Below are 1,146,145 nucleotides of genomic sequence, written 5' to 3'. Positions count from 1 at the left end.
ATTCTGGCTTGAATAAGAGTTTCTACAATGGAAAATTGGACAAGAATTTCAACATGTAAGGATTGCCTCCACCTGAAGATGCACTTGGTTCTGGAACAGTATCGTCCTTTTACTTGAGGAGATGTTGTAACAGTGGTAAAGTGCAGCAGGACCAATGGCCAAGGTTCCCACTCAGTTATTGCATGTGTGGCCATCACGTGTGGATAGGATTGGGCCTCAGCTGTGGTTGTTAATCACAGCTCAAGCCATGATATCATTATGGGGCAAAGCAAGGAGGCAGGCCCCAAGAACTACCTCAACCAGTACAGAGCTTGAATCCAATGTGTTGGTGTTATTCTATACCTTATACCAGCCATCTAGCCAATTGAGCTAACTGACACTCCTATAGAACCATACCTCATCAAAATTCAATGCATTGAAACGAGGGTGGTGGGGGAGGGGGGGAGGGGGGGATTGTGTGGGGGGTGTGGAGGGGACGCAGTAAGAACATTGGCAAAATGAAGCTTGAAGGAAAATTTTTAAAGATTTATAATTAATCATTTCAAAGCGTAAAAATGAAAATTGATGCTGTGAATTTGTATTTACATCTGGCACATCTCTCATGTATGCACACAGTATATTGCACAAACCTGATTGGCTAAAATGTTCTTCACAAAAACAAATTACAACCAAACAGTGGGGTTCCCACCAATGAGTGAATAACTCATCCAATGTGTTGTGTGGCACTACCACCCTGCTAAATGGGATGGATTTTGAACAGATCTAGCAGCTCAACACTGGGCAACCATGAGGTGCTGTGGGCCATCAGCAGCAGCAGAATTGTACTCAACCACAATCTGTAACCTCAAGGCCCGGCATATCCCCCACTCTACCATTACCATTGAGCCAGATGATCAACCCTGGTTCAATGAAGAGTGCAGGAGGACATGCCAGGAGCAGCACCAGCCATATCTAAAAATGAAGTGTCAACCTGGTGAAGATACAACACAGGACTACTTGCGTGCCAAACAGCATAAGCAGCAAGTGACAGGCAGAGCCAAACGATTCCACAACCAACAGATCAGATCTAAGCTCTGCTGTCCTGCCATATCCAGCAGTGAATGGTGGTGGACAGTTAAACAACTCACTGGAGGAGGAGGCTCCACAAATATCCCCATCCTCAATGTTGGAGGAGCCCAGCACATCAGTGCAAAAGATAAGGCTGAAGCATTTGCAACAATCTTCAGCCAGAAGTGCCTAATGGATGATCCATCTCGGCCTCCTCCGGAGGTCCCCAGCGTCACAGATGCCAGTCTTCAGCTAATTTGATTCACTCCACATGATATCAAGAAACGGCTGAAAGCACTGGATACTGCAAAGGCTATGGGCCTTGACAATATTCCGGCAATAGTACTGCAGGCTTGTGCTCCGGAACTTGCCGCACCCCTAGCCAAGCTGTTCCAGTTACAGCTACAGCACTGACATCTACACGGCAATATGGAAGATTGCCCAGGTATGTCCTGTCCACAAAAAGCAGGCCAAATCCATCCCAGCCAATTAGCGCCCCATCAGTCTACTCTCGATCATCAGTAAAGTAATGGAAGGGGTCATCAACAGTGCTATCAAGCAGCACTTGCTTAGCAATAACCTGTTCACTGACACCCAGTTTAGGTTCCGCGAGGGTTACTCAGCTCCTGACTTCATTACAGCCTTGGACAAAAGAGCTGAACTCCCGAGGTGAGGTGAGAGTGATTGTCCTTGACATCAAGGCCCCATTTGACTGAGTGTGGCATCAAGGAGCCCTAGCAAAACTGGAATCAATGGGAATCAGGGGGAAAACTCTCCGCTGGTTTGAGTCATACCTAACACAAAGAAAGATGGTTCTGGTTGCTGGAGATCATTCATCTCAGCTCCAGGACATCACTGCAGGAGTTCCTCAGGGTAGTGTCCTAGGCCCAACCATCTTCAGCTGCATCATCAATGATCTTCCTTCCATCATAAGGTCAAAAGTGGGGATGTTCGCTGATGATTGCACAATGTTCAGCACCATTCATGATGCCTCAAATGCTGAAGCAGTCCATGTCCACATGTAGCAAGACCTGGACAATATCTAGGCTTGGGCTGACAAGTGGCAAGAAACATTCGCGCCACACAAGTGACAGACAATGAACATCTCCAATAATAAAGAATCTAACCATTGCCCCTTGACCTGCAATGGTATTACCATCACTGAATTCCCCACTATCAACATCCCGGGATTACCATTGGCATGAAACTGAAATGGACCAGCAAAATAAATACTGTGGCTATAAGAACAGGTAAGAGCCTGGGAATTCTGAGGCAAGTGGCTCACCTCCTGACTCCTCAAAGCCTGTCCGCCATCTACAAGGCCCAAGTCCACTTTTGATAAGGTCCCTCATGGCAGACTGGTTAAGAAAGTAAGAGCCCATGGGATCCATGGGAAAGTGGCACTTTGGATCCAAAATTGGCTGAGAGGCAGGAAGCAGAGGGTGATGGTAGAGAGATGTTTATGTGACTGGAAATCTGTTTCCAGTGGGGTTCTGCAGGGCTCGGAGCTGGGGCCCTTGCTGTTTGTGGTGTATATAAATGGTTTGGACTTAAAAGTAAGGGGTGTGATCAAGAAGTTCACAGATGACAAGAAAATTGGTAGGTCGGTAAATAGTGAGGAGAATAGCTGCAAACTGCAGGAGGATAGCAATGGACTTGTCAGGTGGGCAGAGCAGTGGCAAATGGAATTCAACCTGGAAAAGTGTGAGGTAATGCACTTGAGGAGGGCTAACAAGGCAAGGGATTACACTATGTATGGTAGGATCCTGGAAAGTACTGAAGTACTGCTTGGTGTGCATATCCACTGATCCCTGAAGGCAGAAGGGCACGTAAATAAAGTGGTTAAGAAGGCATATGGGATACTTGTCTTTATTAGCCAAGGCACAGCCGAGCAGGGAGGTTATGCTGGAACTGTACAAAATGCTGGTTAGGCCACAACTGGAGTACTGTGTGCATTTCTGGTCACATTATAGGAAAGATGTGGTTGCACGCGAGAGGATGCAGAGGAGATTCACCAGGGTGCTGCCTAGACTGGAGAGTCTGAGCTATGAGGAAAGATTGGATAGGCTGGGATTGTTTTCCTTGGAACAGTGAATGTTGAGAGGGGACCTGATAGAGGTGTATAAGATTATGAGGGGAATAGATAGAGTGGACAAGAAGGCACTTTTTCCATTAGTAGAGGGGTCAATAATCAGGGGGCATAGATTTAAGGTAAGAGGTAAAATGCTAAAAGGGGAGTTGAGGAGAAATGTTCCCACCCAGAGGGTGGTGGCAGTCTGGAACTCACTGCCTGAAAGGGTGGTTGAGTCAGAAACTCTCGAATCATTTAAGAAGTATTTACATATTCACTTGCATTGCCATAGCCTCCAGGGCTATGGGCCAAGCACTGGGAAATGGGATTAGTGTAGTCAGATGTTTGTTGACCAGCATGCACGCGATGGGCTGAATGGCCTCCTTTTGCGCTTTAAACATCTATGAGTCTATAAGTCAGGAGTGTGATGGAATACTTTCCACTTGCCTGGATGAGTGCAGCTCCAACGACACTCAATAAGCTTGATACAATCCAGGGCAAAGCAGCCCACTTGATTGGCACCACTTCCATAAACATCCATTCCCTCCACAGTAGCAGCTGTCTGTACCATCTACAAGCTGCACTGCAGAAACTCACCAAGCCTCCTTAGACAGCACCTTCCAAATCCGTTACCATCTAGAAGGACAAGGGCAGCAGACACATGGCAATATCACCACCTGGAAGTTCCCCTCCAAGGCACTCACCATCCTGACTTGGAAATGTATTGCCGTTCCTTCACTGTCACTGGATCAAAATCCTGGAATACCCTCCCTAACAGCACTGTGGGTGTGCCTACAGCACATGGACTGCAGAGGTTCAGGAAGGCAGCTCACCACCACCTTCTCAAGGGCAATTAGGGATGGGCAATGCCCTAGCCAGTGACACCCACATCCTATGAATGAATTATTTTTTTTTAAGTTGTTGGAGTTGACTTAAAGGTCAATGTCGTCATGATTTAAAATTATATTTCAGTATTTCCAAGTTATTTGAAAACAAATCTGGAGAACTTATTTTTCAGATAAAATTTCATATATTTACCCAGTGTTCGATTTTTATCTGAAAGACAGCCTGAATCAGATATTGATGATATTGATATTCAAGCTTTATTTTGCCAATTTTCCTACTGCACCCCCCGTCCTCCTGATTTCAATGCACTGACCTTTGAGGTAGGGTCCGACAGGAGAGTCAGTTAGCTCAATTGACTAGATGGCTACATGCCATCCTGGGTTCACATCTGTGGCTGCAGAAACTCCTGTCTGTTCCACTATTGAATCTCCTACCACTATTGCTCTTCCAGTCTTCTTTGTGCCCCCATGAATTGCTGAGCAAACTGGTGCTATGTAACTGGCTGTGACTGGACGCCAGATGAACCATGACTTTCATCGGTATTCACTGGTTAGAGAGTGGTATGCACTCAAAGGACTCCTGCACTACCTGCCTGTTCCTTCTTGACTGCCTGGTGGTCAACCATTCCCTCTCTCCTTGCATACTCTTTATTTGAGAGGTGACCACATCTATAAATGTGCTATCCATGAAGTTCTCAACTTCATGAATGAGGCCAGTTCTGAAACCCGGACTCAAGCTGCTGCAACTGATGACACTTTCTGCACATATGGTTATCCAGGACAGGGGAAGCGTCCTGGAGTTTCCACATAGCACAGGATGTGCACTGAAGTGGTCAGGGATACCTGCCATTCCTCTATCTGTTAGATAATAAGTCTTGGTACTACTATTAAGTGTTGCTTCCACTAATAAACCTTACTACATAAAAAATGAAAAAGACTCACTAGCTACTCACTTCCCTTCTGTAGGCATCACTTAACTTAAAACAGAATGCTTTATTTAACTCACCTTTTTAAAATAAAAATCAAAACTTTTTAATTTCCCAGCTAACATCCGGCCTTTGAACAAAAGGAAAAACAGCAGCAATACACATTAGCCAATCAACTCGCAGCCTTCCTGTGGTATCAGAGTTTGATTTTCTTTTCACTTTTATAAATACCAACATGCCGATGGTTCACTCCGGCTCCTGACTCTCGCCTCAGGTAAATGATAGATCCGAGCATGGGCCTCAATTTACATTCTCCCTGGTGCTCCCAAATTCTCCATTATAGCTCCCAACCTTCCCCTCAGGGAATAAATGATTGACTCAAACGTGGGCCTCAATTTATCCTCTCCCTTGAGCTCCTGATTTCTTCCAGTTCCATGCCAGCTCCCAATTTAAATTCCTCAGGTAAGTGATAGGCCCCAAGCCTGGGCCTCAATTTATTTTCTTGCCAGTGTTCATGATTCAAGTCTGCTGCAGCTCCCTACTTTCTCCTTGGGTAAGCCCACTCCCAAACCCCGTGCTTAAAACCCAGCCAAAGAGCTGAATTTAGTCAATGCAGCAGAGGGCCCGACGACAGCCTAGAATGCCAGAGGCAAGCCAATTTTAGGGCCATCATGCAGAGATGAGCCGAGCCTCTAAATACTGCTGGCCAACCAGATGTCCAGCAGCTCTTCAGTCCCAACAGTGTCACTGGAAGCAATAACCGCTGCTGGGGTTGCACCTAACTGAGAGATGGAGTGATGGACACCACCCTCGAAAAGAGATGAGTGAAGTTGGAGGGTTGCCAGGGCCAGTCAGGCACCCCCAGTGAGGGGTTGGAGTGGTGATGTGGTTGTGGAGGACATGGGGTGGAGTTGCCATGGGAGTGGCTGTTGTCACTGTGCTCCATGGGCCACAGTGTGTCAGATTAGGAAGGTAACCCCACCCAGAGACCGCATGAGGGTGCCAGAGTTTACCAGGTTGTCTCCCCATGCAACAGAGGGCCCACCAGCAGTGGCAGGAAGATGCCTTTAATTAGCCACTTAAGTGACACATTTGGCCTTTTCTTTCATTCATGGGATGTGGGTGTCACTGGCTGGGCAAGCATCTATTGCCCATTCTTAATTGCTCTTGAGAAGATGGTGCTGTGCTGCCTTCTTGAACTACTGCAGTCTGTGTGCTGTAGGTAAACGCACAGTGCTGTTAGGGAGGGAGTTCCAGGATTTTGACCCAGCGACAGTGAAGGAACAGCGATATATTTCCAATTCAGGATGGTGAGTGGCTTGGAGGGGAACCTCCAGCTGGTGGTGTTCCTATGTGCCTGCTGCCCTTGTCCTTCTAGGTGGTAGTGGTCATGGGTTTGGAAGGTGCTGTCTAAAGAGCCTTGATGAGTTCCTACAGTGCATCTTTTTGATGGCACACATTGCGTCCGTGAGGATGACCATGTCAGGCTGTTGCTTGATTAGTCTGTGAGACAGCTCTCCCAATTTCGGCACTAGCCCCAGATGTTAGTAATGAGGACTTTGCAGCGTTGACAGGGCTGAGACTGCCGTTGTTGTTTCCGGTTCCTAGGTGGATGCTGGGAGGCCCGTCTAGTTTCATTCTTAGTAGTTTTTTTTATCGCATTGATGCAACCGAATGGCTTGCTAGGCCATTTCAAAGGACAATTAAGAGTCAACCACATTGCTGTCGGCCTGGAGTCACGTGTAGGCCAGGCCAGGTAAGGACGGCAGATTTCCTTCCCCGAAGGACATCAGTGAACCAGATGGGTTTTTACGACAATCGACAATGGTTTCATGGTCATCATTAGACTTTTAATTCCAGATTTTTATTGAATTCAAGTTTCACCATCTGCTGTGATGGGATTCAAACCCGGGTCCACAGAGCATTACCCTGGGTCTCTGGGTTACTAGTGAAGCGACAATACTACTGCAGCACTGCCTCTTGGAGGGAAGTGCCAGTTTCCCCCTTCACTGCTGCTGCCAGAAATGCTATGACAGTGGCAAAGCAATGGGCACTCCACCACCTCCTTCCCTCTCCCTTTTATGGCTCCCCTCCTAGCCCATTCCTTGAGGGCTGGTAAAATCTAGCCCAAAGTGTCAGAGATGACTACATTCTAGCTGCTGAATCAGAAGGGTGTGTGTGGGTTCAAGTCCCACTCCAAAGGCTAGAGGATAAAATCCATGCTGACACTCTCAGTGTAGTTCTGAGGGAGGTGTTGCTCATTCAGATGTGGCATTGAATATATGGTATATAGACCATTTGGTCCAAGCAATCCATGCTGGTGTTTATGCTCCACTAGAGCCTCATCCCATTCTTCCTCATTTAACTCCACCAGCATAACCCTCTATCCCCTTTCTTTCTCCCTCACACGCTTAACTTTATCTATACTATTCACCAAGAGGCGTTAAAACCAAAACCTTCTTTACTCTCTCAAATGATCATAAAAGATCCCATGGCACTCTTTCAAAGAGTAGGCAACTTCTTCCCGATGTCCTGGCCAACATTTATCCATCAACCAACTAAAAATATATTGTCTAGTCATTATCATGTTGCTGTTTGTGAGACCTTGCTATATAAATGCAAGTCTTTCCCAAACACACATATACTATTATAGGGCCATTAACAGAATAGCCTAGATTAACCTGCCTTTGCTGTTTCTGTACTATTCTCTGTGGGTTGTATTATTATAATTGAATATAAAGTACCCTGAGACCTGGGCGGTTGAGTATGCCACCCAGTATGCTACTGAGCCACACACCAAGATGGTTTCATTCCTCATCAGAGCTCATTTCAAGTCTCATCCATATTAGTCACGTGGATGCCACAATCAAACCCAGTGCCCCAAGCTTGACAGGAAAAACTTCAGTTGGTATAACCATTCCTGACATCTACCCAGTGAATCCTGCTGGAAATTTTTGTGTCCAAGATCGCATTTGGTGCCAATGCCATAGAACGGCAAGGCATCACCAACATCACAGGGGTCAGACAAAAGAATGAGCCTAGATTTGTCCAACAATGTAAATCTTAAAGCTTGGTTTAATTGTAGTGTAAAAGTTAATGAATGCACATCAGAACAGTTAAAATATTATCAATGACATCAGCATGTGGACATTTTCCAATTTAAATGAAAATGAATGATGAAGTTAGTCTGCATTGATTACACTTTTTGTCTGATGAAATTTCTTCTCTTCAAATGTACAATTTTATTTCAAAATCATTAATCATTGGAAAGGGAGCTCAAATTAATCAGATTATGAATATTTTAAAGACTTAGTTCAAATCAGTTTTAAGGGAAGCATAAAAATACTTACTCGCCTGAATCATTCGAGGTGACCACTTTGATGAATCGTGCTGACTCAGGCAATTGTCCAAACCTGCAGCAACTGCTGGTAACCTTTTGTTAAGTGCTGAAACCGAGTCTTCCCCCCACTCCAGGAGCCTTCAGCTGCACACCCACGAGAACTGCTTGATAACAAACTGTTTCACCTGTGGCTCAGTGATAGCATCTGAGTCACGAAGTTCTGAGTGGGTTCAAGTCCCACTCCAGTGACTTAAGCACATAATCTAAGCTGACATTCAAGTCCATTGAGGCAGATGTGCAGTCTTTCACGTGGGATGTTCAATCAAGGCCCAACTTGCCCCCTCAGGTCGTCTGGACATTAAAGATCCCATGGGCACTATTTCAAACATGAACTTGGGGTTCTCTAATGTTCTGGCCAACATTTACCCCACAATCAACATTGCTAAAATGGAGTATCTGGTCATTATCATATTTCTGTATGTAGATCATTGCTGTGTGCAAATTGTCTGCCACATTTCCTATATTATAACAAGGTGTACACATCAAAAGTACTTTGTCAACTGTAAACCACTTTGAGAATCCTGAGATCATGAAAGGTACTGTATAAATGAAAGTCTTTCTTTTATCTCACAAATCCCAAATGGAAAGCTAAAGAACAATTCCCTCCGAGTTTCTTTCCTGGTTTTTTGTGCAATTTCATGGGTAGAATCCATCTTCCAGTATTTCACTCAAGTGACTATTCTTCATGTGACCCCAGTCAGATAGAATGCACCACCCAGAGTTCTTTAACAGTTTCCATTTCCATGGTGCTAACTGTCTCCTCTTCACCATGAACATTCAATCCCTCTCACTTCCATCCCCCACCAGGACAATCTGAGGGTTCTCCACTTCTTCCTTGAATGGAGGTCCAACCAGTCTCCATCCACTACCACCCTCCTTTGAACATGTTCACATATTGAACAATTTCTCCTTTAACTCCATTCACTTACTCCAAATAAAAGATGTTGCTATGGGTACCTGCACATGACCTAACTATGCCAGTAATTTTGTGGGCTAGGTGGAACAGTCTTTGTCCCAGTCCAACTGAAACCCACTCGTTCACTTCTTTTTCTGGTACACTGATGACCGTATCAGTGCCGCTTACTAATCTCGTACTGAATTGAAAAGTGATATCAACTTTTCTCCCAATTTCCACCCTTCTCTCACCTTCATGTGGCTCATCTCTAACTTTTCCCTTTCCTTCCCAGACTTCTGTCTCCATTTCTGAGGATAGGCCATCGACCAATATTTACTATAAGCCCGCTGATAGCTACCTCGAATACACTTCCTCATACCCTGTTTGCTGTAAGGACTCCCTTCTGTGTCTGTTCCATTTCCCACACTTCTGCTTCTACCCCATCCCCTCCCTCCTAGAATGACAATAGGATTCCCCTGGTCCTCACCTTTCACCAAAACAGCCTCCATGTTCAATGGATCATCCTCTGCCATTTCCATCACCTCCAAGTGATGCCATCACCAAACACATCTTCCCTTGCTCTTTCAGCATTCCAAAGAGACCATGCCCTCCATGACAACCTGGTCCACTCCTCAATCAGCCCCAACATCACTATGGCATTTTTCCATGCAAGCACATGAGAGCAACATCTGCCCTTTCACCTCCTGTCTCCTCACCGTCCAAGGCTCCAAACACTCCTTCAAGGAGAAACAATGATTTACATGAACTCTTTCAATCTATTATACCATGCTGCTCACAATGCAGCCTGCTCTCCATGAGGGAAACCAAATGCAGATTGGGTGACCATTTTGTAGAATAACTCCATTAAGTCTGCAAGTGTGACCGAGCTTCTGGTCGCCTGCCATTTTAATTCTTCACCTTACTCTCACGCTGACCTCTGTGTCCTCAGCCTCTTGCAGTGTTCCAATGAAACTCAATGCGAACTTGAGAAACAGCGCCTCATCTTATGATTAGGAACTCTACAACCTTCTGGGTTTCAACATTGGATTCAAGAATTCCAAATCGTACCCCCTGCCCCATTTTGTTTCCTATTTCTTGGCTGGTTTTGGTTTTGCTCGCGTTTCCTTTTTGTTTTTTGATGGCAGCTGTTCATCACTCTACCACTCACATCTCCTCCAGAACCATCTCTACTGTCCCATTATCCCTCCCTTTGGCTTTGCAGCATGAACCCTTTTATCACATAATGTCTCCTGTCTACCCCCCCCACCCCGCCCCCCCCCCCCCCCCCAACTATCTCAGATTTTCCCTTTTAATCTTTTCCAACCCTTCCCCCTTTCCCTTGCTTAAAACCTATTAGATTTCTAACTTCTCTTAGTTCTGATGGAAAGTCATTGACCTGAAACATTAACTCTGTTTCTCTCTCCACAGATGCTGCCTGACCTGCTGAGTATTGCCAGCATTTTCTGCTCATACGTAGATGATGTACTGTGTAGAGACAAATGATTCATCAGGGAACTTTTATGAGATTTCCAGGAGCTAAGGATAAAGACTTGGAGAGGAAGTCAATCATCTTCATGAAGGGGTTTGCAAAAAGACTGTAATGGCTATACATGTAAGTACAAAAGATTTTTGGGATAGTCAATTCTCAAAGATTTACCACAAAATGAACAGTGATTTTAAGGATAATGGAACCGGGATTGTGATTGAAGAACTTGCTTTGTTGTCAATGATTAGGAGAAAGCAGCAGCATCGGTGGCTTCACTGACTGATTGGAGGCTTTGAGTTAGAAGAAAAAACTTCTGTCTGTGGCCAACCAGAGGATGTGTCCTGAAGAATACGACCTATTCCAGATGGGTAGCTTTCATTTAAAGAGATTGAGAGCCAAAAGGTTAACCTTGAATGGTGAAAATATAACTGGGGTATTAAACTAGTAGGAACTAGATCAAGTTGATCTAATTCCATGCAAACCTTCTTTTAGAGTGGGAAGTAGGATACAGTTGCTGGCTACACTCAAGTCTTACTTGGGCACACAGGAACAGAGATGGGCCGCTTAGTCCTCCAAGCCTGTTCAGCCATTTGATGAAATCATGGCTGATCTGTGACCGGACTTTATTTACCTGCCTTTTCCCCATATTCTTTGATACCTTTGGTTAACAAAATCTATTATTAGATTTAAGATTAACAGCTAACCGAGCATCTATCGCCATTTGCAGAAGAAAGTTCCAAACTTCTCCCACCCTTTGAGTGTAGAAATGTTCCTTAACTGCATCCCTGAAAGGTCTGGCTCTAATTTTTAGACCATGCCCTCTAGTTTTAGATTCCCCAACTAGCAAAAATAGTTCCTCTCCATCTACCCTATCAGTTCCACTTAATATCTTGAAAACTTTGATCAAATCCCCCCTTGGCTTTCTAAATTCCAGGGAACACAATCAATTTTGTGTAATTGTTAATCACTCCTTGTAATTTAATCCTTGGAGTCCAGGTATCATTCTGAGAAATATGCTGCACTCCCTCCAAGGCTGACATATCCTTCCTAATGTGTGATGCCCTGAAATGAACACAGTACTCCAGATATGGCCTAACCAGGGCTTCGTATAGCCGTAGGACAACTTCTGCCCACTTGTGTTCTAGCCCTCTATATATATTAGCCTTTTTGATTATTTTCTGTACCAGTTCATGAATCTTTAATAATTTGCGTACATGGGCCCACCAAGTCTCTTTGGAACATCACTGTTTCAGGATTTTCACCATTTAGAAAATTCTCTGATTTATCTTTTTTAGATCCATTTGCCTATATTGAAATCCATTTGCCACAGTTTTGACCATTTACTTAATTTAGGACTATCTGTGATTTTATGCTTCAATCAACATTGTTTATAATGCCGCCTAAACTTTGTGTCATCGGTAAACTTGGGTGTGTAGCTTTCTATCGCATCATCTAGAGTTAACCATTAATGAATACTGTAAATAGTTGAAGGCCCAACACAGATCCTTGCGGGACACAACTAGTCTTTACAAATCCATGCTGGTTCTCTCTGATCAACTGAAAACTATTTAAAGTGTTCAGCCACTTTATCCTAATTATAGTTCCTAATAATTTCTCAATAGCAGATGTTAGACTCTATGTGCTGAAGTTTTAGGACCCTCCTCCCCCAACAAAATGGGGCCTTGAAAATACCAGTGCCAGGCGTTGTGCCAATTTTAAGGCATTATCCTGGCACCTGCAATAACCACTAGGGCAGGCTTGATGGCAGGAGAGGAATCCAAATCTTCTCCTCAAAGACACCAATTAAACTTGTTAAACATTTCTTTAGGGATTGTTGGAATATTGAAAGGGCCGCACGAGTTTCAGATCAAGGGAGGCAGGTACACAGTCATGGCTGCCCAAAGGCACCATCCTGACCCTATAAAAGGGTCAGTGAGGCAAAGGGGACTGAGCATTTCATAAGAGGGTGCCCTGAGTGCTGCACAGGTGACAGGGAGAATGGGCACTCAGGCTTTGAATGGGGTTGGTATTGCCCCGGCATCGCAGGGCCAAGGCTGTCAAGGACAATTGGGCAGCCATTGGCTCAGAAGGAAAGCTCCAGCCGGCAATGTGGCTGTCATATTTTGGGCCCAGTGGCATTTAGGGGCATCACCCATTGCAGGAAGGGCAGAGCCATGAGTATCAGGGGGGCAAGGGAGTGAAAAGAGAGGCCAAACCCTCAACCGTCAAAGTTGACCAAGAACCAGTGCCACACGAGACTCTGACTGTCCAAGCAGATAGATGGTCACAGACATCTATGCCATTGACTCTGAAGACCTCGTAGCTCGAGCACTGCTCACTGTGTCCTGCCAGTAGCCAGTAGTCACTGTGGTCTTGAACTTCTTCACTTTTGAGTCCTTCCAAGGATTAGCTGCAAACCTCACAAACAGCTGCACACCACTGCAACTCACAGGTCACTGATGCACTCTTTGACAGACCTAGACAGCACATTCATTTCACGACTGACATAGCCGTGTCAGGGGGCACTGGGTTTTGCCTCTATCGCTGGATTTCTCCAGGTGCAGGGCCCAGGCCATGTGGCCATCAAGAGCTTCTTCAATGTGTCTGCTCACTTTTCAAGCAGCGGCTATGACTCCTTCGTCCTCCGTCCGTTCAGGCTGCCTCAGATCTTCACCAGAACCCTCAAAGTGTCTGGATGGATTCTAAGAGACAAAAAGAGATGGTTACTGACCCCTGTATGGGAGAGCCAGACAGAGGCACTGAAGCAATACAGCCAATTCCATCTGCTCAGGAGGACAACCAATGAGAAGGCCGTTGGGCTTCTCAAGATGTGATTCCGGTGCCTGGACCGGTTAGATTGTGCACTCCAATAGCCTCCTGCAAGGACATGTCATTGTGGTGATTTGCCCTCTTCGTAATATGGCCCTCCAGGCCTTGAGGATGGTGAGGCCCTGGAAGGAGACAGCTCCTCCGGAACGGTGCAGGAGCAAGAGGTAAGAGTGGAAGAGTAAGAGGAGGCAGAGGAAGATAACGCTGAATAGAGAGATGCCTCTGCTGCATGACAAGGTGACCTCCTCCTGCCACCCTCTGGGAAGAGGACCTCCCTCCTCTCCCTCATGACCTCCAGCATTATATCTAGCTTGGCACCAATGAAGTGTTAGGCATCCTGTGACATCTCTCTTCCATCTGGTGAGGTGGAAGGCTTTGGCACAAACTGCAGATCTCTCCCTCAGGACAACCAGCAGCCTCAGTGATGGCTGCTGTGAGGTGTCTAAATGAGTCCCTTCCATTATCCAACACACCTCCATTCCTGGCCCCACTGGCTCTGATTGGACAGGAAACCCATTCCCATATCAATTATAGGGGTCATCCACCTGAAAAACTGTTTCCCACCAGGTTTCTGGCCCCAAACAGACCTGGCTCCTGTCGCCTCCATGGTGAAAGATCAGGCCTATATGTTAAGTACATATTTCCAAGGTCTCCCTCTCTCTCCTTTCTTAAATAGCAGAGCAGCATGCACAATTTTGCAATCTAAGGAAACAGTTCCCAAACCGAGAAAACTTTGGAAGGTTATAGTTCCTACATCTGCAATGTTCTCACCTACTTCTAGAACCTGGTGTGAGTCAATATTCTCTTCTCTGAGGGCCTTAGGTCAGCTTCTCCATCTAAGTGAGTCTTTATTCAAAATGACTTGGGCCATTTCTCATAACTCTAGGGAACATGCAGCTAGGAGAACCTGCTTAAGGTCATTTTTCTCTAACTTGGGGTGAGATTTTATGAATAATTTCCATTTTGGCATGAGAGGGTCACTGTTCATATGCGCTATTACCCCCAAGTCTTTTTCAGTATCGTAATCTCGCCGGGAAAAAGGGGCCTGTGCATGGTGGTGACGACCCCACTGGATGAAGATGGTTTTTCACCATTCTCCCCTGCTCCCCCGCTACAGGAAATCTTGGCTCTAGCCTGTTCTGTGGCCCTAACTCAGATAACCACATACACTGGCATTTCCTTATTGTATGGGAGAGGTGGTGGGGGAGCAGGGAGCATTCTTAACTATATTGTCACAGCAAGGCCCAGGATTACCTGCTATGGTTTTGGAGACAGCAGCCACAGCTGCCCACTGCTGGCAGATTTGTGCCTGAAGCTGTTGAACTTTAGCTAAATACAAGGCATGGTCTTTAGGAGAGGGAGAGCTCTGCCTTAAGTCTAGTTCCTTGAAGTCCCTCTTGCTTCCTCTAACTTCTCACGCTTGACATTTTTGGTTTGCAATTCAATGTTTTGTTTCAGTATTTGCTCTATTTCCTTTTTTGTATAATGTGCTTCATCACGCGTTCCCTTTTCCTGGCGTAACTGATTGTGTAGGATAGAAATGCTCTTGCCAACCATCACTTTCCTTTTGTGACTCATTTACCCATTCCCTTAACTTCTTGTACTTTTTATTTAGCTATAAGACACACATACCTGTAGGCCAAACTTAATGAAAGCCTTCTTCAACTTAATTTTGCTTTTCTGAACCTCTTTAGAAAGCTTATTGAGGATGCCTCATAATCCCCGGTTGCACACTTCGACAATTCTCAGGATCTCTCTCACCCCAGGCATGCCTGTTATCTTTACCAGACTATCAGCCATTCCCTGATGTGCCAATGCCATTTTACAGTCCTGGATTTGTTAAAGAACTTCTATACAGGTGTTTAACTAAAACTGTTGCTTCTTGAGCTTAAGATCTCATCCATTATGAACCCCACTTCTGACACCACTCAGATTTGGTCCAGGAGTCTCAGATTAACCTTTAAAATCACTATGAGCTCAATCACCTTTTTAAGGAGTTTATGGAGAAGCAACAGTTTAAATATGATGCATAAGATAAACAGGCAGGGAAAAAACACATGACCCGTGACAGGTGAGAAACTGGTCCCAGAGAACAAACGGATGGATGGTGCAGTGGGTGCTGATCTCTAGCTGGTGGTGGCAGTTACTTCTGCTCTTGGCCTTCTTAAGCTACTCAAAATGTCAGGTAGCCCTCCTCTGTTCTTTGTCTGAAAAGTGATCACTTCCCTCCCGATTGCCTGTTTATATACCTTATTTCTAGAGGCTGGTGGGTGACCTAGGTCAATCAGTATTATCCAGTCACTGAGGGACAGATACCAAGGTAAGACACTCCCTTACTCATCATTCTGCCCCCGAGATTATCTTGTGCTTGCTACCATTTGTTAACTTCTGCCAGACACATGTCTAGATCAGAGAGCCTGAGGCTCCATCTTATCAAATCAGGAATGGTGACGTGGAGATCATGTGACTTTGATCTGACCCTTTGGAAAGCATCATTCTCCTTCGTTGTTGTCTCTGTCTCTGGCTGTTAAGAAATTGTTTTTAAAGACAGAAAGGAACAAAAACCTTCTGGTAGAAGGAATGTGGGAACTGTTGTCTCCTCTGACTGCTAATTCTAAAAGATTCTCAAAACTACCATTTCTTATACTGTGCTCAATGTGAGGAGACATGTACCCTAGTACAAGCAAGAGAGAAGATATGGCAAGCAGTGTGTATGGGATTGCTCAAATCAGAGAACAGGGAGGCTTGCTGGCTACTGTCCCTCAGGGGAGCGGCACAAAGCACAATTTGCAAGCAGTTAACTAGAAAGATGCATGGTGAGCTGAGACTGTGCATCACAGAATGAAAGTAGATTGTGTAGGAGGACAATGCGTTAAATCATCAGAGTCAAGATCAGGCCTTACGCAGCATACAAATGTTATTCTAAAATAAGTTCCAAAAAAACCCTGGGGTTAGATACTTGAGGTCTGACAACAGGCTTAGGAGAAAGCAAAAGAAATTAAACTTAAATTTGCTGTGAGAAAGAAATAGATTAAGTGTTTTCAGTATGTTCTGTTTTTAATGCTAAAAAGGCAAAAGTTTCTGAGCATTTGTTAAAATGTGAAAGATTCCTGACTATCTTAAAAGAAAGTGTCTGTGTTGCATTTGTTTTCGGTGTCAGCAGCACCCATTGTTGCATTCACAGGGCTAAAAGCCATTCTTGTCATCTTGTCTTTGATATTGGAAGTATTAATCATTTTTAATTAGTCTTTCCTACAGTTGTGCGCCGATTTAAGTTTGTTATCTGTTTATGTATGTATGCACATTTTTTTTTGAGATATCTGAATCATGCTTTTGGTTTTTCAACTGATTTAATCTGTATGATTATTCCTTGTGCTCACAACTGGGAATATCACAACATTTGGTACAAGAATTAATAATCTATGACAGGGATGAATGTTTCATGAGAGTATGAATATAGTTGATTATGTTCATCTCAATTTAAAATTGTGCCCCCAGAATTGAGGTGGTGGGGGCGGGGGGACATCGAATGACATATTTAGATTAAAGACATTGGTGTGGATTCACTTTCACTAAACTTTACTTGTAGAACTGTGAAATGCAGTTTTCTAGGTCAATTCTGGAATTTTCAAAGCACTTTGGTTTATTTGGACTACAGGTAAAAATTGCTATTTCTTTATACAGCTTAAATTAAAAATGTGAGATCTCATTTTAAATCAATTTGAAAATTTACAAAGCATTGCAGGTCTGATACCTGGCATTGTGATTGGCTCTTCCCCATTGTCTAAGGTATCGACAAGAAAGAAATAATCGGAAATTGGATTGAGAGAAAAAGCACCAAATCATTTATTATGGAATGAAAGAGGAGGAAAAGGAAAGATTCAGTTCCTTTTCTACAGCTACAAGTTGGAGAAGTTCTTTTGTGTTCAACCTGTTTCTTTAAAAAGCCAGTGTGAATATTTCAGAGCCCAAAAGCTGTGGGAAGGTGAGTCATCTTCTTTCTTTTGTGAGAGAATTTGTTGCACAGAAAAAGAAACTATATTTTTCTTCAGTCATGGTCAGTATCTTAGTCATTTAGTAAACTATCTGAACAAAAGGAAAGGTTAAATAACTTTGTTTTTGTTTTATAAGCATGTGCTTATAAATTATTATTTGTTATTATATTGGTATTCTTGCAAAGTACCCTGATGAGTGCAAGACAAAAAACTTTGGTGTCTCTTTTTTCAGCAATATTTTTTGTGTACTGTGTTTCGTTAAATTGTAGCCACTGAGATTAACATGCTATTAACTTGGAAAAACCCATCTTTCATTGTGACCAGAGTGAAACTCTGGCTGTTGTAAATTGAGAGAAAGTTTTTTGTTCCAGACATGAGACCATCACATAAATTAATGCCATTTTTGAATTTGTAACCAATGCCAAGTACTCAATGATCTAACGTGCTTCTGCTTGTTTAATCATTTTGGAAATAATGGAGCCTGTGACCACAGAATAAAGGTGGGGGGTGCAACTGCCATCAAGTACTAATGATAACAACCTGAAGGTATCTTGTACTTGTATTATCCTACAGAATTGTTTCACAGAATGTCTAAATAAAAGTGTTGCTAACAAATTCCGTTTAAAAGCTGACTTTTAATTCCGGAGGGTGGATTAACCATTTTTGTGACTTTATGGCTTACGTTTTGAAAAATTGGAAGTACAAGAGCATCTGAAATTTATTTCTGAATTTACTTGCATCAGAAAATGTTGTGCAAGTTTTCCAAGGTACAAAGGCTTGGTTAAAATAAAGTATAAATGACCTTTGATTCTTTTTTGATTGTGAAAGTTTTTCTTTAAATTTATGTGAAGTAACGCAGTGGTGCCTCACTATGTTTTGCCTGGCCTTCTTGTAAACCTAAAAAAATTAACCTGTTCAATTGACAGTTTTTATACATTTAATTCATCAAGCAACTACTTTTGTATTGTTGAGTGTAAATTTATATATTGGGCATTAAGTGTCAGAAGGAAAGTTATGAATTGACAAATTAACCCCTCTTTCAAGCAGAGCCACAGTGGATTTTCTGTTCATCTTTGCGGACATGGTTTTCTGGACTACATGATACTGATGGCAGAGTAAGAGATCCAGCAGTTTTAAAAATTTACCTGCAGACATCGAATGTCATAGTAAAGTGATAATTTGGACTTAAATTTTTGTCTTTCAAAGGTTAGGACCTAACCCATTTAAGGTTATTTGTTGCCTTCTAAGGCAGAGTGCTCAAGAGTGGTAAGATATGAAAGGTACCTCCAAAATAATTGCAAGCACTTGTCTCTAATATAAAACTAGCAAGCCTGGGCAAACTTTGTTTCTGAAATTGGAATTAATAAGATGGATTTGAACACCACCATCTGTAAGTTCCCCTCCAAGCCACTCACCACCCTGGCTTGGAATTATATCATTGTTCCTTCACTGTCGCTGGGTCAAAATCCCGGAACTCTCTCCCTAACAGCACTGTGCATGCACCTATACTACATGGAATGCAGCGGTTAAAGAAGGCAGCTCACCACCACCTTCTCAAGGGCAACTAGGGATGGGCAATAAATGCTGGCTCAACCAGCGAAACCCACATCCCGTGAATGGGGTCTGATGTGGAAGTCAAATTTTCATTAAAAGAGGAATATAGTCTAGGTGATTACAGTGTATCAAGGAAAAAAATTTGTTTTGGAGGAAGCAAAATTTACACATAGACAAGACCTGTCAGTCCAACAGTACTGTTCTATGGATTTGGAATCATTTTGAAAAAACAGACTCAGGCAGAATATAGGTCATTTTTGGGAAACAAAAGGTCTTCTAAAGTAAAAATACTGAACAATAAGGAAACCACATATGGGAGCCTGGGCACTACCCGAGACATGCGGACTATGCAGAGAGAGGGGAGCAAAAATCCTCAGACACCCACTGATCTTTTGATAATATCACTTGAAAGACAAGAATGGCTTGTATCGGATGTCATGTATGGCATGATATCACAACACCAGTGGAAATATAGTTATCAACTACAGCACAACATGAAACGGTTAACAAGACTCAGGACAGTGAGAGAACTTTTCAGCTCAAGGTACTGACACATACTCCAAAGAGAAATTAACTTTGAAACAATGAGTATAGAGTTAAACACAATAGTATTTTTTGTGTGCTACAAATCTGATTAGCTAATGAATTAATTTAAATTATTAATGGGAGTAGACCTGCATGGAGCCAAGTCATCCACTGAGTGATGAAAGGGGTCACTGACAATGTTATCAAACAGCACACATTCAACAGAAAAGCGTAAGATGTGCTAGATATTCAAACCTCTTTTAGGCTTCAAACATGATACAATAAATATTTAACTAGAAGAGCTAGCACCATCAGTGAAGAGATGAAAGCATAAAGATGCCCCAAGACATTAGATAAGGAATGTGTTTATTTTCTGCATCTCACCAGTTGAAAACAGATAATTCAAAATCAAATGGTAAAACTGTAAATCTTAAGAGACTTGGTCCAAGTGATTCAGTAAGTATCATGAAAACATCAACTGTTTCCAGGCAGGACTTGCAGATCAGTTTTAGAGAATCACTTGCACATTTGAAATCATAAATAAATAACCAGTCTACTTACAGCAACTTCCACACCACAGTCAGTTATTGAGTTAGACTTTGTCAAACATAGGCTGGGATAATACAGTCCCACAAAAACTACAACTGCCATGCAGTGCAGGGTTACTCTGGCCAGCTTTCTGGGGCTGACCCTTTTTTCACTCCCCTGTTCTAGCCCACTTGACATAAATCCCATCTGCACAGATTCTGTGTTTTCTTTTAAATTCAGCAGCTATGAAAGGATAAACATTGTACACAAGGAGCCAACAGGCTCTATCTTTCAGACCTGGAAGTTGGTTTTACTTAATCCCCTTAAAAAAAAGCCAACTTGTCACCATTAACCTCATCCGGAAGGAATTTCTATGTACGGCTTTAAATAAGCCAGGATGATCGGGGGGAGGTGGGGGGCGGTAGTGAGATCAGTATGTACTGGCAGATATTCAGAAAAAGTTGTGCCACTGCTCAATCCTCAAGGACTATGCTTCCTTCACGAGAAGCTGAAGAAGATACACCCCAACATGTTAAATAACCAATGTTAAGACATCATTTCACTGCAAAAACAGTGTTTATAGATGGTCCGAGTATTCAGTTATCAGAGTGCACAAAAAAAAGACTTCACCACACAAAAGTAACAGCACAAAAGTTAGAAATTAACAAAACAAAGCTCTACAATTAACAAAATCCATTCATGTCAAATAGGTACAACAAGATTATGTTTATTTGAAACTGCAGGGCTTGAAATAATTTCCTGCAAGAACCCAATATCGGGACCCACTAGAGTTAAAGAATCTATAAAAGGTCGCAGGTTATTTAATAGTTCCTGAAAGCTGCAACCTTCAAGTAACTTTATAATCCAGCTGTGAAATGCTATATCAGTATTTAACTTACTGATCTGGGGTTTATAAAATGTTGGTTATGGGGAATAGTAACTGTTCACATTAAGGTCTCTCACCAAGCAATAATTAAATAATATCCCACTATTCAATCAAAATTGCAGATTTTTAAACTACTTCAGGATGATATCATAATGGTTCCCAACAGATATTATTTTGAAAGAACTAACATCATACAAATCAGCCACCTTCATTCTTTGCTTAGTCTTGTAAATATCACCGAGGAACCTTTGACTAAACTATGATTCACTTTAGATATCTTTCAGTTTTGATTGCTAACCACACAATTTTAAGGAAATAGGGATACTGTCACTAAATATTATTCCTAATTTTACTTGATTGGTTTTAGTCATTTCCGTTGCATAGCATAGTGCTTATGAGTTCTGGAAGTTAAAAAAACATTTATTTCAAGCTCTGAGATTTATATTCGCCAAGGAGAAGCATTCTTTCCTTCGATCCATTCACAAGTCTTTTTTTCTACACAGCTCTCTCTAATAAGGACAGAAACTGTTACACATTCTAATGCAAAAGGTTCTGCAGCATTGCTGTGGCATAGGTGGGCCTGGCTTGCTTGCTCTCGATTGCATTACGCAGATATGTGACTCCACCACAGCGCTCCCACACCTCTTCAAATTGCCGTGGTAGGATCTCAGCTCCACGCTTCCGAGTGAGCCCCGTTTCATCCAGGCTCAGCTCACACATCTCCATGTCATCCTTACCTAAAACATAAATCGCGAGAAGTCAAGGAAATCAGCAGGAAGGGGAGAAAGCCTTTCCCTTTACTACAGGAATGCCAGATGCAGGAAATTTTAGGAGCAGTAACACAAGGCTCTCAAGGCCTTGAACATACTTTCATATGACAATAAATCACATGCAAAAGCATCTCTTACAGTGAGTAACCAGGGATAATCATCTTACATCTAATGTTTAGCAGTGAACCTGACCTTGCATCGAGCCTCCATGTGAGAGAAAATCTGGGCAACAGTGATCATAACATTAAATTGGTTGGGAGAACTGAAGGTATTGAAAACAATGGATTAATTGGCTAACCTGACTGGATGATGATGGCACCGATGTAGAATGCAACTGGAAAGCTTTTAAGAATGAGATTTTTAAAATACGGAAAATAAACATGCACCGAAAGTCAAAAGAAGGTACAGTAAGTTTGTTTTAAGTTGCTCCATTTTAAGTCATTCCCCTTAACATCAGTCAGAAAATGAGCCTCATATTCACATTTAGCATTGCAAGTTTCGTTTAAAGTAATTTCAAGCCTGGTCTGACATTAGGCCCCATGATCCAACTGGTACCATTTTTGGAGTGGTCTCTGCCACTCCACGACCCTCCCGCTCACCACCAACCCTCCAGTTTGCGGCCTCTGCCGCTCCCTGGCCCACCCTATTGCCTCCTCTCCAGTTTGCAGCTTACTTCCAGCAAGTTGAAGCTGCTCTTCCAACCTCTTGCCACTCATCTCCAGGGCTCTCACCCACAGTAATGGTTCAGGTGAGGGAAGTGGTGAGCAAGAGAGGTGGGGAGCAGGAGGTTCGGCAAGGAGAGTCCACAACAACCTAACCACAGCTTTTACATTGGTTTAAATGAGAAAATCTGATCCACTTAAAGTTGTTTCACTTTAAGTCACACTTTTCAGGAAACAATTACTACTTTGAACGAGGACTCACCGTAGTGTTGTGTGAAAGACAATATGGTGGCTGACTGGCTGTGTATAAAGACAAATAAGATGCAAACAAATGTTTCTACAAATTAAAGACATTTAATGCTCAACCAAGTAGAGTTAAGTATCAGGAACAACTTAAAAAAATGAAGGCTGTTATTAGATCAGCTAAAATAAGAATGGAAACAAGGATCATCGGCAATTGTGGGGGTAATGGGAAAAGCTTCCTCAGTTATGTGAACAGTGGGTAGTCAAAGGCTGTTTTGGGCTATTGAAGGATGTTCAAGGGCAGTTGTGAAAGACTCACTGGATATGGCAGATTAAATGAATACTTGGCATCAGTCTTACTGTTGAAGACTATGCTTGAATGTTAGCATTTAATAATAACGGTAATAATTAAAACTAATACTGACAGATTTGAACATATTGTTTAAAATAAAATTAGGAACCTGAAAATAGAGCAGCAAGGCTGGAAAATATCTACAAGAGTGCTCAGATGGGACATGTGCTGTGTCTCTCCCATAATTTTTAGCAGCTCATTACACTCTGGGACTGTTCCCATAGTTCCCTCATCTTTAAAACAGATGACGAGATGGAACTGGGTAACTATGGGCCTATTAGATTGACATCAGTAATTGGAAAGATAATTGAGGGAATCATCAAGAGGTAAACATTAGGGTCGAATATTCATGTGATGAGAGAGTTGCTGGCAGGGCCAGCATTATTGCCCATCCCTAACTGCCCTTGTGAGGTGGTGGTGAGCCGCCTTCTTGATCTGAAGTCCATGTGGTGTACACCCAAAGTGCTGTTAGGGCTGGAGTTCCAGGGTTTTGACCCAGTGACAGTAAAGGAACGGTGATATATTTCCAAGTCAGAACAGTGTACGACTTGGAGAGAAATCTGCAGGTGGTGGTGTTCCCATGCCATCTGCTGCCCTTGTCCTTCTAGGTGGTAGAGATCATTGGTTTGGAAGGTACCATTGAAGAAGCCTTGGTGAGTTGCTACAATGTATCTTGTAGATGGTACATACTTCCACCACTGGATGCTGGTGGTCAATGGGCGCCGATCAAGTCAACCTTCTTGAGTGTTGTTGGACCTGCAATCATCCAGGTAAGTGGAGAGGATTTCATCACAGGCTTTGGGTGTCAGGAGGTGAGTTACTCACATCGGAATTCCCAGCCTCTAAACATAGTATGAGCGGCTGGTCCAGTTTAGTTTCTGGTCAATGGTAATGCCAAGGATGTTGATACTGGGGGACTCAGCGATAGTAATGCCACTGGATGTCAAGAAGAGATTAGTTACAATTCCCTCTTTTTGGAGATGGTTATTGCCTGGCACTTGAGTGGCACGAAAGTTACTTGCCATTTATCAGCCCAAGCCTCAATGCTGTCCAGGTCTTGCTGCCTGGGGTCATGGACTGCTTAAGTATCTGAAGAGTTTCAACCTTTATCAAACATTGCGCAATCATCAGCAAACATCCTTCCAACATAAGATCAGAAACGGGGAAGGTCATCGATGAAGCAGCTGAAGATGGTCGGGGCTAGCACACTGCCCTGAGGGACCCTTGCATCTATGTCCTGGGGCTGAGGCAGTTGCCCTCAACAACCACAAACATCCTCCTTTGTGCTAGGCATGAATCCAACCAATGGAGAGTTTTCTCCTTTATTTGCATTGATTTCGACTTTGCAAGGGGTCCTTGATGCCATACACTGTCAAATGCTGCCTTGATGTCAAGAGCAGTCACTCTCACCTCACCTCTGAAATTCAGCTTTAGCTGTAATGAGGAATGGAGCTGAGAGGCTCTGATAAAACACAAACTGAGTGTCGGTGAGCAGGTTATTATGGAGTAATATTGATAGCATTGTTGATGACATCTTACATCATTTTGCTGACGATTGAGATAGGCTGATGGGCAAAAATGGATGGGTTGGATTTGCCCTCTTTTTGTGGACAGGACATACCATACCAAGGCAATTTTTTTTTTTGTTTTGTTTTTTTGTTTTTTTTTACACATTGTTAGGTAGATGTGTAACTATACTGGAACAGCTTGGCTTAGAGTATGGCTAGTTTCTGGAGCACAAGTTTTCAGTACATCCGGGATATTGTCAGGGCCCAGAGACTATGTGGTATCCAGTGCCTTCAGCTGTTTCCTGACATCGCGTGGAGTGAATCGAATTGGCTGAACATTGGCATCTGTAAAGTTAGAATCTTCAGGAGGAGGTCAAAAATGTCATGTTTCACAGGTGAATAAATTTTTGAACACGTCACTAAGATTATGGACAAAGGAAGTCCAGTCTATATAAACTTCCAAAAAGTGCTTTGACAAGGTACCACATGAGGATCCTCTACAAGATTGAAGCCCCAGGTATTTGTGGTGATATATTGAACTGGATTAAGGACTCACCAGAAGGACATAGGCACAAAGCAGTTATAGGTGGATGTTGATCTGTTTGGAGACTGGTGACAGCAAGTACTGGTCTTGGGACCTTTGCTCTTTACCATTTTTATTAATGATCTAGATATTGGCAGTGCTTGCACAATCTGAACACTTATAGATGATATGAAGAGTGTTAGGACTGTGGACAATACTCTACAACTTCAAGTGGGTATTTACATGTTGGGAGGTTGGGCTCTTGGCTGAAAAATTGTGTTTATTTTGGAAGAGTGCAGTGTTATATATGAGAACAGAGTGAATAACACATATCTACCCTTCAGGAAAAAGCATTAAAGGTGGACAAAGAAAGTGTTCTTTGCATTTTAATGCAAAGGTCTCTAAGCATTGATGTTAAGTGATAGATAGCTAGAGCACAGAGAGTGATGCCAATAAAAAGAAAACTTTCATCCTCATTTTTTGAATTAATATTTTTATTTATGCTAAACATGTTACAGTGCACTTGTTCTTTGATTGGCACTGAAAAGGCTCTCCCATGTTAAATTTCAAGGATACAAGTAGCTTGTCATATCAAATCCAAGCTTCATCAAAAATGAGAACATAAGTATGAGCTGAGAGAGAGGTGCATTTATAGGACAATTGACCATAAGACAAACATACTATTATGTCGTTAACTCTGCTTCTCTCCACAGATGCTGCCATAAACTGCTGAGTAATTGAAGCAATTTCTGTTTCTGTCTTTTTTTTCAGATTTCCAACATTTGCTTTTTGAATAGTATTTTGTCCTTGGACAAGACTGTGGTCAGGCCTCAGTGCGAATACTGTGCCCAGTTTTAGTCTCCTTATATAGTGGGTGACATTGAGGTTTTAGAAAGGGAAAAGAGTAAGTAACTGGACTAGTTTAAACCATCTTAGTTATCAAGATAGACTTAAAGAGTTGGGGTATTACAGCTTAGGGAAGCATAGACTTAGTGGTGATCTGATCATGATTTAGATAATGACAAAGGGCACAGATTGTGTCCGAGTTGACAGTTTATGTAGGCTGGTGGCCACAGAGGTATGTCCCAGATTTCCCCTGCCACCCCCAAAGTTGATATAGGTGTTAAAATCAAGTCTTTTGCCCTTCCCAAAAGATTAAATGGTTTTTGGGTGGAGTGAGGAATGTATATATTGAGATACACAAAGGTATCACTATTGTATGGGACGTTCTGGATGGATCAGGGGGTCTTTCCTGTCCAGCATTGTTTGAATGTTTGAATGCACAGAACCACCTTCTGTGGCACTAGACATAAGATTCAGGAACCTCTCCGCTTTGACCCCTGGTTAGCTGTTCTCAGGTAGTGGGGTGAGGGATGGTGTCGGGTAGATGGAGAGGTATTTCAACTGCCCTCACTGTTCCTCAGCTAGAAGGTGGAAGTTTTAAAATTCCCATTTCTGACAACTTTCCTATTCGGCAAGTTAAACACACATCAAATTGTGGATGGGGAGATCAAGTCAGGGTTATGCTTGGTCATGATTTCCCAATGAAGTCAAGTAGCTCAATGCTCCCTCCTTCCCAGGCTCACACGTACAGAATCCCCTTATTTTGATACCAAAAAGCTTACCACTGCAAGTGGAACTGTATCTCAACATAAGCCAGTAGCTTCAACAAGAACTTACATTTACATGGCATCTTTAATGTTGTAAAACATCCCAAGGTGCTTTACAGAAGCATAATCTAATAAAATTTGACACTGAGTCATGTAAGGAACTATCAGGACATGTGGCTAAAAGCTTGTACAGAGATAGGTTTTGAAGAACATTTTAAGAGGAAGCAAGGTATAAGGGAGATGGGGAGGGGGAGGGGAAAAATCTACTACTGAGGGAGGAAAGAAACAGCCTGCCATTAGGCTGTTAGATAACATCTGGTCTTATTTTAACATTTTCTTTATAAGTCAAATGGATTAGTGATGAGCTTTTGCTATAAAAAGGTCAACGGCAAAAGCTAGGAATACACAACGTTCACGCATACAGTTCATAGAAAGACATGTCAGAAAGTATTACAGGAGGTGCACTTACCAGCTACCAGTAGTATGGGTGCTTTGTCTGGGTGTAGTTCCATTTGACGTGCAATCCACGGTCCATCAAAATGGGCATACCACCAGCCTTTTTTCTTGTTCTGGGGCTCCTTGTACTGGTCAGCCGGGCGGATGAATGGGATGCGGAAATAGCGCTGCGTCCGATTCTGAGCAATCTCCTGCTGCCTGGCTTGCAGTTGTGGGGGATTCTGCTGAGCTGTTGCAAATCAAAAAAAAAAATCCATGAGAATATGGATCAGGCATAGACTTCAGAATTAAACTGGCAGCTATAGCTAAGTGTCCAAAATCTTCAATAATGTAGAGTCTTCAGACTTCCCAGCTTGCTCAATCCCACAATACCAATTGCATGTTTTTCAAAGCTATTTTTTTAAAACATTTTTTTAAAAATAGTGTTAGCATAGGAAAACTGTCCCAAGCTGCTTTACAAAGGTATAGTCCGAAAAGAGTGGACCAAAAACTGGTATGAAAACCATTCATTTTCTATAAGAAAAGTTAACACAAGAAAGAAAAAAATGCATTTACATAGCACTTTTCATGATCTCAGGATGTTCCAAAGTCAAAGCTTTCCAGTCGATTAAGTTCTTTCAAAGTGTAGTCACTACTGTAGTGTAAGAAAGGCTAAGTGCCATTTTTTTCACCTGATAAACACCAATGTGATAAGGAGCAGATTTTTTTTCTTTTTTAAAGTGTTATTTATTGAGAGATAAATGTTGGCCAGGACATTGGGGAAAACTTCCCTGATACAGATCCAAAGTAGGAACACTGAGGGCACATGGGTAAGCAAGCAGAGCAGGAAGTCCAAAAACAGGGAGAGGAGCAGGTCCAGAAGATATATAAACCAGTGATCAAAAAGCCACACGTGTAAATGTAACCTACGCACTGATGCATTCAGATCTCTCACCATTATCATTTTTTGTTCTGTTACTCTTGTCCTTACCATAATCAGTGATTGATTTTGGAGCACGTTGTTCTGCTTCAGCGTTGCGCTTTTTGTTCCTGGACTTCCAGGCATGGTAAACCTTCAGTCGCCGATGGAACTCCTCCCTGCAGGCTGCCAACAGTTCAATATCTGCAGTAACATAACATGATTGAGTATAATCAGATTCTTCAAGGAAGGACTCGGGACATATGTCTTGAATGATTCTCACATTCTTCATTGAAATCACATGAGGGAGATTTTTCTTGTTGATCATTACCAGAAACAGCAATAATTAAAGAAGAATTTTCCCAAAGCCAGGAGACTCATAGTTCTCACCTAGCCTAATTACATAGTAACATTAACAAAATGTCAGATTACTGCTTATCCTCTAAGCCAGCCACTTTGTGGCTGTGATGTAGGAGGAAAAATATACAGAAAGTAGATTAAATAAGCAACAGCTAAGACACTGCCATCATTAGTAAAGTCAGTAAATTCAGAAGAGAGAAAGCAAAAAGAACAGAGATGAAAATTGAAGTTACTGAGGGTTACTGCCCAACCTTACGAACTGCTGTATTTTACTTGTGAATCTGTGAGCATTCCTTTGTGGTAATGAAATCTGGAGTTCTCAGCAGGATCATTCTGTCCAGAGCTAGAGAGAGATCCTCCACACTGTGTTTACCTCGTCTTTATATAAACTCTCCCTCTTTAAGACCATATCTCCTTTGGAAGTGAGTGGCCAGTGCAAACCATATTTTCTGGCTTCTGCACATGATCATTGCATCAGCCCATTTCATCACATCATTCAGCCATACTCTTCTTTGTCTAACTTTTGATCTATGATCATCAATGGTTTCAGACTGAAACAACATGAACTATGTCTCCTGAAGAATGTGCCCACATTCTACAACCTAGATGACTGAACCACCCTAAGCTCAAGCCATGGTCCAGTTACTATCTAATACTGACTAAATGACAATCCATATCAATATTAAATAAATAGAAAGACCTAATTCTATCTCTAGGTGGATGCCAATGTCCCAAATTAAAAGGCTTGAACAGGCTTTGAATAGACTTGTGCCATGAATTGAAGCCAGTGGGACAAATTTGCCAGGCTGAGTGCTTCTTACCACAGGAGGTGTTGATGACATCTCGCAGTTCAGCATATTTCCATTTGCCGAGATCATATTTCTTTGTGCCAGCAGCCGCCTTGGTAGCCTGGACTTCAGGACTTCTGTTGGAAAGAGGAAGGGCAGTGAGACAACTTGGAAGGGGAGCCAACCTAGCATATAATCCACAGACAATGGGGGAAGAGCTGACTATTAAGGTAGACATTAAAAATTAATTTCAAAGGGAGTGGAGTGTTTATTTGTTCATTTGTTCATGTGGCATGTCATCACAGGGTGAGAATGCCTTGCAATCACACCTCCAGAAATGTCTCCAACCAGAGGTGACAGGCCTACTCTCTATACCTGTGTGTTAATGATTTATTAAACACATGAAATAAAGAGAATCTATAACAAATTTTGTTCATGATGTAAAATGTAATAATATAGATTTCCATCATCCACAACTCTCAATATATACTGAAGTTGGTCTAACCAATGAGGGAGACCAATGTCTTGTGCAAAACAGCATTTGATAGATTTGAAGTTCAAGTTTGAAAGTCCAAAAACTCAATTTTGTGTATTTGGATATAGATATGTCCATTGATCTGGTTGTTCTCTCTGCCAGATATTAGAGAAATTCTGCCTCCCCCAACAAACCACCATGTGGTCCTTCTCAGTGAATCCACCACAAGCCAGACATAATCTCGCCCTTTTAGTTCCCTACCTACCTCTAGAACATCTTCAATTGGGTACCAAAGTCTCCACATTTGACTGCCAGAGATTTGATATTGCATTAAAATGTAAACCATGAAATCACCTTAAAGGAATGAATACAAAATGAAAGAGACCAAAAATAATCCAAAGCCATAGAAAAGAAAGGATGTTAAAAAATGAATCTTGGCTACATAGTCTCATATACATGAAGAAGGTAAACTTTGGTCTCTTCATTAAAGAGAAAGGTCTGCATTAATATACTTCTCATATTTCAGAACTATCTCAAAAGTGGTTCTAAAAACACTAGGTTACTATGAAGTGCTGAGTTGGCCTACACAACAAGATTTTATGAATGCCCATGAGATGAATAGTCAGTTATTCTTCTTTGGTGGTGCTGTTTAAGAGATGAGTACTGGTGAGAACAATTCCCCCTCCCTCTCCACAGCCTGCTCTTCAAATACACAGTAGGATTCATAACAGCCACCTGAATTGGCGGTGGGGTGGGGTGGACAGGCTCTAGTTCAATGTCATATCCATTCAACAGCAGTAATACTTCCAGTAAACAGAATTTCTCCATTTAGTGCGAAGCTGTGCTCTGCTTTTCAGGACACTAAACACATATAAATAGCAACTAGAGAGGCTGAAGCTTTATCATATGGCAAAATGAGTTTAACCAGGAGCACTGACAATAAAGAGATTTGTTGCAACGAAGATTATCCCATTCTAACCTTATTTTGTTTAAATCCTATGGATTTACTCAAATTAGCTCTTCTGTTCTCAGCTTTTGGAGTTTGGCTCAGACCGTGTGAACAATCTGTAGCAATTAAGTCTCTTTCCCGTACCATGTCAACAGCACTGTAGTAATCTACTTGACAGATTTACGTGATCCACTGCATTGCTTCTGTGTTGCTCATTTCACAACAATGAGGCAGCTGATGCACTTTTACACATTTCTAAAAGCACCAAGCCTGGTTCCCATTGAACAAAATTTGCTCAGGCTACAATGTGAGCAGATTTGGCAACAGCGGAATACCTGCACATGTGCAAGGTTTTCCCTGTCTTATTATGGAACTTAGATTTCAGGAGAACTTTGAAAGCTGCACTGCCTTTCCTTGATCTATCCTTGAAGCAACAGACAGAAGGCAAACTTATATTTCCCACAGATGACCTATGCTCTGTATACCCAGGGAAAATGGAAAGAGAAAAGCATTGCCACTATTAAGTTAAATGAGGGAAGAGTCAATCCAATACCCATTAAACCCAGACCTATATATAAACCTTTATCCAAATACACTTCCTAGTAGTTGAACTTCTAAACCCAATAAACACAAAAAGAGCAAAGTTCACGAGGTAAAAACAAAAAACTGCGGATGCTGGAAATCCTAAACAAAAACAGAAACAGAAATACCTGGAAAAACGCCTGGCAGCATCGGCGGAGAAGAGTACAATTGACGTTTCGAGTCCTCATGACCTTTCAACAGTTCACGAGGTGCCTGATGAGGCAGCTCCTACTTTCACTTTGCCATTAATGGAGCTCTCACGCCTTTAGGAAACTAAATCTTTGATTGAAATTTTCCATTTTAAAAAAACCAAATGCTCTACCTGAAAAGGTGAGTGGAAAGGGTATTGGATATATACTTGAAAATGAAAAATAATTGCTGTGGGAAAAGAGCAGGGGAGTGGGGCTAATTTTGCAGCTCTTTCAAAGAGCCACCATGTGCACAATGGGCATGTACTGTAAGATTCTATGAAATCACTGGGCCAAAAGCAGAGACTCATGACTCATCCTAGTTCAGTACCTTAAGATGTGACAACCCCAAAAGAAGTCAGCAGCTACAATGAGAAAGATCAGATCCAGTAACATTTGTATCCATTACAAAAGTACAAGAGTAGTCGATTGCAGAATTTTAAAATTACACCAAGAACAATAAATTCTTTACTGGGGAAAAACTCAAGTTGTTTGATAACATTTATGTGAATTAATCTTACAAATTCAGATTCTGTTGTCATGAACTACAAACTAATCGTTCTGTCTCTGAGTAAACTAATTATTCAGCTGTCTCTCCATGTGCACACACCAAGCAAGGGTCAGGAGCTCAAGCTCTTCCCCAAGACGTCAATTGTGTTTGTGCACAATATCATAGTAGCTGAAAAATTATTTTTACCATTTTGAAAAAAAAAAATCAGGTGGTTTGCAAAATGTTTTGGGAGCAAAAGAAATCTTTAAAAGTTAGTCTATTATGCCCTTTTAGCCCAACGTTCAAGTGCTCCGGCAGCACATTGCAGTTTCCTTTACAAGTAACAATGGACAACAATGTAAAGCTGTATATCTAATCAGCTGATCAGTAAAGTCACATCTGCACTTTCCAAAAAGCCACAGCCCAAAAATAGGTCAACCCCAATTATACACCAAGATAAAAGTAAAATACTCCGGATGCTGGAAATCTGAAACAAAAACAAAAATAGCTGGAAAAACTCAGCAGGTCTGACAGCATCTGCGGAGAGGAACACAGTTGACGTTTCGAGTCCATATGACTCTTCATCAGAACTAAGGAAATAGAGAAATGAGGTGAAATATAAGCTGGTAGAGGGGGGTGGGACAGGTAGAGCTGGATAGAGGGTCAGTGATAGGTGGAGGCAAAGAAGAGATTGCCAAAGATGTCATAGACAAAAGGACAAAGGGGTGTTGACGGTGGTGATATTATGTAAGAAATGTGCTAATGGGGACATTAAGGGTAGCAAGCAGGACAAGCAAGTGGCAGTTGGCCTGAGTGGAGGTGGGGTGGGGGGAAGGGATCGAAATGGGCTAAAAGTTGGAGATAAAACAATAGATTGAAATAAATTTAAAAATAGGTGGGAAAAGAAAAATATATATTTTTTTAATTATAAATTATTGGAGAAAGGGGGATCAGAAAGGGGGTGGGGATGGAAGAAAGAGTTCATGATCTGAAGTTGTTGAACTCAATGTTAAGTCCGGAAGGCTGTAAAGTGCCTAGTTGGAAGATGAAGTGCTGTTACTCCAGTTTGCATTGAGTTTCACTGGAACATTACAGCGGGCCAAGGACGGACATGTGGGCCGCAAGCATGACCCAGACCTCCATGTTGTTTGCCATTTCAACACACCACCCTGCTCTCATGCCTACATGTCCGTCCTTGGCCTGCTGCATTGTTCCAGTGAAGCTCAACGCAAACTGGAGGAACAGCACCTCATCTTCCGACTAGGCACTTTACAGCCTTCCGGACTTAATATTGAGTTCAACAACTTTAGATCATGAACTCTTTCCTCCATCCCCACCCCCTTTTCCGATCCCCCTTTTTCCAATAATTTATAATTTAAAAAAAATATATTTTTCTTTTCCCACCTATTTTTAAATTTATTTCAATCTATTGTTTTATCTCCACCTTTTAGCCAATTTCAATTCCTTCCCCCCACCCCACCCCCACTAGGGCCAACTGTCATTTGCTTGTCCTGCTTGCTACCCTTAATGTCCCCATTAGCACATTCCTTACAGAATATCACCACCGTCAACACCCCTTTGTCCTTTTGTCTATGACATCTTTGGCAATCTCTTCTTTGCCTCCACCTATCACTGGCCCTCTATCCAGCTCTACCTGTCCCACCCCCCTCTACCAGCTTATATTTCACCTCATTTCTCTATTTCCTTAGTTCTGATGAAGAGTCATACGGACTCGAAACGTTAACTGTGTTCCTCTCCGCAGATGCTGTCAGACCTGCTGAGTTTTTCCAGCTATTTTTGTTTTTGTGTATCCCAATTATAGTTGGATAATTAAAATTTAGCATGTAATAATTCACATAGAAACATAAACATAGAAAATTGGAGGAGTAGGCCATTCGGCTCTTCGAGCCTGCTCCACCATTATGATGATCATGGCCAATCATCCAACTCAATAGCATGCTCCCGCTTTCTCCCCATATCGTTTGTATCTTTTCAAGGTGGAATTAGATGCAGCTCTTTGGACGAAAGGGATCAATGTTTTGGTCTCAACTGCTTTCTGTGGTAGCGAATTCCACAGGCTCACCACTCTCTGGGTGAAGAAATTTCTTCTCATATTTCCTGTGAACATACCAACATATGGACCTAAATGGTCTACCCCATATCCTCAGACTATGACCCCTGGTTCTGGACTTCCCCACCATCGGGAACATCTACCCTGTCTAGTCCTGTTAGAATTTTACAGGTTTCTATGAGATCCCCCTTCATTCTTCTGAACTCCGGCAAATATAATCCTAACCGACTTAATCTCTCCTCGTACGTCAGTCCCACCATCCCAGGAAACCGTCTGGTAAACCTTCGCTGCACTCCCTCTATAGCAAGAACATCTTTCCTCAGATAAGGAGACCAAAACTGCATACAATATTCCAGGCGTGGTCTCACCAAGGCCATGTATAATTGTAGCAAGGAATCCCTGCTCCTGTACTCGAATCCTTTCGCATTAAAGGCCAACATACCATTTGCCTTCTTTACCGCCTGCTGCACCTACATGCTTATCTTCAGCGACTGGTGTACGAGGACACCCAGATCTCGTTGCACATTCCCCGCTCTCAATTTATAGCCATTCAGATAATAATCTGCCTTCCAGTTTTTGCTACCAAAGTGGATAACCTCACATTTATCCACATTATACTACATCTGTCATGCATTTGCCCACTCAATCAGCTTGTCCAAATCACACTGAAGCATCTCTGCATCCTCCTCACAGCTCACCCTCCCACCCAGCTTTGTGTCATCTGCAAATTTGGAGATATTACATTTAGTTCCCTCATCTAAATCATTAATATATATTGTGAATAGCTGGGGACCCAGCACTGATCTCTGCGGTACCCCACTAGTCGCTGCCTGCCATTCGGAAAAAGACCCGTTTATTCCTACTCTGTTTCCTGTCTGCCAACCAGTTTTCTATCCATCTCAATACACTACCCCCAATCCCATGCGCTTTAATTTTACACGCTAATCTCTTATGTGGGATTTTGTCGAAAGCCTTCTGAATGTCCAAATAAACCACATCCACTGGCTCCCCCTCATCAACTCTACTAGTTACATCCTCAAAAAATTCCAGTAGATTTGTCAAGCATGATTTCCCTTTCATAAATCCATGCTGCACAAACCTGTAGGAAGTGGTTCTTCAATGAGCTGTTGATATTTCAATACATACTTAGGTGAGCTAATGATATTTCAATGCACATTTTAAGCAGTAATGTGTTACCTACCTAGCCAGATAATCTGACATTTCCTTGGCCATTTCTTCCCTGTAACATAACAAGTGTGCGCATAAGTAATCGGTATATGATTATTGTGTATCAGAACATTTCTGGCAAGTATTCAAGGTTTGACATTAATAGTAGGCAGGAAGTGAAAAATGCATTTAGTTCAATAACATTTAGTTATAACACAAAAGCAAAAAGCAATAATTCACTCAAAGATGGCTCAAAGAAGTACTATACACATGCTATGAATCAAGAAAATGGGAAGCCCAATATGTTTGGAGAAACAATGATGTTTGAAAACAGCAGGAAAACTGGCAGCAGAGTTCTCAGTATTTTTGCAGCATTTTAACAAGGTGTAGCAGTGGTATAACAAAAGACATATGCCTTCTGCAGAGCAACTGTTTCCTGTACAACTCTTCGATGCTCAGACCATTGTCAGCTTTTACATCTTGAGGACTTTCCTTGAATTCTAAAGCCTAGCTATAAATCTGGAATCTGGAAGGAATGGAAGAAGATAATGTATCATGGGGAACAAAGGTTAATCTGAACAAGAACGCAAATTTTTTTTTCAAAACATGTTTCAATTAATCAAATCAGAGCCATTCTCTCTGCCACCATAACAGCCCATTATACAAAGGGGTATGTTGAATCTAAAGGAAAGTTGAAAAATCTTTTAAAGAGGCTAAATTTCTTTAGAGCTGTATTTTTATAATGAATGCTGATAATTTGAAACTCCATTGATTTCCATACCCTTGGAGCTGTACACTAAGTATACGAATTAGCAGCAACCTTTCTAGATTCAGATGTGTGTGAATACGTTTTGGATGCAAACAATGCAGCATTTACAATCTGGATTCCAATTGGTTGGAAAGCATCCTTTAAAGTAAATTATCAGCTAACGAAAAACCTCAAAAAAAACCCCTCCAAAAATGGAAGTCTTAAGACAGAGGAATAAAGGACATTTATGTTCGAGAATTAAGTTTAGTTAATATGGAGTAAATTAACTAGAAAGAAAAAAAATTCAAGATTAATATAAAAACACAAAGTGAGGTGAAAGGTTTAGCTGATTTCATTTTTAGTCTTTATTTTGCAATTTTACAAATAGCATTAGAGTTATAAAGACACTCTCATCATGTGGGAAGTTATATAATTGTAACATTGTTACAAATATGAGGTTTTATAAGATTGTTAGTTTTTGGAACTGTGTCTTAAGTTAGGGTAAAATGAAGAAGGTCATGTGACCTGTGCTGAAGTCTGCCTGACAAAGCGGCCCAGTTTGTTTTGCTGGGTACGTGGTGAAAGGTGTTCACACTTGGAGAAGTGGCAGTAGCATTTGTGTTTATAGTGGTTAGATGGCTAATCTCTGAAGTCCCAGGAAGATGTTGAATTGTAACCTGTTATGCTTTAACATGTCCATTTGCTTCCAAGATAGAGGTGAGTTGGCGGTGTCTCAAGAATATCTAATCAGCATTTCCACCTGGATATAAGACCCATATAATTCACACGGTCATAGAGATGGGCTTTGAGCACGGGAAGAATCCTTAGGAAACCACTGAGATCAGATTACAGGCTTTCCAAAGATATTTCTGAAACTCTCAGACAAGTTAGTCTGTCAGGATCCGGGAGAGGGGGAGCAGCTAGAGGTCAAACATCTTTATAGCTCATCATGCAGGGATGCAGGTAGGAGCTTGCACTCAGATTGGAAAGAACAAATTTGTGAGGAGTTAAAATGAGGAAGGAAGATTCACCCAGCTTGTGCTAGAGAAAGAATCTCCAGGGGAAGAAACCTCAGTGAAAGACAGTTCTGAGATTAAAAGTTACTAGGCTGAGAAAGGAGAAAAGCAGAAGTAAACTCCCAGGAGCTAAGGGTCACTTTGGACTGGTGCCAGGAGAACGGAATGTCTACTTAAAGGATATTGTAAAGTGTAGCTGTGAAGTGTGGTTTTGGTCATGCTAAAAGTAAAAAGGGGAAAGTTTTGTTCTGTGGTTTAAAGTATAAGTTGCCTAGAAAGATAGTGTTTAGTCAATAGTGCGTTTAGTCTTTTGTTACAGTATGCCTTAAAGTGTGAAATCTCGTCATGTTATCCTTTTAACTGGAAGTTCGAATTTCTTCTTAAAGGCTATTGGCCTCTACAGGGATCATAACAATACTAGCACTTCAGTATTTAGGTGAGTACTTATAGGAACAGTTGCAGGGAGCAGTTAAGAACACAAATGGTATATTGGCCTCCATTGTGAAAGGACTTGAGTACAGAAGCAAGGGTGTCTTACTGCACCTACTACAGGACCTTTGTGAGGCCACACCTGGGGTATTGTGTGCAGTTTCGGTCTCCTTAGGAAAGGATATACTTGCCATAGAGGGAGTGCAGCGCAGGTTCACCAGACTGATTTTTGAGATAGCAGGGTTGTTGTATGAGGAGACATTGGGCCGACTAGGCCTATATTCACTGGAGTTTAGAAGAATGAGAGGAGATCTCATTGAAACATAAAATTCTGACAAGGATGGACAGACTGGATGCAGGGATGATATTTCCTCTGGCTGGGGTGGTCTAGAACAAGGGGTTACAGTCTCAGGATACAAGGCCGGCCATTTAGGACTGAGATGAGAAGAAACTTCTTCACTCAGAGGGTGGTGAACCTATGGAATTCTCTACCACAGAAGGCTGTGGAGGCCAAGTCGCTGAATATATTTAAGAAAGAAATAGATAGATTTCTGAACTCTAAAGGCATCAAGGGGCATGGGGAGCATGCAGCATTGAGATAGGGGATCAGCCATAATCATTATGAATGGCGGAGCAGGCTCGAAGAGCCGAATAACATACTCCTGGCTCCTATTTTGTATGTTTCTATGGCTGAACGAGATAATTATTTCCTGTGAACATACCAACAGTGCATGGATTAATAAAAGAGATTGTGCTTGGAAAAAAACCCATTACGAGGTTTCATAAATTAGCAAAGAAAATGCCATGCAAGTGTCCCTGTGAGTTGAGTAACTGCTACCAAATTATTTTTCCCAGATTGTGTGTTTTATGACCTTTACAGACTACAGGTAACAATATTTAAATGTGGAATGCTCTCCATTAATTTGAAGAGTTGGTCGTTAATGTTACTCATCTCTCTTTTCAGCGGGCTCGGATTGGATTGGCAATTATAAATGTCCTCACTGTTGATCAATGCCATGTATTACAGGTGTTGAGCCCATACTGAATTTAATGAGGAAATGTTTGATGAATGACCCTATGTCCTGAGCTTTTATAATCATGACTGGTTAATCTCCTGTACTGTCGCAAGTGGGAAGTTAAGAACAAGTGTAATCTTCACGTGAAATGTAATAAGCTGACAGACATAAGATTTTTATTATAAGACAAACAACCACTACTCTTTTTTTTAAAGAAAAAGATAGCGGACAATGCAACAGCTTCACACATGGTTTCAAGTTTGGATTTTACTCAATGAAAGATCACAGACCTGAAATGTTAACACTGTTTCTCTCTCCATAGATGCTGCCAGACCCTGCTGAGTATTTCCAGCATTTTCTGTTTATATTTTAGTTTTCCAGCATCTGTAGTATTTTACTTTTGTTTCAGTTTTACTCTGGGCAGGTCAAAGAAGTGCAAATTGGCTCCTTGTCCACAAGGTACTGCAAAGGTTCATCTCAGTGTGAAGGACTGGGGACATCAGTGACAATTCTAGGATTTGGAGCAGGGGAGGGGACATGTAACCCATGACAAAAATATCTGAGGCAACACATTCTCATCCTTCTCCTCACCACCCCCCTCCTATGCAGTACAGCATGAAGATGATAATATCAGGATAGAAATAAACTGTGATCTAAGAAATTGTGATTTAATTTCCAGGTTGGTTGGAGTTAAAATAAGGTTTTTACATTGAGAAGATAATGTGGAATCTGTGGTGTGCAATCCATCAAAACCTACTTCACTTAAACCAAATTAAATTGATGTTAGTTCAGAATACTTTTCTTATTCATGACTTTTTCTATAGTCTTCCTGGACATCAAAGTGAAAGGTATCAGTGTGGGGGAAAAGGAAAACTTTTCATTTCAGATGTTAGAGTCAGCACCAAATATTCCTAATGTTAGCTATAGCAGATTGATGCAAAGTAAACTTTCTTTCATTCAGTCCCAATAATGTACCACAGTCCATCTCTCATTACAGCACCGAGTAGTGCACTGTTGCAATACTTCTCCATTTCTCACACCCGCCATCTTGCATCCTCCCAGCCTCAATTAATTGCCTGTTAGCCCAATATAGATACTTGTTGGCCTCACTCATCAGGAACTGAATTGAAGCCACCTAAACTCTCAGCCAGCAATTAGATAGGTAGGCAGGCAATCCTTCAATCTGGGTTGAAGACTTGATAGTTATAAACCATTGTCATCCCCACTAATACAGCAAGCAAATAGGAACAACTCTCACACACTAGCAACAATCAATGAAAAAGTGTTGAATTGTAATGGTCAGGTTAAGAATAATTAAGTGTAGTTTTAACTTTGTTTTTTTTAAGGCAAAGAGGGAAGACAAATGTATCATCACCATTCTCATAGTCAACAACATCCCCATCACCAATGCCCAATAGTGCAAATAAAATAAATGAAATAACAGAAAACTCATACATTGTCATTTTGGATTCTGGTCCACCAGATCTGGAAATAGAACACACTTTAGTTAGATTCTGCTAGGCACATAGACCTCACATCTTCCCACAAGCAGACAGCTTGGGGTAACTCTGTACATGCATTTTATTGGAGTTCTATTAATTTTATTTTTTTCAGACTAAAATTAATCTCTGAATTCATGCAAAAATGATGATTAGAAAGTCTCAGCATAAAATCATCTTGATTATTAATTTGTGTAATTCTTTGCTTGGGAATCTGTGCAGGAATTCTAGAATTAATATAGTATAATAATATACAGAGGAGTGATTTACTAAATGTGCAAGATAGAAATGCAGGTTACATATCCATACTTAGCAGCAACTGCAACTGGGTGGATGTGTTTAACTTCAACACTGTGGAAGAAAAGACATTTATTATTAAGCTTCCAGCACGAACAACAAGAGGAATTGGGGGACAAAAACAACATAAGGGATTTTAAAACACTTTTAACCCCCTACCTCTTAATTCCTGTGTCCATTGGTGATTCATCATAGATGAGTTCAGATTCACTTCGTGCGATCCTCATGGCAAGCTCCCGGTCACGTCGCTCTTGCTCCAGCAATGCCTGCTTACGAGTTTCCTCCTCACGCTCTAAAGCAAGCTGAGCCTCCATTGCAGCCTGGAAAACACAAAGGTGTTTAAACTGAGGTAACTGCTTGGTTAGCGCTTGCCACTGGTGAAGTTATTCAGTGCCATTACAGACAAGCAAATGACAAAGCACATGGACAATATCCCCTGAACAAGAGTTCATTATTTTGAAGCTTTTATAATTGATTATATCGACAAAGATAGGTTGCCAGATCAGCATCCTTGAATTAAAAAATTTTTTTTTTTTTTTTTTTTACAGAAAGCAAATTCACTGATCTTTAACTGATAATCTATTAACTTCAGATGTCGAGTTGTTCCTACAGTATTAGAACAAAAGGTATAAGAAAGTCGATGGAGGTGTTGAATACCAAGCAAAGATTGGGGCCTTACCAGAGGAAATGACTGAGATGGGAGAGAGCAAAAGATTTACTGGGGATATCACAAAAGTGAACGTGAGAAAGTTGTTGAGCAAATCAACAGCAACATAGGTATTGTGGGAATGGATGGCCAAAGGTTGGGCAGTTGTTAGTTTGGAAAGTGCTGCTGGTAAATGAGTGAAAGATGGCTTTTGTCTTAGTTTATTCAGAATGGGCCACAAAAACAGTTGTTCAGAGGTTCAAACCAAGACTGAAAGGAAAAGAAAGTAAGCTAAAATTCAGGGAATTCCATCGAGTTCAGCAAAAGAGATTTTGCAGTTTTGATTGTTGCTGAATTATCAGACTGCTTATCTGACATCCAGGCTAGACAAGCAGGAATTTCCTCCAATTAAACATTTGGTCAACTGAAGCCATGGTCTTTTGACCCTGCTCCAGACTCTGTTGCCTAGCTATCAATTCCATCCCTCTCCCTGGCAACAGTCTGAGACTGAACCTGACTGTTCACAATCTTGGTATATTTTATCCCAAGATGAGTTTCTAGCCTCATGTCTGTGCAATTACTAAGATAGTCTTTTTCCACCTCGAAACACTGCCTGACTTCATCCCTGCCCTCGCCTGTTGCTGAAACACTCATTCATGATTTGTTACCCCCTAGATTTGACTATTTCAATACCCTCCTGTCTGGCCTCCCACATTCTACCTTCCATAAACTTGAGGTTATCAAAAACCCTGTTGCCCATGTCCTTACTCATACTGAGTCCTGTTCATCCACCACCCCTCTGCTCACTGATCTACTTTGGTTCCTGGTCAAGTATCTCTTCAGTTTTAAAATTCTCATGTTATTTTCAAATCCCTCACCTCTCCTGATCTCTGTAATCTCCTCTAGCCCCACAACCATCTCAGATATCTGTAATTATCTAATTCTGGTCTTTTGAGTATCCCTGCTTTTAATTGTTCCACCATTGTTGACTGTGCCTTTAGCTGCTTAGGCCCTAAGCTCCAGAATTCTCTCTCAGAACCTCTCTGCCTCTCTACCTTTCTTTCTCCTTCTAAGAGCTATCTCTTCGGCCAAGCTTTTGGCCATCTGCCCTAATATCCCCTCAAGTGGCTCAGTATGCAATTTTGCTTCAAAATGCTCCTGTGAAATGTTCTAGGAAGTTTTATTATGCTCCAGGCACTATAGAAATCATTTTTATTGATTGGTTAATTCAGCAATACAAATTCTAAAGCTGTAAAGAATACAATGGAAATGTATGAGCACATGTGAGGGATAAACTAGGAGAGAGGAGACATGCCAGATGTAGCAGAAGGCATTGGCAATTATGCAGGACTTGAGAGGCACACCCTAAATGTTACAGGCAACCCATCCAAGGAGATAAAGCTAGATCAACACAAGTGAGAAATCAGCTTTAGCCCAACTGCAACCACTTCTCCGGGAAAAGAAAGGCACGATTCTTTTCACTAATATCTAACTTCAATACCAAGCATACAATTGCTATCAAGTTAAGATATTAAGTAAAGTATCATCATCAAGATTGTAACTCTGAAACTGAACTACAAGTTATGGTAAATAAAGATGAACCCATCAAAGACTGCAAGTCTGCAGTGCCAATGGAGTTTACGCGAAGTTGAACCAAACTACTGTAATTCTCTTGTTCTTCTGCAGCCAAATTTACTGTTCCAAAAACATGTTCTTTCTATAAATAGGGCTAGGAAGATAATATTGTTGCTATTCATTTCATCATCTCTGGTGAGCCAAGAGTTAAATAGTTTCCAAACTGACATTAATTTTATTTAGATGATCAGCAGAGTATTTTTCTAATCAGAAAAACTGGACAATTGAATCCTATGCAAGTTTAGCACCTTCATAATGTAAAGATTATCCTTCTGCAGTACCCAGATGCATTTCAGTGTCAGTTATTTCACCTATCACTCCCTTTTTAATGTGCGCTTTAACATGCAAAACCTAGACAACTCACATGCAATTTACTAGTATGTTCCATTGGCTCAATCTATACTCGGGCTTTCAGTATCAGCACCTGTCTTATCTATATTCGGACCATAGGAACTACCCTTCAGACAGACCACGCTCTCTAGCAGTCACTGCAAACTGAACTTTCCAAATAGCAAATGATCAGGGATACATAGTCCACTCAGTCCTGCAAAGCTAGCTGAACAAAAAGATTTTCTATTTATTAGAGCTCATGCCTGGAAGCGACAAAACTTTAAAAGAAACACTGTGAAGGAGAGTAATGGGTTTCTGGATGATAAAGATTCTACCCACTTTCTCCAACAGCCTGAAGTAACACTGCTCTAACAATTCAGATCAAAATAGGAACATTAGGAACAAGAAATAGGACATTCAGCACCTCCAGCCTTTTCCACCATGTCATTAGATCGTGAACTCTATTTTTCTGCCCAAGCTACATTTATCTAACAAAAATCTATTGATCTGTTCTAAACCTCTGACTTAGTGCTCCCAGCTGTTTGGGGGGGGGGGGGGGGGGGGGAAGAATTTCAGATTTCTACTACTTTTTGCGTGATTAAATTCTTCTTCATTTCACTCCCAAATGACCTAGCTCTAATTTTAATATCATGATCCCTTTGTGTTATTGATGTTTCCATCAGAGAAAATAGTTTCTCTGTATCTGCCCTACCAAATCCTTTTAACATTTTAAACAGCTTTATCAGATCATTGCTCAAACCTTCTGAACTCAAAATCTATACTCAATAAGTTCTATCCAGTCATGTGCAGCTTGAATATTGCTAACTATTTGACATTGTCTGTGGAGAAATATTAGAACTTGCATCGTTTTTGTTGAATCTCTTGATCAATTCAATAAGATCTTTGATGCCCTGACTGAAATCTGACCAGCACCATTTTTCATATCTTGAAAAATTCAAACCTGCAAACGACGCTTTTCTTCCTCCCCTTTCTTCCTCTCCTCCTCCTCCAGTTTCCTCTTCAACTCCATATCAGCTTTCCTATTAAAAGCAGAAGAGAACGATGATTAAGTCAAAGGTCTCATTCACAGCATGAGGAGCCATTGTGAGATCAACAAGAGTAACATCATAAAAATACATCATGAAATTGTTAGAATTAGTTATTACTGAAGAAATTCCTGCAAGAACTTGCTCTAAGGGCATCACACAACACAACCAGTTGCAAATCTTTTTCTTGTAGATTCATAATTTAAAAGTAATGTGTAGCAAATTCAATAAATGTTAAATACCCAATGAATATATCAGTATTCATATAATCAAGTGGTCACAGACCCTTCTGATGTAATCAAGTCATTTTGGGTTTCTTCAGCCTCATAGGCACAGCAAGATATACCACATAATTATTTATGCATTCAGTGGTAATTCAACATTCTTGAAACGGGTCTCAGGCATCCAGATGAGGGAGCGAGTGGGAGCGTGGGTGAGTGAGAAAGACAACAAAAAAGAGAGAGAATGTGCACCAAATGCCTCACCCTTCTCTAAGTCCCAGATTTTGACAGTGTTCAGGTTACTGATGGGTTAGATCATCATCACTGAATCCCCCACTATCAACATCTTGAGGTTATTAATGACCAGAAACTTTACTGTTCAAGCCATATAAATAATATGTTTACAAAAGGTAGTCATAAGCTGTGAATACTGTGGCGAGTCACTCAACTCCTGACTTTCTAAAGCCTATCTACCATCGACAAGGCACAAATCAGGAGTGTGATGCAATACTCTCCACTTGCTTGGATGAGTGAAGCTCCAACAATGCTCAAGAAGCTAAAAGCAAAATACTGCGGATGCTGGAAATCTGAAACAAGAACAAAAATTGCTGGAAAAGCTCAGCTTGTCTGACAGCATCTGTGGAGTGGAAGACAGAATTAACGTTTCAAATCCGTATGACTCTTCATCAGTTCTGATGATACTCAAGAAGCCTCTGGGTGAAAAAATGTTTCCTCAAATCCCCTCGAAACCTCCTGCCCCATACCTTAAATCGATGCCCCCCCTGGTTATTGACACCTCCACTAAGGAGAAAGGTTTCTTCCTATCTGCGCCCCCCATAATTTTGTATACCTCTATCAGATCCCCCCTCAGTCTTCTCTGCTCTAAGGAAAACAACCCTAGCCTATCCAGTCTCTCTTTATAGTTGAAACGGTCCAGCCCAAGCAACATCCTGGTGAATCTCCCCTGCACCCTCTCCAGTGCAATCACATCCTTCCTATCGTGTGACAATCAGAACTGCACACAATACTCAAGGTGTGGCTTAACTAGCATTTTATACAGCTCCAACATAACCTCCCTGCTCTTCACAGAATCACAGTGCAGAAGATGCCCTTCAGCCCGTCAAGTCTGCACCAACACGTGAGAAACACCTAACCTACTTACCTAATCCCATTTACCAGCGCTTGGCCCATAGCCTTGAATGTTATGATGTGCCAAGTGCTCTTCCAGGTTCTTTTTAAAGGATGTAAGGCAACCCGCCTCCACCACCCTCCCAGGCAGCGCATTCCAGACCACCACCACCCTCTGGGTAAAAATGTTTTTCCTCACATCCCCGCTAAACCTCCTGCCCCTCACCTTGAGCTTGTGACCCCTCGTGACTGACCCTTCAACTAAGGGGAACAGCTGCTTCCTATCCACCCTGTCCATGCCCCTCATAATCTTGTACACCTCCATCAGTTCACCCCTCAGTCTTCTCTGCTCCAATGAAAACAACCCAAGTCTATCCAACCTCTCTTCATAACTTAAATGTTTCATCCCAGGCAACATCCTGGTGAATCTCCTCTGCACCCCCTCCAGTGCAATCACATCCTTCCTATAATGTGGCAACCAGAACTGCACATGGTACTCCAGCTGTGGCCTCACCAAGGTTCTATACAACTCCAGCATGACCTCCCTACTTTTGTAATCTATGCCTCAATTGATAAAGGCAAGTGTCCCATATGCCTTTTTCACCACCCCACTAACATGCCCCTCCGCCTTCAGAGATCTATGGACACACACACCAAGATCCCTTTGTTCCTCAGAACTTCTTAGTGTCCTGCCGTTCATTGAATGCTTCCTTGTCAAATTACTCCTTCCAAAATGTGTATCACCTCACACTTTTCAGGATTAAATTCCATCTGCCACTTATCTGCCCATTTGATCATCTCGTCTATATCTTCCTGTAGCCCAAGACACTCAACCTCACTGCTCTTGTATTCTGTGCCTCGGCTAATAAAAGAAAGTATCCCATATGCCTTTTTAACCACCTTATTTACCTGTGCTGCTGCCTTCAGGGATCTATGGACATGTACACCAAGGTCCCTCTGATCCTCTGTACTTCCTAAGGTCCTACCATTCCTTGTGTGATGGAATACTCCCCACTTGCCCGGATGAGTGCAGCTCTCTCAACACTCAAGAAGCTTGACACCGTCTAGGACAAAGCAGCCCGCTTGATTGGCACCACATCCACAAACATTCACTCCCTCCACCACCGACACACAGTAGCAGCAATGTGTACCATTTACAAGATGCACTGCAGGAATTCACCAAGGCTCATTTGACAGTACCTTCCAAACACACAACCGCTACCATCTAGAAGGACAAGAGCAGATGTATGGGAACTCCTAGAGGAGAGTGCAAGAGGAGGACCTTGGGGCAGGCAGTGAGCAGCAATTAGAGGAGAGTACTAGAGGAAAGTGCAAGAGGAGGAGCTAGCATCCTAGTCTATTCACAAGTAGGGGTAAGGGTAAAATAAAAGCAAGGGTCCATATTCTATTTAGTTAAGCTATGTTTGGGGATCTCAGTCCGTGATTTGCACATCCTGCGCTATGTGGGAAGTCCTCGACACTCCTGGCATTCCGATGACCATGTGTGCAGGAGGTGCCTCCTACTGGAGCAACTCGAGCTCCATGTTTTGGAGCTTGAGCGGCAGCTGGGGGCACTATGGTGCATTCACGAGGTTGAGAGGTTCGTGGATAGCACATTTCAGGACGTGGTCACCCCGCAGCTTAAGGAAGTGCAAGCAGAGAGGGAATGGGTGACCGCCAGACAGAAGAAGAGGACCAGGCAGGTAGTGAGGGAATCCCAAGTGCATCTCGCTCGCAAACTGTTTTTTGGCCTGGGAAAACGGTGGCAGTGACGGTTCCTCTGTGGAGGCCAACCAGAGCCAAGGCCATGGCGCTGTGGGTGGTCCAGCTGCTCAGGGTGGGAGGAAGAAGTGTGGAAGGCCAATAGTGGTAGGGGATTCATTAGTGAGGGGAGTAGACAGGTGCTTCTGCAACCATAGACGTGACTCTAGGATGGTATGTTGCCTCCCAGGTGCCAGGACCAAGGATGATACGGAATGGCTGCAGGACATTCTGAAGGGGGAGGGCGAACAGCCAGAGGTCGTGGTCCGTGTTGGGACCAATGACACAGGAAGAAAGAGAAATGAGGTCCTGCAAGAAGACTTTAGGGAGTTAGGTAGGAAATTGAAAAGCAGGACTTCAAATGTAGTAATCTCCGGATTACTCCCAGTGCCATGCAGTAATGAGTATAGGTACAGGAAGATAGAGTAGATGAATGTGTGGCTGGAGAGTTGGTGCTGGAGGGAGGGCTTTAGATTTCTGGGGCATGTGGGACCGTTTCTGGGGGAGGTGGGACCTGTACAAGTTGGATGGGTTACATCTGAACATGAAAGGGACCGGGACCAACATCCTTGTGGGGAGGTTGGCGAATGCTGTTGGGGTGGATTTAAACTAAACTGGCAGGGGGATGGGATCTTGAAAAGTAGTTCAGAGGGGAGAGAAGCTGAGATGGAATTAGAAGTTAAAACACTAGTGAGTGAGTCTGGAAGGCAAAGGAAACATAGGCTAGATAAGAAAGAAGTGAGTTTAGCCCGGCCAAAAGGAATATATTTTAATGCAAGGAGCCTGAGGAATGAGACAGACGAGTTGAGGGCACAGATAGGCATGTGGGAGTAGGATATCATAGCTATGACACAGCCTTGGCTAAAAAGAGGGCAGGATTAGCAGCTCAACATTCCTGGTTATAGGGTATTCAGACGAGATAGAGAGGGGCATAGAAAAAGGGGGGGGGGTTGCAATATTGATCAAGGAATCAATTATAGCAGTGAGGAGGGATGATATCCTGGAAGGATCATCAAATGAAGCCATATCGGTAAAAGTAAAAAACAAAAAAGGGGAAAACACGCTGTTGGGTGTGTACTGTTGGCCCCCAAACAGTCAGGGAGAGATAGAGGATCAAATATGCAACCAAATTTCAGAGAAGTGTAAGAATAGGGCAGTAATAGTAGGCGATTTTAACCCCAAATATTAATTGAGATAGTTTTAGTGTGCGAGGTAGGGAGGGAGCAAAATTCTTAAGTTGCATCCAGGAGAACTTTTTTAGCCAGTATGCAGAAAGCCCAACAAGGGACGTGGCAGTTCTGGACCTAATATTCGGAAATGAGCCCGGGCAGGTGGAAGGCGTATCTGTAGGGGGGCATTTTGGAGATAGCGACCATAACTCAGTTAGATTTAGGATAGTTATGGAAAAGGATAAGGTTGGGCCGGGAATAAAAGTTCTAAACTGGGGAAAGGCTAATTTTACTAAGGTGAGATGTGATTTGGCCCAAGTGGACTGGGAGCAGCTACTTGCAGATAAAACTATCAGAGCAGTGGGAGGCATTCAAGGAGGAAATAGCAAGAGTACAGGGCAAATACGTTCCCGTAAAGACAAAGTGGAGGTCAAAATCCAGAGAACCCCGGATGTCATGGGACATAAAGGTTAGTATTAAGAAAAAAAGGGGAAGCTTATGGCAGATACCGAGGGCTCAATACGGAAGAGTCCTGAGAGGAGTACAAAAAGTGCAGAGGGGAACGTAAAAAGGAACTTAAGAAAGCTAAGAGAGTGCATGAGAAAGCATTGGTGGGTAGGATAGGGTTTTTTAAATATATAAAGAGCAAGCGAATAACTAGGGAAAGGGTAGGGCCAATTAGGGACCATAGCGGTAATCTGTGTGGGGACCCAGAAGACGTGGGTGCAGTCCTCAATGAATACTTTGTGTCGGTCTTCACAATGGAAAAGGGTGATGCAGATATTGACATCAGGGTGGAGGACTGTGAAATATTAGAGGAAATTAACAGAGAGAGAAGGTACTAGTATGTTTAGTGGCCTTAAAAGTGGGTAAGTCCATAGGCTCAGATGAGATGTATCCCAGGCTGTTGAAGGAGGCAAGGGAAGAGATATCAGGGGCCCTGGCAGTAATTTTCAAATTCTATCTTGACCACAGGTGAGGTGCCAGAGGACTGCTAACATTGTCCCATTATTAAAAAAGGGAGCAAGGGATAGACCAGGAAATTACAGGCCAGCAAGTCTAACCTCAGTGGTAGGGAAGTTACTAGAAAGAATTGTGAGGGATAAAATATATCTGCACTTAGGAGAGACAGGAATTAATAAGGGATAGTCAGCATGGATTTGTTAAGGGAAGGTTGTGTTTGACAAATTTGATCGAATTTTTTGAGGTGGTAACTAGGCTTGTTGATGAGGGTTATGCATTTGTTGTGGTCTACATGGACTTCAGCAAGGCTTTTGATAAGGTCCCTCATGGCAGATTGGTCAAGAAAGTAAGAGCCATGGGATCCAAGGGAAAGTGGCACTTTGGATCCAAAATTGGCTGAGAGACAGGAAGCAGAGGGTGAGGGTAGAGGGATGTTTTTGTGACTGGAAATCTGTTTCCAGTGGGGCTCCCCAGGGCTCGGTGCTGGGGCTCTTGCTGTTTGTGGTATACATAAATGGTTTAGACTTAAATGTAGGGGGTATGATCAAGAAGTTCGCAGATGACACAAAAATTGGTCGGGTGGTAAATAGTGAGGAGGATAGCCGTAAACTGCAGGAGGATATTAATGGACTGATCAGGTGGGCAGAGCAGTGGCAAATGGAATTCAGTCCGTAAAAGTGAGAGGTAATGCACTTGGGGAGGGCTAACAAGGCAAGGGATTACACGATGAATGGTAGGACCCTGGAAAGTACTAAAGATCAGAGGGACCTTGGTGTGCATTATCCATTGATCCCTGAAGGTAGCAGAGCAGGTGGTTTGCAGACAGGAAGCTATTTGGACTCTGGTATTTCTGCACTTTAGAGCATGACCGCAAGCTTCAATGTACAACAGATTTCAGTGTTGCTGAGGTCAACGGGTTGGACACTGTTCTTGTTTTCACAAGATGGTTAAGAAGGCATTTGCGATACTTACCTTTATTAGCCGAGACATAGAATACAAGAGCAGGTAGGAAAGTTGTGATTGCACTGGAGAGGGTGCAGAGGAGATTTACCAGGATGCTGCCTGGGCTGAGGGGCCTGAGCTATGAGGAAAGATTGGATAGGCTGGGGTTGTTTTCCTTGCATCAATGAAGGTTGAGAGGGGACCTGATAGAGGTGTATAAGATTATTAGGGGCATAGATAGGGTGGATAGGAAGGCGTTTTTTCCCTTAGTAGAGGGGTCAATAACCAGGGGTCATAGATTTAAGGTAAAAGGTAGAAGGCTAAGAGGGGGGTTGAGGAGAAATTTTTTCACCCAGAGGGTAGTGGGAGTCTGGAACTCACTGCCTGAAAGGATGGTTGAGTCAGAAACTCTCGTAATATTTAAGAAGTATTTAGATATTCACTTGTGTTGCCATCGCCTCCAAGGCTATGGGCCAAGCGCTGGAAAATGGGATTAGCGTAGTCAGGTCTTTGTTGGCCAGCACAGACACAATGGGCCGAATGGCCTCCTGTGCTGTAGGCGTCTATGAGTCTACCACCACCTGGAAGTTCCCCTCCAAGTCATTCACCATCCTGACTTGGAAATATATCGCTGCTCCTTCATGGTCGCTTGGTCAAAATCCTGGGACTCCCATCCTAACAGCACTGTGGGTGTACCTACACCATATGAACTGCAGCGGTTCAAGAAGGAAGCTCACCACCACCTTCTCAAGGGCAACTAGGGATGGGCAATAAATGCTGGCCCAGCTAGCGAAACCCTCATCCCCTGAAAGAATAAAAAAATGCGTGAGAACACACCACCTGCAAATTCCTTCCAAGTCACACATCACCCCGACTTGGAACTATTCCGCTCTTCCTTCACTGTTGCTGGGTCTAAACCTAGAACCCTCTTTCCTAACAGCAGAGCCAGTGTGCCTACACTACGTGGATTCAGGATGGCAGCTCACCTTCTCAATGTCAATTAGAGATGGACAATAAATGTTGGCCTTCCCAGTAACGCTCACATCAAGAATGTTTATAAAAACATTGAAGTGCTTAGCAGTGTAGCACACTTCTTTTATAGCATCACGACCCAACAGGCTACAAAAGTTCCAAGGTCAGGTTAATTGCAAAACAGAGCTCCCCCAACTCGACCCAAAACAGAAGTTTCACCGCGGCAGACGGTGGAATTTAAATTCAATTAATAAATCTGGAATATAAAGCTAGTTTCAGCAAGGGTCACCATGAAACTATCGAATGTTATAAAACCCTGTCTGGTTCAATAATGTCCTTTATGGAGGGAAATCTGCCATCCTTACCCTGTCTGGCCTACATGAGACTCCAGACCCACAGCAATGTGGTTGACTCTTAACTTCGCTCTGAAAGGACAATTAGGGATGAGCAACAAATACTGGCCTTGTCAGTGGTGCCCACATCCCATGAAAGAATAAAGAAAAGTGGGATGATATTTTTCCATTCCTCAGAAGAACTATTCTTATTGCTCCAGGAAGACTGACAATGTTTTTTTAAAAATCCTCAGTTATAGATTGTTGAGTTAAATCTGTACAGATTCAAATACACATATAATTATATGTGTACTGATACAATACATACACTCTTACACACAGACTTACAGCCGGCGTTCTTCCTCCTCTTGCTTGCGTTTCTGCTCCTCCTCCTCTCGCCGTTTCTGTTCTCGTTCCATTTCCTGTTGGATGACTCGCAGGCGCTCAGCTTCCTCTTCTTCTTGCTTCTTCTTCTGGAGTGTGTTGAGAAGCTGTTCTGATCGTTTCACCAGAGCAACATATTCCTTATCAATCTGACCTCTGGTCATGATTATGTTCTAAGGAAAACAAAGACCAAGGAAAAGACTGTCACAGGTGAGTTACTTTTACTCATATAGTGTTCAGAACAGCTACCCTGGCAGTGCACATTGCTGACTCTGAATTAGGTGGCCACAAGACCAAAATGGCCATCTTCTCATGACCCTGACATCCTTGGCTTGTGTTTTTTTTGCCATTCCCAGGAAAGTGATTTGCTGCAGCTCTATAGATCCAGGAGCATTTCATCCTGGAAGTGGCTGAGAGCAAAAGGAAGCAAAGCAAAACCTGATACTTTCCAGCTGGCCCTACATGAAATACGGTGACAGCCAAATCACAGCAGCTGTCGAGAGGTCTGCAGGTCCATCGATCCACCCTTCTACCTAGAAACTGTTTGTGGCAAGTGACTAGAAAAGAAAATAATGTGAGGATGGAATTTTAATGCACTCCCATTATCCAACAGCCTTCCAGTGGTACTGACCAGGATCACCGATGAAGAACAATCATTTGGGCAAGGTACAGATACGCTAATAGCACCAGAACAGCTGACCTCAGCAAAGACATTTAGAAGTAAGAGAATTACATTTGTCCATGAAGTTTTAACTTTGTAGAATGAGGAACACTATTTTTGTGGTCAACAAACTAACGTGCTCATTGTTGAATTTGTTCCAATTTGATACTTGCAATTTTGTCTCAAATTTCAAAATTTGAAGAAGCTACTCAGGTGAACCATTAAGGATACCTCAAATAAGCCTGTTGCCCCAAGGTTGGGGAACAGAAGGGAGGGGTAGGTGCAGAGAAAATAAGTGACAAAATAACTCAGCAACACTGTTCTTTTGTGGTATTCAACATTACACACATTAATTTTGGTCAGGTGATGCTCCCTCAATTTGTACACAAGAAGCTTCAGTAGGAATACTGTAGTTGCCCCATCCGATGGCCTGTGACAAAAGCAGCAATGTTTTATTTACGAAGAACTGCCATCTACTGGCTTTAGTATAATTATAAGGAAAAATGATCACACTGTCACACATAGAAGTGAGAGCCCCAGAAGAAAATTAGAATTTTTACAAGTTTGATCAAGCCCATTTATTCAAACACTTACCTTAATTTTGGTCACAAGAGTATTAATTGATGAATCCAGATCCTGGACTTGTTTACTCATCTCAGCTTTTCCCTCCCTCAGGGCCTTCACCACCTCAGTCATTCTATTCACTCGCTCCTTGAGTGAGTTCACCTTCACCAGACCGTCAATGCTGTGGGGAGGAAAACTCAATTACAATCAGCAAAAATATTCTCAATTATATGTAAAGGAGCATGTACATGAGCTGGAAAACAGGTGGAATTAGATGAGTAGTTCAGAGTGAACACTAAAACGTAGTGAAACCGAAATCAGCAGCAATAGCAATGTGGCAAGCCATTTAAATGGATAGCTTTGCCTTTGGTGAAAAAATAAATCTTTAGTAAGATATAATGATTATGATTCCAACTGCACCACAATCCAGTCTAAAATAGCAACACACATTGAACATGACCCAACTTCATCCAATTGTCGTGTTGCCAAATGGAAGCCCGGCATACTATTTTACATCTGCTATTTCAAGAAAGCTGTGCTTAACTCAATAGCACACATGCTTCCTTTTCTTTTTGATTCTTTCCATTGGACATTCCACTGAGAAGGATTACTGACAGACTTAGTTACCAGAACAGCATTACAAACAAGCCAGCCCAGCCTGCAACTATCAGGAGACCAGGGCAATTGATCACTGCCATTACCAAAGCTACTTAAAAAGTGACCAACATCTGCACCACTTACCGTGGTTTGTGTTTCTTCTTGCATAACCACATGCGGACAGTCTTCTGCATCTTAATACAAGCAACAGCTCGGTACTTCATCTTGTTCTTCACTGTAGAAATAAGTTATATAAATAGCTGTCAATATATTGTGAATACAATATGCAGGCCCCACCTCTGTCCTTTTACTTACAAGGAAAGAGTACGGAAATCACAAAGGTCAATATATTATAACTTGAACCATGCCCAATTGCAACCAGTTTAAGCATGAACATCAATATTTCTCAAAAAATAATCACACAACAGAGGAATGGGTAATACAGTCAGGTAATCATGATCCTTCTAATGTTTGAATTACAATCCAGAGCAGATTGATGGGTGAAAATGTTCCTTGTTTGCTGATCTCAAATATTCAATGTGAAATGAATCTGGGCAGTTTTAAACTGGTTCCCTAGATCAGAGGTTCTCAAAGTGGGGTAGGTATACCCCTGGGCATATGGCTGATTTTTCAGCATTCCTCTCTCTGTAGTTCAGGGGCTCCCAAATGCAAGCGTTGCTGGTGTTCAGATTGACGCCACTCTCCTTTCACCTGCTCGCTACTCCTCCATTCAGAACTTGCTCTTATCCTGCGCTTGCTGCTAATAGCCTCAGCTGCATCTCACTAGTGTGTCTATTAGCAGCTAGTTCAGGATAGAAACAGCTGGTGATTGGTGGAGCACTGAGCAGCAGGTAGGTCAGCGATGGCAGATGAGCCTGAGCAGCAGAGTGATGGTTTGACCACGTGGGTTGATGAGCATGAGAGAGATTGCGTGGGTCACCAAGAGACAGAGAGGGATTGCGGGGGTCACCAAGAGACAGAGAGGGATTGTGGGGGTCACCAAGAGACAGACAGAGATTGCGGGGGTCACCAAAAGACAGAGAGGGATTGCGGGGGTCACCAAGAGACAGAGAGGGATTGCAGGGGTCACCAAGAAACAGAGAGGGATTGCGGGGGTCACCAAGAGACAGAGAGGGTTTGCGGGGGTCACCAAGAGACAGAGAGGGATTGCGGGGGGTCACCAAGAGACAGAGAGGGATTGCGGGGATCACCAAGAGACAGAGAGGGATTGCAGGGGTCAGCGAAGGAGAGAGGAGGATTGCGGGGTCAGCGAGGGTGAGAAAGAGAGATTGTGGGGAGTCAGTGAGGGTGAGGGGTTGCAGGGGTCAGCAAGGGAAAGCGGGGGATTGCAGGGGTCAGCAAGGGAAAGAGATTGATTGTGGGAGTCAGCAAGGAAGAGAGATTGATTGCAGGATTCAGCAAGAGAGGGATAGCGGGGGTCGCAAGGGAAAGAGAGAGATTGCGGGGGGGTCATCGAGGAAGACAGTGAGAGATTTTGTGGGTCAGAATGGGAGGGAGACTGCAGTGTTGGGAACAAGGGCTGCAAGGGAATGAGTGGGGAGAGGGGGGATTGTAAAGTGGAACTGCAAGGAAGTGAGTGGGTAGGAGGGGCTTGAGAAGTGGGACAACTGTTTGAGTGATTCTCTGCAGGAGGAGAAGGAGTTCATTGATATATTTCTCAACATACAAGTGCTATGCTCCAACAAACAAGCTCATTAATCACATTAATGGTAAACAAAAATATTATAGACATACGTTTATCTGTAAAGGGCAAATATGATGATTAACAAAACATGTAGTCATTAGAGGAGAAGTTAAAAACGAAACTTGAAGGGTATGCAAAAAGTTGGTAAATTTGAGACGGGTACACATCAAAAAAAGTTCGAGAACCACTGTCCTAAATGCTCCAGCACAGAACAACTTCTAGTTGAACACTAAATGGAAGCCTCCCTCAAACAGATCATACAGTGACCAGTATGAGAAATAGAAAATATTCCATTGATGTAACAGGGAAACTGTGTCAGATGAAAAAGGAACTTTACTCAGTACCTAACCAAGGTACTGTGCCCAAGCATGTGCCCAATATGGCGATGTTTCATTACCCAACTCTAATATTCCTCTGTCTCACTGGGAGCTGTAAAAATAGATGACCCGCAATATAATGTTTTGAAGAGGAGAGCGACGTTGCTGCTGAGAAATTAGTAAATCTTTCTCATTCTTACCAACCTGTAGGAATTTATAATGAGGCACAAGTCAGGCGTATAATACGAGTACTTCACTTGCCTGGATGAGTGCAGCTGCAACATCATTCAAGCAGCTCGATACCAAAAAGGACAAAGTAGCCCACTTAATTGGCATCCCAACCATCAGCTTAAATATTCACTCTGCCCACCACTGGCACATTGTGGTTACAGTGGCGAAGGAATGCAGTGCAGCAACGCCCAAACTCATGATCTCCACTACCGAATAGGACAAGGGCAGCAGCATATGGGAACACCATTACCTCCAAGTCATGCCATTGGGACTTGGATGTCGTGTCATTCCTTCATCACTGCTGGGCTAAATTTGTGTAACTCCCTACCTTGCAGCGCTGTGGAGCATCTCCAGCACCCAAGACTACAATGGTTCAAGAAAAAGCCTCATCACTACCCTCTCAAGGACAAATAAGGATGGCAATAAATACCAGTCTTGCTTGCAGTACCCCAGAACAATGTATTCACATAATTCCATGGATTAATGCCCATGACACAGCATATAAATAATCTCATTTTAAAGGTACTGTAAATGTGATGTGGAGAAATATTAATATAAAAATAGATTCCACAAAGAGCATGACCACCACACTTAAACTTACATTTAATGACAGACAGCGCACACCACTGAACCTTCTTCCATCGACTGCAAATGAGCCAGTGATTCACACGTTGCATCAACACCGACAGATGTTCTGGGTCAGATTTCATGATCTGATCAAACTCTGCAAACTGAGCAACAAACACAATTCAGATAAAGTGGTCTCAAAGGCTGCAGGGTAGGACTGGGATTTTGATAAAAGGTCAGACCCACTCCATCAGGCTTTCTTTCTCTTTCAGATTCTGCTTGACCTAGTGTGCAGCTTTTAACCACAGCATCCCATAATATAGATCACAGCAATGCAACGAACTTTTAGGCAAAGCAAAATAAAATCAAACGAAGGTTCAGGGAAAACCTTACAATTGAACCATAGAATTGAAAAACATAGAAAGGTGCCTTTTGACTCATCATGCCAGCACTGGCTCTTTCAAAGAGCTATCCAATTAGACCCACACACCCGATCTGTCCCCTTAGCCCTGTAAACCGTCTTGCCAAGATTTTAGTCAATTCCTTTCTGAAAATTACTTTTGAATTTGCTTTCATAAACCTTCCAGGTCATGTATTCCAGATGATAATAACTTGCTGTGTACTCCTCCTGATCACAACTTTCCTCTTAGTCATAGAAAAAAAGTTCATGCCAAATGGCCTATAACACAGAAGATGAGCATAGTTTGAAACCCTGCTCACAAGTGTGGCCAAGCTAGTGTGGGCCCTGGAGGCTTCAGGGAGCAAAGATTAATGTGCAGGGAAATACTTTATTTTCTTTGTACATGGGATGTGGGCATTGCTAGGAAGGCCTGCATTTACTTCCCATCCCTAATTGCCCATTGGATGGTGGTGGTGGGTTGCTTTCATGAGCCCATGTCGTCCATGTATTGTAGGTGCACCCACTGTGACGTTAGGGAGAAAGTTCCAGACTTTTGAACAGCAACAGTGAAGGAACAGCAATATATTGCCAAGTCAGGATGGTGTATGACTTGGAGGGGGGCTTGCAGGTGGCGGTGTTTCCCTGTATCTGCTTTCCTTGTCCTATGTGGTAAAGGTCATGAGTTTGGAAGATGCTGGTGAAGGAGCCTTGGTGAGTTGCTGCAGTGCATCTTGTATACGGTGTACACTGCTGCCACTGTGCGTTGGTGGTGGAGAGATGGCATGTTTAAGGTGGTGGATGGGGTGCCGAACAAGAGGGCTGCTTTGTCCTGGATGACCATTGAATGTTGTTGGAGCTGTGTCATGAAACTAACATATATTTTTCAGTATATTATTGTGGTTTATTGTAAAATAGGTTTATGGGGGTAAGCATAGTTGGGTCTGTGTGTGTGTGATTTAATTATATTTGGAGTCAAGTAAACTGTAAGTTTGAAATCATCAAAAGAAGCTAGGTGCTTGAAATGCTAATGAGTAAACATGGATGCTGGCTTAGCATGTAAGATGTGAAGGGAATTTGCATTTTTAGATAAGTGAAGAGATTGTTTGAATTTCAAATGGATTTTGGTCTGTTTACAACTAGCCAGATAAGCAAGGCTATTTTTTCCAAAGGTTACTGGCAACATTGGTAACATGGAAGTTTTCATGTTATGAGGAAGACACAGTTTCAAAAGACATATGGCACAATTATAATTTACATATTAGAAAAGAGTGAAACATATATAAAGCAGAATGAAATGCTGTGTGTCAGAAGGCCATGTATGATCTAACAGGAGTGTGCGAAATAGCCTTAATGAAGCCCCCAGCATGTTACATAAGTCTGCTATATAATGAAACTGAAGTTGGGGAAAACCCATTTGGAATTCCACTATTAGGTGGGTATTGTGTTAATTTGCTGGTTCTGTTTTAAATCGAAAATCTATTTTGCACCGTTGCCTTAAAGGGAGTGTAACTGGGGGGGGGGGCTCAAGTTAATTAGGAATTTTAGGAGTTATTATAGTAGTAAGCAATTGTAATCTTATGTATGTGCTTGAAATCTTTTGTTTTGTTGATAAATATTTTAATTTAATTTTTTAAATCTCTAAAGGTCTTGGTGGACTTATTACTTATGAATTCAGTGCATACATCTCGTAATAAATACAAATTTTGTCCGCCTGGCACACATCATCTACCATGTCATAACAAATTGGGGGATCTTTGTGGGGTGTTTGAAATTCCTTGATTGGTTTGGAGTTGGTGAATCTTAAGGCTATGAGGACGAGAAGCATTTTGAATTCAGGAGTTGGTGAGGGATTTTAAGTGGCGAGACTGCAAAAATGGCTGTGTCCACGGGCAAAGCCTTTTTGGGAGTAGAAGATATAACTCTGATTGTGTTACAAAAAGTATCTATGGGTAAGTTAACAGAATTGGTGGATAAGTTGCAGCTGAGGTTACCTGTAGGGGCAAAGAAAGCAGACATAGTTGATGTGATAGCACAGAATTTGAAGTTGGAAATGATACCTGACACCAGTGAGACACAGCTGGAAGTAGTGAGGCTTCAGTTAGAAATGAAGCAGCTTGAATTTCAACAAGCAATGGAAATGAAAAAACTTGAATAGAGGCAACAGAAAAAGAGAAAAAGGGAGGGTATTTCAAAGAGAAATGGAAATGTGAAAACTCAACCTCCAGAGGGAGAAGTTAGCAATGGAGGGGAGAGAGAAGGAAAGAGTAAGAGAATACCGGCATAAAAAGCTGGACTTTAAAAAAGAGACCTCAGGTGCTGAGAAAGGTTCTGATGAAAAATTGTTCAACCTAAAATCCAGTGGGGAGATGTTTAAATTTGTGCAAACTCTTCCGAAGTTTGAAGAAAGGGATGTGGAGGCATTCTTTATTTCATTTGAGAAGATAACTGAACAGATGAAATGGCCACAAGAAAACTGGGCATTGCTTTTACAGTCTGGGTTAGTGGGTAGAGCTCATGAGGTTTATGCTTCACTGTCAGAAGAAGTGTCGGTGGATTATGATGCAGTAAAAAAGGTTATTTTGAGTGCATATGAGTTGGTTCCTGAGGTGGTTCCTGAGGCATACAGGCAGAAATTTAGGAATATAAGGAAGCAGCTTGGGCAAACTTATATTGAGTTTGAGAGAGTAAAACAAAGTAATTTTGACCATTGGATATGGTCATTAAAGGTAGAGACAACTTATGCAGCTCTTAGGGAAGTAATTCTGTTGAAAGAATTTAAAGATTCCATTCCTTTGGTAGTGAAAACTCATATGGGGGAACAGAGGGATAAAACGGTAAGACAAGCAGCAGAGATAGCTGATGATTTTGAGACAGTTCATAGATTTAAACCTTTCTTTCGTCATCCTTTTAAATCAGAGAAGGATAGAAAGTCGGAACGTGGATAGTCAGGGAAGAGGAGTAGTTGGAAATTCCCAGGAAGCTTTTTCTCAGACTAAAAAGGAAGTTGCTGAGGGTAGAAGTGACACTCGAAAACTGAGATGTTTCCATTGTAATAAGGTTGGGCACATGAAGTCAATGTGTTGGAAGTTACAGGGAAAATCTGTTACAATAATTGAAATGCAGAAAGGTTCTGGAAGTAAAAGTACTGAGGGTCCTGAGGTCCAGGCACAGGAAAAACCAGTGGTTTGTGTATAGGTAAAGCAGGAAGAATCAGTGACAGGCAAAGAAGTGGGAATGTGTTCACAATTCACCCAAGGGAGTTCTGAAGAGCATGTTGTAGAAATGTTTAAAGATTTTCTATGTGAAGGGGAAAACTTTCCATGTGTAGAGGGTGGAGCAGGTAAAGATATTAAAATTTTAACAGACACAGGGGCTAGACAATCCTTAATCTTATGGGACAGTGATATTGTATCAGGAGTATTGCAGGGGCAGGTGACAATTAGTGGGGCTCAGGGAGGTGCTAAACTTATTCCAATGTGGAAGGTAAACTTAAAGAGTAAGTGGAAAACAGTTGAGGTGATTGTTGGAGTAGTGGGAAAATTGCCCATTATAGGGGTTCAAGCTATTTTAGGTAACAACATAGCTGGGTTGCAGATGTGGGTGATGCCTACAGTAGTTGAGCAACCTGTAGAGGTGTTTTCAATAGAAGTGTTACAGAAAGAGCATCCTAGATTGTTTCCAGATTGTGTGGTAACAAGGTCACAAGCTCACAGGTTGAAACAGAGGAGGAAGTTAAAAAGCAGGGAAAAGGTGAAGTTCAATTAGCTGATACAATCTTTGATAAGATTGCTCAGGAAGAGAGAATGGAAGAGGATGAAGCTGAAGCGTTTAGCTCAAGGCAGTTGGTAGAGCTACAAAAAAGGATCCATGAATAAAGCAGTTATATCAGACAACTTATTCAGAAACAGAGGCCGAGTTACCTTAAGGGTAATGTGTTAATGAGGAAGTGGCGACCATATCAAGTTTCAGCAAATGAAAAATGGATGGAAGTGCATCAGATTGTTATACTACATGGATATATAAATGAAATACTAAAAGTAGCTCATGAAATTCTAATAGGGGGACATTTAGGAATTAGAAAGACACAAGTGAAAACATTAAAACATTTTCATTGGCCTGGATTTCAGAGATGTAGTCAAATTCTGTAGAACATGTCACACGTCAGGCGATAGGGAAGCCACAAGCAGTGATTAAGCCGACACCTTTAATTCCAATTCAAGCAATTGAGGAATCTTTTACTAGGGTCATGATTGATTGTGTTAGACACCCTCCTAAGACGAAAAGTGGAAATCAGTACTTCCTGACAGTAATGGATGTGTCTACAAGGTTTCCTAAAGCAATACCTTTGAGAAATATTACAGTAAAAAGAATTGTGGAAGAGTTGACTAAATTCTTTTACAAGGTATGGTTTACCAAACGAAATACAGTCAGTTCAGGGTTCAAATTTCATGTCACAGCTGTTAAAGGAAATAATGAATAGTTTGGGGATACAAAAGGTTTAAGTCAACAGCTGACCACCCTGAATCACAAGGGGCTTTGGAAAGATGGCATCAAACTTTAAAAACCATGATGAGGGCTTATAGTCAAGACTGTCCACAGGACTGGGATAGGGGTATTCCGTTCTTGTTATTTACTATTAGGGATGCTCCTAATGCATCGACTGGATTTAGTCCTTTTGAATTAGTGTATGGTCATGAAGTAAGGGGACCACTAAAGTTAATGAGAAATTGATGGGTCAAAATTTGGAAACTACTCTCCTGGATTATGTATCAAACTTCAGAGAAAGATTGAACTGAGTATGAGAGTTAGCTAGGGAACATTATTGTAACAAGTGATGAAAGTGAAGGCAGATAGGAGAGCCACAGCTTTGTTGCTGGGGATGAAGTGTTAGTTTTGTTACCAGTACTGGGTGAATCGCTGAAGGGTTAATGGGCCTTACGGGATTGAAAAGAAACTGAGTGAAATAAATTATTTAATAAATACTCCAGATAAAAAAAAGCAGAGGGTGTATCATGTAAAACCGCTTAAAAAGTACTTTGACAGGGGACAGGGACCAAAATGAGGTATTAGAGGTGGTAGGTAAGGAGAAAGAGGTAGAAATGAAGGGTTCTGAAATTGATTCTCCTCTAATCAAATTGGATAATGAAGGGGTACTTAAAAATTTAAATGTAGTATTGAGTTACCTTCCAGACAAATGCCAAAACGATTTGGAGAAGCTATGCAGTCACACAAAGCTATTTGTGAGAATAAGTTGGGGAGGACAAATTTAGCTACACATGATGTGTGTGTAGGGGATTCATTTTCGATAAGGCAACATCCTTATAGATTAAGTCCAGCAAAGTTATCATAAGTACAGAAAGAAATTGAATTCATGCTTCAAAATGACATAATTGAGTCTAGTTGCAGTAACTGGAGTTCACCTATTCACCTATCGGCCAGTATCGAAACCAGGTGAAACACAAAGACTGGGAGTGGACTATCAAAAGATGAATGCGGTGACAAAAGCTGATTCATATCCTAAACTATGGTTGGAAGATTGTATTGAGAAAGTGGGACAAAGTTTATCACAAAGATTGGCTTGCTGAGAGGTTATTGGCAAGTACCATTATTGGAACAGCAAATGAGATATTGGCTTTTGTGACACCAGATGGACTACATCAGTTTAACATCATGCCATTTGGTATGAAAAATGTATTGGGAACAATTCAAAGACTGACAAAGTAATTGCAGGACTGAGCAATTGTGCAGTTTTTAGTGACGACCTGATAGTTTTCAGTCAAACATGGGAGGAGCATTTACAACATCTGGAAGAATTATTTAATTGACTGCAAGAAGCTAATTTGGTGATGAACTTGGCTAAAAGTGAATTTGCAAAAGCGAAAGTTACATATTTAGGCCATACCATTGGACATGGTAAGGTGGCTCCGAGAGATGTTAAAGTCAAAGCCATTGTGAATTTCCCCGTGTCTGCAATAAAACGAGAAGATTTGAGATTTCTAGGCATGAGTGGGTTTTACCGGAAATTCATACCAAATTTTAGCAGTGTGGTTGCTCCACTGATTGAATTATTTAAAAACAAGAAATTTCAATTGACACAGGAGTGTCAGGAAACATTTGACAGTTTAAAAACTGTATTAACTACACCAGTTTTGGCAATACCTAATTATGCCAAGCAATTTAAGTTGGCCGCTGACGCAAATGATATTGGCATTGGGGTTGTACTGTTGCAAGATGAAGAAACTGGAATTGAGAAACTGATGAGTATTTTTCAAAAAGTTGAATGTACAACAGAGAAAATATTCAATGATAGAAAAGGAGACTCTTGGTCTGGTGTTAGCGTTGCAGAAGTTTGAGATTTATGTTGCAAACAATTCGTTAGAAACAATTGTTTATACAGATCACAAGGTTTTAAAACTTCTGGACAGATTTTGAGATCAAAGTGCAAGGCTGTTCAGCTGGAGTTTATTACTGCAACCATTTAATATACAGATTATACATGTGGCTGGACGGGAAAATCTAATTGCAGGTACATTGTCGAGAGTTTAAAGCTCAAAAGGGAAATTGGGCATTTAAAACCTGGACACGGAACTGAAATGAGCTCAGTTAATACAAAGGATTTGTTTATATATTATGTTAATGCATCTGGTAATATAATAGTTTGGGTATAGAGATAAATATAATAGGTAATGTAAGATGGGTTAAGAAAATGAAGCTGTCTTTTAAAATTATTACAGTTCATTTTGCCATAAGGATAGAGGTGTCATTAAACTAACTTATTTTTCTATTATGTTATTGTGGTTCATTTAATGTAGGTTTATGCGCATAAGTATAGTTGGGTGATTGTTTGAGTTAATTACATTTGAAGTCAAGTAGACTGCAAGTTTGAAATCATCAAAAGAAGCTAGGTGCTTGACATGCTAATGAGTAAACATGGATGCCGGCTAAGCGTGTAAGGCATGAAGGAAATTTGCGTTTTTAGATAAGTGAAGGGATTGTTTGGATTTCAAAGGGATTTTAGTCTGTTTACAACTAGCCAGATAAGCAAGGCTAAGGAATGTGTTTATTTTTCCCTGAAGGTGACTGAAAACATTGGTAACATGGAAGTTTTTATGTTATGAGGAAGATACAGTTTCAAAGACATATGGAATAATAGAATTTACATACTTAAAAAGGGAGAAACATATATAAAGGAGAATGAAATGCTATGTGTCAGAAGGCCATGGAAGATTTAACAGGAGTGTGAGAAATAGCCTTAACAAAGCCCCCAGCATATTACATAAGTCTACTATATAACAAGACTGAAATTGAGGAAAACCCATTTGGAATTCCACTGTTAAGTGGGTATTGTGTTAATTTGCTGGTTCTGTTTTAAATCTAAAATCTTTTTTTGGATTGTTGCCTTAAAGGGTGTGTAACTGGGAGTCAGGTCAATTCAGAATTTTAGGAGTTATTATAGTAGTAAGTAATTGTAGTCTTATGTATGTGCTTGACATCTTTTATTTTGTTAATAAATATTTTAATTTAATTTTTTAAATCTGTAAAGGTCTTGGTAGACTTATTACTTCTGAATTTAGTGCACACGTACTGTAATAAATACAAACTGCAAAACCATTGAGATAGCATGACCAAGTTTCTCTTATGGATTTCGTCCGCCTGGCACACATCATCTGCCACGTCATAACAGCTGCACACACCCAGGCAAATGGAGAATATTCCATCACACTCCTGACTTGTGCCTTGTGGATGGTGAATAGGCTCTGGGGAGTTAGGAGGTGAGTTACTCACCATAGAAATCCCAGCCTCTGACCTGCTCTTGCAGCCACAGTATCTATGTGGCTGGTCCAGTTACATTTCTGGTCAATGGTAACCCCCCAGGATGCTGATGGTGATGAATTAAGTGATGGTGATGCAGCTGAATATGAAAATGAGATGGTTAATTCTATATTTTTGTTGATGGTCATTGCCTGGCACTTGTGTGGCACTAATGTTACTTGTTGATCATCAACCCAAGCTTGAATGTTGTTCAGATTGAAGTGGGATATCAGGACACATCATGGGGTCACCAGGCTTGGGTGAATGCATATGACCTTTTGGCCAGGCCCAGAAACTGATGACTAGTCTATGGGTCAGTCCATGATAAGCTAAGGAATGTGACCTTTGGGTCAGGGTAAAATAGGTTGATGAATGGTCTAGGAGTTATACTGTAATAAACTGATAGCTTGACCTCAGGGTCAAGTTGAGATATGCAGATGACTTGGCACAGCAGCAAAATATCAGGATAAGCTTAAGTTTTGGAATAAACTGTGAACGTCGTTTGTAGTGAAGGTCAGGTCATTCTGAGATTGTTTTACAAATTTTCCATAACTGCGAACATAATGGACAGGTCATTCCGTGTTTATGTTATAAACTCATTTGTAATTAAGGATGTAACAATTAGATGTACAAGATAAGAACATTGTGAGGTAATGAGTTATCCCAAAGATGGTATGTATAACTGACAGAAACTGGATGGTGGACAGGCTTTGGGGAGTCAGGAGGTGAGTTACTCACCACAGAATTCCTGCCCTTTGGCCTGCTCTTGTAGCCACAGTGTTTATAAGGCTGATCCAGTTCAGTTTCTAGTCAATGGTAACCCTCAGGACACTGACAGTGGAGGATTCAGTGATGGTAATGCCATTGGATGTCATGGGGAGATGGTTAGGTTTGCTCTTGTTGGAGGTGGTCATTGCCTGACACTTGTTATTTGCTACTTATCAGCCCAGCCTGAATATTCTCCTGGTCTTTCTGCTTATGGACATGGGCTGCTTTAGTGTCTGAGGCGATGAGAATGGTACTCCAAAGGTTACTATCTATGAGCTCCTAGTTTTTAAACTTTCTCCCTAGTTCCTTAAAATCTGACTGTTGGACCTCAATACCTACCCTCTCTATTGTCGTTGATACCAATGTGTACCACAATTTCTTGCACACTTCCTTCCATCTACAGAATATTCTGCACCCTGTCCATGATGTCCTTTACCCTGGCATTAGGATGCAACACACCATGCGGGACTCATGATGGTTATAAAAATACCTGTCTGGCCCCTAACCATGGAATCTTCTAGATTTCTACTTTGTTGTTCCCTTTTGTTCATTCTTATCCCAACTGGTGCCTTGGACAGCACTGCATTCCTTCAAGGTGCCATCACTCCCAACAGTCTCCAATGCTGAGTATTGGTTTAATAATGGCACACACCCCAAAGATTCCTGTACTTCTACTCTTCAGGATGATCATCCATCCACTATGCTGAATACTGATTGTCTGTGAAATGGCCACCTCCTGGGACATGTGATCCAGGAAACACTGAGCCTCCCTGAAGCTCCAGTGACTCCAGCTGCCCCCAAGCTCAGAAATCCTGACCTTGAGTTCAAACAGCTGGAGACACTTCCTACACATGTGGTCTCCCAAATACATGAAATGTCTTGAAGTTCCCACATGGCACAATACTATCATGGACATCTGCATCTGTGACAGGTAGATTTGTGAGGACAAGGTCAAGTGGATTTTTCCCTCATGTTGATGTTCTCACCACATGTTACAGAACCAGTCCGACAGATATGTCCTTTGGTACTTGACTTTATAAAACCACTTCAAAAGGACACAGATAGGTTGGTGGAATGGATGGACAAATGGCAGGTGAATATTTTTTAATATATTCGTTCATAGGATGTGGGCGCCACTGGTTCGACCAACATTTATTGCCTATCCCTAATTGCCGTTGAGAAAGTGGTGGAAGTTTAACGCTAGGAACAACGGCGAGAAGCAATATAAAATAAAGGGCACAATTCTAAAGGGGGCGCAGGAGCAGAGGGACTTGGGTGCATATCAGGGTGACAACGCCTGGCCAAAAATTTATGGAACACTTTGGCAGTCACCTTTGCCAGAGTTGTTCAAGTCATCGGAGCGGAGATCAAATAGAATAGCACAATGCACATATACATATCGTGCATGCGGAAAACTCACACCTCACAATATGGGACAAACAGTGTCCTGGATGCAGACAGCCTGGGAGACGGGACAACCATATTGAATATGGGACAAACCCAAAAAATCTGGGACAGTTCTTCACTGGTGTATATGTGCAAAGATCAATGAAGGTGGCAGGGCAGGTTGAGAGTGGTTAATAAAGCATATAAGACCTTGAGCCTTATAAATAGGGGCACAGAGTAACAAAGAAAAGAAGTTACAATAAACTTGCATAAAACAAGTTCAGCCAAAACTGGAGCATTCCGTCCAGTTCTGAACATCACTTTACTAAGGGTGTGAAGGCATTAGAGAAGGTGCAGAAAAGATTAAGAATGGGTTCAGGGATATGGAACTTCAGTTATGCGGATAGATTGGAGAAGCAGGCGTTCTCCTTGCAGAAGAGAAAGTTGAGACAAGATTTGATAGAGGTGTTCAAAATCATGAGGTGTTTGGACATGGTAGATAGGGAGAAACTGTCCCAATTGATGGAAGGATGGAGAACTAGAACACACTGGCTTAAGGTGATTGACAAAAGAAGCAGTGAGGACATGAGAAAAACTTGTTTACTCAACGAGTGATTAAGATCTGGAATGCACTGCCTGAGTGTGTGGTGGAGGCAGGTTCAATTGTGGCTTTAAAAGGGAATTGGATCATTATATGAAGAGAAACATTTCTGTGTCATTTATATCCTATGCAAGCACTTAATGCATTCATATGAAATAGGTCCCTGTACTGTACCAATGGGGGCATAAACCCCCAAATAAACAGACAATTTCAAATAGACAGGTTATTGTCTTTGCTTAATTAGCACATGACAGAATTTCAAATACATGCTTGTATTTTGTGGTATAATTGCCTGATGCTTGTCCAAACTCATTAGCCAAATACAAGACTTGCATTTCCCATTTTCCCATAGCAGCTTTGACAATCATAGAAACATATAAATTAGAACTTTTAAAGCAAACATGGCAAGGAGAAAAGAAAGTCACATTCAATCTCAAGGCAACCAGCTCCTCGTTATTTCACACTGATTCTCTCAACTGAAACCAGCTTTCTGATCGTTTCTTGGCTTCAGCTAGAGGAAAGAATAATGGGTCTCTGGATCCCCTATGGCTGTTCTCTACTGTTCTGCAGTTTTGCAAAGAGAGCAGCACTTCCAGGTTTTCAGCTCCACAATCCTGGTCAACTAATCCTGATCCAAGTTAAGTGGTTGGATCAAACATAGAAAAATAATTATACCGTTCAGCCCATTGTATCTGTGCTGGCTGAAATAGCGCTATCTCGCTTATTCCTGCTTTTCAGTTCTTGGCCCATAGCCCTGCAGGTTTTGTACAGGCCAAGTACATATCCAACCACTTTTTAAATGCGATTCTACCAAACAGTGAGCTCCAGAACCCCCGCCACCCTCTGAGTGAAATGAATACTGAATTTTCCTCTAATCCTTCCACCAATTCCTTTAAATCTATGCTGTCTGGTCATTGGCCTCTCTGCTAGCAGAAACAGATCCTCTCGCTCCATTCATTCTAGGCTTCTCAATTTTATATATCTCAATTAAATTTGCTCTTAGCCTCCTCTACTTCAATGAAAACAACTTCAGCTTATCCAATCTTACCTCATATTTAAAATTCTTTATTCCTGGCAACATCCTTGCAAATTTCCTGTTCCCTGTCTAGTGCGATCATATACTTCCTGTAATGCAGTGGCAAGAACTGTATCCATACTCCAGCTGCGACACAACCAGTGTTTTATACAATTCTAATCTAACCTTCCTGTTCTTATATTCTATGCCTTGGCTAATAAAGAAAAGTCCCCCATATGCCTTCTTGAGCACCTTGTTTACCTGTCCTGCTACCTTCAGGGATCTTTGAACATACACTCCAAGCTTCCTCTGTTCCTATACGCTCCTCAGAATCCTACTGTTGTGTATTCCCCTTGCCTTGTTTGTCTTCTCCAAATGCATGACCTCACATTTCTCGACTGAATTTCATTTGCCACTTTCCTATCCACCTAATCAGTCCATTGATATTTTCTTGGGGCTACCGCTTTCTCCCTCACTAGCAAGCACACAGCCAATTTTCATATCATCTGCAAACTTCTGTCATCCCTCCTACATGTAAGTCTAAATCATTGATACACACCATGAACAGCAAGGGACCCTGTACTGTGCCCTGTGGAACCCAATTTGAAACAGCCATCCAGTCACAAAAACACCTGTCGATCATTACCCTTTGGCTCCTGTCACTGAACCAACTTTGGATTCAACTTGCCATTTCTCCTTGGATCTCATGAGCTTTTAATTTTCTGACCAGTCAGTTATGTCTGGACCTTGCGAAAATCCATGAAGCCGACACCAAAAGTGCTACCTTCATCAATCAAGTTAGTCATACACAAACTTCCCACAACAAATCCCTACTTACTATCCTTGATTAATCCATGCCTTTCTAAATGAAAATTTATTCTGTCGCAAACTTTTTTCTAATGATTTGCCCATTACCAAGGTTAGGCTAACTGGCGGTAAATACTCAGGCTATATGCTGCACCCTTTTTAAAAGGTACAGTGTTAACAGTCTTCCAGTCAGCTGGGACTACACCTGTAGCCAGAGAAGATGGAAAATGATGGACAGAGCTTCTGCTAATTTTTCTGGTTTCCCTCAGTGCATTTCATTCATACATTTCATTCAGCCCTAGTTATTTACCCATTTTCGCAGATAGTAAATATCTTAATAATTCCTCCCTCGCTAGTTTATCACATTCAATATTCCACACTCCTCTCCTTTAACTACAATGTCTACATTGTCCCTTTATTATGAACACAGACGCAAAGCATTCATTAGGAACCATGGCCACATCTTGCACTGCCACACACAAGTTACCTTTTTAGTCTCTGATCTTTGGATGAGATCTAAGATCTAACTCTTTCCTTAGTTATCCCCTTGCCCTAAATCTGTTTATAATATGTCTTTGGGTTTTCTTAGGTTTCACTTGCCAATATTTTATCATGTCCTCTCTGCTTTCCTAATTTTCCTTTTAATTTCATCCCTGCACTGTCTATGCTTGTCTTAGCTTTCTGCAGTATTGAGTTTTTGGCATTTGACATGAGCTTTTTTTTTTGCCTTATTCTACTCTTAATGCTCTTTGACATCCAGGGGCTCTCTACTTGTGAATCCCATTGTTTTTTTTGTGAGCATTATTTGGTCTGATTTATCTCCACCTTGAATGTCTCCCACTGCTCCAAAAAACCGATTTGTCTTCAAGTAGCTGTCCTAGTCTATTTTTGCCAGATCGCAGCTTTGTGAAATTGGTCTTTCCCCTGTATAAGTTTTTTTTACTATTGGTCCATCTTTATCCTTTTCCATAACCACTATAAGTCTAACTGAATTATGATCATGACCAAAAGACTTAGTTTCTCTAAAACTAATCCTGAATCGCCCCTTTTCTTGTCTGGCTTGCTATGCACTGGCTAAAAAGTTCTCCAGAATGCAATTTTAAGAATGTTGCACCCTGTATACCTTTTACAATGAACTGATCCCAGGTGATATTAGGGTAGCTGAAATCCCCTATTACTGCCCGAATGTTTCTGTACATCTTGGCAATTTGCTTACATATTGGCTCTTCTATCTCTCTCTAACTGCTCAAGGATCTTTGTTATAATTCCAGCAGTGTGATTGCTCCTTTTTCATTCCTCAGTCCAACTCATACGGTTTCATTTGATGCTCCTTCTTTCATCCCTCCTGATAGCTGTGATTGTTTATTTAACCAATATCATGACAACCGTTCCTTTTTTAATCACCCTCCTTAACCCTTCTGAAAACGCTGTAACCAAGAATGCTAAGCTACCGCTCCTGTTCTTCTTTAATTCACAGTAGTCCTGATGGATTTTTTTTTGTCCCATGGTCTCTAATTATAAAGCAAGCCTTCTAATTCGATGTTTTGAAGCAGAAAATAGATTCCAAAAGTTGAGCATTGAGAATATTTTGGGAAAGAGGGTTTTATTACCTTGCCAGGTCTGAAAAAGACTTTGGTAAGACCAAACTTGTAATCATTCTCATTGAGACCCAAAGCTTTGAACAATGCCTGGAAAGAAATAGGAAGGGAAATAAATTAAAGGGTGTGTAAATTGTTAAACAATGTTTAAGTTACTAAACAACAATTGCTCCTTGATGCCTCCTAATTTTTATTATTTGATTAGTGGCCTCCCCATTTCAGCTTGGCTTTTCAAATAAAAAAAAATAGAATGCTGCTAAATAGAAGTCTAACAGAAAATGCTGGAAAAACTCAGCAGGTCTAACAGCATCTGTGGAGAGAAAATGTCAGAGTTAACGTTTCAAGTCCATATGACTCTTCTTCAAGTCATAGGAACTTGAAATGTTAACACTTTTTTTTCTCTCCACAGATGCTGTTAGACCTGCTGAGTTTTTCCAGCATTTTGTGTTTTGGTTTCAGATTTCCAGCATCCGCAGTATTTTGCTTTTATTTTATTAAATAAAAGTCTAGTCTGTGTGGAATATATTTACATCCATGTTTAATTTAACTATCAATGGATTTTATTTCATGTTCTCAGAAAACTCCAAAGCACTTTCCAGACAACGAATTGCTTTTGGAATATAATCACTTGTGTAGGCAATTGCAGTAGCCAATTTGCACACAAATAATGAGATAAATGACCAATTGGTCTCATTTTATTTTTGTGATGTTGATTGAGGGATAAACGTTGGCTAAAATACGAGGAGAGCTTCTTTGATCTTTGTAAATTGTACCATGGAATCCTTTACATCCTTAAACTGGCAGAGGAAGCCTCAATTTAATGCATCTTCCAAAAGATGGCTCTCACACAATGCTGCATTGAACTGAAGTGTCATGCTAGATTATGTCCCTGGAGAGGGCTCGAAGCCACCAAACTCTATTCCAGTGTCACTTGTTGACATGTAAGCTCCCAGATCTAGAGAATCGGGCTACTTCTATATACACTGGAGAGGCTAGAGGTCATAATAAGTCATATCTCGCCAAAGTATCTCCACTACCATATTGTGGGCCTAGACAAAGATGGTTAAAAGCATGGGAATGGAGTCAAGCCCAATCTTCCCCTGTCAAACGTTCACACAAGCGCATGCTCGAGTAGTAGGGTCAGGATCTCTGGTCGATTTGCTCCTCTACCTCAATTCAGGAAAATTAAGGCCAATTGCTACATCCCCACCACTTGCCCAACTGAGATCGTCGAATTAACGTAGATCAGGGTCAAATTTATGACCTTCCTAATCTGTAAGGCTGCAGTCATGCAATGTGATAGACTGCTGAGTCATTCGGCAGGATATTCCTTCATGAAGCTTATTGAAAGAAATTCAAAGTTTTACTCTAGTAAGTACCTTGCAGAAGAGCCTAGGGTCCAACCTGCAGAGTTTTGGAGGCATGTACTTCTGGTACATGTTGTAAAGTTCATGGAATGGAGCACGTGATGGAAATCCGCCCTGCATGAGGTCTAGCACAGACACCATACCTACACAACAAAGCAACCATTGAAAGCAATGCAGTTCACATGTATAATCTTTCAATCAATATGGGAAAGAACATAAATCCACTTTAGAGCAAGAACTGAACCATGGCTTATTGTATCTTGTAATTTTGAATATTATGAGAGTCAAATCATGGAATGAACCCAACCACCAGAATAAATTCCAGACACTGTTATGAAACAACCATAAAAACACCCAATCATTTAGGATATTTTTGCCTCTTGGAACGGGGAGTGCACGTGTGAATGTAAAATCCAAGGAGGCAGCTATGGTAGGGCTGAATGAGAGCATGAATTTTGGAACCAATGCGCTGGGCAAATTTGAAGCCTGTAGAGGATGGGGTGATGGGAGCAAGGGACGAGGACATGCACTGTGACATTTTGGATGAGCTATGTTTACAGAGAAGACGGTAAGGAGGCCAAAGTATGAGAAAGGTCGAGTCTCAAGGTGATAAAGGAGCGGGCTAGAGTTTTGGTGGTGAAGGCAGGAAATGCCATAGAAGAAACTGGTCTAATTAGTGGAGATGATGTGCAGGGAGGATGCTGAGCACTGGGTCAAGTACAGTGTCAAGGTTCTGCACCTACCAGCTTAGGTGACAGGTGACAAGGGGGGATTTGATAGAGTCAAAGACAGAGGCAAGAAGGTGCCAGCAGGAGTCAAAACAATGGATTCATGATTTGTCAACGTCAATTTGAAGGAAATTTTGGCTCATCGATACCTTAATGTTTGACAAGCATTTGGAGTGGGTAGCTACAGACACTGGGTTGATGGATGAGGCAAAGGGGTAAATTCCGGTATCATTACGATACATCTGTGATGCTCCTGGGTTATGCAGCTGCAAATTATAAAGAGCAGCAGGAAGGATGCAGTATACCAAAGGTAATCATGTGGGCAAAAGAGAGGCCATGGTGATTAGGTGGTGGAATGGGAGCATATGGAAGACTTCCTGGATAAGAGGAACATACCAAGAGCTGAAGAAGAGATGGGGCACGAATGGGAGAGAACATAATGCACATGGGCTTTGTTGGGCAGTGTGCAGGAGGAAGAGCTTAACACTTAATGAAATATATTGATATCATAGAACACAGGCTGAAGACATGGTGAATATACATCAACTGAAAAATAATCTCACCTGAACACTGAAGCTGTGACAAAATTTGTGCCCCTTCAAACTGATGACTTGTCATTTTGAGATTAGGTTTGATACATCGAATAAAGCTGGATCCCTAATGAAAAACAGTGAAATAAAATTAAATGAAATGCAGTGAGTGACACACATCATTTGTGCTAATTTACATCAAGCTTCACTCTAGTGAAAATATTTCTCTCCCAATACTTTATAACTTCTATTACCAGTTTTTGTGATAAACCTACTTTTAATTTGCAACCAGAATTGAATACAGTTCCCATAACAAGCAGCAGCATCACTTTCATTGATACTATAGCATGCTTGTTCATAACACACCATGCCACCAAGTGTTTACTCGGCACACAATAAATTTTTAATCTCAACTGAGCTATGAGCGAGTTGGTAAACCAAAGGATGCATGCTTTCTAACAGGGAGACAGAGAAAAGCAATGCGGGAGTCACCCTGTGCTGCTCCCCTGAACCTTCCCCTGGTCATTTACAGAATAGAAGAGCCTGAGTGGTGGTTATCTGCTCATACTCATGACCCAAGAGGAGTGTGTGGGGCGCCACAGTAAAAAAAAATAAATACAGAGATAAAAGCAAAAAACTGCGGATGCTGGAAATCCAAAACAAAAACAGAAACAGAAATACCTGGAAAAACTCAGCAGGTCTGGCAGCATCGGCGGAGGAGAGTACAGTTGACGTTTCGAGTCCTTGTGACCCTTCAACAGAACTAAGTAAAAGTAGGAAAGGGGTGAAATATAAGCTGGTTACGGGGGGGGGTTGTTGTTGTTGGGACAAGCAGCCAGTAATAGGTGGAGATAACCAAAAGAAGTCACAGACAAAAGGACAAAGAGGTGTTGAAGGTGGAGATAATATCACCACCTCTTTGTCCTTTTGTCTGTGACTTCTTTTGGTTATCTCCACCTATTACTGGCTGCTTGTCCCAACAACAACAACCCCCCAGCCCCCCCCCACCGTAACCAGCTTATATTTCACCCCTTTCCTACTTTTACTTAGCTCTGTTGAAGGATCATGAGGACTCGAAACGTCAACTGTACTCTCCTCCGCCGATGCTGCCAGACCTGCTGAGTTTTTCCAGGTATTTCTGTTTTTGTTTTGAAAAAAATAAATACACTTGCCATATACTTTGTGTGTAGATGACATACTAATTTTCTTTGTCTGGGTGATTTTCCACAGATGTCAGCTGGGGCTCAGTGACAGCGCTCTCAATCTCTGAGTCAGAAAGTTGTGGGTTTATGCGGCATCCAGAGACTAGAACACAATCTAGTGCAGTACTGAGGAAGGGTTGCGCTGCCAAAGATGTTGTCTGCTGGATGAGATGTTGCACTCTCAGGTGAATGCAAAGGATCTCATGGCACCTCTTGAAGAAGAGCAGGGGTGTCCTCCAATATTTAGTGGTTAATCAACACCACTAAATAGATTGCCTGGTGAACTCACTTCAAAAGCACTTCATTAGTTGTGAAGCGCTTTAGGATGTCCTGATGTTATGAAAGGCTATATAAATGCAAGTTAATTTTTTCTTTCATCTCTAGAAATTCACAGCAAAGCACTGCTCTCTCTCTACAATCTGTGGACAAAATGCCCTGTTCACAAATTATGGGATAAAATCTCAATTTTATGTAACAGTCTAATATAGTTATTAGTACTCACTGTGCTGCGTAATTTGTCAAGCAACAGATTCAACTGAGTCTGGGAAGAGAAGAAAGGAAACAAGAAACTTAATGATCTGCATTCTGTGGCTGAACACCTGCAAGTGTAGCAGTAGAATTTTCTGCTTAAATGAGAGATTTTATACTTAACTAAGCTTAGCACTATTTGTAGTGTAAAACAGACTAGCAAAACATTGTATAATGTGAAAACACAATTTATTGCATGCCATTCAATGAGCTGCACATTAGTGAGAAAAACCTAATATCCACATAAATTATAAGCAGCAAAAAAAATATTGCGATGCAATTTTCAAAAAAAAATTGAGATGTGTGTTGACATGTGAAGATAGAAGTGGAGCATGCAGCCAAACATCCTCCGTCTCTTAAAGCAGCACTGATGAATGAAATGATTCCCAACAGAAACCATGCATGGCACGGCCCAATCTTAACTTTAACCCTTTCCACTTCCAGCCCACTTTGTTGGTGTTGACAAGTTGCCCAAAACAATGGCTCTGGATATTTCCCCCACCACCCCCCCAACCCCAGAAAAAAGAACAGAAAATGGCAAGGGCCAAATATAACAAGAGATGGTCCCTCTCGTGGTCCATTGACTAAATACACAGCATTGTACTGTTATGAGCCATGCAGAGCAAGAAGCTCCCACACTCAATCTTATTGTCCATGCTGAGCAATGGGAGCACTGCAATCACCTCAATTTGCCTGGACGTGTGGGGAGAGGTAGAACATCATTTAGGTTTCTCTCCGCTCAGTGGCTCCTGCTGGAAAGGTGCACATGTGGAGAATGAGTGAAGGCAGCATTAGTCTTAGGTATAATGATCCCAACAGCTCACTGAACCATCCAAGATAACACATGAAGAATTTGAGTAACTGCCAGGGCCTGAGGAACCCTCCCCCTATATTAGTCAATGACATGATAGGACGCGGTTAAGGTTGAAAATATAAGCGGAACATTTAAAAGTTTCTGAGATATCTGAACCAGTCTCAATTCAGTATCATTGGTTATTTGATTTCAATACAAGGCTTGTTTGCATTAATGTTCCTTTCCCAGGTAATGGTGCTTCACCCCACTGAACTTAAATGTAACGATACATACATGGAAAAATAAACACTTCAGTCTACATCAGTCTGCAAAGTGTTTGTGATGACTAACAAATCAAATTCATTGCATAGTGTTAATGGTGCATTTTCATTTGTGAGAATGCTTACTCACCCTTCTTCAAGGCAAGCTGAAAGCACCTATTTGGGGCATGACTGGGAGCAAGGTTATGATAATGATATAAAATGGAATTATTTTAAAAATGCCAATTTTTGGAATCCCTGCTGTATCCAACAGGTTAGGTGCACAGATCCAGATTTTCAATCAACTGGAGGGTTCTACTACTGATGTTGCAACAAGCCAGACTGTGATCAGCTGGCAATTTTGCAAACATCAAGGTATTTCAGAAAAGTGTTGCCAGGATTGAATGTATGTAAATTTAATGATTGATGAGTGTGTCATATCAAAATAAGGTATCCAAAAGGGATGCTGGAACTACTCACAATATTACAATGGATATGCAAGGTTTGTAAAGGCTACAGTCAGATGTAGAGTAACTGAAGAACCAGTTGTTATTACAAATAGCTGGCTACCTAGACTGAAGTTTTGTTCCAGGATCAACTTTGTGCAGAAAAGGGTTAGAATGCCATCTTAATCAACCAGCCAATACCAGTGAAGTCAGTGTTCTAAGCAGGTGCATTACTAGTGTTTGGTTGCTTGAGTAAAGATTTACCTGCTGTTGTCTACTTTTCCTTTCCCAACCTCCCTATAGTTTTCTCTACACATCCTGAACTGGAGCCTCTCAGATCAAGTCACTGCCTGAGGAAAAGGTGCAGGAAACAGGTGGAAAAGACAAGGCCTGAAAGTCGGCTTACTATAAGTAGAAGACAGGAAATTAGGAGAATGCATCAGAAATTGTGGCAATGGACAATAGGAAGAACTACGTGAGGATTATAAACGTCATACTTAGAGCTTTTAACATCAATTGATATGTTCTCTTGAACCCGAAATGTTCAAGTTAATCATCCACAAGAATGTAATAAAAAAATGCAGAAAACCATCTTTACATTGAAGTGGTTATTAATTGAAATTTTACTTATTCAAAACACGATCAGTTAAGCTTTTTTCTAATGAAGAGTCATGCGGACTTGAAACATTAACTGTATTCCTCTCCGCAGATGCTGTCAGACCTGCTGAGTTTTTCCAGCTATTTTTATTTTTGTTTAAGCTTTTTTCTGGTTTGACATTTGCTGCTGTTATGTCAGTGATATACATTCCAATGCATAGCTGGGACAGATTTACACACAGTTGGTTTGCAATGACTGAATAAAATCTGCAGCTATCAGCAATGAAAATCACAGTTCTGATGTGTTCAATACTGAAATTCAGATTACTAGAGGACAAAAGTATATTTTTCAAAGACATTTTATAAACCTCAGCTGAAAAGGCAAGGAGAATAGAAATATTGACAAGAAAGCAGTGAAGAGCAGTAAGTTACTTAGGCCTAGAAATATCAGAGATGGATAATACCTGACAAGGCATGATTTAAGGCTCATTGCATGGTTTTGAATGCTAACTATAAGGGGAAAAACTCAACTGACATCATGGCCATGTAAAATGCAGAGTAACTAACCAGAGCTCAAGTAAAAATGTATTTCATATTAGCTAGCATATCACCAGATAGTGCATTTACAACAGGGCTTAAGAGCAGCATGTCATCCTGAGATCTTAAGCAGTAACAGGACATACTCAAGAATGGTTACGGGTCTGCACAATTTAACCGATGCTGAATGAAATACTCTCTGCCAGAAGGGCAGAATTTGCCTTGAACCCTACCAAACACAGTAACTTTCATTAGTCAAATTCCTGAAGACTGTTCTGTGTTAGCCAGCTCCCTGTGTTTACGCTGACTCTTGTCCCTGCAGCCAGTTTCAGTAGAATGAATATCAAGATGAAGGACACTTGGCCCCAATCTAAACTATCACCTATACAAATGGTATACATCAATCATCAAAAATCAGCACATTTTCAGGCTAAACGTTGAATTTTTGCCTAAAGTAGAAAGAGTTGCAATGGGTGATGAGTTCTAACTTTTCACATTTCTTTGTAACAGATGCCAGCTTTGATTCAGTTGGTAGCACTCTCACTTTGAGTTCAAGCCCCACTCCAGGAACTTGAGCACATAATTTAGGTTGGCACTTGAGTGCAGTACTGAGGGAGCTAGAAGTGCTAACTTTCTACTCACTTCCTACTCGCTGCCTTTCCTGCTCGCCTAACCTCTAGCTCGCTCAACCCGCTCCCTGGTCCACAGATCATTGCAGACCTTTCCTCTTGTGACCTTTGGTCTCTGCTAATCCCGGACTCCATCTCCCTCTAAACGTCAACCCTCCAATTCACGGCCTCTGCTGCTCCCTGGCCCTCCCTTACACTGCCGACCCTCGAGTTCACAGCCTCTGCAATTCCAACCCTCCTGGTCACTGGGAACCCTTCCTCCTGCCAAACCTCCCACTCCCTCCTCCCTCTCCTAATCCTCGCTGTGAGAGGGGGCCCTGGAGATGAGTAGCATGAGGCAGGAAAAGCAGGTTCGACTTGCAGAAGATAAGCCTCGAGCTGGAGAGGCGGCAAGATGGTCAAGAGGCAACAGAGGCCACTCCAAAATGCTGGTGATCAGGTCAAACGGATCTACATCAGACCCAATGCAAAACGACTTTAAAATGAAACTCACAATGTTAAAAATGCTAATATGGGCCCCATTAACTGATCGACGTTAAAGTGGAAGGAACAGTGAATTACTGTAACGTTAAGCCTTTCTTTGCACAAAAACCCACTACAAAGCATTATGCAAACACTGTAATAAGTAACTTATTAGCTGCTGAAAAACACTTCATACCAGTGGCACTACACATATTGCAATAGTTGCATGTTAATCTATTGCAAGGACCCCAAGATTCCCAAAGATAAGAATTTAGAACTGTTCTGTTTAAAATGGGACACATTTACAGGCCAAAAGAGATTTAGCATAGTTACAACTTACATCTTTCTCAAGAGGAACTGAATTTAGCCTGATTGAATTTTATTTTAAGGCTTCAATAAAAAGTCTCCAATTGATCCCAAGGACTTTGGCAACAGGCTTCTGTAATCAGCCTCCACAAAGAGCAGAGCAATGGCCCAGCACTGGTCATTCAATATCCCTTCCTGTAGATTAGGGAAGGGGAGCTGGCAATGAAGAAGGAAAGAAGTTCCAAGACTCCATTCTAGGATTACTACTGATGCACAAGATCCATCACTTGGTATTAAAACATAGGTCATGCCCTCTGTGATGATTCTGAACTTGTACGGAATAGCAGCATAGTGATTATGTTTATGGATTAGTAATCTAGTGGCCTGTACTGAGGGTTTAGAGACCTAAATTCAAATCCCTGCACTGCAGCTGGGGAAGTTAAAGTCAGCTAATAAACTGATCAAGAATGAAAAGCTAGTTCAGTAATGGTGACCATGAAACTACTGGATTGTCATAAAGACCCATCTGGTTCATTAATAATCTTCAGGGGAGGAAATTTGCCACCTTGCCTATATGTCACTCCAGATCCACAGCAATGCAGCTGACTGTTATCTGTCCTCTGAAATGGTCTGGCAAGACACTGAGTTAAGGGCTATTAGGAATGGGCAATAACTGTTTGCCAGCTGATGCCCATATCCCATGAATGAAGAAAAATAAGGTTGAAATTTGTTTTTGAAACATTTTGAAACATACATAGGGCACCTGGTTCACTAAACTCTAGCGATGAAGGTGAATAAAAAAGAAACCTATTAGGTACAAATATACATGAAAACGTGACAATTTACTGCAAGAGTGAGGCAGACTAATGTCAAGGGCGAGTTAGGTTGGTTTGAAAACACTTATAAGGGTTATGCTTTGACACATTCTCTTCACAATAAAACATAATAATGTGAAGACTTCACTTTATTAAAGTACACATTACCAGTCCCTTGAGTTATGTGGGGACGCTTTCATTTAGAGAAATTTCAAATGGAGCCAAACAATACTAACATACATACATACGAACATATGAATTAGGAGCAGGAGTCAGCCACTCAGCTCCTTAAACCTGTTCCGTCATTGAAAAAGATCATGGCTGATCTGATTGTAACATCAACTCCACATTCCCATTCCCCACTAGCCTTTCACCACCTTGCTTATCAAAAATCTATCTAGCTCTGCCTTAAAAATATTCAAAGACTCTGCTCCCACTGCCTTTTGAGGAAAAACGTTCCAAAGACTCTCAACCCTCTGGGAGAAAAAAAAATTCTCCTTATCTGTCTTTATTTTTAAATACCGACTCCTAATATGTCACAGCAGTGGTGAAAAATGCTAAAGTAGATCCGTAAAGAGTAAAAATTACTACGAGTTACAGGCTGAACCAGGATAATCACAGTAGTACAATCTTGATGCCAAAATCAGGTTACATTAGAAAAAGCATTTCATTTCCACTCAATAGGCCTTCTTTCAATAAGAAAGAAAAGCTGTTTTAACGTTTCTTAAATGTCATGCGAGAAGATTGCAGATTTCTTATTTACTAATAGAATTATACAATTTTACAACTCAGGAGTTTCCCAAATGCATCTACCTTGAATTTATTCCCAACGCTAATGAAGCTCAGTTTTCCTGCTTTCTGTTTTGTGTCCTTATTGTTGTTGGTTCCTTCAAAGAGTTTCCGGACAAATGGGTCCTTCGATTCTGATACCAGCAATTCCAAGGACATGTGTAAGGCATCATTATTCTTTTCCACAAACTTAGCCTGTCAGGGAGAAAGTCATACTGAGCAGTTCCTAGATGAAGGATGAAACTATTCCAATGACAAGAGCAAATAGGAGAGGTAAGCAAGCAGTGGGGATTTTTATGGGTAGAATTAAAAAATAGAAAAAGATCCAAGACTGTAGTGGGAATTTTGTATAGGCTCCAGGGTAGCAGCTATGATGTGGCAGAATCTAAAAATACAGTACTGTGTTTAGCGAAAAATGTGGTATGGGGGGATTTCAGCTTTCATATAGATTGGGATAAGCAGACTAGCATGACAGAAATGTAGTGAACTTCTTGTGTTGTTCAGCATCGTTTTTTGTAACAATATGTCCCAGAACTAAAAACAGAGCAGACTATATCAAATTTCATGAGTAATGAGCCAGACTTAATTAGCAGCCTAACGGCGTGTGAACAGTTACCTAATGGTGTGTGAATAGTTACATAATGGTGCATGAACAATTACTGAATAGTAACCATAAAATGATTGAGAAAGGGAGAAACATGAAACATTTAATAGTCTAGTTTTAAGTAAATCTGACTTCAATGGAATGAGACAGAGGCTGTCCCCAGTAAATTGGGCAAATCTGTTAATGGGTAAAACAGCAAAGAGGATGAATGGGAATAGAAACAGAAAATGCTGGAAAAACTCAGCAGGTCTGGTAGCATCTGTGGAGAGAGAAACAGAGTTAACATTTCGAGTCTGTATGACTCTTCTTCAGAGAACATTAACTCTGTTTCTCTCTCCACAGGTGCTACCAGGCCTGCTGAGTTTTTCCAGTATTTTCTGTTTCTATTTCAGATTTCCAGCATCCGCAGCATTTTGCTTTTACCTTATGTTCACAAAAAAATTTAAAATGATACAGAACCAGTTTACACCCCTAAGGGCAAGAGCCCTGCATTCCATAAAAAACAACCAAGTGTGGCTGAAAACAGCCGAAAACACATGACTAAATTGGTAAAGGACAGCATAAAACCAAAAGAAAACGCATACATGAATGCAAACAGGCGCAGGTCCCAGTGACGGGGAAAGATACAAAAGACATAAGGTGACTAAACAGGGAGAGCTACAAAGTGTAAAGGAACTGGGAAAGGATATCAAAATCAACACAATTTTTAAAAAATTACGATAGAAAAATGTGATTAGAAACAATGTGGGTCCCTTAAAAATTAATAAGTGACATTTCAAATGAAAATAAAGAAATGGCAGACATGTTAAATAATTACTTTGTGTCAGTATTAACAGGAGAGGAACATCCCAAAGTAGATAATATTGAATCAGCTATGCAGGCACATCAGTATTAACATAAGCAAAACAGTAATGAAGAAAACAATTACATTAAAAAGTGTTCAACCCCCAGAACCAGATGACTCCACCCTACGGTTTAAAAGAAGTAGATAAGATCACTTCAGATGCTAAAACTATAACTTTGCAAAATCCTCCCAATCTAGGAACTGTTCCTTTAGGTTAGAAAACTCAACATTACTCCACTAATTAAGAAATATGAGAAAAGGCAACCGTGGAATTGTAGGCCAGTTAGCCTAACGTCAGCGATCGGAAAATTATTAGAGTATAAAACTAAGGATAGGAACATAGGAGTAAGAGTAGGCCCATTCAACCCGTCGAGCCTGCTCTGCCTTTCAATATGATGATGGCTGATCATCCACTTCAATGCTTTTTTCCCCGCACTATCCCCATATCACTTAATGTTATTGATATTTAGAAATCTGTCAATCTGTGCTTTAAACATACTCAATGACTGAGCTTGCAGAGCCCTCTGGAGTAGAGAATTCCAAAGATTCACAATCCTCCAGCAAAAAAATTCTCCTCATCTCGGTCATAAGTGGCTTCCCCCATATTTTGAAATTGTGTCCCCTGGTTCTAGACTCCCCAACCAGGGGGGAACATCTTACCTGCACCTACCCTGTCTATCCCTTTAAATATTTTGTAGATTTCAATGTGGTCACCCCTCATTCTTCGAAACTTTAGAGAATGCAGGCCCAGTTTCTCCAATCTCTCTTCATTGGGCAGTCCTGCCATCCTGGGAACAAGTGGTAAAGTGACTGAATAGCTTGAAAATTTTCAGCTGATCAGAGGGAGCCAGCATGGATTTGTAAAGGGTAGGTCATGGATGACAAAACGGATCAACTAAAATAATGGACAGGAGAATGTCTATTTAAGCTATTTATATGGACTTCCAAGAGGCATTTGATAAAATCCCTCATAAGAGACTGTTAACTAAAGTTGAAGCTCATGGAATTGAAGGTAAATTATTGACCTGGTTAGGAAACAGGCTGAGTTGCAGGAGATAGAGGGTAAGGATAATAGGCAGATATTGGGTGTGACTAGTGGTGTCCCACAAGGATCTGTGTTGGGATCTCAACCAATCACCGTATTTATTAACAACTTGGATGGGATAGGAAGCCATATATCCAAGTTTACCAATCACAGGGATAAGATGCATTGAAAAGAATGTAGATGGAAGTATCAAATTACACAGATATATTGATAGTTTTCCCAATCCACTTAATCTATGGCAAATGGATTTCAATATATGCTACTGTGAGGATATCACTTTGGACCTAATAGGATAGATCAGAGTACAGTCTAAATGTTGAAAAGTAGAAACAACAGCTGTCCGACTGATGAAAGGTCATCAACCTAAAACATTAAGATAAAAGCAAAATACTGTGGGTGCTGGAAATCTAGAACAAAAACAAAAATACCTGGAAAAACTCAGCAGGTCTGACAGCATCTGCGGAGAGGGATACAGTTGATGTTTCGAGTCCGTTTGAGCCTTCATCAAAACTAAGACATATAGAAATTAGATTAAATATAAGCTGGTAGAAGGGGGTGGGACAGGAGAGCTCGACAGGGGGCCAGTGGTAGGTGGAGGCCAAGAGGAGACATCTTTGGCAGTCTCTTCTTGGCCTCCACCTATTACTGGCCCCCTATCAAGCTCTCCTGTCCTGTTGAAGAGTCATGCGGACTCGAAACGTCAACTGTGCTCCTCTCCACCGATGCTGCCAGACCTGCTGAGTTTTTCCAGGTATTTTTGTTTTTGTTTTGGATTTCCAGCATCCGCAGTTCTTTGCTTTTATCTCCTGTCCCACCCCCTTCTACCAGCTTAGATTTAATCTCATTTCTATATGTCTTAGTTCTGATAAAGGGTCATACGGACTCGAAATGTCAACTGTATCCCTCTCCGCAGATGCTGTCAGACCTGCTGAGTTTTTCCAGGTATTTTTGTTTTTAACCTAAAACGTTAACTCTGTTTCTCTTCACAGGTGCTGCCTGACCTGCTGGATATTTCCAGTATTTTCTATTTTTATTTCAGATTTCTAGCATTTGCAGTACTTTGCCTTGCACACAAGCTAGGGTTGTGTACCCTAGAACTTTGGAAGTTAAGGGGTAACTTGATCGATATCCCCAAGATATTAAGTGAATTTGATAAGGCAGAGAAACTAAAATATTTCTGCTGGTTGGGGAGTCTAGGTATGCAAAGGATGACAGGGGTTTGGTCCTCTCTTCCACAAAGTGCAGTTGAAGACAAATCAATTGTTCATTTTAAATTTGAGGCTGATAGGTTTTTGTTAACCAGAGAAGTATTAAGGAATATGGGACAAAGTTGGGTAAATGGAATTAGTTCACACATGAGCAGTGGTCACACTGAATAGTGGAACTTAGTCGAGAGGTTAAATGGCCTACTCCTGCTATCAAATTGCAAGTCTTAACCAACTGAAGCCACAACAATAAGTAGGGAATTAAATATACAGCCAAATAAACAGGAAAATTTATCATCTTAAACATCTAAAAGATAAATAATACTCTTCACACTTTCAAGTGATTCATGACATTAAAATACCTTTTAATTGAGAAAGAGAGGATTCCACATGGTAAGGAAAACCTGTGGAAATACTGTAGAACAGTAGCCTGCTGAGAACTGAAAGCCCAGGCAGGGTCTTTTGAGAGTATCAGCTTTAGTTCAGTCAGAAAGTTGCAGGTTCAAGCCCCGCTCTAGACAACTGAGTACATAATCTAGACTGACACTTCAGTGCAGTAGTGAATGGCTGCTGCACTGCTGAAGGTGCAATCTTTCAGATGAGATGCTAAGTTCCTCAGAGGGCTGATAAAGATGCAATGACACTATTCTGAAAAAGAATGAGAGTTCTCCTCAGTGTCCCAGCCAATATTTATCCCTAAACAGATATCTAGTCACTATTTTGTTGCTGTTTTTGGGAAAATGCTGAATACAGTGTGATTGCTGAGTTTCCTACGTTACAAGCGGCTGCATTTCAAAAATATTTCATTGACGGCAAACCACTTCTGAAGTTCCTGAGATTGTGAAAAGTACTATATGAATGTTGGCCTTTCTTATATTCTTTTTCTGGTTCAGCTCTTAAGGACAAATGAAATCCTTTAGATGTTAAACTTACTGTTTCATAGCAAACTGCTCCAGCAAAGTGCCTGATGATAAACCCTTCGTCATCACGGACGTTCCTGTGAACCGTCAGCTTGGACTTTCTAGGAATCTAAACAATGAGAAGATGTGCACTCTGGTTTATGGCATCACAACAGCAGTGTTTCAATATTTCCCATTCTTGGGATGGATTTAAATGCCAGGTCTGGCGCCCTTTCAATAACTAATTTTTCACAGGTCTTGTTTTCCATCCTCCTCCTTTCATTGCAAAATACTATGAAACTTCACAGGCCAAGAGATTGCGATAGTAATGATGGTCATTATAACTGTGAAATTGACAACTTCTATGGTCCACCCATGCGCAACTAAATGTAGAAGCCCAGAAGGTACTATCAGTGATTTCATGTTCCACCACAGGGAACACCATTGAACCCACACAGTTGTAAATTTTAAGAAATCTCTTGAATTGATAGGAACTTCAACTTTTTACACTACAAACACCCCCCCGCCCCCCAAACAAAAAGTCACGACTTTTGAATTAGGGTTTTTGGAAAGGTACAAAGTAATAATTGCTAAACAATCTCTCTGGCCCTGAAAAAGTTACTTTATATTTGTGAAATGTCAAATGCTTCCATTATGATAAAAATGTCATAGGCTTTAATGTAACAAAAAACATTTTTTCTTGAAGTTCACGATATTTCAGCTTCTACTTTAATCCTATTTCTTAAGAACATAAGAAACAGGAGGATAAGGTCATGCCAGCCATTGAGCCTGCTCCACCATTCAATATCATGTCTGATCTTCAGTTTCAAGTTCACTTTAATGCCCACTCCCCATATCCCTTGATTCCTTGAGAAATGAAAAATCTGCCTATCTCAGCCTTAAATATATTCAACAATGGAGCATCCACAACCCTCTGGGATGCAGAATTTTAAAAATTCACAACCCTTTGAAGAAATTTTTCATCTCAGCCCTAAATGATCGGTCCCTTATCCTGAGACTTGTGCCTGTGTTATAGGTTCCACAGGAAACAAGCGCTCAGTGTCCACCCTATCAAGCACCTTCAACATCTTCATAGAATCAAAGATTCTGGTTACAGTACAGAGGAGACCATTTGATCCATTAAATCTGTGCTGGCCCTCTGAAGGAGCAATTCACCTAGTTCCACGCCCGTGCCATTTTCCTGTAGCCCTGCAATTTTTTCCTTTTCAATGATGATCCAATTCCCTTCTGAAGGCTTCAACTAATCCTGCCTCCACCACACGCTCAGGCAGTGTATTCCAGGCCTTGCATGTTTCGATTTTCCAAACTCCAGAGAATAAAGGCCCAATTTACTTAGCCTTTCATATAGGCCACCCATTCATCCCAGGGACCAATGTAATGAACCTTCGCTGTACTGCCTCCAATGCAAGTATACCCTTCTTTAAATATGGAAACCAAAACTGCTCACAGGTGTGGTGTCACCAAAGCCATGTACGTTGTAGCAGGACTTCTTTATTCCTGTTGTCCAATCCACTTATAATAAAGGCCAAAATGCCATTTGCCTTCTTAAGTGTTTGCTGCATTTACATGCCAACTTTGTGTTCCTTGTACAAGTACACCCCAGTCCCTTTGAACATCAACATTTACAAGTTTCAAAAAGCTTTAAAAAAAACATTCTGCTTTTCTATTCTTACCACCAAAGTCAATAACCTCACACTTCCCCACATTATACTCCATCTGCCACCTTAAAGCTCATTCACTTAATGTCTATATTTCTTTGCAACTTCTTGGTGTCCTCTTCAGCTTGTATTTGTATCTTGATTCAGCTCTCTATAAAACTACTTTTAAAAATGAAGTTAATTAGTGCATTTTACTTCCTTCACTGGGTGTGAGAATTCTTCAATGTGATTGGCTGCTTATATGTTTAATAACATTACTGTTGCTGGACCCCAGAGGTCCTTTATAGTTGGCATCAGGATGAAATTAACATCTGGAAAGGTGAAAACCACACTGCAAAGATTGTATTCTTCACAGTCTGTGGCAAGTGCTGTCGCTTGCCACTGACCACGATGTTCAGACTGTTACCAACTTATACCAATATAAAAATGGCAAATGATTTCCTTATTTCCAGTGTAAAAATCTGAACTGCAGTTACATCATCTAAAGAACTGATTGTCATTAAAGGCACTTAAGTTCACTGTCACTGAACTTAAGAATGGCTCCTAGCAGCCAGACACTTGGGTGTGATCGTTTCACTCCCACTCTAATAACCTATTGTAGTTTGTAATTTCTGTTATAACGTGTAATAATGATTTGTTGCCGTTTCTGGGTGGTTGAACTGATTGAGGACTTGAGAGCCACAACTATATCTGCATGGAACTCGGCTGACATGTGCACAGGGCACGACCAATACCTGTGTCAAATGCCAACTTAATTTCCTCCTCATTCAGCAAACAACAGAAAGCAAGCTTTAATTCACAGTTTTATACAAGTTCCTATACAGCTAAAACAGTCAGGGTTGATATGCAGTACTTGGATATATTCAAGGAGAATTTGCTTCCCCTAACTAGCTACCTGTAATTATTATCAGATGCAATTTAATCAGCTTTACATTTTTTTTTGCATTTGATTTCCTTCCACTCCTGAATGCCTGGGGATAAGCAACACCCTTACACCATGGCTGAATGGCTAATCTTTTGTATGAGTTGGTACATCAAGGACTACTCACTACTTTGGGGCCACTGTAGCCAAACCCACTCCTGTCCTCGTTCAACATCCACGCATGCTCTTTGAAGCAAAAGTGACTGGGCAGTAATCAGGAGCAGGATTCTGGATGATTTTTCTCTTACATAAATCAGGAACACAGAGACAAACTCTTGCAATCCCAGTTGAGACCAGTTACCTCAGTACAGATCAAGAAACAAATGGGGGAGGCCCTACTTTCTAAATGACTCCAGCCTTACTGCTCAGCAGACAGTAACTCACTGTGAGTCGGAAGTGATCTTTATGCTTCTGGTGTATCACGGCAGTGAAATGTTGGTCGCTGGCTTGAGGCAAACGGTTTTCTTCATCCAGGATATCCAGGATTCCAACCAATTTAGCTTCAATTAAATCTGTTTATGGGCACAATAAAAAAATGCATGCACATTAAACACTAGCATACAGTCATATGCATAGTATTGATAACAATGGTTCCTGGATTTTGCATTTCTAACGTTGTAAGTCCCTTATGTGTTTAACAACAGTTACTTGTGCACGTTAAGATCTTCAGGTTACAAACTCAAATGGTGGAACCAGTAACTTCAGCCCGAACAGTCAAGAATATGACACACTGTAATAGTAATGATATTCTAAGTGCCCTGTTACCTCTTCATAATAATAGATTCCAGCATATCCCAACGATGAATATCAGGCAAACTGGCCTGTAGTTTCCTGTGTTCTCTCTACTTCCTTTCTCGAACAGTGATGCTATATTTGCTACCTTTCAAGCCACTGGAACCATTCCAGAATCTAGGGAATTGTGAAAGATCACAACCATCTATCTCTGCAGCCATCCATTTTAGAACCTGTGGATATTGGTCATCAGGCCCTTACTAGATCTTATTAAAAAATGTCACCATTACATCCAAAATATACATCAGGAAAAACTGAAACAAAATGAGCTTCTTTTTGCTAGTTCCTTTGATACATACCAATGCAGTCTTGATTATCCACATAGTGCACTTCATTCACACCAAGTCCTTCTTTCTGATATAATTCTTGTTCCTAAAGGTGAAGAAGTCAGATCAGTATTATTATATTAACCATTTGAAATTATCATTGTTTGGAGCTTTCAGAACAGGTTTCTGATCAATCTGCATAAATGCTGCTTTTATATTGCCACACTAAGTGTTATTAATAGAAAATACACCATTTTTTGGCAGTATTTGGGTTTCCTAAGTAGCATTATAATTTCACTACTAGCTTTGCTACTATTCAGTAGTGCACTTTTATTTTGTCTTAAGAAAAAATATTTAAAAACTGTTGGAGGGGGGGGGTGCACGAGAGAGAGGATTTTCATGGCTGCAAATGTAGGAGATGGTGTAAGCACGTACACACACATTCCTCTTTCTGCACTTACTGAATTGTTTCCTTAATACACTAAAATAAAAGCAAAATACTGCGAACGCTGGAAATCTGAAATAAAAAGAGAAAATGCTGGTAAAAGTCAACAGGTCTGGCAGCATCTGTGGAGAGACAGAAACAGAATTAACGTCAAGTCCATATGACTCTTCTTCAGAGCCTCTGCGCTTCTTAGCTCTGAAGTCATACAGACTCAAAGCATTAACTCTGTTTCTTTCTCCACAGATGCTGCCAGACCTGCTGAGTTTTACCAGCATTTTCTGTTTTTGTTTCTTTGAAACATTCTGCACCAGGCATCCTCAGCGCCTGAATGAGATTGTTGATTTATACCTCAACAGGTAAGCACTGTGAACTCCATCACTAGTTTGAGACAGGCCTAATACATTTCATGTTGAACCTTGACAACAAAGTTTGCAGCAAGTTTAAAGCCAAAGATGCATCCTCCCTCCATAAGGTTTGATTAATTGCATCAATAAATGTGAATTATCAAAAATAATCTCATTTATTGCCAAAGAGAAATACATATACCTACTTGTATTTCAATTCTTACATTTATCTGCAGTGTTCAGAACCTGTCACATTGTTGTCAAGTTTTTGTATTCTCTTTTTCCATTATTATTAATTCCTATGACCACATTTATAATAGAATTTGCCCATGTAAACTCATCCTGCAACTGTGCAATTTAATTGCTGAGTGCATGAGCTACACAAAATGTTTTCTGATAAATTTTAAGCTACCATTTAACCCTCAGAAATTGAAATTTCTAATGTCCAGAGTAAGAGTTTAAACAAAGTAAATAAAACAGGGGGAAAGAGATGGGAATGAGCCACTGAGAGCTATATTCTCACGAGAGCCCCCATGGTATTAATGTTTATTTTTTCCTGCTGCACCAGGTCATACTACCTAACATTTCTTCTCCCTCTCAGAAGAATAAGAGGCAGAATTGGAAACAGAGGGGTGATGTTTTACAAAAAGATGCAAAAAGAGAAAGAGGAACAGAAGCACAAGGGGAGAGAGGGAAACACATATAACATGGAGGCAGCAGGGACAGCTTATCCATGCTGTCATGGGACATCACCTAGTAAAATACTAAAAGTCCTGCATATGGCACATGCATCCTGTAGCACTTTCCTCATCATACTTAGCTTCTAAAACAGCACACCCCCTCCCCCCTACTCATTGAGAGCAAGGCATAGCGATCCACTATCATCTTTGCCAATAAAAGATTTCAGCAGTAATGCCACAGAGATCTATTCCATAGATGCTGCTCTTCAAGCAATTAGCTAAACTAACATTCCTATACAAATGGATCTGCTTCAGAAATAGCTCCAGAAATAGAGATAATTCTACTGAGATTACACATTATGAAGAGTGTCAAAACATACAGAGCCCCCAAGTTCTAGCAATCCAGCTTGAAGCCCTTACCCTTACATTTTTTTTATTCTTATTATTTCTCGAAATTTTGAGAGCTTGGTGTTGTGGCAAAACGTAGGTTGTCCCTTCAGTGCAGTACTGATGGAGCCAAACAACTTGTTTCATGATGTAATGTCTATCTATCAGATACTTAAAATTAATGGGAATTTGAATTTCAGCTTGAAACTGCAGGGTAAACATCTACATAGCCACATAAAGTGCGGTCTCAGAGATTCTCCCCGTCAGTGGCTTAATGAGTGGCGATGAATAGGGATAGCTACTATTTCCAAAAGGGCAACGGACAGCAATTTTCCAATTTCTATATCTCAAGTAGTGAGGAAATTAAAGCTGCAATATTTTAGGTTCCCTTGTTCTTCCTCAGCCTAACGTTGGTGGTGATATAATTATCATGGACAAAACAAACTTCCATTAGGAAAGCTTGGATTAAATAAGGATAGGCAGTTGGAATTGGGTACAGGGAACAGCGTTACAAAGTCTGCAGGTTATATGAAACCTGGTAAAGTATAAGATCATGAGGGGGATAAATATGGGTTTCAGTGTGGTGAAATGGGCAGAAGCATGAAGAATAGAGTTTAAGATGGAGAAGTGTGAAATGATGGACTTTGGGAGAACTAATTTGGAATGGTTCTATAAATGGATCAATTTTGAGAAGTGAAGATGAGCAGGGTTATCTTGCTGTTCATATACAGAAACCCTTAAAGGTGGTGGGGCAAGTTAATAAGATATACAATCTAGGGCAAAATATACTGAAAGCCAGGATCAAAAAATTAAAAAGGCATGTAGGTTATTTGGGTTTATCAACAGAGGAATAGAATATAAAAGCAAAAAAAAATTATGTTAGAATTTTAGAAATCACTGGTTAGACCTTAACTGAAGTCCTAAAGACAATTCTGGGCTCCACATTTCAGATAAGATATAAAGAAAGAGTGAAGGGGCGGTTTATCAGGACGTTACAAGAACTGCAATACCCTGAAACAGAGCTTCCAGCCAGTGAAATACACTGTTAAAGATAAAAGACCAATCTAATATTGGTCTCCGTGGTAACATACTATTTTCTCTTACATCAGTTTTAATCTAGGTTGACAGAGTCAAGAAATAAGCACATATCTTACCTCTTTCAAGATCCTCTCATTGAAAAATTGTTGAAGCTTCTCATTGCAGTAGTTAATGCAGAATTGTTCAAAGCTATTGTGCTCAAAATATTCTGTGAAATACAAACTGGAAAAGATCAGCAACACAGCACAGCCTCTAGACCCATTTGTAATTGCTAAAGCTTGAGAATTGAGTTAAACTGCAACTTTGTGAACTAATACTGGTGCAAGGTGGTCTCTTGGATTGGAGTCTTGCATCTCATAGCTTTAAAACAGAGGGTTGTTTTTGGAGAGATACTGCCCTTTTCACACAGAAGCTGGCATCAATGTGAATGAATCATCACAAGATAAGCTACTTCAGTTTTATAGGATAAGAGACTTGGCAAACTAAGTAGAAATTCTATTTCAATAGACTACTCAAGGGCAGTAAATCCATCGGTTTCTACCATAAGTGATGGATCTGTCTTTTTTGAGCAAGCTTTCTTGAGTTCAAGTATATTTAGACAAAATGCAAAATAAAGTTGCAAAGCTAACTTTCTGAATTTTGTGAATAGACCCTCTATCTCACTAATGTCTTCCTCCCTGGTTCCCTCAACAAAACTTTCCCTTCCCTTCAACTGCAATTCTCTTTCTCTCTCTCGCTCTAAACATGGTCTCAATTTCTTTACCCTGGCACCCCAACTTAGTGTCTTTGCTCTTCCTCCCCAACATATCATCTAAGCCTTTGTCCAATTGCATTTCTTTCAAACATGAAATCAATCTTTTGTCAACATGATCTCAATGCCTACAGCCCCAAATAGGACGTGTGTCTCTCTCCCGCTATCCTGCCCTCGGCCTTCTATTCTTCTCCCCAAATTCAGGCGCTAATCTGGGAAGGTATTGTGTGAGTTTACTGCAAGGATGTCACAGTAAAATTGTACGTTCACCTATGATTATCATCTTCTATCATTGTGCTTTAATTTATCACCACCACCATTAGGTAATAATCAATCCAATTTTTATAATCTGGTGACCAGCTACCTTCTTTCTATTGCTGAATTTGAGCCTTTCCACAGTGATATTAATCCCAGGAAACAAATAAAAACGCAGAGAGTGGGGAGAGGGCAGGAAAGAGAGAGAGAGAGGCACCAGAGCAGGGGCCGAGGGCGCAGGGGAGGAGAGTGAGAAAATAGGAGAGCAAGAGAGAGAACGGGGAGTGAGAGCAGGGAGGAGACAGGGACAGAGGGATGGGAGGAAAGCAACTGGGAAAAAAAAAATAGCAGATTGCACGCCATCAAATTTACCATATTTCAGTAGAAGTACAGAATAAAAATTAATAAAAATAACAATTTAAATGTTGAAAGATATGAATAAATGGAAACTTACCAAACCCAGCAATGTCCAGAACCCCAATGAAAAAACTGGAACTCTCAAAGGGGAAACATTGATTGACCCGCTTCACAACATGGTCAAATAGGTGGCTATAAACTGCCTTGGCCAAAGCTTCCCGTGCGTTGTTTGCCTGCTCCACCTTTAAGGGTACCCTGAAGAATACCAGCGCAGGTTTTAGTTAGGGCAGCCGATCAGCTTTTATTCAGAAATTAGTCAGTGTATGGTGAAAACTCCATCTTTCTAATGCTTTTGTGCCTGTATAAATGTTGAGTTGCTCATGGTTCTTTTTGATTGGTCCATGATCACCACAAATGCTGTCAAGTGCCTAAGAGACACTGGTTGGATCTTTGAACCACCAAGAAGGAAAGCCGCCATGAATTCTGTTTTTCTCTGGTCAAGTATACTGATGGTAACAATCCAGAGCTTGCAGTTCAATTCTAAAAACCTTTACTTACCCCCCCACCACCAGCCCCCCATAGCTCCAGTCTGAGCCTGTTCTAGTGTCTCAAATCAACAGCATCTTATGCCCCAACACAATTCGAGAACCAAAGTGCAATATCACAGGAGATGGATAATCAGGGAACAAAGAAAATATTTTACACTTATGAACAACTATTCATCAAATCCATAAATTTGTATAAACATTGTACATTCTTTTCCACTTGCGATTAGAACTGTTTGCTTTATAGTAGCATTTTTAACTGGCAACCGAACAAGATATTGAATCACCTCATCAACACACCATTTCAGTTTAACAGATTGTGAGCAATGGCAAGTACTGTCAGTGTCTATGACCAACGAATAAATGGGTCTTCTTTTGACCAGAAGATAAAGGCATTTAAATTGAAAGCACAATTCTCCATTATTTCCAGAGGATCATAACTGACCTTGTGTTTTTCCCTCTTGTTTAACCCTGCAAACATTTTAATAGAACCATAGAACACTACAGCACAGAAAACAGGCCATTCGGCCCTTCTAGTCTAGCCCGCATTTACCACGTCAGATGGTAGCTCGTTCCACACTCTCACCACTCTGAGTGAAGAAGTTCCCCCTAATGTTCCCCCTAAACCTTTCCCCTTTCACCCTAAAGCCATGTCCTCTCGTGTTTATTTCTCCTAATCTAAGTGGAAAGAGCCTACTCGCATTTACTCTGTCTATACCCCTCACAATTTTGTAAACTTCTATCAAATCTCCCCTCATTCTTCTACGCTCCAAGGAATAAAGTCCTAACCTGTTTAATCTTTCCCTGTAACTCAACTCCTTAAGACCCGGCAACATCCTAGTAAATCTTCTCTGCACTCTCTCAATCTTACTGATATCCTTCCTGTAGTTAGGCGACCAGAACTGCACACAATACTCCAAAGTTGGCCTCATCAATGTCTTATACAACCTCACCATAACATCCCAACTCCTATACTCAATACGTTGATTTATGAAGGCCAGTATGCCAAAAGCTTTCTTTACAACATTGTCTACCTGTGACCCCACTTTCAGGGAATTATGTATCTGAACTCCCAGATCCCTTTGTTCCTCCGCACTCTTCAGTGCCCTGCCATTTACTGTGTATGTCCTACCTTGGTTTGACCTTCCAAAATGTAACACCTCACACTTTTCCGCATTAAATTCCATCTGCCATTTTCTGGCCCATTTTTCCAGTTGGTCCAGTTCTCTCTGCAAACTTTGAAAGCCTTCCTCGCTGTCCACAACACCTCCAATCTTAGTGTCATCAGCAAACTTGCTGATCCAATTCACCACATTATCATCCAAATCACTGATATAGACAACAAACAACAATGATCCCTGAGGCACACTACTAGTCACAGACCTCCAGTCTGAGAAGCAATCATCCACTACCACTCTCTGTCTTCTCCCACACAGCCAATTTCGAATCCAGTTTACAACCTCTCCATGGATACCAAGTGTCTGAACCTTCTGCACTAACCTCCCATTTGGGACCTTGTCAAAGGCCTTACTAAAGTCCATGTAGACAACATCCACAGCCTTTCCTTCATCTACTTTCTTGGTAACCTCCTCGAAAAACTCTACAAGGTTCGTTAAACACGACCTACCACGCACAAAGCCATGCTGACTATCCTTAATCAGCCCTTGGCTGTCCAAATAATTATATATCCGATCTCTCAGAACACCTTCCAATAATTTACCTACTACTGACGTCAGGCTCACTGGCCTGTAATTACCTGGTTTACTTTTGGAGCCTTTTTTAAACAACGGAACAACATGAGCTACCCTCCAATCCTCCGGCACCTCACCCGTGGCTAAGGACATTTTAAATATTTCTGCCAGGGCCCCTGCAATTTCTACACTAGTCTCCCTCAAGGTCCGAGGGAATATCATGTCAGGCCCGGGGGATTTATCTACCTTTATTCGCTGTAAGGCAGCAAGCACCTCCTCCTCTTTAATTTCTATACGTTCCATGAAACTACTGCTTGTTTCCCTTCCTTCCTTATACACTATGCCAGTTTCCTGAGTAAACACTGATGCAAAAAAACTGTTTAAGATCTCCCCCATCTCGTGAGGCTCCACACATAGACGACCACTCTGATCTTCAAGGGGACCAATTGTGTCCCTTACTATCCTTTTACTCTGAATATACTTGTAGAAACCCTTTGGGTTTACCTTCACATTATCTGCCAAAGCAACCTCATGTCTTCTTTTTGCCTTCCTGATTTCCTTTTTTAGTATTTTCTTACATTTTCTATACTCTACAAGTACCTCATTTGCTTCTTGTTGCCTACACCTGCTATACACCTCTCTCTTCTTCTTAACCAGATCGCCAATATCCCTTGAAAACCAAGGTTCCCTATGCCTGTTAACTTTGCCTTTAATCCTGACAGGAACATGCAAACTCTGCACTCTCAAAATTTCGCCTTTGAATGCCTTCCACTTACTGAACACATCCTTGCCAGAAAACAACTTATGCCAATCCACTCTTCCTAGATCCTTTCTCATTTCCACAAAATTGGCCTTTCTCCAATTTAGAATCTCAACTCGAGGACCAGACCTATCCTTATCCATAATTAGCTTAAAACTAATGACATTGTGGTCACTGGACCCAAAATGTTCGCCTACACATACTTTTGTCACTTGACCTGTCTGGTTCCCTAATAGAGTATTGCATCCTCTCTCGTTGGTACCTCTATATATTGATTTAGAAACTGTCCTGAACACATTTGACAAACTCCAAGCCATCCAGCCCTTTTACAGTATGGGAGTCCCAGTCAATATGTGGAAAGTTAAAATCTCCTACTATCACAACTTTCTGTTTCTTACATCGGTCTGCTATCTCTCTACAGATTTGCTCCTCCAATACTCTCTGACTATTGGGCGGTCTATAATACAACCCTATTAGTGTGGTCACACCTTTCCCATTCCTCAGCTCCACCCATATGGCCTCTGTAGACGAGCCCTCCGGGCTGTCCTGCTTATGCACAGCTGTGATATTTTCCCTGACTAGTAATGCCACTCCTCCCCCTTTCATCCCTCCCCCTCTATCATGTCTGAAACAACGGAACCCCGGAACATTGAGCTGCCAGTCCTGCCCCACCTGCAACCAAGTCTCACTAATAGCAATAATGTCATAATCCCACATGCCAATCCACACCCTAAACTCATCTGCCTTTCCGACAATACTCCTTGCATTGAAATAGATGCACCTGAGAACATTTCTATCACTTACGGACCCTTGATTTCTGTCTATACATGCATTCCTCGCTTGACCTTTATCCTCCTCCACCTCACTATCTGCTCTAACACTTTGGTTCCCCTCCCCCTGCAAATCTAGTTTAAACGCCCTGGAGCAGCACTAGCAAACCTACCCGCAAGGATGTTAGTCCCCCTCCAGTTCAGGTGCAAACCGTCCCGTCGGAACAGGTCCCACCTTCCCTGGAACAGAGCCCAATTGTCAAGATTTCATTTGAACAATGAGCAGTAATGATTCTGCATAGCTTGAAGCTGTCATGAAACAAATCATCAGAAACAAAAGCCAAGAGTGATTCACCATCAACTGGGTACTTCAACTGAGTCCCTTGTATTCTCAAACTCAGTAACACTTCCAAGCCAGCACACATCATCAGCACTAGCTGATTACAAAACAAGGAGAGGATAAACCACTCATGTTAATTACAACTTTTTTCCAATTGTGATTCTTAAAAAGGGGTGCTTTTAGCACTGATCTGCTATCCTGTATTTAGAGTATTACTTGTTCTTATTGCACAAATTCAACAAAAGGAAAAATATATTGTTCATGACATTGCTGTCATGTATTCTGAACAATTTTACAACTCCCGTGAAGTTACTAGAGTTATCAAACAAAAGAGTATTGTCTGAATAATGTGCGAGCAGCCTTTAGAAACATATCATCACTGATCTAAAATGTTCAAGAATTTTGATTTCTAACTGCTTTGAATTTTGTAAAATCAGTTGCAGTTGATACAAATGGAAGCTGGAAACCAAACAGCATTCCACAGGGATTGTTCCCTCCGGGACACCCTGGTCAACTCCGCCATCACCCCCTACACCTCAACCCCCTCCTACGGCACCTTCCCATGCAACCGCAGAAAGTGCAACACCTACCCCCTTACTTCCCCCCTCCTCACCGTTCAAGGGCCCAAACACTCCTTTCAAGTGAAGCAGTATTTCACTTGCACTTCCCTCAATTTAGTCTACTGCATTCGCTGCCCCCAATGCGGTTTCCTCTACATTGGAGAGACCAAATGCAGACTGAGTGACCGCTTTGCGGAACACCTTTGGTCTGTCCGCAAGCATGACCCAGACCTCCCTGTCGCTTGCCATTTCAACACTCCACCCTGCTCTCATGCCCACATGTCCATCCTTGGCCTGCAATGTTCCAGTGAAGCTCAACGCAAACTGGAGGAACAGCACCTCATCTTCCGACGAGGCACTTTACAGCCTTCCGGACTGAATATTGAGTTCAACAACTTTAGATCATGAGCTCTCTCCTCCATCCCCACCCCCTTTCCGATCCCCCTTTTTTCCAATAATTTATATAGATTTTTCTTTTCCCACCTATTTCCATTATTTTTAAATGTATTTCCATCCATTGTTTTATTTCTACCTTTTAACCTATTTCAATCCCTTCCCCCCACCCCACCCCCACTAGGGCTATCTGTACCTTGCTCGTCCTGCTTTCTACCCTTAATGTCACCTATTAGCACATTTCTTAGCTAATATCACCACCGTCAACACCTCTTTGTCCTTTTGTCTATGACATCTTTTGGCAATCTCCACCTATCACTAGCCCTCTATCCAACTCTACCTGTACCGCCCCCCCACTTAAACCAGCTTATTTTTCACCTCTCTTCTATTTTTCCTTAGTTCTCTTGAAGAGTCATATGGACTCGAAACGTTAACTGTATTCCTCTCCGCAGATGCTGTCAGGCCTGCTGAGTTTTTCCAGATATTTTTATTTTTGTTTCTGTTTTGAGCACAAATAAACATTTCCCAGCTACTGTATAAACTACCAACAACTTGCATTCATAAGTAACTTTACTATAGTAAAACATCCCAAGGCTTTTCATAGGGGTGCAATCAAATGAAAATTTAACAAGCCACATAAAGGGATATCAGGACAGATGACCAAAAAGCTTGGCCAAACAGAAAGACTGTCTTAAAGGAGGAAAGAGAGGTAGAGAAGTGGAGAGGTTTAAAGGAGGACATTTCACAGCTTATGCCTTGGCACCTGAGGCAAGGACACCAATGGTAGAGTGATCAAAATCAGGAATGTGCAAGAGACCAGAATTGGAGGAGCACAGATATCTCAGATGCTGTAGGGCTGCTGAAGGTTATAGTGATAGGGAGGGCTAAGATCACAGAGGAATTTTAAAAGGAAGAGATGTTGAAAGGAAGAGATTTTAAAATCGTAATTAAAGATAAACAAGCATTTCATCCTGATATTTTGAATTGCTTTATCAAAGAAAAGGTTCAGAAATTATTTTACAATCGTAGTGTAGGAGTTACTGGTCATGTAAGCAAGAACTTAAGAACAAGAGACATACACTTCCATTATTCAAGAGACATAGAATATAAAAACAAGGAGCTAATATTTAACTCACACAAGGCCTTAGATAGGCTATGCTTGGAGCATTGTATATAGCTTTGGACGCTCCATTATAGAAACATAAAGAACAATTGAAACATTGCAGCATAGATACAGTGGGTCATTAGCAGGGATGAATATGGGGCAATGAAGAGAATGGTGATGCAGTTGGAGCTCATTTTACTAGAGCTGAGAAGGTTAATAGGTGACCAGATAGAAGTTTTTGAAATTATGAAGGGTTTTGCTAGGATAAGTGGATAGTAACGGCTAGACACAAATTTAGAATAAATCACCAAAGGGATGCAAGGATCCTTTTCTGTTTTTACACAAAGGATGGCTAGAATTTGAAATACATTCTTTCAGAAAATAATTAAATAGCAGTTTGAAAGAGAGGAGTATCAAAGGATTTCAGGAATTGAGGATAGTGGGAGTAAACTGGCTGAGATATTAAAGGGTATGGGCAGTAAGGAGAGTGGGATTAGATTGGCTGAGATATTAAAGGATATAGGGAGTGAGAAGGTGAGTAGGATTAGACTGGCCCAAGCAGGAAAAAATCACTGGGACAGACAGAGGGACAAACTGCTTGTTTTGCGCTGTAATACTATGATTCAATTTTCCGATTTCAGCTTAATAGTATGTATTACAAGTTATTGATTCTACTAAACATCAGACACAGGTGTGAAAGCCATGGGGTGGTTCATTTGTGGGTGGATGACCAGAATGAACAGTCCTCAGTATACTTAATTCCAAGCAACTAGTGGCTACAAACATGCTAAAATATTAGATATTAAGAACACTCACTGCACAAGATGGCAATATGTACTACAGGTATACAATTGTCCAAGAAATGATGATCTGCCTGGCAGACAACCTATTATGAACGCTTTAGGCATCAACCTTGGCTCAACGGTAGCAACTCTTGTCTATGAGTCAGAAGTCAGACAGGCCAAACTCCGTTCTAGAGGCTGAAGTATGAAACGTAGGTTGAGACCTCTGTGCAGTTCTGAATGAGTGCTGTACTCGGACTCAATGCTTGAAGGAGTGGCGGAAGCAGATTCATTAGTAACTTTAAAAAGGAAATTACACGTATACTTGAAAAGTATGTGGGGCTGCAGAGAAAGCATAGACGAGTGGAACTAATTGAATAGCTCGAACTGGGCAGCCATCGCAGGTATCATGGGCTGAATGGCCTCTTGTGTAGTAAGATTCTATGACAGATCTACGGAAAGAAAATCAAGCGGATTGTAGAAAATAGAAGAAAAGCAATGAAACATTAGAGGCGCTAAAAGGGGAATAGAAAAAAATTGCAAAGTAACAAAAGGAAATAACAAAATATCTGGTTAATGTAAAGTAAAAGACCTGATTAAAGATACAACAACTTACATTTATATAGCCCCTTTAACATAATGAAACGTGCCGATGAACTTCACAGGAGCATTACAAAACAAAGTAGGGCAGCAAGTCACATAAGGAGATATATCAGATGGCCAAAAGATTGGTCAAAGGTAGGCTTTAAGGTGTGTCTTAAAGGAGGTAGAGAGGTGGAGAGTTGTAGGGAGAGAATTCCAGAGCTTATGGCCTACCCAGCTAAAGGCACAGCCACCAATAGTGAAATTATAATTTGGAATGCACAAAAGGCCAGAACTAGAGGAGTGGAGATACCTCAGGGGAGGGACAGGTTTGAAGATTACATAGGTCGGATGGCACGAAATTTAATGGAGGGAAAATTAATTGGAGGGATAATAAATGAACACTGGGGCAGAGCCAGGAGGTTAAGAGAGCGCGAGAAGGAGCGACACAGAGCAGAGCTGGGAGGTTAAAAAAACACGAGAGGGGGTGAGACTGAGCGCGGAGCCAGGAGGTTAAAAGAGCGCAAGACCAAAGGCAGAGCGGGGAGGTTAAAAGAGCGTGAGAAGGAGCAAGGCCAAGTGCGGAGCTGGGAAGTTAAAAGAATGTGAGAAGGAGCTAGACCTAGAGCACAGCTGGCAGGTTAAAGGAGCGCAAGAAGGAGCAAGACCAAGCGTGGAGCCGGGAGGTTAAAAGAGCAGGAGAAGGAGCGAGACCGAGCACAGAGACGGGAGTTTAAAAGAGCACGAGAATGAGCGAGACCAAGAGTGGAGCCCAGAGGGCGAGAAGGAGCGAGAGCAGAGCTTGGTAGTTAAAAGAGTTAGCTGGTGTTGGGTCTCAGTCTGTGGACCCACCAGATTTGGAGAAAATCAAGTGTGACATGATAGGGAACTAGACAAGTGATTGGTTGGTGAGTATTTTACTTGTTTTGCTCATTTATCCTTAAAATACTGGTACAATTTATTGGTAACTGTAAGGTTTTCTTCATAATAAGGTTATTGTAATAGTAGTAGAGCATATTGGGGGTCGTAGGGTATATTAATAAAAATAAATGAAAATCAAAAAATAACTAATACTTTGAAAATAGATAAAATAATTTAAATGAATATCTAAAACACATGCGTAATTAAGAAATGCATGGCTTTTCGGTGTCACTGTTACTAGCATTTAAGAAGCACAATAAATTGTCGTATACATTAGAATCATTCTAAGTTATTTAAGAAAGTAATTAAATTAACTAAATAACGTAAGTAACAATGGCAGGACAGGTGTAATGTTGCAGCTGTCGAATGTGAATGTCGAATACCAAGGGATCCAGGGCAAACACATCTGCAGAAAGTGTAAGCAGCTAGAGGAATTCCAGATCAGGATTATTGATCTGAAAGCTGAACCACAGACACTGCGCAACATAAGGAAGTGGGAGAAATACTTGAACGCTTTGTTCCAGAAGACGGTCACACCTCTTAGATTAGGGTCATCTGTTTTGGTCAGCAGTGAGGGATAGCAGGATGTGACCATGAGTGATGCAGGCAAAAGCAGACAAAAAGCAGCAAAAACTGAGCAGACAGTTGTGTAGGAGCCTCAGACTTTGCAATTGTCAAACAGGTACAAGGTACTAGCTACTCGTGTGGACAAAATTGAGGTCTGCAGGCTGGATGAGCAGACTGACCATGGCACCAGAGTATAGGAAGCCATTCAAGGTGGGGGCAGCGGGGGTGCAAAAGGAATGCTGTGGTAGTACAGGACAGTACAGTGAGGGAGGTTGACCCTGTTCTCTGCAGCAAAGATCCAGAATCCAGAAGACTGTGTTGCCAGAGTTTGGGATATCTGCTCAGGGCTGGGGATGGACATACAGTGGGAGGGAGAGAATTCAGTTGTCGTGGTTCATGTAGGTACCAACGACATAGGCAGGACAAGGAAAGAGGTTCTGCATAGTCATTATGATGAACTAGGCACCAAATTAAGAAACAGAACTTCAAAGATAATAATTTCGGATTATTACCTGAGCTGTGTGCAAATTTTACAGGGCAAATAAGATTAGAGAGACGAGTGCGTGGCTCAAAGACTGGTGTGGGAGAAGTGGGTTCCGGTTTGTGGGGCATTGGCACCAGTACTGGTAATTTACAATGACATAGGTTAATTAAAATACATCCAAAGTTTTGGACAAGAATGCTCTCATCTCAAGTTTAGTAGCACTTTGAGGAAATAATGAAATGTATTGATCAAAGAAATGCAGGTGCACGAGTCCAAAAAAAATTGAGAAAATTAATTGTATAAGATTAAAGGGAAAATGACAGCATGGAGAGAAAGTTGGTTAAATATAGGAAACAGTGGTGAGAGGGTGTTTTTTCTTCCCAGACTGGGGCTATAAATTATAGTTCCTCTATTGTTTCACAGCATGTAGGTGTCAGCATTTACCGCCCATCCCTAATTGCCCTTAAGGTGGTGGTGATGAGCCACTTTCTTGAACGCAGCGGTCCATCTGGTGCATATACACCCACAATGCTGTTGAAAAGGGGATTCCAGGATTTTGAACAAGCCATAGTGAAGGAGCGTCGATAGTGTTCCAAGCCAGGAGGGTGTGTGACTTGGAGGGGAACTGGTAGGGGGTCGTGTTCCCATCCATCTGCTGCCCTTGTCCTTCTAGCTGGTAGAGGTTACAGGTTTGGAAGCTGCTGTCAAAGGAGCCTTGATGAGTTCTTGCAGTACATTTTGTATATTGTGCACACTGCTGCCTCTGTGCATTAGCGGTGGAGGAAGTGAATATTTAAGGTGGTGAATTGGGTGCCGATCACGTGGGCTGCTTTGTCCTGTCCTGGATGGTGTCAAGCTTCAAAAGTGTTGCTGGAGCTGCACTCATCCAGGCAAGTGGAGAGTATTCCATCACACTCCTGACTTGTACCTTGTAGATGCTGCACAGGCTTTGGGGAGCCAGAGATGAGTTACTCATCTCAGGATTCCCAGCCTCTGACCTGCTTTTGTAGCCACAATGTTTATATGGCTGGTCCAGTTCAGTTTCTGGTTGATGGTAAACCCCAGGATGTTGATAGTCGGGATTTAGCGATGGTAATGCCATTGGCTATCAAAGGGAGATGGTTAGATTCCCTTTTGTTGGAGATGGTCACTGCCTGGCACTTGTGTAGCACGAATGTTACTTGCCACTTGTCAGGCCAGCCTGAATGATGTCCAGGTTTTGCTGCATTTAGACATCGACTGCTTCAGTATCTGAGACGTGAATGGTGATGAACATTGTGCAATCATCAGCGAATATCCCCACCTGTGACCTTACGATGGAGGGAAGGTCATTGATGAAACAGCTGAAGATGTCTGGGCCTAGGGCACTACCCTGAAAAAGGTCTGCAGCAATGTCCTGGGACTGGGATGATTGAACTCCAACAACCTAAACATCTTCCTTTGTGTTAGGTGTGACTCTAACCAGCAGAGAGTTTTCTCCCAATTCCTATTGACTCCAGTGTTGCTCGGGCTCCTTGATGTCACACTTGAACAAATGCTGCCTTGATGTCAAGGGCAGTCACTCTCACCGAGTTCAGCTCTTATGTTCTTGCTTAGACCAAGGTTGTAATGAGGTCAGGAGCTGATTGGCTCTGCCAGAACGACAATTGAGTGTCAGTGAGCAGGTTATTGCTGAGTAAGTGTCACTCGATACCACTGTCGACAACACCTTCCATCACTTTGTTGATGATTGAGAGTATACTGAGGAGGCAGTAATAGCCAGGGTAGATTTGTCCTACTTCTTGCAAACAGGATATACCTGGGCAATTTTCCACATTGCCAGGTTGATGCCAGTCTAGTAGCTGTACTGGAACAGCTTGGCTTGGGGCTCAGCGAGTTCTGGAGCACAAGTCATCACTACTATTGCTGGAATATTGTCAGGGCCCTTAGCCTTTGCAGTATCCAGTGCCTTCAGCTGTTTCTTATCACATGGAGCGAATCAAGTTATCTGAAGGCTGGCATCTGTAGGCTGGGGATCTCAGGAAGAGACAGAGATTAATCATTCATTTGGCACTTCTGGCTGAAGATGCTTCAACCTTGGCTTTTGCACTGGTGTGCTGGGCTTCTCCATCATTGAGAGTGGGGAAATTTGTGAAGCCTCTTCCTCCCTTTAGCTGTTTAATTGTCCACCACTGTTCAGGACAGAAGAACTTTTATCTGCACTTTTGGTTGTGGGATAGCTTAGCTCTGTCTATAACTTGCTGCTTCTGCTGTTGGGCATGCAAGCCATCCTGTGTTGTAGCCTCACCAGCTCGACAACTCATTCTTAGGTACGCCTTGTGCTGCTCCTGACATGCCCTCCTGCACTCTTCATTAAACCGGGGTTGATCCCCTGGTGATGGTAGAGTGTGGGATATGCCGGGCTATGAGGTTACAGGTTTTGGTCGAATGCAATTCTGATGGCCCATAGTGCCTCATGGATGGCTAGATCTGTTCGAAATCTATCCCATTTAGCACGGTGATAGTGCTGCACACACGATGGAGGAAGACAGGACTTTGACCCCACATGGGCTGTGTGGTGGTCACTCCTACTAATACTGTCATAGACCGATACATCAGCGACAGGTAGATTGGTGGGGATAAGATCAAGGCTTTTCCCTCTTGTTGGTTCCGTCACCACTTGCCGCTGACCCAGTCTAGCAGCTACGTCCTTCAGGACTCAGCCAGATCGATCAGTAGTGGTGCTACTGAGCCACTCTTGGTGATGGACATTGAAGTCCTCAACCCAGAGTGCATTGTATCCTTGCTACCCTCAGTGCTTCTTCTAATTGGTGTTCAACATGGAGCACCACCAATTCATCAGCTGAGGGTGGCAGAGGTGGGGGAAGCAGGCTGCCAGGGGGTAGGATGTGGGGGGAGGGGTTGGTGGGGTGGGGTTGGGGGGGGCCACGCATCAAGAGGTTTATTGTGCACGTACGTAAACATATCAAGTGTGGTAAACAATGTTGATGAGCTGCAAACACTGATAACCACATAGGAATATGGTGAAAATGGAGACCTGGCTCAAAAAGGGTAGGACTGGGGACTAAATATTCCCAGCTACAAACTGTTCCGGAAAGAGAGAGAAGGAAAGAAAGGAGGATTAGTGGCAATACTTGATTTTATAAACTTGTGTCAAATCACCAGAGTTAAAAAGAACCGTGTGGTGAAGACCAAATGAAAACTGGCCCATTGTGGCTATGCCAGCTCTCTGAAACTACTAACCTTATGGTCCCATTTCCCTCCCACTCCCCTGTCCTCAAATCCTTTTAAATGTCTTTTTATTCAATTATTTATCCACATTCAGCTGAAAAGTGCCATGGATTTGGTTTCTCAAAGGGCATTTCATGTCCTAAACTTTCTCTTTTCTCTTTGGTGTTGACCTTAGATTCATGTCCTCTGGTTTCTGACATAACTGACTATGGGAATAATTTTCCCTCATTTACCTTATTAAAACTTCTGATAATTTCAAATACCTTTTAGATCTTCTCGCAACCTCTTATCTGAAGAAAAATGCAAGTCTTTTAAATCCCTCTTCATTATGTCTCTCTCCTACCTATTTCACTGTCTCTAATGAGATCTCACAGAAACTTTCTTCCTCATTCTATCACCAGTAGGTGCAACTTCATATTCATCACCTTCTTGGAGCAGCACACTCTATTCGCTGAGAAACATAAACACGGGCCACCATTGTGTAAATCTACATCAGTTACTTTGCTTAATGAAATTATAAATATTCAAACTAACTTCGAAACTGGTGGGCTCTAATGATTAGGGAAAACATACTATCCTTAAGAAGCCATTTCTAAAGTAAAATCAATAAAACTTTTCATGCCTGGGTTTATGCTACATCATCACCATTGTGAATATATAATCTATATAGCCATTTAAAAACAATCAGGCCAAGAATTTATAGGTTGTGGTGATCAGCTCTTAAGCACAGAGCTGCCAAATCTATTATTTTTTTCATTATATCATGGTGCAGAAACAAATGACAAGTATTCAGTATTTACAAGCAGAATGTTGTTGACAGGCTGCACAACTAAGTACAACAATTTTCAGAACGCATCAGTCATGAGGGATTAGGATGAAGAGGCTATGTATGTTCAATTACACTCAAAAAAATAAGCAAAGCCTACAGGAAGTGTCAAAAGTTACAATATAACTTTGCAGTATCCTCCTACGGCCTCCATTAACACTATAACTTATGTTACAGAAGTATTTCGAAAATCTTATTCTCTCAAATTTGTACATTTTTCTCATACGTACAAATTGCTGAACAAAAAAAGATCAAGGTCCACCTAGCTCAACTTCCACCACCCTGGTAATCTCATAGTATGATAATAGAGTTGTTGACTAATCATATTAACCAATCTTCATCAATTAGTTTACAACAGACCCAGAAATTACACAATGAGAACCCAAGTGATGGTGAGCTTCGGGAACCATTGGCACTACAGTAACCATTTTTCTCCTAAGCATGTTCCAGTTACCATGTCAAGTCTCAAATTACGTGCTTTATTAGAAATTGACTGATGCATTAAATGCACACAATCCAGTTCTGCAAACCAGTGCTAACTGCTAGCAGCTTTTGTGTGGTAAAAAGCTGTTGCATTAAAATTACTATTAAGGTATTGTAATCAGCCAGCGTACCTAGTAACAACAGCAACAAACAATCTCTCCAAATTTCATGCCATATTCAATTGATTGAACTAAATTTTCCAGAAGTTCCATTTAAGAACAATGTGACTTTGTTAATTACCAATACATTTCTAATTACTGTAACGATAATGCAGAGAACATTTTACCTCATTCATATAGGGCTTGATATACTTTGTGTGCAGTGAGAAGTTAGACAATCCATTTCAAAGCTATTTTACTTTGGATTATGACTTATAAGCTTTATGATTTCAGCATGTTGCTGTTTTGTAAACATTTATGAGCAGCACTAATCACAATACAACAAACTAATTCTTTAGAAAGAGATGGACTTGTACCTAGAATTATAAATAGGTCCAGGTATGATTTTAAAAAGTTCAAACATATCAAGAAAATCACTGAGCAAACTTCGGCTTTTTTCAGGTTGCTTTTCTCAACAGTGTTATGCCTTCAAAAAGTGCAACACAGACATCTAGTGGCAGTAAATGAGTACTGCATGACATTTTCTCAAATTGCATTCATGGATTTACAACAGCTCTTTGCCCATCCATTAGAGAGAATATAATTCATCCCTCACAAACATGTTATGTTGTTTTCCTAATTTTTCAATAACTACTCACATTAAAGATCTATAAAAAGTCCATAAAAATAAAAAACTACTGCGGATGCTGGAAATCCAAAACAAAAACAGAATTATCTGGAAAAACTCAGCAGGTCTGGCAGCATCGGCGGAGAAGAAAAGAGTTGACGTTTCGAGTCCTCATGACCCTTCAGCAGAACTGAGTAAAGTTAGGAGAGGGGTGAAATATAAGCTGGTTTAAGGTGGGGGGTGGGGTGGGGGGAGAGAAGTTGCGGGGTGGGGGGTAGTAGGGACAAGCAAACACTGATAGGAGCAGATAATCAAAAGATGTCACAGATAAAGGAACAGACGTGTTAAAGGTGGTGATATTATCTAAGAGAATGTGCTAATTAAGAATGGATGGCAGGACACGCAAGGTACAGCTCTAGTGGGGATGGGGTGGAAAGGCTGACAGGGCATTACAGGTATAGATTTAAAAATAATGGAAATAGGTGGGAAAAGAAAAATCTATATAAATTACTGGAAAAAAAAGGGAGGGGGAAGAAATGGAAAGGGGGTGGGGATGGAGGGGGGAGGGAGTTCAAGATCTAAAGTTGTTGAATTCAATATTCAATCCGGAAGGCTGTAAAGTGCCTAGTCGGAAGATGAGGTGCTGTTCCTCCAGTTTGCGTTGGGCTTCACTGGAACAATGCAGCAAGCCAAGGACAGACATGTGGGCAAGAGAGCAGGGTGGAGTGTTAAAATGGCAAGTGACAGGGAGGTTCCTGCTCTGAGGTAAAATTGTAAACCCACTGAAAACCCACTAGGTACAAGTAAGCACTCCAGTCATTGTTAATGACTTCTGAAAAGTAGTACTAATTCCTTCCCTTATTTTCAATATGCTAAAAAATTTTAAATTCTTAAATTTTAAAAAAGAAATTAGGAAAGTCAACCATAATATAACCAACTGAAATTATTGATAAACAACTTGCAAATCAAACATCAGTGGGTGATTTGTAATACAGTCTGTGGTCTCAAAAAGCAGATGGGACATCTGGTTACTTCAGATGAGAAATCCAAGGTCGCTACCATCGCTATAACAATCCCAGGATATAAATCACACTCTCAAAGTCACCCAGATACCCGATTATTTAGTACAGAGGAGTTTGCTTACTTGATAACTGTGCCTTTGACACCTCCAGCAGTGGTCAGCATTATTCTAGTGGTCAAACTAACACGCAAATCGTCCCCTTCCAGCCCCAGCAGTTCAGCACAGTGGTCCAGTGACTGACTTGATTTATTTTTCAGGACACATCCACCTAACAGTTGATAATATTGATTACTAAGGCTGCTCTGTGACTGAAAAATATAGATACTAACTACACACAAATATAAATCTAATTATCCCTTGATATTAAATGTGATAACTCTTATAACAGATGAAATTATTTAGAAGTTGCAAAAAAATTCTGTACAATGAAAGTTAAGCATTAAAGACCATAATTGAGTTATACATTTGTTAGAAAAAATGAAAAAACATCCAAGAAACATTTCTAGAATGTGCATAATATAGCAAACACACTAAAGCTGTTGTGTGTTGCAGGCTAAAAGTTTAATAAATTATTCATAATAAATTGCTTGAAGAAGGAACGGATTCATATTTATGTAACATCTTTCATGTCCAGAGGACATACTATATCACTTCGCAACCAATCAAGTATCTTTCAAGTGAATGCTTGGTGTGACGTAGCCAAATAATCTGCTTTTCATGCTATTACTTCAGGAACAAAAACTGAATAGACAGAGTTCTCCAGCCTTTCATCGAATAGTGCCGTGGGATCTTTCATGCCTAGCTGAGCAGGTGGATAGATTCACCATTTAATATTCCATCCCAAACTCCCTTAGTGCTGCACTGAATTATTACTGTAGATAATGCACGTTCAAGGCTCTGTTGTGGAGTTGAAACCCACAACCTCCTAACTTAGTGACAGGAGTTCTACCATTGAGTTAAGGCAATAGTCCAAACTATGAAATAAACTGTAAATGAATTACTGTTGTTATAGCTATGCATGGAAAACAGGATACAGGGGAAAAAAAACGTGGTCCATGAGGGACTTTTCAAAGGACTTGTGGCCTCTTAATCCTAATGTGCCACCTGCTCATTCTAAATTCCAATAGATCGGCATTTCAAACAAGAGTTTCTGCCATCAGCACAGAACATCTACCTTTGGATGTCTGATGGCATCTTTTGAAGATTTTAAGATAAAGAACAACGGGTGGAGCATTGACTACATTATCTGAATCAGTTAATTTATTGAAATGTCAGCCCCCATCCACCCCTTTTGATAAAAATTGAGAGATAATAACTTGTATTTTTTGCCTAAGGTGTTAAATTCTGATGCAATTAATGGCAGATGTGGTTTATACAAACTGCCTCTTCAAAGCAGGCTTTGCTGTTGCAAAGTCCTTCATTCCAGTGAATTGTTTTTCAACATACTATTGGACATAGACATGTATCTTCCTCTCTGAATAATTTACTATTCGATTGTGGCAATTTGTAGCCTGCTAAATAACAATACCCAATAGGCTTCAGAGAATTAGATTTGAGAATACTAAGAGCACGCATTGCATCCATACTGTAGAAACAGCCAGTCCTGTACCTGAGGTGCTTCCAGCTTCTTCAAAGTCAACATTTCCAAGGTGTAGAACACCCGCAACTACACGGAACAGATCAAGCTTCTCTGCATCATCCAGCCCTATTTTCTTCATAGCGACACACATACGGTTAAAATCGCCATGGTCATCAAGCAATGGGTCCTTCAGACAGCCTTCTTTAAGGCACTGGAAGGTGACAATGAAAAATATGGGCTAATGTCAAACAGTGTCAAGGTCATGATATGGAAAGGAAACATGCACAATCAGTCCAAAAGGTAGAAGCTAAAATTACAATATGCATGCAAAACTAGCACATCAATTTCTCATGCACACACCATGAATGAAAAAATATATTTGCCCAAATTGAGAGTCTTTAAAAAGCTATATTCACTGATCATCAGGTGTAGTATTCCTCATTCATTATGTTCCACATGTTATGGGCAATTCTACTTTGGACATCTGTTCCTTCAAGTATTATTCCCATGTGCTTCTAATTCCCCTTCCTGAAATTTAGTTTAGGGTACCAGTATAGCCTAGTTTCATATTTTTTGAAAAAAACAGGTTTGATGTACAATTGTATGAGGAAATCCATAACATCAAGTCTACCTTTCCCATTCATCCCATTTCCTTTCTACAAGGCGTTAAAGAACTTGTTACTAAACCACCCTTATCCATCTATCATTGAATCTGTAAGAATACAAGTAGCTTGGACATCAAGGATACAACTGGTTGAAGAGTTCATCTCCATGAGAACAGTGGGAGCAGAAGAGGCTGCTGATCATTGCCACATCTTCAACTGCAACTAGTGTGTGTTCTGAGGTGACCCAAAACTCAAACTCATGACGGATAAATAAAAGCAGAGCAAGATGACATATTAAAGTGGAAGATATCAAAATATGTTTCCTCACAAAAGGGTTCAGCATTGCTCTTCACACTTGAAGATGTTTCATATGCAAAGTCAACAAATGGTCATTTATCTTTCTTGAACACTCTACCTTTAATAATATAGATCATTGCATCTCCTCCCAATGTCTCTGCAGTACTATTCACCTCAATGGAAGTGCTGCCTTTTAATCTGCACCTGCACCAATGATTTCTCCTCCTGTGTTTGCACAGACACCTCCAGAGAATCTAGAGTTCCATTCCCTTCAAAACTTCATAAATGCATGAAATCAGATTTCATGTCGCTCTCTGCCTCTCCTTCCCTCGAGGAGTTGCTACACTGTAAAACTATCAGTCCATCTAGGCTTGGATGTAGCCAATATGAATCTACAGACTTCCTTTTTGAATTCCAATTACAAAAAATATACTACACAATTATGATAATGTGGATTTCAGGACGTATCCCAACAGGAATAAGTCTTTTCATGACTAAAAATGCTCTCTGATCTGTGCAGTTCAAAAAGCAAATAGTGGCACAATACTGTTTACAGTCGCACAAATCACTATCTTGACCGCAATGGAACCACATGCAACTACATAATTAAAATAGAATCTATTACAGCTGACGTTCAGCACACCACAAACAGATTATCTTTCCTGTTTCCATCTCCAACAAAAAAAAATCAAACTCCACCACTAAACAAGGAAATAAAATAAAAAGCACTACAATAAATTTGCACCATTGCAAGTATAGAATTCTACCCCTTGCCTAGTTGGCATAAACCATATACAAAAAAAGCATAACTATTTCAGTGGAAATGCTAATACATGCAACTACAACTACACCACACAAGAGTGATGTAAGCATCTGCAAACATAATTACTGACAGTTACATCATACAAACTTCATATATATGAGAAAAAACATTGATCACCTCTTCCTCCTGATATTAAATAGAAGGGGAAAGAAAACAAGATGATTTTATTTTAGTACCACTCGTCCATTTAAAATTAACTCATGCCATTTGCACATGAATTTACTGTAGTGAGTTATATCACACAGACTGCTATCAACTCCAAGAAACTGTTTATCCTGGGGACATGGCATCAGACCAGACATGAGATGGGAAGCAAAAATAAGGGTGTCAACCAAACCAGTCTACAAATCACATATGGATTCAACTGTCATCAAAAATTAAACCAGCATTCAGCATTTTCGTAAAGTGTAAATAGCATACGTTATGAAGTCACAAGGGTTTGTGATATGGATTGAAAACCAAGCTAAGATTTCAAAATCAATAGCAATTACAAAGAAATACAACCTCCTAAAACTGGTCTCACACCAGGCAAAATTGATACAGGACAATCTGGTAAAGTAATTTACTTGAACTGATGACTAAAGTTATGAACTTAATAGGCAATAAAAATTGCAAAAGGGGTTTTAACATAAAATTGATTGTGTGCAGCTAAAATCAAGCTGGTGGATTAGCAGAATTTTTACACATTGTAATTCATCAAAAGCATTTTACATTTTGATTGTGAGGTGGGGGTATTTAGGTAATGGAGTTACAGAAGCACATTCAACATTAACTGAATAAGATGAGTGATTAATGAGGGGATCCTTAAACCAGCACAAGAAGTGCAAAGACCCAGCATGAGGGGGAAAAAACACCCAGTGAGAAAATTATTTGTGGGTTACAAGGGAAGTTGTTGAGCTAGTTGCAGTCTGTAATAGTTGCAGGTAATAGAACACGAGACAGACATCATGACCCAGCACTATATTCACAGCTACAGTCTTGTGCAATGCGGCATTCATCAAAATGTCAGAAAATGTATCGGGTGTTCCGCGTACCAAATACACAAAAACACAAGACACAACCAACAGTTGCTACGAAAACTGAAGACAAGGATGGTCCTCAAGTTAAATATTGTAGTTGTCATGAAGCTATTAATGTATATATTATTGGAATTTTTTTTTAAATAGAAGGTTAGTCTGTGGGTGTGTCTTAATTGGATTAAAGCCAGCTGGTCTGGGTGCTTTGATGTATAGCAGTTTTGAGATGTAACATAGGTAGAGTGCATTTGCATTTTTGTTGTATGGAGTACTCACGAAGGGGAGTGAAATCTGGCATCTAGCTAGCAGAGACCAAGCAATGTTTATATTACTAACAAAATTGGTACTATGAAAGGGGTTTTATTGTTAGAAGAGGTGGAGTTCAAAGGGTCTGGTAATACAATGAGAATTTACATTCAATGAAATGTGCTGGGTATAACAGATAGCAGTTGTGTGTGCGCAGGGCAGAGGCAATCAATGTAAGGTGAAAGCCTGTAAGCTTACCACTGTGTCTGCAAAGGAACCAAAATGAAAGGAACCTCATTTTGAATTTGTAAGGTGAAAATGCTTCACCTGGTGTCTGCTTAAAGTCTATGGGTTGTTGTTGCCTTAATAGAGGTTAGTTTGGGAATTTATTAAAGTTATGATAGTAGAAATTTGTAGACATGTGTATATATTTAACTTGTGTAAATTAATAAATGTCTCATGTAGTTTGATATAAAACCTCTGGAGATCTGGTGGTCTGATTCCTGAATTTAGAGTTGCATCTCAATCATACCACTTAAAAATAGGGGGAATGGCAGTTGTTTAAAGTTTCCCTCTGGAATTTTTAAATAACTCAGCTTTACCAACTGCTGGATCAGGACAATTGGGGGCTCTAGCGGATCAAAATATTTCTAATTCCATGATTGGCTTGGAATTTGTGAATCTTACGGTAACAAGTACGAGAAGCACTTTGAATTCAGGAGTTGGTGAGGTACTTTAGAACCAGAGAGACTGCGAGATGGCTTTGGCAATTGCTATGACTTGTATGGGAGTAGAAGATATAATTCTGATTGGGTTTAAGAAAATAACCAAAAGTAAATTAACAGAGTTGGCAGATAAGTTAAAATTGGGGTTACCTGAGGGGGTCTAGGAAATCATATATAATTAAAAATATAGCACAGCATCTACAGTTGGGAGTGAAACCTGACACTAGTGAGTCACAAAACAAAAACAGAATTACCTGGAAAAACTCAGCAGGTCTGGCAGCATCGGTGGAGAAGAAAAGAGTCGACGTTTCGGGTCCACATGACCCTTCAACAGAACTGAAGTATAGTTAGGAGAGGGGTGAAATATAAGCTGGTTTAAGGTGGGGGGGCGGGGGGAGAGAAGTTGAGGGTGGGGTGGTTGTAGGGACAAGCAAGCAGTGATAGGAGCAGATAATCAAAAGATGTCACAGACAAAAGGATCAAAGAGGTGTTGAAGGTGGTGATATTATCTAAGAAAAGTGCTAATTAAGAATGGATGGCAGGACACTCAAGGTACAGCTCTAGTGGGAGTGGGGTGGAAAGACTGACAAGGTATTAGTTGTAGATTTAAAAATAATGGAAATAGGTGGGAAAAGAAAAGTCTATATAAATTATTGGAAAAAAAAACAAAAGGGAGGGGGAGGAAACGGGGTGGGGATGGGGGGAGGGGGAGTTTAAGATCTAAAGTTGTTGAATTCAATATTCAGCCCGGAAGGCTGTAAAGTGCCTAGTCGGAAGATGAGGTGCTGTTCCTCCAGTTTGCGTTGGGCTTCACTCCAACAATGCAGCAAGCCAAGGACAGACATGTGGGCAAGAGAGCAGGGTGGAGTGTTAAAATGGCAAGCGACAAAGAGGTTTGGGTTTTTCTTGCGGACAGACTGCAGGTGTTCTGCAAAGCGGTCGCCCAGTTTGCGTTTGGTCTCTCCAATGTAGAGGAGACCGCATTGGGAGCAACGAATGCAGTAGACTAAGTTAGGGGAAATGCAAGTGAAATGCTGCTTCACTTGAAAGGAGTGTTTGGCCCTTGGACGGTGAGGAGAGAGGAAGTGAAGGGGCAGGTGTTGCATCTTCTGCGTGGGCATGGGGAGGTGCCATAGGTGGGGGTTGAGGAGTAGGGGGTGATGGAGGAGTGGACCAGGGTGTCCCGGAGGGAACGATCCCTACGGAATGCCGCCAGGGGGGGTGAAGGGAAGATGTGTTTGGTGGTGGCATCATGCTGGAGTTGGCGGAAATGGCGGAGGATGATCCTTTGATTACAGGGATCTCTTACTAGTGAGTCACAGCTGGAGGTAGTGAGACTTCAGATACAAATGAAGATGCTTGAATCTGAACAAGCAAAGGAACTAAAAAAACTTGAATTAGAAGCAAAAGACAGGCTTTTAAAATGGAATTCGAAATTGTGAAGGTAGAGAAGGAGGAAAGAGAAAAAGAGAGAGAATTCCAACTGAAAACGTTGGCAATTAAAAAAAGAGATGCCAGTAGGTGAGGAAGGACTTATCTCCAGAGTAGAACCCAGTGGGGAGATGTTTAAATTTGTACAAGCTCTTCCAAAGTTTGAGGAAAAAGATATTGAGGCATTATTTAATTCATTTGAGAAGCTAGCTAAACAGATGAAATGGCCACAGGAAAACTGGATGTTATTATTACAGTCTAAGTTAGTTCATAGGACGCATGAGGTATATGCTTCGCTATCACAGCAAATGTCGGGAATTATGATGTGGTGAAAAAGGCTATCTTGAGTGTGTATGAGTTGGTTCCTGAAGCATACAGGCAGAAATTAAAGAATATGAGAAAACGGCCTGGGTAAACTTATATTGAGTTTGAAAGAGTAAAACAAAGTAATTTTGACCGGTTGATATGGGCATTAAAAATAGAAACAACCTATGCAGCTCTTAGGGAAGTAATTTTTTTGGAAGAATTTAAAGATTCAATCCCTTCGCTAGTGAGAACTCCTGTGGAGGAACAGAGGGTTGATTCAGTAAGACAAGCAGCAGAGACAGCTGATAATTATGAGTTAGTTCATAGAGCTAAACATTTTTTGTCACCCTTTCAAATTGAAAAAGGATAAAAAGTGGGAAGGTGAAAGGAAGGTAGGTAGTCAGGGGAGAGAAGGAGTAGCTGGAAGTTCCCAGGAAGTTTTCTCTCAGAATAAAAAGGAAGGCGCTGAAGGTAGAAGTGACTTTCGAAAATTGAAGTGTTTTCATTATAATAAAGTGGGGCACACAAAGTCAGTGTGTTGAAGATTGCAGGAAAAATCTATTGGAACTGTTGGGGTACAGAAAACCTCTGGAAGTTAAAGTACTGTGGGTTCTGAGGTTCAGGCACAGGAGAAACCAATGGTTTGTGTACAGGTGAAACAGTATTATGTTCACAGTTTACTCAAAAGAATTCTGAGGAGCAGGTTGCAGAAATGTTTCAAAACTTTGTATGTGATGGGAAAGTCTTTCCATGTATACAGGGTGGAGTAGGTAAAGATGTTAAAATTTTAAGAGACACAGGGACCAGTCAATTCTTAATGTTGTGGAATAGTGATATTTGTTGTTCAAAGGGAGTATTGCAGGAACAGGTAATATAAGTGGGGTTCATGAAGATGCTAAATCTATTCCGTTATGGAAGGTAAATTTAAAGAGCAAATGGAAGCCAGGTGAAGTTATAGTTGGAGTGGTGGAAAAATCGCCCATTGCAGTGGTTCAATTTATTCTGGATAATGATATAGCTGGATCGCAAATGTGGATGATGCCTATGGTAGTTGAGCAGCCTGTAGACATGTTTTCAACAGAGATGTTACAGAAGAACATCCTGGATTGTTTCCTGATTGTGTTGTAATGAGATCAAAGGCTCATAGGGAAGAACAAGGCAAACGAGGTGACTAGGCAGTTCAAAGGCAAGAGGAAGATGTTGAGATCCAATTAGCTGGCACTGTATTTGATAACATTGTTCAGGAGAAAAAAATACAGGAAAATTCACCTGAAATGTTTAACTCAAAGAAGTTAGTTGAGTTATAGAAAAATGATTTGCAATTAAAGCAGTTGTATCAGAAAGCTTATTCAGAAACAGAAGCAAAATGTATTCCAGTAAATTATCTTCAAGATGTTTTGATGAGAAAGTGGCGGTCGGATCATGTCTCAGCAAATGAAAGCTGGAGGGGGGTGTATCAGATTGTTATCCCATTAAGGTATAGAAATGAGATTCTGGGGATTGCTCATTAAATTCCAATGGGGGTCATTTAGGAATTAGGAAAACACAGGAAAAGATAGAGGTTTTTTTGGGGCCAGGACTGCATAGGAATGTAGTCAAATTCAGTAGAACTTGTTATACAGGTCAAATAACAAGAAAACTACAAGCAGTGATTAAGCCGGCACTTTTAATCCCAATACTAGCATTTGAAAAACCTTTTACCAAGGTCATGATTGATTGTGTAGGACCCTTCCCTAAGACTAAAAGTGGGAGTCAGTATTTACTGACAATAATGGATGTGTCTACTAGGTTTCCTGAAGTGATACCTTTAAGAAATATTACAACTAAGCAGCTTGTGGAGGAGTTAATTGTTTTACAAGATATGGTTTACCTAAAGAAATACAATCAGGTCATGGGTCAAATTCCATATCACAGGTGTTTAAGAAAGTAATCAAGTTTGGGGATAAAACAATTTAAGTTAACAGCTTATCATCTGGAGTCACAAGGAGCTTTGGAAAGATGGCATCAAACTTTAAAAACTATGATGAGAGTGTACGATCAGGATTATCCACAGGATTGGGATACAGGAATTCCATTTTTGTTATTTGTTATAAGAGACATTCCTAATGCATTGACTGGTTTTAGCCCTTTGGAACTAGTTTATGGTCATGAGGTAAGGGGACCACTGAAATTGATTTTTGAGAAATTGGTGGGTCAAAATTCAGAAACTATTCTCCTGGATTACGTATCAAATTTCAGGGAAAGATTGAACAGAGCATGAGAGTTGGCTAGGGAACATTTAAAAATATGACAGCAAATGATGAAAGTGAAAGCAGATAAGAAAGCTAAAACTCGCAGTTTTGTTTCTGGAGAGAAAGTGCTAGTTTTGTTACCAGTACTAGGTGATTCATTAAATGCAAGATTTAGTGGGCCCTACAGGTTTGAAAAAAAATTGAGTGAAGTAAATTATTTAATAAATACTCCAAATAGAAGAAAGAAGCAAAGGATGTGTCATGTAAATATGCTTAAAAAGTACTTTGACAGGGACAAGGAGCAAAAAGAGGTATCGGTGATGGTGAATGCAGGACTCTAAAATTGATTTTCCTCTAATCAAATTGGATAATGAGGGGGCCTTGAAAGTTTTAATGAAATATTGAGTTACCTTCCAAGCAAGTGTCAAAGTGATTTGGAATTTGGAAATCTATTGCAGTCACACAAACCTATTTGTGGAAATAAGCTGGGAAAGACACATTTAGCTTTACGTGGTGTTTCGGTACAAACTTCATTTTCAATAAGGCAACAACCTTATAGGTTAAATTCGGCAAAGTTATCACAAGTACATAAAGAAATTGTTTTCATGCTTCAAAATTATATCATTGAGTCCAGTTGCAATAACTGGAGCTCGCCTATTGTACTGGTGCTGAAACCGGATAGAACACAAACACTATGTGGACTATCGAAAAGTGAATGAGGTGACAAAAGAGGATTCATATCCCATACCATGGTTGGAAGATTGCATTGAGAAAGTGGGACAACCGAAATTTATCACAAAATTAACTTGCTAAAAGGATATTGGCAGGTACCGCTGTCAGAGAGAGCAAAGGAGATATCAGCTTTTGTAACGCCAAGTGGACTATATCAGGTTAAAGTCATGCCATTTGATATGAAGAATGCACCTGTGACATATCAAAGACTGACAAACAAAGTAATTGCAGGTCTAAGCAATTGTGCGGTTTATATTAATGATCTAGTCGTTTTCAGTCAGATGTGGGAGGAGCATTTGGAAGAATTATTTACTCGCCTACAAGAAACTAATTTGGTGATGAACTTGGCTAAAAGTGAATTTGCAAAAGCGTAAGTTACGTATCTAGGCCATACCATTGGGCATGGTAAGTTGGCTCCGAGAGATGCGAAAGTCAAGGCTACCATGGATTTCCCAGTGCCTACAACAAAACGAGAAGTTGAGAGATTTCTGGGCATGATTGGGTTTTACTGGAAATTTGTACCAAATTTTAGCCAAGTGGTTGCTCCACTGACAGAACTATTAAAAAAGAACAAGAAGTTTCAACGGACACTGGAGTGTCAGAAGTCATTCGATAGTTTAAAAACTGTACTAACTATGACACAAATTTCAGCAGCACCCAATTATGCCAAGCAATTCGAGTTGGCCATTGACGCAAGCAATATAAGCGTTAGGGCTGCACTATTATAAGAAGGTGACGCTGGAATTGAAAAGCCGTTAGAGCATTTTTCATGGAAGCTGAATGTACAACAGAGAAGGTATTCAATGATCGAAAAGAGACTTTGAGTTTGGTGTTAGCATCGCAGCATTTTGAAATTTATGTTGCAAAGAATTCATCCAAAACAATTGTTTATACAGACCATAATCCTTTGAAGTTTTTGGACAAATTTCAAGACAAAAGTGTAAGGCTTTTCAGATAGGGACTATTATTACAACCATTTAATCTACAGATTATACATATTGCTGGAAGAGAAAATCTGTTCGCAGATGTGTTATCAAGTGTCTGAAGCTTGGAGGAAATTGGGACATTTTTTAAAAAAAACCTAGACACTGAACTGGAGTGATTTCTGTTGATACCAAGGACTTGTGTGTGTGTGTGTATATATAGTTATATTAATGCATGGATCTGGGAATGCAATAGTGTAATACGTATAGGAGATAGTGAGAGATGGGTTATTAAAATGAATCCGTCTTTTAGAATTATGACGGTTCATTTTTTGATAGGGTAGAGGGTGTCACGAATCTATTAATGTATACAATGTTATTGGATATTATTTTTTTTTAAATAGAGGGTTAGTCCGTGGGTGTGTCTTAATTGGATTAAAGATAGCTAGTCTGGATGCTTTGATGTATAGCAGTTTTGAGATTTAAGAGAGGTAGAGTGCATTTGCATTTTTGTTGAATAGAGCATTCAAGAAGGGGAGTGAAATCTTGCACCTAGCTAGCAGAGGCCAAGCAATGTTTATATTACTAACAAAATTGGTACTATGAAAGGGGTTTTATTGTTAGAAGAGGTAGAGTTCAAAGGGGCTGGTGATAGTTATGATAGTAGTAATTTATAGCCATGTGTATATATTTAACTTGTGTAAATTAATAAATGTCTCATGTAGTTTGATATAAAACCTCTCAAGAACTGGTGGTCTGATTCCTGAATTTAGAGCTGCATCTCAAACATACCACTTAAAAATATAGGTCATGACAGTTGTTTAAAGTTTCCCTAGGGGATTTTTAAATAACTTAGCTTTACCAACTGCTGGGTCATAACATAGTTTTATTTCAATAGAATAGTTTGCAAATTGTGATTCTTGTACTGCAGATTAATAACAAACACAGAGCACTGGGCATAACCTTTCCATATTACTCTCCAGATAAAACCATTTCAATTCATTTTGGAATAAGATATGATAATAAAGAAAAAACTGCTTTTCATTTACCCAAACACTGCTAAGTGCCATGTGGTTGTCAACTGCTCACAAATTCCCACAGCATTCTATTTCCACCAACTGTGTCTTTCTGGTCAAGCAGCTCGGAGACTGCAATCTCTCAGGGACTAACTCATTCAGCGATGTGGGGAGAGAACTTTTTCCCCTCCCTAGGCATTAGATCAAGCCTGATGAAATGTAGCGAGAGGGGAATCTCTTTCCTGAGAATTTCAGTAAAATTGGGAATTGATCTCTGGTCTCCTACTATGAAATCCAACAATCCTTTATCACAGCGACCAACCTCTCCAATGCTAGTTATATCCCTTTTTCAAAGTGAATTATGAACATGGGAACATAAGTCATTCAGCCCCTCAAACCTTTTCCACCATTCAATTAGATCATGGCTGATCTATCTTTCCACTCCATTTACCTACCTGGGTTCCATACTCTCTAACAACTTTACCTCACAAATTTAAAATTTATGGATCAGTTGATCTCGACACTGCATTCTTGTTCCATTTTTGCTCAACTGCATCCCAAAAGAGAGCATCAAGACTTTATCTTTAATTTGGTATCCACATACTTCTCAATAGCTTAATAAATTGTGTGCACTCATTTACTCAAAGGGTTTCAAAGATTAAAACTAAAATATGTGCTGTCTGAAATTTTCATGCTCCTGAACTCTTGAAACTTCTCTGGCAATGAATTGTTTATATTCAAAAATCAAATTAACATGGGAATTTCCCAGCAACCCCCCCCTCCCCCACTTCTCGTTTTGGAAACATTCAACTAATTTAAGCAGTATGCAGTGCATGGAATGGACTGTGGAAGCTCCTGTTGGAGCAGGTGCAGATTCTGCAACATGTTAGCACTTTACCTCTGGGCTCTTGCGATTCTGTAGAATCCGCTTGTCCGATTCCTTGTTAGCAAAGTACCTGGTACATCCTCGGCTCAGATACTACAGTGAAGAGATGAATTTAGCACAAGAGAGAAGTTTTATCACAGTAAGCGAACAGCACAACAAAACACTTTCATCCACTATAATACTTACAAGGAGGAGGGGAGGAAGAGGAAATCCAGTTGATCTGTCCAATCACCATTAGGCTAAGCTTTAATGGTACCATCACATTTTTTTAAAAATCATTTATTCATTAACAAAAGCCTTTGTCATCCTATGTTAACCTCACAGTTTAATTTGTGATCAGTTTAGATTGTGCCACAAAGTTGTCAACATTCCTCCTTTCAGTGCCTGCTGACTCAACAATCCACAGCATCCCTGTTCCAATGAGGCTGAGCAGGTATTCCTGGATTGTAAAATGGTGTATTGCTTACAGAATTATATTCACCACATCAATAGTGGTGAATTCCACATCTGAAAGGGGAGGAAGGGGGAGAGGGGACACAAAAATTTAAGATGACCACAAAAAGAATTAGCGGTTTTAAGAAGTGTTTACCCAGCAGGCAGAATTCTCTGCCACAAACTATTATTGCAGCTGAATCCCTTTAAATAGAAATTAGATGCATGCTTTAGACTGTATATTTGTGAATACAGGTAACAAGGAGAATGGGATTGGACTCCCTAGCATCTTTGAGTTGCCAAATCTCTAGCTGACATTTTTTTCCATTTCAAATTCAGAAACCCTTGAAACTCGAGCCTGCTTTTCCCTACAGCTGCTGCTGCTGATGACAGCAAGAATGCCCCGAGTGGAGAAAATAAAAATCACCTTGCTAGCTAAGGCAGGCGGGGGGATTTGTTAAAAAATAGTTATAAGGATTAATTCTTTCAAATGTTGTTTGTACACTTGAATCACTCCACGAACCCCGGCTGAAAATTTAGGCAGGATTTTGTAGAATCATCAAACATACATAGCAGAGGAACACTGTTCCTTGCTGATGAAATTCATGTCTTGTGTTTCTGTCCAAAGATGAAAGAATCCAATCCCACTCTTCTGTTCACTCCCAATATTCTTTAATATACTTTTTAAAGCATGCATCTAATTCCTTATTTAAAAGAATTCAAATCCAACAGTGGTTTGTGGCAGAGAGCCCTGTCTTCTGTGCAATTTTATTTTTTAATCCTCTAATTATTTTTGTAATCATCTTAAATTTTTGTGCCCCCTTCTTCCCCCCTTTTCAGATGTGAAATTGCCTCAAAGTGGTTCCGGTTGAAAGGCCATCATTAATTACATTGCAACCTCATCAATTCAAGACAATTTTTCAAGTACAGCAGAGTATCCTATAAGTACAATTTCGACAAATGGAGACAACATTTTAACATCTGGAGAACTGCATCAAGAGAACTCTGATCTCTTTAAGAGTTCTTCTTAAACTCGCAATGTGCCAAAAATACCATGAAAAGCCTTTCTTATCCTGACCAAAAAAATTAAACTACAACCAATCCAAAAAGGTTTCTATACTTGCTCTCATCATCTTGGTGTAGGTTGGGCTTTTTAAAATTTGTTCTTATGAAGGATATTGAGAATCTAAATTTGGTCAGGTTCAGTGCAAGCTACACTAAACACTATAAAAATGCTGCTTTCATGAAGTGTGACAATGGACGCTATAATGTACAACAGAATATATACTTGCGAATTTATTTTCTTGAAGCTCCAATAAACTGTTGAAGAAAAATGGGAATAAACTGGTGTCTTCCCCATAAACATCCATGCTAAATCTAAAGAGACATAGTTGCGTACACTTCACACAGGATGATTTATGAATAAAGGACTGTCCATTATATAAGTTAGAGTTTCCCTGCACACTGAAGATTCTCTGTCACTCCTAGCTATCTTCTGACAATATCAGTTTCATCTGCAGGTGAACGAGGGCCAAAATAAGAAACCCAAAGATATGGAAGTCCTTTAACATCAAGAAATACTGCTGAATTGTGCACACAGATAGCACACTTACCCTTTATTGCACAAGATGAACACTTGTAAAATAATTAAGCATCATATCCAATTAAGATTATTCACATGTAAGTCCGTAACCCAATGAATACTGTAAAGGTACATATGCAACAATATAGAAAATGAATACATAATAGAAAATATGGCACTTATGCACAGAAAGTTGCTTTGACACTTTCAGTCTTAGAGGCAGTCTCAAAGTATCATTGGACACTTAGCAATTCATTATCTCTCTGAAATGAGAGAGCACATCCCACTACCGCCCCCTCCCCCACAATCTACCCCAGAACCTGGAGGGAGCACCCTCCCCCCCCAGCTTCCAGGATAGAATGAGGCCCTGCCCACCCAGCCAGTCCCTGGATGGAGTAAGGCCTCACTCCCCTTTCGCCTTATCATGGGGTAGAACATTAATGTAAGTGACACACAATGTGTTTCCAAAGTGACAAATGATTTTCATTATTCAAAGGGTTACAACATTTACTGTATAAACGTTTGTATCTACTGTTACCTGCATTATTCAGCTACAGTTATGAAGAGTACCTACAAAAAGGCCCAGGCCTAACCTGTCTTTGCTGCTTGTCAGTGTTACATCTGCATCAAAACAGGCTAGGCTTTAAGAGACCAAGCTTGTAGCAATACCTACTGCGGGTCCTGTGACGGTAGGTAGAATCTGCAAGAATTAGGCAAATAGAATTCACTTTGATCTCTGTAGTCCACATGGTGAGTGGTTGCCACACTATTCCAAGGAGACATCAATGAAGACAGACAGTAGAAGGTTTGCCGCCAAACACCACTTAAGAGCAAACGAAGTTTGGGTCTTGAGCAAGAAAAGGCAGCACCTTCCATGTTAAAGGAAATCAAACTGGTGATACTCTGAACTGAAGTGTTTACTTGGTGAATGGCTACACTCTTGTGTCTTCTAGAAACAGCTGAGCAGGGGGCTCTGGCCCAATGATCTTTTTGACCTTCACCCTGAACAATTCCACAACATGAAAAGCAGAAAAAAATATCGAAAATCCAAAACCAAAAGAGGAAAATAGCTGGGAATGTACATCAGGATGATTGGCACCTTCAGGAGAAAGTTAACATTTTAGGTGGGACTTTGTATCTCTTCCAGCATTTATTGGCTTTAATTTTACAAGTTCCTTAAAGTTTGGAACATAAATATAGCCAGCTCTTTACCCATTATAACAGTTGTAACTAAGTGAATACAACATGCCAACCTATAATGGGTGGGATTAACAGATTAAGTCAGATTTTTTTAACCTTTAAGAAATAGAGTTAACTCTTCTGAAATAGATCAAGTATCTCCAACAATGTGAAAAACAGGATTGTTTGTTGTATCAATGATTTTTCAAATCAGGGCATCAAACTTAAGATCTTTCCCAATTCTGAGAGTTTGGAACAGCTACAGTATTAACAAAACAGCCAGCATGTGAGAAGCACAAAGAATAAACCATTCCTTCGCTACACTCATGGGGAATTGCTCAGCTTCTGAATCAGTTACAATTAAAACTGCTGCTGCATAAGGGACTCGGTTTTCCTGAACCCATCCCAACATTGCCCTCTAGTGCTAATCTTTCTCGTTACCTTTTTCTTAAGGAAATCACATTTCAGTTCACAGTATCGCAGTTCACCCAGCACCAACACAATGATTCTTTTGGCAGGGGTCGGGGGTGAGGGGAGAGGTGGGGAGAAGGTTGAAGGCAAAAGCTTTATTTTTCTGCTTTTAACTCACAACTTTTAATTGACAATTATAGATCACGTGTAGCGTGTGTAACCCAAACGCCATGCCTTACCCTTACCATAGCAATTCTTAGGGCAATAAAGACATTCATGAAACCTGTACATTTGTTGTTACAATCTACATTATAGAATTGGAACACTTCAAAAGCTGAGATGGCCTCTCCATAAAACATAATTTTGGAGTTAAACAAGAAATTACTGTCAGGATACCTACACAGCAAAATACTGTAATCAAATTTCCAAAATATTTGGTGGTCCTCCAATCACTCTACTTACATAAAGGGACAACATAATTGTAGTGTAAACACTTGCAGTGTAAAATACTTATCCCTGCATGCCTCGATTCTTTAAAAATACCAAGCAAGATATACAGCTCTAAACAACACTCTCCTGAAGCCTACCTTGTGTTGATCACTCATCATGCCCGAGCTTCGGGGAGTTTGTTTTTGGGATAAATGTAATGGTGTTTGATAATATTCCAATGAAGTATTTTGGGACATTGCACTGCTTCAAAAGCACTATATAAATGCAGTTGATGTTAGCTAGCAAACATGCCAATCAATGGCTGGGGAGCAGGAAGGGGGAGGGGGCCGCCTTTTTGCTTTTGTTTTAAGCTTACACCTGTTCAATTTTATGCTAAGAGTAAAGCAGGGACTGAGTTGAATCAATAAATGTCTCCTGGTCAGCACTATGCATTAACCACTTGGCAGCCAGTAGATATTCTCTGCAAGGACTTCCATGAAGTGTTGGTTAGTGTGGGTCAAAGGGACAAGCCTTCAAATGATGATAGATTTGAGCCACCCATCTCTGGTCCCCATTATAATCCAAAGTGACTGGTAAAGCTAAATACGTTACAGTGACAATCTTTCCCCAGTAACATCTTGCCCTGTAAGAGACCTTTAAGATGTCAATCACATTCATGTATAAAACTCTGGATGTTGCTGACATTTAAGGGTACTGATCTGCAGCCTTTTCAGACAAGTGTTCCATGTTCCATAAGTAGCAGTGTAATAATTTAGTTATGTGTCCAGATGGCAACCTTGATCTAGTGGAATTAATTCCTTAAAATAATGTGGTGAAAAATAACATCCCAAACAACATAAAAAACCTACCCTAGACTCAAATTTAAGAAATTCCCCCCTTTTAAATTTTTGCTGTGGTACCATTCTGTTTTGGCAAGGAGTGCACGTTGTACAATAATTAAATTGATCATGAACTGCTCATTTCCCACTTCTGAATCAATCCTACATCTCTCCAACCCACATCCCCCCAAACAGCAAAGAGTCTAAATCAAGTTGCCACCACTCCTTCCTTTCAGCCCCTGGAATCTATATGGAGAGTAGCACCCAATGAATCAAAATAAAGACAGCAGTGAGTACTAAAGATCACATTAGAGAGCTTGTCGTATTTCAGTACCAAGGAGGAGATAAGGGTATAGGTTCGAGCAGTTCTGAACCCAGCATCAATGCCTGAAATTATCAGCCATCCGAAAAGTGAAGGAGCAGACACCCTGCAGGATCCCTCACACATAAATATAGAGAGTGCGAGGGAGGGAGGAGGGCGGGCGGGCTGGCACGAGGGAGGGAGGGGGGTGGGCGGGCGAGAGGGAGGGAAGGGGGCGGGCGCGAGGGAGGGAGGGGGGCGGGTGCGAGGGAGGGAGGGGGGCGGGCGCGAGGGAGGGAGGGGGCGGGCGCGAGGGAGGGAGGGGGCGGGCGCGAGGGAGGGAGGGGGCGGGCGCGAGGGAGGGAGGGGGCGGGCGCGAGGGAGGGAGGGGGCGGGCGCGAGGGAGGGAGGGGGCGGGCGCGAGGGAGGGAGGGGGCGGGCGCGAGGGAGGGAGGGGTGGGCGAGCGCGAGGGAGGGAGGGAGGGGGCGGGCGCGAGGGAGGGAGGGAGGGGGCGGGCGCGAGGGAGGGAGGGAGGGGGCGGGTGCGAGGGAGGGAGGGAGGGGGCGGGCGCGAGGGAGGAGGGAGGGGGCGGGCGCGAGGGAGGGAGGGGTGGGCGCGAGGGAGGGAGGGGGCGGGCGCGAGGGAGGGAGGGGGCGGGCGCGAGGGAGGGAGGGGTGGGCGAGCGCGAGGGAGGGAGGGAGGGGGCGGGCGCGAGGGAGGGAGGGAGGGGGCGGGCGCGAGGGAGGGAGGGAGGGGGCGGGTGCGAGGGAGGGAGGGAGGGGGCGGGCGCGAGGGAGGAGGGAGGGGGCGGGCGCGAGGGAGGGAGGGGTGGGCGCGAGGGAGGGAGGGGGCGGGCGCGAGGGAGGGAGGGGTGGGCGAGCGCGAGGGAGGGAGGGAGGGGGCGGGCGCGAGGGAGGGAGGGAGGGGGCGGGCGCGAGGGAGGGAGGGAGGGGGCGGGTGCGAGGGAGGGAGGGAGGGGGCGGGCGCGAGGGAGGGGGCGGGCGCGAGGGAGGGAGGGAGGGGGCGGGCGCGAGGGAGGGAGGGGGAGGGGGGCAGGCGGGCGTGAGGGAGGGAGGGGGCGGGCGCGAGGGAGGGAGGGAAGGAGCGAGTGGGAGGGAGGGAGGGAGGGGGTGGGCGCGAGGGAGGGAGGGAGGGGGCGGGCGCGAGGGAGGGAGGGAGGGGGCGGGCGCGAGGGAGGGAGGGGTGGGTGGGCGGGCGCGAGAGAGGGAGGGGTGGGCGGGCGCAAGGGAGGGAGGGAAGGGTGGGCGGGCGGGCGTGAGGGAGAGAGGGAGGGGGCGGGCAGGCGCGAGGGAGGGGGCGCGAAAACGAGAGAACCTGCGAGAACGGAAATACAAGAGAGGGGGAGCAAACGAACACGAGAGAGAGAGAACACGAGTGAGAAAGAGAGAGAGAACACGAGTGAGAAAAAAAGAGAGAACATGAGTGAGAAAGAGAGAGAGAGAGAACACGAATGAGAAAGAGAGAGAGAACACGGGTGAGAGAGAGAGAGAGAGAGAACACGAATGAGAAAGAGAGAGAGAACACGAGTGAGAGAGAGAACACGAGTGAGTAAGAGAGAACACGAGTGAGTGAGAGAGAGAACACGATTGAGAAAGAGAGAGAACACGAGTGAGAGAGAGAGAGAGAGAGAGAGAGAGAGAGAGAGAGAGAACACGAATGAGAAAGAGAGAGAGAACACGAGTGAGAGAGAGAACATGAGTGAGTGAGAGAGAACACGAGTGAGAGAGAGAGAGAGAGAGAGAGAGAACACGGGTGAGAGAGAGAGAACACGAATGAGAGAGAGAAAACACGGGTGAGAGAGAGAAAACACGGGTGAGAGAGAGAGAGAGAGAGAGAGAACACGAATGAGAAAGAGAGAGAGAACACGGGTGAGAGAGAGAGAGAGAACACGAATGAGAGAGAGAGAGAGAGAACACGGGTGAGAGAGAGAGAGAGAGAGAGAGAGAGAGAGAGAGAGAGAGAGAGTACACGAATGAGAGAGAGAACACGAATGAGAGAGAGAACACGGGTGAGAGAGAGAGAACACGAGTGAGAGAAAGAACACGAGTGAGTGAGGGAGAACACGAGTGAGAGAGAGAGAACACGAGTGAGAGAGAGAGAACACGAGAGAGAGAGAGAGAGAGAGAGAGAACACGAATGAGAAAGAGAGAGAGAACACGGGTGAGAGAGAGAGAGAGAACATGAATGAGAGAGAAAGAGAGAACACGCGTGAGAGAGAGAAAGAGAGAGAACACGAATGAGAGAGAGAACACGAGTGAGAGAGAGAGAGAGAACACGAGTGAGAGAGAGAGAACACCAATGAGAGAGAGAGAGAGAACACGGGTGAGAGAGAGAGAGAGAGAGAGAGAGAGAACACGAATGAGAGAGAGAACACGAATGAGAGAGAGAACACGAATGAGAGAGAGAACACGGGTGAGAGAGAGAGAACACGGGTGAGAGAGAGAGAACACGGGTGAGAGAGAGAACACGGGTGAGAGAGAGAGAGAGAGAGAACACGAGTGAGAGAGAGAAAGAAAACGAGTGAGTGAGGGAGAACACGAGTGAGAGAGAGAACACGAGTGAGAGAGAGAAAGAACATGAGTGAGTGAGAGAGAGAACACGAGTGAGAGAGAGAGAGAGAGAGAGAACACGGGTGAGAGAGAGAGAGAACACGAGTGAGAGAACACGGGTGAGAGAGAGAGAACACAGGTGAGAGAGAGAACACGAGTGAGAGAGAGAACACGAGTGAGAGAGAGAGAGAACACGGGTGAGAGAGAGAGAACACGAGTGAGAGAGAACACGAGTGAGAGAGAGAAAGAACACGAGAGAGAGAGAACACGAGTGAGAGAGAGAACACGGGTGAGAGAGAGAACACGAGTGAGAGAGAGAGAGAACACGGGTGAGAGAGAGAGAACACGAGTGAGAGAGAGAACACGAGAGAGAGAGAGAACACGAGTGAGAGAGAACACGAGTGAGAGAGAGAGAGAACACGGGTGAGAGAGAGAGAGAACACGAGTGAGAGAGAGAGAGAACACGAGTGAGAGAGAGAGAGAACACGAGTGAGAGAGAGAGAGAACACGAGTGAGAGAGAGAGAGAACACGGGTGAGAGAGAGAGAGAACACGGGTGAGAGAGAGAACACGGGTGAGAGAGAGAACACGAGAGAGAGAGAACACGAGTGAGAGAGAGAACGCGAGTGAGAGAGAGAGAGACAGAGAGAACACGAGTGAGAGAGAGAGAGAGAACACGAGTGAGAGAGAGAGAACACGGGTGAGAGAGAGAGAACACGAGTGAGAGAGAGAACACGAGTGAGAGAGAGAACACGAGTGAGAGAGAGACCACGAGTGAGAGAGAGACAGAGAGAACACGAGTGAGAGAGAGAGAGAGAACACGGGTGAGAGAGAACACGAGTGAGAGAGAGAAAGAACACGAGAGAGAGAGAACACGAGTGAGAGAGAGAGAGAGAACACGAGTGAGAGAACACGAGTGAGAGAGAGAGAGAGAACACGAGTGAGAGAGAGAAAGAACACGAGTGAGAGAGAACACGAGTGAGAGAGAGAAAGAACACGAGAGAGAGAGAGAACATGAGTGAGAGAGAGAACACGGGTGAGAGAGAGAGAACACGAGTGAGAGAGAGAGAACACGAGTGAGAGAGAGAACACGGGTGAGAGAGAGAACATGGGTGAGAGAGAGAGAACATGGGTGAGAGAGAGAGAGAGAACACGAGTGAGAGAGAGAACACGGGTGAGAGAGAGAACATGGGTGAGAGAGAACACGGGTGAGAGAGAAAGAGAGAGAGAACACGAGTGAGAGAGAGAACATGGGTGAGAGAGAACACGAGTGAGAGAGAGAACACGGGTGAGAGAGAGAGAGAACACGGGTGAGAGAGAGAACACGAATGAGAGAGAGAGAGAGCACGGGTGAGAGAGAGAGAGAACACGGGTGAGAGAGAGAGAGAACACGAATGAGAGAGAGAGAGAGAACACGAATGAGAGAGACACGAATGAGAGAGAGAGAGAACACGGGTGAGAGAGAGAGAACACGAGAGAGAACACGAATGAGAGAGAGAGAACACGAATGAGAGAGAGAGAACACGAATGAGAGAGAGAGAGAGAACACGAATGAGAGAGAGAGAGAGAACACGAATGAGAGAGAGAGAACACGAATGAGAGAGAGAGAGAACACGGGTGAGAGAGAGAGAACACGAGAGAGAGAGAGAGAACACACGGGTGAGAGAGAGAGAACACGGGTGAGAGAGAGAGAGAACACGGGTGAGAGAGAGAACATGAGTGAGAGAGAGAACGAGAGGGAGGTTGAGGACGCGAACCAGAGGGAGTGAGTGAATGAGCATGAGAGAGAGAGAGAGAGAGAGAGAGAATGAGAGAAAAAGAAAATGAGAGAGACAGACAGACAGAGAGGAGATAGAGAGAGAGAGAGAGAGGGAGAGGGAGAGGGAGAGAAAGATAATTCCAGAATTTGATTTGAAGTCTTATGGCATAGAACTCACCCGGAAATTATCAGGGGAGGTCAAGTGAAACTTTTGCCTAATCTCTTCAGGAGCACCTGCGCACAGCCTATAAAAGATATGGTAATTTCTTTCTTCTGTGCTCTGTGTACAGATTCGTGACTTTTCCAACAGGTAATGAGATACAAAACCTCCAACGACAGCATTCTGCATGGGGGAAGGAAAAAAAAGAGACATTTTGGGAACTGGAGTGCCATGTCACAACTAGAAACATTTTAAAAAATTCTTTAAGGTACCTTGTCATTGAAATGGATCTCTACAAATTTTCCAAATCGACTACTATTGTTATTTCGTACAGTTTTGGCATTTCCAAAGGCCTCAAGTAAGGGGTTAGCTGTTTTGGAAATAAATGATGAAAATAAATCTTATCCAGTCTGTAGGGTTGAAGTGTGGTGTAGCACAGAAAAGCATTCAGCCCATGCTGATATTATAACATGCGAGATGAATAAAAACAAACCTCTAGACAACATGTTTCATTGTTGTAGAATAATCAGTTTCATAGTAAATTAATTTTTTTAAATATGGAAGATATGCCTAGAATGCCTGTGCGCCTAAGAAAATAATGCAATGAAAAGTCTTCCTGGATGAACACAATTAATCAAGTCTTGCAAATTTTGACCTGGGTGTGACCAGTTTTGTGGGCAGGGCCAGAGTTACACAAATGGAATCTTGGAGCAGCGTAATATATCACAAGTGTTCTTGGGTGTAACTCACTTACATTTAAAATTCCCCAATTTTTTTAATGCTGGGTGAGCCAATTTCGCTCAGAATGCACTGATGTCACTGGCATAAACAAACAGGACAATTTACTCCAAGTATTTGATCTCCAGCCAATCTGACAACCTGCTTTCTCGTTACAAGTATACAGGTCTTTTTTATTTTTCAATAGTGTGTGCGGAAGTTAACATTTCATAGAAATTGTGTACCTTCTACAATCCTTTCATCAATGTCTTGACCGGTTCCATATGATTCGGTTAAGTACCTATAGAATGGAACCAGGAAGAGAGTAAATTTCTGCCTCCCTGTAAAATCTGAAAAAGCGATATATAGAAAAAGAGGCAGGTAGCTCCCGTAAGCATACTGCAAACCCCACATAGTCTGAACACAACAGGCAAGATTCCAAAGAGTTAAAAGGTAATGGGAGGGGCCCAAAGAGGGGTGGGTGGGGTGGGCAGGGGGGGGGAGAAACAGGATCCCTGGGATGGGGGGGCGGGGGTGGGAGGAGAGGAAGAGAGGGGCCCAGAGGGGGGAAAAGGGCCCACAAGCATAGGGGGGGCAATCAGGGGCCTGGGGAGAGGGGAAAAAAAAGAGAGGGAGAGGAGAGGGGAGGGGGTAAGAGGGGGGCCAGAGGCAAGCAGGGAGAAAGGGGATGAGTGAAATCATTCAGTAAAATCTGTTATAAAATTTGTACTTACCGAAGAACAAACTTGGTATTTTCTGTTTTACCAGCACCAGATTCCCCTGATACAATGATGGACTGGCTTAATTTATGCACCTTCATATCACGGTAGGCTTTATCAGCTAAGAGTTGGGGTCAAAGAGGGAGTTAAATACATGTAAAGACAGTATTTAGAGAAATCAGAGACCACTTTCTAAGATATAACTTTTCACCAGTGCAACACCACAATGATAATTCATCACAAAGGATGTTAATTGGCATTGGAATTGCCAAAGTATGCAATTCAATATCAAACTTTGATTAATTACTTTTACTTCTTAACTAACGGAAGTAAGTATTCAGAATTGTGCAAGGTTCATTGGAAGAAAAGTTAGCTCCTTTCAGAATTCTCATTTTAAAGGCTAATTTAAAAACAATCATTTTTTGGCAAAATAGCCATACTGTAATACAACTTGTTCCCTTTTAACTGCAGCAAAGAAGCTCAGTTCTCCAAACCTTCTGATAAGTTGATGCTACCTGCAATAAAATATTGAGAATTATTTTGGTCATGGACTTCATTTGGTGGAATTCCCAAAATTACAACTCAATGGATCTAACTGCACATTCGCCCACCATAATACTGGGATAGGTGCAAAGGCAAAACCACTGTCACCGATGGTGCATTTACAGTACAACTGCAGCAAGTGTTTGACTATCCTTCTAGAGTAAAAGCACTACACTCGAGTTTTTTAAGACTTTGCAAGTTAAGCACTATAGAATTATCCTGGTCAGTTCAACATTCAAGGTAAAAAAAAATGTGATATTGTTAATCATTAATATGAGTGCACTTCCAGTCTCAAAGCAGTATGTGAAATAGCTAGTGTTAATTTAACTGTGTTTGGACAGATAGTGCAGTGATTGACACATTATGTTTCACGGATATTTAAGTAATTATTTTTAAAAGGGTGACATTTATACAACACTGAGGCACCAGCATGCACCCCCCGCCTTCCCCCATCAGATCACCAACTTGTGATTCCTACGGTTTAAGCTCTTGCATCATTAGGGGAGGGACTAAATGGAGAGAAAGGGTTCAACAACATAATTTTCAAAGTGAGAAAAGAAAAACCAGGGGAAAAGTTTTCACATATAACCTTTCAATTGTAAGACATAAGACACTAAGCTGAGGCTTCCTATTCCTTTATCCATACACAGAATTTAGCTTGTGAGGGCTGGAAAGTGTACGAACCATAGAAAAGGTACGGCACAGAAAGAGGCCATTCAGCCCATCATGTCTGCACCAGCTGAAAAAGAAAAATTTTTTAAAAAACTAGCCACCCATTCTATTCCTGCCTTCCAGTATCTGGTCTGTAGCCTTGCAGGTTACAGCACTTCAGGTGCTGATCAAGGCACCTTTTAAAAGAGTTGAGGGTTTCTGCCTCCACCACCAAACCAGGCAGTGAATTCCAGACACTCACCACCCTCTAGATGAAGAAGTTTTTTCTCATGTCCCCTCTAATCCTCCTACCAATCACCTTAAATCTATGGTCCCCGGTAATTGGCCTCTCTGCTAGGGAAAACAGGTCTTTCCTGTCTACCCCATTATCTCGGTCCCTCATAATTTTGTACACCTCAATTAGGTCACCCCTCAGCCTCCTCTGCTCTGAGGAAAACAACCCTAGCCTATCCAATCTTTCCTCATAGCTGCAATTTTCAAGCCCTGGCAAAATTCTTGTAAATCTCCTCTGTACTCTCTCCAGAGCAAAATTCCTGTAATCTGGTGACCAGAACTGTACACAAAATTCCAGCTGTGGCCTAACCAATGTTTTATACAGATCCAGCATTATATCCCTGCATTTGTATTCTGTGCCTCGTCCAATGAAGAAAAGCATTCCATATACTTTCTTTACCACCTTATCCACCTTCAGGGGCCTGTGGACATCCACTCTCACTTCCTCAACCTCTCTCAATATCCACCCATTTATTGAGTACTCCGTAGCTTTGTTTGCCGTCCCCAAATGGATTAACTCTCACTTCTCTGAATTGAATTCCATCTGCCACTTTCCCACCCACTCAACCAAACCACAGATATCATTCTGGAGACAACAGACACCCTCTTCACTATCAACTACACGGCCAATTTTCATGTCATCTGCAAATTTCCCAATCAAGCTTCCCATTTTTAAGCCTAAATCATTAATATATATACAACAAACAGCAAGGGGCCCAACAGTGAGCCCTGTGGAACACCACCGGAAACCGTTTCCATTCACAAAAACCATCCAGCAACCATTACCCTTTGTTTCCTGTCGATGAGCCAATTTTTAATCCAACTTTCCACATTTCCCCTGCATCCCATGGGCTTTTACTTTTCTGACCAGCCTGCAATGTGGGGCCTTGTCAAATACCTTACTACCTTCATCAACCCTCATTACTTCCTCAAAAAATTCAACCTTCCCCTAACAAAACCAAGCTGACTATCCCTAATTAATCCATTCCTTTCTAAGTGACAGTTTATCCTGTGTCTCAGAATTGATTCGAATAATTTGTCCGCCACTGAAGTCAGGCTGACCAGCCTATAATTTTCTGGCCTATCCCTCACACCCTTTTTAAATAATAGCACAACATTCGCAGACCTCCAATCCTCTGGTACCTCACCTATATAAAGTGCGGATTGGAACTTGATCCTCAGAGCTGCCGCTCTTTCCTCCCTGGCATTCTTTAACAACCTGGGATACAATCCAGCCCTGGTGATTTATCCACCTTCAAGGATGCCAGTCCCTCCTGTACTTCCTCTCTCTCATTATGCTTATTGTATCTAATATTTCACAATCCTCCTTTTGAACCAGAGTGTCTACATCATCCCTCTCCTTTGTGAAGACAAAGGCAAAGTACTCATTAAGAACCCTGTCCACATCATCTGCATCCACGCATAAGTTACCTTGTACATGTCCGATTAACCCAACCCCTTCCTTAGTTATCCTCTTGTCTTAGTGTACTGATAAAACATCTTTGGGTTTTCCTTGATTTTACCTGCCAATATTTTTTGCATATCCTCTCTTTGCTTTCCTAATTTCCTTTTTTACTTCACCCCTGTACTTTCTATACTCCTCTAAGCTTTCTACAGTATTAAGATTTTTGCAACTTGTCATAAGCTTTCTTTTTCTGCTTTATCTTAGCCTGCGTGCTTTTGGATAACCAGGGGTCTCTAGATTTGGCAGTGCCACTCTTTTTCTTTCTGGGGACATGTCTACACCGTGCCTGCAGAATCATGCTTTTGAATGCCTTCCGCTGATTTTCCTTAAGTAGCTGTATCCAGTCCACTTTGGCCAAATCACTTCGCAGCTTCGTAAAATTTAGCTTCCCCAAACTTAGAACTTTTACTCCTATTCAAACTTTGTCCCTTTCCATAATGATGCTAAATCTAACCGTACTGTGATCACTATCTCCAAAATGGTTATCCACTGTTACTTCATTCTCTTGCTCTGCTTCATTTCCCTAAGTCTAAATCTAGAATTGCGTTGGGCTCTTGTTGGGCTTGTTACCTACTGGCTAAAAAAGTTTTCTTGAATGCAGTTCAAGAATTTTGTGCCCTCTGTGCCTTGCACACTGTTCGTATCCTAATTGATATTAGGGTAGTTGAAGTCCCGAGCTATTATTGCCCTGTTGTTTTTGCACTCAGAAACTTGCCTACATATTTGCTCTTCTATCTCTCTCTCACTATCTGGGAGTCTATAATACACTCCCAGCAGTGTGCTTGCTGCTTTTTTATTTCTGAGCTCAACCCATGTGGCCTCATTTGATGATTCATTTAGTATATCATCCCTCCTCACAGCTGTAATTGGGTACACCCTCATCTTTTTCAGTCCCCTCTTTATCCTGCCTGAACACCCTATATCCAGGGGTATAGCCCCTCTTTAAGCCAAATTTCCATTGTAGCAATGGTATCATGTTGCCATGTGTCTGTGCCCTCAGCTCATCGGCTTTAATTGCTATACTCTTAGCATTTATATATATATACCTATCATCAAAAATTCACATGCTGTATACTTTTTAACTTTTTGCAACTTTTTATATTATATAATATGCCTTGTTCATCAAAATTCTGACTATGCTGCAGTAAAATTTGAAAAGCAAACTTACCTCAACATATAGCACAAGCTGTGGGTTTAGATATAATGCCAATTTATGATCAGGTGATGCACAAAACTACTCACCAATAGCATAGACATGTGGTGACAGAGTGCCCAAGGACTTCCCTTTGTACTTTTGAATGGACTCTGATGAGTACAATTTAGGTAGGTCGAAGTATGGGTTCACTGCTATAAGGATGTTAGCTACATAAGTCTGCAAGGAAACACAGAACGAGGCATGTGAACTACGTTGAAAATTCACTCAAGCACTGGCTTTCATCTTACAGAACTCAGTAAATCCAGACTGGTCAAGAAGCAAGTTAAAATTCCTACAAGACAGAATGTTGTAACATTTGAAACAGAGGTTCAAAGTTCTAAAAAAAAATCAAAGCCATATTTGAATACTAAAAACTAATTTTTGTTTCCAAAAGGAAAATACCTGCCACTTAGTTGAATCATAATCTCTCAATTATATAACAGGAGATGTCTCCAAGCTTACTGGAATCTTTCAACCCCACAAAACCCGCTGTTTCCCCATCCCCCTTTGTTACTATGTTATACTGCTAATTAAAGATCCCAGGTAGTAGACATTTGTCCAGAGAGATGTTGAAGAGCAATTCTTACACCCAGAGGGTGGTTGGGGTCTGGAACTCTCTGCCTGAGCACATAAAAAAAAAACTAGAATATGCACTTGTAGTGCCATAATCTCCAAGACGACGCACCAAGAGCTGGAAGGTGGGATTAAGCTGGATAGTTCTTTACAGGCAGGCACAGATGCAATGGGCCAAATGGCCTCCTCCCGAGTCACAAATTTTCTCTGCTTCATGCTGTTAACAGTGTGCAAATCAAGCAGCAAGATCAAGGGATGAAAAGATACACCATGTGTTGCAAATCTCCAGAACTTGCTGATCAATTCACAATGCCCCACGGTTTGCTTCACACAAATGTTATCTTTCCCTTAGCCCCTGTTATTCTTAAAAAAAAAATTGTATTTGCACATTATTTGGACATTAAGGTTCATAACAGTGTGATTTGACTCTAATTCAGCTTCCATCTCTGTCGTGCCTGTTGCTTTCTCAATCTTTAAGTCCCACTGGTTAAGGAGACACATTATTGATCCGGTCATTCATTGAGATTCCAATTGACCTGTTGCCCTCATCGCCCATTATCAACTCGCACGTCAAGCAAGATGCAGTGCAAATTAGATTCAAGCTAGAGGGTGCAGGAGAAATCCTGTATGCCCCACCCCACAGCCTAGCAAGATTTGACCTGACCACAAAATTCAATCCACCTGCTGAAAGTGATGACCAAAGATGGCATTAAGTTTAGGGTGGGTCACAAACCAAGGGAGGGAAACAGAAAATTTATGGCACATTGTGCCTGTGCCATTTCTTCAGGCAGCAGGCTGGCTGTGATGGAGTTCAAGAAAGCAATCTTTTACATCCCCACCTTTATCACAAAACTTATATAATCCTCTGTAACCAAAGGCAGTTTTATTCGAATATTTAAGCCAATAATTTTAAGTATCCTTTTCCTCATCCAAATGTTCCAAACTCTCCTTTTCTATCAGTATGTGATGCATTTCTTCATGACTAGGACTCTGGAGGAGTGGGGGTTCAGTCAATCGACCGGTAACTGATGCTTTTAGAGGTGCCAGATGTCAGGAGAATAATGGTGAATGCCACTTACCCACATTAGTGCACTTCAGAGGAGCTTGGCTCCCAAACTGGATACCCGATTGTTCATACAGGTACAGGCAGGTTGCACCCTTTTGACAAATAAGCATCTGTGATGCCCATAATGCCAGACATCTTGAAATGCAACCCGACTTCAACCCATAAAATTTCTCTTCCACCCCTTTTTTTTGTATAGCCATCAGTTAGTCAGGTCATTCATGATTATCAGCAGCACAAAATAAAATTGCTGATTCTGAATATCTCCATCTTTGCATTTAAGCGCCCTTCACTTAAAAATGGAACAAAAAAAAAGTCAACGCTGTCGTTCAGAATTCTGTACGTGCAAAATCTCAACACTGAGACTGGTCACAATTTACAATCAATACTAGGTCAGTGTTCAAGATTAGATTGAATAGGTGGTCGAAGGCAAGCAGAGTAATGAAATACAAGAAACAATGCTGACACATGAGATTCAGACTGTTTCCTGCTTATAACTTCCGTGACAAGTCCAGGATCTTTTAGAAGTAGGACAGCACTGGATAGATGTTAATGCAGACCACTGATGCAGGAAACTTTCTATATATTACAAATATATGGAAGTGTCTCATAATTTTGCATAGTGCTTATAATTGTGTAGAAAGCTAGCATATAAGGTGGCAACCTGTTTCAGCCCACTTTATTCCTGAGGCATCAAGCCAGGTGAAAGAGCTTTTCTTTTCGACATCATAAAGCATTTGATTTAGAATACATATATCGAAAATTTCTTAGAAGCCCAGGCAGAGATGCTCTTTTCCTCATAAGCAGTTCAGGGTTCAGTGAAGGTCTGATATTCTAAGTCACCGGTATTGCTAACACATTTGGAAGATGCACTAAATTCAATGCATCTTCACTGTAACAAGTTTAGGCCCAGCAGCTACTGGTTCTAGTTAAAAGCAAAATGCTGCGGGTGCTGGAAATCTGAAACAAAAACAGAAAATGCTGGAAAGACTCAGCAGGTCTAGCAGCATCTGTGGAGAGAAAAAAAAAGAGTTAACGTTTCGAGTCTTCTTCAGAGCTAAAGAGAAGTAAAATGTGATGAAATTTATGCTGTTTAAGGTGGGGGCGGTGGGGTGGGGGTGGAGCGGATGAAGCTGGATAGAAGGCCAGTGATCGGTGGAGGCAAAGGCTAGATTGCCAGAGATGTCATAAACAAAAGGACAAAGGGGCGTTAATTATATTGGTGCTGGCTAAAGGAGGTGCTGATGGTGGTGTTAAGACTGGTTCTAGTTACTGTCTAAAAATGTAAAAAAAAGTCATATTTCAAGTTATTTTTTCATAACCATGTCAATTTCTGAATGTCATCACGTTTTCAAAGCTACAATTTACAAAGAGCACACTACTTTACAGCTGGCTGCAGAGCAGAGCAATCAGGTCCAAATCTTGCCTACATCAGTCGAGTGCAGGTGAACTAAGCAAAGGGAAAAAGCTGGACAAGAAATTACTTCAGTCCTGTACTGAGGGAGTGATGCACAGTCAGCGGCTATTCTTTAGATGAGGTGAGCTCTCAAGTGGATGTAAAAGATCCTGTTGCACTATTTCAAAGAGGAGCAGGGAATTCTCCACCATGACCTGGCCAATATTTCTCCCTCAACCAAATGACTAAAACTAATCATTTGGTTATTATGCTGATGCTATGTGACTTGCAGTGCACAAATTGGCTGTTGCGTTTCCCATGTTACAACCATAACAGCACTCCAAAGAAAGCTTTTTTGGCTGTAAAGCACTTTGAGATGTTCTAAGTCACGAAAGGTGCAACATAAATGCAAGTATTTCATTTTCATCTATGCTTTTATCTTTTCCAGGTCCTGGACATGCAATGCTATCTTTCGGTTTTAAACAATTTAAATAACCTTAGAATTGCTCTTCCCCTTGGCTGCTGTATGGTCTCACTGTGTATCTGGTGAATAAAACAATTTTCAGACTCCTCCAGCCAGACTCCCAGCTTTCATCCTCTATCCTCCAGCTCATCTAAAACTCTGTTCCCTGGATCCTCTCCTACTCCAGTACCACTCAAGTATTACCACAAATCTAGAAGTCCTCAAATTTAACTTTTTCATCTGTGTGTTTAAATTCCTTCCTGGTCCTGCCACTTGCCATCTGTTACCCCTTCAACCCAACTACACGACCCAAAGTTTCCATGGTTCTAACTCTGACCTTTTGTGCGTAAATTCATCCCTAACCCATCCCAGTTGGCAGTAGTGTGTCAAATTCCCTGTCTAAGCCCCTCTGACTGCCTCTGCTCCTTTAAGACCCTCCTTAAAACCTACTGCTTCAACAAAAGATTTTAGTCACACATCCTAGAATCTCCTGCATTGGCTCAAAGTTCATTTATTTCTGATTACCCTTATTAAATGCCTTAGAATGTCATCCTTCATTCAAGGTGCAGCATGAATGCAATTTGATTTTGTTTCATTGGTCTGTACAGCCAGCTTGAGTGGTTCAGCATGCTGGGAAAGGCCAGAAATATCAGGTGTACAATATTCACCACAGATAACGCAGTAAAAGTTGAACGTCCAAGGACCAGCCTATGAAGCAAAAGGACCTTGTACCTCGTTAAACAAATTTTGGGAGGCTGATGCTAAAATGGCATCTGTGCAAAATTCCAACAATATGTTGTATAGCAGTGCTCTCCCTATACTTCCATTGTAAAACCTAGACCTTCAGTGCATAAGCAGTGCCCCACAGGCATAAACATGTTTGTGAGGTAGTGCAATAATTTCTCCCTATGCCGGCAGCTTACTAGCTGTAGTATGGCACAGGTGCATGGAGCCATGTCAGTATATTTAGAGGACCAGAAAGGAAGCCAGCGTGGCAACATGTGCCATCTTCTCACAGTACACCAAAAGCAGGGTTCAGTGACAAACTATTAGTTACAGCATGAGGAGAATGCACTTATTATTTAGATTTCAGATATGGACTAAAATCTCAGAATAAATCAGGACACTAAGATATCACTCCTAGTAAATTTGCAACACTCATACTAACAGAGATCTACACATCCTGGCTCCAGAACACCAATTATTATTTTAAACAATATACACCACGCCACAAATAGCCACCCCAGCTCTGTAATTCACGACTTGACACCCTTCATGCCAGCAGCTTTAGCTCTGAAGAGCACACAAGAGAAACAAAGATCTTCTCGGGTGAAATGGAGGAGTTAACATAAAGGCCTAGCATTGAACATGCTGACTTCAGAAAATACAGCTTCTCTTCTCCTAGGGTACAATTATAGTTATCTTTTTAAACCAGCACAAAATCGTCTCCAGCAGGCTTTGCACATAAATGAGTGAAATGGGAGATTGACACAGCATTTTGCAGCAACCACAAGTCGGTGCTGCCAACATCACTCCTCCTTTAAATGAAAACTTAGAATCATTTTTAGAAAGTGACATTTAACCTGAAAGTTTACATTAAACATTTAGTGCTGAAACCCTGCCACTACTAATAATTTGAACCACTATTTTAAAACTAGACATGAATGCTAACCATCTGCTAACAATAGAGAAATGCACTCAGCTAAGAATTTAATTTATTAATTATTCATTCACAGTGACCCACCAACTTCCTTAGCTTGTTTCTTAATTTAAAAAAGGACATTTTATCATTCAATAGATTTTCAAAAAGAGATGCTCTCAAATTGTCATGCCCAGTTAAGTGGCCTAGTTTAAGTGCTGCTCAACAACAACTGGCGACTGGTATGGACATTATATGAAAGAGCTGTGTGACTGAATAGAGCCTCAAACGATGGACGACTGAAGAAAAATACATGGAGCCAAACAGTATACAATAAGAAAGTATACTCTGGTTTCTCTTCAGATCGTATAAATCTTTCACCTTTTACCAAAGATTTCCGTGGACAGGAGCACTCAGTTTAAACGGATTTTTTGTGGCCCTGCTCTAGTGGGGCTAAAAAGAAAAGTATAGAAGCTGTAGTGCCTCCAAATCCCATTGGTGGAGGGGTGGGGGCAGGGATAGGGGAGAGGGGGGGAAACAGTATCCATAAAGCTCTTGGATTTCTTCTGCTCTCCAGCTGTCATTTGTTGGTGTAGAATAAGGGACATCCCTGTCAGTTCAAGAGGCCTAATTAAGCACAATTAAGCAACATGATACCAGGACAACAACTTAATGAAGCCCTCTAGAAAAGAGGTTTATTAAAAGAAGCAGCCACTATGTGTGTTTGAAATAACAAATAGATGAATTATAGGGGCAATAGATCTTATAGCAATCTATTAATAATAAAATTGCACCTAGTATTATGCACAAATGCATGCCAGCCATCTGCATTTGATACAAAGCACTCAGCAGCTCTGGAGACCTGGTCTGTGTCAGCATTCGTGGATGAAATTCAGTACAGAAAACAGTGCTTCTAGATCTAGTGTCCAAACTTAGGAAAATTATTAGTGAGAAATAGTACTGGAGAAATTAATAGGACTTAAAGTCAAATCTTCTGGAGCTGATGGCCTGCATCCTAGGGGTTAAAAGAGTTACCCATGGAGGTATTGCATCAGTTTTGATCTCCAGAATTCCCAAGATTTTGCAACAGTCCTCATGGATTTGAAGGTAGCAAATGTAACCTCACTATTCAAGAAAGGAGAGAGCGAGAAAACAAGGAACAATGCACCAGTTAGCCTGACATCAAGTAGCAGAGAAAATATTAGAATTTATTATTAGAGAAATGGTAATGGAGCAAATTGAAAATCTCAAAATGATTCGGCAGAGCCAGCATATATTTATGAAAGGGCAATAATGTTTGACAATTCTGTGAAGAGCTTTTTGAGGATGTATCTAGTAAGATAAGAGGGAACCAGTGGATGTAGTGTATGTTTTCAAAAAAACATTCAATAAGTTGCCACAAAAGGTTACTACACAAAATTAGAGCTCAAAGCATTGGAAGTTTATATATATGAGAATGTATTGAGGATTGGTTAAAGAACAGAAAAGAGAGAAGGCATAAATGGGTCATTTTTGGGTTGGAAGACAGTAGCTACTGGGGTACTGCAGGGATCAGGACTTGGGCCTCAGCTATTTACAATCTATTTCAATGGCTTAGGTGAGGGAACCAAGTGTAATTTATCCCAAGTTCGCTGACTATACAATGTTAGCAAATTGTGGGAAAACGTGACGATATCCCCTTTGGAAGTATGAAAAGAAAAACCAGAATATTTTTAAATGGTGAGAGACTGAGAAATGCAGATATACAGAGTGACGTGGGTGTCCTTGTACTTGAATCACAAAGTTAACATGCAGGTACAGCATGCAATTAGGAAAGCAAATGATAGGCCATAACTTCCAATTAGCATTGCAAGCTGCTGGGCCATAGAAATTAGAAGAAATAAAAGCACACTTACCTGATCTTGAAAATTGTGTTGCCACTTCTGTTCGCCGGAGCGACTTGGGGCCTGCATCGAAAGATTCCTTGCAGGCCCCAGCGAAGCCTAGATCCAGCGTATTCAAGGAGGCCACACCCCCTTTTTTTTACAGCACTTGCTGCTGTAAAGCAGGTAAGTTTAAAGGGCCAGGAAAATTGACAGGCCAGGGGGAAGGTAAGTGTTTTAAGGTAAGTAGATAAGATTTGGGGGGTCCAGGGGTTGGGGGAGGGAGGGGGGGGCTGTCCGGAGGTCACGGGAGGGTATCCAGTGGGATCAGTCTGGGTCTTTACAATAGTTTACCCAGAGGTTAGAAGAGGTTTTAATTCTTCTAACTTTTTCTGGGTAACTATTGGTATAGCCCCGGCAGAACCATCCGAGGTTTGCAATTTAAACCGCATTTTCGGATGGTTCCCAGCGCAGCGCAATTGTCCAGAGGAAGTTAGCACTTCTGGGCAACTGCTGTGCAAACCTTGCCTGGGAACTTCCCAGAGGGATTCCCCAGCATATCTTTGGGGAACCCCCCAAATTCGACACTGGGGAGCGCGGAAGTTAGGGGCCGATGTGTTAACCTTTATTATTAAGGTGATGGAGCATAAAACTGAAGAAACTTCTTCCTGCAATTGTACAAGGCCTTGATGGGATCACACCTGAAGTAGTGTGTAGAGTCCTTGTCACCTTCCCTAAGGAAGGCTATATTAACCATGGAGGGAGTGTAATGCTGCTTCAGCAGGCCAGTTATACGAGTGGATTTTCCTATGAGGAGAGATTGAACAGATCAGGCCTATATTCCCTGGAATTTAGAACAAGAGGCGATCTCATTGAAATATTTAAAATTCTTAAGGGGCTTTACTGAGTACGAGCTGCAAGGGTGTTTCCCATATCTGAGGCATCTAGAACAAGGAATCCCAACCACAGAAAAAGGGGTCGGCCATTTAAGACGGAGATGAGGAGAAATTGCTTGAAATAGTTATGAATCTTTGGAATTCTCTATTCCAAAGGGCTGTGGAGGTTCAGTCTTTGAATATATTCAAGACAGGGATCAATAAATTTTAGGGTAATATGGGAATCATGGGATATAGCAAAAGAACGGGAAGATGGAGTTGAGATAGTAAATTAGCAATAATGGTGGAGCAAGCTCGAAGAACCAAATGGCCTACTCCAACTCCCATTTTATATGTTATTAACTTACAGGGCAGCCCTTGTCCTCTATGTCGGGAAGATTTAGCCAGAGAGCAGAGAAAATGCTAGGGGTTTAAGGGAAAGGCTGTTTATAATGGGGTTTGACAGCCTCTCTCCCCTCCACAACACTCAGTCCTCAGTCCAATTTCTATTTTCCGTAATCCTTCCACTGCATTTGAGTTGCTGCTCCCCTTCCACCCTGCTTCCAGATTGTCCAGGAGTCTCCAAGAATTGACCACCTACCTCCACAGAAAAGCTGGCAACTAAAGGAGTGGTGTATTTTTTATGCACAGCCCCTTCTCCTCCACAGCCCTTAGCCTCTTAATCATTCACCTTATCCATTGCCCCATTATTGGTAGCCGTGTTTTTAGCCACCGAGGTCCTAAGGTTAAAACAGGGGTACAAGGGTGCTATCTGGTACAGGTGTGCAAAGGATGTCAAGTTAAGAAGAGCTCATGGTGTTGGGGTAATATATTAGCATGGACAGAGGATGGGTTATCTAACAGGAAATAGACAGCAAGGATGAATGGGTAATTTTCAAGTTGGAAAACTGTAATTCGTGGAATGCCACAGGGATCTGTGCTGGGGCCTCAACTATTTACAATCTACAATTAATGACTTAAATGAAGGGACCGACTGTACTGTAGCCAAGTTTGCTGATGATACAAAAATAGGGAAGAAAGCAAGTTGTGAAGAGGATACAAAGAATCTGCAAAGGAATATAGATAGGTTAAGTGAGCGATCTAAAATTTGGCAAAATAGATTATGTGAGAAAATGCTAGACTGTCCACTTTGGTAGGGGGAATAGAAAAGCTGAATATTATTTAAATGGAGAGAGAGTGCAGAATACTGCAGTACAGAGAGATCTGAGTGTCCCCCTCAAACATGAATCACAAAAAATTAGCATGCAGGTACAGCAAGTAATTAGAAAGACAAATGTTAGCATTTATTGCAAGAGGAATGGAGTATAAAAGTAGAGATATCCTGCTACAAGTATACAGGGTATTGGTGAGACCACAGCTAGAGAACTGTGTACAGTTTGGTCATCTTATTTAAGGAAGGATATACTTGTATTGGAGGTAGTTCAGAGAGGTTCAAGACGTTGATTCCTGGGATGAGGGGTTTGTCTTATGACCAAAGGTTGGGCCTATCCTCATTGGAGATTAGAAGGTTGAGAAGTGATCCTATTGAAACATATAAAATTCTGAGGGAGTTTAACAGGATAGATGCCAAGAGGGTGTTTCTCCTTATGGGGGAATCTAGAACTAGGGGGCATAGTTTCAAAATAGACATCTTCCATTTAAGGCGGAGATGAGGAGTAATTTCTTCTCTCAGAGGGTTGTTAATCTTTATATATCTCTAATCCAGAGGCTGGGTCATTGACTATATTCAAGGCTGAGTAAGAGATTTTTGAGCTACAAGGGGGTCAACAGTTATGGAGGGCAAGCAGGAGGTAAGTTAAGTTATCAGCCGTGATCTTATTGAAGCAGGAGTAGGTTATTTGGCACCTCTGCAGACTCAAGAGGCCAAATGGTCTATTCCTGGTCCTATTTCTAATCTTCTAAAATTGAGGGACAAGAGGGACAAAAGGTTGGGGGAATGAGTGACCAAGGAAAGGAAGAGAGGGAACATTATTTTATTCATTCTTAACATGTGTTTACCATTGACTTATCCAGAGGTTACTCTCCATCCCGAGTTGCCCTGAGAAGCTGCTGACGGGCCACCTTCTTGAACTGCTGAGTGTACGATGGTTTTAATTTTTTCATATTCATCAGTTGATACAAATGTTTAAAAGCAGACAGCTAGCATGCCCCAATTTCAAAGTAAAAATATCCTACATTTTCCAGGGAAGCCCACCCTAAAAAAGTGTGTGAATAATTGGAGTATTGGGGGTAACAAGTGCCACACATGAATAAGGTATGCATAATTCCAAATTTGCTCTTTATAAGACTGACAGGAATAATTGCGCAGGGTTTAGGATCCTCTATTTGTTATTAGCTCATTTTTATTGTTTTTAAGATTGATCAACAAAAACTCTGTCTCCTGGTCATAGATTTCTTGCAGTTACTAAGAAAAATTTATTCCCAGTGGCAAATAGAGCAAAGTTCAATAAATTTTAGCACAAGTTCCTTTTGAGCTGAAAGAAATGGAAAGCCATCATATAAATTTATACAGTATAAGTAGCAGCATAACTCAAAATTCTCAGGCAGACACCTCCCCCTAGAAAATAGCTTTTCAACATTGGGATTCCCTCTCAGACACACATGTACTAATATTTTGCTTTTTCTCCAATAAAAGTTTGTTTTACCTGCAACTTAAGTTATGATTTCCATATATTGCTCTAAAAAAGATTAAAGAGTTAAATTATGAGGATAGGTTGTTAAATTATGAGGATAGGTTGAAATGACAACTTCTCTTGTGTAGAAGATGAAGATCTAATTGAAGTGTTTATGCTAAAGATACACAGAAATTATTTCCTCTGCTGGGAAGTCCAGAGCAAGGAGCATAAACTTAAAATTAGAGCTAGGTCATTCACTGGTGCTTTCAGGAAGTGTTTCTTCAGCACAATAGGTTGGGGAAATCTGGAACTCTGTCCCAAAAAACGCTGTTGAGGTCAGGTCAATTGAGAACTTCAAAACTGAGATTGTAGATTTTTTTGTTAGGCTATGGAACCAAGGCAGGTAGATGAAGTTATGATGCAGATTGCCCAGTATTTAGTTGAATGGTAGAACAGGCTCGGGGAGATGAATAACCTCTGCCTGTTCTTATTATTCCCACTGTTGTAGGATTCTGGGTCTCTCTCAAACTGGCAGCTTTTGTCCGTTTGACATATTCAAATTCTTTACCCCAGAAAGCAATAGAGACTGGGTCGTTGAATACATTCAAGACTGAGTTAAAGAGATTTTTAATGAACAAGGGAGTCAGGGGTTATGGCAGGCAGGCAGGAAAGTGAAGTTAAGATTACAATCAGATCAGCCATGTTCTTGTTTGAATGGCAGAGCAGGCTCCATGGGCCAAATGGCCTACTCCTGCTGCTATTTATGTTTTTAAAGTTTGCCCTTACATGTACATATGATGCTTTATCCGTTGGTATACAAATAGTCACAGGACAAAAACTCATCAAATCACAATGGGTGGTGAGAAAAGGAACAGAAAGTAGTGCACTTTTGTTGGCCTTTTGCAATCTGTGCAAGCATAAATCTTCTGAGGATGGATATAACATTTTAATACTAGAAGGAGAAGATAATTACAACTTTTCTTTCAACATATTTCAACTATATATACCCAGTGACTCTGCAATTTGGTATGTTGGGATACAAGTATAATGCTGCTATCAAACCACAAAAATGAAACCACATGTCTAAAAAGTCCACACTGCATTCATAAAACGCCCCACCCCCAAGCAAAAACAGAAACAAACATCATACATAGATACTGCCAGGACACACCAGTCCTGGTAACATCCAGAGCAAGTAAGCAGCCATACAAACAGTGACCAGAACAGAATACTGAGAGATACAATGGACTTATAAATGTTGACATTTCCTCAGAAACTGAAAAAAATCCATTTAACAACTTCCAACACCACTCAAAATAGTTTCTCTCTCACTAGGAAAAAGTGTTGATATGAGCTCTGATTATCCAGAATCACATATCTCGATTTCCATTGATTCCAGCACTTCATGGTCAAGTCTATAACTTCTGACACAAAGTCACCTTGGTCTCATCACAGGTCCTAACTGACATTGTACTACATTCATAACACTGCAGAAACAACAAAACTGCTGCCGCCTTTCCCAACCTCAAACCCCCTCAATCCAGCAGAAGCATCATGCGATAGACAGAGCCAAGCAAATCCACAACCAATGGATCAAATCAAAGATCTGCGGTGCTGCCACATATAGTTCCGGAATGGTGGAGATCAATTAAACAACTCACTGGAGGAGGCGGCTCCACAAATAACCCCATCTTCAATGATGGGGGAGCCCAGCACATGTGGGCAAAAGACGAAGCTGAAGCATTTGCAGCCATCTTTAGCCAAAAGTGCCAAGCAGATGATCCATGTTGGCCTCCTCCTCAGGTCAGATGCCAGTCTCCAGCCAATTTGATTCGCTCCATGTGATATCAAGAAACAGCTGAAGGCACTGATTCTGCAAAAGCTATAGGTCCTGACAATATTCCAACAATAGTACTGAAGACTTGTGCTCCAGAACTTGCCACACCCCTGGCCAAGCTGTTCCAGCTACAGCTTGTACAGCTACAACACTGGCATCTACCCGACAATGTGGAAAATTGTCCAGGTATGTCCTGTAAACAAAAAGCAAGGCAAATCCAACCCAGCCAATTGCCGCCCCATCAGTCTACTCTCGATCATCAAAATGATGGAAAGGGTCATCGACAGCGCTATCAAGTGACATTTACTCAGCAATAACCTGTTCACTAACACTCAGTTTGGGTTCCACCAGGGCCACTCAGCTCCTGACCTCAGTACAGCGTCCAAACATGGACAAAAGAGCTGAACTCGTGAGAATGACTGCCCTTGACATCAGGGCAGCATATGACTGAGTGTGGCATCAAGGAGCCCTAGCAAAACTGAAAACAATGGGAATCAGGGAGAAAACTGTCCATTGGTTGGAGTCATGTCTAGTACAAAGGAAAATGGCTGTGGTTGTTGGAGGTCAATCATCTCAGTCCCAGGACATCGTTGCAGGAATTCCTCAGAACAGTGTCTTAGGCCCAGCCATCTTCAGCAGCTTCAATGACCTTCCCTCCATCATAAGGTCAGAAGTGGGGATGTTCACTGATGATTGCACAATGTTCAGCACCATTCACGATTCACAGATAGTGAAGCAGTCCATGTCATATGCAGCAAGAACTGGACAGCATTCAGGCTGGGCTGAGTAACATTCGCACCACACGTGCCAGGCAATGGCCATCTCCAACATCCTTGACATTCAATGGCATTATCATCGCTGAACCTCCCACTAACAGCATCCTGGGGGTTGCCATTGGCCAGAAACTGAACTGGATCAGTAATATAAATGCCGTGGGGCTACTAAAGCAGGCCAGGGATTGGGAATTATGTGGCAAGTAATGCACTTCCTGACTCCCCAAAGCCTGTCTACCATCAACCAGGCACAAGTCAGGAGTGTGATGGAATACTCTCCACTTGCCTGGATGAGTGCAGCTCCCACAACACTCACAAAGGTCAACAAAGAAGCCTGCTTGATTGGAACCCCATCCACCACTATTCATTTCCTCTACCACTGATGCACAGTGGCAGCAGTATGTACCATCTACAAGATGTGCCACAGCAACTCACTAAGGCTCCTTCCACAGCACCTTCCAAACCCATGACCTCTACTATCTAGAAAACCAAAGGCAGCAGATACACGGGAATGCCAGCATCTACAAGTTTTCCTCCAAGCCACACCATCCTGATTCGTAACTATATTGCCGATCCTTCACTGTCAATGGATCAAAATCCTGGAACTCCCTTTCCAACAGCACTATTGGTGTATCTACACCACATGGACTGCAGTGAAGGCTGGCCTAGCCAGCAACAAGCACACCCCATGAACGAATAAACAAAAAACCCATGCACATCCCCATCAATTCTTCTACTAGCTGTAAAGTTTACCTTTAGCAGTAAAGAGGGGAAGAGGCCTAAAGTGGCTAATCATTTACCCTCTTGGGCAAACAGAAAAAGTATGGGCATCTGAACTAAATGGTTGTAGGAACACAAACATTAAATACTGGGCTCTAGAGCAATGGGCTGAATAGTGCTAAAGAATATGGAACAGAAACACAAAATATAATTGAAAATAATTATCCAAATGGGCAACAACCCAAGAGCTCATTGTTAGTTTCCACTAATTATCTTTCCTATGACTTGTTTTTGTGAAGCACCAATAAATAAAAGTCCAATCAAGCATATGAGGCAAAGCTAAAGGAAATAGTTTATACAAATGCACACAAAAGGCAGCAAAAATCTGGAACTCTGTTTCCTCTCCCCAAAGGCTGTGGATGCTCAGATGATGGACTTTCAATATTGAGATGGATAAGATTTTTGTTAGCCAAGAGTATCAAGGGATATGGGAAACAGAGTTGAGGTGCAGATCTGCCATGATCCAATTGAATGGCAGAGCAGGTTTGAAAAACTGAACATCCTATTCCTGCTTCTATGGAAGTGTCTGCAATCAGGTCTCTATGTCATGTTAGGGTGGCATCATGAGATTCTTTTTTTCTTTGTTCATGGGATGTGGGCATCACTGGCTAAGCCAGCATTTACTGTCCATCTCTAAATGCCCTCTAAACAAGGGCAGTTAAGAGTCAGCCACATTGCTGTGGGTCTGAAGTCACACGTAGGCCAGATCAGGTAAGGCAGATTTCCTTCTCTAAAGGACGTTAGTGAACCAGGTGGGTTTTTATGACAATCGGGATCATCAGACTTTAAATTCAAATTTCACCATCTCCTGTGGTGGGATTCAAACCCAGGACCCCAGAGCATTACCCTGGTCCAGTGACACTACCACCATGCCACCGCCTCCCTGTGTGGTACATTTTTGGATACATAACTTTAGGAACTTTTTGGAGTTTGAATAAGCTCACATTACTCACATATATTTTGTCTTTGCTATAGCGAACTCGGATATTGTTCAGGAGAGTAGCTTCATTTAAATACATAAGGCCACCTGGAAGAAAATACGAAAAGAAACTGATGAGTTCAAGCAAAGTAGTGCAATATAACATATGTCAGCTGTGGCTTTTAGTTAATGTATATCAATAACTGGAATTCAATGCTTCAGCAATTGATTCAAAGAATCCAATATCTGCATCACAGGTTCCTGCATGAAAACAAAGAATGTCTTCAACAGACGGCATGGCAACCCAATAAGTTGGATCCTGCTAGGTGTCCTTTCCAAAGGAAATCGACAAAAGCAACTCTACCTAAATTCCATTGGAATATTAATTCTCACCACCTTGATGTGTGCGGCAACACCAGAAATCTGGCTCAAGCTGCCAATTACACATATTGCATTAATAAATCTTTACATTGACTTGAATGTCTCTTTTTAAGTTGTGAAAAATCTCCAAATTCTAGTTTTTTATATTCACAGTTATACAGTGACAAGAAGGTAGGTTTCCATGTGGCTATCAGACATGCTTGTCATTTTGGGGTAACTAAGAGCTATTGAATGATGTTCCTGATTTGGTTTGAGAAAACTCATCCTTAAAATTTATAACCACAAAGGAAGTGGTTCTGACCTCCGCTTCAAAACAAAAATAGATTTTAAAAGGATTTTCTCAGATTAAGTACAGCACAGAAAGAATGGTCAATGGAAATTCATGCATGAAATACAGCAAGCAAAACTTAGAAAATGTCTATCCTGAAGACAAACATAGTGAGACTGTCACCCTAGATGTGTTAGAATATGTTGGCAAATAACAGTGAAAACATCTCAAAATATCTAAACTAATCCCTCAGTGTTTGTTACTTCATGGCCAGCATTTGTCAGCATCCAAGGAGTTTAAAAATCTTGCAAAAATGTAAGTGCAACCACCCAATTTGTACATTTTGCTTAGCTTAATCAACTTGCTTTTGTAAACTGCTTTAACACGAGATTCCGAGCAGACTGTAACTAGGTCAAATGTGACTTGCTGAACTTGTACCATTTGATATCAAGAATCAGCTGAATGCACTAGATAACGCAAAGGCTCTGAACCCTGACAACATCTCGACTTAGTACTGAATATGTGTGCCCCTGGCCAAGCTGTTCCAGTACAGCTACAACACTGACATGTGGAACATTGCCCAGGCACCATAAATCGCAGTGTATAAGTCAACCTTTGAAACCTCAAGAAATCTTTCCAAAAATGGGGTTTGACTTATACGTCGAGTATAAAATGTGAATTGCAAGTGTTGGTGCAGATGGTGACCATTTTAAAATGTGAAAAAAACATAACAGCAATTCAAAATGAAATTAATGTGACATGTTTTATTGAATGATTTAATTCTACAAGATTACCTTTAACCACAATCAAAGTATTTTAAAAACCTTCAAATTCATTGTCTTCAGCATCTGACACAAAAAATTCATCACATTCATTATGAGTCACTTTGGCTAAGGCATCATCGTATGGATCCCACTCTGGATCAAATTTGGCGCAGTTTCAGAATCATCCCTCCACAACAAATTATCTTCCTCTCCATCCATTGAATTAATTGATTGCATTTTCTGAACAATCTGATGACAGTTTGTGTATTAATAGCATCCCATGATTTGATGAAGAAACCAAACAAAACATCATGCGGAGCAGTACGCACATTTTCACTCTTTGAGAAAGCGGTTTCTCTTTCAACCATCCACCTCATTCCATTCAGCGTGAACATATTCCTTGAATGGCTTGTTGAGGCACGCATCAAAAGGTTGAACTATGGACATTGGACCCCTCCCCCCAGGTATAACTGCAATTTGCGTGTTATTTCTTCACAGGTGCCTCTTGATCTCATTGGTTATATGGATCTGAACACTCTAATAAGCTGTGTTCTTTGTATAGGCCACTGGGACACCAATTCCACACATTATTGATCTACATCTTCACTCCATCATTGTTCATCTAACTGTTATCAAGGACATGCACAAAAATTCCAGCAGGGAAGTTGATTTTCAGCATGGTTTTACATTTGAAAATTACCATAGGCTTTAATTTTGTTCCATCGACTATGAAAGCTGGTATCATCGTAAATCATGCCATCTTATATCCTGTGGTTTTCACTAGGAGTGTTTTCAAACCTTTCCACTCTGCAGTTTGGCAGCTGGGCATATCGAAATTCATGGGTGTTTCACTCATGTTACCCATGTGGCATAATGGGCACCTGTGTTTTTGCCATTGTCTGATGTTGAATCACTGGAAACTGGGAATTTTAGCATTGAGGTCTCTTGACAGTCTGAGCAATTTTGGTCCTCTGCCACAATACTAGATATTTTCATTCCATAAAATGGCTATGCCAACTAGCTGCTGCTCCAAAATCTTTGCTGGTCTTGAGGGTTTGATTTGGTCCACTTAAGTGTGTGTATGCACATGGTATTTTTAGTGACGATGTAACCATTCTGACAATTTGAACATCCATTCTGATGCATGCTTGAAGGCCAGGCCAGTGGCTGGTCCCTGTTCTCATGCCACATTTGGTCTTGAGCATTTTCTTCACGGTGGATTCCTCCTTCTTCCATTCGCGCATCAATTTTTCACTAATACCAAATGTCCTTGGTGCAGCACAGTTATCTGACATATTAGCAAAATGTTATGACTGTTAATTTGAAACCAACTTCATACTTCAATCTTTTTGCTGGGGCCCCCATTTCTCTTCGCCATTTGCTATGCGCAATCTGCTCTGTGTGGGTGCGTCTTAAACTCCACCACATCTTAGCAACCATTTCACCTGCTTGATCCCATGCACCGACTTATAAGGTGAGTAAAATATGCATTTCTGAGATGTAAAATTGAGGCCGACTCCTGATACGAGTATACTTCTTAGCAGAAGGGGAGGGTGGGGGGGGGTCAACTTATCTGCTGAGTATACACTCAAAGATGACTTTTGGCACAGAAAAAATAGGATAGTCTTATGTGCCGGGTCTACTGAGAGGCAAAAACAGGTCAAGTCCAATCCAGCCAATGACTGCCCTGTCAGTCTGCTCTCAATCATCAGCAAAGTGATGAATTTGTTGTTGACAATGCTATCAAGTGGCACTTGCTCAGCAACAACCTGCTCACTGGTTGGATCTGCCAGTGCCACTTGGCCTCATTAAAGCCAAACATGGACAAAAGAACAGAACTCAAGGGGAGAGTTGAGTGTGACTGCATGAATGACATCATTTGACGGAGTGTGGTATCAAGCAGACCTGGAAAAATTGACATCAATGGGAATCTGAGGAGAAAACTTTCTACTGGGTGGAGTCATATCTAGCAGAAAGGAAGATGGAATGGTTATTGGAAAACAATCATCTCAACCCCAGGACATTTCTGCAAGAGTTTGTCAGGTTAATATCCTTAGCCCAACCATCTTCAGCTGTTTCATTACTGGTCTTCTCTCCATGATAAGGTCAGAAGTGGGGGATTTTCACTGATGACTGCACAGTGCTCAGTCCCATTTGTGACTCCTCAGATACTGAATCAGTCCATGCCCATCTGCAGCAAGGCCAGGGCAACAATTGGGCTGATAAGTGATAAATAGCACTTGCCCCACAAAAGTGCAAGGTAACAACCATCACAAGCAAGAGAGAGTGTAGCCATCTCCCCTTGATGTTTAATGGCATTACCATCACTGAATCCACCACCAACATCATCTTAGGGCTTTTAGATCAGTAACTTAACTGGATCAGCCATATAAACACCACGCCTTCAAGCACAGCTCAGAGGCTGGGAATTCGGCAGCAAGTAATGCGTCTCCTGACTCCTGAAAGCTTGCCCATCTACAAGGCACAAGTCAGGAGGGTGATGGAATACTCTTTACTTGCCTGGACGAGCATGATTTCAGCAACACTCAAGAAGCTCGACACCATCTAGGACAAAGATTTCTCCTTGAAACACATTTCCACTGACTTACCCAGCAGTGTTCTTTTGAGCTCTCCCTTGGATGCAGAAGTTCAAAGACATTGCTTGCTCAACCTGGGCAATTTGCTGTGGGAAAGACTGGAATTCCATGTTTTGGAGCTCTTCCACCGCCTTAAACATCCACTCTCTCCACCACAGGCTAACACAGGCAGCAGTGTGTCCCATCAAGTTGTACTGGAGCAACCCACTAAGCCTCCTTCAATAGCACCTTCCAAATCCATGACCTCTGCCACTTAGAAAGACATGGGAAGACCACCACCTGGAAGTTCCCCTCCAAGCCAAACACCACCCTGACTTGAAACTATACTGCCATTCCTTCGCTGTCGCTGGGTCAAAAACTTGGAACTCCCTGCCCAACAGCACTGTGGGTTTACCCACACCAGATGGACTTCAGCGGCTCAAGGCTGCAGCTCACCACCACCATCTCCAGGGAAATTAAGGATAAGCAACAAATGCTGGCCTTGCCAGCAATGCTCACCTCACAAGCAGAAATAAAAAAAGAGCTCCAAAACATGGAATTCCAGTCTTTCCCATAGCAAATTGCCCAAATTGAGCAAGCAATTTCTTTGAACTCCTGCATCCAATGGTGAGTTCAAGAGAAGACTGTTGGGGAAGACAGTGGAAATGTGTTTAAAAGGTGCACTGCACTAATCATTTCATGCAAATTTGGATTGATATGGTATGTCATGATGCTGACCCAACAACACTCATCCCTTGCATTATCTTCCTAATGCACCATTAACTCTTGTGATACTGCTCTAATTGTCATCTTATATAGAAAGATACAAAGATTTACCACACAAGAGGTTACCATTTGGCCCATTTTATCTGTGCTGGCTGTAAAAGACCTATCCAGTCCAATCCTACCTGCCAGCTCTTTGGCCCATGGCTCTGTAGGTTAAGGCACCTCAAGTGCATACCCAGGTACTTTCATCCTTTCAGTAGAGTGTTCTAGTCTGCTACCAGCCTCTGAGTAAAAAGATTACTGCTTACCTTCCCTCTAATCCTTCCACCAATTCCTTTTGACATCTCCAAGGGAAATAGGCTCTTCCTATCCACTCTATTTAGGCGCCTCAATGTTATACACCTCAATTAAATTTCCCCCTCAACCTTCTCTATTCAAGTGTAAACAAACCCAGTCTTTCCAATCTTTCCTCATAGCTTAAACTCCTCATTCCTGACAACATCCTCACAAACCTCTTCTGTACCCTCTCCAGTACGATCACATCCTTCCTGTAATACTGTAACCAGAACTGCATGCAGTACCGTAGTTGTAACTAGTGTTTTATACAGCTCTAGCATAATCGCCCTCATCCTTGGTCAATAAAGTATCCCATGTGCCTTCTTGACCACTTTATCTAACCTTCGGGATGTGTAGGCACAGGTTTTTTTTTATTTGCCCTTGTGACCAGCTCAAGGGCAATTAGGAATGGACAATAAATGCTGGCCTTGGCAGTGACACTCTCAAAACAAAACCCAAGGTCCCTCCATACTTCTCAGGAGCCTATCATTTATTGAGAATCCCATTACTTAGTTTGCCCTCCCAAATGCAATACCTCACAATTCTCTGGATTACATTTCATTTGCCACTTTTCTAATGAGACCATTGATACTTTCCTCACTGTCAAATACATGGCCAATTTTTGTATCACATGAAAACTTCTCAATCATGCTTCCTACACTCAAGTCTAAATCACTGATATATACCATGAACAGCAAGGACCAAGTACTGAGCCCTGCTGAACCCCACCAGAAACAGCCTTCCATTCAAAGACATACAAGTCAACCATAACCTTTTGCCTCCTGCCAATGAATCAATTTTGACCCAACTTGCCCCTTGGATCCCACAAGGTTTTTATTTTCTGACCAGCCTGAAAGTGAGACCTTGTCAAAAGCCTTGTTAAAATTCAGACTAGATCAAATATGCTACCCTTATCAACTCATCTTGTTACTTCCTCAAAATTTCAAATCAAGTTAGTCAAACATTACCCTTAACAAATCCATGCTGACCATTCTTTATTAATATGCCGCTCTGAATAACTTTTTATACTGTCTTTCATGAATTTTTCCAACAATTTTCCCACCACTAAGTTTAAGCTGCCTGGCTTTTAGTTACTCAGGTTATAACTTCCTCTCTTTTTAAACAGATAAAATATGAGCTGCTGTCCAGGATAATTCCTGTAGACAGAGGGGATTGGAAAATGATAGTCAGAACCTCGGCTATTTTTTCTCTTGCTTTCCTTGGCAGCCTTCAGACACATTTCTTTCTTGAGGGCTGACAGGACCTTTTAATCTCTCTGATGTTGTGGAGGGTACATTCAACAGCACCTCCCAAACTCATGGCCACCACTACCTACAACAATAAGGGCAGCAGGTGTATGGGGAATTCCATCACCTCTAAGTTCCCCTCCAGTCACATACCAGCCTGACTTGGACAATGACTGTTATTTCATCATTCAAAATCCTGGAACTCCTTACCTGACAGCACTGTCGAAGTACTTCACTGACTGCAAAGGTTCAAAAAGGCAGACCATCACTGACTTTCCAAAGACAATCAGGAATGGGCAAGAAATACTGACCTCGCTAGCCATGCCCATAGCGCAAGAATTAACAAAATTAATAAAAAACGCTACAGAAGATTTAAACTAATCTTGATTAATCTTAAATTTTTTCCAAGGAGGCTTAGCCTTTCACCAGCTTTTTAAGTTATTCTTGAATGTATAGCTACCCAATATTGTAAATAGCTAAAACAAAAACAGAATTACCTGGAAAAACTCAGCAGGTCTGGCAGCATCGGTGGAGAAGAAAAGAGTCGACGTTTCGGGTCCACATGACCCTTCAACAGAACTGAAGTATAGTTAGGAGAGGGGTGAAATATAAGCTGGTTTAAGGTGGGGGGGGCGGGGGGAGAGAAGTTGAGGGTGGGGTGGTTGCAGGGACAAGCAAGCAGTGATAGGAGCAGATAATCAAAAGATGTCACAGACAAAAGGATCAAAGAGGTGTTGAAGGTGGTGATATTATCTAAGAAAAGTGCTAATTAAGAATGGATGGCAGGACACTCAAGGTACAGCTCTAGTGGGGGTGGGGTGGAAAGACTGACAAGGTATTAGTTGTAGATTTAAAAATAATGGAAATAGGTGGGAAAAGAAAAATCTATATAAATTATTGAAAAAAAAAACAAAAGGGAGGGGGAGGAAACAGGGTGGGGATGGGGGGAGGGGGAGTTTAAGATCTAAAGTTGTTGAATTCAATATTCAGCCCAGAAGGCTGTAAAGTGCCTAGTCGGAAGATGAGGTGCTGTTCCTCTAGTTTGCGTTGGGCTTCACTGGAACAGTTTAATTGTAAATAGCTAGCTCATCAAATGCCGACATTTTGAAATTGTAAAAACAACTTGGCAACTTAAGCTATTTACAGCAATTTCCTGATGCACAATAAAACGGCTGAAAATACAATGGTTTAAGCTTTTAATGTACGAAGCAGAAATGCAACATTACAGTTCCCACTTTTAAAGGGCAAGAGTCTCTCTTCCAATCCCATGAAACACCAATTACACTGGAAATCTGCTGCGAGCAGCAAGTACAAATCTGACTGAAATAACTTTAACAATAACTTCATATCAGTATGAATTAAGTCAGGAGAAAGCTGATGCCTGCTAAACCTTGATTAATGGGAATTAGGCTTGCACATCTATGGATTTGATTGTGCAGACACAAGAGGGCGGAAACATCATTCATCTTTCCCAATACCATTACTTCATAAAACTAACAGCACATACCACAAGGCAGTCTGGTATCCATGCTGATTTCTAAACACCTTCACTCTATGATGCACTCTTTTTTTTAAAAAAGTTTAGTGTAAAAGGTTCATAGTGTTTCACGCATTGATGTGTTTAGCAACGAATTCACATGACTAATGGGTTGCATGCATTGTGCCAAATATTAATATGAGGCACCATTCATTACGTTATCTTACTGAGCTAGATGTCTATTGCATTCCTTCATTTCTTTCTCAGAAGTAAAATATCAAGTTAATGAATTTAAACAAACGTAGTCGCCTGTCGAAAACCAGGTCTCAAAATAAAATTGTAGGTGATATGTCTGTGCAGCATAGTTCCTTTATACTGTTGTATAACAGTGACAAGATACAGTTTCACACCTTCTGTTCTCTGTATGAGAAGTCCCTGATCCCAGTCAGTCACTGAAGCACTAACCTCAGTTAAGCATGTTTAGTCAATTTCTGGAGTCGTAGCATGGGAAATAAATTACAATCCCTTGCAATAATAGGGGCCTAATAAGGAGTTGCATTTTCAGGAAAAATTGCCCAAGCTGTAAATTAGATAAATATTAATTTAGAATAAATCTCTATTCATCACGAAGGTGTCTAGCAGTATACTTTAGAAAACCTAAACAAACAGATGGGATTGCTTCCATGCTATGAAAGATGTGAAGGTCATCAAGTGTTGTGTAATTTTAGAATGGTTTACTAAACATTTTACTTTGAGTTAAGAGTTCAAACTGTTCAAAGTCAGCGTGAATACTGCACTCAGAGCTTTGGCAGCACACACCTTCAGGCTGTTAGCAAAGTGCATGTGCTAACCATGTCCTGGAGCACATATGTCCTACTTACAGTTATCTTCTACATCCTTTTTATTATCTTCTTCTGCAGGAAAGACTTGATTGACGGGTGCAAGAAAAGTCTATAAAAAAAAAAATCAGTGTGTTAATGAAATCCTGGGCAGATACGCAAGCAAGATGCACAACAGAACTTGTATTGGCCGTAAACAATATAATGCCAATAATTCCAAAAAGAACAAATGGAAAGGTTATGACTAGTTCCATAGGTATCCCCTCCCTCAAGTACTTGACCCCAACTGGAGGACTGTGTTTAATTCAGGACACCACGCTTTCAGGAGGGTGTGACGGTATTCAAGATGGTGCAGAAAAGATCTATGAGAATGGTTTGAGGAACGAAGGATGATAGTTATATGAATGATTGAAGAAGCTGGGCGCTCCTCTCTTTACAGAAGGAATGGTTAAAAGGATGTTTGATTATGTTACAAATTCATAAGTTCATGATTTATATATTTTAGGAAGATAATTTTTATTTTGAAGGTTGAAATGTTTAAATACAAGTTAAATGAAAACACCCAGTTTGAGAAGCTGGTAAACAGATCTATGGAGATAATTAGTTTAAATCTTTAAGACATCCCAGGTGTGCCATGTTGCCAGAAGGATCAATTGTAGGGGGGTTTCTTTTGGGTTTTACATACATACAAACATATGAACTAGGAGCAGTAGGAGGCAACTTGGCCCTTCGAGTCTGCTCTGGTCATGGCTGGTCTGATTGTAAGTTCCCACCTACCCCTGGTAACCTTTCACCCCGTAGTTTATTAAGAATCTATCTACCTCTGCCTCGAAAACTTTTGAGGAAGAGAATTCCAAAGACTTAGGACTCTCTAGAGAAAATAATTCTCATCTGTGTCTTAAATGAACAACCCCTTATTTTTAAACAGTGACCCCTAGTTCTAGGTTCTCCCATATGAGGAAATATCCTCTCCACATTCACCCTGTCAAGGCCCCTCAGGATCTAATATGCTTCAATCAAGTCAACTTTTACTCTCCTAAACTCCAGCGGATACAAGCCTAGTCTGTCCAATATTTCCTTATACGGCAAACTACCCATTCTTGGTATTGGTTTAGTAAACCTTCTCTGAACTGCTTCCATTGCATTTAGATCCATCTTTAAATAAGGAGACCAATACTGTACATAGTATTCCAAATGTGGTCTCACCAGTGTGCTGTACAGCTGAAGCATAACCTCCCTACTTTTATATTCAATTCCCCTCGCAATAAATGAGAATTAGCTTTCTTAATTACTTGCTGTACCTGCATACTAACCTTTTGTGATTCATGCACTAGATCAATGCCCTCAATTTCAGAGTTCTGCAACTTCTCACCATTTAATTAATATGCTTCTTTTTTATTCTTCCTGCCAAGCTGTGTGATTTCTCTCAGAAACAAGCAGTTGAAGTCAGCCTGGAAGCAGCTGAGAAAAGCAGAGAAAGAACCTGCCAGAGGCTGTAGACCAGTAGCAGAGGGCAATCAGAAACCAAGGGTTTTCTTCTGATTTGGAGTCACTAAGCAAAAAAGCAGTGAAGCCCATGCTTGAGCTGGGGAGTCCACAATCTTGACATGTTGAAAGACTAACAGCAAACAGTCAACAATCGTATAAAGTTTCCTCCAACAACTCACTAGGCTAATTCAATAATAAAACATTAAGTTGTGCAATTACAAAATCAGAAGTCATAATCACAAAAAAAAAGGCACATAAGCAAAGATGAACTGATAGAGAGAGGTCTTTAAGATAATGAAAAAGGTGGATGTTAATAAAGCATCTAGACTTGCAGGCATGGCCAGAACTTGGGACCATAAATACAAGATAGTCATCGATAAATCCAATAGGGAATTCAGGAGAACCGCCTGGGTAGATTGCGGAACTGGCTACCAGAAGTAGTTGAGGCAAATGGCATAGATGTGTTTAAGGTGAAGTCAGTAAAGTATGCCAGCAGAAAGGAATCAAAGGATATGTTGATGCAGTTAGAAGAAGGGTGGGCGCAGACTCAAGTCGAATATAAAACCTGCTGGGCTGAATGGCCTTTTTCTGTAGTATATATTTAGTGTAACTTGATGATGTAGCTTTTAGAGCCACAACATTTTATTTTAAAATTATGAGTCTGAAAAGTAAAAACAAAGAAGAGGGAATCTTTCATGTAGCCCTTCACATGTTGCACACAAATAAAAACAAAAAAATGAATGAAGCTTCTCATCTTGGAGGCAATGCTTAAATCAGATGGTCAAGGCTGGAACTGCATAAATTATGTTTTTTGCTTGTTCAACTGCTGTATCTGGCCAGAGTAATAAATCTTCTAGAAGCTCCATCCCTATGGCTCAGTTTCTAATTGCACAGCGAAGCGTCTAAGTAAGCTATAAAGACCATGGAAATCTCTGTCTTGAGTTAGCTGATTTGTGCCCTTTGAGCCACTATATTTGATATTAATGATGTGGTCCACTGTCAGTAATTCAAGGGGCTCAGCAAAAGAAATTCAATGATAAAATGTGGCATGATGACAACAGCCACATTAGAAAAACATACTCCAGAAAACAGAGTACACACAGAGGTACCAAATACTCTGGCATAGCCACAATGCTAGGGCCTGGAATACCAGCTCAACCACAGTTCTTCACAATTGGGACAACACAATTTACACGATCATTGGGAAGGCCGATAACCCACTGCAGCCAAAAGTACCAATTTGATTTGAATGCTGTCACGACAGGATAATTGCTAGGTTCATTTTGTTCATCCTAGCTCCATAAGTTGACCAGGTGCATCATGTACAGTCAGATAGGCAGTATGGATAATGCCAGGAAAATCTGTTGATGGAAAAACCTGACAAGGTTCAACAGCCATTGTATGAACAGGAGCAATAAGTTGCAAGATCACTGCATGGCTTTCTGTTACTGTTCCTGGATAAACTTGGTTATATGGTGGACAGTCATTTGCAGGCTGTCATGAAGCTATTAATGTATATAACATTTTTGAAAATATTTTTCTTTTAAAATAGAGTTTAGTCTGTGGGTGTGTCTTAATTGGATTAAAGATAGCTAGTCTGGGTGCTTTGCTAGGTACTAGTTTTGATATGTAAGAGAGATAGTGTGCATTTGCATTTTTTGAATAGAGCATTCAAGAAGTGGGGTGAAAACTGACACCTATTTAGCAGATACCAAGCAATATGTTTATATTACTAAAAGTTGGTACTATGAAGGGGTTTTGTTGTTAGAGAGGTTTAGTTCAGAGGTTGAGAATTAACATTCAATGGGAGTGATGGACATAACTTCAGCAGTTTTCAGGTGTGCAGAGCAGAGGCAATGTGAGGTCAAAAGGCAGCTGTAAGCCTCCAACTGTTTCCATAGCAACCAAAGTGAAAAGAACTTCATTTTGAATTTGTACGGTGAAAATGCTTTGCCTGGTGTCTGGTTAAGTCTATGGGTTGCTGTTGCCTTAATGAAGATTAGTTTGGGAACTTGTTAAAAGTTATGATAGCAGTCATTTGTAGCCAAGTATAGTTATATTTTTAACCTATGTAAATTAATAAAATGTTTCCTTTAGTTAATGTAAAACCTCAAGAACTGATGGTCTGATTCCTGAATTTAGAGTTGCATCTCAAACATAGCACTTAAAATTATAGGTTATGACAGTTGTTTAGTTTCCCTCTGGGATTAAATAACTCTACTTTACCAACTGCATCAGTCATAACACAGGCAAAAGGAGAACACTAACTTCAGCACACAAACTGTCATTTCCAGTTATTATAGCATTCTGAGCCAAATGAAATCTGAAAGCAATGTTAGATTTGGGAATCATACATCTTCCTTCAAATGCCCAGAGATGATCTCCAGCAGAGTTTAGTCTTATGAAAGGCAAGGTAACAATGTGTAGACTCAACAACATTAAACATTTGACAGCAGCCACTTACTTGCCAGTTATTCATACCAACAAAAGGTGGGCAGAGTTGTCCCACAAGGACCAGTGCTAGGAACAGTGATCACATGAATGACTTGGGCTCAGGCATTTTTTAAATTCATTCATTGGACGTGACTTTCCACTGACTTCAGGTTTATTCAGGCACCTTGATGTCACACTCCCGTCAAATGCTGCCTGGACATTGAGGACAGTCACTCTCACCTCACCTCTTTTGCCAATATTTGGACCAAGGCTCTAATGAGATCTAGAGCCAAATGGTTCTGGAGGAGCCCAGCTGACCATTGGTGAGCAGGTTTAGTGAGTAAGCATCGCACGATAGCACTATTGATGACACATTTTCATTTTTCTGATAATTGAGTGTAAGTTGATGCGATGGCAATTGATTGGATTGGATTCATCCTGCTTTCTGTGAACACAACATACCAGGCAATTTTCCATTTTACCAGGTAAATGTCAGTATTGCAGCTGTACTGGAACAGCTTAACTAGAGGTGTGGCTAGTCCTGGAAAACATCTTCAGCACTACAGCCAGGATGTTGTCAGGGCCCACAGCCTCTGCTGTAACTAGTGCACTCAGCCATTCCTTGATATCACATGGAGTGAACTGAATTAGTTGAAGACTAGCATCCATGGTGATGGGGACTCAGGAAGAGGCTGAAATGGATCATACACCCAACACTTCTAGCTGAAAATGGCAGTGCAGTGTGCTAGCTGGGGCCTAACCAGTGTTTTGTACAGGTCTAACATAACCTCCCTACTCTTATACTCTAGGCTCAGCTAATGAAAGAAAGTACCCCACATGCCACCTCATCTCTCCTGCTACCTTCAGGAGTCTGTGAACATGTACTCAAAAGTCCCTGTTTCTCCACACTTTTCAGTTTCCCACCATTTAGTATGTTTTTTCTTATCTTGTTTTCCCTCCCAAATGCATTACCTCACACTTCTCCAGATTAAATTCCATTCAGTACTTTTCTGCCCCATTTGATCAGTCCATTGCTATCTTCTTGCAATCTATAGCTATTTTCCCTCACAATGAACCATATGACCAACTTTCCTTTCTACCTAAATTGGAAGTACCATTTCAAGGTTTGCAGATAACACCAAATTTGGGGCATGTGGGGTGGGTGCAATTAATACAGGAGAAAGCTGCACAAAACACAGAAGATATTAATAACCTTGCGGGATCTGGGTACAACTGGCAAATAAACCTCAATACAGATAAATGTAAGATGGTGCAATTAAGCAGGAAGAATGAGGAGGCCACACTTCTTGGAAATATGTCTAAAGTGGAGTAGAGGAGCAGAGTGATCTGGGATGCAGATAAACAAATTACAATGTAGCAGCCCAGGTTATTATTACACCAGAAAAAAGCCAACCAAGTAATGGGGCTCTTTTCTATTGGGATAGAATTGAAAAGCAGAGAAGTTATGTTCAAACTGCATACAACTTAATTAGATCACACTTGGAGTACTGTGTACAATACTGGGGCAGGATTTTACTCTTTGGGTCGGGACTCCAATGCCAGGGTCAAATGGGGGTCCATAGCCTTGCGCTTTGTGGGGAACAGACACCCAATAATGATTTTCCCGAAATTGGCCAATTATAGTGGTCAGAAGTTGGGCTCGCCGTCCAAGTAATGACAGCGGTTGGGCTCTCAAAGTTGGAGGGCCAATGGGAGGCCCTGCAGAACAGAAGGAGCAGCAACTTGCAGTTCAGGTACGAGGCACTCTCTCCAACTTTTTATACTCTTGTATTGAAAAATGCATTCATCAGGCAGGTCACCATTGTGGAGGGGAGTCCCTCCATCACGCAACCTGCAGCCACAGCTGAGGCCACGCAGGTGAGGAGGGCCTTAAAGCATGCCTGGAGATGCCCACACCCCCAACCAAGCCCTGGTCCTCTAGGCAACAGGCCTAATCCCTGACACCTTTCAGGGGGATGTGGGTAGAGGCCAAGGGCTGACTGGAAAATTCCAGTCAGCTTCTGACAATAGTCCTTAATAGGCCTTTGATAAGCTCAATTGGTTCCCCGCGACTTGTGGATGGGTAGCCCTGCTGTTCTCCATTCTCTGGGAAAATGGCCTGGGGGCAGCATAGTGCCAGCAAACAGGCATCTTAGCCAGTAACAGGAATTTTCCACCCACTTGTCTCCACACTCACCACAAAGGGCCTAAAAATCCCACTCCAGCTGCAGTCTAACTAGCGTTTTACTAGTTGTAGCATAAATACCTTGCACTTATGTTCCAGGCCTCAGACTAAAAGGGAAAATATTCCAAATGCCTTCGTGAGCATCTTATCTACCTGGCCTGCTACCTTCAGGGATCTGGAGACATTCACTCCAAGATCCCTTTGTTCCTCCACACCTCTTGGAAACCTACCATTTATTGTGCATCCCCATAATTGTTTTCCCTCCTTAAACACATTTCCTCACACTTCTCTGGATTGTATGCCATTTGCCACTCTTCTGTCCACCCCACCAATCCACTGATATTTTTCTGAAGGCTCCAATTTTCTTCCTATCAACCACAATTTTCAGATCATCTAAAAACTTAATTAAGTGTCCCACATTTAACTCTAAATCATTGATATGTACCACAAACAAGGGAGCCAGTACCAGGCCCTGTGGAACCCTAATGGAAACAGTAGGGACATCCTGAATACATGAAGTGCATTATACAATTTGAAGTTCTTCCTTTATTTATGACTGATAACAAACTTGTTATAAGTGTGGGCTATACCGATACTCCAAGTGTGCATATTCAGTATGAGTTTTACAGACTAGAATCGCAGTGTACGCTCAAATTCAGGTCGCAAAAATGCAAGGTTTCCAATGCTGGAGTGTCACCTTACAGATAGGTAACATCACCACCACTCAACAGAATAGAAGAACCAAATTAAAATGTAAATGGTTTATTATGCAAGATCAGTTTACACAGCTTTGTGATGGACAAAAGCACCTGATGAACTTCCTTGGTCATGGGATGGGAGAAGAAAAAGGATGAGCGTTGTCAGAAAGTTTGAATTGCTCATTTCAAAAAACCATCAAACTGGGAGCTTTATAAAAAAAATCTAATTGTGCCTTTGCCACAAAAGCTATTCCAACTTTCATTTCCTAATTGAGGTATACACTCACAAGGACAATTTGGGATGATGAAACATGTTGAGCCTAAATGCCCCATGAAACTTTTGCTACTATAGACCTTAATTCATTTTTTGCTATCTGTATTACCATTTACAAAGTAGCTTCAGAAACGAAAATGTTGTTTTCAGTTATGCCTCAAACAGTCAACACTTTCCAAGGATGTCCAGAGATAGGAAAAGGTGGACATTATAATATTATAATATCACCACCTTCAACACCTCTTTGTCCTTTTGTCTGTGACATCTTTTGGTTATCTCCACCTATCACTGGCCCTCTATCCAGCTCTCTTTGTCCCAAATCCCGCCCCCCTTAAACCAGCTTATATTTCACTCCTTTTCTATTTTTCCTTAGTTCTGTTGAAGAGTCATGCGGACTCGAAACGTTAACTGTGCTCCCTTCCGCAGATGCTGCCAGACCTGCTGAGTTTTTCCAGGTATTTTAGCTCTTGCTAGTAGTTGTTTCATAGTGTAACATTCTCATATAAGGTGGCAAGTCTAACTGGGGAAATGTGAACACCAAGACAAGACATATTTCATGCCTCATTAGCCCAGTGTTTACAAAGAAAAGCACTTACTCATGGCTTGTTAAGAATAATCTTCAAAAAGAGTGTTTTACATCAAAGGAATATACCCCAGAGACCCTCTCTTCAGTCTTTTATTCAGTTGGTGGAATAATGAGCAATTATCTGATGTAGCCAACCAGGTTGTTACATAGAATATTCTATAAGGAGCTGCAAGCTGATTGAACTCACTCACTATACTACTTTAAACAGTCAAAACAGCGAATATATTCAATAAATTTGGTTATTGTTCTCCTTTGTAGTGTCTTGTGTTTCTATGTTTCAATATTATTGTTAATAGCTATATCTAAATAAAGTGCTTAACCTGTACAGAGGTCTGAGATGATATAGGGCTGTCCAGAGCATACAATGTACCTGCTATTAAGCAATTTAGTGAAACTTTGCATTAATTCTTAATGTCCAGGTTCTGCTAACTGACACCCAGCATGCAGACAAAAGGAAAATATTGCAGATGCTGACCATCTGAAATAAAGAAAGAAAATGCTGAAAACAACCAGTAACAAAAGACAGATTTAAATTGTTAAAGATTCATTTGGTTTATGAAAATAATAGTCCCAATCCTATGAGAAAGATGATGGGGGGTGTGGAGTCTGAACTGTTGTGTCACAGAAACGTACCAAAGGATTTGCTGATAAAATGTAGTGTGTTGTCAACAGTACTAAAAACAACAGTGGGGAGCTTTGTAAAAAGAAAAACAAGTGCTATGTGAGTGTTACACTAAGCGAGATGTACAATCCCCAGAAGGAAGGCAGCTATTTTAATGCAGTGAAGTCATCTGTGAATTATCCTGGTTCTCCTTGGGCAGTAAACAACTTATATTCCATTACATTACCTATTTTTTTATGTAAAATGTCCACATTTAAAATATCTTAATGGTTTTATTTCCTAAACATTTTCCAGCAGATAGCTGAACAAACCTAGCAATTTACAACAATGCACTAAAAACCACAGTTAGAAGCCACCTCAGGCTTTTCATTAAATATTTATAGTGAGGCTTTCTAGAGTTGTCTGTCCCTGCATGAATAATGGACCAATCACACTGTTGCTGCTCCCTTTGGGATCAAAGAAAGCAGTGTGGGTTTGGCCTCACTCCTGAACAAGTTATTTGCAACAGATATAAACCAAGAACCAAGTAAATTTTTTCCTCTCCTAGATCAAGTATACAGAATGCTAGCTTTCACACTATTTGAGATTTTAAGATATATTTGTATTTCATGGAGGTATATTTCAAATAATGAAATACTTTCCTTTGAGGATTAACTTCAATTGGACTTTCAATACATAAACAAACAGTCTTAAACACAATAAGCTAATTTGTACTGGTTGCCTGCACCTGCACTGGAACAAAATCTCAAAGGAATATAATTCATTATTAAAATCGTCTTTTTATATGTCCGTCCAAAGAAATTTACTTAATTCTTTATCTGATTCATTTTAGCACATAGTACAAATGTAATACATTAAGAGGAGCTTTTGTGGCATAACTCAATATAGACTTGACAACCAGGAGCTTCCAGTTATATATTGCCTTTCACATCCACAGGTCATCCCTTGGCTTTTAGCCAAGGAATCACTTTTGTTGTGTAGACAGATGCAGCATCCTCAATTAGCAATGAAATGTATGAATAGGCAATCAGTTTTTGATATTAATTGAAAGATAAATATTAGTTCAACCACTGGGGAAATGGCATCATGGAATCTTAATGCTTATCTGAGAGCATCAGGAATGATTGTATCTCCAACAATGCAGCATTCCCTGATGTCAGTCTGAATCCAGTACTCAAATCCCAGAGTGGAATACGAAACTTTCTGATTCAGGAAAGTAGAGTGCTACCATTGAACTGGCACTTCTATTGTCATCATTCTGGCATAATATACCTTTTTTTTGTAAAACAGAGCTTTGTTTGAAGTCACTCTAGAGTACGTCTGTGGGTGGTTGTGTCATCACTCCTTTTAGTGTGTTTGGAGCTGATGCATGAGAGGCTGTAATGGTGGGCTACACACCCTTTCCTTTCTCTACACTTTCAGGGTTGGACAGGAAAGAAAGTAAGCAGAGGAAACAGTAAGCTGTGGTGGAACTTGTACATTTTGTGCTCAGGGATAGAAAGTGCTAATTTATCTGAGCCTTTTAAATATCACACGTAGAAAACTCCATAGCGGAAGTTATTTGCAACTTGCATATCAATTTATTTCATGGTTACTTTCATAAGCCGGAAAGCAATCAAATTTCTCACATTACATGCTGACAATCTTTGAATGTCACAACTGTCCATCTCAAAAGGTGATAGTGTAAGCACTAAAACAATCGTTACTTTGCCTTGCCGCAAGATGAGTGGCTGAAAAGTTCAATTCTTGAATGACAGACTTCGCCACAGATGAGGTAAGCATATATCCATATCAGATGAAGCAGCCCATGCAATACTGACACATGAAACCTGCTTTGCTTCCTCTTCGATCTCTTCTTTCCTCTCTCTCAACCACCTTTTTTCAGCCTCTTGGGCTGCCTGATGCACCTCATTCCTGAAGGGTTGCCTGTTATTAGCCATACCTTCTTGGGTTGTACTATCGATGCTAAATGTTATCAAACCCTGCTTTCAAATGTCTTCAAAATAACACTCTGGCTGGCCCAATGAAGCATTTGTAAGCTCTTTAAACAAAAGATTCTTTAGGTTATTCCCAAATTTTATCCAACATATGTTACCAGGCAACCAGAGGTGTCTATATTTCAGAAAAGTTATTAGACTTGGTAATATAGCTTACTCAAGTACTTTGATATCATGAACTATTTGGGATAGAATTAGTAGTCACATGAAAAAAATATAGGTTGATGAGGAGCAGCCAGCATGAATTTATAAAGGGGAAATCATACTTAACTAACAGTTTTTTGAAGAGGTAACAGAAAAGGTCAAAGAGGGCAATGGAGTACATGGACTATCGAAAGGCATTTGATACAGTGCCACACAACTGACTTGTGAGAAAAGTTATTGCTCATGGAATAAAAGGGACAGTAGCAACATGAATACAAAAATGGCTGAAAAATAGGAAGCAGAGAGTAATGGTCAATGGATATTTTTCAGGCTGGAGGAAGGTTTGTAGTGGAGTTCCCCAGGGGTCGGTGTTGGGACCCTTGCTTTTCCTGATACATATTAATGACCTAGATCTTGGTGTGCAGGGAACAATTTCAAAGTTTGCAGATGATACAAAGCTTGGGAGTGTTGTGAACTGCGAAGAGGATGATGTAGAGCCTCAAGAGGAGATAGACAAGTTGGCGGAGTGGGCAGATTGGTAGCAGATGAAGTTCAATGCGGAGAAGTGTGAGGTGATGCATTTTGGGAGGAAGAACACGGGCAGACAATTTAAAATGATGGGTGAAATTTTGAAGGGGGTGCAGGATCAGAAAGACCTGAGTGTTTATGTGCACAGTTCATTGAAGGTGGCAGGACAGGTGGAAAGAGCAGTTAATAAAGCATATAATATCCTGGGCTTTATTAACAGCAGCACAGAGTACAAGAGCAGGGAGGTTATGCTGAATTTATATAAGACACTCCCGTTAGACCTCATCTGGAATATTGTGTACAGTTCTGGGCGTCACACTATAGGAAGGATGCGAACACATTGGAGAGAGTGCAGAAAAGGTTTACAAGAATGGTTCCAAGGATGAGAAAGTTCAGCGATGAGGATAGATTGGAGAAGTTGGGACTGTTCTCCTTGGAGAGAAGGCAGCTAAGAGTAGATTTGATAGATGTTCAAAATCATGAGGGGGCTGGACAGAGTAGATAGGGAGAAGCTGTTTCTGCTTGTAAAAGGATCAAGAACAAGGGGGCACAGATTTAAAGTGATTTGCGCAAGCAGCAAATGTGAGATGAGGAAAAACTTTTTCGCATGAGTGGTTCGGATCTGGAATGCGCTGCCTGAAAATGTGGTGGAGGCAGGTTCAATCGAGGCATTCAGGAGGGCATTAGATGATTATTTGAATAGAAACAACGTGCAGCAGGATAAAGGCAAGACAACAGCACTAGGTCATAACGCTCATTTGGAGAGCCGGTACAGACACGATGGGTCGAATGGCCTCCTCTGTGCCGTTAAAATTCTGTGAATTTGTCTTCCACCTGATACCTAGAATATGGCCAAGACTGGAGTTGTGGAAAGAGTTTTCGTGGTCTATGTAGGTACCAATGACATAGGCAGGGCAAGAAAAGAGGTTCTGCATAGTCAGTATGAGGAGCTAGGTACCAAAATAGGAAGAACCTCAAAGGTAATAATCTCTGGATTATAACCTGAGCAACATGCAAATTGGCATAGGGCAAATAAGATTAGAGAGGCGAATGCGTGGCTCAAAGGCTGGTGTGGGAAAATGAATTCCGATTCGATGGGCACTGGCATCGGTACTGGGGAAAGTGGGGCCTGTACCATTGGGGCAATCTACACCTGAACTGTGCTGGGACCAGTGTTCTAGCGAGCCACATAAGTAGGGAAGTGGAGAGGGATTAAAACTAAATAAGGCTGGGGAGGTGAGGGATCAAGCTTGGGTAGACATAACAGATCAAGGGGTAGAGTCAAGGCAGGAGAGCAAAATAGTAATATGAGAAATGAGGGTCAGAGAATGGCAGGAAGGGACGGAAAGAAAAAAACCTAAGAATACACCAACAGACTAGATTGGATGCTACAAAGATAACAAAAAGACAAAACTTTTGTACTCTCTGTATCGGTTATGAATGCTACACACATTCAAAGTAAATGAATTGATAGCGCACATTGAAGTAAATAAATATATGATGGCCATTATGGAGACATGTCTGCAGGATGACAAGGATTGGGTCCTGAATATTGAGGGGTATGTGACATTCAAGAAGAGTAGGAAGCTAGGTAAAGGTGATTGGGTAGCACTGTTAATCAAAGAGGGCATTGTTGCAATAGTTAGAGATGACCTTGGTTTAGGAGATCAAGATGTAGAATTGATTTGGGTAGGGATAGAGAATAGTAGAGGAAAGAAGTCACTAATGGGGGTGGTCTACAGGCCCCCTAACAGTAACCACAATGTAAGACAAAGTATATAAGAAGCAATATTGGGTGCTTGTGATAAAGGGACAGCAATAATCATGGGTGACTTTAAACTACATATAAATTGGAAAAATCAGATTGGCACTTCTTGCTATAGAGGAAGCACAGCTGCATCTGCATCTACCCTGTCTAGTCCTGTTAGAATTTTATAGGTTTCTATGAGATCCCCCCTCATTCTTCTGAACTCCATATAATCCTAATCGACTCTATCTCTCCTCATATGTCAGTCCTGCCATCCCAAGAATCAGTCTGGTAAACCTTCACTGCGCTCCCTCTATAGCAAGAACATTCTTCCTCAGATATGGAGACCAAAACTGAACACAATATTCCAGATGTGGTCTCACCAAGGCCCTGTATAATTGCAGCAAGACATCCCTGATCCTGTACTCAAATCCTCTCGCTATGAAGGCCAACATACCATTTGCCTTCTTTACTGCCTGCTGCACCTGCATGCTTACCTTCAGCGACTGGTGTACGAGGACACCTAGGTCTCATTGCACATTCCCCTCTCTCAAGTTATAGCCATTCAGATCATAATCTGCCTTCTTGTTTTTGCTTACACCTTTAAATTAAATTAAACCTTTTGGAAGACTTAATATCAAATAATATCAATTACTCCAGGGCCCTTCTTCCCTGCTCCGCATTGTTACAGAATATAGCCCTTACAAACGATGAGCCACAAAATAAGACCTTAAAAACCTTATATTACCAATAAAATTGTTACAATGAAAGGGGTTTTATTGTTAGAAGAGGCTGGTGATACAATGAAATCTACATTCAATGAGTGGTGGTAGGTATAACTTCAGCAGTTTTGTGTGTGCAGAGCAGAGGCAATGTGAGATCAAAGCTGGAAGCCTCCAACTGTCTCCACAGGAACCAAAGTGAAAAGAACCTCATTTTGAATACGTAAGGTGAAAATGCTTTGCCTGGTGTCTGGTTAAGTCTATGGGTTGCTGTTGCCTTAATGGGGGCTAGTTTGGGAATTTGTTAAAAGTTATGATAATAGTAATCTGTAGCCATGTGTATATATATTTTAACCTGTGTAAATTAATAAAATGTTTCATTTAGTTTAATGTAAAACCTCAAGAACTGGTGGTCTGATTCCTGAATTTAGAGTCGCATCTCAAACATAACACTTAAAATTATAGGTTATGACAGTTGTTTAAAATTTCCTTCTGGGATTTTTAAATAACTCAGCTTTACCAACTGCATCAGTCATAACAAGGTAGCAGATGCGTTGGTGTTAATTTTCCAAAATTGACTAGATTCTGGAATGGTTCCATCGTCCTGGAAAGTAGCAAACATAACCCCCCTATTTAAGAAGGGACAGAGGCAGAAAACAACAGGCCAGTTAGCTTGACGTCTGTCGTGGGGAACATGCTAGAATCGATCATTAAGAAGGTTATAGCTGGGCACTTAGAAAAACTCAAGGCAATCGGAAAGAGTCAACATGGTTTCGTGAAAGGGAAATCGTGTTTAACCAATTTATTGTAGTTCAAATAGTCATATGGTAGGACAGAACTTGAGTATTGCTGACAAAAGAGAGACCTTTTTTGTCAAAGCTTTTCGTCTTGCACTCATCAGGACAATTCACTAGAAAATACCAATGTCAGGGGAAACATTTATATTGTATGAACAGGGAGTGCGGATTGGATGGCAAGGGAGCTCTGATTGGTAGAGGCATTGCCATGGAGAATGCACCAGTTGATGGTGACAGAGAGTTAAATGCCAAGCATTGTTTGAAATTTAAACCAGGCAGCTTGAATCTGATTGGTCAAGATATTGCCCTGGGGAATGAATCAGCAAATGGCTGTCACTTATTTTGTTTAGGTGAAAAAGGCACAATGTGTGTACATGCTCTGTCTGTCTGTCCTGTGTATGAATATCTTTAGGACCACATCCAAACAGTCCGTGCTTGCAAACCTCAAAACACAGTGTCCAACATTAGATGCGATTCCACGATTGGACAACATTTGCTAAATAATAACAGAATTACCTGGAAAAACTCAGCAAGTCTGGCAGCATCGGCGGAGAAGAAATCAGTTAACGTTTCGAGCCTTCATGGCCCTTCGGCAGAACTGCAGCATAGTTTCAACAAGGGAGAAATATAAATTGGTTTAAGGTGGGTGGGGGGGGGGGTAAGAGACACATTGAGGGTGTGGTGTGAGCAGATAATCAAAAGATGTCACAGACAAAAGGGTCAAAGAGGTGTTGAAGGTGGTGGTCTTTGTCTGAGAAAAGTGCTAATTAAGAATGGAAAACAGGATATTCAAAGTACAGCTCTAGTGGGGGTGGGGTGGAAAGACTAAAGGTTTTAGCTTTAGATTTAAAAATAATGGAAATAGGTGGGGAAAGAAGAATCTATATAAACTATTGAAAAAAAAGCGGGTGGGGGGGGAAAGGAACGGGGTGGGGATGGGGGGAGGGGGAGTTTAAGATCTAAAGTTGTTGAATTCAATATTCAGCCCAGAGGGCTGTAAAGTGCCTAGTCGGAAGATGAGGTGCTGTTCCTCCAGTTTGCGTTGGGCTTCACTGGAACAATGCAGCAAGCCAAGGACAGACATGTTGGCAAGAGAACAGGGTGGAGTGTTAAAATGGCAAGCGACAGGGAGGTTTGGGTCTTTCTTGCGGACAGACCGCAGGTGTTCCGCAAAACGGTCGCCCAGTTTGCGTTTGGTCTCTCCAATGTAGAGGAGACCGCATTGGGAGCAACGAATGCAGTAGACTAAGTTAGGGGAAATGCAAGTGAAATGCTGCTTCACTTGAAAGGAGTGTTTGGGCCCTTGGACGGTGAGGAGAGAGGAAGTGAAGGGGCAGGTGTTGCATCTTCTGCGTGGGCATGGGGAGGTGCCATAAGTGGGGGTTGAGGAGTAGGGGGTGATGGAGGAGTGGACCAGGGTGTCCCGGAGGGAACGATCCCTACGGAATGCCGTCAAGGGGGGTGAAGGGAAGATGTGTTTGGTGGTGGCATCATGCTGGAGTTGGCGGAAATGGCGGAGGATGATCCTTTGAATGCGGAGGCTGGTGGGGTGATAAGTGAGGACAAGGGGGACCCTATCATGTTTCTGGGAAGGAGGAGAAGGCGTGAGGGAGGATGCGCGGGATATGGGCCGGACACGGTTGAGGGCCCTGTCAACGACCGTGGATGGAAAACCTCGGTTAAGGAAGAAGGAGGACATGTCAGAGGAGCTGTTTTTGAAGGTAGCGTCATCAGAACAGATGCGACGGAGGCGAAGGAACTGAGAGAATGGGATGGAGTCTTTACAGGAAGCGGGGTGTGAGGAGCTGTAGTCGAGGTAGCTGTGGGAGTCGGTAGGCTTGTAATGGATATTGGTGGACAGTCTATCATCAGAAATTGAGACAGAGAGGTCAAGGAAGGGAAGAGAAGTGTCAGAGATGGATCATGTGAAGATGATGGAGGGGTGGAGATTGGAAGCAAAATTAATAAATTTTTCCAGGTCCCGACGAGAGCATGAAGCAGCACCGAAGTAATCATCGATGTACCGGAGAAAGAGTTGTGGGAGGGGGCCGGAGTAGGACTGGAACAAGGAATGTTCCACATACCCCATAAAGAGACAGGCATAGCTGGGGCCCATGCGGGTACCCATAGCCACACCTTTTATTTGGAGGAAGTGAGAGGAGTTAAAGGAGAAATTGTTCAGTGTGAGAACAAGTTCAGCCAGACGGAGGAGAGTAGTGGTGGATGGGGATTGTTGGGGCCTCTGTTCAAGGAAGAAGCTAAGGGCCCTCAGACCATCCTGGTGGGGGATGGAGGTGTAGAGGGATTGGACATCCATGGTGAAGAGGAAGCGGTTGGGGCCAGGGAACTGGAAATTGTTGATGTGACGTAAGGTGTCAGAGGAATCACGGATGTAGGTGGGAAGGGACTGGACAAGGGGAGAGAGAAGGGAGTCAAGATAACGAGAAATGAGTTCCGTGGGGCAGGAACAGGCTGACACGATCGGTCTGCCAGGACAGTTCTGTTTGTGGATTTTGGGTAGGAGATAGAAGCGGGCCGTCCGAGGTTGGGCGACTATCAAGTTGGAAGCTGTGGGAGGAAGATCTCCAGAGGAGATGAGGTCAGTGACAGTCCTGGAAACAATGGCTTGATGTTCTGTGGTGGGGTCATGGTCCAGGGAGAGGTAGGAGGAAACGTCTGCGAGTTGACGCTCAGCCTCCGCGAGGTAGAGGTCAATGCGCCAGACAACAACAGTACCACCCTTGTCAGCGGGTTTGATGACAATGTTGGGGTTGGACCTGAGAGAACGGAGTGCAGTGAGTTCAGAGAGAGACAGATTAGAATGGGTGAGAGGAGCAGAGAAATTGAGGCGGCTAATGTCACGCCGACAGTTCTCAATGAAAAGATCAAGAGAAGGTAAGAATCCAGAGGGAGGGGTCCAAGTGGAGGGAGAATATTGGAGGTGGGTAAAAGGATCCGTTGAACGGGGAGAGGACTCCTGCCCAAAGAAGTGAGCACGGAGACGAAGACGGCGGAAGAAGAGTTCAGCATCATGCCGAGCCCGAAATTCATTGAGATGAGGGCGTAAGGGTATGAAACTAAGTCCTTTGCTGAGCACTGAACGTTCAGCATCGGAGAGGGGAAGGTCAGGGGGTATAGTGAATACGCGGCTGGGGCTGGGATTGGAAGATGGGGTGAGGACGGAGGGACAAGCAGGGGTGGAGGGTCCCCGATGGGTGTTGGAGTCGATGAGTTGTTGGAGCTTGCGTTCCTTAGCACTTGAGAGAAAGAGAAAAAGTTTCTTGTTGAGGCGACGGATGAGGCGAAGAATAAAATGAAACTGGGGGCACGCGCAGCTTTGAAAAAGGGTGCGGCGGTGCTGCTGGAGGGAGAAGTCGAGTGTGTTCATATGGCGGCGCATGGCACTGAGTGTGGATCTCAGAATGCGACGGGAACAGCAGTCCGAGAAACGTTTTATGTCCCGGAGATACCTGTAATCCTGGGTGGGTTTGAAACAAGAGGGATGGAATTTCAGTTGAAATCCACGTGGGGTGAGTCGGAGACGGAGACAGTCACTGAGAAAGGAGATATGGCTGTGAAAGCGGGTTTTAGTAAACACCTTGTCAAACACCAGGAGAGAAATGGAAAGCAATGAAGGTGAGCAGGGCAGAAGAGACAGTCGGAAATCCTGTCGGAGGACAGAACCATACTTCTGCGGTCTCCTCTACATTGGAGAGACCAAACGCAAACTGGGCGACCGTTTTGCGGAACACCTGCGGTCTGTCCGCAAGAAAGACCCAAACCTCCCTGTCGCTTGCCATTTTAACACTCCACCCTGTTCTCTTGCCAACATGTCTGTCCTTGGCTTGCTGCATTGTTCCAGTGAAGCCCAACGCAAACTGGAGGAACAGCACCTCATCTTCCGACTAGGCACTTTACAGCCCTCTGGGCTGAATATTGAATTCAACAACTTTAGATCTTAAACTCCCCCTCCCCCCATCCCCACCCCGTTCCTTTCCCCCCCCACCCGCTTTTTTTTCAATAGTTTATATAGATTCTTCTTTCCCCACCTATTTCCATTATTTTTAAATCTAAAGCTAAAACCTTTAGTCTTTCCACCCCACCCCCACTAGAGCTGTACTTTGAATATCCTGTTTTCCATTCTTAATTAGCACTTTTCTCAGACAAAGACCACCACCTTCAACACCTCTTTGACCCTTTTGTCTGTGACATCTTTTGATTATCTGCTCACACCACACCCTCAATGTGTCTCTTACACCCCCCCCCACCCACCTTAAACCAATTTATATTTCTCCCTTGTTGAAACTATGCTGCAGTTCTGCCGAAGGGCCATGAAGGCTCGAAACGTTAACTGATTTCTTCTCCGCCGATGCTGCCAGACTTGCTGAGTTTTTCCAGGTAATTCTGTTTTTGTTTTGGATTTCCAGCATCCGCAGTAGCTTTTAGCTTTTTGTTTTTATATTTGCTAAATAATCCTCAATGTGCTAAGAATTATGCTGATAACCAATTTAAGATCGTTAGTCGGGCTCAGAGTGTGGTGCATGTGTGTGTATTTGAAGCTACATATATTAATACACAAGGCTCTATTCTTTGCAGACAGAAAGAACATGTATTCTTGTCTCTGAATCACAAGGTTCCAGGTTCGAGTTCCACAGGGCTCAAGCACTAAAGTTAAGGCTAACAGTCCAACACAGCACTGAGGGAATGCTGCACTGTCGGAAGTGCCACCTTTCAGGTGAAACATTAAACCAAGGTCCAATCTGCCTGCTTGGGTGGATGCAACAGATACTATAATAATATTGTGAAGAGAAGCCTAGGAGTTATCCCCAGTGTCTTGCCCAATATTTATCCCTTAATCAAAATCACAAAAACAGATTTTCTGTCAACATCACATTGCTGTTTGTGGAAGTTTACTGTGCGCAAATTGGCTACCAGGTTTCCTACATTACAACAGGGACTTCACTTCAAAAGGGATATGTGTGTGTGCGCGCGCCCGTGTGTGTGTGTATATATATATATATATATATACGCACACGCACATGCATGCGTAGGCGAGGGTAAGAGGGGATGATAACAGAGTGTGCATGCAACAAGGGGCAAGGGGTTGAGAGAGGCTTCACAGAGCTTTCTGTCATCAGGAAATATGGAGAGCTTGGCTGAAATATCAGTGACCAGTAACTGTCACACATCATCATGTTCTATGCCTTTTCAGAAACTCTCCACTTTCCCGGAGTTGGGTGTAATGTGGCTCCACATTCAGGTAAGTCACTTATCCTGTGAATTAAATCAATTTATTTTGAAGTTGCAATGGGTATACTAGAGTCCACAGTAAAACTGCTGCCTCTGGGATTATGAATTTCAATGTGTCATTTTAAATCCTCAGTAAAAAATTAATATTTATTTGACTCATCTCACATTAAAATTAATGTCATGTTGGCTTTTAGGGAACCTTGGTGTGATGTTGTTGTAGATCAGGAAAGCTGAATGCAAAAGTGAACATCAGTAGCATCTTTGCTTCCTCACCTGCAATTGCAAATGCTCAGATGAAGTAATGGACTGCTAACTATGTTCCAGATTACAAGATTTGCGGACAGGATAGGAGGGGGTTGGGGGGGAGAATTTTTTAAAAAAAGTTTGCAATATTGGTTGAAGTAAAGAAACAATCATAGCTGTCAAGAGCGATGATAAACATCAAATGAGATTACATAGGTTGAACTGAAGAACAAAAGAGGGGCAATCACACTGTTGAGTGTAAGGGAACTAGAAGAGCAAATGTGTAGGCAAATTGCTGAGAAGTGTAGCAACAATAGGGCAGCAAAAGTGAGAGATTTCAACTATCCTAATTTTAATTATGATGATATCAGTATAAAAGGTATAAAGGGCACAGAATTCGTAAAGTGGTTTCATTAAATTTTTTAGCCAGTACTTAATAAGTCAAGTAAGAAAAGGGGCAGTTCTGGACTTAATTTTAAGGAATGAATCTGGGCAGGTGGAACGGGTGTCAGTGGAAGTGTATTTTAGTGGCAGTGATCGTAATTCAGTTAGGTTTAGTGGAGCTATGGAAAAGGACAAAGATAGACCAGCATTAAGTGTGAAATTCGGGAAAGCCTAATTTTACTAAGCGAGACATAATTTGACAAAAGTAGATAGGAAACAGCTACTTGAAGACAAATCAATATCAGAGCAGTGGGAGGTATTCAAGCAGGATACAGAAGTTGTTTAGAACAAATATACTCCCATAAAGAAAAAAAATCTAGGGTCATCTGGATGCCAAAGAGCATAAAGGATAGGATAAGGCAAAAACAGGGCGCTGATGTCAGATACAGAGTCTAATACTGCGGAAAGCAGAGGAGTAAAAAAAAGTACAGGCATAAAATTAAAAGGAAATTAGAAAATGCAAAAAGAGAGCATGAAAAAATATTGGCAAGGAAAACTCAAAAATGTTTTATAAATACATAATAAGCAAGATGATAACTAAAGAAAGAGTAGGGCCAATCGGAGACCAAAAAGGGAACCAGTGAGAGATTGTGGAAGACGTGGACATAGCTCTTAATGAGTACTTGTTATCTGTCTTTTTAAAAGAAGGGGCAATGCAGATATTGTAATTGAGCAGTGTAATGTATTGGATGGAATAAACGGTGAGAGAGGAGAAACATTAGGTGTTCAACATCTTTGTAAGTAGATGAATCATCAGGTTTAGGTGAAATGCATCCCAGGCTACTAAGAAAAGCAAGGAAGGGAATAGCAGAAGCTCTGACCAAAATTTTTCAATTGCCTCTGGCTACAGGTATGATATGTTTATTTTTTATTCATTTACGGGATGTGCGCTTCGCTGGCTAGGTCAGCATTTATTGCTCATCCCTAACTGCTCTTGAGAAGGTGGTGGTGAGCTGCCGCAGTCCCTGCAGTGTAGGTACACCCACAGTGCTCTTAGGGAGGGAGTTCCAGGATTTTGACCCTGCGACAGTGAAGGAACGGCGATATATTTCCAAGTCAAGATGGTGAGTTACTTGGAGGGAAACTTCCAGGTGGTGGTGTTTCCATGTTTCTGCTGCCCTTGTCCTACTAGATGGTAGCAGTTGTGGATTTGGAAGGTGCTGTCTAAGGAGGCTTGGTGAGTTCCTGCAGTGCATCTTGTAGATGGTACACACTGCTGCCACTGTGCATCGGTGGTGGAGGCAGTGAATGTTTGTGCATAGGGTGCCAATCAAGTGGACTGCTTTGTGCTGGATGGTGTCAAGCTTCTGGAGTGTTATTGGAGCTGCACTCAACCAGGCAAGTGGAGAATATCCCATCACACTCCTGACTTGTGCCTTGTAGTTGGTGAACAGGCTTTGGGGAATCCAGAGGTGAGTTGCTCTGGGGGTGTGCAGTCATCAACAAACATCTCCACTTCTGTCCTTATGATGGAAGGAAGGTCATTTATAAAGCAGCTGAAGATGGTTGAGCCTAGGACACTACCCTGAGGAACTCCTGCAGTGATGCCCTGGAACTGAGATGATTGACCTCCAACAACCACAACCATCTTCGTGCAAGGTATGACTCCAACCAGCAGGGAGTTTTCCCCGATTCCCATTTACTCCAGTTTTGCTAGGGCTCCTTGATGCCACACTCAGTTAAATGCTGCCTTGATGCCAATGGCAGTCACTGTCAAAGGAATAGGCCGAGCAATTACAGCCAGTCAGCCTAACTCTGATTTTGGGCAAATTATTTGAAAATATTCTGAAGAATGGTATAAATTATTTAGAAAGATATGGATTAATAAAGGGGAGCTAGCATGGATTTGCTAAGGAAAGTCATGTCTCATTAACTTGATTGAATTCTTTGAGGTGGTGGAAAGGAGGGCTGATGAGAGCAGCATTTTTGATGTCATCTAGGAGGATTTTAGCAAGGTCAGAAAAGTAGAAGCATATGAGATCTAAGGGAAGTGGCAAGTTGAATTCACAATTGGCTGAGCAGCAGGAAGCAAAGGTCAAAGCATGTTTTTGCGTTTGGAAGGCCATTTCCAGTGGGGTTCCACAGGCTCAGCACTGGGTCCCTTGCTTTTTGTAGTATATATAAATGAGTTAGACTTAATTGTGGACATATGATTAAGCTTATAGATCATTTAAAAATTGGCGATGTATTAACAGTGAGGAGGAACGCTGTAGACTGCAGGAAGACATCAATGGACTGGTCAGGTGGAAAGAAATGTGGCAAATGGAGTTCAATCCAGAGAAGTTTCAGGTAATGCATCAGGTAAAACAAGACAAGGGAATAAAGAGTAAATGGTAGTATACTAAGAAGTGTAGAGGAGCAGAGGAACCTTGAAGCATATATCCACTGATCCCTGAAGGAGGACAGGTATCCACCTGAGGTATCAAAGCAGCATGCAGGATACTTTTATTTAACAGCCAAAACCAGAATAAGAGAGGTTATGCTAGAAGTGTATAAAGCATTAGTTAGGCCACAGCTAGAGTTCTGTGTACAGTTCTGGTCACCACATTAAAGGGAGGATGTGATCACACTAGAGGGTGCAGAGGAAATTTATGAGGATGTTGCCAGGAATGGAGAATTTTAGCTACGCGGAAAGATCGGATAGGCTGGGGTGTTTTCTTTGGAGCGTATGAAGCTGATAGGAGATTTAATTGAGGTGTATAAATTATAAGGGGCCTAGATAGAGTAAATAGGAAGGACTTATTTCCCTCAGCAAATAAGTCAATAACCGGGGGAATAGATTTAAAGTAATTGGCATAAGGATTACACGGGAGTCAAGGAGAATTTTTTTTTCCAGAATATGATCTCTGAAAGGGTGAGAGAAGCAGAAACCCTCATCACATTTAAAAAAAAATACTTGGAGAGGAATCTACAGGCCATGGGCCATGAGCTGGAAAGTGGGATGAGGTTGGATAGATCCTCTTTTGGTTGGCACCAGCCTGTGAGGCCGATTAGCCTCCTCATGTGCCATAAATTGTCCTTTCATTTGTGTTTCTCAATAGTGCCAAGTTGCTGAGGAACATCCTTTTCTATGAAACTTAACTTGGATATGAGTAAAATGTGATTAACATCTTTAAGTTAGTCCCCAAGGGATAATGCTTACAGCTGCTTCCACTGCTTGACAGAAAAATGACACCTCGACTATTTTCCACCTCTGAAAAGATCAGTAACTCAATTGAGTGTGGGTAAAACTTATAACTCACTAGTCTATGTCACTCAATGTGCTGTATACTGCACATGCAATAAAATTGTATTCTATAAGGACCCACAAATGCAAATCAGTATGAACATTATACATTGTCTTTCATATACTCAAGCTATCCTAAAACTCTTCACAGCCAATGAATCACTTTTTTTTTTGAAGTACAGTCAATGTTATGTAGACAATTTACTCAGACCATTTGATTTAAATGCAGGATTGCTTTTTGTTTTAAAAACTCATCATGAACAGTCCAAAGGTAGCCAATGTAAATTTAGTATGATATTTACCTTGTTCTTTTGATTCAAAGGTTCAATTGTTAGTGAATCAACAGCAATATCAATGATGGAACCCAACTGGAACCCATCCAGTGGGTGTGGAGCCCACACAGGTTTTCCGTCCTCCATGGTCGCTTTTCAAAACTAACCGCAATTCCCTAGTTTAAAAAACAAGAGAGAGCAAAACTGAGTTTACACATTTTATAAACACAAGACATACGAACATATGAATTAGGAGCAGGAGTAGGCCACTTGAGCCTGCTCCCCCATTCAATCAGATCACAGCTGATCTGAATGTAACCTCAACCCCACACAACATTCCTGCCTACCCCCTCCGCCCCCCCTGCCCAATCACCTTTCATCCCCTTGTTAATCAAGAATCTATTTAGCTCTGCCTTAAAAATATTCAAAGACTCTGCTACCATTACCTTTTGAGGAAGAGAGTTCCAAAGAATCTCAACCCTCAGAAAAAATTTCTTCTCATCTCTGTCTTAAATGAGCGACTCCTTAATTTTAAAGTGGCCCCTAGTTCTAGATTCTCCCACAAGAAGAAACATCCTCTCCACATCCACCCTGTCAAGACCCCTCAGGATCTTAAAGGTTTTAATTAAGTCACATCTTACTCTTCTAAATACCAGTGGATGCAAGACTAACTTGTCCAGCCTTTCCTCATAAGGTAACCCGTCCATTCCTGGTATTAGTCTCGTAAACCTTCTCTGAACTGCTTCTAATGTAGATACAACTCATGAACGCCACTGTGGCAATTTAAATGGTGTTGATCAAACATATGCCTTGCAATTCTGTAGCACATCTGGTGTGAAGTGGTGCCTCAAAGCTCCTTGCACATGAGCTGGAAGGATAAAAAGAAAAGCGGCACTCAGGGAAGAGGACAAATAAACTGAAGTTTATTAACTAATTCACTATTGTAAGATGGGAAAATGCAACAGGCTTTAAGGGATATGGGGCAAAAGTGGTATGTGGAGTTAGGTCACAGATCAGCCATGATCCCATTGAATGGTAGAACAGGTTCAAGACTGACTTAGCCTCCTCCTGTTCTTATACTCCTAGCCTGTAAATTTAAGGGAATCCTCATAAAATAACTTTTTTTTCTTCAGTTAATAAATTTCTGTGAGGAATGTCCAAATCCATTATCATATGATCTACTTTTAAGTAGTCAATTTTCATTCCATTAGGATAAGTTAATGACTCATATTAGCACAACCTGATATCATAGGACAAGAAAAATCATCTTGATGTCATGCGCTGAGGGCCTGACTGGATAGACTTCCATTGTGTCAGGTACAAGTGATATGCAAGAGGCATCATTTCACAAAAACTGTCTCATCTAGACTTAGTACATGGCTCTTCATACTTCTGCACACAGAATTTAATCCCCTGAGAAATACATTTAACTCAAACATTTTATTACAAATTGTACCCAGACCCTTTCATGGCAAAATAGTCAGAAATCTCTATTTGAGCCAATACATTGTTCAGCAAGGCTTCGCATCTTATTAATAGTATACAATCAACATGAACTTACACTTAAATAGTTCCTATTATTAAAACATCTCTAGGTGCTTCACAGGAGCATTATAAAAGCAAAATATTACACATAAGGAGGTATTAGGTCAGATGACCAAAAGCTTGATCAGAGGTAGGTTTTAAGGAGTTTCTTAAACAAGGAAAGTGAGGTAGAGAAGAGTAGGGACAGAATTTCAGAGCTTAGGGCCTAGGCAACTGAAGGCATGGCCACCAATGGTGAAGTAATGAAAACCAGGGATTGGCAAGAGGCTAGAATTAGGTGACAGATAACTCGGAATGTTGCGAGGCTGGAGGAAAGATCAGAGGCAGGGAGGGGCAAGGCCATGGAGGGATTTGGAACCAAGAATGAGAATTTTTAAAATCAAGATGTTGCTTATCTGGGAGCCAACGTAGGTCAGCGAGCACAGGGGTGATAGGGGAACAGAGTAAGAACATGGGCAGCAGAGTTTAGAATGAACACAAGTTCAATGGGGGTAAAACATGAGATGGCATGAGTGCATTAGAATAGTCAAGTCTCGGAACAACAAAGGCATGAATGAGGGTTTCAGCTCCAGATGACCTGAGACAGGGTGAAGTCAGGCAACATTGTGGAGGTGGAAATAGGCAATCTTAGTGATGGCATGATTGTGTGGTCAGAAGATCATCGTGGGATCAAATGTAACACCAAGGTTGCAAACAAACTGGTTTAATCTCAGACTGTTGCCAGAGAGAGGGATGGGGTCGTTAGCTAGGAGTGGGAACTGAAAACAATGGCTTCAGTCTTCCCTATATTTATTTGGGAGGAAATTTCAGCTCATCAACAGGAGTGGACTGAGAGAGGTGGTGGTGATTTAGAGCTGGCAGTACATGTGAAAGCTAATGCTGCACTTTCAGATGATGTTATCGAGGGCAGCATGTAAATGAGAAATAGGAGGGGGCTCAGGATAGATCTTTGCGGGGGGACACCAGAGGTCACAGTGCAGGAACAGGAGGTGGTGTCATTGCAAGTGGTACTCTGGGTATGATTAAATAGATAAGAATGGAATCAGGTGAGAGCAGTTTCACTCAGCTGAATGACAGTTGAGAGGCTTTGGAGGAGGATGGTGGGGTCAACTGTGTCAAAGTCTGCAGACAGGTCAAGAAGGATGAGGAGGGAAAGTTTCCCTTTGTCACAATCACACCAAAGTCACAAATGACATCCTACAAGTGGTGTTTCAGTGCTGTGGTAGGGGCAGAAACCTGGCTGCAGAGATTCCAACATGGGATTCCTGGAAAGATGGGAATGGATTTGGGAAGCAACATGTTCCAGGGCATTGGAGAGGAAAGGGAGCTTGGATATGGGGTGGGTAATTTGTTGAGATGGGGTGTTGACAGCAGAGACAGAGATATTCTTGTGTTTGTCCTGATGAGTGTAAGGAAAGCTTCTGTAATGTCCTCATTTCAGCAATATAAAGTTCTGCACTACCAAACAACCTTTTCCTATCTATCTTCGTATTGTCAGCAAATTTGGCTACAATACAGTTGGTCCTTTCATTCAAGTCATTGATATAGATCATCAATAATTGAGGCCAGAACACCGATCCCTGCAGCACTCCATTACAGTTTGCCAACCTGAAAAATACCCATTTATACTGACTCTCTGCTTCCTGTTAGTTAGCCAGTCCTCTATCCAAGCTAATATATTACCCCCAACACACATGTTCTTCTCTTGTGTAATAACCTTTTATGTTGCACCTTATCAAATGCCTTTTGGAAATCCAAATACAACATATCTACTAGTTTCCCTCATCCATCCTGCAGGTTACATCCTCAAAGAATGATAATAAATCTGTCAAGCATGGTTTTCCTTTCACAAAATTATGTTGACTCTGCCTGATTTTATGATGATTTTTTAAATGTCCTGCTACTACCTCTAATGGATCATATCATTTTCCCCAATGACAGATATTAAATTAACTGACCTATAGTTTCCTTCTTTCTGTCCCCCTCTTTTCTTGAACAGAGGTGTTACCTTTGTAGTTTTCCAATCCACTGGGATCTTTCCAGAATCTAGGGAATTTTGGAAAATTACAACTAATGTATCTCTGCAGCCATTTCTTTTAAGGCCCTAGGACTCCCTCACTACTGCAATGGAGTTTTTGTGCTCAAGACCTGGAGTGGGTTTTGAACCCAGAATCTTCTGACTCAGAGGCAAGGAAGCAACCAACTGAACAACAACTGAGCTGTGTCACATAGGGAAGAATAGTTTATAAAGCATGATGTTCTAGTGTGGCAATGAGACGATAGTGTTTAAAAAGCACAATATTCTAACAAAGTGATCGGGCAGTCGCACCTATGAAGCAGACAATTCCAGGGTAGCTAAGTTTAAAAAGCAGGCTGCTCCATCACATCAGCTAACATAAATACTTTGCTACTTATGGGACAATATTGCTTCATATGAAAGCACCCATTCCACATGAATTGCCAACAATGACATTTCTCACACTTTCTGTTCTAAACTGGAAAATAGAGAGGAGGCTGAACTAACCAGTTTTATATTCACTGAACTATACAGAAAGTTGATTCTTCATGACAAGGTCTGAATTGTCCTTTTTGTTCTTGGAAATGAAAAAAAAATCACACTGAATTTGAGCTAACATGTTCTTACACAGGGACAAAAATATTTAGTTCTCAAGGAGTGCATACCAGAGAGGACTTCAATGGGGAGCAAGTTACAAGTATCTTCAGATCAATTTAACTTACTCTCTCACACTGAAACAAGAGCACAGTACAAATGAATAACACTTATTAATTTAAAAGTTTATCAAATAACCTAAATCAATTTCAGGTTTTTCTTTTATTCATTCTTAGGATGCATCTGTTACTGGCAAGGCTAGCATTTATTGGCCATCATAATCGCCCTTTGAGCATGTGTGAGCTGCCTACAACTAAGTGGCCATTTTAGAGGATTATTAAGGTCACATTGGAGAGTCTGGAGTCCCATGTAGGCCAGATATGTAGGACATTGGTGAACCAGATGAGTTTTTACAACACTCGGGTAGTTACATCGTTGTTACTGATGAAACTAGAATTTTATTCCAGAGTTATTAATTGAATTTAAATTCCTCCAGCTGCCGTAGTGGGATCTGAACTCCCATCTCTGAGGCATTAGATTCAGCCTTTGGATTATTAGTCCAGTAGCGTTACCATAATGCTACCACGTATGTAATATTGCAGTTGCACCAGCCCAATTCTGTCCTCCAAAAAAGTCATCACATTCCAAACACTTCTTGGGAGTTGAAGTTATAGTTTTCAGCTGAAAGGCTGGAGGACTGCAAAATACCAATACAAAGATAAAATGCTACTACTTTGAGCTTCACTAAAAGACCATGGAAGGCCAGAGAAGTAATAGTGCAAGTGGGGCACAAAGTTGAAATGTTGCATTCATAGAAAGGATGGGGTATTCAATGAAGCAATCTGTGTTTGACCTCCCCAAATGTAGAAGACAGCATGATGAGCAGAAAATACATATACTAGTTTGGAGGATACACTTGCAAATTATTTTCTTCACCCAACAAGTAGTGTTTGGGGCCCTGGATAGTGTTGTGGGAAGTAAATAGGCAACTACCACATGTCCTGTACTTAATTGGGAAGGTGCCAGAAGAGAGCAGGTAGTTGCAATGATCATAGTGAAACAGGGTGTCATAAAGGGAATGATCACTTCAGAAAATTGAGATAGGAGGAAAGGTGTGTTTAGTGGTGGGATCATTCTAGCGGTGTCGAAAATAGCAAATGATCTTTTAAATAAGGTGGCAGGATAAGGAAAATCCAATCTTGGGCCTAGGAAGAGGCGAACTGAAGCACAGGAAATGGGACGGACTCGCTCGAGGGTCTGCCGACCATGGCAGAGAGAATCCTCAGGTGAGGTATAAAAAGAAAGCAACATTTTGGAAACTCTCTCTAATGTGGAAGATGGCATCATCAGAACACTGAGAAACTGGGAAAAGGGAATAGATTCTTTACAGGGAGCAAGGTAGGGAGAACTATAATCTTAGTAGATGTGCGAGTTATTACCCATAAGCAAGAAATTTTATCAGGAGGAAACAAATTGAGTTGAAGGGAAAGTTTTTCAAAGTAAGAACAAGCAGAGGCAAGAGCGGGGTGAAGGTAGGTTGTGTGGGCTGGTCGAGCCACTGTTGAGGAAGAAGCAGAGAGCCTGCAGACCAGCCCAGTCAAGGAGACGATGGCATAGTGGTATTGCCACTGGGCTAGTAATCCAGAGACCCAGGGTAATGCTCTGGGGACCCAGGTTTGAATCCTGCCACAGCAGATGATGGAATTTGAATTCAATAAAAATCTGGAATTAAAAGTCTAATGATGACCATGAAACCATTGTTGATTGTTGTAAAAACCCATCTGGTTCACTAATGTCCTTCGGGGAAGGAAATCTGCTGTCCTTATCTGGTCTGGCCTACATGTGACTCCAGGCTCACAGCAATGTGGTTGACTCTTAAATGCCCTCTGAAATAGCCTAGCAAGCCACTCAGTTCTATCAAACTGCTAAAAAGTCTCAAAAGAGGAATGAAGCTAGACGGACTACTCGGCATCGACCGAGGCGCCAGAAACAACAGCAAACTCAGCCCTGTTGACCCTGCAAAGTCCTCCTTACTAACATCTGGGGGCTAGTGCCAAAATTGGGAGAGCTGTCTCACAGACCAATCAAGCAACAGCCTGACATAGTCATCCTCATGAAATCATATCTTACAGATATTATCCCAGGCACCACCATCACAATCCCTGGGTATGTCCTGTCCCACCGGCAGGAAAGACCCAGAAAGGTAGCAGCACAGTGGTAAGCAATCAGAAGGGAGTTGCCTTAGGAGCCCTCAACGTCGATTCCGGACCCCATGAGGTCTCACAGCATCAAGTCAAACACGGGCAAGGAAACCTCCTGCTGATTACCACATACCGCCCTCCCTCAGCTGATGAATCAGTGCTCCTCCATGTTGAACACCACTTGGAGGAAGCACAGTGGGTAGCAAGGGCACAGAAAGTATACTGGATGGGGGCTTCAATGTCAATCACCAAGAGTGGCTCAGTAGCACCACCACTGACTGAGCTCACTGAGCCCTAAAGGACATAGCTACTAGGTTGGGTCTGCGGCAGGTGGTGAGGGAACTAACGAGGGAAAAACACGCTTGACCTCATCCTTACCAACCTGCCTGCCGCAGACACATCTGTCCATGGCAGTATTGGTAGGAGTGACCACCGCACAATCATTGTAAAGACAAAGTCCCGCCTTCACATTGAGGATACCCTCCATCGTGTTGAGTGGCATTATCACCATGCTAAATGGGATAGATTTCGAACAGATCTAGCAACTCAAGACTGGGCAACCATGAGGTACTGTGGGCCATTAGCAGCAGAATTGTACTCGAGCACAATCTGTAACCTCATGGCCCAGCACATCCCCCACTCTACCATTACCATCAAGCCAAAGGATCAACTCTGGTTCAATGAAGAGCGGTGGAGGGTATGCCAGGAGCAGCATCAGGCATACCTTAAAATGAGATGTCAACCTGGTGAAGCTATAACACGGGACTACTTGCATACCATACAGCGTAAGCAGAAAGTGACAGACAGAACTAAGTGATTCTACAACCAATGGATCAGGTCGAAGCTCTGCAGTCCTGCCACATCCAGTTGTGAATGGTGGTGGACAATTAAACAACTCACTGGAGGAGGCACCTCCACAAATATCCCCATCCTCAATGATGCTGGAGCTCAGCACATCAGTGCAAAAGATAAGGCTGAAGCATTTGCTACAATCTTCAGCCAGAAGTGAGAGGATAATCCATCTTGGCTTCCTCCAGATGTCCCAAGCATCACAGATGCCAATCTTCAGCTAATTCGATTCACTCCACGTGATATCAAGGAACGGCTGAAGGCATTGAACACCGCAAAGGCTGCAGGCCCTGACAATGTTCCGGCAATAGTACTGAAGACTTACGCTCCAGAACTTGCCGCGTCCCTAGCCAAACTGTTCCAGTACAGCTACAACACTGGCACCTACCTGGCTATGTTGAAAATTGCCCAGGTATGTCCTGTACACAAAAAGCAAGACAAATCCAACCCAGCCAATTACCGTCCCATCAGTCTACTCTCCATTATCAGTAATGGAAGGGATCATCAACAGTGCTATCAAGCGCCACTTGCTTAGCAATAACCTGCTCACTGATGCCCAGTTTGGGTTCTGCCAGGGCCACTCAGCTCCTGATCTTAATACAGCCTGGGTTCAAACACGGGCAAAAGAATTGAATTCCCAAGGTGAGGTGAGAGTGACTGCCCTTGATATCAAGGCCACATTTGACCGAGTGTGGCATCAAGGAGCCCAAGCAAAACTGGAGACAATGGGAATCGGGGGAAACTCTCCCCCTGTTGGGGTCATACCTAGCACAAAGGAAGATAGTTTTGGTTGTTGGAGGTCAGTCATCTCAGTTCCAGGACATCACAGCAAGAGTTCCTCAGGGTAATGTCCTAACCCAACCATCTTCAGCTGCTTCATCAATGAACTTCATCACAAGGTCAGAATTTGGGATGTTCGCTGATTGCACAATGTTCAGCACCATTCGTGACTCCTCAGATACTGAAGCAGTCCATGTCCAAATGCAACAAGACCTGGACAATATCCAGGCTTGGGCTGACAAGTGGCAAGTAACATTCAAGCCACACAAATGCCAGGCAATGACCATCTCCAACATGAGAGAATCTAACTGTCGCCCCCTTGATGTTCATTGGCACCTACCATCACTGAATCCCCCACTATCAACTTTCTGGAGGTTACCATTGACCAGAAACTGAACGAGCCATATAAATACTGTGGCTATAAGAGCAGGTCAGAGGCTAGGAATCCTGCAGCAACTAACTCACCTGACTCCCCAAAGCCTGTCCACCATCTACAAGGTATAAGTCAGGAGTGTGATGGAATACTCCCCACTTGCCTGGACGAGTGCAACTCCCACAACACTCGAGAAGCTTAACACTATCCAGGGCAAAGCAGTCCGCTTGATTGGCACCACATCCACAAACATTAGCTCCCTCCATGACCAATGCACGGTAGCAGCAGTGTGTACCATCTACAAGATGCACTGCAGGAACACAGCAAGGCACTTTAGACAGCATCTTCAAAACTCATGACCACTATCATCTAGAAGGACAAGGGCAGCAAATACAAGGGAACACCACCACTTGGAAGCTCCCCTCCAAGTCACTCACCATCTTGACTTGGAAATATATCGCCGTTCCTTCACTGCCGCTGGGTCAAAATCCTGGCACTCCCTTCCTAACAGCACTGTGGGTGTACCTACACCACATGGACTGCAGCAGTTCAAGAAGGCAGCTCATCACCATTTTCTCAAGGACAACGGGGGATGGGCAATAAATGCTGGCCCAGTCAGCGAAGCCCACATCCCGTGAATGAAGAAAAAGAAGATAGGGTTGCAGACGGATGGTACATACAGTATAAAGAGATGACATTTAGGGCCAGAAAACCAGAATCTTAAATTTCAGAGACTGTTGGGAGACTCATGAATGTAGGCGGATAGGGACTGAGCAAATGGGGAAAAATATAAAAAAGAGTTGAGAAAGAGAAAATAAATGGTATAAGAGCAGGCTGAAATTATTCATCTAACAAAACAGTTCAGGTGTCGATCTTGGGGAGGAGGTAGAAGCAGGTTGAGAATGAGGTGCCTGTACATATATGCGCGGGGAGCAGAAGATTATCTCCAGATGTGCTGAGATCTGTAACAAACTGGGAAGCCATGGCTTGTTTTTCAGTAGTGGGGCCATGCTCCAGCAGGAGGCAGGGGTCAACAGAGAGCTTGCATTAAATTTGCCAATGTATAAGTCATGCAACATACAAAAGTGACAGGCAGGAAAAGATGCGCTGGGCCATCAAGTCCCTCACCTGATGATGCTTGGACATCATGACTAGATACTTCCTACCTCCACACTGCAGTCATGTAATCTCCTAGGAGGCAAAAAAAGGGAGAAAAGGTCTTCTGCCAGACAACAACAGTTGCCCACATCTTTTCAGCTGGTTTGATGATACCAGGAATGCATTGAAGAGAATGGGGTTCTGCAAATTCATGGGGAGATAGAACAGACCCTGGGAGGGAATTGAAAAACCTAATACAGTCACCATCTCCACAGTTCTCAATGAAAAGAGCCAGAGTATAGAATGCCAGAGGGAAGGCTCCAGATGGATTGAAGAAACTGAAGACAAGTGGAAGGGTCAGAGAGTTAGAGGTGCTGGGGGTGCACAAGGGAGACTCCTAGCTAAAATGATAGGTTTAAGGACAGGCCTTAAAAATTGTTATATTGTGAAGTGTTCACTTTAGAGCAAAATATCACAAATGGATAAAAGCATTAGCAGTCAACCGCTTTTTAATGAAATATGTAATCATCTTATTAAATATTTACCTATACTTTCAGCCTTCAGTTCTTAATTTGGTATTCAACACTGCATTGGTCTCATCGAAAAAAGTGTGGGCAAGTGAGCCAATTATTCATACCATTCCTTTAAAAATTATTTGAAGTGCCTACCATATTAGATAGGCCCTCACTGAATTTGGCCTTTCCATTGGGAATATTCTACTCATCATGGAGCAGATTCATTGGGATTTTGCCCAATTTTCCACAATAGATTTGGCAGTCTTTCTACTTAAACTATTAGCATATTATTCAGCAGTAACAAGCTCATTAGAATTACATTCATGACATTACTTCATTCTAAGGACTTTGTATAATTGGGATGCAACATGCATGCCAATTGAAAAACAAAGGAAAGAAGCAGCTTGCCTTTATAGAGCACTTTTCATGATCTCAGGAAGTCCTAGAGTGTTGCACAACCAACCAGGTACTTTTGAAGTGTAGCCACATTTATAATCTAAGAATGTGGTAGCCATTTTGTTTACAGCAAGATCCCACAAATGGCAATGTGATAACAACCAGATAATGAAGTATGCAATCATCTTATTAAATGTTTACCTATACTATCTTTCAGTCAGTACTACATATGACATTCAATGATGCACTGGTCTCATGATGTTGATTGAGGGACAGATGTTGGCCAGGGCAAGAACCTCCATGGTCATATTTGATTTGTGTCATGGGGTCTTTTACTTCACCTGGGGGCTCAGTTTAACTTGTTCAAAAGGTGGTGTCTCCAGCAACGCAATGCAGTCTCAGTATTTTAATGAAACATCAACGTGGATACATTTATATATTTTTTTTATCAACATATGTATATTTTTTCATGTGGAATATGCACTGAAGTTTATGGAGTGGGAGTCAAACCCACATCATCTGACAGAAATATAGAGTACTGTCACTGAGCCACGGCTGATACCAGCAAATAAACTCACTCTGCTACAATTGGCTTGCCATTATTAGATGGCATGATACGTATTGATTGCACATCTCAAATTGCAGCAGTTTTTGTAATTTTAGTGCATTTCACTATTTCCTTACCAGAATAGATTACCATTCAGTTCTTGCTCTGAAGTCTGAACAGTTGTAGTTACTAAGGACCAATTTCAGTTTGCACCTTTAAAAGAGCAAGCAACTGAGCCAAAAGAGACTTTTTTAAAAGTTCTGAACAGAGCGAATAAAGGTTTATTTCAATGAACATCAAGTATTGAGATGCTCATAGAAATATTAGTAGTTCTGCTACATATCGTATTGCACACTGTCGAACAAAGCAGGACTCTCTCTACCTGGTTCAAAGACTTAATGCATAAGTTCATTTTTTTATTCTTCATTAATTTTTCTTTAACTGTAAAGCTTATCTTTTACCCATCAAAAATAAAGCCCTAAAAACACAACTGCATTAAACTAGCCAGCTTTGCTTTACTTTATAGTGGCAAAGGAAGAGTTAAATGAGCACATGATTTGCCTCTTCTTTAATACCATAATCTACATGATTGCAATGAAAGGGCAGCGTTAATGTTATTGGCACAAACCGAAGCACACATCCCGTAAACGAATAAAAAAAATGCCTTGCCCTGCCACGACAAACTTGTAGCTAAAAAGAATGGTTGCTGGATGGACCGGCAACAAAGCAAAGTTCCAGAAACCAGCCTCACTGATTTATGGACTTGATACAATTAAGAACAAATTTACAAAAATATTTGTCATTCTTCAAGCTTTGCCTAGTACAATAAATACAGCTTTAATCACAGTGCAAAAATGACCTGCAAACAGCCCAAGAATCAGATGTAGCAAATTTGCATTTTGTTATTAAAATTAACCTGAATTGGACCAGCCCCGTTCAAAAACCCAACAAAAAAATTTGTAATCGCTCAAAAGATTTTGATCGAGTTAGCTTGCCCCTACTAGTAGAACACTTGCTTTCAAGTCAAAAGGCTGCGGAATCAGGTTCCACATCTGCATTTGAGTATATAATCTAAGGGTACAAAAGCATAGTGGTTATCTTACTGGGCAAGTAATCCAGAGGCCAGAACTAATAATTTACACAATATGAGTTCAAATCCCATAATGGCAGCTTGAGAGTTAATTCAGGTTTTTTTTCAAAAAATGCTGGAAATAAAAATCTGCTACCAGTAAAATTGACTGTTAGATAGTCATGAACACCTGACTGGTTCACCAATGTCCCTTAGGAAGAAAAACTGCCAGTCTGGGCATACGTGTGGCTCCAACCCCACACCAACATGTCTGATTCTTCATTGCCCTCTGAAAATGGTTGTATCAACCTAAAAGGGCAAAGCAGCAGGTGCATGGAAACATCATTACTTCCAAGTCATAAATAACCCTGACTTGCAATTATATCACCATTCCTTCATCATCACTGGGTCAAAATCCTGTCACCCCTTAACTGAACAGTACTGTGGCATTACCTTCAGTATGTGGACTGCAGCAGTTCGGGAAGAAGGCTTACCACCGTCTTCTCAAAGGCAACTAGGGATGGGCTATAAATGCTGGCCTTGCTAGTAACGCCCAGATCTCAAGAGCTAATTTAGAAAAGTGGTTCTATTTGGCTTTATGTTGGAGATGCCATGAACTCGTGGCACAGTCTGCCTGTGCAGGCAGCTTAAGTAGATGTAGGGAGCTCTCTTAAAGCCAGTCCTCCTTAAGACAATTAAAAACAAATTAACAAGTCACTGATCTCAACGTTGTTTGTGAGTTCTTGCTATGTGCAAAATGGCTGCCCATATTTATTTGACATAATTTTTTTTTAAATCAGCCAAGTGTTTGAAGTGCAGAAGCATATGGCAACGTTTAAGAGTTTCCAAAAGAAGTAGAGAAATCCGTACAAAGTGATTATTTTTCCCAAAGAGGGAGTGCACACTCTATTATCATGGGCTAAAACTCACTAACCTAAGGGTCAACAACTTCAAATTCAGAAATACTTTTGGAGTTCGACCAGTTAAAACAGTGCCACTTACCAGTGCAGAGCTCTAATACACTTCCTGCTACTACACCAGGCAGGGCCACACTAGGACATCAGCCTGTCAGATTATTTGTTGTCACGTACGAACAATCCCAGCACGCATTGACAGTTCTACCTTTCCACACTCCATTAATGATAGAGTCGTACTGATTGGTCAGCCATCAATGGTGTACAATTGAATCCTAAAGTACCATGGTTCAAGCATTGGGTTACCAAGTCTTCTACAAAGCATGCTTCAAACATGCCTCCATAACAGTCTCCGCTTTTTATTTATTCGTTTACGGCATGAGGGCTTCGCTGGCTAGGCCAGCATTTATTGCCCATCTCTAACTGCCCTTGAGAAAGTGGTGATGAGCTACCTTCTTGAACTGCGGCAGCCCCTGTACTGTAAATACACCCACAGTGCTGTTAAGGAGGGAGTTCCAGGATATTGACCCAGCAACAGTGAAGGAAAGGCGATATATTTTCAAGTCAGGATGGTGAGTGGCTTGGAGGGGAACTTCCAGGTGGTGGTGTGCCCATCAATCCGCTGTCCTTGTCCTTCAGGATGGTAGTGATCGTGGGTTTGGGAGGTACTGCCTAAGGAGCCTTGGTGAGTTTCTGCAGTGCATCCTGCAAGTCATACACACAGTGGCCACTGTTCGTCGATGGTGGAGGGCATAAATGTTTGTGGATGGTAATGCCATTGAATTTCAAGGGGCAAATGGTTAGATTCTCTCTGGTTAGGGATGGTCATTGCCTGGCACTTGTGTGGCGCGAATGTTACTTGTCACTTGTCAGCCCAAACCTGGATATTGTCCAGGTCTTGCTGCATTTGGACCTGGACTGTGTCAATACCTGAGGAGTCACGAATGGTGAACATTGCACAAAGAGATATCAATCGTCCCATGCCTCAGATCTTTCCCCTTTTGTAAGTTACTGAGTCTGCTTCCACCACCCTTTCAGGCTATGCATTTCAGATCACAACACAAAAATCCTCATCTCCCACTGGCTATTTTGTCAATTATTTTAAATCTGTGACCTCTAGTTACTGACCCTTCTGCCAGTAGAAAGTTTCTCCCTATCTCTCCTATCAATACCCTTTGATGTCAAAAATCCCCGATCCCTGTGAAATGTGAGGAGGATAATGATAGACTTATAGGACATAAACAGGCTGGTGGAATGGTCGGACATGTAGCAGATGAAATTTAATGCAGAGAAGTGTGAAGTGACACATTTTGATAGGAAGAATGAGAAGTGATTAAAAACATACAATTTGAAAGCAAGTGCAGGAACAGAGAGACCTGCAGGCATACGGAATCCTGGACTTCATAAATTGAGATATGGAAGTTACGATGAACCTTAATAAAACACAGGCTTGGCCTCAACTGGAGTATTGTGTCCATTTCTGGGCACCACACTTTAGGAAGGATGTGAAGGCATTAGAGAAAATAATTACAAGGACGGGTCCAGGGATGAAGGATTTCAGTTGTGTGTATAAATTGGTTAAATAAACAGTTCTGAGCTCAAAGGCAACAATAATCTGAAATTAGTAACGCAGGAAGCACCAAAACCAAACTGCTTGGAAATAATAAAGTTAGTGCATTAGCATTGAGTACGCAACACTAACAACACAACACAAAGAGAAAGGAATGACTGTTGGATTCCACCCAAGCATTTCACATGGGGATTACGAGGCAGCCTCTCTCCAAAAATGCTCATGCAATCTTTTTCCCATCGCAGCATAAACAGAGAATCATAGAATGTTGACAGCACAGAAGAAATCCATTCAGCCTGCTGTGTCCATGCTGGCCGTCTGAAAAAGCAATTCAAATAGTCCCACTCCCCTGCCTTTATCCAGTAACTCTGCAAATCTTTCCTGTTCAAATAATCATCCAATTCCGTTTTGAAAGCCAAGATTGAAACTGTCTCCACCACATTCTCAGGCAGTACATTCCAGATCCTGATCAGTCTACGTAAAAAAAGTTTTGCTTCATGCCGTCTTTGTTTTTTTTTGCCATTCACCTTATGTTTGTGTCCTCTGGTTCTCAAACCCTCCGCCAATGAGAACGCATTCTCTCCATTGACTCTGCCCAGACCCTTCATGAGTTTAGGATCAAATGTCCTCTTAATCTTCTTTTCTCCAAGAAGAACAGCCTCCACTTCTCCAATTTATACACATAACTGAAATCCTTCATCCCTGGACCCATTCTTGTAATTATTTTCTCTAATGCCTTCACATCCTTCCTAAAGTGTGGTGCCCAGAAATGGACACAATACTCCAGTAGAGGCCAAGCCTGTGTTTTATTAAGGTTCACCGTAACTTCCTTATCTCAATTTATGAAGTCCAGGATTCCATATGCCTGCAGGTCTCTCTGTTCCTGCACTTGGTTCCAAACTGTATGTTTTTAATCACTCCTCATTCTTCCTTCAAAAACGTATCGCTTCACACTTCTCTGCATTAAATTTCATCTGCTACTTGTCCTGCCATTCCACAAGCCTGTCTATGTCCTATAAGTCTATCATTATCCTCACATTTCACAATACTTCCAAGTTTTGTGTCATCTGCAAATTTTGAAATCAAGTCCTGAACACCCAAGTCTAGGTCATTAAAACCGACCTGATGCCAACCCCTCAGGAATATCACCAGATGCCTTTCTCCAGTCTGAAAAACAACCATTCACAACTGCTCTGTTTCCTTTGTCAACTTAGTACCTAAACTGCCATTGTTCCTTTTATTCCATGGGCTTTAATTTTGTTGATGAGCCTGATATGTAGCACTTGAATAAACAACTTTTGGAAGTCCATGCACATCACATTGACGTTACTCTCATCAACCCTCTGTTACCTAGCAAAGAAATTCAATCAAGTTAGGCATGATTTACCTTTAACAAATCCATGCTGGTTTTCTTTAATTAATCCACATTGGTCCAGGTGACTATTAATTTTGTCCTGGATTATTGTTTCTAAAAGTTTACCCACCACCAAGGTTAAATTGACCAGTCTGTAGTTGCTGGCTTATCCTTGCACATGGTTTTTGAAGAAGAATTTTTATATTTGCAATTCTCCAGTCGTCTGGCACCATTCTTGTACCTGAAGGTTATGAAAGATGAAAGATTATGGCCAGCACCTCTGCAGTTTCCACCCTTAATTCCCTCTGTATTTTCAGATGCATCTGATCCAAACCTGGTAGCTTATCAACTTTAAGTACAGCCAACCTTTCTAGTATCTTCTCTTTATCAATTATAGTTCATCCAGTGTTCCTCTTTCACTATGATTTGGGCAACATTACATCCTTGGCAAGCTAGTCATAAAATAAACAAGTGAATCTCTTTCTAAGAATGAGTAATTGTGGACACATGGCAGTACTGAAACACAACAACATTTTGCTCTCCCATCCCTCATGAAAAGACAATGCATCTTTAAAGGTTTCTACATAAACAAAACATAGGGGCATCATCACTGCATGAAAAACAAAAATGGCCAACACCATTAGTACTGAATTCAACAAGCTTTCACAAAACCAAAGAATAAAAATGCCATGCAATTCTTTGGATTTCACTCCCACCTTGCCAACCAAGACAGTGCACCTTCCAATGTTTCAACCACAAACCTTAACATGCCTTTCGCTTTCCAGATTCTGACTGGCTGCCTGTGCAACTCCAATAGTTTATTTTTTTTTTGGAATTTCATCCCTCAGGAGTTTTTGTTGTTGCTCTCTCTCCGTCAGAGTAACTGTTTAGGATTTATTATGCCTCCAAAATCAGATAATGAATGTGAATTGGTGTAGTTTCTTTACAGCTCTATTTGAGTATAGGCTTTAATAATCAAAATTTTTATTTAAAAACTGAGAATTTTTTTGTATACATTAAAATCTTATAGGAGTTGATTTACTATTGAAGAAATGATTAATTATATAATGAGAAAAGGAACACTTGCATTTATATAGCATTTTTCACAACCACTGGACATCTCAAAACATTTTACAGCCAATGAAGTGCTTTTAAAGGGTAGTCACTGCTTTAAATGTAGAAAATGGGCATCCAATATACATACCATCAAAAGCAATGTGATAATGGCCACATAATCTGTTTGCGATATTGATTGAGGGATAACTAGTACCCAGGACATGGGGGATAATTTCCCTACTCTTCTTCAAAATAATGCCATGGGATCCTTTACATCCATCCGAGCAGGCATAAAGGGGCCTCGGTTTAACATCTCACTCAAAAGATGGCACCTCCGACAGTGCAGTACCCCTCTCAGTACTGCATTGGAGTATCAGCCTTGATTTTCATGTTCAAGTCCTGGAGTCGAACTTGAACCTGAAATCTTGTAACTCAAGAGGCGAGAACGTTACCAAATGAGCCTCAGCCGACAAACATTTTAATACAGTTTAGTGTATTATTTAGTCAGTATTACAACCTTTAGCATCAACATGCACCTTAACAACACATTATTGATCTTACAATTTATGATGGATATAAACATTACAATGATGAGACAATCAAACCAGACTGAAACTACAGAGCTCCAAACCTTGAGACCATTATCAGGCACAAACATTCTGACAGTCATCAGTAACCAAGCTCACAGTCAGCACTGTACTAGTTGCTTAACCAAAGCTGTGTGTCCTGTGATGGAAAAATGAATGATTTATAAGAGGATCTCTCTAAAGTTTGTAGTATCCACTGGTAAGAATTGTACTGAGAACACTCCTTTATGTACAGCGCTAGGAATATAACATATTTGCCCAGATTTAAACCTGTTCAAGTGCAAGGTAAAAATCAAAACATTCCCACAATTGAGAGAAGTCAGGGCAAGTAAAGAGAGCATAAGTTAGCTAAAGATATTTGTACAGAGATTACAAAAAACTACATGACACAACGTAAGCTGATTCAAAGTGAGCGTAAGCCACAGCTCACTTCAGGCAATGCCACTCAATTTACAGAAAATGCTCCTTTACCCAAGGTTGATTCAAGTTTCTGTTACAGTACTATCATTTTAATGATAAAGTTACTCCATGACACCACTACATGGTGAAGGGACTCATCAGGACACAATCTAGTGTTGTAATTGTTGCTGGCCCCAAAACTTCCTTGCTCAAAGTGAGCTGGTTGACAGGCTGAAATCAAAAAGCCACCAATTAGGGAAATGGTACGATTAAAAAGAGTAAAAAGTTGGAGAAAAATTAGAAGCTTAAAACAGAATAATGCTGGTTAAAAATACAGACAATAATAAAACAAATCACAAGGGTCTGGGAAAATGACCAGGGAAGATGTCATTTGTTCAATGATACCAGTCTGGCTCAGTTAGCATTAGCTCTTTTCCAACTGAGAAGACATTTTGTTTACGGAAACAGAATTAGATTTAATTACCATGGGGTCAATTTGTTAAAGGAACCAAGCGCATTTTCTTTTGCAAGTGCAAGAAAGCCAAGAAAAGATGCATCTGTTATTGAGACATTAACATGCAATACAAAACTGCAGAACGTTGTCAATCCAGCCCTGCTGCTTCATTTTTAAAACAAACAAGCCCTTCAAAGGATTAAAGAAACAAAAGATAGATTGAGAGTCTCACAGTTTCTTTTATACAGGAGTGGCAGTGATGAAAAGCACAACATCCTTTTTATTCTTTAATGGAATGTGGGTTGTCATGAAGCTATTAATGTATGTATTATTGGAAAACATTTTTCTTTTAAAGTAGAGGTTCAGTCTGTGGGTGTGTCTTAATTGGATTAAAGCCAGCTAGCCTGGGTGCTTTGACGTGTACTACTTTTGATATGTAAGAGAGGTAGCGTGCATCTGCATTTTTTAAATAGAGCATTCAAGAAGTGGGGTGAAAACTACCACCTAGCTAGCAGATACCAAGCAATATCTTTATATTACTAATGGTTTTATTGTAAAAGGTGGAGTTCAAGGAGGCTGGTGATGCAATGAGAATTTACATTCAATGAGCATGCTAGGTATAACTTCAGCAGTTTTGTGTTTGCAGGGCAGGGGCAATGTAAAATCAAATCATGTAAGCCTACCGCTGTGTTTGCAAGGAACCAAAGTGAAAGGAACCTCATTTTGAATTTGTAAGGTGAAAATGCTATGCTTGGTGTCTGGTTAAGTGCTGCCTTAACGGAGATTAGTTTGAGAATTTGTTAGAAGTTATGATAGTAGGAGTTTGTAGCTATGTATGTATGTTTAATGTGTTGTAACTTACTAAAATGTTTCATTTAGTTTCATATAAAACCGCTCAAGAACTGGCGGTCTGATTCCTGAATTTAGAGTTGCATCTCAAACATAGCACTTAAAATTATAGGTTATTACAGTTGTTTAAAGTTTCCCTTTGGGATTTTTAAATAACTCAGCTGTACCGATTACATCGGTCATAACATGGGTACAGCTGGTAAGGTCAGCATTTATTACCCATCCTCAACTGTCCACGAAAGATCTGACATTAAGTCTGTTATGATACATATTTTCCTGTTCGAGCCTACAATGTGTTGTAATAATGTATAATAGAGTATTCTTTAAAAGAGATATCTAATTATTCACACCTACCTGTGCCTTCCACAAAGCCCTTTAAATGTTTCCTTTCAAAAAATATACAGCCAATTCTCTTTTGAAAGTTACTACTGAATCTGCTCCCACCAGCTTTTCAGGCAGACATTCCTGATCATAACTCAATAAGTACAAAAATTTCTCATGTCACCCCCTCCAATTCTTTTGCCAACTAGATTTGGGGTCTCTGGCTACTGACTTCCTGCAAGACAAAACATTTTATCCCTATCTACTGTGTCAAAAACACTTACAATGTTAACCACCTGATATAAAATGAGTTGCTCCTACATGGCTGAATACCAATGGAAATCCATAAACACCCACAATCCTGGACCCTCAAAGTTGAAATCAGTCAATAACTTATTTCTACAATATTAAGCCATTTGTACATATTCAACACCCTTACATCACTTGCAAACCTGAACAAATTAAATCCTTGGCCCTGTACATCATAAAACAAAATCCTTAAACAAAATAATATTTTGGAAACAGGTTATTTGTCCAAAAAAAATTAAGGCTTGCAGTTCAGCTGCAGAACTCAATCAGATAGTGTCACACCCAAAATCTTAACTTTTGCCCTTCAGCTACTGACTGGCCAACTCTCAATTGCTGGCTTTTATCCCAGGTTTCAAGCAGTTACAGCTTTTCTTTGTACTTTTGAGGCCTTGCATTATTATTTTTCTTAAAGTTGAAAAAGGCCATTTATCTAACAATCTGGGTGTAGCCGTGTGTGAGCACATCGTCTGTTCACTCCTGGAATCTGGATTAAAATGCAATGGAGATACAGCATATTTAAGTATTTTCTTCCTCTCTCTCTCTGAAAAGGCTGTAGAATTTCCACATACAGTCAGCCGGCTTCAATCCAGTTCCCAGAGATTGTAAGTTTACCAACCTACTGCTAAACCTGAAGCCATTCAAAAAAGGGAATCGTTCAGGTAGTCAAGAGAACAAACCTCTGCGCAAGTTGTAGTGCTTCCTGGTTATGGGTGGTTATGGGAAAAATGTTCCACACCCTTTGAAAACCACACAGCAATTAGTGACGGCTCAGATTTCAGGCCAGCCATCCCACTACATCACTCAAAGGTCTTCTCTCAGTCTTGCTTTGACAAGTTCACTGTCATACTGAGGATTTTGGCTAACACACTTCACACACTTTTATCAAGTCGCCACTGTGGACACTACAGTGAGAATTGAGAGTGGTTTGAGGACTTAAGAGTTTCCACAATACAAACAGCCATATTAGTAGTTGTAAGGCACAAGAAATTCAGCATCATTTTTAAATCTCACCTACCTGAGATAAGCAATTTGAATAGCAAACAGTTTGTTCAATTGGCTCTAGACTCAACATTGTTAATTACTCAGGGTTTATACCCCTAAGCTTCCAGGAATATTTGCCAAGCGTCTAAAGCTATTAGCTCAAGACAGAAGGACTATTTTAATTTACTTGCACGATTTTAGAAAGTGGGACTCAATTACATTTGCGTACATTTAAAAATGTTGATTTAAATTCAATTTACTACTCTGCTTGTCAACCATAAACTGGTCCAGCTCTTACCCAATCGCTCTACATTACCAAGGTTAGTAAAGAATAAAATAAAGAATAATCAACATAAAAATGATAGATTAATCAGAATTCCAATCTATAAAAAAGTGTAAAACATAGCCATATATCTTACATTGTGCACCATTTGGAGGGCCTAAACAAGTCCATGAGGCGTTTGAACAAGTGTGCATGTGATCATGCAAAAGAGGGGTAAAGTAATGTATCTACCTATGTAGGGAGGAGTTATAAATGTGGATTTTCAATTTGTTTTATTCTTCAATAAACCCCAAGCAGGTGTTAACTTTAGCACAATTTCCCCCAGTATTCCAAGATATTTTGAGTAGCAAGTATTTTTATTCCACTATTTAAATTACATGGCATCATTGGGTGGAGTTTTAGAACTGTACTAAAAAGGTATGCAAAAAATAATGTAGACTTCTTCAGCTAAACAGTATATGTTGTAGGACTGTTAAGGTATGAGTATATACATTTAAAAAAAACCAGCAGCAAACACCTAAGCCTGTTTCAATGACCCATTTTGGTACACTCATCAATCTGTGTGTTTACCGATTCAAAAGGTAACCTCAGGTGAGAAGGGAATCCAGATTTCAATTAAGCCCAAACCAACAGGATCTAAATCATCTCTGTCAACAGAGAGAGTTATTTGTGAAAGGCCTTGGGCAGGCTCAATCTAAATCCCAGTGGGCAAAAGATCGTAGTCAAACATTACTCTCAATTCAACACAAATTGACAGTTTCACTTATTCAGAGTATTAAGAAAAGCTGACGTGGGGCATGGGGGTAAAATTCATGTTTGCAGAGTCTGGCATGCCTTCATTTAAATATTAGAATAAAGAAACATTAATAAAAGAGTTGGATATAATTTACTCTGCATTTGACCAAATGGAACAAAAGGAAGAAAAAACTGTCCAGTCCCTACCACTGATGTCCCTTACCTTAAGCTGCAAAAAAAATTTAAAAGATTCAGTACAAACAGTTATCACATTATAGATGAAAAGAACAGGAAGTTTTAAAATCTTAATTCAATTGTTTTGTCAGACTTGGCTCAGGTGTAGCATTCTTGTCTAAATCAGATCAAGTCACATTCCAGAAACTTAAATATGTAATCTTAGTAGTCACTTCAGTGAAGTACTGAGGGCGTGCTACACAACTGGAAGTGCCAATTTTAATATATAGATAAGAGTTTCAGCAGTTGTTACAAGGGCAGGCAATATTATAGTGGTGGGAGCAGACAGTCTTTGAAATGTATATGGAATTGGGAGCTCAACCAGAGGTCAAACAGGATATTGAGGTTACATATAGACTGGTTGAATCTGAGAGAGGCCAAAATAGTGCTTGAGACAGGGACCAAGGCAATGACTCACTCTTTAAAATGGTTAACTGGGGGAAGTGGCAGCTCATCCAAGATAAGCAGGCTGACTGCACAGAAGCAGTGGAGGGGTTGAGCTGGCAGTCAATGTGAAGCTGACTTCATGGCTGTAGATGATGTAGCCAAGAGACAGAATGTAGCTAAGGAACAGGTGGTGGCCAAGGATAGATCCTTACAAGACTCCAGAGAGAATGGTGCGAGGGCTGGGATGGAAGAGAAACCATTGATGGTGATGATCTGGTAATACTTTGAGTTGATAAGTGGAACTAAACAAGGGCAATCCCATCAAGTTGGACAATGAAGAAGGATGGTGTGTGATTGGCCAAATCAAAGGCTGCAGAAAGGTCAAGATGGAATGAAAACAAAAATGCAAATTATTTGCCAATTTATTTTCTAAAAAGCAACATAAAGGGAACTCAAAAGTACCACAAAAACTTTAGCATGCTGAAACATTTGAAGACCCTGGAAAGGAACACTATAAAGAAAAAATTGATACCAAGCCACAGAAGGCAATATTAGTGCAGACAGCCATAAGCCTGGACAAAATCAGATTTTAAGGAGCTTTTTAAAGTAGAAAAGAGAGGCAGAGCCATCTAGGGAGGGTAGTCCCAGGGTATGGACTTAGGCAGCTAAAGGCATGGCCACCAGCTGTGGAGCAATTAAAATTGGGAACCCTCAAGTAGCAGAATCAGTTGAGTGCAGATATCTCAATGGTTGTGGAGCTGGAGGAGATTAAAGTGCTGGTGAGGGGCGTGCCCATGGAAGAATTCTAAAAATTAGAATTTTAAAATCAAGGCGATGCTTGACCGGGAGCCAACATAGGTCAATGAAACTTGGTCCATGCAAGGACAAGGGTAGCAGAGCTTTGTATGAATGTGGGGGCTGGCCAGGAGTGTGATAGAATAGTCAAGTCTAAAGGTATCAAATGCATGGATGACGATTTCAGAAAATGAGTTGAGGCAATGTAATGGAAGTGGTCTTAGTGATGGCACGTCTATGTGGCCAAATGCTCACCTCAGGGTCAAATATGACATCCAAATTGCGAACACTCTGGTTCAGCCTCCGATATTCAGCAGGGAGAAAAACAGCATCAGTAGCTAGGGAATGGAGTTTGGAGCAGGAACAGAAGGCAATGACTCAAGTCTTCCCAATGTTTAACTGGAGGAAATTTCCGCTCATCCTGTATTGGGTGTCAGATAAGCAGTCTGATAATTTAGCAACAGTAGAGGAGTGAGAGAGGTGGTGCTGAGGTAGAGCTGGGTGTCATCAGTGCACATATGGAAATTAATGCTTTGTTTTCAGATGATATCCCCAAAGAGCAGTGTGTAAATGAGAAATAGAAGGGGGCCAAGAATAGAACCTTTGGGAACAACAGAGGCAACAGTGTATTAGTGGGAAGGGAAGCCACTGCAAGTGATACTTTGGTTATGAAAGTTAAGAATTGAAGCAGGCAAATGGAGTCCAAGCCAGCTGGACAACAGTGGGGGAGGATGGCGTATTCAACTGTGTCAAAGGCTTCTGATTGAGAAAACAAAGGATGGTTTACCTTCACAGAAGTCACAAAGGAACTCATTTATAACTTTAATGAGACTCATTAGTCCTGTGGTGGGGTGGAAACTGGATTGGAGAGATTCAAACAAGAATATATTTTGGTGAGAACTTTGCATTATTTGAACCAGAAAATGAAAAATTCACAGCAAACAAAAGCAAGGCTTGCATCCTTGATCCTGATACACAGGCTGAAACTCTGCCAGACGTCCCCTGAGCAATTAGATACTCTCTGCCACTCCTTCATTACCAGATTCATCAAACACTAATTTTTGAACTCCAACCTTTGAGAATTGACCTTTACCTGCCAAAGCATTCTCTATCTTTATATAGTTACAGAATTACTTTTTATATCCTGTAAAATTAAGCTATTTAAATGGAGGTCACTGTGACTTCATTGTTACTATAATAGCAGTCAAAGTGATATATGGTCAATTCAAAGATGATTCAAGGAGTTTATTTATAATTGAATAAATTGTTTCATTTCAAACTGTAATATACCAGGCATTCTCAGTTTAAAAGTATAGTTATGCACCACTGTGTTTTAGTAAATGTCCAGTGACAGAAATTGGCATTAATCAGCATACAGGTGTAACATCCTGTAGGCAACTTAATACATATTCATTTTTTTAGCAAGGGACATGGGGATAGTGAAAGGGTTGCGCTCATCCAGGTGCAATGCTACTTTGGGAGAAAGAAAAATTTTCCATTTGACACTTCGAATTAAAGCATTAAGTACTCTCAGGGCACCATTAGCGTGCATTTAATCAAGAGTGAAACTCTCTCCCCTCTGCTAATCCTCTTTAAAAGATGGAGGAACTTGTACTTGTATAATATCTTATCAAGTCCTCAAAGAGACCCCAAAGCTCTTTGGGCCTAATAAATTATGTTTGAAGTGCAATCATTGTTGTTATGTTAAGCAAAGACAGCAGCCATTTTGCACACATCAGGGTCACTCCAATGAGGTAAATTACCTGTTTTGGCTATGTTGTTTGAGGGAATGATGTTGGTCAGGACATTGGGAGAATTCCCGGCTCTTCTTCAAATAGTGCCACAGGATATTTTACAGTCAAGCACTACCTCTGTTAAACCTCTAATCTGAAAGATGGAACCTTCAATAACATAACACTCAGTAATGCACTTGAAATAGCAGCTGAGGTTCTGTCTATTGCTGGAAGCAAGTGCATTACCTACTGAGCCAAACTGTCACTTAGACCAAGATCAATCCCAATTGCAACAGTCTGTCTTTTCCATTTCCCATTCTCTCTACGGTATTGTAAATTTGGTGCCAGTTATCTGCAGTTAAAACAAAGATAGAATAAAGAAAGGAGCATGTTTCCTTCACAATTATATTTTAAATGAGTTTAAAGGATAGGTCTGTGCTCCCTCCACTGACCTTATCATTCATTCAATTCAGATAAAGCAAGAGATGCAACAGTGGTACAGTTATGCCTGCCTCAGAGCCACTTACAGTACTTGGAAATAAGCAGGAGGAACATACAACTGCAGCTGTTCACGTTATACAGATCAAAAAGCAAGGAGGCCTTACACCTGACACTGCTGTGTCATGTTTCCAATGTAAACATGACTTAGAATGATTATATGAAAAAAAATAATTTTTTTAAGTTTGCTTTCAAAGTAGCCAGCAACAGAATGACCCTTACCGACAGTCAACAGTGCAATTCCTTGAGACATCTGCAAACTTAGAACCATAGAAAACTTACAGCACAGAAGGAGGCCATTTGGCCCATCTTGTCCATGCCAGCCCAAGGAAACCCAGGTGCCCTTTCTAATCCCACCTTCCTGCACCCGGCCCATAGCCCTGCAGCTTACAGCACTTAAGGTGCAGATCCAGGTACTTTTTAAAAGAGTTTAGAGTTTCTGCCTCTACCACCAACTTGGCAGCGAATTCCAGACACCCACTTCCCTCTGTGTAAAAAAGTTCTTCCTCATGTTCCCCTTACACCTTCTGCCACTTATCTTGAATCTATGTCCCCTGGTTCTAGAATTCTCCACCAAGGGAAACAATTTTATCCTGTCCACTCTATCTATTCCCCTCATAATTTTGTATACCTCAATCAAGTCACCTTTCAGCCTTCTTTGTTCTAAGGAAAATAACCCCAACCTATAAAATCTCTCCTCGTAGCTACACTTTTCTAACCCTGGCAACAGTCTTGTAAACCTCCTGTGCATTCTCTCCAGAGCTATTACGTCCTTCCTGTAATGTGGTGACCAGAACTGCACACAATACACCAGTGTTTTATACAATTCCAACATTATATCCTTACTTTTATATTCTATACCTCTGCCAATGAAGGAGAGCATTCCATATGCCTTCTTTACAACCTTGTCTACTTGAACTGCTGCCTTCAGGGACCTGTGCACTTGTACGCCAAGATCTCTCACTTCATCTACCCCTCTTAGTATATTCCCATTAATTGTGTAATCCCTGTAACTGTTTGACCTCCCTAAGTGTATGACCTCACACTTCTCTATGTTAAAATCCATCTGCCACTTTACCGCCCACTCCGCCAACCCATCTATATCGTTTTGGAGATTATGGCTATCCTCTACACTATCCACTACTCGGCCAATCTTTGTGTCATCTGCAAATTTCCCAATCGTGCCCCCCACGTTCACGTCAAAATCGTTAATATATAACACAAAAAGCAAGGCTCCCAACACCGAGCCCTGTGGAACACCACTTGAGACAACTTTCCATTCGCAAGGGCATCCATCGACCATTACCCTTTGTTTCCTGTTACAAAGCCAACCTTATATCCAGTTTGCCACATTACCCTGAATCCCATGGGCTTTTACTTTCCTGACCAATCTGCCATGTGGGACCTTGTCAAATGCCTTGCTAAAATCCATGTACACAGCATCCACTGCACTACCTTCATCAACCCTTCTTGTCACTTCCTCAAAGAATTCAATCAAATTTGTGAGGCAAGACCTTCCTTTAACAAATCCATGCTGACTATCCCTGACTAGTCCATACCTTTCCACATGACAGTTAATCCTATCTCTCAGGATAGATTCTACTAATTTGCTCACCACCGATGTAAGACTAACTGGCCTATAATTGTTTGGCATTTTCTTTAATCCCTTTTTAAACAATGGAACTACATTTGCATTTCTCCAGTCCTCCGGTACCTCCCCTGTATCTAGTGAAGATTGGAAAATCATCCTCAGAGCATCTGCTATCTCCTCCCTGAATTCCTTCAGCAGCCTCGGAAACAATCCATCTGGCCCTGGTGACTTGTCAACTTTCAAGGATTTCAGCCCTTCGAGCACTTCCTCCCTATTTATGACTATCCCGTCCAATATCTCGCAGTGTTCCTCCTGGACTACTATATCTACATCCTCCCTTTCCTTTGTAAACACGGAGACAAAATATTCATTCAAAACCCTTCCAACAGCCTCCGCACAAAAGTTTCCATCTTCATCTCTGATAGGTCCCACTTTTTCCTTAACTAACCTTATAGCATTAATGTATTGGTGAAACATTAGTATTGTTAGGTAAAGTGGCAGTTGAATTTTAACATAGAGAAGTGTGAGGTCATACATTTAGGGAGGTCAAACAGTTACAGGGATTACACAATAAATGGGAATATACTAAGAGGGGTAGATGAAGTGGGTAGTATTGGTAAAACTTTGGGTTATCTTTAACTTTACTTGCTAAGCTTTTTTCATGCCCTCGCTTTGATTTCCTTATTTCCTTTTTTACTTCGTCCCTGCACTTCCTATATTCGTCTAGGCTATCTGCAGTGCTTAGTTCTTTGTGTCCATCGTACGCTTTCTTTTTCTGTTTGATCTTCCCCTGTATTCCACTGGACAACCAGGGAGGTCTAGATTTGGCAGTACCACTCTTATTTTTGTAGGGGATATGTCTACTTTGTACAATTAGGATCTCGCTTTTTAGTGCTTCCCACTGGTTTTCCACTGTTTTATCCTCCAGCAGTGCTGTCCAGTCCACCTCAGCCAAGTCCTTTCTCATTTCTGCAAAATTTGCCTTCTCCCAGTTCAAGACTTTTACTCCTGCCTTATCTCTGTCCTTTTCCATGGTAATGCTAAATCTAACTGAATTGTGATCACTGTCCCCAATATGGTCGCCAACTGTCACTTCACCCACTTGCCCTTCTCCGTTCCCCAAGACTAGGTCTAGAATTGCATCGCCTCTCGTTGGGTTTGTCACTAATTGGTTGAAAAAATTTTCCTGGACACATTGCATGAATTTTTCTCCCTCAATGCCCCTTATATTGTTTGAATCCCAGTTGATATTAGGATAGTTGAAGTCTCCTACTATTATTGACCTCTTGTTCTTACAAGCAGAAATTTGCCTACATATTTGTTCTTCTATCTCCCTTTCACTATTAGGGGGTCTGTAGTATACTCCCAGTAGTGTGACTGCCCCTTTTTTATTTCTAAGCTCAATCGTTTGTTGACCCATTTAGTATATCATCCCTTCTCACAACTGGAATTGATTCTTTAACAATTAGTGCTACACCCCCTCCTTTTTTATCTCCTACCCTATCGTGTCTGAAGACTCTATAACCAGGGATATTTAGCTGCCAGTTTTGTCCCTCCTTTAGCCAGGTCTCCGTTATAGCAATACCATCCTGCTGCCAGGTGTCTACCTGTGCCCTTAACTCATCTACCTTGTTTGTAATACTCCTTGCATTGAAGTATAAACAGTTTAACCCCGTCAATTTCCCTTGCTGGACACTTCTTAAACGTTGCTTCTCCTGTAACTCCATGTCTATCACAACGTCCATAGCTTATGTTCTACCTCCATTTTTCTGATCTGAATCTGACCTATCTGATCCTACTCCTGGGATCCCATCCCCCCGCCACACTAGTTTAAATATTCCCCAACAGAACTAGCAAAAGCCCCTGCAAGGACACTGGTCCCAGCTCTGCCTGGGTGCAGCCCGTCCGGTTTGTATAGTCCCACCTTCCCCAGAACTGATCCCAGTGCCTCAAGAATCTGAATCCCTCCCGGCTACACCATCTCTCCAGCCACGTGTTCATTTGGTCTATCCTCTTATTCCTGCTCTCGCTAGCACGTGGAACTGGGAGTAATCCTGAGATTACTACATTTGAGGTCCTGCATTTTAGTTTATCTCCTAACTTCCTGTACTGAGCTTGCAGGTCCTCATCCCTTAATTTATATTTCATAGAAATGTTTTGGATTAGAAGTTAACTATACTTGAGGAAGGATGTAGTTGCATTGGAGGCGGTTCAGAGGAGGTTCACTAGATTGATTCCAGAGATGCAGGGCTTGTCTAATGAGGAGACATTGAGCAGTTTAGGCCTATACTCGCTAGAGTTTAGAATGGTGAGAGATCATCTAATTGAGGTATATAAGACGCTAAAGGGGATAGACAAAGTAGACGTGGAGTGGATGTTTCCCCTTGTGGGGCTTTCTAGAACGAGGGGCCATAGTTTTAGGCTAAGGGGTGGTAGCTTTAAATCAGTGCTGAGGAGGAATTACTTTTCTCAAAGGGTCATGAATCTGTGGAATTCACTACCTCAGAGTGCAGTGGATGCCGGGACGCTGAATAAATTTGAGGAGATAGACAGATTTTTAATTAGTAACGGGTTGAAAGGTTATGGGGAGAGAGTAAGAAATTGGAGTTGAGGCCGAAATGAGATCAGCCATGATCGTATTGAATTGGGGGGCAGGCTCGAGGGGCTGAATTGCCTGTTCCTGCTCCGAGTTCTTATGTTCTTATACTTGAGCATTGCATTATTAAAAAGCTCATTTCAGGGTGCATATTGACTACTGAAACTGGAATTCTAAAATTATGTATTAAAATAACAATGATGGAAAAGTTATTAAATCAATGATTTTGATCAATAAATATAAACCACAAGTCTGTCTTTTTACACAAGACTCTTGTATACAGAAGCTATAAAGATGCGGCCAGAAGCAGCTATTTCATTTCTCTATCATTTACTTGGTACAACAGTTAAATACTGATGAAGTATGAGTGAAAAAAAATTCTCCCAGCTCTAGATCAGTTGTTTTCAAACTTTTCCCTTTAGAAATCAACAGGAAATATTAAAACACGCACAGGGATCTGCGCAATTATTGATACAACTCCAGGGATGCTGTGTTTTATCTTCCAAAAGTTACATCAGCTAACTTTATTTGTACTTGTTACAAGGTTCCCAGGGGCAAACCTACATTTTTAATAAATGAAACATTGCTCCCTTTTCCTACTGGTTTATACAGAATATAGTGTGGATTTCCCACTGTAGACTCCTGTTATTGTAACTGGACAGAAAAGTATGCACTGACTGCCTTGGCTACACAATCTATTCAAAGAAATAATTGAACACAGAAGCAAGTTAAGACAGCAGAGTAAATAGTGATTCAATGCTTAACTTTGATTAATTTCCCACATTGCAACAATGACCATATTTCAAAAATGCCTCATTGGCTGTGAAACACTTTGAGACATCTGGTGGCTGTGAAAATTGCTGTAGAAATACAAGTTTTTCTTTCTTTCAATGTATTAAACTGTTTCAAGATAACAAACATTCCCAAGTCTTTTCTTGAGTAGCTTTTGAACAGAACTCCAGATGAAAAGCTTTAGGAAAACTGAATTCTTACAGAACCTGTAAGCCTCCAACCCATATGTACATGTCCACCGGTCCCTTAAGGTAGTGGGACAGGTAGATAAGGTGGTTAAGAAGGCATATGGGATACTTGCCTTTATTAGCCGAGGCATAGAATATAAGAGCAGGGAGGTTATGCTGGAACTGTATAAACCACTGGTTAGGCCACAGCTAGAGTACTGTGTGCAGTTCTGGAATCCCCATTATAGGAAGGATGTGATTGCACTAGAGAGTGTGCAGAGGAGATTTACCAAGATGTTGCCTGAGCTGGAGAGTTTTAGTTATGAGGAGAGATTGGATAGTCTGGGGTTATTTTCCCTGGAGCAGAGGAGATTGAGGGGGGACATAATTAAGGTGCATAAAATTATGAGACACATAGATAGGGTGGACAGGAAGGAACTTTTCCTCTTGGTGGAGGGATCAATAACTGGGGGCATAGATTTAAGATAAGGGGCAGGAGGTTTAGAGGGGATGTGAGGAAGAATTTTTTCACCCAGAAAGTGGTGGGAATTTGGAACTCTCTACCTGAAAGGGTGGTAGAGGCAGAAACCCTCATAACATTTAAGAAGTACTTGGGTGTGCACTTGCGATGCCATAGCATACAAGGCTATGGGCCTAGTGCTGGAAAATGGGATTAGAATAGTTAGGTGCTTGTTTGACTGGCACAGACTTGATAGGCCAAAGGGCATTTTTCTGTGCTGTAGACCTCTATGACTCATATACTTTTTTGTTGCTCATTTACGGGATGTGGGTATCGTTGGCTAGGCCAGCATTTATTGCCCATCCCTAATTGCCCTTGAGTGGTGGTGGTGAGCTGCCTTCTTGAACCACTGCAGTCCATGTGGGGTAGGTACACCTACAGTGCTGTTAGGGAGGGAGTTTCAGGATTTTGACCCAGTGACAGTGAAGGAATTGTGATATATTTCCAAGTTAGGATGGTGGGTGGCTTGGAGGGGAGCTTCCTGGTGGTCGTGTTCCCATGTGTCTGCTGCCCTTGTCCTTCTAGATGGTCGTGGGTTGGTGAGTTGCTGTCTAAGGAGCCTTGATGAGTTTCTGCAGTGCATCTTGTAGATGGTACACACTGCTGCCACTGTGCATCGGCAGTGAAGGGTGTGAAAGTTTGTGGGTGGGGTGCCAATCAAGTTGGCTGTCTTGCCCTGGATGGTGTCAATCTTCTTGAGTGTTGTGGGAGCTGCACTCATCCAGACAAGTGGGGAGTATTCCATCACCCTCCTGACTTGTGCCTTGTAAATGGTGGGCAGGCTTTGAGGAGTCAGGAGGTGAGTTACTCGCAGCACGATTCCTAGCCTCTGACCTGCTCTTATAGCCACTGTATTAAGATGATGAGTCCAGTTGAGCTTTTGGTCAATGGTAACCCCCAGGATGCTGATAGTGGTACAATAAGATAGGAAAACAATTTGGGACACAATCCTGCTCATAGAACTCTTCTTTAATGTTCAAGCTGACAAAATGAGCAGTAAAAATGGACCATTCACAAATAACTGTCCCATTTCAAATGACTTCCTATTGTGGCAGATCAGAGAAAAAAGGATAATTGCAGATGTAAACAACAACTCCAACAAACAAAGCCTGCCAACAAAATTTCACCCATCCCAGTGACTTAGTATTTGTCTTCACTTGCATACTTCTTGAGATAAAAATAAAAAGGAATAAACAGAACATAGCCTACAAATTATTTATTAAACAGAAAAGCATAACGAAGATAAACATATTTGTATCAAGGCCTTACTACTAAATTATACAAAATATACAACATAGGTTAGAACCTGAAACCAGATGGATCTCCTCCTCTGGACTCAACCTGTCTGCAGCCTTTGTCATGGCTGACCATGCCATTCTCCTCCAACACCTTTCCATCATCATCCAGCTGGACGGGATTACACTCACCTGGTTTCATCATCATCTATCCAATCATAGCCAGAGAACCTCTTCCCGGTCTGACACCATCACCACTAGTGTCTCCCAAATATCCACCTTTGGCCCCCTCATTTTTCTCATCTACATGCTGCTCTTCAGCAACATCATCCGAAAGCACATTTCCACAAGCACACAAACAACAACCAACTCTACCTCACCACCACTTCTTGCAGCTCCTCCACTGTCTCTAACTTGTCACGATACTTGTCCAATATCCACTGCTGGATGAGCAGAAATTTCTTCCAACTGTTACAAATGTTGGGCTTTACAAGACAATTAGGTTTTAAAATGTTTCCTTTAATTTAAGATTAAATAGAATGCTCTAAAAAGGGGGATGGTGATCATATTAACTCTGTCCAGAAACAGGCTGGTATGATTTGATTGTCATGTGTGAGGAAAGAAACCCAAACTAAAACCTATCGAAAATCAAGTGACAGTTTTCACACCTTGATACAGTAAAGGGGCAGCTGGTTTATTGGTCACAGAGACAGACACCAAGAGAAAGACACAGGATTTACCTTTGCGTGGGGGAAGTAGCAGAGGCAGCAGCTACTACTGCGAAGACCAGAGTATACTGTTTTTTGCATTAACTAAGCAGAATGCTTGCAAAGAGCGGTTTTCTGTTTGCATGGAAGGGAACAGGACAGACAGGGCTTTGAGATTTAAGGAACAAGGAGTTGCCGAGGTGGGCCTTGCTGGTTGAAGTCTGTTCTGGAATACTCTGAGTGGAATGATTTTCAAACACCAGTTGATTCAACATGGTGTGGCAGGGAGAAGTGAGCCTGATGGAAGCTGAGAGTGCCTTGGGACATAATCTTGCTTTGTTACCCATTTGCCAGAAGCATGGTGTAAAGTACGGCATATTTCGATTACGCTAATTAGTTGATGAGGAAGTGCCTTGATCGTTCAATGTATTAGTTGCCCATTAAGTAATGCTTAGCCTATGTTTATTTTAGTTTGTTGCAGAAAAAGTGAAACCTTGTCCTGCTGTTTTTCACTGGGAAATTCATCCTAGTTTTTTTTAAGTTATCCGTCTGCACAGAGATCCTGATACAAACAAATATTGGGAAGACTGCTGAAATCCTCATCCATTCCTTTGTCACCTCTGGACTTGACTTTCCAATACTATCCTGGCTGGCCTCCCATTTTCTGTAGTCTGTAAACTTGTGGTCATCCAAAACTCTGCTATCCATGTCCTAGCTCACACCAAGTCTCATTCACCCAACAGGCCCATGCTCGCTGACCTATATTGGCTCCCAGTTAAGCAGCACCTCGCTTTTAAGATTCTCATATTTTCAAATCCTTCCACGGCTTTGCCCTATCTCTGTAAAATTTTCCAATCCTATGGCACTCATCTGCAGTTTCCCAATTCTGACCCCTTGAGCATCAGCAATTTTAATCATTCCACCATTGGCAACCACCCCTTCAGCATCTCTACCTATCTTTCCTACTTTAAGACACTCCTTAAAATCTGCCTCCACATTTCCTTATATGGCTTGGTGTCAAATGTTGTTTCATAACACTTACGTGAAGCAGCTTGGAATGTTTTACTTACTATATTAAAGGTGCTCTTTAAATACAAGTTGTGGTCACCATAACATCGCAGAAAGATGGATTCTAGCATATTTCTGCCTTCAGCGCAGATTTTTCAAATTCTCACATCTTTACATTTTGAACTTTCAAAGCAAACAAGCCATCCCAAGACAAAATTAGGATCACAACAAACTGTACTGAGTTCAATAGGCATTTGCAAGCAATCTGGGGGTTTACAGGGGTTAGCTTTTCTTAGGAATGACAAGGCCAGTTCTAAATTTGAGTGAAATTAACGGCCTCATTTAGATCCCATGCACAGATACTTCCAAAATCTGGCTCTGTAAGAGAGAAAGCACAACAGAGCCATAGAGTTATACAGCATAGGAACAGGCCCTTCTGCCCATCATGCCCATGCCGCCAAGTACCTATCTATTCTAATCCCATTTTCCAGCACTTGGCCTGTAGCCCTGTGTGCTATGGCATTTCAAGTGCTCATCTAAATGCTTTTTAAATGTTGTAAGGGTTCCTTCCTCCACCACCCCTTCAGGCAGTGTGTTCCAGATTCTAAAGGAGATGCAGGAACAGACACACCATGGAGTATATGTGCACAAACTGTTGAAGCTGCCAGGGAAGGTTGAGAAAGTGGTTAAAAAAGGATAAGATCCTGGGCTTTCTAAATAGAGGTATAGAGTACAAAAGTAAGGAAGTTATGATGAACCTTCATAAAACACTGGTTAGACCTTAACTGGAGTAGTGTTCCCAATTCTGCCACCACGCTTTAGGGGGATATGAAGGCTTTAGAGAGGGTGCAAAAAGACTTATGACAATGGTTCTAAGAATGAGGGATTTAATCTATGTGGATAGATTGGAGAAACAAGGGTTGTTCGCCTTCAGAGGAGATAAAGTTGAGAGGAGATTTGATAGAGGTGTTCAAGGTCATGAAGGGTTTAGACAGGGTAGAGAGGGAGAAATTAGTTTTTTTTTCAACAGAAATTCAATTGGCAGATCGGTCAGGAAGCAGGGGACATAGATTTAAAGTGAAAGAACCAAAGATGATATGAGGAAAAACTTTTTTCCCTAACCCAAGTGGTTAGAATTTGGACTACAGTGAGGCCATTTACAGCTTTCCGGACTCAACGCTGAGCCGAACAATTCCAGATCATAACTTCTGCTTCCATTTTTTTTCAGACAGCAGCCGTTGGTTAGGATTCTGCTGCCCCTATTTACTACATCTCAACCTATCTTTCGATTCTTTACTTATCTCATTACCATCACCTTTTGCAGTTCACCATCATCCCTTTTGCAATTTAATTATTCCTGCCTTCCACACTATCGCACTTTTGTTCTTTCCCCCCTCCCTCTTTATTTGCTTAAACTTATTATATCTCTAATGCTTTCCAGTTCGGATGAAAGATCATCAATACGAAACATTAACTCTGTTGCCCTTTCCACAGATGCTGCCCGGCCTGATCTGAAGAGTATTTCCAGCATTTTGTGTTTTTATATGTTGTCCAGGTCTTGCTGCATATGGACATGGGCTGTTTCAGTGTCTGAGTTACAAATGGCACTGAACAATGTGTAATCATCAGCAAACATGCCCACTGCTGACCTTATGTTAGAGGTAAAGTCATTGATGAAGCAGCTGAAGATGTTTGTTTGGGCCTAGGACACTACCTTGATGAACTTCTGCGGCGATGCCTGGGACTATAAGCCTCCATCAACCACAACTGCCTTCCTTTTCATTGTGCGATCATCAGCAAGCATCCCCACCTCTGACCTCTGATACCTCAGTCTCAGCCAATAGACCAACAATGCTGCTCAGCCTCACCAATAGACCAACAATGCTGCTCAGCCTCACCAATAGACCAACAATACTGCTCAGTCTCACCAATAGACCAACAATGCTGCTCAGCCTCACCAATAAACCAACAATGCTGCTCAGGCTCACCAATAGACCAACAATGCTGCTCAGCCTCAGCCAATAGACCAACAATGCTGCTCAGCCTCACCAATAGACCAACAATGCTGCTCAGCCTCACCAATAGACCAACAATGCTGCTCAGCCTCACCAATAGACCAACAATGCTGCTCAGCCTCACCAATAGACCAACAATGCTGCTCAGTCTCAGCCAATAGACCAACAATGCTGCTCAGCCTCAGCCAATAGACCAACAATGCTGCTCAGCCTCACCAATAGACCAACAATGCTGCTCAGCCTCACCAATAGACCAACAATGCTGCTCAGCCTCACCAATAGACCAACAATGCTGCTCAGCCTCACCAATAGACCAACAATGCTGCTCAGCCTCACCAATAGTCCAACAATATTGTTCAACCTCACCAATTGACCAACAATGCTGCTCAGCCTCGCCAATAGACCAACAATGCTGCTCAGCCTCACCAATAGTCCAACAATATTGCTCAACCTCACCAATTGACCAACAATGCCACCTAGTCTCAGGTAACAGACCAACATCAGTTTCACCAATATTCCAAGATTATCACTGAGTCATATTGTGATGTACTAAATAGGGGTTGTTTCACTGTCACATACTAACAAGAACACTCAGTCTCGGTCTAATGGTTGAACAATATCAGTCTTACTTGAATGTACTAAATTGGATCTAAAGTTTTACTATAAATACATCTTTGAAACTTCATATAAATAATGGGCCTTCTGACTCACAACATGAACATAAATACACTGCATCACCTTCTAGTTCCAGTCCTTTGTACAGCTGCACATAAAATGACAGGTCACTCATTTCAAATGGAAAGCTTTAGAAAGGACCCTTATTAAAGAAATCAGTCTAAGTAGACTCAAATTTAGGGAATATATCTCAAAGCTAATTTTAAAAAGCAAACGCATAAAATGCAACAGCGCAAAATCTTGCTTGGTTACACAATGAACAGCAGTTAAACTGAGATAAAAACAAAAAGCTAAAAGCTACTGCGGATGCTGGAAATCCAAAACAAAAACAGAATTACCTGGAAAAACTCAGCAGGTCTGGCAGCATCGGTGGAGAAGAAATCAGTTGACGTTTCGAGTCCTCACGACCCTGAAGGGTCGTGAGGACTCGAAACATCAACTGATTTCTTCTCCACCGATGCTGCCAGACCTGCTGAGTTTTTCCAGGTAATTCTGTTTTTGTTGTAGCAGTTAAACTGACATCGTTGCATTGAAACACAATAGTCATAAGATTGGAGACTATTACTGGAAACAAAGGCACATCCAATTGTGTATTTCACAAGACCAGTGAGTGAGGAGTGTATTTTGTTGCATTCACCAAAGAAGCTTTAAACATGCTTCAGCAGTCGCAACTAATTTATTCAATCCACTAATGAAAAGCACAATTCCCTGCTTTCAAATTACTCTCAAAATTATATTGGACAAACTCTCCCATTGGGTATCTGGTTAAGGTTTGACAGACCTATGCTATGAAAATTACATAAGGAGAGATTGGGCCGACTAGGCTTGTATTCATGAGAGTTTAGAAGAATGAGAGGTGATCTGATTGAAATATATAAAATTCTAACAAGGATGGACAGACTGGATTCAGGGATGATACTTCCTCTGGCTGGTAGGTGGGGGGTCTAGAACAAGGGGTCACAGTCTCAGGATATGGGGTAGGCCATTTAGAACTGAGATGAGGAGAAACCTCTTCACTCAGAGGGTGGTGAACCTGTGGAATTCTCTACCACATAAGGCTGTGGAGGCCAAACCACTGAATATATTTGGGGAGGAAATAGATGGATTTCTAGACTCTAAAGACATCAAGGGGTATGGGGAGAGAGCGGGAGCATAGCATTGAGGTAGAGGATCAGCCATGATCATATCGGATAGCAGAGCAGGCTCGAAGGGCCAAATGTCCTACTCCTGCTCCTATTTTCTATGCTTCTAAATGGCAGGTTCAATCTCTAGTTTGGGCCGAGTTAACCAATGTCTCTTGGCACTACAATTGGCAACAATGATCTGTACTTTTGTTAACAGAATCAGCCTCACTAGGGCTCCTTGGTGCTGCACTCAGTCCAATGTTACCTTGATGTACAATAGATAACTCTGAAAATATCCATGTTAATGTACCCGTATTTTAAAGTAAAGACACCTTAGCTATTATGGACTTGATCTTCCAGACAGGTTTCTCAAACAGTGAACTTTATTTACAGGGCTTCAGCAGCAGTTACATGCTTCCATCAAGAACCACAACTAGACACAAACTCCACCCCTAAGGTTCCCCATGCTTTGGGCTGATTCATTCACACTGTCACATGATACTGCACAGAACGATAAGTCTTAAAGCTACATTCCTCCCCCTTTAATTTTTTTTTACAATTTGTATTTACAAGAACAACTACATTCATGACATTACAAATATATACACGGGTTATGAAATTATAAGTTCAGTCTCTCAGGTGGGTGGAACGTCGTAGCTCCATGGCTTTAGAATCTTACTGAATCTTCATTTTTGATAACCGCAGCAACACCAGGTACCTCCTTCGGCACAGGCAGTTCAATGTTATCCACTCCGACAGAGGCATTTGGTATGTCTATCCTTGGTTGATCAATCACAATGGGGGCCACAGATTTTACAATGGTTACAGGTGGAACATTGGTTTGTTGGGGGTATCTCCCTTCTGCACAAATAATTTACATGTTTTTGTGTGATCCGCCCCTCCACTTCTACATGGTATGACAACGGTTCGGTCACAGAAAGTATTACACCAGGTAACCAACTCGATCCACCACCGAAGTTGTGTACAAATACTGTTTCACCAACAGTAAATTCTCCCTCAACTATGCAAATCATGAGTCACTTTTTGATTCCCTTGACTGTTCTCTACCTTCCCCCCCAATTTGGGAAGTACCAGGCTTAATCTCTTACAAAGGCAGCGCTTCGTAAGTAATTCTGAAGATGTTGAACCCGTAGCAGTTTGGTGGGTCATTCCATAGTGAAACAGGGGATACGAAAGTTTAGTCACCAATGAGTCTTCCGATAATTTTTTCATCCCAACTTTAAAAGTTTGTACTTCTCTCTTAGTCAATCCATTACATGACGGATGATACTGTGCTGCCTTTACGTGGTTGATACCATTTAGGCTCATGAATCTTTGAAATTCAGCGTAAGTAAACGCAGTACCATTGTCTGGGACAATGACCTCTGGCAATCCATGTATAGAAAAACTTTGGCGTAACCTTTCTATAGCCATGCCTGACATTGGCTTTGTACGTGTCTAACCATTTGGAATTAACATCAATTATTAGTAGAAACATGATGCCTAGAAATGGACCTACATAATCTATACGCAGTTTCACCCAGGGTCGACCAGGCCATTCCCACGGGTGCAGTGGGGCTGCAACAGGCAACTTCTGTAGTTGCTGGCACTGGAGACAGTGTTGAACCATTTTTTCTATATCACTATTTATACCTGGCCACCAGATATAGCTCCTTGCAAGTAAGCATTTTCACTTTGGAAATTCCAGGATGCACGCTATGCAACTCAGTTAAGAGTGGTTCCCTTCCTTGTGAAGGAACGACAACTCATGCACCCCATATTAAGATACCATCCTAGCTACTCAATTAATTCCTTCGAGTGAAGAATGGCTTCAATTCTTCTGGGCTGGGTCCTGGGACCATCCTTTCAATACTTGCTATCGTACTCCAGACAAGACTGGATCATGGTTCGTCTAGTTTCTTATTTGTCTTGCGCAGACTGGTGAAGAATCCAGGAAATTCATCGCTAATATGATCTCTTGGGAGTTGGAGCATATTCAATGCTCTCCTGCAAAGGAAGGTGACTTAGGGCACCTGCATTGGCTATATGCAACCCTGACCTGTGCATAAAAGTATATTCATATGCTGATATAATCAAGGCCCATCTTTGAATTCTTGCGGAGGCTATGGGAGGGATAGCTTTTTATTCACTAAACAGACCCAAGAGCGGTGTGAGATCAGACATTATTACATACTAATGGATGTTATAACTCCAAAAATAATCGATAATCCTCTTTTGTCGATTTGTGAATAAACATTCTCGGCCATAGAGGGGGTTCTGAATATATAGCCTATTGGCCTTTCTGGGCCATCATCCATCTTGTAAGATAGTACCATTCCCACGCCATAGGGGGAGGCTTCACAAGTTAGCACCAATTCTTTTGCCAGGTTGTAATGTTCTAACAAATTCGAAGAGTGCAAGAGCTGTTTAACCATCGTGTAGGCTTCTTCTTGTGGTGACTCCCAAGATCAACATTGGTTTTTCTTTAATAATGAGTGTAGAGGAGCTAGGACCATTGATAAGTTGCGTAGGAATCAACCATAGTAATTTATCGTACCCAAGAATGAATTGAACTGAGACATTTGTAGGCAAGGGTGCCTCTTTAACAGCTTTGACTTTTTCTTCGACCAGTGTAACCCTTGAGCATCCATCCGGTGACCCAAGTAAATGACTTCACTTGCTTGAAAAGGTACACTTTTTCTTTTTCAAGCGCAGGGTGCGCTTGAAAAAGAAAAAGTGTACCTTTTCAAGCAAGTGAAGTCGTTTACTTGGGCCACCGAATGGATGCTTCCAAGCATCGGTTTAAGGCTTCTTTCAAGTTAGCCAAATGTTCCGCTTCTGTTAACCCATTTATTAGGACATTGTCCAGGTAGATAACAACTTGAGGTAGCCCTTACAGCAAGCTTTCCATTGTCTGCTGGAAAATCTCGCAGGCCGAAAAAAAGGCACATGTATAGATACAACCCTTTGTGTGTCTTAATGGTTACAAATCCTCGAGATGTATCATCCAGTTCCAGCTGCTGATATGCGTGACTCATATCTAATTTAGTATAAGTTCCCCCTCCTGCTAATTCGGTATACAGATCCTCAGTCCTGGGAATAGGGTACTCGTCCAACTTGGCAGCCTTGTTTACTGTTAACGTATAATCCCCACAGATACGAATGGTCTGATCCAGTTTCAAGACAGGGGCTATGGGTGCTGCCCATTTCGAAAATTGAACCAGCTGAATTGTACCCAACTTCTCCAAACAGTTTAATTCGGTGTCAACCTTCTCTCTCAGGGCATAACACACAGGCCTAGCTTTAAAAAAAGAGTTGCTACAGAGTCAACATAGATCTTAGCCCTGAGGCCCTTGATTTTCCCCAGTTCCTCTCAAAAGACCTTGTCATATTTCTTTGGCAGCTCTGGCAGTCCTCCAGCTCTCAGCTGGAAAATTTTAGACAAATTAATTTAATTTCCTTTAACCGATTACAACCTAGAAGGCTTGGTTCTTCATCTTCCCCTACAATCACAAGGAGCTCTGCTGTCTGGTGCTTGTAATAAATAGGTACAGTGGTAATACCTTTCACTTGTATTGTTTCACCAGTATATGTTTTCAATTAGGCTGAAGTCTGCTTCATATTCAATTGTTGAATACCCTTGTTTAAATATTTGAATGTATGCTTTCCCACTACAGTGGTTGATGCACCAGTAGCCACTTCCATAATCAAAGGTTTTCCATTGACCTACAGAGTAACAGTGATGGGCTCTGTCTTCCCTACTTTCACATAAATAGAGAGTGAACATTGGAATTAGTGGTTTCTGGTTTTTCCACATTATGTACTTCGATCGGTTTAGTTTGCTGCCTGGGAGTCTGTCTCAATCTTGCTTTACATTGCTTCAGTACGTGCCCTCTTTTATGGCAATAATGGTGCTCCACCGCTTTAAAACGGCAAGTTTCAGGGGTATGGTTACATCCACATCGGTAACAATTCATTTTCAGATTTGCTGCTGAGCTGTCTGCTGTATATTTTTAACATTTTTGGGGAGCAGGGACTGTCTCCCACTTCATGGCTGACTTCCTGGTTTTCACACCACGCCCGCCAATCTGTTCCTGCCCCAACTGGAAAATGGCGCTATTCTATACACCCTGTAAGGTCGGCAAATCCCGCTCAGCACTTTCCATCGCAGGCACTATTTCCAATTCTCTTTTAAAATGATATTTACTTCAGCTAATAACCATTATTGAATAGCATCATCGTGCACACCGCAGAACAAACGATCCCTTAACATATCATTTAGGGTCTCCCCGAAGTCACAATACTCAGCTGTTTCATCTTCGCTATATATGTTGCTATGGACTCCTCCTGGGCTCTTACTCTCTAACTGAATTTGAACCTCTGCATGATTAAGGAGGGTTTGGGTTGAAAATGGCCCTTTACGAGGTCTACCAGCTCACTGAAGGTCTTCGAATAGGGAGCATTCGGGGCTGTCAAACTATGAATTAAATTATAAGTTTTACTCCCACAGACGCTGAGGGGAATTACTTCCCTTGTTTCTTCCACCATTATTTCATTTGCTTGGAAAAATAAACTGACGTGTTCTATATATTGACTCCAATCCTCTGTGGATGAATCGAAGGGGTTGATCCCACCAAAAAGTGGCATATCTGGTGAGTATATTTTCCCTTTCTTCTGTTTAAAACAAGATACTCACATTCACTGGGTGAGGGACAGCGCTGGAACCAATTTATCCTCGTCGCCAGTTGTTATGGACTTGATTTTCCAGACAGGTTTCTCAAAAGAAACAGCGAACTTTATTTACAGGACTTCAGCAGCAGTTACATGCCTCCATCAAGAACCACAACTAGACTAAACTCCACCTCTAAGATTCCCCGTGCTTCAGGCTGATTCATTCACACTGTCACACGATACTACACAGAACAATAAGTCTTAAAGCTACAGTTACTACATTCCTCACAGCTACAGTTACTACATTAGCCTTAGAGGATGCCTTGGATCATAGACGTGCTGTTCTCTGTATGTCCGTAGCAGTCAAGTATAAATAACCCCAAGCAAATAACAGCAACAATCCACTTCTGTAGCTGTTTTGCTAAGATTGAAAGGTCTGGAAAGGCTTGGGTTCTTCATCCAATACAGTATTCATCTTGCGGTTTTTAAGCTTTGGAAGTATACCATGTCCCGCGCTTAGTCATAAAAATAAAATTACCATTTATTCTATTTCTGCCCAGAAGCACAATAAGGAAAGTGACAAGAGATTTGCAAAGTACAGAAGGGGATCGGTGAGCTAGGTCAGTACCAGTAGATGGGAACCAGGCCAAGATGATGCCCATTTCCAAAAAGAGCATACATTTAAAAAATGGAATTACTAGGAATAAATTATTGAATTATCTGTGTCATAACTGACCAAATCTTGCTGTCAGCAGTGAAAGAATGGCACTCACCTTGCTGACAGCTGCCCACAGACTTTTCATGTACGTGTCAACTGAGATTTCCACCTATCTGGAGTCTGTTCCAGTGCAGCTTCAGGAGATCTTTGAGTAGCGTAAGAAATAGTGAAGCATTTCAACCAGATTGTGGATCCTCACTGAGACACGCTGAGTCCAAACCAGGAAGTTTCACCCTGTCAATTTGCTAGACTAATATTGATAGAAAGACACAATTCCCAACATTAACAAAACACTCTACAGTAATAAGCTCTCAATATACCAAAGTACAGCAGCATCAGATGCTCGCACTATTGTGGGTTTCTACAAGCTAAATTTCAGCATTAAAACTGCTTTTGAGAAGCAGTGCTCTGAACCAGTAGGACTGCACACAGCTTTCAGGCCTTCGATTAAGGGCTGCTGTCCCAGGATACCACTTTACAACCACACTGTGAGCAGCACCTTGGGTGATTGATGAGTATTTATTAAAAACATGTCTTAGGCAGAACAAATCTGCTATAGTCCTCAGCTCTCATTCCAACACCCCAAGGTTTCATCTTTGGATCAATGGTAGTGCTCTTGCCTCTAAGTCAGAAGGCTGTGGTTCCTGTTCTACTCTAGACTCCATAAGACCATAAGACACAGGGGCAGAAATTAGGCCATTCGGCCCTTCAAGTCCACTCCGCCATTCAATCATGGCTGATAAGTTTCTCAACCCCATTCTCCAGCCTTCTCCCCATAACCTTTGATCCCCTTAACAATCAAGAATATCTATCTCGGTCTTAAATACACTCAATGACCTGGCCTCCACAGCCTTCTGTGGCAATGAATTCCATAGATTCACCACTCTCCGGCTAAAGAAGTTTCTCCTCATCTCTGTTCTAAAAGGTCTTCCCTTTACTCTGAGGCTGTGCCCTCGGGTCCTAGTCTCTCCTACTAATGGAAACATCTTCCCCACATCCACTCTATTCAGGCCTTTCAGTATTCCATAAGTTTCAATCAGATCCCCCCTCATCCTTCTAAACTCCATCGAGTATAGACCCAGAGTCCTCAAATGTTCCTCATATATTAAGCCTTTCATTCCTGGGATCGTTCTCGTGAACCTCCTCTGGACCCTCTCCAGGGCCAGCACATCCTTCCTGAGATATGGGGCCCAGACTCGAGTCTGAACACAAAATCTAGACAGATTGTAAGAGGTAAGACATTAAACCGAGGCTCTGGCTGCCCTATCATGTTGGTGCAAAAGACCCCATGACATTATTTTGAATAATGGAGTTCTCCTGGTGCCCTGACCAATATTAATCATTCAAATCAACATCACTTACAACAGATTAACTGGTCATTATCACATTGCTCTTTGTTGGGCATTGCTTTGTGCAAATTGGCAATTCCTACATTACGACATTTCAAAAGTACTTCTTTGGCTGTAATGAGCTTTGGTTGTCCTGAGATCAAGACAGGCACTATGCGGGTGCAAGTCTTTCTTTTACTTAAAAAAACTATCTAACTGCTCATGCAAAATATCATGTGAATATGATGGGGAGACAGCAGTGCTAGCCCAAACTAAGGGAGGTCACAGTGGAGTTTTTCTTTAAAAGCACTTTCATTCTGTACTCTCATTTACATGTGCAATTTGGTTAAATCACAGAAACAGGACATTCAGTCCAAGTCTGCACCTGCAATTTTTGCCTGAAGCCATCTAAACTAATCACACACTTGTTAGCTTTTCTTACTCATATGCATGGTCAAGTAACTAGATCTAATTTCCTCAGAAGAGTTTTGCAACCCTATTTCAAAACCCTTTCTGTGGCAGAGAATTCCACATTCTAACCACCCTCTTCCAATGATGCCCTTTAATTCTTTTTGTAATCATCTTAAATTTGTGTCCTCCTGTTACCAGACTGCCAGTGAAAATGATCACTATTTAGTTTATTGTAAAATTTCATATTCTTGAAGACCTTCATTCAGGTCACTCCTTCATCTTCTCAAGTCTAATGAAAGCATCAACCTCTCACTATGCTCATCATAACTCCAACCCCTTATCTGTAAAACCATCCCAATGAGTCTAAGCTGCATCTTCTCTATTATTCTTATAATCTTCAACAATATCTACATAGTACATTAAAATGTCGTAAAAATGTCCCAAGGTGCTTCAAGGAGTGTCATCTACCAAAAGTTGACGCTGAACCACGAGATATTAGAGGTGAACAAAAACTTGGTCAAAGGTAGGTATTCATGAGTGTAAAGGAGGAAAGAGAGAGGGGAGTGGGAGGTTTAGGGACTGAATTCAAGAGGTGAGGGGCTAGATGGCTGAAAGCCAGCAATGGTACAGTGAAGGAAATCAGGGATACACAAGAAGCCAGAGTGGGAGGAACACAAAGGTTCTCAGAAGGGCTAGAGGAGATTACAGATACACAGATGGGGGAGGCCATGGAGGGATTTGAACACAAGGATGAGAATTTTAAATTTGAGGTATTGCTGAACCAGGAACCAATGTAGTCAATGGACACAGGGACAACTGGAAATAGGAGGCCACCCAGGCTACCATTGGTGCCCAATATTGTGCACATCATATTCCAAGTATGACTTTCAGTCTTGGATAAGCTCAACATTACCACATGATTTTGTATTGATGTTTCTGTTTACAAACCCAAAGATTTGCCTAGTGTTTATGGCTTTACATATTTGAACTGTGGCCTTTAACGACCTGCATACTGGCACACGGAAGTCCCTCTATGTCATTATTCCAATTAAATTGTTGCCTTTTAAGGTAATTCCTCCTATTTTCACTTGCAAAATATATTTCTTCACATTTCTTTCTGAATGCAGCTCCGAAAAGAAATAGGAATGATAATCTTAAATGATACTTGCCAATGGGCATTGAGGTCAACTATAGACCTGGTTAAGACCAATTAACTCAGCACAGACCAGGATTTAAATCTGGGACTTTCCTGGTCTTTAGGACTCATTTATTCTACATTGGGCAGACCTATACTCATTAAGTCACATCACACCACTTTGAATGGCACTATTTTGCTATGATATATTTCTAAAGGTATAATCTTAATTAAAGCCCAACTAAGAATCACCATCAAAATAAGAGGATTATTCTGTATCATTTATATATGTTTGCAGAGATAGTCTTTTCAACCTTCAACTTTAAAACAACTTCTCTGAGCTATTTCCTATGTCCTCAAAAAGCCATTAATTTCACACATAAGCAGATATGTCAGCCATCTCCTCTCAAAGTCAACAGTCAACATGTTCAAATAACACATCAGAAATCACAACTGCAGGTCCAATCAAATAATCCTTGCTGCATCATGTACTGCCTACTTAGAACATGTAAGTGCAACTACAAGTTGCATTTATAGAGTGCCTTTAAGGTAGTAAACATCTCAAGACACTTCATTGGAGAGTTATCCAACAAACTTGATATTAGGGCAGGTGAGGTAGGTTTTAAAAAATATCTTAAGCAAAAAGAGATAAAGAAGTGGAGAAATTCAGGAAGGAATTCCAGAGCTTAAGGCCAACACAGCTGACCATATGCACCATTGGTGAAGTGATTAAATCCAGGGATGCACAAGAGGCCATAATTGGAGGAGTGCAGAGATCTCAGAAAGATGGGGCGGGGGGGGGAATGTATCAGGCATAATGTCATCAGCCATCTTGTCATCAAAGCAGTCTTGATGGGCCAGGTAGATTTTTCCTGCCCATCATCCATGTACGTTCAAATTCAGAGATATCAACAATCGAGAATATTCAATAAATGCTAAAACAGGGAGTTCTTGGTCTCCTGTTTTCCATTAAATAGGTGAGTGTGAGAAGCCATTTCACTCAGTTGCGAGTGGCCTTTCATCATAACAGCTTTGCTGCATTACAGCAGTGACCCATTGTAGTATGTTGCAAGATCTGAGCATTTTGTTATATTACTCTCCCGGCTTCCTTCTCTGTTGGGGAGGTGTAAATAAAGCTAGTTCAATAACAGCTGCCTGCATCCAAGCACATGTCAGCCTTACTCAATGCAATACACAAAAGAAAGATTATGACAAGGCTGGGATGGAATTCTTTTTTACATGACATTTGAGAAATTAAGGACTAAAGAATACTGTCACATTTTTTGGAACTTCTAAAGTTGATTTTGAGGAAATTTGAACAATTTGAAAGATTGCTCTGTGTCCACGTTGTATTCAGGTACACTGAGTCAGTGCAGCATGTAATTGAAAAAGTGGCAATGAAGGCATATTTAGGGAAAATGGGGGAATTCAACCCTAACAAAGAGGACTGGTGTAATTACAATTGAAGGTTACACATTTAACAAAGTGAATAAAATAGAAGATAAAGATAAGGTGCAAGGTTTCCTCACCATAACAGGGCCAGATGCTTTTGACAACAGCGTTGTCTTTGAGACCCCAGTACTATGGACTATTCTGAAATTAATGAGATTCTGGATTCATATTACAGCACAATTGCACTGAAAGTTGCATTCCACGAAAGAAGGCAGTTGCCAAGTGAGTCTGTTACAGATTACATTCTCTAATTAAAGAAACTTTCTCTTCACTGTAGGCATGGCATGAACTTAGAAAGCAACTTTAGAGACACGTTCATAGGAGGCCTAAAGTACAATAAAATCCAGACCAAGCTTTTGAGCAAAGGCAATAAGCTGACATGGAAGGAGGCCTGCAATGAGGCCACAGCCTCAGAAATGGTAGTAAAAGATAGTTACAAATTGCAAGGGAATCCTTTTCCTGAGAGGCAGGGGAGTAATGTCTTCAAAGACAAGAAGCTCTAAGTCACCTTTCCTTATGCAAAGCGGATGTGAAACTGACTAGTCATTCCAATACAGTATTCTAGTGTTAGGTGAAGTCAGTGTTAGAGTGGAATATGATTATGCATTCTATTAATTGCCATTGGTAGTAGTAGAGGGGGACAAAGTCTCTCTGATGGGAAAGAATTGGCTGAAGAAAATACAGTTAAACAGGGCTGAGTTTACAGTAGGGATCAGCAAGCATACATCTGACATTGAGGAAATTCTAAGAGAGCACAACGTGGTCTTTCAGCAAGTAGCACCAAATGATAAAATTAGGCATTACAAGGCTGAAGTCAAGATAAAGGACAATGTACAGCTGACATTTTGCAAGGCTAAGCCAGTGCCTTATGCACAGTTAAAAGAAGCAAAGGGCTGAATAGATTTGAAGGAGCAGGGTCAATAAAGGTGGTGAAGAGCAGTAAATGAGTCACACCCATTGTGGTCATCCAAAAAGCAAATCTGTCCATTCAGATTTGTAGAGATTAGAAAGAAACAGTAAATAAGGTGATCAAGAATAATGCTTATCCACTGCCTACCAGTGAAGATTTATTTTCTAATTTAGCCAATGGAGATGTGTTCGGTAAGATAGAAATGCAAACATTGTATCCAGATTTCCCATGAAGACTGATTCATTTCTAGCCACAGAGTCATTGTGAATTACTTTACATACACAAATGACATGCCAGTGTCTGCCAGAGAAATTAGTGATGAAACTCGAGAGATGTGCTGCTCGGTAAAGTGCTCAATTATGTCATGAGTGGCTGATTTAAAGAGTGCGATATATGAGAAATTGCAGGAGTATTGCACACGTAGAAATGAACTGAGTGTAGGTCAAGGCTGTCTCCCATGGGGTTTAAGAGTCATTATTTCATCAAGGTTTAGAGAGAAATTGTTACAGGAACTTCATCAAGAGCACACAGGGATAGTCCATATGAAAGCAATAGCAAGAAGCTATTTTTCATATTCATTGATGAGATATTGATATTGAAGATATTAAAGAGTTGGTGAAAAGTTGTGAAGGTATGCTGGCAGTAATTATCAGTGGTGCTTACACTTTAACAATCCAGTGAGTGCTTCTTTAAAAGAGACTCTCCTGCCATGTTTGGCCCAAGCGACTTCAACACAGCAATCAATACTAATCCTGTCATATGGCCTCAATCCAGCACATTAGTCTTTTATTAATAAAGTAGCTTTAAATATTAATTACATGCTACATGATATAAACAGTAAGGTATTCCAGCTCTGCAACCATATGCCCTTTCTGGTGATCACGTTACTGACCAGTGGATAAAGTCCGCTCAAAGAATTCTCTTCTTAAAAAAGAGCAAGTTCATCACTTATTTTACTGTGCAAAACAGAACCATCATGAATACAGCTGAAACTTATACAGTTTCTCTGCATACTTATCTCTGCAACTGTTGAAGTAGGACAAAAATACTCATTCCAATTCCTAATAAGTTAGTAACAGTCTGAATTAAGCACAAAAGCTATTTTATTGATGCTACCCATAAAATATTGTTTTGTTTTTGCAAATTATTTCAAATGCTGCATGTATTGTTCACCAAGGTGCAAGGTGTCAGAATCTGATTTTGTACAAAGTATGGGTTAGGAGGTTTGACCTCAGCATCTTTAGGTACTGGAGGCACAATTACTTCAGCACCCTGAGGCCAAGAAGCAACATAACAAACAGGCCCAGTTGTGTTGTTCCTACAGGTCAGGCTGCACCCAGGCTCTCAGATGGCAACCAGCAAGAGAGCTCTCGATATCTATGGAACCAAGAAAATTAGGAACTGGAAGGGTAGGGGTAGATAGAGAAAAGAGAGCGTGTGAGAAATAGAATGAGAACATAAAAAAATAATAAAAGAATGAGAGAGTGAGAGATAAGAAAGTGAGAGAAAGAACATGAAAGAGTAAGAAAAATGAAAGGGTGCAAGAGCGTGAAAGGCACCAAAATATATAACTTCTAGAGTAAACCATATCTGGATTATTGACTCCCACAGGGTCAGATACTGAACACTTACTTGCATGTTGTGGAGGACTGAGGAAATGAGCAGAGCCAGATATTTCACTGATCAGCTTTCTAAACAAGGTTCTTGATGAAGAGTCATACGGACTCGAAACGTTAACTGTATTCCTCTCCGCAGATGCTGTCAGACCTGCTGAGTTTTTCCAGCTATTTTTGTTTTTTTTAAAAACTTAGCACTTTGATTAAATAACACATTAGCATGTGTAAAACTGACATGGAAGTTTCCCAATCCAGGTGTCATTAACATGCAGCAATGTCATATCCTACATGACAGTGATATCCATACTTTAAGCTCGGATGCAGAAATCTATCTGGTAACACAAAACATATATCTCTAATACTCCTGCTAAAGTTAAAACTCTGCTCTGCAACATTAGACATTTGCTCTGAATTTAGTCCAGAGGCAAATTTACCACCTTGTTCATAAGGAATCTCTAATTCAAAAGAAAGACTTGCATTTATATGGCACCATTGCAACCTCAGGATATCCCAAAGCATTTTATAACAACTTGCATGTATACAGCACTTTCAATAAGGCAAAATGTCCCACAGTGCTTCATAAGAGAATCATGAATCAAAATTTGATACCGAGCCACAATAGGATATATCAGCAGAAGTGATCAAAAGCTTGATCAAAGAGGTAGGTTTTAAGGGGCATCTTAAAGAAAGAGAGGTAGTGAGAAAGAGGTTTGGGGAGGGAATTCCAGAGCTTGGAATCTAAGCAGCTTAAGGCACCATCGCAATAGGCCCTGACAACAGCCTAGCTATGGTACTGAAGACCTGTGCTCAACAACCAGCCATGCCTCTAGCCAAGCTGTTCCAGTGCAGCTGCAACACCATCAACCACCTGACATGGAATATCTTGTCCACAATTATCAGGACAACTGCAATCGATCAATTACCGCCCCATCAGTCTATTTTCAATCATCAGCAAAGCGATGAAAGATGTCACTGGCAGTGCCATCAAGCAGCACTTACTCAGCAATAACCTGCTCATCAATGATCAGTTTAGGTCCCACCTCGGCCACTCAGCTCCAGACCTCATTACAGTCTTCTTCAAAACATGGACAAAATAGCTCAATTCCAGATGTGAGAGAAGAGTGACTGCCCTTGAATAGGGCTGCATTTGATTGAGTGTGACAAAAGGAAATCCTAGCAAAACTGAAATCAATGAGAATCAATGGGAAAATTCTCCACTGGTTGGGGATCATACTTAGCAAAAAGGAAGATGGTTGCAGTTTTTGGAGGCCAATCATCTCAGCCCCAGGACATCGCTGCAGGAGTTCCTCAGGGTAATGCCCAAAGCAACATCTTTAGCTGCTTCATCAAAGCCTTTCCTCCAAAATAAGGTCAGAAGTAGGGATGTTCATTGATGGTGAACAATGTTCAGCACCATTTGTAACTCCTCAGATTCTGAAGTAGTCTGTGTCCATATGCAGCAAGAACTGAACAACATTCAGGCTTGAGCTGCTAAGTGGCAACATTTGCATCACACAAGTGCCAGGCAATGGCTATCTCCAACAAGAGAGAATCCAACCATCTCCCCTTGACATTCAATGACATTACCAATGCTGAATCCTCCACCATTAATATCCTGGATGTTACCATTGACCGAAAACTGAATTGATTTGAGCTGAGAAGTGCTGTCTTAGGAGCTGTTGGTGGAGGAAGTGAATGTTGAAGGTGGTGGATGTGGTGCCAGTTAAGCAGGCGCCTGTATTGTGTCAAGCAACCCGAGTGCTGTCGCCATATAAATACTGTAGCTATATTAGCAAGCCAGAGACTGGGAAATCTGCAGAATAACTCGACTCCTGGCTTCCCAAAACCTATCCACCATCTACAAGGTATAAGTCAGGAGTCACTTGCCTGGATGAGAGCAGCTCCAACAACACTCAGGTAGTTCAGGTATATGAGAAAAAGGAGAGGGCAAGGGTAGGTTATTGGAGTCTCCAAACGTAATGATACAAGAGGTAAGAGAAGTGATTTTCTGCTTATGAGTGGATAGATGAGAATGGAAACAGGTGAGGGCAGTCGCAGACAACTGAACGACAGAACAGAGGCGTTGGAAAAAGCTGGTGTAGTCAACTATCTCGAAGGTTGCAGACAGATGGAGAAGAATGAGGAGGGATGGTTTCTCATTGTCACAGTTACACTGGATGTCATTTGTGACTTTGATAAGGGAAGTTTCAGTAATGTGGCGGAGAACGGAAATATGATTCTAGGGAATTAAACATGGAGCTTCGGGAAAGATGTGCATGAGTTTGGGAGGTGACAACATATTCAAGGAATTCTGGAGAGGAAAGGGTGGTTGGAGATGGAGCAGTAAGTCACAGAATCTCAAAATTGTTACCACAGGAGGCCGTCATTCTGCCCATCATGTCTGCGCCAGCTCTCCAAATGAGCAATTCACCTAGTGCTATTCCTCCACCTTCTCCCCATAACCTTACACATTCTTCCTTTTCAGGTAACAGTCTAATTCTGTTTTGAATGCGATTGAATCTGCCCCCACTACACTCATAGGCAGTCAAACCCTAACCACTCGCTGCATGAAAAAGTTTTCCTTGTGTTGCCTTTGCTTCTTTTGCAAATTATTTTAAATCTGTTCTTGTTCTCAATTCTTTCATGAGCGGGAACAACATTTCCTTATCTACTCTGTGTAGAACCCTCATGATCTTAAATACATCTTATTAAATCTCAGCCTTCTCTTCTCCAAGGGAAACAGTCCCAACTTCTCCAATCTATCTTCATAAATGAAGCTCCTCATCCTTGGAATCATTTTTGAGAATCTTAGCTGCACATTCTCCAACGCCTTTACATCTTTCCTAAAGTGCGGCACCCAGATCTGGACACCATACTCCAGCTGAGGCCAAACTAATGTCTTATACAAATTCAACACAACCTCTTTGCTCTTGTACCCTATCAACTATGGATAAAGCCTAGGATACTGTATGCTTTATTAACCGCTCTCTCAACCAGTCCTGCCACCTTCAATGACTTATGTACGTATGCATCCAGTCCTCTCTGCTCCTGCACCCCTTTAGAACTGTACCCTTTATTTTACATTGTCTCTGTCCTTCCTACCAAAATGAATCACTTCACATTTTTCTGCATTGAACTTCATCTGCCACTTGTCCACCAATTCCACCAACTTTGAAGTTCTACACCATCCTCAAAGTTCACAGTACTTCCAAGTTTCGTATCATCTGCAAAGTTTGAGATTGTGCGTTAATTTACGTCCACCTAAGAGAGTGGTCTCATCCAAAACACAGCACATACATCAGTGTAACACTCTCCCTGCATTGGAAAATCAGCCGAGATTGTGTCCTAGTCTCTGAAGTGGGACTTGACCCACAAGTCCCTCTAACCTTACTGTACTTTCTATATTTATGTCCCTCATTCCCAATACATTTTCTTTAATCTTCTTTATGAATCTTTCCTTTTAACTCATTATTCCATTTCTTCAGCTTCAAACACACCATTTCACATCTTCTCAATTAAATATAGACTCAGTAGTCTGGATATGAAATTGGATAAAGCAATAGAGAGGAGGTAGCACCGGTGAATGTTGTTTTTTCAGACAAGAGGGAAGTGATGGTCACCAGTGGTTGGGATGAGGACCACTAATCTTTTTGTTAAATATTAATTGCCTGGACAGCACATCATTTCAAAGTTTACCAATGGCATGAAACTCAGAAATGTAGCAAACAGTGAGGGAATAGCAGAGACTTCAGAAGGGTATACAGAGACTGGTGATCTGGGCAGATGTATGGCAGGTGAAATTTAACACAGAAATGTGAAGTGATATATTTTGGCAGGAAAAAACCTGGGAGTCTATGTACACAAATCTTTGAAGGCAGCTGGGCAAGTTGAGAAGGCTCTTAAAAAGGCTTTATAAAAAGAAACATGGAGTACAAAAGCAAGGAAGTTACACTAAGCTTTTATAAACTACTGGTCCGGCTTCAGCTGCAGTAGTGTGCGCAATTCTTGGCACCATATTTTAGGGAGGATGTTAAGGTCTTGTAGAGAGTGCAGAAGAAACTTACTAGAATAGTACCAGCGATGAGGGACTCCATTACGAGGAGAGACTGGAGAAGTTGGGATTGCTCTCCTAACAGAAGAGAAGGTTAAGAGAAGATTTGATAGGGGTGTTTAAATTTATGGACAGTTTAGGTAGAATAAACAAGTAGAAACAGTTTCAAGTGACAGAAAGGTTGGTAGCCAAGGAACAGGGTTTTAAGATGATTAGCAAAAGAACCAAAAATCCTGAAGAAACTTTTTTTTAAAAAGTGAGTTATGGTGATCTGGAATACATTGCCTGAAAAGATGGTGGAAGCAGAGTCAACACTAACTTTCAAAAGGGAACTGGATAAATATTTCAAGGGAAAGAAATTACAGGATTATGGGAAAAGAGCAAGAGAATGGGATTAATTGAAAAGCTCTATCAAAGTTGTGAGGCAGGACAAATGGCCTCCTTCCATCCATGTTGTTGTTTCTATGAATATAGTGAAGAGAATGGGCTGACCATTTGCTCTTCACTTCATTTGTCGGACTCATTAATACAGTCGTTATGGATCTGGATCGAGAAGGTCACAGATGCTGCAAAAGCAATGGAAGTGTTTAAATGCAATTGAGAAGTGCATTAGTCTTGAATTTTTAAAAATTTATTCATGAGATCTGAGTGTCGCTGACAAGGCCAACATTTATTGCTCATCTCCAATTGCTCAAACAGGCGGTCTTGAATCACTGCAGTCCATGTGGTGTAGGTACACCCACAGTGCTGTTAGGGAGGGACTACCAGCATTGTGACCCAGTGGGCAAAGGTTATAGTTAAGCTCTTGCCAATTTCATTACAAAGCTAGATTTCTGAATTAGTACTTAAGAACATAACAGGAACAGGAGTAGACCATTCGGCCCCTTGAGCCTGCTCCGCCATTCAATAAGGTCATGGCTGATCATCTTGTGTTTTGATTTCCACATTGCCATCTAACCCTGATATCCTTTGATTCCCTTGCCTAACACGAATCTATCTACCTCTACCTTAAAAATATTCAATGACCCTGCCTCCACCACCTTCTGAGGCAGAGAATCCCAAAGTCGCACACCCCTCAGAGAAAAAATTTCTCTGTCCTAAAAGAGCAACCCTTAATTTTAAAATAGTGCCCCCTAGTTCTGGACTCACCCACAAAAGAAAACATCCTTTCCACGTCCACTTTGTCAAGGCCGTTCAGGAACTTGTATACTTCAATCAAATCACTCGTCACTCTTCTCGACTCCAGTGGAAACAAGCCCAGTCTGTCCAACCTTTCCTCATAAGGCAACCTACTCATTCCAGGTATCAATCTAGCAAACCGCCTCCAATGCAGTTATATCCTTCCTTAAATAAGGAGATCAAAACTGCACAAAAAGGAGAACAAAACTGCACAAAATATTCGAGGTGCGGTCTCACCAATGCCCTGTATAACTGAAGTATAACATCGTTACTTTTATGTTCAATCCCTCTCATAATAAAGGATAGCATTCCATTAGCCTTCTTAATGACTTGCTCTACCTGCATACTAACCTTTTGAGACTTGTACTAGAACACCTAGATCCCTCTGCACCTCAGAATTATGCAGCTGTTCTCCAATTAAGTAGTACTCTACTTTTTTGCTCTTCCTGCCAAAGTGAACAACTTCACATTTTCCCACATTAAACTCCATTTGCCAGATCTTTGCCCACTCACTCAACCTATCTACATCCATCTGCAACCTCATGTCCTCTTCACAACATACTTTCCTACTTATCTTTATGTCATCTACAAATTTAACTACCATGTCTTCACTCCCCTCATCTAAGTCATTGATGTAAATTGCAAAAATTTGAGGCCCCAGTACAGACCCCTGTGGGATGCCACTCATCACATCCTGCCAATCAGAAAAAGACCCATTTATGCATACTCTCTGCTTTCTGCCAGCCAATCTTCTATCCATGCTAATAGGTTACCTCCTACGCCATGTGCTTTTATTTTCCATAATAATCTTTGATATGGCGTCTTATCAAATGCCTTTTGGAAATCCAAGTACGGTACGTCTACAGGCTCCACTTTATCTACTGCGCACGTTACTCCTTCAAAGTACTCCAATAAATTGGTTGAAAATGATTTTCCTTTCACAAAACTATGCTGACTCTCCCCAGTTGCCTTGAGCTCTTCTAAGTGCCCAGCTATAACCTCCTTAGTGATCGATTCTAATAACTTCCCCATGACAGACGTCAAGCTAACGGGCCAAAAACTTCCCATTTTCTGCCTCCCTCCCTACTTGAATAGAGGGGTTATATTTGCTACTTTCCAATCTGATGGAACTCTTCCAGAATGTGGCAAATTTCGGAAAATTAATGCCAGCACATCAACTACCTCATTAGCCACCTCTCAAGACCCTAGGATGTAGTCCATCGGACCTGGAGACTTGCCAGCTGCTGCTCCAGCAAGTTGCTCAGTACCGTTTCCCTAGTGATTTCAATTTCACCAAGTTGCTTTCCCCCTTTCATCCTAATTTGCAGCTATTACTGGAATGCTTTTTGTATCCTCTATAGTGAACACAGAAGCAAAATATTTGTTCATTTTTTCCGCCATTTCCTTATTATCTACTATTAACTCCTCACTCTCTAGAGGACCAAAATTCATTTTACCTACATTTTTCCTTTTTAAGTACCTGTAGAAACTCTTGCTATCCGTTTTTACATTTCTAGCTAGCTTCCTCTCGTACTCTAATTTCTTTCTCCTGACTAACCTTATAGCCATTCTCTGCCGTTCTTTATATTCTGACCGATCGTCTGGCCTGCCACTCATCTTTGCAGAGTTATATGCTTTTTCCTTAAGTTTGATGCTTTCCTTAACATCTCTAGTTAACCACAGATGGTGGGTCCTCCCCTTAGAATTTTTCTTTATGGTAGGGATGTACTTATTCTGAATATTCTGAAATATCCCCTTAAATGTCTGCCACTGCTTCTCTATTGATCTATCCTCTAGCCTAGTTTCCCACTTCACTTCAGCTAGCTCAGCTTTCATGCCCACTTCACCAGTTACGCAATTTGTGAGGACCCTCGTCCCAGCAGGGTTTAGGTGTAAAATGTCCCAATGGTACAGCCCCAATTTTCCCCAGCACTGATGCCAATGCCCCACAAACCAGAACCCACTTCTCCCACACCAGTCTTTGAGCCATGCATTTGTCTCTCTAATCTTATTTGTCCTATGCCAATTTGGACATGGCTCAGGTAATAATCCAGAGAGTATTACCTTTGAGGTTCTGCTTCTTAATTTGGTACCTAGCTCCTCATACTGACTTTGCAGAACCACTTTCCTAGTTCTACGTATGTCATTGGTACCTAAATGGACCACGGCAATTGGATCCTCCTCCTCCCACTGCAAGTGCCTCTCCAGCCCTGAGCACATGTCCCGAGCCCTGGCACCGGGCAGGCAACATAGCCGTCCGGACTCTCACTCTTTGCTGCAGAGAACAATGTCAATCCCCCTCACTATACTATCTCCTGCTACCATTACATTCCTTTTTGCTCACCCGCTTGAACTGCTTCCTGTACCACAGTGCCATGGCCAGTCAGCTCACCCACCTTGCAGACTTCGCTTTCAGCCACAGAGATTATAAGCACCTCAAACCAGTTCGACAATTGCAAAGCCTGAGGTTCCCCCCGCCACTGTCTGCTCGGTCCCATTACCTGCCTCACTGACAGTCACATCCTCCTGTCCCTTACTGCCGACCAAAATAGATGACCCTCTTCTAAGGGGTGTGACTGTCTTCTGGAGCAAAGTATCCAGGTATTTGTTGCGCAGTGTCTGCATTTCAGCTTCCAGATCAATAATCCTGATTCGGAATTCTTCAAGCTGCTTACACAAGCAGATGCCAGGAAATGATGAAGCACAGCTAGTTAACTGATGAAGAAAAGCAAAAGCATAAGAGTGTTAAATGATTATAAATCTGGCAATCTTCTGATGCATATGGGCCCAGAATGCAGAAGCAGAAACCAAAACTAAGTGCAATGGCTGCAGTTCAGCAACTGAAATGCTTTATTATACCAGTTTAGAGGGAGTTTGCTGTACATCACAGCATGTTCACACACACTGATTCCATCCCTCCCCCTCAGTCAGGTAGCACAGAAACCCAACCAATAGGCCAGTTACAACATCTCTCAGTGCCTGGCAGACTGTCACTTTGCATCAGTGAGGGGCTGACAAGAAATGGAGAATGTACTACCCTAAAAACAGCATCATGAAAAAATAATTACAATATTCATCACAAATATTGTTTCACAGCTCATTCCACACTTCCCACCCCAGCACAGTACAATTATTCAAATCAATGTGTTGAATAGAGACTTTGCAACATGAAATTGCAATACTTAGAACGAACATGAAGTACATGAGGGCACTTGGAACATGTCAAAACAAATAAGCATAACTTGGTGGCAGATCATGAAATCTCACCACAGAACTGTCCATCACAAAGAAGTCAGGTGCTGTTGGGGGCATGGAACATATTTTAGGATGAAGCTTAGAAGCGGAATAGACTTTTATTATAGCATCAGGAGTGTCAAGTGATAAAAACCATGTACAGAAACCATATATACTTGTGTAAAAGCCGAATTTCTAAGACTAAATTTTCAGCCAAAAAGTAGGGGAGTTGATTGTTACACAAGTAATGATTCTAAGGGGTTGAAATTCATCCTCTCCCATCATCTCACTGTCTCAGAGATAGCAAAGTTGGAGGCTGTTCCCACCAACCCTGCCCCCATAGTGTGAAAGGAGCCAAAAAGTATTTTTATTGAAATTTTATTTATAAATAACAACCTCCATGGAGACAGTTATCATGTACACTAAATTCATCAAAACTTATGAAGTTGATCAAAAAACAAAAGCCACAGATACAAATTTATACAATTTCATTCTGTTTTTTCATGGCCAGTTGTCTTCATTGACATTTTCTCTCCAACTTTGCTTGGCTGAAGTGTCAAAATTCATCCATGTTCCCAATACAGGCCAATTTATATCCCATTCTTTTGTCAATGTTTGAATACAAATCGCTGAAATGCAGTAAGCCCGTCATTGTGTTCTACTGGGAGACATCTTGAAATCTTGGTCTTCTGTCTCAGTACAAAATTATCTCTCTTCATAAACCTGGTACACATGCAGGGCTGGCTTTGAAATCTGCAAAGCCTAATTTTCTTACTTATTGCAGGGTGAAGATTTGGATTGATCCTCAAGAAAGACAGAGTCCTTTCTGGGGATTTTCATTTATGTATTTCAGCTTCGTTTTCCAACTGCAACCACAAACTAGGCTTTCCTCTGTTTGTACATTTACTCTTAGGCATCTGCCGAAGTTGTGTAGAGTTTTCTCCGATCTCTAATGTTCTTCCCTGATATCTTGAATTCTCTAACTGCTGCACAATGATTTGCCTGCTCTGCAGTCTCAAAGTCTAAGTTTAAACTGGGCTGCGTATCTGCTCTTCCTCCTTGATATGTTGCCATATTAGAGGGCAGGATTGACGGGAACATAGCACATGACAGTGAAGTGACCGTCTTGACATCATGTTGACATATGCAGACATGAGAAGCTGAACCATCATTTCAAACAGCACATCCCTTCGGCGGTTCACAACAAAGCACTAGCCATACCCAACCAGCTAGTGCTTGCAAAACTCAAAACATAGTGTCCAACATTAGATTTGACTCCGCTTTGCTAAACAATCCCAATAGTGCTGAGAATTACACTAACAACCAATTTAAGATTATCAGTCAGGTTTGCAGTTTGGCCCTCTTCTGCGTACTAGAAGCTACGTATTCACACTCAGGGCTCTGTGCCTTGCAGACAGGAGGAGCACCTTTTTCAACTAAACAATGGCTTGGGGAAGGAATTCCCTGGTTCATTCCCCAGGGCAATGCCTTGAGCAATCTGAGTTGATCTGCCTGGTTTGAATTTAAACAAATGTTTGGCAGTTAACTGTTCCATAGTGCATTCTCCATGGCAACGCCTCTAACAATCTGAGTCCACTTGCCAACTAACCAGCACTTTCTTCTCATGCAGTATAAATTGTTGCTCTCTTTACAATTGGTATTCCTGCAAATCTGTCCTGAGTGCAAGACGAAAAGCTTCAACAGCATGTCTGTTTTTCAGCAATACCTAAATTCTGTATTACCAAATGACTAATTCCCTTTATCCACCCTACTAGTTACATCCTCAAAGAACTCTAATAAATTTGTCAAACAGAATTTCCTTTTCATTAAATCATGTTGATGTGTTCTAATCATACTATGCTTTTCTACGTGCATTGTTAAGGCTTCCTTAATAATAGATTCCAGCACTTTCCTGATGACTGATGTCAGGTTAACTGGTCTGTAGTTCCCTGATTTCTCTCTCCCTTCCTTCTTTAATAGTGTTACATGTGCTGACCTCCAATCTGCTGGGACCATTCCAGAATCTAGGGAATTTTGGAAAATTATAGCCAGTGCATTCACCATCTCTGCAACTCTCTCTCTTATAACACCAGGAGACAGGCCATCAGGTCTGCGATTTGGCAGATTTTAGTCCCTTGAGTTTCTCCACTACTTTTTCTCTGCTGATATTAATTACCTTAATGTACTCACTCTTATTAGCCCCTAGGTTACCCTCTATTTCTGGTATGGAACTCGAATCTTCTACTGTGAAGACAGACACAAAATATCTGTTCAATGTCTCTGCCACTTCCTCATTCCCCATGATAATTTCTCCTGTCTCAGCTTCTAGGGTCAATGTTTACTTTAGCTATTCTCCTCGTTATATACCTGTAAAGGCTTTTACAATTTTAAAAAATATTCCTGGCTAGTTTACTCTTCTATTTTTTTTTTACTTGATCAACATTTTGATGGTCCTTTGCTCACTTCTAAAACACTGCCAATCCTCAGACTTACTACTGTTCTTTGCAACATTATAAGCATCTCCTTTTAATCTAATAATATCCTTAACGTCCTTATTAAGCCACAGATGGATCTTTCTTGCTAGTTTTTATTCTTCAATGGAATGTACTTCTCATGATTATTTTGAATCGCTTCTTTAAATTTCCCACTGTTTATTTATGGCCATATCTTTTATTCTATTTACCCAATCAACCTTAGCCACCTCTCCCTTCAAACGTTTGATGATCAGGCCTATTGGTCCAGCATGGCTAAGGATTTGGCATTATGCTCAGGGTGCATTCACTTGCTAAGTGGACTACTAACAACAATCACCTATACTTATATAGCATCTTTGACAGATGAAATGTCCCAAGGCGCTTCACAGGACTATTATAAAACAAAGAGATATTAGGTCAGAGGACCAAAAGCTTGGTCAAAGATGTAGGTTTTAAGAAGTGCCTTAAAGGAGGAAAGCAAGGTAGAGAGGCAGGGAGGTATAGGAAGGGAATTCCAGACCTCGGGGCCTAGACAACCAAAGGCACGGCAAACAATAGTGCAGCAATTATAATTGGGCATGCACAAGGTGGCAAAATTAAAGGAACACAGATATCTGAGGGTTGTGGGGTTCAAGGAGATTATAGGGCAAGGCCATCGAAGGATTTGAAAACAAGGATGAGAATTTTAAAATCAAGACTTTGCTCGCCCAGAAGCCAATGTAGGTCAGCGAGCACAGGGGTGATGGGAGATACGATATATGCTGAGAGTCAAGACACAAGTAGCTGAGTTTTGACCTCAAGTTTGCAGAGGATAGAATGAGACACACCAGGCAGGATTGTTCTGGGATAGTCGAGTCTGGAGATAACAAAGGCATGGGTGAGGTCTTCAGCAGCAGATAAGCTGAGATGGGCTGAAGTCAGGAAACGTTATGGAGGTGGAAATAAGCGGTCTTAGTGATGGCACGACTGAGTTCAGAAACTCATCTCTGTCAAATGCATTGCCAATATTACAAACAAGCTGGTTTAATCTCAGACTGTTGCCAGGGAGAAGGATGGAATCAATTGCTAGGGAATGAAGTTTGGGGTGGGGACCGAAAACAATGGCTTCAGTCTTCACAATATTTAACTGGAGGAAATTTCTGCTCATCTAGTACTGGATGTCATATAAGCAGCCTGATAATTTTGCAACAGTGGAGGAGTCAAGAGAGGTGGTGGTGAGATAGAGCTGAGAGTTGTCATAATACATGTGAAAACTAACAATGCTTTTTAATAATTCTTTCATGGGATGTGGGCATCACAGGCTAGGCCAGCATTTATTGCCCATCCCTCTTTGCTCGAGATGATGATGGTGAGCTGCCTTCTTGAACTGCTGAAACCCATTTGGTATAGGTACACCCACAGTGCTGTTAGGGAGGGAGTTCCAGGGTTTTGACCCAGGACAGTAAAGGAATGGCGATATATTTCCAAGTCAGGATGGTGAGTGGCTTGGCGGGCAACATCCAGATGGTGGCGCTCCCAGGTGTCTGCTGCCCTTGTCCTTTTAGATGGTAGCGGTCATGAGTTTGGAAGGTGCTGTCCAAGGAGTCTTGATGAGTTTCCTCGTCTCTGACCTGCTCTTGCAGCCACAGTATTAATATAGCTAGTCCAATTTAGTTTCTGGTCATTGGTAATCCCCAGGATGTTGATAGTGGGGGATTCAGTGATGGTAATGCCATCTTCTCTTGTTGGAGATGGTCATTGCCTGACACTTGTGGGGTGTGAATGTTACTTGCCACTTGTCAGCCCAATCCCAATAATTGCTGCATTTGGACATGGACTGCTTCAGTATCTGAGGAGATGTGAATATTGCTGAACATTGTGCAATCATCAGCAAACATCCCCACTTCTGACCTTATGATGGAAGGAAGGCCACCGATGAAGCAGCTGAAGATGGTTGGGTGAGGATACCACCCTGAGGAACTCCTGCTGTGATGTCCTGGAACTGAAAAGATTGGCGTCCAACAACCACAACCATCTTCCTTTGTGCTAGGTATGACTCCAACCAGTGAAGAGTTTTCCCCTTGATTCCAGTTTTGCTAGGGCTCCTTTATTGGGCCTTGGAAAACAGGCTGTCTGTACAGCCACCTTTACATTAGCCTTAGAGGGCACTTGAGCTGACAGTACATGGAATACAGGTCTCAAGCCACCACTGCTAACTGCAACTGAGCTTTGAAAGGCATAGAAAGAGAGATTTGTAAGTTAGCCTCTGTCTGCAGCTGCTCCATTTTTTCCACACAAACATACACATTTAAAAACAAATGTGGCATCGCTGAGCAACACAAATTAAAATGTGGCAAAATTATATATCTTGATGACTTCTTGAACTATATATGTAGCAGAATTATTAGGATTGCATTCATCCTGCTTCAAAGATCTGTCTAAAGCTCAGATGCCGCAGTAAGTCATTAGCAATGATCAAATGTGGACCTACTGAAGTTGACCACCATAACCAGAATCTGCTGCTTAACCTCAAAAATAACTGTCAATTAACAGGACAGATGAAATCACTGTTAATTGGCTGTCTGTAAAACTAGCCTAAAGCAAGCTATTATGCAAAAAGTACTTAAGAAAAGCCATCTAGTACAAACAATCTGAATGAAGAGCCATTGTATGTTTGAATGTTTTAACTTCATTCTCCTTGCAAGTCTAGAAGGGATATTCCTTCAAACCAGTATATATGGAAAAAGTGCATTCACATATAGAACCACACAGCACAGGAAGCAGCCATTCAGCCCACTGGGACAGTGCTGGCTCTGAGAAAAGAGCCAATCAATTAGTTCCGCTCCCCCACGCTTTTTGACAGTCCTGAAAATCTTTCCTTCTCATCCTTCAAGAGTGGTACTGCCAAATCTAGACCCCCCTGGTTGTCCAGTGGAATACAGGGGAAGATCAAACAGAAAAATAAAGCGTACGATAGACACAAAGAACCAAGCACTGCAGATAGCCTAGACGAATATAGGAAGTGCAGGGACGCAGTAAAAAAGGAAATAAGGAAATCAAAGAGAAGGCATGAAAAAAGATTAGCAAGTAAAGTTAAAGATAATCCAAAGATGTTTTACCAATACATTAATGTTGAAAGGTTAGTTAAAGGAAAAAGTGGGACCTATCAGAGATGAAGATGGAAACTTGTCTGTCGATGCAGAGGCTGTGGGAAGGGTTTTGAATGAATATTTTGTCTCCGTGTTTACAAAGGAAAGGGAGGATGTAGATATAGTAGTCCAGGAGGAACACTGCGAGATATTGGACGGGATAGTCATAAAGAGAGAGGAAGTACTCGAAGGGTTGAAATCATCGAAAGTTGATAAGTCGCCAGGGCCAGATGGATTGTTTCTGAGGCTGCTGAAGGAAGTCAGGGAGGAGATAGCAGATGCTCTGAGGATGATTTTCCAATCTTCACTAGATACAGAGGAGGTACCGGAGGACTGGAGAAATGCAAACGTAGTTCCATTGTTTAAAAAGGGATCAAAGGAAATGCCAAACAATTATAGGCCAGTTAGTCTTACATCGGTGGTGAGCAAATTAGTAGAATCTATCCTGAGAGATAGGATTAACTGTCATGTGGAAAGGCATGGACTAGTCAGGGATAGTCAGCATGGATTTGTTAAAGGAAGGTCTTGCCTCACAAATTTGATTGAATTCTTTGAGGAAGTGACAAGAAGGGTTGATGAAGGTAGTGCAGTGGATGCTGTGTACATGGATTTTAGCAAGGCCTTTGACAAGGTCCCACATGGCAGATTGGTCAGGAAAGTAAAAGCCCATGGGATTCAGGGTAACGTAGCAAACTGGATAAAAGGTTGGCTTTGTAACAGGAAACAAAGGGTAATGGTCGATGGACGCCCTTGCAAATGGAAAGTTGTCTCAAATGGTGCTCCACATGGCTCGGTGTTGGGAGCCTTGCTGTTTGTGTTATATATTAACGATTTGGGCGTGAACGTGGGGGGCACGATTGGGAAATTTACAGATGACACAAAGATTGGCCGAGTAGTGGATAGTGTAGAGGATAGCCATAATCTCCAAAACGATATAGGTGGGTTGGTGGAGTGGGCAGTAAAGTGGCAGATGGATTTTAACATAGAGAAGTGTGTGGAGCAGGGTCGTACATTTAGGGATGTCAAACAGTTGCAGGGATTACACAATAAATGGGAATATACTAAGAGGGGTAGATGAAGTGAGAGATCTTGGCGTACAAGTACACAGGTCCCTGAAGGCAGCAGTTCAAGAAAACAAGGTTGTAAAGAAGGCATATGGAATGCTCTCCTTCACTGGCCGAGATATATAATATAAAAGTAAGGATATAATGTTGGAATTGTATAAAACACTGGTGAGGCCAAAACTGGAGTATTGTGTGCAGTTCTGGTCACCACATTACAGGAAGGACGTAATAGCTCTGGAGAGAATGCACAGGAGGTTTACAAGAATGTTGCCAGGGTTAGAAAAGTGTAGCTACGAGGAGAGATTGGATAGATTGGGGTTATTTTCCTTAGAACAAAGAAGGCTGAGAGGTGACTTGATTGAGGTATACAAAATTATGAGGGGAATAGATAGAGTGGACAGGATAAAATTGTTTCCCTTGGTGGAGAATTCTAGAACCAGGGGACATAGATTCAAGATAAGTGGCAGAAGGTGTAAGGGGGACATGAGGAAGAACTTTTTTACGCAGAGGGTAGTGGGTGTCTGGAATTCGCTGCCAAGTTGGTGGTAGAGGCAGAAACTCTAAACTCTTTTAAAAAGTACCTGGATCTGCACCTTAAGTGCTGTAAGCTGCAGGGCTATGGGCCGGGTGCAGGAAGATGAGATTAACAAGGGCACCTGGGTGTCCTCGGGTTGGCATGGACAAGATGGGCTGAATGGCCTCCTTCTGTGCTGTAACTTTTCTATGGTTTTATGTTCATACAGTATCCAATCTTCTTTCGAAAATTACTAATGAAGCTACTCCCACCACCTTTTTAGCGAGTGTATTCCAGAACATAGCAAACTGCTACATACACTTTTTTCACCTAATCACCCTTCCAGCTCTTTTGCCATTTAAAAATATAGTCTAAGTTGCTTAAACCATTTAGGAAGTGTAAAATTCAATGCATATTAAGCAGCCTCACAGGTTTACAGAAAAACAATTGGCTGATCCCCAAATGGCTCAGCAAATATATTAAAATATATTATGTGAGTGGCAGAGCCACACACCCAAAGATGACAACAGTTCCAAGCTCAGTGTGCCCAGTTGGTTTTACTGGAGCACGAAAGCATTTGGCACCTGTGGGCCGGGGGCTGAAACAGCAATATCATTTAGGGTTCCAACACCACAAAACTATGAAGGGCTCCTCTTGGATGCACACATCCTGCAAGCAGAGACAAAAAAATGATTGTGATGCCCTCCATTGTTCAATAGCCTGTCAATGTTCAGGTTCACAAGTGACTGCTAACAGTTGGGTGAAGTACCAGTGGGAGCTTAGCATCCATGGAACAATCGCCCAGAAAAGAGTCAGCAGTGTAAGACTGGAGAGAACAAAAAAAATGCAGTGTACCACACTAAAGCATGGGTGTAACCCATAGCCCTATAATGGCATAGCCTCTGTGCAACAACTTTTACCTACAGTAACCCACCAAGCTTTTCACCACTGAAGCAGGCTAGTGAATTAATGAAGGATGGAGGCTTCGAACCCCAACCTGAACCCAGTGATGAATCTTACCCCACTACAGCATTCAGCAGCCCTTTCAAATGGAAGGCAGATGATGCAATGTCAGGCGCGTGATTGGATTATCAGACCTGACCTCGGTATCTTTCATACAATGGCTGTGGATGCAGCACGATACCATTTTTCGTAAACAATCCCCACCATTAACTGTCCCACACTATTGTCATTCTCCAGAGTTAAACTTCTAAAAAAAAATGAGCAATAAAATAGCGATCGGTGAAAGGTCTTCTTGCAAATTATCCCATTGAAATTGCAATCCATAAAGTTCAGAGAACAGGTCCTAATGGATAACAGATGGCAGGCAGGAAGTTACAAGGCACTAATTCTAAATTGAGTATGGGTCATAATCCACAACAGCAAGTCTCAATGAAACAGCCTTAAAAGTCTATGCTGAGTTGGCTGATCTCAGTCAGATGACAGGGATGTCTGCAAGAGCTCCCAATCTAAATCTCCAACCAGAACGCTCCTGTTGAAAGAGGACATGCTGGCTTTGGCTGAGGATTGGATCAGGCTCGACAGCTGCCACCATACCCAACTTTCTGAACCTTCCAAAATTCAAACAAGACAAGGTAGCAAATAGACATAAAACCAGAGTTGTCTGTGACTGGGCTTCAGGACAAGACCATCGATTCTGGCTGGACATATTCTTGGATGTCACCACATGATCAGTTGGCCATTGGTCAGTGACCACACCCATACTCATGGCACACTACCTTCCCAGCCAATTGGAAAGCAAACAGGCTTTTCATTACCCAACTGGACTGTTCTTGACTGTCAACTATTTCCATTCTCCCTACCCTCACCCCTGCTATGTCCAATTATTTTCATAACTAGTAAACAGAAATGTTCAATGATGTTTTTTAAAATTATAGGCCCTATGAGTTTCTCGCAGCAGTGTCCTCGAGGTTAGTCTTTAATTCCTGGAGACTGAAAGACAATCCGATGCACAAGCCATAGTTTGAGTGTCCTGATTCAGGCAGAAAGAAACCTAGAACATAAAACACAATGACCTTGCACAAAATTACTCACCAAGCAAAGTCCTAAATAATTTGCATAAAGCTGTGTATTGCAGATTAATGTCATTCTAGAGCTTGGTAGTTGGTACAAGATAAATAAGACTGATTGAAAACAGTTCCTGAACTCTGACAATGGAACGTTTCCTCGAGCAAAGGTTAATATGCCTTGCAAGTGAAGTATGGGGCAGGTTTTACATTAACATTCCTCCCTCTACAATTCATTTGGTTTGTACAAAAGCACTTTCAAGAGTTTACACTAATTACAGGATGTGTTTGCAGTAGTCACAATTGCACTGTTAATTTAGTGAATCCTGTAAAATTAAATCTCATTGGGTGCTATTGTACCAAGAGGTGAATGAATCTTCCTAAAATGAATCACCGGTCTATAACAACAATGTACATTTATTTAGTGCCTTTACATAGAAAAACACTCCAAGGAGTTTCATTGGAGTGTTATCAGTCAACATTTGACACTGAGCTACTTAAGGGGATATTAGGTCAGGTGACCAAAAGCTTCCTGAAAACCTCTTTTTGAAGAATGTCTTAAAGGAGCAGTGAGGAGAGAGGTAGCGAGGTTTATGGATCGAATTCTAGAATTTAGGGCCAAGGCAGCTGAAGGCACAATCAATGGTGTGGCGAAGGAAATAACGAATGCACAACATAAACTTTGTAACTTTAAAATAAAAACCTAGTCTGTCATCATACATTTATTACTCTTTGTGCCCACTTCATTAAAGTCTTGACATTTAAAACCATGCTGTGGGAAACAAGTCCTTATGTGCAGAGTACCAACTGATCACAATCTACCCAACCAAAACTAAAGATTCTCTACTCATTAGATAAAAATACTAAACCCTGAGAAGATTTAAATATTCACAATCTGATAATTGGCAAACTCATCTGTAAGAGAGCTGATAAAAACTGTTCAAGGGCAATTAGGGATGGGCAATAAATGCTGGCTTTGCTCACATCCCAAGAACAAATAAGAACAAGTTAACGAGCACAAAACCAATCAAATTTTTCAAAGATAATTACAGGTTATAATGTCCAATCACAAGCTTCCATGTAGCAAGGTTAAACGTACCAATATCACACTCACGCTAATGGATTGTGCTGAGTTTGCCCAAAGCAATTATTGCTTCACACTGATGCAAGTTGTTGTGCGTTACAGAGGTCAATCTCTACAGCTTTTATAAAATTATGAAGGCAGCAGCAACTTCTGTGAAAAATTATCAAAACATTTCATCAATAGCTAGAAAGGTACCAGCTTCTCTGGTTTACCATCAGTTTCTGTCAATTAATCAGTATCCTGAGTCAATGCATGGAAAGGTTTACGGTCTTGGACTATTCATTCCAGAAGTAACTCCCCGGACTTGACTATATGCTGAGGGAGCATCCCAGCGTAAATTTTGAGGGCAAGGCCACCTCCAACTGGCTGGCTTGCCCTGCTTTACATATTCAGGTGACAACTCTTTAATTAACATGAGGTGGGACTTCTAACCTTCTCCAGGAGGAAGTCCCAACCTTAATGAGCTGCCGGCCAATCGGAGGCCAACAGCTCTGCAGCACACCAGGGTCACTGCCAGTATTGCAGGAAGCCCAGAGGAAGAGGAACCATGGATGCCCCAAAACCCAGGTAAGTCTGGGTTCTCACCGGGTCCGGCTTGGCAGGCTCCGACGAGTGCAGTAATGGGGCATGTTGAACAGGGCATGGGAGGAGGGTGAATGGGGAGAGGCAAAGCTGTGGGGTGGGTCGTGGGGTCTCCGACTGGCCTAGGGGTTCTGAGAAGTAGGCATCCCCTTCACTTGCACCAATCAGCAGCCTGCTGGGTTAAACCTGGAGGGCTACACATTGGGTGCAGGCTTCTCCCACTGTCCATTAAATCAGAGCAATGAGAGAAGGCCCTTAAATTGGGCAGCAATTGCCCACTTAAAAGCCTCAAATAGGCAGGCAGCCCATTTCAGCCATCTCCCCCGCCACCTATAAAATTATGGCAGGGCAGGCAAGCCGGCAGGGGGCACACTGTCAATGGCATGACAACTTAATTTAGGTGTCCACCCGCCCGTTTCCCCAACAGGGGTGGCCATAAGATTCAGCCCCTCATTGCATACAATGGTTGAAGCCAATGGAGTTTATGTATACATTACCATAGTCTTGCTTCAAATTTTATGGGTGATTTTGCTGGCCTGTTTTTCGAATTATTTTGAAGCACGTCTTACTTTTTACATTCAAAAATTAATCTGGGACTCATTCGGCAAGTCTATCCAGTGAGCGTATGAGACACAGAGACCTGGAAGATCCAGATTAATTCCCAAATTATAACAAATTTCACCCAAGGCAATAAGAATGGCACTGCGATTGGCCTCAATGCCCTGGATTATCTTAATTAGTATTAGTAACCAGTACCCCTATTGAAAGTGTGTGCATGTAATTTTGGATCAATCTTAGCCATGATTCAGTTTCTTGCCCTCCCTGTGCCTTAGCCCTGCTTCCCCAGATTGAACAGCTCATCAATACTCCCTTTTGAGGTTCACACATACACCTGTCACTTGTGCATGGTTTCAGAAAAATGACAACTGTCCATGAACCCTACCGCAGTAAGGACTCAAAAGCCCCAGGAGAGGTGGGATGATGCCATGACCAAAAATATTCCAACCGGAAAAGAGGTTGCAGGAGAAAGTAAAGTTACATCTTATTAGGTGAAAATCAGGACATCCCAGAAGTGTAAACAGCAGAACATTTTTTCCTCCCAAACAGAAAGTTGCAGATTGAGTTCCAGGAATGTACATCTTTCTTAAATACCCTCAAGGACATCAATCCATTTTAGCGAGGTCACAAGGTGAAGAAAGAAACTTGAGTGTTTCATCATGTATCAGAACAATCTCCATTCCCAGTGTGGACAGTGGATTGAGGAGTGATGTTTGACACTCTGAAGCTCAAGATATAAGCAATGATGACCAAGGCCTTTAAGTTACAGAACTAACCTCAATTGAGCTTTGTTAACAAAGTTTAAGCTATTTTGATAATTGAGTTCCATAGTCCATAGCTACAATTTACGTTTACATAATATGTACACCATTATGGAAGATCAGTAATTCTAACACTTCCATTACAATTAAGGCTAAAGAACCGTGACTTTAACAACAGATATCTAAATAAAGATTTTAAATGGATTACTGAACGCTTGAATCCCCATTTTTTTTGAACAATTATATATTGAGTTAATCCGTCACACACCGATTTTCTAATCGATGTAAATACTCTGCTTCCAAGCCACTCTCTCATTTCAGGTCACCCTGTTGGTATTGCAAGCTGCTTAGAGCGTAGCAGAAACAAGCAAGCCACTTATTAACTCACTCAAGTTCACTGAATTTAGACTGGTAACACAGGCAGCCTGAGCAACACTATGCAAAGTAAGCATTCATTTCATGATCAGGAAAAGTGGAAGGCCACACACTGAGAAAATACATGAATACTGTACAGGGCTGTGGGGGGAAAAAACAACTTCCTTCTATGAAGACCTCCTGCAGCGAAGGGGGGAGGGGAACACAGCAGAGTCTTCTGAAAATGAAGCATGATATAATTGTTTCAAGGAGCGAGCTTTGTAATGAATTTTCCTTTGTTAAACAGTGCACTAATTGAAATGAAATGAGCAATTGAAAATAGCATCATAGAAACCATTAGGTCTACAACCTGCGCATTAACATTCTTAATATATTTGTCATTCTTAACTCACTGTGCTTGAACAGAAGAGAGAAGATAAATTAAGCAGATTCTCATCTGAAATAAGAAATAAATTAAATAGCACCATTCCTTCAATAATTTACAAGGGAGTAGTCATTTACATCCAACAGCCCAGCTGCTAGAGTTAGTACAAAAGTAAGAAGGTGACACAAACCTGGGATGGATATTGCTATCAGAACCATCATGGGCACTGAAATCCAGCATTCAGAATGCAAAATAACCTGCATTCATGGTTTCTTTCAGGAAAAAGAAAACCTCTTTTCAAACACCATTCGTTGCAGAGCACTGCTTTGACCAAATCAAACTCATGGCTTCATACAGTGCAGCTGTCCCATGTGTACAGATACTGTTTTCTGTTACGCCTCTTAAATATGTAGGATTGTAAATGAACCTTACAGGGACATTAATCATAACTCTCCAGGATTTGAATGCATCAATCCCTTGTAACCAATGCAGCATGATGCATGAATAATGATTCTGTTCTACCCATCTGGTCTTGTATTTGTTTCTAATTGTGTCTTACGCCCTGCACATCAATTGAGGCCAATGTGAGAAAGAGGACTTACATTTATACAGTGCCTTCCCCAGCCTCAGAATGTCCCAAACTGCATTACAACCAATTAAATAGTTTTGAAGTGCAGTCACTCATGTAATATAGGAAACGCAGTAGCTAATTTGGGCACAGCGATGTTCCATAAACAGTGACCGATTTTAATGACGTTGGCTGAGAGATAAGTATCGTCAGGCCACTGGGCGACCTCCTCTGCTCTTTGTCAAAATAGTGCCATGGCATCTTTTATGAACGCCTGACAGGCCAGATAGAATTGATTTAACATCTCATCTCAAAAGACGGCCTCAGCGTTGCACTAAAGTTTCAGCTTAAATCAAATGGTCAGGAGTGGGACTTGGACCAACAACATTTTGAGCCAGAGACAAGAGTGCTACCACTGAGCCAATGCTGAAATCTGAAATAAAAAAAATAGAAAGTGCTATAAATACTCAGCAGGTCAGGCATGAACAAAGTTAATGTTTCAGGACATTTCATCACCGTTCAATGTTATTTTGATTCCCTGGCAACTTAGTAGTCGGTTCGGCTACCCAGGAAGTGTCAGACTTCATGTACATCTAGTTCATGGTGGTTTCAGAGACAAGAAGCTACAAAGTTGGTCAATTCCCTGATGGCAGGATTGAATGTACCAGCAATGATTCTTTCCCTGAAGGCTATTAAGGCTTACTCCCTAGTCCTGGTCTTCAGCATCTGGATTCTGAAATTTGAATTCTAACCTTTTTCCTTAATGTAATCTTTAAAAAGTGAAAGCAGAGACAACACAATAAGAGCCAACTAGAATGGATTATATTGGGAATTATTTTTTGCATGTTGCTCCATGGTTTGCAAAGTAATATTTACTTTCAAGTCTCAAATGAAAATGAAAAAAGCTGAACTGAAGTTATTAGATCAGGAGAGGTACAAAGAGAATATTTCCTGGATAACTTGTGGCACACCCCATTAATCAATCACACTCCGGCTTTATCTGTAAAGACAGCCACAGTGCTAAGAGCCCTTAAATCCTGATTAGGAAACTGTCATTTTATTGTCAATCTCAGGTGATATTTACAACTCTAAAAGTATCAGCAGAAAGTCTGTCCTTGATCTTGTGTACAAGGTCAACTTGCAATTGAGCTGGGCCTGGCTTGGGCAGGATACCTGACAAAAAGACATGCCCAGCAGGTGACTCAAGCAACAGCATCATCATCATACGCAGGGATGTTTAAAAATTTAAATATCCCAACTTCCTATGCAAAGACAACATTTGGAGAAAGTTTAGTTACAAAACATATAAATAGTTAAACTGGGAACCAACTGCAAGGGCGATTGACATTTCACAATTTCTAAAAGGAAGCATTTCCAGTTTTGCCACAGTAAGCAGATGATGTAGTTAATACATTATAATTAGAGGAAATGTCACCATTCAGCCAATGCCCCATCTGCTCAAACAACACACACATCCAAAGTTCTCCATAGCTGACATTTACCTGGTAGCCTTGCATAAAAAGTAACAAAAGTGGCAAAGCTCAAATAGCCCCTGAAATAACAAAAAAGAACAAACTTGTATTACATAGTGTCTTTCACAACCTCAGGACATCCCAAAGCCCTTCTTAGGCAATGAAGTATTTTTTAAGTATAGCCACTGTTTTAATGTAGGAAGCACAACAGCCAATCTGTGCACAGCAAGGTCCCACAAAAAGAGCAAAGTAATCATGACCAGATAATCTATATTTAGTGATGTTGGTTGAGGCATAACTATTGGACAAGAAAGGCAGTTCAACAGCAGTGCCCTCTCCCAAGCCAACATGTCCAAGGTGCAAAACATTCAAAACCCACTCTGCTGGGCAGGACATGTAATTTACATGCCTGACACCAGATTCCCAAAGCAACTGCTCTACTCTGAACTCAGTCCCAGCAGGACAGCAGGAACACGTTAAGGATGTCCTCAAAGCACCCCTAAAGAGATCAAACAACCCTGTTGACTCATAGGAAACCCTGAATTGTGACCGACCAAAATGGAGAAGCAACATTCAGGAAGGCACTGAACACAGAGACTTCGTCGGGAACACACAGAGGCTCCATTCAACTCATCTACCCAACCCTCCAAGCAACACATACCCTGTAATAGCAAAGTCTGCGGATCGCGCATTGGACTTATCAGCCATCACAGAACGCATCAAACCGGAGTGGAAGCAAGTCATCCTTGATCCAGAGACTGCCTCGGGAGAAATATTGTGCATGCCACCGAGGACTCCTCTGATTTTCTGGAAAATGATAACATGGGATCTTCTGTGTCCACGAGAGGGCAAGACAGGGCCTTGGTTTTTAACATCTCATCCAAAGAACAGCACTTCCAACAGTGCAGCATTCCCTCAGTATTGCACTAGAGTGTTAGCCTAGCTTTTGTGCTCAAGTCTCTCAAGTAAGACAGCAGGGGCAAGAGCTTTTTTCATTCATGGGATGTGGGCGTCACTGACTAGGCCAGCATGTATTGCCCTCGTTCAGAGGGCATTTATGAGTCAACCACAGACCATGTAAGGACAGGTTTCCTTCCATTAGTGAACCAGATGGTTATGACAATCGGCAATGGTTTCAAGGTCATCAGACTTTAACTCCAGATTTTTTGCTGAATTCAAATCTCATCTGCCGTGGTGGGATTCAAACCTGGGTCCCCAGAGCATTACCCTGGGTCTCTGGAATACCAATCCTGTGGCAAAAGCACTATGCCACCACTGAGCCATAGCTGACATTGTATCACCACCACCTTCTCAAGGACAGTTAGGGCTGAGCAACAAATGCTGGCCTTGTCAGTGACACTCACATTCTCATGAAATAATTTAAAATGTCCCAAAAAAATTGTCACTTGTGGGAAAGAATTGGAGGGAAAGGAGAGAAAATTGACAAACATTACTAGTATAATAGTAATTGGACACACAGTTCCTATAAATTTGATGCCACTAATGAAATTCACTGCAAATGGCTAAATCTCACTGATTAAACTATGCAACTGTTTCCACTGGTGTGCAATAAAAGACAAGTGAGACCAGAAGTTAATTACTCAATTCGTTCTACAGAAGAACACCCACACCTTCCCTTTGGTGCAAGCACCCTCGCCTTTGAATCAGAGGGTTATGGGTTCATGTCCCACTCCCGGAAACCAAGAACTGTGATTGTACTCGAAAGAGTTACAATCTGTGACTGTTGATAACTCGAAAGAGTTTCCCTTTGGTGCAGACCAGCAAATCAAATCGATACTGTGAATTTCTGCCTAAATTTAAACTTACTCGTGTATGGACCAGACAGATTATTTAAAATTTCCTGGCACACAAAATCAGAAGCAGACCACAGTTCAACTTCAGTGAGAAACTACTTTCAATTCAGTATATCACAACTGAAATCAAATTGTTGTAGGGTGGCCGAGTTGTGCTATTAGTGATAGAGTTGATCTGCAGATACATCTTGAGTAATATTAAGTTGATTTAAAATATACACAGCAGCAACTACACGTGTGGTTTCAACTCCAGCTCTATCGCTACAGTGACTGCTGGGATAGCCCGCGCTACCCTCCTATTGGTCACTATAGGTCATGTCACCTTGCCTAACAAAGTACTATTCTTAAAGGTACATCACACTAAATAAAACCATAATTACTACATCCTTCCCCCTTTAACTCGACTATACATACATTTACAACTATATATTTTTCAAGTCAACATAATATTTACACTGGGTAAGGAATTTACAAGTTCAGTCTTTTGGGTGGTTTCCTATGGAATGTTGCAGCTCCACAACTTCAGATTCTTTGTTGGGAACCTCCGTTTCTGGAGTTGCCTGAACATCAGGTGCTTTCGTGGGCACTTGCAGTTCTGTATCCTCAACTCTTACAGATACACCAGACATGTCAGTCCTGAGCTAAATATCCTCAACAGGAAACGCAGATGTGGTCATTATCACTGGTGGAACCAAACCTTAGTGATTTGTCTCTCTCTTCATTAAGTAGTCCACATGTTTACAGATGATCCAGCCTTCCAGCCTTCCACTTCCACGTGGTAAGTTAGAGGTCCAGTCACTGCACTTATTTCACCCGGTAACCACTTTGGTCCTTTCTCAAAGTTTTTTACATATACCGGCTCTCCCACGGTAAATTTCCTCTCACAACTATGCCAGTCGTGTCTAGTTTTCTGGCTTCCCTGACTCCTTTCCACCTTCCCCTCTATATTCAGCATTATTAAGCTCTATCGTGTCCTGAGACAGCGTTTCAACAATAACTCCGCAGGTGTGAAACCTGTTGTTGTATGAGGGTATAGTCCTGTAATGAAAAAGAAAGTGTGCTAGTTTGATTGCCAATGAATCACCGCTTAGTTTTTTCACGTCTGTCTTGAACGTTTGAACCGCCCTTTCAGCCAGCTCGTTTGAGGAAGGGTGGTATGGTGCAATTTTCACAAGTGATGCCATTGAGACTGATAAACCACAAACTCAGCACTTGTAAATGCCGTGCAGTTATCGGAAACTACCAGTTCTGGCAGTCCATAAATGAAAAAACTCTGACGTAGTTTCTCAATTGTAGTGGCTGACGTTGGTAACTTCACCTCATTTTTGTCCAACCATTTTGAATAGGCATTGACAATGAGAAGAAACATTGTTCCCAGGAAAGGTCCAACATAGTCAATGTGTAACCGCACCCAGGGTCTACCTGGCCACTCCCATGGGTGTAACAGAGCTATCACTGGCAATTTTTGTAGTTGCTGACATTGCCCACAATGCTTTACTATACTCTCTATTTTGCCATCCATCCCAGGCCACCATAGGTAGCTGTGTGTTACGGTCTTCATTTGGGAAATTCCTGGATGGGCATTGTGTAGCTCAACTAAAAGAGGCTCCCTTCCCTTTGGAGGAACTATCACTTGTGCTCTCCACAATAAGATACCATCCTGACTGGTTATTTCATGTCTTCTGTTGAAGTACAGGGTTTTATTTTGTCAGATACGGGCTCCTGTGACCAACCATGTAGCACTTGTTCTCATACCTGAGATAGGACTGGGTCCCAGCTTGTCCAGTCTGATCTGTCGAGCACATACCAGTGAGGCATCTAAGAAATTTAACAGTAAAATAAGTTTCTGTAGAACTGAAACATGATCATCATTTTCTCGTAAAGGCAAACGGTTAAGGGCTTCAGCATATGCAATTTGATTGCCAAGCCTATGTACGAAAGTGTATTCATATGCTACCAGAATTAAAGCTCAGCAGTGTAGACAAATTGGGTAAGAACTGCCCATAATAGTTGATCATTCCTAGTAATGATTTGAGCACTGAGGTGTTCTTTGGCACAGGTGCTTCTCTTATGGCTCTCGCTTTCTCCTCAATTGGGTGGTGGACCTGTGAATCTACCCAATGACCCAAAAAGATTACCTCCCTCACTTGGAACGTGCACTTTGTTTTTTAAACGTATTCCAGCTTGCGAGAAATGTTTTAACACTTCTAAGTTTGCTATTTGCTCTTTTTCAGTGAATCCTGTCATCAATACATCGTCTAAAAAGACTACAACCTGGGGCAGCCCCTGCAATAAACTTTCCATGGTTCTCCGAAAGATGGTACAAGCGGAGGAGACACCAAAAGGCAATCGTGTATATTGGTACAACCCTTTGTGGGTATTAATTGTGACAAATTCCTGGGAGGTATTATCCAACTCTAATTGTTGATAAGCATGACTCATGTCAAGCTGTGTACAAATTGTCCCTCCTGCCAGCTTGGCATACAGGTCTTTGATTTTTGAAATGGGTGCCTGTCTAGCTACTTAATTAACCGTCAGTTTGTAGTTTCTACAAATTCGGACCTTTGGTCGGGTTTAAGGATGGAGGCTATGGGTGCTGCCCATTCTGAGAACTGAACAGGTTGTATAACGCCCAGTTCCTCCAGTCTGTTCAGTTCAATGTTAACTCTTTCTCACAGAGCATATGGTAACGGTCTCATCTTCATGAAGCGAGGGGTTGTTCCAGATCCACATGAATCTTGGCCTACAGGCCCTGGGTTTTCCCCAGTTCATCCTCAAAGACAGTGACGTACTTTCTAAGTAGCTCTGGTAGCCCACTTGCTCTCAACTGGAAAATTTCAGCCCATTCTAATCTCCTTGAACCAATTTTGCCCAAGGGGGCTTGGCCCTTCAACTGCTGCTACCATCAAGGGCAGCTTTGCCGATTGGCTTCCATAATGGACAGTTACTCAGCTTATGCCTTTTACTTGAATGTCTTCACCCGCATTTTTTTTAGCTTGGCGGCTGTGACCTCTAAACTTAATTGATTTTCACCATTATTCAAATATCCGAAGGTATGTTCCCCAATTACTGTAGTGGAAGCTCCCGTGTCCACTTCCATTCGAACAGGTTTGCCATTTACTTTCACTGTGACGAATATTGGTTCTGTCTTTCCAACTTTCAGATTAAACAATGAGTAAATGTCTGAATTTGTTATTTCAGGCTCTTTTACATTGTAGGTTTCATTAGGCTTCTTCTTTTGTTTACAAGCCTGCTTGAATCTTTCCTTCTGCTGCCTCATTATATGTCCATTTCTATGACAATAGTAGCATTTGATTTTTTTTAAACTGCCAATCGCTAAAAGACTGATTGTTTCCACCTCTATCAAAATTATTCCTCGATTTTGCTGCTAAGTTATTTTTCTTTATTCTTCAGCTAGCTGTTTCCCACTTCTCGGCAGAGTCTTGCTTTTTCATGCCTCTTCCGGCTGAGGTTTACCTCCCGATGTGGAGGATGGCGTCATTTTTCACACCCTGTAATGCTTTTGAATCTTTTACTGCGCTTTCCATGGCCAGCCCTATCTCTAGCACCTTCTTGAAATCCAGACTCACTTCAGACAATAATCTTTTTGAGTAGAGTCCTCTTTCACACCACACACTAAATGATCTCTGAGCACGTCGTTCAGAGTTGTACTGAACTCACAATGTTCCGTTAACTGCTTCAAATTTGCCACATAGCATGCAATTGTCGCACCCGGGGCTATATTTCATGAATTAAACCTGAACCTCTGAATATGACTGAGGGCTTGGGTTGAAAGTGACCATTCACGAGGTCCACCAATTCATTGAAATTCTTCGAATCTGGGGCACTGGGTGCCGTCAAACTTCCAATCAGACTGTAGGTTTTGCTCCAATAAGTACTCAAGAGGATTGCTTGCCTCTTCTCATCCCTGCTAATCTAGTTCACTTGAAAAAATACTGGAGGCATTCTATGTATTGAGACAAATCATCTGTGGCAGGTTCATAAAGGTCAATTCTCCCAAATTGTGGCATTTTGAGGGGATAATTTGTTCAATTTTAACAAACCTTGCTACCTACAATCACTGAGCAAGGTACAGTGCCAATTTCTTTCTGACTTGATTTCTTCTGTTCAATCCTATTTTATACTCATCGCCAGTTTGTTGTAGAGTGGCCGAGTTGCACTATCAATGATAGAGTTGATCTGCAGACACTTCTTGGATGGAAACATTAAGTTTATTTACAATATACTCAGCAGCAACTACATGTGTACTTTCAACTCCAACTCTATCTCTGCATTGACTGCTGAGGTTGCCTGTGCTACTCTCTTATTGGTTACTACAGATCATTTGATCTTGCCTAGCAAGTCCTATTCTTAAAGGTACATTAAACACTAAATAAAACCATAATTACTATACAAATGCTCTAATACAGGCTCCAAAATAGAAACAGACATTTGGAACACAGAATTCTAACGCACAAGAATGCTTGCTCAACAACTAGACGGCTTCTCAGAATAAGAGGCAGGTCATTTAAAACTGAGATAAGGAGGAATTCCTTCACTCAAAGGGTGGCAAATCCTTGGAATTCTCTACCTGAGGGGGCTATGGAAACTTAATCGAGCATTTTCAAGTGGATGCTAATGACATCAAGGAATATAGGGATAGTGCAGTAAAGTGGCATTGAGGTAAATGATCAGCCATGATCTGATTCAATGGCGGAGCAGGCTTGATGGGCCAAATGGCCTTCTCCTACTCCTATGTTTTACAGTCACTATATTATACTTTTAGTTTTCCCATAAATGCTCAATTAATTCCTGCAACATTGCGTTTTGTGGGAGGCGATGGCGTAGTGGTATTGTCGCTAGACTAGCAATCCAGGGACCCAGGTTCGAATCCTGCCACAGCAGATGGTGGCATTTGAATTCAATAAGAATTTGGAATTAAAAATCTAATGATGACCATGAAACCATTGTTGATTGTTGTAAAAACCCATCTGGTTCACTAATGTCCTTTAGGGAAGGAAATCTGCTGTCCCTACCTGGTCTGGCCTACATGTGACTCCAGACCCACAGCAATGAGGTTGAATCTTAAATGCCCTTTAAACAAGGGCAATTATGCAGGCCTAGCCAGTGGCACTAGTGAATAAAAAAAAAAATTAAACTTCACTTTTGAGCCAAATGTAATTGCTGTTGGTGCCATTAAATATTGAGTCATGCCCCACCTCTTAGTAACTGGGTAACATTTCCAAGATTAAGTAAATATTTGAGATGCCATGCCCTTCTGTACCTGCAAACTCTACCTTGACTGACCCATTAACTTACTTTTGATAAAGCTGTTGGGAAATTAAAATGCCACACCTTACTGATTTTGCATCTTCCCAATAAACAAAGTTTGAAGTGCTTTCCCATCAGACTTCAAGAAAATCCTATAATACAGCATCTGTGCAGGTACTGCTGTCAATTCTCTCTTACTTAGAACAGACATAATTGAAATTTAAGAAACATATCTTATTAAAACATTCTGATCAAAGAAGCAAACATTTTGCTTGCATGGTCTTCAAAGAGTGAGCAACCTTTGATTCATATTCAGGCACCAATGCAATTATTTGTTTTGAAAAAGCAGAGTCTCCCTTGCTCCAAGGTTGAGAGAGCAGGAATAACACCTGAAAAATCTTCAGAACTGACAACTCCACTCCACCATAAACCAAAAATGAGTTATCACAAGTCGATAATGCTGTATCAGTCTCTCTGCTGTCAACTAGTGCAATCAGAAAGCTAATGAAGAATCACAAATGTGGCATCCCTGGCAACACATGAAGGCTCCTTTTCACCTTCAATCAAAGACTCAGAGTTACCACTAAACTAACCTACAGGTGCCAATTCCCCCTATTTCTATTACCTTCTGGGTCTAGTCTCCTTCTAGGTTGACTCCAAAGTCACACCCTCCCTATTTTATTCAGACAACTTACCACACAGTACATATTCTAGACTTGCCCAGAAATGTAACACTGAACCGTGTGTCAGAGTCTTAACACTACTTTACGTCACAAACACATGGACACATTGAACTAGTACGGTATGTTTAGCAGACTATCAGAAACCTATGCTGCTGAGACAGATTGCAAATTAGTCTCCATTGCCATCCGCTCTATGGAGGTCACATTATTTATTCCTATAAAAGCAAACATTGGTGAGAGAACCACGAGTCTGTAGTTGATGGTACATAAAACAAATGCCTTGAGATGTGAACTGTATACAATGATGGGAGTCAGCATCCTACTATCTACACTTGCATAGTAAAGTTCAAATCAGATATAGCAAGGCATGTACGGTTTACCTTTGTTACACAAAAAGAACATCTGCTAAAATGATAAAATTTTGAAACTGAATTCTGTTCCAAAAATTCATAAATTTACCCTCAAATGGTCAATGTTGATGAGAGCAGATAAGTTTTCAACAACTTTGTTCTTCCCCAAAGTCTGCATATTCCATATGATTCTGGTAACATTTAAGTGACTAGCATTGATACTGGATTATTCACATACCAATGTGTTAAATGAACTAAGGAAATATGATGTTCAATTGCACAACTCCTCTGAAAATTGTTAATCCAATTACACAAATGCAAAATTATTGCATAGATGAAGGAAAACATGCTGTTTAAGTATTTTATCTCTTACTATTCATTGTTGCACCATTCATAAAGTTCAGAGGTTATGGGACACGAGTATACATAAGCGTGCTGCGCAATCACGGTGAAGCAAAGCATAAGGAACACTGAATGACATAGCCAAAATGATGCTTTCAATAGACCATTCCTTGAGTACTGTATCCAGTACATGCAATCTATACAATCACAAGCTTTTAGGAAACCACTGAAGAGTGCATAATGCAACATCTTCAGAATACTTACTGTTGTTAAAACACAGGCTAAAGACACCAGAACGGCCTTTAGATGAGGTGGATAGTTAAAAACCACAAACGCTGAATGTTTGAAAGATAAAATGCAGTACAGGCTGATGGCCAGTACAGCTGTTTCACCTGTGATCCTGCATCATTGTTCAGTGCGTGCTGGCAATTGGGTCACACCAAAAGAAACATTGTGCTCTCACAAATATATTTCCAGGACTTTATTTTTAGAATTGCTTATAAATTTGACAGGCATGTCATTTCTTCTATTCTTTTTATGTTCTCTAACTATAGAGAGGAAAGTATACCTTGACGCAACTTAAACATCGAAACAACAAATTAACTTTTTTTAAAAATCACTTGAAATCACCTGTGGACAAATACGTACCTTCCCAAATTAAAAATAACAATATGCCCAATGAAAAAGTTTTGGTTTAAACAACAACCTGCGTTTATATGACACCCTTAAAATAAAAAAATGCCCCAAAGTGCTTCACAGAGCTATGATCAAAAAACTGAATGTCAAACCAAAGGAGGAAATACGAGCAGGGATGAACAAATGTTTGGTTAAATAAATTGCTTTTAAGGAGGGTGTTGGAGAAGATGTAGAGAAGTTTCAGGATGAAAATGCAATGCGTGGAACCTAGGCAGCTGACAATAGTCATCAATGGTGGAGCAAAGGGTAGGTGGATCCATAAGAGGTCAAAGTCAAAGAAACAGGGTGTTTAGAAGAGGATTGGAGCAGATTACATGGGGCAGGTGAGGCCATGAAGGGATTGATGCACAAGGATAGCAGTTTTATCTTTGAAGCATTGAGCTAGCTGCAGTCCATGAAAGTGAGTGAGGACAGGGATGATAGGTGAGTGGGCTGGCAGAAGAGTTTGCAGGGAGAGAAAAATTTAAGACCTAGCTGGAGAACACGGGAATAGTAGAGTCTGGAGACGACAAAGTCATGGATGAGGGTTTCAGCAACAGACTGACTGAGGTTGGAATGAAGGGGAACAATAGATGGTCTTTGAAGTAGGAATTATATGAAACTGCAAAATTGGCCCAGGATCGAATAGGACGTCAGTTACAAACAGAACAACAGTGGTTCTGGCTGAGCTAGTGGCCAGGGAGGGGTAAGAAATTGGTGCACAGTATGAAGTTTGTGTCGAATGCAAAAGATAATGGCGTCAGTCTTTCCAACATTTCGCTGGAGAAAATTGTGGCACATGCAAGACTGGAATTCAGACAATTTGTCTGATTGTTTAGATGCAACTGAGGGGGTGGCAGAGAGATAGAGCTGGGTATCATGAGTGTACACATGGAGGCTGACCAATGTCTTGAGGATGATGAAGCCTAAGGACAGCACATGCACAAGGAAGAGAGGACAGTGGGAATATTAAGGAGTACTGAAGGGTTGGTCTAGGGGTTTGGGAGGACAGAGTACCCGAGAGGGCAGAAATGAAAGGAGGCATGGTGACAGAAGAAGGGAAAAGTGAAAAATAGAAAAATGTGGAAACAGAAGTTTATAGGCTCCTAGCCTCTGACAAAATTCCTCAGCCTGGCAATTATCTGAAGCTAATCCAGATTGTTTGCAACCTTTATGCGACATTTGATCCCAAGATGAGATTCTAACCAGATATCTGTGACATCATGAGGAATGCCTCTTTCCACCTCCAGAACATTACTTCTTCAGCTCATCGGCTGCTGAAACCCTCATCCGTGGTTTGCTAACTTTGGATATGGCCATTCCAACACATTCCTGGCCCAACTCCCATCTTCGACTCTCCATGCAAAACTCTACTGCCTGTGTGAGGTTTTAAGTGTGAAATCTTAAGTTTTCTTTTTAAAATCTTAACTTTTATTTCTGGTAAATTTAGTTAGTACTTTAATAGATAAAGCATGGCAGGGTACCTCAGTCCTATGAAATGCACATCCTGCTACATGTGGGAATGCCAGGACACTTCTGAGCTGGACAACCGCATGTGCTGTAAATGAAATCAACTGGAGAAGCTCTGGGTTCGGGAGGTGGCCATCCCGCAGCTTAAGGGTGTGCAGGCAGAGACGGAATGGGTAACTGCCAGACAGACAAGCAGTACCAAAGCAAGTCAGTCTCAACCAGCTTATATTTCACCCCTCTCCTAACTTTACTCAGTTCTGCTGAAGGGTCATGAGGACTCGAAACATCAACTCTTTTCTTCTCCGCCGATGCTGGCCAGACCTGCTGAGTTTTTCCAGGTAATTCTGTTTTTGTTTTGGATTTCCAGCATCTGCAGTAGTTTTTTGTTTTTATCTCTGATTATGATTGTATAGATAAGAACAATGCCAGATGAGTGTAGTCTCACCCAGCTAAACATAGTGCAGGAGTCCCAAGAGCATCATGCTCTGCACTTTCTGAATTCTAGAGGGAGTGACGGTTCCTCTGGGGAGTGCAGGCACAGCCAAGTCTATGGCACCATGGACAGGGTGGTAGATGGAACATTGAGAAGGTAACAGTGATAGGAGATAATGTGGTTGGGGGAACAGACAGGGAATGGCCGAGTTACTAAATGAGTACTTTGCATTTGTCTTTTACAAGGAATAGCCTGAAGTCATAGTGAAAGAGGGGCTAGTTGAGCTGCTAGATGGGCTAATAATTGATATTGAGGAGGTATTGGAAATGCTGGCTACACTTAAAAGTTTATAAGGCACCTGGACCAGATGGCATGCATTCAGCAATACTGAGGGAATTAGGGTGAGAATTATGGAGACGCCGACCGTAATCTTCTAATCCTCCTTAGATATAGGGATGGGCCCTGAGGACTGGAGAATAGCAAATGTAAGGATAAACCCATCAACTACAGGTCAGTCATTTTAACCTCGGTAGTGTGGAGACTTTTAGAAAAGATAATCTGAGAAAAGTTAACAGTCACTTGGACAAAAGTGTGGATTAATTAAGGAAAGCCAGCATGGATTTGTTAAGGACAAATAGTGTTTAAGTAACCAGATTGAGTTTTTTAATGAGGTAACAGACAGGGGTGATCATGATAATGTGGCTGATGTGGTGTTCATGAAGTGTCGCATAATAGACCTGCCAGCAGAACTGAAGCTCATGGAACCAAACGTACATGAAGTTGGCTGAGAGGCAGGAAACAGTAGTGGTGAACAATTGTTTTTCAGATTGGAGGTAGGTACACACCGTGGTTCCCCAGAGGCCGGTAACGAGGACCACTGTTTTTATTGATATATCTTAAGGACTTCAGTGTAGACTTGGGTGTAGAAGACACAATTTCAATGTGCAGATGACACAAAACTTGGAATTGTGAACTGTGAGGAGGATGCTGATAGACTTCAAGAGGACATAGGTTGGTGCAATGGGTGCACACATGGCAGATGAAATTTAATGCAGAGAAAGTGAAGTGATACATTTTGAGAGGAAGACTGAAGAGGGGCAATACAAAATAAAGGGTGCAATTCGAAAGGTAGTGCACGAGATACCTGGCTGTGTGTGCACTAATCGTTCAAGGTGGCAGGGTCGGTTGAAAAAGTGATTAATAAGCATACAGGCTTTTTAAGTAGAGGCATAGAATACAAAAATAAAAAAGTTATGATGAACCTTTATCAAACATAGGCTCAACCTCAACCAGAGTATTGTATCCAGTCTGGGCACCGCACCTTAGCAAAGACTGTGAAGGCTTTAGTAGATGCAGAAAAGATTTACCATAACAGTTCTAGGGATGAGAGCCTTCAGGAACATGGATAGTTTGGAAAAGCTGGAGTTGTTCTCCTTAAAGAGAGAAGCTTTAATAGAGGTGTTCAAAATCATGAGAGGTCTAGACAGAGTAGAGAGAGAGGAACTGTTCCCATTGGTAGGAAGGTCAACTGCGATAGAAGTCAACATGCCAAAACTTGCATACTATATAGGTTGATATTTCAGTGCAGTAGAGGGTATGCTGCACTGTCAAAGCCACCATCTTATGGATGTTAAACCATGCCCTCCTATTCATACGGGTATAAAAGACAGCTGTATCTTTTACTGAAGAAATGCAGCAAGCTTTAGTTTCTGGGACAACATTCATCCCTCAGCCACCACCAAAACTGTTTAACTGGTCATTCCATTGTTATTTGTGGGACCACGCCATATGCAAATTGATTAACACATTTATTAACAAAGCAACGGCGCTTACACTTAAGCTATTAAGTTTCCTTCAAGAGCTAAGGTCAAGAAATACACTATACAATTAGAACCATTTTTTAATATAAGAAACTCCTTATTCTCTTCGCCTCCTCCCACAGTCAGGACATGTACTTCTTACAATAGAGAAGACAGTGATGTGGTTTGCTGCCATGACACCATCAGCTTTGGCCACAAGAAAAAATGTCCGCATCACTTTGTGATAGACCAATTGTCCCTGTACCACCTAGGTAACGTCCAGCTTCTGCTTAACACCTACCCCTTTCCCACAGCATGGCTGAGATTAAAAACAGTGGGAGGCTTGAATTTGCCACCCCTGCTTCAACACCATACCATTTCTTTAAAATCCATATTCTAGAATCAGTCAAACAAAATACAATCACGTTAAAGGAAAGAAAGACATGCATTTTTATAGCCGTTTTTATGACTTATGAATGTCTCAAAGCATTTTACAGCAAAGGGGTGCCTTTGAAGTGTAAACACTGTTGTAGTGTAAATGGCAGTCAATTTTCACACAGCAAGATCCTGCAAAGAGTAATGGGACAATGACCAGAAAATCTGGTTTACTGGTGTTGGTCAAGGGATAAATATTGGCCAGGACATCAGATAGAACCTTCTGCTCTTCTTCCTGGTATTTTACGTTCACTCAAGAGGGCAGACTGGGCCTCAGGTTAACATCTCATCTGAAAGATGGCACCCACAGATAGTGCAGCGCTCCCTCAGTGCTGCACTGAAATGTCAGCCTAGACCTGTACCTAATCTCTGGAGTGGGACTTGAAATAACAATCTTCTGCCTTAGGTCGCAAGCATTACTACTGTAATATGACTCACTTATTGTAGCGAATGCCATTTGCAGGCTTCACTGGTTTTCCCTTGCACACATAAAGCCAGCTCATAACCCATTCAATACATCATGCAAACAATTCAGCAGGGGCTACTTGCACAATTCCCACACACTGAGTATTTCAAGCCATTCTAAGTATGGCACTGCTGATAAACTGTACATTCTGTATTTTATGAAAGAAACTACAACATTGCTAGGAAACTCATAAGAAATCTCATTTGTAACAGATCACAACTCCAACAAGCAAATAAAAAGCAGAAATAAAATCAGCATCTGTGGTGAGGGAAACAGAGTTAACATTGAGTCCAATATGAATAACCTTCTTTCCTGTATCTCTCTCCAAAGATGCTGTCAGACCCACTCAGTTTTCCAGCACTTCGTTTTTATTTCTGATCTCCAGAATTCACAATATTTTACTTTTAAATAAAAAGCAGAGACTTGCAAGAAACACTTTTATTTTAAGTCAACGTGAGAATTTTTCCAAACAGTATCTTAGGAGCCAGAATGAGACATGTACACTGTGTGCACACAGGTATTCCAATTATCCGATGACAAGCTACAAGTTTGGTTTGCTGGGGAATGAGAAGAAATATAAGCTGCATAAACATTTCTTGGTGCTTACTTACTTAATTCATAATTTGGGGAGCCAAGTTATACAGGAAATATCCAGAAAGTGATTTTTTAGCACCCTGTTTCCATTGTAGGGGCTTTGTAACATGAAACCATTAACCAGAGTTCAACAGAGGAAGCATTTCTCAAAGTCGTAGGCAGCATGTGTAGGGACTATTATTATGATTAGGACTCCCCATCGTGTACTCTTTGGGGATTGCACAATGTACATTACAATGTGTTGCAGTCAATCCCTCTTTGCTGACCGCCACAATGAAGCGAAATTGATTACCACATTACCAGGTAAGGGATGAGGTTTTGCATTTTACTACATTGCCAAAGACATTTTGTTTCTAAATCCGCCCAAGGTTAAAACAACAGTACACAATAGGAATTAACTGTAAACAAATGCTGGTTTGCTTTTCAAAACAGAGGCACCAGCAAAGCACATTATCAAAGCAACGGGCAGGTGTTTTTAAAAAAAAATTGAAAATTATCAGATTTTTCATTTAATTTTAAATTCTCTCTTCCTGAGGACGTACGTCATCTGTGACAAATCATCCCAGCTGACTTGCACTTTTAGACCAAATCAGTTACAACATTGATGCGTCTGGGGTTAAAGGGCAAATCTCAATCATGATTGGTGTGGGCTTGAAAATGAAGAACAGGTCCCAACAGATGTGATAATGTAGGTACCACAGGAAAAGCAAGAGTGAAAAATCTCCACACACTTACCCATAGGGGATGACAATCTTAAATCTTTATTTTAAAAAGTGTAAATTGTTTGGATTTGAAAGATCTTTCCAAACACACATAATATCCCCTCCTAACTGTTTCCCTCTCCGCAGATGCTGCCAGACCTGCTGAGTTTTTCCAGGTATTTTTGTTTTTGTTTTGAATTTCCAGCATCCGCAGTTTTTTGCTTTTATAATATCCCCTCCTGTAAGTGAATCGTATCAGAGAGGCTATAATTATTTGTGTCAAATAATCTCCAAATATTTCAGTCTGAGCACAAACACAGCATGGCTTGACATGAACACAAACTGCCGCGCACATCTGTTTCAAAACTTAGCTTTGGTTTTTGCAATAAAATTGTCTGCATTTCCACACTCCCTTTAGGTATGAAAGCACAAACAAAGGCAACTGAGGATTGATATTCCTTACTTTCCCTCCTAACAGATTCAAAGTTTCTATTGCATGCTGGGTATTCAACAAATGTTGCACTTCATAGCTTTAACCAACTGCTTCAACACAAATTTTCCATGTGATTGAATTGAATTGAAACATGTATTTTATAGGCCAACACCCACAGGTGCAGCACTGTCCCATGATATATCTACAGATACACAGATAACACTCATCACCCTGAACTGAGGTGCCTCACTATGTTTTAAACAAACAATATAAACAGTACACACTTTTAAACACAGTCATGATTAATACTGCTGCAATCCACAGGTTAGTCAATAGGTTTTATCTGCTCCATGCATAATATCATACTTCAGTCAGGAAAGTCCCTGTGGACCAAAAGCAAAAAAATATTTTGAGTGTAAACAGCAATCTAATTCACTCAGGACACTCTTCAAATTCCTTTATCCTTGATCCCGAGAGAATGTTACATGAACAGAATAAATAACCAACTTAACAGCCTGCATTTATATAGCATACTTAGTGAAAAACTTCCCCATGTATTCAAGGGCATGGGGGTTGGATTAGGGGTATAACTAAATAAAACAGATAAATGAACGTATGCTGAGCCATGGTGGGAGAATTGAACTAGGTGGCTGAAACTTTGGGTAAAAAGATGGATTGCAATAAGGTATTTAAAGCTGTAGAGGCAGCCAGGGTTTATGGAGAGAGATCCAGAGAAGTAGGCCCAAGATGACTCTAATGTCCTGATGTCAATAACACTGCAAATGGAGGGAATGCTGCATAAAAGGACCACAGGGTGCGGGAAGGGAAAAAAGGCTGGAGAAGGTTGTTGAGAGTAGGCAGAATGAAGACCGAGGTCAGCTCTGAAGAGGAGGCGAGGATTTTAAATTAGTTATATTTTCAGTGGAGGGTTATATTTATGATGGAAACATTCATCAATTCAACTAAAATGAACCAAAAATATGGAAAGAAACTTCCAAAGACTGACTTACAGATTATAAATACACCACCTCACAAAATCAGAAATACCTTCTTCCATGGGTTACCAGTCCTTTTTTTACTTCAGTGACCAGTACTCAATACAGTCATTTTATGGAATAAAGTGCACATTACAGAAACTGTGCAAAAAGAATGAATGTAAAGATGTGGCCAGTCAGCCAATCCTAATGCCAGCCAGTACCACCAAGGAAATTGTAAGACGATAATACAAATCACACCCACCAGAACCTACAAGCACACAATGAAACCAAGTCTAACAGAGTTTCACTACAAACCTGTTGGATGGGAAACAATAGGCTATCAGAACCCAGCAGCAATTACACAGAGATAACAACATCTCGTTTGGTTAAGGTCACTTACTTTCCAGTTTTTTTGGTGAATTTTGTACTCGAGCAGCTGGTGGAAGTTTAATGCCAGTTTCCCCATTTTAAATATCTGAATGTCAGTTTCAAGGACTCCCAGCTCAGGTATGTCACATTCCAGAAAGGCAGTTGGTGAAGGATGATACTGGAGCCATTTACATTTATTTAGAGTGAAACTCAACCACACCACAGTTTCAATAAGTGTCTCTGTATATGTGGTCAAGTGGAAACTCTAATTAATGCCCTCCATCTGTCTGTAATTGTATACAATTAATAAGGTACACTACAGGTTAAATGCAATATAAAGCTCCCTAGTATTATTTAACAATAATGTGTCTTAATCCCCTCTCTACGAAGAGCATAACCCAGAGGTTTCTTCACTTCCTAAACCAACCAATTTTGTGGTTTGGTAAAATGATCTATTTAGTGGCATTAGTGTTCTGTATCCACATCCACTGGGAATAGGGTTGAGTGCTAAAACATATCCCACACAGACCTCTTAAGCCAATTCTATATTGCTCTCTAAGTCAGGTTCTGAAAGCCTGCTGTTCCATGGACCAACTTCCACATTTATGCTTTTAAATCTGGTTTCCAGGGGACTAACAAGCCTGCCACCAGTCAACAGAAAGCAGGTTTAACAGCAAAACAACAGGAGATGATTCCCAAATGCTAAGTTCCCACAAAAAGGACATCAAAAACATAAAATATTCTTTACAAAAAGCAGAGAGAACTTCCATCTCGAAATCTGCTTTTGAATCCAGGTCACCCAGGTTAAAGAACACTGTACTAATCCATTGCTGTGCCCTCACCCTGTTCCAGTTTTTAAATTTTACAAAAAAGAGAAAAAGAACAAAGTACAATATTAGTCATGAAGTGGTGCATAGAGCACAAAAGCCTCACCCACTCATCTTAGGCAGAGAGTCTGTCTGGGACTGGGGTGCTTGAAAAAGCTAGTTTTGATTGTCTTTTACATTATCCTTTGATTCTTGAAGTTCATTCTCTTTCCTGAAACAGAATTCAGAGGATGTTCTTCACAGCATGCTCTAACACAGAAAACATCAATGGTGGCAAATTCATTGCAAATGACTGAAAGATAAATAACTTCCATTCTATTTTGTCTATCCATTGACTAGTGCTGGGAGGGGTGGCTATGGCATTTCTACATAGTATATTGATTATAAACCATAACTAGAGTGAAAAATATCATATTTCTACTTCATTGTATTCTTGAATCCACCTAGATATTATAATTTTAATAAAGTTCTGATTGTCTCCAAAGTCTTTATATGCTTAGGGACATGTAAACTTTTTCAAGTTCACATTATAGTCATGGCTACAATATTTAGACTGGTTCGTGAACACAAAATAGCAACGTCAATTCTTTCACTCTGCATATAATTTTGTTTAGAAATGCAACACTTTTGTGGAAATACTATAGCCGCCTCTCGTACTGACAAATAGACAGCACAGGGTGATGTGACTTATCTTTCAATCTGCTCTTTGCGATTAATTTGTCACTAGTTGTTTAATGTTTTCTGTGGCAAAACATAAAATGAAGAGCATCCCCTGAATGATGTTGCTGCGACCACATTTAAATAAAGATAATGGGGAGGATAACTTTAGTGCATTGACACTGCCAATTTAGCATCAACAAAAAGCTGTTTTAGCTATGCAATGCTATACTTGTGGAGTGTAAATCAGGAGTGAAGGTCTGACTGACTCTGAAGCAAAGTGGAGTGAGACCACCACCTTCTTCATTCCTGTATCAGATCAGTGGTTGCGGATTGAGGCTGCACTCACAGTACAATTGCAGGATCAGTGTTAAATATTTGTACCTTTACTCCAGTTATAGTGTGAATAATAGTATGTCAGCCATGGTTCAATTGCCTCTGGGCTAGAAGATTGTTCAATTGCTGGCACCCTTGTCTCTGGGGTTAGAAGATTGTGGATTCAAGTCAACAGAAAACAACTTAAATGCAAAAACTTCAGCACATAGCCCAGGCTGATTGTCCAGTGCAGTAATGAGGGAGTGCTGCAGTATGCAAGAAGAGGCATTAAATCTAGGGCCAGTCTTCCCTTTCAGGTGAACGTATAAGATCCCACAGAATTAATCGAAGTGCAGGAGAGCTCTCCCCAATAACATGATCAGCATTTATCCCTCATTTATTTCAATACTATTTGTGGGGCCTTGCACACAAATTGGCTGTCATGTAACAGTGTTGACTGCACATCAAAGCACTTTGGGATATCCTAGGACTGTGGAAATTACAAGATAAATGCAAACCTTTATTTCTTGAATGTACCATTAGATGGGCAAAGGTGAACTGAAACAATTTATCCAATTAGCTGAGAGCATATTTTTGCACTAAGCTTATTTACTACTTTACTTAGTATGTATGCAGGTTTCGGCAATGTTCCTAGGCTGTGCTACACTCAGTCTACTGCTGACAAAAAGACGTAGAAACCTACATGTAGTATATAGGGTAATAGAGTACGAGTGCAACGTTCTTTGTTCATTATTTCAGATACTCCCATCATGACTATAAGTGCTTTAACCTCATGTTACAAAGTTCACAATACAACTCAAGTTTGAAAGAACAAAATCTATCACCGTTGCCATTGAGTGTTTGTTACAGATCAAGTGAATAAGATGCAAGATTTCACTTATCCCCATTTCCTCTGATTCTAATGACCAATACAACAGGTAATCATGTCTGTACTGTTGTGATTCAAAAGCAACACCGCATACCAATCTTTAAGGGCATCTGTAAAACCTCGCTCCAGGAAATTATTTGAAACTTATTCTAATCACTTAACTTAATGCATTAATCCATCAATATGTTTTATATAGGAAGAGGGGAACCTTTTCTGTATGAACTACAACAAGACATCGGTTTTCCATCTCCACATCAGTGGCAACCATACTGCGACATCTATTATAGCAACATAACACCAGTCCTATTATTTTCAATAAATCCATTAGTGGGTCTTATGTAGGCTGAATATATTTAAAAATGCATCTGTTTTATAGACATAAAAAGCTGAATCTCACTTGTATAGCACCTCCTTATGAATGTTAAACTTCCTAAAGATTTTCTAATCATACACACATTAAATTTGCAGTCATTCCATGATGCTTCTCCTTTCATCTTCTTCCATTATACCATTCAACCTTTCTCAATGTATTAATAAATTATCCATTCTTTTAACGACATCAGTGCATGCCTCAATGGCACTGTTAAAGGCGGCTTGTAAAGAACCATTGTGAGAGTTCTCCAGTTCAAACAAAGTGTGCATAAGTGAACAGCTCCAAAATTATCTTTCAATTTCACACTGATACTTATTTTCAACTGAGAACACTGCACAGCACGTCCTCCTGCAGATTCCACCTGACATCTGAGTGAGTGCAAAGGTGTCCACCTGACATTTTACATCTGGTCAAAGACACCTTCAGTAAATAGAAGCACAATATTGAGGAATTGTAAAGGATCTATCAATTGTGCTTTGTACAGTACACAGTTCACTAGCTTCGGCTCTATTCCATAGTGCCACTGAACTGTCGTCAGCGCATATCCGCCTCACTGAACAAAATGTATCAATACATCATGTCCACATTTGATACAATTTACTCCAATATGAAACACTATTGCCGTAATCATACCAGGTGATGGTGTAAGGTATGTATACACTGAGAAATTAAAGGTGATTTATCATACCTTAAATACCTTATCATACCTCATAACTTAATCTAAATCAAAGTAAAAAGAAATCCACAACTGTTAACAACCAGAAATATGCATGTTGATCAATCATTACCTGAAACAGGTAGAAAGGCTAACATTAATTAAACAAAGATTACACGAAGATCAATATGATTATTTCTGCTTATGGAATATAGAGAAATCCATTCACAGCACTTGCTGCTTCAATTAAAATGTGCTTTCATAAAAACAGAATTGACCACAATTCAGAATTTCCAGAGTCTGAGAAAATGTTAGCTCCACCTCTTCTTGGAATGAGAGCATAAATATCAAAAAAATTACATTCGGCTTCTGGTTTTCATAAACTTTCACTTGTTGAAGGGTAATCCAAAACTAAAACAAGTCAGATACTAAAACCAAATCCCTCACAATGGTAAACTATGAACGGGTAACAATGCCAAAATCAGACTTATGGAAAAATTCCTCAGAGCAAGAATTAAACTAGCACTTCACCAGTGTAAATGTTATTAGAAGTCTTTGCAATGATTAATATTAGAGAACAATAAAATTGACAAATCATGCTAAATTTTAAGAGTAGTTCAATCATGCATTCCCAAACAAAAAACAATTTTACATTAAAAAAATCTGAAGCAGTTTTTGTCACACTTTGGATGCTACAGACTGTCGGTAATTCAGGAAGAACAGCAGTCACACTAGAAATTCAAAAATATTTTGCTTGAAGCTCTGCTTTGGGAAGATGACAGTGTACTTAACATAAAGTGTAGAAAAGCAACCTATTTTCACTTGGTCGATTAATCCACTGTCATTCACTCAATTTATATGCCACCATTCAGAATGCTTTGCAGGGGACTGCCTGAACCAAATGTAGATATAAACAGGGGCAGTTCTTCCAGTAAAAATGAATGAAAAGGAGTCAGTTTAAAGGCAAAACCATTCGACATATCCAAATTATAGTGCCCAGCCAAAATCAACAAGCGAAACATGAACATGCAGAGGAATTGGAGCAGCTGACAGCTTTCAACTGAATGGGTAAGGCACCAATGCTGCAGATCCTCCAACACAGAGCAAATAATCGCACAGGATTCCCACCCTGCCATTTTCTCTTGGAGGGGAGGGGGGAGACTTCACTTTCCTGCTCAAACCAGGATACAATCTGCAAAGGGCTGTGGGAAAGGTCACAAAAAACAGTCAGCCGGACAGCTAGTTCCAGGGAACTGGATGAGCCATAATGCACAGGCAGTTCAATACAGTCACAGGTTCCTCCTTCCCTCATAAACGAGAATCTGCCTGAAGTTACACAGCCTGAAACAGGATGGCCCTGACAGGGCCAGGAATTGACCCTGAGAGCGGGAGCCCACGCCCACCGAGAGAGAGGGCGGGGGGTGGAGGGAGATGGAGAGGGGGGCCGGATGGAGAGGGGGGCCGGAGGGAGAGGGGGGCCGGAGGGAGAGGGGGGCCGGAGGGAGAGGGGGGGCCGGAGGGAGGGGGGGGGGGCCGGAGGGAGGGGGGGGGCCGGAGGGAGGGGGGGGGGGCCGGAGGGAGGGGGTGGGGGGGCCGGAGGGGGGGGGGGGGGGCCGGAGGGAAGGGGGGGGCCCGGAGGGAGGGGGGGGGGGCCGGAGGGGGGGGGGGGGGGGGGGGGGGGGGGGGCCGGAGGGAGGGGGGGGGCCGGAGGGAGGGGGGGGGCCGGAGGGGGGGGGGGGCGGTGGGAGAGGCGGGGCGGAGGGAGAGGGGGCGGTGGGAGAGGGGGGTGGTGGGGAAGAGAGAGAGGGGGGTGGGGGGGAAGAGAGAGAGAGGGAGGGTGGGGGGGAAGAGAGGGGGGGTGGGGGGGAAGAGAGAGAGGGGGGGTGGGGGGTAAGAGAGAGAGGGGGGGTGGGGGGAAGAGAGAGAGGGGGGTGGGGGGGAAGAGAGAGAGGGGGGGTGGGGGGGAAGAGAGAGAGGGAGGGTGGGGGGGGGGAGAGAGTGGGGGGGTGGGGGGAGAGAGAGAGTGGGGGGGTGGGGGGAGAGAGAGAGTGGGGGGGGTGGGGGGAGAGAGAGTGGGGGGGGTGGGGGGAGAGAGAGAGTTGGGGGGGTGGGGGGAGAGAGTTGGGAGGGTGGGGGGAGAGAGAGTTGAGGGGGTGGGGAGAGAGAGAGTTGAGGGGGTGGGGGGAGAGAGAGTTGGGGGGGTGGGGGGAGAGAGTGTTGGGGGGTGGGGGGAGTGAGAGTTGGGGGGGTGGGGGGAGAGAGCGTTGGGGGGGTGGGGGGAGAGAGCGTTGGGGGGGTGGGGGGAGAGAGCGTTGGGGGGGTGGGGGGAGAGAGCGTTGGGGGGGTGGGGGGAGAGAGCGTTGGGGGGGTGGGGGGAGAGAGCGTTGGGGGGGTGGGGGGAGAGAGCGTTGGGGGGGTGGGGGGAGAGAGCGTTGGGGGGGTGGGGGGAGAGAGAGTTGGGGGGGGGGGAGAGAGAGTTGGGGGGGGGAGAGAGAGTTGGGGGGGGGGGAGAGAGAGTTGGGGTGGGGAGAGTGAGTTGGTGGGGGGGGGAGAGTGAGTTGGTGGGGGGGGAGTGTGAGTTGGTGGGGGGGGGAGAGAGTGAGTTGGTGGGGGGGGAGAGTGAGTTGGTGGGGGGGGAGAGTGAGTTGGTGGGGGGGGAGAGTGAGTTGGGGGGGGGGAGAGAGTGAGTTGGGGGGGGCGGAGAGAGTGAGTAGGGGGGGGGAGAGAGTGAGTTGGGGGGGGGGAGTGAGTTGGGGGGGGGGAGTGAGTTGGGGGGGGGGGGGGAGTGAGTTGGGGGGGCGGGGGGGAGTGAGTTTGGTGGGGTGGGGGATGGGGGTGCTACTAGTCAGAGGGCGGACTCCGTCTCCACCCCTCTAACATTGAAGCTGGAATCCCTCCTGAGCTGTGGATCCGGCAGTGCAGTCCAGTCCAGTCTAGTCGCGTCCTTTTCCCAACTCCCTGCCATGGAGACCGGGGCCCCAACACTCTCACTCCTCACTCACTGTCACAGACTGTCCCAGCCGCTTAATGTACCGTCTTACCGTCAACTCCTTACCAGCGCCGCCGTTCCTCGGAGCCGCTCCCGATCCTGCTCCGGGTGCCGGTGTTCCTGCCGCTCCTGCTCCGGGTGCCGGTGCTCCGGCCGCTCCCGGTCCTGCTCCGGGTGTCGGTGTTCCTGCCGCTCCCGGTCCGGGTGCCGGTGCTCCGGCCGCTCCCGGTCCTGCTCCGGGTGTCGGTGTTCCTGCCGCTCCCGGTCCGGGTGCCGGTGTTCCTGCCGCTCCCGGTCCGGGTGCCGGTGTTCCTGCCGCTCCCGGTCCGGGTGCCGGTGTTCCTGCCGCTCCCGGTCCTGCTCCGGGTGCCGGTGTTCCTGCCGCTCCCGGTCCTGCTCCGGGTGCCGGTGTTCCTGCCGCTCCCGGTCCGGGTGTCGGTGTTCCTGCCGCTCCCGGTCCGGGTGTCGGTGTTCCGGCCGCTCCCGGTCCGGGTGCCGGTGTTCCTGCCGCTCCCGGTCCTGCTCCGGGTGCCGGTGTTCCTGCCGCTCCCGGTCCTGCTCCGGGTGCCGGTGCTCCGGCCGCTCGCGATCCGGAGTGTGCGGCCCTGGGACTGCGTGACGTCACGGTGTTGGAGCTGCGGAGGTGGAAAGACCGCCAGGAGCAGCAACACAGAATATCATCAGAGTGGGGCACATTACATTGTGTCATAGAGACACTGAAAGAACAGCACCTTTCACCACATCAGGGCATCCCGAAGCGTTTTACAACCAACGTTTATGGTACAGTCATTGTGATATAGGAAATAAATACTGTGGCTACAAGAGAGAGCAGGTCAGATGCTGTGAATTTTGTGGAGAGTAACTGACCTCCTGACTCTCCAAAGCCTATCCACCATCTACAAAGTGATGGAATACTCTCCACTTGACTGGATGAGTGCAGCTCCAATAACCCTCAAGCAGCCGGATACCATCCAGGACAAAGCTGTCCACTTGATCAGCACCCCATCCATCCAACTCAAACATTCACTCCCTCCATCACCACACACAGTGTACTATATACAAGATGCACTGAAGCAACACACCAAGGCTCCTTTAACAGCATCTTCCAAACCGGCAACATCTAGCTCCTAGAAGGACAAGGGCAGCAGACGCATGGGAACACACCACCTGCAAGTTGCCCTCCAAGCTACACATCCTGACTTGGAACTATATCTCCACTCCTTCACTGTCGTTGGATCAAAATCCTGGAAATCCTTTCCCTTCTTCAAAACATGGACTGCAGCAATTCAAAAAAGCAGCTCACCACCAACTTCTCAAGGACAATTAGTGATGGGCAATAAATGCTTGTCTTGCCAATGACACCCACATCCCATGAAAGAATATAAAAAATGTGGCAGGCAATTTCTGCACAGCAACATTCCTCAAATAGCAATGGAATCATGATCAGATAATGTTTTATTGATGTTGGTTGAGGGATAAATATTTGCCAACCAGCCAAAGCACCTGGAGAACTCCCCTGCTCTTCTTTGAAATAGTGCCATGGAATCTTTTACCTGAGAGGTCAGATGGGACCTCAATGTAACATCTCAGCAGGCAGACTGCACACCCAAAATGCAGCACTCCCTCAGTACAGTAATATCAGCCTGAATTATACACTCAAACCCCCAGAGTAGGACTTGAACACACAATCTTTTGACTCAGAAACAAGGGTGTTACCACTGAGATATAAATTGTAATACTGGGAGTAATGCACTGCATCCTGTAACATTATTCCTGTCACTGGGGATAATGCATTACAAAATGATGCAAAACCTAGACATTGTGGTGATAAGTGCAAGTAACATTTACATCACACTAGTGCCAGGCTCTGGCCAACTCCAACAAGAGAAAATCTAACCATCTCCCCATGACATATCATGCTACTATCAATGTATTACCTCACCATCAACATCCTGTGGTTATCACTGGCCAAAGCTCAGTTGGACCAGCCACATAGATGCTGTGGCTACAAGAACAGCCTAGAAGCTGGGTATTCTGCAGTGAGTGGTTCACCTCCTGACTCTTCAAAACCTTTCCACCATCTGCAAAGAATAAGTCAGGAATGTAACATTTTTCAGGATAGATGAGACTTAACAACATTCAAGAAGTTCGACAACATTTAGGACAAAGCAACTCATTTTGATTGGCAGCACATCCACCACCTTAAACATTCAGTCTTTCCTCCTCTGGGATACCATGCTGCAGTATCATTTACGAGATGCACTGCAGCAACTCACCAAGGCACCTTCCACTGCATCTCCTAAACCCATGAACGCTATAGCCTAGAATGATAAGGACAGCAGGAGCATGAGAACACCACCAACTGCAAGTTTCCCTTCAAGTTGCACACCATCCTGATTTGGAGCCTGTAATACTTGGAGCCATTCCTTCATTATCATTGGGTCAAAATCCTGGAACTACAATTCTACAGCACTGTGGGAGTGCCTTCACCACATGGATTACAATGAGGCAGCTCATCACCACTATCTCAAGAACAATTAGGATTGGGCAACAAATATTGGCCTTGCCCACAATGCCTGCCACATCCAGGAATGTCACTGGGAGTGCTGCAATTCATTCTGAAATATCACTACTTCAAGTTTTATAACATCAGGAATCTGATGAGCCATGTGCTGGGTAAAGCCTGTATTTTCTTTTGTACAATGTCCCTTTAAGGCCGAAGTGGGCTGAGGAGTATTCTGAAAGAAGGTTAATTGGTTTCCCGATTATGACATCATTAGGTTCCAAGAAATGTCCATATGGCCTAAGGATGCATGGGGATGAACAGCTAAGAAGCAAAGGGTAAATAGAAAACTAATTGTAGTGGAGTTGGGTCAACCAGTGTGTTATGTTTGGTAGTTCAAAACACGCTGAAAATTTGTGTAAAGAGGAAACAAGCAAGGTTCTGTCCAAATGGAATAGTTTTTTTGTTTGGCAGTCTTTGAACAGATCCTGATGTTGAAACAGGTCTCTGAGAATAGAGCAGAGACTGTGTAATCCACAGTTGGAAAGAACAGAGAGCTGAAGACAGGAAGGGCAATGGATTGTGGATTGGACAAGATCCATTGCTGCTGTTTCAGTGTTGCCAGAGCCCGCCAGTCTGTTTAAAGGAGTCAGAAAAGGGTGCCTCTGGGGATTCTATGCCATCGGAACTGTCGCATACTGAGTGAGAGTGTTTGTTGACATGTGTCTTGTTAGTGGCAATCGTATCTGGGGACTTCAGATGAAATATGGTGGCTGGTGAATGCTACTCAAGGGCTGAAATGATTGAGTTGGAAGTGAGAGATCCTACATAGCGGAAGCCTTGTTGGAAAGACTGTGATATTGTATGTGGTCCCACATTTGTGTAGGAAGTAATGTACGTTCTTGTAACTAGATGAGGTGTATCTCTGTTGTATCAACTTTTTACCTTTTTTGTGAAATATTCTTCACTTTAATTAATGTCTGAATTATGTCGGTTTTAGGTGGTTTGTTACAGTAAAAAATGTTTAAAGTGAAATTTCGTCCATCAGTTTTCTTTCCATTGGCTTTGTGGTGATTTCTTTCTTTTAAAAGGTTATTGGTCTCTATGGGGATTGTAACAAAGCATGTATTACATGCTGTAACACTACTACCAACAGCAATGCATTAGACTCTGGAACACTGCCACAAGGAATGGTTTAATGTATTTTATAACCTTGTCACAGGGAATAGTGTATTACATTTTGTAACACTTCCAATGGGTGCAGTGCATTTCATTCTATAACACTGTGAGCAATACATTATATGCTGTAATACTATAACTAAGAACAATGTATTTGACTCTGCAAGCGGTAAATCATGTTCCATAATGCTAAGAGCAATGATGTGTTACAGTTTGTAACACTGGAACCAATGCATTGCATTTGTAAACTGTCACTGGGAATAGTAATTAGATTCTGTGACACCATCACTGGGAGCAGTGCACTACATTATGTAAAACTTGGAATATGCACCCAGTAAAATCAGGGGATGTACAGTTCTATCTGTAATGGTGCCACTGGGAGTGATGGATTACAATCTGTAGCACTGCTACTGTTCAGTACAAGGAGTAATGCATTACCTTTGGTAGCACATGGACCGATGCTTTACGTTTTGGAATGGCACATCATATTTTGTAATTTTGCTACTGCGCATCAGTAGTGATGATGTATTACATTTTGTAACACTCCACTACCTCAATAGCCACAAGGATTTACCCTTGGCCCTTCCTCTTCTAAACGCTGCCCCTTGGCAACATCACCTGAAGGAATGGTTCAGCTTTCGCACAAATGATAATGATGCCCAGCTCTATAGCTCTAACACCTCTCACAACTTCCTTGTGATCTCTGTATATCTCAACACCATCCAAGACAAAACAAGCTCACTTGACTGGCACACCATCCTTCACTTTAAACAATCATTCCCTCTAACATCGACGCACAATACCAGCAGCGTGTACCTTATACCAGATGGATTGCAGCAGTTCAAGAAGGTGGCTCACTACTTCCTGTCAGCGGCAATTAGGGATGGGCAACAAATGCTGGCCTTGCCAGAGATACTCACATCCTATGAATTAAAAAAAAATGCCAGTCTTCAGTCAATTCCATTCATGATATCAAGAAAAGACTGAAGGCACTGGATACAGCAAAGGCTGACAACATTCCAGCAGTAGCACTCCAGAACTAGTTGCACCCCTAGCCAAGCTGTTCCAGTACAGCTACAACACTGGCATCTACATGACAATGTGGAAAATTGCACAGCTATGTCCTGTCCACAAAAAACAGAACAAATCCAATCCAGTCAATCACCACCCCATCAGTCTACTTTCGATCACAGCAAGCTGATGGAAGGTGTCTCTGACAGTGTTAACAAGCGGCACTTACACAGAAATAATTTGCTCACCGATGCTCAGTTTGGATTCCGCCAGGACCACTCGACTACAGAATTCATTACAATCTTGGTCCAAACATGGACTAAAGAGATGAGTTCAAGATGTGAGGTGAGAGTGACTGCCCTTGACAGCAAGGCAGCATTTGACCAAGTGTGGTATTGAGGAGCCCTTGCAAAATTGGGAATCAGGGGGGGAAATCTCCAATGGTTTGATTTATACCTAGCACAAAGAAAGATGGTTGTGGTTGTTGGAGGTCAGTCATCTCAGCCCCAGGATATCACTGCAGAAGTTCCTCAGGATATTTCCTAGAGTCGACCAGCTTCAGCTGCTTCAGCAATGACATTCCTATTCATCATAAGGCCAGAAGTGGGAATGTTCACTGATGATTACACAGTGTTCAGTATCATTCATGATGTCTCAGATAGTGAAACACTCTGTGCCCACATAGAGCAATACCTGGACAACTCTCTGGCTTGGGCTGATAAGTAGCAAGTTACAATTGTGCCACACAAATGCCAGGCAATGATCATCTCCAACAAGAAAGAATCTCTTGAAATGCAATGGCATTGCCATTGCTGAATCCCCCACTATCAATGGTTACCAATGGTAAACTTAACTTGACCAGCCATATTAATACTGTGGCTACAAGAGCAGGTAGAACAGTGGGAATTTATTTTTATTCATTCCTGTGATGCGAGTGTTGCTGGCTAGGCCAGCATTTATTGCCCATCCCTAGTTGCCCTTGAGAAGGTGCTGGTGAGCTGCCTTCTTGAACCGCTGCAGTCCATGTGGTGTAGGTACACCCACAGTGCTGTTAGGGAGGGAGTTCCAGGATTTTGACCCAGTGACAGTGAAGGAGTGGCAATAATTTCCAAGTAAGGATGGTTACAGGAGGGGAATTTCCAGGTGGTGGTGTTCCAATGTGTCTGCTGCCTTTGTCCTTCTAGATGGAAGTGGTTGTGGGTTTAGAAGGTGCTGTCTAAGGAGGCTTGGTGAGTTCCTGCAGTGCACCTTGTAGGTGGTACACACTGCTGTCACTTAGGTGGTGGAGGGAGTAAATGTTTGTAGATGGGGTGCCAATCAAGTGGGCTGCCTTGTCCTGGATGGTGTCAAGCTTATTAAGTGTTATTGGAGCTGCACTCATCCAGGCAAATGGAGAGTATTCCATCAAACTCCTGACTTGTGCCTTGCAGATGGCGGACAGGCTATGGGGAGTCAGGAGGTAGGTTACCCACTGCAGGATTCCTAGCCTCTGACCGGCTCTTGTAGCCACAGTATTTATATAGCTAGTCCAGTTTAGTTTCTGGTCAATGGTAACCCCCAGGATGTTGGTAGTGGGAGATTCAGCGATGGTAATGCCATTGAATGTCAAGGGGCAATGGTTTGATTCTCTCTTGTTTAAGATGGTCATCGGCTGGCATTTGTCTGGCGCAAATGTTACTTGTCAGTTGTCAGCCCAAGCCTGGATATTGACAGGTCTTGCTGCATTTGGACATGGACTGCTTCAGTTTCTGAGAGGTCACAAATGGTGCTGAACATTGTGCAATTATCACCGAACATCCCCACTTCTGACCTTATGATGAAAGGAAGGTCATTGATGAAGCAGCTGAAGATGGTTGGGCCTAGGACACTACCCTTAGGAACTCCTGCAGTGATGTCCTGGAACTGAGTTGATTGACCTCCAACAAAACCACAACCGTCTTCCTTTGTGCTAGGTGTGACTCCAACCTGTGGAGAGTTTTCCCCTGATTCCCATTGACTCCAGTTTTGCTAGGGCTCCTTGATGCCACACTCTGTCTAATGTGGCCTTGATGTCAAGAGCAGCCACTCTCACCTCACCTCTCGAGTTCAGCTGTTTTGTTTGAACCAAGGCTGTAATGAGGTCAGGAGCTGAGTGGCCCTGGCAGAACCCAAACTAAGCGTCAGTGAGCAGGTTATTGCTAAGCAAATGCCGCTTGATAGCACTGTCAATTACTCCTCCTGTCTCTTTACTGATGATGGAGAGTAGACTGATGGGACGGTAATTGGCTGGGCTGGATTTGTCCCACTTTTTGTGTACAGAACATACCTGGGCAATTTTCCACATAGCCGAGTAGATGCCAGTGTTGTAGATGAACTGGAACAGTTTGGCCAGGGGCACGGCAAGTTCTGGAGCACAAGTCTTCAGTTAAATTGCCGGAATGTTGTCAGGAGCCATAGCCATTGCAGTATCCAGTGTCTTCAGCCATTTCTTGATATCACGTGGAGTGAATCGAATTGGCTGAAGACTGGCATCTGTGATGCTGGGTACCCCTAGATAAAGTAACTCGCCTCCTGACTCCCCAAAACCTGTTCACCTTCCATAAGGCACAAATCATAAGTATGATGGAATACTCTCCACTTGGCTGGATGGGTGCAGCTCCAAAGGCAGGGAGTCGGAGGTTGTGGGGGACAGGCAGGAGAATGGAATTGGGGCCTCAATCAGATCAGCCATGATCCTATTAAATGGCAGAGTAAACTAAATGGGCTGAATTGCCTACTCCTGCTCCAAGTTCTAATGATCTTATGATGTTAAGAAGAAGCTTAACACTATCCAGGACAAAGCAGCCCACTTGATCAGCATCCCAATGACCACCTCAAATATCCACTCTCTCTATCGTTGGTGCACAGGGCAGCATATGTATCATCTACAAGATGTGCTGTAGGAACTTGCCAAGGCCCTTCAACAGCACCTTCCAAACCCACGACTTCTACCAGGCAGCAGACACATGGAAACACCACCACCTGCACATTCCCCCCAAGCCACACACCATCCTGACATGGAACTATATCAGTGTTCCTTCACAGTCACTGGGTCAAAAACCTGCAAATTCCTTCCTAACAGCAGAGTCAGTGTACCTACACCAGGTGAACTATAGTGATGAAAGAACACAGCTCAGCATCATTTTCTCAGGGGCAATTACGATGAGCAATAAACACTGGCTTTGTCAGTGACGCCCACATCCCATGAAAGAGTAAAAACTTGTCCTGAATGGTCAAGTACAAGTGAAGGCTTTCCAAAGTCAGAATTGGTCAGAACCACACACTGAGTGACTGTGCTCTATATCAGTCCCCACACCACATGCAATAGAGAGGATGAAGGAGAGTCCTTCATAGCTATAAAGTTAGCAGAGGTATTAACATATAATTGCAGTCAATTTGACAACTAGTAAAAGGATGTGGTAATATATATATATTGTCATTACATTTTTAACACTGATATTATGGAAGTTTCTAAAACAAGTAGATTATTTTAGCAAAACTGAAGCCTTTCTTTCATGTTGTTTGCCACTTCGAAGAAAGTTAAGAAGAAGTGTAGTATAAGCTAAACTGCATGAGGTAATAGCAAGCAAGGAGCCAGCAAATGTCCAACTGGGCTCATACATTTTTTAAACCATGCAGTAATCTAAGCCTATTCATAGCAATTATTTTGGTGTTATTCTATCTAGGCTTGTAAAACGATACAGCAATTTTAATTAGTAAGCCATTTGATAGCTTTGTGCTTTGTAGCACAATGCTTTCTAACCAAAAAATATCAGTCTGAAGTCATCTGCCAAGGTGCTGGCTGGGTAGTAAAGCATAAGATAATTATTCACATTTTGAATTTTATTACTTTATAAATAAAATGTAATTAGCCTCCAGCAGCTGCATTTATAACCATGGTTTATTCTCCCCCATCCTCAGCTCTTGGGCACAAAAGCTGACAGTAATAGCGTGGCTGTTATTCCCAGCTCAGATCAGCTTCATTCGGCACAGAACAGGATTTGAGCCTGGGATGATCATATCCATTCTGACCAGCTGCGTAGCAAAGTAAGCAATGGAGTCAATAACCAAAAAGCTGCTGACAAGCATTAAACACAACATACACCAGGCAAAAGATAGTGTGTTAGGTATTGGTATCAAGGGATTTGGAGTTAAGGTGGGTAAATGGAGTTAAGGTACTGATCATCCATGATCCATTGAAAGTAAGGCAGGCTCAAGAGGCTGAATGGCCTATTTCTGCTGCTGTGTTCTTGTGTTCATACGTCTCGGATTATGTGGCTCACACACAGCAATAAAGCTAGACGTTAAATAGGATTAATGGCATCCTCATCGTAACAGGGGAGTTGATATTTGATAGTGGCTTCAGCTATATTGGTAATAAAAGAGATGGTCATTACTTATGTAACATCTGAATAAACAACTAAATAAATGGCATTAGCCACCATTTATAAGGTATAAGTATCAGTTTAACCTTTGCACTGGATACACTATAGAGATAAATTCTTTTGACTTGGTGCTTCCAGAAGGGAGCCTCACCCACTGGCAGCACACTTCATATATTCAGGCAACGCAGCGCACAAATTCAGGCGTGTGCTGCCCATCAGAACCTTCAGTATCTAAAATTCTGTAATAAGTTTCATCATCTGCTTAAGTGGAACCCATAGCAAAGAAAAGAACAGGCTTGAAGCAGGTTTGAAAAGATAAATGTAGTTCCATGGCTTGTGTTCAATAAAAAGTGTTCTCACACTTTTATAAGGTGCTGCACTATATTGTGCTACATTTGCACTGCTCCATAAGTCATATTGTCATTTGCCACTGCACTGTAGCATCAGCCAATCATGTGAAACATATAAATGAGATACATAGCTGGAGAGAATGACGGACAGTAAGCACAGGGCAAACATGGCTTTGACAATGGAGATTGAGTCCTAGAGAGGACTGAGTATTTCATTGTTAAGATAAAAATAATGCTGGAGATTGTAGTATAAGGATGTATGGCATAGCAAGGGTAAATGCGGGACTCAAGAACTGTACTGCCCATAGTGTGATGTAAGTGTCACATGACAAGGGACCTGGGGCACTAAGAGTATGCAGAGACCTGTGTAGAAGTAAGTATGGAGTTAGCTCATAGTCTGGGCTTACCTTGTATATATGTACATAGTTATGCATTACCAATAAACACCTCAACCTTACAAGCCTCTGAAACTCTTTATGAGGCCTACTGAACAACCCCTTACAACAGAGATCTGAAATAAAAGCTGGAAATAATAGCAGGTCTGTTAACTTTAACCAAGTCTGAGGCCATGTCCATTATATATCTCATGGCTGGGGCTCCTGAACACTAACAAACTTGCAGAATGAGCAAATAATTGGCAAATGAAGTTCAACCCAGATAAACGTGACATATTACAATTTGAATAGGGAGGTTGCTTATTACTTGGAAGTTGCAAGTCTAGTTGAGGTAGAGGAATAAAAGGATCTTGGAGTGCAAATACACCAATCATTAAAAGTGGAGCTATAGGTTAGCAAAGCCATAAATTAAGCAAAACAAGCACTAGGCTTTATTTATAGAGGGAAAGAATTGAGAAGTAGAGGAGTTGTACTAAACCTGTATTGAACCTTGGTTAGACTACATTTAGAGTATTGTGTGCAGTTCTGGTTAACATATTATAAAAAAGGATTTGGAGGGACTGGAGCGGGTGCAGAAAAGATTTACAAGCTTGATGCCAGGATAAGGTGAGTATACATATCAAGAAAGAATTGACAAGCTGGATCTCTATTGTCTTGAAAAAAGAAGACTGAGGGGTAACCTAACAGAGGTCTACAAAATTATGAAATGTTTTCATAGAGCAGCTAGAGAAAGAATGTTTCCTCTTGTGGGGAAGAGCATAGAGGTCACCAATATAAAAGTCATTAAGAAATCCAATAGGGATTTCAGAAGAAACTACTTTACCCAAAGAGTGGTGAGAATGTGGAACTCTCCACCACAAGGAATGGTTGAAGTGAATAGTATAGATGTATTTAAAAGGAAGGTTAACAAGCTAATGAGGGAGAAGGGTTACAATGGTAGATTTAGATAAGGAAAGACGGGAGGAGGCTCGAGTGAAGCATAAACACCAGCATGAACTGGTTGGGTTGAATGGACTGTTTCAGTGCCGTATATCCTATGTAATCCTCCACAAACCATGAAACCTAAAGGGTGTGTCTGCTTCCCGGAAGGCATTTTGCAGCAAGGCTGCAGATCCTGACATTGAGACCAAAAGCTGCTATCATTTTCGTTAGGGTGTTTGGCGGCTGGCCACACGCCATCTTACGGCAGCTAACCAATTAATACCGGGGAGGCGTGGGCACCATCCATTCACACAGCAGAGGTGGGAAGTGAGGCAGTGGAGGCTGACACACCATGACAGGTGCTGGCACCATGCTTAAAGGGCTGCCAGCCTTGCATTCACTGCTGCCTGACTTCCAGAAATAACAGCCGGCTTACCAGGTGTTCAGAAAACTGAACAGAAAGGCCTAGCCATAATGGCAGAAGGAAAATCCCAGGTGTTCCCATGGTTCAGCGATGCCTCCCAGCAGGTTCTTGTCCAGGCTGCAAGGGCAATGCAGAAAGTCCTCTTCCCCAGGAAAGTCCTCTTCCCCAACCTGCTTTATCAAGCAAGCCTGGAGGGAGATTCCAGAGAAGGGCAGCAGCCATGGGGTCACTCCCAGAACCTGGATCGTGCTACAAATCTGTCAATTACCTTATTAAGTCCACCAAGATGAGTACTGCATTACCTTTTTTCCAGTGGAGGCTTTGTGGTGAGACAGTGGTGTAGCGATAATGTCATTGGACTAGTAATCTAGAAGCCCAGGCGAATTCTCTGGGGACATGGGTTCAAATCTCACCACAGCCGCTTGTGGAATTTAAATACAATTAAAAAATCTGGAATTGAAAAACCAGTCTCAATAATAGTTCACTAATTTCCTTTAGGGAAGGAAATCAGCTGTGCTTACCTGGTCAGGCCTACATGTGACTCCAGAACCCAGTGATGTGGTTGACACAACTGCCCTCTGGAATGGCTGAGCAAGCCATTCAATTCAAGACCAATTAGGAATGGGCAAAAAATGCTGGCCTTATCAACGATGTCCATATCCCTTGAAAGAATAAAGAAAAAAAATGTGGCTTTGTGTGTTTAGTGGGGAGGGAGTGACCATGCAGTCAGTGGCAATGGGTTCAGGCTGCAGCACATGCTGGCAGTAGTATGGCAGCAACTCAGTGAGAGGTACCCAACTGTGACTGATAACTCCCACAATCTCCCTCAAAAGTGGTCACTTGCAGGTGCATTCATGTGTCTCCATCATGGAATGCTGGCCTACCAGCAGCAAAGGTGTTGTGCTTGTCTCCGTGGGGAAACTAACAGTGTTTGTTTTTGTGCTTGCAAGAGTAGACAGCCCATAACACAAAGGAAAAGGCCAAATACCTGTCCATCCTGACCCCTGTGGAGGAGTGGAGGAGGTGGCCTTGGAACTGGCAGGGCACCAGGGTGGCCACTCTATCACTGATGATGAAGTAGGAATGTCAATGCAAGAGGATGAGTGACCAAATGCAGGGGCACAAGGGTGTATCGGGCACATACAGTAGGCAGACCACTGGACACATGGAGCTCCACAGTAAGGACAGTTGGTATGCAGCATTGGAGGATAGGGGATACTCAGTAGGAGGCATGGGAGTTTCCACTGTCTCACTGACAATTGACTCTAAATCATCTTTGGCACCCTCCACTAATCCCCTGTCCTCCTTTGGTTCATCACCATCAGCAATTGACCTGCCTACCACACAGGGTGCTGTGGGGCAGCTTAGCCACACCAGCCGGCCCTACCTCTGCCACCATCCCACCCCCAGGATCAACCGCGGAGGGATCCTCCCTGGACTCCTCTGAGAGCTCTGGGCTAAAGGGTAGCAGCAGCCAGGGTCCTGCTTTGCCTCAGGCACCGGTTCACACAGCGACCCTGGGAAAAGCCCAATTCCCAATACCAGCACCGAGCATCAGAGACAAAGGGGGCCTGCCCCACCCTGCCACTGTCCAGTGACCCAGTAGGTGGGGCTTTTTAATTGGATTCTCAACCAGACCAAGCAGGTCCCAGTTGGTGTCAGCACATAACTGAGCAAGCTCAGCCTCAATGACCCCAACCACCTCAGCCTCTAGGAGGCCTGACTGCTGATGAGTGACTGGGTCAAACTAGATGGATCCTCCATGTGATCGCCCCAACCGCCCAGGCAGGGGGCTTCTCCTGTCCCCAGGAATTACAATTGGATAAAGGGATCTGTCGCACCCTCCGGAGGAATGGACAACCCCTGCTGACAGCCTGTGGTGGTGGGATGGGATGCAGAGTCTGTAAGAGCACTGAAACCTTTTCCACAGAGGGACAATCTCTTCTTCAGGCCTACCCTTCATTCCAAGGAGTGGGTGATGTCTCCTTCTTTTCTGGCAGAGATGAGGAGGGAGGCTTCCACATTGGGCGAGGCTGCTGGCTCTGTGCCCTCTCTCTCTCTCCCTTGCTCCTGCACCCTGTAATTTGTTGCAGTCCTCCTCAGTATTGACTACCTTCTCCCCCACTCCTCAATTTGGTGACTTCCGCAAATTTAGGAAGTGTGTTTTTGATTCCAAAGTCCAAGTAGTTAATGTAAATTTTGAACAGCAGTGGTCCCAGCAGTGATCCTTGTGGAATGCCACTACACGCCTTCTGCCACTCTGAATAACTATCCTAAACTCCTATTTTCTGCTTTGAAGCCAGCTACAGATCCATTCTGCCACTTGTCCCATGACTGCACATTCTCTGGCCTTATTCAGTCATCTATTGTGGCCACCTTCATGAAGATCTTTTAGAATCCGGATAAATGACACCTTCTGCATGACAATCGTCTGCTCTCTGTTACCTCCACAAAGAATTCAATAAGATTGATCAGGCAACATTTTCCCTTTTCAAATCCGCTGACATGAAGTAGACTGGTCTATAATTCCCTGGACATATTTTGTGCCTGTTCTTAAATATTAGAAATATATTAGCTAGCCACATCGCCTGTATCTAACAAATTATTAAATATAAGTAGTAATGCCTCTGCTATCTCTTTAGATTCTTTCAAAATATGTGAATACAATCCATTCAGACCAGGAGCTTAGAGTTTGTTTAGTTTATTCAAGACATCTCCTTTTTAGTTTAAATATTCATTGTTCATCTCATCATTCAATGTCATGTCTAGCTGTTCTAACTCCCTGGTAAAGACTGAAGTAAAAAAAATCTAACATTTCTGCCATCTCTCCGTTGTTACCTGTGGTATTATCCTGTCTATCCCTTAATCATCCTATTCACATCACAGCTTTCTTTTTTTATTGGTGTGTCTGTTAAGTGTTTTATTATTTTGTTTTAAGTTTCTTGACAATTTAATTTCATAGTTCCGCTTTACCTTCCTGATGTCTCCTAACCTCTTCATATCTTCTCTTGCCATGAACTCTTCTGCTGTCTATGTTTTTAATGTATGGCTCTTTCCAAACTCTCAACTGTTCCCTTATGCCTTTATTCATCCATGGAGTCTCACTAATATTTAGTTTGTTCTAGCCATTCAGCAGAATATATTTTTCCAGCACTCTGTCAAACATAATTTTAAATGTTTCCCATTGTTCTACGTGTTGTTCGCCAATATTGTTGCCCATTTTATTTTCCCAGGTTCTATTCTCAGCCCCTCAAAATCAGCTTTTCTCCAATCTATTAATCTGTTTTTTGTGAGACGTGGTGGGAGTTTCAATGCCCATCACCAAGTATGGCATGGTAGCACCTGCCACTACTGACAGAGCTGGCAGAGTTCTGACGTATGTGGCTCCCAAACTTGGCCCACAACAGATAGTGAGAACATCAATACCAGGGAAAAATCTACTTGGCCTTGTCCTCACCAACCTACCTGTTGCATTAGTATTGGTCGGAGTGACCACCGCACAGTTCTTGTGGAGATTAGGTCACATCTTCATACTGAGAACACAATCCATCTTGTTTTGTAACATTACGTTGTGCTAAATGGGACAGATTCAGAACAAATCTAGCATCTCAAAACTGGGCATCCATGAGGCATTCTGGCCATCAGCACCAGCAGGATTATAATCCACCACAATCTGTAACCTCATGGCCTGGCTTATCTCTTATTCTAACATCAAGCCAGGATACCAACCTTGGTTCAATGAGGAGTGTAGAGGAACATGCCAGGATCAGCAATAGGTGCATAAGGGCTATATTCTGCATCAATAGTCTACTCTCAATCATCAGCAAAGTAATGGAAGACGTCGTTGTCAATGCTATCAAGTGACACTTGTTCACCAGTAACTAATTACCGATGCTCAGTTTGGGTTCTGCCATGATCACTTGGTTCCAGACCTCATTATAGCCTTGCTCCATGCAAGGACCAAAAAGTTGATTCCAGAGGTGAGGTGAGAGTGACTGTCCTTGACATTAGGACATTGTTTGACCAAATGTGGCATCAAGCAACCCTAATAAGACTGATGTCATTGCAACCTCTCTAATGGATGGGGCATGCCATGCACAAAGGATGATGGTTGTGGTTGTTGGAGGCCAATCATCTTAGTCCCAGGACACCAGGATGAGGTATAAATGGGTCCCTATCTTACACAGAGGGGGCACAAGTAGATTCCTGTCACACACAGATGAGGTGCAAGGGGATTCCACTCTCAAATGGTGGTGCTACAATTGGATTCCTATCTCACACAGAGGAGGTGCAATGGATTTCTGTCTCGCACGAATTGCAAGTGGATTCTTGTCACATGGGGGAGGTGCAAGTAGATTCCTGTCTCACATGGAGAAGTTTCAAGTGGACTCCCGCCTCACACAGGGGAGGTGGGAGTGGATTCCTGTGTCACATGGAGGAGGTGCGAATGGATTCCTGTCTCATGCAGAGGAGGTGCAAGTGAGTTCCTCTCTGAGGTCGAGGAGGTACACGTGGATTACCATCCCACACAGAGGGGAAGCAAGTGAATTCCTGTCTCAAGGATCTGGAGCAAGGGGACTCCTGACTCGTATAGAGGAGGAGCAAGTGGATTCGTGCCTCATGGAAAGGGTGCAACAGATTACTGTCAGACACGTGTTAGGCGAAAATGTATTCCTGTCTCACACAGAGGAAGAGCGAGTGGGTTCTTGTCTTACATGGAGGAGTCCAAGTGGATTTCTGTCCCACGGAGGAGGTACAACTGGATTCCTGTTTCACACAGAGGAGGCACACATGCATTACTGTCATGTGCAGAAGTGTAAGTGGATTCCCATTTGATGGAGGAGGTACAAGCGGATTGCAATGCGACAAAGCGGAGATTCAAGTGGATGAGTGTCTCCCACGAAGGATATTCAAGTGGGTTCCGTTCACACAGGGGAGGTGCAAATGGCTAACTGTCTCACACGGAGATGGTGCAAGTGGATCCCTCTCTCAGGGGGAGGTACAATTTAACACAGTGGGTGTGCAAGTGGATTCCTGTCAAACACCGATGAACTGCAAGTAGATTCCAGTCTCACATGGAGGAGCTACAGATGGATTACTATCTCACACTGAGGATGGGGAATGGATTCCTGCCTCATGGTGGATGTGCAAGTGGATTCCTACCTGACACAGAGGAACTGCAAGTGGATTCCTTTTACATGGAGGAGGCGCCAATGGATTCTTGCCTCAAAGAGAGGAGGTCCAAGTCAATTCCTGTCTCGTGGGGGGGGGGGGGTGTGAGTGGACTCCTGTCTCACGCAGAAGGGGTGCAAGTCAATTCATGTCTTATAAAGTGGTGCCACTAGATTCCTGTCTCATACAGAGGAAGTGCCAGTGTATTCCTGCCTCAAACAGAAGAGGTGCACGTGGATTCCTGTCTCACATGGAGGAAGTACAAGTTGATTCCTAGCACACAGAGGAATTGCAAGTCTATTCCTGTCTCTTGCAAGTGGTGCAACTGGATTTCCTGCCTCACATGGAGGGGGTACAGGATAATACCTGTCCCACACAGATGAGGTAGACATTGATTCCTTTCTCAAACAGAGGAGGCACAAGCTAATTCCTATCTCACAGATGAGGTGCAAGTCTATCCTTGTCCCATGAAAGTGGTGCAACTGCATTCCTGTCTCACATGGTGGAGGTGCAAGAGGATTCCTGTCACACACGGATGAAGTAGAAGTTGATTTGTGTCTCAAGGATGATGTGCATGTGGATTTCTGTCAGGTGGAGGATATGCAAGCGGATTCCTATCTCACACAGAGGAGGTGCAATGGATTTCCGTGTCATGGTGGAGGTGCAAGTAGATTCCTATTTCACATGGAGAAGTTTCAAGTGGGCTCCTGCCTCACACAGGGCTGGTGAAAGTGGATTCCTGTCTCATGCAATGGAGGTGCAAGTGAGTTCCTCTCTGAGGTCGAGGAGGTACAAGTGGATTACCATCCCACACAGAAGGGAAGCAAGTGAATTCCTGTCTCAAGGAGCTGGAGCAAGGGGATTCCTGACTCAAATAGAGGAGGAACAAGTGAATTTATGCCTCATGGAAGGGGTGCAACAGATTACTGTCTGACACGTGTTAGGTGAAAATGGATTCCTGTCTCTCACGGAGAGATGCAAGAGGATTCCTGTCACACACTGAGGAGGTGCCAGGGGATTCCTGTCTCTCACTGAGAAGGTGCAAGTAGGTTTTTGTCTCCCACGGTGGTGTCAAAGTGGATTCCTGTCTCATGGAGGAGGTACAACTGGATGCATGTTTCACACGGAGGAGGCACAGATGCATTACTGCGATGTGCAGAAGTGCAAGTGGATTCCTGTTTGATGGAGGGGTATAAGGGGATTGCAATATGACAAAAAGGAGATTCCAGTGGTGAGTGTCTCCAATGGAGGATAGGCAAGTGGATTTCGTTCACATAGAGAAGGTGCAAGTGGCTAAATGTCTCGCACGGAGATGGTGCAAGGGGATCCCTCTCTCAGGATGATGTACAAATTAACACAGAGGGTGTGCAAGTGGATTCCTGTCACACACCGATGAACTGCAAGTGGATTCCAGTCTCACATGGATGAGCTACAAATGGGTTACTATATCACACAAAGGATGGCCAATGGATTTCAGCTTCATGGTGGATGTGCAACTGGATTCCTATCTGAAGCGGAAGAATTGCAAGTGGATTCCTTTTACATGGAGGAGGTGTCAGTGGATTCCTGCCTCAAAGAGAGGAGGTTCAAGTCGATTCCTGCCTTATGAAGAGGGGCCACTGGATTCCTGTCTCACATAGAGGAGGTGCAAGTGTATTCCTGTCTCCAACAGAGGAGGTGCACGTGGATTCCTGTCTCACATGGAGGAAGTACACGTTGATTCCAACACACGGAGAAATTGCAAGTCTATTCTTGTCTCATTAAAGTGGTGCAACTCGATTCCTGCCTCACATGGTGGAGGTGCAAGATAATACCTGTCCCACACAGATGAAGTAGAAGTTGATTCCTGTCTCAAACAGAGGAGGCACAAGTTGATTCCTATCTCACAGACGAGGTGCAAGTTTATCCTTGTCTCATGAAAGTGGTGCAACTGCATTCCTGTCTCACATGGTGGAGGTGCAAGAGGATTCCTGTCGCACACAGATGAAGTAGAAGTTGATTCGTGTCTCATGCAGGATGTGCATGTCGATTCCTGTCTGACACAAACTGCAAGGGATTCCTGTCATGCGGAGGACATGCAAGTAGATTCCTATCTCACACAGAGGAGGTGAAAGTGGATTTCTGTCTCACAAGGAAGAGGTGCGAGCATATTACTGTCTCACATGGGAAAGGTACAAGAAGATTCCTGTCTCAAAAGGAGGAGATGCAACTGGATTCCTCTATCAGACAGAGAAGGTGCAAGTGGATTTCTGTCTCCCACTGAGGTGTGATAGTGGAATCCTGTCTCATAGAGGAGGAACAACTGGATTCCTGTTTCACACAGAGAAGGCACACGTACAAGTGGCTAACTGTCACACGGAGGTGGTGCAAGTGGATCCCTCTCTCAGGGTGAGATACAAATTAACACAGGGGTGTGCAAGTGGGTCCTGTCACACAATAATGATTCCAGTCTCACATTGAGGAACTACAAATGAATTCTGCTCTCACACAGTGGTGAAATGCATTTCTGTCTCATGGTGGATTTGCAAGTGGATTCCTGTCTCACACGAATTGCAAATAGATTCCTGTCATGGAGGCGTTTCAAGTGGGTTCTGCCTCACACGGGGATTACTGTCTCAATGAGTTGTAGCAAGGAGATTCCAGACTCACATGGCAGAGGAACAAGTGGTTTGTGCCTCATTGAAGGGGTGCTATAGATTATTGTCATGCACGTGTTAGGTGCAAATGGATCCCTGTCTCACACAGAAAAGGAGCAAGTGGGTGCTTGTCTCACATGGAGCAGGTGCAAATGGATTACTGACTCACACAGAGGAGGTGCAATGGATTTCTGTCTCATGGTGGATGTGCAAGTGGACTTCTATTTGACATGGACCAATTGCAAATGGATTCCTGTCATGGGGATGAGGTGACCGTGGATTCCAGCCTCACGGAGAGAAGGTTCAAGTCGATTCCTGTCTCATGGGGGAGGTGTGAGTGGATCCCTGCCTCACGTGAAGGAGGTGCAAGTTGATTCATGTCTCATGATGAAGTGAAGCTGGATTCCTGTCTCAAACAGAGGAGGTGCAAGGGGATTCCTGACTCAAACAGAGGAGGTGCAAGCAGAATTTAGCTGCACGCAAAGAAAGATCAAGTGGATTCTTGTCCCACATGGAGGTGGTGCAAATGGATCCAGTCTCATGATTAAGGTGCAAATGGATCCTTTTATTACACAGAGGATGTGTAAGTAGATTCATGTCACACAAAGATGAGATGCAAGTCGATTGCAATCTCACATGGAGGAATTACAAATTGATCCCTATCTCACACAGAGGTGCACACAGAGGATTTCGGTCTCATGGTAGATTTGCAAGTGGATTCCTGTCTCATACAAATTGCAAGTAGATTCCTGTCTCACATAGAGATGTTTTAAGTGGGTTACGCCTCAAACAGGGAGGTGCAAGTGGATTCTTGCCTCACATTGAGGAGCTGAAAGTGGACTTCTCTCTGAGGTGGAGGAGGAACAAGTGGATTCATGCTTCATGGAAGGGGTGCAATAGATTACTGTCACACACAGGTTTGGTGCAAATGGATTCTTGTCTCACACAGAGGAGGAGCGAGTGGGTTCTTGTCTCACATGGAGGAGGTGCAAGTGGATTACAGTCTCAAACGTAGAGATACAAAAGGATTTCTGTCACACACTGAGGAGGTGCAAGGGGATTCCTGTCTCACATGGAGGAGCTACAAATCAATTCCTATCTCACACATAGGAGGTGCAACGGATTTCTATCTCATGGTGGATGTGCAAGTGGATTTCTATTTGACACGGACCAACTGCAAGTGGATTACTGTCTTGGGGAGGAGGTGATAGTTGATTACTGTCTCACAGAGAGAAGGTCCAAATTGATTCCCGTCTCATGGGGGAGGCATGAGTGGACCCCTGCCTCACATGGAGGAGGTGCAAGTCGATTCATGTCTCACGACGAGGTGAAACTGGATTCCTGCCTCACAGAGGAGGTGCAAGTGGATTCCTGTAACGAGCAGAGGGAGTGCAAATGGATTCCTATCTCAAACAGAGGAGGTGCAAGTGTATTCCTGTAACGAGCAGAGGGAGTGCAAATGGATTCCTATCTCAAACAGAGGAGGTGCAAGTGGATTCTAGTCATACACAGAGAAAGAGCAAGTGGATTCTTTTATCACACTGAAATGGTGCAAGTCGTTCTGATCCCACGGTTGAGGTACAAATGGGACCTTTTATTACACAGAGGGTGTGCACTTGGATTCCTGTCACACACAGATGAGATGCAAGTGGATTGCAGTCTCACATGGTGGAACTACAAATGGATTGCCATCTCACAGAGAGGAGGTGCAATGGGTTTCTGTCTCATGGTGGATGTGTAAGTGGATTCCTGTCTCACATGAATTGCAAGTGGATTCCTGACACATGGGGGGAGGTACACGTGGATTCCTGTTTCACATGGAGGAGGTGCAAATGGATTAATGTCTCACGCAGCGGAGTTGCAAGTGGATTCCTGTCTCATGCAGTGAATTTGTGCCTCATGGAAGGGGTGCAACAGATTACTGTCACGCACGGGTTAGGTGCAAATGGATTCCTGTCTCACACAGAGGAGGAGCGAGTGAGCTCTTCTCACATGGAGGAGGTGCGAGTGGATTACTGGTGGAAAGTGGAATCCAAATGCACACCCTCTGTGTAATAAAGGGTTCCATTTGTACCTCAACCATGGGATCGGAACGACTTGCACCATTTCAGTGTGATAAAAGAATCCACTTGCTCTTTCTCTGTGTGTGACTAGAATACACTTGCACCTCCTCTGTTTGAGACAGGAATCCACTTGCACCTCCTCTGTTTGAGACAGGAATCCATTTGCACTCCCTCTGCTCGTTACAGGAATACGCTTGCACCTCCTCTGTGAAGCAGGAATCCAGTTTCACCTCGTCATGAGACATAAATCGACTTGCACCTCCTCGATGTGAGGCAGGGGTCCACTCATGCCTCCCCCATGAGACGGGAATCAATTTGGACCTTCTCTCTGTGAGACAGTAATCAACTATCACCTCCTCCCCATGACAGTAATCCACTTGCAGAGATACAAGAGGATTCCTGTCACACACTGAGGAGTTGCGATTAGATTCCTGTCTCACACGGAGGAGGTCCAAGTTGATTGCTGTCTCATGGAGGAGGTACAACTGGATTCCTGTTTCACATGGGGAGACACGGGTGAATTACTGTCATGTGCAGAAATTCAAGTGGATTACTGTTTGATGGAGGAGGTGCAAGCAGATTGCTATCTGACAAAGAGGAGATTCAAGTGGGTGAGTGTCTCCCACGGAGGATAGGCAAGTGGCGTCCATTTACACAGAGGAGGTGGAAGTGGCTAACTATCTTGCACGGAGATGGTGCAAGTGGATCCCTCTGTCACGGAGAGGTACAAATTAACATATAGGGTGAGCAAGTGGGTTCCTGTCACACACTGATGAACTGCAAGTGGATTCCAGTCTCACACAGAGGATGGATTTCTGCCTCATGGTGGATGTGCAAATGGATTCCTATCTGACGCGGAGGAACGGCAAGTGGATTCCTGTCTCTCACTGAGGAGGTGCAAGTGTATTGCTGTATCACACAGAGAAGGTGCAAGTGGATTTCTGTTTCCCACTGTGGTGTCAAAGTGTTCCTGTCTCATGGAGGAGGTACAACTGGATTCATGTTTCACAAGGGGGAGGCACATGTGCATTACTGCCATGTGCAGAAGTGCAAGTGGGTTCCTGTTTGATGGTGGAGTATAAGCGGATTGCAATATGACACAGAGGAGATTCCAGTGGATGAGTGTCTCCCATGGAGGATAGGCAAGTGGATTCCGTTCACACAGAGGAGGGGCAAGTGGCTAAATGGCTTGAACAGAGATGGAGCAAGTGGATCCCTCTCTCAGGGTGAGGTACAAGTGGATTCCAATCTCAAATAGAGGAGGTGCAAGTGGATCCGTGTCTCACTTTGAGGTGCTTCAAGTAGATTACCACAGAGGTCGTGCAAGTGGCTCCCTGACTCTTGGATAGGGTACAAATGGATCCCTATCTTACACAGAGGATGTGCAAGTGGATTACATTCACACAGAGATGAGATGCAAGTGGATTCCTGTCTCACATGGAGGTCCTACAACTGGATTCCTATCGCACACAGAGGAGGTGCAATGGATTTCTGTCTCATGGAGGATGTATAAGTGGATTTCAATTTGACACAAAGGGACTACAAGTGGATTCCTGTCACGGGGAGGAGGTGACAGTGGATTCCAAACTCACAGAGAGGAGGTTCTAGTCAATTCCTGTCTCATTTAAGAGGCATAAGTGGGTACCTTCCTCACCTGGAGGGGGTGAAAGTGGATTCCTGTCTCAAACAGAGGAGGTGCAAGTGGATTCCTGTCTCATGGATGAGGTAGAAATTATCCATATCTTACACAGAGGGTGTGCAAGTGTATTCCTGTCACACAGATGAGATGCAAGTGGATTCCAGTCTCATCTGGAGGAACTACAAATGGATTCCTATCTCACACAAGTGTGCTATGGATTTCTGACTCATGGTGCATTTGCAAGTGGATTCCTGTCTCAAATTACAAATAGATTCCTGTCTCACATGGTGAGGTTTCAAGTGGGTTATGCCTCACACGGGGAGGTGCAAGTGGATCCCTGTCTCACGCTGAAGAGTTGCAAGTGGATTCCTCTCTGAGGTGGAGGAGGTACAAGTGGATTACCATCTCACACAGAGGGGAAGCAAGTGGATTCCTATCTCAAGAAGTTGTAGCAAGGGGATTCCTGACTCACATGAAGGAGGAACAAGTGGATTCATGCCTCATGGATGGGGTGCAATAGATTACTGTCACACGCGTGCTGGGTGCAAACGGATTCCTGTCTCACACAGAGGAGGAGCGAGTGGGTTCTTGTCTCACATGGAGAGAGGGCAAATGGATTCCTGTCTCACACAGAGGAGGAGCGAGTGGGTTCTTGTCTCATATGGAGAGAGGGCAAATGGATTCCTGTCTCACACAGAGGAGGAGCGAGTGGGTTCTTGTCTCATATGGAGAGAGGGCAAATGGATTCCTGTCTCACACAGAGGAGGAGCGAGTGGGTTCTTGCCTCACTTGGAGGGGGTGCAAGTGGATTACTGTGTCACACATAGGGATACAAGAGGATTCCTGTCAGACATTGAGGAGGTACAAGGGGATTCATGTCACACACTGAAGAGCTGCAAGGGCATTCCTGTCACGCACTATCGAGGTGCGAGTAGATTCCTGTCGCACACGAAGGAGGTGGAAGTAGATTGCTGTCTCACATTGAAAAGCTACAAAAGGATTTCTGTCTTACACTGAGGAGGTGAAAGCAGATCCCTCTATCATGTAGAGGATGTGTAAGTGCATTTCTGTCTCCCACGGAGGTGTCAAAGTGGATTTCTATCTCATGGAGGAGGTACAACTGGATTCCTGTTTCACACCGAGGAGGCACACATGCATTACTGTCATGTGTAGAAGTGCAAACGGATTCTCTTTTGATGGAGGAGATACAAGGAGGTTGCAATGTGACAAAGAGGAGATTCAAGTGGATGAGTATCTCCCACGGAGGTTAGGCAAGTGGGTTCCGTTCACACAGAGGAGGGGCAAGTGGCTAAATGTCTCGCACGGAGATAGTGCAAGTGGATTCCTCTCTCAGGGGGTGTTACAAATTAACACAGAGGGTGTGCAAGTGGATTCCTGTCACACATGGAGGAGCTACAAATGGATTACTATCTCACACAGAGGATGGGCATTGGATTTCTGCCTTGTGGTGGATATACAAGTGGATTCCTATCTGTCACGGATGAACTGCAAGTGAATTCCTTTTACATGGAGGAGGTGCCAGTGGATTCCTGCATCAAAGAGGGGAGGTCCAAGTCGATTCTTGTCTCATGGGTGAGGTCTGAGTGGATCCCTGTCTCACGCTGAGGATGTGCAAGTCGTTTCCTGTCTGATAAAGAGGTGCCACTGGATTCCTTTCTCACACAGAGGAGGTGCAAGTGTATTCATGTCTCACATGGAGGAGGTACAAGTAAATTCTGATCTCTCATGGAGGAGTTGCAAGCGGGTTCTAGTCTCCCATGGAGAAAGTGCAAGTGAATACCTGTCTCACACGGGGGTGGTGCAAGTGGATCCCTGACTCATGGATGGGGTCTAAATGGATCCCTGTCTCACACAGATGGTGTGCAAGTGGATTCCTATTTCACACAGAGGAGGTGCAAGTGGATTTGTGTCTCACATGGAGAACATGCAAATGGATTGTTGCCTCATGGAGGATGTGCAAGTGGATTCCTGTCACGTATAGAGGAGCTTAAAGTAGATTCCCACCTCTCAAGGAGGAGGTACAAATGGATCCCTGTCTCACACGAAGGTGATGCAAGTGGATCCCTGACTTGTGGATGGGGTTCAAATGGATCCTGATCTTACACAGAAGGTATGCAAGTGGATTCCTTTCACACATCGATGAACTGTAAGTGGATTCTTGCCTCACATGGAGGTCCTATAACTGGATTCCTATCCCACACAGAGGAGGTGCAATGGATTTCTGTCTCATGGAGGATGTGCAAGTGGATTCCAATTTGACACGAAGGGACTGCAAGTGGATTCCTGTCACGGGGAGGAGGTAACAGTGGATTCCAGCCTCACAGAGAGGAGGTTCATGTCAATTCCTGCCTCATGGAGGAAGCGTGAGTGGGTACCTTCCTCACCTGGAAGAGGTGTAAGTCGTTTCATGCATCATAAAGAGGTGAAACTGGATTCTTACCTCACACAGAGAAGTGTATTCCTGTCTCAAACATAGGAGGTGCAAGTGGATTCCTGTCTCAAACAGAGGAGGTGCAAGTGGATTCAAGTCGCACACAGAGAAAGAGCAAGTGGATTCTTGTCTCACACGGAGGTGGTGCAAGCGGTTCCAGTCTCATGGATGAGGTACAAATGATCCTTATCTTACACAGAGGGTGTGCAAGTGGATTCCTGTCACACACAGATGAGATGCAAGTGGATTGCAGTCTCATATGGAGGAGCTACAGATGGATTCCTATCTCACACAAGGGTGCTATGGATTTCTGTCTCATGATGGATTTGCAAGTGGATTTTTGTCCCACATGAATTGCAAGTAGATTCCTGTCTCACGCAGAGAGATACAAGAGGATTCCTGTCACACATTGAGGAGGTGCAAGTAGATTTCTGTCTCACATAGAAAAGCTACAAAAGGATTCCTATCTCACACTGAGGAGGTGAAAGTGGATTCCTCTCTCATGTGGAGGAGGTACAAGTGGATTTCTGTCTCAAATGGAAGAGGTGTGAGCAGATTGCTGTCTCACATGGGAAAGGTACAAGAGGATTGCTATCTTACAAGGAGGTGCAAGTGGATTCCTCTATCGCACAGAGAAGGTGCAAGTGGATTTCTGTCTCCCACTGAGGTGTAAAAGTGGATTCTTGTCTCGTGGAGGAACAACAACTGGATTCCTGTTTCACACGGAGAAGGCACATGTGCATTACTGTCCTGTGCAGAAGTGCAATTGGATTCCTGTTTGATGGAGGAAGTGCAAGCGGATTGCAATATAACAAAATGGAAGTTCAAGTGGATGAGTGTCTCCCACAGAAGGTAGGCAAGTGGGTTCCATTAACACAGAGGAGGTGCAAGTGGCTAACTGTCTCGGACAGAGGTAGTGCAAGTGGAGCCGCCTCTCAGGGTGAGGTACAAATTAACACAGAGGGTGTGCAAGTGGATCCCTGTCACACACTAATCAGCTGCAAGCGGATTCCAGTTTCACATGGAGGAACTACAGATGGATTCCTCTCTCACACAATGGTGAAATGCATTTTTGTCCCATGGTTGATTTGCAAGTGGGCTACTGTCTCACATGAATTGCAAGTAGATTCCTGTCTCACATGGAGACGTTTCAAGTGGGTTCTGCCTCACATGGTTAGTTGCAAGTGATTCCTGTCTCACACTGAGGAACTGAAAATGGATTCTTCTCTGAGGTGGAAGAGGTACAAGTGGATTACCATCTCACACAGAGGGGAAGAAAGTGGATTGCTGTCTCAAGGAGTGTAGCAAGGGAATTCTTGTCTCACACAGAGGAGGAGTGAGTGGGTTCTTGTTTCACATGGGGAAGGTGCAAGTGGATTACGGTATCACACAGAGAGATACAAGAGGATTCCTGTCACACACTGAAGAGGTGCAAAGGGATTCCTGTCTCACATGGAGAAGTTACATATGGATTCCAATCTCACACAGAGGAGGGGCAATGGATTTCTGTCTCATGGTGGATGTTCAAGTGGATTTCGTTTTGACACGGACCAAGTGCAAGTGGATTCATCTCACGGGGAGGAGGTGATAGTAGATTCCTGTCTCACAGAGAGGAGGTCCAAGCCAATTCCTGTCTCACGGGGGAGGCGTGAGTGGATTCCTGCCGCACACGGAGGAGGTACAAGTGTATTCCTGCCTCAAACAGAGGAAGTGCAAGTGGATTCTAGTCGCACACAGAGGTGGTGCAAGTGGATCCAGTCTCATGGATTAAGTACAAATAGATCCCCTTATTACACATAGGGTGTGCAAGTGGATTCCTGTTACACATCGGTGTGATGCAAGTGGATTCTACTCTCAAATGGAGGAACTACAAATGGATTCCTGTCACATGGGGGAGTTGCAAGTAGATTCCTGTCTCACACGGAGGAGGTGCAAATGGATTCCTGTCTGACCCGGAGGAGGTGCAAATGGATTCCTGTCTGACCCGGAGGAGGTGCAAATGGATTCCTGTCTGAGGTCGAGGAGGTACAAGTGGATTACCATCTCGCACAGAGGGGAAGCAAGCGAATTCCTGTCTCAAGAAGCTGGAGCAAGGAGATTCCTGACTTACATGGAGCAGGAACAAATGAATTTGTGCCCCACGGAAAAGGTGCAACAGGTTAATGTCATGCGCGGGTTTAGGTGCAAATGGATTCCTGTCTCACACAGAGGAGGAGCGAGTGGGTTCTTGTCTCCCATGGAGGGGTGCAAATGGATTAATATCTCACACGGAGAGATACAAGAGGATTCCTGTCACACATTGAGGAGGTGCAAAAGGATTCATGTCACTCGCTGAAGAGGTGCGAGCGGATTCCTGTCTCACATGGAGGTGGAAGTAGATTTCTGTCTCACGTCGAAAAGCTACAAAAGGATTCCTGTCTCACACTGAAGAGGTGAAAGTGGATTCCTCTCTCACATGGAGGAGGTGCATGTGGATTTCTGTCTCCCACTGAGGTGTCAAAGTGGATTCCTGTCTCATGGAGGAGGTACAACTAGATTCCTGTTTCACACGGAGGAGGCACATGTGCATTACTGCATTGTGCAGAAGCGCAAGTAGATTCCTGTTTGATGGAGGAGGTACAAGTGGATTGCAATATGACAAAAAGGAGATTCAAATGGATGGTGTCTCCCACGAAGATTAGGCAAGTGGGTTCCATTCACACAGAGGAGGGGCAAGTGGCTAACTGTCTCACATGGAGATGGTGCAAGTGGATCCCTCTCTCAGGAGGAGGTACAAATTAACACAGAGGGTGTGAAAGTGGATTCCTGTCACACACCGATTAACTGCAAGTGGATTGCAGTCTCACATGGATGAGCTACTAATGGATTACTATCTCACACAGAGGATGGGCATTGGATTTCTGCCTCGTGGTGGATGTGCAAGTGGATTCCAATCTGACACGGAGGAACTGCAAGTGGATTCTTTTTACATGGAGCAGGTGCCAGTCGATTCCTGTCTCAAAGAGAGGAGGTCCAAGTTGATTTGTCTCGTTGGGGATGTGTGAGTGGATTCATGTCTCATGCAGAGGATCTGCAAGTCGATTCCTGTCTTATAAAGTGGTGCCATTGGATTCCTGTCTCACACAGAGGAGGTGCAAGTGTATTCATGTCTGAAACAGAGGAGGTGCACGTGGATTCCTGCCTCACGTGGAGGGGGTACAGGATAATACCTGTCTCATACAGATGAGGTAGAAGTTGATTCCTGTCTCAAACAAAAGAGGCACAAGTTGATTCCTATCTCACAGACGAGGTGCAAGCCTATTCTTGTCTCATGAAAGTGGTGCAGCTGCATTCCTGTCTCACATGGATGAGGTAGAAGTTGATTCGTGTGTCAAGGAGGATGAGCACGTGGATTCCTATCTCAAACACACAGCAAGTGGATTCCTGTCACGTGGAGCACGTGGAAGTGGATTCCTACCTCACACAGAGGAAGTGCAAGAGGATTTGTGTCTCATATGGAGAAGATGCAAATGGATTGTTGCCTCATGGAGGAGGTGCAAGTGGATTCTAGTCTCACATGGAGACAGTGCAAGTGGATTCCTGTCTCACACGGAGGTGGCACGTGGATCCCTGACTGGTGGGTGGGGTACAAATGGATTCCTATCTTACACAGAGGGTGTGCAAGTGGAATCCTTTCACACACAGATGCGACACAAAGTGGATCCCTGTCTCACGCGGAGGAGCTACAAATGGATTCCAATCTCACACAGAGGGGGTGCAATGGATTTCTGTCTCATGGTGGGTGTGCAAGTGGATTCCTATTTAACATGAAGGGACTGCAAGTAGATTCCAGTCACGGGGAAGAGGTGATGGTGGATTCCTGCCTCACAGAGAGGAGGTTCAAGTTGATTCCTGTCTCATGGGGGAGGCGTGAGTGTGTCCCTTCCTCACGTGGAGGAGGTGGTAGTCATCTCATGCCTCATGAAGAGGTGAAACTGCATTCCTACCCCACACAGAGAAAGTGCAAGTGTATTCCTGTCTCAAACAGAGGAGGCACAAGTGGATTCCTGTCTCACACGGAGGTGGTACAAGTGGATCCAGTCTCGTGGAGGAGGTACAAAGGGATCCCTATCTTACACAGAGGGTGTGCAAGTGGATTCCTGTCACACAAAGTTGAGATGCAAGTGGATTGCAGCCTCATATGGAGGAACTACAATGGATTCCTATCTGACACAGAGGAGATGCAATGGATTTCGGTCACATGTTGGATTTGCAAGTGGATTACTGTCTCACATGAATTGCAAGTAGATTCCTGTCTCAAATGGAGAAGTTGCAAGTGGGTTATGCCTCACGCGGGGAGGTGCAAGTGGATTCCTGTCTCATGCTGAGGAGCTGGAAGTGGATTCCTCTCTCATGTGGAGGAGGTGCAAGTGGATTTCTGTCTCACTTGGAAGAGGTGCGAGCAGATTACTGTCTCACATGGGAAAGGTACAAGAAGATTCCTGTCTCACAAGGAGGAGGTGCAAGTGGATTCCTCTATCACACAGAGAAGGGTGCAAGTGGATTCCTGTCACACACCAATGAACTGCAAGTGGATTCCAATCTCACATGGAGGAGCTATAAATGGATTACTCTCTCACACGGAGGATGGGCAATGCATTTCTGATTCGTGGTGGATGTGCAAGTGGATTCCGATCTGACATGGAGGAACTGCAAGTGGATTCCTTTTATGTGGAGGAGGTGCCAGTGGATTCCTGCTTCAAAGAGAGGAGATCCAGGTCGATTCCTGTCACACACAGAGGAGGTGCAAGTGTATATCTATCTCAAACAGAGGAGGTGCACGTGGATTCCTGTCTCACATAGAGGAAGTACAAGTTGATTCCTATCACACAGAAGAATTGCAAGTCTATTCTTGTGTCATAAAAATGGTGCAAATGGATTTCCTGCCTCACATGGAGGGGGTACAGGATAATACCTGTCTCATACAGATGAGGTAGAAGTTGATTCCTGTCTCAAACAGAGGAGGCACAAGTTGATTCCTATCTTACAGACGAGGTGCAAGTCTATTCTTGTCTCATGAAAGTGGTGCAACTGCATTCCTGTCTCACATGGAGGGGATGCAAGAGGGTTCTTGTCACACACGGATGAGGTAGAAGTTGATTCGTGTCTCATGGAGGATGTGCATGTCGATTCCTGTCTCACACAAACTGAATGTGGATTCCTGTCACGTGGAGGAGGTGCAAATGTATTCCTATCTCACACAGAGGAGGTGCAGGTGGATTCCTGTCACACATAGAGGATCTTCAAGTAGATTCCCAAATCTCATGGAGGAGGTGTAAGTGGATTCTAGTCTCACATGGAGAAAGTGTAAGTGGATTCCTATCTCACGCAGAGGAGGTGCAATGGATTTCAATCTCATGGTGGATGTGCAAGTCGATTCCTATTTGGCACGAAGGGACTGCAAGTGGATTCCTGTCATAGGGAGGAGGTGATAGTGGATTGCTGCCTCATAGTGAGGAGGTTCAAGTAGATTCCTGTCTCATGGAGGAGGCGTGAGTGTGTCCCGACCTCACATGGAGGAGGTGCAAGTCAATTCATGCCTCATGAAGAGGTTAAACTGGATTCCTACCTCACACAGAGAAAGTGCAAGTGTATTCCTGTCTCAAACAGAGGAGGTGCAAGTGGATTCTAGTCGCACACAGAGAAAGTGCATACATAGAAACATACATAGAAAATAGGGGCAGCAAGTGGATTCCTGTCATGCACAGATGAGATGCAAGTGGATTGCAGTCTCACATGGAGGAACTACAAATAGATTCCTATCACACACAGAGGTGCAATGGACTTCTGTCTCATGTTGGATTTGCAAGTAGATTCCTGTCTCACATGGAGAAGTTTCAAGTGGGTTACACCTCACATGGGGAGGTGCAAGTGGATTCCTCAATCACACAGGGAAGCTGCAAGTGGATTTCTGTTTCCCACAAAGGTGTCAAAGTGGATTCCTGTGTCATGGAGGAGGTACAGCTGGATTCCTGTTTCACACGGAGGAAGCACACGTACATTACTGTCATGTGCAGAAGTGTAAGTGGATTCCTGTATGATGGAGGAGGTACAAGCAGATTGCAGTATGACAAAGAGGAGATTCCAGTGGACGAGTATCTCCCACGGAGGATAGGCGAGTGGATTCCATTCACACAGAGGAGGTGCAAGTGGCTCACTGTCTCGTACGGAGATGGTGCAAGTGGATTCCTCTCTCAGGGTGCGGTGCAAATGGATCCCTATTTAACACAGGGTGTGTGCAAGTGGATTCCAGTCTCACGTGGAAGAGCAACAAATGGATTACTATCTCAGAGGATGGGCAATGGATTTCTGTCTCGTGGTGGATGTGCAAGTGGATTCCTTTCACTTGGAGCAAGTGCTGGTGAATTTCTCCCTCAAAGACAGGAGGTCCAAGTCGATTCCTCTCTTGTGGGGGAAGTGTGAGTGGATTCCTGTCTCACACAGAGGGGGTGCAAGTTGATTTCTGTCTTATGAAGAGGTGCCACTAGATTCCTGTCTTATACAGAGGACGTGCAAGTGTATTCTTGGTAGAAGTTGATTTGTGTCTCATGGAGGATGTGCATGTGGATTCCTGTCTCACACAAACTGCAAATGGATTCCTGTCACGTGGAGGACGTGCAAGTTGGTTCCTATCTCACACAGAGGAGGTGCAAGTGGATTTGTATCTCACATGGAGAACGTGAAGATGGATTGTTGCCTCAAGGAGGAGGTGCAACTGGATTCCTGTCACACATAGAGGAGCTTCAAGTAGATTCCCACCTCTCATGGAGGAGATGCATGCGGATTCTAGTCTCACATGGAGAAAGTGAAAGTGGATTCATGTCTCACACTGAGGTGTTGCAAGTGGATCCCTGACTCATGGATGGGGTACAAATGGATCCCTATCTTACACAGAGGGTGTGCAAGTGGATTCTTTTCACACACAGATGAGATGCAAGTGGATTCCTGTCTCCCATGGAGGAGGTGCAAGTGGATAACTGTCTCACACAGAGAGATATAAGAGGATTCCTGTCACACACTGAGGTGCAATATGATTCCTGTCTCAAATGGAGGACCTACAAATGGATTCCTATCTCACACAGAGGAGGTGCAATGGATTTCTGTCTCATGGTGGACATGCAAGTGGCTTCCTATTTGACACAGAGCAACAGAAAGTGGATTCCTTCCACGGGGAGGTGATAGTGGATTCCTGCCTCACAGAGAGGAGGTCCAAGTCAATTCCTGTCTCTTGGAGGAGGTGTGAGTGGATCCCTGCCTCACATGGGGAAGGTGCAAATCAATTCTGCCTCATGGAGAGGTGAAACTGGATTCCTGCCTCACACAGAGAAGGTGCAAGTGTATTCCTGTCTCAAACAGAGGTGGAAGTGGATTCCTGTCTCAAACAGAGGAGGTGCAAGTGGATTCTAGTCACACACGGAGAAAGCGCAAGTGTATTCTTGTCTCACACAGAGGTGGTGCAAGTGGACCCAGTCTCATCGATGAGGTATAAATAGATCCCTATCTTACACAGAGGTTGTGCAAGTGGGTTCCTGTCACACACAGATGAGATGCAAATGGAATCCACTCTCAAATGGAGGAACTACAAATGGATTCCTATCTCACACAAAGGAGATGCAATGAATTTCTGACTCATGGTGGATGTGCAAGTGGATTCCTGTCTCACATGAATTGCAAGTGATAAAAACAAAAAACTGCGGATGCTGGAAATCCAAAACAAAAACAGAAACAGAAATACCTGGAAAAACTCAGCAGGTCTGGCAGCATCGGCGGAGAAGAGTACAGTTGACGTTTCGAGTCCTCATGACCCTTCAACAGAACTAAGTAAAATTAGGAAAGGGGTGAAATATAAGCTGATTTAAGGGGGGGGGGGTGGTGGGGTTCGTTGGGACAAGCAGCCAGTGATAGGAGGAGATAACCAAAAGCTGGCACAGACAAAAGAACAAAGAGATGTTGAAGGTGGTGATATTATCTAAAGGAATGTGCTAATTAAGAGTATAAGACAGGACAGATAAGGTACAGATAGCTCTAGTGAGGGTGGGGGAATACTAAAAGGTAGAAATAAACAATGGTGGAAATACATTTAAAATTAGTGGAAATAGGTGGGAAAAGAAAAAAATCTATATAAATTATTGGAAAAAACAGAAAGGAGGGGGAAGAAATGGGAAGTGGGTGGGGATGGAGGAGCAAGTTCAAGATCTAAAATTGTTGAACTCAATATTCAGTCCGGAAGGCTGTAAAGTGCCTAGTCGGAAGATGAAGTGCTGTTCCTCCAGTTTGCGTTGAGCTTCACTGGAACAATGCAGCAAACCAAGGACAGACATATGGGCAAGAGAGCAGGGTGGAGTGTTGAAATGGCAAGCGACAGGGAGGTCTGGGTCATTCTTGCGGACAGACTGAAGGTGTTCTGCAAAGCAATCACCCAGTCTGCGTTTGGTCTCTCCAATGTAGAGGAAACCGCATTGGGAGCAAAGAATGCAGTAGACTAAGTTGGGGGAAGTGCAAGTGAAATGTTGCTTCACTTGAAAGGAGTGTTTGGGTCCTTGGACGGTGAGGAGAGAGGAAGTGAAGGGGCAGGTTTCTTTTCCCACCTATTTCCACTAATTTTAAATGTATTTCCACCATTGTTTATTTCTACCTTTTAGTATTCCCCCACCCCCACTAGGGCTATCTGTACCTTATCTGCCCTGTCTTATACTCTTAATTAGCACATTTCTTTAGATAATATCACCACCTTCAACACCTCTTTATTCTTTTGTCTGTGCCAGCGTTTGGTTATCTCCTCCTATCACTGGCTGCTTGTCCCAAAAAAACCGCACCCCCCACCCCCTCCTTAAGCCAGCTTATATTTCACCCCTTTCCTAATTTTACTTAGTTCTGTTGAAGGGTCACGAGGACTCGAAACGTCAACTGTACTCTTCTCTGCCGATGCTGCCAGACCTGCTGAGTTTTTCCAGGTATTTCTGTTTCTGTTTTTGTTTTGAATTGCAAGTGGATTCCTGTCACATGGGGGAAGTGCAAGTAGATTCCTGTCTCAAATGGAGAAGTGTCAAGTGGGCTACAGCCTCACATGGGGGAGGTTCAAGTGGATTCCTATCTCACACGGAGGAGGTGCAAATGGATTCCTGTCTCACAGAGAGGAGGAGCGAGTGGGTTCTTGTCTCACATGGAGGAGGTGCAAGTGGATTACTGTCTCTCACAGAGAGATTCAAGTGGATTCCCATCACATACAGAGGAGGCACAAGGGGATTCATGTCACACACTGAGGAGGTGCAAGGGGATTTCTGTCACACACTGAGGAGGTCCAAGTGGATTGCTCTATCACATGGAGGTCCAAATGGATTGCTGTCTTTCACAAGGCAGCAGCAAATGGATTCCTGTCTCACATGTAGGATGTACAAATGGATCCCTGTCTTACATGGAGGAGGTGCAAATAGATTACTGTGTCACATGGAGGAGTTACAAGTGGATCACCACCTCACACATGGGAGGTGCAAGTTGATTCTCGTCTCATACAGAGGAGGTGCAAGTGGATTCCTGTCTCTCATGGAGGTGGTGCAAGTGTATTCCTGTCTCATTGATGAGGTACAAGTGGATTCCTATCTCACACAGAGGAGCTGCAAGTGGATTCCTGTCTCATACAGAGGAGCTGCAAGTGGATTCCTGTCACACACTGTGGAGGTGCTAGTGGATTCCTGACTTTTGGAGGAGGTGAAAGTGGATTCCTGTATCACAAGGGGCGGGGGGTTGTTCAGGTGGATTCCTGTCACACATGGAGGTGGTGTAGGTGGAGTCCTGTCTTTCACAGAGGACTACTAGTTGATTTCTGTCTCACAGAGGCCGTCCAAATGGATTCCTGTCTTATAAATGGGAGGTTGAGGTGGATTTCTATCACACATGCAGATAGTAGAGGTGGATTAAAAACTCACTAGTATTAGTATTGGAAATGGTACAGGCGGGTTATTGTGTTACATGTATAAGGTACAGGTGATTTATGGTCTCACCCGAATAGGGTCAGGTGGATTACACTCTTAACAGAAGTGTGAGTGGATTAAAGTCTCACATGGAAATGGTACAGTCTGATTAGTGAGTTGTCTGCAGCCTTTGACATGGTTGACCACACCATCCTCCTCCAACACCTCTCCAGTGTTCTTCAGTTGGCTGGGACTGCTCTCACCTGCTTCCATTCTTAATAATGGCTTGTATTTCCAATCCCACAACATTACCTCTGTACCAAAGGATCGATCCTTAGCCCCCTTCTTTTTTCATCTGGATGCTGCCCCTCGGCGACATCATCTGAAAGCACAGCATTCGTTTTCACATGTACGTTGATGACACCCAGCTCTACCTCATCACCTCCTATCACGACTCCTCCAATGTTACTACATTATCAGACTGCTTATCTGACATCCAGTATAGACAGCGCAGAAATTTTGTCTAATTAAATATTGGGAATGTTGAAGCCATTGTTTTTGGTCCCTGCTCTAAACCCCAATTGCTAGCTACTCCCTCTTCCTGGCAGCAGTTTGAAATTTAACCAGTCTGTTCACTACTTCTGTGTCATATGTTGACCCTGAGATGAACTTCTGATTGTATATTCGCACCGTCATTAAGACTGCCTATTTCCACCTCTATAACATTATTCTTATTGCCTGATTTTGCCCTTGTCTTAGCTCAAACTTGAGGTCATCCAATACTCTGCTGCCTGTATCTTAATTAGCATCAAGTCCCTTTCCCCATCACCCCTGCATTTGCTGACTTACTTTGGTTCCTGGTCAAGCAACGTCTTAATTTTAAAATTCTCATTCTTCTTTTCTCGTCCCTCCATGGCCTCACCCCTCCCTATCTCTGTAATCTCCTCTAGCCTCACAGCCTTCAAAGATTTTGTGCTGATCTAATTCTGACCTCTTGTCAGCGGCATCCTGCGATCAATATGAGATGAAGGAACTGCGGCGAATCCATTAGCAATAGGGTAGCTTCATAAGGTGCACTTTCACTGACGGCTGAAGAAATCAATCTGTCAGAGGCAAGATCTGCCATATATTAGGTAGCTATCAGGATCAGGTGACATTGTGAGCTGCTTTTTTTGGTGTCAGTACCTGTTGTCAAGCTGTTGTAGTCACTGGTCATCAGGGTGGCATATGCTGACCCATAGGTGATGTCGCCATTTCCCTCTGTTGTTGGCTAGTGTCTCCCAGGTGTGAAAATTGATGTTTAGGGCCTTTATATCAAGTTTTCAAACATCTTTTAAGCAGGACTTTGGGTGTTCTACTGGTCTTCTGGCTCTGGCTACCTCCCAATACAAAATATCTTTGGGAATATGTCTGTCTTTCCTCCTGCAAACATGCCCGAGGCAGCATAGTCACCTCTGGTTGATGGTGCCAACATACTTGGGAGAGGACTGTTGCGTTTGTGATTCTGTCTTTCCATGAGGTGCCAAGAATGAGCACACACATTGACGATGAACATTGTTAAGTCTCCTTTCTTGATAGCTGCAAGTCATCCATGTTTGACAACTGTACAAGACAGACCTCATAAACCAGGGTCAGCTTCTTCTTTCTCCATGCATGTTCTGTGAGCCAGCCAAAGGGTTTCTTTCCCTATACGTGTCGAGTTGTGCATAAGAAGTCAGATTACCTATCGCTGCAGACCCAAGGTGGCATAATTTAGTAACCACTTCCAGCAGAATGTTGTTTAGCATGTCCGAGGGTGGAGATGTGACACCGTCCAATAACCATAGTTTTCTTGATGCTTACAGTCAGGGAGAACAAGTTATAAGAATGGGAGAGACAGTGCATGAGTCATTGTAGCTGAATTTCTGGAAAACTTGCTCAACATCATCAGGTTAGAGGTGTTTTGTAATCAAGGCGTGCTGCACTTTTGTCTTCGCTTTCGATCTGGATAGAATGTGGAGCTTGCCTTCTGACTTAGTATACAGATTAATGTCTTCCACATCTGCAGGGAAGACAAAGGTTAAGAGCATGGAAAAGAAAATAGCAGAGTGGGGGCTAGGACACAGCCCTGTTTCACTCCATTCTTCATTCTGACACTGTCAGATGTGGAGAGGTCTAACTAAACATTGCAGTGCATATTGTCATGAAAGGAATGGATGAGACTGAGGAGTTTGGAGGACAAAAAATTTTCTCCAAAATCTTGTGGAGTTCTGCCTCACTGACAATGTTGAATGCTTCTTTGGGGTGAAAGCAAGTTAGAGATATATCTTGTTCCCTTCACTTCTCTTGCAGCTGGCATGTGGAGAAGATCATGCCCACAATAGATCTACCAGCACAGAAACAGCATTGTGCTTCTAGATATACGTGGTCTGTAAGTTGATGGAGACTTTCAGCATGACCCAGGCAAAGGCTTCCATTTGATGCTGAGGAGTGAGATGCCACTGTAGTTGTTGCAGTTTTCTCTGTTGCTTTGTTTTTGTATAATATGATGATTTTTGTGTCACACAGATTTTTGTGAAACAGATCCTACCCTCCAAGAGAGAAGAAGGGGGTCAAGCAGATGTGGCAATAGATGGGATTTTCCAGGCTTGAGTAGTTCAGCTGGAATTCTATCCTTGACGGCTTCCTTTTTGCTTGTTCAGGAATCAATGGCCATTTCAAGCTCAAGTGATGAGGGTTTGGCTTCTAACTCAATCACAAGAGAAAGCTACTGGAGACTGTCAAGTGCAGACTGGGAGATGTCTATCTCATGGGAATCCAGTCACTGTAGTGTTCAACCCAGTGGGACATCTGTTTACTTCTGTCAGTGAATACTCAACATCTGTCAATTTCAGAGGGGCAATTTTGGTACCTACGAACAAATGAAAATATGAACATACGAATTTGGAGCATGAGTAGGTCATTCGGTCCCTCCATCAACTAAGATCATGGTTGACCTGATTGTGGCCTCTCCTTTCCAGTCTACCCCCTATACCCTTTGACTTCCTTGTTAATCAAAAATCTATGCAACTTAACCTTAGAAATATTCAACAACCCTGTCTCAACTGCTCTCTGGGGGAGAGAATCCCACATACTAACGACCCTCTGAGAGAAAAAAAATCCTTATTTCAGTCTTAAATGAGAGACCCCTTATTTTTAAACTGTGTCCTCTAGTTCTAATCTTTCACACAGAAAGGAACGTTCTCTCGGCATCTACCCTGTCAAGTCCCCTTTCAATAAGATGCTGAACTCCTCTCACTTCCTCCAAATAAAAGGTGTGGATATGGGTACCCGCATGGGCCCCAGATATGCCTGTCTCTTTATGGGGTATGTGGAACATTCCTTGTTCCAGTCCTACTCCGGCCCCCTCCCACAACTCTTTCTCCGGTACATCGATGTTTACTTCGGTGCTGCTTCATGCTCTCGTCTGGACCTGGAAAAATTTATTAATTTTGCTTCCAATCTCCACCCCTCCATCATTTTCACATGGTCCATCTCTGACACTTCCCTTCCCTTCCTTGACCTCTCTGTCTCAATTTCTGGTGATAGACTGTCCACCAATATCCATTACAAGCCTACCGACTCCCACAGCTACCTCGACTACAGCTCCTCACACCCTGCTCCCTGTAAGGACTCCATCCCATTCTCTCAGTTCCTTCGCCTCCGTTGCATCTGTTCTGATGATGCTACCTTCAAAAACAATTCCTCTGACATGTCCTCCTTCTTCCTTAACCGAGGTTTTCCACCCATGGTCGTTGACAGGGCCCTCAACCGTGTCCGGCCCATCTCCCGTGCATCCGCCCTCACGCCTTCTCCTCCCTCCCAGAAATGTGATAGGGTCCCCTTTGTCCTCACTTATCACCCCACCAGCCTCTGCATTCAAAGGATCATCCTCCGCCATTTCCGCCAACTCCAGCATGATGCCACCACCAAACACATCTTCCCTTCACCCCCCCGGCGGTATTCCATAGGGATCGTGCCCTCTGGGACACCCTGGTCCACTCCTCCATCACCCCTTACTCCTCAACCCCCACCTATGGTACCTCCCCATGCCCACGCAGAAGGTGCAACACCTGTCCCTTCACTTCCTCTCTCCTCACCGTCCAAGGGCCCAAACACTCCTTTCAAGTGAAGCAGCATTTCACTTGCATTTCCCCTAACTTAGTCTACTGCATTCGTTGCTCCCAATGCGGTCTCCTCTACATTGGAGAGACCAAACGTAAACTGGGCGACCGCTTTGCAGAACACCTGCAGTCTGTCCGCAAGAAAGACCCAAACCTCCCTGATGCTTGCCATTTTAACACTCCACCCTGCTCCCTTGCCCACATGTCTGTCCTTGGCTTGCTGCATTGTTCCAGTGAAGCTCAACGCAAGCTGGAGGAACAGCACCTCATCTTCTGACTAGGCACTTTACAGCCTTCCGGACTGAATATTGAATTCAACAACTTTAGATCTTGAACTCCCTCCCCCATCCCCACCCCCTTTCCGTTTCTTCCCCCTCCCTTTTGTTTTTTCCAATAATTTATATAGATTTTTCTTTTCCCACCTATTTCCATTATTTTTAAATCTATACCTGTAATGCCCTGTCAGTCTTTCCACCCCACCCCCACTAGAGCTGTCCCTTGAGTGTCCTGCCATCCATTCTTAATTAGCACATTCTCTTAGATAATATCACCACCTTTAACACGTCTTTGTTCCTTTGTCCGTGACATCTTTTGATTATCTGCTCCTATCACTGCTTGCTTGACCCTACTACCACCCGCCACCACCCCCCCAACTTCTCTCCCCCCATCCCCCACCTTAAACCAGCTTATATTTCACCCCTCTCTTAACTTTACTCAGTTCTGCTGAAGGGTCATGAGGACTCGAAACGTCAACTCTTTTCTTCTCTGCTGATGCTGCCAGACCTGCTGAGTTTTTCCAGATAATTCTGTTTTTGTTTTCAATAAGATTACCTGTTATTCTTCAAAACTATAATGGATACAGGCCCAACCTATCCTTATAAGATAACCCTTCATCCCAGGAATCAGTCGAGTAAACCTTCTCTGAACTGCTTCTAATGCAATTATATCCTTTTTAAAGTGGGGAGACAAAACTGTACATGGTAATGGTAGGACCAAATGTCTCTTGATCCTATCATATGCAGTTCATAGATTTCCATTGTCACAGGTAGCTTAGATTTCTTGATATATGCTGATCCAGTGTTTATTTGTGCCGTCTCTCCCTGTCTTTTGCACAACTGCCTTGGTTATTTTCAAGTCATGCTGTTGAGTTTACACATTATACATCAGGTACACTTCGCTTTTTGCCTCAATGACAGATATCATCTCTGCTGAGGAGGTCTCAAACTAGCCTTTGTTGTGGGTTCCACCTTTACCAAATATTACTACTGCTGTGTCACAGATGATTGAACTCAGTGACTTCCAAGCTTTATTAATATCAACATGAGTATTTCCTGGCAGGTAGCAATTGCTTGAGCGCCAATGCCAACTGCTGGTATCTGGCATCATTTGTACAAGGGATGTTGATGCATGGTGGACTGTCATGTTTAGGGCTGTGAAACTTTTGAGGTTGCACCTACACACTGTTGCTGACAAGCGAGTGGTTGGTGTCACAATCTGTGCTGTGGTGGGTATAGAGAACACTGAGCAGATTGCATCCTCTGGTAAAGATCTAGACAATTTGGTGCATATGGCCAGATCTTGGATGATGCTATGATATCTGTGGCAGTGTTTGCCCTGAAAAAATGTACTGGTGATGCAGCGTTGATTCAGAGCACAAAGCCCTAGAAATTATCATCAAATAGTCATTTGGTAGCGCAGAACTCGAGTATTGCTGAAAAAAAAGACATTTTGTCAAAGTTTTTGTCTTGCAGTCATCAGAACAATTCGCAAGAATGTAAGGGAAAACAACAAATTTATCCTGTATGATGAGAGTGCTGATTGGTTGGCAAGTGGATTCATGCTGTTACAATGCAGTAGCAACATGAGTGGTATTCGCCACTAACAGGATGCTGCCGTCAAGCCAAAAATACTTTTAGCCTATTACACAAATGAGTAATGTGGTGAATTTCAGTGCCAGTGTGATGCTAGGTATGTAGGCCGCACGTCCCAAAGGCTGGCAGATTGTATCAAATAGCATGTCCCTTCCATTGTTGACAACAGACAATGTACAGATCAGCCCGTGCTTGCAAAACTCAAAACACAGTGTCTAACATTAGATGTGATTCTGCGATTGGACAACATTTGCTAAATAATGGCAAAACACTACGGATGCTGGAAATCTGAAACAAAAACAAGAAATGCTGGAAAAACTCAGCAAGTCTGACAGCATCTGTGGAGAGAAAGACAGACTTAACGTTTCGAGTCCGTTTGACTTTTCTTCATTGCTAAGTAATTCTCAGTGTGCTAAGTATTACGTTGACAATCAATTTAAGATCGGTGCATTTGCGTATCCTGAAAGCTACATATATTAATACACAGGGCCCTGTTCTTTGCAGGCAAAACAAGCCCACCACCCTTTGAGTGAAAAAGTTTTTCCTCATGTCCCCTCTAATCCATCGACCAATCACCTTAAATCTATGCCCCCTGGTAATTGACCCCTCAGCTAAGGGAAACAAGTCTTTCCTGTCTACCCTATCTAGACCCCTCATAATTTAGTACACCTCAATTAGGTCACCCCATAGCCTTCCCTGTTCTAAGGAAAACAACCCTAACCTATCCAATCTCTCTCATAGCTGCAATTTTTAAGCCCTGGCAACATTCTTGTAAATCTCCTCTGTACACTCTCTTGAGCAATTATGCCCTTCTTATAATCTGATGACTAGAACTGTACACAAAATTCCAGCTGACGCCTAATCAGCGTACTATACAGTTCCATCATTACATCCCTGCTTTTGTATTCTTCGATACCTCGCTCAATAAAGGAAAGCATTCCATATGCTTTCCTGAACATCTTGTCCATCCATCCTGCCACCTTCAAGGACCTGTGGACATGCACTCGAAGATCTCTCACTTCCTCAACCCCTCTCAATAACTTCCTGCTTATTGAGTATTCCCTTGCTTTGTTTGCCCTCCCCAAATGCATTACCTCACACTTTTCCAGATTGAATTCCATTTGCCACTTTTCTGCTCACTCAACCAAACCATTGATATCATTTTGGAGTCGGCAGCTACCCTCTTCACTATCAACTACACGGCCAATTTTTGTGTCATCTGCAAATTTCCCAATCATGCCTCCCACATTTAAGTTTAAATCATTAATATATACAACAAACAGCAAGGGCCCCAACACAGCCCTTTGGAACACCACTGGAAACCGTATGTTATTTATAAAAACATCCATCGGCCATTACCCTTTATTTCCTGTCACTGAGCCAATCTTGGATCCACCTTCCCCTTTATCCCATGAGATCTCACTTTCCTGACCTGTCTGCCATGTGGGACCTTGTCAAATGTCTTACTGAAATTCCACAAAAAATTCTATTGAGTTAGTAAGACATGATCTTCCCCTAACAAAACTATGCTATCCCTGATCAATCTGTACCTAAGTGACAGTTTATCCTGTCTCTCAGAATTGATTCCAATAATTTGCCCACCACCAAAATCAGACTGACCAGCCCATAATTTTCTGGCCTATCCCTTGCACCCTTTTAAATAATGGTGCACATTCACAGACCTCCAGTCTTCTGGGACCTCACCTGTATCTCATGAGGATTGGAAAATGATCCTCAGAGCATCCGCTATTTCCTCCCTGGCTTCCTTCAACAGCCTGGGATACAGTCCATCTGGCCCTGGTATTTTATCCAGCTTCACGAATGCCAGTCCCTCCAGTACTTCTTCTCTCACTATGCTTATTGTATCTAGTATTTCACACTCCTCCTCTTTAACTAGAATGTCTCCATTATCCCTCTCCATAGTGAAGAAAGAGATAAAGAACTCACTGGGAACCCTGCCCACATATTCTGCATCAACCCACAAGTTACTATGTACATTTCTGATAGGCCTACCTTTTCCTTGGTTACTCTCTGCCTCTTAATGTACTGGTAAAACATTTTCTTTGATTTTGCCTGCCAATATTTTTTCCTGTCCTCTCTTTGCTTTCCTAATTTCCATTTCCTGACAGTCATGACCAGGTAGCAATCTGTATTGGCATTTCTGACAAATAAATGTTAAATGTATTGAGTGTGCAGTCAGGACATTTAAATACATTTGGCTTCGGATTTTTTTCAATGGAGGCTGCCCAGGGTGTCCCATGCCATTCTTGACTTGGCTCAATACTGCACTGGATGCAGAAACTGATTTGCAGTGACAGAAGTTACCTGGAATTGCAATCCCATCCATTTTGAGGCAGAGATGATAATAGGGACTCCAATAAAAAATGGAGCCCTAGGTGGCAAAACCCTTATTTGTTTCAGGAAGCAATGCAAAAGCCAACAATAACAATGCTGCTTTAACATTTCAGGTCATGACCTTTTATCAGTTCTGATCAAAGGTCATAACCTGAAACATTAACTGTTTCTCCATAGATGGATACAGTTATTATAGGGGATTCCATACAGTTAGGGGGAGACAGGCATTTCTGTAGCCGTCATTGTGAGTCTTGATGTTGTGTTGCCTCCCTGGTGCAAGGGTGAAGGACATCATAGAGAGGATGCAGAATATTCTGCAGGGGAAGGGGAGTGAGACAGAAGTTGCACAGGTACCAATGGCATAGGCAGAGCAGGTATTGAGGTCCAAAAGGTCAGATTTTCAGGAGCTAGAGAAGAAGTTAAAAAATAGGACCATGAGGGTAATGATCTCTGGGTTACTCCCCAGTGCTATGTGCTAGCCAGAGTATAAATAGGGAGATACAGAGAATCAGTGCATGGTTTGAAGCATGGTACAGGAGGGAGGGCTTCAGATATTTGGAGCATTGGGACCAGTTTTGGGACAGAAGGCACTTATTCAAAAGGAATGGGTTGCACCTCTACAGGACTGGGACCAATGTCCTTACAGGGAGATTCACCGTTGTGGTTGGGGAGGGTTTAAACTATTTAAAATTGTAGGGGGATTGGCACTAGGATATAGAAGTAGAAAAGAAGAATAAGGTGCTTAAAGTGAGAGTGGAGAAGGGAGTAGTTCCATATTAGAAAGGAGCGGACTAAGGCAAAGTAAGGACTACAATATACGTATGTAAACACAGTGTGGTGACTAAGGTTGGTAAGCTACAAGCACAAAAAGCAGTGTGGGAATGTGATGTAGTGGCAATAACAGAAACGTGGCTTAACAATGGTGATGAATAGGCACTTTATATCCTTCAATATTAGGTGTTCAGAAAAGATAGGGAAGGAAAAAAGGAAGATGGGGCTACAGTATTGATTAGGAATGACATTGCAGTGTTGGAAAGAGGGTGTGTCCTTGATGGGACAAGGACAGAATCCATTTGGTTAGAGCTGAGAAGCAATATGGGTATGATCACACTACGTGGGGTATTCTATCGGCCTCCAAATTGTGAAGAGGGTGGAACAAATCTGCAGGGAGAGCATAGAGATGTGTAAGAACTCTTCTAGAGTGGTGTTACTGGGGGACTTTAATTAGCCAATATCAATTAAGATAATGTTGGAGCAAAGGGAAAGAAGGGGGAGTAATTGTGTTCAGGAGAACTTCCTTGGTCAGTATGCTCTCAGCCCAGTGACAGTGGAGCTGAACCCAATGCCAAGGAGGCATTGCAGGATCTGGAAATGAGGTAGAACAGATGGACCGTCTGTCTGTGGGGGAACATTTGGATAAGAGTGATAATATTATAACGTTTAGATTAGTAATGGAGAAGATCAAGGAATAATCTAATACAGAACTTCTAAATTGGAAGAGGGAAAATTTCAGTGATGAGAAGAAATCTAGCCAGGGTAAAACGGAACCAGAGACCGACAGGAAAAACTGTAATGGAACAATGGGTGAGCTTTAAGGAAGAGACGCTTCAAGTACAGGCTAGGTACATTCCAAGAAGGGCAATAGGTAAAGGACCCAAAAACGGGGCTCCTTGGATGACAAGGGAGATAGAGATTCTGATGAAACAAAAAAGAGGGTGCATGATGCATGTCAGGTGAATTCTTTAAGTGAGAACCAAGTCAAATTTAATAGGTTGAGAGAGGAGGTGAAGAAGAAAATAAGACTGGCAAAGAGAAAATATGAAAATGAAACAGCAGTCAATATAAAAGGAAACCCAAAAATATTATACCAGGATATAAATAGTAAAGGGGTAGTAAGAGATGGAGTGCGTCCTATATGCTTAGAGGCAGAGGGCAAGGCTAGAATGAGTTCTTTATATCAGTATTTATGAAGGAAGAGGAATCTGACAAAATATTGGTAACAGGTAAGGTTTGAGTTAATTAAGGAGAGCCAACCCGGGTTTGTAAAAGGCACTTTGTACTTGACTAATCTAATTTAATTTTTTGATGAAGCAACGTAGAAGGTTGATGAAGGGAATGTGGTGGATGTTACCTATGGATTTTAAGGAAGTGTTTGACAAGGTACCACACAAAAGGCTAATTAACAAAATTGAGGCTTATGGAATATAAGGGTCAGTGTCCAATTTGATTATTAAAAATTGGCTTAATTACAGAAGCAGAGAGTTGTGGTAGATGGTTGTTTTTCAGACTGGACAACGGTGTTCCCCAAGGGTCAATGCTGGGACAACAGCTTTTTTTTGCTACCTACAAATGATTTGTATCTTGGAATATGGACTAAAATTCCAAAATTTGCTGATAATACCAAACTTGAAGGAGTGATAAACAGTGAGAGTGATAGTAATCACTGGCATCAATACTAGCAGAAGGCTAGCAGAATGGGCAGAAAAGTGGCAGGTGGAATTTAATACAAAGAAGTGTGAGGTGATGCATTTTGCCAGAAGGAATTGAGAGGCGCAAAATAAAATTAATGGCATAATTCTAAAGTGTGCAGGAACAGAGGGACCTGTGGTTGCATGTGCATCAATCCTTTAAGGTCGCAGGACTTATTTGAGAGAGTGGTTAGCAAAGCATATGGGATCTTGGGCTTCATAAATAGAACTATGACATACAAAAGTAGGGAAGAAATGCTGAACCTTTATAAAGCTCTGGTAAGGCCCCAACTAGAGTATTACATCCAGTTCTAGTCACTACACTTTAGGAAAGATATGAGGGTCCCTGAGAGGGTGCAAAAAAAAAAAAATTACCACAACCATTCCAGGGATGGGGGATTTTAGTTATGTTAGGTTGGAGAATCTCGAGGGAAGGTTTGATAGAGGTGTGCAAAATTATAATAGGCTTAGATAAAGTAGACAAGAAAAATTCTTCCCATTGGCTGATAGTACAACGTCGAAGGGGCACACATTTAACATTCTGGGCAAGAGAAATAGAGAACTGCCGGGGGTGGGGGAGGGGGAATGTGAGGAAGAACTTTTTTACGCAGCAAGTGATAATGACCTGGAACTTGCTGTCCATGAGGGTGGTGGACACGCAAACAATCAGTAATTTCAAAAGTAAATTAGATAGGCATGTGATGGAAATAAACTTGCAGGGCTACAGGGATCAAGCGGGAGGGAGAGAGACTGACTGGATTGATCCGCAGGGGCGGGCCTGGACTCAATGGCCGAAAGGCCTTCTCCTGTGCCATAAATGACTCTGAGGTGCTGCCAGACCTGTCAAGTATTTCCAGCATTTTCTGTTTTTATTTCAGATTTCCAGCACCCACAGTATTTTTTTTTAAAACAATAATGCTCGATTAGGAAACAATATCATTATTAGGCATCAGGCTAAAACTGACACTTGAGCAGTAGTGAGATAGTGTAAACGTAACTTAAATCTTGATTTTTTACATTGCCTTAGAGATAAAGCAATAGAAAATAATTGCAAGAATCCCGTAAGTAAAGCTCCTATAATGCAATGAGTTTGTAAGTAATGTAGTATATGTCTGAATATTCATATTTAGGTGAAACTTATTTGGAATCAGGTAGCTTAAAGCCTTGTATCTCCAGCGAGTCTCAAACAATAATTGGAGACCTAATTCAACCTATATTAAAACTTAAGCAAATTACTGTGAATGCTGGAAATCTGTTACCTCTTTCCACAGATGTTGCCTGATCTACAGAATATTTCTAGCATTTTCTAAGTTCTACATTAAAACCTAGCTGTTTCCAGGTAAGAAAATGTGAACGTTGTACATTTAATAATCTTTCCACTTACTTGGGCAAGCATATTCTCTTTCTTCATCCCCCTTTTAAAACATTCTCTTTCTTCATCCTTTTTTCACTCTTTGTGATGCATCTTCTGAATCGGAGGGATGGGGAGATAGCCTGCTTCCAGGTCACTGCCAGCACCACTTTTGCTACATATCAGGAGGTTCACAAGTGCACTGTGTAATCTACTGGTAACAGCCTGTCTGATTTTTCCTTTGATTGTGGTAGGTAGCTGGAATCTCCTGACAAAGTGCAGGTTCAGGAAGGTACATTTAAGAGGAAGCTAGATAAGTACAAGGGAGAAAGGAATATGTTATAGTGATAGGGTTATATGAATCAGGTTGGAAGGTTGCTCACATGGGTCATAAACACCATCGTAAACCAGTTGGGCTGAGTGGCTTGTTTCTGTGTTGTAAATTTTGTGTAAGATATTTGCACTAAGAATGGTGGACACCCTCACTCACTTAATTTATACTGCAGTATTTATAGTGGTGCAAGACAACTGATGACATTTTATTCTTGTGAATCTGGTATCTTTCAGTAAAGAAACTATGCTCTGTTGAATATATTTAAATAGAGAATGCAAATGAAAGGACTATGGAAATGGTTTGGATAAGTTATTAACCAGAGTTAAAGGAAACAAACATTATAATGGTGAGTGGGTGAATAGGGTTAAATATGAATCACTCAAGTGATTTCTTGAACTAGTTTTGATTGACAAAGGGGGTGCTTCCCCTCCCAAATCTGCCTGAGATTTTATCTGCCTTTTCACTTCTTCCAGGAGATCACATGGTAATTTTCTCCAGGGCTGGTAAAAAATAAGGGAAAGAACATTACGGTGCAAAATTATTTAGAGGACTATGCAGTTGGGTGGCAAGAATTGTGGGATATGGAGAATTCTTTCAGCTGAAGAACAAGGATGAATCCAAGGAAAATAACCTAACTTTCTTCAAACACCTTCCATGTAACACAGGAAACTGACTGAGTTGCAACCAGGAAAAGGTGGCCCTAAAAAGAAATAACAAACATCCAGGGCTGACCTACAAAACGAGAGTATATGTTAGTTGACAAATAATGCTTAATGAAAATTGTTCCAACTAGCACCTTGATAGGCGCTGTCTAGTAACTTTCCTGAGACTAGCTAGATCATGAGTACTTCTACTCGAAGAATCTTCAGCTCTAACTTGGAAAATTTTGCTCCAGCTCAGTGGTGACAATGCAGAATAAATTCAACCAATCATATGACCAGTCTTTTTTCCTTACAAGTCATAGTTGGAACGGGTCAATAACAGCTGACATTGTACAGTCCATATAATCAGTTACAGCCCTTTGAATTCATCTATTCTTTGAAGACCAAAACTGCTTTCGGCAAGCAAAGTTTCAAAGCTACAGTGGGCAAAAAACATTATGGAGAGATGGAGCATTTCTGACACCAAAAGCCATTGTTTGCTGAACTAGGAATAATGAACAATCTACATATTGTTACCCAACTGGAACACACTGTTGATGGCCAACTATTCAGCTGTGTCACCTAAATTGCCCCTGTGGCGCAGAGGTACAGTTCTGTGCTTAAACAAGCCCGTCAACTGGTTCGGAGGGCAACTACTACCAGAGTCAGGGAAAGCCTGTAAGCAAGCTGTAATCCCAAAAGAATATTTGGTCCCACGGTCATAACTTGTGTTCTATTCTTAAAACCTGACATCAGGGAGAATTTCAAAGATGGTCCAGTAATTAAATGTCTGCTGTACTTATGGGATAATTTCCAGTTCTATCCCTGATTTGTGCTGATTTACCCAATCTCATCTACTGGAATGATTGGGGAGCAATCAACTTACATCAGAAAAGGGATGGACACATATGTCTCAAAAATGTGCCATGGAAAAGGAAATTTAGTACCCAGTGCAAAGTCAAAAATATCAAAATCATCGACAGAAATGCTGGCTTACTCTAAGTTATGTCAAAACATTGGAATAAAGAGAAGCCACTCATTGGACCATTAAACATTTTAATACACAATAGGAAAAATATTATTTGCTCCCATGTAGTCGGTTTTCCAATTTTACTGAAGGGAAAGCATGTAAATACTACTGCAGCATGAAGTGACTAATATTGCAGCTTGCCTGAAGTGTCTGATGTACAAGGTGTTGAGTCCTCCAATTTTCTCCCTCCTCTCCCAAAGGTGGGAAATCATGTTACAGTATACGTGCATGGATGGCTCCTTTTAATAGCTGTCTGAAATTATCATTCTTCAAATGCGAGACTGGGTTGTGACTGTCACCAGCCTATTAAACTGAAGGGTAATTTATTGTTTCTTCCTCCCTATAGCCTATGACTGTCAAGGTCTAAAGGTAGCAGACCAACATCGCCCAAGAACAACCACTAATGCCACACACCATGCGTACAGCATTCATTTGATTACTATTTAAATAATTTCTCAATTCCATTCCAAGCTCTTTTTAAAGAGAGGAATCTCGAATCTCAAATGTGAATTCACAAGATTAAAATAAAGGGTAGTTTACATCAAAACATGTGAAGTAGCATCTAACAGAATTGTGTATCACTGTGCAAACAGCTCAATGCTTCAACCTTTCCCTTATCTTAGTACCATTCTTGCAGCTTAAATAATGTGTTTGAGGGGCATCTCTGGTTGTAGCAGCAGAAAAATGAAATATAATTAAAGCATAGGCATGCTACACAAATTAGTATACAGATTACAGTCTAAAACCAGAATTACAGAAAATCAGCACAAACATAAACTTGTTTTTATGATGGCAATTACTAATATACAGATGTGCATAAATATGCTGAGGTATTGTTGCAGAGGAGAAATAAAACCCTCAATATATTCAGTCGAGTTCCAAATATGATTTAGATTAAACAAACCTCTGAATACAGACAGTTGTAATGCAATTAAACAGTAAAAACCGACATCAAGTGGACAGCTTCTACAGAAGGCATCCAGAATTGGTTTCAGTGATAGTTATAATGGATATGGTTTTGGTTAAGATTAATTCCGTGGGGCACTTCAATTCAATCCTTCTTCACCTAACTCTTAATAAGGAAAACACTAAGTACAATTTGATTTAATTGCAAATTGATAACCAACAATTTCTCGGGATGTGTAACTTTACACCAATTACCTAAGAGATTTTTTTCTGAAGGCACTTACTTGCTTTAAAGTGTACCTTCCCCCTCACATACCAATTTTCTCACCTCTCTGGGAAATTGTTGGGGTACAGTGGGTTTCATGTACACAAGAGCTTCAACTCTGACAACTTCTTGGAGGGTACAGTTCAACCATTGGGAGAACACAATGTGCAACCAAAGATGGCTGGTGTTGTACAACAGCTTGAGCTCCCATTTAAAAACTGGCTCAAATATTCATTGTGCTTGCAGTTCAGCAAAGTTTGATGCCCAGTTTTTGAATTAGCTGATCTTAAAACAGGCTACAAACAGGCATTAGCACTCTTGGGTTGAAGAGGAGAAATGAGCTAGGATCCCAGCTACTCAATGACCTCTGTTGGAAGTATGCATGGATGGACATCTTGCTAAGAACAGGATTGGGCACTCCCCTGGAGGGTTAGGCTGCCAACAAGCAATGTCAAGGGCCATTACTAATGGCTAATTTGACAATATGCTGAAGGACACCTTGGAATCAAGCTCGAAGGAAGAGTAAATTCATTCATGCGAAGAGGGGAGGAAAATGTATAGAGAAACTCGGCAAGAAAAATAAAAAAAAAATAAATTTGCCCAGTCCATTTAATACTACAATAACTTTTAATCATACTTGTAAGTAGCTATCCAACTACCTTTAACAAAAATACATACCAAAATGCTTACTAACTCAAACAGTGAAAATTGATCACAAATGCTGCAAAATCTGTTTATGAACATATGTACAGTTTGTTATATTTATAACAGCACAAACATTCACTTGGGCGCCTGTAAATTGAAGACGTGTGCATCAAACAATGTTCTAAAAGATCAAGAGCACACTGGGAATTCATCCTTCTGTGGAAGCCTACACTAGAACAAATCCAAGTCATTTCGGTGTTAGTGCAACAATATCCTGTAACCAAAATGGTATCTTCTGTCAGAGTCTGTCTTGGTCAGGCATTGCTCATGAAGGTGCCTCTGTTGCTCTGTGTTCCTGCCCTTTCTTCCCTTTGCTTTGAGTTTCACACAGTTTGAGAATTACATTGCGTATTTCTTCTCGTTTCTTTTTAACTTGCTGCTGAGGAAACCAGTCTATCAAATTCATGGGCAGCTCAAAATTCGGAATTGGATTCTGTGGATGGCATAGTGCAAATATTAGCTCAACGGTGAAGCACGCAGGAGGGGGAAAACAGACAACATCCTGCTGCAGGTATTTATATCACACAGCACTTTTGTAGCTACTCTCTATCGACTTTGGCTGTGCCTCTCAAAAACAACTCACATAGAGAGGCATTATTAGACAAAATTTAATGGTGAATCACACAATGAAATTTTAGGGCAGATGACCAAAAATTTAGTGAAGAGATAGGTTTTAAAGAGTGTCTTAAAAAAGCAGAGAGAGGTAGAGCAGAAGGAAGGTTTAGGGGGAGAAATTCCACACCTTAGGACCTGGACATCTGAAGGCATGACTGCCAACAGCAGAGCACAGAATATCAAGAATGCAAAAACAACCAAAGTTGGAGAGTGCAGAGATCTCAGAGTTGTATGACTGGGTGAGGATACAGAGCTGGGGAGGAATTTGGAAACAAGGATGAGAATTTGAAAATCATGCCACTACTGGGAGCCAAAGTCACTTGGCAATGATGGGTGAACAGGGCTTGGTGTGAATTTGGATAAGGGATAACAGTGTTTTGGATGAGTTTAAATTTAAGGATGATACACAGAGGCAGACCACTAAGGAAAACATTGGAACACTGAAGTCTAGAGGGAACAGGGGCATAGTAAGGGCTTCAGTAGCAGCAGATAAGGTGATGCAGAAGCAGAGATGGACAATGTTACGGAGGTTGAAAGAGGTGATCTTGGTGATGACGATATGGAGACAGCAGCTCAACTCGGGTTCAAAGGTGTTCGTACTTCACTGAAAGACCTTTTTGAATGTGATCACATAAGTAAGGAGAACTAAAATGGCAATAGTCATGAGGCCCAATCTGTTTATGCTGAGTGCCAAAACCTTTAGAAAATAAACAAAGGGCAGACACTATTTTGAGGATACGAATGCCTCAGCTAAAAAGTAATTTTTAGACCATCAGCCTACAGTATTCCTCATATCCTAAAAGTTTGGTTGAATGTTTCGTTAATGGTTTTGGAGCTTCAGATTCTTACATTTCTTTATTCTTATTGCAATTCTCTGATGGTTAGTTTACATGCAGCAGGAACAAAGCTATTAAGGAGTGAAATCAAAATTGCCAACAGCGCATTAGCTGGGATGCTCTGGTAGGTGGTTGGGGGTTATAAAGCAGTCAAGCCTTACACTGCTAATCATCATCTGGTGGCCCACTGTTGGTTAGTATGCTTACATAGACACGAACAAGATTGGGCCCACTGTTGATTAACCTATCAAAACTTAGTGCCCTGGTTGGTTGCTGGCACCTCATGCATCCCTATCTAAGCAATTCAATACCTCCAGGAGAGGGAGGAAGATTGAAAGCAGAATTGACTGGTCAATTGACTGCACATAAAATCACAACAGGCAGAAGAGGCTCCCACTGTTTTCTAACCCACAATAAAAATTGATACTAACCTCAAAAAAACTTTCTACATACTGTAGGATGTATACACCGCAATCGCTAAAGTTGTCTTGCTGAGGAACACGAGGATTGGAGCCCTTTATCACGTCTTTGGTGAAAGCCCTTTTGCTTGCTTTCCTCATTTCCCACTCTACTTCAAGGTATCTATTCCAAAAATCAACAAAAGGGAGTCAAGTGGGAATATCCGTTAGGATTAAAAAACATGAAGTAGTGATTTGCAGAAGAGCTCTTACTCTCGCAGGATCTTAACCACACTTGTACGGCTTGGTCCACGTAAAGAATCCATGATGAGAATGCATGGCCTGTGAAAAAGAATAGCAATATGAACATGTATGTTATGGTTGCTAAGTGAGTAACGAGAACCTTGAGAGAATTTAATATTCTTTGACGAATATCCTGGAATTTTAAGTATACACCTGTTAAATTCTGTGATGTCTGAAGGTAATGTCATCTCTGCTCCCATTAAGACCAAAGGATGCAAACTTGTAGGGATATGATGGACAACTGATTTAGCCATTCATCACCAGGCCTGGCTCATCCACAAAGCAATATCAGGTCCTGCACTTAACTGCCAAAATTTGTCGTCAGTATTCCAGGATCTTCCTGGAATGCAAAGATAAGCCCTGGTTTCTCTTCTCTCCTGCAATCTGTTTTCTTAAACCCCTCTCCCATCTCCTCCATCCTCACCAACAAATGAGGAGCTCATGGTCTCCTTAGTCACTAAGATGGAGAGGTGGTGGCATAGTGGTATCGTCACTGGACTGGTATTCCACTTTCCAGGGTAATGCTCTTGGGAACCTGGGTTCGAAGATGGTGGAATTTGAATTCAATAAAAATCTGGAATTAAAAGTCTGACGATGACCATGAAACCATTGTCGATTGTTGTAAAAACCTATCTGGTTCATTAATGTCCTTTAGGGAAGGAAATCTGCTGTCCTTACCTGGTTTGGCCTACATGAGACTCCAGACAGACAGCAATGTGGTTGACTCTTAAAATGCCATCTGAACAAGGGCAATTAGGGATGGGCAATAAATGCTGGCCCAGCCAGCGATGCCCACATCCCATGAACAAATAAAAGACTGGTTATACTCCTTGTATCACATCAGATACAATTGTTCATCTTCCACCATCCAAGCTTCCAGCTCCTCTCCCTAGTACAATATTTGGTTCCTTCCATACCTTTGTCCAGGACCCCCAAGTCAGAGACTAGACAGAGATCTGTGGGTACTTTTTCCAACCTAGCATATTGGATTGCTTGCTCAAATGTCTCCTTTATACTGGAGACACCAAACACAACTGGGTGACGACTTTGCTGAACACCTTTATTCTGGCTGCAAGTAAGATCCTCAACTTACTCAGGCCTGTCTACAAACTCCTACACTGGTCACAATCAAGCTCAATGCAAACTGCAGAAACAGTGTCCTTTCTTTCTCCTGAAGTCCCTAAAGCCTTCTGATTGGTTATGGCAATTTTAGATCACAGTAAACTCTCTTTGCAACAGAGTCTGGCATTGGGGACATGACATTTGTTGAAATTGGGAAGGGACAGCCAGCCTTATTATGTGGGGCATTTGGCAGAGCACAGTGCTGGAAGGAGAATGGGATATAATTGGAATGTTCCTGATTTTTTTTTAAAAACTGTGTGTTGGTAACTTGCTTCACATTTATAACATTTTGTTTTCAACTCTAGATTTCCAGCACTCTACTTCATGAGTTATTTCCATACTTTGCTCACATTTGCTCAATCATAGATAAATTTATCTCTGATTGCTTCCTTGCATTGCTCTCCACCCACTCCTTCCCCCTCCCAACCTTGGAAAAAAACTCACTCCCAATTCATTTATAACTTCATTTTCAAAATTCTAATTGTCTAGCATTTGGTCTTCATTTATTTCTGCAGTTACTAATCTGCTTAACCACACTCTCACCTTGGGATGCCCCAGTCTCCATCAAACCATCACTCTCTCATACACTGGCTGTTCCCTGGTACAGTCCTCATCTCCGCTCACATTAAGACTAAAGGATGCAAACTTGTAGCGATACGGTGGACAACAGATTTAGCCATTCATGACCAGATCTGGCTCATCTGCAAAGCAATATCAGGTCATGCACTTAACTGCCAAACTTTCTCAATATTCCAGGATCTTCCTGGAATGCAAAGATAAGCTCTGGTTTCTCTTCTCTCCTGCAATCTGTTTTCTTAACCCCCTCTCCCATCTCCTCCACCCTCACCAACAAGTGAGGAGCTCATGGTAGTCTTAGTCACTAAGATGGAGACTACCTAATTAACTGTCTCTGCCACTTCCCTCCCTTCCTCTAGCCCAAAGATCCAAACTTCATCTAAGGCTCCCTCCTGCGCCATCTCTGATCTCTTTCTTCTTTCTCTAGTTTGCTATCTCCATTCATGTCTGTTCTGAGCTCAACTTGTCCACGAGACCCTATTCCCACTAAACTGCTGACCACCCAACTTCCCTTCCTGGCTCCCAATAGTTAATATTAATGTTCTCCCTCCAGGTCGTATTCGCCCGTCCTCAAAACCTAACCCTGGATCCCTCCCCCTTTGTAAACTACAGGGCCATCTCCAACTTCCCCTTCCTTTCCCAAGTCCTTGAATGTGCTGTTGCCTCCCAAATCTATGCCTATCCTTCCCAGAACTCCATGTTTGATTCCGTCCAATTAGGTTCCCCCATCCCTCAATCGAGCCACACCACTCTCCCCACCTACCCAAACCACCACAAGCTACAGTATCAAAACAGTCCTTACCAATCACAAATGGCATCCTATATGACTGTAATATAGGTAAACTATTTCTCCACCTCCTCCTTCTCAACCTGGCCGCACCTTTGATATGGCAGACCACACGATCCTCTGCCAAAGCCTCTCCACTGCAATTCAGCTACGTGGGGTGGCACTCATCTAGCTCCATTTTTATCTATTCCGCTGTAGCCAGAGATTCATTTGCAATGCTTTCCTTTCCACTCCTGCACTATTACCTCTGATGTCCCCCAAGGATCAATCCTGGGCCTTCCTCCTATTTATCATCTACATGCTGCCTCTCGATGAAATGAGCTGAAAACAAATCCGCAGCTTCTTCATGCACACTGATGACACTCGGCTATACCTCAGCATCGCCTCTCTCTCGAGCCCTCTACCATGTCTAAATTGCCAGATTGCTTATCTGGCATCTAGTACTGGATGAGCAGAAATTTCCTCCAATTAAACATTGGGAAGACCAAAACCATCGTTGTCAGTGTCTGTCACAAGCTCTGTTCCCTAGCCACTAACTCCATGCCTATTTCTGATAAATGCCTGAGGGTGGACTGGACTGTTTGCAGCCTTGGTGTTATATTTGACCCCAAGTTGAATTTATGACCACACATTCATGTCATCACTAAGATCTCCTGTTTCGACTTCCCTAACAAATGTAACATAATACAAAAGGTAGGGATGGTAACATGGATACCCCAAGACGATAGCAATAGTAAGAGGTACAAAAGTTTGCACTATACCACCTTGTTTGGATAGCAGACCCAACTGAATCCATGTGAAGGATAACCAAATGCTGAATACCAAACTAAAAAGACCTAAGTACTGAATTTTCTTGCATCTTATTTCAAAGCTCCAGAACCCAAAGCCAGATGAGCAGAAAAATGATCAATATTAGGGGAAATTTTGCAAGTGTGAAAGGCAAGTTTGCACACAAACTCAGATATAGACCTGCCCTACTTCACAACACTCGTACTCACTGTTTTGAAGGCTGCTGACCCCACGGCACGCTTTCTGAAGAGTTGTCCTCTGCCATGCTCCCAGCTTCATTGCTGTCCTCCTTAACAATAGAAGTTCTACGATCAATATCAAAACAATTGATCCTGACCAGCAGAATGAGTTAAATGTACAACATATGCAAGTTATATTAAGGAGTTCACAAATCATCAATTTCATCCCATGCCCCTTTACTGAAGTACTGACAGCAATTTAAATTTGATATTTTGGATTTCCATTTTTATATCCAACGTAAAAGGGAACCCAAGAGATTTACTGTTTCAGTTCTTATAAAGAAGTGCGGTCAAAGGAAGGGTTGGGCTGATTAGGGACCAAAGATACTTGTGGGGGTAGAGGGCAAAATCAAAACACTAAATTAGTATATTGCACCATAAAGATGAGGGTGCAGCCAAAGTAGCAGAAGAGGAGCAGCGCAGCAATATTGAATAGCTAGGAGATACTTAAATGTTTGGCAGTCTTAAAATATAAAAGTTAACAATCTTCTAATCCTCTCAAGAGGCAATAATTGGGACAAAATTAATTGGCATAAGTGTTTGCGGCTCGGGGAACTTCAGTTCAGTCATTGAGCTGGAGGCCGAGCTGCAGACACTGACACATCAGGGAGTGGGGGAAGTTACCTGGACATTTTGTACCAGGAGATGGTCACGCCCTTTAGAATAGGGTCTTCTGATTTGGTCAGTGGTCAGGGACAGGAGGGCCTGCCTGCAAGTGAGGCAGGTAAGGGGGCCCTGAGGGCAGAAATGCAGAAGCATCAGTCTCTGCAATTGTCTAACAGGTTTCAGGTTCTTTCAACTTGTTTGGATGAGAATGGGCACTGCAGGGTGGATGAACAAACTGACCATGGCACCGTAATACAGGAAGCCATTCAAATGGGGGGAGCAAAATGGAATGACGTGGTAGTACAGGTAGGTTTGGTGAGGGGGATTTACACAGTTCTTTGCAGCCAAGAATGAGAGTCCAGATGGCTGTGTTGCCTGCCCGGTGCCAAGACTTGGGACATCTGCTCAGGACTGGAGGGGAGTTTACAGTGGGACAGGAAGGATACAGTCGTCATGGTCTATGTAGGTACCAATGACATAGGTAGGATGAGGAAGGCGGTTCTGCATAGTCAGTATGAGGAGCTAGGGGCCAAATTAAGAAGCAGAACCTCAAAGGTAATAACTTCAGCTTTATGACCTGAGCCATGTGAAAATTGGCATAGGGCAAATAAGTTTAGAAAAAAGAATGCATGTCTCAAAGGCTGGTGTGGCAGAAGTGGGTTCTGGTTCATGGGGCACTGGGAACCAGTACTGGGGAAAATGGGGGCTGTACCGTTGGGCCAGCCTTCACCTGAACCGTGAAGGGGCTTGTGTTCTAGGGGGCCTCATAACTGGGGAAATTGAAAGATTTTAAAAATAAACAGTGGGGGCAACGGATCAAATTTGGGAAGATGTGGTAGATCTTTACTCAGAGGGTTGTGAAACTTTGGAATTCTCTATCCCAGAGGCAATGGAAGCTCAGTCATTGAGTATGTTTAAGGTAGAGATTGATAGATTGCTGATTAACAATAACGTAAAGGGTTATAGGGATAGTATGGGTAAAAGGCATTGAAGTGTTCGATCAGCTATGATCGTATTGAATAGTGGAACAAGCTTGAATGGGTGAATGGCCTTCTCTTGTTCCTATGTTCATATCAAAGAGCAGAAACAAGGCAAGAGAGAAAGGTACTAATATGGGAAATGATATTTCAGAATACGCAGGAAGTGATAGAGAGTACAAACCTAAGAGTAAATCAGCAACCAAGGCTAGATGTTACAAATATAATAAAAGAACAAACCTAAAGGCTCTGTATCTGAATGCACGCAGCATTCGAAACAAAACAGATGAACTGATAACGCGAATAGAAATAAATAAGTACGGCCTGATAACCATTACAGAGACATGGCTACAGGATGACATAAATTGAGACCTGAATATTGAAGGGTACATGACATTTAGGAAGGACAGGAAGCTAGGAAAAAGTGGAGGGATCGCTCTGTTAATTAGGGTTAGTATTAGCACATTAGAGAAGGGTGACCTAAGTTCAGGAAACCAGGATGTAGAAGCAGTTTGGGTAGAGATGAGAAATGATAAAGGCAAAAAGTCACTTGTGGGAGTGGTGTCCAGGCTGCCTAACAGTAACCACACAGTAGGACAGAACATAAAGGAAGAGAAAATAGGAGCTTGTCAGAAAGGTACGATGTTAATCATGGGGTTTTATAATCTACATATAGACTGGAAAAATCAGATGCGTAATGAGGAGGAGTGAGGAGTTCCTGGAATGTTTTCGGGATAGTTTCTTAGAACACAACATTCTGTTGCCAGAAGGCAAGCAATACTAGATCTGGTATTGCGCAACTAGATAGGATTAATTCATAACCTCAGTGAAGGCACCCTTGGTAGCAGTAATCATAATGAGTGAATTTTTCATTCAGTTTGAGGGAGAGGAGTGGATCCAGGACTAGTATTTTAAACTTAAATAAGGGCAATTATGAAGGCATGAAAATAGAGCTAGCTAAAGTGAACTGGCAAATTAGATTAAGAGATAGGTCAATTAAGATGCAGTGGCAAACATTTAAAGAAGATATTTCAGAATACACAGAATAGATACATTCCAATAAGAAGAAATTCCAAGGGGAGGGCCCACCATCCGTGGTTAACTTAAAAAGTTAGGTAGTATTAAACTTTAAGAAAGCATACAATTGTGCAAAGATTGGTGGCAGGTCAGAAGATTGGACAGAATATAAAAACAACAAAGAATGGCTAATAGACTGATAAGGAGGGAAAAATTGGAGTACGAGAGTAAGCCAGCTAGAAATATAAAGAGTTTCTATAGATATTTCAAAAAGGCGAGTTAACAAGTGGTCCTATAGAAAGTGAGTCTGAGGAACTAATAATGGAAAATAAGGAGATAGCAGATGAATTGAACAAGTATTTTGCATCGGTCTTTACTATGGAGGATACAAGCAACACCCCAGAAGTAGCTGTAAATCAGGAAATGGGAGCGAGGGAGGAGCTCAAGAAAACTACAATCACCGGGAAAGTGGTACTGAGAAAATTGTTGGAGATGCAGACTGACAAGTCCCCAGGTTCTGATGGGGGAGGCAATGGCGTAGTGGTATCGTCACTGGACTAGTAATCCAGTGACCCACGGTAATGCTCCGGGGACCTGGGTTTGAATCCCAACACAGCAGATGGTGGAATTTGAATTAAATAAAAATTTGGAATTAAAAGTCTAATGATGGCCATGAAGCCATTGTCGATTGTTGTAAAAACCCATCTGGTTCACTAATGTCTTTTAGGGAAGGAAATCTGTTGTCCTTGCCTGGTCTGGCCTACATGCGACTCCAGACCCACAGCAATGTGGTTGACTCTGAACAAGGGCAATTAGGGATGGGCAATAAATGCTGGCCTGGCCAGTGGCACCCACATCCCATGAACGAATAAAAAAACCCCATAGGTCTTGAAAGAAGTGGCTAGTGAGATAGCTGCTGCATTGGTTTTAATTTTCCCTCGACTTGGGGAAGGTCCCATTATATTGGAAAATAGCCTTAATTCAAAAAGAGAGGGAGACAAAGCAGGAAACTACAGGCCAACTAGCTTAACATCTATCATAAAGAAAATGTTAGAAGCTATTATTAAAGACGTTATAGCAGGGTACTTAGAAAAATTAAAGGTAATCAGGCAGAGTCAATATGGTTTTGAGTTGGAAATCATGTTTAACCAACTTACTGGAGTCCTTTGAAGAAGTAACATGTGCTGTGGATATAAAGGGTGTACTATAGGTGTGGATGTGCTGTACTTAGATTTCCAGAAAGCAGTTGGTGAGGTGCCACATCAAAGTTATTGCAGAAAATAAAAGCTCATGGTGTAGGGGGTAACATATTGACATGGATAGAAGGTTGGCTAGCTAAAAGGAAACAGAATAGGCATAAATTGGTCATTTTCTGGTTGGCAAGTCGTAACGATTGGTGTGACACAGGGGTCAGTGCTGACTCCTTACAATTTATATAAATTACTTGGATGAAGGGGCTGAAGGCATGGTTGCTAAATATGCAGATGACAAAAACAGGTAAGACGGTAAATTGTGAAGAGGACATAAGGAGGCTACAAATGGATATAGATAGGTTAAGTGAGTAGGCAAAGATCTAACAAATGGAGTATAATGTGGGCAAATGTGAAATTGTCCATTTTGGCAGGAAGAATAAAAAAGAAGCACATTATCTAAATGGTGAGAGATTGCAGAGCGCTGCAATGCAGAGGGACCTGGGTGTCCTAGTGCATGATTTGCAAAAAGTTAGGATTCAGGTACAGCAATAAATTAGGAAAGCAAATAGGATGTAATTGTTTATTGCAAGGGGAATTAAATATAAAAGTATGGAGGTTATGCTTCAGTGAAACAGGGCATTGGTGAGATCACATCTTGAGTACTGTTTACAGTATTGGTCTCCTTATTTAGAGATGGATCTAAATGCAATGGAAGCAGTTCAGAGAAGGTTTACTAGACTAATATATGGAATGGGAGGGTTGTCTTATGAGGAAAGATGGACAAGCTAGGCTTGTATCTGCTGGAGTTTGGAAGAGTGAGGGGTGACTTGACTGAAACCTTTAAGATCTTGAGGGGTCTTGACGGGGTGGAAGTGGAAAATCTAGAACTAGGGGTTACTGTTAAAAATAAAGGGTCACCCATTTAAGACACAGATAAGGAAAAAATTTTCTCCGAGGGCTAAGAGTCTTTGGAACTCTCTTCATCAAAAGCAGTGGAAGTAGAGTCTTTGAATATTTTTAAGATAGATTCTTGATAAGCAAGGGTGTGAAAGGTTATGGGGGTAGTCAGGAATGTGAAGTTGAGGTTACAATCAGATCAGCCATGATCTTATTGAATAGCAGAGCAGGCTCGAGGGGCCGAGTGGTTTACTCCTGCTCCTAATTTGTATGTTTGTATGGTATTTGGAAATGTATGGGCTAATAAATGAAAGTCAGCACAGATTTGATAAAGGCAAAATATGTTTGACTAACTTGGTTGAGTTCTTTGACGAAGTAACAGGAAAGGTTGATGATGTTATGTATATGGGCTTTAAAAAGGCATTTGACAAAGTACCGCATATTAAACTCGTCAGTAAAATTAAAGCTCTGGCATTAAAGTGACAGTTGCAGTCTGGATACAAAATTGGCTGAGGGGACAAAAAAGAACAGAGCAGTGGTGAATGATTGCTTTTCAGGCTTGAGGGAAGTATGCAGTGGTGTTTCCCAGGAGTCAGTATTAGGACAACTGACTGCTCTTTTTGGTATATCTTAATGACCTGGACTTGGAGATACAGCACTTCATTTCAAGGATTGACACAAAACTTGGAAATGTATTAAACAGTGAGGAGGATAGTAACAGACTTCAGAAGGACATACTGGTGAACTGAACAGACATATGGCAGGTCAAATTTAATGTGAAGTGATACGTTTTTGTCAGAAGAATGAGAGGCAATATGCACTTAATGATATAATTTTAAAGAGCTGCAGGTGCAGAGATACTTGGAACAGAAGATAGCAGGACAAGTTGAGTAGGCTGTTAAAAAGGCATATAGGATTCTTGATATTATAAATAGAGGCATAAACATAAAAACAAGGGAGGTTCTCCTCAATGTTTATAAAACACTGAGTAAGCCTCAGCTGGAGTTCCTTGGCACCACACTTTAGGAAGGATGTTATGGCCTTAGAGAGGATGCAGAAGAGATTTACTAGAGTCATACCAGGAATGAGGTACTTCAGTTATGTGGAGAGGTTAGGATTGTTCTCCTTTGAACAGAGGTTACAAGGGAATTTGATAGGCATGTTAAATTTTTGTTTTGATTCTTTCATGGGATGCAGGTGTCACTGGCAAAGCCAGCATTTGTTTCCCATCCTTAAGGGCCCTTGAGAAAGTGGTGGTGAGCCATCTTCTTCACCTGCTGCAGTCCATCTGGTATCTGTAGCAGTTTCATACAACTGACTGACTTGTTTAGACCTCTTCAGAGGACAGTTAAAAGTCAACCACATTGTTGTGGGTCTGGAATCACATCAGGCCAGGCCAGGTAAGGAGGGCAGATTTCCTTCCCTAAAGGACAATCATGAATGGTAAATAAGGAGAAACTGTTTTTAGTAGCAGAAGATCAGTAACTACAGCATACAGATTTTAAAGGTGATTGGTAAAAGAAACAGATGACATGCGGATTTTTTAATATTATGCAGCGAGTTGGTGTCATCTGGGATGCACTGCCTACAAAGTGATGGAAGCAGATTCAATCACAACTTTCAAAAGGGAATTGGGTAAACAATTGAATGAAAAATATTTTCAGGGCTATTGCGGAAAAGCAGGGAGTGGGGTGAATTGGATAGGCTCAAAGGGCTGGCAAGGGCAGGCTGAATTGCCTCCTCCTGTGCTGCATCATTCTATGATTCGAAAAATGTAAGCACAATTCCACTGAACTGTCTTACAGATGGATTTCAAGGCCACATTGATACTGTCCAAGAAGATAACTAAGATTCAGGGGCAAGTTATTAAACTTTTTATAGGACTCAACCTATTAATCACATAACGAAACACCTTCCAAAATAGCAGTTTGCATTTTTATAGCGCTCCTCGCACAGAAGATGATTTCTTAAATTGATTTACTTTGATGCAGCAAAAGTAGTGGATGAAATGAAAAAGGTTAAGATGGCAGGAGTGGGTGATAAATGGTTGAAGAGAATCATTTCAAGCGGCTTTGAAAACTGAGAGGGTAACATAGTTGAAGGGAGCTGGCAGGAAACTAAAGGTGAGAGGAGCACAATGGATGAACAAGCAGTCACCAATGAAGAAGTGGAAGCCAAGGGAGGGGAAAGAAAGCAAAAGGACACTAGTAAGGTAGGTGCAGCAAGACCATTTGAGAAATTTTAAACTAAGAATAATAATTTTGAGGTCATCTTATTGGGGCACCAGGATCCATTGGAAGCTAGAGAAGATGCAGCGATGCGAGTGAGGGAAAGGGCAATGGCAATAACTGCAGCACTTTGAATAAGTTGCCACTTTGTAGAAGGGAGAAGCTGGCAGATTGGCTAGAAGGACATTAGGTCCTTAAGACAATGAAGGCCCAGAGTAGGCCTTTGGTGGTGCAAATGGTTATTCAATGGCTTGATACACAGAATGCCAACGAATGGCCAATGGTAAAGACAAGGAAAGATCAACAGATATTTAAAGACTTGCCTTTTTTCAAACTTTGCTTTCATGACAACGATATTTGTTTTTGTTGTTGTTACATATCAACCTCAGTGCACACAAAGTATCGTGAAATGTTTCTGATGAAAGCACTAAATAAATGCAAGTTTGTTTTTCTTGAGTTGAAAAAGAGACATGTCAAAGCTTTTCATTTTGCATTCATCAGGATACTTCAGGAATACCAATATAAGGGGAAAACAACAATTTACACTGTATGAGAAGAGACTGTCAGTCACCATCAGTGGTGCATTCTCAATGGCAACACCTCTACCAATCAAAGTCAACCAATCAGCACTCTCTTCTCAGTGAATAAATTGTTGTTCTCCCTTTATATTGATAATCTTGTGAAGTGTCCTGATGTGTGCAAGACAAAAAGTTTCAACATGCCTCTTTTTTCCAGCAATGCTCAAGTTCTGTACTACCAATGACTATTTGTCTTTTTTGTTTGAAATCCCAGCAGCATACGCTACAGTTGATTAATACACGTGGATATTTGACATACTGGTGTATAGTCCTATAGTGCAGTTATAGCACTAATTTATAAATTTAGGATCCATAAAGCAGATTATCCTTTTATCCATAAAAATAAAATTATGAGATGGCTGTACAAGTTATAATCTCACCTGGCTATATTCCTGATCTTGCAAAAAATCAAAGGAATCATCGTTATCATCGGCATAACTGACTTGGATTTGCCTTAAAGCATCTGTTTAGAAATTTTAACATTCATCATTAGCAGTTTTAAAATTGAAGTTTCTAAACATCAACAGCTGCATTAAACCTCCAGCTGTGACAATTAAGCAACTGATGTCAAAATAGTTTGGAACATGCTGAAAATCTACATTAAGAGCAGAATGTCCTTAGACCTTAAATTAATTAGTCTTTTTGCTTTTGCCAATTTGCCTTTGTCCTGCAAGTTAACAACTGTAGATTTGTCATTGAACACAGCAACTGTTCATCATAAAGACTTTCAACATAAACCCCCTACAGCAGGCAGAAAGGGGTCGCGAGATTAAAAGGTTAAATCTGGGCAACAGGCAGCGAGGCAGAACAATCAGTAAACATATTTAAATAGGACTTCCAGTGTAATGGGGAGCTGAGTTTAAAATTTACTGTTGCACCCGACAGTGAAAGAGAGGTAGGAACTGCCAGTTTCACAAGGCAGGTGTCTCCTTCAGCACTCCTTGTGGTCCAGGAGGGGCAAGAGGTCTTCCCTTGACCCCTCAAGGAAATCTTCAGCCATCTCCAACCCCAATTGCCAATCCTGACCCAACCTGATCACCAACCACACCCCCGCCCCCAGCCCTTCAGATTGTTGTCCCATCCAACCATCCAATCAAGGACCACTCTGACCATCCCCAAGGATCTTCAAATGCAGCCTCCTGCCGCTGGTGTTTCCTGCCACTGGCTAGTTAGGTTGTCGGCGAAGCCAGGGCTGTTTTTGGTCTCACCCACACCCTCCCTACAAACATCAAGGTCAAACTGTTACCTTATTTACTGGGATCAGATGTTGGAGTTTTAAATAATTATTTGTTCAATGTTCTGAAGCAGGAGTTTTCCACCTAGTTGGCATAAACGTCTTGATTTCTAATGAGTACTCACTGTTTGATAAGCAGGTAACTTAAATGATGGACAAACAGGCTCAGGTTAGTACTGTGGGGCACACATTCTTTTTGGGTCACAGTGACTCTAATTGCATACTCAATGCGATATTTTATAATCTCTTAGAGGCTAAACACCGTATACAAGACTGGTCAATGATAAAGACACCTATGTTTAAACTCTTCAAGTTAGTGGTTGTGGGATAAAACTTAATACTGCTGTGAGTAGGAGCAAAACAAACTGCATGCATTTTTAAAAAAGCATATTTATAAAATCAATATGAGCGCAACTCTGAATCTTATCATCTGAATTTTAATGCTTCAAAATATATAATTTTTGAAACAAAAACAGTATGGAACATTCACTGACACTCAGGGAAGGAAAACAAAGTTAAATTCCTGTCAGGGGCATAAAGCATTCCACAAAAGATGCAGCATTTTCAGCAACAACAGCGTAATTGGAATAGAAGCTGAGAGAAGATAAAGAGGCAAGTCTGGAGATCGTAGAGGACCTGAGTCAGCAAAACTTGTACCGGTTCAGTAAGAAAATTGGTTCTACAATCGGCAGCTTTGAGCAGAACAGCAGTTGGCTGAATAGAAATGCTGAGATCAACAGCTAGTGTTGTGTACACAATGCATGAATTTATTTGCAAAGTTTCCAAGGGTGCTCACATTGAACACGACTATAACCCAGCTAGACTTCACTTTCCTTGGCATTTCTGAACTACATTTCAGGTGAAAAATGCCATAATTTTCATATGATGTCAAGATCATTAAAACGCCTTCACATTTGATAGCAGTTGAGCAATGTTGCCAAAAAGACTTGCAAAGTTCCAATATGGCGGGAAAATGAAAAATCTACAGTGGGGAAATCTTGCACGACTGAGTAGAAAGCACGTTTCTCAATAAATCTTACTTCCACAGGCTTAACTTTCATATTCATTTGGATCCACTATTCTCAATATTTATTTTAAGTTATAATAATCAATGAAAATTATAGATTTCTGTATACAAATGTATGACTGAAAGTAAACTGTAGCAATATCAGAACCATCCAACACTAATTAACATCTGCTGAAGTGGGAAAAGTACTGAGTGTAATGTTCTCATAATTTAATTGTGAAATTAATTTTCAAATAAATTCTGAAATGGCAATTTGGGTATGATTACGCCCTTAAATGGCAGTTTACTTAAATCTTGACCATTTCAGCTTCTTTATGCACAGGATTTTAACAACTTCAAGAAAAAGTTTCCAAATGGCAAGTTGGCTTAGAATTGAAGGGTGGTTCTTATTACCTTAGTTCTGAAATTAACAATAAACAGGTACCTATCTGCTTACCTTCCACAACATTTTCTGCCTTCTGGCTTGAGTTTTGGTCATCATCGAATTCAGTGTCCAGCTGATTAACATTGCTGAGGAATTTATTAGTTGCTAACAGGCATCTTCTTGTGTGGAGTTTATCAAATTCCACACACTCACAGTTACTGCCAACGCTGAGTTCAGACATTTTGTCTATGGTGTCAGGAGCTTTTCTCGGCACATTTACAGGAGTTGAGTTGTCGGCTACACTGTCAGTCTCCTCTTGCAACGGTGGCCAGTTACTGTTGCTTTCCTCTAGTACAGAACTATTGTACTGCATTCCTTCATTTTCCTGTGACTTAAAATTTGGTTCAGTGCAAAGGCCAGGAAAACAAATCACAGCCAAAAACCAATGGGCCCTAAAGCAAAGAGAGTAAAAATTATTTTACATTAAATCTTAGTTTATTACTAAATAATTAAAAAAACCCATAACAAATCACTCCATCCACCATCTTCAACATTCGCTCCCTCCATTACTGATGCACAGTGGCAGCAGTGTATACCAACTACTAGATATACTGCAGCAACTCACCAAGGCTCCTTCAACAGCAATTTCCAAATCCGCGACCTCTACCACCTAGAAGGACAAGGGCAGCTGATACATGGGTACACAACCACCTGCAAGTTCCCCTCCAAGTCACATACTTGACTTGGAACTATATCACCGTTCCTTTACGGTCACTGTCTCCCTCCCTAACAGCACTACGGCTGTACCTACACCACATGGACTGCAACAGTTCAAGGTGGCAGCACACCACTACCTCCCCAAGGGCAATTAGGGATGGGCTTTAATCCTGGCCTAGCCAGCAACACCCATATTCCATGAACGAATAAAAAAAAATACTTTAATCCAGTTTTTTGGGTTAGGTCAGAATAAAAACTCAGTTATATAAGGAATATATTATGAAAATATATGAACTGGCAGGGTTCCAGATGGCTCAGTAAATTTATCAAGTAACTGACCATAAAATCCAGGTACAATTCCAGATTTGTACTAATTTAGTTGATCTAATGGGGTTATAATAGGAGAATTCAATTGGTTTCAACACAAAGATTCAATTGTCCCTGGCCACTCTCTGCCTCAACCATTTCAATCTTCAACAATTCTCTCCTCATTCCCAGCTTTAACCTGATGATGCCTCATCCCTGACTCACCAAACTGTGAACCTCTTTATAATTTAATTCAATCTCTTCAGTGTCTTTCCTGCTCAGGTGGCCATAAGGCTCAGAATCCTCTGTGAATGTCAAGCAACTGGAGAAGAGATTTATTAGAATAGTATCAGGGATGAGGCACTTCAGTTATCTGGAGAGACTAGAAAAGCTGGAATTGTGATCAGTGGGGCAGAAGGGGCTTGGAGAAGATTTGATCGAGGCGTTCAAAATCATGAAGGGTTTTCGTAGAGTAAATCAGGAGAAATTTACTACCATGGTGGGAGGGAGGGGGTTTGGGTGGTGGAGGAGTGGGGCAGTAACTACAGAGCACGGATTTAGGATTGACTGAGAGCAGGATTAGGCTCGGGAATGATGCCTCCAGCACTTGATTCATCAGTCAACGTTAAATTGTTATGCATTAAGCATCAGTAATAGCCATTCCGACATGTACCAGGGGTATCCCAGAGACTGTGCTCCAACAGGAATTATACAAAAGACGCAGAGAAAATTGGCATGGGGAGCAAAAGAAATGTTCTCAAATGAAAGAAAATATATTTGTTGTACAATAAATGAGTCAAATTTAACTAAATCTTTCCTGAGAAATCAGTTTTTTTCCAATTCTGCTTGTTCACATATGTGGAACATAGCCATCTAAGCCCCAAGTTCTGGGATTCCTTTCCTAAACCTCTATCCCCTCCTTTAAGACCCATCTCAAGAACTACTTGAGCAAACCTTGGTCACCTATCCTAATGTCTCCTTCTTTGGACTGGTGCTAATCGGAGTCTGATTAAGCTCCTGTGAAGCAAGATGCTTTACTACATTAAAAGGTGTTACAAATGCAAGTTGCTTTTATTGTTGTAAATAAATTTAGCATGCACATTGCACAGAAGGTGCTAATCTCATTTGGAGATTTCAGGTGACAATTCAAATACTGATTTCTACTTTGCATTATTATTTTGTCCCACAGTTGTTACACCTCCAGCAACACTGATCATCACGGCAATGGTCTGTTTAATCTATGGTCACCATATGAGTTGTGTTTAATGTAAAATTTCCTGGAAACTGGTGAAGCATCGTTGCATATACTTCAAGGAGAGAGAGCATCACACCTCAGGAATTGGGTAATCAAAACCAAAGCTGATGTCTTTATGTAAATAAACACAATTAACAAGTTGCTATAATACTCACGTTTCATTAATAGGAACAAAAACAAAATCCTTTTGAAAGAGGTCCACATGCCTTGTCCATGTTTTCACCCTGGCATGACGTCTTTGTGGTAACCTAAATGGTTGGCATTAGAAGACTTGTTGAGGTTATAAAAATTATGTACACACAGAGAAGCACACAACATAAAAAGGATTCATGTTGTACAGCCTATTTGGGAAATTTATTAATCGGCATGAATGAACATAGCCTTCAATTTTCATTCAAAACCTAATTTTGGGGCAGTGTTAAGTGCTCAAGGACCTTATTTATATTGCATCTTCAGCATACAAAACATCCCAAGGAACTTCCCAGAGAAATAACAAAAGAACCGACAAACAACCACAGGGAAGGGTCTGACGACTTAACTGCATGTTTGGTTGAAAACAAAGGTTTTCAAAAGGTACCCATATGAATAGAGGTGTAGAAGAATGTAAGGTGTTTCAAAGAGTAGGCCCAACAGTAGCTGAAATCTCTGCCATTGATGCAGTGGGAGAAAGATGCAGAGGACTGAAAGACGCTCGAGGGGATTCAAAGCCAGGAGAGTTTGCTAAGTTAAAGAATGAGGAAACAAGGATCTTAAATCAGGCACATTGGGAAATTCAGGGAGCCAGTGTAGATCAGCTTGGAATCCAGAATTCACGTTAAATTAGTATTTAGAAATGTGTGTTAATCATCCAGAACAGTCAGAACAGATTCATTAGAGCCAAGCCATTTCTATAAAATTTAATGAGTTTTATTTTGAAGAGGCTAGCAAAGAAGCAGAGAGGGCAGGGAGGTAAGGTATTAAGAGGCAAGCTGGACATGTTGCAGGACAGGAGGCAGGCAGCTGCATTTCGGATAAGTAAAGCATGTGAAGGTGGACATCGGAAAGGCACAAAGAAGAGCATAGGAGTAAAAGCAAGGGAGCATTTTATGAAAGCAAAAATAGGTAGACAAGAAGCCATCTCCAAGTTTGGTCAAGTAGAACAAAACATTTGAATACATGGACACAGAAATACTTGGGCAATTTCCAGCTCACGTAACATTCTCCTGAATAAGTCGTTATAGCTAGAGAAAAGGATTTACAGAACGCTAGGGGATAGGTTTCTGGGCTCTGTCGACTTGCACTTCAAACTGTTTAGTCAAGTCAGGAGGGTGACAGCAGAGGCTCTGACCATAATATTTCAATCCATCCTAAACAAGTAAATTTTGCCAGGTAACTAAAAAGGTAATCCATGGAATAAATTATCCAAGAATAGAGGGAAGGATGTACCAATTAACTACAGACCAGTTAGTTACAGGCCAGTTGTGAGAAGAATTATGGATTCCATACGTTAAGTTAAATTAGTATTTAGAAATGAGAGTTAATCATAAAGAAAAGTCAGAGCAGATTCAGTAGAGGCAAGCCATGTTTGTAAATTTAAGGAGTTTTAGTTTGATAGATGAAAACAGAATGTGGAGATGTGGTGAAAAGGTGCATCATTGGCGATTTCTTATAGAAGTTCAGACATGTACTGCAAGAAGAAACATAGCTGCATGGATATAAAGCATAGGTTAGTGAAATGAGAAGATAGGTGGACTATATAATCTTATGTGGATAAGTGTGATTCAATAACAGTTTTGAAGAAATCAATGGAAAGACACCAAAGGGTTTGAATTAATAGGCATCCAGGGACTCAAATACATAATACCTTGAAAGTGAGTGTGCAGGTAGATAAAGCTATAAAAAGCCAAACAACATTTTAGGTTTTATAAATAGCAGCATTAACAGTAGTAACAGCATTGGTTAGCCCATTGTAAATTATTAGGTCCTGTTTCAGACAGCCCACTAGAAAAAAAGACATTAAAACCATAGCTAGCATACAGCATAGATTCAGGATGATGCTCGGGATGGAAACTATAGTGATGAAGAGAGGTTCAAGATAATGTGATGATTTCCACTGGAGCAGAGGAGGCCACTCAGAGATATAATACAGATTTTAAAAAATAAGTAAAATTTTCATAAGTAAATAGGCAAAAAATATTTCCTCTGGTTGGCGAGCATGAGTAGGGGTCATCAATTTAAAACTGTCACTCACAGTTGGTAGAAGTTGAAACATAGGTTGGGTTGGGGTGGGAGAGTAGTATTTTAATCCCCAAAAACAGGTGTGAGGTTGAAAAGCTAAACATCTAAAACAGGAACCCAACAAGCCTTGAACCAGCCCACTTCTAGTTTTAAGGAGGTGGAACAGGGGAGCGACTAATCCACTCACTGGATGCAGGTTGGTTGTTTAAATATTTTAATAAGGCTGCCTGCCTTCATTTCAAGTGATTCCATTTTTAATCACATTCAGCCAGGTTTCATTAGCATCAGCAAAGCTGGCAGATGAAAGGAGGTGAGAAGGGCTAACTTCATAAGTGCTTTTACAACACAGCTTGGGACCAGGAGAAGCAGGAGTGTTTCCACCACACCCAGCAAGGAGCCCAACAAAAGTCTTCTTCACTACCCCACAATCAGATCCCATGACCGCCATCAATGGATCCCAAACGATCACACCCTCGACCCCCAATTGCCTTCCCGTTCTCAGTACAGCTCTGCTGTGACCTTGTGCTGTAGGATAACCCGCCTGACAAGTAGCCAGCCTGTTAATCAGGCAGGAAACTTACAGAAAAAAATTAAAGATATCCTGCAGTAAAACCTACAGGACGTTCAGGAAACCTATGCTTTCAAGTTTCCCAACTTTAAAACAGCTGCCAGTGCCCTCACTTTTAAAAAAAAAATTAATTCATGGGATGTGGGCTTCGCTGGCTGGGCCAGCGTTTATTGCATGTTCCGAGTTGCCCTTGAGAAGGTGGTGGTGAGCTGCTTTCTTGAGCTGCTGCAGACCATGTGGTGTAGGTACACCCACAGTGCTGTAAGGAAGGGAGTTCAAGGGTTTTGGCCCAGCAATTTTGATCTCACTGCCACATAGCTGATGTCCAGTCGACAAATTCTTTATCATGACAACTGGTAGAGGGGGAGGCCATTGCATCTTTTCAGGGAAAGTTATACAAATAGAGAAATATTTGGAGTCGAGCAAGATACACAGCTACGAGGAGAGAGAAGTACACTATGATGAGTAATGGATTGCTCAAGCTAAGAGCCAACATAAGCACAATGGACTGACTTCTTCCATTCTGTGCTGTCCATTTCTGTGGTTCTCAAATCTCTTAGCAAATTCATTGAAAATCCAACAAAACATTTAAGCTACTGAGGGGAGGGGTGACTGCTTAAGTTGAGTGTTAAGACACCCATTTTCGTCAACGCTGGGGAAATTATTGAAAAACAAAATCAACTTCCTTCCAAAAAAAAGTTAAGAACTGGGTTTCTGCACACACCAGCATGTCGTTTAACATGAACGGGCAGAAAACTGCAGGCTGCGGAGTGGACGAAGGGGAAACTCCAGCCATTGATCCTTAGAGAAGTAAACAGGGTGCATACAAAGTTATTGTATGCATCTATACTTGAACAGGTTGGTATAATAGGGAGGGGCACTTTTTGAATCTGTCACACACAGGCTAAGAGTGATTCACTATATTTCCATACTGAAGGAGCACATGGTTGATTGCACTTGTTTTTTTCAAATTAAACTCAAATATCCAATGTGGATAGAGGAAAACACAAATTGAGCGGCAAGAATTTTCAAAAGAACATCAGTGACAAGTTAATGTTCCGATATGGATGGCTGGTCCCACAACATTAATCGCTCTTTCTTCCCTGAAGGGGAGGGAAAAAGACATCCTCAAAACTTTGGGGGGAACACTGGGTTTCTTCACAAAAACTTTTCCACACTTTCCACTTCAATGAGGGAAGTTACATAGCTCTTGATTCTCAGTTATGAAAGCTTACGATAGATTGGCAGATTCCGGAATGTTCCGTCGTTCTCGCTGATTCAGGCGTTTGTAAAAAAAGGAGCTGAAAATGTGCACTCTATCTGCGTCCTGCTGTTTGATCTTTTCAAGTACTAAATACCTGCAGATTTACAAAGAAAGGGTCAGGACAAAACCAAAATAAATGTAATCCTCATTGGTCAGAGCAAAGCTCCCTCAAAATACTGCTGTCCTGCCAGATACCTGAATGGTCCAAATAAGTAACTCCAGCCTTGACATATCCTGTGGTAAAAATTTAAACCTCAATATTTCTATAACTTTGACCAATATACAGCTAATTGTACATCGATGGGATAATTTAACAAAAAGCTTCTGAAGACAATCTAGACCATTTCCCCAATTTCAGAAGTCCTCCACATTAATAGTTGGAAATAATTAATTCTACAAATATCTGAAATGAAGATGAATGTTGAAATTTGAGTTTCTATAATTTGTTTTTCCTCCTTGGGGTGGGGGTGGGAGGGAAGGTCACTTGTAGTTGAATCGGAAGCTAATTTATCAAACATTACATCTGCTGAAGGGTATGCAGCATCCAATGGATCTTCCATGGGATCCTTTTGTAGAATTCTTCTCAAATTAAGCATTAGAAGAGATTCATCATTGAAATATGGCAACTGAAATCTGTCACAACCTGAAACCATCTGCACCACTGGCTCCCTCTACTTAAGATTTTAGTTTCCTTCATACTGTTTTCTCTCCTCTTCTTTCAACAACTGACACACTCCACTGAATCAGAAATTTACAACGTTAAGTTCCTCTCCAGCGGCTGAACATATAATCTAAACCAACATTCTAGTATTGCACCGAAAGAGTGACGCATTGCCGGAGGTGGAGCTTTGGGCATGAGATGTCAAACCAATTTATCATCTGCTTTTTGGGTCGCTTAAGTGGATGTTAAAGGTCCCAAGGCAATATTTGAGAAATTTAACTGTTGCCTGTGCTGAAACAAAGGGAATTCCTCCAACACAGCAGCGTTAAATTTAAATTTAACAGGGCACAATTTCAAAACCACTTAAGACCGAGATGAGGAGAAATTTCGTTACTCAGAGGGTTGTGAATCTTTGGAATTCTCTACCCCAGAGGGCTGTGGAAGCTCAGTCATTGAGTATGGTTAAGGTAGAGTTTGATAGATTTCTGATTAACAACAACAACATCATTATGGGGATAATGTGGGTAAAAGGCAGAAGTGTTCGATCAGCCATGATCATACTGAACGGCGGAGCAGGCTTGACAGGCTGAATGGCCCTCTCCTGTTCCTATGTCCTGACCAACTTTGTTCCAATTACCAAAACATACTAGGTCATTAATTTCATTGTTATTTGTGGGATCTGCATGTAAAAAAAAGACCACTTTATTTGCTCATAGGAAGCAATTCATTGTATATAAAGTACCTTGAGATGCTTAAAGACATACTATGTAAAACAGTAACTACACATACAAAAGTGATTCATTAGCGAGAAAGCATTTAAGATACCCCGAGGTGATGAAAGTCTCTTTATAAATGCAAGTTCTTTCTTTTCTTTTTATTAATGCAAAGCTTTCTTTAACCTTTTCTCCAAATTCACCAAAGTAGTCTCCTGGTATTAGTATTATTGCACAATTTCAGTCATTTGCCTGTGCTGAAACGAAAGAGAAATCCTCCAACACTGCAGGGCTTGATGAAGTATAAAACAAATTGCATTAAGAGTTCTCCGATAGTGCCACCCAGTGACAGGAATTATGTATTACTATATATGGGTAAAACATTAAAGTACTGTAGAACAATTGGAGAGGACAACGATCAAACAAGTTTATTTTGAATGTAGATTTGCATGGTTATTGGGAGAAACTTCAATTTGTTGCCACCCTGGGTAGCAAGTGAGAAACTCTAAAGTCTGGTTTTTCCTGCACGCTGTGGAGTTTGAACTGGAGGGTGAAAGAGGGTGGTGATGGGAGCTCAATCCCTGGGGGAGGGCATGAAGCACCCCTGCTCTTCCGGACCACTTTATTTACTCATAGGAAGCAATTCATTGTATATGCTATTTGTGGGATCTGCATTTAAAAAAAAGACCACTTTATTTGCTCATAGGAAGCAATTCAAAAAAAAAGAAAGAACTTGCATTTATAAAGAGATTTTCATCACCTCAGGACATCTTAAATGCTTTCTCGCTAATGAATCACTTTTGTATGTGTAGTTACTGTTTTACATAGTGTGTCTTTAAGTATCTCAAGGTACTTTCCGAATGTTGTGAAGGTACTTTCCTTCTCCCCAAGATGTACCCACCTCCACAGGCCCCAGAAATCCAGCCAGCCATAGTTAAACCTGCAAAGCAAATTAAATCTGAGGTTTCCAACCTCTAACATATTTAAAATGTCACCCTCTTCAGGGAGCAGAATGGTTGTCCACCTTTTGTTCAACCTTAGTAAAACCTGGATGTCAGTGGGTTGGAGTTGGTTTCCAATACATTCAGAACTTTCTCCAATTTAATCCTCCACCTCGCCCCATATACAATCCCATCTGCTCACCCATGATAAAATACCCATCACACAACCTTGTTTCCACAAAGCTGAGTCAATATTTCATTTATCTGGTGTTCAGTCTGGCTGCTTGCATTTCAGTGATGTGAACCATCTTCTGGATGGTAACTAGAAAGTTTACTTTGAACTTTCCGCTGCCACCAAGTCACTGGCTGACTCCACTTAGGGCCAGGGGCTGTGTACCTCGATGCTGATTCAAAAGGACTGCAGCATCAGGGAATCTGCAGTAGGGAAGTGGTGAGCATCTGATTCTGTGATCTCTGTATTCTCAGAGCGGGGGTGGGGGGGCTGTGGGGAGAGGGTACAGTGGACAATATCAGTGGGATAGAATGCTCTAGCATTTATTCTGGAGGTGAGGTTTTGTGTTGCTGTTTGTGAGGCTGTGTTTGCCATTGTTCTTCTTTTCATGCCCTGAGCTGTGGGGGGCTGATGGTTGGGTATCCCCTGGGGGTTGTTTCATAATGCCAGTGTTGATGAATGTACGTTATTTTTTCAGAATGCCTGGGGACCATCATGATGAAGTATCTGGAAAAACTCAGCAGGTCTGGCAGCATCGGCGGAGAAGAAAAGAGTCGACGTTTCGAGTCCTCACGACCCTTCAATCAGTTCTGTTGAAGGGTCGTGAGGACTCGAAACGTTGACTCTTTTCTTCTCCGCCGATGCTGCCAGACCTGCTGAGTTTTTCCAGGTAATTCTGCTTTTGTTTTGGATTTCTAGCATCCGCAGTAGTTTTTTGTTTTTGTGATGAAGTATCTTCTGTTTTTGTGGCTTGGGTTCCCATAATGTGCATCTGGGTGGGGTGGTGAAACCTCATTGGAGTGGGGATTGTGCAGTGTTTTACCTATCAGGGTACATAGATTTCCTTGACTAACAAGCTTGCTGATTCAAACAGTCTCAGCAATAGGACCTTTCACCCCACTCAGAATAAAAATCAAACAAAATGTTCTTTCATGGAAATGATCATGCAAAATGGAGTATTACTCATTGTCACAACCTTATTAGTGGGGTTTAAATGGATTATACTAGAATATACCATCCATCCTTCTGAACATTAAACCTTCAAGGGGGGGGTACCAACAATTTATACATTACCTTACATCTCAGTCAGGCATGTGAAAAGGTAATCAACAAAAAAGTGATTTAAACAAAGCTTCAAAATGGAAGACAAAGCAATGGAATGGGCAGAGGAGTGAAGGACAAAGCTGAAGATAAGAGAAGACCATTCAGAACATAGAAGCAGAAAGCAGATAATTCAGCCGATGAGCCGACTCTGCCATTCTGTTCAATCATGGATGATCTACATCTCAACTCTAATTACCCTTCTTTGATCCAAATCCCTTTACACTATTACTTAACAAAACTTTATAAATCTCAGTCTTAAAAAAATTAACTAACTGAATATTCAGAGCCTTTTGGGGGAAGTGAAGACCAGATTTCCACGATCCTTTAAATGAAATGCTTCCTGATGTCACTCCTGAACGTATGTACCCTGTCAAATCCATTTTTATTTCTAAGACCTCAGTTATATCATCCCTCAAATCTTCTAAACTCAAAGGAATACAACTCTTTATGCAACCTGCCCTCAGAATTTCACCCTTTAAGCCTCAGTATCATTCCAATGAATCAGCGGTGTATCCCTTTCAAGGACAGTATGCATCTTTCCAGAGGTGCTTCACCCAAAATGGAATTCAGTGTTCCAAATGGAGTCTGATTAAGGCTCTGTACAATTGAAGCACAGCTTTCTGCCTTTTGCGTTACAATGCTTTTGAGATTAACATTCCACAAGCATTTGATTGCATTTTCTATCTGTGCGCTAACTTTTAGTGATTTGTATACATGAACACATCCAGCATCTCAGAACCTAGTGTCTCACCATTATGAAAATATTCAAATTTGTCTTCCTCAGATCTAAAGTGCATGATCTCACACTTCCCCACATTTCACAACATCTGTCATAGTTTGGTCCATTTACTTAGAATGTCTTTGCAACTTCCTGCTCCCACCCTCAAACCTTACTGTTCTTCCAAATTTAGTGTCCTCTGCAAACTTGGATATACAACTCTGTATTCCTTCATCAAATACATATGGTCAACATACATGGTGAAAAGCTGAGGCTGCTGTGTAGGATCCTGTAGCACACCACTTATCACATCCTACCAGTATCCCTCTCTACCTCCTAAACAATTAACCATGTCTAAAGGTTACCTCCAATTCTGTACACACTCATTTTTATTAATAATCTTTTGGGTGGAGCCTCATTATTTGGCACATCAAAACTCATTATGCTACTCAAGTTCATTCAACCAAAGATCCAATTACAAATTGAATGGCAATAATTTAACTTTACTTGTTACTTTATCTACCAGGTTCCAAATATCTTATCACACTCAAAGGAATATATTCTTGTATAGGTTTTAATCATATTTTTCAACAAATTAGTTTTTGTCATTGTTAGTTTCAAGTTATGCCATTTTGAATTCACTATGCTTTCCATTTAAAACTTATGCATCCCAACTGTAAGGTGCTTCCTATAAAGCTTATGCAACTCCCTTTCTCATAGCTCATGCCATTTACACAGGATAATTTTATTCTCTTCATCCTCTTATATTACCCACATGTAACTAGAATTGTAGAAAGTGGTAATCAGGGTATGCCTCCACAAAACCTCTGCAGACTTGCTTTGCATAGCTTGGACCAAGCACCTCAACAGGCTACTTGCTTCGCTTCAACTGCTCCTCCAGATAGTGTGATGACTATCTAGTTCATGGTTTGTGTTAATACTTTAGAGGTAATATTTAGTTCTGGAAAGATTGTTGTTGTGAAGGTAGCTACAATGGTGGGCTTTAGAGATTGCCAGAACACCTGAAAGAAAATGGCAGTTCAAAAGGTTACCCATATTTGTTTAATAGAGTCAGAAAAGAGAGGGTGCCATAAAACAGCAAGTGGGCTTTCTTAGCTGGAGAACGGAAGACGTGAAGTCTATACTGCTTGCAAAGAAGTGCAGTGCAGAGAGATTCTTTGTTTTGAGAGTTAGAGCTAGGTTAGTTTAAATGCATTCAGTGAACCCTGAAAGGTTACATTGTCATGGAAATGAGTGGTGCTTAACAAGGTTCTCTGGTTTCAATTTATCTGTGGGTTTGCTGGGAAAGGGGGTGGTTTCAATTTGGATCTCGTATGGTTCGCAGTTCACAGAGAAGCCATAGAAGCTGTCAGCAGGCTCCAGGCAGTTAGGTCTCAGGAGAAGCCCTAGGGAGCTAAGGTGGCAGTGGAAGGTCACTGTTTCTATGCAGGATAGGGTTAGGGCTCAGAAGTAGACCTGGGAGCCAGGAAACTGGAATTTGGAGAAACCTGGGGTAATGTCAGTGCTTAGTGAAGTTAGTGGTCTGCGAAACAGTTGGAAGTATGCCAGAAATTAAGAGGCTAGAGTGCAGCTTTGTGAATCCTGTGGAATGCAGTCTTAGGAAGAGATTGAACCATCAGGAGGGTGAGCAGTCATGGAGACAATCTGAGTTGGAACACGTTTTGAGGGAATTTAGAAGCTAGATCTTTGAAAATGAGGAGCTGAAAACTCTCATGAGGAAGACAGAGTTTTAATGAGATTTTGTGACTTACAGTGGTCACTGATATCTGGGTGGGTTGCTGAGAAATCCGTGCGATCTGTCTTGGTCGCATTTGCCATTTAGCGTACAGTGTGGTGTGTTCGACCACAGTTTGCCTGTTAATTCATATTTATCTCATGTTAATTCTGAATGTTATGAGTGTAAGACAAATATTGTAGATTGTTTTACTTTCCTGACTTTGTATAGTAAAGTTTATTTTGTTTGTTTAAAACCGTGGAATCTTGTGGCTTTATTCTCATAGTGGGTAACTAAGATTTCAAACTTTGTGTACGTTAAACAAAAAGCTCTGGTCCCTAACCAGATTGCCAACATGGTAAGGCTACTGTTACTCGGATTTCTTTTTCCCCACTCATACTAAATCTATACCATTGACTTTGTGCTTATGCATTTTTAAAAACTTTCAGTTGTCTGTCCAACTGTATTGTATAACTAATCAGTCTACAAACTGCTAACTACCTGGGTCCCTAGTTTAATGTTGTCTGTAAATTTAACAAGCTTACAATTTGTGTTCACATGCAGATAGGAAAAAAGAGAGGTCCAATCATTGACCCTTAGTTTTCCATTCAATACGATCTTCTCTATTGAACAGCTCCCCCTCTCGACAGTCTAACACTGCACCTTCCACGAGTCCTCCATTTTCTACTCAAAGTCTTAACCAACATCATGTTCTATCTTAGATTCTCAGCCAAGTCTGTCACATGGGACATTGTAAAAGTCTTTCTGAAAGTTCAAATAAACTATTCAACAAGAAATGCCATTGCTTTTCATTTATAGTGTCCACAAGGAAAACTGAGGTGGTTTGTAAAGCAGAAGTACCCTCTTATAAATCCATGCTGGCTGCTCTTTTTTTGAATCGAGCTGTTGCTTTCCAAGAATTTATTTAGCCCTACTCCATAAAGTGACTTCCATTCACAGCCATACTGGCCATTAAGCTTAGGGGCCTTGGTCAAGAGTCTCCCTTTTAAATATAGTCACATTTATCATGCCTGTTGCTGCTTACAGAAATTTATACTGAACAGAGTTACTTACTTTAAATAGAAGTCTATGATAACATCATTCAAGAATTCGCCCTCTTTCAGGCAATAGAGATCTTCATTAGTCACAGATATGCCGCCTTTGGATGGAGGAGGTGGGTAAACTATCAACCTGGTAAAAGCAGAATCACATTTGGAACCATAAAATTCCTTGAGAGATGGAAATATGTGTCAAATATAAGTAATGTCTTATTCTAGGTACTGCAACACTAAAATCCAGAATTAAAACCATCCGTTGGCATAGCAGTTTTTTAAAGTGTATAAAATCACTATGGAATCCAAAAGTCAATACAGAAATGTTCTTCAGGTCAAGACAGGAGTGTTCTTGAGGTGAGGTTTACATCAGAAACTCTCCTAATTGACTGTAAGGAAGGGTGATAAGAGGGAGGAAAACAGAACAAAAACTCAAGAAAGAAAATTCAGTGATCTGGTAGCACATAGTAGGATTAAGGCTACAGTAAATCAATGGCTGCTAAAGTTTCTTTGGCCTCTGCTTGAAGCCTCTTAGTAATGGCATTGCTGCATTTAGTATTCAATGAAATGGGGGATTTGAACCCCTACATAACCCCACCCATTTTATGCACGCCTACCTGCTCTAACAAGTCGACTGTCAATTATTTTAAAAGAAACTCTCTTACCTCCAAAAAGTTTTAACATTTCATGACTGAAAGCCATAAACTGGACTTGTGGTTCACTTTAACAGCATATTTGGTCCACACCCTCATTCTGAAATAAACACTAGTTTTGTTTCATGGATCTTTACTCGAGTATTGTGATTTTTGCTCTCATTTTAACAGACTTACTTTTCGATAGGACCCGTAAAGGAAGTATGAGATGTTCCCAAACCATCGTCACTTGAAAGGGTGGTGTTCCTTAAACAGTATTTGGGGGGAACCTAGAAAATTAGATTTAAAATGCAGGTCACACATAGGGCAAGGAGAACATTGAAGGGGGAGAAAGAGACTGTTATTGCAGTCATTTTTTCCATTTGGGGCAATTCCAGATTCCACAGATTAAAATCACATGTCCAGTAAAATTGTTGTAAGGCCTCTCCCACTCAGGTTATTTAGGTAAAACTATGTAACCCTTTCCCCTCTCAACTGCATGATATCCTGTGCTCAACTTTACCTCTTATCAACCAATCACAGCAGCAGACAGCACATGATCTTGGAGGAGCCCAATGCTTTTCATATATAGGAGGAATGGAAATTATTATTTGACAGCTAATTATAATTTAAAAACACAAAGCTTATCCAATACTGCTTAGTACTTAGTGAATTTGCTGACTCATCCAGTAAAAAAAAACCTATATTCACTAGCTTGGGAGGTGTGGGGTTGGGTGGGTGGGGGGCAAGGGATGGTGACCGTTTCATGTAAAGGTCAAGGTTGACAACACCTAAAGAAGATTTCCTTCTGCATCACTACATTTTGTGTACTGTTAACAACATGCCCAGGCTTTTTAAACAGGCTTTTTAATCTAACTTAAGATGCCATAGTTGATTTTAAAAAACCCTCAAAGCGCATAAGCAGTGAGGTTCCACTGAGGGAGCAGGAAAAGCTGCATAAAAAAACCTCATTTGCCAAGGTAGCACATGACCACAACTGTCAGAACTTCAAACTCTCTGGTCCATAAGGTTTTTATATATGTATGTTTTATATTTATACACATACATACATATGTATATAAAATATACACACATTCATATAGAGGTTTGTGCGTTTATACATGTATTTTATGTTTATATGTGTATTTTGCATTTATGTGTATTTTATATTTGTAATATATATATAAATACACATGCTCATTTAATATATCATATATATAATGAAAGGTATGCAATTGTTCAAAAGCAGACAACTACGCTTTTAAAAATATTGTGTGGCACAAATAAGGTCAAGGGATAACGACTTGTATTTTGATCACTTGACTAGCACTTGTAAGTGAAGAAATGTACAAATGAAAAAGGATGCAGCTCTGAATTCAATGATGCTATTCGATTCCTGGTGGAAACCACATTAAACATGGAAATCAGAAGAAGCATTTCTTCAGTATGATGTTTCCCCTCTTCTGTTCCCAATAAATTTCTCTATCCTCTCCTCTCCTGAGGGTGCCATTTCCTGTTTATACAGATTTTCAGACACTTGTAGCATACCATGCTCCTTTCAGGAGAAGCCATTCTTCATATAAGAGCTTTGATAACAAAAATTAGCAGGCTGAAAAGAAAAGGCTGGTATTTATATAGCACCTTTCATGACCTCAGGGCATCTCCCAATTTACAACTAAGGAAGACTTTAGGTCTATAATAATGGTTGTAATGTCGGGAATGCAGAAACCAATTTGCACACAGTAAACTCCTTCAAATAGCAATGAAATAAATGACCAGATCATGTCTTTTAGATGTTGGATGAAGGATAAATATTAGCCAGGATCCTGGGAGACACCAAATGGAATTCTCCCCCACTTCTTTGAATGTTGCCATAGGGTCTTTTATCATAGATATTAAATTATATTTTATTATAGGCTGTTCACCATAGAAGGATATACTTGCTATTGACAGCATGCAACTAAGTTTTACCAGATTTATTCATGGGATGAGAGGGCTGTCCTATGAGAAGAGATTGAGTAGAATGTATTCTCTGGAGCTTAGAAGAATGAGAAGTGATCTTTGCAAAACAAAGTTCTGAGAGTGCTTGGCAGAGTGGATGCGTTTTCCCCAGTTTGAGTGTTTCAGGATAAGGGGTTGGTCATTTGGGGTCACGATGAGGAGAAATTTCTTCAGAGGGTTGTGAATCTTTGGAATTCTTTAGCCCATAGGGCTGTGGATGCTCCAATGAGTACATTCAAGCCCGAGGTCAATAGATTTTTGGGTGGTAAGGAAGTCAAGAGATTGGGTGTGGAAAAGGAGTTGATGTAGATCTAGCATCAGAAACAGTGATCAACTCTCTCTTGTCATCAGGCCAGACAGAATCAGGTTGGTAAACACTGGGACATTCCATTCTTGTCCCCTATATAAATCCACTTTTCACACCTAAAGCTTAGGAATTCTTCACCATCCAGCAGCATATTTAACTTCAGGAAGCTTGCATTTGGAATAATAGAAAATATTCATCTTTTACCATCTTAATGCTACAACACTAAACCTTTGGAGAAAGGACAAGTGATCTCAGCTGTACTTGTTTTCTTGCAGCATTCCCATTGTTCTTCAGATTTTTAAAAATAGAATTCCAATATTCCCATTCTCAATTAGTCACTGGCACAAGTAATTCCATTTGTGCCACAAAAGAAAACTAAACATTGACCTTGCTAATTTTCTGTCCCAGGAGAGCCACAGTTAATTTCAGCAGCCAAGAAGTTCATGGTTTGGGAATTATATATTGAGGAAATTAATATATAATACCACTAAAGCTTATGTGACACGACAGTGTCAAGGAGGACTCAAGGAGCGCTGCACTATTAGAGGTGTTGCCTTTTAGATGAGGCAATAAAAGGAGGTTTCATCTGCCCTTTCAGATGGACATCAACGGTCCCATATCATTATTTTGAAGAAAAGGGGAGCTCTCTCCATTACCTTGGCTAATGTTTATCCCACCAATAATAAAAAAAAGATTTCTGGCCATTATCATATTGCTATCTGTGGGACCTTACCGTGTGCAAATTAATTGTTGCATTTCTTACAACGCATCAGTGACTACACTTTAAAAGTACTTCTTTGGCTGTACAGTGCTTTGGAATGCCCTGAGGTCATGAAAGTCTCTAAGTTCAAGTGTTTCTTTCTTAAATAGGATTCTAATACGTTAGCCCCAAGTCACATCATGAACACTGTATACTTCTTGTCATCTAATTACAGAAAAGATGATGGTAAGCCTTGAGAGGCAAGCAATAAGATCGCAAAAGTCAGAAACTTAAATTTTGAGAAAACTTAAGAAAATTGGTATTTCCTCCCTTCCACCTGGGATAGGAGAAACTTTGAGGTGGTTGAATTCAAGTTTTCAAGGTCATAAAGGGAAGGAACAAGCCAACTACAACTGGTGATGTAAAGTTCAAAAACATGGGGATGCATATTAAGAATGGATAAGTAACCTTTTCTGTTCCTAATATTTCTTATAACCTAGGCCTCTGTCTTTCAAAGGCCTAACTGAAATCTGTACAATGCGTTGTGCTGTTTTTTTAAAAAAATTTCACAAGAAGTCATAAGAAGAAAGTCAGTTGGTTTGCACTAAGCACACATCCAAGTTTGTAGCGGTATAGAAGAACCAAGGTTCATCATTCGCCTTTCCGCCTCCATTATTTGTTTACGTTTGATTGTTTTGCACCTAAATATCTGTAAAACAAGCTCATCAGTGGAAATGAACCAGAGTAGTACAATATCATGCTCACCCTGTTGTCCTTAACTAATAGATTCCCTGTGTTATGTTCCTCTAGGTTCTGCGTAAATAGAAGAAGCCTGCTGTTCGCTTCAACAAATGATACGGTGGCAAAAAAGTTTGGTATACTGTTCTTTTTGCCAATTTCAGTTAAAATCTTTTCAAAAATAACAGTTGCTTGAAGATCTGGAGCAGATTCAAAAATCAGGACAATGTACCGTTCATCAGTAGCTGCAAAACATGACACAAATGCTGCTCAATATATATGCCAACAAAAATAGCTATGTTGGTGTTCCTTCATATAAGTGCCAACTATTTTCTGTATTATTAATGCAATATTATGAAGGAAATGCAATGGATTCATATTGCTTTTCAAAAGATATATGGTAAATTGTTACATCGGTGGCCTGTTGAAGAAGTTAAAAGAATTTTAATAAAAATAACCAGTGTTTATACAGCACCTTTCTTGAAGGAGATTGCATCAAGACACTTGACAAAAGTGTGAGGGAAAGTAGATATTGAGCTGAAGATGAAGAATTTCAGAGAGAGTCAGCGTGGACTTTTTAAAGGTAGGCCAATCTTAACGAAACTGGCTGTTAATTTTTTTGAGAGGTGCAACTAAAGTAGTATGACAGGAAAATGTCCAAGGATGGTATTTATATGGACTTCCAGAAGGCATTTGATAAAGCCCCTCAAAAGAGGCAGATAGTTAAAGCTGAAGCTCTAGAAATTAATGGCAAATTAGCGACCTGGTTAGGAAACTGGCTGAGCAGCAGGTGAGAGAGAGTGGGGAAAATGGGCAGGCACTCTACTTATCAGGATGTGACTAATGGTGTCATGCAACCATTAGGGCCATAAAGGATACATCAGAATGCTTTCTAAATGGTGAAAATCTAGAAGCAGTAAAGGTCCAAAGAGACTTAGGGATCCATGTACATAGATCATTAACATATCAAGGACAGGTACAGATAATAATCTGAAAAGCTATTGAAATTCTGGTCTTTAGATATAATGGATTAAAAATCATGCCACAGCTATGAAAAGCCCTAATTAGACCACACCTAGAGTACTGTGTTCAGTTCTGAGCACCACATCTTAGAAAGAAATTACTACTGCAGCACAGATTTACTGGACTGATGTCTGGACTCCAAGGGTTCAATTATGAGGAGAAATTACAAAAACTAGGGTTGCAGTCACTTGAATTTACAATGTTAAGGGTGATTTGATTGACGTTTCCAAGATATCAAGTGGAACTAATAGGGTAAAGGGAGAGAAACTATTCAAAAAGAGGGAATTTGAGAAACTGACATCACAGTAAATGCAGAGGACATCGCATCACAAGAGACAGTGGGGATAGATTACAAGTAAATACTTAATTTAACCTAGCCATAAATTAAACTTGATCAAGTAACTGAGTCTTAAGTTTACTTCTGGTAATTTCAGCTGCTCATCTAATCAGTGGAGGCATGGAAAGGCACCTCAAGTCCCATCAATTGTTCATCTACTGAAGGTAAGCATGCAGGTGCAGCAGGCAGTAAAGAAGGCAAATGGTATGTTGGCCTTCATAATGACAGGATTTGAGTACAGGAGCAGGGATGTTTGCTGCAATTATACAGGGCTTTGGTGAGACCACACCCGGAATATTGTGTGCAGTTTTGGTCTCCTTATCTGAGGAAGGATGTTCTTGCTATAGAGGGAGTGCAGCGAAGGTTTACCAGACTGATTCCTGGGATGGCGGGACTGACATATGAGGAGAGATTGAGTCGTTTAGGATTATATTTGCTGGAGTTCAGAAGAATGAGGGGGGATCTCATAGAAACCTATAAAATTCTAACAGGACTAGACAAGGTAGATGCAGGAAGGATGTTCCCGATGGTGGGGGAGTCCAGAACCAGGAGTCACAGTTTGAGGATACGGAGTAGACCATTTAGGACTGAAATGAGGAGAAATTTTCACCCAGAGAGTGGTGAGCCTGTGGAATTCATTACCACAAAAAGTAGTTGAGACCAAAACATTGTATGTTTTCAAGAAGGAGTTAGATATAGCTCTTGGGGCAAAAGGGATCAAAGGATATGGGGAGAAAGCGGGAGCAGGCTACGGAGTTGGATGATCAGCCATGATCATAAAGAATGGAGGAGAAGGCTCGAAGGGCCGAATGGTCTACTCCTGCTCCTATTTTCTATGTACCATGTGGGAACTTCAGGATCAGCGACCTCTACCTCCTGAAAGAACAAGTGCAGCAGGCGCACGGGAACAACACAGCCTACAAGTTTTCTTCCAAGTCGCCCACCATCCTGCCTTGGAACAACATAGTTGTTCCTTCACAGTCAATGGGTCAAAATCTTGACCAACTTTCTAATGACACATAGACTGCAGTGGTTCAAGAAGGTAACTCACCATCACCATCAAAGGCATTTAGGGATGGACAACAAATGCTAGCCTTGCCAGTGATGCTCACATCCCATGAATGAATTTAAATGCCATCAACTAGCTGGAGGTGCTAGAGCTCCAGGTTTCAGAGTTTGTACAGCAGGACATCCAATGCTAACAGCGACATGGATAGCACGCTTCAGGAGGTGTTACCCAGCAGCTTAACTGTGTGCAGGCAGAAAGGGAATGGGTGACTACCAGTCAAAGTGGATCAGGCAGGTAGTTCAGGGGTCCCCAGAGCATCTTGCTCTCCAACCAGTATTCAATTCTGTAAAGTGATGAAGGCATGGTTCCTCTGGGGAGTATAGCCAGAGTCAAGGCCGCAGCATCATGGTGGCATCCATAAGTTCAGGAAAGCAATAGTGACAGGAAATTCAATAGTTAGAGGAACAGATCGTGTTTCTGTCCTGCCAACATGATTCCAGAATGTTTAGGTCTCTTTGGCGCCAGGTTCTAGGAGCAGCAGCAGAATATGCTGAGGGGAGGGAACAGTGAACAGCCTGCAAGCAGATGTTCAGAAGCTAGGAAAGAAATTTAACAGCAGAATCTGAAAGGTAGTAATCTCAAGATTACTTCTGGCATCACATGCTACTGATCCCAGAATAGCAGGAGGGTGCAGATAAATGCATGGCTGGAGAAATAATGCAAGAAGGAGGGCTTTAGATTCCTGGGCATTGGAACCTGTTCTAGGGCAGTTGGAACCTGTGCAAGCCTCAACAGGGCCAGCAACATTCCTGAATGGGGGAGAGGTTTGCTAGCATTGTTGGGGTTTCAACTAGCTTGGCAAAGAGATGGGAATCTGAGTGTCGATTAAGAAAGAAGAGAAGCAAAGCTGGAAATGGATAGCAGAAAATGACTAAACAATCATGGAAGGCTGAGGAATCAAAGGAAAGAAAATAGATAACAAAAGATTTGTTCAATGATTAGTGGTATAAACTTCAATACAAGAAGTCAAGTGAGATGAGCTTGGGACACAGACAGACACTTCTAAAGTATGTTATCATGACTATTACTGAAACATGGCTTAAAGGAGGGTAGGAATGGCAGCTCAACACTCCTCCTTATAGGATTTTCAGTCAGGGTAAAGAGGGGGATTAAAAAAGGAAGGCAGGTCAAAATGTTGTTTAAAAAATAATAATCACAGCTGTGTGGAGGAGTGATAAGCTAAAGCAATCATCAAATAAGGCCATATAGGTTGAAATGAGGAACAAAAGAGGGGCAATCACAGTGCTGAGTATACTACAGATTATACCCATCAGAGGAAGATAGAAGAACATATATGTAGGCAAATTGCTGAGAAGTGCACAAACAATAGGGTAGTTATAGTAGGCGATTTCAACTATCCTAATTTAACAGCAATAAAAATCAGCGTAAGAGGTATAGCGAGCACAGAATTCCTAAAGTGGTTTCACAAAAACTTTTTAGCGAGTGTTTAGCAAGCCCAACAAAAGGGGCAGCACTGAACTTGTTTTAGAAAATGAAGCAAAGCAGCTAGAACGGAATGGGAGAATATTTTGGTAACAGTGATCATAATTCAGTTAGAATTAGCGCAGCTGTGGAAAAGGACAGAGATACACCAAGAATAAAATTGTTAAATTGGGGAAGGGCCAATTTTATTAAACTGAGATGTGATTTGGCAAAAGTGGGCTGGAAAGAACTACGTGAAGGTAAATTATTGTCACAGTAGTGGGAGACATTCAAGGAGGAAACAGGGATCAGTACAAATGTATTCCTAGAAAGAAAAAGGGTGGGATACCCAAATTTAGACCCCCAACACCCCCAGTGTCAAAAAGCATAGAGCAGAAGGAAAAAAGGAAAGCTTATGTCAGATACAAGGAGGAGTATCTGAGAGGAGTATAGGCAGCATAGGAGAGCAATGAAAAATAAAATTAGAAAAGCAAGAGGACTTGAAAAAATATAGGCAAGTAAAATAAAGGAATACCCAAAGATGTTTTATAATATATAGAACAAGAAGATAAGTAAGGAAAGAGTAGAACCATTTAAAGACCAAAAGATAACTTGTGTGTGGAGGTGGAAGAAGTGGGAATAGTTCTTAATTAATACTTTGTATCCGTTTTTACCAAACAGGGGGATGTAGACATTACAGTTAAAGGAGTAAGAATGTAAAATACTGGATGGTATAAACAACAAGATAGGAAATATTTTGGGGTTTAGCATCTTTGTAAAGGAATAAATCATCAGGTCCTGATGAAATGCATCCCAAGCTGTTAAGGGAAGCAAGAGAGGAAGCAGAGGCTCTGACCATTTCCAATCTTCTCTAGTTACAGGTCTGGTGAAAGAAACTGTTAAACTTTGTACCGTTGTTTTAAGGGAGGAAGGGATAAATTGAATAATTACAGGCCGATCAGCTTAACCTCGGTGGTGGGCAAAGCACTGGATCAAATTCTGAGACATGGTATAAATCAGCATTTAGAAAGGCACCAATTAACCAAAGACAGTCAGCAGGATTCATAAGCAAAGGTCATGTCTGACTAACTTAACAACGTTTTTTTAAGGCCATAACAAGGAGGGTCGGTGAGGGTAGAGCATTCAATGCAGTCAACATGGATTTTAGCAAGGTTTTTGAAATGGCAGGTTGGTTAGAAAAGAAAGACCCCATGGAATCCAAAGGCAAGTAGCAAATTAGATCCAAAATTGGCTCAGTAGCACAAGCAAATGGTACTATTTTTTGTGACTGGAAGCCTGTTTCCAATGGAGTTCCTCAGGGCTCAGTAGTAGGCCCATTGTTTATGGTATAAATTAATGATTTAGACATAAATATAGGACATGAGAAAAGTTTGCAGATGATACAAAAATTGATGGTGTAGTTGATAGCAAGGAAGAAAGCTGTAGACTGCAATGGACTGGTCAGGTGGGCAGAAAAGTAGCAAATGGAATTCAATTCAGAGAAGTATGAGGTATTGAATTGGGGAGGGCAAACAAGGCAAGGGAATGCACAATAAATTGTAGGATACTGAAAATTGTAGAGGAAAAGAGGGACTTTGAAGTGCATGTCCACAGAACTCTGAAGATAAGGTGACAGGTAGATGAGGAGGTTAAGAAGGCACTTTCCTTTATTAGTGTGGCATAGAATATAAGAGCAGGGAGGTTATGCTGGAACAGTATACAACACTAGATAGGCCACAGCTAGAGTACTCCGTGCAGTTCTTCACAGGAAGGACACGACTGCAACAGAGGGTAAAGAGAAGATTTATGAGGAAGTTGCCTGGAATAGTATGTTTATGGTTCGAAGAATAAACTGGATAGATGGGGTTTGTTTTCTTTGAAACAGAGGTGGCTAAGGGCACATTTAATTGAGGTATATCATTTTATGACAGGCCTAGAGTTAGTGGGTAGGAAGGACCTATCTCCCTTAGAAAGAGTAAATAACCAAGGGGCATAAATTTAATCTCAGCACAAGGATTAGAGGAGAGATGAGATTTTTTTTTCACCCAGAGGGCAGTGGGGGTGCAAGGGTGGTAGAGACAGGAAGCCTGATCACCAGCTGGGAAGTGGGATTAAGTTGGATCGCTCTTTTATGGCTGGCACAGATACATGGGCTAAATCTAGGATGAGGGAACACAGCCTAAAAATTAGAGCCAGGTCTTTCAAGAGTGAAATTAGCAAATACTTATATATGCAAAGGGTGGTAGAAGTTTGTAACCGTCTTCTTCAAAGGGTAGTCAATGCTGGCTCAATTGCTAACATCAATTTCAGGTTTAAAGTTAAGGAATATGGGGCAATGACAGGTTTTTGGAGTTAGGTCACAGGTCAGCCAGGATCTCACTGAATGCCAGAACAGGCTCAATGGACTAAATGGCCAGCTGCTGTTCTTACGTTGCTAGAAATGTGAAGTGAAACATTTTCAGAGGGAAAATAAAAGGGAACTTACACTAAATAGTAAAACTTTAAAAGTAAAATGAATTGTGGAGTCCAGATACATGAACCTTTAAAGATAGTCAAATAGAATGCTGAGGTTGATTGAGGCTAAGAAAGCAGCCAGGAACGGGGCTAGAATTAGTGTCACAGGTACAGGGTTTGGGCTGGGCCTTTGGTCTTCCAAATGCTCAGCTGGAAGAATTATGGCTCAACAAAAGCTACTGCCAGTGTACCTGCGGAAACAGATGCCATGTTTAGGAATGGTGTTGCCAATGGGCAACATGTAAGTGAAGAGGTAGGTAGATGTGGGTAGATTCTTGGAGGACTCCAGAGGTCACATGACAGTGTAGGAGCTGGAAGAGAAGCCACTGCTCAGGATGTTCTGGCTATTACTGGATTGGCAAGGGTGGTCCAATGGAGCTGAACAACAGTGGGAGGATAACTAGGCCATTGACAGGGCAAAAAAGAGATTCACTGTGGTGATATCACATTAGGGACCAGAGAAACTAGATCTCTTTTTATTACAATAGACAAGGTTAAGAGGTCTAATGGAGTTCTTCAGGATTTGAGGGATTTTGATAAAATAATTGAGAGAAAACTATTTCCACTAAACTGAGAATCAGTAACTACAAGATATAACATTGAAATCACCAAAACAACAGAAGGGTTAGGAGAATTCATTTAAAAAAAAAATCACAGGGTTAGAAGAACAAAGAATGCGCTACCAGAAATAAGGTGAAAGTAGAATCAATGACAGGTTTTAAATGGAATATGAGTAAACAGTTGAAATAGAAAAATTTAAAATAATAAGAATAAAGGGCAGGGAAATGTGATGAATAGATAAACTATTTCAAAAAGCCAGAATTCTTCGGTGTTGTAACTTCATGATTCTGTGAAAAGCTCAAACTGTCTCAGGTTAGCGAAGTAAGTGAAGTAGAGACACAATAAGCACCATTAGCAAGAGGGTATTCTGCTTCTACGAAATGGCTATAATCTTTCACATATAATGTTAATTACCAATTCAACAACAAAACCAACCTGTATTTATATCCCGCTGTTAATGCAGTAAAACATTCCAAACATTTCATAGGTGCATTATCAAACAAAATTTGGCACTAAGCCATGTGTGGAGATATTAGGACAGATGAAAAAACATTTGGTCAAAGTGGTAGGTTTAAAGGCACAACTTAAAGGAGGAAAGCGAGATAGAGAGGGAAGAGGTTTAGGGAGAATATTCCAGAGCTTAAGACCCAGGCAAACGAAGGCACAACAACCAATGGCAGAACAACTACAACTGGGGATGAGCAAGAGGCCAGGATTGGAGAATATCAGATATCTTGGAGAATTCTAGGGCTGGAGGAGCTGGCAGAGATGGGGAGAGGGGCAGGGAAAGCCATGGAGCGATTTGAAAACAAGGATGAGAATATTAAAATTGACCATTTGCAGGATCAGAAGCCAATGGAGGTCAGCGAGCACAGTGGTGATGACAGAATGATTTAGGGTACAGTGTTACAAGCACTTGAGTACAGTAATATTTATATAAAAAGATCAAAAATCTCATGTGTTTATCAATTTAACATAATTAGTTCAGTGGATTATACTTACTAGTCCCTTGAGAATCAAACCAGCTCTTCTCTTTGCTCATTTTAAGAGATGATCGTATATTGTGGCAAGCAGCAGGTGTCATTTGCAGAAAAAGTACTGGTAATACACGTGCACTGCACCATTCACACATCGTGAATTCTGAGGCTTTTAAAACTATGTCCTGGGATGACTCATTAGGCACTGCAAAAGAAGAACAGAAATGTTACTGTCTTCGATTCACTTTTTTTGGGCATATGTTGATTTTCATTATGACTAGTTTGGCTTAGTTAATGGATTGAAAAAGCTTCATTTGCAATTCGCTTTTATCAAAAATAAATTGTTCAAGAATTCCAATTGAAATGTGTGTCCAGTTCCATTGAAATAAATTTAAACCGAGTAATTTATTTGTGCTTACTATGCCCATTCATAAGCGCGCAAAATTAATAATACAATGAAATCATCATTCGGGTTCCTCTAGCAGTTTAATCATTTTGAATATATACTAGGGTGGCATTCTCTTACAGCAACTCCACCAAACTCATCTCCCAGTTAGCAACAGTCAGGAATGGCAAAGAACAAAGAATGCTTAAAAGATAATGATTCAGAATCATATGATCAACCATATTCTTTGAATATAGTTGCAACTCCTCACAAAGAAAAATGCAGGGGAATGGAGTAAGAAAAAGATCACTGTCCCATTAAAGCCTTACTGGCTCAGAGTTACCATACCAGCGTAAAGCCTTTTAAAGCAATTACTAAATAGAGGAAATAGAGTTGTGAGACAATTCCTCAGGTTTTAATGAAGAAAATGCCAGCAAGGGGATGGAATTAATGTAACATGGAAGGCATTTAAATGACATCCCAAATCTCAGGGAGGTCTTTGCCATATTAAGTAATCTAACATTGCTCCTCATTTGATCAACCTCCAACATGACATTTCAGAATTGCAAGTTATCAACAGTTTGTTAAAAGTTGGGTATAATTGGCAGGCAGTGCAAGCACCCACAGTTTTTGTTAATGTACAGGACCTATAGCAGGATATGGACTCCTGAATCTTGCTCCTGATATCAACTTACAATATAAAGGGTCTACAGGGAACACTCCCATGAAGATGACAACCTAACTGATGCACAGCTTAACCAAGGGACTTAAATAAAAATTCTTGTAAAGCTGGAAGTTCATAGTTGAATGTAATCAGCTGAAGTATACATAGTAGTATTCTGAGAAGTTTTTCAAGACCACCACAAACACAAAATTAATTTCCAAATAGGTTAACTTTAAAACAGTTCCAATGTCAGCATTTTTTTCTTAGAGGTAACCAAATAAATTGAGAAGGGAAAAAGCACACTACTATATCAGAAAGGGATTAGTAAAGTGGAAGGAATAGAAAAATCACAAAGGCTACTGGAAAGTGGTCGAGTAGAGTTGGAAATCATTACAAATGCACAATTTATATTTTGATTCACAAGGGCACACTTCTGCACAATTTACCTCATGTATGAAATCAATTTTTCCTTCAGCAAACAATAGGGCATACTTCCCATTCTTTGCCTATCAGGGGGACGAGATGATTTAGTAAATGTCAGATTTTACATTTGTGAAGTGGTTTACTGATCTGGTACTGAACGAAGACAGTTAGGTTTCTTTCTTCTGAGCCCTTTGTCAGTATCAAGAAACAACAACCCCAATATTTAGGTTAAAACTTAAAAAGCTCTCCAAAATGTATTTTTCTTAAGGAAATAGTTTTACACAACTTTCTTCCTGTTCCAACTCTATTTTTATTCACAAGTTGATATGGATGTTGTCTGTTTGGACTCCAGTTTTACAGTCCACTAATCTGTAATTTTAGAAATTAATTGAATAGACTTACCTCCCATACTGACCTTGATGAAGTCTAGGCTGAACTGAAAGAAGAAAAATCTGTTTTAGTGTTTGCAAATCCAACAACTTCAGCTGTTAAATAGCATCAGTGATAAAGATTTAACAAAAATACAACACACATCTTCTCAAAATAACTGCACTTCAATAAAGCAACTTTCTTTTTCTTCAAATTAAGCCATAATCTAATTTAACCTCAAATAGGTTTGTCGCATACTTCTCCTTTAGGTGTCAGCATTCAAAATCAGAAATTTACAACACTGTCACATCTCCAGAAAGTACCTCAATGGGATTTCCCATTATTAATCGAGCAGCCACTGATCACCATGGGCCATCGGGCATGCCAGCAGCTGGATACACCCACTAGTTGAAGCCTCCAAAAGCCCAGTTCCCAAGGATTCTGAATGTTTTCGCCATGGTCCCATCTTGATTTCTCTTCACATCATAGCTTCAATTTTTGGACTTGTGTTTTAAGGTCTTGCCACCTTTCAACTTCTTCCTTCCCCTCTAATTTCCCAGGATTGATGCCCAAAGACAAATCCGAAAGATAAAGGACAGGTAGTGGGAAGAGAAAGCCTGAGAGATTGAACAATATGCCGACCATTATGGCATTCAAAGCTTTTTTTGCAGCCACCAGGGCCATCTATAGACCAAGGTCAAATGGACAAAATCCCTTTGCTCACAGGATGGAGTTTCTCCTTTTAAGGATGACAATGCCATTCGTCAACACTGGAAAGAACACTTTGAACAAACCATGAATCCACAGTGACAGCTCCAGTGATACTATCTAGGCTATTCCCCAGTACCTGTGCTAGAATCCATGGGTGAACCACCATCGAGAGTGAGCTGCAACAAGCAATCAAACGCGTGACTAACAACAAAGCCTGTGACCCCCAATGGTATTCCAGCTGAGGTTTTTTGTTCACATCAAAACTTCATGCACTCAACCTACAGATTTTGGGAGGAAAAAGAACTCCAGGAACTTCAGGAATGTGACAATTGTAACTATCTTCAAGAAGAGAGATAAGTCATGCTGTGGAATCTATCAAGGTCTCTCTTGTCCATATCAGGTAGAATCCTGATGTGCATTTTCCTGAATCGTCTACTTCCTGTGGCTGAGGAAACCCATGCAGAGACAGTGTGACTTTAGATCTTCCAGACATAGTCCTTGTTGCCAGACAAATCCAAGCAAAATGTCGAGAACACCAGGAACTCTTCATTGCACTCATCGACCTGACCAAAGCACTTGACTCAGTAAATCGCGAGGCTCTGAGGATTGTGCTCCAAAGATTTGCATGTCCAAGAAATTTCATCACAATCCTGTAATTGCTCCATGATGATATGACTGCAACTATCTTGAGTGGGAGATCGGAAACAGGCACCTTCAAACTATACTGGGGTTAAGCAAGGTTGTGTGATCGCTCCCACGGTATTTATAATATGATAAAAACTAGGAGCAAGATTATACCATTCGGCCCATAGAGCCTGCTTACAGCATTCAGTAAGATCATGGCTGATTTGATTGTGGCTGTAACCCCATTTTCTGCCTGCTCCCAATAACCCTCGACTCCCTTGTAGATTAAAAATCTGTCCAACTCAGCCTTGAACATATTCAATGACCCGGCCTCCACTGCTGTCTGGGGAAACGAATTCCAAAGACCAACGGCCCTCAGAGAAGAAATTCTTCCTCATCTCAGTCTTAAAGAGAGACTCTTTATTTTTAAATTGTGCCTCTGGTTCCAGATTCCCCCACAAGGAGAAGCATCCCCTCACCTTCTACCCTGTCAAACCCTCTCAGGTCTGATTCAATATCTTCACCTCTCATTTTTTTCAACTTCGATGAATACAGGCCCAACCTGCTCAACTTTTGCTCATAAGACAGCCTCTTCATCCTATTCGTCAGCCTAGTGAATCTTCTTTGAACTGCTTCCCATGCAAGTATGTCCCTCCTTAAGGTAGGAGACCAAAACCAGTACTCCAGATGCAATCTCATCAATGCCCTGCACAGATGTGGCAAGTTCTCCTTAATTTTATACTCCATGCCCCTTGCAATAAAGGCCAACATCCCATTTGTCTTCTTAATTACTTGCTGTACCTGCATGCTAACAATTTGTGATTCATGTACATGGACACTCAGGTCCCTCTGTACTTTAGCACGCCACAGTCTCTCTCCGTTTAAATATTCTGCTTGTCTACCCTTCTTGCCAAAGTAGACCACCTCACATTTTCCCACATTATACGCCAACTGCCAATGTTTCTCCCACTCACTTCACCTACCTATATCGTTTTGCACATTTTTGTATCCTCCTCACAACTTGCTTTCCTACCTATCTTTGCATTATTAACAAATTTGATTACAATGCAGTTGGTCCCTTTAAAGTTATTAACAGAGGTCATAAATAGTTGAGGCCCTAGCACTGATCCCTGTTGCATTCCACTAGTTAGTTTGCCAACCTGAAAATGAGCCATTTATCCCAACTCTCTTTCCTGTTTGTTAGCCAATCCTCTATCCGAGCCCGTACATCAGCAACACCTTATGTTCGTATGTTTTGCCGTATTCTTTTATGTGATACCTTATCGAATGCTTTTTGGAAATCAAAATACACTACATCTACTGATTCCCCTTTAACAACCATGCTTCTAACATCCACACTAATAAACTTGTCAAACATGATTTCCCATCTACAAAACCATGTTGGCTCTGCCCGAATGTATTATGATTTTCCAAATGTCCTGCTACTACGTCCTTAATGATGAATTTAAGCATTCTCTCAAAGACAGATGTTAGATTAACTGGCCCATAGCTTCCTGATTTCTGTCTCCCTGCTTTCTTGAATAGTAGTGTTACATTTGTGGTTGTCCAATCCACTGGCACCTTTCCAGAATCTTGGGAATTTTGGAAGATCACAACCAATGCATCCACTATCTCTGTGTCCACATCCTTTAAGGTCCTCTAACCTCCGTGCCAAAACTAAGCTGACCACCATACAATGACTACAGTTTGCCGACAACTGCATTGTCATTGCCCACTCTGCACCATATTTGCAAGCCACACTCCATCCCTTCAAATCTGCATACAAGTAACTCTTGAATGTTGCCAAAATAAAACTCATATCAACCTACATGTGGTCAGCAGAATATTCCACCTTATTGAAATGCAGTGGAAGTATTGCTGATAAAATATCTCTAGCATTCCTTTGTGCAGCTGATGCACAGTCTTGATCTCAATGCAGTACCAGAGTGTGGTGACAACAATATTGAAAGAGACACCTTGGAATATGTTGAGCACTTCCCATACCGTGGCAGGCACATTTCTCAAAAGGTCACCATTGATGAGGAGATCCAACACCAGATCAGCTGCACCAACAGAGCCTTGTACAAACCACGGTAGCAAGTGTTTGACAACAAAAACACCCACAAGTCAACATAAGCCCTTGTGCACAGAGCAGTTGTTGTCACCACACTCTGGTACTGCATTGAGATCAAGACTGTGCATCAGCTGCACAAAGGAATGCTAGAGATATTTTATCTGCAATACTTCCACTGCATCCTCTGGATTCAATGGCAGGATTGTCGAACAAACGTTAGTTTCCTTCTTGAAGCCAGCTCCACAAGCTTTCAGGCAAAACTCCTGCAAAGTCAACTTCTATGGACTAGACACTGTGTCTGAGGATGGGCAAGAACGGTCTCCCCTACCAGGTCCTGTTTTCTCAACTCTCAAATGGCCAATGTTCCAGGGAGGACAAAGAAAATGCTTCAAGGACACTCCGAAGTTCACCTTGAAGTGCAGCAGCATTGGTCTTAATAACTGGGACAAGCTTGCTACCAATTGTTCCAAATGGTGACATAACTCCAAGCTTTGAGTCACATTGTTGGTGGCAGACAAGGGAAGAAAAGGAAGCAAATCTTGCATTTCGGACCCCATTACCTCGAGGGGCATCCTGCCCCATGCGTTCAAAGATCTGAGAGTCAAGAATTAGCCTGTTCAGTTACAGGAAGAGCCATGGCAGAAACTCACGACCCTGCGTAGATGTCATCCTCGAACTGAGGGGCAGCTGGCGACGATATAAACTCAAGTTGTTGCTGCAGACTGCCCATTGTAAATATGTTGATTTTAAATTTTAGGAATAAGTACAAGCATATTATACATACATATATAAATTTATTTCCAAACTCTACATATATTTAGAGAGGGAGTATCCCTAGTTTCCAAAGTAATAGAATTACAATCACGGTTCCCTCTTAGGATCTGCATTGTCCCCCATTATCACCAGTTAACATCATGGCTCCCACTATCTACCAACCTGTCATCCTGTGTCAGTTGCCATCACCACTCATCAATGGCATAATCTCAACTTTTCAAGTCTGGCAGTGCTTCCCATCCCCACTCATATATCTATCCTGTGTGTTGCATTTGATGCCAACTCTTAGCAGCCTGCCCCACTCCAGCTTGGGCCTTGCTGATCAAGGCCATAATTGTTGCCCATAGCTTGGCAACCCCTTTCCCTTAGATACACATTGCAGCTGATGTCAAGGGTAATGGTAGAGAAAACTATTATTGCTTCTGGGGGTGGATCAAAGCCAGGAGATGAAACAGAACATCAATGGGCTTGTCAGTTCTCTTCCTTAATGTTAATTCATACTACAGATTTTGTTTAAAAACTGCCCACCCTACCCCCTGTTTCTGCTTCTGGTGTTCCTGGCTCCAATAACGCAGCAATTTTCTATATGCTCCACCTGCTCTGGTATCTGAGACAGAAGACTTGAGCACATAATCCAGGCTGATACTTCCGTGTAGTACTGAAGGAGTGTTGCACTATCATAAGTGCCGCCTTTCGGATGAAAGGCCTGCACTATCAGATAGGCGCAAAAGATCTCATTGCAGCATTTTGAAGGAGCTGCGGAGTTTTCCCCAGTGCCCTAGCCAACAGTCATCCCTCAACCAACAGATTATTTGGTCATCATCACAATGCTGCTTATGGGACATTTGTGCACATGTGCAACTGCATGCTACGTTTCCTGTAGTACAACAGTGACTGCACTTCAAAAGTGCATGATTCACTGCAGTACAAACTGCGGTCATCAAAGGCACTACATAAATCCAAGCTTTATTCCCCCCTTTTTCTTTCTCCCTCTTTCAAACCCTGCTTTATCATCCCTTCCCTTCTAACCCTGCTTGTTACTTGTCCCTAACCTTTATTTTCTCCCTCCCACCTTGCCTTTTCTAGCTAGCAGCACAGTTCTACCTATGCTCCAGTCAAATTACTTGACATGTATACAATACTTGTCCTTGACCTATGTGTAACATCATGAGAAACTGAATGGTTAGCGTCCACAATGGAAGAATTCTAAAACTTTACATAGTAAAGCAGACAGCCCTGTGCAACCTGGGAACATATTTACTTGTCACCAGAACTGAAATTGGAACCTTTTAGTGCCAGTACTTCTATCTGGTTACCTCTCTCCCTACGAAGAAGTTACAGGAGCTCAAATATGAGTTTGTCCTGTTTCTTCATGTAAAATCTGATCTTGCTTTTCAAAACTTGCACTCCCTACCGTATCCTGTTTTGGACTGTGAAGGTAAAGTTTAATTTTTTTAAATACACTGATCTGACAACAAAAAAAAAAGCTTCAACAAAATGGAAACGTCCAAAACTGCACTTACAATAACGGGTTCCAATACTGTTGTACGAAAGCTTCCTATTCGTATACTTCGGCACTTGAGAATAATACTTTCACAGCTATTTTCCACTTGTGAACTAAGAGCATCTGTGTGTGTCTGAGCAACTTCAAGTTTTCTTTTTTTGCCCACTGTTTCATGATAAGAATTTCCAAACTGTAAAGAGAGTAGAGAGAGGGAGCTTTTAAATGCATGAAAAAAACCAGAATGTTTGTATTCAGTAAACTTTGGGCTTGAAGAAAATCTGGTTTAGTCAGTAAAACAAGTTTGGAACAAATAAGATACTTTGAAGAAAATATAAAGCCTTGTGGCTTCCTGCAGAGTTTGATGATTAAAGTTGATGTGTATCATTAATGCATCTTCATGCCTTGTCTCTCAGCTTCAATCAGCCACCTGTCCATGGTATAAGACCTGAACTTCATACTGCCATCACTGCAGAGAAGATAAAATGCTTCTTACATGAGCTGCTGTGTGGGGCAAACTAGAATCGCACCTTGGAAATATCCATGTTATCAGGTTTTATTGGATTTAAACATGATTTTAGAATTCATCCTTTATGGGGTCAATTATTGACTTCAATCATAAAATTATATGTCTTATTTATAGCATTTCATATTTTTCCTCTTCCTTGAATGCAATGGGCGCTGCAAAATGTGCAGAAGCCAAATGGAAGTGGGTTGCACATATCTGCATAAGGATATCTCACCTTCTTTAGGATGACAATGTGTGAATGAAATGAATGCGGCACAAGCATTACTCACATTTCAGATGCTGCATCCAGATCAGCCTTAATTTTTGGAAATGGAGTTTAAAGTATTTATTTGGAAATGTAAATTGCCTGAAGTTTGGAAAAATATGAACTAAGTACTGCTAAGCCTGCTCCACCATTCTACCTTAACTATGTTTACCCGCCTGAACTCTGTATCCCAATATACCCTTACCCAACAAAAACTTAATCAATCTTGATCTCAAAAGTTCCAAGTGTCCCAGTATCTACAGCCTTCTAGGACAGAATTCCAGATTTCTACTACTGTACATGTAAAGAGATACTTCGTGATTTTCCTCCTCAATGGCATAGCTCTACTTTAAAGATTGCATCCTTTCTTGATCTCACAATCAAAGGGAATGGTTTCCCTGTAATTACCCTATCGATTCATTGTTAACATTTTAAGCACCTTGATCAGATCGTCCCTTGATCTTCTATTATCAAGTCAAATTTATTCAACCTGTCCTCATAATTTACCCCTCTAAGCTCCAGTATCATTCTGGTGAATCTGCATCATATCCCTTTCCATGGGCAGCATATTCTTTGAGATGTAGGAGCAAGCCTCTTCACCTTTTGAAGGAGTCAGAAGAACTGTGCACCATTTCTGTCACAGCACTGGTGTGAGTAACCTAATTTTCAGGACATGGTATGTATTTTTCCATCACTTTGCATTTTCAAGATCAATTCCTGTAATCTGAGCATTGCTCTTATGATTCAAAAGCTGCATCTTACTCACATGCCCTCACAGAATTGCCCCAGGAGCTAATAACTACTCCACTTGCTGCAATTAATGCAGTATTGAACAATGTTACTAATGTTTTTAAAATGATAGACATTATCACACAAACTAGAGGTTCAAAAACAAATGCAACTACTAACTTCATTTACAAGTCAACAATAATAGGAAGAATATTTGGAAAACTGGTTGTAAAAATATTTCTTTCAAGCAGAGGGGGTTACTGGTTCTCTTCTTTGGCCTCCTTTTGAAAGAAATCTATTTCAACCAAGTGTCAAACATAAAAGATCAATTATCTCCTCGACAAACTGTCTAGAACCAGAACATTTAGTGACCTTTTTATGCAGATCAGAAATTACTTCGCCCATCCTCCTTTTAAAAAACTCAGTTAGAGTGTGCTGTTACTTTATTCATTGGACTGGCAGCATATTAAAGTGCACATGAAGGATGAAGAAATGAGAAGGAGATAGCAACTTAGAAAACTGCATTCAATTTGAAAGTTAGGTTTATATATTTGAACAGAACAAGTGGAAGAGGACTCATTAAAAGTAAATGTGTGGCCATTTAAAATATAAACCTGGAACCAAATGTGAATCACATGAATAGATCACTCAATATACATTTCACCCAGCAAAGCAAAACAAGTACTGAGCATAAATTTTATTTAATAAAATGCTTCAATAAATAAAAAGCAAACCAGCTATAAAAGATTGAAAAGTGTAAAGGAGTAGGAAAAGGAAAAATAATTACTTTGCTTTTGAAAATACCATCTTAAGCAAATGTACTAAGGGAAAGTTTTAAAGAACTTGATTCCATGTAGGTTCTGAATTGGTAAGGGAATCACAAAGTCACACAATCACAAGAGAAAAGAAGAATACAAAAAAAAAGCCCATGGCAACAGGCAGAGAAAGCATAACTCCGGAGCTGGGTCCTAAGCCAACTCAGAACAGTATTAAAATTTCTGAAAGAGACAGCTTCACCTTCCTTTTAATTAACTTTGTAGAATACAACTCCAGCATGGCATTAAGCCTTCTTGAAACTTCAAAAATTAAAGTCAAAACTTTTTTTTTTGTAAAAGAGATTTGGGAAAGAATCTGTTGGGGTTTACAAAAAGAAACTATTAGGGGGAAAAAAGAATCACAAACCATAACATAAATTATGAAACATTTCTTTTTTCAAACTGTTTACAAGATGTGTTTCAAATAAAATAATGTCATGGTTTATACAAATGTGAGAACAGGAGTAGCCATTTAGCCCTTCAAGCTGGTCCACCGCCATTCATTAAGATCTTGGGTGATCAGTGACCTAACTCCACGTGCCCACCTTTAATCAATATTCCTATCAACTCTGGTTAATAAAATATATCAATTTCAGATTTCAAACCAACTGATTTAGCATCAATTGCTATTTCAAGGTGAGTGTTCCAAACTTCTACAAATTTTGGGTGTACAAATGTTTCCTAATTTCGTTCCTGGAAGTTGGGGGACTAATTCTTAGATCTTGTCTCAAGTCCAAGGCTCCCTAGTCAGTAGAAATAATTTAGAGCCATAGAGTTATTATGGCATAGGAGGCGGCAATTTGGCCCATTGAATTTATTTCGGACTCTGTACAGCAGTCAGTTCCATTCCCCCGCTCTATCCCTACAAGCTTATGTCCCTCAAGTTTCCAACCAATTTCCTTTTCAAAATCACTTACCATCTCCACTTCCACCACCTTCGTAGGTAGTAAGCTCTAGGTCATTATCACTTACTGATAAAAAAGTTCTTCCTCACATGTCCCCACATCTCTTACCCAAAACCTTATCTGTTCCCCTCGTTCTTGTACGAGCAGGCTAATGGGCATAGCTTTTCCTTGTTAAGCTCATTAAAACCTGTCATAATCTTGTAAATTTCCCCTGAATCTCCTTTGTTACAAGGTGGACAATTCCAGCTTCTCCAACCTTATTGCTAAAACACCTTATTCCTGGAAGTTCTGGTAGATCTCCTCTGCACATTATCAAGGACCTTCACATCATTCCTAAATTGTAGTGATTAGAACTGGGAGCAATACTCTAGTTGTGGCCTACCCAGAGCTTTATAAGAGTTTCTCTCAGATAGAGTTCCTTTCTGTCTACCATACCTGACCCCCTTGAAAAACTTCAGTGAAATTACCTATAATCTTCTAAATTTCAGTGAATGCAACCCTAGCTTCTGTAAGCCCTTCTTGAAATTTAACCCTTGGAGTCCAGTTATCATCTGGCAAATCTATGCTACATTCCCTCCAAGGCAATATACTCTTCCAAAGGTATGGTGCCTACAACTGCCTGAAAACCCTGTAACCAGGCATTTAAAGCTACCATTCTTTAAGCTATGTTTCAAGAGTTATGAAATCATACTTCCTAGTGTTTATTTGTGCTTTCATTCAGCCTTATTAACTTCTTGCATTGAAATAAATGTTTCTAAGCATTGAACAACTCCTTTGCTGATCTCCTATCCTTTGTTTTCTCTGTCTTCCATATATGTTTATGAATTTCTGGCTTAGCTTCTCTCCCTTCTGAATCAATGCTCAGGTTACCATCCCCTGTCAAGCTGGCTTAAACCCCTCTGAACAGCACGAGCAAACCTCTCCACGACTATATCCGCCCCTGCCCCGTTGACATGCAATCCATTCAACCTGAACAAGTTTCATCTTCCCCAGAGCAGGTCCAATGCCCCAGGAATCTAAAGCCCTCCTCAAGCAACATCTCTCCAGCCATACATTCACCTGCACATTCCACCTGTTTCTGAATTGACTGTCTTTGAGGTTCTGCTCGTTAGTTTCATTCCTAGCTCCCCAAAATCTGCCTTGCAGGGCCTTATCCCTTTTTCGATTTTATGCATTGGTACCCCAATATGGACCATGACCTCTGTCTGTTTACCCTGCCCCGAAGAATGCTCAGTAACATTTTTAACCATGGCACCTGGGAGTCAATATGCCATTCTGGAGTTACGTCTGCAGCTGCAAAATTGCCTCTCTGTTCCCTAACCACTGAATCCCCCAATCACTGTTAGTTTTCTGTCTTTCCTACCCCCCACACCAACCCTCGCCCCCACGCCCCAAGTCTTGTTCAGCTGAGTCATCAATGATGCTTGGGTCAGGGTGTACTCCCCTAGAGGAACAATCGCCATACAAGTATTCAAAGCGCAAGGGATGTGGTCCCTGTCCCTGATTCAATGTCAGTTTCCTGGAATGTCTGGCATGCTGACCTCTTCCTCTACTGGAAATACTAGCATAAAGTAATTATTCAGCATGCCAGTCACTTACTCGTTTACCTTGACAACATGACCCAACATTGATCAGAAGATAATAAGAAATAGCAGCAGGCTTTTGAAACCACTCAAGCCTGCTCTGCTAATCAATAAGATCATGGCTAATCTGATTGTGGCCTTAACTCCACTTTCCTGTCTGCCCCGCCATAACCATTGAGTCCTTTGTAGATCAAAAGTCTGTTGAACACAGCCTTGCATATATTCAATGACCCAGCCTCCACTGCTCTCTGTGGGAGGGAATTCCAAAGACTAATGATCCTCCAAGAAAAAATTTCTCTTCATCTCCGTCTTAAATGGGAGACCCCTTATTTTTTTAAGCTGTGCCCCCTAGTTCTAGATTTCCCCACTAGAGGAAACATCTTCGCAGCATCTACCCTGTCAAGCCCAGACAGAATCTTATACGTTCATCACTTCTCATTCTTCTTAATCCAATGAGTATAGGCCCAACCTGCTCATCCTATCCTCATAAGTCAACCACTTCATCCCAGAAATCAGCCGTGAGCCAACTCTGACCAGCTTTGATTTTTAAAATATAATTTAAACGTTTGTGTTGATTTTGATATCCCCTGCAAGCTCCTTTTTACACTGCATTTTTGATGCATCTGTCACCCTTTGCTGCTGTTTGCATCTTTTCCACTGACCAGAATCTGCGATTTTTGCATTTTTGTATTTTTTTTTCTTTTAGTTTGATTGCATCTCTTACCTCTTTAGTTATCCCTGGCTATCTTTTTTGGCAAGTAAAGCTCCCGTCCTGTGTGTATGAATTAGTTGTCTATAATTAAATTATTTTTTGAACACCTCCCACTGATCTCGTGTCATATAACATATTAACAGATTTGTCCAGGTTACTCTGGACAGTCTCTGCCTTATCCAAAGTCAGAGTTCTAAATTTAGAATTTTAATAGCTGTTTTGCATTTCTCCCTCTCAAACAGTAGTTAAATTCAATCATATTATGATCAATATTAGATAAATGTTCACGCATCATTAAGCTGTAACTAACTCTGTCTCATTAACTAAATCAATTATGGCCTGCTCTCTTGCTTGTTCTAGGACGTTCTGCTGCAAAAAAAACTATCCTGGACACACCCAAGAAATTCATAACCTTTCTGATATGTGCTAGCCTGCTTATCCCAATCTATATGGAAGTTAAAATCCCCCAATTCAATGCTCTGCCATTGCCACCTGCTTGACTAATCTCTCCATTTATACAAGCTACACTTCAAAGCCACTACCAGGGGCACTATACACAACTTCGCTGCAGTCTTAAATCCTTTTCTATTTCTTAATTCTACCTGTAAAGTATCATGTGCCTGCTAATTTCTTATTATGCCCTTTGTCAATGAAGTGATTTGAGCCTTCATCATTAAGGCTACTCCTCCCCCTTGACCACTTTTCCTATCCTTCCTATATACCTCATTACCGGGTATATTTAACTCCCAGTCCTAAGCATCTTGTTGCCATGTCTCAGTAATGGCTACCATGTCATATCCTCAAAGTTGATTTTGCATCTGCAATTCATTCAATTTGTTCCGTATATTCTGTGCATTTGTTTGTAGAACGCTTCTTTGAGCCACACATCCCACCCTGTCCTTCTGCTCTAATGACCTACTCAGCAATATTGAGCCAGGAAAGAACTGTACCGTTGGGTTTCTGAATTCTCTCTCCTAATTTAATCACTTTACATCTTTTAGTTTTCCCTTTACCTGTGGAGCCTAATGGACAATTGCTGACTTACTGTATTCTCTTCCCTTTCATTTATTTTCTAACCATTATCTATTCTACTTGTTCAACCCGGGTCCTCCTTCTCCACTTACTCGGTTAAAGTCCTAAGTTTCCGCTTGGACACTGATACCAGTACCATTCAAATAGAGTCCATCCCAAAAGTATAGTACCTTCCTCTCCCAATACTAGTGCCAGTCTCCCAAAGGATAGAACCCCTCTTTCCCAAAACCCTCCTCCATTTCCCAAATCTGCTTATCCCTACGTCAATTTGCACACGGCTTGACTAATAATCCAGAGATTACAACCCTCATGATCCTGTTCTTTAATTTAGCCCCTAGTTCATAGTATTCTGCAAATAGGACCTCTTGCCAACTCCTCTATTTTGGAACCATCAACATTGGGATCAGGACAACTGGATCTGCTCCCTCTTCAATATCCTTTCAAGTCAGTTCGAGATGTCCCTTAGCTTGACACCAGATAGGCAACTTACCTCAATGACTTATTGGAAAAATAAAATGTGCCTCAATACCTTGTAAAAAATGACTGGGAGAAGGCTCGCAACTTCAGAAACACTGCCAAATTCTTTTGGTTTGTTCCTCCATCATAAATACAGACACCATGTTGCTCAAATTCACTCCCCTCAACAAAGCGTTCATTATTCTATTTACAAGACCTGATCAAGTCAGATATCAACTTGAATCTCAGGGAAATCATTCAGTTAAAGGACTGACAGGTAAACATTTCTCCTATGACATTTCACAGGGAACAGATTTTAGAAAAAAGTTGACTGAACAAAAATAGAGCTTTGATAATGGTGTCAGCCATCACTCAGTGGCATCATTCTTGCCAAGATGAAAGATCCCATTGCATGATTTTGAAGAATAAGGGACTCCTTCACGGGTCCTGACCAATAATTATCACAAAATCAACATCACTAAAAACGGATTAGCTGGTTATTGTCAGATTGCTGTTTGTGGGACCTTGCTGCTTTCAAGTTAGCTGTTGTATTTCCATTAGAGTAGCTTCTACACTAAATACTGAAGGAGCTGCGAAGTGCTTTGGGGAGTCCTGAGGTTGTGAAAGGTGATATTCAAATTCCAGTCTTTAATTTTTTCTTTGTTACACATGTAAAACTCAACAGGATACCTGCAGTTGCATTACCTTATCTTTCATCTTTGCCTTTCTTGGCAATGTGGCTGTAGATTCTACTTCTGCGAGAATGCTTTCGGAAATCTGTTCAGCTGCATTTCCATCAGGAGGCTCTTCTGGTACAGGCTCTAAGGGTCTAGTGGAGGGCACAGGAGAAAGACTTGCAGTGTCAGTAGTTCTACCAGCAGAATGAACACTGTCCATTCTGCTACTTCCAGTACTGGCATTATCATCTTCTTCGTCTTCATCGTCACTGGACAGCACAACTGGGCAAAAATGGCAAAATTAGTGCACAGAAGCAGAAACGTGGTAACATTCCCATTCTATTTTACATCCATTTTATCATGGACAATTTTGGTCATACTTCGCTGAATGTTGTACAAAACTACAGGAGTATTGGGCAGAAGGAGAGAATAAAAAATGCTTACGGATGCTTTCCAAACACAGGAGATACTATGCTATTGTGACATTAGATCCAAATTTAGAATTCTGGAAAAGTCAATGATTTTTGTTCAGAAAACCCACTTATAACAACAGCCATTCACTACTGTCATGAGTTGCTGGGCCTCAAGAAGAACTTCATCACTGGACTGAAACTGATTGAGATCATCAGGAGTTATTTATATATAAATAAAATAAAATAAATAAATAAATAAAAGTGAGGCACTTTCTGAATTCTGTTATAGGAGTGATGTCAGGAAAATGTTCTTCACACTATGATTAACATGTGGAATGAACTTCAAGGTAAAAATCATGGGTGAAATAAAGGCTCTTTATAAAAACACTAAAGCCCTGCTTTAACATAGTTTCAATCCACTTAATTTTTATTTAATTGTAGAAGTATTTCCAAATGGGTTTTCCCAAATTGACCAAACAAATGAGAGGAGAGGGCAGGCTGGGGGCAGGGGTGGGAGTGGGAGTGAGCCCAGTGCGCAAGGGTGCTGACAGAGAGAGCGGGATGAGGCGTGGGCGGGCGCGGGGGGCAGGCGCGGGGGCGAGGGGGCGGGCGCGGGGGTGAGGGGGCGAGGGAGGGGGCGAGCGCGGGCGAGGGGGGGGCGAGGGCGGGTGAGCGGGCACGAGCGTGGGCGAGGGGGTGCATGGTAAGTAACACATGTAACTTCAACCATTGAGTAAGAAATTCTTGTTTGGGATCAGGTACTTGGTCACAGAGTAAAACTGATACATATGCCAGTAAACAGAGGGGCATGCTTGCTAATCTCTCACATTAACACAGTAAAAGGAGTAGGCCATTTGGCACCTCGAGCCTGTTCCCTCTGCAGTGAGATCATGGCTGATCTGTGACCCAACTCCATACACCCACCTTTGTCTATATCCCGTAATATCTTTGGTTAACAAAAATGTATCAATCTCAGTTTTAAAATTAACTGATGTAGCATCAATTGACATCTGTGGAAGAGAATTCCAAACTTGTATCACTGTGTTTCCTAATTTCACCCTAAAAGGTCTGGCTCTAATTTTTGACTATGCCCTCTAGTCCTCGACTTTCCAATCGGCGGAAATCAGTTCTATTCATCTACCCTACCTGTTCCCTTTAATGTCTTGAAAACTTCCATCAAATTGCCCCTTAATGTTCTGAATTACAGGGAATACAACCCATGCTTGTGTTATCTCTCATAATAATTTAACTCTTGGGCTCCTGACATTACTTTGTTAAATCTACTCTGCACTCCCTCAGACGCCGATCCATCCCAAGGTGCCAAGAGCTGCTCCCTGTACTCCAGGTATGGTCTAACCACAGCTTTATGTAGCTGTAGCATAACTTCTACCTTCCTGCATTCTTGATCAGCATTCCATTAACATTTTAAGTTATTTTTGTACCTGATCATGATGATTAATTATCACGTGCCTGGAGCCCCAAGTCTCTTTGGATCTTGGGGTTCCGAAGAAGAGTCACATTAACTCTGTTTCTCTCTCCACAGATGTTGCCAGACCTGCTTAGTTTTTCCAGCACTTTCTGTATTTATTTCAGATATCTAGATCCACAGTATTTTGCTTTCAACTCTTTGGACCTCCATTGTTTCGAGCTTTTCACCTTTCAGAAAGTACCCTCTTTTATTCATTTTAATCCAAAGTGGATGACCTCACATTTGCCTAAATTGAAATCCATTCACTTATGCTATCAATATCTCTTTGTAATGTTGTGCTTCCATTTAACTGCATACAATGTCAGCTATCTGAGAAATCAGCAAATTTGGTTTTGTAGCTTTCTATCCCATTATCTAAGTCATTACCAAAATGGTGAATAATTGACACCCCAACACAAGCCATTGCAGGACACCTCTTGTTACTCTTGGCAATCAGAGTACCTCTCATTATTCCTGCTCTGGGCTCCTGCCACACAGCTTTCAATTCCATGAATTTCAACTCCAGCAAACTTGTCTATTGTGAGGGACTTTATCAAATGCCTTCTGGAAGTCCATATAAAAAACACCTGTAGACATTAACTTGTTCACTGCTCCAGACATCTCTACAAAAACTTTAATGGGATTCGTCAGGCATAATCCATCCTTTACAAATGGAGTTCCCCAGGGATTAGTTTTAAGATCCCTGTTCTTCCTGATCTATATATTAATGACCTAGACCTTGGTATACAGGGCACAAAATCTGGAAGTATTGTGAACCATGAGGAGGCTGGTGTAGAACCTCAAAAGGACATAGGCAGATTGGAAAAATGGGCAGACAAGTGGCAGACAAAATTTAAAGCAGAGAAGCATGAAGTGATTTGCATTCTTCCTACCAAAATGAGACACAATACAAAATAAAGAGTACAACTCTAAAGGGGGTGCAGGAGCAGAGGCACCAGGGTGCATATATGCATAAATCATTGAAGGTGGCAGGGCAAATTGAGAGTGGTTAAAGCAGCATACAGTATCCTGGGATTTATTAATAGATGCAGAGTACAAAAGGTACTCTATGTTAAACTTGTATAAAACACTGGTTCAGCCTCAAATGGAGTATTGTGTCCAGTTCTGGGCGCCATACTTTAGGAAGGATATGAAAGCATTAGAGAGGGTGTGGAAAAGATTCATGAGAGCTGTTCCAGGGATGAGGAACTTCAGTTCTGAGGATAGATTGGAGAAGTTGGGGCTGTTTTCCTTGGAGAAGAGAAGGCTGAGAGGAGAAGTGAGAGGCATTCAAAATCATGAGGGGTCGGACAGAGTAGATAGGGAGAAGCTATTCCCACTCGTGAATGGATTGAGAATGAGAGGGCACAGATTTAAAGTAATTAGCAAAAGAAGCAAAAGCGTTATGAGGAAAAACTTTTTCACGCATGGTTGCGGTCTGGAATGAAATGCACTGCCAGAGAGTGTGGTGGAGGCAGGTTCAATTGGGGCATTCAGAAGGGTATCAGGCCATTATCTGAAAAGGAAGAATGTGCAGAAGGCAGGAGAGTGACACTAGGTGCATTGCTCGTTCAGAAATCTGGAGCAGACAAGATGGGCCAAATGGCCTCCTTCTGCACTGTAACAATTCTGTACGTGAATCCCTAATCCTGATTCAGTATTAGTTTCCTTGGAACGTTTGGTGTGCTGACTTGTTCCTCCATTGTAAATGTTGATAGTGATTATTTAGCATGCCCACCTTTTAAAAAATTTTCATTGATTTCACCGTTGTGGACCTTTCTAAAAGCTGACATTACTCTTCTCATATCATTATAAAAATTGTGCGTTGATTTTGATGTCCCTTACAAATTTCATTGTTCTTTTTTGTAGCTCTTACAATCTGTTATGTCACCCTTAGCTTTGCTATTTTATCTTTCCGGGTCACGAGCATGTGTGCTTTTTTTTGTTTGCTTTTTCTTTTAGCTTTAAGTTGCCTCTTACTTCTATAGCTGTTCATGCAGTCTTTTTTGGCAACTAGAGTTCTTTCTCCTTAGAGGTGCCAATTGGCTCTCTATCACAGTAAGTTATTTTTATGACCCCCCCAAAAAACTGATCTTCTGTTGTTTCACCCAATCACAGAAACATGATTGTGTTACCCCTGTCCTTACCTTTCACTCTATCAGTTTCCATATTTAATAGAACATCCTCTGCCATTTCCCTCAGCTCCAGCTTGACGCCACTACCAAACACATCTTTTCCAGCCTTCCTCTTTCAGCAATCTGATGGGACCACTCACTCCGCAATAGCCTGGTCCAGTCCTTAACCAGCCCCAACAACCCTTCCCGTGACACTAACTGAGAGAAGGCAGGTATTCAGCTCTTACAATTAGATTTTCAGGAGCTAGGGAGGAAGTTAAAAAGATATTGAAGGTAGTAACCTCTGGATTGCTCCCAGTGCCATGCACTAGTGAGAGTAGAAATTGAAAGATATGGAGGATCAATGCTTGGCTTGAGGCATGTTGCAGGGAGGAGGACTTCAGATTCTTGGGGCATTGGGACCAATTCTGGGATAGGAGACATCTATTCAAAAGAGGCAGGTTGCACCTCAACAAGATTGTGACTAATGTGCTCACGGGGAGGTGGTTCAGCAGGGTTTACCCTAAGTTGTCAAGGGTTTGGGCGTCAGCATATCGAAGCAGAAAGAGTAATAAGGTGCATAAAGTAAGAGTTGGGTAGTGCAAGAGAAGGAAGTAGCACTATTAGATAGGAGCAGACTAAGAAGGATTACAAGGAATACAAAGACAGGTTTACAATGCATACATGCAAATGCACAGTGTATTAAATGAAGTTGGTGAACCACAAGCACAAATAGCAACATGGGAATAAGATGTATTAGAAATGACAAAATGTAACTTAAAAATGGTTAGGACTAGGTGCTTAATATCCAAGGATATTAAGTATTCAGAAAGGAAAGAGAAGGATAAAAATGTGGTGGGGTGGCAGTACCAATTAGGACAGGCATTATAATGTTGGAAAAGGAGGATGTCTTTGAGGGTGGCAAGAACAGAAGAGTTGAAAAGCAAATTGAGGACAATCATTCTGCTGGGGTGTTCAACAGATCTCCACGTAGTGGAAGAGAGAGTAGAGCAAATCTGCAGGGCAGTCACAGAGATGTGCAAGAACAATAGAATGGTGTTCCTGGGGAGCTTTAATTACCCAAATATCAATTGAGATAATGTTACAGTAAAGGGGAAGGAGTGGGAGGAATTTCTGAAATGTGTTCTGGAGAATTTCCTCGATCAGTCTGCTCTTGATCCACTACGAAGGATGTATTGCTGGATCTGGTGCTGGGGAATGAGATGGGCCAAATGGACCAAGTGTCTGTGGAAGAACACTTAGGTAGGAGTGATCATTGTATCATAAGGTCTAGATTAGTAATGTAGAGGAACAAGGAACAATCTAAAGTCGAACTTCTAAATTGGTAGGGAGTTAATTTCATTGGTATGAGGGGAGATCTAGCTAGGGTAATGCAAGGTTTTATAATATGGTTATGTTTTGGGCTGTCTCTTTTAAGATAAAACAGAATGCCCTGGAAAAGGGGGATGGTGTGAAGTTGTATTAGACTCTGTCTAGCAATAGGCCAGGTGATGGTTACCAGGGGGCAGGGGGCCCAGGTCAAGGGTTACAGGAGCCTGTGTGTCATATTTCTCACCTGAAGTGTCTTGGAATAAAAGGTAGGTCATTTAGGACTGAGAGGAAGAGGAATTCTTCACTCAGAGGATGGTGAATCTTTGGAATGCTCTTTCCCAGAAGGCTGTCGAGGCTCAGTCATTGAGTATATACAAGACAGAGATCGATAAATTTCTAGATATTAAAGACGTCATGGGATATGGGGATAGTGCTGAAAAATGGCATTGAGGTAGAAGATCAGCCATGATCTAGTTGAATGGTGGGAATGGTGGAGGAGGCTCAAGGGGCCTACTCCTCCTCCTCATATTTCCTATGTTTCTATAACACAGAGAGGCAGTTGTTCTTGCTTTGTGCAGACTTAAAGACTCCCTGGCACTTTGATTGAAAAAACCCTGGACAGGGAGAGCAGGAGTCCCAAAGAGAGACAGCAACATCAGCTGCTGGATTCAGCAGAGACAGAAAAAGGCTGTTTTTCTGTTTTCTCCAGACAGAATGCCTTTGGGAAGACATTCTCTGGTCGAAGAGACAGAACCCGTGGAAATTTAGGTGCCTTGGACAACATATCCAAGTATGGTTGGAAAAGGAAGCACAGGAGTGAGCCACGCTACTGGAGGTTGGTTCGGGAGTTCTCGGAAGGTGGAGGGAAAGGACCCTCGATTGCCACTGGACAGTACAACTCAGTAAAACGGGGAGAAGTGAGGCTGTTGGAAGCTGGGAGCAATTTTGGATTGGTTTCTGTAAAAACAGCAATTCTGAAGAGAACATGCTATAAAGTATCACTGCGGTGTGAGGTTTTTGAGTGTTAAAACACTAATAAGGGATGTATTTTCTGTAGCTTAGGTTATTAGCTGCCTACTAAGTAATGTTTAGTCAATGTTGATTTTACTTTGCTTATTACAGTAAAAGTCTTAAAAGTTGAAATCTTGTTGTGCAATTTCTTTAAGTTTGTCACCGGGAATTCAAATTTTCTTTTTAAAGTTATCAGTCTCTATGGAGGTCATAACAAATAGAACCATAGACGGACAGGAAAAACTGTAACGGAACAATGGGTGGCCTTTAAGGAAAGATGCTTCCAGGTAGAAGCAAGGTATATTCCAATATGGGTGGAAAGGGAGATAGGGACAATACTAAGGGAAGTGGGGAAGAGCTTGCCGCAATCTTCCAATCTTTCTAAGGTATGTGGGAGGTGCCAGAAGATTGGAGAATGGCAAATGTAACACTCTTATACAAGAAAGGATGTAATAGTATTCCTAGTAACTACAGGCTGGTCAGTTTAACCTTAGTGCTGGGTAAGATTTTAGAAACAATAATCATGGGGGAAAAAGAAATAAACGGGCACTTTGGAGAGGTTTGAATCAATTAAGGAGAGCCAGCATGGATTTGTAAAAGGCAGAGTGTGCTTGAATAATCTAAATGAATTCTCTGATGAAGTAACACAGAAGGTTGATGAAAGGAAAGCAACGGATGTTGTCTATATGAATTTTAAGAAACTGTTTGACAAGGTACCACATAAAAGGCTGTTTAATAAAATTGTGGCTCATGGAATAGGAATCTTGCCTAAGATTGGCCAAGATACCAGAACATACACCTGAATAAACAGGCAACTTATCAACTACAACAATGCCACATTTGGTTAGTAATGCTTTAGAGCACCAGTTCAGATTATATGATCATCTGTGAGCAACATCACAGAAGATCAACCATAATACATTGTGAGACAAGTTAATGCACAATCAAACAGCACAGGAGAACAGCCATTCTGTCCTCATGCCCATGGCAGACACTTTGATGCAATGATTCTACATTGATAACAGAAATATCGACAACAGTAATTTTAAAAGAAAGATTTGCATTTGTATACTGCCTTTTCTACCCTCAGGATGTTCTAAAGTGCTTTGCGGCCAAACTAGCACTGCTGTAATATAGGGAAGAATGCAGCCAATTTGTACACAAAGGTCCCACAAAAAGCAACATAATAATGTCTAGATAATCAATTTTTTAATGTATAAAGTGATGCTGATTAAGTTAAAAATAATGGCCAGAGCACCAGGGAGAACCTCCCTGCTCTTCTCTGAAATAGTGCCATGGGATCTTTTGCATCCACCTAAGAGTGCCAAAAGGGATTTAATTTAATGTTACATCTAGAAGAGCGAAGATTCAAGAGATTTGTGCATAAAATCTAGGCTGACATTTTAGTGTAATACTGTGTGAATGCTACAGTGCTAGAGGTGCCATCTTTTGGATGAGACTTTAAATTAAGGTTCTCTCTGCCCTGTCAGGTGGACAATAAAGATCCCTGGCATTATTTTGAATATCAGGTGTAGCTTTCTCTGGTACCCTGGCCATTATTTATCACTCAACCATCATCACAAAAAAATGATAAGTCATTGTCACATTGCTGATTTTGGGATCTTGCCGTGCACAAATAAGCTGTCACATTGCCTACATTACAACAGTGACTGCAATTCTTAATTGGCTGTAAAGGATTTTGGAACATCCTGGCGCTGGCAAAGGCACTAAGTAAGTACAAGCTCTGTCTCTATTTTTTGATATGTGGCTGCACTCAATAGGATTTATTTTTAAAATCTGGTTACATGGCTTGCAGTTTCTGGATTAAATCTAAAACGGCATTACGCAGCAACATTAGTCTTGCTAAATATTACACAGTATCATTTAGTTTTGAGGTCTAGTAGTCTATAGACACCAACTATTTAGGAAATGGTCTCAATTAAAATTTTGAAGAACAAATTCTAGCCCATTTTGGAAATCAGTATGTGATACTGTCCCTATCCAGCCTGTAGGATCATGCCATGCATCAGACAGGTACCACAGATCAAGGGCACCAAAGATCAATGGAAGGAGATGATCCTTCATTTTCTACCTTTCCTCAGTAAGAAAAGCGGCAGTCTTGGTAAGTAGGCCTGGTAAGTATTTCTTTTGGTCTTTAATATTCTCTCAACAAGAGGAGCTAAAAGTAAAGGGAGTGATTTAAGGGTAGGTAATGGCAGGGCAGCTCAGCCAGTAGAATGATCCTCCTGTGCGATGTGGGAAGTCAGAGACACTTCCAGTGTCCACAGCAACCATGTGAGCAGCAAGTGTCTCTAACCGCAGCTACTTAAAATCAGTGTTTAGGAGCTGGCACTGCACCTGGAGTAACTGTGGAGCATCCACAAGGATGAGATCTTTGTGGGTAGCACGTACAGTGAGGTGATCATACCGCAGGTAAAGAGTGCACAGGCAGAAAGGGAATGGGTGGCCACCAGACAGAGTAAAAGCACAAGACAGGTAGTGCAAGAGTCCCCTGGGTCCATCTCCCTCTTCAACAGATTTTCCATTTGGATACTGCTGGAGGAGATGGTTTCTCAGGGGATTGCAGCAAGAGCCAAGTCCGTGGCACCATGACTGGCTCAACTACACAAGGGGGGTGGGGGGGGGTGGTGTATAAAAAGAATGGGAGAGCAATAGTGATAGGGGATTCTATTGTAAAGGGAACAGGTAGACGTTTCTGTGGCCACAGACGTGATACCAGGATGGTACGTTGCCTCCCTGGTGCCAGGGTCAAGGATGTCACTGAGTGGCTGCAGGACATTGAGGTTGTAGTCCATATCGGTACCAATGACATAGGTTAAAAAGAGGGATGAGGTCCTGTAAGCAGAATATATGGAACTCGAGAATAAATTAAAAAGCAAGACCTCAAAGGTAGTAATCTAAGGATTACTCCCAGTGACAAATGCTAGTGAGGTCAGGAATAGGAGAATAGACCAGATGAACGTGTGGCTGGAGAGACGATGTAGGGCGGAAAGATTCAGATTCATGAGGCATTGGGACTGATTCTGGGGAAGATGGGGCCTGTACAAGCTGGACAGGTTGCACCCCAGCAGGATTGGGACCAATATCCTTGCAGGGGTATTCGCTAATATTGTGGGGGAGGGTTTAAACTAGATTGGCAGGGGGCTGGGAACCTGAGTGGGGAGGCACAAGACAGGAAAACAAAGATAGGAATGAAAGACAGAAAAGTAGAAAGCAGAAGTGGAAGGCAGAGGAAACAAGGGCTAGCAGCAAATAGGGCCATAGTACAAAAAAAGGCTTGTAAATATGTTAAAAAGTCAAGTCTAAAGGCACTGTATCTGAATAAACGGAGCATTCACAATCAAGTAGACGAATGAACAGCACAAATAGACGTAAATGGGTACGATATGATTGCTATTATGGAGTCATGGCTGCAGGGTGACCAAGGCTGGCAACTGAATATCTAAGATTACTCGATATTTAGGAAAGACAAAAAGGAAAAAGGAGGTGATGTGGCATTGTTAGTTAAGGATGAAATCCGTGCAATAGTGAGAGGGGTACTGGCTTGGAAAATCTAGATTTAGAATCAGTCTGGGTGGAGCTAAGAAGCAACAAAGGGCAGAAAACATTAGTGGGAGTTGTCTATAGGCCTCCAAACAGTGTGATAAGGTAGGGGGCGGCATCAAACAGGAAATTAGAGTTGCGTCTATCAAGGGTTTTACAGTACTCATGAGTGACTTTAATCTACACATAGACTGGGCAAACCAAATTAGCAATAATACTGCGACGAATGAATTTCAGTGTGTATGAGATGGTTTTCTAGACCAGTATGTCGAGGAACCGACTAGGGAACAGGCTTTCCTAGATTTGGTATTGTGCAATGAGAAGGGTTTAATTAATAATCTTGTTGTGCTGGGTCCTTTAGGAAACAATGACCATAACATGATGAAGAACTCTATTCGGCTGGAAAGTGAAATAGTCCTATCTAAAACTAGGGTCCTAAATCTTAACAAAGGAAACTACGAAGGTATAAGCCGTGAGTTGGCTAAGATAAGATTGGGGAACTTCATTAAAAGACATGATGGTGGATAGACAAAGGCTAATATATAAGGAATGAATGCATGCATTGCAAGTTATATATTCCTTTCTGGTGCAAAAGCACAACAGGAAAAGCGGCCTGACCATGGCTAACAAAAGAAATTAAGAATAGTTTTAGATCCAAAGAGGAGTCATATAAAGTTGTTAGAAAAAGTAGCAAGCCTGAAGATTGGGACAGTTTGGAATTCAGCAAAGGAGGACCAAGAGATGGATTAAGAGGGGAAAAATAGAGTATGAGAGTAAACTTGCAAGGAACATAAAAGCAGACTGTAAAGAGTTCTATAAGTATGCAAAAAGAAAAAGATTAGTGAAGACAAAAGTAGGTCCCTTACAGTCTGAAGCAGGAGAATTTATAATAGAAAACAAGGAAATGGCAGTGTAATTAAACAATTACTTTAGTTCTATCTTCATGGAGGAAAACAAAAATAACTTCCAGGAGGAATTGGAGGAAATTAGTATTACTAAAAAAAAATGATGTTGGAGGAATTAATGGAACTGAAAGCTGGTAAATTCCCATGGCCCGATAATCTACATCCCAGGGTACGAAAGGTGGTGGCCATGGAAATAATGGATGCGTTGGTTGTCATCTTCCAAAATTCTATAGTTTCTGGAACAGTCCCAGCAGATTGGAGGGTGGCAAATGTAACCTGGTTATGAGGGAGGGAGAAAACAATGAAATGCAGACAGGTTAGCCTAACCTTAGTAGTAGGGAAAATGCTAGAGACTATTATAAAGGATGTGATAAAAGAACACTTAGAAAATATCAACGGGATTAGACAAAGTCAACATGGATTTATGAAAGGAAAACCATGTTTGACAAACCTGCTGAAGTTCTTTGAAGACGTATCTAGCAGAATAGATAAGGGAGAACAAGTGGATGTGATGTATTTGGATTTTCAGAAAGCTTTTGATAAAGTCCCACGTAAGGAGTTAGTGTGTAAAATTAAAGCACATGGGATTGGGCATAATATATTGGCATGGATTGAGAATTGGTTAGCAGACAGGAAACAGAGTGTAGAAATAAATGGGTCTTTTTCGGAGTGGCAGGTGGTGACTAGTGGGGTACCACAGGGATGAGTGCTTGGGCCCCAGCTATTCACAATACATATTGGGAACCAAATGTAATATTTCCAAGTTTGCTGACAATACAAAACTTAGTGGGAATGTAAGCGATGAGGAGGGTGTTAAGAGGCTTCAAGGCGATTTAGACAGGTTGGGTAAGTGGACAAATACATGGCAGGTGCAGTATAACATGCATGTAAAGCATGTAAAACAGAACAGCAGAGTGTTATTTAAATGGTGATGGATTGGGAAATGTTGATGTACAAAAGGGACCTGGGTGTCCTTGTACACCAACCACTGAAAGCAAGCATGCAGGTGCAGCTAAGAAGGCAAATGTTATGTTGGCCTTCATTGCAAGAGGACTTGAGTACAGGAGCAAGGATGTCTTATTGTAGTAGTACAGGGCCTTGGTGAGACCACACCTGGAGTAGCATGTGCAGTTCTGGTCTCCTTACCTAAGAAAAGATATACTCTACATCGAGGGAGTGCAACAAAGTTTCAGCAGACTGATTCCTGGGATAGCAAGATTGTCGTGTGAGGAGAGATTGGGCCGACTAGGCCGGTATTCACTAGAGCTTAAAAGAATGAGAGGAGATCTCATTGAAACATATAAAATTCTGAAAGGGATGGACAGGCTGAATGCAGGGATGATATTTCCTCTGGCTGGGGGTGTGGAACACGGGATCACAGTCTCAGGATACGGGATAGGCCATGAGATGAGGAGAAATATTTATGTTCAGAGGGTGGTGAACAGAAGGCTATGGAGGCCAAGTCACTGAATATATTTAAGAAGGAAATAGATAAATTCCTGCATTCTAAAGGTGTCAAGGGGTATGGGGAGAGCACAAGAGTGCAGTGTTGAGATAGAGGGTCAGCCATGATCATATTGAATGGCGGAGCAGGCTCGAATGGCCGAACAGCCTACTCTTGCTCCTATTTTCTATGTTTCTGTGAGGCACAAAACAGACCTCACTGCAGTTTAGATACAGTACCAATATTGATGTATTCAAGAACATCGTATAAAAAGAATCACACCATCTTGCAGGGTAAGCCCATACGTTGGCTTACCCATGAAAATTACAACAGTAATATGCTTTCAGTTTAGCAGGAATCATAATTTCCAGTCACAGCCTCTACAGGTGACTTTCTGCCCTGTTTGCAATGTTGAAGACAAGCCAACTCTGCTGTCCTTCACTTCCAATTATTGAGCATCAGAACAGGCACAGTGTAATGTCCTCCTCCTGTGGTTTAAAATTCTATGGGCAGAATTTTGCCGTCGGCGAGCAGGGGGTGGGGCCCACTCGCCGACATGTAAAATGACGCCTGATGACGTCAGGCAGAACCCCTGGTGTCACCCCTCCCCATTTAAATTTTCAGGAAGATGGGGGCACAGCAAAATCAGCTGTCCACCCGCCGACCTGTCAATGGCCAATTGAGGCTATTGACAGGATCATTTAACTAATTAAAGGACCTGCCCGTCCAACCTTAAGGTTGGCGGGCAGGCCAGGAGCCCCAGTGGCAAATAGAGAAAACATGAATCCTCATCCAGCGGCAGGATGAGGTTTCATGCAGGATTTTAAAAATTGTAATAAAGTTATTCTGTAAATTATGAACATGCCCCAACTCATGTGACATTGTCACATGAGGGGACCTGTAAGGGATTTTTCTTTTCTCAATTTTTAATAGTTTTAAAAGTCAAAGCGATCTCCCTGAGGCTGCACTTAGCCTCAGGGAGATGTGCGTTCTTTCATGCGCATGCGCAAAAGAGCGCGCACTCACTTTTAGGGATTGCCCCCCACCCGCACAGGAAGCGCATAGTGCTTCCTGCCGGATGTCACGCTGGGTGGGCCTTAATTGGCCCACCCACGTAAAACTGCGGTGCGGCCCGCTTCGCAGGCGGGGATTGGCTCCGCGCCCGCTGGAGATTGGGTCGGGCCCGCCCACCCAACAGGCAGAAAATTCTGCCCTATGATTCTACATTGTCAACTGAACCAAGAGCAGGAACGTCAATTTTTTTCAATAATAAATGCTTCTTTTCAAAAGCAGTGACCGGAGCTGCTGTTCCCTATCCTGTCTGAGGGTAGTACTGCCCACTGTTTGACTCGGCCTTCCAGGGACTATAACATCTACCAATTAAGGGCACAATTAAGTTATAAAGTCTTAGAATGCTTGGGTTCAAGTCCCACTCCATTACCTTAGCCCATAATCTAGGCTAACATGCCAGCCAACTACTGACAGAATGCTACAATGTCAGATATTTTAGACCAGATGTTAAACTATGGCCTTGTCTGCCTGTATTCGAACATGCCTGCCTGTTTTCTAACTTGCACCAAGTCCTGCTCACTCATCACCACTAAGTTTGCATACTTACACTGGTTCCCAGTTCACCAACACTTCACATTTAAAATAGTCATTCTTATCTTCCAATTACTCCATGACCGTATCCTCCCGATTTCTTTAAGTTCTTCCAACCCTCGGAAAACTCTGTTTCCATCAAATTCTGGCCTCTCGTGCAACCCCCAACCACTTTGTCCTACTATTTAGTGGTCATGCCTTGAGTTGCCAAAACCCCAAGCTCTGGAATTCCCTCTCTAAGTCACTTTGCGCCTCTCTCCTCCTTTTAAGATGTTCCCTTCCTCCAAAGTTTAGAAGATGAGAACATTCCAACATTATTAACAACACCCTTCCCAAAGGGCAGAGAGACACCAATCACAAGGATGTATGGACCAAGTTGCATTGCACAACATAATGGTCAGAGATGCTTCAACCCCCTTGTCCATGATAAAACCAGTATCCACAGAAACATGAGGGCAGCAAGTCCAAAACGAAGGTTGTGAAACCTTTCCTGAAATAGTACAGCATAGCCTCCAACAACAGAACAAATCCTCACCAGAGCACAACATTCAACAGACCACCTGAACCTCTATAATGCAACTTTCCAGGAAGGAACATCAGACAAAGGAATGATGGCGGCCCAGGTACTAGAACAAAATGAAAACATCATTGCAAGTTTAATTAAGCAAGTAACTAGATAGGATCCATGAACTAGCCTAAAAGGTAACTCAGTTCTGATAAAAGCAAAAAACTGCGGATGCTGGAAATCCAAAACAAAAACAAAAATACCTGGAAAAACTCAGCAGGTCTGGCAGCATCTGCGGAGAGGAACACAGTTAACGTTTTGAGTCCGAATGACCCTTCAACAGAACTAAGTAAAAATAGAAGAGAGGTGAAATATACTCAGTTCTGACATAGGGTCTTAGCCCTAAAATGTTAACTTTGCTTCTCTCTCCACAGATACTGCCAGATCTGAGTATTTCCAGCATTTTCTGTTTTTATAACGGAATCCGAATCTTCAGTATCTCGGTAGGTATGGAGATAAAACAGATCGCTGTTAGTAAGGATGTGAAAGGATATGGATCACAGGCAGATAACAGAGCCAAGGCACAGATCAGCTGTGATTTAATGATGCAACTGGTTCAAGGAGCTGAATAGTTTACTCCAGTTCCCTTGTGCCCTTAACCAGCAATGATCCAACAATAATCCAAAGAGAAAATACCACTGAGAACGGGAAACAACTATAGAAGTCGTGCCTCCCTCTATTCCATCATGTATTCATCATCAGACTTGTAACTGCAAAGTCAGTTCATAAATGGATTAGTTGCTCATTGCACCAAAGACATGTGGACTGGACCATCTCATTGAATGACATTAGAAATCCATGAAACAAGGGCTTGTTCTAAATCGTGCAAGTTGAGACCCAAGAGGGATAAATCAACTTGAATGTAACAAATAACAGAGTTTGTATGCAGGAATTTATATAATTTCCTTTTAGCAGTATCAGTAAGGGGTGCGCGAGGAGACAGGCGACTACGCTGGAGTGAGATGGAGACTGAGTGAGTAGCAAATGAGGTTCACATGGTAAGTCCTTTCCAGGCTTTAACTATAGATTAAGAATCAAGATCTGACATAATACTAACCTTCAAATTAGATAGATCAGCCTGGACGTGGCAGTTATCGGTCAATCACCTGAAAGCAGTTGGTTCAAGTGGTGCTAATTACTAGAGCAAGAAGCTAACCTAGCTCGTGACTCATTAGAGGGACTAAAAAGAAACAGGCTTTTCAAAAAGAGACTGAGTGAGTTCCGAATTAGGTTCATATGGGAATTTGGTGCATGGGGGAAAAGAGGTGTGGCATACATAAGAATTATTCTAAGTTGATTTGAGTAATTAAGTTAACTAAATAACACAAGTAACAATGGCAGGACAGATGTTACATTGCAGTTGTGGAATGAGGGAGCTTCTCAACGCCAAGGCGATCCATGACAAACATATCTGCAGAAAGTGTAAGCAGCTAGAGGAATTCCGGATCAGAATTATTTATCTGGAAGCTGAACTGCAGACACTACGTAACATAAGGGAGGGAGAGAAATCCTGGAAACTTTGTGCCAGAAGACAGTCACGCTTCTTAGAATAGAGTCATCTGTTTTGGTCAGCAGTGAGGGACAGGAGGATGTGGCCATCAGTGAAGCAGGCAAAGGGACTGAGCAGACAGTAGTGGAGAAACCTCAGGCTTTGCAATTGTCAAACAGGTTTGAGATGCTCAAAACCTGTGTGGACGAAAGCGAGTTCTGCAAGGTGGATGAGCAGGCGAGCCATGGCACAGGAAGCCATTCAAGCGGGGGGAGCAAACATGTGGTGGTAGTGAGGGGGATTAACAATGTTCTGTGCAGCAAAGAGCAAGAGCCCAGAAGGCTGCATTGTCTGTTCAGTGGCAGGGTTCGGGACAAATGCTCAGGGCTGGCAAGGAACTAGCAGTTGGAGGGGGAGGATCCAGTCGTCGTGGCTCATGTGGGTACCAACAACATAGGCAGGATAAGGAAAGAGGTCAGTACGAGAAGCTTGGTACCAAATTGAGAAGCAGAGCCTCAAAGGTAATAATCTCTGGATTATTACATGAGCCATGTGCAAATTGGCATAGGGCAAATAAGGTTACAGAGATGAATGCGTGGCTCAAAGGCTGGTGTGGGGGAAGTGGTTCTGGTTTGTGGGGCATTGGCACCGGTACTGAGGAAAGTGGGGGCTGTACCATTAAGACGGTCTACACCTGAACCCGTGCTGGGAGGTGTGTTCTTGCAAATTGTATAACTAGGGAAGTAGAGGGGGCTTTAAACTAAACAAAGGGGAAAAGGGATCAAGCTTGGGTAGCTCTGGCAAATCAAGGGGTAGATTCAAAGCAGGAGACCATACTAGTCATATGGGAAATGAGGGGACAGAGAGGTAAAACCTAAGAAAACACTAACAGTCAAGACAAGATGTTACAAAGATAACAAAAAGGCAAAACTAAGCTCTGTATCTGAATGTGTGCAGCAATTCAGCATAAAGGAAATGAATTGAGAGTGCATGTTGAAATAAATAAATATGATCTGATAGATATTGCATAGATATGGCTACAGGATGACAAGGATTGGGTCCTGATTATTGAGGGGTTTATGATATTCAAGAAGAATAGGAAGCTAGGTGAAGGGTTAGCACTGTTTAATCAAGGATGGCATTGGTGCAATAGTTAGAGATAACCTTGGTTCAGGAGATCAGGATGTAGAATCGGATTAGGTGGAGATGAGGAATAGTAGGGGAAAGAAATCACTAGTAGGAATGGTCTACAGACCCCCTAACAGTAACCACAATGTAGCACAAAGTATACAAGAAGAAATATAGGGTGCTTGTGATAAAGGGACAGCAATAATCATGGGTGATTTTATTCTACATATAAACTGGAAAAGTCAGATTTGCAGTAGTAACCTGGTTCTAGTTCACAGAATGCTTTTGAGATAGTTTCTTAGTTGACAGTTAACTGCCAAGCATTGTTTGAAATTTAAACCAGGCAGCTTGACCTTGATTGGTCAAGGCATTGCCCTGAGGAATGAGTCAGCGAATGGCTGTCACTTACTTTGTTTCGCTGGAACAGCCACAATTTATGTACATGTTCTTTCTGTCTGCAAAGGACAGAGCAGTTAACTGTCAGTCACCATCAGTAGTGCATTCTCCATGGCAATGCCACTTGCCAACCAATCAGCACTCTCCTCACATACAATATAAATTGTTGTTTTCCCCCTTATATTGGTATTCTTGCGAATGTCCTGATGAGTGCAAGACATAAAGCTTATACATGTCTCTTTTTCAGCAAGATTCAAATTCGCTAGATTCTGGAAAGGTTCCATCAGACTGGAAAGTAGCAAATATAAGCCCTCTATTTAAGAGGGGGAGGCATAAAACAGGAAACTGGGAGCCAGTTAGATTGACATCTGTTGTGGGGAAGGTGTTAGAATCGATCATTAAGGAGGATATAGCTGGGCACTTAGAAGAACTCAAGGTGATCGGGAAGAGTCAGCATGGTTTTGTGAAAGGGAAATCATGTTTAACCAATTTATTGGAGTTCTTTGAAGGAGTAACATTCGCTGTAGGTAAAGGGGAGCCTGTAGATATGCTGTACCTGGATTTCCAGAAGGCATTTGATAAGGTGCCACATCAAGGTTTATTGCAGAAAATTAAAGCTCATGGTGTCGGGGATAACATATCAGCACGGATAGATGATCAGCTGGCTGGCAGAAAACAGAGTATGCATAATTGGGTCTTTTTCTGATTGGCAGGATGTGACGAGTGGAATCCCGCAGGGGTCTGTGTTGGAACCTCAACTTTTTACAATTTATATCAATGATTTAGATGAGGGGCGTGAAGGCATGCTGGCTAAATTTGCAGATGACACAAAGATAGGTCATGAAGAGGACATAAGGAGGTTGGAGACAGATATAGATAGGTTGAGTGAGTGGGCAAAAATCTGGCAGATGGAGTATGTGGGAAGATGTGAAATTGTTGACCTTGGCAGGAAGAATAAAAAAGCAAATTATTACTTAAATGTAGAACAGCTGCAGAATTCTGAGGTGCAGAGGGATCTAGGTGTTCTACTGCCTACTAATACGAAAAGTTAGTACACAGGTACAGCAAGTAATTAACGTGGCTAATGAAATGTTATCCTTTATTACGAGAGGAATTGAACACAAAAGTAAGGATGTTATGCTTCAGTGATACAGGGCATTGGTGAGACCACGCCTCAAATACTGCATGCAGTTTTCGCCTCTTTATTTAAGGAAGGATGTAAATGTGTTGGAAGGAACTTTACTAGATTGATACTTGGAATGAGCAGGTTGCCTTATGAGTAAAGCTAAGACAGGCTGGGCTTGTTTCCACTGGAGTTTGGAAGAGTGTGGGTGACTTGATTGAAGTACATAAGATCCTGAATGGCCTTGACAAGGTGGACGTGGAAAGGATGTTTCCTCTTGTAGGTGAGACCACCGGGGGCACTGTTTTAAAATTAGGGGTTGCCCTTTTAGGACAGAGATGAGGAGAATTTTTTCCTTTCAGAGGGTTGTGCGACTTTGGAACTCTCTGCCTCCGAAGGCAGTGGAGGCATAGGTAGATAGAACCTTGTTAAGCAAGGAAATCAAAAGTTATCAGGGGTAGGTGGGAATGTGGAATTCAAAACACAAACAGATCAGCCATGATCTTATTGAATGGTGGGGCAGGCTCGCAGAGCCGAATGGCCTACTTCTGCTCCTATTTCATATGTTCGTATAAATACGGATATAGGTAATGTCTTGATAAAACAGGTAAATATCTTGATTTCTCACACTTCTGTCCTTGCCCCTTCCCCATGACTGTCACGCACCTAACTGCCTCAGGAGATCTTTTCTTCCACAGCCTCCAACCTTGTAGTCCCCCAACCCTGTATAGTCTGCTTCTAACTCCTTCCAAAAATTCACAAACAGGACTGCCCTGGTAGATCTATGGCTTCAGCCTGTTCCCACTGAACTTATTTATTCCTATTTTGACTTTTTGTTCTTTTCTCCATTCTCTTCCCACCTACATTTGTAATTCTTCTGACGTTCCATGTCATTTCAATAATTTCCAGTTTCCTGCCCTAACCGCCTCCTCTTCAATATGGACATCCAATCCCTCTATACCTCCATCCCTCACCAGGACAGGCTAAGGGCGCTCTACTTCTTCCTTGGCAGAGACCCCAACAGTACCCATACACCACCACCCTCCTCCGCCTGGCTGAACTTGTTCCCTCATTGAACAATTTCTTCTTTAACTTGTTTCACTTCCTCCAAATAAAAGGTGTTGCTATGGGTACCTATATGAGCTCTAGTTATGTCTGTCTTTTTACGGGGTATGTGGAACATGCCTTGTTCCAGTCCTACTCAGGCCTCCTCCCAAAACTCTTTTCTCCTGTACATCGATGACTGTATTGGTGCTGCTTCATGCTCTTGACTGGAACTGGAAAAATTCATCAATTTTTCTTCCAAGTTTTAACCTTCTCTCAACTTCACAGGGACCACCTCCAACATGTCCCTTTCCTTTTTTGACTTCTCTATTGCCATTTCTTGGGACAGACTGTCCACTTATATTCATTACAAGCCCACCGACTCCCACAGCTACCTCAGCTACACCTCCTCACACACTACTTCCTGTAAGGGCTCCATTTCATTCTCCAGGATTCTCCATTTCCGTCGCACCGCACCTGTTCTGATGCTACCTTCCATAACGGCACCTCTGACAGGTCTTCCTTTTTCTTCAATCGAGGATCCCCCCCAACTGTGGTTGACAGGGTCTTCAACTGTATCAGGCTCATTTCCTGCACTTCTGCCCTCACTCCTTCCCCTCCCTCCCAGAACCATGATAGGGTTCTCCTTGTCCTCACTTTCCACCCCACCAGCCTCCTTATTCAAAGGATTACCTTCCATCGTTTCCGCCAACTCCAGCACGATGTCACCAAACACATCTTCCCTTCCCCTCCCTGGTCAGCATGCGGACGGAGGCACTCCCTCTGCAACACTCTCGTCCACTCCTCTATCATACCGAACGCCTCATCCCCTTCCTATGAAATCGCAGGAGATTTAACACCTGCCCTTTTACCTCCTCCCTAAGACCCCAAACAGGGTAAAGCAGCAATTTACTTGTACTTTTAATTTAGTACTGTATTCCCTGCTCACAAAGCGGTCTCCTCTACACTGGGGATTTCAAACACCATCTGGGTGACCGCTTTGCGGAACACTTTCACTCAGTCCGCAAGCATGGCCCTCATCTCCAGTCGCTTGTCATTTCAATTCTCCATCTTGCTCTCAGGCTCACATTTCTGTCCTTGGCCTGCTACAATGTTCCACTGAAGCCCAATGCAAGCTGGAGGAACAGCACCTCATCGTCTGATAAGGCACTTTACAGCCTTCTGGAGTCAACATTAAGTTCAACAACTTTAGACCATGAACTCTGTCCTCCATTTTGAATTATTTCCCCCAAATGCCAGTCTGTAATTCTGATGTTTCAGACAGTGCTGACCTTTATTCTGCTTTTAACATCTACTCTGGACCAATGGTTTGTGTCTTTAATACTATCATTAGCACTCCCTTTGCTTTGTGTTCCATGACATCTTTGTCATTTAATCTCCCCTGCCCTCCCCTTTTGCTCCACTTGTCCCTCAACAGTATAAAACCCATCACGTTGCTATCTCTCTTCAGTTCCAAAGAAGAGTCAGATTGGACTTGAAACATTAACTCTGTTTTTCTCTCTCTGCCAGATTCCGCCAGACCTGCTGGGTTTTTCCACCAGTTTCTGTTTTAACTAAGAGATATAGTTGAGAAGATGAGGACTTCCTTTTTTAAAAAAAACAATGGATATTGTCACCACTATGTCAGCCAATGATATGGGGGTGGACACAGTTAGGGTTTTCATTTACTCAATCTACAGTAAAGGGAGTTTACTTACTCAGCAAATATAGAGTCTCCAAAGTACAACAGGACTGATCCGTCAGCAAAACGGAATTAATCGGAGGATAGTCACATATTACAAATTGTGTGTAAAATCAATCCCAGTCATTTACAGCAGTGCAGTCTTCAGGCATGGTTGACAGGGAGATTACCCAACCATCTTCATTGTGTCACTATATGCAACCATTTTCAAAATGTCATTTGCTTATATTTTTGGTTTTACCGTCGACCAAATTTAATGGTGGTCGACACCAACATTCTTGCCATTCTGTATTGCCATGTAAAGTGCCACACTATGCACCACGTCTGGAACACTCCTTTACATTTCTGCTGTGGATAACAGAGCCACTGAAAATGTCCATACTTACTGGGGTCATTTATTGCAGGCTTCCTGGAGTCCATCCGTCCAGCTCCATATACAACAGTACGTCCCATGAAGCCTATGCTGCCATTAGTTTGTAAAAGGTTGCTCCTGGCAGAATACAGTTTAGTAGTGGGTACTGTAGTCAATATAATATCAAGAGAAGGCTTGTTGTAAAATGTCTTGGCATTGACACCCATGCTGCCCTCAGCTTGCGTTGCATGAATAGATGGACGTGGTTGAGGTGTCCCAACATATGCGGAATCTGAAACTTGTTTGGGTCGTCTTATTGCATCCTTGGGTATTGGCTTTCTACAATTTTCACATTTTGTATGGTCTTCGCTTTTTCTGCCACAATTTTTACATATACTGAAGAATTCATCGAGTGTCTGCCCCTGAAATTTGGAAAACAAGACTAAAATATTTTTACAAAAATCCTAATATTTGTACTGTAGAAACATCTCGCACTCCTCTCTCCCTCACAGTCCTAAATCTGGAATTTACCAAGGTAACAGACAAAAGCCAGACCGAAGATGTGAAAAACGTTCTTTAAATGCAAAGTCTTTGAGTATTTAACAAAAACAGAAAATTCTGGTAACACTCAGCAGGTCAGGCAGCACCTGTGGTGAAAGAAACTTTTTTTTGAAAAATAAATAGTTCATGTTTACAATTTATAAACAAGTACTATTTAGAATAGGGGAGGCAGGGGAGAGGAGGAAAGGACAAAGGGCAATGTGTGTGTTAGGTTGGAGGGTCAAAGTGGCTAAATGACAAAAATAATGATGGTGCTAAGCAAAAAAGGGAATGGAAATGGAACAAGGACATAAAGAATGGGATCAAAGAAGGTGTAAAATGCAAAAGCATTACCAGCATCACCTACTCGTATTGACTTGTACTTTTTCCTGGTTCTGTACAAGGTTATAAACCTTTAAATCACCAACTTCTTCCAGTTCTGATAAGTCATTGACCTCTGTTTCAGATGCTGCCTGACCTACTAAATGTTTCCAGCAATTTCTGTAATATTTCAGGTTTCCAGCATTCATGGAATCTTGCTTTGGTTTTTTTGGTGAGGTTTGAAAGGTATTAAAAGATCTTATTGCATTGAAAACAATTACACAATGATGGTAAAAAGGAAAAAAACTACACATACCGGAAATCAAATTGTATCAAAAAATGCTGGAAATGTTCCGATCAATCAGCATCTGAAGGAGAAGAGAGAAGCCAATGTCTCAGAAAGATGGTTTGAGTGCTTGTTTTTTTTCTTTCATGGGATGAGGGCATCGCTGGCTAGGCCAGCATTTATACTGCCCATCCTCAATTGCCCTCGAAAAGGTGGTGGTGAGCCGCCTTCTTGAACCACTGCAGTCCACGTGGTGTAGGTACATCCACAGTGCTGTTAGGAGGGAGTTCCAGGATTTTGACCCAGAGACAGTGAAGGAACGGTGATATATTTCCAAATCTATCGTGGTGCGTGGCTTGGAGGGGAATTTGCAGGTGGTGGTGTTTGACTGCATCTGCTGCCCTTGTCCTTCTGGGTGGTAGAGGTCGCGAGTTTGGAAGGTGTTGAAGGAGCCTTGGTGAGCTGTTGCAGTGCATCTGGCTGGTAGACAGCCGCCACTGCGCAACAGTGGTGGAAGGAGTGAATGCTCAAGATGTTGGCTGGGGTGCCAAACAAGCAGGCTGCTTAGGCCTGCATGGCTTTGAGTTTCTTGAGTGTTACTGGAGCTGCACTCACCTGGGCAAGTGGAGAGTATTCCATCAGACTCTTGACTTGTACCTTGTAGATGGTGGACAGGCGTTGGGGAGTCAGGAGGTGAATTACTTGCTGCAGGATTCTGAGCTTCTGACCTGCTCTTGTAGCCACAGTATTTATATGGCTGGTCCAGTTTAGTTTCTGGTCAATGGTAATCCCTAGGATGTTGATAGTGGGGGATTCAGTGGTGGTAATGCCATTGAATGTCAAGGACATATGGTTGGATTCTATCTTATTGGAGGTGGTCATTGCCTGGTACTTGCATGGCACAAATGTTACTTGCGACTTATCAGCCCAAGCCTGGATATTATCCAGGTATTGCTGCAAATGGGTACAGACTGTTTCAGTATCTGAGGAATTGTGTATGTTGCTGAACATAAGCATCCCCACTTCTGATCTTACGATGGAGGGAAGGTCATTGATGAAGCAGTTAAGATGGTTGGGCCTAGGGCACTACCCTGACGAACTCCTGCAGTGATGTCCTGGGACTAAGATCATTGACCTCCAACTACCACAACCATCTTCCTTTGTGATAGGTATGGCTCCAATCAGTGGAGAGTTTTCCCCCTCATTCCCATTGAATCCAGTTTTGCTAGGGCTCCTTGATACCATACTTCATCAAATGCTGCCTCAATGGCCAGGGCAGTCACTCTTACCTCACCTCTTGAGTTCAGCTCTTTTGTCCATGTTTGGACTAAGGCTATAATGAGGACAGGAGCTGAGTGGCCCCAGCGGAACCCAAACTGAGTGTCAATTAGCAGGTTGTTTCTGACTAAGTGCTGCTTAAAAGCACTGTTTATGACTCCTTCCATAGTTTTGTTGATGATTGAAAGTAGGCTGATGGAGCAGTAATTGGACGATTTGATTTTGGCCTGCATTTTGTAGACAGGGCATATCTGGGCAGTTTTCCACATTGCCGGGTAGATGCCAACGTTGTAACTGTACTGGAACAGCTTGGCTAGGGGCACGGCTAATTCTGGAGCACAGGTCTCCAATACTATTGCTGGGATGTTGTCAGGTTCCTTTGCGGTATCCGGTGCCTACAGCCGTTTCTTGATATCACATGGAGTGAATCAAACTGGCTGGAAACTGGCATCTGTGCTGGAGATCTTGGGAGGTGGCCAAAATGGATCATCCACTTGGCACTTCTGGCTGAACGTTGTTGCAAATGCTTCAGCCTTGTCTTTTGCACTGATGTGATGGTCTCCCCCATCATTGAGGATGGGGATATTTGTGAAGCCTTCTCCTCCAATGAGTTATTTAATTATCCAGTACCATTCATGACTGGATGGGGCAGGACTGCAGAGCTGAGGTCTGATCCATTGCTTATGCAGGATCGCTAGCTCTATCTATCGAATGTTGCTTTCACTGTTTGGCATGCAAGTAATCTTGTGTTGAGGCTTCACCAGGTTGGCACCTCATTTTTCAGTATGCTTGGTGCAGCTCCTGGCATGCCCTCCTGCATTCTTCATTGAACCAGGGTTGATTCCCTAGTTTGATGGTAATGCTAAGTGGGGGACATGCAGGGCCATGAAATTACAGATTGTGGTTGCTGCTGCTGATGGCCCGTAGTCACGGATGCCCAGTTTTGAGTTACTAGATCTGTTCGAAACCTATCCCATTTAGCCTTGTGGTAGTGGAGGGTTTCCGCAATGCGAAGGCGGACTTGGTCTCCACAAAGACTGTGCGGCGGTCACTCCTACCTATACTGTCATGGACAGATGCATCTGCGACAGATAAATTGGTGAAGAGGGCAAGTCGGTTTTGCCCACTTTTTGGCTCCCTCATTACTTGCCTCAGGCCCAGTTTAGTAGCTATTTTCTTCAAGACCAGGCCAGCTCAGTTAGGTGTGGTGCTACTGAGCCACTCTTGGTGATGGACATTGAAGTCCCCGCCCAGAGTACATTCTGTGTCCTTGCCACCCTCAGTGCTTCCTCCAAATGGTGTTCAACATGGAGGAGCACTGATTCATCGGCTGAGGGGGGACAGTAGGTGGTAATCAGCAGGAGGTTTCCTTGCCCATGCTTGACCTGATGCCGTGAGACTACATGCAGTCCAGAGTCGATATTGACAACTCAGGGCAACTCCCTCCGGACTATATACCACTGTGCTGCCACCTCCTGCCTGGAATTCCACCCAGGAATGGTGATGTCTAGGATATGGTCTGTTAAGCTATGATTCAGTGAGTACGACCATGTCAGGCTGTTACTTGACTCATCTGTGAGGCAGCTCTCCTAATTTTGGCACAAACCCCCAGATGTTACTTAGGAGGACTTTGCAGGGTCGACAGGACTGCCATTTTCATTTCTGGTGCCTAGATCGATGCCGGGTATTCCATCTAGTTTCTTTCCTTTTGTGAATTTTGTAGTGTTTGATACAACTGTGTGGCTTGCTAGACCATTTCAGAGTCAACCACATTGCAGTATATCTGGAGTCACATGTAGGCCAGACTAGGTAGGGAAGGCAGATTTCCTTCCCTAAAGAATATTAGTGAACCAGATGGGTTTTTACAACAATCAACGGTTTCGTGGTCCACTATTATCGAGAATAGCTTTTTAAAAAAATTCTAGATTTATTAACTAAATGCAAATTCCACCAGCTGCTATGGTGGGATTTGAATCGTGCCTCCAGAGCATTAGCCTGGGCCTCTGAATTGTTAGTCTGGTGACATTACCACTACACCACCAACTCTCCTTGTTTGACTTGAAATGCCAGTTTAACAGATTTACTATTTACTGATAAACAGCTTCCAGCCAAACATGAACCTGTGTTCCTCTTTTAAGATGTTGATGGGCCTGCCATGTTTCCACCATTTTCTGCTTTAACTTATGGCTATAATTACACACATTGAGTCTCATATTTTTGTCTTTTGTTCATTCCAAAGCATTTTTATAAAACTGCCTACCAGTGATCTGACAAAATTTACTCAGTTCAAATATCAATACACAATGTAACTAAGCTCGATGATATCACATACTCATTGCTTGCATAGCAAAGGGAACATGGTGCAAGGTCTAGAGAATAATTTTCTGCCCAGGTGCCAGGCAATTTCAGGTCCAGTTTTGTAATTTTAAAAAATCAGTACCAGCATTCTGAATGAAAGTCTACCACTGAGCATGTGTGTCTACATGGTTAAACACATATAATATTAAAAAGGCAACCGCATAATTTGAAAATTTATACAGAAATATACACACACCATACAGTAGGCTTTCTTGACATTTGCCTTGCAGAAATAATCAACAAGAACACATGCTCACTGAGCGGTTTTTAAAACTGCTTAGAAAACTATTCAAGGCACAGAGCCAATCAAAGATACGAAATCAGTTTATTTTTTGAAATCGAATCACTACCAAGATCAAGAAGAATGCTCATTTACTTTGTACCACGAGATCACGTTGCATGCAGGGCACTGTAGGGTGGAGAGAGGATAAGACATTGCGAGTGTACATGAAGCTTATGGGGACAGGGTTCAAAGAGGAGGGAGAACAGGGGCTGTGATTTGTATCCAGGGCCAAAAAGGATTGGATGCAAGCTGGCAAAACCTGTATTGATGTTATCTGGGAATTGGAATGCAAGCTGGCAAAACAGGTATTGATGTAATTTGGGAATTGGAATCCCTGAGCAACTTCAGTCGAGATGGTCCTGGGGAGAAAACTAATGTTTTCTCTTAGCTACAGATTTTAATACTGCTGTTCCAAATCACATGGTTAGAGGCACTAATTGCAACTATAACCTAATTGATCACTTCACTTTAGGAGTGGGGAATGAGCATCAAAGTAGAGTTGAAGCCCACGATCAGTTATGATATTGAGTGGCAGAGCAGGTTCAATGGGCCGTATGGTCTACTCCTGCTCCTATTTCTTATGTTCTTGTAGTACTGGCAGACAGTTGAGTCTCACCTGCTTTGAATATTTCAACCAGACTTGCACCCCAATTCCCATCAACTTGAACTACTACCTGCACCAATTGGAAAGCTTGCTTTTTTAATAAAACAGGTAACCTCTGCAAATGACCTCACACAGTGCATACTTGTGAATACTCTCTGCATGATTAATACTTCCTCATGTAGTGCAGAGTGTTTTTTAAAATTGATATTCTGTAGAGGTACCGCTAACAGAGACAACTGGCAGCACACATCAGAATACGGAACCCAGATTAACATAGCCCAAAATAAACAGATTAATTATATCAACTGCCACTAATTTATCCCCAAAATTATTTGGCAGTTGCTGAAATATCCCAACTGCATCAAAAAAAAAATCAACCCTGTCCTTCCCATTAGCAATAAACTTCAGTGCATTCTCTTTCATTTATAGCTGTAGCACCATCAATCTCTACATATCCGGAAATAAAATCTCTAGTGCCTACCTCAGTATGTGTCGGACTTTGTGGAGCAGAAGCTTCAAGGGTTGTTGATTCCTGCAATGCTGGTGTTAATCCTTCTCTTAGTCGTTTCGTCAAAACACGTCTTTTGATATTTGGTATGGAATACATCTGTTCTTCTAATTCTGGAGAGTCTACATCTAACAAAAAAGCAAAGATCTCTCTCTGTAAAGAGCTTATGAAATTGGCAATACGCTTAATACAAAAAGATCATTAAATTTGTAGTATGCCTGCAAAAATAAATTATTTAAGATGCATACCTGCAATATCAGTTTTGAGAACATAACTCTGAATCACAGCACCAAACAATCTGATCTGCAGTGAGTGTCATAGCACATTTGCACTCAACACTACTTGAACCTGGAGCAGATCAGCCAGTCCAGGCCTGAAAGGTCACAGACCTGAAACATTAACTGTTTTTCTCTCCACAGATGCTGCCTGTCCTGCTGAGTATTTCCAGCATTTTTGTTTTTTTTATTTTAGCCACTCCACAGATAGTGTTCGCCTGTTTAATGTCATGTAACTAGTCTCATCCATCTACCTACTGACCTTTAACTGAATGTAGCTGTGCGGTGACCACAGAAATGATAAGACCATCAAGGTAGAAACACGAAAACATAAATCAGCCTTGAACTACTCAGGCTCACCTCTTCCATCAGACTCCATTAAAATAATACTGTCCACTGGAACCCTTTGAACATCGGCTGGGTATTCTTTTCTGAAATCATACAATGAATTTTAAGATAAAAATTGGTCTTCACACTGAAAAGATTTTCCAGCCCATGGCACAATTTCTACAGATGATACAGCATTTATTTAATACATTTCTCAACAAACAAAAAGGATGCATCCCTGCAAACCCCTGCCCCCGCCTGCAATATTCAGACTACCCACAGATCTAAAGCAAAACCCAACTCTTACAGAAGTGACTATCCACATTCAGTTCGAAGAGGCACTGCTATTAAAAAGCAAAGACTGTTTTAAGCTTGTCTGATCCAAACTGATTTATTACTTCTGCAAAAATGGAAGTTTCCTGGAATTCCACCTACAAAGCAATTGGGGAAAGGGAGATAGAATTCTGTTTTACTGCAGAGTAAAGGTTGTTCAACATGTGCAAAGATACTGGGTCATAAGTATATGATGGTCACTAATAAATCCAATAAGGATTCCTTCCCTAAACTTCTTTATCCAGACAGTGGTTAAAATATGGAACTCACTACCACAAGGAATAGTTGTGGTGAATGGCAGAGATGCATTTGAGGAGAAGCTTGATAAACATGTGATGGAGAAGGGAACAGAGTTATGCTGATTGTATCAGATGATTAAATGATGAGATTGGGAGGAAGCTCATACGGACCATAAACATTGGCATGGACCAGCTGGGCTCAGTGGCCTGTTTCACAATGCACATCCTATGTAGTTATATATAAAACCAATGAAAATTAGCCTAGGTTCTTGGGAGTAATTCTGCATCAAACAACTTTTAAAAAAAATGATAAATCACAAGGTACAAACATGAGCACGTACAATTCATATTCTAATGAAAAACACACAATTTAGGTTTGACAAGAAGCTTGCATTTACATGGCAGCGAGATGCCTTTGAATGAAGCACTTAAGTATGGGACCTATTATTCATGTCATCCTATATTTAAGTGATAGCACACCTGAAGTTTCATTATTAGGCATACTGCATTAAGCTATGTTATGCAAAGCATGTTAGGATAGACAAGTATCCATCTAAGAGGCTACACCTGTGCAAAACAAGAGAATTAAAATACAAGTTGAACCAATTTGTCATAATGGATTCTAGTTTAATCAAAATTGGGCTTGAATGTCAAAGCAATAGTGTACTTCTATGATACAAGTGAAAATATAGCTAGCTACCTTGTACAGGGTTGCTTACTATACCAAAGACTTGAGCAAAACGTATTGAGAATTATCACAAATCGTGGTGCACAAACAAATATTCAGCTCTTTATACAATCTGATTCATCCTTTTGGGTACAAAATGGTTTTTGAGAATTTCACAAATATTCTTTCACAATAAAAACTGTTACTAACTACTTTCTATAGGCTTGCAATGAAATAGATTTGATTTCTCAATCCAAACCACACTCAGAATAAGCTTTGATGCAAAGAGGCTGAATAATAGTAAACTTGGTAGAGCAGCAGACTGTATAATGGTGGACTAATGATCATTCGTTGAGACATTGTACTGTATACTTCAAACTAAGCCAATTCAGCACTATTCCAATCTGAAACTACTTCAGTCCCATAACTGTTTGCAAACAACTGCTTTGATTTAAAATACCAAGATCCTGTATTAGAATGACCGCACAAGAAAAACATCTCCAGCTTTGGAGCAGAGATTAATGTTGATTGCACAAATTTGTTAGTGAATAGCAGAACGGCAAGATGAAGCTGAGGCAATTTCGAAAGCATTAATATTGAGCTCAGCAACGGAGATCAAAATTTAAAGTGGTTGGATCAATGAACAGTATGATCAGAATTACATCAAGTACATCCTGCATTATTTTTGCGATGTTTAATGTGCAATACTAATTAGGCAAAAAATGACTCCTGGGTTGACAAGGTCACTCAGAGCACCAGTTCTGGGAAATGGAAAAATGCCATCATGGTAGATAAAACACTAACATGAGGGCAGGTAAAACAGCGTACTTTCATGTCTTGATTGAACACACTTTAAATGAAGTCCCAAGCAAATGAGAAGCACACAAAGCATTGACACCAAATGAAGCTATTTATGAGGCTGTAAAATGCCAAGCCCAGCTGATATACAAACACATCAATGACACTTACCCCTCATCAGTTAAGCCAAGACTGCTTTAAAAGATGAAAGAAAACAAGAGGTAATAATCTCAGATTAATGTTACAGGTTGACACATAGCAAATTATTAGTATATTACATGTTTGTATCTTTCAATTTCTTTAAAAAGGCAATTACAGCGCTATTCCAGTTACATAAGAAAAGACTCCTTAAAACCAACTCTGGTTATCTTTGAAATAATCTTCAATTACAAAATTTCCAATATTAGCTCTAAGCAAAATATATGCTTAGCCATGAAATTAAAAACAAATTCCAATCAAATTTGAACAGCTTATAATTTTACTCCATGCACCTTGAAGATTATATTCTAGCTTTATCTCCTTACACTGTATTGTAAACTTGAACAATATCAGAATAAGATCTTCAAGCTTGCAACTTGCATCTGCCACTTTCAATTAATATTAGCTATTCCAGTTACAGTGGGTTGAGATTTTTGGAGTTTATGATTCAATAGACAGTTGCCAATAACTTTTTTGTAGGGATTTGGATCAAATTACTGCTGTGCCTATTAAATGCCACAAAAAGTTTATTACAAGTTGAAAATAATTCCTGTTGAGGAATTTCCAAGTGATGCTACTCAGATTCTACACCATTATGGTTCACCTCAAGTTTGTGATTTAGTTAAGGTAGCTGCACTTCAATATTTTGCACATTGATCTTACAGTCCAATCATGTGCAGACCTTTATTGCTAAAGCAAGTTTAAATGCAAAAAGAACCAAATCAGATTAGTAACCACACAGTCTTCTGAGAATGATTCCATGGTAAGGATTTACAATGTGATTCAGCCAGACCACTCTGGTCGATAGGCCCCAAACATATATACAAGCAATTTTGGATGGCACACTTTAGGAAGGGCGTGAAAACTTTTGAGAAAAATAAGAGAATTACAGGCATGGTTCCAGGAGTGTGGGATCACAGCTGTGTGGATAGACTGGAAAGCTGTTCTCCTTCAAGCAGAGGAGGGAGGTGTCAGCTGTGGCTCAGTTCATAGCACCCTCGCCTTTGAATCAGAGGGTTGTGGGTTCATGTCCCACTCCCGGAAAACCAAGAACTGTGATTGTACTCGAAAGAGTTGCAATCTGTGACTGTTGATAACTCGAAAGAGTTTCAAGCAGAGGAGACCAAGAGGAAATCTGACACAGGTGTTTAAAATCATGAAGGGTTTAGATAGAGCAAATAAACAGAAACTGTTTCTACTAGTCAAGGACCAGAAGTTGCAGATTTAAGATGATTGGCAAAAAAACCAGGGGTGGCATGAACAAAAGCCATTTTAAGCATGAGTGGTTAGTTTATGAAGCACACTGCCCTATATATGCCTTCGAAAGGGATTTGGATAAATATTCCAAGGAGCAAAAATTGCAACGATATGGGTAAAGAGCGGAGCATTCAGACAACATGGATTGTTTTTTAAAGCACTAGTGCAGACACAATGCATCAAATGGCTTCCTTCTCTGCTATAATTTTCTATGATTCTATGGTCAGGATTTACAATGTGATTCGGGCAGACCATTCTGGTCGATAGGCCTCAAATATATGTACAAGCATTGGAGAAGGGAGAGAGGAAAGAGCAAAAGGGGACAACTTACAAGGTTAGATTCTCTCCCACCTACAGAAAGCATCGATTACAAAAAAATCACAGGGACACTGCCCAAATGTTCTGATGGTGCTTGCAGCAAGTCAGTATCTCATTATGGCTGAGGACTCTGAAAACATACTTTACAAAAAACTAGGGTTCAACAAACCCAAGCTCTACAGTTTAAAAAAGGTGAGGGTGAAGGGGAGGCTTTTGTTAGGTGTACAAATTTTTTTTAATGGCATAGATAAAAATACTATTTGAAATTAGGACCAAAAATACCAAATTAATGAAAAGTTAAGATTATAATGAATAAAATTGCTAGAGGGAAGAGTTTCTATGGCCAAAATGTCCAATTTTCATCCTTGACTTTTCTTATGTGGTGATTGGAATCTGACATTGTACAGTGTCAGGCTTAAACAAGGTTACTTCAAAAACTGCTATTGGAGGTTAGGTGCACATTTGATGCCATCAAAATAAACCACAATAGCAATTTAGTGCAATAATCTGAACAAATCATCCAAAAGTCATCTGAAATTTTGGTTATTCTATGTCAAAATCCATTTTATGCATCCTGACTACTAAACAATGTAACTACAGTAAATGATAAAAACTTAAATACATGCTCTCAATATTCTCAAATGACAGAAATGAATAAAATACAGGTCATTGTTTCTTTAAGCCAAAAAGTTAAAGGCCACTTAAAGCTAAGGTCTCAGGTGACTCTTCTTCCTGTGGTCAGGGGCTTAAAAACAGCTGCTTATCTGCAAGACAGCTGAATTGATGAAGTAATCAGCAGATGATAGACAACAAAGAAAATTGGTTTACAGATTATGGCAACAATCCCTCGCACTTTCCATTAAACCCTGAACAATGTGGCTTTGGATTGGCACTTTTAAAAGCAATGAGAAGCAAGAATTGTTCTCAAGTGGCAGCAGTGTCAGGTCAGAAGGTTTTAGATTCAGACGCAACTCCAGAGTTTTAGATACATAAAAAAAAGACAATGCCATAGTATGAACATACGGACATGGAGCAAGAGGAGGCCATTTGGCCCCTCGAGCCTGCTCCGCCATTTAAGATCATGGCTGATCTGATAGTAACTTGAAATCTGCATCCCGCCTACCTCCGATAACCTATCCACCTCTACCTTAAAAATATTCAAAGACTCTGCTTCCACCGCCTTTTCAGGAAGGGAGTTCCAAAGACTCACGACCCTGAAGAAAAAAATTTCACCTCATCTCAGTTTTAAATGGGCGACCCCTTATTTTCAAACAGTGGCCCATAGTTCTAACTTCTCCCACAACAGGAAACATCCTCTCCACACCCACCTGTAAGATCCCGAGGGGACTTGATGTGTTTCAATCAAGTCGTCTCTCACTGCTCTATACTCCAGCGGGTGGAAGCCTAGCCTGTAAAACATTTCCTCATAAGACAACCCACCCATTCCAGATATTAGCCTGGTAAACCTTCTCTGAACTGCTTCAAATGCAATTACATCCTTCCTAAAAAATGGTGACCAATACGTATACAGTGCTCTAGATGTGGTCCCACGAGTGCTCTGAATAACTGAAGCATAACCTCCCTTTTATATTCAATTCCCCTCGCAATAAATGATAACATTCTATTAGCCTTCCTAATTACTTGCTGTACCTGCTGACTACACTTTTGCGATTCATGCACTAAGACACCTAGATCCCTCTGCATCTCAGAGCTCTGCAATCTCTCACCATTTAGATAATATGCCTTTCTTTTACTCTTCCAGCCAAAATGGACAATTTCACATTTTCCCACATTATACTCCATCTGCCAGATCTTTGCCCACTCACTTAACCTATCTGTATCTGTTTTTAGCCTCATGTCCTCTTCACAAATTACTTTCCTACCTATCTTTGTATCAGGAAGTTGGGCAACCATCCCATCCATCCCTTCATTCAAGTCATTTATACAAATTGTAAACAGTTGAGGCCCCAGCACTGATCCTTGTGGCACACCACTCGTTAAATCTTGCCAACCTGAAAAAGACCCATTTATGCCTATTCTCCATTTCCTGTTAGCCAGCCACTCTTTTATCCATGTTAATATGTTATCCCTGATACCATGAGCTTTTATTTTCCATAATAACCTTTGATGTGGCACCTTTTCAAATGCCTTCTGGAAATCTCAGTACAGTACATCCACTGGTTCCCCTTTATCCACAGCACAACTTTCCTCAAAGAACTCCAATAAGTTGGTTAAACATGATTTCTCTTAAACAAAACCATGTTGACTCTGCCTAATTACCTTGAACTTATCCAAGTGCCCAGCTACAGCTTCTTTAATAATTGCTCCTAACATTTTCCCTATGACAGATGTTAAGCTAACTGGCCTGTAGTTTCCCGTTTTGTCTCCTTTCCTTTTTGAATAATGGAGTTACATTTGCTATCATCCAATCTAATGGAACCTTTCCCGAATTTAGGGAGTTTTGGAAAATTAAGAACAATGCATCAACTTTCTCACTAGTCACTTCTTTTAAGACCCTAGGATGAAGTCCATCAGGATCTGGGCTTTTGTCAGCCCGCAGCTCTAACAATTTACTCAGTACCAATTTCCAATTGCAATTTTCCCAAGTTCCACCCTCCCTTTCATTTCCTGATTTAGAGCTGCTTCTGGGATATTACTTGTATCCTCTATTGTGAAGGCTGATGCAAAATACCTGTTCAATTTATTGCCATTTCCTTGTTTTCCATTATCGATTCTCCAGACTCACTTTCTATAGGACCAACACTAACTTTCTTAATTCATTTCTTCTTAAAATATTTATAGAAACTCGTACTATCTGTTTTTATATTTTTGGCTAGCTTTCTCTTGTACTCCAATTTTTCCCTCCTTATTAATCATTTAGTCATCCTTTGCTGTTCCTTATATTCTGTCCAATCTTCTGGCCTTCCACCTATCTTCGCACAATTATATACTTTGTCTTTAAGTTTGATACCATCTCTAACCTTTATAGTTAACCACGGATGAAATGTCCGTCCCTTGGGCTTTTTCTTACTCGTTGGAATGTATCTATTCTGAAACATTCCCTTAAATGTTTGTCGCTGAATCTCTATTGACCTAACCCTTAACCTAATTTGCCAATTAACTTTAGCCAGCTCTGCTTTCATGCCCCCATAATTGCCTTTATTTAAGTTTAAAAATATAGTCTCGGACCCACACCTCTCTCCCTCAAACTGAATGTAAAATTCACACATATTATGGTTGCTGCTACCTCGGGGCGCCTCCACTATAAGACCATTAATTAATCGCATCTTGTTGCGCAATACCAAGTTTAGTATAGCCTGCTCTGTGGTTGGCTCCAGGTCATGCTGTTCTAAGATATAGTGGTAACGTCACTGGACTAGTAATCTAGATGCCCAGGCTGATGTCCCGAGGACCAGTTTAAATTCCACCATGGAAGCTGGTGGAATTTGAATTTAATTAATTAATCAATGTAATTAATTAACAAAAAAACTGGAACTGAAAGCTAGTCTTCAATAACGGTGCCATGGAACTATCAATTGCCGTAAAAAAACAATCTGGTTCACTAATGTCCTTTAGGGAAGGAATCTGCTGCCCTAAACTGGTCTGGCTGACATGTGACTTCAGACATACAACTACCCTCTGAAATGGTCCAGCAGGCCATTCAGTTGTACCAAACTGTGGCAGAAAAGTCAAAACAGAATAAAACCGGATGGACAAAGGCAATGGAAAGAACAATGGCAAATCCAGCTCTGTCAACCCTGCAAAGTCCTCCTTACTAACATCTGGGGGCTTGTGCCAAAATTGGGAGAGTGGTTTCACAGGCTAGACAAGCAACAGCCTGACATAATCATACGCACCAAATCATACCTTACAATGTCCCACACACCATCACCACCCCAGGTAGGTCTTGTCCCACCGCCAGGCCAGACTTACCAGAAGTGGCGGCACAGTGGTGTACAGTCAAGAGGGAGTTGATCTGGGAGTCCTCTACATCAACTCTGGGCCCCATGAAATCTCATGGCATCAGGTCAAACCTGGACAAGGAAACTTTCTGCGGATTACCACCTACCGCCCTCCTTCAGTTGACGAATCAGTACTTCTCCATTTTGAACACCTATTGTAAGAATCACTAAGGGTAGGAAGGGCACAGAATGTATTCTGGGTGGGGAACTTCAATGTCCATCACCAAGGGTGGCGCACCATCATTCTAAATGGGACGAATTTCAAACATATCGACCAACTCAAAACTGGGGATCCATGAGGCGCTTTGGCCCATCAGCAGCAGAACTGTATTCAACCACAAGCTGTAACCTCATGGCCCGGCTTATCCCGGACTCTAGCATCACACCAGGGATCAGCCCTGGATTAAAGAAGAGTGGAGGAGGGTATACCTAAAAATGAGGTGACAACCAAGTAAAGCCTCAACACCAGACTACTTGCATGCCAAACAGCGGAAGCAGCATGTGACCGACAGAGCGAGGAGATCCCACAACCAACAGGTCAAGCTCTGCAATCCTGCCACATCCAGTTGTGAATGGTAGTGGACAACTGAACAAATAAAGTGAGGAGGAGGCTACACGAATATCTCCATCCTCAATGATGGGGGAGACCAGCACATCAGCGCAAAAGACAACGCTGAAGCATTTGCAAGAATCTTTATCCAGAAGTGCCTCGTGGATGATCCATCTAGGCGTCCTCCTGAGGTCCCCAGCATTACAGATGCCAGTCTTCAGTCAATTCGATTCACTCCACAGGATATCAAGAAGGCTGAAGGCACTAGATACTGCAAAGGCTACAAGCACTGACAATATTCCAGCAATTGTACCTAAAACTTGTGCTCCTGAACTAGTTGCTCCGCTAGCTAAGCTGCTCAAGTACAGCTACAACACTGGCATCTACCCGGCACTGTGGAAAATTGCCCAGCTACGTCCCATTCACAAAAAGCAGGGCAAATCCAACCCGCTCAATTACCGCTCCATCAACCTACTCTCGATCATCAGAAAAATGATGGAAGGGGCCCCGACAGTACCATCAAGTGGCACTTGCTCAGCAATACCTGCTTACTGACAGAGTTCTGGATTCTGCCAGAGCTGGTCAGAAGCTCCTGTCCTCATTACAATCTTGGTCAAAACACGAACAAAATAGCTGAACTCACTTCAGAGGTGAGGTGAGAGTGGCTGCCCTTGATATCAAAGCAGCATTTGACCAAGTGTGGCATAAAGGAGCCTTAGCAAAACTGAAGTCGATGGGAATCAGGGAGAAAACTCTCCGCTGGTTGGAGTGATACCTAGCTCAAAGGAAGATGGTTGTGGTTGTTGGAGGTCAATCATCTCAGTCCCAGGAGTTCCTCAGGGTAGTGCCCTAGGCCCAACCATCTTCAGCTGTTTCAATGATCTTCCCTCCATCATAAGGTCAGAAGTGGCTATGCTCGCTGATAGTTGTACGATGTTCAGCACCATTCATTACTCCTCAGCTACTGAAGCTGCTGTGTCCAAATGCAGCAAGGCCTGGACAACATTCAAGCTTGGGCTGACAAGCGGCAAGTAATATTTGAGCCACACAAGTGGTGAGCAATGATCATCTCCAACAAGAGAGAATATAACCATCTCCCTGTGACATTCAATGGCAATGTCATTGCTGAATCCACCACTGTCAATGTCTTGGGGATTACCACTAACTCCAGAAACTGAACTGGACCAGCCACATAAATACAGTGGCTTCGGGAGTAGGTCAGAGCCTAGGAATTTTGCAGCAAGTAACTCACCTCCTGACTCCCCAAAGCCTGTCCATCATCTACCAGGCAGAAGTCAGGAGTGTGATGGAATACTCTCCAATTGGCTGGATGAGTGCAAAAGCCACAACACTCGAGAGGCTCAACACCATCCAGGCCAAAGCAGCCTGCTTGATTGGCATCCCATTCACCACCTTCAATATGCATTCTCTCCAACACCAATGCACAATGGCAGTGGTGAGTAGCATCTACAAGGTGCATTGCAGCAACACACCAAGGCTCCTTCAACAGTGCCTTCCAAACCTGGAACCTCTACCACCATGAAGGACAAGGGCAGTAGATGCATGGGGAACACCACCACCTGCAAGCTCCCCTCCAAGCCACACAGCATCCTGACTTGGAACTTTATCAGCATTCCTTTGTTGTTGCTGGATCAAAATCCTGAAACACTCTTCTTAATTGCACTGTGGGTATACCTGCACCACATGGACTGCAGCAGTTCAAGGCGGTAGCTCACCAACACGTTCTTGACGCCCACATCCCATGAAAAAAATGCAGTGACCAAAATTTAAGAAGATAATTCATAACTCTTAGCATAGAGTCTTTCTTTCTCAATGGAATATATCTATGAGAAAGATACTATCTGTGGCTAACAAATGAAGTTAAGGATGACATCAACCTGAAAGAAAAGATGTACAATGCTGCAAAGGTCAGTAATAGCCAAGGTGATTTGGAAATTTTTAGAAACCAACAAAGGATGAAAAAAGTAACAAGGGTGAAATTAGAATATAAGAATAAACTAGCAAGAAATATAAAAACAGACAGCAAAAGCTTCTACAAGTCTATAAAAAGGAAAAGAGCAGCTAACATAAGCATTGGTCCCTTAGAAGATGAGATTAGGGAATTAATAATGAGAAACAAGGAAATGGCAGAGACTTTGAAGAAGTATTTTGTATCTGTCTTCATAGTAGATGACACAAAAGCATCCCAAGAATAGTGGAAAAGCAGGGTGCAAAAGAGAGGGAGGAACTTCAAATAATCACGATCACTGGAGAAAAAGTACTGGGAAAATAAATGGGACTAAGGGCTTACAAGTCTCCTGGACTTTTTGGCCTGCATTCTCGGGTCTTAAAAATATGACAGCAGAGATAGTGGATGCATTGGTGGTAATCTTCCAAAATTTCTTACATTCTAGAAAGGTCCCAGTGGGTTGAAAAATGGCAAATGTAACATCATTGTTCAAGGAAGGAAAGAGACAGAGAGCAGGAAACTATAGACCAGTTCGTCTAACATCCGTCACTGGGATGATGTTAGAATCCATTATTAAGAAGGCAGTAGCAGGACATTTAGAAACTCATAATAGTCAGGCAGAGTCAACATGCTGCAACATTTTTTGTGACTGAGGTGATTGACTGTCAACAATCACAACCATTTTCCTCTGTGCTAGGTATGCCTGCAACCAGTGGAGATTTTTCCTGATTCCCAGTGGCTTCAATTTTGCCAAGGCTCCTTGATGCCACACATGGTCAAATAGTGCCTTGATGTCAATTCAGTAGTAATAAGGCCACCAAGTCTTATAGGTCTTTACAAAACAAAATTAAACATTTATTAACAAGAAAAATGATTTTTAAGCACATACATGTCTATAAATTACTACTATAATAACTTCTAAATCCCCTACTTAGCCTGACTCCCAGTTACACTTTCGTTAAGGCAAACAGTAAGACACAGATTTTAAAAGACCCAGGAAAGCTGACACACAATACCCTGAACCAATTGAATTCACAGTGAGTTTTTTTAACTTCAGTTCTTTGAAGACAGCTTGAGGCTTAGATGCTGAAGGCTTTTCATATTTGCTAGATCTTAAAAATGTCTACTCTTACACACAGCCTTTGCTCCTTTATACATATTTCCTCAGGGACACACACGCACACAGATATAGATACCACTATTTTACAATAAATTTCAATAACATTATTATATCTTCCTGACACTAGTGATTTCAGCCATTTATTGATATCACGTGGAGTAAATCGAATTGGCTGAAGACTGGCATCTGTGATGCTGCAGAACTCGGGAGGAGGCCAAAATGGATCACTCAGCGCTTCAGACTAAAGATGATTGCAAATACTTCAGCCATGTGTTTTGCACAGATGTGCTCCTCCCCTCTACCATTGAGGGCAGGGATATAGGTGGAGCTTCCTCCTCCTGGTAGTTGTTTAATTGTCCACCACCATTCACAACTGGACGTGGCAGCACTGCAAAGCTTTGATTTTAAAGAAAATTTGTTCATGGGGTGTCTATTGCATGCTGCTTATGCTGATGGGCATGCAAGTAGTCCAGTGTTGTAGCTTCACTGGGTTGACACCTCTTTTTTTTTTAAGCTGTGCCTGGTGCTGCTCCTAGCATGCTCTCCTGCACTCTGAACTGTTCGGTCAACTTTTGAAACAGCCCCAAAACAGCTGGGTGCAATACTCCAGTTCAGACTGATGGGGTGGAAACCTCAGCAGTCTATCAAGTACATGATAATAAAGTTTGAGCAGACAAAAGTCCATCGTGCAAAAACATACACAGTTTGCTAACTAATAGCCTTAGCAGGCCTAAGGAGAGATGGTGTGCGAAATAGATGCATCAGTTGTAATCTTCCAAAATTCCCTCAATTCTGTAAAGGTCCCAGTGGATTGGTAAACCACAAATTTCACACCCCAATTCAGGAAAGGAGAGAGACTGAAAGCAAGAAAACTATAGGCCAGTTAGCCTAACAACAACAATTGGGCAATGCTGGAATCATTATTAAGCAAGTACTGGTAGGGCACTCAGAAAATCATAATAAAATCAAGCAGAGTCAACTTGGCTTAATGAAAGGGAAATAGTGCTTGACAAATCTATTAGAGCCCTTTGAGGATGTAACAAAGAGGGTGGATAAAGATGAACCAGTAGGTGTAGTGTATTTGGATTTCCATATGGCATTTAGGAAGGTGCCACATGAAAAGTTACTACACAAGATAAGAACTCATGATGTTAGAGGTAATATATTAGCAAGGATAGAGGATTAGCTGACTAACAGGAAACAGAGTAAGGATAAATGGGTCATTTTCAGGATGGCAAACAGCAACAAGTGAGGTGCCACAGGGATCAGTGCCAGGGCTAAACTATTTACAATCTATATTTATGACTTAGATAAAGTGACCAAGTACAATGTATCCAAATTTTCTGATGATACCAAGGTAATTGGGAAAGCAAGTTGTAAGGAGAACACAAATGCAAAGGGATATAAATATGTGTAATAAGTGGGTAAAAAATTTGGCAAATGGGTTATGGGAAGATGTGAAGTTGTCCACTTTGGTAAGAAGAATAGAAAAGCAAAATATTATTTAAATAGAGAGACTGCAGAATGCCACGGTACAGAGGGATCTGGGTGCCTTCGTACATGGAACATGCAGGTACAGCAAGTAACTAGGAAGGCAAATGGAATGTTGACCTTTATTGCAAGGGCGACGGGGTATAAAAATAGGGAAGTCTTGCCACAACTGTACAGGGCGTTGTTGACATCACACCTGCAGTATTGCACACAATTTTGGCAGTTTTATTTAAGGAGGGATATACTTCCATTGGAGGCAGATCAAAGAAGGCTCACGAGGTTGACTTCTGGGATGAAGTGACTGTCTTATGAGGAAAGGGTAGGCAGGTCGGGCCTATAATCTTCGGAGTTGAGAAGAATAAGAGCTGATCTTATCGAAACATGTCAGATCTTGTGGGGATTTGACAGGATGGATGCCGAGAGGATGATCCCTCTCATGAGAAAATCTATAAATAGGGGGCATAGTTTCAGAATATAGCGTCACCCATTGAAGACAGGTCATGAGGAGGAATTTCTTCTCTCAGTTATGAACCTTTGGAATTCTCTCCCCAATGAGCAGTGGAGGCTGGTTCATTGGATAAAGACTCATTTTTGAACTAAAGAAGAGTTAAAGGGTATGGGGAATAGGCAGCATAGTGGAGTTGAGGCCAAGCTCCGATCAGCCATGATGTTATTAAATGCTGAAACAGGCTCCATCAGCTGATGGCACTCTCCTGCTATTTCTTATGTTCTGATGAAATGGAAATTTCACAGGACTGGAGTAGTGCATGCCTTTTGTAGGTTGGCATTAACGCCTGGTGGCAAGAGAATTGAAGAAGTTCTATCCTGCATCTGGACACGCTATATCCCAGCCGAATGTATTCAATGCTGTTCCTAGATGACAAAGATGGAAAACGTTCAATTCTCTTGCATCTCTATTTTTCATCTGAATATGCATTTATAGATGAAACAAACAGCACGAGTAAGCAAGGTTGTGAATTGCAGTGTTACAGCTGTGAGGCATTCATCACTGCATCTGTAGCAATTGTGCAAAGCATTTTCAGTGTACATCAATCTACGATCACTATATCAACACAGCTTAAATCCAGATTCAGAACCTGACCTGGAGAGACAGCTTGACTCTTCTTCACTCAGGAATCAGTTAGGTAACTAGTTAACATTAAGTTCTGATCATTAGCAGTTGTTTGAAATTCAACTAGTTTTACAATCTAGGGCAAGGGTATAAACTATAGGTGTCAGCAATGAAAACAACACATTTTATCTAAATTTCGAGGTTGTTGACATTTATAGTAATTGTTTGAAGGTCAGCAATAATTACACTTAGGGTACATGCCATTCTTGATCAGCCTAATCCTCTGCCAATATAGCTAACCTGCTAGAGATTCAATGTTTCTAAATACAGCAAGACAAATTCCATTCAGTATTCCTGTGTATACCAACAGCTTAGAAGAAATTTAGAGTATTCTTCTCTACTCTTGTTACATAAAATAATGCTTCAAGGTTCTAATCCAGATAAGTAGAACACCAAAATAATAACAATAGATTGGCATACCTACCTTTGTGCGGCTGTTTTTACAATTGACTGTGCATTGGCATGATGAAAACGCCTTCCCCGAACAACAATTCCTGGACTTGAAGGACCACTAATTACAAAGTATTTGTTTCGATTTTTATCAACCTCTTTGTTTGGTGCAAGTTGTGAGGTCACAGTTGACATGCTTTCACTGTAAACAGAAGGTATTTAGCATTTCAGTACATGCTCTGTAGAAAATGCCATTTTAATTATCTACTGATAAGTAGCAACAGCAGCTTGTGTGTGTGTGTGTGTGTGTGTGTGTGTGTGTGTGTGCGGGGTGGGGGGGGGGGGGGGGGGGGGGGGGGTGGAGAGAGAGAGAGAGAGAGAGAGAGAGAGAGAAAGGGGTTGGTAAAAACATCCAAACTGGCTGGCAGACAGCCACCACAAGACTGATGGTGCCAAATAAGAAGTTCGAGAAGGTGAAAAACTTACACCAGCCTATTCTGAGTAAGTTGATCAAAGCCAACACTTCTGCAGCCTCTGAGTCAAACAGTAGAATTTCATGCCATCTAACAAAATCTGTTAATGTTTTCAGGCAGTTAGTATATCTCTCACAGATACACATTTAAAACTTTGTATTAAAGACAAAGTAGTGTGAGACTATATTTTTCCAGCTGTGGTTGTATCTTTGTATCATCCCTGGGTTTTACGATTACTTTGAGCACTTTGTACTTCAGTTCTCTACAACTTCACTTGCCCCTTGCATCTAATGAACTAAGGCTTCATCACAATGCAGCCTCAACTTTCTTAAATATCCAACCTACTCCACTTCATTCTTAAAATATATGCCCAACACAAAGCTGTATGCTGTGTTTCAAAAGCACAGAAATAATGCATTATGAAAAAGGCCATTTAATCATAGAAATTTCTTATCTACAATTTGATGCAACCAGAACATATTTTGAAAATTTGACATGCTAAATTCCCAAAGGACAGTATTTTATGTATACTCAAGAAGTTGCATTAAACATACACGAGATTTAATGAAAATACAAACCACAGTTCTCTTGGCAGCACTCAAGTAAACCCTCAAATTTAGAAAGGTATGCTTGCTGCAAAATTGTGTTAGAAATGGTTTCTATTAGAAGCGGCAAAAGGGTCAGAAACCAGATAATAGTAAAACTAAAAACAGAAAATGCTAAATACTCAGCTCATCAGGCACATCTGTGGAGAGGAAGAGAGTTAACGTTTCACGATAAACTCTGCTTCTCTTGCCACAGGTGCTTCCTGACCTGCTGGGTACTTCCACCATTTTCTATTTCTATTTCAGATTTCCAGCATCTTCAGTATGTTGCTTTTGTGACAGATTTAACTGGATTGGCAAAAGGACCAGAGGAAACAATCCTTCCTGCGGAGGGTTAAGGTCTGGAATGCACTGCGCGAGAGCACTGAAAGAAAATTCAATAGTAAGTTTCAAGAAGAAACTGGATAAATGTTTGAAGGGGAAAACAACACAGGATTATAGGAAAACCACAGGGGAATGGAACTAATTTGATGGCTCTACCAAAGAAGTGGCATAGGCACAATGGGTCAAATGGCCTCCTTCTGTGTTATATGAACTTTGTTAGAAAGGGCATAAAACCATGATTTTGACTTGCCCAGACACTGTAATATCCTGAATCAATTAACGTCACAAACAAGTTTTGAAAGCAAAAGAATATCAGCTAGAGAGACTTCAGCAAATAATATTCATAGGAAATGTTCAAGCATAAACAAGTTCACAAATTTGACAGACCTCAGTTTCTTGCCAGACCCCAGCATGTTGAGTCCAGTTGCATTTCCTTTCAAAGTTTTACAAAAGCCACTTGCTTGATTTCTTCTTGTATAGTTTTTCAAGGAACCAGTATTGTTAACTGATTCTGATGAAAATAGAGTTTTGGTCTGAAAAAGAAAGTAATCACAAATGCACTTCAAAGGTTTTCTGGATTTTTGCAGCAAGTTACAACTTATGTTTTTAAATTGGCTTTTAAATGTAGACATGGAAATTCTTCCCACTGCATTTTGTCAACTTCAGCATTGCTCCTTTTCAACTCAAATCTTTGAGCTTATATCAAACTCAAATGGGAATAAATCCAACAGACTTCCTTTTTCAGGTGTTACGAACGTGAGATTTTATAGGATGGTTATCTTTTAAACTGTCTCCTTTAATTAAAAAGTAAAATAGAGTAATGGAGAGCGGCATGTGACTTCCTACAAGTTCTGCCTGGCGATAAGCTTATGTAGCCTGGCTGCCAAGGTGACAAAGGCTCAGGTCAAGCCCTATTGAAAGCAAGGGGCCATTTTTTTTTTAAACACCTGGTGCCAGACTTACTGACACAGAGAGTGAACAGATAGACATGAAAAACTGCAGCTGCTGTAAACAGCAGGGGAAAAGGCTATAGCCACCAGGCAGGATGCTGGTTGAGACTCGTTCTCTAGTCATAGTGAAGGGACCTGTGGAGATTAAAGGAGACTGGAGGAATCGCCCTGATGTGACTGGGAGGAGTCGTCACCAGAGTAGGCCTTGATACTGGGGGCATGCCGAGGCGAGGGGATGGGAGGCGAGGGGCGGGGGGAGCCCAGGGGAGGGGCGGGGGGAGCCCAGGGGAGGGGCGGGGGGAGCCCAGGGGAGGGGCGGGGGGAGCCCAGGGGAGGGGCGGGGGGAGCCCAGGGGAGGGGCGGGGGGAGCCCAGGGGAGGGGCGGGGGGAGCCCAGGGGAGGGGCGGGGGGAGCCCAGGGGAGGGGCGGGGGGAGCCCAGGGGAGGGGCGGGGGGAGCCCAGGGGAGGCGGCCGGCCAGCGAGGCGTGGCAGTCGAGTGGAGGTGAGCGGGCGTGGACAGTGGCAGCCTTGATTTAATGCCTCATCTGAGGGACTGTACCTCTGATAATGCATCATTCCCTCAGTGCTGCATTCGAAATCAAAAATCCAAGCTGACTTTCAAGTACTGGAATGGGTCTTGAATCCACAACCTTCTGACAAAAGTGCAAAGAATGAAGCCATGGTTAACAGGGTCTCTAATTGATACATGAATTGAAGTGCTCTCTTGATGGATGCTGCCCAACCTGATATCCCTTGTCTTTTTTTCTAGGTTTTTTGGAAGGAGAGATGCAGTTGGAATTTATTAGGAGGTGCATCATGTTCTAGATACCAATGCACTTTTAAAGTGCTATGTTTCTTTCTGCAATTTACAAGAGAAAAAATAAAAGTCACAATAAACCAAGCAAATAAATGATGTTGATTGCTCTAATCTTTCATAGTTTGCTTGGAAGTATTTGAGGGTTTCAGTTAGCACCATTTAAAAATTAAAACAGCTTTGAGGATTTCCATTTTCAACAGACACTTAGTAACTTAAATATTCTGATTAGCAAAGTTAGGTTGCCTGTCATTTGATTTTTTTTGTAGATTTACCTACTTTCAGAGGAGAAACCTTGAAGACATTCTCACTTCAAGAATTGGCATTATATAGAAGCCAGAGTTATCATACAAAATTCCTCACTGTATACAACCATTTTCTGGAAAACGTGAGACTGTTTTTAAATAAGACCACAGTGGAGAAAAATAAGTTTGATCCTATGAGTCAAGGCCAAGGGTTTTGTGTTGCCACTATATGTGTCATTGTTAATCAGCTAAAAGACATTTAAGATGTTCAGATGGAGTTGCCTCAGAAAGGGATTGAAGGCCAATTGATGGAACCCATGACGTTACTTTGGTCCTGAACATTTTGTATTTGCCTCTGAGGATGGATCAATTTTAACTATTTATTTTTTGACACTATTATGAGGGGCCATTCATCTTCCTCAGCAGATTCATTGAGTTTTATAAGGTTCATGACAGTGCAAATTAAACTCAATCTTCTAGAAGAACAAGCTGATATTTTCTCATTCAATTGGTTGTCAAACTTTTGAATTTCTATTTCACCATGCAAGGACCTAATATAACTCATATTAAGGCAATGCAATCAAATTTAGCTCACAAAGAATTAAACATGAGGAAGGGGGTAAGTGGTGGATTTAATTTAGAAAGTTTGTGGAATGATGCCTCTGGCACACAAAGTCCAATCAGGCATTCTGGTGAATTTTCTTTTTCATTATTTCAGGACAGTATTTCTTAAATTCCACATCAAGTTGAGACAGTAGAACTCCTTAAACGATGTCAGAAAAGGATTAGATGATTACCGTGTGGTGTCTACTTTCCTGTGAGCTAAGCTGGTCATATTTCAGGAGAATCACCAATTTTATTTTGGGGGGGGAGTGCAGGGAGGGGGAGTGCAGGGAGGGGGATAGCGATGTAAGGAGGAAGAGGAAGCAGCTTATCCCTTATTTGGCAGCTTTACTAGTCAATCCCTGGACAGGAAGAGCTTGGAGAAGATGAGTGCTCAAGCTGCTGGCTTCCTGCCAGGCAGTTATACCTACAGTATAAAGTCAAGAAATGATGATATTTATCTACAAATGTTGCTCTACTCTTTCATTTAGTAATGGTAAAGTAAGCATGTTTATTGATTTATGCTCTCATCTTACTATAACCTTAAGTAGTCTATCTCTCGAAAGGTTGGAGAGCATACAAAGCACATGAAAAGTTACTGCAAGTGATATAACAAAGGAGTTTCACTGTTCCGAGCCCCTGGGTCACTTTATCATATGACTTGATATTGGCAATAAAGGTCAACTTTGATCCTAAAGAACACAGGTTCCATTTATACTGGGTGCAGGAGAACATCTGTAGTAGACTTGGAGTTTAAAAGTTACATCTTGGTGCCAATGAAACACATTAAATGCACAACCTTAAATGTCTTGTTAAATGGAATCCTTGAGTTCATAATGTCGCAAAAGTGTTGAGTGCATGAGTCATTAATCGGGGACTCACTGGATTTGAGAAATTGCAAGATATCTAAAGACTACTTATCTGAAACTTTGCCTGTGAATGGAATACTTCCTACTTCACATACAGTGTCACTATCATACACTCCCAGGTCAGATATGGATAGCATAATTAATTGGAAAGCAAACCTCATTGGAATAATGTGCCTTAACCAAGGAATAAGCTCAGATGACAACCCCCATTGCATCAGAGTTAAATTTTCCTTATTTCAAACAGTCAACCTGTGATGTCTTGGAATGAGACAGCCAGACAACTTAGCATTATTCAGCTTTTGTTTGCCTTAAAGAGCTGAAGTATTCCCTTGTTGAGAAGACAGCATTCAAAGTTGTGTAATATCTGAAAGATTATTGATGAGTTTGTCAGCTGTTGCCTCCAGAAAATCCAGATCAGTTTGGAGCATTTCATAAACATGGTCTATCCTAAACACTATATTACACTTAACCATAAGCTCTCCTTTAGAGGGAAGACAAGGTGCACTGAACAAGATTTTGTTATTTGTTGAGATGTACCATGAGCGTGTCCCAATGTTAAAAATGCTCATCAATATATCGAGGGGTCACCATAGCCCAGGGTGAGGTCCTACCCAACTTGCAGGCTATGCTGCTGACCAAGAAAACCGGCCACCCCAGCAAGTTTTTTGCTTGAAGTGAGGAGATTAGAAAAAGATCATTACTAATGCACTAATGTTGTGCAGAAGCTCAGTGATTAAGATACTCCCTCATCTGAGGCTGATGATCCAATGTGCTTTTTAATATATCAAATAATAGTGACTGTTAATTTATTTTTAAATATGTGTTTTCAGCCCACTCAGATTTTCAAATAATCTACTTAGGGTAAATACTGCAACTTTCGAATCTTATAAAGGAAACAATCTTGCAATTAAGGCAGGACAAACTTGCTGTGAGCTTGAGCGATAAAAGTTAGAAGGTGAGAATGCATAAAAGGCTACCCTATGAAATGCTTTCAAATATTACCAAGAGCAGCTGGAATACTGTCTTCCTTCACAGTGCTCTAGTGTGTTCTTTGTACTCCTTTATTTAAATGTAAGTTTTAACTTCATTCCAATGCATCTGAAAACGTTTGAAATAAATATCATGCACAAAATAAAGGTCATACTACATCAACATTTACATAATGCCTTCAATTTGTAAAACGTTCCCAAGGTACTTCACAGAAGTTTAATCAAATAAAAAAATTTACATAGAACCAAAGTAGGAGATATTCTGCATTGCAACTCTTCAAAATACCTGCATGCAACAAAACCTGGGCAACTTTCAGGCTTAGGCTGATGTATGGCACAGATATCACTTGCCACCTAAGTGCCAGGCAATGACTATCTCCAACAAGAGAAAGAATCTAACCATCTGTTCTTGATGATCAATGGTATTACCAGTGCTGAAATCACCCATCATTAACGTCCTGGGGTTGTCACTGACCAGAAACTGAACTGGACTGGCCATATAAATACTGTGGCTATAAGAAGAAGTCAGGTGCTGAGAATTCTACAAGTGAGTAACTCACCTCCTGATTCCCCAAAATCTGTCAACCATCTACAAGGCACCAGTCAGGATGTGTGCATATCCAACAACACTCAATAAGCTCAACACTAGCCAGGACAAAGTAGCCCACTTGATCAACACCCATCCACTGCCTTAAATATTTGCTCCCTCCACCACCAGTGCACAGTGACAGCAGTGTGTATCTTCTACACGATTCACTGCAGTGACTCATCACAGATCCTTCGAAACCTGCAAGAGCAGCAGGCGCATGGGCTCCCCTCAAAGTCACAGGCCTTCCTGGTTTGAAACTATATTGCTGTTGCTTCACTGTTGCTGGATCAAAATTCTGGAACTCCTCCCCTAATAGCACTGTGGGTGTATCCACACCAATGGTCTACAATAGTTTAGATGCCTTGATGGTGAAACATCTTAAAGGACAATTTGGAATGGACAAGAAATGCTGGTCTTGCCAGGCACATCAACATCCCATGAACAAATAAACAAAAATGCTGCATTTGTTCTAATAATATTGCATCCTCTTGCTCAAATCCGCTCAGAGCCTGGATATCAAATGTTAAATGTTGCACATATCTAACAGACCAGAGTCCAAGGGATGAAGTGGAGACGCTAAGCCGTACCTTAACGGAAAGTGCCCTAAACCAAGCTGGATGCCTTTTTTGTTGAGGAATATCACTGGTGCAAAGAAACTGCTCCACAAGTCTCAAGTATTTATTGCTTTATAGACTAGGCCTGTCAAAGGTGCAAGAACAAAAAAATGCTTGTATCAAAAATGAACAATTTTGTTAGATTAAAGATTATTGTTCTGAAGTGACGGCAAGGAGGAAATAGACTGGCTGGGCTCATCAGCTTTTCCTGATATATATTAATGATCTAGATCTTGGTGCGCAGGGAACAATTTCAAAGTTTGCGGATGATACGGAGCTCGGAAGGAATCAACGACAGAAACAGTTATACTATAGATACAGCCTAATATGAAAGCAGTTGAGTGTGGTCACTTCAGGACAGTAATCTTAATCAATAAAATTGTCCACTTTGGGCACGAAATGCGTTTTTTGCAAAGTTACAAAGTGCAGTGGTGGGCAAGATTCGAGAAACAATTATTCGGGATCGATTTAGTAGTCACATGGAAAAATATGGGTTGATACGGAAGAGCCAGCTTGGATTTCTAAAGGGGAAATGGTGTTTGACTAACTTGGGGTTTTTTGAAGGGGTAACAGAAAAGGTCATGAGGGTAATGCTATTGATGTGGTGTACATGGACTTTGAAAAGGCATTTGACACAGTGCCACACAACCGACTTGTGAGAAAAGTTATTGCTCATGGAATAAAAGGGACACTAGCAACGTGGACACAAAATTGGCTGAAAAATAGGAAGCAGAGAGTAATGGTCAATGGATATTTTTCAGGCTGGAGGAAGGTTTGTAGTGGAGTTCCTCAGGGGTCGGTATTGGGACCCGTGCTTTTCCTGATATATATTAATGATCTAGATCTTGGTGCGTAGGGAACAATTTCAAAGTTTGCGGATGATACGAAGCTCGGAAGTGTTGTGAACTGTGAGGAGGATGCTGTGGAACTTCAAGAGGACATAGACAAGTTGGTGGAGTGGGCAGATAGGTGGCAGATGAAGTTCAATGCGGAGAAGTATGAGGTGATGCATTTTGCTAGGAAGAACATGGACAGACAAAATAAAATAAGGGCTGAAATTTTGAAGGGGGTGCAGGAGCAGAAAGACTTAGGTGTATACGTGCATTGATCATTGAAGGTGGCAGGACAGGTGGAGAGAGCTGTTAATAAAGCATATAGTATCCTAGGCTTTATTAATAGGGGCATAGAGTACAAGAGCAGGGAGGTTATGCTGAATTTATATAAGACACTCATTAGGCTTCAGCTGGAATATTGTGTACAGTTCTAGGCACCATATTATAGGAAGGATATGAACACATTGGAGAGAGTGCAGAAGAAGTTTACAAGAATGGTTCCAGGGATGAGAAATTTCAGTTATGAGGATAGATTGGAGAAGTTGGGACTGTTCTCCTTGGAGAGAAGGCAGCTGAGAGGAGATCTGATAGAGATGTTCGAAATCATAAGGGGTCTGTAGAGAGGAGATAAGGAGAAGCTGTTCCCACTCGTAAAAGGATCAAAAGTGAGAGGGCACAGATTTAAAGTGATTTGCAAAAGAAGCAAGTGTGACGTGAGAAAAAGCTTTTTCACACAATGAGTGGTTCGGGTCTGGAATGCACTGCCTGGAAGTGACCTTGAGGCAGGTTCAATCGAGGCATTCACGAGGACATTAGATGATTATTTGAATAGAAACAATGTGCAAGGGTACGGGGAAAAGGCAGGGCAATGGTACTAGGTCATAATACTCATTTGGAGAGCCAGTGCAGATATGATGGGCTGAATGGCCTCCTTTTATGTGGTTAAGATTCTGTGATTCTGTAATTCAGTGTTGCAATGTTCAAAAACTCTGATCTTTGCTTGGGTGGTCACGTAAAAGTGCGAATGACTTCAGGATCTTTGTGGATGGATAAATTTGGGTGGCACAAATAGTCTTTCTCATCCCTAACTTGACTTGCATAAGAAATAGGAGGTGGAGACTATTTGAGCCTGCTCTGCTATTCAATCAGGTCACAGTTGATCATCTACATCAACTCCAGTTTCCCATCCTATCCCATATCCCTTGATTCCCTTAGTATCCAAAAATCTATCGCTATCTTGAATAAACTCAGCAACTGAGCATCCAAAGCTCTCTGTGGTAGAGACTTCCAAAGATTCACAGTATTTTGAAAAAATTTCTCCTTATTTCAGTCCTAAATGGCCAACTCCTCATACTGAGACTGTAACCTCCTAATTCTAGATTCTCCATCCAAGAAATATCCTCCCAGCATCTCCCCCAGGAAGTCCTAAAGAATTTTAATGAGGTCATGTGTTACTCTTCTAAATTCTAGGAACAACAGGTTTAATCTACTCAATCTCTACACACAGGGCAATCGCTCATCCCAGCAATTAGTCCAGTGAATCATAGTTGCACCTTTCTAAGGGAAGTATATCCCTACTGAGCTAAGGGTATGCACACATTACTCCAAATGTGGTTTCACCAAGTCTTCCATCTTGTAAGATGATGGCTTGCGCTGCGACGGTCAACACTGTGTTAAATCTGGTCTCACCAAGGCTTTATATAATTGTAGGAGGATTTCTTTGCTCTTATACTCCCATGCCTTTGTAATAAAGGCTAACGTACCATTTGCTTTCCTCATTGCTTGCTGTAGCTGCATGTTAGCTTTGTGATTTATAGGTCTGCATAAATACGAACATTTTCCAATCTCTCACCTTTGGAACATATAATCTGCTTTTCTATTTTTCTTACCAAAGTGGACAACTTCATACTTTTTCACATTACACTTCATCGGCCACGTTCTTTCCCACTCGCTTAACCTGTCAATATATCCCTTTTCAGCCTTTGCTTCCTCCTCACAGATTACTTTCCCATTTGTATCAAGCTTGTGTTATACTTGATCCCTTCATCTAAGTCAGGCTTGTCCAACATTTTTGCTCGGGGCCACATTTGCATATTTTTCTCTCTCAAGGGGCCGATGTGCAAATTTTGGCATAACGCTAAACTGAATTTCAAAAAAAAAGCTGAAGTTTTAAGGAAAGAAACAATTACTGAGCAAAAGTACAGCAATGTCACAAATTATCAATTTAAAAAAGAGTAATAAAAATGATCAGATTGTGAGAGGGTCACAGTGTCTATGTCCAGCTCACTCACCCGTGTTTGTGTGTGTGTGTGTGTGTGTGTCTGTGTGTGGTGTGTGTGTTGGTCAGTGTGAGTGAGAACCTTGAAACGGGTCCCAAGGCAGATACATGAACAAAACCTGTTGCAAAGCAATACTGAACAGCAAAAATAAAAATCCAATTCTGTGTGTATTGATTGGACAACCTTTGAAACAGCACGGGCATTTGGTCTAAAGTTATAACAACAGCTCAATCACTGTAGGCCACCAATTTAATATTCAGATGGCCATAAAAGAGTTACAAAGATTTCAACTCAAATTCCATTACTAACTTGAGCAACTGGATGTAAGCCCAATCACAGTAGTTTAATTTTCCACATAACATGCATTAAAAAGCCTCAGTTCCAAAGACTTGTGCACCTAACTTAGGCTGGCACTTCAGTGCAGTAATGTGAGAGTGCTGTCTTTTGGGTGAAAGCACTAAAGCCCCACCTGCCTTTTCAAGTGACATAAAGGATCCCATGGTACTTCATTTATTGAAGTGGAGGAGCAAGTTGTCCCAATGTCCTGACCAACATTCAACCTTTAATTACCACCAAAACAGATTAACTAGTCATTCAGCCACAACCTGGTTGTGATGTTTTCTTAAAAACAGCAAATATGCATCAAAAATAATTCATTGACTCAATATTTTCAGAGGACATGGGGACATGATAGACGACACATAGGCGCACAATTATAGAATCTAAGAAATTGACTGCACAGAAAGAGACCATTCAGCTAACAAAGCGCTATTTAGCCCAATTGCACTTTCCAGCTCTTGGTCTATAATCTTGCAGGTTACAGCACCTCAAGTACATATTCAAGTCCTTCCTAAATGCAGTAAGGGTTTCTCATTTCACGCAAAGGGTTCCAGGTCTCCCCCACTCCCTGGGTGAAAGAAATTCTCAACTCCTCTCTAATCCTTCTGCCATTTACTTTAAATCCATACCCCCTCACCATGCCTCAGCTATTGGCTTCTCTGCTAAGGGAAATGGGTCCTTCCTATCGACTGTATCTAGGCCCTCCATAATTTTATTCACTTTGATTAAGTCTCTTCTTAGCCTCCTCTGTTCCAACCTGTATAGTTGTTCTCCATAGCTTAAATTTTCTAGTCCTGTCAATATCCTCAAAATATTTGTTCTTTCTGGTAAAACCAGTAAGACATTGAAACAAGTCCAATTTTAATGCAAAAGTTAACATTCATTCTACAAATTTGTCCCAAAATACATTATCGCTTCCAGAAGAAACATTTACACTGTCAAAAGTAGCAAGTATCCTCAACAGTTTTAAGAGAACTAATTTTCTTACCTTTGGTTCTTCAGTTTTCATCTCTTCACAATCAGTACTCAGCAGGTTGGCTTCACTGTGAAGTAAAATTGTGCGGTTTACACTAAGTTTAAAACGAGAATTAAGCTTAAAAAAACACAGCCAACATCCATTTATAAGATTTTGCTTACATCTGTTGGTAGCAGAAAATGTGTTTTTTTCACTAAAAGCAGAATAAAGTGCATACTGAGCATTAAGCTCAGCCTCAATGTGGCTGCATGGAATAGGCACTGCATTTAACCTGAAAACGTAGGAAAAATTTATGTAGCCTAAGGTGTGAGGGTGGGAGGTGGTCATTAGTAGGGGAGATTGGTTGTTCATGGCTCCCTAATGAGGACATCAATGTTCCCTGGCCAGCTTGAACAACAGCTTGTGCTGCATTTTCCACCCCTCCATTAATATACTAAACTACTAATCGAGCCTTTCTTATACCATGGTTACTTGAAATGTCAGACTGCTGGAAGAGCACTCTTGTTCTGAAATGAAAACAGAGACACAGTATGGTTTTATTGACTGTTACACAATGCTACAATACTAGAGACAAGGTTGCCACATTAAAAAGGCCCAATTAAGCTGGAACTTTACCTATCTTCATCTTAAATCATGCTTTTATTCCCAATGGATTAACTTTGCCTAATCCATGTTCCGAGAGTCAAAAACTCTTGATTCCAGTAACATTTTTTTCTCTATTGTGAAATAGGGAAAAAGTGCATATTGCAAACACAAGAAGAAAAACAAAAATTCCCTCTGGAAATCCAGCACTTTGTTAAACTTCAAATAAAATGCAAGCAACACCTTAAGCAGCTTTGTGCCCCTCAGGCTACTTAACGTTTTTCCAATAATTTATATATATTTTTCTTTTCCCACCTATTTCCATTATTTTTAAATGTATTTCCAGCCATTGTTTTATCTCTACCTTTTAGCCTATTTCGATCCTCCCCCCCCCCACCACCCCCCACCCCACCCCCACTAGGGCTACGTGTACCTTGCTCGTCCTGCTTTCTACCCTTAATGTCCCCATTAGCACATTTCTTAGCTAATATCACCACCATCAACACCTCTTTGTCCTTTTGTCTATGACATCTTTTGGCAATCTCCACCTATCACTGGACCTCTATCCAGCTCTACCTGTCCCAAACCCCCTTAAACCAGCTTATATTTCACCTCTTTTCTATTTTTCCTTAGTTCTGATGAAGAGTCATACGGACTCAAAACGTTAACTGTATCCCTCTCCTCAGATGCTGTCAGACCTGCTGATTTTTTCCAGGTATTTTTGTTTATGTTCAATTTGGTTTCTTTGAATACTTAATTTTTCCCCAAATTTACCACTTGAAAATACTAACACACTTGATTCTTGGAGTGGGTTGAGAAGATGAGTGGTATGAAATTCTTCCAGTTTAACAGGTTGATATCTTCACACCTAAAATAGCAGGACACAGGTTTCAGGCCATCACTCCTTCACCTGGAATTTTCCAATCTTGGCTAGGCTATCAAGGGGATGTACCAAATGCAAGAGAAGAGCTTCCCTAGAAGGAAGAGGGAAAAAGTCTGCAGGTACACTAGTCTAAGGCCATCCCCTCAGGCCCATCCACACTCGCAATCAGAGAGCAGTGCACTGGAAATGAACCGCGGTGAAGGGAAGAACACATTTAAAGTAGGTTCTGATCATTTGACACCACATATTTTAAAAGCCATCTGAAAGGATTATATGTGGTGACTCTGCTGCTAGGGAAAGGATTTTAATGATGCTGTTTATTGGCTATTTAAATAACCTCAATGAATGTTCACAATTGAAGTAGCTTTCTCAAGAGGGAACCGAATTCCAAACTAAAACAAATGTAAACATTTTTAAAAAAGGTACCTCAAAAATAGTCAAAACAATGTAAATGAAATCAAAATAGTGTATTTACATATTACTTCCTCACTGACCGATATGGCTGCCATAGAATTAAAAAATACCTTAATTCCTTTTTAATTGTTGCACTGCTGGAATCACAGTTGTCTCAGTTTGTAGTCCAGTAGCTTCAAATTTATTTTGCTTCAATTTGATCGACAATCTACGTACATCATTGAAAAATTATGGACATCTATCCCTGTAATCCATTTAAAAGGCCTTGATGGCTTTCACAAACAGGTGGATGAAGGTCACATGAATACCCTCAATTGAGGTCATTATCTCACACATATACACACACAATCAAAGTTCTACTCGGTGCTTGCTTGTTAGACTCCCTTCACAAGGCAGTAATTCTACCAAACAGCCGAAGATAAGTTAGGATGAGTGATACATGGAGTGGAGAAATTGACATTGGTACTATTATGGGGTGAAGGCATTAGGGATTAAGAGATGCATTAGAGGACAACATCTTGTCTTTCCCTAATTTGGAAATTCCTCCTCTATGAATAGAGATGTAGGTGTATTAGTTCGCCTGTCACCATGTCACAACAGTGTGAGGATAACAAGCAATGGAGCCCACATTCTCCAGCAATCATTCATTGCCCCTAGAACAACAACCTATAGTGTCTGGAATGAAACATCCCAAGGCACTTCACATAATAAAACAAAGCATGACACTGAGCCACGTAAGGAGATATTGGGTCAGATGACTAAATGCTTGGTCAAAGAGGAGGTTTGAAGGTGTGCCTTAAGAGGAGGAAAGCGAGGTAGCGGGGCGATGAGGTTTAGGGAGGGTATTCCAGAGCATGAGGCCCAAAGGCAATTGAAGGCACGATCACCATTAAAACATTAAAATTGGCACAAAAGGCCAAAATTAGAGGAGCATAGATATCTTGGAGTGTTGTCGGGCTGGAGGAGATACAAATAGGGAGGGCAAAGCCATGGAGGTACTTGAATATAAGGAAGAGAATTTTACAGTCAACATATTGCTTTACTGGAACCCAATGTAGGTCATCAAGCACGCGGGTGATAGGATTACCAAGTGAAGTAGAGAACATGAAAGGGGAAAAATAGATGGCGCGTTTGTACTTATTTGTATTGATTTTCATATGCCACCCACACTTAAGACACTATTTGTGGTATGGAAATAATTATGAGGTTCAGAGGTGTTGGACTTAGTATTTGGCAGATTACTATCCTGCTGGACATTATATCTTAGCTGGACATTGTATAATGGTGCAACTATGGACTATTTCTGGATAAATAAAACAAGATGAGAAAAATAGCCTCCCTCCTCTCTAAATACAGTATTGTGATCTTAAAACTGAATTCAGTCCTGGTATCAGTTAATCCAGAAACAATACACTGTGTTCCCATTAAAATTTTAAATTAGAATAAATTATAGCATGCCAGGGAAGATTATCATAATACATTTGATTGTTTGCCTCCATAATGCTGTAAGTTCCTGTTTCACACAAGCAAGTGCTCTGATTCCCAAATGTATGCACTCCTTTATCTCCCTTTTTTGAACCACCCTACCCAACCTACTTGCAAATGTTGATGTCGCCTCTGCTTCAACCACTAACTGACTGTTCCATTGTCACACAACCATTTGTATAAATAAGCTACTTCTGCTCACTGTTCTATACTATTCCATTAGCTATTTATATAAAAAGAAAGCCTTATCCCACTTGAGGTGTCGCTTTTAAGGTTTTGTAAACCTAAGCCTCCAAACCTTACTACTTTTATTATTTTTAGCCAAGCACACTTATTAACATTGAATTTCATCTCCTACTTTTTTTAAGCCATTCCACCACTTCATCAATAGACATTTACAGCTTCCTTTGCTCTTTAGAACTATACCTCCAATTTTAGAATCATCAGCAAATTTGTACACCACTCAATTTTAACCAGTTCCTAATCCAATTTGCTACATTTCCTACTTTCATTCCCCTTCTCCAATGTCATTTAATCTCTCCTTTCCAGTATCCTTTTCTTTCCCCCTCCCCACCTCTGTACTTGCTTAAAACTTGTTGCATCTTTTACCTTTTCCAGTTCTGACAATATGTCATCGACTGGAAACATTAACTATTTCTCCCTCCATAGATGCTGCCTGACTTGCTGAGTACATCCAGCATTTTCATTTTTAAAAAAATTTCAGATTTTGAACTTCTGCAGCACTTAGCTTTTGTAAGCCATTTGGGATGCCTTAGTCCCCTTTTTGTTCAAATGACTCTAATCAGTCTTCATCTGTCAAAATAATAGTAAGGATTACTGGACCTTTGTGAATATACCCTCAAGAATTCTGAACATGAGTTCATTGCGGAAACATAGATCTTGAACTTTTAGGTCAATTTGTCAGGAATCCTAAAATGTATGGCAGCTAGTCAATGTTACTTTAAAATGCCAAACAAAAGGGCAAAACTATTTTCCCTCCTGTTCAAAGTTTTGTGGGGTGGGTTTCTACTCAAGCATTTCAAATTAAAAGTCATCAGATATCTTTTTCACTCTGCTCAATCAACTCTCTCTCTCTTCAGGCACTGTACCCTAAGAGGACATTGGCGACTATGAACCTCCATATTAATCTTACTCCTAAGGAGTGGGTCATCTTCGTTGGTGGTACTTTCATCCAGTTTGTGAAGCTCTTTAAAAGATCATTCTTTGTCTACCTCGATCTCTTTTACCATCAATCTTTCCCATCAGCATCAGACTTCCTAAATCATGATTTATTATTATTTGCCCAAGAAATTCCAACTGAATCTTCCTGATCTTGGTCAGCAGAGTTCTTCTGGTCTCAGATTTTACTAGCACCTCTTCATTAATAGTATGACTTATTCAAGATATCTTCATTATTCGCCTCAAAAATCACAACTCTGCAGCCTCAATTATTCTCTGCATTGCTCCAAAGATCACCCAACACTTCCGTATGTCAAAATTGGCGTAATGTTGCATTCCAAGATTCTCAGCTTTGTTTTCTTGGCTAATTTTGAGTTGATCATAAAAGGTCACAGAGGAAGGCAAATTTATTATGATCAACTCAAAATTAGATCAACCAACAGTCAACTGAAAAAAATATCTCCCCAAAAAAGTGATGGCAGAAGGGAGTGATGTACAAATTTGCAGATGATTCTATTATTGGTGACATAGTTCTAAAGACCAAAGGAAACTGCAAATGGATATTGAAGAAGTGGTGGAACCGCTAAAAAGAAAAGTGGGCGATGAAATTCAATGTTAGTAAATGTGAGGCAGTACATCTTAGTTAAAGATAATAAAAGTAGTAATATTTGATGGGTTAGGTTCACAAAACCTTAAAAGCAACACCTAAAGTAGGATAAGCTTTTCTTTTTGTATATAAAGCTAGTTTAGAACAGTGAGCAGGAGTTTACACAAATGACTGTGTGACTATGGAGCAGCCAGAGTTGGTGATTTAAGCAGAGGCCACATCAATATTTGCAACAAAAGGCAGATTCTGATCAATGTGTTCAGTAACCATTTGAATTTGCCATATAATGTAAATGGAAGCTGACCATGCAGAAAGGACAGGAATAGAGCCAACTAATCTGTACAATCATTAGTACTAACACTTACATAACAATAATCGAGTCAGCATGAGAAAGAACAAATGGAAAGGATGTCACAAATTGTTTGCAGGTGCATTCTGCAATCACGTCATCTAAATTTTATACTGAGATATACTTGATTAAAAATGAAATTGATGGGAGTGGGATAGACACAAATAAGAACCAACAAATTGAAAACCCCCCCCAAAAATCTGGCCTACCAGGAACAAATGATATTTCTCACCACAGCGAGCATTCAGCTTTCAATGGGAAATATTTTAAAAATCTGACCGACAAATACATCTAGCTCTATTTTCATGCAAAATTAAACATTAGCCAGGAACCATTTGTTTATAACTTGGACAATTGTCTTACTCTTTTTCTGTATTCACAGGGCAGTCTTCTTCCTCTGTCTCTTCACAGCTCCATTTGCTCTTAAAGCCACAATCACTTTGAGTTGTTGACCTATCCAAAGCTGCAATAAAAGCAGAAACAGTTCATTCAGATGAAAGGCAACCGACCATACATATATAAAATCAGTGCACTTCTTGGGCATTTCATTAAAATCATTACCTCAACTCACTTGGTCATGTGCAGCGACAACACCTTTAACCATCAGCACTTCATCCTGCTGAAGTATAGTTCTTTCCAGGCATAAAACCCAGTTTGAGCGAACAAAATCAAGAATTAGACAGCAAGGTGCAGGTGTTACCAGTATGTGAAAAAGTATTCAAACTTTCAGTATTATATACACTTCATCATAACTTCTCATCCATACAATCATCTTATGTCAACCGAGCCACTTCCTGAGTGTAGCTGAAACCTAGCTCAACCATAGCAACTCTACATTGACACTTCTGATTTGATCAATCCATACCTAAATTTAGCCTATGCCTCTCCTATGTCCTTTTGTTCTAATTCAACCTCACTTTGTATATAAACTCCCAAACATGACACCAAGGCCTTGCCACCTTGAAAAGCGTTGGAGGTCACAATCAACAGGCCATCTCCAATCATTTCATCTCATTCACCATCTATCAATTCTTCTCCTTGCCACAACGCAGACAGCTCCATGAAACAACTCAACAGTAGAATTGCTTCTACACTGTCCCTTTCAGCTCTCAAGCTCTGCCATTTCCCCAATACAACACCAAACTTTGAAACCTTAAATCAAAGAGCTATGGGCTCGAGTGTGTCTGGCATCTGAACGCCACTCCCTATACACACTTTCCCACCTCCCCTCTCCCAACCCCCTTACCCACCAGTCATATGCCAGCAGATCTGGCTTGATCACCTTAAACATCACTTTTCCTTCATAGTTGTCAATCATAGAATCTTACAATACAGAAGGCGGCCATTCAGCAGACCATGTCTTTGGAAGTCCTTTGAAAGAGCTGGCCAATTTAGTCCCACATCTAAGTTTCTTTGCCAAACCATGCAAATTAGTCTTAAGTACACATCCAATTGCACTTTGAAAATTCCTATGGAATCTGCTTGCACCAGCCTTACATGTAGCACATTGCATAACTTAACCAACCTTTGTGTGAAGAAATTTATTCTGATGTCCCCTCCAGTTTTACTGCAAACTACCTTAAATCCTTGATCTCCAGTTACCAATCCACTTGACAAATGAACGAGTTTCTTTTCCTAGCTCCATCAAAACTCCTCAATTTTGAATACTTGTCTAGGTCTCCCCTGAACCTTCTCTGCCCCAAGGAGAACAATCCCAGCTTCTACAATCTCTCCATTTGATTGAAGTCCCTCACCTTGATCATTGTTCTGCTAAACTTCCTTTGCACTTTCTCCAAGGTCTTGAGATCCAGTGTGTTGCTCAAATTTGTAAATACCGCAGCAGACATCTAACCAGAAATTTTGATGCTTTAGCATGATTTCCGTGTTTTTGTATCAATATACTTGTTTACAAAGCTAAGCATCCTATATAAATAACTGACTTGTCAACTTGCCCTGCCAGCTTCAAAGAGAGACCTGGGTGTATACGTACACAAGTCATTAAAGATGGCAGAGCAGGCACAGAGAGCTGTTTCTAAAGCATACAGTATTCTAGGCTTCATTAATAGGGGCATAGAGTACAAGAGCAGGGAAGTTATGATGAGCTTAGATAAGACACTGATTAGACATCAGCTGGAGTATTGTGTACAGTTCTGGGCGCCACACTGTAGGAAGGATGTGAACGTATTAGAGAGTGTGCAGAAGAGATTTACAACAATAGTTCCAGGGATGAGGCAGTTCAGTTGTGAGGAAAGATTGGAGAAGTTGGGACTGGTTTCCTTAAGAAAGTTAAGAGGAGGCTTGATAGAAGTTCTCGAAATCATGAGGGGTCTGGACAGAGTAGAAAGGGAGAACCTGTTCCGGCTGGCAAACAGATCGAGAACCAGAGGGCACAGTTTTCAAGTGTTTTGCAAAAGGAGAAAAGACGAGGTGAGAAAAAACGTTTTCACACAACAAGTAGTTAGGGATTGGAATGCACTGCCTGGAAGTGTGGTGGAGGGAGGTTCAATTGAGGCATTCAAGAGGGCATTGGATGATTATCTAAATAGAAGCAATGTGCAAGGTTACGGGGAAAAGACAAGAGATTGGCACTAAGTTTAAATGCTCAGAGAGCTCGTGCAGACAAGGTGGGCCAAATGGCCTCCTTCTACACCGTAACAATTCTGTGATCCAGTCCCAATATCCCTCAATTCCCTTAATATCGAAAAAAAATCTATCAAATTGTCTTGAATATACTCAACAACTCAGCATTCACAGCCCTCAAGGGTTGAGAGTTCTAAAGATTCATAACTCTTTTGAGTGAAGAAATTTCTCATCTCAGTCCGAAATGGCCGTCCTCTTATCTCAAGACTATGGTTCCTAGTTCAAGATTCTGCAGGCAGGGGAAAATACCTCTCAGCATCCAACTGTTAAGCTCCCTCAGATTCTTACATGTTTCAATGAGTTATTCTGAACTCCAGGGAATAAAGGCCCATTTTACTCAATCTCTTCTGAGAGAGAAAACCTCTCACCCTAGGAATCAAAGCAGTGAATAAAAATTTACTTTAGATTAGGTGGCAATAGCAACTTTGTGTTCATGAGTCACCATAGAATCTTGCAGCACAAAGGGAGCCATTTGGTCCATCATGCCTGCGCCATCCCTTTGAAAGAGCAATCTAATTAATCCCACACTGCCCGACTCTTTTCCCATGCCCTTGCAATTTTTTTCCTTTTCAAGTACTGATCCAATTCTCTTTTGAAAGTTACTTATTGAATCAGCTTCTATCATTTTTTCAGGGAGTGAATTCCAGGTCACAACAACTTGCTGCATATATTAAAAAATTCTCAATCTTCCTGGTTCTTTTGCCCATTATTTTAATTCTGTGTACTCTGGTTACTTACTCTCCCATCAGTAGAATCAGTAATAAAATCTGGGGCTGTTACCACAGCAAGTGAAAACAGTTAATCAGAGAAAAACATCTTGCATTTCTGTAGTGCCCTTCTGAGCTACTATCTCCACCCTTGCTTTCCTCAGTAATGTAATTTACATTGCGTCTAGGCTGAGTGAGCTTTTTGTGTGAGGCTAGCTTGTTTAGCACCTTCTTTTAATCCGTTTATATCCTATTACATTATCCCTTTAAAGGTCATGGAAACCCCAACAACTGCCTGTTCAGCATAAACCAACTCATTTGACCTCCCATTCCTATAGTCTCACCTTACACGTCACATGTGAAAGCTCATGAATTTAGTCATCTCCAAAATCTATACTACCAGCTCAGCCACTCTTGCTTAATGCTTTCCCACCTCCTGACTAACCAACTGTAGTCCTCTCTCCAATTCCCTGTTAGTGCTCATCACAGTCAAATTCTCCACAAAAACTCCTACAAAACTGCTCCCTTGAACTCCTCCCACTCAACCCAGATCACTCAATTCCTGCCTCTTGATCTGATGGAAACTAACATAGTAAAGCTTTCTTCCTTTTCTGGCATAAAAACGCTAAACATTGAAAACTACCACCATCACTCCCTCCTTAAAAGGCCCAATTAAACACCTCCAAACTCTCCAATTGTTGTCCCCTATCTTCCCCTCTCCTTCAGTGAGCTTCCATGTTATCACAATATAACCCACTGCTCCCATTATTCCTTGATCAAGTTCCTTCAGTCAAGTATTGGTCCTGCTCACAACACCAAGATTGCCGTCCAGGTTACCAATATTCTGTGTAACTTTAATAGTGGCATTTCCTTTCCTTGTCTTCAACACAGTTGATCAATCAATCCTCTTCAAGGGCCCATAGCCATAGCACTGCCCTATCATTTTCATTCCAATTTATCCCTATATTACCTATCTAGACCTAAGCTTGCAGTGGCCTCCAGCTGCCTCAGAGCTGTCTAGTTCGTGTTTCTCATGCATCAGCCGTGATTCAGTTGGTAGCATTCTCGCCTCTCAGTCAGAAGGTTTAAGTCCTAATCCAGGACTTGAGCACAAACAATCAAAGCTGACAGTCTAGTGCAGTACTGAGAGAATGTCTTTTGAATGCAGCATTAAACTCAGGCACAGTCTCCCCTCTCCAGGTGAGCGCAAGAGATTCCATGGCACAATTCTGAAGAACAGGGGAGTTATTCCCGGTCAATATTTATCCCTCAATCAACATCACAAAAACAGATTAACTGGTCATTATCACATTGCTCCTTATGGAAACTAACTGTGCGCAAAATACTGCTGCGTTTCCTACACTACCAACAGCGGTGGCACAGTACAGATCATGGAGTCCAAGTTGCTTTGGCACGCATGTTGCAGTCTGGAACTTCAGATAGTGCTGGTAGAGGCTCTAACTATCACATGGCTTACCAGGAATCTCTCCTGCTCTTACCACCTACCATTGGCGTGCGTCAGAAGGATTTGCAGGTTGATAGTCAACATATTTGGCCGCATTATGAACACATCATCTTTGGCCATCAAGTCCTGAGTTGGGACACAAACCAGGAGCTTCTGGTTCAGAGACATTATCAACAGTGGCTACACTTCAAAAATGCTTCTTGTGGTCGTGAAAGGTGGTATATTAATGTAAGGTTTACTTCTTTATTTTCTCCTTCTACTTCTTCCTCTTAGTGAAATAATTCGCAAGCATGAGGTTGGCTTACATGTACAACAATAGCCAGCTTCACTATCCTCAGATACATGTGCTGCTGTCTGGCCGGCGTCGCCTTGGGCGAAGCCGGCATAAGTTTTTCACTTTAGCCTCCAACTCCATAATTCACAATACTTCCCTGGGCTTAGCCAGACTGAACTAAACAATGGCCAATCACTCTGTTCCACAAGACCCTAAACTCAGCTTCAAATCTGAAGTCGCTGCTTGCATCTCTAGTCTTTCAACTTTGACCTTCTGAATTACCTTCCGCCTTTCCAGTGATCACAGCCTTCAGTGATCACAACTCAACACACAAACCACTTCTCAAAACCCTCTGCCGACGCATTGCTCTCCATTTTCAAAATCTTCATATCTATCACTTTACAGTGGTTTAAGTGACCTTTCTTAACATTCCTCCCATATTTTGCTCAATATCCAGTTCCTTACCTTAGAATATTTAACTGATGTAAGGGTGCTATATAAATGCAAACTATTGTTGACATCTTAAGGGAAATGAAGTTATGCCAATCATTTATGAAAGCATACCACTCTGATCTGTACAGACACAGGTGCAGCAGAGATTGATGTAGTTGCATGACTTATGAGCAGTCTTTTATCTCTATTTCCAGATCAGAACCATTGGGCACAGCCAATTATTCTGGTACTTGGTTGCTTTATTCTTCTGAGCTGCAAGCATCAAACTTACTTCCTGTCACAGTAGAGATGCCACAGTTCAACATATCCTCTGACTCACTGAGGAATTCTATGGGAGAACTGCTGGATTAAAGCATATTCCCTTATTCATTTAAAGGGAAAAGTCAGGTTTAAAAAGAGGCATTTGTTGACATGGTTTCAAAATCTACTAGTGCATGTTAAACCCTCAACTGTAGCTATTTCACATTTCTCACGTCCAATAGGAAGGTTAGCAGAGCAAAGTTGCCATGTATGAAATAGCATTTACAATCATACTGAAAAGACATACTCCTCCCTCACTCTGAATTCTCTTCCAGTGACCGATCAATTGCTTTATTTCTAAAGAGGCACACACACAGAAATGATCAAAAGATAATTCGAGCAGAGGAAAGCTATTTAGTCCATCTTAAATCATCTGTCCAGTGAGAGTCTTATGCCTATCCCCAACTGTAGCATTCAATTGTTTCTTAAATGATTCCAGAGGTCTTTCCTTCATTACTCATTTTGATGTTTATTCCACATGTTGATGTGTGTGTGTGGAGTAGAATTTCCTGACTTTCAGGCCTAAAATTGTCTTGTACTAGCTTGAAACTGGTCCCCTATTTCTACTTCTCCACTTTAAAATATTATTCTAGGTTAACTTTGCCCAAAGCTTTTAATCTTATGTACTCCCTACAGGCCATTCTTTCTATTCTCCAAACTTTCCCCATTTGACAGGAAAAATAGAAAAGCAGCATATTATTTAAATGGAGAGAGATTACAGACCTCTGCATTACAGAGGGATTTGGGTGTCCTGGTACATGAAGCACAAAAAGTTAGCATGCATGTACAGCATGTGATTAGGAAGGCAACTGGAATTAAGTCATTTATTGCAAGGGAAATGGAATATAAAAATAGGGCAATGTTGCTACAGTTGTACAATAGGGTGTTGGTGAGACTACATCTGGAGTACCGTGTACAGTTTTGGCTTCCTTATTTAAGAAAGGATATAGTTGCATTAGCAGTGCAGAGAAGGTTCACTCAGCTGGGATGAAGGGATTGTCTTATGAGGAAAGGTTGGATAGGTTGGGCCTGTATCCATTGGAGTTTAGAAGAATGAGAAGCGACCTTATCAGAACATAAGATTGTGAAAAGATGTTTCCCCTTATGAGGGAAACTAGAGCCAGAGGGCACAGTTTAAAAATAAAGGGGTCTCCCATTTAAGACAAAGATGGGGAGAATTTTTTTCTCCCAGAGGGTCATCAGTCTTTGGAACTCTCTTCCCCAGAAGGCAGTGGAGGCACGGTCATTGAACATGTTTAATGTCGAGTTTAGATTCTTGACTGACAAAGGAGTCAAAAGGGTGTAGGGGGTGGTCAGTAAAATAGCAGCCACAATCAGATCAAGCATAATCTTAACAAATGGTGGTGCAGACTCAAGGGGCCGAATAGCCTGCACCTGCACCAAATTCATATTTATGTTCATATAACTCAGTCCCCCAAAAACTGTGGATCAGTGCAGGAATGAAGCACATGACCATCTCATATGCCTGAATATCTCCCTTATTTCACAACGAGCCGGAAAGGATGTCATATTCAAGGCCAAAACTGACCAGTGCACAGCACCATTTGATGACCACTTCCTCGGAATTACATTCTATTGTTTTGGATATACAATTCAACATCCCACTGCCTCAGATGGTTCAACTCTGCACTGATTGGACACATTTAGCTTCGAGTCTACAAAGAATCCTTAGTCAGTTAACTTCATTCTCAGCTATCTCAACACAACTCACCAAGTAGCTTATTTTTTCCTTTTTAAAAAATTTGTTCAAGGGATGTGAGTGTCACTGGCAAGACTAGTTTTTTTTGCTCATTTCTAATTGCTTTTTAACTGAGTGGCTTGCTAGGCCAATTCAGAGGGCAGTTAAAAGTCAACCATATTGCTGTGGATCTGAAATCACATGTAGGCCAGGCCAGGTAAGGGCAGAAGATTTCATTCCCTAAGGGACATTAGTGAACCAGATGGCTTTTACAACAATTGACAATAGTTTTATGGTCCATTATTGAGACTACCTTTCGAACCGAGATTTTATTAACTGAATTTAAATTGCAATTTAAAATTCTACCAGCAGCTGTAGTGGGATTTGAACCTATCCCCACAGCATTAGTCTGGGCCTCTGGATTACTAGTCCAGTGACCTAAGAACATAGGAGGTGTAGTAGGCCATTTGGCCCGAACTTGCTCCGCCATTTAACTAGAACATGGCTGATCTTCTACCTCAATGCCATCTTCCTGCACTATCCCTATTGTAAGGAACATATCTTCTTATTCTGTTGGATGTGGGTTAAAATTACAATGGCTGCAGGTTGAAAGACATGTGCACTGGAACACGGTGAGAGATATACGCAATGTTGCAGTCCTAGAATGGAGTGTGCCAAGAAAGACAAGATGCTGCCGGAAAGGAGCCCTGGACCAAGGGAGCTGCCTGACAACAGCATTTTAATTGGATCCTGACCAGGTGACCAGATTTTTGTCTGAGAGCAGTGCAACTGAATAGCTCCAAGCCTGAAAGGAACAAGACCTAAAGCCTCTTTCACCTATGTGTAGAATATTCCAGTAATTCTATATTAATAGCTAGCTGGATTTTTCTTCTCATATCTCTATAATCTGCTCTCTCTCTGAAAATCCCTGTCAAGAGGCAAAGGGGAAAATCATTGTTAGAGGCATTGAAGGGCAAGTGCTCAACCAGTGAATTAAATACTGAAAGTGCTCGAAGACAGCCTCATGTCATCAACAAGAACTGAAAGGAATTTGGAAGGTATCGATCAAAATCAACCCATCGAATCCTGTACTCTGGAATTGGTATTATTGAACTGTTCTATCCCACCCTTAAAATCCATTTTTTTGTGTGTCTTATGCGTCTTGTATGTGTGTGTATAGGGATTTAAAAAGGGGTAGAGTTTAGGTTATAGAGTTAAAAATTAGCAGTTCATACTTCTTTCTTTTGCCACTGGCTAATGACAGTTTGTTCAATACACAGTTATTTACTTACTAAGTTTACAAACCTGGTGCTTGTATTCTGTAAACCTAAATTAAGCAGTTAGGTAGAATTGGGGCAATCTGGTGGTTTGGTCAAACTTTTCACATTTGTCACGACTTGGGGAACAATGGGGCTTGATATTACAGTGCACTATCCCCAGTGGGTCATAGCAAAATGTTGATCTACAGAAAATAGCGAGTGCGCTTAATACATTTTAAGTGCTGCCTTTGTAATCAACAACTGTGGCAATGCAAAATGATTAATGCCATTTGCCCGATACAGGCAGCTACCTGGCAGAACTGTGGACTGTTGCGAACTGTACTGAGAACAAGCAAGATCCTTGTGTAATGGGCAACAGGAAAGAGGAACAACCTGCTTGCATTAGCAGGTTGCTACAAAGTAGCAGAGTTTGCTTTCCAGTCATTGGCTGCCTTGCTATTGGCCATTGAAGAACTTAGAGATGGAAACAGCTCTGAAATTGGGAGAGGGATTTTTTTTTTATTGATTAGTCATCCATGACGAACCAAAGTATTCAAGTTAGGATAAAAAAAATTATTGCTTTATAATAATAATACCAACCTAGATATATTGAAAATACTGCAAAACAGAATAGATTTTCAACACTCTTTTTGAATTCTCCATCCCCCTGTATATTATTTACTCAGAAGGGCAAGTTTTCAGACTTGAAACAAGTTTTGCAATTGCAAATGGAGTGAAACATTTGCAATGTTTCGGGTATTTTGACAGTGACAAAGGTGCATTTTCACTCCAAACTTCAGGCAATGAGAAATTTGACTAATCAAATGTAATGGTGTATACATTTTCCCCTGAAATTGTCGAACATGTAAAACTGATTCCCTCCACCACTGACGATCAGTGGCAGCAGTGTGTACAATCTACAGGATGCACTGCAGCAACTCACCAAGGCTTATTCGACCATACCTTACCAATCCGGCAACCTCTACCACCAAGAAGGACAAGGATAGTAGATGCATGGGAACACCACCACCTGGGAGTTTCCCTCTAAGTCACACACCATCCTGACTCAGAACTGTATCGCCATTCCTTCGCTGAACCAAAATCCTGGAACTCCATTCCTAACAGCAACACGTGGACTGCAGCGGTTCAAGGCAGCAGCTCACCACCACCTTCTCAAGGTTAATTAGGGTGGGCAATAGAAGCTGGCTTAGCCAGTGACACCCACATCCTGTGAAAGAGTATTTAAAAAAAGATCCTGTACCCCATCCTTAGTTCTTTAGCAGCAGTGAGGCAACTAAGGATTTGAAGTGCATGATCCTGGCTGACATTCAAATGCAGTATTGAGGGAAGTGATGCTGTTGAAAATGCCATCTTTCACTGAGATGTTAAACTGAGGCCCTGACTACCCTCTAATCTGAATGAAAAAGATCCCATGGTGCAATTTTGAAGAATAGCAAGGAGGCTCATTCATGTCCTGGTCAATATTTATTACTCAATCAACATCACTGGAGCAGATTATTCAGTAATTATCACATAGTTGTTTGAGAGCTTTTAACTGAAGATACATAATGTACAAAAACAGTGAAGAGCCACTTTCTCTACCTTCTCATTAAATATCTAAATAGTTATGAGCCCAAGTCTTACTCATTACACAGAAGAGTACATATTATCCTGACATATCAGCAAAATTATCCAAACTCTCATTAGCAGTGCATCTTGAATCAATATGCAAAGAATGACATCATAAAGCTTTTCAATTTTGATTTACAGCCTGTAACTTGACTTTTTAAAAAAAATGTACTTTAGAAATAATTCAAACAACTACACCAGAAAATCTATGTGGTTCATTCTAACAATTTTCTAACTATGTACTGTTTTAGTCTCCTTATTTAAGGAAGAATTTAAATACATTGGAAGCAGTTCAGAGAAGGTTTACTAGACTAATACCTGGAATGGGAGGGTTGTCTTAGGAGGAAGGGTTGGACAGGCTAGGCTTATGTCCGTTGGAGTTTAGAAGAGTGAGAGGCAACTTGATTGAAACATATAAGATCCTGAGGGGTCTTGACAGGGTAGATGTGGGAAGGATGTTTCCTCTTGTGGGAGAATCTAGATCTAGGGGGCCACTGTTGAAAAATAAGGCATCACCCATTTAAGACAGAGATGAGGAGATTTTTTTTTCTCTCAGGGTCATGAGTCTTTGGAAATCTCTTCCTCAAAAGGTGGTGAAAGCAGAGTCTTTGAATATTTTTTAGGGCAGAGCTAAATGGATCTTTGATAAGCAAGGGTGTGAAAGGTTATTAGGGGTTGGTGGAAATGTGGAGTTGAGGTTACAGTCAGATCAGCCATGATCTTATTGAATGGCAGAGCAGGCTCACGGGGTCACGTGGCCTACCCTTGCTCCTAATTCATATGTTTGTATGTATGTTCGCACCTGCATTCTGTGTCCCTTTGGATTTCAACCCATTCAAAAAGTTAAAGCAAAGCAAAAGAAAAAACACACAAGATGATGCAGCTGTTTTCAGGAATTCCTTCCTCACATCCATAAACAGTGCAGCAACTAAAAATTAAGTGGGTATAAAACCAACAATGGCAGATGGCAAGAAGCTTGAAAGGCCCCAGGATAATGCGCAGGATACATAGCCAAATGTAAAGCTTGAGAACAGTCAGGTCCATAAAACAAGTATGGTTACAATGTCCAGTCATGGACAGATTTCAACCTCCAGCTTCCTGTAAATTTCATTGTTAGTTACTAAATGACAATTTTTAAATGCGGAAAAATTAGAAAAAATATGGCAGATTAAAAAATATAGTACTCAAGGAGTTTTAAATGTAGCTTTGGGACAAATACACCAGTAATCATCCAACTCAACCACCCCCCCAACCTCCCCAAAAATAACATTTTCCCATTTTTATGTAAAAAGAATTGTTTCTTACAAAAAGACTTGCATTTATATCACATTCTTCACAAGGATTGGAGTGTCAAAGCACTTTCCAACCAAAGAAGTATTTTTTAAGTATTATTATTGTAATGTAGACAACGTAACAACCAGTTTGCGCAAGGCAAACTCCCACAACAGCAATACGATATTGAGCAGATAATCTGATTTTGCATTTTTGATTAAGGGATCCGAGATAGTGCCATGGATCTTTTACATCCACCAGAGCTGGCAGGTGGGGCCTCAGTGTAACGTTTCATTTACAAGAAATCTCATCTCAAAAGTTTTCTAATCAATAGTTTTAATATCTGATAAAACAAATGGGTGGAACAGCAAAACAAAATCCTCAAAATACCAGAATCCCAAGCTTTAAAAGTGTAACTTGATCTACTCCATCCAATGGAACCAATTGCGATGGAATCATGAAATGCAATCCCAAAATGTTAGTAAATATCCAGAGACCAGTGTAATAAAATCAGAAATAAAACCAGAAAACGCAGGAAAAACATAGCTGTTCTGGCAGTGTCTGTGGTGAGAGAAAAAGTTAACGTTTTAGTACAGTGACCCTTAATCAGGTTTTCAGCATCCACAGTACTTTGCTCTTACATTAAAATCAGAGTTTCATTTCAGTCTCTCGTGACCCTGCTGATAACCTATAACCTCTAACATACAGTTCCATTGTGATCAATGTAACTAAGTATCAAACAGAGCTCATAATGTGCATCTGATCTGATACCACTCATTTTGTGCTCCCACACACGGCGAATTTCACCCTCACCTTTCCTTTGTCTTCCTGTCTCCAGAACTATTTTGTCTTGGAGTTCAAATTTGAACAAGAAAAAAACGCTGTTCATCAAGCCAACTCCTTCAAACAGACAGCAAAGAAATTGCACCAAAGAAATTGCATCAACAAAATGATAACTGCTTGAAACAAAGCAGTCAACCATCTATCAGAACAGTTGCTCTAAGCTGCAAAGGATAAACAATTAACAGAACCGGAAAAAAGGACGAGGAGAAGAAACAGATATTCCAACCATTGGCAGTTAATGGGTTAAATGCCTTTAACCTGTTTACAAAAAGATAGGAGATTGATAACTGATATATGATTACTTTGGTCTTCTCAGTTCTCTTTCTTCAGGTGCTTTCCCTCTCTCCTTTAAACCTGCTGCCATCACCTCTATCCACAAAAAAAAGCCTTTCCCCCCACCATCCTTGCAAATGACAACTTCATCTCAAACTTCCCTTTCCGGCCTACATGTGACTCCAGGCTCACAGCAACGTGGTTGACTCTTAACTGCCCTCTGAAAGGGCCTAGCAAGCCACTCAGTTCAAGGGCAATTAAGGATGGACAACAAATGCTGGTCTTGCCAGTGACCCCCACATGCCATGAAAGAATAAAGAAAATGTCCCAACGCACTGCACAGGAACCATGTAAATGGACATCATAAGCTTGGTCAAAAGAGCGTCTTAGCAAGCGTCTTAAAGGAGGAATGTGGATTAGGGAAGAAATTACAGGACTTTGGCAGTTGAAGTCACGGCTGCCAATGATGGAATGGTAAAAATTGAAAGTGCACAAGAGGCTAGAATTGGAGGTGTGCGGAGTTCTCAGAGGTTTGTAGTGGGGAGGCTACAGAGTTGGGAAGGGGCCAGGCCATGGAGAGACATGAACACAAGCTCATGTGTTCATCTATTGTTTCTATCATGTGAAAACAGCTGTTCAATGTAAACATGACAGATTCCACAACAGCTGGAGCTTCAGGATCTGAAAAAAACACTTTGGCTTGAGACAATTCTGTAGCTTTGCAGACAGGTGCAAGGTAATTGGGAGATTGGCAAGGTGTGGGAGGAGAAGTAAGTAGCCATGGAGAAGAAGCTGCACGCAGTATTCAAAATGCTCAGTGTGCTAACAATGTACCAGACTGCACCAACTGGCAGCCTCACCATTTTACTTTGTGTTGGTCTCAGTTTTATTTTCCTGTGTGTCAGGTATTACTCCCCATAAGAGAGCAAAACTGAAAACACCATGAGTCCTGCAAATGCATAATCTTGCAATTGTCAGATTGGTGGCCAGGAGAGATTTAAGGTGATTGGCAAAATAACCAAAGGCAATATAATGAAACATTTTTTTAAAATTACATACCAAGTCGTTGAGGTCTGGAACATACTGCCTGAAAAATGGTGGTGGAATCAAAATTCAATAGCAACATTCAAAAGATCATTGGATAAACAATTGAATGGGATAAATTTTACAGGGTTAAAGGGAAAAGGCCAGGAGTGGGACTAATTGGACAGCTCTAGCAAAAGGTTGGCCCAAAAATGATGGTTTGAATGACCCCTTTCTGTGCTGCATCTTTCAAAAGATTCTATCAGTTAAGTAATGATACAGTCTTTGAAAACTGGAGTGGCTTTTTTCCATTCCAACTGCTGCTAATCCTTCAGTCTGTGCCAGTGAAGTAGTTAGTGTTATGCCAGTTAATATAGGAAGTGACATATCCCACATTTCAAAAGGTGCATCCTCAGTCAGACCTGATTTTGTACCTTGCTTCAATCAAGCTGGTCATTCTGCTGTTTTACTAAAAATTCTGCCGATTGCTCCTGGTGTCTGTCACTGAAGCATTGAAAGCCAAGCTAACAAAAACTGCTGTAAATTCAGATTGCTGTCCCTTGGAACCTACATCTTTGACCACTTGATCAATATCTCCTCCTTTGGCTTGGTATCCATTTAACCTCCTGGAAAACTCTGATGTTTTGCTACATTAAAGGTGCTATATAAATGCAAGTTGTTGCTTTAGAATTCTTAAATATTACTCTATGGATAAGAAAGTAAAAAGCAGCCATTTGCACCTTTGGCTGCCATTCTTTCTGATCCCTTACTACAGCTCATAATTTGTGTGAATCTTCTTGCCCAGTCCCCTTGGCTGCCCCAACAGTACACCTGCCAACTCTTAAGAAAAATTCAACTCTACTCTTCAGTATCTTGGCAAAGAACCTCTTTCTCCTTTAGGTACACAGGACACAGGAACAGGAGTACGTCATTTAACCACTCGAGCCTGTTCCATGATTCCATGAGATCATGGCTGATCGGTGACCTAACTTAATATACCTGCCTTTGCCCAATATCAGTTAAAACCTTTGGTTAACAAAAGCCTGGCAATCTCACTTTTAATATTAATAATTGATCCAGCGTCAATTGCCATTTGTAGAGTTCCAAACTACGCCCACCCTTGGTGTGCAGAAGTGTTATATACTAACATACAAATTAGAGGGAGTAGGCCATTCGGCCCCTCGGGCCTGCTCCACCATTCAATGAGATCATGGCTGATCTGGCTGTGGCCTCAATTCATATTTCTTCCTATCCCCTATACCCTTTGACTCCCATGTCAACCAAGAATCTAACTCAGCCTTAACAATATTCAATGGCCCTGCCTCCATCACTCTCTGGGGAAGAGAGTTCCACAGGCTCATGAACCTCAGAAAAAAATCCTCATCTCCACATTAAACGGGAGAGCCCTTAGTTTTAAACTGTGTCCCATAGTTCTAGTCTCTCCCACAAAGGGAAGCATCCTTTCAGCATCCACCCTGTCAAGTCCCCTCAGGATCTTATGTTTCATTAAGGTCGCCTCAAACTTTTCTCAACTCCAATGGACACAGGCCCAACTTGTCAAACCTTTCCTCATATGATAGCTTACTCATTCCAGGAATCAGTCAAGTGAACCTTCTCTGAACTGCTTCTCATGTAATTATGTCCTTTCTTAAATAAGGATATCAAAACTGTACACCATACTCCAGAAGTGGTCTCACCAAATGTACAACAGTAGCAAAACTCCCTTAGTTTTACAAAAGCAAAAAACTGCGGATGCTGGAAATCCAAAACAAAAACAAAAATACCTGGAAAAACTCAGCAGGTCTGACAGCATCTGCGGAGAGGAATACAGTTAACGTTTCAAGTCCGTATGACTCTTCAACAGAACTAAGGAAAAATAGAAAAGAGGTGAAATATAAGCTGGTTTAAGGGGGGATGGGACAGGTAGAGCTGGATAGAGGGCCAGTGATAGGTGGAGATTGCTAAAAGATGTCATAGACAAAAGGGCAAAGAGGTGTTCACGGTGGTGATATTACTAAGAAACGTGCTAATGGTGACATTAAGGGTAGAAAGCAGGACGAGCAAGGTACAGATAGCCCTAGTGGGGGTGGGGTGGGGGGAAGGGATCGAAATAGGCTAAAAAGTAGAGATAAAACAATGGATGGAAGCACATTAAAAAATAATGGAAATAGGTGGGAAAAGAAAAATATATACAAATTATTGGAAAAGGGGGGATCGGAAAGGGGGTGGGGATGGAGGAGAGAGTTCATGATCTAAAGTTGTTGAACTCAATATTCAGTTCGGAAGGCTGTAAAGTGCCTAGTCGGAAGATGAGGTGCTGTTCCTCTAGTTTGCGTTGAGCTTCACTGGAACATTGCAGCAGGCCAAGGACGGACATGTGGGCATGAGAGCAGGGTGGTGTGTTGAAATGGCAAGCGACAGGGAGGTCTGGGTCATGCTTGCGGACAGACCAAAGGTGTTCCGCAAAGTGGTCACCCAGTCTGCGTTTGGTCTCTCCAATGTAGAGGAAGCCGCACTGGGAGCAGTGAATGCAGTAGACTAAATTGAGGGAAGTACAAGTGAAATGCTGCTTCATTTGAAAGGAGTGTTTGGGTCCTTGGATGGTGAGGAGGGGGGAAGTAAAGGGGCAGGTGTTGCACCTTCTGTGGTTGCATGGGAAGGTGCCATGGGAGGGGGTTGAGGTGTAGGGGGTGATGGAGGAGTGGACCAAGGTGTCCCGGAGGGAACGATCCCTGCGGAATGCCGCCGGGGGGATGAAGGGAAGATGTGTTTGGTGGTGGCATCATGCTGGAGTTGGCGGAAATGGCGGAGGATGATCCTTCGAATGCGGAGGCTGGTGGGGTGATAAGTGAGGACAAGGGGGACCCTATCATGGTTCTGGGAGGGAGAGGAAGGTGTGAGGGTGGATGTGTGGGAGATGGGCCAGACACGGTTGAGGGCCCTGTCAACCATCATGGGTGGAAAACCTCGGTTAAGGAAGACATGTCAGAGGAACTGTTTTTGAAAGTGGCATCATCAGAACAGATGCGACAGATTACTTTAATATTCCATTCTTCTCACAATAAGTGGCAACATTCCATTTGCCTTCCCAATCACTTGCTGCATCTGCATATTGTTTTGTGATTCATGTACCAGGACACCCAGATCCCTCTGTATCGCAGAGTTCTGGAATCTCTTCCCATTTAAATAATATACTGCTTTTTTTACTCTAACAGCCAAAGTGGACAAGTTCACATTTTCCCAAATTATACTTCCTCTGCAAAATTTTTGCCCACTTATGTAAGCTATCTGTTCCTTAGCAGATCTGTTATGTCCTCTTCACAACTTAATTTCCTACCTTTGCATCAGCAGCAAATTTAGCAACCATACATTTGGTTCAGTCTCATTATTCAAGTCATTAATATAGATTATAAATAGTTGAAGCCCAGCACTGATCCCTGTGGTACCTTACTAGTTACATTTTGCCAACCCGAGAATGACTCATTATGCCTACTCTGTTTCCTGTTAGCTAACCAATCCGCTATCCATGCTAATACGTTATCCCCAAAACCATGAACTCTTACTTTTTGTAGTAATCTTTGATGTAGCATCTTGTCAAATGCCTTCTGGAAGTCTAAGTACAGCACATCCACAGGTTTCCCTTTATTCACATTGCTTGTTACTTCCTCAAAGAACTGTAATAAATTAGTCAAACACAAATTTCCCTTTCACAAAACCATATTGACTCTGCCTGATTGCATCGAGATTTTCTAAGGGCTCCGCTATAACCTCCTTAATAATAGATTCCAGCATTTTCCCTATGACAGATGTTAAGCTAATTGGTCTATAGTTTCTTGCTTTCTGTCTCCCTCCTTTCTTGAATAGAGGAGTTACATTCTCTATTTTCCAATCTGACGGGACCTTTCTAAAAGCTAGGGAATTTTGGAAAATTAAAACCAATGCATCTACTATCTCAGCAGCCACTTGTTTTAAGGCCCTAGGATGAAGTCCATCAAGGCCTGAGGACTAGTCCATGCTCCTGAAAGGCTCTAACTTTTCAACTATGCCCTCTAATTCTTGGCTCCTGAATCAGCAAATAGTTTCTCTCTATCTATCCTGACTGTTCATTAATATGTTGAAAACTTTCATCAAATCATCCCTTACCACTCTAAATTCCAGGAAATGCTGTTTAACCCTAGCTTGGATCATCTTCTCTTGTAACTTAACCCTTGAAGTCCAGGTATCATCCTAGGAGATTTATACTGCATTCCCTCCAAGGCCAAAGGTGTGATAACCAGAATTGTTCACAGCTCTCCTGGTATGGTCTAACCAGGGTTTTGTATAGCTGAAGCATGGCTTCTACCGCCTTGTATTCAAGTCCTTTACACATAAAAGCCAGCTTTCCATTAGCTTTTTGATTATCTTCTGCACCTGTTCACGAAATTTTAATAATCTGTGTACCTGGGTCTGGTCTCTTTGGACTTCTACTTTCTTTCAGCATTTAGAAAGTAGTCTGTTCCATTCTTTTTAGATCCAAAATGGATCACCTCATATTTGCCTGCAACAAGTTATATTTATTATATCACCCTTAATGAAATAAAACATCCCAAATTGCTTCACAGGGGCCTGAGCCACCAAGGAGTTATTAGGTCAGAAGACCAAAAGCTTGGTCACAGATACATTGAAATCCATTTGTCACAGATTGTCCATTCATTTAATCTCTCAATATCTTTTTGTAATGTTATGCTTCCACCTACATTATTTCAGTCACCTCTTCAAAAAATCCAATTGGATTTGCCAGGCATGACCTACCCTTTACAAATCCACGGCGCCTCTCTGATCAACTGAAAATTTTCAAGGTGTTCAGTCACCGTGACCTTCTCAACTCTAACAACTTACTGACAACTCACGTTATGCCAACTAGTCTATAATTCCCTTGTTTTCCTCGCTAACCTTTCTTAAATAGCAGAATGACATGCGCACTTCGAAAAATTTAAATCAACAATTCCAAAATCAAGAAAACTTTGGAAGATTATAGCTAAAGCATCTGCAATATTCTGGCCTACTTCCTTTAAAACCCTGAGATGAAAACCTTCTGCTCCTGGGGAGTTGTTATTCTCCATCCTATTATTTTCTTAATTACAGAGAACTTGTTTATGTTAATTTTCATGAGTCCCTGTCACTGATTCAATATTAGCTTCCTTGGGCTGTCTGGCATGCTGACCTCATCCTCTACTGTAAATTCTGATACTAATCACCTTTAAATCAGTATCTTCTGGTTCCCAACTCTTTGCTAATGGGAACAGTTTGTCCCTATCTACTCTGTCCAGACCGCTCATGATTTTGAGCACCTCGATGAAATCGCCTCTAAACCTTCTGTTTTAGGAGAACAGCCGCAGCTTCTCCAATTTATCCACATTACATTTAGGAGGTTTATAAGATTACATTTTGGACTGTATTTTTAAATTCAGGTTAAAATGAAGGTGACTATTCTGAATCCTGCCTGACAACAGGCCTGGTTAAGTCAAGGGACCTGCGGGTGAGGGAGAAAAATCACTGGAGGATGCTGTACTGCTTTGGGAAACCCACTGAAAACTGAGGGAAGCACCTGGAGACTGAACTCAAAGTTACTACTTGGTGAAACGGATAACGTGAACCCATCGGAAGTGATTGTGGACTGTTTGCTATAAGGACTACAATTGTGTGGAGATTGTGATGTGTGATAATTATACAAGGGAGTGTTCCCTGTTGTTTAAAGTAAAAGTTGCCTACAAAAAGGAAAACGTGTAGTCAGCAGTGATTTCAGTCATTTGTTACAGTAGCAACTTTAAAATGTGAAATCTGGTGTGTCATCTTTTTCAGCTATTAAATGGAAGTTCAAATTTCTTTTTAAACGTTATTGGTCTTTATGGGGATTGTAACAAAGTCCCTCATCCCTGGAACCTTTCTCATAATTTTTTCTGCACCCTCCCCAAAGCCTTCACAGTGCAGTGCCCAGAATTGGCCACAACATTCCAGATGAGTCAAGCCAGTATTTTATCAAGGCTCATCATAGCATCCTTGCTTTTGTACTCTGTGCCTCTATTTATTATGCCCAGCAACCTGTATGCTTTTATCACTGCTTTCCTCAACCTGCCCTGCCACCTTCAATGATTCGTGCATATATACTTCCAAGTGTCTCTGCTCCTACACACCCTTTACAATTGTACCCTTTAATTTATTTTGCCTTTCCTAGTTCTATCAAATTGCATCACTTTACACTTCTCTACATTAAACTTCATCTGCCACTAGTCTGCACATTTCACCAGCCTATGTCCTCTTGAAGTCCATCCTATCCTCCTCACAGTTCACAATACTTCAAAGTATCATGGGTACCAGGTAAAAGACACTGGGTATTATATCCCAGTGCTCCCAATAGTGTCTCATAAATTTAACTCAGGTGGCTGCTGAGTTAAAATAAAGCACTTCAATATGCCACTGCAGTGGCAGCAGAGAAGTCACATATTCCCCACTGCAACTGTGACTTCTCAGATTGGTATTGATCTCCCATGTTTGCTTTGCGTGGTCTATTTAGATTTGCATACAAAGAAAAAGGTGCACTGCTTCAACCAAACATGAAGAATCCTGTGGCAAATGGATTTTTCACTTCATCCTACAGAATGGATTATTTTTATGTCAAAAATGGTTGAAAATACAATTGATAGCACCTTAATATGAAATTACCTTAAACATTCACTCCCTGTACCACCAACACACCTTGGGTGCATATACTGATGCACTGCAGAAACTTACCAAGCCTTCTTTGACAGCACCTCACATGCCCGCGACCTCCACAAGCTAGAAGGTCAAAGGCAGCAGATACTGTTCCCATATGCCAGCTAGTTCCCCTCCAAGTTACACACTATCCTGACTTGGCAATATATCAACACAATGTTGCTGGGTCAAAATTCTGAAACTTACCATCTAATAGCGCTCTGGAATATGTACACTATATGGACTGCAGTGGATCAAGAAAATGGCTCATCACCACCTTCTCAAGGGCAATAAGGGACAGGCAATAAATACTGGCTTTGCCAACGATGCACATGCCATGATTGCAAAAAGCCATGTAGTAATGTCTGTGTAAAAAGGTGCTATATAAATGCGAGTGCCTAAACATGCATTTTTAGTTTATCAACCTAAAGCAGCAGGTAATTAGCATCGTTTGGACAATTAATTGACAAAACAGCCTGTAACTGAATTGGCAATTTTCTACATTTAATGCATGTAGCGTAATTCGCTACCTTAATATCGCAACTTCAAAAACACAAAGGGAAGCAGTGAAATGCTGGTTTCTGAGCAATAACAAATCACAAATCCCAAAAATCATCCTGAGGTCCTGTTAAACCTAATGACAAAGCTCCAAAAATAAAGTGTAAAGGAGCCTTGATGGCACTGAATTTCAGTGTGTTGACTGAAATACAGAACAAGATTGGATGTAAATTCACAACTTGCTCAACCAACAAAGTAAAACCAGTGCCAAGTGAGAGATTCAGAAGTAGAGGCAAGAACAGTGGCTGAATGGTCAGTAGCACCTCCTAGAGGCCAACAGTGAAGACCTCGGCATTTATCTTCACAGCACCAAAGGGATAAAAAAAGATGATGGAAAGAAGAATGAAATTACAGGAGAGGGAAACTTATAGAAAAACAGCAACTTTAAAAAACCAAATACTCAGAAACGACCCCAGCCCATGTGTAATGTTCCCTTCCGCCCAGAAAAAGCCTTTATTCTTCTATGGGGAATAAAACATAAGAAATCCCAAGGCTGAAAGTATTTTTTCATGGGAATTAATTCATTACCTCATATTCAGGGATAAAAATATGCACTATATGCCCATATAACCCAAAACAGGTCGAAATTTAGTTTCAAAGAGGTCAGAACCATTTTTGGGCCGTAAGTCCACAAAGGTTGCACCACGCCCGGTCTCCAGGTGCAGCAGGCTCCACCATGCCCAGCATCTGGACGCAGCCAGAAGGTTTCACTGGGCCTGGTATCCTTTTTATGGGTTGAGGAAAAATTGCAGAGGTGTTATGGTGCAGTGGTTAGTATCCCTGCCCCTGAGCCAGAAGCTCCGGGTTTGACTCCCACTGCAGGACTGGATAGCCAAGGAAGGTGCATTCATTATATGGCTAAACAGGTTGATTATCAACCTGCAAATCCTTTCAACACAACTATGGTAGGCAGTAAGGCCAGGAGACTCTCGTGCTCAGCCATGCGTGAGCTCCTCAAGCTACAGCCTCTGGCTTCAGGCTAGTGACCTGTTCCCAGAAAAACATGCTATGGAAAACAAACGTAAGCACCTGCTTTGTCTGCGTCCTGCGTCTCTAGAAACTAGGTGCAGGATTAGGCCATTCGGCCCTTTGAGCCTGCTCTGCCATTCAATATGATCATGGCTGATCCTCTATCTCAACGCCATATTCTTGCTTTCTCTCCATACCCCTTGATGCCCCTAATATCCAAAAAATATATCAATTTCTTTCTTGAATATACTCAGTGACCCGGCCTCCATAGCCTTCTGTGGTACAGAATTCCACAGGTTCACCACCCTCTGAGTGAAGAAATATTTCCTTATCTTAGTCCTAAATGGCCTGCCCCATATCCTGGGACTGTGGCCCCTGGTCCTGGACTCCCCAACCAGGTTAAATATCCCCAAGGTATCCGTAATTGAATGGTGAGGTGGAAAGGAGTATCTGCACCATTAAATTAACCCCCAGTGCTGCCAAAGAAACTAATCCCCGGGTTGGCAGCCAAGGACTACCAAAACATTCAGGACTGAGAACAGTCCTACAGGCAGTGGCAGGCCTCCACCTACAATTGAAGGTATCACACGAAGAACCTGCTACAGTTACACAAAGACGACAGGGTGTGGATCAGGGTCCTTGAAAGAGAGGGCAACATTGTCTGGAGAGACAGTGACCAATCAAGGTCATACCTCATCCATACACTGGAAGATACGATCAGGAGGAGCCTCCTCCTCAGCCCTCGAGGCGAAGCTCCTGCTATACATTTGAGCAAATTAGGAAGTACACTTGTCCCAGGAGGCAGTCACAACCCTTAGGTTAGGTACTTCAGATTTGATCTGTGGTCAGAGACAGGAGAGTGTGACTACGAGTGAGACAGGTATGGGGATCCAGAAGAGGTAGTAATGGAGGGGCCTCAGCCCTTGCTGTTGTCCTGCAGATTTGACGCTCTTGCAACTTGTGTGGATGAGAACAGGGACTACAGTGGTGATAAGCAAACTGACCACAGCTCCATGGCACAGGAGCCATTCATGTAGGGGGAGTAAAGAGAAATATAATAGTAGTACGGGGCAGTATAATTTCCGGGATAGATACTGTTCTCTGCAACCGAGAACATGAATCCAAAAGGGCGTGTTGCCTGCTCACCTCCAGGGTTGAGGACATCTCCCGGGAGCTGGGAGAAACTTGAAGTGGGAGTGGAAGTGTCCGGATGTCACGGTCCATGTGGGTACCAATGATATAAGTAGGATTAAGAAAGAGGTGCTGCTGAGGGAGTATGAGCAGTTAGGGGCTAAATTAAAAAGCAGAACCACAAAGATGATGATCTCTGGATTACTACCTGAGTCATAAGCAAATTGGTGTCTGGTTAAGTCTATGGGTTGCTGTTGTCTTAATAGAGATTAGTTTGGGAATTTGTTAAAAGTTATGATAGTAGTAATTTTTGTAGCCATGTGTATATACATATATATATATATATATATTTATATATACACATACAAACATACATACACACATACATATACAAATGTCTCATGTAATTTGATATAAAACCTTGCGAGAACTGTTGGTCTGAGTCCTAAATTTAGAGCTGCATCTCAAACATACAAAAATAAAAATACAGGTTATGACAGTTGTTTAAAGTTTCCCTCTGGGATTTTTAAATAACTCAGCTTTACCAACTGTTGAGTCATAACACGGCCACATTTTCCAATCACTCTCTTAGGTCATTCCCTGCAATTATATAGCTGACTGACAATCATCAAGGCTTACAGATATTGCTGGGCATCCAGCACCCACTCAGAACAAGGAAATTCTCACAGGTGTCTTGGCTAATATTTATTTGTTAACCATCAAAATAACAGATTAACTTATTATATTGTTTGTGAGACTTGCTGCGCACAAACTGACTGCCGCAATTCCTACATTGCAACAGTAATACTTTACAATTTTAATGTGCTTCATAGGCTATAAAGTGCTTTGGAGGTTGTGTAAGGTGTTATATAAATCCTAGGATAACTCCCCAGGCCACATGCTAATTGGTATAGAGATAGGCAGATCAGGAAGCTGAATGTGTGTCTATAAGAGTGGAATTGAAGGAGTCTCATTTCAAAGACACCTGCACCAGTACTGGGAAAGGAAGGGGCCTTATGACTGGGATGGGCTCACCTGAACCAAAGTGAGACCAGCATTCTTATGGAAAGGATAAATAAGGCTGTAATTAGGGCTTTCAATTAGCAGACAGAGGAGGGCATCTAGTAAAAATATCAGAAGCATGAAGATTAAAGAAATAAGAGGTGAAAGTAAATGTCAGACCAAAGTAAGGGTCAAAGGTAACAAAAACACTTATAGAACATAACTATAAAATGACTTAAACTAAAAGTGATTGGAAGAACTAATAATGAAATGGGTTCACAGCATCCAAAACAAAAAAACAGGGCAAACCTGAGACAATAATTCATAGCAAGGAACCTGATGTAATAAGGATCACTCAAAACGTAGCTACATGAAGAACAGGACTGGCAGTTAAATATTGCAGTTACAACATAATTGGAAAAGATTGGGAAGGAAGGAAGAGGTGGGTACTTGCACTTAATGGCAGTAGGAAAAACAGAATATATCTAACAGAAGGATCGAAACAGCATCTAAATGGGCTGAAATAAAAGATGAGGGATCAATCATGCTAATAGGGCTATTCTATACACAAATTAATAGTGCAAAGAAATATGTAAGGAATTATGTGAAATGAATGAAGGACATAAAATAATCATGAGGCATTTCAGCTCTCCCCAGATAAACTGGCAAGAGGAAGTGAAAAGAATGTGCTGTATTTTACGTTGTTATGACGTGTGTGAGGAACATATATTTTTATTTCCGTTGCACTGTTGTAAGGAACATATCTTTTTATTTTCTGTTAGAATGTGGATTTTAAAATTACAATGGCTGCAGATTGAAAGACATGTCCACTGGAACAGGATGAGAGATATATACAATGTTGCAGTCCTGGAACAGTGTGTGCCATCAAAGACAGGATGCTGCCGGAAAGGAGTCCTGGACCAAGGGAGCTGCCTGACAGCAGCATTTTAATTGGCTCCTGACCAGGTGGCCAGGTGTTTCTATGAAGAGCAGCACAGCATAATAGCTCTTAGCCTGAAAGGAACCTCTTTCTCCTGTAAGATTCCAGTAATCCTATAGTAATAGCTAGCTGGCTTTTTCTCCTCATATCTCTAAAACCTGCTCTCTCTCTGAAAACCTCTATCAAGAGGCAAAGGGGAAAATCACTGTTGGAGACATTGAAAGGCAAGAGCTCAACCAGTGAACGAAATGCTGAAAGTGCTAGAAGAGCACCTTGTGTCATCAACAAGAACTGAAAGGAATTTGGAAGGCATCGATCAAAACCAACCCATCGAATCCCGTAGTCCAGAATTGGTGCTATTGAACTGTTTTATCCCACCCTTAAAATCCATGTTTTTGTGTGTGTGTATATATATATATATATATATATATATAAGGATTTAAGAAGGGGTAGAGTTTAGGTTATAGAGTTAAAAATTAGCAGTTCATATTTCTTTCTTTTGCCACTGGCTAACTACAGTTTGTTTAATAAACAGTTATTTACTTATCAAGTTTACAAACCTGGTGCTTGTCTTCTGTTAATCTAAATCAAACAGTTAGGTAGAATTGGGGCAATCTGGTGCTTTGATCAAACTTTTTCACGTTTGTCGTGGCTCGAGGAATAGTGGGGCTTGATATTACAGCGCACTATTCCCAGTGAGTCATGACACGTGGCAGATGATGTGTGCCAGGCAGACCAAATCCACAAGGGAAATTTGGTCGTGCTATCACAACGGTTTTGCAATTTGTATTTATTACAAGAAGATGTAATAAGTCCACCAAGACCTTTAGAGATTTTTTAAAAAATTAAATTATAATATTTATTAACAAAATAAAAGATTTCAAGCACATGCATACAACTACAATTACTTACTACTATAACAAATCCTAAAATTCCTAATTAACCTGACTCCCAGTTACACAAGCCCTTTAAGGCAACAGTCCAAAATAGATTTTAGATTTAAAACAAACCCAGCAAGTTAACACAGTACCCACTTGACAGTGGAATTCCAAATGGTTTTTCTCCAACTTCAGTTATTTTACATAGCAGACTTAGGCACAAATGGCTGGAGGCTTCTTGAAGACTGTTTCACACACTTCTGTTGGATGTTACATGGCCTTCTCCACATAGCCTTTCATTCTCCTTTATATATCTTTCTCTCTTTTTAAAATGTAATGTCTATTGTTTCATATGTCTTTGAAACTGTATCTTCCTCATAATATAAAAACTTTCATGTTGCCAATATTGTCAGTAACCACTGGGAAAAATAAACACACTCCTTAGCTTTGTTTATCTGGCTAGTTGTAAACAGACTAAGATCCCTTTGAAATCCAAACAATCCCTTCATTTATCTAAAAATGCAAATTCCCTTCACACCTTACGTGCTAAGCCAGCATCCATGTTTACTCATTAGCATGTCAAGCACACTTTTACACCCAGCTTCTTTTGATGATTTCAAGTTTGCAGTCTACTTGACTCCAAATGTAATCAAATCACAGACAGAACCATCTATATTTACCCCCATAAACATATTTCACAATAAACCAGGAACCAGAAAAATATTATGAAAATTATTATACTTTGGTCACAATATGATATATATATGCGGCACTCATTTCCTACCCGGTACAGTAGTGCTCACTAGAGGGAGCACTGCTGGACCAAGTAATGGAAATGAACCACTACAGATAAGAGAAGTGAATGTATTTGGAATATCTAGGCAATAACAATCATAGCATAAACATTTAAAATAAATATTGAGAAGGACATAAGGCAAGGACCTAGGTAATAAATTGGAAAAAACTGATTTTAACATGATGAGAACAGAACCATGGAGAATAAACTGGAAAAATTTAATGATGAGCTAACAAGCAGAGCAGCAGTGGAAAACAAAAAGCATCAATAAAACAGCAGAATGGGCATATAATCAACAAATGAGCTTCAATAAACAGGTGGTAAAGTGGTGGATTTTGATAGGAAGAATAAGGAGGTCACATACTTAGAAAATAATATTCTAAGCACGGGGGAGGAAGAGAGAGTTCTGGGAGTTAAATGGACAAATCACAAATTATTGCGCTGGTTAATAAGGCTACATAAGAAAAAAAAATCAAACCGAGCATTGGTTTTCACTTTTAGAGGGATAGAAATGAAAAACAGAAGTTATGTTGAACCAAGGTTTTATATGAATTTAACTACTATTGGAGTACTGAACACAGTTCTGGTCTCCATATTATAAAAAGGATATAGAGGCATTGGAAAAGGTATAAAAAAAAATTGCTTCAATGATAGCTACAACCTCTCAGTTGGGGTATCAGGAAACACTTAACAAGCTGGGCCTCTTTTCTTTAGGGGTGACCTGACAGGTTTTTTTTCAGATCTTCAAAGGGTTTGATAGGTAGACACAGAGAAGATGTTTACATTTGCAGGCCAAGACCAGAATTTGGGGCCATAAGTATAAGCTAGTAACTAATATGTCTTGGAGTTCCAAGTAATAAAACTAATAAATCCAATGGAGAATTCATGAGAAGCCTCTTTACCCAGAGTGGTTAGAATGTGATACTTGCTAAACAAGTAGCAGCTGAGGTAAAAAGCATAGATGACAGGAGGCTTGTGTGGAGCATAACCACTCGCATGGGTTTGTTGAGCTAAATGGCTTATTTCTTATGCTTTATAACATTTAAAACCACGATCAAGTGTCAGGAGGAATATTTCTCACTAAGAAGCAGGGATTAGCCAGTAATGACATAGCATAGGTGAAAAGAAATAAGTCCAAAACTGAAACTAAACAAAAAGCATACACTAACCATATGGACAAAGGGGTGAACGACAAAATAGAATTGGGAAGCCATCTAAAAAAAAACTGGAAGGCAAAGAGAAACTACAAAATTAAAATCAAGGAATATGAAAAGGAATAGTATTCTAAATGAAAAAGTCTTCTACAGATGCATAAATCATGACAGGGATGGGGCAGCTAGAATTCAAGTAATGACAACAAAATAGCAGAAACATTAAGTAATAACTTTGCCCCTATTTACCCAGGAGAGTAACATGATGGACATGACATTAGAAGAGATCAAAAAAGATGAGATATTTATGACAGAAAGATTAGGGAGTGGAGAGGAGATAATTGTGAAACTAATTCAAAAGGATAAACTCTCCGGTCTGGATGGATTACACTCGTGCATTTGAACAGTTAGGAAAGAATTAGCAGAGGCACCAGGACATTAATATAAAAATGTAATACTGCGCAAGAAATACAAGTCTTTTTTTTTTCCTTTTTTCCACTGAAATATGCCAAAGCACAAATCAAGACCCTCAAGGGCAAGGAGGAGGAGAATCCCTGCACTGACAAGAGACTTTTTGTGAACTAATTATTGAACTGTTGTGCAACATCTCTGAATCTGAACTTTACACATCACTGAGCTACAGCTGTTACAGTCGAAACAGTTTCTGACTATTGAAATTTTAGTACTGGAAATTCATCAGTTGTGAAAGGGTAGCAAATATAATCACAATTTCTAATTAGAAATTGAACCCCATTATGAAATGCTTTCTGACAGCATCTGTGGAGAAACAGAGTTAATGTCTCAAGTCCGTATGGCTCTTCTTCAGAGCTCTCCTTCAGAACTCTGAAGAGCCATACAGACTCGAAACATTAATTCTGTTTCTCTCTCCACAGATGCTGTCAGGCCTGCTGAGTTTTTCGAGCATTTTGTGTTTTTATTTTAAATTTCCAGCATCCACAGTATTTTGCTTTTATCTTATGAAATGCTTTCTGTTGAATTTGTACAGTCCCCCCCCCCCCACTATTTCTCTCTTCTATTTTGCTCACTTTGTCTATCTCTGGCTATTCTATTTGTCTATGATCTCACTCACCCAACTGCCTGCCATTCGTTTTCATGCAGCTCAGTCTCCTCTCATTTACCTCCCCCATACCTGCCCCCACCACCACTTGTCTTTGTAGTCCAATCCTCTCTAATGACCAAATTAGCTAAATTTTTTTGCTTCAGTGAGGTATCATATCACATACTTATATAAAGCCAGTCGGTTCACACAAAAACATCTACCCTCATAGGAAACAAACAATACAGAATTGTATTTCTAAATTCCCAACTTAAATTGTGGCTCAACTAAGATTCCCAATTGGGCACTGATTTCTGTAAACACAAGCAGAGCCTGAGGTCTGAACCACAGTTGTGATGTTTGGCTGCTAAGATAGAACTGTATTTCAGCTGACCTATCACTTTAAAGTACTACTCCTGATTAAGTGATCTCACAGAACTCAATCTGCAAACTTATCTCATGAAAATATTACATCAATAATTAATCCTCAGAATGAAATGACACATTGTTTTACACTTCGGAGATGTTGCAGTGTGACTGGTGCTCTCAAAACTTTTATGTAGAGGATCTTCTCTATAAATCATTGTAATTCATATTCTCTGCTGCTTTATAAGGACAGGATTGTTATGTCATGTTCTGCTGCTAAACATAGAAAATAGGAGGAGTTGGCCATTCAGCCCTTCGAGCCTGCTCCACCATTCATTATGATCATGGCTGATCATCCAACTCAATAGCCTGCTCCCGCTTTCTCCCCATATCCTTTGATCCCTTTCACCCCAACAGCTATATCTAACTCCTGCTTGAAAACATACAATGTTTTGGCCCCAACTACTTTCTGTGGTAGCGAATTCCACAGGCTCACCATTCTCTGGGTGAAGAAATTTCTCCTCATCTCAGTACTAAACAGTCTCCCCCATATCCTCAGACTTTTGACCCCTGGTTCTGGGCTCCCCCACCATTGGTAACATCCTTTCTGCATCTACCCTGTCTAGTTCTGTTAGAATTTTATAGGTTTCTATGAGATCCCCCCTCATTCTTCTGAACTCCAGCAAGTATAATCCTAACCGACTCAATCTCTCCTCATATGTCAGTCCCACCATCCCAGGAATCAGTTTGGTAAACCTTTGTTGCACTCCCTCTATAGCAAGAACATCCTTCCTCAGATAAGGAGACCAAAACAGCACACAATATTCCAGGTGTGGTCTCACCAAGGCCCTGTACAATTGCAGCAAGACATCCCTGCTCCTGTACTTGAATCCTCTCGCTTTGAAGGCCAACATACCATTTGCCTTCTTTACCACCTGCTGCACCTGCATGCTTACCTTCAGCAACTGGTATACAAGGACACCCAGGTCTCGTTGCACATTCTCCTCTCTCAAATTATAGCCAGTCAAATAATAATCTGCCTTCCTGTTTTTGCTACCAAAGTGGATAACCTCACATTTATCCACATTATACTACATCTGCCATGTATTTGCCCACTCACTCAGCTTGTCCAAATCACACTGAAGCATCTCTGCATCCTCCTCACAGCTCACCGTCCCACCCAGCTTTGTGTCATCTGCAAATTTGGAGATATTACATTTAGTTCCCTCATCTAAATCATTAATATATATTGTGAATAGCTGTGGTCCCAGTACCAATCTCTGCGGTACCCCACTAGTCACTGCCTGCCATTCGGAAAAAGACCCGTTTATTCCTACTCTTTGTTTCCTGTCTGCCAACCAGTTTTCTATCCATCTCAATACATTACCCCCAATCCCATGTGTTTTAATTTTACACGCTAATCTCTTATGTGAGGCTTTGTCGAAAACCTTCTGAAAGTCCAAATAAACCACATCCACTGGCTCCCCCTCATCAACTCTACTAGCTACATTCTCGAAAAATTCCAGTAGATTTGTCAAGCATGATTTCCCTTTCATAAATCCATGCTGACTCTGTCCGATTCTGCCACTATTTTCCAAGTGCTCAGCTATTAAATCTTTTATAATGGACTCTAGAATTTTCCCCACTACCGACGTAAGGCTGACTGGTCTACAATTCCGTTTTCTCTCTACCTCCCTTTTTAAATAGTGGGGTTACATTAGCTACCCTCCAAGCTGTTGGAACTGTTCCAGAGTCTATAGAATCTCGGAAGATGACCACCAATGCATCCACTATTTCTAGGACCACTTCCTTAAGTACTCTGGGATGGAGATTATCAGGCCCTGGGAGTTTATCAGCCTTCAATCCCATCAATTTCTCCAACACCATTTCCTTAGTAATACTAATTTCTTTCAGTTCCTCCCTCTCACTAAACCCTGTGTTCTCCAACATTTCTGGTAAGTTATTTGTGTCCTCCTTTGTGAAGACAGAACCAAAGTATGTATTTAGTTGGTCAGCCATTTCTTGTTCCCCATTATAAATTCCCCTGTTTCTGACTGTAAGGGACCTACATTTGTCTTCACCAATCTTTTTCTCTTCACATACCTATAGAAACTTTTACAGTCAGTTTTTATGTTTCCTGCAAGCTTACTCTCATACTCTATTTTCCCCTTCTTAATCAATCCCTTGGTCCTCCTTTGCTGAATTCTAAAGTGCTCCCAATCCTCAGGTCTGCTGTTTTTTCTGGCCAATTTGTAGGCCTCTTACTTGGATCCAATACTATCTCTAATTTCCCTTGTAAGCCATGGTTTGGCCACCTAAGGTGAAGGTGTTGTCCTTTAAGGACACAAAGTCTACCTGCTGTTAAGTAAACACAGGGCATGGGCAATAAAGGTTTAACTGCTCCTTTTAAAAACGTGAATTTGCAAGTTAGAAGTGTATAACTTCCAGACTACATATTTTCAAAAATGTCTTTCATCTCTCTTTTATCTGCTCAGCATCACCTGATGTGATTGCCAAGGTATATCACAGGCTGCAGATGCTTCTCAAAGGACTGGTGTTCCTCCTCTTTGAAGTCTCACCAATTTGCAGAAAGTTGTAGCAGACAAAATTAATGCTAGAGTACTGTTTTAAATACTGTTCATGTCAGATGATGAGTAATGTTTTTAAAGATGTAGCATTATACCATGTGAAGCACAATGTATTATTCTGCTGCCTCTAAAGGAGAAGTGCCTTATGGCCAAAGTCTAACTGGCAAAAGACCCACTACCCAGGTTCAATCAAAAGTTAACTGTTACTCAGGTGAAAGATCACAAACTTCACTTTGTTTGTGGGAAGCTCAGTTTGAAACCTGTAGACATTATAGCCTCAGAGTTTCTGCTCCTGGAGAGAGTGTTTCTGCTCCTGGAGAGTCTAGGCTGCAAAAGTCTCATTTTTAGTGCAATGTAGGAATTTTAATTAGACAGCATTAGACATTGGAAGTGCACATGTACATAACATACTGCACGTTAAATAGAATGTGATACACTTTTACAGGAACATTATGCCATGTGATGCAGTATATTATGCCTCTGCTCAGATGAAACTTATTTCACACTAACAAAATTTAATTGCTATTAAACACCAAGTGACATTAGCGTTTAATTGCGATCCACAATGCAGGTCAAAACCTTGACATTCTCTTAGGTATGGCTTGGTAAGGCATGAAGCATTCTATGTCAATTAAGGGAATTTAAATTAACGTTGCAAATTACGAACATACAAAATAGGAGCAGAAGTAGGCCATCCGGCCTCTTGAGCCTGCTCCGCCATTCAACAAGACCATGGTTGATTTGTTTGCGTTTCAAGTTCCACATTCCCATCTATCCCCGATAACCTTTGATTACCTTGCTTGACAAGAATTTATCTGCCCCCGCCTTAAAAATATTCAATGGCCCCACATCCACCGCCTTCTGGAGGCAGAGGTCCAAAGTTGCACAAGCCTCAGAAAAAAATTCTCATCCCTGTCCTATGAGGGCAACTCCCAATTTTAAAACAGTGCCCCCTAGTTTTGGACTCACCCACAAGAGGAAACATCCTTTCCATGCCCACCTTGTCAAGACCATTCAGGATCTCATATACTTCAATTAAGTCACCCCTCACTCTTCTAAACTTAACTCCAGTGGAAACAAGCCCAGCCTGTCCAACTTATCCTCATAAAACAACCCGCTCATTTGAGGTATCAATCCAGTAAACCTCCTCTGAACCGCCTCCAACACATTTACATCCTTCCTTAAATAAGGAAACCAAAACTGCAGAGTATTCAATATGTGGTCTCACCAATGCCCTGTATAACTGAAGCATAACATCCTTACTTTTATGTTCAATTCCTCTCATAAAGGATAGCATTCCATTAGCCATCTTGATTACATGCTGTACCTGCACACTAACATTTTGTGATTTATACACCAAAACACCTCGATCCCTCTGCACCTCGGAATTCTGTTAAGTGATACTCTGCTTTTTTATTCTTCCTGCCAAAGTGAATATCACATTTTCACAAATTATATTCCATCTGCCAGATTTTTGCACTCACTCAACCTATGTTGATCAGCAAGCTCCTTTTGTCTTCTTCATAACATACCTTTTTACCTATTTGTGTCGTCTACAAGTTTAGCTATGATGCCTTTGCTCCCCTCATCTAAGATATTGATATAAATTGTAAAGAGTTGAGGCCCCAGCACAGACCCCTGCGGGACTCAACTAGTCACATCTTGCCAAAGATCCATTTATGCATACTCTCTATTCTGCCAGCCAACCTATATTCCATGCTAATATGTTACCTCCTACGCCATGAACTTTTGTTTTCCGCAATAACCTTTGATGAGGCACCCTATCAAATGCCTTCTGGAAATCCAAACACAGTACACCAACAGGCTCCCTTTTACCCATAGCATGTTATCCCTTCAAAGAACTCTGATAAATTGGTTAAACATGATTTCTCTTTCACAAAACCATGCTGACTCGTCCAGACTAACTTGAGTTATTCTAGGGGGCCAGCAATAATCTCCAACACCTTCCCTAAGACAGACATCAAGCTAACTGGCCAATAGTTTCCTGCCTCCCTCCCTTCTTGAATAGAGGTGTTAGATTTGCTACTTTTCAATCTGATGAAACCTTTCCAGAATCTAAGGAATTTTGGAAAATTAAGATCAACACATCTACTACCTCATTAGTCAGCTCTTTTAAACCCTAGGATGAAGTCCATCTGGGCCCAGAAACTTGTCAGCCTGCAGCTCCATCAGTTTGCTCAGCACTGCTTCCCTAGTGATTGTAGTTTCACCATGTTCCTCTCTCCCTTTCACCTCCTGATTTACAGCTATTACTGGAATGTTTTTGTACGCTCTGTGGTGAAGACAGAAGCAAAATATTTGTTCATTTCATCCACCATTCCTTATTATCTAATATTAGCTCCCTATTCTCACTCTCTAGAGGACCACTCACTTTACTTATGCTTTTTCTTTTTAAGTGTCTGTAAATACTCTTATCTGTTTTTACATTTCTCGTTAGCTTCCTCTCATACTCTAATTCCTTTCTCCTGATTAACCTTTTAGTCATTTTCTGTTGTTCTTTATATTCTGACCAATCATCTGACCTGTCACTCATCATTGCGCAGTTATACACTTTTTCCTGAAGTTTGATGCTTTAACTTCTTTAGCTAACCACGGGTGGTGCATCCTCCTCCTTAGAATTTTTCTTCATAACAAGAATATACTTATTCTGAAATATCCCCTTAAATGTCTGCCACTGCTTCTCAATTGATCTATCCCCTAGACTAGTATCCAAGTTCACTTCAGCTAGCTCAGCTTTCATGCCCACATAGTTGCCCTTATTTGAGTTTAAAATACTAGTCTTAAACGCACTCTTCTCCCTTTAAAATGGGATGCAAAATTCAATCATATTGTGGTCACTGATACCTAGGGGTGCCTTCACTCTGAAGTCATTAATTAATCCTATCATATTACACAATACCAAATCTAATATACCTTGTTCTCTGGTTGGTTCCAGAATTTGCTGCTCTAAGAAACTATTTTGAAAGCATTCTATGAATTCCTCATGCAGGCTACTACTGCCAGTCTGATTTTTCCAGTTTATATGTAGATAAAAATCACCCATGATTTTAGCCATCCCTTTATCACAAGCACCCAATGTGTCTTCTGGTATACTTTGTTCTACATTGTGGTTACTGTTAGGCAACCTCTAGACCACTCGCACTAGTGACTTCTTTCCCCTACTATTCCTCATCTCCACCCAAACCAATTCTACATCCTGATCTCCTGAACCAAGGTCATCTCTACTGCATCAATGCCATCGTTGATCAACAGTGCTACCCCTCCACTTTTACCTAGCTTCCAATTCTTCTTGAATATTACATACACGTCAATATTCAGGACCCAATCCTTGTCACCCTGCAGCCACGTCTCCGTAATGGCTGTCAGATCATATTTATTTACTTCAATGTGCATTATCAATTCATTTACATTATGAATGCTATGAGCATTCAGATACAGAACCTTTAGTTTTGTCTTTTGTTATCTTTGTAACATCTAGTTTTGATTGTTGGTGCGTTCTTAAGTTTATTTTTCTCTGTCCCTTCCTGCCATTTTCTGACCCTCATTTCCCATATTACTATTTTCCTCTCTTACCTTGCCTCTCCTCTTTGATATTCTCTTTGTGTCTTAATACTCTTTTGTTTCATTATGCCTTCCTTTCTTAAAAGCGTTTGATAAAAATTTGCAGTGTGACACTTGATTTGTCTCCCAGTATTGTTCTACTCACATTCTTCTCCCTGTTCCAAGCCCATGTTGTTGTAACCAACCCTGGAAAAAACTCTTTCAAATCACTTACCTCTGCACTCTCAGGTTCCCAACTATCTAGCTTTTGGCCTTGAGTTCATTACGATACCTTACCACACCCTCTCCATCACCTTTGATGCCCTTATCCCTAGAGAATCACCAGCAATGACTTCGCTTCTCACTCATGCAATTTGCTTGGTCCACTTCTTTTCTCATCTGCCTGCTGTCCCTTGACAACATCACTGGATGTCATGGTGTCAGTGGCTATATGTTCTAATTCCCCACCACCTTTCTTGGCCCCTCCTCTGTCTCTGAATTGTCTGACTGCTTGTCCAACATCCAGCATTGGATGAGCAGAAATTTCCTCCAATTAAATATTTGGAAGACAAAAGTCATTATCTTTGGTTCCCGTCACAAACTTTGTTCCCTTAGCTGCGATTCCATCCCTATCCCTAGCAACTGTCTGTGGTTGAAACAGACTGCTTGCAATCTTGATGTAATATACAGTGAGCTTCCTACCACACATTAATAAGACTGACTCTTCCCACTCCGTAACACTGTGTGACTTTGATCTTGCTTCAGCTTATCTGCCACTGAAACCCTTTCTTACACTTTTGTTACTTACAGACATGATATTTCTCCCATACTCCTAGCCAGTCTCCCACATTCTACCCTCTGTAAATTCGAGTTCTTTCAAAATTCTTCCACCTGCATCCTATAAAACACCAAGTCCCACTCAGCCACCTTCCATGTGCTCACAGACCTACTTTGGCTTCCAGTCAAGCACTGTCATGATTTTAAAATTCTCATCCTGGTTTCCAAAACCCGCATTGCCTCATCACCATCTCCCCTACCTCCACCCACCCACTTGCAATCTCTAATCCCCACACGCCACAACTTCTGACCTATCGAGCATTCCCTATTTTAGTCACTCCACTATTGGTGGCCGTGCCTTCAGCTACCTCAACTCTGAGCTCTAGAATTTCCTCCACATCTCTTTCTCCCTTAAGACACTCGTTAACACCTCTTGACCAAGCTTTTGGTAATCTGGCCTAATATCTCACTACCTGGTTTGCTGTCAAATTTTGTTCCATAATGCTCCTACAAAAAGCTTGCAATGCTTTATTACTTTGAAAGTAATCGTTTGGTAGTACAGAACTTGAGTATTGAAAAAAAGAGACTTCTTTGTTGAAGCTTTTCGTCTTGCATTCATAAGGACAATTCGCAAGAAAATACCATTGTCAGGGGAAACAACATTTATACTGTATGAGAAGAGTGTGCTGACTGGTTGGCAGGTGGACTCTGATTGGTAGTGGCGTTGCAATGGAGAATGCGCCAGTTGATGGTGACCAATAGTTAACTGCCAAGCACTGTTTGAAATTTAAACCAGACAGCTTGACTCTGATTGGTCAGGTCATTACCCTTGGGAATGAACCAGCGAATGGATGTCACTTATTTTGTTTCGCTGAAACAGGCGCAATGTATGTACATAAAAACAAAAAGCTAAAAGCTACTGCGGATGCTGGAAATCCAAAACAAAACAAAAACAGAATTACCTGGAAAAACTCAGCAAGTCTGGCAGCATCGGCGGAGAAGAAATTAGTCAACGTTTCGAGCCTCCATGGCCCTTCGGCAGAACTGCAGCATAGTTTCAACAAGGGAGAAATATAAATTGGTTTAAGGTGGGTGGGGGGCGGGGGGGGGGAAGAGACACATTGAGGGTGTGGTGTGAGCAGATAATCAAATAATCTTCCGACTAGGCACTTTACAGCCCTCTGGGCTGAATATTGAATTCAACAACTTTAGATCTTAAACTCCCCCTCCCCCCATCCCCACCCCGTTTCTTTTCCCCCCCCACCCGCTTTTTTTTCAATAATTTATATAGATTCTTCTTTCCCCACCTATTTCCATTATTTTTAAATCTAAAACTAAAACCTTTAGTCTTTCCACCCCACCCCCACTAGAGCTGTACTTTGAATATCCTGTATTCCATTCTTAATTAGCACTTTTCTCAGACAAAGACCACCACCTTCAACACCTCTTTGACCCTTTTGTCTCTGACATCTTTTGATTATCTGCTCACACCACACCCTCAATGTGTCTCTTCCCCCCCGCCCCCCACCCACCTTAAACCAATTTATATTTCTCCCTTGTTGAAACTATGCTGCAGTTCTGCCGAAGGGCCATGGAGGCTCGAAACGTTGACTGATTTCTTCTCCGCCGATGCTGCCAGACTTGCTGAGTTTTTCCAGGTAATTCTGTTTTTGTTTTGCAATGTATGTACATGTTCTGTCTACAAAGAACAGGGCCCTGTGTATTGATAAATGTAGTTTCCAGTACAGGCAAATGTGCCACACTGCGAGCCCAACTGACAATCTTAAATTGGTTGTCAGCATAATTCTTAGCATATTGAGGATTATTCAGAAAATGTTGTCCAATCGTGGAATCGCATCTAATGTTGGACACGCTGTTTTTTGAGTTTTGCAACCACAGGCTGGTTGGGTACAGTCCGTACCTTGCCCGTTGTGAACAGCGGCTGAGACATGCTGTTTGATACGATCTGCCAGTCTTTGGGACTAACAGCCTACATACCTAGCATCACACTGGCACTTGAAATTCATACACCACATTATTTATTTGTATGATAGACAGAACATCTTTTTGGCTCGACGGTAGCACCCTGTTGGTGATGAATACCATTCATGTTGCTACTGCATAGCAGCAATGTGAAACAGCTAGATTCACCTGCTGTTCAAAATTTTGAGATACCTTGCCCTTCTAGTGTAATCTGGGGTAAAATGGGCACTTTTCAGGGCTGAGTGTGATGGCATTGGGCCCGTTCATGAGTTGCACAATATACAGCTTGAAACGATCTGATCAGGTTAGCCATTATCCCATAGAATGTTTCTGATGCACCCCATTTCAACATTAAGCATGCATGGTGAGCAAATGGCTCAGGCCCTATTTACGAGGTTGCTAATAAGGCCAATCTTATAGTGCGTGCAACCGAAGAGTCCCAAAGTGTGTATTGACTAGTGAAGGTGGAACATTGGTTCCTTAAGTTGAACACTCCACTTAAGGAAGCCATAGATATTTGCGCTGCAGCACTATATCATGGCGATCTAGACCCGCCATCATTGCATGAATCAGTATTCATTGAGCTTATGAACTCAGCAACTTGAATATTGATGAAAAAAAAGAGTCCTGCATTCATCAGGACAATTCACAAGACGACAATGTAAGGGAAAACAACAAATTTATACTGCACGAGAAGGAGTGCTGATTGGTTGGCAAGTAGACTCATGCTGCTACTTTGCAATACTCAAATACTTTAAAAGTGCTATATAAATGCAAAGTATTGTTGTTGAATTGATGGCGAGATAGTGCCCACTGGATATACTAGTTTTATTCTACTACAAGAGAGAAAATCTGACCAGCAAGCCAACTCACTTTGCCATGATGTAGTTATGTTGATCACTTTTACATCATTTCTTCTTTCCACAAGAATATGTGCAGTTCCATCAGTTACAATGGAGCAAAAATCAGACGCATTCAAGATCAGTAGTGGGGTAAAGCAGGTGCCTGGTGCCAACTCTCTTGGGCATACTCTTCTCTATGCTGACATTGTTCATGCTCAGTGACTCAAATTAGGGTGTCAATCCACATACCAGAGCTGACAGCAAGTTGTTCAACTTGACAAGACCGCACACCAAGTCCAAAGTGCATAAAGTCCTAGTCTGAGAGTTGCCATTTGCTGATGATGCCCCACACACACATTCCACGCTTAAGTTTACTGTAGATCAGTTCTCCCAGGCCTGTAAGGAGCTTGGAATGATAATCATCATCAGGGAGACCAAGGTTCTGGGCCAGGGCATAGAGGCTCCATCTTCCATTAACGTTAATAATCTCACTCTGGAGGTCATCAACTGCTTCGCATATCTTGGATCGACCATCATCAGCAACCTGTCACTTAATGCTAAAATGAGCACCAGAACTGCTAAGGCTGCCGTTGTCATGTCAAATTTGAGTAATCAACTGTGTACCAACAGTCAAGTAACCAAAAATACTAAACTCCATGTGTACCAGGCATGTATTCTCAGCACTCTCCAGTACAGTAGTAAGTCATGGACAATTTATGCAAACCAAGAAAATCAGCTAACAGCTTCTACTACCAGTGCCTCAGATGAATACTGGGCATCTCCTGTTTCTATTCTGCATTCAGTCTTGAGCCTCATTTATTTCACAAATTAGTTTATGGTGACTGAAAATTAATGGGGGAGGGGGAGGGGGGAGTGATTCATAAGCATCATAGCTGCAATTAGCTCCTCTTTGAAATAGGATTTGAAAAAAATGGACAGTTAAACTTGGAATAGTTTGTGTATCTATCCCATTTCCAAACTAAAGAACTTTGAGACTCAAGGTTGAATTCACAGCTTGTTAGCAGTTGCTGTGTACAATTTCCCTTATGTTAAAGGTCACATTGGAGGAAGGAGAAACAATTGGGACACTCATTTACGCACTGTGTTCTATGAAAGTATACTTCAACCCAACCTGGATCGATGACAGCTGCCATGGAAAATACATATCACAACGTGATAACAACATGGGTAAACCTGACAATAAAAGACCAACAAAACGAGGAAAACAAAAAAAAATAATTAATTTTAAATGGCCTCCACTGAAACCGCATTAAATAGTTTGGCCCAAGCTTTTACTCCTCGTTACTCCAGACCGTGGACTACAGGTGCTTGGGTTGAAATGTCAACACAGTACAAGTAATCTGGAAAGGTATCTTATCAAAAGGTAGAGCATTTATACCTTGCTGTATTTTGTAAAATTCTGAAGTATTATTCCACATATTTGGAGGTACACCGTGGCGTTTACGAAGGCTTTAAACGAAAGCAAAAACGATTTCGATTACAAAGCACCCAGTTAACAATAGTAACAGAAAATGTTAGCCGTTCAGCTGCTTCCAGTACTTCACGTTCGTACTTTTTTGTGTCTAAAGTTGACTTACAACAGTTCCAAATGTGAGTTTCTGTCAGTCCTGGAGGCCTACACCGTGTGGAACAAGCCTTAAATCAGCACACACACACTAAAGTCAATTACCCTGGTATTTAAGTCTCACACAACATATACAGAAACCAGCGCATTTCTTTTCCTTTGGCAATAATAAACAAACCGACATTACCGTCTACAAAAAACCGACAGCTAGTGACGCCAGCTCACCTTCCAAAAGCAGGCTTCTCCTTCCCGCCATTTTTGTTTTCAGTCCTTTGTGGCCTCCGGCAAAACGGTGCCGGCGGTGCGCGGGCTGCACAACATCAGTTCGGCCATGTCAGTGCGCAAAGGCCGGAGGGAGGAGAGGGGGGGTGGGCACCAGCAGGCCGGAACCAACCAGGACGGAACCAACCAGGACGGAACCCAGCAGCCCCGGACCGGATAACTCCCCCCCCCCCCCGGAACCCAGCAGCTCCGGACAGGATAACTTCCCCCACCCCCCGGAACCCAGCAACCCCGGACCGGATAACTCCCCCCCCAACCCCCTGGAACCCAGCAACCGCGGACCGGATAACCCCCGGACCAACCGACCTGGTGTGCCCTCTTCACTGTCTCATTCTAATGCCAGATCCACTCCTAGCGGCCCTTTCCTGCTATAGACAAATGTATGTACGTACACGTAACAAGAGGAAAACAAGAACAAAAAATGTAGTACTCTGGATTTTTCCCCTCAACTTATTGTTTCAAAAACGGCTGCGTTTACCGACTTAGTTATTTAAAAAGTGATTCTGACCGCTGTAACCATTCCCTCAGCGGTTAATCGATGCATGATTCCCCCTTTATCTCTAGCTAAGTTGCACCTGTTCTTGCATTAAGACTACAAAGGGAGGGGATCTGCTGGTTTTGCATCGCGACTGTTTCAGGTGAGCATCAACTACCTGACGGAGTAAAGAAGCTAAGACGCTAAGCAAACTTAGGTCATTGCCATTATTTCCTGTCACAGTTAACATGGCAATTTTTATTCTCAATGCAGAGAATTTCTGCTCCACAGGATGTGTTGTAAATCAGACTGCTCAATACCCCCTCATTGACCAAACATTCTCAATTCTTAGCAATTCCCTGCAACCTCTAATATGCTTAAGGGCGCAGGTATTGAAAGTACTGACATTCTCCGGGAACCTTTTTTTTTAACCTAGTCCGCCTTTTTTTCACACGGTCTAATGTACAGGATTTTTTTTCCCTCTTCAAAGTACTTCTTAGGTTTACAGCAGGATTCACAAAGCCTCTACTGGGAAAGTGAATGTATATGAAACTGAGCCAAAATCCTCAATATATATTTTTAAAATCTTGTATTAAAGCATTTTGTACACTAACTCGATAAATGTTTGTAAATACTTAATAAAGAAAGGAAGGAATGCTTTCATGACCTAACCCCTCCCTATCTCTAAGATCTTACAGGCCCCATCCCAACTCTGGCATCTTGTGCATCCTGTCATTGATGGCAGTGCCTTGAGTTGTCTGGGTCCTGTACTTTGCAAGTGCCTTGAGTTGTCTGGGTCCTGTACTTTGCAATTCTCTCCAGCTCTTTCTTTAGGACTGTTCCTAAGCACACTTTCTGTTACATAAGAACAGAAGAAATATGAGGAAGAGTAGACCATATGGCACACTGAACCTGTTCTGCCATTCAATATTATCATGGCTCATCATTGGCCTTAACTCCACATTCCCACTCACTTCCCATATCCCTTGATTCCCTGAGGCCAAAAATCTCTCTATCTCAGTTTTAAATATATTCAGTGATGGAGCTTCACAAGTCTCAAGGGGAGAGAATTCCAAAGATTCACAACAATTTGAGTGAAGAAAGTTCTCATCTTGGTTCTAAATAATCAGCCTCTTAGTCTAAAACTGTACCTTTGTGTTCTAGAGTCCTGAGCCAGGGAAACAGCCTTTTCTGTCCGCAAGAAAGACCCAAACCTCCCTGTCGCTTGCCATTTTAACACTCCACCCTGTTCTCTTGCCCACATGTCTGTCCTTGGCTTGCTGCATTGTTCCAGTGAAGCCCAACGCAAACTGGAGGAACAGCACCTCATCTTCCGACTAGGCACTTTACAGCCTTCCGGGCTGAATATTGAATTCAACAACTTTAGATCTTAAACTCCCCCTCCCCCCATCCCCACCCCGTTTCTTCCCCCCCCTTTTTTTTCAATAATTTATATAGATTCTTCTTTCCCCACCTATTTCCATTATTTTTAAATCTAAACTAAAACCTTGTTAGTCTTTCCACCCCACCCCCACTAGAGCTGTACTTTGAATATCCTGTCTTCCATTCTTAATTAGCACTTTTCTCAGACAAATGTCACCACCTTCGACACCTCTTTGACCCTTTTGTCTGTGACATCTTTTGATTATCTGCTCATCTCCACAATCACCACACCCTCAATGTCTATCTCTCCCTCCGCACCCCCCCCCCCCCCCCCCCCCCACACACCCACCTTAAACCAATTTATATTTCTCCCTTCTTCTAACTATGCTTCAGTTCTGCCGAAGGGCCATGAAGGCTCGAAACGTTAACTGATTTCTTCTCCGCCGATGCTGCCAGACCTGCTGAGTTTTTCCAGGTAATTCTGTTTTTGTTTTGGATTTCCAGCATCCGCAGTAGCTTTTAGCTTTTTGTTTTTATCTTTTCAGTGCCTACCTTGTCAAACCCCTTCAGAATCTTGTATGTTTCAAAAAGATCACTTCTGATTCTTCTAAATTCCAGAGAACATAGACCCAATTTACTCAGCCTCTCATCATTGTGCAACCCACTCATCCCAGGGAACATAAGAACATAACATAAGAACTAGGAGCAGGAGTAGGCAATTCAGCCCCTCAAGCCTGCCCCGCCATTCATTACGATCATGGCTGATCTCATTTCGGCCTTAACTCCAATTTCTCACCCTCTCCCCATAACCTTTCAACCCATTACTAATTAAAAATCTGTCTATCACCTCAAATTTATTCAGCATCCCGGCATCCACTGCACTCTGAGGTAGTGAATTCCACAGATTCACGACCCTTTGAGAAAAGTAATTCCTCCTCATCTCTGATTTAAATCTACCACCCCTTAGCCTAAAACTATGGCCTCTTGTTCTAGAATGCCCCAGAAGGGGAAATATCCGCTCCATGTTTACTTTGTCTATCCCCTTTAGCATCTTATATACCTCAATTAGATCTCCTCTCATCCTTCTAAACTCGAGCGCATATAGGCCTAAACTGCACAATCTCTCCTCATAAGACAAGCCCCGCATCTCTGGAATCAATCTAGTGAACCTCCTCTGAACGGCCTCCAGTGCAACTACATCCTTCCTCAAGTAAGGGGACCAAAACTATGCACAGTACTCCAGGTGCGGTCTCACCAATGCCTTGTACATTGCAACAACACTTCCCTATTTTTATACTCTATTCCTTCAGCAATAAATGCCAAAATTCCTTCCTTATTACCTGCTGTACCTGCATACTAGCTTTCAGCGATTCATGCACGATGACATCCAGATCCCTCTGCACTGAAGCATTCTGAAGTTTCTCTCCATTTAAATAATAAGTCGCCTTTTTATTCTTCCGACCGAAATGGATAACCTCACACTTATCCATGTTAAACTCCATCTGCCAAATTTTGGCCCATTCACCTAACCTGTCCATATCCATTTGTAAATTTCATGTTTCTTCCTTGCAATTTACTTTCCCACCTATTTTGGTGTCAACTGCAAATTTAGCTACAGTACCTTCTATCCCTGAATCTGAGTCATTAATATAGATTGTAAATAGTTGGGGCCCAAGGACCGAACCCTGTGGTACCCCACTAGTTACAGCTTGCCATCCAGAAATGATCTAGTGAACTTTTGTACTGTACTACCTCCAATACAAGTGTATATCCTTCCTTAAATATGAAGACTAAAACTACACACAGTATTCTAGGTATGGTCTCGTCAAAGGTCTGTACGATTGTAGCAAGACTTCCTTATTATACTCCAATCCCTTTGCAATAAAGGACAACATGCTATTTGCCTTCCTAATTGCTTTCTGTACTTGCATGCTAACTTTCCATGTTCCTTTTACAAATACTCCCATCAACATTTAAAAATGTCATGCCTTTTAAAAAATATTCAATTCTTGCTACCAAAGTGAATAACCTCTCACTTCCCCACATCAAACTCCATCTGCCATCTTGTTGCCGACTCACTTAACCTGTCTATATACCATTGCACTCTCTTTGTGTTTTTATTTTATACTCTTTCATGTGATGTTGGTATCACTGGCTAGGCCAGCATCTATTGCCTATCTCAAATTGCCCTTGAGAAGGTGGTGGTGAGCCACCTTCTTTAACTGCTGCAGTCCATGTGAAGCAGGTACATCCACAGTGCTGTTTGGAAGGGAGTTCCAGGATATTGACCTAGCGATGGTGAAGAAACAATGATTATAGTAGCGCATAGCATTCATAACAAAGTAAATTAATTGATAGCGTACATTGAAGTAAATAAATATGATCTGATAGCCATTACGGAGACATGGCAGCTGGATGAATAGGATTGGGTCCGAAGTATTGAAGGTATATGATAGTCAAGAAGAATAGGAAGCTAGGTAAAGGAGAACGGGTAGCACTGTTAATCAAGGATGGCATTGGTGCAATAGTTAGAGATGACCTTGGTTCAGGAGATCAGGATGTAGAATTGGTTTGGGTGGAGATAAGGAATGGTAGGGGAAAGAAGTCACTGGTAGGAGTGGTTTACAGCCCCCCTAACAGTAACCGCAATGTAGGACAAAGTATACAAGAAGCAATATCGGGTGCTTGTGATAAAGGGACAGCAATAATCATGGGTGATTTTAATCTACATATAAACTGGAAAAATCAGACTGGCAATAACCGCCTGGATGAGCAGTTCATAGAGGCTTTCACGATTTTTTTTTTTAGAGCAGCACGTTCTGGAACCAACCAGAGAGCATGTTATATTCGACTTGTAATATAACAGGATTAATTAATGACCTCAGAGTGAAGGCACCCTTGGGGAGCAGCGACCACAATATGATTCAATTTTACATCCAGTTTGAAAGGGAGAAGAGTGGATCGAAGACTAGTATTTTAAACTTAAATAAGGGCAACTATGTGGGCATGAAAGCTGAGCTAGCTGAAATGAACTAGGATACTAGACTAGGAGATAGATCAATAGAGAAGCAGTGGCAGACATTTAAGGGGATTTTCAGAATACTCCTGAATTCCTGTTAGATTTTTTTAGTAACTATTTGGTATTTATGGCTCCTAGTTTTGATCTGCTTACAAGTGTATAAAAATGTAATTTTGTTTGATTTTTTTGTTTGTATTTAGCATTTAACTGAATGTTACTGTCTAAAATCTAAATTTCCCAACCTTAAACAGGGGTTCAGGGCTCCACAGGAAGAGCAGCTGAAATTAGCTCATCAAGGAAAGCAGCTGAAACCAGTTTTTCTGTAACTGGGGTCAGATAGCTCCTTAGCTTCAGAAGATAGTGCAACTTAGCACGGAGTGCAACTTTGAATAAAGTGCTGGAGCGGGATGATTAAGGGAGTTCAGTGAGGAGGGGAAACAGGTGTTCCCCTACTTTTGCCTTTTCTAACTTTTTCACCATGTAGGAATTGGTTCTTATTCCACTACAGTAGTATTGGTTTGGTGAGTATCTTGTAAATGGATCTATTCTATTCCTAAGGTTTAAAAAGAATACAAACTGTTGGTAAGGTTAATAAAATATATATATAAAAAAGGAAAAGAATGAATTGAATAAAATAACTTAAGTAGTTAAGGATGGTGGGACAGGCGATGTGTCATGGCTGCAGTGTGTGGGAGCTCCTGGATGCCAGTTTGATCCAGGGCAAGCATGTCTGCAGTAAGTGTTTGCAGCTCGAGGGGCTTTGGCTCAGAGTCATTGAACTGGAGGCCGAGCTGCAGACACTGGGAGGGAGAATGTTACCTGGATACTTTGTACCAGGAGGCAGTCACACCTCTTAGGACAGGATCTTCTGATTTGGTCAGTGGTCAGGGACAGGAGAGTGTGGCTGCAAATGAGGCAGGTAAAGGAACCCAGAGGGCAGGAGCACAGGAACCTCAGCCTTTGCTTTTATCCAACAGGTTTGAGGTTCTTTCACCTTGTTTGGATCAGAGTGGGGTGCTGCAGGGTGGATGAGCTGACTGACCATAGCACCGTGGTACAGGTAGCCATTTAAGTGGGGGGAGAAAAAGGAATGTAGTGGTAGTAGGGAACTGTATAGTGCAGGGCATTGACACTGTTCTCTGCAGCAAAGAGCGAGCATCCAGAAGGCTGTGTTGCCTGCCCGGTTCCAGGTTTGGATTATCTGCTCAGGGCTGGAGAGGAACTTGCAATGAGAGGGGAGGATCCAGTTGTTGTGGTCCATGTAAGCATCAACGACATAGGTGGAACTAGGAAAGAGGTGCTGCATAGTTAGTATGAGGAGCTGGGCACCAAATTAAGAAGCAGAATCTCAAAGGTAACAATCTCTGGTTTATACCTGAGCTACATGAAAATTGTATAGGGCAAACAAGATTAAAGAAATCAATGCGTGGCCCAAAGACTGGTGTGGGAGAAGTCAGTTTCAGTTTGTGGGGCACTGGCAGCAGTATTGGGGAAAGTGGGATCTGTACCATTGGGATGGTCTACACCTGAACCGCGTTGGAACGAGTGTTCTAGCAAGCTGCACAACTAGGGAGGTAGAGACGGTTTTAAACTAAATAGTGGGGGCAAGGGATCAAATTTGGGAAGATGTGGTAAATCAAAGAGTAGAGACAAGGCAAGAGAGAAAGGCACGAATATGGGAAATGATAAACAGACCTTGACAGGAAGGGATAGTGAGTACAAAGCTAGGAGTACATTAGCAGGTAAGGTTAGAGGTCACAAAAATCATAAAAGGAGAAAACTAAAGGCTCTGTATCTGAATGCACATAGCATTTGTAATGAAACATATAAACTGAGCACACAAATAGAAAAAAGTACAATCTGATAGCCATTCCAGAGACATGACTGCAAGATAAAATAGATTGGAACCTGAATATTGAAGGGACATGACATTTAGAAAGGATAGGAAGCTAGGAAAAAGTGGAGGGGTGGTTCTGTTAATTAATGATGGTATTAACACTATTGAGAGGGGTGACCTAAGTTTAGGAAACCAGGATGTAGAAACGGTTTGGGTAGACATGAGAAATTATAAAGACAAAAAGTCACTTGTGGGAGTGGTGTATAGGCTCCCTAACAGTAACCACATTGTAGGGCAAAATATAAAGGAAGAAATAATGGGAGCTTGTCAGAAAGGTATGGCGATAATCATTGGGGATTGTAATCTACATATAGACTGGATAAGTCAGATGGGAAAAGGTAACTTAGATGAGAAATTCATAGTGTTTTAGGGAGCCAACCAGAGAACAGGTTATACGAGAACTGGTATTGTGCAACAAGACAGGATTAATTAATGACCTCATCGTGAAGGCACCCCTAGGTAGCAATGATAGTAATATGATTGAATTTCGCATCCAGCTTGTGGGAGAGAAGAGTCGGTCCAAGGCTAGAATTTTAAACTTAAATAGGTGCAGTTGTGAGGGCATGAAAGCAGAACTAGCTAAAGTGAACAGGCACATGAGGTTAAAGGCTAGGTCAAAGAGATGCAGTGACAGACATTTAAAGAGATATTTCAGAATACTCAGATTAGATACATTCCAATGATAAAGAAAAATTCCAAGGGGCAGATCCTAAAAAAGTTAAAGATAGTATCAAACGTAAAGAAAAAGCAAATAATTGTGCAAGAATGGGTGGCAGGTCAGAAGACTAGACAGAATATAAAGATCAGTGAAGAAAGACAAAAAAAAAGAGACAAAAATTAGTGTATGAGAGAAAGCTAACTAGAAATATAAGATGGACAGTAAAAGTTTCTATAGATATTTAAATAAGAAAAGAGTTACCAAAGTGAGTGTTGGTTCTATAGAAAGTGAGTCTGGGGAATTAATAATAGAAAATAAGGAGATGGCAGATGAACAGGTATTTTGCATCGGTCTTCACTATAAAGGATACAAGTAACATCCCAGAAATAGATGTAAATCAGGAATTGGAAGGGAGGGAGGAACTCGGGAAAATTACAATCACCAGGTAAGTGGTCCTTAGCAAATTGTTGGAGCTGTGGGCTGACAAATCCCAGGTCATATAATCATATTATAAAGAAAAATTCTAAGGGGAGGACCCACCATCCCTGGTTAACTAAAGAAGTTAAGGAAAGCATCAAACTTAAGGAGAAAGCATACAACTGCGCAAAGATGAGTGGCAGGTCAAAAGATTGGTCAGAATATATAGAATGGCAGAGAATGACTCAAAGGATAATCAGGAGGAAGAAGAATTAGAATGAGAGGAAGCTAGCGAGAAATGTAAAAGCAGATAGCAAGAGTTTCTACAAGTAGTTAAAAAGGAAAAGAGCAAGTAAAATGACTGTCGGTCCTCTAGAGTGAGAATGGGGAGTTAATAGTAGATAATAAAGAAATGGCAGATGAAATGATGAAATATTTTGCTTCTGTCTTCACTGTAGAGGATATAAAAAACATTCCAGTAATAGCTGTAAATCAGGGGATGGAACGCAGAAGGGAACTTGGTGAAATTACAATCACCAGGGAAGTGGTACTGAGCAAAATGATGGAGCTGTGGGCTGACAAGTCTCCAGATCCTGATGGACTTCATCCTAGCGTCTCAGAACAGGTGGCTAATGAGGTAGTAGATGGATTGGTGTTAATTTTCCAAAACTCACAAGATTCTAGAAAGGTTCCATTAGACTGGAAAGTAGTAAATATAACGCCTCTATTCAAGAGAGGGAGGCAGAAAACAGGAAACTATAGGCCAGTTAGCTTGACGTCTGTTGTGGGGAAGTTGTTAGAATCAATCGTTGAGGAGGTTATAACTATGTCCCGAGAAAAACTCAAGGTAATCGGGACGAGTCAGCATGGTTTTGTGAAAGGGAGGTCATGTTTAACCAATTTATTGGGGTTTTTTTGAAGGAATCACATGCGCTGCAGATAAAGGGGAGCCTGTCGACATACTGTGCTTGGATTTCCAGAAGGCATTTGATAAGGTGTCACATCAAAGGTTATTGTGTAACTTAAAAGCTCATGGAATAGGGGGGTAACATATGAGGTGCAGAGAAGCTTGGCTGGCTGGCATGAAACAGAGTATGTACAAATGGGCCTTTTTCCGTTTGGCAGGATGTGACGAGTGGAATCCCATGGGTCTGTGCTGGGGTGTTGACTTTTTACAATTTACATCAATGACTTAGATGAGGGAAGCGAAGACATGGTAGCTACATTTGCAGCTGACACAAAGATAGGTATGAAAGTATGTTGTAAAGAGGACATAAGGAGGTTGCAGACGGATATAGATAGGTTGAATGAGTGGGCAAAAATCTGGCAGATGGAGTACAATGTGGGAAAATGTGAAGTTGCTAACTTTGGCAGGAAGAACAAAAAAGCAGAGTATTACTTAAACGGAGAACGACTGCAGAATTCCAAAGTGCAGAAGGATCTAGGTGTTATAGTGCATGAGTTACAAAAAGTCAATATGCAGGTACAGCAAGTAATTAAGAAGGCTAATGGAATGTTATCCTTTATTATTACGAGAGTAATTAAATATAAAAGAAAGAATTTTACATTCATTTTGAGGGCGAAACGAGGGCGTCCAAGACTAGTATTTTAAACTTAAATAAGGGCATGAAAGCGGAGCTAGCTAAAGCTAAAGTGGCAAATGGGGTTAAAGGGTATGTCACGAGAAGTTCAGTGGCTGACATGTAAAGGGATATTTCAGACTACATGGAATATATACATTCCAATGAGAAAGAAAAATTCCAAGGGGAGGACACACCATCCATGGCTAACTAAAAAAGTTAAAGACAGTATCAAACCACACCTGGAATATTGTGTGCAGTTTTGGTCTCCTTATCTGAGGAAGGATGTACTTGCTATAGAGGGAGTGCAGCGAAGGTCTACCAGTCTGATTCCTGGGATGGCGGGACTGACATATGAGGAGAGATTGAGTCGATTAGGATTATATTCGCTGGAGTTCAGAAGAATGAGGGGGATCTCATAGAAACCTATAAAATTCTAACAGGACTAGACAGGGTAGATGCAGGAAGGATGTTCCCGATGGTGGGGATGTCCAGAACCAGGGGTCACAGTCTGAGGATATGGGGTAGACCATTTAGGACTGAGATGAGGAGAAATTTCTTCACCCAGAGAGCGGTGAGCCTGTGGAATTCGTTACCAGAGAAAGTAGCTGAGACCAAAACATTGTATGTTTTCAAGAAGGATTTAGATATAGCTCTTGGGGTGAAAGGGATCAAAGGGTATGGGGAGAAAGCGGGAGCAGGCTATTGAGTTGGATGATCAGCCATGATCATAATGTATGGCGGAGCAGGCTCGAAGGGCCGATTGGCCTACTTCTGCTCCTAGTTTCTATGTTTCTATGTAAAGAAAAAGCATATAATTACTCAAAGACGGGTGGCAGGTCAGAAGATTGGAAAGAATATAAAGAACAGCAAAGAATGACCAAAAGATTAATAAGGAGGGAAAAATTAGAGTATGAGAGAAAGCTAACTAGAAATATGAAGACGGACAGTAAGAGTTTCTATAGATGTTTCAATAAGAGTTAACAAGGTGAGCATTGGTCCTATAGAAAGTGCGTCTGGAGAATTGATAATGGAAAGTAGGAAGATGGCAGATGAATTGTACAGGTATTTTGCTTCAGTCTTCACTATAGAGGACGCAAGTAACAATCTGGAAATAGCTGTAAATCAGGAAATGGAAGGGAGGGATGACCTCGGGAAAATTACAGTCACCAGGGAAGTGGTATTGAGCAAATTGTTGTGGCTGCGGGCTGACAAATCCTCAGACTTCACCCTAAGGTCTTGAAAGAAGTGGCTAATAAAATAGTTGATTCATTGGTTTTAATTTTCCAAAATTCCCTAGATTCGGGGAAGGTTCCATTAGGTTGAAAAACAGCAAATGTAACTCCTTTATTCAAAAAGGGAGGGCACTTAGAAAAATTCAAGGCAATCAGGCAGAGACAACATGGTTTTGTGAAAGGGAAATCATGTTTAACCAATTTATTGGAGTTCTTTGAATGAGTCACATGTGCTGTGGATAAAGAGGAACCAGTGGATGTACTGTACTTAGATGTCCAGAAGGCATTTGATAAGGTGCCACATCAAAGGTTATTGTGGAAAATAAAAGCTGATGGTGTAGGGGGTAACATATTGGCATTGCCAGAGGATTGGCTAGCTAACAGGAAGCACACAGTTGGCATAAATGGGTTTTTTTCTGGTTGGCAGGACGTGATGAGTGGTGTGCCAAAGGGATCAGTGCTGGGCCTCAACTTTTAACAATATAGAAATGATTTGGATGAAGGGACTGAATGTATGGTTGCTAAATTTGCTGATGGCACAAAGATGGGTAAGAAAGTAAATTGTGAAGAGGACATAAGGAGGCTACAAAAGGGACATGGGCAAAGATCTGGCAAATGAAGTGTAATGTGGGCAATTGTCCATTTTGGCAGGAAGAGTACAAATGAAGCATATTATCCAAATGGTGAGAGATGGCAGAGCTCTGAGATTCAGAACAATTGGTGTCCTAGTGCATGAATCACAGAAGGTTCGTATGGAGGCACAACAAGTAATTAGTAAAGCTAATAGAATGTTATTGTCTATTGTGAGGGGAATTTAATACAAAAGTAGGGAGGTTATGCTTCAGGTGTACAGGACACTCATAAGACCACATCTGGAGCAGTGTGTACAATATTAATCTCCTTATTTAAGGAATGATGTAAATGCGTTAGAAGCGGTTTGGAGAAGGTTTACTAGACTAATACCAGGAACGGGCAGGTTGTCTTACAAGGAAAGTTTGGGCAGGCTAGGCTTGTAGCCATTGGAATTTAGAAGAGTAAGAGGCGACTTGATTGAAACCTTTAAAACCCTGAGGGGTCTTGACAAGGTCGATGTGGAAAGGAAGTTTCCTCTTGTGAGAGAATCTAGAACTAGGGGGTCACTGTTTAAAAATAAGGGGTTGCTCATTTAAGACAGATGAGGAGAAATTTTTTCTCTCAGTGGATAGTGAGTCTTTGGAACTCTCATCCTCAAAAGGCAATGAAAGCAGAATCTTTGAATAGTTTTAAGGCAGTGCTAGATATATTTTTGATAAACAAGGGTGTGAAAGGTTATCAGGGATAAGCGGGAGGTTACAATCAGATCAGCCATGATCTTGTTGAAAGGCGGAGCAGGTTCGAAGGGCTGAGTGGCCTACTCCTGCTCCGAATTTGTATGTTCGTGGGTGGAAATATCATTTCTGCTTCAGCCTATGAAACTCTTTTATAATCTTAAAGACCTTTATCAGGTACCCTTCTTTTCTAAAGAGCCACAGTCTGTTCAATTTTTCCTGACATGTATAACCTCTCAGTTCTGGTATCATTCTAGTAAATCATTTTTGCATCTTTTCTAGTGCCCCTAAATCATTTTTATAATATGGCAACCAGAACTGTGCACAGTATTCCATGTGGTCTAATCAAATTTCAATACAAGTTTATATAACATCTCTGCTTTTCAATTCTATTGCTCTAGTAATGAACCCTAACGCTTTGTTTGCTTTTTTTTATGGCTTTATTAACCTCCGTCTTTTCTTTAAGTGATTTGTGTATCTATACCCAACTAGAAAGTTACTAGAGACTATTTTCAAGAACAAAATTCATTCTTTCTTGGAAAAACATATGTTAATAAAGGACAGCCATCACATATGCAATGAGGCCCTTAGGGGGTCAGTATTAGAAGCATAGCTTTCCTTGTTATCTTTCAAAAACGTGGACTTGGTGGAGGGAAAACAATTTTGAAGTTTGCAGATGATATAAACTTAGTAATGTATTGACCAGTGAGCAGGGTGGTACCAGACTTCAGAAGTACTTGGCCAAACCCATGTCGGATGCATATTAATGTAAATAAGGGTGAAGTGATTCAGCTTGGGAGAAACAACACGGACATACAATATAAATGGTACTTATTTTGAGGGAATGCAAGGTCAAGGCACTTAGTAAATCTTAATGCAATCAGGCAGAGTCAACATGATTATTACACAAAATAAGACCTCATGGTGTAGGAGGTAACATCTTTGCACAGATAGAGGGTTGATTAGCTCACAGGAAACAGAAAGTAGGGATAAATGGGTAATTTCCTGGTTGGCAAGATGTAACAAGTGGTGTGCCACAGGGATCAATGTTGGCGCCTCAACTTATTACAATTTATACAAATGATTTGGATGAAGGGAGCGAAGGTGTAAGTGCTAAATTTTCTGATAACATAAAGATAGGTAGGAAAGTAAATTATGAAAAGGACATAGGGAGTCTGCAAAGGGATATAGATAGGTTAAGTGAGTGAGCAAAAAAAATTGGCAGATGGAGTATAATGTGGGAAAATGTGAACTTGTTCACTTTGACAGGAAGAATAGAAAAGCAGCATATTATTTAAATGGAGAGAGATTGCAGAACTCTGCAGTACAGAGGGATCTGGGTGTCCTGGTACGTGAATAACAAAAAGTCAGTATGTTGGTACAGCAGGTTGATTAGGAAGGCAAATGGAATGTTGTCATTTATTGCATGGGGAATGGAATATAAAAGTGGGGAAGTTTTGCTACAGTTGTACAGGGCATTGGTGAGACCATATCTGGAGTACTGTACAGTTTTGGTCTCCTTATTTAAGAAAGGATATAATTGCATTAGAAACAGTTCAGGGAAGATTCACTCAGCTGATTCCTGGGATGAAGGGGTTGTCTTATGAGGAAAGGTTGAACAGTTTGGGCATGTATCCATTGGAGTTTAGAAGAATGAGAGGTGATCTTATTGAAACATGTAAGATCCTGAGGGGATTTGGCAGGGTGGATGCCGAACTGATCTTTCTCCTGATTAAAGAGACTAGAACTAGGGAGCACAGCTTAAAGATAAGAGATCTCCCATTTAAGACAGAGATGAGGAGAATTTTTTTCTCTGAGGGTCTTTGGAATTCTCTTCCCCAGAGAGCAGTGCAGGCTGGGGTCATTGAATATGTTCAAGACTGAGTTAGATGGATTCTTGACTGACAAGGGAGTCAAAAGGGTGTAGGGGTAGACAGGAAAGTAGAGGTCACAATCAGATCAGCTATGATCTTATTAAATGGCGGAGCAGGCTCGAGGGACCATATGGTCTACTCCTGCTCCAAATTCATATTTTCATATGTACCTCCAGACCTCTCTTTCCCTGCTCTCTAACCCCATTTGATGAAACAGTGCACTTGGCCTCGACTCTGAAGGAGGGATTGGTTCAAATTCATTGTACAGAGCCAAATTAACATAACAATGAGGAATGTAGGAGAACAAGCCAGGAATAGCATACCTAAAAATGAGTTGCCAACTGGATGAAGCTACGGCACAGGACTACTTGCATGTCAAACAGCAAAAGCAGCATGTGATAGACAGAGCTAGGTGATCCCAAAACCAATGTTCCAGATAAAAGCTCTGCAATCCTTCCAGATCTAATCATGAATGGTGGTGGGCAATAAAACAAATAACTAAGGAGGAGGCAGCTCCATAAACATCTCCATCCCCAATGATGGGGGTGCCCAGCACGTCAGTGCAAAAGACAAAGCTGAAGCATTTGCAGCCACCTTCAACTATCTTGGCCACTGCTTAAGGTCCTCAATATTAAAATTCCTGGTTTTCAGCAAAATTGATTCAGTCCACATGATATGAAGAAACAGCAATAGGTACAGGATACAGCAAAGATTATGAGCCCTGACAATATCCTGGCAGTAGTACTAGGAACACTGCTAGTCAAACCACAACACCCTCATCTACCCAACAAAGTGGAAAATTGCCCAGGTATGTCCTGTTCTCTCAAAAAACAGGACAAATCCAACCAAACCAATTACCACCCCCACCCCACCCCCCCATCAGCCTACTCTCAATCATCAGTAAAATGATGGAAGGTGTCGTCGACAATGCTATCAAGCAGCACTTACACAAAAGTAACCTGCTCACTATGCGAAGTTTGGGTTCTGCCAGGGCCATTCAGCTCCTGACTTCATTACAGCCTTGGGCTAAACATGGACAAAAGAGTTGAACTCTAGAGGTGAGGTGAGACTGACTGCCCTTGACATCAAGGCAGCCTTTCACGAAGTATGACATCAAGGAGCCCTCGTAAAATAGAAGTCAATGGGAATCAGGGGAGGAACCCACCACTGGCTGGAGTCATGCCTCGCACAACGGCAGATAGTTGTGGCTGTTTGTGGTCAATATTCTCAGTCCCAGGACATTGCTGAAGGCCCAACTATCTTTAGTTGTATCATAATGACCTTCCCTCCATCATAGGGTCAGAAGTCGGATGTTTGCTGATGATTACACAATGTTCTTCACCATTCGCGACTCCTTAGATATTGAAGCAGTCCATGCCCCATGCCCATATGCAGCAAGACCTGGACTACATTCAGGCTTGGGCTGTTAAGTGGCAAGTAACATTTGTGCCACACAAGTGCCAGGAAATGACCATCTCCAGCAGGGGTTAAAAACTTTTTTTTCAAGAGCCCTCTTTTGAGATTTCCCCGAGGGCTACTTTTTGATTTTCGGGGGGCTACTTTTCAGTTTACAGTGCTTCCTATTTCATTCTCACCAACTCATTTATTAGGTTATGCAGTGACATTGTAACATTACCTGTATTTGTGTTGATTTTGTTTTTAGGGTTTCTTTCTTTATATAGATAAGTTAGCACAAATACTAAAGATTGTGTGTGGGTGCGAGTGCGTGCATGGGCTGTGTATTATTAAATCTCAATAGAAACCTTCAAAAGAGGATGGGATAAATTGAGGGAAGGTGGTGGCATAGTGGTATTGTCATTGGACTTGTAATCGAGAGATAGGGTAATGCTCTGGGGATCCGGGTTCCAATCCCACCACAGCAGATGGAATTTGAATCTGGAATTAAAAGTCTAATAATGACCATGAAACCATCGTCGTAAGAACCCATCTAGTTCACTAATGACCATTAGGGAAGGAAATCCGTAGTCCTTACTTGTCTGGCCTCCATGTGACTCCACATCTGCAGTAATGTGGTTGACTCTTAAATGCCCTCTGAAATGCAAGTCACTCAGTTGTGTCAAACTACTAAAAAGTCGATAAAAAGGAATAAAACGGGACGGACCACCTGGCATCGACCTAGGCAGTGGAAACGACAACAGCAAACCCAGCCCTGTCAACCCTGCAAAGACCCCTTACTATCATCTGGGGACTTGTGCTAAAATTGGGAGAGCTGTCCCACAGACTAGTCAAGCAACAGCCTGACAGTCATACTCACGGAATCGTACCTTATAGATCATATCCCAGACACCACCGTCACCATCCGTGGATATGTCCTGTTCCACCGGCAGGACAGACCCAGCAGAGGCGGCGACACAGTGGTATACAGTCAGGAAGAAGTTGCCTGGGAGTCCTCAACATCGGCTCCAGCCCCCATGAAGTCCTCAACATCGGCTCCAGCCCCCATGAAGTCCTCAACATCGGCTCCGGCCCCCATGAAGTCCTCAACATCGGCTCCGGCCCCCATGAAGTCCTCAACATCAACTCCATCCCTTTGGGCCAAACGTGGGCAAGGAAAGCTCTTGCTGATTACCATGTAACTACCACCACCCCCCCCCCCCCCCCCCCCCCCCCACTTTCTCCCCCAAACCTCAGCTGATGAATCAGTGCTCCTCCATGTTGAACGCCACTTGGAGGAAGCACTGAGGGTGGCATCACCAAGAGTGGCTCGGAAGCATCACGATAGACAAAGTCCTAAAGGACACAGCTGCTAGACTGGGTCTGCAGCAGGTGGTGAGGGAACCAAAAAGAGAGAAAAGCATAATTGACCTCATCCTCACCAACCTGCCTGCTGCAGATGCATCTGTCCATGACAGTATCGGTAGGAGTGACCACCACACAGTCCTCGTGGAGATGAAGTCCTGTCTTCATACTGAGGACACCTTCCATCGTGTTGTGTGGCACACCATCATGCTAAATGGGATAGATTTTGAACAGATCTAGCTACTCAAGACTGGGCATCCATGAGGCGCTGTGGGTCATCAGCAGCAGAATTATACTCAGCCACAATCTGTAACCTCATGACCTGGCATATCCCCCACTCTACCATTACCACCAAGCCAGGGGATCAACCCTGGTTCAATGAAGAGTGCAGGAGGGCATGCCAGGAGCAGCACGAGGCATACCTAAAAATGAGGTGTCAATCTGGTGAAGCTATAACACGACTACTTGCGTGCCAAACAACATAAGCAGCAAGTGATAGAGCTAAGTGATTGCACAACCAACAGATCAGATCTAAGCTCTGCAGTCCTGCCATATCCAGTCATTAATGGTGGTGGACAACTAAACAACTCACTGGAGGAGGCTCCACAAATATCTGCATTCTCAATGATGGAGGAGGCCAGCATATCAGTGCAAAAGATAAGATTGATGCATTCCCAACAATCTTCAGTCAGATGTGCTGAGTGGATGATCCATCTCAGCCTCCTCTGGAAGTCCCCAGCATCACAGATGCCAGTCTTCAGCCAATTCAGTTCACTCCATGTGATATCAAGAAACAACTGGAGTCACTGGATACTGCAAAGGCTATGGGCCCTGACAATATTCTGGCAATTGTACTGAAGACTTGTGCTCCAGCCACGTCGCGAGCCAAGTTGTTCCAGTAAGCTACAACACTGGCATCTACTTGGCAATGTTGAAAGATTTCCCAGGTATGTTCTGTAGACAAAAGCAGAACAAATCCAACTTGGCCAATTACCACCCAATCAGTCTACTCTCGATCATCAGTAAAGTGTTGGAAAGGGTCCTCAACAGTGCTATCAAGCAGCACTTGCTTAGCAAATAAACTGCTCACTGACGCTCAGTTTGGGTTCCGCCAGGATCATTCAGCTCCTGACCTCATTACTGCCTTGGTTCAAACATGGACAAAAGAAAGCGGCTTACCACCACCTTCAAGGGCAATTGGGGATGGACAATAAATGCTGGCCTTGCCAGTGATGCTCACATTTCATGGAAGAATTTTTAAAAAACAGTGTTATGCTTCCAAACCAGGGATTATCAGCCAGTTCATGTCTGTAAAGAAGAAGTGCCTGTCACTACATTTGATGGAGAAACACATTTGTCACTTTCCCAGTGGAAACGAGACTGTGACTGGAGAGGGCATAGTTTTAACATCTGGCAGGCTTTGATGAGGAACTAAGACCTCACACCGTATATTTTTATAAAACATATATTGCTATTTCTAATTTTTTAAAAAACTGAACAAAGACCTGTAAAATGACTGAAACTATGTCTTTTTATTCATTCATGGAATGTGGGCATTGCTGGCTAGGCTGGCATTTATTGTCCATCCCTAATTGCCCTTGTTTAGAGGGCATTTTTTTTTAAAGAGCCAAGAGTTGGTCTGGAGTCATATGCAGGTCAGACCAGGTAAGGACACAGATTTCCTTCCCTAAAGGACATTAGCAAACCAGATAAGTTTTTATGACAATTGCCAATGGTCTTATGGTCATCAGACTTTTTTATTGAATTCAAATTCCACCATCTGTGGTGAGATTCGAACCCAGGTCGCCAGAGCATTACCCTGGGTCTCTGGATTACCCAGTCCAGTGACAATACCACTAATTGAACACATCATGGAGAGGTAAAGTCATGTGACATGAGCCCCTAGCCTATGGAACAAGTAAAATTGTCATGCTGAACTGCATAGCTCAGTCTGCTGTTACCATCTGACTGGCAGCCTCACAGAAAAGGAGCTCAGCCCAGGTTGAACGCCTGACCACATCTACACTGCTTCTGCTGGAAATTCTGTACCATCGCCTACAAGACTGATTCATCTCAGCATACCTATCTCATCGTGTGAAATCAGCATCACCAGAAAAGTGAATTATACAGCATCGTTTTTCAACCCACCGACCTCTGTGAAGGGATACCTCATTGGTCTTTGATTCTGGACTCTGGAACCCACGTGTAACAATATTTATTTTCTCTGTGGTCTCTTGTACTGTAAAGCTTTATTGCTTTCTTTATTATCTGAATACAAGGGAGACATTGCTACTCCTGTTTCACGTTTCGACTTTGTGCAAATAACTAACCCTTTGAGTTAATCCTATCTCGAGTTTGCTGTGGGGTTATGAATAGAGAATTGGATTGTACCAAAACCAGGGGGGTTGGGAAACATGCCACCACTTATAAGGAGGGAAACAAATCAAAATATCGTTTATATTTGTGGATGGGTGAGAGGAGAAATTAATACTACTTAAACTAACCCCCCCCCCCCCCCCCAACTGACTGTCTGTAACAGACGAACATACAAACAAGGAGCAGCACTAGGCAGTGTTGGATACTAGAGCTACTATGCTCAGCCAAGGCTCAGGACACTGATTCAAAACCCTTACAGAGGAGCTACGTGCACATACAATCAGCCCACAGTATCACTTATAGGGATGTGAAAACAATGATTTCATCGTAAGGACCACTCATGCAGGGTGCTGGTCTGCAGTCCGGTCAAAGTCTCCAATATCAACAGTATCTGCTATATGATAAGTAAGTGTGTAGCACTGTTGACATTAATATATCCCTAGTTGTTATATTGTGGAATAACTCTTTATCATTATTGTTAAGTTGTTAAGGACAGTTATTCAAACTAGCCAAAGATGGGAAGTGGTGTTCCACAAGAATTGGTGCTGATGCCTCTGTTGACCCTTTACATAGGCAATTTGAACTCGGAAATCAGAAGTATTATTTCAAACTTTATGGATGACACCAAATTTCTGTTTCCTATTTCGGGCCAGATGCCCCAAAATATTTAATTTGACATCACTGCAGATTTCGGACAAGGGCAACGATGTAGTTAATAAGTGATTAAAAAGTTCCACTCTAACCCCCCCCCCCCCCCCCCCCCTAACCAAGGTACAGTAAAATCTTTGTTATCTGGCATGCTTGGGGAACGGGTGGTGCTGGCTATTCAAAAATGCCGGTTGATGGGGAGTTACATTACTCCGGACACAAGACAAGTTGCGGTATATCTTTATTCAGGCACAATAACCAAAACTGACCCAATAATTTAATTACAATGTAAAACCAAATAACAACTTTGCAGGTTTACAATCTGTTGTTATTATTGTTTTTAATGCATTATTTGCACACTAAGAGTGATCGGCTTTTTTAAAAATCGAGCTGTCAGAAATTCCGGTTACTCGAAAATTCCGGTTCGTGGAGCGCCGGATAACACAAAGTTTACTGTATTCCCAGGAATTGCAGGGCTATTTCCATACTGCCCTTCACCCTTCAAATATCAGCCACACTTCCGAAGTGTCTTGGATGCAAATTTGTTTCATACTTTTAAAAAAACAACGGGAATTGCAGAAAGACTTTCAAGAAAGAAGCTACTATAATTCCCGCCGTTTCTTAATATAGCTTCCCACAAAAAAAGCCACTGCTTTGATGCTCAAAATTATCTGCAACTAAGCTGAAAGTATACTTCAAAAATCAGGACAGTTACACCTTGGAATCTTAAAAGGATATATAACTGCACTTCAGCTATTGGTGATTGGACAACTGGGGAATTGGGAGATTTGTTGACTGCTACCTTAAATTAAAGCGCTATATTGTAAACCTTGCCCATCGCCATTAGCTGTGAGTATCCGCACCTTTCAGAGAAACAGTATGCCGCGACTTTAACAGTAAATTATTACATTGAATAATGGTCCTAATTATTTGGACCAGCATATCATCTGGTTTCCCAAAGGTATAACGCCACTGGAGATTTGTTAACATATATAATCTGGTTAGTTGAAGTGAGTGCTGCAGAAGAAATTTAGTGAGTCATGAAGTCTCAGTTGAAGTGGATTCAATTTCTTATCAACTAGCAATCGAAGCACCAAAGTCACTGACCTGATGCGAGCAGAGGAGATGCTCAGTCTCTGGTTGTTTATTACATATGACAAACCTGTGGATTTAAAACAGAAAAGACCAGAAAAACGCGCAGGTCTGTCAATATCTGTTAAGTGAAAAGATTTGTTATCCCATCATCAAATATACAATGTCTATGAATGTTTTGATAAATTGTCTATTCTTGCTTCACTTGGAACAAGGCCATAGCAACTGAAATAATGTTTGTAATTATTTTCAGTTAGGATATGTATATGTTTCACTTAATACTTAATAACTAATAAATTATGAAAATTGCATTTATATAGTGCCCTAATATGCCCCAAAGTACATGAATTACTTTGAAGTGACATCTATGTGGATAAATGAGGCAAAGTATGTGCAACAAGATGACACAAAGACAATGTAAATTAAACATCAATTTCCACATTGCTTACATAAAAAACACGTGGACGTTATCAAATAGTTTTCGGGACAGGTGTCTTTTTTATGATTGAAGCTATTGTACAATATGCATTCTCATATTAGGATTTAAGAGGTTGCTGCTTAAACAGAGCAAAATTGACCATGATGTGCAACTTGTATCTACTGTATATTTGAGCATTTCCAAATGTTGTGTACTCCTGAATAATTGTACTTGAACCTTTACTGGTGAGATACTTGAAATTTAAATTTATTTGTCTTGCCTACAGTGTGTACTCCCTGTAAGTGACATGCAGACACCGCTTCTCTCACAATATCATGTGAACGTGCCTTATGATGTTAAAGTATGGTAAAGTCAATGTATAAATTCAAGTTGTTGTTGGTTTAAGACACCACTGTTGTCTCATGGTGTATTTACTCATTCACAGCGCATCGCTCCTGGATATCTGCTAATATTGATTTTTTTTAAAGAGGTGATATTTAAAATGGCAGATCTATTATCCGGATTTCACCGCGTACCAAAATGCACCATATTGACGGAAGAGAGCGCAGGCGCAGAACAGGCGATGATGTAATGTTGCTTTATGGGCTGCGTCAGCGGGATGAGGTGGAGGACGCATGTGCGTGCTTTCGCGCGCCTGCAGCAGATAAACAAAGATAAGGCAGCCGTTATAAAGGCATTGGGAATCAGTGCCGAATTGAGGTGGTTTAATGTGCCTGTTGTTATTTATGGGACGTAGTCCACGGTTGCAAGCACCGTTGTTGTAAGTTGGGCACAAGACAGAGGGAAGGCGAAGCAAAGAAACTGGAGAAAAACAGTTAATGTTTCACAATAGCACTGGTTATTTGACCTGAAACGTTAACTCTGTATCTCTCTGCACATATTCTGCCTTACTTGCTGAGCATTTACATCACCTTTCTGTTTTTGTCTTTATTTCAGATTTTCAGCATTCGCGGTATTTTGCTTTTGTGTCAGGAAAAAAATCATTCGGTAGCTGGAGGTGTTCTGCCATCTTGCGATAGGAAGGTAGGATTTCTTCAACGTACAGTACGGCGCATGCGTTCCGCCATTTGGGCAGCAGGTTTTGGCATTTTCGTATCCACTTTCAGTGATTCAGGGAGAATATCAACTGCTTTCAAGTACTGGAGTTATTGTGCCATGTCCTCCCCCGACTTTAAGCATGCTGCTAAACGCAAAAATTAAAAAAAAAATGCTGGGAAAACTCATCAGGCCTGACAGCATCTATGGAGAGAGAAACATTGTTAACATTTCAAGTCCATATGACTTCTTCATAGCTAAAGAAAGGTAGAAAGTAATGGAATTTATATTGTTTAAGGGGCGGGGGGGGGGAGGTGAGTGGAGCAGGTAAAGCTTAAAAGCTAAGCCATAGGTGGGGACTAAGGAGAGATTGACAAAGATGTCATGGACACAAGACAAAGGGAGTGTTGATGGTAGTGATGAAGACTAAGGAAGGGTGCTGATAGTGGCATGAAGGTAAGAAAGCAGAATGTGAATAGTAGAAAAAGGATCGGCACTCTGTGCCAACGATTGTGACTCAGTTATGCACAAACTTACTTGCTATACACCGTACTGAAAAATTCATCACATCACAGGTTCAAGATTGAGGGGATCAGCTGGCCGATCTCTTTTAATTCTGTCTTATCTAACTAAATAAATACCTTTTTGTGCTTTTATTTCACTCCTAGCTACATGCAAATCTACATTTTTTCAAAGTATTGCCTCATCCAAATAACTTCTGTTTCAAGAAGAATGACTCCCCAATCCTAATCCATATCAATGGCAAATGCCTTTTTCTGAACCGCCTCCAACGCATTTATATTCTTCCTTGAATAAGGAGACTAAAATACAGTATTCAAGATGTGGTCTCACCAATGCCTTGTATAACTGAAGCATAACACCCTTGCATACGAACATACGAATTAGAAGCAGGAGTAGGCCACTTGGCCCCTCAAGCCTGCTCCGCCATTCAATAAGATCAAGGCTGATCTGAATGTAACTCAACCCCACATTCCTGCCTATCTTGATAACCTTTCACCCCCTTGTTAATCAAGAATCTGTCTAGCTCTGTCTTAAAAATATGCAAAGACTCTGCTTCCACTGCCTTTTGGGGAAGAGAGTTCCAAAGACACTCAACCCTCAGTGAAAAGAAATTCTCTTCTCTCTTAAATGAGCGGCCCCTTATTATAGTCTTGTGAACCTTCTCTGAACTGTTTCTTACGCATTTACATATTTCTTTAAATAAAGAGACCATTACTGTACACAATATTCCAGATGTGGTCTTGCCAATACCCTGTACAACTGAAGCATAACCTCCCTACTTTTGTAATCAATTCCCCTCAATAAATGATAACATTCTATTAACCTCTTGAATTACCTGCTGTACCTGTATATTAACCTTTTGTGATTCATGCACTAGGACACCCAGGTCCCTCTGAATCTCAGAGCTCTGCAATCATTCACCATTTAGATCATTTTCTTTTTAAATTTTCCTGCCAAAATGAACGATTTCACATTTGCCCATATTATACCCCATTTGCTAGATCTTTGCCCACTCACTTAACCTATTTGTCACTTTGTAGTCTCCTTACGCCCTTTTACAATTTAATTTCCTACCTATCTTTGTGTCGTGAGTAAATTCAGCAACCATTCCTTTGGTTCCTTCATCCAAGCCAATTATATAAATTGTAAAAAGTTGAGGCCCCAGCACTGATCCCTGTAGCACACCACTCGCCAACCAGAAAAAGATCCATTTATGCCAACTCTCTGCTTCCTGTTAGCTAGCCAATCTCCTTTCCAAGTCAATATGTTGCTCCTACACCATTAGCTTTTATTTTCTGCAATAACCTTTGATGTGGCACTTATCAAATACCTTCTGGACATCTAAGTACAGTACATCCACCGGTTCCCCTTGATCCACAGCACATGTGGTGACTCCTTCAAAGAACTCCAATAAATTGGTTAAACATGGTTTCCCTTTCCCAAAACCATGTTGTCCCTGCCTGATTGCCTTGAATTTTTCTAAGTGCCCTGTCATAACATCTGTAATTATTGCTTCTAACATTTTTCCTGTGATGGATGTTAAGCTTACTGGCCTGTAGTTTCCTGCCTTCTGTCTCCCTCCCTTTTTGAATAAAGGAGTTACATTTGCTATTTTCCAGCTGAATCGAACCTTCCCCGAATCTAGAGAATTTTGGAAAATTAAAACCAATACATCAACTATTTCACTAGTCACTTCTTTCAAGACCTTAGGGTGAAGTCCACCCGGAGCTGGGGATGTGTCAGCCCGCAGCCCCAACAATTTGCTCAATACCATTTCCCTGGTGATTGTAATTTTTCCGACAGAATCACAGTGCAGAAGAGGCCCTTCGGCCCATCAAGTCTGCACCGACATGTGAGAAATACCTGACCTACCTACCTAATCCCATTTACCAGCACTTGGCCCATAGCCTTGAATGTTATAACGTGCCAAGTGCTCATCCAGGTACTTTTTAAAGGATATGAGGCAACCCGCCTCCACCAGCCTCACAGGCAGTGCATTCCAGACCGTACATCCACCATCCTCTGGGTAAAAAAGTTTGTCCTCACATCCCCCCGAAACCTCCTGCCCCTCACCTTGAACTTATGCCCCCTTGTGACTGACCCTTCAACGAAGGGGAACAGCTGCTCCCTATCCACCCTGTCCATGCCCCTCATAATCTTGTACACCTCGATCAGGTCGCCTCTCAGTCTTCTCTGCTACAACGAAAACAACCCAAGCCTATCCAACCTCTCTTCATAACTTAAATGTTTCATCCCAGGGAACATCCTGGTGAATCTCCTCTGCAACCCCTCCAGTGCAACCACATCCTTCCTATAATGTGGCAACTGGAACTGCACACAGTACTCCAGCTGTGGCCTCACTAAGGTTCTATACAACTCCAACATGACCTCCCTACTTTTGTAACCAATGCCTCGGTTGATAAAGGCAAGTGTCCCATATGCCTTTTTCACCACCCGACTAACGTGTCGCTCCGTCTTCAGAGATCTATGGACACACACGCCAAGGTCCCTTTGTTCCTCAGAACTTTATAGTGCCATGCTGTTCATTGAATACTTACTTGTCAAATTACTCCTTCCAAAGTGTATCACCTCACACTTTTCAGGGTTAAATTCCATCTGCCACTTAGCTGCCCATTTGACCATTCTGTCTATATCTTCCTGTAGCCCAAGACACTCAACCTCACTGTTAACCACCTGGCCAATCTTTGTGTCATCCACAAACTTACTAATCCTACCCCCTACGTAGTCATCTATGTCGTTTATATAAATGACAAATAATAGGGGACCCAGCACAGACCCCTGTGGTACGCCACTGGACACTGGCTTCCAGTCACTAAAGCATCCTTCTGTCATCACGCTCTGCCTCCTACAACTAAGCCAATTTTGAATCCACCTTATCAAATTACCCTGTATCCCATGTGCATTTGCCTTCTTTATAAGTCTCCCATGTGGGACCTTGTCAAAGGCTTTGCTGAAATCCATATAAACTACATCAACTGCACTACCCTCATCTACACACCTGGCCACCTCCTCAAAAAATTCAATCAAATTTGTTAGGCATGACCTCCCTCTGACAAAGCCATGCTGACTATCCCTGGTCAAACCTTGCCTCTCCAAGTGGAGATAGATACTTTCCTTCCGACTTTTCTCCAATAGTTTCCTACCACTGACGTGAGACTCACTGGCCTGTGGTTCCCTGGCTTATCTCTACAACCCTTCTTAAATAGCGGAACCATATTTGCTGTTCTCCAGTCCTCTGGCACCTCCCCCGTGGCCAGAGGGGAATTAAAAATTTGGGTCAGAGCCGCTGCGATCTCCCTTGCCTCCCTCAGCAGTCTGGGACACAAATCATCCGGACCTGGAGATTTGTCCACTTTTAAGCCTGCCAACACCTCCAATACCTTGTCACTCCCTATATCAATTTGCTTAAGAACCTCGCAGTCTTTCTCCCCGAATTTGATACCTTCATGTCCATCTTCACCCAAAAGAATGAGTATGAAGTATTCATTCAACACTCTAGCGATGTCCTCTGGCTCCACCCATAGATTGCCCCCTAGGTCCCTTATGGGCCCTACTCTTTCCCTGGTTATCCTCTTCCCATTGATATACTTATAGAATATCTTAGGATTTTCCCTACTTTTACCAGCCAGAGCTTTCTCATATCCCTCTTTGCTCTCCTAATTACTTTCTTAAGCTCCACCCTGCACTGTCTGTACTCCAGTAATGCCTCTGCTGATTTGCTTCCCTTGTACCTGCTAAACGCCTCTCTTTTCCTTCTCATCGTAAATGAATATTTCTGATCATCCATGGTTCTCTGGGCATGTCACTCCTTTCTATCACCCTAGAGGGAACATGTTGAGCCTGTACCCTCCCCATTTCCTTTTTGAACACCCCCCCCACTGTTCCTCTGTAGATTTCCCCACAAGTAACTGTTCCCAGTCTACCTTGGCCAAGACCCTGCCTTATTTTACTAAAATTCACTCTTCCCCCAATCAAAAATATTTTTTTGCAACTTGTTGATTTCTTTGTCCATAACAAACTTAAACTGTACCATGTTGTGGTTGCTATCGCTAAAATGCTCGCCCACCCCGCCTCAGCCACCTGTCCGGCTTCATTCCCCAGAATTGGGTCCATCAATGCACCGTCCCTTGTTGAACCCTCTACATATTGACCTAAAAAGTTCTCCTGTACACATTTCAAGAAATCCACTTCATCCAAGCCCTTAACACTATGTCTATCCCAATTAATGTTGGGAAAGTTGAAATCACCTAATATAATTACCCTATTGTTATTGTTTTTACACACCTCCATAAATTGTGTACCTATTTGCTCCTCAATTTCCCGCTGACTATCTGGGGGTGGGGGTCTATAATAAACACCTAAATAATGTGGTTGCCCCTTTTTTATTCCTAAGCTCTACCCACAAATCTTCATTCAATGCCCCCCACAAGATATCATCTCTCCTTACCGCAGTGACTGACTCCTTAACTAATAATGCAACACCTCCTCCTCTTTTACCCCCTCCCCTGTCTCGCCTGAAGATTCTTTATCCCAGAATGTTGAGCTGCCAATCCTGCCTTTCCCTCAACCACATCTCAGTGATTGCTACTATATCACAATTCCACGTGTCAATCCTCACCCTTAACTCATCCGTTTTACCTGTAATACTCCTGGCATTAAAGTAGAGGCCATCCAGCCTTGCCTGACTCCCTTGAAGCTTATTGCAGCTGTACTCCCTCTGACTTGATTGTTTTACTGTATTATGATGCGTCCCTATTCTGCTAACATTCTGTGTCCCCTCCCCCTGCCGAATTAGTTTAAACTCCTCCTAACAGCACTAGCAAACTCGCCTGCAAGGATGTTAGTCCCGCTTTGGTTCAGATGTATACCGTCCCGCTTGTACAGGTCCCGCCTTCCCAAGAAACGGTCCCAGTGATCCAAGAATCTAAAACCTTCCCCCCTGCACCAACTCTTAAGCCACGTATTCATCTGCGCTATTCTCCTATTTCTGAGCCCGCTAGCATGTGGCACTGGGAGTAATCCAGAGATTACAACCCGAGAGGTCTTGCTTTTTAGTCTATTTCCTAACTCCATGAATTCTTGATGCAAGACCTCATCCCTCTTTCAACCTATGTCATTGGTACCAACATGTACCATGACCTCTGCCTATCATCCCCCCCCCCCCCCCCACCCCCACTCTCTTCAGGATGCCCTGCAGCCGTTCAGTGACATCCCGGACCCTGGCACCAGGGAGGCAACATACCAACCTGGAGTCATGTTGATGGCCACAGTAGTGCCTATCTATTCCCCTGACTATAGAATCCCCTATTACTATTGCTCTTCTTCCCTTCCTCCCCTCCTGTACAGACAGGCTGCTTGTGGTGCCGGAAGCTTGGCTCTGTCCGCACTCCCTGGAGGAACCAGCGCCCTCATCGTCCTCCAAAACGGAACACCGATTTGCGAGTGGGACCCAGGGAACTACCTGCCTGTTTCTCTTGGACTGCCTGGTGGTCACCCATTCCCTTCCTTCCTCAAGTCCCTTCATCTGTGGTGTGACCACCTCTCTAAACGTGCTATACACGATGCTCTCAGACTCGCGGATGCTCCACAGTGTCCCCAGCCGCCGTTCCAGCTCTGAAACCCGAGCTTCCAGGAGCTGCAGCTGGACACACTTCCTGCACACATGCTGGTCCCGGGCACTGGAAATGTCCCCGGCTTCCCACATGGAGCACGAGGAGCACATCACGGCCATGACTTATCTCTTTAAATTAAACCTTTTAAGTCAATTACTCTAGGGCCCTTCTTTCCTGATCCTCATTACTGTAGAATATACAAACTATAAACCACAAAAAGTCCTTAAACTATAAGCGATTAAAGTAGTAAATATCTTACCCACTACTTACCAGTGATTCCTTTCCCTTGTAGCCTCTCCTGCTGCAGCACGCTCTGAAGATTTAAGAAGTTGGATAGCAAGGAAAAAATGCAAAGAGCACCTCGCCCCCTATACACCGAATTCCCACTTTGCACCAAATTCCAAATACCCTGTCTGGCTATGCCCCACTCTGGATGTGCTCTCTCTCTTGTTCGTGTGCAAGCACACTGTAGTGTGCTTCTAGATAGTCCCATTCTTAAATAGAGCTGAGTTGACTCACCACGAGTTACACTTCAAATGGAGATTGGGATGGGGGAATTGTCCTTGTAGAGAGAGAGGGTAGAAGACACAATAGGATGGGGGAATTGTTCTTGTAGAGAGAGAGAGAGGGTAGAGACACAATGGGATGGGAGAATTGTCCTTGTAGAGAGAGAGGGTAGAGACACAATGGGATGGGGGAATTATCCTTGTAGAGAGAGTGGGTAGAGACACAATGGGATGGGGGAATTGTCCTTGTAGAGAGAGAGGGTAGAGACACAATGGGATGGGGGAATTGTCCTTGTAGAGAGAGAGGGTAGAGACACAATGGAATGGAGGAATTGTCCTTGTAGAGAGAGAGGGTAGAGATACAATGGGATGGGGGAATTGTCCTTGAGAGAGAGGGTAGAGAAACAATGGGATGGGGGAATTGTCTTTGTAGAGAGAGAGGGTAGAGACACAGTGGGACTGGGGAATTGTCCTTATAGAGAGAGAGGGTAGAGACACTATGGGACTGAAGGGATTTTCTTGTAGAGCCAGCACGTTGTCCCTCCCTTCCATTTCCTTATTTACAGCTATTTCTGGATTGTTACTTGCGCCCTCTATAGTGAAGACTGAAGCAAAATACCTGTACAGTTCATCTGCCATCTCCCTACTTTCCATTATCAATTCTCCAGACGCACTTTCTATAGGACCAATGCTCACCTTGTTAACTCTTACTGAAATATCTATAGAAACTCTTCTTTTTCCCTCCTTATTAATCTTTTGGTTATTCTTTGCTGTTCTTGATATTCTTTCCGATCTTCTGACCTTCCACCCGTCTTTGCGTAATTATATGCTTTTTCTTTTAAGTTTGATACTGTCCTTAACATTTTTAGTTAGCCATGGATGGTGTGTCCTCCCCTTGGAATTTTTCTTTCTCATTGGAATGTATATATCCCGTGTATTCTGAAATATCCCTTTACATGTCTGCCACTGAATTTCTATTGACATATCCCTTAACCTCATTTGACAGCTCACTTTAGCTAGCTCCGCTTTCATGCCCTGATTTAAATTTAAAATATGAGTCTTGGACGCCCTCGTTTCTCCCTCAAAATGAATGTAAAATTCTTTCTTTTATGTTTAATTACTCTCGTAATAATAAAGGATAACATTCCATTAGCCGCCTTAATTATTTGCTGTACCTGCGTGTTAAACTTTTGTAGCGCATGCACTATAACACCTAGATCCTTCTGCACTTTGGAATTCCGCAGTCGTTCTCCGTTTAAGTAATACTCTGCTTTTTTGTTCTTCCTGCCAAAGTTAGCAACTTCACATTTTCCCACATTGCACTCCCATCTGCCAGATTTTTGCCCATTCATTCAAGCTATCTATATCCGTCTGCAACCTCCTTATGTCCTCTTCACAACATACTTTCCTACCTATCTTTGTGTCAGCTGCAAATGTAGCTACCATGTAAGAACATAAGAACTAGGAACAGGAGTAGATAATTCAGCCCCTCAAGCCTGCCCCGCCATTCATTATGATCATGGCTGATCTCATTTTGGCCTCAACTCCAATTTCCCGCCCTCTCCCCATTACCTTTCAACCCATTACTAATTAAAAACCTGTCTATCTCCTCAAATTTATTCAGCATCCCGGCATCCACTGCACTATGAGGTAGTGAATTCCACAGATTCAAGACCCTTTGAGAAAAGTAATTCCTCCTCATCTCTGATTTAAATCTACCACCCCTTAGCCTAAAACTATGGCCCCTCGTTCTGGAATGCCCCAGAAGGAGAAATATCCACTCCACGTCTACTTTGTCTATCCCCTTTAGCATCTTATATACCTCAATTAGATCTCTCATCCTTCTAAACTCTAGCGAGTATAGGCCTAAACTGCTCAATCTCTCCTCATAAGACAAGCCCCGCATCTCTGGAATCAATCTAGTGAACCTCCTCTGAACAGCCTCCAGTGCAACTACATCCTTCCTCGAGTAAGGGGACCAAAATTGTGCACAGTACTCTAGGTGCAGTCTCACCAATGCCTTGTACAGCTGCAACAACACTTCCCTATTTTTATACTCTCTTCATTTAGTTATAAATGCCAAAATTCCATTTGCCTTCCTTATTACCTGGTGTACCTGCAAACTAGCTTTCAGCAATTCATGCACGAGGACACCCAGATCCCTCTGCACTGAAGCATTCTGAAGTTTCTCTCCATTTAAATAATAAGTCGCCTTTTTATTCTTCCGACCGAAATGGATAACCTCACACTTATCCACGCTAAACTCCATCTGCCACATTTTGGCCCATTCACCTAACCTGTCCATATCCATTTGTAAATTTCTTATTTCTTCATTGCAACTTACTTCCCCCCCAATTTGGTGTCATCTGCAAATTTAGCAATAGTACCTTCTATCCCTGAATCTGAGTCATTAATATAGATTGTAAATAGTTGGGGCCCAAGGACCGAACCCTGTGGCACCCCACTCGTTACAGCTTGCCATCCATAAAAAGACCCATTTATTCTGACTCTCTACTTTCTGTTGGTTAGCCAATCCTCTATCCAAGCTAATATATTACCCCTAACTCCATGTGATCTTGTGTATTAAGCTTTTGTGCAGCACCTATTTTGCTATCAGTTTTTACATTTTGCGTTAGTTTTCTTTCATAATTTACCTTTGCTCTTTTAATTATTTTTTTAGTAACCCTTTGTTGATCTTTAAAAGTCTCCCAATCTTCCAGCCTGCCACTGACCTTTGCAATTTGGTATGCCTTAGTTTTTGCCTTTAAGTTCTCTTTAACTTCCTTGCTTAGCTATGGATGCTTTTTCCCCCTCTTACCATCTTTCTTCCTCATTGGGATATATTTTACTTGTGAGGAATTGAATGTCTCCTTAAATATCTGCCACTGTTCATCAACTGTCCTACCTTGTAGTCTTCCTGCCCAGTCCACTAGGGCCAAATCTGCCCTCATACCTATGTAGTTACCTTTGTTTAACTCCAGAACACTGGTGTGGGACTCAAGCCCTCGCTTCCCTCACCTAAGTCATTGATGTAAATTGTAAGAAGTCAGTGCCCCAGCACAGGTCCCTGTGGGATTCCACTCGTCATATCCTGCCAATCAGAAAAAGACCCATTTATACATACTCTGTTTTATGCCAGCCAGCCAAGCTTCTCTGCACCTCATATGTTACCCCCCTATTCCATGAGCTTTTAAGTTACGCAATAACCTTTGATGTGACACCTTATCAAATGCCTTCTGGAAATCCAAGCACAGTATGCCTATAAGTTCCCCTTTATCTACAGCGCATGTGACTCTTTCAAAAAAAAAAACCCCAATAAATTGGTTAAACATGACTTCCCTTTCACAAAACCATGCTGACTCGTCCCGATTACCTTGAGTTTTTCTGGGGACACAATTATGACCTCCTTAACGATTGATTCTAACAACTTCCCCACGACAGACGTCAAGCTAACTGGCCTATAGTTTATTGTTTTCTGCCTCCCTCCCTTCTTGAATAGAGGCATTATATTTGATACTTTCCAGTCTTTCTAGTATCTTGTGAATTTTGGAAAATTAACACCAATCCATCTGCTACCTCATTAGCCACCTGTTCTGAGACGCTAGGATGAAGTCCATCAGGATCCGGAGATTTGTCAGCCCACAGCTCCATCATTTTGCTTGGTACCGCTTCCCTGGTGATTGTAATTTCACCAAGTTCCCTTCTGCCTTCCATCCCCTGATTTACAGCTATTACTGGAATGTTTTTTATATCCTCTATAGTGAAGACAGAAGCAAAATATTTCATCATTTCATCTGCCATTTCTTTATTATCTACTATTAACTCTCCATTCTCACTCTAGAGGACCGCCAGTCACTCTCCTTGCTTTTTTCCTTTTTTACTACTTGTAAAAACTCTTGCTATTCGTTTTTACATTTCACGCTAGCTTCCTCTCATTCTCTAATTTTTTTCTCCTGATTAACCTTTGAGTCATTCTCTGCCTTTCTGTATATGCAGACCAATCTTTTGACCTGCCACTCATCTTTGCGCAGTTGTATGCTTTCTCCCTAAGTTTAATGCTTTCCTAAACTTCGTTAGTTAACCAGGGATGGTGGGTCCTCCCCTTAGAATTTTTCTTTATAATATGTTTATACTTATTCTGTGTGTTCTGAACTATACCCTTAAATGTCTGCCACTGCTTCTCTATTGATCTATCCTCTAACTCAGTTCACTTCAGCTAGCTCAGCTTTTATGCCCACATAGTTGCCCTTTATCTAAGTTTAAAATACTGGTCTTAGATCCGTTCTTCTCCATTTTAACACTTTGAGAACCCTTTGTTCATCCTTCAATAATGCGATGGGGTCTTTTACATGAACACTACAAGGCAGACTGGGTCTCAGGTTAAGGTCTCATTATGAAGGCATTCATGAATAATAGTCAGCACCCCCTGTCTGGGAGAACTCCTTTCTAGTTTCAGAAGTATAATGTAATTTATTTTCATGGGGGTGTACTGTTGCTTTGGTCAGCCTTCAGATTAAATTCCATTCCAGTCAGTGCCATTCAACATTTTGTGTTGAATGAGTTAAGGTTCCAGCCTGTAACTCACTCCTATGTATCTGTTACTCCATACAATAACATTCGCTCACATATAAGTTCAATTGACCACCATACCAGGCAGTGGATTTGCCCATGGTAGTCCTTTGTAGATGATGTTACACTGGATTGTCACACTTGAATGCATTCACACTAAAGACAACTATTGGAATGGCCTTTCTCTGGTTGAAGTAGCTATGCGTGGTACATCATTTGACAAGACGTAACACAGTCATAGCAGAATTTATTTTCTGTACGTTCTTATAACTTAAAACTGCAGCATATCTCACTGACTATTTGATACTTGGCTTTGAAAGTTACAAGCAACTACAATTCTGTCAGTAAATTGTTGTTGGGATGAATAAAGGAGAGTTTCACAATCTGAGAAAATAGTAAGTTTGAAGGGAGCGTTTGCCTGTTAATTCTCAGGCTTAAACATAGGATGCTTCAGAGTTCACCCCATTGCATTTGTATTTGGCAAAGGGAGCTGAATTATGAAGATAATGATGTGATTCATTTTGACTGATCATTGCTTGGAAATGAATGCACGTTGGAAAACACCCTGAAACTCTGATATGAACAGTAATACAGAGGAATTATCTTGTAAAAGAAATGGTTTCTCAAATTTTATTTGAATACAGTTCCACAATCAATGGTGACAGGTGGGAGTTCACATTTTGTATGCTCACATCCTAGATTTTGATAATCGCACCAGTCAGAAGTCCTGCTGAATAAGAACACAAAACTCCGAGCTGACACTGAAGTTTGAAAAATCTACTTGTGTTTGCCAACTGTGTTCCATGTGCTGCACTCTCTGTGTTCTAGTCACTCGTGGCTCATTCCTTTGTTCTCACTCTTTCCCCCTCTTTCCCTTTATTCTCCATGCCATTTGTTTTGTGAGGGTGAGAATTCTTGTGCTGGATTATTTTTTTCAGCTGCCATTTTTTTTTTGGTTGAAATGGCCTACCTGTCTCTTTTCCCTTTCAACACTGCTGCTAATTTGCTAGTAACGAAGCTGGGTTTGGAGCTGTCTCTCATTCAGTCCACCTGAGAACAGCTTTGCTTAGTCTGATTATAAATAAAATATTGCCCTATATCTAAGTCCACCCATCTAATAATGGGTGATGTCAATATCTATTTTTTTCCCAGTGAAGTCATTGATCAAAAATTAGATTTTCCTGTAAAAGATAAGGTTCTAATCTCAATTTTAAAGCACACTTTCTTAACTTGTTTTAAAATTAGTACAACCAATTTTGAATTTTTTACACAACCTGGTTGAAAAAAAGTTGGCTCAAATCAAGAAGAGATACCTCAAGTGAGTTCAGTTTGTCAAATTAAAGCCTCGTTAAAGTGTTGTGTCCAGTTCTGGGCACCACACTAGGAAAGATGTGAAGGCACTAGACAGAGTGTAGAAAGGATTCACGAAAATGGATCTAGGAATGAAGAATTTCAGTTATGTAGATTGGAGAGTCTGTGACTGTTTTCCTTGAAAGGGAGAAGGTTGAGAGGAGATTTGATAGAGTGATACAAAATCATGAGGGTCTGGGCAGAGTGTATAGGGAAAAACTGTTCCAATTGGTGGGCATAGATTTAAGGTAATTGGCAAAAGAAGCAATGTAGACATGAGGAAAAAGTTTTTCATACAGTGGTTGGGACCTGGAATGCACTGCCTGAGAGTATGTTGGAGGCAGATTCAATTCAATTCAAGAGAACATTAGATTATCAGAAAAGGAAGAATGTGTTGAGCTATGGGTAGAAGACCAGGGAATGGAACTCGGTAATTTGATCAGTCAGAGAGCCAGCTTATACGCGACAGACTGAATGGAAGCCTCCCGTGCTGTAACCATTGTGATTCTGTTTACATTTAAGTCCCTTTTCTGTTGGCGCTATTTTTAATTCAGGTTTGTATGGCCTTGGTTCTCGAGTTCTGAATTACAGAAATAATGTGATCATGCTCAAATGTTCAGTTAACCATCAAAAAGCGTTTACTATTTTGCATGCAAACACATCTAATGCACTGTCAGTCAAGCAACAAAACACAAAAATATGGAGTTATAAGGATCTTATATCTACAAACCACCAATGACTGGTCAGGACTTTGTTGGATGTCGGCCCCGGTGATTGATCGGATCATCCCTCTCTCCCAATCGAGTAACTAAATTGAAAAGTCACTATCTTTTATCCAGTTAAAATCAGTATTTGTGAAATTGGGGATAGATCCTCATATTTTTGTGGTCTTAAGCAGGACTTGGTTCAGAGATTTGGGTCAGATCAACCAAGTGGGTATTTGTCCAGAGTGCTTGATTGTTAGTTGCTAGTTAATCGTGCCCATCAAGTCTCAGGAATATTGAGGGGGACACATACACACATCTGCCTTTCCAGACTTCCGTGGCCAAATTCGAAGCTCTTTTAATAAGTCTCCTTTGTCTTAGTCCTGATAAGACTGTCTGTCTTTGTATAGGAACAAGTTACTTTTGAAGAGAAGTCACAGTTCAGTTTTGAGAAAAATTAGCTGTTTCCCACCAGTCATGCTGTCCTCAATGCCTCAAAGCATAGTGGATAGGTTGGTCAAGCTTAAAACAATTTTATATGTGTATATACCATTGTGGTAATCTGATGTGTAATATACCTTTAAGAAGAATGTTATAATGGAAGATCACATAGTATCCAATAGCAGAATAGCGCAGCTACTTCTGTAGTTAGTAGTCTGTAATCCGTATCTGAGCAGAGCATAGATATAGAGTTTGAAGTGTAAGCACATGGTTAGTTGTTACTGAGTACCTTAGGTGAAAACTCTTAGTTTATTTACAATGAAGTGTCTGCTACTCGACTCTATCATTAGTACCAAATCAGCCACCACTAACAACAAGCGTGCGAACAGGATCCAACAAACTGCAGCCTAGGAACCAACAACCATCATGGTTGGAAAACCTACATAAGTCACGACCTAAGTTACAGTTCTTCTTTCTATAGGTTCCATGTCCTACAGACTCCAGAAGCCTGATATTTGGGACCAACTCCTGCCGTTTGCAGTCCAGTATCCTTGTGGCAGACTCCTACCTCAAAACAAAAAATTGAGTCCATAATTCTGACAACAGAATGAGGGAGCTAGCATTAACAGTGTAAACAATAGGATGTGGCCAGAAGACCAAATTAGGCTGAGTCATTCCTCTGCTGCCCCATTGTCAAATACAACAATTTGTACTTATGTTATTTGTTATGTCAAAAGTATTATGACGTTGAGGGAGGGCGGGATGAGTGGACAGACAGAAACAACCAAATTATTGGATTTGGATGGAGATCTGATAGAGGTCGTTTTTCAAGGGACTCATTTATAAATTTAGGACGAGAAAACCAGTAGACTCAATATGTTGCTCACCCCGATCTTTGACTTATTTCATCCTCCAGCCCACTTAACCTTCCCTCCTTCACAAATTCTGAAAAACAAGAGCAAATAGCATTTGTTTAGTGTCTTTAACATCATTAAGCTTTCCAAGGTGCTGCAGAGGAACATTATCAGACAAAGTTTGACATCAAACCGCACAGGAAGACACAAGGTCAAAAGCTTGACCAAAGAGGTAGGTTTTAAGCAGCATCGTAAAGGAGGAAAGAGAGGTGGAAAATTTCAGCAATAAATTCCAGAGCTTAGGACCTTGGCAGCTGAATGGATGGCCACCAACGATAGAGTGATTAAAATTGGAGATGCTGAAAAGGCCAGGATTAGATGGGTGCTGATATCTGAGTTATGGGGTGGGAGGAGTGAGAACATGAGAATCTGAAAAGGGTGAGGATTTTAAAATTGCAACGTTGCTTAACCAGGAGCCAGTGTTGGTCATGGGCGATGGGGCTTGGTGTGAGTTAAAACATAGGCGAAGTTTTGGATGAGTTTAATTTTAAAACAGAATGTGGGAGGCTGCAAGGAGTGTGGTTGAACGTGTCAAACCTGGAGATAACAGCGAGAGTTTCAGAAGCAGATGAGCTGAGGCAGAGGTGAAGGTGGGAAATGTTATGGAGGTGGAAATAGACTCATCTGGGGTCAAATATGGCACCAAGTTTGCAAACAGTCTGGTTCAACCAGACAGTTGCCAGGGAGAGGAATTGAGTCAGTGGCTAGGGAACAGAGTTTATGATCGGGAGCCTCAGACCAGCCTGTCTGACTAAGGGTGTCAGTTAGTGCTAAATAACGCCATGTTTTGTACTGCACTTGTACCCTAGGATCGTACGTCTAATAAAAAGACATCTCCATTCCATTGGGGCTGGATTTGAACCCACTTGGGAGCTGCATATTTATTGTCTCAGTCAGGACACCAGCAGTGATGGAGGAACCCAAAAGTACTGAGCGAAAGTAAATTGGGAAGGTCAGAATATAAAATAACTTGACATTGTGATATTTGCAGTTTAATGTAAATTAGTACAAATTTGCCTTTAAAATCATAACAATCTTTGAAACCCAATGGAAATTAGACAGCAGAGGAACTATGGAAGTGAACACTTCCTAGATTAAGATGAAACAGCAGGGCTTGCAGTCAGTTGGGGTACAAAGCAACCTGAAAGAAAAATTGGGCAGTGGACTTTCCAGGTCAATAGATTGGATGTTTCTCAGGAGAACTAACTAGTGAGTGGAAAGGAAAGGAGAAAGCTTACTGGAGGGCAGAAACAAAACTTTGTCCAAAAAGACAAGAGGAGACAACGGGAAACCAAGCAACTGAGAAGGAAAGGCTAGAAATTGTGAAATGTACAGAGCAGCAGAGGCTGCCACAGTTATGCTGAGGCTTTACAAAGCAGTCAGGCTACACTTGGAATACTGCGTTCAGTCGATACAAAGATTAGAGAAAAGCAAGTAGACTGATCCCCAGTGTGAAGGGGATAAGTTACAAGGGAAGGTTACAAAAACTTGGAAAGAAGAGGTTAAGAATATTAAATAATATTTAAGTATTAAGTAAATGATAAATCCAGATTTGTACTTCACAACAGCTTGAGTAGGATCAGGGTGCAGATGGAGAAGGTTAAGAAATAAATTTAGAACAGAACTACTTTACCCAGAGTGATAAAGCAAGCATGCAGGTGCAGCAAGCAGTTAAGAAGGCAAATGGTATGTTGGCCTTCATTGCGAGAGGACTTGAGTACAGGGCCAAGGATGTTTTACTGCAGCTTTACAGGGCCTTGGTGAGACCACACCTAGAGTATTGTGTGCAGTTTTGGTCTCCTTACCCAAGAAAGGATAGACTTGTCATAGAGGGAATGCAGTGAAGGTTCACTGGACTATCCCTGGGATGGCAGGATTGCCGTATAAGGAGAGATTGGACCGACTTGGCCTGTATTTTAAATTGAAGTTTAGAAGAATGAAAGGGGATCTCGTTGAAACGTATGAATTCCTGACAGGGCTGGACAGACTGGATGCAGGGATGATATCTTCTCTGGCTGGAGGGTCTGGAACAAGTGGTCACAATCTCAGGATATGGGGTAGGCCATTTAGGACTGAGATGAGGAGAAACTTCTTCACTCAGAGTGATGAACCTGTGGAATTCTCTACCATAGAAGGCTGTGGAGGCAAATTCAATGAATATATTTAAGAAGGAAATAGATTTCTAGACTCTAAAGGTGCCAAGGGGTATGGGGAGAGAGTGGGAGTATGGCGTTGGGATAGAGGATCAGCCATGATCATGTTGAATGGCGGATTAGGCTCGAAGGGCCGAATGACCTACTCCTGCTTCTATTTTCTATGTTCCTATTATTTCCATAAGCTGGAATAGGATCAGTAGAAAATATGTTACATGGAGATCCCCGGTGGGGTGACAATGCAATAATTCAAATAATTTGTTTCTCAAAGCTGGGGGAACGCTGCGGGGTGCAATGCAAAACCATACCATACATAAGGACAGATGCCAGGGTGCCAGTTACATTCTGATAACGAGAGGTGAGTTAAGCCCAAGGAATTGGAGTCAGAAAAGACCAAGTCTGCTGATGCCATGCAATGACAATTGAATAAGGGTTGTATGTGGTGTGCATGGAGGCTTGGTCTCTGGCTGCGTTTACGGATATTGCAGGTAACAGGTTCCTGGGGCCCTTCTCATGTGGACATCTATAGTGGCCTTGTCCGCCATTGAATTACTGTTGATGAGCGGGTTCTATGGAAAGGCTCTAACTTTGCCTGTGTAGATGGGCCTTGTTCATTCTCACAGCACAGCATCTCGGATTCAAATTAAGCTGGCAGGAAGCAAGGTTTACCATGTAGGTGCTGTCAGACTATATTTTAATGCTTTAAGAATTGTTAACTTGGATGATAGTGAGTGCAGCCACCATTTTTGCAGTGAGGAATGCACCTGCACTGGATAAACTTGTTCTGTGTGACATTGACAAACTCAGTTTTTGATTTGCTGACCCTGTGATTGATGATCAGTTGATGATACCTCTTTGATCAGTTCTGTCCAGACTGAAGGGATGTGCAAATCCAGTTTGGGATGGCAGGGGGAGGGAGAGGGACACGTGGTCTGTTATACAGGGGCGGCTGAGACAGCGAAGTAGTCTGCAAGTGACTTCCAGGTCACATTGGGTGAGTTCCAATGACTCATCTGAGCTTGATGACACCAATGCGGTATCACTCTGTTGAACCTCTGTCAGTGATGTGGTTGATGGTCGTGGCTAACAAGTGTCCTTCTCAGGCAGGGTTAAGTCAGTTCAGCCCCTGCTTCCCGCACCCCCCCCTCTCAAACTTCTGCTCCTAAGGATTTTGAAAGCATTTGTAATGGGTAGTTGTCTGCCTGGTTTTCTTGGCATAGAACAACAGCTAGGCTTTTCTCTGTGGACCTCACTTCCATGTGGAAGAGCTTGTTAGGATTAGATGAGAAAAAACACATGGCCTGAACGAACCATTGCTTCCGTTCACACTTCAGTCCAATGGTCTCCATCAATTTCTAGTAGTTCAGAAACAACAGACTCTGCAAATTGAGGAATGAAGGTCCACTGATACTCCACGAGTTCAAGAAAACAACACAGGGCAGTCTTTGAAGTGGGCAGGGGTGGTTGCTGGATTATCTTAACCCTATTCCTGCTCTGGGCTGATGCTGAAGGATTCGTTTTTGACACTGTTTTGTGCCTGAGGCTGTCAGATTTTAGGGCATAGCCTGCTTAGGGGGAGGTAATGGTTTGGTGCTGATTTCTGTCAAATCCCTCTTTGTGATTTCTGACTCCTCAGCTACTGTGGTATGTTCTGTCTGTAACTCTTTCTTTGTTCCAGTATCTGTTCCAGCTTTCTCTGCACGTGTGCTTCCTGTTTCCACTGTAACTGTAGGATAGTAATGCTTTTTTTTGCTAACTTTTTTGCTTTCCTTTTGTAACTTCTCTACCTTTTCCTTCAAATTTTTATTCCTATTTCAGTTTGAGATGCATATGTATGTTCCATTGGCTAACGAGGCCTTTTTTGAAATAAGTTTGTGTTTCTTGATGTCTTCAGTGAGCCGGCCAAGAATGTTATTGTAACCCCCATCGTAAGGATTTCAAAATCCTTAGGATATTTGTCAGCCCAGTTGTGCCTGTTTTCTATATCAAGCTACCTGTCAACTCTTCCCTGTGAATGCTAATGCCATTGTACTTCTGGCTTCGCTTATTCAAAACACCGTCCCTCTCTCTCCTAAGATTTCCTACCTAGTCCTAGTGATAATCACAAGTTTGTCGATTCTCACAAACTAAGGAGGCTCATATGACTCCTATTTCTGTGATCCCAGTCCTGACCCCATTGTAAGATTTGATCATAGAACTATAGAACATCCATAAGGGTTGAGGGTTCACAACTTGTTTTATTGAAGAGTGACAGTTTAAATGCAATACATAACCTGAATAGATATAATGGACATATAATCCTTTTATAGATGAGAACTGTTTACCAGCCCTAGATCAGAGGGAAAATGAGCTGGAATAATTTGATCTTCATAGCCAGCTCCTGTTCTGTTGTGCCTCAAGCTGATTGAGGTGTTAAGCAGAAGCTAGCATAAATCTACCTATAGGTTAAGCTTACCAAAATGTTAAGCTGAAGTTAGCATGGATTCACTTCGGGGAGCTCGCCTCCATCTGCCTTCCTTACCTTCTCAGCTGCCATTTATATACTTATTTCAGGGGAGCATGGATACCTCACATCATTCATTCGTATAATTACATTTTCCCAGTCAGTTGTCCAACAAATTACAGGGTAATATAAATCCAAGGTGGACCCCTCTTTTTTTTAAATTCATTCATGGGATGAGCACATCGCTGGCTAGGCCAACATTTATTGCCCATCCCTAATTGCCCTTGTTCAGAGGGCATTTTTTTTTTAAAGAGTCAACCACATTTCTGTGGGTCTGGAGCCATATGTAGGCCAGACCAGGTGAGGACAGCAGATTTCCTTTCCTAAAGGACATTAGTGAACCATCCCATTTGCTTTCCTAATTACTTGCTGTACCTGCGTACTAACTTTTTGTATCAGAGCACAGATCCCTCTGTACTGCAGACTCTCTCCATTTAAATAATATTTTGCTTTTCTATTCTTCCTGCCAAAATAAAAAAGTTTACATTTTCCCACATTATACTCCCATCTGCCAAATTTTTGCCCACTCACTCAACCTATCTATATTCCTTTGCAAACTCTTTTGTCCTCTTGGCAACTTACTTTCCTACCTATCTTTGTGTCATCAGCAAATTTAGCAACCATACATTTGGTCCCTTCATTCAAGCCATCAATATAGCCTGTAAATCTGTGTGACAGTTAGACAGGTCCCAGCACTTATACCTGAGGCACTCCACTTGTTACAGCTTGCCAACCTAAAAATGACCCATTTATCCCTACTCTGCTTCCTGTTAGCTAACCAATCCTCTATCCATTCTAATATGTTATTGTCAACACTATGACCTCTTAATTTGGGAAGTAACCTTTGATGTGGCACCTTATCAAATGCCTTTTGGAAATTCAAGTATACCACATCTGCAGATTCCCCTTTATTCATCTGTCTGTTCACTTGTGAACAAGGTTTTTATATTTTGTAAACTACTGTGGATGAAACTTCTAGCTGAGTTGATGGCACCTTTCCCCTCAATGAACCATTCCCTCCTGGCTATATCTGCCACCATTTACCCTGCCAAATCACACCTTGGCCTGACTGCAACCCCACCCCCCCCCACCCCCCAAAAAAAACCCCACAACTCCTCTGACACCTCTTTTGATCATCTCACCTTGTTCCAGCCCTCTTATCTCTCATTCAGAATTAACGTTCTGTACCACCCTCCCAAGTATGATTTAAAAAAAAAAAAATTCTTATCAAGATGTGTTCACTTTTTTGCCCCTCAGCCTCTGCACCTTGCCACTTCTCATTTTCGGTGATTTCAACCTCCATGTCAACTCATTATGTTCTCTATCTGCTTTGAGTTCACTGCCTTCTTGCTTCCCTAAACCTCTCCCTCTGTGTAAACTCCCAACCCTAATTCACAGCTGCCCCTTGACCTAAAAACAAAAAACTGCAGATGCTGGAAATCCAAAACAAAAACAGAAACAGAAATACCTGGAAAAACTCAGCAGGTCTGGCAGCATCGGCGGAGAAGAAAAGAGTTGACGTTTCGAGTCCTCATGATCCTTCAACAGAACTAAGTAAAAATAGGAGAGGGGTGAAATATAAGCTGGTTTAAGGGGGGGAGGGGGGGGGGGTGAGGTTGTTGGGACAAGCAAGCAGTGATAGGAGGAGATAACCAAAAGATGTCACAGACAAAAGAACAAAGAGGTGTTGAAGGTGGTGATATTATCTAAAAGAATGTGCTAATTAAGAGTGGATAGCAGGACAAGCAAGGTACAGATAGCTCTAGTGGGAGTGGGGTGAAATAAGACTAAAAGGGCATAAAAGGTATAGATAAATGATGGGTGGAATACATTTAAAAATAATGGAAATAGGTGGGAAAAGAAAAATCTATATGAATTATTGGAAAAAACAAAAAGGAGGGGGAAGAAACGGAAAGGGGGTGGGGATGGAGGAGGGAGTTTAAGATCTAAAATTGTTGAACTCAATATTCAGTCCGGAAGGCTGTAAAGTGCCTAGTCGGAAGATGAGGTGCTGTTCCTCCAGTTCACTTCCCCTCTCCTCACCATCCAAGGGCCCAAACACTCCTTTCAAGTGAAGCAGCATTTCACTTGCACTTCCTTCAACTCAGTCTGCTGCATTCGTTGCTCCCAATGCGGTTTCCTCTACATTGGAGAGACTAAATGCAGACTGGGTGACCGCTTTGCAGAACACCTTCGGTCTGTCCGCAAGCATCACCCAGCATTCTTAATTAGCACTTTTCTCAGACAAAGACCACCACCTTCAACACCTCTTTGACCCTTTTGTCTCTGACATCTTTTGATTATCTGCTCACACCACACCCTCAATGTGTCTCTTCCCCCCCACCCACCTTAAACCAATTTATATTTCTCCCTTGTTGAAACTATGCTTCAGTTCTGCTGAAGGGCCATGAGGGCTCGAAACGTTGACTGATTTCTTCTCCGCCGATGCTGCCAGACTTGCTGAGTTTTTCCAGGTAATTCTGTTTTTATTTTGTTTTGGATTTCCAGCATCCGCAGTAGCTTTTAGCTTTTTGTTTTTATCTTTGTGTTTGATTGACTGCCACCTCTCTTCAAAAAAATGCCCTCTTGGAAGAAGTATGGTTCTGTCCTCCGACAGGATTTCCGACTGTCTCTTCTGCCCTGCTCACCTTCATTGCTTTCCATTTCTCTCCTGGTGTTTGACAAGGTGTTTACTAAAACCCACTTTCACAGCCATATCTCCTTTCTCAGTGACTGTCTCCGTCTCCGACTCACCCCACGTGGATTTCAACTGAAATTCCATTCCTCTTGTTTCGAACCCACCCAGGATTACAGGTATCTCCGGGACATAAAACGTTTCTCGGACTGCTGTTCCCGTCGCATTCTGAGATCCACACTCAGTGCCATGCGCCGCCATATGAACACACTCGACCTCTCCCTCCAGCAGCACCGCCGCACCCTTTTTCAAAGCTGCACGTGCCCCCAGTTTCATTTTATTCTTCGCCTCATCCGTCGCCTCAACAAGAAACTTTTTCTCTTTCTCTCAAGTGCTAAGGAACGCAAGCTCCAACAACTCATCGACTCCAACACCCATCGGGGACCCTCCACCCCTGCTTGTCCCTCCGTCCTCACCCCATCTTCCAATCCCAGCCCCAGCCGCGTATTCACTATACCCCCTGACCTTCCCCTCTCCGATGCTGAACGTTCAGTGCTCAGCAAAGGACTTAGTTTCATACCCTTACGCCCTCATCTCAATGAATTTCGGGCTCGGCATGATGCTGAACTCTTCTTCCGCCGTCTTCGTCTCCGTGCTCACTTCTTTGGGCAGGAGTCCTCTCCCCGTTCAACGGATCCTTTTACCCACCTCCAATATTCTCCCTCCACTTGGACCCCTCCCTCTGGATTCTTACCTTCTCTTGATCTTTTCATTGAGAACTGTCGGCGTGACATTAGCCGTCTCAATTTCTCTGCTCCTCTCACCCATTCTAATCTGTCTCTCTCTGAACTCACTGCACTCCGTTCTCTCAGGTCCAACCCCAACATTGTCATCAAACCCGCTGACAAGGGTGGTACTGTTGTTGTCTGGCGCATTGACCTCTACCTCGCGGAGGCTGAGCGTCAACTCGCAGACGTTTCCTCCTACCTCTCCCTGGACCATGACCCCACCACAGAACATCAAGCCATTGTTTCCAGGACTGTCACTGACCTCATCTCCTCTGGAGATCTTCCTCCCACAGCTTCCAACTTGATAGTCGCCCAACCTCGGACGGCCCGCTTCTACCTCCTACCCAAAATCCACAAACAGAACTGTCCTGGCAGACCGATCGTGTCAGCCTGTTCCTGCCCCACGGAACTCATTTCTCGTTATCTTGACTCCCTTCTCTCTCCCCTTGTCCAGTCCCTTCCCACCTACATCCGTGATTCCTCTGACACCTTACGTCACATCAACAATTTCCAGTTCCCTGGCCCCAACCGCTTCCTCTTCACCATGGATGTCCAATCCCTCTACACCTCCATCCCCCACCAGGATGGTCTGAGGGCCCTTAGCTTCTTCCTTGAACAGAGGCCCCAACAATCCCCATCCACCACTACTCTCCTCCGTCTGGCTGAACTTGTTCTCACACTGAACAATTTCTCCTTTAACTCCTCTCACTTCCTCCAAATAAAAGGTGTGGCTATGGGTACCCGCATGGGCCCCAGCTATGCCTGTCTCTTTATGGGGTATGTGGAACATTCCTTGTTCCAGTCCTACTCCGGCCCCCTCCCACAACTCTTTCTCCGGTACATCGATGATTACTTCGGTGCTGCTTCATGCTCTCGTCGGGACCTGGAAAAATTTATTAATTTTGCTTCCAATCTCCACCCCTCCATCATCTTCACATGGTCCATCTCTGACACTTCTCTTCCCTTCCTTGACCTCTCTGTCTCAATTTCTGATGATAGACTGTCCACCAATATCCATTACAAGCCTACCGACTCCCACAGCTACCTCGACTACAGCTCCTCACACCCCGCTTCCTGTAAAGACTCCATCCCATTCTCTCAGTTCCTTCGCCTCCGTCGCATCTGTTCTGATGACGCTACCTTCAAAAACAGCTCCTCTGACATGTCCTCCTTCTTCCTTAACCGAGGTTTTCCATCCACGGTCGTTGACAGGGCCCTCAACCGTGTCCGGCCCATATCCCGCGCATCCTCCCTCACGCCTTCTCCTCCTTCCCAGAAACATGATAGGGTCCCCCTTGTCCTCACTTATCACCCCACCAGCCTCCGCATTCAAAGGATCATCCTCCACCATTTCCGCCAACTCCAGCATGATGCCACTACCAAACACATCTTCCCTTCACCCCCCTTGACGGCATTCCGTAGGGATCGTTCCCTCCGGGACACCCTGGTCCACTCCTCCATCACCCCCTACTCCTCAACCCCCACTTATGGCACCTCCCCATGCCCACGCAGAAGATGCAACACCTGCCCCTTCACTTCCTCTCTCCTCACCGTCCAAGGGCCCAAACACTCCTTTCAGGTGAAGCAGCATTTCACTTGCATTTCCCCTAACTTAGTCTACTGCATTCGTTGCTCCCAATGCGGTCTCCTCTACATTGGAGAGACCAAACGCAAACTGGGCGACCGTTTTGCGGAACACCTGCGGTCTGTCCGCAAGAAAGACCCAAACCTCCCTGTCGCTTGCCATTTTAACACTCCATCCTGTTCTCTTGCCCACATGTCTGTCCTTGGCTTGCTGCATTGTTCCAGTGAAGCCCAACGCAAACTGGAGGAACAGCACCTCATCTTCCGACTAGGCACTTTACAGCCTTCTGGGCTGAATATTGAATTCAACAACTTTAGATCTTAAACTCCCCCTCCCCCCATCCCCACCCCGTTTCTTTTCCCCCCCCCACCCGCCTTTTTTTTCAATAATTTATATAGATTCTTCTTTCCCCACCTATTTCCATTATTTTTAAATCTAAAACTAAAACCTTTAGTCTTTCCACCCCACCCCCACTAGAGCTGTACTTTGAATATCCTGTCTTCCATTCTTAATTAGCACTTTTCTCAGACAAAGACCACCACCTTCAACACCTCTTTGACCCTTTTGTCTCTGACATCTTTTGATTATCTGCTCACACCACACCCTCAATGTGTCTCTTCCCCCCCACCCACCTTAAACCAATTTATATTTCTCCCTTGTTGAAACTATGCTTCAGTTCTGCTGAAGGGCCATGAGGGCTCGAAACGTTGACTGATTTCTTCTCCGCCGATGCTGCCAGACTTGCTGAGTTTTTCCAGGTAATTCTGTTTTTATTTTGTTTTGGATTTCCAGCATCCGCAGTAGCTTTTAGCTTTTTGTTTTTACCCAGACCTCCCTGTCGCTTGCCATTTTAACACTCCACCCTCCTCTCTTACCCACATGTCTGTCCTTGGCTTGCTGCATTGTTCCAGTGAAGCTCAACGCAAACTGGAGGAACAGTACCTCATCTTCTGACTAGGCACTTTACAGCCTTCCAGACTGAATATTGAGTTCAACAATTTTAGATCTTAAACGCCCTCATCCATCCCCACCCCCTTTCCGTTTCTTCCCCCTCCTTTTTGTTTTTTCCAATAATTTATATAGATTTTTCTTTTCCCACCTATTTCCATTATTTTTAAATGTATTCCACCCATCATTTATCTATACCTTTTATGCCCTTTTAGTCTTATTTCACCCCACCCCCACTAGAGCTATCTGTACCTTGCTTGTCCTGTTATCCACTCTTAATTAGCACATTCTTTTAGATAATATCACCACCTTCAACACCTCTTTGCCCTTTTGTCTGTGACATCTTTTGGTTATCTCCTCCTATCACTGCTTGCTTGTCCCAAAAACCACCCCCTCCCCTTTAAACCAGCTTATATTTCACCCCTCTCCTATTTTTACTTACTTTTGTTGAAGGGTCATGAGGACTCGAAACGTCAACTGTACTCTTCTCCGCCGCTGCTGCCAGACCTGCTGAGTTTTTCCAGGTATTTCTGTTTCTGTTTTTGCCCCCTTGACCTTGCCATCTCACCTGGTCTCGCGCTAATCACAGATAAAGTCATTTCTGATCACTTGCTTGTATCCTCAGTCTTCATCCATTTTCCCCCCATCCACACCCCAACCCTAGCTCCTGCTGTATTCACCCCTGGAAAAACAGGGGTGAATATAAAGAAAGTAGGAAGAAACTTAAGCAAGGAGTCAGGAGGGCTAAAAGGGGTCATGAAAAGTCATTGGCAACCAGGATTAAGGAAAATCCCAAGGTGTTTTATACACATGTAAAAAGCAAGAGGGTAGCCAGGGAAAGGGTAGGCCCACTCAGGGACAGAGTTGGGAATCTGTGTGTGGAGCCAGAAGAAATGGGAGAGATACTAAATGAGTACTTCTCATCAGTATTCACCAAAGAGGACTTAGTGGTCGATTTGTCTAGGGAGGAGTGCGTAGATAGCCTGGATCATGTTGGGATCAAAAAAGAGGAGGTGTTAGGCGTCTTGAAGAATATTAAGGTGGATAAGTCCGAAGGGCCAGATGGGATCTACCCCAGAGTACTGAGGGAGGCAAGGGAGGAGGTTGCTGGGGCCTTGACAGAAATCTTTGTATCCTCACTGGCTACGGGTGAGGTCCCAGAGGACTGGAGAATGTTGTTCCATTGTTTAAGAAGGGTAGCAGGGATAATCCAGGAAATTACAGGCCGGTGAGCCTTATGTCAGTGGTAGGGAAATTATTGGAGAAGATTCTTCGTGACAGGATTTACTACCATTTGGAAGCAAGTGGGCGTATTAGTGAGAGGCAGCATGGTTTTGTGAAGGGGAGGTCGTGTCTCAGTAACTTGATCAAGTTTTTCGAGGAAGTGACAAAGATAATTGACGCCGGAAGGGCAGTGAATGTTATCTACATGGATTTCAGTAAGGCCTTTGACAAGGTCCCTCATGGCAGACTGGTACAGAAGGTAAAGTCGCATGGGATTAGAGGTGAGCTGGCAAGATGGATACAGAATTGGCTTGGTCATAGAAGACAGAGGGTAGCAGTGGAAGGGTGCTTTTCTGAATAGAGAGCTGTGACTAGTGGTGTTCCGCAGTGATCAATGCTGGGACCTTTGCTGTTTGTAGTATACATAAATGATTTGGAGGAAAATGTAACTGAGCTAATTAGTAAGTTTGCAGACGACACTAAGGTTGGAGGAGTTGCAGATAGTGAAGAGGATTGTCAAAGGATACAACGGGATATAGATCGGTTGGAGACTTGGGCGGAGAAATGGCAGATGGAGTTTAATCCGGACAAATGCGAGGTAATGCATTTTGGAAGGTCTAAAACAGGTAGGAATTATACAGTAAATGGCAGAACCCTTAAGTGCATCGACGGGCAGAGGGATCTGGGTGTACAGGTCCACAGATCACTGAAAGTGGCAACGCAGGTGGATAAGGTAGTCAGGAAGGCATATGGCATGCTTGCCTTCATCGGCAGGGGTATTGAGTATAAAAGCTGGGAAGTCATGCTGCAGCTGTATAGAACCTTGATTAGGCCACACTTGGAATATTGCGTGCAATTCTGGTCGCCACATTACCAGAAGGATATGGAGGTGTTGGAGAGGGTGCCGAGGAGGTTTACCAGGATGTTGCCTGGTCTGGAGGTTATTAGCTATGAGGAGAGGTTGGAGAAACTCGGATTGTTCTCACTAGAGCGACGGAGATTGAAGGGCGACTTGATAGAAGTTTACAAAATTATGAGTGGCATGGACAGAGTAGATAGAAGCTTTTTCCCAGGGTGGAAGAGTCAATTACTAGGGGACATAGATTTAAGGTGAGAGGAGAAAACTATAGAGGAGATGTGCGGGGCAACTTTTTTACGCAGAGGGTAGTGAGTGTCTGGAATTCGCTGCCAGAGTAGGTGGTGGAAGCAGGTACGATAGTGGTGTTTAAGAGGCAGCTTGATAAATACATGAATAGGATGGGAATAGAGGGATACGGACCCCGGAAGTGCAAAATGTTTTAGTTTGACAGGCAATATGATCGGCGCAGGCTTGGAGGGCCAAAGGGCCTGTTCCTGTGCTGTACTTTTCTTTGTTCTAAAACCTATCTCCCAATTCATTTGAATCCCAACTGCTTTATCCTTCGGCTGCCTGTTTGCCACAAGAGCAAATCAATAGCTGCAGGACTCAACTACACCCTCGCCTCCATCTTGGATAATCTAGTAGAAACATAGAATGGTTACAGCACAGAAGGAGGCCATTTGGCAATTTGGTGTCTGTGCCAACTCTGAGCAATCCACCTTGTGCCATTCCCCTGCTTTCTCCCCGTAACCCTGCACATTCTTTCTTTTCAGATAATCCAGTTTTCTCTCGAATACCTTGATTGTCCCCTAAACTCTCGGGCAGCATATTCCAGATCTTAACCACTCCCTACATGAATAAGTTTCTCCTGGTGTCTCCATTGCTTCTTTTGCCAATTATCTTAAATCTCTGCCTCTCGTTCTTGATCCTTCCACGAGTGGGAACAGTTTTTCCCATTCTGTTCTGCCCAGACCCCTCATGATTTTGAATAATTTATCAAAACTTCTACTTATCAAAACTTCTTATCAAAACAACCTTCTCTTCAAGGAAAACAATCCCATCTTTTCCAATCTATCTACATAACTTAAGTTCCTCATCCATGGAATGAATCTTTTCTACACTCTCATTAACACTTTCGCATATTTCCTAAATGTGGTGCCCAAAACTAAATGCAATATTCCAGTTGAGGCCGAACCAGTGTTTTTTCCAAGTTTAACACAACCTCCTTGCTCTTGTACTGTATGCACTTATTAATAAAGCGTAGGACACTGCATGCTTTATTAACTGCACTCTCAACCTGTCCTGCCAGCTCCAGTGGCTACACCTACGGCCCTCTGCTCCTGCATCCCATTTAGAATTATGCCCTTTATTTTACATTGTTTCTCTGTGCGCTTCCTACCATAGTGAATCACTTCATACTTCTCCGCATCGAATGTCATCTGCCACCCGTCTGTCCATTCCACCAACTTGTCTACGCCCCTTTCAAGTTCTACACTATCCTACTCGCAGTTCAATGATTCCAAGTTTTATATCCACAAATTTTGAAATTGTGCCCTGAAAACAAAGGTCTGTATCGGTCAGGAAGTGCAGGCGTCCTAACACTGACCCTTGGAGAAATCCACAGAAAGCCTTCCTCCAGCCTGAGAAACATCCATTAACCATAACTTTCTTGCCTGTCACTCAGCCAATTTTGTTTCCATGTTGTTCCTGTCCCTTCTATTCCATGCGCTATAACTTTGCTTATAAGTCTGTCCTCTGGCACTGTATCAAATACCTTTTGAAAGTCCATATACACCACATCAACAACATTACCCTCATCAACCCTCTGTTAACTCTTCAAAAAATTCGAGCAAGTCAGTTAAACAAGATTTGCCCTTTAAAAACATGTCAGCTTTCCTTAATTAACCTGCATTTATCCAAGTGACTTAATTTTGTCCCAAGTTATTGTTTCTAGAAGTTTCCCTGAAGTTAAACTTGTCGTTGCTGGGCTTATCTTTACACCCTTTTTTTGAACAAGGATGTAACATTTGCAATTCTCCAGTCCCCTGAGTCTAAGGAAGACTAGAAAATTATGGCCAGAGCCTTATTAACTTTAATTACAAACTGCCTGTCCAATAGCTCCTCATCAATTTTAAACCCTTCAAGTGTTGGAAATGTATCCTTTTCCGTCATGACCTGGGCAGCAGTATCTTCTGTGGTAAAAGCAAGGTATTCATTTAATACCTCAGCTTTGCCCTATGCCTACATGCATACATTCCGTTTTTGTTCCTTAATCAGCCCGATTCCTCCTTTTACCGCTCTCTTACTATATATATGCCAATAGAAGACTTATGGATTCTCTTTTATGTTAGTTGCCAGTCTCGCCTCTTATGCTTTCTCTTTGCTTCTCTTATTTGCTTTGTTGCTTCCTCTCTGAGCCTTCTTTGTTAAGCGTAGTTCTCAGTTGTATTATGCACCTGACATCTGTGTTATGCACATTTTTTTTTTCTTTTTCTTAACCTTTATCTCTTTCATCATCCAGGGAGGTCTAGATTTGTTTGCCTTACCTTTCCACTTCATGGGACTTTACCTTGTGTATGTCCGAACTGTCACTGCTTTAATGGTAGCCATTGTTTAGTTATTGTTTTTCCTGCCAATCTTTGACTTTAGCTTATCTGGCCCAGATCCATTCTTAACCCATTGAAGTTGGCTTTCCCCAGTTAATCATTCTTACTTTGGATTGCTCTTTGTCCTTTACCATAGCTAACCTAAACCGTATGATACAATGATCACTGTACTCTTCATGTTCTCCTACTGACACTTGATCTGTTTGTCTCTCTTCATTCCCAAAAGTGAAGTCAAGCAGTACCTCCTTTCTCATTGGACTGGAAACATAATGCTGTAGAAAATTTTCCTTTACACACTCTGGGAATTCTTGCCCTTCTCTGCGCTTTATGCTACTGCTATCTCAGCCTATATTCAGATGATTAAAGTCCCCCATTATAGTGATAATTTTTGCACCGCTCTGTAATTTCCTTGCAAATTTGTTCCTCTACATCTTTCCCAGTAGTTGGTGGCCTATAGACTGCACCGAGCAATGTAATTAGACTTTTTTTTTGTTCCTTAGCTTTAGCCAAATAGATTCTGTCCTTGACCCCTTTGGGGCATTCTCTCCAACACTGCAACACTTTAATACTGTCACCCACCCCTTTATTTTTCCTTTCCTACCTTTCCTGTACACCTCATACCCAGGCATATTTAATACCTCTCCTGCCCTTCTTTGAGTTGCAACAGCGTATTTCCACATGGCAATCTGCATCTGTAACATGCCACTCTTATTTACCACACTCCTCCATGCGTTCACATTCATGCACCGTAATTCTGATTTAAACTTGATTACTTTCTCCCTTATTCTGAAACCACTTTCTCCCTTATTCTGAAACCACTTTCTCTTTGCTGCTCTAGTGCTATCTGTCTCTGTGCACCTTGGTATTTGTCTTTGATATTACTTAGTGGTTCCCACACTCCTGCCAAGTTAGTTTAAACCCTCCCAATAGCACTAGCAAATTGCCCCATGAGGAACTCAGTCTGAGCTCTATTTAGGCGCAACCCGTCCAACCAACCTGTACAGCTTCCACCTACCCCAGAGCTGGTCCCAATGTTCCAGGAATCTAAAGCCCTCCCTCCTGCTGCATCTTCCCAGCCGTGCATTCATCTACTTTATCCTCCTATTTTTAAGTCGCTGTGAGTGGAATGCAAAGTTAGCCCCTGGCTTCTTTTCTCCACTACAAACTGTCATCTTAAGCTCCTTTATTGTGTCCTCTCCAGCCTTGCCACCAACAATAAATGCAAGGAGTTCATGGACTTCTTTGTTACTAAGATTGATACCATCTGATCAGCTGCTTCTGCTGCATCCCTCTCTTCCACCTGGTCAAACTTCCTCTAATGCTCCCCCCTGCCCTAGGCCTGTTGCACCTTTTCTCTAATTCCCTATCTCTGCTCTTGCCCTCACTGAGCTCATATTGCCCATGAGAATCACCTTCTACTCCCCTGATCCTAATCCCATTAAACTGCTGACTACCCAACTTCTCATGGTCCCCACGTTAGTCAATATTGTTAAGGGTTCCCTCTCTTTGGGAGTTGTGACTCTCTCCTTTAAATCTGTCACCATCACCCCTCTCCTCAAAAATCATGGCCTTGATCCACTGTCCTTGCAAACTACATCCCACTTCAAACCTACCTTTCCTCCCAAGTCCTTGAGCATGTTGCTCCCAAAGCCTGGTACTCCATGTTTGAATCCCTCCAGTCATGTTTCTGCTTTTGTTATAATACTGTTAAAACCTAGTTAAAGCACATTCTAATAGTGCATTTTTTGTCTTGAAATTAAGCCAGTTTCTCATTTAACCCCAAGATGAGCTTTCAACTTCAATTTCACATCATCACTAAGGCTGCTTATTTTCACCTGCGTAACAACACCCAACTTTACCCCTGCCTTAGCTCACTAGACGTCTTCCAAAACCGCTGCCTGCGTCTTAACTTTCACTCAAGTTCACTTATCATCATCTGTCCTGTGCTCACTGACCTATGTTGACTCCCAGTCAAGCATCATTTTGACTTCACAATTTCTTTATAGCCTCACCCCTCCATAGCTCTGTAATCTCCAGCCCAAAAACTCTCCAAGGTATCTGCACTTCTCTAATCCTGGCCTCTTGAACAACCCCAATTTTAATCATTCCACTACTGGTGGCCATGCCTTCCGTTGCTTCTATCCTGAGCTCTGGAATTCTCTCCCTACACCTCTCTGCCTGTTTTCCTTGCTTTCCTCCTTTTAAGGCATTCCTTAAAACCCACTTTTTTGACCAAGCTTATGGTCATCTGACCTAATCACTCCATATGTGGCTCAGTTCATATTTTGTTTTATAATGCTCCTGTAAAGCTCCTGGGATGTTTAATATGTTAAAGGTGTTCTATAAACAAAGTTGTTGTTGATTCCATCGCACTGTTATTTCTTACGTTTCCACTATCATTTGTAAAGAAAAATTGCAATATATTTAATATTTCTGCCATAACTTCATGCTTCACAATTGGACTTTCTCCTTTGTCTCCACTTTTATTCAATCATTCTTTTACTTTTTTTGTGCTCATAAAATGCCTTATTAATTCTTTTTATATTGCCTTTTTGAAGTTCTCTGTTTAACCCTTCTATTCTCCCTGTTTATCTCTACTGCACTTTTTCTATATTTCGCCTTACTATCTCCATCATATGCCTTCTCCAAGTTTGTTTAGTTTTAGTCTCTGTATCCAGGGAGCTCTATACTTTGCTTTATCCTGTTTTATCTTTCGGGAATGTTTTTATTTTGTACTTATTATATCCACACGTACACTAATGACATCCAGAATACCGCTCCATAATCTCTCTCAACCCTCCTGCCTGCCATATGGTCTGACACCCACTCCTGGATAAATTGAAAGTTTCTCAGTTAAACATTAGAAAGACTGAAGCAATTGTTTTTGTTCCATGTCATGTTCTCCATTCCCTCACCACCAATTCTATCTTCCTCCTCGACCACTTCTTCAGATTGAAGCCAACTGTTTGCAACCTGAGCATCTTGTTTGAACCGGAGGTGAGCTACCGATCCCATATCCTTTCCATCACAAAGATAATTCAACCTTTATGCATCAACTATCTCTACTCCTGCCTAACTCATTTGTGGCAGGAATCTTCAGTCTTTTATCACACTTTCACACACAATTCTTAAGCTCTCTTGGGCAGTCTCCCATCCTCTTCCCTGAATATACTTCAGCTCATTCAAAACCTACAGCCCACATGCTGACCTGCACCAAGTTCCACTCATTACTCCTCTTCACTGACCTACAAGTTCCCCTACATCTCCAGTTTAAAATTCTCACCCTCAAGTTCAAACTCTTCCTGACTCTCCCCTCCCTACCTCTGTAATTCCAACATCCTACAACCCTTTTCCCCCAACTGTAGATTCTTCCTAATTCCCAATTTCCTTTACTTCACCATTGGTGGCCATGCCTTCAACAATCTAGGCTTAAGCTCTGAAATTCCCCTCCCTAAACTCCAACTCTCTCCTTGCCTTTAAGACCCTCCTTAAAATGTACTACTTTGACCAAGCTAACAGTCATTCCAAATATTTTCTTCTTTGGTTCAATTTTTTCACAGACTGCTTACGCTTCTGTGAAGCCCGTTGGGATGTGTTTTCTATATAGCTGTAATTGCAATTTTTGTTGCCTTCGAGCCCCTCATTGCCTTGTGCTGGATCAGCAGTAGGTTTGGGTGCTACAAATTTGTGCCCTCTCCAAAATATCAGGTTAAACCCCCTGAGCCATATTTTTGGCAGAAAGAGTAGATCTTCATCCCATCTGCCAAGTATGCACTTGCACTTGGGTCCCAGAGGTGTAGAGGATGGTGTCTAACCCACTGCACCATCCAGTCCATTAAACTGGAACTTTAAGAGCAAAGCATCTCAAGATGGGTAGAATTGCCATCTCTGGTTGGAATTATTTTCTGCAAGTTTCACCACATGTCGTCCTGTCCCCAACTGGCCTGCCCGTGCACTCCTGACATGTCCATTTTCACGGTACACCCACTTCCTACCCTATGAAAGCAGACAGGCTCTTCATTACACAATCAGCTGGTTTTTAGTTGTTGGTGAAATGGCCTTTATTCCCCATCTCCAATAATTTTATAACTAATAAAGTAAAAGTGATCAAATAATCTGAAAAACAAAATTGACGATCGTTTTTAATGTCTTTTAATTTTTTTCCCTGGTTGTGACAGTATTGAGGAAGCTAATTTTTTTCGTTCCTAAACCTCCAAGACAGAACTGTAGGTTGGTAACCCGAGATGGGCACCTGAGATGTGGAGAAAAAGTAAAAATGGAGAGGTCAAAATATGGAAAAAATATTTGCTCTAAATGTGATGTAAGTGTATAATGTGTGCAAGGTGGAAAGCTGTGTTAAATTACAATCTTATTGACGGACTCTCAGACCTGACTGCAGAAATCAGGCAGCTGAAGGAGGGGCTAACAAAGGAATAAATCACTTCCTGGGTTAAACAAAAAAACCACAGGATTTGGGTGTCAGCTAGCACATCAGGATACAAAGCAGCCAGAAGAAAAACACGACATACAGATGCTGCAGATCACATGAGTGCTGATTTTGCAGGGGAATCGGTAGCTGTGGAGCACAAGTAAGAAAGAACAAAGAAGGAATGTAGTTTAAGAACCAAAACAAGCAGGAAGATCCAGGCCTTTAAACAAAAGGAGTTGAGGGAGGAGACAAAGGGAGTAGGTAAGTCTAATAAAGGAGGGATAAGGATTGTGAGAGGGACACAAGGAAGAACAAACAGACTCAAATATAAAGGGAAATGAGTTTTGAGGAATGATGAAAGAAAATTGAACTTTGCAAACTGTAAAGGAAGCAGTCATTGGAGAGGGAAGGGCCTAACTGAAATATATAAAAAATAAAGGACCCCAGAGGACACAGTGGAAATTAGATAAAAGCATATTTTAGTAAAAGAGGTTTCTTTTGATACAGTTTTCAGTATTACTTCTCACAAGTAATGTGTTTGGAATATGCTGCCAAGTAGGGTAATCAAATTAAAAACGTTAAGGCCTTTCAAAATGCTATTTCAAATACCATGATGGGAGAGTAAAGAGAAGTATGCATGTGACCTTCAATGTTATCAACATTTTTGATTCATGAAATGCACCAGGCAGATGAGTTAAATGAGGTGACCATAATGTATGGTTAAGGTCCTAATAGAAAGTGGGGAAAGGTTATTCCAAAAACAAGAAACGCCAGACTTTAGAAAGATAAGTGAACTAGCTGAGGTGAGTGAAATGAGAAATTAACACACAGGACTATTGACCAACAATAGAATTGTCTTATACAAAGAAAGACTGCAATGTTGCAGAATAGATATCCATCATTTAAAGCAAAAAGATGACTTCAGAATGCTCTGGATTAAAGGGGAAACTGGAAATTCAAACTGAAGATGAAGGTAAGTATGGCCGAGAGATAAGATTAAAAACGAGTGAATAAGAAAATAAGGAATAAAGTTAAGAACTAGATAAGGACAGCCAATAGGGGGTATGAGAAGAGAATCTCAAACATTATTCTTTAAAAAAAGAAAGTGTTCTACAAATTCATCAGTCTTAAAAAAATAAATTATTAAATGTGGAGGGTCCATGAGAGGATGGTGGATGGTAGAGGATAGCGAATTAGTAGATGATGAGCAGAAATTGGTAATTGTAATTGATTACAACAAATTCTTTGCTTCAGCATTTATAAAAGAGGCAGATCTTGGGGAGGAGTCCTGAATTAGTTAAAAGGGAGATTAAATAAATTGAATAAATTAAGTAAAAATGAAGCACATTTAGCTCAAAAAGGACAAAATGATTGGACCCGACTGGATAAATCTCAAGCTCCTATGAGAAATGGGGAAGAAATAGGTTCCTAGAAATTATATTTCCGGGTTCTATTGAGAGGTTTTGTATTGATCACTGTAATGTAATAGTCTTTTCAAAAAGAGAAATAGCTATCCCAGATAATTACAGGCCAGTTAGTTTTAACATTTGTGGTTGGGAAATTTTAGATCCTTTAATTAAAGATGGGATTAGTAGGTACCCTAAATGAGGAAAAAATAATTAGAAGCAGTCAAACTGATTTCAGAAAGGAGGAAGATCGTCTTACAAATCTGAGTGTTCTTTGAAGAAGTGACCAGTATTAGATGGAGGAAATTGACTTTCAGCTATCCTTTGATGAAGTACCACACAGGAGACTGTTGAAGATTAAGAGTCATGGAATTAGGGGAAGGGTAGCAAATTGGATTAAAAACTGGTTAGAAGAGGAAACTGAGAATCTGAGTTAAAGGCAGATTGTCAGTTGTTGGAATTGACTGGGTGAATTGAGCTTCAAACTTGCAGAGTAGATAAGAGGCAGTAACATTGTGGATCCAAAATTGGCTTATGGAGAGAAAGCAGAGTTTCTTTCAGGCTGGAGGTAAGTACATTTTCCCAGGGATCATTATTATATGTATTAATAATATGAACCTGGGTGTACAGGGGCATAATTTCAAAATTTGCAGATGATACAAAACTCCGATGTCGTGAACAATGAGGAGGACCGTAACAGACATAGGAGGGCATGAAAGGGCAGGTACTTGGCACATGAAATTTAATCCAGAAGTGGAAAGTGATGCATTTGGTAGGAAGAATGAGGAGAGACAGTATAAATTAATTATACTAATTTAAAAGAGGTACAGGAACAGAGTGACCTAGGTGTATATGTACAAATGTTTGACAATGACAGGAAAAGTTGAGAAGGCTGTTTTTAAACAAAAGCATATGGCAACCTTGGCTTTATTTAAAGAGGCATAGATTACGAAAGGAAGTTATGTTAAACCTTGAAAATCAGAAAGAATGAGCATAGAAAAAATCAAGATAATCAGGCAAAGTATTTTATAAATTAGTAATAAAATCGGTAAGTGTAAGATGGAACCTTCTGAGAGGAGAGGATGGTGAATTAGAGAATAAGCAGGATTAACAAGCGTTTCAGAATATGTTGGAATTGAGCAGGCCTGGCAGCACCTGTGAAGAGCGAAAGCAATTATAATGTTGTTTTTCTCTCCATAGACCCTGCCTGCACAGAATATTTCCAGCATTTTTTTGTTTAAATTTCCAACTTTTGCTTTAATAACAAGTATTTCACTTCAGTATTTACAGAAAAAAGGAATGTTTGAGGGATGATCCATCCTGCATTGGTTGAGTGAGATGAGATGTTATAAATAAAAGGAAAGCTTTAGAGGTTAGTTAAGTTAAAGGAGTGCAAAATGGTGGGACCTGACAGGATATTCCCAAGAATCTTAAAGGAAATGGGAGAAGAAATTGTGGTGACCATAGAAATTTTACTGAGAGTGAATGTGTGGTGGAAGTCTGGAGAGTAGCCAATCTAATATACAGTTTTAGAAAGGGAAACAGAACTAACAACTAACCTGGATAATTACAGGACAATTAATTTAACATGTGGAGAAAATTTTGGAGTCATTAATTAAAGGTGAAATGACTAAATGTGTAGATGAAGAGAAAATAATTATAAACGGGCAACATGGATTTCAAAAAGGAAGATCATGCTGGCCAAAACATTGAAGAGATGATGAATATGGCACAGCCTCCAATGGTGGAGCAATGGAAAGCAGAGGTGTGCAAAAAGCTAGAATTGAAGGAATCAGTGGTTGGAAGTGGATAGCAGTGCTAAGGCTGCTTATTTTCAATGTGGACATCAATAATTTGGACATGCAGCTAGAGAAAGCATAGGAATGGAAATAGGCCGTTTAACCTCTCGAGACTGTGTTCCACCATTCAGTGAGCCAATGGCTGATCTGTGACCTAACTCCATATATCCACTTGTGTCCCATATCCCTTAATACCTTTGGTTAACAAAAATATCTATCAAATCTCACTTTTAACAATTGATCTAGTATCAATTACCGTTTGTGGGAAAAAGTTTCAAACTTCTGTCATCCTTTGTGTGTAAAAGTATTTCCTAATTTCACTCCTGAAAGGTCTGGTTCTTATTTTTTTAGACAATGCCCTCTCGTCCTATACTCCCCAACTAATGGAAACCATTTCTCGCAATCCACCCTATCTGCTCCCCATAATATATTCAAAACTTTGATAAAATAACCCTGTAACTATCTAAATTCTAGGGAACTCGATGCTTGTTTGTTTATTCACTGATTGTAGCTTAATCCTTGGAGTTCAGGTATCTTTCTAGTCAATCTACACTGCAGCCCTGTCAAGGCTGATAGACCCTTCCTCAGGCTGGTGCCCAGAACTACTCAAAGTACTCCAGGTGTGGTCTAACCAGGGTTTTGCATAACTGCAGCATGACTTCCATTCCCTTGCATTCTATCCTGTACATATAAAAACCAGCATTCCATTTGCTTTCATGACTATTGTCGGTACCTGTTCATGACATTATAATGCTGTGTGTACCTGGAGCCTCTAAGTTTCTTTTGTCCTCCACTGTTTCTAACTTTTCACCACTAGAAAGTATTGTATTCTATCCTTTTCAGGTCCAAAGTGGATGACCTCACGTTTGGCTAAATTGAAATCCATTTGCGACAGTTTTGCCCATGCTCTTAATCTGTCAAAAACTTTGTAATTTAATGTTTTAGCCTACACTGCTTACAATGCCACCTATTTTTGTGTCATCAAATTTGGATATGTGACTCTCTATCATATCATCTAAGTTCATGAATACAGCGAATAGTTGAGATTTGAACACTGATCCTTGTGGGACACCACTAGTCCTAATCCTGCCAATTGGAGTATGTGCCTGCTGTTGCGCCCACACCTGCTGCTCAGCCAGTTTGCTGACCAGGTCAATATTTTGCCTTCAGTTCCATTCGCAGCAGTGTACAAATTTGAGGGCAATACTGAAATGGGAGGCATATTAACTAATTCTAAGAATCAAAGGGAAGTACAATGGGATATTGATAAGATGGTGAAATGGGCAAGGAAATGGTAGATGGAATTTATTGGTTCATATTGGTTTTTTAAAAAAAAAGTACTAATACTTTGGAGGAAGCTCGACAGATGTGAAATAGTGTTGTTTAGAGGGCTCAGCGTTACAAGGCATTAAAAGCAGCACCTCATGGTCAAAAAGATCTAATGAAACGTTGGGTGCAATATATATGGTTTACTTGGTAAATTGTTAGAAAACTGTATTAAGACTCAGGTTGGAGTGCTGTGTACATATTTGGACTTCACAATCTAAGAGGGATGTTGAGGCATTAGAGAGGGGAAAGTGCAATATAATGTTTCCAGTTGATATAACTTGCCAATAGAACAGTAGATGGATGTTGGTTTGAATATCCAAAGCTAGAATGGGCCAGAGGAAGAAGCGTTTCTGTGGAGGGTCACCATGGTAGAACATGTTTTCCAGGAACAATGGTCCAAATGGCACGAAAGGTGGGGACAATATTTACATTTGTAGTTTCCTGTACAGTATGTTACCACTACCAGCTGAAGGAGGAAAGGATTATGGATAATTCTGTATTTGGGACAAAACTGCCTTTTCCAACCAGTGGATTTTTTGTAGAGGGACCATTAAGAAAATGAAAAAAACCAAATTAGATGGGAATCCAGACTATAATTCAATATCCGGATGTCAGGCAGCAGTGCTCTCAGATGGGAAAAGCAATGTGCCTCACATTAAATGGAAATCAGTATTGGATTACAATATTAGCCTGCATGTGAGACCCTGTAGTAATTGTGTTGCAGAAAAGAACTAATTATTTCTTGGGTTAAATGAAAACAGCAGGGATTAAGGGTCAGCTGACACACTGAGAAGCAAAACGGACAGAAAAGTAACTTGATAGATTGATTATTGTGCTTGGAAGATTGAAAATTTCTCAGGGGAAATAGTGGCTATGGAGCATGAGTAAAAAGAGATCAAAGAAGGAAACCAACTTAAGAACCAACAGCTCTGATGCTTTAAATAAAAGGAGAGGGGTGGTGGTAACTTACTGGACCACATTTACTGTAAATCTAGTGCCTGAGTGCCAGTTATGCACTCTGTGCCCATTCTGACAGGCATCCATCCATTTTATGCAAGTAATCTGAGTCCTGAAACTCTAGGTTTCATAGGACATACGTACCCACAGCAGCAAAGGGTCAACGAAGATAGTTACTGCCAAGAGCAAAGTGATTAATCTGCTGCTCCTCAGAACAAGGGACACCCCCATGCTGTCAAATTCCAGCAGCATCAGCAGTGTTGTGAAATTCAGGACATTCACCCCAGTTCTACCAAGTACCAGGAGGTCAGGCTCCTCCACTCAGTGTTCATTCTCTTATTCTGCCATAGTTACAGTAATGGAGCTGGGTAGTGAATATTCAAAACCCTAGTTTTTAGCAATCTTATGAAATATAAGTGGGGTTTAACTGAATTGGGTTTTGTGCAGGGCTTTGATGGCACCACAGAATGGTCCTGGCACTTGGTAGAACTGGGGTGAATCACTTGAATTTCACAACACTGCTGATGCTGCTGGAATTTGACAGCATGGGGGTGCCCCTTGTTTTGAGGAGCAGTGAATTGACCACTTTGCTCTTGGCAGCAACTATCTTGGTTGACCCTTTGCTGCTGTGGGTACGTATGTCCTATTACTGTGGGCTGATTATCTGCAGTCTTCTGTTGAGCTCCTCAAATTTATGGACCTGCCTGTAGAGGAAGTCACTGTTTCGTCATGCCTTACAACGCAGAAGAAATCCTTGGCCTGGCAGCACTGGAATGCCATTTTTAATGCAAGTACTTATGTTTTTTGGTTCCTGAACACACACACACTTATCTGTATTTCTCCTACTTTAAGACCCACTTTAAAACTAAGGACTCTTACCAAACTTTATTCACCTGTCCTAATAGCCCCTCTTTTGAATTTGTCAATTTTTGTCTGATTATGCTCCTATCAAGTACCTTGGGGCTTTTTAACTATGTCAAAGGTGCTGTATAAAACTGTTCTTGTATCTGTATTTCTATTTTTCTATGTTTCAATGTCTAACAGGTGTTAACTTGAAAATGTAAACATTCTATTTTTATCAGCAAAAGATGGAGTGTTTTTGCTTTCAACATTGGACTCCAATTCAATTCAAATTGGGCTGAGAAAAGAAACTAAGTCTTGCTGCTTAATATGCCTTCTGAAGTTTATACAATCCAAACAAAAAAGTACAATAGATGTATAATCGATAGTGTTATTTTTCTCTCTCTCTCATGCACACACCAAGCAGTTTTTTCAAGAAGTGTTCAATCTAAATTTTACTGGAATAGACCTTTTGAAATTCATCCTCCAACTTTTCTTAAAAGTAACGTTGAAAAACAACCACACAAACTGTTGGATGGTGAACATTAATATTATGGCGATTGAGCTGCACCAAATGCTGTGATGCATCATGAGAAATTGTGCACACTGCACAAGCTTGGTGGTAGAATCAACCTTCAGTTTACAACCATAACGTACACTAATGCATCATCTATCACGTAGTAAAATATCTCTAAGTGCTTCACAAGCGAGTTACCAGACAAAGTTTGACACAACCATATAGAGGTATGAAAGATGACCAAAAGTAAGAGAGAGAGGCAAAGAGGTTTGGGGTGGAAATGCCAGAGCATAGGGCCAAGGCAGCTGAAGTTGTGGAGTGATTAAAGACGAAGATGCACAAGACAAAAATCTGAAGTACCAATGGTAGAAAAGAGCCAGAAATGCAACAGTTGCAGTCATTGTCAGTGCTAAGTTTTCCAACCTCCGCCAATGCGAGGTGGAGACTACAATTTTCTTTAGTGCTCTTGGACCGGGAGGGGGTTAATTCAGCAAAATGTCTACTCCTGGTTACATGAAAGGACATAACCCAGTGACCCAATAACCTAAGCTGCTTACATTCAATGGAATCTATCACCGCGAGGAGTCAGGACTTTGTAGAGAACAGAAAATTGGGAGTAAAATAAATGATTGTTTTGTTTTTGCAGAAGGAGCATACTGCATAGAACAGACAGGGAGGATGAACACTGCGATTAGAGCCCCTTCACTGCCTGAAGAACAATTCCATGCAAGTGACTCAGGGGAAAGTGTAAAGTTTCTGAACAGCCTAACTCAAGCCGAAAGCAGTCAGGAAGGAAAGCCGTATTCAATAAATTCGGCTGGTCAGGGAACTGATACTACATCATCAAAACTCAAACCATTCAGCAACACCACCGAAAAGAGCATTTTGGAAGATGATGCTATTGGAGATTTTTCACTTCGGGAGATGCAGAGACCTTCAACTTGTGAGGCTGGTAATAAACTGACCACATTTCCAGAAGATTCTGTGCAAGATGAAGATTTTAAATGTTCGCGTTGTGAAAAGACCTTCAAAGAGTTATATTTATTCACTGCTCATCAGCGCTTCCACAGGAATGAAGACGCATTGAAATGTAAGGTATGTGACAAGGTCTTCATGCACATGTCGAGTCTCCTGAAGCATCACCGTATTCACACAGGTGAGAGGCCATTCAAGTGTGAGGTGTGCGGAAAGGCCTTCTCAGTTTCATCAAGCCTCTTGCAGCATCAACGTATCCATACAGGTGAGAAACCCTTCCAGTGTGATGTCTGCCAGAAACGGTTCACCGAATCCTCTTCACTTAGAACACATCAACACATCCACACGGGTGAGAAGCCGTTCAAATGCTCAGTCTGTGGTAAGGGTTACAGTAGGTCATCACAGCTGCTGATCCATCAGCTAACACACACAGATGAGAAGCCTTTCCAGTGTACCATTTGCCTGAAAGGTTTCATCCAGTTCACTCACCTTACCAATCACCAGCGAGTTCACACTGGTGAGAAACCATTCCAGTGCACCCTCTGTCAGAAGCGTTTTGTCTCTTCCTCCTCGCTTGCGTCACACCAGTACATCCACACAGGTAAGAAGCCATTCAAGTGCGAGATGTGTGACAAGACTTTTACGCAATCATCAAACCTCCTGAAGCACCGACGCATCCATACTGGTGAGAAACCATTCAAATGTGAGGTGTGTGAGAAGACCTTCACTGTGTCCACAAGCCTCCTGAAGCACCAACGCATCCACACGGGTGAAAAGCCTTTTAAGTGTGATGTTTGCTCAAAATGCTTCATTGATTCCTCTTCTCTGACCAGGCACCAGCGCATCCACACAGGAGTGAAACCATTCAAATGTGAGGTGTGCGGCAAGGTGTTCACGCTGTCATCGAGTCTGCTGAAACATCAACACATGCACACCAGGTAGAAAGCCTTCCACTGTGACATTTGCCAGAAATGCTTCGCTGTCTCCTCTTTGGCCAGAAAGCAGCAACATTTCAACATGGGAGAAACTGTTCAACTTCACATTTAGGAAAGGTTTCAGCACGTCATACAGATTAGCATTCATTCAAGTATGACTATCTCAAGATTTTCACTGCCGCCTTCTGGCACACAAGACTCTCAATGCCCCCAGGTAGAAATTGAGAGATTATGGTGATTGCTTTCATTTGGGGAAAACTCAAATTATGCTAATTTTAGTAGGTGCACAGTTACTAAGTAGGCAAGTTTCAAATTGTTCAGTATGGTTTTTTTTTTTAAAGTCACTTTCAATGATTTTGAATCAAATTACTCAAAGGTGGAAGACTGATTAAAAATGCTTATTTTTGTTGATGAGCCCATTTTCAGCTGTTAATAAAACTGCAACAGGTGACCTCTTAAATGCATTAAGGAATACTTTTTAATGGAAAGAAGAAGAAAAAGAAACATGATTTATTTTGCTGCCAGATTGCGCTAGTTTATGGAAGATTTAATGCTTTTGATCATGCAAATAAATTTTAGCGGAAACTTGAATTGGAACCAAATGAGTGCAATTTCCAGATTGCCCTCCCCCATGTTTTGCTGAAGCCTTCAATCAGTCCACTCACTACAGGCTCGATAAAGATGTGGAACCTTACTGTATCATCTATCAGAATCATTAAAGAAAATCTTGCATTTATATAGCCCCTGTCGGTATCTCCCAAAATGCTTTGAAGTGTAGTCACTGCTGTAATGTAGGAAACAGGGCAGCCAATTTCCAAGCAACAAGGTTCCACCAACAGCAATGGAATAAATTATAAGACCACCTGTTTTAGGTGGACTTCATGGACTTCCAAATGATGATCAATAAAGTGCCACATAACAGGTTGTCAGTAAAGTTGAAACCCATGAAATAAAGAGTCAGTGGCAACATGGATATGAAGTTGTCTGAGTGACAGAAACAGAATAATGGTGAGTGCTTGTTTTTCAGACTGGAAGAAGCTATTATATTGGAGTTCTCGAGCAGTCAGTACAAGGATCACTGCTTTTCTTGGGATGAAGGGCACAATTTTAAAATTTGCAGATGACACAAAGCTTTGAAAGTATTGTGAACAGTGAGGAAGAAAGTGATAGACTTCAAGAGGCCATAGGCTGGTGGACATGTGGTGGATTAAATTTAATGCAAAGAAATGCGAAGTGATGTTGTTTTGGTAGGAAGAACAAGGAGAGACAATATAAAATAAAAGATACAATGGGGATGTAGCAGCAGAGGGATTGGGGGGGTGGGTGGCATATGTGCCCTAATTGTTGAAGGTGTCAAGGCAGGTTGAGAAAGTGGTTTATAAGGCATATGGGATCCTGGGCTTTATAAATAGAGTTATAGAGTACAAAAGCAAGGAAGTTACGGTGAGGCATTACAAAACACAGGTTCAGCCTCAACTGGAATATTGTGTCCAATTCTGGGCACCACACTTTAGGAAGGGTGTAAATGCATTAGGATATAGAAAAATATTTACAATAGTTCCAAGGATGGGAGACATCAGTTACGTGGATAGATTGGAGAAGCTGGGTCGTTCTCCTTAGAGAACAGATGATTGAGAGAAGATTTGCTTAGAGGTGCTCAGAATCATGAGGGGTCTGGACAGAGTGGAAGGTAGAAACTGCTCCCATTCGTGGAAGGGTCAAGAGCCAGAGGGCACTGCTTTAAAGTGAGTGGTAAAAGAACCAAATGCAACATGAAGTCTTTTAATGTAGCAAGTTGTTAGGATCTGGAATGCACTGCCTGAGAATGTGATGGAGGCAGACTCAATCATGGCTTTCAAAAGGGAATTGGATAATTACCTGAAGAGAGAAGCTTGCAGGGAAAAGATAGGGCAGTGGGACTGCGCAAGTTGCTCCTGCAGCTAGCTGACTTGACACAGTGGACCAAATGGCCTCCTGTGCTTAATTAGATATGATTCGAGGTGTGTGTTGAGGGATAAATGTTGGGACAGAAAAATTACAAATCATGACTGCTCAACCTGGGATCCTCACTCTTCTGTGCTGTTAGAACCATTTTCTCCTCTGGCACAATGGCACGTCAACATGGGAGAAGTCTCTCAAATGGTACATCTGTGACAAATCCTTCATCCACAACTTGCCAACCGCCAGCAAATCTGTTTAATTGTGGAATTCGCAAGAGTTTAGCAATTCTTCAAAGCATGCAAGAAATTTCAGCAATGAGGGCATCACTTTTGATCTTGCTAGTACCTTAGAATAATTGCACATAAGAACAGATGGAATTGTTCTTCAGCAGAGTCAGTACCTTGGAAAGGAATGAGAAACACCAACAAGCTGGATTTTAAACAAAGGAAGAATGTGAGCATTGTGTAGAGGAACAGATAGCAGATATCCAAGTGCTTGTGGTGCCCTGTTACTGATGCCTGCCTAGTTCCTGTTGCATTTGCTTGTTAGAAGCAGGAAATGGATCTCTAAATTCTGACTGGATTAAACCAAGTGTGAACAGCTATTAATTAATTACAATAGCTTTCTTTTATCGTGTCTGGTGAAAGTAGTGTTTGTCTTTGCTGATCAACTCTTGAATGTAGTAGATTATTAAAGGAGCTAAATCCACCTGTTAAAAGAATGTTTTGCTGATTTGAATTTTTTTCATCTAAAAGATAATAGATTTATGTAATATTTAAGATGGACAGTCATTGAAAGAGATGAATAAATTTGTCTGAGACACAATCAATACTTCTGGAGAGGCTGATGAATTTTGGTCTATTCCCCTCCATTCACATTTGTTAAAATGTCATGCAGACTTCTTATGAACTTTAGCACATGCTTGCAAATACACAGCATGGCTAAAAAAGTGGCGAGATACGATTCAACATGAAAAACTGATGAGCTTGCTGGATTGCCTGCATAGTTGTCCATTGTGCAGGTGCTGTCCTTTTTAATCATCCTCCAGTTTAAGCAATTCCAATTCATGTGAAGTTTTCTCCCAGTTATTCTGAGAGGCTCTTGCTTCAAGCTGTTCACCAATTTTAGCTTCCTTTTATACTTCTATTTTTGTTGTTTCATATTTATTTATTTGCCCTATGAGTCAAAGTCCCATTGTTTGATTCAGATTAAACTTCTGATCACAGCCTATAAGTACCACTGTTATTTTTCTCCTAATTATATGCTGCACCAGGCAGAAATGAATCATCGTGAAAGCAAAGTTTGGGCTTGTGGCTCCTTTGTCTACATTCCATCCATCATGATAAGACAAAGGTAAGGAACAACCTGTCAATGTCTGCATCCTCATTACTAGCTTTCTTACACTTGGTGAACTCAAGTGATCTATTGGATTGCATTGCAAGAATTCTAAATGATTAGCAAAAGCTATTGTCATGAACCCTGTTTGGTAGCCTGAATGGTGAGCTGGCTGATCGAGCAGTTCATCCATGATGATAAGGGGCATCTGGTCTCCCTCCTCTGTTCATTGAAGTTTGTTTACCTAGTATGTTTTAAAATCCTGAGCAAAATTCTTGAATCATCTTGAACTCTTTACAAAAATCTGATTCGTGGCATTAAGTGATGAGGACCTTTTGCATGCTGTTATATTTCTACCCTCAAATCAAAGTTTTGGTATTAAATTCAGTGGATGGAATAAGTAGATTTTTGCGTTGATTTCATAAATTTTTGCCTGCAGTTTTCGGGCATTAAATCATACACTTCAAGAATTGCAATGCTTTGCTACAACATAGTTTATACTGTCACTGGACTGACATGAAAAAAGAGTGCTTTATCACTTAGTGATGTTACAAGATAACTTGCCTACATTTCTTCATTCCACTTAATGGTGAAAGCTATAAATTTAAATGCTGCTTGTGCAAATTGGATTCCGGATACTGTTACAATTGTTACAAATTTTGGGCCTGTACTAGATATTCTCTTCTAAAATTGTCAGCTGTGGTTCAGTGATAGTATTGACACCACTTGAGTCAGAAAGTTGTTGGTTTAAGTGCCACTCCAGAAACTGAGCACATAATCCAAGCTGACACTGAAGTATAATACTGAGAGAAGATGCTGCCTTTTAGACGAGATGTTAAACCAAGACCCCTCTGTAAAGGGATCCTACTGAGAAGGGGAGCTCTCCCTGGTGCCCTGGCCATATGTCTTCCCCCAAACAACATTACTAAAACATTCTCATTTCCCATGCTATGCACAATTAGCTGTAGCGTTTCCTACATTGCAACAGTGACTACACTTCAAACTATTTCATTGGTGCCATGAAAAGCACGATGTGGAGGCATGTTCTTTTTTTCATTTTTAGTTTGGTGTCACTGGTTACTGATTCCCTTACATTTCCTAGAATCTGAAGACTATCTTCACTGCCCAATAGCTAGTCAAATGATAGCATAACTGGGGGCCATAACAGTAAGGTCCCTTCTGTGTACTCTTCCATGTTTTTAAGTATGTTCCCTCAAGTGTGCCTCTCCTAACTTCCAGAAGGAGTGAGTTAAGGTTAACTGCAAATCCTTAGTTTACAAGATGTATATGAATGAATAGGATAGTGTTTTCATGGTGAATTTTGATTATTTCCTATTACTCATTTAAAAAATGAAAACTTTGTCATTGAATGGACTACATCATTTTGCAATTCAGAATTCATATTGAAAGCATAATCTCTCTAAGTGCTGTGTTTGGCTGCAGTAGAGAGCTTCAGTTGGAGATTGGTGACTGAGGGAGCTTAAGGGTTAAATTCTATCTAAAGTCTAGACTTTTGGCAATTAACTAAAAGTTACTGTTAGGGTTGGAAAAAGGTGAGATTTAGGCCGGAGAGGAGAGGCCAGAAAGAGCGGTATAAAAGGGCGCGAAAAACAGGTTGAGACCAGAGCAGAGAGGCGTACCCTCAAGACCTTCAGGCGGTTGAGTTCAAAGTGACGTCACGATTCAAAAAGTGACACAACACGGGGGAGGCAACTGATTGGTAAGTAGGGTCAGGTGAGTACTACTAATTAAACTGCTGCAGTCCATTAGCTTAAACAAAATAAGGTGAGGACTTTGGACTGTAGTGGGAATGTTTGGAGTGGAATAAGGCCCCTAGTGTAGTTAGTATTCTTTAAAGGGAGCTTAATCTAAAGGGCGGTCATAGCAGCAGAGCTCGCACCCATGATATGCTGCTCCTGCACTATGTGGGAAGTCATAGACACTTCCAGTGTCCCTGGCCACCATGTGTGCAGGAAGTGTGTCCAGCTGCAGCTACTGGCTAACCACGTTTCGGAGCTGGAGCTGCAGGTGGATTCACTGTGGAGCAACCGCGATGCTGAGTTGTTGTGGACAGCATGTTCAGTGAGGTGGTCACATCGCAGGTAAAGACTGAGCAGGCAGAAAGGGGATGGGTGACCACCAGGCAGAGTAGAGGAAGGCAAGTAGTGCAGGAGTAACGTTTTGGACACTGTTGGGGGAGATGACTTCTCAGGGGGATGCAACAGAAGCCAAGTCTATGGCACCACGGGTGGCTCTGCTGTACAAGAGGGGAGGAAGAAGAGTGGCAGGGCTATTGTGATAGGGGATTCAATAGTAAGGGGAACAGACAGGCGTTTCTGCGGCTGCAAAAGAGACTCCAGGGTGGTATGGTGCCTCCCTGGCGCCAGGATCAAGGATGTCTTGGAGAGGCTGCAGGAGGTGCTGAAGGGGAAGGGCAAACGACCAGCGGTTGTGGTACATATTGGTACCAACGACGTAGGCAAAAAAAAGGGATGAGGTCCTACAAGCTGAATATAGGGAGTTAGGACGTAAATTAAAAAGTAGGACCTCAAAGGTAGTAGTCTCAGGATTTCTACCAGTGCCACGTGCTAGCAAGAGTAGAAATAGCAGGATATATCGCATGAATATGTGACTGAAGAAATGGTGTAGAGTGGAGGGATTCAGTTTCCTGAGACATGGGAACGGTTCTGGGGAAGGTGGGACCAGTACAAACAGGACGGGTTACATCTGGGCACGATGAGGACCAATGCCCTTTGGGAGGGCGGGTTGTGGTGTTTGCTCGTGCTGTCGCGGAGGGTTTAAAGTAGAATGGCAAGGGGATGGGAACCTGAGCAGGGAGACAGGAGGGGGAAACAAAGATAGAAATGAAAAACAGAAAAGTAAGAAGCAAAAGTGGAAGGCAGAAAAAAAAAGGCGAAAAACAAATGGGGCCATAGTGCAAAATAAAGCTAAGAAGACTAACAAGGTTAAAAAGACAAGTCTAAAGGCATTGTACCTTAATGTGCGGAGCATTCTCAGTAAGGTAGATGAATTAGCAGCACAAATAGATATAAATGGTTATGACATAGTTGCAATTACAGAGACATGGCTCCAGGGTGACCAAGGATGGGAATGCAGGGGTATTCAATATTTAGGAAGGACAGACAAATAGGGAGAGGAGGTGGGGTAGCATTGTTAGTAAAGGAGGAAATCAATGCAATAGTGAGGAAGGATATTGTATCGGAAAATCGTGACGTGGAATCTGGGTGGAGATAAGAAACACCAAAGGGCAGAAACCGTTGGTGGGGGTTGTCTCTCGGCCCCCAAACAGTACCAGAGATGAAAGGGAAGGCATTAAACAGGAAATTAGAGACACATGCAATAAGGGTACAACTGTAATCATGGGTGACTTTAATCTGCATATAGATTGGACAATCCAAACTAGCAATAATACTGTGGAGGAGGATTTCCTGGAGTGTGTACATGATGTATTAGTCTAAAAGCCATTGAGGAACCAACTAGAGAGCAGGCTATCCTAGACTGGATTTTATGCAATGTGAAAGGATTAATTAACAATCTTGTTCTGCGGGGTCCCTTGGGGAAGTGTGATCATAAAATGATAGAATTGTCCATTAAGATGGAGAGTGAAGAAGTTGAATCTGAAACTAAGGTCCTGAATCTAAATAAAGGGAACTATGGGGGTTTGAGGCACGAGTTGGTAATGATGGATTGGGGAACCTTACTAAAAGGGTTGACGGTGGATAGGCAATGGCTAATATTTATGGAACGTGTGCATGAATTACAACCATTATTCATTCAATTATTGAGTTCAACAACTTCAGATCATGAACACTCCCCTCCATCCTCGTCCCTTTTTGATCCCCTTTTTTCAATTATTTATTAATTTTTACATTTTTTACCACCTATTTGTATTATCATTTAAAAAATTTATTTCCATTTTTCATCCCCACCTTTAGCCTATTTTGATCTTTTCTCCCACACCATCCCCTCCTCCCACCCCATCTCCATTAGGGCCATCTGCCACTTGCTCATCCTTTCTACTCTTAATGTCACCGTTAGCACCTCCTTTAGTCAGTATCACCACCAGCATCGACCTTTTGTTTATGACATCTTTCGCAATCTCTCTTTTGCCCCCACCTATCACTGGCCCTCTATCCAGCTTCACCTGTCCCACCCCGCTTAAACAGTATACATTTCACCACATTTCTACTTCTCTTAAGTTCTGAAGAAGAGCCATACGGACTCGAAATGTTAACTCTGTCTTTCTCTCCACAGATGCTGTCAGACCTGCTGAGTTTTTCCAGCAATTTTTGTTTTTGTTTCAGATTTCCAGCATCCGCAGTATTTTGCTTTTAAATTATTCATCCCTGTCTGGCGCAAAAATAAAACAGGAAAGTTGGCTCAACCATGGATTACAGAAGAAATTAGGGATAGTATTAGATCCAAAGAGGAGACATATAAAATTGCCAGAAAGCAGCAAGCCTGAGGATTGGGAGCGGTTTAGAATTCAGCAAAAGTGGACAAAAAGATTGATCAAGATGGGAAAAATGGAGTATGAGAGAACTTGCAGGGAACATAAAAACTGACTGTAAAAGCTTCTATAAATATGTGAAGAGAAAAAGATTAGCAAAGACAAATGTAGGTCCCTTACAGTCAGAAACGGGAGAAATTATAATGGGGAGTGAAGAATTGAACGCACGTTTTTGAGGCCACAAATAATTTCCCAGAAATGTTAGGGAACCCAAGGGTCTAGTGAGAGGGAGGAATTGAAGAAAATCAGTATTAGTTTTTTTTTAAAAAATGGTGCTAGAGAAATTAATGGGGTTTAAGGCTGAAAAATCCCCAGGGCCTGATAATCTACATCCCAGAGTACTAAAGGAAGCGGCCCTGGAAATATTGGATGCGTTGGTGGACATCTTCCAAAATTCTATAGACTCTGGAGCAGTTCCTACAGATTGAAGGGTGGCAAATGTAACAGCACTATTTAAAAAAGGAAGGAGAGAAAAAACGGAATTACAGACTAGTTAGACTAGCATCAGTCGTGGGGAAAATGCTCGAGTCTATTATAAAAGACGTGGTAACAGAACACTTGGAAAGCATAAACGGGATTAGACAAAGTCATCATGGGTTTGTGAAAGGGAAATCATGCTTAACTAGTCTACTGGAGTTTTTGAGGATGTAACAAGTAGAATTGAAGGGAGAACCAGTGGATGTGGTATATTTGGATTTTAAGAAGGCTTTTGATAAGGTCCCACATTTTCCCATAGTGGGAAAAATTAAAGCACATGGGATGGGGGGTAATATACTGGCATGGACTGAGAATTGGTTGACAGACTGGTAACAGGAGAATTTTTCCAGTGGTGCGTGGGCGCGGATCTGATCACCGCCTGCGATCGGCTACGCACCGCCATATATTGGCCCGCCCAGCGTAACGCATAGCCAGTAGCGCTCAGCGCTACCTGTGTGGGCTAGGGGAGGAGGGAGAGTCAGGGCATGCGCGCGAAAGAGCGCAGCAATCTCCGTGAGATGCGGAGCTGCCTCGGAGATTGAATAGAAAATAAAACATTTTAATAAATGAAGTAAAAATTTATTTAAACATGTCCCCTCATGTGACAGTGTCACATGAGTTGGGACATGTTTGTGAAGTTGGAAAAATGTATTTAATTGTTTTATAAAAGCTTCAGAAAACCTCATCCTGCCTGTGGATGAGGTTTCCTGAAAAATGCGAAGGCCGCTTGGGCTTTAAGCCTGCCTGCCGACCTTAAGGTTGGACTGGCAGCATTCTTAAATACTTTTAATTACTTTCTTTATGGCCTTAATAGGCCATTGACATTTCGGTGGGCGCGCAGCGGACTCCAGCGTGTGCCCGCTAAACGAAATATCGAGCTGACGCGCGATGATGTTGGGATGCACGCCTGATGTCATCGTGTGTCTTTTTACGCATTGGTATGTCGGGCCCACCCCCTCATGCTGACCGGAAGATTCAGCCCAGAGAGTGGGAATAAATGGGTCTTTTTCCAGGTGGCAGGCAGTGACTAGTGGTGTACCGCAGGGATCAGGGCTTGGGCCGCAGCTATTCATAATATATATATAAATGACTTGGATGAGGAAACCAAATGCAATATTTCCAAGTTTGCTGACGACACAAAACTGCTGAGAGTTGTGAGGAGGATGCAAGGAGGCTTCAGGGTGATTTAGACAAGTGTGTGTGGGCAAACATGGCAGATGCAGTATAACGTGGTTAAATTCGAAGTTATACACTGGTGTGAAAAACTGAAAGGCAGAGTATTATTTAAATCGTGATATATTGGGAAATGTGGATGTACAAAGGGATCTGGGTGTCCTTGTACACCAGTCAATGAAAATAAACAGGCAGGTGCAGCAAGCAATTGGGAAGGCAAATGGTATGTTGGCCTTCATTGCAAGAGGATTTGAGTTCATAAGTAGGGATATCTTCCTGCAGTTATACAGGGCCTTGGTGAGACCACACATTGCGTGCTGTTTTGGTCTCCCTACCTACGAAAGGATATACTTGCCATAGAGGAACTGCAGTGAAGGTTCACCAGGCTGATACTGGGGATGGCGGGACTGTTGTAATGAGGAGAGATTGGTTCGACCTGAGCCTATATTCACTAGAGTTTAGAAGAATGAGAGGGGATCTGATTGAAACGTATAAAATTCTAACAGGGTTCGACGGACTAGATGCAGGGAAGATGTTTCCCCTGGTGGGGGAGTTTAGAACCAGGGGCCACAGTCTCAGGATACGGGGCAGGTCATTTAGGACTGAGATGAGGAAATATTTCTTCACTCTGTGGTCAACCTGTGGAACACTCTACCATGTGGAGGTTGAATCACTGAGTATATTTAAGAAAGAAATTGATAACTTTTTGGATATTAGGGGCATCAAGAGATATGGAGAGAAAACAGGAATATGGCGTTGAGATAGAGGATCAGCCATGATCATATTGAATGGCTGGGCAGGCTCGAAGGGCCAAATGGCCTCCTGCTCCTAGTTTCTATGTTTGTAACTGTTTCACACTCAAATCTGCAGCAACCTGTCTTTTTTCAAACAGTGTGGAAACCAAAGACGACGACTTCCTGTAGCATCCTTGGTTAATCAAGGGTTGCCAAACCACAACTTATGCTGTGTTTTTACTATGGGGCAGGGCTAGGATATAGGCCCAAGTCTACCTCAGTCAGAACGGATCAAACTCCGCGCTATTGGTGTTATTTTGAAAAATGAGCTAGCCATCTAACTGTCACCCCCTCCCCTCAGTCAATGACTACCTCTGTCCATCCCCCAGCGCTCTCTCATTGAGCTGCCAATGCACAATACCACCTTCACCTCAAATGAGAAGTCTTCCCCTTAATGTGGAAGCTATAAGAACTACATTATGTGCTCTGTTGGCTCTCCTGCTGTTTGGATGAATGAAATCAACATTATAGTTATGTGATGCTCTAGAATGTGCTTGCAAACTCCACCACTATTGTTCCAAATTGTCAAGGTATTGAGAGCATATCAGCTGGTACCTCAGTTAATCAACATTCTAGAAAGCTGTTATATTTCTGGGAATTTACCCCTGTGAACTGAATTTAACTTCATAACAGCATCACAGTATAATATATACGTAGATATATAAAATCATATCTGTAAGAACTCAGCAACTGGTACAGGCCAGCCAGTTCAGATAGATGGGGAGAGTTACCGGCAAGAAGAGCATCTGACTTTAAAAACCACCTGCCCAATCAAAGAAATGATGGTTGATATAAATGGAGAAGAGTGATCAACTAGCATCAGGGTGACCATATGTAACTTGGGAAAAGCTGAAAGAGGGAGAGAATGTTGAAAATCTGCACAAGCTTGAACTAATCCAAGCATCAGCAGACACCTTTTCATGACATCATCGAGCACTTGGAATGCAGTGTGAATAGATGCAATCTAGGCCATGTGCGCACATGTGAAGGTTGGCTCCCAGTTTGGCATCAAGAACCATTCCAATATATCGATGCAAAAACCTCAATGTGACACAATCCAAGTTGTTCCAATACAGCTACAACACTGGTATCTACCCAGCAATGTGGAAAATTGCCCAAGTATGTCCCGTACACAAAAAGGACAAATCCAACCCAGCCCCATCCGTCTACTTTCGATCATCAGTAAAATGATGGAAGGGGTCGTTAACAGCGCAATCAAGCGGCACTTGTTTAGCAATAACTTGCTCACTAATGCTCAGTTTGGGTTCTGCCAGGATCACTCGGCTCCTGACCTCGTTACAACCTTGGTTCAAACATGGAACTGAGCTCCAGAGGTGGGGTGAGTGTGACTGCTCTTGACATCAAGGCAGCATTTGAGCAAGTGTAGCATCAAGGAGCCCTATCAAAAATGGAGTCAGTGGGAATCAGGGAAAACTCTCCACTGCTTGGAGCTATACCTAGCACAAAGGAAGGTGGTTGTGGTTGTTGGAGGTCTGTCATCTCAGTTCCAGGACATCACTGCAGGAGTTCCTTGGGGTAGTGTCCTCAGCCCAACCATCTTCAGCTGCTTCATCATTGACCTTCCTTCCACTATAAGGTCAGAAATTGTGCAATATCAGTGAATATCACCATGTTCAGCACCATTCACGACAACATAGATACTGAAGCAATCCATATTCAAATGCAGCAAGACCTGGACAATATCCAGGCTTGGGTTGACAAATGGCAAGCAACATTTGAGCCACACAAGTGCCAGGCAATGGCCATCTACACGAGAATCTAACCATTGCCCCTTGGCCTTCAATGGCATTACCATCGCTGAATTCCCCCACTGTCAACATCCATGGGGTTACCATTAACCAGAAACTGAACTGTTCAAGCCATATAAATACTGTGGGCACAAGAGCAGGCCCGAGGTCAGGAATCCTGCAGCGAGTAATTAATCTCCTGACTCCCCAAAGCCTGCCCACAAGGCACAAATTAGGAGTGCGATGGAATGTTCTTCACTTGCCTGGATGAATGCAGCTCCAACAGCACGCAAGAAGCTCGATACCATCCAGGACAAAGCGCCCCTCTTGATTGGCACCCCATCCACAAACATTCACTCCTTCCACCACCGACACACAGTAGCAACAGTGTGTACCATCTACAAGATGCACTGCAGGAACTCTCCAAGCCTCCTTAGATAGCACCTTCCAAACTCTTGAGCTCTACCACCTAGATGCACAAGGGCAACAGACACATGGGAAAACTACACCTGGAATTCCCCTCGAGCTTCTTACCATCTTGACTTGGAAATATATTACCATTCCTTCACTGTCTCTGGGTCAAAATGCTGGAACTCCCTCCCTAACAGCACTGTGAGTGTACCTACACCACATGGACTGTAACAGTTTAAGAAGGCAACACCACCATCTCAAGGGCAATTAGGGATGGGCAATAAATGCTGACCTAGTAAGCGATGCCCACATCCCATGAATGAATAAAAAAAGTCTCTTCCGTGAAACATTAGCGCAGTCCTACAGGCGCCTGAAGGCAACAGTACAGCATAAAACCCATGACATAAAGAACAAATGGTGGACAAAGTACAGGAGATCCAACAACCTGGACAGTAGTGACAATGATTTCTTCAGTGCTGTCATGACAATCTATGGCCCAAACACTCGAGGGCCCGCCCTGCTGAGAGCCAAGCATGGAGGGGAGATTATCAAGGACAGGAAAGCAGTCAGTATTCGCTGGAGAGAACATTTTGAAATACTCTTCAACCGTGACCATCTCCGACTTGAACGTCCTCAACTCCATTCCTCAACACCCTATCTGGTTCAACCTTGGTGCTTCCCCAGTTTGCAGTGAAGTTGGAAAAGCCAGTCGACAGCTGAAAAACAACAAAGCCTCTGAGTCGGATGGAACCCTTGCCAAAATTCCAAAACACAGCAGAGAAACACTCCTGGTACACAACACAACCTCGGATACCTCAACTAGGAAGAGCGATGTATGCCGGAGGATCTCGGGGATGTTGCGATCATGACTATATTCAAGTAGGGAGACAAATCGGATTGTGGCAACTACAGAAGAGCCTTCCTGCTGTCTGCCACAGGGAAGATCATTGCAAAGATCCTCCTCAATTGTCTCCTCCCAATAGCTGAAGAACTCCTTCCAGAGTCACAGTGCAGTTTTCACCCATCGAGAGGCATCACAGACATAACCATTAATGCATGGCTAATCCAAGAAAAATGCAAAGAAGAGCACCAACCACTGCACATGGCCTTTTCCAACCTCATGAAAGCCTTTGACTGTCAGTCATGAAGGCTAATGGAGTATCCTCCTTAAATTTGGCTGCTCTCAAAGGTTGCTATCTTCTGCCAACTCCATGATGACATGTAAGCCTTGATCCTCGCCAATGGAACCTCCACAGACCCTATTCTGGTGAGGACTGGGGTCAAACTAGGCTGTATCATCTCACCAACCCTCTTCTCCATCTTCCTTACTGCAATACTACACTACACTTCCAGCAAATCACCCACAGGCGTGGAGACAATTTACAGAACAGACAGAAACTGTTCAACCTACACCATCTTCAGTCCAAAACCAAAATCACTCCAACTTTAGTCATTGCCTCCAGTGTGCAAATGATGCTTGTATGTGCACTCACTTAGAAACTTAGCTCCAGGTCACTGTTGACTCTTTCTCTGAAGTATATGAGAAAATGGGCCTTTCACTAAACACCCAGAAAACTAAGGTCGTTTTCCAACCAGCTCCCACAGCACAACACTTCACCCCATTGATTAAGATCAGTGGTGAGGTCTTGAAAAACGTGGACTATTTTCCATATCTTGGGAGCCTCCTCTCAATGAAGACAGGTATAGACGATGAAGTTCATCACCGCCTCAAATGTGTCAGCTCAGCCTTCGGCCAATTGAGGAAGAGTATTTGAGGAGCAGCATCTCAAACCTGAGGCTAAGATCATGGTTTACCAGATGGCAGTGATCCCCACACTCCTACATCCTACAACCTACACCAGGCACTTCAACTGTTACACCCCTGTCCCCTTCACGCTATTTAACTCTCAGTCCTCCTCTTGGAGTCATCTATCTGTCATGATACAGTTACAGCCAACCTGCTAAGCAGCAGTCTTATTCTTCATTTTCATAGTCCATTTCTATTTTCTACTCCTTTTATATTCTTGCTACCACGCCAATCTTTACAACCTCATATCTAAGGGTCATGAAATCATTTACAGCACTGAGGGAGGCCATTTGGCCCATAGAGTCTTTACCGGCTCTTTGTAGTGCAATCCAGTCAGTCCCATTCCCTCAATCTATACCTGTAGCCCTACAAGTCCTTTTCCTTCAAGTGCCCATCCAATTGCCTTTTCAAATCATTGATTGTCTCCACTTCCACCACTCTCACAGGCAGCAAGCTCCAGGTCATTATCACTCACTGCATAAAGATGTTCTTGCTCACATTCCCCCTGCACCTCTTCCCTCAGAATATTAAACCTACGTCAGCAATTAAGGGCAGTGGCTTACTCCCAAGGACTGTTGGCCCAATCAAACTGCCAGCACTCAGCAGCCTCAGTAGCAGCATTGCTAGCAATGGCCAGTGCTGAGGTTGCATCAGTGGGGACAGAGTGCTTCAATGCAGCAGTGCTCTCGAAGACATAGGAGTTTCTTTGGGGAAATCCGAGCAGGGCAGGCCAGTAGGTGATCATTGGGGTGGTGGGAAGTTTTTATGGCAGCGGCGCCTTGGGCACAGAGGATGGCCATTTCACTGGGGGCCCCTCTATGGGCCAGGGAGTGGCCATTAAGGAGGGCCCTCCTGGTGCCCTTCTGGGAAGCCATCAGGGTTTACCTGGCGGTCTCCTCCCATGGCGTTGGGCCATTTCTTGCAGGCAAAACACCCATGAGGGCAGGAAGTGGCCCTTGTTTGGGCAGTAAGTGGCTCAATTGGCTACACTAAGGCTCATGTCACTGCCAATATGCCATGGTGACGGGAACTATGTCATGCTCTCCCCCCAAAGCCTTGCCCTGCCATTTGAGCTCTGAAGAAGGGTCGCTCAATGTCAGAATATTCGCAGAATGTTTTTCTGTGAAGAATGGTCATACGGACTCGAAACGTTAACCCTGTTTCTCTCTCCACAGATGCTGTCAGACCTGCTGAGTTTTTCCAGCATTTTCTGTTTTTGTTTCAGATTTCCAGCTTCCGCAGTATTTTGCTTTTATATTGCCGATCCTCATGCCTTTCAGCCTGTTTCCAATGGGTTGGGAAAATTCAGCCAATGGTGACATTTGAGACAAGTAGAAGAATGATCATATTTTGACTTGTTCTGTGCAATTGACCAGTATGTATATTATAAAAAGCCTTGTTTATGGTGCACACTTCCTTCCCATAAAATTAATTTCTGTAACATTTTTATACCAATAATTATAATGGAAACTTTTAGAAAACCCTGTCTAATCATTTCACCGTCATGATTTGTTCAAGTAAATTTACTCAAACTATTTCTTAAAGGAATTTTTATCCTTCGATCTGCCATTTTTTTCTCTAACTGAAACTTCCAGGCCTAAAATCTACAATATATTAAACACCTTTGCCCGGGCTTTCCTCTTGGGCTCGTGAAATGTGATTCGGGCCTTTTGTGGTTTCATAAGTGCAGTTTGTGAGCTGCAATGCAGTATGGGAGCTAGGGGTGTGGGTGCTGAGGTGGGCTAGTTAAAAGGCCCACCTTGGCTCTGAGGGACAGCAACCCAGCTCCCAACATCATTCCTTTGCCCCCTAAAACTCACCCCTCATGCCCACGCCCCCACCCATGCCCCTTCATAGACCCCATGCCTGTTCCATGACCCCTCATTCATCCAATACCCCTTCCATGTGTCCTCATAGGCCATGTTTTTTTTATTCACAAGATGTGGGCTTTGCTGGCTAGACCAGCATTTATTGCCGACACCTTGAGAAGGTGTGGTGAGCTGCCGCCTTGAATTGCTGCAGTCCATGTGGTGTAGATACACCCACAGTGCTGTTAGGAAGGGAGTTCAAGGATTTTGATCCAGCAACAGTGAAGGAACGGTGATATTTTTCCAGGTCAGGATGGTGAGTGACTTGGAGGGGAACTTCCAGGTGGTCGTGTTCCCATCTTTCTGCTGCCCTTCTCCTTCTAGATGGTAGTGGTCATGGGTTTGGAAGGTGCTGTCAAAGGAGCCTTGGTGAATTCCTGCAGTGCCTCTTGTAGATGGTACACACTGCTGACCTGTGCGTCGGTGGTGGGGGGAGTGGATGTGGTGTCAGTCAAGCGGGCTGCTTTGTCCTGGATGGTGTCAAGCTTCTTGAGTGTTGTGGGAACTGCACTCATCCAGGCAAGTGGGGAGTATTCCATCACACTCCTGACTTATGCCTTGTAGATGGTGGACAGGCTTTGTGGAGTCAGGAGGTGAGTTACTCATCGCAGGATTCCTAGCCTCTGACCTGCTCTTGTAGCCACAGTATTTATATGACTAGTGCAGTTCAGTTTCTGGTCAATGGTAACCCCTAGGATGATGTTAGTGAGGGATTCAATGATGGTAATGCCACTGAATATAAAGGAGCAATGGTTGGATTCTCTTGATGGAGATGGTCATTGCCTGACACTTGTGTGGCGTGAATGTTACTTTCCACTTGTCAGTCCAAGTCTGGATATTGTCCAGGTCTTGCTGCATTTGGGCATGGACTGGTTCAGTATCTGAGGAGTTGCGAATGGTGCTGAACATTGTGCAATCATCAGTGAACATCCCCACTTCTGACCTTATGATGGAAGGGAGGTCATTGATGAAGCAGCTGAAGGTGGTTGGGCCGAGGATACTACCCTGAGGAACTCCCTGCAGTGATGTCCTGGAGCTGAGCTGACTGACCTCCAACAACCACAGCCATCTTCCTTTGTGCTAGGCACTCTCCATGCACCCTCATACCCCATGCCCCCTCTAAGCCTCTCACATCTCCATGCCACCCATTCTCTATGTACCTCATACACCCCATGCCACCTCAATGCCTCCCACCACATGCATTCTCCATAGTCACTCACCCAGTATCCGCCATGTACAGTCCTCAGGAACCATGCTATATTAATGGGTACAGATGAGAAGAAGATGAACCTGTAACAATCTATTAAAAATCTCATTCAAATCTTTACCACTGATCCCGCAAAACATCTGTAGTGTCATAGAAAAATGTTTAATCCCTTAAGTGGCCATCTAGTTGTGTAAAGACAAACCATGTATTCAGGAACCACATCAAAGGCAGATTATGTTATTGCAGCCTCTTAAACCAGTCAATCACTCACTGAGCAGCTGTGTCAACAGAGCTGAGCACTCCAACAGGAACTCAGGCAAGAATTCATCATGGCCGCAGCTATCAAAACATTAGCTTTCAGATCCTGACCCTGAAACTGAAAGAAAAATGGTGTTATATTTCCATTTCAAAGCAGACTGCTTGTCAATCAATAGAATGGAGCCAGTTTTTTAAAACAAAACATTTACCAGCAAGGCAAGTTTTCCAAGGCATAAGATATCTGGACATTTCAATCTCAGTCTAAAGCTGGAGAGCTTGTCAGCACATTTTCTCTGTTTTAAATGCATTATGGCACTTGCTCAATTGGGAAAAGTATTATAATGCATGTCAACACTGAAACTATGCTATCAATGTAATGGTCAACTTACCTTTGCAGGCAGAGCCATATGATTAATTGCTGCATTAAAAACACATCTATGTTCCAATGCAGAATCTAATTATGACATCTGAAGGTGTCAAAACATTTAACACTTACCTTTCAGAATGTTCCAGGCTCCTGAGCAGACTTCACCCAGTAGTCATGAACATTCCAACAAGGCGCTTTTTTTTAAGGCTTCAAAAACCCACAACAGCAGAGAAAAATAGCAGGGTGAAGGAAATCAGATTCCCTATCGTTCTCACAATGGTTACCCTGACCTCAGTATTTTACACTCAAAGCCTTTCCGACCCGCAAAAAGGCCACACAAAAATGGCGCAGGGTGGGAAAGACAGAGGAAAATTGTTTTTCCAGCAAAGAAAAACTAAGTTCAGTGTTTCATGACCTGATTCCCACCTCCATTGGGAGGATAAAAATCTGGCCCCTTTTCTATGCACAAATCCTAACCAAGTAATATATTTGACCAGCCAAGTGCATCAACCTTGGCAGTTGGTTTGTAATATTTAAAAATGGCCTATTTCAAAATAAGATGATTAAGTTTACCAACTGAATTGTTTTTATACCTTTTAATACCTTTATTTTAACTTCTACTTTTAAGGCCTACATGTTTTCCAAATGCTTGGACTTGGATTTGATATTTTTCCTGAGTTGTGATTCTGCAGAATGAACATGCCTTGCTTGCAAAATTTACCAGATGTAACTGTAGCATTTAAGTCATGGAATGATATTCTTTCAGCCTCGTACAAAATCTATCAGATCATTAAAATTTTGAAGGAAAAGCTAGAGGATCAATTTCAAAATTTTTTATTCAATTGCATTTAAAAATAAAGTGTGTGTGTGCATGAAAGAACAGGACCTGTTGCAGTTTTAGTTCGTGTTTAAATTTTAATTACCATATAGATTTCAAAAGGTGTATTAAAATAAGAGGGAAAGCGTTCTGCAGTTACTCACCCCAGTTAGAATATTTTGGAGAAAAAAATTGAAAGCTTACAAAAAAGCTCTAGTTATTACCCATGACTTATTAATAGTTAGAATGTGTAAGTATTTTAATTACCAAGAGAGGGCAGTGTTGGTACTAGAACTTATTCAGTTCTGCTGGAAATGGAACACCACACTACTTCTTCCATTTTTCCTCAATTTTGTTTCTCATTATTTCTTTGACCTACTCTGCAAATTGAGAGTCACTTCCACACCATCAGAAGCACAGCTTCTCACCTTCCTTGGCAGGAGCAAAATTATAAAATGGAGCAACTCTGCCTCTATTAGCATGAATCCATCTCTTCCTCAGTTTGTCATGAGAATACTGAACCATCGACAAAGCAAAGTGAGCATATGCGATGTTCAACATTAGTGAGTACCAGCAGTGCCATGCGATTCCCTTGGGTGGAAATTAATGCCCTGTCCAGTGGTGTGTTTGGTGGTGGGGTGGCATTTCATCAGGTGGCAGCGTGGCGGGTGAGGACCCTGCTGCCTTTCTGCCACTGCCCCAATTAAATCTGTGATGGGGAGGCCCACAGATGGGCGGGTTGAGGACTCGCTCTGCAGGGAGCCCAAAATGCAAATACTGTCAGGATTGCTTACGGGCTCTGGGGGAGGGGGGATAGCCTTCATTCAAAGGCACTCCATGCCTGATTGAGGGACCCGACATCAGGAAGGTGGGAGCTGGCTGAAAGCCACCCCTAACCTTTGCTGCCAACCTCTCCCCCACCCTCCTTGCCACCGACTCCCTCCCCTCAATACCCCCTGTCATCACTCACCTGTGCCTGAGTCCATGGGCGATTCTAGGCCTTGGGTGGGTGTAGCACTGATGGCACTGCCAAACATTGAAGAGCTGCTGGCCTGTGATTGGCTGGTACTTCTTGACAGGTGGGACACCCGGCCCCAGGTCCTTTATTCCCGGGGAAGGCCCACCACTGTCCAGTTAAGTGCCTAATTAGCACTTAATTCAGTGTGCCTTTCCAAAAATAGGTGACATGGGGCTCTCGCTGGCTCTCCAGCCGGCGGGCGAGCCCCCCATCGTCTCCATTAAATACCAGCCTTTGTTTTTCTAAAGTTAATGTGGATATATATATAATATAATATAAGGATAACAGAAACAGAGATTTGGGCGAGGGGAAAAAAATTCTAGAAAATCGTTTGATGGAATAGTGGAGGGATGAGCTGCTTATCTTCGGATGAGTATCTATGTTTCATGTTTACGTTGATTGCGCAGATTAGAAAAGCCTGAGAACTGTTTCCCAAGGGTTGTACATAGTTACATGATGGTATTTCCCCAATGTAAGTTGCGTGGTGAAGTGCTAGCTATGGCAGCAGACCAAATTTCTTCCCACATATTAGCCTCTCATGTATGTCTGTGCACTTGTGCTAGATTAAGTTGGATGAATTCCTTAAGTCTTTTCAGCAGGCGGAGTGCTTGAATGGTTTCCCTCTTGTGTACACATTGGTGTGTGACCATGAGGTGTCAGCTGTGGCTCAGTTCATAGCACCCTCGCCTTTGAATCAGAGGGTTGTGGGTTCATGTCCCACTCCCGGAAAACCAAGAACTGTGATTGTACTCGAAAGAGTTGCAATCTGTGACTGTTGATAACTCGAAAGAGTTTGGTGTGTGACCATGTTGGATGACTGGCTGAACTCCCTTTGGCAATCAGGGCACTTGAATGATTTCTCACCTGTGCGCCTGGCCCTGTTCCTGCAGAGCTGGATGAGTGCTTGAATCTCTTTCCAGACACATGTTGAATGGGTGCTCTCTCAAGTGTATATTGTTAATGATACATTAACTGTATTTAATTGTATGAAGATTCTGGGCATTAACTGGAGATTTACTGTGCCACTATAGAAAGGACATAGCTAAAACTGTCTCTGTGAGGTGAGGAGATACATATTTGTACTCTGTATTTCTGTAAATAAATGCTTATAAAGCTGTGTAAAGATTGATTCTAGTTCTATCCTTCACCACCTGGCTTTCTTGCGAAAAACACGGGGCGGAATTTTCCGTGCCCGCTGGCATCAGGCGTGCATGCCGGCGTAAGCAGACAAAATGGTGAGAAGGCCAGAAATTGGTTTCATGACATCGTGAAACCAGTTTGCGATCACCCACTCAGCCCGTCGATGGCGGGCCTTGTTCCCCTCCATTGGAGGTCGGGAACCTCATTGTAATACATCTGCATATCGTTATAAGGCCAGAACCATTCCCCGCCCCTCCCCCAGTGGATTGTCCATCCACATAGGTGTGATTACACCCGGTGCAGAACACGTGTTGACAAGTTTGATGTGCAGAAGTCGGGACTTACTGCAGGGCCTTGCTCACATTGCGGACATCTGAGGAGTAGTAGATGCTGGAGCCTGACTACAGCGACACGCTGGAAGAATATCCATGGCATGCTGTGTGGATTCTCATGGATATGGCTCTGCTGCGAAGTAGCTCATTGAAGTTGGAAAGTCACCGTTGAGGGTCTGCTCATAACGGATGATGGTCGAGGGGGTGGAGAGGAAGGTCCAGCTACGTTTGGGGGGAGAAAGATCGAGGATCGACTGGGAGAGGAAGAGATGTCAGGATGGGATGAGGTTGGGAGGGGTGAAATGAAGGTGTCAGGATGGGATGAGGTTGGGAGGGGTGAAATGAAGGTGTCAGGATGGGGTGAGGTTGGGAGGGGAGAAATGAAGGTGTCAGGATGGGGATGAGGTTGGGAGGGGGGAATTGGTGTCAGGATAGGGTGAGGTTGGGAGGGGGGAAATTAAGGTGTTGGGGGAAGGTTGGGAGGGGGAGGGGAATACTGGGAGAGGAGGGGGTAATGGGAGAAGACGGCAACTGGGGAGGTAGGTGTAAGGGGTGTGGAAGGTATCAGGGAAGGAGCTCGGTGGGGGGAAAGGAGTACGAAGAGGGGAAAGTGTCCGGACCCTGCACTTCTTCCTCCCCCACCACCCCCTTCCCCAACCCCACCCCAAAGAGTACGGGGGTGTGGGGGAGGAAGGCTGGAGGAAAGAGTCGGAAGGGGGAGGAACTAAGGGTGGTGGAAGAAGTAAGGGTTTCTGAAGGAGTTGGGAAGGACCAAACGGGGCTGCTGTCCAGTGGAGCAAGGGGTTCCAAGGGAGGAAAGGGTCTGGGGTGGGGAATGCCCAGGCGAAGGTGCAAAGGAGGACTCTGAGTCCATGACTGCTTTTTGGGGAGCAAACTGAGGGTGGGTGTGGAACGAGGGAATGGTGAGAATGACCGAGAGCAGATGAGGTAGGAGGGTTGGGGTTCAACAGTAGTAGTAGAAGGAACAGCGAGGGTGGTTTGTGAGAACTCAGAAGCAGACCATGTGGATGGGAAGGAGGTCATAGGAGATGGGGATGGGATTTTTGAGAAGGAAGGGAATGTGCACATTCACCTAGACACCCCCAAAGGAAAAGGGTTGTGGCTGGTAGGTCACAGAGGGGAGGTGAAAGGTGATGCCAGGGGGATCAACAGTGATGGGGGAAAGGAAATGGGTGACTGGGGGAGGGGAAAAGACAGGGGAGCGAAAGAAATATTGTATTATTGTATTACTACCATGCTGTCTAAATAGAAAGTGAAAGGGCAGTTGTGGTGGGTGAGATCAGGTGCTGCATGGGAGTGTGATCATTGGGTGGGCGGAGATGTAGGTCAGCTCAGATGGACAATTGAAAGCGAGTCCCAACAGGCAACATTGAAAATGCTCAAGACAGAGGTGAGTGTGATACATGAAGGATCCATGTGCATGGGAGAGTGCTTGCACGAGGCTCCAAAAGGCCCTGCCACACACACACTTCTCCCTCCAGAGTCACTTGTTGGCCAGATGCTCCCTCTGCGGTGACAGAGGATGAGGTTGAGGGGCCTCACAGACAAAGGGGGCTGGAGGAAGAGGACAACCTCTGAGATTCCTGAGTGGATGATACAGGGATGTCCAGCTGCCGCATCTCCTCCCTTCGGGTGCCCGGGGGTCCCGGCCTGAGTCTTTGACGGGAAGCAGCACCTGGAGGGACGGCGAGGTGCCCCGTTTCCCCCTCATGTTGCCACTGCAGGAACTCACCCATAGCTCCCACGATGGAGTGCTGTGCGCATCTCCACGTTCTGCTGGTCCAGGATCTCCATGGGGTCCACCATCTTCCCCATGTAGAACTGCATACACGCACATGCGGGCACCAATTCATCAGAGTGCAGATGGACACACTTGTCCGACTCGGGTGACACTCTGTTGAAGTCTTCCAACAGCTCTGCGTGATGTTCCCAAGCCTTCTGTTAACTCTCCAGGATGAATTGGAAAGCCAAATCCAGAGGCTTGTCATCTGTCTCGGACCTCACAGATGCCTCTTCCCCAGCAGTCCTAGTGCCAGGGAGTTCAGCCGAACCTGCCTCCTCCTGTTGAGGCCATGTGCCTGTGCGGTGACCACCAGATTGTGAACCCGAGCCTGCTCTAGATCTAGGCCCCACCGAGGTGTGTGTTTCTGTGCTGGTGTGGGGTGTGGGTAAGTGCTGTGACAGGTCTTCCAGGCTGCTTATTTCCAGCTTTTCAATGGAGGAGATGTCCTCTTGGCTGGAGGTGAGGACATTGATGGAGCTGAGGGACTGGCTGGCTGAGGATGTTGGTCGCTTGGCAGAGCTCCCTGTGAACCAAACTAGAGATAATTAGCGCATGTCAGAAGAGCCAAAAGCAGGAGAGAGGGATGATGTGGTGCAGGATCCTCACAAGGGTGTTCACTGCCATCCTCACCGTTACCACAGGTGCAGTCCATGTCCTCACCAGTCAGTGCGATGGCATGCTCCTCAAAGTGAGTGAGGAGTCTAATGTGGGCCACTCCACCCCTGGTCTGGAACCTCCCCCTGCTGATGTGAGCAGGCTTCTCCTGCATGGAAACAGATGGAGAGAGTATGAGCAGGACACATGGCACTGCATGGAATGTTTGTGTGTTGAGCAGAGCCATGGACAGGATGAGGACATGAGCTTGAGAGCGTATAAGCCTGATGGAGATGAGGATTTGTGTGAGAGTTAGTGGTGTTGTTCCTTGAGGTGTGAGATCCCTGTGGATGTGTGATGAGGTTTGCGAGTGTGTGAGTTGAGAGTGATGAGAAGAGTGATTTATCCTGGTGAAATGAATGAGACTATTCATCCTGTAGTGGCACTGGGCCACTTTCCTCTTTTGCAGGGCGTTGGTGCTGACCACTGCTGCCACTGCCTCCCATGTTGGATTAGTGATGCTGCTGCCCATTCTGTGGCCAGAATAGGGGTAGAGGACATCACGGCAGGCCTCCAGGGTGGCTGCAGACTTTTTGCCTTTCGGGGCCACCTTATGTTCCATGTGGCAGTCTTGGACTGGAAGCACCACTGCACTTTAAATGTAGCACCTGGTGTGATGAAGCGGTTAGGTGATGGCGTGATGGGCAAATGAGAGCCCACCCACCATGGAAATGGTGTGTTTCTCGGGAATGCATAATTAATGTGGTAGGTTTGGGACGATATGGTGTGAGAAGCCGCCATTGCGGCTGGTGAGTAAAATGTCGTTTTACCCACCTGCTACCACACTTAGTGCAAATCTGAGACAATTCCGCCTATGGTGGCAGACATTGGTTGCCTAAAGGTGAGGGTTGGAAATCAAGACAAATTTTTCAGACAGAAAACCAACACCTTAGTGGCCATTGTGCAATTGTAAATTGTCAGGGTATGATTACTCTCTCAGGTTCTCAGGGTCTGAACCGTACGACCAGTGGAAAAGTGAAGTGGATATTTGGATGTGGGCTATGTCCCTACCAAAGAGGAAACAAGGTCTGGCCTTGGTGTTTGTAGAATCCCTTTGGGTGGAGATGAGAAGTAGCAAGGGAAATAAGCCACGGGGGGAGTGGGGGTGCAAGTTTATAGGACCGCTAATAGCAGCTATACTACAAGGTAGAGTATACGTCAAGAAATAATGGGAGCTTTAAAGAAAAGTACTGCAATAACTGTGGGAAATTTTAATCTTCCTATGGATTGGACAAATCAAATTGGCCATGCAATCTTTGGGAATATGTCCATAGAGTATACTCAGCACAATTTCTTAGAATAATGCATTCTGGAACTAAACAGGGAACAGGCGCTTTTAGACTTGGTAATGTGTAATGAGCCAGGATTAATTAATGACCTCATAGAAAAGGATCCTCTAGGCAAGAGTGATCATAGCATGATAGAATTTCACATTCTGTTTGAAGGTGAGAAGCTTGGCTCTGAACCTAATGTCTTAAATTTAAATAAAGGGAATTAGAAAGGTATGAAGGGAGAGTTGGCTATAGTGGATTGGGAAAGTAAGTTAAGTAAGAGGGTAGATAAGCAGTGGCAGACATTTAAGGAGGTATTTCAATACTTTCAACATAGATATATTCCATTGGGAAAGACTCTATGAGAAGGATGCACCATCCGTGTCTAACTAAGGAAGCTAAAGATGGAATCAAATTGGAAGAAATTTGATACAATGCTGTGAAGATTAATGGCAGACCAGAAGATTGAGAAAATTTTACAAACTACCAAAGGATGACTTAAAAATAATAATGAGGTAGAAATTAGAATGTGAGAGTAAACTAGCAAGAAATATCAAAACAGACATTAAGATCATATACAAGTATATAAAAAGGAAGAAAATAGTTAAAGTAAATGCTGGTCCCTTTAAGGATGAGGCAGGAATTAATAATAAGAAAGAAGGAAATGGCAGAGACTTTGAACAAGCATTTTTTATCTGTATTCATGGTAAAAGACATTAAAAACATCCCAGGATTGGTAGAAAATGAAAGGGAAAAAAGGGAGGGAGGAATTTAAAACAATCTTTTTCATTAAAGAAAAAGTATTATGAAATTAATGGAGCTGAAAGCTGACAAGCCTCCTGGGTCTGATAGCCTGCATCTTATGGTCTTAAACGAAATGGCTACAGAAATAGTGGAGGTACTAGTTGTGATTTTCCAAAATTCCCTAGATCCTGGAAAGAACCAGTGGATTGAAAAACTGCAAATGTAATACCTCTATTCTAGAAAGGAAGGAGGTAGAAAGCAGGAAACTACAGGCCAGCTAGCCTAACACCTGTCATTAAGAAAATGCGAGATTCCATTATTAAGGAGATGGTAGCAAGACATTTAGAAACTCATAATACAATCAAGCAGAATCAACGTGGTTTTACGAAAGGGAAAACGTGTTTAAAAAATTTATTAGAGTTCTTTGAGGATGCAACAAACAGAATGGATGAAGGATAGCCAGTAGATGTACTGTATTTGGATTTCCAAGAGGCATTCAATAAGTATCACATAGGTTACTGTATAAGATAAGAGTTCATAGTGTTTGGGGGTGATATATTAGCACGGATAGAGGATTGGCTCATTGACAGGAAACAGACAGTTGGGAAAAATAGATCATTCTCAACTTGGCAAACTGCAACTAGCGAAGTGCCACAGGGATCAATGCTGGGGAATCAACTATTTACAATCTATATTAATGACTTGGATGAAGGGAGCGTGTATATTGTAGCCAAATTTGCTGACGATACAAAGATAGGTAGGAAAGCAAGTTGTGAGGAGGCCAAAGAGGGCCAGATTTTTCTGGAGCTGGAAAGACTCTACAGACCTTTAAAAATGGTGGGTGGGACCTTGATGCAGAGGTCCCACTCCCACTTCCGACAGATCCAATTTTTGCCAACGGGGGAAGCGAGCAGGGCGGGATTTAGAGTGGTGAACCTGAACTCAGCAAGGTAATTTGAACTTAGTGATGAGTTCAAACGGACCCCATTTTTACTGTTGCAAAGGCCTTAACCCGCAATATGGAGTCACAAATTGATGGAGTAGACATAAATGTTCTTGAAGGGCAGATCAGGCCTGTTCAAGTGTCGTGCTCTGAAATTTTTTGTCAGTGAGAGTTTGTGAAAAAAACCTCTGCTGGACTGCTTTAATTGACAGGCCATCTTGTGTGGGTTAGACAAAATATGCAGTTTTAATAGAGTTCTTTGTTGACATTTCTCAGTTGACATTTTGATTGAACTTTAAAAAGGCTATTCAAGGATTAGCTACCTTTGATGTGGAGTCTGAATATAAGTTTGTTTTTATAAGAAATTAAATATATGTGATTTAAAAGCTTTAAATGCATTTCATGAATGAGTGTTTACACGATCATGTGTGTATGGGGATAACTGTATTAGATTTTAATTAATTTCCATATGGCTCTTCAGCTGTGCCCATGGTAAATACTGGTAGCTCTGGAGGTGGCATGGGGAACAAAGGGTCATGAGGGGTCATGGGGATAGGTGGGGGCATGAGTTGGCATGGAGGACCATGGTGATGATTGGAAGGTGGAGGGGTGAGGGCTAGAGGGACTAACAGCTTCTGAACCAAAGTCCCATGGAATCAAGGAAGAACTTCTAACCAGCCCACCTCAGCACTCACCCACCCTCATGGTCACTTAGGATCTGCTTCAAGGGTTGCTGGACCCAACCCTTCTCCACCTCCACCTCTTGTGAGAAAAAATTGGATCTAACAGGACCCTTTAAACTGCTGCAAGTCTGCCAACTTGTTTTAAACGTGGCTTATTTCTCTTGCTGAGCTTTCTCAATCTTTTCAATTTAACTGCCTGACTATTTCATGGCCTAGATTTTAACTTCGATAGAGTTGGAGAATGGTCGTGTTCAGAGAAACCCGGAGGTTGGGATTCTCTCTGCTTTGGTGAAGGGAAATTGGAAGCCTGGGGGTGGGAGAGTATAGACCAGTGGCCTTGGTGGGGATTGGAGGGTTGAGGGTTGTACAATTGCAGAAGTATTATCCAGGCAGGCAGGCTCAGTCATGAGCTACATCCCTGGACTTTTCTGAACTAATGCACCTCAGTCAGAGTGGTAGAGCTACATGTGGCTCCAAGGATCCTGGGCTGGGATTGGGAAGAAATCTCTTCCTGATCCCTGTCCAGTCGGCCATGCTGGAAAGTGCATGTTGATGTTGGATGCAAACAGGATTGGACCCCCTTACACTTGACACTCTCTCAGAATTGTACATGGAGTGATGGTCAAGATTTTATAACCTAATGTGTATCTGTTGAATACATAATGGAGGAGGTTCCTTTGAACAATTACTGAACAGCTCTTTGTCCTGATTATCAAAATGTGCGCAAAACATTTCATGCCCAAATCCAGAAAGTTTAGGTGATGGCTTGCAGGAACCAGAGCACCTCCCCAAGTATGCACATGTTTCTTGCTAGTTTGGCAGTCGGAGCGGGAGTGAGTGACACTCCTGCTCGGTGGGGTGTGACTACTGGCTACATGCAATCTCTGTGGTCAGCTAATTAGCTATGCATACACGAGGATCATGATGCATTTTGCAGCAGGGATGGGTGGGAAGTCATCTCCCTGCCGCTACATCACAGGATCGAAGGTCCAGGTGCCATGTTTAAAGGGCACCCAGACATTCATTCCCTGAAAGCCAGCAGCGTCACTCTGGGTCTCGTACTGCAGCCAAATCTTCTGGTTTCCCCCCACCCACCCACCGCTAACTTGCTACTCATATTGTCTCAGAACAGACAAGTGGCCCCGCAGTTCAGTGATGCTTCGCTGCAGGTTCTCCTCCTGGCTGTCCAGGAGAGGCTGGGAGTCCTGTTGCCTAGGGATGGAAGCAGGAGGCCTTTCTGTCAGACCAAGGCGGCCTGGACGGAGGTAGCAACCAGGTCAGCGCCACTGAGCCCACAAATGAATGTGCCAGGAGCCAGGAGTCCTGTTGCCTAGGGATGGAAGCAGGAGGCCTTTCTGTCAGACCAAGGCGGCCTGGACGGAGGTAGCAACCAGGTCAGCGCCACTGAGCCCACAAATGAATGTGCCTCAGCCAGGAGCAGTGCCCCAGGCAGCTTCAATTCACCAAGGAGGTGGAGCAGCATTTTCCCCACGGGCTTCAAAATCTCACCATCAGTGTCAGAAGCCCACACTGTGTGGGGAACAGTCTCCTGGCTATGATTCTCCCTCAATTGACCAATTAATAGCCAAAGTGCAGATTCATCATACAATTAAGGATGGTGGATGGATTCTCAAAGAGGAACAACAGAAGGCCCTCCAATACTGAAGTTGTAGCAGACTCCCTTTTCAGTTAAGTTAGAGATGCCACACCCCAAGATGGAGGTGCCCTCTCTCCAACTTTTTTAACTTTATAAAAATTGACCTCAGCAACTGGGCCACCATGCTGGAGGGTCTCATTAGGGCTTCTTGGTCTAAGAGGCTGCCTCCAGGCAGCTGTTCCCCAATGCCTCCAGGAAAATTCCAGCCAGCCTCAGGCCTTGTTACCTGCTGCTTGCAGAAGGATAATCCTGCTGAACCCCAACTCCCCCAGTCCCACCTCTTAGAAAATAGCACGGGGGCAGGATGGAGCCAGGGAACCTGCACACTGGCTGACTGTGTGAAATTCCACACCTACTCACATTTGTGCGTGCCTCCTTGAGGCCTAAAAATTCAACCTGTGGTCTCTGAGCTGTGGCATTCCCTCCATCTGGACCTGCAGCTGCAGAGCAACATGAAGACAGCACTGTCAGTGGATGTGAAGATCACTGTGGCCCTCTACACCTCAGGATCCTTCAACACTGGAGCCAGCATCATTGCCAACATTCCACACTTCACTGTATATTGCTCCATCAGGGAGATAACTGGGGCCCTTACACAAGACGAGGGGATTTCAGAGTCTTCTCTCTAACCAGAAAGAAGCAAGAGGAGCAGGCATGTGGCTTTAGCAGAGTAATGGGATGCCCAATGGTGCAGTAAACAACCAACTGTATGCATGTGGTTTTGCGGGCACTGCACCTCAGCAGAGCGATGTACAGGAACTGCAAAAGTTACTGCTTCCTTAACATACAGCTGGTATGCAGCCATGCACAAAGCATCATGTCAGTGAATGCCTACTATGCTGGCACCACCCATGATGCTTTAATTCTGCACCAGTTAGCTGATCTCACTATAGTCGAGTCACCACAATGAATCAAAGGATGGCTGCTTGGTGACATGATGAATTCCTTCAAACACACATGGACAGTGCTTGTACAACAAGAACCAGGCTACAACTAGTAATGCCATGGAGCAAACCATCAATTCCCTACCTGGGCTGCTTGGAGGGAGCCCTACAGTACTCGTGGATTTAGGGGAGGTTTGTTGAATGTTACACAACTGGGTTCCCGTGAGGACACAGTTCTTGCCACCAAACCTTAGGCGAACACCTCAGGAAGAGGAGGAGGAGAACGATGAGCAGGAGGAAGAGAGGTGGAATATGGTACACTATCACCCCAGACAGGCAATCAGTGAGCTTTAAACAGATTCCAGTTCCCTTAAAAATATTCTACATTATCATTGGTCCACTGTTCCCCACCTTCCCACCCCTCTGCTTCACAGCATGCTTTTGGCTAAAATTCTGAAATAAAAGAGACCACAAAAAACTTGTTCCATATCAACTTTATCCTATAACACATCCAATAATATATTTAAAAATTGAAATTATTCACCCTTGTGTATATTCTTGATGCCTGTCTTGCAGATCTTTTGCCCAGTGCTCCTATGATGTGCAAGTCCAGTGCCAGCATGGCTGGTGGAAGGTTGCTGACTTTCATTGGGAGAGACTGCAGTTAGCCTTGGAGGACACCTTTGAGCAGCTCTGGGCCTTGAGAACACACCTTTGGACTGCATCACCTTGGCATGGATGGCAGCAGTCTGGAATGCCTAGCTGAGGGGCACCTGCAATGGCACCGGTGGAAAGCCAATGGTAGAAGCATGAATGTTGGCATCCTGACGTAGAACAGCAGGTTCATGAACCCACAAAGCCACTGCCACTTCACTGGCACAACACCTTAGCAATCTTAGGAATCTGCACTGCGAGAACCGAGTGCCTTAAGCATTGATAGCCACAGCCATGATGGCAGCAGCTTCAGCTTACATGACACCACGTTGGGTTTGCATGGCAACCAGCTTCCACTGAGCACTAGATATTGGGTGGTGGCTTCTACCAGTGCCACAATCAAAGCTGAGAAATTGACCTCCAGATGCTGCATCATCTGCAAGTGCTGTCATGGAGTTGGCCACCACTTGCACGCTAGAAAGGATGAGTCCCAAGTCCTGCAAGAAGCCCTGTGCCAAATTGGAGCCAGATATCTCCATGCTCCTTGACAGTGATAACATGCTCTGTGGCAGGCCTGCCAATGCACCAAGCAGTTCTGTGTGCATGCCTGTCAGCCTTCTACTGTATACTGCACCAGTGAAATCCTCATCTCAGTCCTCTGCAGCAGAACTTGTATGCAACCTTGGTCTCCAAGTAGCTGGAACATGTACTATCCTTTCTCCCTGACCTGACTGCAGCCCACTCATGCCTGGTGACTCACCCATGCCAATCCCACCTCTATATCACCTTTTAAGTGTTGTTGGTGGCAAGTGGCAGATCAAATGATGATGGGCCGGATTTTGGTGGAGGAGGCAGATAGTCGAATCGGGAAACTTCCCAACTTGGCAGACCTGTCTCCTTTAAAAAGGTCCAAGCCCACCATATTTGCATGTCGGGAAGGTGGGGGGTGGGATAGAGTTGGGCCCACTGCCTCTGGAAGCAGGCCCGAGGCAATAATAGGGGTAGTTAGATGGTGGGACCTGCAGGCTAGAATGCCCACCTCTGTTTACTGGGACATTGGGTCATGAATGTCAGGCCCGCAAACCCTCACCCGCCTCACAGCCCCCACATGCCCTCTCCATGGTCCCCATACTCCCTGCGCACACTCGTATTCCCTGTATTCCATGCACCCACGTATTCTCCATAGTCACGCACCCAGTATCCACTATGAGCAAACACCAGGAGCCATGCATTGAATTGGAGATGATTAAAAATATAAACTAATAATCTAATAGAACTCTCACTCATATACACTTCATACTGGAAAAAAAAACTCATTCGTAAAACCCAGTCAAAAAATTTAAATGCCCTCAAGTGGTCAATCTATTGTAAAAAACAAACATCTATTTTATTAACCATATCAAAGACAGATAATCCTTTAAAACTCAATCAAATTGTGAACACAACCCCTTGCTGAGATAAGTGATTCTGGACCTTTTAAAACTCAGCAAAGCATTCATAATGGGCTCAGCTATAATAACAAACTCTGGGAGATGTAAAAAAAATTGAGTATATTGAAACTTAAAAACCAGATAGCCTTTTTTCTCCTTTGCTACCCCAGATGCCCTGTCAATCAAAGCAGTCCAAGAGCAGGTTGGGGTTTTATTTTCACTAAGTGAAAGCTGCTGAAGGGCTTTTTGCCATTATAAAACTACTCTGGACATTTACATCACTTCAAATTATTACACTAGATATCAGAAACAGTGTTTTCTTATATTTTGAATGCATAAGAGCACTTTTATAAATGGGGAAGTACTCTAATTCATGACAGTGTTGATTATTGCAATAGCCAACTTATCTTTGCAGGACTGAGCCCTATAATTAATCACTTTGGTAAAAACACATCCAACTTACAATACAGCACCTAAGTATCGAAACTGAAAGAACAGATTTTTTTTGTATTTTAGAGCCTGTCAATGAAAGAATTCCAGGAGCAGGTGACTTTTCCTTCTGTTCCACACTTTGGACAGTGCTCCCCCATTGTTCACGACTTTTCTGAGGTGCCATAACCACATCTCCTAACAAACAGACCCAACCCTGTGAAAACACCCAACCCTGAGTATTTGAAGAACAGGTGAGTGATTGTTGGAACAGTGGAAAAAATGCCCATTGCAGGGGTTTTATTTATTTTAGGTAACGGTATAGCTGGGTCACAGACGTGGGTGATGTCTACAGTAGCTGAGCAGCCTGTAGAGATGTTTTTAACTGAAGCGTTGCAGAAAGAACATCCTGGATTGGTTCCAGATTGTGTGATCACAAGATCACAAGCTCACAGGTTGAAACAGGAAGAACAGGAAGTTAAAAACCAGGGAGAAGGTGTTGAAATTCAATTAGTTGACGTTCTTTGATAAGATTGTTCAGGAAGAAAGATTGGAGGATAATGCAGCTGAGGTATTTAGCTCAAGGCAGCTGGTAGAGTTACAGAAAAAGTTATACCAGATAGCTTACTCAGATACAGAGGCAGAATGTATTCCAGGCCATGTGGGAGGTGCCAGAGGACTGGAGAACAGCTAATGTGGTTCCACTATTTAAGAAGGGTTGTAGAGATAAGCCATGTGAGTCTCACATCAGTGGTAGGGAAACTATTGGAGAAAACTGTGAAGGAGAGAATCTATCTCCACTTGGAGAGGCAAGGTTTGATCAGAGATAGTCAGCATGGCTTTGTCAGAGGGAGGTCATGCCTAACAAATTTGATTGAATTTTTTGAGGAGGTGACCAGGTGTGTAGATGAGGGTAGTGCGGTTGATGTAGTTTCTATGGATTTCAGCAAAGCCTTTGACAAGGTCCCACATGGGAGACTTATAAAGAAGGCAAATGCACATGGGATACAGGGTAATTTGATAAGGTGGATTCAAAATTGGCTTAGTTGTAGGAGACAGAGGGTGATGACAGAAGGATGCTTTAGTGACTGGAAGCCAGTGTCCAGTGGCGTACCACAGGGATCTGTGCTGGGTCCCCTATTGTTCGTCATTTATATAAACGACATAGATGACTACGTTGGGGTTAGGATTAGTAAATTTGCGGATGACACAAAGATTGGCCGGGTGGTTAACAGTGAGGTTGAGTGTCTTGGGCTACAGGAAGATATAGACGGGATGGTCAAATGGGCAGATAAGTGGCAGATGGAATTTAACCCTGAAAAGTGTGAGGTGATACACTTTGGAAGAAGTAATTTGACAAGGAAGCATTCAATGAACGGCATGACACTAGGAAGTTCTGAGGAACAAAGGGACCTTGGCGTGTGTGTCCATAGATCTCTGAAGGCAGAGAGGCATGTTAGTGGGGTGGTGAAAAAGGCATATGGGACACTTGCCTTTATCAATTGAGGCATAGATTACAAAAGTAGCGAGGTCATGTTGAAGTTGTATTGAACCTTAGTGAGGCCACAGCTGGAGTACTGTGTGCAGTCCTGGTCGCCACATTATAGGAAGGATGTGATTGCACTGGAGGGGGTGCAGAGGAGATTCACCAGGATGTTGCCTGGGATGAAACATTTAAGTTATGAAGAGAGGTTGGATAGACTTGGGTTGTTTTCGTTGGAGCAGAGAAGACTGAGGGGTGAACTGATCGAGGTGTACAAAATTATGAGCGGCATTGACAGGGTGGATAGGGAGCAGCTGTTCCACTTAGTTGAAGGGTCAGTCATGAGGGGACACCAGTTCAAGGTGAGGGGCAGGAGGTTTAGGGGGAATGTGAGAAAAAACATTTTTACCCAGACGGTCTGGAATGCGCTGCATGGGAGGGTGTTGGTGGCGGGTTGGCTCACATCCTTTAAAAAGTACCTGGATGAGCACTTGGCACGTCATAACATTCAAGGCTATGGGCCAAGTGCTGGTAAATGGGATTAGGTAGGTAGGTCAGGTGTTTCTCATGTGTCAGTGCAGACTCAATGGGCCGAAAGGCCTCTCCTCCACTGTGTGATTCTGTGAGAAGTGTCAAAGTGATTTGGAGAAGCAATTGCAGTCACACAAAGCTATTTGTGGGAATAAGCTGGGGAGGACAAATTTGGCCACAAATTTTTCAGGCAGCGGGCGGGCTTGGCGGGAGTGGGTGGGGGCGGTCGTGGAGATAATCGCCACCCACCATTGGCTCCGCGCTGCCATTTTACACGGGCGGGCCAATTAAGGGCCGCCCAACGTAATAAGCAAGCGGTAGTACTCAGCACTACCTGTGTGGGGAGGAGGGAGAGTCGGGGCCAGTGCTCTTTCTCACATGTGCGCGAAAGAGCGCTTCAATCTCCCTGAGGCACAGAGCTGCCTCAAGGAAATTGAATTGATATTGAAAAAATTAAATAAGTGGGTCAAAAATGTATTTAAACATGTCTGCTCATGTGACTGTGTCACATGAGATAGGACATGTTTTTATATTTAGGAAAAAAGTTTTATTTATTTAATAAAAGCTTTAGGAAACCTCATTCCGCTTTTGGATGAGGTTTCCTAAAAAACACAAAGACTGCTTGGCCTTTTCGCCTGCCCGCCAAGGGGCAGCGTTAACAATTACTTCAATTACTTTCTTAATGGCCTTAATAGGCCGTTTACATATCGGTGGGCGCACAGCTGACTCTGGCGCGTGCCCACCGAATGAAATATCGCGGGACTGCGCGATGATGTCACAATGCATGCCCGACATCATCGTGTGTCATTTTACATGCGTTGGGCCTGCCCCCGCATGCTGACTGAAAAATCCTGCCCATGATGTCAGTGTAGAAGTTTCATCTTCGATAAGGCAACATCCTTATCAATTAAATCCAGCAAAGTTATCACAAGTACAGAAAGGGATTGAATTCATGATTTAAAGTGATATCATTGAGTCTAGTTGCAGTAACTGGAGTTTGCCTATTGCTTTTTACCAAAGGATGGAACACAAAGACTCCATGTGGACTATCGAAAGGTGAATGCAGTGATAAAAGCGGATTCATATCCGATACCACAGTTCGAAGATTGTATTGAGTAAGTGGAACAATCAATGCTTATCACAAAGATTGACTTTTTTTTGCAAAAATATACTTTATTCATAAAATATCTTCAATCACATTCCAAACCATTCCAAAAACACCATTTCAAGGGTACAATCCGGTTCAACTTTTACAAAATGTATCACCAGGTGCATCAGTACAAACAATATTACAATCATTTACAGCCTTTCATTTTGAGCTGTACAACCCGAGGGGGTTTAAACGGTTCCCAGCCCCTCGGTGCGCTGTGGCAGAAAGGTCTTAGACAGCGACCCTTCCCCAGTGCGCCTTTGCGGCAGCTGCCCCAAGCTTTAGTGCGTCCCTCAGCACGTAGTCCTGGACTTTGGATTGTGCCAGTCCGCAACACTCGGTCGGGGACAACTCTTTGTGCTGGAAGACCAACAAGTTTCGGGCAGACCAAAGTGCGTCTTTCACCGAGTTGATGATCCTCCAGCTGCAGTTGATGTTTGTCTCGGTGTGTGTCCCTGGGAACAGCCCGTAGAGCACAGAGTCCTGTGTCACAGAACTGCTCGGGATGAACCTCGACAGCAACCACTGCATCTCTCTCCAGACCTTCTTTGCAAAGGCACAATCCACAAGGAGGTGAACAACGGTCTCTTCCCCACCACAGCCACCTCGAGGGCAACGTGCAGAGGGGGTGAGACTCCTGACATGTAGGAGGGATCTGACGGGGAGGGCCTTTCTCACCACCAGCCAAGCCACGTCTTGGTGCTTGTTGGAAAGTTCTGGCGATGAGGCATTCTGCCAAATGACTTTGACAGTCTGCTCGGAGAACCATCCCACAGGATCCACCCTCTCCTTTTCCCTCAGGGCCTCTAAGACGTTACGTGCTGACCACTGCCTGATGGACTTGTGGTCAAAGGTGTTTTTCTGCATAAATTTTTCCACGAGGGACAGGTGGTACGGCACGGTCCAACTACTTGGAGCGTTGTGCGGCAGCGTGGCCAGACCCATCCTTCGCAACACCGGGGACAGGTAGAACCTCAGCACATAGTGACACTTGGTGTTTGCGTACTGAGGGTCTACGCACCGCTTGATGCAGCCACACACAAAGGTGGCCATCAGTATGAGGGCGATGTTGGGCACGTTTTTTCCCCCTTTATCTAGAGGCTTGTACATCGCGTCCCTGCGGACACGATCCATTTTTGACCTTCAGATAAAGCGGAAGATGGCTCGAGTGATCGCCACCATGCAGGAGTGTGGAATGGGCCAGACCTGCGCCACGTACAGCAACAGCGAGAGTGCCTCACACCTGATGACCAGGTTCTTACCCGCAATGGAGAGGGAGCGTCGCTCCCACATGCCCAGTTTCCTTTTCACCATAGACACTCGCTCCTTCCAGTTTCTAACGCATGCCCTGGTCCCTCCGAACCAAATCCCCAGCACCTTCAGGCCGTCAGCCCTGACAGTGAAGGGGACAAAGGATCGGTCAGCCCAGTTCCCAAAGAACATGGCCTCGCTCTTCCCACAATTTACCTTGGCTCCCGAGGCCAGTTCAAACTGGTCGCAGATGTGGATCAGTCTGTGCACCGACAGCGGATCCGAGCAGAAGACGGCGACATCATCCATGTACAGGGAGACTTTTACCTGAGTGCCTCCACTGCCTGGGATCGTCACTCCTCTTATGCCCGGATCCTTCCTGATGGACTCGGCAAAGGGTTCTATGCAACACACGAAAAGAACAGGCAAGAGAGGACAGCCCTGCCTGACTCCAGATTTAATCAGAAAGCTTCTGTTTCCCACCCATTGATTGAGACTGCGCTACTGATGTTAGTGTAGAGCAGTTGGATCCAATTTCGAATTCCCTCCCCAAACCCCATTTTGGAGAGCACATTCACCATGTAGGTGTGCGATATTCTGTCAAAGGCCTTCTCCTGATCCAAGCTGATGAGGCAGGTATCCACACCCCTGTCCTGTACACAAAGATTGACTTGCTGAAAAGATATTGGAAAGTACCGTTATCAGAGAATGCAAAGGAGATATCGGCTCTTGTGTCTCAAGATGGACTATATCAGCTTAAAGTCATGCTGTTTGATATGAAAAATACACCTGCAACGTTTCAAAGACTGACAAAAAAAGTAATTGCAGAACTGAGCAATTATGCTGTTTATATTGACGCATGATAGTTTTCAATCAAATGTGGGAGGAGCATTTACAACATTTGGAAGAATTATTTAGTCGACTACAAGGAGCTAATTTGGTGATGAACTTGGCTAAAAGTGAATTTTCAGAAGCACGCATTACATATCTAGGCCATACCATTGGACACGTTAAGGTGGCTCCAAGAGATGTGAAAGTCAAAGCTACCGTTGATTTCCCCATGCCTACACCAAGACGAGAAGTTTTGAGATTTATGGGCATGAGTGGGTTTTACCAGAAATTTGTACCAAATTTTAGCAGTGTGGTTGCTCTATTGACTGAGCTCTTAAAAAAGAACAAGAAATTTCAATGGATACAGAAGTTGTCAGAAGGCATTTGACAGTTTGAAAACTGTATTGACTATGACACTAGTTTTGGCAGTACCCAATTATGCCAAACCATTTAAGTTGGTCATTGTCGCAAGCAATATAGGCATTGAGGCCATACTGTTGCAAGAAGATGAAACTGGAATTGAGAAACCAATAGGGTATTTTTCACGGAAGTTGAATGTACAACAGAGAAGATATTCAATGATTAAAAAGGAGACTCTTGAGTCTGATGTGAGCGTTGCAGAATTTTGAGATTTATGTTGCAAACAATTCGTCAGAAACAATCCTTTAAAGTTTCTGGACAAATTTCAAGACCGAAGTGCATGGCTATTCAGATGGAGTTTATTACTGCAACCATTTAATCTACAGATTATACATGTAGTGGGCCGAGAAAATCTAATTGCAGATGCATTGTCGAGAGTTTACAGCTCAATGAAAACTTGGAAATTTAAACCTGGACGCTGGACTGATTTATGTTAATGCATGCATCTGGTAATGTAACAGTGTGAGTATATAGATAAGTATAGGTGGTAGTGTAAGACGGGTTAAGAAAATGAAGCCAATTAAAAAAATTATGATGGTTCATTTCCTTGTAAGGAGGGGGTGTCGTGTAAGTATAACAATTCTCATAATATTATTGTAATTTATTGTAAAAGCAGGGTAATAGTGAGTTTGGATAGTTCCTCTGTGAGTGTCTGTGTGTGTGGGATTTAATTGAATTGGAGACAGTTGGTCTGGAGGCTTTGGATTCATCAAGGGCTGCATCTTACCTATGTCGGGTGGGCTGGGCGGGGGCGAGCACGGAGCCGATCAGCTGCATGCTGCCATTTTGTGGGCAGGCCAATTAAGGCCCGCCCAGCGTGATGCACGGCCGGCTACCTGTGTGGGTGGAGGGAGGAGGGAGAGTCGGGGCCTGCGCTCTTTCACGCTTGCCTTAGGGAGATTAAGTCATTAGTAAAACTTTTTAATAAAGGAGGAGAAAAATTATTTAAACATGTTCCATCCTGTGACAGTTGGGACATGTTTGTGAATTGTGCAAAATGTAATTAATTATTTTATAAAACCTTCAGGAAACCTCATCCCTCCTGTGGATGAGGTTTCCTAAAGAATGCGAAGGCCGCTTGGGCTCTTCGCCTGCCCGCCAACCTTAAGGTTGGATGGGCAGCGTTGCTAACAACTTTAATTGGTTTGACAGTTCGGTGGGCGTGCAACTGCCTCTGGCGCATGCCCGCCGAACGAAATATCTAAATGATGCGTGATAACGTTGGGATGCATGCCCGATGTCATCGCGTGTCATTTTGTACGTTGGCATGTCGGGCCCGCCCCCGCACACTGATGGCAATATTCTGGCCCAAAATAAGCGAAGTTTGAAATGATAAATATATAAACATGGCTGAAGTTTTAGAAGGAGAATTTGCATTTTTAGATACATCAGGGTAGTTTGAATTTCAAAGAGATTGTAGGATGTTACACCTAGCCAGAGAAGCTAGGCCAAGCAGTGTGTTTAATTTTCCCAAGAGTCACTGATAGTATTAGCACCATGAAAAGACTTAAATTATGAGGAAAGTAAAGTTCCAAAGATATATGGGAACAATGGAATTTACATTAAAAGGGAGAAACATGTATAAAGGAGAAGAGGCTATGTGCGGAATTTTCCAAGCCTACTGCTGGCGGGCGTGATAGGTGGTGTGCGAGAAAAATATGGTGGGACCCACTTCACAACGGCGTGAAGGCAGGTTGCGATCTTCCGCTCAGCCCGCTGATGGCGGGCGGCATTTCCTGCCATCGGTCGGTGGGGAGCTAATTGTAATATATTAGCATATATTTAAAAGGCCATCCCGTCAGGATCTTGGAACCCCGCCGTATTGTCCGTCCATGTCGGCGGGAAAACACATCGACATGTTTCACAACAGCACGCAGGCGACATGCACTTGGCGGCCTTCACTTTGGGTGAACAGAGGTGAGTGAGCAGCAGCGTTCTCACAGCTTGCCTGTTGTTTACAGGCCTCCGGGTCATCAGGAGGTGGGGGAAACTGATGCCTGACCCTGCAGGCAACTGCTGAGGGGTGGGGGGTGTCTAGGGGCAAGTGCTGGCCAGCCTCGGAGGTGACTGCTGAGGGGTCGGGGAGTGTCTGGGGGCAAGTGCTGGCCAGCCTCAGATGCGACTGCTGAGGTTGGGGGGGTTCAAGAGCTGCCCTGGCGCTGCATCCCATGCACAGGTGGGGACAGAGTAAATGAGGGAAGTGGCCACCATTACGGAAACCTGTATAAACTGACCATGCCTCCGCATCTGAGACAGCCACAGTGATATGATTGGGGTCAAGCTCCTAGCCTGCCTGCCCACCCATGCAAGCAACACGGAGGCACCAAAGGGTCACCAAGCACTCCATACCTTACCCCCTCCCCCCCGCCCCACACCCCCCAAGCACAGACTTCAAGTCCACCACCACTTTATTGGAGCACGGAGCAGTTGGACTGCACACATTGAACAATCTCCTCGCCAACGCTGGCCATGTAGCAGTCACTGCTGGAGGCACTCACAGCCCCTTGCAATCTCAGCATCCCGGTTTGGACCAGTGTCCCCCATGTCACAGGTTGACAGGGCAGCCATACAGCGCACTCATCTCTGGCCATCTGAGAGGTGACCAGCGCTCTCCGGGAAGCATTAATGAGCAGTCACACAGGGCCAGGAAAGGTGCTAAGTACAGCCATGATAACCACACCTGTCTGTCTTTAATGCTGCAGGAAGATCACGTCAGGATCATGGATCTTGGTGACCTAGCTGTATGCCTGATGGCCTACAGAGACCGTAGAAGACAGAGGTGAGAGTGACTGAGGCACCTGGCTGTGCAAAGGCAGGAGCAGCAACCTCATGAAGAAGGGGCAGCAGGGGCTCTCGCACTCACTGCCCAGGAGCGACAGCGAGCCTGGCAGTTGGTGCCTAGCAACACCCAGGGTCTATATACGCCGCCTGCCATTCCTGCAGATGATTGAGAACCAGTGTCGCCAATGACTGTGCATTTCTAGGGACCTGGTGGCTCACATCTGCCACTTACTGCAGGACTTGGCGCCAAGGGGACATGGAGGGCATCCCCTGCCAGTGACTGTGAAAGTGACCACGGCGCTCAATTTCTATGCCAGTGGCTCCTTTCAGACCTCTGTAGGTGACCTCTGTGGGATTTCACAACCCACCACCCACAAATGCATCCATGAGGTCACAGATGCCATCTTCTCCATGGCACACAACTTTGCGCATTTCGCCCCGGACCGGGACAGCCAGGATGCAAGGGCCATTGGATTTGCCCTGATCTCGGAATTCCCACAGGCGCAGGTGCGATTGACTGTACTCATGTGGTGCTCAGGTCTCCATCACTACACTCAGTGGGTTTCATCAACCACAAGGGCTTCCACTCACTGAACGTGCAGCTGGTATGCGACCACCAGAAACGCATCCTGCAGGAATGCGCACGGTTTCCAGGAAGTGTGCACGACGCCTAGATCCTGAGTTGCTCTCAGTTCCCTGCAGTCTTCCAGGATCCACAGAGGTTGTAAGGTTGGCTCCTTGGGGACAAGGGTCACTCGCAGAGGCAGTGGCTGATGACACCCTTGCGGTGGCCTCAGACTGCAGCAGAGCGACGGTATAATGAGGCTCATGCAGCATCTCGCAATTTGGTGGAGCAGACCATCGGGATGCTGAGGATGCGGTTCTGGTGCTTGGACCGATCTGGTGGAGCCCTGCAATCCAGTCCACAGAGGGTGTAACGCATCGTTGTCGTCTGCAACGCATCGTTGTCGTCTGCTGCGCCCTTTACAACCTGGCGCTGCAACGGGATGAGGAGCTGGCTGAGGAGGAGATGGTGGAGCTGCATGTCTCCTCCGATGAGGAGGACATTGTTGAGGATGAGGATGAGGGGGCCCCCGGTGGTGACAGTGACGGGGATGAGGCTCTTACACTTTCTAGATGAGGCAGGCGTACTCAGGAGGCCCACATAGCTGCCAGATTTGTGGAGCATGATGACGACATGTAGTGAGGTGTCCCCGTAGGTCCTCACATCGCATTTGTGAATGTTTCACTCCAGCCTGGCTTATCTCAGTGCCAATACCCCCTGAGAGAATGCTCCTGTCATGGAGACGCAGTGGAGGCCTTAATAATCGCTTGATCGCAGGAGGATGATGACAACATGCAGTGAAGACACTCCATAGATCTTCACATGGCCTTTGAGAATGTTTGTCTCCCGTCTGGCCGAGTGCATCTCGCTTGCGCACCATGATCAGGGCCATCTCAGAGATGCAGCCATGAAAATTTGGATGCATCTGATGCTGTGTCTGCCTTCAGCACCTCAGCCCTTAAGTAGCTGGTGTACAGCATCATTGGTCACGGATGCTGGTGTGAAGGGGGCCAGTCCCACCTTAAAGGTGCTGAGAGCACACAGATAGTATGATAGAAATCTGTGACACCTGCCCACTACATTCTGGCAGCAGTGACCAGCACTGCCAAGGTGCAGGCATCAGTAATGTTTCAAGGGAATGTGAGGCTGAACCATCACTGTGGTCTGAAGGCCTCACAGAGCACGAGGAAGAGGCCCTGGACTGAGATACCTGTCTTTTATCTTGTGCAGAAAGGTTTCACATCTGAGTGACAAGGATAATGCTCATCAGAACAAGGAGCCATAGGCAGGAAGACATTCTTGGGAGTTTGTTGATAATAGTGAACATTATCTACAAGTAATTAACATCCATGCCCAGGCTGTGCAACTAATTCTCCTTAACCTCCTCCTGGGCTTGGCCAAGTTGGCCATTAACAGGTCCAGGCAGAGGGCAATCGAGGGGGTCGTCCCACCCGACTGTTTGCCCCTCTTCCGCGGCTACGTTCGCAGCCGGGTGTCCCTGGAGAGGGAGCACGCGGTGTCTGCCGGCACCGTCGAGGCCTTCCATGTCCGGTGGGCACCGCGGGGACTGGGATGCTTTATCGACCCCCTTAATCACATTTTGATTTGATGTTTGTAAGTTTTCTTTAAACTTTGTCTTTGGTTTTACAGCTACCCTAATTTAAGGACTATGTTTACTTTATCCCTCATTTTGTTAATTTAGTTTATTAGGTTGGCTTTAAAAGAACTAATTCTCCTTAACCTGCTCCTGGGCCTATCCAAGTTAGCCATTAACAGGTCCAGGTAGTGGGCAATCGAGGGGGTCGCCGACCCAACTGTCTGCCCCTTTTTTGCAGCTACGTTTGCAGCCGGGTGTCCCTGGAGAAGGAGCACACGGTGTCTGCCAGCACTGTCGAGGCCTTCTGTGCTGGTGGGCACGGTGGGGACTGGGGAGCTTTATCAACCCCTTTAATCACATTTTGATTTGATGTTTGTAAGTTTCCTTTAAAATTTGTCTTTGGTTTTGCAGTTCCCTAGTTTAGGGGCTGGGTTTATTTTATCCCTCATTTTTGTTAATTTGGTTTAATTGTTTGACTCCGAAAGAGTTAATTCTCCTTAACTGTCCTAACCCTGCCGCTACGTCTTGGTGCTCCCTGGACATCCACAGTGGAGGTGGAGGCAGCCTGTTGACTGTAATGTCCTGTCTGTGATGACTTTGGCAGGCGTCCTCTGGAGGGCCAAGACTTGGAGGGCCCCGGCCTGCTTTCAGGGTCCTGCTGTGTGGCAGAGGAACCCTCCTCGGCCTGTGAAGCTGGATCTGCGGAGGTCACAGGAAGAGGGGAGTCAGATGGGCCGGTCACTCCCAGAGTCACCTGGCTGGATGCCCCAGAGCTTGCACCTGCTGATCCTCCTCCCTATGGGTGCCCGAGGGCCCTGGCTGACTCCATGAGTAGAAGGGGTAGCTGGAGTGAGATCGAGCTGCCTAGCACCCCTCTCCTGTATGCACTTTTGGAGGCCAACTATGGCATCAGCGATGGAGTTAAGCCTGCGCAGCAGTGCAGGAGTGACATCTTGGACCAAGGCCTCCATGGCGGCCGCCATCCTGCCAGTATTGACGTCGGTGCTTTGACTTGCCAGTGCTATCACCACAGACTGAATGCGGACCGACTCCTCCATCATGCCTTGCAATCTGAGGAGTGCAGCGGACATCCCTTCCTGATGTTCTCGAGCTTGCCTTTGCAGCCCCAGCAACAGCGCCATGACCGAGTCCAGAGGCTCGTCATCTGACTCGGACTCAGCAATGTTCTGGCCTCCCGCAGTCCTCTGAGTACCGGGGACCTGGGATGTCCCTGCCTCTGCCTGCTGTGGATCAGAAAGTGCGATGTGCTCACCACATTGCGATCCCGAGGCTACTCTAAATCTAGGTCCCACAGAGGCGTGTGCCTCTGCGCTGGTGGACGGTGTGGGTGAGCGCTGTGACGGGACTTCAGTGAGGGTGCCTTCAGATTCCTCTTTGGAGCTTGATTGGAGGCTCTGGGTAGTGGACTCCGTCTGCTGCTTCCCAGCTGTGCCTGCGAAAGCAAGGGGAGATAATTAGTGCATGGCAGTGGCCTGTGAAAGAGGACACATCACTCACGGCATGGTTATCTGGTGGATGTTGGACTGCTGGATCCTCACTTGGTAGAACAGCGCTGACCTCACTGTCAGCACAGGAACTGTCCGGTCAGCTGGATGACTGTTTTCAAATTCTGTGAGAATTTTGAATTCCGGCATCCCTCCACCTGTCTGCGACCTTTCCCTCCTATTGTGAGCCAGTTTGTCCAGCATGGATAGCGATGGGGAGAGTGTATCAGGTTGCCTGCCGGGCCAGATGATAAGTATGCCCGGCCTGTGTGAGTGGCAAGTGGTCCCATGAATGGGATGAGGACAATAACGGTGAGTGTGAGAGAGTGAATGGTGATGTCCCTTGCACTGGCAGTGAGTGAGGGCCCTGTGGGTGTGTGATGGGTTTGTGAGTGTGAGAATCGGGAGTGATGAAAAGACTGACTTACCCTGGCGGAACGGAGGAGATCATTCATCCTTTTGTGGCACTGGGTGACTGTCCTCTTCTGAAGGGTGTTGGCACTGACCACCACTGCCACCGCCTCCCAAGCCAGGTTGGCGACATTGCTGCCCATCCTGTGGCCAGAGCGGGAGTAGAGCACATCCTGGTGGGCCTCCACGGCATCCGGCAGCTGCTCTAGGGACCCATCATTGAACCGGGGGGGCTACAGTCTTTTTGCCTTTGCAGGCCACGTCACCCAGGCAACAGTGGTGAGCTGATGGCAATGAGCGCTTTGCTGGCGGCTGCCTTTTAAAGATGGCGGCCAGCGTGATGCAACAGCCGGGGGATGGCAAAAGGGCAAATGAGAGCCTGCCCGCCATGGAAACGGTGTGTTTCGCGAGAGTGAATATATAATGAGGCGGGCTCAGGAAAATATGGCGTGAAAACCCACCGATGAAAATGGACTCCATTTTACCCGCCCGCTACCGCACTTAGTGCAATTATGAGAAAATTCAGCCCAAAGTTAACGTTTCAAGGCCGTATGACCCTTCTTCAGAGCTGAAGAGAAGTGGAAATGTGATGAGATTTATACTGTTTAAGGGGGGTGAGGCAGGTGGAGCTGGATAGAAGGCCAGCGATAGGTGGGGACAAAGGAGGGATTGATAAAGATGTTGTGAACTAAAGGACAAAGGGATTGTTAATGGTAGTGGCTTGTGCTAAAAACAGGTGCCAATAGTGTCGTAAAGGTAAGAAAGCAGAATGTGACTATAGCAGAACAAGGATAGCTTTGTGTGAAAGAACAACATTGAACAAGATGGCTCTGTAGGGGATGGGGTGGGGGAAGGGGGGGATAGAAAATGGGATAAAAAAGGGGAAAAAACTGCAGATAAATGAATAAAAATAAAACAAGTGGTAAAAAATAAAAATGAATGTAGAAGAAAGGGGATGAAAAAAGGGGATGAGGATGGAGGAGCGAGTTCATGGTCTGAACTTGTTGAACTCAATGTTAAGTCCAGAAGGCTGTAAGGTGCCTAATTGGAAGATGAGGTGCTGTCCCTCCAGTCTGCTTTGGACTTCACTGGAACATTGCAGCAGGCCAAGGATGGACATGTGGGCATGAGAGCAGGATGGTGTGTTGAAATGGCAAGTGACAGGGAGGTCTGGGTCATGCTTGCGGACAGACCGGAGGTGTTCCGCAAAGTGGTCACCCAGTCTGCGTTTGGTTTCCCCGATGTAGAGGAGACCACATTGGAAGCAGCGGATGCAGTAGACCAAACTGAAGGAGGTACAAGTGCTTCACCTGAAAATAGCGTTTGGGCCCTTGGACAGTGAAGAGGGAGGAGGTAAAGGGGCAGATGTTGCACCTTCAGCGATTACATGGGAAGGTGCCGTGGGAAGGGGCTGAGGTATCAGTGGTGATGGAGGAGTGGACCAGGGTACCGTCCCTACGGAATGCTGACAAGGGGGGTGAAGGGAAGATGTGTTTGGTGGTGGCATCATGCTGAAGGTGGCGGAAATGGCGGAGGATGGGCCTTTGAATGCGGAGGCGGGTGGGGTGAAAAGTGAGGACAAGGGGGGATCCTATCATGGTTCTGGGAGGGAGGGGAAGGTCTGAGGGCAGAGGTGGGGGGATGGGTCAGACATGGCTGAGGGCCCTGTCAACCACAGTGTGGGGAACTCTCAGTTAAGGAAGAAGGAAGACATGCCAGAAGTGCCATTTTGGAAAGTGGCATCATCGGAACAGATGCGACAGAGGCGAAGGAACTGAGAGAATGGGATGGAGTCCTTACAGGAAGCAGGTGTGAGGAGCTGCAGTCGAGGTAGCTGTGGGAGTCAGTGGGCTTGTAATGAATATTCTGCTTTCTTACCTTTATGACACTATTAGCACCTTTTTTAGTACTAACCACTACCATTAGCAATCCCTTTGTCCTTTAGTTCATGACATCTTTGTCAATCCCCTCTTTGTCCCCACACATCGCTTGCCCTCTATCCAGCTCCACCTGGCCCACCCCCCTTAAACAGTATAAATTTCATCACATTTCCACTTCTCTTCAGCTCTGAAGAAGGGTTAAACGGACCCGAAATGTTAACTTTGTTTTTCTCTCCACATATGCTGTCAGAGACCTGCTGAGTTTTTCCAGTATTTTCTGTTTTGTTTCAGATTTCCAGCATCCGCAGGATTTTGCTTTTATCTTAGTATAATTCAGTTTCTTTATAAACTAAATTCCAGACTTATAAGAACACAGGAACTGAAGGCCATTCAGCCCCTTGAGCTTGTTCTGCCACTCAATTAGATCATGATGGATCAATATTTTAATTAATCTACCCACTTTGGTTCCATATCCCTTAATACACTTGCCTAGCAAATAGCTACCCATCTTCATTTTGAAATTTTCAATAGACCTACCCTAAACATTTTTTGAAAGAGGGAGTTACTGATCTCTACTAACTTTTGTATAAAGAAGTATTTCTCAACTTCACCTCTGAACGGTCTAGTCCAATTTCAAGGTCTTGCCCTTCTACCTTTTCTGGAGACCCAGGGCAGAACTTCCAATTCTGGGATTAAGTCCCATGGTGGGGGCAAGAACAGGAGGAGCTTCCTGCCATGGAAGCAGGTGGAAATTCACGCAGTATTGCATGACACTGGCCTAACTAATTATACAGTTGGGGGCTTCCTGACGTTTTGCTCAGCAAGGCAGGTTGGATGCCTTGTGCCCTGCCACCATATCCAGGTGCCATATTTGAAAGGCACCCATACACCAACTGACCTACCATTGAAGATAGAAGATCCACCTCCTGGAAACACCTGAAGATAGAAGATGGATCTCCTGGAAGATCCTGAAGACAAATGATCCACCTCCTGGAAGCTGCTGCAGCTTGAAGATCCACGTGATTATGCTCCACCCACTCATTGCTGCATGTTTTGTTCCAGGGTCCACAGTCACTGGAGACTGCCATCTTCCATCCCCGACTTCAGAGGCTGCTCCAGGCCTTTAGGTAAATCCCAACATCTCCATATCACGTTGGCCCAGACGCGTTCTGGACCAGCACGATATACTGCTGGCGGCGCAGACAATCAGGTGTGGGGACGATTCCAGTTGGGCATTCATCTGCATCCATTAACTTGATGTAAATGGTTTCACACTAGCTTCTGGCGATTTTTCACTCCTGTTGCATTGCTTCTCTGCAACCTGCCATTAAACCAGCCACAGTGGGTGTCGGGGGAGAGGCTGGAAAATTCTGCCCCTAGAGTTTAAGTGGAACCATGTTGTTAACTAAGCTAAATTTGAGCAAGAACTTGACTTTTCAATCATTACAATAGCTTCAATTTACTCAGTTAAACTTCTAGTTACTGTTGTTAGATTTAAGCTAATTGAAGCTTTCAGTCTGTGTGGCACAGTTATTGTTGTCTGGTGTGGAATATGGCTGTCACTTGATTGACCCTACTAAGTTCATGACCAATAATTAACAAAAACGAGTCAGAATGCTGGGGAGAAAAATCACATGCAAGGGCACAGAAGCTTTTTCTTCAGATTTGTTAAACAAAGCGATGTATGATTATGGAGTAGACATGTTTCTGTTTCAAGCACCCGGCTAACATCAATTACTCTTGGAGTATGTTGCAGAGTAAAACTCCCTTTTAAACAGCTTTGGCATCTTGCTGACACCAGAATGACAGAATAATGCATACTCAAACAGGGGTAATGACAGTTTGTTCACTGCAGTTGAAAAATAACCACCTTAAGGGCCTATTCCAGGACAATCTGCCTCTACTTGGCCAAAGATCAAAAGAGTTTACACTTATTTTAGGATGCAAAAAGAATAAATTATTTGTTGACAACAAACAAATAGACAACAAATTACACCGTGGATGTTCATAACTTCTTGGTCTTGAATTTATATTTCTTACTTGACCAGTTAGCCTGAACAGGGCCAAATGTGAACCAATTACCATCTGCCTCATTGAAAATGATCTACTTCTATAATCACTGCCCTCTGTTTAAATGCCCTGTATAGGGGCTGAATTCACAGAATAATAACCAACCACCTGGGAAAAAGATCATGGTAATTTATCACAAACACCAGTGTAATTATATAAAAAGGTGCCAACACTACAATAGTATCTCTTGCATTCATATAACAGCAATCTCACCTAAGTGTTTCAAGGTATTTCATGTGAAGAAATATTTTTGAACTGCAATGGTTTATTATGCAAACAGTATTCAATTAACTACTCAGGTATCACATTGGAGGCTGTTTTCAGCAACTCAGCTGAGTTAATCACGAACCTCATGTAAACCAGAAGCTGTGCCTAAAGCCTGCTTCCAATAAATAGATATCACGTTCCAAAACTCGGCCAAACAATTCAGTACATAGGCCATCAGCTGTATCTTTCATTGAAAAATGGAAAATTTTTGTTTTCTTCTTTTAGACCTTTCCTGTTGCTCTTATTGAATATTCCTAAAGACTTAAATATGGACAGATATTTAATGTATATAAAATCAGTACAGGCCCATTGATATCCTTGCTACTTCTATTTTGTAGATGATGATGGCATTTGATCAGGGATAAAAATAAATCAAACACGGAAGACAGCTTCAAACTCTTTCGAGTTATCAGCAGTCACAGATTGCAACTCTTTCGAGTACAATCACAGTTCTTGGTTTTTCCAGGAGTGGGACATGAACCCACAACCCTCTGATTCAAAGGCGAGGGTGCTATGAACTGAGCCACAGCTGACACCTCCGATGACATCTTCAAGTCAATTAACTGGTGCAGGGTACCTAACAGTCAATGATGATTCTTAGCCAATCAGTGTGAGTTCAGATTTGACTTGTGATTCACACAGCAAAACATAACACAATTGCTTTTATAGAGCTATTCGAACATGCAAAGCATGAATACGAGTAGATATAGAGGATGTGACTATTACATTTACAAGGATGTTGGATATGTATTTGAAAAGATATGGGAAAAGGACATGGAAATGGGATGATAGTAGCTCCAGTTTAAGAGTTAACACAGGCCCAATAGGCTAAATGGCCTCCCTCTGTATTGTATTTTATGACTTCATATGTAATGCAAAGTGTCATTGTACTGCCACCTAGGCCACTTTTAATAAAACCTGTCTTTTATATGGCACCTTGCATGACCTCAGCCTGTGTCAAAGTGCTTTACAGCCATTAATTAATGTTAAATTATAGTCATTGTTGTAATGTAGAAAATAGGGCAACCAATTTGCACACAGTTAAGTTCCCAAATACAGCCACGTAAAAATGACCAGATAACACTTTATTAATGATGTTGATTTAAGAATAAATATTAAACAAGACATTTTGAAATTTGAATGTTGAAATGAATGCCAGTTAATAAAGCAGTGGGTTTTTTTGTACAATTACACAAAATCATGTTCTTTTTTGGAAAAAAATGCTTGTTACATCACTTGTAATGGAATTTAGTTGAGGGTGTTAGAGATTGTGGGAGATATAGCATTCAATGAGATCTGTAACACAGAGGAAACTGAGGGAAAAGTACTACAGCTCCTGGACCACCTCGTGGATTCTTGGGACATGCACAGTACTGAGAGATGTATTAGGGAAAGATTTCCTCTTTGCACTATTTGAAGCAAAATCATAATCACATTCTAAAGATTTCTTATAAATAAATGGCTTAATCCTGTTTCTATGTTTTATGCCAATGAAAATTGCACAAGTGAGTGACGCTGACCACTCATATTGAGATGCTCATATAAATTGTTCTTGTGTCTTGTTGACAATGTGTGTTTGCATTCAGATGGCAAATAAAAGGAAAGTCTTCTAACCTTTAGTTTTTACCCATTTCTTTCATTAAGATGCCAAACCTATTTCCAATTAAATTGTTCAACTGATAATTCCTGATAGTTTGTCAAAACAGCACTGCTTATGTAAAACTACTCAGATAGTAATGCTAGTGTGTTTGACATATTGACAAGTAAAATGACTATAAAATTATTTTCCACTTTAAAAAAAATACTGTTTATTCATTGTGAGTCCCAAATCACTCCTCAGAATGTAAAGCCTTTCCCAAGATAACCAAAACTTGTCCACAATTCTTTTAAATTATGGATCCATTCATGAGGTTTTCTCTTTGGCCGTGTGAGTACGCAGGTGGTTGCCAATGACGGAAGAATTGACAAATTTCTTGCCACAGATATTGCATTTGTATGGCTTTCCACCAGTGTGAATGCGCTGGTGCGTCATTAGGATGGCAGCAGTGCGGTACAGTTTCTTGCAAACCTGACACCTGTACACCAGCTGCTGGCTGTGGATACGCTGATGTACTTTCAGGCTTGAGTTTGAAGTATATTCCTTGCCACACACAAGACATTCAAAGTGCTTCTTCTTGGACTGAAGAGTTTGGAAAATGGGTTGAGACATCTTCTCAAGGCAGCTTTACTCACAACTGGATTTTCACACAGGAGGGCACGGGATCTTCAGTATGTAACTAATAATTCTCTTCCTTTTAATTGAAGAATTCCAACTCACTTCTCTAAACACTGCTCAAGGTCTTCATATCCAAAGTTTTCTGGTTGACTTCAAACCAATTCCAAGGGAACGCCAAATTTGGAATTGTTTCCTGTTTTGAAAAGGAGCTAATTTCTTTCCAGTACCTGGAATCAGAATTTCGGAGTCTTAACTGAATTATATAACCTGCAGTAAAAAAAGAAAACCACACATTTTTGTTATATAACTAAAAGCAGATATTGCACATTTCCTTGTTAGTGAACAAGTGTTTTATCCACATGTTGAGGATATTTAAGATTTTCCTCAGTGGGTCAGTGTGCCCATTGTGCGACCCAGAGCCATATAGACCAGAAAGATTGCAGGTTCCATTCCTCATCTGTATTGAGTTTGCTCATTTCACCTAGTAAAGTAATAAGTTTCAGTTCTTCTGGTCTAACAGGGTTAAAATCAGACAGGATTTCTGCTTCTGACTGTTATCCAGTGATTAATGCTAGAAAATGTGTGTTGGCTGATTGATTTTGATTTTGATTCACTTTCTGGCCAAACAACCCACTGGTGCTCACTTTCCAGACTCGCATGTGGTCACTTCTGGAGGTTACCAATAGAACTACATAGCTCAGAGCTTCCAGTAGAGAAGGCAAATGGGGGTGGGATTGAAAGGAAGTGAAGAGCATGATGATTAGTGGATTGTTTATCTGTTCTGTACATGAAGCTCCGCTTCAACACACAGCTTCATATTCTCAATCAAATTGTCTTATTTTCATGAATAGACATATAGCATAATTATTTCATCGTTCCCTTGTTTAGAGTCTCCCTGAAAGATTTTGTATTCATATAGAACCTTGTCACACAGCAGCTAATTTACATCACAAACTGCAATGACATGATTTAGCTAACTTTAACCTTTTGGTAATATTGGCTGAGGGAGGTTGTTGTCCTGGGAATCCTTGATCTTAACTTTTACCTGAGCCTCAGGAACTGGCAGGTGGATCTAATATTTCATCCATAAAACGGCGCCTCCAACAAAGCTCTACTTTCTCAGTACTGCACTGGTGTCCACTTTAGTTACATGCTCAGGTCCATGTATCGCTTGAATACTGTGGGTGTACCTACACCACATGGACTGCAGTGGTTCAAGAAGGCAGCTCACCACTACCTTCTCAAGGACAATTAGGGATGGGTAATAAATGCTGGCCTAGCCAGCGACACCCACATCCCATAAATGAATAAAAAAAGTATGACTTTCTGTCTCTGAAGTGAGAGGGCCATCAACCAAGCCAAGCTGACAATGCTGGGATCAGAGGACAGGTTGAAGGCCTGCTCTTGGACCTCCAGCATTGTTCCTTTAGTAACCAGGTACAAGGAGGTTCATGTCTAGTTTAGATTCCCTGACATAAAGATTCTAGCAATTGCTTGGAGTCTTCCCCTTTTTTAATGTATTTTTTCCATACGTTCCCTCTTTCCAGCTGACCTGTATTGTCTACATTCTCCAAAAGTTTGTTACCCGAGGGCCATATTGGATTCAGTGACTCCTACTGAGATTAGTGCATCACCCTTTGCAGCTGGATTCTTCAACTGACGCAACTGCCATCTCCTCACCTTTTAAACCTCTCTCCCCACATTCCAGAACCTGCCACCTTCAAATATCAGAATTCTATCCTGTTAGCTGACAAGAACTTACCCCTCCCCTGCCCTTAAGGGTAAGCTTTGTCTGTTCTACAGTTCCACATCTGCCTGCAGCCCTCTGGGACCTATCACAAATGTTTCATTTTTAAATGTCCGAGCATTACAGCCAGGACTTCCTGATCCAGTGCTTCTGATGCAAGCAGGGAGTTCATATCACGAAATGGGACAGCTGCTGACATAGGGTCAGACCATTACTGCTAAGTATTAGAAAGAAAGGTGCAGGGAGTGAGGATATTACATCTGATCAACAGACTATTCAACTGTGGATGGCACCACTGCTGAAGCAGGAAGTCCACACCGGCACACTCTTAATCAGGGGTCAACAGCTAGGAAAGAATAAGAAGCAGAAACCCTATGATGGTACAGGAGGGAGGGCTTCAGATTCTTGGGACATTGAGACTAGTTCTGGGGCAGGTGGCACCTATTCAAAAGGAACAGGTTGCGCCTCAACAGGGCTGGGACAAATGTTCTCATGGGGAGGTTCACACAAGTGTGTGGTTGGGGAGGGTTTAAACGAAATTAGCAGGGAAATGGGTGCCAGCATATAGAAGTAGAAAAGAAGAATAAGGTGCAGAAAGGAGTACCATATTAGATAGGGACAGACTAAGAAAGAATATGAGGAATACAAAGACATATTTAGAATACATGGACATAAACAAACAAAGTGTGGTGAATAATGTTGGTGAGCTATGGTACAAATAGTCATATGAAAATATGTTGTAGTGGCAACAATGGAAATGGGGCTTAAAATTAATTAGGTCCGGGCACTTAATATTCAAAGGTATGTGCCTGAATTTTCACTCCCAGCTCTGCAAACCCAACTTGGGAGAAAGTGCCCCAGATGGTCTGTTTTTCATTTCAGGGGTGGGTGTTAACAGGATTCTTGCCTGTTGCCCCAGGAAACAATTCAGTGGCAGCACAGTGGCTCAGTGCTCAGTGATCCAGCATTTTGTCCCAGCTGCAAAAAAAATCAAAAAGCAAAAAACAGCCCTCACCCCCCACACACTCCCCATGCTCCATCCATGCCAACCCATGCCACCTCATGCCCCCCCACCCATGGCCCCTCATACCCTCCATGCCAAACTATGTCCCTCCATCTACCCCCATGGCCCTTTATAGCCCTATGCCAAGTTAGTGCCAACTCATGTCAACCCATGGGAAGATGTTTATGGTGTTAAAAAGGGAGGATGTCCTTGAAGGAACAAAGATAGAATCCATTTGGTTAGAGTTGAAAAGCAAAATGGGGATGATCATTCTACTGGGGGTATTCTATAAGCCTCCAAATAGTGACGGGGAGATAGAGGAGCAAATCCACAGGGAAATTACTGAGCTGTGTAAGAACTATAGAGGATGTTAGAAGATGTTAATTACCCAAATATCAATTGGGATATTGTTAGAATAAGGGAAATGAGGGGGACGAATTTCTGAAATGTTTTCAGGAGAACTTCCTTGACCAGTATGTTCTCAATCCAGTCAGGAGGAGGCATTGCTGGATCTGGGGCTGGGGAATGAGATGCGTTCAGTGGACCAAATGTCTGTCAGGGGGACACTTGTGTAAGATTGTATTCCCAGTGACCGACTTAAAGGAATCGCACAACAAAATTTTAAGTTTTAACACTTATACCATAACAAGCAGCCTAAAATCAACATTGACAGAACATTATTTAGTTAGCAACTAATGCTCTAAACTACAGAACAGGTATGCCTTATTAGTGTCTTAACACGACTGATAACCCCATGCCACATTTATACATTACAAAACGGTCTTCGTAGAATTGCAATCTTTACATGAAACAGTCTAAAGTCACTCTCAGCTTCCAATGAGTTCACGTCTCCCCGTTTCACTGAGTTGCAACACCCAATGACCGTCGAAAACCACTTCCCTCAGTCTCCTGAGGATTCCTGAACTGATTTCCAGCAGCAAGGCCCACTCCAGAGATTCCTTCCCCTGGCTACACCAGGATGAACCTTTCAGGGTCCTTAAATTTCCATGGGTTCCATCTCTTTGGCCTTTTCCCTCTGTTGACCACAGTAGCTTCCCCCTGTCTCTCTCTCTCTCCCTCTCTCTCTCAATGGGACTTGTGCTCTCTCTGTTCCATGTCTCTGAGACAATAAGTTTGCAATAGCAAAAATATCTGCCTCTCCCTTTGTGTTTAAGTGTTGAACCTGGCATATGGATTTCAATATCACTTGATCTAGGTCCCCAGCCCTCATGTTAACCAGGCCACACAGGCTTGTGCTGGTTGAATATTACATGACCCTCTTATTTACCACATTTTACCCTGAATTAATGAGATAGCTTGAAACATAACCATTTTATAAAACCTCACATTCATAACACCTTAAAAAACACAGAAAATTCTGGAATACTTAAGGCAGGCAGCATCTGTTGGGAGAGAAACATAGGGCTGAATTTTCCCCCCGTTGGGGGAGTTGTGCGGGAGCGAGCGTGAACCCAATCGGCGCCCCCGATTGGGTCCACGCTGCCATTTTACGTGGGCGGGCCAATTAAGGCCCACCCAACATGACACTCGCCCGGAAGTGCTGAGCGCCCTCTGTGCAGGCTGGGGGGGATTTCCTGAGTCGGAGCCTGCGCTCTCAGGGAGATCAGTTTGATATTTGAAAATTTAAATAAAGGAAAAAAGAAACTTTTAAAATATGTCCCCTTATGTGACATTGTCACATGAGCTGGGACATGTCAATGAATTTTTAAAATAATTTTTATTGAATTTTAAAACATTTTATGAAAGCTCATCCTGCCCGTGGATGAGGTTTCATGAAAAATGTGAAGGCCGCCTGGGCTCTTCACCTGCCCGCCAGCCTTAAGGTTGGATGGGCAGCTCATTTAGCTGTTTTAATTAGTTTTCAACAGGCCTTAATAAGCTGCGTGCCCACCAAACTGAAAATCTAAATGACGCGCGGTGACGTCGGGACACACGCCTGACATCACCGCGCGTCATTTTATGTGTTGGTGAGCGGGCCCCGCCCCCGGTTGCTGACCGGAAAATTCTTCCCTGATAAATTCAATGGACCAGCAGATTTATTTCTTTCCATCTTTTTGTGCATTTGTAGGATTTTCTAAGGTGCTATATAACCAATAGATTACTTTTAAATTGTAGTTGCTGTTTTTATGGGGGTGTATTTTAGTGACCCTGCAAGAATGAGAAACATGGTGGCCAGGATTTTACAGTTGGCATGCGGGGGCGGGCCCAACACGCCGGCGTGTAAAATGATGAGCGATGACGTCGGGTGTGTGTCCCGACATCACCATGTGCCATTGCGATATTTCGGAAGGCGGCGCACTATGAGGATGGAGGCACACCCGCCATTAATTAAAGGGCCAGTTAAGGCCCTTGAGGCAGCAATTGAATTCGATTTTGCGCAGCCCGTGCGATTTTCAGGGCATCGCACAGGCGCAACAGGCAGGTGGGTAGGCCACATTTTCAAAAACCTCATCCACAGGTGGAATAAGAGGAATGAGTGGGCTCGCTAATATGCTTTGTTAGAACTTTAGATTATTACTTACTGCTATTTGCTTGTGTGAACAGGACAACTTCATTTCGCTTTAGAGCTGCTTTAACAGAAATAACAGGCCTCAGTTCAGGACTCTGGAGGAGTCATAGCACTTGGGACCTTCCAGGTATCAGACAGCCTTCCTTTACCCTGGGAATGGGGATTGTGGCCTCTGCTGGAGGCACCTCCTCTGAGGAGGAAGAGAGCGCCAGAAGGGGGAGGAGGCCAGGTGTCCCTATTCAGCCTCCAGAGGAGCCACCTGTGGGAGGACAGGGGCAGGCACAAGGGGCGCAGGGCCAAGAGGAAGTGCAAGGCGGAAGGGGCCACAGAAGATGCCACTATCCCGCTGCCAGGGTTTACAGGTGGCGATGCAGCTACCTTAATATGTCTGAGGTGCAAAGCCGAAGGAGACTGCTCCTTTCAAGGGAAACAGTGACCTCCATCCGTCAGATGATTGGCCCTGAGATCAGCTCAAACTGTACGGGTGGGCACTCCATGCCAGTGGCGCTGAAGGTCACGGTGGCCTCCAACTTCTATGCCTTTGGCTCTTTCCAGGGGTCAGTGGGTGATCTTTGTGGAGTCTCCCAATCAGCTGTCCGCAGTTGTGTCAAGCTGGTGACAGACGATCTGTTCAGGCGTACATTGACTTTCATTCACTACCACACGGACAAGGCCAGCCAGGCAGAGCGAGCCAGAGGCTTTGCTGCGATTGCTGGAATCCCCCGCATCCAGGGTGCAATCGACTGCACACATGTAGCCATCAAGGCACCAGTGGGTGAGCCGGGAGCCTTCATCAACAGGAAGGGCTTCCACTCCATGAATGCGCCGAGTGTGTGATCACAGGATGCTGATTCTGCAAGTCTGTGCAAGGTACCCAGGCAACTCCCATGACGCTTACATCCTGAGACACTCCCAGTTGCTGAGGCTCTTCAATGCTCCAGCCCAGCTTGATGGATGGCTGCTGGGCGACAAGGGCTATCCCCTCAAAAGTTGGCTTATGATGCCTCTCCGCCACCCAAGATCAGAGGCCGAGCAGAGGTACAATAGGAGCCATGCCTCCACAAGGACGGTAGTAGAGAGAACCATCAATCTTCTCAAGATGTGTTTCCAATGCTTGGACCGTTCAGGGGGCGCACTGCAATGCCCCACAGATCGTGTGTCACTGATAGTGGTTGCATGCTGCGCTCTCCACAATCTAGCGCTGGAAAGTGGGGATGCAGTGGAGGAAGAAGAGGTTGACACAGCTGCTCTGGCAGCAGACGATGAGTTCAGTCATGAGTCCGAGGATGAGCACGCTCAGGAGAATGCTGAGAGGATAGACGCTGACCTGGACAACCTCCAGGGAGGCAGAGCAAAAAAAGAACACCAGTGATAAGCCTGTGTTGTGCCTAAGGTGATTTATGTTTGCGTTTGCAGGTGCTACGTCTAGGTTCTCCCCTCTCGCTGGCAGCGGCATTGGAGACAGCCTGCTCACTCTGCTGTCCTGTTGGCCTTGATGACCTTGGCGAGCGTCCTCTGGCCCGTGGAGCCTGTGCTGGCCCCGCCTGGGAGGGAGCGGTCAGTGGCATGGCTGACATCTCCCCAGTCGCCGTAGCTTCATCAGATGCCATGGTCACTGGCAGAGGGGCAGAGGAGCTGCTGCCCTCATCCAGAGCGCCTTGAGAGGAGCCCGAAGAGACAAGCAGCTTGTACGCCAATGTCAGGTCGCTTTGAACCTCTCAGCTCACCATTGATGGATGGGCACCTAGCTGGGATACTGGGTGCCCAATTCATCTCCCACACTGACACTGACCACCTGAAGTCATTGTCGGTGTGATGGCTTGCAGGTCTGAGCGCATCCCCAGGAAGCCCTGATTGAGCTCCTGGAGAAGCCACTCCATGAGAGTCGCCACTCTCTCCATGGAGGAGGCAGTGCGCTCAGCCATGAGGGTCATTGTATTGCTCATGCTCCGCATGGACTCCTCCATCACAGACACCATGGCCCGCATTCCCTCATGTATCTCCGCCAGATCCTCCCGCACACCCTGCTGGACTTCCAGTATCTGCTGCCTCAGGGACCAGTCCAGAGGTACATCATCAGCCACTGACTGAGCATGTTCCTGGTCCCCAGCAGTCCTCCGACTGCTGGCGCCCTGGGCACACTCTGCCTCTGCCTGCACCTCAAGCAAGTGTGAAATGCCCTCACCGCTTTGCACCGAGATACTAGCCGACGACCTTATTCCCACTGAGGTGCTGGTATCTGCACTGATGTCTGCCTAGCTGAGAGAGTGTGACGCTGGTGCATTTAGATCCCCCATGTCCTCAGTGGTGAGGGGCGGTCCTTCAGGCCCCTGAGCCCAAGGGTCTACTGGTGAGCCTGAAAGAAAGAACAAGGTCATGTGATTAGTTGAAGTAGCTACGCTGTTACTGTGCATGCCTGGCACCCGGATCAGGGTACCCTTGTCTTTCCATTATCAATGGGGATTCCATGTTGGAGACTCAAATCAATATGCAGACAACAGTAGAATGGTTGCAATGACAGACATTCTGACTTCAGTGAACTGCGCTCTTACCTCCCTGTGGCACCCCAACTTCACCGCAGCCGGTTGATCTAGGCGCATGGTGCCTCTCCAGCTCCAGTGCCTCCTGCTCGCATCTGATCAAGATTAGAAGAGGGGCAGTCCTCCACCAGTCCGCAGCCTCTCTGCGTTATTGTGGGCTCTCTTCTCCTGAAAGGAGAGAGGAGCATTGATTAGTCCACCCTGTACCTGTATTGCCATTGCAGCCTGGTCAATCCCACTTGAGGAAAACCTTGCAGGGCTCAGCCGATTCGTGACCTTGGAGTCGCAAAACACTCATTCCAAGCAGCCAGGGCTCACCCCCTAGATCAGATGCTGCCTCATTGACAATTGCCACTCACAGCCTATGAACTCCGAGGTTTGGAGTGGGCGCACCTAACTGCTGTGCTAAGTGACCCAATTGAACACGGTACTCACCCTTCCCAATCACAGGAGGTCATTAAACCACATGCGGCACTGCGCCCATGTGCACCTCACCACATCATGGGAGCTGATCCGTGATGCCACCTCCTCCCAGGCATTTTTGGTTAAGTGGGGGGGGCCTCCTCCTCCCGTCCCTCGGGACAAGGATATCCCAGTGTGCTGCCACCTCCTCCAGGAGGGCAGCGAGGCACTCATCTGAAAACCTCAGGGCCGACAGCCCCGCCAACCTGCCCTCCACCTGCCCTGTTCTCCAATGACGTGCTGCATCCGTATTACTCTGCAAAGTCAATGGCAGCCTTCGCATGGCTGCCTGCGCCGTTTTTGAATAGGCCACTGGGTCACCATTGGACCCGGCGGACATTGAGCTCTCGCCCCTGCCCGCCCCTTTCTGCTGATCCCGGAGATGCGCATTACGCTGGGCGGGCCTTCATTGGCGCACCTGCGTAAAATGGTGGTGCACACCTGATCACGGGTGGCAGTCGGATTCCCGACCGCCCCTGCCCGCTCCCGCCGAGCCTGCCCGACATGGGAAAAATTCAGGCCATGGTGTGTGGGGTGACTTAATTAGGTGGGAGCTGAACTTGCGATTTGCCAATGGCAGGTTGAGATGCAGAGATTAAGTCAGCGGCGTATTTGTAGTATGTTGGGCATCATGCCATCCTGTGACAAGTTCCTATTTGTAATGCATTTGAATACCATAAATGCCAATTAGCATAAAGCTTATTAAAATTAAATGCTAACTTCAAGATAAAGTCAGCAGCGCACGAGAATCTCGTGGCACTTGGTTCAGGTTCGCTCAAAAGTGGAGCAGGAGAATGGCAGCTTGCATGGAGGTTCCAGTCTTGCAAGGACGAGTCAATGGTGAGTGAGGAGTGGATCAAAGGCATGGAGGAGTGGAAGAGAGATCCAGGGGAGGACAGAGGGTGGCATCGGGGGCAGGGAGGAGTGGAAGAAGAAAGGGCCTTGCATCCTGGGGGTGGTCGAGAAGGGGAGAGGTAGTTGGGAACAGTCAGTCAAGGTAAGAAAATAAGGGGTCTAAAGAGTCCATGCGTGCCCATCTCAGATGTTGGCTGGCAGAGCCTTTACAAAGAGGACTTTGGATCCCCCCACGACATTTCAATTCTCCCTACTGAGAGTGATCTTGGACAATGTCCTTTATAATGCATAGAAAGGAGAGCCAGCTGAGTCTGTAAGTTCAACAATGCCCCACAGAGTGGCGAATACAACGATGATCACTAACATGAACATTCAATAAAGACAGAATTAAAAAACATAACATTGTTTCTTCCACAATAAAGAAATGCCCCCAACTCCCATGTAACTGTCAATGTATGCCAACCATGAGGCGTGCCAGTACATTTAGCTCTCTGACTAAGCTAGTCTCAACAAATAATGATGATGCACACATGAACAAAGTGAAACCTATGTAATGTGAAATATTTATGTGAAATTTAAATTTGATAGGCCGCCTGTACTTGCTGCGTTGTCAGCTAACGGCGGGTTTCACCACTGAAAAGCTTCCCCCCACCACGTGATCACACATATCTCCCATTCACATCACTGGCACTTAAATTTTAATTGTCATTGTGTGGGAACAAGCAAAATGCAAGAGTGGAATTGGCGCCCATTTCCTGTTGCTCTGTTGGGAGTAGCATGCCACAGTTATAATTCCTCCCACGTATGCAACTTATGCACAGCAGTGACCCACAAACACCAAATAAAATGAATGACTAGTTTCATGAACATAAGAAAATAAGAAATAGGAGCAAGAGTTGACCATTCAACCTGTTGATCCTCCTCCCCCTTTCAATAAGATCATGATTGTAATAACTTGCCTTTTGGCAGTATTAGATTTCATTTGCCATTTGTCTACCCAATTGAAAAGATTGAAATCTAAGCTGCATCCTCAGCACCCCCTGCACTCTCTATTTTAGCATTGCCTGCAACTTTAGCAAGCTTACAATTTGTTTCTATTAATTAATGTTGCTGAGAAAGGTCAGGGGCCCAAACACTTGTTCCTTTCTTTGCAATTGAGGTTAGGCTAATAAACACATGGGGCAGAATTTTATGGCCCTGTTTCGGCAGGGACGGGCCCGTGAAATGCGGCACGCCGTTATAAACCCCATTGACGGCTGCGGGAATGTAAAATCCCACTGCCGTAAAATTCTGCCCATGTTTTTTTTTGCCATCCTTGCGCCATAGCATTTGGCTGAGATATACTGAGTGGTGACCTGCTTTCCTCCATAGTACTGCTGAGTGGAGACCTTGCTGGCTATCTGACCAACTGGTGACTGTACTAGTGAACAGCTTACTTCACTGTTAGGTGGGTGGAGGGCGCTGGAGCACTGGCATTTTGAAAAATGTTACTGATTAAAATTGAAGGAGCAGTGAGGAAAGATAGAAACTCGGGGTGATCAAATTTTTTCCCACGAGAGCATGCCCACAATTTCTGGATTTTTTTGCTGTGCAATAGCACTTGCTCTATTAATTGTGAAGAAAATGAAAGAAACACACAGAATGGATTAGTTTGAGAATTGTGCTTAACTTCCTGAAAATATCAGGCAGCTGGCAATAAGAGTGTGAGGTCATATTCACACAAGTGTCAGCGCAAATGTAAAAATATCACAACAGGAAAAGTCTACCTGATATCAAAAGAATCTGTATGCTGATAGCAGAAGGTAGAATATAGAAAATTAAATAATGAAGAAGTGCTTGTTTTTGTAAGAGCTGGTAAGATGTACACAGTCAGAAATCAGTGTTCCAGTTGAAATGAGCAATTGATCCACAAGAACAGTATATTACATTACAAACACTCAGCAGTTTCAAGCCACTGAATAGTAGTTTTATTTTGGCCATTGGCTTGCATTCACATGGACATCAGTTGCAGTTCTTTAAATGAAAACAAAAGTAAACCTATATTTATATTAACCCCTTTATATTAAAATGAGCAATTCTACCTCTAAACTCTGTATTCATATCTGTCTTTCAGGTAATGAATGGAGAAATTATTCTGTTAATTGCCAGCAGCCATCCAATGGTGTATCTAAAGTCTAATTCATTGCAGGGCCCTGAGGTACAACATAGGGTTACTGCAAGTGGGAGGAAGGTGACCCAGACCATACAATACTCTTCTGTGTCTCCCTTAGTTTCAATCATTTCAGTTTCTTTCCAGTTTAGTCCACATGCCTCTTACTGTGCCCACTGCACGCTTCTGGCCCGCTTGAAGCAATCAGCTCATCCTGACAGCAGCAACTTGTATAGTGGTGCACTGCCAGTTTAGATGGCTATTAAATTGCATTAGCAGATGCCAGGAATTTCTTCAATGCAGATTTAACGCCCACCTATGTAGTGAATATGCAATAACCTCCCGCACAACATCTATTATAGTTCTGCAGTACTCTGACATTGGTAGAATATCTAACATTCTCCTAGCTGCAGTTGTGGAATGTCAAAGGATTATTTTTATTGAGTACTTCAGTAGAGCAGCTTTATATTTCTACATTGTTTGCAAATTTCTACATTAACTGTTGTATTTATGGTTGTTCTTACATTCCAAGTTTTTGAGACGATCATCATTGCTTTCAGCGTGTGACTGATGCCAGGCAAATCTTCAGAGAGTTGTTAACTGTGGCCATGGTGAGTAAAACCATTCATTGTGATGTTATGTACAACTTTTGAAGCACATATTGTGAGAAGTCACTTAAACAACAGGAGCATTGGAATACTGTTAAATATTTACTCAATAAAGTAAAAACAGTCCTTGAGGATCCTAAATCATCGAGGTCAGGAGGAATTTCTGCAACCTCTACTGATGTGATGGCAGGATTCTGTCAAAGGGAAAAATCATAGTCATCATGATTTTATGATTGGCAGGCCCACATTATATCAGCAGCGTTAACATGTTCTGAATAAAATACAGCTATTTGACATAGAATACAGCCACTTGATGCAAATATGATTTTGATCAATTTTTAAAATCAAACAACAGCACTGATAGTAGAAGCTGCATGAACATGCCTCCTCTGTCAAAGTGTCCAGGCAAATTTCCCCCTCCCTGAAGCCCTGTAATGTTTGCGCCTCTAAGTCTAGATCAAAGGTCACTTCTTACCGATACTGTCATGGACAGATGCATCTGTGGCAGGCAGGTTGGTGAGGACGAGGCCATGTATGTTTTTCCCTCTTGTTGGTTCCCTCACTACCTGCCGCAGACCTAGTCTAGCAGCTATGTCCTTTACGATTCGGCCAGCTTGGTCAGTAGTGGTGCTACTGAGTCACTCTGGACATTGAAGTCCCCCAGCCAGAGTGCATTCTGCACCCTAACCATCCTCAGTGTTTCTCAGTGTTCAAAATAGAGGAGTACTGATTCATCAGCTGAGAGACGGTGGTAGGTGGTAACCAGCAGGAGGTTTCCTGCCCATGTTTGACCTGATGCCATGAGACTTCATGGGGTCCAGAGCTAGTGTTCAGGACTCCCAGGGCAATCCCCTCCCAATTCTATACCACTGTGCCACCACCACTGATGGCTATGTCCTGTCGGTGGGACAGGACAGACCCAGGGATGGTGGTGTGTGGGACATTATTTGTAAGATATGATTCCATCAGTATGACTATCTCAGGCTGTTGCTTGAATAGTCTGTGGGACCTTCCTCCCAATTTTTGGCACAAACCCCCAGATGTTAGTAAGGAGGGTTTTGGAGGGTTGACAGGGCTGGGTGTGCCATTGCCATTTTTGGTGCCTAGGTCAAAGTCAGTCGGTCCGCTCAGTTTCACTCCTTTTAGGACTTTGTCATGGTTTGATACAACTGGATGGCTTGCTAGGCCATTTCAGAGTCAACCATATTGCTGTGGGCCTTGCGTGACATGAAAGCCAGACCAGGTAATGATGGCAAATTGCCTTTCCTAAAGGGCATTAGTGAACCAGATGGGTTTTTATGACAGTTGACAATGGTTTCATGGTCACTATAACTGAGACTAGCTTTTTAATTCCAGATTTATTAACTGAAGTTAAATTCCACCAGCTGCCCTGGTAAGATTTGAACCCATGGCCCTGGGTCTCTGGATTGCGAGTCCAGTGACATTGCCACTATGCCACTACCTCCCCTTAATTACAGATATACTATGAAGAAAAACTGTCACATTAATCACAACATGGTTACTTTTCCACACAGTAGATGTGTAAAATATCAGTTGCTCCTTTGGAATTGCTGACAATTTTACACAATGATGTTCAGGGGAACATTATCTCTAGAAGCAATACAGTGTTTCAAATAAGTATCCTGGCTTCAAGGGAACATTCTATTCAGTACAAAATGTTGCTGGTGGGCAGTTTCACTCATGTCGTTAAACATAGACCCATATACCTCTGGGCCTGAATTTTTCCCGTGTTGGGCGGGCTCGGTGGGAGCGGACCAGGGCGGTCGCAGACCGACCGCCGCCCGCGATCGGCTCCGCACTGCCGTTTTAGGTGGGCAGGCCAATTAAGGCGTAATACATGAGCGGTAGAGTGCTACCTGTGCGGGCGGGGGTAGGAGGGAGAGTCGGGTCCAGCGCTCTTTCGTGCATGCGTGCGAAAGAGCACTTCAATCTCCCTGAGGCACGGAGCTTCCTCAGAGAGATAGAAGCACTTTAAAAAAATAAATAAATGCAATAAAAATTTAATGAAACATGTCCCCTCGTGTTTGTATTTTTCAGAAAAAGTTTTTGTTTAATTTGTAAAAGTTTTAGGAAACCTCATCCCGCTTGGCTTATTCGCCTGCCCGCCAACCTGAAATTCAGGCAGCGTGAAATTCAGGTTAATTACCTGGTTAATGGCCTATACAGGTCTATCAATTATTGGCGGGTGCGCAGCCAACTCTGGCGCGCGCCTACCGAATGAAATATCGTGAGATAGCATGGTAGTGTTAGCAGAAACAGAAGAGCGGCCTACATGTTTACTTGTACTTATAGGAGTGTCTGGTTCCAGAATCCTATCCAAACATCAGATTTCAACTTGCCACACTGTGAGCAGCTGATGCCACAGGTTCCTCTGTTTGCTCTTTAAGTTCCAGCTTCTCATTGGAAAATTTGCAGCCTTTAGTTTCAATTTCTTTTAATTTTCCTCTCTAGGCTTAGTTATTGAATAATTTGGGAATCTATGAAATAGCTTTACTACTTCACTAACCTACAACATTGAAGGATGGTGACATTTCTCTTTTAATGAAAAATGGGAGGATGCCCTAACCAAAATTTCACCAATTTCAGAGATGATTTCCAAAATTGCCCTTTCTAAAACTGAGAATTCCTACAATTTTGTTAGTTAATCAATTCTTCATCCCAATTGATAAGAAATATGATTGATTTCAGCACTGTAAAGAAGATGGTAATCTAGTGTACTTCCATGCGAATACTTTGCGGCCGATTTCTGATCTGAACCTGCTTTAGTTTTAGCATCGGTAAGGCTGAGATTGAGAGCTGGACCTAACATGAAATGTAAGTATATAAATGACAACAGAAAGGGCTACTGTATCGAGAACATTAACTTCAGGTTGCTGTAGGTGGGTGAGAAACATACTGTGAAAGCAGCGCAAAGGCTGTTTAACAAAATTTCTGAAGAAAAGCAAGTACCCGAAGACTTACCCGAAAGGTAATAAAGATAACAATAGTGAAAAAATTTACGAGCAAATGCAGCAATTTAAGAAGAATCATCTTATTGAGTACACATGGAAAAGTATTTGCTTAGTCACTGCAAATGGGTGCCGTATAAAAGACACATTAGTTTTAGACCAGGACAAAGAATGATTGATCAACTGCTAGTGATGACTCCAATTGCAGAGGAATCTAAAGAATAGAACTTCCATTGTTACAAACGCTTCATAGGTTTTAAATAGACAATTTTTTCAGTATTTTTTTCTGGCAAAGACACAACAGGCAGAATGGCCCCCTTCTGTGTATAAGTTTTGTTATGTTTCTATGTTAACATGGATAGACTTGATGCTCAGGCCAACTGCACAGGCCAACAATGCAGACTCCTGCTCCTTTTGCCATGGGAGAAAGATCATGGAGAGAAATGCAAGTTTCTGACTTGTGCTGTGGAATCTGTCCTGAAATGCACTGGACACATAACAGGGCCCTAGAAGCTCCAGTATATTACAGGATCACTTCTTCCAGTGATTCAGCTGGTTATAAGTGAGACACACAGAACAGGTATATTCCAGGTTAATTTGACTATTTGGCTGCTTAGTTGATTTCACAGAAGATAAGTTCTCAGTCTGCTTTGGGCCATCTGAGAGTGATGGCACATGGAGGACTAAATTGTCTTACAGAGGAAGTGGAATCCTAAGGCAAGTCACCCATGTGTTCTTGTACTCTTTTTACTGGCTGATTGCAATAAAACACTGTGAAAGGTTCGGGAACAGGCTACTTGAAAATGGCATATCACATATTCAAAGGACCTAAAAAGGAAGAGATCAGAAAGTGGGTGAGGAATAGATTATACATTCAAACCTCTGGTGCTGAGTGTAGAAAGGGAACCTGTTCTAAAACATGGGGCAGAATTTTACGTCTCGTGGGGGGGCGCACGCTTGACCCAAATGGACGTGAAATAGTATGAGATGATGTCGGGCGAGCATCCCGATGTCATCCCGCACGTGAGCAATCTTCAGGTCAGCGGGCACATATGGGTGTCAGAGCCATGCCTGTCAACAATTAAAAGGCCACTTAAGGCCATTAAAAAATCAATTGTTTGCGATTTTATGTTGCCTGTGCGATTTCGTGCTCGTCACACGGGTAAAACGGGCAGGCGGACAGCCTACTTATAACGAAACCTCATCCAAGGGAAGGATAAAAAGGGTCAGCAGCATTGCCATTGTGAGTAGTGAGGAGTTTAAGAGATAGTTTGCTGCTGGTTGCTTATTTGAACTTGACAGCTTCATCTCTGTTCTGAGCTTCAGTCCTAGCATTTCTAGGTTTCATTTCAGGACTCATTGGTGTGTCCTGAAAGTGTTTGACCCTTCCAGGTATCAGACAGCCTTCTGTTACCCTGATAATGGGGATTGTGGTCTCTGCTGGTGGCACCTCCTCTGAGGAGGAAGAGAGGGGCAGAAGGGAGAGGAGGCCAGGTGTCCCAATGCAGCTTCCAGGGGAGTGACCTGTGGGAGGAGAGGTGTGGGCACAAGGGGCACAGGGCAAGCAGGTAGTCCAAGGTATAATGGGCCGTAGAAGATGCCACTATCCTGCTGCCAGGGTTACAGGCAGTGATACTGCTACTCAATATGTCCAAGGTGCAATGTCGAAGGAAGCTCCACCTCTCCAGGAAGACTGTGACCATTTGTCAGATGATTGGGCCTGAGATCACATCCAACTGTATGGGTGGACACCCCATGCCAGTTGCTCTGAAGGTCACAGTGGCCCTTAACTTCTATGTCTCTGGCTCTTTTCAGGGGTCAGTGGGGGGATCTTTGTGGAGTGTCCCAATCAGCTGTCCACATGGTGCCTTAAACTTACATTTGCGAGTGCTGTGCCTTGTTGCCTCCCCCCAGCCCCCAACCCTCGCTGGCAGCGGCATTGGAGGCAGCCTGCTGACTGTGCTGTCCTGTTGGCCTTGATGACCTTGGTGGTTGTCCTCTGGCCAGTGGAGCCTGTGCTGGCTCTGCCTGGGAAGGAGCGGCCAGTGCCATGGCTGGCCTCTCCCCAGTCGCCGCAGCCTCATCAGATGCCACAGTCACTGGCAGAGGGGTGGAGGAGCTGCTGTCATCATCCAGAGTGCTCTGAGAGGAGCCCGCAGAGATGATGAGCAGGTTATGCGCCAACGTGACATCACTCTGGACCTCCTTACTCGCCATTGATGGACGGGCACCAGCTCGGATTCTGGGTGCCTCATCCATCTCCCAAACTGAGATCATTTCCTGCTTGAGGGCTTGTAGGTCCAAGCGCAATCCCAGGAACCCCTCATTCTGTCCCTGGAGTTGCCTCTCCTTGACAGTCGCCACTCTCTCAATGGAGGAGGCAATGCACTCGGCGATGAGGGTCAACTCGTGCTCATGCTCCGCATGGACTCCTCCACAACAGAGACCATGGTACACATACCCTCATAGATCTCTGTCAGATCCTCCCGCACATCCCGCTGGACATCCAGCATCTGCCACCTAATGGACGATTCTAGAGGGTCATCATCTGCCTTTGATTCAACATCGTCCTAGTCTCAACACTCACTGCCAGCACCCTGAGCACTCTCTGCCTTCGTCTGCTCCTCAAGCGAGTGTGGAGTGCCGTTTTGCACCGACATTCTAGCCGACGATCTAATGTCCACCGTGGTGCTGGTATCTGCGCTGGTGCCTGATTCATGGAGGGGGTGTGACGCAGGTTCATTTAAAGCCCCGTGGTCCTCTAGCTCATCGGGGTCCTGCGTTCGAGCGCGAGCTGGCGAATCAAAGTCCAAAGATTCTCCCCAGGCAGGCTTCAGGGAGCTGTCTTTGCCGATTTTAAAGCGCCAGCTGGGTCGCCAGTGGGCCTATGCCCAACAGGCTCCTGCCCCCACCTACTCCTTCTCGACCATTCAGAAGAAGTATTTCACACTAGTCAGACCTTAACTGGCCATCCAGCATGAAATTGCGTTTGCAACGTGACCTCGGCTGTGAGCGGATTCTGCATCCGCTTCTACTCCTGCCAACTTGGTGCACATGCCAAGCGTGAAATTCTAGCCATGTGCTAATGCTTTCCTTGGCTGGCCATTAGGAGGAGTAAGGTAGTACTCAAGACATTTTCATTCAGCTCTTCAGCCCTGCTGCCGGTTGACGCTATGGCCTCTACCCAGCAACTAGAGTTGCCAACTCTAGTTTGGTACATGACACCTGATTAGGTGACACTTCCCACAGTTTGCAAATGTTATTGTACTCAGCTGAATGTCTCAATACTCCAGCATTCCAAAGATAAGAAAAGATAATTATGCTATAGTACAGTAGACTTTGTTTTAAATTAGATGAACCATTAGTGGGACCAGCTACAAAGAAATTCCAGGCTGCTACTGGGAGGCAATGAATGGCTGACACAGCCAGTCTTTGGGCACTGCCAGGTCTGATGGTGAGGACTAGGATTGCAAGATTGCAAATAGAAACAATATAGGTGAACACCTCAAAGTTTTGCAGCCAGGAATACAAAACATTTTTCTATTAGCAGAGTCTTGGGAGAGTAACACTCAATTGCAGGAGACTTCTGGACAATCCGGCGGGGTGGGGTGGGGGGTGTGGGAAACCCTTTGAGCAACTTCCAACTCAGGTAGGACCTGCACAGAATGAGGGATGGAACCTGTGACCTCCTAACTTGGTGCCACTATGTATTAACACCCCAACATGCAGTATCCCGTTACTGCCGCACACAGACTGAGCTTTATTGTTGAGGTTCAATTGTCCCCCTGTAGTCACAACACCATGAAGAGGCTGTGAGAATAATTCACTTGTATTAATTTGCCTAAGACTCATGAAACAATGAATTATCAGAGGAGGAATGATGCTTCTGTGTAATATGACACTCCTCAATGCAATATGCAAATGAATCTGGATTTATACTTATCTGTTATTCCCCAATGTCATTTGTTCTTTGTATGACATCTCAGTTTATACTGTAGTAGTAAATTCAGGCATTTTTAAAAGTTTTTTTAATTTAGCAGCAGATTCTGTATCACATGCTCTAAATGTTTCAGCTTTAGCTTTGCATTGAACAGAAATTTTATTATAATCATTAATTTGTAAGCCTTTGCTTTTCTGCCTCCTATCTGTTATTTGATGCATCTTCATGCAAATCTGCTCCACATTCCTATCATGTTACATAGAAACTAGGAGCAGGAGTAGGCCATTTGGCCCTTCGAGCCTGCTCCGCCATTCATTATGATCATGGCTGATCATCCAACTCAATAGCCTGCTCCCGCTTTCTCCCCATACCCTTTGATCCCTTTCGCCCCAAGAGCTATATCTAACTCATTCTTGAAAACATACAATGTTTTGGTCTCAACTACTTTCTGTGGTAACAAATTCCACAGGCTCACCGCTCTCTGGGTGAAGAAATTTCTCCTCATCTCAGTCCTAAATGGTCTACCCCATATCCTCAGACTGTGACCCCTGGTTCTGGACTCCCCCACCATCGGGAACATACTTCCTGCATCTACCCTGTCTAGTCCTGTTAGAATTTTATAGGTTTCTATGAGATTCCCCCCTCATTCTTCTGAACTCCAGCAAATATAATCCTAATCGACTCAATCTCTCCTCATATGTCAGTCCCGCCATCCCAGGAATCAGTCGGGTAAACCTTCGCTGCACTCCCTCTATAGCAAGTACATCCTTCCTCAGATAAGGAGACCAAAACTGCACACAATATTCCAGGTGTGGTCTCACCAAGGCCCTGTATAATTGCAGCAAGACATCCCTGTTCCTGTACCCGAATCCTCTGGCTATGAAGGCCAACATACCATTTGCCTTCTTTACCACCTGCTACACCTGCATGCTTAACTTCAGCGACTGGTGTTCAAGGACACCCAGGTCTTGTTGCACATTCCCCTCTCTCAATTTATAGCCAGTCAGATAATAATCTGCCTTCCTTTTTTGCTACCAAAATGGATAACTTCACATTTATCCACATTATACTGCATCTGCCATGCATTTGGCCACTCACTCAGCTTGTCCAAATCACACTCAAGCATCCCTGCATCCTCCTCACAGCTCACCCTCCCACCCAGCTTTGTGTCATCTGCAAATCTGGAGATATTACATTTAATTCCTTCATCTAAATCATTAATATATATTGTGAATAACTGGGGTCCCAGCACTGATCCCTGCAGTACCCCACTAGTCACTGCCTGCCATTCGGAAAAAGACCCGTTTATTCCTACTCTTTGTTTCCTGTTTGCCAACCAGTTTTCTATCCATCTTTTTTTAGATATATAAAGGGTAAGAGAGAGGCAAAAGTGGACATTGGGCCGCTGGAAAATGACACTGGAGAAGTAGTAGTGGGGAACAAAGAAATGGCAGAGTAACTGAATAGGTACTTTGCGTCAGTCTTCACAGTGGAAGACACGAGTGACATCCCCAAAGTTCAAGAGAGTCGGGGGGCAGAGGTGAGTATGGTGGCCATTACCAAGGAGAAGGTGTTAGGAAAACTGAAAGGTCTGAAGGTGGATAAATTACCTGGACCAGATGGATTACACCCCAGAGTTCTGAAGGAGATAGCTGAAGAGATAGTGGAGGCGTTAGTGGTGATCTTTCAGGAATCACTGGAGTCAGGGAGGGTCCCAGAGGACTGGAAAATTGCTAATGTAACCCCCCTGTTTAAGAAGGTAGTGAGGCAAAAGACGGGAAATTACAGGCCGATTAGCCTGACCACGGTCGTTGGTAAGATTTTAGAGTCCATTATTAAGGGTGAGATTTCAGAATACTGGGAAGTGCATGGTAAAATCGGGCAAAGTCAGCATGGTTTCATCAAGGGGAGGTCATGCCTGACAAATCTGTTAGAATTCTTTGAGGAGGTAACGAGTAGGTTAGACAAAGGAGAGCCAATGGATGGTATCTACTTGGACTTCCAGATGGCCTTTGACAAGGTGCCGCACAGGAGGCTGCTCAGTAAGATAAGAGCCCATGGTGTTAGAGGCAAGGTATAAGCATGGATAGAAGATTGGCTGTCTGGCAGGAGGCAGAGAGTGGGGGATAAGGGGGTCCTTCTCAGGATGGCGGCCGGTAACTAGTGGAGTTCCGCAGGGGTCAGTATTGGGACCACAACTTTTCACTTTATACATTAATGATCTAGATGAAGGAACTGAGGGCATCCTGGCTAAGTTTGCAGATGATACAAAGATGGTGGAGGGATAGGTAGTATTGAGGAGGCGGGGAGGCTGCAGAAGGATTTGGACAGGTTAGGAGAATGGGCAAAGAAGTGGCAGATGGAATACAACGTGGGGAAGTGTGAGGTCATGCACTTTGGTAGGAAGAATAGAGGCATAGACTATTTTTTAAATGGGGAGAGAATTCAGAAATCTGGAGTGCAAAGGGACTTGGGAGTCCTAGTCCAGGATTCTCTTAAGGTTAACTTGCAGGTTGAGTCGTTAGTTAGGAAGGCAAATGCAATGTTGGCATTTATTTTGAGAGGACTAGAATATAAAAGCAGGGATGTGCTGCTGAGGCTTTATAAGGCTCTGGTCAGACCACATTTAGAATATTGTGAGCAATTTTGGGCCCCGTATCTCAGGAAGGATGTTCTGGCCCTGGAGAGGGTCCAGAGGAGGTTCACGAGAATGATCCCAGGAATGAAAGGCTTAACATATGAGGAACATTTGAGGACTCTGGGTCTATACTCGATGGAGTTTAGAAGGATGAGGGGGGATCTGACTGAAACTTACAGAATACTGAAAGGCCTGGATAGAGTGGACATGGGAAAGATGTTTCCGTTAGTAGGAGAGACTAGGACCCGAGGGCACAGCCTCAGAGTAAAGGGAAGACCTTTTAGAACAGAGATGAGGAGAAACTTCTTTAGCCAGAGAGTGGTGAATCTATGGAATTCATTGCCACAGAAAGCTGTGGAGGCCAGGTCATTGAGTGTATTTAAGACCGAGATAGATAGGTTCTTGATTGGTAAGGGGATCAAAGGTTATGGGGAGAAGGCGGGAGAATGGGGTTGAGAAACTTATCAGCCATGATTGAATGGCGGAGCAGACTCGATGGGCCGAATGGCCTAATTTCTGCTCCTATGTCTAATGGTCTTATGTCTTATCTCAATACACTACCCCCAATCCCATGCGCTTTAATTTTACATGCCAATCTCTTATGTGGGACTTTGTTGAAAACTTTCTGAAAGTCCAAATAAACCACATCTGCTGGCTCCCCCTCATCAGCTGTTGATTCAGTTCTATGTGTGATTTGTGAATTGTTTTGAAATATTCCCCACACTGCATAATTTCTTTTTAGTAGCTAATCAGTTGATTCATTTTAACATGAATCAAAGTTATACTCCACCTTAAAGTTCCCTTATATCATTCCAGGGATATTATAATGAGGCCTGGGACCTTCTATATTGCTTTTTGATCATTATCCCTCCCCTACCCTCCTTTCACTGTCAGCATCAAGCCTTTTCAATGATCCTAATCCACATAGAAATCACTCCTTTTATAGTTTGTTGCGTTCTGCATTTGTTCCAGAATGTTCTTCTCCATTTCTCTTGTCAATCTCTGCTGCTTTTTCTGTTTTCATAACTAGAAGCTTAAGCTGTCATTGTGGGTCCTGTGTCACAGTCCCTGGTCTTCTGGTTCTTGTTATACATTCTGCATTCAGAATATCCAACACCTTTTTTGTATGGAGACCAGTAGGAGATCTGTTTGTCAATCCAGCAGTGGCATCCTCACAGTTACCTTTTAACTCAGGAGGTTTTCTGTTATTTATAAAAATTTGCTTTATTCAATCTGTGGATCCCTGGTTTTAGACAGCTTCTGGGGAATTGATTATAAAAGTAGGGAGGTGGTGCTTCAGTTGTACAGGACATTGGTGAGACCACATCTGGAGAATTGTGTACGGTACCTGGTCTCCTTATTTAAAGAAAGATTTAAATGCATTAGAAGCAGTTCAGAGAAGGTTTACTAGACTAATACCAGGAATGGGCAGGTTGTCTTATGAGGAAAGGCTGGACAGGTTAGACTTGTATCCACTGGAATTTAGAAGTGTAAGAGGCGACTAAATTGAAACCTTTAAGATCCTGAGGGGTCTTGACAAGGTGGATGTGGAGACGATGTTTCCTCTTGTGGGAGAATCTAGAATTAGGGGTCACTTATTAATAAGGGGTTGCTCAGTTAAGACAGAGATGAGGAGAAATATTTTCTCTCAGAGGGTTGTGAGTCTTTGGAACTCTCTTCCTCAAAAGGCGGTGGAAGCTAAGTCTTTGAAAATTTTAAGACAGAACTAGATAAATTCTTGATTAACAAGGGGATGAAGGTTATCAGGGTAGGCAGGAATGTGGGGTTGAGGTTACGTTCAGATCAAACATAATCTTATTGAATGGCGGAGCAGGCTCGAGGGGCCGAGTCGCCTACTCCTGCTCCTAATTTGTACCTTTCTATGTCTGTTATATCATTTTCCGCATTATTATTCAGTAACGATTATCTCAGAGCTGGGCACGTCTTATGGCAGGTGACACAAGTGCCTGTTTTATGTTCACACCATTTCCAATATTCACCTCCGTTAATAGATCATTTAACTTCTTGCTGTATGCAGGGCCTTGCTGCGCACAGATTGGTAGCCGTGTTTACTACATTACAACAGTGAGTAGACTTCTAAAGTACACCATTGATTGTAAAATGCCTTGGGACATCTTGAGGTGGTGAAAGGTGCAATATAAGTAAGAACAAAAAAAGTAAGTTCATTCATTTATCAATAACATTCACAGCATCTACTGGTTAACATCTGTCATGAAATTCTCAGTATCTGTTAATGTCAGCATTCTCAATATCTAAGGCTCAATGTGAAGGGAATCTTAGCATCTTATTGCACAATATTATGGTATTTTCAGTGTCAGGATATCCTCAGCATCTTTTGGTCAATGTAAGGGCATTCTCGGATGTATTGCTCAAATTCAGGGTTATCTCAGCATCTACTGTATTTCTCAATTGAAGGCATTCTCAAGATGGATTGTTCAATGTCAGGGCAGTCTGAGGGTGTTTTACTGAATGTCAGCACAAACAAAGCACCTATTCTTCAAACCATGGTATTCTCAGCATCTACTGCTCATTGTCAGGGAAATCTCAGCATCCATTGTTCAATGTCAAGGCAATCTCAGCATTTATTGTTCAATATAATGGTATTCACAGCATCTATTTCTCAATAATCTGCACCAGATCCATTTCACCTATTATCCCTGTGCTCGCTGACCTACACTGGCTCCCAGTCAAGCAATGTCTTGATTTTAAAATTCTCATCCTTATTTTCAAATTCCTCCATGGCCTCGCTCCTCCCTGTCTCTGTAACCTCCTCCAAACCCACAACCCTCTGAGATATCTGTGTTCCTCTAATTCAGATCTCTTGAGAATCCCTGATTTTAATCACTCCATTATTGGTGACTATGCCTTCAGTTGCCTAGGCCCTAAGCATTGGAATACCCTCCCCACACCCCTAAACCTCTCTACCTCACTTTCCTTCTTTGAGGCATCCTTTAAAACCTACTTCCTTGGCCAAATTAAGCTTTTGGTCACCATGACCTAATATCTCCTTATATTGCTTCATGTCTAATTTTAAAATAGTCCTGTGAAGCACCTTGGAGCATTTTATTATGTTAAAGGCACTATATAAATAAGTTTTTGTTGTTGTCACTGTTACGTACAATTCAAGCACACGGACTGCACCAAGTTATAAAACAGGAATCCTTTATTCCACTGGCATCAAATCTTTATAAAATTAATGGGAAAGATTAATTCAGAGAAATGAACTATTTACAATGGACATGCACTGCCAACGCTCGAGATTCACCAGGATACAGTCAAGAGCTTAACTCCTGACCTCTAACCAGCTGGGTAGCAGAGTTCAGTTGGTGGAACTCCTATTGCTGATTTCCTGTGACCACGTGACCCAGATTACCTTAGATAAAAATAAAATACTGCGGATGTTGCAAATCTGAAACAAAAACAGAAAATGCTGGGAAAAGCTCAGCAGGTCTAGCAGCATCTGTGGAGAGAGAAACAGAGTTAACGTTTCGAGTCTGTATGACCCTTCTTCAGAGTTCTGTCTGAGCCCGCTGTGAGGCCCTACCCCACAATGGGTAGGGCCCAGCATCCGCCTGCACCAAAGTCAGAAGTCAGGATGCTGAGGTCCCGCTCACCTCTGCCGATACATTGCATTCTCAGCATCAGTCGCTCAATGTCAGGATATTTGCAAAATGTTTTGCTCTGAAGGAGCAGTCAGGAGACTGGGACTATTTAGTTACAACGTTGAGTAGCCAAGGCCACGAATAGGGCAGACCAAAGCCTCTAATGGTGGCTAGAGAACCAGGAAGTGATTATGAAGTGGGTGAACAGCTGCTGGAGACCTAGGCAGACCGCCTGGACAGCACCATGAGTTCAAGAGGCCGTGAGGAGAGGAGGACCCCCTTCATGTCTGGGAGACAAAGTAATCTGGGTCAAAAACAGAAAATGCTGGAAAAAGTAATAGACTTGAGGAGGACATAGACAGGCGGATGAAATGGGCAGATCCATGGTAGGTGAATTTAATGCAGAGTTAAGTGTGAAGTGATACATTTTGGTAAAAAAAATGAGGAAAGGCAACATAAAATAAAGGGTACAGTTTTAAGGTGGGTGTAGGAGCAGAAGGACCTAGGGGTACATGTGCACAAATCATTGTAGGCGGCAGAGCAGATTGAGGGCAGGTAATAAAGCATGCAGTATCCTACACTATATTAATAGAGGCATAGAGTATAAAACCTCCAAAGAAGTAATAGTGTTTTAAAATTCATTCATGGGATGTTGGTGTTGCTGACTAGGTGAATCTTTAGAAAACTTTGATTCCAATTCTGGGTGCCACACTTTAGGAAGGATATGAAGGCATGAGAGATGGTGCAGAAAAGATTTTTGAGAATTGTTTCAGGGATGAGGAACTTCAGTTATGTGAATAGATTGGAGATGCTGGGCTGCTCTTAGAAAAGAGAGATTGAAAGGAGATTTGATAGAGGTTTTCAAAATCATTTGGGGCCTGGACAGAATAGATAAAGAGAGATTGTTCCAGTTGGCAGAAGGATCGAGAACCAGAGAACACCAATTTAAGATGAGTGACATAAGAAGCAATGGCGACATGAGGAAAAACTTTTTTACACAGTGAATGATTAAGATCTGTAATGCACTACCCAAGAGTGTGGTGGAGGCAGATTCAATCCTGGCTTTGCAAAGGGAATTGGAATTATTTGAATTGAGAAAAGGTGAGGAACTCATGCAGAGAGCTGGCATGAATATGAAAGGCCAAATGGCTTCCTTCTGGGCTGTGTGATTCTATGTCAGGGCATTCTCAGCATCTATTGCTCAGAAACAGGAGATTCTCAGGATGTATTGCTCAATGTCAGGGCAATCCAAATGTCTACTGCTCAACAGCAAGGGAATCAGCATCTATTGTTCAATATCAGGGAATTTTATCCATGTATTTCTCAATATCATGGAATTCTGTGCATGTATTTTTAAATATCAGGGGATTAGCAGTATCTGTTGCTCAACGTCATCACATTCTCAATAGCTGATGCTCCATATCATTCATTATCAGCAACTATTGCTCAATGTCAGGGGTTTCTCAGGGCTGGATTTTCTCCTGGGTAGCAGGAGTCAGGAAAATTCCCAGCTCGGCCCGCCCGCCTCGGGAGAAAGAGACCGCAAATACAGGATTTCCATTGTGGGGGGTAGGCAGGTGTGGGTTCCACTCGGGCAAGCCAAACTGGGAAGAAGTTCGGAGGCAGCCACAGGGGCTGCCACGTGCTGTAATGAATGTCTGGGCTCTTCTTCAAGAATACATGGTTGAGGAAATGGCACTGAGAATGCACTGAGATTGAGGAAACTGAGTTGAGAATGCATTGAATTTGAAGGGAAACTGTGCTGATAACGCACTGAGAATGAGGAAATGGAGTTGAGATGCACTGAGATTGAGGACATAGTACTGAGAATGCACAGAGACTGAGGGGAGACGGTACTAAGAATGGAATGGGATTGAGGAAACCTAGTCGATAATACAGAGATTGAGGAAACGGTGCTGAGAATGCACTGAGACTGAGCAAATAAAGCTGAGAAAGCACTGAGATTGAGGAAACAGAGCTGAGATCGCAGTGAGGTTGAGGGGAAACAGTGCAGAGAATGCACTGAGACTGAGGGAACGGAGCTGAGAATGCACTGAGATTGACGGGAAACAGTGCTGAGAATGCACTGAGAATGGGGAAATGGTATTGCAAATGAATTGAGGTTGTGGAAACAGTGCTAAGAGTGCAGTGAGGTTGAGGGGACACAGTGCAGAGAATGCACTGAGACTGAGGGAATGGAGCTGAGAATACACTGAAATTGAGGAAATGGCGCTGAGAATGCATTGAGATTGAGGGGAAACATGCAGAGAATACATTGAGATTGAGGAAATGGAGTTGAGATTGCACTGAGATGGAGTAAACAGTGCTGCAAATGTGCTATGGTTGAGGAAATAGAGCTGAGAATGTACTTAGATTGAGGGAAAGATACTGAGAATGCACTGAGATTGAGGGGAATCAGTGCACATAATGCACTGAGATTGAGGAAATGGTACTGAGAATGTACTGAGATTGAGGAAATGGAGCTGAGAATGCACTGAGACTGAGGATACCGAGTTAAGAATGTACTGAAATTCAAGGGAAATGGTGCTGAGATTGAGGAAATGGTGCTGAGCATGCACTGAGATTGAGGGGAAATGGTGCTGAGAATGCACTGAGATTGAGGAAACAGCGCTAAGAATGCGCTGAGATTGAGGAAATTGTACTGAAAATGCACTGAGGTTGAGGGGAATTTGCTGACAATTCACCGAGCAAATGAAGCTTAGAAAGCACTGATATTAAGGAAACAGTGCTGAGAATGCAGTGAGGTTGAGGAAATGGAATTGAGAATGCACTGAGATTGAGTAAATGTAGCTGAGAATACACTGAGATTGAGGAAACTGAGTTGGGAATGCACTGATATTGAAGGGAAACAGTGCTGAGAAGGCACTGAGATTGAGGTACCTTGCTTAGAATGCACTGAGATTGAGGAGGTGGTACTGAGAATGCACTGAGATTGAGGAGATGGTGCTGAGAATGCATTGAAATCAAAGAAACAGTGCTGAGAATGCACTGAGATTGTGGGGAAATGATGCTGAGAATGCAATGAGATTGAGGAAACAGCACTGAGCATGCACTGAGATTAAGGAAATGGTACTGAAAATGCACTGAGATTGAGGGGAATTTGTGCTGAGAATCCATTGAGATTGCGGAAATGGTCCTGAGAATGCATTGAGCCTGAGGAAACCATGCTGCGAATGCACTGAGATTGATGAAACAGTGCTGAGAATGCATTGAGTTTGAGGAAACAGAGCAGAGAATGCCCTGAGGTTGAGAAAATGGAGATGAGAATGGGCTGACAATGAGGAAACGGAGCTGAGAATACACTAAGATTGAGGAAACAGAGCTGAGAATGCAATGAGATTGAGGAAACGTGGCTGAGTGTGCAATGAGATTGAGGAAATGGCGCTGGGAATGCATTGTCATTGAGTGAATGGAGCTGAGAATGCACTGAGATTGAGGAAACCCTGTTGAAAGTGCACTGAGATTGAGGAAATGGTACTGAGAATGCACTGGGATTGAGGCAATGGAGCTGAGAAGGCACTGAGATTGAGGAAATGGTATTGCAAATGAACTGGGATTGTGGAAAAGGTGCTGAGATTACACCGAGATTGAGGAAATGGTACTGAGAATGTATTATGATTGAGGAAATGAAGCTGAGAATGCATTGAGATTGAGGAAATGGAATTGAGAATGCACTGAGATTAAAGGGAAACGGTGCTGACAGTGCACTGAGATTGAGGAAACAATGCCAAGAATGCGCTCAGATTGAGGAAATGGTACTGAGAATGCACTGAGACTGAGGAAACGGTGCTGAGAATGCAATGGGATTGAGGAAGCCGAGATGATACACTGAGATTGAGGAAACAGTACTGAGACAGCAGTGAGGTTGAGGGGAAACAGTGCAATGAATGCACTGAGACTGAAGAAATGGAGCTGAGAATGCACTGAGATTGCGGAAATGGAATTGAGAATGCACTTAGTTTGATGGGAAGCGGTGCTGACAATGCACTGAGATTGAGGAAATGGTGCCAAGAATGTGCCGAGATTGAGGAAATAGTACTGAGAATGCACTGAGACTGAAGAAATAGAGCTGAGAATGCATTGAGATTGCAGAAATGGACCTGCAAATGAACTGAGTTTGCGGAAAGGGTACTGAGAATGCACTGAAATTGGGGGAAGCTGTGCTGAGAATGCACTGAGATTGAGGAAACCCTGTTGAAAATGCACTGAGATTGAGGAAATGGTACTGAGAATGCACTGGGATTTAGGAAACGGTGCCAAGAATGTGCTGAGATTGAGGAAATAGTACTGAGAATGCACTGAGACTGAAGAAATAGAGCTGAGAATACATTGAGATTGCAGAAATGGACCTGCAAATGAACTGAGTTTGCGGAAAGGGTACTGAGAATGCACTGAAATTGGGGGAAGCTGTGCTGAGAATGCACTGAGATTGAGGAAACCCTGTTGAAAATGCACTGAGATTGAGGAAATGGTATTGAGAATGCACTGGGATTGAGGAAAAGGAGCTGAGAAGGCACTGAGTTGAGGAGACAGTGCTACAAATGCACTGATTGAGGAAACTGTTGAGAATGCCCTGAGATTGAGGAAATAGTACTGACAATGCATTTAGATTGACAAAAGGTGCTGAGAATGCAGAGATTGAGAATATGGTACTGGGAATGCACTGTGACTGAGGAAACAATGTTGAGAATGCAATAGGATTGCAGAATCCGAGTTGATAATCAACTGGGCTTGAGGAAACAGTGCTGAGAATGCACTGAGATTGAGGAAATGGTACTGACAATTCACTGAGATTGACACAAAGTGCTGGGAATGCACCAAGATTGAGAAAATGTTATTGGAAATGCATTGAGATGGAGGAAACAGTGTTTAGAATGCAATAGGATTGCAGATTCCGAGTTGATAATACACTGAGGCTGAGGGGAAATGGTGCTGAGAATGCACAGAGATTGAGGAAATGGAGTTGAGAATGCACTGTGCCTGAGGAAACGGTGCTGAAGAAGCACTAATATGGAGGAAACTGTGCTGAGAATGCACTGAGATTGAAGAAATTGTACTGCAAGTACACAGAGATTGAGTAAATATAGCTGAGAATGCACTGAGATTGAGGAAACTGAGTTGAGAATACACTGAGATTGAAGGGAAATCGTGCTGAGATTGCAATGAGGCATTTTCAGCTCTGTTTCCTCAACCATAGTGCATTCTCAGCACAGCTTCCTCAATCTCAGTGCATTCTCAGCTCCATTTCTTCAATCTCAGTGCATTCTCAGTACCGTTTCTCCTCAACCTCACTGCATTCTCAGCCCAGTTTCCACAATGTCATCAAATTCTCAGCACCATTCCTTTTCAATTGCAGTGCATTCTCAACTCCATTTCCTCAATCTCTGTGCATTCTCAGCTATATTTACTCATTCTCAGTGCATTCTCAGCTGCATTCACTCATCTCAGTACATTCTCAGTACCATTTCCTCAATCTCAGTGTATTATAAACTTGGATTCCACAATCCGATTGCATTCTCAATACTGTTTCCTCAGTCTCTGTGCATTCTCAGAACCATTTCCTCAATCCAGGTATATTCTCAGCACCGTTTGTTAATCTCAGTGCATTCTCAAATCCATTTCCTCAGTCTCCATGCATTCTCTGCACTGTTGCCCCTCAACCTCACTTCACTCTCAGCTCTGCTTCCTCAGTTGCAGTACAGTCTCATGCCTGTTTCCTCAATCTCAGTGCATTCTCACCTTCATTTGCTCAATTTGAGTGCATTCTCCATTCCTTTTCCTCAATCTCAATGTATTATTGATTAAATTTCCTCAATCCCATTGCATTATCAGTGCCATTTCCCCTTAGTCTCACTGCATTCTCAGTACCATTTCTTCATTCTCTGTACATTCTCAGCACCATTTGTCAATCTCAGTGCATTGTCAGTACCATTTCCTCAATCTCAGGGCATTGTCAACAGTTTCCTCAACCTCAATGCATTCTCAGTTCAGTTTCCTCAATCTCAGTGCATTCTCAGTACCATTTCCCCAATCTCAGTGCACTTGCAGAACCTTTTCCTCAATCTCAGTTTATTATTGACTAAATTTCCTCAATCCCTTTGCATTATCAGTGGCATTCCCCATCAGTCTCAGTGCATTCTCAGTACCATTTCCTCCACCTCAGTGCATCTTCAGCACCATTTCCTCAGTCACAGTGCATGCTTAACTCCGTTTCCTCAATCTCTCTGCATTCCCAACACCGTTTCCCCTCAATCTCAGCGCATTCTGAGTACCATTTCTCCATCTCAGTGCATTCTCAGCACCGTTTCCTCAATCTCAGTGTATTATCAACTTGGATTCTGCAATCCTATTGCATTCTCAACACCGTTTCCTCAGTCTCAGTGCATTCTCAGTACCATTTGCTCAATCTTGAAGCATCCTCAGCACCATTTCTTCAATCTCAGTGCATTCTCAGCTACATTTACTCAATCTCATTGCATTCTCAGCACGGCTTCCTCAATCTCAGTGCATTATGTGCTCCAACACCCCATAATCTTAGTGCATTCTCAGTAACATTTCTCAATCTCAGTGTATTCTCAGTAACATTTCTCAACCTCAGTGCATTCTCAGCACTGTCTGCCCTAAATCTCAGTGTGTTCTCAACACTATTTCCTCAATCTCAGTGCATTCTCAGCTCCATTTTCTCAGTCCCTGTGCATTCTCTGCACTGTTTCCCCTCAACCTCACTGCACTCTCAGCTCTGCTTCATCAATCGCAGTGCAGTCTCTGGCTTGTTGCCTCAATTTCAGTGCATTCTCACCTTCATTTGCTGAATCTCAGTGTATTCTCAGTACCTTTTCCTCATTCTCAGTGCATTATTGACTAAGTTTCCTGAATCCCATTGCATTATCAGTACCATTTCCCCTCAGTCTCAGTGCATTCTGAGTACCATTTCCTCCATCTCAGTGCATCTTCAGCGCTGTTTCCTCAGTCTCAGAGCATTTTCAACTCCATTTCCTCCATCTCTGTGCATTCTCAGTACCGTTTCCCTTCAATTTCAGTGCGCTCTCAACTTGGTTTTCTCAATCTCAGTTCATTCTCAGCCAAATTTACTCAATCTCAGTGCATTCTCAGCTTCATTTACTAATTTCAGTACATTCTCACTACTGTGTCCTCAATTTCAGTGCATTATGTGCACCTTTTCCACTCAATCTCAGTGCATTCTCAGTACCTTTTCCTCAATCTCAGTACACTTTCAGCTCCGTTTGCTCAACCAGAGTGCGCTCGCAGCACTGCTTCCTCAATCTCAGTGCATTCAATGCACAATTTCCTCAATCTCAGTGCATTCTTAGCACTGTTTATTCAATCTCAGTGCATTCTCAGCACCGTTGCTCCTCAATCTCACTGCATTCTCAGCTCAGTTTCCACAATCTCATTAAGTTCTCAGCACCATTTCCTTTCAATTGCAGTGCATTCTCAACTGTTTCCGCAATAGCATGCATTCTCAGCTACATTTACCCAATATCAGTGCTTTCTCAGCTACATTCACTCACCTCAGTGCATTCTCAGTACCCTTCCCTCAATCTCAGTGTATTATCAACTTGGATTCCACAATCCTATTGCATTCTCAACACTGTTTCCTCAGTCTCAGTTCATTCTCAATACTATATTCTCAATCTCGGTGCATTCACAGCTATATTTACTCAATCTCATTGCATGCTCAGCACAGCTTCCTCAATCTCAATGCATTATGTGCTCCAACACCCCTCAATCTCAGTGCATTCTCAGTACCATTTCTCAATCTCAGTGCATTCTCAGCTCCATTTTCTCAGTCCCATTTTCTGCACTGTTTTCCCTCAACCTCACTGCACTCTCAGCTCTGCTTCCTCAATTGCAGTGCAGTCTCTGGCCTGTTACCTAAATTTCAGTGCATTCTCACCTACATTTGCTGAATCTCAGTGTATTCTCAGCACCTTTTCCTCATTCTCAGTGCATTATTGACTAAATTTCCTGAATCCCATTGCATTATCAGTACCATTTCCCCTCAGTCTCAGTGCATTCTGAGTACCATTTCCTCCATCTCAGTGCATCTTCAGCGCTGTTTCCTCAGTCTCAGTGCATTTTCAACTCCACTTCCTCGATCTCTGTGCATTCTCAGTACCGTTTCCCTTCAATTTCAGTGCACTCTCAACTTGGTTTTCTCAATCTCAGTGCATTCTCAGCCAAATTTACTTAATCTCAGTGCATTCTCAGTTCTGTTTCCACAACCTCACTGTATTCTCAATATAATTTCCTCCATCTCAATGCATTCTTAGCTCCATTTCCTCAATCTCAGTGCATTCTCAGCACCGTTTCCCTGCAATCTCAGTTCCATTTCCCAATCTCAGTGCACTTGCAGCACCATTTCCTCAATCTCAGTGCATTCTCAGTTCCATTTCCTCAATCTCAGTGCCTTCTCAGCACCATTTCCCAAATCTCAGTGCCTTCTCAGCACAGTTTCCCATCAATTTCAGTGCATTCTCAACTCTGTTTCCTCAATCTCAGTGCATTCTCAGTACCATTTCTTCAGTCTCAGCGATTCTCAGCACCATTTCCCCATAATCACAGTGCATTTTCAACTCAGTTTCTCAATCTCAGTGCATTCTGAACTACATTTGCTCATCTCAGTGCATTCTCAGTACCGTTTCCTCAATCTCAGTGCATTCGCAGCACTGTTTCCCCTCAATCTCAGTGTATTATCAGTACCATTTCCTCAATCGCATTGCAGTTTTAGCACAATATCCCCTCAATCTCAGTGCATTCTCAGCACCATTTCCCTTCAATTACAGTGCATTCTCAGCTCGATTTCCTCAGTCTCAGTACATTTTCAGCCACATTTACACAATCTCAGTGCATTCTCAGTTACATTAACTGAATCTCATTGCATTCTCAGTACCGCTTCCTCTATCTCTGTGCATTATGTGCACTGATTGCCCTCAATCTCAGTGCGTTCTCAACACCATTTCCTCAATCTCAGTGCATGCTCAGCTTCAGTTCCTCAGTCTCAGTGCATTCTCTGCACTGTTTCCCCTCAACCTCACTGCAATGTCAGCTCTGTTTCCTCAATCTCAGTGTATTATTGGCTACGTCTCCTTAATCCCATTGCATTATCAGTACCCTTTCCCTTCCATCTCAGTGCATTCTCAGTACCATTTCCTCCGTCTCAGTTCATCTTCAGCATTGTTTCCTCAATCTCAGTGCATTCTCAACTCAATTTCCCCAATCTCTGTTCATTCTCAGCACCGTTTCCCCTCAATCTCAGTGCATTCTCAGTATCATTTCCTCCATTTTGTGGGGAGGCAAAGGCATAGTGGTATTGTCGCTGGACTAGTAACCCACAGACCCAGCGTAATGCTCTGGGGATCCGGGTTTGAATCCCACCACAGTAGATGGTGGAATTTGAGCTCAATAAGAATCTGGAATTAAAAGTCTAATGATGGCCATGAAACCATTGTCGATTGTTGTAAATTTGTTCATTAATGTCTTTTAGGGAAGGAAACCTGCTGTCCTTACCTGGTCAGGCCTACATGTGACTCCAGACCCACAGCAATGTGGTTGACTCTTAAATGCCCTCTAAACAAGGGCAATTCAGGATGGGCAATAAATGCTTACCCAGTGACGCCCACATCCCATGAATGAATAAAAAAGAAATCTCAGTGCATTTTCAGCACAATTTCCTCAATTTCAGTGCAGTCTTCGCATTGTTTCCCATCAATCTCAGTGCACTCTCAATTTCAGTGCATTCTCAGCTCTGTTTTCTCAATTTCAGTGCATTCTCAGCACCTTTTCCTCAAAATCAGTATATTCTCAGCTCCATTTCCTCAATCTCTGTGCATTCTCAACTCCATTTTCTCAACTTCTGTGCATTCTCAGCACTATTTCCCCATAATCTCAGTGCATTCTCGGTACCATTTCCTCCATCTCAATGCATCTTCAACACCATTTCCTCAATTTCAGTCCATTCTCTGCACTGTTTCCCATCAATCTCAGTGCATTCTCAGTTCAGTTTCCTCAAGCTCAGTGCATTCTCGGCACTGTTTCCCATCAATCTCAGTGCATTCACAGCTCCTTTTCCTCAATCTCAGTGCATTCTCAGCACTGCTTCTCCTCAATCTCAGTGCATTCTCAGTACCATTTCCACAACCTCAGTGCATTTGCTGTACCATTTCCTCAATCTCAGTGCAATCTCAGAACCATTTCCTCAATCACAGTGCATTCTCTGCTCCGTTTCCTCAGTCACAGTGCATTCTCCGCACTGTTTCCCCCAACCTTACTGCAGCCCAGCACCACTTCCTCAATCTCAGTGTATTCTCAGCACCTTTCCCTCAATCTCAGTACATTCTCAGTACCAGTTCCTCAACAGATTGCATTCTGAGCAGCATTTCCTGAATTTCAGTGCATTTTCGGTACCATTTCCTCATTGGCAGCGTATTCTCAGCACAATTTCTCAATCTCAGTGCATTCTCAATTCCATTTCCTCAATCTCAGTACATTTTCAGCATGGTTTCCTCTCAACCTCAGTGCATTCTCAGCTCCATTTATTCAATGACAGTGCATTCTCAGTGCCATTTCCTCAATCTCAGTGTATTCTCAGCTCAATTTCCTCAATCTCAGTGCATTATGAGCACCGCTTCTCCTCAATCTCAGTATCATTTCATCAATCTCAGTGCATTCTTAGTGCTGTTTCCTCAATGTCAGTACATTCTGAGCATTGTTTCCCCTCAATCTCAGTGCATTGTCAGTACCATTTCCTCACTCTCAGGGCATTCTCAGCAGTTTCCTCAATCTCAGTGCATTCTCAGTTCTGTTTCCACAATCTCATTGTATTCTCAACACTGTTTCCCATTAATTTCAGTGCATTCTCAACTTGGTTTCCTCAATCTCAGTACACTCTCAGTACCATTTCTTCAATCTCAGTGCATTCTCAGCATAATTTCCCCTCAACCTCATTGCATTCTCAACTTGGTTTCTCAATCTCAGTGCATTCTCAGCTACATTTACTCATCTCAGTGCATTCTCAGTACCATCTCCTCAATCTCAGTGCATTATGTGCACCAATTCCCCTCAATCTCAGTGCATTCTAAGTACCTTTTCCTCAATCTCAGTGCATTCTCAGCTCTATTTCCTGGATCTCAGTGCATTCTCAGCTCAATTTTGTCATTCTCAGTGCATTCTTAGCACTGTTTCCTCAATCTCAGTGCATTCTCAGCTTAGTTTCCCCCTCAATCTCAGTGCATTCTCAACTTGGTTTCCTGAAGCTCATTGCGTTCTCAGCACCATTTTCCTTCAAATGCAGTGTATTGTCAACTCGGTTTCCTCAATCTCAGTGCATTCTCAGCTTCATTTACTTGTCTCAGTGCATCCTCGGTACCGTTTCCTCAATCTCAGTGCATTCTCAGTGTTGTTTCCTCAATCTTCGTGCATTGTCAGCACTGTTTCCCCTCAATCTCAGTGCAATCTGAAGTCAATTTCCTCTATCTCAATGCATTGTAAGCACCATATCTCTTCAATTTCAGTGCATTCTCAACTCGGTTTCCTCAATCTCTGCTCATTCTCAGCTTCATTCACTCAATCCCATTGCATTCTCAACACAATTTCCTCACTCTCAATGCATTCTCAGTACCATTTCCTCAATCTTGATGCATTCTCAGCACCGTTTGTCAATCTCAGGGCATTCTCAGTTCTGTTTCCACAATCTCAGTGTATTCTCAATATCATTTCCTCGATCTCAGTGCATTTTCAGCTCTATTTCTCAACTGCAGTTTATTCTCAGCCCTGTTTCCCTACAATCTCAGTGCATACTCAGCTCCATTTCCTCAATTTCAGTGCCTTCTCAGCACCACTCCCCAAATCTCAGCGCCTTCTCAGCACCGTTTCCAATCAATTTCAGTGCATTCTCAACTCTATTTGCTTAATCTCAGTGCATTATCAGCACCATTTCTTCAATTTCAGTGCATTCTCAGCACCATTTCCTCTCAATCTCATTGCATTCTCAACTCGGTTTCTCAATCTCTGTGCACTCTCTCAGCTACATTTACTCCTCTCAGTGCATTCTCAGTACAATTTTCTCAATCTAAGTGTATTATTTGCACCGATTCCCCACAATCTCAGTGCATTCCCAGTATCATTTCCTCAATCTCAGCGCATTCTCAGCTCCATTTCCTCAACCAGAGTGCATTCGCAGCACCGTTTCCCCTCAATCTCAGTGCATTATCAGTGCAATTCCCTCAATATCATTGCAGTTTTACCATAATGTCCTCTCAATCTCAGTGCATTCTCAGCACCATTTCCCAAATCTCAGTGCCCTCTCAGCCCTGTTTCCCATCAATTTCAGTGCCTTCTCAACTCGGTTTCCTCAATCTCAATGCATTCTCAGATCAATTTCTTCAATCTCAGTGCATTCTCAGCACCATCTCCCCTCAATCTCAGTGGATTCTCAGCACCATTTCCCTTCAATTTCAATGCATTCTCAACTCAGTGTCCCCAATCTCAGTGCATTCTGAGCCACATCTACTCAATCTCAGTGCATTATCAGCTACATTTACTCAATCTCATTGCATTCTCAGTACCGCTTCCTCAATCTCAGAGCATTATGTGCACCAATTCACCTCAATCTCAGTGCATTCTCAATACCATTTCTCAATCTCAGTGCATTCTCAGCACTGTTTCCCCTCAATCTCAGTGCATTCTCAGATTCATTCCCTCAATTTCACTGCATTCTCTGCACTGTTTCCCCTCAACCTCACTGCACTCTCAGCTCTGTTTCATCAATCTCAGTGCATTCTCAGCACTGTTTTCTCAATCTCAGTGTATTATTGACTAAATTTCCTTAATCCCATTGCATTAGCAGTACTGTTTCCTCTCAGTCTCAGTGCATTCTCAGAACCATTTCCTCAATCTCCGTCCATTCTCAGCACCATTTCCCCCCAATCTCAGTGCATTCTGCATTGCATTTCCTCCATCTCAATGCATCTTCAGCATTGTTTTCTCAGTCTCAGTGCATTCTCAACTCCATTTCCTCAATGTATGTGCATTCTCAGCAACGCTTCCCCTCAATCTCAGTGAATTCTCAGCTCCATTTCCTCCATCTCTGTGTATTCTCAGCTCAATTTCCTCAATCTCAGTGAATTTTCAGTACGATTTCCGCAACCTCAGTACCATTTCCTCAATCTCAGTGCATTCTTAGTGTTGTTTCCTCAATCTTCATGCATTCTCAGCACTGTTTCCCCTCAATCTTAGTGCAATCTGAAGCCCATTTCCCCTATCTCAGTGCATTCTCGGCACCGTTTCCTCAATCCCAATGCATTGTAAGCACCATTTCCTCAATCTCAGTGCATTCTCAGCACCATTTTCTAAATCTCAGTGTGTTCTCAGCACCATTTTCTAAATCTCAGTGCATACTCAGTACCATTTCTTCAATGTCAGTGCATTCTCAGTACCATTTTCTCAATATCAGTGCGTTCTCAACTCTGTTTCCTCAATATCTCAGTGCATCCTCAGCACCACTTTCTCAATCTCACTCCATTCTCAACTCCATTTCCTTATTTCCAGTGCATTCTCAGCACTGATCCCTCAATTTGAGTTAAACTTGGAGGTGGTGTTCCCATGCTTCTGCTACCTTTGTGCTTCTAGGTGGTAGTGATCGTGAGTTTGGAAGGTGCTGCTGAAGAGGCATCCCAGCATGATCTTGGAATCTTGAGCAGTTTTGGCAGAGGAGCACAGCACCCCAAGAAATTTCTATGGTCCATCATGATCTGACAATGAATGGTTAAATGCCCATGATTTTCTGCTCCTTAAAATTATTGAAGGGAATACCATGAGCAGCAGATTTGTGGTTCTCTGATGTGTTCAATGGATGGGGTTCCTCAATTATCGGGCATATCCAGGAAAGTAACCTTAATAGGTAATTGCAGTGCACATGTTCATGTGATATAGCCAAGTGCCTTGTTATTACCTTAAGTCTTGATAAGACAACTGTGACAGATAAGAGGAGCACAAGAATAGATTCAAATTTGTGCAATCCATACCGGAAGGGTTCAAAAGTTTAAAGTGACAGCAACCAAAGAATAAAATGCAATTCCAGTGAATTTGTTTGTTCGTAGGTTTCCCCAAGTTGCTGATCTCTGAGAACATACAAGTCATTGTACACTGCTCAGTGTCAACCAGAAAATATTTCATTTTTTTCATGTAAATTACCCAAACAAGCAAACAAGCAAGATTCTTTGCCACTTGAAATCTTTACTCACTGTCTGTTGATGCTATATGCAGAGAGCCAGAAGCTCTGCGCTTGTGGACAATGCCGATTTTTACTGATCAAATAGGAACTGACATTAAGAAGAAAGCTATGCAACCTAAAATAGTGCCTGTATGCAGATGAAATATTTGGCAAGAGGCCACAGAAGGATTTGATGGTTTCACTCCTTCTTCCCTCAGTATGTGGCAGTTTGGCTGTAACTCTTCATAAATAAGAACAGCTCAGCTGTTCTATAGCAAAAAGAACTGCTACAAAGTTTTCAGCTGTTGACAGGCTTGACTTGTTGAGAACACCGGTTAAATATAACTCAGGGGAACTGATTTCTGCATAGCCACCAGTGTCACAGTATCTGAGGGCTGTATCAGCACCGGCAGAGGAAACACAGCAGTGAGACATTAAACAGGAGAGCAACAGACTTCATTTTCCAAACACTAACAGTTTCTAATCTGGAGCCCATGTGGACCTTTTATGGTGGCCAGTTTGTCTGAAAGAAGAAACATACTGTCACCCTGTTCTTCATTTTTCCTGCATGATCTCAGCAGATGGTGGGTCAAGAGCATTAAGGAACTCATCTTCATCTGTTCTATACTGTGGAAATGTTTGCTTGATCTATTAGATTATGGAACAATCATATCTCTAGTCACTGACCTTGTGTGCCCTATTAAATCTGTCCTGTGCCTCGATAGCACCAATCTCAGGTAAGTGAAGTTTCTCATGATCTCTTTTTAAAAAATAAAATAAAATAAATAATAAGAAAGAAACACCAGTTCTATCATGAAACAACTTCTGTAGTTTACAGATGGTTAAAAAATAAATTTGCCATTTATCCCAAGAATCAATGTGTATCTTTTAAATGGTGAAAAAGTTGATACTGTGCATTTTTCCTTTCCAAATGCAAACTATCAACAGAAGAGACAAAATTTGTTTTTATCTTTCTAATAGTGTTTTTATCTTTCTAATAGTGTTGGTGTAACCATTCAAGTGCTCATAAACTAGATGTAAAATAGCCTCAGTCTACGTCAAAGTTTGGAACAGTTTTGATAACAAAATAAAAATGCCAGCCAAATTGAGAACTAGTATTCTCTTTCTATCAACACCCTGCCTTCTCAACAGAACAACATAAATTTTTGAGCACTGGACTGGGACTTCTTTTTTAGTAAAAATGTTTCAGGTTTTTAAAAAAAAACTGTGTATTTCAAACAATGGTTGGTATGCTTGAAGAAGCCAAACAATGCAAAAACAGTTTCTCATAATGGAAAACTAGCTGTCTGAAATCTTTTAAAATTTACCTCTTTGTAACTTGGATATTTCATGGGGCACTATAGATAGCATTGTAGCTCAAGCAACTACCATCTGTTTAATGTTTTGTTCTGCTTTGCAGTAAATATCCCGGACAGACATTATGGATGTGATTGGTCACACAAGCTGCATAGATCTTTTTCACTAGCAGACTTAGCCAACTCTTTTATGTAAAGGCCAATCTTGGAGCAATAGAAATACTAGCCCGAGCAGATGCAACTCCAGTCATTGGCCCATTCCCTAAGACGGCTGAAAAGACTGTCATTTTCAAACTAAGAGCTATGTAAATTAGATCTGGAATGAATCCACAAATGCACTGTGTTTAGAAGTCACAATACAAAATTTTGAGTCAATTCATCATTTCAAAGATCCTTTTATGAGGCTGAAAGTTTTCTGTTATTCTGAAACAATCAAGATACAGTATTCCTAAGATTTATTTTTTCCCTTTGGAATGATTCATATTTTTTGTGTTGTAGCCTGCAGTTTTAACACCATTGTGTCATTGTTGCTGATTATTCAGCAATTATTTGGCAGTAACTACCCAACAATACCAGAGGGAACAGCTTACAAATATTAACCCTTTGAAAACCACATTGAGGCTTTTTTTTATTCATTCAAGGGATGTGGGCTTCACTGGCTGGGTCATCATTTATTGCCCATCCCTAATTGCCCTTGAGGAGGTGGTGGTGAGCTGCCTTCTTGAACCGCTGTTATCCATGTGGTGTAGGTACACCCACAGTGCTGTTAGGAAGGAAGTTCCAGGATTTTGACCCAACGACAGTGAAGGAACGGCAATATATTTCCAAGTCAGGATGGTGAGTGACTTGGAGGGGAACTTCCAGGTGGTGGTGTTCCCATCTGTCTGCTGCCCTTGTCCTTCTAGATGGCAGTGGTCGTGGGTTTGGAAGGTGCTGTCGGAGGAGCCTTGATGAATTCCTGCAGTGCATCTTGCAGATGGAAAACACTGCTGCTACTGTGCGTTGGTGGTGGAGGGAGTGAATGTTTGTGGATATGGTGCAAATCAAGCACTTTGTCCTGGACAGTGTCAAGCTTCTTAAGTGTTGTGGGAGCTGCACTCATCCAGGCAAGTGGAGAGTATTCCATCGCACTCCTGACTTGTGCCTTGTAGATGGTGAACAGACTTTGGGGAGTCAGGAGGTGGATTACTCGTTACACGATTCCTAGCCTCTGACCTGCTGTTGTAGCCACAGTATTTATGTGGCTAGTCCAGTTCAGTTTCTGGTCAACGGTAACCCCCAGGATGTTGATAGTGGGGGATTCAGTGATGGTAATGCCATTGAGTATCAAGAGGCGATGGTTGGATTCTCCCTTGTTGGAGATGGCCATTGCCTGGCACTTGTGTGGCGCGAATGTTACTTGCCACTTGTCAGCCCAAGCCTGGATATTGTCCAGGTCTTGCTGCATTTGGACATGGACTGCTTCAGTATCTGAGGAGTCGCGAATGGTGCTGAACATCGTGCAATCATCAGAGAACATCCTCACTTCTGACCTTATGCTGGAAGGAAAGAAATGATGAAGCAGCTCAAGATTGTTGGGCCTAGGACATTACCCGGAGGAACTCCTGCAGTGATGTCCTGGAGCTGAGATGACTGACCTCCAACAACCACAACCATCTTCCTTTGTGCTAGTTATGACTCCAACCAGCAATGAGTTTTCCCCATGATTTCCATTGACTCCAGTTTTGCTAGGGCTCCTTGATGCCATACTCTGTCTAATGCGGCCTTGAAGTCAAGGGAAGACACTCTTACCTCATCTTGCGAGTTCAGCTCTTTTGTCCATGTTTGAACCCAGGCTGTAATGAGGTCAGGAGCTGCATGGCTCCGGTGGAACCCAAACTGGGCGTCAGTAAGCAGGTTATTGCTAAGCAAGTGCCGCTTGATAGCACTGTTGATGACCCCTTCCATTATTTCACTGATGATGGAGAGTAGGCTGATGGGGCAGTAATTGGTTGGGTTGGATTTGTCCTGCTTTTTGTGTACAGGACATACCTGGGCAATTTTTCACATAGCCGGGTAGATGCCAGTGTTGTAGTTGTACTGGAACAGCTTGGCTAGGGGTGCGGCAAGTTCTGGAGAACATGTCTTCAGCACTATTGCCAGAATATTGTCAGGGCCCATAGCCTTTGCACTATCCAGTACCTTCAGCCGTTTCTTGATATCACATGGAGTGAATCGAATTGGCTGAAGATTGGCATCTATGATGCTGGGGACCTCTGGAGGAGGTCGAGATGGATCATTCACTTGGCACTTCTGGCTGAAGATTGTAGCAAATGCTTCAGCCTTATCTTTTGCACTGATGTGCTGGGCTCTTCCATCATTGAGGATGGAGATATTTGTGGAGCCTCCTCCTCCAGTGAGTTGTTTAATTGCCCACCACCATTCACAACTGGATGTGGCAGGACTGCAGAGCTTAGATCTGATCCATTGGTTGTGGGATCGCTTAGTTCTGTCTATCACTTGCTGCTTATGCTGTTTGGCATGCAAATAGTCCTGTGTTATAGCTTCACCAGGTTGACACCTCATTTTTAGGTATGCCTGGTGCTGCTTCTGGCATGCCCTCCTGCGCTCTTCATTGAACCAGGGTTGATCCCTGGCTTGATGATAATGGCAGAGCTGGAGATATGCCGGGCCATGAGGTTACAGATTGTGTTCGAGTACAACTCTGCTGCTGCTGATGGCCCACAGTGCCTCATGGATGCCCATTTTGAGTTGCTAGATCTGTTCGAAATCTATCCCATTTAGCACAGTGGTAGTGCCACACAACACGATGGAGGGTATCCTCAACGTGAAGGCGGTACTTCGTCTCCACAATGACTGTGTGGTGGTCACTCCTACTGATACTGTCATGGACAGATGCATCTGCGGCAGGCAGGTTGGTGAGGATGGGTTCAAGTATATTTTTCCCTCTTGTTGGTTCCCTCATCACCTGCTGCAGACCCAGTCTAGGAGCTATATCGTTTAGGACTCAGCTAGCTTGGTCAGTAGTGGTGCTACCGAGCCAATCTTGGTGTCAGACATTGAAGTCCCCCACCCTCAGTGCTTCCTCCAAGTGGTGTTCAACATAGAGGAGTACTGATTCATCAGCTGAGGGAGGATGGTACATGGTAATCAGCAGGAGGTTTCCTTGCCCAAGTTTGACCTGATGCCATGAAGTCCTGAGGGGTCCGGAGTCAATGTTGAGGACTTCCAGGGCAACTCCCTCCCAACTGTATAGCACTGTGTCACCACCTTTTTTGCAGCAGAAATAAAAATATAATAACTTTTAAGTCTTCCAATTCACTGAATACAAATATTGATTTGGAAAGTTAGATTTAATTATCTGAATTCCAAGGAAAATCAATTATGTACATGATGAGTGCATTTTACAAGCTAATTAGCAAATGAAGTAGTAAAATTATCGAGATGAGTCCACTCTTCTTCATTGAAAATAGAGATCAGAGTTCTGAGAAGTTTGCAAATATTGGCTATGATGGCATCACTCCAGGTGGCACAGAAATGGATTAACTCTGGAGAAAGTATAATTCAAAAGAAATCTGCTGAAAACTAACTTCAAAATCTGATGTGTAAGCAATATAGGAGTTCATGTTCTTAAGTCCTATAAAGATGAAAGATTGATCAATATTTGAGAATGAATTGCAGGCTTTATACAATGATGGCAAGTGTAAAGTAACTTATAAGGAAGGACTGAAAAGCATGTGATGTTTATTTGCTGGATTTTCCTCTATTTAACCCAAAGATCTCTAGGATTTAAAAAAATTAATTGGCCATTTGTTCAACCTTTGATCTGGCCACATTCCAACTCTTTTATCCAACAACGTTAGTGTCCTGCTAATTACTTACTTATACTCTGAAATACACAGATCTTTCCATGTTCTGAATTTGCATGGTGCTACAACTTTGGAATTGTCAGAAAGCAGTTGCAATTGATTGAAACATTGACAATGTTATTAAAGACACCAACAACAAACAGAAGCTATCTGCTCAAAATTAATGTTAAGACTGCCTCAGCAACAGAGCAAGTCAAAAGGCTAAGCCTATTCATTCTTCATAGGGCCTCCTGTTTATCGGCAGATATCCACACCAGTTGATCTTTACTCACATTGGACTGTAAAGTCAGAAATAACAACAAGCAGCATCTACAGCCTCAGCTCTTTAACAAAAACAGAAACAGAAATACCTGGAAAAACTCAGCAGGTCTGGCAGCATCGGCGGAGAAGAGCACAGTAAACGTTTCGAGTCCTCATGACCCTTCAACAGCATCGGCGGAGAAGAGCACAGTAAACGTTTTGAGTCCTCATGACCCTTCAACAGAATGGGTCGCCGATGCTGCCAGACCTGCTGAGTTTTTCCAGGTATTTCTGTTTCTGTTTTTGTTTTGGATTTCCAGCATCCGCAGTTCTTTGCTCTCAGCTCTATAACGTTGACACCTTTCACCTTTTGGAAATGAAACCCATTGAGTAGCTGCATTACATCTAATGTGACTGGAATGATCTGGCGCATTATCTTAATGGTACTGAACCCTATATAAAAGTTAATGGTGGCAAGAGTGCATTTCTGTAAAGACTGTATGTATATATGTTTGCCTTGGCAAACGGGTTAAGTCACCAAGCAAAGTGAAACTTAATAGTGGTTGAAATATAAATCTGTATGAGCCACCAGGTATACCTGTGTCACACAGAAGGACTGTAGCATTGTGTGAGTTTGTGTTTGGAGTTGAATTTTGAGGCTGGTGCAGAGATTAAATAGCTAGAAACAGTTTGTGACATGAAGCCATTTTACAATCTCTGCTTCAGGAAAAGTGGGCTGTCACATGTGGAACCTCACACCATTTTTCAGAGCCATTTCACTGTGGTGTTTCTATTGTTTCCAATCAGTAATCAAAATTTAATCAGCTTGTGTACAGAGAGTTCATTTTTTTGTAAAATAATATAGTCCCAAGTGTTACATTGCTTACACAGAGGTTTTAATTTGGAGCTGCAATTTATCAGACAATAAATGTATGGAATTAAATATTTTCTACAGTTTGTCAAAACTCTTTTTTCATATTTGTATATGGATGTATTGTACTTCTACTGTCCATACTTACATAAATGAAATGTTTCTAATAACAATTTTGAGGGATTATAGAGAAAACAAATCAGTGCTGGTAAAGTGTATGCTCAGCTCCACATAATGACAACAGTTCTGCTGGCAATCCAACACTCTTGCCATTCTTGTAAAGGGATTTAGCTGAGATGAAAGGTGCGACCTTAATTTCCAACCCAGAATGATAGTTCATCTTAAAGAAATGTTAAAATTCTGGTGGCTTGTTTTTTTGAAGGCACATCACACTTTTCCCCTGATTTTGTCTGTCAACGCTTGAAAATACATTTTCAACAACTCTTCAACCCTGAATCCACAGTCACAGTTAATACTCTCCAGGCTAACCCCCAGTACCCTGTGGTAGAATCCATGGGTGAACCACCAACGATGGGAGAGCTGCAACAAGCAATCAAGTGGATGAAAAATACGGTGCCTGCAGTCCTGATGGTAATTCAGTTGAAGTCTCCAAAGCTTTTGCTCACTTCAAGGCTCCACGCAGTAATCCTACGGATTTGGGAGGAAAAATAATCCCCCACTTACTTCAGGAATGCTACAGTTGTAACTATCTTCAAGAAGGGAGATAAACCATGCTGTAGAAACTATCAAGGTATTTCAAGGTCCACAGCAGGGAAAATCTTGACACGCATTTTCCTGAATCTCCTATTTCCTGTAGCTGTGGAATTCCTTCTAGAGGCGCAGTGTGACTTTAGACCTTCCAGAGGAAACTCTGACATGGTCTTTGTTGCCAGAAAAATCCAAGAAAAATGTCGAGAACAACGCCAGGAACTCTTCATTGCATTCATTGAAGTAATCAAAGCATTTAACTCAGTAAATTGCAAGGGTCTGTGGATTGTGGTCCAAAAATTTCGATGCCCTAGAAACTTCATTACAATCCTGCAGTTGCTTCATGATGATATGACTGCAGCCATCTTAAGTGGGAGATCTGAAACAGAAACCGTCAAATCCGAACTGGGGTCAAGCAAGTCTGTGTGATAGCCTCCATACGATTTACAATTGACCTGACAATGGCTATTCATCTCATCAAATATCAACTGCCCTCAGGAATGAGTATTAAATACTACGTAGATGGGAAACTCTTTAACCTCAGTCACCTCTGTGCCAAAACTAAACTGAGCACCATAGACATACAAGATCTACAGTTTGTGGATGACTGCAGTGTCGTTGCCCTCTCGGCACCAGATTTGCAAACCACTTTCAACCTCTTCAATGCTGTGTACAAGAAACTCAGTCTGTCCTTGAATGTTGCCAAAACAAAACTCATATATAAGCCCAGACCTGGCCAGTAAAATATTGCATCTCCCACATATGTTGAAGTAGGGACTCTGGAATAAGTTGAACACTTCCCATACCTTGGCAGCCACCTTTTTCAAAAGGCCACCGTTGACGAGGAGATCCGACACCGGATCAGCTGTGCCAGCTCAGCCCTCGACAATCTACAGCAGCGAGTGTTTGACAGCAAAGACCTCCACAAGCCAACAAAAGTCCTAGTGTACAGAGCAGTTGTTGTTACCATACTCCTGTATGATGGACTGTGTATTAGTGATACATAAGAGTGCTAGAAAAATTCCATCAGCAATACCTCTTGTTGCATCTTCTGAATTCAATGGAAGGACTGATGAACAAATGCTAGTGTCCTTCTTGAAGTCAGCTCCACAAGCATTCAGGCAAAACTCCTGCAAAATCAGCTTCGATGCACTGGATACTGTGTCCAGATAGCTGAAAAGTGTCTCCCCCGACAGATCCACTTTTCTCAATTCTCAAATGGCCAGCAATGCAGGGGAGGACAAAGAAAACACTTCAAACACTCTCTGAAGGTCTCCTTGAAGCATGGCAGCATAGACATTAATGACTGGGAGGAGCTTGCTACCAATCATTCAAAAGATGACACCTTGTCCATCGTGCTGCATCATGCTTTGAGTTTAAATGCTTTAATGATGAGGCAGGTGATGGTAGAGAAACAAAGGAAAGGAACCAAATCCTGCACTCCGGATCCCACTTGTGGGATATCCTGCCCCATGTGCCCAAAGACCTGTGGGACAAGAATTGGCCTGTTCCATCACATGAAGACCCATGGCAGAAATTCATGTCCTGAGTAGATGTCACCTGCTCTCCCCAGTGAAATAACTGCATGTCTCTACATTCCATGCTATTACATAATGGAAGAACACAATGTGCCACCATGTTTGCCTTTTTTGGGGAACATGGGCAGTTAAAGATTTCATTTGATGTTGTTTCCAATCCAGTTTGGGGCCCTCTTCTGAATTTGGAGCTAAGACATTTTATTGGGCTAGTGCAGAAGCTTACTCTGTAGCTGACTATGGGAAACCTATTTTGGAATACTTGCTGTTGACACTGGGTACTGTAAATAGGAAAATATTTAATCCCCAGATTTTTACATTCCTTGTTTTGATGAACACAAGAAAAAAAATCACCAAAATCCCCTACTTTAGGAGAAACCTGCAGTGGCACAATGAGCAATATGTGGTGCCAGAACTCATTCTGTCATTAAAACGTTTGTGCTCTCAAATAAGTTTAATTTAAACTGATAACCCTATTTAAGCTAGTCCAGATGTCCTGCTAATCATGATAATAAATAGCACTGTATTCACACTAATTTTTTTTAGAAAAAACTTACATTTGTTCGTGGAGAAAGAAGAGCACTGTGCTTTAGTTATAACCTTGCCATGTGCAAGTGATGTGCTTTCCTCTAATGTCTAGTTTATTATTGCATTATTTATTTCTAATCACACATGAAGAATGATGCAGCTGGTGTCCAACGTTGCCCATCTGTTGCTGAAGGTTCTATCAACATCTCAAAAGAGAATGGACAGGATATAATTTTAGATGAATGTTGCTCAGCTTACCTGGAAGGCACGGGGGACACCTTTTCAGCCAGATAATGATACATGCTCCAATCAGACCTGAAAAACTGGAAACAAAAAAAGAGGGGTCAAATTTACTTCTTGATTCAGTGAGTGCTTAAAATGTGGAACTTCCTACAACATGGAATAGTTAAGAAAATGGCATAGATGCATTTGAGGGGAAGCTAGTTAAGAATGAGGGGTGGAATTGTCCCAGATTTGTACTAAGTGTGGTAGCCAAAGGGAAAAACAGCATTTTACCTGCTGGCAGCAATGGCGACTTCTCACGCTGTATCTTCCCAATCCTGCCACATTAATTATACATTCCTGGGAAACATAATATTTTGATGGTGGGTGGGCTCTCATTCACCTGCCATGCCACCACCTTGCCGCTTCATCACACCGGGCGCCATATTTAAAGTGCAGCCATGTGCACACCTCTCAGTGCTTCCAACCCACGACTGCTGCATGGAAGACATGGTCCCGAAAGGCAAAAAGACTGCAGCCCCCAGGTTCAATGACGCGTCCCTAGAGCACCTTTTGGATGCAGTGGAGGCCAGCCATGATGTCCTCTACTCCTGCTCTGGCCGCAGAGGGGCAGCAACATCATCAATCTGGCTTGGGAGGCAGTGACAGTGGTGGTCAGTGCCAATGCCCTGCAAAAGAGGACAGCCACCCAAAGCTGCAAGAGGATGAATGATCTCCTCCATTTCGACAAGGTAAATCACTCTTCTCATCACTCTCAATTCATACACTCACAAACCCATCACACACACACAGTGATCTCACACCTCAAGGGACAGCACCACTAACTCTCACGCACACCCTCACACCTCCATTGGGCTCATATCCTCTGGAGCTCGTGTCTTCATCCCATCCATGCCTCTGTTCACCACACAAACATTCCATGCAGTGCTATTTCTCCTGCTCACATTCTCTCAATCTGTTTCCATGCAGGAGAAGCCTGCTGACATCAGCAGAAAGAGATCCCAGACTGGGGGTGGAGTGGCCCACATTAGGCCCCTCACTCACATTGAGGAGCATGCCATCGCGCTGATTGGTGAGGATGTGGACTGTGCCTATGGTGACAGAGAGGTTGATGGCAAACACCCTCATGAGGATCCTGCACCGCATCATCCCTCTCTCAGTGTAAATGTGAATGCTCTCTCTCCTGCTTTTGACTCTGCTGACATGCACTAATTATCTCCACTTTGGTTCACAGGGACCTCTGCCAAGCAACTGACATCCTCAGCCAACCAGCCCCACAGCTCCATCCACATCCTCGCCTCCAGCCAAGACCACACATGCGGATCATTTCCGTCTCACATCATCTCAATGTCCTGAGCATTTTCAATGCTGCCTGCTGGGGTTCCTTTCAGTTGACCATCTGAGCTGACCTGCATCTCCACCCACCCACTGATCACACTCCCATGCAGCACCTGATTTCACCCACCACAATTCTCATTTCACTTTTGATTTAACCAACATGGTGGTAATACAGTTTTTCTTTCACTCCCCCATCCTTTCCCCTCCCCTGGTCACCCATTTCCTTTCCCCCATCAGTGTTGAGCGCCCTGGCATCACCTTCCACCTCCCCTCAGTAACTCACCAGCCACATCCCTTTTCTTTCAGGGATGTCCAGGTGAATGTAGTTGTCCCCTTCCTTCCCAAAAATCCCAACCCTATCCACATTAACCTCCCCAACCTCCTCCTTCCCACCCTTGTCCATGTCTGCCTCCGAGCCCCCACCAACTACCCTCACCGTTCCTTCTATTGATATCGTTGTACCCTCACCCTCCCACCCTACCCGCCTCACTCTGCCCTTGGTCATTCTCACCATTCCCTCGTACCATGCCCACCTTCAGTTCTCTCCCCAGGAGGCAGTCATGGACTCATCAGAGCCCTCCCTTGCACATTCACCTGGACATCCTCCCCTCAGACTCCTTCCCCCCTTGGAACCCCTTCCCCTCCGCAACCCCTTCCTGCCTTGGAACTGCTTCTCTCCCCCACCCCCCTGAACTCCTTCCCCTTCTGGACTATCGCCCCTTTAGTCCTTCCCCCCCACCGGACTCTCCCCTGACTTAGTCCTTTCCCCTTCCTGATTCCTGCAGAGACACTTACTTTTTCTGCCACTCTTCGTCCTTTCCCCTTCCTGACTCTTTCAGATACGCTTACTTCTTCCTCCACCCTTCCTTCTTCCTCCACCCTGACTCCCTCCCCTCTCTGCACCCCTTCCTCCACCCTTACTTCCTTCTCCACCTTACTACCTCCCTCTCTGCACTCCTTCCTCCCTCCCCTCTTTGCGCTCCTTCCTCTACCCTCCTACCTCCACCCTTACTCCCTCTCCTCTCCCCATTCCTTTCACTACTCCCCCCCAGACTCCTTCCTCCCCCGGACTCCCTCCTCCCTCAACACTCCTTCCTTCCCCTGGACTCCTTCCCCTCTCTGCACTCCTTCTCCCCTCCAAATTTCTTCCCTTATACCTACTTTCCCAGTTTCTATCTTCTCCCCCTTTAGCCCCACCTCCCCCATAGCCCCTCCCCCCATCCTCTCCCCCCTGGAAGCTTCATTCCACCCCTCCCAACCTCACCCCCCCGATATCTTGGTCCCCACCCTCCCAAACCCACCTGCCCCAACACCTTTGTTCTCCCCCTCCAAACTCATCATCCGACCTATTCATTCCCCCCCTCCAAACTCATTCCCCTGCCGTCTCTTCCTCACCCAGTCATTCCTAGGCCTTCCTCTCCCACCCACCAGTACATCTTCCTCTCCCAAACACAGCTGGACCTTTCTCTCTACCCCCTCGATCTTCATCCATTGTGAGCAGACCCTCAACAGTGACTCTCCACCTTCTATGAGCTGCCTCCATGCCCATGAGAATCCACGCAACATGCCATGGAAGTTCCTCCAGGGTCACATTGCTGTTGGGCTCCAGCATCTTCTATTCCTTGGATGTCCATGGTGTGAGCAAGGCCCTGGCGGTAAGTCCCAACTTCAGCACGCCACACTTGTCAAGACGTGTTCTGCACTGACGTGTTTTCCCGCCAATGTGGGCAGCTGATCCAGCGTGGGGGGATGATTCCAGCACACTGGCCTCATAACAATATGCAGATGTATTACAATGAGGTTCCCAACATTCAACAGCGGGAAACGCGGCCCACCATTGATGGGCTGAGCGGATGATTGCAAATTGGTTTCACGGCATCATGAAACCGATTTCTGGCCTTCTCGTCATATTGTCTGCTCGTGCTGCCAAACACGCCCGATGCCAGTGGGCACGTAAAATTCCGCCCGAGGGAGAACGAATTAAAGGATATGCAGATAGGGTTACATGAAGCAGAGTAGCTAGTATGGAGCATAAAAATCAACAGACCAGTTGGGCCGAATGTCCTGTTTCTGGGCAATAAGTTCGATATATAAAATAATCCATAATATCACCATGGTCCGCTAGTTGTTGTGTGCAATTTATCATCTGTTCTCTGAAAGTAATATGTAGTAACAAAACAAAGACACCTTATAAATTAACCCTTTTTTTCCCCATGTCTCAAACATAAAATAGAAATGCAAATCAAACATAATTCAACCAGAAGCAGAATATTATGCTGTAGTGCAAGCTTCAGATCCTGAGAAATACATAGGACTGTTATAGGGCATGTATAAGGAGTACCAGACAAGAGTTAGAAGCAGTGTGGAGGGAGCGTGAGAATTTTGAAGCCAAATTTGGATTACACCAAAGATCGGCACTGAACCCCTTTCTCTTCCTGATTGTTATGGATGTTCTAACTGAGCAAGTGAGATGGTATGTGCCTTGGTCAATGATGTTTACAGATGACATTATTAGGTGTGGATGATGAGAACATGACTGAATATCTGAAGAACTGAAGAAAAGCACTGGAAAACTCGGGTATGAAAATCAGTAGACCAAAGACCCAATTTATCCACCGTCGGTTTGAGACTAGGAAGGAGAATCAGTGTGAAGGTGTAAAGATTATGGCTGAAGACTTGGAGAAAGTGAGTAGTTTAAAGTACCTGGGTCAGTGGTGGCAGAAGTTGGAAATGTGGAAATGGAAATTAAGCAAAGGATTAGCTCTGGTTGGAGTAATTGGAAGAAGTGCAGTGGAGTGTTATGTGATAGAAAAGTATTGCTGAAATTGAAAGGAAGAATCTACAAGACAGCTGTGAGTCTGGCCTTGTTATAAGAGAGGAACAATAACTGGATACTAATGAAATGCAAATGTTGAGATGGATGCGTGGAGTAACGAGAAAGGACAAAATCAGGAACCAGCACACCAGGGGTCAATGAAAATTGTGGGAACATTGAAAAAAGTAGCTGAGAAGAGGTTGAAATGGTATGGTCATCTATTGTGGAGAGAGAGAAAATGTGGTGAGATGAGTGTTGGAGTTGGGACTGCCAGGAAGAAGGAGAAGAGGAAGGCCTCACACCAGATGGAAAAAAGTGGTGATGAGAGACTTAAAGACCGCGGAATTGGAAGAGGAATGGGTGACTGACAGGAGGAGACGTAGAAGGATGATCAACCAGCATTGTAGTGTCTCCAAGTAAAATGGAGGAAGCTGAAAGAAGAAGAAGAAGAATGCAAGCTTCAGTTTGTAACAGTGGATCGGAGAAGGAGTTAACTGCTATCTGTGAGAATGAGACCTTCAGAAACAGAGGGGAGCGGCCATGGCTGACACCATTGTGTCAGCCCAAGTACATTGACAGGCTCAAGGACACCATATCACAGTTCATATAATGATTGCCATTTTAGCACTGTGTTTATAAATGTTGAAAGTATGTTTCATATTGCCAGGAACCGTTAGGTCATATTTTAAAATAATGTTCTGATGTGTTTTGACAATGCAGTGAAATGCTTTGCAGAGCGGTGTGGTAATTGCCAAGCTTCCTAATTCGTTCTGAAGTTTCTAGGGAATGTACTGTGTCCCACACTGCACTCACATGTGAGGCCAAATATGTCTTCATCTCATTAATCTGTGCAGCACTTAGGAGATAATGAAGTTCTGATATCTACCCTATAGAGTGGGAAAGGGAAATATAAAAGAAGCACATGATGTGAGATCAAAGCACTATTTTAGTACATACTCCATATTGCATAAAGCTGTGAGCTAGAGAATTACTGGGAATGTCTTTTTGCAATGCAGACTTTTGCACAGTTTTATTGGTTGTGAATATCACTAATCCAAATCAAGGTGTTTTATTTTAAAAGGGAATCAGTGTTTGGCATTCTGATTCTTTTTATTTGTGGATCCCAACTGGGTAAAGTGTCCTTAAGTGAAATGGGGTTTAGATTGGCTAACCGCTGGAAACAGGCATGGGGAAGTGATATGGCTGGATTGTGCAGTTGGAAAATGGCAATGCTGACATCAAATACACACTGATTTGCTTTATAATCTCAAGACTCTGCATGTTGCTGGTAGTCATTAGATATGTGTGCATAAACCTTTTTACCAAGATAGTGTGTTGCATATTTCACATTGAAAGTGTGCGCTTTAGGTGGCCACTGTTTCGAGTTGAAAGATAGCAGTGCTTTCTCTGTGAGGATCTTTATTGAACTGATCTCAAGATGGCAGCCTCCAGAGAGCTTGCCTCAAGGCACAGTCACATGACTACAGCAAGCTAGATTTGCCATGTAGAACTGACTGCATTTCAAACTCAAACATCCCGCTTTTCCTAGAGAACAAAAGACAAATTTGCATGTATGACCATGTGTAACTGAGTTACCCAAGTTACCCACTGTACATCCACTGTTCTCATGTATTAACAGCTGTTTGTTCTACCAGTCAGCCTCTATACCTGATTGCATGCCATAGGGCGGAATTGTCCCAGAAGTGAACTAAGTGCGCCAGCGGGCCTCAAAATAGGCATTTTACTCACAATGGCGGGTTTCCGCGCCATATGGTTCCCTTCCCAGTGCTCCCCACGTCCTTAATAATGCAGTCATGGGAAACACGAGGGATCGCTGGCAGATGAGCTCGGATTTGCCCGCCACACTGTGACCTCAGCTCTTCCTCGCTCCAGGTGCCGTATTTAAAGGAGAGACCTCATGCCAGCTTCATGTCTACAGACATTACTCCAGGCGACAGATGGCCCTGAAACCAAAGAAAACAGCAGCCCCCAAATTTAATGACCCCTCTCTGCGGTACCTGCTGGATGCAGTGGAAGTTCTCTATCCTTGCTCTGGCTGTAGGATGTCCATCAGAGGCACCAATCTGGCCTGGGAGGCAGTGGCAATGGCACTCAGCACCACTGGAGCACAGAGGAGGTCAGCCACCCAGTGCAGAAAGAGGATGAATGCTCTCCATCTATTCTGCCAGGCTAAGTCAACCACCCAATCACTTTCAACTCACACACTCACTCCCCCATCACGCATCCACAGGGATTCACATCTCAAGGACAGCACCACTAACTCTCACACACACTCTCACATCTCCATCAGGCTCATATCCTCTGGAGCTCATGTCCTCATCCTATCCATGGTTCCACTCACCACACAAACATTCCACGCAGTGCCATGCATCCTACTCACACTCCCTCTATCTGTTTTCATGCAGGAGAAGCTGGTTCACAACAGCAGGGAGAGGTCCCAGACCAGGGGTGGAATAGTCCACATTAGGCTCCTCACTCACTTTGAGGAGCATGCTATTGCGCTGACTGGTGAAGACATGAACTGTGCCTGTGGCAACTGTGAGTTTGGTGGCTAACACCCACTTTAGGATCCTGCACCACATCATCCCTCTCTCTAAGCAACTGTGAATGCTCTCTCTCCTGCTTTTGACTCTGCTGCCATGCACTAATCATCTCCACTTTCATTCACAGGGAGCTCTGCCAAGCGACCGACACCCTCAGCCAGTCAGTCCCTCAGCTTCATCTGCATCCTCACCACCAGCCAAGAGGACACCTCCTCCATTGAAGAGCTGGAAATAAGCAGCCTAGAAGACCCATCACAGTGCCTACCCACACCCTCCACCAGCGCAAAGGCACACACCTCGATGGGATCTAGATCTAGAGCAGGCTTGGGTTCACAATCTAGTGGTCATCGCACAGGCATGCGTCCTCAGCAGGAGGAGGCAGGTTCAGCCCCTGGCACTTGGAGGACTGCTGGGGAAGAGGCATCTGTGTGGTCCTAGTCATATGATGAGTCTCTGGATTCAGCCTTCCAACTCATCATGGAGAGGCAGCAGAAGGTGGGGGAACAAAACGCAGAGCTGTTGGAAGCCCTCAACAGAGTGGAGCATGAGTCGATGGAGTGCATCTGCCTGCTCTCTGATGAAGCGGTGTCTACATGTGCACATATGGAGGGCTCCATGGGGAGCTCAGCGGATGCCATGGAGACCCTGGTCCACCAGAATGCAGAGATGCGCGCAGACTTGCCCTCTCATCCATTTACCTGCCCCCTAACCCCTCACCACTTACTTTGCACACTTACCTTCTCTCTGCAGCTTGTTAAAGTGGTCTTGGGACATTTAAGCTTACCAAAATACAGCAGCTAGTGCCGTAATAAGGAGCGTAGCTTGGCTTCCCCCAATGCTCCTACACTACAAAGGAAGGACTCTAGGAGCAGGTACACTCCACATTTCTCAGGAGGCCTGGTTTGGAAATTTGGGTGAGAAATGTGGAGCTCCAGTGAAAGGTAAGTAAATAGGAGGGGTGTGGCAATCCAACACTGATTGCCACACCTCAGGTCTATACTTGTGTAATGAAACAGAGTTAATTAGTAATCTTACAGTAAAGGATCACCCAGGGAAGAGTCATCCATAATACTTTAGAATTTCACTTTAAGTTTGGGAATGATGCAATTAGGGTCTTAAATTGAAACGAAGTCAAATATGGAGGTATGAGGGCGAGTTGGCTGAGGTAGATTGGGATCTAGCCATGAGAGATTTTTGAGGTTTGAGGGTGTAACTAGCAGGGTAGATAGTAGAGAACCAGCGGATGTAGTATATTTGTATTTTCAGAAGGCATTTGATATGATGACACACAAGAGGTTGTTACGCAAGGACTGTTAGAATTTGGGGTAACATATTAGCATGGATTGAGGATTAGGTAATGGGCAGAAAATAAAGAATAACAATAAACAGATCATTTTCGAGATGGCAGGCTGTAATTAGTCGAGGGCCATTAGGATCAGTGCTATTTACAATCTATATCAATGACTTAGATGAGGGAGACAATTATAACATATCCATGTTTGCTGACAATACAAAGCCAAATGAGAAAATAAGCTGTGCGGAGGACACAGAGGGCATAAGGATATAGACTGACATATGACTGATTGGAGATGGCAGATGGAGTAAAATGTGGGCAAGTGTCAAATGACAGTAGGAAGAATAGAACATCATGATATTTATTAAAAGGTGAGAGATCAGTAAATGTTGGTATTCAGAGGGAATTGCGTGCCTTTTTACACAAATCTCAGAAACTTAACATGCAGGTCCAACAAATGGAAAGCAAACTGTACTATGTACAGTTTTGATCTCCTTACATAAGAAACAATATACTTGCCCTCAAGGACATGCAATGAAGGCTCATTGGATTGATTTCTGGAATGAGAATGCTGTTCTATGAGGAAAGATTGAGTAGAGTAAGCCTATATTTTTGGGAGTTTAGAAGAATGAGTGGTGATCTAATTGAAATATGTAAAATTCTTAGAGCGCTTGACAAGGTAGAGACAATACTAAGAGACTATTTCCTTTGATTAGAGAGTCTCGAACTAGACATCATAGTTTCAGAGTCAGGAGGCCAACCATTTAGGACTAGGATAAGGAGGAATTTCTTTACTCAGAGGGTTCTCTACCCCATAGGGGCAGATGTTGAATTTATTTATGACTGAGATCAACAGATTTTTGGACTCCAAGGAAATCAATAGATATAGGGGTAAGGCATTGATGTAGAAGTTCAGTCATAATCTGATTGAATGGGGGAGCAGGCTTAATGGACAATAAGGCAAACTCCAGCTCCTATTTTTATGGTCTCATGTTCTTAAAGAGATATGAGATGACTTGTACTTCACCAATTAACATCAATGCAGTGGATCCCACACCCCCTCACTGCCAATGTTTGAACAAGAGTCAAACAGCTTCTAGAAAATTCAGGCTGCACCCTCTAGTCTGTGTGAGTAATCTGACCTCAGCATCGTTGTTAGGGTGGGGAAAATTGGCCAGATTCCTCGCTCTTATTCATTATTCAGTGACTCCTGATGGGAGTACATGGGCATGCATATTGGTTGAAAACAGGATCAGATTTATTTGTGATGTTCCAAGTGCTGACATTCAAGAGTCAAGGCTATCCCATGAATAACGGATAACAGAGAGTGAATGTGTAAATGTGTAAATGTACTCTATAATGGAAGCAATGGGTGGGACAGGGGTGGGTTAGAGAGAAAATTAGTGAGAAAATAATATAAGAAAAATCATTGATTCAACCAGTCTGTGGGAAACATATCAGAACTTAACATTAGATTGACTTGCTGCTAATGTACCACATTCAGTTACATGATGACAGTGAATTACTTGAATGTTCAGCAAGCTTAAAAATAAAAGCTTCTGCAAACTGTAATAAGGTTAACGGTTGCTAGCAACTTTAAATGAAAACATTGGCTAACACTATGTGGGTGCCTGTGGCCCAGTGCACAGGGTTCTTCTGACAGAAAACTGCAGCTGCTGTTCCTCCTATACTCAGCTGACAGGTACAGCTGCCAGGTTTTGTACTGGCTTCCTTTGAGACAAGCTTCATGTGAAAATTATACTTTGAAAGTCTATGGCTGGAAATGCTTCCAACTCATCTTTCCAATAGTTTTCTGTCCATTCTGTAGCTCCAGATAAATGACACATTAAAAAAAAACTCAGCTCACCCTCACTACTCTTTGATTTCAAAAGCTCTTTCCTTGCTGGAGTAACAGTTCCATGAGTTCCAGCTGCCCTCTTAATACTTCATAGGTTGTCATTCTTCATGTTACTGCCGCTTGACAATTGATATTTGACTGTGGCGGTCATCACTGATGAGTTTAATTCTGTCCCACCTACCTACCAATTATACCCCACCCCCGTCTACCCCCCCACCCTCCCGACCCCCCGACTACCTTCCCCACCTCTCCATAGCCCCACCACCCCCTAACTACCCCCGCCTTAACCCATGGACTACCACTTATACATTTTTCTATCCTATTTCACTGGACAATGAACAGACATGCAACATTTCCCTTCCCTGCTCAAGAGGCATTTGAGTTAATGATAGCTCCCACAAGTTGCTTTCATAACATTTATAAAAAATAGAATTTATCTGATAAGTCAGTATATGTTCAGCTTTGCACACATGATTTTTGCTTGACTTTTAGATCAATATCTAAAGATTTATAGATATGTTTCATGTACTTACATTAATTATATTGCAAATATAACCATACCCTCTCCCTTTCCATCACCATGTGTGATTCTCAACCTGCAGCATGTCCTTCAATTAGCAGAAAAGGATGATGCATTGTTCTGTGACTGATAACAGGGTACAGAATTCAAATAGGACATGTCAGCTGTTTTCACCTTTCCTTTCACTCTTTGGGGGAATTATCTTACTTTACTCCATCACTCCATCTCATCATACACCAGTCGAATCAATATTCATTTTAATAGCATGCAGTCTTTGTAGGTCTACAAAAATACTCTGCAAAGTGTTTTCTTTTACAAACTATCCTTGTCTAGGAGTATATTCCAACTGTGAAATACCAATTCAAATGTCAATATGGAAGCATTTTCCCACTAATTAGTATGCATTTGCTTTTCAATGAACTTTACAAACATATCTAAAGGTGCTCAGTGGGAAAGCATATTACTGAAGATTTCAGTTGCCATTAATCACTCACTATTATAAATACCAGACTGCACTGCCAGAAGGCTTTATTCCTTGGCTCTTAATCCACAGATGACAGCAAGATGGGAAATTAAACTGTCAACGTCTCAGGATAATATGTCTGATCCCACTGTTACCTTCCCTATCCAGAGAGTTTGGAGCGAGAGGCAGGTCTGCCAAGGGGCACAGATGAATATTAGATGATCACAAGTGGCTCCTGAGCTGTACCATGGGTATGACTGAGCTAAACGAAAGAGCTACCAAAGCAAAAAGAAAGTAATGCACTTAGAGCTATCTGAGAACAAGGAGCAATGTTCAAAATATTGAAAATGTGCTGAGTCAAATGGAATGCTCAGTAGTCCACCCTCCAGAGCGTGCTTGGGTTCAAAGTACTACATTCTGATTTCAATGCCGGGGCTATATATTTAGATCATAGTTCAAAGCGGAATTTTCAGCATACCTTGCAATGCAAGTTGGTAGAGGGGGTGGGGGGGGGGGGGGGGGGGCACAATTATGTAAACAAAGACCCAAATTTAGTACAAGATTATTGCACTTAGTCAATGGAGATGGACACAGTGGTTTCTCATGGAGGCTGAGGATAGACAAATTCATTTAAGAAGATTCATTAGTTAGAAAAATTTCATTTCACACCAACTTCACTCACCTTGAGATACAGAAAGCTTAATTGGGTCTTCTTTTCTTTAACCATGATAACATACCAATTCACTTTAACTTTAGAAGCCTATGCTTGAAATATCTGAGATAATTGCTGCTGAATATCTTCATCTCAGAACCACAGCACAATGACAATAATTTGTTTTTAAATTGCTATTCCGAGACCAATAGAAGGTAAATAGACAGTTTTCTAGTAAAGTGTTAATCTTTGGAGTTGATAAGAACCAGAAGAAAAATATGGTTTTCCACCACATTTCCAGCCAAGCTACGACAGTGGGGTGGGAGCAACTTCAAAGAAATTCCCAGGTGTAATATCTGGAATTTCCACAAAACTTCATCCAAACTGTTGCCTAAGTGTGGCATGATGCATGATGCTGATTTTTCTCTTAAAAACTCAGGAAATTCAGGCACAAGAGACCTATGCCAGTTCTTATGCTATGCCAGATATTTATCCTAATTCCACAAGACCTTTGCCTACATCCTCTACTGTTCTTAACATAGCCCCTGCGGCCCCATGCAAAAGTGCAAGGAAATTTCCTGAATTAATGCCATTTCTGAATGAGCTGCAAATTTACAACTAAAATTTTATACGCAACTGGTGTTTTATGGTGAATTTAAAAATTATGTTTCTTTTTACTGAGATCTAAAATGTAATTTTTGTATATTTCTTTCTGCTTCTTCATGGCATCAGAATGGCTTGCAGTAAACATTACAAAGCTTCCATTATTACATTTTCTGAAACATGCTCTGACTAAACTATGGTGGTTTGATGGTTCCTGACGTTCATTTTCATGTATGAAAAGGGACTTAGGAAAGGAATTTGGTATAAGTTTGGAAAGATCTGTCTGGATGAACATTCTCTTCTTTTGCAATACAAAAATGATCCTTTTCAGCCCAACTATTCATTCGCTGCTGAAGCACAAGTCCTATTCCCTGATCCCAAGGTTCTATGCAGACAATATTTCAAAGCCCTCATTCCCAGGCTATTTTTAAAATTCCACTTGGCACTTATTAGCTCCCCTTTTGCTTGCAAATGTTAGATAACAAACTACTGCTGGAAGAACAGACCTCCCATAATGATTCCTAAGGTACAACTTCCAGCTTTTCTGAAACACAAGAATTTTAGCTTCCTCCAATATTATCAACTGAAGTGTTCTATACTTTTAAGTATGGATGTGCTACAGGCGTTCCCATATTGGTTAAATAGCCAAGATTACCAAGGTACCTGTTTATTAGTGGCAGCAACCCTTGGTGAAATTCTCGACTAATGAAGCCGTAATTCAATCCGTGCAAACTATTCCACTGGGTAGTACACTGAATATCAGCTTTAGCAACAGGAGGCTGTTGATCTGTCCTGTGTTAAAATTGCATCTTATTTTTGTCAAGTATCATTATACCAGCATACGTTAGCTCCAACTCAGAAACTCGTGTTGCCTTGTTTACTCAGTTGACTTGACTGTGCATTCTGACGTTGTCACATAATTACCATCATCATCTCTGCCTGATTGCATATAATATTTATCCAAACACCCTGTTGATTAAGAAAGGGACAGGCTTCAAAGAACTCCTATGAGATTGCCAAGTATGCTGTTTAATCCTGAGTGATTAAGTCTGCTATTTACAGGGGTGATGCAGTCATGCAGGATTGCATTACATGCTTCAAGAATACTGATATTCGCCACTCTCATTTTTTGGGTTGTGTTTTCCTTCTCCTTTTAGCTCCCGCCTTACCATATGTCGTTCCCCCTGAGATGATGTGCATTCACATCAGAATGCCACTCCAGTCAAACACAAGGCACACTATTGATGTCTGCCAACCAGTTCATCCTTTTTCTCTGACAGTTACAAATTTCTACTCCCTACCTCCTCCTGGTGACCAAGTTGAAATAAGGAGCTCACATTTTAGTGAATTTTGAACAGGAATCTCTGTCTAGTATTCCATTGTTTAGTTCTCAGCAAGGAATCATACTGCCCGTGTGTCTTGATTGAATGATATAGTTAGCACATGATGAAGCTGATTTTCAGTGACAAGAGCAATTCTAAAATCTTCCTAAAATATCTGTTTAATTAAAATAAGGACCAGCCACTAGAATATCCACTCTTCATATGTTTTTATTTATTTTGAATACATAGGTAACTACAAGGTAACTAAAATGAGAAAAAATACCCAAGTTGAGTTCTTAATATTGTGATTAAACTAAAGATAACTAGTTGAATTTTATATTAAAAATGTAACAATTACTCTACTTACCTGAAATATTATGAGTAAAATTAAAAAAAAACTAAAATGGTCATTTAAATCTTTTCAGTGAAACAACAAAGCCTATATGATGAAGGCAGAAGGAGTGCTGGATTGCCAATTCCTATTGACAATAATTCAGAGAATTATTGACCTACTGCATTAAAACAGCAGCGATAAATTTGTGTGGTAAAATTACTTTAGCTACATGGGGGTACTACATATCAATCAAACTATTGAGCTGGTCAACAGACTTAAAGTATAGGTAATCATTTTAAAAAATTTATTCATGGTATGTTGGGTTGCTGGCAAGGCCTGCATTTATTGCCCATTCCTAACTGGCCTTGAGAAGATGAGCCATTGCCTTAATTGCCAGGTCAAGTGTAGAGTCAACCACATTGGAGTCATATTTAGGCGAACTGGGTAAGGAAAGCATATTTCCTTCCCTGAAGTACAGTAGTGAATCAGATGAGTTTTTATGACAATTTAGTAGTTTCATGGTCACCATTACTGACACTAGGAGTTGGATTTTAACAGCCCCTATGGAGATGGGCCCAGAGGCAGGAAGCTGATAAAATGGCAGCAGAAAGTGTCAGAAGAGGCATTTTCCTGCTGCCACAGCATATTACCAGTGGAGGGAATCCCAGTAGTGTAGCTGACCTCTGTGGCAAACAAGTGTCAGTTCAGGGCTACATCCCATCCTTTCTGGAATATTATCAGCATTGGGAGAGATCACCACTGCGTAGGGGGACTGCCAGGTAAACCCGCCCAGTGGATGTGTGGGTTTGTCCCTCTATTATGGCTGGTCCATGGTCCAAGGAGGGGGGTCCCCAATGGCAATGGCTGCCTCTGCAGCGACAGCACTTATGGTGAAAGTTGCACCCACACCCCCCCCACCCAATCACCAGGATCTGCCTGCCTTGCCCCAGCACTGAACTTAAACAAACTAACCTTCCTTTTGATGGCATCTCAACATTGATGCACTCTGTCCTTTGTCTTGCAGCTTCAGCAATGGCCACCTCTAATGGTGGTGTTGCTGAGGCTGCTGTGCTGCCGACCTTCTGAATGGGCTGGCAGCACTGGGAGGCAGACCGATATCCTCAATTGGCCAGTGAGGAGCTTGTTCTGTCATAGTTATAGGGTTATTTATGTCCTGTTCTGCTATTTGTGGTAGCTTTGATTTATAGAATTAGTGCTATTAGTGCTATTTAGCTGACAAGTGCACCTGCTATAACTAATATAAGGGACAATAACTTCATTTATATCTACACATATATGTATGTATATATAGAGAGAGACTAAAAATCTTTATATGTCATGGAATGTACTACCTGATATAATTATCATTGATTCAGAATTCAGTAGTTAGGTTACGCAATTAACATTCAATCAGCTGTATATACCTGCAATTTAAATTATAATTATCCCACTTCCTGATTAGCATGAGCGTCAATGCTATTTTCATGGCGGCAAGTTAGGAATGGGCTGAAGATAGGCCTGCAGCCTGCAAAAGCGGGGCCAAGGCTGAAATATAGATGGGCGGATGCCGAGGCAAGCAGGTTAGAAGGCCTGCCTCCATTCACTGGGACTTTAGTCCAGTTCTGTAGATGAAAAGAAGCCCCTAACCCTCACCCCCCTACCATCTCACCCCCACAACCTTGTCACCCCACCCATGTCCCCCATATTCCCTCCATGCCCCTGTAAGCTCCCATGCCCAATCATTCACCCCCTATGTCCATTCATCCAGTATCCACTATACAGAGATCTCTTGAGCCCAATAATCACTTAGGAAGTCTTTGAGATGCTCATAAAACTGTCAGGACAAATGGTCATTCAAAATCTACATAAAAAATCTATTAAGTGGTCACAAAACTCAAAATTAAAAAGATTCATAGTCCTTTTGACAGCTGTATCAATAACCTCTGATGAGTTGAATCCATTAGTAGTGTTTGGAACTCAGCTAAGCATTCATAAACAGTTTCTACAGAATCAATGTATAAACAACTCCTGCGAGTTAATCCATTAATAGGGTTTGGAACTCAGCCAAGCATTCATAATGAGATTCTGTTGCACAACTGTGTCAACAAAACTTCTGGAGCTAAATACATTAAAGCCTTTGAAGACATTCAAAGAGCTCAGCCAATTTTTTTAAAATCCTTTTACGGAATGCGGGCGTCACTGGCTAGGCCAGCATTTATTGCCCATCTCTAATTGTCCTTGAGAAGGTGGTGGTGAACTGCCATCTTGAACTGCTGTAGTCCACTGCTCAAGTTTTGAAGCAGAGAAACAGTTGTCTGAGCTGTCAATCAATGAGTTCAGCCATCTGTTCAAGCTTTGAAGCTGGGAAACAGATGTCTGAGCTGTCATTCAGTGAAAAGGTTAAATCACAGGGGACACAACCAAATCTGAATATCAGTTTTGATCAATGGAGAAGAGCACTTAATCCCCCAGTGGATAATATACTCTAATGCATCTGACGACTTTACCACTTTCACAATGCTGGTCAATTTAATGGTTACTTACCTTTTAAGAACAAAATGCTATCATGAATCACGGCATTAAAAACATGTTCAACTTACCATAAAGCATTTCAGTATGATGCGAAGTTGGCAACACCTTTTGAACTTACCTATCAAAAGGTTCATAATTCCAGACCAGAGCTCCCCCATGGTTCACACCTCTGAGCTGGTGTTAACTACGATTCCTTCAGAAACTGACCTGACTCCATCAAAATTAGGGGGTCTAAAATTACTACCTCCACCATGGAGCCGGCTAGGTCAGGACTATTACATGAGGGCTTGCTACCCGCACCCTTATCCCATCCTGCTGAAAATTGGCAGTGATCGGAACATACAAACATAAAAAATAGGAGTAAAAGTAGCCCATTCAGCCCCTAGAGCCTGTTCCACCATTCAATAAAATCATGGCTGAACTGTTTGTGTTTTGAATTCCACATTCCCATCTATCTCCAATAATCTTTGATTCCCTTGCCTAACAAGAATCTATCTGCCTCCACCTTAAAAATATTCAATGACCCTGCCTCCATCGCCTTATAAGGCAGAGAGTTCCAAAGTCGCACAACCCTCTGAGAGAAAAAAATTTTCTTCATCTCTGTTCTAAAAGGCCAACCTCCAATTTTAAAACAGTGTCCCTTGTTCTGGAGCAACTCACCAGAGGAAACATCCTTGTCGAGACTGTTCAAGATCTTATATACTTCAATCAAGTCACCCCTCACTCTTCTAAACTCCAGTGGAAATAAGCCTAGTCTGTCCAACCTTTCTTCATAAGACAACCCTCTCATTTCAGGTATCAATCTAGTAAACTTCCTCTGAACCGTCTCTAAAGCATTTACGTCCTTCCTTAAATAAGGAGACCAAAACTGCACACAGAATTCGAGATGTATTACCAATGCCCTCTGCAATTGAAGCATAACATCCTTACTTTTATGTCCAATTCCTCTCGTAATTAAGGATAGCATTCCATTAGTCTTCTTAATTAGTTGCTATACCTGCATCTTAACTTTTTGTGACTCATGTACTAGAACATCCAGATCCCTCTGCACCTCAGAGTTCACCAGTCGTTCTACGTTTAAGTTATACTCTGCTTTTTTTATTCTTCCTGTCAAAATGATGGGAATGGGGGTGGGAACCCTGGAATCGGCTACTGCCTCAGTGTTTTTTGCTGCCTGCCTCCATTCCAATATGGATGGAAGCATGAAAATCCAAACCCTAACAACTGAATTTGTCAATAACTGTCTTTTTCCTCTTCAAACCAACTTGCTGTTACTTTTTTCCCTGTGATAAAATCAATGACAGGATTTTCAGCCCCTGATGGGGGCGAGTATGGAAATGGGTGGGTGAAAATTTGCAGCACGGGCCAGTGGGCTGCTTTGCTGGCACTATCCCACCCCAGCCCATTTTTCTGGAAGCAGGAGCGGGGTTGGCACGGCAAACCGCCCTCAAGCAGCAGATGTTTAATTAAGGGGTTAAATTGGCCACTTAAGGCATGTTGTCCGAGACTGACTACACCAGCTGGCTGCAGGTGGCCTTCCAGTAGCAGACTGAGGGGCCAGTGCTCCAGGCAGGCTTTGAGACCCACTCTGCCTGCCTGGTGTCAGCTAAGGCTGCAGACAGTTTGGATGAGTGCAGCTCCAACAACACTCAAGAAGCTGGGTGTAGAAACCTCTGGGAGGCTTCTTAGTCAGACAAAACAAACTTTATTTACACGAGAGCTTCCATGGCTGCTTGTATCCAGCCAGTCCCTCATACAGCCAATTTTTCCTAGGAAACCCTCCCTAGAATTTATTCCTCCGTGCTGGCCACACATTGGTTGAACAAATCATGTGACCCCTACTCAGTTGAACTGATCTTAAAATGACAGTCATCACACTGGGCACCATCCAGGACAAAGCAGCCTGTTTGATTGGCACCTCATCCACAAACATTCACTCCCTCTATCACCAATGCACAGTGGCAGCAGTGTGTACCATCTCCAAGATGCACCGCAGGAACTCACCAAGCCTCCTTAGGCAGCACCTTCCAAATCCATGACCGCTACCATCTCGAAGGACAGGGAAAGAAGATAGATGGGAACACCACCACCTGGAAGTTCCCCTCCAACCGCTCACCATCCTGACTCAGAAATATATTGCAATTCCTTCACTGTCGCTGAGTTAAAATCTTGGAATTCCCTCCCTAACAGCACTGTGTGTACCTACAGCATATGGACTGCAGCAGCTCAAAAAATCAGCTCACCGCCACCTTTCCCAAGAGCAGTTAGGGAAGGGCAATAAATAGCGGTGCCCACATCCCATGAATGAACAAAAAAATAAATTTTGAGTTGGCTTTTATTTTTACATTGTGGCCAAGAGGACAATGTGATGTTCACTAACAAAGGGAAGGTAGAGAATGTAGGACTGTTGGTGAATTGGGGTTGAGGTTACTGGTCACTTGAATTATTTCTTCAGTCTGGGCAGAACAGGTCTGTCTAGATTGCTGTAAAATTGTAGGCGGGTCAGGGTGGGCAGGAGGGTGGCAGGAAACCACTTGGGAAATTTTATGTGCTCCTTACCTACAAACCCAGCAGCTGGGGACTGTAACATTTCTGCCCATAGGCTCCAGAAATCCTCAGGATTCCAACTTCTTGCAGATTTTCCATCCTATCGCCTGTAATTGCCGCTTTGTGAAAGTAGTTAATGTTTTTAAACTCATGATTTTTAACTGTTCTGATTCTTTATCTCAATCACGACCCAAGGGTTCAAGGGTTTTTTTTCGCCCATTCTAATTGAGTGCCTCGACTGAAATTCTTAAGCTTTCTCTTTTGGATACTGGCAGGCCTTACATGTAGTTACAACAGTTTATTGGGAGTGGGGTGTGAGGGTGGTGGTGGGAGGTGGGGGCCCCAGACAATTGAATTCAGAATTTTGTTAAAAATTTTGTGTGAAACTTCAGTGCCATCAACAGTCACCACGCACAATGCACTGAAGTTTTGATTCTTCATGTTGGTTTGCTTAATTAAGCAACAGAACAAGCCAAGAACAGAATCTTCAGAACTTTGATTAAGTGATCCATTCATGCTGATATAAACAGCCTGCTTGTGGAACAGGAATATCTCTGCGCTCTGCAGGCCTTAAGTTTATCTTTGAAGTCAAACTTTAATCTGTGTATGTCTGAAGTTTGTGAAATAATGCTATATTACATCTTTTACATTAGATTTTGATCTATCGTTGATGTTCAATAAGGTGAGCAATGATCTAATTTGGCCAAATGAACTCTTGAGGTTTGGTGGCTATATCTTTAGAAGTTCCTGCCAAATGTCACATTTCTGGAAATACTGGAATTTCTATGCATGCATGGTGTTGCTATTTTAATTTTTAAATTGTACTGCAGTACAATTTTATGAATGAACTAACTTGCATTTATCTAGTGCACGGAACAGCAACCTTTTTAACTGAAGAACATTTTTCAAAAATTGCCTAAAACAAAAACTATTGTGAGTCACAATTGACAAATTGACAAGTGTTTCTGGTGGAATGCATAATTTACATATATAATGAATAAAATATATGTATTGAATTTATGTATCAATAGAAAAAAACAAAATTAAACTCTGATTTGTTGAAACTTTTGATGGAATTTTTATTTTGGTATAATTTTGTCAGTAAAGTCATCTTTAAAATAAACTTTAACCTAAGATGTGTAGAATTAAGACAATTTATTCAGTTATTGATTCTTATGATTAAAAATGCAGCTTCTAATAGTACATTCAAAATAATTCATCTCGGCTATATTAGAAATAATAATATCATAACCATAAAATCTGTTCCTCAAACCAAAGGCATTATCTATAACCATGGTGTAGCTATACCATTTGATCAGGATTATTTAGAGCATAATGGTGTTTTTGTTAAAATAATCATTTTTGAAAGAGTAAAATGCAGCATAATGATTAGCCTTTTATCTTCACAATAAAAACACAACCTTTACTTTTGTTGATGTAATATTTTTAGGCTTTGTCATGTTAATGTTAGCCACAAATGAGATGCTAAAGAGCCACACCCGGCTCCAGATCTTGTATCTTTGGAGATATCTGCGGCTGCCAGTTAGGACACAGACTTGTTCCACCATCAGTGATGAGATGAGTGAGCAGCTAATCTATTTTTGGTGGTTGAGAAATGTGTGTTTCTCAGAACAGCTAGAGAATTCCTCTCTTTTTGATACAATGCCACCAATGCTTTTATATCCATCTGATCAGGTAGACAGGGAGTTTAAAATCTCATGCAAAAGAGGGCAACTCCACCAATACAAGATTCCCTCAATGCAGACCTCATTGCTTATAGTGGGTGAGTTCATATGATCACAATTCGTTCATTATACAAGACACTAGTTAGACCACACCTAGAATACTACGAACAGTTTTGGTGCCCTTATCTAAGGAAAGATATACTGGCATTGGAGGCAGCCCAGAGAACTAGGTTGATCCCGGGGATGGAGGGATTTTCTTATGAGGAGAGGTTGAGTCAGTTGGGCCTGTATTCATTGGAGTTTAGAAGAATGAGAGGCAACCTTATTGAAACATATAAGATTCTTAGGAGGCTTGATAGGGTAGATGCTGAGAGGTTGTATCCCCTTGTGGGAGAATCTAGGACCAGAGGGCATAATCTCAGAGTAAGGGGGTGCCCACTTAAAACAGAGATGAGGAGGAATTTCTTCTCTCAGAGGGTAGTCAATCTGTGGAATTCTTTACCGCAGAGGGCCATAGAGGCTGGGTCGTTAAGTATATTCAAGGCTGAGATGGATGTATTTTTAATCAGTAAGGGAATCAAGGGTTATGGGGGGAAGGCAGGAAAGTGAAGTTGAGGATTATCAGATCAGCCATGATCTCATTGAATGGCGGAGCAGACCCAATGGGCCGAATGGCCTACTTCTGCTCCTAAGTCTTATGGTCTATATACATGCCAGTGTAATCTGATGGCCGAGATAGCTGGCAATGAGGTATGTTATCTCCAGGATCTTCAACAGCCTTTCAGATTTAAAATCTGCTGTTTGAAATAATCAAAAAAGCACAGTTGATTGTGCTGAATTACAGGCCTGGCTATTAACAGGGATGGGTTGCGTAAATGTGGGAGTGCAGGTGGGCTATGATTTAGACTGGGCTTCCCCACCTGATTGATATAAGCTTGATTTACAGTCAAGCAGGGAGCTGTCTGGAGCAGGTTTCATTTAGGGGGTTATAGACTACCATGTAAGGTGCATTCATAATGTGACCAAACAGGCTGATTATCAGCCTGTAAATCTTTCCAATATGCCTGGTGGCAGGTGGTAAAAAGCAGGATAGTTTCCTGGTCAACCATACTGCAGAAGGCAAACCACTGCAATACTTTGCCAAGCATTGTCATGGACCAGTCCAATGGAAGCCCATGGCCACCAATGCCCTCTTAGGGCATGATACCTGAAGAAGGAGGAGGAAATTTCCATATAATTAAAATGTATATTCTTGATTTAGAAATAACTTAATTTCAACAGTGATTTATTCTCTGTACTTGATGATGTGAATGTTATAGCTGAAAGAAATGTAACAGAAAATAGCCCAGTGTTACGTGCGGTCTGCATTTACTGGATAACTTTCAAATCTGGCCCATTTATTACAGCTGATGGACTGTATGCACAAATTCACTGGAAAGGTAAAATAATTCTCTCTTTAACAAAGTTCTTTTATTATGTTTTTAGTACATTCAGTGCACTTTAATGAAGTGTTGTTTATTTATGTTTGTTCTTACATTCTATACTCCTTAATAAGGTGTAAGCTGGTGAGTAAACAGAGTTTTCTGAGCGCAGAATAAATGGAGCACTTAAGACGCTATAACTAGCAATTTTGATACTTAAGTTAATGCAAGTAAGTCATGGTTATCACTTTTTAGCTGCTCTGGGTAGTTGGCTGTTTTAAAAGTAGGTGCTTTGGTGGTGAAAGAAAAAGTGTCAGCTTGTGTCCTACAGTTGACCTGAATCCAGCGCCTACTAGCTGAGAGACAAGAGTGTCACCACCAAACCAAGTCGACATTTTATACAGCAATTAATATCTAGTGCAGCCACAAATCACAGTTTCAACAGGTAATGTATGTCATTGGGGACAATTTTGACTTTGTATGATATTGTAAAATGGATGATAGCGAATCAACCACTTGTTTTAAATCTCTCCCATTTTCATTTCCATTTCCATTGAAGCCAGCGGTTTGGTGATTCTCTATGCTTGTTGAACACTATCATACGAAGTCAAAGTTACCCCCTTGAGAGTTAGCCTTTTTATTGTTGTAACTCGTATTCTCCATATTGCATTCAATCCAGCAATTAATGTGTACATTCACTTTAGTAACGACATCTGTGTACATGATAGCTGTTTTGGTTTGCATTATTCTCCACCTTAGTTAATGGCATCAAACTTATGAAAATGAAATGATCAGCAAAAGACTTGGGAAACTGTTCAAATGAGAACAGATATCCAAAAATCCACCAAGTAGCTTTGAACCAAGATCCGATTCATTCCATGTTTCAGGAAACAATCACTCATAGATTATAAGGATGTGTAAGCATTCATCCAACTCCAAACATTTCAATGTCCGTGCAAAGAAAGCTCTCACATTCTCTCAACTGGTAGAAAGTACCATATTCAAAGCATCCAATGTCTGGTTAGATTTTTCAAAAAATAGAACATTATTGCACTAGGCATGCATGGAAAGAGTAGGTGTAATGGGGATGTTGTGATTGATTGAAGTTGGTTTCAATAGCAAAAAGCTATGACCGACAAAAACCTGGATGAAATCAATGTGTTCTATAACTTCTGAACTCCCCAGCGTCGGATTGGGGGGCGGTACCCCAAAGATGTGCTGGGGAATCCCTCTTGGAACTTCACAGGTAAGCATTTGCATGGCAATTGCCCAGAAATGCACACTTACTCTGGGAAATCGCGCCACTGGGAACCATCTGAAAATGTGATTTAAAATGCAAACTTTGGATGGTTCCGACAGGGTTACACCAATAGTTACCCAGAAAAAGTTAGAAGAATTAAAACCTCTTCTAACTTCTGGGTAACAATTGTAAAGACAAAGACCGATACCCCAATGGGACTCCCTTAATCCACCAGGTGACTCCCCCACCCCTGACTAACCACCCCCTCCCCACAGTATTCCCCACCCCCGACCCCACATGGGATTCCCCCCACCTGCACAAGATTCCTCACCCGATTCCCCCAACCTCCCCCCCACCCCCCTGCCTCGCAGGCCCCAAACTCACCCCCCGACCTCACCGGACCCCCATCCATGATGTCTGAATGCACCAACCCCCCGAAATTCCAACCCCCCCCCACGCCCGCTGAATGTCTGACTCTCCACAACCCTGAAAGTTCGACACTACCAACCTCTCCCGAATGCCCGACACCCCACACCCCCAATGACCGACCCCCCTACACCACTTGAATGTCCGACCCCCCCACAACCCCATTATGTCCAACGCCCTCACACCTCCGAATGTCCAATCCACCACGCCGTCCTGAATGTCCGACCCCCCTCCCCGCCAACTACCCGGAATGTCCGACCCCTCCAACACCCCGAATGCCCGATCCCCCCTCCCCCGAATGTCTGAACACCCTACACCTCTTGATTATCTGCCCTCCGACCCCCCTATGTCCAACCCTCCACCACTCCAAATGTCTCAGGCCCCACCCCCTCACGAATGTCTGACCCCTCCAACCCCTCCTGAATATCCGACCCCCTACCACCCCGAAAGTCCAATGCCTCCACCTCCTCCCGTCCTGATGTCCGAGCCCCCCAGCCCCCTACCCCCAGAGTGTCCAACCCCCCCCCACATCCCCAAATGCCTGACCCCACACCCACTCCTGAATGTACGACCCCCACCCCCTCCCGAATGTCTGATCCTCCAACCCCTCCCAAAAGTCCGACCCCCACCACCACTCGAATGTCCGATCCCCGCCATCGCCCTGAATGCCCGACACCCCATCCCCCAAATGTCCGACACCCCCCCACACCTCTTAAATGTCTGACACCCCAACACCTCTCGAATATCCGACCCCCCCACCACCCAAAATGTCTAACGCCCCCACCTCCTCCGCTCCTGATTTCTGTGCCGTCCAACCTCTACGCCCAGAGTGTTTGACCACCCCCACAACACCAAATGTCCAAACCCCCGCCCCCTCCTGAAGGTCTGGCCCCTCCAACCCCTCCCGAATGTCCGAACTCACCACCAACCTGAATGTCCAACCCTCCCACCCCCTGAGTTTGCAACACCCCCACCCCCGAATGTCCGACACCCCACCTCCTGAATGTCTGACCCTCCCATCCCCTCCTGAATGTCTGAATCCCCAAATCCTATCCACTTACCTTCTCCCTGGCCTGTCAAATTCAATCAGACCTTTAAACTTAACTGCTTTATGGCAGCTAGTCCCATAGAAAAGGGCGTGTCCTCGTTCAGTTCGACTCTGCTGGACTGCGACATTGGACTTTGGAGACAGCTGTGCTGCTTGGATCTCACCTGGCCTGAGTCAGAAGGTTGGACAAGACAGTCACGGAAGAAATTTGGCGTAGGTAAGTGGGCAGGGAGTGGCAATCTGACGCTGACTGCCACTCCGAGGAAGTTAAGGCTCATAATCTCTGATAAAAGTCAAGCTTTCAAAGGAGAGCACTGCAAAGGCAGGAAGAGAAGCAATGAATGTTTGCATTCAGAAGGATCTGGATGGCCTGTACATGAATCACAGAAAGTTAACATGCAGGTACAGTAAGCAATTAAGAAGGTAAATTGTATGGTTTTTATTACAAAGGGATTGGTGTATAACAATTTAAATAATCAAAGAATTCTCACAGGGCATTGGTAAGACCATGCCTGGAGTACTGTGTGCAGTTTTAGTCTCCTTACCGAAGGAAGGACATAGGTGCTCTAGAGGTAGTGCAACTAAGGTTCTCCAGACTGGTTCCTGGGATGAGGGGAGTGTCCAATCAGGAGAGACTGAATAAACTAGGCCTATATCCTCTGGAGTTTAGAAGATTGAGAGGTGATCAACTTGAAACATATGGAATTTTCAAGGGGTCTGACAGGGTAGATGCTGAGAAAACATTTCCCCTGGCTAGGGAATCTAGAATATGGGGTCACAGTCTCAGAGTAAGGCCATTTAAGACTGAGATGAGGAGACATTTTTTTCACTCAAAGGACAGTGAATCTTTGGAATTCTCTACCCCAGAGAGCCTTGGATGCTCAGTCATGAAAATCCAAGACAGAAATTTTAGGATACTAAGGGAATTAGAGAATTGGGAATGGTGCAGGAAGGTGAAGTTGAGGTAGAAGATCAGCCATGATCTTGTTAAATGGGGGAGCAGACTCAAAGGGCCAAATGTTCTACTCCTGATACCTATTTCTTGAATTCCTACGTTCTTATAATGAGCATTTAATACAACCCCCGGACCATGACCCCACCACCAAACTTTAAGACATTGTTTCCAGGACTGTCACTGACCTCATTTCCTCTGAAGATCTTCCCTCCACAACCTCCAACTTCATAGACCCCAACCCTGTACAGTCCACTTCTACTTCTTTCCCAAAATCCACAAACAGGACTGTCCTGGTAGATCTATCATTTCAGCCTGTTTCTGCCCCACTGATCTTATTTCTTCCTATCTCGACTCTAGTTTTTTTTGCATTGTCCAGTCTCTTCCCACCTATATCCGTGATTCTTCTGACATAATTCATTTCAACAATTTCCAGTTTCCTGGCCCTTAACGCCTCCTCTTCACTATCGATGTCCAATTCCTCTACATCTCCATCCCCTACCAGGGAAGTCTGAGGGCTCCTCTGCTTCTTTCTTGAATGGAGGCCTGAACAATCCCCATCCATCACCACCAACCCTCGCCCGGCTGAACTTGTTCTCTCTTTGAACAATTTCTCCTTTAACTTGTCTCACTTCCTCCAAATGAAAGATGTGGCTATGGGTACCCGCATGGATCCTAGTTGTGCCTGTCTTTTTGTGGGTATGTGGAACATTCCTTGTTCCAGTCCTAGTCAAGCCCCCTCCCACAACTCTTTTCCAGTACAAAGATGACAGTATTGGTGCCGCTTCATGCTCTTGTCTGGAACTGGAAAAATTCATCAATTGTCCTTCTAATTTCCACCCCTCTCTCACCTTCACATGGTTCATCTCTGACACTTCCCTTCCCTTCCTTGACTTTTCTTTCTCCATTTCTAGGCTGTCTACCAATATTCATTTCAAGGCCACCAACTCCCGCAGCTACCTCGACTACACTTCCTCACACCCTGCTTCCAGGAAGGACTCCATTCCATTCTCCCAGTTTCTCCATCACCATCGCATCTGTTCTGATGATGCTACCTTCCACAATGGCGCTTTTGATATGTTCTCCTTCCTTAGTCGAGGATCCCCCCCCCCCCACCCACTGTGGTTGACAGGGCCTTCAACCATATCCGACCCATTTTCAGCACTTCTGCCCTCATCCCTTCCCCTCCCTTCCAAACTGCAAAAGGGTTCCCCTTGTCCTTATTTTCTACCCCACCGGCCTATGTATTCAAAGGGTTATCGACTGCCATTTCCGCCAGCTCCAGCATGATGCCACTACCAAACACATCTTCCCTTCCCTTCAAATGGTCTGTTCCATCCATGACACTCTGATCCACTCCTCTATCACCCCCAATGCCTCATCCCCTTCCCATGGCATCTTCCCATGCAATCGCAGGAGGTGTAATACCTGCCCTTTATCTCCTCCATCCTCACTGCCTAAGGCCCCAAGACTCCTTCCAGGTGAAGCAGTGATTTACTTGTATGTCTTTCAATTTAGTCTACTGTATTTGCTGCTCATAATGCGCTCTCCTCTACATTGGGGAGACCAAATGCAGACTCTCAGGCACATAGTTCTGTTCTTGGCCTGCTACAATGTTCCAGTAAAGCCTAACACAAGCTGGAGGAACAGAACCTCATCTTCCGATTAGGCACTTGACAGCCTTCTGGATTCAAACATTGAGCTTAACAACTCTTGACCATGAACTCTGTCCTCCATTTTGATTTTTTCCCCGAACTACTAGTCTGTATCTTGTTCACATGTTTCTGCCTTCAGACAGCACTAACCTTTATTCTGCTATTAACACATTCTGCTATTTTGCATTCAGACAGTGCTGACCTTTATTCTGCTATTAACACTTACTCTGGACCAATGCTTTGTATCTTTAAAACTATCATCACCACTGCCTTTGCCTTGCGTTCTATTACATCTTTGTCGTTTAATCTCCTCTGCCTTCTTCCCATGATCTTCGCTTTTGTTCCATCTGCTGCTTTTTCAACGGCATAAAACCCATCACATTCCTTTCTCTCTTCAGTTCTGAACAAGAGTCATATTTGACTCAAAATGTTAACTTGGTTTCTCTGTCCACAGAAGTTGCCGGACCTGCTGAGTTTTTTTTTAGCACTTTCTGCTTTTATTTCAGATTTCCAGCATCTGCAGTATTTTGCTTTAATTTACTGGCGCATTTTTGTGCACATACTGTTGTCATCATAGCAATCCTCACTGGTTCAAAAAGAAAGGTATCATGATGTGCTTTCCAAAGAAGTGTGAATCTCTGGATAAGTTTATAGAGAGGGGTTCAATTCACTCCTCCACCTCATTCACTGTAAGTAGGAAGTACCTCCTGAAACAGATGTAAATGCTACCATGACTAGGCATTCCTGCTTGATGTTGAAAATCTTGAACATGAAACTGCCTCATGATCACAAGACAGTGTTATGCCCAGTACAGGCAGGAAGGTATTACAGACTTAAAGCTATATTTTAAAAAGTGGACACCAAAAGCTGTTTGAGGTGGCTGTAGCATATCATGTGACTTGGCAGTAACTAGCTCTAGACAGGCCTGACACTCAAGCAAATTCCTGATTAAATATGGATCTGACTGTGTAGAAGAAGTGACTGTGAGATTCCTTCAGAGTGTAAAGTGGGTGAATGGGCATGGAAGTATCATAGTTTGGCATGAAAGGTATGAGGGGCCATGGGGATTGGTCGGGACGCATAGCTTGGCATGGGGGATATGGGTAAGACCTTTTGAACTTACCTTCCAAAAGGCTTCCTCATCCAGACAATGGTTCATGACACATCTGAGGTGCCATGAACAACAAGTCCTTTAAAAGCTGGCCTGACTCCATGAAAATTGAGGAGGACTAGGACATGCCTATCCCTGCAATGGAGCCGGCCAGGTTGGGAGTGCTTGGTATGGGCTACTGACCCAAACCAGTCCGCACTCTCAATCTGCACTGCTGAAAAGTGAGGGCACAGGGAATGGGACCAGGAATCCCGGAATGGGATTCCAGCCACCATTTTTACGCCTCCATGGTGTCTCTATGAAAATCCAGCTGAACATTTCAGGTAAGGACCCTTCATCAGAAGCGTTCTGACAACTATCATGAGTATTGGAATAGCCACGCCTTGAAGTAACAAAGGCATGGAAGAAGATTTCAGTATCAGATTTGCTGAGGCAAGGCTGGAGTTGAGTGTGTTATGGAGATGGAAGTAGGCGGTCTTGGTGTTGCAGCAGTTATACGGTTGACAGCTGATCTCAGGGACAAATACAACATCAAAGTTGTGAACAGCCTGGTTCAGCCTCAGACAGTTATCAGGGAGAGGGATGGAGTCGATGCTTAGGGAATGGTTCGGTTTTCCCAATATTCAGTTGGAGGAAAGTTGGATGAGCAGCCTGACGACTTAAAGACAGTGAAGGGATTGAGTAGTGCTGGTGAGCTGGAGTCGAATGTCATCAGCGTACATGTGCATGATGTCGTTGTGAAATAGCGTGAAGATAAGATATAAGAGGATACAAAAGATCGATTTTGGGTGTCACCAGAGGTATTGGTGTGGGATCAGAAAGAGAAGCTTTCTGTAGGTTGTTCCCTGGCTATGACTGGATAGATGAGAATGGAACTGAGCGAGTGCAGTCCCAGCCAGCTGGATGATGATGGAGAGGCATTGGAGGAGAATGGTTCAGTCAACCTCAACAAAGGTTGCAGACTGTTGAAATATAGTTTACCATGGTCACAGTCTCACAGGGTATCATTTGTAACATTGATAAAGGCCATTTCAGTACTATGGCAAGAGTCTGAAATCCGACTGGAGGGATTCAAACTTGGAGTTCCAGGAAAGATTGGCACAGAGTTGGAAGACAACAGCATATTCAAGGACTTTGGAGAGGCAAGAGTGTTTGGAGATGGGATGGTTGTTTGTAAAATACAAACTCTTCCAAAATAGTAACTATAATTTTTCTATTACAGCAACTGGTTTTGGTGTCACTCACCCTTTTGATGTGATATGCAGTAACAGTCATGAGATGTCCAAATGATTTGGCCAGCATACTATCCATCAGTGAATCTGTGTCATATAGATTTCTACAAGAGTTTTCACTTAGATCTACAAATTGTTAGTGACTTTTAATCAGAGGTTAGGGAAATTTACCTCCCAAATGGCCAGTAAGATGCCAGAGTGTGGTGGCTGTGTAATAGGGGGAATGTGTGAGAGTGTCTTATGTGGATATCTACTGGGCCTGGATTTTCATTCCTGAATTGGATAGCAGGAGTTGGGAAATCTCATTTGCCATGCCACGAAAAACCATTCCCCTGCCTGCCACAGGAGAAACTTAGCCAAATGGTGGAATCTTCACCCTGGGGGAAGTGGGTATGACAGATGTGAGATGGAGTCAGGCTCGCCATGCCCAGATGTTGTTAAAAAGGCCCATGTCAATTCTCTGGGATGCCGGCCCAGTTGCTTTGCTAAATATAAGGCCCTCTAGCCCCCAACCCTCACTCACCAACCACTCCCAATGTCCCATCCATGCAATCCCACATACCCTACCCACCTCCAATGGCCCTTCATATATTCCTTGCCAAATCATGAACCCCACCAGCCCATGCCCTTATAGCCCCAGTTAAACTTAATGCTGACTCATGCCAACCCACCAAACATCCTTTGCCCTTACACCCTCCATGTCAACTCACCCAGTATCCACCAGGGACAGACCCAGGAGCCATGTTAGGTGAAATAAAGTTGAAGATATCTATTACAGCCTTTACTATATTAAAAAAAATCCCTATTCATGAAAGTCCACTCAAAACACTTAAATCCCCTCAAGCACTTAATCCTTTATAAGGACAAAGATATCTGTATTCATAACCCCACATCAAAGACAGCTAATCCTTTAATAATCTCTATGAGATGTCAGTCAAACCTGCTGCGATAATGGAGGCTTGTGGAAAGCAGCCAAGCATTAATAATGACGTAATGATATCCCTTGGGGTAAAATCAACAAATAGCTCCTGTAACTGCTTGACCTGAGATTTTTTTCAACTCTCACTGACACAGGCAGCCTTTTTATAAAAATTTCAAAGTGCTGTGGATTTAACTAACTTCACGGCTTGGTTTCATTTTACCTTTCACTGACACATGCAGGCTATTTTTAATTTTTAAAGGGCTGGGGATTTAAATAACTTCACAGCTTGACAGTTCTACGAACCTTCAAGAGCATTTAAAACTACTCTTTAAAATACCGTGACTCCAACCGAGTGGATTAAGGCCCTTGCCACAGTTAATATGGGGTCTGTTTGAACTCAGCACTGAGTTCAAATTACCCTGCTGAAATTGGGTTTCCTGCCTGTGTGATTCACACCCCACTCCCTTTCCCCTATGGCAAAAATGTGGGTGAGATTTCCAGATCTGGGGTCTGAGCACCATTTTGGAATCTCCACAGAGCCTCTATGACTCTGCAAAAGTTCATGTCTTGTTGTCTGTGTAGATTCTGACCATAGAATTGAAGCATTGAATGAATTTGTGATTGAGAAGGACGAATTTGAAAGGGTGACAATTGTTAACAAAACATTCATCTCAGTTCACTATTATTCAAATGCCCCATATGGATCTCTCACAGTGATGAGCATGCATTAGTGAACCTTATGGACACCCTTTTAAAATACTCAAGCTATCATACCATTTTAGTAATAATCTTACTGTAATAATAATGTTTATTATTTGTGCAGCAGCTACCTGTTTATTACAACCAATTAGGTGGGCCCCATGGGGGAGTGTAATTAACCGTTGGCATGTGCTGTGCTACAGATTCATACAAGTTTGAATCTGCAGCTTCCTACATGGTCAGTTCCAAACCAAGCCAACTTAGGTATGACATCAAATGGAGTTGAATAATTTATTTCAACACAGAAAAATCAACAGGAAATTATCCCTTGTTACTCCTACACACATCTTAGCAGATAACTCAGGAGCAGGTATGGAAGATGCCAGGATGCAGGTTCTGCCTACTTCTTTACACATGTGACATAAATAGAGGGAGGTAAATTATAGGTGACATAAAAACATTAGAGATCATTGGCTCAATTTTAACTCTGTGGAAGCAGGCAGGTTCTGAATGACTTAAAATCTTCCCCTCTATGCCTTAGAAGAACATCTAATGGGATGGAATTTTATGCCAGCAGGATTGTATGGTCCGAAGTCAATGGAATTTTGAATGGCTCACCGCACTTTGATGGGGCTGTGGTCCCCATGATCTTTTGTTGAGAAGGGGGAATAGAAGATTAAAGAGAAATCTGCAATACTGGCATTCTTAGGCGATGTGGGGGAAGACGTTTAGTGTTAATAGTAGGGGGTTAATAGTTAGTGGGAAAGGGAGAAATCCGTGATAAGATAAGTATACAGGGACTCTGAAACTCTTAAACAACTTAACTTAGACTCTTAAACAACGGGCGGAATTTTCCGAGCCTGATGGCGGTGGGTATGATAGGTGGCATGCTTGGAATATATGGCGCAACCTGCTTCAAGGCAGCATGAAGGCAGGCTGTGATTGTCCGCTCAGCCCGCCACCAGCAGGCCGTGTTTCCCGCCATTGGTCGGCGGGGAGCTAATTATAATTAGCACATAATTAAAAGGCCATCCCGCCAGACTCTTGGAACCCTGCCGTATAGTCTGTCCACGCTGGCAGGAAAGCACGTGATGTGTTTCAAAACAGCAGGCAGACAACGTACACTTGGCCTTCACTTTGGGGGAACAGAGGTGAGTGAGCAGCAGCATTCTCCACAGCTCGCCTCGCCCATTGTTTACAGGCCTCAGGGGCCCTGGGCAACTGATGCCTGGCCCTGGAGGTGACTGCTGAGGTGGGGGGAAGGGGGGGTGGGGGACGGGATGTTCTGGGGGGCAAGTGCTGGCCAGCCACGGAGGTGACTGCTGAGGGGTGGTGGGGGGGGAGGGTGTCCGGGAGCAAGTGCTGACCAGCCTTGGAGGCGACTGCTGCATCCCGTGCACAGGCAATCAAGGTGGGGGGCAGGGTAAGTGAGGGAAGTGGCCACGCATTAGGGACACCTGTATAAACTGACCATGCCTTTGCAACTGAGACAGATGAGGTGCAGCCACAGTGATATGATTGGGGTCAGGCTTCTAACCTGCCTGCCCATGCAAGCAACGCAAAGGCACTAAAGGGCCACCAAGAGCTCCATACCTTACCCGCATGCGCTAACCGCCACCCCCCCTGCACAGACTTTGAGTCCGCCACCACTTTATTGGACCGTGAAGCAGTTGGACTGCACACGTTGTACAATCTCCTCGCCAATGCTGGCCATGTAGCAGACACTGCTGGAGGCGCTCACCGCCCCTTGCAATCTCAGCATCTCGGTTTAGACCAGTGTTCCCCATGTCGCAGGTTGACAGGGCAGCCATACAGCGCACTCATCTCTGGCCATCTGAGAGGTGACCAGCACTCTCCGGGAAGCATTAAGGGGCAGTCACACAGGGCCAGGAAAGGTGCTATGTACAGCCATGATAACCACGTCTCTCTCTCTCTCTTTCATGCTGCAGGAGGATTAAATCAGGATCATGGATCCTGGTGACCTAGCTGTATGCCTGATGGCCTACAGAGACCATAGAAGATGGAGGAGAGAGCAACTGAGGCACCTGACCATGCAAAGGCAGGAGCAGCAATCTCATGAAGAAGAGGCAGCAGGGGCTCCTGCACATGCTGCCCAGGAGTGACAGCGAGCCTTGGCTGGTCGGCGCCTAGTGACACCCAGGGCCTATAGATGCTGCCTGCCATTCCTGCAGATGGCTGAGAACCAGTGTTGCCGACAACTGCGCATTTCTAGGGACCTGGTGGCTCACATCTGCCACTTACTGCAGGACTTGGCACCAAGGGGGCATGGAGGGCATCCACTGCCAGTGGCTGTGAAAGTGATCGCGGCGCTCAATTTCTATGCCGGTGGCTCCTTTCAGGTCTCCACAGGTAACCTCTGTGGGATTTCACAATCCACCACCCACAAATGCATCCATGAGGTCACGGATGCCATCTTCTCCATGGCACACAACTTTGTATGTTGTGCTTGGGACCAGGACAGCCAGGATGCAAGGGCCATTGAATTCTCCCTGATCTTGGGATTCTACAGGTGTAGGGTGTGATTGACTGCGCTCATGTGGCACTCAGGTCTCCATCGCTACACTTGGTGGACTTCATCAACTGCAAGGGCGGTTGAACGTGTAGCTGGTATGCGACCACCAGAAACATATCCTGCAGGTATGCGCATGGTTTCCAGAGAGTGTGCACGACACCTACATCCTTAGTTGCTCGCAGATCCCTACAGTCTTCCATGCTCCACAGAGGCTGCAGGCTTGCCTCCTTGGGGACAAAGGCTACCCACAGAGGCCGTGACTGATGACACCCGTGTGGCGGCCTCAGACTGCAGCAGAGCGATGCTATAACGAGGCTCGTGCAGCAGCTTGCAACTTGGTGGAGCAGACCATCGGGATGCTGAAAATGCGGTTCTGGTGTCTGGACCAGTCTGGTGGAGCCCTGCAATACAGTCCACAGAGGGTGTCGTGTCTGCTGCACCATTTACAACCTGGTGCTGTAACAGGGTGAGGAGCTGGCTGAGGAGGAGATGGAGGAGCTGGAGGACACCGACAGGTTGAAGGTGAGGGGGCCCTCGGTGGTGACGATGACGGGGATGAGGCTCTCACACTGGCTAGACGAGGCAGGCATGCTCGGGACGCCCTCATAGCTACCAGATTTGTGAAGGATGATGATGACATGCAGTGAGGTGTCCCCATAGATCCGTACATTGCAGTTGTGAAAGTTTGACTCCAGTCGGGCTTATGGCAGCACCAATACCCTCTGTGATAATGCTCCTATCATGGAGATGCAGTGGAGGCCCTAATAGGCCCTAATAGTCGCTCGATCGCAGGAGGATGATGACAACATGCAGTGAGGACACTCCATAGATCTTCACATGGCCTCTTAGAATGTCTGACTCCTGTCTGGCCGAGGGCAGCTTGCTTGCACTCCATGATCAGGGTCATCTCAGAGTCACAGCCAGGAAACTTTAGACATATCTGATGCTGTGTCCACCTTCAGCACCTCAGTCCTTCAGGAACTGGTGCACAGCAACACAAATCACGGATGCTGGTGTGGAGGGGGCCAGCCCCACCTTAAAGGTGCTGAGAGCACCCAGAGAGAATGAGAGAACTCTGTGGCACCGCCGGTCATTGTTTCCAGGAAATGTGAGGCTGGACCATCACTATGGCCTGAAGGCTGCACAGAGCACAAGGAAGAGGCCCTGGACTGAGACACCTGCCTTTATCTTGTGCAGAAAGGATTCACATCTGAGTGACATGAACACTGTTCATCAGAACAAGGAGCCACAGGCAGGGAGACATTCTTGGGAGTTTATTGACAATAGTGAACATTATGTACAAGTGATCAACACCCATGCCCAGGCTGTGCAACTACTTTTACCTAACTTTCCTAACACTGCCGCTACATCTTGGTGCTTCCTGGACATCCACAGCTGAGGTGGAAGCAGCCTGCTGACTGTGACGCCCTGTCTGTGATGTCTTTGGCAGGCGTCCTCTGGAGGGACAAGACTTGGTGGGCCCCGGCCTGCTTTTGTGTGGCAGTGGCACCCTCCTCAGCCTGAGAAGCTGGAACTGCTGAGGTCACAGGAAGAGGGGATTCGGATGGGCCGGTCACTCCCAGAGTCACCTTGGTGGATGATCCTGGAGTGTGTATCTACTAATCCTCCCCCCTATGGGTGCCTGAGGGCCCCTGGCTGACTCTGTGACCGGTAAGGGTAGCTGGAATAAGATCGAGCTGCCCAGCACCCTATCGCATACGTTCTGTTGGAGGCCAACTATGGCGTCAGCGATGGAGTTAAGCCCATGCAGCAATGCAGGAGTGACATCCTGGACCAAAGTTTCCATGGCAGCCGCCATCCTTCCAGTGTTGACCTCGCAATGTCGGCGCTATCACCTCAGACGGAAGACAGATGGCCTGCTCCATTGTGCCTTGCAATCTGAGGAGTGCAGCGGACATCCCTTCCTGATGTTCCCGAGCTTGCCTTTGCAGCTTCAGCAACTGTGACATGACCGAGTCCAGAGGCTCGTCATCTGACTCGGACACTCAGCAACATTCTGGCCTCCAGCAGTCCTCCGAGTGCCGGGGTCGTGGGAAGTCCCTGCCTCCGACTGCTTTGGATCAGAAAGTGCGATGTGCTCACCAGATTGTGATCCCAAGCTACTCTAAAGCTAGGTCCCACTGAGGTGTGTGTCTCTGTGCTGGTGGAGGATGTGGGTGAGCGCTGCGACGAGTCTTCAGGGAGGGTGATTTCAGATTCCTCTTCAGAGGTTTCTTCAGGACTTGATTGGAGGCCCTGGGCCATGGACTCTGTCGGCTGTTTGGCAGAAGTGCCTGCGAGAGCAAGGGGAGATAATTTGTGCATGGCAGTGGCCTGTGAAAGAGGACACATCACTCACAGCATGGATGTTGCACTGCTGGATCCTCACTTGGTACAGCAGCGCTGACCTCACAGTCAGCACAGGACCGGTCCTGGTAATCGCCGGCCAGCTGAATGGCTCTGTTTTCAAATTCTGTCAGAACTTTGATCTCCAGCATCCCTCCACCTGTCTGCAACCTTTCCCTCCTGTTGTGTACCAGTTTGTCCAGCATGGATAGCGATGGGGAGAGTGTATCAGGATGCCTGCTGGGCCAGATGATAAGTATGCCTGGCCTGTGTGGGTGGTGAGTGGTACCATGGACGGGATGAGGGCAATGATGGTGTGTGTGAAAGAGTGAATGGTGATGTCCCTCGCACTGGCAGTGAGAGGGCCCTGTAGACGTGTGCTGGGTTTGTGAGTGTGTGACTTGGGAGTGATGAAAAGAACGACTTACCCTGACAGAACAGAGAAGATCATTCATCCTTTTGCAGCACTGGGTGGCTGTCCTCCTCTGCAGGGCATTTGTGCTGACCACCACTGCCACCACTTCCCATGCTGGATTGTGACTTTGTGCCCATCCTCTGGCCAGAGCGGGGGTACAGCACATCTCAGTGGACTTTCACAGCATCCAGCAGTTGCTCAAGGGACCCATCATTGAAGCTGGGGGCTGCAGTCTTTTTCCCTTTGCTGGCCATGTCTCCTGGGCAGTGGTGGTGAGCTGGTGGCGATGTGTGCTTTGCTGGCGGCTGCCTTTTAAAGATGGCGGCCGGAGTGATGCAACAGCGGAGCAATGGCGGGCTGGCGAATGAGAGCCTGCTCACCATGGAAATGGTGTGTTTTGTAAGAGTGAATAAATAATGAGGTGGGCTCAGGACGATAAGGCGTGAAAACCCACCATTTTTGTCAGCGGGTAGGACTCCAGTTTACTCGCCTGCTACCGCACTTAGTGCAATTCTGGGAAAATTTCACCCAATATCTCAGAATTGCTATCTGCCTTTGGGAGTTAACCCATTTTAGGTTGAATAAACTTCAGAGCAATACCATAATATAAATTAAACCAAAATCCCTTTCAGGCCAAGTCGGTAAACTAATTAAGTACAGTATGTGATCAAGCCCAGGTATTGTTCTGTGTCACAGTGTATTACAATGTAATATAATGTAATATAATATAAAGAGCTACTGACACCCTTCTGTATTCATAGATTGAAAGCCAAAAATATTTCACCCGTCAATGGCAAATAGGGTCAGAGTCAATTAAATTTGATTCAGTCATCAGAATAAATTGAAGATTATTGTTCCAGAAACCAAAAGTATGTCCTCCAGCAAATGAAAAAAATGCACAATTGGCAAATACAAATGGCAGGGCGTGGGATGGGGTTGGGGGAAACATTATAAATGTTTATTTAACCACAGAGTAAATTGCACGGCTTAGATCCTTGGCTTCAGTTACCTTCCCTTATCCATAGTTATGGAGTTTTGCATAATTCATTTTCTGTTCCACGCTACATAATGTGTGGGCCAGACAGGATGTCTGCAAGTTGTTCTCAGCCAACTTCATGGATTCAAAACAAAATTAAAAATTGAACTAAATAGTTTGGAAATGAAGAGAAAACTTTTTAAAATAACTGTTGCTTAATAATATTCACAGTAAGTGCTTTAGCTTCAAGAAAAAAACGATAGTTCCGGTTGTTACAATTTTGAGGATCTTAAGATTGTTATGTTTTGGGACTGTGTCTTTAATTTAAGGTAAAATGACTAAGTCATGATCTGTTCTGAAATCTATCTGACAGCAAGTCTGGGTGGTTTAATTATTAGAGATTAAAGGGAGCCCCGATTTTTTAATTGGGAAGAAGATGCAAGGAGACAACGGCAGCAATCTATGTGCTCACAGTGGCTAGACTGTGAGTCTCCAAAGTCCCAGAAAAATGTTGAGAATGTTGGGTTGTAAACAGTTGTTTTTAAACTGCCAATTTACTTCCAAGATAAAAGAGAGTTAGGGTCTCAAGGATAGCTAATCAGCGTCTTTAGTTGGCTATAAGGCCCATGTGATTCATGTTACCATGTTGATGGACTTTGAGATGGGAAGAATACAGAGGAAACCATTGTGATATTGAGTTACAGAATTTCCTAAAATATCACAGTATATCACAGACAGGTTAGTCTGCCAGGGTCTGGGAGAGAGAGAGCAGCTAGAGGCTGAAAGTCCTTTTAGTTCACTCAGCAGAATGCAGGTGAAAGCTCGTGCATGGATTGGAAAGATCAAATTTGTGGGAAATTAAAACAAGGCCGGAAGATTTGCCTAGCTTTAGATAGAAGGAGGAGTCTCCATGAAAATTGCACTATGAGAAACAGTTCTAGAGTTAAAAGTTTCCAGGCTGGGAAAGGAAATGATTAGAAGTAAACCCTCCAGGAGCTAAGAATCATTTTGAACTGATTCTGGGAGAATTGAATGTCTGCTTAAAGGACAGTGTAACATTTACTTGATAGTGTTTTTTTTCCAGTTGTGTTCAAAATTCTGTTCGGTAGTTAAAGTATAACTTGCCTACAAAAATAGTGTTTAGTCAATAGTGCTTTTAGTCTGTTTTGTAAATGGCTTAAGACATGAAATCTGATCATGCCTTTGTGCAACTATTAACTGGAAGTTTGAATTTCTTTTTAAAAGTTATTGGTCTCTATGGGAATCATAAGATAATAGATAGTTTAGCAACATTTGTTTGACAGGGTACTGTGCAAGTGAACACTTTATTTATAACTGGAGGATACATGCTTAATACAGCCCTGAAAGCTTACAGAACAAATCTATATTTTAGACAGCTTTCTTACAATTAATTTTGAAAAGTTTAATTGGAAAAATTTGTTCTGAATCACATGGATGATCTTAGCAGTCAATGGTACCATTTTTTTCAAATTCATTTATGGGATGAGGGCATTGCTGGCTAGGCCAGTATTTATTGCCCATCCCTAATTGCCCTTGAGAAAATGGTGGTGAGCTGCATTCTTGAACTGCTGCAGTCCCTGTGGTGTAGGTATACCCACAGTGCTGTTAGGGAGGGAGTTCCAGGATTTTGACCTAGCAACGGCGATATATTTCCAAGTCAGGATAGTGAGTGGCTTGGAGGGGAACTTCCATGTGGTGTTGTTCCCATGTATCTGCTGCCCTTGTCCTTCTAGATGGTGGTGGTCGTGCGTTTGAAAGGCGCTACCTAAGGAGCCTTGGTGAGGTTCTGCAGTGCATCTTGTAGATGGTACACGCTGCTGCCACTGTTCGTCAGTGGTGGAGGGAGTGAATGTTTGTGGATGGGGTGCCAATCAAGTGGGCTGCCATGTCCTGGATGGTATCAAGCTTCTTGAGTGTTGTTGGAGCTGCACCCATCCAGACAAGTGAAGAGTGTTCCATCACATTCCTGACTTGTGCCTTGTAGATGGTGGACAGGCTCTGAGGAGTCAGGAGGTGAGTTACTTGTCACAGGATTCCTAGCCTCTGACCTGCTCTTGTAAGCCACGGTATTTACATACCGAGTCTATTTCAGTTTCTGGTCAATGGTAACCCCCAGGATGTTGATAGTGGGGGATTCAGTGATCGTAATGCCATTGAATGCCAAGGGGTGATGGTTAGATTCTCTCTTGTTGGAGATGGTCATTGCCTGGCACTTGTAAAGCATGAATGTTACTTGCCACTTGTCAGCCCAAGCCTGGATATTGTCCAGATCTTGTTGCATTTGGACATGGACTGCTTCGGTATCTGAGGAGTTGTGAATAGTGCTAGACATTGTGCAATCATCAGCGAACACCCTTTCTTCTGACCTTATAATAGAAGGGAGGTCAATGATGAAGCAGCTGAAGATAGTTGGGCCTAGGACATGACCCTGAGGAACTCCTGCAGTGATATCCTGGAACTGAGATGATTGACCTCCAACAACCACAACCATCTTCCTTTGTGCTAGGTATGACTCCAACCAGCAGAGTTTTCCCCCTGATTTCCATTGACTCCAGTTTTGCTAAGGCTCCTTGATGCCACACTCGGTCAAATGCTGTCTTGATGTCAAGGGCAGTAACTCTCACTTCACCTCAGGAGTCCAGCTCTTTTGTCCATGATTGAACCAAGGCTGTAATGAAATCAGAAGCTGAGTGACCCTGGCGGAACCCAAACTGAGCATCAGTGAACAGGTTATCGCTAAGTAAGTGCTGCTTGATAGCACCGTTGATGACCCCTTCCATCCGTTTACTGATGATTGAGAGTGGACTGATAGGGCGGTAATAGGCTGGGTTGTATTTGTCCTGCTTTTTGTTATGGGACATACCTGGGCAATTTTCCACATTGCTGTGCAGATGCCAGTGTTGTAGCTGTTCTGGAACAGCTTGGCTAGGGGCATGGCAAATTCTGGAGCACAAGTCTTCAGTACTATTGTCGGAATATTGTCAGGGCCCATAGACTTAGCAGTATCCAGTGCCTTCAGCCATTTCTTGATATCATGTAGAGTGAATCGAATTGGCTAAAGACTGGCATCTGTGATGCTGGGGACCTCGAAGAGGCCAAGATGTATCATCCACTCGGCACTTCTGGCTGAAGATTGTTGCAAATGCTTCAGCCTTATTTTTTTGCACTGTTGTGCTGGAATACAACAAGGCACAATCTGCAGTTTAATTTCCCTGACATTGTGCAACCTATGCTTCATATTTGTGCAATCTTAGTAAAGTCATGATTAATATAAAATGAATAGTTATAAATCCCTAACATACTGCTTTCCCAGCTATGTCATAATTCCCAACAATCTCATTCCAAAGGGAGGTCAGTGAGTGTGTCAACCCAAAAAGAAAATCCACCTTGGATTTCCACATGAAAGCAAGTAGAAATCACTGTTATCAGATACTTACTTCAGCGAGGAAATGTTAGAGGAAGCATGGTACATTGCATTTCATTCCTCTGTGGATTTGAGGAAAAGCCTTCCAGATATTACATCATTAAAGACAGTAAATGAATAGATCTCAACCTTTGCTTGGCCCCTGATTAAATTTAGCCTGTTGCTGATCAAAATGTACCACTACATTGACTGAATGTCTTAAATAGGCATTGCCATTAACAAAACGAGTTTAGCACATCTTTTTCAAAGTCAAGGCTTTGTAGTGATATAGCTCACAAAAACATTATTGTGTTACTTCTATTTAATATCATTGCAGTAAAGATGATGCAGACGTTTGAGTGTTCTCATTTCCTGATCACAAAGATGATGCTGCTTCAAGGAATTTAAGAGTTTAAGGAACTTAAGAGCTCCAACTTCAAATGGATGACCATGTGTCCCTAAGCAAAGAGGGAATGCTAAACCTAAACTAATCATTTAGTAGACTGCAGTTAGAATGTTAGGCGTCTTTCTGACTTTGGGCAATGAAGTGATTATCGGAACAGTCATCTGGTTCATATTTTTTTTATTCATTAATGGGATTTGGGCATTGCTGGCTAGGCCAGCATTTATTGCTCATCCTTAATTGCCCTTAAGAAGGTGGCAGTAAGCTGCCTTCTTGAACCGCTGCAGTCCATGTATTATTGTCTGAAGTTAGAAGCGTTTCCAGTTTTTGGTGTCTTACTTTGGGAAAGATGTCAAGGCTATGCATGGGTGCAGAGGAGATTCACCCATCCTAAATGAGAGACTTTGATTATGAGGGGAGACTAGTTATGAGGGGAGACTAGTAATGGGACCAAGCAGGTAGCCAGTGCAGGCTTGATGGAGTAAACTTCCCATTGTACTGTCAAATTTTATGCCACCACATTTCCTCAGACTTTCTGTTGTAGCCATCCAAAGTTCCTATCAAGAATATTTAATGAGTAGTCACCTGTTTTTTTCATATTAACCTCTATTCCTCTCTTTTATATTTCTATGAGCCATACATAATACACTGAGTAGTGAGAGGGCAGCAGGTGGCTTACTCCAAGGGTGGAATCATCCCAGATTTGCATTAAGTGCAGTAGCAAGCGGGTAAAAGGACGTTTTACCCGCTGACTGCAATGGCGTCTTTTCACGTCATATCGTTCGCTTCCTGCCTCATTAATTATGCAGCCACAGGAAACACGTTGTCTTGTTGGCAGGCAGCCTCTGAATCGTCCACACAGTTACCACACCATTTCCTCACTCCGGGAGCTATATCTCAACTGTGGCCGTGCACAGTTCTCAATGCTTGCAACCCAGGACTGCTCCAGTGAAGACATGGCCTTGAAAGCCAAGAAGAATTCAGTGACCTGTCACTGAAATGCCATTTGGAGGCCTGCTGTGATGTCCTCCACCCCCGCACTGGCTGCAGGAGGTCCAGCAATCTCACCATCTGGCTTGAGAGGTGTTGGCAGTGGTGGAAGATGCCAACACTGCACAGAAGAGGTTGGCCATCCAATGCAGAAAGAAGATGAACAATCTCACCAATGCCACCATGCTAAGGCAACCATCTCATCATTCTAAACTCACATACCACAAGGCCATCACACATTCACTGGCATCTCACTCACTGCTAGCTCAATGGACATCACCACTCACTCTTTCACACACATACTCTCACATCTCCGTATGGCCTCATTTCCTTTAGAGACTGCCTCCTCAGCTCACACCAACTTGAGGCCAGTTGCACAGATCAACATGTGCCCTGGGACACACCCTAGGATATCCCCCTTCCCCAGTACTGTTTTTAATGGGGAGACCTGAGATGTAGACCAGCCTGGGTGGTGATTTAGTTGAGTCACCAGAGCTGGAAAAGAAATGTATCTGGTTTGGTCTTGTCAGATTTACGTTTTCAGGTTTATAAACAGAGGGCATCACAGTAACGTGCATTATTAATCATGTTTACCTTGGTATTTTTCACTCAAATGGCATGAAAACTTAATAAAAAGTGAATTGCATTGCAGAACTTTGCATTATAACAAATGTTAAAGATGTCACGACACAAACATATCCCCAGCCTATCAGCCAACAAAGCTTCATTGTAGGATTGTGTTTCATATACTGGTGGCGTGGTTGCTGGCTTCTGGTATGTGTAGCCTATCTTACCTAGAGAGACTGTAATCTTACTCTGATGGTTACTTCAAACTGGGTTATTAACCTAATGTATAAGGTAGGTTACAGAGTCGGTATGTCTCTCCTGAGTACAGACCGTTCCATCGTCTTTCCTAAGAGTCTAGCTGCTGATGTCACTGTTACATCATGGTCTACATCATTCATTACCATAACTGTTCTATTAACCCATTACACTATAGATTTTATCAGGTATTGTGCCAGTCTGAAAACCACCCATTGAATTAGTAACTTCCCTTTCAGCCATTTACCTTTGAAATAACGATTGTGCCGCACTGCATAGCTAAATAAAGCAAACTTTAATCGACAATTTGACTGCATTAGATCTGAAGAAATGCAACTCATTTATAAAAGCCTATTCCCATTCATTTAATGCTACAGATATGAAAGGGAAGGAAGATGAACATGGGACAGTCATTAGTGGAACACAGATCTGATTAGCTTTTAGTAAAGTTATTTTGTTCTAGTTTGTTCCAAAGGTTTTACATTGTTCATGTTATTTATTCACCAACTTTTCCCAGCTTTCTAATATCATTTGTAATTATTTTGCAACCTTCTAAAGATGCTCGTCTCATTCTCTATCAGCTTTGACAGGACAGTCAGCGAATAGTTAAGTGCCCGTAATTGTCAAGAAAAATATGTTTGATAACCCCACCTGCCTTTTTGTTCTGTTCACAAGCATGCAAAGCGATGACACACAAATCTCTGAAACACATCATTGTATCACTTATGCATGGTATTATTAAGATAAACCGAAGCTAAGTGTTTCTGCTTTGCTTAAAAGTAAGACTTTCCGAGCATTATAATTTAGAAGGTGCTCTTTTAAATATGTAACAACAGCCGACTCAAATGTTTGGTATCTGAGCATTCAACAGGATGACATCATGCCCAAGAGGCCCAGACATGTGCAAAAAAACAGTGAGAGAGAGCAGCCACATGTCATGAGCCGATTTATTGAGGGATAGAACATTCAACTACAAAACAGGTTAAATATCCAACTGCAGGGAATTCCTCTTCAGAGCCAACCCATTAACTTGTTAAAACTTGGCTCAATAGTAGCACTTTTGCCCTGAGATTGATTGTTTTAGGTTTAAGTCCCAGGACTAAAGCACAGATCTAGGCTGATGTATAATTTAGTATTAATGGAATGCTACATTGTCAGAGGTATTGGCTTTTGGATCAGATGTTTAACTGAGGCCCGAACTGCTGTTCAGTTGAATATAAAAGACCCTATGGCAATTTTTCAATGAAGTATCAGGAGTTTTCTTGGTGTCCTGGCTCACATGGCTCCCTAACAAAAACAAAACAGTTTAATTGCTCAATCATCAAATTGCTATTTGTGTAACCTTATGTGGGACTTGATTGCCACCTTTCCCTAACTAACAACACTGACAACTTCAGAAAGTAACTCACTAGATGTAAAGCACTTCCAGGTATGCAGAGGATGTAAATTATATATTTTTTGTTACATGTCTATGAGAAAGAAGAGGAAAATGAAAGGAAAATGATTTCTGTTCTCCCACATTGACATTACATTGTACTGATCACATGCAAGAGAGGGAGATAGGTGTACAGATGTAGTTTTGAGTTAATTTACTCCATTTCTTTCGTCAAAGTTTGTTTCATATTCCACTCTATTTATGTGGGAATTTTTTAGTGCTTGTCTCAATATTACATAGCATTACTTACTTACGTAGACTTAGTTCTTCCAGTCCCATACATGACAATGGGCAGCAAGACTCCACCACTGACCTCGGTCCATTGCGATCCCTTTCACTCCTCATGTGGTGTCCCCCACTTGAAAGTCATCCTTAAATGTACTTCACCAGGACATCTTTGGCTGCAGTCCCGTTTTCTTCTGTCTGGTGGTGCCCATTGTACTGCCGCTTTGGTGGGGCGTGCCACTCAGGAAGCAAAATACCTGTCCTGCCAGCACCAGTCATCTCTCCATCTCGCCTCTAATCAGTCCTCTGTAAGACTTCATTGTTGGTGATATTGTCTCTCATGTGATGATCAGGATCTTACACGGACAGAGCTGGTGAAAAACATCCATCTTATGTGACACCTTTGCTGCTCTCTTCCATTCTCGCTGGCATAGATTGCAGTTGGTACTACTATGGACATGTAGATTCACAGCTTCATGGCTGTGTTCATGGTGTTGGATTCCAGATGCTGCTGGAAGACCGATGCTGTTTTGCCGATTCTTGTGTGGACGTGTCAATCCCTACATCACCCTCCCTGGAGATGTTGCTGCCTGGGTATGGGAAGTGGTCAATGTCCTTGATGTTCTCTTGTCTGATGGTGATGGGAGGGCCTTGATCTAGTTGTCACTGTCTTGGTCTTCTTGCAGCTGAAGCATAGACCAACCTTGGCACCACTACTCTCAAGACTGGTGGTCATGTCTTGGAGCGAGCATGATTCTTCAGCCAGCAAGGCGATATCGTCTGCAAAATCCATGTCCATCAATCGGTGGTATTGCCATGGGATGCCAAAGTCTGCACCCACCATTGCTGCCTTCATGATGAAATCAATAGCCTAGAGGAAAAGGAATGGGGAGAATATGCACCTTGCGTACTCCTGTGATGATGTTGAAGGAGTCAGTGATGTCCGTGCTGGTCTTGGCACAGCAGCTGGATTGTAGTATGAGGCTTTTAAGATGTTAATATACCACTCCAGGATGCTGTATTGTCTTGCGATGTACCAGAATGACTGCCAGTGGATGCTATCGAAAGCCTTCTTGAAATCAATGAAGTTGATAACAAGTGGTTTCTGGTACTCTAGGCTCTGCCCTGTGATGCTCCTGAGAGTAAAGATCTGCTTGCAGCATGATCTGTCACCCCAGAAACCTGCCTGCTCTTTGAAGGCAGAAGTAGACAGTGCCTTTCACAGTCTGTTGAGGAGTACCATGTTGAAGACCTTGCCAGGTACTGAGAGCAGGGTTACAGCCCTCCAGTTGTTGCAGCTGCTGAGGTACCCTTCCAACAACCATAAAGTCACAATGGCCATTTTCAATGGAGAAAGTCAAGGACAAGGTCCAGCTGATTCTTTCCAACAGATTGGAAGTACTACTGAAGTCAAACAACATCAAAGAACAGTGCAAAATCTTCAAAAGAAGGATGAAGGAGAGTGCAGAAGTCACCATCAGACAGAGGAGAGGAACCACCAAAGAATGATGGATCACTGACCCCACGTGGAAGTTGATTGATGAATGAAAGCTGGCGAAGAGCAAGAGGGACTAAGAAGCAAACATTGAACAAAGCCAAGAAGACAATGAGAGGTACAGAAGACTGGATAAAGTTGTGAAGAAGAATTGCAGGAGAGACAAATGAGGATGGATAAAGTTAAAAGAGAGAGGCACATGAAGTAACAAATCAGAACAACTCCAAGAAACTGTTTATAATCGTATGGGAATTGACTGGTGCAAAAGGCAACACTGCTGTACCAATCAAGGGCAAGGAACGTAGGACACTATTGATGGATGAGAAGCAGGAGGCGAGATGAGTGGAACATATTTGGGAGATCCTCAGCCAACCCAACCCCAGCTCCATGTTGGGGTTTGATTACAACATCGCACCTCAGCAGCTGAACATCAGCTAGAGAGAAATTGCCAGATTAGAGGTCCAAAGAGCCATTAAGAGCTTGAAGAACAACAAAGCACCTGGAATCAATGGGATACCAGCAGAGTTACTGAAACATTATATAGCATTATATCAGCTTTAAATAGTTATTTAATTATTAACCTCAGGTTTTCACCATTTGTTCCTGTGAGAAAACTCCACCCATTGGGCAGACTGACTCCCAGTAATTGAATACTAGTTACAGCTGAACTGGTCAATTCTGATGAAAGGTCATAAACCTGAAGGTTATCTCTGTTTCTTTCCACAGACGCTGCCAGACCTGCTGAGCATTTCCAACATTTTCTGTTTTTATTTCATGTCTCCAGCAACTGCAGCAATTTAATTTTGTCATAGAAAAAAGAAAGACTTGTATTTATATAGCACCTTTCGATATCTCAGGATGTCACAAAGCGCTTTACAGTTAATTAATTACATTTGTAGTGTATTCACTGTTGTAATGTAGGAGGCGTGAGCCAATTTGTGCACAGCAAGCTCCCACAAACTACAACATGATAATGTCTAGATAATTTGTTTTTAAGTAATTTTGATAATGTTGTTTGAGGTATTTATATTGGCCATGATATGGGGGATAACCCCTTACTCTTCTTTGAAATAGTGCAGTGGGATCTTTTACATTTACCTGAGAGAGCAGACTCAGTTTAACATCAACACAAAAAATGGCATCTATGACAGTGCAATCATCCCTCAGTATTGCACTGGTGTGTCAGTCTAAATTTTTGTGCTCAAGTCTCTAGACTGGGTCCATAAACCAGAACCTTCTGACTCCAAGGTGACACTGCTACCAACTGAGCTACAGCTGATACTTTTCGAAAAGTGACACTTGTTTTGTCGGTGTTCTTTGACTACTAAGACTAAGCATCTTTGACTAAGATGCTAAAGGGGATAGACAAAGTAGACGTGGAGTGGATGTTTCCCCTTGTGGGGCATTCTAGAATGAGAGGCCATAGTTTTAGGTTAAGGGGTGGTAGATTTAAATCAGAGATGAGGAGGAATTACTTTTCCCAAAGGGTCGTGAATCTGTGGAATTCACTACCTCAGAGTGCAGTGGATGCCAGGATGCTGAATAAATTTAAGGAGGTGATAGACAGATTTTTAAGTAGTAATGGGTTGAAAGGTTATGGGGAGAGGAAGGGAAATTGGAGTTGAGGCCGAAATGAGATCAGCCATGATCGTCATGAATGGCGGGGCATGCTCGAGGGGATGAATTGCCTACTCCTGCTCCTAGCTCTTATATTCTTATGTTCTAATACTGGAAGTACTCAGCAGGTCAGGCAGCATCTGTGGAAAGGAACAGAGTTTCCGGTTCTGATGAAAGGTCTTCTACCTGAAACATTAACTCTGTTATTCTCCCCACAAATTCTGCCTGTTTTGCTGAGTATTTATAGCATTTTTGTTTAGATTTCAGACTTCCAACATATGCAATATTTTGCTTTTGTCCTGGTTAAGATTTGTTTGACTTATGAGCAATTGATTAATTTCCTAAATGTCACAAGTATGTCAGTATATCAACATTATTACTACCTTGTTCTGGTATTCTCAGTGGGTTTACTAATCCCAGCTGTCTTTCATCTTTGATATGAAGTATTCCATATGTGTGCCTCATTCATTAAGATTAATAATGTGTTATTACTGGGACAGCTGCTTTATCTGCTTTTGCTGAACTTGTTTGATAGCCACATTATATATGAGTGCAACAACCAGATAAATCTAACCAATACAGAGGGAGAATAACTTGGGTTTTTGTGGACTACTTGATCTAAGTTGTGTTCTATACATTAGAGATTTTTTTTTAAATGAAGCGCTCTGTCAATGTTTCCAGTGTTAAATAGCTGCATTCATTCATTTATCATCTCCATCAGGTGACATTTTTAATGGTTGGGAATAGCTTCAACCATTCAAATGTGAATAGGGGCATAAAATTGGGCTTGCTTGTGCCTGTTTAGGGCTCTACAAAGCCCCAGTGAGTTCCAAATGGCGTCCACAACACGGATGTACACTTCTGATATGAAGTACTCTGGATGTCATATGGATAAAGGGTTTAGCACGTACGTACACATTATGGACACTGGAAGTATGTGGAGCAGGCAGATTATGACATGGTGTACAAGCTGATTGGACTCCATTGTTGCAATTTTGGAACTCCATGCCACAGACTCCACCTCTTATCTCACACAGCTGAACATGATGTTAAGCAGCAAGAAGGACTCCCACCGCTATTTATCGGGATCATTAACTCTTTTTATAGGTTAGTCACTGGTTGATGTTTTTCTAGCTGTTGCTACAATTCTACACATTTTTAGTGGCTCCCATTGTTGGTTCAATTTTCAGAAGTCTACAAGGAGTCTACAAGGCAGGTGCAGAAGTACTTTTGCTGACTTTAAGGCTGCTATATAAAGCAGTTGCTCCCAGAAATGGGTGCACTAGCAGAACACGCTTTAGGAATTGAGTGAGTTTGGGAGAATGAGCAGACGTTGTGCACAGTAGGACAAGCTACTGGAGAGGGAGGAGGAGGAGTGGGGGGGAGAAGGGCTCTCAGCAGGAGGTCACAACCACCCACGGTGCTCAGGAAACAATAGTCCAATATGAATCTTTTTTTGCCTCTTGCCAGAGGGCAACAGGGTGGAGTGAGCAGATTTCAGGCTTACTCATGGGGCAGGGTACCATTGACCACATGCATTTTGCTTTGCGGGCACTGAATGTTAAATCTGTCTTGTACCTGAAGTGAAAGGAATTTCAGTTATAGTCATTTAGAAACTTTTCGTCTTGCACTCATCAGGACAATTTGCAAGAAAATTCCAATGTCAGGGGAAACAACATATTTATACTGCATGAGAAGAGAGTGCTGATTGGTTGGCAAGTGGACTCTGATTGATAGAGGCATTGCCATGGAGAATGCACCAGTTTATGGTGACTGACAGTCAGCTGCCAAGCATTGTTTGAAATTTAATCCAGGCAGCTTGACTCTGGTCAAGACATTACCCTGGAGAATGAACCAGCAAATGGCTGTCACTTATTTTGTTTAGCTGAAACAGGCACAATGTGTGTACATGTTCTTTCTGTATGCAAAGAACAGGACCCTATGTATTAATATATGTAGCTTCCAGTACACGTAAATGCGCCACTTTGCGAACCCGATTGACAATCTAAAATTGGTTATTGGTGTAATGCGTAGCACACTGAGGATTATTTAGCAAATGTTGTCCAATCGTGGAATCACATCTAATGTTGAACACTGTGTTTTGAATTTTGCAAGCATGGGTTGATTGGGTACAGTCCGTACCTTGCTTGTTGTGAACAGCGGAAGGGACATGCTGTTTGATACGATCTGCCAGTCTTTGGGGTGTACGGCTTACATACCTAGCACCACACTGGCACTGAAATTCATACACCACATTACTCATTTATGTGATAGGCAGAACGTCTTTTTGGCTTGACGACAGCATCCTGTTTGTGGTGAATACCACTTGTGTTGTTACCGCATAGTAGCATTGTTGAACAGCTAGCTTCACCAGTTGCTCAAATTTTTGAGATAACTTGACCTTCCAGGGTAATCTGTGGTAGACTGGACACTTTTCAGGGCTGAAAGTGACAGCCACAGGCCCATTCCTGCTCTGCACTACTCATATTAGTGTTTCTCAAGGTTTGTGGTGGTCTGCTGCATGCATCACAACTTGAGGTCATCATGAGGGAGCAGCCCTTAACTCCACCTATCTGGCAAGAAGCTAAAGAGCAGGATCGAAGGGAAGAGGAGGAGAAAGAAGAAGTAGAAGCAAAAGAGGTGGAAGAAGAGGAAGAAGACAGGAGGCGGCAACCTATACACCCCTTTATTTCCATGGGATGTATGTGAAGAACTAAGTCAAGTGCAATACCAATAGTCTCAACTCCAATTCCCCATTCACCAACGGTCCCACACCTCCCTTTTGTCGCTGACCATCACATCATTCTCTTGGCCACAACGCAAGAGTAAAAACCAACACAAAATTCATATTCCAAACCAAATTTACAAATAAAATCCTGCCATTTTTCATACAAAATTAAACCAATCACCCTTTTGCATTCCTTAGTGCCTGTCTTCAGTGTGTATTTGTCTGTCCAATGCTCCTATGTTAATTGTATATTGAGTGTTTAATCATATTCAGGTAGTAGGCATTGACTTGTGCTCTTATATATAGGAGTAGGTGCTCTTATATATAGGAAGCTCTGATAGTTCATCTGTAATGTGTGCTTCTGTAAATAAAAGTTTGTAAGTGTGTAAAGATTAGGCTCCAGTTCTATCCCTCACCACCTTGCTACCCCAGTGGCTGCATCATGGCTGGTGGAAGGCTGTTGACTACCATTGGATCTTTGATGGCTTTGAGAATAACTAAGAGCAACTTCGGGCTTAGAAGGCCTGCTTTCAGACTGCACCATCTCCGCATGGGGAGCAGCAGTCTGGACTGGCTGGGAGGCCCCTACTGACACACTTCCCTCTCTCTTTCAGGAGAAGGTGGCATTCAACCAGAGGCAGTAGGACGTAACCAGAGGAGGAGAGGCACATTTTAACATTATGACCCAATGGAAGAGATGGTGCTGGCTATTATGGGAAGGGCTGGAATGCCAAGCCACAATGGCAGCAGTCTGATCTCCCATTGCAGCACCCAGATGTTGGGTGGTTGCAGCCTGTGTTGCAACGCAAGCTTAGACATAGGCCTTCAGATGCTGCATTATGATTGGTTCCACTAGTGTGTGAATGGAGTTAGCCACCAGTCCCAACCTGGAAAGGGTGAGCTGCAAGCTCTACATAAAGTCCTGTGCAAAGTTGGTGCTGGACTTCTATGCAGCTTGACATTGAATACAGGCATTCTGGCAGGTTTCCTAATGCACCTACCATTTTGAACTGTACACTAATAGCCTTTTTGTTGCCCGGCCCAATAAAGTCCTCATCCTTAACCAGCAGAATTTGTGTGCGACCTTTTGCTCCTGCATTATGACACCTGATTATCCTTTCCCTCTGCCCTGGCTGCAGCACACTTGTGCCTGGTGTCTCACCCTGTGTAGATCCCACCTCCTATGCTTTCCTCTAAGATACATGTGGTCTGAGCTGGTGGACAAGAGTGTGAAATCAAGTTGCAACATGTCTTCATGAAAACTGTGATCTTGCTGTTCTTTCACTGCTTGGCCAATTTGCAGCTCTTGGTATCTGAAAGGTAAAAGACACGAGAGTAAGGTTGTGCTGAGAGAAGCGGGGAAGAAGTGCCTGCTTACAGAAGAGATTGTTTGCTGAAGGCGAAGTGGGATGTGAGCAGGATTCAGCCATTCCATGGCAATATCCTCAGGATTGCCCTTCCCATAATGGCCAGTCTTTTCATGCGGGTTATAATATTCTGATGTGCCCCTCCTACTCTGATGGTTTCCTGCTGGCTCCAGTTGTGTGCCTCCTTCTCCAGCAACAGAGCATCCTGTCACTCTCCTGACTTGTGCCTTATAGATAATCGAGAAGCTTTGGGGAGCCAGGACTGGAAAATAGCAAATGTAACCCCACTATTTAAGAAGGGAGAGAGAGAGAAAACAGAGAACTACAGACCTGTTGGTTTAACATCAGTACTGGAGAAAATATTAGAATCTATTATAAAGGATGTGATAACTAGACACTTGGAAATTAATGATATGGCTGGGCAGAATTAACATGGATTTATGAAAGGGAAATCATGTTTGACAAACCTGTTGGAGTTTTTTGAGGATGTTACTTGTAGCATAGATAAATGAAAACCAGTGGATGTGGTGCATTTGGATTTTCAGAAACCTTTTGATAAGATCCCACACAGTTAGTAAACAAAGTTAGAGGTCATGGGATTGGGGAAATATACTGAATATATGGATTGTGAATTGGTTAACAGACAGAAAACAGAGTAGGAATAAATGTGTCACTTTCAGGATAGCAGGCTGTTACTGGTGAGGCACCAGCATGGATCAGTGCTGGGGCCACAACTGTTCACAATCTACATAAATGATTTGGATGTGGGGACCAAATGTAATATTTCCAAATTTGCTGATGGCATGAAACTAGGTTGGAATGTAAGTTCTGAGGAGGGTGCAAGGAGAGTTCAAGGGGACTTGGACAGGCTAAGTGAATGGGCAAGAACACAGCAGATGCAATATGATGTGAGTTAGTGTGAAGTTATCCTCTTTGATAGAAAAGCCAGGCAGAGTATTTCTTAAATTATGAGAGGTTGGAAGGTGTTGATGACTAAAGGGACCTGGGTGCCCTTGTTCATGAGCCACGAAAAGCTAGCATGCCAGCAAGAAATAGGAAGGCAAATGATATGTCAGCCTTCATTGCAAGGGGATTTGAGTACAGAAGTAAAGATGTCCTGCTGCAGTTGTTGAGACCGCAACTGGAGTATTGTGCACAGTTTTGGTCTCTTTATCTAAGGAAGAATATATTTGCCATGGAGGGGGTGCAACAGAGGTTCATCAGACTAATCCCTGGGATGATGGAATTGTTTTATGGGGAGAGATTGAGGAAACTGGGGCTGTATTCTCCAGAATTTCGAAGGATGATAAGTGATCTCATTGAAATTTACAAAATTCTTACAGGGCATGACAGGGTAAATGTGGATAGAATGTTTCCCCTGGCTGGTGAGTCTAGAACCAGAGGACACAGTCTCAGATTAAGGGACAGGCCATCTGAGATGAGGAGGAATTTCTTCACTCAGAGGGTGATGAATCTTTGGAATTCTCTACCCGAATGCTGTAGAAGCTCAGTCATTGAGCATGTTGAAGACAGAAATCTGGATTTCTGGATACTAATGACATCAAGGGATATGGAGGTAGTGCAGGAAGATGGTGTTGAGGTAGATGATCAACCATTCTAATTGAATGGTGGAGCAGGCTGGACAGGCCAAATGGCCTACTCCTGCTCCTATGTTCCTAGGAGGTCAGTATCTCACCCTAAAATTTCAGTCTCTGACCTACTCTTGGAATCACAGTATTTATATGGCTGGTCCAGTTAAGATTCTGGTCAATTGTTGATTCCCATAATGTTGATAGTGGAGGGTTCAGCGATGGTAATGCCATTGAATGCCTGGGGAACCTCTCTTATTGGCGATGGTCATTGTCTGACATTTCCCACTTATCTACCCGAGCCAGAAAGTTGTCCGGGTCTTTCTGCACGACAGCATGAATTGCTTTGTTATCTGTGGAGTTGCAAATAGAACTGGACACAGTACATTCATCAGTGAACACCACCACTCTTTGACTTTATGATGGAGGGAAGGTCATTGATGAAGCAGCTGAAGATGCTTGGGCCCTGATAAATCCCACTGGTTTTTCCCGTAACCTCCAGCAGTTTGCCCAGAGGTGCCCTAGCTTTCGGCAGTTAAACCACACAGGCTTCTGGGGGCAGGTTTTTCCGTTCGGCGAGCAGGAACAAGGTCTGGTCGCCGACGCTTTAAATGATGCGGGGACACGTCAGGCGTGTGTCCCGACGTAACCCCACGTCGTTTAGACTTTCAGTTCGGTGGGCGGACTGCCGAATCGGCTGGTGCCCACCGAACTGTCAATGGCCTATTAAGGCCATTAAAAAACTAATTAACTTGATTGATGGACCTGCCCGTCCAACCATGGGCAGATGAGGTTTCATGAGGGCTTTTAAATATTTATCAAATGTTTTAATAAAAGTTAAGGACATGTCCCAAAACATGTGACAGTGTCACATGAGGGGAAATGCCATGGAAACTTTTTTATTACCTTTCTGTCAACTTTTGAATCGGAGCCGATCTTCCTGAGGCAGCGCTTTGCCTCAGGGAGATCTGTACGCTCTTTCGCGCGCATGCATGAAAGGGCGCACTCCCGGCTGAGGGAATCCCTCCACGCCTGCACAGGGAGTGCATAGCGCTTCCTGGCAGATGTCACGCTGGGCGGGCCTTAATTGGCCCGCCCACATAAAATGGTATCGTGCCCCCCCACTACCTGGGGTGCTGATCGGAAGGCCGGCCACCGGTGCCTGCTCCTGCACATCCCACCCCACCCCCCGCCCCGATAGGGGGAAAATGTTCCTCTTGGTCTCACTTTCCTTCTCAGCACCACCCTTTCTGCCCTGAGGAGGGCCCTCAGCATTTCCCTCTCTCCCATGGTGCTCAGCTTCCTGTAACTCTCTCCACCTCTATCCTTTCCAGTTGGTTGGGGGTGTCTAGGGAAGGGTCTCTTCTGGGACAAGGGTTTGTGGATCAGCTCATAATCATCAGCCAGTGTGGCTGCCTGCCTGGCCCCTGTTACCCTCTGTCCCTCTAGGTGTGTTCTCATTAGGAATGGTATGGAGTTTTTAAATTCCGCAAGGAGAATTATTTCATGGAGGTTTTCATAAATGGCTTCTGTTTTAAGTGCCCGCACCCACTGGTCAAAGACAAGTTGATTAGGCCTTTCAAATTCCAGGTACGTCTGGTCAAGTCGTTTCCTGAGGGTGCAGGATTTCTGACGGTATGCCCCTGACATTAACCAATACGCACTTCAAATAGCCCTTTTTGCTGCCTCATAGTGGCACTTTTCTCAGGCAAGAGGGAGTAAACCTTGTAAGCTTTCCCCTGAAAGTTTACTCTGCAGTAATAAACACCAATGTTGGACTGTCCACTTTAACTGCTGTGCTAACCACTTGAAAGAGATAAAGAAGGCTTCCACCTCTGCTTCATCAAATTTAGGGATTAAATGAGCAAACTGAATTGCCTCAGACCTTAAGTCTGAGCTAGTGGTGTCTTCAAGGGACACAGCAGGATTCCTGCCCCTCAGCTCAAGCTGTTTTAGTTTAAACTCCCTTTCCCTTTGTCCTGAAATTCTCTCTATTCTCTGCATGCCCTTTCCTCTCTTTCCCTCTCTCTGCCCTGAAATTCTAATTTCTGCTGCCCCAATTTTAATCTCTCTGCACTTACTCTATCCGTTTTATCGTCTTCAATTGTAGACCATTGGCTACCCCTTTTAAAATTTCAGGTTTTCTGGCTTTCGGGTGAAATTCTAATCCTAAGTGCCTTGCTAAATCTTTTAACTGTTCAAGGGTCAGAACTTTTAAATCCTCAAAAGTAACTTCTAATTCTCCTAGAAAAGCTCTGGCATCAAATGTGGACATTTCTACATTTTAGTAGGACATACTCAAGAAAGCCTTATTGCAGTTTTGAAAATTGGTTTCAAAGGGACAATTTACTTTCCTGACTGTAATTCATTTGTTTCATCTGTGGGAACAATCCCAGAACCACCCCTAATTTGTTATGATCCTGAACGAGGTACCACAATTTGTTATGACTGGTCCCCGGGCGAGGTACCCCAAAATTGTTATGTTCCCAGGTGAAGAGGGATGAAATGGCCCCCCTTCTTTATTCAACCCCCTTGGTTGGTCGCAACAATATTAATTTAAAAAGGATCCCTTCCCTCGTGGATATGTTTTCCCAGTCCAAATGTATCCATATTTAAAAAGGAGCCAATTTAATCAGGCTTTCTTGAGTCAGGGAAATAATGAGTTTATTAGGTACTAAAATGCAAGAAAAAATAATAAAAACACAACACACATACATACAGGTTAGACATGAAAAGTGAGTCTAGAAACAAAAGTTTAAAAAGATATACAAATCAGTCTTTGGCTTGTCCATGAAGAGTAGATGGTGAAACATTGTGGCCGATAAGTTGGGCGATTCCAGTAGAGCTGACTTTGGCAGTTGAGCAGTTGGTTTGGAGATTCTTGGTTCTGCAGGTTAGCTGAAAGGAGTTATCCTGTTTCCTTTTTGACTGTGGCTTTGCTGACTTGTGACTTGCTTCCAGCAATCAGAGAGAAAGACTTTTTATCTGCAAGCACTGGGATGCTTAGTTGATGTTCTTCAGCTGTGACTTTCACAGTGCACACTAGCACCAGAACAGAATACTAGACTAACACACAAAGACCAGGGTTGCATTTGGCTTTTTAACCTCTTTTCTTGTGTATTCCTGGAAGGGAAAAAAGAAACACATCTTTTGCCCAGAAACTGCTTTCTTTCGACTTAGATTATATCCACAGTCTGGGATATAACTCAACAGGAGATGGTTTCTGCTGAGATGGTAATCAGCCTGCATTATCTCCGCAAACACAGGAGATTACAGTTCAGTTTTTTCATTGCATCTCTTCCTTTGAAGTATCTCTGTCTGAAGTAGGCCTTGACACCTTTTCGGCCTTGACACCTGTTCTCTCTGGACTAGTTGGTCAAGTGTAATCCACATAGGGATTTTCCAGCAATTGGTTACTTTGCAGTCTCAGCCAGCTTTTGCTCATAGGTCTTTTTTTAAAAAGACACATCTTACTTAAAAGTTCAATACATCTGTAAGTAATTCAGGCTATGCTCCATGGGCATGACAGTAAGCAGGTTATTGGTAAATAAGTGTCATTTTATAGCAACAACTTCCATCATTTTGCTGATGATTGAGAGTAGAAGGTTGGAGCAGTAATTGGCTGGATTGGATTGTTCCTGCCTTTTGTGGACAAGATCAGTTTTTCACATTGCTGGATAGATACCAGTGTTGTGGCTGTACTGGAACAGTGCTGTAGGGTGGCTGAGTTGTACTATTAATAATAAAATTGAATTGCAGACACTTCTTGGGTGGAAACATTAATTTTATTTACAATATACTCAGCAGCAACTACACGTGTGCTTTAAACTCCAGCTCTATCTCTACACTGACTGCTGAGGTAGCCTGTGCTACTCTACTATTGGTTACTACAGATCATGTGATCTTCCCAAACAAGTTTTATTATTGAAGGTACATTACACACTAAATAAAACCATAATTACTACATTCCTCCCCCTTTAACTTGGCTATACATATTATATTTACAAGTACATATTTTTCAAGACAACATAATATTTACACTGGGTAAGGAATTTATAAGTTCAGTCTTTCGGGTGGTTTCCTGGTACATGTGGAATGTCGCAGCTCCACAACTTCATTTTCTTTGTCAGTAACTTCCTTTTCCAGAGTTGTCTGAACATCAGGTGCTTTGGTGGGCACTTGCAGTTCTGTATCCTCAACTCTTACAGATACATCAGACATGTCAGTCCTGGGTTGAGTATCCTGACCCGGTCATGGTCACTGGTGGAACCAAATCTTGGTAATTTGTCTCTCTCTTCCTTAAATGGTCCACATGTTTACAGATGATCCGGCCTTCGACCTTCACATGGTAAGATAGAGGTCCAGTCACCGCACTTATTTCACCTGGTAACACTTTGGTCCTTCCCAAAGTTTTTCACATATGCTGGCTCCCCCACGGTAAATTTCCTCTCACAACTATGCCAGCCATGTCTAGTTTTCTGGCTCCCCTGACTCCTTTCCACTTTCCCCTCTAAATTCGTCATTATTAAGCTCTATCTCGTCCTGAGACGACATTTCAACAATAACTCCGCAGGTATGACACCTGTTGTCGTGTGAGGGGTAGTCCTGTAATGAAAAAGAAAGCATGCTAGCTTAGTTACGTGTTAGCTTTCCCTTTCCTATTTTGAAACTCAGCACTTGTAAATGTCATGCTGTTATTGGAAACGACTACTTCTGGTAGTCTGTGAATGGCGAAACTCTGACGTATTTTCTCAATTGTAGCGGTCGATGTTGGTGACTTCACCTCATATACGTCCAGCCATTTTGAATAGGCATTGACAATGAGCAGAAACATTGTTCTCAGGAAAGGTCCAATGCAGTCAATGTGTAACCACACCCAAGGTCTACCTGGCCACTCCCATGGGTGTATTGGAGCTGTCACTGGTAACTTTTGCAGTTGCCGACATTGCACACAGTGCTTTACTAAACTCTCTATTTTGCCATCCAGCCCAGGTCACCATAGATAGCTGCATGCTATGGTCTTGGAAATTCCTGGATGGGCACTGTGTAGTTCAATTAAAAGTGGCTTGTTATGATGCAGCAGCTGGTGGAGGCTGAGTTGTTTAAATCTCTGAGGGAAACTTGAACAACTGTCATAACCTATGTTTTCAATTGGTATGTTTGAGATGCAGCTCTGAATTCAGGAATAAGACCGCCAAGCCTCAAGAGTTTTTTAAATATAAAACTAAATTAAACATTTATTAATTTAACAACAAATTAAACACATACACATGTCTACAAATTATTACCATAATAACTTTTAAACAAATCCCCAAATTAATCACTCCCAGGTAAATCTTCACCAAGGCAACAATAACCCATAGACTTTAAACAGGCACCAGTGAAAGCACATTTGACCTTACGAATTCAAAATGAGGTTCCTTTACAGACATATTGGGAGGCTTACAGGTTAGCTAGATCTTAAATGCCTCTGATTTACGCACCCAAACTCCTTTCTGCTTATACCTAGTTTTTCCTTTGAATATAAGTTTTCCATTGTATCACCAGGCTTTTAACATTATATTTCCTAACAATAATCCTTTCATTCCACCAATTTTATCAGTAAGCTGCAAAAAAACACATTGCTTGGTGTCTTCTAGCTAGGTGCAAGATTTCACCCATTCTTTTGAATGGTTTATTTAAAAATGCAAATTTCCCCCTTAACACGTATGTTTCTAAACTTCCCTATGTTTATCCAGTTACCATTTCAAACTTACTACTTCCTGTACATCAAAACACCAGACTAGCTGTCTTTAATCCAATTAAGACACACACAGACACACACCCCACTACAATTCTATTTAAAAAATAATTTCCAATAACATTATAGACATCAATATCTCTTCATAAGGCTCCCTTCCCTTTGGAGGATCTATCACTTATGCACCCCACAATAAGATGCCATCCTGACTGGTTATTTCATGTCTTCTGTTGAAGTACGGTTTTATTTCATTAGATACGGTCTTCTGAGACCAACCATGTAGCACTTGTTCTCGTACTTGAGATAGGACTGAGTCCTGACTTGTCCAGTCTCAGCACATACCAACAAGGAATCTAAGAAATTTAACAGTAAGACAAGTTCCTATGGAATTTGGACACGCTCATCATTTTCTTGCAAAGGCAAATGATTAAGGGCATCAGCTTTTGCGATTTGATTGCCAGGCCTATGTATGAAAGTGTATTTGTATGCTGCCAAAGTTAAGGCCCTATTAGTATTTCTGTATCTTCTTTCTACGTGTCTTCTTCTTTCTAGTGCAGACTTTAATCTTGGCCTGTTTTGTAACTCTGCTATTGACCAGACTTCTCTCAGATGCAAGCTCAACTTGTCTGGTCTCAGTGGTTGAGTCTTCCAAAATTTCAACATCTGTCTGCTTCTTGGAAAATTCTGTGACTTTTGCTTCCAAAGCCTCTTTGGCTTCATTTAGCTGATTCTTCAGCTCTTCAGTCTCTTTTTTGTATTTGTTTGCTGCCTCCTGGAAAATTGAACATTGTTGTGTCTTCTTTGCCAACTCATTCTTCAGTTTGTTCAGAGAGGTGCTGAATTCTTTCTGTTTCTCTTCATAGTTTTCCAGAGGTACAAACTTTGACCTGAGGGAATCTTGTGTAAAGGTCTTTCAACAGGTTTTCTTTTTCCCTTTGAAGGTTGCTCACCTCGTCTCGAACCCTGTCATCAAGCAGGGTTTCTTTGAGTTCCTTCTGCAGTTCTTCCAGGTTTTGGCCTAAGATAGCCTACGTTTCTTCAGGTTGTTGAGTCCTTATACACTCCTTTTTCAAAACAGGAATGCTTGCAGCTTCCTTTTGGAATCCCCATGGCTAATCAAGGTTGATTTCCCTTAGTCAATTTTGCCCTGCAAGGCTTGATCCTCTGCCTCTCAATACCAACACTGGTAGCTTTGCCGATTGGCTTCCAAAAATGGACAGTTATTCTGCTTATGACTTCTACATGAATGTCTTCACCTGTGTATGTTTTGAGCTTGGCAGTTGTTTGTTCTAAGTTTAATTGATGTTTGCCATTATCCAAATATCTAAAAGTATGTTCCCCAATTACTGTAGTGGAAACTCCCATGTCCACTTCCATTTTAACAGGTTTGCCATTTACTTTCACTGTGACAAATATTGGTTCTGTCTTTCCAACTTTCAGATTAAACAATGAGCAAATGTTGGAATTTGTTGTTTCAGGCTCTCCTACATTGTAGATTTCATTGGGCTCCTTCTTTTGTTTACAAGCCTACTTGAATCTTTCCTTGCACTTTCCACTGCACTGCCCATTTCTGTGACAATTGTAGCATTCGATTTTTTTAAACTGCTAATTTCTAAAAGACTGATTGTTTCCACCTCTATTAAAATTATACTTTGATTCTGCTGCTTTTAAAAATATTCTATGGCTAGTGGGGGCTATTTCCCACTTCTCGGCAGAGTCTCACATTTTCACGCCACTTTTGGCTGAGGTATCCTGCCTGATGTAGAGGACGGCACCATTTTACGCACCCTGTATTGCTTGTGAATCTCTTACAGTACTTTCCATGGCCAGCGCTATCTCTAGCACCTTCTTGAAATCCAGATTCACTTCAGACAATAATCTTTTCTGAATAGTGTCTTCTTTCACACCACACACTAAACGATCTCTGAGCATGTCATTCAGAGTCGTACCGAACTCTCAATGTTCCGTTAGCTGCTTCAAATTTGCCACATAGCATACAATTGTCTCACCCAGGGCTCATTTCATGAATTAAACCCGAATAATGACTGAGAGCTTTGGTTGAAAATGACCCTTCACGTTGCCCACCAATTCATCGAAATTCTTTGAATCTGGGGCACTGGGTGCCATCAAACTTCGAATCAAACTGTAGGTTTTGCTCCCACAAGTACTCAAGAGGATTGCTCGCCGCTTCTCTTCCCCTGTAATCTCATTCGCTTGAGAAAGGAACATGAAGCGTTCTATGTATTGAGACCAATCATTTGTGGCTGGTTCAAAATGATTAATTCTCCCAAACTGTGACATTTTGAGAGGGGATAACTTCTTCAATTCTAATGAAGCTTGCTACTTACAACTTCTGGGTAAGGTACAGTGCCGATTTCTTTTTAACTTGATTTCTTGTTTTATCCTCTTCGCCAATTTGTTGTAGGGTAGCCAAGTTGTACTATTAGTAATAGAGTTGAACTGCAGGTACTTCTTGGGTGGAAACATTAAGTTTATTTACAATATACTCAGCAGCGACTACACGTGTGCTTCCAACTCCAACTCTATCTCTGCACTGACTCCTGAGGTAGCCCGTGCTACTCTCCTATTGGTTACTATGGATCATGTGATCTTCCCTAACAAGTATTATTCTTAAAGATACATTACACACTAAATAAAACCATAATTACTACAAACAGCTTGGCTAGAAGTGCAGCTAATTCTGAAGCATAAGTCTTCAGCACAACAGCCAGAGTAGTATCAGGTCCTACTGGCTTTGCTGTATCCAATGTGCTCAGCCATTTCTTGATATAACTTGGAATGAATCAAATTGGCTGAAGACTGGCATCTGTGATGGAGGGGTTGAGAGGCCAAGATAGATCATTTACTTTGCACTTCTCGCTGAAGCTGCTTTCGAATGTTTCTGCCTTGTCTTTTGCATATGCTGGGCTCTGTAAGCACTGGGGATGAGAATGTTCATGGAGCCTCCGTCTCCTCTCATTATTTGTTTAATTGTCCACCCCCATTAATGATTGGGCGTGGCAATGCAGACTAGCCTTTAAGTATTGCAAGGAAGTAACCCTATTAGGCCCTGTGCTAATGTGGGATGTCAATGAACAGTGTGATTAGTGCCGGCTACACTCAGAAATCATAATGAAGAGCGTGCTGCATGAAGTTTATGTGCTGCTTGCATTACATTGAATTGCCATTTCAATTTGTGCCCATTTTCAGGGGTTATCTAATTTAACCCCCAGGGACTTTTATTCAAGGTCAGCCCCTTGATGCAGCTTTATCTTCAAACCATAAGTGGAGCCAAAGGAAAAGACAACAAAAAATTAGAACAACGTTCATACAAGTAAAATTAAAAAGGGAGGGATAAGATGAATTTAGTTTTCCATAATTTATACAGTGCAGTTCTTTAGATAAGAGAAATTGAAAAATATAGAAAATTTCAAGCTATAGATCCTTTTTTTGGTTTCTCTCCCAATATCTTGAAGTTGTGGACACATGTTTCCATCCTGCTTTCCCTTCTCCAATTGATTTACTATTGTGCATCCTGTGTGACTGGGATTGTGGAAATAACAGTGGACCAAACTAGACAGGTCAAGCTAATGTATAGCTAATGTATACTTCTGTGCATGACAGAAAACTTCACTCTTTCCATGCCATAGTAAAAGATTGACTGTTCCGAACTGATATTAAATTCAATTTTGTTAACCTGATTTGCCAGTGACAACAGCATTCCTGCTGTTTACTGCCATTCTTAACCCTGAATTGCATTTGTTGTATAAATCTAATTGAAAGTTGGTTCACTGTGAGTACCTAAATCTCATCAGTGGAAGCTATGGATACCAATTTGATTCCTCCAGGTTTTATACCTACTCACCCCAATACCACTTGTTAACTCATGTGCCTACAAGTAAGTTTGTATGAAGTGCCCTGGAGTGGTACTGAGTTATATTTTAGCTAGCATGTTACCTTGGATTCAACCCGACCACCAAACCTGTGAATAAACAGTTATGACACATGCAGTCCACTGAACAATTCAGCATAGTTTTGTTAAATATAAAATGGTAGATTGGTTGTGAGTTGCCTGCATGTTATAATCGAGGTGTTCAGATAACCATAAACAACTAGAGCAAAGACTTACTCTGCAGGGGTGTAGTGCCAAATTTTGAGGACAGGAGCTCTAAGAAAATGTGTTGGCCATATAATTTCTAAATCTACTATTACATTCTTTTCATATGTATTAATCATTTGAGTCCTCAACCATCAGTAAAATTATGCTTTTTAAATGAAAAATATTAGCACCGGTAGGCATTTTATTTCAAAGCATGTAGGATTTTGAATCATTAGTCTTTAGCATAGCTAGAATTTCATTATGCAACAGTTTAATTATTTAATTTAATACTAAAAGCATGAGTTACAGAAAACTTTACTTTCTTGTGACTGGGAGATGGTATATAGAGGGGCCACAGCTTTTCTTGATTTATATTATTAACCTATACCTGGATGTACAGGGACCAATTTCAAAATTTGAGGGTAATGCAAGACTTGGAAGTATTGTGAAATGTGAGGAAGATAGTGATACACTTCAAGAGGATGTAGACAGGCTGGTGGAATGGGCAGACACGTGGCAGATGAAATTTAATGCAGAGAGGTGCGAAGTGATACATTTTGGTCCAAAGAACGAGGAGAGGTGACATAAAATAAAGGGTACAATTCTAAAGGAAATGCAAGAGCAGAGGGACCTGTATATATGTGCACATAAATCATTATAAGTGGCATGGCAGGTTGAGAAAGTAGTTAATATACTGTACTGAATCCTGGTTTTTATAAATAGGGGCACACAGTACAAAAGCAAGTAAGCTATGAACCTTCATAAAACACTGGTTTAGCCTCAACAGGATGGATTTGAAGGTTTTAGAAGGGGTGCAGAAAAGATTTATGAGAATGGTTCTGAGGATGAGAGACTTCAGTTATGTGGATAGATTGGCAAAGCTGTGGCTGTTCTTCTTGGAGGAGAAAGTTGAGAGGAGATTTGTTGGACATGTTCAAAATCATGAGGGCTCTGGATAGCGTAAATGGGGAGAAACTGTTCTCATCGGCAGAAAGTCGAGAACCTAAGGTGATTGACAAAAGAACCAGAGGCGATATGAGGAAAGACTTCTTTATGTAACAAATGGTTTGGATCTGGAATGCACTGCCCGAGCATACAGTGGAGGCAGATTCAATTGCGGTTTTGAAAAAGGAACTGGATAATATCTGAAGAGAACAGATCTTACAGGGAGAATGTCGAGGAGTGGGACTAGCTGAGTTGCTGTAGCAGAGAACTGACACAGAGATAATGTGCTGAATGGCCTCCTTCTGTGATGTAACCATTCTATGATTCTAGTATAGTTACATTCAAGGAACTTGATAAACATACACAGAAGAAAGAAGCTGAAGGTTACCCTTATAGTGCGATCAAGAAGGGTGGGAAGAGGCTTGTGTGGAACACAAACAACAACTTAAATGAGGTAGGCCAAAAGGCTTGTTTCTGTGCTGTAAATTATCATCACTGAATCCCCCACTATCAACATCCTGGGGGTTACCACTGACCAGAAACTGAACTGGACTAGCCATATAAATACTGTGGCTACAAGAGCAGGTCAGTGGCTCACCACCTGGTTCCCCAAAGCCTGTCCACCATCTACAAGGCACAAGTCAGGAGTATGATGGAATACTCCCCACTTGCCTGGATGAGTGCAGCTCCCACAACACCCAAGAAGCTTGATATCATTCAGGACAAAGCAACCCCCTTGATTGGCACCACATCCACAAACATTCACTCCCTCCACCGCCAATGCACAATAGCAACAGTGTGTGCCATCTACAAGATGCACTGCAGGAATTCACCAAGGCTTCTTAGACAGAACCTTCTAAATCCATGACCACTACCATCTAGAAGGACTAGGGCAGCAGATAGATGGGAACACCACCACCTGGAAGTTCCACTCCAAGTCACTCACCATCCTGACTTGGAAATATATCGTTGTTCCTTCACTGTCACTGGAACTCCCTTCCTAACAGCACTGTGGGTGTACCTACACCACATGGAATGCAATTGTTCAAAATGGCAGCTCACCACCCTTTTCAAGGGCAACTAATGATGGGCAATAAAGCTGGCTCAGCCAGCGAAGCTCACATCCCATGCATGAATAAAAAAAAAAAATCCATGTAAATCTGTCAGCAGGGAATACAAACAAGTTTCATATCCTCAGGCTATCTTTTTTTTTTATTCACTCATGGGATGTGTGTGTCACTGGCTAGGCAAGCATTTATTGCCCATGCCCTTGTGTAGAGGGCATTTAAGAGTCAGCCACATTGCTGTGGGTCTGGAGTCACATGTAGGCCAGACCAGATGGGTTTTTACAACAATCAGCAATGGTTTCATGGTCATCAGTAGACATTTGATTCCAGATTTTTAATTGAACTCAAATCTGCTGTGGGGTAGGATTTGAACCTGGGTCCCCAGATCATTACCTTGGGTTTCTGGATTACTAGTCCAGCGACAATACCACTATGCCATTGCCTCCCTCATATCGCAGTCAAGGAATTAATATTCAGTAGGCAAATGCAGTAGGGAGGTTGGGGATATTGATGCTGCTTTAGATCCAGGGAACCTTAAGCTTCAAAGACTCTGAAATACCTGTTTATGAGAGAGCTGTGTGCAGTGAGTTGTAAGGTCTGTATTCTTTTACATTCAGGGAGCTGTACAGGAGGTTTACTGCTGTTGCTGCTGCTGTACATTGACTCAGAGACCTTCAACAGCAACAGCATGAGGCCCTGGACCCTGGGCATGGCCATCACTCCAACACCTCTTAATCTCTCCAGGCTCTGGAGCTCGCAGCCACAATGTGAGCTCTGGACATTCCAGTCAACTCTTACCATCCAGCCTGAACTCCAACTTCAGGAAGTCCTGGCCAAACTTGCTCTTGTGCCCCACATAATAACGCAGGTAGAAACCACTCGATATGGTCCCCGTGCTGGCCATCTCTACGTCACAAGCCACGCAGCCCCACGTGGTTGCGAGAGGATATCCCTCCAGTTCTGGTTATTGCCATCAAAAAGCCAAATCCCCCTGCATGTGTTACTCTTGGAAACAAGTAGCTTCAACATTGGAGGGAGTAAGGATTAAAATCAACACCAATCACCAAGATTGCAAATCCAGTTGGATAATTAATGGAGTGGATTTCACTGAAATCAGTGGAAAGAAAAATCGAGTGGGGCATATAAGATCATAAGAAATAGGAGCAGGAGTAGGCCATTCAGCCCATCGAGCCTGGTCCACCATTCAATAAGATCATGGCTGATCTGATTGTGATCTTAACTCCATTTCTTGCCTGCCACCCCCCCACCCCCACCCCGCATGCCCTTTGACTCCCTTGTCGATCAAAAATCTGTCTTACTCAGCCATGAATATACTCAATGACCCAGCCTCCACTACTCTCTGTGAAAGAGAATTCCAAACGCTAAGACCTTCAGAGAAGAAATTCCTCCTCTCTGTCCATCTTAAATAGGAAACCCTTATCTTTAAACTGTGCCCCCTAGTTCTACATTGCCCTATGAAAGGAAACATCCTCCCAGGTTCTACCCTTGGAAATAGGCAAGCAATGACTTACAGGTGGCCCAGCTTTGGGGGGAGGCCAGTCAGCCAGTTTGACCTGAGCATCAGGTTTTCAGGCTGGCTCAGGCTTCAGAGCTCAGGTGGCAACTACTGCAGGCTGGCCCCCAACTCCAGGTAATTGAACAGCAGCAGCTGGTACAGGCCGGGGTCCAGACTGTCCTCTTGGACCCGCTCCTCCAATTCTGGATCCCTCAGCACCAGCTCCTTCCGCTATTTGGACAGAGCCAGCCAGACCTCCGGCCACATCGTCCCAGCCACCGTCATCATCACAACTGGATATAGAGCAGCAGAACGGATGGTCAATCAACAAAGGAAAGTTTACCATCCAGCAGTGCTCAGGAGGTGCCGGGGTGGTGCTCCAATGCGCTCTGGCAGCATTACACCCCTGCTACTCTGAGATTTATGTGACTCCTTTGAACACAATTCACACAGGAGCTTTTCCTCTAATGGCTTCTCATCTTGTAAGCATCAGTAGTCTGTGATTAGTGCAAGTAAGGGCAGCTTATCATACTTTATATGCGAACATATCTTGGTCAGTCATAAAATGAATAAATATGATATACAAATAACAAATTAAAACTTAAATTGCCACTAAAAACAGGGTCTTAGAGTTAACAATATATCAGCAAGAGAACAGAAGACTTGTACTCAGTCTTTCAAATGACGTCCGTTCAAGTCATATCAAAATGAAGGAACATGAACTACAGATTAGGGGATGGGGAGAAAATAGTGCCTGCCTAACAAATATTTTGCTTTTATCAACTCATTCTAATATCACAAACTCTGCAGAACCTGTAGGCAATGATTGAATAAATATTCCATTTCAATGAGTTGGTTTCTGCTGTATTTATGGCCTAAAATAGAATTTGGGTTAGCAGAAGTGTTACAGACTTTTGGAAATTCTAATTATATTTTGTTTTGCTTTTAATCCAAAAACGTCTTTAAAAATAGATGCAATTATTGCCTACTTAGAATGAAACATGTAGCTACTTATCCCTATATGTGTTCTCCAATATAGGTTGGGATGAGGTCTCGTAGCAGTGGAGAATCTCCATCCCATGGACGTACATCCAGCGATAACAGCCATGAAGATGAGGAAAGTACTTCTATAGGCAGCAAAAAGAAGAAGAAAACTCACCGTCAAAATGATGGAGAGAAGTTAGTGGGGATGTCAAGGCCTGTAAAGAAGCAGCAGAAATCTTTTGAAGAAAGTGAGCGAAGAAAGAAGTTACTGGAGCTCTCCAAAGATGACCTTCTGCGTTTGCTCAGTGTAATGGAAGGAGAAATAGAGGTGAGATGCATGTAACAATGTCTTTAACATTTACTAGCTCATATTGTAGGTTAAAAATTGCTGTCAAATGATGGACCAGTGCATTGGAACTGCAACATGTAGTGATATCCTGTTGAGTCGCTAATCTTAATATTACTCATAAAGCAAATTCAGGGTGAACATTGTCAGCTGAACATTACCACACACTTTCTAACAGCCATTTAGGATCAGTGTGGGCATAAACCTGGAAGCAGGCTGTTCCCTTGGATGTAATGGATGTTATGAGCTTGGAAGACTAGAAAAGAGGAGGAAGAAAATAATTTGGAAAGAACAAGAAGGGCATGCTTGTCCCAAAACACAAGCTGTAATCAATTCAAAGTTCCATAAAAATATGACCTTACATAATTACTATAGTATTGCTGAAAAAAAGGGACATGTTGTCAAAGCTTTTCATCTTGCAGTCATCAGGACAGATGCAAGAATGCCAAATTTCAAAGGGCATAACAATTTATATTGCATGAGAAAAGGGGTGCTGATTGGTTGGCAAGTCAGCTCTAATAGGTCAAGATGTTGCCACGGCAAATGCACCTGCGATGTATTGTCCTTTTGTTTATACAGAAAATGTGCATTGCACCTTTGTCCTGATGAGTGCAAGGTGCAAAGCTTCAACAGCATTCTCTTTTTTCAGCAATACTCAAATTCTGTACTATTAAGCGACTAAAATTACTATAATTAAAGTAAGTCACAGCCTGGAGAACAGACGCAAAAATGGTCAGCAGACCATGATGGACTCACAGTTATGATAGTAGTTTTATCACAATCTGGAAACATTGATCACAAACACACCAGGAAAGGATTCGTAATCAAAATATTAAAGGTAACAAATTTCCATGAACTGAAGGATCTAGTATCCACGGAAACTGAACAAAAGTCTACCCATATATTTAAAAAATATTTTCTTTGCACTAAGCATTATACAAAGGCAGAGAAGAGACTTGCATTTATATAGAGATTTTCACATCCTTAGGATAACACAAAATGCTTTACAGCTAATGAATTATTTTTGGTCATTGTATTTCTGTAGACAAGCCTGACAATTTGTACACAGTAAAATTCCATTGACACCACTGTGATGATTTACCACCTAATCTGTTTGGATGTTGTTTGTTGAGAGATAATGGTGGCCAGAACCCAAGGAAAAAAAACTCTGCTCTTCTTCAAATACTATCATGAGATTTTTATACCTGCCTGAATAGGCAGATGACAACTCAGTTTCACAGCCCATGTATAAGACAGTGCAACACACTCCAATAGTGCACAGAAGTATCAGCTAAAACCATGTGCTCATGCCCTGAATTGAGACTTGAATCTACAATTATCTGGTATTGCAGCTTTACTGATCAGTAATTCATTGAATGCAGTTTAGTCCACATTGTGGACTGTCTATCAGTTCTATACATTACACACCGACAATATACTTTAAAACTATTAACCTTATTATGGTTGGTTTAATGCCTTAATAAGAGCATAGTGACACCATATATTCCAGTAGTAACTACCACATATGCAACATATTTTTACCTCTCATAATGAACTACTGTCCCATTGACTGGAACCTGGAATGTTGAGTTAATAGTTCAAATGTAAGTTTGATGTATACTACTGGATTGTTTTCACCACTACCAGCAATGTAATTATCAGAGGGCTGTCAAAAAGAGCAGAAAGGGCTGCCCAGAATGTCAGGTGGCAAGCATCAGGTCCCAGCAGTTATGCAAAGCAGAAAATGCTTGGATAGAGTGAGTGAAATTTAATGCCACCACCTCTCCCCACCACCACCCCCACCAGTAATGAGTTTGGAGGTGGGTGTCGTTTAATTGAGCGGGAGGGTGCTGGGTGGGGACCCTGCCACTTTCCTGCTTCCACCCGATTAAGTCTAGGTCGGGAAGGCTTGTGGATGGCCTTCTTGCCCGAACACTAATTGAGGCCCTTAAGTGGGCAATTAATGCCCGCTAAAGGATCTCATCCCACTGCCACTGGTTGGGGGAATCGCCAAGTGAGGAGCTTAAATCTTCCAGCCGGTTGGGCTGTTGTTCAACAAAGGTACTCGATGCCTGGTCGAGGGACATGGCATTGGGAAGTGAGGCTTAGTGGTCCTGCTAAAAACTATACCGCTGCCCTTTCTTTCAACCACCTCACATGCTCCAGTCAGCTACCCTCCTCCCCACTGGAGCCCCATCCTGTCCTCGCTCACGTGTGGCCTGGGCCCCTCATCGATCCTAGAGTGGGTGCAATACCAGCACAGCTCCCAGTGGCACTGATGGCAATGGAGAACTGCCAGCCTCTGATTGGCTGATAGCTCTCACAGGGCAGGATTTCTGCCCCTGGCATCCTAAATCCTGGGGAATACTGGCCAGATAAGTGCCTGTGGGTACTTAATTCTTTCCCAATGGAGGTACTGCATGCTCCTGATGGTTCTTCAGCTGGCTGGCAGATGAAACCCCCGTTGCCAACATTAAATTCGCCTGACATGTTTGGCTGTAGTTACCTTCGCCGCCTGTCCCCTCCCCCCCCATGGCTATCCACTACAGTGGTTTAATATCCTGCTCCATCCCTCACCCTGGCAAGAGTCTGAGATGAAGCCAGTTAGTTCGTAGCCTTGATGTTACATCTGTCCCCAAGATGAGTTTCTGACTAGTGTTCTGATGAAGAGTCATATGGACCCGAAACGTTAACTGTATTCCTCTCTGCAGATGCTGTCAGATCTGCGGAGTTTTTCCAGCTACTTTTGTTTTTGTCACTAATACTGCCTATTTCCACCTCTGTAGCTTTGGGGTGGGGGGTGGGTTGGGGTGGGATGGCAGTGGTGGTGGTTTACTCAGTTGGTTAGATGGCTACTGTGTGGTTCAGAGGAACGCCAACAGGTTTGTTTCCTGTTCTGGCTGAGGTAGACTTGAGATCTGCCTCCTTGCCCTGCCCCGGAAAGTGGAAGGCAATGGCAAACCAGCACTTCAAAAACTGTCAAAAAAAACAGTTCAGAATAAAGCAATGAGTCAAGGACATGCCTTCAGGAAGAGCACACGAATGAATGATCATCAGCTGACTTTACCTCTGTCTCAGCTCATTTGCTGCTGAAATTCTCACTCATGCCTTTGTACTTCTAGACTTGTCTATTCCAACACTTCCCTGGCTGGCCGTAACATTCTAACCTCCATAAACTTGAGGCCATCCAAAACTCTGCTGTTCATATCTTAATATGTCACCCCTTGTGCTTACTGAACTATATTGGCTTCCCGTCAAGCAATGTCATGATTTTTAAATTCTGATCGTTGTTTCCAATTCCCTCCAAGGCCTCACCCCTCCTCATCTCTGTAATCTCCTCCAACCCCACAACCCTCTGAGGTTTCTGCATTTTTTAATTCTGGCCTCTTGTGCAACCCAATTTTAATTGTTCCACCATTAGTGGCCAAACCTTCAGTTGCTTAGGCCCCATGCTCTGGAATATACTGCCTATGCCTCTTTGTCTCTCTCTTCACTCCTCCATTAAGACACTCCTTAAAACCAACCTCTTTTCCTAAGCATTTGGTTTCCTGACCTAATGACCCAAATTTTGTACAGTTGGGCCAACTCCAGATGTATTTAAAAATGACAGCTGGGACCCAATTCTGGGATTGCCACCCCCATTCATGGCGCTGGCAATTTTTGCTGGCCAGGATAAGAGTGCAGGTAGTGAGCCCACCCTCTGTGCTCCTAACCTGGCTGGCTCCATTGCAATGATAGGCATCTCATACCACTCCCCACCCTGCAATTTTTGTGTAGTCGGGTCAGCTTCTGAATGACTTGTGGTTCATAGCCCTTCAGAAGTGTCATGAACCATTGTCTGGATTTGGGTACCTTTTGAAAGGGAAGTTCAAATGGCCCTACCCTTGTCCCCATGCTCATTCCATGCCCTCAATGCCTCTTCCAAATAAGCATACAAACATTGAGAAAACAGAACGAAGAAAGAAAAACTTATTATGAACACTTAAAGATGTCATTTAAGCAAAACACTCTACTTTCACCTATCAAAATAGAACCCCTGCTGAGCTAATCCATTTGTGTATCCTGGAGCTCAACCAAGAATTCGTAATGAGGTCATTTGGAGAAACAGATGTCTGCCATCTATTTCTGTTGATACAGTTCCCAGCAAGGCCCTTCCTCAAGGTCCAGCTGGTGTATGACCAAAGGCAGTCACCATGCAGGTCTATATCTGGTATCCAGGAGCACTTATGATGTCTTCCACCTGTAGTAATTCACTGTGCCAGCTGTATTTCAGCCATCCTGGCAAGCCACAGGATGACTACTGGGAGCCAATGGCCTCTGGTATCCACTGGTGACAGAGAATTATAGATTGGATGGATCATGACTCCAGATCACAAACCTCACATACACGTGCGACATGGGTATAATGAGAGTAATGCTGCCTCAGGAAATATGATAGAGTAAACCTGTGGTTTGCTAAAGCAATGACCTGCTCTGGAGGAGCCCTACACTACTCAGTTGAGTAGATCTCCAGATTCATAAAGGTCTGCTGCATGCTGCACAACCTTGCCATCATGAGGGGGATACATCTTGCCAGCACCTATTAGGCAAGAAGCTGAGGATCAGGGCATGAGGAGGAGGATATGGAAAAGGTCAAAGAGGATGGGAGGGAGCGCCCTATTTCTGCCCAGCTGTACTTGAAGAACTAATTGATGTGTGATACTAGTAACTTCATCAATTCCACTTGGCTGGTGACCTGATTACAGCCTTTGTCCAAAGATGAATAAAACAGCTGAATTCCAGAGGTGAGGTGAGAGTCATGGCCCTTGACATCAAGGCAGCATTTGGACGAGTGTGGCATCAAGGAACCCTAGCAAAACTGCAGCCATTGGGAATCAGGGGGAAAACTATCCACTGGTTTGAGTCATACCTAGCACAAAGGAAAATGGTTGTGATTGTTGGAGGCCAAATCATCTCAGTCTGAGGACATCACTGCAGGAGTTCCTCAGGGTAGTGTCCTCGGCCCAACCATCTTCAGCTGCTTCATCAATGACCTTCCTCCCTCATAGGGTCAGAAGTGGGGATGTTCACTGACGATTGCACAATGTTCAGCACTATTCGCAACTCCTCAGATGCATAAAAACCTGGACAACATTCAGACTTGGCTGATAAGTGACAAGCAACATGTGTTGCACAATGTCAAGCAATGACCATCTCCAACAAGAGAGAATACAACCATCCCCCTTGACATTCAATGGTGTTACCATCACTGAATCCCCCACTATCAACTTGTTACCATTGACCAGAAACTGAGTTGGACCAGCCATATAAAAACTGTGGCTACAAGAGAAAGTCAGAGGCTGGGAATTCTGTGGAAGTAATTCATCTCCTGACTCCCCAAAGCCTGTCCACCATCTATAAAGCATAAGTCAGGAGTGTGATGGAATAATCTTTACTTGCCTGGATGAATGCAGCTCAAACAATACACAAGAAGCTCAATACCATCCAGGACAAAGCAGTCCACTTGATTGGCACCCCATCCACCACCCTAAACATTCATTTAACAGTGGTGGTAGCGTATAATATATTCAAGATAAATGCAGCAACTCACCAAGGCTCCTTCAACAGCACATTCCAAACCTGCGACCTCTAGAAGGACAAGGGCAGCAGATGCAGGGGAACACCATCACCTGCAAGTTCCCCTTCAAGCCACACTCCATCCTGACTTGGAAATATATTGCTATTTCTTCACTGTTGCTGGGTCAAAATCCTGGAATTCCCTCCCTAACAGCACTGTGTGTGTACCTACACCACGTGGACTGCAGCGGTTCAAGAAGGCAGCTCACCGCCACCTTCTCAAGGGCAATTAGGGATGGGCAACAAATGCTGGAATTGCCAGCAACACACATCTCATGAAAGAATAAAACATAAATTCCCCATTCACTAACAGTCCCACACTCCCTACACTTCCTTTGCCTTGGATCATCACATCATTCTCTCGGCCACAATAAAAGTCAACATAAAATAAACATTACACATCAAAGTTATGAATGGCATATTGCATACAAATTTAAACTAATCACCCTTATGCATTCCCTTCGTGTCTGTCTTGCATGGCCTTGGCCTACTTTTGTTCTCCTCCATAGTGTTACCCCAATGACTGCATCATGGCTGAAGGAAAGCTGCTGATTTTCAGTCAGGCTTGAAAACAAAGATGAGAGTTTTAAAATCGAATCACTTAACCAGAAGCCAATGTAGGTCACTGAACACAGTATTGGGGCAGTATGTAATGTAGGGGACAATGTCTCACCCACTGGCTGGGGATCTAGTGAGAGCTACTTTCGGAAAGGCATGCCTTGTTAAATGCCAATCGGGCATTAACTGGGCAACAGTGGATCTTCCCTGGAATCAAGGACTGTGGGGGTGGAAATCCTGCGCTTTGAGAGCTGCTGATCAGATGTGGTGGCTGCTGCCAGTAATACACCCACCTGAGGCCCAGGATTGTCATTGGGCCCAGGCCATAGGTGAGTTATGGTGGGAAGGAGGTTGCAGGACGGGGTTCGTAGGGGAAGGGGGATGGGCAGAGGGGTGGCTCTCAGTGAATCATCCATTCCTGATGCCAGGTACCCGTATCAGGCACGAAGTAGGCGCCCTCGCCCCCCCCCCCCCCCCCCCCCCCCCCGCCCCCCACCCCTGCAACCCCTCCAAGTGCCTGAAAGCAATCCCACAGGGTTTGATTTTCAGGTTTGCCACATGGCAATTCCCCTGCCTGCCGCTGCATGAATATTAGTTGTGGTGGATGAGGTCCTCAAGTGGGGCTGAGGTGGGAATGCAGCAGGGTTCCCACCTGATTAAATGCCCCCCGACGACCAAACACACCATGGGGGAGGGCATTAAATTCCACACTTGATGAATGAAGGGATTTGGTGTGTTAGGACCTGGGAAGCAGAGTATTGGATGACCTCAAGGTTACGGAGGGTAGAATATTTGAGGCTGACAAGAAAAACATTGGAACAGTCAAGTCTAGAGGTAAAGAAAGGCCTGGATGATGGTTTCAGCAGCAGAAGAGCTAAGGCAGGGGCACAGTCAGGCAATGTTACAGAGATGGTGAGCTTGCTGATGGTGTGAATATGAGGTTTGAAGCCCATCTCAGGATCAAATATGAGACCAAGGGCAGGATCTTCCCCCTGTCAGGGGTGAAGTTGATGGGCGGGCTTTTATTTGAATACATCAGGAAATGCAAACAAATAAATAATTGTTCATGAAATTTCTGAGTGAACCAGCCTTTGATGTCATATACCTGCTGAGTATTTGCAGCATTTTCTGATTTTATTTTATATTTAACATCATATTGTCTACCTCACTGAACTACTTGTTAACATCAGAAACTGACAGCAAATTTGTTGCCACTGCATTTGTATGATAGCCTTCTTTCTAAATGTGCCCTTAACTAAGAGCAGTCTGGATAGTAACAAAGCCTTATTTTAGTCGACGCTGGAACTGCTAGTTTTGTCTTAGCAAGCCATGAAAGAACCATAGTTCAGGAATGAAGATTTTTTTTTGTGAAAACTAACCAGATCATGTCAAACACAATAGCCTGGATTTTTTGGGCAGTGACAAAGTAAGGGTGCTTGCTACTGACTGAAAGAAAGTTGTCTACAATGATCTAGCAATCTCTGTAGTGGGAATCTCCCTTTTCCCGATGGCAGTTTAAACCTGGCACCAAGTCAAGGGGATGTCTTAGCATGCTACAGCAGTGATGTTAGCAAGTAGGTAGGCAACCAATCAACTGAAGTATTCACACCTAGCAAATGTGGAAGTTAAAAGAATTTAAAAAGCTTTTACTTTTAATTTAACTTTTCAGATAGTGAAATAAATGTATGGCTGTATTATGATAGAGCTAAAATAAAGATAAACACACTTAAAAAAGAAAAAATATTTTTTCAAAAATATGTGTAATTTTTCATCATTGAGGATAAAGTTGACTTTCCACAAATCTAAAATTAGATTTTCAGGGCCACCAAGGTGGGTTAGCAGATATTATAGGCTGTAAAAAAAACCCAATTACACCTCATTCAGTAAGGCGTAACTTTTTCCAGGGTTTTTACAGCAAGGCAGTTTGTGGGAATTTTCACAGCACATCGCATGAAGGAGCGCAAACTGCACTGACAGCAACTTCTGGATTTCCATGTTATTCACACATGCCAAACTTCCAAAGTTGCTGTCATTTTCAGTGAAGGAATGATAGTGAGCGCTGACATTTCACCGTCATTACCACAGCAAAATCCAGCTCAATGTATACCAGACGCTGTAATAATTCCTACATGTTGCGGAATCAATAACTTCAGTCAAAAATTATTGTTGAATATATTCAGCTGGTTGACTGATGACAACCTAAGTCACTAAGTAGACACAACTATTTTGATAATTACATTTTAAAGTTCACAGATTCACCTGTGATCGTGAAGATCGTGTCAACTATTGCAGACTCTTTCACATGCACCTGCACTTGGTTACCTCCATGATCTATACTATAGCCAATGTCGCATATACTGAGGTAACCAAGGATAGTTCTGGCCAAGCAGAAGTTTGAGAATAGTGCTGCACTTCAGTGCCAAGAGAGTATGATCCCATCCTTAAGTAGACCTGGGACTTTCCCATGGAGGTCAAACACTATCTGCAGAGTGCAGGCCTCAGACTGACAAAATATATGGCCAGGATTTCCCGGTCGGCGAGCGGGGGGCGGGGCCCGCTCGCTGACACATAAAATGATGTGGGATGACGTTGAGTGGAACACTCCGCCTCATTTCAATTTTCAGGTCAGCGGGGGCTCAGCCAAATCAGCTGTGCACCCGCCGACATGTCAAAGACCTATTGAGGCCATTGACAAACTCATTAACATAATTAGTGGACCTGCCCATCCAACCTTAAGGTTGGCAGGCAGGCTGGGAGCCCTGGCAGGTATTGGAAAAAGCATGAAACCTCATCCAGGGGCAGGATAAGGTTTCATGCGGGTTTTTAAAAATTTAATAAAAGTGTGACTAAAAGTGATGGACATGTCCCAACTCATGTGACAGTGTCACGAAGGGATATGTCAGGGGAATTTTTTTTTTCTCTGTTTCTAACATTTTCTATTGTGGAGCCAATCTCCCTGAGGCAGCACTTGGCAAAAGAGCACAGTCTTGGCTCAGGGAATTCCACCCCCCACCCCCCCCCCCCCCACTCCCCCAACCCCACCAGCCTGCACAGGGAGCGCACAGCGCTTCCTTGCGGACGTCACGCTGGGGGAGCATTAATTGGCCTGCCTACGTAAAATGGCAGCGCGCCCCCAATCGGGGGTGCTGATTGGAGGCATGCCTCCACACGCCTGCTCCTGAACTTCCCCCCTCGAGCAGGGGGAAAATTCTGCCCTATGTTTTTGTTGGCAAGGAAATGCTCCCTAAAGGTTCCAAAAAACAGCAGCCACAGTAATACCCACATTGATTTTAAACGTTTCCTGATCAGAAGCCTGAAAGGAAACAGGAAACAATGTGTAAAAATTTTTACTAGACTCCTTAGCCATCACTTTTTTTTGGTAATGGAGGGTCATTTCCAAACACTTGACTCCCATGGGGAACATGCATCTATTTGGATCAGGTTATTGCTAAGCAAGTGTTGCTTGATAGCACTATTGATGACCCCTTCAATTACTTTACCAAAGATCGAGAGTAGACTGATGAGGTGGTAATTGGCCGGGTTGGATTTGTCCTGCTTTTTATGTACAGGTCATACCTGGGCATTTTTCCACATAGCCGGGTAGATGCCAGTGTTATAGCTGTACTGAAACAGCTTGGCTAGGGGCATGGCAAATTCTGGAGCACAAATCTTCAGCACTATTGCCGGAATATTGTTAGGGTCCATAGCCTTTGCAGTATCCAATGCCTTCAACCATTTCTTGATGTCACATGGAGTGAATTGAATTGGCTGAAGACTGGCATCTGTGATGTTGGGGGCCTCTGGAGGAGGCCGAGATGGATCATCCACTCTGCACTTCTGGCTGAAGATTGTTGTGAATGCTTCAGCCTTATCTTTTTCACTGCTGTGCTGGGCTCCTCCGTCATTGAGGATGGGGATATTTATGGAGCCTCCTCCTCCAGTGAGTTGTTTAATTGTCCACCACCATTCACGACTGGATGTGGCAGAGGTTAGATCTGATCCGTTGGTTGTGGGATCGCTTAGCTCTATCACTTGCTGCTTATGCTGTTTGGCACGTAAGTAGCCCTGTTTTATAGCTTCACCAGGTGACACCTCACTCTTAGGTATGCCTGTTGCTGCTCCTGGCATGCCCTCCTGCACTGTTCATTGAACCAGGGTTGATCCCCTGGCTTGATGGTAATGGTAGAGTGGGGGATATGCCAGACCATGAGGTTACAGATTGTGTTCAAGTACAATTCTGCTGCTGCTGATGGCCCACAGCGCCTCATGGATGCCCAGATTTGAGTTGCTGGACCTGTTCAAAATCTATCCCATTTAGCACAGTGGTAGTGCCACACAGGGTATCCTCAATGTGAAGGCAGGGCTTCGTCTCCACAATGAATGTGCAGTGATCACTCCTACCGATACCGTCATAGACAGATGCATCTATGTGCAGGCAGGTTGGTGAGGTCAAGTATGTTTTTCCCTCTTGTTGGTTCCCTCAGCTGCAGACCCAGTCTAGTAGCTATGTCATTTAGGACTCGGTCAGTAGTGGTGCTACTGATCCACTCTTGGTGATGGACATTGAAGTCCCCCACCCAGAGTACATTCTGCACCCTTGCTTCCTCCCAGTAACATTCAACATGGAGGAGCACTGATTCATCAGCAGGAGGTTTCCTTGCCCATGTTTGGCCTGATGCCATGAGACTTCAAGGGGTCTGGAGTCAAGGTTGAGGACTCCCAGGGCAACTCCCTCCTGACTGTATACCACTTTGCTGCCAGCTCTGCTGGGATGGTGATGGTGGAGTCTGGGACATTATCTGTAAGGTATGATTCTGTGAGGATGACCATGTCAGGCTGTTGCTTGACTAGCCTGTGAGACAGCTCTCCCAATTTTGGCATTGGCCCTGAGATGTTAGTAAAGAGGACTTTGCAGGGTCAACAGGGCTGCGATTGCCATTGTCGTTTCTGTTGCCAGGTTCCATCCAGTTTCATTCCTTTTTTGTGACTTTGTAAGTGGTTTGTTACAACTTTGTGGCCACCTACTAGGCCTTGGAGTCAACTACATTGTTGTGGGTCTGGAGGCCAGGCCAGGACGACAGATTTTCTTCCATAAAGGACATTAGTGAACCAGGTGGGTTTTTAACAACAATAGGTCCACGGACATCATTGGACTTTTAATTCTAGATTTTTATTGAACTCAAATTCTACCATCTGCCATGGTGGGATTCAAACCCTGGTCCCCAGAGAATTACCCTGAGTCTTTGGACTACTGGCCCAGTGACAATGCCACTATACCATCACCTCCCCTGTGACTTTCCCTGTGACTGGCTATGCAGCTAACCACAAGGCATCAGATCTGTACAGCTCCTGAGGCCTAACAGTTTTAATTTTAAGAATGAAGTGTGTTACTCAATGCTGCAATCCAAAGGAAAAATAAAACTCCAGGGGCAGAATTTTTCCATCGGCGAGCTGGGGGCGGGGCCCGCTTGCCGATGCAGGATGATGTCGGGGGGAACCCCCAATGTCATCCCGCCCCATTTAAATATTCAGGAAGGTGGGGAGACAGCGCGATCAGTTGTCCGCCCGCCGACCTGTCAATGGCCAATTGAGGTCATTGACAGGTTAGTTAAATCAATTAAAGGCCCTGCCCGTCCAACCTTAAGGCTGGTAGGCAGGCCAGGTGGCCACCGGGCTTCTGAAAAAACATGAAACCTCATACACCGGCGGGATGAGGTTTCATGTCGGTTTTAAAAAACTTTAATAAAGCTTTTGTGGTATTTATTAACATGTCCCATCTTGTGTGACATTGTCACACGAGGGGGACATGTTAATAATTTTTTTATTTTTCTACTTTTAAACTTTCAAAAGCTGTTAGCGCTCTCCCTGAGGCAGCACTTAGTCTGTAGTAACCAGGATATATACCATGTGACCAGCAGACATTGTTCCAAGAAGCTTTCAGATTAGCTAGCAGCATGTGCTGTGAAGGAATTATAGCTGTATGTTCCTGTTAAAAATAGCTGTTGAATCTTTATAGTAAATCTGTCTGCTGAGCAATGCTAATATTACATTTTCAAATAAACCGAACCTATGTTTACTTTACCAGTCCTGTGTGAGATTGGTAAGTTTGTATGAAGCAAACATAGAAATACAACAGAAACGCCTTAAGAATCCCTCCTTTGGAACATAATCCAAATTGTGGTCCACACCATCAATGAGCCCAATGACGGCGCTTGCTGGCCAAAGCTATGAGAGAAAGCTATGTTTTTAATGTTAAGTAAGTCATTGCTGTATCTGATCCCCTCACTTGATGCCAATGCTGAACCACATGCATCAGGAAATTATCAGATTTGATCCAATTCTGTGCAGATGCTATTATTGACCTCAATGTTTCTACGTTAAGTAATTCATTGGCCTTAAAGTGCTTTGGGATGTCCTGAGGCCACATAATACTTGTATAAATGCAAGCCCTTTCTTTCTTAAGCTGGTGAGAGGGGAAAAGTTGCCAGTGTTCACACAACCCATCACTATCCAATGTTCCTGACCATGAAACATGTTTGTATGAATGTTGATTTAGGACAAGATTAGATTGCACTAATATACCCTTTCTTGGCTTATATATGAAAAAGCTTTGTTTCACTGAAGGGCCACCAACATCCATGAGACCAGAATTCAACATGAGTCACACGATGGACATTCCCTCCATCGTAAGGTCAGAAGTGAGGATGTTTGCTGATGATTCCACAATGTTCAGCACCATTCGCATCTCCTCCGATACTGAAGCAGCTTGTGCCCATATGCAGCAAGACCTGGATAATATTCAGGCTTGGGCTAATAAGTGGCAAGTAACATTGGTATCACACAAGTGCCAGGCAATGACCATCTCCAACAAGAGAGAATCCAACCATCTCCCCTTGACATTCAATGGCATTACTATTACTATCACTGAATCCTCCATTATCAACATCCTCGGGGGTACAATTGACAAGAAACTGAACTGGACTAGCCATATAAATACTGTGGCTACAAGAGGAGGTCAGAGACTGGGAATTCTGGGAACTCACCTTCAGACTTCCCAATGCCTGTTCACAAGACGTAGGTCGGGAGTGTGATAGAATACTCTCCACTTGCCTGGAAAAGTGCAGCTCTAACACACTCAGGAATCTTGACATGTTCAGGACAAAGCAACCCGCTTGATTGACACCCCACCCACCACCATTAGCATCCACTCCCTCCACCACTGACACACAGTGTACTATTTGCAGCAACTCCCCAAGGCTCCTTCGACAGAACCTTCAAAATACACGACCTCTACCACCTAGAAGGACAAGGATAGCAGATGCATGGGGATACCATCACCTGTAAGTTCCCCTGCAAGCCACACACCATCCTGACTTTGAATTATATCGCCATTCCTTCACTGTCACTGGGTTAAAATCCTGGAAGTCCCTTCCTATCACCGCTATATGGGTGTACCTACACCACATGGACAACAGTGGTTCAAGAAGGTGGTTCACCACCACTATCCCAAGGGTAATTAGTGATGGGCAATAAATGCTGGCCTAGCCAGCGACACCTACATCCCATGAATGAACAAAAATAAAATAGGAAAAAAGGAGAGGGTTTAGCAAATCTACTGCCCAAATCGCAATTATCCAAACTTTTGGGAAAGACACCACACCGAACACACATGCTCAAAGATACGTACCACAATTTTTACGGCATTTACTATTGCCAAAGTTTAAACTAAAAATAACAGGCATATATTTACAGATAAGCAAACATGATGCGTGCATGAGTATTGTACTTATCTGTGTTTTAAGTAATTTTACCCTTTTATTTTTAACTAAATCTTACCCTGGGGACACAAAAGCAAGGTGAGTGGGATGTGGGAAGATGGGAGCAATCAGTATAAGAGGTGCCATACTTATTTGATGCTTATTAAACAAGATATCAACAGGCTGGCTCTCATGAGTCAGCACATTTTTAAAAAAAATTGTTTCAGAATGTGGACAATACTAGCAAGGTTGTATTAAGTGCACATCCGTAGTTTCCCTGAGAGGGTGTTGGTGGGCTTTCTGCTTGAGTTGCTGCAGTCCCATGATGATGATTTGAAGGTAATTCCAAGATATTAACCCAGCAACTGTAATTCAGGTCCAAGTTATGATGGTATGTGTCTTGGTGGTGATAATGTTCTCAAAATCCTACTGCTATTGTCCTTCCTCGTGGCTAGGAGGTGCTCCTGAGTTACTGCAATATTGTAGATAGTACACATTGCAGTTACAGTGCACCAAGTGGTGGAGCGTGTGGATATTGAATCTATTACAAAGACACCTGCTGTATTGCTCTGGATGGTATTAATCTTGAGTGTAGTTCTGGCTGCATCCAGTGGTAAGTATTCCCTACTGGTTTATTCACCACCTGATTCAAGCCCAGTCTAGCAGCTCTGTCCAAGTTCCTGGCTAGTTTTGTCAGTGATTATACACTATTGATGGCAAATATTGGAGTACCCCATCCAGAGTATATTCTGTGCCCTGGCTTCTCTCAGAGCTTATTCCAAGTGGAGTTCAATGTTAAAGAGTACTGATTCATCAATTTGAGTTGGGAGGACCATAGATATTGATCAGCAAGAAGTCTCCTTGGCCTTGGTTGACTTGAAGCCATAAGATTTCATAGGGATTTGGAGTCAATACTAAGGACCAAGCTCATCTGACTGTATACTACTGTGCCCTCACCTAAACTGACATGCCTATGACTGATGATTTTCAAGTCTGGCATGTTGACTGAGATATAACTGTAAGCATGACTACGTCATGTTGTCTGTTGTGAGTAGTCTGTTGCAGGGCATCATGCTAGCAAAGAGGACTTTCAGGGGAAAACAGGGTCAGGGCAGCCAGAATCTAGACCTCATCTGATGCTTGGGTTTTTGTCCAATGAAATGGATGCTGGATTCTTATGTAAATTGAGATCAATTTGGCACCAGTTCTGAACAATAAACAAGGTATGAGTGTTATTTGAAAGTGAATTGAATGCAACAGAGAATTTGTAGTAATTTTCTTTTATCCCTTGTGCAAGTAAAAACAAAATAAGGAACATTTATTTGTTGTCAAAAACCAGATGCTAGCATACTTTTGATACCTCTTAAACATTGTACCTACTTTTTATATTTGGTCCTTACAGAGATATGCATCCAAGGGATTAATAATGATCCTACTTGCAGTAATTTGCTTATCGTATTTAACATAGTTCCTTGCTGCATGGCCAAATTGTCATCTAACTAACAAACATTAACACAGAGATCACAGCATTGCATATTAAAGGAAATGACTTTATTACTAATATATAGCAATATTAAGCATAATAATTGTCAAAATACAAAAGGGACAATATATTGGGAAGATACACCTAGATCCTGCACTCTTAGCATGGAGCCTAGCCTGACAGGAGTATAGGTAGCAGAGAGGAGTACAAAACTGTTGTAGCGATTCTCTGCCCTGCAACTCACTGAGGGAAGCTCAACATGATGAAGATGACTAAATAAATCCTTATGCATAACATCAACATAAGAAGGTTTTAATAGGACAGTTACACTTCATAAGACCGGCTTCCAGCTGAATTAAAGAGCTTGTCAAATAATGAAGAAATTCCATGTTGTGACATGGAAAATTCACGGCAGAATTTTCTGTGCCCGCTGGTAGCAGGCATGATAGGTAGCATGCGTGGACACTATAGGGCAATCAGTTTCCTGATGGCAGTAAAGCAGGTTGTGATCAGCCGCTCAGCCCGCCAACGGCAGGCCACGTTTCCAGCCAACGTCCGGGAGCTCATTGTAATACATCAGCATATCATTAAAAGGCCATCCTGCCAGGCTCTTGGACCCTGCCGGATCGTCCGTCCACATCGGCGGGAAATCACGGTGATGTATTTCACAACGGCACACAGGCAACGTGCACTTGGCAGCCTTCACTTGGGGGAACTGAGGTGAGTGAACAGCATAATTTCCCACAGCTTGCCAGAGCTACCTTTTGCTTTGCAGGCTTCAGGGGCGCTGGGGGGCTTGGGTGAAGTGCCACCCTGCCTCAGAGGCGACTGTTTTGGGGGGTTGTGCCCAGGGACAACTGCTTCCCTGCCACGGAGGCAACTGTTGGGGGGGGGAGGGTGTCGGGGGAAATGGCTGCCCAGCCTTGGAGGCGACTGTTGCTGTTGTCGGGGGGGGAGGGGCAACTGCTGCCCAGCCTCGGAGACAACGGTTGCTGTTGCTAGAGGGCTGGGGGGGTCAACTGCTGCCCTGGCGTTTGATCCCGCGCACAAGAAATTGAGGTGGGGGGAAGGGTAGGTGAGGGAAGTGGCCATACAGAAGGAACAGCTGTACAAACTGACCATTCCTCTGCACTGAGACAATTCAGGTGCAGCCACAGTAATTGGGGTCGGTCTCCTAGACTACCCGCCCATTGAAGCAACGTGGAGTCACCAAAGTGCCACCAGGCGCTCCAGACCCCTGCCCCCCTACCTCCCCCAGCCCCCTACCCCCAGCATAGACTGCGAATCTGCGACCACTTTATTGGACTGCGGAGCAGTTGGACTGCACACGTTGTGCAATCTCCTCGCCAATGCTGGCCATGTAGCAGTCACTGCTGGAGGCACTCATAGCCCCTTACAATCTCAGCAACCCAGTTAGGAGCAGTCTCCCCCATGTCACAGACTGACAGGACAGCTAGGCAGCAGACTCATCTGTGGCCTTCTGAGGGGTGGCCAGCACTTTCTTGGAAGTGTTAACAGAGCCAGGAAAGGTGCTAAATACACCCATGCTAACTATGTCTCTCTCTTCATGTCGCAGGAGGACCACATCAGGAGCATGGAGCCTGGTGATCCCACTGTATGCCTGATGGACTACAGAGAGCGAAGAAGATGAGGAGAAAGTGATTGAGGCGCCTGGCTGTGCAAAGGCAGGAGCAGCAACCTCATGAAGAAGGGGCTGCTGGGGCTCCTGCACATGCTGCCCAAAAGCAACAGCGAGCCGTGGCTGGTCGACACCTAGCGACACCCAGGGTCTATAGATACCGCCTGTCACCCCTGCAGATGACCGAGTACCAGTGTCACCGACAACTGTGCATGTCTAGAGACCTGGTCGCTCACATTTGCCACTTACAGCAGGACTTGGCACCAAGGGAACACAGAGGGCATCCAGTGGCAGTGGCTGTGAAAGTGACTGCGGCGCTCAATTTCTATGCCAATGGCTCCTTTCAGGGCTCCACAGGTGACCTCTGGGGGAAATCACAAGCCGCCACCCACAAATGTGTCCATGAAGTCATGGATGCCATCTTCTCGAGGGCACACAAGTTTGTGCATTTTGCCCGGGACTGGGACAGCCAGGATGCAAGGGCCATTGGATTCGTCCCGGTCTTGGGATTCCCACAAGTGCAGGGTGCGATCGACTGCACCCATGTTGTGCTCAGATCTCCATCACTAGCACACAATAGACTACATCAACCACAACTCACTGAATGTGCAGCTGGTATGTGACCACCAGAAACACATCCTGCAGGAGTGCGCACGGTTTCCAGGTACTGTGCACAACACCTACATCCTCAGTCAGTCACAGATCCCTGAAGTCTTCCAGGGTCCACAGAAGCTGCAGGGATGGTTCCTCGGGGAGAAGGGCCATGGCTGATGACACCCATACAGTGGCCTCAGACTGCAGCAGAGGGATGTTATAACGAGGCTCATGCTGCAGCTCACAACTTGCTGGGATGCTGAAGATGAGGTTCTGGTGCCTGGAACGGTCTGGTGGAGCCTTGCAATACAGTCCGCAGAGGGTATCACGCATTGTCGTCGTCTGCTGCGCCCTTTACAACCAGGCGCTCCAACGGGGAGACGAACTGACTGAGGAGATGGAGGAGCTGCACGTCTCCTCCGATGAGGAGGACGTTGACAGGGATGAGGATGAGGAGGTCCTCAGAGGCGATGATGATGGGGATGAGGCCCTCACACTGGCTAGATGAGGCAGGTGCACTCAGGAGGCCCTCATAGCTGCTAGATTTATGGAGGATGATGACGACACGCAGTGAAGTGACCCCATAGATACTCACATCGCACTTGTAGATGTTTGACTCCAGCCTAGCTTATGGCAGCACCAATACCTTCATGGAGATGCAGCAGAGGCCCTAACAGTCGCTCAATTGCAGGAGGATGATGGCGACATACATTGAAGACAGCCCATAGATCTTCACATAGCCTCTAAGAACGTCTGACTCCTGTCTGGCCGAGGTCAGCTCGCTTGTGCTCCGTGATCAGGGTCATATCATAGAGAAGCAGCCAAGGAACTTTAGAAGCATCTGATGCTTTGTCCGCCTTCAGCACCTGAGCCCTATCAGAGCTGGAGCACAGCACCACTGGTCACAGATGCTGAAGAGATGGGGGAAGCCCCTCCTTAAAGATGCTGAGAGCACATCGAGAGAATGAGACAACTCTGTGGTGCCTGCCCACTACATTTCTGGCAGCGATGACAAGCACCACCGAGGTGCAGGCATCAGTAATATTTCCACGGAGCGTGAGGCCGGACCATCACTTTGGTATGAAGGCTGCACAGAGCACAGGGAAGAGGCCCTGGACTGAGACATCTGCCTTTATCTTGTGCAGAAATAGTTCACATCTGAGTGACAGGAACACTGCTCATCAGAACAAGGAGCCACAGGCAGGGAGACATCCTTAGGAGCTTATTGACAATAGTGAACAGAAGGTACAAGTGATCAACACCCGTGGCCAGGCTGTGCAACTACTTTTACCTAACTTTCCTAACCCTGCCGCTACATCTTGGTGCTCCCCGGACATCCACAGCAGAGGTGGAGGCGGCCTGCTGACTGTGATGCCCTGTCTGTGATGACTTTGGCGGACACCCTCTGGAGGGCCGAGACTTGGACGGCCCTGGCCTGCTTTCGGGGTCCTACTGTGTGGCAGTGGCACCCTCCTCGGCCTGTAAAGCTGGTGCTGCTGAGGTCATAGGAAGACGGGATTCGGATGGCCAGTCACTCCCGAAGTCACCTGGGTGGATGGAACTGGAGTCTGCACCTGCTGATCCTCCTCCCTGTGGGTGCCCATGGGCCCCAGGCTGACTCCTTGAGGGGAAGGGGTAGCTGGAGTGAGACTGTGTTGCCTTGCACCCCTCTCATGAACACACTGTTTTAGGCCAACTATGGCATCAGTGATGGAGTTGAGCCCACGCAGCAATGCAGAAGCGACGTCCTGGACCAAGGTCTCCATGGCGGCCACCATCCTACCAGTGTTGACCTCAGTGCATTGGCATGCCGGTGCTATCACTTCAGCCTGAAGGTGAATGGACTCCCCCATCATGCCTTGCAATCTGAGGAGTGCAGCAGACATCCCTTCCTGATGTTCCTGAGCTTGCCTTTGCAGCTCCAGCAATTGTGACATGACCAAGTGCAGAGGCACGTCATCTGACTCAGACTCAGCAAATTTATGGTCTCCAGCAGTCCTCCGAATGCTGGAGACCTGGGAAGTCCCTGCCATCACCTGCTGTGGATCAGACAATGTGATGTGCTCACCAGATTGTGATCCCGTGTCTATTCTAAAGCTAGGTTCCTGGGTGTTATGACCCAACAGTTGTTAAAGATGAGTTATTTAAAAATCCCTGAGGGAATCTTTAAACAACTGTCATAACCTATATTTTTACTTTTGTATGTTTGAGATGCAGCTCTAAATTCAGGAATCAGACCATCAGTTCTCGAGAGGTTTTATATTAAACTGAATGAAACATTTTTATTAATTTACACAAGTTAAGTATATACACATGGCTCCAAATTACTTTTAACAAATCCCCAAACTAATCTCCATTAAGGTAACAGCACCCATAGACTTAACCAGACACCAAGCAAAGCATTTTCACCTTACGAATTCAACATGAGGCTCTTTTCACTTTGGAGACAGTTGGAGGCTTACAGATACTTTGATATTACATTGCCTCTGCCCTGCACACACAACAACTGCTATCAGCTTTATCCAGCACATCTCATTGAATGTAAAATCTCATTGTATCACCAGCCTCTTTGAACTCCACCTCTTCTAACAATAAAACCCCTTTCATAGCACCAATTTTATTAGTAATATAAACATATTGCTTGGTCTCTGCTAGCTAGGTGCCAGATTTCACCCCACTTCTTGAATGCTCTATTCAAAAAATGCAAATGCATTATACCTCTCTTACATCTCAAAACTAGTAGATATCAAAGTACCCAGGCTAGCTGGCTTTAATCCAATTAAGACACACCCACAGACTAAACCTCTATTTTGAAAGAAAAATATTTTCCCATAATATTATATATATTAATAGCTTCATGACACTGGTTCATAGACTCTGTTGGCTGTTTGGCATATGCGCCTGTGAAAGCAAGGGGAGATAATTAGTGCATGGCAGTGGCTGTGAAAGAGAACACATCACTCAAAGCATGGTTGTCTGATGGATGTTGCACTGCTGGATCTTCACTTGGTGGAGCAGCACTGACCTCACCGTCAGCACAGGACCGGTCCAGATTCTCACGGCCAGCTGGATGGCTCAAGTCCATGAGGACCTTGATTTTGGGCATTCTGCCACTGGTCTGTGACCTCTTTCTCTTGTTGTATGCCAGCTTGTCCTGCATGGATAGAGATGGAGAAAGTATAAGCAAGACGCCTGCCGGGCCAGATGATAAATGTGCTTGGCCTGTGCGGGTGGTAAGTGGTCCCATGGATGGCTGAGGCCAATGAAGGTATGTGTGAGAGAGTGAATGGTGATATCCCTTGAACTGGCAGCGAGTGAGGGCACTGTTGATGTGTGCTGTGTTTGTGAGTGCGTGAGTTGAGAATCATGAAAGGAGTGACTTACCCTGGTGGAAGGGAGGAGATCATTCATCCTCTTGTGGCACTGGATGGCTGTCCTCTTCTGAAGGGCATTGGCGCTGACCACCTCCCAAGCCAGATTGGTGACATTGCTGCCCATCCTGTGGCCAGAGCGGGGGTACAGGACATCCTGGCAGGCCACCACAGCAGTTGCTTGAGGGACCAGTCATTAAACCGGGGGCTGCGGTCTTTTTTCCTTTGTTGGCCATGTCTCCCAGGCAGTGATGATGAGCTGATAATGATGAGCGGTGTGTTAGTGGTTGCCTTTTAAATATGACGGCTAGTGTGATGCAACAGAGGGGTGATGACAGGAGGGCGAATGAGAGCCCACCCGCCTTGGGAACAGCGTGTTTCCAGGGAATGCATAAATAATGTGGCGGGTTGGGACAATAAGGCACGAAAACCCGCTGTCGCCGTCGGCGAGTAGGACACCATTTTGCCCGCCCACTACCGCACTTAGTTCAAATTTGGGAAAATTCCGCCCTCAGTCTTTTTTATCCCGATTTGCTTCAATTACTGCTAACAAGCTTGTCCCTTAAACATGGGTAACACTGAGACACAGGGCTGAATTTAATATAGGCACTGGTGGCTCTGAACGGAAAACTGGTGGTAAGCTTACCTCGGCTCTTGCCAAGATCCCTGACCCAATCCTATATCCAACAGGCAATTAACTGCTTGGCATCAGGGCACCCATCTCTATAAGGGAATAAATCCCATCTTCAAGAGCTGCTGGCCAATTGGAGGGCTGGCAGCTCTTCAGTCCCAGCAGCTCCACCAAGGGCAACACCCAGCCTGGAGCAGCATCATGGGTGTTGCCTGGAACCCAGGTGAGTGGGGTTGGAGTTGCCAGAGCCAGTCAGGCAGGCCTCAGCAAGGTTTGGCAGGGTGGGGTCATTGTTGAGGGCAGGGCTTGGTGTTTCCATGGGGGTGGATGTTGCCATTGGGGAGGCCCTCCATAGGCCACAGGGTGCCCAATCAGAAGGGCCCTCTCCCCGGAGCCCACAGGGAGGCCACCAGCTTTTACAGGGCAATTTCCCTACATAGTGGAGGGAAGAGGCACTAAGTGGCCCTAAATTGAACCCTTAAGAGTCTCAATTGACTTCTGGGTGGGGAGGTCATCCTTGTCTTTCTCAAAAACATCCATTAACACTTCAATGCAGAGATTCCAGACAATTACAATACATTCCAGTCACTATTAAGGGATCTATGTTATAAACACTGAGGCAACAATCCGGGCCATTTTATGGGTGACATGAACACTTTGTATGTTTGCATCAAATGTACAGCCCTTCACAGAAATCAGTTCTTATCAGTCAAAGGAACAATGGTGATAAGTAGATCAAGGAAGCAAATAAATTAGATTAAAAACAAAATCTGCTTGTTATGTAAATGAAACCTGCAATTGAAACTTTGCTACAAACAAACTTACATGGCAAGCCAACCAACATTAATAATAAGAAATAAAAATAGAAAATGCTGGAAATACTGAACAGCCTGTGTGGAGAGAGAAACAGAGTCAATGAGCTGGATATTGGATACCAAGGTGGGTAGCTCATGTCGGGAAATTTCCCGAATCATTGGCCCCGCCTCGGTAAAAAGTACCCTGAATCACGAGATTTTTGCTTAGGTGTTGGGGAGAAGGAGGTGGGGTGCAGGTGCAGAATGGAGTCAGGCCCAGAGAGATGGGTGGCCATGGGGGCCAGCTAGTGCCGAGGTGGGCTGGTTAGAAGGTCTGTCAACAAAGAACTCTATTAAAACTGTTTGAACAGATGCTACTGACAGGCAGCTAGCCTGTCAATCAAATCACTGACAGCTGTAACCAGTTGAATTTTACAGCTTAAAGAATGGGGGATTTAAAACACTCCAGATAGTGACATTCAAAATAGATCTTATATGCCCTTCAAAGGCGTTTACATCTGCTCCATAATTTGTGACTCCCACACTGCAAGTTAAGGCAACGGCCAAAATGGGGTCTGACTGAACCCAGCAGTTCACATGGCTCTGCTGAGTTTGGGTGTCCCTCCTGTGTGATTCACGCTTCTCCCATTTGGTAAATGGTACTCCCTACTGGTAAAAATGGTATTGTTGGACATGGGGGCAGGACTTCCACATCCAGGTCCCGCCCTCCATTTTTGAAGGTCAGTGGAGTCTTCCCGACTCCACAAAAACTCAGTCCAATGTTTCAGTTCAATGATCTTTCATCAGAACTGGAAAACATTTGAGAAACAACAGGTTTTAATCAAGAACAAAGTCAAGGAAAGGTGGGAGAAAGGAAGGAACATAAGTCTGTGATAGCGTGTAAAATGAGAGATTAAATAATGAAAGAGATGATGGTGCAAGGCAAAAAGGGATGGTAATGGGACATGTAAAAATACAAAAGATGGCCTAGAAGAGATGTAAATGAGAAGATGAATGTAAATTGAAAGATCGGTGCTGTTCCTCAAGCTTAAGATGTCCAATGAATATTGTAGTCCGGTTTATATTTACTGAAGGAGGATGATTTTTTTGCTGGTGATTTCAGTAATTTGTTGTTACTGTAAAGCTCTCACTGGAATGGTCTTATTCTTCATAAATAGACAAAACTGAGTATGTAATTCCTTTGAGAATAGTAGCTTCTCTCTTTCAAAACAAAAGTAGATTGAAATCACACTGTGACATATCAGTAACAAATATCTGTCACTAAATATACATGCAGCTCTTCCGGTCAGTTAGCAAAATGCCAACCAATTAAGTGACAGGCATTCATTAAACAATCTATGAAAGAACTTCAGATGAGTAGGTTAACATACCGATATAAATATCACAGTGTGATTTCAATCTGTTTCTATTTATGAAGCATGTGTCCATGTGAATATGTGTCTGCATGACGTAGCTCTGTGGTGCTGCAGTCTCCTTTTAACCAACAAAAAACATTTTTATAGCATCTTAAACATAGTAAAACCTCCCAAGGCTTTTCACAGGAGCAATTATCAAATGAAATTTGACATCGAGTCACATAAAGAGATGAAAGGAGAGGTGACGAAAAGCTTGTTTAAAGAATTAGGTATTAAGGAGGAAATAGAAATGGAGGTAGAGGGCTGTAGGGGTTTAGGGAGGGAACTCCACATCTTTGGGCCTAGGCAGCTGAAGGCATGGCTGTCAGTGGTGGAGAGAAGAAAATTGGGAATGTGCAAGAGGCCAGAATTGGAGAACCACAGGGCTCTCAGAGCAATGTAGGGTTGAAGAAGGTTATAAAGATAGAGAGGGAGGAACTTGAAAGCAATTTTAAAACTGGGTTTTGCCAGATCGGAAGCCAATGTAGAAAATGGGTGAATGGGATTCAGTGTCAATTAGGTTGCAAGTAGTAGAGCTTTGGATGAGCTCAATTTTATGGCGGGTGTAAGATGGGAGAACAGCTTAGAGAACATTGAAATAGTCGAGCAGCATGGCTGACGATTTTTGCAGCAGATGAACTGAGGCAGACGTAGAAATGGATAGTGTAACAGAGGTGGAAGTGGGAAACCCTGGTGATGGCAAAGATATGGGATCAGCAGCTCATCTCAGACTCAAGGTTGTGAACACTTTGGTTCAGCTTCAGACAATGGCCAGAAGAAGAATGGGGTTTGTGATGGGGACCAAAAACATTGACCCAGAACTTCCAATCTCTGGTGGGTTATACCAGGGATATATTCCAGAAGATGCATGGGGGACCCCCTGGAAGTCCCCATACAAGGAATTGCCCGGGAACCATCCGATACTCCGATTTAATTTGGAGACTTCAGATGGTTCCGATTCACTTAGCAGTATAGTTACCCAGGAAAAGTTAAAAGAATTAAAATCACTTCTAACTCCTGGGTAACTATACTACTGGACCCCCCCCAGACCCTCCACGGGACTCCCGGCTATAACTCCCACCTCCCACATGACCCCTCGATCACCCCCCAACCCCTGACAGCCCCCCAACACCCTGACCAAGCCCCCCGCAACTGCAGGACTTCACCCAGCTCCCCAACTGCCAACCCCCATCCCCCGACTATCCTCCTGACTACCACCCAGCCCCAGATTATCCTGAAGCCCCTGACTATCCTGCACCTCCTGACAACACTCCCCTGACTACCACCCCCCCCACTCCTCAACTTCCAACCAGACCACCAATTGCATGACTACCACTTTGGTGACCGGTGCTGTAAAAGGGGGGCAAGGCATCACTTCCCCCAACTCTGCAGCTCTACACTGAAGGCCTCGGGAACCTGCTGCACTGCATTTTTCTCACCTGGCCCGAGTCGGTGATTCAGGCGGGGAAGGTGCAACTAGGGTTGGAAGAAAGGAGTGGAGTGGCAATCCGACCATGATTGCCACTCCTCAGAGGTTCTGGCCCATGGTTTCCATCTTCCCAATATTTAATAGGAGGAAATTTCTACTTAGAGACGAGCATCATGACAGTTCAGCCAGTGGAGGGATCAAGAGAGGTGGTGGTGATGCAGAGATGAGTGTCATTAGTGTCAGCATGCATGTGGAACCGGCCATAGTTTTTCAGATGATGTCAAGGAATAGTATGTAATTGAAAAATATGAAGTTCCCACAGATAAATCCTTGGGGAAACTCCAGAGATAAAGGTGCAGAATTGAGAAGAGAAGCCATTGCAAGTGATTCTCTGGCTGTGACTCAATAGATGAGTGGAACCAGGTGAGGGCAGTCCCAGATAGCTGGGCAATAGGAGAGAGGAGTTAGAGGAGAATGGTGTAGACAAACATGTCAAAGGTTGCAGACAGGTCGAGAAGAATGAGGAGAGATAGTTTACTTTGTTCACAGTCACGTAGAATGTCATTGTGACTTTGCTAATGCCGTTTTACTGCTGCGGGAAGGGCATAAACCTGATTGGAGAGCTTCAAACATAGAGTTGTAGGAAAGATGAGCATGAATTTGGGAGGCAACTACACGTTCAAGGTCTTTGGAGAGGAAAGGGAGATTGGAGGAGAAGTGGTATTTTGCAAGGGCAGAAGCTTAAGGGTGGTTTTCTGAAGGAGGGGTGAAAATAGCATGCAAGGAGATGAAAGCATTAACAATATCAGCAAACATGGCGGCCAGGAAGGGTGATTAGCAGTTCATTGGAGTGGGTTCAAGGGAGCAGGAAGTGGGTCTCACGGATAATATGAGCTTGAAAAGGACGTGACAGGATAAAGCAGAGAATGATGTAAGTTCAGGGTTAGGGCAGGGGGAAGCCTTGGGGAAAGTTTCGCCAGGTGGGCCGGGGAAAGGAAGGAAACAGCAGAGGCAGCTGATTGGATGACCTAAATCTTAGAGTCAAAGAAGTCCATAAGCTTTTTTTAAAATTCTTTCATGGGATTTGGGCTTCGCTGGCTGGGCCAGCATTTATTGTCCATCGCTAGTTGCCCTGACTTGTGCCTTGTAAATGGTGGACAGGTTTTGGGGAGTCATGGTGTGAGTTTCTCATTGCATGATTCCTAGCCTCTGACCTGCTCTTGTTAGCCACGGTATTTATATGGCTAATCCAGTTCAGTTTCTGGTCAATGGTAACCCCCAGGATGTTTATAGTGGGGGATTCAGTGATGGTAATGCCATTAAATGTCAAAAGGCAATGGTTAGATTCTCTCTTGTTGGAGATGATCATTGCCTGGCACTTGTGTGGCACGAATGTTACTTGCCAAATGTGAGCCCAAACCTGGATATTGTCCAGGTCTTGCTATATTTGGACATGGACTGCTTCAGTATCTGAGAGTCGCAAATGGTGCTGAACATTGCACAATCATCAGCGAACATCCCCATTTTTGACCTTATGATGGAAGGACGGTCATTGATGAAGCTGCTGAAGATGGTTGGGTCAAGGACACTACCCTGAGGAACTCGTGCAGTGATGTCCTGGAGCTGAGATGACTGACCTCCAACAACCACAACCATCTTCCTTTGTGCTAGGTATGAATCCAACCGGTGGAGAGTTTTCCTCCTGATTCTCATTGACTCCAGTTTTGCTAGGGCTCTTTGATGTCACACTCAGTCAAATGCTACCTTGATGTCAAGGGCAGTCACTCTCACCTCACCTCGGGAGTTAAGCTCTTTTGTCCATATTTGAATCAAGGCTGTAATGTTGCCAGGAGCTGAGTAGCCTTTAGATTTATCCTGCATTTTATGTACAGGACATACCTGGGCAATTTTCCACATAGCCGGGTAGATGCCAGTGTTGTAGTTGTACTGGAACAGCTTGGTTAGGGGTGCAGCAAATTCTGGAGCACAGGTCTTCAGTACTATTGCCAGAATATTGTCAGGGCCCATAGCCTTTGCTCTATCCAGTGCCTTCAGCCATTTCTTGATATCATGTGGAGTGAATCAAATTGCCTGAAGACTGGCATCTGTGATGCTGGGAACCTCCGAAGGAGGCCGAGATGGATCATCCACTCGGCACTTATGGCTGAAGATTGTAGCAAATTCTTTAGCCTTATCTTTTGCACTGATGTGCTGGGCTCCCCCATCATTCAGGATGGGGATATTTCTTGAGTCTTTCCCTCCAGTGAGCTGTTTAATTGTCCACCACCATTCATGACTAGATGTGGCAGGACTACAGAGCTTAGATTTGATCCGTTGGTTGTGAAATTGCTTAGCTCTGTCTATCACTTGCTGCTTATGCTGTTTGGCACACAAGTAGTCCTGTATTATAACTTCACCAGTTGACAGCTCATTTTTAGGTATACCTGGTGCCCCTCCTGGCATGTCCTCCTGCTCTCTTCATTGAACCAGGGTTGATCCCCTGGCTTGATGGTAATGGTAGAGTAGGGGATATGCCAGGCCATGAGGCTACAGATTGTGTTTGAGTACAACTCTGCTGCTGCTGATGGCCCACAGCGCCTCATGGATGTCCAGTCTTGAGTTGCCTGATCTGCTTGAAATCCATTTAGCATGGTGGTAGTGCCACACAACACAGTGGAGGGTATCCTCACTGTGAAGGCGGGACTTCGTCTTCACAATGACCGTGCGGTGGTCACTCCTACCGATACTGTCGTGGACAGATGCATCTGCGGCTGGCAAGCTGGTGAGGATGACTTCAAATATGTTTTTCCCTCTTGTTGTTTCCCTCACCACCTGCCACAGACCCAGTCAAACAGCTATGTCCTTTAGGGACTCGACCAGCTAGGTCAGTTGTGGTGCTACTGAGCCACTCTTGCTAATGGACATTGAAGTCCCCCACCCAGAGTACATTCTGCGCCCTTGCCACCCTCAGCGCTTCCTCCAAGTGTTCTTCAACATGGAGGAGCACTGATTCACCAGCTGAGTCTGGGAGGGATGTGGGGGGGAGCGAGCTGAGGGAGGTGGGGAGATGTAATTGGTAGGAGGTTTCCTTGCCCATATTTGACCTGATGCCATGAGACTTCATGGGGTCCGGAGGGAATGTTAAGGACTCCCAAGGCAACTCCCTCCTGACTGTATGCCACTGTGACGCAACATCTGCTTGGCCTGTCCTGGCGGTGGGATAGGACATACCCAGGGTTGGTGATGGGGACATTATCTGTAAGTTATGATTCCATGAGGATGACTATATCAGGCTGTTGCTTGACTAGGCTGTGAGACAGCTCTCCCAATTTTGGCACTCACCCCCAGATGTTAGTAAGGAGGGCATTGCAGGGTCGACAGTGCTGAGTTTGCCATTGTCTTTTCCGGTGTCTAGATCGTTGCCGGGTGGTGCATCCGGTTTCGTTCCTTTCTTGTGATTTTGTAGTGTTTTTACGCAACTGAGTGGCTCCATTTCAGAGAACATTTAAGAGTCAACCACATTGCTGCGGGTCTGGAGTCATGTGTAGGCCATGCCAGGTAAGGACAGCAGACTTCCTTCCCTAAAGGACATTTGTGAACCAGATGGGTCACTGCAGCAATTGACGATGGTTTCATGGTGATCATTAGTGTGCTCATCAGTGTGCTTGCACACGAGCAGGGGAGAGACCTCATTCTGAGTGAGACACAGCCAGAGTGAGTGTGGGTATTGGCAATTTGGTGCACAGTGGGAATTTGGTGCAGAGGGGAAGAGGCGCTCTTTGCATTTTTGCTTTGCTAACCAACTTCTTAAATCATCAGAGAGTGGTCTTGCCCTGCTGCAGCAGTAGAGGCTACAAGGGAAAGGAATGACTGGTAAGTAGTGGGTTAGGTCAGGTAAGTATTTACTACTTTTCTCGCTTATTGTTTAAGGTCTTTTTGTGGTTTATAGTTTGTATATTCTGTGGTAACGAGGATCAGGAAAGAAGGGCCCTAGGGTAATTGATTTAAAAGGTTTCTTTTAAGGGATAAGTCATGGCGGGAGAGCTCAAAGCCATGCTCCTCATGCTCCATGTGGGAAGCCAGGAACATTTCCAGTGCCCGGGACCAGCATGTGTGCAGGAAGTGTGTGCAGCTGCAACTCCTGGAAGCTCAGGTTTCAGAGCTGGAACGGCGGCTGGGGACACTGTGGAGCATCCGCGAGTCTGAGAGCATTGTGGATAGCACATTTAGAGAGGTGGTCACACCGCAGATGAAGGTACTTGAGGAAGGAAGGGAATGGGTGACCACCAGGCAGTTCAAGAGAAACAGGCAGGTAGTTCAGGAGTCCCCTGGGGTCCCGCTCGCAAATCGGTATTCCATTTTGGAGGCTGATGAGGGTGCTGGTTCCTCCAGGGAGTGCAGACAGAGCCAAGCTTCTGGCACCAAAAGCAGACTGTCTGTACAGGAGAGGAGGAAGAGCAATAGTAATAAGAGATTCTATAGTCAGGGGAACAGATAGGTGCTACCGTGGTCATCAACGTGACTCCAGGATGGTGTGTTGACTCCCTGGTGCCAGGATCCAGGTTGTCACTGAATGGCTGCAGGGCATCCTGAAGGGCGAGGGTGATAAGGCAGAGGTCAGGGTACATGTTGGTACCAATGACATAGGTAGAAAGAGGAATGAGGTCTTGCATCAAGAATTCATGGAGTTAGGCAGTAGACTGAAAAGCAGGACCTCTAAGGTTGTAATATCTGGTTTACTCCCAGTGCCACGTGCTAGCGAGCACAGGAATAGGAGAATAGCGCAGATGAATACGTGGCTTAAGAGTTGGTGCAGGAGGGAGGGTTTTAGATTCCTGGATCACTGGGACTGTTTCTGGGGAAGGTGGGACCTGTACAAGCAGGACGGTCTACATCTGAACCAGAGCGGGACTAACATCCTTGCAGGCAGGTTTGCTAGTGCTATTGGGAGGAGTTTAAACTAATTCAGCAGGGGGAGGGGACACAGAATGTTAGCAGAATAGGGACACGTCATAATACAGTAAAACAATCAAGTCAGAGGGAGTACAGCTGCATTAAGTGTCAAGGGAGTAAGGCAAGGCTGGATGGCCTCTACTTTAATGCCAGGAGTGATACAGGTAAGGATTGGTAGCTCAACATTCCAGGATATAGAATCTTCAGGCGAGACAGGGGAAAGGGTAAAAGAGGAGGAGGCATTGCATTATTAGTTAAGGAGTCAGTTACTGCCGTAAGGAGAGATGATATCTTGAAGGGGGCAGCAAATGAAGCTTTGTGGGTGAGCTTAGGAATAAAAAAGGGGCAGCCACATTGTTAGGTGTTTATTACAGACCCCCAGATAGTCAGCAGGAAATTGAGGAGCAAATATGTGCACAATTTGTGGAGCTATGTAAAAACAATAACAATAGGGTAATTATATTAGGTAATTTCAATTTTCCCAACATTAATTGGGAAAGACATAGTGTTAAGGGCTTGGATGGAGTGGATTTCTTGAAATGTGTACAGGAGGACTTTTTAGGTCAGTATGTAGAGGGTCCAACAAGGGATGGCGCAGTGCTGGACCTAATTCTGGGGAATGAAGCCAGACAGGTGGCTGAGGTGGTGGTGGGGGAGCATTTTAGTGATAGCGACCACAACATGGTACAATTTAAGCTTGTTATGGACAAAGAAATAGACAAGTTTCAAAAAAATGTTTTGGATTGGGGGAGAGTGAATTTTAGTAAAATAAGGCAGGATCTGGCCAAGGTAGACTGGGAACAGTTATTTGTGGGGAAATCTACAGGAGAGCAGTGGGGGGCATTCAAAAAGGAAATGGGGAGGGTACAGGCTCAACATGTTCCCTCTAGGGTGATAGGAAGGAATAACAAGCCCAGAGAACCATGGATGACCAGAGATATTCAGGATATGATGAGAAGGAAAAGAGAGGCATTTAGCAGGTACAAGAGGAGCAAATCAGCAGAGGCATTAGTGGAGTACAGAAAGTACAGGGTGGAACTTAAGAAAGCAATTAGGAGAGCAAAGAGGGGATATGAGAAAGCTCTGGCTGGTAAAAGTAGGGAAAATCCCAAAATATTATATAAGTACATCAATGGGAAGAGGATAACCGGGGAAAGAGTAGGGCCCATAAGGGACCAAGGGGGCAATCTATGGGTGCAGCCAGAGGACAACAGTAGAGTGTTGAACGAATACTTCACATCCGTCTTCACCCAAGAGAATGAGGATGAAGGTATGGAACTCGGGGAGAGAGACTGCAAGGCTCTTGAGCAAATTGATATAAGGAGTGACAAGGTATTGGAGGTGTTGGCAGGCTTAAAAGTGGACAAATCTCCAGGTCCAGATGATTTGTGTCCCAGACTGCTGAGAGAGGCAAGGGAGGAGATCACAGGGGCTCTGACCCAAATTTTTAATTCCTCTCTGGCCACAGGGGCGGTGCCAGAGGACTGGAGAACAGCTAATGTGGTTCTGCTATTTAAGAAGGGTTGTAGAGATAAGCCAGGGAACTACAAGCCAGTGAGTCTCACGTCAGTGGTAGGGAAACTATTGGAGAAAACTCTGAAGGAGAGAATCTATCTCCACTTGGAGAGGCAAGGTTTAATCAGGAATAGTCAGCATGGCTTTGTCAGAGGGAGGTCATGCCTAACAAATTTGATTGAATTTTTTGAGGAGGTGACCAGGTGTGTAGATGAGGGTAGTGCAGTTAATGTAGTTTTTATGGATTTCAGCAAAGCCTTTGACAAGGTCCCACGTGGGAGACTTATAAAGAAGGCAAATGCACATGGGATACAGGGTAATTTGATAAGGTGGATTCAAAATTGGCTTAGCTGTAGGAGACAGAGGGTGATGACAGAAGGATGCTTTAGTGACTGGAAGCCAGTGTCCAGTGGCGCACCACAGGGATCTGTGCTGGGTCCCCTATTATTTGTCATTTATATAAACGACATAGATGACTATGTGGGGGGTAGGATTAGTAAGTTTGCAGATGACACAAAGATTGGCTGAGTGGTTAACAGTGAGGTTGAATGTCTTGGGCTACAGGAAAATATAGACGGGATGGTTAAATGGGCAGATAAGTGGCAGATGGAATTTAACCCTGCAAAGTGTGAGATGATACACTTTGGAAGGAGTAATTTGACAAGGAAGTATTCAATGAATGGCATGACACTAGGAAGTTCTGAGGAACAAAGGGACCTTGGCGTGTGTGTCCATAGATCTCGGAAGGTGGAGGGGCATGTTAGTGGGGTGATGAAAAAGGCATATGGGACACTTGCCTTTATCACTCGAGGCATAAATTCAAAAGTAGGGAGGTCATGTTGGAGTTGTATAGAACCTTGGTGAGGCCACAGCTGAAGTACTGTGTGCAGTTCTGGTTGCCACATTATAGGAAGGATGTGATTGCACTGGAGGGGGTACAGAGGAAATTCACCAGGATGTTGCCTGGGATGAAACAGTTAAGTTATGAAGAGAGGTTGGATAGACATGGGTTGTTTTCGTTGGAGCAGAGAAGACTGAGGGGCGACCTGATCGAGGTGTACAAGATTGAGGGGCATGGACAGGGTGGATAGGGATCAGCTGTTCCCCTTATTTGAAGGGTTAATCACGAGGGGGCACAAGTTCAAGATGAGCGGCAGGAGGTTTAGGAGGGATATGAGGAAAAACCTTTTTACCCAGAGGGTGGTGACGGTCTGGAATGCACTGCCTGTGAGGGTGATGGAGGCGGGTTGCCTCACATCCTTTAAAAAGTACCTGGATGAGCACTTGGCACGTTATAACATTCAAGGCTATGGGCCAAGTGCTGGTAAATGGGATTAGGTAGGTAGGTCAGGTGTTTCTCACGTGCCTGTGCAGACTTGATGGGCCGAAGGGCCTCCTCTGCACTGTGTGATTATGCGATTAGACTTTTAATTCCAGATTTTTTTATTGAATTCAAATTCCACCATCTGCCATGGCAGGTTTCAAACCCAGGTCCCCAGAGTATTACCAGGGTCTCTGGATTACTAGTCCAGCAACAATAGCACTATTCCATCGCTTCCCCCTTGTCGTGCTTATTGGAGGTGAAGATGGAGAGGTCAGGGTGGAGGGGTTTAAGAAGATGGTTTTGGGTAGAGAAGACAAGCTGGGGTTGGCGGGTGAGGGCTGTTACCTATGCGTTTCAGGATGACCAAGTTAAAAGATATTGAGGGGCTGAGAACAGAACTTGGAAATATAAAGTGGGAAACAGGATTGACAACAATATCAGGGTGGCCTGCCATCCTAGAATTTCTGGGACTGTCCCATAATTTGGCTTTATATCCCATGCCTTAGGTCAGGTCGGATGCATATCTACCCAGATTTCTTCTGTGTCTGCATCTTTAGTGTCTATGCATACAGCATGTGTGCTGCACATACGCAAACACTGGCCTACACAGTCACAGGGGAGCAGAGGAAGCATTGGTTGACACTTCCCTCTGAGAGTTGTTTGGCTTCATCACATGGGTGGTTTGGGTTGGTGGCTGCCAGCAGAGGTCTGGGGGTATGGTCCCAGCTGGCGACGCCAGTATCAGACTCAGGTCACACAGCCGCAGAGGCAGTATTAGACTTGGGCACAGCCGCGGTGGCAGTGTCAGATTGGACACAGCTATGGCAGTATCAGACTTGGGCAGAGCTGCGATGGCAGTATCAGGTTTGGGTTGCACAGCCGTGGTGCCAGTCTCAGACTCTGGTCACACAGACATGGCAGCAGTCTCAGACTCTGGTCACACAGACATGGCAGCAGTCTCAGACTCGGGTCACACAGACATGGCAGCAGTCTCAGACTCAGGTCACACAGACATGGCAGCAGTCTCAGACTCAGGTCACACAGACATGGCAGCAGTCTCAGACTCAGGTCACACAGACATGGTGGCAGTATCAGACCCAGGCTGCGCAGCCGCGTTGACAGCCTCATGCACTTGAGGCCCAGGCCCCTCAAGTCTCGCCAGAAACCCTCCCCCACACCCACAGTCTTGCCAGTAGCCCCCCCATGGTGAAGTGTTACTTATATTTTTCACTCAGCGTTGTCACTGTGAACAATATTGAAGGACAATGGACATTTGAAATGGTGTTAACAGAGTCCAGAAAAAGAAATTCCAATAAAAGGAAAGGAGAAACTAAATGTGAATGAGTCTCCATGGATAAATAAAGACATAAGGGAACAATTGAGGGTTAGGAAAGAGGCATATGTTAAACACACAGATAGCAGCGGAGGGCAGGATAGGAGAGAATGCAAAGAGATTAAGAAGGAATTTTTTTTTTAAATTAGGAAGGCAAAGAGGAATTATGAAATTAAATAATCAAAGGAAATAGTAAACCACTTTACAGGCACATCAATAAAAAAGGAAGGCTGTAATGGGAATAGAGCCATTCAGGGATAGACAGGATAATGCCACAGGATAGCAGGAATATGAAATAATTATTTCACTTTAGTATTTAGCAGGGAGGTAGAACAGGTAAACATAACATTGAATGATGAGATGAGTAATGAGATTAGTGCATTTAAAATAAAAGGGGGATGTATTGAATAAGCTAAACAAACCTGAAGAAGTTCAAAAACTCAATCCATATGGATTGCATTATATTTTAAAAGGGAAGAGATAGCAGAGGCATTACTATTCACATTTAATAATTCATTAAAAAAAGGTGTAGTGCCGGGGGACTGATGGATAGCTAACACATCTGTATTCAAGAAGGGAGCTAGAACATGCTCAGGCCAGTCAGCTTAACATTGGTGATAGAAAAAATAATAGAATCCTTAGTAAAGGCCAGAATAGAAGAACATCTAGAAATAAAAAATATAATAATGAATAGCCAGCATGGATTTCATAGATCTTGTTTGACCAACTTTATTGAAGTTCTTGAAGAGGTGACAAAGAGGGTTGAATTTTTGGGCTCTGCCCAGGTCAGAAGTGAAGGTGGATTGGACCCAAAATAACCAACACCAATTGGTATGCCGGTTTCCTCATCCTGTTCCTGGCACCAGACATATTTGCCGAGGCGGGTTTGGGTCCTACAGTGCTACCTGCCCACACGAGGTGGGTGGGTGATTAGGCTCATTAAGAGCCTTCTCAACTGGGGCAAAAGAGGCTAACTGTGATTTTCCAGTTGGCCAGTGATCCTAGCAGGCCTAGAGGCTCTCTCTGCCTGCCTGTGTGTGGGTGCCAGCAAAGGCCACCGGATTTAGACTTGCATCTTCCAAGTAATAAGTGACCTCCCTATTCTTCGATGTATTGCCCTCAGAATGAGTAATTCAGGAGTCACCCTATGCAGGAATTCTATTCTCTCTTATCTGCCTCCACATAATCCTTGTGGACATTTTGGATTTAAGCAATTTTCACAAGTCTGCAATTTTCAGAACAGTACAGTTTTGCAAAGCGCACAGGGATTTACAGCTGAGCAGTTTCTGACTGGAAAAATGTGTGAGAGACCTGGTATGAACAGTTTGGAAGAATTAGAAGTCATAAAACGAGTCATAAATCCTTCAAACATCTGACCTTCTGTTGCTTTTATACATAGGCAGTGGGCTGTGCATTCTGATAACAACTACATTTTCCCTAATGTTGACAGGTAATGTAAGCTTCCTGCTGCTATTAGCAAATAGTGCACCCATATCTGAGGACTCTCTTCTAGCACCTCTGTTTTGTATCCTTGGACAGAACAGAGGAAAATGTTTGTCACCTGACAAGCAATCTCTCACCTGTAGTCTGAAAACTCTCCATTATAACCTCTCTTGATCTTTCACCACGTTTTATTAATAACACTATGGCTAGTGCTTCTCTGAACCTACCTCTTGTTTCTTCTGAGCTCCAAAAACGTCATCCCTCATGAACCCATGATTGACGAGTTTCTCCTATGTCCCTGCATTCTTGAAAATAATTCACCCCAAGACATGGCACAACCATAAAGTATTTCTAGCTTCATAACAGCCTGCCCTATTTTGCAGGCAAGATGTTTTTACATTTTATTGAACAATGCTGCTATTTCATTCTTTGTTATATCTGAATGCAAATGGCAGGAGTCAATCATATTTAAAATACTCCGGGTCCTCACTTCTGATAGGTTGCATCTACTAGCAGAAGCATTGTGGGGAAAGCCATAAATCCACTGATCAGAGATGATCCATATCCCCCCTCAAACTATGGGGTTGGCCTATACGTACAGCTGGGACAGATGGCCTGCATCTTTAAACATGAATCAATAACACCTGTCGTGATCCATTGGTGTAGCTTAGGGCGGCCTGCAGACACAGGAGGGCCACAAAGGTCCTTCCCGAGACAAGAATAAAGGTAAGTTTTAAGATCTTCAGCTCCTAAGAGAAAAGTTTTCCAGTGTTACAAAGATAATTAATCCCCCTAGATTGATTACCTTTATCAGGAGATTCCTGTAGCTTTTCCAAAGCTTTGAACTGAACTCCTACTAGCTCTCAGCTGCCAAGAGACCTGCTGAGACCTAATGAGGGCATATTGAGCAGTTCTTTTGGATAGCCTAGGACCTCCTTAGAAATGCCTGCTTATAGGTGAATTTATCCTCCTTCCCTTTTCCTCCCTCCATGTATTACTCAGAGGGACTTGACAGGGTGGATGTGGAGATGATGTTTCCTCTTATGGGAGAATCCAGAACTAGGGATCACTGTTTAAAAATAAGGGGTCGTCCATTTAAAATGGAGATGAGCCAAAATTATTTCTCTCAGAGGGTCGTGAGCCTTTGGAACTCTCTTCTGAAAAGACGGTGGAAGCAGAGTCTTTGAATATTTTTAAGGCAGAGGCGGGTAGATTCTTGGTAAGCAAGGGGGTGATAGGTTATCGTGGGTAGGCTGGGTGCAGATTTGAGGTTACTATCAGATCAGCCATGATCTTACTAAAGGGCGGAGCTGGCTCGAGGGGCCGAATGGCCTACTCCTGCTCCTTGTTCATATGTCCGTAACAAGGGGGCATAACCTTAAAATTGGAGTTAGGCCATTCAGGACTGATGTCAAGCAGCACTTTTTCATACAATTGATAGTGGAAATCTGGAAGCCTCACTCCAAAAGCTGTGGAGGCTAAATCAATTTAAAATTTCAAAACTGTGGTTGATAGGTTTTTGTCAGGTAAGGGTGTTAAGGGCTATGTAGCCAGAGCAGAAGGATGGTGTTGAGATACAGACTATGATTTAACTAAATGGCAAAATGGGCTTGAGGGACTGAATGGACTACTTCTCTTCCTATTAAGAATCCTGACAGAACCTAATTACTAGCACCTGGTTTGCACATTCCTGAATTAATGCACAGTTCAAGAAATTTTAAGATGTAAATATTTTGCTGTGGATTATTTTGAAAGATATGCTTTTCTACTGACTGCATTTGCATGAATCTGAGAACATTCCTGATTTGATTGAGTCCTCCATTACAATAGTATTATGTTGTTCCCTTAGTCTTCCCATTGTTCTGTGTTCCTTACGCTACCACTTATTTTATCAGAAACACCTTAGCCCAGTTCTTCCTATTTGTTGTTGGGGATATGGAAGTATATTAAGAAATTTGAGCATCTTGAAACACAGAGTTAGATTTTTCATACTGCACGCCCATTTTTCCACACTTTTTTTTTTGCAAAAAGACATTCAAATTTGAATTGCTTTCTCATTCTTAATAGCAACTAGAATGATTTATACTATATTGTCAAAATCTCTCCAAAAGAAATGAATAGTTGGTATTGCGATGTTATTCATTGGATTTTATTACAGCACATTGACTCTCTTCCCCTAGTTTAAGGACTATGTACTTCATTTGATTCCAATTTACATACAGCATATTCAAGAAAGATATGCATTTATATAGCACTTTTCAGATTTTCATGATGTCTCAAAGCACTTCACAGCCAATTTTGACGTGCAGTCACTGTTGTTATTTGGAAAAACATGGCAACCAAATTGCACACAAAGTCCCACAAATAACAGGACAAATAAATAGCCTGTTCTTGGTGTTGGCTGAGGGAGGAATGTTGGCCCTGGAATCTTTAACATCCACCCAAACTGCAGAGAGTCTCTGTTTAATGACTCATGAGAAAGGCAATATCTCTGACAATCTGGCACTCCCTCCATACTGAATTGAGATGTCACCCAGGATTGTGTGCTGAGGTCCTGGAATGGAGCTTGAACCTACAGTCTTCAGGCTCAGAGGAAAGCATTCTACTAATTACGTAGGATTACATAGGATATACGGCACAGAAACAGGCCATTCAGCCCAACCAGTCCATGCCCATGTTTAGCTCTACTTGAGGCTCATCTAAATCTACTATTGTAAACCTATTCCATTCTCCCTCATATGCTTGTCTAGCTTCCCCCTAAATGTATCTATACTATTTGCTTCAACCACTCTCTGTGGTAGCGAGTTCGACATTCTTACCACTCTTTAGGGAAAGAAGCTTCTTCTGAATTCCCCAATGGATTTCTTGGTGACTATCTTATATTGATGGCCTGCTATTCCCCACAAGAGAAAAATTTTGGCAGAATTTTTCCGTTGGCGAATTTTTCCGTTGGGGGCGGGGCCCGCTCACTGACGCAAAAATGATGCAGGATGACGTTGGGGGGAACCCCCAACGCCATCCCGCCCCATTTAAATATTCAGGAAGGCGGGCAGATAGCGCGATCAGTTGTCCACCCGCCAACCTGTCACTGGCCAATTGACGGGACCATTAAGACAATTAAAGGCCCTGCCCGTCCAACCCAGCGGGCTTCTGAAAAACATGAAACCTCATCCACTGGCGGGATGAGGTTTCATGTCTGTTTTTAAAAAGTTTAATAAAGTTTTTGTGATATTTATTAACATGTCCCATCTCGTGTGACATTGTCACATGAGGGGGACATGTTAATTTTTTTATTATTCTATCTTTGAAGTTTGAAACACTGTCAGTGATCTCCCTGAGGCAGCACTTAGTCTCAGGGAGCAGTGCGCTCTTTCGCACGCATGTGCGAAAGAGTGCACTCTGACAGTTGAGGAATCCCTCCCCCCCCCCCGCACAGGAAGTGCACAGCGCTTCCCGTCGGGCGGCCCGCTAAGCGGGCCTTAATTGGCCCGCCCACTTAAAATGGTGGCGGGGCCCATTTTGGTGGCGGCGATCAGCTGCCCGCCCATCGCCAAGCCGGTGGAGCCCGCCCACCCGTCAAGGGCAAAATTCTGCCCATTGTCTCTATATCGATTCTGTCAAAGCCTTTCATAATTTTAAAGTCCTCTATTAGGTCACTCCTTGGCCTTTTCTCAAGAGAAAGTAGGTCCAGCTTGTTAATCTTTTCCTGATATGTATACCCACGCACATGGTATCACCCTTGTAGATCTTCATTGCGCTTCTCCAGTGCTGAACCTTCTCTTCAGTGCTAGTTGAGCCATGCTAACACAACATATAAGTTCCCCTTCCTTCACTGATTATTTCTCTTTCTCTCACTTAAGTCAATATTCTTCATGTGTAAGCCTGGGGGGCAGACCGCGTAACCTTGAGAGAAATCATGGCTGAACCTGATCAGCCAGCTTTCTCACAGAGGTTACTGTGGAGTGATCAGGACTAGCAACTTGGCTGATTTTTCTTTATCACCCTCCTTAGCCCCATAGATGCTGAGACCAACTGTGGTACCCCTATCATCAACCAAATGAGATCAGCTAAACACAGACCAAAGAGCAAACTTGAAACATTCTTGGCCTGTGTCTCAGTACTCTACTAGGCATTGCATTTACTCACTGTCATTCAGAAGCTTCACATCATGCAGTTATTAAAACTGATGTCAAACAATAATGGCATAAATAACATGAAAATGAATAATAAAACAACATCTACATGCTTGGTACAGAAAAATACCATTAATGGAACTCCTGTCATTTTTCAAGTATTGGAATATCATAAGTGCACACAGCAGCAGAAGTGCTTGATATCTGGCAGATATATCCAGAAGTTATAAAGTAAGTCTGTTGACAGAAAACAAGAAACATTGGCACTTGTTTAATATGATACAAATTAAAGTTATTGATACACATCACCAATAAATATGCAAACATTCCCAATCATTTAATATGGAAGGTTTGGGTTTTTGAGGAATATGCATCATTTTTACATTAAGAATTGGAAGATTCAACATCTCCAGCTAAGCTCCACAAGTTTGTCTGTATTGGCCACAATATCATTGCGCTGATGTATTTCACATTGCTAGGTTTAAGACATGTGAAAAATGTGCTTTGTACAAACCATTTTGATCACATTGTGTGACTAACTGAAAGGGCCACCCCTTTAAATTTATAACTCACTGGCATCATGCTGGGGAGCTCATGAAACGCAAATTGCAGAGAGTGATTGATTTTACAGTGTGCAACTGAAACAGATGCCCTAAACTGAGATTTAATAAAAATTCATGAACTAGCATTAGACTTACAGAAATTGCTGGCATACAATATCCAGTTTATTCTGGTGGTGGGAGGGGGTAGTGGGGAAGTGGGAGGGAAGACCAGATGAATCGCGTATCACAGGACCATGTAATTTCTAAGGAACATCCTCACAGCTGAAATACTGTTCAGTCCACTACTCCAAATTGTTTAATTTGTAGGTCATTTTGTTTTAAATGAAATAACTTTGGTTTATTTTATCATTGCTTAGAATGAGAATTAAAATTTCCACTGGTTATGCTGACTATGATTCCTTCAGAATTTCAGGAAAAAATAATTACGTAGTCAGCCTCATTTAAAAAGACTTTTTTCTAAATCTAAATTATCTGAGTCTAAATCTCTATATTTTTACATAATACAAACATTTATGTAACTATTTCTGTTTGTCCAGATTCTCCTCCGTAAGCAATAAGCCAAATAACGTTTAGGGGTGTAAGTCACATAACAACCCCGACACAATCAAATATTAGTCTTCAGTGTAAGCATATCGTAAAACTAACTGATAACTTCTGTTTGTCTAGTATGCACTTGGCCATAATTGATTCCCATAATGATGAGTGTTATCACCCAGGATATATGATATTAAAGTGCTGTGCACATGCCTCACTTATTAATGATTATCACCAATGTGCTATATCTTAGCAAAGACTGAACAGGCTGTGATTCTTTTTCACTATAAAAGAGAAGCTTGAGCTGTGACCTCATAAAGGTCTATAAAATTGTAAAGGAGCTGGATGGGATATGCATAGAGAAAATGTTTTCACTTGTGGCGGAGTCCAAAATTCAGGATCTTAAATATAAAATAGTCATTAATAAATCCAATAAGAATTTAGGAGAAGCTTCTTTATCCAGAGAGTGGTTAGAATGTGGTCCTTGGAGCAGTTTCAGGAGGTTGGCTGCTATACAAATTGGTTCTTCTTCATAAGCATTGAACAGTTTTATTATGCTTTAAGGGGCTTCTGCCCATATGATAGGCTTTCGATGATTTGGGTTGTTCAAAATAGGGTGAAAGGACCGAGGCCCACAATGCAGGACACTACAAAGTGACAAAGAGAAGGAAAAAATACGTAGTGATCAGGTGATGCCAATCTTGTAGAGAATAAGAGGAAAGGAAACTAAAACAGGCAATGGGTTCCACAGCCTTGTGGTCCCAGGAAAATTGGAATAGAATCCTGTGTAATAAAAGTTGATCCAGCACAATGAGGTTGCAGGGAGCAAGAGGAGTGTACAGAACAATATATTTGACGTTAAGGATGAACTATGTTCAGACAAGCAATGAACAGTGAATAATATTGGTAAAATAAGAGAGGAACGGTAAATGATTGCGAGGTGGATGCCAGGGCTGAGAGAGGGAACAGCCATCAAGCAACAACTGCTTTTTCTTGTTGATTATTCAGAAGTGTGAATGAAGTGTTACAAGGGACCCCGAGGCATTTTTTTGCAACTTAGCCTGTACTCGTAGTGACAGCTTGTACATATGTGCTGTATCTGAACACTTCATGCAATTCATAAAATCATGGGCTATGGTGAAAAATTGGAGTGTCATTGTTTTCATAATTGGATTTGATTTGCAGTCTTAACAATAAATATTTCAATCAACTTCACATTTGTTTTTTGTTAAATTGTCCCAATAGGTTCTTATTGTAAAAATGACACTGGGTCTGGGTTTTCCACATGACATCTGCTGCTTCCTGAACAGCAGCATTGATGATGAGGTGATATCATCAACATCAAAGGAAAAATAACATTGTGGGAAAAACTGACATTTCTGCCCTGCAGCCCTGAACAGTAAAAATGGCCTTTGGCCTGCTTTATTTTACTAAATTGAGCATCTCTCCATTTCACCCTATATTCAACTCACAACTCTGGTTACAGGAGTGTATAAAAACAGCTTTGCAGTTAACAAGTTTGTTGAGGACCTCATTATTTTGATAGCCAGGTCATTGTATTAATCTATCATATCAATTTATTATTTTGTTGACAAAACAAAAGAAACATTTAAGCAATCTTAGCACCACTTGCCTGGATGAGTGCAGCTCTAACAACACTCAAGAAGCTCCCCACCATCCCGCTTGATTAGCACCCCACCCACAAACATTCACTCCCTCCAGCACTAACGCACAGTGGCAGCAGTGTGTACCATATACAAAATGTGGCAACTCACCACGACTCCTTAGACAGCATCTTCCAATGCCATGACTGCTACCATTTAGAAGGACAAGGGCAGCAGACACATGGGAATACCATCAGCTGGAAGAACCCCTCCAAGCCATACACCATTCTGACTTGGAAATATTTCACCATTCTTTCATTGTCGCTGGGTCAAAGTCCTGGAACTCCCTCCCTTATGGCACTGGGTGTACCTACACTGCATGGAGTGCAGCAGTTTAAGCAGGTGGCTCACCACCACCTTTTCAAGGGCATTAGGGATGAGCAATAAATACTGGCCTAGCCAGTGATGTCCACAGCTCATGAAGAAATAAACACCCCCCCCACCCCCAACCCCTCCCTCCTACCCACTCTCCAAATGCCTTCCCTCTCTCCTGCAGGCATCGACTCAAGCTAGCCACTCGAGTGCAGACATCATATACTGGGCCTAGAGCTTCTGATTTCTGCAGTTTAGTATCATGCTGGATAGTATTTTTGTTCACTGGGTCACTGGAGAGCCATCAACAAATTCTAACCATAAATCTATGGGCAGGATTTCTGGACTCTGCCCAGGACAACAATGGAGGTGGATGAGGCCTGAAAATACTAGTGACGGCCAGTGTGCCAGTTTCCTGATGCCATTTCCAGCACTGGCCATTCTAGAGCAGGCGGGATCAGGGCTGGCAGGGCTAGGAGCCCATTCTGCCAGCTTGTGTGCAAGAATAGCCACAGGCCACTCTGTAGAGGGGCTCCCATACCCCATACCCCATCCCCCAACAGTGGTGGCCTGACTACAAGAATAATTTTTTACTTAAAGTTTTAAACAACGTTGGTGAGTGGTCACCTCCATATTGAAGTGCCCTCTCTGCTACTTACCTGCCTTCACAGCCTGCTGCTCCTCTTTAGATGAAAGACCTTGATTGGCTTTCCAGCTTTGTGAGCCCACTCGCCTCCCTTAATTGGACAGAGAACTGTCTCCATGCCAATATGGGAGTGTCTTCATGAAAATCCCAATGAGCGACTGCATCCCCCTCCACACCAGGGTTGGGACCCAGAAAGAGTCCCAACTTCTGTTTCCTGATTCTGTGGAAAAATCCAGCCGTATAAATTAATCATTGAGCTGCCACTGCAAGCCTTCTAACAGCTCAATTGGTAAAGGCAATGCCTAAGATGTTACTGAACAATATAGGCTAGCTGATCTGTACGGAATTAGCTGATCCATATCATAGCAGCAGTTACAGAGCTACAATTGGTCTCAGACAGGATTTCCATTTCCAAAAGTTGTCCAATGACCCTATTGGAATGATGAGTATACATGGACTTTAATTAACAACAGAACTGTCTCAACTATGATTGTGCCTCTGTGGTGCAATAGCCTGCTGACACCACTGACACCTACATGGATGAAGAATGCCTATTGACACTCCTACTGGAGTATACCTTTGTATGAGCACATCCTTCAGGAAAGGAGGGGAAAGAAATCTGACTGAGGGAGAGAGTAAATGAATAGTAAATAAGAAAGGTTTCTTGATGCCAACATGTCATAGAAACTAGCTGCTAACTGCCTGAATCTATCTCCAACATTAATTCCTAGCATTTCTGGATTTTTGTGCATTCAAGATATCTGTGAAATTCCACAATTATTGAGTTCTACCAGAAAACACCAACAAATCTTTTACTAACACAAAGTGCTAGTGACAGGCAAACAGCCTGTCACGTTCATTGGCCAACTTCAATCTCGCCGACAAAAGAAGTAGCATTATTGACCTTGTGTAAGTAGGGCTATTGTGATTTCTCAGACAGGCCTACTTGTCACTCATTCAGAAATACCACACTGTTAGGGTTAATGTACAGGGACTTGGACCATCTTATGCTTTGGCTGAAGGCTGACATGCAGATAATTAATTACATTAGCAAAATTCCCTGCCTGACTACACAATTCTGAGAAAAGTTACATCATCCCATGAGTGCTTTGGCAGCAGCGCAGAATAAACTTGCGTGGGCAGGAAATTTATAAAGAAGACAAATGTCTCTGTGTGCTTAACAAGCCCTTGCAAAAAGTGCAAAACCATTTCTTGTCAAACAGAGATTAAACAACATTAGCAAGTTGTGATGGAGACATTATTTGGAGTATATGTTTATCAAGGTGACAGATAGATCTGCACTAGGGAATGGAAAAATGTCTCCACTTTCCAATTAATAACGGTACACAGATTACCAGGTCAGGAATGGGCCAGATCAAATATAGTGCAGAGCTGTCCAACTTTTAGAGTGATCTCAACCCTATTATTATAAGAGCAACTGCACTAATGTTATGCATTATTTTCTCACAATTTCTATCCTTATTGGCTGTCAGAGTGCTGAGAACAGATGCCCACTCCTAACTGGATTAAGCCTAAATTCACTTCTTGGCTGAAATCATAACCTCAAGTAGGGCGGAGTTTAATCTGCATTTGCCTAATCTTGAGTGTGCCAACTTCTTTGATAGATTCTGGTGGGTCAGCCTCATTAAAATATTTGGGGTGGTCACTATTGTAGGCAGGAGCTAGCATGACATTGCAGGAGATTTAAAGGCACCCATAAAACAAACTAGTAGCACAGCATCAAGTTCAGTTTAAAAATAATGTCTGGCAGGTTTGCTGGAGGCCAGAGAGCCCCTGGGTTTTCAGATGCAGCCGGGGCAATGGGGAAGTAGTGCAGAGGAGGAAGATTCTGTTTGGCACAAAGTGGCAAAGGAACAATTAAAGAAGGTGGCCAGGCTAGTCACTGCCAGCTTCATGATCTGATGCATGACAAGACAGTGCAGGGAAGTATTAAGTTGCCAAGATAAGTGAAGCCAGCCATTTCTTCCCAAGAATGTACTTTACAGAACCTATCTGCCACTGATATTCATCTCCCCTCACACTGTGTTTAAATGCTTGAACAGCTTACTCTCAAGTGGTCACACTCTGAGCCTTCACATGGAAGTGTTCCTATCAGCACAGCCTCATGTACATTAATCCAGTAAAAGCCTTGCATGGTATGTAACTGCCTGTTACATGCACCTGCCATAACCCCCCATTATGGCCTTGTGTTTCTCAAGGACATGAAAGCGCACAATAGCTGAAAGGAAAATCTGATAGCTGACAGACACCATCCTGCACCCCCCAAACCTCAGCCCTTCTGTGGAGGAAACTCCCCAAATCCTCAGGGAACAGATGTCATAGATATAACATAGGCAGGAGTAGGGGTAGGTCAATTGCTGGCTGTGGGCTTGGAAGAAATTCTTCTTTTACATCATGGTCTACTCCAAACAAACCAAATCATGAATCTCTCCCATCATTCCATCTACTGAAAGCAGTGTGAACAATGTTCTTCTAAACTCTAGCCTCTCTTCCTTCTCTAGATATCTCTGAAAAGGTTACTCAAACACTATCACTCACCACACAAGCATCAGCCCAAAGACATCCCACCCAGGAGAAGTTGTAGAAATAATGAGGGGGAGTGCATTGGGTGACGCACAGAACACGAGTGAGCAGGGGCAGCTAGTGCTGAAACATGAGGAGGAAGACCTTGCTGACAGGAAGGTCAGGATGCGTCACCCCTTTGCTGAAGTGCCATATTTCAAAGGGCCTGCTTTTAAAAGAACAATGCTTGTAGAGCATCAAATGTTTCAGCAGGAACTGGGCACTACTGAAATGGCATTACTCAAACATGAAGTATCATGCAGGAAGGCTTTGTACCAGTGCAATCTTATGGCAGCTTCATCTGGAGTAGGAGCTAGCATGACAGAGTTGCCAAGAGTATTTTCTGTGGTTCCAGGGGCACTTAGAGGCTTGGAGCTTGATGTTTGAAAGGACTTGATGGCTGGTTATGGATAACTATGAAACAAGAACTCAGTGATCTCATTCGTGCCCTTTAGATTAGTGACTATATTGAGGCAGTCAGCTGAGGACTTTGCCATAGTAAATCCCATTCCTGATGTCACTGAAGTTGCTACATGCTCCAGCATAGACTGCAGTGCTGTAAACCATTTAGCATGATACTCCATGTTTGGATAGTACCATTTCTGCAGCATGCTGGAACTTAAGGTAATGGCATTGTTTTGGCAGGCAGAGAAATGAAGTACGTAAGACTGTTAATTCATTGCCCAGACATGGTAGTTGAAAGTCAGTAAACTTTGAGCTCATCCAAAGCTCTGCTGCCCATATCCTATCTTGCACCAAGTTTCGTTCTCCCATTATTCTGGTGTTCACTGACCTACATTGGCTCAGCAATACCTCGAATTTTAAATTTTCATCCTTGTTTTCAAATCCCTCCATGGCCTCACACCTCTCTGGCCTGGATTTTCATCCTTGAGGCGGGTAGGGCAAGTTGGGAAAATTCTCAGCTTAGCCCACCAGCCTTGGGGGAAAGTGCCCACAAAGGTGGGAGTTTCATTAACGGTGCAGGCTGGAGTCAGGTTAGCTGACCTGGAAAGAAATGCAGAAGCAGCCACAGAGGCTGTCAGGTGCGGAGGTGGCTGTTAAAATGACCCACTTCAGTGCCCTGGGACTTTGTCCTGGCTAAAATAAAAACACAAAGGCCCTCCATCCCTCACCCCTCACAGCCCCTTCACCCTCCAAACACTCCCCATTCCCATCCATGCCAACACATGTCCCCCACCCACCCCCACGTCTTCTCATGCCCTCTATGCCAAGCTCTACCTTTCCACCCACCCCTATGTCCCCTCATGCCTCCTGTGCCAAGCTATGGCTCTTCTATGCCCATTGATCCACTGTACACTTTCTAGAACCAATGAAACCTGTGTGTCTGAAAAAAAAGGTTTGAAGAAAAGTAATTCATTGATAGCTTTCTCCTTTATTTGAAAAAAAGTGTGCATTACAAACTAATAAAAGTGTCAATTGTCCCGATCCTTTGCAGTCTCAAAAGCCATAAACCACAAACCCTTGAAACCACATAACTTGTGTAAACAAACATTGTGAAATTGACAGCCGAGATCAGAGACTCTGAGCTGTCAATCAAACAATGTTTCCTCTGGGCAGCAGGTGTTCTGACCTCGAATAACTGTCTGCACTCTCAACCAAGCCTTACTATGCATGCTTAAGTGGTTTCAAGGGTTTGTGGTTTGTAGTTTTTGAGACTTCAAAGGGCGTAATGATTGACACTTTTATTGTAGTGCCAATTTTGTTTTCAAGCAGAGGAGAAAGTTATCAATGAATTACCTTTTTCCAAGCTTTTTTTAACATACCCCACTAAACACTATGGAGTTAACTGGTTCTAGAAAGCGCACAGTGGATCAATGGGCATGGAAGTGCCATAGCTTGGTATAATAGGCATGAGGGGACATAGGGGATGGGTGGAAAGGCAGAGCTTGGCATAAGAGGCATGAGGGGACAGAGGAGTGAATGGGTGGATGTAACCTGGCATAGGAGGCATGAGGAGCACCTTTTGAACTTACTTTTTAAAAGGTGCCCTCACGCAGACGAGGTTTTGCGATTCCTCTGAGGGACCATGAACCACTACACTTTAAAAACCTGGCCCGAATCCATGAACATTGCAGGGGAGTAGGACATGCCTATGTCTGCAATGGAGCTGGCTAGGTCAGGAGTGCTTTTGTGGACTTTTGACAAGAAGCAGTTCGCACTCTTTAAAGGCACTCCTGAAAATTGCATGGCCCAGGAATGGGGTCAGGAATCCCAGAATCAGGTCAGGCCCACCATTTTCAAAGGGCACCCAAGTCAATCCGACTTGGTGAAAATCCAAGCCCCTCTCTCAGTAATGTCCTCCAACCTTACAACCCACCAAGACCTCTGCGATCCTCCAGTTGTGGCCTTTTATGCATCACCACCTTTCTCCCCACCACCATTGGGAGTGGTGCCGTCAGCTTGTCTTATTCCCCAATCTTAGAATCACCTCCCGAAACCTCTCTGCCTCTCTCCACTGCCACCTCCCACCACTGCTCCCCTACCCCCCACCCCCAACCTTTAAGATTACAGGTATCTTTAAAACCTACCTCTTTACCAAGTTCTTGGTCATCTGTCCGAATATCGCCTCATGCGGTTAGGTGTAAAATTTTATGCCTTACTGGCATCACTAGCAAGGTCAGCATTCATTGCCCATCCTTAAATGTCCTTAAGAAGGTGGTGGTGAGCCACCTTCTTGAATCACTTCAGTCCATGTTGTGAAGGTAGCCCCACAATGCTATTAGGTAGGGGGTTCTAAGGTTTTAAAATGACGATGATAAAGGAATGGCAATAAATTTCCAAGTCAGAATGATGTGTGATTTCTTGGTGGTGGAAGTCATGGATTTGGGTGCTGCTGTCAAAGGAGCCTTAACAAGTTGCTGCAGTGCATCTTATAGATGGTACACACTGCTGCCACTGGGCCTTGGTGCTGCAGGGAGTGAATGTTTAAGATGTTCAGGCTGCCAGTGTAGCTTATTTTTCCATAACTTCTTGTTTTCATCTTTCAAGAAGTGAATATAGTGGGAACTTCCCACTGGAAAAACTATTGGTTCCTGACTGAAATGGGGGATCTGGGGAGGGCCTGACATTCCCATAGTAAATGACAAAGATGTTGATGGCAAAATAATGTTCAACAGAAACAAAGAGAATAAAATGATTTGGAAATAAGTTTCTAAGTATGCCTGTTGTTTAAACTGATTCCTTCCTGATCCAGAGCATTGAGCAACCTTGGGCACACATTTTTATTTGGCTGTGAATCTGATTCAGTGCAAAAGAGGTGGAAGTGATATCACTTGAACAATTCCCTGTCACAATGCAAATTTTGTTTAGAAATGACAGGAAATGGAACAGGTAATTGTTTCTCCACCTCATTTGCATAGGTATACCCAAAAAAATGCACATGTCAATCGTCCGATGACTAGCAATGGCTGCGGGAAATTGGATGGATGCTAACATGGTGGTGATCTAGTCTCCACTCCATTTTCCATTGCTGAAAATCCAGCAGCTCCCAGCACAATATCTAGTCTGCACTATGATCTGTACGAAAGGAATGGGGCATTGTCAAAGGTGCCATCCTTAGGATGAGATGTTAAACCAAGGACTTGCCTGCCATCTCAGCTGGACATAAAGACCCGTGGCGCTATTTCAGAGAAGAGCACTGGTGTCCTACCCAATATTTATCCCTCAAATAACAGCAGTAAAAACTAAAGACCTTATCATTATCTCATTGCTGTTTGTGGGGCCTTGCTTTCCTCAAATTGGTTCCTGCAGTTCCTATATTACGGCAGTGACTACACTTCCAGAAGCACTTAATTGGCTATAATGCACTTTGTGACATGAAAGACTCTATTTGAATACAAGTTCTTTCTTATGCGCTATCTGGAGATTTATTGAATTCTTAGTAGAGCAGGCAGACCTTCGCCTTCAAGGGATGGCAATTTTAATTTAAGTTTTCGGACCAGAAAGAGCTATTTTCCTGCAAATTGCTATTTTTTTCTCCTCATTTACTAATCTGTGGCAAGGTTCCCTTTAAACATGGGGACTCCCTTAGATTTGAATAATCTACATTCAGGAGTGGTCTCCTACCTCCAAAGGCCAAAAATTATGGGTCAGAATTTGCTGACAAAATAAAGGCCAGTTTAATGGTCTTGCCATTTTCAATGTGTAAATTGTCCAACCACTTGTTGCAATGAAGTGATACCCAGTGAGTTGCAAACTGCCACAAGTTGTGGGACGATTTATGCTGCTTAGTCATTAGCCTCTTGAAAGTGGCAGCTTGCCCAAACTGCGCAGGAGTTTCAAATAATTACTGAATTTTCACATTAATTGCCAAGTAAATGCAATGCAAAAAGTCAGGGCTTGTATTTAACAGCCTGAGTATATTTTCATAGGAGCAGAAGTAGGACATTCAGCCCGTTGAGCCTACTCTGCCATTCAATTAGATCATGGCCGATCATCTATCTCAATGCCACTTTCCCATGCTATCTCCTTATCCCTTGATGTCATTAGTCGCCAGAAATCTATTAATTTCTGTTTGGAACTTGCTCAATGATTGAGCCTCTACAGCCCTCTCAGGTAGAGAATTCCAAAGTTTTACCACCTTCTGAGTGAAGAAATTCCTCCTCATCTCTATCTTAAATGGGCCTGCCTCTTATTCTGAGATTATGTGTCCCCGTTTTAGACTCACCAACCAGGGGAAACATTTTATCTACATCCACCGTGTAAGAACTTTGTAAGTTTCAATGAGGTAATCCCTCATTCCACGAAATTCTAGAGAATACATGCCCAGTTTCCTCAATCTCTCCTCATACGACAATCCTGCCATTCCGGGGATTAATCTGGTGAACTTTTGTTGCACTCCCTTTATGGCAAGTATACCCTTGCTTAGATAAGTGGACCAAAACTGTGCACAATACTCAAGGTGAGGTGTCACCAAGGGCCTATATAACTGCAGCAGGACACCTTTTCAATTAATAGATTTTTGTTCTTGCAATGCCACTCAACCTCTCTGGCACATAAAGGGAACAACAGAAACTGGAGTGTCACTTAAAATTTTTTTTATACTTCAGTGTCTCCTTTATCTCTCTCTTAATCAAATTTTACTTTTCCACTTTATTTCTTGTTATATATATGAATCGACTCTCATCCTAATTCATTCTCCGCTATTCCTGTTTATTTCTCAATCCTTAAATCTCATTGGTGAATGAGATACCACTGTTGGTCCACTAAGCTCTCAGAGGTGCTCTTACCTTCGCTGTGCCATTATCAGCTCACAATTGCAACAATTAAAATTTTTCTGAGCTGAAGAATGCCGGAAACATGTCTAACAAACTCTGCATGCTGTTGAGATATCACACTTCAGCAAACCCGGGCCCATTACCCTAATCCAGAAGATCCTGGTTTGGGCTGAGAGATGTGGCTTCACCTCATTTATTTTGCATCAACTCATAGGGCAGAATTTTGCCCTTGTCAGGCAGGCACGGTGGGCGGGCCCAGGAGCAGTCACGAGGTCAACCACCGCCCGTGATCGGGCCCTGACATGTATTTCACACTGGCTAGCCAATTAAAGGGCAGTCAACATGAATTGCGCGCTGCAGCGGTCAGCGCTGTTGGGGTGGGAGTGGGAGGAGGGCGAGTGCTGATGTTCATGCATGCGCGCAGGTGCGTGCAGTAAAAGCTCCCTGAGGCACAGAGCTGCCTCAGGGAGCTGAAGATTTTTAAAGTTACAAATAAAGAATTTTAAAATAGTGAAACCATGTCGCCTCATGTGACTCTGTCGCATGAGCAGGGACATGTAAAATATGAATGCAAAATGTTTTTTTAAAATCGCTGGATGAAATCTCATCCCGCCCGTGGATGAGGTTTGCCAAAAATGCAAAGGTCGCTTGGCCTTTTCACCTGCCCACCAACCAAACAGTTGGACGGGCAGTGACAAATTCAAGTCAATTAGTCCCTTAAGGGCCTTAATAGGCTACTTAACTGTCAACGGGCACGCTGCCGATTCTCGCGCGCGCCAGCCGACCGAAATATCATGCAAGTACACGATGATATTGGGACGCTCGCCCGACGTCATCACGCGTCATTTTACGCTCGTTCAAGTTGGGTGCGTGCCTGCCCGACAAGTGCAATATTCTGCCCATAGAGTTCTGTCAGTTCTCTGTCTGCTGGAGCGTGGGAAACATCAGATGCAGATGCGTAGGAGACATCTGATCAGTACTTGGCTACTCCCAGAACTTTTCTGAGCTGGGTTGGGTGGGTTTAAGGTTCGCTGGAGCGCAATTAAAAAAATCCGGTTTTTGGACACTCCCTATAGCTGGATTTGAGGTAATCTACCTGTATTTTTCTCATGCGCTGTAACGTTAAAGGATTATCACCATAACAACTTGTATTTATATAACTTTAACATGAGGAGCAGGCCAAGGTGCTTCACAAATGTAAGAAAATTGGCGTTGAGCCTAGGAGGAAGAGAATTAGGATGAAACATTCATATTGCAGTGGTAATGTTAGTTTACCAAGTGTAATATTAACTCCATGGGCAGGATTTTATGTCCCGTGGGCGGGTGCGCACCCAACCTGATCGGGCGTAAAATAGCACACGATGATGTTGGGCAAGACTCTCGGCATCATCGGGCACTTGTACGATATTTCGGTTGATGGGAGCGCACAATTGCCCGCCGACAATTAAGAGGCCTATTAAGGCCATTAAAGGTTCAATTAACTGCCATTTTTCACTGCCCGTCAACTTTACGGTTGGCTGGTGGGCGAATTGGCCAGGTGGCCTTTGGATTTTTTAGGAAACCTCATCCACGGACAGGATGAGGTTTCCGACATTAGTTTAAAAGAAAATGTTTTGACAAAATTTTTATTATGTTTATGTTCATGTGAGTGAGTGCTACATGGGGACATTTTTACCCGATTTTCAAAAGCTTTATTTTGGATTTTATAAGTCTTCAGCTCCCTGAGGCAGGTCCCTGCCTTCAGGGAGCTTTCAGTGCGCGCTCTCCCACGCATGTGCAGGCTTTTGCGCTCGCACTCCACCCATCCCCACCCACCCCGGCAGCACTGAGCTTCTCAGTGCACATTTCACGCTGGCTGGCTGTTAATTGGCCAGCCAGTGTGAAATCGCAGATGGAGGCCGATTGCGCGCGGTAGGCCGTTTCCCGGCTGCTCTTGGGTCCGCCCGCCGTGCTCGCCCAACAACCCGAAAATCCTGCCTCATATTACAAAATAACATCTAACCAAAATTTGAATTGAAATTCTCCTTTCCATGATCTCGCTTTCATTTTCCCATCTCTCTTATTTTAAATTCTCCATTTGTGCTATTTTAATTTTTGTGAACTGTTGTAGTGTGGCCTTGTCGCCTATTTGTAATAGAGTTGATCTGCAGACAACTTTCTAAGTGAAAACAATAGGTTTATTTACAATGCAGTCAGCAGCAACTACACGTGTGCTTTCAGCACCAACTCTATCTCTGCACTGACTGTGGAGGTAGCCCGCGCTGCTAACACATTGGTTTACACAGATCATGTGATCTTGCATCACAGGACCATGCTTAAAAGTGCAGCCCAACATTTAATAAAACCATAATTACTAAATTAACTTAATTTGCTTCTTTCTAACTATCCAACTTTATCCATACTTGCAATGCCTTTTATTCTTAATAAAATTTAGCATAAAACACTACTACGTTTTTAAAACACATTGAAATAAACAAACTATTTATTTAAAACAAATAACCTAATTTTTTAAACAACTATATATTTGTATGAACACATTGGGCAGAATTTTGCAGGCACATGATGGCGGGAGTGGCAGCGGGCAGCTAATTTAAATAATTAAGAGACCAATTAGGGGCGATTTATGGGGCCCGGCAGCATTTTGCCTATGGAAGAGTGACCTCCCCCCATCTGCACACGGAGGCCACAAGCTCAATGGTGGTGGCTTCTTTGTGGTAGGCTGGAAGGAGCTATCAGAGGTAGATGCTCCATTCCGAAAGAAGGGGCTGTTGGCAGCTTGGAGCCACACCACAGCCCAATTACTGCTGCCAGAAGGGTTTCCCTCCAATCAGAAATGCCAACCTGCTTGGCCCTTCTAAAAAATGTTATTATATTCACCACTCTGATGTCACCTCCATTTTGAGGTGCCGTCACGTCCCCTATCAGCCTCAGCAGCACCCACCTTTCACCTTGGGGGTGCCAAGGTTCTAGAACTACTGGCATCGGGAGCTGTTGGCTGTCCTTAATTGAACAGTGAGCTAGGAGGCAGCCAATTCAGAGGCTGTCTTCTGGAAAATAGCTCCCCCGATCTGGCTCTCAGCCAGTGCAGGCTTGGGATCCTCATTTGGCCCCGATGTTGGGGTTATGTAGCCCCTGGGAAAAGCCTGCTCATTATTTTTGGGAGAATTTGGTCTCTGAATCATCTCCTAATACTAGAATATGGGGCCTGGGATGTGCAATCATACTTCCGATAGAAAGTATACTGGATGGTAAAGGGTTTTATGTACATGCACATAACAATCACCAATAGCATGCATAGCAGGCAGATCATGATGTCAATTGGTGTGCAATGTTAATTGTACTTCAGCGTGCCATTTTCGAATGTCACACTGTATACTAAGCCCTGACTTAACCTCGCAGAACTGAACATATTAAATGGCATGTAGAACCCTCCACTAATGCAATTTAAAGGGGTCATCAACTATTCACAGCTTAGTTGCTGGAATTTTTTTCTGGCTGTTTGTGCAATTGTGCACATTTTGCTCAGCTTTTCCATACTTCCCTAAAATTTGAATACTCTGCCGGGTGTAGTCCAGCTGGTGCTGAGGTTTTTTTTTTATTGATTTAAAAGCTTGTGCTGAATCAAGTTGCTTCTGGACATGAATGGCCTGGGAGGCCTTCCTCTTGGAATGAGCATGACTGGGAGAATGAAGAGAACCCACACAAAGCAGGACAAACTACTCGAGGAAGAGGAAGGAGAGGAGGGTTCTCTGCAGGAGGCCATATTCGCCTGGGGTGTTAAAGAAGCAATTCTCTTACCCCAACTTCAGCGACAGCCAATGCTTCAGACCTCTTTGCTTCACTGAAGTGGTCATGACAGAAATCTATCAAGTTCTGCAGCCACAATTGCAGCCTCAAACAGGACAAGGACAGTATTGCTTGTGGCTGTCAATGGGTCTTGACTTTTATGTGACTGGCTTCTTCCAGGCTGCTGCTGGAGATATCAGCAACACGGGCTGTATACTGCTACACGAGGGTGATCAATGTGGCCCTCGTACCTAGAAGTATGTGCAGGTGAGGTGCTCATCTTTAGCTTGTTCCCACTTCTCATGGACAAGCAGGTGGAGTGAGAATGAGGGTTTGCAAATATTGCAAGCTTCCTCCATGCAGGGTACTATTAACTACATGCCCATTTCCTTGTGTGAACCTCTTGTGAACTTGGCTATTTTTGTGAACCAAAAGGAATTCCAGTCCCTCAATATGCGGCTGGTGTGCAACCACAGGCAGCATATCCTGTATCAATGACTCTTATCCTGGCAGAAGTCGTGATTCCTTCACCATGCAACAGACCTCTCCACCAGCTGTGTTTGATCCATCATAACAAGTCAAAGGCTGATTACTGGGTGACAAGTAATGGCTCATGACTCCATTAAGCAACCCATGCACAGCATGCATCCAAAGAGAGCCATGCTTCCCCAAACAATGTTTCAGCTACTTGGATTGCCCTGGAGAAATCCTGCGTTAATCAACTGGGTGGGTATCAAACTTTGTAGTAGAATGCTGCATGCTGTAACCTGTCATTGTGAGGGAAGAGCCCTGAGGTCACACTCTAGCTGCACATTGAGGAAGTGAAACCCCTTTCAGTTCAGAAAAATCTTTGGGCACTTTACCTGCTCAGCGTTAACTGCTTCACTCAAGTTATGAGGTCCACAGAACCCAGGAACTAAGGCCTTGGGCCTCACCATAATGTGGACGACACTGCAGTAGGAACCTGCACCAGATAGCGCTCCAATTGCCAGTTAAGTGATCAGGTTGGATCGTGGGTGTGGGAAAGAGGAAAGGGTGGGCCTCAGAGTCTGTGCTTACAGTTTGTTGGGGGAATTGGGAGCATTGTTGTGGGGCAGGGTGGTTGAGGAGCGGTGTGACATCAGGGGTGAGGGCCTGGGGGTTGGGAAAGAGAGATTGGAATTCTCAGGACCAGGAGAGGCAGTGATCATGATAAACATTTAAATTGTTTTCTTTACGTGATATTTAGTGTTGGCTTTCCTGGAGGCAACCCATACTGATGCTGGCTGCCTCTGGGCAAACCAAGGTTGCAGCAGTGACCAGAAGCAGGCCTTGGGGCCCTTATTTACATATGCAAATACTCCAATACCTGCTTCTGATGTATGTAAAGGACATCTCTTATTCAGCCTTTACCAAGGTGGCATCCGATGCACTTCCTGTCAGAATTGTGCACGAGAATCTCAGACTCAACGTTCCATCCTTAAGCAGCCACATGGCACCTAAAATACAGACACTACGTGGCTCAAATTATCCCCCAAATCATATTCATTTAAAACACAAAACCTACTTTCTTAAAACATTATACCTAATTTCTCAAAACACAATTTCTACCTCTTTAAAACATACTTTTTATTTTTCTCCATTGGTTCAATCCAGTAATGGAAGAAAATGGTAAATAAGAAATGAGGCTCTGATTAGTTAATAAACTGGTCCAAATGATACTCTCCTTGCCATTCATGAGTTAGAGCAGGCATGATTGTGATAATTGTACCAACTTTCTAACTTTACTGTGTACTAATAGTGATATGTCTGGGAGAGGTTCTATTGGGTATTTGGCAGCATCTACATTCCACAGGTTTGCCATAAGAGCTTTAACTTCAAGAGATTTCTAGTAAAGATGACATGGTGACAAAACTCCTTGTGTAGGATGTCAGGATATTGGTTTTTATTTCTGATTTTCCATAATAAGGTTCCTGGTTCCAAGGTTGCAGAAAGGGAGAGCAGCAAGTGGAGTTGAGGGGTTAGAAATTAGATCCCATGGCACCTATTTTAGCAGGCCAAATGTCGGGGACCAATATCCTTCACCCCAGGGTTGCCTGATACAGTCCAAACATTTCTCAGGTAGCTGCCTAAAACAGGTGTAAGATTCCTTAATTGTGTAAAAGTGGTTCGTAATGCCAAGTTTAGGCCCCCTCACAGAAATTGGGCAGCAATGAAGGGGTAAATATCAGCTTCCACAGTTGTCATGATGCCCTCCCCTCTCCACCACCTCCCCCCTACATTTCCCACTTCAGTTGCCCTCTCAAGATTTCCCTTTGGGTCTCTGCTGGTGATGCAAGCGTCCCGATATTCCCTGAAATACATGCACGATCTGCCTTTAAAGACACAACGGGAGGGGGCAGGTCACAAATCCCTCTTTTGTGATGCCCGATGCCCAAGTTCAGGCCAACCCCCTGGTTGGAACTTGCACTAGAACCTATGCTTGGCCTGAAAAGAGGCTCAGGCAAATTTACACCCCTACATGTTTCTTTACAGGGGTTAAATACAGCCACCCCTAGGTTGTCCATGTGCATCTCAATGGATCTATGAAGAACATGCTCCCTGCTGGGGATGGGGGCTAATATCTGGGAAAGGGGTGTGGGCATGTGTGGGGAGAAACATAAAAATCTAAAGAGGCAGAATGGAAAATGTGTTGGAATGTTTGGGCAATGGTGATCCCCATTTGCAACTCTGAGTTTAACAGATAAAAATGACAATTGACAGTGCCATTGTTGAACATGCTTCAATAGCAAATACTTATCTCCACCTTTTTAATGGAAGCCTAAATCCATTAATGACTCTGTTAAAATAACAGTGGGAAGGATTTCTTCTGAGCACCTTAAGTGTTCATAGGATAAAATCGCCGAGAATAATTTCCGCCTTTACATAACATGTATAATTTTGCCACAGTTAGGATTTCTGTGACATCCACGGACCTTGTTTCACTTCTTGTCACAGGTACCACTGACATTTTTTTTAAGCAAGGTAATTTCTCGTCAATTTGTTCCCAGATTTCACATGTATAGCTCAAATTCAAAAGTTGAATGGTTTGGTGAAAAATAAACCTATGAATGGCACATATTTCCTGATCTCACTCAATTGTTTATTTTTCAATACATCACAGCTCCCTTTCATTTACCCTTTATATAAACCATACAGAAAGGAGGATGGGAGGTACAGACACAGTGAACAAGGGATGCTGTGATACCAATTCAGATTTTTCAATAGGCGACCATTTCAGTCCATGTGAGGACATTTCCTTTTTCCAGTGATCTCATTTCTGTGTTGTATTTAGTTGACAGAAGGATTTCATACTGGGTAACCACATAGATTCCATGTGTGTTTAAACAGTCAAGGAAGGAGCTTCTTTGTCTGATCTGGTCTAAGTTATAAACGCACAACCATTGACATTGTGTAATTAATTTCCTAGAATAAAAAGTTATGCAGAACCACAGTTTTTATTATTTCATTTGCAAGACAGAAAGACAATGGGAGCATCAAATGAAGCAGAAAAAGAGTTAGAAATAACCATGCTATATGATAAACAATACAAGCCAATAACGGCCCTCACATTCTGTAACTCTGACATATCGGGCTGGATTTTCAATCGGGTTGCGGGCACACACTGAAAATTGCAATCTCGTATGGCCAGCGTTTCTGAGACGGAACTCAGTTTTCAAAGGGAGAATGGAAACTTGGAGCCAGCAAAATGCGCATCTCTAATGAACAGCTTGTTGAGCTTGTTGTGGAGCTCATTAACAGTCTTTGGAGCAGCAGTTTGAGAAGCCTGGGGAAAACAGGGGAGCCATGAGTGCTACTGAATGCATTGGACAACAGTTGTGAGAAACAGGAGTTGCCACTGCTGGTGCTGAGAGGCTTGCAATTGTAAGTAATGGACTGTTGGACTCATGAAGGGACATGAGGCTGCTGGCATCACTTTGGCGAGGAAGGCCTGGTAACTCAATGAGTGGCAGCTGACGGATTTAAGATGGGAGCAGGCTACTCTCACATTGAACAGAGTGAGGAGGAGCTCCAGCAGATGCAACTTCATTATCATGTAGACTAAGAGGTTTTCCTATGAGCGAAAACAAAACATCTCACAGCAGCAGAAATGCTTCAATGTAAGATAAAGGGTGGCTATTCATCCTCGAGACAGGTAGCGGGAGTTGGGGAAATTCTGGACTCAGCCCATGTGGCTCAGGAGAAAGTGCAAGGGTGGACAGGATTTTCACTCTGAGTTTGGATGGGGGTGCTTTGGGTGTAGGCTGCAGTTGAGCCACGCAACCTGGGAAAAAGTTTGGACGCAGCCACAGGGTGCAGAGGCGGGCTGTTTAAAAGGCCTACTTCAGTGCTGTGGGACTTTGTCGCAGTTCAAATAAAAACAGAAAGGTGCTTCCTATGGCCCCTCAAGCCACCATGCCAGGGTTTTTGCCCTGCTCACCCCCTATGGCCCCTCATGCCCACGCCCTAAGGCCCTTCATTGATTGTATGCCCCCAACCAATCCCTATGGCCCCTCATTTCCTCCAAGCCAAGGTATTCCTTCCAACCAACCCTTATAGCCCTTCATGTCCCTATGCCAAGGTTTGCCCCCCTATCAACCCTTATGGCCCCTCATGTCTGCCATAACAAGCTATGGCACTTCCATGTTCATTCACCCAATATACACTGTGAAGAAGCAATGAACCGTATAGTGATTATCTGTAACAAAAAAAAATGTTTTAACAGTCATTCATTGATAACTTTCCACTTTCTTAAAAAAAACTCCATTGTACTGAAGCCCAATAAAAATCTTAAACATCCAGACCGTTTAAAGTATCAATAACTGAAACTGCAAACACCAGAAACGTCTTTATCTTGTGTAAATAAACATTGTGCAATTGACAGCAGAGATCAGAGAGTCAGAGGTGTCAATTAAGCAATGTTTTCCGTAGGGCTCAGGTGTTTCAGTACTCTAATGGATGTCTGGGCTCTCAGCCAAGAGTCCATAATGAGGCCCACGACCTGAACCAGCCTGCACCCTTAAAAGACCCTGTTGAAAATTGGAAGCCTCAGTAATGAGGTTGGGAATCTGATAATCGGGTCCTGGCAGCCATTTTTAACCCCCCACAAAGTCTCCCAGACTTCATGTAAATCCGGCCCAAGATACTGTATTTTACTGAGCTTTACTGATCTCCGAATATGTTACATTATTTTTATTTGCTTGCCCTTATCCCTTGAAATAAAGCATTCACTTGTGAGATGAATTTAAACGGGTTCTGCTCAATCTCCACAGGCGCGAGAGGATGTTATTCACTTGCTGAAGTCGAACAAGATTAATCCGGAGTCTCTGGAGGCATACTATGGTCTGGCTGCTCCTGAAAAGATTCTGCAGACATTGTACAGGGATGCCAGTCAAGCCCAGGAAAAGAAGCCAGGGGAAGATGTTTATGAGAAGCCAATGGCAGAGGTATGGTTTCAGATTTGCATTTTGTAATACACTTTGCAGGAAACAATTGATTTGAAGCTTCACATCTGAGCATTTCTGCTGGGTAAGTTAGAGACACCAGGGTCAATTTTCATTGTTTTCGCCTGGGGTTAATGGGCATTAGTAGCCCCTTTTAATATAGGAATATTGAAAAGATCTGAATATCCATTTTAGGTCAGAACTGCCCTGTGCAGGCTCTGACCAGTTCCATGGGCAGCAGGATTTGGACCCAGCCAAAGGTCACTGTCAAACAGAATCCCTGTCAGATCTAAATGCTGCCGGAGTCTCAAAATCTACATTTAGAAACTTGCTCAGATGGGATACATAAGAACATAAGAACTAGGAGCAGGAGTAGGCAATTCAGCCCCTCGAGCTTGCCCCGCCATTCATTACGATCTTGGCTGATCTCATTTCGGTCTCAACTCCAATTTCCCGCCCTCGCCCCATAACCTTTCAACCCATTACTGATTAAAATCTGTCTATCCCCTCCTTAAATTTATTCAGCGTCCTGGCATCCACTGCACTCTGAGGTAGTGAATTCCACAGATTCACGGCCCTTTGAGAAAAGTAATTCCTCCTCATCTCTGATTTAAATCTACCACCCCTTAGCCTAAAACTATGGCCTCTCGTTCTAGAATGCCCCAGATGGGGAAACACCCGCTCCACGTCTATTTTGTCTATCCCCTGCATATAGACCCTGCATGTCGCTAGGCGCCGACTAGCCATGGCTCATTGTCGCTCATTGGTAGCGTGTGCGTGAGCCCCAGCAACCCCTGCTTCCTGAGGTTGCTGCTCCTGCCTTTGCGTGGCCAGGAGCTTCAGTCACTCTCTCCTCCGCCTTCTCCGCTCTCTGTAGGTCATCAGGCACACAGCTGGGTCACCAGGCTGCATGCTCCTGATGTGGTCCTCCTCCAGCATGAAAGAGAGAGAGGGAGAGATGTGGTTAGCATGGGTGTACTTAGCACCTTTCCTGGCCCTGTGCGACAGCCCCATAACCCTTCCTGGAGAGTGCTGGTTACCCCTCGGATGGTCACAGATGAGTGCGCTGTATGGCTGCCCTGTCAGCCTGTGCCATGGGGGAGACTGCTCCTAACTGGGATGTTGAGATTGTAAGGGGCTGTGAGCACCTCCAGCAGCGACTGCTACATGACCAGCCTTGGCGAGGAAATTGTACAACGTGCTCAGTCCAACTGCTCCATGGTCCAGTAAAGTGGTTGCGGACTCACAGTCTGTGCTGGGGAGTAAGGTCTGGAGCGCTTGGTGGCACCTTGGTACATCTGCATAGCTTGTGTGGGCAGACAGTCTAGGGGCCCAACCCCAATCATATCACTGTGGCCACTTCCCTCGCCTATCTTGCCCCCCACCTTGATTTCTTGTGCACGGAACCCCATGCCAGGGCAGCAGTTGCCACGCACCCCCCACACCCGACAAGCTGACTCTGAGGCTGGGCAGCAGTTGCTACCGGGCAACCACCTCCCAGTCAACAGCAGTCGCCTCAGAGGCAGGGCAGCACTTCACCCAGGCCCCCCAATGCCCCTGAAGCCTGCAAAGCAACAGGCAACCCTGGCGAGCTCTGCAGAACGATGCTGTTCACTCACCTCCAGTTCCTCCAACGTGAAGGCTGCCAAGTGCATGTCGCCTGTGTGCTGTTATGAAACACGTCAACGTGCTTTCCCGCCGATGTGGACGGATGATCTGCGGGGTGCAAGACCCTGGCAGGATGGCCTTTTAATGAAATGCTGATATATTACAATGAGCTCCCCGATGACCACTGGCGGGAAACGCAGCCTGCCAGTATGATCACAGCCTGCCTTCTCATCATCGTGAAACCGATTGCGACATATCGTCTGCGCATGCCACCTATCATGCCTGCTGCCAGAAGCCACGGAAAATTCCGCCCAAAAGTTCATGGCATAGGGGGTAACATATTGACATGGATAGAAGTTTGGCTAACTAATGGGAAACAGAGGGTAACCATAAAAGGGTCTTTTTCTGATTGGCAGGATGTAACGAGTGGTGTGCCACAGAGATCAGTGCTGGGCCTCAACTTTTTACTTTATAAATATATGACTTCGATGAAGGGGCTGAAGGTATGGTTACTAAACTTGATGATGACACAAAGATAGTTAGGAAAGTAAGTTGTGAAGAGGACATAAGGAGGCTACAAGCGGTCATAGGTTAAGTGATTGGGCAAAGATGTGGCAAATGAAGTATAATGTGGGAAAATGTGAAATTGCCTATTTTGGCAGGAAGAATAAAAAAGAAGCATATTATCTAAATGATGAGAGGTTGCAGAGCTCTGAGATTCAGACGGATCTGGGTACCATGCATGAATCACAAAAGGCTAGTATGCAGGTACAGCGGGTAATTAGGAAAGCTAATAGAATGCTTTTGTCTGTTGTGAGGGAAATTGAATACAAAAGAAGAGAGCTGAAGCTTCAATTGTACAGGTCACTGGTGAGACCACATCTGGAGTACTGTATACAGTATTGATCTCCTTATTTAAGGAAGGATGTAAATGCATTAGAAGCAGTTCAGAGAATTGGCAGGTTGTCTTATGAGAAAAGGTTGGACAGGCTAGGCTTGTATCCAATGGAATTTAAAAGAGTAAGTGGTGACTTGATTGAAACATATAAGATCCTGAGGAGTCTTGGATTGGGGGAGAGTGGATTTTAGTAAAATAAGGCAGGATCTGGCCAAAGTAGACTGGGAACAGCTACTTGTGGGGAAATCTACAGAGGAGCAGCGGGGGGTGTTCAAAAAGGAAATGGGGATGGTACAGGCTCAACATGTTTCCTCTAGGGTGATAGGAAGGAGTAACAAGCCCAGAGAACCATGGATGACCAGAGATATTCAGGATACGATGAGAAGGAAAAGAGAGGCTTTTAGCAGGTACAGGGGAAGCAAATCAGCGGAGGCATTAGTGGAGTACAGAAAGTGCAGGGTGGAACTTAAGAAAGCAATTAGGAGAGCAAAGAGGGGATATGAGAAAGCTCTGGCTGGTAAAAGTAGGGAAAATCCCAAGATATTCTATAAGTATATCAAAGGGAAGAGGATAACCAGGGAAAGAGTAGGGCCATAAGGGACCAAGGGGGCAATCTATGGGTCAAGCCAGAGGACATCGCTAGAGTGTTGAACGAATACTTCACATCCATCTTCACCCAAGAGAATGAGGATAAAGGTATCGAACTTGGGGAGAGAGAATGCGAGGTTCTTGAGCAAATTGAAATACGGAGTGACAAGGTATTGGAGGTGTTGGCAGGCTTAAAAGTGGACAACTCTCCAAGTCCAGATGATTTGTGTCCCAGACTGCTGAAGGAGGCAAGGGAAGAGATCGCAGGGTCTCTGACCCAAATTTTTAATTCCTCTCTGGCCACGGGGGGGATGCCAGAGGACTGGAGAACAGCTAATGTGGTTCTGCTATTTAAGAAGGGTTGTAGAGATAAGCCAGGGAACTACAGGCCAGTGAGTCTCACGTCAGTGGTAGGAAACTATTGGAGAAAATTCTGAAGGAGAGAATCTATCTCCACTTGGAGAGGCAAGGTTTAATCAGGAATAGTCAGCATGGCTTTGTCAGAGGGAGGTCATGCCTAACAAATTTGATTGAATTTTTTGAGGAGGTGACCAGGTGTGTAGATGAGGGTAGTGCAGTTAATGTAGTTTATATGGATTTCAGCAAAGCCTTTGACATGGTCCCACGTGGGAGACTTATAAAGAAGGAAAATGCACATGGGATACAGGGTAACTTGATAAGGTGGATTCAAAATTGGCTTAGCTGTAGGAGACAGAGGGTGATGACAGAAGGATGCTTTAGTGACTGGAAGCCAGTGTCCAGTGGCGTACCACAGGGATCTGTGCTGGGTCCCCTATTATTCGTCATTTATATAAACGACATAGATGACTATGTGGGGGGTAGGATTGGTAAATTTGCGGATGACACAAAGATTGGCCGGGTGGTTAACAGTGAGGTTGAGTGTCTTGGGCTACAGGAAGATATAGACGGGCTGGTCAAATGGGCAGATAAGTGGCAGATGGAATTTAACCCTGCAAAGTGTGAGGTGATACACTTTGGAAGGAGTAATTTGACAAGGAAGTATTCAATGAATGGCATGACACGAGGAAGTTCTGAGGAACAAAGGGACCTTGGCGTGTGTGTCCATAGATCCCTGAAGGCGGAGAGGCATGTTAGTGGGGTGATGAAAAAGGCATATTGGACACTTGCCTTTATCACTCGAGGCATAGATTACAAAAGTAGGGAGGTCATGTTGGAGTTGTATAGAACCTTGGTGAGGCCACAGCTGGAGTACTATGTGCAGTTCTGGTTGCCACATTATAGGAAGGATGTGATTGCACTGGAGGAATTCACCAGGATGTTGCCTGGGATGAAACATTTAAGTTATGAAGAGAGGTTGGATAGACATGGGTTGTTTTCGTTGGAGCAGAGAAGACTGAGGGGCGACCTGATCGAGGTGTACAAGATTATGAGGGGCATGGACAGGGTGGATAGGGAGCAGCTGTCCCCCTTAGTTGAAGGGTCAGTCATGAGGGGACACAAGTTCAAGGTGAGGGGCAGGAGGTTTAGGGGGGATATGAGGAAAATCCTTTTTACCCAGAGGGTGGTGATGGTCTGGAATGCCTGGGAGGGTGGTGGTGGCGGGTTGTCTCACATCCTTTAAAAAGTACCTGGATGAGCACTTGGCACATCATAACATTCAAGGCTATGGGCCAAGTGCTGGTAAATGGGATTAGGTAGGTAGGTCAGGTGTTTCTCACGCGTCGCTGCAGACTCCGATGTGCCAAAGGGCCTCTTCTGCACTGTGTGACTCTGTGATTCTGTGACAGGATGGATGTGGAGAGGATGTTTCCTCTTGTGGGAGAATCTAGATCTTGGGGTCACTGTTTAAAAATAAAGGGGTCACCCATTTAAGACAGAGATGAGAAGAAGATCTTTCTCTCACAGGGCAGTGAGTCTTTGGAACTTCCTTCCTCAAAAGGCAGCACAAGCAGTCTTTGAATATTTTTAAGCCAGAGGTAGATAGATTCTTGATAAACAAGGTAGTAAAAGGTTATCGGGGTAGGTGGGAGGTTACAGTTAGTTCAGCCATGATCTTATTAAGCAGAGCGGGTGGCCTGCTCCTGCTCCTAATTTGTATGTTCACAGCATGCAGGTACAGCAAGTAACTTGGAAGGCAAATGGAATGTTGGCCTCATAAGACCGTAAGATCATAAGACATAGGAGCAGAAATTAGTCCATTCGGCCCATTGAGTCTGCCCCGCCATTCAATCGTGGCTGATAAGTTTCTCAACCCCATTCTCCCGCCTTCTCCCCTTAACCTTTGATCCCCTTAACAATCAAGAACCTATCTATCTCGGTCTTCAATACAATTATTATTAAATTAATTTAAAAATTAAATAAATAAATTCATCTTGCAACAGGGACGGAGTATGAAAGTGGAGAAGTCTTGTTACAAATGCATGGAGCATTGGTGAGACCACGGCATGAGTACTGTGCACAGTTTTGGTTTCCTTACTTCAGGAGTGATCTATATTCATTGGAGTTTAGAAAAATGAGAGATGATCTTATTGAAAACATAAGATTCTTAGGGACCTTGACCTTGACAATGCTGAGAGGATGTTTTCTCTTGTGGTGGAGTCTAGAGCTAGGAGGCACAGTTTAAAAATAAGGGGTTTTCCATTTAAGTTGGAGATGAGGAGGAATTTCTTCTCCCAGAGGGTCATTAATCTTTGGAATTCTCTTCCCCAGAGAACAGTGGAGGTGGTGTCATTGAATATATTAAAGGCTGAGTTAGATAGATTTTGACCTACAAGGGAGTCGAGGGTCATGGTGGCAGGCAGGAAAGTGGAGTTAAGGCCACAATCAGATCAGTCAATCAGCCAGTATGAATTACTAAATGGTGAAGCAGGCTTGAGGGACTGAATAGCCTCCTCCTGCTCCTATTTCTTATGAGCTTATGTATGTGTGCAGCTCCAACAACACACAAGAAACTTGACAACATTCAGGAAAAAGCAGCCCACTTGAACGGCGCCCTATCCACCACAATAAACATTCACTCCCTTCACCACCAGTGCACAGTGACAACCGTGTGTACCATCTGCAAAATACACAGCAGTAACTCACCAAGGCTCCTTCAACAGAACCTTCCAAATCCGTGACCTCTATCATTGAGAAGCACAATGGGTAGCAGATGCATGGAAATCTCAGAATCTGTAAGTTCCCCTACAAGTCAATCACCATCCTGACTTGGACTATATTGCTGCTCCTTCAATATCGCTGGGTCAAAACCCTGAAAGAAGGAGTGATCTAATAGAAGTCTTTAAAGTTATGAAATATTTTGACATATTGGATGCAGGGGGAATGTTTCCTGGTGTGGGGAAGCTCGTAAGTAAAGGTCATCAATATAAGGTAGTCACCAAGAAAACCAATAGGGAATTCAGAAGAAACCTCTTTTACTCAAAGAATGGTGAGCTTTTGAACTCACTACCACAGGGAGTATTTGAAGTGAATAGTATAGATGTATTTAAGACAAAGTTAGATAAGCATTTTGAGGAAGAAGGGAATAGATGGCTAAGATGGTAGATTTAGATAAAGGAAGACAGGATGTGGTTTGAGTGGATCATAAACACAGGTATGGACTGATTGGGCTGAATAGCCTGTTACTGTACCATACATCCTATGTAAACTCCCTCGGTAACAGCACTGTGGGTGTACCTACACTATGTGGACCACAGCGGTTCAATAAGACGGCTCCCCTCCAGCTTCTCAAGGACAATTAGGGATTGGCAATAAATGCTGGCCTAGCCAGAAACACATCCCAAGAATGAATAAAAAGATTATCACACAAATTGAAGCCGTTTAGTAATATTGCCTGTATCAGTAGCAGGATCTTCAATCGTATCAATCATTGGGAAAAAGGCACAGTAGTTATTTGATTTGCAGCTACAGCTGTTCAGTTGTTATCATCAGATTGCTGTTGAACTGGTTTTTGGTCAGTTGAAGATGGCAGGGAAATATCTGTGTATAGCCTTTCAAAGAGTGCACAAAGGAGTGGTGCTAAAAGCAGGTGGATGAATCTTCAGCTGCTGTGTGTCAGGTAGATATTGTAGGTTGTGGTGTACATTTGGAAGGCTGAGTCGGATGTTGTTTCCACCCGGTCTGCAAATTGTCAACAGGGCCAACTCATCTTTGATGCCCAACAAATCAAAGGACAATATTTTTCAGCAGATTCAGCTGCACCAGTTTTTCAGGACAGTCAGCAGCTCCTAAATATGCATCCTTAGGTTGTGAAGAGTTAGCAGTGCCACAAAGTTGCAATAGTTGGAATCAGTGCTATGAACAGTTTGTATAAACAGATAAGCACATTGACCAAAACTCACCCACATGCATGCATGTGTAAAGATCACCCTGCCTTCTTTTGATGGTAACGTCTAGCAGAACCCTACTTATAATTTTCTATTCTGCTTATTAAGATAGGGACAGTGGCTAGGACTGGTTACAACTTGTGTCTTCTCTGAGAGATATTGGTTGAAAACACAATGGTAGGACTCTTGCTTGAATCAGGAGGTCATGAATTCATGCCCCACTCCAGAAATTTGAGTACATAATCCAGGCTGACAATCCTATGCATTACTGACAGAGGTGTCATCTTTCAGATGATACTTTTAACCATGACCCGGACTGCCATCTCAATTAGACATAAATTCCCAGGTAAACGTCAAAGATTCCATGACATTTTTGGAAGAGGAGCAGAGAAGTTCTCCCCTGTCCTACCCAATATTTATGTCTCAACTAACATCAGTACAAAGCAGATTATCTAGTGATTGTTATATTGCAGTTTGTGGAACCTTGATGTGTACAAATTGACTTGCCGCATCACCCACAATAAACAGTGACTACACTACAAGATATTTTAATTGGATGTAAAACACATTAGGATGTCCTGAGATCATGAAAGGCAATATATGTATGCCAGTTCTCTCTTTCTTGCAACCGTGCATATACAGCATTTGGGTATTGCTGAAAAGAGATATGCTATCAAAGCTTTATGTCTATCAGGATAGCTCACAAGAAAGCACCAACATCAATGGGGGAACAACAATTTATACTGCATGAGAAGAGAGTGCTGATTGGTTGGAAAGTGGACTCTGATTGGTGGAGGCATTGCTATGGAGAGTGCAGCATGGAATAGTTAACTGCCCAGCTTTGTTCAAATTCAAACCGGGCAGGTTGACTCTGATTGGACAAGGTATTGCTCTGGGGAAAGAACCAGGGAATGACTTGTTTCCTTAGCTTTTGTTTAGTTGAAAAAGTGTGAGGACATGTTCCTTCTGTCTGCAAAGGACAGGGTCCTGTGTGTGAATATATATGGCTTCTAGCATGTGTTAGGGAGTCACACTGTGAGCCCGATTGACAATGTTAAATTGGTTTTCAGTGTACAGCTTTCCAAAAAGGCCAATAAATGAGGCAAAAGTTCCAGACTCAATGTTCAGTTGTGTTCAGTGACTTGTGCAATGTGGGGAGGAGCATTACAGGTTCTATCTGTGGCATGGTGCAGACCTGTTTTTAACTAATTGCATCAGCTACTCTTTATACATCAACAGAAAGTAAAATTGGGAGAGATGTCTAACACCCATTTTATTTCACACTACCACCCAAAAGTCGAAAGTACCCTCAATAACTCATCGTGGTCCATGCTTGTTTATGATTGTGTTTTTTTCTGAGCTTTGATGCCATGTAGGACCGTGGCACACAAAACATGGCCTGAGAGCCATTTTCAACATTTCATCCCTCAGCACTTTGCTTCTCTGTGTACATCTCCCAGAGGTGGGATTCACTTGTTTTTTCTCCTCCTGCAAAATACTGACTGCATACAATAAGTATGGGCAGAACTGTTCCAGATGTGGGAGGCCCCATTAACAGAGAATTACTTAACAGAACCATAACCTAGAGTTGATAATTGGTGTTGTTAGCAAACAGCATATGTGCTCCATTACCTCTGGAGACCCCCAAGGCCCAAGCCCCTCCCAAGAGGTTTGTTCAGTTGTGTTCAGTGACTTGTGCAATGTGGGGAGGAGCATTACAGGTTCTATCTGTGGCATGGTCCGGACCTGTTTTTAACTAATTGCATCAGCTACTCTTTATACATCAACAGAAAGTAAAATTGGTAGAGATGTCTAACACCCATTTTATTTCACACTACCACCCAAAAGTCGAAAGTCCAAACCCCTCACAAACCCCTCCCAAGCCTCCTCTTATTTCTTATCTACATGCTATTCCTTGGTGACATCATCCAAAAGTGTAATGTTAGGTTCCTCATGTACACTGATGAAACTCAGCTCTATCTCACCACCATTTCTCTTGACCTTTCTACTCTCTCTGATCTGTCACACTACTTGTCCAACATGAGTAGAAATATTCTCCAATAAACATTGGAAAGATGAAGCAACTATCTCTTTCTTTGGTTCAGCAACTGATGTCTGATTGGACTCCCATGATGTGTAAACACATTAAAGAAGCTATTTAAATGCAAATTGTTGTATAAATGCAATTGTACATGTGGAGCACAGAACCTGTCTTTTTTTTCTCTCTGTTATTGTAGCGGAGGCGTTAATCCATTTAAAATAAACAGCCTAACATCATACAAACTCATTCAATGTTTATAAGCCTAAAGTAGCAACAGTTAGTTCTAGGCTTTTAACCACTTTGCCTCCTGGTGAGCACAGTGCCCTGCTTGAACTCAGGACCTCAGGGTGGGGTGAGGTGGAAATCACAGGAGATACAGGTTCCTTTATTAAGTGCTGTAGTATATTGCAGTGTTACTAAGTGTGACCATTGAGCTAGATACTGCCTCGTGATGTGGTCTTCAATACAAAGTTGGTGAATACCATAGATTTATGGTATTACTGAGCTTGTTAGTCCATTGTTCTCAGAATATTCCTAATTACTTACTCTGTTTGGAATGGGGCTGTTGTGTGGAACCGCACCAGGGCCTAAAAATAACAGAGAAACAGATGCAATAAGCGAATCATTCAGTCCACAATTCAGATAAAATGGAAAGCACAACGAAAGACAAGTTTTTTTTTAAATTTCCTCACATTACAGCAAGGTTTTAACTTTAAGGTGTCGTAGCAGTACTGTTCAGTGAAATGTAAAAATCTCACCTACCTGTTACATTTTAGCAAATCAGTTTCTGTTTCACCTCCATGGTAATGGGTAAATGTACCGCCTGATGTGGTAGTGAGCCACAGAGCTTAGAAAGATCTCTGTTGAGCTGCCTGCCCTGTGCTAATGTGGCTGATCTCATCAGGGGTCAGCACTGGTCCCAGCACTTTTGGAAGAAGAAAGAAAATCAGCTGGGGTTTTCATTCCTGGGCAATTTCCAGAGGGCCTTTGTTAGAAAATTTGCATGTGTGTATGTTGCTGGAGGAGAGGATCAGGTTTAGCTGTAATGCCTGCTACAGTTGGATGGATGACAACTAGTTAAGTTCAGGGATAAAGAAATGTCACTTGGTGAGTTACTGGATGCCCCCTAGAACCCATGAATCTTTATCCACTGGGGAAAGGGGAGAAGTATTAGGGGCGGCCGGGTGGGGGGGTGGGGGGGTGGCGGTGTTTGGAATTAGCCACTGGAATTTGCAAATATCTTTCTGTGAGTTAATTGGAAACCAAAATTAAAGGCGAAATCCAATCATAGGTAATCTAATAGGCGAGGGGAGTCCAGCCTGATTGTAATAATTCTTCTCTGTGACTGCAGTTGGATTTGCTGGTGGAGAAGCACAGAGAGACATATCGGCGTATGTTGGAGCAATTACTTCTGGCTGAAAAGTGTCACAGGCGTACTGTGTATGAATTGGAAAATGAAAAACACAAGCACACAGATTACATGAACAAGAGTGATGACTTCACCAACCTCCTTGAGCAGGATCGAGAGAGGTAAGGATAAAGGGGACTTGGTGTCACCATTATGTCTCATTACAGTCACTTATTACTTCAGGTAATTCACTTGCCGTACCTCAGTAAGACAAGTGGAATAGCTAACTTAGCAACAAACTGTTGATGACATGAACTAACAAATCCCAGAAAAGCATTACATTTCTGTAACACAGCAAAGATTTTCAGATATGTATTGACAGGAAAGAAAAGGTCTCTTCACCTCTGAACTCCGTGATTTTACAGAGGTCCACTTTGGGTTTATACTTCATATTTAACTCATAAGTTTGTATGGTGTGAGCATGACACTTTGCTCTGTAGAAATTTAAAATATGCCACAGATGTACTGAAAACCTGAATATAGAAATGTTGACATCATTATAATCCTTGAAAGACAATTGATTTAACAGACTAAATAGCACATGCTGGGAAATAGTTAAACCTGTTTCTCCAAGCTTATATCAAGCCACGGCTGTTTCCCAGTAGATACTGAGTGTTACCTGGTCTTAGCACACTGTCCCTTCAAAGCTGGAACCACATCTGAATGCAGTGCAGGCTGCTGGAATGGAAGTGTCCCTTATCTACTGGCTGCAAAGATTTTAGGTGAAATGAATGTGGAAGGTCTCAATATTCATAACAGTAAATTGCCACTAATTTGACACATATTGACTGTATTAAAAGAAACCTAAATGCATTCTTGGTTTGTGAAGCTGAAAATATCCTTTAGAGATTAGATGTAAGGCACACAAACAACCTCATTTATCTGGTGACTGGATCACATTTGTTTCAAACTAATGTGGAGGCTCACAGGTTTTGGTCTGTATACTTGGCTTATGTGGATGGAAAATACAGTAGGTCATGTATGTTGTGATTTGGATGAGGGGACACCGTTGTGGATTTATTTGCAGAAATATGTGGTCTATGTAGGTGTGTGTATATATGGCTGGTATATTTGTGGCGTATATGATGATCAGTATGTGTACATCATAGAGGGGGTCAGTTTACATGTGGTGTACATGTGTAGTGTATATAATGTGCAGAAAGAATTCTGTGTGCACCTAACTAAAATGGTGAAAGTCATCATCAGCCAAATGAAAGCAAATTTTATCCAACTATGAAACAAACTGAATATGGAACAATAACATAACCTGGACAGAGTAATGATGGAGCTGAATTGTGCATATCAACAAGGACGGAGCTTTCTGTTACAGTACTATAACAGCAGCAATAGTGGCAGGATTCCTCAACATTGAGAAAATTCAGCCCCATGTTTATCAACAAGAATACCACTGCCAATTGTGGAGAGGTTCTCACACTCTCACTAGATTGAGTCACTAGAGCTCAATAAAACGACTTGGGGTGGAATCGTCCCAGATTTGCACGAAGTGTGGTAGCGGGCGGGTAAAATGTTTTACCCACCGGCCACAATGATGGCTTTTCACACTGTATTGTCCCAAACCCGCCTCATTAATTATGCATTCCCGGGAAACACGCCGATTCCATGGCTGGTGGGCTCTCATTCACCTGTCATGCCATCATCTTGCCGCTTTAGCATGCCGGGCACCATATTTACAGTCCAGCCGAGCACACACCTCTCAGTGCTTCCAGCCCACGACTGCTGCAAAGAATATATGGCCCTGAAAGGCAAAAAGACTGCAGCCCCCAGGTTCAATGATGCATCCCTCGAGTGCCTTCTGGACACAGTGGAGGCTCGCCATGATGTCTTCTACCCGCCCCCTTCTGGCCGCAGGATGGGCAGCAACTAACTAATCCGGCTTGGGAGGCGGTGGCAATGGTGGTCAGCGCCGATGTCGTGCAAAAGAGGACAGTCACCCAGTGTCAATACAGGATGAATGGTCTCATCCATTCCGCCAGGGTAATTCACTCTTCTCATCACTCTCAACTCACACACTCACAAACCCATCACACATCCACAGAGATCTCACACACATCCTTGTCCTCATCCTGTCCATGGCTCCACTCACCAAACAAACATCCCACACGTGTCCTGCTCACACTATCTCCATCTGTTTTCATGCAGGAGAAGTCTGCTCACATAAACAGGAAGAGGTCCCAGACCGGGGGGTGAAGTGGCCCACATTAGGGCCCTCACTCACTTTGAGGAGTGTGCCATCACCTGACTGGTGAGGACATGGCTCGTGCCTCCGGTGATGGTGAGGTCGGCGGCGAACACCATCATGAGGATCTTGCACCACATCATCCCTCTCTCAATGCAAATGTGAGTGCTCTTTCGCCTGCTTTTGACTCTGCTGCCATGCACTAATTATCTCTACTTTTGTTCACAGGGAGCTCTGCCAAGCGACTGACACCCTCAGCCAGCCAGTCCCTCAGCTCCATCCATATCCTCACCTCCAGCCAAGAGGACACCTCCTCTATTGAAGAGCTGGAAATAAGCAGCCTGGAAGCGCTTACCCACCTTGCACCAGTGCAGAGACACACAGGAAGGAAGGAAGGGAATGTGCACGTTCACCTGGACATCCCCAAAGGAAAGGGTTGTGGTTGGTAGGTGACGGAGGGGAGGTGGAAGGTGACGCCGGTGGGTCAACAGTGATGGGAGGAAAGGAAATGGGTGATTGGGTGAGGAGAAAAGACGGGGGAACACACGAAAAACCGAATCTAGACCATGCTGTCCAAATTGAAAGTGAAACAACAGTTGTGGTGTGCGAGATCAGGTGCTGCATGGGAGTGTGATCATTGGGTGAGCAGAGAGGCAGGTCAGCTCAGACGGACAACTAAAAGTGAACCCCAGCAGGCAGCACTGAAAATGCTCAGGACATTGAGCATTCAGGATACGTGTAGGATCCACGGACCTGGGAGAGAGCTTGCACGAGGCTCAAAAGGCCCTGCCACACACACACTTCTCCCTCCAGAATCACTCATTGACCAGCAACTCACTGCGATGAAAGAGGACGAAGCTGAGGGGCTCACATGCAAAGGGGACTCTGAGGGAGAGGACAACCTTTGAGATTGATGAGTAGATGATCCAGGGGTGTCCAGCTGCCGCTCTTTCTCCTTTCGGGTGCCCGGTGGCCCCGGCCTGACTCCTTGAGGGGACAGAGCACCTGGAGGGACTTTGAGGTGCCCCGTTTCCCTCTCACGTTGCCACTGCAGGAACTCACCCATGGCTCCCGCGATGGAGTACAGGTCTGCACACATCTCCGCATTCTTTTAGGTCACTTTTAGTTGTTCATCTGAGCTGACATGCATCTCCACCTACCCAATGATCTCACTCCCATGCAGCACCTGATCTCACTCACCACGGCTGTTGTTTCAATTTCAATTTGGACAGCATGGTCTAGATTCAGTTTTTCGTGTGCTCCCCATTTACTTTCCCCACATCACTGTTGACCCCCCGGCATCACCTACCAGCCACAACCCTTTTCCCCGGGGATGTCTAGGTGAATGTGCACATTCCCTTCTTTCCCAAAGACCCCACCCCCATCCACATTCACCTCCCCGACCCTAGGGTCTGTGTCTGCTTCTGAGTCCCCACCAACCACCCTCAACGTCCCTCCTACCGCTACCGTCGAACCCTCACCCTACCCTCGATCATTTTCACCATTCCCTCATACCACCCTCAGTTCACTCCCCAGGAAGCAGTCATGGACCCATCAGACCCCCTCCCTAGCATGTTTGTTTTTATTTGTTCATGGGATGTGGACAGGTCAGCATTTATTGCCCATCCCTAACTGCCCTTGTTCAGAGGGCATTTTAAGGGTCACCCACATTGCTGTCTGTCTGGAGTCACATGTAGGCCAGACCAGACAGCAGATTTCCTTTCCTAAAGGGCATTAGTGAACCAGATGGGTTTTTACAACAATTGACAATAGCTTCATGGTCATCATCAGGCTTTTAATCCCAGATTTTTATTGAATTCAAATTTCACCATCTGCCGAGGTGGGATTTGAACCCGGGTACCCAGAGAATTACCAGTCCAGTGACAATACCACTATGCCACCACCTTCCCTGTTCACCTGGACATCCCCTCCTCTGGACCCCTTCCCTCCCAGAACCCCATCGCCCCTCCAGACCCCTTCCCCTCTTGGAACCCCTTCCCCACTCCGGACCCCTTCCCTTCCAAAACCCCTTCCCTCCTGAACCCTTTCCCCCACTCCGGATCCTTTCCCCCCCCCGTAACCCCTTCCCCCCTTAGTCCTCCCCCCTGATTCCAGGACTTCCCCCCCTCCCTGCTTAGGCCCTCCCCCTTCCTGACTCCCTCAGACACCCTCACTTATAGAGTCATAGAAAAAGGCCCTTCGGCCCATCAAGTCTGTTCTGCTCAAACAAGTACCTAACTATTCTAATCCCATTTTCCAGCACTAGCCCCATAGCCTTGTATGCCATGGCATCGCAAGTGCACATCCAAATACTTCTTAAATGTTATGAGGGTATCTGCCTCCACCATCCTTTCAGGCAGTGAGTTCCAGATTCCCACCACCCTCCGGGTGAAAAAATTCTTCCTCACATCCCCTCTAAACCTCCTGCCCCTTACCTTAAATCTATGCCCCCTGGTTATTGATCCCTTCACCAACGGGAAAAGTTCCTTCCAGTCTACCCTATCTAAGCCCCTCATAATTTTATACACCTCAATCATGTGCCCCCTTAATCTCCTCTGCTCCTGGGAAAATAACCCCAGTCTATCCAATCTCTCCTCATAACTAAAACTCTCCAGCCCAGGCAACATCCTGGTAAATCTCCTCTGCATTCTCTCTAGTACAATCACATCCTTCCTATTATACGGATTCCAGAACTGTACACAATACTCTAGCTGTGGCCTAACCAGTGTTTTATACAGTTCCAGCATAACCTCCCTGCTCTTATATTCTATGCCTTGGCTAATAAAACCAAGTATCCCATATGCTTTCTTAACCACCTTATCTACCTGTCCCGCTACCTTAAGGGACCGGTGGACATGCACACCAAGATCCCTGTGATCCTCGGTACTTCCCAGGATCCTACCATTCATTCCCATGCCTTGTTTGTCCTGTGCAAGTGCATCACCTCACACTTATCTGGATTAAATTCCATTTGCCACTGATCAGCCCATCTGTCCAGCCCATCTATATCCTCTTGTAATCTAAGGCTATCCTCCTCAATATTTACCACCCCACCAATTTTCGTGTCATCCACGAACTTACTGATCAACCTTCCTACATTCAAGTCTAAATCGTTTATATATACCACAAACAGCAAAGGACCCAACACCGATCCCTGTGGAACCCCACTGGACACAGGCATCCAGTCACAAAAACACCCCTCGACCATCACCCTCTGCTTCCTGCCACTCAGCCAATCCTGGATCCAATTTGCCAAATTGCCTTGGATCCCATGGGCTCTTAACTTCATTATCAGTCTCCCGTGCAGGACCTTCTCAAAACCCTTGCTGAAGTCCAAGTAGACTACGTCAAATGCATTGCCCTCATCTACACACCTGGCCACCTCTTCGAAAAATTCAATCAAATTGGTCAGACATGACCTTCCCTTAACAAAACCATGCTGACTGTCCTTGATTAATCCCTGCCTCTCCGAGTGTAGATTAATTCTGTCCCTCAGAATTGCTTCCAATAGTTTCCCCACCACTGAGGTTAGACTGACTGGCCGGCAGTTCCCTGGTTTATCCCTTCCTCCCTTCTTGAATAATGGCACCACATTGGTTGTCCTCCAGTCCTCTGGCACCTCTCCTGTGGCCAGAGAGGTATTGAAAATTATTGCCAGTGTTCCTGCTATCTCCTCCCTTGCCTCACTCAACAGCCTGGGATACATTTCATCTGGGCCTGGAGATTTATCTACTTTTAAGCGTGCCAGACCTTAGAACCTCCTCCCTTTCTATGCTAATTTCTTTAGTTATATCACAGTCCTTCTGCCTGATTTCCATACCCATAACGTCCCTTTCGCTTGTGAACATTGACAAAGTATTCATTTAGAACCCTACCTACGTCTTCCGGCTCCACACACAAATTACCACTATGGTCCTTAATGGGCCTTACTCTTTCCCTAGTTATCCTTTTACTCTTAATGTATTTGTAAAATAAGTTTGGATTTTCCTTTATTTTACCCGCCGATGTTTTTTCATGCCCCCTTTTTGCTCTCCTAATTTCTTTTTTAAGATCCACATATTCTATATTCCTCTCAGGCTTCCACTGTTTTGAGCCCTCGGTATCTGCCATAAGCTTCCCTTTTTCTCTTTATCCAATCCTGTATATCCCTCGACATTCAGGGTTCCCTGGATATGTTGGTCCCACCCTTTGTCTTTACTGGAATGTGTTGGTCCTGTACTCTCCCTATTTCCTTCTTGAATGAGCCCCACTGCTCTGACGCAGATTTGCCTAAAAGTAGCTGCTCCCAGTCCACTCTGGCCAAATCATATCTGATATTATTAAAATTGGCCTTCCCCCAATTTAGAACTCTGATTTCTGGCCCATCCTTGTCCTTTTCCATAACAACCTTGAATCTAACAGAGTTATGATCACTATCTGCAAAATGCTCCCCCACTGATACCTCTACCACTTGCCCAGCTTCATTCCCTAAAATTAAGTCCAGGACTGTCCCCTCTCTTGTAGGACCTTCTACGTACTGGCTTAAAAAGCTCTCCTGGATGCATTTTAAGAATTTCGCTCCCTCTAAACTGATCACACTATGACTAACCCAGTTAATGTTGGGGAACTTAAAATCCCCCATTACTACCCTATTATTTTTACGTTTCTCTGAAATTTGCCTACATATCTGCTCTTCTATTTCTCTCTGATTGTTTGGGGGCCTGTAGTACACTCCCAGCAATGTGATTGCTCCTTTTTTGTTTTTCAGTTCTACCCATATGGCTTCATTTGAGGAGCCTTCTAAGATGCCATCCCTCATTACTGCTGTAATTGATTCCTTGATCAATATTGCGATACCCCCATCTCTTTTACCTCCTTCCCTGTCTCGCCTATATCCTGGAATATTGAGCTGCCAATCCTGCCCCTCTCTCAACCATGTCTCTGTGATGGCAATGACATCATACTTCCATTTGTTAATTTGTGCCCTCAACTCATCTGCCTTATTCATCAGACTCCTTGCATTAAAATAAATACCATCCAACCTTGCCAAACTCTCTTGTGCCTTAACTGGCCTATAATTTCTATGCCTTCCAGACTCACTTGCTCTCTCTGCTAATTTTGGCTGTGCATCTCCCTCTGCTGAACCTCCTCTCAGGATCCCATCCCTCTGCCAAGTTAGTTTAAACCCTCCCCAACAGCACTAGCAAACCTCCCCACAAGGATGTTGGTCCCATTCTGGTTCAGGTGCAACCCATCTGCCTTGTACAGGTCCCACCGCCCCCAGAAATGGCCCCAGTGTCCCAGAAATCTAAAGCCCTCTCTCCTACACCATCTCTCCAGCCACGCATTCATCTGGACTAACCTCCTATTTCTATATTCACTAGCGCGTGGCACCGAAAGTAATTCAGAGATTGCTACCTTTAAGGTCCTGTTTTTTAATCTGTTTCCTAGCTTTCTAAATTCTACTTGCAGGACCTCATCCCTCTTTCTACCTATGTCATTGGTACCAATATGTACCACGATCTCTGTCTGTTTGCCCTCCCTCTTTAGAATGCCCTGCAGCTGTTCAGTGACATCCTTGGCCCTGGCACCAGGGAGGCAACATACCAACCTAGGGTTACGTCTACGGCCACAGAAACACCTGTCTGTTCCCCTTACTACCGAGTCTCCTACCACTATTGCTCTTCCCCTCATTTTCCTTCCTCCCTGTGCAGCTGAGCCACTCACAGTGCCATGAGCGTGGCTGCACTCCCCAGAGGAACCGTCACTCTCACCATTTTCCAACACAGAAAAACGGTTCTCAACCGAGATGCACCCTGGGGATTTCCTGACTACCTGCCTGACACCTTTCTTCTGACTGATGGTCACCCATTCTCTCTCTGTCTGCACTTCCATAAGCTGTGGGGTGACCATGTCTAAAAACATGCTATCCACAAAACTCTCAGCCTCATGGATGCACCTCAGTGCCTCCAGCTGCCACTCAAGTTCCAAAACCCGGAGCTCAAGTAATTGCAGCTGGTGGCACTTCCACCTCACATGGTTGGTCAGAGCGCAAGGAGCATCTAAAACTTCCTACATGTTGCATGCGGTACATAACATGGGACTGAGCTACCCTGCCATGCCTCTAGTTGAAAAAAAACCCCTTACTTTAAGTTAAATACAGTAAAAATAGTTAAATTATCTATGTACTTTAAATAAAAACTAGAACCCTTAGCTTTCCTTAGCTTAATCTATTTTAAACTGGAGAAAAACTGGAGGAAAAAACTGAACAACACTTACCCACTACTCACCAACCAGCTCTCACCTTTGTGCTGATGTCACTTTTTGAAGCTTCCCCATACTCGCGCTGGTTCTGATCCCTCTGCTGCTCTCTCGTGCTGTCTTGTGATGTCACTCTTGTTATTTTCAGCAAGAACTGACTGCAGGACACTCTTCCCAGACTGTTTCACTGCGATGCTGACTGCAGGACACTCTTCCTAGACTGCTTCACCGTGATGCTGACTGCAGGACACTCTTCCCAGACTGCTTCACAGCGATGTTGACTGCAGGACACTCTTCCCCAGCTTTACTTCTTCCACCTTCATGACTCCTTCCACCTTCACGACTCCTTCCCCCACCCTTACTTCCTTCCTTCCCATTGTCTCTCTCCCCTCTCCACCATCCTTCCTCCCCCTGGACTCCCTTCCCTCTCGCACTCCTTCCTCCCCCTGAACTCCTTCCCCTCTCTGCATTCCTTCCCCCCTCTGAACTCCTTGCTTTACACCTTCCACCCCCCTTACATTTACCTCCCCATTTGCCATCTTCTCACCTGTTGCCCCCTCCTCCCCCATACTCCCTCCCCCTTCCAACCTCAGCCCCGACACCTTCATTACCCCCAACTCAGCCCCCTCGACACCTTCATTTCCCCCTCCCAATTTCACCCCCCCCCCCAACACCTGTTCCTCTCCTACCCCCTCTACCATCATCTGTTGTGAGCATCAACGGTGACTTTCCAACTTCCGTGAGTTGCTTTGCAGCTGAGCCATGTCCATGAGAATCCACCCAGCATACCATGGAGATTTCTCCAGGAATCCCGTTGTTGTCATGCTTCAGCATCTTCTGCTCCTCAGATGTCTGCGATGTGAGCAAGGCCCTGGTGGTAAGTCCCAACTTTTGCACGTCACAGTTGTCTAGACGTGTTCTGCACCAGCATGTTTTCCCGCCGACGTGGGCGGACAATCCAGCGGGGAAGTGGATGAGTACGGCAGGCTGGCCTTATAATAACATGTTGATGCATTACAATGAGGTTCCCGATGTCCGATGGCGGGGAATGCGGCCTGCCATCGACAGGCTGAATGGACGATGGCAAACTGGTTTCACAACGTTGTGAAACTGATTTTTGGCCTTCTCGCCATATTGTCTGCTCGTGCCACCGAACACACCTGATGCCAGCGGGCATGGAAAATCCCGGCCTTGCTCTCTACACACAATTCTATGCTCACTTCTAGACTTGTACTCTTATTGAACCTATTCTTTCGCATGACCTAAAATAATAGAAGTCTTTAAAACACTATCTTCTCATGACCAATCAAGAATAAGCAATAAAAGTTGACCTTGCTAGTATCTTGGGGACAAATAGAAGAAAAAGACACAAAAGTGACTGGGCAAAACTATGACAAATAAGGCTGAATTTTTCTGAGATGGTAGGCATCCTGCTGCTGGGGCTCAAAGCGCATGGTGTGGGGTGGTGCAGGTGTGAGGTTGGGAGGGTTGGTGGTTGTGGGGTTACCCTGCCTTGGCCAGTGGTGGAACCAGCGGGGGGCATACTGCTGACGGTGGCCAATTAAATGGATGGCAATACGCCCCCAAGTGCTACTGGCTCAATCAGTGGGCTGACAGCTCAGCAGCCTCAGCTAGTTGTGGCCATTGCTGAGGCTGCAGCTCCAGAGAGAGGGTCCCTCAATGGCCAGGTGCCCTTGAAGACGGGTAAGTGGATTTGGGGGACCTGAGGCAGGCACGCCTCCACAATTGGGGGGATGTTGGGTGGTGTTCATTGAGTGCCAGCGGCACTGTTCTCCATAGGGCGGCCTTTTTTGCAGCAGAGCCACTTCATGGGCCATGGACTGCCCACAAATGAGGGCCTCCCCCATGGAACCTGCTGGGTGGTCACCAAGTTTTATCTTTACAGTCTCCCCATGCAGTGGCGGGCCTCCCTTGCAGTTGGGAAGTGATCCTTAATTGGCCAAGTGTCTCAATTGGTCACTCAACAGGTGTCCAATCTGCCAACTTTCTTGCTGATTGAATAAAAGGCATGGTGGCAGCAAGACATCAGGTACCTCCCCCCCATCCCCCCGCCCCCGCCCCCTCCCCCCCACCCCGCAGTCTCATGCCAGCCTACTAGCTTTCTCACTTCCCACCCGTCACTAAAGGGCTGCTAAAATTCTGTCCATAAGAGTGGGGAAGTGTGAGGTCATTCACTTTGGATCTGAGAAAGGCAAATTGGAATATTTACCCAATGATGAGGGACTAGGAGCTGTGGAGGAGCAAAGAAATTTGGTCGTCGGGGTAAACTCACTAACAGCTAGTACGCTGGTACAAAAAGTAATCAAAAAACTGATGGAATGTTGGCTTTTTTAATCAAGGGGGTTGAAATATAAAAATGAGGAAGTGATGGTTCAGTGTTGTAGAGACTTGATCAGACCCTATCTGGAGTACTGCATTCAGCTTTGGTCACTGCACTTCAAGAAGGATATATTGACCTTGGAGAGGGAACTGCGCAGATTCACAGAATGGTATCAGGAGGTAAAGGGTTAAATTAGGACTGCAGGTTGCTGCTCATATTCCCTTAAGTTTAGAAAGTTGAGGGGTGGGGAAATCCAGAACAAGGGAGCACAATCTTAAAACTCGAGCTAGGCCATTCAGGAGTGAAATCAGGAAGTACTCTTTCAAACAATGCTAGTGGAAATTTGGAGCTTGTCCCACAAAAGGCTGTGGATACTAGCTCAGTTGTAATATTCATGATTCTGATGGACTTACGTTCTTTAGGGCCTGAATTTTTCATTCGCCAGCCGCACGCATTCAGCAGGCCCAGAAGCAGATAGGAAATGGGCCTCCAGTCGTGATCGATCCCCGACCGCAATTTCTGACTGCAATTGACCATTAATTGGCCAGCCAGTGTGAAATGGAAAGGAGGACTAGCAGAGGTTGGCCCAGATCTTCCTTTCCCCAGATGGTTGTACCCTGGAGTTACTGCAGAAGATGTACTGGGGGGCCTCTCGGGAGTCCCCAAGCAAGGAATGAATGGGAATTTCCTGGGAAGTTTAAACATCCATTGGGCAATTATCCTGCATCCGGAACCATTCAAAACTCTGAGTTAAAGTCGGAGACTTCAGATAGTTCTGAATTACTGAGCAGGATAATTACCCAGGAAAAGTTAGAAGGATTAAAACCAGTTCTAACTCCTGGGTAACTATGCTGTTGACCTTCCCGACCCCCTGACTACTACATGCACCCTTTCCCAACTACATTCCCAAACCCTCTAAGAACCCCTCTGATCCCATAACTACCCTCCCTACTCCTTGACTACCCCTCCCCACCTCCCTGACCTCCCGACTGCACCCCAACCCAGGACTACCCCCACCCCCCCAATCTCCTGACCACCCAACTATCCCCAACCCCCCTACTAGCCCCCACACCCCAACTACCTAACAGCCCTGATCACCTGAACCCGCCAACCACCTGGGGCCCACCACACCCTTACCCTCCTCCGCCTCCCCACCCACCCCACTCCCCCCCCCATCAATCCTAACCCCTCGCCAACTTACCTTCTCTTCCAAGTGACTGGGACATTTAAATTTACCTGAGTATGGCAGCTAGTGCTGTAAAAAGGGGCTGTGGCTTCATTTCCCCAATGCTCCTACACTGCACTGAAGGACTCCAGCAGCAGCTATGCTTCACATTTCTTAGCTGGCCCGGGCAAGAAATGTGGATTCCAGGCTAAGAAAAGAAATTAGGAGTGGAATGGCAGTCTGACGGTGATTGCCATTCCACGGAAGGCTGGGCCAAATGGTGGTATACTGGCAGGCCATCCAAGCTCAGCTATCCACAGTTGCACAGAGAATGGAAGACTCCACCTTGAGCATGAGTGTGCTGATGTTGCAAGGCACTGAAGGCTGTCTTCTTGCATACTGTGATCAATTCCATGAAACATCAAATGTGGCAATCTAATGAGTCCATGTATACCATTGGCCAGAACATTCTGCATGCCAACATGTCTGGTGCTTTATATGGATGACAGGTACCTTGGACTTAGCTTTACAGCACCTCACTGATCTGCTCCAAAGCATTGTCCAGCAGAATACAGTGTTGTTATTTCATGAGTGGAATGATGATGAAAGGAGACATGAAAGTAGGAACTCCACTCAAAGGAATGTAGGAACTCCACTCCATTCGGGAGGGTGGGGGCGGGGGAGGGGGTGAGAGATGGAGGCATTGTCACTGGACTGGAAATCCAGAAACCCAGGGTAATGCCCTGGGGACCCAGGTTCAAATCCCACCACAGCAGATGGTGGAATTTGAATTCAATAAAAATCTGGAATTAAAAGTCAAATGATGACCATGAAACCATTGTCGATTGTCGTAAAAACCCATCTAGTTCACTAATGTCCTTTAGGGAAGGAAATCTCTCATCCTCACCTGGTCTGGCCTACATGTGGCTCCAGATCGGCAGTAATGTGGTTGACTTTTAAATGCCATCTGAAATGGCCTAGCAAGCCACTCAGTTGTATCAAACCACTAAAAAGCCAATAAAAGAAAAGGAATGAAACTGGACGGTCCACCTGGCTTCGACCTAGGCACCAGAAATGACAATGGCAAACTCAGCCCTGTAGACCCTGCAAAGTCCTCCTTACCAACATCTGGGGGCTTGTGCCAAAATTGGGAGAGCTGTCTCTCGGGCTAGTCAAGCAACAGCCTGACATAGTCATCCTCAGGGAATTATAACTTACAGATCATGTAAGGTCACTGCCATCATCATCCCTGGGTATGTCCAGTCACACTGGCAGGACAAACCCAGCAGAGGTGGCAGCACAGTGGCATATAGTTGGGAGGGAGTTGCCCTGGGAGTCCTCAACATCGACTCTGGTCCCCATGAAGTCTCATGGCATCAGGTCAAACAGGGGCAAGGAAACCTCCTGCTGAGTACTGCCCTCCCTCAGCTGATGAATCAGTGCTCCACCATGTTGAATACCACTTGGAGGAAGCACTGAGAGTGGCAAGGGTGCAGAATGTACTCTGGGTGGGGGACTTCAATGTCCGTCAGCCCCCCAGAGTGGCTCAGCAGCACCACCACAGACCGAGCTGGCCAAGTCTTAAAGGACATAGCTGCTAGACTGGGTCTGTGGCAGGTGGTGAGGGAACCAATAAGAGGGAGAAACTTGACCTCACACTCACCAACCTGCCTGCTACAGGTGCATGTGTCATGACAGTATCAGTAAGAGTGACCACTGCACAGTCCTTGTGTAGACGAAGTCACATCTTCATATTGAGGATATCCTCCATGATGTTGTGTGGCACAACCACTGGGATAGTAGTAGTAAATGGGATAGATTTCGAATAGATCTAGCAACTCAGAACTGGGCATCCATGAGGCGCTGCAGGCCTTCAATAGCAGCAGAATTGTACTCGAACACAATCTGTAACCTCATGGCCTGGCATATCCCCCACTTTACCATTACCACCATGCCAGGGGATCAACCCTGGTTCAATGAAGAGTGCAGGCAGGCATGCCAGGAGCAGCATCATGCATCCCTAAAAATGAGGTGTCAACTTGGTAAAGCTACAGCAGAAGACTATTTGTGTGCCAAACAGCATAAACAGAAATTGACAGACAGAGCTAAGTGATTCCAGAAACAACGGATCAGATCTAAGATCTGCAGTCCTGCCACACCCAGTTGTGAATGGTGGTGGACAATTAAACAATCCACAGGAGGAGGAGGCTCCATAAATATCCCCATCCTCAATGATGGAGGAGCCTAGCACATCAGTGCAAAAGATAAGGCTGAAACATTCCCAACAATCTTCAGCCAGATGTGCCTAATGGATGATCCAACTCAGCCTCCTCTGGAAGTCCCTAGCATGACAGATGCCAGTCTTCAGCCAATTCAATTAATTCCACGTGATATCAAGAAACAGCTGAAGGCACTGGATACTGCTAAGGCTATGGAGTCTGACAATATTCCAGCAACAGTACTGAAGATTTGTGCTCCAAAACTTCCCACACCCCTGGCCAAGGTATTCCAGTACAGCTACAACACTGGCATCTACCCAACAATGTGTCCTGTACACAAAATGCAGGACAAATACAACCCAGCCACTTACTGCCCCTTCAGTCTACTCTCGATCATCAGTAAAGTGATGGAACGGGTCACCAACAGTGCTATCAAGCAGTACTTGCTTAGCAATAACCTGCTCACTGATGCTCAGTTTGGGTTCTGCCAGGGTCACTCAGCTTCTGACCTCTGGCCTTGGTTCAAACATGGACAAAAGAGCTGAACTTCTGAGGTGAGAAGAGAGTGACTCCCCTTGACATCAATGTAGCATTTGACAGAGTGTGGCATCAAGGATCCCTTGCAAAACTGGAGTCAATGGGAATCAGGGGGAAATTTCCCCACTGGTTGGAGTCATACCTAGCATAAAGGAAGACGGTTGTGGTTGTTGGAGGTCAATCATCTCAGTTCCAGGACATCGCTGCAGGAGTTCCTCAGGGTAGTGTCCTAGGCCCAGCCATCTTCAGCTGCTTCATCAATGTCCTTCCTAACATCATAAGCTCAGAAGCGGGGTTGTTCGCTGATGATTGCACAATGTTCCACATCGTTTGCGACTCCTCAAATACTGAAGCAGTCCATGTCCAAATGCAGCAAGACCTGGACAATTTCCAGGCTTGGGCTGACAGTTGGCAAACAACACTTGCACCACACAATTGACAGGATATGACCATCTCCAATAAGAAAGAATCTAACCATCGCCCGTTGACATTCAATGGCATTACCATCACTGAATCCCCCACATTAGGAGCTGTAGTTTAGAAAAGATAAACTCACTCTCAGCTGAAGGAACTGAGTAGTTAGTTAGCTAATTAGTTGAATCTAGTTACTGTAGCCCCAGTTCATTTTACTATAAATTCAGGGCTCTTTAGTGCAGCCTTGGCAAAAGGAATGCAGTTGAGACAACTAAGTGGAGACATGCAGTTTGTTGAGAGAGGAGGGGGCGTTTTAAGTGTTAATTTTGTTCTTAAATTTTACTTTTAAAATCAAATCTAGTCTGTAATTAGCAGTAACTGGAAAGTACTGTGTAAGCAGGCTAAGTTCTTTCGTTCTTGCAGTTTAGAAAGGATAAACTCACTCTCAGCTGTAGGAGCTGAGTAGTTAATTAGCTAACTGTTTGAATCTGGTTACAGTAGCTCCAGTTCAGTTTACTATAAATTTGGGGCTCTTTAGTGCAACCTTGGCAAATGGAGTGTAGCTGAGTTAACTGATTGAAGTCTTGGAGTTTGATGAGAGGTGGAGTTTGGAGAAGGAAGTGTTCATTTCCTTTTTCTATCATTCTCACCCTGTAGGAATTGGTTCGTGCTATACTATAGGGAAAGGAGCTAGCTTTTTGGTGAGCATCTGGTAAGTGGGTAAGTTATATAAGACTTAGGAGCAGACATAGACCATTCGGCCCATCGAGTCTATTCCACCATTCAATGAGATCATGGCTGTACGATAATCCTGAAATCCACTTCCCTGCCTTTCCCCCATAACCCTTGACTCCCTTACTGATTAAAAATATGTCTACCTCAGCCTTGAATGTACTTAACGACCCAGCCTCTACAGCCCTCTGTGGTGAAGAATTCCACAGATTGACTACCCTCTGAGAGAAGAAATTCCTCCTCATCTCTGTTTTAAATGGACGGCCCCTTACACTGAAATTATTCCGTCTGGTCCTAGTTTCTCCCACATGGGGAAACAACCTCTCAGCCTCTACCCTGTCAAGCCCCCTAAGAATCCAATGTCGCCTCTCATTCTTCTAAATTCCAATGAGTACAGGCCAACCTACTCAACCTCTCCTCATAAGAAAATCCCTCCATACTTGGGATCAACCTACTCAACCTTCTTTTGGCTGCCTCCAATGCCAGCATATCTACCCTTAGATAAGGGGACCAAAATTGTTCACAGTATTGGCATGGTCTAATTAATGCCTTATACAGTACAGTTTTAGCAAGACTTCCCCATTTTTATACTCCATTCCCTTTGAAATAAAGGCCAACATTCCATTTGCCTTCCCTATTACCTGTTGAACTTGTATGTTAGCTTTTTGGGATTCATGCACAAGGACTCCCAAATCCCTTTGTGCTGCAGCCTTCTGCAGTCTTTGTCCATTTAAATAATATTCAGCTCCTCTATTCTTCCTGCCAAAGTGCATAACCTCACATTTTCCCACATTATATTCCACCTGCCAGGTTTTTTGCCCACTCACTTAACCTGTCTATACCCCTCTGTTGACTCTTTGTGTCATCCTCACCACGTGCCTTCCCACCTATTTTTGTGTTATCCACAAACTTGGCGATAGTACACTAACTTCCCTCATCTAAGTCATTAATATGTATTGTAAATAATTGAGGCCCCAGCACTGATCCCTGTGGCACTCCACTAGTTATAGGTTGCCATCCCAAAAATACCCCCCTTATCTCAACTCTCTGTCTTCTATTAGTTAGCCAATCCTCTATCCATGCTAATAGACGACCCCCAACACTATGGGCTCTTATCTTATTAAGTAGCCTTAAGTGTGGTATATTATCAAACGCATTTTGGAAATCCAAATATATTATGTCTACTGGTTTCCCTTTATCTATCCTGCTTGTTATCCTCTCAAAGAATTCTAATAAATTTGTTAGGCATGATTTCGCGTTCATGAAGCCATGCTGACTCTGCTTGATTGTATTATGTATTTCTAAATGCTCTGCTATTACATCCTTTATAATAGACTCCAATATTTTCCCAATGACAGATGTTAAGCTAACTGGCCTATTTTTGTCTCCCTCCCTCTTTGATGGTACATTAGCAGTTTTTAAATCCTCTGGGACTTTTCCAGAATCTAAGGATTCTTGGAAGATTACTACCAGCATATCCACTATCTCTGTAGCTACTTCCTTTAACATCCTAGGATGCAACCCATCAGGTCCAGGGGACTTACTGGCCTCTAACTCCATTCGTTTCCCTAGTACTTTTTCTCTAGTGATTGTTATTTTATTTATTTCCTCCCCACCTTTTGCCCCTTGATTATTTAGTATTTCTGGAATGCTAGTAGTTTCTTCTACCGTGAAGACTGAAGCAAAATATTTATTCAACTCCTCTGCCATTTCCTGGTTCCCCATTATTATTTCCCCAGCCTCATTTTCTAAGGGGCCTATGTTCACTTTGGCCTCTCTCTTCCTTTTTATATATTTAAAGAAGCTCTTACTGTCTGTTTTTATATTACTTGCTGGTTTACCCTCAAGGTTTATTTTCTCCCTTTTTTTCTTGGTCAACTTTTGTTGCTTTTTAAAACTTTCCCAATCCTCTGGTTTACCACTAATCTTTGCCACATTGTATGTTTTTTCTTTCAATTTGATACTATCTTTAACTTCCTTGGTTCACCATGGTTGGTTTATCCCCTTCTTGGAATCCTTCTCCCTCACTGGGATATATCTTTGTTGCGGGTCATGAACAAATTTCTGAAAAGTCTGCCATTGTCCATCAACCACCTTTTCTGCTAAACTGCTTTCCCAGTCCTTCCAGCCAACTCTGCCCTCATTCCATTGTAATTACCCTTATTTAAGTTTAGCACAGTTGTTTCTGACCCAAGTTTCTCACTCTCAAACTGAATGCCAAATTCTACCATATTATGGTCACTGTTTCCTAGGGGATCCTTTACTATGAGATCATTTATTAAACCTGCCTCATTACACATTACCAGATCCAAAATAAGCTGATCACTGGTTGGATTCACAACATATTGTTCTATGAAACTGTCCTGAATACACTCTCTGAATTCTTGCTTGTGTCTACCTCTGCCAATTTGATTTTCCAAATATACATGAAGATTAAAGTCACCCATGATTAATGTACTGCCTTTTTAATGCCCCCAATATCTCCTGATTTATTCCCTGTCCTACAGTATAGCTACTGTCAGGGGGCCTATAGACTACTCCCACCAGTGTCTTCTTCCCCTTGCTATTTCTTGTGGAACGAACCTCATTCACATGGTTTGCAGGGCCATGTCATGTTTATCCTTGGCTGTGAAAGATTGAGGCAGAGGTGTTTTCCTATCTACATCTTCCGATCCAAGATCCTTCCTTGCTATCGTACTTATTCCACCTCATACTAACAAAGCTACCCCACCACCCTTTCCTTCCTGCCTGTCCTTTCAAAAAGTCAAATGCCCCTGAATATTTAGTTCCCAGCTTTGATCTCCTTGTAACCACGTCTCCGCAATGGCTATAAGATCATAGCCATTAACCTTTATTTTTGCTGTTAATTCATTTATTTTGATCCAAATACGACATGCATTTAAGGAAAGAGCCATTAATTTTGCCTTTTTACCATTTTTTTGCCTTTTGACCCCATTTGCTGCTTTTTAAAAATGTTTGTACACTCTGTCCCTTCCTGTCACACTCTGGGTCTCAATACCTAAGTAACTGCCCTGCAATGCTGCCATGTCCTTTTGCTTTGTAAGCCTATGTATCCCCTTCCCAGAACCTTCCCCCCCTACTTAGTTTAAAGCCCTCTCTACAACCCTAATTATTCAGTTTGCCAGGACATTGGTCCCAGCATGGTTCAAATAAAGCCCGTCCCACCGGAACAGCTCCCTTCTACCCCAGTACTGGTGCCAGTGTCCCATGAACTGAACCCCATTTCTCCCACAGCAATCTCTGAGCCACGCATTTAACTCCTTGATGTTTTTTACCCTATGTCAGTTTTCCTGTGGCTAAGATAGCAATCCTGAGATTATTACCCTGGAGGTTCTGCTTTTTAGTTGAACTCCTAAACTGTTCAAATTCTTTCAGCAGAACCTCCTTTTTAATCCTAGCATTGTCATTGGTACCAACATGGGTGATGACAACTGGATCCCTCCCTTCCCACCCCAAGTTCCTCTCTAGTCCTGAGGAGATGTCCTTAACCCTGGCACCGGGCAGGCAACACAGACTTTGGGACTAATGCTCACAGCTGCAGAGAACAGTATCTATATCCCCCTAATCCCCTACCACTACTACACTCCCATTTCCTCCCCCACTTGAATTGGTCCCTGTACCATGATGCCGTGGTCAGTTTGCTCATCTTCCCTGCAGTCCCCACTCTCATCCACACAGCTTACAAGAACTTTATAACTGTTGGACAGTTGCAGGGGCTAAGGCTCCTCAAACACTACCCCCTGGGTCACCAAACCTGCTTCACCTGCAGTCACACCCTCCTGTCCCTGATCACAGACCAAATTTGAATGACCTAATCTGAGGGGTGTGGAGCAAAGTGTCCAGGTAACTTTCCCCCTCCCTGATATGGTGCAATGTCTGCAACTCAGACTCCAGCTTCTTAACTCGGATTTGAAGTTCCTCGAATGGCAAACACTTAGTACACCTTAGATAAAAACAAAAAGCTAAAAGCTACTGCAGATGCTGGAAATCCAAAACAAAACAAAAACAGAATTACCTGGAAAAACTCAGCAAGTCTGGCAGCATCGGCGGAGAAGAAATCAGTTAACGTTTCGAGCCTTCATGGCCCTTCGGCAGAACTGCAGCATAGTTTCAACAAAGGAGAAATATAAATTGGTTTAGGCCGAAGGGCCATGAAGGCTCGAAACGTTAACTGATTTCTTCTCCGCCGATGCTGCCAGACTTACTTAGTACACCTTGGTGCCCAGCAACTCCCACATGCTGCAGCAGCAACACATCACCCATCCTGCCAATGCTATCGTATTTTATTCAATTTATTACTTAATAATTCTAGTATCTCTTTACACTATTATAATTTTTATTAGACACCAGTATCGATCTTATACTTAACAAGCTATCTTTAAGAAAATGAGAAAACAAAGACTAGGACCTAAACATAAACTAAAGACCCTACTTTACTTAAAGGACTACAAATGCTCACCAATCCTACTCACCAATCAGCTGCTCTCTGCACTCTTTTCCCTCTTGCGCTCTTTAATGGTCTCACATTCTTCTCTCACTCTCTCACTGTTACAGGACCTGCTCCTCTCTCACTTGCTCCCTGTAAATTGCCACGCTGCTTCTGTCAAACTCTCTCACTGTAAAGGACCACGCTGCTTCTCTCACATTCTCTCCTTTTAAATGACTGTAAATGACCATGCTGTTCTCTCACACTCTCTCCTTGTAAATTACCATGCTGTTTCTCACACTTTCTTTCACTGTTATTGGCCCCGCAGTTTCTCTCACACTCTTCCAGCAATAGAGTGAGATAAACAGCGGGGCCATTTACAGTGAAAGAGTATGAGAGAAACTGCAGGGTCGTTTACAGTGAGAGTGTGTGAGAGAAACAGCGTGGTCATTTACAGTGAAACATTGTGAGATAAACAACGGGACCATTTACAGGGTGAGAGTAAGAGAGAAACAGCGGGTTCATTTACAGCGATAGAATGAGAGGGAAACAGCGTGGTCATTTACAGCAAGTGAGTGCGAGAGAAACAGCGTGGTCATTTACAGCAAGTGGGTATGAGAGAAACAGCATGGTCATTTAGAGTGAGAGAGTGTGTGAGAGAAACAGCCTGGACATTTAAAGCAAGTGAGTGCGAGAGAAACAGCGTGGTCATTTACAACAAGAGAGTGTGAGAGAAACAGCGTGGTCATTTACAACAAGAGAGTGTGAGAGAAACAGCGTGGTCATTTACAACAAGAGAGTGTGAGAGAAACAGCGTGGTCATTTACAGGGTGAGAGTGAGAGAGAAACAGCGTGGTCATTTACAACAAGAGAGTGTGAGAGAAACAGCGGGGCCATTTACAACAAGAGAGTGTGAGAGAAACAGCGTGGTCATTTACAGGGTGAGAGTGAGAGAGAAACAGCGGGGCCATTTACAGGGTGAGAGTGAGAGAGAAACAGCGGGGCCATTTACAGGGTGAGAGTGAGAGAGAAACAGCGTGGTCATTTACAACAAGAGAGTGTGAGAGAAACAGCGTGGTCATTTACAGGGTGAGAGTGAGAGAGAAACAGCGGGGCCATTTACAGGGTGAGAGTGAGAGAGAAACAGCGTGGTCATTTACAACAAGAGAGTGTGAGAGAAACAGCGGGGCCATTTACAACAAGAGAGTGTGAGAGAAACAGCGTGGTCATTTACAACAAGAGAGTGTGAGAGAAACAGCGTGGTCATTTACAGGGTGAGAGTGAGAGAGAAACAGCGGGGCCATTTACAGGGTGAGAGTGAGAGAGAAACAGCGGGGTCATTTACAACAAGAGAGTGAGAGAGAAACAGCGGGGTCATTTACAACAAGAGAGTGAGAGAGAAACAGCGGGGTCATTTACAACAAGAGAGTGTGAGAGAAACAGCGGGGCCATTTACAACAAGAGAGTGTGAGAGAAACAGCGTGGTCATTTACAGGGTGAGAGTGAGAGAGAAACAGCGTGGTCATTTACAGGGTGAGAGTGATAGAGAAACAGCGGGGCCATTTACAACAAGAGAGTGTGAGAGAAACAGCGTGGTCATTTACAGGGTGAGAGTGAGAGAGAAACAGCGGGGTCATTTACAACAAGAGAGTGTGAGAGAAACAGCGTGGTCATTTACAGGGTGAGAGTGTGAGAGAAACAGCGTGGTCATTTACAACAAGAGAGTGTGAGAGAAACAGCGGGGCCATTTACAGGGTGAGAGTGAGAGAGAAACAGCGGGGGCATTTACAACAAGAGAGTGTGAGAGAAACAGCGTGGGCATTTACAGGGTGAGAGTGAGAGAGAAACAGCGGGGGCATTTACAGGGTGAGAGTGAGAGAGAAACAGCGGGGGCATTTACAGGGTGAGAGTGAGAGAGAAACAGCGGGGCCATTTACAGTGAGAGAGTGTGAGAGAAACAGTGGGGCCATTTACAGTGAGAGAGTGTGAGAGAAACAGTGGGGCCATTTACAGCGAGAGAGTGCAAGCAACAGTGTGATCAGTTACAGTGGGAGAGAATATGAGAGAAACAGTGGGGCCACTTACACGGAGGGAGTGTGAGAGAAACAGCGGGGCCATTTACAGTGAGAGTGTGAGAGAAACATCATGGCCAGTTACAGACAGAGTTTGAGAGAAACACCATGGTCAGTTACAGGGAGAGAATGTGTGAGAGAAAATGCGTGGCTATTTACAGAGACAGAGTTTGAGAGAAACAGTGGGGCCATTTACAGTGAGAGAGAAACTGTGTGGTCATTTACAGTGAGAAAGTGTGAGAGAAATAGCATGGTCATTTATAGCAAGACAGTGTGTGAGAGAAACAGCATGGTCATTTACAGAGAGAGAGTGTGAGAGAAACGGCGGGGCTATTTACAGTGGGAGAGTGTGAAAGAAACAGAATGGTCATTTATAGTGGAGGTTTTGAGAGAAACAGCATGGTCATTTATGGTGAGAGAGTGTGAGAGAAACAGTGTGGTCATTTACAGGGAGAGAGTGTGTGAGAAAAACTGCGGAGTTATTAAAAGCGAGAGAGTGTGAGAGAAACAGTGTGGACATTTAAGCAAGAGAGTGTGAGAAAAACAGTGGTGTCATTTACAGTGAGAGAGTGTGTGGAAGAAGCAGCGGGACCATTTAAAGCAAGAGAGTGTGCGAGAAACAGCGGGGCCATTTACAGTGAGAGAGTGAGAGAAACCATGTGCTTATTTACAGTGAGAGGGTGTGAGAGAAACAATGTGGGCATTTACAGGGCGAGAGTGTGAGAGAAACAGCATGGACATTTAAAGCGAGAGTGTGTGAGAGAAACAGAGGGGCCATTTACAATGAGAGAATGAGAGAAACAGCGTGGTCATTTACAGTGAGAGAGTGAGAGAGAAACAGCCTGGTCATTTACAGCGAAACATTGTGAGAGAAACAGCGGGGCCATTTACTGGGTGAGAATGAGAAAGAAACAACACAGCCATTTAGATCAGAGAGTTGAGAGAAACAGCATGGTCTATTACAGAAAGAGAGTCGGATAGAAACAGTAGGGCCACTTACATCAAGAGAGTGAGAGCAACAGCGTGGTCATTTACAGGGAGAGAGTGTGTGAGAAACGGTGGGGCCATTTACGGGCTGAGAGTGAGAGAGAAACACTGGGGCCATTTACAGCAGAGAGTATGGGAGAAACAGCGTGGCAATTTATGGTGAGAGAATGTGAGAGAAACAACGTGGTCATTTATAGGGACAGAGTTTGAGAGAAACAGCGGGGCCATTTTCAGGGTGAGAGTGAAAGAGAAACAGCGGGGCCATTCACAGTGAGAGAGTGTGAGAGAGACAGCATGGTTATTTACAGTGAGAGAGTGTGTGAGAGGAACAGCAGGGCCATTTACAGTGAGAGAACCTGAGAGAAACAGTCTGGTCATTTACAGGGAGAAGGTGAGAAAGAAACAGCATGGTCATTTATAGCGGAGGGTGTGAGAGAAATAGCATGGTCATTTACAGTGAGAGTGTGAGAGAAACAGCATCGTCATTTGCAGTGAGAGAGTGTGAGAGAAGCAGCATCGTCATTTACAGTGAGAGAGTGTGAGAGAAGCAGCATCGTCATTTACAGTGAAAGAGTGTGAGAGAAGCAGCATCGTCATTTACAGTGAGAGAGTGTGAGAGAAGCAGCATCGTCATTTACAGTGAGAGAGTGTGAGAGAAGCAGCATCGTCATTTACAGTGAGAGAGTGTGAGAGAAGCAGCATCGTCATTTACAGTGAGAGAGTGTGAGAGAAACAGCATCGTCATTTACAGTGAGAGAGTGTGAGAGAAACAGCATCGTCATTTACAGTGAGAGAGTGTGAGAGAAGCAGCATCGTCATTTACAGTGAGAGAGTGTGAGAAGCAGCATCGTCATTTACAGTGAGAGAGTGTGAGAGAAACAGCATCGTCATTTACAGTGAGAGAGTGTGAGAGAAGCAGCATCGTCATTTACAGTGAGAGAGTGTGAGAGAAACAGCATCGTCATTTACAGTGAGAGAGTGTGAGAAGCAGCATCGTCATTTACAGTGAGAGAGTGTGAGAGAAGCAGCATCGTCATTTACAGTGAGAGAGTGTGAGAGAAGCAGCATCGTCATTTACAGTGAAAGACTGTGAGAGAAACAATGGGGCCCTTTACAGTGAGAAAATGTGAGAGAAACAGCGGGGCCATTTACAGTGAGAGAGTGTGAGAGAAACAGCATCGTCATTTACAGTGAGAGGTTGTGTGAGAGAAACAGCGTGGCCATTTACAACGAGAGAGTGTTGCAGCAAGAGAGAGCAGGATAAACAGCAGGGCTATTTGCAGGGTGGGAGCGAGAGAGAAACAGTGTGGTCATTTACAGTAAGGGAGTGTGTAAGAGAAACAGCGGGGCCATTTAAAGTGAGAGAGTGTGTAAGAAACAGTGTGGACATTTGAAGCAAGGGAGTTTCAGAGAAACAGTGTGGTCATTTAGAGTGGGAGAGTGTGAGAAAAACAGCAGGCCATTTACAGTGAGAGAGTGAGAGAAACAGCAGAGCCATTTATAGGGAGAGAGTGTGAGAGAAACAGCGGGTCCATTTACAGTGAGTGAGTGAGGGAAACAGCATGGTCATTTTCAGTGAGGGAGTGTGAGAGAAACAGCCTGGTCATTTGTAGCGAGAGAGTGTAAGAGAAACAGCGGTCATTTACAGGGAGAGATTGTGAGAGAAACAGCATTCTGTCCCTAAGGTTTAAAATAGTACACAAATTGGTGGGAAAGTTAATAAAATATATAAAAAAGCAACATAAATAAGTGATTAATATAATTATGCAATTATTTAAAACACATTAAGGATAGCAGGACAGATGATGTGTGAAGGCTGCAGCACGTGGGAGCTCCCATATAACATTGTGATCCAGGGCAAACACATCTGCACTAAGTGTAGCTTGAGGAACTTTGGCTCAGTCATTGAGCTGGAGGCTGAGCTGCAGACTCTCCAATACATCAGGGACGGGGAGGCAGTCACACCACTTAGGATAGGGTCTTCTGATTCGGTCAGTGGCCAGGGACAGGAGAATGTGACTGCGAATGAGGCAGGTAAGGGGACCCAGAGGGCAAGAGCACGGCAGTGTGAGCCTCTGCAATTGTCCAATAGGTTTGAGGTTTTCTCATGTTGCTTGGATGAGAACAGGGGCTGCAGGGTGGATCAGCAAACTGATCATTGCACTGTGGTACAGGAAGCCATTCAAGTGGATCCAAAAGGAACATAGTAGTGGTAGGGCACAGTATAATGTAAGAGATTGACAATGTTCTCTGTAGCAAAGAGTGAGAGCCCAGACAGCTGTGCTGCCTGCCCGGTGCCAGGGTTTGAGATATATGCTCAGGGCTGGAGAGGAATTTGCAATGGGAAGGGGAGTCTGTTGTCGTAGTCTGTGTAGGTACCAATGACATAGATAAAACTTGGAAAAAGGTTCTGCACAGAGAGTATGAGGAGCTAGACACTAAATTGAAAAGAAGAATCTCAAAGGTTATAATCTCTGGATTATTACCTGAACCAGGTACAAATTGGCATAGGGTATATAAAATTAGGGAGATGAATACGTGACTCAAAGACTGGTGTGGAAAAAATGGGTTCCGGTTTGTGGGGCACTGGCACCACTACTAGGGAAAGTGGGGGCTGTACCATTGCGACGGTCTACACCTGAACGGTGCTGGGACTAGTTCCTTGTGAACCACAAACTAGGAAAGTAGTGTAAGTAGTGGAGGCAAGGTATCAAATATGGAAAGATGTGATATATCAAAGAGTAGAGACAAGGTAAGTGTGGAAAATAGTAATATAGGAAATGAGGGTTGGAGAATGGCAGGACGGGACAGAGAGAAAAAAACAAAGAATGCAGAAAGAATCAAGACTAGATGTCACAAAGATAACAAAAAGACTAAACTAAAGGCTCTGAAACTGAATATGTGTAGCATTCATAACAAAGTAAACTAATTAATAGCGCACATTGAAGTAAATAAATATGATCTGAGACTGGCTGCAAGATGACAAAGATTGGGTCCTGAATATTGAGGGGAATATGACCTTCAAGAAGAATAGGAAGCTAGGTAAAGGTGGAGGGATAGCACTGTTAATCAAGGATGCATTGGTGCAATAGTTAGAGATGACTTTGGTTCAGGAGATCAGGTTGTAGAATCAGTTTGGGTGGAGATGAGGAATAGTAGGGGAAAGAAGACACTAGTGGGAGTGGTCTACAGGCCCCCTGAAAGTAACCACAATGTAGATTTAGTTTACAAGAAAAAATATTGGGTGCTTGTGATAAAGGGGTGGAAATAATCATGGGTGACTTAAATCTACATATAAATTGGAAAAATCAGATTGGTGGTAGTAGCCTGGATGACAAGTTCATGGAATGCTTTTGAGATAGTTTCTTAGAGCAACACATCCTGGAACCAACCAGAGTGCAGGTTATATTAGACTTGGTATTGTGTAATATGACAGGATTAATTAATGACCTCAGAGTAGAGGCACCCGTAGGTAACAGCTTCCACAATATGATTGAATTTTACATCCAGTTTGAAAGGGAGAAGGGTGGGTCTGATACTAGTATTTTAAACTTAAATAAGGGCAACTATGTGGGCATGAAAGCAGAGCCTCTCCACCATATACAAGGCACAAGTCAGGAGTCTGATGAAATACTCTCCACTTGCCTGGATGAGTGCAGTTTCAACAACAATCAAGAAGCTTGACATCATCCAGGACAAAGCAGCCCGCTTGATTGGCACCCCTTCCACAAACATTCACTCCCTCCACCACCAATGCACAGTGGCAGCAGTGAGTACCGTTTACAAGATGCACTGCAGAAACTCACCAAGGCTCTTTCAGCAGCACCTTCCCAACTCACAACCTCTACCATTTAGAAGGACAAGGGCAGCAGACACATGGGAACACCACCACCTGGAAGTTCCCCTCCAAGCCACTCACTATCCTTACTTGGAAATATATCGCCATTCCTTCACTCTTGCTGGGTCAAAATCCTGGAACTCCCTCGCTAACAGCACTGTGGGTGCACCTATACTACAGGGACTGCAGCGGTTCAAGAAGGCAGCTCACCGCCACCGTCTCAAGAGGAATTACTGATGGAAATAAATGCTGGCCTAGCCAATGATGCTCACATCCCGTAAATAAATTTTAAAAAAGCATTTCCTCTTCTCACCTATTGCCTCCTCAATCCATACCCGATAATGCTGCCTCCATGGCCAACTCTGCCCTGCACAGATGCAGGTGGAGCAATATTTGGCGCTCCAAAATCCAGGGAAGGTCGGTCAAGAACATCTCAACAGTCAAGCAGCCAGAGCAGGGATTTCAGCAGTCTGTCTCTGTCTCTGCCTCTGCCAAAACCACAGGGGAATCATTGCATAGGAATAGTAGGGAAAGGAAGAATAAAGCTTTGGAGTTTATCAAGTATATGCACATAGATGTTTGTGAAAATGTTATGTTGTAAAGTTTATGTCTTTTAGTAAAATCACATAAAATGCATTACTTTATATCACTTTATCATGTTGCCCATCTTTGGTTGTTGGGTGGCAAGTCATCTTTTAACTTCATTCCTGGTAGTAGAGGGGGTCAATGTGCAATAGGTGGTTGATTTTTTGCAGGACTGTTTTGTGCCATTGGCATTGAGAGTGGGAGGAGGCCAGAAGTGCAGTCTTTGCATTTGGTTCTGACTTTGAACCACTGATGGTAACTAAGTGAACCCTTTTTTCACAAGAACATCCTTGGCATCAATGTGAGCAGCTGGTGCTGCATTGCTGTGATCACTTTGCTCCTCCTTGTTTTCTTCCTCCACCTCGGATTCATCTGCAGAAGATCTGTGCTCTGTGCCTTGTTCTTCCTGCAGGTCCACACCTTGCTGCTGTGCAATGTTGTGCAGAATGCAACACACCACAGGCCTTCTGGAATCATTGACTGGTGAGTATTGACGAGGGTCTCCAGATCTATCCAGATTGACCTGAAGCACATCTTCAGCATGCCTAGGACTCATCAGATAACACACCTGATGGTCCTATGGGCATTTATTTTAGAACTGTTGGGTTTCATTGGTCAGGATTCTGATGGATGTCATCAGCCAAATTTGAAAGGGTCATAGGAACAAGAGTAGGCCATTTGGCCCCTCAAACTTATTCCACCACTGAATGAGATTGTGACTGACCTGTGACATAGCTCCATATATCTGTATTTGCCACGTATCCCTTAATACCTTTGACCAAAAAAATCTATCAAATTCAGATCTAAAATTAATAATTGATTTAGCATCAACTGACTTTTGCAGAAGCGAGTTCCAAATTTCTACCATCTACCTAGGAAACCATCCTTTGTGTGTAGAAATGTTGTCTAATTTCACTCCTAAAAGGCCTATCTCTAACTTTCAGACTATGTCCCCTCGTCCTAGGCTCCCCATCCAGTGGAAATAGTTTTTCTCTCTACCCAGTAACTTCCCTTTAATATCTTGATAATGGCAAGAAAATCACTCTTAAACCTTTTAAGTGTCAAGGTATATGATATTAGTTTCTGTACTTTCCCTTTGTACTTTAACCCTTGGAGACAAGATATCATTCTGATAAATTCCTGCTCTACACCCTCCAAAGCCATCCTTTTTCTTTTAGCAGACACCCTTAGGTCTGCTTGGAGATTCAAATCAGTCAGGGACCTTGAACTGCCAAAGGATGAAAGCATCATGGCAGCTCTCTAGAAAACTTGTGCACACCTACCAATATGTCTATTTGGAATTGCACACACTCTACATTGATGGATTGGAAGCATTTACAGGTCACAAACACTCCTTGTTGATTTGGGGTGTGCAGATTGCCACATGTGTGCTGTTGATGATGGCCTGGCCCTATGGGAAGCCAGCCAGAGATGCAAACCCGACTGCCCGCCCATTTTGACTGGTGGCATTTCCGGTGAACTTGGCATAATTGCCGGCCCTGAGAAACCCACCAATCAGTGAGTTAACAGTGCTGTTAGGGAGGGAGTTCCAGGATTTTGACCCAGCGACTGTGAAGGAACGGCAATATATTTGTCAGGACATGAGTGGCTTGGAGGGGAAATTCCAGGTGGTGGTGTTCCCATGTGTCTGCTGCCCTTGTCCTTCTACATGTTAGAAGTCATGGGTTTGGAAGGTGCTGCCGAAGGAGCATTGGTGAGTTTCTGCAATGCATCTTTTACATGGTACACACAGCTGCCACTGTGCATCAGTGCTGGAGAGGGTGGATATTTGTGGATGGGGTGCCTATCATGCGGGCTGATTTGTCCTGAATGTTGTTGGAGCTGCACTCATCCAGGCAAGTGGAGAGTATTCTATCATACTCCTGGCTTGTGCCTTGCAGATGGTGGACAGGCTTTGGGGAGTCAGGAGGTGAGGTACTCGTCGCACGATTCCTAGCCTCTGACCTGCTCTTGTAGACACAGTATTTATGTGACTAGTCCAGCTCAGTTTCTGGTCAATGGTAACCCCCAGGATGTTGATAGTGGGGAATTCAGCGATGGTAATGTCATTGAATGTCAAGGGGCAATGGTTAGATTCTCTCTTATTGGAGGTGGTGATTACCTGGCACTTGTGTGGCATGAATATTACCTGCCAAATCTGGATATTGTCCAGGTCTTGCTGCATTTGGACCTGGACTGCTTCAGTATCTTAGGAGTCATGAACAGTGCTGAACATTGTGCAATAATCAGCAAACATCCCCACTTCTGACCTTATGATGGAGGGAAGGTCATTGATGAAGCAACTGAAGATGTTTGAGCCTTGGACACTACCCTGAGGAACTCCTGCAGTGATGTCCTAGAACTGAAATGACTGACCTCCAACAACCAGAACCATCTTCCTTGTGCTAGGTATGACTCCAAACAGCAGAGAGCTTTCCCCCTGATTCCCATTGACTCCAGTTTTGCTAGGGTTCCTTGATGCCACAATCAGCCTGCTGTAGGTCTCTCAACAGCAGGCTATTACTGCTTTTGGTGCTGTTGTTGCTGGTCATATTGCTCCTCCTTTGAGGTCTGATCTATGGTCATCAATTAAGATGCCACCCATCCTGATGTGATTCTGAAAATCCCCAAAATGTCAATGTAAATTCTTATCAAACATACTGTGAAGAAATCCCTTCCCATTTGGGGAAGAAAGCATTTTTAGTGCTGCTTATTTATTGCTGTATCTGCATGAGTTTTAATCAGTCCCTTCAGTTGCAGTTGTGTTCTCACTTTGCTTTCACTGGCATTTTCAGGAAGTTTGGCAAACTCATGATGCAATTTAAAATTAACATAAACAACAACAACAACTTATATTAATATAGCACCTTTAACTTCAAGAAATGTCGCAAGAGCATTATAAAACAAAGTATGACACCGAGCCACATAAGGAGATATTAGGTCAGAAGACTAAAAGCTTGGTCAAAGACAAAAGTGTACAGAAGGTTTACAGAGAATCTGGGACACCGGCCAGGAGTGTATTTAAATAGTTGAGTCTGAAGGTAACAAGGGAATGATTGAGGGTTTCAGCAGCAGATAAGCTGAGACAGGGCAAAGTCAGGTGATGTTACAGAGATGGAAATAGGTTGTCTTAGTGATGGTATGAATATGAGGTCAAAAGCTCACCTCGGGGTCAAATGTGACACCAAGGAGGCAAACAGTCTGCCTTAATCTCAGACCATTGCCAGGGACAGGGATGGAGTCGGTTAGTAGGGGGCCAAAGACAAATCTTCCCAATATTAAATGGGGGAAATTTCAGCTCACCCTGTACTGGATGTTGGATAAGTAGTCCAATAATTTGGCAACAGTGGAGGAGTTGAGAGCGGTGGTGGTGAGGCAGAGCTGATTGTCGTCAGTGTACATGTAAGTGTTAAAAGTTGAAATATCACTCCAATCGAGTGAGTAGGATATGTTATTAGGCAACCCGCCTCTTCCAAGGGGTTATGCACAACTAGCCTAACATGCTTGAATTAAACGTAGAAGTTGGCAAGTTGGAGACAACTTCCCAACGTGTTTGCATTTTTGCTGGCTTTAACTCACCCCACCTCCATCACCTTCACCAAAACCCACACACACCTCCATGTTAAAATTCACCCCTATAACTCTCCCTATTCGCACTCAACAGACTAGTGTCCCACTCCCATCACCACTAATCCCAGTTCTCCCAGACCTAAGGCTTCATCCACATAAAGCATTATTAATATCAACGATAGATGTCCATTGTATGCCTGCTATATCCAGCTAAGAGTATAACTACATCATGATCTGCAAATTCATTTTAATGTTCAATAGACTGAGAGCTGAGAAAATCAGACTCTGACTTCAATGTCTGATTGTGCTTTCAGTTAGTGAGATTCCAATATTTGGATACCATGATCTACACTGCTGTGACACAGAAGCTCTGTATTATGAAATTTCCAAAACTAAATCCTACAACAATGTGAGTTTGTGTTACTTCAGTCACATTCTACGTCCATTTTTACTGGCTACATTCTGAGTAAAACCACGGGTTGACTATATGGTTTACAAATTCGAGTCTCAGATGGAAAATATACAATATAATTTGACATTTACTTTTGCAGCCAACCTCATTACATAAATGAATGAAATTACATGCAATTAGCCCTATATATTATGTTGCATGTGAAAAGTAAATTCCTTCTGAAATTTGTAATTCCTTTGGTGGTTTCTTTCAGAACTTACTCATAATGGTTCAAAGCTGCACTTTATGGGCCAAAAAATATTTTGGTTCATTCATTCTGTTAACATTTTCTTTGCTGTAACTGATTAAAAATATCCTGAATAGGCAGTACATGAGATAAGAACATGTGCCTTGTGGAAATGTTTTTGACATACGTTGCACAGTATAAAGATGCACTGCCTGTTTAAAGGTTGTGTTCTTGTTTGCAGTATGATTACATTAGGTGTTGTAAAGTGTCACCCTGTAGTAATGCCTATTTAGGGTGAAATAGCAGAATCCTTGGCAGTGAAGTTTCATTCCCACTGTGCAATTTATGATTCTCTCAGCAGATTCTCTGCCCCCTCAGGAATGCATGAGCCAGTCTTTGAGCAATGCATGATTGCACATTCCTTTCTGCTGCTATCATTCTGGCTGCTGTTCTGATGATGTAATGTTAGGACCAGGTCACTCATGACAGAGAACACTAATCCATAAGCAATAAAAGAGTGCAGCCCCACCACCTTCTACCCCCCACCCATCACACCTTTTGAAGTAATTTCTCATTCTAGGCTTTTTAAAAAAAAATCTGCATTTCTCCCTTTTTTACTTAGAGGAGATTGACTTGAAGATATGAGGTATAATTCTTTCCCTTCATCATTTATTTTAGTACTCAGAGTAGTTTGGTGCACAGTGGCAGAAAAAAATAATGGGCCAGAAATTGCTGTCAAAATAATGACAAAGATAATGGTGCTCACTGTTATCTATAGGCAAGTGGTACAGCAACTTCAGGTGAGGAGCAGATATGCTATTAAATGTGGCTAGCCGCAGGCTACTGTCTGGGTTGTGCTACTCTGTCGTTAGCTTTATGAGAATGACGTTACATCCTTAGCATTCCCTTTAGGAACCGACAGTATTTTACCATAGCATGCCCATTATACTCACTACCAAAAGTTAAGTCTTTTCATTACCAATGCAAATAGTCTTTTAACAACATGATAAGTGTTCACGACTGCCAATCATCCCCTCTGGCACCAAAACTTGACTTTTACAAGTGTGAAATCTCATTCCTTCAGGTTTTAAACTTTTAGGACAATTTTAAATATGTCAAATTTTAAATGTTTTTCTGTATTTTTCTGTCTCTTTTTTCTCTCTCCCTTAATCCAGTTGTTCCTTCCCTATTTATTTCTATTTCTGAATTTGGGATTGCATTCACTCATTTTCACTTACAATCTTTATCAGTCTTTCCTGCGTATACTTCCCAATCCTTTAAGCTCTTTTGGTTGCCTTGTTCACTCAGGTCCCAGATGCTCTGATTCCCTCACTGCATTGTTATCAGCTCATGCTTTCAACAATATTTGTGGACAAGATCTTGATTAGATTAGAACAAGTCAATATGGTTTTACTAAAGGGAAATCCTGTTTGACAAATTTATTTACATTTTTTTTGAGGATGTAACTGGTAGATAAAGGGGAACCAGTAGATGTAGTAAACCTGGATTTTCAAAATGCATACAGTAAGGTGCCACGCAAAAGATTAATAGGCAAGATAAGGGCTCATGGAGTTGGGGGTAATATTTTATCATGGATAGAGGGGAGAAACAGATAGAAAGCAGACAGTGGCCGTAAATGGGGCTTTTTCAAGTTAGCAGGCAGTGAATAGTGGAGTGCCCGCAAGGATCAGTGCTGGGGCCTCAGCTATTTACAATCTACATTAATGACTTAGATGAAGAGGCAGAGAGTAATATATCAAAGTTTGTTGGATGGAAAGGTAAGTTGTGGGGAGGACACAGAGAGGCTGCAAAGAGATGTAGACAGGTTAAGTGAGTGGGCAACAAGATGGCAGATGGAGTATAATGTAGGAAAGTGTGAAGTTATTCACTTTGGTTGTGAGATTAGGAAAACAGAATATTTTTTAGTAAGTGTTAATGTTGAAAGAGACTTGGGTGTGCTAATACAAGGAACACAGAAAGTTAGCATGCAGGTACAAAAAGCAATTAGGAAGGCAAATAACATGTTGGCCTTTATTGCAAGGAGATCGGAGTACAAGAATAAAGGAGTCTTGCTGCAATTGTACAAGGTTTTGGTGAAACCACGTCTGGGGCATTGTTGCAGTTTTGCTCTCCACATTAAAGAAAGAATATACTTGCATTGGAGGCGAAGGTTCGCTGAATTGTACCTAGGATGAGGGAATTGTCCTGTGATGACAGACTGAGTAAATTGGGCAGAATTCTGTAGGGCAGAATTTTACGGCCCCGTTTCGGCAGGGACGGGGCTATAAAATGTGGCGAGCCATTATAAACCCCATTGACTTCAGCAGGGATGTAAAATCCCGCTGCCGTAAAATTCTGTCCGTAGGGTTTAGAAGGATGAGAGGCAATCTCATTGAAACCTACAAGATTCTGAAGAAGTTTGACAGGGTAGACACTTAGAGGTTGTTTCCTCTGGCTGGAGAATCTAGAACACAGGGGCACAGTCTCAGGATAAGGGGTTGTTCACTTAGGGCTGAGATAAGGAGAAATTACTTCACGTAGAGGGTTGTGAATCTTTGGAATTATCTACCCCAGAGGGTTGTGGATGCTCCATCATTGAATATATTTAAGGCTGGGATAGACAGATTTTTGGGCTCTTAGGGAATTAAGGGATATGGGGAGTAGGAGGGGAAATGAAGTTGAAGCCCAAGATCAGCCATAATCATATTAAATGGTGGAGCAGACTGACAGGCCATATGGTTTACTTCTGCTCCTATTTCTTGTGTTTTTGTGTTCTGAAGGGTGCAAGAGCAAGTCTAGCAAATGCTTTTAGATGCCCTGTTACAGGAATTCTGGTCCATTAAATTCAACAACATTGTAACCAGAGTGGCCTTTTAAAGTTTCAACCCCTTCACCAAACAATGTTTGCCAGAACCAGAGCAAGTACTGAGCTAAGACTAACAATATTTGTTTTGAAAATACCTGCTATGACAGTCTGAAACTGGTAACAAACTGCCATCAAGAAAAAAATAATCAGCTGTCAGTTATCTAAAGTAATTTATGGTATGGCTATCCTTGCCCCTGAGTCACCTATCCCAGGCAATCCAGGTAGGTGGATTCCAAGAAGCAAACCCTTTTCAATTCCAATATTGTGATTTAGCATTCCACTCAAATCTAGCAATGCATGTTACTGATTACAGTGAGCATAACATGGATGCTTATTACAAAATATTCATCTTAAATAAAAAATGCCTGCTCAGTGCTGCAAATTAACCTAACTACACAAATTAACAGAGTGAACTGTATGACTGAGGTACTGCTGCAGGGTCCCATCTTGCTTTAAAGCCCCATAAGATCTAAGGCTGAGTCTGTTAAACTGTACTGGAATACATTACCTGTGCTGGATCCACCTTGCTATAAAGCTGCATGTAAAAGCTGAAAGCTGTCCTAATACCTCACTTTGACACTTGCATGTATTCCATCTGAAACTCCATTTGAATGCTAATACACCTGCATTAATTAGAGGTGCCAAGAGTCAGTGTTCATGAACTTAGCTTTCCACAGATGCTGATAACATGTTCACTTATTGTAATGACTTAAAAATGTTTACAAACTCTTTGGTAATGTAAGTGACATATACAATGTAGAGAATCAATCTGGGCTTTGATCATACCTATGGCTATATAACGATTCTTTTTTTGGGCACAACACCCATGATTTTAGAGTTCAGGTAGCTTTTCTTTTGCCAACTCTAATTAAAATTGCATTCAACAAGTAACCTGTAACAATCCATGAACAAAATTCCCTGTGTTAAATGTATCCAGGGAGTCACTGAACTGTAGGGGCATCCCCAAATGTAGTGATAATAGTTTATAGCCTTGGTACATCCCTCTAGGAATTGATATGTTCCTGTGGCATCGTATGCGTCATTGGCTATATTGAAATCAGAAATCTTCCTTCTATGGATCTTTAGAACATAAGTTAACAAGATTGTAAAATGCTACATATTTTTAATAGCCAAACAATAGAATATTTTGATACTAAAATTATGCACTCGGATAATTTGTTCAAAAATTATGAAGTGATTACCAATAAGAATGGGCTGTAGAGAATTTGAATGGCAGAGTTAGTTGATACACTAACCTCTCAGATGTAGGAATATAGGAACATTGGAGCAAGAGTAGGCTATTCGGCCTGTCGAGCTTGCTCTGTCATTCAATTAGATCATGGCTGAGCATCTACCTTGATACCACCTTCCCACACTATCTCCATATCCCTTGATGTCATTAGTATCCAGAAATCTATCAATTTCTGTCTTGAACATACACAGTGATTGGGCTTTCACAGCCCTCTGGAGTAGAGAATTCCAAAAATTCACCACCCTCAGAGTGAAGAAATTCCTCCTCATCTCAGTCTTAAATGACCTACTTCGAAACCCTGGAGAATACAGGTCCAGTTTCCTCAATCTCTCCTCGTAAGACAATCCTAGGGAATAGCTTGATGAACCTCCATTGCATTCCCATTATGGCAAGTATATCCTTCCTTTGATAAGGAGACCAAATCTTTACACGATATTCCAGGTGTGGTCTCATCAAGGCTTTATACAACTGCAGCAAGACACCTTTACTCCAGTACTCAAATCTACTTGCAATAAAGGCCAACATACCATTTCTCTTCCTAATTGTTTGCTGTACCTGCATTTTATATCATTAGTTTTTAGTGACTCATAAACAAGGACACCCAAGTCCCTTTGGACATCAACACTTCCCAACCTCTTACCTTTTAAGAAATACTCTGTTTTTCTGTTTTTTTTTTAACCAAAGAGGATAACCTCACACTAATTAACATTAGATTCCATCGACCGTGTTCATGCCCATTCACTTATCCTGTCCAAGTCCCCTTGAAGCCTCCTGGTGTCCTCCTCACAGCTTATATTCCTAGTTTTGTCATTGGCAAATTTGGAAATATAATATTTGGTCCCCATTTTGGATTGATTGGGTGAAACAACATATCTGATGATTGTAAAGGTCATGAACAAAACAATTTTGGATAATCCCAACACAGTTCTAAATGTTGCTATCTGCAAAATACAAAGATTAATAAGATTGGATCTTATTCAACAGTTTATGTGGGGAATGAGATGTTCAAAGCTTAGTTGTGGAACTAAGCCATGCAAATCAGGAAGGTCCCAGGTTTATTCTTTGGTTTGTTGATTTAGGCTATTCTTGGCAGTAAAACTCCAATTGACCTTATGGGCAGAATCTTTGGCTCGGCGAGTGGGGGCAGGGCCCGCTCGCCAAGGCATAAAATGACTCGCAGTGACGTTGGGCGTGCATCCTGACATCACCGCACATCATTCAGATTTTCAGTTCAGCAGGTGCACACCCAAGTTGGCTGCGCATCCGTTGAATTGTCAAAGGCCTATTAAGGCTAATTAACTATCAATTAAATCAATAAACTGAGCTGCCTGTCCAACCTTAAGGTTGGCAGGTAGGTAAAGAGCCCAGGCTGCCTTCGCATTTTTCATGGAACCTCTACCACGGGCGGGATGAGGTATCATGAAGGTTTTTAAAGGTTTGAAAAATGTTTTAATAAAATTCATAGACATGTCCCAGCTCATGTGACAGTTTCACATAAGGGGACATATCCTAAAAAAATTTTTTTTCCTTTATTAAAATTTTTAAAACTTAAACAAATCTCCCTGAGGCAGCTCTGTGCCTCAGGGAGATGTCTGCGATCTTTCGGACAGGCCCCGGCTCAGGCAACCCCCCGCCCCGCCCACACAGGTAGCACTCAGCACTTCCGACATGCATTACGTTGGGTGGGCCTTAATTGGCCCGCCCACGTAAAATGGCGGCATCCAGCCGATCGCAGGTGGCGATCGGCTGCGCGCACGTCCGCGCCCGCTCCCTCACAACTCCCCCAACGGGAAGAAAATTCTCCCCCATATTTCTGTGCTAGGAAAGATAAAAATAAGCCAAGACTTCCTTAACTTTTCAACTGTACAGATGTACAAATGTGGATATCAGGTCAGAAAAGTGTCAAGGTGTGACACTCCCCACAGTCAAATGCCTATTGGGTACTCACTGTTCATGCTAGTGCCTCAATAATGGCCAATTTGGCAAGGTACCAGAAAATAGGGCAGGTCTTTTTTTGATTCATTCACGTGATGTGGGCTTCGCTGGCTAGGCCAGCATTTATCGCCCATCCCTAATTGCCCTTGAGAAGGTGGTGGGGAGCTGCCTTCTTCAACTGCTGCAGACCATGTGGTGTAGGTACACCTATAGTGCTGTTAGCAAGGCAGTTCCAGGATTTTGACCCAGCAACAGTGAAGAACGGCGATATATTTCCAAGTCAGGATGGTGTGTGAATTGGGGGGGAACTTCCAGGTGGTGGTGTTCCCATGTATCTGCTGCCCTTGTCCTTCTAGATGTTAGCGGTCCTGGGTTTCGAAGGTGCTGTTTAAGGAGCTTTGGTGAGTTTCTGCAATGCATCTTGTAGATGGTACACACTGCTGCCGCTGTCTGTCAGTGGAGGAGGGAGTGAATGTTTGTGAATGTGGTGCCAATCAAGTGGGCTGCTTTGTCCTGGATGGTGTTGAGCTTCTTGAGTGTTGTTGGAGCTGCACTCATCCAGGTAAGTGGAGAATATTCTTGACTTGTGCCTTGTAGATGCTGCACAGGCTTTGGGGAGTCAGGAGGTGAGTGACTTGCCACAGGATTCCTAATCTCTGACCTGCTCTTGTAGCCACAGTATTTATATGGCTAGTCCAGTTCAATTTCTGGTCAACGGCAACACCCAGGATGTTGATAGTGGGGGATTCAGCAATGGTAATGCCATTGAATGTCAAGGGGTAATGATTAGATTCTCTCTTGTTGGAGATGATCGTTGCCTGGCACTTGTGTGACACACATGTTACTTGCCACTTGTCAGCCCAAGCCTGGATATTGTCCAGACCTTGCTGCATTTGGACAAAGACTGCTTCTGTATCTGAGGAGTCGCGAATGGTGCTGAACATTGTGCAATCATCAGCGAACATCCTCACTTCTGAGCCTATGATATAAGGAAGGTCATTGATGAAGCAGCTGAAGATGGTTGGGTCTAGGACACTACCCTGAGGAACTCCTGCAGTGATGTCATGGAACTGAGATGATTCTTGTGGCTCAATGAGTTGTGTCTCTGCCTCTGAGCCAGAAGCTCTAGGTTCAAGTCTCACTCCAGGACTTGTTAGCCACAGAAGATGCGGCAAACAGGTTGATAGGAGAGACAGTGGCATTGTGGTAATGTCATTGGACTAATAATCCAGAAGCCCAAGCTAATGCTGTGGGACACAGGTGCAAATCCCACCATGGCAGCTTGTGGAATTTAAATTCAATCTGGAATATAAAACTAATCTCAGTGATAGTGACCAGACATCTATCATTAATTGTTGTAAAAAACCCACCTGGTTCACTAATGCCCTTTAGAGAAGAAAATCCACCATCTTTACCTGGCCTGGCCTACATGTGACTCCAGACCCACAAAAACATGGTTAACTCTTAACTGTCCCTTGAAATGGCCTAGCAAACCACTCAGTTCAAGGGCAGCTAGGAATGGACAATAAATGCTGGCCTTGCCAGCGATGCCCACATCCCATGAAAGTATAAAAGAAAAATTAGCCTGCTAACCCTTCCAACACACCAATGATAGGTGCTAAGAGCAGGAAAGATTCCTGATCTGCCATGCTTGATGCAGAGTCATGCCCCTTAAGCTATAATCACGAGTCTCTCTTTCTGAAACAGAGAGAGATGCCTAAGGTCCCTTGTGGACTATGACTAATTATGGGCAGATCAGACAACAGCTGATACACCTGAAACTGCATACTACCATGGGTCAGCACCTTCAGGAATAGAGTGGAGAACATAAAAAGATGCAAAAGAAAAGAACGCTTACCCTAGGAAGTGGCTCATTACAGATTACTTACAGGATAATGGTCCTGAGCTGCAGAACAGTAACTCAATCAAATAGTCCTGGTGGAAGAAACTACAAGATAGATCACAATTGATCCAGTGAGACTAAATTCCAGTCCAGATTTTCTGGTATCCATCATGAAGTACAATCTGCGGTTTAATTAAAAAAAACATTTTAATGCTTTCTGCCATTAAACGGTGAGGGATAAAGATGTCAGTGACTCGAGAGATGGAGATAAATGGTCAAACAATATGCAATCAACAGTCCTTTTGATCACCTGTTGGGTCAGAAAGAAATTTCCCTGTATTATTATTTCCCTTAATTCACCGAGAGTTTGCCTCTCCCAGTCTGCTGGTGGGTGGAGATCATTGAGGCCCATGATACATAGTTGTAATGTTACTGAATTAGACTAGTTCTATGAACCAGCTGATCTTTTGCTAAGTTCATGCAAAGCAACAAAATACCCAGCAATAAACTGTATATCAATTGTCATTTGATTGTACAGAACTTGAGTATTGCTGAAAAAAGACATTTTGTCAAAGCTTTTCATTTTGCACTCATCAGGACAATCACAAGAATGCCAATGTCAGGGGAAGCAACAACTTTATACTGTATGAGAAGAGAGTGCAGATTGGTTGGCAGAGGCATCCAACATTAGGTGTGATTCCATGATCGGACAATATTGGCTAAATAATCCTCAGTGTGCTAAAATTTATGCTGACAGCCAATTTAAGATTGTCAGTCAGGCTTGCAGTGCAGTGCATTTGCATGTACTGGAAGCTACATATATTAATACACTGGGCTCTGTTCTTCGCAGACAGGAGGAACATGTACACACATTGCGCCTGTTTCAGCAAAACAAAATAAGTGATAGCCATCTGCTGGTTCATTCCTCAGGGCAATGCTTTGACCAATCAGAGCCAAGCTGTCTGGTTTAAAATTTCAAATAATGCTTGGCAGTCGCCAATTAATTGGTGCATTCTCCATGGTAGCATCCCTGCCAATTAGAGTCCACTTGCCAACCAGCCAGCACTCTCTTCTCATACAGTATAAAGTTGTTGCTTTCCCTGACATTGGTATTTTTGCGATTTTCCTAAAAAGCTTCAACAAAATGTTTTTTTTCAGCAATACTCAAACCATATATTATGTGATGCAAGTAGTTTTAATATTCTAGCTACAAATTAAAGAAGCCAGTTTTACATTGCATGTGTAGCCAATACATGAACGTTACTCTCCTGTGATCTAAGCTAAACAAGTCTATGCCCCTTCTCTGGATTACCTACAATAAGAAAATCATGTTTAACCAATTTATTGGAGTTTTTTGAAGGAGTAACATGCACTGTGGATAAAGGGGAGCCTGTAGGCATGCTGTACTTGGATTTCCAGAAGGCATTTGATAAGGTGCCACATCAAAGGTTATTGCTGAAAATAAAAGCCCATGATGTAGGGGGTAAAATATTAGCATGGATAGAAGATTGGCTGGCTGGGAGAAAACAGAGAATAGGCATAAATGGGTCTTTTTCTGATTGGCAGCATGTGACGAGTGGAGTCCCGCAGGGATCTGTGTTGGGGCCTCATGCTGGGGAGTGAAGGCATGTTAGCTAAATTTGCAGATGACACAAAGATAGGCAGGAAAGTATGTTGTGAAGAGGACATAAGGAGGTAGCAGATGGATATAGATAGGTTAAGTGAGTGTGCAAAAATCTGGTAGATGGAGTATAAGATTGAAAGGTTGAGGGGTGACCTGATCAATGGTTTAAAATGGTAACAGGATACAATAGAGTAGATACAGAGTGTGGTAAAGTGAGGTACCCTGTCCCTTTAAGAGAATGCAAGTGTACTGCTCATGTGACAGCACTGAAAAATCGCTGTACAGGGCGGGCAACAGGAAACTGTAAGTCTAGTTCTGGAGGTTTCTGAGTTGCAAGCAGCAACTGATGAGAACATAGGAAAGCGTGCACTTAGAGTTTGGATGGCCAACGAACTCATTTACCCAAGACATAAGAGTGGCAATGAGGATAAAGAACAAAAGAAAATAAATTTCAAGACATGTGAGCAAAGCATTGGAAAGAGCATCTGTACTTACCTGGTAAAATAGGCGACAGCTGATCGGAAGAGAAAGCAGTGCTGCAGTTTAAAATTTTAAAAAACCCTGCAGAATTGCGATCACAGGAATCCTGCCAAAACACAAAAAGAGCATGAAACACAGCACAGGAAAGCCAACTGCTGCAGAGACAGAGTTTTTAAAAAATGGTGACTGGTCTTAAAGCGGCAATACATTTAAAAGGGTAAATACATGAAAAATGGCTATGGACAGAAAATTATAAGAGACCCCAGAGAGAGGGCAACTCCATGGTAAGCCAAACACTACATTCGTTATTACCTGGAAAGCCTATCGGAAGTGCAGTCCTCTTGCAGGAGTTCATAATGCCGTAGTTCGGGCGTGTCGATCCATTCGACCCCATTTCAGATGACTGGTCTCAGTATGTCAAACACCTAGCGTTCTTTTTTAACTACTAATGACATTGTGGGGGAGGAGAAGAAGAGGGCGATTCTTTTGTCCTCATGCAAGAGCAAAACGTATAGGCTGATCTGCAGCCTTACATCCCCTAGCACCCCGGACTCAAAGACATTGGACGAGTTAATAAAAATTGTATAAAGCCACCTGAGACCAAAGCCCTCAGTTACTTTGCAGCGCTTCAAGTTCAATTCAAGGAACAGGCTTGCGGAGGAGACAATAGCTGACTATTTGACCGGTTTAAAGGCATTAACTGAGCATTGCGAATTTGTAATGTCCATTCGTGATATATTGAGAGACCAGCTGATATGCGGGATTGGAGATGTTACTATCCAAAGGCGTTTGCTAGCCGAACCTAGTCTAGACTTCAGTAGGGCATTAGAATTAGCTACCGTGATGGAGAGTGCTTTTAGAAATTCCAAAGTTATAAAAGATACACAAAACGGCGCCATCCATCTGGTCAAGCGGGACAATCCGGCAACAAAAGACGCAGAAACTTCTGACTCCACAGAAAGGCAGGAAACGCTCTCTAGCTCCAGAGCATTGAAAAACACCAGTACTGCAGTGAAAACCCACAAAATGAATGACAGAAATACATCCAGACTTCAGTGAGCAAACAACAACTCAAACAAATTGAGTGCTTTTTCTGCCACTGCTATGGCTACATAAGGCGACATTGTAGAGAAAGGCCAAAACAACACTATAAAGGCAGAAGGAAAAATCATGAAATATGCCTCATGGAAGAGCCAGAAGAAATAGAATTAGAAATCCATTTGTTATATAACCTCAAAGTGGGTAGAACCAAGCCAATCCAAGTAGTTATTACAGTTAACGGATGACCCATTAAAATGGAAGTTGATACGGGAGTATCGATGTCCGTCACTGGAGAGCATACATTTAGATATCTGAGTAAAGGAACCCATCCTTTGAAGTTAGAAGTTTCGGACACAAAACTGAGGACATACACGGGCAAAGAAATAAGACTGAATGGGTTATGTCAAGTTTCGGCGACGTATGGAGATCAATCTGAAATGTTGCCCTTGTTAGTTGTAGCTGGAAAGGGCCCCAGCTTAATAGGCTGCAACTGACTTGAAAAGATTCAATTGAAATGAGCCAAAGTTTTTCAAATTACAATGAAAAATTTACAGGAATTGTTGCAAAAGTGTGCTTCCATTTTCAACAATGAGTTAGGAAGGATTCAGGGGTTACAGACCAATGTAGACCCAAACGCAACCCCCAGATTTATAAGAGCCAGACTAGTCCCATATGCTGTACGGGACAAAGTTGAAACCGAACTGGACAGGCTGGAAAAATTGGGCATCCTACAACTAGTGCAATTTTCTGAGTGGACGGCACCCATCGTACCCATACTGAAGCTGGACCAAAGCATGCGTTTATGCAGTACCTATAAGCTAACTGTCAATAAGGTGACCAAATTTGATTGATGCCCGATACCCAAGATTGAGGAATTGTATTCGAAGTCGGCAGGGGGCACCGCATATTCGAAATTGGACATGAGCCATGCCTACAAGCAGGTCGATTTGGAAAAGGACTCTTAAGGAATTCGTCAGCCTTAATACGCACCATATCAACACACATATCTATCCTTCAGGGTCTCCCTGGCGTGTGCTATTTTCCAAAGAATGATGGAAAGCTTGCCCCATGTTACCATTTACTTGGATAACATTTTGGTCATGGGACTGAGCGACGGTGAACACTTAGCAAATCTAAAAGAGGTGCTCAAATGCTCCGCATAAGCGGGGATACATTTAAAACGAGGGAAGTGTCTGTTCCAAGCTAAGGAGGTAGTTTACTTGGGTCACAAGGTTGATGCACAGGGCCTGCATCCAGTGGAAGAAAAAGTCCAGGCCATTCGCGAGGCACCCACCCCGAGAAATACCAGAGCATAAGGCCTTCTTAGGCATGGTAAACTACTACGGCCGATTCCTCCCAAACCTCTCAACTGTACTGGCCCCATTGTATGGCCTGCTTAAGAAGAACCAGAAATGGAGTTGGCAAGCCCTACACCAGGATGCCTTCCTGAAAGTGAAGCGATTGTTAAGATCGTCGGCCTTGTTCGTCCACTTTGACCCCAAGAAGGAATTAATTTTAACACGTGATGCATCCCCTTACAGAATAGGGGCTGTCCTTTCACATCGGATGGCGGATGACTCCAAATGGCCAATTGCTTATACATCTTGCACACTCAGTGTCGCAGAGCGATGATATTCCCAGATTGAAAAGGAAGGCTTATCTATTGTGTTCAGCATCTGGAAATTTCATCAATTTCTCCAGAGTCGCCATTTCCATATTATAACCGACCACAAGCTCCTACTGGGATTATTCGGAGAAGATAAAGTGATACCACTTATCATATTAGCTCACATCCAGAGATGGGCACTAATATTAGCCGCCTACGAATCCACTTGTGTTCACCATTCGGGAACTCAAATCGCACATGTTACGCACAAAGCCACATTCCCCTGCCAGCTAATAACGGGGAGGCTCCGATTCTCCAGGAACTAGGTCTTAGTGCTAACTTTTCTTGATTCCTCCCCTGTTCAGACCAGACAAATCCGTGAGTGGACAAGCCGGGACCTGCTATTGTTTAACATCCAGCAGCAGGTCTTGAATGATTGATCAGGTGGATCTAAATCTGAGGAGATGAAGCCCTATTCTGATCGCAAATATGAACTCACCTGCCAGGACGGCATATTACTCTGGGGAGCAAAGGTTATCATGCCACCAAGGGGGTGAAGGCCATTATTATCAAAGCTACATAGCGCTCACCCGGGCATTAGCAGAATGCAGATGCTTGCACGCAGCTGTTTGTGGTGGCCAGGCATGGACTTAGATATAGAAAGCCTGGTCAAAAGCTGTCCTTAATGCTAGCAGGTGCAAAAGCTCACTCCCCTTTAGCTCCATTGCACCTATGGGAATGGCCAGGGCGGCCGTTGGTGCGCCTCCACGTCGATTACGTGGGACCCTTCTCGGGCACAATGTCCCTTTTACTGATAGACGTCCATCCATTTGGAGTGGGAGTCAATGAAGCCCAGTCCCCCACGTTGGCTGCCACCATAGACCATTTGCGGCAGAGTTTTGCAGTGCATGGATTGCCGGAGATGTGTCCGACAACGGGACCGCTTTTACCAGCAGGGAGTTCCACAGGTTCACGACCTCTAAAGACATTACCCATATCAAAACCTCACCCTACCATCCAGCATCGAACGGCATGGCTGAGCGGGCAGTCCAGACCTTTAAATCCAGGATGAAAAAGATGAAAGGGGATTCCATTGGCATGAGATTGACCCAGTTCTTGTTCGCATACCAGACCACGCCACACACGATGACTGGCATTGTCTCTGTAGAGCTACTAATGAAGAGATGTCTCCGCACCTGTCTGATCCTTATCCGGCCCAATTTAGAGGGGACGGTGGAGAAAAACCAAGAGGTGCAGAAGACCAGGCATGATGATCATGGTCACGAAAGAACTTTCATGGTGGGAGATGCGTTCCTCACAAAGAACTTTGGAGATGGGCCCAATTGGCTGTTAGGTGATGTGAACGCAGTAACTGGACCCTTCTCCTATAATATATCGGTAAATGGCTGAATAATTAGACAACATGTGGATCATCTCCACAAAAGAACACCAATCCCACAAGAAGAAATGCAGTCTTCATCCAAGTTTAAGCTTGTGCCACATGTAGAAAACAGGTCACACGTTTTGGAAGCACCGGTGGAACCTATGGGACCTGAGGGGCTCAGAGAGACAAACCTGACGATTTCCACTGAAGAACCTAGTGGACAACTGTGCCCTGAAAAGGAGGTCTCGGAGAAACCAGCCGAGGTTGTTGAACTCTGACGCTCAACACGCCTGAGAAAGCCTCCTGAGAGACTTGACCTGTAAATAATTATTGTGTAAATAGTTAATATGTTTTAAGCTTGTTAGCTGTACTAAGCAAAGGGGGAGGGGGTGGTAAAGGGAGGTACACTGTCCCTTTAAGAGAATGCAATGTGCGTCTCAAATTCCACATTCCGATCTACCCCTGATAACCTTTGATTCCCTTGCCTAACAAGGATCTATCTACCTCCACCTTAAAAATATTCAGTGACCCCGCCTCCACCAGGAAGAATAAAAAAGCAGAGTATTACTTAAAACAGAGAATGGCTGCAGAATTCTGAGGTGCCAAGGGATCTAGGTGTTCTAGTGATCATGTGACAGAACTGATGAATCATTGTACAGCGCGGGCAACTGAGAAATGTAAGTCTAGTTCTGGAGGTTTCTGAGTGAGCACGTATGATCTGGTGCTCTACCCTATGTCTCAATAAACCATCACCGTTTATTCTTACATCAGTCTCTCCCTGTTTTTGATTGCAGGCAGCAATTGATGAGAACATAGGAAGGCATGCAGTTGGAGTTCAGATGGCCAACAAACTCATTTACCCACAGAGAAAGTATTTCCTGTTACATACGAACGTATGAACATTAGAAATAGGAGCAGATGTAGGCCATTTGGCCCCCGAGCCTGCTCTGCCATTTGATAAGAGCATGGCTGATCTACATTCCGATCTACCCCCGATAACCTTTGATTCCCTTGCCCAAGAAGGATCTATCTACCTCCACCTTAAAAATATTCAGTGACCCCGCCTCCACCAGGAAGAATAAAAAAGCAGAGTATTACTTAAAACAGAGAACGGCTGCAGAATTCTGAGGTACCAAGGGATCTAGGTGTTCTAGTGTTCTCGTGCGTGAGTCACAAAAGGTTAGCATGCAGGTACAGCAAGTAATTAAGAAGGCTAATTGAATGCTATCCTTTATTATGAGAGGAATTGAACATAAAAGTGAGGGTGCTTTGCTTCAGTTATACAGGGCATTGGTAAGACCAATATCGTGTGAAGCTTTTGTCTCCTTATTTAAGGAAGGATGTAAATGCTTTGGAGGTGGTTCTGAGGAGGTCTACCACATTGATACCTGGAATAAGTGGGTTGTCTTATGAGGAAAGGTTAGACAGACTGGACTTCAGAAGTTTAGAAGAGTGAAGGGTACTTGATTGAATTATATAAGATCCTGAATGGTATTGACAAGGTGGACATGGAAAGGATGCTTCCTCTTGTGGGTGAGTCCGGAACTATGGGGCACTGTTTTAAAATTAGGGGTCGCCCTTTTAGGACAGAGATGAGGAGAAATATTTTCTCTCAGAGGATTGTGCAACTTTAGAACTCTCTGCCTCAGAAGGCGGTGGAGGTGGTGTCATTGAATACTTTTATGGTGGAGGTAGGTAGATTCTTGTTAGGCAAGGGAATAAAAGGTTATCGGGGGTAGATGGGAATGTGGAATTCGAAACACAAACAGATCAGCCATGATCTTATCAAATGGCGGAGCAGGCTCAAGGGGCTGAATGGCTTACCTCTGCCCATATTTTGTATATTCATATGTTCGTAGGTAACAGGCAATACTTTCTCTGTATCTAGTCTATTTTATCCTGTCACCATTTTAAACCATTGATCAGATCACCTTCCAACCTTTCAAATGCAACACAAAATTGAGAACTTATATCAATCTAGTGCCTTTAATGTAATAAAATGTCCCAAGGCACTTTACAGTAGTATTATAAAACAAAATATGACATTGTGCCACATGAGGAGACATTAGGGCAGATGACCAAACACTTGATCAAAGAGTTAGGGTTTTAAAGAGTATCTTAAAAGATGAAAGTTAAGTAGAGAAGCAGAGAGGTTTAGGGAGGGAATTCCAGGGCATTAGCCTAAGCAGCTGAAGATACAGCCACCAGTGGTGGAGCTATTAAAATTGGGGATATTCAAGAGGCCCGAATTAGAGTAGCCCTGATATCTTGGAAGGTTGTGGGCATTAATTGTATATTAATTGTGTTTAATTGTATGTAGGTGGGCATTAACTGGAGATTCACATGGACACATTGCTTAATTGGGAACCAATATGTGAAGGGGCGATAAGGAAATGCAAGTTAGGACACGGGCAACAGAGTTTTGGGTGACCTCAAGCTTACAGAGGGTAGAATGTGGCAAGTTGGTCAGAAATGTGTTACAACAGTCAATTCTAGAGGTAACAAAGGCACGGATGAGGATTTTAGCAGCAGAGGAGCGGTTGAGTTGGGTGATGATATGGAGGCGGCAAAAGGTGGTCTTAGCGATGACGTGGATATGTGTTCAGAAGCTCAACTCATGTTATTTGAAGAGGTAGGGTACCCTTTTGGATAAGCCCAGGAACCTCTTTGGTAGAGGGAAGGTACCCTTTGAGGAAGGTAAGGCGCCCTTTGGAATTTGTAAGAGTAGACATGAATGTATGTAAAAAGTGGATAAGCTCTGTGGAACTGTCAAACTTTTGAGGCATTTAAATCTCCTGTACTTTAAACTTTTAAAAAGTTTGAGTTTAAAAAAATAGTTCTTGCAATTCTACTCACTCTGTGGACATAAGCCTGAGGGTTATCATTATAGGATTAGTGTTGCTGATTACTAATTCCACAACCTATCATTATCACAGTGGGCCTGTCAGTTCATAGTTTGATTGACAGCTCCAAGTGGTTATAAAGTCTTTGATGTGGGACTATGATTACAAATATGTGTTTTCATAAGGAATAAGAAGCTGAGTAAAATAAATAAAGTCTGCAATATAGACTAAGAACTTTATTTAATTTAATCTCTACATGACTCCTGAGGTCTGCCTATGGTGGATACTGGGTGAGTTGGAATGGAGGGAAAAGGGTGGTGGGTGGGGGGCATAGGTTGACATGAGTTGTCATTAACTTGGCATAGAGGCTATAAAGTTCCATGGGGATGGATACAGGAGCATAGGTTAGCATGGAGATTGTGAGGGACCATAAGGGGCATGAGTTGGCATACATGGGGCATGGGGAGTGTGTGGGGAGGTGAGGGGTGAGGGATGAGGGATGGAGGGCTGTTTTATTCTTTTTATTACAAGTCCCAAAGAACTGAGGCTGGCCTTTCACACAGCCGACTTCCACACCTGGCAGCCCCTGTGGCTGCCTCCAAACTCTTTCTGTTGGTGATGGACCTGAGTCCGATCAACACCCACCCTACCGCACCCTGCCCCTCCGCCCCCCCCCCCCCCCCACCCCCCCCAACCCCCACCCCCCTCCCCCCGGAACAAAAATTAGAACATCCAGGGCACTTTCCCCTAAATCGGGTTTGAGGAGTCGGGAACTTTCCTGACTCTGCACTCCCAACTCAAGGGTGAAAATTTGGCCCTTAATCTATCATTGTCCCTTTGTTACTTCTAGCTCCCATCTACACAACTTACACAGTGTCTTATCTGCAACCTTGGATATACAGCTCTTTAGTCCTTTTCCAATTCATTGATGCATGTGGTGAGGGAGATTTCAAAAGGGACAGGATTTCTGGTTGACTGAAATTTACACAGGGTGGAGCTCACCAGGTTCATGTGGAGGGTACTGGAAGAGGAGATTGACGGGAGTGATGAAGTGACATAGATAAGCTGGGTGATATTTCAGAGGAGGATGTAGGCATGTTTTATGATGCACTGGATGTGGAGTTTGAAGCTTAACCAAGGTCAAGCAAAGCATCAAATTGACACACTGTTAAATTGAGCCCAAGTGAGTAATCATGGAGAGGGTTAAGTGGAGGTATCTGAATTCAGCCATAAATGACGGTCTGTGACTTGCCAATGTTAAACTGTAAAAAGCTCTTTCTGGCTTATTCACAACAATAATGAACAGTCAGATAGTAGTGTTGGCATAGATATGACAGGTGACCCTCATGCCTACAGATAAGAGGAAGTGTATAGTTGAGAAATGGGATGAAATCATGAGGCACACTGGTGATGCAGGAGATGCTATTACAGGAGATTAATAAAAATTACAATATGCGAACAGGCCATTTGGCCCAACCATTCTTTGGCTGTGTTTATCCTCTACACGAGCAAATAGTCCCAAAACTGTTCCCAAATACCTTATTCCTTTCTCTGTAGTGGCACATTCAACCCCTCACACTGTTCTCCCATTCATTTAGATCTTGGCTGATCAGTATCTTAACTGCACTTACCCATTTGGTTCTGTCATCCTTAATGTCCTTTGCTAACAACAACCTATCAATTTCAGTTTTGAAATTTTCCATTGACCTCACCTCAAAGCTTTTTGTAGGAGGAAGCTCCAGATTTCCCCTTGTTTACTTTCTCTGCTTATCCAATATAATCTTGAATGTTAACATGGGCCGGGATTTTCCGGCCCTGCCGTGGTGGGACCCGACGCTGGAGATTCAGCAGCTCAGCCAAAAGTCCATTGACTTTCAGCGGGATGAGACAAACCTGGCAGTGGGCGGGGCTGGAAAATCCCGCCCATGGTTTCTGTCTCAGTTACTAACCATAGAAGTGAATTCCCCAAAGCCTCATTACTCTCCACCTAAGAAGTATTTTGGGGTAGTTTTTTTTTCTGGACACTGATAGAATATGAAAATAACAAATTTATTTATTTAAGGCAGAGATTAATGCAAAAATTTAAACAAGTCACAATACAAGGAAATTTTGCAAAGCACGAGGCAGCTGAAAGGCTGATGAGGGATAATGTAGTGTCATAATCTCAGGGTGATCTCAGTACTGTGGTTGGGGAAGGAGTTTGCCTGAAGGCATATGTTCAGGGAGTGTTCAGCAACTGACAATGATATAATCCTGAACCTTGGAGAGAAAGGGAAGGCTGAAAGTGGGGCAGGAATTGGAGAAATGTAAGAAGTCCAGGATTAAGTTTTAAGGTGTAGTTTTGAAATACTTCCTGAAGAGATGGAATGGTTATTGATGTCACCAAACACTGAGATGAGGAGAGAGAGTTTGGCAATCAGGAGCTGGATTAGGTGAGGTGCAAAGAAGCAGATTACAGGATCTCATGAGGAAGATGAGTTTGTGAAGACTCGGATGGAGAGAGTGGAGAAGCTAAGGATTATTGTGGGATCTGGTATAGGGAATGGGCTGGGTGAGGAAAGCAAAAGGATAGGAAGTTGAGGCCTTCAAGTTGATAGTTTCAGTTTTGGAGACAAATAAATCCACAATTTCCTTGCAACAGGTTTCAGGGGTGGGACATTCATAGAATCATAGAATGGTTACAACACAAAAGGAAGCCATTCAGCCTGTCGATCCTGTGCTGACTCCCCGCAAAAACAGTTTAGCTAATTCCACTCCTTTGGCCCTTTCACCATGGCCATGCACCTTCAGTTGCTTATCCAATTCACTTTTGAAAGCCATGATTGAATCTGACTCTTTCACCCTATCAGGCAGTGTATTTCAGATCCTAATCATTTGTTGTGTAAAAAAAGTTTTTTTTCATGTCACCTTTGATTCTTTTGCCAACCACTTTAAATCTGTTTCTATCCTTCTCAACCCTTCCACCAATGGAATAGTTTCTTTCTACCTACACTGTCTGGACCCCTCATGATTTTGAACACCTCTATCTCATCTCCTTCAACCTCCTCTTCTCTCAGGAGAATATCCCCAGCTTTTCAAATCTATCAAGTCCCTCATCTCTGAAACCATTCTCATATATCTGTTCTACACCCTCTCTAAAACCTTCACATCCTTCCTCTCTCCACAGCTGCTCTCTGACCTCCTGTGTGTTTTTAGCGTTTTCCATTTTTAAATTCAGATTTCCAGCATCCACGACATTTGGCATTTGATTTCTTTCAAGGTGTAACTTGCTCTCCCTATTTTTTCATTCCCCTCCCATTTCCCAAAAGCAATAGTGATGTGATACTCAAAATCTTCAAAGCATCCAACCATCTCATCAAAACACCTTGGGTACATGTATACCAGATATTGATTTCTCTTGTGGGATCTGGTACAGGGAATGGGCTGGGTGAGGAAAGCAAAAGAATAGGAGGTTGAGGGCTTCAAGTTGATAGTTTCAATTTTGGAGATAAATAAATCCACAAGTTCCTTGCAACAGATTTCAGGGGTGGGACATTCATAGAATGGTTACAAGGGTCCTTTTTAATGGGTGCACTATCTTCAACCCTCAGTGTCACACCTCTTTCATTCATGGTTTACTGAGACAAGGTGTAGCTCTTCACAACTGCTCACCGCAGGATAGCAGGATCACATCTACACCTGTTTCAGTGATGTAGAACATAAAGTTAACATCTTTTCCTTTGTGTGTCCCTCTGATTTGGGTTGTTCCTAGCTGTAAAATTTCAGTTTCCCTATATGCCATTAGGATGACATTGTTAAGTTTCAGAGCACCTTTCCTTGGGTATCCTTTACATTTAACATTTTCAGGAAAGATCTTCTGGTACAGTCTGAGCAGGATGATGTTACTTTGAGCTCCAGTATCAAGCTTCAGCTTCAGATTTATGATTGAGAGCTTTTTTCTTGCCCTCTTCCTGATCTGAATGATTCTGTGAATTTCTTTTCTCTGGGAACTATTGCATCAAGCCATTCCATGCAGTTGTATGGTAAGAAGGCACTTGTAGGAGTAGGTTATAGGCTCCCCAATTGTGGCTACGCTGTAGGACAGAGTACACAGGAAGAAATAATCGGGACTTATAAGAAAGGTACTACAGTAATTATGGATGATTTTAATCTTCATATAGATTGGATGAATCAGAGATAATCAGAGAGGCAAAGATAGCCTGGAAAATGAGTTTATAATGGTTATTTGGGGTATTTTCTTAGAGCAGTACATTCTAGTGCCAACCAGGAAACAGGCAATTTTAGACCTGGTTATGTGCAATGATACAAGATTAATTAATGACCTGTCAGAGGGCTAAAGCCCTAACCTATAAAATTATTTTTTTTTTAAATGAAGAAAGGCTTTAAGTTGACTGAAGCCATGACTGGCTATGACTCACACAAAAGGAATTTCAGGCCTGCAGAAACAGCAGCAAACCCATTCTCTCTAAAGAGATGCTTATGCCCCTGGGACTGCAGAAATCAAATCCCAAGGAAATGTACAAAGACCCTTTACATTTCTAAGGCAAGACTCTGGCCAATGGAGATGATCCATCTGCGAGGACAAGGGACCCTGAAACCTCTGCTGAACTTAGTAACGGTTGAAACATTAATCCTCTCAAGGATCCAGAAAAGGAATATGCATTCTTTGTCCAAACCAAGGTGGAAAAGTGCGAGTTGTGTCACAAGACATTCCTCTGCACCCCCAAACAGCTAGAATCTGTAAAATTGTCTTGTGGAGCTAAAAGAGGCAGACTGCCATTTTCCACCTAGCAGGCAGCAGCAGAAAAAGGCTCTGTCTAGGTTTTTGAATACCTGGCTCCCAACCTACACCTTTTTCTACTGGAACACCTGAACTTCTGTACCAGCGCCCACCAAACTAATTCATCTCTGCCTGCCTCTCCATTGTGGAAGATATCACTACCTTCAGCTACTTTCAGCTCCACAAGACAATATTATAGGTTCTAGCAGGGTCGGGGTGGGTGTGTGTCATGTTACATAACTCCCACTTCTCCACCTTGGTTTGGATAACGAATGCATATTCCTTTTCTGGATTCTTGAGAGGGTTAATGTTTCAACCATTAATAAGTTCAACATAGGTTGGATTTGAAAAGTGGATTACACAGCATCAGCTTCAGCCTGCTAACCTCTGTGAAGGAATACACTATTGGACTTTTGATTGTGGACTCTGGGCTCATGTGAAACAATAACTCTTATCTTCACTAAGGTCTTTGCCCTGCACCCTTTTCTTTCCCTTATACCTCTTTAATTTTATGAGTATACCAGGAGTTGCATAGCGACACCCCCTCCCCATGTTTTGAATGCATGTAAAATAAAATAACCCTCTGATTTTAATCTACCTCAAGTTTGCTGTGGGGTTATAATTAGAGGATTGGGTCACTCCAACACTGAGGGGTTGGGGAAAATATGCCACCACTTATAAAGGGGGAACTCAAAAATCAAACACATTTCTGTTTATGGATGGGTAGCGAGAGGAGAAATCAGGACTGTTTCAGTTAAACCACGCCCCCCTCCTGTCCAAAACAGAAATTGAGAACTCAGATCTGGGAAAACCCAATTTGAATTTGACCAGAGTCCAAGTTAAGAGATGAGCCAAATCTGATATAAAAGAGCCAATTGGAAGCTAAGAGGAAAACTCGGTGGCTGGAACAAACTTAAAACACAAGTAACTTACCACAGCAAATTCCTTTTCCCTAACGCTAAGAAAATGGCAACATTTGATGCCCAGATGTTTGTTCAACAAGGAACAAAAAATTGTTTAAGATTTAAACAATGAATCTTAGGCAGCCCTTAGCACAGGACAATTGAAAGCTTAGCTAGGGAGGTACAGTTAATAAAAACAGAAAATTCTGGAAAAACTCAGCAGGTCTGGCAGCATCTGTGGAGAGAGAAATGGAGTTAATGTTTTAATTCTGTATGACTCTTCTTCAGAGCTAAAGAGAAGTAGGGACAGTTAAAATTGCCCAGCAAAATCATAAGAAGTGAACTAATCCAGTCATCGGTAGAATATTTGGATCACACATTACCAGTAGAGCAGTTAGATGTGGAGCTCAATCGTGAACAAATCCCCTCCCCTAGCCCATGTTGAGCTGGAAAAGCTCAGGTTACAGCTAGAATTTCAGGAGAGTGAAAGAGAGAGAGGGAAGCTCAGGAAAGGGAAAGAGAATTCCAGCTCTGAAAATTGGAAATGGAGCTAGGAGCTCAAAGGGAGTGAGAGAGATCAGGCAACTGTAAGCAGCAAGGGAAAATCTCTCTCTATCTTATAGCACCCTCTATATCCCTACCCCGGAACCACTCTCTGAAGCCCTCAAGTATGCGAGATTCCGTCCCAAGTTTGAAGAAAGTGATGTGGAGTAATTTTCTTCCGCCTTTGAGAAAATAGCAGGACAGCTAAAATGGTCCGCAGTGATCTGGACATTTTTAATTAAAAGGCAGCTGTCTGGGAGAGCCCAAGAGGTCTACTCTATGCTGCTTCCTTTTTTTTCCCCTGAGTCCTGAGCAGACCAAGGTTGTCATCCTAAGTACCTATAGGTTAGTCCCAGAAGCATGTCGCCAGCAATTCTGGAATGCTCGTAAGAAGCCCACACAAACCAACACTGAGTTTGAACGGCTGAAGCAAATCGCATTTGACCAATTGATAAGATCCCTGAGAATCCCACGCACCTATGAGGGGCTGCATGAGCTGGTGTTGTTGGAGGAATTCAAAAGATTGCCTATCTTCTAGCCTGCGAATACACTTGGAAGAGCAGAGAATCCTCACTGCTAGGGATGCAGCAGTCACAGCAAACAGCTATGATCTCACCCACAGGCCTGGAAACTCAGGCAGACCCTTTCCAAACCATATCCCTGAGCATTGGAAAGATAAGCAGGACAACCTAGATAGGAAAGACCACCACCCTGAAAAGAAAACACAAAAGAGGGTGTGAGAAGCCCCCCTGCAGCCCGAAGGGAGAACTCACAGAGGCCGGTGTGTTCTCATTGCTATAAAACAGGGCATTCCAGTCCTGGATGCTAGAGATTTCACAGCAAGCTACTTGGCCTAGTAGGACTTCACATGAGTAGTCACCCGAATAATGCCACAATGGATAGTGCAGCAAAGCAGGCAGAGCCGCTTGCTGCAGAAACTTACCCTTTGGAGGATATGGCAGTACATGTGTCCGAGCTGGACAAGCTCCCAGAGAGCTTCTGGAGTTTTGTCCTTTGAGGAATAGTTACCCCCTACCTGTCCCAAACCGTGAGCAAGTCCGTGTTACTGCTCCGGGACACGGGCTACTCAATCCTTAACGTTAGAGGGAAACCTAAACCTATCCCACCCTGCCCTCCACCCAACCCCTCCAAAGTCCTCCCTGAAGACCAAAGCACTAATCAGTGCAGTGGGAGGAGGATCTGTGTTTGCACCCCTTCATAAGGTCCACCTAGATTGTGGCCTTGTTTCAGGCCCTGACACAGGGGGGACTGTCCCTAAACTACCAGTAGCAGGAATCGATTTCTTCCATGGAAACGATTTGGCTAGGTGTTAGTCAGTGAAAGAAAAGAGGCCAATGCCAACTAACAGAAATCGGCAGAATGGCAGAAAGCTGGGGAAGGTCCAGAGGCCCAGAAGTGTGGAAGAGCACTCAGAGACCTCGAGCGAGAGCTGGTTGAAGGTAGCAAGGCTGAAGCCAGGCCAGCAAAATTAAAAAAGGTCCAGAGAAGGCCCCTAGAGTCTGAAAGAGATTTCCCAGGTATCCCAGATTTAAATATATACCAGAGAAGTCCTACAGCAGGAGAAGAAATAGTGAATGAGATGCCCCACATAACAGAAGAGCCTGAGGGAAGGCCGGTTATTAATCCTGGAAAGAAAAAGGGCTTACCTAAAGTATGGCTAGCAGAAACCGTCTTTCTGACATTAATTAGGATCAAAGGGAGTTCCCAAGCCAATGAGCAGATAGGGAGCCCAGTTGAAAAGCCATGAGGGAATGTAGCTGGAACTGCACCTCCACTTGAGGGCAGAAGGGTTCCAAGGGACATGGAACACATTAGGAGAGTGCCCCCTCCAAAGCCAAAGGCCCCAGCGAGGAAGCCGGCGATTGATTTAGCTGACCACATTATGGGGAATTTAAATGTGGACCAGCAAAGTTCCCAAATTGGCCCAGAAAGAGTGAGGGTGATGCCTCACTTAGTTGAAAAGCCACAAGGCGATGCAGCAAGTGCTCACCCTCATCCACAGGGCAGTAATGTCCCAAAAGGCACAATGTCTACCCCCCAACTGACCAGCAGAGGGACCTCAGCCAGATTGGATCCCATGCTCACCCACCATAATGCAGAATTGTAAGGCGACCAGACGGGGTTAACCCCCCTATTTAAAATGATCCATAAACCCTCGCCAGGCCACAGCACTTTAGCCCTTTCAGGTATGGATGCAGGAGAGGCCCCTACCAGAAAGCCATCTTCCTATCATCCAGGCCCAGAAAGGATAGCCCAAGTTCAGAAGCCAACTGCTTGCCTGTTGCTGTGCCTAACCAAAGCACCGAGCAACAGATGGTGGAAATCTCCAGTTGTGCTAGCACTAACCAGACCCTGAACTGGAATGCCCTAAAGAAGCCAAAGTACCCTACTCTCCTGACGCTCAGCTTACCCACAGTCCCTGGTTTGGAATAGCTGAACCCCCAGGTTACCAAAGCGGACAGGCAGGAGCTAAGCTCGACAAGAGCAGCATGGCTCTATCATCCCAGGGCCTGGCACCCACAGAGTGAGATGCTCAGCATTTTCCCGTGAATTGACCAGAGCAGCTTGACCACCACGTGCCACCTGAGTGCTAACCATCCTGTAAAACCCTGAGGTCCTTTTGAGGATACTTAATCAGGAGGTTGGAACGCCTGATCCCCAAAAGAGGGAATTCAGAACTCTAGCACCGAATAGACTTCCCTCATTCAGATGAATTTCAAATCCTCCCAAGTCACCGGAACCTTTTTAAATCCCAGGACCAGACGATGTCCTTGCTGATGCACTGTCCAGTGTCTAACCCACAAAATGAAAATGCAGCAGGGAGCTGCCATTGCCCATACTAGCTGTGTGTCTGACATTGCCCATACTAGCTGTGTGTCTGACATTGCCCATACTAGCTGTGTGTCTGACATTGCCCATACTAGCTGTGTGTCTGCCCTGCCCCTGCTAGCTGTGTGTCTGACATTGCCCCTGCTAGCTGTGTGTCTGACATTGCCCATACTAGCTGTGTGTCTGACATTGCCCATACTAGCTGTGTGTCTGACATTGCCCATACTAGCTGTGTGTCTGCCCTGCCCCTGCTAGCTGTGTGTCTGACATTGCCCCTGCTAGCTGTGTGTCTGACATTGCCCATACTAGCTGTGTGTCTGACATTGCCCATACTAGCTGTGTGTCTGACATTGCCCATACTAGCTGTGTGTCTGCCATTGCCCCTGCTGGCTGTGTGTCTGCCATTGCCCATACTAGCTGTGTGTCTGACATTGCCCATACTAGCTGTGTGTCTGACATTGCCCATACTAGCTGTGTGTCTGCCATTGCCCATACTAGCTGTGTGTCTGCCATTGCCCATACTAGCTGTGTGTCTGCCATTGCCCATACTAGCTGTGTCTGCCATTGCCCATACTAGCTGTGTGTCTGCCATTGCCCATACTAGCTGTGTGTCTGACATTGCCCATACTAGCTGTGTGTCTGCCATTGCCCCTGCTAGCTGTGTGTCTGCCCTGCCCCTGCTAGCTGTGTGTCTGACATTGCCCCTGCTAGCTGTGTGTCTGACATTGCCCCTGCTAGCTGTGTGTCTGACATTGCCCATACTAGCTGTGTGTCTGCCATTGCCCATACTAGCTGTGTGTCTGACATTGCCCATACTAGCTGTGTGTCTGACATTGCCCATACTAGCTGTGTGTCTGACATTGCCCATACTAGCTGTGTGTCTGCCATTGCCCCTGCTGGCTGTGTGTCTGACATTGCCCATACTAGCTGTGTGTCTGACATTGCCCATACTAGCTGTGTGTCTGCCATTGCCCATACTAGCTGTGTGTCTGCCATTGCCCATACTAGCTGTGTGTCTGACATTGCCCATACTAGCTGTGTGTCTGCCCTGCCCCTGCTAGCTGTGTGTCTGACATTGCCCATACTAGCTGTGTGTCTGACATTGCCCATACTAGCTGCGTGTCTGACATTGCCCATACTAGCTGTGTGTCTGACATTGCCCATACTAGCTGTGTGTCTGCCATTGCCCATACTAGCTGTGTGTCTGACATTGCCCATACTAGCTGTGTGTCTGCCATTGCCCATACTAGCTGTGTGTCTGCCATTGCCCATACTAGCTGTGTGTCTGACATTGCCCATACTAGCTGTGTGTCTGACATTGCCCATACTAGCTGTGTGTCTGCCATTGCCCATACTAGCTGTGTGTCTGCCATTGCCCATACTAGCTGTGTGTCTGACATTGCCCATACTAGCTGTGTGTCTGACATTGCCCATACTAGCTGTGTGTCTGACATTGCCCCTGCTAGCTGTGTGTCTGACATTGCCCATACTAGCTGTGTGTCTGCCATTGCCCATACTAGCTGTGTGTCTGCCATTGCCTATACTAGCTCTGTGTCTGATGTGCCACTGTGAATGTGAGATTATATGTATATTTCTTCACTTCCTATCCTTCTTTCTTAACACCACATTTATAAAATAAATGAAAGAGAATTCTTTTTTAGTCAGCGGGCTAAGACCTCACTCTATATTCTTTTAAAAATATATATACATCATCCTGGCTAATCTATAATTTTTTTTTAAACCAAACAAATGCTTTAAACTGACTGAAGCCATGACTGGTTATGACTCACACAATAGGAATTTCGAGTCTTCAGAAACCTAAGCAAACTCATTATCTCTAAAGAGATGCTTATGCCCCTGTGACTGCAGAAATCAAATCCCAAAGAAATGTACAAAGGCCCTTTACATTTCTAAGGCAAGGCTCTGGCCAATAGAGATGATCCATCTGCGAGGACAAAGGATCCTGAAACCTCTGTTGAACTTATTAATGGTTGAAACATTAACACTCTCAAGAATCCAGAAAAGGAGTATGCTTTCGTTATCCAAACCAAGATGGAGAAGTGGGAGTTATGTAACATGACACACACCCACCCCCAATCTGCTAGAACCTATAATATTGTCTTGTGGAGCTGAAAGTAGCCGAAGGTAGTGATATATTCCACGATGGAGTGGCATGTAGAGATCCTAAGTGCTGCCTCAGGGAGATCAGCTGTACAATAAAAAATATTAAAAATAGACAACAAAATTCCCTGACATGTCCCCTCATGTGACATGTCCATAACTTTTAAAAACACTTTCATTAAATTTTTTAAAACCTACATGAAACCTCATCCCGTGGAGGTTTCATGCTTCTTCTAATTCCCGCCGGGGCTCCTGGCCTGCCCGCCAACCTTAAGGTTGGACGGGCAGGTCCATTAATTACTTAAATTGGCCTCAATTGGCTGATTTTGCTGAGGCCCCGCCTACCTGAAAATTTAAATGGGGCGCAGTGACCTTGGGAGTTCCGCCCGACGTCACCGTACATAATTTTACGCGTCAGCGAGCGGGCCCCGCCCTCCGCTTGCTGACAGGAATATCCTGGCCAAGAGGTAAAAGGGAGGGAGCAACTTAAAACAATCACAATCACAAGGCAAAAGGTACTGGGAAAACTATTGGAACTAAAGGCTGACAAATCCTCTGAACCTGATGGCTTGCACCCTAGGGTCTTATAAGAAGTGTCTGCAGAGATGGTGAATGCATTGGTTGTGATTTTCCGAAGTTCCCTAGATTCTGGAAAGGTCCCAGCAGATTGGAAAATCATAATGTAACACCTTTATTCAAGAAAGGAGAGAGAGACAGAAAGCAGGAAACTATAGGCCAATTAGCCTAACATCTGTCATAGGGTAAGTGCTAGAATCCATTATTAGGGAGGTAATAACAGGATATTTAGAAAATCATAATTCAGTCAGGCAGTCAACATTGTTTTGTGAAAGGGAACTCATGTTCGACTAATTTAGTAGAGTTCTTTGAGGAAGTAACCAGTATCATGGATAAAGGGGAACCTGTAGATGTGGGGTACTAGGATTTCCAAAAGGCATTTGGTAAAGTACCACCTCACAGGTTACTACAAAAGTAAGTGCTCATGGTATAGGTGGTAACATATTGGTATGGATAGAGAATTGGTTAGCTAACAGGAATAAAAGAGTAGGGATGAATGCATCATTTTCAGGTTGGAGAGCTGTAAGTAGTGGAGTGCCACAGGGATCAGTGCTGGGGCCTCAACTATTTACAATCTACATCAATGACTTGGATTAAGGAACCAAGTGTATGGTAACTATATTGGCTGATGACACAAAGATAGCCAAGAAATGAAGTTGTCAAGAGGACATAAAGAGTCTACAAAGGTGAGTGGGAAAAAATTTTGAAGGTAGAACATAGCGCGGATTTTCTGTGCCCACTGGCATCGGGTGTGTTCGGTGGCCTAAGCAGACAATGTGGCAAGAAGGCCAAAAATTGGTTTCATGACTCTGTGAAACCAGTTCGTGATCAGGCCGCATTTCCCGCCATCAGATGTCGGGAACCTCATTGTAATACATATGCATATCATTATAAGGCTAGCCCACTGGACTCATCCACCCTCCGCACCCCCCTGCCCCTACTGGATCATCCGCCCACCTCGGCGTGATAGCACACCGACATATTTCACAACAGCACGTAAGTGACGTGCGCCTGATGAGCTGCACTTCTCTCAGGGCTTTGAGGTTTGTTTACCTACCTTGCTTTGGGCAACACTCACAGTCATCAGTGCCAGGCTTCACAGACAGCACCACATCACTTTTAGGGGAGCTTATGGCAGGTCTTTACCTACCTGACCAGTCATAAGGCTGCAGGGCTATGGCTTGCTGGCAGGAGGGGGAGAAGTGGCCTCAGACAAGGGAAGAGGCTGCAGGATGAGGGCTGTAAAAGAAAAGGGAAGTATCCCAGGGTTTGTGTGGGGGCACAAGTTGATCTGTGCAAGTGGCCTCAAGATGATGAGGGCTGAAGAGGCAGTCTCCAGAGGAGATGGGCCAGCTGGACATGTGAGGGTATGTGTGAAAGAATGAGTGGTGATGTCCCTTGAGCTGGCAGTGAGTGAGATGCAAGTGCATGTGTGATAGTCGTGAGTATGTGAGTTTAGAGTGATGAGATGGTTGCCTTACTCTGGCGGCATGAATGAGATCATTCATCCTCTATATGCACTGGATGACCAAACCTTCTGTGCAGCATTGGCACTGATCTCCACTGATGGAGTGATAATGTTGATGCCCCTCCTGCTGCCAGAGTGGGGGTAGAGGCCATCACAGCGGGCCTCCATGGTATCCTAAAGGTGCTTGAGGGATACATCACTAAACCTGGGGGCTGCAGTCTTCTTGCCTTTCGGGGCCATGTCTTATTTGCAGCAGTCCTGGGCTGGAAGCACTGAGAGGTGCGCACGCGGCTGTACTTTAAATATGGCGCCTGGCATGATGAAGCGGTGAGGTGATAGCGTGGCAGGCGAAACGTCATTTTTCCCGCCCACTACCACACTTGGTGCAAATCTGGGATGATTCCGCCATAATGTGGGAAACTGTGAACTTGTCCACTTTGGCTAGAAGAATAAAAAAAGCAGAATATTATTTGATGGAGAGAGACTGCAGAACTCTATGTTACAGAGGGATCTGGATGTTCTGGTACACGAATCACAAAAGGTTAGTGTGCAGCAAGTGATTAGGAAGGCAAATGGAATGTTGGCATCTATTGCAAGGGAAATCCAGTATAAAAGTAGGGAAGTGTTGCTACAGTTGTACAGGGTGGATGTTCAGAGGATGTTTCCCCTTGTGGTCAAGTCTAGAACTGGGGGACACAGTTCATAAATTAGGGGTCTCCCATTTATGACTGAGGTGAGGAGAAATTGTTTTCTCTCAGAGGATCATTAATCTGAGGAATTATTTTCCCTGGAGAGCAATGGAGGCTGGGTCATCGAATATATTCAATGCTGAATTAGATTTTTTATCGACAACGGATTCAAGGGTTATGGAGGGCAGACAGAAAAGTGGAGCTGAGGCCACAATCAGATCAGCCATGATCTTAATGAATGGCAGAGAAAGCTCGAGGGGCTGAATGGCCTACCCCTGCTCCTTGTTCTTCTATTCTTGTGTTCTTGTATGATTCCTATGTCTATTTTATCCTCAAACTCATCGTCATCTTTGAGGGTATGAATGTTTTGGTTTCTTTCCCTTCTCATTTGCCCTGTTGCTCTGTCTCTGATAATTTACCATCTTCTTTCTTTGTTTTGCACATTTTTTCCTAGTGATTTGGCTTTCCACAAGCTCTGCAGTTTGATCCATATGCGGGACATTTCCTTCTGTCTGTGAACTCATGCGGTCATCTACAGCTCCTGCATATCTTTTTCTCTGTTTTGTGTGCATTCTTTTGTTGCTGTTTCACTGCATCCATCCTGCTGCCTTTCTCTTGACTTAACTTAAAGCTAGCTATTTGGATGGTCAACGTCTTCGTCTGTCTACTCATGGCTTCATGTGTTCTGGCAGTGTCTACAGCCTGTGATATTGTGAGCTTTCAATTAAACCCTTTTGTACTTCAGGGTGTGCAGGGCACCAAATGAGCTGATATAGCAGCCTCTCATCTATGTCCTTAAATTTACATTTTTGGGCCGCATTTTCCAATCTTGTTATGAAATTGTCAACAGGCTCATCTGATTCCTGCCTCAGGCCTTGAAATTCATATTGGTATATTCAATGATTTGTCTTTGGCTGGAGTTGTGTGCTGAATCTTTAAAATGTCTGGATTTCTGCTGTCATCTTCACTCAGCTCCCGGCTAGTAAACAAATTTAACCACTCCTCTCTTGCCAACAAAAAGATGTAGCTGATCCTTTCCTCTTCACTAGTGCCTTTTAGAAAGCTACTGAATGTCAGTCCACAGTTTTTTAAAACTTCTCAAAAGCCTCTATGACATCATCAGCTTCCCAATTATTTTGTGGCCATTTCATTTTCGCACAATTCACTCAGTTTCTCTCTCTCTCTCTCTGGCACTAATTCGGGTTGATTTTTCAATCTAATTCAGCATTAATTTCATTTAAAATGTTTGGATTTTTTATTCACATGACACCTCACTGTCACCATGCTATGTCTTTTGGTTCCCATATGTTAGAAATATTCATACTTGAGACTCAAAATGCTGGAGCTTCATCAAGCTCCATGTGACTGGTGGACTGATACATTATGACTTGGCACATGACTACAGTGCAGCAGTGAAATGTGGCACCCCAGGATATATAAATTCCTTAAATACCTGTAGGGTCCCAATGGGATACGCTTTAAACCCCTCGAGAAAACGCTCGAAACTCTGCTCACCATTTTAAGAGCACTGTAAATACTGAAGCTGTACCTGAGGGCCAGAGGTTAACAAATGTGAACCTCATACTCGAAAAAGGAATGGTTCATAAACCTGGAATTTACAAACTAGTGATCCTGATTTCTGGGCAAATACAAATACAGTAACTTGCAATACTTGCAAAATGAAAACACATTTAAAAACTGGAGTAATCTAATGTGTAATCTTGAATGCACACTTAACTTGTGCTGCTGTCACTGCTTCTCCATGTGTATTTGCCTCCTTTAACATGGTGGCACATACCCCCATAAAAATCTGGCTCTGGCCTCTGATCATTGGCCACTCCAAAATACCTGGCAGAACTTCTTCTGCTGGCCTTTAAGTACTTCCTTCAAAGCCCTCCATAGGATCTGCAATGTATTTTCACTGTAATTCCTGATGTCAATTGGCCAGGCACCAGGAACAGTTGCGCACGTGCATTTGTTTCGCATAGATATCTGCTGACGTTCATTGGTGTCAGTTACTCACTTAACTGGCCTGGTTGCCTGCTTTCCTGGGTGCAGCTACAGGCTGGATAAGAAGCTCCCGCAGCCAAATGTTACCCTGTGGGCCATAGTTTATCCAGATCTGGCCTAGGTTATATAAACAATGGAAAAATAAAGGAAGCTCTGTGAGGGAAAGAGGAGGGAACAATAATAACGTATTTGCAACTTAAGCAAAAGCTGCAAATCCACAGTTGAGCAAACAAATATTTTAAGTAACTGACAAGAAGAGATTTGTTCAACACGGGGGGTCAAAGCACAGAAGACCAATTGTCATAGGGGACTCTATAGTCAGGGGCTCAGATAGGCGCTTCTGTGGTCGTGAAAGAGACACCAGGATGGTATGTTGCCTCCCTGGTGCCAGGGTCCAGGATGTCTCTGATCGGGTATGGGACATTCTGAAGTGGGAGGGAGAACAGCCAGAGGTCGTGGTACACATTGGTACTAACGACATAGGCATGAAGAGTGATGAGGTCCTGCAGCGGGAGTTCAGGGAGTTAGGCAGAAAGTTAAAAAACAGGACCTCTAGGGTTGTAATCTCAGGATTACTCCCTGTGCCACGTGCCAGTGAGGCTAGAAATAGGAAGATAGTGCATCTAAACACCTGGCTGAACAAATGGTGTAGGAGGGAGGATTTCCGATATCTGGATCATTGGGATCTCTTCCGGGGTAGGTGGGACCTGTACAAGAAGGACGGGTTGCATCTAAACTGGAGGGGCACCAATATCCTGGCTGCGAGATTTGCTAGTGTCACTTGGGAGGGTTTAAACTAGTAAGGCAGAGGGGTGGGAACCAGAGCAATAGGTCAGCAGGAGAAATAAATGACTGGGAACTAGTGAATATGGCCAGTAGGACTAAGAGGAAGGGCAGGCAGGGAAAAATTACTGAACACAGTGGGACTAGGGGTCTGAAATGCATTTGTTTCAATGCGAGAAGTATATCAGGCAAGGCAGATGAGCTTAGAGCTTGAATTAGTACTTGGGACTATGATGTTATTGCTATTACAGAGACTTGGTTGAAGGATGGACATGATTGGCAAATAAACGTTCCAGGATTTAGATGTTTCAGGCAGGGTAGAGAGGGATGTAGAAGAGGTGGGGGAGTTACACTGCTGGTTAAGAGGAATATCACAGCTGTACGACAGGAGGACACCTCGGAGGGCTCATGCAGCGAGGCAATATGGGTAGAGCTCCAGAACAGGAAGGTTGCAGTCACAATGTTGGGGGTTTACTATAGGCCTCCCAATTGCCAGTGGAAGATGGAGGAACAGTTATGTAGGCAGATTTTGGAAAGATGTAAAAGCAATAGGGTTGTTGTAGTGGGTGATTTTAACTTTCCCTATATTGACTGGGAATCGCTTAATGCTAGGAGTTTGGATGGTGCAGAATTTTTAAGGTGCATCCAGGAGAGCTTCCTGAGACAATATGTAGATAGTCCAACTATGGAAGGGGCAATACTGGACCTGGTATTAGGGAATGAACCCGGCCAGGTGGTCGAAGTTTCAGTAGGGGACCATTTCGGGAAAAGTGACCATAATTCAGTAAGTTTCAAGGTACTGGTGGATAAGGATAACAGGAGTCCTCGGGTTAAGGTGCTTAATTGGGGGAAGGCTAATTAGAACAATATTAGGCAGGAACTGAGGAATCTAGACTGGAGGCGGATGTTTGAGGGCAAATCAACAACTGACATGTGGGGGGCTTTCAAACATCAGTTGATAAGAATTCAGGACCAGAATGTTCCTGCTAGGATGAAGGATAAGTATGGCAAGTTTCAGGAACCTTAGATAACAAAGGATGTTGTGAGATTAATCAAAAAGAAAAGGGAAGCATTCATAAGTGCTAGAAGGCTGGGAACAGATGGAGCCCGTGGAGAATATAAAGAAGGTAGGAAGAAACTTAAGCAAGGAATCAGGAGGGCTAAAAGGGGTCATGAAAAGTCATTGGCAACCAGGATTAAGGAAAATCCCAAGGCCTTTTATACATATGTAAAAAGCAAGAGGGTAGCCAGGGAAAGGGTAGGCCCACTCAGAGACAGAGGTGGGAATCTGTGTGTGGAGCCCGAAGAAATGGGAGAGATACTAAATGAGTACGTCTCATCAGTATTCACCAAAGAGAAGGACTTAGCGGTCGATTTGTCTAGGGAAGAGTGTGTAGATAGCCTGGATCGTGTTGAGATCAAAAAAGAGGAAATGTTAGGCGTCTTGAAGAATATTAAGGTGGATAAGTCCCAAGGGCCAGATGGGATCTACCCCAGAGTACTGAGGGAGGCAAGGGAGGAGATTGCTGGGGCCTTGACAGAAATCTTTGTATCCTTACTGGCTACAGGTGAAGTCCCAGAGGACTGGAGAATGGCCAATGTTGTTCCATTGTTTAAGAAGGGGAGCAGGGATAATCCAGGAAATTACAGGCCGGTGAGCCTTATGTCAGTGGTAGGGAAATTATTGGAGAAGATTCTTCATGACAGGATTTACTATCATTTGGAAGCAAATGGGAGAATTAGTGAGAGGCAGCATGGTTTTGTGAAGGGGAGGTCGTGTCTCACTAACTTGATTGAGTTTTTCGAGGAAGTGACAAAGATGATCGACGATGGAAGGGCAGTGGATGTTATCTACATGGATTTCAGTAAGGCCTTTGACAAGGTCCCTCATGGCAGACTGGTACAGAAGGTAAAGTCGCACGGGATCAGAGGTGAGCTGACAAGATGGATACAGATTCTATCAAGTCGCCCCTCAATCTCCGTTGCTCTAGTGAGAACAATCCGAGTTTCTCCAACCTCTCCTCATAGCTAATAACCTCCAGACCAGGCTGTCTATCTATTGATAGATTCTGTTGAAGGGTCATTGGACTCGAAACGTCAACTCTTTTCTTCTCCACCGATGCTGCCAGACCTGCTGAGTTTTTCCAGGTAATTCTGTTTTTGTTTTTGTTTAAGATGGATACAGAATTGGCTTGGTCATAGAAGACAGAGGGTAGCAGTGGAAGGGTGCTTTTCTGAATGGAGAGCTGTGACTAGTGGTGTTCCGCAGGGATCAGTGCTGGGACCTTTGCTGTTTGTAGTATATGTAAATGATTTGGAGGAAAATGTAACTGGGCTAATTAGTAAGTTTGCAGACGACACTAAGGTTGGAGGAGTTGCAGATAGTGAAGAGGATTGTCAAAGGATACAACGGGATATAGATCAGTTGGAGACTTGGGCGGAGAAATGGCAGATGGAGTTTAATCCAGACAAATACGAGGTAATGCATTTTGGAAGGTCTAATACAGGTAGGAATTATACAGTAAATGGCAGAACCCTTAAGTACATCGACGGGCAGAGGGATCTGGGTATACAGGTCCACAGGTCACTGAAAGTGGCAAAGCAGGTGGATAAGGTAGTCAGGAAGGCATATGGCACGCTTGCCTTCATCGACAGGGGTATTGAGTATAAAAGCTGGGAAGTCATGCTGCAGCTGTATAAAACCTTGGTTAGGCCACACTTGGAATATTGCGTGCAATTCTGGTCTCCACATTACTAGAAGGATCTGGAGGCATTGGAAAGGGTGCAGAGGAGGTTTACCAGGATGCTGCCTGGTCTGGAGGTTATTAGCTATGAAGAGAGGTTGGAGAAACTCGGATTGTTCTCACTAGAGCAACGGAGATTGAGGGGCGACTTGATAGAAGTTTACAAAATTATGAGTGGCATGGACAGAGTAGATAGTCAGGAGCTTTTTCCCAGGGTGGAAGAGTCAATTACTAGGGGACATGTATTTAAGGTGAGAGGAGAAAGCTTTAGAGGAGATGTGCGGGGCAAGTATTTTACGCAGAGGATAGTGAATGTCTGGAATTCGCTGCCAGAGTAGGTGGTGGAGGCAGGTACGATAGTGGTGTTTAAGAGGCAGCTTGACAAATACATGAATAGGATGGGAATAGAGGGATACGGACCCTTGAAGTGCAAAATATTTTAGTTTGACAGGCAATATGATCAGTGCAGGCTTGGAGGGCTGAAGGGCCTGTACCTGTGCTGTACTTTTCTTTGTTCTTTGTTCTTTATTTGGGGAGGGAGGAGAAACAGTGTTACTTCCATCTTCTAAGCAAGGTTCTGTAAAATGACAGTGCAAAGTATTACAAATATTACACTTCCAAGGGTTCGCAGGCCAAGATCCTGGCAGTGATGCCATGATAATGCCCGCATGTGTCACTGCAGACACACTTTGAGTGCCCACCTGCTCTGTGCTCCTGGAAACTCCAATAGCAGCCACTATTGGGATGGGGTGTCCAGTTTGCCTCTCCAGAGACCTCTTGCAGCCCTCCTAAAGCCCCACGTATAATGGAATCAATCCTACAATTTTGTTTTCTTCAATATTTCCCATTTTCAATGATTCAGAATATTTCTCTGGGCACCGACTTTATTGGAGATTAAAATTGGGCAGGATGTAAAACGAGCATTGCACCCAATCCCACTAGTTTCCCAATGAGCAGATTTGATTAAAATAAATGTGTCAATTTTCACAAAATTGCTTTAAAATTACCCCCTGTACAAAAGAGATGCCATTTTTTGTTTGTGTTTATAGTAATATGAGTCAATGAATATGTTTATAAAATAGTGCTCTGAATATATCTCTTTAACATATGTACAACAAAATGTTTTGCATTTGATGACAGGTAATCTGTGTGAGGCAATAAAGTTGTGTTTAATTTGTATCTGCCTCACATGATGGCATACTCTCCTACAAGAGATAACTCCTGTCCAGTGCCCTAATGCACAATGTTGTGTTGAGCTGCAGAATCCTGTGGGGTGAATGCGGATGTAGGAGAGTGTGATCTAGTTACAGATCAGAAAGTGAATGACACACACTCAGCAAAATATCTCATTTGTGCATAGATGCATTGAATAATCAACTAATAACAGATCGTGTGAAAGCAGGTCGATAGGGCTATTCTGTAGTACTGACATTAGGATGGTACAAAGAAGACTGCCTGAAATCTTGAACAGATTAAAATTATACATGACCTATGAAGACACAGAAATAGACATCTAAGACTATGAACCAGAGCTTTTGCAGATGTCATAAAACACAATAGCAGTGCTGAAGAGTTTATCAAGAATATCTTAACCTTCAGCCATGAAATAGACATTTCAGTATTTGTTAATAGATAGAAATTAAAAATGGTGAACCTGGTGAAGACATCCGGACATGTAGACAGAAATGGAGATAGCGTACGATGAGAAAATATATAATAAGTGAAATATGATTCAAAGCAAAGTGATATTGCACATGACTCAAACTGAAGCAATATAGTACTGTAGTCCTGATTTTAACCCTAACTCATCTGTCGAGAATGGAATGGGTTCAGTTTTGACACCCAATGTATACACTGCCTGATTTCACACTCTGTTGAGTTGAAGTCCGCATTGTCATTGGTATCTTTTGATGAGATGGTTAGACCGAGGTCCAGTGTGCCTGTTCAGGTGGACGTAAAAATTGACTTGTTGCATCAGCAATTTGTAGGACCTTGATGTATTTAAATTTCTTCCTGCTTTTTGCCTCCATAACAAAAATGACTGCACCTCGAAATAATTAATTGAATGCTTGAAACATTGTGAAATTGTGATGCGATGTTATGTAACTGGATGATTTTCCTCTATGTGGCTCAGACTGAAGGAATACTATCTTGATTAGTTCACAACAGGGAATCTGTACATTATAAATGTGATATGACAAAACATAATTCAAAGTTCTGTGATCAAGCAAATTATAACATGTAAACACTTCTTTAAATAATTAGCTCCTGAGAGGCAATATAATAAAAGGAACTGTAGGATTTTAAAACTATCAAAATTCAATTATGTTTTGAATTAACCATGTCTGTTCAGTCCATGTACAGGAGTGCCAAACATTACATCAGTTACATGTACAATTGCAAGATATTAAACAAATTCCCATTTGATAATAGGATATTTCTGTTTGTGGCTGGTTTGATTTAAGGAAACTTAAGGATATGAGGAGAAACAGCTGTAGCACAGTATACAATGAAAAAAAAAGCAGGAAAGTGCTGAACAAGCAGGTACTCAAAGAATTATTGAAGGTCCAGGTAAAAATATTCTGAAAATCATTTCTTGTTTGTTTGAGGAAAGAAACACCATACATCATTTTGTCATGATTTCCTTTTTATACTCATCCTTGAGATTTGGGCATCATTAGCAAGGTCAGAATTTGTTGCTTATTACCTGATTGCCTTGAGCAGGTGGTGCTGAACTGCTCTCTTGAATTGTGGAGTTTGTGTGGTGAAGGTACTCCATAAGTATTGTTAGGTAGAGAATTCAAAGAATTTGAAATGTGCAACAATACATGACCAAGTCAGGGTGATGTGTGATTGGAAGGGAACTTGAAGGTGAGATTATTTCACTCCCCTAGTCCTTCAAGGTGGTAGAGGTCACAGGTTTGACAGAGGGCAGGTAGAGAGCATAAATATCTAACAGCATGAGCTTGATAATGACCCATATAGGCATCTAGCCCATATACTATTTGTTGCTGCTATCCCAATGTGCAAATAACTGAAACTGTCGGACTAGTAACTTACTGGCTAAGTAACAAACAATTACACATCCTCTGATGACAGAATCTGGATGGTAGAGTGGGTCAAAATGGTCTTTTCATCTGTGGCTTTAAATTCAAATCAACCCTAGAGTAAAGGATGAAAGCTTGCTCCTTTCCTTCTCTTCTTTCCACTGTAAAAGTTTTATGTGAAATGAGATTGAGCCTTCTCAAAATAGTGAGTGCAATTCCAGACCAGAAAACTGTCCAAAATCTAACATTTATTAGGCACTCATCAAGGCTACAAGAACAGCTGTTGTGGGAAATGTTCCATGAACGGTTGTTGTTTTGTGGTTGGGATTAAGGAAAATAGGGCTGCAGATTTAGTGGCCAGGATTTTCCCCTTGGCGATTTGGGGGTGGGGCCCGCTCGCCGAGGGGAAAATGACATGGGATGATGTCGGGAGGAATCCCCAACGTCATCCCGGGCCATTTAAATCTTAAGGAAACTCTTTCGAGTTACCAACAGTCACAGATTGCAACTTCTTTCGAGTACAATCACAGTTCTTGGTTTTCCGGGAGTGGGACATGAACCCACAACCCTCTGATTCAAAGGCGAGGGTGCTATGAACTGAGCCACAGCTGACACCGAAGGCGGGCGGACAGCGAAATCAGCTGTCTACCGGCCGACCTGTCAATAGCCAATTAAGGCCATTGACAGGCTCATTAAGATAGTTAAATGCCCTGCTCGGCCAACCTTAAGGCTGGCGGGCAGGCCAGGAGCCCCAGCGGCCTGTAGATTATTCCTGAAACTTCATCCACTGGTGGGATGAAGTTTCATTACCGTTGTGTAAAAACTTAATAAATTTTATGAGTTTGTTATCAACATGTTCCATCTCGTGTGATATTGTCACATGAGGGAGACATGTTAATAATTTTAAAATGTCTCTATTTTTTGACTTTACTCACCTTTCACTAAACTCCCTGAGACAGGACTTTGCCTCAGGGAACAGTGTGCTCTTTCACGCGCATGCACAAAAGAACGCACTTTGACAGTTGGGGATTCCCTCCCCCCTGGAACAGGAAGTGCATAGCACTTCCTGTCAGGCAGGCCACTGGGTGGGTCTTAATTGGCCCGCCCACTCAAAATGGCGGCAGGCCCTGTTTCGGCGGCGGGGTTCGGCTGCCCACCTGCTGCCGAGCCGGTGGGGCCCGCCCGCCAGCCAAGGGCTAAATTCTGCCCAGTATTTTACACTGCAGCTGTACCTGAGTTTGAGTACTTGACACTGGGCACAAAAAGTGAAAGTGTTCTGTTTATCAGCACTAATACTCCTCAACTTGCTGATAGTAAGCACAAAATAAACATTGTGCATAATGGGTGAGATGGCTGCCATAACCTTAATTACTCAATCTTTTATTGATGGTAATGTCTAGTTAAGTCTTGTGAGGGAGATGGCAACTTACCAATGGTATAGAAATTTTATTTGTTCTCACAGACACAGTCTCATGGGAAACTTTGCCCATGTCTCCATAACAATCTTGTTTGGTTTTGTCTAACCTTATGTCATGCGACATTGGACAAATGCCTCCAGATCCTGAAAAGTTCATGTTTTCTATGATTGTTTCAACTCAGAAAGGACTTATTAACCTATTTCATTACTTAGTAATCAAATATTAAAATTTCTGCTCTGCTACTCAGCACCATTGTGAATGGTGGCTCATTATCCAAGTACAAAAGCACAGCTGCATGACAATACTGTGTAACCACGTTCAAAGGTTAAGGATTTAATTTGGCACAAAATGCCTCTGCACCTGTAAGAAATCAGAGACATAAAGGAAATTCCATGTCAGTCTCTGTGCACTAGGAAACATTATATAACACTTTAGCCACCGTGCAATGGACAACATCTTGGGCTGTGATTCATTGAAAGGTGCATTTAATTAAAGTGATTTCAAATCGAGCGCTATGGAAAGAAAAATGTAGTGTTGCTTTTTTTTCTGACTGCAGTTGAGATTTCTCTAAGTTGATGGTAGATACAGATTCTATATTTTGTGCAAGCTGTGTAGAGTTCAACATTTGGAACCAATTGAGTCCACAATCTTCCAGTTCCTGCTTGTGTCAAGGATGATCGGACAAATTAGCTACAATTGGATCACTTGACAGTTCTTCACATTCTTCTTAAAATTCAAAGGGATAATGCCATTTATTTTCTTTAAGACAGTAAAGGCGCATTGTTGTATATATTACAATACCTTAATTTGTTACGATAGTGATGCGAACAAACCCAGACTACTTAGCAATATCAAAGATTTGAATAGAGGCAACTTTTAAAGTTCCTATTCCTTGCTGAGAATCACTTTGCTTGTATAACCGTAAAAATGGCAGTGGAGAATTCTGGACATTGATCAAAGCTGAAGAAAGGTAGAAAGCAGTAACCCACATTCAGAGTCTCATAGTGTATTAACAATAGCTAAATGTGAAAATGATTGTATGAGTTATTTATGCACTAATGGTCATCATCCTATAATCAAGTGCTGGTGTTGTGGAACCAGGGAGCTTGAACTGTACAAACACTTAGGTAATATCTTGGGGGAGAAATCCGTTAGTCCGTTTCCCGAGCATGGGGTCACGATTTGCAAACTCAGCGGTAGCCATCTCTTCCGAATGATTGTCGCATTGACCAAGTGTCTCTCGCACAGGTGTCTGTCCTGGATGCTGCCTGCAGCTTCTGCATACAGCAGGAGGGCCTGCCAATGTTATTTGCAGATCACGTGATACAGCCAGACTTCTCTTCTGCATTGCAGGCTATATCTTAAAGGGAAGCTGCACTCAACAATATTTCTGCAATGTAAATTATTGCAAAGTTAACAGCAGGGCAGAGAGAGGGATCTGCAGTGACGAATGTGGCATGGGAGGCATTAGTGGTGCAGATGGTGAGAGAAGAGATTCTCTGCGTCTGCGGTGGCAAGGAGAACCAAAAGGATCACCCTCAGAAAAGAGTGGAAGCAAGTGACCAAGGAGGTCAACTCCCAGAGTCTGGATGCAAGGACCTGGCAGCAGTGCCAGAAGAAATCTAATGGCCTCACACAGGTGGTCAATGCCAGTGAAAGTATTTTCATTTTCTCACCACTACACCACTAACCTCTCATACTGCTCAATGCACCACACCCCCATCACTGACTCAGCAGCTCTCCCAGGCAATCAGGAGTCATGCTTAATATTCACAAATTCCACCACGCTCTCACACACCTACCAATGCTATCTTCCTGATACCCATCTGTCACGTCTGCACATACCTCCAGCTATGGCAGGCACATCAACAAACACAGTTCTACAAAATCTCTGATGTTCTGCCCTCTCTCTCTTGCAGGACAAGGTGTCACACAATAGAAGGGAGCAGAGTAAAACTGCAAAAGACAAGGATGCCTACATCTCTTGAGCCCTACGGAGGAGGTGGTTTTCAGCATTATGGGGTCAGCTGTGATGGTACCCAAGGCATCAAAAGTCACTGAGGACATTGAGGACGTTCCTGCCTTATGCCCCTTCTCAACTCCCAGTACACCCTCATCCTGCTATCTGGTACAATAAGCAAGCTGCTGATGGTGTGTCCATGGATCTCCTGCTCTCCACTACACCACAACCCCTTCCATCAAACCAACCTTCCCCATTCTGGGTTTCTGTTGTCAGACACCCAAGAACTGCCACAGGCCCAATCACAAGAGATCCAAGAGAACAAAAGGGAGCAACACCAGAATGACAACAACTCATATTTCTATAGCATCTTTAATGTAATGAAATGTCTCAAGATACTTCACAGGAGTACTATAAAACAAAGTATGACACCGAGCCACATAAGGAGATATTAGGTCAGAAGACCAAAGCTTGGTCAAAATGGTACGTTTTAAGTAGTGGCTTAAATGAAGAAAGCAAGGTAGAACGGTATAGGGAGGGAATTCCAGAGATTGGGACTAGGCAACTGGAGGTATGCCCACCAATGATGGAACAATTATACAGCACTAATAAAGAGGCCTTGTCACTTGGTCTGACACTCAGCCACCAGCTCAGATACTGGCACTGTACGTACCTTAGCAGCTAGTGTAGAGTTGGGACCAGTAGGTTGTGAGTCATCTGGGCATGAACGGCCTGCAGCCAGGGATAAAAGATGGTTCATTTGTCAGGGCTAGGCACCCACACCTCTACCATGGAGTACCAGAATTGTGGTGGCTAAGAACTGAGGTTTGAGAGCAGGGTGCTTTCTTGGTCTGGGAATGGTATCTAGTCTGTGTACTAAGAGACCTAAAGAGGGCAACAAGCAAAATAATTAAAAATTAAGAATGAGATGAAACAGAAACAAAGATGTACAGAACAGGAAAGACCCTGGTTTAATCCCTGATCAAGTTAATTAAGTTAATTGACTACAAGAGCAGGTCAGAGGCTAGGAATCCCGTGGCAAGTAACTCACCTCCTGACTCCCCAAAGCCTGTGCACCATCTACAAGGCACAAGTCAGGAGTGTGATGGAATACTCTCCACTTGCCTGGATGAGTGCAGCTTCAACAGCACTCAAGAAGTTTGACACCATTCAAGACAAAGCAGCTGGCTTGATTGGCACCCCACTCACAAACATCCACTCCTTCCAGCATTGATGCACAGTGGCAGCAGTGTGTACCATCTACAAGGTGCACTGCAAAAACTCACCAAGGCTCCTTAGGCAGCACCTTCCAAACCCACGACAACTACCATCTAAAGGACAAAGGCAGCAGACACATGTGAACACCACCACTGGAAGTTTCCCTCTAAGCCACTGATGTTGTGACTTGGAAATATATCGCTGTTCCTTCACTGTCACTGGGTCAAAACCCTGGAACTCCTTCCCTAACAGCATGATGGGTGTACCTACACCACAGGGACTGCAGTGGTTCAAGAAGGCTGCTCACCACTACTGCCCCAAGGGCAATTAGGGATGGAAAATAAATGCTGGCCTAGCCAGCGACACCCATATCCGGTAAATTAATAAATAAAAGATTAAATATTTTAAATATTGCCTCAGCCCATGCCCCAGTTCAGGAAAGGGTAAATATCACCTAGTATTCCTTCTCCTGATCACAATCCATTGAACCTTGCTGGGAAGTATGAAGATATGGAGCCAGATTTTTCCATCCCAACGCTGGCTCAGGCTGCTAAAAACTGATGCAGGTTGGACCATAAATTTAAATTTCCCAGTCGATTCCCACTGGCCATCATTTTGACTGGCATGGGAAACATGGCAGGTCACAACCTGACGTGCACTCAAAGTGATGTCAGGTTCAACTTTTGAAATGCCTGCCTCAATTTTCAATTTTCCTGAGTTTGAGATCTTCAGCAATGTGGGTGGGTTCCTGAAGCCTGTGTGAAGCAGGTCAGGTCAGTCATTTCGTGAACTTCAGGGAAAGCCCTTACAGGAGTCATGAGCATTCTGACAAGTAAGTTTAAAAGGTTTTGCCAACTTCAAATGTTATAACTAGATGCTGTATGATATGTTAAGTAGGTTTTTGATGCAGTGATTAATCATAGGACTCTGTCCTTAAAAAGTAAATGGCCATTAAATTGACATGCATTGCGTAAGTGTTCAGATGTATTAGAGTACTTTCTACAGTGGATAAAGTGTTCTTCTATATTCAATAGTATTGAGAATCATATATGAAGTGTCATTTGGACCCAGTGCTTTGATTTTTACATTAATTTAAAGTCCAGACACCTATTGATTCTTTGGTGGAAAAATGAAAGATGCCTCGCTTCTTTGTTTGAAAGTCCATCTGCTGAGTCTTTGAAAAAATTGAACAGATGGCTAGCCAACTCCAAAGGTACCATTGTATTGAGATCTGGAGAGTTTTTTTTATACAGTTGTATAATGGAATCTCATTATGTCTACTTGGCTGAGTTCCAAACCTGACTAATGGATTTAGCTCAGCAGGAGTTGTTTACACAGCTGTCAAGGAGACTGTAAGTTTTGTTAAGTTGACAGGTTCATGAGCAGTGAATAAAGTGATTTGAAGAGGTTTTTGAATGGCTGATGGTTTAATTTCACAGATTTATGAACATTTAACTTAATTGAGTTTTTTCAATTAGAGTTTTAATGGCTTTGAATGACAATTCTATGAACTCCAGAGGAGCTTTATTTTTCAAGCGGCATTTGAATGGATGATTATTTAGTTCATGAGAAGACTCCCCAGCGTTATTTTAGGGCTCAAAGGTTTTGTCCATAGTGGATACTGGGTGAGCAGGTATGAAGGATATATGGATGGCATGGCATGGGGGGAACATGGGAGATATGAGTGAGTGTGGAGAGTGCATGGGAGATATGAGTTGGTATGGAGGGGACATGGGAGGATTGGAGGGGTGAGGACTAGGAGGCGTAACAGTCATCTACAGAATGGTGCCAATGTCCCAGTGAATGGAGGTGGGCCTTCTAACCTGCTGGCCTTGGCCTATCTTTGTTCCTATTTTGGACTTACATTGGGAGGCATGTGGCCCCCAACTCCCACTACTCGAGGGAAAATAACATATGCATGCGAGTTCATTTAGAACTTGGGAATGAGATGCGATTCACGAGTCTATTGTGTAAATCCGGCCTATGAAATTTGAGGAGGTTAAGATTGGACTGCAGGTGATGCTCACGTATAAAGAATAATTGTGTTGGCAAGCATTTCTTCATATCAAGAGTGGTTCATAATTTGAATAGTCGTCTATATAGGGGAGTTGAAGTGAAAACACTAAAAACATTTGAAAGGCAACTGGGAATGTGATTGGAAGGCAATATTTATGATATCAGGATGAGCTAGTTGTGTCATATGACCTTCCTCATCAGCACCAATCTTTGTGATCTATGCTTATTGTTATAACCTTCAATCAAATACTTAACCAGTTGTTAATCAAATTCCTTTTAAAGGAGTTAATTGGTTCAGTATTATTTCCTTTTCGCACGAGTGCATTCTAGATATCTACTCAACATTTTACCAAAATGGTTGAATAAAGATTCTGAGAATGCACTGAGGGTGAGAATTTCCCAATACCATGAGATCAGCAGAGTGGCCTCGTGCAAAGCTTCTTCAGAATCACAGGTGAGCAGTGGTTCCCAAAAACGTGAGGCCCAAAAAGATGAAGGCAGCCATTAGCCAATGAGCAGGAAAGGGAGGCTTTCTGAAGGGCATCCTCTCTACACAGTGCAATCTCTCTACACAGTGCAATGTGTGGCTAAGAAACATTCAATAAATGCACTAGATCTGTTGTCACTACTCTTACGAAACAACATGGTGTATGCAGATTCAATAGCAACATTTAAAACAGAACTGGATAAATAATTAAAGAAAAAAAATACAGGATTATGGGGAAACAACAGAGTATGGAATTAATTAGATAGCTCTACCAAAGAGCTGGTATAGACACAAATGGCCTCTTTTTAAATCATTCTTTGATTCTAAGTGGTCTTTCTGCACAGTGAAATTGCAGGCTGTTTGGCTTTAGAGGGAATATGAACTTGTCTTAACACATATTTCCAGCAACAATTGTTGGATAATGATCAGGGACTCTGGTTGATTTTCACCTTCCTAATCCAGAAGCACTGAGTCCAACTGTAAATCCTCCACAACCACCAGAAAACAGCACAAAAGGGGAAATCAAGCCTTTCTCAGCTACTTTACTGCCTTAATCATAGAACCATAAGGGGAACCTTTGCTATGTTTTCATGGCTATGAAAGGGTAAAGTCAATTGCAAACATAATTTTTACTCACAGCTGAACCATTACAAAATCACATCAGTAATGACTGATAATTAAGCAGCTTTCAATTGTTAGTTTTTTTCAGAAATACTTCCTGAACATTTTTCTTAAACTTTGTAACTGAGTCACCTAAATAGACTATCATACTGACTATACAAACAAAAATTAGACCATTTAGCAATAAGGGAGTGATAGTTTGTGCTTCTGTCACGTAAAGTATATTTTTGTGCAACAGATTAATCATACTCAGTCTGACACCATTACCTCATTTTTCAGGTGTTTAAAAACAAAATGATTGTCTCTTTTTCCAAGGCTGAGATGATTTATTAGTGTATGAGGTAATGCTCTGTAAATAAATAACACTGATGTCAGTTTGTTCAGAGTCTTGTTTTATGACAGTACAGCACCTTCTTCAATATGCAGCTAACACTTTCCTCATGAAAACTTACACTTAAAAATACCTGCCAACATCAGAGTCTTTTTTTTATTGATGCCCCTTATTCTCTAGGAAGGAAATATTTAGTTTCCTTTCAGATTAATTACCACATGGAAGGAGGTACGTTTTTCAACAGTTCAGATCCCAAATGGCTCAAGCTCTTCATACCACCAAAAAAGAACTGGAGTTAACTTTCCTGGTGCCAGTACAGTCTCTGAGAAAGATAGAAAGAGAGAGAAAAAGAGAAAGAGAGCAAGAAAGAAAGAGAGTGAGAGAGATAGAGAGAGAAAGAGTGGAAGAGAGAAGGAAAGAGAGAGAGAAAGAAAGGGAGAAAAAGAAAAAGAGTGAGAGAGAGGGAGAAAGAAAGAGAGAGGAAAGAAGAAAGAGAAAGAAAGATAGAACGAAAGAGAATGCACGAGAAAAGAGAAAGAAAGAGAGAGACAGAAAGAGAGAGATGGAGAGAAAGAAGGTAAAAGAAAGAGGGAAAGAGAAGGAAAGAAAGAAATTAAACTTGCATTTATAGAGCACCTTTAACAACCATGGGATTTCTCAACACGCTTTACAATCAATGAAGCATTTTTTGAAGGATAGTCACTGTTGTAATGTAGGGAATTTAGTAGCCAATTTGCACTCCGCAAGCTCTCAGAAAGAGTAATCTGATAATGACCAGATGATCTGATTCTTTGATGTTGATTAAGAAATAAATATTGGCCAGGACAATGGGGATAACTCTGGGGCCCCGGGGTCATTTAGGTTCACCTGAGGGGCCAGACAGGACCACAGTTTAATGTCTGATCCAAATGACTCCTGCAGCTTTTTAAAAATTCATTCACGGAATGTGGGCATCATCAGGAAGGCCAGCATTTATTGCCATTCAAATTACCCTTGAGGAGGTTGTGGTGAGCCACCTTCTTGAACTGCTGTAGTCCGTGTGGTGTAGGTACACCCACAGAGCTATTAGGGAGGGAATTCCAGGATTTTGACCAAACAACATTGAAGAAATGGTGATATATTTCCAAGCAAGGATGGTATGTGGCTTGGAGGGGAACTTGGAGGTGGTGGTCTTCCCATGTGTTCTTGCACTTACAGGTGGTAGAGGCTATAGATTTCAGAGGTGTTGTTGAATAAGCTTTAGTGAGTTGTTGCATTGCATCTTGTAGATACCACACACTGCAGCCACAGTACACCGGTGGTGGGGGGAGGAGGGGGGAGAGTGCACAGGCGAATGTTTAAGGTGGTGGTTGAAGTGCCACCTAAGTGGGCTGCTTTGTCCTGGATGGTATTGAGCTTCTTGAGTGTTTTTGGCCCCTCATACCCTCCTGCTAACTCAAGGCACTTACATGCTCATTCACCCTGTATACAATCTAGAACCAGTGAACCCTTTAGTAACAATGGCATGTGTGAAACTGCTTAAAAACACCATTCATAATCTTCTTAAAAAAACTAATGTTGCTACAGCCCTATAAAAGCGTCAATCAACCACATCTTTAAAGTATGAATATCGGAAGCTATCTCTCATCTTGTGCAAATGAACCCTGAGACATTGACAAAACCCTCACTTTATTCACTTTTCAAGAACCGCTTTATCAAATTCAGGGTCGCAGGGAATTAGAGTCTATCCCAACAGGTAATGGGCACTAGGCAGGTTGCACCCAGGACAGGACACCAGTCCATCACAGGGATTGACAAAACAGATACAGAAAAATAGCTTATTATAACATCATAAAGCTGTCAATCAAGTAAAGTTTTCACTTCTTTGCATCTGCGTCAATGAAGTTAACCCCTTTATGGGGGTTTGGGCTCTCAGCCAGCTTGGGAGTGGGTTAGGGGCATGTGTTGGCATGGAGGAGCATGGGTAAAACCTTTTGACCTTACCTTTCAAAAGATTCCAAAATCCGGAGTATGGTACATGACTCCTCTGAGGGGCCGTGAACCACAAGTCATGGAGAAGCTGGCCTGATCCCACAAAAATTTCAGGGAGCTAAGAGATACCAGCCCCCGGCACTCTCGGCCAGGTCGAGAGTGCATGGTGCAAGCTTGTTACCTGCACCACCAAAACTTAGGGCACTGAAAATGAGGCTGGGAATCCAGAAGCCGGTCCCACCCACCATTTTTAAATGGCTCCAGAATCCTTATGGCTCCTCAAAAATCCAGCCCACCTTGGTGTACATGTCCATAGATCCCTGAAGGCAGTAGCACAAGTAGATAAGGTGGTTAAGAAGGCAAATGGGATACTTGCCTTTATTGGCCAAGGCATAGCGTATTAGACAAGGAGGTTATGTTGGAGCTGTGCGGAATGCTGGTTGGGTCACAGCTGGAGTGCTGTGTGCAGTTCTGGTCACCACACTGTAGGAAGGATGTGATTGCACTGGAGAGGGTGCAAAGGAGATTCATCAGGATGTTGCCTGGGTTGGAGCATTTCAGCTATGAGGAGAGACTGGATAGGCTGGGGTTGTTTACCTTAGACCAGAGAAGGCTGAGGTCAGACCTGATAGAGGTATACAGGATTATGAGGGACATGGATAGCGTAGATAGGAAGAAACTTTTCCCCTTAGCGGAGGTGTCAATAACCAGGGGGCATAGATTTAAGGTAATCGATAGGAGGTTTAGTGGGGATTTGAGGAAAAGTTTTTTTACCCAGAAGATGGTTGGAATCTGGAACTCACTACCTGAGGGGATGGCAGAGGCAGGAACCCTCACAACATTTAAGAAGTATTTAGATGAGCACTTTAAACACCGTGGCATACAAAGCTATGAGCCAAGTGCTGGAAAATGGGATTAGAATAGGTAGGTGCTTGGTGGCCGGCACGGACACTGTGGGCCAAAGGGCTTGTTTCTGTGCTGTATAACTCTGTATAATGTTCTCCAAATGTCTTTGCTGGCATTCCTCCCTCAACCAACACTGCCAAATAAATTAATTGGTCATTCACTTAATTTACTGTTGAAGGATATTGCTGTGTACAAATTGGCTACCATGTTTGCCTACAAAGTGTCAGTGGTTATACTTCAAAGGTATTTGGTTGGAAAACACTTTATGTTTGCATTTTGGCCATTTTAAAAGATTCAAAAATTAAACTGTGTTTCAGGCACCACAGATTCTCCAATTCTAGTCGAAATCTGAGTAAAACTAGTCTGGTAGAGACTGAGCTTCTAAACAAATAATAGTGAGGTATAGTAAGGATTTAATGATAGGCAGTTTGAGTATCAAAGATTACACAACAATTGCAAGCATTTCTCTATGTGCACCCCATTAGCACACAATTAAACTAAATCAAGCACCTAAATTAGTTCCACCTTTTGTCTATTGGGGCTGGAAGCATATATGCCATTCAGTTTTCTGATGCAAACAACTAAAACTCATCCTGCCTTTTTAATAAGTACTAAATAGGGTTACTATTTATTGTGTGACTTTTATTGACAGCACATGAATGAAGTTGAAGACAGGCAAAGTTCACACTGAACAAGCCCTTTTTACCACCACCCTCAAAAAACTCCCTGTCCACTATTACAAATGTAGCCTAGCTTGGGATTTAAGTTTTGTTTCAGCCGGATTCTTCTGTTAGTTCAAACTGCTTGCACTCAGAGCTAAAACTCCGCCTTCTTATTGACCAAAGTAAATTTGTACAATGCTGCCCCATATAAGGAAGGGATGACATCATTAGTTCTTGGTCCAGGACTTCTACATACTGTAAAATTCACCTTTCATAATGATATGGCTGGAATGTTATGGTTAATTCCCAGTGGGGTAGGGAGCGGTGCTTGCTTAGTCTGTGAGCACAGTTTAATGCAGTGAGAGTTGCTCAGGCATGGAGTTAACTGTATCCTACCTCCAAGGTAAGAAAAGAGCTCTCATTTTTTCCTCTCTCCCTTGTTTTGGATTTAAGCTCCTATGCACAGTGTACCTTTTCTGTCTGCTGGGGGGTGTAAGCAGATAAACTAACCTAGCAACTGAATTAAGTGCTAGGGAGTTCTGTAGCTATTACAGAATATATTACCAGTTGAACAAAGTTTTCTGTTCTGGGATGAATGTTCATTTGCTGTGTTTGTAGAGAGTTTAGTAAATGTCCTCAACTGACTTGCCTGTTTGGTTTTTATGTGGGATCTCTGGATGCTTCCTTTCCTTTCACAACTCTGCTTACTCAAGCTTCACCCTGAGGATCAGAGGAGAGTACACTTGTTTAATTGAAATCTCCTTTGTTCTGTAATTTCTTTCAGATGCAGTTCCCAATATTCCTGCTTTCACATTGTGCTGTTGTGTTTTTACTTTTTCTTAAAGGTTTTCTTATTTAGTTTACTGTGCTGTTAGAATTCCTACTTCTCTCACATATACACAACTGATAAAAGTTTTCTTTAAAATGGGGGGTGGGGGTTGCTGGGAGGGGGCACTTCTGTTGACAATTAATGCAGGAAAAATGCTTCAAGGTTGGGAGACTTGTAACTTCAAGTTATTTCAATGTGTATTGATCAAGCAATTATCTTGTAAAGTTGTACTCTTTATATTTGGGTGGTAGTTTGTGTGTGCATAGTGTAAGCAGTAGGTTTCCTAGCATGAGGTAATTCTTAAATATTAATAATTAATGTAGGGTTGCAGCCTGTGCCAGTTTTGCTGCATGGTGCCCACTGAGGTGAAATTGATCAGTTCTGGCTTTTTACTTTCTGGTTTGCGCTAATTCAAATAAAAACAGCTGTAAGTGTGTATATATCTGAGTAAAATGTACTTGGTTTTTTATTTAAATATGCTGCTAGTTTGTATTGGATAGTTCTGAGTGTAACTTTTTTTTACTCTTTCAAGAGTGCTGTCAGTATCAGACTCCTTGAGCTCTTGCCGCCAACAACAGTTTACCCAACCTCCAGAGACGAGCATTTCAATTGGCCTTACCGACTGCTAGAGGGTTGCCACTTATCACAAAGTGCACTGAGTTGGATTGTCACCACAACACCACTCCCCCCCCGCCACCTGCACCATCCCTCCCCCCACCCCCCCAAAAAAAACCTGCCTTTTAGTCTTGAATATTGCATGTCGTCTTTTCCCCAACTGACCTCTGTTGGAGCTGTGCTATCAGCTAAAGTAAACTGTGGGGGATGTTGCACAAATATGGTGGGGCTCTATTTGTGTGCCAATTCACTGGGACCCTCATAACTCTGAAAGATAGGACCAGGTTTGCTGAACTATTTGTGCATAAGCAGAACCAGCAGAGCTGTGTGCCATTCTTGCTGATACTCATGCTATGTGGCTATGCTTTTCAATTTAAGGTATCCATTGTGTGTTCAGGAAAGCTTTTCTTTTAGTTGTAAGCGATTATGGTCCATGGAATCCCATTTGCAGTTAATCATTAAGATGGTGGTATCAGCTGCTGACTCTAAGTGCAGGATTCCTCCGCAGGCCTGCCATCAGGCTCAAATATGTGTGGGGAAACAGTCATTCATTTGTGATCTCCTCTGAATTGGCCAATTAGTGACTCTCGAAGCTGGAGGGCTTCCTATTGGTCCTCCAGCTTGGCAGAAACAGAACTTGGCCCTTTCAGAGGGCCCCAACGTAGAGATGTCCTCTCTCCAATTTTTGTAAATCTAAATTAAATAATGGCCTCAGCAGCTGGGTCACCATTGTAGAGGGGAGTATTTCCATGGGGCAGTCTGAGGCCTGGCAGGAAAAGAGAGCCTCTAATGTTGTCTAGAGCATTGGTCCCCAGTCTGCTTTGGGAGACTATCTTCAGGTAGCTACATTGTTGTCTGTGCCTCCTGGGACTGGAGACTGACTGGAAAATTCCAGTCAGCCTCTAACAATAGGTCTTTAACAAGGTGAATTGGGTGCTCACCGCTTGCGGGTGGGTAGGCCTGTAGACTCCCCCCCCCCACCCATCTTATCTCCAGGAAAATAGCCCAGGGACAGGATGGAGCCAGGGTGCTGCTGCACACCTGCCCACCTCTGTGCCTGCCCCCAGTGGGGCCTAAAAAATGTACCCCCCAACTGAAGCAAGTTATACTGATCCTGGTAATTTTATTTAAGAAGTTTTAAGGGATGGATGGACTATCCTATAATTGTGATTCAACTGCACAATGGTCTCACACGATTTGTGTAATTTCAGGAATGGACCAGACAAAACATGCCCCATGATCCTGACTTTGTTCTGATACAATGAGCTGAAGTTGGCTATGTGCCTATACTGCTCTCATAGCTTTGCTGTTGCCTAAAATCTAAGCCATACTAACACTAAAAGTGTGATCTAACTTTGATCTGCCAGTGTACAATTGGAGGCTGCAACTTGGGTATTTGAGTTGCCATCTGATCACCAGCAGAGACAGCTATTTTCAAACTGGTGCCAGTTGATTTTATAATATGGTGGTTGTTTTATTTTAAATAGCATCTGATTTATGGAAAGAGAAACTGTAAAGCCCCTGCTGAAAACTTACCCACTCCCAATGTTGGAATCAGCGACAGGCTCTTTGGCTTCTGTGCTATATGTTGAGTGGTGGGAGAGGGTCGGCACTTGAAGTCACAGAAACATTAGTCCTTCTATAGGTGTGCATGCCTTCTTATCACCAAGTGTATGAAAGTGAATATGTTAAATTGAAGCCTGCATGTATTAGCAATTGAGATAGGACTGCAGCAGAGATTTTGGATGGAATTTACTGCCCCTGCAAGAGATGAGAAAGGAGGCAGGCTGGCCTGAATTTGGTGAGCTAGCATCGGGTCCGATACCCGATGCCTTCACGCCTCTGCTGGTAATAAGTTCTGGGTGGGAAGGCCCATGGTCGACCTTCCTGCCCCGCCTCCACTTGAGTCCCTTGAGTGGTCAATTAACCACTGCTTAGGGCCTCTTCCCACCTCCGCTGCAACCATCCCAGCTCCAAGCGAGCCTGCCAACATGTGGCCTGCACACCTGGTAGAACTGTGGAGGCTGCATGTCAGCTTATGGGGTGTGCAGGGGGTGCATCTCTCGATCTGCAGTAATTGTGCATGATCAAGGGCAGGGGTCTGGCTGCTGACAGCACTCCCGTTCTGCTGACCCCCATGGTCTGCCTCTTCCCATGACCCCCATCCTGAGAGACACCACCCCACCTCAACAGCCCTTACTTTTTTCCTGGGCTGCTCTGGTGGGGGGGCGGGGTTCCAGAAGCAGACATAGCCTCCTCCATGGTGCTGCCAAGAGTAAGAGCTACAAGCCTCTGATTGGTCAGCAGCTCTTGGTGGGTGGGTGGTTGCCTTCTGGGGTCCTCAGTCTGGAGGAAGGCCCAATGCTGTCCACCTAACTGCCTGATAGGCAGAAGATATAGTGGGTCTTCCTCCTCGGGGCCAGCATGGGTGTCTTGCTGCTTTTTCAGGCAGCAAGTGAGACACCTGCTGAGAACGGAGGATTCTGACCTTTTAATAAAGTTTTGAACATATAGCTGAAATTTCCTTGCGTGAGAGAAAATGTTAATATTTGTTTCTACGTCAACAGTTCTCATTAAACACCAAAAAAGTCTAGGAAACATCAATAAAGGACAGAATTTCCCTATGGACTTCTGAACCCTGCCATCAGGCTCTTTTTGGGGTCAGAGGCCTGCACTCTTTAGGAAACAGTCACTCAGTGTGACCTTCCCTGGTGCAGCCACTAATGGCCAGAGGGTTGGCTTGCTGTCCAATTAAGGCCAGCGGGTGGGGTCTGGCTCTCCAGCTTCCAATTAGAGGCCTTCCAGCTTGAATGCAGCATCAGGATGGAAAGGAAGGTAAGTGAGGGAGAGGCTGCTTCAAAATGGAGGCGCGCCTCTCCAACTCTTTTGCAGCCAGGTCACCACTGTAGTTTAGGGGATGGGTGGAGGGACCAAGGGGGAACCCCTCTACAGAGCAGGCTGGGAGGGCCTTTAAGCCTGCTGGAAGGCACCCTGATCTGCCTTCAGGCAGCTGGACGACTACTCGCTGTCTCTGAGAATCTGGAGGCCAACTGGAAAATTCAAATCGGCCTCTGTTAACTGGCATCATTAATTACTTTAATCAGCTCCCACCACATGCAAGCAGGTAGACCTGCCAACAAACCACCACCCCACATCTGATCCTGCCTCTGGGGAAATGGCTAGAGGATGGGATGGAGACAGGGAAACTGGTACGTCACCCGACGGTCCTAGTGTAGCTTCCACTGCCTCTATTTCTGGCCCTGGCAGGCCGCAAAAGGCAACCTGAGCTGTGCATGCATGTTCATGTTTATATGATTAGAAAGGCGGAAAGAAAAGAGAAAAGATGGCAAACCTCAAATTTTTTCCACATAGCAAGGCCTTGGCTATCGGGGCACCTTGAAACTAAAAGGTCTCATTAATTCAAACAGTGGAGCTGTGCCATGCTTATGGTAAATTTATAAATGGGGATTACTAACAACGATGTCTGTAAAATGGTTTGGATTTTTGGCTCCAGTGCTATAATGGGCTTGATTTTCACCAAGTCAGGATGACTATTCCAGGATTCCTGACCCCATTACAAGGGTTCCAGATTTTCAGGAGTGCCTTTTAAGAGTGCGGGTGGTTCGTGTCAGAAGCCCGCACACTACATTCCTGACCTAGTCGGCTCCGTTGTGGGGATAGGCATGTCCTAGCCCTCCCCAATTTTCATGGAGTCGGCCTTGTTTTCAAAGAATTGCGGTTCACAACATCTCCAAAGTATTGTGAACCATAGTCTGTGTGAGGTGACCTTTTTTTTTTGAAGGTAAGTTTTTAAAAAGGTCCTCCTTATGCCCCATTCTCATACCAAGGAATGCCCCCAAACAACGCCCATGACACCTTATGCTTCCAATCCAGGTAAGCTCCCCGGTCAACCCCTTTGGCCCCTTATGCCAAGCTGTGGCAGTTCCATGCTTGTTGACCCACTGGTATACATTTATAGAACCAATGAACCCTATAGGATGTGTATTTTAAAATTTTTAAAAACAGTTGTTCATAACTTTCACTTTTTTAAAGAAAGACCTTTGACACTTTTATTGCCCTGTATTATCACCCAGACCATTTAAAGTTTCATTAGCTGAAACTCCAAGCACTCAAAACCTCTTAACCTTGTGTAAATAAACATCGTGCAATTGACAACACAGATCAGAGAACCAGAGCTGTTAATCAAGTAATGTTTTCTCTGGGGCTCAGGTGTTTCAACAGACTAGTGGATTTCTGGGCTCTCAGCCAAGCCTCATTATGTATTCTTGGCTGAGGGCCCAGACATCCATTACAGTATACATTTCTCTCAAGGTGGGCAGGTTGAGACGGAAAATTTCCTGACTCCCACTACCTGCCTCGAGGATGACCATCTAGTCCAATGTGTTTTGTTCCTCTTTAAGCCTGTTTCTTCATTGAGTGAGGAACAATATAGGCTATTTCCTGCACTGTTACTGTAGAGAATAGTGTAAATGTATTCAATAAGACTATGTGGCTATATTTTCCACCTGGAGGTGGATAGCAGGAGTCAGGAAATTCCCTGGCTTGGTGGATCCACCAGGGGGCAAAGGTTCCTCGAACAGCACAATTTATTTTCCAGAGTAGGGGATGGGGAGAAAGGTGGCAGGTATGTTCTTTGCCCAGTTGATTCACAGGACTGTACGCAGATCGAAGGTGGCCACAGGGGCTGCTGAGTGCTGAGGCTGGTTTAAGGCCTGCCACAGTTCTCTGGGACTTCGTCCCAGTTGGTTCAATATTAGGCCCTCTAGCTGTCACTCCTCACCTCCCCACTCGCTCTCCATGCCAGCTCATGACCCCACCCACCCTTAATGGCCTGTCATATCCTCCATGACAGCCCCTTATTGCCCCTATGCCAACCTGGTATCAACTCATTCCAACCCATGTCTCCCAACCCTTTGCCCTTGCATGATCCATGCAACTTGTCCAATATCCAGCACAAGCAGGCCTCAGGAGCCATGCTGAGATGAGATTTTATCTCATCTACCAAGCTATGTGGAAAATTTACCAGGTAGGTCCTATACACAAAACAGAACAAATCCAACCTGGCCAATTGCCACCTCATTAGTAAAGTGATGGAAAGGTTATCAACAGTGCTACCAAGTGGCACTTGCTTAGCAATAACATGCTCACTGATGCCCAGTTTGGGTTCTGCCAGGGCCACTCAGCTCCTGACCTCATTACAGCCTTGGTTCAAACATGGACAAAAGAGCTGAATTGTGAGGTGAGAGTGACTGCCCTTGACATCAAGGCTGCATTTGACCAAGTGTAGCATCAAGGAGCCCTAACAAAACTCGAGTCAATAGGAATCGGTTGTGGGGGGTGCTGGGGGAGGAGAATCTCTCCGCTAGTTGGAGTCATACCTAGCACAAAGGAAGATGGTTTTAGTTGTTGGAGGTCAGTCATCTCTGCTCCAAGACATCACTGCAGGAGTTCCTCAGGGTAGTGTTGTTGGCCCAACCATCTTCAGCTGCTTCATTATGACCTTCCTTCCATCATAAGGTCATAAGTGGGGATGTTCACTGATAGTGCAATCATCAGCAAACAACGTTCACCATTCGTGATTCCTCAGGTACTGAAGTAGTCCGTGTCCAAATGCAGCAATATCCAGGCTTGGGCTAACAAGTGGCAAGTAATAATCGCTCCACAAAGTGCCACGCAACGACCATCTCCAACAAGAGAGAATCTAACCGTCTCTTCATGTTCAATGGCATTGTCATCACTGAATCCCCCACTATCAACATCCTGGGGGTTACCATTGACCAGAAGCTGAACTGGATTAGCCATATGTATAATGTGGCTACAAGAGCGGGTCAGAAGCTATGAATCCTGCAACAAGTAACTCACCACCTGACTCCCCAAAGCCTGTCCACCATCTACAAGGCACAAGTCAGGAGTGTGATGGAATACTCCCCACTTGCTTGGATGAATGCAGCTCCCAAACACAAGAAGCTTGACACCATCCAGGACAAAACAGCCCACTTGTTTGACACCGCATCCACAAACATTCAGCCCTCCTCCACCAACACAGTAGCAGCAGTGTGTACTATCTACAAGATACACTGCAGGAATTCACGAAGGCCCCCATGACCGCTACCATCTAGAAGGACAAAGGCAGCATATAGATGGGAATGCCATCACCTGGAAGATCCCCTCCAAGTCACTCACCATCCTGACTTGGAAATATATTGCCATTCCTTCACTGTCACTGGGTCAAAAATCCTGGCACTCCCTTCCACGTACCTACACCACATGGACTGCACTGGTTGAAGAAGGCAGCTCATCACCACCTTCTCAAGGGCAACTGGGGTTGGGCAATAATTACTGGCCCCGCCAGTTAAGCCCACATCCCATGAATGAATTTTTAAAAAAGCCACTTTTCATTATACCTGATTCTGGTCTCATCTTATATCCATACATAGCACAGAACTGTAAAGTATAGTAGGAGATCTTTTGGCCCAAAGCTGCCAGCTCTCCATTTGGTCTCTTTTGTGTCTTTCACACCCTTTTTCAGTTTCTCTTTCCTATCTGCAAAATGATTCAAATTGAGTAGATTTCACTCATCCCTGCCAACATGGAGTCCAATTAACAAGGTCAGCTAATGCATTATTAAGCGTGGGATCTTCTCATTAATATTACTCAATTCTATATGCATTCAGCTTTGTAGTTGAGTTGGCAGACCTGTACTTTTGCTGGATTTTGGCTCATAATTGTCAAGCTCTTCTGTTTAGATGATGTCATCATTGATAATGCTGCAGCATTTTTGCAATATGGGTTGTCACTCCTTAACCCTCCATTTAGCTGGCATCCAAAGTGCACATAATAGTAGTGACCGCAGCCTAGTGACCTGGACTAGAAATCCTGAGTGGCTTATTAGCTTCCCTTCCTTCCCCATGGTTGCTGAGCCTTGTTAATCCTTTATTGTTGCCTGGCTGAAATCAGCTCACGTGGCAGGGACAAACCTGGTCTTTGTGGTTCATTGTCAAACCAGGTAATGTCTTTACCAACTGAGAATCATTCAGTTTTATTAATGCCCCTGGAGAAACTTGATTGCTTTCCAAGTTAATGCACAACTTGGTCCTAACAGCTTACTCTGCATTTGATCTGTAAATAAGGGTCAGAATTTCACAAGTGCTTGCTAAGCCAGGGTAACTAAAGTATGGAAAGACTGCAATTGCTTTGTCATAGCCTGACTGACACAAGTACAGTGCATTAAAATATACCTTTCCTGTTGCCAGCTCAGCTTCACTGACTGCACAAAATAGGCCTGCTGGTTTTCCTTTGAAATGTGCAGCAGTGCTGCACTTGTGCACTGTGCCTGCGTGTTCATGCACTCTGGTGGCTGTGGTTCAGTGGTAGTAATCCTTGCATGGTCAGAAGATTGCAGAATTAAATTCCACTCCCAAATACATGAGCACTGGGCTTACATTGGGCTTGCACTTCAGTGCAGTGCTGAAGGAGCACTGTTGAAGGTGTCTTTCAAATGAGGCAGGAAATCAAGGTCATATCTGCCCTCTATTTTGAAGAAGAGCCAACATTTATCCGTCAACCAACATCACTAAAAACAAATTGTCTGAACATTTATCACATTTGTTTGTGGGACCATGCTGTGAGCAAATTGGTTTGTAGGAACCTGCTGTTAGCAAATTAGTTGTGTTTCCTCACACTAAAAGTGATTTACACTTCAAAAGACTTAATTGGTTGTCAATTTTTTTGGATGCCTTTGGGTTGTGAGTGACAATATAAACGTAAATCTATCTGTTAGGTAAATGTACTTCTATTTTTATTAGTGGGAGGTGCAGAGAGGAAATGGCGTTCAGTAGCCAGTATCAGATAGTCTTTTGGATTCTGGACAATTGTATTAATTTCATGCTAGAGTCCACAAGAACATTTCAGTTTGGGCTGATGCTCAAAACAGCAAAAACATACATTTTATATAGTGCCTTTTTAATGTAGCAAAACATCACAAGTCACTTCACAAGAGCATTATCAAATACAATTTGACACCAAGCCGCAAAGTGATATTAGGACAGATGACCAGAAGTTTGAAGGGTGACACTAAGGGGCAAAGAGAAGCAGAGAGAGAAAGGAATTCCAGAACTTATGGTCTTGGCAGTTGAAGACATGGCTGCTAGTGGTGAGGATGAACAAGAGTCAGTCATTTACATAAGAGATAGCGTGCATTTGCATTTTTTGAATAGAGTATTCAAGAAGTGGGGTGAAAACTTGCCGCCCATCTAGCAGCTACCAAGCAATATGTTTATATTATTAATAAAATTGGTACTATGAAAGGGGTTTCATTGCTAAAAGGTGGAGTTCAAAGAGGCTGGTAAGACAATGAGAATTTGCATTCAATCAGTGGGGTAGGTATAACAAGACAACCGTCTTGGGTGTGCAGAGCAGAGGCAAGATGAGATCAAAGGGCAGCTGCAAGCCTCCAACTGACTCCACAGGAACCAAAGTGAAAAGAATCCCATTTTGAATTCATAAGGTGAAAATGCTTTGCCTGGTGTCTAATTAAGTCTATGGGTTGTTGTTGCGTTAATGAAGATTAGTTTGGGAAGATGGCAGGACATATCGAGAGAATTGGTAACAAAGCGTATGGGATATTGGGTTTCATAACTAGAGACATTGAGTACAAAAGCAAGGAAGTTATGCTGAACCTTCTAAAGTTCTGGTTAGGCCTCAACTAGAGTATTGTATCCAGTTCTGGTCACCACACTTTAGGAATGTGAAGGTCTTGGAGGTTGCAGAGGAGATTTAGCAGGATGTTTCCAAGTATGGAAAATTTTAGCTACAGGTTAGGTTGGAAAAGCAGAGGTTATTCTCCTTGGAGCAAAGATAATTGAGGGGAGATTTAATAGAGGTGTGCAAGATTATGAAAGCTTTGAATAAGGTTCGCTGATGGTGCAATAATTAGGGGACACAGATTTAAGATTTTGAACAAGAGATGCAGGGGGGTTATGAGGAGGAACTTTTTTTTTTAAAAACACAGTGATAGGTAATGACCTGGAACACTCTGTCCATGGCGTGTTGGAAGCATAAACAATAATTTCAAAATGAAATTAGATGGGAAACTTGTAGGAAATAAACCTTTAGGCCTACGGGGATTGAACAGGGGAGTGGGACTGACTGGATTGCTCTATGGAGAGCTGGCATGGACTTGATGGGCCATATAGCTTCCTCGTTGGGGCCTAACCAGAACTTTAGAAGGTTCAGCATGACTTCCTTGCTTTTGTACTTAATGTCTCTAGTTATGAAGCCCAATATCCCATATGCTTTGCTAACCATTCCCTCGATATGTCCGGCCATCTTCAAAGATCGATACACATGCATTTTGAGGTTCTTCTGTTCCTGCGCACTCTTTAGAACTGTGCTATTAAGTCTATATTGCCTCTCCCTATCACTTCTGCCAAAATCACCTCACTGTACTGAATTCCACCTGTCACTTGCCTGCCCATTCCACTAGCCTTGTTATGACCTCAGTTGGTAAAGCGGGGTTATTTAAACATCCCAGAGGGAAACAGCTGTCATAGCCTATAATTTTAAGTGTTATGTTTGAGATGTGACTCTAAATTGAAGAATCAGGCCATCAGTTCTCGGTTTCACATTAAGTGAAACATTTTATATATAACACTGTTGTGTTAATGGAGATTAGTTTTGGAATTTGTTAAAAGTTATGGTATTAATAATTTGTAGCCATGCACATGTGTGTGTATATGTATATGTGTGTGTATGGCTACAAATTACTACTATCATAACTTTTAACAAATTCCCAAACTAATCTCCATTAACGCAACAGCAACCCATAGACTTAACTAGACACCAGGCAAAGCATTTTCACCTTACGAATTCAAAATGAGATTCTTTTCACTTTGGTTCCTGTGGAGTCAGTTGGAGGCTTGCAGCTGCCTTTTGATCTCATCTTGCCTCTGCTCTGCACACCCAAGACGGTTGTCTTGTTATACCTACCACCACTGATTGAATGCAAATTCTCATTGTCTCACCAGCCTCTTTGAACTCCACCTTTTAGCAATGAAACCCCTTTCATAGTACCAATTTTATTAATAATATAAGCATATTGCTTGGTAGCTGCTAGATGGGTGGCAAGTTTTCACCCCACTTTTTGAATATTCTATTCAAAAAATGCAAATGCACGCTATCTCTCTTATATCAAAGCTAATACACATCAAAGCACCCAAACTAGCTGACTTTAATCCACTTAAGACACACCCACAGACTATACCTTTATTTTAAAAGAAAAATCTTTTCCAATAATATTATATGCATTTAATAGCTTCATGACAAGCCTATTAATGTCACGTTACAGGCAATTTGTATTAACATCAATGTTTGCCATTCCTCCAAGTTTGGTATCAATGGCAAATTTTGAAATTCTACTGTTTCAATATTCAAGTCATTTATATGAAGCAAAAATAGCAGTGGTCCTAGCACTGACCCTTGGGAAATACCCCAATCTACCATCCTCCAACTGAAAAATAACCATTTACTACAATTCCCTGCTTTCTATCCTGAAGCCAACTTTCATTTATCCAATCAGACGCTGACCCTTCTATTCCATGAACTGCAATTTTGTTAACCAGCCTTTTTTCATAAGAATAGAAAAGAATATTTTTTAAGCTGTAAAATGTCTAAGTGTTGATGTTCAAAGAGACTTTGGTGTGCTTATACAAGGAGCACCAAGTTAGCATGCAGGTATAGAAAGCAATTAAGAAGTCAAATGGACGTTGGCCTTTATTGCAAGGGGATTGGAGTATAAGAATAAAGAAGTCTTGCTGCAATTGTACAGGGTTTTTGAGAGATCGCACCTGCAATACTGTGTGCAGTTTTGGTCTCTACGTTTAAGAAAAGATATACTAGCATTGGAGGTGGCTCATCAAAGATTCAGTAGATTGGCCCCTGTGATGAGGGGATTGTCCTATAATGAGAGACTAATTAAATTGGGCTTACATTCTGTGGCATTTAGAAGAATGAGAGGTGACCTCATTGAAACCTACAAAATTCTGAGGGTAGACACAGGTTGCTTCTGCTGGTTGGGGAATCTAAAATACAGGGGCAGAGTTTCAGGATAAGGAACCAATCATTTAGGACTGGGATGAGGAGAAATTACTTTCCTCAAAGGGTTGTGAATCTTTGGAATTCTATCTCCCAGGTTTGTGAATGCTCCATCACTGAATACATTTTAAGGCTGGGATAAACAGATTTTTGGTGTCTCGGGGGATTAAAGGATGTGAGGAGTGGGCAGGAAAATGGAGATGAAGCCCTAGGTCATCCATGATTGCATTGGATGGTGGAGCAGGCTTGACAGGCCATTTGGTCTACTCCTGCTCCTATTTCTTGTGTTTGTGTTCTTGTTGAATTTAACTATCAAAAAATTCAATTGAGTTAGTCAAACATGTGGCCAGAATTGGAAGAGTGCAGATATCTCAGAAGGTTGTCAGGCTGGAGGAGATAACAGATGGAGAGAGAGGAGTTCACTGAGGATTTTGCTCATTGACTGCTCCATGGTAGGCTCAGATGTCAGAGGCCTATGATTTTTGTGCCGTGACAGGTATAAAATTGGTGCAAAACATGAATTATAAAAGGTGCAAGATAGCCTTTTGATAACCCAGCACAACACTGGTATCAGTAATGTACCTTCAAGGTTACTTGTAGCTGCATCCAATTATGACCTATACAGGAGGGAAAGGGTGCACCTCCTCACTGCATCAGCGCCCCCCACCCCACCCCTCATTCAATGAGAGTGTTTTGCATTGAGATTATACTTCAACCCCCATCTACTAAGCAGAATTGATGCATGTGCAGATTGTAGGAAAATGGAGATAACAGGCAGCCAAAGGTCCATCCGATTTGAGGGGATTGGGTTGCATTGCTTATGTGGACATCACTAATCTAATCATTCATAAGAATCTGTTGATTCTTGTTTATGTTTGGAATACACAGTGGGCCCTAGAGCTGATTGCAGCATCCAGTTCTTTAGCTCTTTTTCTAAAGATCTTGAAAACATGGGAGTTCCAGACAGCAAATAGACTCTGTAGCTTCATCACTTCAGCATCCAGGGTTAAATTCCTTGAACTTTAAATGGGGGAATGTGGTTTAAAACTCAGATTCTTGCTCTAGGATGAACTAGGAATTGAAGGACAGATCATCTAGCTTTGCTAAAAACTTAAGTAGCAATTAAAAGTAGGAATTGCCAAATAATTATCTGCAATGTAAGAGGATGTGAATTATCTCCTTGTCCCTTGCATTGAATGTTTGTACACTTTAATCAAAACTACAAATCTGCACAGAAAGTAGGACTGAGTGTTTGTTTCATTATGAGCTCAAGATCACTGTCCTCAGCTCTCTTATTGCCTCCCTCACTGTATCCTGGCAGTGGAGAGCAAACAACAACTTCAGTTCATCTTTCTGATTAAAATTTTAAGCTCTCTTGAAATGTATTTATTTGTATACATTTGTATCACTTCAGAAGCAACTTGCACCATTATGAATATAAGAAGTTGGAGCAGAAGTAGGCCATTCGGCCCCTTGAGCCTGGTTCGCCATTCAGTAAGGTGATGGCTGATCGGTTTGTTTTGAATTCCACATTCCCACCTACCCCAGATAACCTTTTGATTCTCTTGCCTAACAAGAATCTATCTACCTCCGCCTTAACGATATTCAATGACTCTGCCTCCACTGCATTCTGAGGCAGAAGGTTCCAAAGTCGAATGACCCTCAGAAAATTTTTCCTCATGTCTGTCCTAAAACAGCAGTCCCCTATTTCTGGACTCTGACGAGAATAAACATCCTTTCCATGTCCACCTTGTCAAGACAATTCAGGATCTTTTATACTTCAATCAAGCCACCCCTCACCTCTTCTACTCTTTTTTAAAACTCCAGTGGAAACAAGCCCAGACTATCCAACCTTTCCTCGCAAGACAACCCACTCATTCCAGTAAACCTTCTTTGAACCGCCTTTGACGCATTTTACGCCCTTCCTTAAATAAGGCAACCAAAACTGCACACTGTATTCAAGATGTGGTCTCAACCAATGCCTGTATAACTGAAGCATAACATTACTTTTATGTTCAATTCTTCTTGTAATAAAGGATAGCATTCCACTAGCCACCTTAATTACTTGCTGTACCTCTGTTTAATTCATATATTTTAATCATTAATACCTGGTAAGTTTTTTTTTGCACATTTAAGGCTCATTTGCATCTTGGAGAGTCTGGTCAGACTAAATGTAAAAAGCCAACAGAATTTGAAGCACCAGAGCTCATTCTTTCTTGTCTCTGCAATTAGATTCCTGTACACACTCCACAGCAGCCCACCACTTCACACAAAAAAACCCCACAAGCTCTTGCTTGTGTTGTTGTTTTGCTGAATAATTGTAGTTGCTGCTGAGATCTAAAGGAAAGAAACAATGAAATAATGGGAATTAATGCTGAAGTGTACAGCCTCAATTCTTTATTGAATCCACAGTAACAAGAACTGCATTTATATAGTTCCTTTTAATGTCGTAAAATGTCCCAAGGCACTGAGTATCTTCAAACAATTCTGACGCCAAGGGTGGGATCTTGTGCCCTCCCCCATGGCAAATGGTGGTAGGTGGAGAATTTAATCAGATGGGAGGATGGTGGATGGGATGGCTTTGATTTCTCCCCCCCACCGCTCCCCCCAATATTTAGTTGGAGGAAATTTCTGCTTATCCAATACTGGATGTCAGACCAGCAGTGTTACAAGTCAGATGGTGGAGGGGTCAAGAGAGGTGATAATTTGGTAGAGTTGTTGGTGTACATATGGCATCTAAAATGTTTTTGGATGCAATGAGTCAGTGACCCTGAAATGTCATCTCTTCTTATGAAGCCTCCAACTTTGATTAGTGATAGAAGAGCAGATCTGTCCATGGCATTGTTTATGGTAAAAAGAAGGATGTGGTATTTTGTAGTTACAATCTTTGCTTTCTGCAACACAAATAATATTGGAGGTAATGTCTGTATTCTTAATTGCTCTTTCCTAATTATGAAATCTGCCTTATGAAAAGACTATTGATGACAGTTCCACTAGCCTGACTCCTTTAAAGCCATAAATCTACTTCCTGCTGAATGACCCCATGGGGTAAATTCCTGTCAACACATCTGGAGGTTATGCTGTTGCTCAGGAAAGTTGCTGTGTTGATTGGTAGTTGTTGGTTGCTCCCCTTGGGGAGAAACAAGGTTATCCAAGTTGGCAGAAACTAGCAGGAAATGAGTGACATTTATACTTTTTAAGATTAAAGACTGGATGTTCAGATTCCAGTAGACTCTGGCAGCCTTTTTAAAATGGCAGGCAGGGCCCAGATGTGGATATCCCACCCCCATTTCAGACACATCTCATTTTCGCTGAGACAAGGAACAAGGCGAACTGTGAATTACACAGGCAGGGAAACCCAAACTTAGGAAGGCCATTTGAAAACACCATTTCACTGTTCCAAGGCCTTAATCTGCAGTGTGAAAGTCATGAATTTATGAAGGAGGTGTAAACACGTGCACAGAATGGATAAGGCCCCAAGTGTCATGATCTGAAATTATTTAAATCCAAGCCCTTTAAAGATTAGAAAAAAAGGCTGCAGCTATCAGTTAGAATAAAAAAGCAGACTTCTGCTTTGGGAGTGCATTGATTGACAGGCCACCTGTGCAGGAAAAAAGTCATCTTTTCCTTCAGTTTCAATAGACTTCACTGTTGGTATTTCCCAAGAGCTGTTATTACAGCTGAATTTGTTGTGAATGCTTGGCTGAGTTTCAAATGCTTAAAAAAACCATCTCAGCAGGGGACTGAGTTCGCAGTTTGACAGTTTTAAGAGGCAATTAAAGGATTAGATATCTTTGTAACATATTGATCACTTGAGGGATTTTCAATTTTTTGAATTGGTTTCATGAATGAGTCTTTTCAGTACCAAGTACATATGAATGAGAACTCTCTTGGACTGTTAGAAGTATTTTTCATCTTCACAGGCTCCTGTGATCTGCCTATTGTGGGTACTGGGTGAGTCGCTATGGATGTGGAATGGGTTGTATGAAAGGCATGGTGGTGACATGGGGGTATAAGGGAGCATCAGTGGCATTGGATGGTGGGCAGTGGGGGCTAGAAGGCCTAACAGCCATTTAGACAACTGGGCCAATGTCTCAGAACAGAGACGGGCCTTCTGACCTGTGCCCCAGGAGAAACATTGAGGAAACTGAGTGCGAATTACAATGGAGTGCTGGAGTTGAGCACTTCAGGGAGTTGAGCGGAGGAAGGGAAAGAGGTGTTTGGTTGTTTTTGTCTAAACCTTTTCAGCCTCTAGCTCTGCTACAGGAGAAGAAGCTGGTTAATTGGTGAGTATCTGGTAAGTTGATTCTATTCCTAAGTCTCAAAATTAGTATATTTCGAGCAGGAAAGGATAAAAGGCGTGGATAGAGAGGCCTACCTGCAGTGAGACCCACGAGCCACAATGTGATGAGTGCAGGGAAAGCAGCTGATTGAGTATTTATAGTCTTTAAAAGTAAGGTCTTCAGTTTGTGTTTAGGTCTCCAGTCTTTTTCTCTCTTCTTAAAAATATCTTAAGTATAAGATCAATACTGGTGTAAAAAATAATAATTACAATAAAGTGTAAAGTGTGTGAATATTAGAGTAATTAATAAATTAAAATAAGACACGATAGTGATGGCAGGATGGGTGATGTGGTGCTGCTGCAGCAGTGTGTGGGAACTGCTGAACACCAAGGTGATATAGAGTGAACACATCTGTAGTAAGTGTTTGCAGCTTGAGGAACTTTGGATCCGAGTTAAGGAGCTGGAGTCTGAGCTACAGACATTGCGCCAGTCAGGGAGGGGGGAAGTTACCTGGACACTTCGCTCCAGGAGGCAGTCACACCCCTCAGATTAGGTATATCAAATTTGGTCTGTGATCAGGGACAGGAGGGTGTGACTGCAGGTGCAGCAGGTATAAGGACCCAGGGAGTAGTGTTTGGGAAGTCTCAGCCCCTGCAATTGTCCAACAGTTACGTTCTTACAAGCTGTGTAGATGAGAGTGGGGACTGCAGGGAGGATGAGCGAACTGACTATGGCACCGTGGTACAGGCAAACATTCAAGTCGGGGGAGGAAATAGAAACGTAGTAGTGGTAGGGGACAGTAGGAGGATAGATACTGTTCTCTGCAGCCATGAGCATTAGTCCCGACGGTTGTGTTGCCTGCCTGGTGCCACGGTTAAGGACAACTCCTCCGGGCTGGAGAGGAACTTGGAGTGGAAGGGGAGGAATCCAGCTGTCATCGTCCATATTGGTACCAATGACAATAGGACTAGAAAGGAGGTTCTGCTGAAAGAATTTGAACAGTTAGGAGCTGAATTTAAAAAGCAGAACCTCCAAGGTGGTAACCTTGGGATTACTACCTGAGCCACGGGCAAACTGGCATAGGGTAAATAAAGTCAACGAGTTAAATGCGTGGCTCAGATTGGTATGGGAGGAATGGGTTTCAGTTCAGGGGGCATTTGCACCAGTACTGAGGTAGAAGTACTGTTCCAGTGGGACGGGCTTCATTTGAACCGTGCTGGGACCAGTGTCCTGGCGAATCGAATAACTTGGGCTGTAGAAGGGACTTTAAAGTAAATAGAGGAGCGGAGGGTTCTAGAGAGGGGATACATAGGCTTGCAAAGCAAAAGGATATGGCAGCATTGCAGGGCAGCTATTTAGGTAATGATACCTGGAGTGTGATAGGGAGGGACAGAGTGTACAAACATAAAAGAAACAGCAATGGGATCAAAGGGGGGAAAAATGGTTAAAAAGGCAAAATTAATGGACCTCTTATTTGGAACGAAATAAATGAATTAACGGCACAAATAGAGGTTAATGGGTATGATATAGCCATTACGGGGGCATGGTTACAAGGAGATCAAAGCTGGAAATTAAATATTCAGGGGTCTGTGACTTTTTGAAAGGACAAGGAGGAAGGAAAGGGTGGTTGGGTAGCTTTGTTGCTACAAAACGGAATAAGTACGATAGCGAGAAATGACCTTGGATTGGAAGATGTAGAATCCATATGGGTTGAGGTAAGAAATAACTAGGGGAAGAAGACACTGGTGGGTAGTCTAATAGGCCCCCTGACAATAGCTATACTGCAGGGCAGAGAATAAACCAGGTGATAATAAGGGTATGTTAAAAAAAGCAGTACATTAATCATGGGCGACTTTAATCTTCATGTAGACTAAAAATCAAATTGGGGGGCAGAGGTAGCCACGAGCAAGAATTCATAGTGCATTTGGGACCATTTGCTAGAACAATATGCTGTGGATCCAACCAGGGATCAGGCTATTTTGGATCTGGTAATGTGTAATGACGCAGGTTTAATAAATGATCTCATAGTAAAGGACCCCTTAGGAAACAGTGACCACAGCATGGTAGAATTTAGCATTCAGTTTGAGTGAGAAACTTGGGTCAGAAACAACTGTGCTAAACTTAAATAAGGGTAATTACAAAGCAATGAGGGCAGAGTTGGCTGGAGTGGACAGGGAAAGGAGTTTAGCAGAAAAGACGGTTGATGAACAATGGCAGATGTTTAAGAAAATAGTTCATGACTCGCAACACAGATATATTCCATTGAGGAAGAATGATTCTAGGAATGGGATAACTTCCTTGGTTGACCATGGTTGGTTTAAGGATAATATCAACTTGAAAGAAAAAACATACAATGTGGCAAAGATTAGTGGTAAGCCAGAGGATTCGGAAAGTTTTTTAAAAAGCAACAAAAAAAAGGGAGAAAATATATCAAGGATAAACTAGCAAGTAACATAAAAATGGACAGTAGGAACTTCTTTATAAAAAGGAAGAGAGATGCCAAAGTGAACATAGGCCCCTTGGAGAATGAGGCAGGGGAAATAATAACGAGGAACCGGGAAATTGCAGAGGAGTTGAATAAATACTTTACATCAGTTTTCACGAAAAGATACTAATACATTCCAAAAATACTAAATAATCAAGGAGAAGAAAGGGGGGAGGAAATAAATACAATAACTATCACTAGAGAAAGTACTGTAGAAACTAATGTGGCTAAAGACCAATAAATCCCCTGGACCTGATGGGTTGCATCCTAGGATGTTAAAGGAGGTAGCTACAGAGATAGTGGATGCACTGCTAGTAATCTTGCAAGAATCCTTAGATTCTGGAAAAGTTCCAGAGGATTGGCAAACTGCTAATGTACCACCCTTCTTCAAAAAGGGAGGGAGACAAAAAAACAGGTAACTATAGGCCAGTTAGCTTAATATCTGTCATTGGAAAAATGTTGGAGTCTATTATAAAGGATGTAATAGTAGAGCATTTAGAAATGCATAATATAATCAAACGGCATCAGCATGGCTTCATGAAGGGGAAATCAAGCCTGACAAATAGGTTTAGAATTCTTTGAGGAGATAACAAGCAGGATAGATAAAAGGGAAATTGGTCGATGTAATATATTTGGATTTCCAAAAGGCATTTGATAAGGTACTGCACACAAGGCTACTTAAGATAAATGCCCATGGTGTTGGGGGTATTTGCATGGATAGAGAATTGGCTAACTAATAGAAGACAGAGTTGGGATATGGGGGGCATTTTCAGGATGGCAACCTATAACTAGTGGAGTGCCACAGGGATCAGTGCTGGGACCACAATTATTTACAATGTATATTAATGACTTAGTTGAGGGAAGTGGATGTACTATCACCAAGTTTGCAGATGACATGTGAAGGCAAGTGGTGAGGATGATGAATCTACAGAGGGATTATAGACAGGTTAAGTGATTGGGCAAAAACTTGGCAGATGGAATATAATGTGGGAAAATGTGAGGTTATGTACTTTGGCAGGAAGAATAGATGAGCTGAATATTATTTAAATGGGGAAAGACCTGCAGAAAGCTGCAGCACAGTGATTTGGGGGTCCTCGTGCATGAATCACAAAAAGCTAGCATACAAATTCAGCAGGAAATAGGGAAGGAAAATGGAATGTTGGCCTTTATTTCAAAGGGAATGGAGTATAAAAATAGGGAAGTCTTGCTAAAACTATACAAGGCACTAGTTAGACCACACCTAAAATACTGTGAACAATTTTAGTCCCCTTATCTAAGGGAAGATACACTGGCATTGCAGGGAGTCCAGAGAAGGCTCACCTAGGTTGATCCTGGGTATGGAGGGATTTTCTTATGAGGAGAGGTTGAGTAGGTTGGGCCTGTACTCATTGGAGTTTAGCAGAATGAGAGGCAACCATATTGAAACATATAAGATTCTTAGGGGACTTCACAGGTTAGATGCTGAGAGGTTTCCCCTTGTGGGAGAGTCTCTGACCAGAGGGCATAATCTGAGTAAGGGGTCACCTATTTAAGACAGATGAGAAATTTCTTCTCTCCGAGGGTAGTGAATCTGTGGAATTCTTTACCGCAGAGGACTGTAGAAGTGTTTTTTTTTCACTAACAGGATGTGGGCTTCGCTGGCTGGGCCAGCATTTATTGCCCGTCCCTAGTTGCCCTTGAGAAGGTGGTGGTGAGCTGCCTTCTTGAACCACTGCAGTCCTTGTGGGATAGGTTCACCCACCGTGCTGTTAGGATAGGAGTTCCATGATTTTGACCCAGTGACTGAAGGAACGGCGATATATTTCCAAATCAGGATGGTGAGTGACTTGGAGGGGAACTTCCATGTGGTGGGGTTCCCATCTATCTGCTGCCCTTGCCTTTCTAGATGGCAGTGGTCATGGGTTTGGAAGGTGCTGTTGAAGGAGCCTTGGTGAATTCCTGCAGTGCATCTTGTAGATGGTACACACTTGCTACTGTACGCTGGTGGTGGAGGGAGTGAATGTTTGTGGATGTGGTGCCAATCAAGTGGGCTGCTTTGTCCTGGACAGTGTCAAGCTTCTTGAATGTTGTGGGAGCTGCACTCATCCAGGCAAGTGGGGAGTATTCTATGACATTCCTAACTTGTGCCTTGTAGATGGTGGACAGGCTTTGGGGAGTCAGAAGGTGAGTTACTCATCGTACGATTCCTAGCCTCTGACCTGCTCTTGTAACCACAGTATTTATATGGCTAGTCCAGTTCAGTTTCTGGTCAATGGAAAACTCCAGGATGTTGATAGTGAGGGATTCGGTGATGATAATGCCATTGAACATCAAGGGGCGATGGTTGGATTCTCTCTTCTTGGAGATGGTCATTGCCTAACACTTGTGTGGCGTAAATGTTACTTGTCAGCCCAAGCCTGGATATTGTCCAGGTCTTGCTGCATTTGGACATGGACTGTTTTAGTATCTGAGGAGTTGCGAATGGTGCTGAACATCATGCAATCATCAGAAAAAATCCCCACTGATGACCTTATGATGGAAGGAAGGTCATTAATGAAGCAGCTGAAGGTGGGCCTAGGACACTACCCTGAGGAACTCCTGCAGTGATGTCCTGGAACTGAGATGACTGACCTCCCAACAACCCCAAACATCATCCTTTATGCTAGGTGTGACTCCAACCAGCGGAGAGTTTTCCCCGATTCCCATTGACTCCAGTTTTGCTAGGGCTCCTTGATGCCACACTCGGTCAAATATGGCCTTGATGTCAAGGGCAATCACTCTCTCCTCACCTTGGGAGTTCACTTCTTGCCCATGATTGAACCGAGGCTGTAATGAGGTCAGGAGCTGAGTGACCCTGGTGGTACCCAAACTGGGGGCTGAATTTTGCCGTCGGCAAGCAGGGGGTGGGGCCCGCTCGCTGACGCGGGATGACGTCAGTGGGAACCCCCGACGTCATCCCACCCCATTTAAATTTTCAGGAAGGTAGGGGCACAGTAAAATCAGCTGTGCACCCGCCGACCTGTCCATGGCCAATTGAAGCCATTGACAGGATAATTAAACAATTACAGGACCTGCCCGTCCAACCTTAAGGTTGGTGGGCAGGCCAGGAGCCCTGGCGGGCAATAGAAAAAACATGAAACCTCATCCACTGGCGGGATGAGCTTTCATGTAGGGTTTTAAACAGTTTAATAAAGTTTTAGTGTAATTAATGAACATGTCCCATCTCATGTGACATTGTCACATGAGGGGGACATGTTAAGGATATTTTTTTCTATTTTCAATGTTTTTAAAAGTGTCAGCAATCTCCCTGAGGCAGCACTTAGCCTCAGGGAGATGTGCGCTCTTTCGTGTGCATGCGTGAAAGAGCGCACACTCACTTTTGGGGAATCCCCCCCCCCCCCCGCCCACCCGCATAGGAAGCGTATAGCACTTCCTGCCAGATGTCACCCTGAGTGGGCCTTAATTGGCCCGCCCACGTAAAATGGTGGCGGGGCCCGCTTCTCCGGCGGGGATCGGCTCCCCGCCCGCCGGAGATTGGGTCAGGCCCGCCTGCCCGGCAGGCAGAAAATTCTGCCCTGGGTGTCAGTGAGCAACTTATAGCTAAGCAAGTGTCACTTGAGAGCACTGTTGATGACCCCTTCCATCATTTTACTGATTGTGTGTAGACTGATGGGACGGTATTTGGCCGGGTTGGATTTGTCCTGCTTTTTGTGGACAGGGCATATCTGGGCAACTTTTCACATAGCTGGGTAGATGCCAGTGTTGTAGCTGTACTGGAACAGCTTGGCTAGGGGTGCAGCAGGTTCTGGAGCACAAGTCTTCAGTACTATTGCTGGAACATTGTCAGGGCCCATAGCCATTGCCGTATCCAGTGCCTTCAGCCATTTCTTTATCATGTGGAGTGATTCAAATTGGCTGAAGACCGGCATCTGTGATGCTGGGGATCTCCGGAGGAGACTGAGATGGACCATCCACTCGGCACTTCTGGCTGAAGATTGTAGCAAATGCTTCAGCCTTGTCTTTTGCACTGATGTGCTGAGTCCTCCATCATTGAGGATGGGGATATTTGTAGAGCTGCCTCCAGTGAGTTGTTTAATTGTCCACCACCATTCACGACTGGATGTGGCAAGACTGCAGAGCTTAGATCTGATCCGTTGGTTGCAGGATTGCTTAGCTCTGTCTATCACTTGCTGCTTATGCTGTTTTGGCACGCAATTAGTCCTGTGTTATAACTTCACCAGGTTGACACCTCCTGGAGTTGCTCCAGGCATGCCCTCCTGCACTCTTCATTGAACCAGTGTTGATCTCCTGGCTTGATGGTGATGGTAGAGTTGGAGATATGCTGGACCATGAGGTTACAGACTGTTAAAGTACAATTCTGTTGCTGATGATGGCCCACGGTACCTCATGGATGCTCAGTCTTGACTTGCTAGATCTTTGAAATCTAACAATTTAGCATGATGGACTGTATCCTCATTGTGAAGGCGGGACTTTGTCTCCACAACTGTGCGGTATTCATTCCTACCAATAACGTACTGTCATGGACAGATGCATCTGCAGCAGGCAGGTTGGTGAGGATGAGGTCACCCTCTTGTTGGTTCCCTCACCACCTGCCGCAGACTTAGTCTAGCAGTAATGTCATTTAGAGCTTGGTCAGTGGTGGTGTTACCAAGCCACTCTTGGTGGTGGATGTTGGAAGTCCCCTACCCAGAGTACATTCTGCACCCTTGCCACCCGCAGTGCTTCCACCAAGTGGTGTTCAACATGGAGGAGCACTGATTCATCAGCTGAGGGAGGGTGGTATGCAGTAATCAGCAGGGGCATTCCTTGTCCATGTTTGACCTGGTGACAGGAGACTTCATGGGGTCCGGAGTCAATGGGTGAGAACTCCCAGGGCAACTCCCTCCTGATTGTATACCACTTGCTGTGGCGATATCTGGGACATTACCTGTAATGTGTGATTCTGTGAGGATGACTGTCGGGCTGTTCCTTGACTTGTCTATGAGCCAGCTCTCCCAATTTTGGCACTAGCCCCCAGATGTTAATAAGGAGCACTTTTCAGGTCGACACCGTTGTTGTTTCCGGTGCCTAGGTCGATGCAGGGTGGTCCGTCTGGTTTCATTCCTTTTTTGTGACTTTGTAGCAGATTGTTACAACTGAGTGGCTTGCTAGAGTGCAGAGGGCATTGTGGGTCTGCAGTCATGTGTAGGCCAAACCAGATAAGGACAACAGATTTCCTTCCCTAAAGGGCATTAGTGAACCAGGTGGGTTTTTACAACAGTAGACAGTGGTTCCATGGTCATCATTAGACTTTTAATTCCAGATTTGCCGTGGCAGGAGTCAAACCCAGGTCCCCAGAGCATTAGCCTGGGCCTCTGGATTACTAGTCCAGCAACAATGCCACTACACCATCGCCTCACCCTGGGTCGTTCTGTATATTGAAGGCTGAGAGATTTTTAATCAGTAAGGGAATCAAGGGTTATGGGGGAAAGGCAGGAAAGTAGAATTGAGGATTATCAAATCAGCCATAAACTTAATGAATGGTGGAGCAGGCTCGTTGGGTCGAATGACCTACTTCTGCTCCTACGTCTTATGGTCTAACATTGTGAAATTGACCGCAGAGATTGGAGAACCTGAGCTGTCCATTAAATGTTTATTGACACAGGTTAAGTGGTTTCAAGAGTTTTTTGGTTTGTGGTTTTTCAAACTTCAAAGGGCCTGGATGATTGTCACTTTAATTAGCTGGGTCCAGATCTTTTGTTGAAGCATAAAAGAAAATTATCGATGAATTATATTTTTTCCTAAGCTTTTCTTTTTCGCGTTCCGCTAAACACTACGGTATTCATTGATTCATTGGATCAATGACCATGGATGTGCCAGGGCTTGGCATGGGGAGGCCTGAGGGGGTGAACTTGCATTTCAAAAGGTCCCCTTATGCAGACAAGGGTTCACAACTGGGGAGGCTGTGAACCATGACTCTTAAAAACCTTCCCGACTCGATGGAAATTGCAGAGGAGTAGAACGTGCCTATCCCTACAACGGAACAGGTCAGTTCAGGAATGCTGGATGTGGGCTTCTGACAGGAACCAGCCTTTAAAGGCACTCCTGGAAATTAGACAGCCCAGGAATGGAGTCGGGAATCGGGACCCATCTGCCATTTTTTTTCAAGGGCTCTTGAGTCAACCCAACTCTGAGAGAATCCAGGCCCTTGTCTCCACTGTCTCACCCAAAAGTTTATTTCAGGCACTAATCACTGTGTAAGTAAATAAATGCCCTGAAGATGTTCCCAACTTGGGTTTACTAGTCTAGTTATAATCCTTTCTCCTGGAATCATGGTTTAACTTGAAATAATACTTAGGATTGTTCTTTATCATTCATTTTGTTTCAGAGGTCACTTTCCTTCCAGCTCTTCCCATAACTGAAACCTTTTTTTTCTAGCACCTCCTCGTTATTCGGGGCTCGGGTTCATGGCTCTTCACATGGCTTCAGAGGCTTACATTTCGTTTGACAAGTGCCATGGTTAACCGATGATTAAATTATTATGGTAATTATAGCAATTGAAGTTTGTAGTCAGTCTAATCCCATTATTCTGCCCAAAATTGTTCGGAACTATTGAAACAGTTTGGTCTGTAGCTGTCTCTTTCTTTCCTTCCTCAGTAAATCTTATTTCTGGTTAGAAAAGTAGGAGGGTGACAACAGCACTGTGCCACAATCTCAGATATGTTGCTCACGTAGAATGATAGCACAAGTTACTGGACTGCTAACCAGGCTATTTTTGTTAATTTTTGGGTGTCTTGTGAACCGGTCTTCAGCCTGAATCCTTCAATTCTGCAAAGTGTACAATCTGAGGAATCGTTAGCAAGTAGTTGGGTGTTGTGGGGAGGTACAGGGTTATAGATGTAATAATGATTCTGCATTGTCCACATGCTGCACTTTTTTTTTGATCCGATTCCAGGGTTTCCACTTCTGTGCTCAAGATTAAATGGGCAGAAAATTGTAAGCCGACAAACTCCAGCTGCTATACCGATGTTTGTTTCACAAAACACTTGAGCAATGTCACTGACCAGCAATGCACAATTCTCCATGCACAAATAAAACAGTCTGCCAAATTCTTTCATAGATGTGGTGACACACTCAATCAGCAGAGCCGAATTTTTATTGAGAGTTTTGTGAGAGCACGTGAATGTACAGGGTAATATGTCTCTCATCCAGTCAGCAGGTTGATGTAGATGCACTGCAGTATGTACATTTCAGGAATGCTTTCATGCTTACTGAATAGTATTTGCATTTTATAACACCCTGTGTTGAAATATGTCAAAGCACTTCACGGGCAGAATTTAATGTGCCCCGGAGTGGGAAACGTGGTGGGGGAGGTGGGGGGCATTAATTAGGCAGGAGCTTGAAATTTTAGTTTCCCAATGTCTGGTTGACTTCTTGAAATAAAGTTGGCAGTGTATCAGTGGTGCAGTGGGCATCATGCCATCTGGTGGTGGGATCCTATTTACCAGGCATTTGTATAGCATGAATACTCATTAAATGGAAATGTTACCAAATTCAGTCCGACCTTCAAGATTTAAGTCTGGTGCACAGGAAACTCATGCTTTCTGTTTCCTGACAGCTTAAAGGTGGCATGCACTAGGCAAGGTTGCTCAATCTTTAGATCTGAGGTGCGATTTTGTCTTTGTTTAATTCAGCAGCACAGAGGAGAGCCGCAGGAGAAGTTGGACGGTCTGGTAGTGGCAAGGATAAGGAGATCGTGTTGATGGTTGGCACAACAGCTGGGCTGGCAAAAGGATAGCGGTGGCAGAGGCATCAAATTGGCATGCAGCAGCCTCCAATTTGCCCACCACAATGCCACTTCGCCGCTTCCTCATGCTGGACACCATATTTAAAGTGCAGCTGCGTGTACACCTCTGTGCTTCCAGCCCAGGACTGCTGCACAGAAGACATGGTCCCAAAAGACAAGAAGACTGCAGCTCCCGATTCAGTGACACGTCCCTGGAATGCCTTTTGAATGCCATGGAGGCCTGTCGCGTTATCCTCTACCCCTGCTCTGGGCAAAGGCCGGAAAGCAAGGTCACCAATCCTGCATGGGAGGTGGTGGTCAGCGCCAATGCCCTGCAAATGAGGACAGCCACCCAGTGCAGACAGAGGATGAATGGTCTCATCCATTCTGCCAAGATAAGTTACTCTTCTCAGCACTCTCAACTCTCTCTCACTCAAACCCATCACACATCCACAGGGATCGCTCACCTCAAGGGACAATACCACTAACTCTGTCTCACACTCACATTGCCATCAGACTCATATCCTCTGGAGTTTGCATACTCATCCCGTCCCTGGCTCTGCTGCCACACAAACATTCCATGTGGTGGCATGCACCCTGCTCTCACTCGCTCTCTTTCTGGTTTCATGCAGAAGAGGCTGGCCCACAATAGGGAGAGGTCCCAGACTGGGAGGTGGAGTAGCCCACATTAGGCCCCTCGCTCACCTTTGAGAAGCATGCCATCACGCTGACTGGTGAGGATATGGACAGTGCCTGTGCCGACAATGAGGTTGGTGGCGAACACCCATGTGAGGATCCTGCACCACATCATCCCTCTCTAAGCAACCGAGTGCTCGCTCTCCTGCTTTTGACTCTGCTGCCATGCATTAATCACCTCTACTTTGGTTCACAGGGAGTTCTGCCAAGTGACCAACACCCATAGCCAGCCAGTCCCTCAGCTCCTCCCAGGTCCTCACCTCCAGCTAAGAGGGCACCTCCATTGAAGAGCTGGAAATAAGCAGCCTGGAAGACCCATCAGTGTTTGCCCACAGCCTCCACCAGCGCACGAGAGACGCCTTGATAGGACCTAGATCTAGAGCAGGCTAGGGTTCACAATCTGGTGGTCATTGCACGGACACATGTCCACAGCAGGAGGAGGCAAGTTCAGCCAAGCACCCCAGCACTCTTGAGGACTTCTGGGAAAGAGGCATCTGTAAGGCCTGAGTCCGATTAACAAGCCTCCGGATTTGGCCTTCCAACTCATCATGGAGAATCTGCAGAAGGTGGGGGAACATCATGCAGAGCTGTTGGAAGCCCTCAACAGAGTGGCACATGACTCACAGTGCATCTGCCTGCTCTCTGAAGTGATGCCCACATATGCATGTATGGAAGACTCCGTGGCAAGAATGGCAGATGCCATGGAGACCCTGATCCAGTAGAACATGGAGCTGCGTGCAGACCTGCACTACTTCGCGGTAGCTGTGGGTGATTTCCTGCAGTGACAATGTGAGAGAAGAATGGGCGCCTTGACCTCCCTCCAGGTGCTCCTTCCCCTTGAGGAGTCAGGCCAGGCCCCTCGGCACCTGAAGGAAGGAGGAGTGACAGCTGGACACCCCTGAGTCATCCACTTGGGAATCTGAGGCTCTCCACTCCTGCAGAGTCACGTTTGCCTGTGAGTCCTTCAACCTTGTTCTCTGTCACTACATTGGGAGCAGTTGGCCCACAGGAGGACCACCAAAGCAAGCCTGGGCCCCCAAGGCCTCGGCTCTCCAGAGGACCCATGCCGAAGTCATCAGAGGCCACAGGGCCAACCATTGCACAGGCTGTCTCCATCCCTGCTGCAGATGTCAGGGCAGCATCTAGAAGAAGTGGTAGGCCTAGAAAAAGTTCAGGCTTTCAGATCTCAAGTGGTTTCATGGGTGAACATGTTTTGTCTCTTGATAATCTGAGAATATTTTCACTTTCACCGGATAATGTGTTATGGTGCCTTTTGAGCTTCATTTACAGGCTTCGCGAGTCCTCCCCCTGCACCATCCTCCCGACTAGCAGTTCAGCTGCACACAACCAGCCCACGAGTGATTCTGGAGTGAGAAGTGTGTGTGGGAGGGGCAGGGCCTTTCAGAACCCAGAGTGCTTGCACCACTTCCATCACACACATCTTGAACCTTCTGAGCATTTTCAATGCTACCTGCTGGGGTTCTCTTTCAGTTATCCATCTGAGCTGACCTGCATCTCCACCTATCCACTGATCATGTTCCCATGTAGCAACTGTTCCAGCCCAACACAAGGCTCTTTTTTTTGATTTTTTGAAAGATGGTACTGGTGAAGTATGTCTTTAGCTGCCCTGTCCTTTCCCCTCCTCCCAGTCATCTATGTCCTTTTTTTACCCCCCATCACTGACACCACCACTCCACCACCGCCCACCCCCCGCAGGGCATAACCACCCATCTCCCCACCTTCACCTACCAGCCAGAGCTCTTTTTTTTCCTTTCCACAACAGGGAGAGGGTCCCTACCTTCCTGTGAATCCCACCCTCATCCACATTGACCTCCCCGACCGCCTCCTTCCCACCCCCAGGGTCCGTGACTGCCTCAGAATCCCCACCATCCACCCTTGCTGTCCCTTCTACCGCAACTGTCACCCGCCCACCCTACTGGCTCACTCTGTCCTCTCTCTCGTTCACCTGAACATAACTCCACCCTTACTCCTGCTTCCCCCCACCCCCTCTAAAGTTCTTCCCCTTTCATAAGAATATAAGAACTAGGAGCAGGAGTAGGCAATTCAGTCCCTCGAGCCTGCCCTGCCATTCAATACGTTCATGGCTGATCTCATTTCGGCCTCAACTCCAATTTCCTGCCCTCTCCCCATAACCTTTCAACCCATTACTAATTAAAAATCTGTCTATCTCCTCCTTAAATTTATTCAGCATCCAAGTATCCACTGCATTCTGAGGTAGTGAATTCCACAGATTCACGACCCTTTGAGAAAAGTAATTCCTCCTCAGCACTGATTTAAATCTACCACCCCTTAGCCTAAAACTATGGCCTCTCATTCTAGAATGCCCCACAAGGGGAAACATCCGTTCCACGTCTACTTTGTCTATCCCCATTAGCATCTTGTATACCTCAATTAGATCTCCTCTCATCCTTCTAAACTCTAGCAAGTATAGGCCTAACCTGCTCAATCTCCTCATAAGACAAGCCCCACATCTCTGGAATCAATCTAGTGAACCTCCTCTGAACCGCCTCCAATGCAACTACATCCTTCTTCAAGTAAGGGGACCAAAACTATGCACAGTACTCCAGGTGCGGTCTCACCAATGCCTTGTACAGTTGCAACAATGCTTCCCTATTTTTATACTCTCTTCCTTTAGCAATAAATGCCAAAATTCCATTTGCCTTCCTTATTACCTGCTATTTCACCTTTCCTCCCCGGTTGCTGCATTGGCCCCCATTACATCCTCCTGCCCTCCACCCCTTCCATCGTCCAGGTACGCTTTGCTCTCCCAGTCTAACCTAGACCATCCTCTCCTACCCCTCTACGATCATCTGTGGCAGACCATGGCCAAGGCACTGTCCTGAAGTAGACCCTCAACGGTGACCTTCAACCTTCCTGGAGCTGCTTCGCAGCAGAGCCATGTCCATCAGAATCCACCCAGCATGTGATGCATGTTCCTCATGGTGCGAAAGCTGTGGGGCTGCAGCATTATCTGCACCTTTTGATGTGCTCATCACAATGTGATCAAGGCCCTGATGGATGTCCCAACTTCTGCATATCACATTTGTCAAGAACTGCTCTGCACTTGTGTGTTTTCCCGCCAACATGGGCGGTAAATTTGATATGGGGGATGATTCCAGTGAGCTGGGTTTATAATGATATACAGATGCATAAAATATCATGGAATCTTAAGTAATGGTGAGGTCTTAAACACTGGTTGAAATAATATTGTGCTGTGAGCTGGCTCTGCCACCAAGTTTTCCATGCCCCCAGATCAAATTAATGATATGATGAGTTTCTGCTGATTGCATCCATTCAAGGAAGTTTTTCAAATTAAGCTATATTTATAGACATAAATGCACTAGTTGGCACATTTCTAAAGTTTACTGAGAAACTGACTCGTGTACACCAATGAAACTAGTAAATGGTTCTGTATAGCTTTTTTGAAAGTAATTTTTAGTAAGTTAAAATCAGGTTACTTACAGGTGCTATTTTTGTAAAGTTTTGCTAGTAAATGCTATTTTTATGATAAATACATTTTCAACTGTATTAATAAAACTGCACCAAGTTACCATTTATCAAAGAATGCTTTTTAATACAAAGATGAACAATAATTCTATTATGCTGCTTGATTTCACTGGTTCATGGAAACTTTGATTTATGCAAATATGAGTTTAGGTAGAAACTTGACCATAATTACACTTCAGTAAACCTGTGCAATTTCAAGCAATGTGCACCCAATGCCCATTGTGCCAAAAGTGGAAACTCCATTCTATGATGATCAGTCTTACAGGTCTAGATGCAAAGACTGCTATAAAGCAAGAGAAATGGGTAAACACAATAACCACTTTCAGAAAGCGCCGAGGTGTGGAATAAGTATTTTGGAGGAAGTTGAGGACAAATGACTGATCTGCAATGAGCCGTTCTGAGCACTGAATCTCTTTCTTTGTGGCAACTTTGTTATTGCAACAGAACATGCACAAGACAACTTGCTGGGAATGCCCAATATTGTGAATTGAAATGTATCTCAATAGTTACAGGGTACATTTTGGAGCCAAGTGTGAGATATAGTTCACATATATAACAAACAAGATATGTAGGCCAATTCATTATGAAGTCAGCCTAATGGTGGTTGGCACAAGTTATTGCAAAAGCCAGTTATAAGGAGTCCTGACTTAAACACTTAATGACAAATAGCACTGGTGCATGGCAATGGATCAAGATTGCTGGCATACCATAACCTTCCTTGCACCACACTGCAGGAAGGTGCTGATCCTCCATGCTGGTGAGGAAACTTGTAAAGGAAATCTGCTGAACACATCATCTGTTAGAACATAAAAGGCAGCAACAGAGCAAGGACCTGACAATTGGAAATTGGTGCTTCAGTTTTCATTTTACTCTGAATTGAAAATAAATCAATGGTCCCGTATGGAAGTGTACTGAGCCATTTAAACCAGGTCCAAATGCTTGTTTGTACTACAGAGGCAATATAGCAATTACATGTCCCAGTGTCACTGGATAATGAAGGCAAAACAAAGTCCACGCTGATGATCACTAATTAATGATCCCAACCCACAACATTCTTCATCTTGAAGAGCAGAACATTCACAAAATAAAATGGGTTTCAGATCACTTGTGATCAGTATTTAGAAAACAGGAATCTCCATAAGGTGAAGTCAAACAACCCAGTGGTGGAATGGAACAAGAACCTGCACCATGATCCCTAGTCCCCAGTATGTAGTCCATCAATATAGACACCTTGGAACAACATATATCTTATTAAAAGTCATACACTTCCCAGGCTCCTTTGATTTTTCTCTGGTATTTGTGGATTTACAAACGTCAACTTGATTAGAAATTAGCAAAATTTACTGAGAAAAATGTTTATAGAATATGTACGATGTGGCATTTTACACTACAGTACTGTATGAACAAGGAAGGGCCATGGAGGCTCGAAACGTTGACTGATTTCTTCTCCACCGATGCTGCCAGACTTGCTGAGTTTTTCCAGGTAATTCTGTTTTTGTTTTGTTAAGGCACTGCATTGTCCAGCATCCTAAAAAACAGGAGTTTGAATGGCACTGGCTGATGATCATCAGTTCTTATGCACAGGGAGGACTCAATCATGGCAATGGTTGTATCTGCAAGTTAATTTAACCTGGCAGCAAGCTTCCTGGCTCTAATACCTGTTCTCATTCCACACAGCAGATTCAGGCATGCCATAATACAGCAATTTGACTTGGAGAGCAAGAAGGTAGCACCAGTAATTCAATTGCTTGATCTGAGCTGAACTACATGCAGAGTTATTTCTGGGTCATACTTGCAACAGTTATTGGTCACTACTTTCTCAAACAGCTGGGGAAGATGTTCACTGGTCAATCATTGCAAAATTCACTTCATTGGCTTGCATAGGTGGACTTCTTGGCCTCTACTTCTGGTGTTGATGTTTATATTGATCGAGGTACTGGTGTCAATAAAAACATTTCTTTCAAATAGGCTTCGGGGTCTCTGGAGAGTGCATTACCATCTTGCTCTTCCACCAAAATCTTGCACTTTCTATCATGTCTTTAACATAGTAAAATGTTTTAAGACACCTCACAGGAATATAATCAGATGATTATTTGACATTGAGTCCTATAAGGATAGGTGACCGAAAGCTTGGTCAAATGGGTATGTAAAATGTCTAGCACAGAAACAGCCCATTCTGCACAACTGGTGTTTGTGCTCTCCATCAATCTCCTCTCATCCTCATCTAACATCATCAGCATAACCTTCCAATCCTTTCTCCCCCTCACTCTCTCTCATGTATTCATGTAGCTTCACCTTAAATCCTCAGAGGTTACTTTGCTTATTGTTATGATGTACTGATGTGATTGTTGTGATTAAGTTGCACTTCTAACTTAGCAATTAGACATTTATCAATGAAGCTTAAATTAACCAGAGTAGCTTCGGATTGACACATTTTGAATAAACTTGTTGCATTGCTCATCAGTCTAGTTACAGTAGCTATCCAAAGCTGTCCTTAAAGCTACAAGGAGCCCCAAGAGATGATAAACTTCAATTTCAGATAGTTTGTAATCCCTTTCTCACATGACTTTTCTTCTTCCTAGATTGAAGAAACTACTTGAACAGGAAAAATCCTACCAGGCTCGGAAGGAGAAGGAGAATAACAAGCGACTAGGCAAAGTACAAGAGGAGCTGGGAAAGTTGAAATCATTTGCACTGATGCTGGTGGACGAACGACAGATTCACATTGAACAGCTTGGCCAGCAATTACAGAAGGTGCAGGAGCTTGTGCAGAAACTCCAGGAGGAGGAAGAGAGATTCCGAAACCTTGACGAGAGGGCAAGGGAGGAGGCTCAGAAAGTAATCCAGCTTGAGGCAGAACTTGGGCACAAGTCTACCAAGTCTTTGCAAGAGCATGATGAAATGACGGCCAAACTAGCCACCCAAGAATCTCAGAACCGCCAGTTACGGCAAAAGCTGTCCGGTCTGAACCGCCGACTTGAAGAGCTGGAGGAAGCCAACAAAAGTCTACAGAAAGCTGAGGAGGAGCTTCAGGAATTGCGGGTTAAAATTAGCCATGGGGAGTGTGGCAATTCCGGCCTCATGGCTGAGGTGGAAAACCTGCGGAAGCGGATACTGGAGATGGAGGGTAAGGATGAGGAGATAACTAAGGCAGAAGATCAGGGCAAAGATTTGAAGAAAAGATTGAAAGAGGAAGAACTCCAGAGTAGGAACTTGAAACTGGAAGTGGAAAAACTGCAGAAAAGAATGGTTGATCTAGAAAAACTGGAAGGTGCTTTTAATAAAAGCAAATCAGAATGTTCCCAACTGCATGTTAGTTTGGATAAAGAGAAGAACCTGACCAAAGACTTGATCAATGAGTTAGAATTGGTGAAAGGCCGAGTGAAAGAACTCGAATCGTCAGAAGCTAGACTGGGGAAAAGTGAATTCATCTTGAAAGATGACTTGACCAAGTTGAAGTCTTTTACCGTGATGTTGGTGGATGAGAGGAGAGGTGTGGCAGACAAGTTAAATCAGGAAGAGCAAAAAGTTAATGACCTTAATAACAAGCTGAAGCAGGAACAAAGTAAAACAACACAGGTAACAGAGAAACTGATAGAAGAGAGCAAGAAGCTTCTGAAATTGAAATCGGAGATGGAGGAGAAAGTATCCACCCTTCTGAATGAAAGGGATGAACTGAAGGTGAAACTCAAAGACGAACAGCTAAAGTCAAATGATTTGAACTTTAGAGTTGGCTTGTTGAAGAAGAGGCTTGACCGTGTAGAAGAGGTGGAAAGTGATGCACTTCGAAATAAAGCCAAGAAAGAACTGGAAAAACTTTCAGGAGATGCTCGGCTGGACGATAACAAAATTAAAGAGCTCACGCTGGAAATAGAGCAATTGAAGTCTCGACTGAAGCAGTTGGAGGTGGTTGAAGGTGACCTGATGAAGACTGAGGATGAGTATGACCAGCTTGAGCGCAAGTTCAAGAACGAACAAGACAAGGCAAACCTCCTGAGCCAACAGCTGGAAGAAATCAAAAACCAGATGACCAAAGGCAAGGCAATGGAGAAAAGTGAAAGCCTGAGCCAGGAGGCTGAAGCTCTGAATCGGTTGCAAGTTGAAGAGGCTAAAACTCGAGAGCTGGTCGCAGAGGTCCAGGCACTGAAGGAGAAAATTCATGAACTGATGAACAAGGAAGACCAGCTTTCCCAGCTGCAGGCTGATTATTCAGTTCTCCGGAAAAAATTCCAACAAGAAGAGAGCAAAAACAAAGACATGGACCAAGAGCTTGTGAGCTTGGCGAAGGAGCTGGAGCTGTCTAAACGGTACAGTCGGGCACTCAGGCCATGCATGAATGGTAGAAGAATGATGGATATCCCAGTGACATCCACTGCTATACAGACCGACGGCCCAACCAATGGCATGGGAGAGGAAGACAATCCCGCTGTATTTATACGGAAATCCGTACAAGAAGAAAACCATCTGATGAGCAACCTCCGGCAAGGGGGGCTTAAGAAGCCCCTGGAGCGACCTTCGGTGTTGGAGCGGTATCCACCAGCTGCAAATGAGTTAAATCTCAGGAGATCCTGGATCCCATGGATGAAGAAGAAGGAAAACGGACAGCACAATGGGCCCGAGAAACCTGCCCAAGCGAATGGTAATCCCAGCCGAGCTCGGGAGGTGATACTGTCACAGAAACAGGGACAGCCACTACATATTCGGGTCACTCCCGACCATGGAAATAGCACAGCCACTCTCGAAATCACCAGCCCATCTGCCGAAGACTTCTTCTCCAATGCCACTGTCATTCCCACCCTGGGCCACCAGAAACCTCGAATCACTATCCTCCCTACATCTGTTGTGGCATCCCCGAAGAGCAAAGTCTCTAAAAATTCCTTGTCCCCAGAACGTGCAGCCTCGCCTGTTACAATCACCACATTCTCCAGAGCAAAATCCCCTCCAGAGAGAGGCAAGGCTGCTTTCCTAGATACATGTGCCTCCCCGGATAGATCTGCCTCCCCCATTCATATTATGACTGTGTCCACATCGGCAGCCCCCGACCGTTCAGTATCTCCAGAATCCCAGGATCTAGCTATGGGGCGGGCAGTCTTCAAAGTTACTCCTGAGAAACAAACGGCGCCATCGCCGACGCGAAAGTATAGTCCAAATGCAAACATCATAACGACCGAAGATAACAAAATTCACATCCACCTGGGCAGCCAGTTTAAAAGGCCAGGGGGCAGCTACACTGAGGAAGCCAGTTCTTTGATAACTGTTCGGCCTTTGTCTGTTACTGGCGAGAACAAAGAAGTAACAATGGGAACTGTTCTACGCTGTCCTCGTAATTGCAGCCCCCCGAAAAACTCACCGAACAAAATGACCAGCAGCATCACTATAACTCCAGCCAGTACTACGTCCACAAGAACTACACAGTCAGTGGTGAGTTAAGACTTTCATTAACTCCTTGTTCTTTATTTGTGATGTGGTCATATCCATTTGCATCAATTGCTATCTCATATCCAGTTACCTACAGTAATCCTCATTTAATACGGTGTCTTCTACATTGGGAAGACTGAACGCAGACTGGGTGACCGCTTTGCGGAACACATTTGCTCAGTCTGCAAGCATGACCAGACTTTCCTGTCGCTTGCCATTTCAACACACCATCCTTGTCTCATGCCCATGTCCGTCCTAAGCCTGGTGCAATGTTCTAGTGAAGCCCAACGCAAACTGGAGGAACAGCACCTCATCTTCCAATTAGGCACTTTACAGCCTTCCGGACTGAATATTGAATTCAACAACTTCAGACCATGAACTCTCTCCTCCATCTTTACCCCATTTTTTTTTAATCCAACCTTTTCCCTGTATTTTTAATTTAATTTTTTATTTTCATTATTTTTAAATCTTTTTTCTCCAACCCCCCCCCCCCGCCACCCACCACCCACCACCAACACCGCCCCCCCACCCCCATCCCCACACAGGGCCATCTGTCATTGGTTTCTATGGGGCAGAATTTTTACCTTGACGGGCGGGGGTGCACCCGACCCACTCGAGCGTAAAATGACGCGCATTGACGTCGGGCAAGCGTCCCAACGTCAACGCACAGTCGCGTAACATTTCAGTCGGCAGGTGCGCAGGAATCAGCAGCGCACCTGCCGACAATTAAAATGCCTTTTAAGGCCTTTAAAAAGATAATTAACTTAAATTTTTCGCAGCCCGTCAAACCTTATGGTTGGCAGTCAGGTGAAAAGACCAAGTGGCCTTTGTACTTTTTAGGAAACCCCAGCCACAGGCGGGATGAGGTTTCCAACAGCAAATAAAAATAAAATAAAACGTTTTACATTTCATTTATAACATGTCGCTGCTTATGTGACAGATTCACATGAGGGGACATGTTTTATAACATTTTTAATATCTTTTTTTAAAAACAGTTCATCACTGGCAGCTTTGTGCCTTATGGAGATTTTCAAGTGTGCACTTGTGTACATGCGTGAAGTTTGTGCTGCCCCCCTCCCCAGCCCGCACAGGCAACGCTGAGTTCTGCCACTCGCTTTTCACACTGGGCGGGCCTTAATTGGCCTGCCAGTGTGAAATCGCGGTCTGGCCCTGATCGCAGGCAGCAGTCGGCTTCCCAACCACCCCTGATAAGGGTCAAATTCTGTCTGTGTTGTGCTTTCACAGAGCACCGACTCTTGTTCTGTTATTAATGCATTCTGCTTTTACCTTTATTCAACTATGAGCACCTTCTTTCATCTTTACCACTACCATTATCATTCCCTTTTGTCTTGTGTCCATGACATTTTTGTCAATCTCTCCTTAGCCTCCTTCTATCTTGCTCCACCTCTTAAACAGTATAAAATCCATCACATTTCTACTTCCTTTTAGCTCTGAAGAAGAGTCTTACGGACTCGAAATACCGATTTTGTTTTTCTCTCCACAGATGCTGCCAGACCTGAGTTTTTACAGCATTTTTTGTTTTTATTTCAAACTTCCAGCATCCGCAGTATTTTGCTTTAAAAAAAATACTTCATTGGCTGTAAAGCAGTTTGGGACACAAGGTTCCGAAAGGCACTATATAACTGTAAATCTGTCTGCAACTGCCTTAAGATTATTGGGAGAAAATATGAAACCTTTTGTATTTTGTTTTGCTATTACCAATCCTGACACTTATTAGGAGCCTTTATGGCAATGTCAGTGAGATCAACAGCCAGAAAAGCCTATTAGGAACATAAGAACTGAAGTAGGGCATTTAGTCACCTTTTGATAAGGTTATGGTTGATCTGTGACTTAATTCCATACACCCAACTTTACCCCAGATACCCTTTGTTAACAAAATTCTATAAATATTAGTTTTAAAATTAACAATTGATGGAGCATAATTTGCCATTTCTGGAAGACAGTTCCACATTTCTACCACCCTTTATGTGAAGAAGTATTTCCTAATTTCACTCCTGAAAGGTCTGGCTCTAATTTTTATATATACTCCCAGTCCTAGACTCCCCAACTAGCAGAAATAGTTTCAATCAATCTACCATATCAGTTCCCCTTAATATCTCAAACTTTAATCAAATCACCCCTTAGCCTTCTAAATTCCAGGGAATACAGCTTCAGAACTTAACTCTTGGCGTTCAGGTATCATTCTAGTAAATCTATGCTGTATTCCCTCAGAGTACAGTATTCCCTTCCTAAATTGCGGTGCTCAGAACTGCTCGTGGTATCCAGATGTGGTCTAGCCTAGGCAATATATAGCTGAAGCATGACTTCTACCCCCTTGTTTCTCATCCTGGCACCATATAGGCAATAAACATCTGGGTCTCTCAATACTCCTAACAAAGAATGGCATCTGTTCTCCTAATAACTGACTTCCCTATAGCTATCACATTAGGCTTCCTCTCCTCCTCCCCATCTATGCATCCTGCTCCAAGGTGCCATGGTCTGCATTCTGGCTATCCCTCAACGATCTTTATCCTTATACTCACAGGTAGCATGTACATTATATATGTTGAATAGGATAGGTTTCTGTGGTTCCTCATTCTCTCTTGCCTGGGTTGCTCTCTCACTGTACACCACTGGTCACACCAACCTCATTCTAAACTCTATCCCTACAAGGTCTGAACGAAGTCTGGGCCAAACTATCCAGAAATGCTCCCCCTGTGTTGTGTGGATTGGAGACATTTAATACATTTCAGCTCAATATCTCTGAACCGGGGAGATTCGAGATGGAGGCATCTGTTGCAGATGTGTTCAAATAGGACAGTTTTACTGTACACAGACTCCCACTGCAGGCGAGACACACAACCTCTTCTCTCAAATCTTAATCCAAGTTATTTATATTATTTGGCTTAAAATTGTTTCAATTTTCATGCTCCATGATCACTTTTGTGCGACCCACTCTCCTGCATATTGCCCACATCTTTCGTGTTGCCTACCATATCTCCCAACACGTACCTGCCAGTGAATATGGGGAACTGGTTCACATGGTGACCAGCAGAAGTTCGATACTGAAATGAGTCATTTGGTGCAAGGGCACCTGCAGTTAACGTATATAGGATTGCTACAGTACTTTCAACTCTGCTTCCGCCTTCCTCCAGTCTTGCTGCAACGCTGTGTTCTGGAATGAGTGCCCACTTGCCAGTTTCTTTTTAGTACAACCTCCTTCATCAGTCAGCAATTATGGGGTCAGGTGTTGAGCTATTCTCATTTGAATTCTGGATAGATTTTCACTGGTTCTTGGTCACTGTGGACTTTGGCATTGCAGGTTCTGCCCTACTGCGTATAAAACGCATAATCTATGGGGCTCTGATTCATGAGGTTTGTTTCTAAGTGAGCCTCATTAAAATCTGCTCAGGAGATGGTGTGGTGCAGTGGAGGAACAAATGCTCTTTCCTCTCTGGACCTGAGTCCGACGTAAGCCCAAACTGATGGAATGAAAATAAATCTCTTGTGTTTGGGTGTCATCAACAACAACTTGCCTTTAATATAGTTCCTTTATATAGCACCCTTGACTAATAAAGCAAATTACTGTAACATTTGTCACTGAGTCACATGAGATCTTAGGACAGGTGACCAAAAGCTTGGTCAAAGAGGTTTTAAGGAGCGTCTTAAATGAGGAGGAACAGCTGGAGAGGCAGAAAGGTTTAGTAAGGGAATTCCTAAACTGAATGCCCTATGCTCAACATCATTCCTGGCGAACATAATTTTTCAGCACTGGATTGTTCGAATGTTGATGTAACTGTAATCTCTTTAAGTATGCTCGCAGGTGGCTATTGAGGGAATGATAGAATTAGGGAATACTCTTGGTGCAGCCAAGGCAAATTGCTGAGTTAGGCTTGAAGGAGCTGCTCTCTTGCCCACATGTCTGTCCTTGGCTTGCTGCATTGTTCCAGTGAAGCCCAATGCAAACTGGAGGAACAGCACCTCATCTTCCGACTAGGCGCTTTACAGCCTTCCGGGCTGAATATTGAATTCAACAATTTTAGATCTTAAACTCCCCCTCCCCCCATCCCCACCCCGTTTCCTCCCCCTCCTTTTTGTTTTTTTTTGTTTTCAATAATTTATATAGATTTTCCTTTTCCCACCTATTTCCATTATTTTTAAATCTACAACTAATACCTTGTCAGTCTTTCCACCCCACCCCCACTAGAGCTGTACCTTGAGTGTCCTGTCATCCATTCTTAATTAGCACTTTTCTTAGATAATATCACCACCTTCAACACCTCTTTGATCCTTTTGTCTGTGACATCTTTTGATTATCTGCTCCTATCACTGCTTGCTTGTCCCTACAACCACCCCACCCTCAACTTCTCTCCCCTCCACCTTAAACCAGCTCATATTTCACCCCTCTCCTAACTATACTTCAGTTCTGTTGAAGGGTCGTGCGGACCCGAAACATCGACTCTTTTCTTCTCCACCGATGCTGCCAGACCTGCTGAGTTTTTCCAGGTAATTCTGTTTTTGTTTTGAAGGAGCTCTACCTGATGTGGAGAGCAGTGCAAGAAGTGACACTAAAACTAAGATTCAAATGCACCTCCAGGGTCGTCTCAAACAGCATTAACTGGAAATATGCAACCTGCCAATAACTAGCCCAATCTGCAAGCAATCGTAGAAATTTAATTATGGTCAAATGAAATACCTTGCATTAAACTCTTGTAAAAATAAACTTCTTGAATTCTCCCCCAGTTTGAGTAGAACGGCAATTTCTCATATATTCTGTATAACTATAAAGATACCAAGTAAAGGGTAACAGTGTTCAAAGAGTAAAACACTCCCTTTCTAGTTGACTATATGGTCATTTTCAAAGGCACCTTCAGATGCTGAAGAGCCTCTGAGATGACCATGATGGGATCTTGAGCTGAAATGTCTGCTCACCCTGTGTTTAACACAAGATGCCATGTTGGTTTAAAAAAAAAAGTTGGAGCTTGCTTTAGGAATAGCCACCCAGAGGACCACTGAGAGGCTGATAGCCACTTAAGTTGCTATTGCTGGCATTAGTTTGAGGCTTCATTGCTTTTTGGTGGATGATACTTGATGTTACTCCCTCTAACAGCGAGCAACTGAACTGGAGTAAATGAGTTGATGCAGAGTATTTTGAGCACTTCTTAAAAGTATATCACTTACTATTCATTTACTGAAGGTTTGAGAGGAACTTTTGAAACACAGCAGGAGACTTTGTCAAGACTTCACCACCAGCATTCTATGAACATTTATTATAAAAATTGCTGAGGACTTCACCTGAAAACAAACCTGGGTGTTATGTTACTCCATTTTATTGAACACCTTTTTAGGATTCACTAGAAGAAAGGGAGTGCATCCTGCGAGATATTCTCTGTGGTTTGTTGGAGGAATGGGAGGAGGACATAGGGTCTGGCAGAGCAACATCAGCTGCTGTAAGAAGGTGAGGTAGACACCTTCCTCCTCACTGCAGGCACAGGACATCCATCCTCCTTCACCTGGAACTTTAGTGCCATGTCTGAGAACCTGTGCACCCTCTCACTTAGTCTCTGATGAATCCTAAAATCTGAAATTGTTAGCCAGCCCACTCCACACCTTCAGTGGTAGTGGATGCATGAAGCCCACACACACTGCTCCACAAAAATTGCATCTAATCACTGTTTGAGTGCTAAGCTTGCAGATGTCTGATTTAGCACCTCCAGTCAAGTTCAAATTATGGTAAACAGCTATTAGGACCAAAGTTGCATGCTGAAACCAGACTTTCAAACAGTCTCTTCCTATTAGCTTGGCATCCATTTATCACCTGGTTTTACCCTTTCACCAAACTAACCTCCAATAGCTGTAGTAATGCAATGGCCGTGGGGTTCTTTTCATACAGTCCACTTTTACCTCCCAAGTCCTAAATTTAAACCCACCACCCCTCCCCCCACCCACTTCCAATACCTCTTCCATCTGCCTCTGACCCTGGAAAAAAATCTTTAGAACTGCTCCCCCCATCACTTACAATTGTACTTTCAACCTTCCAACTGTCTCTTTAGCTCTTCATTTACAATGATGAAACTAAATCTGTTGATCTACTCAACTGCTCCCTTGCTTTGTCCCACTCTGGTTGTATCCTGCCGTATGGCTTCCTCAAGTATTAGAGGCACAAACTTGAACATATTTGTTGCACAGTTGGCTTGATTATTCATGGGCCGACCTAGCATTATTGGGCCTTGCTGTGCTCTGGCCAAATCATTCACTGCTTCAGGATTAACCTGTTTCAGCTCCACATTGGTTCCTGGAAAGTAAATGTGTTCTCGATTCCCTTTTATATAGAGAAATAAATTAGTCCCTTTGACATAGTGCAACTACAGTAAGTAAAATCTCTGCAAATAACATGGGAAAGCCACTTCACTTTTCAAATCATATATGTTTACCTTGCAGGTGCTATGAAATATATAAAACCTATGAAAACTTTAAATTAATTTGCATCTTTCTCTTCACCAAATAATTGCACAACAACACTGTGCTACTAAAACATGTTGTTTAGTGTTTAAATCAAGAATTTTTTAATCTGCCTCCAAGCTGGATTAACAACACAAAATTTACATTTCAGTTGGTTTTAAGTTTGATGAATGCAAATAAAAGAAATGCAGAGGGTTGTAATCATTTTTGAAAGCATTATAAACTTTTATAACCCCTTGAATATAAAAACCCATATTATTTCTTTGCCTTTGAGAAAGTTGAAGAGTTCATGCTTGACCTTATTTTAATGTTCTTAAAAATACCCAAAAGCTCTGCTGCTCGAAATAGTTTCCTTGGGTATTGTTGTCACTATAAATGTTGATTTATACATGAGTGACAGAGGCATGAAGCATATAAACAGCAAGTTCTGGTATGCTCTCTGAATAACCACTTTCTGTCAGTCACCACAAAATATAATTGTGCATTTTAGTCAGAAGAGAGTCATCCTGAAGTGCATGCTCGGAGACTTCTCCACAGGCTGCTTACACATCACCACATAATACTCGATTGTTGGGCTTTCTTTGAGCTGACAGATTGATCACTGGGGGAATCTCCCTGACCCCTTACCTCATGCCTTTCGAGGTTTCTAATGGAACATGTTAGAGACGTTTCAAACACAGATAATGCAGTTTATTAGGTAATCTTAAAAGTCTATCTCTTTATTATAAGTGGAAATAAAGTTTATAACACAAGTTCTCAATTATCTGAGGAAGGCAAAATGGCAGCTGAAGGATTTTCTAAACAATATTTGGAGCAATTTAATTGGCTCTGATTCTGTTTCTTTTAATAGATTTTGCTGATTTCATACATCTTCCAAATTCATTGGATTTTCTCCTAGCTGCTGTTCTTGCTTTTGATTTGCACATTGTCAACATCTTGTGTTCTGACTTTTTCATTTTATAAAGAGAATACCATAATTTTGATGCACCCATATGGTTAAATTGGTAATGACCGAGAAGAGTTTTGTGATAAGTTTCCTTGACAACATTTAACCATCAATTAATTCTGCAGCATAAATAGATAAATGTTACGTTTCATGTTGTGCCTAATTCTAGATGACACTGTTTGCAAAATGCCAGCAGGTATCAATGACTGGCTGCACTTAAACAATTAAACAAAATTATGGCTTTAAAAACAATTAAGGAGGTCATGCTGAACTTGAAAATGTAAGCATTTTTGATGCTTGAGGGAGTGAGCAAAGTTTATTCTAAGTTATGGCATACACAATTTTAGTGATAACACAACTACTAAATTTAGCAAGAAATGTGGCTTTAATCTATACCATCATTGCACTATTGCAACAGCTTGCCAAACTTGCATTGGAAGCAATCCTTGTCCCTATAACTTCCACCTCTGAAAAGGACAAGAGCAATAACTATTGACTCCAAGCTACACATGATCCTAACTTGGGTGTAGATAGCCATTCATTTATCATTGCTGGGTCAGAAAACTAGAATTCCCTACCTAACACCATCTGTAAGAGTGCATCACAGTAAGGACTGCTGTTGTTAAATAGACTCATCACCACTTCAGCAACCAGGACCAGCCACTAAATACTCTTTTGCCAATGTTGCCCACATCTTGAGAACAACTAAAATTTAAAAAAAGTCAAGTATGAGGAATGAATGTACCAGGCTATCTGTCTGCCTAAATTTATTTATTTAGAAGCCTTTCTTTGTCCTCCATTCAAACTGAAGAGTGGAAAGTTATTCAGAAAACTCTTTTTAAGGTTAACATGCAGGTCATCATCTTGAAGCTGTTGTAGTACCAACTGTATGTTGTTGATGACCATTATTGACAATGATATCACCTAAGATATGCATAGACAGTGCCTTTTTTGGATCTACCGCTGGTATTCCAATCACTAGTCAGTTGAACTGTAACAGGATTTTGTATTTGTAATGATTTTCTTCGATAATTAATCCTCCTTAATTTATGTCGATCTAATTTACTGAACTTCACTAGTCTAGTGCTTTGTTCAGCTACTGATTTGCTCAACTGTGCCTCACCTCCACCTTTTGATGCCTTAGTCCAATAGATGTAGATATGAACGGACATAGATAATTGCTATTAACTGATAGATCTGGCTGGACCACATAAAGCACTATCAATTGGATCTTGCTCTCATTTGCTAAAACTGCCCTCTATTCCATGATCATCCTGCAATGCAAAGATGACCCCCAGTCTCTTTCCTCTACCATCTTCTTAAACTCCTTTTTCCCTTGTCTTCTCCACACTCATCTCCAACCGTAAGTTCAAGGAGCTCATTAACTTTTTAAGTCACTAAGATTGAAACAATTTGATCAGCTGTCTCTGCTGCATCCCTCCCTTCCACTAGCCCACCAGGTCAAACTTCCTCCAAAACTCCCTTTCTTTCTCTACTTTCTCTCCCATTTCCCCTTGTGCCCTCTCTGAGCTCACCTTGTTCACAAGTACACCTCCTCCCTTGATCCTTTTCCCGTTAAACTGCAGATCACCCAACACCTCCTGGTCCCCATGTTAGCTGATTTCAGTAACAGTTCTCTCTCTTCCGATGTTGCCCCACTCTCCCTTAAATCTGCCGTCATCACCTTACTTCTCAAAAAACAACCCTGGCCCCACTATCCTTGCAAAGTACTGCCCCTCTTCCAACCTACCTTTTCCTCCCAGTCCTTGAATGTGTCATTGCCTCCAAAGTACATACCCATCTTTCCCAGAACTCCATATTTGAATCCCTCCAGTCGGATTTCTGCCCCTGCCAGAGTACTGAAATGGCTCTTATCAAGGTTACAAATTTGTAACATTTGTGACTGTGGCAAAGGTAAACTATCCCTTTCCATCCTCTCTGTTAGCAACCTTTGACATGGTTGACCACACCATGCTCCTCCAATGTAGTACATGTGAGTGGGGCTGCTCTCACCTGGTTTGATTCTTCGCTATCTGATCATAGTCAGTGTATCACTTGCAATGGCTTCTTTTCCCGCTCGCACACCTTCAAATCTTATGTCCCCCAAGGATCCATCCCTGACCCACTCTTTTATTTCTTATCTACATATTGCCCCTCAGTGACATCATAGAAAACACAGCATTAGTTTTTGCATGTATGTCGATGACACCCAGCTCTACCTCTCCAACACCTCTCAGAATTCCTCCACTGTCTGTAATTTGTCAGACTACTTATCAGATATCCATTTTTATTTTTGATGACAAGGAAATTTCTTCCAACTGAACATTAGGAAGACTGAAGCCATTGGCTTTGGTCCCTGCTATAAGCTCTCTTCCCTATTTACTGACTCCATCCATCTCCTTGGGGACTGTCTGGGGCTCAACAAGATTGTGCACAACCTTTGTGTCATATTTGACCCTGAGATGAGCTTCTGAGCACATTTCTGCTTATTATTGACTGCTTATTTCCTTTTCTGTGACATTTCCCAACTCCTCTACTGCCTCAGTTCATCTGCTGCTGATACCCTCTTCCATACCTTTTGATACCTTTAGACTTGACAAGGCTAATGCACTCCCAGTTGGTCTCCCATATTCAGCGCTCCATAACTCAAGGTCATCCAAAACTCTGCCCATGTCCTTACTCACATCAAGTCCCATTCACCCATCACCCGTATACTTGCTACATTCTCTCTCTTCCAAGAAGTGACTCAATTTTTAAAATTCTCATCTTGTTTTCAAGTCCCTTCATGGCCCTTCTCCTCCCTATCTCCCCCAGTGCCCCCCAACCCTCAGGTATTGTGCTAATTTACTACTGGTCTCTTGGGCATCCCTGGTTTTAATTGCTCCACCATAGGTGGCAATGCCTTCAGCTGCCTAGTCCTTAGGCTCTGGAATTCCTTTCCTAAACCTCTCCTCCTCTACTTTGCTTTCCTTTTTTTGAAAAAAAAGCTTTTGGTCATCTGCCCTAATGTTGCCTTGTGTGGCTGGTTTGTCCAATTTTCCTTCATAACATTCCTGAGAAAGGTTTTGGAACATTTTATTTTGTTAAAGGCACTATATAAAAATAAGCTGTTGCTGTTGTTGTCGTTGTCCATCTGTAGTTGATCATTGCATATCTCTCTACCAATATTTTATTTCTGATTAAACTTTCACAGCCAGCTTTGACTAACTCCACCAATACCTGTTTACTTCATATTAATATTCCATGGGACACAATGACTCCTATAGGAGAATTTTTCCCCATTGGGGGTGTTGTGCAGGACGAGCGCAGGCCCAATCGGCGACCCTGATCGGGGTCTGCGCCACCATTTTACATGGATGGGCCAATTATTGGTGGGCTCCCTGTGCGGGCAGGGGGGTGTTCCCTGAGTCGGGACCTGCATGCCCGAAAGAGCGCAGAAATCTCCAGGGCACAGAGCTGCCTCGGAAATTAGTTTAAGTTCCCAAAATTTTAATAAAGAAAAGAAAAAAATTTTAAGAAATGTCGTCTCATGTGACAGTGTCAATGAATTTTTATAAAAAAATTTTATTCAATTTATAAACACTTCATGAAACCTCATCTCGCCCATGAATGAAGTTCCATGAAAAATGCGAAGGCTGCCTGGGCTCTTCACCTGCCCGCCAACCTTAAGGTTGGACAGGCAGCTTAGTTTATTAGTTTAATTGATATTTGGATGGCCTTCATAGACCCTCGACAGTTCGGCAGGCATGCAGCTGACTTGGCTGCGTGCCTGCAGAACTGAAAATCTAAATGACGCGCAGTGACGTCGGGATGCCCTCCCAATGTCACCGCGTGTCATTTTACGCCTCAGCAAGCAGGTCCTGCCCCCACCCCCGCTCACCAAGCCGAAGATTCAGGCCCTAGAGTTGTGAAAAAAGGTGAAGCTTATCTCCAGGAGAGGAAGCTATGTTTGAAAAAAGGCAAAGTAAGGATTGATTAACATCCTGGATATTCCCCCAATTTGAAGAATATTCATGTTTAGAGGTCCCTTGAGAAATTAAGTTTCACAGCTCAAAAGACCTTTTAAGTGCATCATGTTTGCGTCTGTTAACAGTACAAGTGCTCTTTCTGCCCCTTTAAATACATTGTGAACAAAGACTGTACTGCAGTTAACCTGCCCCATGCACTCTTCTTCAGCAATAATTACATTTGTTTGTAATTTGCTTCAAAGTGTTTGGATTCTATTTTGTCTTTCAATCCTATAGGGTTTTCCTGCGTTGAGATGCTGAATAGTTGAAGTTAAGTTTGTGCATGTTCTCTCAATCCTAAAATGGATCCTGTCAAGGAAAAAATCTCACCGTAGTCTGTATAATTTTCCTCCTACAAATGTGGATCTGTTGCAGACACCTTGCTGTATAAGTAGTCTGACCATCTCTCTTCTGCCGGAGTTGAATCAGAATTCCCTATATCTGCCTGGACGATAGCATGATCTGAAAGTGCAACTGTATTCCCCTGTGACTTGAACTAGATATTCATGTTCTGTACTCTTTAATCCTTCCAACAGCTGACTAGGTAGACACTTGGTAACATTAAATCGCTTTAATTCTCAGTGCATGACGATTCAAAGCAACAGTTCTAATTGAATTCACTTGCTTCGTTGTATACTTCTCTTCGCATAATAATACAAATAATAAACGAGCTCTGCTTCCTGATAACAGTAAATGATTTTAATTGACATGAAGAAAATAAATCCCACAATCTACAGCCCAGAAAGAATTTTCCACACTTTGCAATCTGTGTCTTTCCATCTGTCAGCCTGACTCCAGTGTTGGCTTTTAGTTCAATCACAAAGCTCCACTCAAGTCAAAATCCATCAACTCAACGTGCCAATGATTCTTGATGAGTCTGAATAAATAAGAATTGTTGCAATAGCAATAAGTGTGAACAATGACCAGAATGTTCAACTATCTTTCATTGTCTGCAGCCCAATGCTTTCGATGAAAATTTAATATGCAACTTTGAGTCCTGCTGCCTGTAAATTGAATCCTTTGAGCTACATTTGGCTAAATAGTTTAGTATCTATTATTGCCAATTCAATTCACTCTATGTGACATAAAGGAACAGCTGAAGGCTTTGGATACTGCAAAGGCTATGGGCCCTGACAATATTCCAGCAAAACTACTGAAGACTTGTGCGTCCCTAGCCAAGGTACAACACTGGCATCTACTCGGCAATGTGGAAAATTGCCCGGGTATGTCCTGTACACAAAAAGCAGGACAAATCCAACCCGGCCAATTAGCGCTCCATCAGTCTACTCGTGATCATGAGTAAACTGTTGGAAGGGGTCATCACCAGTACTATCAAGAGACACTTGATTAGCAATAACCTGCTCACTGACGCTCAGTTTGGATTCCGCCAGGACCACTCAGCTCCTGACCTCATTATAGCCTTGGTTCAAACATGGACAAAAGAGCTGAACTACAGAGGTGAGGCGGGAGTGACTGCCCTTGTAATCAATGCAGCATTTGACCAAGTATGGCATCAAGGAACCCTAGCATAACTGGTCAATGGGAATTGGGGAAAACTCTCCGCGCTCGTACCTAGCATGAAGAAAGATGATTGTGGTTGTTGGAGATCAATCATCTCAGCTCCAGGACATCACTGCAGGAGTTCCTCAAGGTTGTGTCCTAGGCCCAACCATCTTCAGCTGCTTCATCAATGATCTTCCTTCCATCATTAGGTCAGAAGTGGGGGTATTTGCTGATGATGTTCGCTGATGATTGCACGATGTTCAGCACCATTCATGACTCTTCAGATACTGAAGTAGTCCATGTCCAAATGCAGCAAGACCTGGACAATATCCAGGCTTGGGCTGACAAGCGGTGGGTAACATTTGTGACACACAGGTGCCAGGCAATGACCATCTCCAACGAGAGAGAATCTAACCATCACCCTTTGACATTCAATGGCATTATCATCACTGAATCCCCCACTATAAATATCCTGGGGGTTACTATTGACCAGAAAATGAACTGGACTAGCCATATAAATACTGTGGCTACAAGAGCAGGTCAGAGGCTAGGAATCCTGCAGCGAGTAACTCACCTCCTGACTCCCCAAAGCCTGTTCACCATCTATAAGGCATAAGTCAGGAGTGTGATGGAATACCCTCCACTTGCTTGGATGATTGCAGCTCCAACAACACTCAAAGCTTGACACCGTTCAGGACAAAGCCTGTTTGATTGTCACCCTATCCACAAAGATTCACTCCCTCCACCACTGATGCACAGTGGCAGCAGTGTGTACCATCTACAAGATATATTACAGGAACTCACCAGGTTCCTTAGCACCTTCCAAACCCATGACCACTATCATCTGGAAGAACAAGGGCAGCAGATGCATGGGAACACCACCACCTGGAAGTTCCCCTCCAAGCCACTCGCCTTCCTGACTTGGAAATGTATCGCCATTCCTTCACTGTCGCTGGGTCAAAATTCTGGAGCTCCCTCCCTAACAGCACTCTGGGTGTACCTACACCACATGGACTGCAGCAGTTCAATATGGCAGCTCACCAAAGGGCAATTAGGAATGGGCAATAAATGCTGCCCCAGCCAGCGATGCCCACATCCCATGAATGAAGTTTTAAAAAATTGCATCAAGGCCATGATCACAGTGACAATGTGACATGACTTGAGGGATAAACATTTCTTCCATGTTGACCATTTTTGTAGTACAGTTAAGGTTTGGCATTTGAAAAAGATACAGACTCTGATCTTAGTGGATCAGGGCATCTCGTGATATATGCCATTAATTAGACATTTTTCTCCTTCCTTCAGCTCAGTTTTTTTATGCCATAACTTGCTGGAAGTATGAGCTGTTAAACTTCAAGGCAAGGGCAACAGTGGATCTCTGGCCTAAATGAACATTGGACCAACAATGTATCTTAACCAAAGAAATTTAAAGAGTCAGAGAGAAACGGAGGAATGTCGAAAAAGGATAGTAGATTAAAGTCAAATCAGGTACAGTACAGAAAGACAAATAGAGATGGAAAGACAGTTTGGATTACAAGAGGAAAAGGGACAAAGAGGCATAAGAAAATTTAAATTTAAAGTTTGATATTTTAACATCGCTAACAATTTTACCACTGAGGCTCAACAGCTTAAATTGTTCCATTTCTGGACCAGCAAGGATGATTTGACAAATACAATCAACACATCTTTAATGGGTACTTATATTGTTAAATTCCAGTCCTAACTTTCTGTGGCAATTACTTGATAATTAATATGCAAATCCAGAAAGTTCTTAAAAAAATAACAGGGAGGCTAAGGGTGAGATGCCATTTTAAACTTAAACTGTACCTTAAAGACAGCCATATAAAATGTTGTGTAAACTTCTAGCCAGCCGACGTTTTAGTTATGAGCTGAGTGAAGGGCTTGCATGTCTGGTGGGATCTCTGTAGTGGTGAAGTGAAGTTGATATTTAGTTCTTGATTCAATTTGATTTGATTTTTTATTGGCCTGGAATGTAATTCGGAATATACGTTATATTAGTCAAAGATTAACTGATGTGTATTGATCTACTTATTGGCTTTACCAGAGCTTTCGAAATACAGCACTTGTATGTATTATAGCTAGAAAACTGTGCATTGTATAGATTGACAATTAACAGTTCCCAAGTTTCAGATGATATTATTGGTTGGAATGTGATGACTAAAAATGTTGAGGTTTTCGACATAATGTGATGTGATTTTTCTTTGTCTTGTTTTAAATGGCCTCCTTATAAACAAAGTCTTGTGAACTGATATTCTAAGAAATAGGTGCAGGAGTAGGTCAAATGGCCCCTCAAACCTGCTCCGCGATTCTGTAAGATCACGGCTGAACTCAACTCCACTTTCCCACCCTATCCCCATATCCCTCAATTCCTTTAGTGCCCAAAATCTGATTGTTGAATGTATTTGATGACTGAGCAGTCACAGCCCTCTGGGGTAAAGAATTCCACAGATTTGAAACCATCTGAATGAAGAAGTTTCTCATTATCTCAGTCTTAAATGGCTGATCCCTTTACCTGAGATGACAATTCCTAGTTCTAGAGACTATCACCCCTAGTTCTAGACCCCGCAACCAGGGGAAACTGCCTCTCAACATCTACCCTATCACCCCTCCTAAGAATTTTACATGTTTCAATGCAATAACCTCTCATTACATAGAGTATACAGCCTAGAAACAGGCCATGCTGCTGCTTATGCTCCACTTGTGCCTCCTCCCTCCCTTCCTGATTTAACTTTATCTGCATGGACCCTCTATTCGCTTTTCCCTTTATACTTATCCAGCCTCCCCTGAAATGAATCTATACTATTCATTTCAACTACTCCCTGTGATAGTGAATTCCACTTTTTGGATAAAGGAGTTTCTTCTCAATTCCCTTTTTGATTTCTTGGTGACTATCTTCTATAATGCCTAGTTTTACTCTTCCCCACAGGTGAAAATACCCTCTGTTTACTGGATCAAAACCTTTCATGATTTTAAAGAGCTCTATTGGTCAACCATAGCAAATCCACAAAGTGAACAGTGTGGAGAAGGCAGACAAAGATATGAGCACATTTGTGTACATGGATGAAGGCCATTGAGCAGTTGCTGTTGACCAATGGGAATGCATGACCCTCCCACCCCAGTGGCCTCCTCCCACAAGAACCTGATCTCCTGCCAGCTCAACCTGTGTTAGCAACCATGTCAATGGAAACAGTGTGACCCTGCAGCTGCAACCCATCCACCTACATCCTCCCTCTGTCACCCTTGAACTTCCTCCCATCATCCTGTCACGACTTACTGGGGATAGTGCGCTGCAATATCAAACCCCACTGCTTCTAGAGCTGCAACAAATGTGATAAGTTTGATCAAAGCACCTAATTGTTTAATTTAGGTTAACAGAATACAAGCATCAGGTTTATAAACTTAATAAGTAAATAACTGTTTATTGAACAAACCAGTGGCAAAAGAAAGAAATATGAACAGCTAATTTCTAACTCTATAACCTAATCTCTACTCCTTAAGTCCCTATACACACACATATAAGGCACATAAAATACACCAAAAGAATGGATTTTAAGGGTGGGATAAAACAGTTCAATAGCACCAATTCCAGAGTACAGGATTCGATGAATTGATTTTGATCAATGTCTGTCTTCCATATTCCTTTCAGTTCTTGTTGATAACACAAGGTGGTCTTCCAGCACTTTCAGTATTTAGTTCACTTGCCTTTCAATGCCTCTAACAGTGATTTTCCCTTTTGCCTCTTGACAGAGGTATTCGGAGAGAGCAGGCTATAGCGATATGAGGAGGAAAAAGCCAGCTAGCTATTATTGTGAAATTACTAGAATCTTCCACACACAGGAGCAAGAGGCTTTAGGTCTTTTTCCTTTCAGGCTAGGAGCTATTCTGCTGCACTGGGCTTACACAAAATCTGGTCACCTGGTCAGGAGCCAATTAAAACGTTGTTGCCAGGCAGCTCCCTTGGCCCAGGACTTTTTTCTGGCACCATCCTGTCTTTCATGACACACTGTCCCAGGACTACAACAATGTATATATCTCTCATCCTGTTCCACTGGACATGTCTTTCAAACTGCAGCCATTATAATTTTAAAATCCACAGCCCAACAGAAAATAAAGATATGTTCTTTACCAAATTCATTTGCCAAATGAATGCCCATTCTGCAAGTTTATTAATGTCTTAATGTAATTTGTTGCAGTTCTCCTCAGTATTGACTATCCATCTCCACCACCACCACCCCATCCCCAACCACCCATTTAGTGTAATTTGCAAATTTAGAATTATGTTTTTGATTCCAAAGTCTAAATTGTTAATATAAATTATGAATAACAGTGGCACAAAATTGATCTTAGTGGGGTCCCTTAAGCCACTCTGATCAGCTACCCTTTACCCCTACCTTCTACTTTCTGTCCTGCAGCCAGGTAAGTATCCATATTGCCACTGGGCCCCTGTTATGACATTTATTCTATTATATTGTACCTTATCAAAGGCCTTTTGGAAAGCTAGATAAATTACATCTGTGTTCCCCTTGTCTACTCTACCTGTTACCTCTTCAAAGAATTCCATGAAGTTGCTCCAGCAAGATTTTCCCTTTTGAAATTCACGCTGGCTATTAATTTATTATATTTTTGGTTTCTAGATGTTTTTCTATTTTTCCTTTTTAATAGGGATTCTTCTTAACTTTCCAACTGTTAAGTTGATTGGTCTATAATTTCTTGGACATGTTTGATCTCCCTTCTTAAATATCAACATTATTTTTCCTCAATTCCAGAGAATATAGGCCCATCTATTCAATCTCTCCTCATTGAACAGCCCTCTTATCACATGAACCAATCTAGTGATCATTTACTGCACCCTCCCTAAAGCAAGTATTGTCCTTTCTTGGGTAAAGAGACCAAAACTACACATGGTATTCCAGGTGTGGTCAAATTCAAGCCTGACATAATTGCAGCAAAACTTCTATACTCTCATACTCTAAATATATTATTTACCTTCTTGTTTGGCCAACCTCAGTGCCTTCCTAAGTGCTTGCTAATTTGCCTGCATGTAACTTTGTGACTCATGTACAAAATTCAACGGAATACTAACATTTACAAGTCTTGCCTTTTTAAAAAAAAATTCTGCCTTTATATTCATTCTACAAAAATGGATAATTTCACACCTTATCAAATGCCCTCTGAAAATCAAAATATACTACATCCACTGGTTGCCCCTTATCTATCCTGCTAGTTATACTCTCAAACCCTGAAAGCTTTGTCAAACATGGGGCTGGATTTTACTCTCACACGCCAACGTGTTTGAAGGTGGAGGGACAAGTAAAATTCAGCGGGTTGCTTTCCCGCTGCCTACATTCCTGCCCCGACCTGGCTGAAATTTTATGGGGGCAGAGGACGTGTAAGGGAATTGAGGCCCTTAAGTGGCTAGTTAATGACACCACTCACAGAAAAAGCCCAAATCCTCAAAGGGTGGCAGAGCACTTGAAACGCATCCTCCATAGGTATCCATCAATGAAGAGACAATCAACCGGTTGCCATCAATTGCTTTCTTAATGACACTCCCACGCTGTTAGAAATTATGAAAGCTATCAAATTCCTGTTTAGTGACAAAGCTCCAGGAGCTGAGGTCTACAAGGAGGTCAATGCCTGGTCAAGAAGCTTACTGAGCTCTCACTCTGTGTATGAGCTAGGAACGCAAGAATACAAAGAGTCCTCCATTGTTTACTTGTACCAGCAAAAAAGAATGCACCAATCTTGTGACAATCATAAAAGAATCTCATTCCTCTCCATCACCAGCAAAATCATTGCCTGAATCCTTCTGAACCACCTAATGCAACATCTCGACCAGAGTCTGCTGCCAGAGAGTCAATGTGGTTTCAGAAATATGAACCGCTGATATGGTGTCTGCAGTTAGCTCCAAAAGAAATGCCAAGAACAGAACATGGGACCTCTACACCACATTTTTTTGACCTGACCAAGGCTTTAGACACAGTCAGCCATGAAGGCCTAATGAAGATAATGAGGAAACTCATTGGATGATGGTAAGTCTTCTGACTCATTCCCAATCATTAATGGAGTTGCAGGTCAGCGTGCTAACACCAACCTTCTTCAGTATGTTTTCATGTTTTTCTCCACCGTGCTCTCAGATGCCTTCCATGAAGGTGATCCTGGCATTGAAATCAAATAAAGCATAGGCAGGAAGTTGCTCAATCTCAGGTGACTCCTACAAAGACCAAGGTCTCCAAGGGCATACTTCACAATTTCCTGTTTGCTGATGACTGTGCACCAGCTGCCGGTTCAGAGCTGGACATGCAATGTAGCATGGACTTATTCTCTAAAGCATGTGACAACCTCTACCTTACAATCAGCACGAAGGAAACTGAAGTAATGAGCCATTACTCCAGGAAAACCCTATCTTGAGGCCCACAATTTTAGTCCATGACCAGTTCCTGTCAGCAGTGGGTAAGTTCACTCACCTCAGCAGCACAGTGTCTCAAGCTGTCTATATTAGTGATGAGACACATGCAAGAATTGTCAAAGCAAATGTAGTATGTAACAGACTTTAAACAGCAATCTAGGAATGAAAAGGAATAAGTCTGCCAGCCAAACTGAAAGTCTTTAGAGCAATAGTCCTTCCCCCTTTGCTCTATGCATGTGAGCCTTGGACTGTGTAGCAGTGTCATTGCCAAGAAGCTGTTGCTTCAGTTGTCCTTGGAAGCTTCTGAAGATCAGATAGCAGGCCAAAATACCAGACACTGAGGTGCTCACCCAAGCTGGCATGCCAAGCATCTACACCATATTGAGAAGTCTCATCTGAGTTGGGTTGGTCATGTAGCCAGAATGCCTGACACTCACTCACCAAAATGAATCTTCTATGGAGAGCTTAGAGTCTGGGGTGCGCTCTCATGGCTTCCAAAGGAAGAGCAACAGGGACACTTTGAAGGCTTTGCTTAGGAGTTTTGATATCGACCCCATGCCCTGGGAGAAGCTCACCCAGGTTATCTGCACCTGGTGTAATCAAATTTTTTTTTTAAATGGTGCAGCCTCCTTTGAAAGCAAGCGCATATCAGAGGCAGAGAGAAAATGTAAGGAGAGGAAATCCCAAGCCAGCAACTCATCCAAAACTCAATCATCTGAGAATTTTATCCTAGTTACAGTAGAATTTTCTGGGTGCAGATCGACCTCAGCAGTCAACCTATGTACCCATGTATGTACACTCAAGATGATGAACATGGTCATCCTCACCTCAAAGGATAAAGAGCAACAGGTAGAAGACACCATCACACAGTCCTCGTGAAGACAAGGATACCCTCCGTTGTGTTGTCTAGTGCTGCCACTGTGCTAATGATATAAATTCTGATCAGATCTAGTAATTCAAAACTGGGCATCCATGAGGTGCTGTGGGCCAACCACAGCAGCAAAATTGTATACTACCATAATCTGTACCTCCATGGTCTGGCATATCCCCCACTCTACCATTACCATCAAGCCAAGGGATTAACTTTAGTTCAATGAAGAGTGCAGGAGGGCAAGCCAGGAGCAGCACCAGGCATACCTAAAAATGAGGTGTCAACCTGGTGAAGATACAACACAGCACTACTTGCATGTCAAATAGTGGAAGCAGCATGCAATAGACAAAGCTAATCAATCCCACAACCAACGGATCAGATCAATGCTCGTCAGTCCTGCCACAGTCACGAATGGTGGTGGACAATTAAACAACTAACAGGAGGAGGGTCCACAAATATCCCCATCCTCAATGATGGGGGAGCTCAGCACCAGTGTAAAAAACAGGGTTGAAGCATTTGCAACAATCTTCAGCCAGAAGTGCTGAGTGAATGATCCGCCTCCTCCTCAGGTCCCCAGCATCTCAGATTCCAGTCTTCAACCAATTCAATTCACTCCACATGATATCGAGAAATGGCTGAAGGCACTGGATACTGCAAATGCTACAGGCCCTGACAACATTCTGGCAGTGGTACTGAAGACTTGTGCTAGCCGCCCCCTAACCAAGCTGTTAAGTACAACTACAACACGTGAAAAATTGCCCAGACATGTCTACAAAAAGCAAGACAAATCCAATCTGGCCAATTATCACACCAGCCTACTTTTGATCATCAGCAGAGTGATGGAAGGTGTCGTCAACGGTGCCAACAAGTGACACTTACTCAACATTCTGTCAATGTTCTCTGGTTCTGCCATTACACAGCTAAACTCTAGTTTCCTGAAAATGTCTTTCTAATCTCACTACTTCCAAAGGCTAGGACTAAAAAGATTGAAATCTGTTTACCTATATTTTAATCCATTCAGACTGCTTCCACACAAGAGAAGCATGATTCCAGGGCATTTTCTTGTGCAAGGGGTGTGTATCTTGTGTTTTTTTTTTATTTGTTCATTGGATGTGGGCATCGCTGGCTAGGCCAGCATTTATTGCTAATCCCTAATTCAGAGTTAGCCACGTTGCTGTGGTTTTTCCCCCTAAAGGACATTAGTGAACCAGATGGGTTTTTACATGGTCTTTTAATTCCATATTTTTATTGAATTCAAATTTCGCCATCTGCCATGGTGGGATTCAAACCCAGGTCCCCAAAGCATTACCCTGGGTCTCTGAATTACTATTCAGTGACAATACCACTATGCCACCGCCTCCCCCAACTGTGTTGCCTAGTGAGGGACAAATTCCTGACTGCAGAGTAATCCTTGGTCCAACTTTTGTAAGGGCTTGAAAGGTTTACTGGTTTCCCACTCCTGCGTGGGCATTTCTACCTACTTGGAGGTAGTCAGCAAGCTGTAAATGGCTCTTCTAGGTCAGCTAGTAGGCTGAGAGCCCCTTTATGGGGATGAGCAAAGAACTAATGTAACAGTTCTTACTCTTGCAAATGCAAAGTTTGTGGTTCTAGTTTCTAAATGTTGGTAAATTTGAAGTACTGACTTTCTAGGATCCAACTCATTGTGGCACAGTGCATGTGTTGCAGGGGCGGATTTACAATCAAACACACCGTGTCCGACAGTGGGGCTCCAAAGTCAGTGAATGCTGAAACAAAAATAAAAATACCTGGAAAAACTCAGCAGGTCTGGCAGCATCTGCGGAGAGCAACACAGTTAACGTTTCGAGTCCGTATGACTCTTCAACAGAAGAGTTCCTCTCCGCAGATGCTGCCAGACCTGCTGAGTTTTTCCAGGTATTTTTATTTTTGTTTTGGATTTCCAGCATCCGCAGTTTTTTGCTTTTATCTCAGTGAGTGCTGAACTGTTGGAAGTGCCGTCTTTCAGGTGAGGCGTTAAACAGTCTGGTCGGCTTACTGCAAATACAGCTAGAGCCAAGCCAGAGGTAGAATGTGGTTTTGCTAGTGTTTTGAATTCCTATAGTGCAAAAGGTAATAGGATTGATGAAATGTGGTTGTTAGCTAGCTGAGGTGTGCCTGTGTTGTTGATGTCTGTTGTTTCCGCATGACTTATGGCATACAAATTCGTTGTAAAAGAAATCGCACATTCTTCAACATTTGCTGCAAATATTTAATTACACCTCGAAGACAACTCTCGTGTATTTTATTTTTGTATTATCTCAATGACTAATGGATATTTATTAAGGCCCGGTATCCCTGAATGATCATGTTGCAATAAAAGTTAACTTAAAATACCGCTTGAGTTAATTCTTTTTTAAAAATCTGTTATTTAATTTGTAACTACTTTTTTGACCACTGCATCCAGTCAGTCGAGTTGGTTTCTGTCTGCAGCTCGCGAAAAAGTTGAAGTGTTTAGGTTAAACTCCATGCAAATGATCAAATTCAACTTTCTAATCAACAGTAACATTTCCTTATTTTGCTGAAAGTCAGAAATGAAGTGCAGAATTTATTTAACAATTGTAATGAGTGGTGCAGGAGGTGCCTATAATAAAATGTACCGAAAACAATGAAAGGTAGCTAAATGAAGTGCCCGCATTAAAGGGTGCACACCAATTTATCAGAAGTTTTACGAGACAGCTTCCTTTGTTGGAACTTCCGCTATTACTATTTTGTTGTGGCAAATCTGGGGTCTACTTTATACGTGCCCATCAACAAGGGAAAGCTTGTCTACCAGATTGACTGGTAGGAACGATGTTCATACTGTATTGTGTGTTTATATGACTGGCGTACAAATAGTCATGTTTGTGAATACCACCCAAAGAAATGTTTGCGTGTGAGGCGGAAAGCTGTTATGGAGTCTACAGACAAATCAACCAAAGCTAAAACATAAAATATTGTATTGTCTGTAAATGTTACATTGTCCTGTTCTATAATAGAATAAACTTGGAAGTTTTTGATAAATCACACTAATTGTGAGTGCACTTGCCACTGCAATAACACTAATATCACAGGCACAGTGACGAAAGCAGGATAATGCTAAAGATGGTGGTTAACCTATTTCTCTCAAAGCGCGGAGTTTCCTCTTTCTCCAGCCCCTCGGGCGGTGGACATAAAGCTGCGTTTTTGCTGAGTTTATTGTGTCCGCACTATCTTTGTTCTTTTGGTTTGAAATAAGTCTGCGTTATCCAAACCCTGCGAATTTTGATTAAAAGGAACTTCAATGGATTCCTGTTTGTGGAACTTGGCTGTGTAAAGATTGGTTGTAGGATTACTTTTTTTTAATATAAGTGACTATATTTCAAAATTACTTTTGTTTTCACAAAGTAATTTTAGACTACAAGATGCTTTACAGTTTTAATGCAGACAAGTACTGACTTGCAATAACAGGACTTGTGAGAAAGACAGTATAGTGTGATTCTTTTTGTTGCAAATTGTTCTTGCTCATAAAGAATATGAGTAATGCTAATCCCAAATCTCAATCTTTTGAATTCCAATTCACTTTATACTGCTTCAAGGAATGCTCTCCTTTCTATTTAGCTTCAAATAACTGACCATTTTACCAGATGGGCCAAATTCAATTGTGGTGCGAGAAGGAATTGCTGTAATTGTCATGGATTCCCTGCAGTTTAGGAGGCCAGGATTTTCAAAGGGTCACGGTGTCGGGAGCTGACAAATGGTCTTTGAAAATCACAGTCCTGGAGGTCGTGTCAGGATTCTGACTGCTCCGGGACAGCCTTGAATTTTCAATCAGCTAGCAGGGGATGGTAGGCAACGGGGAACTCTTTCGAGTTATCAATAGTCACAGATTGCAACTCTTTCGAGTACAATCACAGTTCTTGGTTTCCGGGAGTGGGACATGAACCCGCAACCCTCTGATTCAAAGGCGAGGGTGCTATGAACTGAGCCACAGCTGACACCTCAGGCAACGGGGAAGGTGCCCGCTTCCAATTAATGGCCCCTTAATCTCCTTAAGGAGCTTGTTTAGGGGCCTGTCTGAAATAGAATGAGATTTTGAAAATTTTCCCAGCGATTTTCCCCACCCCCAAACTGTTTTGTGCACAAGTGCACAGCTATCTGGTCTGCTGCACAGCTCAGATAACTTGCTTTGCGTAACTTTTAAAATTTAATTGGTGGGTGCAACCTATGTCAGCATGAGCACTCCTACCCGTCTCAACCATGGCCATGTGCAACTGCATTTCACCTTGAGCTGCCTGCTCTTATCAACAAGGCAGCGGTAACCCCCAATCTGGCTGCTGGCACCAGACAGCCAACTACCCCCCCCCCCCCCCCCCCCCCAAAAACCCTGGAAGCACTTCTTGGCACTTTTAATTGAACGCCAACCTCGCCTCATGGCCAATTAGGCCATTGCCATTTGAAGATCACATTGCAAGTGCGACACAGCTTGGGTGTAAGGTCGGGATCCGGAATTCATCCAGGTATTGAATTCCCAACCCCACATTGAAAATCTGGCCCCAGTTTTCTGTTCCTGAGAGTTTCATCCTCGAAAACCTCCAAAGAGCCCATGAGTGTGCATTGATAATTGAAGCAATTACACCTCTAGATCTGTTCTCATCCAAACAGCTCAACGGGGAACCCCCAAAGTAGAGGAAAACTGCCAAACTTTAGATCTTGTATTCAGTTTGGCTGCTTTCAGAAAGAAAAGAATTAAAAATGTACCAACTGGGGGGTCGATGTGAATACTGTGTGGATAAAACCTCGTCAATTATGAAATGGACATCTATCTCTCATTAGAATATATTTCATGGCATATACCACAATGTGCGTGCAGCAACGTTTACTACAAATGTCACACCACCTCAACACTTTCCTTTTCCCTATCACCCTCCTTAAAACCCCAATTGTTATAAAACATAGCCTTCCACTCACTGTAAGAAATGCTGGAAGGTCTTGCAGCATTTCTTAGTGTTTCTTTCCTGTTCACTGCATTTCCCAGTCACTTGAGTTTGCGCTACACTTGATATGCTGCTAGATCACAAAATAACAAAACCAAGATGCCTTCTGCCCTTTGCATTCACATCCCTATGAATGGATTCAATTGGTGTTTATTACCCAGTGTTTTACAAAACAGCAATTATGCTTTATTGCATTAAAGGGATACATTCATACTGTTTACAACAGTTTGATATTCCTTATTCTGTAAATCATCATCAACAGCGCCATGAGAGATTTACTTTACCTATCTGTAATCATCTGGGAATTATTAAACAAAGTGGTTCTGTTGCCATGAACAGTGGCTGTAAATCTCAGGCAATTTATACATTGTGATTAAGAGGAGAGCATAAGTGGAAGCCTGAATAACTTGGTCAGACCGCTGGTTACCTGTTCAGTGGCTTCTAAAAAGCCAATTCCAAGAATGCTGATCAGAACTTTCAGCTGAAAGTCACTAGCTTCCCGCAACTGGAGAAGGAGCAGCATGGTCAATTCACTCATAGTGAAGTGGGAGGTGCGATCTTGCCTAATTTTTGAAGGTACATGAAGTGAAGGTAAAGCTTAGGAGACTCTGAACTGTGATACTGCTATTTTGTACCATATTTAGTGGCTTCTATGTGATCCTGTTTTGAACTTTGGAGTTTTACCTTTTTTGACAGTACAGCTGCATTAGATGTAATTCCTAAGGGTGATCAATCACAGAAAATGGGTTTGACATTATAGAAAACATTCAGTTCTATAAAGCAATATGCACCAATCAAAGCTTTACTTTATAAACTAATGCTGGTAGCATGTGCATTTAATGCCTTTTCTGTCTTTTTTTAGGCAGCACAGGAGGGGTCAGCACAGCGGCCCACACCTACCCGCATCCCCATGTCAAAAGGTATGAAAGCAGGAAAACCAGTAGTGCCAGCCGTTGGAGCAGGAGGTGTGGCAAAATATGAATCTCGTGCTGAGAGCCAGTTAATGAGAATTGAACTGAAGAAGTCTCCAGTCAGCAGTTCTGCCTCTCAAGCTGGGGGGAAGGGCTGAGGATGGAGATCTTGGGGGTAGGTGGAGGTGTTACTGCTACCATGGAGATCACCCATCTTGGGTAGACTTCCCCACCTCACACTAACCTGATGAAACAACTCATTTGTCTAATAATATACTAACAACCCTTTATATTTTTTAAGCGGCCATTAACTACTACCATCACTGTAACACTGATAACATGTTGTACCAGGAACATAAGGTTTGTTTTGTGTACAATGTACATGTAATACCGAAGACAAGTTCAACATTCAACAAAGGGATTTGTGTGCATTGGTGAGAAAAGCAGACTGATCCTAGGTGTAAAGAGATGGAAAGGTTCCAGTAACTTAGCCTACAATCTCGAATGAAGGTTGGAACCTTTGAGGCAATGGTTTGAATAAAATTGTTATCATATCTTCCCTTTGGAAAAAACAGCGAGATGTAGTTGAAGGATTAATCAGCTGATTAACTGACAGACATGGTTTAACACTGAGCACCTTTTAAACTAGCTGATATAAGGTTAGCCCTATTTAATGGGAGGGTTTTATGGTTTCCCACGATCCATATGATAACGGGGCATTGGCACAGGTGGAGAACTGACCGCGCTCACCAAGCATGAGTATCCTGCTGGACATTGTTATGAGACAGCCTTTGGTAAAGCTGAGCTATTTAAAAATCCCAGAGGGAAACTTTAAACAAATATCATAACCTATAATTTTAAGTGGTATGTTTGAGATGCAACTCTAAATTCAGGAATCAGACCACCAGTTCTCGAGAGGTTTTATATTAAACTAAATGAAACATTTTTATTAATTTACACAAGTTAAATATATACACATGGCTACAAATTATTACTATCATAACTTTTAACAAATTCCCAAACTAATCTCCATTAAGGCAACAGCAACCCATAGACTTAACCAGACACCAGGCAAAGCATTTTCACCTCTCAAATTCAGAATGAGGTTCTTATCACTTTGGTTCCTGTGGAGACAGTTGTAGGCTTACAGCTACTTTGATCTTACATTGCCTCTACCCTGCACATATAAAACTGCTGAAGCTAAAGCTAGCACAGCTCATTGAATGTAAATTCTCATTGTATAACCAGCCTCTTTTAATGCCACCACCTCTAACAATAAAACCCCTTTCAGAGTACCAATTTTATTAGTAATATAAACATATTGCTTGGTCTCTGCTAGCTGGTTGCCAGATTTCACTCACCTTCTTGAATGCTCTATTCAAAAAATGCAAATGCACTCTATCTCTTTTACATCTCAAAACTAGTGCACATCAAAGCACCCAGACTAGTTGGCTTTAATCCAATTAAGACACAGCTACAGACTAAACCTCTATTTTTAAAGAAAAATATTTTCCAATAATATTATATGAATCAATTGCTTCATAACAATATCGACCCAAAGTTGAGTTAGAGTCCCAGTCTCCACTACCTTGAATGGGGTTTGAAGCCTACTCTTTCTGACTCACAGGTGGGGAGGCTACCACTAAGCCAATGGCTTGTGTTAGATAAGATGAGCCCCGAATATTCATTCAAACCGAGTAAGGCCAGTAAGAAAAGATGGCATTATTTGAAATTTGTGAAAAGTAAATTCTAAACTGATACTAGGAAAAATAATTTGCAAAGATAATAATGAACATTTTCAGATGAGGTAATGTTAGGTAGTGGCCCTAGAAATAGTGGATGCATTGGTGGTCATCTGAGATTCTATAGATTTTGGAACAATTCCTACAGATTGGAGGGTAGCTAATGTAACCCCACTATTTAAAAAGGGAAGCAGAGATAAAACAGGGAATTATAGACCAGTCAGCCTGACGTCAGTAGTGGGGAAAATTCTAGAGTCCATTATAAAAGATCTAATAGCTGAGCACGTGGAAAACAATGGCAGAATCGGACAGAGTCAGTATGGATTTATGAAAGGGAAATCATGCTTGACAAATCTACTGGAATTTTTTGAGGATGTAACTAGTAGAGTTGATGAGGGGGAGCCAGTGGATGTGGTTTATTTGGACTTTCAGAAGGCTTTCGACAAAGTCCAACATAAGAGATTGGCGTGTAAAATTAAAGCACATGGGATTGGGGTTAGTGTATTGAGATGGATAGAAAACTGGTTGGCAGACAGGAAACAAAGAGTAGGAATAAACGGGTCTTGCAGGCAGCGACTAGTGGCGTACCACAGGGATCGGTCCTGGGACCCCAGTTATTCACAATTAATATTAATGATTTAGATGAGGGAATTAAATGTAATATCTCCAAATTTGCAAATGACACACAGCTGGGTGGGAGGATGAGCTGTGAGGAGGATGCAGAGATGCTTCAGTGTGATTTGGACAAACTGAGTGAGTGGGCAAATGCATGGCAGATGCAGTATAATGTGGATAAATGTGAGATTATCCATTTTGGTAGCAAAAACAGGAAGGCAGGTTATTATCTGAATGGTTATAAATTGAGAGAGGGGAATGTGCAACGAGACCTGGGTGTCCTTGTATACCAGTCGCTGAAGGTAAGCATGCAGGTGCAGCAGGCTGTAAAGAAGGCAAATGGTACGTTGGCCTTTATAGCCAGAGGATTCGAGTATAGGAACAGGGATGTCTTGCTGCAATTGTACAGGGCCTTGGTGAGACCACACCTGGAATATTGAGTGCAGTTTTGGTCTCCTTATCTGAGGAAGGATGTCCTTGCTATCAAGGGAGTGCAGTGAAGGTTTGCCCAACTGATTCCTAGGATGGCAGGACTGACATATGAGGAGAGATTGAGTCGATTAGGATTATATTCGCTGGAGTTCAGAAGAATGAGGGGGGGATCTCTTAGAAACCTATAAAACTCTAACAGGACTAGACAGGGTAGATGCAGGAAGGATGTTCCCAATGGTGGGGGAGTCCAGAACCAGGGGTCACAGCCTGAGAATACGGGGTAGACCATTTAGGACTGAGATGAGGAGAAATTTCTTCACCCAGAGAGTGGTGAGCCTGTGGAATTCGTTACCACAGAAAGTAGTTGAGACCAAAACGTTGTATGTTTTCAAGAAGGAGTTAGATATAGCTCTTGGGGTGAAAGGGATCAAAGGGTTTGGGGAGAAAGCGGGAGCAGGCTATTGAGTTGGATGATCAGCCATGATCATAATAAATGGCGGAGCAGGCTCAAAGGGCTGAATGGCCTACTCCTGTTCCTAGTTTCTTTGTTTCTATGTTTCTATCAAAATTATTAGATGAACTGAAAGTAGAGTTAGATTTTGGGCTGACTGGGTTTAAGGTAGTAAAGGATGAGCTTTGCGTATTTTCTAACGTATAAATTTCCATTTAAAGTGAAATGTTCACTAATCTAGATTGCACCCTGCAATCACAATGTAGGCCAACATAAACTAAGGCAGAATTCGCTAAACATTGCTAACTTCTAAATGGTTTTCTTTCTTTCTGAAGCATATCGTGTGTTCTGTCAGCTTGAGGTTGTGGTACTGTGCTTTTCTCTGGATGAGAAATTATCAAATGTTTCTCGTGTAAAGTTTTAATTATCTTCGGTATAAAATAACTGTCAACAGTAATTGGTTATGATATTTGTGATTTGGGCATGTTGAGCATGTGTACCATTTGTTCATCCCATCCTAACTCACTCACGTGTGTGCTTTATAATCACTTTGCCATATTGAACATTCTTAAAGGTGCGTCTATGGTTCTTTTATTCCCAAGCCAGGAATTATTTCCAAGTCAAGATGGTGAGTGACTTGGAGGGGAACCTCCAGGTGGTGGTGCTCCCATCTGTCTGTTGCCCTTGTCCTTCTAAATGGTAGTGGTCATGGGTTTGGAAGGTACTGTCTAAGGAGCCTTGGTGAATTCTTGCAGTGCATCTTGTAGATGATACACACTACTGCTACTGTGCATCGGTTTTGGAGGGAGTGAATGTTTGTGGATGTGGTGCCAATCAAGCGGGCTGCTTTGTCCTGGATGGTGTCAAACTTCTTAAGTGTTGTGGGAGCTGCACTAATCCAGGCAAGTGGGGAGCATTCCATCACACTGCTGACTTGTGCCTTTGTAGATGGTGGACAGGCTCTGGGGAGTCAGGAGGTGATTCCTATCGCACGATTCCTAGCCTCTGACCTGCTATTGTAACCACAGTATTTATATGGCTAGTCCAGATCAGTTTCTGGTCAATGGTAACCTCCAGGATGTTGATGGTGGGGGATTCAGTGAAGGTAATGTCATTGAACATCAAGGGATGATGGTTGGATTCTCTCTTGTTGGAGATGGTCATTGCCTGGCAGATGTGTGGTGTGAATGTTACTTGCCACTTCTCAGCCCAAGCCTGGATATTGTCCAGGTCTTGCTGCATTTGGACATGGACTGCTTCAGTGTCTGAGGAGTTGCGAATGGTACTGAACATTGTGCAATCATCAGCGAACATCCCCACTTCTGACCTTATGATGGAAGGGAGGTCATTGATTAAGCAGCTTAAGATGGTTGGTCTGAGGACACTACCCTGAGGAACTCCTGCAGTAATGTCTTGGAGTTGAGATGACTGATCTCCAACAACCACAACCATCTTTCTTTGTGCTAGGTATGAATCCAACGGAGAGTTTCCCCCCCCCTGATTCCCATTGACTCCAGTTTTGCTAGGGCTCCTTGATGCCACACTCAGTCAAATGCTGCCTTGATGTCAAGGGCTGTCACCCTCTCGCCTCACCTCGGGAGTTCAGCTCTTTTGTCCAAGTTTGAACCAAGACTGTAATGAGGTCAGGAGCTGAGTGGCATCAGTGAGCATGTTATTGCTAAGCAAGTGCCGCTTGATAGCACTATTGATGACCCCTTCTATTACTTTAGTGATGATCGAACGTAGGCTGATGGGAAGGAAATTGGCTGGGTTGGATTTGTCTTGTTTTTTGTGTACAGGACATACCTGGCCAATTTTCCCCACAGATGCCAGTGTTGTAGCTATACTGGAACAGCTTGGCTAGCGGTGCGGCAAGTTCTGGAGCATACGTCTTCAGTACTATTGCTGGAATATTGTCAGGGCCCATAGCCTTTACAGTATCCAGTGCCTTCAGTCGTTTCTTGATATCACGTGGAGTGAATCGAATTGGCTGAAGACTGGCATCTGTGATGCTGGGGACCTCCGGAGGAGGCTGAGATGGATCATCTACTCGGCACTTCTGGCTGAAGATTGTTGCGAATGCTTCAGCCCTATCTTTTGCACTGCTTTACTGGGCTGCTTCATCATTGAGGATGGGGATATTTGCAGAGCCACCTCCTCCAGTGAGTTGTTTAATTGTCCACCACCATTCACGACTGGATGTGGCAGGACTGCAGAGTTTAGATCTGATCCGTTGGTTGGGGGATCGTTTAGCTCTGTCTATCACTTGTTGCTTATGCTGTTTGGCACGCAAGTAGTCTTGTGTTATAGCTTCACCAGGTTGACACCTCATTTTTAATTATTATCATAATTATGCTCAACTGTAGATTTTCTCCATTTTCCTCTCCAAACACACCTTGTCCAGTTTCCATGTGAGGAATGTTCACTTTACCAGCAAGTCTTGGCAGGCTATTTGGCTATGGACATGTAACAATTACTGATCCTGTCTTCATGCAACCTCTACACATGCAAAATGTGCTCTAATGACTGACTCTACAGCTTCCATTTTCATGGGAGGCCTTTTAAAATTGCAAGCAAAACCAAATTCATGGATTTCCACCCCATTCTGTGACTGGCAATTTTTTGCCGGTGTGGGTAGCCAGAGCCAGCCCACATGCAGCCGTCATGCCCAGGTTGGCTCCATTGCGGGTTTGGGAATTTCAAACCACAAACCACAACTTTGATGGAGCTGGGCCCATTGTGTTAGTAAATGTGGCTCACGGCACCTCAGGAGTCGTGAACCATGGGGAACCCTAGTGTTGTGTCAGGAATCGAACAAAAACGGCCAAATTCACTTTGAAATACATTGCCCCTCTTACCTGCTCATTAAAGCTGCCCAAGAATCACAGCTATTCATAGTGTCAATGACAAAAAGCTTTAATTCAATTCACATCTCTCAATCTGTGTAAATAAACAGACAGGCATTGAAAAAGCACTTCATGGAAAGATCAGTTTATTACAAAGTAATAGAGATGTCATTCAAACATAGCTAGCAGTCCCCTGCATGCAGTGTCATCATTGCCTATAGGGCTGAATCCGTTATCCATTCTTGGAGCTCAGCCAAGCATTCATAATTAGTTCATTTGGAAACTGTACCAACAAAGCTGGCTGAACAGATGGCCAGACATCTGTTTTTCCAGATGGCCTCATTATGAATACTTGGAGGATGCATGCGGGGTCAGGGGAGATATGAAGGGGTATGGAAGATATGGAGGAGCATGGAGGGGGCATGGCTGGTGGAGATGAGGGGTAAGGGCTTGAGGGCCTAACAGTCACAATTGCAACTGGGTCAATGTTGCAGTGAACCAAGCTGGGTCTTCTACCCTGCTGGCCTCAGCATCCACAACCTCTGCCACCTCACTCTGCCTCCAGATGTGCCGGGCCCAAGCCCATCTTATCCCTGTTTCCCCAGAATGATAATATGGCGGGCAAGGGCCCCCTTTATGGAGACAGGCTTGCAGAGTTGGGAAATTTTCTGACTCTGCTTCTCATCCCTTTCATGAATATCCAGCTGTAAGACTTCATGTCTCTGCATGGTTATTGGATCAGGAGTGCGATCCCTTGGGTAGTTTTGTACTTCTTTGCAGATATGTGTAACTGGCCAATTGTAATTCTCCTATCAGCACCTTGGGTTAAATGGGCTAACTCCACATATAACCTCGGTTCCCTAATCTGCATGGCTGAGTACCACACTGCACAGTGTGTTTAACGCACTGAGCCATCAGACACGTCAGCTATAATTTTCATGCTGCTAATACTCAAAAAGTAGATTCATTATTGTTTCACTTTAATTCCTAAAAAAAACCCATTTTTAATGGTGCAAAGACACTTCTGTGTAAATTTATATCTGCAGCTCAATGCCAACTTAGAGACTTGTACACAAAGCATAGTTACGACACATTTACAGTGCAAATTATAATCGCTGATCATTACTTTATGTCAATGGCCTTTGTTATTTACATGTTGCCCTTTTTATATATAAAAATTTAATGGTCACTAGTAAAGAGTTAATCCAATTTCATTGAGCAAAGTTCTGTGGAACATATTATAAATCCTGAATGGAATGTCACCCATCATTTGGGGTAATAGAAAGTCCCATCACTGTGGCAATGTCCAGTGCAGATTTTTTTCTTAAAATTTGGCCAAATTCAATTCATTGAGCAGTGTTCAGGACCAAATCCTGCAGGGACATTAAGCAGAGTCTGCAACAGTTAATCTCTGCCCCAGTACAGATGGATGCAGCTGTGTCAATCAGCCCTTAGTTATTCCAGTTTCTTTTTGAAATGTGCTGTTGGAAACGGTCTGGGACATTACATGGAGTTGCCATAAAACACATTTTTCAATTGTTTCTATGTCAGTTTATGTAGGTCAATAAATGTTGAAAGGATTAATGGACTTTGTCTTGGAAAATATCAGAACTTTTGATTTCCCATGTTGATCCATGAAATATCATTCTTTGTGCCCATTAATGTAACACTGCTTTGAATTATAGTTTCAATCAGCCAGACTAGAAATGCCTTTAATGAAAAATAGCCACAATAAAAGACTTTCTGTAATTATTTCCTCCCCTCCTTCATTTTCACGAAGTAACATTCTCAACATAACCTGCAACCCTGGACACACTCTCTATCATGACCCTAAAACATTCAGTAGGAGGTGCACATGGGAAATATGGATGCTCTGCATAATCTTTGGGCTCCTTTCTTAGCTCCTCTGACAAAAGTAAGATTGGGAATTTGTCATGCGAGGAATTCTGAGCAGTCCTAACACCCCCCCCCCCCACCCGCCATGGTACAGAATGTGGAACCATATTACAGTTTGAGGTAACATCTTGAGCAGAATTTTATCCGGGGTTGGGGTTTGGTGGGCATTGTAAGTCCAATATTGGGACTATATACCAGTCCCGAGCCCACACAGGTGGTAGCAGACCCACACTGCAATTTTCCCAGAGGTGGCCTCTTAATTAGCTGCCATCAGGCCCACTATCCAACTAAGGATAGCGTACAGGCTCTTCATGCTGCCTGCCCAATCACAGTGGTGGCAGCTTTGAAGTCTGAGCAGCTCCATTGGAAGAGGCAGTCACTCCTGAGGCATGCAGCGGCTCTTGGGCCCACAGCAAGTAAGTTTTAAAAAATACAAAATTAAAAAATCATAGGGTCCAGTGTTGGAGTGAAAATGCCTCCAGGGAAATCATTGGGGCCAATATAGGTCAGTGACCACAGGGCTGATGGGTGAAGAGAGTTGGCGTGAATTTTGGATGACTTAAACCTGACAGAGGGTAGAATGTGGGAGATCTCCCAGGAGTATGTTGAAATAGTCAGGTCGAGAAGCATGGATAAAGGTTTCAGCTGTAAATGAGCCAACTTAGGGACAGAGTTGTGTGGTGTTAAGGAGGTGGAAATAGGTAGTCTTAGCGATGGTGCGAATATATGGTTGGAAGCTTATCTCGGGGGTCAAACATGACACCAAGGTTGCAAGCAGTCTGATTCTGCCTCAGACAGTTGCTAGGGAGAGGGATGGAGTCAGTGGCTAGGGAATGTAGTTTGTGGCAGGGACTGAATGACAGAATGACAGTGGCTGGTGAACTAAAGCTTGATGTCATCAGCATACACATCAAGACTGACACGGAGTTTTTTTGGATGATATATCCAAGGGGCAGCATCAAAGATTAGAAGCAGCTGGTGGGGGTGGGGGGGGAGCGGTCAGGATAGATCTTTAGAGGAAATAGAAGTAACTGTGAGGGAGCAGGATGAGAAGGCATTGCAGGTGATTCTCTAGCTATGGCTGGATGGGTAAAAATGGAAGCAGGTGAGAGCAGTCCCACCCAGCTGGATATAGTGGAGAGACATCAGAGGAGGATGGTTTGGTCAACCATGTCAAAGGCTGCAGACAGGCCAAAAAAAATGAGGAGAGTGAGTTTTATTTTGTTACAAGATGTCATTTGTGACTTTGAGAGCAATTCGATACTGTGGCAGGGTCAGAAACCTGATTGGAGGAATCAAACATGGAATTCTGGGAAAGTTAAACATGGATTAGTGAGGTGACAGAATGTGCAAGAACTTTAGTGAGGAAAGAGAGGTTGGAGATGGGGCATTAGTTTGTAAGGACAGAGGAGGCAAGGTCTTATTTGAGGAGAGGTGTGGTGACAGCAGATTTGAAGGAGAGGGTGCAGTACCTGAGGTGAGAAAACCCTTAACAATATCATAGAACATGTGTGTCAAAACCCCTCAACATTGGAGGATGGAAAATCTCAAGAGCTGTAGCTAAGTTGAACAAGCACCGTACAGCATCTTGTTTTCAAAGTAAGTATATTTTTCACCTTCTAATCTTCCAACTCATCCAAAACGTTGTTGCCAAATCCCATCACCCTTTTTATAGCTAACCTATATTGACTGCCAGTCCCCCAACTTCACCAATTTAATGTTCTTATCCTTGTCTTTAAATCTCTTCATGGCCTCAGCCATCTCTAGCTCTGATGATCTCTAGTACTACAAATCTCCCAGAACATTTTGTTCCTCTAGCCTCTTATAGATGTGCCCTCTCTTCTCTCCACTATTGGCAGCCATGCTGTCAGGCCTTATGCTTTGGAATTCCCTCCCTAAACCTCTTTACCTCCCATTAGGTCTCTTCTTAACCTACCTCTTTGCCCAAGTCTCAACATCTATTTTTGTATAACTACATCTGTGAAATGCATTTTGCTATGTTAAAAGAGCTTTATAAATCAAATTTCATGTGCCAAATATACTCAAGTCTGTGCCCTTAGACTTGGCATGAAGATTGCGGCTATACCAGGGGGAATAACCAAGGATGGAGTCAAAAGTTTTACTGGGAACAGAGTATCAGAAGTAATGTGGAGAGAGTGACTGAGCTGATCAACAGCTGCGGTAGTATCATGGTGAATGGATGTCCGAAAGCTAGACAGTTTGCAGGTCAAATATGCAGTTGTAAGTGATTTTGGTGATTCTTTCTCACCCCAGGACAAGGAAACTAGACTGGAACAGGGCAGGGGCATGTGAGATAAAAGAAGTGCAAGAGCAACACCATGGGTGTAGAGAGGCAGGGTCAAGAGGGTTGCTGTAAATATAGATGCATGTTTTTGCAGAGGGGGCGGTTATTAAAGGAGAAAAGGACAGCTTTGAAATCAAAGGAGAGAGCAAAGTGAGTAGAGATAGAAATTGGACTCATTGAAGATGGAGATTGGAATCATTTGAAGACAATGAGTGGAATCATTGAAGATGATAAGTCATTCAGTGCAAAAGTTGAGAGAGGAAAGCATCAATGATATGCAATAATAAGCTCTGGATGGGGCTTGTGGGGTTGGAGGGAGGTGCAGTAGAGAACACGGACTTTAAAAGGGAGGCAAGAGGAAAAGGTATAGTACTTGAAGCAGAACATAACTGAGGAGTAAAGAAGAGGTCATGCTGTGCTTTGATGATACTGCCCATACCTCCACTGGGGTGTTTTTTTTTGTATGGCTAAGTAGTGAAAGATGTAGCAGGTGGAAAGGAGAGGCTTCAGGAAGGGGAAAGGTGTGGACAGCCTTGATGTTTTTGCTTTTTGAGGATAGAGTATGTGTAAGTGCACAATTGCAAGCTATGCAAAAATTAATAGTCTCAATGGAGAGTTGACCATCAGACAGCTGAGATGCATAGTGGCCTTGGGTGTTAATATGCACCAGGAGATCTGATAGAGCAAGGATCAGTGAGTGTGAAATTTAAGGACAAAGAGCAACGAAGTCCAGGCCCAGTACACCAGCTGGAAAGTCTGAGGCAAGCCTGCCTCCACCAGCCTTGAAAGTCACAATGCAATTTTCTGTTGGCTTGGTCAGTTAGCTGTCATGGCTCCCCTTGAGGAAGTCCGGCTTCCAGGAGGTGCTGGCCAATCAGATGGCCAGCAGCTCTCCAATCTCAGCAGTGGCACTGGGAGCAGTGGTCATTGCTGGAACTGCAGCCAGTCACAGAGCAGGAGCAGCAGTGGAGGCTGGAGTTCAAGGTCAGTGGAGCAGTTTTGCCAGGACCAGTTTGGCAGGCCCCAGAGAGAGGAACGAAGGTGGGGGTTGGGCTGCAGTTCAGAGGCCAGAGGGGGTAGCTAGGTTCAAACAGGGTGTCCCTTTCCACTGGAGGGACCCTCTGTGAGGCACAGTGTCCGAACATAAGATCATAAGAAATAGGAGCAGGACTAGGCCATTTGGCCCATCAAGCCTTTTCTGCCATTCAGTAAGATTATGGCAGATCTGATCATGGTCTAAATTCCACCTTCCTTGACTCCCTTTGTAGACCAAAAATCTGCTTAACTCAGCCTTGAATATGTTCACTGACCCAGCCTCCACTGCTCCCTGTGGAAGAGAATTCCAAAGACTAACCACCGTCAGAGAAGAAATTCCTCCTCATCTCAGTCTTAATTGGGAGACACCTTGTTTTTAAAATGTGCCCCCTCATTCAAGGTTCCCCCATGAAAGGAAACATTCTCTCAGTATTTATCCCATAAAGCCCCCTCAGAATCTTAGATGTTTCAATAAAATCACCTCTCATTCTTCTCAACCCGAGCAGTAAAATACCAGCGGCAAAAGGAGAAGATGCTTAAGTGACCTTTAACTTGCCAAATAAGGGTTTCAATTGACCCAAGAGTAGGCAGGCTTCGTGACACCTACCCCACCTGAGGCAGGTAGGCAATAGGCATGGCACTAACCTGCCATCCCACTCGATTTTACCACCCATGCGCCCTCCTTCTCACCAGCCTGCCAGCTCATTCCCAGCGGGGCTATAAAATCTTTAGGCCGGGTGTCAGGAGAGGATGCAAGGTGATCAGTGCAGATCTGGAAGCTTGTCTGAGAAACAGCTGCTGAGAGGTGAGGAACACACTAGAGATAAGAGTTTGAGGAACCCAGTTGAGTGAAGGGTACATTTATTCAGATACTGTCCCCAACAAAACCAAATTATTGTTTGATGCTGCTTATCGGCCCAAGCATAAAGTTTAATCAAATATGGTTTGCCTGGACTCTGGGTGCAAAAGGCAAAATGGGTTCCTGTACTAATTGAAGCCTGCAGTACGTGTTTTTGTTGATGAGGTAATGGAATTGAAACAGTATGGAATCTTTTTGAAGTGATGTTCTGTTTTTATTTTGCTTTAGCAGCATGTTACTAAGCTGAATACAATTTCGGCTTTCAAATCTGCAAATAGTACACAAAAATAGTAAATTTATGCAAAGAAATTCAAACCAGATTTTTTTATATGGAAACTAGATTTTTTTAATGTCACAAGAATCATTTATTGCAGATGACCAATTTACATGCTGCACTGATCAAGGAGTTGGTAATAATGGGGCTAATTGTGCTGCTTTGATCCCTGGTCCATGCTGTGTTAGCTGATGTCATTTGGGATATTGGCAGGAATACCTCTGGAGAGTTGGAAGGAAAAATCAATTAAGGTTCTCATTCCTGATAACTATTCATTGGAAACACTGGAAAGTGTGTGTGCGTATGTGGTTGTCAAGTAAGGGCAAGTTTGAGCTCTGTTACGATACTCTTGTAATTAAATAACCTTTATCCAATACAATCTTGTGAAACAGCTCAAAGTTTTATGTTAAAAGCATTATATAAATGAAAATTGTTACTGATATTTACTCATCGTACTGGTTCTCACATTGAGAGGGATCTTAGCACCTGTGGGATGTCAGTCAGCATGAATAAGGACCTTCAAGAGAGTGCAGAATCATCAAATGGTAGTGAGGGTTATTGTGGTAAAGTGAAGTGCTATGTACCTTTAAGAGAATGCAGTTAACTGACCACATGACTATCGACCAATCGCTATACAGCGTGGGCTTCTTGGGTAACAGGAAGTCTAGAGCTGGAGGTGATTGAAGAAGCACAGCATCTTGTGTTAGTGTCCTGCTCTCAGTTCCAATAAACCACCAGTGTTTGTTCAGTTAATTGGTCTTTCTGCCTATATTGTTTCAAGCACCAACTAATGTGTTAATATCAAGGACGCATTTCACATTCACTGGACAAAGCGAATCTGATAACCTAAAACATAAAAGTTATAATGAACATATGAAAAGATTGGATATACCTAATCCATCATACAGTCACAGTGCCTTATGTATCACTGTACAAACACTCCCCGCCCATCAGGAGCCATGTGATATCCCAGGAGAGTACAATACCACATTTAAGAAAAAAACCCAGGCCAGTTGAGGAAGGAACAAAACTGGAAAATTCCTCTCTCAAACTAGTCCAGGAGACCAGTGCTAATTGGATTTGGCACCATTAGCTTTGGCCGGTTTGAGTAATAAATATGCCATCTAGTGGATTTTGGAAGCAAAGCATTCTCTGTGGCAACAGGTAGGGGAAGTTGCAGTGTGACAAACACTGCAAATTTCTATCCGGCAAATGCAATTCTACACATTTCCAAGATGAATGAAAACCGCCCTCCCTAAATTTCCCCCACCACGCGTGCGCACACACACACACACAAACAGAAGCACTGCTTTCCAGCCAATCCAGTGATTCCATCTAAGCAACAAAATGTTATTGCACCAACTTCGAATCTCCCTGTGAACAACTGTTGATTCCAGTGTCTGACCAACTGTCAACAATTTATCCCTTTGAGACCTGGGCTTTGTAACTGAAAGAAGTTAATTTTATATGTTGAAAGCTTACTTATGATTAAGTTGTTACTTTTTTGGATTTGAGTGCTGAAGACTGAATATTTGAAAAGAAAATAAATTGGAAAGAGTAATCATTTTTATTTAACTGCTTTCCTTAAAATTAGTCTATTTCCATTGCCATGTTTAACAATATATCCAGAGAAAAAGGTGGATCAATGTTTCTATTCATAAAGAGGAAAGATGGCTAAACCTACATCAAATTTGCTGCTAGTTTAATAATCAATGTGAACTGTGTTCTTTAATAATTATGGATGTAACATCCTTTTAAACCAGTACTACAAATAACACGACACAAAAGTTAAAACACATCTCCCTGTCACTAGATTATCAAAGTAGAACTACGAGAGGCAAAAGTCAGGATTGATTTCCACCTCCCCGCAATTTCGTATAGTTTCAGAGATTGAGGGCAGAGGCTACTAAAATCATTCTAATTGCTTGGCAGAAGATCCAGAGTGGAGATGAGGATAAATGGTTTTACACATCAAGTTGTTAGTCTCTGGAATGAACTGATTGAAACCTGGTGGAAACAGATTCATTAGTAACTTTTAAAAAGGGAGGTGGATACTTGCAACATTTACAGGGGTATGGAGAAGACCTGAGGGAATGGGACTAGCTCTTATACAGGCACAAATGGCTGATGGCCTCCTTCTATGCTGTAATACTTTGATTTTCTTATCTGGAAAATAGTTGTTTGGTAGTACAGAACTTGAGTATTGCGTCTTACACTCATCAGGACACTTCGCAAGAATACCAGTATAAGGGGAAAACAACAATTTATGCTGTATGTGAAGAGAGTGTTGATTGGTTGGCAAGTGGACTCGGGTAGAGGTGTTGCCATGAAGAATGCATCACTGAAGATGACTGACAGTTAACTGCCAAAGTATTGTTTGAAATTTAAACCAGGCACCTTGACTCTGGCTGGTGATGACTGAGTCAGCAAATGGCTGTCACTTATTTTGTTTAACTGAAACAGGTGCAATGTGTGTACATGTTCTTTCTGTCTGCAAAGAACAGGGGCCCTGTATATTAATATATACAGCTTCCAGTACATGCAAAGGCACCGCACCGCGAGCCGATTGACCATCTTAAATTGGTTGTCAGGGTAAAAGTGCCCAGTCTACCTCGGATTACCCTGGAAGGACAAGGTATATCAAAACTTTGAGCAACAGGTGAATCCAGCTGTTTCACACCTACTATGCAGTAGCAACACGAGTGGTATTCGCCACTCTCAGGATGCTGCCGTCAAGCCAAAAAGCCATTCTGCCTATCACACAAATGAGTAATGTATTATATGAATTTCAGTGCCAGTGTGATGCTATGTATGTAGGCTGTATGTCTCAAAGACTGGCGGATGTTATCAAATGGCATGTCCTAGCCGCTATTTGCAACGGGCAAGGTACAGACTGTACCCAACCAGCCCATGCTTGCAAAACTCAAAAGTGTCCAAAATTAGATGTGATTCCACGACTGGACAACAACATTTGCTAAATAATCCTCAGTGTGCTAAGAATTATACTGACAACCAATTTAAGATTGTCAGTCAGGCCTGAAATGTGGTGCATTTGCGTGTACTGGAAGCTACATATATTAAGAGACAGGGTCCCGTTCTTTGCAGACAGAAAGAACATGTACACACACTCTGCCTGTTTCAGCTAAACAAAATAAGTGACAGCCATTCGCTGACTCATTCATTGGTTAGGGCAATGCCTTGACCAATCAGAGTCAAGCTGCCTGGTTTAAATTTCAAACAATGCTTGGCAGTTAACTGTCAGTCATCACTACTGGTGCATTCTCCATGGCAACCCCTCTACCAATCAGAGTCCACTTGCTAACCAATCAGCACTCTCCAGTATTAATTGTTGTTTTCCCCTTATGGTATTCTTGTGGGGTATCCTGATGATGAAAGACGAAAAGCTTCAATGTCTCTCTTATCTGGAAAACCCATTGCTGCAAACATACATCATATCATGTTGTGAAATAATGTACTGTGGGCACCTATATTAAGTTTTGTTTTATTCAAGAGAAGGTTTCACTGTTGAGAAAAGTATCTGGTGATTGCATATTTGCAACATTGATAAAAGATTCAGGCCATGTACGTGAATTATTAATTTTGTGCCCCCTTCTCTCCCAAAATACTAACTCTTGTTTTAGGGTCTGTCACCAACTCTCTTGAGCCTCACATAAATGGCCGTTCTTCATCATCATTTAGCCTAGATTTAGTGTTGCTAAAATATCGGGCTGTGGAGGGCCCAGGGTGTTCTCACCCTTTATGCTTGTGCATATTTTTAAGCAGGGATCTATGTATAGCAATCAAGAAAATAAATCTTGACTAATTTTCTCTCCCCCACCTCCCCACCTCCCCCACACTGCCCCATTCTCTCCTCCGTCCTGACCAAGAACAAAACCTGGAACTTCCTGATTTGCAACACCAGATGAATTCTTTATTCCAAGGGCCATTTGGGAGCTTATAATATATCTGCAAGTTTTTTTTCTCCAAACAGTGTGCAACTTAGATTTATTCTAACATTTTATTTGTTTCCATTTGTGCTTCTGTTTGCAATTATGAATCCAGTAGTGTGTTTTAACGGTGATGCATGCATGAATCTGCCCTGATTAGTCCAATGGAAGACTTTCTTTGCATTGTTGCTGAAAGAGAGACTGATGCTCGAAGTCACCATTCTGTTGGAAGCTGCCTGAAATTTTCAGCATTGTACATAGATTATAAAATCCCACTCAGAATAGTCAAGAATTATTTTATAGTCCATGGATCAGAATCACTGAAGTTTTGGACATAAAACATCCTTTTTTCAATGGAAATGTAAGTAATTGAAAGTCAATACTATATCAGAATGTCTCTTTTTTAAATAAAAGGTACTGTTTCATTGAAAAAGATGTTAGAAATGTCAGATTTATCATCATCTGAAAAGAGTAGATTAGTGATTTAGATGTGACTGCTCATTGGTGAACCAGTTAACTTGTGTTTCTGCTTCAGATATTGATGTGCCTGCAGTGCATTTTCAATTTTTGGATCTAATTTCCAGCATTTATCTTTTTCTTCATTAACCACTTAGAGTCCTACAAAAAGGGAATAATGTGTTTTTCCGAAATCACCACTCTTTTTGATGTTATAATCATACTTATTCCTCTGTCTTTTTGTAGAGAGCATAGTCATTCATCCGGTGCAGATGACATCAGCATGATGGCCCTCTAACTGATGGGAGCGTCCCGTTGCTGCCTGTGATTTTATTGCACTGCATTTCTGCTGGCTGAATGAAGCACTGCCCTAGGTTGCACCCTCCAAGGCTCTGACTCTAGTCTTGTATGCTACTGACCACTGAAAGACACTGTAATCATAACTTGTATATTTTTTGAAGAAATTCAAGATTTTATTATGGGTTTTACTTGATGTATATAGAACTAATCCATCATTTCTCCCCTATAGTGAGAAAAGAGGAACAGAGGCACTGTGTCAAGGTTTGCCTCAATAGATTAGTTCCATTAAGGGGGAAGTTTATTTTTAAAAAAAGTCCTCTTAATTTGTACATGGAAAATGGTGCCATGGGTTGATGTCATCACAACACATTGATCCATTCTTCTCCCTCTAGAGTAGACATAACAGTACCACTTTAAAACACAAATGCAGGAATAAATAGCAGATCTGTTAATCTGATCTAACCTCATTCAGAAGCCATGAAAATTATTTTCTACATAAATTGATTCATAATTTACCTTTTTATTTCAGGCATTCAATGTGAATCATTTTGATTCTGCAAGGACACTTTAGTCTCTACCTAAAAAAAAAGTATACCGAAATGTTCTTTTGCCCCATACATTCTGGAATTCCTTTTGAATTTGAAATTTTAGAACAAGATAGTTGATTTTGAGGACTTTTTTAAAAAAAAACCTATTTCCTAGTTGTAGTGGTGATTCTGGATTTGAAATTGTGGTCAGATTAGCTAGGTTGGCACTGTCCTGCCTGGTTTTGTTCCTCTAACAGTGTTATACTGAAAAGTTATCTACCAGTGTGTTGAGATTAGTCATTATGACAGCCAGTTTTAAAATGACATAAGTGTCCCTTGTTCTCCAAGCCATGGTGCTGCCTTATCTTGAGGAATTATTTATGAATATGTTGCACATCTTACACTCTGGTTTTAAAAATCTATAATACACTGTCTGATTGGAAGTGCAATTCCAAGTTTTAAAAAATTAAAGCCTGTATATTTAATTCAGCACTTTGGACTTTTTCTTTATTTCATGATTGCAACAGGTGTTTGATTATCCTTCGGTCTAAATAACTGTGGTTAAAGATGAGCTTTATTTCTATTAAAATTCACTTTTCTCCTTTTGTGTCAAGGTGATTGTCTACATAAAAACAGACCTGAAATTAAAAATCTAATGGAAGACTTGTAGGACTTTTTGGGAGATGGAGGTGAAGCTATTCTGGAAAAGGATCATTTTGGAGGAATGCTGAATCCATCATATTCTTTGTCCCATGCTGGTGCAGCTCCGTTTAAATTAATGTCATTAACAGTCCATCTGCCTTTTCAGGTGTGTTTTGAAGATTTTTATTTTTGAGAAGAGTAGAGAATGATGATGTGCACGTCAGAAATCAGTGGCATCAAAAGAACCAAGTTAACTGATCGTTGACTTGCCTGCATAAAAACACTGCACTTCAAAGGTTTGATTGGTTTAAAACATTTTACCAGGCAATTTATAAATGCAAATATTATAATATAATACTGAGGGAGATGGGTATTTTTGGTCTACAGTAGAGCCGTCATACATTGTACCAAGGACTGGTAAGGTGTTGGTCTTCACCTGCATCTTCTCTCTTTCTCATTGTGCTTAGGGTATTCTCGATGATAGCCAAATGACTTTGGGGAGTTGTCTGAACAGAGAACAGCAAATTACCGACACAAAAAGGAAAAAAAATCTGACTGGGAGTTACCTCAAACTTTGACTGAACAGCTTCCAACAGTTGTTTTTTAAAAAAACTGTTGGCAGAGGACCTGAGAGTAGCTCATTGTCTCCTCCACTAAGGATGACGAGGAAAAAGCAGATGAAAGAAAATTCAATATAATTACATTCTCAATATTTGAAAAAAATACTAGAACATTAATGTGTCTATGTAATAATATTGCCTCCTTAGAGTGGGCTCCTATTTAAAAATAAGTATGTTATTTGTCTTTATGCTTGAATGAGTAATGCATTTATGATACAGGTGCAATCAATTCTGAAATATGAGCAATAAACTTACTCACCAACCCACCTGGGAAGCTTTTAAATCTCCACTTGCTGGCTGGTTGAGAAACCTGGTAAGGTTCCATTATCTCCCCATGAAGCTTACCAATCTCCCCATACTGGAGGTCCAATAATATGGGAAATAAAAGAAAGACAAAAAAAGTGTGAAATAAGTGATGAGAAAGGACAGGGATGAAAATGGGGAGACACAAAAGTGGGAAGAACAAGAGAAACTTAAGTGAAGAATTTTTTTTTAAACAGTCTTGCCAGTACCTTTATAACTTGAATGACTGAGAGTTCTTAGTGGTACCCAGCCTAAGCTGAGAACCACTGAATCAGATGATTGTGTTCAAATTTATTGTTAACAATGACAGTTGGCTTGATTAAACAAAGTCATGTCGGCAGGACATGTACGTCCATCTGTGTCCGTGCTATCATTTTGTCTTACTTGCAGCTATGGCCTCACTGACACATTATATACATTCACACACATGCACAGACACTGGGAATGGAAAAAACACTTGAATTACTTTTACAATGAATCTTCCCCACCTCCTTGAAAATATTGCATGAATATTGCCCAAACAATGGAATTTGTTGTATGAACAATGACCCTGGGGTAAGTCTTCACACTTTCTAGAACACAAAATGCATTCTGATAGTCAGCAATACACTTCCAGCATTTCAACAAAATCAAACTACGTAAAACCATTGCCTCCTTATAGGCAAAGAGCTGCCTTCTGGTACAAAACAAGTGGCATATGCACACCTACCATGAGTGCTATCTGCATAAGATGGAATATATATTTCAATCAGGTGAACAAATCCCTTACATTGGTGAATAGATTTGCCAGTAAAAAATAGTACATAGTTTTATTTTATTCTTAAGCAGTTAGGTAATTATAGACCATGACCAGCTATTTCACCTTGTCCAGAAACTATATCTAGAGGACACAGCCAGCTCTTGAAGAGGGGAAAATTTGGAAGTAATTTGTGGAAATGAGGTGAGATATACCTGGCAGGGGTGGGGGGTGTTGTGCTGATATCAGGGAGTTTCTCAGATGGCCAGCATGCTTGAGTGGGAGGCTGATTTTTCTCCTGTGATCTTGCCGGTATTAAGCAATCAAGAGCTGGTAGATGGGGGAGGCAGTCAATTAAGGGAGCTGGGCAGCCTTCCACATTGCTGACCCAATCAGAGGGTCTGCAGCCTCAGCAGCATCGCTGTGGTTGTGGCAGCAAGGGAAGAATGAGGGCTCCTCCATTTTGTGCCCTTGTAGGGGTAGCAGAGAGATGTTTATTTTATGCTGGGGCCAAGCAGGCAGGCCACAGTGATCAGAGGAGAATCTTCCCTAGTGGTAGCAGGTGTGATCGCCCCCTGCCTCCTTGGGCCATGTAGTTTCTGGCTCCATCTGCCCCCTCCTGGGAGGGGTCCCATGTGGTATGGGGCTGCTCTGCCATCAGCAAAATGCCAACAGCCCAGGAAAATTGATTATTCAATTTGGTTGCCTGCCTCTGGTTGATGGGCAGTTGAGCCACTGCTGTTCCCACCACTTGGAAACTTTTACAGCAGCATAACTGCAGTGGGGGTTGGACCCCATCAACCACCCAACATTTTTAGTTAGCTTGTCATCCTCAGGCTGGTAAAATCCCAGGGGCAGGATTTTTGTTTCCCACAAGGGGAATAGATTTGGGAGATAATGAAATAAGCTTCACTGGGCCTGAATTTCAAAACTCCTCCTCCATGTCCACTGTACACCATCTTCCCCTAAGCAGGGAAATGTTTAGGTCACAAACCTGCACGCAAGTCCTGAGAGGCCAGGGTCGCCTTTAAAAATGCAGAGGGAAATTTGTTTTTCATCTTCCGCTAAATTTTTGTTGGGTTGTGCGCATTTCTGAAGCTTGTGGGGTCTCCACCAGGTTGAGAGAGTTGGGAACACCTCATGAGGGTTCAGCAGCCACTTCTTGTAAGGTGTTTTCTTCAACTTTTAAAAATCTGTCGAAGATTCATTTGTGAACACACCCAGTGCAGCTGCAGATCTGCCAGCAACAGCCATTAGAACTGCCAGAGGGTCTGCAACAGTGTTCAGAACCCTGTTGGTGTGTTTTGATTATGGGAGCTGCTCCAGGGCACCTATGATTAATAGATGTTCAACAAACAGCAGCAGCATGAACATTGTGCGTCACAAGGTCGGATCCTTACGCAGGAGGAAGCTCAACACCATTTGTCTGCAAGAATGAGATGTCAGTGACTCAGGGAGTACCCAGAACACAGGGTCTACAGAAAGAGGCTCACCTACCTTCAGATGAGTGAACGACAATGCAGGATGAGACTCTATCTCTCCAGAGGTCATATCTAAACTGTGTGTCCTTCTCAGCGAAGACCTCAGCCAAGATCAGTCCAGAGGCATGCATTGCCAGTAGCACTGAAGGTCACCACACATCATAATTTCCTTCAGGAGCTTGATGCAGTCTGCCACTCGCTTGAACGTCACGTCGAAACATCCAGCGCTGGGGAAGTCCTGCAGGGTGTAGATCTCCGGAGCTTCAAAACCACACACCTTTAACAAGATCCTCCTGGCGAAGAAGGCCCGATCCATAGGTGCTCCTCCTTCGCTGTCCTTCACCGTGACTCGGACGGTGTTTGATACCCCATGGTATGGGGTTCGATTGGTTATAGCATTGGCTTCACGACCTTGCCCTGGCAGAACCATGATCATGGTCTCTCCCCTGGTTAGAGATTGTTCTCCCCCCTCAAAAGGCACACTTGTGATCAGATTACACAAATAAAATTTACAGTATAGAAACAAGCAATCAGCCCAACAGATCGATGCCAGTATTTATCCTCCAAATGTGTTGCCTCTCACCCTATCTGCATATCTTTCTATCCCTCTCCCTCGTACTTATTTAGCTTCCCCTTAAATTTATCTATGCTATTTGCCTCAACTACTCCACGCAGTAACACATTTCACATGCTCACCATTCTTCAATAAAGAAATTTCTTCCAAATTATTTACTGGGTTTCTTAGTAACCATCTTATCCAACCTATAAAAACCCTTCAGAATTTTAAAAGCCCCCATCAGGTTGCCTCTTAACCTTCTCCATTCTTGATTGAAGGCAAAGAGACTGCAGAGGTGCAGCACACATACAGGGATTAGATTTCATGAGCTGCATTTCATTTTTTTTCTCCTTGGATGGTGGGGCATATTTGGATAATGATTTTTCAAAAAAAAAAATTTAGCTTGTGTCAGGGATTGTGGGTTTCTGATTTTATTTGTGACAATCGACTAATGCTTTACTTAATGGCAGGATTAGATCCTCTGGAGTCTTGTTCTTCTTTATGCAATCCAACATCTGATAAAAGGCAGCCAGCATTGACTTCATCCCTGGCAAAAACTGCCTATTGTACCTCCCAGATTCCTTCAGTATCTCCTATTAATTAGGTGATACCTGCCTGTTTCCAATACCCCCACCACCTGTAAAGTCCTTGTGCTTTGTCCAGATAGTCTAAATTCTTCAGCAGCTTGTCCCAATTTTCCAGTGTATTAACCATTCTTGTTTCTTTTTTGGTGCATCACAAACTTTAAAGTGAACTTTCTACCACATCACTTATGGATTCATTGAAGGATATTGGTATCAATGCAAAGTCATGTGTGTAACTCTATTTCCCACTAACTAAATCCTCCATCTCTTATTGCTCAGCCCCATTTCAACTCACTACAATGCTGCCAACACCATGTCTTTTAATTTTCATGAGTTGTTTCAGGTATCTTATCAAAAGCCTTACTAAAACCCTAGTATATTATACATTTCACAATTATCTAAATAATTGTTCCTTCATAAGATTCTCCTGAATTCTTCTGGCATGACTTCCCTTTTATGATTTGGTGCTGTCTTTTACTAATTAGTTTAGATCTCTCTGAATGCTTCACTACCTTTGTCCTTGACAGTTGACTCCAGAACTTTGTGGGTTCCAGTCCCACTCTATGAAGAGCACAAAACGTAGGCCAACATTTCAGTGAAATACTGCTGAGGTGCTGTTTTTCAGATGAGGCGTTAAACAGAAGCGCGCTTGCCTCTCAAGTGGCCATGAAAGATACCATGGGATTAAGAGAAGGGGATCTTTCTCTGTGTGCTAGCCATCATTTATCCCTCAATTATAAATCAAGAAAAAAACGAAGAGTTTATCTGGTCATTATCACTTTATAGTTTGTGGGAGATTGTGCGCAAATTGGTTGCCATGTTTCCTACGTTACGACAATAATTGCACATCACAAAAGTAATTCATTGACTAAACTGCTCTGGAACATCCTGAGATTGTGAAAGATGCTATTAATGCACGTTCTGTCTCTCTGAAAAGACAAAATTGCTTCTAGTTCCCTGGATCTGTCTGCCACTCCACCAATGCACAGAGGTCTCTTTTTAAGAAAGGTTAACCCTTACAGAATACCTACTGTCCTCACTTGGTCTCAGCTAACATATATAACAGCTATCAAGCTGAAGGGCTGAAGATGGTGAGATTCCCTCAAAGTGCAGGGATCCCTCATCCTCCTCTTCGGATTCCCTAGCTTTTGGTATGGTGTCCCGCTAGCTGGAAAGGGGAAGCTGCTGGGGTGCAGCTGCCATCCCCTTGCGCCACCAATCTGCCACCCACAAGATTGTCCTATTCAGGCCCTTAGCTCCTCCCCCACTGCCATAGAGCCATGCAAACTATGCAAGAGACCTTGCTGGCCTTGCATGCATTCTAGGTGCTGCCGTTATGTGTTCATCATGAGGTTGGCCACTTTCTCGTGGCTGGAGCTCTTGCTTTCGCCAACCCGAGACATGGTCAATGTCATGATCACCACAGACTCCTCCATACACAGTGCATGCTTCAGGGAATTCAGCCAGATGGCCACAGCTCTGCTGTTGCAGGCCCAAGTACTGAGTCTCAAATGAGACTCCTGAGGCAATCATGAGTTGAAGTCATGCTCAACATCCTCATTCTTAATTGCCTTCCTCTAAAGCTATCCCAGTACTCAGTTCACTGACAGTACACAATCAGACCTTTGAAATACCCAACACCAGTGCTGCCTGAGGTGCCATTACCCAGACTCAACCCCCTCTGCCTCCCTGGCTGCCTTCGCCACCACCTGCACAATCGCAGCAACACCACTGTCTTGTGCACTTGGGAGGGGGGTGCTCGCCATCACCCATATGTTCTGACAACAGAAATTTTACAATTTGCACCCTCTTCTCTCAAAAGGGCAAGAGGGATAGGGTGACTCAGTGAGCATAGAAGGTCTCTGAAATGCAGAAGGTCAGTGGACCCAGGTTCACTGACGGTCCCCAGCTGAGGTTACCACCTCCACGGTCTGGACCCAGGTGCTTTTGATGGTGACTGGAGGAAACTTGTGGCCTGCAGGAAAGAGAATGTACTTGCCCTCAAACACCACACTCACCAGAATCATAGACTATGAAACAGGGCGCTGCTGCCTTCCTGAAGTCCTGGCTGCTGCCTAGATCAGCCATCCTGGGATAAGGGTAGAAGAGATGTATGGGTCAATGTGATTCTCATGATGCATTTCATCATTAGCATAGCGGGATCAAATGTCAGTGTGGCGATGGTGATGCACTGTGTGATATATGAGGGAAGGGTGCGCCTTGCACAGGCTTGGTAGCCTCAGCATTGAACGACAAGTGGCAGTGTGGCAAGCCATGTCCCACATTGTCAGTGCTGTTAGGGCCCAGCGTCTTCAAGGGGTATTCGAGGAGCATTGGTTTGAGATGTAGCTGGGATGCAAGCATGGGAGTGCTCAGTGTGCTGCCTCCTCCAGGCAGTTTGCATTCAGGTGGGGGTTGTGACTGGCAGAGGGTTGAGTTCCAAGTGAGGCGTGCAGCAGCTGAGCTGTGCTGCTGTGTCCATTTTTAGAGCTGCTGCGTGAGTTTATTAAAATGCCAGGACTTGTCGTGGTGAACAGCAAAAGACTTGTGCAGCAGAGTGTTCAAAGGTAGGAGTAGATTGGCACTATTGGAGTTCAACAGTGGACACAGCCACAGTTAGTGAGCATACTATGGGAGTACTCTTAATGAGCATCTTTCACAGGGTAACAATCTTTCAGCCGTCAAGGACATCAACAGTGAGTATTTACAGTGCAAAGGTCAGAGTTGTCTTCCAATGGTCACTGCAGGGTCTTTGCCTCGCAGATCAGTTAGGAGGATGCCCTTTGCGCATCTTTTATTGGGCCCAGGACCACACCAAACCTCTCCCAGGCCCAAACCCAACCCCACTCCAGTCCAAGGGAGCAAAATCCAAACCTAGCCCGCCCACGTCTCTCCTGCGAATGGGAAGGAATGACATGAAGTCAGGAATTGCCCTGATTAATGTTTCGTTAACGCGAGGGAAAATGTGGTCCAATGTCTTTTAAAAAATGCTTGACACACCTTTTTTAAACAAAAGCGTAAATATACAAATTATATTAAACAGATAAATGTGTCCCTTGTATCTGATGCCATGACAATTTTTGACAAGTAGATGAAGGGTCAAAGTCCATAACCCAAAGGACTACCAAGGTTGAAAAGCATAAAAGAGAGATCAAAGCAAATCATGAACATGTGATCAGGTTGTGCTAAACTTTGAATTTTAAGGCTTGCATTTGTAGAGGTACAGAATTCCAGTCTTGTGATGCAAGGGGAAAAATTGAGTGGGAAGAGGAAACAATGGACAGAATCTTATGGCTTCACCCCCGCCTTGGCAGGTTTGCAGACCTGTAAAATGCCCCAGGTGGCATTCCCGCTGTCCTCCCGCCTGCCCCAAACTATATGCAACTTTATGTGGGGTAAGCAAGGCCCATAGTAGCTCACCTCCCCTCACCCTAATTGAGGCCCTTAAGTGACCAATTATTGGCTGCTTAAGAGCTGCTTCCCTCCCCACCTCAATTCTGAGGCTGGCCCTAGAAGTTAAGGGGCATTATATAAAACAGATAAATGTTTATCTGCATGTCACACTAATTGAACCTCGGGCATAAAATGGGAAACGTCTCCCTCAAGGACCCCCTTTCCACATCGAGTGTCCCACCACAAAGATCTTCGGGTGCTTCCTCTCACCCAGGCCTCTCCATCAAGACCCTCAACCCCCTCCCCCAACCACCTTTGGGCCACATCTCCCCCTCTTACTGCGAGATCCCCTTCACTGACCTGGTTCTGAGCTCTGGATTTAGAATCTACTAGTAGTCCCACCTCTGGCCACTGCTGCCAGTGGCACTCCTGGGATTGGCCGGCAGATCTCTGAAGTAGGACTTCCGCCCGAATGAGCGGTGCAAGTCCCACCTCCAGCCTATTAACACTTCTCAGAGTGTAAAATGGCAGAGGAGTTGCAGTGATCGGCGGGCATGCCTTCCCCACTGACTCCTCAAGTGGCAGGGCAGGAAACCCCACCATCCAAAAAATCCCGTCCATTTTGAATGTGGGAAGGAGGAATAACATGTAGGGCAGCAGTGCTGCAACTTATGAGGAGCAAAAACACAATGACCATCATGGTATAAACAAAATCGGAATAAGAATAATAGCAAAACAAATAGAGCTTGGAGGCTGATGGTGAGAGTGTGATTGCTGAACAGATGGCAATGTTTTGTTTGGCAGAGCCAGAGGAGTGTCACAAACAGCTCCTGAGATAAGGCGCAGTATTCAAGTCTTAAATTAACTTGACCTTTAGAGAGTTGGATTAAACTGAATAGAATTTTTGGCATTAGAATGCAATCCAAAGTTCATAGTGGCAGTTTTAACAGTGGGGGTTTACAGGAGATGCAATGACATCTTCTCCCAAAACAAGTAAAAGGTTTGCTCATATATGTAATAGTTACTTATTGAAATAATGGTAACCCAGCACACAGAGCCTCAGTTCTCACCATATATTAAGTTAATTGCTTTTGGCTGCACTTGTTGACACTGCAATTGCAGGTGCACTGCAGTTCCCAGCTATGCACAGTTGCAGTACCTGTGATGTCAAAGCCAGCAACATTCTAGTCAGTTATCTGCATTAAAGATGGTGTGGACCTTTGCAGAATCCTCTCAGGCCTGTGCAAAGGAGCTTGGAGGACTCAGGCAGGTGGGCACCTCTTGATGAGTGCACCCTCTTTGATATCATGGCTGGTAAGAGGTGGGCATGCCACTTTGGCAGCAGCAGTGGTCAAGCTGTTGAGTTTATATATATATATATATATCTCAAACTTACTTTGCTTCCAGATGGTGCATGGACTGTGGGAAGTTTGAAAAGTTAGTTTTGAAGGGGGCTTATTTTCTACTAACTCGTGTCTAATCATATTCCTAGCCTTCGAAAGTTGCAGCCATAAAGGCTTAGAGGCCACATTAAAATCCAAGTTCCATGAAATTGCATCGATCTCAAGTTATTGACACAGTCTAGAGATTCTGATTTAGGATTTATCCATCAGTGAGGCTACGGTGCTATATCCAGCTCCAGGCTCAGAAAATTCAAACTGGACCAACAAGCAATGGAGTTCCAAGAGTTTGGGATATTAATTTGGATATCCCTCCTCGGCGAACCTTGGCTGCCATTACCACTTTTTTGCATTCCTTGCAACCTTGGATCAGGATTGCCAATACAGCGGCAAATTTTTAACAGGTGAGACATAATGAGGTGTGACTCCATCATATCATAGACTGTATCTGTAGGCTGCTGGAAGATTCACTGAAGAAAACTTCAGACCCACAATCTTATATAATTACCTCCGCCACTGATGTTGGGCAGGGATAATATTTTCACCACTGTTTGTTAGTCTGTTTGCCTGTAAACAATATATCTCAATATATCTTTGGGATTAGGATAACAGCACGCATGGAAAGGAGGCTGGGAGTCTGAAAACAGTGCGAGTGGAGAGACAATCAGGAGATTGAAAACAGCGCGAGGGGATAGAGGCAGTTGGGTGTGTGAAAACAGCACGAGTGGAGAGGCAGTCAGATGTCTGAAAACAGCACGAGAAATCAAATAGTAACATCACAGCAAAGAACCAATTTGATTGGTTGGAGAAGAAGCTGGATGTTTGGTGAGTATATGGTGAGTATCTAGTAAGTGCTTAAGGTTTACTCCATTCCTAAGGTTTAAAATAGTATAGGAACTATACTTTTGTAAATTGATAGTAAGTTGATTGGCAGGTAAGTGCTTAGTGTTAGGGACTGTGTGTTTATAGGTAGCTTAGGATATGGGATTTAAGGTAGATCTATAAATAAAAAAGGATCTGTAAATAAAAAATAATTAAAATAAACACCTAAAATGCATACCTGTGTAGTTAAGAAATGTGTAACCTTTAGTTGTCAGTGGTACTAGCATTTAATAAGCACAGTAAATTGCAGTATACACAGGAATTACTCTAAGTTAATTCAGAAAGTAAGTAAATTAACTAAATAACATAAGCAACAATGGCAGGACAGGTGTTATGTTGCAGCTGTGGAATGTGGAGGCTTTTGAATGCCAAGGCAATCCAGGACAAACACATCTGCAGACAGTGTAAGCAGCTAGAGGAACTCCCGATCGACATTATTGATCTGGTAGCCGAATTGCAGACACTGCGCAACATAAGGGAGGGGGAGAAATACCTGGACATTTTGTTCCAGAAGATAGTTACGCCTCAGAATAGGGTCATCACCTATTTTGGTCAGCAGTGTGGGACAGGAAGTTGAGACCGTGAACAAAGCAGGGATAGGGACTACAGTAGTGGAGGTGCTTCAGGTTTTGCAAATGTCAAACGGCTTTGAAGTGCTCATGACCTGTGTGGACAAAAGCGAGGTCTGCAAGATGAATGAGCAGGTTGGCCATGGCACTATGGTGCAGGAAGCCGTTCAAGCGGGGGAACAAACAGGAATGTAGTCGCAGTAGGGGACAGTATAATGAGGAGGATTGACATTGTTCTCTGCAGCAAAGAGCAAGAGTCCAGTTGCTTGCCCGGTGCCAGGGTTCGGACATCTGCTCAGGGCTGGAGAGGAACTTGCAGTGGAAGGGGGAGGATCCAGTTGTCATGGCCAATGTAGGTACCAATGACATCTTGACGGTGCCCACCAGGGTGTGTAGCCATGGAGTGCAGGGCGGAGCGCAAATCCAACAAGCTCTGCTGGACCAAGGTCTCCATTGTAGTCACCAGCCTTCCCATGATGACCTCGAGGTGCTCGCACATAGGAGCCATGACATCAGACAGAACGTGGACGGACTAGTCTGCCGATGTATGCGTCTCTGAGATGGTGGACGGTTCTTCTGGAGTTTCCTCTTTAGTTGAAGTCTGTGAGCCCACACTGGTACTGGACTCGCTTGGGGGCCTTGATCTGCTGGTGCCTAGAAAATGGAAAATAGAGTTTCAGTTAATGAGCATGAGCTGGATAAGACTGCATGTGACTCACTGTGAATGTCAGGAATTGATGAGGCGATGGAGCTGTGATCCGTAATAGGTTGCTGGGAGAGACTGATCTCCCCTTCCCCACAGGAGCGATTCCTGTCCTCCACAGCTAGCCCGGCTGCAGCCTCCTCAAACTCAGTGAGGCGAGGATGTCAGCCGTTCCCCCCACAGTCTGTGCTCTCACGCACCTGTTGTGCGCCAGCTTGGCCTGTATGAAGAAGAAAGAAAGACATGTGATGAGAAGGGGCGGAGCAGAGGTTGGATGAGATGCATGTCCCCTGTGTGTGATGAACCCTCCTCAGAAGTGCCAGAGGATGGATTGTGGGCAACATGATAGATGGGATGGTGGTGATGTGAAAGTCTCGGTGAGAGAATGAGTGTTGACATGGGTTCCCTGCTAATGGTTGTGTGAGATCCCTGAAGAGAGTAGCTGTTTGAGTGCATGATGCCATGAAGAGAGTTTGATATTGGAGGGAGTTTAAGGATGACTTACCCTGGCGGAGTGGATGAGATCATTCATCCTCTTCTTGCACTGGGTGGCGTTTCAGGTGCGGTTGCTAGCCATACTGACCTGCTCTGCGATGGCCTCCCAGGCCGGAGAGGTGAGGCTGCCGTGCTTCCTGCAGCCATTCCTGGGATAGAGCACTTGCCTGTGCACCTGCACCCCTCTGATTAAGGCCTGGAGGTCCTGGGGCATGAAGCGGGGTGCTGCCTTCCTGTTCAGGCTCTCGGCCTTCCTGTTCCAGCTGCCAGGCATCTCTGGTGGGCTGGGGAGAGTGAGATTGTGTATTGGACTGGCTTTTAAATATGGTGCCCGGATCTCTGAACCCGCCAGTTAACGGCGGGCAGACAAATCAGCTCCTAACCCGCCAGGCGATTTGTACAGATACACACTTTGGCATAATTAGGATCTGAACATGGAAGGGTATATGACTTATAGGAAGGATAGGAAGTTAGGAAAAAGGTGGCTCTGTTAATTAAAGGTGACATTAACACAATAGAGAGGGATAGCCTAAGTTCATGAAACCAGGATATAGAAACGGTTTGGGTAGAGGTGAGGAATCACAGAATTATTACGGTGTAGAAGGAGGCCATTTGGCCCATCGTGTCTGCGCCGCCTCTGAGCATTTTAACTTAGTGCCAATCTCCTGCCTTTTCCCCGTAACCCTGCACATTTAGATAATCATCCAATGCCCTCTTGAATGCCTCAATTGAACCTAACTCTACCACACTTCCAGGCAGTGTATTCCAAACCCTAACTACTCACTGCGTGAAAAAGTTTTCTCACCTCGCATTTGCTCCTTTTGCAAAACACTTTAAAACTGTGCCCTCTGGTTCTCAATCCATTTACGAGCGGGAACAATTTCTCCCTATCCATCTGTCCGGGCCCCTCATTATTTTTAAAACTTCTATCAAGTCTCCTCTCAGCCTTCTCCTCTCCAAGGAAAACAGTCCCAACTTCTCCAATCTTTTATTATAGCTGAAGTGTCTCATCCCTGGTACCATTCTCATAAACATCTTCTGCACTCTCTCCAATATGTTCACATCCTTCCCATAGTGTGGTGCCCAGAACTATACACAATAGCTGAAGTCTAACCAGTGTCTTATATAAGTTCATCATAATCTCACTGCTCTTGTACTCTACGCCCTTATTAATGAAGCCTAGAATACTGTATGCTTTAGAAACAGCTCTGTCAACCTGTCCTGCCACCTTTAGTGACTTATGTACATATATACCCAGGTCTCTCTGCTCCTGCACACACTTTAGAATAGTATCCTTTATTTTATATTGTCTCTCCATGTTCTTTTACCAAAATGTATCACTTCACACTTCTCTGCGTTGAACTTCATCTGCCACCTATCTGCCCACTCCACCAATGTGTCAATGTCCTTTTGAAGTTTTACACTGTCCTCCTCACAGTTTACAATTCTCCCAAGTTTTGTGTCATCCGCAAACTTTGAAATTGTCTGTTGCAAACCAAGATGTGGCTCATTTATATATATCAGGAAGAGCAAGGGTCCCAAAACCGACCCCGGGGAAATTCCACTCCAAACCTTCTTCCGGACGAAAAATACCCATTAACCATTACTTTTTTCCGATCCCTCAGCCAATTTTGCATTCATGTTGCTATTATCACTTTTATTCCAAAACCTATAACTTTCCTCACAAGCCTGTTGTGTAGCACTGTATCGAATGCTTTTTAGAAGTCCATATACACAACATCATTGGCCTTGCCCTCATCAACCATCTAGGTTACCTCTTCAAAAAACTTCAACAAATTAGTTAGACACAATTTTCTTTTAACAAATCCATGCTGACTCTTCTGAATCAATCCAAATTTTTCCGTGTGACTATAATTTTGTGCCTAATAATTGTTTCTAGAAGTTTCCCCACTACCGAAGTTAAACTGGCTGGTCTGTAATTGCAGGGCAGATCTTTAAAACCTTTTTTGAACAATTTTCCAGTCCTCAGGCACCTCTGCAATTTCCACTCTCACTTCCTTCAATATTCTTGGATGCATCTCATCTGGCCTTATCAATTTTAAGTACTGTTGTGGTATCTTTGATGAACGGACCACAGGAGACTCAGGTACAGGTTACGATCGTTTATTCGAGCAATTGCAAGGAGGGCACCATCTCAATGCAGCTTGAGACAGTACTCTGCTAAACTACAAGCGTTCACCATATTTATACATTATTGGTCACGTACAAGAACATCCTCCAGATTCCGATCTTGTCAACATATAGGTTTACATTAAACAGACAAGTCTCTGGTACAAAGGTACATGCATCATCTGACCCTACTTTCACCCAGGCAGAGACCTGCCTTCCTATCTAAGCTGGGACCATCTGTCCTTCCCCTATCTGTTGAAGAGCACACTTAATCTATGTTATTGCCATCCTCTGACTCCAGTCTAACTCCCAGGACCTTGCTGGTGATTGCAAACCCTGAGGGTGTACAAAGTTTGAGAGTGTATGAGGTTCATCTGGTTTAACTGTTTAATTGATGTTTTACTGATTTGCACTGGCCTGCCTACAGATTCTAATTTAAGTAATTCATTCCCTTATAATGAATTTTACCTTACCATAAATTCTCATTTACTTTCTTCCCCCTAACAATCCCCCCTTTTTGCCCTTGGCCTAGCCCAAGGTAGCCAGCTACAGTGGTGCTATCCATCCCTTTACGCACCGCCGCCCATTGATGCTGGCCATAAAGGAACTACCCCTTCATTAATTTGTCTTAAATTCTCTCGGGTTTGTTCCAGTGCCCAAGATCCATAGGTGCTGCAAACATCATTTCTGCTTGTTCATCTGAAATATTTTTCCCTACTTTGTTATGAATTCCCTGTCCCTGCTCTAGAATCTCAAGCTTAAAGCTCAAAGTACAGACCTTCTGGTCAACAGTTGCCAGGTTCTGAATTAACCAATGATGTCCCTGTATTGAATATCGTAGCGGCATCATTTATCAGGCTGCACTTAACGTGGTTCCCTCCCAAGCCTGATCGCATCCCACCGTTGAACTGAGATGCTTCAGTCATCAGCTGGCCCATTAGAGCTGTATATAGTGCTCGAATATGGGTTGAGCACCACTGGGGTGGGGCAATTTTGGATATGTTCAAGACCATGGGCACCAGCTCGAGGTGTACATTATCATACAAAACGTCTGATTAACCAGTCGGTCCTGGATGCATAGTCGGACAGGGTGGGTCAGTCAGTGTGGTTTGAAGGGCTTCAATTATCTCTACTCGGACTGTGGGAGTAGATGTGGAAGGTGGCTGGATAATGGCGGACCTCTCACACCCGATCTGAAGCAAACCCTTACTACAATTCGAAAGCACTTGTTCTCCTACTGTTACATTTATCATTCCCCGTTGCGTGTCGCATTCGGCACTGTCCGTGCTGTATCAAAGTTCCTCCTGCAGTGTGGGATGAGCAGTGATGATCCCCAACCTTGTTGACAGTACTGATACACCCATGACCAGGATCGTAGATCTGTGGAGACATTAACATCGGCTCCCGTTCTCCAGGTTACCGCTTGGTCAATTGTTATGTATCTTTAACTGTGGTTAATGCCTCCATTTACTTCCTGTTCTCATATCTACAAGTGCGCATGTATCACCTGTCATAATTACCTCGTATGGTCCATGCCTGTTAGCTCTGAGCTCACCTTGACCATCACCTTATTCCCCACTTGGTCCATTGTTGCTCTTTGGATTTGCCTGTTTCCATATCCTTAATCACCTGTCGGTCTCTGACTTCCTTCCTTAACTCATGCAATTGCTTAGTTAATTCCCTCACATAGTCTCGCATCCTTCCTTTCAGTGGTCCTACAACTCCCACTCCTACTATGATTCCCTCGGGTAACTGCATTGCTCTCCTTGTCATTATTTCAAATGGGGTGAACTCGGTGGTCCTGCTTGGGGTAGTCCTAAGGTGCATTAGAATATTGGGCTATTCCCTGTCTCTTGAATTGCTTTTGTGATTGATGTTTTTTTTTAAAGTTCAGTTCATCCTTTCCACCATCCCCGAGCTCTGTGGCTGGTAGGGAATGTGGAATTTCTGTTTAAATTTAAATTTATACATTTCTTTAATGACTCTTCCTGTGAAATGAGTTCCCTGATCTTAATCGATCTGGATAGGCACCCTCCACTCCTTTCAGTCTACTGTCTCCTGCTGCTGTCCCACGTCGGACCTCAATTCCTTAAACTGCCGACACAACTCTACAATGCACCTTCTTATCCTATCTTTCAATGGCTCATTATCTTCATTTCCAGTGATGGTTCTCTCTGGGAGCCATTTAACTCTGCCTGTCATCATAGTGTTAATCCTGTGGCCTTACTTTTTATACCTCGCAGGCACATTAATATAATCAGTAACACATCTATTTAGCCTTTTTCCAGCTTTCCCTTTGCCTGTATCCATCTTGTGGCAAATTGTTGTTAAGTATTATTTCTCCTTACCTTTCAATTGCCTGAACTTTAGATTCCACATAGTTTTACCTCTAAGTGTTTTTTGACCATGATCATCATAAGATTCTCTTGAGTTCAGTTTCTCTATTGTCAGTGAGGATCTCTGTCTCTAGATCTTTGCTTATCTCCCCCTGTGCGTTTCCAATGTCTCAGTTGATGGTCAGATTATCAAATTCACTTCCCTTAAAAAAGTTTGTATATTCTGTCCTCTTTCCCTAACTCTTTCTCCTATTTGCCTCATAACATTTTACACATGCAACAGCTACCATCTTATCTTGTTCAGGTTGCCTGGAGAGACTTTAAAATAAATAAAATATTCTCATAACAGTTTTAAAACAGAAATCATGCATTGACATGTTTTGCTTCCTTATCTTCTTCTCAAACATTTTATTGTCTCAAAGGTAACCCACTAACTTGTGTCTGACCCGTTTCTTTTAGAATTATCCCAGATTCATTAACTCGGCCAAAAATTGGATTTCTGCCAAACTTTGTCAAGGTCTTGAGCTTAGCTTCATATTTTGGGAACAGATTTATAAATACAAAAGCTTGCAGCATTTGAATTAGTGCCAATTGTTGTCAAACCTTATAAAATGAAAATTCCCTTTTCAGAAATTATCAGGAACCAAACCTCAAATTTTAAACTTTGTAAGAAATGTAATTTACGCTATCAAAATTGAAACTACCTCTTTCTTATGTGTATTGATTTGTATCCAAGTTATAATTCCCGTATGTTTATCGATACATTCTTTATCTTAGATAGCATCCTAGTGATTCAAAAGTAATCTTCAAAACTACACTGCACTTTACACCTCAAGCCTTGTCCCAACATCAAATAACAGTGCTGTTGGGATGCAGATTTCATTTCATATTTAATTCATCTCTTCAAAAGAAACCCCCTTTTATCCATTGGAACCACATAGACTGTGTGTTTATGCCTTTTGGTTTTCTTAGAATTCCTTGAACTTCAGGTAATCTTTTTTTTTCCTTCAGAATTTTAGAATACTAACTCATATGAGTTAATGTAACTCGTATGTATCAATCCCAATCAGCTTGGAAGCTGGTGATGCTAGTCTGCAAAGGGGGTGGTACAAAGGTTGGTTCATCTAACCCTGCCTAGCTTCATGATATCTTCAAATTGTGACCCTTTTTGCCAGAAATCTCAACTCAAACCTTATACTCAAAACTTTGGAATGTTTTAGTGTACTTTTCCTTTAATCTAACATGGGGCTTTCAAACCTAAAGTGCTGAACTACACATACAAATGACAATTTACGGAAGAAAACACATTAAAGCTCACATACAAATGCTTCCTTGCACACAAACAAACATACATTTAGAAGTATGTATTTATATTCCTGTATCCTTAACTTAACAACTTAAAACTCTCATTCTAAATGAAACTTCAAATAGCAGTGGGGGAAATAAAGGGATCTTGAAGGCTCCACCTATAGGGACAATCAAACTGACGAAAGCTCACATTTCCCCTGCCTGTCAGTGCTTATTAATGCCCTTAGGGGTACCCCCCTTTTCTCTCTTTCTCTCTCCCTCTCTCTTCAGCACAAGCAGCTCTTATAGCGGACCTTTCGGGTCCCAATCATCCTTCCATATTTTCAGGAAAATCTCGTCATCCCGCACAGGATGCGGTTGTCCTGAAAACTGTACATAAGTCTTCCACTTTCGCTCTGCATAGTCCATTACGGACTCACCCTTCTTCTGTACTACGGACATTATACACCCCTAATTTGTCTCTCGCTCCCCCAAGGCTTCCTTACCTGTCTCCTCAAAGTCCCTGTGCAGGGCTGTCGCCTTCTCCCGATCTGGGACGTCCCCAGGTTTCGCCCAGTCATCACTCCTAAACTGTAGGGGTAAGCTTCCCCAAATATCCCCTGGGCACTTCGCCTTCACCAATACGTGAGTATCGAGGGGGTGCATTGCATGGAAATCTAGCATTTCCTGCAGTTTGGTCCAAAAATCTTGGTTGTTATGCAGAGGTTTAAGTCTCGGCAATTCTTTAAGCCAAACCTGCTTCTCCCCTGGGCTGAATGGTATGTGCTTAACCTTCGCTATAACCCTCTCAAATTCCTCATCCCCTCCCCACCCCTGGGCCCCCTTACTCTCTTCGCCTTTTAATTCACCTTTCCTGACTACTTTTCCTGACAGTTATTGCCATAGGGGCCATGGGATTCAATGGGCACAGTGGGGCATATGAGTTCATATGAGGGTGGAACTGCCTCAGCTCCTTATAGGTTTCTCCTTTGGAGCTTTCCCCCTCTTGATCAGTGTCACTGCAGGCTGCTGCTGCCACTGTCCTGGTCTGTCCTGGATCTGACTTTGTTTCTCTCTCTAATCGACTGAAATTTAGTATTAACCCTTCTGCACAACTGTAGGTACAGTGTGATAATAACCATCATCCCTTTCTTTTCCTTATCCTTTTTTTGCTCTAACCACCACTGTTTTTGTTCTCCGGGGGTTCCCTGTGGATTCCACCTCCTTCTGCATTTTTGTGATTAGTTTTGACTGTTGTTCCGCTATGAACCTCGTAATGGAGTCTGCGGTTCCCCAGTCGAGTTCCATCGCGCTATTTTGTTTCCCTGACGGCATTCTATTCCTATTTTCCGTATATCTCTGCGTGGTATGTTCGCACGGTCCTAACAACTTAGTTATCTGAGGTATGTATGTACGGTTTAACTGGGGTCCGGCCTCCTGCGCAGCTTCGGCTAAGGTTATATTTCAAACCGTAATCCGCCAGCACGGCTCTGTCTCCTCTCAACTGGGGTCTGGCCTCCTTGCGCGGCTTCGGCTATGGTTATATTTCAAACCGTAACCACGCCAGCATGGCTCTGCCTCCTCTTACTGGGTTCCGTCCTCCCTGCGCGGCTTCGGCTAAGGTTATATTTCAAACCGTAACCATGCCAGCACGGCTCCGCCCTCCTCTTAACTGGGTAATGGTTCCGGCCTTCCTGCGTGGCTTTGGCCCCGCTAGCCCGCCTGCATGGCTCCGCCTATTACCCCTGGCGCCTCCTATCTCCTGTCCTGAGTCCTCCTCTTGATTCTTTGATACTTGACCGGACCGTTCTCGGGTAGGCCTGTTGCACTAACTAAGGGTGGTAAGTGAATATACTCACCCACTTTGCAGAGCTATCCCGAGGTTCCGATCCAAGTATCCTGCCGACTACGCCAAATTGTTGTGGTATCTCTGATGCACGGACCACAGGAGACTCAGGTACAGGTTACGATCGTTTATTCGAGCAATTGCAAGGAGGGCACCATCTCAATGCAGCTTGAGACAGTACTCTGCTAAACTACAAGCGTTCACCATATTTATACATTATTGGTCACGTACAAGAACATCCTCCAGATTCCGATCTTGTCAACATATAGGTTTACATTAAACAGACAAGTCTCTGGTACAAAGATGCATGCATCATCTGACCCTACTTTCACTCAGGCAGAGACCTGCCTTCCTATCTAAGCTGGGACCATCTGTCCTTCCCCTATCTGTTGAAGAGCACACTTAATCTATATTATTGCCATCCTCTGACTCCAGTCTAACTCCCAGGACCTTGCTGGTGATTGCAAAGGTGTACCTGAGGGTGTACAAAGTTTGAGAGTGTATAAGGTTCATCTGGTTTAACTGTTTAATTGTTGATTTACTGATTTGCGCTGGCCTGCCTATAGATTCTAATTTAAGTAATTCATTCCATTATAATGAATTCTCCCTTACCATAAATTCTCATTTACTTACTTCCCCCTAACAGTACCAACAGCTTATCCAATATCTCCTCCTTATCAATTTTAAACCCTGCTAGTGACTGAGTTTCCTCCTCTGTTACCATGGCCTGGGCAGCATCTACCTTGTAGGTAAAGACCGATGCAAAGTATTCATTTAACACCTTAGCCATGCCTCTATGTGTAAATTTCCTTTTTGGTCCCTAATCGACCCTACTCCTCCTTTTGCCACCCTTTGACTATTGATGTGCTTATAGAATACTTTGGGATTTTCTTTTATGTTAGTTGCCATTTTTCATAATCCCTCTTTGCTTCTCATATTTGCTTTTTCACATCCCTTCTGAACCTTCTGTATTCAGCTTGCTTCTCCATTGTATTAGCTACCTGACACCTGTCATAAGCGCACTTTTTCTTCTTTAACTTAATTTCTATCTTCTTTGGATTTGTTTGTCCTACCCTTCCCTTTTGAGGGAACATACCTTGACTGTGCCCAAACCATCTCCTCTTTGAAAGTAGCCCATAGTTCAGCTTCTGTTTTTCCCACCAATCTTTGGTGCTAGTTTATCCAGCCCAGCTTTGTTCTTGCCCCATTGAAGCCTGCTCTCTGCCAATTGATTATCCTTACTCTGGATTGACCAATATCCCTTTCCACCGTCATCCTAAACCTTATGATACAAAGATCGCTGTCCCCGAAATGGTCCCCTACTGTCTACTTGACCCACCTCATTCCCAAAAACCAGGTCTAGAAGTGCCTCCTTTCTTGTTGGACTGGACACATACTGCTGTAGGAAATTCTCCTGAACACAATCTAGGAACGCTTGTCCCTCACTGCTCCTTACACTACCGCTATCCCTGTCTATATACGGGTAATTAAAGTCCCCCATTATAACTACTCTATGATGTTTACACTTCTCTGTAATTTCCTTGCAGGTTTGTTCCTTATATCCTTCCCACTAGCTGGTGGGCTATATATTATACCAAGCAATGTAATTGCACCCTTCTTATTCCTTAGCTCTAGCCAAATCGATTCTGTCCTCGACTCCTCTGACACAACCTCTTTCTCCAGCACTGCAATACTCCCCTTAACCAAAAACTTCTCCATCTCCTTTTTTCCCTTTCCTATCTTTTCTGAACACTTTGTAACCAGGAATATTCAGCACCCAGATCTGCTCTTCCTTAAGCCAGGTCTCCGTTATCACCTCAACATCATCCCACAAGACAATCCGTGCCTGTAACTCCCCAGTTTTATTACCTATACTCCATGCATTCACATACATGCAGTGTAACCCTGAATTAGACTTCATTACTTGCTCCCTTACTCCGACTCCATCTATTAACTTACTATTCTCTATTTTAGTGCTATCTGCCTCTCCCAGCATCCTGTGCACCCCGGTATTACTTTCTGATATTCTCTTCTGGTTCCAAGAAGTCATGTGTGGGAGTGGTGTACAGGCCCCCTAACTGTAATCACACTGTAGGAATGGGTATCAAAGAAGAAATAGTGGGAGCTTGTCAGAAAGGTACGGTGATTATCATGGGGGATTTTAATCTACATATAGACTGGAACAACCAGATAGGCAAAGGTAACCTAGATGAAAAATTCATAGAATGTTTTCAGGATAAATTCTTAGATCAGCACATTCTGGAGTCAACCAGGCAGCAGGCTATACTAGACATGGTATTGTGAAAGAAGACTTCCAAGGGGAGGACGATCATCCGTGATTTACTTTTTTAGTTAAAGGTTAGAATTTTCCCAAATTTTCACTAAGTGCAGTAGCGGGTGGGCAATATGGTGTTCCACTCACCAACGGTGATGGCGGGTTTTCATGCCATATCATCCCAAGCCCGCCCCATTACTTATGCATTCCTGGGAAACACACCGTTTCCATGGTGGACGGGCTCTCATTCGCCCGCCCGCCATCAACCCGCCATTGCACCACACCAGCTGCCATGTTTAAGAGGCAGTGGCCAGCACAGTACTCATCGCCACCAGCTCACCACCGCTGCCCGGGCGACATGGCCAGCAAAGGAAAAAAGACCACAGCCACCCACTTCAATGACAGGTCCCTCAAGCAACTGCTGGATGCTGTGGAGGCCCGCTGGGATGTCCTGTACCTCCGCTCTGGCCACAGGGTGGACAGCAATATGACCAATCCAGCTTGGGAGGTGGTGGCATCAGTCAGCACCAATGCCCTTCCGAAGAGGACAGCCACCCAGTGCCGCAAGAGGATCGCACATCCACAGGGCTCTCACTCACTGTCAGTTCAAGGGATATCACCATTCATTCTCTCACACACACCTTCATTGCCCTCATCCCATCCATGGGACCACTCACCACCCACACAGGCCAGGCATACTTATCATCTGGCCTGGCAGGCATCCTGCTTACATTTTCTCCATCTCTATCCATGCAGGACAAGCTGGCACACAACAAGACAGAGGGGTCGCAAACTGGTGGTAGAATGCCTGAAATCAAGGTTCTCACAGACTTTGAAAACAGCCATCCAGCTGGCCAGTCACGATCTGGACCGGTCCTGTACTGATGGTGAGGTCGACACTGCTTTACCAAGTGAGGACACAGCAGTGCAACATCCAGCAGACAACCATGTGATGTGTTCTGTTTCACAGGCCACTGCCATGCACTAATTATCTCTCTTTGCTTTCGCAGGCACATCTGCCAAATAGCCAACAGACCAATCAAGCCCGGATGAAACCTCTGAAGAGGATTCTGGAGGCACCCTCCTTGAAGTCCCGTCACAGTGCTCACTCACACCCTCCACCAGCGCAGAGACACACACCTCCGTAGGACCTAGCTCTAGAGTAGCCCAGGGATCACAATCTGGTGAGCACATCGCACTTTCTGATCCACAGCAGGCAGCGGCAGGGACTTCCCAGGTGTCCGGCACTCGGAGGGCTGCTGGAGGCCAGAACATTTGCTGAGTCCGAGTCAGATGATGAGCCTCTGGACTTGGTCATGTCACAGTTGCTGGAGCTGCAAAGGCAAACTCGGGAACATCAGGAAGGGATGTCCGCTGCACTCTTCAGATTGCAAGGCACGGTGGAAGAGTCCGTCCACCTTCAGGCTGAGATTATAGCACTGGCTAATGCTAATGCATCGAGGTCAACACTGGTAGGATGGCGGCCACCATGGAGACCTTGGTCCAGGACTTCGCTGCGCAGGCTCAACACCATCACTGATGCCATAGTTGGCCTCCAACAGTGTGTACGGAAGAGGGGCGCCGAGCAGCTCGGTCTCACTCCAGCTAGCCCTGCTCCTCAAGGAGTCTGCCTGGGGCCCCCGGGCACCCATAGGGAGGAGGATCAGCAGGTGTGCACTCCGGGTCCATCCATCCAGGTGACTTCGACGATGTCTGGCCCATCCGACTCCCCTCTTCCTGTGACATCAGCAGCTCCTGCTCCACAGGCCGAGGAGGGTACCACTGCCACACAGCAGGACCCCGAAAGGCGGCCGGGGCCCTCCATGTCTCGGCCCTCCAGATGACACCCGCCTAATTCAGTCGCAGTCAGCAGGCTGCTTCCACCTCCACTGGGGATGTCCGGGTAGTAACAAGACGCAGCGGCAGGGTTAGGAAAGTTAAGGAGCATTAGTTGCACAGCCTGGGCACGGGTTGATCACGTGTACATACTTTTCACTATTGTCATTAAACTCCTGCAAATATCTCCCTGCCTGTGGCTCCTTGTTCTGATGAGCAGTGTTCTTGTCACTCAGATGTGAATCCTTTCTGCACAAGATAAAGGCAGGTGTCTCAGTCCAGGGCCTCTTCCCTGTGCTTTGTGCAGCCTTCAGACCAAAGTGATCGTCCGGCCTCACGCTCCCTGGAAATATTACTGATGTCTGCACCTCGGCAGTGCTGGTCATCGCTGCCAGAATGTAGTGGGCAGACACCACAGAGTTCTCTCATACTCTGTGTGTGCTCTCAGCATCTTTAAGGAGGGGCTGGCCCCCATGTCTTCAGCATCTGTGACCACTGATGCTGTGCTCCAGTTCCTGGAGGGCTCAGGTACTGAAGGCGGAAAAAGCATCAGGTGCTTCTAAAGTTTCATGGCTGTGTCTCTATGATATGATCCTGATCACAGAGCGCAAGCGAGCTGCCCTCGGCCAGAGAGGACTCAGACATTCTCAGAGACTATGTGAAGATTTATAGAGTGTCCTCACTGCATGTCATCATCATCCTTCTGCAACTGAGTGACTATTAGGGTCTCCACAGCATCTCCATGACAGGGCGGAGCAGACGACTCCACCAAGTTGCGAGTTGCAGTATGAGCCTCATTATACCATCGCTCTGCTGCAGCCTGAGGCTGCCGCACGGTGTCATCAGTCACGGCCTCTGTGGGTAACCCTTGTCCCCAAGGAGCCAACCCTGCAGCCTCTGTGGACCTTGGAAGACTCCAGGGATCTGTGACCAACTGAGGATGTAGGTGTCGTGCACACTCCCTGGAAACCATGCGTACATCTGCAGGATGAGTTTCTGGTGGTCGCATACCAGCTGCACATTCAGTGAGTGCAATCCCTTGCGGTTGATGTAGTCCACTGAGTGTAGCGATGGAGACCTGAGCACCACATGAGTGCAGTCAATCACACCCTGCACCTGTGGGAATCTCGAGATCAGGGTGAATCCAATAGCTCTTGCACCCTGGCTGTCCCGGTCCCAGGCGAAATGCACAAAGTTGTGTGCCCTCAAGGGGATGGCATCTGTGACCTCATGGATGCATTTGTGGGCGGCGGCTTGTGGTATCCCACAGAGGTCACCTGTGGAGCCCTGAGAGGAGACACTGGCGCAGAAATTGAGTGCCGTGGTCACTTTCACAGCCACTGGCAACAGATGCCCTCCATGTCCCCTTGGCGCCAAGTCCTGCAATAAGTGGCAGATGTGAGCCACCAGGTCCCTAGACATGCACAGTCATTGGCAACACTGGTTCTTGGTCATCTGCAGGAATGACAGGCTGTGTCCATAGACCCTGGGTGTCGCTAGGTGCCGACCAGCCATGGCTCACTGTCGCTCCCAGGCAGCATGTGCGGGAGCCCCTGCTGCCCCTTCTTCCTGAGGTTGCTGCTCCTGCCTTTCTGCGGCTAGGAGCCTCAGTTGCTCTCTCCTCCATCTTCTTTGCTCTCTGTAGGCCATCAGGCATGCAGCTAGGTCACCAGGCTCCTTACTCCTGATGTGGTCCTCCTGCGGCATGTAAGAGAGAGAGAGACGTGGTTAGCATGGGTGGACTTAGCACCTTTCCTGGCCGTGTGTGACAGCCCCTTAGCTCTTCCTGGACAATGCTGGTCATCCCTCAGATGGCCAGAGATGAGTGCGCTGCATCGCTGCCCTGTCAACCTGCGACATGGGGGACACTGGTCCAAACCGGGATGCTAAGATTGCAAGGGGCTGTGAGCGCCTCCAGCAGTGACTGTTACATGGTCAGTGTTGGCGAGGAGGTTGTACAACGTGTGCAGTCCAACTGCTCCGCGGTCCAATAAAGTGGTCGCAGACTCGCAGTCTGTGCCGGGGGAGTGGGGGTGGGGGTGTAAGGCATTTGGTGCCTCCACGTTGCTTGCATGGGCAGACAGTGTAGGAGCCCGACCCCAACAGCTGTTGGTGGGCTGAGCAAACAATCGCAACCTGCCTTCCTGCCGTCGTGAAACAGATTGTGCCATATTGTCTGCGCATGCCACCTATCACACCCACTACCAGCGGGCACGGACATTTCCACCCAAAGATAGTATCAAACTTAAAGAAAAAGCATATAATTGTGCAAGGATGGGTGGCCCATCAGAAGATTGGACAGAATATACAAAACAGCTAAGAATGACTAAAAGATTAATAAGGAGGGAAAGATTAGAGCACAACAGCAAGCTAGCTAGAAATATAAAGACAGATAGTAATATAAAGGCAGATAGTAATATAAAGGCAGATAGTAATATAAAGACAGATAGTAATATAAAGTCAGATAGTAAGAGTTTCTATAAATATTCAAAAAAGAAAAGAATTAACAAAGTGAGCGTTGGTCCTATAGAAAGCAAGTCTGGGGTAAGTCTGGGGAATTAATCTTGGAAAATAAGGAGATGACAGATGAATTGAATGGGTATTTTGCATTGGTCTTCACTATAGAGGATACAATTACCATCCCAGAAATAGCTGTAAATCAGGAATTGGAAGGGAAAGGAACTCAAGAAAATTACAATCACCAGGGAAGTGATACTGAGCAAGTTGTTGGAGCTGCAGGTTGACAAGTCCCCAGGTCCTTAATAACTTCATCCTAGGTTCTCAAAAGAAGTGGCTAGTGAGATAGTTGATGCATTGGTTTTACTTTTCCAAAATTCACTAGATTTGGGGAAGGTTCCATTAGATTAGCTATTTTCCTATGTAACTCCTTTCTTCAAAAAGGGAAAGAGACAGAAAGCAGGAGCTATAGGCCAGTTAGCTTAACAAATGACATAGGGAAAATGTTAGAAGCTATTATTATAGCAGGGCACTTAGATAAATTCAAGGTGATCAGGCAGAGTCAACATGGTTTTGTGAAAGGGAAATCCTGTTTAACCAATTTATTGGAGTTCTTTGAAGAAGTAATAGGTGGTGTGGATAAAGGGGAACTGGTAGATGTATTGTACTTAGATTTTCAAAAGGCATTTGATAAGGTGCCTCATCAAAGGTTATTGCAGAAAATAAAAGCTCATGGTGTAGGGGGTAACATATTGGTATGAATAGAAGATTGGCTAGCTAACAGGAAACAGAGAGTTGGCATAAATGGCTCATTTTCTGGTTGGCAGGATGTGACAAGTGGTGTGCCACAGGGATCAATGCTCAGTCCTCAACTCTACAAATAAAATAAATGACTTGGATGAAGGGACCGATGGTATGGTTGTTAAATTCCTGATGATACAAAGGTTGGTAGAAAAGTAAGTTGTGAAGAGGACATAAGGAGGCTAAAAGGATATAGATAGGTTAGGTGAGTGGGTAAAGACCTGGCAAATGGAGTATAATGCAGGAAAATGTGAAGTTGTCCATTTTGGCAGGACGAATAAAAAAGAGACATATTTTCTAAATGGTGAGAGATTGCAGAGCTCTGAGATGCAGAGGGATTGGGTGTCCTATGGAATGAATCGCAAAAGGTTAGTAGCAGAAGCAGCAAGTAATAAGCAAAGCTAATAGAATGTTATCGTTTATTGCAAGGAGAATTGGATACAAGAGTAGGGAGGTTATACTTCAGGTATACAGGGAATTGGTGAGACCACATCTGAAGTATTGTGTACAGTATTAGTCTCCTTATTTAAGGAAAGATGTAAATGCATTAGAAGCAGCTCAGAGAAGGTTTAGTAGACTAATACCTGGAACGGGCAGGTTGTCTTATGAGGAAAGGTTGGACAGGCTAGTCTTGTATCTGCTAGAGCTTAGAGGAGTAAGAGGTGACTTGATTGAAACATTTAAGATCCTGAGAGGACTTGACAGGGTGAATGTGGAAAGGATATTTACTCTTGTGGGAGAATCTAGAGCTCAGGGTCACTATTTCAAAATAAGGGGTTGCTCATTTAGGTCAGAGATGAAGATTTTTTTTCTCTCAGAGGGTTGTGCGACTTTAGAGTTCTCTTCCTTAAAAGGTGGTTGAGTCAAAGTCCATGAATATCTTTAAGGCAGGAGTAAACAGATTCTTGATAAGCAAGAGGGTGAAAGGTTATTGGGGTAGGCAGGAATGTGAGGTTAAAATCAACCAGCCATGATCTTATTGAATGGCAGAGCAGGCTCAAGGGGTTTAGAGGCCTACTCCTGCTCCTAATTTGTTGTTTGTATGTTCAAAAAATAATGGATGGATTTCAACAGAACTTGGTACACAGATAGGGTATGGCCCAAGGAAGAACTGATTAGTTTTTGACAAGGATGCAGATCTGGATCCTGGAATTTTTTTAAAGATCTGTTAATATTGGGAGATAGTGCGAATTGACTTTCTTTTAAAATGTTGTGGGCTGTTTTATTTAGAATGTTGGTGATTGTTTTAGAGTGTTGTGGATTGTCTCAGCTGCTGTGATGAAATTTGTCACAGCTGTCAAAACGTGAGCAGAGTTTTCAGAGCAAGTTGTTAGATGTTGATTGGCATGACAAATAAAAAAAAAAGCACACAAGGCTTCCAGCTTGGATTGGTTCACACAGAATATATGTCTGCTTACATATAAAAAATATGTTCTCTACCTCAGCAATGCTTGATGTGGTGGTGGGTGGATGGCGGGCTGCGGGAGGGACAGGTGGATGGGGGAAACAGAGCGACACGAATGGAGGATGACTTGAAATACGTTCCTGTCACTCACAAATGGCATGTTTGCTCCCGAACACAAACTACCCTGCAGGCCTGCTCCCTCTGAGTCACATTGTTCTGACTTTGACAGTATGCAGCTGTGAGAGAGCTCTGTACAAGGCTCAGTTGCATGGCTGCATCCTGAGAGATGGGGAAAGAGGGTAGGAGGTAGGGGAAAGGTTCCTGCAAATGTGGTGTCTATCAGAGAGCCCCTGGAGACATCATACTAATCTGAGTCAATTCAGAATGCTGTGGGCAGCTAGTGCTGCCAAGGTGCTGCCACCTCCAGGCATGTGTTTTGTGAAGCTTTTCTAGCCTTTTAGAGCAGGCCTGTCTAACCTTTTTGCAAAGAGGGGCCACATTTAAATTTTTCTCACACTCTGAAGGCCGATGAGTAAATTTCACACAGATAAGGTTTGGCACAACATTAAACATTAATTTTAAAGAAAGGCTGAGATAAGAAAAGAAACAACTTACTGAGCAAAAATAAACCACAACAATAAATTGAATATTCATTACTGTTTTATTTAAAATTAAGATGACCATTCGAGTGTTGAAGAATGAGAGTGTGTGTGTGTCCAGCCGACTCCCAGTCTCAGGGTGCTCACTTACCCACCTTCACCACATTGAGAGTGGGGGAGAGTGTGTGGGGGTGAGGGTGAATGAGAACACTGAGACCAGGGGTGAGCGAGACACACACACCCTTCCCTCCTACCCCACCCCCTCTCTCTCACACGCACACACACACACACACCCGCTCTCTGTCACACACACTCACCCTCTCAAACACACACACTCACCCTCTCAAACACACACACTCACCCTCTCGCACACACACACACACCCTCTCTCTGTCACACACACTCACCCTCTCAAACACACACACTCACCCTCTCAAACACACACACTCACCCTCTCGCTCACACACACACTCACCCTCTTACACACACACACTCACCCTCTCGCTCACACACACACTCACCCTCTCACACACACACACTCACCCTCTCGCTCACACACACACTCACCCTCTCTCTTTCACACACACACAGTCCCCTTCACACACACATCCCCCCACACAAACACCCTCTCTCTCTCACACGCACACTCAACCTCTCTCTCTGACACACACTTATCCTCCCTCCCTCACACACACACACACTCACCCTCACTCCCTCTCAAACACACACTCACCCTCTCTTCCTCACATACATACTCACCCGCTTTCCCACGTGCTCACTCTATCACACTCACAGTTTCTCTCCAACACACACACTCACCCTCTCTGTCAGACACACCCTCACCCTCTCTCTCAGACACACACTCACCCTCTCTCTCAGACACATCCTCACCCTCTCTCTCACACTCACCCTCACCCTCTCTCTCAGACACACCCTCAGCCTCTCTCTCAGACACACCCTCACCCTCTCTCTCAGACACACCCTCACCCTCTCTCTCAGACACACCCTCACCCTCTCTCTCAGACACACCCTCACTCTCTCTCTCTCACACACACACACCATCTTACACACACATACATACACGTTCTCTCTCACATACTCCCACATCTCTCTCGCACATACACCTACTCATCCTCTCTCTCACACACACACTCAGCCACTCTCCCTCACACACACACTCAACCTCACACACACTCAAACTCTCTCTCTCACACACTCACTCATCCTCTCTCTCACACACAGACACACACACGCGCACTCATCCTCTCTCTCACACACACACTCATCCTCTCTCTCTCACACACACTCACTCAATCTCTCTCCCTCACACACACACACTCACCCTCTCTTTCACACACACACACTCATCCTCTCTCTCACACACACACACTCATCCTCTCTCTCACACACACACACACTCATCCTCTCTCTCTCACACACACCCACTCATCCTCTCTCTCTCACACACACCCACTCATCCTCTCACTCTCTCACACACACTCACCCTCCCTCTCTCTCTCTCTCTCTCTCACACACCCACACACACTCATCCTCTCTCTCACACACACTCACCCTCTCTCTCACACACAAACACACTCATCCTCTCTCTCACACACACACACTCATCCTCTCTCTCACACACACACACACCCACTCAGCTTCTCTCTCTCACGCACACATACATGTTCTCTCTGTCACATACTCCCACATCTTTTCTCTCGCACACACACTTACCCTCTCTCACACACTCAACCTCACTCCCTCACACACACTCAACCTCTCTCCTGCACACACACACACTCACCGTCTCTCCCAAACACATACTCACCATCTCTCCCACACACACACAATCACCCTGTCTCCCGCACAGACACACTCACCGTCTCTCCCACACACACACACACACTCAGCCTCTCTTCCACACACACACACACACACACACACACACACAGTCAGCCTCTCTCCCACACACACACACACACACAGTCAGCCTCTCTCCCCCACACACACACACTCAGCCTCTCTCCCACACACACACACACACACACACACAGTCAGCCTCTCTCCTACACACACACACACACAGCCTCTCTCCCACACACACACACACACAGCCTCTCTCCCTCACACACACACGCAACCTCTCTCCCTCACACACACACGCAACCTCTCTCCCTCACACACACACGCAACCTCTCTCCCTCACACACACACGCAACCTCTCTCCCTCACACACACACGCAACCTCTCTCCCTCACACACACACACAACCTCTCTCCCTCACACATACACGCAACCTGGCTCCCTCACACACACATGCAACCTCTCTCCCTCACACACACACGCAACCTCTCTCACACACACTCAACCTCTCTCTCACACATACTCAACCTCTCTCTCTCACACACACTCAACCTCTCTCACACACACACACTCAACCTCTCTCTCACACACACACTCAACCTCTCTCTCACACACACTCAACCTCTCTCTCTCACACACACTCAACCTCTCTCCCTCACACACACACTCAACCTCTCTCCCTCACACACACACTCAACCTCTCTCCCTCACACATACACGCAACCTCTCCCTCACACACACACGCAACCTCTCTCCCTCACACACACACTCAAGCTCTCTCCCTCACACGTACACGCAACCTCTCTCCCTCACACGCACACGCAACCTCTCTCCCTCACACACACACATGGAACCTCTCTTCCTCACACACACACGCAACCTCTCTCCCTCACACACACACTCAACCTCTTTCTCTCACACACACTCAACCTCTCTCTCTCACACACACTCACACACACACCCTCTCACACACACACACTCACCCTCTCTCCATCACACACTCGCCCTCTCTCCCTCACACACACACACTCACCCTCTCTCCCTCACACACACACACTCTCACCCTCACACACACACACACTCACCCTCTCTCCCACACACACACACACTCACCCTCACACACACACACACACACTCTCTCACCCTCACACACACTCACCCTCTCTCCCTCACACTCACTCACCCTCTCTCTCACACACACTCATCCTCTCTCTCACACACACACACACTCACCATCTCTCTCACACACTCAACCTCTCTCCCTTACACACACTCAACCTCTCTCTCCCACACATACCGCCCCCCTCTCCTGCACACACACACACTCACCGTCTCTCCCACACACACACTCGCCCTCTCTCCCACACACACACTCACCCTCTCTCCCACACACACACACTCACCCTCTCTCCCACACACACACACTCACCCTCTCTCCCACACACACACACTCAGCCCCTCTCCCACACACACACACACTCAGCCTCTCTCTCCCACACACACACATATACACACACTCAGCCTCTCTCCCACATACACACCCTCAGCCTCTCTCTCACACACACACACACTCAGCCTCTCTCCCACACACACACACACACACACTCACCCTCTCTCCCACACACACACACACACACAGCCTCTCTCCCACACACACACACACAACCTCTCGCCCTCACACACACTCAACCTCTCTCTCCCACACACACACTCACCCTCTCTCCCACACACACACACACTCAGCCCCTCTCCCACACACACACTCACCCTCTCTCCCACACACACACACACAGCCTCTCTCCCACACACACACACTCAGCCCCTCTCCCACACACACACTCACCCTCTCTCCCACACACACACACACAGCCCCTCTCCCACACACACACTCACCCTCTCTCCCACACACACACACACAGCCTCTCTCCCACACACACACACACTTAACCTCTCTCCCACACACACACACTCAGCCTCTCTCCCACACACACACACCCAGCCTCTCTCCCACACACACACACTCAGCCTCTCTACCACACACACACACTCACCCTCTCTCCTGCACACACACTCACCCTCTCTCCCACACACACACACTCTCTCTCACATACACACACACACACACACACACACACAGACACTGTCTCCTTCACACACACGCCCATACACACACTCAACCTCCCACCCTCACACACACACACACACACACACACACACATCCTCTCTCACACACAGACACACAGCCCCCATCTTACACACACACACATACACGTCCTCTCTGTCACATACTCCCACATCTTATCTCTCACACACACACTGACCCTCTCTCTCGCACACACACTCAACCTCTCTCTGTCGCATACACACTCAACCTCTCTCTGTCGCACACATAACCAACCTCTCTCTGTCGCACACACACTCAACCTCTCTCCCACACACACACACTCAGCCTCTCTCTCCCACACACACACACTCAGCCTCTTACACACACACACACACTCAGCCTCTCTCCCACACACACACACCCAGCCTCTCTCCCACACACACACACTCAGCCTCTCTCCCACACACACACACTCACCCTCTCTCCTGCACACACAGTCACCCTCTCTCCCACACACACACACTCTCTCTCTCACATACACACACACACACACAGACACTGTCTCCTTCACACACACGCCCACACACACACTCAACCTCCCACCCTCACACACACACACACACACACACACATCATCTCTCACACACAGACACACACCCCCCATCTTACACACACACACATACACGTCCTCTCTGTCACATACTCCCACATCTTTTCTCTCACACACACACTGACCCTCTCTCTCGCACACACACTCAACCTCTCTCTCGCACACACACTCAACCTCTCTCCCTCACACACACACTCAACCTCTCTTCCTCAAACACACACACGCAACCTCTCTCCCTCAAACACACACACGCAACCTCTCCCTCACACACACACGCAACCTCTTTCCCTCACACACACACGCAACCTCTCTCCCTCACACACACACGCAACCTCTCTCCCTCACACAGACACGCAAACTCGCTCCCTCACACACACATGCAAACTCTCTCCCTCACACACACACGCAACCTCTCTCTCTCACACACATTGAACGTCTCTCTCACACACACTCAACCTCTCTCTCTCACACACACTCAACCTCTCTCTTTCACACACACTCAACCTCTCTCTCTCACACACACTCAACCTCTCTCTCTCACACACTCAACCTCTCTCTCTCACACACTCAACCTCTCTCTCTCACACACTCAACCTCTCTCTCTCACACACTCAACCTCTCTCTCTCACACACACACTCCCCCTCTCTCCCACACACACACACACTCACCCTCTCTCCCTCACACAGACACGCAACCTCGCTCCCTCACACACACATGCAAACTCTCTCCCTCACACACACACGCAACCTCTCTCTCTCACACACATTGAACGTCTCTCTCACACACACTCAACCTCTCTCTCTCACACACACTCAACCTCTCTCTTTCACACACACTCAACCTCTCTCTCTCACACACACTCAACCTTTCTCTCTCACACACTCAACCTCTCTCTCTCACACACTCAACCTCTCTCTCTCACACACTCAACCTCTCTCTCTCACACACACACTCCCCCTCTCTCCCACACACACACACACTCACCCTCTCTCCCTCACACACACACGCAACTTCTCTCCCTCACACACACACACGCAACCTCTCTCCCTCACACACACACGCAACCTCTCTCCCTCACACACACATGCAACCTCTCTCCCTCACACACACGCAACCTCTCTCCCTTACACACACGCAACCTCTCTCCCTCACACACACACTCAACCTCTCTCCCCTCACACACACTCAACCTCTCTCTCTCACACACACTCAACCTCTCTCCCTCACACACACTCAACCTCTCTCTCTCACACACACTCAACCTCTCTCCCCTCACACACACACTCAACCTCTCTCTCTCACACACACTCAACCTCTCTCCCCTCACACACACACTCAACCTCTCTCTCTCAAACACACACTCAACCTCTCTCCCTCACACACACTCAACCTCTCTCCCCTCGCACACACACTCAACCTCTCTCTCTCACAGACACTCAACCTCTCTCCCCTCACACACACACTCAACCTCTCTCTCTCACACACACTCAACCTCTCTCCCTCGCACGCGACCTCGCCCCCTCTCCCTCACACGCGCTCTCGCCCCCTCTCCCTCACGCGCACCCTCACCCCCTCTCCCTCACGCACGCCCTCGCCCCTTCTCCCTCACGTGCGCCCTCGTCCCCTCGCCCCCTCTCCCTCACGCGCACCCTCGCCCCCCTCTCCCTCTCACGCGCCCCCTCGCCCCCTCTCCCTCTCATGTGCGCCCTCGCCCCCTCTCCCTCTCACGTGCGCCCTCGCCCCCTATCCCTCTCACGTGCGCTCTCCCCCCTCTCCCTCACACGCGCCCTCGCCTCCTCTCCCTCACGCGCGCCCTCGCCGCCTCCCCTTCACGCGCACCCTCGCCCCCTCTCCCCCTCTCCCTCACGCGCACCCTCGCCCCCTCTCCCTCACGCGCACGCTCGCCCCCATTCCCTCACGTGCGCCCTCGCCCCCTCTCCCTCACGCGCGCCTTCGCCCCCTCTCCCTCACACCCTCGCCCCCTCTCCCTCATGTGCGTGCACACCCTCGCCCCCTCTCCCTCACGCGCGCCCTCGCCCCCCTCCCTCACGTGCGCCCTCGCCCCCTCTCCCTCACGCGCACCCTCGCCCCCTCTCCCTCACGCGCACCCTCGCCCCCCCTCTCTCACATGCGCCCTCGCCCCCTCTCCCTCACGCGCACCCTCGCCCCCTCTCCCTCACGCGCGCCCTCGCCCCCTCTCCCTCACGCGCGCCCTCGCCCCCTCTCCCTCACGCGCGCCCTCGCCCCCTCTCCCTCTCAAGCGCGCCTTCGCCCCCTCTCCCTCACGTGCGTGCGCACCCTCGCCCCCTCTCCCTCACGCGCCCTCGCCCCCTCTCCTTCACGCGCGCGCTCGCCCCCTCTCCCTCGCCCCCTCTCCCTCGCCCCATCCCTCACGCGCGCCCTCGCCCCCTCTCCCTCACGCGCACTCTCGCCCCCTCTCCCTCACGCGCGCCCTGGCCCCTCTCCCTCACGCGCGCCCTTGCCCCCTCTCCCTCACGTGCGTGCGCACCCTCGCCCCCTCCCACACGCGCACAAACCCTCGCCCCCTCTCCCTCACGCGCGGCCTCGCCCCCTCTCCCTCGCCCCGTCCCTCACGCGCGCCCTCGCCCCCTCTCCCTCACGCGCACCCTCGCCCCCTCTCCCTCGCCCCGTCCCTTACGCGCGCACCCTCACCCCTTGTCCCTCACGCGCGCGCGCCCTCACCCCTTGTCCCTCACGTGCGCGCACCCTCACCCCGTCCCTCATGCGCGCGCACCCTCACCCCGTCCCTCACACGCGCGCGCGCACCCTCACCCCGTCCCTCACACGCGCACGCCCACTCACCCTCGCCCGCCCTCTGTCCCCCGCCCACCCCCTGTCCCTCCCCCCATCGCACACTCGCCCGCCCTCCATCGCGCACACACACACACCCCCTCTCTCCGTCAGACACACCCTCTATCTTTCCCTCACACACTTAACCTCTCACTCACCCCCAATCACACACGCACTCACTCTCTTTCCCTCACACACACACTCACCCTCTCTCCCTCATACACATCTTTTCCGTCTCACAATCACGGTCTTTCTCACATACTCACGTTCCCACATCCGCTCTCTCACACACACACTCACCATCTCTGCGTCGCACACACACTATCAACCTCTTTCTCTCGCACACGCTATCACTCTTTCTCTCGCACACACTATCAGCCTCCCTGTCTCGCACACACACACTCACCTCCACACTCACCCTCTTTCCCTCACACACACTCACCCTCTCTCTCACCCACTCATCCTCTCCCTCTCATACATACACGCTCTTTCTCTCACATACTCACGCTCCCACATCCTCCCTCTTGCACACATACTATCACCCTCTCTCTCTTGCACACAGACACTCACTCTCTCTCCCTCACACAAACACTCACTCATCCTCTCTCTCACACACACACACACACCCTCTCTCCCTCACACACACAGTCTCTCTCACACACACACACACACACATACACACTCGCCCTCTCACATGTACTCACCCTCCCTCTGTCACACTCAAACTCTCACACACGCACTCACGCTCTCCCCCTCACACACACATTCAGCCTCTTGCCCTCTATCACACTCACACTCCCTCTCACACACACTCACCCTTATCCTTTCTCTCACGCACACACACACACACATCCCCATCTTACACACATACTCTCTCTCTCGCAACACACTATCGCCCTCTCACTCCCACTCCCGCTCCCAGGCACACGCGCGCGGGCGCCCCACCCCCTCTCTCACGCACACACGCGGGCGCCCCCCCCCCCGTCTCTTCACACACGCGGGCGCCCCCCCCTTCTCTCATGCACGCGCACGTGCGCCCCCCCCATCTCTTCACTCATGCGGGCGCCCCCCCCCCCCCGTCTCTCTTCCTCACACACACTCACCCTCTCTCTCTCTCACATACACTCTCGCCCTCTCTCTCTTCACACACCATCTTACATGCGCACACACACACAGACTCACTCTCTCAGATATACACACACTCACCCTCTGTCTCACACACATACACCATCTAACACACACCGTCTCTCTCTCTCTCAGACACACACTCACCTTCTCTCTCTCAGACACACACTCACCCTCTCGTCACACATTCACCCTCTCTCTCACAGACTCAAATGTGCTCACCTTCACTCACTGACCCACCCACCCTCACTCACCCACCTATCCCCACTTACTCACTCACCCACCTTCACACTTTTTTTATTCATGGGATGTGGGCTTCGCTGGCTGGGCCAGTATTTATTGCCCATCCCTAGTTGCCCTTGAAAAGTTGGTGGTGAGCTGCCTTCTTGAACTGCTGCAGTCCATATGGCATAGGTACACCCACAGTGCTGTTAGGAAGGGTGTTCCAGGATTTTGACCCAGCGACAGTGAAGGATCAGTAATATATTTCCCAGTCAGGAGGCTGAGTGACTTGGAGGGGAACTTCCAGGTGGTGGTGTTCCCATCTATCTGCTGCCCTTGTCCTTCTAGATGGTAGTGGTTGTTGGTTTGAAGGTGATGTCTAAGGAGCCTTGGTGAATTCCTGCAGCGCATCTTATAGGAAGTACACACTGCTGCTACTGTGTGTCGGTGGTGGAACGAGTGAATGTTGTGCACGGAGTGCCAGCCAAGTGGGCTGCTTGATTATTTAGTTACTCTCACTGATCACTTAGTTATTCTCACTCACCAAATCGTCTCCGGGGGCGAGGGCGGTGCGATGAGAGCGGAAGAGAGGCCTGGAACGAGGCTTGATGCCTAAAGATGTCAGAACGCAGGTGCCCGCTGAGGGGAGCACTGAGAGCCGGGGGAACGCGGAGGAACCTGGGAATGCGGCTGGAGCCAGGGGAACACGGGGAGAACTGGGGTTATGTGGTGGGGGCACAGGAAGGATCGGGGCAACGTGGGGAGGAACCATGGGAACGCTGGGAGAACTGGAGGAACGTGGCCAGAGATGCGCCAAAGCACTGTAAGCTGAGGGGGAAGCATGGTGAGTGGAGGCCCCGTGTGCTTCCGAGTTGCCTATCTGCAGCAAACCCGGGAGAGAAACAGTCTGTTGGAAGAGCAGTCCACTACAGAAATCTTTTATTTCACTGATCCATCCTACTAGCATTTTCAACGAACGCTCCAGGGGCCACATGGAGGGGCTTTAGCAGCCCGTGGGTGATGTGTTGGACAAGCCTGTTTTAGAGAGTGTGCTTCTTCATTACAAGGTGAATAGGCAGCAGTAATCTCTCCATTTTCCTATGGAATGCCCATGATGGGTCATCTCTTCCAGTGTCCAATAATCAATTATAGAATCATAGAATTATAGAATAGTTGCAGCACAGGAGGCATTCAGTCTGTCATGTCCATGCCAACTCTCTGCAAGAGGAATTCACCTTTTCCCCACGGCACTGCAAATTTTCTCTCTTTATATAATGATCCAATTCCTTCTGAAAGCCACAATTGAACTGGTCTCCACACACTCTCAGGCAGTGCGTTCCAGATCATAACCACTTACTGCGTAAACAAGTTTTTCCTCATGTTGTCATTGCTTCTTTTGTCAATCACTTAAACTGGTGTCCTCTGGTTCTCGATCCTTCCACCAATGGGAACAGTTTATCCCTATCTACTCTGGCCAGACATCCCATGATTTGCAACACCTTTATCAAATCTCCTCTCAACCCTCTCGTTGGACAACTATTACAGTTAGTGTTCACCTGACTCCTGAATGACGTTTTCTCCAAGGGCCAGCAACACTCTTTTATCTACTTCCTAACTTACAGCAGGAACTTCTAACAAGTTCTTCTTTTATAGTCTGCCTGAGATGTGTTCCCCACGCAGGGCCTGCCTCTGCATCGCTATTGCTTTTGGGGTCAGCGGGCCAGAATCTATCATGTCCCCAATAATCCGGCCATTTAGGGCAGTTTTTCCCGAGGCTGGTTCATTGAGCCAAAAATTTCCTGACTTTGCACATCTGCCTCTGGAGTGAAAATCCAGACCTTAAACTTTGCTTCGACCTTAACTTCGACTGAAAGCTATCATTCCAGACACGATCCAAGAACTATCGGCATCATTTCATGACTCCACAGTCTTGAACAAACTCAACATGCAACAGAGCTACCTCCAGGTACCACTAGTGGAGAAAAAAACAATATATTATAGCTTTTGTTACTCAAGGTGTATTTCAGTACCCCAGAATGCCCTATGGACTAAGATCAGTACCTAGCACATTCCAGAAGGCCGTTTCGTCAACCTTGTCAGATTTTGAAAGGACGCTCAATCTACTTGATAACGCATTGCCCATGGAAAGGACAAAGCAGAACACAATCAGCGGTACCACCAGTGCTCACTCAACTCAACACAGCTTGACACTCAAGCACAAATGCACATTCATGGGAGGAGTTGAAGACAGAATTGGTGACAGACTGCATACTGCAGAAAGTAAACCAGTATCTAAAAACCAAGTGGCCTCGTGACATAGAGAAAAAACTGGTTCCATACTACACAGTGCACAATGATCTCACATTGTTTGATGACTACGGTATCGTAAGTAGAACTCGAGCGGTTATCCCAAAAGTGCTACAGCAACGTGTATTGTATCTTGCCCATGACAGGCATCTGGTGTTGTTAAGAAGAAATAACAATCCCTTGAAGAGGTTTGGTGGCCAGCAATGGAGCGCCATCACCAAAGACTTTCATATCTCAAAGACTATTACTGTACTTAGAGAAAATGGACAAGCTGAACTCTAAGAAATAACTCAATGCACATATGTTTGTCGTTTAGGGTAGTTTAATTTAAAGTAAGATCTTCAGTTTTACAAGGGGGAAAAGATGTAGTATTTATTGTTTGATTATTTGTGTCTGGTATCTGTTCTGTGTGTGTGATCAGTTAAGACTGGGTGTGGTGACTGAGAAAAAGAAACGAAACAGACAAGCTGCTGGAAGCACGAGAGTAGACATTTTAAAGCATTGAATAAAACTCCTGTTCACACATTAAACCTGGAATGTATCATCTCTGCATATCCCTGAGGCATAAAACACAACAAAGGGACAAAGGAAAAGTGCTAAACAGGTATAAGTAAGAATAGTGGAAAAGATACATCAGCGTGTTTGTTTGTACCTTGCTTCGGGCAGCACTCACAGTCACCAGTGCTAGGCTTCGCAGACAGCACAACATCATCTTTAGGGGGGCTCACTGGCAGGTCTCTACCTACCAGACCAGCCTTAAGACGGGGGATGGTTTTTCAATGGCTGCAGGGCTAGGGCTTGCTTGGGGAAAGAAGTGGCCTCAGGCAATGGAAGAGGCTGCAGGGCTAGAGCTGTACTGGGAAAAGGGGTGTCACAGGGAGTGTGTGGGGGCACATGTTGATCTGTGCAAATGGCCTCAAGATGGTGAGGTCTGAAGAGGCAGTCTCCAGAGGATATGAGGCCAGATGGAGATGTGAAGGTATGTATGTGAGAATGGGTGGTGATATCCCTTGAGAGTGAGATGGTAGTGAGTGTGTGAGTTTAGAGTGATGAAATGGTTGCCCTACCCTTGCGGCATGGGTGAGATCATTCACCCATTTTCTGCACTGGATGGCTGATCTCTTTGTGCAACAATGGCACTGACCAGCTCTGCCACCGCCTCCCAAGCCAGAATAGTGAGACTGATAGGCCTCCTGCAGCCAGAGTGGGGGAGAGAACATCATGGTGGGCCTCCACGGCATCCAAAAGGTGTTCCAGGGATGCTTCACTGAGTTGGGGGGCTTGCATTCTTCTTGGCTTTTGGGGTCATGTCTTAACCGGAGCAGTTCTGGGCTGCAAGCATTGAGAACTGTGTGCACAGTTGCAGTTTAAATATGGCACCCTGCGTGAGGTGTGGTGGAAAATCAGAGTTCGCCTGTCAGCGAGACGGTGTGTTTCCTGTGGTTGCAAAATGAATGAGGTGGGAATGGAATGACACGTCGCAAAAACCATTGTGGCCGGCGGGTAAAACAACTTTTTTCCCTTCTGCTACCTCACTTTGTGCAAATCTGGGATGATTTAGCCCTTGGTATTGGCTGGGATATAAGGATTAAGCTTTAGTTCAATGTCAATTTGGATACTGAATTTGTGCATCATCTGGATCAGCCTGAACAAACAGTGAAGAAGATGGATGAAATTGGGAGTCTAGGAGCTGAACAGGGTGATTTAGTCTTGCGACTGTTAAATTAGAGATTATTCTTAATAATCCATGACTTGACATTGGACACTCAGTTGGACCTCAAAGTGATGGTCATTGAGTCAATGCTGATAGCAGAGAATTAGAGCTCAATATTATCAGAATGCATATGGAAGCTGACTCCATTCCTACAAGTTATGTTACTGGACAGCATAAAGATAAGTTAAAGGAATGGTGGATATGGAACCTCGAGGCCCTTGAAGTTGTTATGGAATAAGAGGAGAAAATATTGCTGGAGACGTGGTATCTAAGTTAGAATAGGTAGAACCGGTACCAAAGGGGAATGCTACTGATGTTCACTGCAACAAAGAGATGGTGGAGGAACCATGTGGAATGAGTGATTCAAGAGAATGAGGAAAAGTTATATACTATGGTGGTAACCACAGAATATCTTATAGGTGACTGACCAGGTCACCATAGTGGGTTTTGGTCAGTGTGTAAATCAGACTGAGGGGAATTGAAAAAAAAGTGATCAGAGACGTGGGCATAGAGCCTTGGGATGATATTACTTTTGAGGGCCTTAGAAAGGAAGGGGAAGTTAAAGATAAAGCACCAGTAGCTCATAAAAATGAAATATCATAGCAACAAAATTATCTACTTTGTTTGGATTTACTCCTTCCCCAAACTCAAAAGTCTGGCAATCAATTTGCATGAAGATACAGGTTTATTAGCCATAACCAATACAATTTACTTTGGCTATGATCCCTTCCAAAGGTGGTTATTTTAAGGAAAAATATATTAATGTAGAAACTTGAAACTATGAAGCTGCAATATGCAACCAAGGTAGGAATTGTTTGTCTGGCAATTCTGCTGAAGGATCAAATATTATTTGAACATCTGTTACCATTCTGCAAATATTTAAGCCCTATTTCATATTATGCTGCCATCAATCAGTATCTCTTTTCTCCTATATTACCTTGTTACTAGGTGATGGGGTAATTGTGCTGACTGCAGTCAGTCAACAATCCTTCCTTTCTGATGGAACAGGGTATAGAGGAAGAGTATCATTGATGTAAACTTGTGCTGATGCATATAAACACATTGTCTAAATGTATGGCATAATGAATAAAACATTTCATTTTAATTTAAAATATTTTAACTTAATTTTATAGCAGCAATTTGCCAAGCTAATTGTTCAAGAAACCAGAAACTAAATCCTATTTGAATACATCCTGGAAAAGCTATCCTCTTTGGGAAAACCATGCAGTAGAGTAAACACCAATAATTGAATAAGACCACTAGAGCAACGTACAATCTTAGAAATTATAAACTGTTTATGTGAATACAGTGTTTTAAGTTGCTTTGGGACAAAGTGCTTGCTTTTGTTGATGTGTATTCATGTTCTTCTATATTCAGTGTTCTGAAACAGAACACTTTCACAGTAGAGGTAGCCATTTAATTGCACCTCAGGAAAACAACAGGCCATATGCAGAATATACTCGAGCTCCACAACGTGTAAAACTAGACAATGGGCAGGATTATTGCTACCAAGGTGGATAACTGAAGTGAGGAAATTTCCCCAGTTTCAAGGGCCCCATTACACCCAATTTTCACTCTATGGAGGCGGCGCAGGATGCAGCCAGGCCACCAACACTGGAAGCAGATTGTAGGCAGTGAAGGGGACGGAAGAGCACTGAGGTGGGCTGGTTAGAAGGCCTGCCTCAGTTCTCTGGGGCTTTGTCCCAGTTGTTTTAGAAGCTTTAGGTCCTCTAGCCCCCACCCCTATCCTCCCACCCACTCCCCACATCCCTCCATGCCAGTTCATGCTCCCATTCCACCTTATATCACCATGTCCTCTCCATGCCCTTCATGTCAATTCATGCCCCCACCCTCCTCCATGCCCCCTCCATAGCCATTCACCCAGTATCCACAATGGGCAGACCTCAGGTGCCATATGGAGGTGGAAAAAAACAATTCAATAGTGCTCTCATTCATACGTACTTGATACAGAAAAAATAAATAATTCATGAAACACATTCAAAGATTTTAAATCACCTCAAGTGTTCAATCTGTTATAAAAAAAACAAACTTTTACCCAGTAACCATGTCAAAGATAGCTAATCCTTTAAAAGCTTCTTTAAACTATCAAAACATGAACTCAGCCCCCCTTCGGATTATGACATTTAAACAGATCTCACTAACCCTTCAATAGCATCTACATCCACTCCACAAATTCGTAACTTCCAAACTGTGAACAGTGAAAATGGGGTCTGTTTGAACTCAGCGTTAAGTTCAAATAGCCCTTTGAATTTGGATTTCCTAACTGTCATTCACACCTCTCCCCTTTCCCCTGCCTGCAAAAATGGGATCTGTTGGAAATGGGGGCAGGACTAATGCAGCTGGGTTCCACCCGTCACTTTCAAAGGTCTCCGGAGTCAGCCTGACTCTGTGAAAATGTGGCCCAAGGTGTCAACAGCTTAGTCTACCATGGGAGGCATCAAGGTCAAACCTGACATGATCCTTTTGTTAAATTCACGCATATCAATTGACTAGCAGGAGCCACTGGAAAGAAAGGAATCATTACTGATTTTCATTCCCCTGATTTAGGAGTGTTGAATAAGATTGTTAACAGTTCTGCATTCCCCTGGAGTCTCTCAGAATAAAAGATAAATCTCCCGGGTGCCACTGAGAGCAAGCTAGAAGAAACATTATACAGCATTTTCTTCTCTCTTTGCATTCTGTGTACATTTTCCTTTGGTTCCATGCTGTATCCACCATAGATGGACGGGCACCTTCATGATTTTGAACTCCTCTATCAAATCTCCTCTTAGCCTTCTCCTCTCCAAGGAGGATAGTCCCAACTTCTCCAATCTATCCTCATAACTGAAGTTTCTTGTCCCTGGAACCATCTTTGTAAGCCTCTTCTACACTCTCTCCAATGCGTTCAAATCCTTCCTAAAGTGTGTCTCTCCATGTTCTTCCTACCAAAATGAATCATCCCACATTTAGGATCAAATAAACTTTGCAGCACTTCATATGTATGACACATGACTCCCAGGCCTCTTCCCTATCAATTGCATGAAGTACAATAAGGCAATTGAAAATAATGTTACATTTTAATAATCAAGGCAAAGTACACACATGCTAAGGAAACATTAATCACCTGTGAGAACCCCTAATGTGATCACTGTGACTTAAATTTCTGCTTGCGAGTGCCACGTCTTGCTGGTCCCGCTCGCTGGCAGCTGGGTTGGAGGCAGGCTGCTGATACGGTTGCCCCCTCAGCCTTGATGAACTTGGTGGCCGTCCTCTGGTTGCAGAAGCCAGTGTAGGCCCCGATTGGGCAAGAGAGTTCCCCTTGGAGAGGCCCCAACTGGGCACGCCTCAGTTGTTGTGGTCTCAGTTGCCACGGTTACAGGCAGAGGGGTGGAGGAGCTGCTACCATCATCAAGAGCACCTTGAGAGGAGCCCCCAGATGCGAGCTGCAGCTCGTCTGCCAACATGAGGTTGGTCCGAACCTCCCTGCTCACCATAAATGGACGGGCAGCTAGCAGAGTTACTAGGTGCCTCATCCATTTCTCACATTGACCTCAGCAGAACATTGCCAGTGTGTGGGCTTGCAGGTCTGAACACAACCCCAGAAAGCTCTGATTGAGTTCCTGGGGCTGAGAGTTGCCACTCCCTCTATGGAGGAAGTTATGTGTCCTGAGCTCTGGGCCAATGCAGTGCTCATGCTCTGCATGGGCACCTCAATCACCAAAAAACACTGGCTCACTTGCCCGTCACATTGTCACACAGCACCCTGACATACATGCCAGTCATGGTCTATCAAGGGACATGATTATGTGCCACAATGGGCTCTGCATTTCACACCCGTGAGCACCAGCAAGTGCTGCCACCCATGAAGACATGCAGCCATGGTTGCAAATGGAATCAGTACTGGCCCTGGCAGAGGGCAAAAGGTCATTGAACCTTTTCCTACAATGGATCCAGGTTTTGGGAACAACATCATGGCCGCTGACCAGACCTGCCACTTCTTTCCAGGCCTGCTTCGTCACGTGAGGTGAGCTCCACTTGCTATCCCATGGCAGCAGGATTTCACGACAGTCACCTATCGCTTCCAGCAAAACCCTAAGGCACACATTCGAAAAACAGGAGGGCAGACTGGCATAGGCTCCGAGCAACAATGACATTCCAGAGACGGTAGCAGCATGCTCAATCAAGCTGAGTGTCAAAAAATGTAATTTCCACAGCAACTCCCTGAGATTCTGAGCGCAGACTTCCAGCCTTCAAGGAGCTCTTTTTAAATCCTCTGCCTGCACCCTTTCTGATCCTGGTGCCCGCCCTCTTCCCATCCCCGCTGGCAGCGCTGAGCCTCTCTCAGCTCGCGTTTCACGATGGCCGGCAGTTAATTGGCCAGCCAGCGTGAAATTGCTGTTGGAAGCCAATTGCGGCCAGGAGCATATTTCACATTTGCTTCCGGTCCCGCCAATTGCGGTCGCCCAATATGCTAAAAATTCAGGCCCTAGCGTTGAGTCCAATTTAAACACAAGTACTGTTCAACTGAGATCACATAATTTAGCACATCAACTATCCCTCAGATCTTTTCCTTCTCATTGGCTGAGCATATTTTCCTAATCCTTGATGTTTAGCTACTCAACAGAATTAACTAACACTGTTTGAGTCAGGCTTTCTCTGGCCTGTTTTGTGCCACAGATAAAATTCTGTTTGATGCACAGAAGCTTTGCACACCACACTACTGCCTGTGAAATAAGCTTACAATCCAGAATCCTATGATCTGTGAGCAAAAACATTGGGCAGGATTTTCCCTCTGGGGCAGGAAACAGAGATCAGGACTGTTTCTGGGTCCCAAACACAGCCCTGGGGTGGGGTTGTGTGGGGCATAACAGTCACTGACCCTATTTTTCATGGGGGTGTCCCCTTCATTGGCCAGGGGATGGGCTCACTGTCCAATTAAGGATAGTGGGCAAACTATCAAAGCAAGGAGGCCTTCCAGCTTGAAGGCAGCAACAGGCTGCTATAGAGGGTAAGCGAGAGAGAATTCAAAATGGAGACGCCTTCTCATCCAATTTTTAAAACTTGAATTTAAAAATGGATCTTGCAGTCAGGCCACCATCATGGTGGTGGGGTGGGGGAGATGGAGGGGGTGGGGTTGTGGGAACCCCTCTAAATGGTGGCCTGCAACTGCTTCTGCACCCAGGCAGGCAGGGAGGGCCTCTAGGTTTGCTGCTGGAAGGTCACTTCCAGGAACCTATACTGGTCCCTGACACCTGAAAATTCCAGTCACCCTCCTTTAATTGGCCTCAGTAGGCTCTTAATGAGCTGTGTCAGCTACATGCAGTATGTTGATGGGTAGTCCTGCACCCCCCACCCCCAATCCTTCCTCTTCAAAAGTGGCCTGGGGCTGGGATGGAACTGGGGAACCAGCATGCAGATCAGCAGGGCTGCTCTTAGTGCCCACCCATCTCTGATCCCAGCCCCGGCAGGGTCTGAAAATTCAGTCCGGTGAGCAAAATGAAGATCTTTGCGAGATGTACATATCAGACATCTGTAGTTGGGTGCCTGCATTGGATCAGTTTTCCCTCAATATTAAAGGAAATAATAGGTTTCAAGAATAAATAAATAGTATAGATTGTGCAGATATAAGGCCACATTTTCCAAAACCTCATGGCCTGAATTTTGAACTCGATAGGCAGGAACGATCAGCGGGCCTGGGATCAGCCGGGAAACGGACCAGCGACTGTGATCGGCCCCCAACAGAAATTTCACACTGGCTGGCCAATTAACAGCCAGCCAGCGTGAAACACGCGCTGAAAAGCTCAGCGCTGCCAGGGTGGGGGCAGGAAGAAGGCAGGCGATGACATCAACGTGGGCGCGGGCCAGCGCTGACAGAAAGCTCCATGAAGTCAGAGAGCTACCTCAGGGAGCTGAAGACCTGAAACGGCAAAAATAGAGGTTTCAAAAGCTGAAAAAAGTGTCCATGCATCATAAGCAGTCACCTGAAAAATTAGCTTATGAAAAGGCTGTCCCCACAGAAACTTATTTATATTTTATTTCATCACGGGAATCTCATCCCGCCCGTGGATGAGGTTTGTTGAAAAATGCAAAGGCCAGCTGGCCGATTTGCCCGTCCACCAGCCGTAAGGTTAATGGGCTATGTAAATGATCCTAATGACCCTAATTGCCCTCTTAATTGTTGGCAGGTGTGTTTCCGGCTTTTGTGCACGCTCACATACCGAAATATCGCGTGAGCACAGGATGACGTTGGGATGTTCACCCAACATCATCACGTGCGATTTCACGCCCAATCAGGTCAGGCGCGGGCCTGCCGATGAGCGGAAAATTCAGCCCCATGTAACCAGAGGAGCCTCACATGCAGTGGTTAGCTTTTGGGAACATCACCTATGACTTTTCATCCCTTTAAGTGCATGCATATAAAAGAACATGTCATTAATGAGCTGCCCACAGACTATAAAGTACAATTTTACCCCTATATACAGAGCATTGAATGACCAATAGAATTAGGAAAAGCCGAGGTGTCAAAAGTCTTTTCGACAAATTAGTGATTCGGTGAAAGAAGAATAAACATTTTGGATTGGCCAAGAAATATCAAGTGTGCAAAGATTTTCTTTGCAACTGTGTATAGCAGTTTAATATATGTGACCCTGGTCTGATGATAGTGTGACTTTGGCAATCACACCTCAGAGCCAGAGGTGAAAGGTTTAAGCCACACTCCAGAGAGCCCTGATTTTACATTGCCGGGAGCGTGAATTGGAACAGAAGTGATGACCAAAAGAAATGGCACCAATGGCCTGCGTGCCAGACTACTGCCTCCATTCTTTTTCCAGGTGATTTTTGTGAGGCAGACGAAGGGTGGACTAGTGAATTTGCCCGTTGCAATAATCAGGCCAATTAAGACACTTAAGGAGCTTATTAGTCGCTCTCCTTTGAATCTGTCCAAAATTTCACAGGGCCGGCAGCCTTCAGGATCTGTCCAATGCCGACCAGCTCAAGGGTTGCGAGACCAGGGTCGGCTGTGTTTTGAATGGAGAAGATAAACTTATAAGAGGCTTAGTGGAGCAGAGGGACCTACCCCATCACAGGAAAAGTCAAAAAATATTTTAACAGATTCTCAAGTTCCTACCCTATCCCAGGTTCCATGGCTCCATCTGCTCTCTGAAATGTGAAAAGTCTACATTTTCCATTTTTTCAAATTTAAAAGTTACTGTCCAAACAGCAGTGAAATGAGTCAGAACATGGCCCAATTTTCAGTGACTCGCCTCTGTTCCCGCCCTCCTGGCCACTAACTGGCCAGCCAACCTGTCCCCAAACCAACCGATAGCTCCCCTCTGCCAAAACACCAATAAGTTTCTACTTCCCATCAGGGTAGGTTCACAACCTGGAAACGAAACCCACCTTCTGGTTCCTGCCTTCACCAAGAAAACCCAGCACTACAATACTCTCACATAAGAACAAGGTTAACATGTGGCAGGGTACTTGCATCAGATTGGTGTAGTTGGCCCCTCAATTCATAAAGAATAGGTGGGGTTCTTTAGCCCTGGTTATAGCCCACTCAGGAGAATAACTCTGAAGATAAAACCTCTTCATTGGTAAGTAATTCCAGAATCTCATATGAGATTGGAGTTATATCCTGCACTAGGGCAGAACACATTGAATGGACAGACTGTGATTACATGGAATACACAGAGCAGAAACAGGCCATTCAGCCCAACTAGTCTGTGTTTGTACTCCTTGACTCTCTTTCCATTCTATCTACCTCACCTCAGCCTTTCAATATATCTTTCTCTTTTCTTTTATGTACTCTTGTATTTCTCTATTGGATTTATTAGTAGGTATCTTGATTTTATGATCTTCAGTTTCTTGTATCACTCTCCACCCACATCCAAACCCTACCTTCTTCTGTGTCAGTTCATTGAAAAAACTATTCCCCAATTTACTTTACAACTGCACATTCAAAATCTCAACTGTCTATCTGGCCTTGTTGCCATGACACTCCAGTAGCTACTGATTTCCACAGCCAGACCTCACCTCCACCATTGATGCCATCCCACACCCAATAAAACTATTACTTCCTCTCACCCTGTCATTCCCCCAATACAGATCCTTGCAACTGGTTTAGTCATACACTGCCAGGTCTGTCTGGATCACTTAAAGCACTGTTTGGTCCTGCTCTCGCCTGCTAAAAGAACTAAATATTCCAGGACCATATTGGAATGCAAAATAATCCTCGGCTTCTTTTCTCTACCGCAAACCATCTTCTTAAACTCCTCTCCCCAGTCTCCTCTGCCCCATAAGAGGACATGGACTTCTTTGTTACTAAGGTGGAGACCATCAAATTAGCTGCCTCAGCCACTTCCCTCCTTTTTACTAGCCCACAGGACCAAAATTCCTCCAAACACCCCATGCCCTAGCCCGGAACTTGAATCTTTCTCTTGTTTCTCTTCTACATTCACTCATGCCCCCTCCAAGCTCATCACCCTATTATCCATGTTATCTGGTATTGTTAATGGTTCTCTCTCTCTTCAGGGACTGTACCTCTCTTCTTTAAATCTGTCATCATCACCATGCTCTCAAAAAATCTCCTGACTCCCACTATACTTACAAACTGACATCATCAGTCATATTTTACTGTCCCAACACTGAATAAACCCACATCGGGCAGCTGAAAATGGTTTCAGCCAGTCTTCTCAAAAGTAATTCCAATTACAGTTTTCTATCAAAAAAACGTAGTATTCAATCGTCACCTTTAGGCAACCATCCTCTGCTACCATGTCAAATGGATCCAAGCCAGATGGTGAAGTACGAAACAAGGCATAATTCTTTTCCTTGATAGTAGGTGTATTCACAGGATGCAGCCTTCCAAATCTCTGCCTCCTAACTACAACCCCAATGTTCCAGCTGACCCTCTTTATATTGATCCCAACCCTCAATCAAACAATACCAATCACCTGTGTATCTTTAACAACATAATCTACAAAATATTAATAACTTATAAAGATTTTTGACTGACAAAGGAGTTAAAGGTTATGGGGACTGGCAGGAAAGTGGAGTTAAGGCAGAATCAGATCAGTCATGATCTTATCGAATGATGCAGCAGGCTCAATAGGTTAAATGGCCTACTCCTTCTCCTATTTCTTATGATCTTATAGTGATGAGGGGGGGTGAGGGGTGAGGGTTAGGGGACCTAACAGTCATGAATAGTACTGGGCCGATGTCCCATTGAATGGAGGCAGGCCATCTAACCTGCTGATCCTGACATCCATCCGCTTCCATTCCCACCTAGGGCCTGCTTCAGGGGGTTGTGGCCCCCAACTCCAGCCTAAAAATAAAATGTGCGTGCAGGTTCATTCAGAACTCGGGAACACGGCATTGGGAAATGGCCCAACTTGTGATTCCCAAGTCTATCATGAAAATCCAGCCCCACGTCTCCAACTGCCCGTTCCTCCCTGAGATCCTTGAAAATGTTGTCACTTCCCAAATCTGTGCCCATCTTTCCTGGAATTCCATGTTTAAATCCCTCCAATCCAGTTTCCACCCCTGCCACAATATCAACGTAGTTCTTGTTAAAGTCACAAATTACATTCTTTATAACTATGACAAAGGTAAACTATGCCTCCTCATCCTTCTTGATTTGTCTGCAGCTTTTGACATAGTTGACCAAATCACATCATCCTCCTCCAAAGCCTCTCCATTGTCATTTAGCTGGGTGGGACCAGATTGTATGATTGATATGGTTCCATTCTTATCTATCTAACCATAGATAGAGTATCACTTGCAATGGCTTCTCTTCCTACTACTGCATTGTTACTTCTGGTGTCCCCAAGGATCTATCCTTGGCTCCCTCCTATTCCCCATCTACATGCTGCCCTTTGGTGACTTCATCCAAAAGCACAGTGTTAGTTTTTACATATGTACCGATGACACCTAGCTCTTGATTCCTCCACTGTTACTAACTTATCAGACTGCTGGTTTGACATCCAATACTGAATGGGCACAACTTCCTCCAATTAAATATGAGGAAAACTGAAGCCATTGTCTTTGGTCCCACCTAAATACTCCATTCCTTAACTACTGACTCCATCCCTCTCCCAAGCAATTGTCTGAGGCATAACCCGAATGTTCGTAACTTGGTGTCATATTAGACCCAGAGATGACCTTTCGACCACACATCTGTGCCAACATAAGTCCACCTATTTCCACCTCTGTAACATCATCTGCCACCATCCATGCCTCAGGTCATCTGCTGCTGAAACTCTCGTTCATGCCTTTGTTACATCTAGACTTAACTATTCCAATGCACTCTTGGCAAGCCCTCCACATTTTAACCTCTGTAAACTTAAGATCATCCAAAACTCTGTTACCCAGGTCCTTACTCACACTAAGACCTGTCCACCCATCACCCTGTACCTGCTGACCAACATTGGTTCGTAGTCAAGCAAAGCCTTAAATTAAAATCTCATTTTTTTCTTCAATTTTAATTGATCCACCAATGGTGTCCATGTCTTCAGTTGCCTAGGCCCCAAGCTCTGGAATTCCCTCCCTAAACTTCTCAGCCTCTCTTTCCTCCTTTAAGACACTATGTAAAACCTACTTCTTTGACTATGCTTCTGGCATCAGCACTAATATCGCTATATGCGGCTCAGCATTAAATTTTGATCGATATTGCTTCTGGGAAGTGATTTGGAATTTCCATTATGTTAAAGATGAATTATACATACAATTTGTTGTTGTAATTTTGGATTGTTCCACATGTGGAAACATTCTCTCCATATCTACCCTATCCAACCTATTCATAATTTTAAAAACCTCTCTTAGCCATTCTTTGCTGTTTTTTATATTCTGTCAACCTTCTGACTGGCCACCAATCTTTGCACAATTATATGCTTTTTCTTTAAGTTTGATGCTATATTTAGTTAACCACGGATGGTGGGTCCTCCCCTTGGAATTTTTCTTTCTCGTTGCGACAGATTCTATATAATTCAATGCAAAAGTAATATAATTAAGGACTCTGCTTTGTTTGTTGCTACCCGATAGAGATTCAAGTGCCAGGACTGGCTATTACTCCCAAATCCCTTTCTGCTTCAACTATTCCTTCAATTGTATCTTCCAATATTTAATGTCATTTACTCAGGAACAGTAAAGTCCCAAAGCTGCCTGTCCAACAATTCTTCATACATTATAATTTCATCGGCCCAATGTTGATCAGTCGATATCAAATTACAGTACCCTCAAAACAAGCCTGTTGTCGTTATGGAAACAGAGCGGCCCCTAAAGTTCGAGGACGTCATGACGTTGGCCAAACGTAGAGGCGCGATGACGTCGATCCTAAGTCGTCACCGCGTTGGTGCGTGGTTGGGTTTTGGTTTCCGGGGTTAGTTTGTCTCTCCTTGGTGGTGTTGGGGTTTTAGGCTGGGCGGCAAGTGGGCCCTGGCGGGTGGTTGGGGAGCTTCAGCTTGGTCAGGGGTTGTCTGTCTGTGTGAGGTGTGGAGAGCTTGTCCTTCCACAAGCCCCCCACCTCCAGTCGCTGTGACCGGGGGCCCGAGCCGAAATGGCGACAAATTATTCTCCCAAAGACGATGACGGTGACCAGCACAAGAGCAGGAAGCCGGACAACACTGCGTTCAAGCAGCAGCGCCTGCCCGCCTGGCAGCCCATCCTGACCGCAGGCACCGTCCTGCCTGCTTTCTTTATCATAGGCCTCATTTTCATCCCCATTGGTATCGGCCTCTTCGTCACCTCCAACAATATTAAGGAATTCGAGGTAAGGCCCGCGGTGTGAGCAGCTTGAGCTTTGTCAAGCTGGGGGCTGCAGGAAGGGACAGACGAGGAGGAGCATCAGTCAGCAATAGTTGTTAACCTGATTCTTCTCTCGTATTGTTGGTTAATGTGGAATTCGCCCCAGTAACCACCTGTTGGTACTACCAGCTGATTTTTAATTTATTTTCACATTGTGTGTGTGTGTATATAAATATATATATATTTCTATATTGTAGTTTATCAGTAGTAAAGTTGTAATATTCTTCCTCCAAATACAAAACCAGGAAATCTGAGATGATAAATTCATCTGCATGTAGTCTTTTGTGGGAATGCCGTTTTGCCCCAGAATTTAAACCCTGAATTATATTGATGGCTCAAATACTGTAAACCAGGCACAGAGTATTAAAATGTAGTGCATCAAATGATATGATTTCCCAGTTATGATTGGGAACAGTTTTAGTCAGTAATGGGTGACACACTGCTTCTGAATTTGGCCTTGTTTATGCAGACTGAGTAGATTATACAGCATATTAAAGGTTTGATTGTGAGCACTTTCAGCCTATCCTAGGGGACCAATAACTTAGATTGTAGAGTCTGAATCTATTTGGGATCCATTTTGGACGATGTTTCCTTCATGGAATTGCCTTCTCTGTATTATCCAAGAACAATCTGAATCAGAAAGTACCCCCATACAGACATTTACAAATGGGATTAGAATAGTTAGGTACATGCTTTATTTTCACGGTACCAGTTAATATTGGCTTTATTTTTTGCACATTGTTAGCAAGATCAATAAAGCAAATGGGTAAGGGCATAGTGTGCACTATAAAGAACTAGCAGTCAGGATTTGAGGTGCTAGGATTATCTGGAAACTTGGGGGAAAGAAGACTACCTCCAGAGGTAGATCTCATTGCCTCTGACTTCAATTCACTTTTCAGTTTTTTATAATCACAAAAGAGACAACAACCCCATATCTTAATGTAAAAATAAAATACTGCAGATGCTGGAAATCTGAAATAAAAAAAGGCTGGAAAAACTCAGTCATCGAGCTCTACAGCACAGAAAAAGGTCCTTTGGCCCATCGCGTCTGCGCCAGTCAAACAAGTACCTAACTATTCTAATCCCATTTTCCATCACTAGGCCCATAGCCCTGTATGCCATGGCATTGCAAGTGCACACCCAGATACTTCTTAAATGTTATGAGGGTTTCTGTCTCTACCACCCTTTCAGGCAGTGAGTTCCAGATTCTCACCACCCTCTGGGTGAAAAGATTCTTCCTCACATTCCCTCTAAACCTCCTGCCCCTTATCTTAAATCTATGCTGCCTGGTTATTGATCCCTCCACCAAGGGGAAAAGTTCCTTCCTGTCTACCCAATGATAGACAGATTTTTAATCAGTAAGGGAATCGAGGGTTACGTGGAAAAGGCAGAGAAGTGGAATTGAGGATTATCAGATCAACTATGATCTCATTGAATGGTGGAGCAGACTCAATGGGCTGAATGGCCTACTTCTCCTAAGTCTTATGGTCTAACTCAGCAGGTCTGACAGCATCTCTGGAGAGAAACAGAGTTAACGTTTCGAGTCTGTATGACTGTTCAGAGTCTGAAGGAGAGTCATACGGACTCGAAACGTTAACTCTGTTTCTCCCTCCATAGATGCTGTCAGACCTGAGTTAGACCATAAGACTTAGGATCAGAAGTAGGCCATTCAGCCCATTGAGTCTGCTCCACCATTCAGTGAGATCATAGCTGGTTTGATAATCCTCAATTCCACTTTTCTGCCTTTTCCCCATAACCCTCAATTCCCTTACTGATTAAAAATCTGTCTGTCTCAGCCTTGAATGTACTTAATGACCCAGCCTCTAAGCCCTCTGCAGTGAAGAATTCCACAGATTCACTCCCCTCTGAGAGAAGAAATTCCTCCTCATCTCTGTCTTAAATGGGCGACCCCTTACTCTGAGATTATGCCCTCTGGTCCTAGACTCTCCCACAAGGGGAAACCGCCTCTCAGCATCTACCCTGTCAAACCCCTAAGAATCTTATATGTTTCAATAAGGTCGCCTTTCATTCTTCTAAACTCCAATGAGTACAGGTCCAACCTACCCAACTTCTCCTCATAAGAAAATCCCTCCATCCCCGGGATCAACCTAGTGACCCTTCTGTGGACTGCCTCCAATGCCAGTATACCTTTCCTTAGATAAGGCGACCAAAACTGTTCACAGTATTTTAGGTGTGGTCTAACTAGTGCCTTGTATAGTTTTAGCAAGACTTTCCTATTTTTATACTCCATTCCCTTTGAAATAAAGGCCAACATTACATTTGCCTTCTCTATTACCTGCTGGATTTGTATGCTAGCTTTTTGTCATTCATGCACAAGGACCCCCAAATCCCTCTGTGCTGCAGCTTTCTGTGGTCTTTCTCCATTTGAGTAATATTCAGCTCCGCTATTCTTCCTGCCAAAGTGAATAACCTTTTTTCCCACATTATATTCCATCTGCCAAGTTTTTGCCCACTCACTTAACCTGTCTATATCCCTCTGTAGACTTTGTTATCCTCACCACTTGCCTTCCCACCTATTCTTGTGTCATCTGCAAACTTGGTGGTAGTACATTCACTTCCCTCATCCAAGTCATTATTATATATTGTAAATAATTGTGGCCCCAGCACTGATCCCAGTGGCACGCCACTAGTTAAAGGTTGCCATTCTGAAAATGTCCCCCCCCTTTATCCCAACTCTGTCTTCTATTAGTTAGCCAATACTCTATCCATGCCAATATACTACCCCCAACACCATGGGCTCTTACCTTATTAATTGGCCTTATGTGCAGTACCTTATCGAACGCCTTTTGGAAATCCAAATATATTACATCAACTGGTTCCCCCTTATCTATCCTGCTTACCTCCTCAAAGAATTCTAATAAATTTGTTAGGCATGATTTCTCCTTCATGAAGCCATGCTGACTCTGCTTGATTATATTATGTATTTCTAAATGCTCTGCTATTACATCCTGTATAATAGACTCTAACATTTTCCCAGTGACAGGTGTTAAGCTAACTGTTTTTTGTCTCCGTCCCTTTTTGAATAAGGGTGTTACTTTGGCAGTTTTTAAATCCTCTGGGACTTTTCCAGAATCTAAGGATCCTTGGAAGATTACTACCAGTGCATCCACTATCTCTGTAGCTACTTCCTTTAACATCCTAGGATGCAACCCATCATGTCCAAGAGACTTATTGGCCTTTAGCCCCATTAGTTTCCCTAGTACTTTTTCTCTAGCGATAGTTATTGTATTTATTTCCTCCCCCCTTTTGCCTCTTGATTATTTAGTATTTTTGGAATGCTATTAGTGTCTTCTACCGTGAAGACTAAAGCAAAGTATTTGTTCAACTTCTCTGCTATTTCCTGGTTCCCCATTATTATTTCCCCAGCCTCATTCTCTAAGGGTCTTAAGTTCACTTTGGCATCTCTCTTCCTTTTTATATATTTAAAGAATCTCTTACTGTCCATTTTTATATTACTTGCTAATTTACCATCAAGGTTTATTTTCTCCCTCTTTATTTTTTTTGGTTATCTTTTGTTGGTTTTTAAAACTTTCTGAACCCTCTGGCTTACCACTAATCTTTGCCACATTGTTTTTTCTTTCAATTTGATATTGTTCTTCACTTCCTTGGTTAACCATAGTTTGTTTATCCCCTTTCTAGAATCCTTCTTCCTCACAGGGAAGTTTCTTTGTTGTGAGTCATGAACTGTTTTCTTAAACGTCTGCCATTTTCCATCCTTTTCTGTTTTTAACCCCATATCTTATTGGTTACCATAATCTGTATCGATCTTAAAAGCAATAATCTTCATAATAACAGAGACCTGCAAAACATTTGCAGTCAGCTTAGTATCTTTATTGCAACAGTAATACTTTACAGGATTTCTAGTTTTCTTTCCCTTAAGACTTTGACAGAATCAAATGTTCTTGCTCTGGAGGGGGAAAAAAACTACTTAAAGCCGTGCATGTGTAAAAGCAGGCTTAGGAATATAAATACAAATTTTGTCAAAGGCCTGGCCATGTAACTTGTTTATAATCATAAAATGTAAAAGTCTAATTGGGAACTCTTTTCTTCTGAGTATAAGACAGATTTACACCTGATGGGTTCAATATTATTCGTGGAATAAACTCTGTATTTCCGTGAAATCGACCTGTCATAATTTCAGCATCTACCATTGAAGAAAACAACATTCTAACTACCAATCTTGTACCAGGATTCAAGTTTCATAGCAACACTATAACTGCTGCTTTCCTTGAGTCTTTGTGTGGTGGCATGCCCATTAAGAGTTAAACTATGTAGAAACTCTGGAGGATAAAGAGTGTTTTCATTGTTATCCACAGAATCAATGCTGATGTATTCTTTTAATTCACTGGACAGATTTTCTAAAACTTTTTCATTCAAATCTAGTGAATCTTCATTTTTAGCATAAAGAATAGCTTTTGAATAATAAGTTATACTAAATAATTGCCCCCCTCATGCCATCCCTAACCCATTCCTTTCACCTCCCCCCATCCCATCTCCATCCTGCTCTTGCCATCCCTCACCCGCCCATCAATCCCATCCATTCCTCACAGAAATAATCTCTCCAGCTAGGGTAACTTTGTTGCTGGGCTTCCCTTACCTTCCACTGTTTTTGTTTTCCACCAAGCCCCCGTCTTGCTGCTACCAACCATTGGCAGCCGCATGCGTGTCACATGCTCCAGTCTTTCGCATGCCGCACAAGCCTCTGTGCCAGACACACCCACCAACAGCTGTGTCCCTTCAACTGACCAATCAAAACAATATGGACAGACAAAAGCCGAGTGTTATTTTTCTTGGAATCGTATCGTATGTATGAGATCTGTAGCAATAAAGAAATACTGATGCCATATATGGGGAGGATCAGGTGTTTCTGGGCTATGATTCTACCGAACACAAAGAACTCCAAGTGAATATGACAGATCATTTAGTCTTTGACTTGCTTTCCTTTATCAAACAGGAAAAGTCCACTGAGGCCACACAAACAAACACGTTGGTAGCCACCAGAAGTGTGGCTTCCCCTGGATTAGTAAATTTCAAAACACATTGTGGGGTACTGAAAAAATATTTTGGATATGACTGAACTATATTCTCACTGCCTAGATAAGTGGTAATTCACAAATGTTTGTTTACAAAATACAGCCTAAAACCACACTGTTCCTAAATAAGTTGTGATTTGATCTAACCACCACCTTAAAAATAGACCGTGACCACAATCCTAAAACCGCTAATGATGAATATATGATAGAAAATGTGCCAGGCAGATGGAACACAAGCCTTCTGAATTGACTGTTGGGAGAGATGGGCACCAGATACTATTCAGATAATCCGGTGTGTTTGTATAGAGTTGGCAAGAATTATACAAACCATAATTGAAGAGTTTGGGTCATCCCCAGAGCAGTATCAGAGCAGTTTATAGCTGGTTGCCTGGAGCATAACTTAGCCAAGGTTAATTTGACTAAAAAAACAAGTTAATTTCCAGGAAATGCAGAGAAGCTTGAAATATTTTGATGACTAAATCCAACTGGATGTTTAATAAGTTCTATATGTTCTAAATAATGGAATGTTCTGTTTATTCAAGGTGTGTCTAAGTCCAGTTGTGTGCTACTCTGTCATTTTGTTCAGTGTTGTGTGTAAACTCTGTAAAGGGTGTTGGTTCTTTGTTAACATATCCTTATGAAAAGAATCACTTTTGCTCCAACCCTGAAAGATAAATATTTCTTGATGTTGAAGAGAATTGGTTTTAGAAGCTTATTTTCTATGACTCTTCAAACCAGATTGAAAAGTTTGAAGTATTCTCATGAATTTATCATGTGAAATTGCAGTTAACTGATGTTAAGTGCTGACAATGCGCTGCGATGTTCTACCTATCCTGCATTGTCATTATAAAGAAAAATACACTGAGAATTATTATATATTTAATTGTATATATTTTTCACCTGTAACATTAAAAAATGGTGCATGTTTGGCCAACTTTTATATGTTATAACCATTAACATTAATTATTCCCTCTAACTTTTATTTGTTTCATTATTCTTTTGTTTAGGAGTATAGTTTATCCTGTACTCTTCCTGTATCCGTTCCCCTTTAGCATTACCATGTACTTGCTTTTGAATACATACTGGAAACTGCATTGAGCACCTGCTCAAAATTACCATTCTGTTTCATTTTTACTGCAGTCACATCATATGCACAGAGTTTGTAGAAATGGATAAATGTAGATACTGCAGATGGAGAAGGTCAGGGATTTCTGGTGTACAATTGTATTTAATCAGGATTACAAGAGAAATGCAGTATCTGTATTTTCTGGAGAAAAGAGCAGATTATTAGCCACTCGGCAGGGTGCAATGTAGTTTTCTGGTAGCTTTCTGGCTGAGTGCGAAGTTGAAATTGCTGAAAATATAGGATAACCAAAAAAAGGATGAACAATTGAAGCAACCCATCTTAAATAATGTCCCCACGAAAGAAGAACTAGCAAAAGGAATCAGACTTGCAAGTTCGACCTTTCACATCTGTCAGAAGGGATTTTACGAGAGAGTCTTATCAAGTGCCTCTGCTTTCCTCATCTAAATTTTATTAAATAGCAAGACTTTTACTGAATTGCTAACAATTAGCTTGGCACACATTTTGGAAACATGCAGGAAGCTATCTATTACCTCACGGAGCAGCATTATATGGTATCAATACAAACAGATTAACTTTTCTTTCTTCTCATTGTTGTTTGTGTAGTGTTGCTGGGCACATAATGGCTTCTGCCTCTGCGCACACAATGGTGTGTGCAGATTATTTTGAGAAATCTGACGTAAGAAGGCACTACATTAATCAGCTTTTTTATGTTGTACAGAACACAAATTTGTATTCTGTCCTTGGATTTCTTCTTTACCTTTCAAAATTGAAGGGGAATGGCAAGCTAATGATAAAAATCTTGCTGGTTTAGGATATCTTACAAAGACACACCTTGGAATAATTGAAAAGCGAGTATTGTATGTGAGATAAGGGATTTTTTAAAAACAACTTTAGCTTTTAAATGCAAGAGATTAGGAGATTTAAGTTTGGAAAGAGGTATTGTGACCCTTGGAGTGAGCATACATAGATTTCCCTGGGTAAGCTAATCCACATATCCCATAATACTCAGTTTGTGTGGATAACCAGAAATGAGAAGCCTGATCAATTTTTCAACTTCCTATTCCATGAATGCTAAGTCCAACGGAGGCTGCCCTTGACTGAGAACAACAAACTAGCTGCAGACAGTGATCAAACCTAGGAACATGCAGTTCTGGGTGGCTTGGTGCATACATCCACTGAGCTGTTGAGTAAAGGGTTTTTGTTTAGTATTTTCTGTGCTTTGTTTGCATGGCAAATTTAGTGAATAATTGGATGTTCAAATGTTTCAAAATAGGAACTTATTCTGCTTAGTCAGAAGGCACTGCTGATCCTAAGCCTGCTAGCGTTCAGAGATGTCAAAAGACTTTTGAACACTGGGTTAATATTTTATAATGGAATGAAACCAACACAATTTTACATCAAATCCTGTACAATTCTATTGGGCCACAGCTTTGTTAATACTAGTTCTTTTGCTTTAGTTTGCAATTGTAGGTGAAGTAATATTTGTGTGAGCTATTCTTGATCCAAAATGTGAATGCTATTATGTCATTGAAAGGTAAGTGTGGATTGTAGTGTAATGATTGTTGAGTATTATTATGTTCAGTAAATCATTGTCATGCACTGTGGTCGTGAGAATGCAAGCTGGCTTTGCAAACAGTTTTGAGATTTTTGATTTCCCCAAGATACAATTCCCCCACTTTATTTTGTTGATTTTGGTCCCATTGTTCTTTGTCTGGGATTGTGGGATGGCAACCTGCTCCCTATCACTTCTGAGGCAGGCTCGGAGCTGGTGTGTCAGAGTGATGTAGATTGCCTTGAATAAAGTTTTTCTGGGCTAAGCAGCCCACCTACTGTTGCATTAGGGAAGAATTGGGGAGTGAAGTCTCGTGCGTCCTACTCCTGTAATCAGCATTCTGGATGTACACTTTGAGATGGGTCTAGCTGTACAAAAACTAAATAAGAAACTACAGTGGTAGTGTGCCATTTGATTGAACTTCAAGTTGAAAGTACCGCTTTCTAGTTACCAGTGAAATAGTAAAAGATTTTACAATTTTCTGCACAGCTTGGATATTCTGCTCACTGTTGCCCCACAAAAATGTGCAGTATAGAAAAGTTGTGATGGTTGTTACCTTAAATTTGCATGTCAGTTTCTTTGTTTAGTGAGCTCATTGGCATCTGGGTAAGTTTTGAAGTCTTTGTTCTGTGGGAAGTATAATTGATTTTAGAACTGCCCCCATTCTGTAGATGATGTTTCAGGTATTGTGCTATTGCACTTTCTTTATATTAACACATTTTTAAACCGTTTTTCCAGATTGATTATACTGGCATTGAGCCAAATTCTCCCTGTAACAACTGTGCTATGAATGGTACGTGGAATACAACGTGTTCATGTGAAGTTCATTTCCAGCTGGATCAACCGTTTGAGGTATGAATTTATTACCTATGTATAATCGGTCAATTATGAGAACACAGGTCATATATCCAGGGAGCACTACCTGCTATGACTGGGTCGTGGAGAGGCAAGCAGTTGGTGCACCTCTTAACTGTTCTGTGTGTGCGACTTGTGTCCACATGGTGGTAAGAACAAAAGTGGCATTTTTTATGGTGAGTTTTGCTGCTCGCCATGCTGTTGGGAAGCTCCTAGAGTCTGCTGCGTATCTAACAAGGGCTTAAACCCATAAATGCCAAATGTCCGATGACGGCCACCAACTAGCCTTGTGGCAGTGGGGGGAGCAAATAGATTCTCTTTGGGGCTAAGCTGGTTAGAAGATGACATGCTTGGAGATGGAAGCTCAGAACTAAGTAAAATCACTGTGCTAGACTCAGTAATAGCAAAGCAACATGCACAATTTTCCAATCTAAAGGATGGCTCTCAAATTGAGATAACTTTGTAGATACCGTATTTATCATGTTTCAATGTTCTCACTGACTTCTTTTAAAGCCCTGAAGACTTGTTGCTCTTCAATGCCATTAATTTCTCCATTACTGTTATCTTGCTTACATTAATTTTATTAAATCCCTGTCCCTGATTGAGTAACGGTTTCATTGTGAATAATAGACACCAACATAAGTGTTTCTTCCTATAATATTTCTGTTCCTCATAAAGCTGACAGCACTAGATTGGACTGAGATATTAAGAGCTGTAAAAAACCTTTATCTCTGTGTATTATGATTTATTTATTGTTGCACAGAAATTTCGTTGGTTTTCATTACTAATTAGGGTACTGGTAAAGCCAGATTTGCAATATTTGGAAGGCAGTTTCGAGAAAGCAATTTGCCTTCAAGATGACATTAAATGTGTTGAACATGGTTGGTTTAAAGACTTGGGGTTAAGAGAGTTTTGCAGAGTTAATTTGATTTTAATTGAAATAAAGATTGGTTGGAATTAATAATATAGATGTAAGCAGACTATTTAACTTGAATTCTAAGTACAGACTAGAGGTCAAATTTAATGTAATTCAAATGAGACTAGATATTAGAAGACACAGACTTTAAAACACACTGGTTCCTTTTGCTGGTGGGGAAGGGAGGATGATTGGCCTGGGTTGAATTTTGGTTAGTCATGCAGCAGAAGACCAGTTTTGTTCATGGCCTTCAGAATTATTTTGAGATAGTTAACAGTTTTGTCAGCAGAAAGTGAGATTGTAAAATTTGAGTCCAAATCTTGTTATATGGGGAGAGGCCTCTGATGCAGCTTACATCGCTGATGCACATCAGAACTCTGGAGGTTCTGACCTGCACACCTCCACAGTACTTCTGTGGGAAATTTAAACTTCCGATTGTCGATCTGCCCAATTGCTGTGCGATTCCCTACAACAGTGGAATCAGATGTCCAGAAGCACGCAGATGACCTTCACCTACCACCCGCCCAGTCTGGCAATGCTCACCTCCCCTGGACAGTGCTCAACCGCTTCCGTAGCCTCCTCACCTCCTGGAATCCCTGGTTCCTGTCCAGCTGATGATGGAAGAGTCAGCATTGTCAGGGAGTGAGGGGATTTGGTCAGGTGAGGTAAGGTTGAACAATGTCAGGCCGTGAGGGAGGCTGAGCATTGTTGGGGCTGATGGGGGGGTTGGTGGGGGGTGCTTAGCACTGTCAGTGAGGAGAGTGTTAGGGTTGACAGCTCTATTTAAAACAGTGTAAGTCAATGAACTGAAGACAGGCATAAAGGGCATGTCTTCAGTTCGTGACAAGAAAAGGGGACATGAGTGCACTGGAATTATGCTTGTCAATTGGTCACCTGACTCTGTTCATCCCTGCATCCTGCATCAGAATGTGCAACGGTTCTAGCATAAAATGTTAAGTGGGCCGATTAAATTGCAATCAGTATCGTACGCTCCCTCTCCAGCACTGACTGAAAGACCTGGGACCTGATGTCAAGCCAGATGTGGCCTGATGCTGAAATTGGGTGTATGCACATGATCTTTGAGTTTTCATCCTTATGATTGAAGGGAACAGCAAGTGTACGAGACAGTGTCTGATGCCCTTGTTCCTGCAAAACAAAGATGCAGTGAAGGAGCAGTTAAATATGATGACGGCAGAATGATGCAATATTGCTTATTTGGACCTTGGAAGCAGTCAGGACCTTTTCTTTTTGTGAGAAATGTCTCTGCAGCAATTAGATAAAATTACATTAGAAATAGTGGTGTGAAGAATCTATTTTGGACTAGTTTATTGAGACTTTTCAGAGTAGTAAACATGTCTGTACACCAGACCCAAGAGTCTTCAGGGAATAACACAATATTAACTCCTTTTTTTAGAAAATGGAGACAGTAATGATTATTGAGGTTTATTAGCATACTGTGTTTGATCTTTAAATTCTTATCTCTTGATAGATTCAACAGAACTGAGTATTTTTCATGTAATTTTAGTGACCTGTGTGACAGTAGAATTTTTTTGCTGCAGTAATTATTTAAGTTAAGCAGTAATAGAAATTGGCTCCATGCAATAAACCCAGTAGAGGAAATAAGTCAATTTTATTTTTATCCCATAGGGCCCCCATAATCTCAGGCTATTATTCAACATGCTGCTGTTTTTGACATAACATAGTCATAGCCAGATGTAACAATCAATCTGAATGACCGACTGGAATGACACAGGACAAGAAGATGAACTTGTAGTTTTGACACAGCAAGTTCTATACAATGTTATTTATTTTTCTTGGGTACATCTAGCAAAGGGTACAAGGGGGACTCCATTGAAATATTTTCAAAACCTAACACAAGGCTACTCACTGGAATTATGAAAGAAGAAAATAACATTAGCCTTGGAGATACACCAGGTGAAGCTCAACCATTCTTTCATTGCAGTGCAGTTTGTTGATCACTGTCCCCTGGGCATAGCACAAAAGGTGATTATATTATACCTATATACTAAATCGAGATGGCTTATATTTACCTCAGTAGTGATGGTGTCCTATGCAACCTTTATTAAAAATTTAAATAATTTTCCATTTAAAGCTTGCGATTGAACCTTTGTTTAAACTTTGTGTATTTTGCAGGGTAATGTTTTCATGTATTATGGATTATCAAATTTCTACCAGAACCATAGACGATACGTCAAATCAAGAGATGACAGTCAGCTTAATGGTGATAAGGCTTCTTTAAAAGTAAGCAAAGTGGAATTGCTTCTGGAATATAATTGTAGCAGCTGTGTATTTATACAGTGAATTTCATTCTGTAGGTAACACTGTACAAAAAAACTACTATAATGATTCTGGTAGCATTTAAGCAAGAAATGGAAGAATTAAGTGCCATTTTTTAAAAATCTCTTTCCACCTCCCAGACTCGTTTTTTTTCCCTATTAGATTTACTTCAAGAAATACATAGAGAATACATGGCAGTTCATTCATTTTGGCATTAGAGCAAAGCTTGAACAATTTCTAACTTCTGTCATTTTAAGCATGAAATGAAATTTTGGCCTTTTTATCACTCCCAATTTGCCTATTTATTTCACGTGACTATAGTGAAGGTTACGGGGAGTTTAATTCCATTTGTTGATATCCTTTGTTGGTAGTAATGGTCAGAGTGCAGCTGACCTGTTGTCATCATCTAAGTGCCATGCTGAATGGTGTAGATGACCACGGTCTTCCAAACTTTCTGATCATAGCAACAGTGGATGTCTTCGTTGTTGGACTCCTGGTTAAGCTAGTCTTTAATGTTGTCTAGCTTCTTCCTTTGTTGTGGGCAAGTTGCTCTTCTCCCGTTAATCTTTCTGATGATGATGAGGCGCTTCAACCCTTCTGCATATAGAAACATAGAAAAATAGAAGCAGGAGTAGGTCATTCAGCCCTTCGAGCCTGCTCTGCCATTCAAGATGATCATGGCTGATCCTCAATCTCAACGCCACACTCCCGCTCTCTCCCCGTACCCTTTGATGCCTTTAGAGTCTAGAAATCTGTCTGTTTCCTTCTTGAGTATATTCAGTGACTTGACCTCCACAGCCCTCTGTGGTAGAGAATTCCACGGGTTCACCACCCTCTGAGTGAAGAAGTTTCTCTTCATCTCAGTCCTAAATGGCCTATCTCGTATCCTGAGATTGTGACCTCCTGCCACCACCTCCCCCCAAGCCAGAGGAAACATCATCCCTGCATCCAGTCTGTCCAGCCCTGTCAGAATTTTATATGTTTCAAAGAGATCCCCTCTCATTCTTCTAAACTCCAGTGAATACAGGCTTTGTTGGCCCCATCTCTCCTCATATGACAATCCTGCCATCCCAGGAATCAGTCTGGTGAACCTTCGCTGTACTCCACCTATGGCAAGTATACCCTTTCTTGGGTAAGGAGACAAAAACTGCACACAATACTCCAGGTGTGGTTTCGCCTAGGTCCTGTATAGCTGCAATAAGACATCCTTACTCCCATACTCAAGTCCCCTTGGAATGAAGGCCAGCTTACCATTTGATTCTTAACTGCTTGCTGCACCTGCATGCTTGCTTTTGATGATTGGTGTACAAAGACACCCAGGTCCCTTTGTACATCAACATTTCCCAATCTATCATCATTTAAATAATACTCTGCCATTCTGTTTTTCCCACCAAAGTGGATAACTTCATATTTATCCACGTTATTCTGCATCTGCCATGTATTTGTCCACTCACTCAACTTATCTAAATCACCTTGAAGCCTCTTAACACCCTCCTCACCACTCACATTCCCGCCCAGTTTTGTGTTGTCAGCAAGCTTGGAAGTGTTACATTTGGTTCCCTCATCCAAATGATTGATATATATTGTGAATAGCTGGGGCCCAAGCACTGATCCCTGCGGTATCCCACTAGTCACTGCCTGCCATTCCGAAAAAGACCCATTTATTCCTACTGTTTCCTGTCTGCTAACCAATTCTCTATCCATGCCAATATATTACTCCCAAACCTATGTGCTTTAATTTTGCACACTAACCTCTTAACCTGCAAGGATAATATGTCTGAAGAACTCCATTTGTCATTTTTTGATATTATTTAAGTGTTCTCTTGTTCTTCTGGCCTCATTCAGTACTACTTCGTTGGTTATTTTCTCTACCCAGCTTACCGTTAGGTAAACTGACCTGTAAAAACGCTGATTATCACTAATTAATGCTTTCTGAAAGGAGGAAAAATTTCCAATGTTTGGAATTATGGCTTTTGGATCATGGAATTTCTCCCCTTTAAATGTATTTTTCGATCTCCGCCTGGCACGGGGGAGCCATTATTCATCCCCACCTAATTAATTTGCTGCCAATTCTGACCAGGCTATGACTCACTCAGTGTGATTAGAAGATGCAGAGCCCTGCCTCCAGTAGCTGCTCCCATTGCAGCCTGCAGAGCACCTTCATGGGTTGGGCTATCTTCCTGGTGCTGTCTCTGCTGCAAGAGCTGCTGCTTCTGGTGGAGAATGGCTGCATCTTGTCACCAAATTCGAGGCCCCATTACCGATGGAATGACTTGTCCTCGACCCAACTGTAGCCTGCTGGTCAGCTTCTAGCTACGGCCCCGGGAGGGAGGAAGATTTCCAGTCCAGTGTGGTCTCTTAGCTTTCCTGTCTTCGGCGGTAGTCACTGCTTTGCGTCTGTTCTGGCTTGGCCTGCTTGGGATCCTGGTTCTATCTAAACACCCAGAGATAGAAGAGCCTGCATTCTCTGACTGGTTAGGGCCTGAGCCCAGGGCCCGAGCTACTATCCCCGGGAGATGGCTTGCCCTTCCCTGGCAGTGCAGGTCCAAGTGGCGCTGGCTGAGGAGGAGCTGCGGCACCTATTGGCAGGTTTAGTGGCAGTGGTGAGGAGCCGAATCTGGGCAGGTGGAGAAACCTACATTGGGGGCGGGAGGGTGTGGAGAAGGAGGAGGAAATGAATGAGTGGGTCTGGTTGTGAATGGGAGGTGGATGGTGAGTGAGGGAAGAGTTGAGTGGCTGGGGGAGAGTGGGGGGCTGAGGTGAGGGGGAGGGGATTTGGGAAGAGGGTCTGCTGAGTAAGTGTTGATACACGAACTTTAATAACATACTGAATGTTACTGTGCTGCTTTATTGCTGTTTTGCTTTTGCTGGCATCTCAGGTCAGGTTAATTTTCAAATTATTTTTTATATATGTTCCTTACGGATGTGGGCATTTCTGGCAAGGCCAGCCTTTGTTGCCCACCCCTAACTGCCCTTGAGAAGGTGGGTGGTGAGTTAAAATGGGATCACATTGGAAAATAGTTTGCCAAGCGCTGCTGTACTCCTTTGCTTTGCTTCGCATGTACATAATTCAGCAAGGTCATGCTTTGTTGTTAGTATGGACTTCGTCCTGTATTACATGCACGAACTGCATTGACTGTTGAGGTCACTTTGGCAATTTATACCAATGCATTGGTCCACAGTCTTAATAGAAGGGGGAAAATTAGTGTTTTAACCCATATGAAGTCTAATAATTCCACCCATTTGAAATGGCCTAGAAGCATTTGCATTTCACTGCAGATCATAAGAAGTGCTTTAATTACATAAGTTCTTGTCACACAATTTTTCAGACCTTTGCCTGCGGCTACTCTACCCGTTTCTGTCTATATCATTCCAATTTTAGTTTAAACTACTTAATTATTTTTTCTTCTAATGGTGCCGAGGGTCCGAGTTGGCAGTTACAGTAACACATTCGTCGAACAAATGCCTCTTTTATTTATTCAGACCTGCACATGCTCATTCTACTATTTTGGATGTATATAGTTGATGAACTTTTCCAAACCAGTTAGTTCCACAATGTGGAAAATAACGTATTCTTCAAGCACAAATGAATAGGCATTTGTTAACAGCTGTTTATTAGGTTGATCTTTGGATTTGCCTCTATTTGGTTACTTTTTTCCTTATTATCAGAGTGGATGCCGTTGACTGCTCTTGCACTGGACTTGGCAGGTGTGGGGACTTTGGAGTGATAATGGTCGAGTTCTCAGTGCTGGGCCTTACAGGGCCAATACAATCCTAACCATAATCCCGATGTAAATGTCTCACGTTTGCAAAGTCTATTTTTTTTCGCTGGGACATCCCGGCAACTGGTCTTAGCAAATCTAAAAATTTTGCTTTGGGCTTTCATCAGCTGCATGAAGTTACTGTGACAGGTGATGGCAATGCTAACACTACCCTACATGATCAATTAAAAAACGGTATACGGGACAATTCATGCGTTACTAAATGTCTGGTCCTTGATTAACACATCCAGTATTGTGTGAAAAATAATGGTGTAAATTTTAATGTCTTGTGTCTACTTGAACAATGCTCAATGGGGTAATTAATGATTTTGTGCTTTCAGACATATAGGCTTGCAAGACTGTTTTAAACGATGTAACACTAGATTGATATATTAATGGGTTTTGGATTGTTTGGGAATGGATTAAGGTGGTTAAGAATATTACTCAACTCAACCTTTTGGCTTAAATACAGTATTTCCTTTCATGTATTAATATCAACGTGTACATGCTTCTTGTCAAGTAACAGCTAATATTTCCTCTAGTCATGCTATTACTTTCATCACATCTGTCTGCTGTCTTTTCTGTCACGGTTGGATCTGGGTATTCATTTTACTCATGAGTCTTTTACTTACATCTTAGTCCTTCAAGTACGGTCTCTGAAGTAGATAATATTGTTGCTTGCTTACCTGTTTAGACAACTTGGCAACCTCTTCACTGCAGGACCTACGGTGGATATACTAAAATCAATTCTGTGGTTTGATGCTGACCAGTCCGCTGTATACTTTCCAGCTATTGTCGGGTACCAGCTTAAACTTCAAGCACTTCTCACTAAAACAGTTCAGTTGTCTGCACATTGGCTTATTTTTTCACGTTCAAAGTTACTTCTGGATACCTACAAGGAACCATCTTTAGTAGTCTGTTCTGGCCAATAATTATCCCTCAACCAGAAAAAAAAGCTGCTGTTTACGGGGTCTTGCTGTGTGCAAATTAGCTGCAGTGTTTCCTACGTTACAACAGTTACTGTACTTCATTAGCTTTAAAGCTCTTTGGGATGTGCTGCCTGAGGTTGTGAAAAATGCTATTTCAATATAAAAAGTCACCTGTTTCTCATCTACAACACCGTGGAAGCACAATCTGCAGTGTATTGATCAGTCAGTTTTCATATGAATGCTGATATCCAATTCAACCTTTCCACTAACTCGACCCCCCATGACCATCTTCATGCTGCCTAGCTGTCTTTCCAACTTCAAGTCATGGATTAGTCACTTCTTAACTATTTGGAAGACTAATACCATAATATTTGGATCCTGTCATAAACACTACTGTCTTAACCACTGCCTCCATCTTTCTCTTTTCAGGAGAAAAGAGATCCAGCCTGTTCATCCTTGTCTAATAAGTATGATCTTGCAGTTCTGGTATCATCTTTATAAATCATTTTTGAGTCCCTTCCAGTGCCTATATATCCTTTATATGGCAAACAGAACCTTATGCAATATTTCATGTGTGATCATAGAAACTAAAAACACAGAAGGCAGGCATTTGTCCCACTCTGCCTGTGCTGCCTCTTTGAAAGAACATTCCTTCTTAGCCCCATTTTTCTGCTTTTTGCCTGTAACCCTGCAAGTTCCTCCTCCTCAACTCCCTTAAAAATTATTCATGGGATCAGCTTCCATCACCATTTCAGATATAGCATTCCACATGATTTCTTTGCTATCTCATTTCTATCCCTCTATTTATAAACACAAGTAAGCCGTAGGATTTTGAACCACTTCATCAGCTTGCCCTGTTGCCTTTAAGGAGATTTGTGCATATGGAACACCAAGGTCTCAGGTCTTTTTGCTCACCTAGGCTTTTTAAAATGCTGCCATTTCCAGTATTCATATTCCATGTTAGTGCTTCAAAAGTGCATAATGTCACACTTCTCTGTATTGAACTCCATCTGTCATGCTTCTTTCTATTTCACCATCTTACCTATGTCATCCTAAAGCCTATAAACTATCCTCATCATAACTTACCATTTTGCCAAGTTTTGTATCATCTTCAAAATTTATACTGCTGTTCCCTATACCTGGGTCTAGATCATTTTTTAAAATTGCAAATGGTAATGGACCCAAAATTGTTCCCTGGGTATAGTCTACCTCGCAGTCTGAAAAACATTAACCTGTCATCACATTTTTCTTCCCGTCACTGAGCCCATTTTGTATCCATACTGATACTTTTCCCCTTAATTCCATGGGCTTCCACCTCCTTAATAAGCCTCCTGTGTGGTACTTTATTGAATGCCTTCCGAAAGTCCATATATACATCTACTGCACTACCTTGATTGCCCTTCTCTGTACCTCATCAAATAATCCAATCAAGTTAGTCAGACATGATTTACCTTTAACAAGTCCATGCTGGGTCTCCTTGATGGACCCATGCTTTTTCAAATGAACATTTATTTTGTCCCTGAAAATGGTTTCCAATAACTTCCCTGCCACTGATGTAAGGTCGACTGACCTGTAGTTTCCTGGTTTATTGCTCTTCCCTTCCTCAAAGTGTTGTAACATCAGCAACCTTCCAGTCTTTCATCACTGCCTCAGTATCTAATGAGGACTGAAAGGTTGTGACCAGTGCCTCTGGCCATTTTTACCATTGCTGTTTTTCGCAACTTAAGAGACATTATCTTGATCAGGTGGTTTATCAACTTAACAATAACCCTGTCTTTTCTATCCTGTCCATAACAATTTTCTCCTCTTGTAGTGGTACATTCACACCATAGAATCACAGGTTATAGCACAGGAGGGGAGGCCATTTGGCCTATTGAATCAATGCTGACTTGCTTCATGAGCAATTTAGCTAGTCCCATTCCCCTGCCCTTTCCCTATAGCCCTGAAACTATATTTCCTTCATAGTGCTTATTCAATTCCCTTTTGAAAGTCACAATTGAATCTATTCTACCACCCTCTCAGGCAGTACATTCCAGATCATAACCATTCGCTGTGTAAAAAAGTTTTTCCTCATGTCAGTTTTGGTTCTTTTGCCAATCACCGATGACCCATGCCAATGGTAGCAAGTTTCCCTCTATCTGCTCTGCCTAGATCCCTTATGAATTTGAACACCTCTACAAATTCTCCTGTAAGGAGAAAACCCCAGCTTCTCCAATCTATGCATGTAACTAAAATCCCTCGTCCATTCTTGTAAATCTTTTCTGCGACCTCTAAAGCCTTCACGTCCTCCTAAAGTGTGGTGATCACAGTTAGACACAATTATTTAGTTGAGGCCTATACAGTTCTTTATAATGGTTCATCATAACTTCCTTGCTTTTGTACTCTAGGCTTCTATTTATAAAACCCAGGATTCTGTGTGTCTTTTTAATCACTTACTCAACCTGCCCTGACATCTTCAACAATTTGTACACATATACACCCAGGTGTCTTTGTTCTTGTGCCCATTTTAGAATTGCACTGTTTAGTTTATATTGCCTTTCCCCAATCTTCCTAGTACTCATTTAATTCTTTTGCCATGCCCTCTGCTTCTACATGAAGATTTCCTTTTGGGTCCAGAATAGGCCCAACTTATTCCCAGCAACCTGCTTACACTTCATGTGTTTATAAAATGTTTTCTAATTTTATCTTTTCCGTAACCTCTCTCTGCTTCCTGTATTAAGTTTTCAGTTAGTTCCTGTACCTTCCATAATCTTCTAGGTATTTGTCATAAGCCTCTTTTTGCTGTTTTATTTTAACTTTATTTTCTTTGTCATCCAGGGTGCATTTTGGATGCTGTACCTTTACCCTTCAAAGGCAAATGCGTAGTTTGTATCTGAACTTTCCTGATTGTCTTCCTTGCTTACTGCTTTACCCCGCAATCACTTTTTCCAATCTACTGGTGTTCGAGCCAAAGTTCAATACAAGTTTAGCATAACTTACTTTCTTTCGAATACCACCCCTGTAGAAATAAGCTCTATCATTTTGGTTTGCTTTTGCTTTGTCCTTAGTGACCTGCATCATTACTTTTAGTGATGAGTATTTGTACTCCCAGATCCCTTTGCTTGTTTACCACATTTGAATTCTTATTATCCAAGAAACATGTGACATATACTTTACTCACAAAAATGTAATACCTCATGCTTCTCCACGTTGAAATTCATTTGCCAATTATATGCCCATTCTTCAAGTTTATTTATGTTGTCTTGTAATTTGTTGCAGTCCTCTTCAGTGCTGACTATTTATTATCAACTCTGTGTCATCTGCAAATTTAGAAATTTTGTTTTTGATTTCAAGGACTAAACTGTTAATACAAATTGTGAACAACAGTGATCCCAGCACTGATCCTTGCGGGACCCGTTTTCTACTTTTTGCCACTCTGAATAGCTACCCTATATCCCTAATCACTTCTGGCTTGCTATCCATTCTGTTACTTGTCAAAGCACCCACAGTCAGGGGATCTTATTCATTAGTCTATTATGTGCTATCTTATCAAATGCCTTTTGGAATCTAGATATATTGCATCCACTATATTACCTTTGTCTAATCTTATCTTATGCACCCATCTGCTCCTTGTCCCTGATAAATACCAAAGCAACATTATTTAATATTTCATCATCGCACTTTGTTATTTTAGTAGTCCTTTTCCCTTCCTGATTTTCCTTATTACATTAATGTGGATATAGAATATTTTACTACTTTGTTTTATATTCCTTGATAATTTTATAGTTCCTTTTTGGAGTTGTATTTCTTTGACTTCCCCCCTGGTCTCTTTGTATTCTTCTTTCACATACTCTCCTCTGTTGTCCCTGTACTCAATGTCTACTTTCATTATCTTCAATTTTTCTTTTATGTTGTTACTTATCTGTGGTGTCTTATTAGTGTTTCGTCTGTTTGTGTTCTTTAGTGGAATATCATTTTTCAGGACTGTATTGAACACTGTTTTAAATGTGATGTTCTAGATCATTGCCAATTGTTTTTTTATTAAATTTTCCCAGATTCTACTCTCGGTCCCTCAAAATCAGATTTTCTCCAATTTCTTGCTTGTGTTCTTCAGTTGTTCTCCTAAACTATTATACTTTGGTCACTGTTACCTTGATGTTCCCCTACTTTTACTTCACTCTAGCTGCTCTGCTTCATTCTCCATTACTGAACCCTGTGGTGAATCTTCCCTGGTTGGACTTCTTGCATCGTCGGTTAGAAAGTAGTCCTGCGTACATTGTAGCAATTCTATTCCCTTGTCTCTTTTACCTTACTCTTCTGACCAATTAGTTTCAGGATAGTTAAAATTCCCCATAATTATTTTCCTAGGTCTTTTACTCATTACCCTAATTTGCTTGCATATTTCTTTCTCCATCTCCTTTCCACTATTATGTGATGTGCAGATTACCCCTATTAGCATGATTGATCATTTCAGATCTTTTCTAATCGCATGCATATCTAATTGATGATTGCATTACCTTTTTGTACTATCATTTATGTTGTCTCTAATAAGTACAGCTGCTCCACTTCCCTTTTTCCCTCGCTATCTTTTCTAAACATGTTGTACCCTGTGATGCTTAATTCCCAGTCCTGGTTTTTCTGTACCCATGTCTCAGTAAATCCTATTATCATCTGGTTCCTTATAGAATATTATGCCTCCTGTTTTATTACAGATATTACATTGTTGTACACTAACTCGCTTTTAATAGCAGCTCCTTGCATTTTATTTTTAAACATTTTTACACACCTATTTTATAATTCTATTTATTTTTGGACATTTATATCTTCACTTAGTTTTGTCTATCCTATGCTCTCCTTTCCCATTTTATTTATATTTAAACTTGTTTGATTTCTTGCAAGTCTCCCCACCTCCCTGCCGGCACCCCTGCCTTACTATCTTTTCCTCCTTGACTTAGCATCTTTTCACTAACACTTTCCTGTAGTGAAGTGGTCGAGAATATTTTTAACATTTAAAAATCAAAAGGGAATACTCCATTTGTTACAAAGATGGAAAAGAAAATGAACCCCATTATTTCACTTCAGTATCAATTTATAACTGAATTCCAGGTGAGGCTTCTCTAGCATCTTTCGTACTTGATAGTCTTTGGTTTTGCGATATCTACAGTCCTTTAATCTTAAATCACCTTTCCCCCAACCCGCCAGGATCCCAGTAAGGAATGTGAGCCATATCGTGTGTCTGATGGACTACCTATTGCCCCTTGTGGAGCTATTGCAAACAGTCTGTTTAATGGTATGTAAGTGCACAAGACCTTCTCTGTATAATCAAATAAAAATTGGATTCTATAGTTTGTATGTGCTATGCTTACTGTTAGAGGAACCTGTGAATGTACATCACTGCTGTGTGTTAGAAAGCAAAATCAATATATTACATTACAAAAATATTTGGTGGCCTGTGGCACAGCATGCTAAGGTGAAGGAAGATTCAGACTTATTTAGCATACCTGTGGAAGCGAGCCACTTCGAATGAAAGTAAGGGATCAGTGAAGATGTATCCCACATGTGCACTTCCCAATGCCCTTTTATAGAACAGTGGAGCAAATTGCTGGGAAACACTCCAAGTTGAGGAATTATGTTGGAAACCCCAATCAAAATAATGGGGAGACTGGACTCCCAATTAATTTAAACATAGTGAAGGTATTTTACTTTTCACTTGGTTATAGCTTTTGCTACATGGTGCATGCTGTATTTGAGCTATCCCAACCAATACTCCAGTAGGCCACTCATTTGTTTTAAGTATTGGACAGTGGTATTCAGAATGTTGGCTATCAAAAAATAGTAAATAATTCAATTCCTGTGGTTTTGCTTATGGGCAAAATAAAAAGTGTTTCACATATGTCTGCTACTCTAGTCTCTAATTCTTTCCCCTGTTTGTGTGTCTCTTTCTCTCTCTCATTTTATTGCGCCAGTTGTCAATTAACTTTACTTTTTTTTTGTCTTTCTTTCTATCAGTCTGTCCTTTTCTGTATATTTCTCATTGTGTCCCTGTATGTATATTATTGATTTAATGAACTTGTATATTTCAACTTTTTGAAAGCTGTAAGAGAGGAACTTGTACTATTTTGTCAAAAGCATAATATTGCTGATGCTGAAAATCTTAAATAAAAATGAAGTACTGAAAATATTCAGCAAACCAGGCAGACCCTATGGAGGTGGGTTTGGGTCTGGTGGAGTGTTGAAGTCTTAAAAAGAAAATCAGTCCCTGACTTCAACATATCCATAGAAAACGCTGGAAAAACTCAGCAGGTCTGGCAACATCTGTGGAGAGAGAAACAGAGTTAATGTTTCAAGTCCATATGACTCTTCAGCTCTGAAGAAGTCATAGAGTCATACAGACTCAACGTTAACTCTGTTTCTGTCTGCACAGATGCTAAGTTTTTCCAGCATTTTCTGTTTTTATTTCAGATTTCTAGCATCTGCAGTATATTGCTTTTACCCAACATATCCACATCTGCCTTTAATGGAGGCAGGAAGTTGGGCAGGTGACTAGACCAGTCCAAGGGTTTCCCAAGCCTCTAGACACTTGGCAGCTACGTCAGACTGAAAAGTACCGGATCCAGGAGGTATAAGTGTCTTTTTCCTTAACTGCTGTGCCCAGTGTGCCTGCCTGAGTAACCATCTGCAACTGGGCACTTCTCCCTCCACCATCGAAGCCACTGATCCATACCCACAGGCCTTTGACCCCAGGACAACCCCCCACCTCCTCAGAACTTGGACCCCTCCTCCCCTTCATCTCTGATTCCTTTCTCAGGCTTTCAGTTCTCCCTGCTCCCCCAGCCCGCCTACCCAACTGAGGTTTGCAACCCCACACCCAGTGCAGGCCTACCTTGTCCTTTGGCCTCTATCAACATGCTCCCTGCCTGATTGAAAACCACAGCCTGTCAGAAACCCTGACTTCCAGATTCCCTGTGCCTTCACCACACCCTCTGCCAAACGGTGGTGGCTTAGATAAGTCAAAATCCAGGCTAGAGTTTCAGATTGATGACCTTTCGTCACTCTGCCTGGCCTCTGCTCTCTTCCCAACCAGTTCCAAGCCCTCTGGTCATAGATACTGCTCCAGCCCCTTTCAAGCCGCCTGTGCTAACAGTGCTCCAGTTCTAATTAATCTACCACCCCATAGGAAAAGGCAATGATCCAAAATGTTAATTCATGCCTGACCTACTGAATATTTTCTATTTTTATTTCACACTATTTTGTGATGGTCCAATCCATCTGAATACTGTTGTCTATTATCTGCTAAAATACTGGTCATGCAAGAAAATAGATGAGAGCATGAGTACCTGGCCAGAGCAGGGATCTAGGGTGAGCAGAAAGAATTTGGGATTAGGTGTAAAGAGACTGCCTGGGGAGATGCTGCAGGATGTTTAGGTCTTAGAGAGTACAGGATTTGGTGGTAGCTGAAATGGACTAAGTACTGGGGACATTCAGGCCTGGGAGAGAGAGCAGAACAGAGATCTGGGAACAGGTTGGAAAAGCTGAATTGGAACTGATGCACTGGTGGCGAAAAAGGTATCTTTTAGCAGAGGCCTTGTAATTGGTTGGGGAGAGGGCAGAGACCAGGTGGAGTAAATAGAATGCTAGGTTGCAGGATTAACAGGGACTGGAGAACAAATAGTTCCAAAAAAATCTAATGATCTGATTCACTTGGACCACTGTTGAGATCTGATTTCTCTGCAATGCCACATGGTACACATAGATCAATCAGTAATGCTCCAATCTCACTACAATAGATTTATAATATCATCAGTGATGTACAGTTTTACAGACAGCAAAATGTTTAAGTAAGTAGATTTCCCCCTCCATCTCTGCTGAATGTTATGACTGTTGCCGGACTATCTCTGGTATCTTGCTGAGATGATCATTGTTGATTCATGAGACAGGGTGGACACCAAGTGTGACTGAAAATTTGACCAACAGCATCACAGTAAAGCCAAACCTTGACATCACTCAAATTAACTTCCAGCAAGGGTCATTTTCAATGCCCATAATCCTTGGCTGACTTTTCCTTGTTTTGATGTCCAATGGCAGCGGCAGTGCTCCCTCCACAGCCTCAGCACCTGCTCGTGGCTGAGCACAGGATCTACCTAGTCTGACTGCCCCTCCCACCCCTGTCTCTACAAGGTGCATTTACCCACTTAGCTATTGAGGGAAAGTTATTTTGTCCAGTCTTGATTCCATTATGTTTTCCAAATTTCTCATAACAACAAAAATCCTCATTTATTTTGTTTCCCTCCAGTTTTCATTGTTTATTAGCTAAAATACTGTTAGGTACCTGAACTGATGCTCTAACAACACACAGCTGCATTAAGACTTGACAATTATCTGTTAAATTTTTCTCGTAGAGTTCTCAGATCTTTACTGGTTTTTGATTGTTAGATACTTTGGTACTGTACTATATGGACAATGGCACGCGAAGTGAGATTCCTTTGATCAAGAAAGGTATTGCATGGTGGACAGACAAGAATGTCAAGTTCAGGAACCCAACAGGGGATTCCAATTTATCAACCATTTTTAAAGGTAATTTAACTTCAACGTTTGGTATATTCTTGACTCAATGTAAAGTTTTTGTGTAAATTCTACCCAGGAAATTATTTAAAGTTCATGAAAACTTGATATATTATTGTTCAGCAGTGAATACCTTAACTTTAAAATATTATTTGCAAAATTCTTTTGAAGAGTAACTATATGTTTCACCTATAATTAAGAAATCAAGTAAAGCTAGGATTAAATGGTACCGTGGGGCAAGCACAATTTTCTTTTACCTTTCCGGGTTTGAGTCTGATGCGATGTAGCTTGGTCTGTGGTTGGCAGTAAATTAGTTGGTCTCAACCCAGTTTTTAGTAGGTGTGAATTCACTGTGCAAAAAGGTCTGCTAAGTAGGAAAACTTACAGCCCTGGGAATATAAATATCACACTAATGCAGTAAGGGTTATCTTAAGGCAGAGGAGAATCAGAAATCAATAATGTGAATTGAAGGTGGTTTAGCATGTTGAAAAGCATCAATCATTGTACCATTTGTTGATGGCCAGTAGGTTGATTCATATTGTAACAGGGTTGAAACACTGGAGAATATGGATCATTCAGTCTTGAAAGTAGGTGAATAAAAGTCAACCTTCTACTTCAGATAATGAATAGAGAAGTTCTGGAACATGATTTCTACCTAAGCTATGACAGTAAGACACAAGTCAAATTGAATTTCTGCAGTATATGATCAGCGTGAGGAATGAGCTTCCAGTTAAAATAATAGATACAGAAATCCTAAAATTAATCACAAAATAAACACATAATAAGGGACAATTAGTTCTTTCTGAATATAACTTAAGATTGTATTAAAAGAAATTCTTCACCCATAACTATCTCAAGATCTTTGACCACTTAATTCAAAATTTTCCAAAAAGAATTTCGTAATTCAAAAGTTCTCAAGTGGAACTGGTCAAGTTATACATGATATAAAATTGTTTTGGGAATATGTTACAGACACTGCAAAACCTGTGAACTGGCCAAAGCCAGTGTATGAACTGGATCCAGCTGATAAGGATAACAATGGATTTATCAATGAAGATTTCATTGTGTGGATGCGTACTGCAGCTTTACCCACTTTTCGCAAGCTGTACAGACTTATTGAGAAGAAGGATTCATTGACTCCTACGTTGCAACAAGGAAACTACACATTGCAAGTTACCTACAGTATCCTTTTTTATATAAAATAAAGATTCCATCTGCTTCTCATTTTCATCTTCTCCTTGAAGTTCTATTGAGGATGTGTGCTTGGAATACCGATCCACATTTGTTTAAATAGCAATCTTGTACATATGGACGTACTTTCTTACAACAGTTAAAGGTTTGCAGCACCAAGCCAAATAAAACCTGTTCATACTGCCCTTTGTTACTGCATATTGACTCATCTTAGTGCCTATGATTTCACTTTTCTTATCACATTACGCTGATAAATGGGAAAGTAAAGGAATACAAAAGTTGTATCAACAATCATTGGTACAAATTACAGGCCTGCCAATACTTAGCAGTAAAGCTGTATCAGATTAAGTGTCTGGTGGAAAGGAAATTCACAGATTAAGTTGGTCATCAGTGCTCATATGAGTAGGAATTTTGAAAGTCGGTCCATTTAAATTTGTTGTATTTTTATTGCATTTTGTACTTGCAAATAGGTCTTTGTCCCAGTGTTATCCAAAAAGCTGGTACTGTGACTTAATCTCAACCATAAAATCAACAACTGATCAATTTTGTAAGTTACAGTATTGATTATCAAAAGAGATCCTTTCTGCACATCTGAATTGTGGAAAGAAAAAAATGTTAAGTTTGCATGTAATTTTCTCTAATTTCATGAAGAATTTTCTCCTGTTGTTTTGTGACACGGACAAAAGTTGCATATCTTTTCCACTCACCCTCTATTAGTACCACTTTTGAGCTGGCAAACAGATGTTCACTAATTTGGTTTCTGATGGGTAGTGTGGATTTCTTGCTGCGCAACAGCAATTTAAATTTGGATATCCTGCATGGGGCAGAGTAGAAAGTGCTGGTCGATGGCCACAATACTGCAGTGTGTTGAGTGGCAAAGTGCTTTCCCAAAAAGTTCTTTAGGGAACCTATTGTCGATTAGTTGTAAAATTTTCATTTTGACCTCTTCCACATGCTAGATTTTCATCAATCCACCATTGGCAGCTGTGTCTTCAGCCATATGGGCACCGACTCTGGAATTTCTTCCATTATTTCTCCCTATCTCTCCTTAAAACATCACAGAAAACCTATTTTGACCAAGATTCCTCACATCTCCTATGTGGCTTGATGTTGAGTTTTGATTGCTAACAATCCTGTGAAGCGCCTTGGAATGTTGTACTATACTAAGATGCCTTATAAATGCAAGTTGTTACTTTTGAATATGAATAAATACAATGTTCTGCAAAGCCCCAACACTTGTTTTGTAAACTAAACAATGTGTGCTATGTTGTCATTGTGGACACATTCTGGGAGTTCTTGCTGAACTGTATTTGAGTGTTTTGGTTAAAAATTGTAAACTTTGAATTTTGCTGCTACAGGTGAAATCTGCACTGAAATCACATTTGTCAGTTTTTTATTTTTTTGATAAACATTCTAGGACTGCCATCAAAAATGTGAAATATTCATGGAGAGTTATGAACTTTGGTTTCCGAATAGTATAATAAGAAAATTCTGTATTTTTCTAATGGTTTGTTACCTGCTTTGGTGGAATGAATGGGAGTGGGAGGAAGTGCGGGGTTCTAGGACAGCAGCTACCCACATTTTTTTTGTGGGGCCCAGAAGAATGCTTCAAAATAATTCCAGATTTGCAGCTAGAGAGGCACTGTAAAACTATCACCCCAAGAGAATGATCAGAGCTTGCATGATGCACACTGAGACCAGTTCCAGTCTAAAATGGCAGCTTGAACCAGGGACTTTGGATGCTCAAAGGTAGTTCCCTTTCAAAATAGCACTAGCCACATGTTCAGCAATTAAAAGCAAAATACTTCGAATGCTGGAAATCTGAAATAAAAACAGAAAATGCTGGAAAAACTCAGCAGCTCTGACAGCATTTGTGGAGAGAGAGTTAACGTTTCGAGTCTGTATGACCCTCGTTTGGCAATTGACCCTATTTTGAGGCCAGTTCTGCTCTGTTCTCAGCAGGTGCAATAGGTTTAACATCATCCCATTGTAGTTTATTTTCCAAAAAATAATCTTTTTGCAGAGACATGCGACTGCAGAAATATTTCAAACAGGAAGACAGTTTTTCCTCTGCAGATCAAAACCTCTTGGAATCTTCAAGATGTGTTGTTGCAGAGGACAATGAAAATAATGCTCTTCGGTATCATGCTGGTTATTGGTAGCTTTGGTGCTGGGCTGCAAACTGGAAAGTAGTAAATTCAGTTTTGACTGATATTCCTTTATGTCAATCATTTTAATACACAGCATCGGTTCTGAACCTTTCTGGAATAGCAGAGAAAGGTTACAGTGACAAAGGAATGGAAAACCCTTGAAGATGTGTTTCTCCCTTTGAGCTTTTCAAAGTCTTTGATCACCCCCAACTGAAGTGTTATAAAAAGACAATTTTCCCAACCTGAAAACGGGCTTGTGCATTCAAAGTATGTTACCTTTTTTGTCTGAGAGAAGTTTAAAGAGAATATGCAATAGTAGCTAAACTGTACAAAGCATGATTACAGTTCACAAATGGTGAAACATGCCAATTACCTTGGAATAAAGACAGCCGGTGTGAAAGTCTATTCTAATTTTTCAAATGAAAGCTAAATTTCTTGTTTCTTTCACCAGGCGGAAGTAAAATCTATAACCCAGCCAAAAATGAAATTAATTTTGGAAAATGGAATATGCCATTAAATATTGCATGAATACTCAAAATGCTGCTGCATTATAATTTCACTGATTTGATCCCAGGTCTCGGCTGAATCGACTAATTTGTTGGGGTTTTACAGATTGTCTTAGCCAGGATTCCCCCTCCTAATCTCTGTGATCACTGCTGTAAAGTGCCTTTTGAGCAAGGACTGGATTAGGTTCAGATTTGATGCTTTTCAAGGTCAAATAGCAGAGGTTAGGCACTTCCCCGAAGAGAATGACGGCCTGATGGCATAACCCCATGTTTCATATGTATGCTACGAGTGACCTATTTAAAATGAAACAGTACAGAAAGCTGGGCAGTTCCTTGCGGCTATCAGCATAGAAATGTGTGGCACAGAATGATGTAGAACGAGAGATTTTTAAAATTAAATTTTGGTCAAGAGGGATTTAATGTGTTCAAAGTTAACACAGGTTTGATTAAATAAGCCAATGTTCAAGAAGTGGAAGTTTCAAGTTAAGTACTTACTATCCATAGTCTTCCTATACTGTGTTCAGATTATCCAGTGCACAGCTTTGATGGGCGAAAAAGAATGATCTTGAGCACCATTTCTTGGATGGGAGGAAAGAATCCATTCCTTGGGATCGCTTACATCACTGTTGGCTCCATCTGCTTCTTTCTGGGAGTTGTACTACTGATCATCCACCACAAATATGGGAACCGCAACACCAGTGCTGACATTCCTAATTAGTAGTGTCTTTGCAACAGACTAACTGCATGTGCATCCATCCAGAGTTCTGATGTGTGATGAATCTGTAGGAAAATCTTAGAAGGCCACACCAGTTATTATACATGAAATGAGATTTGGCTATCTCTTCAGTACATTGTCATTATCTGATTGTCTTCTCAAATATACTAAGAGCCTTTTGATTTGTAGGTGTGTGCAGAATTGCTTGATCCTTTTTTTACAATCGCTAATGGCTATAAATTTTAACTTCTGTGCATATGGATGTTAATATTCTTGGATGTACAAATCGCTTTTAATGTTTCTTGAACAATGGTAAAATTAATGCACTTTTGCTTTTACTTGCCAATCAGAAATTGTCAGTGGACTGTGCAAGTTCCGCTAAGGATCTAGGGAGACCTATATCATTTCCTGCGCACACGGTGAGTATTCCACCCCCCCTCTCCCCCCCCCCCCCCCCCCCCCCCCACCAACATTAACAAACTGGCCAGTTCAGGTTATTGTTTAGTAAGACAGAAGTGCATATATATTGGGCAGTATGTCTTACTTTTAGTTCTCATAGAGAATTATTTTGCCCCTTCATGTGGAAATGAAATTTTGCAATTATTTTGTTCACTTTTTATCTAATGCATTCACATTACATCAAAAAATAAGCAACCAATTGGAAATTGAGGTTTTAGAGGGTCAGAACTGAAATCAGCTTAATATTCCATTGCAAAATATAACAAACATAATCCTTTTATGCTATAAAGCAGCTTCAAATTATGCTGATTTCCCAAAGTCCCTATACCCAACGTTATTGTAGTACCTTTTCCAGACCAATCAACCTGTCTGCAGATGGTGCAAACTAAGTAGATGTGTTTCAGGGTACACAAAAACTTTGTTGAGAAGGGAGTAAATGTGAGCATTTAAACTACTGAAGTACATCCTTAGCAGTTGTAACTCTTGTAGTCTGTATTGTTAAACATCCCTTGTATTTGAGTTCTTTATTACAAAGCAATGGAGAGGGGATGAGTATATTTCCTTTGTGGGAAGGGAATTGTCAGTTGTGTAATTGGTGGGGGGGGGCGGGGTGGAGGTGGAATATAAACTTTGGTAGCCAAGTTTTGTCGGTTGTAATTTATTAGTATGTAAAATTAATGATATAAAAATAAATGTTTGGCTGTAAGCAGCTCAATGTTGCTTTGTTTTGTGCTGGAGAATTTATCTTGTGCAGGTATCTGGGAGGAGAGTTTTTTTTCTTTAAAACTCCTTTCCAGCTTCACTTTTTGTTGTGAAACATTCTGCTCGGTAGCTTCACATATAAACATACTTTTTTCTGGGGTTGAGGAATGAATATGTTGCGCCTAATGCACAGACCACCACGTAAGTTAGCCATGCAACATTGGATTTTTAGAGTATTGTCCCACCTACTGTTGAAAAAATGCATGTGTAATATGAATGTAATTAAAGTTTATTTATCACACTTTTGAAAATGTGTATTTTTTTAAGCAATCACTTGATTTAAGTTGTTTCTAAAGCTTGCTTTGGTCTGTTGCCTGTGCTATTAAAGATCTTTTCAGATGATAACATACACTTAATCTTTGACAGGGCTCTTTTTTTAAATCCTTACTATTCTGTGTTGCTGGTTTCTTTCAGGATTTAAACAACAGTGGATTACAGGTGTTTGAATTAAAATTTGACATTTAAATGGCATTTCAATACATAAAGTTAATAAATTGATTTTCATTGTTCAAGTAATCCTTTTTGAACTTAATCAGTTTGTTGAACTCTAAAGAGTGCTCTTGACCTGTTCAACATGATTTGCCTTTTTAAATGTAGTTGGAAACTCTCAATGCACCAATCAAATACCATGTAACACCCCGTTTGAGCATGCAAAATACTTGTATACAATTACACTTTGTGAGATGCCACAAGCAAAGTTTGATCAATTAACTTGGTGTTACAATAAGGTGCAACTGCATTTCTATTTCATTCTGGCCTTGCATTTGAACAGTCATGGCAGTAAAGGCATATTGCAAAGTCATGGCTTGGTGATGGACATTGAAGTCCCCCATCCAGAGTACATTCTGTGCCCTTGCTACCCTCTGTGCTTCCACCAAGTGGTGTTCAACATGGAGGAGCACTGACTCATCAGCTGGGAGAGGGCGGTACATGGTAATCAGCAGGAGGTTTCCTTGCCCATGTTTGGCCTGATGCCATGAGACTTCATAGGGTCCAGAGTCGATTTGAGGACTCCCAGGGCAACTCCCTTGTGACTGTATACCACTGTGCTGCCACCTCTGCTGGGCCTATCCTGCCAGTGGGACAGGACATACCCAGGGATGGTGATGGTGGTTTCTAGGACATTATCTGTAAGATATGATTCCGTGAGGATGACTATGTCAGGCTGTTGCTTGACTAGTCTGTGAGACAGCTCCCTGAATTTTGGCACTAGCAAGGAGGACTTTGCAGGGTCGACAGGGCTGAGATTGCTGTTGCCATTTCCTGGGTGGTGGTCCGCCAGTTTCATTCCTTTTTTTGTGACTTCATAGCAGTTTGTTACAACTTGCTAGGCCATTTCAGAAGGCAACTAAGAACCAACCACATTGCTGTGGGTCTGGAGTCACAGACCAGGTAAGGACGACCGATTTCCCTCCCTAAAGGACATTAGTGAACTAGATGGGTTTTTACAACAATCACCTTTACCATCAGACTTTAAATTCCAGATTTTTATTGAATTCAAATTCCACCATTGTGGCAGGATTCGAACCTGGGTCCCCAGAGTAACACCCTGGGTCTCTGGACAATACCACTGCTCCATCGTTACTATGCTAGAGTAGCAATTGTGAACCAGGCCAGGAAGTGAGAAGCAGAAAAGAGATTTTTTTTGTAGGTAAGGGTGAAAAAATTGAATGTGGCAAAATCTATCTGCAAAGTGAGTGCTTCTCCCCTCAGGAATATGGTGTTGTATGTTCACGGACAGTCATTCCAAAAGATAATATTGTGGGTGGGAAGAGCTGTCTGACAATGCTGCTTTAACAAACTATGCTGAAAAGAAATCCTGTCTTCACCTTCTCCGCAGGCCCAAATCAAAACTACAATTCTTGTTGACTGAGTAAAATCTTTAAAGTTCCAATTTGGAAGAAAACAACCATTTTATAACTCTTTCTAACATTTTAGTAACCAATCAAACTAGTTATCAGATTCTGATGAAAGATCATCAACCTGAAACATTAACTTTTTTTCTCTGCAGATGCTGCCTGACCTGCAGAGTATTTCTAGCATTTTCTGTTAAATTTCAGATTTCCAGCTTCTGCAGTATTTTGCATTTGTGTCAGATTCAGACAGTTGACCGTTGGTTGAACACAAGAAATAGTATCAGGAGTAGACCATATGGCTCATCAAGCCTGCTCTGCCATTCAATACAAGCATAGCTGATCTTGGCTTCAATTCCATTTTCTCGCCCACTCCCCATATCTCTTAAACCCTAAAAATCTCTCTATCCCAGCCTTAAATGTATTCAACAATGGAGCATCCACATTGACAATCTTCTGGGGTAGGGAATTCCAAATATTCACAGCCCTTTGAGTGAAGTAATTTCTCCTCATCTTGGTCCTAAATGATTTGCGCACTATCCTGAATCTGTCCCCATGTTTTAGACTCCCCAACCAGCGGAAACAATCTCTCAACGTCTACCCCATCAAGCTACTTCATAATTTTGTAGGTTTCAATGAGATCACCTCTCATTCTTCAAAACTCCAGAGAATATAAGCCCAATTTACTTAGTTTCTCATCACTGGATAACCTGCTCATCCTAGGAACCAAGTTAGTGAGCCTTCATTGTATCGCCTCTAATGCAAGTACATCCTTTCTTAAATGTGGAGACCAGAATTGCACACACTATTCCAGATGTGATCTCACCAAAACCCTGTACAGTTGCAGCAACACTATTTTATTCTTGTACGCCAATTCCCCTGCAATAAAGGCCAACATGCCATTTGCCTTCCTAATTGCTTGCTGCACCTGCATGCTAACTTTCTGCATTCCTTGTATAAGCACATCCAAGTCTCTTTGGACATCAACACTTAGAAGATTCACAGCTTTTAAAAAATATTCTACTTCTCTGTTTTTACGACCAAAGCAAATGACTTCACGCTTTCCTACGTTATACTCCATCTGCCATCTTGTTGCCCACTCACTTAACCTGCTTGTATCTCTTTGCAGGCTGTGTCCTACTTCACAACAACTAGCTTGGTATCATCAGCAAACTTTTATACATTGCTCTCTCTCTCTCTTCATCTAAGTCATTAATATAGATTGTAAATAGCTGAGGTCCTAGCACTGATCCTTTTGGCACTACACTATTCACTATTCGATGAGTAGCAATTTCCTCCAATTAAATAATGGGAAGACTGAAGTCATTGTTTTCAGTCCCTGCTCCAAACATCCGTAACACTGCCTGACTTTGCCTTAGCCTCAGCTCACCTGCTGCTGAAACCCTCATTCATGCCCTTGTTACCTCTAGACTTGATTATTCCAACATATTATTCCTGGCACAGACACAATGGGCTGAATGGCCTCTTTCTGTGCATAATTTGTCTATTGTTCTACTACAGGCTGGTCTCCCACATTCTAACCTCTGTAAACTTGAGGTCATCGAAAACTCTGCTGCCCATGTCATTAATGATAAGTTCCATTCACCTATTACTTGTGCTCACTGACCTACCTTAGCTCCTGGGGCAGAATCTTCCGGTTGGCGTGCGGGGGTGGGCCCGACATGCCGACATGTAAAATGACGCGCGATGACGTTGGACATGCGTCCTGACGTCATTGCGCGCCATCGTGATATTTTGTTCGGAGGACATGCGCCGGAGTCGGCTCCCACTGAAATTTTAAGGGTCTATCAAGGCCATTGAGAAATTAATTAAAGTAGTTAAGAACACTGCCCGTCCAACCTTAAGGTTGGCGGGCAGGTGAAAAGCCCATGCGGCTTTTGCATTTTTCAGGAAATTTCATCCATGGGTGGGATGAGGCTTCCTGAAGCTTTTATAAAATAAATAAATTTTTCCCACCTTTACAAACGTGTCCCAACTCATGTTACACAGTCATAGTCATAGAGGTCTACAGCAAAGAAAAAGGCCCTTCGGCTCATCGAGTCTGCGCCGGTCAAACAAGTACCTAACTATTCTAACCCCTTTTTCCAGCATTAGGCCCATAGCCTTGTATGCCATGGCATCACAAGTGCACATCCTAATACTTCTTAAATGTTATGAGCGTTTCTGCCTCTACCACCCTTTTCAGGCAGTGAGTTCCAGATTTCCATCACCCTCTGGGTGAAGAAATTCTTCCTTACATCCCCTCTAAACCTCCTGCCCCTTACGTTAAATCTATGTCCCCATGTTATTGATCCCTCCACCAAGGGGGAAAGTTCCTTCCTGTCTACCCTATCTTTGCCCCTCATAATTTTATACACCTCAATCTTGTCCCCCCTCAATCTCCTCTGCTCCAGGGAAAATAATCCCCAGTCTATCCTATCTCTCCTCATAACTTAAACTCTCCAGCCCAGGCAACATCCTGGTAAATCTCCTCTGCCTCCTTTCTAGTGCAATCACATCCTTCCTATAATGCGGATTCCAGAACTGCATGCAATACTCTAGCTGTGACCTAACCAGCGTTTTATACAGTTCCAGCATAACCTCCCTGCTCTTATATTCTATGCCTTGGCTAATAAAGGCAAGTATCCCATATGCCTTCTTAACCACCTTATCTACCTGTCCCGCTACCTTAAGGGACCGGTGGACATGCACACCAAGATCCCTGTGATCCTCAGTACTTCCCAAGGCCCTACTATTCATCATGTATTCTCGTGTCTTGTTTGTTCTGCCTAAGTGCGTCACCTCACACTTATCCTGATTAAATTCCATTTGCCACTATCAGCTCATCTGACTAGCCTGGCTATATCCTCCTGTAACCTAAGGCTATCCTCCTCACTATTTACCACCCCACTAATTTTCATGTCATCTGCGAACTTACTGATCAACCCTCCTACGTTCAAGTCTAAATCGTTTATATATACCACCCATCACCGATCCCTATGGAACCCCACTGGACACAGGCATCCAGTCACAAAAATACCCCTCAACCATCACCCTCTTGCTTCCTGCCACTCCGCCAATTCTGGATCCAAATTGCCGTGGATCCCATGGGCTCTTACCTTCGTTATCAGTTTCCCATGTGGAACGTTATCAAAAGCCTTGCTGAAATCCAAGTAGACTACGTCAAATGCATTGCTCTCATCTACACAGTCACATGAGGGGACATGTTTGAATAAATTTTTAAATCATTTCTGTCATGATTTTATTATACATTCAATCTCCCTGAGGCAGCTCCACGCAAAAGAGTGCAGGCCCCGACTCTCCCTCCTCCCCCCGCCTGCACATGTAGCGCTGAGTGCTACCAGCTGCGCATTACGCTGGGTGGACATTAATTGACCCGTTTGCATAAAATGGCGGTGCACAGCCAATCACGGGCGGCGATCAGCTCTGCGCCCGCCCGCCTGAGGAAAAATCCAGGCCCTGGTGAAGCAACATCCTGATTTTAAAATTCTCAGCCTTGCTTTCAAATCCCTGCTTGGCCTTGCCCCTTCCTATCTCAATTTCCTTGAGCCCCAAAACCCTCAGAAACCTGACGCTCATCTAATTTGAGGATGCCCACTTTTAATTGCTCCACCATTGGTGGCTATACCTTCAGTTGCCTATGTCCCAAGCTCTGGAATTTCCTCCTTGTATGTCTCTGGCTGTTTACTTCTCTTATCTCCTTGGGTGAAAGGGGAAAGGTTTCGGGGGAACATTAGGGGGAACTTCTTCACTCAGAGAGTGGTGAGAGTGTGGAACGAGCTACCATCTGACGTGGTAAATGCGGGCTCACTCTTAAGTTTTAAGAATAAATTAGATACATTGACGGGTGGGGTCTGGAGGGTTATGGACTAGGTGCAGGTTAATGTGACTAGCGGAATAATATTTTGGCAGCGTAGAAGGACCGAATGGCCTGTTTTCTGTGCTGTAGTGTTCTATGGTTCTAAGATACTTCTTAAAACCTACCTCTTTGACCAAGCTTTGGTCATCTCCTTATGTGGCTCGATGTCATTGTTTTATAATTGTCCAGCGAGCAACTTGGGACATTTTTATAAGGCACTATATAAATGTAAGTTATTGTTCTTGGTTTGGACTCTTGTGTCTTGGTTAGAATTCTTCAACGTGGTTGGCTTAATAGCCTTGCTCATATGTGCCACAGATCCCCTGCAGATGGTGCTGCACTGAATTAAACACCCAATGACTGCAACTCTTGAAAGCTCACAAAAATCTTTGGGCTGTTGTCTGCATACCAAACGCGAGTGCCACTCCTTTGCCTCTGACCACAAAATCCAGGTCATTATATTGGGCTGGATTTTGCAGTTAACGGCAAAGCAATGGGCAGTCACCTATGACTTTGAAGAAAGCAGCCCAAAATGATCTAGTGAGCTCTGAAGCATGGTTTTCCCCCTTTTCTGATGGTAGTTTAAATCTAACACAAAGTCAATGGGATCTTCAGGTGTCAGCAGCAATACTGTCAGCAAACATGGTAAGCAGCCAATCACGTTAAAGCATTCATACAGCATAAACGAGGAAAAGCACTGAATCCTTTCACTTAAAATATTTCAGAATGCAAAATAAGTGAGTGGATTAAGATAGAGGCTAAAATATGAAACTTTAAGATTTTTTTGCATCATAAAGGAGAAATTACATTCTACAAAAATAAAGTTACCTTTTCAGAGGCAGTAAGGATGCTTCGCAGTAATTATGAAGTCAGTATCTGTTAAAATCCTAATTACACCTTTAACAAGATGTACTTTTTTCAAGTTTATTTTTACAGAGAAACTAACAGTGCAAGTGTGGAAGTTCTCATCAATTCAACTGATTTTCCATTGATTGCAGACTGGAGGTGCCTTAACAACGCATCCTCTGGAGAAGTGTAGCATCACTGACAGCAACTGCAGTATTTCCCTGTTATTCTGTAGTTGTGCAGTCTGCCAAGGTTGCCGCCAGTTTCAGTGGAGTAATGGTTACAAATGGAGTTGGTGTCACTTAAGGCCTAGATTTTGCAATGGTAATGATGGCAAGACTGTTAGCATTTGCTCAGGCTGCCATTTCTCTGTTCCACCTTTTTTCAGTTCATTGGTGTTTCCCTCCTGTCAGTTGTGCACTTGGCATAAGGTGCCAACTGTAGCAGGAAGTAGCAAATACCCCAATAGAATGCTTTGATTTATATGCAAATTTGCATATATTTATTTAGCATGATCTCAAAACAAGCTACTTCACACAAATTAATTATTTTGAATTGCAGACAAAAACATTGCTACTGCAGCCCAAATCCACTATAAAGGCAAACAAATTATTTAATGGGGGTTGGATACTATACGCCAGATATTGCTATATACGTTCCTTCTGTCTTCTGCAAGATAGTGATGAGCACTTCAGAGAAATGAGGCCAAGTATAAATCACCAAGTATAACTAACTTTTCATGTGAATTTATTATAATTTATTTCACAACACAGAAAATAGAAAAACAAATTAGTGTTCAACTTATTGGGATAAATATAAGCTTACTGATGTGTGTGCTCATTGATTCTGGTCAGTTTTCTATTTAAAGAACTTTCTTTGAGTCTGGCCTTCATACCAGATCTCATGGACTGTCCTAGATGTTGTGCTTCTTTATTCTCTGGGGAAGATGGGCACCATCAGCTTCGCCATAGTAACTGCATATCCAAATCTTTTCAGGTATGTTCGGTCTCTCTTGATTCATTCAGTACAACATATCTTCCCACATCAGTAGGTTGTCACACTTAAAATAATTTCAGCCTACTCTCTCCCGAATTCCAACTTCTGATACCGGACTGCTTCACATTCTATTTCAAAAACTTGACCGCCTATCAATGTCAGTGACTGTGTTTTGTCTCTTGTTATTCATATCCAGAAGGGGAAGGTCTGATAGACCCCAGCTGAACGCTTGGATTAGAAACTTCCAACATAGGATGTGAGATGTTTCTTGATTACTGAGACAAGCTACCAATTTACTTATTTACAGATTACAAAGAAACCTCAAAGCTATCTCATTAGCACCTTATCATTTCAGAACTCTTTTAAAAACTTGCTTTAAAATACAGCTTTAGAGAGCTATTTCCTCATGCTTTTTGTGGGCAAATGGTCAAAAAAGGCAATGTGGCAACAGGGAAGCCTCTCACTGCTAGTGAAGTCAGCCATGCATGATTCTCAAGGGATTCATTTATTTTTCATAATCGAGTCAAAAAATATTAATGCTGAAGAGAAGAATACTTTCAATGTTTTGTGCTTGCTATGTAGACCTCTCTTTTTTTGCAAAATCTTCATTTTATCTGGGACAAGAAGAACTTGGTCCCAGGTCAAATTTTTAAGGTATTTATCAAGTAGCCTTTTTCAAATCCCTAAGCTTATCTAGGACCTTCAAAGACAATCTGCCCATAAGTTCTGAAGAAGCTTAGCTATATTGAACAATTTCACTAGCTGGTGGGAAAGGAGTCACTAGGTTAAAAAACTTTATTACACGATAATAATAACAAAAATTTGCAACAAGGAACTAGTTAAACTTAACCAATGCAAAAATACTATTACTTATGTTTTATTAATAATTGTTATTTGTCAACAAAAACATTTTTAAAAAAGGCTTTGTAGTGTGTTATTTTCTGAAGGCCAGGAGGACTTGTTACACAGGTTGGAACCAATAGCTAAGATAATCTGAAAAGGTCCTCTCTTTCCTTGCCACACAAAAGTTTACCCAGATGTACGGGCAAGTGTAAACATTCTCAATCTTAAAAGAATGAGAGCACACATATAGGAATAATTCACTGACTCATCCCTCAGGGCAATGCCTTGACCAATCAGATTCAAGTTACCTGGTTTAAATTTCAACAATGCTTGGCAGTTAACTGTCAGGCACCACCATTGATGTATTCCCCATGGCAATACCTCTACCAGAGTCCACTTGCCAACCAATCAGCACTTTCTTCTCATACTGTATAAATTGTTATTTTCTCCTTATATTTGTATTCTTGCGAAGTGTCTTGATGAGTGCAAGACAAAATGCTTCGACACGTCTCTTTTTTTTTCAGCAATACCTATAGAAATAGTTGGAAGCATGGGAGCCAAGAGATGAGTAAAAAAGTGATGCTGAAATGCACACCCATGTTGTTCAATAACTGGAACTCACTCCTGTCCAGTATTAGCATCAATGACATTGGACTGTAATACAATATGTACACTGTAACCTCTACAGTCTGGAATGCTTGGGACCAAGTCTTTTCTGGATTTGGGAATTTTCTGGATTATAGAATGACATTAGAATGCCTAACCATGAGAGAGAAATGGAAAACACCATAGATATAAATATTTACCAGAAACATATCAGTGCTAAACATTATATAGTAATAATATTTTTTTCTTATTCAAATACTGTATCTTCCATGTTTCTGCTCCTAAAGTATTGTACTAAAATGATGCTGAGAGTTTCTTGGGTCAGCTTAAAAATTTCCAGACAACTGGCGTTTCCAAATAATAGATTGTGAACTGGAGAGGTTAGTGCATTTGTAAATTGATTTTTTTCCACAGTTGCCAAAGAATGTTGCTAGGTGATAGGCAAAGCTCATTGTATTTCTTCAGTTGCACTTATGAGGTAGTTGTTTGGGTATTGACGCCAATCCTATCTTTCCAACTCATTTTATTTGTCCATTGTGTTCTTTCATTTCATGATAGATAGGCAAGATAACGAAATGGAAAAATCTGACAATAATGTTCTCAGTTTTATAAATATTGTTTAGAATCAATGGAGAGGGGTGCTGATACATTAATGAACTAAGGGAATACATTCTGAGACTATTTATCTCTCGTAGGATCCACAACAAGAGTGGGCCAATCTTGGTTTTACAGTTGCTTCATACATAACAGGGAGAAAAAAATCGTTCTTTTCCCTCATTTCACCCTGGCTATGTACAGTGTATATCAAGGAGGCCAGGTGTGAATCAAGGATTGATTCCCAGCTCCAAGAAGTTAAGAAGTTACTCTTGTTAGAACAGTGTTAAATACTCAGGTCTGCAGCATCTGTGGAGAGAGAAACAGTATTTTGCTTCTATATCATTCATTCTGATACAGGTTTGAATCTCAAACAATGTATGGGTGCACATGGAGAGGAAACTACGCCGGAGTGAAATTTAGTTTGGTTCAGGTGAGAATTCGATGCCAAGGGGGAAGGTGGTGTTCCTTTTTCTAATTTTTTCTTTCAGTCTCCAGTAGTTGGTGAGTTTTCTTCCTTTGTCTCCAAGCTAGGTGAATGCAACTTATTATTTTGTGTAAATTATTAACTAATTGACTAATTAAATAAATATGGTTGGATAAAAACACCAGGGCTGATGGCGTGCCATCACTGCAGCATGTGGGATTCTGTGGAATGTACTGCAATCCCGGACAACCATATCTGCAGTAAGTGTCTGCAGCTTGGGCGACTTCAGCCCAGAGTTGCTGAGCTGGAGTCTGAGTTGTGGACATTGCGGGGCATTAGGGAGAAGGAGAGTTACCTGGAGACTTTGTTCCAGGAGGCAGTCACACCACTTAGGTTAGGCAGAACCTTAGAATTGGTCAATGGTCAGGGACAGGAGGGTGTGACTGCAAGTCAAGCAGGTATGGGGAAACCAGCAGGTAGTGATAGAGGAGCCTCAGCCCCTGACTCTGTCCAAGTGTGAGGTGATTGCTACCTGTGTGGATGAGCAGACTGGCCATGACAGCATGGTGAAGGATGCCATTCAAGTGGAGGGAAGTGAAGAGGAATGTGATAGTGATAGGAGACAGTATGGTCAAGGGGATGGATACTGTTCTCTGCAGCCACGACCAGAAACACTGAAGGTTGTGTTGCCTACCTGGTGCTGGGGTTAAGGATATCCCCTCATAGCTGGAGAGGAACTTGGAGTGAGAGGGGGGAGGATCCAGTTATCGTGGTCAATGTGGGAATCAAGGACATAGATAGCACCAAGAATAATGATCTGCTAAGAGAATTTGAGGAGCTAGGGTCGAAATTAAAATGCAGAACAAAGGCAAAGGTAATCATCTCTGGATTTTTATCTGAGCCATGCACCAACTGACATAGGATCAAGCAGATTAGAGAGTTAAATAACTAGAGCTTTAAACTAACGGGTTTGGGGGGGGGGGGCGGGGGGGAGGAGGAGATGCATCAAGGAAAGTTTCAGTGAAGGGAGATTTAGGAATCCAAAGAGAAAGGTCAAGGCATCAGAACAGCATTGCAATGTAGGTAAAGCCAAGCAGAATGCGACAAGAAGGGACAGAGACTTTAACAAAAACTGTATGACGGCAAATAAGGACATAGGGAACCGAAGTAAAAAACATTGAAATTAAGGATTCTATCCAAATGCACGAAGCATCTGCAATAAGATGGATGAACTAATGGCACAAATAGAGGTAAATGATTTATATTTAATCGCCATTGCAGAGACTTGCTTGCAAGATGATCAAGGGTGGGAAATAAATTTTCCAGGGTACACAATATTTCAGAAAGACAATGGCAAAGGAGGGGGGTAGCCTGATAGTTAAAGATGACATAAGGACATTAGTGAGAAAGGACCTGACCTCAGAAGATCATGAAGTAGAATCTGTATGGGTGGAAATTAAGAATGGTAAGAGTTGGAAAACACTGTTGGGACTAATTTATAGGTTCCCTAACAGTAGCTATGCCATTGGACAGAGCATTAAACAAGAAATGATTAGATCTTGTAACAAAGACAATGTAATAATTGTGGGGGACTTTAATCTTCATATACACTAGGATAATCAAATTGGCAAGAGTGGTCTAGAAGATGAGTTTGTCAAATATTTTCATTGCAGTTTCTTGGAGCAATATATTGTGGAACCAACTAGAATAAAACCATCTTAGATCTAGTACTGTGTGAGTTAATTAGTCATGTTGTCGTAAAAGATTCACTGAAAAATCATGATCATACTACCATTGAATTCTAAGTTAAGTTTGAAAGTAACATACTCCAATCGCAAACAAGAATCTTAAACTTAAACAAAGCCAATTATATAGGTATGAGGGGAAAACTGGCTAAAGTTAATTGGGTAAATAGACTAAAAGGTATTGAGGTAACTGAACAGTGGGAAACTCAAGACGTTTACAGCACAGAAGGCTGCCATTCGGCCCGTGTCCACGCCAGTCAACAAAGATCTGAATACATTAATCCCATTTTCCAGCGCTTGGCCCATTGTCCTGGAGGCTATGCCAACTCAAGTGAATATCTAAATACTTCTTAAATGTTACGAGAGTTTCTGACTCAACCACCCTTTCAGGCAGAGTTCCAGACTCCCACCACCCTCTGGGTAAAAAAATTTCTCCTCAGCTCCCCTCTTAGCCTTCTACCTCTTACCTTAAATCTATGCCCCCTGGTTATTGACCCCTCTACTGATGGAAAAAGTGCCTTCCTATCCACCCTATTTATGCCCCTCAATCTTATACACCTCTATCAGGTCCCCTCTCAATCTTCACTGCTCCAAGGAAAACAACCCCAGCCTATCCAATCTTTCCTCATCGCTCAGAACATTTAAAGAAACAATTCAAAATCTTTAAAGAAAATACATTCCATTAAGAAACAAAACTTCAGTGAGAAAGACCCATCTGTGGCTCCCTCAGGAAGTTAAGGATAGTATTAGATTAAAAGAAGAGGCTTACAATGCTGCAAATGCAGTAGACTAAATTGAGGGAAGTGCAAGTGAAATGCTGCTTCACCTTCCCATGCAACCGCAGAAGATGCAACACCTGCCCCTTTACTTCCCCTCTCCTCACCGTCCAAGGACCCAAACACTCCTTTCAAGTGAAACAGCAATTCATTTGCACTTCCCTCAATTTAGTCTACTCCATTCGTTGCTCCCAATGCGGTTTCCTCTACATTGGAAAGACCAAACGCAGACTGGGTGACCGCTTTGCAGAACACCTTCGGTCTGCCCGCAAGCATGACCCAGACCTCCCTGTCGCTTGCCATTTCAACACTCCACCGTGCTCTCATGCCCACATGTCTGTCCTTGGCCTGCTGCATTGCTCCAGTGAAGCTCAACGCAAACTGGAGGAACAGCACCTCATCTTCCGACTAGGCACTTTACAGCCTTCCGGACTGAATATTGAGTTCAACAATTTTAGATCATGATCTCTCTCCTCCATCCTCACCCCCTTGCCGATCCCCCCCTTTTTTTCCAATAATTTATATAGATTTTTCTTTCCCCACCTATTTCCATTATTTTTAAATGCATTTCAATCCATTGTTTTATCTCTACCTTTTAGCCTATTTTGATTGCTTCACCCCAGCCCCACTAGGGCTATCTGTACCTTGCTTGTCCTGCTTTCTACCCTTAATTAGCACATTCCTTAGACAATATCACCACCTTTGTCCTTTTGTCTTATCTCCACCTATCACTGGCCCTCTATCCAGCTCTACTTGTCCCACTCCCCCCTTAAACCAGCTTATATTTCACCTCTCTTCTATTTTTACTTAGTTCTGTTGAAGAGTCATACGGACTCGAAATATTAACTGTGTTCCTCTCCACAGATGCTGCCAGACCTGCTGAGTTTTTCCAGGTATTTTTATTTCTACTGGAAGAGGATGGTATGGTATGGTTAACCATATTAAAGGTTGCAGACAGGACAAGAAGAGCTGGCTGCCTTGGACACAGCCACATAGGATGCTATTTGTGACTTTGATAAGAGCTGTTTTGGTACTGTGGCAGGGGCTGAAACCTGATTGGATGGATTCAAACATGGAGTTCCAGGAAAGATAGACACAGATTTGGTAGGCGACAACACAATCAAGGACTTTTGGGAGGAGAGGGAGAATGGAGATAGAGAAGTAGTTTAAGGTGGGACTTTTTTTTTGGGAGGGGTGATGGCAGATTTTGAGAGAGGAACACCACCTGAAGAGACATCCGTTGTCAATATCAGCTAACAGGGGAACCAGGAGGAGAAATTGGGTGGTCAACAACAGAATCCAGTGCACAGGAGATGGGCATTGTGGACAAAGTGAACTCAGAGGGTATGCAAAATAAATTATATTTAAATAAAGGTATCGAAAACAAAATAAAAGCAAAATATTGTGGATGTTAAATAAATTATAACAAAGTGCTGGAAAAAACTCAGCAGGTCTGACAGCAAGTGTGGAGTGATAAAACAGAGTTAATGTTTCGAGTCCAATATGACTATTCTTTGGCAAAGAGATGAGATTAAGAATGAGAGATAGAAGAATGGACAGAAAAAGTATGTGATGTGGTACTCTGGATACCTATGTACATATAGGCGTGAACACATAGTTCCTGAATCATTTTGAAGTGATAATATAATGACAATTACACCGTTACTTTCGTCGCAAAAATAATTCGATAGATGTTTAAATGGAGTCGATTGTGATGCTTTGCAAAAGGACATGTCGTTTTCAAAACAAATCAATTTGGCAAATACAAGAGTAGGACTAAATACAATGATAACAGTGGCACTTATAAAATGACATTTTAAATGAGACGCGAGGTAGCTCTTTACTTGCTGTGGTTCTGTGAGACAGCAGCGCCTGGCCCAACGCCCGCGAGCCGCTGACCGCCACCTCCAGCTCCACTCGCGCGCTCCATTTAACTGACCTTTACCACTAGTGCTCCATTCGCGCCTTACATTTCGCCAAATCGCCTTAACCGTTAACAACATTTTTTTTAAAAAAAACGCACGTACCGACGATGATTAAGAAAACATTGCGCCCAACTCCATAAATCATTTATTTTTTTTTAAAAAAAGAAAAAAATAGCGCTGTTAAAGAGCCGTTGCGAATGGAGCACTAGCGAAGCTTGGTTGGTTGTCCCGGTAAGATGTCGGCGGAGGAGGATACGGAGCTGCGGGATTTGCTGGTACAAACCTTGGAGAACAGCGGCGTCCTCAACAAGATCAAGGTAATGCGCCATCGCGCCCGCCGGCTTACCCAGCAGGCCGCATTTGTTGTGAAACCGCTGGTTTGTAGAGGCCCCCAAGATGCCAGTGAAGTTTGTATCGCTCGATGATGAGTTAGTTTAATGGACGAACATGGAGCCCGTGGACAGCTCATCTCTTTGGGCTTTCTTTCGCTGATATAGCCGTCTCTCAGCGGAAAGCAAGTTGAGGTTTATTATCATTTCAGATCCTTCCCCCTTTAGCCTTTTTCCGTCCTTCATAATAAGCAACAAACCGCTCCGTCCAATTCAGTACATTCGGTGTACGTCCCCCCAGTTCTTACTACGGCGTCTTTTAAAAAAAAAATACACTGCATCCACTGAACTCCTTGTGCACCTCCTGTGAAAATTCCCTAGTGGAAGACTTTTTTTTTGTAAAAATATACTTTATTCATAAAATATCTTCAATCACATTCCAAACCATTTCAAAAACAACATTACAAGGGTACAATCCAGGTTAAACTTTTACAAAATGTATCACCAGGTGCATCAGTACAAACAATATTACAATCATTTACAGCCTTTCATTTTGATCTGTACAGCCCGAGGGGCTCTAAACAGTTCCCAGTCTCTCGGTGCGCTGTGGTAGAAAGGTCTTAGACAGCGACCCTTCCCCATTGCGCCTTTGCGGCAGCTGCCCCAAGCTTTAGTGCGTCCCTCAGCACGTAGTCCTGGACTTTGGATTGTGCCAGTCCGCAACAATCGGTCGGGGACAACTCTTTGTGCTGGAAGACCAACAAGTTTCGGGCAGACCAAAGCGCGTCTTTCACCGAGTTGATGATCCTCCAGCTGCAGTTGATGTTTGTCTCGGTGTGTGTCCCTGGGAACAGCCCGTAGAGCACAGAGTCCTGTGTCACAGAACTGCTCGGGATGAACCTCGACAGCAACCACTGCATCTCTCTCCAGACTTTCTTTGCAAAGGCACAATCCACAAGGAGGTGAACAACGGTCTCTTCCCCACCACAGCCACCTCGAGGGCAACGTGCAGAGGGGGTGAGCCTCCTGGCGTGTAGGAAGGATCTGACGGGGGGCCTTTCTCACCACCAGCCAAGCTACGTCTTGGTGCTTGTTGGAAAGTTCTGGCGATGAGGCATTCTGCCAAATGACTTTGACAGTCTGCTCGGGGAACCATCCCACAGGGTCCACCCTCTCCTTTTCCCTCAGGGCCTCTAGGACGTTACGTGCTGACCACTGCCTGATGGACTTGTGGTCAAAGGTGTTTTTCTGCATAAATTTTTCCACCAGGGACAGGTGGTACGGCACGGTCCAACTACTTGGAGCGTTCCGCGGCAGCGTGGCCAGACCCATCCTTCGCAACACCGGGGACAGGTAGAACCTCAGCACGTAGTGACACTTGGTGTTTGCGTACTGAGGGTCTACGCACCGCTTGATGCAGCCACACACAAAGGTGGCCATCAGTATGAGGGCGATGTTGGGCACGTTTTTTCCCCCTTTATCTAGAGGCTTGTACATCGCGTCCCTGCGGACACGATCCATTTTCGACCTCCAGATAAAGCGGAAGATGGCTCGAGTGATCGCCATCGCGCAGGAGTCTGGAATGGGCCAGACCTGCGCCACGTACAGCAACAGCGAGAGTACCTCACACCTGATGACCAGGTTCTTTCCCGCAATGGAGAGGGAGCGTCGCTCCCACATGCCCAGTTTCCTTTTCACCATAGCCACTCGCTCCTTCCAGTTTCTAACGCATGCCCCGGTCCCTCCGAACCATATCCCCAGCACCTTCAGGCCGTCAGCCCTGACAGTGAAGGGGACAAAGGATCGGTCAGCCCAGTTCCCAAAGAACATGGCCTCGCTCTTCCCACGATTTACCTTGGCTCCCGAGGCCAGTTCGAACTGGTCGCAGATGTGCATCAGTCTGCGCACCGACAGCGGATCCGAGCAGAAGACGGCGACGTCGTCCATGTACAGGGAGGCTTTTACCTGAGTGCCTCCACTGCCTGGGATCGTCACTCCTCTTATGCCCGGATCCTTCCTGATGGACTCGGCAAAGGGTTCTATGCAACACACGAAAAGGACAGGCGAGAGAGGACAGCCCTGCCTGACTCCAGATTTAATCGGAAAGCTATCTGTTTCCCACCCATTGATTGAGACTGCGCTACTGATGTTAGTGTAGAGCAGTTGGATCCAATTTCGAATTCCCTCCCCAAAGCCCATTTTGGAGAGCACATCCTCCATGTAGGTGTGCGATATTCTGTCAAAGGCCTTCTCCTGATCCAAGCTGATGAGGCAGGTATCCACACCCCTGTCCTGTACATAGGCAATCGTATCCCTGAGCAGCGCCAGGCTGTCAGAGATCTTCCTGCCTGGCACAGAGCAGGTCTGGTCAGGGTGAATCACCAATTCCAGAGCGGATTTGACCCGGTTGGCGATGACCTTGGACAGAATCTTATAGTCCACATTCAACAGTGAAATGGGTCGCCAATTTCTAATTTCCTCCCTTTCCCCCTTGTGCTTGTAGATGAGGGTGATGATGCCTTTCCTCATGGATTCTGACATACTACCGGCCAGGAGCATACTCTCGTACACTCCTAGCAGGTCTGGGCCGATCAAGTCCCACAGAGCCGAATACAACTCCGCCGGCAAGCTCTCGCTTCCGGGAGTTTTACTCTTCTCGAAGGACTCAAGGGCCTTAATCAGTTCGTCAGGAGTTAGCGGTTTGTCCAGGCTCTCCCGCGTACTGTGGTCTAAGACCTCCGTGATAGAGGACAGGAAGGACTGGGAGGCCGTGCTGTCCGTGGGCTTCACGTCATACAATCCGGCATAAAAGGATTTGCTGATCCTCAGAATGTCGGACCGTGATGACTTTACTGAGCCGTCTTCTTCCTTCAGGCTGCTGATCACAGAGCGCTCTCTGTGTACCTTTTGGAAGAAGAAACGTGAGCACGTCTCATCCTACTCCACGGAGCGGACTCTGGAACGGAAGATGATCTTGGAGGCCTCCGAGGCAAAGTGCGAGGCTTGCTGGCCCTTCACCTCTTGGAGCTCCTCCTTGACATCGACCCCCATCGACTGCAGCCGGAGCAGATTCTGCATCTTTTTCTGGAGTCGGGACATTTCCCTCTGTTCCTTTCTAGCTTTCTGGGTGCCTTTGAGGATGAAAAACCTCTTGATGCTTCCCTTGATCGCTTCCCACCAGTGTGTCAGGGACTCAAAGAGGGGTTTCACGGTTCTCCAACCTTTGTAATCCCTCTTGAGCTCCTCAATGTTCTCTGGGGTCAGCAGTTGCACATTTAGCTTCCATGCCCCCCTGCCCACCCTCAGGTCCTTCTCCAAGTGGCAGTCCGCCAGTAGGAGGCAGTGGTCAGAGAAGAACACCGGCTTGACCTCGGTGGATCTGACTGTGAATGCACGGGACACAAACAGGAAGTCTATCCTGGAACGAATGGACCCGTCTGGCCGCGACCAGGTGTATCTACGCTGCGCTCCGTCTGCAGGGTTGCTGAAGACGTCGTGCAGCTTGGCATCCTTAACTGTTTCCATCAGGGATCTGGACGTAGCGTCCAATCTGCTGCCGGCCCTGCCGGATCGTCCAGCCGCATCGATGATGCAGTTGAAGTCACCGCCCAGAATGACCGGCCTGGAGGTCGCCAGCAGCAGTGGGAGCTGCTGAAAAACCTCCAGCCGCTCAGCCCCTTGTGCCGGGCCATACACGTTAATTAACCGGAGTGGAGCGTTCTTGTACATTACGTCTGCTACGAGGAGTCGCCCGCCCACCACCTCCTTAACCTCGGAGACGGTGAAGTTGCCTCCCCGCAGCAGAATACCCAGGCCGGAGGAACGAGAGTCGTTTCCGCCCGACCAGATCGATGGCCCGTGGGACCACCATCGTGACCATTGCCTGTAGGAGCTGAGGTGCGGTATCGCACACTCCTGCAGAAACAACAGGTCAGCTTTGACCTTGGCTAGGTAGTCCAAGGTCGCAACACATCGCGTAGTAGATTTAATGCTACGCACATTTATGGATACAATCTTTAAACCCATTTTAAAGCATTTATTCTCCTACCAAACCCACTGTCTCTGAGAGTCCCAGACCTTTAGTCTGCTCCTTCATACCCGTAGTGAGCTCAAATTCCTTCACTTTGGATGGGCTGAGGTACATCTCCTTGGCCGTGTTCTGCTCCGGTGGCATCTGGAGGTTCACGTAGAGAGTGGGTTTTGAGATGACCTTTGCTGGAGAAGCTTCTCCAAAACTCACCCCCTCTGGGGTGTTGCTGTTCCCGGCTTCCTGGAGCTGGGGTGCGATGATTGCCTCACTGCTCCCAGATTCCAGGGGCTGTGGTGCACTGGCCTCCTCAGGTTGCAGGCAAAGTTGGGGTGCGCTGGTCTCCTTGTTGTCTCCAATTTTCTGGAGCTCGGGTGTCTCGTCCTCCAACGCCCTGGAGCTTTGCCGCCTCTTCTGTCGGTGCCGCCCTGGCACTTCATCATCCGAAGAGCTGCTGCCCTTGTCATCCGTGTCGGATGGGAGACGCCTCTTGCCGCTTCTCTGGGAAACGCCTTTGCTTCTTCTTCGCTCCCTCTTACTTTTCTTGTTCTTCACCATCCGCCACTCCCCCTGCTGCTTTTCCACTGCTGCCTCCTCCTCCATTGATTCGCTGTCCTGAGGACTGGGAGGTACAGGGGGTAGTGCTGCTGATTGGCTCTCTGTTGCCTCGATCTCTTTCTCCACTTTGTCTCTCTCTGTGTCCTCCTTTGTCCCGTTGAGCTCCCTGGGGGCCTTGGTGGTTGGAGTGACACGAAACATTTCTTCTGCTTCCCCCTGGTCGGCTTTGGCTGCCTGTGCGTAAGTACGGCAGCGTTTGGTGCAGGTCCTGTAGAGGTGACCTGCCTCGCCACACAGGTTGCAGCACTTGGCCTGTTTGCAGTCTTTTGTCTGGTGCCCTTCCTGTTTGCAGATCTTGCAGAGGGAGGCGCTGCAGTTGGCCGCCACATGACCAGCCTTGCCGCATGAGCGACAATGCTTGGGTTGCCCAGCGTAGACCAGGTAGCCACGGTTTCCCCCGATAGCGAAACTGGAAGGAGGGTGGAAAATGGCTCCCTTACCATCGGTCTTTAGCGTGACCTTAAACAGGCGTTTGCCTGTCCAGATCCCCAAGTCGTCTCGAATCTCGGTGCCGCTCCCCACCTTATCGAAGTACCTGGTGAGGAAGGTGACCACGTCGGCGACAGGGACGAAGGGGTTGTACACATGCACCATCACCACACGTTCCCGTTGCAACGGCAGAGAAAAGTGCGGCTCCGCCGTCAGGATCTTCATCTCCGGCAGGTCTCTCTTCTCCTCGAACACCCTCAGGAGCCGGACGCAGTCTGCCACCCGCTTGAAAGTCACGTCAAAATAACCACCTTTGCGGGAGTCGTGCAGGGTGAAGATCTCCGGAGCTTGGAAGCCGCACGCCTTCAACAGGATCCTCCTGGTGAAGAAGCCCCGATCCATAGGTGATCCTCCTTCGCTGTGGTTCACCGTGACTCGGACGGTGATAGGTAACCCACGGAATGGATTTCGATTGGTTATAGCCCTTCCATCCCGACCTTGCCTTGGCAGGACCATGGTGTCACCCCTGCAACACTTGATCTTAGCCAAAAGGCCGAGAAGCGATCCCTACGGAAGGAAACCTTACCAAGTACCAAGTGTTTCAACTTGGAAGGAGGTGAATTGTCACCAGAAGCGGAACAGATTCTCTACTTTTAGTGCATTTTACACGTATATCTGACTGACATTTTAGTGCAGAAAAGATCTCAGCTTTTAGTGTACTGTACATATCGTCAAGTACATACATTTAGGTTGGCATCCTACTGTAGTACAGAGGGAGTGCTGCGTTGCCCGAAGTATTATTTTGCAAATGAGATGTTGCGCTGATGCCTCGTCTGCCTTTTGACTGGGATGTAAAAGAGCCACGAAAAGAGCAGTGTTTGCCTGGTATCATGGTCAGCAATCATGCTTCGGCTGCCACTATCACAACATCTGCATTCTTCTTTTGCTTGAAAAGCAACATTAAATGTTGATGTAAAAACATAAAATGCTGGAAATATGCAGTAGGTGAGGCAGCATCTGTGGAGAGAGAAACAGAGATGACCTTCCATCAGAACTAATTTTCATAATTTGTGGGTGGATCCAAAACATGAAGGGTGGCATTTCCATTGAAATCCACGTGGAATAAGTCGGAGCCAGAGAAAGTGGCTGAGGAAGGAAATGTGGCAGTGAAAGCGAGTTTTGGTCGATACCTGATGTATCATGAGTAGTAAGGCCTTCAATCTAAGCAGCACATTCCACCAAAATTTTCAGCTTGCATGCAAATGGATCAAATGCTAACTCAATTGGTGAATATGTTGATTCATCAGAATCATCTTCAACTGATTGTGCAGCTATCAGCTGTGCTGCAACATTTTTTGAGACTCAGCAAATGGCCTTGTTGAAATAATAATAAATTAGTTTGGATCATGTCCTGAATTCTCTGAAGTATGTATAATTACAATTTAACTTGCTAATTTTTTTTCTCATGTCCTGAGCCATCTTGATTAGCTGACTTGTGTGTGTCTGGAAATCACCTTAAATTGTGCACGTAAAAAAATTATGTTTGTGAGAACAAGTAAACTTTTATTCATTGTTGAAAATTGACTGCAATTGTCTCTGATCATAAGTAGAGGTGATTATTTGAGTCTCATACTATGTGCTAATTTGGCATAGAATCAGGAAGGTGATTGCACAACTGGAATGTTGGTGGGGTTCCATTTCATGGGACATTGGCACCAATAGTGGAACAGGCAGGAGCTGGACCACTGGGACAGCTTAACCTGAACTGGAATGTTAGTGGAAAGGATAAATAGAACTGTGGAAAAATTTTAAATAGTAAGTGGTGTTAGATCTGGCAAAAATATCAAAAGCTTGAAGATTTAAAAAAGGATAAGTGAAGAAGATCAAACCTAGGTAAGAAAGAAATAATGGTAACACAAGTGGTCAGGGAGCAGATACAAAAAGTTTTAAAAATGGTGAGCGGAATGATGAATAAAACCAAATCAAATTGCCTGTACAGTTATAAGCACAGCCACTGAAACAAAATGGGAACTGGAGGCAATAATTCAGTGAAGAGCCACATGTAGTAAGGATAACTGAATCATAACTAAGTAAAGAACAAAGAAAAATACAGCACAGGAACAGGTCCTTTGGCCCTCCAAGCCTGCGCCGATCGTATTGCCCGTCAACTAAAACATTTTGCACTTCCGGGGTCCGTATCCCTCTATTCCCATCCTATTCATGTATTTGTCAAGCTGCCTCTTAAACACCACTATCGTAGCTGCTTCCACCACCTCCTCTGGCAGCGAATTCCAGACACTCACTACCCCGCACTTGCCCCGCACATCTCCTCTATAGTTTTCCCCTCTCACCTTAAATCTATGTCCCCTAGTAATTGATTCTTCCACCCTGAGAAAAAGCTTCTGACTATCTACTCTGTCCATGCCACTCATAATTTTGTAAACTTCTATCAAGTCGCCCCTCAATCTCCATCGCTCTAGTGAGAACAATCCGAGTTTCTCCAACCTCTCCTCATAGCTAATAACCTCCAGACCAGGCAGCATCCTGGTAAACCTCCTCTGCACCCTCTCCAACGCCTCCATATCCTTCTGGTAATGTGGCGACCAGAATTGCACGCAATATTCCAAGTGTGGCCTAACCAAGGTTCTATACAGCTGCAGCATGATTTCCCAGCTTTCATACTCAATACCCCTGCTGATGAAGGCAAGCATGCCATATACCTTCCTGACTACCTTATTCACCTACGTTGCCACTTTCAGTGACCTGTGGACCTGTACACCTAGATCCCTCTGCCCGTCAATGCACTTAAGGGTTCTGCCATTTACTGTATAGTTCCTGCCTGTATTAGACCTTCTAAAATGCATTACCTCGCATTTGTCCGGATTAAACTCCATCTGCCATTTCTCCGCCCAAGTCTCCAACCGATCTATATCCCGTTGTATCCTTTGACAATCCTCTTCACTATCTGCAACTCCTCCAACCTTAGTGTCGTCTGCAAACTTACTAATTAGCCCAGTTACATTTTCCTCCAAATCATTTATGTATACTACAAACAGCAAAGGTCCCAGCACTGATCCCTGCGGAACACCACTAGTCACAGCTCTCCATTCAGAAAAGCACTCTTCCACTGCTACCCTCTGTCTTCTATGACCAAGCCAATTCTGTATCCATCTTGCCAGCTCACCTCTGATCCCATGCGACTTTACCTTCTGTACCAGTCTGCCATGAGGGACCTTGTCAAAGGCCTTACTGAAATCCATGTAGATAACATCCACTGTCCTTCCATCATCGATCATCTTTGTCACTTCCTCGAAAAACTCGATCAAGTTAGTGAGACACGACCTCCCCTTCACAAAACCATGCTGTCTCTCACTAATACGCACATTTGCTTCCAAATAGTAGCAAACCCTGTCACGAAGAATCTTCTCCAATAATTTCCCTACCACTGACATAAGGCTCACCAGCCTGTAATTTCCTGGATTATCCCTGCTACCCTTCTTAAAAGACTGGCAGTTAAATATTACAGTGTATAATGTAAGAAGAGGATAGCTGTACTAATTAGAGATAACATAATAGCAGTAGGAAAGGGACATTTAGAATCCAAATCCATTGGATTGAAATAAGTCATGAAGGGAATTCGCAGACTAAGTGGAAGGGAAGTAGAGGAAGAAATATGTAAGCAAATCTATAAAATGAGTAAAAAACATAGAATAATAATCATGAGAGATTTCAACTACCCCAAATAAACTATTAAGAAAAGGTAAGGAAAGGGGAATAAGGAATTGAGCTTTTATATTAGTTCAGTTTTTATAATACTTCAGGACTCCTTTCTTACACAGTGGACTCAAAAGTAGAAGCCAAAATTCGTAAACTTGCAGCATACCCGTGTAATTGGCAAAATTATTTCAATGTGGGTAACTGAGGTGGTGCATTTTGTCAATAAGAATAAGGAGGCCACACAGTCCTTGGAAAATAACTCCTTGGGAAAAGGAGCAAAGGAATTTGGGAGTATAGAAGCACAATTCACTAAAAGTAATGACATTAGTAAAGCCATTTTAAAAAAAAATCGTAGTACATTTCAAGAGAGAGAGTTTTGAAAAGCGGAAAAGTTATGTTAAACTTGTATGGAACGTTGGTTAGGCCACACTTGGAGTACTGTGAACAGTTGTGGTTTAATTAGTTTGATAAGGGTTTGGAGGGTGCAATCAAGAAAGGTTGAACTGATGTGCTCTTTTCCCTAGTGTACATATCTTTTTATTTCTGTTGGACTGTTGTAAAGAACATATATTTTTATTTTCTGCTGGACTGGTTATTAAAAGTACAATGGCCGCAGTTTGAAAGACATGCCCACTGGAACAGGATAAGAGATATATACAATGTTGCAGTTCTGGAACAGAGTGTACCATGAAAGACAAGATGGTACCGGAAAGGAGCCCTGGACCAAGGGAGCTGCCTGATAACAACGTGTTGATTGGCTCCTGACCAGGTGACCAGGTTTTGTGTGAGAGCAGTGCGGTAGTATAGTTCCTAGCCTGAAAGGAACAAGACTTAAAACCCCTCTCTCCTGTGTGTGGAAGATTCCAGTAATTTCACAATAATAGCTATCTGCCTTTTTCTCCTCATATTTCTATGACCTGCTCTCTCTCTCTGAAAATCCCTGGGAAGAGGCAAAGGGGAAAATCACTGTTAGAGACATTGAAAGGCAAATGCTCAACCAGTGAACTAAATACTGAAAGTGCTGGAAGACCACCTCGTGTCATTAACAAGAACTGAAAGGAATTTGGAAGACATTGATCAAAATCAACTCATTGAATCCTGTACTCCAGAATTGGTGCTATTGAACTGTTCTATCCCACCCTTTAAATCCACGTTTTTGTGTGTCTTGTATGTGCGCATATAGGGATTTAAGAAGGGGTAGAGTTTAGGTTATAGAGTTAGAAATTAGCAGTTCATGTTTCTTTCTTTTGCCACTGGTTAACGACAGTTTGTTCAATAAACATTTATTTTCTTATTAAGCTTACAAACCTGGTGCTCATATTCTGTTAACCTAAACTAAACAGGTAGAATTGGGGCAATCTGGTGGTTTGATCAAACTTTTTCACATTTGTCGCAGCTCGGGGAACAGTGGTGCTCGATATTACAGTGCACTATCCCCAGTGAGTCGTGACACCAGTGAAAAGAAGGCTGAGGAATGGTCTGATAGAGCCCCTTAAGATTATTAAAGGATTTAATAGCATTTATGTAGTGAAGATATTTCAACTTGTGGGGAGACTAAAACTAGGGGACAAAAATATAAGTGTCACTAATCTGTTTTGAGAATTCAGCAGAAACCTCTTTATCCAGATATTGGTTAGAATGTGGAATTTGCTACCACAACTTGCTACCTCATTGAGGTGCATGGCCTTGATGCATTTAAGGGAAAATTAGATAAGCACATAAGGGAGAAGTGAATAAAAGGTTATGCTCATGAGGTTGGATGAAGAGAGGTAGAAAGAGGCTCATTTGGAGAATAACCACTGACATAGACCAAGTGGCCTGTTTTTTAAGCTGGTAATTTTATGTAATCCTAATAGTGCATTCTAGAAAAAAGATGTCCTTTAAGGATTGTTGTGTTAAGGTGCCTTCATCATTTTCCACATAAACCCCTAAGACATTGAACATGGTGGCCTTTGCCAACACCATGCATGCACAATTGGACTGTTTTACTCCGTGACTTCACTGCGTGGGATGGAGTAGGCAGCAGCAAGGAGCAGAGATATTACTAAACAGTTATTAAAAATGGTGATTTGAAAAAAAAAGCCTCGCCTTGTCCTCTTCTCTTTGCGGAAAATAAAAGCTCATGGTGTAGGGAGTAACATATTGGCCTGGATAGAAGATTGGCTAGCTAATTAGGAAACAGAGGGCAGGCATAAGTGGATCATTTTCTAGGTGGTGAAATGTAATGAATGGTGTGCCACAGTGCTGGGGCCTCAACTCTTTACAATTTATCTGAATGATTTGGATGAAGGGACTGAAGGGATGGTTGCTAAATTTGCTGATGAAACAAAGGCAGGAAAGTAAGTTGTGAAGAGGACATAAGGAGGCTACAAAAGGATATAGATAGGTTAGGTGAGTGGGCAAAGATCTGGCAAATGGAGTATAATGAGGGAAAATGTGAAATTGCCCATTTTTGGCAGGAAGAATAAAAAAGAAGCATACTTTTTTCTAAATAGATTGTTGAGCTCTGAGATGCAGAGGATCTGGATATCCTAGTGCATGAATCGCAAAAGGTTAGTATGGAGGTGCAGCAAGTAATTAGGAAAGCTAATAGAATGTTATTGTTTATTGCAAGGGGAATTAAATGCATGAATAGGGAGGTTATACTTCAATTATACAGGGCATTGGTGAGACTACATCTGGAGTACTGTGTACAGTATTGACCTCCTTATTTAAGGAAGGAGTAAGTGTGTTGGAAGCAGTTCAAGAAGGTTTACTAAACAAATACCTGGAATGGGTGGGTTGTTTTGAGGAAAGGCTGGAGAGGCTTGTATCCATTGGAGTTTAGAAGAGTAAGAGGCGACTTGGTTGAAACTTAAGATCCTGAGGGGACTTGATGGGGTGAATGTGGAAAGGATGTTTCCTCTCTTGGGAGAATCTAGAACTAGAGGTCACCTTAAAAAATAAGGGGTCGCCGATTTAAGACAGAGATGAAGAGAAATCTTTTCTCCTGAGGATCGTAAGTCTTTGGAACACTCTTCCTCAAAAGGCAGTGCAGGCAGAATCTTTGAATATTTTTGAGGCAGAGGTAGATAGATTCTTGATAAGCAAGGGGGTGAAAGGTTATCGGGGGGTAGGCAGGGATGTGGAGTTGATAAAATCAGATCAGCCATGGCAGAGCAGACTCGAAGGGCCGAGTGGCCTAATCCTGCTCCTAATTCGTATGTTTGTATGTACATATGTTCCTCCGTGTTTTCCCTGCAACCGTTCCATGCAGTTTACATTTTCAACTCTTTGCTCCTTATTAATCCTCACAGAGTTTGGCATCAGTGACAGTCATGCTTGGGGCCATTTTCCACTCAGGTGCCTGATTTACTCCAGATGAAAGCACTGCTGTGGTGGGGTTAGTATATGAAATCGAGTGGGGCACAGTTAATCAGGTAGTTGATGATGTGGGGGTTAAATAAAGTAAATTCAGAGAGTGACTTGTCTTCACAGGGTTAATCTCCAGCATTTCTCAGACTCGAATCACGGCTGCAGACTCACTGTGAGAAAGCTCAAACATCTTACACGAGTGAAAAATCAGCTAATTAAAATTGTGTTGAATCAGCCAATTCATAGCACAAGTGCAACTTAGAATAGAGTGCTGGGAGTTCGGTAATTAAAGGAGTTAATGAAGGAAGGGAAAGAGGTACTGTTTTGCTTTCTGCTTTCTAACTTTCTCAGCCATACTCTGCTACAAGACAAGAAGCTAGTTATTTGGTGCGTATCTGGTAAGGGACTAAGGTTTATTCTATTCCTAAGGTTCAAAATAGTCTAGCAACTGGTGGTAAGGTTAATAAAATATATACAAACAAAAATAAAATATATAATTGAATAAAATAATTAAATAGTTAATTAGAACACATTAAGGATATCAGGACAGTGATGTGTCACAGCTGCAGCATGTGGGAGCTCCTGGATGCCAGTTTGATTCGGGGCAAACATGTCTGCAGTAAGTGTTTGGAGTTTGAGCAGCTTCAGTTCAGAGTTAATGAACTGGAGGCTGAACTACAGACACTGTGATGCGTCAGGGAGGGGGGAAAGTTACTTGTATTCTTTGTACCAGGAGGTATACCTCTTGGGGCAGGGTCTTCTGATTTGGTCAGTGGTTAGGAACAGGAGAGTGTGACTGCAAGGGAGGCAGGTAAGGGGACTCGGAGAACAGGAGTGTGAGCCTCTGCAATTATCCAGCAAGTTTGAGGTTTTTTCAGCTTGTTTGGATGAGAGTGGGGGCTTCAGGATGGATGAGCTAACTGGCCATGGCACTGTGGTGCAGAAAGCCACTCAAGTGGGTAGAGCAAAAAGCAATGTAGTGGTAGGGGATGGTATAATCAGAGGGATTGACACCGTTCTCTGCAGTAAAGAACGTGAGTCCAGATGGCTGTGTTGCCTGCCAGGGTGTGAGACATCTGCTCGGGACTGGAGAAGAACTTCCAGTGGGAGGGGGAGGACCCAGTCATCGTGGTCCACGTAGGTACCAACAACATTGGCAGAATAAAGGAGGGAGGTTCTGCATAGCCAGTATGAGGACCTAAGCACCAAATTAAGAAGCAGAACCTCAAAGATCATAATCTCTGGATTATTACCTGAGACATGTGCATATTGGCATCGGACAAATCAGATTAAGGAGATGAATGTGTGGCTCAAAGACTGGTGTGGGAGATGTGGGTTCTGGTTCGTGGGGCACTGGCACCAGTGTTGGGGAAAATGGGATATGTACTGTTGGGACGGTCTACACCTGAACCGTGCTGGGACCGGTAATCTTACAAGCCGTATAACTAGCGAAGTAGAGAGGGTTTTAAACTTAAATAGTGGGGGCAAGGGATCAAATTTGGGAAGATGTGGTAAATCAAAGAGCAGAGACAAGACAAAATAAAAATGTGTGGGAAATGAAAAACAGACCGTGACAGGAAGGGATAGAGAGTACAAACCTAACAGCAAGTCAACAGATGAAACTAGAGGTTATAAAAATAAATAAAAGGATAAAACTAAAAGTTCTGTATCTGAATTCACGTAGCATTCGAAACAAAACAGATGAACTGAAAGTGCACATTGAAATAAATAATTACGTTTTGATAGTCATTACGGAGACATGGCTGCAGGAGGACATGGATTGGGACCCGAATATTGAAGGGTACAGGATATTTAGGAAGGACAGGAAGTGAGGAAAAGGTGGAGGGGTAGCTCTGTTAGTTAATGATGGTATTAGCACAATAGAGAGGGATGACCTAAGTTCAGGAAACCAGGATGTGGAAATGGTTTGGGTAGAGATGAGAAATGGTAACGGCAAGAAGTCACTTGTGGGAGTTGTGTAAAGGCCCCCTAACAGTAAATAAATGGTAGGGTTGAGCATAAAGGAAGAAATAATTGGAGCTTGTCAGAAAGGCACGGCAATAATGATGGGAGATTTTAATTTACATATAGACTGGAAAAGTCAGATGGGCAAAGATAGCCTAGATGAGGAGTACATTGAATGTTTGCGAGATAGTTTCTTAGAACAGCAGGTTCTGGAGCCAACCAGAGAGCAGGCTATACTAGACCTGATATTGTGCAATGAGATGGGAGTAATTAATGATCTCATAGTGAAAGCGCTCCTAGGTAGCAGTGACCATAATATGATTGAATTTTACTTTCAGTTTGAGGGAGAGAGGAGTGGGTCTGAGACTAAGGTTTTAAACTTAAATAAGGGCAATTATGAGGACATGAAAGCTGTGCTGGCTAAAGTGAATTGGCAAATTAGGTTAAGGGATAGGTGAATAGAGATGCAGTGGCTAATATTTGAGGGGATACTTCAGAATGCCTAGAATAGATACATTCCAATGAGTAAGGAAAAAGTCCAAGGGAACGGACACATCATCTGTGGTTAACTAGAAAGGCTAAAGATAGTATCAAACTTAAAGAAAAAGCGTATAATTGTGCAAAGATAGATGGAAGATCAGAAGTTTGGACAGAACATAAGGAACAGCAAAGAATGACTAAAAGACTAATAAGGAAGGAAAACTTTGAGAGAAAGTTAGCCAGAAATATAAAAAAAATAGTAAGAGTTTTTATAAATATTTTAAAAAGAAAAGAGTTAAAGTTGGTCCGATAGAAAGTGAGCTTGGGGAATTGATAATGGAAACAAGGAGATGGCAGGTGAATTGAACAGGTATTTTGCATCAGTTTTCACAATAGAGGATACAAGTAACACCCCAGAAGCAGCCATAAATCAGGAAATGAAAGGGAGGGAGGAACTCAGGAAAATTGCAATCACCAGAGAAGTGGTACTGAGTAAGTTGTTGGAGCTGCGGGCTGACAAGTGCCTGGGTCCTAATGGACGTCATCCTAGGGTCTTAAAAGAAGTCTCTAGTGAGATAGTTAATGCATTGGTTTTAATTTTTCTAAAACTCCCCAGACGTGGAGAAGGTCTCATTAGATTGTAAGATAGCAAATATAATTCCATTAGCCAAAAAAAGGAGGGAGACAAAGTGGGAAACTACAGGCCAGTTAGTTTAACATCTGCCAGAGGAAAAATGTTAGAAGCTATTATTAAAGAAGCTATAGCTGGGCACTTGGATGAGCTCAAAGTCATCAGGCAGAGTCAACCTGGTTTTGTGAAAGAGAAATCATGTTTAACCAACTTATTGGAATTCTTTGAGGAAGTAAGATGTGCTGTGGATAAAGGGGAACCGGTGGATGTACTGTACTTAGCTTTCCAGAAGACATTTGATAAAGTGCCATACCAAAGGTTATTGCAGAAAACAAAAACTCATGGTATAGGGGGTAACATATTGGCATGGATAGAAAATTGGTTGGCTAACAAAGTAGAGAGTAGGCATGAATGGGTATTTTTCAGGTTGGCAAGATGTAACAATGTGCCACGGTAATCAGTGCTGGGCCCTCAACTGTTTACAATTTTTATAAATTACTTGGATGAGGGGATTGAAGAGATGCTTGCCAAATTTGCGAATGACACAAAGATAGGTAGGAAAGTAAGTTGTGAAGAGGATATAAGGAGGCTACGAACAGATATAGGAGTAGGCAAAGATCTAGCAGATGGAGTATAATGTGTGAAAATGTGAAATTGTCCATTTTGGCAGGAAGAATAAAAGAGAAGCATATTATCTAAATGTTGAGAGATTGCAGAGCTCTGAGGTGCAGAGGGATCTGGGTGTCCTAGTGCATGAATCACAAAAGGCGAGTGCAGCAAGTAATTAGGAACGCTAATAGAATGTTATCATTTATTGCGAGGGGAATTGAATACGTAAGTAGGGAGGTTTATACTTCAGTTGCACAGAGTACTAGTGAGATCACATTTGGAGTACTGTGTACAGTATTGGTCACCTTATTTAAGGAGGGATGTAAATGCATTGGAAGCAGTTCAGAGAAGGTTCACTAGACCCATACCTGGAATGGGTGGGTTGTCTTATGAGGAAACGTTGGACAGACTAGGCTTGTATCTACAGGAGTTTAGAAGAGTACGAGGTGACTTGATTGAAACATATAAGATCCTGAGGAGTCTTGAGAAGGTGGATGCAGAGAGGATGTTTCCTCTTGTGGAAGAATCTAGAACTAGGGGTCACTGTTTAAAAATAAGGGGTCCCCCATTTAAAACAGATGAGGTGAAATTTTTTCACTCAGCGGGTTGAGAGTTTTTGGGACTCTTTTCCTGAAAAGGTGGTGGAAGCAGAGCTTTTGAATATTTTTAAGGCAGAGATGGATAGATTCTTGGTAAGCAAGGGGATGATAGGCTATCGGCGGTAGGTGGGATGCAGATTTCAGGTTACTATCAGATGAGCTATGATCTTATTAATGGCGGAGCAAGCTCGAGGGACTGAATGGCCTATTCCTGCTCCTTGGTCGTATGCACAGATTGGTATCAGTGGCCATCTTGCGTTGGCAGGAGACAGTGATTTAACATCAACTTGAAGAGATGGGAGTTCTGATGGTGTTCACTCATCCTTCAACCAAGGCAGCAAGTAAAATTAACTGATCATTTATTTTCTGTTTGTGGAGTGTTTTCTGTATGTGAAAAACTGAGTTATAGCTTTGTATAATATTTACTCCATTACAGAAAGGTGATTCATCACCTTAACCAATTTGAGATATTCTGGCACTATGACAAGTTTATATGTGCAAATTTCCCTTTTTGCTTATCCTCTTTATCTATGTCGTTCTCTTGTTCTACAGTTCTAAAATGGGAAAAGTTGAGCACTTTTCTGGCCATCCATACAGCAATGTGCACTCGTAGCATCTTTTAATGCAATGCACTATAACTCCACTTAAAACTCTAACACGCATAAGTAAGAAGTGCACGCTGCATCCACTTTTAGCTTCAAATTTATTGAATGCAAGTTTTGCCCCAGCCACCCATTGCCTTAAGGTTGTATGGAACTTTTCATGTAGAATTTAAATGCTTTCTGGAGATTTGGTATGCCATATTTTACATCTATTTGATATTCACTTGAGATGTTGCTGTAACAAAATTGAAGCATTTTCATTTATAGGATTCAGTGTGGTATCGTGAATTTTTAATTTTGTTATGGTAGGTAAGGGATTAAAAATCAACCTCACCTATATAAATCATACCCTACCTTAACTTGACGCATTTGTTACCAATTTTTAGTTTCAGTCTTCTGTGCCTGGTATATAAGCCATTCAATTCAAATACTAACTTTTTGAGGAATTAATTCCAATGTGAATTTGATTGTTAGCTAATTTTAAATTTAACAAACCTTTAAATCTAATTGCTTATATATAGCCATTAAACCTGCCTTGCTCAAATTGGGGAGTCAGTCTCAAGTCTTTGACGAAAGATAATCAAGCCAGGTAGCTTGCATTGTTGAGGGGGGGAAAAGATTGGATGCAAGAAATATAACTTCTATCACAGTTTAATAAAGCAGTCGTGAACATAGTATTTTGCATTAGTTGAGCTAGTGAGATATAGTAACTTCTGTAAAAACACATGACTGCAGCTGTTTGCTCAATCTGTTGTTTAATAAATTTGTTAAACGGTTAAACTTTAAGTCAAAGGTCAGTGAAATGTACTATTGTCACCTTCCAAAGGTGACAGCACAGGAAATAATCTGAAAAAGACTCTGGGCAAGTCATGACCATGAATTTTACTTGGATATCTAGGTTTATGAAAAGAAGCTCAAACTTGACTGTCAGAGTATCCAGAGACACAGAAATCAAACAATAAATGGAGTAAAGAAACTCCAAAAACACAACACTTTCTCAAAACAGGTTGAGCAGGTTTGTCAGGTGGGATCTGCTGCTCCATAAACACGTTAATACCAATTACTAGATTATTCACTTCGGCAATCCTCATATTTGTACCTAATGATCAGTTCCATTATTTTGCAAATTGTTGTTGTTAGCCTAATGAAGCTTTAGTTATCTGGGTTTGCTTTGTTGCCTTTTTTTTTGAAAATGGGCACCCTGGTGACTACCTTCCAATCCAGTGGGACTTCCTTTGTGTTTATTGTTTCCTCATTATGACAATCGGTTTATTGTAGACTTTGTCCGTAATCTGTCACAGTGCTCTCGGGTATATATAATCTCTGGGAATTTATTGGCTTTCAGCCCTTAAAGCCTGTCCCGATGTTTTGCAAATATCAAAATCATTATCAAAATAATTGCAGCACTTTCTACCGTGAGGGGGGTTTTAACTTTATCCTGTAGAGGTAAGCAACAATGGCATGTAGTGCCCATGCCGTTTTAGTAATCAGTTTTGGTGTTGTGGGCCACATAGTTATTTTCCCTCCTGCCTCCAGATCAAATGTATTAAATTTGGAGTTTCTTGTAAATAATCTTAGCATCAATGCTTTGAAAAATGTATTTGTAATTTCTTTGGAATAACATTAAAAGGGAAGTAAAGTTTAAGGTGAATAATTATTGAACTCGTATGGCATCAATTAGGCGTTTTAAAGTTTTTATTTTCCTGGTAGCTTGGAGACAGCCAAGTAGGGTCTGTCTTGTTTCTAGTAGCGTTAATTAGAACCAGTCGTAGTCAGGGAGCTGACTTCAAACTAAACTAACTTGAGGGAAACTATAAGCTATTTTCACTTTAAACTGGAATGTTTTCATTCTATAGCTCAAAAAATCTGACTAAGCTATCTGTCTTTTTGATTATAATGGGAGCAGTAACACGAGTAGCTGATGCATTAACCAGACGAACATGTTGATGCCAGGAGCATAAGCTATTGGAATTGCATCTCCTTTTTTTTTCTGTCATGCATCCATTCATCAGTGTCTCACTTATACAAAGTTTTCTTTTTGTATTTGTTCATGGGATTTGGGTATTACTGGCAAGGACAGCATTCCTAAAGCTCTTGAGAACATGGCTCTGGGCTGCTTTCTTGACCCACTGCAGTCCATGTCATGAACCTATGCTCACTGTGCTGTTAGAAAGGGAGTTTCAGGATTTTGACCGAGCCATAATGAAGGAACAGTGATATATTTCCAAGTCAGGACGGTGTATGACTTACTTCTTTATTTAACTAGGTTTGGTCCCCTGGCATGATGATAACAGTAGGGTAAGAGATATGCTGGGCAATGAATTTATGGATTGTGGTGAAATACAATTCTGCTACTGGGGTGTTATCCTTAGTGCCCTGGCTAATATTTACACCCCAGTTAACATCACAAAAACAGATCATCTGGTCATTATTGCATTACTGTTTTGGGAATTTGCTATACACAAATTGGACGCTGCATGTCTTACAATGCATCAGTGACTACACTTAAAAGCTACTTCATTGACTGTAAAGCGCTTTGAGCAGGTGGTTGTGAAAAGTACTGTGTGAATGCAAGTCTGCCTGTCTCCTTTCTGATGACCCACATTGCATCATGGATTCCTAATTTTTAGCTGCTAGATCTTTTCTGAATCTATTCCATTTAGCATAGTGATAGTGCCAAACAACATGATAGCCGGTGTCCTTGATGTACAGGAGCTCCTCTCCACAAAGGCCATTTGTTGATCACTCCTTCCAATAATGTGATGGATAAATTGGTGAGGACGAGAGCAAGTAGGACTTTCCCTTCGTGTTTGTTCTCTCACCACCGACCACAAGCCTAGGCTAGCAAATAAGTCCTTCAGGAAGCGGCCAACTCGGCCTGTAGCGGTGCTGCTGAATCACTCTTTTTGATAGACATTGAAGTCCCCAACCCACAGTGCCTTCTGTGCCCTTGCCACCCTCAGTATTTCTTCCAACGTGGTGTTCAACGTGGAAGAGCACTGAATTATCAGAGCAGTAGGTGGTAATCAGAAGGAGGATTCCTTGCCCATTTTGGACCTGACGCCATGAGACTCCATGGGGTCCAGAGTCAATATTGAGGACTCCCAGGCCACCCTCCGGACTGTATTCCACTGTCCTGCCACCTTGATGGGACAGGAAATACCCAGAAATGTTGATGGAGATGTCTAGGATATTGGCTGTAAGTTATGATTCTGAGAGTATGTCTGTGTCACGCTATTGCTTTACTTGTCTGTGGGCCACTTCTCCCAATGTTGGTACAAATTTCCAGATGTTAGTGAGGGAGGGTTTGCAGGGTCAACTGGGTTGGGTGTGCATTTGTCGTATTCGGTGTCCAGGTTGATGCCAGGTGGTCCATCCAGTTTTATTCTTCTTTGAATTTTTTGTAGTGGTTTGATGCAACTGAGTGGCTTGCTAGGCCACTTCAGAGGGCAGTCAAGAGTCAACCACACTGAGGTGGGTTTGGAATCACATGTAGAATAGAATGGGTAAGGGCAGCAGATTTCCTTCCCTTAAAGATATTAGTAAATCAGATGAGGTTTTACCATAATCCGGTAGTTTCATGACAACTATTACGAAATCTGGCTTTTTATTCCAGATTTATTTAATTAATTGAATTTAAATTTCCCAGCTTCCATGGTGGGATTTCTATTCATGTGTCCAGAGCATTCCTCCAATTATATAACCACTATGGTACATTCCTTTCAGTTTAGATATCACACTTATAAAACAACAGTAATTGCAATTGAACAGATAATAAACAGCTTTTATTTAAGAAAAAACATTGTTTTCTGCTGATCTTTGTAACTTGATGTCTATTTGGGGGAAAAAAGTTGGGAATTTATAAGCAATTGCCAACGTACATACTGGAACACTTCCTCATTGACAGCTCTGTGGTACTAAATGGACAAGTCATATTAAGTAGAACTCTACCTCAGGGTTCAGCTTTCCTCAATGTAGTCTCTTTTCTGGCTGTTGGAAAAGGACTATCAAGAAATAAAGCTTCTCTCATTTTTATAATAATTGTGCATTACTGTACTGAACTGGACTAACCATATAACTACTGTGGCTACAAGAGCAGGTCAGAGGCTGGGAATCCTGCGACGACTAACTCACCCCCTGACTTCCCAAAACCTGTCCACCATCTACAAGTCAGGAGTGTGATGGAATACTCCCCACTTGCCTGGATGAGTGCAGCTCCCACAACACTCAAAAAGCTTGGCACTACGCAGGACAAAACAGCCCGCTTAATTGGCACCACATCCACAAACATTCACTCCCTCTACCACCAATGCACTGTAGCAGCAGTCTGTACCATCTACAAGATGCACTGCAGGAATTCACCAAGGCTCCTTCAACAGCACTTTCCAAACCCACGACCACTACCATCTAGAAGGAGCAGCAGATAGATGGGAATACTGCCAACTAGAAGTTCCCCTCCAAGTCACTCACCACCCTGACTTGGAAATATATCGCCATTCCTTCACTCTCACTGGGTCAAAATCCTGGAACCCCCCTTCCTAACAGCACTGTGGGTGTACTTACACCACATGGACTGCAGCGGTTCAAGAAGGCAACTCACCACCACCTTCTCCAGGGCAACTAGGGATGGGCAATAAATTCTGGTCCAGCCAGCAAAGCCCACATCCCATGAATGAACTAACAAAAAAACATAGTTTAGTGCTTCTCACAGTGCACATATTCCATAAGTGATTGTGTACAAGGTTATAATAAATTTCTATGTTAATTCAAAAAGTTCATATACGGTATCAGTGGTGAAGCTTCACATGGTTTTGCTTCAGTCATGGACTGCCTTTACTTAGAACACTGTTGTTTGTATGCAGTTACTGCATACAGAGTAGATGAGGCTGTGGAAAATTTGAGTTGCTTTTGAAGGCTAAGGGCAATTTCTCTCGAGACTTTTTGAACTCTCCAACAATTCCCTAGATGAGATGTGTGTGATATCTTTAGAAAATATATCACACACTAAGTTCACTAATTAGTGAAGTTTGATCGCTGAGCTTCAGACAAACTTAAGTTCACTATTAGTGAATTTAGTTTGCCTGAAGCCCAACCACCAATACCCCAAATGAGTGACTAATCTGATATCTGATCTCATTCAAGGAACACAGAACACACAGGTACAGCAAGCAATTAGGAATGCAAATGGAATGTTGCTCTTTTTTGCAAGATAATTGGGATGCAAGAATAAGGAAGTCTTGCTACAATTGTATAGAGGCTTGGTGAGACCACAGCTAAGTATTATGCACAGTTTTGCCTCCATCATATTTAAGGAAGGGTATACTTACATTGGAAGCAGTTTAAGAGGGGTTACTACATTGGTTCCTAAGATTAGATTAGTCCTATGATGAAAGGCTAAGTAAATTGGGCCTTTACTCTGGAGTTTAGAAGAATGAGAGGTGATCTTATTGAAACATAAAAGATTCTGAAGTGGCTCAACAGGGTAGACACTGAGATTGTTTCCGCTGGCTGGGGAATCCAGAACGTGGGGGCACAATCTCTGGATAAGGGGCCAATCATTTAGGACCGAGATGAGGAGAAGTTTCTTCATTCAAAGGATTGTGAAGCTTTGCAATTATCTACCCTAGAGTGTTGTGGTTCTCCATTGTTGAAATTTTTGGCACCTCGGAATCGAGGGATATGGGGACCAGGTGGGAAAGTGAAGTGGAAGCTGAAGATCCGCCATGATTGGCGGAGCAGCCTCAACGGGCTGCATGGTCTACTTCTGCTTCTATTTCCTATGTTCTTAGCAGAGACGAACAAAACATTTGAGGTCAAGTTAGTACCTTATTGCAATAGAACTTCTTTAAATACAGAATTTCTAGTTATTCTTTCACCAAAATCTTTAACAGAATCAAAACTTCTCACTCTGGAAAAAGCTACATAAAGCTGTCCATGTGTAAAAACAGGCCTAGGAATATAAATACAAATTTTGTCAAGAGTCTGACCTTGTGACTTTTTATAGTCATAGAATATGAAAGCCCATTGAAAACTTTCTTCTCCTAGGTTGAAAAGGTGGATTTTGATCTGACAGGCTCAATATTATTTGAGGGATAAATTCTCTTTCTTTGAAAATCTACCAGCATCCTAACTACTGATCTTTTCTGTGACAAAGTCCTTGTTTAGGATTCAGGCTTCATAGTAACATTATAACTGCTCCTTCCTGGGCCTAAGTTTGTGCTGTCACGTGCTCATTGGAGTTAGACTGGGTAGAAACTCTGGAGGATATGAAGTGTTGTTATCATTATCTACAGAATCAGCACTGATGTATTCTTTTAATTCACCTAAGCTTTTCTAAAACGTTTTCATTCAAATCTAGTAAATCTTAATTTTTAGTGCAAAGAATAGCTTTTGAATAATTTGTATCAAGTAATTGCTCCTGCTATTTTGCCACACTTAACCAATTCCATCATCCCATCTGCCCCTGCATTCCATTCTTCCACTGCCATCCTGATCCCATTCCTACCATCCTCCTCAATCTCATCCTTTCCCTCGTGGAAATAGCCTCTCCATCCAGGGTAACTTTGTTGTTGTACTCCCCTTACCTTCTGCTGTGTTCGTTCTCGTCAATCCCCACTTTGCCTCTGCACCACCACCAACCATTGGCAGCCACCTGTGCTGCACTTACTTCAGTCCTCCACATGCAGCAGGCACCACCCACCAAATAAACTTACCAACAGACTCGTCCCTTGAACTAACTAATCAAAACAGCCTGGAAGACAAAAAACTTGAGTATGCATAAATTCTAAATATACACTCGTGTGTAAAATAAGAACAAATGCCCATTGAGTGAATTAATCTAGATGGAACATATATTGAGTACAAGGAAATTTGAAAAATGTCACAAACTTCCAATGCTTTTCGTTGCTAGCCTGATTACAAGTCTAAATCATGAGCTGCTGAAGGGTCTAAATGGTGAACTAGCTTATTTGCTCATGCTTTGTAGATGAGAGCCAAGTTTGAGGCAGCAGAAAATAGAATGAGATCAAACTGAGTATTTTCTATTTCAGGCTGAATTACGGGCAGCTGTATTCTTGGCACTTGAAGAACAGGAGAGAGTAGAGGTAAGTGTTGGTGCAAGGCAATGGAGTCATTTTCAGCAGCTGATGATATTCATTGCTGTACATATGTCATTATTTTCACAGAAATAATTCCCCCCAGCTAGTCCATGCTGGTGTTCATGCTCCACATGAACTGCCTCCCCAACATGCCTCTTAATCTCACCCTTTTAGCATATCCTTCTATTCCTTTGTTTCTCAGATTTATCTAGCTTCCTCTTAAAAGCAACTGTGCTATTTGCCTCAACTACTCATTGCAGTAGCAATTTCCGCACTTTCACTTGACTCTGGGTAAAGAAGTTTCTCCTGAATTCCCTATTGAACTTGTTAGTGACTATCTTTTATTTATGCCCCCGAGTTTCCCCACAAGTGGAAATATTGTGTGTATATTGACTCTTATCAAACTCTTGTAATAATTTTTGAAGACCTCCATAAGATCTCCCCTCCACCTTTCTTTTGCAGATAATAAGGATAGGAATCAATCAGGAGAAAAGCCCAACAGCTGGAGTTACCTTCTATTTCATAATTGGGATTAGGTACATCAAAATGGCATTTATATAGTGCCTGCTGAGTCCCTAAGGACGTCCCAACATGCCCCTCTACAGTGCAGCGACTTGTTACGGAGAGCAACGCTGCTGCCATTTTGTGCCACAACTAGATCAAATAAGCTCACTAGTTAATCTGGGCCAAATGCAGTATTTGCAAATGTTATGACTTATAATTTGATCAGTGTTACATTCCTGAAAGTAATAGAGGTAACCTAATAGTGCCTCCTAATCAAAGTTAAAAGGTTTAGCTGAATGTGTATACAGATTAGTTTCTGTGATGGAGAAGAAACTGTCTAACTTCCGCTATCATAGTAATTTCCAAGCAATTCTTTGTTTTCCAGCTTCTGTCCATCACCTCTTTGCACAACTAGCATGTAAAATTGTCCAGTATATTTATTCTTCTCCTTTTCCTAGCATCTCTGTTGTTAAGTATACTTATGCAATGGACTCTGGCTCTTTTGTAGTTTAAGAAGATTCATCTGCCCTAAGTTTGGATAACAAAAGTTCACAATTACAAGTGTCAGAAATAAAGGCTGAGATAGAACGAAAAAGTTAACCAGAGAAATTGGAAAGGAAGTATATAACCAAAAATAACCTTTGACAGAATAGAGGACAAAGTGAACAGAAACAAAATGGGAAGGTGATAATTCGCAAATCTGACAAAAGGAATAAGTAAAAAATGAAACCGTGAATGCAATTTAGAAGAAAAGAAAGTTTTAATGAGGTAGGACTTGGGCTTCAACCCACTAATTCTAATTATTTTACAGAACAAAACACCTTTGGTTAATGAGAGCTTGAAAAAGTTTTTGAACACAAAGGATGGTAAGTGCTTTAACTGAATTCATCAAGTAAAACAAATGAAGACTCCATTATCCTAATGTAGACTGGACTAGTGATAGTGTAAAGGGCGGGTTGGGGGGGTTGGGAACAGTTTCTGAAGTGTGTTTAGGAGAATTTCCTAGATCATTATGTTTCTGAATCAATGAGAAAGGAGGCATTGCTGCATCTAGTTCTGGGGAATGAGATGGGGCAAGTAGATCAAGCGAGGGACGGTGATCTAAGATTTAGGTTAGCTCTGGAAAAGGACAGGAGAAAGCAAGATTAAAAATAATTAATTTGGGGAGGGCCAGTTTCAGTCGGGTGAGAACAGATTTGATCCAGGTAAATTGGAATCAAAGATTAGCTTGCAAAACTGTAACAGAACAATGGGCTGCCTTGAAAGATGAGATAGTTTGGGTATAGTCAATACATTCCTATGAAGAGGAAAGGTAGGACAAACAAAGCCAGAACTCACTGGATGAAGAAAGTGATAGAAAGCAAGATTAAGTAGCAAACGTGTGCAAAGGACGGTTGGCAGGTTGATAATATAAGTGAGAACCGGGCTGAATATTTAAAGTTCAGAGGAGAAAGTGAAAAAAGAGAAGCAAAGAGACTGGCAGCCCACATAAAAGGGAATCCAAAAGTCTTCTATAGGCATTTAAATAGTAAAAGAAGGGGTGGAGCTGATTAAGGATCAAACATATGATCCATGCATGAAGACCAAGGACATGGCTGAGATACTAAATAAGTTCTTTGCATCTATCTTTTCACTGTGACTTTGACAGCATTTCCTTCCTTGGTAAAGAGGAGTACCATATATGCTTGTGTAAAAGTCAGCTTTATGAGCCCCAAATTTTAGGCAAAAGTATGGGGTCGACCTGTACACAAGTAATATTTTTGAGGGTTGGAATCCATGCGTGTTCGATGATGCATCTTGAGATTTTTGCTTTACTGTTGTTTTGCGCCGGTGCTGAGGGAGTGTGTGAGACCCGATCAACGCCATTTTGGAGCAGCCTGTTCCACTCCCCGAGACTCTCTCCCACTTGCAGCTCCTTTCGCTTGTTTCCTCCCACTCGCTGCCCCTCTCCTGAGCCTCGCTCACAGGCGAGTGGGAGGTTTGGGAGAGGGAGAGAGTCAGCCTTCAGGAAAGTCGGCGATAGGGAGAGTCTCGGCGTGCGGGAAATGTGACGAGCAGGCGGTTAAGTAGAAAGCTGGGGGTTGACTTTTACACAACGTCAACTATTACTCGAGTACGTATTGTTGAAACACTGGATGGGCTAAAAATTGATAAAATGGACGTATTAGAAAGTCTGGCTGATAAGTCACCAGAACCAGATGAGATGATTCTATGTGTATTGAGGGATGTAAGGGTGGAAACAGTGGAGGCACTGGCCATAATCTTCCAACCCTCTTTGGATACAGTGGTGATGTTGGAGGACAGGAGAATTACAAATGGTGCATCCTTGTTCAAGAAAGGATGAATGGGTAAGCCCAGCAACTACAGACCAGTGAGTTTAATCTCAGTGGTGGGGACATTTTCAGAAATGATGATCTGGGACAAAATTAACAGTCACTTGGGCAAACATGGATCAATTAGGGAAAGCCAGCATTGATTTGTTAAAGGCAAATAGTGATTAACTCGATTTTTCTTGACAAGGTAACAGAGAGGATAGATGAGTGTAATACAGTTGATGTGTACATGAATTTCTGAAAGGCATGTGATAAAATGTCAGATAACAGCTCTATCAGCAAAGTTAAAACCCATGGAACTGTTGTCAGCTGTCCTTCAATTCGAGGATGACCTATACTTGGTTGTGAGTTTCTGCTATGGGTCTTTGTGACTGAACAGGCTGATTCTTGACCTGCAGACCTTTGGACACATGGGGCAGGATGTCCCACAATGTAATGGGGTTCAGAGTGGAGGGTTTGCTTCTTTTTCTTTCTGTCTCTGCCACTGCTCTGCCTCATCATTAAGAAGTTGTGACTCAAAACATGATGCAGCTTGATGGACAAATTCTCACAATTTTGAGCGATTGCTACCAGGCTCCTCCCAGTCATTAATGTCAATGTTGTCATTCTTCAAGGAGGGCTACAGGGTCTCTTTAAAGCGTTCTCCTGGAACGTTGGCCATTTGAAAGTTCTGAAACCAGGGCCTCGTGGCGGAAATACTTTTCGACCATCCAGACAGCGTCCAGTCTGTCAAAGTTGATTTTGCATGAATGCTTGTGGAGCAGACTTTGAGATTGGCACTAGTGTTTGTTCTACGGCCCTCCCATTGAATCCGGAGGATGCGGTGGAGGCATTGCTGATGGAATTTCTCAAGCGCTCTCTGTTGCTGATGGTCAGGTTTCGCTGGAGTACAGGAATGTGGTGACAACAATGGCTTTGTACACTAGGACTTTTGTTGACTTGTGGAGGTCTTTGTTGTCAAACATTCGCTGCCATAGTTTGTAGATGGCTGAGTTAGCACAGCTGATCTGGTGTTGAATCTCCTTGCCATTGCTGACCTTTTGAGGAAGGCATCTGCGATGGTATGGGAAGTCCTGAACATATTCCAGAGTCTCCCCTTCAATATAAATGGGAGGAGGAATATTTAGCTGACCAGGCCTGGGTTGATGTGAATTTTGTCTTTGAAACATTCAAGGACAGGCCGAGTCCTTTGTATGCAGATTTGAAGAGATCGAAAATGACTTGCAAATCTGGTGCATAGTGGGCAATGACACTGCAGACATCCGCAAACTAGATTGTGTATGCCTATGGTGGTCAGTTTAGTTTTGGCACAGAGGCGACTGAGGTTAAAGAGTTTAAAGTAAAAGCAAAATACCGTGGATGCTGGAAATCTGAAACAAAAACAGAAAATGCTGGAAAAACTCAGCAGGTCTGACAGCACCTGTGGAGAGAGAAAAACAAAGTTAACATTTCGAGCCCGTATGACCCTTCTTCAGAGCTGAAGAGAAGTGGAAATGTGATGATATTTATACTGTTTAAGGGGGGTGGGGCAGGTGGAGCTGGATAGAAGGCCAGCGATAGGTGGGGACAAAGGAGGGATTGACAAAGATGTCATAAGCTAAAGGACAAAAGGATTGTTAATGGTGGTGGTTAGCGCCAATAGTGGCATAAAGGTAAGAAAGCAGAATGTGATTATAGCAGAACAAGAGTAGCATTGTGTGAAAGAACAACATGGAACAAGTGAGAGATGGCCCTGTAGGGGATGGGGTGGTGGGGAAAAAAGGATAGAAAATGGGATAAAAAAGAGGGATAAAACTACAGAGAAGTAAATGAAAATAAGTGGATTAAAAAATAAAAATGAATTAGAAGAAAGGGAATTAAAAAAGGGGGTGAAGATGGAGGAGAGAGTTCATGGTCTGAAGTTGTTGAGCTCAATGTTAAGTCCAGAAGGCTGTGAGGTGCTTTTTCTCCAGTTTGCGTTGGGCTTCACTGGAACATTGCAGCAGGCCAAGGACGGACAGGTGGGCATGAGAGCAGGGTGATGTGTTGGAATGGAAGCGACCGGAAGGTCTGGGTCATGCTTGCGGACAGACCAGAGGTATTCCGCAAAGCGGTCACCCAGTCTGCATTTGGTCTCCCCGATGTAGAGCAGACCGCATTGGGAGCAGTGGACAGTTAGTTTCCCACCTAAACAATATTTAACAGTCTCACCACGGGGCAGTTGATTTTTGATGAGGTGAATGTCCACTCGGGGGCTATCACACAGCCTCAGTTGATCCTGGTCCAGATTTTGATGGCATCCATTTCAGATCTTCTACTCAAGACAGTTATAGTCATGTCATCATGAAGCAATTGCAGGATTGTGATGAAATTTCTTGGACATAAATCTTTGGAGCAAAATCCGCAGAGCCTTGTGATTTACTGAGTCAAATGCTTTGGTCAGGTAGCTGAATGTAATGAAGAGTTCCTGGTGGCGTTCTCGGCATTTTTTTCTTTGATTTGCCTGGCAACAAAGACCATGGCAGAGGTTCCCTTGTAATGTCTAGAGGCACAATGTGTGTTTGGGAGGATTCCCTCAGCCACCGGAAATAGGTGATTCAGGCGAATACTGTTAGAATTTTTCCTGCTGTGATCCCTTGATAGTTTCCACAGCATGGTATATCTCCCCTCTTGAAGATAATTACATTCCTGTCGCTTCCTGAGGTCAGTTATTTTTTCTCCCAAATCCATAGGAGTCATTATGTGAGCAAAAGTCTACCAGCTTTCAAGACTTCAGGTGGAATACAATCAGGGCCACAGGGTTTTTGTTTTTCACCTGTTTGATTGCTTGCTGCAGCTCTCCCATCAATGGTGGTTCACCCATCGATTCTACCGCAGGGTATTGGGGGATACCCTGGAGAGTATCGGCTGTCATGGATTGGTGATTAAAGAGTTGTTGGAAATATTTTTTCCAGTGTTGACTGATGGCATTATCATCCTTAAGAAGAGGAACACCATCCTGTGAGCGACGGGGATTTTGTTCATTTGACCTTAGTCTATAGATAGTCCTGGTGGTTTCGAAAAAGCTTTGCATGTCATATTGGTCAGGTACTGTTGGATCTCTTGGGCTTTCTCTTCCCAACACATGTCCTTTATCTTCTGGATTTGTCTTTGGGTGTCAACCCCGAGCTGCTGGAATGCTGCTTTATTGATTGCGACCTTGGGTTGTTCTCCCAGGCAATGAAGATTGCTGGGTTTTTTTTGTTCTAGGAGGTCACATTTTCAGCATCGTTTTGATTGTTGTCACCTGGACTGGTTCAATGTAATAAAAGGACAGCGACAGCTTGGCTACGAAGTTGGCTGAGTGACATGAAACAAAAGTAGTGAACAAGAACAGAAAATGCTGGAAATGCTCAGCAGATCTGGCTACATCTGTGGAGGGTGAAACAAATTTAATGTGTCAGGTCAATGACCTTTCATGACCAGGTCATTGACCTGACAAATTAGCTCTGTTTCTCTCTCCACAAATGCAGCCATATCTGCTCAGTATTTCCAGCATTTTCTATTTTTATTTCAGATTTCTAGCACCTGCATGTTTTGCTATTTCAGTAGTGAGTAGTTGTTTTTGAATGGAAGAACACATTCAGTAGGGTTCCTTAAAGATTGGCACTAAGACCACTGCTTTTCTAGATTTATAATAATGACCTAGATTTGGCTGTGAAAGGCATAATTTCAAAATTTGATGATGAGATAAAATTTGGAAGCATTGTGAAACTGTGTGGAGAAGGATAGTGATAGACTTTTGAGGACGTCTACAGGATGGTGGAATGGGTGACCGTGTATTAGGTGAAATTTAATGCAGAGAAGTATGAAGAAATACATTTTGGACAGAAGAGCAAGGTGAGGCAATATGAAGTAAGTAAAGAGTACAATTCTAAAGGGGGCCCAGAAGGAGAGGGTCCTGGGGGTATTTGTGCACAAATCAATTAAAGTGGCAGGGCAGGTTGAGAAAATGATTAATAAGATACAATATATGAATAGGCTATACGAATCGGGACATAAGAATACAATAGCAGGGAATTATGGGGAGTCTTTATAAACCACTCAGCAAGAGTATTGTGTCCAATTCTGGGCACCACATCATAGGAAAGATATGAAGGCATTAGAGAGGATTAGAAAAGTTTTACAACAATGGTTCCACTGATTTAAGGATTTAAGTTATGGAGATAGATTGCAGATATTGGGGTTGTTCTCCTTAGAGAACAGAAGGCTAAGAGGAGATCAAAATCATGAGAGGCCTAGACAGAGTGCATAGAGAGAAACTTCCCCCATTGTCAGAAGGGTCGAGAAGCAGAAGACACTGATTTAAAGTGAATGGCAAAAGAACTAAAGGCGACATGAAAAGCTTTACACAGCGAGTGTTTATATTACGGAATGTACTGCCTGAGAAGTGTGGTAGAGGCAGATTAAACCCTGGCTTTAAAAAGGGAATTGGCTAATTATCTGAAGAGGAAAAAAATTGTAGGGCTATGGGGAAAGGACAGAAGTGTGGGACTAGCTGAGCCGTCTTGCAGAGAGCCAGAACAGACACAATGGACTGAACAGCCTCCTTTTGTGCTGCAACCTTTCTATGTATGAAAACAATACTGGTAAATTTGTTTACAAATTGACAAAATTGACACACCGTTTTCCTTCATAGGGCGCTTGGTGGCTGGTCTTGTTACTGAATTTCTCCAGTTTTTCAACCTGGACTTTACTTTGGCTGTGTTCCAGCCAGAAACAAACACTGTAAGTTAATTTCACAATCTTTTTCTTTATTTTAACAAATTCAGTCATCAAACTTTGGGATGGTCAGGTCTTATGCGAAATATTTTAAGATTGATACTGTTTTCAGGTATATTTTTGTTTCCGATAAACTTAAAACTAATCAATATTATGTTTATATTTGTCATTTTTTTATAAATGGAAATACAATGGTGTTACGCTGTTGTTATTGAGTCTTTCAGTTCTTTTTGAAGTTTTGACATGTTGGGGAATGCAGCTTCGATTGTGGATGCAGAGTCCCAGCATCAAATATTCCGAGGTTAGATACAGCATAGCTGGATATAAAGTAATGCTACTTCCACGCTGTCCAAGAACGTGCTTTCACCAAAACTTTAGAAGAGCCCAATTCCCCCAATTGCAACAGTATAAAATATTCCAGTTCCCAGGCTACCCAAAAGCATTTCACCTAGGACTCTTAATGTTGACACAGAAATTTCCCAGCTTGGCTTTCCGTCATTGCTGGACCTGAACCCAGGTCAGAGAAATGAAACAGTTAAACTTAGAAGTTCCCCTTAGTCTAGCTCTTATGTTGAGGATCATTCGTGAAAATTTAGTTTCCCCGTAGTTAAAGCAGATCAAGCTATGTACTCAATAATGTATGCCAAAATACCTATGTGCCTGACAAAACAATAGAAATTGTGATGCCACAAAGTAATATCTCTTGCACACTAGTGTAATTGCACCAAACTTTGTAAACATGTCATTCTAAAATGGCAAGAGAACTGATTGTAAGAAATACAGAATGGGGAAAAATGACCATTTCTGAAAAATACAATTTCTCTTCTGCACCTCAATCCCATTCGCCCCCCCCCACCACTAACCCAGAAAAAGAGGGTGGAAAGAACTTGCATTTGCATACCCCCTTTCACAATCTCAAGATGCCTCAACGTGTTTCAGAGCCTATTAACTACTTTTGAAGTGTAGCTACCATTGTAATAATTGTAAGCATGTAAGAAATCTCTTACACCCACACATTCTAATTTTGAAATCCCTCACCTTCAGCCCTCTACTCTTTGATACCTCTGCAGATGTCAACTTGCTTTAATTATTTTTGTTTTTGATCTGTCTTTTTTTTATCACTGACCCTTACCCCAGTCATTGTGCTTGATACAACTTCAAAATCTCTTTAAGGAGTGAAACTTAAGCACACTAGCACCCTGACTGGTCTAGCCAATCATCACCAAATCTGTCATGGCTACACCAAAGCACTATTGTGCTTCATTGTCCTTAGCTAAAGCTATATACTGCTCCAGGGTCATCTTGGAAGTCAAGGATATGACCATGATCTTTTTTAATAAATCCACTTCCCTTTACCCATTCCTAAAACAGCAAGAGGAGCTCTGATTTATTTGTAACCAAGCTCAAGACTATCTGTGCAGCTCCCTCCACTTAATCCTTTTTTTCCATCATAGATGCTTGCATAATATCCGTTGCTATTTGGTCTGCCTCAGCCCCTTAGCCACTAGTACTTTCATACTTGCCATTCCACCTTCAGATTTGACTACATCAATGCACTTCCATCTTCAACCTCCACAAAAACCAATTGGTCCATAACTCTACTGCAAACAGCCTGTCCTGCACCATGCCCCACTTGCCCTTTTTCTTCTCTGGCCAACAATAACTGTGTCCAAGTGCCTTAAATTTAAAATCTTAGTCAATAAATTTCTTCTTGACCTTTTCTCCCACTTTATCTTTGCAATATCCTCCAGAGCGTATTGCTCTCCCAAACAATTTTCTTTCCTCCTAAGGCTGACTTTTTATGTATCCCTTGACCCCATACACATTTTTTCTCTTCATTCCACTGTTGAAGCCAGAGGTTTCAGCCTGCCCTTTGGAACTCCTCCTTAACACTCTTCCTCCTCCCTTAAATACCTTTTTGAAACCAAGTTCTTAGTCATCCTCTCCTAATGTCTTTTTTTCTTTTTCCTGATGTTGAGTTCTTATATGCCTAATTCTTAAGCTCATCTGGATAATATTTACATTAAAGATACTTTGAACATGCACAGTGTAACAATTTTCATTTATAATTACACTTGAACTTGGCATACATGCTTCAAATAATATGATCTCGGCAAGAAACTTTATAGGTGATAAGTGAAAGCAACTAACAATCAGGTGTTATCTTACAAACATACGAAATAGGAGCGGAAGTAGGCCATTCAGCCGCCGGAGCCTGCTCCACCATTCAATAAGATCATGACTGATCTGTTTGTGTTTCGAATTCCACATTCCCAACTACCCCAATAACCTTAGATTCTGTTGGGCAAGGGAATCAATCTACCTCTGCCTTAAAAATATTCAATGACCCCGCCGCCACACCTTCTGAGGCAGAGAGTTCCAAAGTCGCACAATCCTCAGAGAAAAAAAAGTTCTCCTCATCTCTGTCCTAAAAGGGCGACCCCTAATTTTTAAACAGTCCTCCCTAGTTCTGGACTTGCCCTCAAAAGGAAACATCCTTTCCACGTCCAGCTTGTCGAGACCATTCAAGATCTTATACACTGCAATCAAGTCACTCACTCTTCTAACCTCCAATGGAAACAAGCCCAGTCTGTCCAACCTTGCCTTGTAAGACAACGCGCTCATTCCAGGTATCAATCTAGTAAACCTCTAAGCTGCCTCCAACATATTTACATCCTTCCTTAATTAAGGAGAACTAAACTGCACACAGCATTCGAAATTTAGTCTCACCAATGCCCTGTAGCATAACATCCTTAGTTTTATGTTCGATTCCTCTTGTAGTAAAGGATAGCATTCCATTAGCTTTCTTAATTACTTGCTGTACCTGCATACTAACTTTTGCAACTCATGCAATAGGACACGTAGATGCCTCTGCACCTCAGAATCTGCAGTCATTCTCCATTTAAGTAATACTCTTGCTTTTTATCCTTCCTGAAGTGAACAACTTCACAATTTCCCACATTATACTCCGTCTGACAGATATTTGTCCACTCACTCAACCTTTCTATGTCTGTCTGCAACCTCCTTAAGTCCTCTTCACAACATACTTTCCTATCTTTATGTCATCTGCAAATTTAGCTACCATGCCCTTGCTCCCCTCATCCAAGTCACTGATATGAATTGTAGAAAGCTGAGGCCCCAGCACAGATCCTGCGGGAATCCACTCGTCCTGTCCTGCCAAGCAGAAAATGACCCATTGATGCTTGCTCTGTTTTCTGCCAGCCAGCTAATCACCTATCCATGCTAATATGTCACCCCCTATACCATAAGTTTTTATTTTCCGCAATAATCTTGATGTGGCACCTTTTCAAATGCCTTCCAAGTACAGTATGTCTACAGGCTCCCCTTTATCCACAGTGCACATTACTCCTTCAAAGAACTACAATAAATTGGTTAAACATGATTTCCCTTTCACAAAATCATGCTGACTCTTCCTGATTTACCTTGAGTTTTTTTAAGTACCCAGTTATAACCTTCTCCATGACAGACGTCAAGCTAACTGGCCTATAGTTTTCTGTTTTATGCCTCCCTCCTTCTTGAATAAAGGGCTTATATTTCCTACTTTCCAGTCTGATGGAATATTTCCAGAATCTAGCGAATTTTGGAAAATTAATATCAACGCATCTACTACGTCATTAGCCACCTCCTTTTAAGACCATGGGATGAAGTCCATCAGGACCCGGAGACTTGTCAGCCCTCAACTCTATCAGTTTGCTCAGTACCGCTTCCCTAGTGATTGTAATTTTACCAAATTCCTCTCTCCCTTCCACCTCTAGATTTACAGCTATTATTAGAATGTTTTTTGTATCTTATATAGTGAAGACTGAAGCAAAATATTTGTTCATTTCCTCTGCCATTTCTTTATCTACTATTAACTCCCCATTGTCACTCTCTAGAGAACCAACGCTTAGTTTACTTATTCCTTTCCTTTTTAAATACCTGTAGAAACTCTTGCTATCCGTTTTTATATTTCTATCACCTGACCTGCCACTCATCTTTGTGCAGTTATATGCTTTTTCCTTAAGTTTGATGCTTTCCTTAACTTGCTTAGTTAACCATGGATAGCAGGCCCTTACAATTTTTCTTTATAGTAGGAATATACCTATTCTGAACGTTTTGAAATATCCCCTTAAGTGCCTGCCACTACTCTATTGATCTATCCTCTAGCCTAGTATCCCAGTTCACTTCAGCTAGCTCAGCTTTCAAGCCCACATAGTTGTCTTTATTTACCCTTTCAAACTGGATGTAAAATTCAATCATATTGTGGTCACTGCTACCTAGGGGTCCCTTTACTCTGAGGTCATGAATTAATCCTGTCACATTACACAATACCAAGTCTAATATAACCTGCTCTCTGGCTGGTGTCAGAACGTGCTGCTCTAAGAACCTATCTTGAAAGTATTCTAAGAACTCCTCATCCAGGCTACTACTGCCAATCTGATTTTCCAGTTTATATGTGGATTAAAGTCACCCATGATTATTGCTGCCCCTTTATCACAAGCACCCAGTATTTCTGCTTGCATACTTTGTCCTACATTGTGGTTATTGCTAGGGGTCCTGTAGACCACTCCTGCTGGTGACTGCTTTCCCGTACTATTCCCCTCTCACCCAAACCGATTTGACATCCTGATGTCATGAACCAAGATCATCTCTAACTATTTCACCAAAGCCACCCTTGATTAACAGTGCTACCCCTCCACCTTTACCTAGTTTCCTTTTTCATCTTGCATGTTATATGCCCTCAATATTTATGATCTGATCCTTGTCTCCATAATGGCTATCAGATCATATTTATTTACTTCGAATGTGTGCTATCAATTCATTTACTTTGTTATGAATGCAATGTGCATTCAGATACAGAGCCTTTAGTTTTGTCTTTTTGTTATCTCTTTTATCTAGTTTTGACTCTTGGTGTATTCTTAGGTTTTTTTCTCTGTTCCTTCCTGCCATTCTCTGATGTGGCTGTTTTGTTATTAATCATAAAATGCCATACTTGTTTTTTGCTTAACTACTGGTTATTCTAGGAAGGTTATGATTCCATTAGCTTTTGGACTAAAGTGTCTCAGAGGAGAGATATTGAAGTGTTTGCTGCATCATATTGAATGATCAGAGATACTGCACTGTTATTAAGCAAGAGAAGTAAAGGGAAGGTGTAGATGAAACGTCTTAAATAATTTTTTTTATTCTAACATTGGATGTGAGCGTCACTGATAAGACAAGCATTTGTTGCTCACCCCTAGTTGTCTTGAGAAGGTGGTGGTGAGCCACCTTCTCAAACTGCTGCAGTCTGCCTGGTGTAGGTAAACCTACAGTGCTGTTAGGAAGAGAGTCCCAGGGTTTTGACCCTGTAACAGTGAAGGAACCGTGATTTATAGTTCCAAGTCAGGATGGTGTCAGGCTTGGAGGGAAACTTGCAAGTGTTGGTGTTCTGATGTGTTTGCTGCCTTCAAGGTTGTAGAGGTTACAGGTTTGGAAGGTGCTGTTGAAGGAGCCTTGGTGAGTTGTTGCAGTGTATCTTGTAAATGGTTCACACTGCTGTCACCATTCGTTGGTGGTGGAGGGAGTGAATGTTTAAGTTGTTGGATAGGGTGCCGATCAAGCATGTTGCTTTATCCTGGATTGTGTCGCACTTCTTGAATGTTGGAGCCGCACTCATCCAGGCAAATGGAGAGTATTCTATCACATTCCTGACTTGTGCCAGGTTAGATGGTGGACAGGCTTTGGGGTCAGGAGGTGAGTTTGGCACCATAGAATTCTCAGTTTCCAACCTGCTCCTGTAGCCACAGTATTTATCTGGCTGTTCCAGTTCAGTTTTTGGTCAATGACAACCCCTCCAAAATGCTGCTAGTGGGAGATTGTGATGGTTATGCCATTGAATGTCATGGGATGATGGTTAGATTCTCTCTTGTTGGTAATGGTCATTGCCTGACACTTGTGTGGCATGAATGTTACTTGCCACTTATCAGTCCAAGCCTGAATGTTGTCCAGGTCTTGTTGTATATGGGAATGGACTGCTTCAGTATCTGAGGAGTCGCGGGTGGTGCTGAAGATTGTGGAATCATCAGTGAACATTCCCATGTCTGATCTTATGATGGTCATTGATGGCTGAGCCTGGAACACTATTCTGAGGAACTCCTGCAGGGACATCCTGGAACTGAGATGATTGGCCTCCAACAACCACAACCATCTTCCTTTGTGCTAGGTATGACTCCATTCATTGGAGAGTTTTACCCCTGATTCACATTTACTTCAATTTTGCTGGGGCTCCTTGATGCCACAATTGATCAAATTCTGGCTTGATATCAAAGGCCTCTCGCCTCACCTCCTTGAGTTCAGCTCTTTTTTTTCATATTTGGTCTGAGGCTTTAATGGAGTCAGGAACTGAGTGGCCCTGGTGGAACCCAAACTGGGTGGTGAGCAGGTTATTGCTGTGTGAGTGCTGCTTGATAGCATTGTTGACGATATCTTGCATCAGTTTGCTAATGACTGATGTGGCAGTTATTGGTCAGATTGCATTTGTCGTCTTTTTTGTGGACACAATATACCTGAGCAATTTTCCATGTTATTGGGTAGATACCAATGTTGTAGCTATACTGGAATAACTTGGTTAGGGATGCAGCTAGTTCTGGAGTGTAAGTCTTCAGTATTACTGCTGAAATGTTGTCAGGGCCCATACCTTTGCTGTATCCATTGCCTTCAGCCATTTCTTGATATTGCATGGAGTGACTCAAATTTGCTGAAGACTGGCATCTGTGATGATGGGGACTTCGAGGAAACTGAGGTGGATCATCCACTCATCACTTTTGGCTGATGATGGTTGTAAATGCTTCAGCTTTGTCTTTTGCACTGATGTGTTGGGCTCCCCCATTGCTGAGGATGGGGATATTTGTGGAGTCACCTCCTCCAGTTAGTTGTTTCATTGTCCTCCATAATTCATGGCTGAATGTAGCAGGCCTGCAGAGTTTAGATCAGATCCGTTGGTTGTGGTTTCGTTCCCAGGCAACTCCTTCTCAACCATATATCACTGTACCGCCACGTCTGCTTGGTCTGTCCTGCTGGTGCAACAGGGCATATCCAGGGATTGAAATGGAGGTGTCTGGGACATTGCAAGTATGATTCGGTGAGTATGACCATGTCAGACTGTTGCTTGACTAGTCTGTGGAACAGCTCCCCCAATTTTGGCACATGACCCCAGATGTTAGTAAGGAGGATTTTGCAAGGTTGACAGGGCTGCGTGCGCCTTTGTTACTCCTGGTGCCTAGATTGATGCCAGATGATCGTCTCGTTTTCTTAGTTTTTGACTTTTCTGTAGCAGTTTGGTACAACTGAATGGCTTGCTGAGCTATTTCAGAGGGCAGTTAAGAGTCAACCACTTCGCTGTGGGTCCGGAGTCATATGTTGGCCAGACCTGGTGAGGAAGGCAGATTTTCTTTCTTAAAGGACTATAGTGAACTAGATGGATTTCTACAACCATCTGATATCCGTAGTGGTGCCTATGAAACTAGCTTTTAATTCCAGATTTATCAATTAATTGAATTTAAATTCCACCAGCTGCTGTGGTGGGATTTGAACCCATGTTCCCAGAGCATTAGTTGAGCCCCTGGATTACCAGTCCAGTAACATACCACTATGCCACCGTCCCCCAAAAAATGCACATTCATAATCCTTGTCAAGGTCATTAATGTTCATGATAAATAATTATGCCTTTAATTTATATTGCCTCTTTGTTTTGTACTTAGTTCACTGGACTTGATGGGCGGGATAATCTTGCCGGGGAGCTAGGAATCCATGAAGGAGATGAATTGAAGGGAGCACCGCTATTATTGGAGGTGATGAGAAGAGGTCAACAAAAAGAAAAACGCAATTGCCTTTCTGATGTAAGTAACTTATACAATGGATGATGAATATTCAAATGATATTCCTGTTTCATTTAAGTGCCGCCATTTTTATTAAGCTTCAAAATGTAATTTTGGTTGATAAGCAATTCTAAACTGAGGTGAGGTGAGAGTGACTGCCCTTGACATCAAGACAGCATTTGAGCAAGTGTGGCATCAAGGAGCCCTAGCAAAACTGGAGCCAATGGGAATCAGGGAAAGCTCTCTGCTGGTTGGAGTCATACCAAGCACAATGGAAGCTGGTTGTGGTTGTTGGAGGTCAATCATCTCAGTTCCAGGGCATCACCGCAAGAATTCCTCAGGATAATGCCCCAGGCCCAACCATCTTCAGCTGCTTCATCAATGACCTTTCTTCCATCATAAGGTGAGAAGTGGGGATGTTCACTGATGATTGTGCAATGTTCAACACCATTCGAGACTCTTCAGATACTGAAGCATTCCATGTCTAAATGCAGCACGACCTGGGCAATATCCAAGATTGGGCTAACGAGTGGCAAGTAAAACATTCATGCCACGCATCTCCATTCATGTCATCTCCAACAAGAGAGAATCTAACCATTGCCCCAATATTCAATGGCATTACCATCACTGAAACCCCACTATCAACCTCCTGGAGGTACCATTGACCAGAAACTGAACTGGACTAGCCATATCAATACTATGGCTACAAGAGCAGGTCAGAGGCTAGGAATCCTGCGGTGAGTAACTCACCTCCTGACTCCCCAAGTCTGTCCATCATCTCTAAGGCACAAGTCAGGAATGTGATGGAATACTCTCCACTTGCATGGATAAATGAAGCTCCAGCAAGCTCAACATCATCCAGGACAAAGCCGCCCTTTTGGTTGGCACCACATCCACAAACATTCACTCCCTCCACCACTGACATATAGTGGTAACAGTATGCACCATCTGCAAAATACACTGCAAGAACTCATCATGGATCCTTAGACAGTACCTTCCAAACCCGCGACCACTACCATCTAGAAGGACAAGGGCAGCACATGTATGGGAACACCACCTCCAAGCCACACACGACCCTGACTTGGCAATATATCGCCATTCCTTCATTGTTGCTGGCTCAAAATCCTGGAACACCCTTTCTAATAGCACTGTGGGTGTACCTACACCACAGGGACTGCAGCAGTCCAAGAAGGCAGCTCATTACCACCACCTCAAGGGCAATTAGGGAATGGGCAATAAATGCTGGCATAACCAGTGATGCCCACATCCCATGAATTAATAAGAAAAAGGCTGGATTTTACAGTGTAAATCAAGTGACCCCCCTTCCCTGCATACATAAAATATGCGTGATGACATCAGGTCAGCATTCCAATGTCATCACGCCAGTCTCCGATTATTACAGAAGACGAATGTGCATGGAAATCGAAAGCCCACCCACCGTTTTTAAATTGTCAATAACCTGTTAATTGATTATGTTAAAGAGCCAATTGTATGCAATTTTTCTTTGTCGACTCCATTTTTTTTGGGTGTCAGACAGGAAAAAGTTTGGGAATGCTGTACCCCAGGAATGAGGAGGTGGCACAAGGGTGGAAGAAAAGCCCTTCAATGAGACCGGGGCTGCATGTAGTAGCAGGTGCTGATGAAGTTGGCAGTGTTTGTTTATTCACTGTTTTGAGCCTGCAGTAAGAAATAAAAGATTGAGAGGACAGGGGAATCTTTAAAATTGGTAGCCCTAACCGACTTCCCGTTCACCGCATAATGTTCCGGCCTAAACGCCTAATTGGATGCGGAGCCGCCATCGCAATGCTAATTGGCTGCCCAATGCTCGATTTACCATATTGAGATGGCGGGAGCAAGCAGACCATTGTCTCCTTCACCAAAGCGAAAACCATAAAATCCAGCCCCAAACCTTGTTGTGCGTAAAGCTTCAATGTTACTCTGCAAAGATGTCTCGTCCAATTGTAGGTTTCTTTAGGCCTTCTTCCAACATCTTAGAAATAAAACCAGAGTTAGAGGCAGAATCTTGTGCAGTCCCCTGTGGCACATTTTGTGGCAGGGACCATTTAATCAGGTGGGAGGGTGATAGGTGGGGACCCCGGCACCTTCCCGCCTCCAGTCCAATTAAGTCCAGGGTCTGTGTGCGGCCGTCCTGCCCCATTACCAATTGAGGCCCTAAAGTAGGCAATTAATGCCTTCGTTCAAAGGCACTCGGTGCCTGATTGAGGGACCCAGCATTAGGAAGAGTAGGCACCACTTAGAACCACCACCCTGTCCTTGCTGCTCACCGTCTCTCCCCTGCGACCCTAACCCGCCATCACTCAGCTCTGAAGAAAAGCCATACGGACTTGAAATGTTAAATCTGTCTTTCTCTCCGTAGATGCTGTTAGACCTGCTGAGTTTTTCCAGCATTTTCTGTTTAAATATCATTCGGCTCTTGTCTGCAATCCAGCGACGATCCTAGCACTCGGATGATTGGCCAGCAGCTCTTTGCAGTGGAACTTCTGCTTCCAGGGTCCTTGATCCTGGGGGAGGGCCTGCTGCTGGTCTGTCAAATTCCTGAATGGAACAAGATGCAGTGGGTCTTCCCAGCAAGAGGCGACAATGAGGCTCTGGCCGACTTTGCAGCCGGTGGGTGAGACCCCCACCCCCCCTGTCACCACCACAAAATTCTGGCCACAGTCTTTTAGGGAATTTAAACATGTAGTTTAAAAATGGAGGAAATGACGATCAGTATTTTGGTGAAATGATTTGTAATTTTAAAGTACTTAGTGAATAATTGGGTTGCCTTGATGTCTTGGCTAGATAAGTCTTTAGCTAGGTTTGATACCTGACCAATGCTCTGAACTGATTTTATCTGGGTTAGTGGCAGGGTCACTACATTAGCCCCTTCATTTAGTCAGAGGGTGTAAAAGTGGCCAGAGTTCCTCCTCTTGATTACTATCCAGCGACCTGCTTTGCAGCCATGAACTTTAAATGAGAACAGGATCGGGTTTGGATGTGATTTCTTTTTCGCACCCTTCCTCTGACCATGGTTGAAGAGCATGTTGATGCCTGTTATCAAGGATCAAACTTCCCCATTCATATAAGTTACCAGAGCTCAACTGGCAGTGGTGGAACTGCACCTCAGCAAGAAATCTTAATGTCTAGCTTCAAAGTGGTCCCTAACTAACCCAACTAAATATGGTGTGGATGCTGGGTAAGGGCAGGATCCGGCTCGCCCACAATTTGGCCCCTTTGGCCAAATAACTTACAGATGCCCATTGTCCAGAAATGTATGAGGAGTATGTTCACATTGGAGGGCACTCGTTTCAAAAGAACTGTGCCTCAGTAAGGAGAGAATGGGTGATGATGGAAAAGTAGATAAATAAAACGCAAACTTCTGTGTATGCCTCCCATATTTTTGAGACTCATTAGCATGGAATCATAAAATAGAGCAGGGCAGAAGGTGGCCATTCAACCCATCGAGTCTGCGCAGGATCTTCCAGAGAGCAATTACACTAGTCCTATTCCCCTAATCTTTCCCCATCTTCCCTAGTTTTTTTTCTCTCCTTCAAGTGTTCATCCAATTCCCTTCTGAAGACCACTATTGAATCTGCCTCCACCACCTACCACCCTATCAGGCAGTGCATTTCAGATCTGAAACAGTTGTTGCATAACTTTTTGCCTCTTCTTGACACCTTAAATCTGTGCCTTCTGGTCTCTACCCTTTAACAATCACAATGGTTTCCCTTTATCCATCTAAACCAGGGGTGGGGAACCTACTGCCCACGGGCCATTGCTCAATTTCATCTGGCCCATAGCAAGATTTCTAAGAATATAGACCTATGACAGTAGTGCCTTCAAAATAGCATTTATCATCATTGTTATGAATTTGCTGTGGATTAGATTATATCAGCTAAATTACTATAATAATTTTTAACAATATAATATTCAAATTTAGCCATCACATTAAAACAGTGGGCGAATTGAATGTTTCTGTATTCTTTCTTAATTTAGTTTTTTTATAAGTTGATTTTTATGTGTGTGGCCCGCGACTGCTTTTGTCTGTGTGAATGGCCCGTGATAAGAAAAAGGTTCCCCACCCCTGATCTGAGCATTTAATGATTTTGAACACCTATATCAAACTCCTCTTAGCCCTCTCCACTTCTCTAGTCTATCCATATAACTGAAGCCATGCTAGTAAATCTCTTAAACCTTTCTGCCCCTCCCAAAGAATGTGCTCAGAATCAGATACAGCACAGTACTAGGGCCAAAACAGTGTTCTAATTCCACAAAGCCAGGGATTCCATATGCTTTATTAACTGCTTTGAGGGTGACAGGACAGATTAACAAAGCACAAATAACCTCAGGTCTCTCCTCCTATGCACTGCACCCAAAACTCCACCATTTAGCCTGTATTATCTCTCCTCCTCCTCACTAAAATGCATCACCCTCACTCTCCCCTGCAACAAATTTCATCTGCTATGTCCCCACTCGTGCTGTCAGCCATACACATGGCCCTGAGGTCCATCACTATCCTCGGCAGTGTTTACCATAACTCCAAGTTTTGTGTTGTTTGCAAACCTTGAAATCTTGCCCACCAAGGTTGCAAAAGATCTGGTTTAGACTCGGACAGGTTGCCAGGTAGATAGATGGAGTTGGTGGCTAGGGAACATAATCTTTGGTGATACCTGAAGGCTTTGGTTTTCCCAATATTTAGTTGGAGGAAATCGCTGCTCATAAAGTATTCAGTGCTGGGAAGGGGAAAAGCCAAGAGAAATGGTGGTGATGTAGAACTCTCGTGTTGTCAGCATGCATGTGGAAACTAACGTGTTTTTGGATGATGGCACTTAGGCGCAGGATGTAGATGAGAGAGCTAAGGGTAGATCCTTGGGGACATCAAAGGTATTAGCATTTCTGAAAAAAGCTTTTCATCTTGCACTCACCAGGACACTCAAGAATACCAATATAATAGGGAAAAACGACAATTTATACTGTATATGAAGAGAGTGCTGATTGATTGGCATGTGCCATTGCCATGGAGAATGTACCACTGGTGACTGACAATTAACTGCCAAGCATTGTTTGAAATTTAAACCAGGCAGCTTGACCCTGACTGGTCAAGGCATTGCCCTGAGGATTGAGCGAGCAAATGGCTGTCACTTGTTTAGCTGAAATAGGTGCAGTGTATGTACATGTTCTTTCTGTCTTCAAAGAGCAGGGCCTTGTGTATTAATATATGTAGCTTCCAGTACGCGTAAATGCGCAACATTGTGAGCCCAACTGACATTCTTAAATTGGTTATCAGTGTAATTCTTAGTACATTGGACAACATTTGCTAAATAATCCTCAATCGTGGAATCGCATCTAATGTTGGACACTGTTTTGAATTTTGCTAGCGTGGGCTGGTTGGGTACGGTGTGTGCCCTGCCTGTTGCGAACAGCGGGTGGGGCATGCTGTTTAATACGATCTGCCAGTCTTTGGGACGTATGTGATTCTGTGGGTACTGGATTTTAACATTCAAAGCAAAAATTTAAAAAACTTTTATTTTGAAATAAAAGTTTGGTTTAAAAATCTAAAGAAACCAGATGTATTTGCTAGACATCAACACAAGAAACGGGGAAAGTATGAACCCACATGCATGTTTCTAATTCATAAGAATAACACAATAATAGTCTGCTCTTCTTGTTGCAGGGTGACCAGCTTACTTGTATTCCAAAGGTAGTAGATCATTTGTGCCTCACTTTCTGTCAACTGGTGATAAGTATTAATGACTTCTACTGATGGCTGGGATTTTCATCAGAATATAGTCTTCCTTGTACTCTCGGCCTTCACAATTATTTTAAGTTATAAATTTGATCACTTTTCAGTAAGTGATACAATGGGGAAATTTTACCAGCGCCATGGATTGGAGGCAGGTTTGAAGCAGGGTAGGGGTGGGAGGTGGAGGGGAGAGAGCCACTGAAAATTAGAACAAATGACATTGGACAGGAATTCCAAGGCATGCCCTAATTTTTTCAGGAGGTGGCTTCAGTGCGCTAGTGACAAGCCATCCAGCAGCAGTGGGAAGCCACTTGAGGTTGTTAATGAAGCAATTAGGCATTTTCTGAGGGCAGTGGAATTTTACTGGCAGCACATGGGACCCCTGCAGTGTCTTCAGCTTATTGACTCAAGGAAATGAGTTCATAGCGGGAGGTCGGAGTGCCATGAAAATAATGGCCTAGATGTTGGAGTCAGCAGTGAAGCGGAGGCATACATCGTTGACTGCATTTAAAACTGCATTCTTAACTTTGTTTCGTAGGCTGCAGCAGGAACTTGCTCTCCCAGCTGCAGCGTGGATTCATCAGCAAGGTGAGTAGGGAGGCCTAGTGGCAAGGCAATAACACCAGCAAAGCCGTGCCTTCTTTGACTTCACCAGCTGAAAAGACAGCTTGATGACAGGTGTTTTTTTTTTAAAAATGTTTTCTTTCTTATACTTTTAATTGTGGCTCTCCACCCTCCAACTCCACATTTCCATGCATCCACTGTTACCCCCACCACAACTCCACCTTCAGCTCTTCTCTGATTATTGTTAGGACAGAGGAGTAAGGAAGGGGGCAATGGGAGCAGGGGTGGGGAAGTTGGGATCAACGGGGTGAAAGATGGGAGTAGAGTCGGGGATGACAGATTTGCAGGGAGGGTGTGTTGAGCAGAGCCAGGGGAGGCTGTTGAGCAGAGTGTGAGGTGATTTGGAGATACAGGGCACTCTGTTGAAATCTGCAAATGAGACAAAACTTGAAAGTATAGTAAAGTGTGAGGGAGATTGTAATAGACTTCAAGAAGACATAAACAGACTGGTGGGATGGGGGGGAACACGACTGATAAAATTCAACATAGAAAAGTGTGAGGTGATATATTTGGGTGGGAAGAATGAAGAGAGACAATATAATCTAAACAGTTCAACTTTAAAGGGGTGCAAGAATAAAGGGACCTCGAGACCTTTGTGCAGAAATTTTTGAAGGTAACAGGGCATGTTAACAAAAGAGTTACTAAAGCATATGGGATCCAGGACTTTGTCACGAGAGACCAGAGTACAAAAACCAGGAAGTTTATGCTAAGCCACCAAAAGCACTATTCAGTCTCAGCTGAAGCCTTGTGTCCAATTCTGGGCATCACATCTTAGGAAGGACTTGAAGGCATTGGAGAGGGTACAGAAAAGGTTTACTAGATGATTCCAGGGATGAGGGATTACAGTTATGTGGATAGACTGAGAAGCTGGTGTTGCTCTCTTCAGTGCAAAGAAAATTGAGGAGATTTGATAGAGATGTTTAAAATCAAGGGTTTAGCTAGTGTAAATAAAGAGAAACTGTTTCCAATGGCTGAGGAGCTGATAACCAGAGGGCACAGATTTAAAGTGACTGGCAGAAGGAACAGGTGACGTGACAAAACACGTTTTTTACAAGATCTTTTGGATTTGAAATGCACTGCTTGATTGGGAGGCGGATACAGTTTCAGAAATATCTTTTGAAGGGTAATTGAATAAACACTTGGAAGGAGAAAACATTTGCGGTGATATGGGAAAGAGCTGGAGAATGAAACTAACTGGATTGCTTCCTGAAAAGAGCTGGTGCAGACTGGATGAGCTGAATGGCTTCCTGTAGTGTACTATTGTATGATTCTATTATAGCTGACTGTAGTTGTGAAATTGTGTGTCACTAGTAACTATGATACTGGGAAACATGAAATTATTGACATGGTTTTAGTGTACAATAAAACATAAGTGACAGAAAGCGGTGGTAAGTGTACAGGTACCTCATTTTATAAATTTTAGAACTATACAACAATTCATATACTTTCCCTCTTAGGTTCAAGACTAGTTGTGATTATTCTTTTCCAGGAGCTATCCACAAAACACATAGCAGAAGCCAAGAAAAAGTTTGAATTTTACGATAAAGTGAGTTTTTAACTTATATATTTTAGCATGGATTAACAATCTGTGTAAAATGCAACTACTGGTATATTTTCACGCATTTTGTTACGAGGTGATTTATGACCTAACTAATTGAAGTTATATGGTTAATACTATAAAGATATATTTTTTTAGAGTGTGGTATAAATTTTACAAACATTATATTTATACGGATCAGTTCCACTCCTGGCGAGTGACTGAAGGAGAGCAGACCAGGGAATCACGGGCCGGTAGCCTGTGCTTTTATGATCTTTAGCTTTAGTGGACAAATGATCGTGACCCATGAGTCTGTGATTTTCTAACCTGTGGTCCCTGCTGTGATCACTGTTCCTCACCAGAAATATCTAGTTATGGAATCACCCATTCCATTTCAATTATTTTATTAGTAATTTCATACTTTACGCATAGCCTGCTATAGTTAGTTAAAGCACCCAATTCAACATTAATATGTTAAAATTGGCACTTTTCCCATGGGTAAAAATGTTTTCTAAATCACAGTTGGCTCCAAGGCAGGAATTAAAAGTGGGGGGAAAGATTCTTAAAGCATTATCTAGGCCCATGTGAAAGTTCACAACGCCGATCACATGTGAGGAAGGTCATTCATAAGAACATAAAAAATTGGAACAGGAGTAGGTAATTCGGCCCCTCAAGCCTGCCCCACCATTCAAAAAGATTAGAGCTGATCTGCCCCAGGCCTCAACTCCTCCTTCGTACCAGCTCCTTATATCCCTCAACTCCCCAATATTTCAAAAATCTATCTACTTTCTCTTTAAATACGTTCGGTGATCTAGCCTCCACAACTCTCTGGGATAGAGAATTCCAGACATTCACTACCCTCTGAGAAGAAATTCCTTTGCATCTCAGTTTTAAATGATTGTCCCCTTCTTCTGTAACTATGTCCCCTAGTTCATGATTCCCCACTAGTGGAAACAGCTTCTCAACATCTACCCTGTCAAGCCCCCTCAGAATCGTGTATGTTTCAATAAGATCACCTCTCATTCTTCTAAACTCTAATGAATAAAGACCTAACATTTACTCCTAGCCCATATTAGCTTATCCAACTGGAAAGATTCTGTGTTCTCCCATTTGTGCCACTCAATTGTTTCTTAAATGATTGATTTTGTTCTCTAGGTATGGCACTCTGTCTTAGCCACAGTTATTGCTAGATAATGATTAGATGGTGGTGGGTCATCTTCTTGAGCAGCATGTGTTGTAGGGAATTCTAGGATTTTGCCCCATGAAGGCATGGCGATTTAAGTTGATTACATCAGAAATATTCTCAAGGATTCTTCAGATCATCAGCCACAGTTCAGAATATTGATAGAAACCATCACAGTTGATTGAGAGAGCTTCTGAGGAGTTTTCAGCATGTCAGATTCAAGCTATTATGCTTGCTGCTCTTGTCCTTGATGATAGAGGTTGACAGCACCTCCCAGCCCTGCAATGTAAACTCGTTGCAGCGCATTCATTCTTCAGTTGATTCCATAACATTTGCTCCCATTATCTTATCTGGAAGCCCACTGCGTTGGTAACTCCTTGAACCAGATTTTCATGGAGGACGCAGGTAGGCCGAGTCAGGAAGCTTCCTGACCTGGCAAACCCATCTCCTTTAAAAAGGCCCCTGCCCGCCATGTTTTTGTTCTGGGGAGATGGGGGCAGAGTGGCCTTTGCAGGCAGACCTGCGCCTCTGTTTGCTGGGATGTCAGCCCAGTTTTTTAATGATGAATGTCAGGCCTTCAAACCCTGACGCCCCTCCCTCCCACCAAATCCACCCCGCATGCCCCCTCACACCTCTTCATATCCCCATGCCTTCTCATATTCCCCTTGCCTCCTAATACCCTGCCACCCCCTCCATGTCCCCATGTATTTTCCATAGCAACTCATCCAGCCTCCACTATGGTTAGAGCTCAGGAGCCCTGACTTTGAAATAGAGATGAAAAAAATAAACTTCCAACAATCTAATAGAGCTCTCCCTCAAACACACTTCTTATATTTAAAAAAAAAAGCTCTCGTTCATAAAACCCATTCAAAAAATGTAACACCCCTCAAGTGGTCAATCTTGAAAAAACAAACACCTTTTTCACTAACCACATAAAAGACACATGACTCTTTAAAAAGCTTGAAAAACTGTCAATCAAAATGTGAACACAGTCCCTTGCTGAGATGGTGGACCTGGACCTTTTGAAACTCAGCCAAGCATTTATAGTGGGCTCCTGTATAATAACAAACCCTGTAAAATGTAAACAATGGAGTCTATTGAAACTGAAAAACCAGATGGCCTTTTTAAGCTACACAAGATGTCTTGTCAATCAGAGCAGGCTTTTTTCTGCAAGCGAAAGCTGCTGAAGGTTTTTTCTTTATTTTAAAAGGACTCTGGGTATTTAAATCACCTCAGATCCAAGAGATCCCTAGCAGTCTTTTCAAATTTTAATGCATTTGAGTACTATTCCCAAAAGTACTCTAATGCATTTCAACACTTGCACAACATAAAGGTCAATTACCTTTTCAGGACCGATCCCAATAATCAATCACTGCAGTAAAAACACATCTAACTTAAAATACAGAATCTAACTATTGAAATTAAAGAACAAATGTTTTGTACTTCAAAGCCTGTCAATGAAAGAATTCCAGGCACAGGTGGCAGACCTTGTTTTTTGGTTCCTTACTTGGGACTGGGATTCCCCTCGTGGTTCATGGCTCCTTTGGGAGGCCGTGAACTGCATCTATGCATTGAAGGGGCCCAGACTCCACTAAATTGCAGAGAGGGTTTAAACTGCCCACACCCATAATGGAGCTGGCAAGAGCAGGAATGGCAGGCTACCCTTGTCCTTATCCCGTGCTGGCAAAAATTGCTGCTGTTAATTCTAAATTTACCTATTTCAAGGTTAACAAGCCCAAGTTTTTTGTAACTCGGGCCTCTGACACTTGACCTTCTGTTGAATGTCTTCCCTATGTCCCAATGGCCAGAATTGGATGCTGCCCCACATTTGGTCTGAGTGCTATATGGTTTGAACATGATTTCCACTGACCTGTACAGCTCTTTTCACAAGAGAACTCAACATTCTTTTTGCTCTGTTGATCGTTGTACCTCAGTGGGCACATTGTGTGTCCACATGAAACAATTATGAAACCAGGTGAATTGTTTAAAAATTATGTTAGTTTATCAGAATAGAAATCTTTTTGTTTAAATAGTGAATTTTTACCCAATACAAAAAATCATAACCTGTCCAATTTACCCATTTCACTGGAATCCTTTGAATTGTATATTTTCAATACGTTTAGTTCTATTAAATAGAAATACTGGTTTTATCCCATTTAGTGCACATAAGGGATGGGAATCCTTGGGGTATTTCCTATTTATAAAAGTTCAAATTTAGAAATGTGTAGCATTGTATGATCCAGTGGCATTTCATTTCCATGATCTATCTTGATTTTAGGACAAGAATGGTGAGATAAGTAAAGAAGAACTGAGGGAACTATTCATAGATCTCTTCCCTCATTTTCACAAGTAAGCAAGCCTGCACTACTTACAATTGTGTTTTCTTTTTAATTTGCACTTTGATGCAAACCATTTTTGTTCTATTTTAACCATTTAAAATTGTTTCACTGATAGGAATATGCTGGACAGATATGTAAATGATGAGTTTAAAGCAGTGGATAAAGATTTTAATAGTGGTAAGTATATTTTACAAAAGTTTTATACATGTTTGCTTAGGCTGCTGAAGTAATCCGATCCTAGTTACATTAGGTTCTACTTTTCTAGCATGTTTGTTTCAATAAGATTATTAAATTCCTCTCTATGCTGAAAATTCATTCTATTTAGAAATAAATAATCACATTTTAACAAGAAGGGACTTTACTGTCATGGTAATCATCTGGTAACTCCATTATATGTGTAGTTTCATAAGAATATAGAACATTTGAGCAGAATTAGGCCATTTGGCCCCTCAAACCACCCCTGCCATTCAATATCATACCTGAGCATCTACATTAACTCCACTTTCCTGCCCAATTCCCATATCCTTTGGTTCCCTCAGTGCCCAAAAAACCTTAGTCTTGAAAGTACTCACCGACTGATCATCCACAATTCCCTAGAGTAGAGAAAACAAAAGATTCATAATTTTTTGAACAAAGACTTTTCTTCTAGCCTTGAATAACTGACCCCTTATTCTAAGACTATGGTCCTGAGTTCAAAAATCTTCAGCCAGGGAAAACACCCTTTTCAGCATCTAAGAGGGCTTGACAGTGTAGGACTTTATACATTTCAATGAAGTCACCCTTCATTATTTTTAAGTTCTGGAAATGTAGGCCAATTCTACTTGATCTTTGCTCATAGGACAGCCCTCTCGTTCAAGTAATACATCTAATGAACATTGCTGCACCCGCTCCAAGAGAAGTATATCATACCTTAGGTGAAATTTATATGTAATTCTCCAGCTGCGGTCTCTCCAAAGCCCTACATAATTGCAGCAAGATTCCCTTGCCTTTACAACAGCAACTTATATTTGTATAGCACCTTTAACATATTAAAATAGCCCAGAGCATTTCACAGGAATGCCAAATGCTCCAAACCTCTTGTAGTAAAGGCTATACAAGCATGTTAACTTTCTGTGACTAGTGTATAAGGACACGAAAAACCCGCTGAATGCAAACATTTACTGGAGGTCTTATGTTGTGGCGGGTAACACCCCTGCCTCTGAACCAGAAGCTCTGGGTTTGAGTCTGACATGAGGACTTGATGGCCAAGGAAAGTGCTTTGCTGTTAACCACTGACCTACAACAGGAATTAACAGTGGGACAATACTAGGGTAAGTATCTGAGTAAGTATCACACAACAGGCCCAAGACTCTGGGGTCAGCGTTGCAGACATTTTTGGAGGGGCCTGGGCAGCGCAAATCTGCCCATCAAAAGTTTAAACTTTTCTGTGGGACAAGTGAGTGTCTCAACATTCATCGCTGTTGGCATTGGTAGATTCGGTCCATTATAAAGGGTTTGCAAAAATGACAGGATGGCTGCATGACCATAGGGAATGAATTATGCAAATAAAGGTCCAATTATTTAAGCTATGTTTTTACTGTGGAAAGAAGCCTGAAGGACACATGGTTCAGGTCTCTAAAATAATGAAGGAGTAGTTAAAGTTGAAGTAAGCAGGATAATTAATCCTGGCAATCAACATAAGATTAGAGAATGAACAAAATTGTTATTTTTATTATTATAGTTTGTTGCCTTGTTCTGCAACTTGATACAGTATTAGATTGCCTTGGTCAACAGATCAGTTAATCAAAAACATTTTTAAAATTGTTCATCCAGTTGAAATTTTAAAGTAACTGCTTTATTTTTTTCCTTGTTTAATTAGTGGTTGATTTTGATGAGTTTCTGAGAATGTACAAAAGGTTATTCATCCAATGCAGAAGTGTGGTAAGACAAGTTTTTCTGATTAAAAATCATAATGATGTATTTCTAAAATGACTTTGCTCCCCTCTTCCATTCAGTATGCCGTAGTTGAAAAAAGCAAGCAGCCAGTTGTTTTCTAAACTCCTGTCCCTTCAATTCTGTAATTGGCTACTCTGCTTTCTGCAACCAGTCCAGCACTCTCCTTGAGGGACAGCTGAGTTCAGCCAAGTTAGAAGTTCAAATTGAGGAATCTTCAAGTGCAAACTCCTGTCTTATTATCCATGATGCAGCATGCTGCTGTACCAATGTGCCTCAGCACCAGGGGGCAAACTTTTGCATCAAAAACCTGTAAAATCTTCTAATCAATCATTTACATTTGAGGTTCTGAGGTGAATAGCCACATGCATTCAATTGAAGTGTACGCTCAAAATTTTCCCTGAGCCTATAGTAATTAAGTAAAATCTTAAGAATATCAATCAAATGGTTTTATTGATGCTGTTTTACTCTGGTAGCTTTACACTATTGACATGATCTCAGCAGACAGAAACTATAGTATCCATGGAGACATTACTATTTAACTATAGAAAATATCCACTTGCCTGTTGTGTGAGAGATGATGATGATGATGATGCCTATTACTATGATCTTATGACTACACAGGATTCTATGCCAGCCAGATTGTTAGCCATGTTCCAAAATTACATCTTTTTGTAAAAAGAATGTTGGTTTGTCTGGTGTGAGAGGAAATTAATTTGGTCAAAGTTAGTGCTTATAATCTCTTGACACTAAATCTGGGAATGGCTGTAAACAAAAATTTGAACATTTAAGTCTGACTCTGTTGATTTAACATCAGGTTTGCCTAAGTATGTCCTGTTCACAAAAAGCAGGACAGATCCAATCCAGCCAATTATTTCTCCATCAGCCTACTCTCAATCACCAGCATGGAAGGTGTCATTGAAGTTTGGGACTTACACAGCAATAACCTGCTTACTGATGCTCAGTTTGGGTCCGTCAGGGTCACTCGGCTCCAACCTCATCACAGCCTTGGTCCAAACATGGAATAAAGAGCTGACCTTGAGGGAAGGTGAAAGAGACTCCCCTTAATGTCAAGGCAGCATTTGATCGATTGTGGTTCCAAGGAGCCCTGGCAGAATTGTAGTCGATAAGGATCAGGGAGAAAACTCTGCACTGGTTTGCACAAAGGAAGATGGTTTTGGTTGTTGGAAACCAATCATCTGATCCCATGACATCGCTGCAGGTATTTCTCCGGATAGCGTCCCATGGCCAACCATCTTCAGCTGCTTCTTCAATGACCTTCCATCCATCATTGGGTCTGAAGTGGAGATGTTTGATGGTGACTGCACAATGTTCAGTACCGCCTGCAACTTGGATACTGAAGCAGTCTGTGTCCATATGCAGCAATACCTGGCCAGTATTCGGGCTTGGGCTGATGAGTGGCAAGCATTCACACCACATAAGTGCCTGGTAATGACCATATCCAACAAGAGAGAATCCAGGCATCTTTTCATGACATTCAATGGCATTATCATTACTGAATCCCCCACTATCAATACGCTGAGGGTGACCATTGACCAGAAATTGAACTGGACCAGCCATATAAATGATGTGGCTACAAGGATAGGTCAGAGGCTGGAAATTCTGAGGTGAGTAACTTACCTCCTGACTCCGCAAAGCCTGTTCACCATTAATATGGCACAAGTCAGGATTGTGATGAAATACTGTGGATTTAACTGGATGAGTGTGGCCCCAGTGGCACTCAAGAAGCTCCATACCATCCAGGACAGCCCACATGATTGACTCCCCATCCAACTTAAGCATTCATTCCCTCTACCACCAGTGCACAGTGGCAGCAGTGTCTATCATGTACAAGATGCACTGCAGCAACTCACCAAGGCTCCTTCGACAGCATCTTCCAAACGCGTGATCTCTAGCACTTAGAAGCACAAGGGCAGCAAATACATGGGAACACCACCACCTGCAAGTCCCCCCCACCCCCCGAGCCATCCTGACTTGGGGCCATATTGCCGTTCCTTCACTGTCACTGAATCAAAATCCTGGAACTCCCTCTCTAACAGCACTATGGATGTACCTGCACCACATGGATTGTAGTGGTTCAAGAAGGCAGCTCACCACCACCTTCTTGAGGGCAATTAACGGTTGGCAATTAGAGAACAAATACTGGCCTTGCCAGCAACATTTGCATCCCAAGAAAGAATGAAAAAAAGTTATATTGTCACATGTTGCAGCATGATGTTGCTGTAATACAGTTTTTAAAAAATATTATTCAACTTTGCAACTGCTGTTGTCTGTTTCTATGACAGGTAGCCCAGGATGCTACTGATATTGTACAGTCTCCATGCAAACTTTCAGAAGGGAGGCAAACTGCTTTAAATACAGGCAGCAAGGTAAGTGAACATAGCCAACTTTGTCATTATTTTGAACGAAGGTTTCCTAACATTCTTTGTAGCTGTTAGCAATCATTATTGTAATTTGTAAAAGATTTTAATCCAACAAGAGTATCAGTAATGTTATAAATGTACCATTGCAGTAAAGGCATTTGACTTAATTAGCATAGACAGAATAAAGGGGTCATAATGTCTCTTTAAATTACTAATAGCCTGTTGACTACCCTGCAGGACCTTCAGGCTGGCTTATAGTAATTATAGTCTACTGATCGAGTCACTTTTTTTGTTCTCATTTAGAAATTAAGTTACCCAATAATTTTATTTAAGCAAAATGGATAATAGTGAAGTGGGAATTTAGTGAGTCTTTTTTTAAGAAAAACTAATTATTAGCTTGGGTTCTGAGGAATCAGTCCAGAAGAACCTACTTATTGTTAGACAGTCAAATCATTTTAATGTGAAATTGCTTGATTCAAGCTATCTGCTGATTTTGTTAACCAACTAATTTCCACTTGCTGTATTATTTACATTACCTCATTTAAATTATTGGATTTTTTTTTTTCTTAGCACAACCACAAAATGACTCCATTATCCAGCATATACTTTACAACACTTTATAACCTTTCTGTCACTAGGTGACACCAAGATGTATCACAGCCCTTTCAAAATCTAGGTTCAAATTTGAATTATCCAGTATTTAATTTAAACAACATCAGTAACAACAAAGTGTGAGTTTACTGTTTTAAAATTCAACTATCAAATGGTTTTAAGCAACTTTGAATCATTAGGATATGACTGTAAATAAAAGATTCCACAGTGCAGTCTACTCTTAATTCAAAGTTGGTAAATTCAAACTGAGTTGGATTGTTTTACCACATTAATTCCCATTTTGCTATGTTAGTTGTGTTTCATTCAAGTTATTAGCTTTTTAGAGCACACACAACAAGTGACTGTGAATTCCCATTAGTACATTGCAAATTTTCTGTCACTAGGCAGCAAAAGGTGCTTTTTAGATTATGCATCAACCTGTATTACAGCTCATTCAAGATCTACTCTTAGACCAATCCACTTTGGATGAAAATGGAATGCAGCTTCCAGTCAGCAAAATATAAAATGCTATGTTTTGAGTTGAATTCTGACAAATTTTAAAACAGATACTTAAAAAAAAGATGATTGCAATCATCCAGAGTGTTGTGTGTCTCCTGTTTAGTTCATAACTTTAATATTCATCTCAGTACCCTGTTGACTGCCCTGCAGAACTTTCAAGCTGGCTTTCAAGATGAGTGCACATGACTAAGCACACCTCCCATTTAAGCAGCATTTCAGGCCAAATGAAGCTCATCTCTGGCAGGAGAAAAATGTTGATGAAAACAGCTATCATTATTTTCTCCATGGGCAGAATATTGAGCTCGGTGGGCGGACGCATGCCCAACCTGGCCGAGCGTAAAATGACGCACAATGATGTCGGGTGAGTGGCCCAATGTCAGTGCATAGTCCCACGATATTTCATTTGACAGGCAAGGGCCGGAGTCGGCAGCGCGCCTACCGACAATTAAAAGGCCTATTAAGGCCATTAAAAAGGTAATTAATGTCAAATTTATGCTGCCTGTCCAATCTAATGGTTGGTGGGCAGGCGAAAACGCCGAGCGACCTTTGCACTTTTTAGGAAACCTCATCCACAGCCTCTCCTTTTGAACTGTTTGTACCCATCTGTATCAACAGGAAGGCAGAATAAGCACCATTCTACCTTCAGGTAGCCTATCTCAAAGCCTGACCTGATACTGAGTTGCAATGCCAAATGACGTTACTTGAAATCAGGATCAATATTCACAACCAGTCCCTTAGCATTCTGCTAGTGGCTAATGGCTGTATGTGCAAGAAACTTTCAGAACTTTTCCTCACACCCACTGGCTCTTCTCTTTTTCTTCCCACCTACAAACCATAACCTCAAGGAATACAAGCCACAGTCAAAAAATGTACATTCTAGGGACGGTCTCTGTAGATTATATGTAAAAAGAATTCAAGAAACACATAAAAGAAGGTTCTCTTACTGGCCTGTGATAAATGCATCACTTAGTATGTTGCTGAGCCATAGAGCCCAGATTTGATTGCCAGCCTATGCTGAATGAACTAAGAGAAGCTGGGCAGTTAACTGCAATTAGCTTTTATTGCTCGTGGCTTTAAAAAAAAAATGGCCTCCTCCTAAAACCTACTGTTTGAGTAGGGTTCTAGTAGGCTACAGTTGTCTTTGGAATGGGACCTCAGTAGGGTTAAGTTTCGAGAAGAAGGCAGCAACAGAATAACTGCCGGGCTGAGGTGTTATCTTGAAGGAAATCAGCACTTCAGGTTTTTATTATGAGATTTTCTAAGTTCAACATTGCTATCAGCAGAATTTTGGGGATATTTTCCCCATATAGTATTGATAGTTTAGGTGTTAAAACATCCTCAAACTGGTTGCAGCATTGGGTTTGCCTGCCTTTAGCACAAGATGCTATCATGGTAAAGGAGTTTAAGTGTGCTGTAAGAACAACTGCTCCGAAAATGATTACGCCTCTGATTAGCATTTAAATTGGCTCCTAACATTTGTTAAAGAGGCTGCATAACATTTTGGTGACCACTGTAACTTCTACCGCTGACTGGAAGGAGTTCAGAATGCGCAGATTCTCCCACCAAGATGGTGGATGCATGCCATTTTGCAGGCCAGTTTAACATTGCAGAATGGGGACATCGCAACTTTAACTACTAAACAATATTTTGCTTTTCATTTGATTTATTGAATGCAAGTTGTGAATTAAATCATGAAATGGTTGGAAAGGCTTTGTGCAGAGTTCCAACACGGTCCGGCTATTTCAGTTGATAGATTATGGGACTCTTTAATCTTAGGGTCATGGTTTCGTGCCACACATTGGGTAATGAATTATTTTCCTAAAAAAAGTATTTTGAATAAAACATTTAGTGGTTTTTATTACGTTTTTTTATTAAATGTACTTGCACTGTGATGGAATACCCTCCACTTGCCAAGAAGAGTGCAGCTCTAGCAACGCTCAAGAAGCTCAGCACCATCCAGGATAAAGCAGTCCACTTGATCGGCACACCATCCACCAACTTAAAATTTCACTCCCTCCACCACCAATATACAGTGGCAGCAGTGTGTGCCATCTGCAAAATGCGCTGCAGCAACCCACCAAGGCTCCTTCCACATCACCTTTGAAACGTGCAACCTCTACCATCTAGAAGGACAAAGGCAACAGATGCATTGGAACACCACCACCTGCAAGTACCCCCCACCCCTCCCCCCCTGCCTACCAAGCCACCCACCTTCCTGCCCTATATCACCATCCCTTCACTGTCGCTGGGTCAAAATTCTGGAAGCCCCTTCCTAATGCCCTGCAGGCGTGCCTGCATTAGTTGGACAGCAGCAGTTCAAGAAGGCAGCTCACCACCACCTTCTCCAGGGCAATTTGAGGTGGACAACACCCACATCCCATGAAAGAATAGCAAAAAATCTAAACACTGCTTTCAAATCTGCACAGTCTGAGTTCATTGGAAGATTGGAATATCATTGACTAAAATGTCCTAATTATATGTCTTCATTTACTGAATCATCAGAAGCATGTTTTACAGAGGGAACAATTGATAAATCATGTTGACTAGATACAAGTACTTACAATTTGTTAAGGACTGCACAGACCTAAAAATGAGTAACACTCTCTACCTATGTAACATCACCCATCTCTGGTTCTGCCTTAGCTCATCTGCTTCTGATACCCTCACCATGCCTTTGTTACCACTAGACTTGACAACATCAATGTACTCCTGGCTGATCTTCTATCTTCCACCCTGTATAAACTTGAACTCATCCAAAACCTTATTCACCTCACACCCTTGTGCTCACTGACCTATATTGGCTGGCATTGTTCTGTTCTAAAATTCTAATCATTTTTTTCCCCAAACCCCTTCATGGCCTTAACCTTTCCTGTCTTTGTAATCTCCTCCAGCCCTACAACATCACCCATCTCTGGTCCTGGCTCAATGCAGAATGTATTCTTGGTAGGGAACTTCAATGTCCATCACAAAAAGTAGTTCAATAGCACCACTACTGACTGAGCTGGCCAAGTGCTGGATGACATATCTGCCAGACTGTGCCTGCAACAGATGGTGAGGGAACCAACAAGAGGGAAAAACCTACTTGACCTTGTCCTCACAAATCTATCTGTTGTAGATGCATCTATCCATAGCAGAATTGCTGCACAGTCATTGTGGAGAATAAATCCCATCTTCACACTGAGGCCACCCTCCTGTTGTATGACACTATCATTGTGCTAAATGGGATAGTTTCAAAACAAATCTAGCAGCTCAAAACTGGGCATCTTTGAGGCACAGCAGGGCATCATTGAGGTGCTGCAGGCCATCAGCAACAGCAGAATTGTATTCCTCCACAATCTAACCTCATGGCCCAGCATATCCCGCACTATCATTACTGTCAAGCCACGAACCAACCCTGGATCAATTAAGAGTGTAGGAGACAATGCCAGGAGCAGATCCAAGCATATCCGAACATAGGTGCCAACCTGGTGAAGCTATAACACAGGGCTACATGCATGCTAAACAACAGAAACAATATACTACAGACAGAGTTAAGCAGACCACAGCCAATGGGTCTCTTCGATGTTCTACAGTACTGCCACATCCAGTTGGTGGCCAATTAAAGAGCAACAGGAGGAAAGGCTCCACAAAAATTCCCATCCTGAATGATGGCAGAATCCAGAACATTGTTGTAAAAGACAAGGTTGAAGAGTTGGGACATCTTCAACCAGAAGTGCTGAGTGGATAATCCATCTTGGCCTCCTGAGGTCCTCAGTATCATAGATGCCAATTTTTGCTAATCATATTCACACTATATGATATCAAGAAATGCTTGGGTGCACTTAATATGGCAAAGACTATCGGCCCCAGCAACATCCCGCCAATAGCACTGAAGGCTTGTGCTCCAGAACTGGCTGTGGCTCTTACCAAGCTGTTCCAGTCCAGCTATAACACAGACATCTTTCCGACTAAGGTATGTCCTGTGCAAAAAAGACAGGACAAATCCCATCCGGCCAATTACCGCCCCATCAGTCTACTCTGAGTCATCAGCAAAGTGATGGTGTTGTTGACAGTACTATCAAACAGCACTTGGTCACTAATAAACTTCTCACCACTGTTCAGTTTGGGTTCTATGAAGGCCACGCAGCTCCAGACGTCATTACAGCCTTTATCTAAATATGAACAAAAGAGCTGAATTCCAGAATTGAGGCTACGAGTGACTGCCCTTGATATCAAGACAGCCTTTGACTGAGCGTTACATCAAGGAGCCCTAATAAAGTTGAAGTCAATCAAAATCAGGGGGAAAACTCCACTGGCTGGTGGTATACCTAGCACAAAGGAATATGACTGGTTGTTGGAGGTCAGTCATCTCGCCCCTCCAAAAATCACTGCCTGTGTTCGTCAAGGCAGTGTCCTAGGCCCAACCACCTTCAGCTACTTCAGCAATAACCTTTCCTCCACCTCCATCAGAAGCAGGAATGTTTACTGCTGATTGCAGAGTGTTCAGTTCAATAACAAGTCCTCAGATACTTGAAGCAGTGCATGCAGCAAGACCTGGACAGCATTTAGGTAAGTAACATTCATGCCACACAAGTGCCAGGCAATGACCATATCCAACAAGAGGCAATCTGACCACCTCCCCATCACATTCAACAGCATTACCATTGCTGAATTTCCCCACGATCAAATCCTGAGGTCACCTTTGAGCAGGAAATGAATAGATCCAGCACATATGGCTGCAAGAGTATGTCAGAAACTGAGAATTCTGCAACCATAACTCAACTTCTGACTTCCTAAAGTCTGTTCACCATCTACTTTGCATAACTCTACATGTGCTGAAATACTCCGCACTCATCTGAATCAGTGCAGCTCCAATAACACTCAAGAAGCTCGACATTATCCAGGACAAAGCAAGCTGATTTGCACTCCGTCCACCATTTTAAACATTCACTCCATCCACTTCTGCCGCACTATGGCATAGTGTGTACCATCTAGAAAATGCACTGCAGCAACTCACTGAGCTTCAACGGCACTTTCCAAATTTGCAACCTCTACCATCTGGAAGACTAAGGACAGTAGGCACATAGGAACACATGTCAGTGGGTCAAAATCTGCAACTTACACCCTAACTACACTGTGGGTATATGTATAACATATATAACAGCAATTCAAGAAGGCAGCTCACCGCAATCTTTTCGAGCAATTAGGGAGGGGCAACACATACTGTACACAAAAAAACTCTCAAAGATCTCTGTGCTCCTCCAATTCTGGCCTCTTGCACATCCCCAATTTTAATTGCTCCACCATTTGGATGTACCTTCAGCTGCCTAGGCCCTAGGCCCTCGAATCCCCTCCTTGTATCTCTGTGCCTTTCTACCTCTCCCTTCTCCATTTATATGGGCCTAAAAAAAACCTACCCCCACTTGTCCTAATTTCTGCTTATATGGATCAGTGTCAGATATTTATTGCTAACTCTCCTTTGTAAAGCCATGGAGTGTTTTACTACTTTAACGTGCCACATGATGCAATTTGTTTAAATTGAGGCATTGCGGGTTTGGGAGGAAGTGTAGATCAGTAAGAGTGGGAAGATAAGCTTACTTCAGACACTGAAACTTGCTGCAGTTTCAAAACCAGCCTCATTGTGACTGGAAAGCTGAGTGTTTACAGGCAGAAAGTCAGCCGTGATATATGATTCAACATCTTTTTGAAAATAAATTGCTGCATTTACATTATCATTATTGTATGGTACAGCCAATCTTTGACAATGGCATGGAATATTTGTTATGTAGTGTGAAATCTGCATATAACACAATTAGCACCTTAGATACCCTGAAATAAAAACAGAAAATGCTGGAAAAACTCAGGCCTGGCAGCATCTATGGAGAGAGAAGCAGAGTTAACGTTTCGAATTCAGTATGACTCTTCGGAACTTAGATACCTTAGATACCCTGAATGTTGTGTTTTCCTTTGAGAAACACCTTGTGTGATTTTAGGCTTTGAATTCCTCCATGTTGTTTCCAGAAATACAAAATACAATTTAAAAATTCAGGCAAAATCCATTATTTATTTTGATCATGATGTTCAGTCACAAAGCAGTTAGGCCCAGTTGATGTCTCATCTTGTAGCGTGCCAAGCTCTGCTTCTCCAGGCAAAGAGAGATGAGTAAGAGAGTAAAATCTAGAAATTACAGGTAGAAAATAATGAATTTAAAGGTTAAATTATAAGAGAGAATGCGTGGAGGGAAAGATTGAGATGGGAAAGACTGATACATGGTATATAAAAAAAATGATGTGCTGTGCCCTGAGTGAAGAAACAAAGCTTGGTTTGCCTCATTTATATTCTGAAGCAGTTTCTCCTTTTGGGGAAAAACTCCTATTTATGCCAAAGGAGAGAGGAAAAATGTCATTACAGAAGCAGAAAATAGGGCCATCACCAGCCCACCTGCCTCTTGCTCCTTCAAAAATGTGATCCTTCATGAAAAAAAAGGTGGACATTTTGAAATACCCAGTACTTGGGTCAATGACCTTTCATCAGATGGTTAACATTAAACTCTGTTTCTCTCTCCACAGATGTTGCCTGACCTGCTGACTATTTTTAGCATCTTCTGTTTTTATTTCAAATTTCCAACATCTACAGTATTTTGTTTTTGGAAAAATGTGCATATGTGGAGGCTGTTTTTTAGCCTCTTTTTTAACAGAAAATGACAATAACTTCAAGTTTGGCATGGCAAAATTCATTTGATAGGTCACTATCATGTTATTTAAAGCTGGTGTTTATAACAGCCATGTTGATTCATAAAACCAGGTGTGGATTTTTGTATTTCGAAAATTTGTTTATACCTTTCGTGGCAAACAAAAGACATATTTCAATTCTCTTCTTTATCTTGCCCTCAACTCTTTCCCTCCCTTGTTCCGTGTGCCTCATTCCTGGTGATTTTTAAACCTTGAACTCAAACTTATCATTGGGTTTTTGTCTTTGTAGTTAGATGTGAGTGTAAGAAATAGTTAAGCACTCTTACTATCTCGATTTGGTAGCACAGAAATTTGCATTAACAATGGACTGATACCAGGAAGGGACATGTTGTAAGAACGAGGTATTGTAAGCTTCTGTAATTGTGTGAAGGGGAAGCCCAGTGTATGTTGTGGTAAAGTTGTGAAAACTGGGAAGGTTTGATTCCTGGCCTAAGTTAGGCAAGCTTGGTCTTACTGTTGATCCAGTTGGCTTTTCTGTGCCTGGCTGGGAGAGGAATCAAGTGTTCATACTTGTGATTGCCTTTGAATAAATGAGCACATGTTGATGTCAGAGTTGAGTTTTGCCTCAATGTAGCTAAGATTTAAGTAGTGAATACGTGCTATGCCGGCTTGCAAAGAACTCTTTTTCCTGCCATCTCTGAAGCTTGAATCACCAACTTCAGGGGAGAAAATTGTAGGAGGAGAAATACTGCAAATGAGAATAATAAGCCAATCCAATCATAAGGCAGTTTTGTACACAAGGCTAGTCGAGGGTTAAAGGAACAGCTGGATATTGCATTGGGTCAGCTCTGCCCTTTTTTATCTCCTGGATATAAGTTCTATTTAATTCTGACTGACCGACTGATGGAATGGAAGTTTAATTATTTTTCTACGTATGTACCCCCAACAAGAATAACTTGTATTTCTATAGCACCTTTAATATAATAAAACGTCCCAAGGTACTTCACAGGAGCATTATAAAACAGGGAATGACTTGAGCCAGTCAAATTCCTTTCCAATCAGTGCCATTCAGAGTTTGAAGCAATGGGTGGTGTGGGAAATGGGGATCAAACTGAGTGCTTCAACAGCAGGTTCTCTTCTAAAATTGACGCAAAAATTTTAGTTGAAGAACAGGAATATGAGAGCTTTATGTTGTATTTGAGAGAACGTTTCTGAACTGTAAACTGCTTGATGCTCGCACTGGGTGGAAGAATTGAAAGTACTGATCTTCATTAGGGTGAACATGAACCACCCATTTTTTAAAATAAAATAGAAACGGAAGTAAACATGATTTTTCTTAATTTTTTCCATTGGTTATAAGTTGTTTTTGAGTGACTGAAGGAATGTAATCGTATTTTCTTTGTGTTCATTAGAGCAGTTGTATAAAAAATTTCAATATGAACATAAGAAATAGGAGCAGTAGACCATTCGGCCCCTCAAGTCTTCTGCCATTCATTAAGATCATGGCTGATCTGATTGTGGTCTTAATTCCACTTTACTGCCTGCCCACCAGAACCTTTTGACTCCCTTGTTTGTGAGGTAGAAAGACTTTCTCTTTAATCTCACAGTTTAGATTTCACAGAAATGTTGCAATTGTAACTCCTGTAGCAAGAAGGAACATGTATAAATATTTCTAGTTAATATTTTGTGGACGTGTTTATGGAATATAAACTATCTACACCACATGGACTGCAGTAGTTCAAAAAGATGGCTCACCCCCATCTTCTCGAGGACAATTAGGGATGGGCATATAATGCTAGCTATTTCAGCAATGCATATCATATGAACAAATTTTTTAAAAATCTGACTTTTGTTTCTTTATTGGACCTTCAAAGTCTTTGCACTATTGTATCTGTGTAGTTCATTCTCTGCATTCTGAGGTATTATTTTTTTCACTGAGTTTCCAAGTATATTTTCATGCTTTCCTGTGAAGGATGAGGAGGTCAGTGTTACTTCCTGTCTTGTGTCTCCTTTTGTTATATTACCACTTTTTAACAAATGATTTTTTAACTGAAGATAACTATGCAAATGTTCTTAGTAACAAGCATGATGGGTTTTTTTTGTATCTTAATATACATTGCTGTTTAGGCTCAGATTTGGTTTGCAGTAATGTGGCTAAATGCATGTTCAATTGAACTTGTCACTTTGCAGTGCTATCACTATCATGGTATAATACTATAGACATTAAATCCTCAATTTCAGCCATCTCAATTAAGTGCTTTCTTGCCTGATAGGTATTAATTCAACTGTAACTTTTCTTTCACATGAACCCATTCTTTCGAAGGAAATTTCCACAAGGTTATAATTTATTAATAAGGACTTCACCTTTTCACCTGCTGACTACTTGGAGTCACTCATTCCATGCCAGTAGCACTAGTTAATTTTTTTTTAAATGTTCATTTCCAGATACCCAGATACAAAGGAACTGGTAAAGTTAAAGAGAGTGGGGAGAAAGCTGGTGAAAAGGTAACTGTATGTTGATCCAAACGTGGTGATGCCAAAATGTTACCCTTAGCACATGCACGGCACACAAATTCCTTAAAAAAGCATATTGGGAATATCTATGGTTATTACAAAAAATCTAGAAATCAAACAGCTTGAGTACATCAGGCTTTATAATTTGGTTACTGTGGTTTATGGAAATTGCGAAAATGATTAGATAAATTTAAAGAGGGAGAACAAGCTTTCATCATTAGAACTTGGCATGACAGGGTAGATCAATAGGTTTTCCAAAAAGGCAGTCATAATAGATATGTTTACTGATTGTGTTTTGTTTTATGTTGGAAGCTATTTTGATATTGGGCTGTTACTGCATAATGTATTTGTGAAAAACCACAGTTTTGCTAAGCCCCTAATATCTTAAGCTTTCTTAAAACTTAGCATTCTGATATTTAATATGCTGTTTTATGGTGATGTTGCCATGAGTTACATTTAGCTTCCCTGCCAATTCAATATTGTATTCTAATCTGCGCTAATGGTCAATACACTACTGCAGGTGAATGAACAGCTTTAGACTTGTATATAGCTCAACATTACACTGTCCTTTCCCCTCTAACATTGTAGATATTATGTATTTAAAGAAGTCTTGCATTTTCTAACATTTGATGCTTTGTTCAAAACTGTAAATATTTGATGGTGCTTCTTATCTGTGACGAGCAGGTCATTTATAAGGTAGTAAGGCGAATGCCATCTTGCGTTCTGTTTTTAATGATGAAACCAGAATTAACCTATAGATACCTTAGATAACAAAGTTCAAATGATCAAAGCAAAATGCTTAACACACCAATCTGCCCCTTCATCACTTACAGATTTTTATCTTGAGGTAAAATAGCAACACACTGATTTCAGCCACAAAACAATTGGAATTCTCCATAGTGTAAATTAATGTTGATATTTATTTCGCATTGGTGGGTGCTCTGAGATCTATAAAAGGTTTGACTACAATGCATTGTGTTCAAAAATAAGAAAAAGCTGCAGTTGATGCAGTTATAATTGTAGTGGATTTAGGGCATTCAGTATTTTATAATCTACCATATCTTGTACCCTTGTAGCTCGACCTGCAAAAGTTTAAGATTAAGAAAGTACATGAAATTAACTTTTATTCATGCATACTCCTTCAGTATTCTGGTAGCCTATTTATTAAAGCAAGCTCAAATTCTTTGTAACAAAGTTAAAATGCATAGAATCTTAGAGTTTTATTTGTAATTCTTTTTGGTTGAAACGTGCATGTAGCCATTTTTTACAATAAGGATGATTAATTATTCCATCCATACATTTAAGCAATACCTTAATAATCTAGGAACAGTAGGTTCTAGGATTTTGCAACTTTAAGAATGAGAGCTCCAACTTAATAATTCATTCAGTACACTAATCAGTTATATTTTTACGTACTTTTCCAAAGATCACTGACAACAGTCTTGGAGATACCAGTGCAACCTCCGGTGACATTAAAAGCGCAACCAACCTGTCTCCTGGTGAGCCAAAGCAAGACCTGATGCCAAACACAACTACCCATCTCCCAGAGTCAAAGAAAGATGAAAAGCTACACCTTGATGATGAAGACTCCTTCTTTGATGACCCATTGCCTGAGCAAATGAAAATCTATGGCTGGTAAGCAAAAATATAAACAAAGTAAATACAATAAAGTTTGCATTAATATAGCACCCATGACATCCTGAGGCACTTCACTGGAGTAGTAGCAGACAAAATTTGACACTTGAGATATTTATAGAGTTATTGGAGCAGGTGACCAAAAAGCTTGGTAAAAGAGTTTTATGGTGCAGCTTAAGGGTGAGAGGATTTAGGGAGGGAATTCCAAAGCCTAGGTGCCGGGCAATTGAAAGCATGGCCACCAATAGTGGAGCAATAAAACCTGGAGATGCACAAGAGGCTGGCCTGGAGTATACTGTCAGCTCAGAAATGGGGGGAAGCTGGTTGGTTTGGAGGAAGTTTAGAGATAAGGAGGGCAAGACCATGGAGGGATTTGAACACCAGGATTAGAATTTTCAAACTAAGGCATTGATGGACCAATGTGGGTTGGCAAGTGCAGATGTGAAGGGTGAATGGGACTTGGTGCAAGTCAGAATGTGAACAGCAGAGTTTTTGGGTGAGTCAGGTTTACGGAGGGTGGCATTATATTTACCACCTTGGTATTACTGATTTTTTTTTTAACATGACCCGAAATCGTATTGTAAAGCTTTGCAGTGCAGCCACAGTCTTGCAGTAGCTGCCAATTGACTGCTTTTGAACAATTTTTCAGAACACTTTCAGGCAATAAACCTATATGAAAAGTCCCTGAATTTCTTGTGCCTTGAGTGTACGTTATTGTCACAGACCATCTTTCTTCCCTCCATGTTCTTGATTTAGATTGTTCGGATATTGCTTGGAATTTCCCATGTCTATGTATCATTGACACTGTCCAGTGCTTATGGTAGAAAAGCATTAAAACCTTTATTATTATTATTATTATTATTATTCTCTTATTATTCTCGCCTGTGGGAAGATAAGAACCCAAGAAATAGGAACAGGAGTAGACCACAGCCCATTGAGCCTGCTCTACCTTTCAATATGATCTTGGTTGAACTTGGGCTTTGACTCCATTTTCCAGTTCACTCCGCGGAGCCCTTAATTTCCTGAGACACCAAAAATCTGTCTATCCCAGCCTCGAATGCATTCAACAATGGAGCATCCATAACCCTCTAGGGCAGAGAATTCCAAAGATTCACAACCCTTTGAGTGAAGTAATTTCTCCTCATCTCGGTCCTAAATGATCAACTTCTTATCCTGAGACTATGCCCCTATGTTTTAGATTCCTGGACCAGTGGAGACAATCTCTCAGCACCTATCAAACCCCTTCAGAATTTTGTAGGTTTCCATGAGATTGCCTCTTATTCTTCTAAACCCAGAGAATATAAACTCAATTTACTAAGTCCCTCATGATCTCTTTAACTCAGGGATTAATTTAGTGAACTCTCACTGCACTGTTCCAATGCAAGTATATCCTTCCTTAGATACGGAGACCAAAACTGCACATGGTATTCCAGATGTAGCCTTACCAAAACCCTGTACAGTTATAGCAAGACTTCTTTATTTGTGTACTGCAATCCCTTTGCAATTAAGGTCAACATGCCATTCGCCTTCCCTAATTGATTGTGACATCGGCATGCTAACATTCTGCATTCCTTGTATGAGCACACTCAAGTCTCTTTGTATGTCAACATTTGAACGTTTCACATCTTTTAAAGAATATTCCACTCTTCTCTTCTTACAACCAAAGTGAATAACTTAACACTTCTCTACATTATACTCCATCTGCCATCTTGTTGCCCATTCACTTAATTTGTCTATATCTCTTTGCAGCCTCTCTGTGCCCTACCCACAGCTTACCTTCCCATATAGCTTGGTACCATCGTCAAGCTTGAATACGTTAGGATAAAAGCAAAAAACTGCGGATGCTGGAAATCCAAAACAAAAATAAAAATACCTGGAAAAACTCAGCAGGTCTGACAGCATCTGCGGAGAGGAACACAGTTAACGTTTCGAATCCGTATAACTCTTCAACAGAACTAAGGAAAAATAGAAAAGAGGTGAAATATAAGCTGGTTTAAGGGGGGGTGGGATAAGTAGAGCTGGATAGAGGGCCAGTGATAGGTGGAGATAGCCAAAAGATGTCATAGACAAAAGGACAAAGAGGTGTTGACGGTGGTGATATTATCTAAGGAATGTGCTAATAGATGACATTAAGGGTAGAAAGCAGGACGAACAAGGTACAGATAGCCCTAGTGGGGGTGGGGTGGGGGGAAGGGATTGAAATAGGCTAAAAGATAGAGATAAAACAATGGAAGGAAATACATTTAAAAATAATGGAAATAGGTGGGAAAAGAAAAATCTATATAAATTATTGGGAAAAGGGGGGATCGGAAAGGGGGTGGGGATGGAGGAGAGAGCTCATGATCTAAAATTGTTGAACTCAATATTCAGTCCGGAAGGCTGTAAAGTGCCTAGTCGGAAGATGAGGTGCTGTTCCTCTAGTTTGCATTGAGCTTCACTGGAACATTGCAGCAGGCCAAGGACGGACATGAGAGCAGAGTGGAGTGTTGAAATGGCAAGCGACAGGGAGGTCTGGGTCATGCTTGCAGACAGACCGAAGGTGTTCCACAAAGCGGTCACCCAGCCTGGATTTGGTCTCTCCAATGTAGAGGAAACCGCATTGGGAGCAACGAATGCAGTAGACTAAATTGAGGGAAGTGCAAGTGAAATGCTGCTTCACTTGAAAGGAGTGTTTGGGCCCTTGGATGGTGAGGAGAGGGGAAGTAAAGGGGCAGGTGTTGCACCTTCTGCGGTTGCATGGGAAGGTGCCGTGGGAGGGGGTTGAGGTGTAGGGGGTGATGGAGGAGTGGACCAGGTGTCCTGGAGGGAACGATCCCTGCAGAATGACGCCGGGGGGGTGAAGGGAAGATGTGTTTGATGGTGGCATCATGCTGGAATTGGCAGACATGGCGGAGGATGATCCTTTGAATGCGGAGGCTAGTGGAGTGATAAGTGAGGACAAGGGGGACCCTATCATGGTTCTGGGAGGGACAGGAAAGTGTGAGGGCGGATACGCAGGAGATGGGCCGGACACGGTTGAGGGCCCTGTCAACCACCATGGGTGGAAAACCTCGGTTAAGGAAGAAGGAAGACATGTCAGAGGAACTGTTTTTGAAAGTGGCATCATCAGATTGGGTTCAACAATTTTAGATCATGAACTCTCTCCTCCATCCCCACCTCGTTTCTGATCCCCCTTTTTTCCAATAATTTATATAGATTTTTCTTTTCCCGCCTATTTCCATTATTTTTAAATGTATTTCCATCCATCGTTTTATCTCTACCTTTTAGCTTATTTCGATCCCTTCCCCCCATCCTACCGCCACTAGGGCTATCTGTACCTTGCTCGTCCTGCTTTCTACCCTTAATGTCACTTATTAGCACATTCCTTAGATAATATCACCACCGTCAACACCTCTTTGTCCTTTTGTCTATGACATCTTTTGGCTATCTCCACCTATCACTGGCCCTCTATCCCGCTCTACTTGCCCCCCCCCCCAAACCAGCTTATATTTTACCTCTTTTCTATTTTTCCTTAGTTCTTCAAGAGTCATACGGACTCGAAACGTTGACTGTGTTCCTCTCAGCAGATGCTATCAGACCTGCTGAGTTTTTCCAGGTATTTTTATTTTTGTTTTGAATACATTAGTCTGTCTCTTCATTAATATAGTTTGTAAATAGTTGAGGCTCCGGCACTAATCCTTGCAACACGTCACTATTCACTGCCTGCCAACTTGAAAAAACCTGTTTTTGCCAACTTTCTGCTTTCCATCCATTAACCAATATTCTATCTATGCTAATACATTACCCCAACTCCATGATCCCTTGTCTTACCTATTAACCTTTTTGTGTGGCACCTTATCGCATGCCTTTTTGAAATCCAGGTATGCTACATCTACTGGTTCCCCTTTATCTATCAAAAAAACTAATAAATCTGTCAAACAGGATTTCCCTTTAGAACAAGTCAACATGATTTTACTAATCATATGATGCTTTTCTAAGTGTATTGTTAAGACTTCCTTAATAATAGATTCCAGCATTTTCCCAACAACTGCTGTTCAGCTAACTGACCTGTTGTTCACTGTTTTCTCTCCCCTTCCTTTCTTAAAAAGTGGTGCCAACCTCCAATCTTATAGGGATATTCCCAAAGCTAAGGAATTTTAGAAAATCATAGCAAGCACATCCGCTACCTATGCAGCTGTGGCCAGGATTTTCCCCTTGGCGATTTGGGGGCGGAGCCCACTCGCCAAGGGGAAAATGACACGGGATGACGTCGGGAGGAATCCCCGACGTCAACCCGGTCCCTTTAAATTTTTAGGACAGCGAAATCAGCTGTCCGCCCGCCAACCTGTCAATGGCCAATTGAGATCATTGACAGGCTAATTAAGATAATTAAAGACCTGCCCGTCCAAGCTTAAGGTTGGCGGGCAGGCCAGGAACCCCAGCGGGCTGCAGATTATTCATGAAACTTCATCCACTGGCGGGATGAAGTTTCATGTCCGTTTTTTAAAAATTTAATAAATTTTATGTGTTTATTATTAACATGTCCCATCTGGTGTGACATTGTCACATGAGGGGGACATGTTAATAATTTTAATATTTATCTAGTTTTAGACTTTACTTACCTCTCACGAATCACCCTGAGACAGGACTCTGCCTCATGCATGCGGCATGCACGCACGCATGCGGGAAAGAGCGCACTTTGACAGATGGGGAATTCCCCGACCCCCGGCACAGGAAGCGCATAGCGCTTCCTGTCGGGCAGGCCACTGGGTGGGCCAACTCAAAATGGCGGCGGGCCCCGTTTTGGTGGCGAGGGTCGGCTGTCCGCCTGCCGCCGAGCCGATGGGGCCCGCACGCCATCCGAGGGCAAAATTCTGCACTGTCTCTTTTAGAACCATAGGGTGTAGGCCATCACATCCTGGGGATTTGTCGGATTTTAATCGCTTGAAGTTTCTCCAATACTTTTTCTATGCTGATATTAATTTCCTTAATTTCCTCACTCTCTCTAGCCCCTAGGTTACTGCCCATTTCTGAGATGAAACTTGTGTATTCCACTGTAAAGACAGACAGAAATATTTGTTCAATGCCCCTGCTATTTCCTAATTCCCCATGATAATTTCTCCTGTTTCTGCTTCTAAGGGACCAATGTTTACTTTAGCTACCCCTATAAAAGCTCTTATAACCTGTTTTCATATTTCTGCCTAGCTTTTTCTCATATTCAATTTTTGCCCTTTTTATCAACTTTTTGGTGGCCTTTTGCTGGTTTCTAAAACACTCCCAATCCTCAGACTCGCAACTGTTTTTTGCAGCTTTGTAAGCTGTTTCTTTTAATCTAATACTATCCTGAACTCCCTGAGTAAGCCACGGATAGGTCTGTCTTGCTCAGTTTTTGTTCAATAGAATGTATTTTTGTTGAACATTTTGGATTGTTCCTTTAAACGTTTCCTACTGTTCATTTAATGCTGGACCTTGTAACCTATTTGCCCAATTAACCTCATCCAGTTCTCTCCTCGTGTCTATGTAATTGGTTTTGTTTAGGTTTAAGATTCTTGTTTGTGATTAGAATATGTCACTTCCAAGCTGAGCATGAATTGAATGGTATTATGATGATTATTTGCCAGATATCACTAATTAACCCTGCTTTATTACACAATACTAGATCTAAGATGGCTTTATCCCTAGTCGGTTCCACGATGTATTGTCCTAAGAAACTGTCACGAACAATGGGAAATTCTGTTGTATTTGTAACACTCACCATATTGTGGAGTCGTGCAGGGAATATTGAGGACGACAGAAAAAGCTGGAAAAACCAGAAAATCGGGCACTTTTGGTGGGAGGAAGATAGAGTTTACATTTCAGGTCAATGAGCTACTATTAGAAATGGGAAATATTAAAGGTGAACTGCTTTTGAGGAGAAACAGAACCAGGGAAAATGAATATGGGAGACGTAAGAGGAAGGCCTGAGATTAAGTAGAGGACAGGAGCTTATTTATTGACGGAAGTGATGATGGATGCTAGACAAAATGACAAAGAAGATTTAAAAGATTTATCAGAGACCCAGAGAATTGTGAAAGCTTACAGCAGAAGAGCAGAATGTGGTTGGGAGGTGGGTTCTCAGGTGGTGAGTGAGTCATTTAAGGAGGTTGTGTGCCTCCATTTTTATTTTTAGCCCATGTTTTCCAAGGCCTCGGGAAACTTGACAAGTAAAAGGTAAGTAGGGCTGGATCCATAAGGCAAGTAGTGCTAGATCCATAAGGTAAGTACAGTTATAACACTGCTTGTGGATCATTAACGTGCAGGAGTATTTCCTCCAGGTGCAAAAATATAACTTATTGTAAACTCCCCGACCCCATGATGTCTCTGTATTCCCCAACTCCATGATGTCTCCACTCCACACCCCTAAACTCTTCCTCTCCATCATCCCAATACCATTAAACCTGCCCACAACTTTGCCAGTTGTACAACCTGAAGTCAGCCTGTTAATGAAGCTGGCTGTCAGGTGGGAAACTGGTAGGAAAAAAATCAAACCTGGCTTGAAGTTAAACTGCAGGGCATTCAGGAAAACCCATGCTTCTAGGTTTCCTGACCATAATTACTCGCCACCGCCCCCCACCCCCCAAAACATCCCCACTCAGTGAGATGACATCTCTGTAAGTATCAGAACCTTAGAGTCAGTTTCCATGAAAAAGTGAATTTGCCAAAACTTTCACACAGTGGTGCTATGGCAGGGTAGTACCTCATTGGTAGTTTTCTAGAATTATATAGGTCTGGTTTGGTTAGCTGTGGCTCAGTTGGTAGCATTCTCACTTCTGAGTCACCAGGTTCCAGGTTCGAGTCCCACGCCAGGGCTTGAGTACAAAAATCAAAGCTGACACTCCAGCACTGCATTGTTGGCGGTGTTATCTTTCTTCTGAGACAGTTAACCCTATCTGCTTGCTTGGATGGATGTAAAAGATCCCACGGTACGATCTCAAAGAAGAACAGGGGCATTTCCCCTAATGTCCTGGACAATATCCATCAATCAACATCAAAAAAATAAATTATCTGGTCATTGCCATATTGCTGTTTGTAGTGTTTGCTGTGCACATGTTGGCCACTGCATTTTCTACATTACAACAGTGACTAGACTTCAAAAAGTACTACATTGACTGTAAAGTGCTTCGAGACATCCAGTGGTCATGAAAAAGCTATATAAATGCAAGTCTTTTTTTCTTAAATCATTCGAGTTTTGAAACATTAGCTTGTTTCATCATTTAGTGCAACACTTTCAGCTTCCTTAGGGCAAAGGGGTCATTTACCAGTATTTTCTATTTTAAACATGTCTCGTTAACTACCTTTTTTAGATATCTTGTAGCAGTTGACCTCATTTATTATTCTGTTCTTTTTCTCTTATTTGTTGCATAATCCAGCCCTATTTGCTCTGCTAATTTTTTACTGTGGTGTATCAGTCTATCACCGGGAGATAAAAGTGTTTCAGGGTTGCGCTCTTCAGATAGCAAAAAGAATGGCATTCAAAAAGCATAAATACATTCTTTATTCATACCTGTGGTTAGTAAAGAATTGAATGATGATCAGAAAGTAAAACTAAAGTGCAAAAAAGAACAAGACATTTTTTTTACTACTTCTGAATTGCTGAAAATCAGGTCAGGTCAGGACCCAGAACTGGATATTTGAAGCTTTGTGGCTTACAAACGTCTTATGACCTCTTTCTTGAGCTGAACATCAGGTTTAATTTTCTTGTTAACATTTAAAAGAATTTTCAAAGAATATGAATTTAAATGAGATTTCTAATGATGAAGTTGGTACCGTGTACAGATGCACCAAAGTATTCAACTCTCAAATCAGTTGGTTGCCCAATCAGTGTAAATTCAAGAAAGTTCCACATACTTGAAAAGTAATTTCATAGCTACTCCCTTTTAGCCTGATTTGAATCGTTTCAAGTTCAAAAATTCTGAGTACTCCCTGATGTTTTGCCTTTTGTTAATGATTATTATAATGTTGTGCGCGACACCTCTCTGTCCATAATTGTCAAGTTTTCATTTATTTTCCTTTCCTCTACTTCTACCCCATTGCTTTCTTATGAGGCAGTATCTCTGGTAAAAACACTGATATCGATGAAGATGCAGAAGATCCCTTTGTAGTAGCAGGTGGTAGACAGAATCCTCTAGAAAGGTGAGATCACCAGCATAATTTGATGGTTTTGTTCGTAGTTGGAGACCTTTTTGAAATATAAGAGGCAATTTCCGGTGAAAAAAGGCAGAGCTTGTAAATAAAACTTGAAATCTCAGGAATTTAAATGGCAAAACAAGATAGCAGAATCAAAGATGGTATATGGTGATATGTTTCCACTGTCTTCAAATTTGACCGTGTCAGAAGAATTAACATTTATAAATCTATATTTTGAAGGTTTAATAGATTGGTAAAAATGATTGTTTTTCAGTTAAACTCCTCTGACCCCATTACAACGATGGTTTGGTTTTGCAACATCGTTGCACACCTTTTCCTGTTACATGGTGTGTACGGAAAACCTTGGCCAATGTAATTGTTTTGCTGTCAGCAATGAAAATGTAATCACATCAAAATGCATTAATATTTTTTTTAAAACTGTCTGAAACTGAATTTTGAATGACTGGAAATGTACTAGAGTTTATGTTTACCGTTTTCTAATTCTAATTCAATTTTCTAATTGTCTATTCCCTAAAATATGCTGATTTGTAGAATACCCAAGTACAAATTATTTCTTAAGAAAACTACAGCAGTGATATTAGTCGCTGGTTCTTTCATCGAGGATGTAGAGTACAGTGATTTGGTCTCCTGAGATGAAAACTGATCAAACAGAATACAATCTTGATATATAATTTAAAATAACCTAGATGATTATAAACTGAAATAATTTCAAGATTTTCTTGTACCACATATTTATAAATCAAGTTTTATGTTGGAGGTCTGACCTGAACCATTTGATTTAGATTACCATTTTATTTCTCAATGGTCAACTGCTGATCATTTCCTTATAAACTTTCATTGATTTGTCATCATTGTTTCAATATAGAAGTCAAAACATGTCAATCTCAGAACTGAATAAAATAACCTTCCCAGTTAACTGTGCACATCAACATAACTGAAAAGTTTTGCATCTGGCAACATATCTACGGCACATTAGTATGCTGATTTATTGAATGGGACATTTTTGTCAAGAATCATCTATCACCTCAAAGATTCTACTTTGAATCTCTCAAAAAGTCTCTCTCAAAAAATTACATTCACTAAAGAGAATCACCACAAAAGCAGCAAATCAAATCTGTGGGACAAAAGCTTTGACTCATTTAGAGAACACAGGTTGGTTCTCCACCAATGATCTAACATGTCACTATCTCCAAAAGATTTACATACAAAATTTCTGGGGAAAAATCACAAAACTTAATCACCTAAATTTAGAAATCCCTCCAGTAACCTCCTTTCAGCCCTCACTCCCCTCCTTACCACCAGCGTCCACCCCTTGCAGTCACAGACCTGTCTTCAGCTCTATTGTTGGAGACGGTGGTATAGGGTATTGTCACTGGAGACCCAGGGTAATGCTCTGGGCGCCAGGGTTTGAAGCCCACCATGGCAGATGGTGAAATTTGAATTCAATTAAAATCTGGAATTAAAAGTCAGATGACCACAAAACCATTGCTGATTGTTGTAAAAACCCATCTGGTTCACTAATGCCCTTTAAGGAAGGCAATCTGCTGTCCTTACACGTCTAACCTACGTGTGACTCCAGACCCACAGCAATGCGGTTGATTCTTAAATTCCCTCTGAACAAGGGCAATTGGGGATCGGAAATAAATGCTGGCCTAGCCTGTGACTCCCACATCCCATGATTGACTAAAAAATAGTTTTTTTTAAAATTATTTATTCATGGGATGTGGGCTTTGCTGGTTGGGCCAGCATTTATTGCCCATCCCTAGTTGCCCTTGAGAAGGTGGTGGTGAGCTGCCTTCTTGAACCGCTGCAGTCCATGTGGTGTAGATACACCCACAGTGCTGTTAGAAAGGGAGTTCCACGATTTTGACCCAGCGACAGTGAAGGAACGGCGATATATTTCCAAGTCAGGATGGTGGGTGTCTTGGAGGGGAACTTCCAGGTGATGGTGTTCCCATCTATCTGCTGCCCTTGCCCTTCTAGATGGTAGGAGTCGTGGGTTTGGAAGTTGCTGTCGAAGGAGCCTTGGTGAATTTTTGCAGTGCCCCTTATAGATGGCACAGACAGCTGCTACTGTGCATCGGTGGTGGTGGAGGGAGTGAATGTTTGTGTATGTGATGCCAATCAAACGGGCTGCTTTGTCCTGGGCGGTGTCAAGTTTCTTGAGTGTTGTGGGAACTGCACTCGTCCAGGCAAGTGGGGAGTATTCCATCACACTCCTGACTTGTACCTTGTAGATGGTGGACAGGCTTTGGGGAGTCAGAAGGTGAGTTACTCGCCACAGGATTCCTAACCTCTGACCTGCTCTTGTAGCCATAGTATTTATATGGTTAGTCCAGTTCAGTTTCTGGTCAATGGTAACCCCCCCCCCGAGGATGTTGATAGTGCGGGATTCAGTGATGGTAATGCCATTGAACGTCAAGGGGTGATGGTTAGATTCTCTCTTGTTGGAGATGCTCATTGCCTGGCACTTGTGTGACACGAATGTTACTTGCCACTTGTCAGTCCAAACCTGGATATTGCCCAGGTCTTGCTGCATTTGTACATGGACTGCTTCAGTACCTGAGGAGTCGCGAATGGTGCTGAACATTGTGCAATCATCAGCAAACATCCCCACTTCTGACCCTATGATGGAAGGAAGGTCATTGATGAAGCAGCTGAAGATGATTGGGCCGAGGACACTACCCTGAGGAACTCCTGCAGTGATGTCATGGAGCTGAGATGACTGACCTCCAACAACCACAGCCATCTTCCTTTGTGCTAGGTATGACCCCAACCAGTGGAGAGTTTTCCCCCTGATTCCCATTGACTCCAGTTTTGCTGGAGCTCCTTAATGCCACACTCAGTTAAATGCTGTCTTGATGTTGATGACATTCACTCTCACCTCAAGTCGGGAGTTCAGCTCTTTTGTCCATGTTTGAACCGAGGCTGTAATGAGGTCAGGAGCTGAGTGGCCCTGATGGAAACCAAACTGGGTGTCAGTGAGCAGGTTATTGCTAAGCAAGTACCACTTGATAGCACTGTTGATGACCCCTTCCACCACTTTACTGATAATTGCGAGTAGACTGATTGGGCGGTAAATGGCCGGGTTGGATTTGTCCTGCTTTTTGTGTACAGGACATACCTGGGCAATTTTCCACATAGCCGAGTAGATGCTAGTGTTGTAGCTGTACTGGAACAGCTTGGCTAGGGGCACAGCAAGTTCTGGAGCACAAACCTGCGGCACTATTGCCATATTTGTGGAGCCTCCTCTTCCAGTGAGTCGTATAATCGTCCACTAACATTCACAACTGGAAATGGCAGGACTGCAGAGTGTAGATCTGATCCGTTGGTTGTAGAATTCTTAGCTCTGTCTATCACTTGCTGCTTATGCTGTTTGGCATGCAAGGGTAGTCCTGTGTTATAGCTTCACCTGGTTGACGCTTCATTCTTAGGTATACCTGGTGCTGCTCCTGGCATGCCCTCCTGCATTCTTCTTTGAACCAGGGGTCGATCCCCGACTTGATGGCAATGGTAGAATTGGGGGGATATACCGGGCCATGAGGTTATAGATTGTGTTTGAGTACAATTCTGCTGTTGCTGATGACCCACAGCGCCTCATGGATGTCCAGTCTTGAGTTGCTAGATCTGTTCAAAATCTACCTCAATTAGCACAGTGGTAGTACCACACAACACGATCAAGGGCATCCTCAGTGTGACGATGGGACTTCACCTCCACAAAGACTGTGCAGTGGTCACTCCTACCAGTACTGTCATGGACAGATGCATCTGTGGCAGGCAGGTAGTGAGGGTGAGGTCAAGTACGTTTTTCCCTCACCACCTGCCGCAGACTAAATCTAGCAGCTATGTTCTTTAGGGCTCGGTCAGTAGTGGTGCTACTGAGCTGATTCTATATTTAGGCCTTGGCATATAGAGGAAAATTGTTAAATTAATACTGACTTTGCCATTTACTTTTATTCACTTAACTGTTTTCTTGTTCCATTTTAACTGTCGTATCAATTTTGGTAAGAAGCTAACAGTGGAATGCATTCTGAATTATCAGTACAGTCCCCACAGTTTGGAGGTCAACTTGATAAGTGTGAAATGTTATGCTGGCCACTGGGGCCAATGGTACTTGCATGAATGTGCCTGCCTTAAGTGGTAGCTACTGTCCTGTAAAAACAGTCATAGTTCTTATTAATAACTGAGTTTATTTATGTTGTTTGCTTCATTACAATATACACATTACAATACACAGCATTTTTTGTGAACCTTGGGTAACAGGAAAACTTTGGGCCCATTCATAATTAGTCACCTTATCAGCAAGGTACCACTGAGGCAAACGAAGCCACATAAACATAAGAGTGATCGTTGAGTAGGCTATTGGGATGCTGAAGATGCAATTCACATTTGGAGGTGTCTTCCTTCAGTAAGCACTACCAAGGGCCTCCAGCATGATAGTGGTCTGCATCTCGCACAACATAGCACAGCAGAGAAGATTAGAGCTGTAGGAGGACAAAGGTAAGGACTGCTTCAGAAGAAGGGACGGGGTAACAGGATGCACTTCAGGAGAAGGAGCCTGCTAAGGCCAGTGCACCTGCAACAGCATAGACTCATTCAGACATGCTTCAGCTTGACCTAAGGTAGTGCAGCCATCTGGCAAGTCAGTTATGAACCTGCTGTACACACTCCCAGCCATTGATCAGGGCCAGTATTCACTTAGTTGCCTGTCGCGGTGGCCACTTTTTCTGTGGAGGCAGACATTAACACAAATGCCCAAGATATCACAGCATTCAGATGGAGATGGACTGCTCCAAATGCTGCCAAATCACATGCAAGGCCTTTGAAGATACTTTGAATCTCACACGTTTTCTGCTGCTGCTCCAGAATAGTCCTCAACACCTGACTGAGGCTCAGCATTTGTACCCTTCGAAGGGTAACCCTGCCTGGCATGTACATGTCACATGCCCACAAACACATTAAGATGATGGACACTTTTGTTTTACAAATAAATGAGCAACATGGCATATGGACAATTTACTTTGACCCAAGTTGGCTGCCGAGGGCCAGGTTACCTATGATTGCTACACAAAGGATTAACCCATGCCTGAACATGCTTCCGTAAAATTCTTAGAATGACCATAGGTGAATGCTCTCCCTTAAATAGACATTCGCAAAGTGAAGCCATTTGTGAAGTTGCACTTCCTATTGACTGGATATTTACTGAAACTCAAAATCAATAGTCCTCCCAGACAGTGGGCGGAATTTTCCGTGCCTGCTGGCATCGGGCATGAGTGGAAAATATGGCGCAATCGGTTTCACAATGGCGAGAAACCAGCAGTTCGTGATCGCCTGCTCAGTCCGGTTATGTTTCCTGCCATCGGACATTGGGACCCTCATTGGAATATATCAGCATATCACTATCTGGCCAGCCTGCTGGAATTGTTCCTCCTCCCCTTGCTCAATTGTCCATCCACATTGGTGGGAAAGCACACCGGCGTGTTTCACCACAGCGCATAAAAGGCGTGCACTTGGCGGCCTGCACTTTGAGGGGAACTCGGAGGTCAGTACACAGTAATGTTGTTCAGCTCTTGCCATGGTCGCCTGTTGGACTTCAAGCTTCAGGGGCATCGGGGAGGGTCGGGGTTAAAGGCAGCCTTGCCGTTGAGGCGACTCGTGGCCAGGGGCGATAGGGGGGTGGGGCAAGGGCAGTCCTGCCATTGAATATTAACACACAAGCATCCGGGGTGGGGTGTAGGGTTGGTGAGGGAAGTGGCCAGACATTAGGGAAACCTGTATAAAGTGACCATTCCTGTGCAACTGAAACAGTTCAGGGGCGGCCACATTGATATGACTGGAGCTTATCTGCCCACTCAAGCAGAGGCATCCAAGTGCTCCAGAGCTTCCCCCACCCCCAACCCCGACCCCCAGCACAGACTGCAAATTCATGAGCATTTTAGTGGACTGCGGAACAGATGGGTGACTGCACACGTTGTACAATCTCCTTGCTAAAGTTGGCCATGTAGCAGTCACTGCTGGTGGTGCTCACAGCCCCTTACAATGTCAGCATTTGGTTTGGACCAGTCTCCCCAATGGTTCAAGCTAACAGGGCAGCCATGCAACGCACTAATCTCTAGCCATCCAAGTGGTGGCCAGCACTCTCCAGGAAGCATTAAGGGGCCGTCACACTTAACCAGGACAGGTTCTTAGTACACCCATGCTAGACATGTGTCTCTCTCTTTCATCCTGCAGGAGGAGTATATCAAGATCGTGGAGCCTGGTGAACTAGCTGTATGCCTGATGGCCTACAAAGTGCGAAGACAGAGGAGAGAGCAACTGAGGCTCCTGGCTGTGCAGAGGCTGGAGCAGCAACCTCAGGAAGAAGGGGCGGCTGGGGCTCCCGCACATGCCGCCCAAGAGCCACAGCGAGCCATCGCTGGCTGATGCCATGTCACACCCAGGGTCTATAGATGCCGCCTTTCATTCTTGCTGAATACCGAGAACCAATGTCGCCGAAGATTGTGCATGTCCAGAGAACTGGCCCGTCACATCTGCCAGCTGCTGCAGGATTTGGTGCCGCGGGGACATCCACTGCCAGTGGACATGAAAGTGACCGCACTGCTCAATTTCTACACCAGTGGCTTCTTTCAGGGCTGCACAGATTCTGTGGGATCTCAAGCCTCCACCCACAAATGCATCCATGAGGTCACGGATGCAATCTTTGTGAGGGCACACAACTTTGTGCCTTTTGCCCGGGACCAAGACAGCCAAGATGCAAGAGCAATTGGATTTGCCAAGATCTCGGGTTTCTCACAGGTGCAGAGTATAATCGACTGCACTCGTGTGGTGCTCAGATCACCATTGCAACACATGGTAGACTACATCAACCACAAGGGGTTCCATTCACTAAATGTGCAGCTGGTGTCCGACCACCAGAAACACATCCTGCAGTGTGCGCATGGTTTCCAGGGAGTGTGCACAACGCCTACATCCTCAGTCGGTCACAGATGCCTGAAGTCTTCCAGGGTCCACAGAATCAGCAGGGATGGCTCCTTGGGGACAAGGGCTACCCGCAGAGGCCGTGGCTGATGACACCTATGGGGCGGCCTCATACAGCTCGCAACTTGGTGGGGCAGACCATCGGGATGCTGATGATGAGGTTCTGGTGCCTGGATTGGTCTGGTGGAGCCCTGCAATACAGCCCACAGAGGGTGTCACGCATCGTCATCATCTGCTGCGTCCTTTATAACCTGGCGTGCAACAGGGAGACGACTGGCTGAGGAGGAGATGGAGGAGCTGCACGTCTCCTCCAATGAGGAGGGCGCCAACAGGGTTGAGAGTGAGGAGGTCCTTGGAGGTGACGTTGACGGGGATGATGCCCTCGCACTGGCTAGACAAGGCAGGTGAGCTCAGGAGGCCCTCATAGCTTCTAGATTGGTGGAAGATGATGACAACATACAATGAGGTGACCCCATCGACCCTCACATCGCATCTGTGAACTTTTGATTCCAGTCAGGCTTATAGCAGCAGGAAAACCCTCTGAGAATACTCCTGTCATGGAAACACAGTGGAGACACTAATAGTCGCTTGATTGCAGGAGGATGATGACAGCATGCAGTGAGGACATTCCTTAAATCTTCTCACAGTCTCTGAGAATGTTTGACTCCTGCCTGGCTGAGGGCAGATTGCTTGCGCCCTGTCATCAGGGTCATATCATAGAGATGCAGCCATGAAACCTTAGAAGCATTTGATTATTTGACTGCCTTCAGCATATGACCCCCTCAGGACCACAGCCTCAGTGGTCACAGATGCTGAGGAGATGGGGGCCAGCCTCCCCTTAAAGGTGCTGAGTGTTGCTTCGTTTGAATTTAGCATTCAGTTTGAGAGTGAGAAGCTTGGGTCGGAAACAACTGTGCTAAACTTAAATAAGGATAATTACAAAGGAGTGAGGGCAGAGTTGGCTGGAGTGGACTGGGAAAGGAGTTTAGCGGAAAAGACAGTTGGTGAACAATGGCAGACATTCAAGAAACTAGTTCATGACTCACAACAAAGATATAATCCAGTGAGGAAGAAGGATTCTAGGAAGGGGCTAAAACATATGGTTAACCAAGGAAATTAAGGATAGTATCAAATTGAAAGAAAAAATATACAGTATGGCAAAGATTAGTGGTAAGCCAGAGGATTGGGAAAGTTTTAAAAACTAACAAAAGATGACCAAAAAAACATAAAGAGTGAGAAAGTAAACTTTGAAGGTAAACTAGCGAGTAATCTAAAAATGGACAGTAAGAGCTTTTAAATGTATAAAAAGGGAGAGAGAGGCCAAAGTGAACATAGGCCCCTTAGAGAATGAGGCAGGGGAGATAATAATGGGGAACCAGGAAATGGCAGAGGAGCTGAATAAATACTTTGCATCAGACTTCACAGTAGAAGACACAAATAGCATTCCAAAAATACTAAATAATCAAAGGGCAAAAGGAGGGAAGGAGATAAATACAATAATTGTCACTGGAGGAAAAAGTGCCGGGAAACTAATGGGGCTAAAGCCCCCATTAATTCCCTGGACCTGATGGGTTGCACCCTAGGATGTTAAAGGAAGTAGCTACAGAGATAGTGGATACTCTTAGATTCTGGAAAAGTCCCAGACGGTTTAAAAATTGCCAAAGTAATACCCTTATTCAAAAAGGGAGGGAGACAAAAAACAGGTAACTATAGGCAAATTAGCTTAACATCTGTCATTGGGAAAATGTTGGAGCCTATTATAAAGGGTGTAATAGCAGAGCATTTAGAAATACATAATCTAATCAAGCAGAGTCAGCATGGCTTCTTGAAGGGGATACCACGCCTGACAAATTTATTAGAACACTTTGAGGAGGTAACAAGCAGGATAGATAAAGGGGTACCAGTAGATGTAATATATTTGACTTAGATGAGGGAAGTGAATGTATTATCACCAAATTTGCAGATGACACAAAGAAGAGGTGGGAAGGCAAATGGTGAGGATGAGACAAAAAGACTCTACAGAGGGATATTGACAGGTTGAGTGGGCAAAAATTTGGCAGATGGAATATAATGTGGGAAAATGTGAGGATATGCACTTTGGCAGGAAGAATTAAGCAGCTGAATATTATTCAAATGGAGAAAGACTTCAGAAAGCTGCAGCATAGAGGGATTTGGGGATCCTCATGCATGAATCACAAAAAGCTACCCTACAAGCTCAACAGGTAATAGGGAAGGCAAATGGAATGTTGGCCTTTATTTCAAAGGGAATGGAGTATAAAAATAGGGAAGTCTTGCTAAAACTATACAAGACACTAGTTAGACCACAACTAGAAAACTCTGAACAATTATGGTCCCCTTATCTAAGGAAAGATATACTGGCATTGGAGGCAGTCTAGAGAAGGTTCACTAGGTTGATCCCAGGTATGTTGGGATTTTCTTATGAGGAGAGGTTGAGTAGGTTGGCCTGTACTCATTGGAGTTTAGAAGAATGAGAGGCGACCTTATTGAAACATATAAGATTCTGATGGGGCTTGACAGAGTAGATGCTGAGAGGTTGTTTCCCCTTGTGGGAAAGTCTAGGACCAGAGGGCACAATCTCAGAGTAAGGGGTTGCCCACTTAAGACAGATGAGGAGGAATTTCTTCTCTGAGGGCAGTGAATCTGTGGAATTCTTCACCACAGCGGGCTGCAGAGGCTGGATCATTAAGTGTATTCAAGGCTGAGATGGACAGATTTTGAATCACCCAGCACTGACTAAAACTGTTCCCAATCATAACTGGGAAATCATATAATTTGATGCATTACATTTCAACATTTTGTGCTTGGTTTACAGTATATAGGCCCTCAATATAATTCAGAGTTTAAATTCTGTGGCAAAACGGCATTCCCACGAAAGACTACATGCAGATGAACTTACTGTCTCAGATTTTTCTGCACTATTTTGTATTTGGAAGTAGAATATTACAACTTTACTACAGATAAACTACAATATAGAAATATATATATTTATACATACACAATGTGGGGGAAAAAAATTAAAAATCAGTTGGTAGTACCAACAGGTGGTTACTGGGGCGAATTCCACATTAACCAACAATACGAGAGAAGAATTACGTTAACAACTATTGCTGACTGATGCTCTTCCTCGTCTGTTCGTTCCCACAGCCCCCAGGAGCAGAGGGCATGATCTCAGAGTAAGGGGTCGCCCATTTAAGACAGAAGTGAGGAGGAATTTCTTCTCTCAGAAGGTGGTGAATCTGTGGAATTCTTTACCGCAGAGGGCTGTGTAGGCTGAGTTGTTACGTATATTCAAGGCTGACAAAGACAGATTTTTAATCAGTAAGAGAATCAAGGGTTATGGGAAAAAGGCAGGAAAGTGAAGTTGAGGATTATAAGATCAGCCATGATCTCATTGAATGGCGAAGCAGACTCGATGGTCCGAATGGCCTATTTCTGCTCCTATGACTTATGGTCTCCGCAGAACTTGGCTACGACTTTATCTGGGACGCAGAAGCTGCTTCCAATTTCCATTCATCCCAAAGAGCCACGAGAGAGAAACTATCTTGGCATGTTATGCATGTATTTTTAATGGACTGAAATTTGGACACATGATTTACTTCTTGTAGTTTCTTTTGATTACCTAAACACATGCTTTGTCCCTAGAATCCATCTTGTGTGCATGAGAGAGTTTTGTTGCATTTACATTTCAGGGTATTGTGTGAATAAACATTAGTCTTTCCTTTGATTTAAACTTACCCTAGGGCCTGCTTTATCATTATTACTGAAAATCACAACACAGAAAAGTTTAAAACACCCTGTAACACGCAGACAACACTGCAGACAACCAAACAGCGAAGAGAAAGGGGAAAGGTTTATCCCACCGCCTCTCCCTGTCCGTAACATGCCTCTGGCTCCATTGCCTGTTTCTCACTTGTGATGTGTGGTTCACCATGTGATAACCCAACTACCTTCCTTCGAAATCTATTGAAATGTGAGTATCTGAGCTTGTGGAGGGTGTGCACACGACCTCTTCTGAGGATTCTTTGCCTTTCACTGTCACTAGCTCTCAAGCGATTCTTGAAGAACCCGTGGAAGGCGAAAGACATGATTTAGAACTGACAAGGTGCAAGGTTGCAAAGTAAACAGTGCTGAATATCATTTTACAGTGGCAGTTGACATCTAGTCAATATGAGTGACTATTTTGTGTCAAGGTGGCTGTGTGACATCTAATTCAGTCACCTGTTATCTGGGAAATCCACACCTCCCCATCAGCATTGGTCATGTATTCTGAGACCGCTTATCTCCAGCGGCTTTGCCCTCCGCAGCAGTAAGAGAGACTATGACTGGAGCCCCCCACCCCCCCGCCCCCTGCAACCTTCAGTTCTCTGCCTCATCCTGATATTATGTAATTATAGAGAGACAGATATGAATGTGAGAAATGGAATGTGTATCAGGATGGGATGGCAACACTTGTGGAGGCTAACTGTGAGGGATTTGGGTGAGATTGACAAGATGAAGGTGAATGTCAGTGCTAGTTGCTCAAATGTGAGAAGTTGCCGAGAGAGAGAGAGAGAGAGGGATGCGTGGACCGTGTGTTGGTCTGAGGCATACTGTGCAGGAGAAGGCTGGGAAAGTCAGAGTGAGAGAGTTGGCATTTTAATATGACATGCCACTTAGCTTTCCTCCCCTGATGAAGGCATTGAACCTCTTGGGTGTTACATCTATGAGCGAGAGACCAACACCACCTCAGCGACTTCCAGCCATGCCTGCTTAGCTTCAGAGGCTGACTTCTTCCCCACCCCATCCGCAGGGAACAATATTTATCAGCAACCCTCTCAGTCCACAGCAGGATCTGCAGTGATGTCTCGGAGAACTGTGGTGGACAAACTTCCCTCCTTGAGATTCCATCAATCCAGTTATTGTCCCTCAGCAGGCAGTTGTAGAATGCTTCCATTCTCTCTCTTGTTGGGGTCCCTTTAATTACTGAGGCTTCAACAGTCAAGGGTGGGTCATGAGCATGCCTGCCCACTCCAATTGGTCAGGAAGCGTGGATGTGGGATGCCAATGCTGTGGTTCACTCAGAGCTACAGTAAAACCTTTTCATGAACTTTCAGGATTCTGACCTGCAGCTGACCTCCCCTGCTCAGAGCAAGCCCAAAAGTTAAAATTCAGCCCAATGTTTCTGCAGTAGTTTTTTTGCCAATTGGTTTGTGTACCACTAAAATATGAGTATCTTATAAGAGTTACGAAGCATGAGTATCAGCATCTGACAAAGTGGTTTTCACACCTAATCTACTGTGATTTTCACATTGATTGCTAAAAGCGTTTGAGCCCTTGCACCTAATAGGATGGAGAAGGAAACATCACTGAATTGGTCACGAGGTGCTTCCAAACCTAGACAATACTGCTTGTAAAGAGAGTTAACACAATGATTGGCAAAAAAAGGCTTAATACACCTACTTTAGTAAGGCAGTGCAACAGTTAGCTTAATAAATGCAGACTCTTGTAATTAATTTAAATATTTTAGTAACAGTTATTTAACGGGGAAAGCTATTGGAAAACATATGAAGAGGATTGGTGTATGTAGATTTTATTCTCTTAAATGTTTTATGCTCTTATCAGTAATTGATTTATGGGTTTG

At 42.9% G+C, this 1,146,145-nt stretch overlaps 6 protein-coding genes, 1 long non-coding RNA gene and 1 other non-coding gene across 27 annotated transcripts in view; 5 read left to right on the top strand and 3 right to left on the bottom strand.

Annotated features, from left to right (window-relative positions):
* Nucleotides 1-19,922: 19,922 nt before the first annotated feature.
* Nucleotides 19,923-281,762, bottom strand: myo6a (myosin VIa). Of its 6 annotated transcripts, none has more exons than XM_078556763.1 (35): nucleotides 281,212-281,762; nucleotides 184,110-184,255; nucleotides 160,466-160,535; nucleotides 151,844-151,917; nucleotides 137,041-137,170; nucleotides 132,861-132,966; nucleotides 132,372-132,427; nucleotides 131,682-131,779; nucleotides 131,428-131,592; nucleotides 121,760-121,840; nucleotides 110,541-110,721; nucleotides 109,055-109,199; nucleotides 93,242-93,399; nucleotides 91,898-91,989; nucleotides 88,921-88,993; nucleotides 88,214-88,341; nucleotides 85,263-85,358; nucleotides 80,656-80,826; nucleotides 74,972-75,010; nucleotides 73,301-73,394; nucleotides 72,022-72,152; nucleotides 70,655-70,732; nucleotides 56,290-56,419; nucleotides 53,580-53,670; nucleotides 52,869-53,019; nucleotides 51,578-51,786; nucleotides 43,657-43,735; nucleotides 40,244-40,404; nucleotides 40,097-40,138; nucleotides 39,744-39,773; nucleotides 35,114-35,152; nucleotides 29,191-29,294; nucleotides 28,082-28,213; nucleotides 27,125-27,340; nucleotides 19,923-21,724 (listed from the first exon to the last, which is right to left on the bottom strand). In XM_078556763.1, the coding sequence occupies exons 2-35, from the start codon at nucleotides 184,224-184,226 to the stop codon at nucleotides 21,525-21,527; spliced, it is 3,867 nt and encodes a 1,288-aa protein (XP_078412889.1). In that variant the 5' UTR covers nucleotides 184,227-184,255; nucleotides 281,212-281,762; the 3' UTR covers nucleotides 19,923-21,524. The 6 variants fall into 6 exon arrangements, 5 of the variants coding, with proteins under 5 accessions (XP_078412889.1, XP_078412888.1, XP_078412891.1 ...); XM_078556762.1 differs by having other exon boundaries at nucleotides 281,205-281,302; XM_078556765.1 differs by lacking the exon at nucleotides 281,212-281,762 and adding an exon at nucleotides 255,779-255,797.
* On the top strand, nucleotides 142,471-142,581 carry LOC144690207 (U5 spliceosomal RNA). Its single transcript, XR_013578808.1, has one exon. It is a non-coding gene; the product is annotated as a U5 spliceosomal RNA (small nuclear RNA).
* A 48,860-nt stretch (nucleotides 281,763-330,622) lies between the features above and the next one.
* Nucleotides 330,623-490,573, bottom strand: senp6a (SUMO specific peptidase 6a). Of its 9 annotated transcripts, none has more exons than XM_078556771.1 (25): nucleotides 489,904-490,120; nucleotides 449,289-449,388; nucleotides 443,439-443,493; nucleotides 433,714-433,859; nucleotides 431,959-432,126; nucleotides 431,174-431,275; nucleotides 419,709-419,732; nucleotides 417,534-417,604; nucleotides 416,872-417,020; nucleotides 410,755-411,142; nucleotides 389,097-389,350; nucleotides 381,409-381,579; nucleotides 375,736-375,769; nucleotides 373,887-374,066; nucleotides 365,986-366,203; nucleotides 362,411-362,502; nucleotides 361,603-361,719; nucleotides 354,396-354,518; nucleotides 350,531-350,623; nucleotides 348,170-348,549; nucleotides 345,853-345,935; nucleotides 337,947-338,026; nucleotides 334,434-334,502; nucleotides 334,194-334,344; nucleotides 330,623-332,744 (listed from the first exon to the last, which is right to left on the bottom strand). In XM_078556771.1, the coding sequence occupies exons 1-25, from the start codon at nucleotides 489,932-489,934 to the stop codon at nucleotides 332,577-332,579; spliced, it is 3,447 nt and encodes a 1,148-aa protein (XP_078412897.1). In that variant the 5' UTR covers nucleotides 489,935-490,120; the 3' UTR covers nucleotides 330,623-332,576. The 9 variants fall into 9 exon arrangements, 8 of the variants coding, with proteins under 8 accessions (XP_078412897.1, XP_078412896.1, XP_078412902.1 ...); XM_078556770.1 differs by having other exon boundaries at nucleotides 416,872-417,026; nucleotides 489,904-490,119; XM_078556776.1 differs by lacking the exon at nucleotides 489,904-490,120 and adding an exon at nucleotides 434,836-434,929 and having other exon boundaries at nucleotides 416,872-417,026; nucleotides 449,289-449,352.
* A 21,135-nt stretch (nucleotides 490,574-511,708) lies between these two features.
* LOC144689579 (filamin-A-interacting protein 1-like) lies at nucleotides 511,709-960,557 on the top strand. 3 transcript variants are annotated; one of them, XM_078556768.1, is made up of 9 exons: nucleotides 511,709-511,880; nucleotides 512,057-512,143; nucleotides 618,463-618,513; nucleotides 723,249-723,521; nucleotides 784,144-784,317; nucleotides 795,108-795,286; nucleotides 912,019-914,857; nucleotides 940,906-941,129; nucleotides 959,254-960,557. In XM_078556768.1, exons 3-8 carry the CDS (start codon nucleotides 618,511-618,513, stop codon nucleotides 941,110-941,112), a joined length of 3,675 nt encoding a protein of 1,224 aa, XP_078412894.1. In that variant the 5' UTR covers nucleotides 511,709-511,880; nucleotides 512,057-512,143; nucleotides 618,463-618,510; the 3' UTR covers nucleotides 941,113-941,129; nucleotides 959,254-960,557. The 3 variants fall into 3 exon arrangements, with proteins under 3 accessions (XP_078412894.1, XP_078412895.1, XP_078412893.1); XM_078556769.1 differs by lacking the exon at nucleotides 959,254-960,557 and adding an exon at nucleotides 958,059-959,240 and having other exon boundaries at nucleotides 940,906-940,963; XM_078556767.1 differs by lacking the exon at nucleotides 959,254-960,557 and adding an exon at nucleotides 958,059-959,240.
* LOC144689582 (uncharacterized) lies at nucleotides 546,002-557,944 on the top strand. The gene is made up of 2 exons (XM_078556778.1): nucleotides 546,002-546,785; nucleotides 554,019-557,944. Exon 2 carries the CDS (start codon nucleotides 554,051-554,053, stop codon nucleotides 555,287-555,289), a length of 1,239 nt encoding a protein of 412 aa, XP_078412904.1. The 5' UTR covers nucleotides 546,002-546,785; nucleotides 554,019-554,050; the 3' UTR covers nucleotides 555,290-557,944.
* Nucleotides 960,558-1,012,068: 51,511 nt separating the features above from the next.
* LOC144689575 (cell cycle control protein 50A-like) lies at nucleotides 1,012,069-1,043,548 on the top strand. The gene is made up of 7 exons (XM_078556761.1): nucleotides 1,012,069-1,012,496; nucleotides 1,020,963-1,021,076; nucleotides 1,024,150-1,024,257; nucleotides 1,034,165-1,034,252; nucleotides 1,037,396-1,037,536; nucleotides 1,038,497-1,038,706; nucleotides 1,041,896-1,043,548. The coding sequence occupies exons 1-7, from the start codon at nucleotides 1,012,284-1,012,286 to the stop codon at nucleotides 1,042,087-1,042,089; spliced, it is 1,068 nt and encodes a 355-aa protein (XP_078412887.1). The 5' UTR covers nucleotides 1,012,069-1,012,283; the 3' UTR covers nucleotides 1,042,090-1,043,548.
* On the bottom strand, nucleotides 1,039,138-1,042,005 carry LOC144689576 (uncharacterized). Its single transcript, XR_013578663.1, has 2 exons — nucleotides 1,041,867-1,042,005; nucleotides 1,039,138-1,040,897 (listed from the first exon to the last, which is right to left on the bottom strand). It is a non-coding gene; the product is annotated as an uncharacterized LOC144689576 (long non-coding RNA).
* Nucleotides 1,043,549-1,057,917: 14,369 nt separating the features above from the next.
* cep43 (centrosomal protein 43) overlaps nucleotides 1,057,918-1,146,145 on the top strand; it is a 112,126-nt gene continuing 23,898 nt past the window's right edge. Inside the window, exons 1-14 of one of the 5 annotated variants that reach the window (XM_078556756.1) lie at nucleotides 1,057,919-1,058,115; nucleotides 1,082,208-1,082,261; nucleotides 1,083,571-1,083,625; nucleotides 1,089,750-1,089,838; nucleotides 1,097,572-1,097,709; nucleotides 1,103,363-1,103,389; nucleotides 1,105,545-1,105,601; nucleotides 1,109,054-1,109,124; nucleotides 1,109,230-1,109,291; nucleotides 1,110,973-1,111,034; nucleotides 1,113,353-1,113,436; nucleotides 1,123,657-1,123,716; nucleotides 1,125,152-1,125,360; nucleotides 1,133,428-1,133,511. In XM_078556756.1, the coding sequence (XP_078412882.1) occupies nucleotides 1,058,035-1,058,115; nucleotides 1,082,208-1,082,261; nucleotides 1,083,571-1,083,625; nucleotides 1,089,750-1,089,838; nucleotides 1,097,572-1,097,709; nucleotides 1,103,363-1,103,389; nucleotides 1,105,545-1,105,601; nucleotides 1,109,054-1,109,124; nucleotides 1,109,230-1,109,291; nucleotides 1,110,973-1,111,034; nucleotides 1,113,353-1,113,436; nucleotides 1,123,657-1,123,716; nucleotides 1,125,152-1,125,360; nucleotides 1,133,428-1,133,511 (1,133 nt within the window). In that variant the 5' untranslated portion in view covers nucleotides 1,057,919-1,058,034. Of the gene's footprint in view, nucleotides 1,058,116-1,082,207; nucleotides 1,082,262-1,083,570; nucleotides 1,083,626-1,089,749; nucleotides 1,089,839-1,097,571; nucleotides 1,097,710-1,103,362; nucleotides 1,103,390-1,105,544; nucleotides 1,105,602-1,109,053; nucleotides 1,109,125-1,109,229; nucleotides 1,109,292-1,110,972; nucleotides 1,111,035-1,113,352; nucleotides 1,113,437-1,123,656; nucleotides 1,123,717-1,125,151; nucleotides 1,125,361-1,133,427; nucleotides 1,133,512-1,146,145 lie in introns of all 5 variants that reach the window. The other 4 variants (XM_078556757.1, XM_078556758.1, XM_078556759.1 and 1 more) reach the window with 4 other exon arrangements.

This window comes from Cetorhinus maximus, chromosome 14 (assembly GCF_964194155.1).
Source record: "Cetorhinus maximus chromosome 14, sCetMax3.hap1.1, whole genome shotgun sequence".
NCBI classification, from domain to species: Eukaryota; Metazoa; Chordata; class Chondrichthyes; order Lamniformes; family Cetorhinidae; genus Cetorhinus; species Cetorhinus maximus.
Note: the sequence above shows the minus strand (reverse complement) of the source record. Positions and strands in the feature narration are given on the sequence as shown.

Bases quoted from the DNA above. Each gene is read 5' to 3' on its own strand.
- myo6a (XM_078556763.1), bottom strand. From the start codon at position 184,226: ATGGAGGACGGAAAACCTGTGTGGGCTCCACACCCACTGGATGGGTTC. The intron at 132,428-132,860 runs GTAAGTACAAAT...TCCATTCTATAG, and splicing joins AATACCAAGTTTGTTCTTCG to GTACTTAACCGAATCATATG. The intron at 121,841-131,427 runs GTGAGTTCTATG...TCTTCACTGTAG, and splicing joins CCTCCCCTGATAATTTCCGG to TATCTGAGCCGAGGATGTAC.
- senp6a (XM_078556770.1), bottom strand. From the start codon at position 489,934: ATGGCGGGAAGGAGAAGCCTGCTTTTGGAAG. The intron at 348,550-350,530 runs GTGAGTATTATA...TCTTTGCTTTAG, and splicing joins TTTGTTCCTATTAATGAAAC to GGCCCATTGGTTTTTGGCTG. The intron at 334,503-337,946 runs GTGAGTACGAGT...TCTTTTTCACAG, and splicing joins GGTCAGCAGCCTTCAAAACA to GCCATGCATTCTCATCATGG.
- LOC144689582 (XM_078556778.1), top strand. From the start codon at position 554,051: ATGAACACTGCGATTAGAGCCCCTTCACTGCCTGAAGAACAATTCCAT.
- LOC144689579 (XM_078556768.1), top strand. The intron at 784,318-795,107 runs GTATGGTTTCAG...CTGTGACTGCAG, and splicing joins ATGAGAAGCCAATGGCAGAG to TTGGATTTGCTGGTGGAGAA. The intron at 914,858-940,905 runs GTGAGTTAAGAC...GTCTTTTTTTAG, and splicing joins CAAGAACTACACAGTCAGTG to GCAGCACAGGAGGGGTCAGC.
- LOC144689575 (XM_078556761.1), top strand. From the start codon at position 1,012,284: ATGGCGACAAATTATTCTCCCAAAGACGATGACGGTGACCAGCACAAG. The intron at 1,012,497-1,020,962 runs GTAAGGCCCGCG...CCGTTTTTCCAG, and splicing joins ACAATATTAAGGAATTCGAG to ATTGATTATACTGGCATTGA. The intron at 1,024,258-1,034,164 runs GTAAGCAAAGTG...CCAACCCGCCAG, and splicing joins GTGATAAGGCTTCTTTAAAA to GATCCCAGTAAGGAATGTGA.